Raw genomic sequence first — 1,153,433 nt, 5'->3', positions numbered from 1 at the left:
TTTGTGATAGTAATAGATGATACCAACTGATGCCACAAGATAACTCATCAAATTTTGTTTCCTCACTCATACTCGTCTGTGCATACACCCGCAGTGTTACGAACAACGTCCAGTCTGTATTCAGTGTTCCTCCATGTATGCTTCAGGACTCTCACGCCCACATGTTCAATTTCATTGCGAAAACGTGTATTCAAGTTCCATAAGTCTTTAGCCTTTGTTCAATGCGCGTAATCATCTACAAAATTCCATAGTATGTCAAGCCTGAATAATTTGTGTCCATGGTGGATCCCTTCCATAGTGTGTCCGGAACTGTCACCGTACTTGGATGTCGTATGAAACGGGCTACTTACTGGGCTTTTGCGTGTGTCGTTTTTCTCTACAGTAAAGGAAGTAATGAGCTATCTTTTCACCTGTTGAAACCACTTTTTGTTATCTAATACAGCTTTGTAGTTGTTGAAGTCTGAAGTTTTAACGATAATTTATGGGCGTCCTGCATTCTGAAAGTTAAGAATAACGTTTGTTTTAGCATTATTTTGGCATTTTTATAACTTCTGACTAGCACTCTACAAGTATCATGAGCAGTGGAACCTGTCGAGACGCAAAAAATGACTGGTGGTCGGTGGCCTCTAGGACGGCAGTGTTTTCTGAGGCAGCCCTCTGTGGACCCCTGTTCGATGGACGATGAATTATGAAGGACGCCTGATTACAGGGGCGCCGGCCCGCTGGGTGCTCGCATGTCGCGGGCACAGCGGTTGGAACACTCCCAACAGTAAACTGTGCAGTTTGCTAGTTCGTAGCACCTTTCGCTGGAAACGAATGACAGAACGGTTAGAATGTAACATCCCAATGACACCGTGACCATAATCATTAGTTCTGATCGGTCCAGGTTGGAAGAAGTGTTTGGCCGCCCCCTTGCTGCAAAAACTGTTCTCGTAACTTTATATTTTAACGAGAGGCTCAGGCAGTGGTCAAACACACGCGAGTGTTGTGGAGTCGGAACGGGTAACATGACAGCAATAAAGATATGAAGAGAAGATATGTACAGAGTTACAACATACAGACAAATCATGCGCTCCATGCTGTCGCACCGAAATAGTTCGCGCCTGCAGATAGACAAAACAATGAACAGTGTTCCGAAGCGAGCCGTAGTCGTTACACCTTCCCCAGCAGCATAGACATCAATTAATTGTACGCACATTCCTTTCGGGCAGTGGATGTTGTGTTGTCCTATCTTCGTACCATCATTACTGTCCGCCTGAATAGCTACACGGCCAACGAGGAGGATTGCAAACAGAAAGGGCCAGATTTCGATTCCCGGCCAGATCGTAGATTTTCTCCTATCGGTAGCTGGGTGTTGTGTTTTCATTCCACTGTTGAGATAGTTGCATGGACTCGTCCTGAAAGACAATAAATAAAAAAAAAAGTCATCACTGACACGAAAAAGACGTCTAACTGGCGGCGCATTACAAGTCTTATGTAACTTCGTACCAGGGTACGACTTCACACTACTGTATGTTCTGAGATGTGAGATGTCGAAATAAATGCTGTCGTATTGTCTTTCGACAGTTGAAATAGCTTTGTAGGCAAGGGTCGAAAGCCAACTTAAAAGAAAGATTACACGAACGTCACAGACGGTGTCCATATTGAGCATCTCTAATGTCAGTTAAAAACCTGCAGGGTTTCTCTATATACTGACATTTTCGTTTTTGTGTGTCCTGTTTTCGTGCAGTCCACTTCTGAAATCATGCAGGTACTTATAAATACCGCTCTATAAGCCTAGTTCTATAAGTCTAGCAACTTCTATGTGAAGATAAATAAAGTTAATTTTAGCCATAATACAGCAAAGAAGAAAGTTACAATTTAGTTTATGATACTTATGAATCTTTATGAATCATATCTTACACTGATTACGACGTGAACTTAAAACAATAGAGACCAGAGACTTCGTCTTCATTCTGCACTAACTGAACTAAAGCAGCGCCATCCATTTCATTAAAAAATACGAAGTCATTCTCCTAATTTCATACGTGAAAACTCATAATGATGTTAAAATAAAACCAACTCTGTAAACGTTCTACATCTTTATTCTTCGTATCTATGTGTGTGGGTTAGAGTCATAACACATTCTCCAAAATAATGAAAAATGAGATGCCGACATTTTCTCATATAGCTTTATAAATGATTCAAATGGCTCTGAGCACTATGGGACTTAACATCTGAGGTCATGTCCCCTAGAACACAACTACTTAAAGCTAACTAACCTAAGGACATCACACACATCCATGCCCGAGGCTGGATTCGAACCTGCGACCATAGCGGTCACGCGGTTCCAGACTGAAGCGCCTACAACCGCACGGCCACTCCAGCCGGCATAGCTTTATACAAAGAACATAATTCACGAAACAATTATTCACATTTGGCACAAGATCCTTGTGAAAACCGGTGTTAAACTTAATGGTTAGTTTCAAAAGTCTCATGATTCGCGGGATCTTGTGAGTTTTCTCCCGTACCTCATCTTGACCAATCAGCGATTCACTCGGCGCAATTTTCTTGTGTAGTAGTAAATATTGATGCCAGTGGAGTGTGTTTTCTGTTCTGTTCAGTTATTTTGGGGAATATAATTCAATATAGTGGTTGGAATAAAACTGATTTGAGACACTATTCATGAAAGAAAACGTTTCACCCGTTGGAGAAAGAGGAAGGCCAAAGAAACGTTTACAGCACCCCAGAAATGTGGAAGCCAAACGAATGTGGTTAGAATATCCTGTTTTCTTCATTGTTTTTAAATTAAACTGATGCTTGTTATTGGCTTGATTTGTTCCTCCACGTAAGAATGTATAGGACTCTTTCTTTGGAACTTAACAGTGAGGAATCGCAAATTCAATATTTTAAGTCCATTTTTGAAAAATAAACAGAACCTCACAGTGTAGTTTGTTCTATCATTATGGGTACAAACCTTCAGTGCTGCCCCAGTATCCGAAGTGTCAACACCGTGGAGGAGCATTTAATTGCTGTTCAGTTTCTATGAACGATATCAAAAACTTTCATGATCTGCATATCGAGTCGCAACACAACACGATAGTTCCCGCGAAACCAACATCGTCCAAACAGCTCAGTACCAAAACTCACAAGATCCAAAATGGGGATTGTCAAAACCTGCATGTCCCATAGCTCATTAACAAAACTCACATGATCCGTAATATAACCTTAATTAATTGTAATTTCTCAATAAGCAAACATAACCTGAAATATACATAATGATATATAGCCATTGTTCTTGCACATACTGATGTCAATATATGGGACATGCGCACGACGCATGTAAAACACGTTTTTAGTCATTTGTGAAAATTTATGTTTTTGGAGCATGTGAGTTATGCTTCTAAGCTACCCATGTATTTCTTTCGGACAGAGTCACCGCGGCGACGAACACATTTCACCCAAAGAGAGCGCATTTTATTGACACCATCACTGTAGAATGTTTGACACTGCTGGAGGAGCCACACCCGCACCTCTGCTTACGCCGCTTCGTCAACTATCAAAGTGAAGTTGTCGAAGTTGTTCTTTATGTTTTGGAAACGCTCCGAGCTTTGTCACACACTGTGAGGTCAGTATCACCGTTTCCCTCCTTACGCACACAAACAATCCAACGTCATTCATTATTAATGTCGATATAATCGTCATCGCACACAGGTTTCATTTTTATATAGAATTCAGTCGGAAAGCAAATTTTCTGTACTTAAAAACTCGATTACAGCACGCTGTTTCTCACCGACATAGTTACGTTAGACACCGCCAGATTACGCGCTATAATTCGGAGTCAGACGGTCACAACTTCGGTCAGCGAAGCGGAGTAAGTCGATCGAGTAACGTGTCTGACAAGTGATACCTCAACCGATATTGAGCACAGAGTAAAAATTTCGGAGGTTACTTTTCAGCACTGCCTAATACTAATTTTTTGCTCTGTGTTGCTGCCGTTGCTGTTTCCCGATTTATGAACTACATTCATACATCGTGCTTATACGTTTGATAATCAGTCATGAGTATTCAAATGTCATCGAATGGCAGTCATATGGTTCATCCTCGAGCACTATCATCCACTGACATTATTACGTCTACGTAGGATGCTGACAATTTCTCATAAGGCTTTGTCAAGCTGGGACTTGCTTACAGTTCATGTAAGTGACGTAGATCCCCACACATTGTTTCCATTAGGCTATTCTTTCACAGTGGTAATTTGCTAAGCACTACTACCTAACTCTGACGTGGTCATTCTCAAGTTCACGACAGATGTTGGTACATTATCCTCGTAAGTAGTGTAAGACAAAAATCACACGCTACACGTAACTGTGCATGTCACCTGATCCTGTTTATGTACCAACACTTAACCAAGCACTTCATAATGAGCAACGCTCGACACTCTATGGTTGTGATTATAGAGTACGCACTGCCTGGCGTAAGCGGTGTCGTTCTTCAAAACGTTTCACATTTTTGGGTGGTCCGTCCTGTTCAGCTATTAACACGGCGGCGTTGGTTTAGTTCCAGCATCTCAGTTACTGATTTTCGGGAAGTAGAATGTGACTGGACTGACATTTGCGAACAGTTTCAATCGAATCACTACATTTATCTAGAAACTGCATTAATGAAACACGAATAAAAAAATCTAGTATCCAGAGAAGTAGCACCGTAGTTAGCATACTCGACTCGCATTCGGGAGGAAAACGGACCAAATCCCTGCCCGTCGATCCAGATTTCCATTATTTCCCTAAATCGTTCCATGGAAATGCCGGGATGATTCCTTTGAAAGGGCTTAGCCTATTTCCTTAATCATGCTTTCATTTTCCGAGCTTGTACTCCGCCTTTAATATCTACTCTCTAGGCGAGACGTTAAAAGTCTGTCTTCCTTCTCTAAGAAATCTGTGGAATCTTCAGTTTCAGTTATGTCAGCCATGGATCACTAATAAGTCTTTGACGTCAACTGACGTAAATCACTGACAGGTAATACTGTTTCAGACAGAAACTATTTAGCTTATTGTGCCTGTTTGCGGAGGTTGCATACACAAGAGCTCTTTGCATTCAAGTCTTTTATTAAAAATACTTAAGTTTTAGTAGGTAATTCTGGTCTAGCACGCGTATGACTATAGGATCCTCACAAAGTGTGTCATCTTCAAAACAACTACTGACACTTTTGCAATTCTACACAGTTCAAAATAAAGGAATCATTCTCTTATAAACCTTCACCAAATTAGGATGAATTTCTGATGGCGATGAACCATCTGTGAAACGTCCCCTTAGAAAAATTATACATGACTGTGCTTAAACTGACACACAATATTTTTTAGCGCAACGCAATCTGACTTTCAAAAATCCCTACAAAAGAATGTCCCTGACTAACATTAACCTATACGTTCACAAATCACTTACCTCACAAAAAATCTTCGTTACTCGAACTACTGCAATACAGCGAGCGCCACTACTGCCAGCTAAATAAAAGATTCAAACTACTGAAGGCACTAACTACTGATAGGCATAGTTAGCAAATGAAAGATTTTGATAGAGAACAAACAATGTATTTACCTTAATAATGTTCAAAAGTCATAATATATATAGCAGTTCATGACATCCATTCTTACGAATGTACTGTTTCTGATGGACACACGTCCAGATCATCCGCTCTCAATAATCCGCCACCTCACTTCCCCACATCCACCACTGCTGGCGGCTCACCTCCAACTGCGCAACGCTACGCGCTGTTAACAGCCAACTGCCCAACACTACAATAGCCAACAACAATGCAAACCAGCCACAGACTGCCGGCCGGTGTGGCCGCGCGGTTCTAGGCGCGTCAGTCTGGAACCGCGCGACCGCTACGGTCGCAGGTACGAAACCTGCCTCGGGCATGGATGTGTGTGATGTCCTTGGGTTAGTTAGGTTTAAGTAGTTCTAAGTTATAGGGGACTGATGACCTCAGATGTTAAGTCCCATAGTGCTCAGAGCCATTTGAACCATTTGAACTAGCCACAGACTACACGCAGCACTGCCAGTGATTTTCATACAGAGCGATACGTGGCGGTGGCGTTACTAACATAAGAACCTAAACAGCCTACTTACATAGCCCCCATGCTCCCCACAAAAAAATTTACAAATTGTTTTGGGCAGTGGCCAATACAGATTTGAAAAAAAAATTTCATAATTAAAATAACAAAGAAATCAAATGTACACACTTATCGATACAATGTTGGTCAAAAGCTACAATTTTCTCACAGTCCATAAAGACTGTTGTGGACTGGCAAGACAGCCAATCCACTATGACGGGAAGCCTAAAGGCACGCGTTTAAGCTCACGCAGGCTGGCGTGAGGTCTGGAACAGGACAAGGTCTTGAAACTAGCAAAAAAGGTACGTAGCTTCTGGGATACTTAACTTTAATCCATAATTGGTGAACATTGCTCTTGACGGTACATGAATTACAAGATCAATAGCAACTGATAATGGCGCCTTGCTAGGTCGTAGCAAATGACGTAGCTGAAGGCTATGCTAACTACACTCCTGGAAATGGAGAAAAGAACACATTGACACCGGTGTGTCAGACCCACCATACTTGCTCCGGACACTGCGAGAGGGCTGTACAAGCAATGATCACACGCACGGCACAGCGGACACACCAGGAACCGCGGTGTTGGCCGTCGAATGGCGCTAGCTGCGCAGCATTTGTGCACCGCCGTCAGTGTCAGCCAGTTTGCCGTGGCATACGGAGCTCCATCGCAGTCTTTAACACTGGTAGCATGCCGCGACAGCGTGGACGTGAACCGTATGTGCAGTTGACGGACATTGAGCGAGGGCGTATAGTGGGCATGCGGGAGGCTGGGTGGACGTACCGCCGAATTGCTGAACACGTGGGGCGTGAGGTCTCCACAGTACATCGATGTTGTCGCCAGTGGTCGGCGGAAGGTGCACGTGCCCGTCGACCTGGGACCGGACCGCAGCGACGCACGGATGCACGCCAAGACCGTAGGATCCTACGCAGTGCCGTAGGGGACCGCACCGCCACTTCCCAGCAAATTAGGGACACTGTTGCTCCTGGGGTATCGGCGAGGACCATTCGCAACCGTCTCCATGAAGCTGGGCTACGGTCCCGCACACCGTTAGGCCGTCTTCCGCTCACGCCCCAACATCGTGCAGCCCGCCTCCAGTGGTGTCGCGACAGGCGTGAATGGAGGGACGAATGGAGACGTGTCGTCTTCAGCGATGAGAGTCGCTTCTGCCTTGGTGGCAATGATGGTCGTATGCGTGTTTGGCGCCGTGCAGGTGAGCGCCACAATCAGGACTGCATACGACCGAGGCACACAGGGCCAACACCCGGCATCATGGTGTGGGGAGCGATCTCCTACACTGGCCGTACACCACTGGTGATCGTCGAGGGGACACTGAATAGTGCACGGTACATCCAAACCGTCATCGAACCCATCGTTCTACCATTCCTAGACCGGCAAGGGACCTTGCTGTTCCAACAGGACAATGCACGTCCGCATGTATCCCGTGCCACCCAACGTGCTCTAGAAGGTGTAAGTCAACTACCCTGGCCAGCAAGATCTCCGGATCTGTCCCCCATTGAGCATGTTTGGGACTGGATGAAGCGTCGTCTCACGCGGTCTGCACGTCCAGTACGAACGCTGGTCCAACTGAGGCGCCAGGTGGAAATGGCATGGCAAGCCGTTCCACAGGACTACATCCAGCATCTCTACGATCGTCTCCATGGGAGAATAGCAGCCTGCATTGCTGCGAAAGGTGGATATACACTGTACTAGTGCCGACATTGTGCATGCTCTGTTGCCTGTGTCTATGTGCCTGTGGTTCTGTCAGTGTGATCATGTGATGTATCTGACCCCAGGAATGTGTCAATAAAGTTTCCCCTTCCTGGGACAATGAATTCACGGTGTTCTTATTTCAATTTCCAGGAGTGTATCGTCTCGGCAAATGAGAGCGTAATTTGTCAGTGAACCATCGCTAGCAAAGTCGGCTTTACGACTGGGGCGAGTGCTAGGAAGTCTCTCTAGACCTGCCGTGTGGCGGCGCTCGGTCTGCAGTCTCTGATAGTGGCGACACGCGGACGCGACGTATACTAATGGACCGCGGCCGATTTAAAGGCTACCACCTAGCAAGTGTGGCGTCTGGCGGTGACACCACAAAGACAGTCCTGATCATTCATCACAGTAAAATTGCAGTGTTTTCCTCCAAGTCTGAGTAGTAAAAGAAAATGCACACGGAAGTAGTGGATTTCCATGCAGGCTTGAAGAAGTAGTGTTGTCCTTCCAACAGAAAGACAGTACTGACTCTTCACATGCAGACAGGTAATGGGCCACAACAGAGCGAACCCACAGCAGAGTCAGTCGAAGTTTTGAAGAATATTGGTAGATTGGTAGGTAGGTCATCACAGAGCAGACCACTGTAGTCCTGTTAGAGATTACGGTATTGGTGGGCCACCAGAGGTGCAGACCCACTGCAGTCCTTGTAGCAATAATGGTATTGGTGGGTCATCAAAGGTGCAGACCCACTGCAGTCCTTGTAGAGACGGCCAGCAGCCATCTGTTGCGACTGTGCAGATGCACAATCACCATCAAAGAGTCTTGCGGACAATATAGCAAGTCCATAAACCACCAATTGTGCACTCACAAAGTTTTTGGAATCGTCCTTAGAACCAACAGTGCTGTTAACCAGTCCCTTGCTGAATTATTAACACATGTGCAAGCACTAACAGTCCCAACTTCTCACATACTGTGCATATATTATGATCAACAGAAACGTGTGCAGTGAAATGATACTTAATTTGAAGAAGTTGTGTCTATACAATTACAAGTTTATGACATGTGAATACAATCACAAAGGTACAAAACACATCATTAAAGAACATAACAATACAGATAACATTTGTAGTAATACGGGCTTCACAAAAGATTAGAAATAAACATATACATCAGTGTTACAGGAATTATGACATAAGTACATACATAAAAGATCAGAATAACTTTTGAAACATCAACTTCACACATGAGCATTAAAACAAAACAGAATAAATAATGTCTAAATATCTTTACAAAGTAAATAACACATTATTAGAAAAATTCTACAACATATCTCTTATCAGATAAACACATAAAGACAGGAAGAACACAAATACACAAGGATGCACAAACACATAGTTGGATAACACAAGGAAAGGACAGGGTTTGTTTTACTGCAGTATTTTGCAAACAAAACTTTCTTCACTTCTTGGAGATCTCCCTTCATTCATCATTATTCCCAAAAAGTCCTATATATACCTCCTTTCGGTATTCTATTCATATTTCTTTCAAAATAATTATTTCTCATTGTACAATACTCATTTTGGCCCAAATCTTTTTCATATAACTTCTCAATGCATTCTTTCCCTATTCTCCATAGTCAGTTTCTTATATAGTCTACCCCTTCTTAAGCTAAGTTAAATCTACTGAGCTCAGATGCATAAACTAAGGGACGAGGCAATGCAGCAACACATAACAAATTAACACAAACAGCAGTGACAAAAAATGGAAATTGGCAAAGCAAGCAGCAGTATATATAAATTAGCAACGCAATTGCAATATTACAACTAATATAAGGCAATGTGCAGCAAACAAGAAAAATAAATCAATAGTAAAACTGGCTTAACAGAGTAATACAAAGTGACATTATTAGCACTATGCCTGGCAAGCAGCAGCGGCAAATGCACTAACTTATATCTAATCATGACAAAGCTCAAGTAGAAAAAATATTACAGTAAAAATGGTCATTTTTAATACCTATGTCACATCTTAACACTAGAGTGATGCATCACGATAACTTACTCTACCAAAAAAATTACCAAGTAGTTGAAAAGAAAATTATGTATGCAGTTACTGTTGTTAATCCCTTCTTATTGTTCTTTCCTTTCCAAGTGCTCTTTTTTCGAAGAATGTGCATCATAAAATTATTATTTAATAGATCTGTTGACAGAAAGTATTCACATTAGGAAATGCATTGAATTTTATTTTATAAAACCAATGCTGCAACACAGCTGGAAAGCAGATATCAAATGGAATAAGCAACTATGTACAAAGTAAAGCATAAAAATATCATTCAATAGTCACGTGGCATTTCATAAGTTAGTAGAAATTCTCTCAACTCTCGTAGAAAGACACTTGTCATAATCAGGTATGCAGATGTAAGAATATTTCCCATCAATTCATAAGCATTTAAATAAGTAGCACAAAGTACAATATGTTTCCAAGTAATGAGCGTGTGGTATTGGCGATGCTTTCTACAAAGGAATGTCAATAGCGAGGATAATGGCCTCTTCTTTCTCCACCTGTTCCTCTGAAAGGCACACACTAATGGCTTTTTTCCAGGCCACTGTCGAGCAGCTGGGTTCTTACAGAGACCTACCTTCCTTACCGAAATATTTACGACATCAGTTTCCGCTACAGTGACAGTTTGATACAAATAAAATTTCACAGGTCGAAATATTTGCGTTACAAATCTGTAGAAACAAAATCCTATAAATATGACAGTGTCCAAAAAATTTTCACCGGCATTGTGATACATTCACGCATTTACACACATTTCATAACTCTTAAAGAACGATTCTTGGTTTCCAACATCCTTTTTCACAAGTCAGAGTCCCTAGCCACTACTCATTATTCCTTACCTTATTACACATATACATATTCGTCGACACTTCTTCAATATTTCATCATAATAGATACGTAGCATAATCAAATTCCTCATGTAGCATCAGCTTATTGATCATAAACATACCTCAACAGCATAATACACATTTTCACCGTAATAATAACATCATAAAAACTCAGCCAAATCTCAAAATCGTCGTAGCTTCCTCCAATTTTCATAAGTGTGAAGTTATCCAACTGTGTAATTGCGTAAACATGTGTCACTGATGTAGTAAAAAAATGTTTGTTTCTCTGTTAAATAATCAGGTAGCTGTGTAATTCTGTGTTGGAGAAATATGGTACCGATGTGTAAAGTTGTATAAGCAAATACCATATTAGCTAGGGCTCCTTGTGCTTGCCAAATACATGGTACACAAAGTAAGCGTGTATCCCCCTGAGGATTAATGTAATTATACCCTCAGGTGTTACAAATTACAGCAATGGAATGAAATGTATCATGGAAAACTTTCTTTGTAATTCAAAAATCTTGAAAAATAAATGGTTCAAGTACAAAATTAATCACTCAAATGCGTGTCCTGTAGCGCTAAATGTGCGTCTTGCTCTAAGATAATTCTGTGGAAGTGTCGTAGTTATCGTCCTCTGTAAGCAAACCTCTGCTGAAGTCAATGTACTTACCTCATCATAAACGAAAGTGAAATGCTTTGCGTATAGATATCGTAGTTATTACGTACCTTACCGTGATCAAGAAAGTACTATAATGTAACGTATTGTTGTGCTACGGAAAAGGCTGTCTCATTGTAGCTATAACACAAAAGTTACTACTAAAATATGTTTTCCTTTCCAGAAGAATTCAGAAAAACTGTGCAGATATAAAACAGATACACCTCAAAAGCAACAATGTAAATTGTGTCACACATTAGTAGCGTCTTTGTATAAAACCAAATACTAAGTCATCTTTAATCTCACAGAAACTACTTCAAATAAGGAATGCCTTTTCATGTAAACCAAAATGTTGCATTAAAATCTCATTAGCAGTATATGTTCTAAGTATGTAAGCCTTATAGTCGTTACGTAATCGTGCCCAAGCAAGAATGTTCATACACAGTAAAACTGTATCCTTTGTTCACTATAACAATGCATTCGTAATTACTGTCTAAATATGTTTCCTAGGTTCTAGACTGGATAGTTCACTTCAAAACATTGTTGCATGATAACAGTTTCTAAGTCTGACAAAGCATACTGGTAGCATACTGCAGTGAAAAGTTTTATGGCAAAGACAAAGTTAAAAAGCAGATTATCTCTCAATAAACGGTTTTACATGTGATATGTGGTGTAAACCTTTACTCTTCCTAGTATGTAGTGTTTCAACTTGAACGCAATTATCATGCGGTATACGTCGGTAAAGAATACTGGAATTTTTCTCAAGGTTAGCTTATTTTTCTCAAGCCTAGCCAGCGCACGTGGCTGCCTGCGGTGCGAGTCATTGTCTGTCTCTTTGTTGGCGCGCGTCGTTATTGGGATTAGGAGACCTAACTTCTACAAATTCACCTTGACGAGAAGGCCCTGCCCTGTTTGAGTCTCGAGAGTTCTGATGAAATTCACGTCTGTCGTTATGATTATATCGTCTGTCGTCATGTCGGTAGTTCCTGTAGTTTCTTTCTTGTCGGTTAAGTGGTGGAGAATTTCTCTCTGAATTATCACTGCATGGTGGACCGTTGCGTCTGAAGTTATTCTGTCTCCCGTGATAATAATAGTTCTGGTTGCCATATTGTTTGTTTCTATGATTGTCTCTGTCATATTCATTACTACGGAAATGCGATCTTTCTCTGTAACTATTATTCTGCCAACGGTTGTCATACGGGTGGTGTCTGTTTTGGTCACGATTTGTGTTGTGAGAATAGCCTTGTCGTGTCCAGTTATTATTTCTTTCATCGCGGAAATGTGACAGATGTGACCTGTAATTGTTGTGTTCTTGTTTTCGCGTCCCGCGATTGTCAGTGTTAATTTCCAGTTATTGTAATAGTCCGTGAAAAGCTTCAATGTCGTCTTTGCAACGTCCTGCCAAAATAATATGTCGTAAATGTTCAGGTAATTTGATTAAGCAAATGCGGATGAGTTATGAGGGGCTGTATGGGTTTGACAGGTACTGATTCCTGTGCAACATGTCTTCAAAATATTTCACAAGACTGGAGAATTCAGATTGTTCGAAATGTTTCATCATTATGATGCTATGTTTTACTCGGTCTTGTGTAGCTTGAGACCAATATGCCGAGAGGAAGGCATGATAAAATTATTTTTCACTATGGCAATCGTGCATGACCGATCACATTCTCACAGCCGGTTCATTCTCTAAATAGCCACACATAAATTCCAATCTGTGCTCTAATGACCAGTTGGGAGGAAAACAATGATAGAATTGATGAAGCCACGCTTGTGGATGAATGACGTTGCTGGAATTCTTAAATGTTTTGAATTTACGTGTAGTAATAAACAGCCTATATTCAAAATCATCATGTCGGCGAGCCGCATATCGGTCACTGTTACTTCGTTTCAGCGGTTCCATCTCAAAATTCGGTATATCTTGCCAATTTCTTTCATAATTTCCGAAGTAACTTGTGTTGTTATTTTGTGGCTGTTCCGTATTTCTATGTCCCTCTTCCCGTATTGGAGTGCGAGTGTCCTCTGAAATACGTAATTCTTGTAATACCTGTGTCAGCTGATCTTGTACTTCCCGGATTTCTCTATGGTGTTGCGTATTAATTTGATTCTGATTTTGTTTGAATTTCCTAATTTGTTCGCACTCTTCTGTGTCATTAAAGACTACCGGTTTTGTGTCATTCAGATTATCATCTACCTTCGTAGATAAATTATTTAGCTGATCCTAAAGTTCATCAACTTTCTCTGATAATGAACTAATTTCCTCCATGTGTCTTTCTGAACCAATTTTCAGAGTATCTACTGTGTCCTTTAAGTTTTCCTGAGATTTTGAAAGTTGCGTAACCGAATCGGTAGATGCAACTGTGTCAGTTTTAGCTTGCAAGGTCTCATGATTTTCATGAACAATACTTTGCAGTTCTTTTATGGCTGCATCGTGATTCTGTAATGCATTTTCATGCCGCGAAAAAATAGGTTGAAAATGATCACAAATTTGTGTTTTTACGTCATTACAGACTTTTTGACATTTCGATTCGGTGTTATGTAACTCAGTATTTAAATCTTCACGTGTTTGTTCAAGCGCGGTGTCTAACTTCCGAAGATTTTGTTCCATTGTGTCTAACTTTTGAAGCTTTTGCTGTGTTTGTCTCTGATTTTGTTCCAATGTGTCTAACTTTTGAAGCTTTTGCTGTGTTTGCCTCTCATTTTGTTCCATTGTGTCTAACTTTTGAAGCTTTTGCTGTGTTTGTCTCTGATTTTGTTCCATTTGTTGCATTAATTGCAATAATAATGTATTAGTGTCTGGTATCTGTTTCTCTATGCTTTTTGGCAGTGCATTTTCACCGACAACATTCACATTTTGACAAGCAGAAAATGTGTCTTGACTCATTTGAGAAAACGGTGAGCACCCAAATCCTGAGTCTACAGTATTTGCAGCATTGTGTTCTGTCATTTCGGATTCCTGAGGTGAGCTGTTGCCGACCGATCGATTGATAATGCTTCCCTGTTCACTACTTGTTTCACTCTCTACACCATTATTTGCCGCCCGCTCCATTTCCCTATGCACAATTACCAAATTATTACTTTGAATGTCTGTTAATTCATTACACAATGGTGCTGATAAGCTACGCTCCTTGTCACTATTATTTCTCAGTTACTTTGGAACCTATTGTTACGTTTTTCACACGCCATTATTGTCACAATATTTCACACGATAACACAGAAAAGCACAATTTGAAGAGCAAAAATAAGAGAACGCATTAACATAGCACTGAAAATAATATCTAGTTAATTGCAAGCGCAGCTGCGAAATACTTGGTGCAAATCTACATGCATGCCACATCTGTTTTACTGTACAGCAATGAAAGACTGCAGCTACAAAGGAGATTCTCTCTACAATTACGCGCTAGCAATAAACAAAAGCTACACTAATTACACAAACTACAAGAAAAAATCAGATGATTCCAGTGAGGTATCCTCAGTTAAGGGTCGACATATGAAACGGCCCCTTAGAAAAATTATACATGACTGTGCTTAAACTGACACACAATATTTTTTAGCGCAACGCAATCTGACTTTCAAAAATCCCTACAAAAGAATGGCCCTGACTAACATTAACCTATACGTTCTCAAATCACTTACCTCACAAAAAATCTTCGTTACTCGAACTACTGCAATACAGCGAGCGCCACTACTGCCAGCTAAATAAAAGATTCAAACTACTGAAGGCACTAACTACTGATAGGCATAGTTAGCGAATGAAAGATTTTGATAGAGAAAAAACAATGTATTTACCTTAATAGTGTTCAAAAGTCATAATATATATAGCAGTTCATGACGGATGTCATGAACTGCTATATATATTATGACATTCTTACAAATGTACTGTTTCTGATGGACACACGTCCAGTGAATTTCCGATGGCGATGAACCATCTGAAAGAAGAAATACATTAGCGCATACACGTCCGAAGGAACGTTGCACTTAACTTTGCAGACACGTTCAAATAAGGAACTGCACGAACGTATTTGGTTCCAAAACCAAGGCAACTTGACGAGAAAACTATATGAGTCTCTCTCTGCGGAGGAATCACATACGTAAATGTGCAAGCACAGCGGGACATAAGGAAATTTGGATCTGTTCATGAAGAATTCTCGGATAGCCGATCTGTTAAGGCAACTACTTGCCTAAAGCTGGGAATCCGGATTCGAGCCCAAGTCTGGCACAAAATTTGCACTAAATTGCAGTTTGCGAATAAATTTCATGATGAAAGAAAAAAAAGTGTGATAGTGTGGCAGTTAAGATTATCCACTTGAACGAAACATGTGAGGTGCGACTATTTGAAAATATGACTTGCATTGTTGGGCGACATTCAAGAGCATAACAAAAACAAAATTTCGTTGGCATAAAATGGTTCAAATGGCTCTGAGCACTATGGGACTCAACTTCTGAGGTCATTAGTCCCCTAGAACTTAGAACTAGTTAAACCTAACTAACCTAAGGACATCACACACATCCATGCCGAGGCAGGATTCGAACCTGCGACCGTAGCGGTCTCGCGGTTCCAGACTGCAGCGCTTAGAACCGCACGGCCACTTCGGCCGGCTCGTTGGCATAAACAGCGTCTTCGAATCTGATGAGAATTTATCTTCTTTTTGTCCTCCACATGACTGTGAGCAGTGCTTTACGCGTAATGATACTAGTCGCTCCTAGGTAGGATGGTGGGTTTTACGGACTTCGCCGCTCACCAGTTTTGTGTTATCAAATGTATACCTGCAATTATGGTCTACCGGGTTTTATCGCTACGTGCTACTAGTGCAGTATGTTAGCTAGAGTTACGGAGGAAGCGAGCGTTTTACCATCGCTTGTTTACATGTCCTACTCGGTGTTTCCGCGCAGTTACAGCGCTCGCCTTATCTCGCGGTATTGTTTACCGGCGCGCAGGGGGTAATGACCGCGTGCTGAATGCTGACGGGTCGTGCCTATGTTTAGCCGCAGAGGCAGCCTTCAAAGTGCGCTGCCAGAGGCCATCCGGCCCACCTGCTAGCAGCTATCCGCACTACATCACTGTCAAATGTCAGCCTGGCTGCCGTCGGACGCTGCCGAAGGCACACCGTCCGTCACAGCGCCGCACCGGAGACCGCTAGGGCAGTTAACACCTACCGACCGAGGACGCAGCCCAGCCCAATACTATAGACGTGTACTTGCAGAACTAGCACAGTGGAATGTCTTGCACAAGCAGAACAAGACCTTATAAAACATTGTTTGGTAGAGGAATCTGGTGCCTGAGCGTATGGGCTGAATAACAAAAGACTTGCAGCGCTTTAATTTCATGAAAGATTGAAGATATAGAAACGAAGTTTCTTTCAAGTCAAAGTAAACGGAGAAGTGCATAATTTGGTTGATTGGACAATACTGATAAACCTTGCATTAATCGAGATACTGAAGAAGGTACGGCTTTCCACACGAAAGATGTCCTTTTTATTAATGGCTTTCCAAGGCTCTTGAAAACATGAGTACAGTGATACAACGTTTGTTAATGTTGGCGTTGAAACTTTTCGCAAAAAAAAATCCCGAGAGTTTGTTAAAGTAAGAAGGCTATTTTAGTGTAAACCTGGCAGTAGCATGACAGTGAAGGTTCTGGCTCAAGAGATGCTACCACACCTCATTTCCCTCTGCCTCTACTGTTCGAGAACAAAGTGTTTTTGTTCAATGATTCCCCTATTATTCTGCAACAATATTGTTCTCTAATCATTTCTGTTAACTGGTTTTTCACGTTCCCCCCCCCCCCCCACCCCCTGTTTTTCTGGAAAAAGGGTACTGCCTCCAAATGTCACCCCTTCAACTCTGCGTATCCCAGTTCTAGAAGAGAGAACATTATCTCCCATACCTCTACTTGTGACCTGGCAGTTGTGTGGCATAGCAGTACATGTAGAGCTGCAGTCACCTAACATGGGGGCTTGGAGACGCCGGGACTGCAGTGGCAGACTGACAGTGGCAGTGGCAGCAGCAGTGTCGGTGGCACAGAATGTGAAAAGTCCTTCCGTGGTGTGATGTTTGTTCTAAAAACGGTGTCATAATATCCCTACCATTCACTAGCATAGTACAACTGGACACATCCAAACTCAGGGGAATTGGACTTTCACTTAGAAGAAGCAGTTTGTGTGACATCAGGGAGATGGAAAACACAGTGGCCATATTGAGTTCCATAAGTGACTTGACTACTGTAAATAACCTTGCATGTCTGAGTGAATAATAGTTTGGGGAAAATAGGTTAAGTGATGTTTCATGTTCCCGAAAGTAGGTCAGCAGTAAAGTTCAGACTTGTTACTACCTGTAGGGTAAAATTTATGTTAACATGTCCTGGAAATAGCCAACAGGCTAAAACAAGCAGGAGACAAACATTTTTTATCTAGCAAAAAGGCTTGGATGTACAAGGGAAATGAACACGTTTTGTCCTAGTGTGAACAGCAGCCCATAAAGGCTCAGACTGCCACGAGCGCTGGGGAAATTGCAGGAAATCTGGCAACAATGCAGGCTGAACCAGTATCCCAAGCCAGCTCTCCAGAATTTTTTTTAATTTCACGCCAGCAGGACAATACACCATCTTGGATTTTTCAGTCTCCCACCAATGTACATATACAGCCCTACTTCCACAGTGACATCATAGGAATGCTGAGACATCCAACACCACAATTGGGCTGTTTTGAATTTCCCATCAAATTTTGAATTTCCCACCATTCTTGAATTTCCTGTTATTTTATACAAAGGGTGAAGGAAGTGTAAAACTACAAACTTATTTTATACGAAGACAGAGAAATAAATGGGGGCAAAAAAGTATTGAAATCCTTATCTACTATTTGAACAGTGATGATAGTACACTGAAATTTATTAATATTTAGTGCTATGAACAGCATTGACGATTGTATATATACACAATATTATAAGATTAGTACCTCAATCTGCTGATAGGTGTACAAACATTATTTATGCTGGAATAGCGAAAGTGCTTTCTAAAAGTTTTTCAGAAAAGGAACATAGCCAACTCAGTCTGCCCATTAAAGATATTACAAGGGGAAGTGTTTTTACGTGCACATATTTCTATATCCTGTAACAGCTTCATATTGGCTCTCTTGTCTGCTGAATGTAATATTTTCATGTTGCTCTCAGTGTTTCTCACTGAATTGTTTTCTTCTGCAATGTGAGCTGCAAAAGTAGATTTGTTCAAGTTTCCAACCCTTAATGCTTTGTACCTAATCTCAAAACTTCTTCCTGTCTGGCCAATGTCGAATTTTGTGCACAACCACATATTCCTGATGTACTGTAGAGGGCCTTGGAAAGACATATCTTGGATCACCTTTTGCTGTAATTTCCTATTAGAAGAGAAGCTGATTTTAATATTTGTCTTTTTAAATAAATTTGAAGTTTGGCATGAAAGTGGGCCTACGTATGTGGTAACGGTATATACAGGTTTGGCTTTGCAGGAGGCTGATGTACATTGAACTGCTATTCTGTGCAGCTGTAGTTTTTCCTTTTTATTTTATTGTTGAGTTTGTCTATTATTATAGGATCATAGCCATTATTATGAGTGACTGTTTTAATTATATTGATTTCATTGTGTTGATCTGTGTGACTCATAGCCCCTTCTTGCATTTGGTATATCATGACTGAAATATAACTTTTGTGTTCACTCGGATGACGTGAGGCATTGCCATTTCTGACGACTGTGGTGGTCTGAGAATAAGTATTTAACTCACACCCTAGTACTTCTGTTTAGCGCTTAGTCTCTACTAGTGTGACGTTTAATACTATAATTGAAGATTCGAATTTTTGCATCAACATGCAGATGAATGTTCTATTTTCTCCTCTCAGACTGATTTCCAGTGAATGATTATGCGAACCTATCCATACTGTAAAGTATAATGGTGAAATTACTAGTCGCGCGGTTTGAGGCCACTCCCGCAGGAGGTTCGAGTCCTCCCTCGGGCATGGGTGTGTGTATCGTTCTTAGCATAAGTTAGTTTAAGTATTATTTAAGTATTATGTAAGTCTAGGGACCGATGACCTCAGCAGTTTGGTCCCTTACGAATTCACATACATTTGAACATTTTAATTACTCAGTTGTTTTACTGTATGTACACACATGACATTTTCTTTTAAAAACCTCCTGAATGTTCCACCAGTAATGACCATCATTCAACTGCCTCGTTTTATTGATATCCGAAAAACTGTACCGTGAATGATACCAACAATACCTAGATATAGTTGTAAATTCATTGAATATCATTTCAGTTCCTAGATGTGCCTGCTAAGGCAGAAATAAATTTCAATTTATCTGGAACATACTTATCCATTCTCGAAATGAACACTGTCTCGATCGGTTCACAATGAAGTTTTCGCTGTGCAGCAGAGTCTGCACCGATATGAAACTTCCTCACAGATTAGAACTGGATGTCAGGAAGAAAGGAAATGAGGTACCAGCAGAAGTAAAACTGTGAGTATTGGCCACGAGTAATGCTTGGGTAGGTCAGTCAGTAGGGCACTTGCCTGCAAAAAGAATAGATCCCAAGTTCTAGACTTGGTCTGCACACAGTTTTAATCTGACAGGAAGATTCACTATCTTGATGCATTAGCAGGGACATGGGAACATTTATCTTCCCACAGACACACAGATCAACAATATCGATCTGATACTGATTGGCAGTAGTGACCCATTCTTCTTATTCTGTTTTTCTGAACTATTCACAGCCCTATGAGTTACAACGAAGTCCTTGTGAAGACAATGTTTCGTTCACCCACTCCTGTTGCTACACTATCATAGAGGGGTTTTGTAGGAATAAAGAGTAGAAGTGTCATACACACATTTATTTTATTTCGGCAAACATCTGGATGTACATACGAACTCGAATAAGAATGCAGTTCTGTACCTGCCTCAAGTGTAGTAAATTCATACATAGTTCTGTGTACTGATGTGCAACAGGCATAGAAATTTTTAGCTACAATTTCTTCTGTAGGATTCGGAGTTTGCTGTGACAGTTCCTGTATATCAATCCACAGGGTTACTGTAAGGTTTCCAGCTAAATCTCTGGTTGAGTACTGTATAGTGTAATTGCTATACATTAAATTCTTCAAGCTCTGTTCCTGTTTGTGAATCGATTCCATTTCGTTAAAAATTTTGATTGTTTGTGGGAAACCACCATCACTGAGTTTGTGATCTACTAGTATCATTTCAGGTGTCTCAGTAAATTGCGATTGAATTGTCATACAGACTGTGTCACTCCATAGAGGGTAACTTCACTTGGGCACCATAACAACATGGGTTTTCAAAAACTTCTGATGACTTGAATTCATGATCAAAGAGCTTTCTGATGCTGACACATTTACTTCCACCTGAATTTAGAATGAAAGACGTATTGAAAATATATATATATGTACTTATGTTGAAATGTTTTCATCAGGCGCACGCCACAACCTCATCTGGAAATAAGCAAATTAAACGAGTTTTAACCATGCACATGTAGAACGTGCTTATATGCAAGAACACTGGTGATACTTATAAAAGGTCAGCTGTTTAGATGGAGCCTGATATTTCATCTTGACTAGTCGATCACACGTCTCTAACTGAAATCATTACATACCAAATTGGTTAATTTAGCAAAAATGTGTGTCATTGATCTACTATGGTTACGCAACTGGGGGTAATAAATGTTAAAATCTTTGCTAATATAGAAGATTGTCTTGAATCTATAGAATGGAACAGTCTTACTAGCACAGCTCTATTTGGAAGCTACTACAACTAAATCACCTGTGCTACACCAGCTACACATCTTTATTCACTTTTTAGAGAGATGATGGCCTAACAAGACAGCTAATTAATACGTGATTATCGCCTTCAATCTTCTTCATTCGTTCATTTTCTACCAGTTTTGAATACTGTATTCTTTGATTAGCTCATGGGAAGGTTCATTTATTATTATTTGACGAACTGTCTTGTTCTGACTGCCCCATAATTTATGCATTATGTGGAGTAACTTAAAATTCTAATACCACAGAAAGTGAATTTTTATGAGTCTGCTATAATTAGACCTGCATGTCTCCACAGAACTGAGTGTTTTCCCTTATGAATGAGTAATAGGGAGGGGAAAACATATTTTATGTTCACTGGAAATAGGTCATAAATATATAATCAGGCTGGTCGCTGCCTGCTGGGTAAAACAAATCCTAAGTGGGTTCTTGGAAATAACCCGTGGTTAAAAAAAAACATCCTTAATGTTAATTATAAATAGCATCCATACTAATTGGATTTTGAATTTGGAATGTGGTACAGGTATGGGACAAAACCGGAAGCTTAGACTGTTAGGAGAAAGACAACTTGTTTCTAACAGGCAAGCTTGAACATGTAAGAGGAAACAAACATCTTATGCCCTGCTTGTGAATAATAACTCATGCAGATGTAGACATATCTGGGAAGAACCATATTTTTTTCCGCTATGAATAGAAATGAACCCAGGGTAGTGTATTGGATTGGTAATTGAAATGGTATGGGTTCTTAGTTCGAACCAATCCGTTGCTTGAATTTCGAACAAAAATCATCAGTAATCATGTGCAAAAGATACCTGCCATAAAAAAATCAACCTCACTTTAACAAAGGCCTTGTTGAAGGTACTTGCAGTTGGCAACAGGCACTTGCAGGCGGTTAACGTGTGGGCCGGTCCCTGACCTGCGTAGTCCCCAGAATGGAGGACGGCGGGAGGGGGCAGCGGCATTGGAGCCCACTGACTTACCCGCTTCCCGGACCTCTCATCGAATTTCCTGCAACCTTTATGCTACTAAAACAATAGTAGGATTCAGTCAGGTTTTGGCGCTTCTGGATAAGAAGATGCAATATTTCTCGTCAGGATCAGCCGATGATTCTCGCTGATCGTAGCTGCACTGCATTATCTAATACATTAGGAGAAAGGAATTATACTCATCCAATATGGAAGACTGCTAAATATGCACATACACACCCCGACGTTCAACAAAAAATACGATTTGTAAGGCACATATAATTCTAATGCTCTATGAACCATTCTACTCCAAACTTACCCCCAAAAAGTACTAACATATTCAAACTGTAGCAACCTCATCACGAGAAATTACAAAAAGAAAAGACAAAAGGTTACTGCTAAATACATACAACAACTCTGACAATTTTAAAACCTATTAGAAGGCACACTGCTTCCTTAGTGTTGCTCATCTCTACCATAAGATCATCTCTGACATCATCATACACTGCCGGAAAAAAACTTAGTGCCCATCGCAAGACGACATCGATTGTAAATGTACTAATAATAGTTTAGACGTCACCCGCCAGGAGATACCGTAGTGGTGTAGCTGCCAGAGCGCCATCTGTCTGTTCTTTAATGGGGAATGCACACAGCCAGGTGGCTCTGTCTGGTGCAAACGTATGGAGCAAGCAGGTAATCATGCCACAGAGATTGGCTCGTGCTTCCTACAGCCAACTGAACGAGTTTGAAAGTTGTGGCCTTTCGATTAACAGGGCGGTCCTTTCAAAGAACTGCCGCACAAGTCGGACGTGCTGCATTAGTTGTGCAACGACTGTGGTATCAGTGGTCACGTGAACATTCTCACATTCACAGCTGAGGCTCTGGACATCCACGCAGCACACGCACCCGCCTGGGTTGTCGTATTGTAAGAACAGCAGTGGCAGATCGTACAAAAAAAATCAAATGGCTCTGAGCTCTGAGCACTATGGGACTTAACTTCTGAGGTCATCAGTCCCATAGAACGTAGAACTACTTAAACCTAACCAACCTAAGGACATCACACACATCCATGCCCGAGGCAGCATTCGAACCTGCGACCGTAGCGGTCGCGCGATTCCAGATTGTAGCGCCTAGAACCGCTCGGCAGATACAGCTACCACAGCTCGGATAACAGGGCTTGCCAGCCCAGACTTGTCAACAGAAACTGCTGGCAACTGATTACTAACAGTGGGACAGCGGGCACTCAGACCCATAGCCTGTTTTCCACTCACGCCAGAGCAGCAACCTGCACAGCTCGACTGGGGTCTATCAGAGTATCACTTGAAAGATGGACTAGCGCGCCGTGGTTTTCAGCTGTGAAAGCAGATTCTGCCTGCACGCAAATGATGGGCGCTGTCTTATACAGTGTATTTGTCTAAGACACATTGGCTCCAACCCGGGCTTTACGATCTGGGGTGCGATAAGCTGTGAGCTGTGCGCGGCTCGCGTTTATCCCATTTGTTTGTCATCTTCTATTACGGTACTGCGGCCTCGTTTTCTTATTCCATTTGCTAGCATCACTAACTTCCTGCCTTACTTGCCCGTGCATGGCAGCAGCACCACGTGTGGATAAGTGCGCTGTCGTACCATCTCTGGAGCGACCGATACTATTTCCGGGTCGTCGTGTGTCTGGCAGTCAGTTGGAGACGGACCAGCAGTACAGTCGGGACACGGCGGCAGTGAAGTCGGGGACGGAGTGCCAGTGAGCTGCCGACAGCCAGTGCTCGCCGGCGGATGGCGACACACATGAACTGTCCGACGGAGGGAGACTGGAGCGGAACGACCGTTCGTTGGTCCTTCGTTTGGTCATCTCATCGGACAACGTATATTTGGTCCTTTCACCATTTCCGGGTCTGGGCAGTTGGTCAGTTGACGTGGAGCAGCGAGGAAATCTCCGCGGCGCGTAGTTTGGCCGGGCCCACTGACGGCCTCTATGCAGTGTCGGAGTGTGTGGTGCTGTTCCCATTGCTACGAGGTTCGTGGTTCACCGATCATGGACATGAAAGTTGAGTTTTGACTTAATCTACCGCCAAGTCACGATTGTTCGCATTGTGTCGTTTGGAGTTCTTTGGTGGCTGTTGGGATATTCCCGCGAGCAACAACGTTTTCGAGTTGGCAAATTTTAGCCACCCTCCGGTGGAGTTTAACTGTACTTGGTTATTTGAACTGAAGTGCACCAGCGGAATCTTCTGCCTTGTGGCCGTTAATGTTCCGGACACTTGCCCAGGCCGTTGATGGAAATTCAGGTAGTGTATCTTCCTCATCGTGTTGTCACTGTCCAGCATGGTGTGTAGTTTAACAGCTCAATGTATAATTGATTGTGGGCGCCAATACCTTCTACGTTGTTACATTGAACTCCCTGTTGTGTGCTGGTCTGGTCGTGGGTACGTTGGCTGTCTGTCGGTTGGCTTGTCAGATCGACAATGGTTGGACCGACTGTCTGTCTCACCTAAGCGAGCATTAGTGTTTGAATTCCAGGCCGACCCTCGGAACTTCTGAGGGCCTTTGGGTGTACTGCCTTTTCTTGTTTGTTCTTGTTGTTTGTACTTGCATGGCTTCTAGTCGATTTTTAGATTACTGTTGTTTTGCCCTTAAGACGTCAGATGGTTTGGGCCTTCAGCCTAATTTAAGAACTTTTGGATAAAGCCTTTGGCGTTTTTAAAATTAATGTTATTGAGTCTTAAGTGTTGGGCCTTCAGCGATTTTCAATTTAAGTTGTTTTGCTCTTAAAGTGTCAGATTCTTTGGGTCTTCAGCCTAATTAAGAAACTGTTTTAAGATAAGGCTTTGCCTTTTAAATTGCTGATTTTGGTTGAGCTTTAAGTTATTGGCTTTCAGCAGTTTTTAAATTAAAGTGGTCTTGCCCTTAAGGCATGAGATTGTACGGCGCATTCAGCCGATAATTAAGTTCCAAAACTAAAGCTGTGATTTTTTTTAAAAAAAATTCTTTGCTCTTGTAATGTTTGATCCAATAAAAGGTTGTATGTTCGAGTGTAACTGACAACCGCGTATTTTGGCCCTTCCACAACTTAAACTACCTGTCCTGCCCTGCGGGTTTAGCAGGGCGTCTCAAGCTGCAAATCTCTTTCACCTCTGGTATTTCTGAAGGGGAAGCTAACAAACACACAGTATGTGTAGAGTGTTGTTAGACCCGCTACTTTGCCGTTCTTGCGATAGGAAGATGATGGGTTGCTCCAACAGGATAAACTTCGCCAAAACTGCCTGTGAAGGTCAACATTCTCTGCCAGACGTGCAGCAACTTTCCCGGCCAGGACGATCTTCGGACTTTTCTCCAAGCTAGTATGTGTGATATATGATGGGACGGGAAGTGATTCATGCGACTCGTCAGCCAACAACTCTTACAGAACTACGTGAAGGGGTCGAGCAGGTATGGAATAACGTATTCCAGGACAGCGTTCTCCATTTGTACAAGCGACTGGATTCCCGACGCAGTGCCTTCATTGCTGCGCATGGAGGCTCCACCACATACTAATATTTGTGTTTCAGCATGGTTCGATACCTGGTACCTCAGAACCGCTAGTACTTTTCATCTGGAAATTTAATAATTTCATGTACACCATATGCGTTGTTGCAAAAATAAATCTTGAGTGAATTGGATATCTCTGAAAGGATGTACTATTTTTTTCCCCTGGCAGTGTATTTTACCATATTCAGATTGCAGACATGGTTCTTACTTGCACTCGTTTTCTGCTCATTATTTAGTCTATCTTGCTGACTACGGCCCAGCGATGGGTTCTGTATTCCAACTATCTCCACTGCTCCATTTTGCCACTCCTCCATCTGTTCTTACATGTCATTGTTCAGATGGGTCTCTTCGCATGATGTCTTGTTCTCTGACTTCTCTAATTACTCCTCTGATTTTTAAACCTGCTGCTGTTGCTATTCTCTTATGCGTTGCCACTCATACGCTCATTATCCTGTGAGCCTCTGTACTGGTATAGTTCTGTCTCAGAACTCACTCACCCATCTTCTCACACATACTCATCGAGATCCATTAAGATTAATTCCAATGCCTTTCGAGCAGAGAACTCTTGTGTTATGTATGCACTGTCTTGATAACCAGTTGAATCAGCTCGCCCCTGCTGTATTGATGGTCGAAATGATAATTCCAGTTTAGCGACTCTTCGAAATACTTTGAGAAATGTCTGAGGCGGAGCGTTTATTATGGACCACATTTTTTTCTGCAGCAGACCTGTACAACTTCATAACTTTGGATTACATTTCAAAAAAAAAAAAAAGGTTCAAATGGCTCTGAGCACCATGGGACTTAACTTCTGAGGTCATCAGTCCCCTAGAACTTAGAACTACTTAAACCTAACTAACCTAAGGACATCACATACATCCATGCCTGAGGCAGGATTCGAACCTGCGACCGTAGCGGTCGCGCGGTTCCAGACTGTAGCGCCTAGAACCGATCGGCCACTCTGACCGGCGTTTCCGTAAGTCCTCAGTTTCCGAGAGTTAAGCAGGTTCTGTAGCTACACATTAAGTTCGCTCCTCCAGAACCTGCACTCTGTAATATAGAGCTATTTGCCTCTCTAGATCGCACTCTGTAAGCCCTACCCAAATATAAAAGAAATAACATTAAAACCTACTAAACAGTGAACTACTGCGATCACAAATTTCTATATAAGGGAATGATGCTGAACACTAAAATAACTTCACCCATAATACTAAAATATTCACATTTAATATAAATTTACGCCCTCAGATTCCAAAATATAGGTACATATGCAAGAGACAAATTGCGAATATCGCATAGCTCGCTTACGACATGCTAGCATGTGCTGCAGCGACAGCTTAATGCGCAAGCTGCAAAATGGGACAATAATGGTTGCTACAACTTTTTGCACCCCAAGATGTGTCTCACTGTGCCGTTCTACCTGTAAGCTATCAAAATAAAGCCAAAGTAAAATACTGGATATGTGTCAACATGAAAGTTTAAGCTTTGTGTGTGGACATTTATACTATCACACTGGTATAAACTGTTGTCGCCTAATTAAGTCTTAATACTGCAGAGTCATTATCCAATTAGTCATGAAACAACACACAGCAAACTTATAATCCTAGGGTAAATTGACACAGCTCTCCCTAGTCGAAAATCAGACATACAACCAAACAAGTTTAAAGAAGGAGAAGAAGAAAGAAGGAGAAGGAAGGAGAAGGAAGGAGAGAAAAAGTGTTCCATGAAGACCTTCAAAAGCAAATAGACGAAAGCAAGAAATTATAAGTGGAAACAATGCATATGTAGGGAATTGGCAATACTTGCAGCAACAGGAAATTTTGGGGACCAGTTAACAAATAACAATAATAAATAACAATGAAAATAACATAACGTCACTTCATAACATATAACAAAATGAAAATTACAAGCAGTTTCTTAAGGGAAAAAGATATTCATAAATTCACGTAGAGTGGGCTATAGATCGATTATTGACTATGTCATAGCGAACAGAAAACTTGGAGGATTAGTACAACGTGTAAGAGAGCACAGAAGTAGAGACGCAGATAATTTTCTGGTGACTGCCAAAGCAAACCTGATATCTAAATGGAAGGAACAAACTATATTGAGGCGAAAACTCGAAGACAAAGTTTTCAACGTCTGCCTTCTGTAACAGGACAGTGTAAGCGAACTGCACATTATTTAAAAACAAATCAACAAACAATGATATAAATACAGAATGGGAAAACATAAAAGCGTATGTGATCGAAGTGGCGACAGAGGAAATAGGGTAGACCAGAAATGTGGGAGGCGAACAGGTGTCAAAACATGGAATGAAATTAAACAGAAACAAAAAGCTTACATTAAAAATCTTCAGCACAAAACAGGAGGAACGAAAGCACAATATAAAGAAAAACATAACTGTGCTTAGAAAATGAGAGAAATTCATCAAGTATCGTAGGATACAATGATATCAAACACTGAAAATTAGACGGCTTATAAATTGCTGAAATAACATAACAAGGAAAAGATTCTGCACGATTACAAGTAAAAGGCAAAGGAGCTTGTATAAAACACTGTCAACGAATACATGTACAAAACACTGATTTAACTGAGCTGACGAAAATAGATCACGACAAAGAACAAGATGATGAAATATACCAAAAGGCATATTATATTGGAGGAAATACAAGAAACATTGGGGACATTGTACGTGAAATACATTGAAATTTGACATTTTCTGTTTTCTACTCCACAATGTACGTTGGATTTTTCTGAACATTTTGGTACATAGTACATAAAATCAGACAATTGTGAGACCTTCAACTAATATTTTGAATGTTGATGTGTCACTTTCAAATTTCGCAGCTACCCATATACTGCCACAGTTGAGCAGTCATGTCTTGGGAACTGCACAGTGTAGAAGGTTGTAAATTATATACGTAAATAATGAACAACAGACTGAAAAGAATACCTTATGCCCTCTTACTGGAGGAACAAAATCGTTTTAGAAAAGGACGATCATGCAGTCTACATCTATATCATACTCTGCTAGCCACATAACAGTGTGTGATGCAGGCAGTGACAGTATTAAAATAGTGCAGTACACAACTGGAAAGTGAGAAGAACATAACATGGAGCTTACTGTTGCTAAACGTTTCGAGGAATAGAATCGTGGTCCACGAAACTTTTCTGTTCCTAACGATTCGTCCGGAATTGCACTGGACATCTTGAGAGGCATTGGTACTTCTTTGAGTCTTGCAAGATTCAACGCAGGAGCAATGCCTCTGAAGATTTCCAGCGCAGTTCCGGACGAAACGTTAGGAACAGAAGAGTTTCGTGGACCAAGACCATATAGCCCTGACGTTTTACGTGCAGTAATGTCGTTCGGGCGAGAAAACCTTCATTCTATCATAATATGGAGACTCATATTGCAATTGTAGACAATGAAAAATCCTTTGATAGAGTGAGTAGTTGTATGCTGTGGAATGTAATGGAAAGACGAGGTAATCCTAAACAATTATAGTGATAAAAACATATATTTAAAAAACGTAATTTTAACTAATTCAAGCAAAGAGGAACAGAATCAACAGCAGTTAACAGACAAACGCCGGCTAAACCCGCTGGGCAGAATAGGTGCTTAGGATTGTGGAAAGGGCCCAATAAGGTTGGGGTCATTTTCACCTTAAAATTGTAATTCATGGTAGTTTAATATCCCATAGCGGGACCTTTACAACAACGAATTTCAAAATGCAATTCTTTCATGGCCGACGGCCTCCAAACAAGAAATCTTAAAAATCAACAAGATAAAAATGCAGTTAAAAATATCAAATAAAATAATTAAAATATATACGGTATCACAGCTAGTCTGGAAGCCTCAGGGCAAGGGTGGATAGACAAACATAAACAAGATGCAATACAAACGGCTGAAAGCCCACAATCAAATTTTCAAGATTTTAAAATAAATTAGCATAACCTTTCAATGGCAGAAGGTCTCTATGTTTAAGCTTGAAAGGTAATTTTAAGAATAAGGTCCCTAGGCTGAAAGTCCACAATTAATTTTCCAAAATTAAAAAAAATATAACCACAAGCCTTAAGTTTTAAGTAGCTAAAACCAGACTAAAAGAAAAGACACCCCAATGGCAATAACCTTTCAGCAAATATTCACACTTACTTACATAAAACACAGTAAAACCAAGAATTTTTTTTATCATTGGCTATAATTGATTATAAACCGACAATTAAACACAAACCAGTAAAGACTACAGCACTCAGAAGCCTCTAGGGGGTCGGTCTGCCCTCGTTCACTTAGGTGAGACAGGTGATGAGCCCAACTACACTTAATCCGTCGGAACCCAACCAAGTGACAGCCAAGGACTGACCGACAGACGACTTGCTTGCCACTAATCGGTACAAGAGAATTCAAACACAAAATGTTTCGGGCGTGATTATCCAGAATCAAATATGTATATGTACTAAGCTGTCAAAACTACACACCGTGTTGGACAGCAACAACAGGTGAGGAAAGGACGCTGCCTGAAATTACGTTAGTGGCCAGGGCAGGTAACCTGAACACTAACGGCCAGAAAGCAGAAAATTCCGCTGGTGAACTTTAACTGTAGTCAACCAATATAGTTAATTCCGCCGCATCGCGGCTAAATTTCAGCAATACAAAGACTCGGTGTTGTTCACAGGAAAATCTCTCCAACAGCGAACCACCAAAACGAACCACACAACATGAATGGACTGGCTTGGGTACTTGAAACCACTACTCAACTTTGACGTCCGCTGGCCACAGTGGCCGAGCGGTTCTAGGCGCTACAGTCTGCAGCCGCTCGACCGCTACGGTCGCAGGTTCGAATCCTGCCTCGGGCATGGATGTGTGTGATGTCCTTAGGTTAGTTAGGTTTAAATAGTTCTAAGTTCTAGGGTACTGATGACCTCGGAAGTTAAGTCCCATAGCGCTCAGAGCATGTGTGTGTGAAGCAACTTTGACGTCCTGGGTCGGTGAACCACGAACCTCGTCGTGATATGACAGCTCGTCACCCTTCTCTGACACTGTGCAGGGACCGCAAGCGGACCCAGTCGACTGCGCTGCGCGGAGATAACTTCCCTGGTCCGCAGCAACCGACCGACTGCCCTCTGGTCGGTCCGCGACTGCTGCTCCGTCGCGACTGCGCTGCTGGTTCGTCTCCCACTCACTTCCAGACACACGACGGCGGAAATACTGGCTCGGACCCCACCATGCAGAGGAAACACGCCCACTGGCTAAGCGACATCCCTGCACCAGCAAAGGACCGACCCAAGTTCCACAAGATGTTAATTGAAGGGCCCAGAAGCGCTGAGAGAACCAGTTACACGTCGCCCGATGAGACGACCGACCTCTCAGAGCCAATACGCCGACAACATTTAAAATAACTTGTCGATGAAAATCACAACCTGACAAAGACTTGCACGAGGACCTGAACGATACCCAACAGTAACTAAACACGCACAAAGATAAATAGGGAGCGACGACCACCAAGTCGGCGGGCCAGCTCAAGTGATGCGTGGTGGCAATGGTCGAGCGAGCCATGTCGAGGCAGACCTCACTGCTGCTCCAACCCGACTGCACTAGTGCCGCACTGCAACTCCCCGACTGGCTGGTCCGGACTGCGTTCCAGACGCGTTCCAACAACACCGGCCGCCCGAACTCGCAACCCGAACTGGCTTACGACAGACAATGACCGGGAAGTAATAGCAATCGAGCAAAGATACTACGAGAGGGGACATATCGATATGCGCTGCTAGCGCCGGTCACGGTCAGGCAAAGCAGCAACTTAGTGACAGTTGTAATTTAAATTAACATACTGAGGTGGAAGTACGTTAAAAACAGGGTGTGAAATACATTATGGCTGGAACACGAGCCAAGTACGGCTCACAGACGAATGCAACACCGACTTTATTTAACATGTACAATGACGCCACTATTAGACAATGGAAACAAGAAGTTAATTCAGGTAAAACATCAATTCCAAGAAACTCACATTTAAATACTAATGCCTAAATAATTTTAGAAGACATGGACAATGATTTCCAGTTTTAACTACATTGCTTGGATTCAATAGGTAAAACGACTTGGAAATATCAGAAGATAAAATTAAAGTTTTGGATTTAAAGGAAAATACACAATGCATTCTAAAATAATTCTAAGTAGAAAATCAGTTGAACAAGTACGTAACTTTCAATTATTATGCTGTGATCTAAGTTACGAATACGATAATGACGTCTCCAATAAGTTAAATAAGTTTCAAGTGATATAATGAAATGGTAACATCTTGCTCACATACAGAAGTGAGACTTTGATCATAGCTATGAAAGGCCAGAGAACGGTACAGCCAGCTGAAATGAAAAATTTAAGGAAAGTAAAAGGCTGTACTCTGAGATATCAAATAAAGACTTCTGAATACAGAAAGAATCAAATATATTTTGTACAAATGAAAGAATAGAATGCATAATAAAGAAATGGAAGAAACATATTGAAAGAATGGGGGCAGAAAGACTGGTCAGACATCTGACTATAGTTCTCAAGAATAGAATGCAGAATAAAGAAATGGAAGAAACATATTGAAAGAATGGGGGCAGAAAGACTGGTCAGACATCTGACTATAGTTCTCAAGAATAGAATGCAGAATAAAGAAATGGAAGAAACATATTGAAAGAATAGGGGCAGAAAGACTGGTCAGACATCTGACTATAGTTCTCAATTAACGAGAGATTCAGAAAGACCAAGTAAATGGTGGCTTTTGTGAAGACACAACATGCCATCGGCGACCAAGACAAGTGTTCGCCTGTCCACATGGCCATATCCAACTCGAAGCTCTGCGTCAAGTCACCTGATTGGCTGACGAAGCTTCGCGCTCAAAATACAGCTTGAAGACATTCTTTTTCGGCGATCAACCAAAGCAAAGACTTCTCTAGCAGGTGAAAAGATGCACGACGAATTAAACCCTTACTAAAATTTAGGGCAAATAAAACCGTAATAAACAGTGGACATAAGAATTTTGTGACGTGAGTGTCGTGTGTGGTACAATAATCAGAAAACTTTTGTTTCAGCTGATTCTGGCCACGAAAGCTTACGCAATTACATAACAGACAGACGTATGACTTACAGAGGAACAGTCTTGTGGAATCTGATTGACGTAGCTGCCATTTTTAGAGGTTTTAACGATGTGCCGAAGATGGCGGCAGCTATTAGATTCAGGTAAAAATGACCCCTTTCTATTCCTCGAGGAGGCGCAGTGATACAGCGACCTACGTGTTTCAGTGATTGAGGCCAAGACAGGCTGTTAAACGTCTGTGGACAGAAAACCTTGCCTGTCCTCCAAGTCGCAGCCAGAAGTCCTTGGCCACTGCTCCTGCCAGCAGTTGGTGCCGGGCCTGTTTTCTGAGGTCGGAATCTCACTACAGAGTGGACACTCCGAGGTCGTAAAACCCCGAGTCCAGCCTCCTGAGCCTCACTTTCTGCCTGTTTTCGGACCAACGGTTGCAACGAGACGACTTCGACGATAACACTCTTTGCTCTTGGCACTTACTGCCTCGAGCCAAATTACAGTTTATTAGTCCATTACGTTGAGCAGAAGATGGGAATGTCACCTACATGCAACCTGCGTGACTACGTCGTCCGTTTCCGTGAAATTACATTTTCAGCCGTGTGGTTAAGAAGTTACTGCAACCTGCCGCCCCCCCCCCCCCCCTCCTTTCTTTTTCACCTCTATCGTTATATCACGGGTTCACGACTCTCTAGCATGTCAGGATTCACACATGCATTCTACTGTACACATCATCTTAGTAACGTAAGTTGGGTTTAAGGCATTTTGTAATTCGTGTGTTGTTGATTCTCTGCCAAAGTCTGTCTCGTGAGCAATAGTAGAAGTCAGTGAAAGCAGTTCTCGGCTGCATATTTGTGAACTCTGGTAGGGCACACTTCAGTTTTAATTTGTTTTATCAGTGTTGTATTCGATATCCACTTTGCTCAGTCAATTAATTAGGACTCCCTGAAAGTAAGGACTATCTCGATTGCCAAAAAAATGGCTCTGAGCACTATGGGACTCAACTGCTGAGGTCATTAGTCCCCTAGAACTTAGAACTAGTTAAACCTAAGGACATCACAAACATCCATGCCCGAGGCAGGATTCGAACCTGCGACCGTAGCGGTCTTGCGGTTCCAGACTGCAGCGCCTTTAACCGCACGGCCACTTCGGCCGGCCTCGATTGCCATCCACAGTCTATACTGACAAGGAAACGACGTGACCTCGTATTTTACAGAGAAGAAAAACGCACTAGTAAAATATTAGCTCCGGAAATCGAGTCTGCGTGAAACTTTTGGCCATAATTCTAACAGTTTGCAGTTATGAAGTTCTGAATTTACAGCCATTAAACTTCACGCGTTCCGGTTGTTTGGCGTTCGCTCCTCCCTAATGTCCGAACACGAAGTGACAAAGTGAGCCTTCCTATTGGGGGAATGTTGACAGCACGGGTAAAAAGTTAGGGGAGGATATCACGTCTGCCAAACGTGTTTTGAAACCTTGTTCAACTACACGTTGTTTTTCGCGTCAGCATACTTTGTCTCAAAATCACGATGAATGTATATCTCAGCAACAACAGTTATTATGAAATGGAGTCAATTACCTTGGATTTAAAGTTTAATCATGCAGATCATGACGAACGCTACTCATTCACTTTAGCAGTGTTAGCTATTCAGTCCACAGATATTAACGCACAACAGCGATACTAATAATTAAATAGCACTACGCTACTTCTTTATTGACGCACTCATTCATTTCATTAATTTACACTGCTTTTGTGCGTCGCAACACAGAATTGTTGAAAGCAAAGAGATCTCTGACACCAGGCACAGGTTGGAAACGGCGCACTTTGGCATAATGAACAAAGTCCTATCGCTTGTTGGTTCACCGACATTGTGGACGTTAACCTCTCATTCACTTCATTAGGGGAAGTACTTGGTGCATGGGCATTAGGTGACGGCAGTGGGACGATGGCCTAGATTTTCGCTCGGGATCGCTGTGGCTGATATCTTTCTAGCGTGCTTTCTTGTACTTAGAATATGAGGTCAAGTTGATGACGTTCCCTTGTGAGTAAGATATCAAATAAATCCTTGTTGCTTGAAAATTTCCTCTCCAAAAGGGAGAGCCAGTTGTTGCAGCCAGGGAAGTCTGGGACGAGCTGTTTACAGCCTTCCGCCTGGTTTTTGGACATATAGGAGGGTTACGGGTTCACTAGTGCCGGTTCCAGGTAGTGTTTGGGAATACAGCACTCCCGATGTCCTTCATTCTTCCCAAATCTGTGCTTGTGTTCCGCCTCTAAAGGTATTGTCGCCTATAGGCATTTTGGCACCCTATATGAGAACAATAACAGCTCTCGCTCTTTCACAAAAACATAATATATCTAATTTTCAGTTTATATAGATAACACATCAATTACAGTGCATCAGAAGTTTAAGTAATAATCCGTTACGTTTCCTCACAAATAAAAAAGGAAGTGCAGGGGGAGTTTAGTTTATATATGTGGAGAGAGAATATTTGATAAAATATTTTCGTTTACTTAAAAACATGACTACAACTTACATTTTTTGATTTTGACTGATGATGAATGTGATATAAGTTCTAATCACAAAAATATATATTTTAATTATATAAATACATATTAACAATTTTCTAATTTTTTCATTTACTTGTGGTGTGGAACCTCGCTTCTTGCCAAATATAATGATCCTAGATGAATGGGACGTACTCTCTAGATTTTGATGAGTGAGTTTGCCAGCCGGCCGGTGTGGCCGAGCGGTTCTAGACGCTTCAGTCTGGAACCGCGCGACCGCTACGGTCGCAGGTTCGAATCCTGCCTCGGGCATGGATGTATGTCGTGTCCTTAGGTTAGTTAGGTTTAAGTAGTTCTAAGTTCTAGAGGACTGATGACCTCAGATATTAATTCCCATAGTGCTCAGAGCCATTTGAACCATTTTGAGTTTGCGAGTATCAAAATATGTGGCATAGGTGGCCGTACCCATTTATTGCTTTGACCTAGAAGCTTAAATGTTTTCCCGTAGACCTTAGCTTGTGACATAAAACTGAACTTGATTAGACTTCCCGTTCCTGAGAAAACAGCGTCTCAGCCTAAGGACAGGGACACAGGCGTATAAAAACGACAAACATATTTTTTCTTGTGATTTAATACAAAGTAACAATTTTCTGACTTATTCCTTTTCCTGCACTATGGAAAGTGGCTTATTTGCAGATTTCATGTTCTAAGTGAAAGGAAGTTCCCCATATGGTTCGATGGGTGAGCTTCCGAGGACCAAAATGTGTGACACAAATGGCTGTATCTTTCAACTACACTGACTTAGAAGCATGATTTTTTTACATCACCAAGGGACCGCAGACCTTACCATGTGACATAAATTTCAATTTTATAAGTCCACCAGTCCCTGAGAAAAATCGTTCTAAACAGTCGGACAGACAGACAGACAGACAGACAGGCGGAAACACAACAAAGCGATCATGTAACGGTTCCGTTTTTACCGATTGAGGTACGGAACCCTAAAAGAAACAGCAGACCAGTAGCAAATTAACTAGGGGTTAAAACATGAGAACTCAACAAACCATAATGTCTCTCGGTTATCGATTGAGTGTACAGTAGTCGGTCTCTGTTTTATTTCCGCTTCTGCGCCACTAGCAACAATTTGGGCGAAAAATCTGACGTTTATATTTTATCTTAAGATTAGATTACATTAGATTTACTTTCATTCCAATTGATCTGTAGTGAGGAGGTCCTCCAAGAAAATGTCAGAAAAACAATAATACATGGCAAATACTTACAACTAAAACAAATAAGCTAATGTACCTTCCACAGGTCCTAAGTGGAATGATCGTCCTTTTTTTTCTTTTTAATCCTTGTGAAGATTATGTTTATTTTTAGTATTGATTCCATGAACTGAGCTGTTGGTTTGAAACAGTGGTATATTGTTAATGACAAATTTCATTAAGGAATAAATATATTGGGAAGCAGTAGCTAGTATTCCTAGTTCCCTAAATAGGCCTTTGCAGGATGTTCTTGAGTTCACACCACATACTCGTATAGCTCTTACTGCACGTTTTTTTGCCCGGAAAACTTTAGCTTGGCCTGAGGAATTACCCCACAAAAATAATCCCATATGATATTATGGAGTGAAAGTAAGCATAGTATGCCAGATTTTTCATTTTCATATACCCTATGTGTGACAGAATTCGCATTGCAAATAGAGATTTGTTTGGACGCTTCAGCAGTTCTGTGGTATGCTCCTCCCAGCTGAATTTGTTATCAATATGTAATCCCAAGAATTTAACACTGTCCACTTCTTCTATCTGCTTGTCATCACATGCTAGGCATATACTCATGGGACTTAAAACACTTCAGGGTTAATTTAGACGGTTTATATTCGTACCTTCTGGAGAGATATGGAATTTTTTGAGTCTGGGGAAAATGAAAAAAACCTATCAAACTCACGTGGATTTGAATCTGTAAAGTCTATGCGCAAAACAGTAATCCAACAGTGGTAGAAATAAGAATAACCATATAATTCCTAATTAAGCTTGTTGGTGACTCAATGTTTTCAGGTACTGTGTAATGGTCATTCTGTCTCAAGTTATGGCTTCTTACTGTCAAGTACCATAATTGTTCTTGAAGAAATTGCTAGAGTTGTTGCCCCACGTGAGACTCTGATGCACATTTTTATTGCAGACGCATTTTTTTACTTCTTGTGCTCTAGTCATAACCGCCTCCAGAGAGTGTTACTAATCTGAGTAAAATTGATATACGCTGTGTTAACTACTATTTGCCCATGTGTTTTTAGGATCACCTTCATTACTGTGGCATTTTTTGCCTATTTATTCAGAGACAGCCAATGTCGGTACTGCATTAAAAAGATGCACAATCTATTTACTCGATTCTACTGATTTAAGTTAACTTTGCCCTGGGCGCATACATTAGTGAAATACTGTAGTGCCTTTTCCAGTACTGCCTTGTTTTGGGTGTGCTATGAGATATTTTTTATGCTTTATTAAGGGCCTGGAAACCTATCTGTTGAGAGGCCAGACAAACGTATGATTCCTGAAGAGGGTCAGGTGAATCAAGGATTATAAATACAAAATCAAATAGGGGAAATGCAGGACTAAGTTTAATAATGAATAAAAAATAGGAGCGCGGGTAAACTACTACGAACAGCATAGTGAACACATTATTGTAACCAAGATAGACACGAAGCCCACGTCTACCACAGTTTATATGGCAACTAGCTCCGCAGATGAACAGTTTGAAGAAATGTATAATGGGATCAAAGAAATTATTCATATAGTGAAGGGAGACGAAAATTTAAGAATCATTAGGGACTGGTATTCGATAGTAGGGAAAGAAAGAGAAGGAATATTAGTACGTGAATAAGGAATGAAAGAGGAAGCCGCCTGGTAGAATTATGGACATAGCATAACTTAATCATAGCTAAAACTTTGTTTAAGAATGATGAACGAAGGCTGTTTACGTGGAAGAGGCCTGGAGACACGGGAAGGTTTCAGATAGATTATATAATGGCAAGACAGAGATTTAGGAACCAGGTTTTAAATTGTAAGACATTTCCAGGGGCAGATGTGGACTCTGACCATAACCTATTGATTATGAACTATAGACCAAAACTGAAGAAACTGCAAAAAGGTAGAAATTTAAGGAGATGGAACCTGGATAAACTGAAAGAATCAGAGATTGTAGGGAGTTTGAGAGAGAGCATTAGGGAACGATTGACAAGAACGGGGATGAGAAATACAGTAGAAAAAGAACGGGTAGCATTGAGAGATGAAATAGTGAAGTGAGCAGAGGATCAAATAGGTAAAAAGACGAGGTTTAGTAGAAATCCTTGGGTAACAGAAGAGATAGTGAATTTAATTGATGAAAGGAGAAAATACAAAATGCAGTACATGAAGCAGGCAAAAAGGAATACAAACGTCTGATCGATAGGAAGTGCAAAATGGCTAAGTGGGGATAGCTACAGGACAAATATAATGATGTAGAGGCATGTTTGACTAGGGGTAAAATGTAAGATGAGAACCTCCTGTATGTGTATCAAGAGCTCAGATGGAAAACTCGTCCTAAGCAAAGAAGGCAAAGCGGGAAGGTGGAAGGAGTATATAGAGGGTCTATACAAGGGCGATGTACTTGAGGGCAATATTATGGAAATGGAAGATGTAGATGAAGATGAAATGGAAGATGCGATACTGTGTGAAGAATTTGACAGAGCACTGAAAGACCTAAGTCGAAACAAGGCCCCGAGAGTAGACAACATTCCATTAAAAATACTGATAGCCTTGGAAGAGTCAGCCGTGACAGAACTCTACCATCTGCTGAGCAAGATGTATAAGACAGGTGAAATACTCTCAGACTTCAAATGGTTCAAATGGCTCTCAGCACTATTGGACTTAACATCTGAGGTCATCAGTCCCCTAGTCTTAGAACTACGCAATCCTAACTAAGCTAAGGACATCACACAGATCTATGCCCGAGGCAGCATTCGAACCTGCGACAGTAGCAGCAGCGCGGTTCCGGACTGAAGCGCCTAGAACCGCTCGGCCACAAAGGTAGGCCCCTCAGACTTCAAGAAGAATATAATAATTCGAAATCCAAAGAAACCAAGTGTTTACAGGTGTGAAATTTGCCGAAGTATCAGTTTAATAAGTCACGGCTGCAAAATGCTGACACGAATTCTTTACAGACGAATGGAAAAACTGGTAGAAGCCGACCTCGGGGAAGATCAGTTTGGATTCCGTAGAACTGTTGGAACACTTGAGGTTATATTGACTCTAAGACTTATCTTAAAGGAGACTGAAACCTACGTTTCTAGCATTTGTAGACGTAGAGAGATCTTTTGACAATGTTGACTGGAATGCTCTCTATCAAATTCTGAAGGTGGCAGGGCTAAAATACAGGTATCGACTGGCTATTTACAATTTGTACGAAGCCAGACGGCAGTTATAAGAGTCGATGGGCATAAAAGGGAGGCTGTGGTTGGGAAGGGAGTGATACAGGGTCGTAGCCTATCCTAGATGTTATTCCATCTATATATTGAGCGAGCAAGAAGAAATAAAAGAAAAATTTGGAGTAGGAATTAAAATCCATGGAGAAGAATTAAAAACTTTGAGGTTTGCCGATGACATTGTAATTCTGTCAGACACAGCAGCGTACCTGGAAGAGCAGTTGAACGGGATGGAGGATATAAGATGAACATCAACAAAAGCAAATCGTGGATAATGGAATGTAGTCTAATTAAGTCAGGTGAGGTTGATGGAATTAGATTAGGAAATGAGATACTTAAAGGAGTAGATGAGCTCTGCTATTTACGGAGCAAAATAACTGATGATAATCGAAGTAGAGAGGTTATAAACTGTAGACTGGCAATGGCAAGGAAAGCGTTTCTGAAGAAGAGAAATTTGTTAACATCGAGTGTAGATTTAAGTATCAGGAAGTCTTTTCTAAAAGTATTTGAATGGAGTGTGTCATGTATTAATGTGAAACATGTACGATAAATAGTTTAGACAAGAACAGAATAACTTTCGAAATGTGGTGCTACAGAAGAATGCTGAAGATTAGATGCGTAGATCACGTAACTGATGAGGAGGTACTGAATGGGATTGGCGAAAAGAGGAATTTGTTGTACAACCTGGCAAGAAGAAGGTATCGATTGGTAGGACATGTTTTGAGGCATCAAGGGATCACCAAGTTAGTATTGGAGGGCAGTGTGGAGGGTAAAAATCGAAGAGGGAGACCAGGAGATGAACACACTAAGCAGATTCAGAAGGCTGCAGGGTGCAGTAGTTACTTGAAGAAGCTTGCACAGGATAGAGTAGCATGGAGAGCTGCATCAAACCAGTCTGGATTGAAGACCACAACAACAGTGGAAACCAATCAGACGAATATTTGCACCTAACGAACGGCACCTGGAAATTGAAGGAGCATTTCAAAAGGGAAGGAATCGTTTCTGATAATTTTGGTTGATAATAATAATGTCTAATGGTGATTTGGCTGTCAGATGAAATAGGCAGAATTTGTTCAACTAATGGTTGGTTGGTTGTGTTGGGGAAGGAGACCAGACAGCGAGGTCATCGGTCTCATCGGATTAGGGAAGGACAGGGAAGGAAGTCGGCCGTGCCCTTTCAAAGGAACCATCCCGGCATTTGCCTGGAGCGATTTAGGGAAATCACGGAAAACCTAAATCAGGATGGCCGGACGCGGGATTGAACCGTCGTCCTCCCGAATGCGAGTCCAGTGTCTAACCACTGCGCCACCTCGCTCGGTTGTTCAACTAATGGTTATGCTCATTAATGATTGGCGCTCTGAGTAGAACCCGTGTAAGATACTGATTGTATTAAAATCTATTTTTAAGGCGTGATTGCCGGCCGGAGTGGCCGTGCGGTTCTAGGGGCTACAGTCTGGAACCGAGCGACCGCTACGGTCGCAGGTTCGAATCCTGCCTCGGGCATGGATGTGTGTGAAGTCCTTAGGTTAGTTACGTTTAATTAGTTCTAAGTTCTAGGCGACTGATGACCTCAGAAATTAAGTCGCATAGTGCTCAGAGCCATTTGAACCATTGGAGGGTGTCATTACCTACTTTTAAGGTGGAGTCTTTCTTTTAGAACTTCAACCTTAGTAGAATATTATCAGCAGTACTGTTACGTTACCCAAAGATTGGAACTTGCGAATATTCTGGTGTCTGTAGTGCGAGTTCAGTTCAGAGAGATTACTTGATACTCTCTTGAATAACTGTTTATTGAGTTCTACGCACTTTTAATTCGGTCAGCTTCTTTGCTATGGAATCAGTAACTCTTTTAATAGGAGTCTATTAATATTGAGCTACTGCAGGTTTCAATAATTATCATGTTTCAACATAATAATTTGTTCTTTTGAGATGTTTGATGAGGGCTGTTCATTCTAGCTCACAATTGTAATTTACTGAGGTGTGAAATTTTTAATAAATCTGTTTTATTGATGTGTCTGTCAATGAATCATTGCTACCCTTTCCTAATTTATGGACCCCTTGCTTCTGCAAAGTATACTCGCTCTCTTATTGAAGAACTGAAATACTGTCCGCAAGAGCATTTGGACAGAGAGGTGCAATGTAAATGAATACAACTGTTCGGTGTTTTGGAGTCTGCCTGCAACACTGCGCGTCAAATACGTAACTGTATATACAGTCTGGTTACATGTAAAAACTTTCTACCACAGGCCATTGGTTTCTAGGGGCAGGCGCCTTGCTTACCGTATTGGTCGTAGCGGAGAAGTTGTGCGTGCAGTGCCCGAAAGGTTTCGGTTATCGTTTGCGGGTGTTTCTGCGAAGCGCGACGAGCTCCCGCGCCGGAGGCGGTTCAGAAAACTTTTCCCATTACTGCGGCAGCCCCACAGGTGGAGACCGCTAAACGCGAGGAAACGGGCGCGAGGCCTCTCGCATATGCAGAAATTTCCACTGTGCTTGTGACGTCAACACGAGGAATGCTTCATCTTCATCTACACCTGTCTGAGAGACAAAGGTATTTAAGACTATCACATAGTCTTTAGAGAGGGTTGGTCAAAATGCAGCCATACCACCCATCCCTCATTTGAGTCTGGTGATAGTTTTTACTTAGCCATTGTCCTGCTTCAGATATTAAGTATGAAGTGCGCATCTGAATCGTCTGGGTGATTATTTGCACAGTGTAGCGTCGTGTTTGTCGTGTGAGTGTGGAGTGAAAGAAAGAGAGGTGGGACCCGATGTCGGCATATAAATTACTCCTCTCGCATGCCTCCAAGGTGACCGCCCAGATAAACATCCTCATTGGCAGACTAATCACCTTAAGATACGCTGAGTGCAAAAAAGGCGATTCGCTAATATCTGTAACTACTTGGTTGGTCCTTGATATTCTGGATACTGTCACTGGGACAGACAGAATTAATCCCCCACATGTTCTATTAGGTACAGGTCTTGCGGGCGACGGGCGTACCTGAGCATTACGAAGTCACTTCATAGAGTCACACGCCGTGAGTAGAAAACAAATTGTGGTGTTGAAAAATGGCACCACATTACTGTCGCGTGAGAGTTAACACATGAGGATGCAAGATGTCTGTGATATACCTATGTGGCATCAGAGTATCCTGAATCACTACCAGCCGTGAACTGAAGTCATACCCGATGTTTCGCCACACCATGAAGTCTGGAGTAACGCTGCTGTCCCTCTCCAAAACACTGGAAGAGTGGGACCACAACCCCCCCCCCCCCCACCCTCCAGATCGCCGTTGACGATAATCATCTAGGACAGCGCAGAACACCGAATGATCACTAACCAGTGTGACGTCATTCATCAGCAATTCATGCTTTCAGGTCACGCTACCAGTCCAAACACACACGTTTTTGTTGTGGTGTTAACGGCAATCTACACATGTGTCGGTAATTCCCTTGTCCGACTGCTGCTTGTCTCCAATCGATTGGGTGGGATGACACAATGTTGGAAGAAGTTCACGACTTGTTACAGGAAGACTGGGGCGAATGTGAAGGGTTATCTTGAGCCTGGTTCACAATACGACGACGCTTCCTTCTGGTGGCCAGATATGCTGGACCAGAAACTTGATGACGAGTACTCCTACTCTCACATTCCCATGTAGTCCAACAGTGGGCGACTGTCACACCCAAATGCTCCACAGATCTGGACATCGCACGTTGCGACTGTGCCGGTCGAAAGGAGACCCAAAATGAGTTGCCTCTCAAACTCTATCAGGTGCTGATAACGCTGTCTCACCTGTATGCAGCATCCCTGTGTCCTACACACTGACCACTCATCATCTGACTCTGGTCATGCCCCTTATATACGTTACCAAACTTGTTCGAACAACACTTATTTTAGTGCCAATTCTCCGAGGGCGTGCTCAAAAAAAAAATTCTTCCTGGTCTCAATATCGGTTGAGGAATTACATGTCATGCATATTACTCGGCCGACTTTCCCACTTCGCTGACACAAATTGCTGCCCTCTGGCGCAACAGAGCTACGAATTATAGCGTGTAACGTGGCGACGTGTAGCGTGAGTATGTCGTTGCTTGAGAGAGATTCAGAAAACTGAAAGCACTAATTCGAAGGTTCCGTCCACACAAGGAGCACCCTCTTCTTCAACACGACAATGCCAGACCACACACGAGTGCTGTTACATCTGCAACAATCCGACGCCTTTGATTCACTTTCATTGATCATCCTCCATACAGTCAGGCTTGGCTCCATCCGACGATCATCTGTTTCCAAAACGTTAGGAATACCTTCGTGGACTTCACTTTGGTACTGATGAAGCGGTGCAGCCAGAGGTAAGGTTGTGACTTTAAAAAATGGCTCTGAGCACTATGGGACTTAACATCTGAGGTCATCAGTCCCCTAGACTTAGAACTACTTAAACCTAACTAACCTAAGGACATCACACACATCAATGCCCGAAGCAGGATTCGAATCTGCGACTGTAGCAGCCGCGTGGTTCCCTACTGAAGAGCCTAGTACCACTGGGCGTCAGCGGCCAGGGGTTGTGGCTCAGTCAACAAAATCAAACATTCTACAGTGATGGTATCAACAAACAGGTCTCTCGTTGGGAGAAATGTGCGATTGTTTTGAGAAATAAATTTGTAGATATGAAGAACAAAGGTGTAGAATGCTAATATAGTTTGTTTTATCTAAAAAGCTTTAACAGTTTTCACATAAAATATTAGGAGACATTACTTTTCAGCACGCCCTCGTACCTATCACAGAGAACTGCAACTCTAATCATTTACATACCTGCCGAAAGAGTGTATGCATAAGAAGTTCCAATTGATATACAACCACATCTGCTGTGTGCTTCACTTCTTTTGTAACACAGTGTATGTTACTTGTCCTTACACCCTGGAACATTACGAAAAAGTGTTGGTGGTTAGCAACTTCCTGCAAGAATTTGCTGGATGAGGCAGCTGCGGCGTTATAACGGAGCAGATCGCGTCTGCAGAGGACAATGAAGAGGCGGGCAGTGTTCCATGTAATTAGTGAAACGATTCTGGACTTGTGTGTGTGTTTACATACAAGGTCTGATGATTCTTTCTGTATGTTACATATGATTCTGCTATAGTAACAAAAGGCCAAATTTACAAATTTTTCACTGGGCTTAATGGACTATGATGACAGGTTTATTGAATAAGCATCCATTATGACTTCCGTACTGTATACATATTTGTGACTCAAAATATAAAATTTATACAGACTCAGAACTTTTTAATGATTATTATATTACGGGATGGGAATCAAATGGCTCTGAGCACTATGGGACTTAACATCTCTGGTCAACAGTCCCCTAGAACTTAGAACTACTTAAACCTAACTAACCTAAGGACATCACACACATCCATGCCCGAGGCAGGATTCGAACCTGCGACCGTAGCAGTCGCGCGGTTCCGGACTGAGCGCCTAGAGCCGCTAGACCACCGCGGCCGGCTGATGGGAATCAGCCACCCACCATGCCAGTGGTGTATGAGGGTTGCAGAATCGACATCAACGACCGATGAAGAATGTATCAGTCCATATTCTATATAGCTACTGTTGCTGCTGTCTCTACCTCAAAAAATCACACTTACATGATTCTCGCCTTATATTTTTGCTGGGAAAACTGGATGATGAGTTTCTGGTGTGGACACCGTAACTGGCACCAATCAGCTCGTCTTGAATTCCTGAGCTCGTAGCCAGGCCATCTTGTGCTCAGGAACCATTGCCCATTGCAGACGCCAGAGTCACTAGCCGACCCATTGTGGACTGCTGAACCGGGGTCTACCTCATCCAGAGGGGCTTACAATGGTAATGCACATCTATTGGCCAGAAGCAGTTCCTCAGCCAGTCCTAAAAGCGACAGTCAGGGGCACCAGGTATGTACTGCCACAGAATTAGGGTCGTTCATGCAATGCTCGACAATTTGGTTGGGCATCAGGATCCACTCCTGTTTCTCGATGCATGTCAATATATTTGGGAATGAGAAAGGTAGTTGATGATACAGCATTACATTATGTTGCGACTTAGCAATCATGAGGAATGGAGTCGTTGTTACAGTGCTCGTACATTTGTTGGGGCCGACTGGTGAGATATCACGGGGCACTCCACTTTCGGACGTATGAAAAATCTATAAAAGAAAAGATACAGACCCGTTTCTCAGGTTTGAAGGAGTCGGGGAAAGCCGTAAATAGGGTTCTGTGGTTGGGCATTGGCATGAATATTTATGATCCATTGCGAGAAGGTTCTTCCTATTTCCCTCTTCCGAGAAATACAGCTGATAAAAGAAAACCATTACCAATGTAAAAAATTCTGACAAGACTTACTTTACATGGTCTCTTCCAGCTTTCGAGAAAAATTTTGAGAAAAAGTAAGTCCTACATAGCCCACACGGTATTCATACACTTTAAAACATTATGTAATTGAAGTCCCACCTAACCTCAGGGAGACGCGAAATTTTCAAGGTAAAATCACAGCTTCTTGAGTCACATATACAGCCAGGAGAAGAAGAAAGACAAGCATGATGTTCATACAGTTATCGACTCCTCCACTATTTCTCATTCCTACTTCAACATGACAAACATACTAACTTGTTGTTCATCTCTGATGACACTAAGAGTGAAACTTCCTGGCAGATTAAAACTGTGTGCCCGACCGAGACTCGAACTCGGGACCTTTGCCTTTCGCGGGCAAGTGCTCTACCAACTGAGCTACCGAAGCACGACTCACGCCCAGTACTCACAGCTTTACTTCTGCCAGTATCTCACAGTTTTAATCTGCCAGGAAGTTTCATATCAGCGCACACTCCGCTGCAGAGTGAAAATCTCATTCTGGAATCAGCTCGCTCTGTTCCTCCATGAGATCCACAGCGCAGTGGACAACGGCGCTCAGGTTGATGCCGTGTTCCTTGATTTCAGTAAGGCACCTGACACCGTCACGCATAGCCGTTTAATGAAAAAAATACGAGATTATGGAGTATCGGAACAGACCTGCGACTAGATTCAAGACTTTCTTGCAGATAGAACTCAACACGTCGCTCTTAATGGAACTGAATCAACAGATGTAAAGGTAACATCCGGACTAACACAGGGAAGTGTGATAGGACCGTTACTGTTCACAATACATATAAATGATCCAGTAGAAAGCGTCGGACGCTCTTTAAGGCTATTCACAGATGATGCAGTTGTTTATATCAAAGTAGCAATGTCAGAAGATAGTAAGAATATGTAGAACGACCTGGAGAGAAATGATGAATCGTGCAGACTCTGGCAGTTGACCCTCAACGTAAATAAATGTAAAATATTGAGGATACATAGGAAAGGAAATCCACTACCGATGACAAACAGCTGGAGACAGCGTCTGCCGTAAAATATCCAGGCATAACTATCCAGAGCGATCTTAAGTGGTATGACCATATAAAACAGATAGTAGGAAAAGCAGAAACCAGACTCAGATTCATCGGAAGAATCTTAAGTAAATGTAACTCATCCACGAAAGAAGTGGCTTATGAGGCGCTTGCGAGGTTCTTGAGGATTGTTCATCTATCTGGTATCCCTATCAGGTAGGGCTGATAGAGGAGATAGAGAAGATCCAACGGAGAGCGCCGCGTTTCGTCATCGGATCGTTTAGCTGACGAGAGAACGTTATGGAGGTGTTAAACAAACTCCACTGGCAGACGTTACAAAAGAGGCGTTGTGCATTCCGGAGAGATTTACTATTGAAATTTCGGGACAGCACTTTTCAGAAGCAGACAATATCTTACTCCCCCCATACATATCTCGCGTATTGACGACGAGGGAAAAAGAATCGAGAAATTAGAGCCAATACAGAGGCTTACCGACAGTCATTCTTCCCACGCACTACTCGCGAGGGGAACAGGGTTGGAGGGATCAGATAGTGGTACCGAAGGTACCCTCCGCAACACACCATTAGGTGGCTCGCGGAGTATGATGTAGATATGGTTAAATGATGATGGCATCCTCCGGAGGTAAAATACACTCCTGGAAATGGAAAAAAGAACACATTGACACCGGTGTGTCAGACCCACCATACTTGCTCCGGACACTGCGAGAGGGCTGTACAAGCAATGATCACACGCACGGCACAGCGGACACACCAGGAACCGCGGTGTTGGCCGTCGAATGGCGCTAGCTGCGCAGCATTTGTGCACCGCCGCCGTCAGTGTCAGCCAGTTTGCCGTGGCATACGGAGCTCCATCGCAGTCTTTAACACTGGTAGCATGTCCAGTGGACACTAAGAGTCATTTCTCTTGGATCAAAAACATACCCCACCTTATTTCCCCCTCAACTGATGACACAGAAGAATGAAATTGGCTTTCGTTTCTGGTGCCTGAAAGCCATTTACACAAAGCATCAACTGACAACTCAGAAACCGGCATGTATTCTTCTAGAATGACTACTAAGAAGGAAAATATAAAGTTTAAGAATTTTTCGCACAAGGAGTGAGTAACATTTGTAATGTATGCAGTCTCTCAATGACTTGTCATTCCTGTGGCAGGCTATGGTGGGGACCCAGTTGCCTCACGTGCAGTCTCACAGAACGACACATAGTATTTGCTGCAGTGTGTCAGGTTGTGTGTTCGTATAACTCCAACCGCAATTATTTTAAGTCCTATGATGGGGAAGATCCTGCGAAATGGTTGCCCTCTGAGCTTCAATTGCTTGCAGAGGGAGCTGATGAGATGCTATCATCATTTCTCTAACGCAGAAAGTTCAATTGAAGTATGTTAAATCTGTTAAGTGTCATATTTGTGAGCTGCCATTAGAAAATACCAGTTGAAAACCAACGTATCGATCACTGTCATATAACCAGTAATTTTTTTGACTCAACACACAGAAAAGCAACCTGAATTATAAGCTCTCATATCACATATGCCTGTTTCTCCAGAGTTTAACAGGGTGTGACGCTGTCTTGATTATTTAGAACACGATTGGTTTTGCTCTGCGCTATGACCAGCTTACTGTTCCAACTGTGAACAGAAATAATATGTATTTCATTTTTGAAGAGGGTTATAAGGCATATGGAGCTGCGCTTCATGGATTCATTAATGTTTATTCAGGCACTCCTTTAGAACTCGTTGAATCTCTATGTCAGGAGGATATGCAGTTGTCACGAGGTGCACATGTCGATAATACGAAGTCCAAGGGATCTTTCCATAGGAACATGGATTTAGTGGAGAGACCCTCGAAACTGTGCTTCCTGTTGTATCTGCTTTCTCCAATAAATTTACAGGTGATGCCATAACGGATGGACAAAATGAGCATATGTGTGTTCGTCAGGAATATCTCCAACTCAGGGCAATATGCAAAGCTGTAGACGCACACAATTTTATGTTTCATTGCAGATGTGTTCGAGAAATTCTGGAGTGTACTCCTGGCAATATACACTCTGGATGCTGATCACAACTACACTTTTCCTGGGTTGTCGTGGGACGCAGTGCTGAAAAACCACATGCATCAAACTCGAGCTTTTACAAAGTGTCAACATCTTTTTGTGTCCGACCGTGAGATTTGTGGGGGACGTTACTAATGTACAGCAAGGCAGAAAACCCAAGAATGGGTGGAATGCTCAACGACACCCCTGAGTGAAGTTACATCCTGTCCTTGGATGTTAACAATTTATATGGATTCGCCATGCAACAATTTCTATCTGTTGGAAGATTTTGGTGGCTGAGTCATGCTGAGATTGATGGAATGGATTTTGAACTGTGGGAGATAATTCAGGTGTAGGAAATGTCTTGGAGGTAGACTTGATGCATCCTAACAGTTCGCATGACGAGCACACTGATTTGCCGCTGAGTTCAGAGCACCATGTTGTACGACACATATCCCTTCCAAAGTTCAGGACAACAGCGAAGGATAAAAATATATTATACATTATAGGAATCACCTCCAACGTCACAATTTAGGTTTGGGTTTGATTAGCGTTACCTGCATGATCCATTCCAACCAGAGCCCCTTGTTGGAGGATTATGTACAGATTTAAACACCAATAAAAGATCTGTGGATTGTACATTTGAGAAAAATTTTTTATAAATTAAATCACAACGCATTTCTTGTAAGACGATGGAGAACATTCGAAAACACCATGACATTAATTTAGTCGCATGATGCAATGGGGGTTGGGGACAGGACAATGCATTGCCAAGCCTAATTTCAAATGGGCTACCATCTTCCGCGAAGAATTTTTTGTGGCTTTGAAAATGGCGTAGGTTGCAGTACAGTTCATGAAACCTGTTTCTGTTTGTATGTCTGTATCGGACATATCCAAGCTGCACATGTATCTTTCTCATTATGAATTTGGAAAGAGTCATTTTGAAGACTCAAAGTTGCGAAGCTTCATTTACTGGGTGAAAGATACTGATCCATATGAGGTGATAAGGTACCATTTCGTGGAATGGGGGAGTGATTAGGGCTGGGGTTGAATGGGTTGTGATCTTGAGACATGACATTGAGGGATGACCTTGAGTAAGACGTAGAAAGAGGTGACCTTAAGCTGTTCTTTAATACCCCTTAGGTATACTATTACTTAACGCTATTATATCAGTTGGGCTTCAGAGAAATCAGAGGAACAACCACATTAAGGTGTTTGTACACACAAACAATTAATCTGGGAACACTCGGTTTGATCGTGAAGTCGAGCGGACGCCTCAGTCGTGTAAGGTCTTCTGTGAAGTACGCAGTGCAGATGTTCTCTGAATGCCAGCAAGTATGTATGTATCATTTTTTAACAAATCTAAAAACCGCTAATGGTAATTACTTCACTTCTGATGTTGCACTTACCTTAAATAACTTCTCAACAGAAGCCGGATCTTCTACAAAGTCGGTCATTACGACACATTTGCTTCTGCCGACCATCTAACAGAGACTTAGGCCACGAAAACCGTTGGCCTCTTCAGTGATTGCCTTCATAGATGTTCCTGCCCCCATGTTGCGAACCCAATTGGCCTTTTTATGAAGACTCCTCCTCCTCTCTGACACAAGAAAGACAGAAAAACATGTCTTTCTTAGGTTTCCTGGTAAGGTCAATTTCTGCACAGCGCTATGAGTGACATCATCTTTGTCTCCTTGACTCAGTCTGTTCTTAACCGAGACGCTCTCTTTCCCTGCCCCAAAAGATTCCATTGCGTGAATTTGTCTCAGCACACACTCAGGTACAATGTGTCGCCTGAGCAATTAAATACTAATCTCGATACACACGCATATTCCCTCATTTACAGATTGATTACGGAATCACTCTAAGGAATTTATCTATAAATATGTAATGATTCCTCATTAGCTCATGTCCGATTGTAAATATGAATCAATATGTCTATTTCACTGTAACATGATTTCCAACGAAAAGGACACATTTATTGGAAAGTTATCATAACTGGTTCCTGATCGAAAAACCTGCCTTCCACTGCTTATTACAATCTTGTATATTGAAGCTTCGCCCTTTGGTCATATAGTGGTGAGATTCCCTTAAGACGAAGAAAGTATTTTATATTTTGAATTGAAAAATCAGGGGGAAATATTTTGTGTTTGACCAATCGCGCTGGCAATTGTCTTTCGTTCGATAACTATACCGTTTGACGAGTAACTTTCACATCGCATGTTCCCAAGCTAAGCAGTCGTTGAATATTTAGAATGTAACTTTCCAAAACGGATTCTGATGATCGTACAGTAAATATGGATTTCTGCAATTTTCTTAATAATGACGATAAAACCACGATTCTCGTTTCTTCGATAACACACGGTGCACGGATAAGATTACATTTCGATACAAGTTTTATAGATTACCTGTAAACAGTTGTTGTTTTTGGGTTATAATCCTTATAACTGTTCTACACCTAAATGTTTTCAGTTTCTAACAAGTTTTCTTCGCGTCTGGCTACGCCACAGTACAGCACAACCGTAAGCGACCAGCTCTTGAAAGAGAGGAATAGCGTCGTAAACGTAGCTCGTATATACACTCGTCTCAATATTATGCAGGTTTAATGACGTGCGAGGCAAATGAAACTGTACGATGGCTTTAACGTACCTGGAAGGGATATTATAACTTAACGACTTCACTGCTTAAAGTGCAGTTGTTTCATTAATCTGATTTTACCTCACAAACGAACTGTACACGTTTGTTCTATGGTACAAAAGCATAAATCGCTGTTGAGAAGGGCCATCGAACTGGAATTTAAAGACAATGGATATGGAATCAGTACTGTCATCAAGGAAACTTTCTTAAGGATTTTTCAAACAAGTTGCAAAGTAGTGACAATTAACAATTTACATGAACGTTAGTTTGTCAAAATGAGAAAATATTGGAATGCACACCACGGTAGCTACTTAATGACGATGTAGTCACTAAAATTAAGCGCTTCTATTATTTTTATGAAAAGTAGATGTAATATTCCAACTCTCCTTTTCCCTCCCTCATCCCCTCCAACAAATACATATTACTTTCAGAAACATTAGTTTACACAAGATTCTTGGTTGCTTTGACTTTATGTAATTTCAATTATTGAGCATGTCCTAAAGTAAAAGCTTCTAATAATGACATGATTACCATTCCGTCAATGATAAATGAGGAATCATTTCCTCAAAGTGACATTCTGACTAGTGCGCTGTATCCAGTTTATTTTTGAACTCAGACTGAATGATAATCAGTTTATGGTCGCATTAGTATTAAGGGTAGACTCAGAGTGTAAAAAACCATTTCCCACAGGGTGGTAATCCAAACAACATCCGCGTTACTCAAATCTAGTTTCTTTCACGTGCATACACTCAAGTGGCGGTCATTCTTAAGAACATCACCATCCCCACTCACTACCGGTAGAAGACTTTCCCCTGACTCTAGAAGTTAGTTGGACAGTCCCTGGCATCGTTAACGTAAAGAAAAACCTCTGCAATGGATATTCCACACGTAATATAGGAAAATAATCGCAGCAATTTTCAAAATAAGCATCCCATTCGTAAAATTAGCGATAAAATTAATGAAAAATGACAAGCATATGCAATAGAAAACGCTGATGACGCAAACTAAGAATAGAATGGTCACGCATCTCCTCATACAGTCATGTGAAGCTCTGTGAGAGGCTGGTTAGCTGTTCGAAATTAACCTGGGATCTGGAGTGGAACTTCAGTCGACATTAGCGCCATAGCGGCATCAACAGAGCAACACAATCAGAAGCAAAATATGTAATTGTTCACACACAAACGAGCACTGTTTAAGACAACTGGAATAAAATACTTTTGCAAATGATCTGGTATTCTTTTTTTTGTGGCAAAGTGTTATCTAACAAAAATATGCAGTGGAAAACTTTCACTAGTAATGTGACGGAACATAAATATGTTAAGGTGTCAAAAGAATTTCGTCTTATACAATGGGACAAAAATTAAAATAGCAAACCTACCGAATTTTTGATGTGGTAAGATTACAGAGCAGTAATTCGATGTCCTGGTAAAATGTACTCTTACAAGTGTACAGAGTACTTGTGAAGTTTAATACAGTATAATACTAAGTTTTGGAGAAAAAAATCTGTTATGATTTTTTTTCTCAGTGTCTTCTTAGGCATCAAATTTTCAACAAACAGTTCGATTTTCATTGTCAAATTAGCCGTCGCAGTCGTCTACATCAAAGCGATTTTTTGCCCTCCGAAAGGTCTTCGTCTGTCTTAATCGTCTCTTTGCACAGATCATGACCAACTGTAACAAATTTACCCAGTGACACTATAGAGCAATCTAATAAGATGCAGCCTTTCAATATTTCTCTACCAGCGCGCGTAAAAGTATTAATTTACATTATCTGTATTTTAAAATAAAAACCACGAAACGATGTTGACACCAAATTTACAATTTCGACACACAGTTCACCTACTTCGACATACGCACCGTAGTATTCGAAGACTGAACTGCTCTGACAATGTAAGTACTTAAAGATAGGGATTTATGTAGTAACCATTATTTACGGAAAAACATAAGCCAATATACATTACCTGTATAAAGCAGGTAAAGTTGTTGTACGAGAATAAAATGCTTTGAGTGTTAAACGATTCTTGTTTCGTTTTAAAGGTAAAAGTACGAAATTGCACAGTATTTTGTAGGTTCTGCAGTATTATTTAGCGTTAACTGATTTTTCACGTTAAGCGTTTTCACTGTGTTTATTACTCAGCCAAATGCTGCTAAAATATCAGTCTACCAGAAAGAAGGGTCGCTAGGCCCCTGACGTTGATAAATATGAAAGCATAAACCTAACGAAGTGTTTGGTCTTTGACTACACGAATAAAAACTCATAACTGAAGCCAATAATGACTAGGTCGTTGGAGGAAGAATGAATGAGAAATGGAATACACAAACTCTGCTGTAGGTAAATGAAGCTACAGGCTTCTTTTTATTGGTGGATTACCGGAAAACAGTGGATTGTATACAAAAGAGAGAACATTATTATATGACAGGGCCAAAGACGCTGCCGTGTCTGATTATACTGTTTATTACTACAGGCCAATTTCGGCGTAATTGCCGTCTTCAGGTTATCTGTAAAAAGTACATACTTTTGTAAAATATTTCAGAATTTTAAATAGGTGTTTTTGCCTATTGTGGAATTGTGGTTTCAACGTACATGAAGTGGCCTTGATGCCCATATGTCATACTATTTCGTCTGCGCTGGTAGCTGAGTGGTAAGCGCGACGGAATGTCATACCTACCGGCCCGGATTCGATCCCCGGCTGGGTCGAATATTTTCTCCGCTCAGGGACTGGGTGTTGTGCTGTCCTTATCATCAACATTTCATCCCCATCGACATGCAAGTCGCCGAAGTGGCGTCAACTTGGAAGACTTGCACCAGGCGAGCCGTCTACCCGACGGGAGGCCCTAGCCACATGGTATTTCCATTTATCGATATTTCAGTTGTTGTCACACTACTGTACAAGATTTCTCGTTTGATGCCATTGGAACAATAGGTAGATGCTAAAGTTTCTGGAGCAGTTATACACGTAATTGTTGAATTATGACAGTTTATTACATAATGACATTTCGTGACAAGTATAATGACAACTGAGTCGGCAATGTTACGTGTTTATAGGCTGTTTGCTTCTTTGCTACTCTCTAGGTCATATCTTTGTTCCTGTCACCCAGTTGTATTACTTGTATGTATCTAGTTTACGTGATTCCAGGTGATATGTAATATAATACTATATAGTACTATTGTTTTTTTGTGGAACTGGAGACATCTATGTCGTATGGATTTCGAGACCACCCCACATACGTAGCAAACCATAATTCCATAATAGGTTACGTTATCTACTTAAACATTGTACAGACTATGCACTTTTCGCGGATAACCTGAAGAAGGCAGTCATACTGAAATAGGCCTATACTAATAAACAATATAATCAAAGACAGCAGCGTCGTAGGTCTCGTAACATCATAATTTCCGTATGAGACATATGCGACGCAGCGGGGCCATATGAGCACAAAAAGTGAAGACGTTTTTCGGTCTATACTGGAATACTGTAAGGGCGTGGGAGATCTACATTCGGTTGACCTAATGTGGCGTGTTCGCTGAACGGTGGTGCTGGGGGTCATAGACTTCAGTGGACTCTGGGAAGTGTCCTGCAGGAACCCCAAGGAAAATGACGTACACCTTGTAACACAACTGCTAGGAAAAGTACCATAAACGTTTCCCAGAGCAGAAGCTACGTCTATTGCTTATTATTCCACTTACCTCAAACGTGAAGTCCTGAAAGCCAAATTAGAGTAATAAGCCCAAGCATAGAGTCCTTAAAAGTATTCGCGCTTCTTATGCTGTGAACTTGACTGAAGTGAAATGAAAAACCTTCATATTTGGTACAATGAAAGCTACCTTTGTATACAGTTATACGCAAAGTATAAAAGGAGGAAGCGGAAATCAACTTAAAAACCGTACTACAAGGAAAAGAGATACGTTATTAATTTACGTAAATTAACTAAAGTTGATTCCAAAATTCAAGAAGCATTTGGTTGTAAAACTGACGGGAGCGTGCTTGTTTCCGCGTTTCCACCGGGATAGTATTTTCTTAGCTCTTATTATTTCTGTCTTCCCGTGGTGTTTTAACAAAGTGTATTTTGCCAGCACCAAACTGCAGAAGCCACTCCAAATTTACGAACGATAAAAAGAGGATTCCGTTGTGAATTGGCAGCGAAGAGAAAATGCCGTCAGCGGCCCTCGTAAAGAAAGTATTATAATGTGGAGCCGCGACACGACACTTTTTCCTTTTTTCGCTGTACTCCCCTCTCCCTCAGAAAAACTACGCCCTCATTCACGACTCTGTTCAGCGTGAATTGTGTTCGAGGCATTTACAACCTACAAGAAACGTCCTGCCTTGATATTCACGAAAGGCTGAAGCGCTATTTCTGTGGATATAATGACTTCAGTTATAACCGAAAAGGAGCTTTTTAATTGCTCGTTAAGCTGAAGACCATATAAAATCAGAATAAACGAGATCATTACATTATGAAACTGTGTTAAATTGCTAATGCATCAGCAAGAGAGTCTCTCGTCCACAATAATCAAGGTATTTACGAACTTAAAGGAAGCTCTAATGAAGCAACATTCTGCCATATATTTTTATCACTGCCTCCACAATGCGTCCTAAAATAAGGAGCGTGCCTGCAGATATGTATTCTGTTTATTTTAGGGAGTTATCTTTCTCTATCGATGAAGGCTATTGTTCAGTGACTCCTCCAAAATAAAAACACATGTACGAGGATATACCCTGAAAGACCGGAATTACTTTTTTAAAGTTGTATATTTTTAAATTGTTTACAAAACAACCGTATGCCCTTCAAATTACTCTCCATTACAACTAATACATTTGTCCCACCGGTGCTTCCACTAAGCGAAACATTTTAATAGTCTTCTTTAGAAATGGCTAATAGCTCCTCCATCGTTTCTTTCTTGACTTCTTCAGTGTTATCAAATCGGTGTCCTTTAATGCCAGTCGGCCGCTGTGGCCGAGCGGTTCAAGGCTGTTCAGTCGAGAACCGCGCTGCTACTACGGTCGCAGGTTCGAATCGTGCCTCGGGCATGGATGTGTGTGATGTCCTTAGTTTAGTTAGGTTTAAGTAGTTCTAAGTCTAGGGGACTGATGACCTCAGATGTTATGTCCCATAGAGCATTTTTTTCCTTTCACGTCCCATTTTCACGCGTTAAAATAAGAAATAGTCACACAGAGCCAGGGTCAGACGAGTAAGGTGCGTGGTGCATCGGAAACATGCCATTTGTAGCCAAAAACTGTCTATCAGAGATGGCTGTGTGTGCAGGTACGTTGTCGTGGTGAAGGAACCTGTCTGCTGTCTGCCACAAATCGGGTCTTTCTTGACGAACTCTGTTGAGCAATCTTGATTAATTGTCTGTCGACGGTCTGAGAGCAGAAGTTGTCGCGGATTTTTTCAATATTTTCATCGATTCAGGCAGTTGATGGAAGTCCAGGCCGAGGTTTGTCATCAATCGACATGTCGCGATTTTTAAATCGAAGAAACCACTCGTACACTTAAGTTTTTCCCGTAGAGTCATCTTGGTAAGCTGTTTTCAACATTATAACAGTTTCAACAGCATTTTTGCTGAGAAGAAAACAAAATTTCACAGCTGTGCTTACGGTTGTCTTCATAAAAAACGAAACAAGAGCAAAACAGCGCTAGCAAAAACAATCACTGCAGATGAACAGAACAAGCCAGGTCAACAACACAAGCGGCACTGAACTGGCAAGAATTGTGCTATAGACGCCTAGCAGCAGAAATGCATACTACAAAAATTCCGCCGTTGGCAATGTTTTATATATATCCTGAGGCATCAAGGGATCACGAATTTAGTATTGGAGGGCAGCGTGGAGGGTAAAAATCGTAGAGGGAGACCAAGCGATGAATACACTAAACAGATTCAGAAGGATGTAGGTTGCAGTAGGATTGGGAGACGAAGAAGCTTGCACAGGATACAGTAGCATGGAGAGCTGCATCAAACCAGTCTCTGGACTGAAGACCACAACAACAACATATATATACCAAATGGCTCTGAGCACTATGGGACTTAACTTCTGAGGTCATCAGTCCCCTAGAACTTAGAACTACTTAAACCTAACTAACCTAAGGACATAACACACATCCATGCCCGAGGCAGGATTCGAACCGGCTACCGTAGCGGTCGCGCGGTTCCAGACTGTAGCGCCTAGAACCGCTCGGCCACCCAGGCCGGCTGTGATGATCAAATGATTAATGCTTACGTACATGATCAAGTGATTGTTTAAATTTCGTGTATTGTCAACTTATTTATCAGTGTTCTCCGTTGTTTGATGTGTTTGTCAAACAATGACAGTATTTGACGTACTTGAGAGAAATTTTGTTGTATGGCCGCTCTGGCAAATAAGATGACCGCTTAAGTTCCTTTTGTCAAACGAAGGACAGTTACTTACTAAACTTCGTAACTGGCGGATCGTAAAGTTTTATACACACCGTGAATTCATTGTCCCAGGAAGGGGAAACTTTATTGACACATTCCTGGGGTCAGATACATCACATGATCACACTGACAGAACCACAGGCACATAGACACAGGCAACAGAGCATGCACAATGTCGGCACTAGTACAGTGTATATCCACCTTTCGCAGCAATGCAGGCTGCTATTCTCCCATGGAGACGATCGTAGAGATGCTGGATGTAGTCCTGTGGAACGGCTTGCCATGCCATTTCCACCTGGTGCCTCAGTTGGACCAGCGTTCGTGCTGGACGTGCAGACCGCGTGAGACGACGCTTCATCCAGTCCCAAACATGCTCAATGGGGGACAGATCCGGAGATCTTGCTGGCCAGGGTAGTTGACTTACACCTTCTAGAGCACGTTGGGTGGCACGGGATACATGCGGACGTGCATTGTCCTGTTGGAACAGCAAGGTCCCTTGTCGGTATAGGAATGGTAGAACGATGGGTTCGATGACGGTTTGGATGTACCGTGCACTATTCTGTGTCCCCTCGACGATCACCAGTGGTGTACGGCCAGTGTAGGAGATCGCTCCCCACACCATGATGCCGGGTGTTGGCCCTGTGTGCCTCGGTCGTATGCAGTCCTGATTGTGGCGCTCACCTGCACGGCGCCAAACACGCATACGACCATCATTGGCACCAAGGCAGAAGCGACTCTCATCGCTGAAGACGACACGTCTCCATTCGTCCCTCCATTCACGCCTGTCGCGACACCACTGGAGGCGGGCTGCACGATGTTGGGGCGTGAGCGGAAGACGGCCTAACGGTGTGCGGGACCGTAGCCCAGCTTCATGGAGACGGTTGCGAATGGTCCTCGCCGATACCCCAGGAGCAACAGTGTCCCTAATTTGCTGGGAAGTGGCGGTGCGGTCCCCTACGGCACTGCGTAGGATCCTACGGTCTTGGCGTGCATCCGTGCGTCGCTGCGGTCCGGTCCCAGGTCGACGGGCACGTGCACCTTCCGCCGACCACTGGCGACAACATCGATGTACTGTGGAGACCTCACGCCCCACGTGTTGAGCAATTCGGCGGTACGTTCACCCGGCCTCCCGCATGCCCACTATACGCCCTCGCTCAAAGTCCGTCAACTGCACATACGGTTCACGTCCACGCTGTTGCGGCATGCTACCAGTGTTAAAGACTGCGATGGAGCTCCGTATGCCACGGCAAACTGGCTGACACTGACGGCGGCGGTGCACAAATGCTGCGCAGCTAGCGCCATTCGACGGCCAACACCGCGGGTCCTGGTGTGTCCGCTGTGCCGTGCGTGTGATCATTGCTTGTACAGCCCTCTCGCAGTGTCCGGAGCAAGTATGGTGGGTCTGACACACCGGTGTCAATGTGTTCTTTTTTCCATTTCCAGGAGTGTATTTCGCTGTGCATTTTGACGAAAAAGGATTGCAGTTTATCTCGTCGAATCGAGAGTCATGGAAACTAAGATCAAAGTATTATACGGACAAAAACCAGAAATTATAGGACATTACGAAAATGGTACAGATGGCGCCGCTTCCCTACGTAAGTATTACGCAGGATGATGAGGTCATATACTCCGAGGATTGTAGGTGGACGATGCGGGAGACCCGCATCGCCGACTAGGCAAGGTCCTAGCGGAGGTGGTTATTACGCAGGAAGACGTACGGAAAACAATCAGTATTCTAGGCACGACATACACTGATGACCCAAAACATTATGGCCACCGGCATAAAAGCTTGTTTGTTCTTCTTTGGAACGAAATATATCACTGATTCTGCGTATCAAGGATCCGACAATTTGTTGATAGGTTTATAGAGGTATGTGGCATTAATTGTATACGCACAAGTCATGTAATTCGCATAAAAAAGGGCCGCTCATTTGCGAACGCTCTGATGTCGCCCGATAGCGATGCAAATGGGTTCCACAGGATTTATATCAGGCAAATTTGTGGCGAGTTCAGTAAAATGCTTCTCAAACCACTGCAGCAAGGTTCCGATTCCGAGACACGGACAACTGTACTGCTGAAAGATGACATCTACATCTACGTGATTACTCTGCCATTCACAATAAATTGCCCGGCATAGGGTTCATTGAACCACCTTCAAGCTGTCGATCTACCGTTCCACTCTCGAACGGCACGCGGGAAAAACGAGCACTTAAATTTTTCTGTGCGAGCCCTGAGTTCTCTTATTTTATCTTGATGATCATTTCTCCCTATGTAGGTGGGTGCCAATAAAACGTTCATGAAATTTCATCAGAAGATCCTGTCGCAACGAAAAACGCCTTTGTTTTAATTATTGCCACTCCAAATCACGAATCATGTCTGTGACACTATCTCCCCTATTTCGCGAAAATACAAAACGAGTTGCCCTTCCTTGTACTTTTTCGATGTCACTCGTCAGTCTCACCTGATGGGGATCCCACACCGCACAGCAATACTCCAGAATGGGGCAGACAAGCGTGGTGTAAGTAGTCGCTTTAGTAGACCTGTTGCACCTTCTAACAAGGGAACCTCCCCATCGCACCCCCCTCAGATTTAGTTATAAGTTGGCACAGTGGATAGGCCTTGAAAAACTGAACACAGATGAATCGAGAAAACAGGAAGAAGTTGTGTGGAACCGTGAAAAAAATAGTGAAATATACAAACTGAGTAGTCCATGCGCATGATAGGCAACATCAAGGAATATAAGAGCTCAGGCGCGCCGTGGTCTCGTGGTTAGCGTGAGTAGCTGCAGAACGAAAGGTCCTTGGTTCAGGTCTTCCCTCGACTGAAAATTTTACGTTCTTTATTTTCGGAAGGTTACGATTTGTCCGTTCGTTCATTGACGTCTCTGTTCACTGCAATAAGTTTAGTGTCTGTGTTTTGCGACCGCACCGCAAAACCGTGCGATTAGTAGACGAAAGGACGTGCCTCCAATGGGGACCGAAAACATTTGATCGCAAGGTCATAGGTCAACCGATTCCTCCACGGGAAAACACGTCTGATATATTCTATACGACACTGGTGACGGCATGTGCGTCACATGACAGGAATATGTTGTCGACCCACCTAACTTGTACACTTGGCGAATGGGTAAAAAGATTCTTCTAGCTTGCCCAATTTAGGTTTTCTTGTGGATGTGATAATCACTCCCAAAAAAGTGATGAAAACATAAGAGTTTGTCACATAAACAGAAAATGAAAAATTAAACTTTTCATTCGAGGGTAGACTTGAACCTAGGACCTCTCGTTCCGTAGCTGCTCTGGCTAACCACGGGACCACGGCGCTCCTTGACTCCGAGTGTCCTTGATGTTGCATATGTTGGCATGGACTACTCAGTTTGTATATTTTACTAATTTTTTTCATAGTTCCACACAACTTCTTCCTGTTATCTCGATTGATCTGTGTTCAGTTTTTCAAGGCCTATCCACTGTGCCAACTTATAACTAAAGCTGAGGGGGGTGCGATGGGGAGGTTCCCTTGTAAGTGTTCTGCCAATGAATCGCAGTTTTTGGTTTGCTCTACCAACAATATTATCTATGTGATCGTTCCAGTTTAGGTTATTTGTAATTGTAATCCCTAAGCATTTAGTTGAATTTACTTATAGCGTAATCGAAATTTAGCTGACTTCTTTTATTACTCATGTGAATAACTTCACACTTTCTTTAATCAGGGTCAATTACCACTTTTCGCACAGATATCTTACCTAAATCATTTTGCATGTCGTTCTGTTCATCTGATGACTTTACAAGACGGTAAATGACAGCATCATCTGCAAAAAATCTAAGACGGCTACTCAGATTGTCTTCTATGTCGTTAATATGGATCGGGAACAATAGAGAGCCTACAACACTTCCTTGGGGAGCGCCGGATATTACTTCCGTTTTACTCGATGACTTTCCGTCCACTACTACGAACTGTGACCTTTCTTACAGGAAATCACGAATCCAGTCGCACAACTGAAGCGATGTTCCGGAGGCACGCAGTTTGATTAGAAGACGCTTGTGAGGAACGGAAATCTAAAAATATGGAATCAATTTTACATCCGTTGCACTTATTACTTAATGAGTATAAAGAACTAGTTGTGTTTCACAAGAACGATATTTTCTGAAACCGTGCTAACTATGTGTCAACAAATCGTTTTCTTCGAGGTACTTCATAATGTTCGAATACAATATATGTACCAAAACCCCACTGCAAATCGACGTTAGTGATATAGGCCTGTAATTCAGCGGGTTACTCCTACTTCCCTTTTTGGATATTGGTGTGACTTGAGCAATTTTCTAGTCTTTAGGTACAGATCTTTCTGTGAGCGAGTGGTTATATATAACTGTTAAGTATGGAGCTATTTTATCAGCATACTCTGAGAGGAACCTGACTGGTATACAGTCAGGACCGGAGGCCTTGCCTTTATTAAGTGATTTAAGCTGATTCGTTACTCCGAGGATATCTACTATGTTTTTCACCTTGGCAGTTGTTCTTGATTGGAATTCAGGAATATTTACGTCGTCTTCTTTGGTGAAGGAGTTTCGGAAATCCGTGTTTAATAACTCTGCTTTAGTGGCACTGCCATCAGTGACTTCACCGTTGTTATCGCGCAGTGAAGGTATTGATTGCGTCTTGCCACTGGTGTGCTTTATGTGTGACCAGGATTTCTTTGGGGTTTCTGCCAGATTTCGATATAGAATTTCGTTGTGGAAATTATTAAAAGCATCTCACATTGAAGTACGCTCTATATTCCGAACTTCTGCAAAACTTTGCCAATTTTGTGTGGAGTAATAAATGCGATCCTATCATAAGTCACGTTTAGAGAGGGACTGTACAGCACACAAAACAGTTAGCGTGATTTCGTAGGTTCTGCTACGTGTTCTACGTTTTATGTTATTTTTTCAGATAATTTCAGACACTAAAGTGTTTCTTCGTTAAGTGAAATCAATTCAGCTTCTCTCTCTGATACTTTTCATGAGATCATTGTCGACCAAATAGGGAAAGAAGGTCGCTACTTCCTTCATGATAGATCATTCCCTTAGGATGAATCTTGGTGTAGAACATACTTTTTCTATAACTAATTTTATATGGTCGCCCCACTTAAAATAAATTCGAAAACATATCCTCTAGAAATTATACTACCGTGATTGTTTCTGTAGTTTCGTTGGGAATGATGCAGTAAAATTAAAATGGAACTTTTCACCCATTTACATACAATAGTTACCTTTGTGTGGTGATCAAATGATTAACGCTTACGTACACGATCAATCGATTGTTTAAATTTCGTGTATTGTCAACTTATTTATCAGCGTTCTCCGTTGTTTAATGTGTTTGTCAAACAATGACAGTATTTGACGTACTTGATAGAAATTTTGTTATATGGCCGCTTTGGCAAATAAGTTGACCATTTAAGTTCCCTTTGTCAAACGAAGGACAGTTACTTACCAAACTTCGAAGCTGGCGGATCGTAGAAGTTTTATATTTCGCAGCGCCTTTTGACAAAAAAGGATTGTAGTTTTTCTCTTTGAATCGTGAGTTATGGAAACTAAGATCAAAGGATTATACGGACAAAAGGCAAAAATCATAGGACATTACGAAAATGGTACTACCTAAGTACTACGCAGGAAGACGTACGGAAAACAATCAGTATTCTAGGCACGACATTCCCTGATGAGCCAAAACATTATGGCCACCTGCTTAAAAGCTTGTTTTTCCGTCTTTGGAACGAAATACGTCACTGATTCTGCTTATCAAGAATCCGACAACTTGTTGTTAGGTATATAAAGGTACGTGGCATTAGATGTCTACGCGCAAGTCATGTAATTCGCATAAATAATGGGCCGCTCATTTGCGAACGCGCCGACGTCGCCCGATAGCGACGCAAATGGGTTCTACAGGATTTACATCAGGCGGATATGGTCGCCGAGACATCAGCGCGAGTTCACTAAAATGCTCCTCAAACCACTCTAGCACGGTTCCTGTTCCGAGACACGAACAATTATACAGATGAAATATGACCTCGATGAAGACATCAAGCATGAAGGGATGCAGGTGGTTCGCAACTGTCAGCGTTTCTTCGATTACTACCTCAGGTCCCATGCAAGCGCAGCAGTATATATCTCACAAAATAATACTGATCCCATCATTTTGAATCTGAGCCGCTGTTCACTTAGATTAATGCGTTCGTGGAGACGACCAGCGATCTAGTGTAGCACAAGTGTGATTCTCACAAAGAGCCGACGCGTTTACATTGCTCGACGTTCGCTAGACCCGTGCCCACTGCAATCGTTAACTGACGATGTCGTTGGGTCAACACATGAATACGTACGGATCATCTGCTGCGAAGCTCCATGTTCAACAACGTACGATGGACGGTCTGCTCTAAAACACCTGTGCGTGCACCAGCACTGTGCTCCTTCGACAGAGATGCCACAGTTCACTGTCTTTCCTACTATACAGAGCAGGCGAGTCTCCGAACCCCACGTTCTGTGAAGAGCCGTCGACGTCCAACCATTTAGTGCCTACTACTTGTCGTGAGATTCCTCGTTTTATTTCACTGTCTGCTGGGGTACCGCGAACACCATTTTCTTGCGTGTATTTTCAGTCAGCAATTCCCTCAAACACCGCGTGCGGCTCCCCCCGTCGGAGGTTCGAGTCCTCCCTCGGGCATGTGTGTGTGTGTGTGTGTGTGTGTGTGTGTGTGTGTGTGTTGCCCTTAGCGTAAGTTGTTTTAAGTTAGATTAAGTAGTGCGTAAGCTTAGGGACCGATGACCTCAGCAGTTTGGTCCCATAATAACTGAACACAAGTTTCCAAGTTTTCGAACTCCGCTCGAACAGGCCATGAATGCCCAACGGTACCATCTGGCCGCGGCGTCATCCTCACCCCACCGGCGTCACTGGACGCGGATATGGAGGGGCATGTGGCCAGCACATCGCTTTCCCGGCCGTATGTCAGTTTACGAGACTGGAGCCACTACTTCTCAATCAAGTAGCTCCTCAGTTTGCTGAGTGACCCCGTTTGCCCAATAGCGCTCGGCAGACCGGACGGTGACCCATCCAAGCGCTAGCCCAGGCCGACACTACTTCATTTGTTTTTATACACTGCCTGGAGAAAACGGAAACAGCAAAAAAATAATTAATGCAGATTTATAATATTCCTGGGATACATTTGTCTAGGGAACATATTTAAGTGTTTAACATTGCAATATCACAGGTTAATGTAAGTGCGAGACAGATCATTGCAAATGTGAAATGCTGGTGCATTAGTAACCTGTGAAGTCGCCAGAATATTGAATGAAAGCGTGCAAACGTGCGTGTATTATGTTGTACTGGTTCTAGATGTCAGTTTGTGGGAAGGAGTTCGATACCTGTAGCACTTGGTCGGTCAGTAGAGGGACGTTTAATGCTGTTTGTGAATGAGAATGGAGTTTTCGGCCGATAATGTCCCATATGAGCTCGATTGAAGAGAGTTTTTGTGATCGAGCAGGCTAAGCAACATTTCGATACTCCGTAGACCTTGTTGGGCTACAAAGTGGCATGTGAGCGAGCCTTAACCCTTTGGAAATCACCACCTGGAATGGCAGCGCAACAGGTCGAATCAGCAGGTTGACGTACAAATTTGCCGTCATAGTGCGTAAGACAATCACGAGAGAGCTGATGCTGTCATACGAAATCGCACCCTAGACCATAGCTCCAGGTGTAGGCCCAGTGTGTCTAGCACGCAGATAGGTTGGTTGCTGGCCCTCAACTGGTTTCCTTCTAACCAACACACGGCCATCACCTTTCATCAGAAAACACAACCGACCTCCACCCGGCCCTCCAATGAGCTCTCGCTTGACACCGCTGAAGTCGCAAATGGAGGTGGTCTGAAGTCAGTGGAATGCACACTACAGTGCGTATGGGTCGGAGCTGTCCTTGAATTAATTATGATTGCAATTGTTGCTCAAATTGGTGCACCAGAGCCCCACGCAGTACTCGATGGTCGTCCCTCTCGAGGGTGCCATGTGGACATCCGGATCCCGGTCTTCCTGTGACAGTAGATTCTCGTGACCATCGCTGCCAGCAATCACTTACAGTGGTTACATTCCTGCCAAGTCTTCTTGCAATATTGCAGAAGGAACATCCAGTTCCACGTAGCCTTGTTACACGATCTCGTTCAAACTCTGTGACGTGCTGATAATGGCGTCTTTGTCGCCTCAAAGACTTTCTTGACTAACGTCATCTCACCACGTCCAATCTCAAAGGTAACTAACGCTCACGACCGTTACGCCATTTATTTAAAGTAAACCTGATTTGCATCCTCATCTTCGCGATACTAACGTCGTTCTTATGCCACTGGCGCGAAATCTGAATAGACATAAGAGGAAAAGCGTGCCATCCCCGGCTGTCGGTTGTTTTCCTCCTGCAGACGATGGCGGGGATCGTCATAGAAAGCTCTAGAATTTTATTCGAATTGACATGGCTTAAAAACCGATAATATTTTATTCTGAAATCATATTTCAGATGTAGAAATGTGTTTCGCTTATGTTGCACAACTCCCTCTTTTTGCTGTGTTTTTTTTTCCGTCTGTGTAGTTTATAAACAGTGCTAAAGCCAATGTCAGAAATTCTTTCTGTTCAGTTTTTCACTATGCAGTATAGAGATCGTAGAGATGCTTGAAAATTGAGGTTAACTTCGAGAAACTTTGTTTGTACACCTCCGCACTTGTTTGACAAGTCCGCGGAAAGCGAAGAGCGAATTTGAGAAATATATTTGACAGTTTATATGGATGTCTTTATGTTCCACCCACGCAGCTGTATAGCTACAATAATAATAATAATAATAATAAAGCAGCTTTGAAGGTCTCATACTACCACACACTGCATCTTTTGACCACAAAGTGCAAGTAAATAAAAGCCTGGTACATTTGTATAAGTTGGGGAATCCTTGCACTAAGTGTCTCTCTCTCTCATCTCCAGATCTTTAATCCTAAAGAACGAGCTAAAACTTGTGTGGTGGATGAACCTATTAACTTTATCAATCTGGCCCTGAGTGAGCCACACTCGCACACAAAACTGAACAACTGGGACAGGAAAAGAGCAGTAGCCGTGACTAGCAGCCTCCCGGTCTTAACGCTTGAGCTGCAATGATTTACTGCAGGCCCGGACGGGGTGTACACGCCACACTGACACCAAATGTTGCCGCGCTGAGGCACCATTACCCTCTCACCTGCTAAGAAATATCCAATTTTCTGGCATTATTTGATCCTCTGATCAGCTTTGTAGTAGTCTGTTTCGAAAATATTTCCCTTTTTATTTTATTTAACGTGTATAATGGTCCATTTCTTCGAAATTGCGGTGGCGGTGTTACTTCTAAATACACATTTTTTCTCTTCATTATGGCAGTTTGCTATTTTTACTTGACACTAATTACAAAGAAATGCAGCGTGGTAGCATTTTCATGGCCACTTTGACTCACCGAGTTGATCCTAGTGGTTACGGTCTCCACCTGATGGAGGTGGACATGTACGGGGTGTAAGGGGCATAAGTGTAGATTTTTATGTGTGTAATATCTACACACACAAGTATGTTGGCTGTTTTTTCTCTCCATCGAACAGTCTTCGACAAACATGTCACAAACATTACGACCTGATATTTCCTGCTGTAGCTGCACCATTACGTAGACTACTCGTGTCATTATAGACTTACCGTTTTACGTCCATACATCAACACCTGAGCTCCTGGCCAGGCAAAATTGAGCGTTAATGGGTTGCTCTTGCCACATGCCCTTGGAGGTACTATCAACCTAAATCGTATGAATTGTAAGAGCTATAATTATTAGTCTGCAAATGAAGTAAATACTGATTTAATGTCGTTCAGTACACCGTCCTAAGTCACCAATAGATACATTTGCTACACCCTGTATTACCACATAAAACACTGTTAGTGATTGCTAATTTTTGAACCATCCAACCTACCACTCACCTACAATACACAATTAGAGAAACTCTCTCACACTGTGAACCATACATAAAATTTGATAATGCCGTTGCTAAAGTCTAATGGCGTTGCTGTGCTTTAGTTTCTCCAGGCGCATAAAATGTTAAGACAATTTATGCATGTGCAGCCAAGTGACGTCTTCAGATGGCTGATATTGCGACAGATGTATAAAACGTCATTTTCGAGCCACAAATGCAGTAAGAGAGTTCTGCGCAAGGAACCTGTAACATTTTCTGAGCGGGACTAAGCTCACCAAGAATCACAACACTAAGGCCGGCCAGTGTGGCCGAGCGGGTCTAGGCGCTTCAGTCTGGTACCGCGGGACCGCTACGGTCGCAGGTTCGAATCCTGGCTCGGGCATGGATGTGTGTGTTGTCCTTATGTTAGTTAGGTTTAAGTAGTTCTAAGTTCTAGGGGACTGATGACCTCAGATGTTAAGTCCCATAGTGCTCAGAGCCATTTGAACCATTTGAACAACACGAAAACTGCAGAATGACAGTACTGCGAACAACCAGTGCCACCATACACCCAAAGATGACCACCATCAGAAGTAAGTAGTAGTGAATACTAATCAGCAACGAGTGAGCAGGGAGCATTATCTCCACCCATATATTGTTTGTTTGTTGTCTGTTGTCAGAAGACGGAGAGGAGCAGCTGTCAACAATTTCATTCCCATGTTTTCTGTTCTATTTCCATAAGTAGGTATGTCACAAGCGCTCCAACATACTCTCCCCCACCACTACGATTTTCACACTGTCTCTTAAGAAGTTATGGCCAGTTCGTGATTAAAGGTCGGCCAGCTCAGTATACAATTTCCCGCTCGCCATTAAACTTGCATGTCATACTCTCAATACTAATACAGGGACGGAAAAAAATCGCAACACCAAGGAGGAGTTGCAAACAATAAACGAAAGTTGGTATGCATGTATCTACATATGATAGATGATGTCTATTCAGATTTAGAACCACTCGCATAAGAGTGACGCTAGTATCGCCACTCTGAGGATGCAGATCAAGTTCGCTTTAAATACACGCTGTTATTGTCGTAAGCGTTAGTTACCTTTGACACTGGACGTGGTGAGTTGTTAGTCGAGAATGTCTCCACTATGGGAAAGACGCCATTATCAGCACCAGAATGAGTTTGAACGAGGCTGTGTAACAAGGCTACGAGAAGCTGTATGTTCCTTCTGCGATAATGCAGAAAGACTTGGCAAGAATGTAGCCACTGCACATGATTGCTGGCAGTGAAGGTCACTAGATTGTAGGAAGTCACATGGAGACAGGATTCCGGACGGCCACGTTGCACTACCGAGAGGGAAGACCATCGTGTTCGCATATGGTTCTGTCGCATCGTATTGCGTCTGCAGCTGCAGTCTGAGCAGCAGTTGGCACCATGCTCACACAAGGAACTGTTACAAATCGGTTACTTCAATGACAGCTCCGAGACAGACGCCCTGTAGCGGGCATTCCAATAACCCTAAACCACCGCCATCTGAGACTTCAGTGGTGTCTAGCGACAGTTCAGTGGAGGGAGGTTGCAGGTCTGTTGTGTTTTCTGATGAAAGCTGGTTCTGCCCCTATGTCAGGGATGACCGCGCATAGATTAGAAGGAGGTCAGTTGAGGTCCTGCAACCAACCTGTTTGCGAGATAGACACTGGACCTGTATCTGGAGTTATGGTCTGGGGTGCGATTTCGAATGACAGTATGAGCACTCTCGACGTCAGCCCACGAATCCTGACTGCGAAATCCTACATCAGTTTAGCGATTCGACCTCATGTGCTGCCATTTATGGGGAGCACTCCAAGGTGAGTTTTCCAACAAGGTAACGCTCACCCATACACCACTGCTGTAACTCAGCATGGTCTTCAGAGTGTCGACATGTTATCTTGGCCTGCTCGATCACCAGATCTGTCTCCAATTGAGGACATTTGTGACTTCTTCGGACGGCAACTCCAGCTTCATTCACAAACAGCATTAACCGACCCTGTATTGACCGACCGAGTCCAACAGGCATGGAACTCCATCCCACAAACTGACATTCGGCACTTGTACGTGACAATGCATGTACGTTTGCATACTTGCATTTAACATTATGGCGGGTACACCGGTTACTAATATACCAGCATTTCACATTTGCAATGACTTATCTCGTTCTTACATTAACCTGTGATCCTGCAATATCAGTCACTTACAAATGTTACCTAGTCAAATGTATTCACGAAGTTTCATTACTATCCATTAATTATCTTTTGGTGTTGCGACTTTTTTCCTTCAGTTTATTCTTTTGCTGATAAGTCTTCCGAGAGCTTCGATGGAGCCAACCATTAATTGCTCCCTTGTTCAAAGCAACAGCGCACTACCTAAAAACTAAATGTTTTGAGTTGAGCTGTAAAGCGTTTCTAGGTAACACATCTCGTAAATGCATTGGAAACGATAGAAGAAGATTCGGTCCCTAATCCCTTTCCGCCACAGAATTAGTCTGTCAGGAAGTTTATTTCTTATTCTATAGAGTATTTTGTGTAATCTCCGTAACGACGACACAAAAGACACCTTGGACCGTGGCTGACGCAAATATTCTTCTTGAAATCCAGCTGCGAACTAAGGAAGAAAAGATACGATTCATAAATGTATTAAGGATGATCTGCAACGCCCTGTTCCATAATTTCGGATGCTTGTACGATGAGGTGACAAATACCATGGGCCAGCGGTTCGAACATATACAGATAACGGTATAACGGTAGTATCGCGTACAGAAGATGTGAAAGGGCAGTGCGCTGGTGAAGCTGTCATTTTTTCACAGGTGATTCATGAGAAAAGGTTTCCGGCAGGATTATGGCCGCGCGAATTAACAGACTATCAACGCCTGATGATACTTGGAGCTAGACGCATGGGACATTCCATTTCGGAAATCGTTAGGGAATCCAATATTCCGAGATCCCGGCGTCAAAAATGTTCCGGGAATATAACATTTCAGGCCTTACTTCTCTCTCACGGATAAAGCAGTAACCGACAGCCGTTGTTTAACGACAGAGAGTAGCGGCGTTTGCGTAGAGTTGTCAGTGCTAACAGACAAGGAACACCGCGTGAAATAACAGTGTGAGACGTACGACTAACGTACATGTTAGGACAGTGCGGCAAGATTTGACGTTAATGGGCTATGGCAGCTGACGACCGATGCGAGTGCCTTTGCTAACAGCGCGACATCGCCTGCGGCGTCTCTCCTAGGGTCGTGACCATGTCGGTTGTACCCTAGACAAGTCGAAAACAGTGGCCTGTTCAGAGGAGTCAAAGTTTCAGTTCTAGGTGCTGATGGTAGGGTTCGACTGTGGCGCAGACCCCAGGAAATCATGGATCCGAGTTGACAATAAGGCACTGCGAGGGCTGGTGATGGCTACATAATGATGTGGGCTGTGTTGAGTGAAATGGATTGGGTCCTCTGGTCCATCTGAACCGAACATTGACTAGAGGTGGTTGCGTTCGGCTACTTGTAGACCACACAACGATGCAATGTTTATGGAGGACAATGCGCCATGTGACCGGGGCACAATCGTACGCGACTGGTTTGGAGAATATGCTGGACAGTTCGAGCGAATGATATAACCACCAGTTCGCCCAACATGAATCCCATCGAACAATTGTGGGACATAATCGAGAGGTAAGTTCGTCCACAAAATCCTGCACCACCATCACTTTCACAATTATGGACGGCTTCAGAGGTTACATGGCTCAATATTTCTGCAGGGGACTTCCAACCGCATTTTGAGTCCATGCCACGCCGGGCAAAGGAAGGTCCTACACGATATTAGTAGGTACCCCATGACTTTTGTCACCTCAGTGTATGTCGATGCACGTGTGTATGTATTCCGTAACACTTAACAAAGTCTCAACGATTCATAAGCAACACTTTTATTTAATCTAATAGTTTAGTCATGTTCCTCATAATCTCTCAATAATAGTTCATATGTCTTAAAAAAGCGAAAATTAGTTATTTATTTGTTCCTTAACTGAACACATTTCTTTCTTTTTCCGGTTACGACATTTAGAGTGGGAGAAGATTTTTATGCGACTTCTGTGAATGGAAATACTGATACTTGTCTTCCATACTCAACTAATTCTTTCATCAAATCTAGACACTGAGAATGTAATTTTGTTTTCAAATTGAAGGAGCTCTCTATTCTGGGGCCTTATGTCTGCGGCCGGCCGGAGTGGCCAAGCGGTTAAAGGCGCTACAGTCTGGAACCGCGAGACCGCTACGGTCGCAGGTTCGAATCCTGCCTCGGGCATGGATGTGTGTGATGTCCTTATGTTAGTTAGGTTTAAGTAGTTCTAAGTTCTAGGGGACTGATGACCTTAGAAGTTAAGTCCCATAGTGCTCAGAGCCATTTGAACCAACTTTATGTCTGCTGAAATTTCGTTAAAAACCATTGCAGAACATCCATAACATTGAGTCCAGTGCCAGGAGGCAAAGCTAACATGATCATGATTTTCATGCATTGTACTGTGTTCTACGTAAATCACTGATAAATTGGAAGTCTCCATAAACATTATTAAGGAGTAAACTCGTCGGTAAGAAATAGTCTCGGCAGGATAATACGCTTATTTACTTTACATAGTATTGTTATTACTCCCTACAGTCATGATAAAGAGATTAAACTAAATTTGTGAACCCTGAATATGCAGCTTTCTACCTGAAATAATAAAAGGACAATAAAAAATAAGATATGGTTAGATGATGGACTTTTATTCATAAATTTTTTTATTGTATTAACTTGTAAAATAGGATCACAGAAAGCAGGCAACCAAATACAGTGAAATAAACGTCTGATTTCCAATCTTCTTACCTATATTTCATCCTTAGTTTATTAATTAATTTATTTTTTACTGTAGACTGATTATTACTCTTAGCAATTTGATAGAAAGTGTCTCAGATAATGTCTGGTGCTGGGACCAGAAAATGACCTGTATTCATCTGCAGTACTCTCGAGTGCGTGCACTTGATACTGAGATTTAAGCTGTTTGCTGAGAATCAGTTGCAGCTTTGTTCAGTATCGTATATGTTTCGGCTAGTCGTCTAGCATATCTGCATTTGCGTTTACGATTAATGTAACTGTGTCATTAACAAATACGACTGTTTATGATAAGTCGTTTTAAACACCTTTGAACATGATTAATAAAATCTAATAAAAATGCAGCAGTCACACCATTCCTACCTTAATACGCTTGTTTTACAAGTAGTATTAAATTTTAATCCCTTAAAAAGTCCTTAAAACATTCACCTAAAATACCAGCAGGTCACTGCCAGAGCTCCCAATCGAAAGGAAAGTACAGTACTACTCCATAGCATAAGTAAAGTCTACTAATGTTTAAATGCACAATCATAGGACACGGGCGGTAAGAACATCTTCCTTGGTTGTTTATCTGTTTTGACAATATAGTGCTGCAGTGAACGAGCATGCCAATTGTGCATAATAGAGGACAGAGATGAAAATGAGGAAGTTTCCGCATGGGATTAGTTTCTATGACGCATGAGCTACGCAACTGGCATCTCTTAACGTGTGTAATGTGAAGCAGGGGTCACCAGCTTAATAACAGGGAAGTACTGCACACTTTTCCTCCACGAACTAGGCGTACTGGATATCCACAGAATCTGTTTTATGTAAGAAATAAAATTTCTTCATTTTTGTTCTTCTGTTAATTATCGGGATAGAACTAGCACAAAACCAACTTTTTTCCGACTCCTCGTCACTTTCTAATTGTATGCGTGCTTCTCATCTCTACTGCTAAATGTATTCCTGACTTAAATACAATAGGCATTTCATTAGCACATGTCACACCACCATCTCATTCCATCTCTTATGAATTTCCCAGTACTTCCTTCATGTTCAGTTTTTAACATCCTCCGTTAACTCTTCTTTTCAAATGCCTACAAAATCTTTATTGTCTTTTTTCGGCTATCTATTTTCCGTTTTGAAATAGAAACACGCTCCCTATGTACAGTTTTTTGAAACTTCTTTCTCACATCTGGTTCACAGGCAGACGTTATAAGGTCTGTTTTGTTCAAGAAATTTTTTCCTGTTTCTTTCTCATTTACTTCTTTTATATCCCTTGCGGTCCCCAAGTGCACTAACTACGGTGCGATCCTACCTGACATTGTATAAAGACAACGTTGATAGCTGTGGAAAGGAACATAGAAGTGTACAATGTAGCTTAAAACAGCGTTAAATGCACATAAAGAAGCAGCTGTTAGGGTCTGTAAAAGATGTGTCGATTTCTGAGCAGAAGACCAAGGAATCGATTAACTGAAACGTTTTAACACAACTACATACTATTCTGTTCTAGGACTGGGGCACGATGAAACCGAAAACATATTGGAGGATAATAAATATCTCTGTTCGACGACGACACATCCTTATGTGATTTAGGGTAAATGGAAAAAAAGCTAAATTAGTGTCACTTAACGGCAGTTTAAAGTCTGCTCCTCACGAAGAATCTCATGTCAGCACGTTTTGTTACAGGAATAGGAAACGGTAGAATTTACATTTAACGCTAATGTTTTGGATGTTAAGTGCGATTTCTAGGCAGTAATGATGCTACAGATCGCAAAGCAGATAAATTATGGCAGTCAAGGATAGGTTTCGGTTAATATGACACTCATCATCGAAAATCTCACAAGAGTGCTGCAATGGTGCCCATATCGATAAGATACATACACCACAGGACAAAAGCATAACAACACTATTAAAGCATCAAAAGAGAGAATTTGTGTCTTATGTAACGTACAAGTTAGCGGTTAACACAACTATACTCATATAATCTCTTTTTCGGTTACAACTGTTTGTTAAAATTAATAGCCTCTTAATGTCATCGACGCCACAATTCCGTTAATTACTACTTAAATTTTAATTACAACACGCATTAAAGTGAAACATCATTATTGGGTATTCATTATATTACGAAGACTAATTAATCAACATTTATGGATTATACCGTAGGCACTTTGAAGAGCATAGATTGTATTAAGAATTAAAATATAGTATTAATGTTCCACAATGTTTATTTTATATTTCGTCATGAACTGGCTTTAGGTTTTGTGGACGTCATCAGACAGCTTAGGACTGAACAGAGAGTCCACACAATGTCAGAGACCTATATATAGATTGCTGTTTCTAAAGGTAGGTGACCATTTTACAACTATATATACAAGAAAAGCAAACTGCAGTGCTTCTGTTTTATATGGCTACAAAACAAGAAAAACTCTGTATTGATGTGCTGAATCTTTTAAACTTTAAGGATGTGAATATAAATCCCTGAGACCACTGACTAACTGACGTGAACGTATTGTTCTTGCGGTATACAGATATTGGTTACGTTCTCTCTACTATATACAAAAATATGTTTTTAGATGATAATGTCGTTTGTAATTCCATTATTTGAAATTCAGAAGTCTTCAGAAGAGAAATGAGAACGTGAATGAAAGAAGAAACGATATTAGAGGGTCTGTCATGTGGCAACTGAGACGCTCCAGCGCCCTTGTCAATGCGACTTATTTCATAACGCAGTCCGAAACTATTCACTTCCCGTAACAAAACCTTTATACATCCGCCAGAAAGCAAATCGAACAGTTGTCGCAAAAGAAACCGGCCCCAGCATTCATAGAACCTCAGTAGTTTGCAGAACGCGCCATAAACTTATCTGTACTAAATTTGGTTTCCAAGAATTCCGAATTTTAAACAAGGAAATTGCCCTTGACTTTAGCAAGCAAAAAGTTTTACTATTATTTTGTGTATAGTTGCGAGACCTCAACAAGTATCTTTATAAATTGTACAGTATAGTATGTTTTACTCGTATCTGTAGAGTTTGAAACATTCAGTGCATCATTACAGAATATTTCTTGTTTTTTGCGCTGTGAAACTGAAGCATTACTGTTTGTGTTTTTGCTATATACAGTCGTAAAACGGTCACATATCTTTGGAAGCAACAATCTTTATACAGATAGAAGCCACCTCTGATGTCTTGAGAACTTTCTGTTTAGTCTTACGTTGTCTGGTTATGCTCTACAAAGCGTGCCAGTGCACAACGAAATATAAAAGAAATATTGTGGAAGATTAATACTTTGTATTTCTGGTCTTAATAAGACTACTTCATTGTTCGGCGTATACTTATGTTAAATAATGCTTTATACTGTAAACGTCTGATAGTGATACATCAATAAAATTTAAATAATAAATCAACATGCTGTGACTGTTAATGGCTGGAAGAACATAGCAAAATATAAATTTTCTGACGAAATAACTGCCACACAATTAAAATTTTGTGAAACTACCACGACGTAGCAAGATCTTTTTATCTCGGATTCAGGTCATGACTCTGTGTGCAGTTGGTTATAGGACCACTACTTCCCGAAAGAGGTGTAACACATCTCCATAGTTGAAAAGTGGCTCTGAGCACTATGAGACTTAACTTCTGAGGTCATCAATCCCCTAGAACTTAGAACTACTTAAACCTAACGAACTTAAGGACATCTCACACATCCATGCCCGAGACAGGATTCGAACCTGCGACCGTAGCGGTCGCGCGGTTCCAGACTGTAGCGCCTGGAACCGCTCGGCCACCTCGGTTGGCCATCTCCATAGTCGTCCCAACGGTAAAAATTAACACAGTATTGCATGTGTGGTTATTTTTGCTGTTATGTGTACTTATTTTCTATCACTAGGTTTAGGAGCTATGTACGGTGTACCTACAGACGTTATTACTGTGTGTTGTACTGGCTGCCGGAGGTATGCATAAGATTTCCACTACAGCATCATGGTGGAGTAACATCCTGTTTTTATTATGTAACATGTTACTAAAAAAAATGGTTCAAATGGCTCTGAGCACTATGGGACTTAACATCTGTGGTCATCAGTCCCCTAGAACTTAGAACTACTTAAACCTAACTAACCTAAGGACATCACACACATCCATGCCCGAGGCAGGATTCGAACCTGCGACCGTTGCAGTCGCGCGATTCCTGACTGAGCGTAACATGTTACTCGATTCCGTGTCAATTGACATTCTTATTTTATTGTACTTGAGGAATGGCAAGTGTAGAGACGGTACTTACGACTCCAGAGAGCGCCGCACCGCAATCAATAAGCCATGCTCGAATCACTCGTAGCACAGCACCTGTATGGGTTGGCGTTATGAGCTATACGGAGGTCCATTAGGAGCCGCAGCTGCCAACCAATGGGCTTCACGTGTGTGGAAAGCGATTGGTCGATGTCTCGTTAAATACCGGAGCACTGAGCTACGGCGGAGAGTTCTCTTCAGTGCGCCGAATCGTGTACAGTCTCCAGATACCACCGAGTCTACAAGCTCCAGTGTTTGTCCGTCGTCTGGGAGACGCTCCGAAGACATCGTAAGCCAGAGGTAAAGTGACAGGACTTTAATATTTTAGAGGACTTTAATATTTTAGAGGACTTTTAATAATTGCGCTACGCATTTCACTATATCATTTTTACTAAGTGCTGGGAATATTTCTGATATAAGATATTCTGCACCATTCTCCCGCAGTCCCAACAGCGGAGTTAATCACACGAGATCTATTGCTTTACAATTAAAACTATAATAATTTATAAATTATTCATAAAGCAGGTTTCATCACATACCTGTTCTGTACTTTGTTGTTATCTTGTTATATATTGTATTTACACTCCTGGAAATGGAAAAAAGAACACATTGACACCGGTGTGTCAGACCCACCATACTTGCTCCGGACACTGCGAGATGGCTGTACGAGCAATGATCACACGCACGGCACAGCGGACACACCAGGAACCGCGGTGTTGGCCGTCGAATGGCGCTAGCTGCGCAGCATTTGTGCACCGCCGCCGTCAGTGTCAGCCAGTTTGCCGTGGCATACGGAGCTCCATCGCAGTCTTTAACACTGGTAGCATGCCGCGACAGCGTGGACGTGAACCGTATGTGCAGTTGACGGACTTTGAGCGAGGGCGTATAGTGGGCATGCGGGAGGCCGGGTGGACGTACCGCCGAATTGCTCAACACGTGGGGCGTGAGGTCTCCACAGTACATCGATGTTGTCGCCAGTGGTCGGCGGAAGGTGCACGTGCCCGTCGACCTGGGACCGGACCGCAGCGACGCACGGATGCACGCCAAGACCGTAGGATCCTACGCAGTGCCGTAGGGGACCGCACCGCCACTTCCCAGCAAATTAGGGACACTGTTGCTCCTGGGGTATCGGCGAGGACCATTCGCAACCGTCTCCATGAAGCTGGGCTACGGTCCCGCACACCGTTAGGCCGTCTTCCGCTCACGCCCCAACATCGTGCAGCCCGCCTCCAGTGGTGTCGCGACAGGCGTGAATGGAGGGACGAATGGAGACGTGTCGTCTTCAGCGATGAGAGTCGCTTCTGCCTTGGTGCCAATGATGGTCGTATGCGTGTTTGGCGCCGTGCAAGTGAGCGCCACAATCAGGACTGCATACGACCGAGGCACACAGGGCCAACACCCGGCATCATGGTGTGGGGAGCGATCTCCTACACTGGCCGTACACCACTGGTGATCGTCGAGGGGACACTGAATAGTGCACGGTACATCCAAACCGTCATCGAACCCATCGTTCTACCATTCCTAGACCGGCAAGGGAACTTGCTGTTCCAACAGGACAATGCACGTCCGCATGTATCCCGTGCCACCCAACGTGCTCTAGAAGGTGTAAGTCAACTACCCTGGCCAGCAAGATCTCCGGATCTGTCCCCCATTGAGCATGTTTGGGACTGGATGAAGCGTCGTCTCACGCGGTCTGCACGTCCAGCACGAACGCTGGTCCAACTGAGGCGCCAGGTGGAAATGGCATGGCAAGCCGTTCCACAGGACTACGTCCAGCATCTCTACGATCGTCTCCATGGGAGAATAGCAGCCTGCATTGCTGCGAAAGGTGGATATACACTGTACTAGTGCCGACATTGTGCATGCTCTGTTGCCTGTGTCTGTGTGCCTGTGGTTCTGTCAGTGTGATCATGTGATGTATCTGACCCCAGGAATGTGTCAATAAATTTCACCTTCCTGGGACAATGAATTCACGGTGTTCTTATTTCAATTTCCAGGAGTGTACTATCCATCAAATTCCATTTCAATGCCTATTGTTCCTTGTATCACATAAGTATGCTAGAGACGTTTAGTTCTTTCTCTAGCCAGAAATGACGAACAAGTATCTTGGGTCATTCAGCTCCTTATTTCGAGATTTGCTCATTATTGCGTATACTTTTTCAGTACGTGACCCCGTCGATACAACTGAAAGCTGTTGTATGTGTGTTCATTGTTTTGCAACTGCTACATAGATGGTGTGCCGTGCGTCCGCGTTTAATTTCGCGTAATTCCCGCGCATTTGTAATACCTCTGGCCGCAAGAGCGCATGGAGCGTGACTGCCCGAAAGAACAGACAACATATCCATATAAGTATATAGTTCTGGCAATACAGGCCATGACCTTCTTCTTCTGTGCGGATGCACACATATTCCCCGAACTCTTACGGGGCTTGGTAAGAATGTCTTCCACGAGTAATGAGTGTGTTGGAGTGGGACACTACGAATATAGTGAGTGGAGATACAAGGTGAGAATGTGGGTCTCGCGGGAGGCGTGCGCGAGATAGTCCCTGCAGTTGCGCTACCCTCCGTGCTCTCGGTGGCTCGGATGGATAGAGCGTCTGCATGTAAGCAGGAGATCCCGGGTTCGAGTCCCGGTCGGGGCACACATTCTCACCTGTCCCCGTTGATATGTATCAACGCCCGTCAGCAGCTGAAGGTATATAATTCTAATTTTGGTCTAGACAGCTGCAGGTCATCAATGGTGTCTGTTCTTGCGAACATGTCCCAAAGAACAGACACCATATCCATATAAGTAAATAATTAACGTGTTGTCTCTGTGTTTCAGGACAGATGATGGTATCTCTTGTTAAATGTGATCTCGTCAAAGATGCCTGAGTACCATGACTGAAAATTTTAATGAAGGTTTCTAGTACTGTGATAGCGGCAACCGTCGTCCTATGTTAGTGGAGAAGGAGGAATTATTGCTACTGCCGTCGCCTCTGCCACCACCTCTATCATCATAAATTTGAACCTCTTTTGTCAGTAATTTTGCCTACTTCGAAGGCAATGGCGTTTTGACAATAACTGGTAATAGCCGATGGTTGATAATTGTGACATAATCATTTGATGAAATGTTTTGCTGTATGTAATGTAAAGGTATGTTGTTTCTTTACTGCATTTAATAATCTGTACAAAAAAGGAAGTGATTTTATACTGTTGCCCTTTTGAGGCGTTTGCCATCAGTTGGTTATTGAAATTTAGTTTTTTCGGTCAATGTTATTCTTGGATTTTTTACTTTTAAAAATAAATTCATTAGTGTTCTTAGAAACGTTAATAAATTCATTATGGCTCAGTACCTTTCCACTCACTACCAGCTCCCTACCGCATTTCAGATGGCTACCTACAGGTTGCCTGTCAAGTATGTATCATCCTGCTGCTAGTGGAGTCCTGATATAGTTTTTTTATTTGCCATATGTTGTATGTGGGTATATATATTGGCCACCCTAAGACCCATGGTATCATAAGAGACCTCTTTGAATTAGTTTTGTTCCTGTTAGTTGTGCTTTACGTTCACTGGAGTTCTCTCTGTTGATACGTAATTCGTTACTTCACATGACTCGTTACTTATTCTTAATAATTTACCTTATGCTAGACTACATTGTCTGCATAGATTATGTATTTGTCATGAGCTGGAGAGGTTGTGTTTTCAATTACTTTGAGTACCCTACACATTTTTGAGGTTGTTTTTATGTTTACTGTCCATTTAAGAATTTTCATTTTATTCACGTATGTACCTGTTCTAGATACAATGGTTGGATCTTCGTAGGCAGGCAGCCTAACTTTGAATGAACATATGGTTGTTACTCTGTTTGAGTGCGTCTGCTGTGAGATAGAATTCGTCTGAGTGTTCACATTTCACTAAATGTTTGCGACTGATTCAATCTATACGATTGGCTACTCTTACTGAGCAACGCACTGTTATTGTAACTATTTGGGGTTTAACAGCAGATATATTGTCACAGAACAGAATTAATTGCGGTTATTTTATGGTTTCATGATCTCGCTGGTAACGTGAATGATGTAAGTGGTTTGTTCTGTTTACTGTTTATTAACGTAAGTTTGTTCTGTAAAAATTAACGTAGACATTGTGCTCTTTTTTCTAGGACAACTAATGCTTTTGTCATATTTACTGTGTATAGGGCCTGATAACGATGGAATGGAATACCAAATCCGGCTACATTTAAGTAAATAGGTAGATAGATACAGATACTTCTCATGTATACATCAGATGTTGTCCCACTATCCACGTGAGATTGAGCATGGTCATTCGAAAGTGGTTAGCAAACTGGGCAGGTGGCCTGCCCTATGGCGTGTGTCGGTAGCAGAAACATCTGGGTACGCATCCTAGCCTCTTTTCTGGCTGGTGGCATCTGGCATCGCCAGATGTCCTGTGGATCAGTGGCTGGGGGGAGGGAGGGAGGGGGGGGGGCTCAGTTCGACCCTCATTCCCTCAATCCTGCAGTTTGACCTTCAAGCAAGTGGTCCCATAGGACTGCGAATGGAGATAGCTACTCCACTGAATGGCGGGTGAAGGGCGCCAGCGGTTGCGAATTCTATGCCACTTGCTAGCTAAAACTCCATATGAACAGGTCTCGAAAGGCTCAACGGTACCGACCGAACACCGTGTCATCCTCCGCTAATAGGCGTCACTGGATGCAGATAGCGAGGGGCATGCAGTCAGCACACTGCTCTCCCACCCGTTGTCAGTTTACATGGCTGGAGCCGCATACTTCTCAGTCAAGTAGATCCTTGACTGCCCTCACAAGGGCCGTGTACATCCTGCTTACCAAGAGCGGTGAGCAGACCCGAATCGTCACCCATTCGTGTGGTAGCCAAGCCCGACAGCTCTTAACTTCGGTAATCTGATGGGAACCAGTGTTGCCACTACGACAAGGCCGTTGGCCACTTGTCAACTGGAAGGCCAGTATCTATACTCGCCAGGGCAGGAATGTTGGTGCGCAGACAACCAAGGTGTCACGTACTCCAGCTGCTCCAGTGCTGCTGAAGCGTACCGAGTTTTGATAATACCTTTGGTTACGGATCGGGAGTCTGGGCGCACAGGCTCACAAGGGTGGTGCCTGCCATGACAGTGAGAAAGTACAACGGAACATGCTGTTAAGATCTGTGGGGGCTTACAGAACATCCCCAGGAAGTGCCCTATTAGCGATAATGGGGCTCTGTCCTCTAGATATTAAAATTCGAAAGCAAGCAGCATGGTACTGGGTTAAGAAAGGGAATATACTGGCAGCTCTGGCTAGGGACAAGGGAGAGATACGGAGAAGGGGTGCGGACTTATGGTAGGAATTTTGGGAAATGGATGAATCTGGCAGAAGAACCTTCAGACTCTTGCCAAATGTTAAAGAAAGGTTAGACATCAGGTATTTCGAACCAACCCGGGGTCTAATACATTTTCTCACTGGTCAGGGCCCTTCCCAACATACCTATGTCGGTTTGGGAAAAGGGCTACACCTGAGTGTGACTGTGGCGCTTTGGAGGGTACCCCCGACCATGTGGTTTACGAGTGCCCCCTTTTCGATGATGTAGCAGCTACATTAAGACAACATTAAGACAACAAAACAAGGTATCACGAAAAGTTCTGACTGCATACCTGAGGGACTTTCGCGATTAGAACCAACCACTGAACGTGTCCTAGTACCCTAATCCTGTGCCGCCTGTGCGTGGACAGGTCGACTTTTTAGTTGGAATCCGCCATGTGCAGGGCTAGGGTACTGGGGTACACCTATTCTCGGCTAAGACAGCACCGGATTTGACGTAGGTTAGTTAGTAGTTAGTAGGATTAGAAGTAGAGACTCAATTTGCAGCGACAAGCAATTTTGGCCTGCCCAGTGTCAGGGGCACGCTCATCGGGATTAGCTCGATGAGCAAGGCCTTGAAGTAGGTTTATATCTAGGCTGACGCACCTGTAACGCTGCAGTTAACAAGTAGGTAGGAAAATTAACAAGTAGGTAGTAGTGTATAGATTAATAATCCTAATCTGCCTATTAATATGTACTGTGTCCCACTGTCTGTAGCTCACAAATTAACTGTAATATTGTAATAACTGTAATAGCTGCTAATAACATATAATATTGTGTTAACATTAGGACCCACTAATCACTAATGTGGTGGGTTAATTTGTATAATTGTTATTGTTGTTAATGAAATAAAGAATTTTTTTTAAATACCTTTGGTCATTGAGCGACTGGTCCTGCTGGTCTAGCGAGATGGGCATGGTAACGAAGTACAGCACTAGCTGACTGTCGCAAGCCGCACAGTTACGTATGTGAGCGCTTGTAGAAGTCTATGTCGCTACAATGAGTAGGAGGGGCTGTGGCAAAAGACTGAGAAGAAAAGTTGTCTTGTTTTCTCATGTTAAGTAGCAAGTAATTCCAAAGTTGCGAGCTTTAAACAGTGTACTTAGATGTTTCTGGTATGGTGTGGAAGAAATAATGTTGTGTGTGAGGATTGGTTGTCTTCAGTGTGATTTTTTGTAGGAATGCAGTGTCTGACGGCAGAACTTTGGTGTTGTGATTACTGGGGGAATGATGGGCCAATAGCGCCTAGAGTGTATTATAATGTAACCAGGCTGTGTACATTTGTAGTACATTAGTAGTCAGCTGTAAGCGACAACTGTCCCGGAGCACATTCAGCTAAAGTATGCGACCACCAAGGGGTGCAGCTCGCCGTGCTGTGGCTTGATTGGTGGGATCGCCGCCAGCTGCGCCGTGCCGGGAAGAGAAGAGAGCTGTCTCGGCTCTTGACGGGAGTGTAGCGCGCCGGCCCTCCTCAACGCCAGCTGCCTCAGCCCGTCTGCTGGAGCGCAGCACGCACACATTTTTCTCGCCTAAGCCCCGCCACGGCTGTCCGTCTCGCTGTCACTGCACAGTTGTATGTGGCACAGCAGGTGCCGGGCCGTTTCCACCTCTCCTCACCTTACGGGACGGCACCGCATCCATCTGCCGTCTCTCCAACGTGGCGCCTGCGTACCGGTGTCACCTGGAGGACAAGAACCATTTCCTGTTACCAGGGGAAACTCAGGACATCCTTTTCCACAGGATTCAGGGAGTGATCTGCAGTCCTCTTCCGTTACAGTCTCTTATGACGATGGGAGCGTATAATCTCTTCTCATTTTATTATATAACTAGCTGTACCAACCCACGCTTTGCTGTCACTCAATCTGCTTAAATAGAAAAGAAAGAAAAGAGAAAGTATACTTTCCTAATACGTATGGGAACTGGATATACGTCCTAATCTCCTTCCCTGTCTGTCTCTTTTCCATCTCGCTCTCCCCCTTCCTTTGCCCATTTCCTCCTCCTCCTCCTCCTCCTCCTCTCTCCATCTCCTGTTGCCCCCTCTCCCCCCGCCTCTCTTAGGCCATCACTTCCTCCCTTCTTTCTCTGTCCATCTTCTCCTCCCCTACTCCTCTCACTCCATCTCCTCCTGCCCCATCTCTCCATCCATTTCCTTCTTTCCATTTTCTGTGTCCATTTCCTCCCACACTTCTGTCTATCTTTTGTTTCCTCTCTTGTACACTGAACATTGTTCATTGTTATTGCAAATTCAGATTCTGTAGTAGTATTCTAATCATAAACGAATAAGCTATAAATACAATTTTCCTGTTTGTTAACAACGTCAACGTTTCACTATTGTATATTTTATTTCTATATTAAAAAGTATAAATTCCATTTGTGTCTAAACGTTTATTACTGTAGTGTGTAAAAATCTGAAAAATGAATTTTGATATATATATATATATATATATATATATATATATATATATATATATATATATATATATATTAGAATTCAACGTTGTGTCAAAATTCTAAAACAAGTGGTCAAGAATTTTCATAGATACATGTTTTGAACAAACAAACATTTAGATTTTTATTTATATAGCTTAACTTTGCAACATCTCAGTATACGCGCCAGTACTACGAAAACAACCACTATCACCTGTCAATGTCATGTGTAAGTATTTCAATTTTTGTTATGTCTGTCTGAAAAAGGCTTTTTTAAATATATTTCACTGATGTATTTCACTGCTATATTTTGGATCATTTTTTTTTAAGATTTAAATTAAATGTACACTGCCTTACAAAAATGTTAAGCATCCATTAGACATGTTTGGATGTCTTCACACACAAACACATGGTTGGCCTGTGTGTAAATGCTGCAATTCTCTGTGACAGGTAGAAAGACCACCGAAGTACATGAGTGTTGTTTGAATTTAGTGTTGTTACCCGCCATGGTAGGATATATGAAGAGTGTGGGTTGGGTTGGGCTGTTTGGGGAAGGAGACCAGACAGCGAGGACATTGATCTCATCGGATTAGGGAAGGATGGGGAAGGAAGTCGGCCGTGCCCGTTCAGAGGAACCATCCCGGCATTTGCCTGGAGTGATTGAGGGAAATCACGAAAAACCTAAATCAGGATGGCCGGACGCGGGATTGAACCGTCGTCCTCCCGAATGCGAGTCCAGTGTCTAACCACTGCGCCACCTCGCTCGGTATGAAGAGTGTGAACAGCATCAAATGTTTAGTGGTCACTATAATGAACAGAAATGTACCCATGTGAGTAAGCTTTATTACTGCCTGACAGTGTTAAAGTCAATATCAAGATTTGTGATGCATCCAGATGTGACAGAGGCCCGATAGCAGACTCCATGGAACGTGAGGGAAGGTATACTCATCGTCAGGGTTCTTGTCGATAGCATCTGACCACCAGAAGGACACATCACCGTTTCGTGCACCATGCATATCATACCCCTTCACGTACGCTTCTGGCATCCGAGATGAAATAGACCTCTGTAACATCATCCTGCACCATTGGTAGGAGACTAGCAGCAGCTGGTCTACAACATTAATGTCCCATGCATAGGTTGCCTTTAACACCCCAAAATAAACGGCTGCGTTTGGAATGATACCGTCACCTGAAAGCAAGAAATGCCGATGAATGGGGTCGTCTTGTGTTCAGCGATCAATCGCTCTTCTGCTTTATCCCAGAAGACCATCGTCAGTGGCGACCTTGGGGGCGGTACCCCTCTTCCATTGTTTTGGAGAGTCACAGCAGTGTTACTCCTAACGTCTAGGTGTGGGGAACCGTTGCGTATGACTTCAGGCCATGGCTGGTAGTTACTGAGGGAACTACACTCCTGGAAATTGAAATAAGAACACCGTGAATTCATTGTCCCACGAAGGGGAAACTTTATTGACACATTCCTGGGGTCAGATACATCACATGATCACACTGACAGAACCACAGGCACATAGACACAGGCAACAGAGCATGCACAATGTCGGTACTAGTACAGTGTATATCCACCTTTCGCAGCAATGCAGGCTGCTATTCTCCCATGGAGACGATCGTAGAGATGCTGGATGTAGTCCTGTGGAACGGCTTGCCATTCCATTTCCACCTGGCGCCTCAGTTGGACCAGCGTTCGTGCTGGACGTGCAGACCGCGTGAGACGACGCTTCATCCAGTCCCAAACATGCTCAATGGGGGACAGATCCGGAGATCTTGCTGGCCAGGGTAGTTGACTTACACCTTCTAGAGCACGTTGGGTGGCACGGGATACATGCGGACGTGCATTGTCCTGTTGGAACAGCAAGTTCCCTTGTCGGTCTAGGAATGGTAGAACGATGGGTTCGATGACGGTTTGGATGTACCGTGCACTATTCAGTGTCCCCTCGACGATCACCAGTGGTGTACGGCCAGTGTAGGAGATCGCTCCCCACACCATGATGCCGGGTGTTGGCCCTGTGTGCCTCGGTCGTATGCAGTCCTGATTGTGGCGCTCACCTGCACGGCGCCAAACACGCATACGACCATCATTGGCACCAAGGCAGAAGCGACTCTCATCGCTGAAGACGACACGTCTCCATTCGTCCCTCCATTCACGCCTGTCGCGACACCACTGGAGGCGGGCTGCACGATGTTGGGGCGTGAGCGGAAGACGGCCTAACGGTGTGCGGGACCGTAGCCCAGCTTCAAGGAGACGGTTGCGAATGGACCTCGCCGATACCCCAGGAGCAACAGTGTCCCTAATTTGCTGGGAAGTGGCGGTGCGGTCCCCTACGGCACTGCGTAGGATCCTACGGTCTTGGCGTGCATCCGTGCGTCGCTGCGGTCCGGTCCCAGGTCGACGGGCACGTGCACCTTCCGCCGACCACTGGCGACAACATCGATGTACTGTGGAGACCTCACGCCCCACGTGTTGAGCAATTCGGCGGTACGTCCACCCGGCCTCCCGCATGCCCACTATACGCCCTCGCTCAAAGTCCGTCAACTGCACATACGGTTCACGTCCACGCTGTCGCGGCATGCTACCAGTGTTAAAGACTGCGATGGAGCTCCGTATGCCACGGCAAACTGGCTGACACTGACGGCGGCGGTGCACAAATGCTGCGCAGCTAGCGCAATTCGACGGCCAACACCGCGGTTCCTGGTGTGTCCGCTGTGCCGTGCGTGTGATCATTGCTTGTACAGCCCTCTCGCATTGTCCGGAGCAAGTATGGTGGGTCTGACACACCGGTGGCAATGTGTTCTTTTTTCCATTTCCAGGAGTGTATAACGACGCAACGATACGTCATGGACATCCAATGTCCTCATGTGTTACCTCTCATGCAAACATGACTGCCATTTTTCAACAGAACAACGCTTTCCTACAAATAGTACGTGGGCGAGTTTTTCTGCCAAACTAGCTAGATCTGAAAATGTGTGATCTCTGCATACGAGTATTTTAAGAACGCTTATAGGTTGCGTCGGGTGACGACAGTTTGACGCTTGTAAATAAAAATCAGTACTAGTAATCTTACGATAAACTGAATTCCCCAGAGACTTATTGTTTACTCTAACCAAGGCAAACAAGAAAGGCAGACATCTTTCTCTATTTCCAAAGTGACGGGAGACTCTCGTTGCCACCCTCTCCCCTTCCCCCCCCCCCTGCACGCGCGCACACACACACACACACACACACACACACACACACACACACACACACACTCAATGATGAAACGAAAAAGTTTATTGAGTACTACATTTTCGCTGTTCACTTTGAAAAACTGCCTCATCAGGTATGATGTTTTAATTTATTACTTCTTTGCTGATAACTTAATTCAAGATGCATTTTGGAGACAGTTTATACTCCATTGAATGTACTTTCAAAAATAATCATTTTACGACGCATAATTCAGGAGATATGACGTCATAATCATTGAGATGAATGGAAACTAAACTGCAGGTCAAAATTCTCTAGAGGTATAGGTGAAATATTGTTCAAATATCTTTGAAATGTGTCAGATATCTATGAAAACATGAGACATGTGAGTACATCGGCAAAGCCATGGATAAAAAGCTGCCCCTAAACTCCTTGAGCGAATCCAACCAAACTTGGTACCCATGTTACTTACCTTAAGGAAAGAAATACTGTGTGGATACTGTAACGTCACCTTTGAAAAATTATGAATGGCTGTGCTAGTAAACCTCTTACGTTATTTGATTTTCAAACAGATGAGCAAAACTGAACGTACTCAGACATTTCTCTTATTCTGATCACTAAACTGACACACAATATTTTTAGTGCAACGCAGTCTGACTTTCAATAATCCCCACAAAAGAATGGCTCTGACTAATAATAACCTATACCACCTTTCGTGAATCACTTACCTCAGAAATATCTTCGTTACTCGAACTACTGCAACACAGAGAGCGCCGATAGTGCCAGCTAAATAAAAGATTCTAACTACTGAAGGCACTAACTACTGATAGGCATAGTTAGCAAATGAAAGCTTTGATAGAGAACAAACAATGTATTTACCTTAATAATGTTCAAAAGTCATATTGTAACCTCCCAACAGAAAATTTGATAAATAATATGAATAATATTCCAAGTGTAACCTCCCCACAATATATTATTTAAATAATGTGAGTAAATATCGTCATTCAGTGTAACCTGCCCACAAAATTCTTTCTGATTTGTAACCTCCCCAGAAAATTCCTTCTGATTTAATCTAAGCTCAAAATTCATTCACATTTAGCGTAACCTCAAAACAGAAAAATTCCTAAACCTCTCAACAGTAAAAATTATAATTATGTCATTCACATTCAGTGTAACGTCCCAATAAAAAAAAAATTCAGTAACCTGGTAACAATACAATGTAACTAACCTCTCAATTAAATTGTCGCTTATTTATGATTTTTCAATAATTCACTGTGAATTTAACCTGGTAAATTTTGGACGTCAGCAATGCTGCGTCATGGCCCTGAAAGATCATTCTGAATAAAAAAAAAAGAAAAATTCTTACCTCAATATCTGTTCTTACAATAAATTTTTCCGGCACAGCTCTGTGCAATGCTGGCCGACCTATCTGTCATTTATGAAAGGCAGCAACTGATTTTTCTATTGCAATAGCGGGATGATCATGGATGGGAGAAATTAGTAAATTCTTTAAATTGAAATGAATGGTTGTTGAAAGTCACTTTTTATGAGAAAGATTATTATTACGAGATTTTTAAAACATTTACATGGGACTTGAGATAACATTACTACATATGCGCGAGGCTGCCTTTTACCTTATACATTAATACTCAGGCTCCGACATCGCTGCACCGCGACCGGGCCAGCTAACACGATACACCATACCAGACCAGAGCAGACTCCAGACTAGCAACAACTTACTGCTACAGCCACACAGTTCCTACTGCAGTCAACACTGCTCTCTGGTCAGAGATTTTCTTATACCTTGCATATCGCAGGCAGCGCATGAGCAATACACCTCTTACAATATGTATAAATGACCCCCTGAAACAACGCACCGTCGTTGAGTATGGCTTCCGACGGCAGATGGAGGGACCGAGGGGCGGCAAAACTGAGGGGGCGGACAGCAGAACTGCCGGGGCGCGCTGTCCACCCGCATCCCCGAATTGCTCACGAGGTGGCGAGGAAAATACCCCGTGCAAAACCTACTCAGATCGCGCTCCGCCACTGGGTATGCTCGGATGAGGAGGTGGAGCAACGATCTCCATGGGCGACGGCGGTGGCGTGACGGCAGCCTCAGCGTCCATCGGTTCCGGCACCGCGGAGGAACGCGGCGGTGGCGACGAATGCGGCGGCCAGAGGTGGGGCCGTCGCGGCGGCGAGAGGCGTCCGTCCTCTGCAGGTGACCGGACCGGCAGCGGCGGCGTCGGCAGGAGCGCCCGCTGCGGAGGCGCCATCGGTGGAATCGTGGGCTGAGGCGGTGGAAGCCGCAAAGCCTCCATTTCTGCCGGAAAACATCGAACGGCAGAAAACCGAGGACGGCACAAACGGATATGGTCCCGGCGTGGCTTGACAGTGCCGGAGGGATCAGAAATGAGAAATAAGGTGCGGCCAAGCTGGCAAAGAATGCGCCCCTGCTCCCAGCGGTGCCTGCCAGAGAAAACGGGATAGAACACCAAATCGTGCGGCGCCAAGCCACAACGAGGCGAAGCAGCGGGAGCGCGCGGCGGCGGATGCAATAGCTGCAGGAGCGACCGATGGGCGCGGCCATGTAGCAATTCCGCTGGGGAATGGGTGCCGCGCGGCTGGTAGCGATAGGAAGCAAGAAAAGTCCAAAGCGCGCGCTCGCGAGAGTGCGTGGCGCACAACTTGCTCATCTCCGACTTAAACGTACGCACAAAGCGTTCAGCCTCGCCGTTCGACTGGGGGTGGGGGTGGGGCGGCTGAGGTCAGATGGCGAATGCCATTAGCAGCAGAGAACGCTTCAAACTGAGGACACAAATTGGGGCTATTGTCGGAGACAATAACTTCAGGAAGGCCCTCAATGCAGAAAATAGATGTCAAAGCCCGGGTAGTACTGGCAGATGTAGTAGAAGACATAGGTACAACAAAAGGAAAGTTGCTGTACGCATCAATAACTATCAACCAGAGGCTGTCCCAGAAAGGACCCGAAAAATCAATATGAACGCGCTGCCAAGGCGCAGTAGGAGTCGGCCACGCAAAGAAGCACTGGCGGGGAGCAGATTGATGCTCCACGCAAGAGCGACAGTTAGCAAGCAAATTCTCAGTTTGTTTACCAATGCCGACCTAAGTGCAGTGGCGACGCGCTAATTGCTTCGTCCGCACTATACCCCAATGACCAGCATGCAGCAATCGGAGGATTTCCGGCTGCAACGAGCGAAGTACAGCCACATGACACTGATCATTGTCAGTTCGTAATAAGATAACACCGTGGTGTACAGACAAGTTGTGATGTTGCCCAAAGTAACGTCGAACAGATGAATCACGAATCTACGTAGCAGATTGAGGTCATTGAGTACAAATATACTGCAAAAGAATCTGCAAAGAAGCATCGGCGGCTGTCGCAGAAGCAATGCGACGAAAATCGAACGGAAAACCATCAGCTAATTCCTTATCTTGCGAATCAATAAACATGCATGACAATTCGGAAGAATGAAACACTTCGTCAGGGCTGATAGCTGGAAGAGACAAAGCATCAGCATTGCCATGCTGGGCCGTAGGCCGAAACAAGATTTAGTAGTTAGACAAAAACGCAAACCAACTTTGCAACTTTCGTGCAGTACAAGCCGGAACTGGCTTTGACATGTGGAACAACGACGTCAAAGGCTTATGGTCGGTGACCAGATAGAACTTGCGACCGTACTAAAAAATCATGAAACTGTCACTCCATGTACAATAGCTAAAGCTTCTTTCTCGATTTGAGAATAGTTTTTCTTAGCAAAATTAAGCAACTTAGACGCAAAAGCGATCGGGCGATCGACAGAATTAATGCGGTGGGAGAGAACCGCTCCGATGCCGTGAGAAGGTGCATCGAAAGCCAAAACAACTGGTTTGGAGGAATCGAACGGAATCAAACAGCGATCACTCAAAGCAGATTTGAGCTTGTGCAAAGCAGTGTCACATTCCGAAGGCCAAACAAAAGGAACGTTCTTACGTCGAAGGCGATGCAATGACGCTGCAATCTGCGCTGCATTTGGTATAAACCGAATATAATATGTAATTTTGCCCAACATCGACCTTTCAAGTTCCTAGGTACTGGCAAGTCTAATCGCACTGAGATGTGACGGCGAGGGGTGGATACCCTGTCCGTTAATCATATGTCCTAAATACTGAATCTCAGTCTGAAAAATTTGCACTTGTCTCTGTTACACTTTAGTCCTGCCTGCAAAAGTACAGTAAATAAGGCACGCAAATTCTGCAAATGTTCGTCAGGGATTTGACCTAATTCAACTATATCGTCCAGATAATTGGAACAACCAGGGACAGTGGCACACAACTGCTGCAAGTAAGACTGAAAAATAGCAGGAGCCGAAGCACTACCGAACGGAAGGCGGCGAAACTTGAACAATCCAAGGTGGGTGTTGATCACAAAGTAGCGCTGCGACAGTTCGTTTGAAAGTATGCATCCCGCAAGTCAATCGTGGAAAAGAATTTTCCCGCGCCAAGCTTATCAAAAATGTCTTCAGGACACGGTAAGGGAAACCGTGTTACCACTGTCTGGGGATTTACGGTAGACAAAGTCAGCACAAATACGGAGACGACCGTTTGGTTTCTTCACGCACACTATAGGCGAAGCCCATGGCGAAACAGAAACAGGTTCAGTGACACCACTGTCTTGCAAATGCGTAAGTTCAACAGTTACGGCGTCGCGCAGTGCATGCGGTACCGTGCGTGCGCGCCAGAAAATAGGCATGGCATTGTCTTTTACTACAACATGCGCTGCAAAATCTGTGGCACAACCAAGGCCATCAGAAAAGAATTCAGCAAAATCATCGCAGAGGGCGGCAACAATGCCATCATGGTCACTAGCGTTGATGCAAAGTACATTGTCCTAAATCGCGAGGCCAAAAAGTTCAAATACGTCCATGTCAAAAATGTTCGTAGCATCACTAGAGCGGAGAACATGGAAAGACACTTTTCGTCGTTGCACCATACGTGGCTTGCAAACTACACACGCCGAGCACTGAGATTTCCTGTCCAGTAAATGCAGTCAGCGTGGGAGGCGAACGACGAAGCGGGGGCGAACCAAGCACGTCATACGTTGATTTGTTCAGTAAAGAAACTGATGCACCAGTGTACAGCTGCATGCGAACAGAACGTCCACAAATGTGCAAAGTCGCAAAAAGTTTTCTCGCATTGCGCTGAATGCGAGAGGAAGTGTCTGGCAAAACATGAGTCACACAACGAGCTGTAGAAGCAAGTGAAGCAGAAGGTTTTGAATAAATGGCATTAACGTCCATAGGCTGATGTGAAGCATGATCACGGCGGTTTCCGTTGCGGTGACACCCACACGAATCACGCGAACGGGAGACGAGGTGTGAATTACAGTTTCTTTTACTGCACACAGCTTGCACATGTCCTGTGTTATTACAAAAATAACACTGTGCTTGACGGGATGTACAACTGTCCCGTGGTTGGGCACGAAAGCAGTTCGGATATGACTTCAGTTTCTGAGTGGGTGCCTGGTGTGAAACTTGTTTACTTGCGCGCGAGTGGCGCGGCGTGGCATGCCGTGTTGGAGCCAGGCGGGAGGGCATGTGTTGTGCTGCGCTAACAGTACACACCCGGGGTCACGTCGAACGCGGAAGTAGCCATGTCTAATGTATCTTGTCTGTCTAGAAAGTCCACTACTTCCTGCAAAGACGGGTTTTTAAATTTGAGAAATTGCTCGCGGATGCGGAGATCCGCCACATTCTGCGTAATAGCGTCTCTAATCATTATATCTGCTTATGAGCGTACACACGAGCACTTGAAGTCACAATCAGAAGTTAGTCCCTGAAGGTCCGCTAACCAAGATTTATTGGACTGAGTAGGGCCACGCCAGAGACGAAAGGATTTGCAGCGTGCAGCTACCACATTTTTACTGTCACGGAAGTGGGAATTCAAAGCATCAATCACTTCATCGTAAGTTTTAGTTTCTGGGCGGGTGGTGGGAAACAATTTCACGAGCACACGGTATAAGACAACACCCTCGTTGGCAATGAAAATGGCAAGCCGCTCTGTACCTGGTATGTTGTATGCTGCAGTGTCTGCCTCGAGCTGGGCGATGTATTCTGGCCAGCGTTCAACGTCTGGATTGAAGGCGCGAAATGGCGGCGCTGGAGGCGTCGTCGGCGTCGGTACAGGTAGTGGCGTCGGAGGCGCTGAAGTAGCTGCAGTTTGCAGTGTGACCAGTCCATTTATGGCAGCAAGCCTGAGGCTGAAAACGTACAAGATCGGACAGCTAAGCCTGTTCCTGTGGCGAAAGGTGGGAACGCACATTCACTCAGTCACACGGAGATAGCACAAAAAAGATAAAGCAGTACCGAGCAAAAAAGAAACAGGAAGAAAAAGCGGCATCCTCGTCGGCAGTTTTTGTATCCCGCCTGGTAGGCGGCGCGTGGGTGTGCTCCTGTAAACTGAAGGGTAGGCCGAATGTAGGAAGTGAGTAGTAGCAGGAAAAGTTGAAATGATTCGGTACTGCGTTTAAGTTTACAGAACATTTAATAGAGAATAGTAGTCAATGACATACGTAACTTTGCACTGAAGAGCAGGTAGGTGCGAAGCTGGATAGGCAGTAACGCTAATAGCGTAGTAGGACAAACTATCATTGAAGTAAGTGAAGTAACAAAGTCTGTAATGGCTAGCCCCCTATGAAGTAGAAGCTAAGTTGCTTGGTCGTCGGCTCTGAGTCAAATGGGCTGCATCTGGAGCGACGCTCGTAGAGCTGCACCATGCCGGCTAGAGGACACTGTCGTCTGTGTCGGTGTCGTAGTGCCAATCTACGAACTTGCACCTACGCCGTGGCATCATAGCTATCGATAGCACACAATGGTAGAGCAGCTCCTCGTACGTCACATATTTCTGTATCAATGTTAAGCGAAGCTTAAGGTGGTGTAAATAGCGACGACACTGATGACTAGAAACGAGTGAGGAATCACCCTACCCCTGTGGTAACCCGGTTTGACTTTCGCGAATGCGTGGAGAACGGTGCGTGCCATCACGTGTAGCGCCAGCAGTGAAGTACAGAAGACATGGTGCTATAGTATTGCGGTATTTTCCATGTTTAGGGTGTATTCCCATAATTGCTCTTTACGTTAAATACTGAAGGATATGAAGGCATTCTACTGAATTATGTGCTGCATACATTAACCAACAGTTCGAACACTATGATAGTTTGTAGGAGCATAACAAAGCACCATGTCGTAAAGCAGCATTTGTGAGGAAAATGTTTGTGAGCAATAACCTTCCTGAAATGGACTGGCCTGCTCAGAGCTTCCACTTGTCACATTTAGAAAGAACTTGGCTGTATGACCCCACTTATTAGCAAGACGTTGTACCCTCTCTGGGCAGGATGCATACACCGATTCCATTAGGACGTGTGTCATAAAGCCATTGTATACTCTCCTGAGGCAAGCTCGCCCACAAGTTTTGTAACTGATCCTTGATATCCTGAATGCTGCCAATGGGATGAAGTTGACCTCTGAGCTGGGACAGATGTTGTATCAGAGACAGGAGTGCTGGCCATGGGAGCACCTAGACACCTCACAGCCAATTTATAAAGTCACGTACTATTTGTAGGAAGGCGTTGTTCTGTTGAAAAATGGATATTCCACACAGTTGCTTAACATTGTACTGTCATTTAAAACCAATAATCAGGAAATGTACAAAGAGGGACACGCGCCAGAAAAATTGCTACCTTTTCTTCCTCTGGTGGCCAACATTTAGTTTAAAATAGCAAGAATCATCTGTAAATTTCAGGTATAAGTGATTTTACGTCCACCATCTGAGATTGCGGACCTTTTGGGATGAATGAAAGAAGACTTGTTTTGCGGATGCCGGAATTGACAAAATGGTTCAAATGGCTCTGAGCACTATGGGACTTAACATCTTTGGTCATGAGTCCCCTAGAACTTAGAACTACTTAAACCTAACTAACCTAAGGACAGCACACAACACCCAGCCATCACGAGGCAGAGAAAATCCCTGACCCCGCCGGGAATCGAACCCGGGAACCCGGGCGTGGGAAGCGAGAACGCTACCGCACGACCACGAGATGCGGGCTAGCGGAATTGACAAATATCTTGTCAATGTGGTATGGCTTACGAAGGACATACCACACGAACTGTAAAAGAACTTTGTACTGAACATTAGTGTTACACTAACCTTTTGCAACCAACCAGTCAACTATTGCCGAACACTGTAATTCCACTGTACGTTTAATGCTGTATGATACAATTATGATTCTGACAAAAACAACGTCTTTTTGGGACTCAATTATAAAAGAATCCGCAGAAACACGACTGGCGGAAAAGCTGATACACCCTTATATTGGCCACCATTTCGAACGCCATCATTTCAGTGATTTTTTCTGATCGAAGACGCCAATGGCCGAGGCGAACGGTAACGCGGAAGACAGAAGACTTCTACGGTCCCACCAGCGAGGGCTGTCGGTGCTGCAGGGTAGTTTGGTCCGTCTGACAACTTGATATTGACGCATGCGTGTGCTAGTCGCAGTGTACTATACTGAAGAGCCAAAGAAATTAGTATACATCCCTAATAACGTGTAAGGCCCCCGCGAGCACGCAGAATTGCCGCTACAAGACGTGGCATGGACTCGACTAATGTCTGAAGTAGTGTCGGAGGAAACTGACACGATGAATTCTGCAGGGCTGTCCATAAATTCGTAAGACTACGAGGTGGTGGAGATCTCTTCTGAACAGCACACTGCAAGGCATTCCAGATATGCTCAATAATGTTCATGTCTGGGGAGGTTGGTGGCCAGTGGAAGTGATTAAACTCAGAAGAGTGTTCCTGGAAGCATTCTGTAGCAATTCTAGACGTGTGGGGTGTCGCATTGTCCTGTTGGAATTGCCCAAGTCCGTCGGAATGCACAATGGATATGAATGGATGCAGGTGATCAGACAGGATGCTTACGTACGTGTCATCTGTCAGAGTCGTATCTAGACGTGTCAGGGGTCCAATATCACTCCAACTGGACGCGCCCCACACCATTACAGAGCCTCCACCAGCATGAACAGTCCCCTGCTGACATGCAGGGTCCATGGATTCATGAAGTTGTCTCCATACCCGCACACTTCCATCCGCTCGATACAGTTTGAAACGAGACTCGTCCGACCAGGCAACATGTTTCCAGTCATCAACAGTCCATTGTCAGCTTTGACGTTCCCAGGCGAGGCGTAAAGCTTTGGGTTGTGAAGTCATCAAAGGGTACACGAGTGGCCCTTCGGCTCCGAAAGCCCATGTCGATGATGTTTCGTTGCATGGTTCGCACGCTGACACTTGTGATGGCCTAGCATGGAAATCTGTAGCAATTTTCGGGTGTGTTGCACTTCTGTCACGCTGAAATATTCTCTTCAGTTGTCGTTGGTCCCGTTCCTACTGGATCTTTTTCCGGCCGCAGTGATGTCGGAAATCTGATGTTTTACCGGATTCCTGATATTCACGGTACACTCGTGAAATGGTCGTACGGGAAAATCCCCACTTCATCGCTAACTCGGAGATGCTGTCTTCCATCGCTCGTGCGCCAACGGTAATACCACGTTCAAACTCACTTAAATCTTGATAACGTGCCATTGCAGCAGCAGTAACCGATATAACAACTGCGCCAGACACCTGTTGTCTTATATAGGCGTTGCCGACCGCAGCGCCATATTCTGTCTGTTTACATATCTCTGTATTTGGATACGCATGCCTACACCAGTTTCTTCAGCGCTTCAGTGTGTATATTGCGGATACGGGCAAGTCTTCGATGTCTCACCTGAAAATGAGTGGCAGGTTCCCAGCCGAAATATCGTGTGATGAATTAAAAGACGACCGGTTACATGCCTGAAATTTGTTTGAATGATATTGTGGCTACCTGCGGGTCGTGAGCTACCTTTCTTTTTAACCCCCATCGCTAGCCCTGTGAGAGGCTGGTGGTTCTTGGTGTACAGCATTCGGAGTATAGATAAATGTAAATGTCGTGTGACTAGGACCTCCCGTCGGGTAGACCGTTCGCCGGGTGCAAGTCTTTCGATTTTACGCCACTTCGACGACTTGGGCGTCGATGGGGAAGAAATTATGATGATTAGGACAACACAACACCCAGTCCCTGAGCGGAGAAAATCTCAGACCCAGCCGGGAATCGAACCCGGGCCCTTAAGAATGACATTCTGTGGCGCTGACCACTCAGCTACCGGGGGCGGACACGGATTATAGATGTACCTGTAGAATATTCGTCAAAAGTAATAGAAGTGTAGCCTTACCCTCGATAAGCACCCATCACAGCTGTCCGCACATTAAGTGTACATACATATCGTTAGTCATAGTATTCCAATGGTTAATTAGCAACTTTACTGGCATACGAAGAAAGCATGGAACTGTTCTACGCTTTCCCCGAGCTAAAAATTACGGCAAGGTATGACATACCTGTCTCCAGATTGTAAATCTATAAACTTTAACAGAAAGTTGTAATCCACTAGCAGGAAGGGATTCGCATCAATTATAAAGATAAGGAAAGATTTACGGGTCTTTGAAAATCATGTGAGGCAGTAACATCATGTCTCACATTCAGAAACTTTCTGCGTTGGTATATTATGTGCTTACAAACAGTATTCTTGCCCAATCAGACTGATTAAAAAGGAAAAATCATACCTCAGAGCCAGAAGAGAATTTACTGTGCCTCACTGCAACCATGTTATTTCCAGTGTATCACGGAAAGTCAGTGACGAAAGCGGTGTTTAGAAATCGCATCTCAGCCTATCGTCTTTGCTTCTGTAACGTATTTTTCACGGAATACAGTGCAATATGTGACTGAATCGTTCCTTACGAAAGACCGTAAATACTTTAACAGACGTATGGTAAATCGCAGCTACAGCTCCATCACAGTGAACTAGTTACCCAGTGGACGCCACAGCACGACAATGATTAAAATGAAGGAACGTGGTACAGGTCCTAGTGGAACCTGATGCGCTACTTGCTGAACAGAATAGCACGATCCCTTCACGCGACCTGCTCGTTTAGAGCGGACATCGCGGACTTGGCTTGTGAAGCGAGAGTATCAACGCGACTAGGTTCAACTTCAAATACGTTATCAACAACAGTCGTTAACGTAAACAGGTCAGCCTTTTTGTAATTTTATACTGTTTTACACACTGAAGACGTATGTATGAACCCCCTTTTCCGCCTCAGTATCGTTACGTGTCATCAGGTTGGATCATGACTTGAAGCAGTCTGAGTTTACACGAACCACGAACAGGCTGCGACCACAGTTTAATCTCTGACCCCTTCCTCCTCTCCCAATTTGCATCTCAGCAACACGACTTGCGTTTTACTAAAAAACATGTAGTACCGATTCACAGATTCGAAAACTGTTGTAACCACTTTTCCGTTGATTATTTCGTCTTTTTCAGTCATTGATTTCCAGTGTTGCCTGGTTAACGAATTATTTTGGTGATTATAAAAACTATAGATTCAGAAGGAGAAAATTTCTACACCACTTGACTGTGTAAGACACTATACGTTTCAATTACTCGTTCTCAACAACAGTTCTGTGCCACCTACATCTGCACAACATGACGTTTCTTCTGAAATTCAATGGATGGTCATTTATCAGGGGACGTCGTAATACTGTGGGCAAATGTGATATGCTACCTTTTTATCCTGTTTTGGATCTGCTTACGGTTACAATGATTCTGTTTGGCCACAGAAACTCTGCTACACAAGTCACAGTAATATTTCCACCAGCTAACACACGCAGTACAAGATGTTACATTGCCGTGGAAAGCCCGGAAACGTGTATTTCAGGCTACAGCCTAACAGTGAGATTATTTATCTACATCGAATTCTTGCTTACCATAAAATGTGGAACGTATTTGCTTGTAACACTGATTATTATTGACACAGAAAAAGAAACATCTAAGGAAATTAATGTATTTGGTGTCACATTTTTAGTTCCGAATTTTGGTTTTTGATTCATTGTAATTTCAGGTCACCAAGTAGCGGTGAAGTGTAGTAAAGAACATCCTTTATATTTGTGAGTAGATGTCCGTTGTTACGTCTGCGTATTGCATTACTAAAAATATGCTGCAGGAATCATTGAGAATATAACGCGTGTTGGACACAGAATATCTCGTGCAAAGACTCCTGACAGTTTAACTGTTTCACTCAAATTACCGGTAATCTTCAATAGTCTAGTGTATATTACCTTATCGTAAGTTGTGAATGTAATACTAGGTGGGAACAATAGAGTTTGTGTTATATGCAAGTCGTGTAGGCATAGTTCCTCTCAGTAAAAGCGCGAAAATAATAGTTGCTCGGGAAGGAAGTTGCAATCAGCAACTTCCTCTCTCCGGTAGGTATCTGCGGAACTTTCACTGCAGGAGGCTACCTGGATACGAGCAGGAAGTTTGCTCTTAACATACGTCTGGGCTGTCCCCAGTCTTTTACACATACAGACTGCTTTGGTATGTACCGTCTATCCAGCGCTCACTACTCGAAAACTTTGCTACAGTTTCCATGAAATAACTGTGGTTTCCCTCGGTGTACCTAAGTCACGAACATCATGAACTGAATTTTTTGAGCTTCTACTCTTATTACGCCAAGAAAGAGCTGAACAGTCGTCGAGTAATATTTGTGGATTTAGCACATCGTTATTTCAGGGGCCCCTCAATGTGATTTTAGAGAGAGAGACAGAGACAGGGATAGGGACAGAGAGAGAGAGAGAGATGGAGAAAATCTTCAGCCCAGTACCTCAATGTGGGGAGACGAGTCGGTAACTTCACATTTACAGAAAGAGGAAATTGGCACTGCAGTTAACTGAAAGCGTGAACTAATTTGTAGAAATCATTAATAAAAAATACGTGAGTGTATCATATTAAGTGATTCCTGTGCAGTGTTTGTATTAGATACATAGTGCATAGAATAGTCAACACTGGAGGGTCGAGTTACAACGTGCCCTCAACACAGGTACGCGCCATCGAAACAAAGTGGGAACGTCACAGTTTTCTCAGAGAAGTATTTTTGCGTAGTTCTAACGAAAGGAAATGTATTTAGCATCGTGTGTCACCTCCTTAATTAACTTTGATTCTATGGGTCCTTCATTTGCCACTAATAAAACTTGTACGAATAACAGTGTATCTAAACGCGGTGTCTTGTGTTGCTAGGAAACGTCAACTTGGGAACAAAAGCGTTTTTTGCGTAGTAGCTCACCTTCTATAATTGGTTCATGCTTTGTACGGCGCATAAATAGTGAAACAACTAGTCATACAAACGGTCTACTTGGTAAGTGTACCGGATTTTCCTAAATATATTTTGGGGTTATTTGTCGTAAAGAAAGTATATCATTACTCATCTTGCAAGCGGTTAAACATGTAGCAGCCTTAAAATTTTATGTCGTTCTGTAATATGAATTTCAATGTGTTTAAACTAATGTTAAGATTAATTAACCAGTCGTTGTTAGCCTAAGGATGAAAAGTAGGACTTTGTCAAAGATTTTTTTCTTTTCCTTGACACTCCTTCCCTGTGTACTTATAGCCTATCAGTCACTGATTTTGTAATTCACATGTTGTAAATTTTCATCCTGTTTTGTAATGAATACTGCTGTCCATTGGCAACATGTTAGACTGTATATCAATGCTATATGCTATTGATTGCACGAATACATCAGCGAAGGTAACAGTGAGATGGACGAACTATCACATATGCATCAGTAATAAAATGGTTCCATGCAGCTCATATAGTTTGTAGCGTGACTTATATAAGGACCAAGATGGAATTTACTGCTCCCATGTCTGACGCGGTGTAAAATGCGAGTGATTCATACTGTCGAGGCGCATAAGACATGAGCATACAGAGAGTGTCGTAATTAATAGCCGACACCGGCACGGGTGAAAGCATATGTTAACAGGAACATAAACATTCCATTAGTCATTGATCCGAAAAGGAGCCGTTTGTGAGATAATTTCGAAAGTGCTTTTACAGTCCATCACCAACTTCGGTATGAATTATTGCTCTAGTTAGTACAAATTTGCTTGAGATGTTAGCCTTTCCCGTCTAATTGAGCTCAGATTTCACTGACGTTCTGCCTTAAAAGATTTACAGTAATATAATAGTAAATTGTTAATCTTTTGCTTTTAATCCTCACAATATTTTGAACTAAAAGTTACACAGACGTTAATCTACATCTACATCTACATATATACTGCGCTAGCCACCAAGCAGTGTCTGACGGAGGGCACAATTCGCGCCACAGTCATATTCCCCCCCCCCCCCCTCCCTCTGTTCCACTCGCGGATCGTGAGAGGGAAAAACGACTGTTTGAAAGCCTAAGTACAAGCTCTAATTTCCCTCAACTTTGAATGGTTATCATTGTGCGAGCGGCCCGCGGATTTCGGAATTTAGTGAGCAGCCCCTTCCGTTTAGCGCGTCGTCTATCTGCAAGTGTGTCCCACTTCAAACTTTCTATGAGATATGTAACGCTCTCGCGATGGCTAAATGTACCAGTCACGAATCCTGCCGCTCTTCTTTGGACCTTCTCAATCTCTTGAATCAGACCCACCTGGTAAGGGTCCCATACAGACGAACAATACTCTAAGACTGGACGAGCTAATGTATTGTAACCAATTTCCTTTGTTGAAGGACTGCATCGCTTCAGGATTCTACCAATAAGCCGCAATCTAGAGTTCGCCTTGCCCGTTACTTGAGTAAACTAATCATTCCATATGATATCATTTCGAATAGTCACACCCAGATACTTGACGGATGTTACCGCTTCCAGAGACTGGGCATTTATTTTGTACTCATACATTAATGGGGATTTTCGCCTTGTTATACGCAGTAGTTTACACTTACTAATATTGAGAGATAACTGCCAGTTATTACACCGCGCACATATTTTCTGCAACTCCTCATTGATTTGTTCACAACTTTCCTGCGATACTACTTTTCTATATACTACAGCATCATCGGCAAACAGTCTAATGCCGCTGTCAGTACCATCAACCAGATCGTTTATGTAAATCGTAAAAAACAGCGGACCTATTACGCTGCCCTGGGGCACAGCCGAAGTTACGCTTGTTTCTGTTGAAGTCACCCCATTCAGGACGACGTACTGCTCTCTGTCATATGTTGTAATATTCAAAGACGATTTAGCCAACATCTCGAGCAGCGTGATTGCGTTGTAGGTCGATGTGAGGCTGTTTTCCATCTTGATACCCGACAAGTGTCCTATATCAAATTGTTCGTCTCCACTTCATCCACAGCACCACGGTACGTTGTAAACAGTTCTCGTTTACTCACTGTATACACAACAGAAGTTGAAACCAATGCAGTTCAAATGAATCAAATCACACAATGTTGCTTATATGTGCGTGGTTTAAATAAGTCAGAATGTCGTTAGCTCTACTGCTTTCAAGGGTTTCTGTTAAGTTTTGCCATATCTTTCACTGCAGCACAACAGATTTCCTGAGAAGCATCAAGGCCTGAAGCACACTATCTTCTGGCTCATATGAAATTGAATATAAGGGAAATCGGTTAGACAGATATCTGTGAATGTTCACAAATACGAGGTGTGTCAGAATAGTCGTGAGACTAACAACACTTCGAACGATCTACCAACGCTGTGTTGATCTGCTTGTATGTACCAGTGTGTTCATCCCTTCCAGATGCTCAACCCGAGATTCAGCTCCGTGAAGCCATCTTTTTGAGACGACCACCAGTGAAGTTGTGTGTTTTTTTTTGTGTATTCTGAAAATAGAACAGCGGAATTTAGAGCAACGTTACGTCATCAAGTTTTGCATTTAACTTGGAGAATCCACGAGCGTGACAGTTGAAAACTTGAAACAGGGCTATGGGGAACATTCCTTATTCACAGCACAAGTTTTTCGCTGGCACAAATCATTTTGGGGTGCCGAGAACACGGAGCAGAAGAACCTCGCTAAGGGAGACCAACTTCAAAAACCAACGAAAACGTCGAACGTGGGCGTGCTCTTATGAGATTCATCCAGGACAGACTTCAACCGAGTTCTCTATACAGATATCTTTGAAAGGCTCAGGAAAAGGGCGAATCGAGTGAGACCGGACATTGCAGATAAATGGATGTGCATCAGGACGATCCGCCATGTCACATGGAAACTTCCATCACGGAATTTTTGACCTCAAAAGAAGTTCCTGATCTTCCACAGTCCCCCTTTTTACCTGATCCGTGCTCTTGTGACTTTTTTCTTTTCCAGAAATTGAAAAATGACTTAAAAGGACGCCATTTTGGGACTCTGGAGAACAATGAAAAGAATGTGACCAAAATGTTAAAGGCCCAACCAGGTGAAGCCTTTCAGCGCTACAGCCAATTCTGGGAACAACGACTCTGCCGGTGTATAACTGCCAAAGGAAACTGCTTTAAAGGGGGCAATACTGTTGTTTGAAAAAATACTGAAAATCATATTCATTACTTTTCATAAACGTCGTTCAATAGTACTTCAGCAAGTTATATGTCGCAATCTACTGTCTACCCGTACGTCTTAAAATACGGGTTCTTCGAGTGGTCATCGAATTTAAATTCAATGCTGCACTCACCTCTGCAGCGCATAACTAGTTCTTACAAAAACCGCACCCACCCGAGATCATCTCGTAAATCTTGACAAGACTGGACAATTCGCTGCCACATTTCTTTAAGCGTATCCACGGGAGTGCAGTATACTTCACTTCTGGTATGATCCCAGAGAGAAAAATTCAGGAGAGTGCGATCAAGCAATCGTTTATGTCAAAGTACAGACCCTGCTCGACCTATCCATCTTTGAACACACTGGCGCGTTAGGTGGCGTCTTACATCAAGATCAGTATGTGGCAGTGCCCCACCAAGGATGTCCCTCATTTCCAAAATATTAGAGGCGTATGAAATTTGAACGCTGTTAAAAGGAGAATTAATGGAATTATGATAGTACTTCATATTGAAGCCAGTGGCCTGTCGTAACCACAGGTTGGCAGTTATCTCGCAAACGGCTCGTTTGCGGACCCGTGTCTACAGGTAGGTTGCTTGTATTATTGTATGCATTCACCTTTGTCAGTTTACACTACTAATTACAATGCACTCTGAATAATATTACAGGCAAGAGAACACGAAATAAAACGAGTAGTTAAATACGACGTGTTGACGATAACCGTTTACAACGTTCCACAGTGATGTATACAGAGATGAACAATTTGATATAGGACATTTGCGGGCCACTATGCCGGGAAATAACCTTAAATTGGCCTACAAAAGCCATGTAAACCACAGTGCATGTGTGCCACCTGAACTTTCCAATACCCTCTGGTTCTCTTACGCCACCGGATTAGTCGGCTGTTTTAATTTAAACTTTTCGGTAAGGGTAATGAAAGAAAAAAGTTTTTTGTAAACGTTAGGCAGAAACTAATTATGTTTACAATTCGATCTAAACTTAGCCCTTACAAGCACATTAGTTTCGTAGTTAGAAGCACAGACAAACCAAACGATATAATTGTTAATTTTATGCTATTAATGTTCACAATATTTTGAGGTAAAGTTTACGCGAACGTCAATCTTACATTTTTTAAGTACAAGGACAAGAGGTTTTCATTATTAATGAACTATTTTAGCCAGAATTTCGAGCGGCGCATTTGCGCTGTGGCACAGATGGCTATTGTATGTCAGTCTGAGACTGTTTCCCGGCTTGATAGACCACAAGTGCCCCATATAAAATTGTTCGTGTCTACTTCGTCCACACCACTGCGGCACGTTGTAAACAGTTACCGTTTTTACCCAGTGTAGGTAATAGATAGTTCAAACTTATGCACCCCAGGTAGACTACAACAGGTATGTGCTTGATTTAAATACGTCAGGATCTCATTAGCTGTATCGTTTTCAATAATTTCTGTTAAACTTTGCCGTAACTGAGAACCATAAGAGCCGACAGCACACCGTCGTCGGGCTCAAGTGGAAGTGAATATCAAAGAAATCACTGAGACAACTTCTTAATATTCATAAATACGACGTGAACCCACAGCACAGATAAAGCTAGCACACCGTAAGATCAACAGATATCAGGAACATGCATAATCGCTGTAATCTCAAAATCGACAATGGTGCTTCTTAGGCCCTTATGCTTCTCAGCACCACAATTAATTTCCTCTTCACACTCCATAGTAATCAGGGCAGTAGTACTGTGTATCCCCTAAACCACAATGCTTCGAAAGATCCAGAACCTTTTGCATCGTCTAACATTACCTGCGGTAGCGCCGAATTTAAATAATACCTACGTCGTAATTTTAGTTAGGCTATCCAGCATAATGTGAAATTATGTTAGCACTCAAATGGTAAATATATTCCTTATCATGAAACGTGTATTTACGTGAATTAAAATGGTATTTGCCGTAATTTGTAAGTTACATACTGATGTCAACTTGTTCGCTATCAGGTGTAACAGAAAAAATATTCCATGCTAAAGTTGAATATCGTACATGTATGGTGTATGGTTAATAGACACATATTCAGCTCATACGAACGCAAACATAATTTTGCACACGATTCTGAATACCCATGTACTTAACAATTGCGATAAATGTGATGAACAACTGTTATTCTTTCAGTTCATCTCAAATGAACTGTAACACAATTTTGAACACAATTTTCAATTATCCTGTACTTAACAATCGCGGTAAATGTGGTAAACAAGTCTCATTCTTTCAGTCAGTCGATAGCTACATAGACCTGATGATCTTGCATACGCTGTAAACTAAGAAAATTATTCTGTACTTATCGTCAGTACAGGTAGGCTCCAAAGAGCAAGGTAGCTTCAGAAATGTACGTAATGTCGATATGTTTTACATATCACATAACACAAAAAAAACAAAAGTACCTGTTTTTTCCGTTTGCTGGCAATACATGAAGTGTAAATCACGAAGACTTTTCCGTCATTGTAAAAAAAAAAAGTTGACTTATTGCTCGTAGTCTTTGACCTCACAGTTTCTCCCTGTGTCGTCTACTATAGGTGCAGACGTCCACTCAGCCCATCTACATTTACTCGTAGGTGATTAGACCACCTCTGCACTTCACACGTAAGTGTTGCAGATTATTTCTCGACTGTTCCATGTTAAATAGACCTGGGGAAAATGAACATCTGATGGTTCCAATTTAAGAAGTTTACAGTTGCTATCCTTAGCTATTTAGTTGAATCTACAACTTTCACGTATGTGTAATTTATCGTGTAGTTGAGATTTAATGGACCTTTTTATTGCTCATGGAAAGACCTCATGCTATTTGTTATTTACGCTCAGTTACCACTTTTAGCACAAAGCAGGTACCTTGTCTGAATGTGCAGTTCGTTGTGGTCTCCTGATGAATTTAGAGACAGCAAACGACCGCATCATCTGCAGACAATCTAAGGGGGCTGTTCAGATTGTCCTCTCAATCTTTTATGAAGGTTACGAACACCAGAAGGCCTATAACATTTCCACTGGGCACCCCCCATATTGTTTCGGTTTCACTAAATGATTTCCAATGAGTTGTTGCAAACTGTGACCTTTCTTAAGGGTAAACATGGACTCAGTCGTACAGTTGAGACGACACTCCATAAGCACGCAATCTGATTAGAAGCCGCTTGTGAGGATCAGTATCAAAAGCTTTCTGTAAAACTAGGAATATGTATCAACCTGAAATCTCCAGTCCATAATACTCATTACTTCGTGTGAATAAACTGCCAGCTGCGTTTCACAATGATATTTTCGGAACCGTGCTAGCCATATGTAAATAGTCTTCGAGGTATTTCATAATGTTGGAACGTAGTACATATTCTAAAATCCTACTACAAATGTATGTCAGTGAGGTAAGCCTATAATTCAGCGCTTACTTCTATTTGCATTTTCGTATGTTGGTGTGACCTATGCAACTTTCCAGTCTATAGGTACAAATATTTCGTCGAGCGAGCGGTTGTATACAACAGCTAAGTATGGGACTATTTCATCTGCACAACCTAATTGGTGTACATTCTAGTCCGGAAGACATCTCTTTTGCCTCGCTACACAGAAGCTATCTATTTTCTAGTTACTCATGCTGACAGCTGCTTCTGATTCTAATTCTGGAATATTTACTGTATCTTCATTGCTTAAGAACTTTGGGAAACCTCTGAATAGTAACTCACTTTCATGATACTATCGTCTGGAACATAACCATTGCTATCACACAGTGAAGCTATTGATTGTGTATTCGCTCTGGTGTAATTGGCATCCGGACAGGATCTCATTGGATTTTCTTCCTGATTCGAGACGGTTTCAATCTGTGAACTATTAAAAGTTTCGATATGTGAAAAACGTAGCCTATCTGGGATGTTTTGCGTTTCTTTAAACTTAGTATGCTCTCTTCGTTGTTTTCGTTGTTTCTACAACAGTGGGCCGGCCGAAGTGGCCGTGCGGTTAAAGGCGCTGCAGTCTAGAACCGCAAGACCGCTACGGTCGCGGGTTCGAATCCTGCCTCGGGCATGGATGTTTGTGATGTCCTTAGGTTAGTTAGGTTTAACTAGTTCTAAGTTCTAGGGGACTAATGACCTCAGCAGTTGAGTCCCATAGTGCTCAGAGCCATTTTTTCTACAACAGTGTCCTGACTTGTTTTGTGTTTCATTGCGAATCTCTTCCGTCTCTTGTTAATTTAGTTGGTGTAATAGTGTGAGCTGTCGTCAACACTATTTCTTTGAATTTAAACATTTGGTCGACGATTAAATGGTCAATATAGAAGGAACAGAGACTGTGCAAGGTTTTTGTTTTACACAGAAAGCTGTAATTTTGGTAATATTTTTGGATGTCACGTGGAAAGTAAAGCTTCAATAGCCTCTGGGTAGTAGCAGGCAACCTCTCTGCCGAAGATGTTGCACTGCGAGAGGCTGCTCGTGGAGCCTTTGCTTGTGAGTGGAGTGCAATCTTGGAGAAAGGGGGAGGAGTCGAGTTGTATCTTGTAACGGAGTTAAGATATGTTTAGGCCATGCTGTGTGCCGGCAATAATTTTCTCATATTATTTTTCATTTGTGGAGGGATATTTTTAAATTCATTCAGAAGAATTCAAAAGGTACTGTAATAGCGTATTTTCCGAGACATCGAAGCATAGTAATTAATTAGGTCAGGGCTTTAGGATTGGAGATCTTTATGATAATGTAACAATGTGTGATTTACTGATCTTTCTTCGGAGATAGATACCGTATATGTTTGTAAGAAAGTAACGAGAATTTTTTTAGGGTTTTCCACTATTAATGTAAAGTGGCATTTAATATTTCAAGTGCTAAATATTTTGTCTTAATGATGTAGAGTTTTGTTAATAGAATTACTTTATTGTTTTTCCATCAATTAGCATTCGTCTCTTTAGTTCAAGTTTTACATATACAATTTTGCTTTCCCAAGTTTCTCAGTAACAGAACTTTAATTGACAATGATCACTGCAGTAATGAGATATATTAGCACAGATGTTTTGAGGATGTATCTATAGTTTAAAGCATGCATTGCACATCGCGTTGCTAATAGTCTGAATTTTTTAAAACTAGTATATCAGTAGCAACCACAGTAGTTTGGAGACAGCAGTAGCACAGCATTTATTCATTGTGCAAACAGGTAGGCCATTTATAATTTACGTGTGATACAATTAACATTTCAACAGTGATGTACTTTTAAGACAGGGCATTTTTGGTAGTTATTTACATTTCATATTTTTGTCGCAGTCAGAATGCTTGTATTATTGCTAACAGACTGTACTCTCGCCAAGAGCGTTGCAATACACAGTTTAACGTTGCATTTGTGATTAACTTTTGCACTGCTGATCACTTTTCAAGATTGCAAGATTACTTATGAACTCAAATACGAGCTTATTGTTTCTCTAATCACGAGTTCAACTTCACATTACCACACAGACAAAATACCAGTAAATATAACTATACATTCAAATACAACAAAAACTAATTAGCCACTTTCAGCTGTTTGTTAGGAAGGCGTCAGTAGAATTTTTATCTCCTTTTTGAGTACATTTATTTCATGTTTATTTTTGGTGAACTTCGATGTTACAGAATTCAGTCACGCTACAACGAACTCTTGGTCGCTAATCCCCGTATCCATCACGACGCTCTTTATTTGCGCAGAATTATATGTCGCAAGGAGATATATTATATTGTTGAAAATATTTGCAAGCCGTGTGGGCCCTGAACTAATTGGTCACCACTCAGCGCAATTCCGGATGATATTTTGTATAGGGTACCTGTTCGAAATATAACTCAAATTTGCACTGAATCTTTCAGCAACTGCATCATCGGATTCCGTGGGGCGGGAGGGGGGGAGGGGTCGAAGCAACCAATTATTAAAATTATCAAAGCAGGTGGTGGCCGTCGGCTTATGCATCAGAAGTATCAGAAAGATCTGAACTGCGTTCCGCTTGGCTTGTATGCAGCCCTACATAACGTAACTTCCTCGCAGGTTCGCAGTTATATTTCCGGTACAGTCGTTCGACTATACAAAGTGGTTACCACACGTGGCCATTGGAGAAAACTGCTCTGTATGGCAATCAGTCCAGATACAAATTAGTACCACAATACTACAAATATCAGTAAACATGTTATTCATTATGAGACACTCTTCAACGCCTGTAATCTCAAATTTATTACAATAACAGAGATTTCAAAAATTAAGCCTCAACTTGAAATTACATGAGGAAAATTTTTTACTGGATCGCTACACAGGGCTCCTATTCAGCAACTGTTGTTCCTGCTTACTATCCACGAAAAGCTTTTAAATATGCTTTCGTTCACAAATAACGAAGTAGGTGAATATTAAATTTGAAATGACGTAAGGTAAAGTTTTGTGAAGATGACGATTCGAAACCAGAACCTAACTGATTATTAACGAAACACAGTCAAATGCTAAATATCGAATTTTAGGACTGAAACTAGAATGGCAAGATCAAAAGGTCTTGCCTTACTGTGATTCAAACTTGGCTCCTATACTTTACGTATCAGTTTATTTCAACAGTTAGCGAAATGTATAATAGTAGATGACGTGACTAAAAATTTCGTGGATGACCTATGTTTATTATTGACCGCGCAACGTAGAGTCGATGAAAATCGAATTTTCACCATTAATTTGGTATGTGCATGCTACAGCTTGAAATTACATGATGAAGTTTCTTGAGCGGTACCAATTTTCTATTCCAAACAGGCATCTTCCGAAGAGGCTTTAACATATTTGGAACCTTGTTCAATTATTGTTACCAGGGGTGAATGGGGACTGCGTGAATCTATTAAAAGTGGTTGCTTGAAGTACGAACCGAAGCCGGACCACAAGCACATTAAGTCTGAATCACACCAAAATAGTTGGCAATGGAAGAGAAATCATTAACGTTGGTACTAGATGTAACTGTCATTCGACAGTACACTTTAGTTACCAACTGTGTGACAAGGTAAATGACGACTTCGTTTCAAAAAGAATACTTCATGATACTTCACAGCATATGTTCAACGCACAACACGATTCATAGTAAGCGAAAATTTATTTGAAGCTTCACACAGCTGTCATTTTCTTTCCTTTCTTCAGCAGCATTCGTGGCTGCTTGATGCTCATGAGTTAGGTGTTTCGAATGAGCAGCTTGAGTGGTGTTTCCTGGCAAGTGTTAGTAATTGTTCCATTTCTTCTCTTGTTATAAAGGGAACCGTGAGGTTGTGTAGCAGGCCGGGTGTTCTTATTCGCACAAAAGTGCGTCGTTGATGCAATTACACGATAAGTTACACAAACATGAAAGTTGTAGATTCAACTGCTTGCGGAGGTGGATGAAGTATGTAGAGCTTAATCAGAGTTATTGCTCATAAGAAATACAGCGACGAGGCCATCATGCTTTTATTTAGTCAGCGGTAAACTGGGTGCGAATTCAGTAATGTAATTGAAATCAATTGGACCGCGCAACAACATATCATTCACTGAAACCCCCTTACCAACCTGCTCACATAGTTGTTAGTGTCCTCCTCTGGCAATGACCACAATTTAATTACTGCTGATGCTTTGTCAAGAAAAGCGAGAAATGACCGATGAATGAATTTGCTATTTACAGTACGCTTAGGAATGAGAGAACAAAAATAAGTTGCCGCGCGGGATTAGCCGAGCGGTCTACTGCGCTGCAGTCATGGACTGTGCGGCTGGTCCCGGCGGAGGTTCGAGTCCTCCCTCGGGCATGGGCTATCCTTAGGTTAATTTAGGTTAAGTAGTGCGTAAGCTTAGGGACTGATGACCTTAGCAGTTAAGTCCCATAAGATTTCACGCTCATTTGAACTTTTTTTTTAACAAAAATAAGCCGCGCGGGGTAGCCGTGCGATTTGAGGCGCCTTGTCACGGTTCGCACGGCTCCCCCCGATGGAGGTTCGAGTCCTCCCTTGGGAATGGGTGTTTGTGTGGTCCTTAGCGTAAGTTAATTGAAGTTGGATTAAGTAGTGAGTAAGCTTAGGGACCGATGACCTCAGCAGTTTGGTCTCATAAGACCTTACTACAAATTTCCAAATTTTCCAATCAAAAATAAACTCAAAATAACAATAAGAAGTTTACCATACTGGACAAAGGACAGAGCTTCCACGCATTTCTTCGAGTTCTTGCAGTTTAATCTTAATTTAATCCTGATGTTTTACGCTAACAGCTCCTGTACACTGTCGAAATATCCGTATCAGAATTATAGAAGTGTAATTGGCAGAACACTCTACTGCGTTAGGTAGTGCTAGATTTTAAGATTAATATGACTCGAAAAAGGACGCTAATTTTACATTGAGCCCGACTGCTGACGACTGACTGACTTTGACTCTTGACGTACTACCTCTTGGCTTCTGTTTGGGTTCTTCGGGCGAAGTTTGACGATTTTCCAGACGTTTCAGGAGCGCAACAGACTGGCATTATCGAAGATTCACTCTCCATTGCTGATGGGGGACGTGAGAATTGTAAGGAAATCGTTCAAACAAACGCGGGCAAAAGAACCCAAGACAGAAGCAGACAGGCAATATGCCAACCAATGCCCACAAAAGTATCGACAATTTTGTGCTGTGACTGTTGCTTTGCCTACCTCGTAAGTTTTGTAAAGCGTTGTACCGGCTGGTAATCAGTCCTGAACACAGACTTACCCAACGTTCCGCTGTCGAGATGTAACATAGTGCTCACTCTGCCGAAAAATTCAATTTCAGCAAGTGCTGAAACAAGAATCTGTAGTCAGTGGATATGCATTACCTTTAACAGATTGTTGGACAGAACATGGAGAGGTAACGGTTGTTCACAACGCTTCTTATGGTGCCTATGACAACATTCTGTTGTCACATCATGCTGCAGAACGTTTATCCCGGAGAAGTCGATGGTCGGCTGGTGCAGGCTTGGGATAGGCACATGAGTGTGAAACGTTTAGAGGTCTCCCAGAAATTCTTCCAGCTGCTGCAGCAGCTGAAACTGGCTACATCACAGAATATGTTCGGTAACGCTGTGGTACTGACTGACTTCCTCGACGGGCACAGAATTATTCTACTAAATCCACTTGATATTTTCTTGGCATTTCGATTAAATGTACTGAGTTGTTCTTATGTAAGACTAGTTGAGTGTCTGGCGTTGCCGGGTGTGTATTTTTTTTTTTTTTTTTTTTTTTTTTTGCAGTCCTATTAGTCCATCTCCTCTCAACGTTCCATCTCCTTGGCCCCCTCTACCCCCATTTCCTTTTTCTCCTTCTCTTCCTCCTCTCTGTCCACCTCCTACACCTCCTAACCCTCTGTCCATCCACCACTCCCCCTCTCTCTTCCCACCTTCCCCCCCTCCATCTCTGTCCGTTTCCTCCTCTTTCCTTTCTATGCCCATCTCCTCTTCCCCTCTCTCCCTGTCCATCACCTCCTCTTCCCTTTATCTGTCCATTTCCTCCTCCTAGCATATCTCCTGAGCTGTGTGTTACAAAATGAAATAATTTTGTAGGTACATTCAGCAGCATATGTGCATACTGCCAACTAAATGCGATGCAAATACCGTTAGCAGCAATGAAACAATAAATGTAAAAGTCAACGCGTCATGCCTGGTACAACAGCTTTACTGCATGAACAGCGAAAATGTAGAAAGCGATAAAATGTTTTCATAATTTTGTGCAAGTTGTCGACGAGAAGACGTTTCATAATGGTTTGAAATTATGTGTAAAGTTTGTTGCAAGTCACCAAGTTCTGTTGTTTCCGAATAGCCTGTAGTGCACAAAGCAGCTACAATCGCTTAGTAGTGGGAAGGTTTCAGGACCAGATGAGATGCCTATAACATTCCATAAACATTATGCGAAAGAACTTGCTCCCCTTCTAACAGTAATTTATCGTAGATCGCTTGAGGAACTAAAGGTACCTAACGACTGGAAAAAAGCGCAAGTCATTCCCGTTTTCAAGAAAAGCCGTAAGACATATCTGCACAGACCTATATCGTTGACGTCAATCTGTTGTAGAATTATGGAACATGTTTTATGCTCAAGAATTACGATGTTCTTGGAAAATGAATAGCTCCTCTATAAAAATCAACACGGATCCCTCAAACAGAGATCCTGCGTAACTCAGCTCGCTCTGTTCCCCCATGAGATCCACAGCGCAGTGGACAACGGCGCTCAGGTTGATGCCGTGTTCCTTGATTTCAGTCAGGCACCTGACTCCGTCCCGCATTATCGTTTGATGAACTAAATACGAGATTATGGAGTATCGGAACAGACCTGCGATTGGAGTCAAGACTTCCTTGCAGATAGAACTCAACACGTAGGTCTTAACGGAATTAAACCGACAGACGTAAAGGTAATATTCGGAGTACCACAGGAAAGTGTGAAAGGACCGCTGCTGTTTACAACATATATAAATGATCTAGTAGAAAGAGTCGGGTGCTGTTAAGGCTATTCGCAGATGATGTTGTCTATACCAAAGTAGCAATGTCAGAAGATAGAAATAACTTGCAGAACGACCTGCAGAGAATTGATGAATGGTGCAGACTCTGGCAGTTGACACTGAACGTAAATAAATGTAACATATTGCGCATACATAGGGAAAGAAATCCACTACTGAACAGCTACACTACTGATGACAAACTGCTGGAGACAGCGTCTGCCATAAAATATCTAGACGTAACTATTCAGAGCGACCTTAAGTTGAATGACCATATAAAACAGATTGTCGGAAAAGCAGACACCAGACTCAGATTCATTGTAAGAATCTTAAGACAATGTAGCTCATCCACGAAGGAAGTGGCTTATAAGGCGCTTGTTCGCCAGATTATTGAGTGTTGTTCATCTATCTGGGATCCCTATCAGGTAGAACTGATAAAGGAGATAGAGAAGATCCAACGAAGAGCTGTGCGTTTCGCCACGGGATCGTTTAGCTGGCGAGAGAGCGTTACTGTGATCTTAAACAAACTCCACTTTCAGACGTTACAAGAGGGGCATTGTGCATCACGGAAAGATTTGCTATTGAAATTTCGGGACAGCAATTTTCAAGAGTCAGACAACGTATTACTTCCCCCCACATACATCTCGCGTATTGACCACGAGCAGAAGATTCGAGAAATTAGAGCCAATACTGAGGCTTACAGACAATCATTCTTCCCACGCACTATTCGCGAGTGGAACAGGATTGGAGGGATCAGATATTGGTACCGAAAGTACCCTCCGCCACACACCATTAAGTGGCTTGCGGAGTATGATGTAGATGTAGCAGCTAGAAAATATGCAACGTGTACATTATGTAACAACTATTGTGGAAGTATGGAATAAATACACTGAAGATTGTATAAACCCTGTATTCACTAGTCTGAACCGTATCACGGAGCATGTATCAACCAAGAAAAACAGCATAACAAATATGATAAAGTTCAAAAGTTAAAGAGTAAATAGCTCTTTCAAATACACTTACGGGAGAAAATCATATCAATAAAAAGTAATTAATGTAGAGTCATATTTAAGTGATTAACATTGTAGGGTCACAGGGTGATGCAAGCGAGAGATTCTCCATCGCAAATGTGAAATGCTGGTACATTAATAAACGGCGTAACCACCGGGAGGTTTTACGCAAGCATGCAGATATGCATGAATAGTATTGTACTGGTGCCGGATGTCTGTTTGCGGGATGGAGTTCCACGTCTTTTGCACTTGGTCGCTCAATAGAGGGACTTTTAACGATGATTGTGGATGACGCTGGAGTTTTCGTCCGATGATGTCCCATATCTGCTCGATTGGAAACGCTTCTGGTGACTGAGCAGACGAAAGCAACGTGACGATACTCAGTAGATTATGTTGGCTTACAACGACACAGTAGATGGGCGAGTGTTCTCTTGATAGAAAACACCGTCTGGAATGCTGCTCGTAAGTAGCAGCACAACACGTCGAATCCGCAGATGGTCATACAAATTTGCGCACAGAGTGCGTGGGTTAATCACGAGAGTACTCCTGCTGTCGTACGAAATGGCACCGCAGACCATAACTCCAGATGTAGGTCCAGTGTAACTACCACGCTGGCAGGTTGGTTGCAATTACGCAACTGGCCTCCTACACAATTCTTCATTTGTCAAAGTTGCTTACGTCAGTGAATTTTCGTATTTAAGGTCCATATCATCGCTAGAGTGATTCTCTATTCGTCTCTGCTCCGCTTAAATACTTTCCTTACAGCGTCACGCCGCGTGCCCGCAACGCCAGCCACCAGGTAGCGTTCAAGCTCAGTGTGGGCAATGCTCGTAATATTTTAGCTCGTCAGCGTATATTAGGTAACAGATTTTGTATGCGTCGTGGCTGCCACGTAAATTGGCAGTCCTGAGAAATAATGGTTGTAATCTAAAGACGTCTTCGTCATTTAGTTTAAATGCAGCGTCAGATCAAAAAACTCTCAACCATTAGGCCGACTGAGGAGGTTAAACATACCTCAACGGCTTACACGTGTTAACAGTATACTCTGAATAGGTCTGATCAGCTGTGAAAACCAAACTTGAAAGGCGGCGCAGTAAACCGTCCTCCACTGAACATTTACTTTATAGTCTTCGCGCATGAACAGTCGAAGGCTCGAGGTTATAAGAAAGCAGTTACAGTGACATGGTTCCGACAGAGTGTTATGGAATTCTCCGTGTTGATTTATATTGTCACTGGCGGACGGCGCAGATCGCGCAAGAGTTGAAAGGGGACTGTTAACAGTTCCAATTAACGTATGGTAATTAATGTAGATGGAGATAGCTAGTGACTTTGTGTCTCTGAACTAAATGTCGATGTCAGATGAAGCCTATTTGCATGTAACAAGTAGACGAAGTAAAAGACCTATAATGAATAGTACCTATAACTGAAAAACAGTGTCAGACCGGATTCGAACCTTGCTTTGCTTCAACTACCAGTAGTCGCCTTAACCATTACCAAACTGATCAGGCTAAGCACATCTCATTGTTTACATGTATAATTTAATGTCATTGTGTCGTCACTAATTTCATCCCCACCGATACATTCACTTCATTTCACTGCGTGTAAATTCAGTTAAAAAAGAACTGTCGTTACTCGATGCTCATTAACCCTTAACGTCCTTTAGAAAGCAGCAACCGGATAGTATGGTATGGAGGTACACTCCTGGAAATTGAAATAAGAACACCGTGAATTCATTGTCCCAGGAAGGGGAAACTTTATTGACACATTCCTGGGGTCAGATACATCACATGATCACACTGACAGAACCACAGGCACATAGACACAGGCAACAGAGCATGCACCATGTCGGCACTAGTACAGTGTATATCCACCTTTCGCAGCAATGCAGGCTGCTATTCTCCCATGGAGACGATCGTAGAGATGCTGGATGTAGTCCTGTGGAACGGCTTGCCATGCCATTTCCACCTGGCGCCTCAGTTGGACCAGCGTTCGTGCTGGACGTGCAGACCGCGTGAGACGACGCTTCATCCAGTCCCAAACATGCTCAATGGGGGACAGATCCGGAGATCTTGCTGGCCAGGGTAGTTGACTTACACCTTCTAGAGCACGTTGGGTGGCACGGGATACATGCGGACGTGCATTGTCCTGTTGGAACAGCAAGTTCCCTTGCCGGTCTAGGAATGGTAGAACGATGGGTTCGATGACGGTTTGGATGTACCGTGCACTATTCAGTGTCCCCTCGACGATCACCAGTGGTGTACGGCCAGTGTAGGAGATCGCTCCCCACACCATGATGCCGGGTGTTGGCCCTGTGTGCCTCGGTCGTATGCAGTCCTGATTGTGGCGCTCACCTGCACGGCGCCAAACACGCATACGACCATCATTGGCACCAAGGCAGAAGCGACTCTCATCGCTGAAGACGACACGTCTCCATTCGTCCCTCCATTCACGCCTGTCGCGACACCACTGGAGGCGGGCTGCACGATGTTGGGGCGTGACCGGAAGACGGCCGAACGGTGTGCGGGACCGTAGCCCAGCTTCATGGAGACGGTTGCGAATGGTCCTCGCCGATACCCCAGGAGCAACAGTGTCCCTAATTTGCTGGGAAGTGGCGGTGCGGTCCCCTACGGCACTGCGTAGGATCCTACGGTCTTGGCGTGGATCCGTGCGTCGCTGCGGTCCGGTCCCAGGTCGACGGGCACGTGCACCTTCCGCCGACCACTGGCGACAACATCGATGTACTGTGGAGACCTCACGCCCCACGTGTTGAGCAATTCGGCGGTACGTCCACCCGGCCTCCCGCATGCCCACTATACGCCCTCGCTCAAAGTCCGTCAACTGCACATACGGTTCACGTCCACGCTGTCGCGGCATGCTACCAGTGTTAAAGACTGCGATGGAGCTCCGTATGCCACGGCAAACTGGCTGACACTGACGGCGGCGGTGCGCAAATGCTGCGCAGCTAGCGCCATTCGACGGCCAACACCGCGGTTCCTGGTGTGTCCGCTGTGCCGTGCGTGTGATCATTGCTTGTACAGCCCTCTCGCAGTGTCCGGAGCAAGTATGGTGGGTCTGACACACCGGTGTCAATGTGTTCTTTTTTCCATTTCCAGGAGTGTATGTCTAATGGGATCATTGGGCTATGCACTTTATTTTTCAAATGACGAGTAGAACGCAATGACTACCACTTCGAATGTTTGCTTTTGACAAGCTTCTGTGTAAAATTTATCACGACGCAAGGTTTCCACAGAATGGTACGATATTGCATACTGTAAGGTGATCGATGACGGCGAGAATTTTTTGGTAATTGTGTCATTTCAAGATCTTGTGACAACTTAGGATACAAAAATTACCAGGCTGTTTAAATGCTGGTTAATTTCTTGTGAGGGTACCGAAACTGTCGGATATACACGAGTCAGCCAAAGACACAGAATAGAATAAGCCAATGAACTCACAACACCGGAACTGATAGTTTCCAGCGTTGAAAGGGATGTCTCAGCACCAGATTCAATCAATTTATACTTACACGGGAAAACCAACTAAATAACGGAAAATCGAATTTCAGACACTTAAGTTATAATTTTGTAATTTTTCTTGCGAATAAGCGTTTGTTGTATGGTTCCTGGATTGTTAAAAGTTGAATCATGCTTGCAGATTACATCTGTATGTCGGACCAGGACTCGCACTTGGGATCTCTGCCTTTTCCGGGCAAGTGTTCCACCGACTGAGTTATCCAAGCACTACTTACCACCCGCGCTCACAGCTTCACTTCCGCCAGTATCTCGCCTGGTGCCTTCAAAACTTCACAGAAGTTGTCCTGTATGTTTTACTGCATTAGGACACCAGGAAGAAAGGATATTGCGGAGACATGGCTTTGCCACAGCCTCAGTTGTTTCCAGAGTAAATTTTTACTCTGTAGCGGAGTTTAAGCTGATTTGAAACTTCCTGGCAGATTAACACCGGATGCCGCACCGGAATTCTCGCTTGTTTTGTCTCATTCTGAGCATTACAGTAGTACCTTAACCTTTCCATCTGTAATTTCTTGCTGACATATTTTTGGGCCTCCTTTGCTGTTCATAACGAAGTACCGCACTTCATAATCGGAAACAAGTATCATAAACATCTGAAGTTACTACAGTGTAAAGCGGTCTCTCGGCAGTAGCCCTAACCGATACGGGACCAATCTCATCTTTTAGCTGACTCTCTCTTAGACCTGTGTCATAGTGTATCTTTTATCGAGAGTTAAGTCTGAGAACCATAGTCCCTGGGTCTGTTCTTGGTGTCTCTAACTGTCTCATTTTCGGAATACTCACTGTGAAGGGAGCTCGTGGCTTCATATTACTAGTTGAGAAAATTCAGATACTTTTTCTCCAGAGGGGAAAGGACGATGGGAATTCACAGAAAAGACCTTCGTCCGCCCTTGACACTCAAAAAAGGTGGAAAGCAGTCTTGATTTGGGATCGCTGCGGGGATCACGTAAAACCAGTTTCGGTAGGTCCTGTTCCAGTTATGACTGAAGCCATAGAACTTAATTTCCTTTTTGAGAAAAACTTGTTACACGAGGTGCGAGATGCCACGGGATTATAGATACTATTATAACGGACACCAATCACCATTCATTAGGCAATGGGCAATCACTTTTTGAAAGAAGACATATACTTTCAAAGGAGCAGCAAAAGACGTTGGCCAGGAGTTGGTACGGTTTTACGACGCTCCCGAGTGCATTTAAGTGCATTTACATTTTATGCTGTCTGGCGAGATGCCGAAAAGGGTTACACGCCGAATTCATTTCGGGAACGTCAGCAGTTCAGCTCTCGGTCTCAAAATCATGATAGATGTTTGCCACGTTTTATCCAGATGTTTTCCACGTAGTTTCAGATGGTCAGTCCCTAGGTAGCATAATGAATTTACTGTGAACCATTCCCGTCACGAAAGCGATTTCATTTTAGTACTTCGTTAGGCGGGGTTGAAATACATCGGAATAGCATTACCGCTGTTGCCTTGAATGATTTCTGTTAATCTTACTGTACGCCCCATGGCAACCAAGTTCCGATTTACTGACAGTTATATAGTTCACATAGTTAAGTTAGCTAAGAATGGCCAAAATTCCATAGCACCATCTAACGCTATCTGGAGTAACGCTGAATTTAAATAAAATTTTTTGCCTAATTTTGATTAGACTTTGTTTAAGAATTACATTGTTATTCTTCCAGAGACTCTATACTACAACTAGTTAATGCATTTCAGTTGGACAAGCGTATTTTCTGAAAATTATTCAAGTCCTGTCACCAACAGAAATAACTTTCAAATATCCTATTAGCATCTTCAGTATAACGTCAAAAATATGCTCCATTCAAACCTACGTTTCAAAGGCCCAGGAAAAAACTTCACTTGATATGATAATGAAATTTCACCATATGCCAAGGCATCTCAATGAATTTATTTAAGAATCATCAGTACACCTCTACAAGCAAACCATTTGTACCACGAAGTATATAGAATCTGTATTTAATTGTTTGCCGTGTTCTTCATAACATGTCCTCTGTAACCGCTACAGTCGCATCAATGATACGTCTTAAGATAAGAATATCGTTCACTTTGGTCGCGTACACGCGGCCCTTCACGAGACCCCACAAGAAGATATCGAGCGGGGTGGTGATGTGGTAACGTGGTGGTCGGACAATGGGTCTTTCGCGTCCGAGCCGGCCTCTGTGACCGAGCGGTTCTAGGCGCTTCAGTCCGGAACCGCGCTGCTACTCCGGTCGCAGGTTCAATCCTGCCTGGGCATGGATGTGTGTGATGTCCTTAGGTTAGTTAGGTTTAAGCAGTTGTAAGTCTAGGGGACGGATGACCTCAGATGTTAAGTCCCGTAGTGCTTAGAGCCATTTGAACCATTTTTTCGCATCCGATCCTGTGATTGGGAAATTTCGTATTCAGAAATTTGCTAACAACTCGTTGACCAGTGCGGCGGAGCTTCATCTTGTTAGAAGATAATGGGTTTTAAGCTTGTACCTGAGAGTACCTGTATGAAAAATGATGCAACAAGTCCGATACACCGACCCATACATTGTGTTTTCTGCAAAGAAAAACGGTCCAACAATGCTGTCGTGCATTAGACTACACAAGACGTTCAGTAGAGTGCTATCACAATCGTGTTCAATGATAGTTTGCGGATGTTGCGAGCCCCAAACGCGAACATTATGCCCGTGACATGAGAGGTTGCGTTATTTGAGAATAAACATCTTCCCAGGAAGCTGGCATTCATGTCAATACGCTGCAACATATCCGTAACAAGTTGTTGTCGGCATGGTTTGTCGTTCGGCATCAGATGTTGCAGAATATGAGTTTTTTAAGCAAACACACGAAGACGCTGGTATACTACTCGATACAATGTTGCTCGAAGTACATTAAATTACCTATATGCTTGCCGAACTGAATTACGTGGGCTTCTGAAAAACTCTTGTCTGACGTCTTCCACTGTCTCTTCCGAAACACTACCACGTGTACTTGCAGAATGTATCAGAACACTTAGAGTTTCCAGAAACTTACAACACAGTAATTGGCAGTTTTGATTCTGGGAAACACGTTACTGGTTGCACACTTTTCACTTCACGCAACTCTGGTGACAATAGTTGGCATGTCTGACACGTGAATACAAACTCTTTGAGATGCCCTAGCAAATGGTGCAATTACATTATCATACTAACTGTAGTTTCTGTTGCTGGGCCTTTGAAATGTGGGAGGTATGAAACGGGCACCCTATACAAACCACGTGACACAATAATTTTCAGTGATCCTGTGAATATACTTTTATTTCAATATTTCCGGAATGTGTATATTCTGTATGCTTTGTACAAACCACGTAACTCAAGACATCACAACCGAGTTAAGAGTTTAATGAAATGAAGTTAGATTGACCTTTTTAACGGCACAAAATATAATTAATACTGCTCATACTCCATGAGGTCACCGTTTCGTCCTGTGTTATTGACTACTACGCGTGTTTACGTCCGCTCTATGGAGGTTACCGTCTGCTTATATGTGACAGCGTCTGGTTAACGTACTGTCTGAATGGTTTCTCCTCACAGCACTCGACCATTATGTCGCCAATACGTAACAAGTAAACATCTTAGTCTCACGGCAACGAAGTGATAAGCCAAAACATTATGACTATCTGTTTATTATCGCGATGGCAGCTTTGGAACCTTAGTGACTATGCGTGGCATGGATGAAACAAGTCTTTCGCTGGTGTCTGCGGGTGTGTGACACAAGCACAGGTCAAGCAGTTCCCATAATTGCTGAACATCGGTCTGTGGGCAGGCAGTTGGCGCCCAGCAGCGTCCCAGATGTGTTTCATAGGGTTCATCTTAGCCGAATTTCATGAGCAAGACATCAGCTAGAGTTAACTATCACGCTGTTCATACTGAAGAGCATCACGATTGTGGCTTTGAAACGTTGACAGTTCTCCGGCTGAAAGACGCCATCACTGTCGTGAAAGACATCAAGCATGAAGGGTGCAGGTGGTCCTTGGTTGCTCACTTAATCCACAGCCGTCACGATGCCTTCGATTACTACCGTAGGTCTCGTGGTAGCTCAGGTGATTGTCTCCCATACTAAAATATTGCCTTCACCGGCCTGCGTCCTTAGTACAGTGCATGTACCAGGCAGCCATTCACCTGGAAAGCGAAATATCAGGAGACAAACACCGACCAAGTGTAACAACAAACGTGATTCATCCGACGAAGTGACACTCTTCCACTAGCTTCTAGATGAACACGTTCTTTCGTAAACTATGTGTAGAAACTTCTTGGTCCTGTGTCCTTTCCTCTGTAAAGCGATTTCAGTTTCTTTTCTACCCCCTGGTCGCTTATTTCGATATGTGTTATGTTGACGTTCGGGCGATGATGTAAAGGAAGAATTACACTGCAATGTTTTCAGTCGAATTCACATCAGCCGAATTTGGTGGCCTAGACGTCAACTGGACGTCACTCTCATGCTCCTGAAACTATTTTATCACGATTCTGACCTTGTGACATAAACAGTTATCCTGCTGGAAGAAGCCATCGCTGCCGTGGAATACTTGAAGCATGTTCTGAAAAAAAAATTTCACTTTTGTAAAAGGTTTAGAAAAGCTGGAAACTGTATTGTTTAGGAAAAAGGCTTTTTCGTATTTCGGCCTTTTTTGTGTCATGCTCAGTTTTGACGCCATTATGATCTCATAATGCCTCAAAAGATGGCTTCAGTCCATTTTGCAATTTAACATAAAACCAAAACTAGTTAGCATTTTCTGTCAAGTCGGTAGACACAGTTTTACTTTCGAATTAGTTGAACGCTTCATGCTCATTTCGAAATCGTTTCGTTTTTGTTTGTCTGTGAGGCTTTTGCGACATTTAAATTTGCAGTCACACTCTCTTTTGCTCCAGTAGCACCTTTATGTTACGGCTGTTGAACCACGGTGGGCATTTCCCATCCCTCACAACTTTTCTCTGCGCATACGTGTCTAAAATATATTGTACAACACTCTTGAATTCTCTCCATTGGTGCTCAACATTCTCAGTGATGGGGATCAAATTTTCATGTTGACCACTCAGGTAACCTGAGATCTATTTCTTGTCAGTCTTGCTGCACTAGCATTTGAAATGGCGCACTTTGACTGGTTGAATCTGTTAATAAGTGTTGAAACATTACGTCACTTTCAAGCAAATCGGAGCGACGTAGAACCCGTTAGCGATAAATACTACTTTTCTTTATATCCGCATTTACAGCCGTATTCGGTTATGTTAGGGCCTTATGATCACCTATTACCTGTTCTACGCTGAGTCGAAATGTCTGTCCTGTTGGTGCCACGAAGACCTGTTATTCTAAAGGTAAGTTTTGGATAAGGCATTTCGAACAATTTCCCTACCACCTGCCTTAAAACGTTGATAATCCCAGTGTTTAAGTGGTAAGTTGAAATGTCTACTTAATACTATAACATGACGAGGGGACTTAAGTGAAATCTTCTCCGTTTCCCCTCAAATGTTCTGCTACTATCACTTCTGAGGCACCGGATGTATGGTTCAAATGGTTCTAACCACTATGGGACTTAACATCTGAGGTCATCAGTCTGCTAGACTTAGAACTAATTAAACCTAACTAACCTAAGGACATCACAATGCATGCCCGAGGCAGTATTCGAACCTGCGACCTCAACAGCAACGCGGTTCCTGACTGAAGCGCCTTGAACCGCTCGGCCACAGCGGCCGGCACAGGGTCTATAAAAGCATCCTATGACCATGTTTGATCCACCTTCAAAACTTATCTTCACCTGAAGTATTTTGAATTCGAAAACCGTACTAACCTTGCTAGCAGTTATAGTATTTTTACGGCTACAATCACGCGTCCACCGCCGGCATTCGTCCTGTCTTTCTGATGTTGTTGTTGTGGTCTTCAGTCCTGAGGCTGGTTTGATGCAGCTCTCCATGCCACTCTATCCTATGCAAGCTTCTTCATCTACCAGTACCTACATCCTTCTGAATCTGCTTAGTGTATTTATCTCTTGGTCTCCCTCTACGATTTTTACCCTCCACGCTGCAATCCAATGCTAAATTTGTGATCCCTTGATGCCTCAGAACATTTCCTATTAACCGGTCCCTTCTTTTTGTCAAGTTGTGCCACAAACTCCTCTTCTCCCCAATTCTATTCAACACCTCCTCATTAGTTATGTGATCTACCCATCTAATCTTTAGCATTCTTCTGTAGCACCACATTTCGAAAGCTTCTATTTTCTTCTTGTCTAAACTATTTGTCGTCCATGTTTCACTTCCATACATGGCTACACTCCATACAAATACTTTCAGAAAGGACTTCCTGACACTTAAATCTATACTCGATGTTAACAAATTTCTCTTCTTCAGAAACGCTTTCCTTGCCATTGCCAGTCTACATTTTACATCCTCTCTACTTCGAACATCATCAGTTATTTTGCTCCCCAAATAGCAAAACTCCTTTACTACTTTAAGTGTCTCATTTCCTAATCTAATTCACTCAGCATCAGCCGACTTAATTCGACTACATTCCATTATCCTCGTTTTGCTTTTGTTGATGTTCATCTTATGTCCTTCTTTAAAGACACTGTCCATTCCGTTCAACTGCTCTTCCAAGTCCTTTGCTACCTCTGACAGAATTAAAATGTCATCGGCGAACCTCAAAGTTTTTATTTCTTCTCCATGAATTTTAATACCTACACCGGATTTTTCTTTTGTTTCCTTCACTGCTTGCTCAATATACATATTGAATCACATCGGGGATAGGCTACAACCCTGTCTCACTCCCTTTCCAACCACTGATTCCCTTTCAGGACCCTCGACTCTTATAACTGCCACCTGGTTTCTGTACAAATTGTAAATAGCCTTTCGCTCCCTGTATTTTACTCCTGCCTCCAGTCAAGATTGTCAAAAGCTTTCTCTAAGTTTACAAATGCTGCAAGCGTAGGTTTGCCTTTTCATAATCTATTTTCTAAGATAAGTCGTAGGGTCAGTATTGCCTCAAGTGTTCCAACATTTCTACGGAATTCAAACTGATCTTCCCCAAGGGCGGCTTCTACCAGTTTTTCCATTCGTCTGTAATGAATTCGCGTTAGTATTTTGCAACTGTGACTTATTAAACTGATAGTTCGGTAATTATCACATCTGTCAACACCTTCTTTCTTTGGGATTGGAATTATTATATTCTTCTTGAAGTATGAGGGTATTTCGCCAGTGTCATACATCTTGCTCACCAGATAGTAGAGTTTTGTCAGGACTGACTCTCCCAAGGCTGTCAGTAGTTCTAAAGGAAAGTTGTCTACTCCTGGGGCCTTGTTTCGACTTAGGTCTTTCAATGCTCTGTCAAACTCTTCACGCAGCATCATATCTCCCATTTTATCTTCATCTGCATCCTCTTCCATTTCCACAATACTGTCCTCAAGTACATCGCCCTTGTATAGACTCTCTATATACTCCTTCCACCTTTCTACTTTCCCTTCTTTGCTTAGAACTGGGTTTCCATCTGAGCTCTTGATATTCAAACAAGTGGTTCTCTTTTCTCCAAAGGCCTCTTTAATTTTCCTGTAGGCAGTATCTATCTTACGCCTAGTGTGATAAGCCTCTACATCCTTACATTTGTCCTCTAGCCATCCCTGCTTAGCCATTTTGCACTTCCTGTCGATCTCATTTTTGAGACGTTTGTATTCCTTTTCGCCTGCTTCATGTACTGCATTTTTATATTTTCTCATTTCATCAAGTAAATTCAATATTTCTTCTGTTACCCAAGGATTCCTACTAGCCCTCGTCTTTTTACCTACTTGATCCTCTGCGGCCTTCACTACTTCATTCCTCAAAGCTACCCATTCTTCTTCTACTATTTTTCTTTCCCCCATTCCTGTCAATTGTTCCCTTATGCTCTCCCTGAAACTCTGTATAACCTCTGGTTTAGACAGTTTATCCAGGTCCCATCTCCTTAAATTCCTACCTTTTTGCAGTTTTTTCAGTTTTAATCTACAGTTCATAACCAATAGATTATGGTCAAAGTCCACATCTGCCCCTGGAAGTGTCTTACAATTTAAAACCTGGTTCCTAAATCTCTGTATTACCATTATGTAATCTATCTGACACCTTCTAGTATCTCCAGGTTTCTTCCATGTATACAACCTTCTTTCATGATTCTTGAACCAAGTGTTAGCTATGATTAAGTTATACTCTGGGCAAAATTCTACCAGGCGGCTGGCTTCCTCTTTCATTTCTTCCCCCCAATCCATATTCACCCACTACGTTTCCTTCTCTTCCTTTTCCTACTATCGAATTTCATTCACCCATGACTATTAAACTTTCGTCTCCCTTCACTATCTGAATAATTTATTTTATTTCATCATACATTTCATCAAATTCTTCGTCAGCTGCAGAGCTAGTTGGCATATAAACTTGTACTACTGTAGTAGGCGTGGGCTTCGTGTCTGTCTTGGCCACAATAATGCGTTCGCTATGCTGTTTGTAGTAGCTTACCCGCATTCCTATTTTTTATTCATTATTAAACCTACTCCTGCATTACCCCTATTTGATTTTGTATTTATAACCCTGTATTCGCCTGACCAAAAGTCTTGTTCCTCTTGCCACCGTACTTTACTAATTCCCACAATATCTGACTTTATCTTGTCCATTTCCCTTCTTAAATTTTCTAACCTACCTGCCCGATTAAGGGATCTGACATTCCACGCTCTGATCCGTAGAACGCCAGTTTTCTTTCTCCTGATAACGACGTCCTCTTGAGATCTGAATGGGGGACTATTTTACCTCCAGAATATTTTACCCAAGAGGACGCCATAATCACTTAACGATACAGTAAAGCTGCATGCCCTCGGGAAAAATTACGGCTGTAGTTTCCCCTTGCTTTCAGCCGTTCGCAGTACCAGCACAGCAAGGCCATTTCTATTGATGTTACAAGGCCAGATCAGTCAATCATCCAGACTGTTGCCCCTGCAACTACTGAAAAGGCTACTGCCCCTCTTCAGGAGCCACACGTTTGACTGGCCTCTCAACAGATACTCCTCCGTTGTGGTTGCACCTACGGTACGGCTATCTGTATCGCTACGGCAAGGTCCATGTTGATGTGGGTGGCGGGGGGGGGGGGGGGGGGGGGGGGGGAACTTTCTGATATACAGTCACATCAGTATTTAGAATTACTTTGCTAGTAATATCGGGTTTCAGTCAGGTTTCTGTCGCTACTACTATGTGAGCGTTGTTGCCGTTCATAAGAGAGAGTGTTTCCGGGACATTTCCCTACATTCTCCTGCAGTCAACTAATACTATATTAACATTTTCTTTCTTCGCTGTGCTGTGCTGAATGCTGCAGTCTTTAATTAACAGGATTGTATTTTTCCCTGCATGAAATCCGGCCTGTGACAGGATTTCTCTATCCCATCTGCGGAGAAGAACTAACAACCTTCTCCCGAATGCCTTCCCCTGATTGAAAGTGAAACTACAGTCGTTAAGTTCATTTTAGAACACTCCATTGGCATTTGAAAGGGCACACTTTGACTGGTGCTATCCTGTTAATAACTGGTGAAACACTGCGTCGCCTTTATTTGAAAAAGAACGAATTAGAACGTGTTACCAACAAATACTACAGCTACAGTAGTTGGCGTTTCTAATGCGCAGAACGACATTTTTCGATCTCTTTTATAATGCTATGCCACATACTTAAATAGATAGCAGAGACAACACTCATTCCCGAGCTCACCGAATTGTAATGGTTGACTTAGTTGATATAGTGTTACTAATATGACTGGAAAGTGTATGTGACAATATGTCGGCCATTTAGAATCTGGTAGATACCATAACGACGTAAACACTATATAAATATAAATAAATAAATATTCTATGGTACAGCTGGTATTTGTGGTATATACTTAATCTTTGATGTACGGGCTCTGTCACCTCGTTTATTGATATCGATTGGATTGGTATTTGCGTTTTATGTGACTCAACCGAAAAATCAGTCTTTATAACTTTTTGTTATTTCAGCCACACATCTTTCGTTTCTCGGTCGTCTACAGCGAAATGTAATTAATAATTTGTTTTCATGTAAATATTCTAGAGGTTGAGCACGATATTTGTGAACAGTTTTACTTTAATTTCAAAATTATGTTGTCACATTATAAGTACCAGCCAGATCATGTATTACAAGAAAATGAAGATGGTTCACAAACAAAAGAAGCTACATGAAAATCGCTAACATTTAAAAAAGTCTTTCAGTTTATCACACAAATCCATATAAAGGAAAATAAGACTATTTAAGGTGACAAACAAAAGTATGTATGTTACTCTTTAAGGCCAAGTATTTACTATTTTTGTCAATACATATGCTAATTAATAATTACTGATTTCAGATGGTAAATATTTGTCTGTTGTTATTCTATTTCAGGGTGTTTTACAGTTACCTGTTTCCGTTACGTACTGTACGTAATTTTCGATAAATATGATTATTTAACAGCAACATACGAGAAGTTCATTTGCATTAGTAAATTATTTATTTGGTAGACGTAGCAGTCAAATTCTATTTCTGTCTGACTTACTATCAATTGCAACAGGTACGTGATTATTCACAATTTTGTAGGGACATAGACTATATATTTTAATACGTGTAGTATACAAATATCTGGCCAACGGCCTTTCCGCAGTGGTAACACCGGTTCCCTTCAGATCTCCGAAGTTAAGCGCTGTCGGGCTGGGCTAGCACTTGGATTGGTGACCATCCGGTCTGCCGAGCACTGTTGGCAAGCTGGATGCACTCAGCCCTTGTGAGGCAAACTGAGGAGTTACTTGATTGAGAAGTAGCGGGTCCGGGCTCGTAAACTGACATACGGCCGGGTGAGCGGTGTGCTGATCACGAGTCCCTCCATATAAGCATCCAGTGACGCCTGTGGCCTGAGGATGACAGGGCGGCCGGTCGGTTAGCCTTCCAAGACCTGTTCGGACGGAGTTTAATTTTTAGTTTTAGTGTATAAATATCTATATACTATCTAAAGGGTATACATTGTTGGTAAAAATCTCGAAGAGTATCCTGCTACAGAATACTCCAATAAACATTTGGACGCAGATAGGCTATACATTTTTTTAAATAACCCCGTACAGGTTTTCAGTTAAAACTGACTTCGAGAAAAAAACTACTGCGCTGTGAAAATGTGTTTAGTTTTCTTTTTCGCAGTCAAGTTTAGCTACGATGTCAGGTCATTTAAACCATCAGCAAACTGTTTCTTCTACATGTATTCTTTCACGTTGTAAATAATTTTACGCAAAATTTACATACACAAGAACGTGCTGTTCGTTTTATTCCTCGCAGTCTGTTTTAATAGAAAATAGAAGATACATTTAGGCTTATCGGCTAATGATTAGAATACTGCTACGAAATCTGAATCGTCTGAGACTTTGTAATCCGAACGGTTTGCAGATTAAAACAACGTGAAATACTATCGTTGAAGCTACTATCCTCTCAGAGCCAGCAGCTGGAAAGGTCCTTATCATATCACCACGTATATTAACGATCCAAAGCGATTCACCCACTCATTGCAAGCAACTTCAGTCTCGCATGAAGGTTTCTTTTGGAACACAGATAAACATGGAGAGAGGGGGGATGGGGATGGAAGCGGGAGTGGGGGGGGGGGGGGACAGAGAGGGCGGAGGAAATAAGGAAATGAACGTAGAGAGGGCGAATGTGTAGATAGACAGAGAGAGTGGTGAGAAGGAGAACAGAGAGAGAGATGAGATAGGCCATGGACAAAGAAAGGGGAAGGTGGAGGAGATGAACAAAGAGGACGCGGAGATGGGCAGAGGAGGGTCGAAAGAGATTAGGACGTACATCCGGTTCCTATACATACGTGGCAATTGCGAGGCATTACGGGGTTCGCTAGCATCTAATAACTGCAGTTTCACTACTGTGTTGCTTCAGTATATAAATGTGAAGCAAGTATGTGACTCGAAAGTAGGGGAGAGTGTTGCACTTTGGGAAACTTTTCGGAGTGTTGTTGTTGTTGTGGTCTTCAGTCCTGAGATTGGTTTGATGCAGCTCTCCATGCTACTCTATCCTGTGCAAGCTTCTTCATTTCCCAGTACCTACTGCAACCTACATCCTTCTGAATCTGCTTAGTGTATGCATCTCTTGGTCTCCCCCTACGATTTTTACCCTCCACGCTGCCCTCCATTACTAAATTGGTGATCCCTTGATGCCTCAGAACATGTCCTACCAACCGATCCCTTCTTCTGGTCAAGTTGTGCCACAAGCTCCTCCTCTCCCCAATCCTATTCAGTACCTCCTCATTACCTCCATCTAATCTTCAGCATTCTTCTGTAGCACCACATTTCGAAAGCTTCTATTCTCTTCTTGTCCAAACTATTTATCGTCCATGTTTCACTTCCATACATGGCTACACTCCATACAAATACTTTCAGAAAGGACTTCCTGACACTTAAATCTATACTCGATGTTAACAAATTTCTCTTCTTCAGAAACGCTTTCCTTGCCATTGCCAGTCTACATTTTATATCCTCTCTACTTCGACCATCATCAGTTATTTTGCTCCCCAAATAGCAAAACTACTTTACTATTTTAAGTGTCTCATTTCCTAATCTAATACCCTCAACATCACCCGACTTAATTCGACTACATTCCATTATCCCCGTTCTGCTTTGGTGATGTTCATCTTATATCCTCCCTTCAAGACACCATCCATTCCGTTCAACTGCTCTTCCAAGTCCTTTGCTGTCTCTGACAGAATTACAATGTCATCGGCGAACCTCAAAGTCTTTATTTCTTCTCCATGGATTTTCATACCTACTCCGATTTTTTCTTTTGTTTCCTTTACTGCTTGCTCAATATACAGATTGAATAACATCGGGGAGAGGCTACAACCCTGTCTTACTCCCTTCCCAACCACTGCTTCCCTTTCATGTCCCTCGACTCTTATAACTGCCATCTGGTTTCTGTACAAATTGTAAATAGCCTTTCGCTCCCTGTATTTTACCCCTGCCACCTTTAGAATTTGAAAGAGAGTATTCCAGTCAACATTGTCAAAAGCTTTCTCTAAGTCAACAAATGCTAGAAACGTAGGTTTGCCTTTCCTTAATCTTTCTTCTAAGATAAGTCGTAAGGTCAGTATTGCCTCACGTGTTCCAGTATTTCTACGGAATCCAAACTGATCTTCCCCGAGGTCGGCTTCTACTAGTTTTTCCATTCGTCTGTAAAGAATTCGTGTTAGTATTTTGCAGCTGTGGCTTATTAAACTGATTGTTCGGTAATTCTCACATCTGTCAACACCTGCTTTCTTTGGGATTGGAATTATTATATTCTTCTTGAAGTCTGAGGGTATTTCGCCTGTTTCATACATCTTGCTCACCAGATGGTAGAGTTTTGTCAGGACTGGCTCTCCCAAGGCTGTCAGTAGTTCCAATGGAATGTTGTCTACTCCGGGGCCTTGTTTCGACTCAGGTCTTTCAGTGCTCTGTCAAACTCTTCACGCAGTATCGTATCTCCCATTTCATCTTCATCTACATCCTCTTCCATTTCCATAATATTGTCCTCAAGTACATCGCCCTTATATAGACCCTCTATATACTCCTTCCACCTTTCTGCTTTCCCTTCTTTGCTTAGAACTGGGTTTCCGTCTGAGCTCTTGATGTTCATACAAGTGGTTCTCTTATCTCCAAAGGTCTCTTTAATTTTCCTGTAGGCAGTATCTATCTTACCCCTAGTGAGATAAGCCTCTACATCCTTACATTTGTCCTCTAGCCATCCCTGCTTAGCCATTTTGCACTTCCTGTCGATCTCATTTTTGAGACGTTTGTATTCCTTTTTGCCTGCTTCATTTACTGCATTTTTATATTTTCTCCTTTCATCAATTAAATTCAATATTTCTTCTGTTACCCAAGGATTTCTACTAGCCCTCGTCTTTTTACCTACTTGATCCTCTGCTGCCTTCACTACTTCATCCCTCAAAGCTACCCATTCTTCTTCTACTGTATTTCTTTCCCCCATTCCTGTCAATTGTTCCCTTATGCTCTCCCTGAAACTCTGTACAACCTCTGGTTCTTTCAGTTTATCCAGGTCCCATCTCCTTAAATTCCCACCTTTTTGCAGTTTCTTCAGTTTTAATCTACAGGTCATAACCAATAGATTGTGGTCCGAGTCCACATCTGCCCCTGGAAATGTCTTACAATTTAAGACCTGGTTCCTAAATCTCAGTCTTACCATTATAAAATCTATCTGATACCTTTTAGTATCTCCAGGGTTCTTCCATGTATACAACCTTCTATCATGTGTAATAGAAATTTAATATATTTTATTCCATTTGAAAATGACAGCATTCACTTTATGTTTGTTGCATACTTTTTCTGAAACTACAAAATTACTCTGGAAATGTAACATTATTCCAATTGTCAAAAACTGTTCCAAGGTACAACATGATTATGTACCTATGATCTAATATCCTGTTCAAATTTAAAAGTGTTGCAATCGAGAAAATGTTGTGAATACCGTATTTAATAGACTACTACACACCAACAATCAGAAAGTCAAATCAAATTAAGAAAAGTGTTATAAGAACCTAGTTACAAGCTAGAAACATTTTGAAAGAGTAGCTATTGGAAGCTAACCAAAACTTCCATTTTCAAAACGGGGAAAATTGTTGAGGAATTAAAGAAACTCCGTTTATTTGCAACTATCGCGTGTTCCGTGGTAGGAAACATTCCATTTTAAGGTACAAGACGGGCCATGACTGACGAAGTATGGTTTAACTGTCCATGCTTTATGTGACCAATTTAAGAAGTATACAGAATTTTACCCAACATAACACTCTATAACTCTAGAGTTAACAACATGCTCCAAATAGATTTAATATATTATATTCATTTAAATACACAGAACTCGTAGTGCGAGTATTTACAAATGCTTCAGAAAATACAAACTCGTGTCTCACAACAAGAAAACCAGTGGAAAATGCAACAAGCTGCTCACGGCAGTATCTAGTCCGTTTTCCTACAAGTGATACTAATATCGGTCACTAGACTGGAACACCGACCAGGAAACATGATATGTTGCTAGGAGCACTATCTTCCAGATACAGCACTCTCACCTACTTATCTAGTTTAATTCGTCGAAAATCTCAAAACAAATACATCCGCAATCATAATACTTAACACTATAAGGTGAAATGTAGCACAAATATTCAGTACAGCCGCTATATAGACATTTATCTTTCCGAACAGAAAAAAAATTATGTGTCTAACAAATGCATTATCAAAATGATTTCGAATGACACTAAGTTGCGGACAAGACGAAATCTGGATTAAATTTCGTAGACTATTTGTGTTGGCCTGATTTTAGAAACAGCTAGCAACCAGATATTCACTGATATAGAGGGTATTCCGTGTGCAGATCAAGCGCAGGTTCAGTGCGGCGTGCCTACCAATACTGTCGAGGTAGACTCCGACCGCCACATACACTCCGGCCCGTTCCTCTGATTCTTTCGGATGCAGTACCCGTTTCAGCCAGACTAGAAGAGGTTGTGTTTGTGCACGGTTTCGTGAGTAAATGCTACTCATACAGCAGTGTTTAGTGGTATATGATATAACGATTTTCTCCTACTTCCTTCCGAGACCACTACCGATTCGGCTAAACCAATATTTCCCTTACAAAAACCGACGAACGACCGACTGTACATGCGGCGATCGCATCCTGGTTTTACGATATTGGTTGTCGGACAACGCCGTGTACAGAGCCTGCATCACTCAGTAGCCACAAATTTGTAATCACAGCAGTTAGGTACACCACATTATGGACTGGAAACACAAACATTTACTTTAATATGAGAGATCCACTCAGCTTAATGGCAACCACTACAATGTGCGTTTCTTCAGCGCAGTAAAGCTGAACGGCATGCGCTCGGACTTTGACCGGGACACCACGCTATTTAAGCAGCTATAATCACACGGCTGAGAATAACTCAGTGCTGTTTCGTCCCGGCATTTTAGCAGGTTCTTCATCTAGACGCGGTCGGACGAGGCAGTAGTGGCCAGCCGGGATGTCTCGGGGACGGTGTGCTGGCAGTTCATCACAATTAGCGCCGTAGCCCTGTGACGAGACGACAGCGCTTCAGTGAAAGTCTGCGTAGCCAGTTCTTACGGAAAATTATGTTTGGCAAAGAGATCTAAGGATGCTGTTGGAGCACCAACAATCTGAAAAGAAGGTGCAACGTACTTCTATACAGCTTAGGCTCACGGAAAGGTTTAATTTTGGATCACGAAGTATGATAATGGGTGGGCACAACAGCAAATTTTGTAAGTCGTAGAACTAGTGTGTATACAGTGAAAGAAAGCAGGTGTGCAGGGATCGATGACCTATGATGGAGTCGAATTATTAGAACATCCCACGATGCCTCATGAAAAATGGCTCTGAGCACTATGGGATTCAACATCTGAGGTCATCAGTCCCCTAGAACTTAGAACTACTTAAACCTAACTAACCTAACGACAACACACACATCCATGCCCGAGGCAGGATTCGAACCTGCGACCGTAGCGGTCGAGCGGGATGCCTGATGAGCCACTGATGGTATCACGGTAGGGTGTGAGCGTAGGCTAGACACTGAGGATAGCAAAAAGTAATAGTCTATTATGGTCGTATGTTGTCTATCATTATTGATTAAGTTTGAATTGTTTATGAATACTCATACCAATATATACTGCTATATTTTAGTGTACTTAAGAACACATTGCTGACTCCTGCTTAGTCGTCGAAAATAGGGTGTCTAGGAAACCTGCATTCTCGGATCGCTAGAAAACAATTCAAACAAATCATATTAATGAGTTTTATTACGAAAAGCAAATGACAATAACTAACTTTGAGATGTGTCAAAAGCAAAGGGGAACATAAACAATAAGCAAGTTTCTTCAGTATAGACATTGCTACGTGCTAGAAGTGAAATGACAAGTCTTGAAGCTATTCTTGAACTGGGCTGCGGCCAGTCGCGCGCGGCACTTACGTCCTCTTCGCTTAGAAGCCACTGCTGTTGCGTTGTCGTCCTGGAGAGACTTCTTCACAGCCATCTCTGCTCTCTCGTTTCCGACTGGCATACCGGCGCTTGACTTTACGCCGTAACACACGTGATGTTTCCTGGTCGGTGTTTCAGTCTAGTGGCCGATTTTAGAACCACATTAAGGAAAGCGCACTAGACACCGCAGTGTGCAGTTTACGGCATCTTGTGATGCTTCTGTTATTGTGAGACATAAGGTTGTGATTTGTACAGCATTTGTAAATACTCGTATTAAGAGTTCTGCATATTTAAACGGTGTAAAATATATTAAATCTATTTGGGGTATATTGATAATTCTTCAGTTACAGCGTTTTATGATGAGTAAAATTCTGCAAACTTTTAAAATTTGTTACAGAACGTGTGAACAATTAAGCCATACTTCGTCAGTCACGCACCATTCTAATCGGTGAAATAGAAAGTATTTACCTTGAAAACGTGATATTTGCGAGTGAATAGAGTTTCTTTAATGCCTTAACAATTTTCCGTGTTTTGAAAAAGGAAGTTTGTGTTACCTGCCAATAGCTAATGTTTCAAAGTGTTTGTAACTTGTAACTGGGTTCTGATAATACTATTTCTTAATTTGGTTTCACTTACTGATTATTGGTTTGCAGTAGCGTAACAATGTAACGCGTAGTCAATTAAATACAATACTCACAAGATTTTCTCGATTGTAGCATTTTTAAATCTGAATAGGGTATTCGTTCCTAGATTAAAATCAAAACGTACCTTGCAACAATTTTTCACATTTGGGGAAATCTTTCATCTCCAGAATAATTTTTTAATTTCAGCAAAAGTATGCAACACATAATGTAAATTTTGTTATTTCCAAATGGAATAGAAAATATATTTAACTCCCATCGTAGTCCTGGTTATAGGTGGAATTCCGAAAAGTCTTCCAAGGTACAAGACTCTCCCCTACTTTTTAATCACATTCTTGCTTGCCATCTCAATACTAAAGTAAATCCTAGTGAAAGTGAAATTTTTAGGCACTAGTGAACCTGGCAATTCTTCACGCTTGCTAAATATGTATGGGAGTCCGATGTACCTTCTAATTTCCATCACCCTTGCCTGTGTCCATCTCCTCTCTTCCCCCCTGTCTTTATCCATCACTTGAGCCTTTTTCATCCCCGTTGCAAAGGAAACCTTCATTGGAAATTGAAGTCGCTTGAAATGAAGGTGTAAATCGGTTGGGATCATTGGTACATGTGGTACGCCAAAGAGCTCTCCAGATGTTGTGACTGTAAGGATAGTAGCTCTAACGACAATATTTCGCATGCAAACAGATATGATTACAAAGTTTCAGGCGATTCAGATTCTGGAGTAGTGTTCTAAACGTAAGCCGATAAGCCATAAATGCAAAGTTTTTGTTTTCATTAAAACAGACTGAGAGGAATAAAACGAACAGCATGTTGTTGTGTATGTAAATCTCATTTAAAATTACATCCAAGGAGAGCAAATATACATAGGAGAAACAATTTGTCTAATGATTTAAATGACGACGATGATGTTTGGTTTGTGGGGCGCCCAACTGCGCTGTCATCAGCGCCCGTACAAAGTCCAATCTAGCCATTGTCACGAACGATGGTGATAAAATGATGAGGACGAACCCGGCACCCCGTGATCCAGTGGCAGCAACGCTACCCACTAGACCACGAGCTTCGGACAGTGATCTAGATAGCCTGATATCGTAGTTAAAATTGACTGTGAGAAAGAACACTAAACCACACATTTTCACACCACAGCACATCAGTTTTTTTCTCGGATTGATTTTAAAAGAAAACTTGTACGGTGTTGTTTCAACAATATATAGCCTATGTGCGCCTCAACGTTTATTAGAGTATCGTGTAAAGATCTGAGGTGAATCGGTCAAGAACACTCCGATAATTTTGATAAAAGCTTCTCTCCTTCGTATAGTTTATGCTGGGTGACCATTAATAAAACCGACAAACTGGATGGTCGGATTCCAGACTGGAACTGGAGGAAAAAAAGGTGCTATGGACATGTGTCTGGAAATGGACGGTGTGCGTGCAACGACAACAAATCGTCTCGGAGCACTGTATAGAGCTGCACTGCATCCACGTCACAACAGATATTCAAAGTGTCCTCCATGGGATTTCAGGTGACAGGGATAGTAGCGGTTATCATGCAGGATCCCCATAATCGTATTTTGGCTTACACCATGTTGCCTGGCCACTTGGGTGGAGCTTATAGTACATCCTGTAGATACCAGTCCTCCAGATCTGGTGTGTGCACAGTCCGCCGCATCCCCACACGTTCGTTTAACTGAAAGGACCCATGATCACACAAACGCCCAAAAAGAATTTGAAATGTTTTTTGATGTGGTTGTTGTCTGTGAGGGCACTTGTTTTGGTGTAGCCACGCTACTTCTCGCCTTTTTCTATCTGCATAACCCTACATTAACATCATCCCTGCTGGTTCCCGACATGAATACTGGGGCATTCTGTTGCTTACAGCACCCTGCGTCAAACACACAGCCTACAGCACGAAACGAACACAAGGCAACTGTCATTCCTCAGCGCCATCTACTGTGGCAACGATGCGTTTCCGAACACGTGGTCGTAGGACCTTTTCCCTCCATTACCAGCCAGGAATCCGACGATGCAGTTAGTCGATTTTATCAATGTCCATCCTGTATATATTTATGTATTATACATATTTTTAAAAAATGTGTAGTCTGTGTCGGACTGAACGATTATTAAAGTAACTTGTGAGAATCTGATGTTTATCTCTCTACAACGTTTCGAGATTTTTGGTAATAACGTTAAACTACGACTTCTCTTTCCACTGAGGTGAGAAAAGTCGTGAGATACCTGATAATTTTGTGGCGGAGGTCCTTTTGTCGGCCTGATGCAGCAACTCGACACGGCATCGACTGTCCCTTGCAAAAATGTTGAGCCATGCTGCCTCTATATCCCTCCATAATGCGAAAGTGTTGCTGATGCAGATTTTGTACAGAACTGTTCTCTCGATTATGTGCCATAAATGTTCGATGCGATTCACGTCGGCGATCTGGCTGTCCAGATCATTTGCTCCAATCACCCACAATGTTCTTCGAATCAGTCAGAACAATTGTGGCCGGTGACATGGCGGATTGTCATCCACAAAACTTCCATCGTTATTTGGGAATATCTAATCCATGATTGGCTGCAAATAGTGTTCAAATAGCCGAACATACATGATTGGTTCAGTTGTACCAGAGGTCCCAGTCCATTCCGTGTAAACACAGCCTACTCCTTTATGGAGGCACTACCGGCTTACACAGTGCATTGTTAGCAATTTGGTCCATGGCTTAGTGGGGTCTCCTCCAGTCTCTAGTTCCACCATTAGCTCTTACCAACTGAAATCGGGACTTATCCGACCAGGCTGTTTTTCCAGTCGTCTGGGGCCCAACCGATATGGTCACGAACTCAGGAGATGCACTGCAGGCGATGTCGTGCCGTTAGAAAAGGCACTACCATCGGCCGTCTGCTGCCGCAGTGCATTAACGGCAGATTTCTCCGCACGTTCGTCATATGTCTCACATTAATTTCTGCGGTTATAATGCGCAATGTTAATTATCTATTAGTAGTGAGAACATCAACAAAAGCAAAACGAGGATAATGGAATGTAGTCAAATTAAATCGGGTGATGCTGAGGGAATTAGATTAGGAAATGAGACACTTAAAGTAGTAAAGGAGTTTTGCTATTTAGGGAGTAAAATAACTGATGATGGTCGAAGTAGAGAGGATATAAAATGTAGACTGGCAATGGCAAGGAAATCGTTTCTGAAGAAGAGAAATTTGTTAACATCGAGTATAGATTCAAGTGTCAGGAAGTCGTTTCTGAAAGTATTTGTATGGAGTGTAGCCATGTATGTAAGTGAAACATGGACGATAACTAGTATGGACAAGAAGAGAATAGAAGCTTTCGAAATGTGGTGCTACAGAAGAATGCTGAAGATAAGGTGGGTAGATCACGTAACTAATGAGGAGGTATTGAATAGGATTGGGGAGCAGAAGTTTGTGGCACAACTTGACTAGAAGAAGGGATCGGTTGGTAAGACATGTTCTGAGGCATCAAGGGACCACAAATTTAGCATTGGAGGGCAGCGTGGAGGGTAAAAATCGTAGAGGGAGACCAAGAGATGAATACACTAAGCAGATTCAGAAGGATGTAGGTTGCAGTAGGTACTGGGAGATGAAGAAGCTTGCACAGGACAGAGTAGCATGGAGAGCTGCATCAAACCAGTCTCAGGACTGAAGACCACAACAACAACAACAACAACAAGTGAGAACTCTACGAAAACACTACTGCTCTCGGTCATTAATTCCCTTCGAGGAGCCATAAAAATGTCGAAAACCTTTTTGTATGAATCACCTGAATACAAATGACAGTTCCCCAATGTACTGCCCTTTTATTCCACGTGCATGTGATATTACCGTGTATCTTTATCCCAAAATTTTTATCACCTCAGTGTATACATGTTGCTTATGCCACTTCGTTGTTGCTAGGTAGGCCGTCGTTACATTTACTTACAGAGCTTGTGTGTTCCTTGAATGCATTGCGACTTGCTAGTCAGTGTTTGGCAGTCTAAGCAGTACGTCGTGAGAGGACAATGGGATCTACCAATGTAGGAAAAGTTGATATGCTCATGGTGTATGGAGAACGTAGGAAGAATGCAGGTCGTTCTTGTACGGTACATGCGACAAGATATACCATTAAACGTCAACTATCTCGCCAATTATTTATCAACCTCTTCCACCAGTACGTGAAAGTGGTAGTGGAACACCTACACAACGTAACAGAATGAAGCAAGTGACGACAGAGGAGGGGTAAATTAATGTTCTTGCAGCTGTTGCACTTGTTCCGCACGTTAGCTCCCGCGCAATCGCACGAGGAAGTGGCATCAGTCAGACAAGTTTCCTACGCATTCTCCATCAACATAGGTTCCATCCTTACCACATCTCTCTCTCCGTCAAGAGTTTCTTGGAAACGACTATGAGATTTGGGTTAATTTCTGGATGTGGTCGTTAAGACAGGATACTCCATCTTTATCATGTATCCTGTTTAGTAATTAAGCCACATTTAAAAATCATGGCTCTACTGGTCTGCCGAGAGTCGCAGTTGGATCGTCAGTGGGGACATCAGCGTCCATAGAGTGTAAAAACGTGGTCTGGGGTAGTAAACCGCCAGCTCATAAGCCAGTTTTTCATAGACGGAACTCTGAACGCGCACAAGCATCGCAGCTTCCTAACAGACCATCTTCCACGGGTGCTAGAGGACGTCCCTCTGCTGATTAGGAGGAACCTATAATACCAACATGACGACAGTCCAGCCCATATTGCACAAAGTACTACAGCACATTTTAACGAATTGTTGCTAAACCGTTGTGGATTGGCCGCAGAGGACATCTACCTTGGCCGGCCCCCTCTCCGTATTGTATGCCTGCAGACTTTTTTTCTGTGGGGAAAGCTCAAAGACGTTGTCTACAAGGACATACCAACTACACCCGATGGTATGCTACGACGTATTACTGCAGCCAGCTCGGACATCCCCGCTGAATTCCTAGCACCTGTGCAGCATCGTTCCATGGCAGACTGGAAGCGTGCATTACCGCTGTCAGCCGTCGTTTTGAACACAACCTGTGGTGATCAGTTGTCTCCGTACTGGTTAAAACACACATAACTAGTGTATGCACTTGTACTGTTCTTCAGTGTATGCTATCATAGGTATAGTACAAGTGTCGGTGTGGAAACTTTTCAAAATACGATACCACGCAAACGACTCGCACTAGAATTCTGCAACAAACACCACTGACATTCTAATTTACTCTACTTTTAGTTTGTTAACGTCAATATACATTGTTCAGTTTCAAGAAGTGCGTGTTAGCACAAAAATTACACTTTCTACGTATTATTACGATCTGTTGATCGATTGACAGTACGAGTCCCTGACTACCAGTCCATTATGTGAAAACTGCACATCAGTAGCGCTTTCCATTTCCACAATATCTGCTGTGCAAGTTTCAGACGATTCGCCCTGTATAGGCTATGGCGAGATCAATGCGTCAGTATAGTTTAGAAACTGAATACAGCGGATCAAGGAAAGATAAAAGTGATACAAAGAGAAAGAAATTTAAGTGAAAATTTCTTAAAGTTGTGAGCAAAGTATTACATAGAAGTTTAGTGCATTAACTAATATTAACATTTAAGACAACACCAAAACATAAAAGAGTACACAGAAGGAATGACGAAGAAATGGAGCAGTTGTGAAACGAGAAACTTGTTTAGTTTCACAGAATGAATAGACTGAGAGAAAACTTCATGGATGAAAAACTGAGATGAAATTAGAGAGAGTATCGAGTGAAGCACTCAGCAAGCAGACACAGAGAAACTACTCAAGAAACAAGATTACAAAATGAACTGACTGGAGCCATAATAGGTGAAGTCCGTGGAAGACAAGAACTGCAAGCGCATAAACAGACGTTTGTGTACGAGAAATTCAAAGCAGAATACAAAGAGAAGCAGGTCTTTTTCATCTAGTAAAAGTGAGAATGCTACCATAAGAGTATTGTCTTCACACAACGCGAGTCTCTCCACGTATTAAATTGCTGAGCGACTTAAGTCCGAAGAAACAAATGGCTCTGAGCACTATGGGTTCAAATGGTTCAAATGGCTCTGAGCACTATGTGACTTAACATCTGAGGTCATCAGTCCCCTAGAACTTAGAACTACTTAAACCTAACTAACCTAAGGACATCACACATCCATGCCCGAGGCAGGATTCGAACCTGCGACCGTAGCAGTCGTGCGGTTCCGGACTGAAGCGCCTAGAACCACTCGGCCACCGCGGCTGGCTAAGTCCGAAGAACAACGAAATGGATCATCAGGAAGACAATCAATAAAGCAATCAACAACCACCAACCAAAGCAAATATAACAAAGTCAAGATTACTCGATCAGCATACCATGCGTATTAGAGAAATAGCAAATCGAAAGATCCATAGCAGTACAGGCCTAGAAAAATCACTGCACGTTCTGTGATTCTGCAATATATTGCTAAATGCGAATTGTATCGCCATCTAGAATTTCAAACTGCGTGCCACTTTTTACCGTATTGCCTCTGCATTCCGTTTCTGGAAATATATTGGGTCTAAAATATCAATTGTCTGTATCCTTTGTCTTCGCCACTGCCGTATAGTACACTGCAGAAGAACAGCAAATTTCTTAATGTGTTGACTAACAGACCATTCCATGTAATCATAGGCAGTACCACAAGTGCCAAAGAAGACCTCAACAACGGAATATCTGAAGGCAGAGTCCTCACTTCGGCACTACTTAGCTTGTATATCTCAGATATACCAGTCAATCAGTCCAGGAAATCTGGTTATGCTGATGACTGGGTGACAGCAACACAGCACAGACAAATCGAGGCCACTGAAGATATATTAACAAAAGACTGAACGTGCAACGGAACAACAGCATCTAACAACGACTGCAGCTAAACTGAGGTCAAGAAATAATATTCTTCACAAATTATGTGGTACAACATGAGAGTCAGCAGTTTCGACCTTACGAACATCTGCCCTTGTCTTTGTCTTTTCAGCGACAGAATATTTCAGACTTTTTTGGATAAACAACAGCCATACGAAGCTACTAGATACACAAATATCTGAGACAGTAGGGATTGTTACTAGCACAATCAAGTCCACATCAGTATTCCAACTGCCTACCCTGATCTACTTTCCACCATCTAACCTCAAAAGGAAGAATAATCATCCGAGGGAATATAAGAAAATCTGCAACAAACAGCAGCTGCCTGTTCGTGAGAACATACCTGCTTCCATAATCAACAAATACTCTCCATACATCCTCCACACAGAACAGCTAGCAATCTAGTGGACCATAGCTTCAATCTCCACGAAGCTCGGACGCAAGAACGGTATAACGACACTTCATCACAACTCCATAGCTTTCTACAAACCAAAAACAAACCATGAGAACCTGATCTACCCCCAGAGGTAATGGAGTATACTCAACAATGCATGGACGAGCCGTGGGAGATGCAGTGACCTACTATGGGGACAGACTGCCACAGCGAAGCGCAGCTGTTGCTCTCTAAGAGAGACTGTTAGGTATATTGTTGAAGAGTGTCCTCAAACTTCGTACCCTGGAAACCCCTTTGGACTTCTTGGACACTATGGCATGTGTGATAAATTGTATAAATAATACGTGCATAAATTGGTAAATTATGCACTATTTTATTTGCATTTCTGAAGTGATGAGTAATTTCTATGATGTGGAGGAAACACGCCGTTTGCTTTATGAGGGAAAGATCTCTAGAGTATCCTGCAGCGATTCGTGGAAACGTCGGAAAGCCTAACAAGTAAGTCAGGAAAAACGGTGGCGTGTTCGAATCACGTTCCTGCCAAGTAATGCTCCAGTGGATTAAACGTTGGGTCGTCTGCCATGTTCCTCTTAGCAGAAAGGAGGGGACAGCTAAAAAGTACGAATTCGAAGACTCTGTTTAAGATTCATTGCAAATTAACCTAGCTTTGTGAACAAACACATCCCGTTAAAGAATGGATACAGCCTATACTGTGTATCGGACTTATGTGGTACCTTCAGTCAGTAACACGATAACTATTGAGGACCGCTATCGTACATATGTTTACAAGTAATCTAGTGGATAATGTGGGAAGTTCCATGAGGCTGTTCGTGATTTATACTGTTGTATCGCAGACGTCCGAGCGCTACAAAATTGTAGCGAAATGTACGAAGACTTGCAGACGATAAACGCTTGGCGCAGTGTTCAGCATTTGACCGTCAACACAAAAATATGTAACACATTGCGTATAAATAGGACGAAAGACCTATCATTGTGTGATTACACGATTGCCACGCAATGGCTGGAAGAATTCACATTTACTAAAATCTGACAGTAAGTACACGGAACAATTTAAATTGGAACGACCTGATAAAACTAATCGCAGGGAAGATAGACGCCAAACTGAGATTCATTGCAAGATTCTTCAGGAAATGTAGTCCATCCACGAAGAAGGTTGCCCTCATCCGACCGATACCCTGAATGCTGCCCGTCAGCTTGTAACCTTTTGCAGGCAGAACTGACACAAGGAATAGAGACGATTCAAAGAAGAGTGACACGTTTCGTCACGGCTTCGTTTACTAAGAGCGAAAGCGTCAAAAGGATACCTACCCAGCTCCAGTGGCACATGATGCAAACGAGGTTTGACTTATCATGGTGTTATTTACTTTCTACATTCCAAGAGCGTACGTTCAAGAGTCAATCAGTACGCTTTTGTTACTAGGTATATCTTGCGATAAAATGATGAAGGCAAAATTAGAGAGATCGAACAGTCACGGAGACTTATCAACAATTATTCTTCCCGTTAACGATTAGCAAATGGAACAGGGAAAGTGAAAAACGACACGGGTGCACAAAGTACAGTTATCACACACAGTAAGTTGTCTTACGGAGTACAGGCGTAAACATCGAGGAAATTTAGGACTTCGAGATAACAGGGAATGAATGCACTTCATGTCACAAAGACGTTACCTACTCAGTCATTTCTGGATGCACCATTTATACGTCCCATTTACAATCAACCTCTATTCGATATTTTCCTATTCTGATTACTTCTGCGACTCTAAGTGAAGAAGCGAGACGTGACAACAAAACGAACACTGCTATTTATGATCGTTGCAATAGTCAATTAAGTCAAGGTGCCTCCTTCGAAACTAGTAGAAATAGCATTAGGAACTGCTGTGGACTTGTTGACGCTTTTCTTTTTTTTCTCTCTCGTTTTTTCTTTCTGGCGCCAGCCTGGAGTCGTAACACTTCTGACGCACAACATCGTATTTCAATATTTCAAGTTAGTCCTACGACAATTACTTGCAGAACACGAAGAAAACAAGCAACTGTAGGTATGATGTGTCGTCAATCAAGTAGTTAGCAAACGTGTAACTCCAGATAGATGTGAATTTATCTCCAACTGACTGCACGAATACCTCGAAGTATTGCTCGTATGGAAGTTTCTGCGCATCGTTTGCCGAACTGATAACAGTTAAAACTGTGGTGTTGTGTTAATAATAACGTTATTCATCATCGTTGTCCCCACCTTTAAACCAGCAGCTTGAGAACGCTTCTGTGGACAGGGCGACCAGTATAGCAGCTCTCCAATAAGATATCAACAGTTAAGTTTTAAAACTACTACTTGCACAATTATTTGGGAGCTAAATGTTCTTCTGCTCCGTAAGCGAGGTCCCCCTTCCTCCTTTATAACGTCTGTGCACTATTTTTGTGGTATACAGATGAATGTACGTCACTTACATTAACCAACGGTTCCATGCATACGAGTATCATGGATTTAAATGCAGTTTAAAGCGACGTATTGAACGTTTATTATCTATACTACTACATAAAGACCAGTCACAGTTTAACACAGTTACTAAAAATCTCGAAAAGTTCTTGACCGATTTACTTGGGATTTTGTATGATACTCTACTAAACGTTCGGACAGTCAGGGGTGACATGTTTTATAATATATATGGTACATAAACATATTGTGTGTTTCACGATTCATGTTGCGCATTTCTAGAGATTGTATAGGGAACTTAGTAGATCAAATTTTACACAGGAATCCATATTCCGAGACGTCATCCAACGACGCTGCAGAGCGTCAAAGTTATAGGCGTTGGCGCCTGTAAGAGTTTGTATAAACGGGCTGATTCAATGATGATCTTACGAACTTTCTAGGGTGATGAAGAAGGATAAATGTATAAGTTTGAGGCAAGGGTCCCTGTACCGTAAACGAACGAGTCTAAAGCTATAAGGAAAAATCGTTCTGCCACCTCCGAAAGCGGAATACACGTACCGGTACTGTTGTTGCTAAGACTGAAGGGTAGGCAACTTTCAGAAGTGGTTGTGCGGACCTAAAGAAGGAAAAAATGTTCACTGGACATGGGCTCTAAAATGCATATCTGAGGAACTGTGAGCACTTGTTCACCTTCGCTACAGTGAAACACATCTCCGCTACTGAACAAGTGCTCATAGTTCTTAAGGTATGCATTTTAGAGATCATGTTTACTCAACATTTTTTCTTGTTTTGGTCCGCATTAGCACCTCTGAAAGTTGCGTACCCTACGATCTTAGCAACAGCAGTACCAGTGCATGTATTCCACTGTCAGAGGTATCACAACGGTTTACGCTTATAACTTTAGACTCGTTCGTTTACGGTGCAGAGACCCTTGCCTCAAATTGATACATTTATCCTTCCCTATCATCCTAGAAGTTCGTAACATCATCACTGAATCGCCCTGTATATACACACATTTACAGGCCTCGGTGCCTGTAATTTTGACGCTGTGTAGTGTCGTTGGATGACGTCTCGGAATATGGATTCCTGTGTAAAATTTGATCTACTATGTCCCCTATACATTTTCTATAAGTGTGCAACTTGGTTTGTGAAACACCCTGTATATACAGGGTGCTCTAAAAGTTCTTTGCAAACGTCTGTGTCTTCTAGATGGGACTGAATAGATAATTTTTTGAGTTAGAACCCATGTCCAGAAACGTACCATTTCCATTGTACAATCGTTTAAAAACGTGTTGATAATGAGACCACTTTTACAAGTAATTTATAAGGCGTGACCTAGTATTTGAATTGTTTTACAATTCCACTCATTAATAACCAAATACAAAAGGAAACTTAATCAGCTTTCATAAGCGCTGTTGTTTACAGTTAAACTGTTTTTGACGTTTTCTGACGTTTGCAAAGGGGAGTTAGCATTCTGATCCACTACAAGTAAGGTTCGATGTAGCGATCACCAATTTTGGTGCACACATTGTATCTACGAATGATGTTGTGGTACACATGCACTATCACACCTGTTGTCTCTGCAGTCTGTATTGGTCGATTGTTTGGGATCCGTATCGGGTCGGATTAAGGAAAGACATCGAAGCAATTCAGAAGCGGGCTGCGAGACTTGCTACGGATGTATCAAACAACACGCAAGTGTTACAAAGATGCTTTAGGCACTAGAATAGGAATCCCTTGAAGGAAGGCGACATTCTTTTCGAGGAACATTACTGCGAAAATTTAGAGTACCGGCATTTGAAGCTGACTGCAGAACGATTTATTTGCCTCCAACATACAATGCGCGTAATGACCACGAAGATAAGATACAAGAAATTTGAGCTCATACGGAAGCATACAGACAGTCGTTTTTCCCTCGTTCTATTTCCGAGCGGAACAGGAAAGGAAATGACTATCAGTGGTACGGGGTACCCTCCGCCACGCGCCGTCATGTGGGTTGCGGAGTATCATGTAGATGTAGACGTAGATAAAAAATGTAGATGTCCTGCAGTGACGGCAACTCGTGTCACCAGATCTTCTTCTGTCTCTACATGAGTCTCATCATCAGACTCGTCATTCGACTCCAGAGGAAAAAGACAAATAGAGTCAAATCCGATAGTCATGGTGGCCATGCGGTTGGACTACCTCGTCCTATTCATTTGTGTCCGAATGGTTGGTCCAGGTGACCAGATGAACATGAGGTGAAAAAGTGGCGGATGCGCTGTCATGCTGAAACCACATGTCTTGGTCGATGTTCCGCGGCACAGCATCCGACAACAGGTCTATTACTTGTTGTAGGAAAGTGAAGCAGATGGGATCCGTGAACGTTCATGGAAGCGCATACGGTCCAGTCACATAACCGTCCACAATAGACCTGCCTAAAAACTGATACTAAATCTTTGCTGGAATGCCTGGACATGCGAGACACGAGGGTTTTCGTCCGCCCAGATATTGCTGTTTTTAGAATTGAGAACACAGTCCCTAGTAAATTTACATTCATCTATGAAGAAAATGTTCCGGGGAAATACTAGGGGATTGTTGATGCAGCAGCGCGAAACTGCGTACAGTACTCAACACATGGTGCACAATCAGCTAGCATTAGTGAGTGTAGGCTTTGGAGGTGGTATGGATGTAGTTTTTGGTCATGCAGAACATATCAGACGTTGCTTGGAGCAACATCCATTGCACACAAGCAGTTGCTCGTGTACTCGTTGACGGGTTCTCTTCAACTTGATGCAGTACGAACTTTTCCCATTCGCGTGTGCGGCGTCTCCTTGAGCCACCCAGTCATGCCTGCCGACGGTGAATGTACCCCTTTGTCGAAGCCGTTGCGTAATTGTGACGAATACGGTATGTGGTAGAGTCGGAGGTGGTAGATAACGATCATGAAAAAGGCGACGAGGAGCTCTTCCACTACCGTGAGCTTCGCAATCCAGAAGAATCGCGTAGCTGTATTCCGCAAACGTGTGCTCAACTATGTTGCTCTAACACCCATAGACACGCAAATGAGGCTTGAACCAGGTTGTTGCGCAGCTGCCTAGCATACATGTTTCCAAACGGCGGCAGCACCGAAACGGTAAATTTCTGGATATGGGTTCCAATTCAGGATATTGTCTACTCAATCCCCTCGACAAGTTCTAGGAGTTTGTAATAGGAATTTTACAACACCCTATAAACACTACATAAGGAGAAACGTTTTTGCCAAAAATCTCGGAAAGTTCTTCATCAATTTACTTAAATTTTTAAACAATTCTTTAATAAACATTGACAGACGTAGGCTACATATATTTTAACATACATGCTAAATAAGTATGTACATGTAAAAATCTATAATTCCAAAGGAAGACTAGTTGTACTTTAAAGTTGTTACCAAAAATTTCGAATAGTTACTGACCGATTTACTTCAAATTTATAAATGTATATGTACTATATAAAAAAGACTTGTTGTCAAAAATCTCGATAAGATCTTGGTCGATATTCTTCTAATTTTTACACATGCTACAATAAATGTTTTGACGGACAAATGGCTCTGAGCACTATGTGACTTAACTTCTGAGGTCATCAGTCGCCTAGAACATAGAACTAATTAAACCTAACTAACCTAAGGACATCACACACATCCATGCCCGAGGAACGATTCGAACCTGCGTCCGTAGCGGTCGCTCGGCTCCAGACTGAAGCGCCTAGAACCGCACGGCCACTCCGGCCGGCTTTTGACGGACAGAGGCTAAATAATTGTTCTTATACCGTCTATAATTATGTTTTACAATATAACGAGGTAACGCAGTTAGCAACAAACTCGAAATGTTCCTCACCGATGTACTTCAGATTTTTACTCAATACTCTGATAAACATTTGGACGGACATAGCCTATATTCTTTTTAATATATGTAATATGTATGTATCAAACAACAGCTATACGTTGTTAGAAAAAATTTCGGAAAGTTCTTGACTTATTTACTTCAAATTTTTACACGATACCCCAATAAACGTTCGGTCACTATAAGGACGTCATAGTTTAATGTTATTATCAAAAAACTTCCTAAAGTTATTGACAGAAATACTTCAGATTGTTACGCAATACTCTAATAAAGATTCAAACGGACATAGGCTATATATTTTTTGAACGGACTGTACAAGTTTTTGGTTAAAACCGACTGCGAGAAAAAATGATGTGCTGTGCCGTGAAAATATGTGCTTTAGTTTCCTTTCTCGCCGTCAATTTCAAACACGATATCAGGGCACTTAAACCATTGGACATATTGTTTTACCTGTATACATATTCTTCTTACTTACATACTTACTTACTTACAACAATGAGCTGTTTCGTTTTATTCTTCGCAGTCGGTTTTAACAGAAAACAGGAAGGTTGTATTAATGCGTTATAAGCTTACGATTAGAATACTTCAACAGAAATTGCATAGTACGAAATTCAGTAATCCTAGAAGTTCGCAGACTGAAAATATACAAAATACTGTCACTGAAGCTACTATTCCCACAGATTCAGTTGCCAGAGAGGTCTCTATCATAGCCCGCATACCAATGATCCAAAATGATATACCCATTCATTTTAAGCGACTTCGGTTCCCAATCAAGGTTTCCTTTGCAACACCAATACACAAGGCTCAGGATCAGAAAGAACAGGATGTGAACAGAGAGGTGGAGGAGGAGATGGCCTAGGATGATGTGTCATGTGTCACTGCCAATTGTCAGAGCTCAATGAAACTCGGGCCATGCAGTCAAAGAACTGCTATAGTATATTACAGGAGGCAATTGAAAGAAATAAGAAATGAGACTAACAAAAATTACACTTATGTTCAAAGACAATAATTACATTGAAGTCACTGTGATTTATGATGCACCCCTGAACAATTTCAACTGCGGAACAGGATTCTTAACAGGTTGTGTGATTGTCACGGACTGCAATGCGTGCTCAGTGACGTGCTCTCAAGTTGGTCATAAGATTGGTAAGGAGTCTTGTGGTAGGGCGCTCCGCTCCATCACCAGTGCTGTTGGATAGTCGGTGGTGCATGTGCATGTGCTGAAGTACGTCTCCACAATGCATCCCACACATGCTCGATGGGATTTAAGTAAGGGCAGGGTAGGCTATTTGCAGAACATCCTCTCGATCCCAGAGCGCCTCCACCTGTGTGTCTGAAAGCGGTCTCGCATTGTCATCTGTAAAGATGAAGTCAGGACCGAATTCCTCGCCGTTCGCGGTAACCGTGCGATATGAGGCGCCTTGTCACGGTTCGCGCGGCTCCCCCCGTCCGAGGTTCGAGTCCTCCCTCGGGCATGGGTGTGTGTGTTGTCCTTAGCGTAAGTTAGTTTACGTTACATTAAGTAGTGCGTAAGCCTAGGGATCGGTGACCTCAGCAGTTTGGTCCCATAGTCCTTATCACAAATTTCCAATTTTTCCGAACTCTTCCCTGAACAGATACTCATTAGAAAGGTGTACAGTGTCATAATAATGTTGCCCGGAGAGTGTAGCGTGTTCAAAGATTTTGATGTCAGTACGCCCATGCAACATTGTGTCCCTCAACATCATAGCTCCACGACCACAAAACGGTCACGTGCGACAGTGCTGGACGTAACCTCATATGGCGAAAGTTGGGAACGACTTGCAAAACAAATGAAATACTTTGCGGTCACTGTCATTAATAATGCTTTTTACTTTGAGCCAGAAACATTAGCGCTGCTACACCATCATCATCACTGGGTATTTGATTACTTAGAACTAAATATGACTGTGCATAATGGCGTCTGTCATAGCTGGTACAAGAGTAGAACTGGTACATTTGAAAACCTACAGCTTTTGTTCATTTTTCGTTCCGTTCGCGACAGTTTCAGATGTGAGCTTCCTTAATTTCCATGACGGAAAACTGATCCATTTCAAGGTTTCGTTATGTTGATAATCTATTGCACCAACTATAAAACAAAATCGCATACCTCACATGGCAGACACGTCTGCATTTCATCTCTGATATTTCACCAAGAGCTGCGCCTTGAACCGTAAGTCGTCTGATGCTCCGCCGATGCTCTCATTTGAACCTTCTTTTTGTAGTCAGTACTTGGTCTCCCTCTACAGTCCCGCAACCCCTCACCCCACCGAGCCAGGTGGCGCAGTGGGTAGCACATTGGACTCGCATTCTGGAGGTCAACTGTTTAAGCTCGCGTCCGGCCATCCGTGATTTCCCTAAATCGCTTGAGGCAAATGCCGGGATGGTTCCTTTGAAAGTGCACGGCCGACTTCCTGTCCCATTCTTTCCTAGTCCCTATGGGGCCGATGACCTCGCTGTTTGGTCCCCTCCACCAAATAAACCAACTTCCCCCCCCCCCCTTACAATCCCTCTTCCCACCTTACCTCACACTGTTCCTTCAATTACAAAAGTGATTATTCATTGGTACCTCTGGGTGTGTCAGCTGTCAGTCGATCTCTTCTTTCGGTGAGGTTAAGCCATAAATTTATTTTTCCCCAATCGATTCATTATTTATCCCATCTAGCGATATAATACTGAACATTCTTCACAAGTAGCTCATTTCAAAAGTTTCCATTCTCATCTTGTCTGTACCACTTCGTTTTCAAATGCCTTGTAAGGCTATACACTAAATATATACCTTCAGAATTAATTATTTCTTGACGTTTAAATTTATACCCATTGCTAACAAATTCCTTATTTTCTGAAACGTGATTATTGCTATCTTAAGTCTGAATTTTATGCCCGCTTTACTTCGGCCATCGTCATTTATTTTGGTACTTAAATGGGAAACTCATCTGCTATATTACATTTACTGTCTCATTTCCCTATGATTCCCTCAGAGTCGCCTCATTTATTTCTACTACATTCCACTACCCTTGCTGTACTTGTGTTGATGTTCACCTTGTAAGATATTTTTAAGACGCTATCCATTCTGTTCAACTGTTTGTCCGATTTCTTCTGCGTCTCTGAGAGGATTACCATATCATCGGCAAACCTAAGAGCTTTTACTTTTTCTCCCTGAAATTTAATTGTATTTGTATACGTCTCTTCGGTTTCCTTTACTGCTTGCTCAATGTACGGACCGGGTAATATGGAGAACAAACCACAACCCTTTCCCACTTTTTTCTCAATTACTGCCTCCGTAGCAAGTCTTTCGAGTTATGTATAACTCCAGTCTGGCTTCTGTACAAGTTATAAAGCTAGAATCTGGGAGGTGAGAACTCCTCTTCCTACGGAAATCATTCTCGTGCTTATTACTCTCTCTTACTTCATGATACAGTTATGGCTAATAGTGTATCATGGTGCGGGTCACAGACGTTTCTTCCAAATGGCGTTTGGAAAGCGTGCTATGATACTACATATTCTTGGTACATCCCAGTCTAAAATCGCTTCTACTCTCGTTTAGTCTTGTGTGGACACATCTCATACATTAGAAAACAGCTGCACCAACCTCTGAAGACGCCCTATAAATCTGATGGGACTTTGTCCATCGCAGAGGCGAATAGCTGCTTTATTTTTGTTATTAGTTAATATGTAATTCTGAGTCTAAATCCATCAAGGAGTTTGTCAAAACTTTATTTCCCGCTTTCTTAGGCGCGATACAGAAGCTGTAACTCTTTTGTTCCTTTACCCCTGTTAGTCCTCTGCTGATATCGAGAAGGAGCTGCCCGACACATTTTCTTGACAGCACATCCAGTGCCTGTATTAAATTAACATAATGTCTTAGTTTATCTTCCGGGAAGTGAAGATCCCAGATATGCCAGTCACGGAATATTTTAATTATATCAATTTTTTCGCCTGACTGATGGTCTCAATTCTTATGTAAATAACGGCCCACGTGTGTTGGCTTTCGCTTGCATCACACTGGTACTTTTTCTGATCAGCTTGTTCTGCAGGGCCAGTTGGTAGTTGTTTACTTGTCTGTGTTCAGAAATCTAAAAAACCAGTGTACAGCCCTAAAAACAATTGAGTCCCGTGCAGCTGCAGGCGGAACGTATGAGAGTACAGTCCTAATCTGTTGGAACTCGGCCTACCAAAATGGTAAACTGTTTATGGCAGAATAGTCATACTGTTTTAGTTATCATCTCGAAAAAATAAAGTAACGTAATTAATTTTCTGTTTCTTTGTAGATACAGTACAACCACCGTTAACCAAACTAAAAGAACTAAAGAACTAAAAGAACATCTAATAACTACTACAGTATTTTATTTGATATTACAGTGCGTATTTTTGAAAGGTTTTGAATGAGAAAACTATTTCTACCTTTTCCTGGTTTCTTGATTCCTTGCGAATCGTCCGCAGCAAACCCGGTCCTCCACTTCGCATCTCGGAATTCTTTTTACCATTTCTGTCAAGTTTTCAAAATTTCCCGAGTCGCCCCTTCAAGAACATTATACACTTTTCTTCAGCATCTTTGAAGCGTTTTTGCTTTCACATTGTTCCAGGCTTTGGCAAACTAGTAAATTAAGTGTTACGTATTTATTGCCTTCAGCGGTTCATTCATATGGCAAACTAGTAAATTAAGTGTTACGTGTTTACTGCCTTCAGCGGCGGTTCATTCATATTTTTGTTTTGCATATCATTATCTTGCAGGATCCTTCTCAAAAATGGCCCACAGTTGTGCCGTTTATATGTCGCCATTGGGCCGTAATCAAGTGGTTGAGCTAGACTTATAACATATGGGGGAAGGAAACAAATGGACACTTTTCAACCCGCAAGGATGCGTAGGCGCAGTATCAATAGGTTCGATTTTTAGGGGAGACCTTTTTAGTTAAAAACTTTACAACTTCCTGCACAACTGATGACTAAAACATTCGGAAAAGTTTTAAAAAGACAGCCAAGAAGTTTTTTGGGCTCTATAAAAACCTTGTAGCAAATTTCATCCTTCAAGCTCGAAGCTTTCCGACTCCTGATACGTATTGGGGCTGGTCTATGTGAGCCAGAAGCGTTTGATGCGAAACGAATCGTTTTCCGTTCTTTTTTCATTTTGTGTCCTGAGGCAGACGTTACTTTTAAGGAAGCTACGGATCTGGTAATCAACAGCTTACAATTAACACCCATTTCATCGGCAGTGTAAATATATTCCTTAGTGTAGCCTCGGCTGCAGTCTACAAACTCTGTTCTCAAAACATCAACTGCATTTGGGCCTGCAGGTAACTCTCCTCCTCCTATACTTTATCACCGAATGCCATATCTCTTTTTAAACCTATCTAACCCTTCAGAGATTGAGGAAAGAATCCTTTCGTTCCTCATCTAACAACTGACTTAACATTTTAGCTTTTTCTTGCGTCATCGCACCAGAGAAACGCAATGTTTTCTCTTTGTTGAGTGAACGAACCATAAAAGCTTCGTCTAGTTTTGCAAAGTCGAATGTATCCATTTTTTTTCTGTGAAGATTTTTCGCAGCATGCTGTAGAAAGTTAGAATTCACTAATTCCAGTACGATAGAAGCACCAACTCCGTAATTAGTGGCAACAGTTTTCAATAAACTTACTGTTTTGACTTTTTTGATAGTAACTAATTTATGAGGGAAAGTAATCGCAGCACAGATGCACTTAGTCCCCATAGCACAAAAATACGCACGCAGCGGATATAACGAACCACTTGAATGCAGTATTGTTGGTAGTGTGGCTATATTCAGACTGGTGAGTTGGTGGCTGTGGAAGCAACTCTCACCCTCGAATTATTCCCGTGGGGTACAATATTAATTCTTGGTTTAGCGATTTTCTGAGACGTTTCGGATAACTCAGGTTTCAGTTGACCCGAGTTCGAGGCTTTACTGTACATGTCGACAGTTCCAGTATACAATGAAATCCCGGCACCAGAATGACCAGTACCGTAACTCATCATTAGAAGAACAGAAACAAAACGCCACAATGGACCGATAAAGTGGAGTACCACGCGGTAATTAGTTTTTTGTATTTGAAGGCAAACACTGGATAATTCCATGTCGAGTTGGTGGAAATGTACGGCAACAGTGCAACATCTTAGACTGTGTTGGTTAAGTGGTGGGGACATTTCCAGTGTGATCAGACAAGTCTGAATGATGATGAACGAGGTAGAAAACCATCTCTGTGTGAGGAGCCTGCAATCGAAAGAGATGTGGAGATCCTTGTTGTGTCGGCAGACTTGCCAACACTACGTACACTAATTGAAAGAGGCGGCTAAGATGCACGCGCTAACTCACGAAGGATGGAGTGAGGTCTGAAACAGGAGACTTAATGAATGCTATAAAGAAAAGTACGTAGCTCCTTTGGTACTTATCTTTTAATCCATCCTTTGTATACATCGTTCTTGATGAGACATCTGGAGATTGTGGCGATACAAGTGAGACTCTTTAGATACAAGCTATCTAAGGCTAATGGCGCCTTGCTAGGTCGTAGACATGAACTTAGCTGAAGGCTATTCTGTCTCTCGGCAAATGAGAGCAAAGGCTTCGTCCGTATAGTCGCTAGCAACGTCGTCGTACAACTGGGGCGAGTTCTCGTACGTCTCTCGAGACCTGCCGTGTGGTGGCGCTCGGTCTGCGATCACACAGTGGCGACACGCGGGTCCGACATGTACTAATGGACCGCGGCCGATTTAAGCTACCACCTAGCAAGTGTGGTGTCTGGCAGTGACACCACAATCCTGGTGTTCGAAATCCTACGTATCCCAAATTGAGGCAACAGTAGAAAAGTGAAAGTCGCCGCGGATCAGCTTTCAACGTCTTTCACGACATTTAGAACACAACAAAGGTCGACACGCGCTAAGCACCAAGAGTGTTCACACCTATTCAATAAGTCTTCTGAACATCGGCAGCAGCGGAATTGTTGCGGCTGTGCCAGGCCAGTCCTGATGATTTCTTAAGCCGCGTAACCACCGTGGATGAGTGGTGGGTGCATCACTATTTCCCCGTGTCAAAGGAGCAAATCAAGCAGTAAAACACGTAGATTCACCACCACTGAGAACGGGCAAGACACAAATATTATTCCGAAGGTTATTTGGGGCACTAACCGTCGCAGCAGGGTACTACCGAAATCTTCTACGGGATAACGAGAGGCTGTCCAAAAGAAGCGCCGCAGAAAGCTGACAGAAGGAGTGTTACTCCTTCTCGACAATGCCATAGCTCATTCTGCACAGGACACTTGCACTTGCTGTTTCTTTGCGCTATCATTTTTTTGACCTCATCCCCCGTATTCCCTCAACGTGACATCCAGTGATTTCTTCCTCTTTCCCCGTCTGAAGAAACCCTTGTGCTGTAGACATTTCTAGAAAGACGGCGAGGTGATTTTAGAGGTGTAACATTTTTTGACCAGCCAGAACGAAGACTTCTGCAACGAAGGTTTCCGCCAAATCATAGATTGTTGGGAAAATTTATCGCTCTGAAGGATGATCAGCATGTGGGGAATGACTAACAGCATCACTAAGTTTCGTTGGAGCATCTTAATTCTTTCGAGGTGACAATCGAAACTTGATGGCCGTCTCACGGAGATGATGTTTTCGTGAATATTTTACAAATTTTCAGGGTAATGGAGAACAACTGGATGAATTTGTATTAATGAAAATTTTTCCGGAAAAGTTTGAGCCAAAAACTATGAAGCCAAATGTGTTTTGGAACAGTTCTGCCAACGGAATACGGTAATCTACAAATCCATAGTTGTATGACGTAATAAACCGATTTATTGTGAATGGGTAGATGTCAATGAAGTAGGATAGGTAGATGAGACCAATATGTAGATGTCCGTCATAAGTGTTTGGGTAGAATGTAGTCGTGTGATGTGGCGCAGTGGTAAGCCACTGGGCTCGAATCCAGAAGAACTAAGATAGAAATCCCTGTTCACCATCCACATTTACGCTCATGAAACGAAGCATTATGAAAATTGCTTAATTCCGTCGTGGTCTATCTTTGGAACTCAATGCAGCAGCGATTCTGCGTGGCAAGGATTCGACAAGTCCTGGGAATGTTTCTGGACTATAGGCACCTGATGTCTACGCACAGATTACGCAATTCCCGTAAATTACGGACAGATGATCCGTGGGCGAGGAGCAGTGCCCGATAGCGTCTCACACGTGTTCCGTCAGCTCAAGATCAGGTGAATTTGGCGGTCAAACCATCAACATGGGATCACTATAATGGTCCTGAAATCACTGTATTGCGACACGGACTGTTATCCAACTAGAAGGTGCAATTAAAATCTTTCCTTTGTCAGATTCGATTGTCAGAGGATTTGCACTTTTCCTACACGTATCATCGCTAGGATGATTCACCATTCGTGTCTGATTTTTTTCCACCCTGTACAAACTCTAGGGATTGATTGATGAGAGGATACGGAACAAGAAAAATCTAATCAACTTATGTCCGGAAATGCATGGTTTCCATGCTAAACACCATTTATTCATTCATACATTGTTACAGAGACTGCGGTCTAATACGCGCTGTACCATACAGCCACAGTTACAGCAAACGAGCAGGCAATACAGTTGGATCCCATCGTCTCATCCATCGATCAGGGAAGATACGAGTGAGATGCGTCCGGACGTTAACGGCGAAGTGGGCTGGAGCACCATCATATAGCAGCCACATAACCCTTCGAATCACCAATAGCACTTCTTTCAGCAGGGGAGGCAATGTCACCCGCAAGAAACACCGATAGTTCTGTCCTGTTAGGTGACGTGGCAGGAAAACTGGTCCCAAAATACGGTCGCCAATTTTCCCGGCCCACACATTCCGGCTGCACTGACGCTGATGATTCGCTGTCACCATATCATGGGGGCTTTGCATACCATCCCATGGATGACTGTTATGGAAGTTCAAGATACCACTCCGCGTAAAGGTGGCCTCATCTGTGAATAGGATGGATGACACAAACCACTCAATCGTGGTTGCCTGATGAGAAAACTGCTTCCGTTGTGGAAAGTCTGTCCCTTGTAAGCCCTGCATACGATGTAAGTGATAATGGTAGTAATAACTGTCATGGAGATTGTTCCACACCTTCGTCTGGCTTACCCTGTCCTGGCGGGCCAACTGCCTTGTACTGACACGGCGGTCGCCTTCCACAGTGTTAACCACATTTTCCTCCAAGTCTCTCCATTCGAATAGGGAACCATTGTATACAACGCTGTATTCCACTACAAGATCAGTTAGCAAGAGAAGTGAATCGGACACAACATTACCAATTACTAAGGCAGGAGAGGGCGCTATGGCATGACATATAAGGAACAGTACCACCATCAAGAAGGAAACCATGCATACGGTAACTGTGGCTGCACGTTACAGCGCATATTAGACCGGAGTCTGTAGCATTGTACGATTGAGTAAATCATCTCTGGGATGGAAACAGTGCATTTCCGGGCATAAGTTCATTAGATCTTTTTTGTTCCGTATCCTCTCATCGATCAGTCCCTAGAGTTTGTACACGGTGCAAAAAATCACCCTGTATACTTTCCTTGCCGCGTTACGTCTTCACAGCCCCACCAGGGGGCAGTCTGTATGGTATATCGGTCAGTGTAGATTTGCCACGGTTTCCATAAATCGCTTAAGGAGAATTCCAGGACGGTTCCCTCGAAAGGGCCTGATCTTACCCTGTGACTCCAAAAGTCACGTCGTTGACGGGCTGTTAAACGCTGATCTTCCTTCCTTTGCAACAACGCATCGCCGATGACATGATGTGCATACTGAGATGGGCGATACTGATGTAAATCTTTGTAATACCACACAGCTTTCTCACAAGTTGAAATGTGTCGTCGACCAGTTGCAGTGAAACGGTCTTGCACTCGTTTATGGAATTCGCGGACATCATTTTCATGTAGGAACAAGTAATCGGGTACTATACGGAAGCTGACAAATTCCATGGGGCTAGGAAACTACCGAGGATATGTAAGTCACAATCATGTTTCCAGGACTCTTTCCACGGAAAGGGAGTCAGTACAAGTGTTGCTACCACACAATGGCCGATTTTAAGGAGCAGTGTTTGCTGGCACAGATGGGAAGCTTTCACTTAGGATTGTGGTGAAACATCGTGATGAGCCAGAACACAACGACCACTGCCCATCGCGAGACCGAATGCCACCTGGTGGCGCTACAAGCACGTGACTCTGTAAGGAAAGTACGAGGGCTGCTTAGAAAGTAAGGAACGGTCGGTCGCGAAATGGAAAACACCGTGATAATCAAAACTGTTTTGTTTGCAACAGTTGGCTACTTCTCTACGTAGTCGATCCTCTGACTTATACATTTGACGCACCGTTGCAGCAACTCTCCAATACCCTCGTCGTAGAAGGCAGCCTCCTGTGCTTGCCGACAATTTTTTACGCTAGACAGCAGCACAATACACTTTCAAAGGTAATCGTCGCACCATGAGGTGGGACACCAAACAGACCGTCACCATGACACTACCGGCTGAGGGTGCGACTTTCTTCAGTTCAATCCACGTATGGAACGTGGGAAGAACAAAATGTTGTCTTCACAAGCAGCGGTTCATCTGAGCACAGATGAAAATCGAAGGGAGCCAAGTCCGGGCTGTTATGATGGCTGATCAAACACATCCCATCGGAAACTCTGCACAAGTCATAACCGTATCTCACATAATGCTGTTTGAAAATAACAGGCTTCAGTCGCAGTCCTTAAATATGTGTAACCAGAATACTCGGACGATATTCCTTTGGTAAGACGACGTAGTATGTATTTTCAGAACGACGTAGCTCCTGCACATTCCTCACTGGAACGTATCGTGGGTGCTGGATCAGTCAACGTGGAATCATTTCTTGGCCACCGAGGTCACCCGGTCTTACTCCATTATATTACCGTTTGTGCGGTTGGCGTAAGAGCGAAGTCTAGGGGCGCGGAGTGGACAGAAAGGAGAAACTTGTCGCACGTATTTTGCATGGTTGTGCTGAAGTAAAAAACCGTACGAATGAGCTCAGATCAGCTACACGGCACCTGGTTACTAGAGCTGCAAAATGCATTGCAGTTGCCAGTGCACTTCTACAACTTTTGTGAGGAAATCTATACAATTAAACAAAACCTTATAGCACAATGCTTCATTTACTACCACCTGCATTTGTCCTGTTAGCTATTGTTTTCTTAGTTTCCTCGAAATTTTTAAGAACAAGACATACGTTTATATGAATTTTGTACAGAATTAAAAAAAGAAAAGAAAATGTTCAAATCTGTGTGAAATCTTATGGGAATTAACTGCTAAGGTCATCAGTCCCTAAGCTTACACACTACTTAACCTAAACTATGCTAAGGACAAACACACACATCCATGCCCGAGAGAGGACTCGAACCTCCGCCGGGACCAGTCAGTCAGTGACTGCAGCGCCTGAGACCGCTCGGCTAATCCTGCGCGGCTGTTCAGAATCACTAATACTATCATCCCTCACAGCGTGAAACTTTCCTTCAGACTCACCTCTTCCGTGCGTGGAGGTTCCGAAAAGAATGAAAGTTGCCAAATTACATTCGTCGTATTCGTACGGGCGCAGCACCTGGCTTGATGACATGGGGAGTCACTGGGTACACAAGAGGGTCACATCTGGCTCGCATAACTGGCAATTTACACAGCAGGTGTTAAAGTGCTGACGTTTAAATCCTGGTTGTTGTGTTCTACCGTGGAGGTGACCGTGACGTTATCTTTCGAAGGTAATGCAAGACGACATGTTTTGCGTGCTATCCTGACCTACCTCCACAAGCTGTTGCTGCACATTCTTCATATCTCCGACACACTGAAAACACCTTATCGTGGGTTGCCGAGAGTTTGACGCACCACTACTCGCCAGCCAGTACGACTGATGAACTATGCGTTGAGTTGAACCAGCATGGAATATAGTACCTGGATGTGTTATCCAAGCACATTTCGATTCAGTGACTAGTCGGGTTATAGCTACTGGTGCGGCCAGAGGTGGCACTTTCTTTTTAAGCAGGTTGGTTTTATTCAGGATTCCAATACATCAAATTATTCCCCTCTCCTTTGGCTGAAAATTCCTATTTTGCAACATAATCTCTGTACACTGCGACGACCTTACCATATCTCACTGAAAGAGTCTGCGTCCCCACGTGCTACCATTCTACTGTCGACATCTGAGCGCCGGCCGCTGTCACCGAGCGGTTCTAGGCGCTTCAGTCTGGAACCGCGCGACCGCTACGGTCGCAGGTTCGAATCTTGCCTCGGGCATGGATGTTTATGCTGTCCTTAGGTTAGTTAGGTTTAAGTAGTTCTAAGTACTAGGGGCCTGATGACCTCAGATGTTAAGTCCCATAGTGCTCAGAACCATTTGGACCATTTTTGGACATCGGAGCCAACATGTAGCTGATTAAATAAGTTCCCTGTCATCCACGTGTTGCTTCCCCCTGAATGTATCCTTCGTTGGTCAAAACAGAACGAAGTCAGTAGGTGCGAGATCCAGACTGTAGGATGGATGAGGAAGAAACGTCCGATGAAGTTTTGTGAGCTCCTCTAGGATGCACAGACTTGGGCGGGGCCCAGCGTCGTCATGGAGAATGAGAAGTTCGTTTGCATTTTTGTGGCAACGAATAGGCTGAAGTCGTCCACCTGCTTAGCTGGATGGTAACATGCTCGCCTCCCATTCAAGTGGGCCCGGGTTCGATTCCCGGCCGAGTTGGAGATTTTCTCCACTCGGGAACTGAGTGTTGTGTTGTCCTCCTCATCATTTCATCCTCATCTCTGGCGTCGACTGAAATAAGACTTGCACTTGGCGGCCGAACTTCCCCGGATGGGGCCTCCCGTCCAACGATGCCATACGCTCATTTCATTTCACGCTGAAGTCGTTGCTTCAGTTTCCTGAAGGAAGCACAATACACTTCTGAGGTAAACGTCGCACAGAGAAGTGGGACATCAAACAGACTGTCACCATGACTTTCCTGGCTGATGGTGCGGCTTTCTTCAGTTCAATTCACGTATGGAATGTGGGAAGAAGAAAGGTTTAAGCGCCTCCATATGCGATGTAATTACTCTTATCTTGTCCTCTCGGTCCCTTAAGCGCGATACGTAAGAGCTTGTAGCATATTCCTAGATTCACTAATTACAGTTGGTGTTTTGAAATTTAGTAAATAGTCTTTCACGAGATATTTATATTTCATGACAAACCACAGTCTGAAATTTTGAAGTTTTTGCCTGAAATTCAACTTAAGTGTAGTAGGTATAGATGTACTGTGTAAAGTGATACATGAAAATTTGTGCCGGGCTGGGACTCGAACCCAGATTCCCCGCTTATCGCGACCGGTCGCCTTACAATTTAGCTTATCCGAGCACGTTCACCAAACTGACACAAACTTCCATAAGTTGCACACTCATATATTTCTTCTCATAGATTATTAATTCATGGGCGAGAGTGCGTAAATTAATTAACAATCTATGAGAAGAAATAAATATGTGTGTGACATGTGGAAGTTTGGGTCGGTTTGGGGAAAATCCTCAGATAGCCTAAGTGGTAAGCCGACCAGTCACGATGAGCGAGAAATCCGGTTCGAATCCCAGTACAGCAAAACTTTTCACTTGTAGCTTTAGGTAGTACATGTATACCTGCTACAGTTAAGCTGAATTTCAGGAATAAAATTTACGATATATTTTGTGTCGATCTTTGAGCGGCGGGTAGTTCAAGTCTATCAGCCTCTTCACAACTCATTGCCGTGAGTCAAACAAACCTGTGTCTTTTCGTGCTGGCCTACTTCGTATGGGTTCAGTACCTCCTGTTAGTCCAATTTCGTATGGGTTCCACACATTTGAACAGTGTTCTAGGATGAGTCATGAAAGTGATTTGTAATCAATCTCTTTTGTTGATTGCATGTCCCTAGTACTCTACCAATAAACGGAAATCTCCCAGGTTCTTTAACTATGTGATCGTTTCAACTCAACAGCAACAGCAACTTCAATAAAATGCACACACATACTGATGTTTGCCATCTTATGCGAGTTAAAAACTTGGAGAGACGCTCCCTCCACACGTCTCTGGTTTTACAGCCCTCCTGTTCCGTGCCCTCTTGTGATGTGATTACAAAGGAGTGCGACAGTGACATGTGTGTGAATAAAATGGAAAAGGTTCCTCTAAGACAATGCAGTTTATTAACACACTTCGTGTCGCATGTACACTTTTATTGACCATTTTTAAAATGTACTTGTACATATTCCCAGGCGTCTGGAGGCAAGCAACCCTTTCGACGCCTCTCTGATTCTGCATACCTGCCAGCAGGTGATAATGCAGCAGCGTAGTATCACTGACGTGAAAGGTGTGAAAGGGTTCCCTGCCTCGACCCCTCCTGCCGGAATTTGGAGTCCTCCCTCAGGCATGGGTGTGTGTTGTTCTTAGCATACGATAATTTAAGTTAGTTTAAGTAGTGTGTAAATCTAGGGATCGATGACCTCTGCAGTTTGGTCCCTTAAGAACTCACACACATTTGAACATTTTTTTGTTCCCTGCCTACAGGCACCTGGGAATCGGTCAAGGGTTGTCTCTGTATAGGAACAGCTTTAAAGTGCTTAGCAAAGATGCGCAGGTTCGAGCTTGGATGATCTCTGAGGGACCTTTGTCGTTTTATTCATGCATATATCGTGATCACGACACAGGTGGGCGTGAAACTGGAGGTCTGAAAAAGCATGAAAACTCGTTGCTATTCCAGTTCATGTTTAAATTTCATCGAATGGTTTAGGAACAACCCCAGTGGTTCCATGCTGTTAAACAGAGCAAAAATTGTGGTCGCGCTACACTCCAAAGAGTTATAATCTCGTTCAAAGGGGTTACAGAACCACGATGTTCTCAGAGAAGGCTTGAATCGTCCATTGGGTTTCGCAGTGCCAAAGTTCGTCAAAAATGTCATTCTGTTGTTCATTATACTGCGCACTGAGTGGGAATCAACGCCGTAAAGGAAAGGGTCTTATTGGCGCCCTTTATGCCACGCCTCTGCGGTCTTTTCTTATCGATTCTGAGCGGCGGCCTGTCTGAAACAATTTCCTCTGTTACTCGTAAGAAAAAGCGTGATTTCAATGCTGGGTATTACGGTTCTGACCTCTGTGTTGGAGGCGGAAAAGAAGGGGCGAAATGTAGGTGGCGGGTGGGGGAATGGGGGTAGGGGGGGGGGGGAGAGGTGTAACGGATTTCCCATCCAATGTGATATCATTAATCCACCTTACACATCACGTGGAACTTATGAGCTCTGGCCTTTTTTCTCATGTGTTGACACATTGCTATTTGAAGAGTTACCGAGCCTGAGGATGGCAAAGCAGGGCGCCACGTTTTTGCACCGTTGCAGGGAAATGTTCCAGGCACCTTTGAGCCAAATTTCAAACTTCTCCGTCGCAATGGAAGACAATTACGGAGTTGCAAAAAGTGACCTTTTAACTGTGTTGCACAGTGTAGAAAAGTGCATCATTTACGAAAAGTCTGAGTTGACTCTTAGCATTTCCTGTCAGGTCCCTTGAAAGGGTACAGTACCGCCCAACATTGAAAATAGGTACGAAATTCTTGTCAGAACAACACATTTTTTGTGTAAAAGTAACTCAATTTCAATTAATACAGCGAAGCCGGATACCAGTGTGGGAAAGAATGACAATTTATTTATTTAATTGATCACATGTGCACTCCCTCAAAATAAATCCCTACATCCAGTTTGGTGAGATCTGTGAAATGAATGAATGTATGGTCGTCTGCTAACCACAGATAGTGAATGGGAATATATGATCATCTTTGAGTCGATCCTTTGGCTACCTTTGGTGAGATCAAAGAGATGGAAGTTACCAGAGCTTTGGAGCGTCTGAAAGGTGGCTGACCAATAAGGTAGCAAGGTGCTTCTCCCACTTCGACAGAGGTGCGAGAGAACCGGAATACGGCCATGTTTCGGCACTCTGGCGCTGAACCTTCTGCTGTAAAGTCCTGTTTTTTTGTTGTGCTCCGTAATGAAAGTGTGGAGGCATGGTATGGATGTGGAATATTTAAGAGTAGTTAGAACTAATCATTTCTCTTTCCCAGGAACTTTTGTGGGGAAAATTACAAAGTGAGGCAGGTAATTTTAAGGGGATTGTAGTAAACCAACGGTCACAATGAGCCCACGTGTAGTTATAAGTTGAGATACTAGCGTGTGTACAATAAGCTGAAATATTTAAGAATTAATAGCGTGTGTACAATAAGCTGAATTATTTAAGAAATAGCGTGTGTATCATAAGTTGAAGTATTTAAGAAATATCATTCCGTGTGACGCTAAATTTAAACTCTGAGAGAGAATCAAGGTGAGTCGGCCGTTTTTCCAGCAACGCCACTGGGCTTGCATTGCACAGGAAGACGTGCGTTTATCTCCAGAGTTCACAGTAGGAAAGTAGAATTACAAAGTGGGGCAGTGTCGTGTGAAACTGGGATAGATATTGATTGAAGTGGGAAAGCGGAAAGCGATGATGTTGTAACAGTTCTTTGTGTTGTATTTCATATTGTTGTGTTGTATATGTCATGTAATTTGGGTATGTGTGTTTTGCATGGGGGTAGCAAGGTAGTTTCGAAAGATTTGTGGGTATGCCTGTTCCTTCTGTATCGCTCGATCTGGAGGAAAGTTTCGTGAGGATGATTGTGAGAGGCGAAGTGTGAGGTATAATAAAAGATCCACCATCCAATCCAGGGGGTGCACTGTTGCGGTAAATAGATTACGAGACCATAGTATAGAGACTCACTAACGTAAAGCCATGCCCACTGGGCGGAATTTCTCATGTGATTTTGTTGTAGGTTGTAGAATTTGTGTGTTTAGGAATAAATCAGATAGTGAACAGAAAGAGATTGGTGGCCTTTTTCATTAAATTGTATGTTGTCATAATGTCCCGAATTTATATAAAAGCCGTTAAATCAAAGGCAAAAAAGTAAATGTGGTATTGCCAGTGCGTAGTGTGCAGTCAGAGTTCTATAAATCACTGATAGTCAGATGCGTGTTTCCGTTGCGTATTATTCATGCAGGAGGATAATTTGTAAGTAAATAGTAAGATACGAGAATTCATGTTGCTCGATAAATTAAGGAAGAATCCACTCGCCTGGCAATCCACTCATCTTGCAGGCCTGACTGCTTGATGCCACAGTATGAGAAAGGCAAGTGGGAGCCTCTCATAATTTCGACCCTGCCAGGATTATTGCTGTTAAGATTTTTTTTATTTTTTGATGGAATATATTGTGATAGCGCTAAGAAGTAAAATTTTTTTGTTTGCAATTTCTTTCTGGATTGGTGAGGATCTTTTATTTTTTTTAATTGCTATATCGTACAAGGCTGGAAGATCGTGGTATAATTTTTTTTGCGTAATGTCCGTAGTAACTAGGTCGCAGTCTAAAAGTGTAGTCACCATGGAGAATAGCGATTCTGGCGTGAACGTAGCAGTGTAGCAGGAAGTAGCTGTTGACCATGTGTTAACGAGCGAGAAAGACAAACACTCGGAAGGGGTTGAATTGTTCACTGGACCGCTCCTGGGTGATCCTTTATGCGGCGGGCTTTGTCCACAAACGTGGGCCTTTCCGGACGACGCGGGCGAGCCGAGATTAGGACAGGTATGCAGTGAAAGTGCAGCTACCCTTAGCGAAGCTACGGTTTCTCAGGCGCACGAGGTGAGCGTGTCGACAGTAGCAAATAACGATGTGATACTGCAGTTTTTACAGAGGATGGACGAAAGATTGGAAGAAAATAACGAAAGGTTAGAAGTGATGAATAGGGAGACTAAGAAAAGATTGGAAGCAAATAACGAAAGGTTAGAAGCGATGAATAGGGAGACTAAGAAAGGATTGGAAGCAAATAACGAAAGGTTAGAAGCGATGAATAGGGAGACTAAGAAAGGATTGGAAGCAAATAACGAAAGATTAGAAGCAATCAATAGAGATAATAAGGAGAGAGATAGGGAGACTAAGGAGAGATTGGAAACAATGGATAGGGGAAATAAAGAGGCAATGAGGAAGCTACACACAGTTATCGATGAGCGTCTGTCCGCAGTTAATTATCGGTTAGATGAGGGGGAGAAGAATCTGGATGCGGTGCAGCAAGAATGTGATGCTGTGAAAGGAAAAGTCAATAATTTGGAGGTACGAATAAGTGCAATAGAGAGCGATATTACAGAACATAGGGGCGTGTGGCCGGATGAGCGAATCAAAGAGATAGTGGAGGACTTACTTGCAGATAAACAAGGGGCATTAGACAGCGTGGAAGCTCAAGTCACACGGCAGGAAATGGCGCTAAATAAACACAGGGATGAAGTTGCGGAGGTAGTGGTCAGAATGAATACGATAAGCGCAGATGTAGAAAAGATCAGTATAAGAGGCGAAACGGGCTCTGACAGTACGCAGCGAGAGGTTTATGCCGACCAGGAGGAGATACAATCACTATTACAGTTTAAAGAGGCACAATTAGAAACAAATAGGAAACATAGGGAAGAACTAGCACAGTTGCAATTAGCGTGCAGAAGCGAAGGTGAAACACCACCAGGTAGACTGCGGAGGGAGAGTGAGATAAATTCAAAAGACGAAAATAGGCAGAAAGAGGAAGACGAACTCAGAGAGCTAGAAGAAGGATTGTGTCGGCTAAAACAGGTGGCAAACCCAACTGGGTATAGTCCAAGGTCGGAAAACATAAGTGCGGAAGAAGAATGTAGGAGGCACTTCGTGTCGGTACAAACGTACACTTGTTTTCCGGATCCTGATAATTACCAACATCCATGCCTGTGGCTGTCTCAATTTCAAGATTCATTACCTTCATCGTGGGGACCGCTCCTCAAAATGAAGTTTGTGTGTAACCATTTGAGGGACGAGGCTAGAGCGAAAATGCAAGAAGTTATTAAAGACTGTAGTAGCTACAAGATGTTTTGTGACAAATTTTTAAATGAATTCTGGTCGAAAAGTAAGCAGGACCAGGTTAAGCAAAGCATATTGATGATGCCAAATTGTAACGAAGGTGGTATAAGAGATCCAGTGTCGTGCTATCAGGAAATGCTGAGACGAAACAGGTATTTGGATGTGCCATACGAAACTGGGGAGCTCATTAGGATCTGTATAACGAAGTTGCCAGTGAGATTGCGCAGAGATATAGTGATAGCAGGCAGAGGCTTGAACGATTCTGCGTCATTTCAGCACTTCTTACAGGAACTGGGTAATGAGAGCAACATTGTGAACGGCGACATGACTCATAGGTCAGACAGAGTTGAGGATAGGAACAGTAGAAACTATCAGAATGACAGGGGAGCATGGAATCAGAGGAATGACGGAAATGGAAGATGGCGAGGAAATAGGGGGCAGAATTCATGGGGATATCGACCGGCAAACCGGGAAAATAGAAGATGGGACAGAGATGGAAGAAGAAGGGAAAATGAAAATGATGGGCGAAGAGAGGATAGGCAGTTATTGGGTTCACGACAGGACAATCATTGTCACAATGACGGAGGGACAAGAAGGTGACTACTTGATAGACGGGTACTAACCAGGACTATTAATGATGTAAATATTAGGTATATCGATTACGGAAAACTAAGGGAGAATCTGTTAGAGGAGGTAGGAGATGTGGGGAGTGAAGTCCACCCAATAATTAGCGTAGAAATAAATAATATAATCGTACCTTGTGTCATCGACACAGGCAGTGTAATGAGTGTTTTGAGGGAAGATGTGTTCAAGTGTTGTAGTCTTACAAAACCATGGCCAACGTTGCCATTGCAAAGGACAACAGTGAGAGGGGCAATTACAGGAAAGGGAATTGAGGTGAAGTTACAAGCGCAGGTAGACTTCGTGTGCCAGGCGAAGAGGTTTAGTACAGTGTTCATGATTGTGTCATCTCTAACTGTTGAAGGGATATTAGGCGTTAATTTTTTGAACCAATATAAAGCAGTCGTTAACATGAGAAATGGTTCGATGGAGTTGAAACGAGATTCGGAGGAAATTACATTAAGATTCGACGATTGCTTACATGGTAAAGATAACGCACACTTAGCATTATGTCTGGCGGTAAAGTCCGGTAAACAGGCACAGAATACGGGGTTCGAACAAAGAAGAAGGAAATTCATAAATGTTTGGAGGAGGAGACCAGGGAGAAAATCTGGCATTTACGAGGGACCACGGTCTACGGGGAATTGCAGAAAATTTTATACGAGAATAGAAAGGTATTTAAACATGCTGCGGGTACAATAAGAAATTTTGTGTATAGATTCAAGGTCAAGCCACATAAACAGTTTAGGGCCCAAGTGTACCCGATACCTGTTGTGTACAAAGAAAGAGTGGAAGCTGAGATCGAAAGCATGCTACAACAAGGGATTATCGAACCAGCATCCAGTCCGTACAACAGTCCTTTAGTTTGTGTTGAAAAAAAGGATGGGTCAATTAGATTAGTTTTGGACGCAAGAAGGATTAATAAGATAATAGAGCCAGAGACAGATCGGCCGCTGACACTTGACGAATTGCTACAAAAGTTCCACGGGATCAGAGTTCTCAGCTCAGTTGATTTGAGAATGAGTTTCTGGCAGGTGGAGTTAGACAGGGGGTGTAGAAAATACACTGCTTTCTTGTGCTACGGGAAATCGTATCAGTTCCGGAAACTACCATTTGGGTTAAATGTATCATCCGCGGCATTTATCAGAGCGCTAAATACTGTCATTCCTAATGAAATAAAAGACAAGGTAACACAGTACGTGGATGATGTCCTGATAGCCGAAAGAAACTGGGAAGACCACAATAGAACGTTAGGCATATTGCTCGGTGCACTGGAGAGACATGGGGTGACCGTGAATTTGGGAAAGTCAGAATTTGGACGAAAAGAAATCGAGTTTCTAGGTCACATTGTGACACCAGAGGGAATAAGACCAAATCCAGACAAACTCGAAGCAATCAGAGATTTTCCGGTGCCAAGAACAAAACGTCAGCTACGGGGTTATTTAGGATTAATCAATTTTTACAGGAGGTTCATTAAGATTGGGGGTGCAGCGACACCCAGACTATGTCAGCTGACTGGAAAGAAAACGGTATGGAATTGGGACCCTGTCGCGCAGGAAGAGTATGAGGCGTTAAAGAAGGCACTGCTATCGGCACCTCTTCTCGGGCATCCAGACCTAGGGAAAGAGTTTTGTATGACCACGGACAGTTCCCGTAGCGGACTTGGGGTAACATTGTTCCAAGAGCAAGAGCAAGGAGGAGAAGTAATACGACAACCTATTGCTTTTGCGAGCCGAGTGCTGAGCAAAGCTGAGAGAAATTACACGGTAACTGAGCTTGAAGCTTTGGCAATAGTATGGGGTTTTAGTAAGTTTAGATACTATTTGTATGGAAGGCATACTAAAATCTATACTGACCACAAGTCACTACAGTTTCTGATGTCGGCCAAACTTAACCATAGACGACTCGCTAGATGGGCACTCTATTTACAGGAGTTTCAGTTATCGGTCATGTACATTCCTGGGCCACAGAATATAGTGGCAGATGCGTTGTCAAGGAATCCAGTAGGTCACGGTCAATGCTTTGATGAGGAGGTAAACGAGAACAGATATGACATATTGTATATGCAGGGCGTGCCGTTCGAGAAATACATAGGTTCGGTACTCACAAATATCGCGAAAGAACAGGATAAAGACGCGTCATGGAGAATGGTGAAGGACAGAATTAGAGCGAATTTAGATGCCAATATAGCGCGCTTTTATACAATTCAGAACGGGGTCCTTTTCTACCGTAGAAATCCGAACACACAAGACTGGGTGTTGCGTATACCAAATGAAATAGTCAACAAGTTGATCTGGTACACGCACCTAAGTTACGGGCATTACGGGGCAAGGAAATGCTGTAAGAAGTTAAGGGAATCAGTTTATTTCATTAGTATGGAGAGGAGGATCAAGAACGTGCTTGGTAGTTGCAAATTGTGCCAGAAGGCAAAATCGTTAACTATCTCATGCAAAGCACCGCTTTTTCCGATAGTGCCAGGTAGACTGAGGGAATTCGGAGCAACAGATTTGTTTGGCCCGCTACCTAGGTCAGTGCAGGGATATAGATATGTTTTAGTAGCAGTGAAATTGGTGTCAAAGTATGTGACTTTTACCGCATTGAAACGTGCGACGGGAAGGACAGTAGCAGCAGCGATCGTTAAAAACTTTTTGCGAGAAGTAGGGACTGTAGAAAAGTTCATTGCTGACAGTGGACCGCAATATAGATCCAGACAATGGCTAACCACACTGAAGAGAAGAAGGATAAAACCGGTGTTCATATCCCGATACCATGCTGCAAGTAACCCCAGTGAAAGAGTAGTAAAAGAACTGGGAAAATTGTGTAAGATCTATTGCCATAGGCAACATAGAAGTTGGAGTATTTTTCTCAAAGATTTTCAGGACATCCTCAATGAGCTACCACATGGAGCAACTGGTTTATCACCAATTACGGTACTAAAGAATGAACCACCACCAGATCGAGTCAGGGAGCTGGTAGATTTTCCGCGATCAGGAAAGCAGAGGCACACAGAAATTGTCAAGGTTGCGATAGAGCGAATTAAGAAAGCAGCTAAGGATAGGCAGGAGAAGCAGAAAGGAAAGATCCGTAAGATCGAATTGGCAGTAGGAGACAAGGTTCTAATAAAAACTCATCGATTATCGAAGAAGCACAGATTCCTAACTAGCAAATTCTTTACGGTGTACAGTGGACCATTCAGGGTGAGGCGGATTGTCCATGAAAATGCTGTACTGATTGAGACGATCAAAGGAAAACAATCTCGTGGGCTTCATCACATTTCTAACATCAAATTATGGAAAAGTTAAGGATAGATCTAAAGTAGTCAATTTATGGTAAATAGTCAGTGTATTTATTTGTGGTGTGTAACGTTGTGCAGGGTCAAATCGAACGTAAGAATTTTCAGGCGGGATGTCAGGAAGTATGACGGAATAGACTGGTCAAATGAGTCATGAACAGGAGTCGACAGAGTGGTGTATGTACGTATTTTTTGTCATATGAATGAGGATCAAGCAGAAACGACGTGATGATTAATGAGTGAATAAAGATGGTAGATAGAGAAGCGACGTGATAAATAGTAGTGGATAAAGGTGGTATATGAGGAGAAGCGACGTGAAGCAAGGTGATTAATAAAGAGAGATTCGACGTGATGAAACAGTGGTAAATAAAGGTGAGTAGAATTGAATAATGTGGAGATGTCTTAGATGTATGTTACAGAGAGGCCTGTGTATGCTGCAATAGAGATTGATGCCAATGGCGAAGGAAGACCAGGAAATGATGGAGTAATGGACGGACGGAGAGCCGAAATACGAATGAAGAGATGAGGACAACTACACAATGTGAAAGGACGTAAAGGGAGTATGAGACCCAGATGGTGAACGTTGTGGAATACTGACGTAAGATGTGATATAAATGTAGATCTAATTCTTAGCATAAAATTTGCGATTCTGCAAAAATAATATTTTTTGTTGTTGTTGAAGCCTGGTACCAGTATAACCAATCAAAACGGTACCAAGAATGTGTGCAGTTATTTTTGCAGGTTGATTAATTTGTGTATTTTTGTTCTTAGATGCAATGTCGCGATTCTAAGTTGATATTTAGCATAAAGTGAATGCAGAGGTAAGCCGATGGAGAGAGGTGCCAGAGTGAAAGGACGAATTCGGAGACTGGAATGCTATCTCCGAAACAGCTTCATGTGTTATGTGGTTGAGTATAAGGGAGCAAAGGTATGGTATGTTGTCGTGAGTGTGGTGGTGTTAAGGTTAGCTGACTTCTAGACCTATTCTGTTAGTGTATTGATGGATTGAATGAGAGGGAAAATGTGATGTCTGGTGAGTGAGAGTCGTAGAGTAGTGTGATCAATGCGCACACTCCTGTAAAGGGGATGCTACCGATCTGTAACTAAAACATTATTATGTATTGTTTGATTGGGATGAACCTCGATGGCAGGTCAGGATCTGACATCATGTGGATGGTTCATACATGTCCTAGAAATGTTGTTATATATAATAAAATGTAAAATATGTAAAGAGATACTGATTTCAGTCTGTCACAAGCACAAAGGTGCATTGTATGTTGTAGATTTAGAGTCATCAGTTTCTAAAATGTTTATTGTGTTAGGATGTTAAAGTAGTTTAATATTTAATAACCTGTGGTGGGTAATTGAGAGCTGTGTAGATTATTTTCTCATTTTTTGTTAGAACACTTTCAAGGGGTTATAATTTCAGTCTGTCACAAACACAAAAGTTCATTGTATATTGTAGTTTTAGAATAAACAGTTTCTAATATTTTCACTATGATAGGATGTTAGAGTAGCCTACTGTTTGAGATTGTAATTATGAGCAGTATAGATTGCTTATTATTCCTTTTGTTTTTTTTACACTTTCATGTTTTGTATGAGGGACGGCAGGTACAATGAATAGCACAAGTGTGGGCTGTATATAGAAAGTGGATAAGTGTTGATGTTGTATGGGTAGAAAACTAGGGTGTATAATTTTATGTTCTTTTTAGAACAAAGGTTCTTTTATTACCAATGTATCTAATAGATCATACATGTAATCAATGAGTATTTAAATAATGTAAGAATATCCTTTTGTCTGTAATGTTGCGAGATGCACAGAAGATCTGGCTAATTGGGTGTCGTAACGTCCATACCGCTAGCGGGCCGAGCTGACGTCGCCATGGCGACAGGCGACACAGCCGCGGCACTCCCCACTCCACTGTCGGACGAGGTACACTCCACGTGCCCGCTACAGCAGGTCAACGGCCTGGGGCGACACGCACGTATCACTGGCCATTCATGAGTTCCGCCACCCTTACGACTGGGGAAGGTATCCCGCGGAGGCAACAGCGGGTGGTTTCTTCTGCTCAACGGCGCGCGCAGCGGCGCTACTGCAGAATGGACGAGGTGCGGCAGAGCCCGGCGAGCATTTTTTACCAGCAGCTATTAACTTGTACTGGACTGTGGAGCCGTGAAACAAGATGACTGCGACTTTCCATAATGTGGAAAGTGAAGGACTGGTGTTTCCACGTTGTGAGTGGGGGAAAAGATTTTGTCTGTAGCAGACAGGACGATTGTTTTGTTTTGTCTTGACCACTGAATGGTGGGATCCATAAACTTTTGACAGTGACTTGTTAAGTGTGCTTTGTGAATTGCATGTGGGACACTTGGTATACTTAGAGGACAGTTGTCGTATGGTGAACAATTATTGTATGAAGGCAAGAAACTAGAGTGGGACATTGACATTTGTGTCTGTAGTAGGAGACATTTCTTGAATTGGCGCGGGAATAAGTGCTGTTTGTTGAAACTTACGACTTTTAATTACACCATGAACGGAAAGGACAGAACCATGGGTAATAGTAGTTGTAGGGCCATTTTTTGGACGAACAGATTCGTGTGGATGGTACTCTGAGAGTGACTATGACATTTGTGTTTAATGAGAGATACAGTTTACTGTTCAGTGCGTGTTCAAAATGCCGAATTGAGTGACTCAAAGACTTTCGTCCGGGTAACCATGGGAGAGCTTTGACACCGAGACAGTGGTTCTAGGAAAACTATCAGCAACCTTTTGACCCCAAGAAAATCACAGAATGAAATGTTTCCGTGTGACTCGCAAGATAGGGAATAATGTATTTGTAATTGTGTAAATGTTTTTTTTATATGTTTCATTCCTGAAGGGACAGCAAGCGTAATTGTATTTTATTAATATTTGTGTTTAGAATAGTTAGTGTTTTTTTGTTTGTTCTGGGTTATCAAGTTCACGTAGCATGTTTATTAGAATATTTGGTACAATGATGCTTTAATTATAAGCCAGTGGCGTAATACTAACGTAGCGGTTCATGTAGCATTGATCAGTAAGATTGTCACAGGGGAGAAGAGTTTGCATTGCACAACAAATATCGGAATTAACTGATGTATTTTCATGTCGTGCATAGTAATAATCTTGTTGGTGTTTTGACTGAAGCCACTTATTTTTTTATCACAGTGGTGACATTTCACATTAAAGTGTAACGAAGGCTAGTCGAAATGCAAGTTCTTGTCGTCTATATGTGTGACAACAGAGAAATGAACAGTAGAGTAAGATAAGAGAGCTACTGGTGGATTCAAGCACTTATTGCTAAACTATTTACTGCGTGTATTGATCAAAGTTGATGGACTGACTAGCTCAGCAGCAGGTATTTGTACTGATGGACAAAAATAAGGTTAAACTCACTGTCGAGTAGTTGTGGCAATTGCTTAGGTGATGATAGTTAATGAGGTATGACATGATGTCTTAGACGAACTATATTACATAACCAGTATGTAACTTGTGGTATATTTCATTGTTTTTCTTCTCAGTTTTATTTCGCTGTAGGTTTGAGGTATATTTTAAAGTAATGGTATGGAGCCTGACATTCTACGTGTAACTAGTGTACGAAATTTTTTTCTTTTGTTGATTTTGTTTTGTATTTAGACTTTGCTGTGTAAGGGTTTTTACAGCGCAATTTATGAATGTCAGATTACTTGCTCTGTGTTTGGACGGTGAGCTATTTAAAATTTCATGAGTACAATTAGTATTTTTTTTATTTGTTTTAGAATTATTGAAATTTGGATTACTCATAAAAATAACGAAGATCCCAGTAACTAAAGCAAATTTTTATCTCAATATTATTTTTTCATTTCTATGATGTTATGTTTTATTTGTCATGTGGATTGTTATATATTTGTATGTGTACGTTACTCCGGATTGTGGAGAGTACAATAATGCAACAACTGTCAATAATTTGGTCGTCTATTTGAGGTCACCAGGGGCTAAGGTCTCCTCCTGGTTATTTTGATGAATTGCTACGTTTGTTTTAATACAGTTTTCTTAAAAAAATGTTCGGAACTACCCTCGCATTGCAAGGATAGTACCGTGCCATTTTTTTCTGCATGGGTAGCCGGTGGTGAAAGGGTACAGTACCGCCCAACATTGAAAATAGGTACGAAATTCTTGTCAGAACAACACATTTTTTGTGTAAAAGTAACTCAATTTCAATTAATACAGCGAAGCCGGATACCAGTGTGGGAAAGAATGACAATTTATTTATTTAATTGATCACATGTGCACTCCCTCAAAATAAATCCCTACATCCAGTTTGGTGAGATCTGTGAAATGAATGAATGTATGGTCGTCTGCTAACCACAGATAGTGAATGGGAATATATGATCATCTTTGAGTCGATCCTTTGGCTACCTTTGGTGAGATCAAAGAGATGGAAGTTACCAGAGCTTTGGAGCGTCTGAAAGGTGGCTGACCAATAAGGTAGCAAGGTGCTTCTCCCACTTCGACAGAGGTGCGAGAGAACCGGAATACGGCCATGTTTCGGCACTCTGGCGCTGAACCTTCTGCTGTAAAGTCCTGTTTTTTTGTTGTGCTCCGTAACGAAAGTGTGGAGGCATGGTATGGATGTGGAATATTTAAGAGTAGTTAGAACTAATCATTTCTCTTTCCCAGGAACTTTTGTGGGGAAAATTACAAAGTGAGGCAGGTAATTTTAAGGGGATTGTAGTAAACCAACGGTCACAATGAGCCCACGTGTAGTTATAAGTTGAGATACTAGCGTGTGTACAATAAGCTGAAATATTTAAGAATTAATAGCGTGTGTACAATAAGCTGAATTATTTAAGAAATAGCGTGTGTATCATAAGTTGAAGTATTTAAGAAATATCATTCCGTGTGACGCTAAATTTAAACTCTGAGAGAGAATCAAGGTGAGTCGGCCGTTTTTCCAGCAACGCCACTGGGCTTGCATTGCACAGGAAGACGTGCGTTTATCTCCAGAGTTCACAGTAGGAAAGTAGAATTACAAAGTGGGGCAGTGTCGTGTGAAACTGGGATAGATATTGATTGAAGTGGGAAAGCGGAAAGCGATGATGTTGTAACAGTTCTTTGTGTTGTATTTCATATTGTTGTGTTGTATATGTCATGTAATTTGGGTATGTGTGTTTTGCATGGGGGTAGCAAGGTAGTTTCGAAAGATTTGTGGGTATGCCTGTTCCTTCTGTATCGCTCGATCTGGAGGAAAGTTTCGTGAGGATGATTGTGAGAGGCGAAGTGTGAGGTATAATAAAAGATCCACCATCCGATCCAGGGAGTGCACTGTTGCGGTAAATAGATTACGAGACCATAGTATAGAGACTCACTAACGTAAAGCCATGCCCACTGGGCGGAATTTCTCATGTGATTTTGTTGTAGGTTGTAGAATTTGTGTGTTTAGGAATAAATCAGATAGTGAATAGAAAGAGATTGGTAGCCTTTTTCATTAAATTGTATGTTGTCATAATGTCCCGAATTTATATAAAAGCCGTTAAATCAAAGGCAAAAAAGTAAATGTGGTATTGCCAGTGCGTAGTGTGCAGTCAGAGTTCTATAAATCACTGATAGTCAGATGCGTGTTTCCGTTGCGTATTATTCATGCAGGAGGATAATTTGTAACTAAATAGTAAGATACGAGAATTCATGTTGCTCGATAAATTAAGGAAGAATCCACTCGCCTGGCAATCCACTCATCTTGCAGGCCTGACTGCTTGATGCCACAGTATGAGAAAGGCAAGTGGGAGCCTCTCATAATTTGGCCTTTTTTCTCATGTGTTGACACATTGCTATTTGAAGAGTTACCGAGCCTTAGGATGGCAAAGCAGGGCGCCACGTTTTTGCACCATTGCAGGGAAATGTTCCAGACACCTTTGAGCCAAATTTCAAACTTCTCCGTCGCAATGGAAGACAATTACGGAGTTGCAAAAAGTGACCTTTTAACTGTGTTGCACAGTGTAGAAAAGTGCATCATTTACGAAAAGTCTGAGTTGACTCTTAGCATTTCCTGTCAGGTCCCTCATATACAACATGGATAGGTAGGGTCCTAATACATTTCCGTGGAACTCACCCGAAGTTACTTCTACGTCTGTCGATGATTCCCCACCCAATATACAAAGGTTATATAGAAAATAAGGTCAGATAGATCACGAAACGGAAACGGAAGTGAAAATCCGACGAAGTATTATACAGATGTGTTGGTCAGTGTCTCTAGTATAGCTGTCGATCGCCTCACGTCACTCTTTTCAGTTCAGAGCACACAGTGAGCACGTAAAGATGCCTAGAACAATAGTCTCTCGCCAAGTATGGGCGCCCACTGCGAGGTTTGGCTCAAATGGCTCTGAGCACTACGGGACTTAACATCGATGGTCATCAGTCCCCTAGAACTTAGAACTACTTAAACCTAACTAACCTAAGGACATCGCACAACACCCAGTCATCACGAGGCAGAGAAAATCCCTAACCCCGCCGGGAATCGAACCCGGGAACCCGGGCGCGGGAAGCGAGAACGCTACCGCACGACCACGAGCTGCGGACACTGCGAGGTTTCCCCTGATTTCCAGCAACCCTACATAACGTATCTGTCATGCATTTTCTTCTTGATGAGAATTCTCTGCCACAAATGAGGGCGCCCCCCACAGCGTTTTCGATGGGAACTGTTTCATCACCCACGATACAGCTCGGATTTGGCTCCTTCTGATGTCCATCTCTGCTCACTTGAACCGCTGGCTATGATGACAACATTTTGGCACAGACAACGAACTGCAGATCAGCGTAGAGAAGTGGCGGGAAACACAGGCGGATGCTATCTATGAGAGAGCATTGGAAAGTTGGTACAACGCTACGAAAAATGTCTAAGTTGAAGCGGCGACTACATACATCCAAAAATGTGTTGCATCACCGTGGTTCTAGGAGCTCCTGACCTTTTACGAGGGTTGGAACATAAATAGTGGCAACTGTTTATTCACAACCGATACAAAAGAGTTACATTTTTGTACCTGTTACTGTCCTTCAACGTAGTCACCAGCGTTGTGTACGACTCGTTGCCAGCGATGTGGAAGGCGTAGTATACCGTTAGCAGAGCCTGTTCCGTTGATGGTGCGAATGGAGTGGTCTACTTCCTGTCGAATCTCTGGAACAGTTCCGAAGCGAATGCCACGAAATTGTTCCTTCATCTTCGGAATGAAATCAAAGACACAAGGACTTAAGTCCGGGGAGTACGGTGGATGGTACAGTACTTCCTACTCCCATCGACCGAACAGAGCAGCCACTGCTTGCGCTGTATTCGCCCGCGCATTGTCGTGCAGAATGATGGGTTGGTTGCGCAGAAAGTGTCGCCGCTTCTTTCGCAAAGCTGGTCGCAGGTGACGCCCCAAAAACGAACAGCAATTCTGTGCATTGACGTTCTGCCGTGGAGGAACGTAATGCGTTAGGATAACACCATAACAGTCGTACACGAGAATCACCATAACTTTAGACAGCACCATTCGCACCATCAACAGAACAGGCTCTGCTGACGGTATACTACGCCTTCCACATCGCTGGCAACGGGTTCTGCACAACGCTGGTGACTACTTTGAATGACAGTAACAGGTGAAAACATGTAACTCTTTTATATCGGTTGTGAATAAATACACTCCTGGAAATGGAAAAAAGAACACATTGACACCGATGTGTCAGACCCACCATACTTGCTCTGGACACTGCGAGAGGGCTGTACAAGCAATGATCACACGCACGGCACAGCGGACACACCAGGAACTGCGGTGTTGGCCGTCGAATGGCGCTAGCTGCGCAGCATTTGTGCACCGCCGCCGTCAGTGTCAGCCAGTTTGCCGTGGCATACGGAGCTCCATCGCAGTCTTTAACACTGGTAGCATGCCGCGACAGCGTGGACGTGAACCGTATGTGCAGCTGACGGACTTTGAGCGAGGGCGTATAGTGGGCATGCGGGAGGCCGGGTGGACGCACCGCCGAATTGCTCAACACGTGGGGCGTGAGGTCTCCACAGTACATCGATGTTGTCGCCAGTGGTCGGCGGAAGGTGCACGTGCCCGTCGACCTGGGACCGGACCGCAGCGACGCACGGATCCACGCCAAGACCGTAGGATCCTACGCGGTGCCGTAGGGGACCGCACCGCCACTTCCCAGCAAATTAGGGACACTGTTGCTCCTGGGGTATCGGCGAGGACCATTCGCAACCGTCTCCATGAAGCTGGGCTACGGTCCCGCACACCGTTAGGCCGTCTTCCGCTCACGCCCCAACATCGTGCAGCCCGCCTCCAGTGGTGTCGCGACAGGCGTGAATGGAAGGACGAATGGAGACGTGTCGTCTTCAGCGATGAGAGTCGCTTCTGCCTTGGTGCCAATGATGGTCGTATGCGTGTTTGGCGCCGTGCAGGTGAGCGCCACAATCAGGACTGCATACGACCGAGGCACACAGGGCCAACACCCGGCATCATGGTGTGGGGAGCGATCTCCTACACTGGCCGTGCACCACTGGTGATCGTCGAGGGGACACTGAATAGTGCACGGTACATCCAAACCGTCATCGAACCCATCGTTCTACCATTCCTAGACCAGCAAGGGAACTTGCTGTTCCAACAGGACAATGCACGTCCGCATGTATCCCGTGCCACCCAACGTGCTCTAGAAGGTGTAAGTCAACTACCCTGGCCAGAAAGATCTTCGGATCTGTCCCCCATTGAGCATGTTTGGGACTGGATGAAGCGTCGTCTCACGCGGTCTGCACGTCCAGCACGAACGCTGGTCCAACTGAGGCGCCAGGTGGAAATGGCATGGCAAGCCGTTCCACAGGACTACATCCAGCATCTCTACGATCGTCTCCATGGGAGAATAGCAGCCTGCATTGCTGCGAAAGGTGGATATACACTGTACTAGTGCCGACATTGTGCATGCTCTGTTGCCTGTGTCTATGTGCCTGTGGTTCTGTCAATGTGATCATGTGATGTATCTGACCCCAGGAATGTGTCAATAAAGTTTCCCCTTCCTGGGACAATGAATTCACAGTGTTCTTATTTCAATTTCCAGGAGTGTAGTTGCCACTATTTAAGTTCCAACCCTCGTACATAACAATGAAACAGAGATACACAAAACATTTCAGCTCTTCTCATTGCTCTTGAAAACAAAAAATTTGCAAGTTGTGCAATAATAATCTACATTATCTGAATTTGTGTTCCAAATTGCAGCTTATACCAATACCTAGTAACACCTCCTCTTTCACTGATGCGTCCCTGTATTCATAGTGGCATACTGTCCACTACATCATCAAGTCACTGTTGGTCCAGATTGCCCCACTCCTCAACGGCAACTTGCCGTAGATCTCTGACTGGTTGGTGGGTCATCTCGTCCATAAACAGCCCTTTTCCATGTATCCCAGGCATGTTCTATAGGGTTCATTTCTGGAGAACATGCTGACCATTCTAATCTTGCGATTTCGTTTTGATGGAGGAAAGCATTCACACGATGTGCACGATGAGTGCGAGAATCATCGTTCATTAAGACGAATCACTCTCTGAAATGCTGCCGATATGCCCGAGGATGTCATCCCTGTATTGTATAGTTGTTTGATTGCCTTCAGTGACCGCCAGTGCCGTACGTTAGCCCCAAATAATACCACCCCAAAACCCCAGGGAACCACCACCATGCTGCACTCGCTAGACAGTGTGCTTAACACGTTCTGGGTGACCAGACTGCCCCCAGAAACGTCTCTGACTATTGTGTGGTTGAAGGAATATGCGAGCCTCATCTGGGAACAGAACTTGATGCCAGTTCTGACGAGTCCATTCAGCACGTTGTTGGGTCCATCTGTGCCGCGCTGCATGATGTCTAGGTGGCAAAGATGGACCTCAGCATGGACGTCGGGAGTGAAGTTGCACATCACGCAGCCTATTTCGTACAGTTTGCGTCGAAATCATTATTCAGCATGGTTGCATTCCTCTCAGGTTTCCTCCGAGCTGAAATGCGTAAGTAGCGGTTATCAGCTGCAGTAGTCGCCTTTGTGTGGCCTGAAGGAGGCAATTCATCTAGAGTTCCTTTATCTCTGCCCCATCTCCATATGCGAACGACATTGCGTCGGACCACTCTGAGACGTCTGGACGCTTCCAATGATGAGAACCGTTCCGGACACAACGTAACAATGCGTATACGAACAGACTTTGGAAATGACCTTCTAAGCATGGCGTAACTACAGACATAACGAGGGTTATGACTGGAACTGATTCGCTGCATGGCACTGCGCATGCATGGTTGTTTACATCTTTGTGCGGGTTGACACACGTCTGTGAACCATCTGTGTTATTGATATACACTACTGGCCATTAAAATAGCTATACCACGAATATGACGTGCTACAGACGCGAAATTTAACCCACAGGAAGAAGATGCTGTGGTATGAAAATGATCAGCTTTTCAGAGCATTCACATAAGGTTGGCGCCGGTGGCGACACCTACAACGTGCTGACATGAGGAAAGTTTCCAACCGATTCCTCATACAGAAACAGCAGTTGACCGGCGTTGCCTGGTAAAAAGTTGTTGTGATGCCTCGTGTAAAGAGGAGAAATGCGTACCATCACGTTTCCGACTTTAATAAAGGTCGGATTGTAGCCTATCGCGATTGCGGTTTATCGTATCGCGACATTGCTCCTCGAGTTGGTCGAGATTCAATGACTGTTTGCAGAATATGGAATCGGTGGGTTCAGAAGGGTAATACGGAACGCCGTGCTGGATCCCAACGGCCTTGTATCACTAGCAGTCGAGATGACAGATGGTTCAAATGGGTCTGGGCACTATGGGACTCAACTGCTGAGGTTATTAGTCCCCTAGAACTTAGAAGTAGTTAAACCTAACTAACCTAAGGACATCACAAACATCCATGCCCGAGGGAGGATTCGAACCTGCGACCGTAGCGGTCTTGCGGTTCCAGACTGCAGCGCCTTTAACCGCACGGCCACTTCGGCCGGCGAGATGACAGACATCTTATCCACATGGCTGTAACGGATCGTGCAGCCACGTCTCGATCCCTGAGTCAACAGATGGGGACGTTTGCAAGACAACAACCATCTGCAAGAACAGTTCGTCGACGTTTGCATCAGCATGGACTATCAGCTCGGAGCCCATGGTTGCAGTTGCCCTTGTCGCTGCATCACAGACAGGAGCGCCTGCGATGGTGTACTCAACGAGGAACCTGGGTGCACGAATGGCAAAACGTCGTTTTTTCGGATGAATCCAGGTTCTGTTTACAGCACCATGATAGTCCCATCCGCGTTTGGCGACATCGCGTGTATTCGTCATTGCCATACTAGCGTATCACCCGGCGTGATGGTGTGGTGTGCCATTCGTTACACGTCTCGGTCACCTCTTGTTTGCATTGACGGCACTTTGAACAGTGGACGTTACATTCCAGATGTGTTACGACCCGTGGCTCTACCCTTCATTCGATCCCCCCAGATCTCTCACCAATTGAAAACGTCTGATCAACGGTGGCCGAGCAACTGGCTCGTCAAAATACGCCAGGGACTACTCTTTATGAACTGTGGTATCGTGTTGAAGCTGCATGGACATCTGTACCTGTACACGCCATCCAAGCTCTGTTTGACTCAATGCCCAGGCGTATCAAGGCCGTTATCACGGCCAGAGGTGGTTGTTCTGGGTACTGATTTCTCAGGATCTATGCACCCAAATTGCGTGAAAATGTAATCACATGTCAGTTGTAGTATAATATATTTGTCCAATGGATACCCGTTTATCATTTGCATTTCTTCTTGGTGTAACAATTTTAATGGCCAGTAGTGTAGCATACACATTCAAAGTCAATGTTCGGGAGTGCTTGGAACCGAGGCGATGCAACACTTTTTTTGACGTGTTTATGTATAGAAGTAGCCGGAACATTTTGATTTTCACTGTGGTTTCCGTTTCGTGACCTATTGGGCGTCACTGTCGGTATAGCCCTCGCAGCATTCTGTGTCCTACCTACCAAGGATTCCTCAAGCCAGTCACGTAGTGAGGGACTCCCTCCACGGAGTGGCATTGAGAGTGCATCCTCGGGACGGGGACGCCCGCCGGCGGCGCGGCGCGGTGCGCAGGCGCCGCCTAGACCGGCGGAGTGTCGGGCCGAGTTGGCGCGGCCCGAAGCCGGAGTGGGCTCAGTCGCGATGCGGCAGGCACGCGCTTCGCACGCCACCGGCGCGGTCCGGCCGCCGCCGCTGCTGCTCCTCCTGGCGGCGATGCTGGCCGCGGTCGGCGCCACGGCGCACGCGCTCCAGGACCCCGCCGGTGAGTCCCGCTAACACTCTCACCTCTGCCGCGCGGCGCCTTATGATCCCAGCTCACCTGTTCACGCCTTAACTGCGGCACCCTCTGCAGTCACACCTGTGCCTTCAGATATTATAACAAAACTGTCATAAACAAGGCACCAATTTCAACTGTCATGAAAACATAGTACAGGTGAATCACGAAAAACCGGGCCCGAGTACAGACCGCTCTTCAATTACGCACGAGCCGATACAACAACAAAAAAATAAACATGTAATAATTAGATAGTAAAAAAATAAAAAATGTGCCAACGCAAGCGACAGCTTTGAAATAATAGATGACAATTGACTGACAACAATGAGCAGTCTAGTAGTCGGGGCTGGTTTTCCTTGCGCCACCTTGGATGGAAATTGGTGTAAAGGCACTCAGTGCCCTGTGTATTACAGTTGTGTTAGTATTTCGTCCAACCGCTATCATTCCTAATTATGTCACAATTAATTAGCTCACAATTGGTTCACCTCTTCCTTTAGCAACAGGCAGCAAAAGGTCATTATTCACAATGTTGATAACGGCTGTGTTGTGGGATGTGAGTGGGGTCCTGTCAAGTGGGGCCACTCCTGTTCCTTATTTATATAAATGATATGCCCTTTAGAATTACGGGTAACTCTAAAATATTTTTCATTGTTGATGATACTAGCTTGTTAGTAAAGGATGTTGTGTGCAACATGGCTCGGTTTCAAATAGTGCAGAACATGAACTCAGTTCATGGCTTGTATAAAATAAACTAACGTTAACTCACAGTAAGAAATTTCTAACACACAATTCAACAAAACCTGACGTTTTAATTTCACAGAATCGGCATATGATTAGTGAAACTGAACAGTTCAAATTTCTAGGTGTTCAGATAGATAGTAAGCTGCCGTGAAAAGCCCACGTTCAGGATCTTGTTCAAAGACTTAATACTGTCATTTTTACTATTCGAACTGTATCAGAAATGAGTGATACTTCGACACGAAAATTAGTCTACTTTGCTTATTTTCATTCGCTTATGTCGTATGGGTCCCGGCGGGGTCAGGGATTTTCTATGCCTCGTGATGACTGGGTGTTGTGTGATGTCCTTAGGTTAGTTAGGTTTAAGTAATTCTAAGTTCTATGGGACTGATGACCATAGATTTTAAGTCCCATAGTGCTCAGAGCCATTTGAACCATTTTTGTCGTATGGTATTATATTTTGGGGCAACTCTTCCCATTCTACAAGGATATTTTTGGCTCGGAAATGGGCGGTTCGGGCAATATGTGGCGTGAGCTCACGAACCTCTTGTCGACCTCTGTTCACGAGTCTGGGTATTTTGACATTGGGCCCTCAATATGTATATTCCTTATTGTCGTTTCTTGTTACCAATATTAGTTTATTCCAAAGAATAAGCAGCTTTCACACGGTTAATAAGCGGTAGAAATCAAACCCGCATTTGGATCGGACTTCCTTAACTCTAGTGCAAAAAGGTTTGCAGTATACTGCTGCATCCATTTTCAATAAGCTGCCACTCGAATTCAAAAATCTGAGCAGTAATCCACGCGCTTTCAAATTGAAACTGAAGTTTCCTCATGGGTCACTTCTTTCATTCTGTCGAGGAGTTCCTTGAAAAATTAAGCTGATTTTTATTGCATTGCTGATAGCGTTTACTTAAACTTAGGGGCTGACTTTTTTCAGATTCATGAACATTTACTTTTTATCTGTTATTACTTTTATGTTGTAATTTCATGTTCTGACACGTTCCATGACCTTGGACATTTTCTCCTCAATTTGGTCCTACGGAACTTGACGTGTAAATAAAAAAATAAATAAAAAATCTCAAAAATTCTCTTAGGCATTTATTTTGTTAGGGCTTCTATTTCTTACAGTAAATTTGTCTCCCATCCGTCTCACATCACTCTTCTCAGCTCACATACGGCCTCAAATTGCCTTTCATTGCGATGATCACGCCTTGCAAGTATTCCCCCAAAGGTTTTCCGTGGGGTTCAAATCCATGCTACGAGCCGGCCAGGGCGAGACATCGATATCTTTACCTTCAAACCACTTTTTGGTCGTAGCAGAAACATGAACAGATGCATCATCCTGTTGAAACATTACACTTCAGTCCCATAGTCAGTCATACATTCTGATCAGTCCTGCAGCTAGAATTCTAGTGTTCAGCCAAGAAATGCGTGACTTATCTTCAGTGTAGAAGGCTGCCCAAATCATAACACTTCCACCACCAAAATTTCTGCCCATTCTTACCTGCTACTCAGATCATGCCAGTAATACTGAAATGCGTCCGGTGCATCTAAATTAAATTTATTTTCATGATTGAAGATCACTTTATCTCATTCTGAAGTCCGCGACATGTATTTTTCAGCAAACTCCGCCCTAGCCTGTTATGTTTGGGTGATAGAGCACTTACCTGCAGTCGTTACTTGAATGCAAGATGTTTGTCATTTGACAAAATTTGGTGTACACGTCTGGCAGTAAATGAACAACAAGTTGAGAAGAACAACGGTTTGTCCCCCTTGCTTTCCGCAAAAGTATTCGTTTAGATGTCTCAGATAATTTTCTACTTTGCTCGAATTTCCCGTTCTGTCCATATCGACCTCCAAATCTAACGAAACTATCGATCACTGTACTGGAACGATTCAACTTCTTGGCAATTTCACGATCAGAGTGTCCCATTGCCTTGTACGAGCCGATTTTTGCTCTTTCAGCACATGATAACTGTTTCCCGCGTGGTGTTGTCACAATAGTGGCAGATGTATACAACACGCACTGTCATTAATAGTGTCTGTTTCCTACCCTTCATTAAACGCGCCCTAAGCACACACTAACATTACACAGAGCCGACTGCATTTATGCCAAGTTTCACCCTCTACCGTCTGAATCCTTTGTTTTGTTATATGCTGTACTACTGACATCAAATGTGATACTGTTTGACTGCATTTGTCGGTATCTCATAAAATTGTACAACTATTCCAACCGAAAATTTTAATTTTCCTGCAAATATCCATGCCTTTATAAAGATGTCACTATATCAGTTCGGAGATTACGATGCACCAGTTGTCCAAAAGCTTTACTTAATGTAAAAACGCAACATGTTCTGGAATACATGATACTATTATAAAGATCTTGAAAGTTTCATGCCATTAGGCACAGTCAGTAATAAACAAGCATAACAAGAGGCTATGATTTTTGGTAGGTAAATTGTAGTTGACTTCCTTAATAATCAGAGCTCCGTGAGAGTTTTAAATGCTAACAGTAATCACGAACGTTATACTATGATACGTAAATCTAATACAGGGTGTTCGGAATTTCTCATTACAAACTTCTAGGACTTGCAGAGGGCAGTGAGTAAATAATACTTTCAACAGGAACCCATGTACGGAAACGTACCGTTTCCGTTCTACGGCAGTTTCAATTCAGATATTTAACTCATCCACTTCTACTTGAAGAATTGTGTTAGAAGTGAGGTAGTACAATTATTAAGTAACTATTCGAGAGGAAACATCACGAAACGTTCTTTTTATCACTTGAGCGCACTTGTTTGTATTAACACTTAAACGTTACGTTCTGTACGTACAGTATCCTGGTTTTTTATTTTATTTTTTTATTAATCTAAACACGCAATGATCAACCTTTAAAATAAACTTATGTGCTTAAGTGACAAATGGATGTTTCGCTATGTTTCCTTTCGAATTATTACTCAATAACTCGACTGCATCACGCCTAATTCAGTTCCTCGAGCAGAAGTGAATGAGGTAAACATCTGAACTGAAGCTGTCCTAGAAAGGAAACGGTACGTTTCCGGACATGGGTTCCTACCCAAAATATTATGTACTCACTCTCCTCTACAAGTTCTAGAAGTTTGTAATAGGAATTTCCGAACACCATGTGTATTTGACAATGCATGTTTGCTGCTTGCTTACGTTTGACTGTGCCTAATGGCAGAATAATGTTAAGAACTTGATAATGGGATCATGTCTTCTCGAAAAATGTTGCATTTTTAAATTAAATAAAGCAGACGTTTGGACAGCTGGTACGCCATATTCTCCCAACTGACAAGACACCTACGTGTGACAGGGATTTTTCCATTGGGTGTTATGTCGAAAATGTTGATTGATATCTGACTGACAGATTGTATTTATCATGCAGGTAAGAATGTATTTTTAGCAGATGTAAGTGTAATGTAAAAAGAGTAGTGGTAAATTTCATGTCACCACGTTAGACGTGCGCGTACTTCCCGTATCTTTAGAAGAAGTAAATAAACGTCAGATAATGATGACACGACTATAATGAAACATCTTTGTGGTAGAAAAAGCAAACAGTCTCTCCTTTTATGTACAGAGATACTTCGCACTCGATGAATATTAGAAAGATAACGTTCAGCTTCATGAAACTGCAAATATTTGTCTTATTGCCAGCATTTGCAGCAGTTCTTCCCCAGTTCTTCTTCAATTACGTTCAATGTGTAAATAAGGACAAAAATCATCCATCGTTTGCAACTGAATGTTTATTTGGGTTTCTTCATGTTAAAAAATTGTTCAAATGGCACTAAGCACTATGGGACTTAACATCTGAGGTTATCAGTCCCCTAGGCTTAGAACTACTTAAACCTAACTAACCTAAGGACATCACACACATCCATGCCCGAGGCAGGATTTGAACCTGCGACCGTAGCGGCAGCGCGGTTCCGGACTGAAGCGCCTAGAACAGCTCGGCCACAGCGGCGGCTCTTCATGTTAGACCAGTAGGCAAGGCTATGTCCAATGAGATGCCTAATTGTGACATATGACCAATGGGAAACATATCGTGTTCACTGAAAATATACTAAACAACGCCTTCCGCAGTGGTTAGCACACTGGACTCGCATTCGGGAGGACGTCGGTTCAATCCCGCGTCCGGCCATCCTGATTAAGGTTTTCCGTGATTTCCCTAAATCGCTCCAGGCAAATTCCGGGATGGTTCCTTCGAAAGGGCACGGCCGACTTCCTTCCCCATCCTTCCCTAATCCGATGAGACCGATGACGTCGCAGTTTGGTCTCTTCCCCCAAACAACCCAACCCAACTCCAACGCCTTCCGTTACTGATATTTGCTTTTTTTATACCCTGTGAGCACATCTGCAGGTGTATTAGATAGGTACTTTAGTTTTCTTGCTCTGGAGCGATATGATGCTTCACAATAGTGCATTCCAAATAATATGAATAGAACACTCGCAGGTATAATGTTTTTGTTTAACACCGATAACTATGTACCACTACACATCTTTTCGCTCCTGTTGCAAATGTTTGTTTATAGATAATATCCAGGAATATTCTACTCAACTTATACAGAACGCACTATTCTGAAGCAGCATCTCCCTCAAGAAGAAGAAAACTAACGTAGCTATATAGACACACCTGAAAATGAGGCCACAGGGCCTGAAATGCTAAGAGTAAGATAATAAAACAAAAATATTAGTGATGGAAGGCGGTATTTAATAGTTTATTCAGTACAGTCATTTCCGCAACCGCTAAACAAGCCAATGGCCACACGAAGAAAATAGGAAACATAAAAGTAAGGGGTTATCGAAATTCAGGTGCGCCCTTTATACAAACAACCATTCTCCTTAATGCCTAGACATGTTTCAGCTCCTTTGCGCTATTATCATCGGGTACTTTTATTTAGATCTGTAAAATGCAAACATGTTTTAAGTAATAATTATTGTGAAGAAATTTGGTCTAAATAAATTTTATGTTTTGTGATTATTACCTTGTTTTCCATAATGTTGGGTTCTGCAGGACCTTCTTTAGGGTATTATGTAGCTTGCCATCTACAACGAAATCATGATAATGTGAATTTGATTGGCAAGTTAACACGTCGCTTTAGGCGCAGCAGATGTATATTTTCACAACAGATAAACATAGAGACTAGAGCAGATATTAGAGAAAGAATTCACAAAATATAGTGGCAAAATATTTTCGTGCAAAAAAATTAAGTTTATGAATAAAGTGATTTTTCATCTCACTAACCAAACATTTTACAGAACTTAATAAAAGTACCCACCGATGTTGTCACGAGTTGCTGAAATATTTTTGGCCATTAAGAACAGTTGTTTGAATAACAAGCAATGTGAATATCTACAACACTTACTTTTGTGTGTCCCATTATTTTGATGTTCCCTGGCCAATGACTCTTACGTAGGCACTCGCTGAACCCGATGATGTTTCCAGTTAACTGTGAGTCACAATTAGGCATTTAACTGGACATGATCTTGCTTGCTATACTAATACAAACAAGTGAAACATGTGTGGTTGAAAATAAAATATCCATGTAGTTGCTAACGATGAATAATATTTATTCACAAAACTCGATAAATTGACTGAAGCAGCAAATAAGGAAGAGTCTTTGCAAACATTATCAATATGACTGACAAATATTTGTAATTTCATAAACCTTTTACGTGACGTTTGTACAGAAGAGGAAGCAAATACTGTATTTTGGAGTTATTTTTATAATATTGCTGAATACAAAACGACTGGCTTCGTATAAGGACAGATTGTTCGCATATTCTAGCATCAACATATATCACTGTCGTAGTGGCATCACCAGTTGATGCTACTCTGTTTCTCCGAAGGATACGGGGAGTATGTGAACGTGTGACGTTTTCGCAAGAAAATTTCTATTACTTTCCACATTACACGTACGTCAGTAAAATATCACCTTACTTTACATGTTGTATAAACAGGGACTGTCTAGCTTTGTCAATTTCAAGGCAGTTATACACGGAGCATACCGTCCACAAAGTTAATAACATTGGGTTTAAAACTTGTTTCGGCGACCGTTTCCTATCTTCACATACGTCCATAGGCAGTAGCGTATTTTGGGTGCAGCACTGGATACAGTTTTCAACCACCAAAGGCTCGACTGGAAAATGGGCTGTTTACTGGGAACATCGCTTGAAAAATTACGTTCGTAACTGATACCTGAGATACCAAAAATTTTTCGAAACCAGCTGGAATCCAAGTTCCATTAGTGATTTCGACTGATTCATAATAGTATTTGTTTGCAATATCATCGGTCGGATTGAGTTTATGCTCCGTATTTGAAAAACTGAAACCACAAACTGCTGAGTGTCATGCTTCGCTAAATACACTGTGGCATTAGCGGAGAAAAGAGTTATTCACCGATGCAATGCTGAATACAGTTGGCAGTACTGAAATATAGACAAATATAGCAGTTTTCCACATATGATTGAATAAGTTTATTGATATGATCATGCTGGAAATTTTTCTAATGACTCAGTTTATAATGCCCATTTACATGCCTACAATAATCGCTTTCTCCATTACGTTTAGTCTAGGGTGTGTTAAATTGCGTGCCTGTTAATAAGTAATTATACTCACATCATGTCATATTAGCTGTGACTTTGGTCAAAGATAGGCCGGCCGGTGTGGTCGAGCGGTTCTAGGTGCTGCAGTCTGGAACCGCGCGACCGCTACGGTCGCAGGTTCGAATCCTGCCTCGGGCATGGATGTGTGTGATGTCCTTAGGTTAGTTAGGTTTAAGTAGTTCTAAGTTCTAGGGGACTGATGACCTAAGATGTTGAGTCCCACAGTGCTCAGAGCCATTTAGTCAAAAATACAGAAGCGCACTTTTGCAACATTCATAAAACCTTATCCAGCAAAGATTCATTGAAGGATCACAAACAGCTTTACAGGTAAGGCAGATTCTTTGAGCTCCTGATCACTCGTGTCGCAGCTACAACATGACTTGGTGTTCTCTGAAATTAATGCCAATGTACTGAGTTTCCTTGCGGAACTTCCGCCACGTAGTTAATCAGCTACTTCCAGGTACAGTTCTGTGCTACAGATTTTCAACTGTTCTGTATAGTTCCTCTTGAGTTATCATAACTACGATAAGTTAATAGAATCTTTTTCTTCGTTTGACTTCTTCAACTAACAGTTTAGCATGGCGCAGAAATAGCGAAATATTTGACGTGGAAAAAGGTTGGAGACCCGGTCTTTCTTTGCAGAGTTATATCGTTCTACGAAAAATCGAATTGATCTGTTTGCACAGGCCATATACTATATTATGCCCGACCACGAGGATTCTCTAGCTCGATAAAAAAAAGATATAAGTATTCAGTTCATTCGTGAAATAGTTTTCAAAGCTCTGATTGATCAGCAAAAGCACTTAACGTAAAATTGACACTTGCGTGACTCGTATTTACTGTGTAACGACTTTCCAACTGTGCGATCTCTCAGCAGGTACCTCTGGGATCTCGCCAATAGTCACTTCAGCTACCAGGAAAAGAATTTATCTGTGCTGTTAGTTCTTCTACGGTCAGCAACCCAGTCGGAATATGCTCGAATACGGCAACGATTTCAAACCACCGGAATGTCTTCATAATCCTTAGGCAAAAGCCGGCCGGAGTGGCCGAGCGGTTCTAGGTGCTAAAGTCTGGAATCGCGCGACCGCTACGGTCGCAGGTTCGATTCCTGCCTCGGGCATGGATGTATGTGATGTCCTTAGGTTAGTTATGTTTAAGTAGTTGTAAGTTCTAGGGGACTGATGACTTCAGTAGTTAAGTCCCATAGTGCTCCGAGCCATTTGAGACATTTGAACCTTAGGCAAAATATTAAGCAAAAAATCATTATGTCAGTTGCCAAATACAGCGACATGTGCACCATAACAGAATAATTTTACATACTTACTAAAAATTTCGAAAGCTGTATCACTTTCAAAAGACATTGAGGCATAAGGACATAATCCACATCGTTCTCGAGCCCATATTTAAATGAATATCAGAGAAACTGGTGTGGTAGCTTTGCGTGAATGTTCATATCCACAATGTGGTCCTAGAGTACAGATAAACCTGACTCACCATAAGATTAACAGATGTCAGAAGCACGAATAAATGTTACAGTCACAATCGACGATGATGTACCATAGGTCCTTACGGTTCTCTGCGACTCATATTTAGTACATGGATGCATTTTATGCATCCTCAGCAACCGTAGTTGCATATAATGAAGTAGTACCGTTTTTCAGAAGAAATTAAATTTCTTTTATGCAACTGGTTGCTTATTATTTCGTTATATACCTGGAGTTATGCAAGCAGTTGTATCCGTACGATCTTGAGCTACGCGGGAAGTCAGATGAATTAAAGATTCTTAAAAGCAGCCAACGGCATCTCCATAGAAGTGACAACTAAGTAAGCACTTGATACGGACACCAGAATGTATTGATCGTCTACCAGGGTGCAGTGTAGTAAAACGTGTAATGTTGGCCTAGTGGAAGCACTGACGGTAACTGTGGCAGTACAAGGACGTCTTGGAGTCCATAGCATTAGTATGTCCCCAAACCTTTATGGTAAAAATTATACCGACTGTAGAGCATCCCAAACTGAATACTTTGAGTTTAGAAAATAATGACCGGAAATGAATTCTTAGTATTTTTAATTTTTTTATGAACATTACCTATAGTCGCTCACAGCAACTCTGACGACCGTCATTGTCTACGTATGCATTAGAGCGGTGAGGTCGTCTACTGTCCAAGCGCTCACGAAGATTGATATCAAAAGTGGACGGTGCACTGTCGTGTTGAAACTACATCCTGTCGTGGACTGTAAACAGGCAGTTTCTGTGGTAGCGCATCTAGAAAGAACATCCAGTTGTTTCAGATGGAGTTGCACCAGACAAAGTTCCTTTAGTTGATTTTGCGCAAATCCAGTCCACAATTTGATAGAGATCCGTCACTGGTAGTCTGAGACAAGCGTGGCGGAGACGTTTTCCTCAAGACACAGTTTTGTAGCAGATGAAAACATCACGTTTGAACATCCGCGAACAGTACAAACTGAAGGAAATTTGTCACTGTAGATCTGCCATGGGTATCTCACTGATAGGACTGAACTGTTGGTTCCAAATCTATTGGTTCCACTGCTTGCACATTTTGTTTGTATAGGGTGTAACTGTCGCTCCACCGTTACTCTCCACACTGCATTCTCTGATGAGTCTTCTCCTTCATGATCCAACAACGTCTCGTCAGATTGTACTGTGCGAACAATTTGCTGTCGAGAACGTTGACCAGCGCCCTGTGGCTTGAACCTCCCGGTTTCTATACGTTTCAATTCACCGTAATAACTTTCATCTAATTTTGATGTCTGTTGCGACACTGTTCTGGGTTCGTCCGGCTTTCAGGGCATCACAATCCGGCTGTACCGTATAGTAGATGCATTTCTGGAGGTTCCTGTAATAAGTACTGCTGTATATCCAACAACCAGTCATCACAGCTTAACAACCAGTAACAATGTTTGTGTATTGTAATTTTACAACTTTACCATATTTTCGACATATTCCGAGCCACTGTGCTCATCTTCGCACATCAAGTCATACAAACTACTTGGCACCTAATTACGAACCAGTACGTCGTTTTGGCAAGAAATATTATACATGTATACTTATTTTCTATTTCTATGTAGACAGGCATATGAAACTTCCTGGTAGATTAAAACTGTGTGCCGGACCGAGACTGTAACTCGGGACCTTTGCCTTTCGCGGGCAAGTGCCTTACCACTGAGCTACCCAAGCACGACTCACGCCCCGTCCTCACAGCCTTACTTCCGCCAGTACCTCGTCTCCTATTTTCCAAACTTCACAGAAGCAGAACTAGCACTCCTGAAAGAAAGGATATTGCGGAGAGCTTCTGTGAAGTTTGAAAAGTAGGAGACGAGGTACTGGCGGTAGAGCACTTGCCCGCGAAAAGCAAAGATCCCGAGTACGAGTCTCGGTCCGGCACACAGTTTAAATCTCTCAGGAAGTTTCATATCAGCGCACACTCCGTTGCAGAGTGGAAATCTCATTCTATACAGGCATATGACTTTGAACTAATTTAAAACATTGCAACTAGACAACAAACTAGGAATAACCAAGTTAAGAGTTTTCGTAAGCTAATAGTATTTAAGTATTTTCTGTGCCTCGGCACCTGAACTTGGGCACCAGTTGTAACGAACCTATAACTGTACTCTATATTTAAATATCGTGTACTTTTATCGTTTCATTACGAGTGGCTGGGAATGCCTGGCTAAACTGCGTGACCTTGCTACAACCTTGAGTGGCTGTCGCAGCGTCTAACTAAGAACGCGCAAAAATTAATAAAATCTACATGTCGAGAACTGTTTTTACGTAAACTGAACACTGTTATAAATGTCAGCCGCGTGTAAACCTTTTGATTATTGTTAAAATTATAATTATAGTTTTGATAATCAGATTTTCCCATTAAAACACAGTGCCAGTATTTAGAACCGAGCCTGGAAGCAGTACAGTTCACCGTGAGTATTTTCCTTCTGAAAATAAATAATTCTGCCTTCAGATTCGGTCGTCAGTCAGGAAGGGACAAATTATTAACATAATTCTGTTCATTGAACTTGAAATAGTTAGTGCATTTATCTTCAAATAAATGTAGCTTTAATTCTAGTGCTAGAATTAAACTGACAAGGTATTTAACGTCCATCTTTTTATATATCACGTTTAAGGACACGTTTCAAACAAGGTGACGCAGTTAGAGGGGCTCAAATCCGTATCTAGCCGTCTTCGTTTGGCCTTCCCTAAATCGCTCAAGGTATATCCCGGGATGGTTCCTTTAAAAAAGGGCACGGCTGATTCTCTCTCTCATCCTTTCGTAATTCGAGGTTAGGTTCCACCTCTCATTACCTGCTGTAGACGGGATCTAATTTTCCTTCCTCCCTTTCTTCCTTCTTCCTTCTTTCCTTTTCAAATAGAATTAGGTTATTTATTAATATCAGATTGAATTTAGTTTTACATGAAATGTACTCCCCTTTCTTGAGTACTGACAACCATGAGCTATTTAACGGAATGACGACAATGAAACTTTGTGCGTGTCCGGGACTCGAACCCAGGTTTCCCGCTTATCGCAAGCGGTCGTCGAACCATTGGCTATCTGAGCACGACTCGCAGCCAGGCCCAAAGTTCCATATGTCGTCACCCATGTATTCCAAAACTCCTACAATCTCCAAAGTACCTGTTCCTGCATACCGTACTTCCGAACAACACAGGCACTGTAATATCGATTTATTTTTGTCCTGGAAAACTAAGCAAATTAATTTAACCAAGAACTGTTACAATACGACCCATAAAATTTCCATTTCTCCACTTCCTTGTCTAAATTAATTACACAAATTTTACGATAACTGCAGTCCCTTTTCCAATTAATCAATAATATTTTTATACGAAATTTAAGCAAACGCTACTATAAGGCACTTGCAAAAAGGGTGCAACACTTTCGACAGTAAATTATTACTATATTGTTCTCAAACAAGCAAGCACCAACCTTACTTTCTAAGAAGGTCTGTCTCTGCTGTGACAATACTAAGTACGAAATAGACTGTTAGTAGCTCGCCTTTTCAGATGCAGATGAGTAGAGAACATGGTGCAAATGTGGTTTCGTAGTATCTTCACGTCTCATGTTATTCAGTTAGCAAACACTACTTATTCTGTATCTTTTGGAACCATTCTTGATGTACTAATGGTGAAATTCTTGCAGCAACGTATTATGCCTGAAATATCTTGCATCCACACTTACAATTTACATGAGACGACTTATTACTGCAAAAAATGCTAATTATGGACTTTTTCCATCAACTTCACAATTATCGGCACAAAATAGCAAAATCTCGTAGAGCGCACTGTAACGTGAACCTTACCCAACCACTGCTCACTGGATACTCCCTCCACTGCAGCCTGTCTGCCGCACACTTCTACCAAAGAAAAGGTCCGTCTAGAAATCGAAAACACAAGGCCGCCGCCCAAATCTACAACGACACTGTTATCTTCACATTTCTTCCAAAGAAAAGGCGTTCCAGAAACGAAAGCGACAGGGGCGAGACAGTTAAAAGGCATAATGGCTTCCCCGGTCCGATAGTTGAATGTCACCATTTTCTTTACATTAAGTTGTTCATTCCTCTCGAAGACAACAGACACTCAAAATTATGATTGTTGAAAATACATATGTGCATGAAATGTGCCGGCCGCTATGACCGAGCTGTTCTAAGCGCTTCAGTCTGGAACCGCGATCTTGCTATGGTCGCAGATTCGAATCTTGCCTCGGGCATGGGTGTGTGTGATGTCCTTAGGCTAGTTAGGTTTAAGTAGTTCTAAGTTAGGGGATTGATGACCACAGATGTTAAGTCCCATAGTGCTCAGAGCCATTTGAACCATTTGAACACAATCATGGGAAACTAAGTCGGGGTTGGTATCCCAGCTGTAAAGTGCTTGCCTGGAAACCGGAATGTCACGGTACCGAATCCCGATAGAACCACGGAAATTTTTCAGTCCGCCTTTAACGAAGTTTCCACCTCTCAGTGGTCTGAAGATTTGCCAGAAACGGCTCGTGGTTCGCGTTGAACGGTAGGTCCCCTTCCACGAAGAGTATTACTGGGGTAGGTTAGGGACATGCAAACCGCCGAAGGGGCGACCGCCGGCCGGAGTGGCCAAGCGGTTCTAGGCGCTACAGTCTGGAACCGCGCGACCGCTACGGTCGCAGGTTCGAATCCTGCCTCGGGCATGGATGTGTGTGATAGGTTAGTTAGGTTTAATTAGTTCTACGTTCTAGGTTACTGATGACCACAGCAGTTAAGTCCCATAGTGCTCAGAGCCATTTGAACCATTTTGAAGGGGCGACCAGTTGAAGTATTTACACCAAGAGGTTGAGCCACACCGCGTTATTATTATTGTTATTCTTATTATATTATTATTAGGGGAAAGCAGAAATGCCAACCTGGCAAATGATTATTTGGTAAATTCTACACTGTTGCAATGGACGCAGCATATAGGACTCTCTATTGTTTTTCAGGGTAATATTGATGCAGTAGACAGTTGAAACATAACCAGTTTACAGTTATTTGATTCACAGACATTGTTCATTCATGAAATATGAATTTACTATCATTCGTTCCTTATTTCAAAACACCCAATTTTTTATCCTCTACCTAGTATATAATTAGCGCCTTAGCATTTACTACACGTTGTTTACTATGCTAATCGAACTAGTACAGTGTCTGATGACATGATAGGAGAAGAAACAGGAGTCGAGAGGGAAGAGATAGGGGATCCAGTATTAGAATTTAAAAGAATTTTGAACTGCTTAATATCAAATAAGGCAGATGGGATGGATAACATTCCATCGGAATTTCTAAAATCACTGTGGGAAGTCATAACAAAAGGACCATTGACTTGACGTTGGTATGCAGAATATATGAGACTGATAATGCGCCATCAGAATTCGGAAAAACATCATCCACACAATTCCGAAGATATCATGCGCCGACAGGTACGAGATTCAATCGTACAATCAGCTTAACAGCTCATGCATCCAACTTTCCCATGAGAATAATATACAGAAGAATGGAAAATAAAATTGGGGATCTGCTAGATGACCATCAGTTTGGCTTTGGGAAAGGTAAAGGCATCAGAGAGACAGTTCTGAAGTTGCGGCCCGATAATCGCGGCAAGACTGAAGAAAAATTAAGAAGCGTTCATAGGATTTGACGATCGGGAAAAGAATGTCAAATATAAACACCTTTCAGGCTATATGACATATAGAGGGGCCTGAAGACGCTGTAATAAATCCCCGAATTGGTTGCTCAATAAAATAAAGATTTGGAAATGTAGACGCCTGAAAGGTGTTTGGATTTTACAGCCTGTACTGAACAGCCGAAGTCCCGCAACCATCTGTAAAAAAGATGGACATATAGAGACCTGGAAAAAGCGTTCGACAATATAAAATCGTGTAAGGTGTTCGAAGATCTGAGAGAAATAGAAGTAAGCTATATGGAAAGACTTTTCATATTGAACATGTACAAGAACCAGGAGGGAACAATAAGACTTGAAGACCAAAAACGAAGTGCTCGGATTGAAAAGGGTGTAAGGCATGGCTGTAGTCTTTCGCCCCTTTTGTTCAGTCTGTACGTAGAAGAATCAGTGACGGGAATAAAAGATAGATTCAAGAGTGGCATTAAAATTCAAGGTGAAAGACTATCAACGACAAAATTCTCTGGTGATTGCCATCCTCACTGGAAGTGAAGAAGAATTACAGGCTACAGTCTAATGGCTGCAGACGACGGACTGAGAGAAAAACGAAGAAAGACGAAAGTAATAAGAAGCAGCGCAGATGGGAACAGCGAGAAACTCAGAATCAGAATTGAGGACCACAAAGTAGACAAAAGTTAAGGAATTACGCTACCCAGGCAGCAAAATAATCAAGATGGACGGAGCAAGGCGGACATAAAAAGCAGGCTAGCACTAGCAAAATGGACATTCCTGGCCAAAAGAAGTTTTAGTATTAAATATAGGCCTTAATTTGGGGAAGAAATTTCTGAGACTCTATTTATGGGCCACAGCATTAGATGGTAATGAAACATGATCTGTGTTAAAACCGGAACAGGAGAGAATCGAAGCTTTAGAGATGTGGTGCTACAGAAGTATGCTGAAAATTAGGTAGCCTGGTAAGGTAAGGCTTGAGGAGGTTCTCCGCAGATTCAGCGAAGAAAGGAATATATGGAAAACACTGACTATAAGAAGGAACAGCATGATAGACCACTGTTAAGACATTATGGAATAATGTCCATGATACTAAAGTGAGCTGTAGAGGGTAAAAACTGTAGAGGCAGACAGAGATTGGAATACATCCAACAAATTAAGAACGCAGGTCGAAAGTGCTACTCTGAGATGAAAAGGTTGGCACAGGAGAGGAATTCGTGATGGGCCTTATCAAACCAGTTAGAAGACTGATGACAAAAAAAACTGTCTCATGTCCGTGAAAAACTATGTCACTATGAATGGCGTGCACAAAAATGGTTGGCTAATGGGGCGACACGAATAACTCACAACCAGGCCATGTCCGCGACAACTGCAAATGAATGCTTTTGTTCCATATTCACGGAAATGGCGGACTGTCATTTTCGGCACCAAATGATAATTTATCAAGCAGGCATTATGACTGGTTCACATCTAACTGACGAACAAGTTCCAAACTATTCCCAGTGTGTACCTTTTTCTCTCCGTCGCCAGTTTTGACAGCTGTGGTATACTTTGTATTTCACGAAAAAGGAAAGGCTGCACCATGAAAACTTGGTCAGTGCTTTATATTTACACGGGAACGCCAGCTCACGCATTTAGCGAAGGCTGGATAAAAAATATTTTTTCTTTCGTTTACTTCGATATGTTCATCAAATCATGCGCTATTCGGGACCTGATCGATCAGTTTACGTACGCTCTTCTACGTTTTTAAAGCATTGGCTACGAAAGGAGATGTTTTCCATTTCTTTATACTGATGGTAACTTCAGCGCGATCTGTGCTGGTTAGTTTTCACGCGGCGGTACTCTGCCATCTCACAGGAAAAACGGCAGAGATGTTTGTTCACAGATGCAGCGATGGAAGAGCTAGTTGTGATGACCTCTGCTGACCAGTCAAGCTCGTTATTCGCAGAAACGTAGCGTAGATTCCTTCCTTTTCTCCACGCATTATGGTTTAGTGCGAGCAAATGAAGGATTTCAGCTTTTCCAGAAAATGAAAGAGAGACTATGCTTCACGAACGTCGATGTATTTTGTTTGTTGATGCGCTGAGAGTCCCAAGAAGTGCTTACAACACTGTCTTCTACGCCTTACATGGTTCTATGCGCACTTTTAAACGTGATAGAAGCTTATCTTTAACACTTACACTTTGTTCCAGCGTCGATTTCCTTCACTTTGAAAAGAGTCATTTGCGACGTCATTGTAGTTTGCGTCATAATGCATAAAAATTAATTACTAATGTGAATTACTTGCTACAACTGTTTTTCGTGTTTGTTCTTGTGGCCTCCTTCTGCCTGTCATACACACGGATGAAGCTGAAATGCGAGTGATCACGCCAGTAAACGTAGGGCCAGCGGCTACGCGTATTCCTTGCATATGACTTTCACAAAGCAGAACGCGACGTATGACATTAAACAACATAGCGTCCCTAAATATCTGCCACGTACTTTCCAATATGGCTGATAAAAGAGAGTGAAAGACATAAAATTAAAATACCATCATCCACCGATATAGGAAGTGCGTGAAAAAATGGTTCAAATGGCTCTGAGCACTATGGGACTCAACTGCTGAGGTCATTAGTCCCCTAGAACTTAGAACTAGTTAAACCTAACTAACCTAAGGACATCACAAACATCCATGCCCGAGGCAGGATTCGAACCTGCGACCGTAGCGGTCTTGCGGTTCCAGACTGCAGCGCCTTTAACCGCACGGCCACTTCGGCCGGCTGAAGTGCGTGAAGAATCGTAACGTAGAAGCTACTCTATTGGGCAACTAGTATTTACTGTTGTAGTGGACGTTTACGTACGGACAACTCTTTTTCTGAAAATGGCACAGAGGAAGCAGTTTATTTCTAACAGTCTAATAAAAGGGCTTGCATCTTTGCACGTACAATCGTACTATTAGTTTCTAACTACCCGACCTTGCTGACGTTTCTTAGTTGTTCACACAAATGTAACTAACGTGCGGCCGCTTATTCTGTAATATTAGATAAGTGAACTGGAGGTGTACATTTTAGTCAAATGAAATTTTGTTCTTATTCTTTGAGCTTGGTATTGGTATACACAACACGCCAACATTTCCGTCACTTTTATTTACATCCCGGCAGCGACACGAACATTAACAGAAAAGTAAACATACACACCCACGCCAGAGGCGGGGTCGAACCCATGACACTTGCTGTTGAAGGCTGCGACTCCATCCCAACGCCATGAAGAACGGCTTCCTATCGCGGAAGGCGAAATCTAAAACCGTAAACATATTCTTTTTCTCGTTCTTCTTCTGCGGTTCTGCAACTCATGATGAATCTTGGCCTCTTCAGCTATCTCCTCCTGTTTATCTTGATCCGTTGCTAGCATATTTATTTTCCTGTAGCACATCTTCCGAAGGTCTTCAATGACTCCACCCTCTTATCCTGTTTTCGGTCGAGCACGTTCTCTCTGTCCACCTGGCTCTCCTTGCAAAATCTTTTCTGGTATTTCTGTATCATTCATCTGTGCCACGTGTCCAGTCCACCTTAGCCTTGATGACTTCACAATTCTTCTAACAGGCTGGTCTTTGCAGAAGGCGTACAACTCATACTTGTAGCTCCTCCTCCATATTACCCTTTCCCAAACTGGGCCGATGATTCTCCTGAGTATTCTTCTCCCGAATGGAACCTGCGATTCAGCAGAGCCCAGGTTTCAGAGGCGTAAGTAAGCGCTGCTCTGATCAGTGTTCTATAAATGGTTATTTTGTGGTTCTGGACAGGAGTTTTGAAGATAGAAGCTTTGTTAAGATGAAATAAGCTTTATTGGCTGCAATTAGTGTCTGCTTTATTTCATATGAGGTATCATTTAGGCTGGTTGCAATCGAACCCAAGTACTTGACATTATATTCTCTTTCAAAAGTATAACTAAACATCGTTATTTCGGCTGGCATGTTCTCCCTGTGCGCTTTCCCAGCAGCTAGGTATTTTGTTTTCTGCTTGTTGATATTTAGTTCTATATTCCTGCCGACCTGTACAAGTGCAGTGAATGTCTCTTCCATTGCCGTCAGGGTTATTGCTAATATGTCGATGTCATCCGCATTGGCACAGATTTATGAAAAATCTTTCCCCTGTTCAAGATATTTGCTTTTCTCATTGCCTTCTCCAAGGCGGCCTTGGCGTACTCCATTTTCAATTTCCAAAGTATTGGACAACATTCCTCCAGTTTTTACGCTACCTTGCGTTCCTCTCATTGTCACCCTTTGTACTGTTATCATTTTGTTTGGAATACCCAATTCACCTAGAGCTTGATATAGCAGATCTCTGTCTATACTGTGACTCCACCTCTGCGCCATATCGCTTCATATCGCGGAAGGCGAGATCGAAAATAGTTAGCACGTCACTCTACGCAATATTTATCTTCTTGAAGGAATGAACGTAGGTCGACTCGTCGACGTCGTGATAATTAGATTCGGAGCACTATTTGAGTTGAACAAGCATGGAGGTGTGCCGTGGCCTTGACGGAACCTTCCTGCTATTCGTCTGAAGCTATTAGGGGTACTGACTGATAACCTATATCGAGATGGACTGTGACTCTCACATATACAGCTATAATATATTAACAATTTCACATTATAACTTAACCTTCTTCCTTCTTATAATTATCAGTTGTTTCCACGAGCTGACGGCGTTCCTGAAGCAACAATGACATCTTATGGGCTGGAGGAACCCTGTATTCCTGATTTGTCAAAATGGTTCGAATTAACCACAGCCACCACGTTAACACATTTCCATTATGCACAGGGCGCAAAAAACTACGTATGGAGATTTTGATAGTGTTCAGAGGAGATGAAAGGAAAAACTTTTTTACATAACAAAAATGTCATAAGAAGGCCGTTTCCCAGACAGGAATCCATAAAGGTTCTGATGCTATTGATGTTCACAGACGGTGTTGAAACTAGTAGGTGATGAATATTGTTTTAGAGATGTTGCTGAAAATATCGTCTGTTTACATTAATACACAACTGATATTTGCGCTTTAACGATAGTTTAATACGCTCAAAAGAACCATGTGTGTCCCAGATAATGAGTGCAGCTTCAGCCAAACAGTCAACCAACTCTTCTGGAGTGTTATCGGTGTCTCGTGTCTCGTGCAACAAATGCTTCACATGCCCCACAAAAATAATTCCTTAGGAGTTAGCTGGGTCTAACATGATGGCTATGGTAGTGGGACACCCCTTCCAATCGAATAAGAGTGGAAAACGTTGTTTACATGTCTTTCGATATCAACGGCGAAGTGACCCCGTCATGTTGGAACCATAATCGTAGCCTGACTGCTAGCGAGAGATTCTCCAACATTTCCGGTAGCTTTGTATTGGTGCCTAAGTTCGTTGCATTTTTCCATAAGTAGCACGACAAATACACGAAGCAGATATTTCATTCATCGATAACACATTCTCCTTCACTATTTTCAACAGTGAACAGTCTGCCAACGAAGGGTTAACTTTCCGATTTCGTCACTGTAGAAATCACATGGTTTTGAGGCGAAGAACTCGTCGAGAAACGTTCGGTGCGGATTTTCATCAGGAAAGGAAGTTCCTTGAAGGTAGTTCGATAGAAAGCGGAAAAGGTGAAAGTCTGAGGGTGCAACATCAAGTGAATAAGTTGGGTGTGGAATGACTTCCTGAGACAACCCCTATATAGTGTTTCTCGTCAGTCTAGCAGAATGCGGACAGGTGTGAACGTGGAGTAGCATCACTTCACGCAGTCTTCCTAGTAGTTGTTCCTGGATTGCGTCTGCAAGCTGTTGGCAATAAATGTCAGCAGTGAAGGTTACTTCTCGGGTAAGCAATTCGTAATATACCACACCGTCGCCGTTCCAACAGATGCTTAACCTTATTTTTTTGTGGATGTGCGCAGGTCTTTCTACGGGTAGTTGCAGCTTTTCTTGGGTTCAACCATTCCTTTCTTTTCATTATGTTAGCAAGAAGACACCATTTCTCGTCACCAGTAACGATACAGGACAGGAATGGTCTGTGTTGTTCGCGAACCAACTGATAATGAGCAAGCAGAGATGCACATACGATCACCTGCTGTTCTTGTGATTTCGGTTTACATCATTCGGTGCCCAAACATCGGTTTTTTGAACCTTCCCCACTGCATACAAATGTTGGACGATGGTGATATGATCGCATTTCATCACATCTCCGTTGTCGAGTAAACTGACATGAACCATTGTTGATTAATGCGTTTAAACGATCTTCATCAGATCCCGGAAGTCTTCCTGAACGTAGAGAGTCACTAATGTCAAAACAGTCCTCCGTAAGACGAGAAAACAATTTTCTTGCCGTGCTCTGTCCAATGGCGTTGTCCCCGTACACGGCGCAAATGTTTGTGGCTGCCTCCACTGCTTTCAGCTCTCTATTGAAGTCAACATGCGAAACAAAAAAGCTACCAACTTGTGCTACAACTTATTACTTCAATGAGAAAGATACGATAATTTCCTCGACTGAGCCTGTTAGGCAAAATATACATCCAAAATGGCCAGAACGATATTACCCCTTACATGTCTTGTAACTGTATGTTGAGAGTGTTAACACACGAGCTGCCGTAATATTTTCGAGCGCAGAAATGACTATTGTGGCTGAACGTTCGTCTTACGTAAGTCCAGCGCCGGATCCTTCAAAAATTCCTAGTGCTGAAACGATGCAACTGTAACACTTTTGTCATATAAAAATGTGTTTTTTTATCTCTTCTAAACAATCTAAAATTTTGTATACGTAGTTTTTTGCACCGTGTATGTTGTGTGTGCTCCAAATGAAATGAGCTGCCACGCCTTCTTTCGCCTGGATGAATATGGAAATCGATCTAAACATCGTAATACCGGAGCAACGTTCATTAATCCACGACTCGGATTGGAACCACGTGGAGTTCACTCTGACGCGCCGCTTGCTAGCGCTCGAAGCCTGGCAATACGCGAGCAGGTGATGCCATTTCATTCTGGCTGACAAATCCTCGCTTTGGCCCAACACGCCTTGATCCGTTATCAGCGGATGGTCGCAAAGCGGCAGGCATCAATTTTTTACCGCGGGCCACGACGGCGCGTGAACTGCCGCGACCTTGCGCCGTCATTGCGAGTGCTCGCGGGCTGCGGCTGCAGCGGCGCACGTGTTTGACACAGAAGCGGCGGGCGTCGCGATGCGCCCGTGACAGTGCGAAGTTATTTTGGCCGCCCTCAGGTTTGCCAGGGGAGTCGCCCCTGTTGGCAGAGGTGGCTCCCCGCTAGCTGTCACCCGCCTCACATTCAGAAACCTCTGCGTTACGACGTGGAGCAGCACTGAAGGTCCTAAATTTGAAAAAATACTGAAGCGCCAAAGAAACTGGTATAGGCATGCGTATTCAAATACAAAGATTTGCAAACAGTCAGAATACGACGCTGCAGTCGGCAACACCTATATAAGACAACAAATGTCTGGCGCAGTTGATAGATCGGTTACTGCTGCTACAATGGCAGCTTTTCAAGATTTAGGTGAGTTTGAACGTGGTGTTACAGTCGTCGCAGGAGCGATGGGACACAGCATCTCCGACGTAGCTATGAATTGGTGGTTTTCCCGTACGACAATATCATGAGTGTACCGTGAATATCAGGAATCCGGCAAAACATCAAATCTCCGACATCGCCGGGGCTGAAAAAAGATGCTGCAATGACGGGACCAACGACTGAAGAGAATCGTTCAACGTGACAGAAGTGCAACCGTTCCCCAAATTGCTGCAGTTCTGTGCTGGGTCATCAACAAGTGTCAGCGTGCGAACCATTCAACGAAACACCATCGATATGGGCGTTCGGAGCCGAAGGCCCACTAGTGTACCCTTGATGACTGCACAAGCCTCGCCTGTGCCCATCAACACCGACATTTGACTGTTGATGACTGGAAACATGTTGCTTGGTCGGACGAGTCTCATTTCAAATTGTATCGAGCGGATGTACGTGTACGGGTATGGAGACAGCCTCATGAATCCATAGACCCTGCATGTCAGCATGGGACTGTTCAACTGTTCAAGCTGGTGGAAGCTCTGTAATCGTGCGCGGCGTGTGCAGTTGGAGCGATAAGGGACCCGTGATACGTCTAGGTACGACTGTGACAGGTATCACATACGTAAGCGTTCTTCTGATCACCTGCATCCATTCATGTTCATAGTGCAATTTCAGCAGGACAATGCGGCACCCCATACGTCCAGAATTGCTATAGGATGGGGTGGCTCGAGGATCACTCTTCCTACTTTAAACACTCCCGCTGGCCACCGAACACCCCAGACATGAACATTCAAAAAAAAAAAGTTCAAAGTTCAAATTGCTCGAAGTACTATGGGACTTATCGCCTGAAGTCATCAGTCCCCTCGACTTAGAACTACTTAAACCTAAGTAACCTAAGGACATCACACACATCCATGCCCGAGGTAGGATTCAAACCTGCGACCGTAGCAGCAGCGCGGTTCCGGACTGAAGCGTCTAGAACCGCTCAGCCACAGCGGCCGTCACATGAACATTATTTGGCATGCCTTGCAACGTGCTGTTTAGAAAAGACCTCCACCCCCTCGTACTCTTACGGATTTATGCACATCCCTGCAGGATTGATGGTGTCAGTTCCCTCCAGCACTACTTTATACATTAGTCGAGTCCATGCCACGTCGTGCTGTGGCATTTCTGCGAGCTCGTGGGGGCCCTACACGATATTAAGCAGGTGTACCAGTTCTTTTGGCTCTGCAGTGTATATTCGCACAAGAGAATACTGCCGTACCGATGTCTGACCGCCTCGCACACTCCATAGCGATTGCTATGGAAAGACAGTTAACTGCTTAATACTATTCATGTATAACGCTCTGACTAACACCAGGTACATTTTACATTAAGTACCCGACGGAATCAACTCATTTGCTAGCTCATTTTTATTGATAATCGCTGGCGCAGCGAGTAGTATGTGTGATTGGAAAACAGTGTAGGTCATTTCGGTTTGCGCAAAGCTTAAAGAAACTGATGCACAGACGTATAGAGCAGTACCTCTGAAGTACGTCCGTTACAGGATCCTAAAGCATAGTCAAAGGTCAAAAATATGATCTCTGTGGAGGAAAACAAGCTTCTTTAAAAGAAGGGGCAGGTTACATAAAAAGCCTCATCGTCTGAAACACAGCTACCTTTTTAAACACACACTACATTTTGCAAACAGCAGATACAGGTCGAAACCTCAAGTTTGCATTTCTAACTGTGGAACCTTTGTGCTTGGCCTTCTAATGTACGAGGTCATTCCACAAGTCATGGCAACCATGTTATATCTTGCGATAATGCAACATCATGGGAATTCCACGATGTGCATTGAACCACAGAGGCACTGTGTATCTTATTCCCAGCATAAAATAGGGTTCCTGTACAGGAGGTTACGGCTAAGGTTGAAATGAAACACACGCATTGGAAATCTGTGTAAATTTGTTGTGCACGAGTACAAATCGAACAAAAATGAAACAAAATCAACTACATTGCTTGAAATTAGTCCCCCAGTGCATCTATACACCGTTTGCAACGATGAGGAAGGCGTCGAATGCGATTGGCATATCCATCATTGTGTGCGAACTCTCGCCGAAGTGCTGTGAGGATATCCGCCCAGTTTGCAAAGCGCCTCCCACGCAGTGGTTTCTTCAGTTGTGGAATGGGGTCGAAGTCGTATGGCCTGAGACCTGGTGAATAGGGTGGGCGGTGGAGGATTTCATACCTCCACCGCTGTACACAATTCTTGACGACGCCTGCAGTATGGGCTGTAGCGTTATCGTGGAGTATGATTGCATTGTCCAGCAGTTCTGGACATTTTCGCCTAAGAGTGCGTCGCAGATGGTAGAGCAGAAAATCGCGGCAGTGTTGGACATTGACGATGGGTCCCTCCCTAACGGGGTGATACTCCAGAACATAGCTGTCATATGCCAGAATCAGCGTGACCTTGGTGGGTGATGTATTCTATGGCTCCTAGCGTCGTGGTGGTGAATACCTGGATAACGCCGTTCTGACGACTGAGTCTTCAGATCTGGTTATACGCTCGTGCTCGGGTTTCGTCAATCGCAATAATGCGATCGAGCATGTCATTCCCTTTCCGCTCAAATCGCTACTGGTTGATATGGCCGTCTTGTATCGGGTCCACTATTGCACCTCTGTAAACTGATCTGCTACCCATTTTGAACACTTCTTTCGAGTCTTCAAGTCCTGCCGTAAAATGTGTAACATTGTTGCCCTCGTCATACGCGTCTGTGTCATTAATGCCTGCACAGTCCGACGTCGGTCCTCTGTTGAACGCTGATCACGGACAGGTCAGTACGGACAGACGTGGGATGCCCATGTCTGCGAGTCTGCTGCTGCTGCGTTCCACGTCTGAAACCCACCAGCCAGCGTACAACTGTTCGATAGGGCAATGCCCTATCACCTACTGCTGCTCGTAGTACCACATGACACTGAGTAGCATTTCAGCCACCGAGAAAGACAACTTTCACGTATTCTCGCTCTTTCACTCTGCTTACATCCATCTTCCAGCTCGGCCAAGTTCACACTGTTTCAGGTGATGGCGCGAGCCATTCTCGCATGCGGTCGCAATCTGTCGGCTGATTTCGGCACTGTTTGCCGTTGAGCTTTCGAAAATATTTACTACGATTACGGTAGTGCCACATACCCCCGTATGAAGAACACGTGCGCACGCGCTTCTCAAAGTATAACTTCAGTGTGAAGCTGTGTGATATTCTTGCGTAGTGAGTGTGCTAATATCTGAACACAGAATTTGGCCGTGCAATACTCTGAATATTGAACGGTGCCGAATTTTCTAAAGAACTATGTTCTATACTCATAGGAGATGTGAATGACAACCTATCAACATTCAAGACTCTGACACTGACTAACGTATGGAACATCCATGTGCATTTACTGATATTAATCTGAATTTATAAATGTTCACTGTTTCCTAAACTTACGAAATAATATTTTTGTAATGTTTCTGATATTAATTCTTACCTGCGCTACGAAGATCTGCTCTGCTCTGCCCTGTCAAAGTATCAATAATGAATCATTTTGCTGCATGTTGACGCAGCTCATGCAGATGCTTCTTAAAATAAATCACGCAAGGCTTGATGCATGCTTCAAACCACGCGACTGTGCAATACTTGTTATAATGGTCATAGAATGTTTCAATTACATTTGAATGGATGCTACGAGATTCGGGGAGACATTGGCACGAGAAGAATCATCTAGACATGAGTTCGAAACAGAAAGCTGTGTTGATGCATTAAACAAATTTAACATTATTTCAGCATTCAGTGCATTGAAAAGGGTGAAGAGCGATGTAGTAATTTCCTGTGTACATGAATCGCAATCAGGAAATAACTACCCAAACATTGTTCTGTTAGCCAGGAGTTGAATTTCTACGTTATAACTGGCAATATTAAAAATCTCCCTTAAGCATGTCACTCAAATATTTGCGATTGCAGCAAACGCAAATGCATTGGCACGTATTGCCTAATGCAGCGTATCTCCGACATGGAGAAACAGGATCCCGAAAAAAATAGGTCTCCACGCTATCACTGCCAACAGCACAAGATGAAAGAAGCAAGCCAGTAATGTCACTTACCCGTAGTAGCGTTAACTCTGCATTCCAAAAGAGATCTCCTCCACTCCCGTACGCAGAGCCAAAACTCCATGTGGCATATTACGAAACCTACACAATTTCTATGCATATAGACACTTTACAAGGTGGACAGATGATGCGATCTTGTCATATTCACGGAAAGTGTTCGATCCTGCACGGATTCGCCGATAGCTAACCAATATTGGATCACCGGAAATATATTCGGAGACATGTGATCGGTGAGAGGAATATTTGGCTGATATAATCCAATACACTGTACTGAACTGCGAACGCTCCACAGAAACTAACGTATCATCGAGTATACCCAAAGGAAGTGTAATATCACTTAATAATTTCAATGTACATGAAAGATAGATCAGCAGCGCTTCCCGATGCAGTTGTGAACAGGAAAGTATCGTTACTAGACGATCGTATGAATAGCAGAAAAACTTGGAGAAAATTTCCACTTAATGAATGAGAGCTCCTTTTAAGTACAGATAAATGTAAGATAACAGCTATAAAAAACGGATCACAAACCATCCGATTACAACATTAGTAGTGAACATCTTGAAGACGTCTTATAGTATAAGTTGAAAGTTACCACTCCTTCTTGAACTAACCACAATTGTTCATACAGGAATATGATCACTGTTAATTCCCTGACATACACCATCAGTTAATTCCCTGACATATACCATCATCATCATCATCATCATCATTTTCGTTGGTCGTTGTCTCACTTCAACGCAGGATCGGCCCTATTACTATGGATTTTCAAATAACTTCCGGGAATTCAGCCAGGTAACACTTTCAGCGACCGCCGATATTTCGGCGGGAGAACACCCCGCCATTTTCAAGGCAGTTTGCCTTGAAAATGGCGGGGTGTTCTCCCGCCGAAATATCGGCGGTCGCTGAAAGTGTTACCTGGCTGAATTCCCGGAAGTTATTTGAAAGTTGTATACGCCAGGAGAAACTCAGGTCTTACTATGGATTTGGCAATGTTAGTGTCAGAGGGTGGCCAGATGCCCTTCCTGTCGCCACCCCGTACCCCTCGGGACAGAAGTAGTCTACCCCAGCTGTCTGTGTCTAGTGTAAGCCAGGAAATAGTACGAACGTTTTCAAATGTCTGCGAGTCGTGTATCTGCGGCGGGACGTAGGGACCAGAACGGTATTCACCTAGCGGGGTGTGGAAAACCGCCTAAAAACCACATCCAGGCTTCGTCGTTAATCCGCCGGGCGGATTCGATCCGGGGATTCCCTGACATACATCCTCGAACAGAAAACATGACTTATGCATAACGCTATCCGAGTTTACGACTAGTAATATGAAGATGGTAAAGATCCCCCAACGTGTAACAGCCGGGGAAAGTTTCTTGGTCGTAATACCATTTGAACTTTAGATTTGTAGTGCAAACTGTACACTCCATGCAACACGAGCTCAAAGTATGATAAGGTGCATGTTGTATGTCCAACTAGCTCCAGTAATGTACCTTACTAGCACTCACATATCGCCACCTAATAAACTGAGTGCATAATTCCTATTGAAGAAAGTTATTAATTGCAAATTCGTCGTCTCCACAGTCGGGTGACCTCGGAATCGTGAATCAGCATCAAGCTTACCTTATGTGCTGAAAGTCACTCAAAAAAAAAAAAAAAAAAAAAAAAAACAGATCTAAGAGAACACACCTGTGCAGTATGACCGTTAAGCAACAAGCAGCATATATTCTATAGATACGTTGTCCCAGGTGACCAAGTACTGAAACTCCAACAAGGGTGTGGTTACACGTCGTAGAATTGGTAAATCAGGAAAAATGGTGCCAGACAAGAATTTACAAAGATAAATTAAACTGAAATCCCGCATAATTGACAGAGAAGTTAAATTTATAATTCATCCCTGGTGGCTGTGAACACAAATTCGAAATGGATATACTTAAATCCCCTCAGTGCAGTAGCTTAGAACCACGCCATATAATTAACATTCTCTAGTTTGTAAAACGTAATTTCAAGTTGAACGATGAAGTGACATTCGAGCGTAGGATATATGCGAAGGTACGTGAATTTAAGTGACAGCTACCATTAGTACGAAAAGTGATTATAAGAAACAGCGACATAGTAAAAAATAGCAGCATGTGAAGCCTTAATGGTTGTGCCTACGTTCAATCTAAGTTGGTATAATTCTTCATACTATGTCGCTCTCAGCATTGGGTAAACTGGGTAGAAAATCTGCAAGGAGGAACAGACCTCCGGAATGCGTGCCAAACGTACTGTTTGGAACTCACGTTGGGATACCGAACTGGCCATTCCACGCGTTGCGTCGGCTGCCGTTCGAGATTGTCATTCTCATCATGTGGCGGAGCGTTGTCGTCTTGTGGATGATTTCATTTTGTACTGCACGGACTTAAGGTTGTGGACCAATGATATTATTTCTAGAGACTTTCACAATGCCGGCCGGAGTGGCCGAGCGGTTCTAGGCGCTACAGTCTGGAACCGCGCGACCGCTCCGGTCGCAGGTTCGAATCCTGCCTCGGGCATGGATGTGTGTGATGTCATTAGGTTAGTTAGGTTTAAATAGTTCTAAGTTCTAGGGGACTGATGACCTCAGAAGTTAAGTCCCATAGTGCTCAGAACCATTTGAACCATTTGAACTTTCACAATAAAAGAATGATGGCCGGCCTACACTATCAGATCAAAAGTATCCGTACACCCCTATTTACTGTGGAATTCACCGTTAGATGACGTGAGAGGTCAGTATGGAAGGAAACGGGGAGTATTGTGTTGTCAATAGAGAAGTAATAACAGCAGAATGGGTCTGTCAGGAGAGCTTACTGATTCCGTACGTGGACTAGTCGTTGGATGTCATCTGAGTAACTTCCATCTGGGACCGTGTTGACTGTGACTGAGAAGCGGAAAACTGAAGGAACGACCACAGCTAAATCAAGCCCAACACAGGTACCGTCGAGCATTGCGGATGATGACTGTAAAAAATTACATGAAATCATCTGAAGGAATCACTTGCTACAGTCGAAGCACTGGTAGCAGTTCAGATATCACAACGACTCTTGAATAATATCTCTTCATATTCCACATTTCTCACTCTCTTAAATGAATATTTGACAATTCAGGTAATCAATAATCTACTTGTTGTTTCACTTGCTAAGAGGATAATGTTTCTTACTCTTTCCAATACGCCTATTAACAAATATTCATAGAAAAATAAATCATTTTTGAAAGTAGTACGGCAACTGGTATTGAGAAAGTGAGAGAGCAAGGCTCGGGCAACTTACGTGAGTCCAGATCTAGTGTCCAGCGCCCGACATCACTACCTCCTCTGGTTCGTCTCTTTGGAGAATAATGGGCGTCATTCCTCCACAGAAATTCAGACACCTCACTGCAAGCATCCCCAGCAGAGTTCAAGCCTTCCTGAAGGCGAAAGGTGGACACATCCCTTATTAATATCCAGTAATAAGTGTTCGGATACTTCCGATCAGACAGCGTAGCACCAAGCTCCTACGGACACTATGCCGTCCGGCTGCATCCCTGTTACGTCTGTTTGACGAATGGTAACGGCTTCCACCACTTTGTATTTTCACTTTCGAAAGAGAGTCTCATCTATGAAGAGAACGCTTGTCCATTGATCTGCAATCCTTTGAACGTGTTTACATGCCCACAGCTCACCTTCATATTTCACTATCAGTGGGCGGTACACACAAGGGTCGTACACACCGCCTTCAGAGAGCTATCTGCACACAATACTGGGTGATATCACCCTTCCGCTGGCTGCAGCAAGAGGAGGCAGTGCTATTCCTTCTCATAAGTAACAGCTAATGTCGGTCAATGGCATGTGACGTAGACCTTGTTTGTGTTTCCCTTGTGCTTCCAGGTGCCTGATCGGTAATTAGGATTTCTTGACGCCGTATATCAATAGCGGAAGAGCAAATCTTTAGTGACGTGATCACCTGAGTCTACGTTAAGTATGCCTGCAGACAGTTCATCAGGTACCTGATGCCTCCAAGTTCATTGTAGGCATATGTAACAAGTAAAGGGAAGAAACTCCATAAAGCTACACACATACTCGTCTATCAGGCCGATAGAGACATCATTTAACACAAAGTGGCGTATACATCGCTGCTCCATGAACAGCTACGTATAGTGGCGTTTTGCGGATATGCATAATCAGATGATGCACTTTGTAGATCGTGCTGTGCACAATAAGGGGTAAGCATGGCACGTGATTTTTGTACTACGAAACGAGGGCGATGTTACTACACCCGTTATTGATGCATTTGAAAATGGACCATGTCGGAAACCATCGGTGCTGAAAATTTTGGAAATTTGTGGTAATGTCTGTGGGACCAAAGTGCTAAGGTCATCGGTCCCTAGGTTTACATACTACTGAATCTAACTTAAACTAACTTACGCTAAGGGCAACACATACACTCATGCCCTATGGAGGACTCGAACCTCCGACGGGGGTAGCCGATCGAACCGTGGCTATGCGCCCTAGACCACAGGGCTACCACGCGTGGCCATCGGTGATGAATAAAGTTCGTTTTTAAAATACAGCCCTTTGGAATAATGCATTTTCTCAAAGGTTTAAAATACTTTGGACTCCGTTTCAGCAGAGCAGAGAAGCGGTGTCCGAACACTCTACCTACCGGTCGTTGCGCTGCAGATAACGTCCTGCTACGGACGCAGGCAATACGACTTCGTCACGGTGTTTCTTTCTTTTTGTTTGCCAAGACATTTTGCATTTATAATGGTTTCGTCATAAGATTAACTATCGCATTTATGACTGCTCAGGTAAACTGTCGTGTGAAACGTCCCTTGTTTCGTCAAAATAAACTATCCGCTAGACGTGTGGGTAGCAAAAGAATTTATTGACAATTTTTTTTTAATTTTCGTCATTTGTGTGGCTATAGTGTCCGTAGTTGCTGTGAAAGTATTCGAAGTATTTCAAATTCGTCTTTCCATTTACCATATAATGCAGTTATAATAAGACGTTACCAAATATTAAGACAGTTAACCGTTACCATGTTGCGTTGGAACTGGAAATGGACTGAGGTGACAAAAGTCACGGGATATCTCCTAATACCGTGCCGGAACTCCTTTTGCGCGGCGTAGTGCAGCGACTGGACGTGGTATAACTTCAACGAATCGTTGGAAGTCCCCTGCAGAAATGCTGAGCCATGTTGCCTCTGTAGCCGCCCATAACTGCTAAAGCATTGCCAGTGCAGGATTTTTTGCATTAACTTACCTCTCGATTATGTCCCACAAATGTTCGGTGGAATTCATGTCAGCCGATCTGGGTGGCCAAATCATTCAGTCGATTTGTCAAGAATGTTCTCCAAATCAGTCGCGAACAATTGTGGCCCGGTGACATAGAGGATTATCATCCACAACCTGAAGTCCATGAATAGCTGAAAATGGTCTCCAAGTATCCGAACATAACCATTTGGAGTCAATGATCGTTGTATTTGACCGAGTCCCTTCCTTATTAACACAGCCCACACCATTATGCAACCACCAACAGCTTGCACAGTGCCTTGTAGATAACTTGGGTCCATGGTTCCGTGGGACTGCGCCACATTCGGACCGTACTGTCAGCTCCTACCAACTGAAATCGGGACTCATCTGACCAGCCACGGTTTTCTAGTCACCTCAGTCGTTAAGTGGAGGCCGTCGGCCACCGCGTTGTCCATGGTGGAAGCAAATGCCTGAAATTTTGTCTTCTCGGCACACTCTTGACACTGCGGATCTCAGAATATTGAATTCCCTCAAGATTTCCGAAACAGAATGTCCCATGCGTCTAGCTCCAGTTACCATTCTGCGTACAAATTACTATATTCCCGTAGTGCACCCATAATCACGTTGCAAAGCTTATCACATCAATCACCTGAGTGCAAATGACACGTTCACCATTGCGCTGACCTTTTAATGCTTTGTGTGTGCTATACTATCGCCATCTGTATTTATGCATACGGCTGACCCATGACTTTTGTCACCTGAGTGTACTTTGAAGTAACCAAGTGTTGTCTTGCAAACAATTAACACAAAAAGCTCTAAAAATTTTGTGAAGTGTATTCCAAAGACAGAACACTACAAAGGATCTTAATTTCCAGAAAATGTTATGTAGTATTATGCTGATATTTAGAGAATTCTCCTAGACGCGAAAGGTATGAAGAGTAAATCTGTTTCGTTACTTGTATGTGCATTGGTCAGGTGTTCTTTCTTTCTTTTCGTTTCCCGAGACATTTTACATTTATTACAGTTTGGTCTAAACATAACGTGTGACGCTGAAAACTGCTCAGGTAATATGGCCCTGTTTCATTAGAATAAATTATCTGCCTGACGGGTGGGTAGTGAAATAATTAACTGATCAAATTTTTAATTTTCGCCATTTGTGTGGGCACAGCGTCCGTAGCTGCTACAAGATTATTTAAGGTCTTTCAATTTCTTCTTTCCACCTACCATACAAGGCAATTACGAGGGTTGGAACTTTAATAGTGGCAACTATTTATTTACAACTTGTACAAAATAGATACGTGTTTCAAAGTTTTACTGACCTTCAAAGTAGTCACCAGCATTGTGTATAACCCGTTGCCAGCGATGTGGAAGTTGTAGGATACTCTTAGCAGTGACAGTTGTGTTAACAGTTCGAGCGGCACGGTCTATTGCCCGACGAATTTGTAGCAGTTCTGAAGCGAATACCGTGAAGTGTTTCCTTCAGTTAAGAAATCGAGTTGAACTTACGAGGGCTTAATTCAGAGGAGTGCAGTAGGTGGTATAGCACTTAGCAGTCCCATCAGTCAAACAAATCAGTAACAGCTCGCACTGTACGTGTTTGGGCATTGTCCTGCAAAATGATGATCATGTCCTGGAGAAAGTATAATCGCTTCTGTCTCTAAGCTGGTCGTAGGTTGTCTTCCAAAAATGAACAGCATAGAGATAGAAGTGATGACACTTTCTGGAGGACCTGACCATCATTTTGCAGTAGAATGCTTAAACACGTACAGTGCAAGCTGTTACTGATTTGTTTGACTGATGGGGCTGCTAAGTGATACACCACCTACTGCGCTCCCCTGACTTAAGCCCTCGTGAGTTCAACTTGATTTCTAAACTGAAGGAAACACTTCACGGCATTCGCTTCATAACTGCTACAAATTCGCCGGGCAATAGACCGCGCCGCTCGAACTGCAGACACAACTGGCCCTGCTAAGAGTATCCTACGACTTCCACATCGCCGGCGAAGGGTACACAATGCTGGTGACTACTTTGAAGGTCAGTAAAACTTTGAAACACGTATCTATTTTGTACGATCTGTAAATAAATCGTTGCCACTATTAAAGTTCCAACCCTCGTATAAGACGCTATCAAAAATAAAAACCTGCACCATGTTATGTTGCAATATAACGAAGAACTTTATTACACTAGGTGTTATAAAAGCGCGTTACTATGCTGGCACAATTTTTAACGAATTTGTAAATAATTCGGAGAGCTCTTACCGTCCTGCAACAAATAGCGATCAAATAACTTTCCAAATCAGCTTTAGGACATCACACCGTCATCTTTCCTGCTTCGAAACCAGGTTTCGTCCAGTTAATCTTCCGGTTAGTGGAGCGAGTGCCAGCGGCGTCGTGTTGTAAACGGAATTATGGGTCACGGGGTAACGCACTGCAATGTGGCCGGCTATTGTATGCAGACGGTTCGCCGCCCGCCAGCATTCTCGTGGCCATTCAGAAGCTCTTACTGTTCTCTGGCGCTCTCCCACGTTTGTCCTCCGAGCCTCGCCGCTACGTCGCTCGCGCGGGCCTTTTGACGGCATTCAGTTTCTCTGCGTGGCGCCCGTAACAATAGACGCGACGTCGACCCAGAGAGTAAATTGTGCAGCGGCCGTCTTCAGTGTTTACGACTTCACAGTGATTGTAAACAAGGAGACCATCACGTCCGCTCGGTGGCGTCCCCTGCTAGGATCGCAGATATACGAGAATGAGGGCTCGGGAATTGAACTGTCCGTTTAGGAATGCCATGTATCAAACAGAACACCTCTTTAAGATGTCAGGCGCTATAGGAAGACGTTTCGTAACAGTGAATTACAATGTAGCTATTACAGGTAATTCGCCCGGGAGAATATTTTTACATAGACGAATAATTGGAGGGTGTCCTGAGTTTATAACCTGATATATATGTATGAAGATCGTATCTGTTCTTTCGGACATGACCGAAAGAACAGATAGCATCTTCATCTATATATAGTTAAAGCTCACCGGCCATTTGACCATATTCTTCTGTGCGAATGCACGAACAGTGCCCGAACTCTTACGGGAACCGGCGGTAAAGCCGCGAGTAATAGGTGTAACGGGCAGGGGCACTATGAATATAGTGCGGGACAATAAGTTGTGAATGTGGGTCCCACGGGAGACGTTCCAGAGATAAGTCCCTGCAGTCGCACTATCCTCTGTGTCCTCGGTGGCTCAGATGGGGCCGGCACACGGTAACTCAGCGTGTTCGGTCAGAGGGTTAGCTGCCCTCTGTAATTAAAAAAAAAAACAGTTAATGGATAAACGACGAACTGAAACGGGTGTCTTGCGACGTCCGCCCCGAGCAGATAAACGAACAAAAACGAACAAAATGAGATTAATAAAAAAAGTAAAAATGGATAGAGCGTCTGCCATGTAAGCAGGAGATCACGGGTTCGAGTTCCGATAGGGGCACACATTTTCAACTCTCCCCGTTGACTTCAACCCTTGGCCGGCCGCGGTGGTCTAGCGGTTCTAGGCGCTCAGTCCGGAACCGCGCGACTGCTACGGTCGCAGGTTCGAATCCTGCCTCGGGCATGGATGTGTGTGATGTCCTTAGGTTGGTTAGGTTTAAGTAGTTCTAAGTTCTAGGGGACTGATGACATCAGAAGTTAAGTCCCATTGTGCTCAGCCATTTGAACCATTTTGAGGAAAAATCAAACTGCATGTAGGGGTCGACATGGTCCCCAAGGATAGACGCATACTTGTGTTGATCCTTGAGCCTTCCAGAATGACGTGATCACCCAGTGAATGCCGCGAAACATTCGCCAAACCATAATGTTCCTTCCTTAGGCTTGGACTCTTCAGACGATTGTTGTATGATGTTTGCTTTCAGTACAGTGAAGCATAGAACGTGATTCATCTGAAAAAAGCTACATGTCCCACGCTCGGTATACGCCAAGTCGCTGTATTGACATGCAAATTCCCGCCTTCATCGGCGATGAACAGCCGTCAACATGGGTACATGGACCAGGCGCCTGCTGCCGAGGCCCATACGCAGCATGGTTCGCTGAACAGTCGTTCAGGAGATATTATTGGCAGCCCCTTTGTTCATCTGAGTGACCAGTAGCTCAACAGTTGCACGTCTACTTCTCCGCAGCCATCGTTCACTCCTGTTATCTGTGGCCTCTTTCTGCACCACAGCCGGCCGCTGTGACCGAGCGGTTCTAGGCGCTCCAGTGCAGAACTGCGTTGCTGCTACGGTCACAGATTCGAATCCTGCCTCGGGCGTGTGTGTGATGTCCTTAGGTTAGTTAGCTTTAGGTTGTTCTAAGTCTAGGGGACAGATTACCTCAGATGTTAAGTCCCATAGTGCTCAGAGCCATTTTGTGCACCACAGCTATCTCGGCGCCAATTTTCCGCAGTGCCGTTTAACCATGGCGGAACCCGAAAAGTTTACAATTTCAGCCGTTTCGGAAATGCTTCCACCCTTCGCCCGAAAGCCAGTGGTCACGCCCTTCTGGAGACATCAGATGAATCGCCCCATTTCCACGTTATGACGACTGAATTGTTTTCCGCCCACTCTCCCCCCTCCCGACCCGACATGCTTTATATACCCTCCATTGCTAGTGCTGCCACCTGGCGCCTGTGAGTGGTTATTGCACTTTGATGTGAAACGTACGTCGCGATGACATTAATATGACTGTACCCGTGTAATAGCTGTAGTTCCCCTTTACCTACGGCTGTGCTTTAGTACCATCATAGCAAACCCATGTTGGATAATGCTAAGAGTACAGATCAGTGAATCATCCAGACGGCTGCGCATGCAACTACTGAAAAGGCAGGCACGATATGTTAGTCCGACCTTTCCACAGACACCCCTCCGATGTGGTTGTTGCAACTACGGTACGGCTATTCGTATTGCTCAGACACGCAAGTCATCCCACCAAGGTACGGTCCACGGTCTGTGTAGAAAACAATTTTATGATCGCGTGATATTTTTCAGGATTCCATCCTGACATAAGCGTCTCCCAAGGTATCGCTCTCTTGATGCACCACCTCTGCAGCCCCTGGAGGACTTATTAAAACTCTTATTCAGACATGACTTTCAAACGTTAGCAAGTTTTTCCATCGAAGTTTGATGAACCTAAATGCTTGCTGAAATTTCAGATCACAGAGAATAAATAGGTTAAAACCGAGGCTAGATTCTGGAATATTAGGAGGTTGTAAAAAGCTTTGTAGTTCGTTTTTGGCCGACCACTGAATCAAACTGGTCGAAAATTAATGGTGTGAATATTTTCAGTGAAGTGTTCCAGAAGATGGCACAGTTATGGTCTGGAAACTCATGTTCGTGAAGGAATTTCATTTTGATAAATCTTTCTAGGATAATCAAAGAATGAAACCGATAGAGATGGCACAACGGGTAAGCTGCAAAATAGATGTTCGGAGGAAGCTAAATATCTTCATGAGACATCCAGAATCGTCCCTTAAAGGATCACAGCCGCTTCCTCTCCCTGTTCTGATCAACTTCTCCTGTACCGCAACGAATTTGACATCGACGAGATATTATTTCTTAGCGTTCTTCCTTCATCTTACAAGAATAGAAATGAGTATAACGAACATCTTTGACATTCTTTGGTACCGCCATGAGCCGTGGTATTTAAATACTGCGCTTGCGTATTGGCTTGGGGTGGTAATGATGCTACCCGCTTTCATCATCGTAATTATGAAACTAACACAGGAATTCGCGTCTACTTTCATCTACATCTACATACATACTCCGCAAGCCACCGTACGGTGCTTGGCGGAGGGTACCTTGTAACAAAACTAGTCGTTTCCTTTCCTGATCCCCTCGCAGATAGAGCGAGGGAAAACGCCTGTGTATATTTCTCCATAGGAACCCTAATTTCTCGTATCTTATCTTCGTGGCCCCTACGCGAAATGTATGTTGGCGGCAGTACGATCATTCTGCAGTCAGCTTCAAACGCCGGTTCCCTAAACTTTCTCAGTAGTGTTCTTCGAAATGAATGTCTTCTTCCCTCCAGGAAATCCCATTAGATTCCCGAAGCATATCCGTAACACCTGTATGCTGATCGAATTGACCTGTAACGTATCTAGCAGCTCGCCTCTGAATTACTTCGGTTTCTTCTTTCAATCCGGCCTGGTGCGAATCGCAAACATTCGAGCAGTACTCAAGAATAGGTCGCACTAGCATACTATATGAAATCTCCTTTACAGAAAACTACACTTTCCTAAAACTCTCCCAACAAACCGAAGTCGACCATTCGCCTTCCCTACTACAATCCTTACATGTTCGATCCACTTCATGTCGCAACGTTACGCCCAGATATTGAAACGACGTGACTGTGTCAAGCAGGACACTACTAACGCCGTATCCGAACACTACGAGTTTGTTTTTCCTACCCATCCGCATTAACTTACATTATTCTACGTTAATATCCTGCTGCCATTCATCACACCAACTAGAAATTTTCTCTAGGTCATCTTGTATCAATCTACAGTCACTTATCTTCGATACCTACACCACAGCCGGCCTGGGTGGCCAAGCGGTTCTAGGCGCTACAGTCTGGAACCGCGCGACTGCTACGGTCGCAGGTTCGAATCCTGCCTCGGGCATGGATGTGTGTGATGTCCTTAGGTTAGTTAGGTTTAAGTAGTTCTAAGTTCTAGGGGACTGATGACATCAGAAGTTAGTCCTAGAGTGCTCAGAGCCATTTGAACCTTTTTTTTTTTTTTTTTTTTTTTTTTGTACACCACAGTATCATCAGCGAACAAGCACAGATTGCTGCGGACCCCATCTGCCAGATCATTTATTTATTTGGGGCACTCCTGATGTTACCCTATCTCCGATGAACAGCCACCGTCGAGAACAACATAAAGAGTTCCATTAGTTAAGAAGTCTTCGTGCCAGTCACATATCTGTGAGCCTATTTTGTATACACGTACCTTAGTTAACAGTCTGAAGTGAGGTACAGTGTCGAATGCTTTTCGGAAATCTAGAAGAAATATGGAATCTGTCTGTTGCCCTTGATTTATAGTTCGCTGTATATCATGTGAGAAAAGAGCGAGCTGGGTTTCGCACTAACAATGCTTTCTAAAGCCGTGCTGATTCGTGGATAAGATCTTTCCTGTCTCTAGGAAATTTATTATACTCGAACTCAGAATATGCTCTAGAATTCTGTAAAATACCAATTTTAAGGATATTGGATTGTAATTTTGAGAGTCCGTTCTTTTGCCCTTCTTATATACAGGGCTTGCCCCGATCGCTGAGTGGTCAGCGCGGCGGTCTGTCATGCCAAGGGGCCCGGGTTCGCTTTCCGGCTGGGTCGGAGACTTTCTACGCTCAGGAACTGGGTGTTGTGTTGCCGTCATTATCGTTTCATCATCATCAGTGGAAGGCAACGGGAAACCACCACTGAAATAACTTCCCTAGACGCTCATGCGGTGGACCTCTGTGACGAGGCTTCCCCCATGATCAGACCTGCCGTAAGGCAGAACACAAAGTTAAAATTATATACAGGAGTCACTTGCGATTTTTTCCAGTCCCTCCGCATTTTGTGCTGATACAGAGATTCGTGATAAATGCAAAGTAAGGGGTCAATGACGTAGAGTACTCTTTGTAAAAGCGAATTGGGATTCCATCCGGACCTGACGACTTATTTGTTTTCAACTCTTTCAGTTGTTTCTCTACGCAGGAATGCTTATTACTATGTCTTCAATACGGGTCTCAGTGCGATGGTCAAACGACGGTACGTTTGTACGATTCTCGTGCGTGAAAGATTTCTTAAACGTGGAATTTAAAACATCGGCCTTCCTTTTGCTATCTTCTGCTGCCGAACCAGTCTGGTCAAGGAGTGACTGGTTGGAAGCCTTGACCCGCCTAGCGACTTTACATGGGACCAGAATTTTTTCAGGTTTTGCGCCACATCTTTACCCAAGGTATGTCGGTGGTAGCTTCGCGTATAGATCTTTTCAGACGCACGAATCTCGACTAATCTTTGCCTGTCGTTCATTTACGCATCCTCTGTTGAACCGAGAGTGCAACAGCCTTTGCTTCCTCAGCATTCTCCAAATTTAGCTATTAAACCGCGGTGGGTCTTCTCCGTCCTTAATCCATTTACAAGGCACATACTTATCCAGATCATGATTTACAATCTGTTTAAACTTTGGTCATAACTCCTCTATGTCCATCATTCTGAAACTTAAAAATGATTGCAGTTCGTTGTCTAAGTGATATGCTAATAATTGCTTATCTGCTCTTTCTAGCAGAAACACTCTCCTAGCCGTCTTGACTGATTTATTAACTTGCGTAACCACTGTCGCTATGATGACATCGTCATCACTAATCCCCGTTTCCATACTGACACCATCTATAAAGCTCGGCCTGTTTGTAGCTACGAGGTCCGAGATATTTCCGTTGCGTGTGGATTGCCGAACAAGCTGCTCAAGATAGGTTTTTGAGTTGGCAATTCTCATAAATAATGTACGAGGACATATCTTGGTGTAAGCAAATATGAAAACAGACGACTCTACAGCCACGAGAAACGTTTATCTCTGCCTGTGTATTTAGCCTTCTTCATGGAGACCTTCACTAACTGCAACCTTACTGCTCATGATCTACATTACTGGCCATTAAAATTGCTACACCAAGAAGAAATGCAGAATAAACGGGTATCCATTGGACAAATATAATAGTGCTGACATGTGATTACATTTTCACGCAATTTGGATGCATAGATCCTGAGAAATCAGTACCCAGAACAACCACCTCTGGCTGTAATAACGGCATTGATACACCTGGGCATTGAGTCAAACAGAGGTTGGATGGCGTGTACAGGTACAGCTGCCCATGCAGCTTCAACACGATACCACAGTTCATCAAGAGTAGTGACTGGCGTATTGTGACAGGCCAGTTGCTCGGCCACCATTGACCAGACGTTTTCAATTGGTGAGAGATCTGGAGAATGTGCTGGCCAGGGCAGCAGGCGAACAGTTTCTGCATCCAGGAAGGCCGTACAGGACCTGCAACATGCGGTCGTGCATTATCCTGCTGAAATGTAGGGTTTTGAGGGATAGAATTAAGGGTAGAGCCACGGGTCGTAACACATCTGAAATGTAACGTCCACTGTTCAAAGTGCCGTCAATGCGAACAAGAGATGACCGAGACGTGTAACCAATGGCACCCCATACCATCACGCCGGGTGATACCCCAGTATGGCAATGACAAATACACGCTTCCAACGTGCGTTCACCGCGATGTCGCCAAACACGGGTGCTGTAAACAGCACCTGGATTCATAAAATATTGACGTTTTGCCATTCGTTCACCGAGGTTCGTCGTTGAATACACCATCGCAGGCGCTCCTGTCTGTAATGCAGCGTCAAGGGTAACCGCAGCCATGGTCTCCGAGCTGATAGTCCATGCTGCTGCAAACGTCGTCCAACTGTTCGTGCAGATGGTTGTTGTCTTGCAAACGTCCCCGCCATCTGTTGACTCAGGGATCGAGACGTGGCTGCCCAATCCGTTACAGCCACGCGAATAAGATGCCTGTCATCTCGACTGCTAGTGATACGAGGCCGTTGGGATCCAGCACGGCGTTCCGTATTACCCTCCTGAACCCACCGATTCCATATTCTGCTAAGAGTCATTGGATCTCGACCAACGCGAGCAGCAGTGTCGCGATACGATAAACCGCAATCGCGATAGGCTATAATCCGACCTTTATAAAAGTCGGAAACGTGATGGTACGCATTTCTCCTCCTTACACTAGGCATCACAACAACGTTTCCCCAGGAAACGCCGGTCAACTGCTGTTTGTGTATGAGAAATCGGTTGGAAACTTTCCTCATGTCAGCACGTTGTAGGTGTCGCCACCGGCGCCAACCTTGTATGGATGCTCTGAAAAGCTAATCATTTGCATATCACAGCATCTTCTTGCTGTCGGTTAAATTTCGCGTCTGTAGTACGTCATCTTCGTGGTGTAGCAATTTTAATGACCATTAGTGTAGAATGCGATATTGGTCGTAGTAGTTGGTACAAGTTATTCACTTCACATCATCCCTACTCCAATATTTGCTGTTTCCGTAGTGGATTTCTACAGAAGGAAGCAAAAGTTCCAAGCCATTAAGTAACTCTACTTTTTGCTGTTTACTTGTCATACTTAGCGCCGATGTTTATTGCCAAGCGCATCTCTCTCTCATCATGATATTGACATAATTATGTGGCACTCCTTGAAAAGAAAGAAAGAATGATCTCGCTCTTTGTTCAACTAACAATATTCTGCTCGTATCACTATGGCAATAGAGGCATCAAATATCATTGTTTATTCACTCTTCACTGTGTGTAAGTAAAGATCATACATTATACATCAATATTATAACTTACAGAAGCCATTAAGTGAAGTGTCTCTGTGGATAATATAGTGGACTGGCACCCGGAAGGCCCTCAAAATTTTGACTTTCCGTGGTTCACAAAAGTCGCCTGAAGTGAATGTTGGGATTTTACCTTCGCCCAGTATGAGCCTGGTCTCCATCTGTAATAGTCTTGTCGTTGACTGTAATCCCTCTCTCCCTCAATCAGAATTCCTCATCTTGCGTGGTATCTCTCCAAATGTGTCCATATTTTAATTCCGAACATCTGTTGAAAGGGCCAGCCTCGCTCATCGAGCCTCGGATATGCTTTCTTTTTCTATATATTTATTACTATTGTGATGTGTGCAGAATGGAAAAGTGTCATATGCGCAGCACTTCGGTATCCAGTCCACAAGATCAGAACATATCCAGTGAAAATTTGGCTCAAGCTCACTGCGCAGGTTGACAGTGAAACACTTTCGAAGTTACAAGCGTACAGTAGCACGAGTAAGAGACCCAGTACAAAAATAACATGCTGTGTTGAAGGTGAAAAAACGGTCGTTACTTGGCAAGGCGCTGTCGATTGTTTATTAGGGCACTCAAGGTTTTGTGTACGTTGACTTTGTAGCTCGATGCACATGAGCGAGTAACAGCCGCACGTAATTCGCAGCGTCAGAAATCGTTTCAGTGCACACACGGTGGCATCGCAGCAATAATCGCGCAGCAGTACTGGACTGGGAGACAGCCAGTATGGACTTAACCAGAAGATAAACAATAAAGCTGCGATGACAATGAATCGAAGGAAATAACAGGACATGTGTTAATTTGTTACTACTGATTGAAGACTTGTACGTTCAGATAAAAGGGTTTTCGCTAGGAAGCAAACCATTTGCTGGTTAGAGCTATTTTAAGTCCCGAAAAACTACATTCGATCAAAAACGCCATCATTAGAACGTAACCATAAAATAGTTTAACAGTGTTATGTGCCCATACTGCTACTGATCAGGTTTCGCGGAAAACCCTCACAGATCCCGGTGTAGAGAGTGTTTTGCAAAACAGTCACCAGATGATGGCTGAATGAATGTCAGCCAAAATATCGTGGCAAGAAGTCGACGTTATCCGGCTGAAATCCCGAAACTTCACGGAATACTCTCACAGTACTTTTAATCATAAATACCGCAAGTGAGTAAAAGTACGCAGATGTCATAAATCGAATTCCGAAACGCTGTACGACGCCCAACACGAAAATCGCGAAGTGACACTGCAGATCGTCCTTAACCCTTTTCTGGGAGAGGAATATTCTTTAGGAATGTAAAAAGCACCGTAGGATGTAACAGAGTGAAAAGAAGTGAACGAGCTATGATGGAGGGTCGTGAGTTGTACGTTGATAGCTCACTCAGTAAGAGCAGTGCCAGTTGGAAGCAAGTGCCAGCTTCGAGTCCCAGTCCAGCGATATCAGATCTCACAGAAAGCCCCAAAACAGTACACATTGCAATGCGGAGGGCGAGAGGTTCATTACGGAAAGTAAACAAATGATTGTGCTTGCTGTCTAAGATCCTTAAAGTGATTCTTTCAAGAGAGCGTAAAATGTTAGACTTTGTAGATGATCTAATCATCTTATAACAAAAGCTGGTTTTTGTGGCAGTTTTTAGAAAGGAACTATAAGCATTTTTTAAAATAAAAGTAGTGTCCTGCCCTGGATTCTCACAGGTAGCAGTAAGTGTCAACGGCTGGATGACTTGCGTGACGTAGCGGTATTAAATTCTACGTACTAACCTTCCTCGTGAATAAGTTTATCTATTACTGAAAATCGTATCAAGCTGACTACAACAGATCTTGAGATTAGCCCTCACACGCAAACGTAAAAAAGTGTTGGGTACATTAATAATATGTACAGGTGCTGTATGTATACATACGTATGGATTCTGGTCAAGCTTCATCGCTCTCCGTATTTGCGGTGCTGATTACACTACGGCTTTTCCCGCCAGGTACTATCTCCTCTTGTAACGTCTCCTTGTTTGTCTTTGGCTTATTTTTAAGGTTATTGTCCTGTATGACGGCGCACTTGCATATGATATTCTCATTAGATACAATGACGTCCAGAGAGATGAACTAGGCCGCGTTGAAAAATTTTATGTCTACGCGGGCCTATGTTCGTCTCTCATGTAAAATTAGTAAAAAGTGTCACTTGTTTGAGTAAAAAAAATTAAACAGCTTGTGGCATGTAAAGCTCTCTTGTAGCGCTATTTAAAATAAAAAAAGTAAGTTTGATTTACAGCTGTCGTTGTGATTTAATTAAGATCGAAAGTCAGTATTAAATTTTGTAAGAATTTTTACCTTTCGTTTCCAAGGATCGGCAGCATTACTTCCAGACCGCAGATGACATCACAAACAAACAAATATTTGAAAGATTTTTTTAGGCCTTCTACATCAACAGACGACTGAGGAGGTGGTACCCCGTAGCTGACCATATAATAGCTTCCGCGTTGCCACGAGATGTCATACCAAACGCGAATTAAATGTACACACTCATCATTGTACACTCTTTAAAAAGATAAAAAATAGAGATAGATAGATAGATAGATAGATAGATAGATAGAGAGAGAGAGAGAGAGAGAGAGAGAGAGGAGAAAAAGCTTCACAATTTGTGCAAGTCAATAAAGCGTTGGTCCACCTCTGGCCCTTACGCAAGCAGTTATTCGGCTTAGCATTGATTGACATAATTGCTGGATGTCCTCCTCAGGGGTGACATGCCGCCGGCTGCTGTGACCAAGCGGTTCTAGGCGATCAGTCCGGAACCGCGCTGCTACTACGGTCGCAGGTTCAAGTCCTGCCTTGGGCATGGGTGTGTGCAAAAAGAAAAAGCGTCATATGTCCTTAGGTTAGTTAGGTTTAAGTAGTTCTAAGTCTAGGGGACTGATGACCTCAGATGTTAAGTCCCATAGTGCTTAGAGCCATTTGGTGACGTGCACATTTTGTCCTGCTGGCTACTTAGAGTGTCAATTGCTCCAGTTGGTAAGAGGGAGAGATTCGGCGTCCTTGCTAGCCAATGTAAGGTTTGACAAACATGAATGCTAGCAGTATGAACTAAGATTGTTGATAAAACATCGATGTATCGGTATATCGATATTATTTCCGTAAAATATCGGTTCATATCGGCGATAATTTTCTCACCGATATATAGATAACGAAATGTCAGTATCAGGTGCTAATATTTTTTTATTTTACATTATATTTCTTTCGTATTTTTCGGTAAATGTTTGAAATAATTATTTTGAAATTGTAGTACAACACAATTTTACTTTTACCGTGTGAAGGAGTCTTACTACTTTTTGAGCTTTCGTCACGTCCAGTCTTTCTCTTTGTGTAATGTAAGTATAGGTGGCATAAAAAAGGAGTCCCATTACAATGGGGTCTGTCGGAGTGAACAAAGTAACAAGATTCCCAATGTGAAGAAATAGTACACTAGTTGCTTTTTTTAAAAAAAAAAAACAATTTTTAGCGCAACTAGCGTGCTACTTCTTCACATCGGCAGTCTTCAAAAACAGCTGTTGAAAAAAATGAACAAAAATCTAATTGACAAGATCGGTCTTTCTGTGGGCGGAGACGAGTGAGAGGAAATTCTGATGAAATCGGCGCTCGGCGCTACCAACAGAAACTGCAGCATTTAACTTCACCACGCATTTTTGACACTAGAACTGCTACGTCGCTGGTGTATCCAGAAATGAAAAAGCAGGGAAGTCGGCATGAATTGTTCCGGACAAATGCGATATGTGACGAAACCGAAAGACGGACCCATCGGACACCTTTTATTGTTCCATTTATAGGCTGTTACCATCGCTGGCAAAGTGGTAGTCACCAAGCGTGAAGGTTTTTTTTTTCTTGTGGGGGAGGGTGGTTAGGGTGCAAAATATCTAAGGTCATAAGCGCCCAGTATAGAACCATAGAATGCTGGGACCACGAGGGTAAAAAACCGTTTCGAGGTCCAATACAGAAAGGAAGAAAAAACAAATCTAAAACGTCAAAACGTTACGGAAGAGTATCTAAAAGATGTCGATAAGACACCGGAGTCACCAGGTAGAAATCAAATCTCTTTTGTCATATTACTGATTTTAAAAAAACTTAAAACGCGGGCCTCAGCTCGCACTTCATCCACTAAAATGTCCGGCAAAGCGGGCGGCAGCCCGACCCTGAGACGTAAGTGACTAAAGTAGGGGCAGAGGATCATGAAATGTCTGACTGTTAATGGGCGGCTACAGAAAGGATAGCTGGGTGCAGGGTAGCCACTCAACAAGTGGCGGTAACTAAAGCGGCAGTGCACTATTCGCAACCGAGCTAACATAACTTTCTCAGGGCGAGACGGCTAGGAGGAAGTCGACCAGACTCTTGGGAGAGGTTTGACTTGTCTGAGTTTTTCCTATGATGGGAGCACCAATGGTCATGCCAAAGTGACATGATACGCTGAGAGAGAAAATCACCAATATCTTGCGAGGAAACAGAGTAAGAGGCGGGCCGACCGAGATGGGCTGTGGCCTTGGCTGCAGCATCAGCAGCGTCATCCCCAGGCACACCAACATGGCCAGGAACCCACATGAACAGCACTTGGACTTCCCCATCCGGAAACAAATGGAAGCAGTCCTGGATCAGTCGAACGATGTAGTGGACTGGATTGGGATCGTTCAGACTGGCACTGAGAGAGTCAGAGCAAATCACACAGAGAGTGGTCTGGTGCCTCCGGACGTAGTAAACAGTCTGATAGAGGGCAAAAAGCTCCGCGGTAAAAACTCTACACTGGTCGAGAAGCCGATATTGAAACTTATCATTCCCGACGACAAAAGCACAGCCAACACCGTGGGCGGACTGGGAACCATCAGTGTATAAAAATTTGCTATCGGCAAGTTGTGAGCGAAGTCCGAGAAATTTGCAGCGATAGGTCAGCTCGGGAGTTGAATCCTTCGGGAACGAACTGAGGTCAAAATGAACACAAACCTGTGCCTGAAAGGGTGAACGTGCATTGTTTTACTTTCAGTTCTTGCTCTAAGGGGGATAAGAAGACTTCCAGCTTGTTGATGTACGGAATATCTAATAATATATCGGCACTTAAATATACAGCTCTAAAACTGGCAGTATATTTTCAGTGTGCAGATGAATTATTGTAGGATCGTAAGTCGATAACTTTTCCGTCGATATATCGTGGGCCGACAGTGATATTTTTCAAATAATTATGTATTTGATTCCCGTTATTTTTAAAAATATCAACAGTCCTAGTAGGATCTCTTCCGGTGTGCGGGCCGGCATTATCTTGCTGAAAAGTAAGAGGGAGGTGACTTGCGACGTTACGATCGTAGATTTCCACTGTGCTGTAAGAGTGTCACCTATGACAATACAGGAGTTCTGCTTTAAAAATAAATGGCACCCCGCACCATCGTTCGTGGTAGTCGTGCCGTATGGCGGGCGAAAGTGATGTTGGTATCCCACTGCCGTCCAGGGCGTCTCCCTGCAATAGTTTCTGAGATTAGCCTTCACACACGGACAGGAAACTTCAACTTAGCAATGTACTTCGATCTAGCCTCATGATTCGTTTCTTTTCTGGCTGGGTAACACCATTTCCTTCCTTGATCGAAGTATTACAGACTACGTAGTTAAGGTACGATGAACGATCTCAAGTACAGCATACAGCCAATATTTTTCCTCCACACTCGCAGTGAGAGGTATCAGTGCAGGTCGATCAGAACAGCACTGATACAGTAGCCTCCGGTACGCTATTAGCAGTAATGCGCGGAGTACAGTTGTAGGCAAAAAGCGCCTGATCATGTTTTTTGCGATGTAAACAATGCAGGGTATCAAATCTGGTGGTGGGGACGGGTTATCGGTGAGCGCCGCGCAATGGGTGTCCGCCCAACTGTGGCGACAGCTAATTGACTCCGGCCCGCTCTCTGTTTATCGCTAGGACCGGCGCGCTCTTGTTCTTTTTGCACGTGAACTGCACCCCGGCCATCACGGCTGCAAATAGCTCACGCAGCCCAGCACTGCCGCCGCTGCTAGACGACTTTGATTAATGGCGAGCCAGCGCGGCTCTAGCCTGCGAACTCGTGTGTTCCCCTCTGAGGCTGTCTCAGCTTGGGGTAGGAACTCGGCTGCATTCGACAACGCTGGCCACCTCGAGCGCACGTCAAGGACGGCGTCATTATTCCCCCACACACCGCTCCCTCCCTTCCTCCTCCGAACAACATTCCTGTACGAATTCTTTCCACACAATCCCATTAAAGTGCTTAGAGATAATCGGACAGCCAAGTTAGCCCGCACTGCGGAAAGGCCAGTTAGCAGTTTGCACATATTTGGGAACTCTACGAGAACCGGTCAGACAACGGTTCCATGAGCTTCAAGTAGATCTCTCTGCCTCTCATAACGCAGTTTGTAACACGCCCGGGAGTACAAATGGGGGTGGGGGACCCTTAAACTGGTTGTCGTTTCTGCTTTTCTTGACCGTGCGCCCTGTCCATACCACGTACCTGGTAATCCCGCGGCGGTCGTACTGTTCTGCTCCACACTGCTACTGGCTTGCCTGAAATTATCTATCGAAATATGCAAGCGGGTTTAGGGGAACCACTCAACGTTAAAACACAACACTGTCCTATGCCTGGTATGAACATCTATATTCTGAGACGATATGGAAACCACAGGTTGCACTGTTTACACTCTAAATCGTAAATGTCATCCCAATTAACAATCTTGATGATTAACAGTCCAAAGTATCATTCGGAACAGCGTACGCGTAATCGACACGACCGGGTTATTGTTGATGATGCGGAAGCCGAATGAACAAACGAAAGTTCTTACACTCGTCACATATACAGATATCTGGTAATAGTCCTCCTTGTCACTAGTAATGATATAACACTGTTTGTAAAGTTAATTTTTCAGTTCTCACATGTACGAGCGTGCGTGTAACCGTCGCAGCGCGGCTGATTGTTGATAATCGGAAACGCGATGATCGAATGCACGTCCACACGCTCGCTACAGGACACTGGCACTTGACTGCACTCTTTTATGGTAACTAATTCCTACTGATTCACATCAGTTCATTCTGGGAGACCGAACTCGGCGCGCATGATTGATACTGAGCGACACGCAACGAGAGGATACACAAATACATAACCGGCGACACTGCCCATTTTTGATTACATCTTGATGCTCTTTCCTCTGAATTACTTCCATATTTAATCACTTGACTGTAATAGCACTTGTAGCAACACTTCAACCTGAATACTAACAATGTTTCTTACATGCAGAGCAACACACCACACAACATAACAGTTTCGTGTCCCGTGCTCGACTCTCTAGACGTGGCTACCCGCAAAGATACTCCACAACTAAACCAGCGATATGACAGTACACTTACAAGTTGTCGACTGGGTGTACGCGTCATCTAACACCATCCTCTCTGTCCTACTCCTTTTCTTCGTGTAAGGGTCCCGTGGTCTCTCCAGTGACTTGTTACAGAATAATAATGTCATTATGATCTATTCGGTTCGTTACCCAGTCACCTTTGTCTACGTGAAAATACCCTGCAACAGAGAAAAAACTGTAACATGAAAACACGAAAACGTGAAACACAAATACCGAGTAACGCGACAGTACTGTGATGTTTACTTGCAGGGTGACAGTTATCGAACAATATGAAATAAAACCGCCATAACGTCTGAACTGTTTGCGTTAGGACGTTCAAATTGCGCGGTTGGCCGCGGGACTTGAGAATTAGTATGTGCTGTATTGTTGGGCTTAGCGACGAAGCCCACTTTCATTTGGATAGCTTCGACAATATACAAAATTGGCACTTTTGGGGAACTGGAAACCCGCATTTCGCGATCGAGAAGTCTCTTCACCCTCAACGGGTGACTGTATGGTATGCACTGTCCAGTCAGGGAATAGCCGGTGCGATATTCCTTGATGGCACGGTGACTACCTAATGGTACGTGAAGGTTTGGAAAATTATTTCATCCCCATTATCCAAAGCGACCCTGATTCCGACAAGATGTGGTTCACATAAGACAGAGCTTGACCCAATCGAAGCAGGAGAGCGTTTGATGTCCTGGAGGAACACTTTAGGGACCGCATTCTGGCTCTGCAGTAACCAGTCGCCACTGGCATTGGCCTCAATTGGCCGGCATATTTCCCGGATCTGAGCACATCCAACTCTTTTTGTGGAGCTGTTACGAAGACAAGACGTACAGCAATAACCCCAAAACGATTGCTGCGCTGAAAACAGCTATTCAGGTCATCGACAGCATCGGTATTCCGCACTCCAGCGGGTCATGCAGAATATCGCAATCGAAGCAGGAGAGCGTTTGATGTCCTGGAGGAACACTTTAGGGACCGCATTCTGGCTCTGCAGTAACCAGTCGCCACTGGCATGGGCCTCAATTGGCCGGCATATTTCGCGGATCTGAGCACATCCAACTCCTTTTTGTGGAGCTGTTACGAAGACAAGACGTACAGCAATAACCCCAAAACGATTGCTGCGCTGAAAACAGCTATTCAGGTCATCGACAGCATCGGTATTCCGCACTCCAGCGGGTCATGCAGAATATCGCAATCGAAGCAGGAGAGCGTTTGATGTCCTGGAGGAACACTTTAGGGACCGCATTCTGGCTCTGCAGTAACCAGTCGCCACTGGCATGGGCCTCAATTGGCCGGCATATTTCCAGGATCTGAGCACATCCAACTCCTTTTTGTGGAGCTGTTACGAAGACAAGACGTACAGCAATAACCCCAAAACGATTGCTGCGCTGAAAACAGCTATTCAGGTCATCGACAGCATCGGTATTCCGCACTCCAGCGGGTCATGCAGAATATCGCAATCGAAGCAGGAGAGCGTTTGATGTCCTGGAGGAACACTTTAGGGACCGCATTCTGGCTCTGCAGTAACCAGTCGCCACTGGCATGGGCCTCAATTGGCCGGCATATTTCCCGGATCTGAGCACATCCAACTCCTTTTTGTGGAGCTGTTACGAAGACAAGACGTACAGCAATAACCCCAAAACGATTGCTGCGCTGAAAACAGCTATTCAGGTCATCGACAGCATCGGTATTCCGCACTCCAGCGGGTCATGCAGAATATCGCAATCGAAGCAGGAGAGCGTTTGATGTCCTGGAGGAACACTTTAGGGACCGCATTCTGGCTCTGCAGTAACCAGTCGCCACTGGCATGGGCCTCAATTGGCCGGCATATTTCCCGGATCTGAGCACATCCAACTCCTTTTTGTGGAGCTGTTACGAAGACAAGACGTACAGCAATAACCCCAAAACGATTGCTGCGCTGAAAACAGCTATTCAGGTCATCGACAGCATCGGTATTCCGCACTCCAGCGGGTCATGCAGAATATCGCAATCGAAGCAGGAGAGCGTTTGATGTCCTGGAGGAACACTTTAGGGACCGCATTCTGGCTCTGCAGTAACCAGTCGCCACTGGCATGGGCCTCAATTGGCCGGCATATTTCCCGGATCTGAGCACATCCAACTCCTTTTTGTGGAGCTGTTACGAAGACAAGACGTACAGCAATAACCCCAAAACGATTGCTGCGCTGAAAACAGCTATTCAGGTCATCGACAGCATCGGTATTCCGCACTCCAGCGGGTCATGCAGAATATCGCAATCGAAGCAGGAGAGCGTTTGATGTCCTGGAGGAACACTTTAGGGACCGCATTCTGGCTCTGCAGTAACCAGTCGCCACTGGCATGGGCCTCAATTGGCCGGCATATTTCGCGGATCTGAGCACATCCAACTCCTTTTTGTGGAGTTGTTACGAAGACAAGACGTACAGCAATAACCCCAAAACGATTGCTGCGCTGAAAACAGCTATTCAGGTCATCGACAGCATCGGTATTCCGCACTCCAGCGGGTCATGCAGAATATCGCAATCGAAGCAGGAGAGCGTTTGATGTCCTGGAGGAACACTTTAGGGACCGCATTCTGGCTCTGCAGTAACCAGTCGCCACTGGCATGGGCCTCAATTGGCCGGCATATTTCCCGGATCTGAGCACATCCAACTCCTTTTTGTGGAGCTGTTACGAAGACAAGACGTACAGCAATAACCCCAAAACGATTGCTGCGCTGAAAACAGCTATTCAGGTCATCGACAGCATCGGTATTCCGCACTCCAGCGGGTCATGCAGAATATCGCAATCGAAGCAGGAGAGCGTTTGATGTCCTGGAGGAACACTTTAGGGACCGCATTCTGGCTCTGCAGTAACCAGTCGCCACTGGCATGGGCCTCAATTGGCCGGCATATTTCGCGGATCTGAGCACATCCAACTCCTTTTTGTGGAGTTGTTACGAAGACAAGACGTACAGCAATAACCCCAAAACGATTGCTGCGCTGAAAACAGCTATTCAGGTCATCGACAGCATCGGTATTCCGCACTCCAGCGGGTCATGCAGAATATCGCAATCGAAGCAGGAGAGCGTTTGATGTCCTGGAGGAACACTTTAGGGACCGCATTCTGGCTCTGCAGTAACCAGTCGCCACTGGCATGGGCCTCAATTGGCCGGCATATTTCCCGGATCTGAGCACATCCAACTCCTTTTTGTGGAGCTGTTACGAAGACAAGACGTACAGCAATAACCCCAAAACGATTGCTGCGCTGAAAACAGCTATTCAGGCCATCGACAGCATCGGTATTCCGCACTCCAGCGGGTCATGCAGAATATCGCAATCGAAGCAGGAGAGCGTTTGATGTCCTGGAGGAACACTTTAGGGACCGCATTCTGGCTCTGCAGTAACCAGTCGCCACTGGCATGGGCCTCAATTGGCCGGCATATTTCCCGGATCTGAGCACATCCAACTCCTTTTTGTGGAGCTGTTACGAAGACAAGACGTACAGCAATAACCCCAAAACGATTGCTGCGCTGAAAACAGCTATTCAGGTCATCGACAGCATCGGTATTCCGCACTCCAGCGGGTCATGCAGAATATCGCAATCGAAGCAGGAGAGCGTTTGATGTCCTGGAGGAACACTTTAGGGACCGCATTCTGGCTCTGCAGTAACCAGTCGCCACTGGCATGGGCCTCAATTGGCCGGCATATTTCCCGGATCTGAGCACATCCAACTCCTTTTTGTGGAGCTGTTACGAAGACAAGACGTACAGCAATAACCCCAAAACGATTGCTGCGCTGAAAACAGCTATTCAGGTCATCGACAGCATCGGTATTCCGCACTCCAGCGGGTCATGCAGAATATCGCAATCGAAGCAGGAGAGCGTTTGATGTCCTGGAGGAACACTTTAGGGACCGCATTCTGGCTCTGCAGTAACCAGTCGCCACTGGCATGGGCCTCAATTGGCCGGCATATTTCCAGGATCTGAGCACATCCAACTCCTTTTTGTGGAGCTGTTACGAAGACAAGACGTACAGCAATAACCCCAAAACGATTGCTGCGCTGAAAACAGCTATTCAGGTCATCGACAGCATCGGTATTCCGCACTCCAGCGGGTCATGCAGAATATCGCAATCGAAGCAGGAGAGCGTTTGATGTCCTGGAGGAACACTTTAGGGACCGCATTCTGGCTCTGCAGTAACCAGTCGCCACTGGCATGGGCCTCAATTGGCCGGCATATTTCGCGGATCTGAGCACATCCAACTCCTTTTTGTGGAGCTGTTACGAAGACAAGACGTACAGCAATAACCCCAAAACGATTGCTGCGCTGAAAACAGCTATTCAGGTCATCGACAGCATCGGTATTCCGCACTCCAGCGGGTCATGCAGAATATCGCAATCGAAGCAGGAGAGCGTTTGATGTCCTGGAGGAACACTTTAGGGACCGCATTCTGGCTCTGCAGTAACCAGTCGCCACTGGCATGGGCCTCAATTGGCCGGCATATTTCCCGGATCTGAGCACATCCAACTCCTTTTTGTGGAGCTGTTACGAAGACAAGACGTACAGCAATAACCCCAAAACGATTGCTGCGCTGAAAACAGCTATTCAGGTCATCGACAGCATCGGTATTCCGCACTCCAGCGGGTCATGCAGAATATCGCAATCGAAGCAGGAGAGCGTTTGATGTCCTGGAGGAACACTTTAGGGACCGCATTCTGGCTCTGCAGTAACCAGTCGCCACTGGCATGGGCCTCAATTGGCCGGCATATTTCCCGGAACTGAGCACATCCAACTCCTTTTTGTGGAGCTGTTACGAAGACAAGACGTACAGCAATAACCCCAAAACGATTGCTGCGCTGAAAACAGCTATTCAGGTCATCGACAGCATCGGTATTCCGCACTCCAGCGGGTCATGCAGAATATCGCAATCGAAGCAGGAGAGCGTTTGATGTCCTGGAGGAACACTTTAGGGACCGCATTCTGGCTCTGCAGTAACCAGTCGCCACTGGCATGGGCCTCAATTGGCCGGCATATTTCGCGGATCTGAGCACATCCAACTCCTTTTTGTGGAGCTGTTACGAAGACAAGACGTACAGCAATAACCCCAAAACGATTGCTGCGCTGAAAACAGCTATTCAGGTCATCGACAGCATCGGTATTCCGCACTCCAGCGGGTCATGCAGAATATCGCAATCGAAGCAGGAGAGCGTTTGATGTCCTGGAGGAACACTTTAGGGACCGCATTCTGGCTCTGCAGTAACCAGTCGCCACTGGCATGGGCCTCAATTGGCCGGCATATTTCGCGGATCTGAGCACATCCAACTCCTTTTTGTGGAGTTGTTACGAAGACAAGACGTACAGCAATAACCCCAAAACGATTGCTGCGCTGAAAACAGCTATTCAGGTCATCGACAGCATCGGTATTCCGCACTCCAGCGGGTCATGCAGAATATCGCAATCGAAGCAGGAGAGCGTTTGATGTCCTGGAGGAACACTTTAGGGACCGCATTCTGGCTCTGCAGTAACCAGTCGCCACTGGCATGGGCCTCAATTGGCCGGCATATTTCCCGGATCTGAGCACATCCAACTCCTTTTTGTGGAGCTGTTACGAAGACAAGACGTACAGCAATAACCCCAAAACGATTGCTGCGCTGAAAACAGCTATTCAGGTCATCGACAGCATCGGTATTCCGCACTCCAGCGGGTCATGCAGAATATCGCTATTCGTCTGCGCCACATCACCGCCAATGATGGCAAGCATGTCGAACATGTCATAACCTAAATCGGAGTATCTGTAGTGACTTTCACATGTTGAATAAAGTGTCTGCACGCCGTAGTTTTAAATAATTTACGTTTTTTTCATATAGTTCAGTTTTTGTTACCCTGTATAATGAAACTTCCTGGCAGATTAAAACTGTGTGCCTGACCGAGACTCGAACTCGGGACCTTTGGCTTTCGCGGGCAAGTTCTCTACCATCTGAGCTACCGAAGCACGACTCACGCCCGGTCCTCACAGCTTTACTTTTGCCAGTATCTCGTCTCCTACCTTCCAAACTTTACAGAAGCTCTCCTGCGAACCTTGCAGAACTAGCACTCCTGAAAGAAAGGATATTGCAGAGACATGGCTTAGCCACAGCCTGGGGAATGTTTCCAGAATGAAATTTTCACTCAGCAGCGGAGTGTGCGCTGATATGGTAGAGCACTTGACCGCGAAAGGCAAAGGTCCCGAGTTCGAGTCTCGGTCGGGCACACAGTTTTAATCTGCCAGGAAGTTTCATATCAGCGCACACTCCGCTGCAGAGTGAAAATCTCATTCTGGAAACATCACCCAGGCTGTCAGAGTTTTATGTTATATGGCAAATGATCAACAATTTTTGTTGCTGCATATTGAACTCCTTTCTGAGCCACTGACAGCTTTAACAATGCGTAATAAAGGTATTTTTCCCCCTAGTGTTGTTGGGACGGACAGCAGTGTCCTTCTCAAAGTGCGATGGATTATTGATGACGAATTTCGTCAGCGAATATTTGTATTGTGGCGACGCAGTTAAAATGCCTAGCTCCTTTAAGAGGTACCTACATGACGTTCGTGGATGAATACCGAACAGTATTCCTACTGTTCGCTTTTGTGCAAGCAAAACTTTCTTCCTAAGTGATGTGTTACCACAGAAAATTATTCCGTAAGACATTACTGAATGGAAATATGCAAAATATGCCACGAGGTTGATGCGTTTGTTTCCAAGATTAGAAGTTATATGAAGATCAAAAGTAGATGAACTTAATTTTTTGAGAAGCTCAGTAATATGCTACTTCCAGTTAAAGTTTTCATCAATACGTGCACCCAACTATTTGGAACACTGCCGTATTTATTGACACCTGCTCATGTACTAAATCAATTGTTGGTATTAATATTTGTTGTAGATATCTCAATATCGTGTGTTTTTTTTTCAAAATTTAAGGAGAGTCCATTTTCAGAGAACCACTTAATAATTCTTTGGAAAATATCGTTTACCAGCTCTTCTATTGTTTTCCCTCTCATGGGATTTATTATAACGCTAGTATCATCTGCAAAAAGTACCATTTTTGCTTGTTAAGTGTTAAATGTAAGGCTGTTCACAGATGCTTACATTTGGACCCAAAATTGAACCTTGTGGGACTCTCTTTGTGATTATTTTTTGTCCGAAAGTTTTCTACTTTTTAGACTTTGCCCAACTTATAAGTATTACATGCCTCGATGGATTAAAACGACGATCACATCGAATGTGCAACTATGGCGCTTATCACATGGTGTGTGTGTGTGTGTGTGTGTGTGTGTGTGTGTGTGTGTGTGTCCGTGTGTGTGCAAGCATTACGAGATGTGGACAAGTGTAACGTATGGATGTTTGGGTTGGCCCTGGAGGTGTCCTCGCATAGCCAAAGTTGTTGAAGTGACCCTTCACTTTAAGCGGTAAATCCGGGTCCGAGTTCAGGTTAACGCAAATTTTCTGACGTCTCCGATAAATAGTACAGCTGAAATCGATTCTGATTTGCAATTTGCAAATCAAATTTCGTAATGTGTACTGTGATGTGGCTGCCATCGTTGTGCGGTTGACTTGGCAAAGCGTCGTTGTGCCGCTCTCCGATTGGATTCATTGAACTCATACGCGCGGTACAAATCGACCAACTTATCGATAACTGACCTATTCACACTGCTGCGTATCAGTGTTAACGTAGAGGTAACACTACCGGAAAAACAAATCCGGGACAGAACGAGCAGTAATGAATGCAAAGTGGGCATAACTGCTGTCAAGAGCGTTTCCATGACTGAATGGAACAAGTTTTTTTTTTTTCAAATAAGACACAAGCGCAAACCGCCGAACTTGAATTCTTGTGCAGATATTTTCATATGCAAAGATAGACTGGGGTAGGAAAGCAAAACAAATGCACTTACTCTATAATGGGCCGCCGGTGACCACGGATTTCTTGTCTCAGAGTACTCAGAAAATACATACTTGAACAACCTCCGAAATGTTGTCTGAGGAACTCCGATTCACCTTGTACTGCACATTGAGAACGAATTATGTGTACACTGATGACTGAACTTAGCACCTACACATTAGCAGTAGACTGTCTTTTTTCTTAGAGGAACGAAACTTCCAACACGTAGTGTTACTTGCGGCATAAGACCGATTTCAACATCAAGACTGTCGTTAAATTAAAGAAACGCTGACTGAATAATGTAAAGGCCCATTTCCGCTAGGTTTCATGAATTTTCAGCAGCCTGTAGAGGAGGGTAGCTGCTAACTAATCAAGCTTAATTAGATGGCTCGTACCGGTCTTGTTTAAATTATTGAAATGTAGTAAATCTTCTGTTCTTTATTTATGAGGTTCTCCGATTAAGTGTCACACTTCCTACTCTGTGACTGTGACTGAAAACATAAAAAGACCCCGGCTGTTAATAACGGTTAGCGAAAAGCTGGAGATTCGAGAAACTACGCAGTAAACATCTAATAAAATATCATAAATTATACATTTCAGTTATATGCTATGTGATTTTTAGGGTTCCATACCTCAGTCGGTAAAAACAGAATCCTTATAGGGTCATTTTGCAAGTCCGTCTGTCTGTTTGCTGTCTGTCCGACAGTTAAAACACATTTTCCTCCGGAAATGATATCTCAAACATTGAGGTGTACGGCGTCTTGTCACTGTAAAACATTTGAACTGCTAAGTCTATGCAATCAAAAGATACGGCCGTGCATGTCCCATATTTTAATACTTGCAAACTCACTCATGAAAACCTACAGCGTACTACCCGTTCACCTGGCATCATGAAATGTTCCGAGAATCAAGGTTCTACGCTGCAACTAAAGGAAAAATATCCGAAAATTTCAGATTATAATTGTATCACACAAAAAATATCTATTTGCCATTATAACTTACATTGCAATCATCATTCGTCAGAAGCTTAATAGAAAAATATTACTGCATGTAGACACAAAATGTAAGTTGCAGTCATGTTTTAGTAAGTAAGGAAAAATATTTCGTTAAATCTTTTCTCTCTACATGTGTAAACTGAAGTTCCCTGCTTGCTTCTTTCTGTATGTCCGGGCTTGTCTCAGGAACTACCGTGGAGATTTCGATACGATCTTGGAATTCCTGTGATCGATGTCATACCAATATTGATATCGATAACAGGCAAAAGTCATAGAGATTCTCGATTTCTGGGATGGATGAATTACATTTTTACATAATTCAGTTTGTGCCAAACCCTGACACTACGAATCCTACCTGCTGTTGGGCTATTCTTTTTTATGTACTATTAGTCATTGTTTTCAAATGTATCTGCAGTAGCGACATATCCTTGAAATGGTAACTTCTACCAAAACAATTATACTTAAAAATACGTCAGCGGATTTTCTTGCACACTGAGTGCACTTAACAAGGTACGAAATGATTTACCACTGTTTACCTGCTTTGTGAATTAACGAAATATTACTGAGAAATTCTCAAACCAGAAATTTAAAATATCTGGATTGTTTCAGTACTTTATACTAACACCTGTATTAACAACTTTTGCAATTATAGTGCGTTACAACCTCAAAACTCACTCTGAGACTTAGCACAATATAAAACGCTTTCCTACAGCAAGTAAACAATGTTTAAGATGGCCCTTAACATTTACGCCATCATTTCGTCAAGTAAATTGACCTAAACTATTATAAGAGACACAATTAACTTTGCCGACTTGTTTCAATAAATATTCAAATGTACCTAAAAAGAACATCTTTTGAAGCGCATTAGCGTTCAGGGACATATTCGCAACCTTTACCAGAGTCGTAGTTATCCACGCCATCGCCGGCCGAAGTGGCCGTGCGGTTAAAGGCGCTGCAGTCTGGAACCGCAAGACCGCTACGGTTGCAGGTTCGAATCCTGCCTCGGGCATGGATGTTTGTGATGTCCTTAGGTTAGTTAGGTTTAACTAGTTCTAAGTTCTAGGGGACTAATGACCTCAGCAGTTGAGTCCCATAGTGCTCAGAGCCATTTGAACCATTTTGAACCACGCCATCCTCAGATTCGTACAAATCGTCCCTGAAAATCATTCTCCTGACATAAATACCACACGCATTACTACTAGTGGCAGGCACGTTTTTGGCACTTTAACGCTGTTTATACGCTGACATCCTGAGAGAGCTTCCATTAGCAAGAATCTGAAATTAGAGTTAGAGCTAACATTCCTCGGTTTATCGTGGAACTACCGACTGAAACCAACAAAAGAACATCATGTAACATGTTTTAGTGCAATAACTCTGTTTCTCAACGACTTCCCCTTACTGATGCTTATAGATGATGTCTTTAACTGTAGATGTTCCCCTTGAATTGATATATTTTATATTTTAAGAGTGGTATTCATTCTGACAATTCGTCCTTAAACATTAGTTTAGTACCCTCGTCAAACACAATACTTCCGGTCAAGACTCTGAAGCGGCGTATGTAAATGACAATATTACATATTGGTATTCAATGTACATTAAATACAATCCTTAGCCAATTATTCCTGACTGAACAAAACTAGATAACGCAAATTGAACACGAGGTACAAATAATGTATTACTTTCAAGACACGAGAACTGTAATACGGCAATACTACAAAAAGAACTGGGACATACTTGTGGAATCAGCTGTAGAGGAATCATTCACCATACTAAGCAACGATTGTCGAAATTACACCATAGGGGAGTACAGACGCAAATTGCTGCAGATTTCAATGCTGGGCCACAAACAAGTGTCAGCGTGCGAACCATTCAACGAAACATCGTCGAATTGGGGTTTCGGAGCCCAAGGGCCACTCGTGTAGTATTGATGACTGCACAACACAAAGCTTTACGTATCGCCTGGGTCCGTCAAAACCGATACTAGGCTGATGATGACTCGAAACATATTGCTGGTCGGACGACTCTGGTTTCAAATTGTATCAAGCGGGTGGTAGTGTACGGGTATGGAGACAACCTCATTAATCCATCATATAAAATTAATTGTTGGTAAGGCGGGTGCCAGGTTGAGATTCATTGGGAGAGTCATTAGAAAATGTAGTCCATCAACAAAGGAGGTGGCTTACAAAACACTCGTTCGACCTATACTTGAATATTGCTCATCAGTGTGGGTTCCGTACCAGGTCGGGTTGACAGAGGAGATAGAGAAGATCCAAAGAAGAGCGGCGCGTTTCGTCACAGGGTTATTTGGTAAGCGTGGTAGCGTTACGGACATGTTTAGCAAACTCAAGTGGCAGACTCTGCAAGAGAGGCGCTCTGCATCGCGGTGTACCTTGCTGTCCAGGTTTCGAGAGGGTGCGTTTCTGGATGAGGTATCGAATATATTGCTTCCCCCTGCTTATACCTCCAGAGGAGATCACGAATGTAAAATTAGAGAGATTCGAGCGCGCCCGGAGGCTTTCCGGCAGTCGTTTTTCCCGCGAACCATACGCGACTGGAACAGGAAAGGGAGGTAATGACAGTGGCACGTAAAGTGCCCTCCGCCACACACTGTTGGCTTGCGAAATGTAGATGTAGATGTAGACCCTGCATGTCAACAGAGAACTGTTCAAGCTGTTGCAGCTCTGTAATGGAGAGGGGGGGGGGGAGGGAGGAAGGGAGGATGTGAAGTTGGGTAGTGCAGGTGTGGGACCTATGATACGTCTAGATACCACTCTCACAGGTGACACGTAAGTAAGCATCCTGTCCTATTACCTGCTTCCATTCATGTTCATTGTGCATGCCGACTGACTCGGGCAATTCCAGCAGGACAATGCGACACACCACACGTCCAAAATGGCTACGAAACACTCTTCTGAGTTTAAACACTTCCGCTGGCCACCAAACTCCGTAGACTTGAACATTATTGATCATATCTGGGATGCCTTGGATAGTGCTGTTGAGAAGAGATCTCCCCCCTCGTACTCTTACGGATTTGTCGACGTCCCTGCAAGATTCACGGTCTAGATTCCTTCCAGCACTACTTCAGACATTAGTCGAGTCCATGCCACATCGCGTTGCAGCACTTCTGCGTAGTCACGGGGTCCTACACGATATTAGGCAGGTGTAGCCTACCAGTTTCTTTGGCTCTTCAATGTACTTATAGTGCATATTCCAGTCCGTTGCCAAAGAGTTTCTCTGCCGGCTAGATTATACATTTTACACCGTATTACATCCGGGGCTCAGTGTGCAAGATAAATCGACGCTCGTGGTGAACGCCCGCAGATGTTCGCTGTGCACGCCAGTAACGCCGATGCGGCATCGGTGCGGCCTTATGGGTGGCCGGGGTCGAGGCGACCGCGGTAGGGTGCCATCTATTATGCAGCAGGGTCACCGGCCACCGGATACGGCGCCAAATGGCCAATTAATCCTGGCCGGCGCTCGGTTTTGCACGATAATCAGCGGCGCCGCCGCGGGCAGTTCGGGGGCGCCGGCTTGCGAATTTACTGCGACACGCCGCCGCAATTGATTCGGCTCGCCTACTTGCTTCCGACGACTACCGCGGTCTGCCCAGGGGGGACGCAGGCAGGCTACTCATAAATATCCACATAACCGATGTACCATTGCAAACGAGAAAATACGCTACCCAACAAAAAAGTAAAACCAGCAGAAGACGTGGTCGAATGTCAAGAGTGATTGCATACATGTTCACACCACCGGCGGCTATGTAAGTGATTACGATTTCAATTATCTATGATAAGTAGAACGGTCACCAGAGTGGGATTAGTGTTCTGCATGTTTAATGTAATTACCCAGCCTGGTAGGATACATAAGGGGCTCGAAATGAATCAAACACTGAGGCGACAAAAGCCGTGGGACACCTCCTAATATCGTGTCGGACCTTCGTTTTCTGGGCGTAGTGCAGCATCTCAACGTGGCATGGACTCAACAAGTCGTTGGATGTCCCCTGCAGAAATATTCAGCCATCCTGCCTCTATAGGCATTCGTAACTGCGAAACTGCTTTCGTTGCAGGATTCTGTGCACGAACTGACCTCTCGATTAAGTCCATAAATGTGATTCATGTTGAGCGATCTGGTGGCCAAATCATTCGCTCGAACTGTCAAGAATGTTCTTCAGTCGCGAACAGTAGTGGCCTGGTGACATGGCGTATTATCATCCATATGAATTTCATCGTTCTTTGGGAACATCAATCCAGGAATGGTTGCAAATGGTCTCCAAGAAGCCGAACATAACCGTTTCCAGTCAATGATCGGTTCAGTTGGACCAGAGGTCCCAGTCCATTCCATGTAAACACATCCCATAGCATTGTGGAGCCACAACCACCTTGCACAGTGCCTTGTTGACATCCTGGGTCCATGGCTTCGTTGGGTCTGCGCCACATTCGAACCCTACATTCATCTCTTACCAACTGAAATCATCACACCAGCTCCCGCTTTTTCAGTCGTCTGTAGTATAACCGTTATGGCCACAAGCCCAGGATATTCGTTGCAGACGATGTCGTGCTATTAGCAAAGCACTCGCGTCGGTGGTCTGCTGCCACAACCCATTAACAGCAAATTGGGCCAATTTCTGCTGTTATTTCACATAGAGTTGCATGCCTATTAGTACTGACAACTCCACGCAATCGCTGCTGCTCTCGGTCGTTAAGTGAATACCGCCGGCCACTGCGTTGTCCGTGGTGAGAGCTAATGCCTGAAATTTGGTATTCTCGGCTCATTCTTGAAACTGTGGATTTCGGTATATTGAATTTCCTAACGATTTCCAATAGGGAAGGTCCCTTGCTTCTAGCTGCAACGATCATTCCCGGTTCAAAGTCTGTTAATTTCTGTCCTGCAGCCATAATGACGTCACAAACCATTTCACACTAGTCAGCTGAGTACTAATGACAGCTCCGCCAATGCACTGGCCTTTTATAACTTGTGTAGGCGATACTGTCGCCATCTGTATTATCCCATGACTTCTAGCAACTCAGTATATGTTGACTGGTCAATGTAAATGGCGCAGGGATGGGGGTAATCGTATGAGATAGAGTTATCAGCACCAGCAGAGTATAGAAGACGCCTCACTGTGGGTCATCTTTTGTCCAACTACTGGATCGTGTAATATCCAGATTTGTGAGGCCTTCGGATTTGACGGTGGCCCGATGTAGGACTACAGGGAAACTTGAGGGCAGGCATGTTGGTTGCTAAGGTTCCCGTCAACAACGTCTGAACACGATAGGTGACGTTCGCCGTGTTGTGCACCAAGCAATCGTAAGCCCCTCACATCTGCTCTTATCATCCTACGACCAGTATGAATACTCTACAACCGTCCGTGTCATCCCGCACCATTGGTCAGAGACTAGCAGCTCCTCGGACTAGTGAATTACCGTCCCATGAGTAGTGTATTGTTAACACCACGATACAAACGGCTGCGTCTGTAGTTGTGCCGTCACCGGGGAGCATGAACTGCTGTTGAATGACGTTGTATCGCATACTGCGATAAATCACTGTTCTGCGCTTCGCTGGATGACCGTCATCGTCGAGTATGGCGCCGACATGAAGGAGACGTCTCATTCCTCCAATGTTCTGGAGAGGTACAGCTGTGTTACCCTTGGCATCACAGTGTGTGGGGCCATCAGAAAAGACTTCAGGTTTTGGTTGGCAGTAATTTAGGAACTTTGACCGTACAACAGCACATGTTTTATTCCCCATGCGACAGTATCGTGGTGCCAATTTTCAATAGCCACTGGTAGTCCACATATAGCACGTGTGTCTGTGAATTGTCTGTGTATGATGCTGAGGTACTCCCGTGCCTGGCAAAATCCTTAGATATGTCGCGATAGAACATGTGTAGAGCCAAATCGGACATTAAGTATATTCAAGTGCCAGTGTCCAGGATATCAAGTGTCAGTCACAACACTTGATGATCAGCTTGCCTGAGGAGACGGTACAGCGGCTATGACACCCTTCCCAGGCTAATCGGTGCGTTCATCTAGGTCAGAAGGGAAACAATATTATACTGATGGGAGGGTTTGTTCTACTAATTTCTTTGTAAATTTGACTCCATTTTCTAATCACTGAAATAATGTCACATACTCTTTCTACCCATGAAGTTTTATTACGTTTCCTTCAATCCTTGGGGGTGATTCACTTTTGTTGTCGGGCAGTGTGTTGATGTTAACCCACTCCACTCAATAGCCGAGATTGCAAACGCACGCCTGTGCGTTGTTGCTCGACTTGGTGGTAATTGGTTTGAATCCTAAGGGCGGAAGAGATTTTTATCCCCAGTATTTGCCCGTCCCGGTTGCGTGTGGACAGTGGTAAAGTTGACGATTGTCAGTCTTTCGACAAACTTGCTGGATTGCTCTCCAAACTCTCCACTGTATATCTTGGAGTCAAAACGTGACACGTTGACGATGAGCCGTCCGTCGTAAGGGGTAGTTAAGATCCATGGCCGTCTTAATGTTAACTGAGAAGATAAGGCTGTGTTTCGACACTGCATTTCAGCGTTTCCCCTCTCTCGTCATCACACAACATAAACGTCTCATCGCACTATATACGCATCCATACGTACAGTCACCTAAACAAAGATGCATATAATAAACAGATTTCATACACAGCGAAAAAGGGGCCATTTTCCATCGAGGATGAAAAACCTTACTTATTGCTTCATTTACATAACTAGATTTCTTGTGGGACAATGCTACTAATAACTTTCCGTACACATACATCGTGACATTATCAAATGCTGGGCATAGAGGACTCAAAAGAGTTGGAACATTGTATAGTATTACAGCCCCAGCGCTTGTGATTTAATTAAATCTTAGGATTCATGAAAATTTTCTGGCGTCAAAAATCTTTTTACTGCATGTTTAGGTGTAATAGCGTGATGCTCTAGAAACAGAAACAGAAGTAAGTGACGCTCCTTATTCATATCTGTCATGTTGTTTATAGAACGCGGCACGAGCACAGGTCGTACCAGTGAAGTTTACTGCAGTCAGAACTCACCCAAATTCTTTAAGGGATGAACCAGGTTTGACTGATACGTCGTTTTCAGTAGTCCACAGAAACATCTCGGCAGATGGCTGCGTCTGAACACGGGGGGGATTCAATATTTACCTCAAGTTCCTTCTAGGGGAGTCTCTGTTGTTGTTTTCCACGACGTCCAGAATTCGCCATAGGCTAAAAGAAATTTTCTTCTTCAATTCAAAACCTGTAGTTTATGTTTCATCTGTATTTCACTTAATTGATCAGATTAATCTGTAACAATCGTACGTTGTCTTTGCCAGTGCTATGATTTCAAACGCAGCACTTTCTACCCGAAGCGCGTTGTGTTGTTAGAACTGTCTAATTGGTAGAACATTTCTTAAGCATTTCGGGGACATAATGTATCGATTTCAGAAGCCCTTGTAGGTAACACGGGGAAGAGCACATTCCTTATTATTGTAACAGAATCCTCTAATTGTTTTTGGGTTTTCAGCTCTGGAAATATGAATCATAACATAGTAATATTAATTTCACAGCTAAAGAACTCGATATAGCTCACTGATTTCTACACTATTCCAGATGAGTTGCTAGTTTTGACGTAGCAGGTTCTGTCTATCAATGAACGAGACGTTGTGTTCTCTCTGACCACATACACACATCAATATGTATGTAAAATATGTAAATACAATGACTTTACAAAACATTCGTACGATCCATCGTAGAATGTTACTGAAATGTATATACATCATAGATATTTGAGACTTGTGAAGGTCGAACGAAATAGTTTCATTTGTTTCAAAAATAAAAAAAGGTTCTTCAGAGACAGTCACAAAATTTGCTTACTCTCTTAAATTATTTAATGTAGCAACATGACCGAGCGAGGTAGGGGCAGTTCTTAGCACACTGGACTCGCATTCGTAAAGTCTATGGTTGAAATTCGCTCCCAACCATCCAGATTTAGGTTTTCCGTGATTTCCCTAAATCGCTGCAGGTAATTGCCTCGATGGTTCCATTGCAAGGGCATGGCCGATTTCCTTCCTCATCCTTGAAACAATCAGAGCTTGTGATCCGTTCCTAAAGACCTCGATGTCGGCGGGACGTTAAACCCAAATCATCCTTCCCTTCTTTCTTCTATATCGTTTCCAGATATAAATCGCATATCCAAGCTACAGTGGCAATGAAAAACCATTAAACAAAAGTACATATAGTTGTTAAATTTGTTCTGTTAGTCTTCGTATCTGTTGTGGTTATCCTTTTTCATATTGCCACTGTAGTCTGAAGATAAGGTTTATACCTCGAAACGTGCATCTTTATGGAGTAATTTAAATAAGTAAAGGAATTTTGTAACTGGTAGCGGTCTCTAAAAAACTTTTTCGTATACCACAAAAGCCTATTTACCAAGGTGAGCTGCTTTAAGTGACGAACCTTGGAACATACAGCGAATACTAGACGAATTACAGCGTGTAGAGAGGCGTTTGAGCAATAATTTTGTTCGTTTTGTACTGTTACGAAATAGGCGTGTGAGTGTCACGGAAATGACACCAGAGTTGGGGAGCAATAATGATAACGAAGGCGTTTTCGTCGCGGCATGATATTTTCACGAAATTTCGATCACTATCATTTCCTCCAAGTGAGAAAATAATTTGCTGACACCCACCTACATACGTAGAAATGATCAATGTAATAAAATCTGAGAAATTAGGGCTTAGGGAAAAGGGAAAAACCCTAGTAAGTGTTCATATGGGAAGTACCACCTGCCATTCACTTCAGTGTTTTGCAGAGTAGTGAATGTAGATCTACACTGCTCCCGAACAAGTACGAGAGTCATTTGAAAACTAATGCCTCCTTATATATATGACAACTCTTAAAGATTCCCAAATAAGACAAAAGTTATTGATATTTACACCTCTGTTCTTTGTGTCTACATGTCGGAAGATCTCCGCTGCCAGAAGGTTTCGAATTGTAGCGTATAACACGGCGGCGTGTAACGAATTATGTCGGTGCGTGAGAAACAGCTTACTGTTATTGTGTTTCGAATTCGAAGACTTCGTCCATACATGGAGCACTCTCTCCTTCAGCACGACAATGCAAGACGACACGCGAGCGCTGTGACTTCTGCAATTATCTAACTCTTTGGGTTCACTGTGCCGACTTGGCTCCATCCGATTTTCATCTGTTTACAAAACTTAAAAACCACCTTCGAGGACTTTGCTTGATACTGGTGAAGCTGTGCAAGCAGAGGTGAGATTGTGGCTCCGACAACAAAGTGAAACCTTCTGCAGTAACGGTATCAAAAAGCTGATCTCTCGTTGGGATAAATTTGTTTCTCGACAGGGTCCTTATGTTGAGAAATAAATATGCAGACATAAATAATAAAGATGTAGAAAGTTGATTGCGTTTGTTTTATTTAAAAGGCTGTAAGAGTATACACACAAATATTCGGAGGCATTACTTTCCAAGAAGCTCTCGTATAAGTCTGCTAAGTTTCAGTGGTTACATGGCGGACTTGTGATTGGAGGAGTGTGCTTTCATTCGCTATCTAGCATACTGAACTGTACAAATGCGAAATAGTGGTGCCTGTGTTATTAATAAGTATGAAGCACAATGTTCCTTGGGACATGCATTCACGTATTTATTCGCCAATATCAGGCCCTGGACTCTCAATAAACATAGCCTTCCTGGACTGGAATGTACGTACTGTACGAGTGCAGGTTGTGAGATACAGGCGACGACTTACTGAAGTTCAGGTCTGGCCGTGATTCGTGCTCTGATAGTCGAAGCGTCTAAGACGGCCGCTCGCGTTGTTGTTGTTGTGATCTTCAGTCCTGAGACTAGTTTGATGCAGCTCTTCATGCTACCCTATCCTATGCAAGCTTCTTCATCTCCCAGTACTTACTGCATCCTACATCCTTCTGAATCTGCTTAGTGTATTCATCTCTTGGTCTCCCTCTACGATTTTTACCCTCCACGCTGCCCTCCAATGCTAAATTTGTGATCCCTTGATGCCTCAAAACATGTCCTACCAACCGATCCCTTCTTCTAGTCAAGTTGTGCCACAAACTTCTCTTCTCCCCAATCCTATTCAATACCTCCTCATTAGTTACGTGATCTACCCACCTTATCTTCAGCATTCTTCCGTAGCACCACATTTTGAAAGCTTCTATTCTCTTCTTGTCCAAACTGGTTATCGTCCATGTTTCACTTCCATAAACTTCCATGGCTACACTCCATACAAATACTTTCAGAAACGACTTCCTGACACTTAAATCTATACTCGATGTTAACAAATTTCTCTTCTTCAGAAACGATTTCCTTGCCATTGCCAGTCTACATTTTATATCTTCTCTATTTCGACCACCATCAGTTATTTCGATCCCCAAATAGCAAAACTCCTTTACTACTTTAAGTGTCTCATTTCCTAATCTAATTCCCTCAGCATCACCCGACTTAATTCGACTGCATTCCATTATCCTCGTTTTGCTTTTGTTGATGTTCATCTTATATCCTCCTTTCAAGACACTGTCCATTCTGTTCAACTGCTCTTTCAAGTCCTTTGCTGTCTCTGACAGAATTACAATGTCATCGACGAAGCTCAAAGTTTTTATTTCTTCTCCATGGATTTTAATACCTACTCCGAATTTTTCTTTTGTTCACTGCTTGCTCAATATACAGATTGAATAACATCGGGGAGAGGCTACAACCCTGTCTCACTCCCTTCCCAACCACTGCTTCCCTTTCATGTCCCTTGACTCTTATAACTGCCATCTGATTTCTGTACAAATTGTAAATAGCCTTTCGCTCCCTGTATTTTACCCCTGCCATCTCTAGAATTTGAAAGAGAGTATTCCAGTCAACATTGTCAAAAGCTTTCTCTAAGTCTACAAATACTAGAAACGTAGATTTGCCTTTCCTTAATCTTTCTTCTAAGACAAGTCGTAGGGTCAGTATTTCCTCACGTGTTCCAATATTTCTATGGAATCCAAACTGATCTTCCCCGAGGTCAGCTTCTACCAGTTTTTCCATTCGTCTGTAAAGAATTCGTATTAGTATTATGTAGCTGTGACTTATTAAACTGATAGTTCGGTAATTTTCACATCTGTCAACACCTCCTTTTTTTGGGATTGGAATTATTATATTCTACTTGAAGCCTGAGGGTATTTCGCCTGTCTCATAAATCTTGCTCACCAGATGGTAGAGATTTGTCAGGACTGGCTTTCCCCAGGCCGTCAGTAGTTCTAATGGAATGTTGTCTACTCCCGGGGCCTTGTTTCGACTCAGGTCATTCATTGCTCTGTCAAACTCTTCATGCAGTATCGTATCTCCCATTTGCTCTTCATCTACATCCTCTTCCATTTCCATAATATTGTCCTCAAGAACATCGCCCTTGTATAGACCCTCTGTATACTCCTTCCACCTTTCTGCTTTCCCTTCTTTGCTTAGAACTGAGTTTCCATCTGAGCTCTTGATATTCATACAAGTAAAGCGGCAAATATGGGTTCAAGTCACGCTCTGACACAAATTTTCATTGTCATCATTCCAATATAGAGCCGACGGTGTTCCATATTCGCAAATGCGAATGTATTGCCTTTACTGAACTATGCTCCAGTTATTTCTGTAACGCTTCGTGATAATACGGGTGGTTAGAGGCCACGTCACCCCTATTTCTGACGTTAAAACATAATGGGCGTAATGTAATTTAGGACACTACATCGCTCCACAAGGCAGTGGAGAAGACAAGAGAGCTCGACGGAATGGGGACGGATGCACGAAGCGTTAGGAGAGAGAAGAGCGAGGTATGCATGTGGTGGTTGTGCCGGAGGTCGTGATATTGCGGTCGGTGAAGCGGCACTGGCGGTCTCGGGGCCTGACGTAACGTTGGGCAGCGCTGTCTCGTTTGCACTCCAACGGTCCGCAAACACTTGTAACCGGCGGCCCTGGTCAGAGCGCAGTCTGCAAACAAATGAGCGGCGCCTGACGGCCTTGCGCCTCCCACGTAGCACGTACGTCCGACTGGCGATCGTCTTACGCGCACACGCTTGCACGCGGGCCAAGCGCGAAAGCGCAAGGCCCCCCAAACAAACACGCGGCCGTTTACAAAGGCGGCGTCTTACACACACCGTGGCGCCACCAGGCGCAGCGGACGGTCTCCCAGACCGGTGTGCGAAGATTCTGACCTAGAAAACGGATGCACATTCTGGAACGTGTATCTGTTCCTAACAGGAGAAGCACCCCAGCAGGGTGTCTATAACAAATCAAAAAGTGGAAACTTTTTAGCAAAATCCGCCTACCGTGTTTTCCAGCATTTTTATTATGCCGTTGTGCATTTGCAATTCACAACGTGACCACAGGGCTTCACGGTTCATGTGATGAACCTGACTGTGAGGTAAAAACTTAACTGCAGTTTGAGAAATTGTGCTCGGATATACACTGCCTGATAAAAAAGTAATGTATCGAGAGGATGTGGTTGGCTGTCAGTGTAGCTTAGTACACACACACACACACACACACACACACACACACACACACACACACACACACACACACCGCCGGCGAGTGTCCGAATGATTACAGTTGCCAGTCTCTGTGATAGGTAGAACGGCCATCAGACTGTGTCTTGTTACCAGGCCTATACGGGTACATGGGGGACGTGACCAGCGTCTCTGAAAAGTGCAATGAGATGCCGCATACTGGTGTGAGACAACGTTATCCAGCAACCGACAGAATTTGAAGGGAGTCTCATTGTGTATTTGCTGATGAGTATTCCGGGTGTGCCGGTCAGTGTGGCCGAGCGGCTCTAGGAGCTTCAGTCTGGGACCGCGCGACCACTACGGTCGCAGGTTCGAATCCTGCCTCGGCCATGGACGTGTCTGATGTCCTTAGGTTAGGGGACTGATGACCTCAGATGTTAAGTCCCATAGTGCTCAGGGCCATTTGAACCATATTCCGGGATGGATGGCCGTGGTCGAAGAAACTTTCCGGTTCCTGACGTTTCGTCCAGAGCTGCGCTGGACATCTCCGGAAGTGCTCTTGGCGACGTTGAGTCTTGCCGACTGACGAGTCGGACGTTGGAGAGCGAAATATGTACTGTGTAAAGTGGGCGTGGTCGAGTTTACAACTGATCAGCAGAGATAAGTTTTATGTCTGACAAAGATTAATTATCGTTCCCGATGACTTGTAAACGTGACCACGCCACCTTTACATAGTACTTACACTGAAGAACCAAATTGGTACACCTGCTTAGTATCGCGTATGGCTCCCGCAAGTACGCAGAAGAGCTGCAACGCGACGTCGAATGGCTCGACTAATGTCTGAAGTAGTACTGGAGGGAACTGACACCACGAATCCCACAGGGCTGTCCGTAAATCCGCAAGAGTACAACGGGGTGGCGATTTCTTCTTAAGACGGCGTTGCAAGGCATCCCAGATATGGTCAATAATGTTCGTGTATGGGGAGTTTGGTGGGCAGCGGAAGTGTTGAAACTCAGAAGAGTGTTCCTGGAGCCACTCTGTAGCAATACGGGACGTGTGGGCTGTCGCATTGTGCTGCTGGAGCTACTAAAGTCTGTCGGAATGCACAATGAACATGAATGGATGCAGGTGATGAGACAGCATGCTTACATATTTGTCAACTGTCACAGTCGTATCTAGACGTATCCGTGGTCCCATACCATTCCAACTGCACACGCACCACACCATTACAGAGCCTCCACCAGTCCTCTGCTGCCACGCAGAGTCCATGGACTCATGATGTTTCCTCCATACCGTACACGTCCATCCGTTCGATACAATTTGAAACGAGACTTGTCCGACCAGGCAACTTGTTTTCAGTCATCAACAGCCCAATGTCGTTGTTGACGGGCCCAGGCGAGGCGTAAAGCTTTGTGTCGTGCAGTCATCAAGGGTACACGACTGCGCCTTCGGCAGTGAAGTTATAGTGCAACCAGATTTTATACTGTGAGAGATAGTGACTGGTAGGAAAGAGCATTTGTGTGTGGTCGATTTTCGAGTGCGACTCTATAGACTAGAGAAGGACGTCTCGCCCAGCACGCCATCGAGGCATTATAGTAGATAGACCAACGCTGCGCGAGTGTATTCCAGCAGTTTTTTTCCAAACAACAATAACGCGCATCCACTATCATCGGTGACCACAACTGTTTGAAATACGACTTCAGGGGAGTTTTATAAGATAAAGCGTCGCCATGGAAGCCTTGGCACTTGTATCAGTAACCAACACCTGAACACTCTTTTGTTTCCAAGTGTCTCTTCAACACAGCGGAAACTATTCCCGTTTTGTTATTTCATGGCTTCTTCCTTGACATAGTCATTTTCTAGGAATATCGTGAATAGTATCCTGTATCTCTATATCTCTCTGGCAACGGGTCCCTTAGTCTCTCACGACGAAGATTGGAAAGGGATCGAAACAGACCACTGTTTTTCCCTCGCGAATTTGAAAATATTTTTTTACTCACTCCACTATTTTACTCTGGTCAGATTGCGCTCTTTCTGCCCATCAGACCAAACACCTTACAGTTTACAGTGTGGACATAATTATTTTTGCGCGACAAGGACAACCAGTTGCAGAAGTTGTGAGTTTGGTTGCCTATCTTTTTATTTTGACTTCCCTGTACATCACAGTACGTAAATTATTTGAAATACAGCTATCTTACAAATTACAGTAACTGCAGTACAGTCTAAACCCTAAGGACAAGACGAACAACAAAAGAACAAAACAAAGGGGTTCTGCTGAAAGAAGGCAAGAACTTAATACATGTTTAAAAACTCCTTAATTTCAGGTAACGGTGCCAATGGACACAGTGAGAAGTACAAGGAGAGAAACCCTTATTCCAAGATATCAATCAGTATATTTTTGAAATTCGAGAAATTTGCACTTGTTCTGAAATTAAGGGGCAGATCACATCATTGTCGAGTGCCCACAAGATAGAAAGACGTGTCAGAAAGCAGTTATGTCAGAAAGGAAAACTTCAAGTTTTGTAGAATTCAAAGTTTGTGTGTATTGCGATTGTTGTTGAAGTAAGAATAGTATATTTGAGGATAGATATTTAGAGTCCTGGTCGTGAAGGACACAGTGAAGTAATCAGTTTCTTAAACGGAAATGAGGCAGATTTAAGATGCCTGGCTGTGTCATTTTTCACATCTCTTCACAGTAATCGATGAAGGGCGAGATTACTCCTTCACCACTTTCCTTTTGATGTCTCTGAAAAAAAAATATCCCTTTATATATTTTGTGAAACATGAAGTGACAATTTTCATTAAGAGAAAGATGTTTTAGTTTCATCCTGGCCACCATTAGTAAGGCTTTACTGCTTGTGGCTCAGAAAAGGAACTGTCGCGGGAGTGTTTATGCCGTCCTTTTATGCGCGACCTCAGACAAGCCGATGGGCCAGGTGGCCAGGTCATTTTTCGGGACGCCGAGACAGATAAACTGCCGCTTCTTAAAAACATTTTCTACCCGTGTTTCAAAGGCGATGTCATAAGCGCTCCTCGCGGGTGTGGAACTACTCAAAGCGTTGCTCATGCGGTTGCCCTTTAATCTATCGTCTTATAAAAAAAGCAGCAGCGTAAAGTGACGTGACTCAACCAGTAGGCACTTCGTATACTGAAGCTGTGGAACGTGTTGTCTATTGCGAATGAACGTCCGATTAGTTTTCTTATTGCTCATAAGTATGGTGCGATTACTGGAAAAACTGTTTTTGTAAGAACAAAAATAGTTAAATGTTTTATAAAATTATTTATCTAAAAACAAGAAACAAAATAGATTAGAGAACCATATGATGTGCCTTAGAATGAATTCATGTATAGCAAATGAGGCTTTTATTTTTACTTTTAGAAAAAAATTTGACCAGTTTTGTTTCTTTAGTTTTTCTTTATTTTCAACTTTTGTCCAGAAAGCATGAAATTTAATAGGTCTATATTTAAATATCGATGGCTGTTCTAAAATTGTTAAGACTATATAAGTACAGAGGAAGCAGAAAAGTTTCAGTTTATGCTGTAATTTAATATGTATTTTATCTCTTTAACATGAAAGAACGAATTACACAATTACTATTCCAATGTAACTTTTTAGACGCAAAATAGCTAGCCCTTGAAGAGATGAAATTTTTGACATTTCATTTACATAACCAGCAGCAGCTGTTCGTGAAATATTTCAATTTTCCCTGAAATCACTAATTATTTTTTCTTAATTACCCTGTTTAGTCTCAAATAGTTAAACTTTTTTTTTCAAAACTAGACTTAACGCTGATCAGTCTGATACCCTATTTGTCTATTTCCAGCTTTTCGTTTGGCTATGAAAATTGTGAAAAGAATTCTTTGTTTTATTTCTAGGGACACTTGTTTCCGCTCTGCCGAAACATTTGACCGAAAAAATTGAAGCACTGATTTTACTGAGGACAATCCAGCTAAACTAAGAGGTTTATGAACAGATTCCGATTTATAAGCCTGATCTGCTTGAAATTTGACTGAGTTATTGTCCAGTGTTGCTACATCAAAACATCAATATTACTATTTGTAGAGACAAGCCGTTAAGGGAAATTGTATTTGACAAGACTTTGTTAAATTCTTGCACTAGACACATATCATAACCTCCTAGGTACATTATCCTCCTGGAATTACAACACGTTTGATTGTGTGAAATAGCAGTATTTCTCTTGGCTATAGCGCTGGAAGTGTTGCTAATGAGGTTCTGATCTCATTTACAGCAATACCGCTTCAAAATCCTAGGGCGTGTATAATAACACATGACGTTTGGAAACGAGTATATACGGTGCCTTAAATTACGATAAAGCACAACAAACTACTGGAAAGAGATTTGGACCACCTTAATCACTTGTATAGCTGCTGGTTTTTATTCGAAAATCTCTCGATCAAAGGAAATACACTGCCTGACAAAACAAGTGAAGTGCCCAGAACGGGAGGGAAGAGGAAACGAAATGAAACTTATTATTTCAGTGGTTGCAAATCGGCTCATATTTACAAAGAGCTTGGCAATAAGAAAATGGTTCAAATGGTTCTGAGCACTATGCGACTTAACTTCTGAGGTCATCAGTCGCCTAGAACTTAGAACTAATTAAACCTAACTAACCTAAGGACGTCACACACATCCATGCCCGAGGCAGGATTCGAACCTGCGACCGTAGCGGTCCCTCGGATCCGGACTGTAGCGCCTAGAACCGCACGGCCACTCCGGCCGGCTTGGCAATAAGAACACAATTTTCAGCATAGATCTCCCCCTCCCCCTGACAAACTTCTGGCCTGGATGAACGCACCGATTTGGTCGGTAAGTTGGTCCTAAAGTCGTTTTATTCTATTCTTAGCCAAACTGACAGACAACTGTTCTAATTGATCCATGATATCCTGAATAATGGGACTATGATGGAAATCACGCTGGGGGTCATGCTGGCCATTCGAGTTCCTCATGCAGACTGTTCGTAGAGATACCTGTCACGCGTGGACGAGCGATGTCCTGTTGAAAGATGGCACCTTGGTACTCTCGCGTGAGCGGGTAGTACATAAGGACACAGGATGTCTGTGGTGTACTGAGGTTCCATTAGAGTTCCGTCAGTCATTATCAGCCTTGACGTCAAGTGCTACCAGGTGGCTCCCCATATGATGCCACCAGGAGCAACACCACTTTGCCTCTACAAAACTGGAAGAGTAGGACCTCACTCCATATCGCTGCAATACACACTGACGATGATCGTCTAGGTAGTACAGAACCGCGATTCATTGCTGAACACAGTGCGACACCATTCGTCAGCTGTCCTTGCCTCGCGGTCAAGACACCACTCCAACGTGGCCGCCTGTATTGTGGTGTAAGTGCACTAAACCTGCATTCTCACCACAGGCCGGTAGAGTGCGCTCTGTCTCCGATCGTAGATGCAACAGCGCGACTTGTGTAGACTGTACAGTGTCACTTCAAACTTAAACTGTGTGTACATTATCACTTCACTGTAAGGATTGTCAGCACTGGAAGTTGTCCTCTGAACTGGCGTACGCTACAGCTACGTCATTCGAACATTCAGCCGCTATCATGAGACACAGATCATTAATGAACTGCTTCATAGTGGTCTTACGTTGTCTACAACGAAGAAAAAAATCTCACAGTCATCAGCTACTAGCTGAAAACCGCCGCCTAACAATTGTGGTTCGCAGGTAAACCAAGGACAATGCAACAGAACTGCGCTCCTTCATTATGGAAGCAACTGGTAGGGCTGTGTCAACGTCGACAGTCCACAAACCATCTCGAGTCCATTACGAACAACAGAACAAATTGCCCTGCAACGAGATGTGTCAAGAAGGAGGAATGGAACCAGGATCAGTGCCGTCGGGTGCCCGCAATCGACGAGGGCCAGGTTTCTCTGACGCCTGGTGACCGTCGTAAAAGAGGATGGAGGCGGCCAGGTACCAATTCTGGTCTCAGCACGTAATCTCACAGTCTCAGCGTGGTGGTGGATCAGTCACGTTTTTGGGTCGATATCAAGTAAGGACGTCAGATACATATCGTCGCTACTGACAGCAATGTAAAAGTTGTGCAGTATTAGAATAGAACTACAGTCAAAATTTCAAAGATGCGTTCGTCTTTGAAAAACGACAATATAGAAAGACACCGTGTCCAATTCGTGAACACCTCCTTCTAGGAGGAAGGAATCCACCAAATGGAAATGCCTGCGGTATTTGCTGTGATGAAACCGAATGAACATTACTACGACCTGTTTAGCTTCGCAGTGCATCGTCACAAAGAACCACTTCACACACTGGATAATCTCAGAAGAGCCGCCATCTAAGAGTGGCACAAGCTACTCCAGCATCGTGTCTTCACCTTGCGTGGAACATCCCAAGGAGGACCCCAGGCTCGTGGTGGAGTAGTACCGTGCTGAAGAGCTACCCAGCAGATTTTGGTTTCACAAATGTCCAAATATGTGCAGTTCCGAAGGAACTGCCTTTATTTTGTTCAGTTTTAGTTTTTGTGTCAGGATAATAATTTTTTTATTGCATTGTGCCTATTCCTTCATTCGCTGCCCCCCTGGAATGTTATACCACACATGTTCGCAGTTTTGCACGTGGTGAAAATCTTTTTGAAAGACTTTCATAGCCGGCTGGTCAGCGCATCTACCTGTCATGCGGAAGACCCGGTTTCAACTCCCGGTGCTAACATGGAATTTTTCTTGGTGTCAGGACTGGAACGGTGTGCACTCAGTCTTGTGATGACAACGAAAGAGCTACTTGAACGAGAAGTAGCGGCTCCAAGGTCTGGGAAACTGTCAATGGCCGGGTGCATCTAGATGGTACCTAACATTCGCACTAAGACCAATATTTCAAGCGATGGCGACCGACCGCTGTATCACTATTCGCCAATGACGTCCGTGGACATCACTGTTTGGAGACCCTGTGGCTTGGCTTTCCCGGCCGTTGCTGTACGCTCTTTCGAATTCCAACCACTCCTTCCTCTTCAAGTAAATTCTCAGTTGACTTTACGAAGCTCACCCAACATGCTTAAGTCCTTCTAACCAAGACAAAAGCAGTGGTAGGCCTGCGAATTTAACTAGTATTCAGTCACGCTGATCTGCCTGTTACCAAGGCGGGTAGTTCGGTTGCTCCTTAATTTAAATTAGGAGGAAAGAAATCACAAAAAAATTAACAGCTTAAGAAAATACAGAGCAGTTTTGGAAAATCGAGTATATTGTGATGAAAAGCGAAGGTTCATTGTTTGAGGAGCCTTCTTCCAGGATCCGATATAGCATTTAGTCCGTTTGTGGTAGCAGTTTCTTGAAATCACTGGCGTATTCATTTTCAAGAAGAGTATACTGTTTTTTTCTAAACTCTTGGCCATCTGAAGCTCCCACTTCCGTCACATTCATTTTTTTGTTGAGCCCTGTTTATACAATAAATCTGGATGGTGTGTGTGTGTGTGTGTGTGTGTGTGTGTGTGTGTGTGTGTGTGTGTGTGTACTGAACAACAATGCATCAGTCTCTACTTCACTTTCATTTACAGACTAATGTATTTCGAGTAGTATGTATTTTTAGGTTGGTTAGTACATCCAGGTAAGCAAGGCACACGTATTCCATTAGTGTTTATTTTCTCCTGGGCAGCATGTGAGGTATTGAGGTGTGAACACGTGGAAGCAGAATGAATAGTCAAAAACGACAAGTGTAGTGCTCTTCGTGGTGCAGTTCCGACCGTGCAGAAAACATCAGACAGTAACTTATGTGACATTTTTGAGAGAAGACTGTTAGACACATAGAAAAAACAACTAACGCACTGAACTGGGGTGGGCTGATGTATAATTGTGGAAAGATTTCTATGCTGGCGCGTTATAACCTTCTTGGAGAACGTAAATCTCTTGAATTCTCTGCTATATTGTGAATCTTATGTAAATCTCATGAATTCTCTGCTATATTGTGAAACTCACAACGCTCTGTTAGTCCATGAGATCTTGAGGCATAGTCCATGAGATCTTGAGGCATAAGCTGATACCTTGCTCTTTGATCTTCAGAACACATTCGATACAGTTCTGTACTGTCACTCAGTAAACAAAATAGCTCATGGAATATCAGAGTAGCTTTGTGACTAGAGATTATTCCTACCAGAACTTCCTAGTAGACAGACCTAGACGAGGCGAAATCGTTAGATATACAAGATTCATTTTGAAAGTACCTGATTGTAGTATGAAAGGGTAGTTAGTATACAGGATGTTACAAAACGATGCTGACAAACTTCAAGGGGTTGTAGAGGGTGTCTTGAGGAACACGTTGAGGATAGAAAGCCGCCACCGGAAACATCATCCAATGTCGCTTCATAGCATAAAAGTCATAGTCGCCGGCACCTGGCGATAGACCACCCCTTCCAGCAACAGACGTGAGTTTGTACAGCGTCGGGCCGCAGGCGGAATGTCTCTCAATGTTTTTTGTTATTCAGTGATCGCGACAGGTAGGCGCGGACACTAGTGCAGAAGACGACGGTAGCTGCTGAGTAGACAGGTCTTGTGTTCTACGAATGGGGTTCTCTGTTACCTCCGTGAATAATGTTTCCGGACACATGTTCCTATACTAAATTTGTTCTTCACGACACACTCTAAAACTTCCCGAAGTTTGTAGGTATCGTTTTGCAGCATCCTGTATACGATTTGATGGATAACGTGGGAAGCTCCACGACGAAATCCACATATGATAATTTTGTACATTGGAAAGTTGCAACCTCAGAAAATCGTAGACAAATGCAGGAAGACCTGCCAAGAATCGACACTCGGTGCAGGGGCTGCTAATGGACCATCAGCGTCAACAACTGTAACTTCATGAGCGTAAATAAACAGAAATACCTTCTGCTGCGCTATTACGGGGAATGACTCAGAAAAAATTGTAAAACTCCAAATAATTCTTGGAGCCTCAACCCAGAGCGACTAAATGTGGAACGACCAGATAATACTAGTTGTAGGAATAGTAGACCGCAGTCTGGGATTAAGGAAATGTAGTTCATTTAGGAAAGTAGTACATCACCTGATCAAAAGTTTCCGGACATCCCTGTGTAACGCAGGGCTGACTAGAAACGAGTGATCTGAAATGATGAAACACGTTATACCGTGTGGCAGGTTTTAGGTTTGGAAGGTTTAAGGTTTGGCGAAAGTCTAGAGAACGTCACTTGCCATCACGCGTAGCGCTAACAGTGAGGTACGGTGGAAGTGGTGTTACGGTATTTGGTGACTCTTTCTTCGGGTTAGGGAGTGGTCGCTTTATTGTGCTTAAGAGAACTCTAAATGCGGAAGGATAGCACACATTTTACAGTATTCTGTAGAGGAATATTTGCAGATGATGAGCGATCCGCCCAGCAGGACTGTCATAAAGCAGCATCTTGAGGCAATTGTTTGCGGGCAGTAACATTCCTGAAATGGTTTGGCCTGTCCAGAGTCCCTACCTGAACCCAACTGAACACCTTTGGGATGAGTTATATAGTTGCCTTAGCTCCATATCGCAGCGTCCAAGATCACAGTCTTCTCTGGTTTCAGCTCTTGAGAAAAAATGGCTACCATTCCTCCGCAGACATTCAGAAACCTCATCGAAAGTGTCCCCAGCAGAACTCCAGCGGTCATAAAGGAGAAGGATGGTCACTACTCCCCCACATCAATAGATGTGCAGATACTTTTGAGCTTATAATGTGGGTTACAAAATCCTCGTTTGATTGATCCTTGTGTACTGCTCAACAGTTGGCATTCATACTAATTAGTATTAACAGGGTATGTAGAAGTAGTCCAAAGAAGAGCGTCAAGATGGTGCTCAGCCAACTCCAGTTGCAGACCATTTTTATTTCGTTGATGTAAAGTAATTAGGTCTGAGGAATGGCAATGGTTTTTACCTTTTCATAATACCGTCGACTGCGATTAAAACTGCAAAATTTTGTTGCGGTAAATAGGGCTACTAACCTCTGTCTCGCCCAGTGGACTGTAGTTCCAAAAAGTCGGTCACCCGTGCTGTTAACTACCCGTGTTCTCCGAAGAACAGCTGCCATTGTATTCATAACCTGGTGCGAGACACGCCACTGGCGTGCGTTAAGAAAGAGACAAACGAGTGTCGCACGAGTCAGCCTCACTGGCGGCGCCTTTGTTGTCGGAGCCGAGTGGGTGAGGCAACGCGGCGGAACCGGCCGGAGGCGCGCAGACAAAAGCGGCCCCAGGTTCCGCCTGTACAGTTAGCGCAGACAAATCTCCTCTGGTGTCACAAGCGCGGCGGCCGGGGGTCCTACTGGTCGGTGGCCGCGCGAGGCGTTCGCGGATTTTCGAGGCCCTGCGTCGCGGTGCGCTCCGCAGCGTCGTATTTATAGGTCGGGCGACGTCGGGGGACGCGGTCGCCAAGAATGCGGTCGAGCCGGCGCGGAGCAGCAGACTGGGACCTGCCGGCTGGCGGCGCGGGTCTTGCCCTGCCCTCAATGGCCACCGGCCCCCATTCACTCATACGAGGCGTCCGTCCCAGACCGTGATCCCACCTCTCGACCTCCACATTTCGCTCTGCGCCTCAAATACTCGAGACACCGACGTTTTCGGAATTTAAAATGCTACGAATTAATTATCAGGGTTAAGGGTCGCTACGATATATCGGAAATATCGATGTTTAGTAGGAATAATATCGATATACATACAACGATATTACACTATAAAATTATCGGTAGTATCAATACATTTTCTTAATATATCCAGTGTTGTGTACGACTTTGTAGACAACAGTAAGGAGAAGTGGACTACAGAGTGGTGCAGCAACTGTCGTTGTGGGAAGCTGGACAGGAGCCGAAGTAATTAGCGAACAAGATAGCACAACAAACAGAAAATTTACTTAATTTGTACGTCTCCAAGCGTACAAAGACTCATTAGAAATAATACAGGAAGAAACAGAGTCCATCCGTCAATGTTAACAAGGAAAAGGCTATTCTACTAAACACTAACAGTGGTGTGGTGGCGAAGAGGCGACAAGTGCAAGTGGGATGAGTGTTTTTTTGGTTTTTTTTTTCTTTATTGTAATTTCATTCCCCTGCCCCATATGGGCAGGGGAGGGCTGACAGCGGCACAATCCACTGCTCTCCAGCCGAGTGACATAACAACTAAAACAAGAATAAAATGTTACATATATAAGGCGATAAAAAAGGGGAACATAAAACAGAGTAAGGAGAGCAAATGGAGGTGAAACACTGACATGGAGACGTTAATGGGGGACAATTAAAAAAGCCACCAGAAAGTTAAAAAACACAGTTGGCGATTCATAGAACACAAAGAAGACACCTAATGCACATACACATGTTAAAAGTCGGCCATAGTATTAAAAACGCTCCAGAACAACACACTTAAAACCCACTTGGAACACACACAATGGAGAATAAAACTGCCAGGTGAGACCTGCCGAAGGAAAGGTCAGAGAGATGGAAAAGGAGGGGAGAGCAAGGGGCAGCAGGGGAGACGGCGGGATGAAGAGAATAGGGGCGTCAGCGGGTACATGAAGAGGCAGGAGACTGGTGGGGCAGGAGATGAAGAGGGAAGACAAGGCAGGAGGGAGTGCAGAGACACTGAAGGGGAGCACAAGAGAGGGAGGGGGAGTAGGGGAGGAATCCGCTCAGGAGAAGAGAGGGGGACGAGAGGGAGCCCTGAGGAGGAGGCAGGAGGATGGGGTTAGAGTTGGTAGGAAGGTTAGATGTCAGGGCGAAGCTCATCATCCGGGAGGGGTATATGGTGGAAGTTGTGTTGGGAAAGGAGATGGAGGGTGTGGAGATGGAGAGAGGGTGGGACACAACGGTAAAGGCGCGGCAACGGGTTGGGGATGGAGGGGAAGGGGGACACCAGGGGGTGAGGGGGATCAAGGCAGCGGACAATATATAATGTGCGGATGTGTTCAAGGAAAAGGAGAAGGTGGGGGAAGGGGATGAGGTCGTAGAGGATGCACGTGGGAGACGGAAGGTGGATGCGGAAGGCGAGGTGGAGCGCGTGGCGTTGGGTTGAGTGGCTACCACCGCCCGTCTTATATCGTGACGTGAGAGAGCGCTTATGGAATGGATACACTGGAGGTGTGGCTCAGCAGGCATGCACCATTGGGTCCACCAGATCTCTCACGACAGCTATCGCCGTCAGACGGAACCTTGCAATTCCACTGGCAACTTGAAGACTTTGGTAGAGTGGTATCAATACGTGATACCACATTGGGTTTTCATAATATTAATTTCTGTAGCATTTATCATTATTAACACCGAAAACTGACAAGGGTAAATGGTTACCATAACACACTATCTGACAAAAAAAGAGGCTCAGAATGGGAGTAGGAAACGAAATGAAACTTGACGAGATAAGAGGCTACATCACGTTATTTCAGATATTACATTATCGTGTCAAATTTACAAAGACTTGACCATGATCCCACTTACCAGAATGACGTTTTGTCCCATTTGTCGAGGACGCATCCACAAATTCGTTAGGAAAGGGTGTTACAATTCAATTGTAACCTCTTCTGAGGCAAGATGGCCCACAGCCTTGTTCTGGGTACCGACACTGGGACGAAGCTGAGTCTGAAATGGGCCATAGGTGTCCCATCGGAGACAGATCTGGGAATCTTGATGGCCATGGAAGTACTTCAACATCACGTATACAGTTCATAGAGACACCTGCCATGTGCGGGCTAGGCTTGTCCTATTGAAATATGGCACCACAGTACTATCGCACGACAGATGACACATGAGGATGGAGGATGTCCATGACGTGCCTAGTAAGTTCACTCAGCCACTACCTGTTACCCACAACATAATGTTGCGATGTCAGAGTTCTCTTAATTACTAACAGCGACGACCTGAAGTCATAGGCAATTGCTCACCACACCTCGGCGTGAGGAGCAACACCGCCTTGCCTCTGCAAACCACTGGAAGAATGGGACTTCTCCACAGGTCGCCTCCGTGCTCAGCAACGATTCTCATCCGTGGTTGTGCAGAACTGCGATCCATTGCTGAACACAGGGAGACGCGTTCATCTGCAGTCCATCCTTTCCGCTCACGGCAGCACTCCAAACGCAGCCGTTTGTGTTGTATTCTTAATGGCAGCTTACGTATCGGACAGTAATTCTCCAGTTCGAATGCCTTTAGTCTTCGACAAACGGTGCGGCTTGGCACAGAATGTTGCAAGGAGTCCATTATTCTTTCCCGGATACGCACAGATGTGAAGGGGTTGCGATGTGTTTGGTTCGCAATACGGCGATCGTCTCTTATGGGGTCAGACGCGTTTACCGGGAAACCTGACGATAAGTATGCAGTCCAACATCGTACCACTGTCACACCCGAATGTCGCACAAATCTGGATACTGCACGATTCATCCAGCCGTCCAAATGGATGCCCACATTCAGGCCCATTTCAAACACTGTCAGGTGCTAGTAGTGCCGTCTCACACAAAAGGAATGGCTGCAGTCGTCGGCGCACGGACCGTGCATCCTAACGTTAAGCGTTCAGCGTGCCGACTTTCTGACGTCATAGCGTGAAATAGCACGTTGGGGTCTCTTTCCCAATGTGCAGAACAATATCTAGCATGTCAGATATTCTGGACGTGCGTTTGAACGTTGACCAATGAGTTGGCAGAAACGCCACCTACATCATGTCCCTTCAGTTGTGAGGCGCCATATTGGCTCCAGTAGAAGCCCGTATGTTTATATGCCGTTTCTGAGCACTAGCAAACTGGGGAGCTATCAAAAACCCGCCGTTAATTGTATGATTCGTTGTAATATAGTGACGAGAAACGTCAATTTCGTGGTAAAAGAATTATTGTAACTAGCGTATTATGATAGAACGCCATTTGGAAGCAACGGCATGTTGAGGATACATTACATCTACATCTACATCTACATCTATACTCCGCGAGCCACCTTACGGTGTGTGGCGGAGGGTACTTATTGTACCACTATCTGATCCCCCCTTCCCTGTTCCATTCACGAATTGTGCGTGGGAAGAACGACTGCTTGTAAGTCTCCGTATTTGCTCTAATTTCTCGGATCTTTTCGTTGTGATCATTACGCGAGATATATGTGGGCGGTAGTAATATGTTGCCCATCTCTTCCCGGAATGTGCTCTCTCGTAATTTCGATAATAAACCTCTCCGTATTGCGTAACGCCTTTCTTGAAGTGTCCGCCACTGGAGCTTGTTCAGCATCTCCGTAACGCTCTCGCGCTGACTAAATGTCCCCATGACGAATCGCGCTGCTTTTCGCTGGATCATGTCTATCTCTTCTATTAATCCAACCTGGTAAGGGTCCCGTACTGATGAGAAATACTCAAGAATCGGACGAACAAGCGTTTTGTAAGCTACTTCTTTCGTCGATGAGTCACATTTTCTTAGAATTCTTCCTATGAATCTCAACCTGGCGCCTGCTTTTCCCACTATTTGTTTTATGTGATCATTCCACTTCAGATCGCTCCGGATAGTAACTCCTAAGTATTTTACGGTCGTTACCGCTTCCAATGATTTACCACCTATGGCATAATCGTACTGGAATGGATTTCTGCCCCTATGTATGCGCATTATATTACATTTATCTACGTTTAGGGAAAGCTGCCAGCTGTCGCACCATTCATTAATCCTCTGCAGGTCTTCCTGGAGTACGTACGAGTCTTCTGATGTTGCTACTTTCTTGTAGACAACCGTGTCATCTGCAAATAGCCTCACGGAGCTACCGATGTTGTCAACTAAGTCATTTATGTATATTGTAAACAATAAAGGTCCTATCACGCTTCCTTGCGGTACTCCCGAAATTACCTCTACATCTGCAGATTTTGAACCGTTAAGAATGACATGTTGTGTTCTTTCTTCTAGGAAATCCTGAATCCAATCACAAACCTGGTCCGATATTCCGTAAGCTCGTATTTTTTTCACTAAACGTAAGTGCGGAACCGTATCAAATGCCTTCCTGAAGTCCAGGAATACGGCATCAATCTGCTCGCCAGTGTCTACGGCACTGTGAATTTCTTGGACAAATAGGGCGAGCTGAGTTTCACATGATCTCTGTTTGCGGAATCCATGTTGGTTATGATGAAGGAGATTTGTATTATCTAAGAACGTCATAATACGAGAACATAAAACATGTTCCATTATTCTACAACAGATTGACGTAAGCGAAATAGGCCTATAATTATTCGCATCTGATTTATGACCCTTCTTGAAAATGGGAACGACCTGCGCTTTCTTCCAGTCGCTAGGTACTTTACGTTCTTCCAGAGATCTACGATAAATTGCTGATAGAAAGGGGGCAAGTTCTTTAGCATAATCACTGTAGAATCTTACGGGTATCTCGTCTGGTCCGGATGCTTTTCCGCTACTAAGTGATAGCAGTTGTTTTTCAATTCCGATATCGTTTATTTCAATATTTTCCATTTTGGCGTCCGTGCGACGGCTGAAGTCAGGGACCGTGTTACGATTTTCCGCAGTGAAACAGTTTCGGAACACTGAATTCAGTATTTCTGCCTTTCTTCGGTCGTCCTCTGTTTCGGTGCCATCGTGGTCAACGAGTGACTGAATAGGGGATTTAGATCCGCTTACCGATTTTACATATGACCAAAACTTTTTAGGGTTCTTGTTTAGATTGTTTGCCAATGTTTTATGTTCGAATTCGTTGAATGCTTCTCTCATTGCTCTCTTTACGCTCTTTTTCGCTTCGTTCAGCTTTTCCTTATCAGCTATGATTCGACTACTCTTAAACCTATGATGAAGCTTTCTTTGTTTCCGTAGTACCTTTCGTACATGATTGTTATACCACGGTGGATCTTTCCCCTCGCTTTGGACCTTAGTCGGTACGAACTTATCTAAGGCGTACTGGACGATGTTTCTGAATTTTTTCCATTTTTGTTCCACATCCTCTTCCTCAGAAATGAACGTTTGATGGTGGTCACTCAGATATTCTGCGATTTGTGCCCTATCACTCTTGTTAAGCAAATATATTTTCCTTCCTTTCTTGGCATTTCTTATTACACTTGTAGTCATTGATGCAACCACTGACTTATGATCACTGATACCCTCTTCTACATTCACGGAGTCGAAAAGTTCCGGTCTATTTGTTGCTATGAGGTCTAAAACGTTAGCTTCACGAGTTGGTTCTCTAACTATCTGCTCGAAGTAATTCTCGGACAAGGCAGTCAGGATAATGTCACAAGAGTCTCTGTCCCTGGCTCCAGTTCTGATTGTGTGACTATCCCATTCTATACCTGGTAGATTGAAGTCTCCCCCTATTACAATAGTATGATCACGAAACTTCTTCACGACGTTCTGCAGGTTCTCTCTGAGGCGCTCAACTACTACGGTTGCTGATGCAGGTGGTCTATAGAAGCATCCGACTATCATATCTGACCCACCTTTGATACTTAACTTAACCCAGATTATTTCACATTCGCATTCGCTAATAACTTTACTGGATATTATTGAATTCTTTACTGCTATAAATACTCCTCCACCATTGGCGTTTATCCTGTCCTTGCGGTATATATTCCATTCTGTGTCTAGGATTTCGTTACTGTTCACTTCCGGTTTTAACCAACTTTCCGTTCCTAATACTATATGCGCACTATTTCCTTCAATAAGCGATACTAATTCAGGAACCTTGCCCTGGATACTCCTGCAGTTTACCAATATTACGTTAACTTTTCCTGTTTTTGGTCTCTGAGGACGGACGTTCTTTATCAACGATGCTGATGTTCTCTCTGGTAAGCCGTCAGGTATTTTATCGTTTCGCCCAAGGGGGGGTCCCTCTAACCTAAAAAACCCCCGTATGCACGCCACACGTACTCTGCTACCCTAGTAGCTGCTTCCGGTGTGTAGTGCACGCCTGACCTGTCTAGGGGGGCCCTACAGCTCTCCACCCAATAACGGAGGTCGATGAATTTGCAACCATTATAGTCGCAGAGTCGTCTGAGCCTCTGGTTTAGACCCTCCACACGGCTCCAAACCAGAGGACCGCGATCGACTCTGGGCACTATGCTGCAGATATTAAGCTCAGCTTGCACTCCGCGTGCGATGCTGGTTGTCTTCACCAAATCAGCCAGCCGCCGGAAGGAACCAAGGATGGCCTCAGAACCCAAGCGGCAGGCGTCATTCGTTCCGACATGTGCTACTATCTGCAGCCGGTCACACCCAGTGCGTTCAATAGCTGCCGGAAGGGCCTCCTCCACATTACGGACGAGACCCCCCGGCAAGCACACCGAGTGCACACTGGCATTCTTCCCCGACCTACCCGCTATTTTCCTGAGGGGCTCCATAACCCGCCTAACGTTGGAGCTCCCTATAACTAATAGGCCCGCCCTCTGTGACTGCCAGGGCCTCCTCCACATTACGGACGAGACCCCCCGGCAAGCACACCGAGTGCACACTGGCATTCTTCCCCGACCTACCCGCTATTTTCCTGAGGGGCTCCATAACCCGCCTAACGTTGGAGCTCCCTATAACTAATAGGCCCGCCCTCTGTGACTGTCGGGACCTTGCCGGAGAATCGGCCACTGGCCCAACAGGCGAGGCATCCTGTGGTGGCTCGGAAACGATGTCATCACCACTAGGAAGCACCCCGTACCTGTTGGAAAGGGGTAAGGCAGCTGCCACGCGGCCAGATCCCACCTTCGCCTTTCGGCCAGGCACGCGCGAGCCCACCACTGTCCGCCATTCACCCTGGAGTGATGGCTGACCGGTAAGATGCTCACTGCCGGAAGACGCAGCGACATCAGGGGTTCCATGTGATTCCAAGGCCACCGAAGTAGGCATAGGTCTCACCACAGTTGCCCCAACGCCACTACGAGCCGACGCCTGCGCCTCGAGCTCGATGAGCCTAACAGACAAAGCCTCCACCTGCCCCCGAAGAGTGGCCAATTCTCCTTGCGTCCGCTCACAACAACCACAGTCCCTACACATGACTATGTTTACCCTACTCTATACGGTGACAAATTCCCAAGATAATCTTCTGATGAGCTACTCTGATAATCAAGAAACACTCACTGAAATACGAGACGCGAAAACTACGCTAGGTTTTCCCAGAAAAACTATTTAAAAGCTAAGCGCAGCAAATAAGTACAAAATAAATTTCTCTCCTAACGATCAAGAACTGTTAGTTTCTATGCAGAGCAGATAAACACAAATAGAATCCCTTCCTTAGTGGAAGGTCGTAAACAAAATGCAAAATAAACGCTTTATACAAACAGTACTCGCTGCTGCTGGTGCTCTCGCTCTGGCTGTCACAAGACAACTGCTGATTCAAGTGACTAGTGGCTAACGGCCGCGAAACAAACAAAAGACGGTTTTAGGGCGCTTTCTGTTCTAAACGATCAAGAAAACACTAAGAAATCTAACACGAAAACTACGTAAAGTTTTATCAAGAACTGTTAGTTACTATGCAGAGCAGATAAACACTAATAGATCCCTTCCTTAGTGGAAGGTCGTAAACAAAATGCAAAATAAACGCTTTATACAAACAGTACTCGCTGCTGCTGGTGCTCTCGCTCTGGCTGTCACAAGACAACGCAATGTTATAGGCACAGTTTGTTAAAATTAAATTTCAATTAGTAATATAGCTGAAATTAAAGCTTTCGGGACATTTTAACAAGCTACACATGGTAGTATAATATTTGTGGTCGTTGTAACGCAATGAGTGCCGGTGCGGTAGCTCAGCGTGTTCGGTCAGAAAGCCGATTGTCCTCTATAATAAAAAAAACTGAGTAAAACAATCAACGCTCAACATGAACGGATGTCATGTGACGTCCGCCCAGACCAAACGAACCTAACAATACTGAACAAAATTTTTAAAAAAGTAAAAAAAATTGAGAAGTGTCTTAGATTGGCAGAACAAATTTGACGTGTTGATGGTTCACGTACCAATGCATCCTAACCTTCGTGTTTTTAATAGGTACTGATACTTTAATGTAAGTATATGCTATAATATTCGATGTTATGTAAATATAAGATGGCTCGTTTTGAGGAGTGTCTGTTCAATTGACAAAATCTACAGGAAAGCTTACGCTAATCGCAGTAAGATATTTTGCGCTTTAAGTTTTGTCATTAATATGTAGGGATTCTGCTACTGTGTAGCAACAGTGATCAAATAAGAATGATCTAAGGGTTTTACTAAAAAGTGAGAACGATGCAACAATTTTTATCTTATGTGTAGAACCGTTGTGGATTTGTACCGCAGTATTTGTAATGGAACGTTTATAAGCTGATGTCTTTACTGACTAGACATGGTGCTTTCCTTTCTGTCTTATAATATTTTCGCGGATAACGAACTTTTCATTTATGCGTACTGAAGACAGAACAACCTGGCTTGCATATCAACAAGGGAGAAAAGTTCGCTTTAATAGACATAGTATAGGAGTCTTATGCCCATCCAATTCGTAAACAGTGTGATTTACAAGCCAGATACACCCGACAACTGCCGCTTGAGCGCGTTGCGATCGCTTATACTACGTTGGGGCTCACGTACCCTATGCACATTTCGCATCGTTTCTGAGCGTTTAGCAGCACGTTGAACTCAGCACGCTCAATGTTGACGTTCAACAGCACAGTCGCTGTGCCGACGGCTTTACGGAACTCTTATTCGACCGATCCTTGGGCATTGCTCTGAAGGCCCTACCAGTTTGGATTAATAAGAGAGACAGAGAAGGTACAATGAAGAGCAGATCATTTCGGCACAAGTGTGAGGGCAACTCCTAAAAATACGTTGGTCGAATTCTGGATCACCCGGAACATACCTATACACCGTAAGAGACCTTGGTGGATGGTACTTTTGGAAGCACTGTCATTTCCCAGGTTCCTTGTTCCATCCGTAAATGATACGCGGGAAGACTGGTTGTCTCCAAAACTTCGTATGAGGTTTACTTACACTGAATTTCTTGCAGTGATAATTTCGCGAGGCATTTTTGGGAGGAAGTAATGATGACGAATTCTTCTTCGAACGGAAGCTAGCGGAATTTCAACAAAGTAAGAGCCAACGGAATATCAGACCAGCTGTGTGGCTGGATTGAAGAGTTTTTAGCAAATAGAACACAGAATGTTGTTATCAATGGAGAGACGTCTACAGACGTTAAAGTAACCTCTGGCGTGCCACAGGGGAGTGTTATGGGACCATTGCTTTTCACAATATATATAAATGACCTAGTAGATAGTGTCGGAAGTTCCATGCGGCTTTTCGCGGATGATGCTGTAGTATGCAGAGAAGTTGCAGCATTAGAAAATTGTAGCGAAATGCAGGAAGATCTGCAGCGGATAGGCATTTGGTGCAGGGAGTGGCAACTGTCCCTTAACATAGACAAATGTAATGTATTGCGAATACATAGAAAGAAGGATCCTTTATTGTATGATTATATGATAGCGGAACAAACACTGGTAGCAGTTACTTCTGTAAAATATCTGGGAGTATGCGTGCGGAACGATTTGAAGTGGAATGATCATATAAAATTAATTGTTGGTAAGGCGGGTACCAGGTTGAGATTCATTGGGAGAGTGCTTAGAAAATGTAGTCCATCAACAAAGGAGGTGGCTTACAAAACACTCGTTCGACGTATACTTGAGTATTGCTCATCAGTGCGGGATCCGTACCAGATCGGGTTGACGGAAGAGATAGAGAAGATCCAAAGAAGAGCGGCGCGTTTCATCACAGGGTTATTTGGTAACCGTGATAGCGTTACGGAGATGTTTAGCAAACTCAAGTGGCAGACTCTGCAAGAGAGGCGCTCTGCATCGCGGTGTAGCTTGCTCGCCAGGTTTCGAGAGGGTACGTTTCTGGATGAGGTATCGAATATATTGCTTCCCCCTACTTATACCTCCCGAGGAGATCACGAATGTAAAATTAGAGAGATTAGAGCGCGCACGGAGGCTTTCAGACAGTCGTTCTTCCCGCGAACCATACGCGACTGGAACAGGAAAGGGAGGTAATGACAGTGGCACGTAAAGTGCCCTCCGCCACACACAGTTGGGTGGCTTGCGGAGTATAAATGTAGATGTAGATGTAGATGTAGATGTAGCCTCTCTGTTATATACAAGGTCACTGAATGCAAGCTTGAGGGCAACGAGATAGGGAGGCCATTACTGTTGTGAAGAGCAAGCACTCTGAAACAGTAAAATCAGGACACACCGCGCGTGCCGTGGACGTTTGCACTGTTGTAGGCCATTTTCAGTGAAATACAGATAAAAAGCTAGCTGGTGAAATAAACCAAACGCAGTGCAAAAACTCTGTGACGAGCCACCGGAGACCGTGTCTCCCTCATACAAAAACACTTAGACGATAACCTTGGACAACCCCTGAAAGTTTGTCGGTGAAGTACTGGTTCACTCTGAATATGAATGTAAGCTTCAGTTTGTCTGTTTTCCCCGTCATAATTAAAACGCGGGATGTATGTCGCAGATACGCTGTCGGAAGGAAGATTTCGATTTAACGTCTATGAACCAAAAGTCGTTAGATACGGACAATAACTTCAGATTGACTAAGGACGCTTAAGGAAATTAGCCGTGTCCTTTTCAAAGGAACTACCCCGGAATTTGTCCCACGAGACTTACGAAAACCACGCAAAATCTAAATTAGGGTATATGAAATGTATTCGCAGTTGCGAATACTAGCAGCCATCAGCTGTACAAAGGAATAACGACCATGAAAAGTCCCTTCTTAACAGCACAGGGACCGCAGTGCCGTAGTTATCCGCGTGTGCCAGCCAGTGACTTTCAATTAAAATGTCCTCCCCTACACCGCCGGCCGCGGTGGTCTAGCGGTTCTAGGCATTCAGTCCGGAACCGCGCGACTGCTACGGTCGCAGGTTCGAATCCTGCCTCGGGCATGGATGTGTGTGATGTCCTTAGGTTAGTTAGGTTTAAGTAGTTCTAAGTTCTAGGGGACTGATGACCACAGATGTTAAGTCCCATAGTGCTCAGAGCCATTTGAACCATTTTTTTTTCCTCCCCTACACCGGTATCACATAATGTGTGCACGAGTACTGGTCGTGAGGCAGGAACGACGATATATGGGATTTTGGGTCTGGCTGTGAGTCATGCATGGATAGCCAAAGCGGTTAAGGCGGCCGCTCGCCTAAAGCGGTAATTGCGGGTTCGAGTCCCGGTCCGACACAAATTTTTACTGTCGTCGTTCCCTTGTACAGCTGATGGTCGTTCGTATTCGCGACTTCGAATACGTTTCATTTATTAAACCGGGATGATTGGGCGGGCTTTGAACCATCTTACGTCCAAAATCCAGTCCCGTATGTTAACACTGCGACACCACACCTTTTCTACTGAGGGTGAGTGATTCCAAAACAAAGAAGTGATCAGTAATAACACTAGCAGTCAACTGAAATGTCTCCGAGCAGACACTTTTCGAATCCAATAATGCGTCAGACTGAGATTTCATTGCAACAAATTAAATTAAACATGTTTTCCAAGAAACTTGTTGAACTTCTTCCGTTCCTAGGTACGTCACTAACCGCTACTTCATTTGAATCACCGATCGAGGTGACGCATTGAAGACCGTACTCGTAGTCTTTGACGGTATGGATCAGATTGTCGTCCAGCCACTCTAATTTAGCCTTAAAATATTCAAGAGAGCATGTGCCTCATTCTCGTAGGATGTTGACCGAGGCGGTGACGCCGCTACACCAGGAACTTGAGAGTGAATAAGCGAGCTGTTCTGTCGGAGGCTGGGCAGACTGATGGAGTCGTCAGGTGAGTACAGGAGACAGTGTGGGAGAGCGGTAAACAAACGGCTGCAGGTTTTCGTGAAATACGGTCTCCCATGTTCGTTCATTAATGATGCTCCCACACCTGCTTTCGGAATGCCGTCGACAGCTTTCGACGAGGCGAACGGTGTCTGTCCAGAACAGCTGCCCCTCTATTGCTGGATTAACTGGTCTAACAGGAAGCAATATAACATTTGTCCACAGCACGTTTCTGTGCAGCGCTTGACAGAGGACGCCGTATAATTAGTACTAGCGCCATTTTATGATACATTCTCGAATTGACTGAGGGGAAAATGATATGCTCCTCCCCTTAATTTTTCTTGTGCAAAAGGCAGACAAATCGGTATACGTGCATCAGAAATACCTATAAGTTTGGCTACCATATATGATGGACTGTAAGACACACTTTTTTCTTCGAAAAATTGTTCTGAAATTCACGTGCATCTACACTAGAAATAAATATAAAAATACCCAGTGTTTGCTTTAAAATTCCAACGTCTTAAAAACCGCCATATGTTCGATGTTGAGGGAAATCTGTCTGGCAACATTGGGTTCAACTGGCAGCAACAGTACACTGATGTGACGAACATGAGTTACGCGTATTCAAAAACTTGATAACATTGTCTCCCTCTCCGCTCTGCCATCACAAACCCAGAACACTGTCTAGCCTATGATGCATTATTGCAGTCTTGGGTGCCAGTGAACTTGAATTGACAGTGATTTATGTTACGGGTAGCAGTACATTATTTTTGTAGTACCTAGTTTCGTAATGGAAAAAGATAAAAGGCATTCATATGAACGGGCTATAAATTGAATGTAATAGCATATGCATAACATGGAAACAGAGAAGCTGAGTGTGCCCGCATCTCGTGGTCGTGCGGTAGCGTTCTCGCTTCCCACGCCCGGGTTCCCGGGTTCGATTCCCGGCGGGGTCAGGGATTTTCTCTGCCTCGTGATGGCTGGGTGTTGTGTGATGTCCTTAGGTTAGTTAGGTTTAAGTAGTTCTAAGTTCTAGGGGACTGATGACCATAGATGTTAGGTCCCATAGTGCTCAGAGCCATTTGAACCATTTTTTAGAAGCTGAGTGGCATTTCGACCTTCCACCAACAGAAAATACCATTCGCGATTGGCGGGCTAGTGAACAAGAACTGATCAAAATGAGGAAGACTAAATAGGCAAACAGAGGACTGAATTCAAAGTGGCCAAAACTAGAAGATGACGCCGCGCGGGATTAGCCGAGCGGTCTCAGGCGTTGCAGTCAAGGACTGTGCGGCCGGTCCCGGCGGAGGTTGGAGTTCTTCCTCGGGCATGGGTGTGTGTGTGTGTGTGTGTGTGTTTGTCGTTAGGATAATTTAGGTTAAGTAGTGTGTAAGCTTGGCGACTGATGACCTTAGCAGTTAAGTCCCATAAGATTTCACACACATTTGAACGTTTTTTTAGAAGATGACGTATTGAAATGGATTCAAGGACACCGCCAATCTGGCATTGGAATTAATGCAAAAATGTTTCAAATACACGCTCGTAAGGTAGCGCTGTAATGGAACTTCACGGACTTTAAGGATGGAGTTGATTGGTGCTATAGGTGAATGAAGCATCATGGACTTAGTATGCGAACCAGAACAAAAAATGTCAGAAAATGCCACAAGAATATCAAGAGAAAGTATTGTCTGTATATCGTTTTACTACTCAACATTGAAAGAAAATCCGTGTGGAACTAAGCCAAATAGTGAATATGGACGAAACTCCTCTGAAATTTGATGTGCGGAGTAACAGAACTGTTTCCATGAAAGATGCTACATCAGTAACTACAAAAACAAGTAGACATGAAAATATGTACTACATTATTGTCCTTTCATGTTGTGCTGACGGAACTAAGCTTAATCCAATGACAAAACCTTCTGAAATACTGCCAGGCGTTGTTGTTCGCGTGCATAATAAGCGTTGAATGTACGAGGCTGGCATGACATTATGCATTAACAGAGTTTAAGAGAGAAGGAAAGGTGCTTTACTGAAGAAGAATTGTCTTCTTCTGCTAGATCAATTTAGTAGACATTTGAAGAGATTGTTAGGACAAGGAAATACAGAGCTTGCAGTTATTCCGGAGGATGTCTCGATAAATAAACCATCATTTAAAGAGTATAAGAGAGAGGAATGGATCAAATGGATGATGGATGAAGCCTAACATGGGTTCATGCTGAAGGGAACTTTAAAACGACCTGCAATGAAACAAGAGTGTCAGTGAATAAAACAGTCGTGGTCTAGAGTGAGAGAAGATATTATTGTTAATTCCTGCAAGATGTGCGGCATAAGAAACTCTTTCGGTGGCAGTGACGACGATCTTATGCATGAAAAGCACAACGATGACGACGGAGAGGACGGCGACGAAGAAGAAGAAGAAGAAGAAGAAGAAGAACATAATTCAGATGACGATTTTAAGGGGATTTTAAAGGTCAGTTCGATTTTATAAAATAAGAGTTCTTTTAGTTTATATTTGCAATCTAACAATAAAAATAATAAAAATGTTACTTTTTCCAAAAACTACTCAAAAACTAAGGTGTATCCTGTAGTCCGTGGTATTTTATAATCCGCAAAATATGGCAAATGGTTCTGCGACAACACATTCTTTCTTCAAATGAGCCAATTACAGGTTCCTCAGTATTTCTTAACACTTACGCAAAGACTGAACCGTGTTGTTGGAGCCCAAACACCATGCCTCTACCTGACTTGATTGTGATTTCAAAACTTTCTAATACTTCCTCAAGATACATAATCCATATTAGTGAACTCCTGTGCCAATCGGTAATTCTGTAATCCAACGCTACTAAAGTTTTCTCCTGTCTACGCGCTCTTCATTAACATTTATCGACCTTCAAGATAAGTTTTCATTAATCACCAAAGAGGAAATTTTATCTAACAAGGGGGACTTACTGAATAAGCTTTCAGATTTTCTTCATACTTATAAATACACTCCTGGAAATTGAAATAAGAACACCGTGAATTCATTGTCCCAGGAAGGGGAAACTTTATTGACACATTCCTGGGGTCAGATACATCACATGATCACACTGACAGAACCACAGGCACATAGACACAGGCAACAGAGCATGCACAATGTCGGCACTAGTACAGTGTATATCCACCTTTCGCAGCAATGCAGGCTGCTATTCTCCCATGGAGACGATCGTAGAGATGCTGGATGTAGTCCTGTGGAACGGCTTGCCATGCCATTTCCACCTGGCGCCTCAGTTGGGCCAGCGTTCGTGCTGGACGTGCAGACCGCGTGAGACGACGCTTCATCCAGTCCCAAACATGCTCAATGGGGGACAGATCCGGAGATCTTGCTGGCCAGGGTAGTTGACTTACACCTTCTAGAGCACGTTGGGTGGCACGGGATACATGCGGACGTGCATTGTCCTGTTGGAACAGCAAGTTCCCTTGCCGGTCTAGGAATGGTAGAACGATGGGTTCGATGACGGTTTGGATGTACCGTGCACTATTCAGTGTCCCCTCGACGATCACCAGTGGTGTACGGCCAGTGTAGGAGATCGCTCCCCACACCATGATGCCGGGTGTTGGCCCTGTGTGCCTCGGTCGTATGCAGTCCTGATTGTGGCGCTCACCTGCACGGCGCCAAACACGCATACGACCATCATTGGCACCAAGGCAGAAGCGACTCTCATCGCTGAAGACGACACGTCTCCATTCGTCCCTCCATTCACGCCTGTCGCGACACCACTGGAGGCGGGCTGCACGATGTTGGGGCGTGAGCGGAAGACGGCCTAACGGTGTGTGGGACCGTAACCCAGCTTCATGGAGACGGTTGCGAATGGTCCTCGCCGATACCCCAGGAGCAACAGTGTCCCTAATTTGCTGGGAAGTGGCGGTGCGGTCCCCTACGGCACTGCGTAGGATCCTACGGTCTTGGCGTGCATCCGTGCGTCGCTGCGGTCCGGTCCCAGGTCGACGGGCACGTGCACCTTCCGCCGACCACTGGCGACAACATCGATGTACTGTGGAGACCTCACGCCCCACGTGTTGAGCAATTCGGCAGTACGTCCACCCGGCCTCCCGCATGCCCACTATACGCCCTCGCTCAAAGTCCGTCAACTGCACATACGGTTCACGTCCACGCTGTCGCGGCATGCTACCAGTGTTAAAGACTGCGATGGAGCTCCGTATGCCACGGCAAACTGGCTGACACTGACGGCGGCGGTGCACAAATGCTGCGCAGCTAGCGCCATTCGACGGCCAACACCGCGGTTCCTGGTGTGTCCGCTGTGCCGCGCGTGTGATCATTGCTTGTACAGCCCTCTCGCAGTGTCCGGAGCAAGTATGGTGGGTCTGACACACCGGTGTCAATGTGTTCTTTTTTCCATTTCCAGGAGTGTAGTTTAGTGGCCATACATCACATCCTAAAGCAATACAGCTCAGTTCTCAAATAAACTCAAAAAATCCTCTCTGAAAAATAAGTTTCCGAATGCAGTTAAGTATAAAATATTTGTAGTTTGTTAAGGAATTCGTCGGTAGCTAGAAAACGCATAGCATGGTGGGAGCGTAATAATAGAGTTCCTTAACTGCTTGTCATATTAAAATAAATTAAAACTGGTACAGTGTGATATAATGAAGCTTAACAGGCATTTTCCACCTTTCGATCCTGATGATTTATACATTTATACATGACGAAGTTCATGTAAAACTTACGTGTTTTAAAATGCATTAATTCGTGCTAGACTGTTTACATTTTATGTGATTAAGATAAATTTTGAAGTTTTAACTTGAATGTACATGCATTTAATTTCAATAAGTTCTCTTAAATATATCAGTTGATTTAAATAAGATCTTTACCAGAGATGTAGATAATCAAGGTCTTTGCATCTGTAAGTAGTCTTTGCTCTCTCTCTCTCTCTCTCACTCTCTCTCGCGCGCACTTGGCGGGAACAGTAGCTGTGAAAGAGAGTAGAGAAAATGACAGCAGAAGCAGTCGGGCAGGTTTTGTGCAAACGTAACAAAAAGAACTTTGTAGCTCATATACAAATTGTATCATAATTAATGGCGTAAACGTATACAGTTTAAAGTACACTACAGTAGAAGCAAAAATGTCTAGTAAACGTGGGCTCTAAAATGCATACCTTAAAATCTATAAGCAATTCTTCACTAGAAGAGATGTGTTTCACAATAGCGAAGATAAACAGCTGCTCATAGCTCTTAAGGGAAAGTTGTGTGGTAAACATGAGCTCTAAAAGCATACCTTGTTTTATCCATTAGCTTCTTCCGGGATATGGAAAGCAAAGAGACTGCAGTACAAGATTTACTTTCACAGATTGAAGGTGAAGAAGGGCTCATACCTCTTGTGGTACGGTATGCATTTTAGAGCACACTTTTACTACGCTTTTGTGCTTCCAGTATCGAGTACTTTCAACTGTATGCGTTTGGAACATTAATTATGTTACACCCTTTATTTTGTGGATCAATAAATTTCAGAATTAAGAATACAGGATATATAATGAAGAAACGGTTTTTTCCGTAGTTACTGAATTCTCTAACTTTTTTCAATCCTGGAAATTTTCATTAACACAATTAATTAATTAAGTCCCCAGCAACTATAAAAACCTACGAATCCAAAGCACAAGTGTAACTGTTCTGTGTGTGGAAGTATGACTCAACGTACGCATCTGGCACGGTTCTTCTTCAATAACACAAGAAATTTCAAATATCATTTATACTGAATTAATTAAAGAAAATAAAAATACCATAATTACTCAAGAAAACCAGAATTACACTCTAATACAAGAACACAAGCCAGATGCTTTGTTGACTGAACCTGTAATGACGCATTATTTAAAACATGGAAATAATGAAAAATAAATCAAATTTCGTTACCTTCATATATTGACCAAAATCACTCTAATCATTACAATATATCTCCACACCGACTCGCTATTACCACATCTCAACAAGAACTTTTCAGTATCACATCTCAGCAAGCACTCCCTACTAGCACATCTGAACACGAACTGACTACTACGAGTCCTCGACAAGCACTGCCCACTACGACATCTCAATAATCACTGCCAGTGGAGGCGGCGGAACAATGCTCTCTAGCGATCTCTGGCGCTGTGGCTCAGTGTAGCCACCTTTCATATGCCCTTCCTCCACGGCTAGAATTTGATGGTATTTTTGCCAGCATTGGTGGTGAAAATACCACCAAATTCGTCAAAAAAATACCGACAAAAATAAAAGATAATATTAATACGTAAATATCATATAACTAGATAAAATTTTGGCTTTGCACTGACCTTTCAATAACCTATTATATAGAATACAGTAAGCAATACAAATTCTTTCATACATGTGACTTTACATAATAGTTTACACAAGTATTATGTGGTTAAACAATTCAATCAATAGCGTCAGCAATGACGAATATGTGCAGGTAAGAGTCTCATAACTTTTCACAACCAGTAATACACAAAAAATCAGTTTATACAAATATTCACATAAACGCTTTCCACAGCTCAAGAATAAGCAGTTGACAGTTCCAGCAGTAGCACCCAGCAATGGTCAACAGGTGCAAAAACCAACAAGTAACATTTTTTCAATAGAAACAGTCCATCAGTGGCACCCAGTAATGTTGAATAGGTGCAGACACCAACAAGTAACACCATTTCAGTATAAGCAGTTCCATTAGTGGCACCAGCAATGTTGAGCAGATGCACACAGCAACAGGTGACATCTTTTCAGTAGAAGCAGTCCATCAGTGGCACCCAGCAATGTTGAGCAGGTGCAGACACCAACAAGTAACACCATTTCAGTAGAAGCAGTCCATCAGTGGCACCCAGCAATGTTGAGCAGGTGCAGACACCAACAAGTAACACCATTTCAGTAGAAGCAGTCCATCAGTGGCACCCAGTAATGTTGACCAGGTGCAGACAGCAAGAAGCAACATCATTTCAGTAGAAGCAGTCCATCAGTGGTACCCAGCAATGTTGAGCAGGTACACACAGCAACAAGTCACATTTCTCAGCAGAAGCAGTTCCATAAAATTCACTATCACTGATCACACTGTTCATCAGAGTTTATAAGCAGAAATTAAACATGTCCTAGTGGCACCAATCATGTAGAAAAGGTACAAGTAACAGTCCATAATTTTTACAATCACTGATCACACAGTTCATCAGCAGAAATTAAACATGACTAAATGTCACACATCATGTTGAAAAGTGCAGCACCATCACTAATCAGACAGTTCAGGCATGAACAATAGTTTGAATACACATACAATGCTTTTACACTAAACATACAAATCATAACAAACACACAAATGATATCAGATAATTGTCCTATTAACTATTACAATACACAAATACCAGTAAACCTATAACATTTATGGGTGTCAGTGCAAGCCACTACCAACAAATAAAATAATATTTAGGAGATAGGTGGGTAGGATTAGGAAAGGAAAACACACAAAACACATCCACTCATCTTTCATCCACATTAAGTACTACTGTGTAATTGAATAGTGTTAACTGTGTAAATGTAACTCTGTCCAAGATTTGATGTTCATCATGTGTACCAAGTAGTAGTGGCAGCAATGTATAACAGTCAATAATAGTTAAGTCAACGTCATAATCATCATGTCAAGACCAATGTTTGCCAAGCCAGATCAAAATGTACGGTTGCTGAACAACTGTCAGTGACCCAAGATATGCAATTGCTTCCTCTCTCCAAAAAAAAAAGTATATACTGCTTAGTGATTTAACAAAGTGTGTGTGTAGACAATCTTCCTGCTACTTTAGTGTTCTAGTCTGCCATCTTTATCCTCCTTGTTCCATATAGACCAACGAAAAAAAAAATATGCTCCTCACTTACTTCACCTCTTATCCACCAAAACTCCAATAATCATCAGCATAATCTCAATACTTCACTAATACCTCTTCAATACGTCGATACATATAAACCTTATCATCAATATCATTTACCTTACCTCTTGTCCACGAAAACTCCAATAATCATCACTTAATCTTAATACTTCAATAATACCTCTTCACTACGTCGATATATATAAACCTCAGCACCAATATCATTTCACTTCCATAACAACTCTTTCCTCTAGTCAGTCTCCTCGAACAAGTACAGACAAAATCGTAGTGCAACTTCAATTCATCATCCCATACAATCCGAAGACACAGTGTCTACACACAACCTCTGTGTAATCCATCTGACCCAAATTTTCTACTCATTATAAATTATAAGATACATTTTGGTTCCTTGTCCATCATTAAATAAAAGAAATGCATACATGACCTCTAACAGACTTAGTTCGAATAACTCTCAGTAATTAAGTACGATTATGGAGTGTGAATGATCATAATATTTCACAGTGTGTACACCACTTCAAGACTTATGGCAAACAGAAGCAAACATGTGGAGTATTTCTTGTGTCAAGTGTCACTTCCTATTTCAATTGCTCACGAAAAACGCAGTGTAATAACTGTCAATGGTCTAAACCTAGTTTTGGGATGTCATGTCGTTAGCTTCCTTCCTATTAGCATACATTTATACAGCTTTCATAAAACCTCCAGCTCATGTGACTTCTATGAAGTTTCTTGTACTAATGTCCTTTATGTCGAATTACTGCAGTTCATTTTCTTATCTTAAAAATATAAGGCACTGAGCGTAAGCAAAACATGCAATAGCGAGTAAATATACCAGTAGAGAACAGAATGTCAACAAAAGGATGCACCACAATTCCTACAACGAGGCTCTGCCAAGCGAACAATCTATAATTAATACCACAGTGTAACCTAAACTCTATGTTCGTACACTGTACATCATCATTGCTATATTCTAAATTGAAGAGTAGTTATGGCAACAAAACAGAAATGTGTAAATATGCAATCCATACAAAAAGCAGCAAACATATATCTTACGTAATAAACAAGTCATTAGCATCATATCAGCATAAGCAAATAAATATTCGTATGTAATCTTAATAAGTAAACATGAAGGCGCAAGCAGATAAATCACAAAGTGTAACCTACATACCTAACTACAGTCAGCACAATTAATCAGGTGACAATTATAATTTAAATAAATAAGCACAGCAGGCACATAATAGAAAAATGTGACAGCAGTGAAAAAGCAGTGCAGCCAAGCGATGCGTAATATATACAAATAACAAGCCTGTTCATTAATCAATCATCGTCAAAATCAGTTAATGTGCGTAAGCACGTCGCTTCACAAGTAAATTCATAGAACACGAAATTTAGCACAAAGTATGAATCACGTAAATGCGAGCAGCAAATTACGTCTAAAGTACGTACCTAAGTGGAAATATGTTACCTGAAAAATAAACTCAATTAATAGTTACCTTTTTAGTTTTTTAGTTTCTTCTTCGAAATTACATTCTTCCTGAAATTTTCTCGATAGCAAGTCCTCTTAACGTCGAACACACACAGAATTTACCTGAAGTTGTTAAATATTTTATACAACCGTATCCTGAAAAATACTGAACGTTAATAACATAATTTATAAAGTCACCATAGCTTTATACAGAATTTAGTCGGAGAAATTAGACTGTTTATTTGTTTACGTCTGTCAGTGCATTCGCACTGAGCGCTCGATCAGCTGTAGGCGCGTGACGTAGGAAGTGATTGTTTGCGGTCAACGACTGCCTTGTGCGGCGCGCAGACTTCACTGTTGCTCTGAGTACGCGCCGCCGCCAGAACACAGCGCGGTATCCTTGCATTCTCCGTGTGTTTACGTACAACTGTTGGTTTCTCAAAAGTATGTCATTCCACAAAAATTTTTACGTTCGATATGTGATGTATTCCCTTGGAGCGTCGAGATTTAAGAGTTTCTACTTCAACAGTGTTATCATGAATGATTTTGCGAATCCTATATGGACCGTTATAAAGCAGAAAAAATTTTCGACATAAGCCTTTTCCTTTATGAGACAAACGATGAGACTTAATTAACACCTTTTGACCAACTGACAAAATTTTTAAACGACCAGGACGTTTAGCTGATTTCTCTCTTCTAGCAGCCGCAGATGCAATATTTCGTAGAGCCAGGTTGACAACTTCAGAATGCCGCAGTTTCCGTGAAGGCGGAAAAGGAACGATTTCAGAAATGCGATTTGTTGGTTCTTTATTTTTTAATATCAATAGAGGCGGTAAAGAAGTTGAGTCATTAGGAAGTTCATTCAGAATGTTTTGAAAAATATGAAGATACTGATCCCAAGTTCTGTGATTCTGATGACAATAAAGACGGCACAATTTATTGATTTCCTTCATCCATCTTTCTGAAGCGTTAGATTGAGGGTGAAAAAGTGAAATGAAGATTGGTTTAATTTTACGACGCCGTAGAGTACGAAGCCAAATTTTAGAGCGAAACTGTGATCCATTATCTGATATAACCTTATCAACATGACCCACTTCTTTAAGAAAATGTTTGATGAAAGCATTAGATACTGAACGAGCTGTTGCTTTGCGTAACGGTGTAAAACACACATATTTTGATGTCAGTTCTACTGCTACAAAAATGTAGGCAAAACCATTAGTAGAACGAACCACTGGACCGAACAAATCGACTGCAGCCATCTCCTTTACTTTCGCTGGAATGATAGGAAACAACAGTGCTCTGTGAGAAATTGTTGGCGGCTTAGCCTTTTGACATAATTTGCATTTGGCCAGAACAGATCGAATACGTTTTTCCATATTATTGAAGTAGCAATTTTCTCGTAATTTATGAAAGCATTTTCTGGGATCAAAGTGTGCATAACAGAAATGTGTAAACGAGGTGTGGCCAAATCATCCAATCTAACAAAGCGTCTAACAAAGTTACAGACACCAAGGAAACTACGAACATCACGTTTTGTGGTAGGAACAGCATAATTACGAATTGCGTCTAGCTTCTCTGGATCAGGAAGAATACCTTCTGTAGAAATAATGTGACCGAGGAATTTCACTTGAGATCGACCAAATTCAGATTTTTCTAAGTTCACTGTAATGCCAACTCTTGCAAAAATACGTAATAAGTAATCCAAAATTTTGTTGTGTTCACTCCAAGAACGTTTAGCAATAAGAATGTCGTCAACATATGAAGTAATATTGTCACGAAGATAATCAGGTAAAATTTCATTTAAACTACGAATGAATGCTGCAGAAAATATAGTAAGTCCAAACGGTAATTTCCAAAGTCACTTTCGGGTAAAACAGTCAAATCCGGTTATTGTTTACCTACTGTCTAGATAGATGGATAGTAGAAGAGTTGTTTTTTTTTTTTAGATACAAAGAATAGTGAAAGAGTAGGCAGCGGTGCAGAAAACTAAAAGGGAAATAGCACCACTACAGCTCGGGGCCCTGTGAGCGCTACGGCACATATTCACTTAGTGTAGTGAATCCCCTGAGGACTTTAATAGCTGCACATAAATTTCAGTTTGTGACTTAGTGGCAAACTTGGCGGAAGTGCGTACGTAAATTGATCTAACCATGCACATGGATGTATGTCATTCTTAGAATTACGAAAGATCTTAAATTTACGAACAGTCAAAAAGTGTTTATAGTCAAAATTTTCTCCTCGTGGCGACAAAGACCTACCGCGTCTGTCCCAGTTTGAATGTCGATTATTGTCAAGTTCGCGCGCCTGGCGCTCTCTTGTTGCGTCCCGTAAATGAAACAAATTATTTTCTTCAAACCCCTCTGGTATCTGCGATTCTAAATTTCCTTTGCCGTCTTTTCCTACGATTTCGCCTTCAATTTGTTTGACTTGCTTTTTTAATGCCTCAAATTCCCTTTTCACGCGTTCATTAAATTTTCCCTGATTTTCAACATGCTTATTTATGTTCTGATACTCTTCGGTTTCTGCAAATGGCAATGGTGCTGTATCATCTGAATCTCTGTCCCCATGTAAACTAAGATTTGTCAATTTATCTGAAATCTCCTCAACTCTTTCCGATAAGTCACCTATTTTTTCTTTCTGTTTATTTACGTCTTCCGTAAGTGTCGCGACTCGGGTTTCAGTGTTGACACATTTGGTAGTTAACTGTTCATATTGTTGTGTTAGATTATTTATTCTGTCATTTGGTACGGATTCCTCGATTCTCTCAAATATTTCTTTCTTATCGTGTGCACGTTGTAAATTTAACTCTGAAAATTTTTGTACTATCACGCGATCTCTTTCTTCCTGTTCTCTATCCTGTTCCCTTTGTCTAATCTCTACTGCAATTAATCTATTATTGTGAGAATTCAAAATCGGTTGTACTTCTTCCCTGATTTCTTTCTTTAACTCATCTTTCATATTTTTGAAACATGTCCCTATTCGTGAGTCTAACCGTGTTTCCATTGTTTCCAACTCTGTTTCTAAACGTGTTGCCACTGTTTTTAATTCAGATCCTAACCGAGTTTCCATTGTTCCCATCCGTGTTTCCATTTGTGAGTCTAACCGTGTTGCCAAAGTTCCCATCTCTGTTTTTAATTCAGATCGTAACTGTGATCCCAAATTTAATATTGCACTCATCAACTGCTCCGTATGATCTGGTTCGAAATTCTTTTCGCCCCTAACATTTCTCGCAAAACCAGTTTCCTTCGTCATAGCTGTAAAGCTATCTGTGTTCGATACTATTACAGAATCTTCTGTCGTTAATCTCGTATTCTGTGAATTTTCTGATTGAGAAAAATTTTGAAATGGTTCCGGACTATTTTCCCGACTTATTACATTGTTTTCCACTTCATTATCCATCATACTGTTTTCCTCTGTTGGCGAGTTCGCCATGTTAACAATTTCGTCATTCTCACTATCCATCATTTTTGCCTTTTTCATTGATCGCGTGATCATTTACAAAATATACAAAACTCGTCACTATAAAAAAATTACACACAATGACACTTTATCATCAACAATATCATTCACACGAGATGTTTCCCTCAAACACGATCATCGAACAATTGAAATAATTGCACTAATTGTCAAACCCATAGACAAGACAACAGAAATGAAATTTTGCAAAAAAAAAAATACCATTAGAAGAATGACAATTACCAGATCTACACATGCAATATAGACTACAATTACTAAACTACAAATTACTACAACAATCCTACTGTCTACTATTTCTACAATCAGAAAAATTCCAAGGGACGATCCGAAGCAGCGGTCGCCACGTGCACGGGGGCTTAATTAAATGAAATGAAATGAAAATAATTTTAATTTCTGCTTTAGTAGCTGTTTGTCCGATTACGAAGTCTCGTAACGGTTGGCCCTGACTAGTATTATTACGCAATCTGACTGCTTAGAACAATAACAAAGAATGAATGGAAATTTTCATTAACACAATTAATTAATTAAGTCCCCAGCAACTATAAAAACCTACGAAACCAAAGCACAAGTGTAACTGTTCTGTGTGTGGAAGTATGACTCAACGTACGCATCTGGCACGGTTCTTCTTCAATAACACAAGAAATTTCAAATATCATTTATACTGAATTAATTAAAGAAAATAAAAATACCATAATTACTCAAGAAAACCAGAATTACACTCTAATACAAGAACACAAGCCAGATGCTTTGTTGACTGAACCTGTAATGACGCATTATTTAAAACATGGAAATAATGAAAAATAAATCAAATTTCGTTACCTTCATATATTGACCAAAATCACTCTAATCATTACAATATATCTCCACACCGACTCGCTATTACCACATCTCAACAAGAACTTTTCAGTATCACATCTCAGCAAGCACTCCCTACTAGCACATCTGAACACGAACTGACTACTACGAGTCCTCGACAAGCACTGCCCACTACGACATCTCAATAATCACTGCCAGTGGAGGCGGCGGAACAATGCTCTCTAGCGATCTCTGGCGCTGTGGCTCAGTGTAGCCACCTTTCAACATATCTGTTGTACTGGCAGCAAGGAACATACACACATTAAAAAAAGTTTTGCAACACCTCGGTTACGAGAGTTCCACAACCTGTACAGGAATTTGGAATAGAGATCAAGATTAACACCATTTCAGCCCTTTTTATTGCTCATGAAAACCACACATTGTATGTTGTACCACCATACAGCGGGACCTTCAGATGTGGTGGTCCAGATTGCTGTACACACCGATACCTCTAATACCCAGTAGCAGGTCCCCTTGCATTGATGCATCCCTATGTTCGTCGTGGCATATTAATCACAAGTTCATCATGGCACTGTCCAAATTGTACCACTCCTCAACGGCGATTCGGCGTAGATCCCTCAGAGCGGTTGGTGGGTCACGTCGTTCATAAACAGCCCTTTTCAAACCATCCCAGGCATGTTCGATAGGGTTCATGACTGGAGAACATGCTGGCCACTCTAGTCGAGCGATGTCGTTATCCTGAAGGAAATTATTCACAAGGTGTGCACAATGGGGGCGCGAATTGTCGTCCATCAAGACGAATGCCTCGCCAATATGCTGCCGATATGGTTGCGCTATCGTTCGGAGGATGGCATTCACGTATCGTACACCCGTTACGGCGCCTTCCATGATTACCAGCGGCGTACGTCGGCCCAACATAATGCCACCGCAGAACAGCAGGGAACCTCCTCCTTGCCACCTTGCTGCACTCGCTGGACAGTGTGTCTAAGGCGTTCAGCCTGACCGGGTTGTCTCCAAACACTTTCCGGCGATTGTCTGGTTCAAGGTATATGCGACTCTCATCGGTGAAGAGAACGCGATGCCAATCCTGAGCGGTCCATTCGGCATGTTGGGCCCATCTGTATCGCGCTGTATGGTGTCGTGTTTGCAAAGATTGACGTCGCCATGGACGTCGGGAGTGGAGTTGCCCATCATGCAGCCTACTACGCACAGTGTGAGCTGTAACACGACATCCTGTGGCTGCACGAAAAGCATTATTCAACATGGTGGCGTTTCTGGCACGGTTCATCCAAGCCATAATCCGTGGGTAGCGGTCATCCATTGCAGTAGTGGCGCTTGGGCGGCCTGAGCGAGGTATGTCATCGACTGTTTCTGTCTCTCTGTATGTCCTCCATGTCCGAACAACATCGCTTTGGTTCGCTCCGAGACGCCTGGACGTTTCCCTTGTTGAGAGCCCTTCCTGGCACAAAGTAACAATGCGGACGCGATCGAACCGCGGGGCGCTGCTCATCCATGGTTGTTTACATCTTTCAGCAGGTTTAGTGACATCGCTGAACAGTCAAAGGGACTGTATCCATGATACAATATCCACAGTCAACGTCTATCTTTAGGAGTTTTGGGAACCTGGCTGATGCAAAACTTTTTTGATGTGTGTATAAAAGCATACATTAAAAATATAACCAAGGTGTATAAAGAAGTTATATGTAATACCTTTGTAAAAACATGACACGTAGTTGTAATATATGAAAGGAATGGGCCAGTTTTCAGATTTTATAAGAGATTACATGCAATCAAATAGTGTCTATTTTTAATGTAAGCTGGTCATTCAACATATCTTTTCAATTTAAGTGAAAATATTTATAAATTCCAAATTCTTTTAGATGTGTTGCCAGCCGCTAGCACAACAGATATGTAGATGTGATTCAGTTACCGTAGACTGTCAATCAGTTTTTACATACAGTATGTACATTTCTGGACATACCACGGCATTGTCCTTCTATGAAGAAGATATTGACATCCAAACCAATACTAAGTATGTTTCTGTAGTATACTTTTTATATACCACATAAATGTATAGCCAATGTCTAAAGCTTTATAATATCGCTAATTTTGCAGCCTTCTAAAGATAACAACTTAATTTGTCGCAATCGGTGAAGCATAACAAATCTGCAGCTGATGGCTGCATTTTATGCTAAAAAATAACACTAGAGTTGTTGAAAATTACAGCATGAATAAGATAAAAAATTGTATTTTTCTCTTACTTCACATTTTGTTCTAATATTGTATAAAACTCCCGATAATGGCATTTATTTACGTTAAAACTGATTATTATAGCATTTATTTACGTTAAAATGTCTGATGGTAGCTTTTATTTACGTTACTACAAATTTTGTTTCCTTCTGGGGAGTTTATGTACTCTCTTACAACTACTGTAAGTGTGTCACACTGTTAGAAAATGGAGAAGATTCTACAAAAAAAATCTAATAGTGCTCATTTCACTCAGCACTCACTAGCATGGAAAACACTCTTTACATTAACCATTACGATCTAAATATAAATTTAGTGGCTGGAAAGGCAACCGAGACCAGGAGACTGCCGTTCCGTTTTGTAGGTATTCTCACTACGGATCACCGGAGGGTCATCTGTGAGGGCAGGAATTCATTCAAATTACTTTAATAAGGAGTTGAGTACTGTTTGGTTTTATTGATTGTCACCGAAGGTGGAGATGACCACAAAAATAGACATTCGACCACTCACGTAATTCTTCAGCAGATACCACTAATTGAACAAATTGAAGTTACAAGAAAAATATTCTTCTTTATTATAATCTCTACCATGATGTGCTATGACATGTAGCTGACACAAAAATTGAGGAGATCTACCTTGAGCTAGCCAACATCATAATTACCAAATCAGATCAATGTATGCAAACACTTAGAATTTAGCCACAGTTTAATACCCAGTAGTAATCACATAACTAAGATCACGATTCTACTATTCACCATAAAACAGTCAATTCCTAAGCTTCTGTAGCGCGCTCAAGGCATGCACAGCCACATGTAAGTATGGTACCACCACTAATCACAAGGAACATATACAAAACAGTCATGATAAAACAAATAATTTTCACTAGGCTATTATTACCTGTCGCAACCGTTGTACGTCGAAAAATAAATGCGTTAATGATCAGCGACCATTGTGAGGACTGGCTCTCGCACTTTGAAGCGAAACACGCATCCCAACTAGATACAAAGGAAACATGTCCCAAATTCAACAATTAATTCCAGAGCATGGTCTCAGGTTAATTTAAAACCCGTTAAATAATTAGAGCAGCAGAGATTCTTGCTGGATCCCACCAACTTCTGAAGTTTAATGTTCGTTACCAACACGTGGTACGAACCGGTATGGAAGGTCAAGTTACAAGGAAAAACCATTGAGATATCAAGACTGACCCCGTTAAACTAATCAGATTATCTTTCCCACACATACGACAGACATTTGGGGGCGATGACGAATCATGAAACATTGAAATTCAATATCTTAAGCCACTTAGAGAGTTTGGCGCCAAGTGAGTTCAACACTACTATACAAAGAAAGGATCGTCAACTCCAACAAAAATTTCATAACGCCGCACATGAAAATACACTATATGATCAAAAGTATCCGGACACTCCCAGCAACAGACGTTTTTCATATTAGGTGCATTATGCTGTCACCTAACGCCAGGTAATCCATATTAGCGACCTCAGTAGTCATTAGACATCATGAGAGAGCAGAATGGGGCGCTCCGCGGAACTCACAGACTTCAAATGTGGTCAGGTGATTGGATGTCACTTATGTCATACGTCTATACGCCAGGTTTCCACACTCCTAAACATCCCTACGTCCACTGTTTCCGATGTGATAGTGAAGTGGAAACGTGAAGAGACACGTACGGCACAAAAGCCTACAGGGCGACTTCGTCTGTTGACTGACGGAGACCGCCGACATTTGAAGATGGTCGTAATGTGTATTAAGCAAACATCTGTCCAGACCATCATAAAGGAATTCCAAACTGCGTCAGGATCCACTGCAAGTACTATGACAGTTAGGCGGGAGGTGAGAAAACTTAGATTTCATGGTCGAGCGGCTGCTCATAAGCCACAAATCACGCCGGTAAATGCCAAACGACGCCTCACTTGGTGTAAGGAGCGTAAACATTGGACGATTGAACAGTGGAAAAAAGTTGTGTAGAGTGACGAATCACGGTACCACAACGTGGCGATCCTATGGGAGGGTGTGGCTATGGCGAATGCCCGCTGAACATCTGCCGGCGTGTGTAGTGCCAACAGTAATATTCGGAGGCAGTGGTGTTACGGTGTGGTCGTGTTTTTCATGGAGGAGGCTTGCACCCGTTGTTGTTTTGCGTGGCACTATCACAGCGCAGGCCTACATTGGTGTTATAACCACCTTCTTGCTTCCCACTGTTGAAGAGCAGCAATTCGGACATGGCAACTACATCTTTCAACACGATCGAGCACCTGTTCATAATGCACTGCCTGTGGCCGAGTGTTACACGACAGTACATCCCTGTAATGGACTGGCCTGCACAGAGTCCTGTCCTGATTCCTACACTCCGTGAAGAATGGGCTGCCATTCCCCAAGAAACCTTCCAGCACCTAATTGAACATATGCCTGCGAGAGTGGAAGCTAAGGGTGGGGCAACACCATATTGAATTCCAGCATCACCGATGGAGGGCGCCACGAACTTGTAAGTCTTTTCAGCCAGGTGTCCATATACTTTTGATCACATAGTGTAATTCATTTTGCGCGGTCTTCTTACTGAGAAATATTTAAATGAAGATTTCCTTAACGGAAAGGTGTCAGGCTGAAGGCCAGTATCAGTTTTAGTTGTACGCTTACTATGAGCTAATCAATCAGAAGGGCAAAAACATTACATTATCAAGCTTTTCGCTGTCAAAGGTAACTTTAACTAGCAGGTTATGAACCTGATTAACGATGACGAATAAGTAGTTACTTTTGCTACCGAATTTTCTTACCAGTTAAAGACCTGACGTAAAGACATCTGCACCCTGGGCCCTCCGCCTACACAGGGGCGCCCATGTCGAATCCCCGTACCAACGTCTCTTCGATCTGAATCACCGCGAAGAAGAGGACTCCCATTGGATGAGCGAGCTCCCTATCCCTGTACTATCAATACTTGGGGGAAGACCTTGCTACTCTGTTTCGTCAGCCTTTTCCACTGATCTTTCTTTGCAAACCACCACCTTCCAGCTTGGTTAGGTTTTTGCTTTCTGCTGTCTTCACAAAGACAGTTTCAACCATTCATACATTTGAGAGGAATGGAAAGATAGGATAAAGGAAGAGTGATTGAAAGAATAAAACACGGTTTATTAGCATTTCTATATCCCAGTGGCCATGGTGTGACGAGATTTTAACTTGTATCTTCTCATTCTTCTATCTTAAACTACTGTAATCACTACTATTATCACCCTCAAAGGCACAAATGGAGCGCATTACCAGAAACGCTTCATTGTTACTGTGTATTTAGAAAATTTTTAGTCTAACAGTATCCTACGTTTGTAATTACTCTCTTCCAGAGCCTTATCGCATTTAAAATTCTGTTTGTTAAGCGATTGCAAAGGCTTTTACGATGACTTATTCGACACCAGTAGCAGACACGTGGATGTGTTCTTTTCCGCTGAAGTCCTAGAATTGCTTGTGTAGGCGTAGCGGTATTCCAAGAAGTTGTGTGCTCGACTTTACAAGCCTGCCAAGAGACTCTTCCTGGCTCATAGCTTCTCTTTTCGAGCAGCTCAAAGAGTTGCGTAGGCACTACAGGGAATCCGTGCTGCAACGTTGAAAAATGTAACAACGCGCTAAAAGGAAGTACGTATGTCTTACGTTTACTGGGAAATACTAGCTCCCTTTCACTTGGCCAGCCACGCCTAGCTACACGTGTAAGAAACGTTGCTGTTAATTTTAGCTCTTCAACCGTCTGACTCTCCGAAGGAATGCCTTAAATATCGCAGATTGTTGCAGTTGTGTTGAAAACAATACCTGCTAATTAACTTCTGTCGATCATTGTACTAGAAGTACCTTTTCTCCCTTATTTCCTCTGAACTAAGTCGGAGAATAACAACATTAAATTTTGTGGATATCAGCAAAACCAGTGCAACCGCGAAACATTTATCGTAGACACACAATTTTGGATGTGCTGCGTTACGAGCTACATGCATTTCATGACACCATTATAAATTTGTTGCCCATTAAATACCGTATTTCGTACTGGAACTTCAGTTAAGAGTAGCTCGAGGACAAGAAAAATCTGTTATCCAAACGGAAATGTTTAGCATATCCGCTGGCAACGAAGTCGTGAAGAATCTAGGATTTTTCTTAGATAACAAAACCAGGAATTGGATTCATTATTAACTGTGAGATGAAATGAGAATTTCTCTGAACAAATAAAGAGGTATACTGACAATCATGCAACTGAAAAGAGGCCAAGCGGATAGACTTGTTTCAGAGGGACAGTAACATGTCTTATTTAAACCAATAAATGCCACCAATTTCTCACAATAAAACTATTATTACAACTGTAAAAGTTGTGACATACAAGAAGAAATTCATAAAAGTTATTTTTGGCAAGTGATTCTTTATTTGCTTCATTATCCTCTAAAAATAAAGGGTGATTTGTAGCAGTCTGTTGCTAAGATATTACATATGTGGAAATGTATAGTGCAAAGGTTGCTCTGGTATTACCGCTCAAGGTCATGAACATTTAAATTACTATAAATAAAACTTTGTAGCTTAGTTTATCGTTTATTTTGTACAGAATTGCTGTAGTACTTCGCAGCGTCTATTATTTCATTAATTTACCAGGACAGATAGAAACTGACTGGTAATGTAACTTGATAGAAAGTTAGGAGAAACCTCTTATCGAAGCAGCTAATTAGAGCTCTAATTCAGCTGCAAAGGCATTAGCATCCAGTGGTTTATTAAAATCCTGTTCTATCTAAATCTAGGCACCAAATAGTAATGTGAACCCTGGCTGTGGCGAATGAAAGCTGCGCCACATCACTCTACCATTTCAGGCACCTCGCCAAACTGTGAACACGATCGTTGACGAGAGAAACCTGCCTAGATAGCGCATCGCATTAGACGCTTACTTTGGAGTCGTGGAGGCGAGCCAGAAATGCGAAGTATAGCCACCCTTCAGTCTGCACCACGCTTTTAGGTCGTTCACATACGCATTTCGTCGAAAACTACTTTCGTCGCAAGGTCGACATTTTATCGCGAATGTCTACAGAAGACAGCTTGATCAACACAAACACAGATCGGGACACGTGCCATATGAAAAGCATTCTGTAGTAAATGTCATCGCTAATTCCGTGATAAGTAAATATATCTCGGAAACGTGACTAGCGAGAAAAAAGGAAGAACGAAGGATACGGAAAGACGAAGCAATGAGAAGCATTACTTTTCCAAAGATAACCAGTCTTTGAACCATGTTGCAGAGCCGTGTGCGTTGAATCAGTAAACAAATACAATCGCACCAAACAGTATTGGCACACGTGCGTATTTATCGTTGCTGGTTACAAACGCCGCACCTTCCAGGTACACAGCACAAGACGTGCTACCTCACATACGAGACATTCAATTCTGCCCACAGTGCCTACTATTAACAAAGAAATGCAGTGTTAGGGGCAAACATGTATCTCCTCTGCACACAAAAAGTATTGGCACAGAGCGTGGCTTTTCGGTACATTGCTGGATTTTCAGGTACCGGAACGACATCTGCTGACGCAATAGACACTGCGTGTTGTTGACGGCCCAGTTGCTAGTATGTTGCTGTATTGCTCGATAGTGGTCGGCATGGGGCCGAAGAAGGAGGAACATTCAGTGGCGTTGCGTGAGAGTGTTCAAAATGGTTCAAATGGCTCTGAGCATTATGGGACTCAACTGCTGTGGTCATAAGTCCCCTAGAACTTAGAACTACTTAAACCTAACTAACCTAAGGACATCACACACATCCATGCCCGAGGCAGGATTCGAACCTGCGACCGTAGCGGTCGTGCGGTTCCAGACTGTAGCGCCTTTAACCGCTCGGCCACACCGGCCGGCTCGTGAGAGTGTGGTATCGCTCGTTCACAAGGGAGAAGCTATCGACAAATCGGAGCAGAGGTGTCTGTTAGCTACACCACGGTACGAGCCTCATTCATAGATATAAAGAGATTGGAACAACAGTGAATAAGTGTCGTCCTGGACATCCGAAACTGCTTACAACCCAAAAGCGTCGCCGTATCATCGCACTTGCTCGGAAGGTACCTGCTACAAGTGCAGCAACTATTGCTGAGGTTGTTCAGACAACGTCCGACAAGACGGTTAGTGTTCAAACTGTACGAAATGTGTTGAATGCGGCTGGCATTCATGGACGTTCTTCCAGGAAAAAGCCATACATATCGGAAATTAACCGGCGGAAACACTTGCAGTTTGCCACGGACTACATCAGCAAGCAGATGGAGTTATGGAAGACTGTGATATTTATGACGAATCGAAGTTCAATGTGTTCGGATTTGATGCAAGGAAGAAAGTTTGGCCCAAGCCGAATACGCACCTCGACATCAAACACATGCATCCCACAGTCAAACAGGTTGGGGCGGTATCATGGTCTGGGGCTGTATGGCGGCGTCCGGCGTTGGATATCTAGCTGTAATCCACGGTACAATGGATCGTATGATATACATCCACGTGTTGCGAGGTAATTTTCACGCTAGTGCACAGACATTGGGATTTACTGGGGTGTTTGAATTCCAGCAAGACAACGACCCAAAACATACCGCCATGAAAACCCGGGAGTGGTTACTGTACAATGCCCCCAGAACGGTTCTAACACCACCTCAGAGCCCTGATTTGAACCCCACTGAAAACCTGTGGGCTCATCATGACACACAAGTCAGAAAAAGGCGTCCGTCCGGTAAAAACGTCCTGGAGAAAGTGCTCCTGGAGGAATGGTCGAAAATTACCCCTGATATCACCCGGAATTTAATACAAAGCATTCCTAGGCGTTTACGTGCTGTTGTAGATGCTAAAGGGATGCTCACCAGCTATTAGAAGGTCATCAATGAAGAAAACGAACACACTGTCCGATTCATACCCGTGTGCCAATAACTTTTTTGGATGCAGAAGAGCGATGTTTATTTTCATAAGACTGTATGTTACTTTACGAACAGGTGATTTGGAAATATATGTATCCTGTGTAATGTAAGGTGGCACGCGCTGAGTTCTGCTCTCAAATATATGCTTCGTTTAACCTGTAACCACTAAAATGTAACTGTGCCATTACTTTTTGGTGCGATTGTATCTGCTTCTCTCGGCTGACGAAAACATGTTACAGAAGACTGTTGTCTTCGCAATCAGTAACCACTAAACTCATTGAGAGCTATTTCCGGTAGTAAGAGCAAACATTACTCCTACATCCACATCTGTGCTATGCAGTGCACCACAGAAGATATTACCTCTTTTACATGTGTAGGAGTACTTTACGATCCTTTCACAGTTGCACTCGCAGTTTTGATGAATCTCATTTCTTTTATTTGAGCTAATTTAGTCATCTAGGTCATAGCATCACTCGTTCGTACGGCACAACAAGCTATTTCTAGATTCATCACGCCACGTCTGTTCCTCGGATTTTAAAAATAATTGTTGGTGAAGAAGTGGGGATGTTTCTTTGAGCTTTTGCCAGTTCAGGTTCACGTGGTCTGACATTCCACTGCAAAGACTAGAAAAAATCATAACGTTCAAACCTACATATATCTCTAAATTTTAGATATCCTGTTGTTATAATTTTATTATTTCAAATACTTTGACAAGATCTTGACTGTTTGATTCAGTCAATACCAAATCGATCAGTTAGCTTTTATGACGAAGACATATTCTTTGACCATCCTGTATTGATAATTGTATCTTCCTTTACTTCTCAAAAAAAGTGAAACTCGTCTGAAAATATTTTCTGAAAAATTAATGCCCTGGAGCAACAGTGTCTCTAAATGTGATTTTGCCCATCTCCCAAAAAATGTAACTAAAGCGCACTGGAATTTTATGTACTTCAAAGCAGCGCCTTAAAGCCCACGTCCCATTTTTATTTGCACAGAATGTCACGGATAGCTCCAAACACATTCAGACGCGATGGCCACATCCGAAATGTCCTTGATATGGACATAATGCACAAAATACGAACACAATTTTCGAATTACAGAAATGGGCCGTACGAATAATAACCAAAAATTGTAATCAGCCTCATTATCAAGAGCTGTTCAAAAAATTCGAATTTCAGCTACGCTATATGAGCACATCCAACAATCAATTATGCACATTAAAAAGAACCTTCGCAATTACTGTGCAAACAGCTCTGTCTATGACCATGGAACAAAATTTCCAGAGACCTGACATTTCCACACAAAAAATGAACATAAAATAGATTGCTAAAACAAACTTATTTAAAAAGATAGTTAAAGGGTACCTCTTCAGCAATTCGTTGTATACAGTCAAGAATTACTTAGATGAGGGAGAAGAGAGGTCCGGTAAGAAATGTAGCGCAAGTAGGTAATAATGCGGCAACTCTGTCATTTTACAACACATTCGGGCAACGATTTTTTTTCTGGAAAACTTACTTCAACGATCTGCAATAGACGATATTATCCTCTTATTCCCTTTTTGAACGCATTATGGAGGGATACTGACTCAACCAATGGGAAGTGGCGACACGCAAAATAGTCGCTAAGGTCGTGACGTGAGATGATAGGGTATGTGGTGTTATATAATGAAATTATGTTTATATAGCAAAAGCAGTGTGTATACTGACCGGTACTGGGAAATGAATGGAGAGTATAACATTAGCTTTTTACGTTGATAAGTAATTCCGTTTTAAGAACATACAACGTATACTGAAAACAGTGTTATACACTAGGGATAAAATGAATAGGATTGTGTTGTTTTACTCATACTGTCCTCATATTGGGGAGAATGAATGCCGAATTCTTCGTGCGTCGATCCTGGTTTATGTTTCTCATGGTTTCCCCAAATTACGTCAGGTAAATGTCGGAATGATTTCCACTATAAAGCTACAGCCACAGCTCACTACCTCACAAATTGTTTTTCAAAATAGACGTGTAAATATGTAAATGTCTCCACGTATGTATTTTAGTTTTTTTCTTAAACAGTAATACCACGACGTGTCGAAGATCCATGGAAAGAGATCCTCAGATTTTAAAAACTATGCAAGTAAAAAATACATACATTTTTAATGATCTAGGTAGCCAAGGGAATAAACGGTGGCAGTCGGGCTACCTGAGAGCATAGGTGGTTTTTAAGGTAGTAAGAGATGTCTGTGACTCCACCGTGCAGTAGTTTCATGTAACTTCCACTGATGCACTGTCGATACCCTGCAGACACCAGCGGGAGCAGGTGTAACAATAACAGCTATAAAGCTTACAATTGAGTGCAGGTAACGTTTTGTGAAACAAAGCTGTGCACTAAAAAAAAAAAAAAAGAAGTTGAAGCACGGACCAGTTTTCTTTATTTCAACTAACGGAGTCGCCACTACAATACTTTAGAAGATAATTAATCATACTAATTAGTATTTGTTAGATGTGTTTGTCAGAAACAATTTACAGGACGAATATTACATTTGAAAATGTGTGCGAACAGCTTTATATCCTACACATACTCAATATTACGGATTCCACACATGCATTTAGTATTGCCTACAGAAATGACCATTTTAGATAGCTAACAAACTGAGAAATGTAGTATAAGTTCGTAACCTTCCACGGCCAGAGCAACATTTCATAAAATATTTCAGGGGTCTCGGCGTCATTATTATTAAACTCTGAAACAGCTACACAACCCCTTTTCGACCTCCTTTGCAACCGTCCCCCCCGGAGCGAAAAACTGCCCTGAAAAGGATAGCTGCGAAGACGGTTATGTAGTTGTTTTAGTCATAATGACACGGCCTAACACCCAAATCAAACATGTAGCTTTCTTTATTAACGACGTGGCACCTGTGACAGATTGGGAATCCCTGCAAAGAAGGCGATGTTCTTTTCGAGCAAAGCTATTGAGAAAATTTAAGGAACCGGCACTTGAAGCTGACTGCAAAACGATCCTGCGGCCGCCAACATTCATTTCCCCGTACGGACTACGAAGACAAGATACGAGAAATTAGGGCTCATACAGAAGCATATAGACAGTCGTTTTTCCCTCGCTCTGTCTGCGAGTGGAACAGGACGAGAAACGACTAGTGTTGGTACAGGGTACCTCCCGCCACGCTCTGTACGGTGTCTTGCGGAGTGTGTATGTACATGTAGATGTCGAGATAGACTGTATATCGACATGTATTGTAATACCAGCAGCTTCGATGTATACGAAGGGCGTTCAGTAAGTAATGGAACATATTTTTTTTCTGATAGCAGGTTGGTTTTATTCAGCATACCAGTACACCAGATTACGCCCCACTCTTTTAGATACAAAACCAAATTTTTCAGTATAATCTCCGTTCAATGTGATGGACTGTGTTCAAGCGTGGTCCCACTCTGCTTGTCGACGTCGGAGACAGCATCTTGCTGCTCCCCGTCATCCACGTACTGCTTCCCGCGGAGTACAGTTTTCATTGGGACAGACAGATGGAAGTCTGAAGGTGTAAAATCCAGGCTGAAGGGTGGACGAGGAAGAAGAGTTCAGTGAAGGTTTGTGAGCTCCCCTCCGATGTGCACACTTGTGTGAGGCCTTGCGTTGTGTAGAAGGAGAAATTCATTTGCATGTATTGTCAAGACGAACACATTGAAGTCATTTCTTCAGTTTCCTGAGAGTAGCACAATAGACTTCAGAGTCGATCGTTGTACCGTGAGGGAGGACGTCAAACAGAGTAACCCTTTCAGAGTCCCAGGAGACCGTCATCATGGCTTTACCGCCTAAGAGTGCGTGCGACTTTGGACTTTTTCTTCGGAGAAGAGATGGTGTGGCGCCATTCCGTGGATTGACGTTTTGTTTCCGGCTCAAAGTGATGAACCCGCGTTTCATCACCTGCGACGGTGGTCAACAAAAAATTGGCATGATCAGCCTGACAACACCCAAACCGTTCAGAACAGACAGTCCTCTGTTGGTCTTTATGGTCTCCTGTTAGGCAGCGAGGAACCCAGCGGTCAAACATCTATGAGTACCCATACAAATGGGCGAGTGTTTCAGCACCACCAGCAGAGACGTACAGTTGAGCAGCGAGATGTTTGATTGTGATCCGTCGATCACCTCGAATGAGGGTGTCCGGAAGTGCAAACATTGCAGGAGTCACAGTTTTGTGCGGCCAGACAGCACACGGGAGATAGAACAGATTTGTCCGCCCTTGTTCTGATGATGACAGACTCCTCGCCCAACGACTCCCCGTGCTTTTGTTCATTGCCAGGTCTCCGCAGACGTTCTGCAAGTGCCTATGAATATCTACGATGTTCTGCATTTCCGCCAAAAGAAACTCTGTAATAGCTTTCTGCTTGGAACGCAGCTGCGTTAGCGACGCCATTTTGAAGGCATATAGACAGCCACCTATCGAAACTTCATAAAAGAATAGGGACTGATGCGGGAATGTTCCACGATGTCTCACAACAAATTCTGCATTTTTTTCAACCGAAATTGGCCGAGAAAAATGCGTTACATTATTTATTGAGCATCCCTCGCATGATTCCTGTTGAGACTTATCATATGACGAAGTCCTTTAGTTCATAAAATAAAACGGATATATCTTCTGTGGCGTTAACTGGATCCAAAGCTTTTCCTTGATGACGGTGCCTGCTATGAAAATCAAACAGAGTACTGCAGTCGTGGTGATGCAAATTTAACCACAGCGAATGTGATCTTGAATTAACGCAATGTTAAGGGGAGATGCTTTTATTTACTGTTTTCTTCGCAAATGAATAACAGCCAGTCAGGCAGCAGCGACCGCCCAGGCAGACGCAGCAACTGGGATGAACCTAACGGTGTTCAGAAACGATAGGCTAAACACGGTTCGCGGTGGCGTGTTTGATGCTGTTAGAAGTAGTTTAATTCGTCGCGAAATTAAAGTAGATAGTCCCTGTGAGTTGGTATGGGCAGAGGTCATTGTTGGAAACCGGAGAAAGATAATAACTGGATCCTTTTACCGACCCCCCCAATTCAGATGATACAGTTTCTGAAAGGTTCAAAGAAAATATGAGTTTGATGTCAAACACGTACCCAACTCCCATAATTATAGTTGGTGGTGACTTTAAGTTACCCTCGATGTGTTGGCGAAAATACATGTTTAATTCCGGAGGTACGCATAAAACATCATCCGAAATTGTCCTAAACGCATTCCCTGAAAATTATTTCAAGCATTTAGTTCATCAGCTCCCCCCATGAACCATGGACATTGCCGTCGGTGGGGAGGCTTGCGTGCCTCAGCGATACAGATGGCCGTACCGTAGGTGCAACCACAACGGAGAGGTATCTGTTGAGAGGCCAGACAAACATGTGGTTCCTGAAGAGGGGCAGCAGCCTTTTCAGTAGTTGCAGGGGCAACAGTCTGGATGATTGACTGATCTGGCCTTGTAACATTAACCAAAACGGCCTTGCTGTGCTGGTACTGCGAACGGCTGAAAGCAAGGGGAAACTACAGCCGTAATTTTTCCCGAGGACATGCAGCTTTACTGTATGATTAAATGATGATGGTGTCCTCTTGGGTAAAATATTCCGGAGGTAAAATAGTCCCCCATTCGGATCTCCGGGCGGGGACTACTCAAGGGGACGTCATTATCAGGAGAAAGAAAACTGGCGTTCTACGGATCGGAGCGTGGAATGTCAGATCCCTTAATCGGGCAGGTAGGATAGAAAATTTAAAAAGGGAAATGGATACGTTAAAGTTAGATATAGTGGGGATTAGTGAAGTTCGGTGGCAGGAGGAACAAGACTTTTGGTCAGGTGATTACAGGGTTATAAATACAAAATCAAATAGGGGTAATGCAGGAGAAGGTTTAATAATGAATAAAAAAATAGGAGTGCGGGTTAGCTACTACAAACAGCATAGTGAACGCATTATTGTGGCCAAGATAGACACGAAGCCCATGCCTACTACAATAGTACAAGTTTATATGCCAACTAGCTCTGCAGTTGATGAAGAAATTGAAGAAATGTATGATGAAATAAAAGAAATTATTCAGGTAGTGAAGGGAGACGAAAATTTAATAGTCATGGGTGACTGGAATTTGTCAGTAGGAAAAGGGAGAGAAGGAAACATAGTAGGTGAATATGGATTGGGGGGAAGAAATGAAAGAGGAAGCCGCCTTGTAGAATTTTGCACAGAGCATAACTTAATCATAGCTAACACTTGGTTCAAGAATCATAAAAGAAGGTTGTATACCTGGAAGAATCCTGGAGATACTAAAAGGTATCAGATAGATTATATAATAGTAAGATAGAGATTTAGGAACCAGGTTTTAAATTGTAAGACATTTCCAGGGGCAGATGTGGATTCTGACCACAATCTATTGGTTATGAACTGCAGATTGAAACTGAAGAAACTGCAAAAAGGTGCGAATTTAAGGAGATGGGACCTGGATAAACTGAAAGAACCAGAGGTTGTACAGAGTTTCAGGGAGAGCATAAGGGAACAATTGACAGGAATGGGGGAAAGAAATACAGTAGAAGAAGAATGGGTAGCTCTGAGGGATGAAGTAGTGAAGGCAGCAGACGATCAAGTACGTAAAAAGGCGAGGGCTAATAGAAATCCTTGGGTAACGGAAGAAATATTGAATTTAATTGATGAAAGGAGAAAATATAAAAATGCAGTGAATGAAGCAGGCAAAAAGGAATACAAACGTCTCAAAAATGAGATTGACAGAAAGTGCAAAATGGCTAAGCAGGGATGGCTAGAGGACAAATGTAAGGATATAGAGGCTTGTCTCACTAGGGGTAAGATAGATACTGCCTACAGGAAAATTAAAGAGACCTTTGGAGAGAAGAGAACCACTTGTATGAATATCAAGAGCTCAGATGGCAACCCAGTTCTAAGCAAAGAAGGGAAGGCAGAAAGGTGGAAGGAGTATATAGAGGGTTTATACAAGGGCGATGTACTTGAGGACAATATTATGGAAAGAGGATGTAGACGAAGACGAAATGGGAGATAAGATACTGCGTGAAGAGTTGGACAGAGCACTGAAAGACCTGAGTCGAAACAAGGCCCCAGGAGTAGACAAAATTCCATTAGAACTACTGATGGCATTGGGAGAGCCAGTCATGACAAAACTCTACCATCTGGTGAGCAAGATGTATGAGACAGGCGAAATACCCTCAGACTTCAAGAAGAATATAATAATTCCAATCCCAAAGAAAGCAGGTGTTGATAGATGTGAAAATTACCGAACTATCAGTTTAATAAGTCACAGCTGCAAAATACTAACGCGAATTCTTTACAGACGAATGGAAAAACTGGTAGGAGCGGACCTCGGGGAAGATCAGTTTGGATTCCGTAGAAATGTTGGAACACGTGAGGCAATACTAACCTTACGACTTATCTTAGAAGAAAGATTAAGAAAAGGCAAACCTACGTTTCTAGCATTTGTAGACTTAGAGAAAGCTTTTGACAATGTTGACTGGAATACTCTCTTTCACATTCTAAAGGTGGCAGGGGTAAAATACAGGGAGCGAAAGGCTATTTACAATTTGTACAGAAACCAGAGGGCAGTTATAAGAATCGAGAGCCATGAAAGGGAAGCAGTGGTTGGGAAAGGAGTGAGACAGGGTTGTAGCCTCTCCCCGATGTTATTCAATCTGTATATTGAACAAGCAGTAAAGGAAACAAAAGAAAAATTCGGAGTAGGTATTAAAATTCATGGAGAAGAAGTAAAAACTTTGAGGTTTGCCGATGACATTGTAATTCTGTCAGAGAAAGCAAAGGACGTGGAAGAGCAGTTGAACGGAATGGACAGTGTCTTGAAAGGAGGATATAAGATGAAAATCAACAAAAGCAAAACGAGGATAATGGAAAGTAGTCAAATTAAATCGGGTGATGCTGAGGGAATTAGATTAGGAAATGAGACACTTAAAGTAGTAAAGGAGTTTTGCTATTTGGGGAGCAAAGTAACTGATGATGGTCGAAGTAGAGAGGATATCAAATCTAGAGTGGCAATGGCAAAGAAAGCGTTCCTGAAGAAGAGAAATTTGTTCACATCAAGTATAGATTTAAGTGTCAGGAAGTCGTTTCTGAAAGTATTTGTATGGAGTGTAGCCATGTATGGAAGTGAAACATGGACGATAACTAGTTTGGACAAGAAGAGAATAGAAGCTTTTGAAATGTGGTGCTACAGAAGAATGCTGAAGATAAGGTGGGTAGATCACGTAACTAATGAGGAGGTATTGAATAGGATTGGGGAGAAGAGAAGTTTGTGGCACAACTTGACTAGAAGAAGGGATCGGATGGTAGGACATGTTTTGAGGCATCAAGGGATCACAAATTTAGCATTGGAGGGCAGCGTGGAGGGTAAAAATCGTAGAGGGAGACCAAGAGATGAATACACTAAACAGATTCAGAAGGATGTAGGCTGCAGTCTCAGGACTAAAGACCACAACAACAACAACAGTTCATGAGCCCACGCGAGTAGTAAACGGTTGTGAAAACACGCTTGGCATCTTAGCAAAAATAGTCCTGAGTTAATAAGGAGCATCAAAACGGATACACGCATTAGTGAAGACAGGGTTGTCGTAGTGAGATAGAATATTGTTACCCCGCAAATCCTCGAAAAATAAACGAAAAATATACCTATCCAAAAAAGCAGATTAAAAACTCACTTGAGGCCTCCTGAGAGACAATCTCCACTCTTTCCAGATTAACAATGTGAGTGTAGACCAGATGTGGCTTGAATTCAAAGAAATAGTATCGGCAGCAATTGAGAGATTTATACCAAATAAATTAACGAACGACGGAGCTGATCACCCATGGTACAAAAAACGGGTCAGAACACTGTTGCAGAAACAACGAAAAAAACATGGCAAGTTTAAACAGACGCAAAATCTCCGAGATTGGCGATCTTTTACAGAAGCTCGAAATTTACCGCGTCTTCAATGCGAGATGCTTATAATAGTTTCCCCAATGAAACTTTGTCTCGAATTCTGACAGAAAATCCAAAGAGATTCTGGTCGTATGCTAGCGGTAAGACAAAACCAGTGCCTTCACTGTGCAATAGCAGTGGAGATACAATCGAAGACAGTGATGCCAAAGCAGAGTTACTAAACACAGCCTTCTGAAATTCCTTCACAAAAGAAAAAGTAAATATTCCAGAATTCCAATCAAGAACAGTAACATAGAAGTAGATATCCTCGTATTAGTGAAGCAACCTAAATCTCTTAATAAAATCAAGACTTCTGGACCAGACTGTACAGCAATTAAGTTCCTTTCAGAGTATGCTGATGCAATAGCTAGACTGGAAAGTTACATAGGTCCACCAATATTCAAGAAAGATAGTATGAGTAATCCACTAAATTACAGGCGCATATCACTAACGTCGATATGCAGCAGGATTTTGGAACATATATTGTGTTCGAAACTTCTTAATTACCTCGAGAAAACGGTCTATTGACACACAGTCAACACCGATTTAGAAAACATCGGTCTTGTGAAACACAACTAGCTCTTTACTCGCATGAAATGTTGAATGCTATTGACAAGAGATTTAAAACTGATTCGGTATTTCTGGATTTCCGGAAGGATTTTCACACTGTAACACACAAGCGGCTTGTAGTGAAATTGCGTGTTTATGTAATATCGTCTCAGTTATGTGACTGGGTTCATGATTTCCTCTCAGGAAGGGTCACAGTTTGTAGTAATTGACGGATAGTCGTCGAGTAAAACAAAAGTGATTTCTGGCGTTCCTCATGTAAGTGTTATAGGCCCTTTTGTGTCCCTTATCTATATAAACGATTTGGGAGTCCATCTGAGCAGCCGTCTTAGGTTGTTTGCAGATGACACTGTCGTTTATCGATCAGTAAAGTCGTCGGAAGATCAAGACAAATTGCAAAACAAGTTAGAAAATATATCTGTATGGTGGGACAATTGGCAATTGTCCCTAAATAACGAATAGTTGAAGTCATCCACATGAATGCTAAAACGAATGCGTTAAACTTCGGTTACACGTTGAATCAGTCAAATCTAAAGGCCTTCAATTGAACTTAATAACTAAAAATTACAATTCCGAACAACTTAAATTGGAAGGAAGTAATAGAAGATGTTGTGGGGAAGGCTAACCAAAGACTGCGTTTTATTGGGAGGACGCTTAGAAAATGCAACGGATCTAGTATACAGGGTGTTACAAAAAGGTACGGCCAAACTTTCAGGAAACATTCCTCACACACAAATAAAGAAAAGATGTTATGTGGACATGTGTCCGGAAACGCTTAGTTTCCATGTTAGAGCTCATTTTAGTTTCGCCAGTATGTACTGTACAACGTGATCAAATTGTAAATTTTCACAATCAACATGTGTGGGCTGACGAGAATCCGCACGCAACTGCGCAATCACGTCATCAACACAGACTTTCTGTGAACGTTTGGGCAGGCATTGTTGGTGATGTCTTGATTGGGCCCCAAGTTCTTCCACCAACGCTCAATGTGCTGCTAGAACATGTGCCTTTACAAGTACGACACAACATGTGGTTCATGCGCGATGGAGCTCCTGCACATTTCAGTCGAAGTGTTCGTACGCTTCTCAACAACAGATTCGGTGACCGACGGATTGGTAGAGGAGGACCAATTCCATGGCCTCCACGCTCTCCTGACCTCAACCCTCTTGACTTTCATTTATGGGGGCATTTGAAAGCTCTTGTCTACGCAACCCCGGTACCAAGTGTAGACTCTTCGTGCTCGTATTGTGGACGGCTGTGTTACAACACGCCATTCTCCAGGGCTGTATCAGCGCATCAGGGATTCCATGCGACGGAGTGTGGATGCATGTATCCTCGCTAACGGAGGACATTTTGAACATTTCCTGTAACAAAGTGTTTGAAGTCACGCTGGTACGTTCTGTTGCTGTGTGTTTCCATTCCATGATTAATGTGATTCCATTCCATGATTAATGTGATTTGAAGAGAAGTAATAAAATGAGCTCTAACATGGAGAGTAAGCGTTTCCGGACACATGCCCACATAACATATTTTCTTTCTTTGTGAGTGAGGAATGTTTCCAGAAAGTTTGCCCATACCTTTTTGTAACACCCTGTAGAGACTGCCTACACTACCCTTATCCGTCCTCTTTTAGAATACTGCTGCGCGGTGTGGGATCCTTACCAGATAGGATTGACGGAGTACATCGAAAAAGTTCAAAGAAGGGCAGCACGTTTTGTATTATCGCGAAATAGAGGAGAGAGTGTCACTGAAGTGATACAGGTTTGGGATGGTCATCATTGAAACAGAGGCGTCTTTCGTTGCGGACGAATCTTATCACGTAATTCCAACCACCAACTTTCTCCTCCGAGTTCGAAAATATTTCGTTGACGCCGTCCTCCATAGGGAGAAACGATCACCATGATAAAAGAAGGGAAATCAGAGCTCGCACGGGAAGATATAGATGTTCGTTCTTTTTCGCGCGCTAGACGAGATTTGAATAATAGAGAATTGTGGAGGTAGCTCGATGATCCCTCTGCCAGGCGCTTAAGTGTGATTTGGAGAGTATCCACGTAGATGTAGCTGTAGGATGCTATAAGTAGCTGCTCAGACTATCTAAGGTCTGCCTTACATAGCTTTGTGCATTTCGTCGAGCTCCCACGTAAAATGACGAACTGTTTGTCCTGTGAATTCAAAATAAACTTGGAAATACCAGTAGACAGAAAAAAGGAATAGAGCTATTGCAGTTGACTAGTTTGACACTCTGTAAGTGAAAAAACTTTCACCAGCGGTCTGATACTTCCGTCTGTATTCAATTGAAAATGATACTATTACGTTTTAAAAGGAAAAAAAATTATTTTTAACTTTGTAGTATTTAGATAAGGCAAGGTCTAAAGAAGCATTTTATCTTGAATGTGATCTGTCCATAAGTTGTGTGTTAGAGCGTGTACTATGGTAATATCTGTGAATGGACACCAAGTTTGGTAGCATATTATGCTCTTATGGTAAAATTATATGAGAGTCAGTGGAACGACTCACTCTCCTTGAGATACTACACGACGAGCAGAACTCAAAATGCACGGAAGGCAAGATTAGAAACTAGTTCTTTCAGTCGAAGCCTGTTTTTACGCAGTCAAGGTCTTTGGCAGGAGTTTCAGAATGATGAATTGGATCCATGAGTGAAGCAAGCATAGCATTCCGTTTTAAAAGTCGTTATCGGATCAGATGACGTCTGCCACATTGCGAAGCGGCTGCTCCGGTTTACTCAACAAAGACTGATAATTTTTCCACAAACTGGTGCAGCTTTGTTTTCGTTTTACTCCTTGCGATTGCTTGTGCAGCTCCGGTCAGAGCAAGCTGACACAAGATGAACGTTCTATTTGGAACGCCACCTTGTACTCCTTAGTTTGAAAAGATGCATGTCGCCACCAGCTGCAGTTAGATCCTTAGTCACACAAACAAGCAGGGGATTTGTAACTAGCTGCAAGGACGTTTAAATGCGTAGTTACGTCTCTGAAGGCGGATCTGTGTCTCGAGGTTTGTTGCTTAGTAGCGGACTGTTTAGTAATGTTCGGCAATAAACCAAAGGGAAAGGTTTTCAACTGCGGAGTGTGCTTTTGCAATAATCTGCCTATAAATACTATCTTCTATGAATTTCTAGCCCCTAAAATATTATGACCATTAGCTGCAGTACATTTACGATTCATTGATATTTTGAAGAGTTTCGTTCGTTTTCTGTCAGACGCTTTTATTTTATTTTCCTTTTTTTTCCGCCTCCTTGTGTTCATCTCATAGTAGCGTCAAAATCATCGCACATTTTTAGTTTTACAGAATAGAATCTGTGCGTGTCCCTATTTTTCCAGTCTGTCAGCTTCTTCCCAGTTACTATATCCACCAGTTGTGTGCTGTAACGGTTCGTATTCTACGTTTAACTGTAGGCCCCCTGCAACTACCAGGCTAAGACAATTCTATAATAGGTGAAATTCAAAGATACATCACCCACAACACACCACAGCTAACGATCCACCGTGGTCTCTAAACAAATAGTCATCCTAATTGTAATTGTACTACAATACGAAGAGGTGATTAATGTTTAGAGACGGAGCACAGGCTCGGTTTAGGGAAGGCTGGAGGAGGAAATCGGCTGTGTTCTTTCAAAGGAACCATCCTGGCATTTTCCTTAAGCGGTTTAGGGAAGTCACGGAAAATGTAAATCGGAATGGCAGGTCGCGGGTTTGAACCTTCATCCTCGCGAACGCGAATCCAGTGTTCTAAGCACTGCGGTACCTCGCTCGGCGCTGCCGTTGGAGAATAGCCCAGTGAACAAGAATTCAGTGTTACAATGACAAGAATGCTCAGAAATGAAACAAACGAGTACTTCTTTAAGTTTTATTTATTTATTTGTACTTTTCAAGCCGGCCGAAGTGGCCGTGCGGTTAAAGGCGCTGCAGTCTGGAACCGCAAGACCGCTACGGTCGCAGGTTCGAATCCTGCCTCGGGCATGGATGTTTGTGATGTCCTTAGGTTAGTTAGGTTTAACTAGTTCTAAGTTCTAGGGGACTAATGACCTCAGCAGTTGAGTCCCATAGTGCTCAGAGCCATTTGAACCATTTGTACTTTTCAATTCTTTCCCCAAGTAGCCAAGTGGGCTGTTTGAAATCGGGCGTCTTAAGGAGTCGCGCGAGTCTCTTCAACTAAAATTCCAGCCTGCTGCGATTAGGAGAAGAGTGAACCCAGCTGTTAATGTCTGGGAGGCGACCACAACTCCGACATTCACCTGACAACCAAGGGAACCCTACCGGGAACCTGGGGTGGAACTGGGGATTGGTATTATGTTCATTTACCTGTGGGACACTGTTATCAATTGTCTCAGAAAACATTAAAATTTAGTGTAGCTGACTGTGTGTGTGTGTGTGCGCGTGTGTGTGTGTGTGTGTGTGTGTGTGTGTGTGTGTGTGTGTCAGCGTGTGTGTGTGTCAGCGTGTGTGTGTGTCAGCGTGTGTGTGTGTGTGCATGTGTGTATGTGTGTGCCAGTAATGCGAAAAACGCTGAAATTTGAATACAATATTTAATGTGGCTGCTGGATGGCTACCGAAATTGTTTGTTACTTGATTGTGATTGAACAGTCAACTTTTGCTGCTGCAAGCGACACAACTACACCGAAGTATTTCAGTGACAGAGGGGCGGGTCAGGAAAAATGGCCAGCTCATTTTCTCGAACTGGAACGACGAGAGTCTAACTTTGTAAAGTTCCTGCAAGGTTTTCAAAATATGGATTAGATGTAAAAGTAAATCCGAATCTGAAAAATATACCGTTTCATATGCAAACTATTGACTCATGAATCAAATTCAGCAAAGCGATATGACTACAAGATTTTCAAGGAAATTCCCTACGTAATGAACACTTACTCTTTATAGCGTAACGTTTTACAATTGGCCTTCGATAGAAAGCACGTCTTTCACCAACATGACAGAATAAAAGAGTGCCTGTTCAAATTTATGACCCAACGTTCTCCTCAAGGAAGGCGTTACCTGGTTGGTCGGCTCTCAAGGAACTCAAAAATGACCTCCTCGATGTCTCAGACATTAACTTCAAAGACAATTAAGTTGCTTGTAGTCGCAATTTGACCCATACAAAATCCCATCTTTGGAGTAGCTCCGTAATGATTGAATCGTAAAGTAGGAGATTAAATACTGGAAGTTGTAATTTAACAGTGTTTCACACGGCACCCCACTGAAGAGTGACAAAAGTACGAGCACACGGAATAGGTTACCAGATATACTCGTATGAGTGGTTCGAAGATTTCTTAAGAAATAGAACTCAGTACGTTGTCTTCGATGGCGAATGTTGTAGAATTATGGAACATGTTTTATGCTCAATATTTATGACGTTCTTGTAAAATGAACATCTCCTGCATGAAAATCAACATGGATTCCGCAAACAGAGATCCTCGAAACTCAGCTCGCTCTGTTCCTCCATGAGATCCACAGCGCAGTGGACAACGGCGCTCAGGTTGATGCCGTGTTCCTTGACTTCAGTAAGGCATTTGGCACCGTAACGCATTGCGCGATTGCATTCAAGACTTTCTTGCTGATAGAAATCAACACGTCGCTCTTAATCGAACTAAATCGACAGATGTAAAGGTAATATTCGGATTACCACAGGGAAGTGTGATAGGACCGTTGGTGTTCACAATATATATAAATTATCTAGTAGAAAGCGTCGGCTGCTCTTTAAGGCTATTCGCAGATGATGCAGTTGTTTATACCAAAGTAGCAACGCCAGAAGAAAGTAAGAATTTGCAGAACGAGACGCGGAGAGCTGATGAATGGTGCAGACTGTAGCAGTTGACCCTGAACGTAAGTAAATGTAACATATTGCGCATACATAGGAAAAGAAATCCACTACTGTACAGCTACACTATTGACGACAAACAGCTGGAGACAGCGGCTGCCGTAAAATATCTAGACGTAACTACCCACAGCGACCTTAAGTGGAATGAGCGTATTAAACAAATAGCGTGAAAAAAAAATTTTCAAATTGCTCTGAGCACTATGGGACTTAACTTCTGAGGTCATCAGTCCCCTAGAACTTAGAACTACTTAAACCTAGCTAACCTAAGGACATCACACACATCCATGCCCGAGGCAGGATTCGAACCTGCGACCGCAGCGGTCGTGCGGTTCCAGACTGTAGCGCCTAGAACCGCTCAGCCATCTCGGCCGGCAAATAGCGTGAAAAGCAGACACAAGACTCAGATTCATCGGAAGAAACTTAAGGAAATGTAACTCATTCACGAAAGAAGTGGTTTATAAGGCGCTAGTTCGCCTGATTCTTCAGTGCTGTTCATCTATCTGGGATCCCTATCAGGCAGGACTGATCGAGAAGATAGAGAAGATCCAATGAAGAACGGCGCGTTTCGTCACGGGATCGTTTAGCTGGCGAGAGAGAGTTACGGAGATGCTAAACAAACTCCACTGGCAGACGTTACAAGAGAGACGTTGTGCATAACGGAGAGATTTACTTCTGAAATTTCGGGACAGCACTTTTCAGGAGGAGCAAAAACAACATATTACTCCCCCTCATATACATCTCACGCATTGACCAAGAGGAGAAAATTTGAGAAATCAGAGCCAATACAGAGGCTTACCGACAATCATTCTTCCGACACACAATTCGCGAGTGGAACTGGGTTGGAGGGATCAGATAGTGGTGCCGTAAGTACCCTCCGCCACATACTATCAGGTGTAGATGTAGATGTTCAGCAGAGAGTAGGGATCGCCAGCAGTGGCACAGGGGAGTGTCATAGGGAAAATAATGGCGCAGCACGAGGAAATTATATGAATAGGGCGTAAATCGGTAGATGTGACGTACACGTACAGACAAACAAATAATTACAGTTTTTTAAATAAATTGGACGATTTGTTCAAGGGAAAGAGCTTCACAAACTGAGCAAGTCGATAACGCCTTGGTCCACCTCTGGCCCTTATGCAAGCAGTTATTCTGCTTGCAATTTATTGATATAGCTCTCGGATGTCCTCCTGAGGGATATCGTGCCAAATTCTGTCGAACTGGATCGTCAGATTGACAAAATTCCGAATAGTTTAGAGGGCTCTGCCAATAACTGCCAACTTCCTCAGTTGGGAAGAGATCCGGCGATCTTGCTGGACAAGGTAGAATTTGTCAAGCACGAAGACAAGTAATGGAAATTCTCGCCGTGTGGGCACGGGCATCACATCGCTGCAATTTAAGCCCAGGATGGCTTGCCATGAAGGGCAACAAAACAGGGGATAGAATACGATCAACGTACTGCTTTGCTACAAGGGTGCCGCGGTGGGCAACCAAAGGGGTCCTGCTATGAAAAGAAACGGCATCCCATTGACTGGAGTAGAATTGTCTTCAGTGATGAGACTCTCCTCTAACTAAGCCCCGATGATCAGCGGAGAGGTCTGGGGTGCTGTCTTTTTTTTTTTTTTTTTTTCACAACACGACCTATTGCCTTGTCGTCCGGGGCACTCTTACAGCACAGCAATACGTCGGTGATATGCGATTTGTTGCCCTTCATGACAAGCCATCCTGGGCCTACATTTCACCAAGATAATGCCCGCCCTCACAAGGCGATAGTTGGGCTGCTTGACAGTTACGTGGGTTAAATATCTGGGCGTAATATTGGAAAGTCTTATGGAATGGGCCGGCCAGTGTGGCCGAGCGGTTCTAGGGGCTTCAGTCTGGAACCGCGCGACCGCTCCGGTCGCAGGTTCGAATCCAGCCTCGGGCATGGATGTGTGTGATGTCCTTAGGTTGGTTAGGTTTAAGTAGTTCTAAGTTCTAGGGGACTGATGACCTCAGATGCTATGTCCCATAGTGCTCAGAGCCATTTGAACAATTTTCTTATGGAATGGAACGTGCATGTAAGGATTTTGGTAAGGAAAGCGAACGCTCGACTTCGGTTTATTAGGAGAATGTTAGGAAACTGCGGTTCATCTGTAAAAGAAACGCGTATAGAAGATGAGTACGAGCCATTCTCGATTACTGCTCGAGAGTTAGTGATCCTCACCAGGTCGGCTTATAAGAATGCATGGAAGCGGTTCAAATGCGGCCGCTAAATTTGTTACCGGAAGATCCGATCAACATGCAAGTATTAAGGAGATGCTTTGTGAACTCAAATGGGAATCCCTGGAGGGAAGGCGATGTTGTTCTCGAGTAACACTATTGAGGAAATTTACAGAGCCGGCATTTGAAGCTGACTGCAGAACAATTCTACTGCCGCCAACGAACATTTAGCGTAAAGACCACAAAGATACGGAGGCATACGAACAGTTTTTTTCCTCTCGCTCTCTTTCCGAGTGGAACAAGAAAGGAAATGGCTGGGAGTGGTACAAGGACCCTCCGCTACGCTCTATACTGTGGTTTGCGGAGTATGAATGTAGATAAGTATATAGATGTAGATCAGGCAACTTACAGTCTTTTCTGCTTTCTATCTACATCTAAATCTACATCCATACTCCGCAAGCCACCTGACGATGTGTGGCGGAGGGTACCTTGAGTACCTCTATCGGTTCTCCCTTCTATTCCAGTCTCGTATTGTTCGTGGAAAGAAAGATTGTCGGCATGCCCCTGTGTGGCCCCTAATCTCACTGATTTTATCAAAACAAAAAACAAAAACAAAAAATGGCTCTGAGCACTATGGGACTTAACTTCTGAGGTCATCAGTCCCCTAGAACTTAGAACTACTTAAACCTAACTAACCTAAGGACATCACACACACCCATACCAGAGGCAGGATTCGAACCTGTGACCGTAGCGGTCGCGCAGTTCCAGACTGTAGCTCCTAGAACCGCTCAGTCACCCTGGTCGGCTCTGATTTTATCCTCATGGTGTCTTCGCGAGACATACGTAGGAGGGAGCAATATACTGTTTGACTCCTCGGTGAAGGTATGTTCTCGAAACTTTAACAAAAGCCCGTACCGAGCTACTGAGCGTCTCTCCTGCTTAGTCTTCCACTGGAGTTTATCTGTCATCTCCGTAACGCTTTCGCGATTACTAAATGATCCTGTAACTTAACGCGCTGCTCTCTGTTGGATCTTCTCTATCAACCCTATCTGGTACGGATTCCACATTGGAGAGCAATGTTCAAGCAGTGGGCGGACAAGTGTATTGTAACCATTTTCCTTTGTTTTCGGATTGCATTTCCTTAGGATTCTTCCAATGAATCTCAGTCTGGTATCTGCTTTACCGACGATCAACTTTATATGATCATTCCATTTTAAATCACTCTTAATGCCTACTTCCAGATAATTTATGGAATTAACTGCTTCCAGTTGCTGAACTGCTATATTGTAGCTAAATGATAAGGGACCTTTCCTTTTATGTATTCGCAGCACATTACACTTGTCTACATTGAGATTCAATTGCCATTCCCTGCAGCATGCGTCAATTCGCTGAAGATTCTCCTGCATTTCTGTACAATTTTCCATTGTTACTACCTCTAGATATACCACAGCATCATCCGCAAAAAGCCTCAGTGAACTCCCGATGTTATCCACAAGGTCATTTATGTATATTGTGAAAAGCAACGGTCCTACGACACTCCCCTGCGGCACACCTGAAAGCACTCTTACTTCGGAAGACTCCCCCCATTGAGAATGACATGCTGCGTTCTGTTATCTAGGAACTCTTCAATCCAATCACACAGTTGGTCTGAAAGTCCATACGCTCTTACTTTGTTGATTAAACGACTGTGGGGAACTGTATCGAACGCCTTGCGGAAGTCAAGAAACACGGCATCTACCTGAGAACCCGTGTCTATGGCCCTCTCAGTCTTGTGGACGAATAGCGCGAGCTGGGTGTCACACGATCGTCTTTTTCGAAACCCATACTGATTCCTACAGAGCAGATTTCTAGTCTCCAGAAAAGACATTGTACTCGAACATAATACGTGTTTCAAAATTCTACAATGGTTAACACACCTTGGCAGTAAGAAGTTACACCGACGATCAACTTTATATGATCACTCCATTTTAAATCACTCCTAATGCCTATTTCCAGATAATTTATGGATAATTTCATATTTCAGTGCTTTACTAGACGTGTTCCTATTGGAAGCAATTTATCATTGCCTTCCTCTGACTTTTGAACGGACTTGCCCGGCCAGTTATGGGGGAACTACAGCTACTATGGACTCCGACCATGGTGCAATTTTGGCATTTGTCACACCCACAAATAACTTCCAGAAATGAAAGAGATGGTAAGTAAGTGGGAAATTACTAGGACCGCCTGAGGGCTGAAAGCCTGGCCTTTAATCACTTAGTCACCGAGCCAAACTCGAATTTGCCTGTTCTTACAAGACCACATTAGCGTTATGAGACAATTTTTCTGTTTCTTTGGCGTTTCAATGATTGCACTAACACAGTCATAACCAACCGTATGTCTCTGTGTCATACAACGTCATTGTAACTATACCAACGCAGGCCTCATACGATGATCAGTCGGGATCGAATATAGTACTGACGCATTTGTTTGCAGTGATGTCAGTAGCCCTATTTGTGGAATGTAGTTGATTTATTAACAAATATTTTGATTCTTGTTCACGATCAAACGGTTACGAAAGAGAGGTAAGCGACTGCTAAACTAGCTTACGACTTTACAGCGGTGTTTATCTCTTGTATTAGCGTAATGGTAAGGAAGCTGCTGTCTGTGTTCCTGATCATGATCTCCTATCCACAGGCAGTGCAGTGTAATGCAGGATGTATTTCAAACGCAAGAGCTGCATTTTCCAGCTAGGCGCTCAAGAACCAGTTCTCAGCAAGATAGCACTTACCTGCAGTGGCCTCCAGTTCGTTCCACTTGTTTGCAGCGGCTAACTATACATACAGAAGTTACGGTCGCAACATGTCTCCGTCTTTGCCACTGATATGTAGCTCCGATGCGTTGCACGACCTTCTGTGGTAGCTAATCGGACTCAGTTTGTGAATGGCTCGGCTGTGCCGTGCCCTGCATGTGTACCTGGAAAACTAGGATTACAGAATCATTCTGTTGTTTCCCTTCAATTGTTTAAAGGAGGATTGTGAACTCTATTGGCAACTGGACGTCCATATCAATATGTCATTCTACATTTTAAGGGGCACTCAAATGAAAAGTCCAAAAAAGTAAGTAAACTGTATGATTTCAAAAGTATTCGCCATAACTGTTGATACGTCTATCATACTGTGAGACATGACGGTCTATGTCTTCATGCGAAAATGTTTACGGTTGCATACGGATCCATGATTGTATCCAGGAGTGCACATCTTCGAACGAAGCGAATCGACGGCCACGAATATTTTTCTTCTGGGCGCCAAAAATATGGAACTCGCATAGGAAAGATCGGAAATGTATGGAGGATGTGCAAGGCGTCCCCATTTATACTTCTACAGCGTAGTCGGAACGGCATGATAATGCCTGCCCAAACGTTGCCAGAGTCGTTTCATCAACCCTGTAGGTCCCAACCTAGCAGACCTGGAGAGTTCCCTCAGAACGCGTTGGTAAGACAGACAGCTTTTTGTGGGAACAGTAGTTTAGACTGGCAATAGAAAATAGAGCCTACACTGGCAGTCTGCTGTTTTCTTGCTGGCGCCGAGCTTTTAGACAAAACTTAGCAGGGTCAACCAGCCTCCCTATCGCCGATGTCCATGAGCAGTCAACACGTGGCGCCATTGTCCATCATGCAGGACATCGTGGAAGACTGCCAGCCACCGTCAGAACAACATGACGAGATGTGACAGCCTACAACTTAGGAAACACGTCATGGTGCCTCACTGTCGTTGCTCCACTATCGTTGCCCCACTGTCGTTCTCTCTCGCTCATTTTAACTTATACGGACTTCACTGATTACAGTTTTGGAACTTTTATTTTTTTGGTGCCTGATGGGATGTTAAATTGATACTGAATACTAGTGCACTCTTTCCTCCCGATTTCAGTGCTTAGTATTCGTTTTCAGTTGCTCTGTAAAGCTTCAATGCAAAATATACAGGTATCAACGAGTCGAATTTTGGCTTTCCCCTTTGTTTTGATTGTCATATTTCCGTTCCTATTCACCTGCATTGTCATGTACAGCTTCGATTAATCAATGTTCAAAGTGACAGTTTGATTCATACCTACAACTAGAATCGAGTCAGATACTTCATAGCCCACACGGTATGACGTCACCTTCATCGGCTACCATTTGTTAACGGAAGAGGTGGCCAGGAGACAGATAACACCAAAAACACATCAAAAACTAAAGAAGGAAGATTACGGATTAATGTCGTCACGGGACAGTGGATAACTGGAAACGAGTGAAGTAAACTGATGAATCACGCTATACTCTGTGGCAATCCCATGGAAGGGTTTGGATTCGGCGAATGTCTGGAAAACGTTACGTACCGTCATGTACAGTGCCAACAGTAAACTACGGAAGAGATGGTGTTATGGTATTGGGACATTTTCCGTGTTAAGGTGTGGTCCCTTATTGCCCTTAAGAAAACGCTAAATGCAGGACGATGTAAATACATTTTACATCGTAGTGTACTGCACACAGTAGAGAATATTTCGTAGATGAGGATTGTTTATGTCAACATGACAAAGCATCCTATCAAAAATCAGCATCTGTGAGCGAATTGATTGTGGACAATAACAATACTGAAATAGACCGTCTGCCCAAAGTCCCGACCTGAAACCGATGGAGCACCTTTGAAATGAGTTAGAAGACCTTTTCGTTCCAGACTCCAGCATCCAACATCACTACTTCCTCCGGTTTCCGCTCTTGAGGAAGAGTGGGCTGTTATTCCTCGACAGACATTCAGACACCTCAATGAAAGTGTCACAAGCAGAGTTCAAGTCGTCATAAAGACGGAATTCTTTTAATCACATAATGCGTTCTTTGTGCTGAACTAACCTTGAACCCGCCACATTACTTGCACAACGTTCTAACAAGATCATTAAAAAATTATCCCACTATTTTAGAACCACCAGAAAACACTGCTGAACTTGAAGTTAACTTCGACAAAGTTTAAAAATATCTCCGAGTCAGAACATTATCGAAAGGGATCTACCTCTTTATGTATACATTGTTTGGTTATGCGTGTTTGAAAGATGCACGAATTCATTTCTACCGGTGTTTTCCATGTGAAAGGATTTCGCTGTGCATTGTTCCTCCGTATTTCATTTGTTCAGGATACGTGAACTCACAGAACATGCACAATTCTGCAGCAAAAAATTCTAATCGGTACGTTGAAGAGCTGTAGCATAATGTTAGGAGTGGTGTTTGATGAGCTTTTTGTGGGCCACTTTCATTTGACCCTTCTGCGTACTTACAGTTGCTACCGCTACTACTAGCGGCTGGCGAATGGACTGACTGAGATTTGTTCACCTCTCTTTGATGCTGTCTTTCCATCAGAATACCAATACAGTCGTGAAAATACTTTATCCTGCTTAACATCAGCATCTTCACGGTTCCGTTCATAAGGTAGTTGAAGACCATCCTCTTATGTCTTTCAGGTGCGTCCGCCATCTCTCTAATCAGTTGCTTTGTAGAGCAAAACCTTCTTCGCAGTCCTTTCGTCTTCCTTTTGTAAAACGGTTGTCATAACAGTTACATTTTTTTTGTTATGTCTTTTCGGTCTTGTTAAATATCTCTTAATTTCTATCTATTGTGTCCTTTTTCTTACTTCGTTTCTAAGGGTACAGCCAGCCGTTCTAGAGAATTTCATTCCCACTATTTCAGTAGCTCTCTTCACCATTATTCTGAAAGCTAAAGTCTTCTGCTCTAGAGTACTAAATATTGTCTTTGTCATACCGTATGAGACTGTTTCTTTATCTCAAGTATGCTGTAACTTCTTTGATGTTTAGTTGTAGTACATTTGTTACAAAATAATTCACACAACTACTGAAGGTATACTCTTAGATTCATGAATTATACTGCGTAACTGCGATCCACTTAGTAACAACATGAAGACAAGACATAAAGTGAAATTCAACAGAAAACCGCACCACTCAGTGTTCCGAAGAAATCTTAAGGCTTACCAGCGTATCTGAGTAACGTCGTTATATTGCCTCCAGCAAAACACACACACACACACACACACACACACACACACACACACACTTGAAAGCTATACACTATGATCTCGTGTCTTGTTGAGACAGCTTGATTTCTGATCACGGCTGTAGTCCGGAAAGGATAATATGTTTGCTGTGGCCGCGTGTTTGCTGCCTATTATCGCATTTCAATTCGGGAATGAGCAATACGCATGGTGTCCATTCCGGTAGTTTTCAGAGCAGCAATTTCAAGAGATCAGCGTACCAGTTATAGGTTACCGTCCTCGGAATTCTGATTTTTAGTGGGCTAAATATTTTTGAATGTGGGACACGTTCGAAAAATGGGAAACGCATTGTCACTGTTTTGCAAATGTTTTCAAATAATGGACTAGCGTTTCCCAGGAAACGTCAACCAAGCTATTCGCATTTGTAAGCGGGGACGGAGGCTGTGATGACGGAGAAGTGTGTGCTGTCTCCCGACTGGGCGCCGTTGGAAGTCGTTGTCCACTTCGACATCAGTTTCAGGTGGGTACACCTACGCTTTATAATACCGAGTGTACTGGTGTAGGTCGACGGCAAATTTGCTATATTAATTTCAGTTCAAAGTTGCGTTTTAATTAGTTTTTGTCCAAATAGTTAAGCCGTTACAGACAATGAACATGGAACGTGAAGGCTTCGAAATCAGAGACCATTCAGTGTTGATGTATTTGTGAGCTGTATATTTCAGATATCATGTTAGCCGTATTTCGCGTTGAAAGAACTCCCAAAACGAGAAATTAGTGACGGATTTTATGTTTTAAGCAGGTGTTTTCTAATATTTCTGCTTTGTTCTGGAAATGGTCAAAATTTTCGTCTTCTGTAACGGCGACTTGGAACGAAATTTATGTTTTAAGTTCACTCCTCCTACCACAGTTTGTCTCTAGTTAGTTTTCGTGGCGATGCTCTAGTTCACTAAAGATGCATTTTAATTTGTGTTTGATGTATTTTTTTTTTTAATTTCCAATGCTGTCTGCGTACAAGTTAAGTGCTTCACCATTATGGTCATCAACCAACAGATATCTGTTGTAGGATGAAGGCTCCCTTTAGAGTTCTATAAAATTTGAAAGCCATCATCCCGTAACGCAACTGACTTTAGCGATAATTTCAGAACATACACATGAACTGTAATTTAGCGTCACTTCCTTCTTAAGCAAACGTGTAAGTAGGCCACAAAGAGAATGCTGCCCCGCGGTTGTGTACCAGCGTGTCTGAATGTTGCATGTGCGCTGATGAGCCAAGACATTATGACCACGTGCTTAGTAGCTTGTTTGTCAGTCTTTGGAACGAAATACACCACTGATTCTGAGTATCAGTAGTCCTACAGTTTGTTGGTAGTTTTGTGGACGTATGTGGCATTAGATTTATTTGCACAGGTTATGTAATTCGCTTAAATAGCGGGCCGCTGATTTGCGTACGTGCGATAGTGACCCTGATGGGTTCCGTAGGATTTACATCAGGCGACTCTGGTCGCCGAAACATCGACGTCAGTTCACTATAAAGCTCCTCAAACCACTGTAGCTCGGTACTGGCTACAAGACACGGACAATAGTACTGCTGAAAGATGACATCACCATCGGAGAAGCCATCAAGCATGAAGAGGTGCAGATGGTTCGCAGCTATCAGCGTGTCTTCGATTACTACCAAAGGTACCATGCAAGCGCAAGAGTATGTCTCTCATGGCATAATATTGCTCCCACCAGCCTGCGTCCCTGGCGCGTTGCAAGTTTCGAATCAAAGTTCGCCCCGATGAGGGTGTTTGCGGAGACCATCATCGATCTAGTCTAGCAAAAATGTGATTCACCCGAAGAATCGACAAGTTGCCATTGATCGTCAGTCGAATCCCGATGGCCTGTGCCCACTGCAATCGCAATTTTCGCCGTAGTTGAGTCAACATGTGAACAAGTTTGGGTGATCTGCTGCGGAGCCCCATGTTAAACAATGTACGATGAACGGTGTGATAAGACAATAATCAAGTTTGATTATCAAAACAACGTAGTCCTAAGCTATAAATACTGTAGTCCCTCCGAAACTTCTAAATAAATTTTGGAGAATTAAATGCTATGGATCCGTCTCTTGTCTCTTTCGGATTAATTATACTGACAATACTATTGTTATATTTGTTTAGCATAGAACACTCAGCTACGCGTTTCGGGAGCCACGCTTTCGTCGTCTCACTGTCTGTGTGTAAATATCCAATCAGTAGTACTTCAATTTTTCGAATCAACTCTCATGATATGAATTTATCTCAATAAAAAGTCTTCACCTTTTCCAAAATCTCCAGCTTCCGTTCTACTGTTCGCTCCCCGCACACTGTCACTCGTTGACCAGTGCACTGCTCCTTTTTTTAGCGGTTTCCAGTCGTGCTCATTTGTCACACCAGCTGATTTCTGCAACGTGCGATGGCACCTTATAGTGGAACAGAAACTGGAAACCTTAAGTTAAGAGGACTCCTTTCATCCAAATAACTTTATTTTATGAGAGCTAGTTTTAAAAATGCAAGTATTTCTGACTGATGACTTAAAACACGAACAGCGGAATGATTAGAGCCTGAGTCTCGAATCACTTAGCTATATATCAACATTGTTTTACAATGTGTTGTGCGTTGAGCAACAATAACAACAGATTTAACAACTTCTACATCAGTTAAGTTCTATAAGACGGATAACATTTTAAAAAATTACAGGAGCTCCAGTTGGGAAAAAAATGAAGTTGATATCGATGTCTTTCAGCTTATCGTTGTCATGAGGGGAGCCTATGGCTTGGAATTCTTACTCAGTGTTTTTTTGAGGAGAGACTATGGTTTGATAGTCTTACCGTTCACATGGGTGAAAACAGAATTACGATATGTTAAATGCTTCCAACAATAGCTTAGATGAGTGACCCCGTCTGTTATCCCTCAACGCGCACGCACACACACACACACACATACACACACACACACACAGAGAGAGAGAGAGAGAGAGAGAGAGAGGGGGGGGGGGGCACGCATCAACAGCGATCTCTAATCAGAATAGAATCGAACAATTTCACTGAACAGCGTTCTCTTTCAGTTACCGGTCATTTTGTCAGATATTGTCTTTTACATTAAGCTTTGTTTAGCCGACAGTATAGTAAATTTCTCAAAACAATATTATCTATACTTTTTAATGCTACTTAGCTTTAATCGTTCCCTCATTTTTCGCAACAGTTTTCGTTACTGAGCTGTTCTCAAGCTACAAGCTGTCATTACTGAAACTGGCTCTCTAACAGTGCCATTAGCCACACATTTTTCCATCAGTATTAGGAGTGCTTAGCTATTTAGTCACCACACGTGAAAATAACTCTCATGTTTTAAGCGACTAAGATACTATATTTCCCCCAATTCTATTAGTCAAAATAGCAGCAATTTTAAAGTCATATATATTGATTTTGATCTGCTTATTTCACTTAATTACTTCTTAACTTCCAAGCCAATTTTCGCTTGTCACTCATTGCACTTGACAAATAATACAACCACGATGGAGTAACAAAAAAATGGTTCCAATGGCTCTGAGCACTATGGGACTTAACATCTGAGGTCATCAGTCCCCTAGAACTTAGAACTTCTTAAACCTAACTAACCTAAGGACATCACACACATCCATGCCCGAGGCAGGATTCGAACCTGCGACCGTAGCGGTCGCGCGGTTCCAGACTGTAGCGCCTAGAACCACTGGGCCACTCCGGCCGGCCGATGGAGTAACACTGAAGAAGTGAGGACAAACAAGGAAATCAAGCACGACAAGAAAAATGTCTGTGAATTTGAACACGAATTTAAAATTGATTAATATAGACGTAACTTTCTCGTCCCTTCATGGGATCCCACTCCACCATCCTTTACTTCTAGTTTCAAAAAGCATTTGGCGCCTGTGATAGGCGCACTAAGCACGGCGTCACTGGCCTCCACCTAAATTCGGTCGTGTTGCAGGTGTACCAACTGTGACTAGTACAACATTTACAGAGTCGCATTAGCATTTACGCGCAGAGTATCAGAGTACAAGCGTGCAGTACCAGACACTTGTAGACGGCAGCGCCGCGAGATAGGTGTGCTGTGGGCGCGCCGTGTGGTGGTGGTCCGCTTGGGCGGGTCGCCGTGTCCGCGTTGCCGCCGGCACTAGATTACGGCGGCGCCACGCCGTGTAATCCCTCCTAACCCCGGTTTGCTTCGCCTGAGATGCGCCTCCTGCCTGCTGCTCTGATTAACGGCCTCTTTCTTACGCCGATGCGGATCTGAGTCTGCAAACAGCCCCCTAATCCTGTACACGCCTCGCAAACCGCCGTGTGTCGTGTTACGCTGCCGCCCAGCGACGGAGAAGGGAATTACGTAAAGAGGTGTGGGTTGCGCTGCTGAAGGCTGTATTTATTTCACCTATTTCATCCAAAGTGTATGTGACTTGACATCTAGAGGCCGAAGCGGGTTCTTGCTGACATTTACCATTTAATTTTCAAAACACATAAAAACAGATTGGCTCTTACGCGTTCCAACTCAAATGACTAGTAGTTCAAACATCTTCATACACACCCACATATCTCTTCAAAGTATCCCGATTTCCCTTATCTATCTGATCAAAATATCCGGACACCACTTTGTAATGCGGAGTTGACCACTAGATCTCACGAGAGGCGAGCCCGTCAGTATATAAGTACACTAAGAGCCAAAGAAACTGGTACGTCTGTCGAATGTCGTGTAGGGCCCACGCGAGCACGCAGCAGTCCTGCAACACGATGTAGCAAGGACTCGACTGATGTCTGAAGTTTATGCTGGAGAGAATTGACACCATAAATCCTGCAGTGCCGTCCATAAATACGTAAGAGCACGATGGGGTGGAGATCTCTTCTGAACAGCGCGTTGCAAGGCATCCCAGAGGTGCTCAGTGATGTTCGTGTCTGGGGAGTCTGGTGGCCAGCGGAAGTGTTTAAACTCGGAAGAGTCTTCCTGAAGCCATTCTTTAGCAATTCTGGACGTATGGGGTGTCTCATTGTCCTGCTGGAATTTCCCAAGCGCGTCGTAATGCACAATGGACATGAATGGATGCAGATGATCAGACAGGATGCTTACGTACATGTCACCTGTCAGAGTCGTATCTAGACGTATCAGGCGTCCCATATACTCCAACTGCACACGCCCCACACGAATACAGAGCCTCCATCAGCTCTAACAATCCTCTGCTGACATGCAGGTTGCCTGGATTCATGTTTTCTCCATACCCGTGCACGTCCATCAGCTCGATACAATTTGAAACAAGACTCGTCCGAATGGTTCAAATGGCTCTGAGCACTATGGGACTTAATATCTAAGGTCATCAGTCCCCTAGACTTACAACTACCTAACCTTAAGTAACCTAAGGACATCACACACATCCATGCCCGAGGCAGGATTCGAACCTGCGACCGTAGCAGAAGCGCGGTTCCGTACTGAAGCGCCAGGAACCGCTCGGCCACAACGGCTGGCGGCTCGTCCGACCAGACAACATGTTTCCAGTCATCAACAGTCAAATATCGGTGTTGACTCTCCTATTCGTGGCGTAAAGCTTTGCGTCGTACAGTCATCAAAGATACACGGGTGGGCCTTCGGCTCTGAAAGCCTCAACGATGACATTTCGTTAAATGGTTTGCACTCTTACACTTGTTAGCGGCCCATCATTGAAACGTGTAGCAATTTGCGGAAGGGTCGCACTTGCGTCGCATTGAATGATTCTCTTGAGTCGTCGTTGGTCCCTTTCTTGCAGGGTCTTTTTCCGGCCGCAGCGATGTCGGAGATTTGATGTTTTACCGCATTTCTGATAGTCACGGCACACTCGTACGGGAAAATCACCATTTCATTCCTACTTCGGAGATGTTGTGTCACATCGCATGTGAGCCGACTATAACACCACGTTCAAACTCACTTACTACTTAATAACCCGCCATTGTAGCAGCAGTAACCGACCTAACAACTGCAAAAATGGCTCTGAGCACTACGGGACTCAACTGCTGTGGTCATAAGTCCCCTAGAACTTAGAACTACTTAAACCTAACTAACCTAAGGACAGCACACAACACCCAGCCATCACGAGGCAGAGAAAATCCCTGACCCCGCCGGGAATCGAACCCGGGAACCCGGGCGTGGGAAGCGAGAACGCTACCGCACGACCACGAGATGCGGGCTAACAACTGCATCAGACACTTGTTGTCTTATGTAGGCGTTGCAGACCGTAGCGCCGTACTCTGCCTGTTAACAGGTCTCTGTATTTGAATACGCGTGTCTATACCAGTTTCTTTGGTTCTTCAGTATGAGTGCGAGTATTGTACTGCCTGCAGAGAACCAGAAGCAGCAGGATGGCTGGACAGGAGAGCTCAGGAGCTTCGAACGTGGAGTAGTGACTGGATGTCACCTGAGTAACAAATCCAGCACAGACATTTCAGTCCTTCTATAGCTGCACAATTTGGATATTGGTGCTGTGGCTGTGAAATGGAGATGCAAACGTACAATGACACCTAAACCAAGCCCAGACAGATTTCATGCTTTAATCGACAGGGTCCGTCCAGCATAACGAAAGGTTCTTGAAATCACCAGAAGGAATCACTCGTGAGTTTCAAAGTCCTACCAGCAGTACAGCTAGCACAGTGACTGTGCCAGAGCGTTAAAAAGACTGTGATACAATAGTCTAGTGGATCGTCATAAGCTAAACGCATTTGTAGCCAGTGCTGAGCGACGCGTGAGGTGGTATAAACCGCTACACCATTGGACAGTGGATGACTGGAAACGAGTGCGTTGGAGTGACGAGGTTTGGGTTTGGTGAAGGGTGGACACACGTCATGTGAATGTCCACTAATAGGTGTCCGAATAATTTTGATCAGATAGTTTATATCAACATACATTTCTTCCACAGCTGCGAATGAAGTAAGTTGCTGTTCCATTTGTTGCAACTTAACATAATCTTCGTTGCACTAGTATTAAAAAATCTAAATTTTGTGCCTTGCAAGAAGGCTTGTGTTTACTCACTACATATATTTATTGAAAACCGAAGATCTCGTCTTCAAACAAGGCTTACTTTCATTCAATATATATTGATTAAAAATATGCTTCAATATTTCTCCTTTGCAAGTAATCTAGTTTCCTTAACCCATACTTTCCCAGCTCAGTATATTCTGCATTCAGTGGGCTGGTAATTTATTTTTCTACCAGAAATGTCTTCATACGATAACGGTTCTTCAAACTGTCTATAAAAGTTAGCCCTTATATTATTTCTGGTAAGTTACAGGCAACGTCTGTACTTTTTACATAACTATGAAGCTTAAGTTGGAGACTAACGTTTATTAGTGTTACTAGAGCTATACAGTGTTACCCGCATACTTTAAAGTTTATAAAAGTCGGCATAGAGAACGAGCTAAGTAGAAATGAAATAAAAAAGTATAGTTATTTAACACATAACTAGCTACTGTTCTGTGTGAGAATCATCGACAGTATAAATTCTTAACCTTCATAATTAATGAGGTGTAAAAAAAATGAAATAAAAAAGTAAAGCTGCCTCATACACAGTGTTCTACGAGGCACGGTCCGTTTGGAATAGGTATACCGTTGTCTCCCTTTAATCAATGAACTGTTATAGGCCTACAGTTTAACGTGGATTCTAAACCACGGTGAAACTAGATGTTGCCTAAGTTTAGAAAGGTAAATTTTAGCTGTTGTGCGGGTGAGTCCATAGGATTTCCCAAGTCCCACATAAGGTGTTAAATTTTGTGGATGTTGGGGCAGTGCTACGCACGAATTTATTCTAGAACACGAAAAAAAAGACTTCCGGTTCGAGCTGTACTTGCGGTCACTGATCACGGAATTACTGCTTATCGATTTCACATTTTTTGCACTCAGGTTCCTCTGGAAATGACTGCCAACCTTAATGCGGTCGTAAAAATGTACTGCATGTAATATGGCGATGAGTGAAATTCGATTCGCCGTCCGTCGCTGTAATTTCACTTATACACGCTCCACGTCGCTCTGTAATGACAGACGAAACGTCGAAAGGCCGCGAGTTTTAGAACTAGTTTCACAAGCCCTTCGCCTGACACTGAATCAGAAATAGTGCAATTGTCTTTGCAGTACTATATTTTACGTTTTATCTTAAAGTGCAATAGTTCAGCATACTGCGACGTACCCTCGCTTGTTAGCTTGCAGCTACTCCTGTCTGCTCGCTAGATTGGTAGGGAACCCAGCGGGTCACGCATAAGCTATCCGCATTGGCCTTCATACCATCTTCATTGAACAAAAATTTTAAACATCGGTTACCCAAAATCGAATTCGTCGCTGTCAACGCTAACGTAAATTATAAACACACTTCATTTTACCCTCTCTCCGTTATTAGGTTCAGTTCCACGCAGTGCCAGCAGAACTACACTATAAGCAGCGTCTAGTAGCACTGTAACTAAATGTTAGCGAATCGTGTAACTAGGGGTGGTGCTGCAGTCATGGACTGTGCGGCTGGTCCTGGCGGAGATTCGAGTCCTCCCTCGGGCATTGGTGTGTGTGTTTGTCCTTAGGATAATTTAGGTTAGTAGTGTGTAAGCTTAGGGACTGATGACCTCAGCAGTTAAGTCCCATAAGATTTCACACATATTTGAACATTTGAACTAGGGGTGGGACTTGGGTACCTGCCCGCCATTCACCTGGTGAGACGTCAAACCACATAAAATCACATCAAGGCTGGTCGGCATATCGACTCTTATCGTTAATCTGCCGGGGGTTTCGATCCGGGTCGACGAATATCCCCGTCCCGGAAGCCGCATTTTAACGCGCATAGCTATCCGGACGGGCGTCCGTGTAATCATTATGACGCCACAAAAGAAAAAGTTTTCCATAATTTAATGTACATGAGGCTGTTCGCTAAGCACGCGCTCTCCCATCCTGCATTCTTGATGTGTGCTCAAAATTTATTTCCAGGTAGGTATATGGTGAGAATTTGTTTATGGAGGAGAAATTATGTGGCATACGCTGATGATAATTGCGTGTTCAAACAATGCAGAGTCCTATCAGCCGCTTCGAACTAACACAGAAAGACATATGAGGAGCGCAGTAATTTTGATATCCCAAGGGAAACTTCGCTAAAGAGCTTGTTACTTGCGACTGCACTTCGATCAGTCACAATTCCAGTTCGGACAAAGTCTTCAGGGGCGAGGAAAAGTTCAGAACTCTTATTTATTGCACTATAATTCTATCTTACTCAGTTCAAATGGTTCAAATGTCTCTGAGCACTATGGGACTCAACTGCTGTGGTCATAAGTCCCCTAGAACTTAGAACTACTTAAACGTAACTAACCTAAGGACATCACACACATCCATGCCCGAGGCAGGATTCGAACCTGCGACCGTAGCAGTCGCACGGTTCCGGACTGCGCGCCTAGAACCGCGAGACCACCGCGGCCGGCTCTTACTCAGTACCTGAACGTTTTCGTAACGTAGCGCTAGCTATTCGCATTTAGGCATTGTCGCGGATTTGGCCTGTTGCCAATACAAACAGGCGCCAATAAGTCATTCGTAATCTGGGCCTTGTGAAGCCCGTACCCTCTTATTTTTTATCTATTTTTTTAATAATAATGTTCAAGTTTTCACCTGTCGGGCATGTGAAATGGGTTCCTTATATGGGATACGTAGGTGGCTGTAGAATTGAACGATGTGCCTAAACTAAACTGTTCACTGCATCCTACACTTACAAAGAACTATAAATAACGTTATTCTAAAGCCACAAGTCATTCAGTTTAAGCACAGTTTCAATTCCCACAGAGCAGCTTTATGTTCACTGATTAGCCTCTCTCAGGTCAACATGACACATCCTTCTTAGCCACATAAATCAGTTTGTTTCATTTATTTCCCGTCAAGAATATTACAGTTTTTCAGTTCCTTCACGGGAAATTGTATAACATTCCTCCGCTAACTAACTTTTACAGACAATCGGCTATGAGGCAGTTACATTGCCATGTGCTACTAATGGCAACCACACATGTCTAACTCCGCTGTCTTTAAACTGCTCATAATTCACTGTTCTTCAAGATTAGCTTCACTAATTTCAATTTCTACCACGACTCAGATAATTATTACTATCACATTCAGATTTTTATTCTTCAAAATTAATGTCTCGTCCGTACTTCTGGGTCGACGTCCCGAAAGCGCTCGCCGTCTGACCGAAAATGTCCGGACAGCTATTAATGGACACCAGTATGCGGTGTGTCCACTCTTCGCCTTTATCAACAGTAGAAATCTGCTGAGGACATTTTCGCCGAGGAATATGAACGTCTCTGGAGAAATGGCAGCCCAGTCTTCCTGAAGATCCGAAACCAGATACGTTAGCGATCTTGGACGCTTCGGTCTAGAGCGAAATCGATATTATGACTCCTCCTAAAGGTGTTCCATTGGGTGCAATCTGAGACTCTGGGCAGGCCAGTCAGTTTCAGGAATGTTTTTGTACACAAACGCCGCTGTGGCCGAGCGGTTCTAGGCGCTTCAGTCTGGAACCGCGCAACCCCTACGGTCGCAGGTTAGAATCCTGCCTCGGGCATGGATGTCTGTGATGTCCTTAGATTAGTTAGGTTTAAGTAGCTCTAAGTTCTAGGGAACTGATGACCTCAGATGTTAAGTCCCATAGTGCTCAGAGCCATTTGAACCATTTTGTACACAAACCATGGCCCCACAGATGTTGTTTTATGGCAGTGTGCATTTTCATGCTGATACAATCATCGCCTCGGAACTGTTACTCTATAGTACGCAGTACACAACGCTGTAATGTGTGTTCATATCCCTCCGTGTTTAGAGTTTCCTTAAGCACCATAAGGGGACCACAATCTAGCCACGAAAAGCACCTCCATACCGTTACATAACCTCCGCTGTCCTTCACTGTTCGCACTACTCATGATGGCAAATATTGTTGCTCAGGCACACCAAACCTAAACACTTCGATGGGATTTCCACACGGTATAGCGTGGTTCATTACTCGTTTCCAGCCGTCCACTGCCAGTGGCGCCACCTTTTACATCACCTCCAGCGTCGATAACACTGATTTCGGAAATGTGCGACTTACAGTGAGCTGCTTGACCATTGTACCGCGTTATAACACTTTTTTTTTTCAATATCGTAGTTTTACCAGCTGGACTGCTGTTAGCACTTTGTAACTCACAAGTTATCTCTTACGCTGATTTTATGCGATTTTTACAACCACCCTCCGTACTGTCCAGCGGTCCCTGTTCGTCGGAACATGAGGTCTGTCTGGTCTTGGTTTAGCTGCGGTTGTTCCTTCTCGTTTCCACCTCACAACGAAATGGCCAACAGTTGATATGGGCAACTTTAGAAGGGTTGAAATGTCCCTGATGGATTTGTTACTCAGGTGACATCCAACCACTAGTTTACGTTCGAAGTCACTGAGCTCTCCTGACCCACCCACTCCGCTGTGACTGCTTCACTGCTGACGACACAGTGCTCCGTCAGCAGCTTGTGGTGTAGTGGCTAACTTTGCTGCCTCTGGATCACGGGGTCCCGGGTTTGAATCCCGGCCGGTTTGGGGATTTTCTGTGCCCGGGGACTGGGTGTTTGTGTTGTATTCATCCTGGACTGTGTAAAAATTGAGACTTTGTACAGGCTCAGATGACAGCTCAGTTGAGCGCCCCTCAAACCAAACCTCATCAACACAGTGCTGCCTGCCTCCTTTTGTACTGGCAGGCCAGCCTCTCATGAGGTATTGAAGTAGTCAATCCTGCATTAGAGAGATGTGTTCTGATACTTTTTATCAGAAAGTTTAGTTGGGATTTCCCGACCGCAGGTGTAAAACGGTAACTTCCAGAAGCTTCCAGCACATCAGCGATATCGCAGCCACCAGAAATGCGCTGCTAACAGTGATCTTCAGTAAGGCTATCATTAACGGTATCCACACAGCGTGGAGGGAAGTAAAAAGCGATGTGCGAAATGTCGCTACGTTTCTGCTCAGAATTATTTCTTTTGTGCTATGCAAATTGAACGTTATGAGAAATAGTGTGAATTTTTTTATGTGAGTGTGTTGTATCTATCGAGAATCTTTCTCACACACAACAGTTTTAATGGGGAACTGTTGTATTGTTAACAGATTAATCTGTGACTCCGGTCTAAAAACGTGTTAACTGATAAACGCATCCAATACTTATAAACAGTGTTTTGTTACTAGATAGTTAAATATTTCCGAGTCTACTTCTACGACAACATGCAATCAGTAATACGATCTGACTATAACAATGGCCTGAACGTCCAAGAGAACTGTTATCATTTTCACATCTACAGTGCAGTTGGTAAATGTCACTGAAGGTCTGTCAACACAAACTCAAGTGCATTTCTGAACTACTCGCTTTATTTTACTTTCCGTGTCCGGCCGATAAGCTCTAAACTCTCTTTTTCCAAAACCCTGCAGCTTTAATGGACCTGTCATTGTCCAAAAGTTCATCTTCCGCTGTGCAAATAAACTCCATCCGTAGATGGTCTGTGTCTCTCCCCATTCACACTGGTCATCTCCAGAGTAATCCCACTTAACCGTGTTTAATGGTGCTTTGCGTTCTGGGACCCCTGTTCTTAATTTATTCAGTGCTCTTCGCGTACTGTACTGTAGTTGATGCTCTTGTCTGATATCTTCTTTGGGGTGCACGCTTGTATTTTGGAGCGACGCCAAACAGAAAGATAGGCGGCAGGTCTCAGGTCGGCCTTTCAGAATTACTGTCCGTTGGACAAAGCTCTTCCTTGACTTACGACGAGGTAAAGGTGTTTGTTGGTTATACATTACGTGCCGAGGGTCGGTTTGCCATCTTCTTCCTCTATAGGATGGACATTAATAAAACCGACAAACCGCAGGGACTAGAAACGGAGGAAAAAAGGTGTTATGAACATGGAAGCAGTGCGTTCATCGACAACATGTTTTTCCGGAATGCAGTAGCGAGCTGCATCGCATCCACCTCACAACAAAGTGGCCTCCATGGGATGCAATGCACGCGTTCCCTCATCGCATCATGGACCGCCGCACCCTTTTGCACATTACACTATGTTGGCGAGCTACTTGCCTGGAGCTTGTACTAGGGTTGCTCTCAATATCCTGTAGAACCCGGTCCCCCAAATCTGGTGCACGCTCAGTCCGCCGCCTCTCTGCACGTTCTTCTGTCTGAAAGAACCCATGATCAGACAAACGCCCTTAAAGAGCTTCAAATGTTGTGTAATGTGGTTCGTGTCTGTGAGGGTACTTGTTTTTGAATGCCGGGCTGCTTGTAGACCGTTTCCATCTGCTTGGCAGTACACCAACAACATCTCGGCTTGTTACCAACGTGAATACCAGACCGTTCTGCTGCGTCGATCACACAGCCTGCAACACACAAGGAACACACTGCACGGGAGTCAGAGGCACTGTCATATGTCAACGCCATCCACGCTGGCAGCGATGCATTTCCGGACACATGTTCATAGGACCTTTTTCCCTCATTTCCAGTCAGGAACTTGTCCCAGCAGTTTGTCGGTTTTTTTAAGTTCACCCTGTATATTTCACCGGCTGTCTGATATCTGGTATTGCTACGGCCGCAAGTAGGTAAATTTCATGGACACATGTAGGCCCCAGACATCCGGTGACAATTCTAATAGTCATTTAAGGTGACATCTGCTTCTTTTGAGTGACGAAAAGTCTCCGGTATTGACGCTGCTTACTTTACGGCTGCAAACCAGATCTCATTGCTGATGATCGAAGGGCTTCACGTTGCGCTACCCATGCTGAACCACTCACGTTACTTATAATACCGTTTCTTGCACATGTTTTCCATTTTAGATCAGTGCGGTGCTTCTTAAATGACAGTGTAGGATCTAGGCTGACTCCCAAGTCGTTTGTGTTGATGCAGTGTTGTACTCTAACCCCTCTCCATTCTGTTTCTGAACTTGTGGCACCTTACTCGAAGGTCTCTACATTACTTGTGTGGTTAGCACATTCAGATAAGATCTGTTGTAGTGCACAGAGCACCGTAGAAAAATGAGTGACTGATACAAACTGTGTCGGATTACGCCAAGGCAGTATCGTAGAAGCATCCCATATAACTTTCAGTTCGATTTGCGCCGTATGCAGGTATTGGCAACACGGTTGAATATTCTATCTGAGCAGCACCATCCCAACACGAAAGGCGCTTACAGATTTGCGAGCAGCACACAACCAGGAACTGCAGCCAAGCGCTTCGTCAGCCTTGGAATAACAATCCACTCGTAAAAATCCAAAGTATGGCAGTGTCGTTGTAGTTAGACAGTATACGGCGCGCGACTAAGGTTTCATAAACGGTGAACTGACTGTGGTGCAGTGCAGAGCGGGCAGAGTCTGTGCACGTTGATCACGTACACGGTGGTCGCCTCTGACAGTACGAGGCTCAAGTTTAGGAGAACAGTTGACCGAGCACTGGGCTGATAACACTGATAAGCCAGAACATTATGACCACAATGCAAAGCGTGCTGTGGTAAGAAAAGTGAATGAGCGAAGCAGTGACGAAACTGAATCATTCTAGTGACGATACTGGCCGCAAGTGCGGAAATCCACTGTCAGAGGTGACTTTCGCAAACCACAGATGGTTATGGTGAGATTTCTGGAATCGACCAGCTCGGAAACGGTCAAACAAATCAGCTGTTCGCATGATACTGTCGCGAACCTCTATGGAAAGTATTAGAATTAAGTTAGAATTAATTTAAGATCTTTAGCTGCTGACGGGGGTTGATATATATCGACGGGGACAGGTGAAAATGTGTGCCCTGACCGGGACTCGAACCCGGGATCTCCTGCTTACATGGCAGACGCTCTATCCGTCTGAGCCACCGAGGGCACAGAGGAGAGTGTGACTGAAGGGACTATTTCGCGCACGCCTCCCGCGAGAGCCACATCATTCTCACCTCGTATGTCCACATACTACATTCGTAGTGTCCCACTCCAACACACTCATTACTCGTGGAAGACATTCTTACCAAGTCCCGTAAGAGTTCGAGGAATATGTGTGCGTCCGCACAGAAGAAGAAGGTCATGGCCGGTATTGCCACAAGTCTATGGAAAGTGGTTGACGGATGGTGAAACCACAAGTACGCGAGTGTTCAGTTAACCAGAAACACCAAAACATCCTGAGGTCGATCCCAGCAGAGGGGTCGAAACGTCATATGTGTAAGAAGAAACTGAAGAGCAACATGACGCGACCTAGAAAATTTTACCTTTAATGACGACGGCAACGGAAGCCTGCAGACTTACAAAGACTACAATGTACTGAACTTCCACGCCTCTGTAAAGTGTTATAGACGGCGACCCGTGGCATATCTGACGACAGAGGACAGTTCTGGTGCTGGCACAAGTGTTTCGGAGCACACTGTTGAGAGCACATTTTGACCATCATGCCCTATGTCTCTCCCGACAGTGATAGTATTCTTCAGTAAGATAAGTGTCCCAGTCACAAGGCCAGAAGTGCTACGGAGATTTGAGGAGCATGATAGCGAACTCGCGTTGATGTCTCGGACATCAAATTCTTCTTATCTAAACTTGATGGAACACATCTGTGATGCTATGGGACGCCCGCTCTACGCCCACAAGTCACCGCACCGTAATTTACGGAAACTGTGTGAGCTGTGCTTAGACATCGGGTGTCGCACACGTGTGGAAACCTACCAAGGATTTATCGATCCATTACACGCAGAATCGTTGCTGTATTGCGGTCCAACACGTTGTGAAGCAGGCTGTCGTAATGTTTCGCCTCATCAGCGTATGATCCCAGTAGAACAGTTCATGATAGGAGGGGTGCTACGTGCTGCAATATATTCTCACTAAACAAAATTACAAAGTAACAGCGATTATTTCACAATAGGTGTTGAACAAAGCATAGGGCTACAGATGAGGAGATACTAAATGTCACGCGGTTGTCTGTCAGATGGGCGGTGGGAGAGATTTCAACACGTAATCTAGCAGAATTGTGTCAAAACACCTCTTACAGATCCCAAAGATATTCTGGTCATACGTAAAGAATGTCGTTGGCATCAAAATTACTGTCGAGACACTCTTGGATGACACAGAAACTGAAACTGAAGGTAGGAAGCAAAAGCAGAAATGTTAAACCAAACTTCAAAATCCAGAATGAGATTTTCACTCTGCAGCGGAGTGTGCGTTGATATGAAATTTCCTGGCAGATTAAAACTGTGTGCCCGACCGAGACTCGAACTCGGGACAGTTTTAATCTGCCAGGAAGTTTCATATCAGCGCACACTCCGCTGCAGACTGAAAATCTCATTCTGGAAACAACCCCCAGGCTGTGGCTAAGCCATGTCTCCGCAGTATCCTTTCTTTCAGGAGTACTAGTTCTGCAAGGTTCGCAGGAGAGCTTCTGTAAAGTTTGGAAGATAGGAGACGAGATACTGGCAGAAGTAAAGCTGTGAGGACCGGGCGTGAGTCGTGCTTCGGTAGCTCAGTTGGTAGAGCACTTGCCCGCGAAAGGCAAAGGTCCCGAGTTCGAGTCTCGGTCGGGCACACAGTTTTAATCTGCCAGGAAGTTTCAAACTTTAAAATGTTCTTTTATAAAACAAAATCTAGAACTGCTGCCCCAGATGAATTCTCTCACCATTTCAAAACCCGTAATACAGATATTTGTGTCAGAGCCGTTGGCATACTGTTTAAATACCTAAAACAGAACGTAAATCCAGTACCCGATGGGATCCCCATCAGTTTCACTACAGAATTTGCATATAAGTAAATTCTTCTTTTAATCCCAATATGCTGTAGATTCCTAAAACAAGAAACTCTACGCGGTAGTTGGCAGAAGCCGCAGATCACAAACGTCTACAAGAAGGGTAGCAGAAATGACCAACAAAAAATTTTTTATTCCGATCTCTTTTACATCCATCATCTGTTTTAAAATCATAGAATATATTCTGAACACAAACGTAATGTCGTATCTCTAATACAGTGACTCTTCCATGCTACCTAGCACGCATTCCGAAAACATAGATCATACGAAAGATATATCCGTTTCTCTCACATGACACCCTGGAAACCGTGGATCTCGACAGTCAGGTGGGTATAAAAACATTCGATTTCGAAGCTCAATATTTTCCAAACTCTCATATTTCCAAGCATGATTAATAGAACCACAAACTTATCAAGTTTATATGTAGCACTGTATACATTTTCTATGAGTGCCTCTCTGGTCACACGACACACGTCCAAGTGATAGTCAAATTCGTTCCATACTTTACCTGGTAAAATCCTGTCAGTGGTCATGAAAGCAGCATTGATGCATTCTCTGAGCGGTGGGAGTATGCACATGCAGTCCTTAATGTAATCTCAAAGGAAAAACCTTACATCAGGTGAACTGGGGGGCCAAAATAACAAAGCCGCATCATCTTCATCACTACGCCCAATCCAGCGCCTGGCATACTTGATCGCCCGGTACCGTTTGTTTAGAGAGACGGTCAGTGTTCCTACTGTCGATACCAACACACAATGTTCTGTATATACGGCGGTTGTTTTCCATAATCCCTTCTGAACGCAAGCTGCACTGCAACAAATAACCATCTCGATGTTCCAACACATCAAAAACCTTACCTTGCTTTGTCGCCATTTTGTCAAGACGCTGCACTTGTAACGCCAACTGTCGAGCACAATGCAAACTGTATAGGTAATACTTTTGAGCCGGCCAGAGTGGCAGAGCGGTTCTAGGCGCTTCAGTCGGGAACCGCGCGACCGCTACGGCCGCAGGTTCGAATCCTGCCTCGGGCATGGATGTGTGTGATGTCCTTAGGTTAGTTAGGTTTAAGTAGTTCTAAGTTCTAGGGGACTGATGACCTCAGAAGTTAAGTCCCATAGTGCTCAGAGCCATTAATACTTTTGAAAATATAGAACTTTGTAAACGAATGAATATAGTAGCTCTCTATTTCTTGACTTCCGGAAAGCATTTGACTCAGTACCACACCAGTGCTTATTAAGAAAAGTTTGATGTTGCAGTTATGTATGATGAAGTGCTGTCTGAACAAAATCTGCCCAAATATTCACTCAGATCTTGGTAGTATCTCTAAATGGTGGAAAGATTGGCAATTTGCTGTGGATATTTCACAATGAAAAACTCTGCACTTCACAAAATGCAACAACCTAATACGAGGGGGTACGTAAAAAAACGAAATTATTTTCTAAAAGCTATATATTTTGAAAATGATTATACACTGAAGAGCCAAAACAAACAAACAAACAAAAACTGGTACGCCTGCCTAATATCATGTAGGACCCCCGCGAGCAGGCAGAAGTGCCGCAACACGACGTAACATGGACTCGACTAATGTCTGAAGTGGTGCTGGAGGAAACTGACACCATCGATCCCGCAGGGCTGTCCATAAATCCCTAAGTGTACGAGAGGGTGGAGATCTCTTCTGAACAGCACGCTGCAAGGCATCCCAGATATGCTCAATGATGTTCATGGCTGGGGAGTTTGGTGGCCAGCGGAAGTGTCGAAGCTCAGGAGAGTGTTCCTGGAACCAATCTGTAGCAATTCTGGACATGTGCGGTGTCGCATTGTCCTGCTGGAATTGCCCAAGTCCATCGGAAAGCACAGTGGACACGAATGGATGCAGGTGATCAGACAAAATACTTAAGTGTCACCTGTCACAGTCGTATCTAGGCATATCAGGGGTTCCATATCACTCCAACTGCACACACTCCACACCATTACACAGCCTCCACCAGCTTGAACAGTCCCCTGCTGACATACCGGGTCCATGGATGCATGAGAAGAACTGTCAAACAGAGATGGCTGTGGGTGCAGGTGCGTTGTCGTGGTGGAAGAACCAGTCTCCTGTCTGCCACAAATCGGGTCTTTTTTTACTGAACCGAGCTCCAAGATAACCCTCTAATCTCTAACAGTTGATTAATTGTTTGTCGTCGGTCTGTGAGCACAAGATCTCGAATTTATTCAATATTTTCGTTGATTCGGGTAGTTGATGGACGTCCAGAACAAGATTTGTCACCAATCGACATGTCACCATTTTAAAACCGAGCAAACCACTCGTACGCCTACACCCGTGTTTTTCCCATAGCATCATCTTGGTAACCTGTTTTCAACATTAAAACAGTTTCAGCAGCATTTTTACCGAGTATAAAACAAAATTTCACAGCTGCAAGTAGTTGACGTAAACTTGTCATAATAAAAAACGAAACGAGAATAAAACAGCGCTAACAAAAACAATCATTGAAGGTGAACAGAACAAGACAGGCGGACAACACAGGTGGTATTGAACTGACAGTGGGTTTCGTTATACACGCCTAGCGGCACAGATAAATGCTTACTACAAAAGCTCCGCCCATGGCAATGTTATTCCGTTTTTTTTTTTTTTTTTTTGGTGCCTCTCTCATAGTTACTTCATAATTTAGACGTGTGGGTAACCAAGCTTAATTCCTTCCTACCTTTTTCTTGCGTTGCGTACTCATCTTCTCGTTGTACTATGGTAGCAATCTGGACTACGTAACGTTTTTTATGACGTCGTTGTTTTGTTGTCCGTGACTATTTTGATCGTATATTCACTAGTCTTGTGCTTGTAGTACGGTCGTCATAAATTATGAAATTCTTTAATTCCTCAGAACTGCTAACAATTGGATCGCAATCTTACGTAAGTATCAATGCGTGCTTTCTCAGTTAGAAACAACATGCTATTACAAAAAATCGCGAAGCCCGTTGCCGAAGCACGATTACAACAATGATCCTATCTGTGAAAAGTTTAATTTTTCGTAGATCTCATTCTGTTTCGTATGAAATGGGATGTCAATTTGAAATTATTAAACTGTCCAAATTCAATAGAAAACCACCATCGAATGGCAATGTATTTAAGACGCCAGATCTTTAATGTGTTGTGTACAAGATGTGGAGTATCGTCATATGTACACGCAAGAACATTTCTAGATTGAGAAAGTAACTGAACGAAATTCCCTCTAGCTTCTTATAAGCAGAGTTTCAGGAATGATAAACTGTTTAGCAAAAGTTAGAAGTTAGAATTACGTCAAAGGTCCTGAAAAATCGGCGACTAATGTGAAAGCAGAAGCAATAAATTACTTTGGCTGATGCTGATGTATTTCTCCTGCCGACCGAATATGAAATCGAATCGTGCGTTCTAATACAGTTTCTTACGTCGTCGCTATATCTAGATGAATGCTTCCATTTATTACAATTTACTTGACATGGAGGTCATGAATCACAGGTGGAATGAAACTTTCTCACAATCCGCTTCAAGTTCTTTAATGATGCAGTGGGAGCGTTAGACACGTTTCTGCTTTGCAAGCGATAGCGTGACTTCAACCCCGACCCACAGGGGAATTAATCATTACTATTGTTATTGCAGTTGAGTATACTGCCTTTCATTTCGCATCCGGTAAGAGGCATCCAGACAATGTAAATATAGTTCTGCTTCGCTAATAATTTACGAGTAATCACTCAGAACTATTACTGGCAACGTAAGCCAGTAACAATAACGCTCATACAGAGAAGTCGATTGCACAGTCCTAATAATGAGCGCTACATGACGTACATGACATATTTGACATTACTCGTGATTCTCATACAAGCGCTACGCTTACTGAGACACTGCAAGTGCCTAACTGTGGTGTTGTATGTATAATGTTAACCACACACATTTACGGGACACAACATAATGCTCACTGAATGGGGGACCATTCTAGGACGGCGAATGCGGAAATTCACTGATGTAACCATCTTTGACAAAGGGCAGATTGCTAAGGACGGAGCCTTGGAACGAGCATCACGGAATCGGCGAATTTGGTAGGCTGCTTGCATGCTACTGTCTTGAGCGTCAATGGATACTGGTAACAGGGCAGTGAAATCACGAGTATGTAACAATGTGTTGGACATTCCAGCCTCGCCATAGAACGTAGAGGTCGGAGACGCCTGTTCTGTTAAGCATGACAGGTTGCGATCTGTGGCGAATCTAAGGACAGAGTACAGTGCTGGTTTAGGCACAGTGTTGCAGAGCACACCCTTCAGCTAACGGTATCGAATTTAGGATTCCGCAGCAGACAGTCAGTCCGTGTTTCGATATTGACCCAATTACCGTAAAGTAATGCTGCAGTGGGCTCGGGATCATCGATATTGGATGGATCAATGGAAACGTGTCGCCTGGCAGGGTGAATCATTTTCTTGTTCCACCAGGTCTATGGCCGTGTCCAGATACGCCGTCATCCAAGTGAATGGCTGCTTGAAACACGCAGCACACCTAGGTCAAAAATGGTTCAAATGGCTCTGAGCACTATAGGACTTAACTTCTGAGGTCATCAGTCCCCTAGAACTTAGAACTACTTAAACCTAACTAACCTAAGGACATCACACACATCCATGCCCAAGGCAGGATTCGAATCTGCGACCGTAGCGGTCGCGCGGTTCCAGGCTGTAGCGTCTAGAACCGCTCGGCCACACCGGCCGGCACACCTAGGTCGCAAGCCGGTGGGGGCAGTACTGTTATGGAGGACATGCACCTAGTCGTCAATGGTGCCTGTCGTGTTAATCGAAGCCACCACGACAGCTACGGGCTACGTGAACATTTCTGTGAACCATCAGCATCCTTTCACGGTTGTAGTCCTCCCTAACGACATGGTATCTTTTAGCAGGATAATTATCCCTGCCACAAGAGCAGAACCGTTCTACATGGTTTAGCGAAGCAAGTAGTGAACTCACGTTGATATCTTGACCATCGACTTTGCTTGATCTCAAGCCGATGGAATACATCACGCCTACTGGGCACCAGTCCCGCACCCACAATCCAATGGTCCGTAACTTACGGGAATTTTGAGACATGTGTGCAGATTTATCTGGTGCAACATCCTTCCAGAAACCTATGAACGACTTGTCGCATCTACATCTACATCTATATCTACATCCATACTCCGCCACCTGACGGTGTTTCGCGGAGGCTACCTTGAGTACCTCTATCGGTTCTCCCTTCTATTCCAGTCTCGTATTGTTCATGAAAAGAAAGATTGTCGGTATGCCCCTGTGTGAGCTCTAATCTCTCTGATTTTATCATCATGGTCTCTTCGCGAGATATTCGTAGGAGGGAGCAATATACTGCTTGACTCCTTGGTGAAGGTATGTTCTCGAAATCTCAACAAAAGTCCGTTCTGAGCTACTGAGCGTCTCTCTTGCAGAGTCTTCCACTGGAGTTAATCATCACCGTAACACTTTCGCGATTACTAAATGATCCTGTAACGAAGCGCTCTGCTCTTCGTTGGATCTTCTCTATCTCTTCTATCAACCCTGCCTGGTACGAATCCCAGGCCAGTGAGCAGTACATCCTTTCTTTCAGGAGTACTAGTTCTGCAAGGTTCGCAGGAGAGCTTCTGTAAAGTTTGGAAGATAGGAGACGAGATACTGGCAGAAGTAAAGCTGTGAGGACCGGGCGTGAGTCGTGCTTCGGTAGCTCAGTTGGTAGAGCACTTGCCCGCGAAAGGCAAAGGTCCCGAGTTCGAGTCTCGGTCGGGCACACAGTTTTAATCTGCCAGGAAGTTTCAAACTTTAAAATGTTCTTTTATAAAACAAAATCTAGAACTGCTGCCCCAGATGAATTCTCTCACCATTTCAAAATGCGTAATACAGATATTAGTGTCAGAGCCGTTGGCATACTGTTTAAATACCTAAAACAGAACGTAAATCCAGTATCCGATGGGATCCCCATCAGTTTCACTACAGAATTTGCATATAAGTAAATTCTTCTTTTAATCCCAATATGCTGTAGATCCCTCAAACAAGAAACTCTACGCGGTAGTTGGCAGAAGCCACAGATCACAAACGTCTCCAAGAAGGGTAGCAGAAAAGACCAACAAAAAATTTTTTATTCCGATCTCTTTTACATCCATCATCTGTTTTAAAATCGTAGAATATATTCTGAACACAAACGTCATGTCGTATCTCTAATACAGTGACTCTTCCATGCTAGCTAGCACAAGTTCCGAAAACATAGATCATACGAAAGATATATCCGTTTCTCTCACATGACACCCTGGAAACCGTGGATCTCGACAGTCAGGTGGGTATAAAAACATTCGATTTCGAAGCTCAATATTTTCCAAACTCTCATATTTCCAAGCATGATTAATAGAACCACAAACTTATCAAGTTTATATGTAGCACTGTATACATTTTCTATGAGTGCCTCCCTGGTCACACGACACACGTCCAAGTGACAGTCAAATTCGTTCCATACTTTACGTGGCAACATCCTGTCAGTGGTCATGAAAGCAGCATTGATGCATTCTCTGAGCGGTGGGAGTATGCACATGCAGTCCTTAATGTAATCTCAAAGGAAAAACCTTACATCAGGTGAACTGGGGGGCCAAAATAACAAAGCCGCATCATCTTCATCACTACGCCCAATCCAGCGCCTGGCATACTTGATCGCCCGGTACCGTTTGTTTAGAGAGACGGTCAGTGTTCCTACTGTCGATACCAACACACAATGTTGGATTGAAGAGTTCCTAGAAAACAGAACGCAGCATGTCATTCTCAATGGAGAGAAGTCTTCCGAAGTAAGAGTGATTTCAGCTGTGCCGCAGGGGAGTGTCGTAGAACCGTTGCTATTCACAATATACATAAATGACCTTGTGGATAACATCGGAAGTTCACTGAGGCTTTTAGCGGATGATGCTGTGGTATATCGAGAGGTTGCAACAATGGAAAACTGTACTGAAATGCAGAAGAATATGCAACGAATTGACGCATGGTGCAGGGAATGGCAACTGAATCTCAATGTTGGCAAGTGTAATGTGCTGCGAATAAATAGAAAGAAAGATTCTTTATCATTTAGCTACAATATAGCAGGTCAGTAACTGGAAGCAGTTAATTCCATAAATTATATAGGGAGTAGGCATTAGGAGTGATTTAAAATGGAATGACCACCTAAAATTAATCGGCGATAAAGCAGATGCTAGACTGAGATTCATTGGAAGAATCCTAAGGAAATGCAGTCCGCAAACAAAGGAAGTAGGTTACAGTACGCTTGTTCGCCCACTGTTTGCTGCGTTCTGTTTTCTAGGAACTCTTCAATCCAATCACACAATTGGTCTGATAGTCCATATGCTCTTACTTTGTTCATTAAACGACTATTGGGAAATGTATCAAATGCCTTGCGGAAGTCAAGAAATACGTCATCCACCTGGGATCCGTGTCTATGCCCCCTGAGTCTCTTGGACGAATAGCGAGAGCTGGGTTTCACACGATCGGCTTTTTCGAAACCCATGCTGATTCCTACAGAGCATATCCATGTCACTTAAAGTCTTTTGCTTTGTTGCGTTCTAAAGTGGATCAACACGCTAAGCAGGTGGTCATAATTTTTTGGGTCATCAGTGTTAAGTCATCCAGCAGCTGATTGCTCTCAGTGGTTTGATTTTACTCACTATTGTCGCCTTGAGCTGCGCTATCGCTTTACAGCAACTTATTCCGAACCGAAGATGTACCTAAGTAAAAACCATACATATTATATATTTACCATACTAACATGCACGATGGTGTTAGTCAAATATGGGCGCTGAGTGGAGTAGCGAAGGTGCATACCAAGCGACTGTACTTAATAGTCGTCCAAGTGCGGAAGTCATTATTCGTTGCGGTTGTGTTATTGCAGAACCCGCAACCGACAAAGGCAGTCGTTACACTGACGCGGAGATACAAAAGTGTTTTTTAATTACTGAGGTGGTGAAAGTCATAGCAAACATACTAACATCCAGACGGACATTACTTTGTCCTGCGTAGTGTAGCAACTCGACGTGTCTTGGGTTCAACAAATCGATGGAGATCCCCTGCAGAAATATGAAGCCATATTGCCTCTATAGCAATCCATAATTGCGAAACTGTTGCCGGTGCAGGATGTGCACGAACTGACCTCTCGTTTATGTCTCATAAATGTTAGACGGGACTCATGTCGGCGCAAACAGTTGTGGCCTGATGACATGATATCAGCATTTGGGATTATGAAGTCCACGAATGACTGCAAATGGTCTCTGTGGTGTCACCGCCAGACACCACACTTGCTAGGTGGTAGCCTTTAAATCGGCCGCGGTCCATTAGTATACGTCGGACCCGCGTGTCGCCACTGTCAGTGATCGCAGACCGAGCGCCGCCACACGGCAGGTCTAGAGAGACTTACTAGCACTCGCCCCAGTTGTACAGCCGACGTTGCTAGGAATGGTTCACTGACAATTACGCTCTCATTTGCCGAGACGATAGTTAGCATAGCCTTCAGCTACGTCATTTGCTACGACCTAGCAAGGTGCCATTACCAGTTTATATTCAGTGTAATAATGTCTAAACAAGAGCGATGTTCTCCAATTGTGGATTAAAGTTAAGTATTACAAGAACTACGTTCTTTTCTTTATAGGATAATTATTTTACCTTGTTCCAGACCTCACGCCAATCTGCGTGAGCTTAACGCGTGCCTTTCGGCTACCTCCGAGTGGCTTGGCTGTCTTGCCACGCCACTACAGTTTCCATGTAGCCGAACATGAGCATTTCCAGTCAGTGATGGTTTCAATTGAACCAGTGGACCCAGCCCACTCCACGAGAACACAACCCACACCATTATGGAGCCACCACCAGCTTGTACAGTGCCCTGTTGACAACTTGGGTACATGGCTCCATGGGGTCTGCGTCATACTCGAATCCCACAATAAGCTCTTATCAACTTAAATCGGGACTCGTCTAATCAGGCCACCGTTTTGCAGTCGTCTAGGGTCCAACCGATATGGTCACGAACCCAGTAGAGACGCTGCAGGCGATGTCGTGCTGTTCGCAAACGCACTCGCGTCGGTCGTCTGCTGCAATAGCCCATTAACGAAGATTTCACCGCACTGTCCTAAGCGATACGTTCACCATACACCTCAGATTGATTCCTGCGTTCATTTCATACAGTCTTCGTTGTCTGTCAACACTGACAATTTTACTCAAACGCCGCTGCTCCCGGTCGTTAAATGAAGACCATCAGCCACTGCCTTGTCCTTTGTGAGAGGTTGTTGTTGTTGTGGTCTTCAGTCCTGAGACTGGTTTGATGCAGCTCTCCATGCTACTCTATCCTGTGCAAGCTTCTTCATCTCCCAGTACCTACTGCAACCTACATCCTTCTGAATCTGCTTAGTGTATTCATCTCTTGGTCTCCCTCTACGATTTTTACCCTCCACGCTGCCCTCCAATGCTAAATTTGTGATCCCTTGATGCCTCAAAACATGTCCTACCAACCGATCCCTTATTCTAGTCAAGTTGTGCCACAAACTTCTCTTCTCCCCAATCCTATTCAATACCTCCTCATTAGTTACGTGATCTACCCACCTTATCTTCAGCATTCTTCTGTAGCACCACATTTCGAAAACTTCTAATCTCTTCTTGTCCATACTAGTTATCGTCCATGTTTCACTTCCATACATGGCTACACTCCATACAAACACGTTCAGAAACGACTTCCTGACACTTAAATCTATACTCGATGTTAACAAATTTCTCTTCAGAAACGATTTCCTTGCCATTGCCAGTCTACATTTTATATCCTCTCTACTTCGACCATCATCAGTTATTTTACTCCCTAAATAGCAAAACTCCTTTACTACTTTAAGTGTCTCGTTTCCTAATCTAATTCCCTCAGCATCACCCGATTTAATTCGACTACATTCCATTATCCTCGTTTTGCTTTTGTTGATGTTCATCTTATATCCTCCTTTCAAGACACTGTCCATTCCGTTCAACTGCTCTTCCAAGTCCTTTGCTGTCTCTGACAGAATTACAATGTCATCGGCGAACCTCAAAGTTTTTACTTCTTCTCCATGAATTTTAATACCTACTCCGGATTTTTTTTTTTTTTTTTGTTTCCTTCACTGCTTGCTCAATATACAGATTGAATAACATCGGGGATAGGCTACAACCCTGTCTCACTCCCTTCCCAACCACTGCTTCCCTTTCGTGTCCCTCAACTCTTAAAACTTCCATCTGGTTTCTGTACAAATTGTAAATAGCCTTTCGCTCCCTGTATTTTACCCCTGCCACCTTCAGAATTTGAAAGAGAGTATTCCAGTTAACGTTGTCAAAAGCTTTCTCTAAGTCTACAAATGCTAGAAACGTAGGTTTGCCTTTTCTTAATCTTTCTTCTAAGATAAGTCGTAAGGTTAGTATTGACTCACGTGTTCCAACTTTTCTACGGAATCCAAACTGATCTTCCCCGAGGTCCGCTTCTAACAGTTTTTCCATTCGTCTGTAAAGAATTCGCGTTAGTATTTTGCAGCTGTGACTTATTAAACTGATAGTTCGGTAATTTTCACATCTGTCAACACCTGCTTTCTTTGGGATTGGAATTATTATATTCTTCTTGAAGTGTGAGGGTATTTCACCTGTTTCATACATCTTGCTCACCAGATGGTAGAGTTTTGTCAGGACTGGCTCTCCCAAGGCCGTCAGTAGTTCTAATGGAATGTTGTCTACTCCCGGGGCCTTGTTTCGACTCAGGTCTTTCAGTGCTCTGTCATACTCTTCACGCAGTATCGTATCTCCCATTTCATCTTCATCTACATCCTCTTCCATTTCCATAATATTGTCCTCAAGTACATCGCCCTTGTATAAACCCTCTATATACTCCTTCCACCACATTTCTGCCTTCCCCTCTTTGCTTAGAACTGGGTTGCATCTGAGCTCTTGATATTCATACAAGTGGTTCTCTTCTCTCCAAAGAGGTAATGCCTGTAATTTGGTATTCTCGGCACACTCTTGACGCTATGGGTCTCGGAATCTTGATTTCCCTCAACTGTTTCCGAAATGGAATGTGCAATCTAGATCCAACTATCATTTCGCTTTCAGAGTCTGCAAATTCCCATCTTGCGACCATAATCACGTCTGAAACCTTTTCACATGAATCATTTGAGTACAAATGACAGCTCCGCCAATACACTGCCCTTTTATATCCTGTGTACGCAGGCGGCCGCAATGTCCGAACGGTTCTAGGCGTTACAGTCTGGAACCGCGCGACCGCTACGGTCAAAGGTGCAAATCTGCCTCGGGCATGGAGTGTGTGATGTCCTTAGGTTAGTTAGGTTTAAGTAGTTCTAAGTTCTAGGGGACTGATGACTTCAGAAGTTTAGTCCCATAGTGCTCAGAGCCATTTAAACCATTTTGTGTACGCAATACTACCGCAGTTTGTATGTGCGCATATCGCTATCCCATAAATTTTGTCACGTCGGTATACATTGATGATGATTAACAGTCGTTCGAAATGATATCGACATGAATTCGGTGAATGCGAGTAACTTTGCGTAAACTGTACTAGAGACAGATGTTCTGCCTGTTGGTGATACATAAAAATTATTGCCGGGCTGGGATTCGAACCTGGATTTCCGGCTTATTGCGAGCGGTTGTCTTATCATTAGACCGTCCGTGCACATATCCCGGACCGATCTAAACTTCTCACTACTCTCGGAATACAGAATTAAGCTGAAAACATGCAGTGATGAAAGTAAGGGACTGTTGTATAGGGGCGTAGTTAGTGTGGGATGGAAGTTTGGGTCGGTGAGGGAGGTGTGCACGGATGGCCTAATGGTAATGCAATCGCTCGCGAAAAGGGTGAAATCCAGGTTCGAGTCCTGGTCCAGTAATAATCATCATATATCACCAACAGGTACATCATCTGTACCTAGTACAACTAACCAACTGATGCCAAGTTATTCACATTCGGGAATTTATTTCCATTCAAGAATTAAATTTAAATTCTAAACAGGAATCCAAGACGAAGCGAAATTCGTCTCGAGCCGAAGTCTGTAATACCAGTTTCTAAGGCCGTGAACGTTAAGAGGAAGAGAGCTCCGTGACTTTGTTCAGGTATTATGATGCCTCGTTAGTGGAGGCTTTATCACTACACTGCAGGGCTTGTCGGCGTGCCGTCCCCAGGTATTTATCTCCTGTGTGTCGGAAATCGGCTTTGACCGATCGAGGTGGCATAATGTCAAGACACTTGACTCATATTCGAGACGACGGAGCTTCAAATCCCCTTCCGGTCCCACAGATTTATGTTTAACTTGTTTCTCTGAATCGCCTAAGGCGAATCTCGGACTATTTGTGTCCCCCCCCCCCCCAAAAAAAAAAAATGGTTCAAATGGCTCCATCAGTCCCCTAGAACTTAGAACTACTTAAACCTAACTAACCTAAGGACATCACACAACACCCAGTCATTACAAGGCAGAGAAAATCCCTGACCCCGTCGGGAATCGAACCCAGGATCCCGGGCGCGGGAAGCGAGAACGCTACCGCACGACCACGAGCTGCGGGTTTGTGTCCCATTTCTAATGTCCTTCCTTCTCCTTTAATACTCGATACTGCCAACGTCTCTGCCATGTCATCACAGTCCACGCTAGAGTCGCACGATACGAAACACAACGGCAGCGGTTGCTCTTGCAATCCCATTTGATGTGATATGACACCCTACGCTTTCATTGCTACATGATTTTTTACGCATAGACGACTGGTTCACATTTATGTGAGACTGTTTCTAGTGCTACTTACTTTCTTTCTTTCTTGGGGCCTTTGTCCCGCTCCAACGCGGGGTCGGCTTTGTTAGTACGAATTTGGCAGTGGTAAGTGCAGAGGGTGGCCGGATGCCCTTCCTGCCGCCACCCTGAACCCCCCGAGACGGAAGTAGTGTACCCCAACTGTCTGCGTCTAGTGCAAGTCATGAAATAGGGCGAATTTTTTCAAATGTCTGAGTCCTGTAACTGAGGCGGAACTTGGGGCCAGCCCAGTATTCACCTAGCGGGATGTGGTAAACCGCCTAAAAACCACCGAGCGAGGTGGCGCAGTGGTTAGCACACTGGACTCGCATTCGGGAGGACGACGGTTCAATCCTGTCTCCGGCCATCCTGATTTAGGTTTTCCGTGATTTCCCTAAATCGCTTCAGGCAAATGCCGGGATGGTTCCTTTGAAAGGGCACGGTCGATTTCCTTCCCCATCCTTCCCTCACCCGAGCTTGCGCTCCGTCTCTAATGACCTCGTTGTCGACGGGACGTTAAACACTAACCACCACCACCACCACCGCCTAAAAACCACATCCAGGCTGGCCGGCATACCGGCTCTCGTCGATCCGGGGCCGGCGCGCCTACCCAAGTCCAGGAAGCAGCGCAGTAGCGCACTCGGCTACCCTGGCGGGTCTACTGTTTCTAGTGCTACATGACTGCTATATGTAGCGCGTAAACGAAAATTCAGGGAGGTTTCAGCTTGTTGTGAATAAGCAAGATCATCTCCCTGTATGTGTTAAGCCAAAGGAAAATCACGTATTTAAATTATCTTCTGTACACTCTTACTTTCTTTCGTTTCTCGCTACTCGCCGGCCGAAGTGGCCGTGCGGTTAAAGGCGCTGCAGTCTGGAACCGCAAGACCGCTACGGTCGCAGGTTCGAATCCTGCCTCGGGCATGGATGTTTGTGATGTCCTTAGGTTAGTTAGGTTTAACTAGTTCTAAGTTCTAGGGGACTAATGACCTCAGCAGTTGAGTCCCATAGTGCTCAGAGCCATCCCATCTCCCTATTCCCACCACTGTTCTTCCACACTCTTGACCGAAGTCGCTAACGCACTATCATTTGATCCATTATAAATGGCTCTGAAAGCCTGCGACTGGGAAAAAAAATAGGTGTTTCAACACGACGCGTTTCGGGAAATGATTCCCATTTTCAAGTGCGTTTTTTTGTGTTTATTATGCCTTTTCTATGTGATGTTGTCGATGTGTGAGAGTCTGCTTCATTTCGTTCACTTTACTGCAATACATAAGAAACACGCGATTTTTAGTTGGTTGTCGATCTTTTTATGAAGTTAGTGGCGAAATTTAGAAGAATTTGTACTTACAGTTTTCTTACGATCCATTTGTGCAGTGTGCAGCCAGTTATGTGTGATGTTTAGTGTGTGTGAGACTGCAAAAATGGACTATAAGAATACTATAAGTACAAATTCTTCTAAATTTCGCCACTAACTTCACAAAAAGATCGACAACCAACTAAAAATCGGGTGTTTCTTATACATTGCAGTAAAGTCAACGAAATGAAGCATCACATAAGAAAGGCATAACAAACACACAAAAAAACGCGCTTGAAAATGGGAATCATTTCCCGAAACGCGTCGTGTGAAAAGTAAAATAAAGAAAATCGTGACTGGTACCAGAATAATTATTTATAAACAAATCTATGGCTAATGGACACTAATCCAGTGACACTTACCCCAGAATTAGTCCATTCTGATCCTACTGATCTGGCAGTCACTTTTGCCATGTAATATATCACTTTCAAATAAAGAACAACACTATACGAGACACAATGTTCTTGGCAGGAGACCAAGTGTTGTCAGCTGCCATTGAAGATGCCCTTCAGTGTGGGCTGCACCTGACTGTGAAAGAAGAAATTGCGTATAATTCATATTCCCACATAAAAAAAAAATAAAAAGTAAACAACATTGCATAAATCATATGGATAAAAATCAAAATAAAAGAAAATGAAAACAAAATGAATCACACGCTTTTAAAACAAAACGACGATGAAGTACAAATCTATCACGTGCTCGTCATTTTCTATCATAAACAGTATTTGGTCAGGGAGAGGTAACATGTATTAACTGAATCAGTATTAGAATGCGCCACCTCAGTTTTCAGCAGAAGTCACAACAATCATCTGGCTATTCCAACTAGAGTATATACGACGTGTTCCTTTTTAATATTCGTTTTGCACAAAGATTAATTAATACTTACCTAGGAATCCAGTACGAATTGATATTATAGTACCCTAAAAGAGCTTTTAAATAAGGCGAAACGCTTCAAGCGTGTCAACCGTCAACGACAGCCGACAAGGAATCGCGTTCCACATTTTATGTGTATGGCAGAGGGGCTATTCTCGTTGTGATAGTGTTCGGAAAGATTCGTTTACATGTTTTTATGTTGCTGCGGTGGCCGTATTTTCATTATAATTGATTTCCGCTACGCTATCGTAACGTCCAAAATAAACGTGAGGCTCATTTGTTGCGAGGCTTTGTTTACTCATTCCCGACGTGTAGTTTCAGCGGCTGTTGGCTGTGCCTGGACTTCAAGGAATAGCGCTCTCTCTCTCTCTCTCTCTCTCTCTCTCACTCTGCTCGCGAGTGTGTGTGTGTGTGTGTGTGTGTGTGTGTGTGTGTGTGTGTGTGTATTTGTAGGGGACTGCACAGAATCCGATAGACAACGCAAGAAATCTTTCTAATTAAACGAAGTCTCATTTTAGTTGTGTGTGTGTGTGTGTGTGTGTGTGTGTGTGTGTGTGTGTGTGCGGCATTATTTCAATAGCGATCCGAACAGGAACAAGCTGCAGTATACTATGTTTTTCATCTTATTCCCCTTTTACTTCACGATGTGATACAACTTAAATGCTCTGATCCTCTGGAATGACAATGCTCTAATCTGCTATGTTGTCTAGGCACGACACAAGACTCACGCTCACCGTTAAAATTAGCCCACGGAAAACATGTATCCGGATTCGAGTCTCAGTCCAGTACAGAGTTTTAACCTATCGCCCTACTATTTTCAATACAAGCTGATAGAGCAGTGAGACGATGCACCAAACCATTCATCAGTTTCATCATTCATATACTAATATGAACTACCCAGAGACAGTAAAAGGAAAGAAAGTAGCAAGATTCCACATGTAACACGCCTCCGACTCTTTCCTTCTATATTGATAGTGAACTAACAGTGCTTATACACTGAGGCGATAAAAATCACGCTACGATCGCAGGTTCGAATCCTGCGTCGGGCATGGATGTGTGTGATGGTCTTAGGTTAGTTAGGTTTAAGTAGTTCTAAGTTCTAGTCGACTGATGACCTCAGCTGTTAAGTACCATAGTGCTCAGAGCCATTTGAACCATTTTTTTTTTTTTTGATAAAAATCATGGGATAGCGATATGCACATGTAGAGATGGCGGTAATATTGCGTACACAAGGTATAAAGGGGCAGTGCATTGGCCCAGCTGTCATTTGTGCTCAGGTGATTCATGTGAAAAGCTTTCCGAAGTGGTTATGGCCGCAGACGAGAATTGACAGACTTTGAACGCGGAATGGTAGTTGGAGCTAGACGCATGGGGAAATTCCATTTCGGAAATCGTTAGCGAACGCAGTGGCCGACGGCCTCCACTTAACGACTGAGAGCAGCGATGTTAACGTAAGGCTGTCAGTGCTAACAGACAAGTACCATTGCGTGAAATAACAGTAGAAATCAATATGGGACGTAAGACGAACGTATACGTTAGGACAGTGCAGTGAATTTGGCGTTAATGGGCTATGCTGGCAGACGACTGACGCGAATGGCTTTGCTAGCAGCACAACGTCGCGTGTAGCGCCTCTCATGGACTCGTGACAATAGCGGTTGGACTCTAGACGACTGGAAAACTGCGCCAGGTCAGGTGATTCCTGATTTCAGTTGCTAGGAGCTGACGGTAGGTTTAGCGTGTGACCCCACAAACCTATGAATCCAAGTTGTCAAAATGCGCTGTGCGAGTTGATGGTGGCTCCATAATGGTGTGAGCTGTGTTTATATGGGATGTATTGAGTCCTCTGGTCCAAGTGAACCGATCATTAACTGGAAATGGTTACGTTCGGCTACTTGGAGACAATTTGCATCCATTCATGGGCTTCATGTCCCCAACCAACTATGGAATTTTTACGGATGGCAATGCTCCATGTCACCGGACCACAGTTGTTTTCGATTGGTTTGAAGAACTTTCTGGACAATTCGAGCGAATGATTCGGCCACCTAGATTGCCCGACATGAATCCCATCGAGCATTTATGGAACATAATCGAGAGGTCAGTTCATGCACAACACTTCCGCACGTTCGCAATTATGGGCAGCAATAGAGGCAGCATGGATCAATATTTCTGTAGGGGAGTTCCAAGGGCTTCTTGAGATAATGCCGCGTCGAGTTGCTGCACGACGCCGGGCAAAAGGAGGTCCGACACGATATCAGTGTAAACTTGAAGGTATTCCATATCATACATGCGACACATAATCGAACTGTGTGAATAATGTAATCTTCTGACAGAGAACAAGAGGTGTATTACTAGGAAAATTATGCAAAGATGCATAAGAAAATTCGAAGTTTATGGGTAAGGTCAATATCTGCAATGGACGTTTTAGTCTTGCAGTTGCAAATGTCCGTTACAGATGGAAAATTGTGACTGGAAAATTGTGACTGGAAAATTGTGACTGGAAAGCTCTTGATATTTAACATGGGTGTACATGAGGATATAAAAAAATTCATTTCATCGCTACATTTGCGACAAGTGAGTGGCTGCGTTAGAGACTAGAATAAAGATTACGTTGGTGTAGGACACGAAATTCCCGCACGAATGAGCAATTTCATTGGTAAGTGTGTGACAGTGGCGATTCTATGAGAAATAAACAAGAAAAGATAAAGAAGGTTTGTGCCTATGGTCTGGAGCTCCAAGTTACGAGGAGTTTAAGTTCTTTTTGTTGGTGGCTAGATGACGAGATTGTGGGATTGCCAGTCGACTCAGGGCTCAGTGCTGGGAATAACTCTGTAATCATAAAATCTATGACATAGAGAAGGAGGTGGATAGAAAATTAATTTGCTGAATGATCTCAACACATTAACGACAGTTTCCTATAAAAACCTGCGATGACCCGCCGCGCCATGCCGATGAGCAGGAGGAAATCTAAGAACACGTATAATGTAAAGAAGATAACGATGACAAACAAAGAGTCGTATTGGATTGTTGGTGAGGGTAGCCTGAATGGTAAGTTCGGACGCTTCTTTCCCCATCCACAATGGCCCCTTTCCTCGCAGTTTGTGACAGCTGTGGCTTAAAGGGGTAGTTTCTTTGAACGCATGAAAAATAAGCGATTTTCGCGTTTTTTCAAGTAAAATAAAAAGTAATGCTAAACTGATGATCTAGTTTTATTCCTTACACTTTTGTCTCTAAAAAATCATTTTTGGTGTCTACATTGGACGCTCCTTGTAACCGTTGCAACAAGTGTAAGAACCCCTTGCGCCCGCATCTCGTGGTCGTGCGGTAGCGTTCTCGCTTCCCACGCCCGGGTTCCCGGATTCGATTCCCGGCGGGGTCAGGGATTTTCTCTGCCTCGTGATGGCTGGGTGTTGTGTGCTGTCCTTAGGTTAGTTACGTTTAAGTAGTTCTAAGTTCTAGGGGACTTATGACCACAGCAGTTGAGTCCCATAGTGCTCAGAGCCATTTGAACCATTTTTTGAACCCCTTGCAGCCAGAACATTCGTCATCGGCAGGAATTCCCGAAGCTCTCCTATTGGACCTGTTACAGAATAATTTTGAATAATTCGTTTTCAGTATACTCTCCATTAGCATATATAAGAGTGAAATATCAAATTCTGACAAAATGGTGACGTGTTGAAACAAATGTTACGTTTTTCGTCCAAAAAATCGAGACAAAAGCATGCACTGAAAATAGACGTTTGAACACATCGCAAAACGGCTACGTATGCTAATAGAGAATTCAGCTTAGAATGCCGGCATCAAAATCATATCTACCATTCTAAAGTTACGTTTCCCGCCAATTTGAAAAATGTGGTTTCGAGAAAAACGTGTTTAAAGTTGTGTCTAGTTAAATATGCTTCTAGTGACCGATCACTCGACTACACAGTAATCTTTCCAGATCCAAAAGGAGGCCCTCCTTCACCTTCTTCGTGGCCATGACTGTCCGGCGGGCCCCTTTTTTGGCAACTTCTGCCATCCGCTGCACTGCTTGCTCGATACGCTTTTCGTCTGCTCTTGTGCAAAAGTTGTAGCAGGCTGCTCCGACCTCAAGTTCGAACACTTTCATAATTTTCGTAAAGCCTGTTCGCCCTCTATGAATGGTTTTCTGACACACTTCTTCACATACCACCTGGTACCTCGATAATGAAGTTTCTGGGCCACTCGTGCTGGGCGCTACAATAAAGTAGACACCCCAGGAACATTTTAAGACGAAAAAAATCGAATTTTTGAAGTTTTCAAAGAGGAGTATCCTCTCAAGTGTGTGTGCTGAGTGTAGGTGACCGTAACTGAGGTATGCACAGCGTCGTGCCGGCGCGTAGTCTACTTCTCTCAAGTATCGCCAAGGGAACCATCGGGTTGCCATATGATGGACAGATTACCATAACTATGTAAAACAAGGTAGAGAGGTTTGGAATTTAATCAGGATATTGAGGAAAAGTCTGGCGAACAGCAACATTACGCCACATGTTCTCCTCCCCTTGCAGGCTAAATCCTGGTGGTGAAAATTCTTTCCGCCACCAAGATTCCAACCGGTTACAAAGCAGCCGATTTTCACCGAACGCCCCTGCTTGGGCGACCTAGAATAGGGAGGTGGGTGATGACGAGTACAGTGACGGCGATTAAAATAATGTCCATAAATTTCTCCAGGTATTCCATATTCAGCTGCACCCACTCTTTAATAATTAGATTCCGTAGAGCTATCCCATTGTAGGTATGCTGGTTGTTACGTTCGCCTACAGTACCAAAAAGTACTAGACATTTATCTAAGGCATTAAGTGAGGGAGCATCATCTAACGGGCCAGTCGAGGTATGATAAGATGCATGAGTTTTCATCATACTTTCGGGCAGTCCTGTGAATACAGCTGTTATCATTTTGAAAGATGGGAGCTTATTCACCATGGAGATTTAGAATAAACGGGAACACTTGGTCACAGAGAACATTTAAATAAACATTCCTGTACACGTTCACTCTACCTTGAATGAGTAGCGGGCATACAAATACTTATTAAGAGTTCTCAATGACTTTAGCCACATTTCGGCACTAAAATGTGCAGATAATAATGGTAATAACTACTGGCGTAGCGCCGCCTACCTCTCAACCCTGCACCGATACACAGTCACCCCCCCCCCCAACCCACACACACACATATATATATATATATATATATATATATATATATATATATATATATATATATATATATATATATACACTCCTGGAAATGGAAAAAAGAACACATTGACACCGGTGTGTCAGACCCACCATACTTGCTCCGGACACTGCGAGAGGGCTGTACAAGCAATGATCACACGCACGGCACAGCGGACACACCAGGACCCGCGGTGTTGGCCGTCGAATGGCGCTAGCTGCGCAGCATTTGTGCACCGCCGCCGTCAGTGTCAGCCAGTTTGCCGTGGCATACGGAGCTCCATCGCAGTCATTAACACTGGTAGCATGCCGCGACAGCGTGGACGTGAACCGTATGTGCAGTTGACGGACTTTGAGCGAGGGCGTATAGTGGGCATGCGGGAGGCCGGGTGGACGTACCGCCGAATTGCTCAACACGTGGGGCGTGAAGTCTCCACAGTACATCGATGTTGTCGCCAGTGGTCGGCGGAAGGTGCACGTGCCCGTCGACCTGGGACCGGACCGCAGCGACGCACAGATGCACGCCAAGACCGTAGAATCCTACGCAGTGCCGTAGGGGACCGCACCGCCACTTCCCAGCAAATTAGGGACACTGTTGCTCCTGGGGTATCGGCGAGGACCATTCGCAACCGTCTCCATGAAGCTGGGCTACGGTCCCGCACACCGCTAGGCCGTCTTCCGCTCACGCCCCAACATCGTGCAGCCCGCCTCCAGTGGTGTCGCGACAGGCGTGAATGGAGGGACGAATGGAGACGTGTCGTCTTCAGCGACGAGAGTCGCTTCTGCCTTGGTGCCAATGATGGTCGTATGCGTGTTTGGCGCCGTGCAGGTGAGCGCCACAATCAGGACTGCATACGACCGAGGCACACAGGGTCAACACCCGGCATCATGGTGTGGGGAGCGATCTCCTACACTGGCCGTACACCACTGGTGATCGTCGAGGGGACACTGAATAGTGCACGGTACATCCAAACCGTCATCGAACCCATCGTTCTACCATTCCTAGACCGGCAAGGGAACTTGCTGTTCCAACAGGACAATGCACGTCCGCATGTATCCCGTGCCACCCAACGTGCTCTAGAAGGTGTAAGTCAACTACCCTGGCCAGCAAGATCTCCGGATCTGTCCCCCATTGAGCATGTTTGGGACTGGATGAAGCGTCGTCTCACGCGGTCTGCACGTCCAGCACGAACGCTGGTCCAACTGAGGCGCCAGGTGGAAATGGCATGGCAAGCCGTTCCACAGGACTACATCCAGCATCTCTACGATCGTCTCCATGGGAGAATAGCAGCCTGCATTGCTGCGAAAGGTGGATGTACACTGTACTAGTGGCGACATTGTGCATGCTCTGTTGCCTGTGTCTATGTGCCTGTGGTTCTGTCAGTGTGATCATGTGATGTATCTGACCCCAGGAATGTGTCAATAAAGTTTCCCCTTCCTGGGACAATGAATTCACGGTGTTCTTATTTCAATTTCCAGGAGTGTATATATATATATATATATATATATATATAAAGAAGACCCAATGAAACTAGTACACTTGCCTAATACCGTGTTGGGGACCCCGTGAGCACGCAGAAGTGTCGCAACACGACGTGGCATCGACTCGACTAATGTCTGAAGTAGTGCTGGAGAGAACTGACACCGTGAATCCTGGCAGGGCTGTCCATAAATCCGCAAGAGTGAGAGATGGTGGAGATCTCTTCTGAACAGCACATTGCAAGGCATCCCAGATATGCTCAATAATGTTCATGTCTGGTGAGCTTGGCGACCAGCGGAAATGTTTAAACCCAGAAGAGTGTTTCTGGAGCCACTCTGCAGCAGTTATGGACGTGTGGGGTGTCGCATTGTCTTGCTGGATTTTATCAAGCCCGTCGGAATGCACAATGGAGATGATCAGATGCAGGTGATCAGACAGGATGCTTACGTACGTGTCACTTGTCAGAGTCGTGTCTAGACGTATCAGGGATCTTATATCATTCCAGCTGCACGCGCCCCACACCATTACACAGCATCCACCAGCTTGAACAGTCTCTTGCTGACATGCAGGGTCCATGGATTCACAAGATTGTCTTCATACCCGCACACGTCCATCCGCTCGATATAATTTGAAACGATACTCGACCGACCGACCAGGCAACATGTTTCCAGTCATCAACAGTCCAATGTCGGTGTTGAAGGACCCACGCGAGGGAAAGCTTTGTATCGTGCAGTCATCAAGGGTAGACGAGTGGACCTTCGACTCCAAAAACCCACATCGGTGATGTTGAATGGCTAGCACACTGACATTTGTTGATGGCCCAGCATTGAAATGTGCAGCAATTTGCGTAAGGGTTGCACTTCTTTCACGTTGAACGATTCTCTTCAGTCGTTGATGTCCGGTTCTTCAAGATCTTTTCCCGGCCGCGACGATGTCGAAGATTTGATGTTTTGCCGGATTCCTGATATTCACGATATACTTGTGAAATGGTCGAGCGGGAATATCTCTTACTTCACCGCTACCTCGGAGATGATGTGTCCCATCGCTTGTGCGCCGACTGTATTACCACGTTCAAACTCACTTAAATCTTGGTAACCTGCCGTTGTAGCAGCAGTAACCGATCTAACAACTGCACCAGACACTTTTTGCCTTATATAGGTGTTTAAAACCGCAGCAGTGTCCTCTGCCTGTTTACATACCTCTATATTTGAATACGCATGCCTATACCAGATTCTCCCATTCTCTCAGTTTAGATAATGTACGAGGTGCATTCAAGTTCTAAGGCCTCCGATTTTTTTTCTAATTAACTACTCACCCGAGATCGATGAAACTGGCGTTACTTCTCGACGTAATCGCCCTGCAGACGTACACATTTTTCACAACGCTGACGCCATGATTCCATGGCAGCGGCGAAGGCTTCTTTAGGAGTCTGTTTTGACCATTGGAAAATCGCTGAGGCACTAGCAGCACGGCTGGTGAATGTGCGGCCACGGAGAGTGTCTTTCATTGTTGGAAAAAGCCAAAAGTCACTAGGAGCCAGGTCAGGTGAGTAGGGAGCATGAGGAATCACTTCAAAGTTGTTATCACGAAGAAACTGTTGCGTAACGTTAGCTCGATGTGCGGGTGCGTTGTCTTGGTGAAACAGCACACGCGCAGCCCTTCCCGGAAGTTTTTGTTGCAGTGCAGGAAGGAATTTGTTCTTCAAAACATTATCGTAGGATGCACCTGTTACCGTAGTGCCCTTTGGAACGCAATGGGTAAGGATTACGCCCTCGCTGTCCCAGAACATGGACACCATCATTTTTTCAGCACTGGCAGTTACCCAAAATTTTTTTGGTGGCGTTGAATCTGTGTGCTTCCATTGAGCTGACTGGCGCTTTGTTTCTGGATTGAAAAATGGCATCCACGTCTCATCCATTGTCACAACCGACGAAAAGAAAGTCCCATTCATGCTGTCGTTGCGCGTCAACATTGCTTGGCAACATGCCACACGGGCAGCCATGTGGTCGTCCGTCAGCATTCGTGGCACCCACCTGGATGACACTTTTCGCATTTTCAGGTCGTCATGCAAGATTGTGTGCACAGAACCCACAGAAATGCCAACTCTGGAGGCGATCTGTTCAACAGTCATTCGGCGATACCCCAAAACAATTCTCTCCACTTTCTCGATCATGTCGTCAGACCAGCTTGTGCGAGCCCGAGGTTGTTTCGGTTTGTTGTCACACGATGTTCTGCCTTCATTAAACTGTCGCACCCACGAACGCACTTTCGACACATCCATAGCTCCATCGCCACATGTCTCCTTCAACTGTCGATTAATTTCAATTGGTTTCACACCACGTAAATTCAGAAACCGAATGATTGCAAGCTGTTGGACGTCCTGTAGAAACCTCTTCAAAGAACTGGGTATACTAACTACTGCCTCTCAGTATATTTACTCATTAATGAAATTTGTCCTAAATTATATATATCTTTTTCCAACAAACAACTCAGTTCTTACATACAATACCAGGAACAAAAATGATCTGCACAAGGAATTAAAAGCACTTACTTTAGTTCAAAAAGGGGTCCACTACTCAGGAACACTCATCTTCAATAATTTGCCATTAAACATAAAAAATTTAGTTACAAATAAAGATCAGTTTAAAAGGAACCTGAAAGACTTACTAGTGGCCAACTCCTTCTACTCCATTGACGAATTTTTTAATAGAAACAAATGATGTATTGTATATATTCATACTACACTCCTGGAAATGGAAAAAAGAACACATTGACACCGGTGTGTCAGACCCACCATACTTGCTCCGGACACTGCGAGAGGGCTGTACAAGCAATGATCACACGCACGGCACAGCGGACACACCAGGAACCGCGGTGTTGGCCGTCGAATGGCGCTGGCTGCGCAGCATTTGTGCACCGCCGCCGTCAGTGTCAGCCAGTTTGCCGTGGCATACGGAGCTCCATCGCAGTCTTTAACACTGGTAGCATGCCGCGACAGCGTGGACGTGAACCGTATGTGCAGCTGACGGACTTTGAGCGAGGGCGTATAGTGGGCATGCGGGAGGCCGGGTGGACGTACCGCCGAATTGCTCAACACGTGGGGCGTGAGGTCTCCACAGTACATCGATGTTGTCGCCAGTGGTCGGCGGAAGGTGCACGTGCCCGTCGACCTGGGACCGGACCGCAGCGACGCACGGATGCACGCCAAGACCGTAGGATCCTACGCAGTGCCGTAGGGGACCGCACCGCCACTTACCAGCAAATTAGGGACACTGTTGCTCCTGGGGTATCGGCGAGGACCATTCGCAACCGTCTCCATGAAGCTGAGCTACGGTCCCGCACACCGTTAGGCCGTCTTCCGCTCATGCCCCAACATCGTGCAGCCCGCCTCCAGTGGTGTCGCGACAGGCGTGAATGGAGGGACGAATGGAGACGTGTCGTCTTCAGCGATGAGAGTCGCTTCTGCCTTGGTGCCAATGATGGTCGTATGCGTGTTTGGCGCCGTGCAGGTGAGCGCCACAATCAGGACTTCATACGACCGAGGCACACAGGGCCAACACCCGGCATCATGGTGTGGGGAGCGATCTCCTACACTGGCCGTACACCACTGGTGATCGTCGAGGGGACACTGAATAGTGCACGGTACATCCAAACCGTCATCGTACCCATCGTTCTACCATTCCTAGACCGGCAAGGGAACTTGCTGTTCCAACAGGACAATGCACGTCCGCATGTATCCCGTGCCACCCAACGTGCTCTAGAAGGTGTAAGTCAACTACCCTGGCCAGCAAGATCTCCGGATCTGTCCCCCATTGAGCATGTTTGGGACTGGATGAAGCGTCGTCTCACGCGGTCTGCACGACCAGCACGAACGCTGGTCCAACTGAGGCGCCAGGTGGAAATGGCATGGCAAGCCGTTCCACAGGACTACATCCAGCATCTCTACGATCGTCTCCATGGGAGAATAGCAGCCTGCATTGCTGCGAAAGGTGGATATACACTGTACTAGTGCCGACATTGTGCATGCACTGTTGCCTGTGTCTATGTGCCTGTGGTTCTGTCAGTGTGATCATGTGATGTATCTGACCCCAGGAATGTGTCAATAAAGTTTCCCCTTCCTGGGACAACGAATTCAAGGTGTTCTTATTTCAATTTCCAGGAGTGTATTAGTATGGTTATTTCAGCTTAAAAAAAAATAAAAAAAATTGACATGTTGCACATCCACGAGGATCTCCTCAGCACGGATCTACGGAACGAAAAACTAATCTAATCTAATCTAATCTGTTCAAGTAAGGAAAACGTCGCCATTTTAAGTATTTAAAACAGTTCTCATTCTCGCCGCTGGCGGTAAAATTCCATCTGCCGTACGGTGCTGCCATCTCTGGGACGTATTGACAATGAACACGGCCTCATTTTAAAATAATGCGCATGTTTCTATCTCTTTCCAGTCCGGAGAAAAAAAAATTGGAGGCCTTAGAACTTGAATGCACCTCGTAGATGCACACGCGGCCTGATCTTTTGTGGGAATCCGAAATGACGAGTAAGGGATTGATAACGCTATGCCAGTAGTGTGTAACTGGCTGGGAATTTGGGTCGGATGGGAAGCGTGCTCGGATGGCCGAATCGGTTAAGGCGGCTGCTTTCGTTAAGCGGCAGATCCGAGTTCGAGTCAAGGTCCGTCAAAAGTTTTCACCTATATCCATTGATACATTTTAGTGGTTAAATGCGGTGAATGTCTTTGAAAAATGTGAACGAGTAGGCCAAAATCATGATACGAAAGAGACTCCCAAAACGTAACACAACCTCCTCCGGCATCAACTACATCCTGCACACACTGTAGGTTAAACGCCTCATACAGCAGTCACTGCTCTCGCCACCTAGCACCGTTTGAATAGAGGCGAAGCAGCGAGTCGTCAGACCACACTCCACACCTCCAGTATGCTACTATCTCCTTGAAGGTGTGAAGCTTGCTGTGCCGCTTTGAGCAATAGCCTTTTGTTTGATACCGGACCGCAAATATCCATTGTATGCAACAACGTAATCAATATTCGTTCGAAAGCTTGAGATGGTCCTGCATTCACTACTCTCATCCCCAACCACATGTCGGTTACCATCTTTTTTACTAGCACTGTCCTCACGTTGTGTTCATGGGCTATGAGTGGTGCACCAATCTTTGTGGACATGTTGAATAGAACACGTTTATAGCACGTGAAATCTGTCAACTTCATGGATAGTGTGGTCATAGACACGTCCAAACACGATTGCTACTTTCTGCCATCCAACCACGTCTATATCTACATCTACAAATCACTTTACGGTGCTTGGCGAAGGATACTTCGTGTACCGCTCTCGCTTGCACCTTTCCTGTTCGAGCCGCGACTGGTTCGCGACAAGAACAATTGCTGGTAAGCCTCCGCGTGAGTTCGAATATCTCTAATTTCACCCTCATGGACTTTTCGCGATATGTACATATGAAGAGCAATATATTGGTTTGACTCTTCCAGGAACGTACGCTCTAGAAAGTTTAACAGTAAACCACACCGTGATGCAGTACGCCTTTATTGCAGTGTACGCCACTGCAGTTGGCTGAGCACTTTGTGACGCTATCGCACTTACTAAATGAATCCGTGACGAAACGCGCTGCTCTGCTTTGTATCTTCTCTTTTTCCTCTCTTGATCGATGTGGTAAGGATCCCAGACTGACGAGCAATATTCACGTATTGATCGAACGTGGATTTTGTAAGCTACCTTCTTATTGGGTGGACAACTTTCCATGATTATTCTTCCAATTATTGTCAGTCTGGGATCTCATTTATCTGTGATTAATCTTATATGGTTGTTCCACTTTAAGTCGCTCCGTACCAATACTCCAAGACATTTTATGGATGTGTATTCTTCCAATGATTGTTCTGCAATACTGTAATCATACAACAATGGGTTTTTCTGCTTACTCATGCGCAATAAGACATTTGTTTATGTTGAGGGTCAACAGCCGTTGCAACAAGCGTCGATTCTCTGCAGGTCTCTGTGCAATTTGCTAGGATTTTCTGGTGTTGAGACTGCTCTATATACATCAGCACCGTGCGTGAAAAGCCTCATGGAACTTCCGATATTAGGCAACGGTTCATTTATATACTGGGCGTTAGGCGTATAAAAACAGATATCGGTATCACAGATATTTTAATATGTACGAATTTCAGTGTGTTAGTGGTTTTTTTCACTAACACTAACACGTCACATAATTTACTACCTGATGTTTTCTGCACGGTCGTAACTGCACCACTGAGTGGATTATGTCGGCCGTTGTGGCCGAGCGGTTCTAGGCGCTTCAGTCTGGAATCGCGCGACCTCTACGGTCGCAGGTTCGAATCCTGCCTCGGTCATGGATGTGTGTGATGTCCTCAGGTTACTTAGGTTTAAGTAGTTCTAAGTTCTACGAGACTGATGACCTCAGATGCTGATTCCCATAGTGCTCAGAGCCATGTTAATCATTTGTGAGTCGATTATGCTTGTCAGTATAGACTATTTTGCTTCCACACTTCAGCACCTGATCTGCTGCCCAGGGGAAAATAAGCCTTAATGGCTGGCTATTGCCACATTACTTGCAGGTACTAACCAAAATAAAAACATACTACTACTAATTGCTTTTATTATTAGTCGGATGTAATATTGTCCAGCACATTGTTCTCAGTCGCCAATAAAGGCATCTGCACGTAGACTGCAACAGCCTGTGTACAGGAAAAGTAAAGATCCATAAAGCTCCCTTTGGGCATAACTGAAGTTAATTTTTTCTTCATTGAGAACGACAAGCTATGTTCTCTTTGCTATGAACTCTTCAGTCCAGTCACACAGCTTCTTTAATTTTCCGTACACTCGTACTTTCTTAGTTTGGTGGCTTTACGGAACTGCTTCGAATAAATTCCGGAAGAAGAGGAATACGGCATCAGCGTGAGTGTTGGTATCTACTGCTCTCCAGGTCTCACAGACGAACAGAGCGAGCTGGCTTTGAGACGACCGTTGTTTTCGGAAGCCATGTTGATTCCTAGAGAGGAAATTTCCGGTCTCCAGAAATATCATAAAACGCGAGCAGATGCCATGTTCCAGAATTCTACAACAGACTGGCGTCAGAGATATAGACCTGTAATTTTAGCCGTCTGCTTTACGTCTCTTCTTGATATCGGGAATGTCTTCCCTTTTTTTACCTTTTTTCAATTATCAGGAACGCTTCGCTCCTCCAGCGACTAGTAGTACAGTGCTACTAGAAGAAGATCTAGTTCTTTTGGATACTCTATGTTGGATCGCGTTGGTATCCCGTTAGGGTCAGTTGCCTTTCATCTGTTGAGCGTTTTCAGTTGCTTTTCTATCTCGTGGCTATTTAGTACATCCTTTGTCATTCTGACGTTCGTGCGACAATTTGAAAGCGATCCACAACGTGATCTTCGTCAGTGAAACAGTTTTGGAAAAAGACGTCTAGATTTCCGGCTTCTCTGGGTCATCCTCCGTTCTGATGCCATTATGGTCACACAGTGCCTGGACAAATGACTTCCATATAGTGATTTAACGTAAGACATGCCTACTCATCAAACCATCTTACTGGGCTGATTCCATCCAATCGACTGGGACGTACACATAGTTCCATTACCACGACATACGTGAGCGGTGGAGGGTCAACAGACACCCAGTTAAAAAAAAGCACACCGTCTACAGAGCACCAGAGGTACCACTGTGCTCTGTTAAGGAGGTTTATGATACACTGCACAACAGAATTAAAGGATCACTTTCTTGAACCCCATAGTTTTCCCCTATTTCGACGCATAATTTTGAAATTTGGCTCAAAGGTGTCAACAACGCCCTTCTGTAATGGTGCAAAAGCACGGCGTCCTGCGACGCTGCTGCTCTAACGCTTGAAGGCATGCGGCCCCTTCGACACCCCTTGGATAGGGGAGCACCACTGAGCTGAGTGGGAGTCGTAGTCTCTGTACAGTTACATCTTCTAAGTGATCAGCAAAGGTACGCTTGTGGCACGGAGGGTGTTGCCAAACTGTAGCGATCCTAGAGGGAACATCTGCCGTTTCAGTTATGACTGGGTCAATGTTGCACCCCTCCCCCCCCCACCCCCGCCCCTCCATGTGATCACGCCACATGAGGGCGCGAAACTGGTGGGCTAAAAAAGCATAATCGTTCTACGCTGCTTGGATCACCTTGAAATTTCGTCGAGTGGTTCTGAACGATCCCTATTGGTCGCACCCCGTGCAACAGACTCCAAAGTAGTCAGGTCGCGTTCATTGGTGTAGCAGCCCCAAGGTGTACTTGGTGCAAGTTTTAATCGTCCGCGGGGGTGTCAGCAGTGGCGAAGATTCTCGAGAACGTCGTCCTGTTACTCATCGCATTGCCAACTGTCGTTTTCCACCACGACCGCTACTAGTGCGGGAAGAGAAGGGATGGGTTTCTCGACACACTTTATGCAACCTCTTAAGGCCTCGTCGCAAAGATTATGGTTCCTCGGCCACTCATAAGCCAACCGCGGGACGTGGTGGTTGGTGAGCCGCGCGCGCTGCAGGTGCCACGCTGGTGCAGGGCGGTCTCCGGTCGGGTTGCCGCAGCTGCAGCCGTTGGCCGTGACGCTGCTGGGCTGCGGCTCGCGTGCGACCTTGGGCGGCGCCCGCAATCAGCGCTCCGGCGCTGCGCTGGACAGCCGTCGGCGCCGCTGTAGCCGGGGAAACACTTGCCGTCATTAGCAGGCCTGGGCGCTCCTTGCGGCCACTTTGGGTTCGCCGAGCCAGAAAAACGACCGCCTCCCCCTCACCCTCCCTCCCCAAACTCGGGTACTCCGCTCCGATTATAGCCCTAACAGCGGCGCTTGTTCTGCTCGTACGCCATCTCATCGTTCCCTCTTTATTACCGGCCATATTTTGCCTGCTAAATACTCGTTAGCAAACCGCATCGTTCTTTTGTTCGCCCTCTAGTGTCAGACGACCGGCTGTACCCCTACATATTCTTTTTAATACTGCGTTTTTTAGAATACCGGTTCTGCCAGAGCGATCAGTTATATTTGCATCTCTTCAGCATTTGCCTAAACGAGCTTGGAAAACGGTCTAAAAACTGCACTCGGGCTGTCTGGTGTATCAGACCAGCGGCCGTGAATCCGCCGTGCGAATTCGATCCGGGTATGCATCTCCTCCCTGTCTCCACAACTACAGCGTTGCGCGTTGCGCTTCTGTTTAGTACAGACCACATAAGGGAAACGACACCAGCTATTGTGCTTGGCCGCCCTGTATGAGGCGCCTTAGCGCGGTTCGTGCGGCTCCCCCCGTCGGAGGTTCGAGTCCTCCCTCGGACATGGGTGTGTGTGTTGTCCTTAGCGTAAGTCTAGGGACCGATGACCTCAGCAGTTTGGTCCCGTAGGAACTTACCACAAATTTCCAAATTTTATTGTGCTAGGAATGTTGTTTTACGTTCTGCCATTAGTTGTGCATCCTCTGGCTGAATTCTTCCTGTCTCTGCTTTGTCCAGAGGGCACCTATCCACTGTCTTGGTGGTTTCTCTTGGAACCTCACTTTGTTAAGCTTTTTCCTGGGAGATATCAGGTGTTTTAAGTGTCTTTCCTTACCACCCAGTTGCGGCAAATCTTTTATCACTTCCATGAATCAGGATGACTTGGTCTTTCTCTTCCTCCGCTATGGGAGAAACTGATTGGTCAACTTGCTGAGAAGGATCGTGAAGACAATTCTGTCCTGTAAACGTCCCTTCCTAGCCTCATCCGTGGTTTTTTCACAGTATTTGTAGAGCTCCTCGTTTGTCGTTTTTCACATTCGTTGCCTAACTTGACAGTTTCTAGTACATCCCTCATTATATTTCTCCCCTGAATTTCAAGTTTGTCTGTGACATCCTCCTACTGAGTACCTAACACTCTGAAGCATGTTGGGTTTCAAGGTGGATGACTGTCTCAAATGTGTGCGAAATCGTATGGGACTTAACTGCTAAGGTCATCAGTCCCTAAGCTTACACACTACTTAACCTAAATTATCCTGACGACAAACACACACACCCATGCCCGAGGGACGACTCGAACCTCCGCCGAGACCAGCCGCACAGTCCATGACTGCAGCGCCTTAGACTGCTCGGGACTGTCTCAGAATGCTTCATTTTTGTGCTGTAGGATGGACATGTTTTGTTATACAAGTTCCGGTCACTTCTTGTCGCAGCTTGGTTGTTAAAGACAATAATGCTATTCTTGAGGAAAGACTGGGCTCCAGTCTTTCTCCAAGGTATTAAAACCAGTTCCTTTTATTGATTTCTCCTTCTTCCAAGTGCAGCGTGCGAGGAGAGTCTGTGATGTTCGTGACTGTACTGAGCTTTTTCACGTGTCACATTTATCCCTACCTTCTCTGCTTGTTGTCTGAGAAGGCTGAACTGATTGATCAAAGTATTTATTGAATTAGACAAATGTCATCGACACATGCCAGGAAATCACTAGTGAGTCCAATCACCTCGTCTCCCAGAAAGATACCGTTTGGAACTTCCCTGTCTAGCTAACGTCTTTCGCATCTCTCTTTATCACATTTTCCAGCACACAATTAAAGAGGAGAGTAGACAGACTATCTCCCTGTATTACTCATTGCCTTGATTTCAGAACTTCCTGAAAGCGATCCTATGAACTTTACTCGTGATTTAGTGTTGTTTAAAGTATGCTGGATGAAATTATGTGTCTTCTGATCTAGTCCTAGTTCCTGCAGGATCTTCATCAGAGGTCTGTCAGTTGACAAATACGCCTCTTAGAATCAACAAAGACAGCATATTTTTCACCACCCACTTTCACTAGTTATCGCACTGAGTTCAGTTTCAGTATCTATTCAGTACAGTTCTGAATCCTCCCTGGTATTCTTGTTATGTGACTAGTTGCGGTCTGGCTCTATTTAATATGACCTTGGAGAAAATCTTGTATGTATCATGTATCAGTGAGATCCCTCGATAATTGCTGATGTCTACCAAATCTCCTTTCTTATGCAACGGATGAATCAAAGCAGAAATCCAATCAGTAGGTGATGTTTCAGTCTCCCAACTGTTTGTAGTACATCCGTCAACTTACTTGCAGTCCTATCTCCTGTTAAACAACGACTACTTCATTCAAAACGGCCTTCTCGTCTATTTTTCGCGGTTGGATACCTGACCAGGAACCATTTTGGTACTTGGAGCGTTGCAGGATAGGACAATTGAAGACCAACGTATCATTCTTGTAGATCCAACAACTTCCCCAGGCAGAATGTCTTTTGGTTTCCCTGAGCAGGTTGGCAACAAAACGTAGAGCTCTTTCCGCGTCGAGATCTCTCCCAGTCTTTTTAAGTGCTGGACCTCAGCGCTCCAGCAACACCGGTGCCAGATTTTTAAAAGAAGCAACATGTCAACGAGGTTCGTCTGTGTCGAGTGCATCGCATAGTAAGGCGACTGAACGAAGCGAGATACCGTCTCAATAGAACCTCTGCCGCGCGGGATTAGCCGAGCGGTCTATGGCGCTGCAGTCATGGATTGTACGCTGGTCCCGGTGGAGGTTCGAGTCCTCCCTCGGGCATGAGTGTATGTGTTTGTCCTTAGGATAATTTAAGTTAAGTAGTGTGTAAGCTTAGGGACTGATGACCTTAGCGGTTAAGTCTCATAAGATTTCACACACATTTGAACATTTTGCACAAGAGAACCACTAACGCTACACCCGACATGCCACAGTCAACAAGTCAGGTAGTCAGTAGCACCACGCATTTCTCTCCACATGATCAAGTCGTCACTCGCTTTCTCTGTCATGAACAGGGGCCATTAAGTGACTCCAATTACTTTTGATGCCAGTGTGTCTGTTTTCACAGTATGATCATCCCATCGTAGAATTTATTTAGTTTTTAATGAATGTCTCTGATATCATTTTTGGGATGTTGCAAGTTAGCGCCTTTGCCTACTTGCCGCTGCTTGTCATATTCTCATGCTGTGCGTGATAATCCAAACAATACTCATCGCGACCACCAGTTTAATAGCGTTTTAGTCCATCTTTGGAACGCAATACGGCTACGATTCTACGTTTCATGGATTTGAAAAGTCTTGGTATGTTGCCGGTGGTATGTAGCATCGGATGTCTACGCAAAGGTTACGAAATTGGCTGCTGAAAGATGTCATCGCCGTCGAGGAACACATCAAGATGAATGGATGCAAGTGGTGCGCAATAATGTTAACGTAGTTTACAGCTGTCATGGTACCTTCGATTCCCACCACAGATACAGCTGAAGCCTAGGTGAATGTCCCCCATTGTATAATACTGCCCACATCGGCCTGCATCCGTGGCGAGGTTCATGTTACGAGCAGCCGAACAGTTGGGTAACAGTGTATCCATACACGACCATCGACCTGATGTAACAAAAATAGTTATTTGTCCAACTAGACGACGCACTTCTATTGGTCTACAGTCCAGTATGGATGATCTGATGCTCACTATGATAACAGCTTATGATATTGTTGGGTCATCATGGGAATACTGATGGGCTGTCGGCTGCGGAGCACGGTGCCAACAATGTGTGTTGAACGGTGTGCTCTGAGACGCTTGTGTCGACGTCAGCATTGTACCCTACCGCTAATCTACCAGGATCGCCGCCTATAGTGCTTTAGAGAGCGGGCAAGTCTCCGACCTCCAGGTTCTGTCACGCCCAGCACCTTGTCGCCTACTCGTTGTTTCGCCGTCCTTCAACCCATGGTTGCTCACGACGGTAGCGTGCAAACAATCGATGCTCGTTCCCGGACGTAGGACAATAACAGTTTACAGTTCGACAAAATCACGTATGTCAGCGGATTTCTCCATTTGGCTGTTAAAAAGTCACTCAAATCTTCTCTACTCCGCTCATATACTTTCCGGGAAGTGACGCCACCTGGAGGAATTCAACCCCGCGATTGGCAGTGGGCATCATTTCTTCTGAACCTAGGAACGAGTATTCTAGCTTTACTTGGTTTATTTGTAATTTTGCTGACCTTTTCTGCTCGTAAGTGTTAAATTATGTATCCTTGATAATATCACCTGCTAATAGGAAATGTATTGTAGTAGGAAATTTATTGTAATTTCTAAGATCCACAGTCTCAGACAATTTCTTTGCAACTTGCGGACATTTATTTCGATCCGAAAATTGTATTAAAGAGTCATAGGCCAGAAATCCCGTAGACGTTAAAACTTCTTCCAGTCAGGCTAAAACTAGAAAATACTCAATGGTCGAGTTACGACTTTGCAAAAGATTGTAACACTTTTCCACGATTTTAAAGTGTGTGTGTGTGTGTGTGTGTGTGTGTGTGTGTGTGTGTGTGTGTGTGTGTGTGTGTGTATGGCTCCGTGCTTTAAAACTGGTTCTTGAAATTTAATAATAAATCTATAACAGTCCTCCTCTTTAGCGGAACGGTCAACGTAGAGAATGCCACACAAAGCATACGGGTTTAATCCATGTTAGCGTACAGGAGTTTTGCTGGATCGGAGTACTAGAATGGGTTCCCCGCATTTTGCTGAAGACAACTAAAGGCCTGCAAGAAGGAGAAAAGTATTGGCTCTGACTCAGAAGATAGAAGACTGGGTTGCTATCAATTCGCCCATCCAGTACTGAATCTTCGGTTAGTCGCTATCACTGCGTCCTCTGGTCCTGATTGTCGAGTGAGAGGGCAGATTTTCTTCGTCTCCAGAAGACGAAGGGAGTAGTCATCAGACTTCTGGCTGCTTTGATGCTGGGCTTCACATCATCTACTCTTGTCCCAATCGCCTTGCCGGCCGAAGTGGCCGTGCGGTTAAAGGCGCTGTAGTCTGGAACCGCAAGACGTCTACGGTCGCAGGTTCGAATCCTGCCTCGGGCATGGATGTTTGTGATGTCCTTAGGTTAGTTAGGTTTAACTAGTTCTAAGTTCTAGGGGACTAATGACCTCAGCAGTTGAGTCCCATAGTGCTCAGAGCCATTTGAACCATTTGAACCCAATCGCCTTCATTTGAAAGCAGCGCTTACACCCAACGTCTCTCAGTCTCTTGTTGGTCTTCCGATACAGTCTCTGTTATCTGCTTCAGATAGTGCTACCACAGAAGTTAGTCCCTCTGTTCTTGATATAATACATGTCCTACCATCCTGTCCGTTCTTATATCAGTATTTTCCATTTTCAACTTTCTTCGCCAATTCTGCGGAGAACTTCCTTATTTAGTATCATATCAGTCTACCTGATTTCAACATACTTCCGTAACACCACATCCCTAACGCTACGTACCTCTTTTTTCGGTTTTTCCATAGTCGAAAACTCACTTCCGCATATAATATCTGACGTCATTTAGGAGTCACGGTGACCTTAAATTACGGTTTTAACAAATTAACACTCCTAACTGCGAGAAATTACTTGTTTTTAATTCCGGCAAGCGGTTTCGGTTTACATGACCATCTTCAGACCCGAAGCTCAGATGACGTTAGGAGCCGACTGCAGTTTGTGATAAGTACCAGTTGGTATCCACAGCAGCTCCGTGTACCAGTACCTCAAGTCCTCAGCGCATCTCGTCAAGAGATGGCCAAATACCCCGAGACCACATACCCGACTTGAAAATAACTGATTTATTGCTATCTCCATTTTTTTGTGTGGGTGTTATTATTTCCATATAATACGGTGCTCCAGGTGTAAATGCTCAGCTGATTCTTCCTCAAATTTAGGCCTATGTTTGAAGCTACAAGACCTTTTTAGACGATGAATGTTCTATGTGGCTGTCCTGTTCATCTTCTTACGTCCTCATTGTTTCGTCCGAAATGCGTTGTTTTGCTTTCAGAGTAGCAGAATTCCTTCACCTCTTCTACAAGTTTTAACCCTGATTTTGGCACTAAGTTTGACGTTAGTCTCATCTGTTGTTCCTCAGTGTCTTCGTCTTTCTGTATTTTATTCATAACTCATCTTGTGTGCTCAGTAGACTGTTCATTCAGTTCAACAAGTCCTGCATTTCTTCCACATGAGATAGCAACATTTTCTTTCGGGTGCAGCAATTGCGTCACAAACAGCGCGTTACTTCTTCGTGTTGTTTCTTCACGTCTTGTCACTTCAGAATAATGCCGTCACCATAAGGTCTACAGCTATCTGTGTACTGGTATTATGGTTATTCTCTCAGTCCGTCTTACTCCAGCTACTGCTCCTCCTGCGATACACTGTAGTCACAGAATGGACGTGTATATACCTTTACCTGAAACGGTTGTTAGTTCAGTGATACTGAATCTACAATATGTACAATTTTTTGACTTACAAGCAAAAGTAAAATTTAGTGGGTGCAAGGTAAGAAGCGCTTCCATACGCCGTTTTCTTCGTTAGTGAACGGGAGAGCCAACTGCTCAAAATGGTTCAAATGGCTGTGAGCACTATGGGACTTAACATCTGAGGTCATCAGTCCCTAGACTTAGAACTACTTAAACCTATCTAACTTATGGACATCACACACATCCATGCACGAGGTAGGATTCGTACCTGCGACCGTAGCAGCAGTGCGGTTCCGTACTAAAGCGCCTAGAACCCCTCGGCCAGCCAAGTGCTCAAGCTATTCCTTTGCAATACACTTAAAATCACATTAAAAACACTATAAATTCTAATGTACTGATTGCTGACTGTTGAAATCAACGAACGATTGGGCCATAGGGCAAAACCGCATAAATCAATGAGTATGTCAAAACGCCATTGTGTCAAGCTAGAGCAGAGTTTCAACATTCGAGATGCTCATTGACGGAATTCATCACATAAGATAGGTTATGTTTTGTATATTTACTATTGCAGTAGCGTTGTATCTGCACGAATGATTCGTTGCTCTTTTTAAATTACGTAAACCAGGTGCTGCAGATGGACTGTAAGTAAAACAGATGATGTCAGTCGGTGCCCAGCAGCAGACGACACTGCCGCATTAGCAGCGAGCTTGCTATCTGTGGCACGTTGGCTGAGTTTAAAGCTCTCGGCAAAAACTATATATCGCCGTCTGACTCACATGAACGGTATCCTCTGCTGCATTTGCCTTTGTTTCTTACACTCACGTACGTCACGATGACGCAATAAATATAGCTGTTAGTCAGTGGACTGATGAGATGACACGTTATCTGGTCTGATGAAGACTTCTTCACACACTGTTAGCAAGGTTTTCAAAAGCATAGCCCGTGCAAAACACAGCTTACACTTTCCTCATATAATAACCTGCGAACTATGGACGAAGAGCAACCGGCTGATTCCATATTCCTAGATTAAAAAAAAAAAGGGTCAAATGGCTCTGAGCACTATGGGACTTAACATCTCAGGTCATCAGCCCCCTACAACTTAGAACTACTTAAACCTAACTAACTTAAGGACATCACACACATCCATGCACGAGGCAGGATTCGAACCTGCGACCGTAGCGGTCGCGCGGTTCCAGACTGAAGCGCCTAGAACCGCTCGGCCACCAGCGGCCGGCCCTAGATTTCCGTAAAACATTTGATACGGTATCACACCGCCCTGTTAACGAAGGTAGTTTCCCAGATATGTGAGTGACTGGAAGACTTCTTAAGTAACGGACTCAGTATGCTGTCCTCGACGGCGAGTGTTCATCTGAGACAGTAATATCGTCAGGAGCGCTCCAGGAAAGTGTGATAGGACTCCTGTTATTTTCCATATGCGTAAATGATCTAAGTGACAGGGTCAGCAGCAGTCTGCGGGTGGTTTCTGATGATGCTGTGGTGTACAGTAAGCTGTCGCCTTTCAGTGGCTGTAGGAGGATACAAGATGACTTACACAAAATTTCTAGTTACTGAGTTGAATGGCAGCTAGCTCTAAATGTAGAAAAATATAAGTTAATGTCGTTGAGTAGGAAAAACGAACCAATAATGTTAGAGTACAGCATTAGTAGTGGGCTGCTTGACACAGTCGCGACAGTTAAATATCTAGGCGTAACGTTGCAAAGCAATGTGAAATGGAATGAGCATGTACGGAATGTAGTAAGAAGCCGAATGGTCGACTTCTGTTTGTTGGGAGAATTTTAGGAAATCGTGGTTCATCTGTGAAGGAGATCGCATATAGGACACAAGTACGACGCATTGTTGAGTACAATTAGATTGTTTGGGATCGCCACCAGGTCGGATTAAAGGCAGACATCAATGCAGTTCAGAGGCGGGCTGCTAGATTTGTTACTGGTAGGTTCGAACAACACGCAAGTACTACGGAGGCGCTTCGAGAATTCAAATGGGAATCACTGGAGGGAAAGCGACGTTCTTTACGAGGAGCACTGTTGAGAAAATTTAGAGAATTGGCATTTTCGGCTGACTGCCGCCAACATATATTTCGCGTAAGAGCATGACATGATCACAGAGATTACGACTTATAAGGAGAAATGCAGACAGTCATTATTCCCTCGCTCTGTTCGCAAACAGTACAAGAAAGGAAATGACTAGTAGTTCTAAAGGTTACCCCCCGCCACGCACCATACGGTTGCTTGCGGAGGATGTACCTAGATGTACACTGATTGCATTGTAATTTGGTGCCACAAAGGTTACCCGTCTCTGTAAGGCAATGTACAATACACTTACAATTGAATTGCATTAGTTTTTATGTCTCACAGTAGGATTGGTCATAATTTTTAATGCCTTCATGCTTTGCTAGATATGTAGCTACAACAGTAATTTACCGAAATTAGCATCTTTTACGTACACTAAAGTTGTAAGACAGCATACCTTGTACCATTCTGCACCAATATAACGCTCAGGAGGAAAGCAGTTAGGCTATTATAACAGTAGGTGTGGAGAGCAGTGAAGAATTCAAGCTTTGGGGGTTGGTCGTGAGACGTGACTGCACAGTTCGTTTCGTAAGAACATTGTCCGCGAAACACAAGATACCGAGTTCGAATCCTGATCCGATACACAGGTTTAATTCATCAGTAAGTTGTATTACAACAATTTTATTAACTACTGAAAAAATTCCTTGTCGTTATTGACAACGAACAAAGTAAGCTAACTGGTGTGTAGAAGACATACCCCCGAAGTATCTTACTACGAGATGAGTGACACTATCTGCCAATTCGTAAATGGTATTAAATGAAGCATTTCCTGGAAACTAATTCCAGGCTATACGCATTAAGCTCATCATTCTGCGGAAAAAAATTCCGGACGTCTATTGCTACAAAGTATGAAGGTGCCGGCCGCGTAATTCTGTTTATGATCTCCTTCACCTGTGATTAGAATGTAATCCTTGGCAGAGGCTTACAGTAAGTTCTCTCACACTCAAAATGTGATTTATTTCAATTACCTATTAAGCAAGATGAACACTCCAGAACGAATTTTCACTCTGCAGCGGAATGTGCTCTGATTTGAAACTGTGGGGACTCTGAGCAGGATAGTCCATTTCAGGAATGTTATTGTCCACAGACCACTACCGTACAGGATACATTGTTACACTGATACAGCCTATCATCGTCTCCAAAACACTCTGTATAATGTGTTGATATCGGTCCACATTTTGTGTTGCCACACCCGAATTCTGAAAAAGACCCCCATACCAGAACACCTTCTTCTCCGTAATTACTGTTGACAATGCACGTGATGGTATGCAACGTTCTCTAGGCATTCACCCAACCTAAATCCTTTCATCGGACTGCAACAGGTCATAGTGTTATTAATCACCACCAAATCACTCGTTTCCAGTCACCCAACGTCCTGTGGCGCCGGTCTTTAGACTACATCAAGCGTCGCTTGGGACTGACTACAGAAACGTCGGCTTCAGAGAAAGCTGCTCGACACTGTATCCCATTCTTTTTACGTGCCTACGCTTATTAATTGAGATAGTTGGACTGCTGGTAGCACATTTGAACTCAGAAGTGATTCATTCCGCTGATTTCAGGCTGTTTTTTACAACCACCCTCTGCAATGCTCCATGGTCTCACTACGTGAGTAGATGAGGTCCGCTTGTTCTTTGTTTACCTGTGGTTGCTCATTCACGATTACACTGCACAGTCATATCAACAACAGTCGATTTGGGCAGCTTTAGAAGGTCTGAAATTTCCCTGATGACTTTGTTGTTCCGGTGACGTGTACGTTCCAAGTCCTGAACTTTCCTGGCTGACCCATTTTGGTATTACCGTTCCTCTTCTAACAGTACAATACTTCCCGCCTCATTGTATACTTGAGGGTTCGCCTCACGTAAAACCAGTTCCACTTTAGATATGGTTGCCCGGGTATTTTTGAATAGATAGTGTACGCCGTATTTCCGCCCTGCGGTCGTTAATGGAAACCAAAATCCAGGTGGCCATTGAGTCCGTCGTAGGGCAGCCTCATCACATTAGGATTCGGAGCACTGCGGCGCCCTCCTCTACTGTGGGCGTCGCCCACGGCGGGGGAGGTGGAGGCCCCGCTACGGGTGCCAATTAGCGGCTGTCAGGTCCCGCGAACTTGTGGAGAGCCGGTCAGTCCAGTGGCGGCACCAGTGTAGAGGAGAAGCCTGCCTACCTACCTGCTCCGGAACGCACGTCGAGGGCCACCTCCTGGCAGCCAGCTGGCCGGCACAGTTTGCCGTCTCTGCAACTACCTGTATAGGCGCTGGTGGAAAATTTGGAAAAAATAAATAAAAACAAGTGAGTCATAAAGGAAGCCAACACTGTATGTCACTTAACCGGCCCTCTCTCGCTCAGTGTTGCTGGCACAATAATATTGTGTCAACGTATTGCCTAAAAGTTCGAGGTCAAGAGCGGTACAACGTTATCGCCGATTATTTAACTGTGGAGGAGGAGGAGGAGGGAGGAGATTAGTGTTTAACGTCCCGTCGACAACGAGGTCATTAGAGACGGAGCGCAAGCTCGGGTGAGGGAAGGATGGGGAAGGAAATCGGCCGTGCCCTTTCAAAGGAACCATCCCGGCATTTGCCTGAAGCGATTTAGGGAAATCACGGAAAACCTAAATCAGGATGGCCGGAGACGGGATTGAACCGTCGTCCTCCCGAATGCGAGTCCAGTGTGCTAACCACTGCGCCACCTCGCTCGGTATTTAACTGTGGAACGCGTCAGATAAAACTGTTTTCATAGCGAACATGTCGGTGCTCGACAGTGTAGATATACAGTCCGGCTGACAAGGGGACCGCACCTGTTCGTCATCACTGATTTCGACCAAATCACGGTAGATGCAGGACTTTTGACCAGAAATGAAAGTTACAAAAGTGGAAGCTCTAGATGGACAAGAGTTTAGAGAGAACAGCGTTTCTGGTGAGGGTCAGGCGAGACTGGAGCAATTTATGTCAGCGTAGTTTTCAGTCGGCCATATTTTACACTTGATGGTTTACACGTCATACTACACAAAGATGAAGCCATGATTATCTCGGTATCCTATACACGTTATAAACTTCACTATTTGACAAACACGTGATTGTTTTAACGTTTTTGTGGAAAACCAAACTTGAGTCGCATTCTTGAAAGGTTCTCTCTCATCGGACAGGTCGACATCAAAACACGCGATAACGCATAGTGTCGCTAAATATTGGCGACGATAGCTGTGATTTGCAATGGAACGTATTTTGGTGCAGTCCTCTAAGGGATGTGATGTCTTTTTCTCTCTTGATGAGATAAGAGCAGTTTTGATGCTTTTCTTTCAATTTCTGTACCTGACGGCAAAAATAGACATCGTCGGCTTGCACTAGCGGAGTACATTTGGAGAGAATCACTTTCATACTGCACGATACCAATCCTTATTCACCTTACAAGACCTCGTCGCATAATTGTGGATTTCTTCGTTCAAACGGCTCTGAGCACTATGGGACTCAACATCTGAGGTCATCAGTCCCCTAGAACTTAGAACTACCTAAACCTAATTAACCTAAGGACTTCACACACATTCATGCCCGAGGCAGGATTCGAACCTGCGACCGTAACTGTCGCGCGGTTGCAGACTGAAGCGCCTAGAACCGCTCGGCCACAACGGCCGGCCTGTGGATTTCTCTCTTTGTTCCTTGCCCACCCCCACCACCATCAAAGGAGTCAATTAACAGAAGAAATTTGTTCTGCTGCACATAGGGTTTTATTTGCAATGTAAGTGACCAAAAAATTGTAAATAAATAAAAAGCTTTCCGATAGAGATTTGACCCCGTGACCCTCGGATTACTGTTCTGCACTGTTCCAGCTACGCCAGCCGTTGCCTGGAAAGTACGCTAACATACGTGTTCATGTCTCATGCCTCTTCCAACCCGTGCCTCTATTTTTACTTAAACGCTTGTCCATCTGTAGCTCCAGCATCATTCACTTTCATTTCTGGTCAAATCTTGCATACACCGTAAATTCAGACGAAAACGGTGATGAATGGGAGCCGTCTCCTTATGAGCTGTTTTCACTGCAAAACACAGGCACTATATAGTAACTACTCTATTAAAGTTCACTCTGTGGCTCAGTTGTTCTATGGCTAGAATCATGTTTGCTACCTGTCTGTCTTCATTTCGGTGATTTTGTACTTATCCACACGCTGGGACATCCAATTCAATACATCCTGACGATGATTTCACTTAACAAAGTCCAATTATATCCAACATTGGTGTACTTGATAATGGCTTAAGGCTGAAATCACGATAGGACGAAAAATAAAGAAGGCTTTGCAGTCAGTGGCAGAAATATTATTCAAACATTATTACACGACTGTGGTCTGAAAATATGAATAGATTATCAACAGCTTGATGTTATTTTCCACTTCTCAGAACTGCTACAAATAAATACTTATTTAAAACTTTTAATATACCATGTTTTTCATCTGACTAAAGAGCTTACATTAATTTCTCCTAGCCTCACACAGATTCCGAACCCCATGCAAAAGTCTCGAAAATCTGTTTTTGTGTATTTTTAATAGCTTTGAAAATACTAGTAAGTTTTAAAACCAAAACCCGGAGCGCATACTATGGCTAACAGTAAGGAGCTGAACTATTCATGCATCATTTATGTATTGCATGCACCCCACGTTTTCCGTTTTAAATCGTACAAGTATTTTCATAGCTATTACTCACAATTGCAAATTGTCAAGACTGTCTGTGTGGGGCTGGAAATCTGTATGCGACTAGAAGGAATTATTTTATACTTCTTAGACCGATTAAGAAACGTGATACATTAAAAAATTGATTTTTATGTAAATAATTATTTTCTGCTTTTTAATGTTGCGTGTGTGAAGTTTTTCATTCGTCTTCAAATATTTTGATGGGGTTACAACAGAAACATGTGGACAATTTCAGGTTTATTTCAGTTACTCTTCAGATGAGTTAACCAATATATTGTTCCATCCTACGTACATCTCGTGAAAAGATCATTACGGTAAAAATTATGGAGGTCCGAGATCACACGGAGACTTCTCAGCAATCGCCCTTGCCGCGAACCATTCACGAGTGGAACAGGAAAAGGGACAAACGGCAGTAGTACACAAAGTACTATCCGCCACACAGTAGATGAGAAAGCAAGTTAATATTGCACGTAATCCAGTTCTGAGCTATACTGAAAGTTCAAGTCTCTAGCCCATCGAGAAATAACATTATGCGAGGGTGGAAGATTATAGTTTTCTCTGTGTTGTCATAGTTAAAAGCAATATTTATTTTTCCCGCAAGCGAAACGAAAACATATCACCGTTATGTCATTTCTACGCAAATCAATTGTTCCGACATCATAACTCCATTCTGCTACTCGTAACAGGCGTTAGCAACACGCACGTTGACGTAAGAGCGTGGACAGCTCGTCGTTGCCGTTGCGATTTTCAGTAATGTTAGTGTAGTTTACACTTAAAGATGTAGTTAGTTCTCAAAATACCTGTGATTTGTATATGAATGCGTGTAGCCTATTCTGCCGACTGTACTACCGATTCAATTTTCTCCCGATTGTCTTACGTTCTGATCAGTAGTGTTCCATAGTTTTTTACGCATCCACACCAGCAACTCACTACAGTGGAAAACACGAAACAAAAGCATTTCATAGGTGTTGACAACCCGCAAGCCGCTTGCTTTCTCTCTGCTTCCCGAACGGCTCCTACCGGCCTTTATGCCGTGCTTCCCGAGCAACTGGTTATAGATATGAAGAACTGACAGGCGCTAATTGGTGATTCGTGATGGAACCTCTATCATATAGTGTTCAATCAGTGACGGACAAATAAATTCGAAATACATTATGATTTCAACACGGCCACTCAGTTTGTTAAAGGACTATGCATATTCAGTCCTCTCGGATCTCCTTAATTCACAGAAATATTTCAAAGTGATGTCTCGCTATTATCCCAATACGTGGTCTAGTGACATGCAAATTAGTTACAGAATTTACTACCTTAATTTCGAGAACAGTTGGCCGTCTTGGATAATACTACCATGAATATGTCTCTGCCTCCTCCTTCTTAAAATGTACGTACCGTATTTTCTCTAATCTCGACCACGTTAGTACATTGTCGTTGCGGCATCTTGACTTCAGAACGTTAATGTGAATATCCTAGCATTGAACTAGTTTCACAAGTTTCTGGGTTTGCAGCGGAATTGCTGATTTCTTTACACGACATCTCGACAACTTTCCCAGTTGTCGTCCTCAGGCGATGCTCTTTGGTTAGGCTGCAGCAGAACTGGGTGGTTGGAGTCCGAACAGCTTTCATCACGCAAGGAACACAACAAGAAAGTGGTGGGAATATCGTATAAGGAAAATTACAACTCCGCTGTAGCCTCGCAATCTTTTTAACCGCCACTTCCACCGAAAAAAACCTAAGGAACCACGCTTTGGGATGCCGTCTGCGTAGTTTATATTAAAACATCAGCTCACAAGTTCTCAGTCGTTATAGAGTTTGAAGAGTTTGACAAATAGCTTACATATGCTCAGCGACTGGTAAGAACACTGCAGCATTGGAGGGCATCCAAAGGGCAGAGGTTCAGCCTTTCTGTACGATGGAATGCGAACCGCTCCGTGTGTATAGCCCTCATGGAATTCAGTCCATTTCATATGTCCATCTCATTCCGTAGGCTCGCGTTTCCGTCTGGAGCTAACAGCTCATATCGTCAGCTAATGATTGTATGCCTCATCGTGTCGATGGTATTCTCAACGCCGAATGAGATATGTTACCCGATACGAATATAACATATCCATTAAGTCTCGATCCGACATCAGTAACATTGCCTGTAGATCAACCTCTTCGATTGATTTTTCAAAGGCATCTAAGATATTTCTATGTGCTTTGACGAGGACGGAAAATGACATTTCTAACACAACTGTCTTCACACTTTAGGGTCGAACCAAATCTGGCGCTAACATTCCGTCTTTCTAAGATTGCTCTTTTTTCATTTAAAATGTGGAGTCCCATGAGATTCTTTGCTGCGATAAAACAGTGAGTTCCAAAAATCCTGTACCCTTTTCTCGTTCCAAGGAACTCTTCCATTTCTTGCAGAATGCAGTCTTGTCCGATCAGTCTATGAAGAGGAGTCAATAGATCCGATTTAGTGGCACAATGGCGTCTTGGGAGGATTGTCTCATAGGCCGATAAAGTGTAAGGATTTAGAAGCTGAAACTGTCTTTGAAAGACAGAAGAAACAAGAAATTGTGGAAACGATAAAACGTTTGAATAAATTTTAAGCAACACACGAAGACAAATATTCTTAACTACGTGAGAAACCCGGCTTTGCCCGGGTATTTCTTTATAGCTGTGCCCGAGACTTCGTATATGTGGAATTTATTTTCGACTTATAAAGTTCTTTGTATATGAAGTCTGAAGTAGTATGACTGGGGACGTGATCGAACAGCTTTTTTGCGTCTCTGACACTGGAGAAAGCCACGTAGAGCTGAAGATCCACGAACGTAACACGCAGCATCTGTCCTTGTGCTGTGGGGGTCATGCCGTAGTATAAGGTCACCGGGAATTGTACACGCTTAAAAAAAATATTCAAATATGTGTGAAATCTTATGGAACTTAATTGCTAAGGTCTTCAGTCCCTAAGCTTACACACTACTTAACCTAAATTATCCTAAGGACAAACACATACACGCATGCCCGAGGGAGGACTCGAACCTCCGCCGGGACCAACCGCACAGACACGTTTAAAGCGAAGTGGTAAATTGTTAGGAATAAGCGGGATTTGGGGTACAAAAACTAGCCGCCTGCGGCACTTTCCGTCAAAATTTACGCTTCTATGTTGTTATGTTGGACAGAAGTAACTATAAGCCTCGTTTCGCCACAAAATTACGGTGGGCTTAAATTTTGTCATTGTAGACTTTCGAAAATACATCTATCACCGATTTCTTTTTTTAAAAAAAGAAACAGCGGCATCCATTGGTTCTTTGGTGCGCTACACCATAATTATTGTGCGACTGAGGTAAACATCCGAAATACTAAGCTGAGCAGAGGATTTTAAATATAATTTTAAATTAAGATTTTTTCCTTGTTCCGATTTTGACGAAATAAAGTCTATACGTTGCCACAAACTATGCTCAAGAAATTCGTGTATTAGTTTTAGACATTATCGTGTTCAAGCAGACGGACAGACAGGAGAAAAAACTTAAAATTACGATATCCTTTCTTCCGTGACATGATTTTGATTAAGTAAAGCCTATATATAGCCCCAAGTTACTTGTGAGAACTCCATGAAAATTCTTCTAGCAGTTTCATAGAAGCATATTCAAACAGACAAACAGACGGACATGAAAGTTTTACAGATTTATTTTTGGAAATTTGTGGTAAGATCTTATGGGACCAAACTGCTGAAGTCATCGGTCCCTAAGCTTACACACTACTTAATCTAACTTAAACTAACTTACACTAAGGACAACACACAGACCCATGCGCGAGGGAGGACTCGAACCTCCGACGGGAGGAGCCGCGCGAACCGTGACAGGACGCCTGAGACCGCGTGGCTACCTCTCGCGAATTTCAGATTTATTCTTATGGTAGATGAGTAAAGGTGTTTTAATAGTTAACGTTCGTCTCCATAAGCTGGAGATGGTAATGTTATCGACTCAAATGTCAACTACAGCGAAGACATTAGACGAACTAGGAGTCAAGAATTTTTCAAAACCATCGCGACAGTCGCTTGACGTGGTTCAGGGCAGCTTCGAGAAATCTTAATCTGGATGTCCGATGGAGTATTCGAAAACCTGATCCTACAGAAAACGAATCCATCGTGTTAATAATTTCCCTTTGTATTTTATTTTATTTATTTACACGTCAAGTTCCGTAGGACCAAATTGAGGAGCAAATCTCCAAGGGCATGTAACATGTCAGTACATGAAATTACAACATAAAAGTAATAACAGATAAAAATAAAATGCTTATTAACCCGAAAAACGTCAATCCATAAGTTTAAGTAAACGCAATCAACAACACAACAAGAATCAGCTTAATTTTTCAAGGAACTCCTCCACAGAATAGGAGCGACCCTTGAGGAAACTCTTCAAAATACCTAGATTCGTGAACAGGGGTCGACAAGAGGTTCTCGAATTTACACCACTTATTGCACGAACCGCCCGTTTCTGAGCCAACAATATCCTTTTAGAATGGGAAGAGTTACCCCAAAATAGAATACCATACGACATTAGCGAATGAAAATAAGCAAAGTAGACTAATTTTCGTGTCGAATGATCACCTACTTCAGATACCGTTCTAATGGTAAAAATTGTCGCTAATATACAGAGATAACCAGTTAAAACTGAAACGACTGAAATTATACCAAAACAGAAGCGAAAACGTTCCAGTAAACTTAGATCCGCAAACGAAACGTATGCCAGGTAATTGCGAGTGTGATTACCAGCCACGACTGGCATGGGTATGAAATATAGTACATATGTATTGTAAATGTAAACATTTCGATTAAGTCCCTATCTAACTGCGCTCATGCACTGTAAGAAAAGAAAGAAGAAAACGATGTACCATGAAGGAGCAACCCAGATGGAACGGAAATCGGTAGTCGTGATGCACATGTACAGACAAACAAATGATTACACTTTCAGAAAAACTGCATGATTTATTCAAGACAAAGACTATCACATGTTGGGCAGTCAGTAGCGCATTGGTCCGCCCGCCCGGCTGGCCTTGCGGTCTAACGCACGGCTTCCCGGGCGGCAAGGAGCGCCTGGTCGGGCACGAATCCGCCCGGCGGATTTGTGTCGAGGTTCGGTGCACCGACCAGTCTGTGGATGGTTTTTAGGCGGTTTACCATCTGCCTCGGCTAATGCGGGCTGGTTCCCCTTATTCCGCCTCAGTTACACTATGTCGGCGATTGCTGTTCAAACAAGTTCTCGACGTACGCGTACACCACCATTACTCTACCACGCAAACATAGGGGTTACACTCGTCTGGTGTGAGACGTTCCTTGGGGGGTCCACCGGGGGCCGAACCGCACAATAACCCTGGGTTCGGTGTGGGGCGGCGGAAGGGTGATATGGACTGCGGTAGTCGTCGTGGGGTTGTGGACCACTGTGGCTGCGGCGGGGACGGAGCCTCTCCGTCGTTTCTAGGTCCCCGGTCAACATACAATACAATACAACGCATTGGTCCACTTATGGCCCTTATTCATGACATTATTCGGCCTAAAATTTATTCATAGAGTTGTTGGATGTGCTTCTGATGTTTGTCGTACCATGTTCTGTACAATAGGAACGACAGATCGTCAAAATCTCTTGGACCCTGCCCATAATGGTCCAATCATTCTCCAGAGGGAAGGGGTCAGACGACCTTGCTGGCCAAGAAAGAATTCTACAAGCACTAACACAATCAGTAGAAACTCTCGATTTGTGCAGTTGGAAATTCTCTTGCTGAAATGTAAGCCCAGGATGATTTGCGAAGAAAGGCAACAAAACGGGTCATCGAATATCTTCCATGTACCGCTGTGCTGTAAGGGTGGCGCGGATGACAACTAAAGGGGTTTTACTGTGAAAAGAAATGGCACCCCTCACCATCACTCCTGTTTGTTGGTCCGTATAAAGGGCGACAGTCAGATTAGTACCCCACTGCTGTCCAGCGGGTTTCCAGGCACGTCTTCACTGGTCATCTGAGCTCAATTCGAAGCGGGACTCATAACTGAAGACAGTTCTACCTCAGCCAGTGAGATTCCAGGCCGAAGACGTGTCTGGGGACGCCCCGGGCAGTGGTGGTATACCTACCTGGCTCTCACTCTCCATAAGCCCCAACAAACATGAGTGATGGTCTGGGGTGCTGCTACTTTTCATAGCAGAACCTCTTTTGTTGTCATCCGCAGCACCCTTACACCACAGCGGTACGTCGACAATATTCGACTCACCGTTCTGTTGCCCTTTATAACAAGCCATCCTTCGCTTATATTTCAACAAGATAATGCCTTCGTGCTTCCCAAAATCCTGCCTTGGCGGACAACGTCCTGGATGTCTCCGCAACTTACAACGTTCGGAGCATTAAGAGCAGAGCCCTCCAACCATCTAAGGATTTTCACAATCTAACGCCCCAGTTGGACAGAGTTTGGCTCGATATCCCTCAGGACGCTATACAATAACTCTTGTCAGTGAAACCCAAGCCGAATAACTGCTTGCACAAGAGCCAGAGGGAGACCAACGGCCGGCCGCGGTGGTCTCGCGGTTCTAGGCGCGCAGTCCGGAACCGTGCGACTGCTACGGTCGCAGGTTCGAATCCTGCCTCGGGCGTGGATGTGTGTGATGTCCTTAGGTTAGTTAGGTTTAAGTAGTTCTAAGTTCTAGGGGACTGATAACCGCAGCAGTTGAGTCCCATAGTGCTCAGAGCCATTTGAACCATTTTTTTGGAGACCAACGGGTTATTGACTTCTTCAATTTGTGAAGCTCTTTCTCTTGAATACATCATCCAATTTTCCTGCACTAGAATTATTTGTTTGCCCGTACATGTACATGACATCTACCGATTGCCGCCCCGAACGGATAATCCCAACATGGCGCGTTGTTTACCGTTTCTTGTCTTTAAGTGTATTTCATCAGTCTGCGTTAACCAGAAATACAATGTAACTTCAGAGCGTTACATGTGCCACTGTACTGCACATTTATACCTATCCCACGTATCTCTTCGCATTTGGTTGTAATGCTGCACTCGTCTCTGCACTCAGCTACGAATTCATTCAAACATTCCCGAATCTCCTCGCATATCTCCTACTCCAGTTTTTCAACCATTACATTGGGAGTGCTGTACACTTCACTTTTGAGGTGATGTCCGGCAGAAAAAGCCGGAGGACTGTCATCAAATGATCCTGGAGGCCTATCCATCATGGACCATATTCGCGCGTTAGATATCGTCTTACATGACCAGCAAAATGTGCTGGTGTACCATTATACATGTACCATATTCACCAACCGTGGTCAATGGGCGAATTATAAGGAAATTCTATAGGGAGGTAATGGAAAAGTTTACCTTTCTAATACTTTCGGACTTCGCAATTTTCTCGAAACCAGTTAGTTTGTGAATGTATAATTATTTGATTTTTTTATTTTTTTTATTATCGTATACCGTACTTTTACCAATGTGTGTTTTCGCTGTTCATCATGACACACACACTGCGGAGTCCTAACGGAGCGAGTCTGTCACGCCTTCTGTCCTTCGTCAGACTTGCATTTCGTTTCGTGACTGTCACAGGCCGAGAGTGCGTTTAAATTATATTTGTTGTCCGGCATTGTTGAGATCATCGCAGTAATCTTACTCTGCAAGCCGGTTTGCAGTATTTATTCAACTGCGGCGTATCACGTTAACTAATTCCCCTGACTTTTCTTATTTGTGACATGAATTATGCTCGCGCTTGACCTTTCGCTCGACCTTCGCCACTATTTTTCTGAGGTCACTGTGCTACAAAGTCGTGCCCCATGCATTCAGTACCTGTCTTTAAATTTCTGTGCTCGCGTGACCTTTCGCTCTGGCTGGCTCCAGCAAAGCTACAGAGCGAAGGTAAGAGTCAGAAGCGGACAAATGCCACACGCGTTTAGTGTGCGAGCTGGCTGCCCGTGTTTCTCCCGTGCCCAGAAGTATAAACGGCACGTTTTAGTCGGGATGAAATAGTATCGCTATGCTAGCGACTACATCACATATTTTCTTTGGATAAAAGCACCAAAAATGAAAAGAGAATATGCAGTTTGAGTGCTGATTTGTGACTAACAGGTTAACGCAGTGCAGAGTTTTCATCATCTATCGTGGACTAGCGACCACCAGTGTCAGCAGTGTGGCAGTCTCATGCGTGCGATACAGTCTTTTATGTGGACACACAAGCGAGAGATGTATCACTTAACAGCCCGTCTCATTGCAGGAAGTAGACTCTTTAAAAAAAATGGTTCAAATGGCTCTGAGCACTATGGGACTTAATTTCTAAGGTCATCAGTCCCCTAGAACTTAGAACTACTTAAACCTAACTAACCTAAGGACATCACACACATCCATGCCCGAGGCAGGATTCGAACCTGCGACCGTAGCGGTCGCGCGGTTCCAGAATGTAGCGCCTTTAACCGCTTGGCCACCACGGCCGGAGAAGTAGACTCTTCCTTGTCCCCCTCCCCCCACCCCCGACCTGTTCAAATGTGTGTGAAATCTTATGGGACTTAACTGCTAAGGTCATCAGTTCCTAAGCTTACACACTACTTAACCTAAATTATCCTAAGGTCAAACACACACACACACATGCCCGAGGGAGGACTCGAACCTCCGCCGGGACCAGCCACACAGTCGATGACTGCAGCGCCCGAGACCGCTCGGCTAATCCCGCGCGGCCCCCTGCCCCCCCCCCCTCCCCCCGACCACTCACTCTCACTATACAGTTGCCGACGTGCGACGAGTTCCAACCTACTTCTAGGGCGCGCCCATTCACAACCGTAAAATAGAAGATGAGTATAGGACCCTTCAAAGATGCTGAATCGCCACACACTAGCGCTGGAAGCATTCCTGCATAAAATGTGTCGAATTTCTGGCCCATTTTCGTCTTAAAACAAAGAATAATGCATCGTTACCGGGTGTACTCACACTTCAAGGAGACCTGGAAACCAGAACCACTTGGTCTTCTCGCCTAGGAATCAGAATTCCGATTTCTTGCCACGTAGGCCACCCAGTTGACCCGAGTTCTGGACTCTGTGCACGAGGAGTACAAACACTCACGTCGTTGACACTAAATATCATTAGAATTTGGCTAGAAAATTGATTTTTCAGAACAACGTATGCTATACATAACACATGGTGTGCAGTTTATACAAGAAAGTAGTTTGTTAATTCAATGACTGTTTCTTTCATTGCTGTAGTTTTAGCACACTAATTTTTTAATTTATTTTCTCTTTAAGTGGATGGTAATAGTTACACATTTACGGGGAAAAATACAACCGTTGGTATCCACTTGTCAATTAAGGCTATCCATCCTTTCGTTTTCCTCCTCAATTGCTCCACCTTTTCTTGTCCAGTATAGTTCCACAGGCCATTGTTTCTCGAAGATTGCTTACAAGAAAACCCTTAGTTCTTCTCAATAAACATTTAGTTCATATTCTGTGAGGACGTTGATAACCATGTTGCTGAGTGCCCTGAAACCAATGTCATCTTCATAGTCACCGCCGTCGTTTGTCACCCATTTAGCCGACATCCTGTGAGATCCCCAGCATTTACAGCCGCTTGCGAGATCGAAGCACCACAATGCCGTGTGTAAATCACCATCTGTAACTTTTGTCTCACCATCTCACTACTGACAGCTCACGCCAGTGACTATTATATAAGCTGTGGCGTTCTGCAATAAATCATTTGTCTGATCGTTATGCGGAGACAACAGAGTTAACACAAGGCGAAACATCAGTATTATGTAGTCGCTTTGTGTATACGCAACCACTGAGTAAATAAACTGATTTTCACTAGACATCACGTTAAAGGAAAAATTTGTAGAGAAACTTCTAGTGTTTCTTGTTATGTCATTCAGTTCTTTGGTCAATGCGGTCGGAGATAATGTGCAGTTAAATTTTTCAACACAATTCGAAAACAATGAGCACGTTGTTTTTTCAAAAAAATAACAGGGATGATTCGGGATATCAGGGGTCAGAAGAGGTTTGCTTGGATTCAAAGTAACATATGAATCGTGGCTGTGTACAACGATAAATATAAACATCTTCCAAATTTCTTGACTCTGTCTGCTTAAAAAATAATGAATAATTTTTTCCTAAATTATTGTTTATTATTGATACACAAAAGTTATTTTATAACCTTATTTATCGACTTATGGAACATCCTGTTGAGCACAGTTGAAGTCATATTGGGAAAGGAATGTATGTTCACAGGTCAGTAGCCCCTGGCAGAGAGAGAGAGAGAGAGAGAGAGAGAGAGAGAGAGAGAGAGAGAGAGAGAGAGAATCTGTACACAAATTTGCAAATCCTAGTAATCTGACTGAGGGCAGGATTCATGCTCGTCTCTTTTGCAAGAATTACTTGTCTGCGACTACGTTGTCGTAACGTCACACAACTTGCTTAATTGTGTGTTTCAGTTTCTCCGTCGTCCTACCTAAACTTTCCTGTTACTTTTCTTAACAACAAAAAGCAATTGCCGAGATGGCCTCTTCGACACCCCACATCTGATTTCCAGGTGTCCCACATAAAACCGATAGCCTCATGTACTGGCTGATCATCTCTAGTCGAATTGCTTGTGAAGTGGCAACACTACCTCGAAAGTTGGCTATCTGCATTTTCTCGGACGGTTGAGTGCATTTCTGTATTCGAGCATCAGTTGTTGTAAGAAACTTGTATCGTTGAGATGTTACAGAAATGGGGCAGTTTGCATTAGAACAGTGAGCTGATGTTGTGGAGTATTACATAAAGACAGGCTATATCAAGGATTGAAAATAATTGTTTCAAGCGAAATATCCTGTCAGGAAACTCCCCTCGAGCAGCAATATTCAAGACCTCTACAGGAAATGGAGGGCTGTGGGATCCGTTGAGAATGTACAGAGGAACAGGCGACCGACAGCGCGGACCCGTGAAACTGTAGACAGAAATCGCACGGATATTACGAGAAGTCTCCGCAAGTTGGTAGGGAGGTTAACGCAGCATTTTGATATATCACGTACATCGTGTCATCGTGTTCTAAAAGATATGACATTAAAAGCCTATCGTGTGAGTGTGGTGCAAGAGTTGAAATCTGAGGATCAGGAAAAATGATCAACTGCTAACTGTTGCTTGGACCCCTTGCTTTACTTCATGTCAGATGAGTGCTGGTTTCATTTGTCAAGCTATGTAAACTCCCAGAATTGTAGATACTTGTCGCAGGACAACCCACATATTCTGTATGAAGAACCTCTCCACTAAGAGAAGATATATGTTTGGTGTGCGTTGTCCGGCGTCCGCATTATTAACCCCATGTTTTTCAGTTACATTTAAAGAGTGCAAGAGTCTTTCCAGGCACAGTTAACAGGGGCAGAGAAGCAGTACGCAGTATTCCAGCATTATGGAGCAACTGCTCACACATCCTACCAAAGTACGGCCCACAACGCTAATTTGTTCCCTGAAGACAGACTTGTCAATAGAGGCCTCTGGCCCCCAACGTCCCAGGACTTAACATCGTGTGATTTTTATTTATGGAGCACACTGAAAATCAAAGTGTATGCTGACAATCCTCGCACAATAGACGATTTTAAACGGAACATTACTAGAGAAATGACATCACCGCGCCTGCAGAACTACAGCGTGTTGCTGGTAACGTCATCACATGAAGTAAACGATGCATGGGCGCCCATGGCCACAACTTCCAGCATCTCTTATGAAATGATATTTCTTAACGTTGTTGTTACCTATTCCTATTCAGCTGGTTCATTGGTACTTGAATCTCGGGTGTGAGGCGTACAGTTTTTGTGTGGGACACCTTGTCTTTTCCCATTCTCGGCCTACTGAGGCAGTGTACTGTCTCGAATGACATCGACGGCGCTCTGAGCTACACGAGTTTCGAAAACGTATTATACACAGCAAAAGGGAAAGCTAGATTACGAAGGGCATTTTTAAAGTTTGAAAAAATAATCTTATGTAATTCAAAAATTCCATGCCCAAGGCAGGATTCGAACCTGTGACCGTAGCGATGGCGCGGTTCCAGACTGTAGCACCTAGAACCGCTCGGCCACCCAGGCCGGCCTTATGTAATTATTTTTCGTTTGTTTGCAGAACTTGTATGCAGTTTCGGTACACCTCAGTACCATAGCGCGGCGCTAGTGTAGCCAAAATAATATGGCGCCGCCCATTTGTACTTGATTAACGGGCTGCGCCATTTTGCTTTGGCTACAGGAGCGTCGCTCTGCGGAACTGTGTCGCTGATATTTCAACGTGAACCATAAATAAAGATATTTATCTGCAAACAAACTCTAAAATAATTGCGTAAATGTAGTTTTTATGTGTTATAAATCAAACGTTATGACAACCCCCCGTACACTGATGGTTTTCTAGGACTGTCCCTAAGCAGCCAAGATACAAAGCGATGCTGACCTCCACGCGAGAAATTAAAGAAGTTATATGTCTCTCAACGTAACGTTCTTCGTAGAAAACATCGGAGTATGAATATGCTATGACATCATATCTAACGGTGTAGTTAATGCAGTTTTGCATCGCGTGAACTTTTCTACGTTACACAACGATGCGAAATCTAAACAAGTGAATCTCTTACCAGTCTGCAGTGCCTCCTGTGCCGGTTGCAACATGAAAGTTCTGTGGAAAGAGTCACATTCTCGTCAGCTTTCTTGCAAGAGCTCATCTGCTCTAAATAGGAAACTACATAGATAAATAATACCAAATTTTTCAATCTTCCGTGCGTTACTTGTTGCGTGTCCATTGTCTTTCCGTTAAAACGACTTCTTTTAAATAAAATAAATTATATGCCAAGAAGTGTACTGTTATCAGACACTGTTCATTTTCATGACGTTTCGAGGTTTAAGCCTCCATCATCAGAAGGACTTTTATGGGTTAAAATGAGATGTATTTTGTTACGATTTTGAAGTAATCCATGCCAATGTCTTCAGTACTTACAGGCTCCTTTTCCAATCTTGTTACATCACACACACCACTTTTAATCCCTAAAAAATAAAATAATGGCAATGGCCAGGTGCGAATAGGACTAGCGCACTGAGGGTTCCGGACAAACGTAATTATGCGTGTAGACATTTCATCCATTCCAGGAAGCGGGAATGTCGACCTTTTTGGCTTTTATCGACGCTGATACTGGCAAGATATCGGTCCCAGAAATACAGAGATTTTCGAGAATGTTTTACTTTCAATAATGTAGCTTAATTCATGCAGGGGGCAGGCGACCTTTATTATAATAATCAGCGATTCTCCACTCGGGCTGACTCGGTCGCAATGGTAAAAGTCAGTCAACAAGTAAGGAATGACTTCATTGTTTATATGGTGCGTTTCGAAATTTATCCGTCGTCAGATATCCAGGAACGATAACTGAGCGTAGTTACGGCGTTCCGAGTTGTATGTGAAACGCTGTATCTACGTGCAGCAATAGCTCCTGGATATCTAATGATGGATAAATTCCGAAACGCGTCACATGAGCAATAAAGTCATTTCTTGCTTGGTATTTGACTTTTACAATTGTGAGCTAATCAGCCTAAATGCTGGACTGCCGATTGCTTTAATTTCAAGTCTGACATTGGATAACAAAATGAGAAAAAATATTTTTTTCGTGTAGTATAATAACAAATTTACGTTTTCGGATTTTTCCTTTGGTTGTACTGCGAAACCCTCCTTTCTGCCAAATTTCATGATTATAGACCAACGGGAAGTACCCTATTGCTTTTGATGATTGAGTTTGCGAATATTAAAATGTGTAAGATGAATGGCCGTATCTTTTGACTGCTTTGATTCAGAAGCTTCAGTTTTTTTCACCGCCAAACGACCATAGGCCTTAGTGTATGACATAAATTTCAATGTGATGCGTCTACCCTTTCCTAAGAAAAAACATTTCTTAACACTCAGACAGACAAACTGATAAAGAGATTCCATAAATGTTCCGTTTTTACCGATAAGGGATGGAACCCCCGAAAATGAAAAAAATGAATGGATAAATTATGTCTGGTAACAAAAAACTTTTTATTTCATTCAATGTCAATAATCGTCATGGTAAATCCCAACTAAAAGTGTTCGCGCTTCAAGAGAAAATCACTGAAATAAAATGAATAAGCTGATGGAGATAAAATCAATGAAGAAGCAACGACATGAAATGATATCTGTGCTAGCTTGTGACGCCACTAAGCCTTACTCAAACTCTAGTTGCCACAGATGTTCCCAATTATGATTTACGAACACCACCGCAGAGGTTACTCGGCGGAAACTTCGGTGGGAACGTCGTTTTATTTATTTACTTATTTATTTATTTATTGTTCCGTGGGACCAAATTAAGGAGAAGTCTCCATGGTCATGGAACGAGTCAATACATGAAATTATAACACGATATTAGAAACAGATAAAATGAAATATATAAAAAAAACATATTCAGGTGACAAGTCGTAAGTTTAAATAAAGAAAATCAACAATGTAACACTAGAATTTGCTTAATTTTTTAGCTCTTCCAGGAGCTCCTCGACAGAATAGAAGAAGTGAGCCATGAGGAAACTCTTCAGTTTAGACTTAAAAGTGTTTGGGCTACTGCTAAGATTTTTGAGTTCTTGTGGTAGCTTATTGAAAATGGATGCAGCAGAATACTGCACTCCTTTCTGCACAAGAGTCAAGGAAGCGCATTCCACATGCAGATTTCTGCCTAGTATTAACTGAGTGAAAGCTGCTAACTCTTGGGAATAAGAAAATATATACTGTGAGGGAAATGTCAAAATTCCCAGACTATTGAATAGGGATCGACAAGAGGTTTTCGAACTTACACCACACATAGCTCGAACAGCCAGTTTTTGAGCCAAAAATACCCTTTTTGAATCAGAAGAATTACCCCAAAAAATAATACCATATGACATAAGCGTATGAAAATATGCGATGTAGACTACTTTTCGTGTTGAAATGTCACTTATTTCAGATACTGTTCTAATGGTAAATAAAGCAGCACTTAGTTTCTGAACAAGATCCTGTACATGGGCTTTCCACAACAGCTTACTATCTATCCGAACGCCTAGGAACTTGAACTGTTCCGTCTTGCTTATAATATGCCCATTCTGTCTGATCGAAATATCGGTTCTTGTTGAATTGTGAGTTAGAAACTGTAAAAAACTGAGTCTTACTGTGATTTAGCATCAAATTATTTTCCACAAGCCACGAACTTATTTCCTGAACTACATTATTTGTTACTGTTTCAATATTACACACAAGATCCTTCACTATCAACCTGGTGTCATCAGCAAACAAATATTTTTGAATCACCTGTAATACTAGAAGGCATATCATTTATATATATAAGAAACAGCAGTGGCCCCAGCACCGACCCTTGGGGAACGCCCCACTTAACAGTGCCCCATTGGGACTGAACATCACTACCACTCTCAATATTGCGGAGAATTACCTTCTGCTTTCTGTTCTTAAAGTAAGAGGCGAACCAGTTGTAAGCTACTCTCCTTACTCCATAATGGTCCAACTTCTGCAGTAATATTTTGTGGTCAACACAGTCGAAAGCCTTCGTTAAATCAAAGAAACACCTAGCGTTCGCAACCTTTTATTTAATCCGTCCAAAACCTCACAGAGAAAAGAGAATATAGCATTTTCAGTTGTTAAACCATTTCTAAAACCAAACTGAACATTTGACAGCAAATTATGTGAATTTAAATGCTCCAGTAACCTTGTATATACAACCTTCTCGATAACTTTAGCAAACACCGATGGCATAGAAATAGGTCTAAAATTGTCAACATTATCCCTGTCTCCATTTTTATAAAGTGGCTTCACTACCGAGTACTTTAATCGGTCAGCAAAACCGACCACTCCCTAAAGGAAAAGTTACAGATATGGCTAAGTACTGGGCTAACATACATAGAACAATACTTCAGTATTGTGCTAGATACCCCGTCATATCCATGAGATTCTTGGTCTTTAGTGATTTAATTATTAACTCAATCTCCCTCTTGTCAGTATCATGGAGGAGCATTTCAGGTAACAGTCTCGGAACACTTTTTTCTAAGAGCGCTATATGATTCCCTGTTGGGACTAGGTTTCTATTTAGTTCACTTGCTATATTCAGAAAGTGATTATTAAATACTGTACATACATGCGACTTATCAGTAACACGGACATTCCTACTACGCACTGATTCTATATCCTCGACCTGTCTCTGCAGACCAGCCACTTCCTTTACGACTGACCATATGGTTTTAATTTTATCCTGAGACTTAGCTATTCTATCTGCATACCACATACTTTTTGCCTTCCTAATAACATTTTTAAGCACCTTACAATACTGTTTGTAATGGGCTGCTGCATTTAGATTTTGACTGTTTCTAACGTTTTGATAATATCTACAAGATATTCTCATCCCTCTAGTCAGCCACCTAGGCTGCCTGTTTGTGCTAGTACCTTGTTTTGAACGTTCTAACGGAAAGCAACTTTCAAAGAGCACGAGAAAAGTCTTGAGAAAAGCATTATATTTATCGTCTACTGTATCAGCGCTATTAACATCTTGCCACTCTTGTTCCTTGATAAGGTTTACAAAGGTCTCTACAGCAACTGGATCAGCTTTCCTAAACAGCTGATGACTATATTTAACACGTGTTGCAGCACAAAAATCTTTTAGAGTTAAAATTTGTACATCATGATCTGAAAGGCCATTCACCTTTTTGCTAACAGAATGCCCTTCTAGTAATGAGGAATGAACAAAAATGTTGTCTATGGTTGTTCTACTGTTCCCTTGCACTCTCGTTGGAAAGAATACGGTTTGCATAAGATTATATGAATTAAAGAGGTCTACCAGCATACTCTTCCTTGCACAATCACTTATACAATTAATATTGAAGTCACCACATATAACTGACTTTTTGTATTTCCTATAAAGGGAACCAAGAACCTCCTCTAGCTTTAGCAAAAATGTTGTGAAATCGGAGTCTGGGGATCTATAAATAACAATAGTTAGAAGTTTAGCTCCGTTAAATTTAACCACACCGGCACAACATTCAAACACCTTTTCAGTGCAGTACTTTGAAACATCAATTGACTCAAATGGGATACCGTTTTTCACATAAATGGCTACTCCCCCACACCGCAAAGAGCTCCTCGGAAAGCTGCCAGCCAACCTATATCCTGGTAAAGGAAGCCTCTGAATTATCTCCTTATTTAAGAAGTGTTCAGGTATACCAATAATTTCAGAGTCAACATCTATAAGCAGTTCACTAACTTTATCTCTAATACCTTGTATATTTTGATGAAATATACTAATTCCCTCATTACTCGGATACCTAAGCTTTGTCAAAAGTGGTTCCTTTGTTAGAGAGACTTCCCTTAAGCAGGAATACCTATCAGCTGACTTCAATCTAAAAAAGGTGCAGCTCTAACACCCACTACTGCAGGAATTTTCCCATGAGTGATCCCACCAACCCCACCTATGCTGTCACCTATAAGCTTTGCCAACCTCCCCTTCCCATACTTGTTGAGGTGCAGGCCATGTCTAGTGAAACCCGTCCTGCTGATAGACTCCACCGATACCACTGAAATGTGACCCATGCTTTCTGTCATCAGCGCACCCCCAAGTCTCATGTTATTACGCCTGACGGCTGTATCAAAATGAGGCCGATCGTGACGCTGAAAAAGTTCCACGAAATGCACATTCGTGTTGCCAGTCTGAGTGGCTATCTTTTCCAGGTCACCGTCTATGTTATACTCCCCATCCCTATCAATACTATTACCAGCCCCACCCACAATCACTAACTGATCCTCTTTAGTAAAATCCCTACATAACCCCCCTATGTTAACAGTCACCTGAGCCAATCCTGCATTAGGCTTCACAATGCTGGTGACCTGGTACTCACTCCCCAGCACTTCCTGAAACTGCTGGCCTACACCTCTGCCATGAGAACTATCTAACAGCAGAACCTTCTTCCTCCTCTTCTACTTTGCAACTGTTCTAGCCACCGTAACTACTGAGGTCTGCTGCATACTTCCTACATCTACTGCTACTAGAGATTCCTCTCCACTAGACTCTGACAGTTGGTCATATCTATTGTAAACACCAATAGTAAAACTATCTGAAAATCTTCTTCTCCTAGCAGATCTCTTGCCAACAGCCATCTCCCATTCCCCAACCCCCTTCTCCCTCCTCATCCTATCTAGCTGCTCCTGTGCGTTTTTTAACTGCACCTGAAGGGCACAGATCTTACGCTCCTGCTCCTCTATCAACTTACTCTTGCTACATAACCAGCAGTTCCAGGAGAGGATCTCACCAGAATGCCCACTGGCTTCCCCACTGCATTCCCCCAGTGAAAATACTTCGAACAAGTCTCACACCGCAATCCACTACTCACGAACCTACGGCAAAGCCCACACTTCTCACTCATGGTAAAATTTTACTTTTTCTAAGTTCCGCTACTACAATAAGAAGATATTAAAAACATGACTACAATAATCACAAACTTACTCTACAAGGGAAGTAACTACTATTATTAACAGTATTAATAAACAACGAATGTGAATATAACAAAAGACTAATACAGAAAGAGAATGAAACGTCTAATGTCACAGTAACGAAGCTGAAAACAGTTCCCAAAAGGTTCTTCTGAAATTATTTCACCAGAAAACACAAAAAACTCCGGTTGAAGACTACTAAAGTTCCTAAATAAACCACTATACACAAACAATTAATTAGTACTTAGCTTTCGATGCGCCGCTACAGCTGCAACTGGTCAGCGCGGAATGTAAACACAGGTAAGAGGTTACGTTGCTCGATACGAAACACTCAGAAATATCAGGTCACAACACAAGAAAGGCAGAGGTGAATGAAGAAACCACTAATACGTCACTTATATAGTAAATATTTTCACAAAAACCGTTAAAATATGTATCTGCAACCTAAAAATATATAAAAACTTGGAGAGCGATCTCACACGCAGTCGCTCGCTTATGACGTCACACCAAAGATCAATGAAAGTTTGAGTGAGACCCCACCGGGTGCTCAAGTAGCCTAATGGTTGAAGCGATAAGCAAAAAATGGTTTCGAATCTACATCTACACACACACTCCGGAACTCATCATACGGTGCATGACGGAGGCTTCATTATCCCACCACTAGTCGTTCCCTTTCCTGGTCCACTCGCAAATAGAGCGAGAGAGAAACGGCTGCCTGTATTCATCCATACAAGCCCTAATTTCTCTCATCTTTTCTTCGCGGACCTTAGCGAAATGTATGTTGCCAGCAGTAGAATCGTCCTGCAGTCAGCTGCAGATTCCTGTCCTCTAAATTTTCTCAAAAGTATTTCGCGAAATGAAAGTAGTCTTCCCTTTACGGATTCCCATTCGAGTTCACGTATACTTTCCGTAATACTCGCGTGTAGCAGCAACGCTCCTGAATCGCTTCGATGTCCTTCTTTGATCCGACCTGATGGGGATCCCAAATACACGAGCAGTACTCAAGAACAGGTCACAATTGTTCTATACGCTGTCTCCTTTGTAGATGGGCTACACCTTCCTAAAACTCTCTATATAAACATAAGTCGACCATTCGCCTTCCCTAGCACCGACCTTACGTGCTCGTTGTATTTCTTATCGATCTGCGACATCACCCACAGATATTTAATAGACATGCCTGTGTCAAGCAACATACCGTTAATACCGTGTTCGAACATTACAGTCTTGTTTTTCCTACTCATGTGCATTCACTTACATTTTTCCCCGTTTAGAGCAGGCTGCCATTCATCATACCAAACATAAATTCAGACTGTCATTCTGTTCGCTCCTGTAGTTACTCACCTATTCCACTTTCCCGTACACTACAGCATCCCTCTAAATGGAATCGATTTCCCAGAAACATGCAGCTACAGTGAGTAGACAAGGATAATGAATATGCAATATTGAAAGAATTATAATTTTTTTATTATTATTGATGTTCCAAGGGTCAAATAATTTGCAGTTTAAAATGTTGAATTAATTATGTTAGTTCATAAGATGATGATAAACGTTTGTTGAAAAAATCTGACAGATCGTTTATGTATATAGAGAACAAAAGCGGTCCTATCACAGTTCCATGAGGCACTCCTGACGAAACCCGTGTCTCTGATTAACACTTCCCGTCCAGAACAAAGTACTGGGCCCTGTTCCTTAAGAAGTTTCCTAGCCACTCACATAACCTGAGAATGTATTCCGCGTGCTGCGTCAAACGCTTTCCGGAAATCGAGGAATATGTAATTTGCTTGTTGCTCCTCATCCGTGCTTCATAGAATATTGTTCGCAGAAAAGGGCAAGCTGAGTTTCGCACGAGTAATGCTTTCTAAATACGTACTGATTTGTAAACAGAAGCTATTCTATCTGGCAGAAATTTTCTACTGTCACACCATGTTCGCAAATTGTTTTAAGATGAAATGATGCAGGTAAATAAGTGATAATGTTTTCTTTAATGTTAAATGACCTTATAAAGATTCACTAGATTATACAATGTAAATATGAACACAATTTTCAAACACCAGGAAAGAGCCATAAAAATAATAACCGAAAATACTAGTCGAGGTCATTAGAAATTTTAACTGCTCCGTGTAAATACATTTACCAGTCAGTTTTACACATCAGAAATAACACTGGTAATTACTGCACAAACAGTGCTATCCATGACCATGGAATAAGAGATAGACTCAACTTCCATATACCAAGAAAAAATAAACATAAAACTCAAAACAGCATTTTCTACCAAGGAATAAAAATGTACAATAAATTACCAAAAGAGATTAAAGAAATTGCAAAAATACACTTATTTAAAAAGGCAGCTAAAGAGTAGCTGTCATGCAATACATTTTATACATTGAAAGACTACTTAGATAAAACAGAGTAGGGGTTTGATATAAAAATGTTATACAAATAAATAATAGTAATAATGATTATAAAACATCCAACATTCCACATAACACCTTCACTTTATGTTTTTTTCCTTCTTTTTTCCTTTCTAGAAATACTTACCCCCAAGCTGTGCATAGCACAATACTAACACCTTTTCCTCTTTCTGAGCTCAACATCTCACTCATTATGAAGGGATGCTGATTCAGTTTTTCAGGATAGCAAATGGGAAGCTGCGGTAGAGAAAATGGCCCAGAAATCACCAGTGTGTGTGTGTGTGTGTGTGTGTGTGTGTGTGTGTGTGTGTGTGTGTGTGCGTGTGTAGTGAGTGAAGTGTTATGAAACAATGTGTGTATAGTGTGTGCAGTGACTGATAGTGAGATATGAGTGAACAGTGTAGCATTACATTATTTAAAAAGTTATTTGTAAAAAATATTTTATACCAGGAGTAAATCTAATGATTGTCTCTAACTAGAAGTCTGTAAATATATGCGTATACGAATTAGCTTATTTTAAATTGATATAAACTTGTAAATACTTCGACATATCCTATATCCTTGTAAAAAGAGATGTATGGATGAATAAAGCTACTACTACTACTACTGATACTACTACTAGGCTTCGCCACTACAGGCTCCATGATACACATGTTACGCGGGTAACACTCGTTTCACACTGCTACCCGCAAACGAGACATCATTTTGACGTCACGTGCAATATCGACGAGCGCAGTAATTGCTATCGATTTGTGTTAGCGTTCGATATGGGCCTCTCACAAGTCTTCATGCATGCGTATCGGAAATTTATGAAAATATGACTACTTCATTCTTGGAATGATTTGTTGTAGTTATAATTAAAGTTAAACGTCACATAATGAGATATCGACGGGTAATGCTTTCATATAAGAGTGCTATCTCTGAATTGAGCTATCGTTAATAATTTACAAATTAAGCATGAAACAAGCTTGTATTAAAATTTGCAGTACGGTACTTCAAGGCAACAGAGTATTAATAATTTATCAGAAAGACGTCTCTATAATCATTAAATGTCAGTTAATAACGCATCAGTGATATAAGCCTTCAAGAGCTAATATGATAACAAAGACATCAGATAAATACTAATGACCAAATGCTAGTGTAATAGGTAACATCGTGGTTTCTGGCATCAAACAGTGTAGGTTCGCATCTGGCCACATACAAATATTTTTTTCATGTTAGCGTTGTTGACACATTCCGGGAGTTTCTTTTGAATCTAATACAGGTATGTTCTGCAATATTCGACGTTATTTACATTTCCGTCTGATAAAAGATGGAAGAATGAAATAAATATTTGGCGTTTCCCGACTGTGTGTTTAGTTAGGAACGTAAGAGAACAGCTTAAATTGATGCAATAACATTTATATTCTTCCTTGTCGCAAAGTCTATAGCAAATCACGCGGTCGTCGATATTGCCTGTGACGTCAAAATGACGTCGCGTTTGCAGGGGTGTTGTGTGAAATACGAGGTGTGGCTAGAAAAAAACCGGACTAGTACTGGTGAAACAATAAAACGAATGCAATAAGGCTGAAAGTCGCGTGGCCTGTCACGTGACTCTCGCTCCGCCTACTGCTCGAGTTTCATCTGCCTCCTGCACTCAGTCTGCCCGTGGCGTCTGTTTTAAGTAGTTGACGTTTTGTCTGTTCGTCGGAAAATGTTGAGTGTACAGAAAGAACAGCGTGTTAACATCAAATTTTGTTTCAAACTAGGAAAATCTGCAAGTGAAACGTTTGTAATGTTACAACAAGTGTACGGCGATGATTGTTTATCGCGAACACAAGTGTTTGAGTGGTTTAAACGATTTAAAGATGGCCGCGAAGACACCAGTGATGACACTCGCACTGGCAGACCATTGTCAGCAAAAACTGATGCAAACATTGAAAAAATCGGTAAACTTGTTCGACAAGATCGCCGTTTAACAATCAGAGCAGTGTCTGAGTTAACAGGAGTTGACAAGGAAAGTGTCGAACAAGTTTACCGATTTTTTCAATGTTTGCATCAGTTTTTGCTGACAATGGTCTGCCAGTGCGAGTGTCATCACTGGTGTCTTCGCGGCCATCTTTAAATCGTTCAAACCACTCAAACACTTGTGTTCGCGATAAACAATCATCGCCGTACACTTGTTGTAACATTACAAACGTTTCACTTGCAGATTTTCCTAGTTTGAAACAAAATTTGATGTTAACACGCTGTTCTTTCTGTACACTCAACATTTTCCGACGCACAGACAAAACGTCAACTACTTAAAACAGACGCCACGGGCAGACTGAGTGCAGGAGGCAGATGAAACTCGAGCAGTAGGCGGAGCGAGAGTCACGTGACAGGCCACGCGACTTTCAGCCTTATCGCATTCGTTTTATTGTTTCACCAGTACTAGTCCGGTTTTTTTCTAGCCACACCTCGTAAGTGTTACCTGTCGACGAGACTCCGCTATTGTAGGATGCGGTCCGTGACGTTATGATACGACCGTTGCGTAGATTCGCATAAAAAGATCGGCTTGCTGAGTTTGTTTAAGCCTGAAACTGCTGTCCTACGATTTCTACGCATAAGAAGACTAACGTTAGTCACAGAAATAAACGTTGGACAACATCCCAATGCCCACAGAACAAAATTCTCCATGGACGCTTTGATACGTTCCCAGTTTTGTCGTTGTTTGCTTCTAAAAATAAATTCCACAAACATACAATAGGTGCCTCTGCTTCACACACATTTTTATTCAGTTGACCATATTTTCATCCTTGCTGGAGCGTTGGTTACGTCAGAGCGCTTGTTGGTAAACGAGTAGTTAGCGCTGAAATATTATGTAAGAAGCTGTCGTTCCTATGAAATACAACTAACACGATTATACGGGAAGCGATCTTGTTGCCCACAGTGAATGCTGGGGCTCTCGAACGACGTGAGGACTTTTTTTCTTTTTTTTAAAAAAAAATATTTCAGCGAGTAGTGACCTGATAAATTTGCTAAGCGGTGTGTAACTTACGCATTTTACGAGGAGTTGCCACCGCGCTCATTAAAACCGGATTGCGCTCCACATTTGGGTCGTGAGCTGTGTCTGTGACGAAGATTACTCTGTAATGATGGTGGGGCAGCTACTTAACAGCTTTCAAACAGTGAAGGTAACTTTGTTAATGCATATATGTTTGCTGTTCGGACGGCTTTTCTAGAGTTTATGCACCGAGATTGACAGCAGTCTGGCTTACACTATAGCCAGAGATAGCAATGAAAATCTGTTGTGCACAAACTTTGTTAAGTACCTTACCTGAACTCGAATACCAACAAGAAACACGAGGTAAAATACGACAAAATGTTATTTAAAAATGGTTTCTGAGGTCTTTTATGACTGACCTGGCGTTGTAGTGGAGTATGATTTAGGTAGAAAGAAATGTTAGTTTCATTTTCACATGGTCCCTTCAGTAAACAAACTTTATACATTCTGACAAACACATAATATCTCTTTTTTGTTCTTGCTCTTACTCGTTGTTATATTAATGCATCGCTGCGCCCTTCGAGTCAAAATTGAACACCACGAGGCATCACTCTGTTTCGGTTAACAGGGAAAGTTGTTGAAGGAGCTTTTAAATCCAGCTGTATTTGTCCCGAAGTGCATTTTATTTCTCCGATACGCACAATGACTCGTACATTATCATTCTTCCAAAAATCTTTTGTTAATAATGATGAGTTATACGAGTACTTATCATAAAACCATGCAAAATACACCTTTTCCATATTGAACACAATGAGATATCATGATGTCATACGCTACATGACTAAAAACCTTTTTGCCATATTATAAGAACCATACGCATTCAGAAAAGTGTTTTTCTCCGCGTTAAACAGTGACGTCTAGTAGGTATTCAACACATCTACGTCTAGAAAAGTAACTCAACGTGGAATAATATCCTCTAGCCAAAGTTTTCTCCTTCCTGTATCATACATCCATATTTCATAAGCCATCCAATATTCATTACAATTCAACCAAAAAAATAAGAGTCTCACTTAATTTCTCTAACCTAGAAATTCTTCTAGTTCGTGGAGGGATGATACAGCAACCACTGACAAATGTTTTGAAGAGATAAACAGTCTTAGCCGCGAAACAAGATTTATTATTTTATATTTTTCGATAACGCGTTTCGTCTTGTTTAAGGCATCTTCAAACTGGCTTACAAAGAAAGCAAAAACTTTTCTTAAAAGTGGCATGACCCAGATTTAGTAAAACAAGGTAATCTGTTGTCTCGTTATTTTGCAGTACGGGGCCTTAGGGGCATAAGCAGATTACCCTGCTTAAATGCCGTTTTGGATATCTTTAGGTTCTTTTTATATGAATAGGGCACTGCGCCAAGTCTCGTAGAACTCGACAAGGGCGACTACCTTCTGAGTTCTTTTTTGTGTTTTAGACGTGGCTACCCGTATACTCACACTGTGTGATACCACAAAGTTTTTATGAAAATTTTCTGTTGTGTGTATTGGTGTCTTTAATGGACAAGATCGGTTACTGAATTCTGAATACTTTCGGCTATTATATCCCATCTATTTTTGTTTTAAAGGGGAACAACACAATGTTGTTAAAATATTGACAATGGTGTTTGCCTTTTAAGACATTTGCATGGACGACAGCCTACGAACTTAAGACCTGTTGTGCCAGTAATTTGGTTTTAATATTTTCCTTGTTAGTCAAAAGTTCTACTAAATCGGGGTGATGCCAATTTTAAGAAAAGTTTGAATTTCATTTGTGGGTCAGTCTGAAGATGCCTTAAACAAGCCGAAACGCTTATGGGCAAAATATAAAATAATTAAGCCTGTTTTGCAATCAAGACTGTTTATCTCTTCGAAAATTTCTCTAATCTGTCACTGACATAGTGGTCGGTAAGACCGAATTCTTACTGAGTTAAGCTCGTAGTGCTTAAGAGAATCTGCCACGATCGGAGCCGTCGCCGCATTCCAATCATGTGAGTTAGGGACATCATCACCACTGAGGGACGGTGATTTGAACTACTCTTTCAAAAGGCGAAGACAGGAGGAAGATTAGAGTTTAACGTGCCTTCGACAACGAGGTCATTAGAGACGGAGCTCTAACTCTGTTTGGACACAAGTAGAGAAGGAAATCTGCCGGGTCCTTTTTCAAAGTTTTGACTATGCTTCAGGCGATTTGGAGGGAACTATGGAAAGCTCTGCCCGAACTGCAAACCCAGATTATTAACTTCTGTGCCGTCTTAAACAATAAGCCAGAAGCAGTGTATCAGGTCTTAAGACTTCATTTTCTGTCAAGAGTTGAACCTACGATTTTGAGGGGTAACATAACCGTAGTGAGGCGTCCTGTAGGTCCAGTCCTATTCTTGATATGGAAGAAATTTCGATACCCTTATGCGGTCTGTACTCGGAAAATAAATGATAGTGTCTTAATCTTGGTCATCAGACTGAACGTCAACGTCCTTTGTTATAAACTATAGCTGTTGTGCAAGACTTGATACACAAGGCGACGGAGAGGTGGGATACAGTCATCATTGGAAAGTTGGACAGGAGTAAAAATGATTAGTGAGCAAATAAACAGACGACTTACATAACTTGTACTTCTCCAAGCATACAGAGACTCATTACAAATAATGGAACAAGAAATATAATCCAGCTCATACAATAGCAAAAAGGATGAGCCTCTCTGAACTAAAGCGCAAATGATGATGTCAGAGCTACAACTAGGTGGCGTCCGCATAGCATCACGTGGCGAAGTGGCTGTGAGTGCGAGTGGGTTGAGACTGCCGCCAGCCGTCCTATAATGCGGCAGCAGAGGGCATACGTAGTCCAGAGCCTCATGGAGGTGTGGCTTAGCGCACCACTGGGTCTGCCGGCTCCCGCACGACCGCTGTCGCTGTGTCACGGAAACTTGCATTTCTGTTGCCAACTTGAAGACACATGTGGGATGGTATCGATACGTGATACCACAATACCTGTCCAGCATTTCTAACAAAGTATACTTGCATCCCTATGTGAAACCCACCGCTACTGTATAGTGCATGATGAAGGGTACATAATACCAGTGTTATGGATTTTCTATCATATTGCATTTGCATTTGAGAGAGAGAAAAAGGACTGGCTCTGCGCCTCTGTACTCACATTAAACTCTATTATCTTATTCTCATTATGCCTCCGGGAGATACTCGGTAGTACCAACAGTATGGCCACACAGTCTCCCTCACGTACAACTGTTCAAGTTCTCTGAATTTACACAACAGATTTTTGTGAGAACTATGCCACCTCTCTTTCAAGGATACCCATTTAAGTTCCCCCAGAATCTTTGTTATACCTTCGCGTGGGTTAGACCGACATGTCATGGTGCAAGCAGTGTGACCTTGAATTCGATTAGTTTGGTGTCTGTTGTCATGCCTACGAAATGAGGACTCCAAATGCTGAAACATACTCCAAGATTGACCCCCTCCCCCCTAACCCCCGGTCCTTTATGCAGTTTTCTTTATAGGCGCAGTGTACTTTCGAAGATTCCTTCAAACGAACCCAAGTCACCCATTCACAGTCCCTAACACTGATTTTTAGTGTACATCCCATTACATGTTGCTTCGCCGGCGCTTGTGACCGAGCGGTTCTCGGCGCTTCAGTCTGGAACCGCACGACCGCTACGGTCGCAGGTTCGAATCCTGCCTCGGGCATGGATGTGTGTGATGTCCTGAGGTTAGTTAGGTTTAAGTAGTTCTTCGTCTAGGGGACTGATGACCTCAGATGTTACGTCCCATAGTGCTCAGAGCCATTTGAACCAATTTGAACATGTCGCTTCTTAGTACTGCACCAAAACACCGCCAAATAGGGCCTACCCTGTGCTCAGTGCCTTAAATGCTAATCCAGTAACTGTATACTAGCAAGTTCTTTTTCTTTGTTACAAGCATTACGTGAATTTTGCCCAAGTATTTCTGTATCTCCTTACATTACTACAGTGGCGATATCGCCCTATAGACAACATTATCATCAGTGAACAGTCGAAGTACGTGCATGAGTCACTGCTAAGGGCGATGTTAACCACGCAGTTAAGGGCCATTTACACACACACACACACACACACACACTTCTGGTGACAACTGTAGTGCTGTTCGAGACATCTACAGGGGTTGGACACAAATATGGAAACATCACAAACTCAAGATATTACGTTGCCCAAAAGGGTGTACGAAAACCATTGCCATGCAAAACAGTTTCCAGTCGTCTGAAAATGGATAAATACAGGTTCTGTATGGTTTTCAAGGAACTCTTATAGCACTCTTCCTGCAAATTAGTGGCAAGTTGAGAAAACCATGGTAGAGGCGGATAGCGATCGCGCACGTTTCTCTCGAAAGTAGACTACAAATCCTCAATAATATTGAGATGTGGTGACTGTCGTGCCCAGGAGAGAAGCGACAATTCAATCTCGTGCTCATAAAACCAGTCCTGGATGAAGCGAGCTGGGTGAAAAGTGACCCTTTCGTCTTGGAACACAACACCAACGTTGGGAAACGAACATTGCACCATGGGGTGCACCTGATCCTCGAAAATGGTCACACAATCCTTGGCAGTGATGAGACTTTGCAGAGTAACCGTGGGGTCAATGGAATACCACGACATGGTTAGCCAAATCATTACCGAAACTCTGCCATGTTTCACTCTTGGGAGGCAAACTCGGCCAGAAGTTGCAAACAGTGTGCAAGAAGACTCATGCCACCGAACGACTCTCTCCCACTACTCCATAATCAACGTTTTAAGGCTTCTGCACCACATTTTCCTGTTATGGACATTTTCATCACAGATGAATGTTTTATAATTCCAGCTCGCCCTGAAATTTCCCGTTTATAGACAGGATGAGCAAAATAAAACTATCCCAAAATATATTTCATGCACCTTAAGGTAGGCAATCCAACTTACATCAACTGCCCCAGATGCGGACGATGTAATTTGGGTTACCTATCTTAAGATGCACGGGATATTTTACGGACCAGTTGTATTTTGCCAACCCTATACACTGAGGTGATAAAAGTCATGGGTTACCTCTTAATATCGTATCGGAATTCGGTTCTGCCAGCGTAGTGCAGCAACTCGGCGTTGCATGGACGCCACAAGTCGTTGGAAGTCCCTTGCAGAAATAGTGAGGCATGCTCCTTCTACGACCGTCAACAATCGCGAAATTGTTGCCTGTGCAAGATATTAGGCACGAACTGACGTCTCTTTAAAAAAATGTTGAACTGTTTGTGAAATCTTATGGGACTTAACTGCTAAGGTCATCAGTGCCTAACCTTACACACTACTTAACCTAAATTATCCTAAGGACAAACACATACATCCATGCCTGACGGAGGACTCGAACCTCCGCCGGGACCATCCGGACCTCTCTTTTATGTATCATAAATGTTAGATGGGATTCATGTCTGGCGAATTCGCTCATTCGCTCGAACTGACCAGAATGTTCTTCAAACCAGTCGTGAACAATGGTGGACCATTGACATGACATCGTTGTTTGGGATTATGACGTACATGAAAGGCTGCATATGGTCTCCACGTAGCCGAACATAAGCATATCCGGTCAATGACCGATTCAGTTGGACCAGAGAACCCAGTCCATTCCATGGAAACACAGCGCACACCATCATGGAGCCACCAACAGCTTGCATACTGCCTTTTGACAACTTGGGTCCATGGCTTCAGTGTCTGCGGCACACTCGAAAACGTGACTCATCTGACTACGCCAGTCATCTCTGGTCGAACCTATATGGTCAGGAACCCAGTAGAGGCGCTTTAGGCGATGTCGTGCTGTTAGCACAGTCACTCGCATTGGTAGTCTGTTGACATAGTCCATTAACGACAGATTTCCCCGCATTGTCCTAACGGGTACGTTCATCGTACGTCTTACATCGATTTCTGTGGCTATTTCAAGCAGCGTTTCTTGTCTGTTTGGATTGACAACTCTACGCAAACGCCGCTGCTCTCGGTAGTAAGAGAAGGCCGTCGGTCACTGCGTTGTCCATGGCGAGAGGTAATGCCTGGAATTTGGTATTCTCGGCACACTTTCGACACTGTGTATCTCGGAATATTGAAATCACTAACGATTTCCGAAATGGAATGTCCCATGCGTCTAGCTCCAACTATCATTCCGTGTTCAGAGACTGTTATTTCCCGTCGGGCGGGCACAAACACGTCGGAAACCTTTTCACGTGAATCAATGCAAATGACTGCTCCGTCAGTGCAGTGCTCTTTTATACTATGTGTACGCGATACTACCATCATCTGTATCTGTGCATATCACTGCCCAACGGGTTTTGTTAGCGCAGTGTTTATAGGGTATGTGTTGTGCCATTCATTACATACACTACTGGCCATTAAAATTGCTACACCACGAATATGACGTTCTACAGACGCGAAATTTAACCGACACGAAAAAGATGCTGTGATATGCCAATGATTAGCTTCTCAAAGCATTCACACAACGTTGGCACTGGTGCATACACCTACAACGTGCTGACATGAGGAAAGTTTCCAACCGATTTCCAACAGCAGTTGATCGGCGTTGCCTGGTGAAACGTTGTAGTGATGCCTCGTGTAAGGAGGAGAAATGCGTACCATTACGTTTCCGACTTTGACAAGGGTCGGATTGTACCCTATCGCGATTGCGATTTATCGTATCGCGGCATTGCTGCTCGCGTTGGTCGAGATCCAATGACTGTTGGCAGAATACGGAATCGGTGGGTTCAGGAGGGTAATACGGAACGCCGTGCTGGATCCCAACGGACTCGTATCACTAGTAGTCGAGATGACGGGCATCTTATCCGCATGGCTGTAACGGATCGTGCAGCCACGTCTCGATCCCTGAGTCAACAGATGGGGACGTTTGCAAGACAACAACCATCTGCACGAACAGTTCGACACGTTTGCAGCAGCATGGACTATCAGTTCGGAGACCATGGCTGCGGTTACCTTTGACGCTGCATCACAGACAGGAGCGCCTGCGATGGTGTACTCAACGACGAACCTGGGTGCACGAAGGGCAAAACGTCATTTTTTTGGATGAATCCAGGTTCTGTTTACAGCATCATGATGGTCGCATCCGTGTTTGGCGACATCGCGGTGAACGCACATTGGAAGCGTGTATTCGTCATCGCCATACTGGCGTATCACCCGGCGTGATGGTATGGGTGCCATTGGTTACACGTCTCGGTCACCTCTTGTTCACATTGACGGCACTTTGAATAGTGGACGTTACATTTCAGATGTGTTACGACCCGTGTCTCTACCGTTCATTCGATCCCTGCGAAACCCTACATTTCAGCAGGATAACGCACGACCGCATGTTGCAGGTCGTGTACGGGCCTTTCTGGATACAGAAAATGTTCGACTGCTGCCCTGGAAAATACATTCTCCAGATCTTTCACCAATTGAAAACGTCTGGTCAACGGTGGCCGAGCAACTGGCTCGTCACAATACGCCAGTCACTACTCTTGATGAACTGTGGTATCGTGTAGAAGATGCACGGGTAGCTGTACCTGTACACGTCATCCAAGCTCCGTTTGACTCAATGCCCAGGCGTATCAAGACCGTTATTACGGCCAGAGGTGGTTGTTCTGGGTACTGATTTCTCAGGATCTATGGACCCAAATTGCGTGAAAATGTATTCACATGTCAGTTCTATTATAACATATTTGTCCAATGAATACCCGTTTGTCATCTGCATTTCTTCTTGGTGTAGCAATTTTAATGGCCAGTAGTGTATTCACCCAAGCATTACTGTCAAACAAGTGACACTGTGACTTCACGCACTACGCAGAGGTCGTCTTTTAGAGGGACGTGGCTGGGAGAGGACGGGTAACAGACATCGTTACTAATTTTATGTTCGTCCTTTTCAACGTGCCGCCTCTTGAGTTCCATGCAAGTCTCGACGGCTCGTTTCGCCTCGATTGTGTAAAGGGCTAACGGCAGGGTGAGCACTCGCGCCTGCGTGAGACGGTGGGTGATATGCGGCGCTCCGCCGCGGACACTTGTCTGCCAGCGCTGGCGAAGTTGGGCGAGGAGAGCTGCGGAAGACGCATGCCTGGCACACGGGCCGCACCTTCAAAAGCGCCCGCCGAGACGTATGGCCGCGGCGTGCCAGCCACGCACACGCCTGCTCTCAAAATACCGACCCGCCTGTCTGCCGTCTCACCTTCGCCAATTCCAGCTGGCTGCGTATTTGCACGGAGCGTCAACATGGAACAGCTGGATTTGCCGCACACTCCTTTGTCCCACGTCGAGCACAATAAGATGAGCCTGTACCAAGATGCTTTGTTCCAAACAGACACGGTGGTTCCCAACTTTGCCGGCACTAGAATGTCGCGAAACTGATCTCCAAATCAGTCGATTAAATTCGCTTACAGATTGTAGCAAAAGAAACGAAGGAGCAGGAACGAAAGTTAAGATTCGTTGTTTCGTCAACAGTGTGGTTGGAGACGGGATAGCGTCTCAGTTACAGAAAGCTGAGATAGACCATCAGGCTACTTCAACTCGCTTATTTGGGAAAAACGTTGGCAGAGATGACACACCTGGAAAAACCTGGAACCAAAGTTCATTTTGGAACGATGACAAATCAATGCCGGCCGGAGTGGCCTTGCGGTTCTAGGCGCTACAGTCTGGAACCGAGCTACCGCTTCGGTCGCAGGTTCGAATCCTGCCTCGGGCATGGATCTGTGTGACGACCTGAGGTTAGTTAGGTTTAATTAGTTCTAAGTTCTAGGTGACTGATGACCTCAAAAGTTAAGTCGCATAGTGCTCAGAGCCATTTGAACCATTTGACAAATCAATAGAAAGTTACTTCGACCTAGCCCGCCCGGTTGGCCGTGCGGTCTAACGCACGGCTTTCCGGGCGGCAAGGAGCGCCTGGTCCCCGCCACGAATCCGCCCGGCGGATTTGTGTCGAGGTCTGGCGAACCGGCCAGTCTGCGGATGGGTTTTAGGCGGTTTTCCATCTGCCTCGGCTAATGCGGGCTGGTTCCCCTTATTCCGCCTCAGTTACACTATGTCGGCGATTGCTGCGCAAACAAGTTCTCCACGTACGCGTACACCACCATTATTCTACCACGCAAACATAGGGGTTACACTCGTCTGGTGTGAGACGTTCCCTGGGGAGTCCACGGGGGCCGAACCGCACAATAACCCTGGGTTCGGTGTGGGACTGCGGAGGGGTGAAGTGGACTGCGGTAGTCGTCGTGGGGTTGTGGACCACTGCGGCTGCGGCGGGGACGGAGCCTCTCCGTCGTTTCTAGGTCCCCGGTTAAAATACAATACAATACTTCCGCGTACGAAAGTTTCACTCAATAATCATTACGGTATTTTTCTATACTAATAATGAAACTGTAAAACTGTCCTGTCTGCCAGTTTGTCTGTTTGAACACGGTAAACTATAAAACTACTAGACAAATTTTCATGTGGTTCCCGCAGGCAAATTGGGCGTATCTTTGTGTGGCATATAGGCTTTCTTTCAGCAAAATCGCAACACGAAAGAAAAGATCGTAATTTAAAGTTTTTATCTAAAATCGTCTGCTCTGCTTAGTAATTCTGATGATTAATCGTCATGGCATAGTACACCAAAGAAGCGATAGATGGCGCTATTGTTCTAGTAGCACACCAAAGTGCCAATAAATAGAGCTTTACCTTTTTTTAACTCAGTGACAGATGTAGTTTCAGAAGTTTACGTCAGTGACATAATTACGCGCCTCAGTCGTATATTTACGAATAAACTAATAGCGAATTTGCTTGGCTGGGATATACGGATTTATTAATTTCGTTATGTGTATTAAACAGTTAACGACATTGATTTGCTCTTTCGATAGCTCTTGTTTATATTTCACTTCTTTCGTAGCAATTTTTTTAACCACAATAAAAGGATTATTATCGGAAGATTGAGTCAGTCAAGAGCCTACCTTTAGGAATACGAACAGACATTGAATGTACTTGGCTAGGATATACGAACTTACTGATTTCTCTTTGTGTACTAAAAACTTAACTAAACTGCTTCCTTTTTAGATAGATTTTGTTCATATACTTCGCTAGGAAAAACGAATTTATTAAGTTTGCTTTGTGATTTGGGTGCCTGCTCGTTACATTATGATTTCGTAATGTTTGTGATTAAAATACTTAGAAAACGATGGAGGCTTTCAGATTACACGAGAATGGCGAAAAAACTGAGGACTACGCAACGCCAAGAATCCAATTAAGACCTAAGGCGAGACTTTCTGCAGCTCAAATACTTTTAGACTTTAACTAGCTTTTTGGGAACTCCTTCCTAAGGTGAGACATGACGTAAGTCTCAGAGTATCATCCATTATCTCACTCCTCAGAACCCTCCACGCACAGAGGCTTAAAATTACTTCTCTACAACGTAACATCATAGTGGCGGCGCCCGGGTTCCCGGGTTCGATTCCCGGCGGGGTCAGGGATTTTCTCTGCCTCGTGATGACTGGTTGTTGTGTGCTGTCCTTAGGTTAGTTAGGTTTAAGTAGTTCTAAGTTCTAGGGGACTGATGACCATAGACGTTAAGTCCCATAGTGCTCAGAGCCATTTGAACCATAGTGGCGGAAACTTTGAAAGGAAGTGGTGTAGGCGAGAGGTTATTTTATGCCCGAAGTCCCACTTACTTCTAACAATTTACCACTGCGCTTTAAAGGTGTACAATTCCCGGTAAGCTTATGTTACACCACGACCGTAAACAATGCACAAGGACATTCGTAGCAAGTTTGGCTCTGAGTGTCAGTTCATTTTTGCGCAGCCAGCTCTACGTGGCTCTTTCACATGCTATTGAAGCAAAGAAGCTCTTCGTTCATGTTTCCAATCACGCTGCTTCAAGCTTTGTAAACAAAGAAGCTATGTAAGTCCAAAATCGCGGGCCTAACTATAACGAAATACCTGGTCAACGCCAGGTTTCTGAACTAGTAATAACATAAATCCATACTTTCATGTAAGAACACTGGTAGCCGTCGCTCTAGGACTCCAAATGGAATACAAGTGGAGTATGTTTAGATTTTCATTTAGCACAGGAAGGCATATGTTTGCGGTACTTCCTCCCCTGATGACGGGACAGTGGTTTGCGAAGCAGTTATCTTGTTGCTATTTGATCACTTTCCAAACATGTTATGACGTTGAAGTTCTTTTCCTAGGATCTTTTCAAAGCCACAGAAAAAATAAATAGTTTCATTAAAAACAATTGATGTAATAATTCGGCAGGTACAAATGTTAATTACTTGTGTACGCCTCAGTCTGTATGCCCACTGTCATACAGTGTAAGTGGACTTGCGAGTTACCACTGAGGACGCAGTATCTCGATTCTTGACACGACAGACTTACTCACCGCCACTTGCGCGAATCGAGCTTACGCTCCACCATGAATGACAACGCTGTCGACGAGGAAATGAACACTAATCTTACTTCCTTGATTTGAGCTATGACGTCGTCAAAATGACGGAGTTAAACCATTTATCGAAATGCAATACGCTTAAGATAAGCACCATTACGAGAATTATTCTTATTCTCATGATGTCACATTCGGTGTCTTCGCCAATGACGGGAGTCTTCCGCTGTTAAAGTGTGAGTAAGTAGTATACACTGTCGTCGTTGCTATGATGTAAGCCAGTCATCAGACAGAGTACGCTTGCGGTTCCCTTGTCTATGTTACCACTAATTTCACGTATCTATCTCCATCTGTATCGGGTACCTGGTCGAATAAGTCATTAATCGTTCTTGTTACTCACAATTTAATCCTTCTACACTAATGAACATGATAGAAACTATTGTTAGTATTCCACAATTTAAATTACACTTCCTGTGCTCAATTACTCTCTGCGTTTCTTGCAGAGGAGCGATTTTGAAAGTGCGCTGATAGCCTGTCTACTTTATTAGTGGGCCCCTACATAACGATTATAATGAATAACACGAACCGCTTGACACACGAAGTGATTCTGCTCTATCTCGATACTCAGATATTCTCCAAAAATTGATACTAAAATAAAGTTTTGACTATATGATAATAGTTTAGTCTTAAGAGATTCTCTTCTACTATTGTAAACAAAATCTGATTTATACTTTATTAATAATTAGTTAATGAGAATACGAGCTTTGGCGCACTGGCCAAATGGTAATCCTTCAGACTTCCACCACAGCAGCCTGTCAGACGAGACTATTCACTTGGAGCAATTTCTGAAGATAGGTGCGCTCGTAGTACCATGTGTTGTTCGCACCTCACTCCACCGTGTGACATCATGTGCCAGCTACTGTTCTTCGCCCAGCTGAGGCATGAAGTTAATGGGAATAAACCATATGGCTCCCAGAGACAAAAATTCATAACCAAACTGTCACCTTCCAAGCTAACTTAGATATTTGACTTCACTACAGGTCAGAGTATCGCCACAATAATCACGCCAAAAAACTTAAACAGAAATATAATAAATATCAAAAATGGCTCTGAGCACTATGGGACTTAATATCTGAGATCATCAGTCCCATAAATTTAGAACTACTTAAACCTAACTAACCTAAGGGCATCACACACATCCATGCCCGAGGCAGGATTAGAACCTGCGACAGTAGCAGTCGCGCGGTTCCGGACTGAAGCGCCTAGAACCGCACGGCCATCACGGCCGGCTAATAAATATCGTCAGCGTTCCGTTTTAGCTCAGTTTGCGCAAGTATGATGTCACATACTTCAACATTCTTTCGTCACGAGTTAAACCTGAGGTCCTGTATCGGAGGTTCAACAGACCCAATTTCATCACTTCATTTTCTGTAGTGATAACTTCGTCACAGTTTGCGCATAAATCATAATCACTATTATATCGACATCAGCAGCAAAAATTGTTGTTATTTAATACCCACTGTTGGATGATTTCCTCCTCCAGAATTTTCCAAGTCTCATGGACCGTACTAGCAACGCCACATTTCTTCCCTATTCTGGTATAATCTTTTCATGCTGGTAATGACGTTGGTATCCATTAGCTTAATGACGACGGTATTTTCAGTATGTTCTTCCTTTATTAGAACAGTGTTTTGAAAGTCAGTTCTGCCGGCGGAACACCGAAGAGACCCAGAATGCCAATAGATAACAAGTCAGCTAGCTGGTCCGGCGCCAAGATGGCGAGTAGAGCAAGAGAAATGAACCTGTCCCGTCGTCTCTCGCTAGGGAAGGCAGCAGCGAAATATGTCAGCAACATAATGTGACAAGACGTCTGGAACACGGAGCGTAAATAAATTGCCGCATCCATCGACCATCTGTCTTCGCTGCGTTGTACATTCCCGTAATTGAGTGGCACTGCCACACACATAGCTCTAAGGGCAGTACTCAGTTTGAAATTTGTTAACGGTAATCAGGTACAGTTATATGAAAGATATTTGTGATTATTCGGATTTTTCGAGACCCATTTGATCATTTAAAGATATCCAGTACAGTCAGTTCAGTTACGTAGGGACATAATAGTAAACAATATTTTCATTGCTGTCGATAGATTCTGACCACGTGATGATAAAACAAAACTGCAAAAACTAAGCGATTTGCGTAAGCAAGTGTCTTACAGCTTTATTACACGTGCAATGATTTTACTCGTTACCATATTGCGGAATAATTGTGTTGTATAACTCAAAATATATATTTTGCTTCTGTCTTTTGCACAATAAACCCAAAATTGCTGAATACGCTCGACAGACAAGTTTCATTACATTTGATTGGGAGTGCAGTTACATCACTTAATGTAAAATTCAAATCATCTCTCAAATTATCACGCTACCTCCAAAGATTGCAAGTTGTAGTTGCACAGACGAATTTAAAATACTTTCAATAACAATAAAACAGCAATAGGCACTACAGCCACACAAATGAAAAATCGTAGTAAAAGAAGTTTCCGATTAAAATAATAATAACGGACCTCTGCCTTCAGTCACGCTGCTTAAATGTTTACGAACAACGTGGCAGATAGATGCACAGCACAACGAAAACTGAAAATTGCTTACATTGAACATGAGTGGAAGGCTTCATTTTGCAGAGAGAATTTTTAGAAAGTTTAGCCCTCTGCAAAAAAGATTGTGTGAAACATTTTAATGTGTAAATATCTGGGTCGATTATCAAACCATGCTGAAGACAGATGTCGGAGGAATTCGGAGACATGTTGTTAAGATTTCCATAGATCAATTTAATCGCTAGACAGAGCCAGGGAGATAATTAAAAAACGTGAGTGCCGGTAGGGTAAAATAAAAGTCAACTCAGTTTCGAAAACTGACAATTGTTCCATGTTGTCTAATACTGATATCGCTGCCACAGAATATTTTATATTTTCCAAAAGGCATAGAATGGCATGACAAGAGATATTACGGTTCGTACTGAGGCTCAGAGGGAACAAACACTACCGTTAAATGTCTCGTCGACGACAAGGTTATTAGAGACAAAACACAAATTCGAATAAAAAAAATTGCAGCGGAGGAAAGCGACTGGATGTTGGACGATAGTTTTTGAATCACTTCTGATACCCTTACGAGGTGTGGCTAGAAAAAAACCGGACTAGTACTGGTGAAACAATAAAACGAATGCAATAAGGCTGAAAGTCGCGTGGCCTGTCACGTGACTCTCGCTCCGCCTACTGCTCGAGTTTCATCTGCCTCCTGCACTCAGTCTGCCCGTGGCGTCTGTTTTAAGTAGTTGACGTTTTGTCTGTTCGTCGGAAAATGTTGAGTGTACAGAAAGAACAGCGTGTTAACATCAAATTTTGTTTCAAACTAGGAAAATCTGCAAGTGAAACGTTTGTAATGTTACAACAAGTGTACGGAGATGATTGTTTATCGCGAACACAAGTGTTTGAGTGGTTTAAACGATTTAAAGATGGCCGCGAAGACACCAGTGATGACACTCGCACTGGCAGACCATTGTCAGCAAAAACTGATGCAAACATTGAAAAAATCGGTAAACTTGTTCGACACTTTCCTTGTCAACTCCTGTTAACTCAGACACTGCTCTGATTGTTAAACGGCGATCTTGTCGAACAAGTTTACCGATTTTTTCAATGTTTGCATCAGGTTTTGCTGTCTGCTGTCTGCCAGTGCGAGTGTCATCACTGGTGTCTTCGCGGACATCTTTAAATCGTTCAAACCACTCAAACACTTGTGTTCGCGATAAACAATCATCGCCGTACACTTGTTGTAACATTACAAACGTTTCACTTGCAGATTTTCCTAGTTTGAAACAAAATTTGATGTTAACACGCTGTTCTTTCTGTACACTCAACATTTTCCGACGAACAGACAAAACGTCAACTACTTAAAACAGACGCCACGGGCAGACTGAGTGCAGGAGGCAGACGAAACTCGAGCAGTAGGCGGAGCGAGAGTCACGTGACAGGCCATGCGACTTTCAGCCTTATTGCATTCGTTTTATTGTTTCACCAGTACTAGTCCGGTTTTTTCCTAGCCACACCTCGTATATACACGAATGTGGTCTGTGCTCTCTTTTAAGTACCGAGAACGGTCTTTTGTTAGAGGACTCAACGGATTCCATCGGGCCTTGACGCTTTGTTGAATTTTATCGTCTTCAGCATTTTCTCAATGCCACCGACGATAATATCTATATTACTCATTAAATTGGTGTTAAACGAACATTTTAAAAAAGAGTTCAGCGTTTCTGTTTTAGTTTTGCTGCACTCAGTTTTAATTCCTCTCTCGTCCACAAGTGTCTGTATCCTACCTTCGTTAGCATTAATAGCCAGAACTTCTTTGGGCTTTGTAGAGATCATTCTAACTGTTCCTCTGCGGTAGCCGTTAAAGGCTTCAAGCATTGTCCTCTTGACAGCCAGACACGTTTCTTTTAGCATCTTTCGATCTGTATTCGTTACACCTATTATACAGTAGTCTTTGTTTCTTAGAAGTTTTTACACATTGACTCTATACCTTTGGAGGGTCTCTCCTGCCATGATCTGTTTATTAGTGTAGGTAAATATCTATCTATGCTTCTAACTCTGAGCCGCAGATTATCTGCATGCTCCTTTCCAGAGCTAAATGTCTCGAACTCCTAAATGAGATACGAAGATACGATACTATAGCATTTTTATCGAGTTTGCTGCACACATATGTCATTCTAGTTCTTTTATTTCGACTTTGTTCTTCGGTAATCATTGTTACTACAACTGCTTCATGGTCACTGATATCAGCTACCACTGAGACCAGCTATCAGCCACCAGTCTTGTGTCCTCCACAGAGCCACTGAAATGTGTAACATCTTTTTCAATGTTGTTTACAGATATTGTATCTGCTTTGACGACAACAGTCAATTTAAGTCTAATGAAGGCCTTGAAATCCGAAAACCAGGTAACAAAATAAATTAATACTGTAGAACATACGCGATATTGTGCTTTTAATTTACAGAGTTGTTCTACCAAGTAAAGACGAAAGAATGGTTTAACACGAGTAAATTAAATCGATAAAATAGGATTCTGGTAGGTTAACGGCTATCAGACATTCTTTGATGGATTAAAAAAAAAATTCCAAACTAATTTATGCAGATGTGGGAACAGCTCGGAGTCAGAGTATGGCAAATTTGATGATGTGGGCAGTGATCCCAATGAAACGTATTTCAAATACGTAACTTGTACCACTGCCAAAGCACCTAATGGGCAAATTCATTATAAGTAAGAAAGCTGTTTCTTCCATATGCGATCCTGGTTTCATCTCAGATATTTCTTCATCTAGTTTACGCTGATGATTTGCACTCTATTCAAAAGTTATTGATTATATACTGGGAAAACAACATCTGGGGTTTTAGCGCTCTTACTAAAGTCTTTCATGGGAAGGGTGTGATAAAAAGAAAAGCGTAAAAACTTAAACAAGTATAAAAACATTCCAGTTACCTAAAAAGAAAGATTACTCTCTCTCTCTCTCTCTCTCTCTCTCTCTCTCTCTCTCTCTCTGTGTGTGTGTGTGTGTGTGTGTGTGTGGGTGGGTGGGTGGGTGGGTGGGTGGGTGTGTGGGTGTGTGCATGTGTGTGTCTCTCTCTACACACACACACACACACACACACACACACACACACACACACACTTTAAAATCAGTTCAGCTGTCAGCTCTATAACTTTCGATTTAAATAAAAGTAACACAACGATAGTACAGTAGATATGCTAAGAAACGTTCTCAGTTACGTCAGGACTGTTCTAAAAAGAAATCAGCAATTGTTATGCACCGATTTCTTACTGTGAATTAAACGTGAATGCACCACTTTATGTCGTAAACGGAACAGCCATCCTATCAAAAACAATAATACAGTCTCTGTGAACGTACTGAAACCTGTAACCTAAGACCATAGACAGGAGTCTGGATAATCGACTAAACTGAGACAGAGCGCATATCTTCACTATATTGCTGTTCTCTCATCACAACATAAGATGCACATGCACCTCATCGGAAATATGTACGTCACAGGCATTGAAAACAGGTGGATGCGCCCGTCGGAAGAAAATGTCAATTGTAAGGCCACTCTGACTAATACGAAGTAGGTAAGTGAGACTTCACCTCGCTTATGTGACAGAAGGAGGCATTCCAAAGACCGGTAATTGGTTTCACGTCCGACAGCTTGTTACGCTTTACCTCAGCCACTCTTCCTCCCATTTATGGATGACCTTCTGGCTCAACAGTCATTTCATAGCCTTATAGGGTGACGCTATGGTTTTAACTCTAGCAATTTTACAGGCCTCCTTGGCTGCTATGTCAGCTTTCTTGTTTCTGTTGATTCCCTCACGCTCAGGCATCCGGCAGAGCACCACTACCTTACCAGACTGGCGCTCCAAAAGCAGAGCAGCTTGACTATTCTGTAGAATTTTTTCTATGTGGTACCTATGGTACAGAGATGAGAAACGCCTCCTCTTAATATCCTTTATTTTTCTCCAGTTTATGTAACTTTATTTCTATTTTTATTTATTTACATCATACACATTACAATTTTTATAATACTACATATACCTATTGTGTGTAATTATTGGAGCCAAGTCTGGTGATCAGGAACTGTACACTACCACCTCTGTTTCCCTTTCTGGCGAAATCTTGGTAGTGAAAATTTTTTCCACCAACAGGATTCGATCTTCTTACCCCCGGGTTGAGCACCACTACACTTGCTTGTCTTAGCGACCTTTTCTTTTGCACCGCCAAAGTCAATGAACTATACTCTTTCTTCTGATATGATTCATACACCTCGATCCACCGATCGTCTGCAACCACATTTTGCACTTTTTCGATGTTTTCTTTTGTAATCACGGTGACCATCGTCAGCAGACAATGAAACCCCAGTTTGATTTCAGGTTGCTTTTTATCATGTGCTGAAGAGGGAGGAGCTGACACCCTAAACATTTTTACTGACTTCACATGCATTTTCTTTAGTGATAAACCATCCACAATAAAGATTTATATCACAGGGCGATATCTCAACCTTATCAGTATGAATGAGACACGTCCGACTATTTTAGAATGTTTTACAAACATACCCCCATCAGTCCAAAATGTTTCGTGACTGAATTAATAAAAGATATAGAAAAGTTAAGAAGGTGGTTTTAACGATTCAGGTGTTCTACATAGTCTCCCCTTGAGTACCAACCGTGTGAAACAACCAGAGAAATCCTTTTCTGAAATGTTGTTCAACTTGCGCGTCACATTGCTTGAGTGTCGGTTACGTCGTCAAAGCGTTGATCCTTCACGTGAATTTCTGCACTTTGTTCTTTTGTGATGGGCTCGTATTGATCAACATTAAGTCTCGTTACCCGTGATGGTCGTTTCCAGAACAGAATTGTCCATATTTCTCATTGTAATCAAGTCGCGCGAGACGTCCACACGTTGTTGCTGTTGTTCGGGAGTCAAGGAGTAAGGGACAGACTTTGTACAAACTTTTCCTTTCTTCAAAACATTTACGAGAATATCATTCTGGAGAATGCATTGCCACTTGATTCAGAAGTGCTGCTACAGCGCGATTTGTGTCGTGACAATGCTGACACACTACGGCCGTACATCCACTGCTTAACACTGACTGATCACAACTGGATTGTCGAATGCATATCTCTTACTTAAATATTGTTAGTTCAAGGTGCCACCGTAGTTATTGCGCTGACGTCTCTTGTACGCCAGGAAAACTCTAAACATCTTGGACGGACGGTGTAGATATTCTGCACACGAGTCTGATATTTTACGTACTCTGTTGCACATCGGTACCAACGTAACAAAAACAATCTTGTATTCGCATCTACGTCGTCATTGTGCAAGTCATACAACTTTTCACGTTGCTTTCGGCTGTTTACATATACTGTTCCAAGATGCATTATATCTAGACAGTCGGTCATTCATTCATTCATTCATTCAAAATGGTTCAAATGGCTCTAAGCACTATGGGACTTAACATCTGAGGTCATCAGTCCCCTAGACTTAGAACTACTTAAACCTAACTAACCTAAGGACATCCCACACATCCAATCCCGAGGCAGGTTCAAATGGCTCTGAGCACTATGGGACTTAACATCTGAGGTCATCAGTCCCCTAGAACTTAGAACTACTTAAACCTAACTAAACTAAGGACATCACACACATCCATGCCCGAGTCAGGATTCGAACCTGGGACCGTAGCAGTCGCGCGATTCCGGACTGCACGCCTAGAACCGCTAGACCACCGCGGCCGGCGTGTAAAGTATTCTAACAACAAATTATAATGGGCAGTCAAAAGTAAACGAGACACGGGGAAAAAGTAAGTAAACAGTTCATTACTTCAAAAGTACTTCCATATCTGTTAATACATCACCCCACTGCGAAACAAGACGGTCAGTGTGTTCATGGAGAAATGTTTGCGGTTGCCTACGTAACCATGATTGCACGCACGCGTGCACCTCTTCGACCGAAGCAAATCGACAGCCGCGAAGGTCTTCCTTCAGGACACCAAAAATATGGAAATCGCATGGGGAGAGATTGAGACTGTGTGGAAGATATGTACGGACTTCCCAGCGAAACTTCAGCACCGTAGTAGAAACAACCTTGGCAACATGTTTAAATTTTAGAAAGAGTGGCTTATGAGGTACCCATTTACGTGGTTTTTAAATAACTGGTAGTTTCCAGTTTCCAGTATTACCTCAGCTGGTAAACTATTGAAAATTTTTGCACCATAACATAAAACTCAGTTCTGAATTTTAGACAGGGATGCATAATCTACGAGAATACCCCTCCCACCCAAAAAAGAAGGTCGGTTGAGAGAGATGTAACTGTATTCTTTTACTATTGCAATGTTTATATGTCAGAATACGTATTTCATTATTTGGCCGTGAGCGCCAAAAACGACGCCTCCACAATACTGACATACTAATATCTTTCCTTTGTAAAAGGATTAACCATTTACCGTTCGATTAACAAGAATTTACCGTCCCGTCTCTCTCTCTCTCTCTCTCTCTCTCTCTCTCTCTCTCTCCCCCCTCTCTCTTCTCTGTAATTATTTGTCACTGGCTATTTTTTCCAAGTGGCTGTCATGTTGTTTCATAGTTCTGGCCTAGCATGAGCAACTAAACTGAGGAACTGCATCTTTCTACCTTCTGCTCGTATATTTTTTAACAACTCCCTCGCCTTTTGTCGAATCAATAAACACTCGAGGCGATGCTGTACCTAGTTGGTTGCCAGAATGATGACTTGCCTTTCGTCGTTTCCAATATGCGTTTTATTCTCTCTTTCATTTATTTATATTCTTACGGCTTCGTAAAACCTTCCGAGACAGCATTCCAAATTAGTGTAACGTAGACATTGTGTCTCAATCTGTGACTCGGGGATTACGACCGACAGTCTGCAGCTTAAAACTAGTTCTGTGTTTGATCGTCTGCGATTCCATAAACAAGCTGTCAGCCTAGTCACCAAAATTAGTGTCAACGATGTCAAAGGAGAACGTGTTAATTAAGGGGCTGGACGCCAAACATGTGCCATCAAAAGGTTTTCTGCTAGCCATGTTTTCGAAACCCTGGACGCTATCTCCTATCACTGACATCTCATTGACAGGCTACAAGAGTGAAAAAAAAATCCGTTTCGAAATAGACGTCACATTTTCCCTCACATGTTAACCCGTCTTACAGGGCTAAGCGAGAGAGAAATATGATATAAGCTACCGATGTTTACCTAACAGAGTCGAAAAAATTTGTGTGTCAGTTCTGAAAATAATAATTGTCTAAAATCAACGAAACTCATTAGAAGTTGAGCATGGAGAGATTGTTAGTACTTAACAAATAAAGTGAAGTCTGCCTTAGAATAGAATACCGTTGTTACTGTTGTGGTCTCCAGTTCAGAGACTGGTTTTATGCTGCTATCCCTGCTAGCCTATCCTGTGCAAGTCCCTTCGTCCTTGCATAACTATTAAAACCTACACTATTCCTCGCAATACCAAGGGAGGGGGCGGGGTGTACTTTACGCCCACCTTATGAAAATATTGTTCTAGTCACTTATTTTATATTTTTAAAATTTGAAAAAAAGATTCATTGGTCTGAATTAATTCCCCTACGAGGTTCTATGTATGTTTTTAATTTTTCAGTTAAGCTTAACCCAAGATTTTAAGTCTCAGTAGCGGGTATCACTTCCCCTATGAATGTCATATTCAATACTTTCAGGCAAGCCCTTACTTAAACAACAGTATCTCTTTAAAGGTATGTTGAGAGTAAAGTGAACAAAAGTGAACGAAATGTGCATTTTTCAAATTTTCTGTGGTGACGATGAAGTCGATAGTACACGATACTGAAGGTGCGTTGGTATGGTTAAGACCGTGGCAAAAGTTATTTTTTAGGTGTTGTACCCAACTCACAGATTATTAATCCTTTAAAAACTATGGTATTAATATAATTTAACAACAATTAATGAATTTTGTTTTTTAAATTTTTTTTCGCATGTGATAAAGTACTTTGCCCCGCCTCCCTCCTCCCCTCTTAGTAATGTGCGTTATGGAAAATGCCGTGGTATTGCTAGGGTTCATTTGAACCGGCTTACTGTATTTGTCTATTGGTCCCTCTCTATGAAGTTTATCCCTAGAACTTCCCTCCATTATCGAACTGACGATCCTTGATCCCTCAGGATGTGTCCGTCAACTGATCCCTTCTTTCAGTCAAGTTGTCCACAAATTTCGTCATCCCCAGTTTCGCACAGTACCTCCTCATCATTTGTTCGATCTAACTATCTAGTGTCCTCCATTCCTCCATAGCACCACATTTCTGAAGCTTTTATAGTCGTCTTGTCTGAACTGCTGATCATCCGCGTTGCACTTCCGTATAAGGCTACACTCCAGACAAATACCTTCAGAAAAGAATTCCTAACACTGAAATCTACGTTCGACGTTAATAAATTACTTATCTTTGTACCTGATGATAGTGTAACAACCGAAAACCTGTTTGTGAAATAAATAATAAATATTGTAGAATATTACATCAGTGTTGTGTGTGTTTCCGTTCATAACGTATAAAATACCCTACCAAGAAGGGACGGAAACGTCAATCAATGTAATAAATTCTCATTTTTCAGAAATACTTTTCAAGCTATAGCCAGTTTGCTTTTTATTTCCTTTCTAACTCGGTTATCATCAGTTATTTTGCTACCCAAATAGCAAAACCCATCTGCTGCTTTTAGTGTCTCATTTCCTAATTCAGTTTCCTTAGCATCACTTGATTTAAGGGGAATTAGAACGGGAACATTTTTTTCACATTTTCGGATTTTCATCTCATTATAAAATTTGCAATTTTCCAAAAAAATTATATCTATATATATATCACTTATAAACTCGCATGGGAACTATTTTATTTTATTTTTTAAAATATGATCTACACCGGCTGAAAATGTTAAAAGATCTAATAAAATCGGTAAATTTTTATATAGAAGGCTGTGGAGTGCTGTGTTATAAAGGTTAAGAGTGTTGGTCATGTCCAGAAGAGGATGGGCACCTGGAAGTTGAAACAAAGTTTGAGAGACAAGAAAATTTCTGATGGTAAAACCATAAGAAGCAAGCGGAGAGACAAAATGATTAATGAACTACAGCAGTATTATGGTATGGCCACTAGAAATAATACTGAGGATTTGTTGATAATGAAGCAGGCAGTATGGGCTTGCTTCTTCCACAGACTGTCAACTGATGAAAAAGCAGTACACACCACCTCCTGGACTTGATTGCAATTACCGCAATGCCCAGTACTCAAACAGTTCATGCAGCCATAAACATTCCATCCCAGCAGCGGTCATGGATATCATAAAACCTATTTACAGAGACCTGGAAAATCCTGAATTACTGAAGAAGTGTCTGCATGGTCAGACTCAAAATCCAAATGAGTCGTTCAATAATCTTATATGAACTCACTTACCAAAAAATGTTTTTGTTGGAAAGAAGACACTAATGTGGGGTGGTCAGTGATGCTGTTATTGCTTTTAATGATGGCAATATTGGTAGGGTGAAAGTGCTACAGCATATGGGAATTAATCCTGGAGCAAACTGCATCAGAGAACTTGTACGGATGGACAAGGTTCGCACTGATAAAGCAGAGTATGCAGCACAGTTGGCCACTAAGGAGTCCAGAAAGAAGAAGAAGGAAAAGACTTGGAAAAAGATCAAGAGCATGATATACAGTAAGGTGACTCTGAGTGATTCTGAGTGACTAAAAATAAAAAAAAATTAAGCATATATTAAATGAGTTACAGGCTTTTGAAACTTAAGAAGCAGTTCCTGAAATTTTACATTTTTGTAGCATTTTTCCCTAAATCTCAGAAACCACTACGAGTAGAGTATAAAATTTTCAGGGAGTAATAACATACATATCCTGAGTCTACTGAATGAAAAGAAGAACGTAATGTCATGTATAATTAAAATTATTTAGGATAACATACAAAAAAGTACACAAAATTTTAACCGTGTAATTAAAATATTTTATTTCCGAAAGCAGTGGCTGAAATGCAATTATTGTAGTTCAGTAGTCTCAGAACATACAGTAACACTGTAACACGTCCTGCAAAAGTTTCATGTCAATGGCTACAGTGTTTCCCGAATTACAGGGAAGCCAAGTCACTAAATTTAACACCGTCGGGATAGGGCGTTCCAACTCCCCTTAATCTACCTTCCATTACTCTTGTTTTATTTTTGTTGATGCTCATCTTATAACTTCTTTGCAGGATACTACCCATTCCGTTCAACTACTCTACCAATCTTATGTTGTCTCTCTCACTACTACTATGTCAACGGCAAACTTGCTAATTTTCAGTTGCTCTCACTGAAATTCAGTTCCCATTCCACAATTCTCGATCACTGCTTCCCTTCATGTCCTTCGATCCTTGTCTGTCAGTCTGTTTTCTGTATACTATCACTGCTACCTTCAGAATTTCAGGGAGTGTATGCCAGTCAACACGGTCAAACCTTTCTGTAATTCTACAAATGCTGTAAACACAGATATGCCTTTCTTTAACCTATCTTCAAAGAGAAGTCGCAGGCTGAGTACTATTTTTCATGTTCTTACATTTCCCCGGAACCCAAATTGATCTCCCATAAGGTCATCTTCTACAGGTGCTAAATTCTCAGTCCAGATTTTAGATTCGTCTTTCGTAAGCAGCTCCTATTACTTCTAGTTTGCTTAAACAGGAATACGTCTAACACAGATGGAATACGTATAATACGATGCAAGTGCGGTGTGTGTGGCGTTGGGCGGGACCCAATACGGGTGAAACAGGCTATGATCGCCGCATATGCTCTGATCCGTTGCTCGGACTATGTGCGTCGTAAACATCGCTTTTTGCCGAATGAGCAATGAGCGGTCTTGGAAAGAAGTCCGAGGAAGTCATCGCGCCCAGTAGCGCCTCAGACCTTCGTGTCCGTAGCGTCGGCTGATTACTAACTCAAACTGAAACCTTACAAGACAACGGTAGTCCATCAGATAATCATTTCAGATACTATTGTTCGACATGAAACGCACTGTAATTGAGATTGATGTGTTTCGGCAGATTTCCGCGCTGAAATCTTCTACCGTTTTCAAGATACACTGCTGGCCACCGTAAATGCAACACCAAGAAAGACAAGAGGTAGCACAACAAAATTTATTTTGTAGATAACATGTTGACCAAGTATCAAATGATTACGTTTACAGACATCTGTGACATGTGGTTCCTGCCAGAATCAGTAGCCAGAGTAGCCGCCATTGTTGGAGATCACCGCTGCCACACGTCTCGGCATTGAGTCAAAGTGACGTTGGATGTGTTCCTGGGGTACAGCAGCCCAAGCAGCTTCCACACGTTGCCAAAGATCATCTGGTGTGGCAGCTGGGGATGTAATCTGGGTCACTCGTTGAGCAACCATGGACCACATGTTTTCTATCGGCGAAAGATCCGGAGAGCGAGGCGGCCAGGGAAGCACTTCAATCTGGTTATTGACGAAGAACCTTTGGACAATGCGTGCCACGTGTGGTCGCGCATTATCCTGTTGAAATATGGCTGTGGCCGAGCCCTGAAGGTAAGGAAGGACAACTGGCTCCAGCACCTCGGATATGTAGCGCCGGCTATTTAAAGTACCGGCAATGCGTACTAGAGGCGTGCGAGAGTAATATCCAATACCGCCCCATACCATAATACCCGGTGCAAGACCAGTGTGGCGGTGCATAATGCAGCTGTACAGCATCCTCTCTCCACGGTGTCTCCACACTCGAATCCGACCATCGTGGTGCTGCAGACAGAAGCGTGCCTTGTCAGTAAAGACAACGTCATTCCATTCTGCCGTCCACATCCGTCTGTCATCACACCATTGGCGACGGAGACGTCTGTGGTTCTGTGTCAGAGGTAGACGAAGCAATGGACGTCTTGCGGACAGACCACTCTGCTGCAAACGGCGTCGAATGGTTAGCGCAGACACTGGATGATGGGTTACAGACGCAATGTGCTGTGCTATGGTTCGGGATGTCACTGAGCGATCCGTCACTGCCATGCGCACAATTTGCCTATCAGCACGTGCAGTGGTGCACCGAGGTGAATGCGATCGACCACGTCGGTCCGTCGTACCCTCCTGCATCCAACGCTCACATATCCGCATTACAGTTGTTTGGTTTCGTCCAACACGACTAGCGATTTCTCTGTATGATAATCCACAATCTCGGTAAGCCACTATCCTTCTTCTGTCGAACTCGGATACTTGATCAAACGCTGTTCGCTGTTGTCTGCGAGGCATAACTGATCGTCTTGTGAAACAACCACAAGGTAAACACACGTGCCGAACGTACACTCGTCGAAATCGCCAAGCCTTAAATGGCGCTATGAGGTGGCGCCACAGGCGCGCGTGATGTGCGTCTGCGCTGAAATTCTAATCAGTTGCATATCTCATCGCTGCAAACCCATGGTGTAAATTTCACTTGATTCGGATGCGTCCTTCAGGGTGTTGCATTTACGGTGGCCAGCAGTGTAGTAAGACCAGAGTTTTAACATCTTCAGGTGAAGTGACGAATAGAACAGGTGGCGATACTTTGCTTCAAGAACACAGTGTTACTTGGCTAATAAGTCGAGAAGATTTCATCGGTATAACATCTGTTCCACTTTTGGTGATGTGCTGGTAAGAACTTCAGTAATCACAAAATTCCTACCACTGGAAAAATCTTTGATTGGGTGCTCGCAACTGTTGTTTGTTGCTCGCATCCTCTGTAAACAGAAAAAGAGCGCAGTGATCGTGTGAGAGCAGCATAGGATTATTTCTTTGAAACAGCGTACATTAATGCATCCCACGTGAAATCGTCATAGCCACTACCAACATGGACATTTGCTGTTTGTCAGACATTAACAAAAACAAGTAACTTGTTGTAATCATCACAATTTTATAGTGTGTACGAAATCTTGATTGTGACCTGATATCGTCAGCAGCAGAAAAAGTTTGTATGTGGCAAATTATCAACTAACTAGCAGTATATAACAGAAGGGGACTTTGACTTTGCAGTGGAATTAAAGCAGTGCAATTTATTTTTACTATACTTTTTCATGGACAATGTTGTTGGATTTAAATCTTTCTATGCTGGTCGTACAGAGCTTGTCATTAACTATAAGTTGCCAACTGACTGAAGGTTTCCACAGGTGGCTCAAATGCAAGCATACTACTCATAAGGGGAAAGCTTATTTACGACCTGGCATTAAATTTACATCTTAGATCTTATCGAATACTGAGTGCTAATTCTTTTCTGCTAATGGTACGAGGAATTGTATCTTACAATAATGATGCCTTAGATAATATGCCCCAGTATCTTGGGCCAAATCCAAACCTTTCTGCACTGTCTTACTGAGGAAGCGTCTTAATGGTAATCCACTCTTTGGATGACGTCTTTAATCTCATCGCCTTACAGGTACCCTCTGCTCCGTTCATTTCCGTACTCACATACAAGATTATAGTCTGCAAGTATTCACCTCATATAGGTACCTGGGTGTAATAGTCTTTAAGGATATGAAATGGAATGATCACATAGATTCAGTCGTAGGCAAAGCAGATGGCAGACTTTGGATCATTGGTGGAATACGGGGGAAATGCAATCAGTCTACAAATGAGATCGTTTAAAAAGCGAGAGAGCACTACGAAGACGCTCGACGAACCCCATTTCCAGAGGCTGCACGAGTTTCGTTGTTCAACAAGAAGAGTTTTGTGCTGAAATTCCGAGAGAATAAGTTCCAAGAAAAATCGAGCAGCATAGTAATTCCTCCTACATTAGCCTCGCGAAATGATTATGACGAGAAAATCAGAGAAATTAGAACTGATACGTAGGCTCACTAATAGCAGTTAAATGGAGAAAAGACAGAGATAGGTTATCAGAAGTACAGACTACCAAATACCACGAGGTGACATGCGGAGTATAAATATAGATAGTTCATGAGATTTCTCTTTTTTTTTTTTTTTTTTTTTTTGTTACCAATAGCAAACAGTTGCAATGAAAAACTGCGAAACGTTTGGGCATCTTCGTCGTCCACGGGTAATAAAGATGCTTTCCAGCGCTTCCACGTGTAGCTTCTCTTACGGGGGTTCTTACTGTACCCTATAGCGTCCGACTTATGCTAACTGAAGTCAACACCTCTCCTTCACAAGGGTTGGATCATCCACATTCCTGAGCTAAAATACTTGTCGCCAGAGAAATTTGTGAAATTGATTTCACCCAGTTTCATATAATGGTGAGAGTAAGCCACCTCACTAGCGACTTCTCAGAGAGCGCGTTCTATAAGCCTCGAAACGTCTCAGGGTTGCTATGTTATATAGTCCTGTAGAGTGAATTTTCTGTGACCAGCAGAGTGCTTTGGGGTTGGAAGTCTACTCTGATTCCTCACGCCCCAAACTCTCCGCGGGTCCAGACAAACCAAACCAAAGCTTTAACATTGTTTTGATAGTGCAATCTCTCTTGTGTTTCTAGGTAAGTGCAGCCATCTTGATCCACATCCGAGATAATAAAACTCTACTGGCTAACAAATTACAAGTTTGGACGGTGTTCATTCAAGTATTAAGTAAGTACAAATGTTTCAATATATTTGTAGTGATACTAATATCTCTGGGATGAAGAAGTAGCTTTAGGAGTGACCAAGGAAATTCCGTTGGGACCCTTGCAGCTCCTGTTGTATGTTAATGACTTAACAGACACTGTAAATAATAACCTCACGCTTTTACTAAGTGATGCATACCATATCAACGTAGAACTTACTTTCAATATTCAGAAATGTAAAATTATGTACTTCATAACATGCAAAAAGGAGTATCCTAAGACTAAGATATCAACGAATCAGCTAACTCGTACAAATACTTGGATGTAACACACATGTGACCCTTCTTAAAATATTACTCAAAAGTGTGGGACCAGTACCATATAGGCCTAACAAGGGATAGCGCAGCAGCACGAATGGTGACCGACACGAAAGTGTTACGAAGATGCTGAAGAAAATAATCTGGCAGAACTTGAAGGTATACGCAAACTGTCTCTAGAAAATCTACTTCCAAAGTTTCAAAAACCAGCTGTAAGTGATGATTCTAGGAATATATTACAAACACTACGGATTTCTCCGACAAGGATCACAAGGACAAGATTCGACCAATTACAGAGAACACAGAGGTGTTTACGCAATCATTCTTTCCGCGCACCAGACGTGGATGGAACGGGCAGAAGCCCTAACAGCTGGTATGGGGGGAAGCAACCTACACTACACACTTCACAGTGATGTTCAGAGTGTAGATTCATCCCAATCTTCATCATGCACAGTCCTCATTGTGTAACACGGTGACGGTACCCCGATAAAGCCTCTTTGGAGGGGAGAGACCTCCGCTACTAACGTCCTTGTGAAAAATTAGGTCCGTATATTTAATGAGGTAATAAGTACGAGAGCACTGTGATATATTATTTAATGTTAAAAATGCAGCGCAAAGTGAAACAAGACTTAAAAGCATGTAAGAAAGTGCCACAAAACGAGGTTACATGCTTGATCATCGCAGCAGCCAGTTACCCTACATCAACATTTATTTTCGCAAGCAATCTTATGGTGTGTGGCCGAGAGTACGTTGTGTACTTCCCCCCTTTCCTGTTGCAGTTGCGAACTGTCCGCAGGAAGAACAATTGTTGCTATGCCTCTATGTGATCTCGAATCTCTTTTTTTTACCTTCATGATCTTTCTGCAAGGTAAACGTAGGACGGAGCTAGTATAGCTGACCCTTCTAGGAAAATACACTCTCCGAAATTATAGTAAACTACACCGTGATGCCGAACGCCTCTCTTGCAGAGTCTGCCACTGGAGCTGGATGAACGTCAAGGTGACGCTTTCACGCCTACTGAATCAACCTGAAACGAAACGCGCTGCTCTTCTTTGGATCTTCATTACTTACTCTAAAATCCCTGTCTGGTACGGATCCCAGACTTAGGAATGGTATCCAACTATTGGTTCACGAGGGGTTTGAAAGTTACCTCCTTCGTGGATGAACTGTATTTTCTGAGAGTTCCACCAATAAATCTCGTCTTAGCATCTACCATACCTGCAGTTACTCTTTTTGTCGACTTTCCAATTTAAATGGCTCCCTATCCACAGTCTCAGATATTTAATCAATGTGACTGCTTTCAGCGAGTGTTCTGCAAACGTGTATGTATGCTACAGGTCTTTCCGCCTGTTTGTGCGTAATGTGTTGCATTTGTTTACGTTGAGGGTCTATTGTCATTCACTGTACCAAGAGCGGATCGTCTACAGGATTTGCTGCATTTCTCTCTGGTTTTTTTGCGTTGGAACATCGCTGCATACAGCAGCATCATCTGCGGAAAGCCTCATCGAACGCTCGACTTTGCTTACCAGCTCAATACGTGTTGTATTGTGAAAAATAATGACTCATAACACTCCCTTGGATTACGATCGAAGTTATTTTTACGTCTGAAGATTTCTCTCTGTTAAGAATTACATGCTACGATCGATTTACCGGAAATCTTCCGTCCAGTCACAGAACTGGTATGAAGACCCGTACTCCTGTATTTTTTCGCTAAGTGGTAGTGTGGAATTGTACCGAACGCCTCGTGGAGGTCAAAGAACACTGCATCTACCTGGACTGAGTTCTGGCCCTCGTGAACGAACAGAGTGAGATGGGTTTCACACCATCGTTGTCTTCGGAATCCATGTTAAGAGATTTTCGATCTCTAGAGATGTCTTACGAGAGATCGAATATATGACAAATAGACACAGTAAGTCTCTAGCATATAACCACCGACAAACATTTTCGTTTCAACACATATTTCTGGAACGAAATATGCTGACATTTTCGTTTCCTTGTAGGGAACCAGACGATATGACGATAAGACAAAGGAAACTAAAGGAACTAGCTATAATCCAGTTAATAATTTCACTAATGTAAATAATATTTAAGTGATACGTGTGGCTTTATCCTTGATAATAAGCACTAGAGACTCTAAACGTGTCGCAAGTTAATAATGTTAATAGATGAGTAATGTTAAAATATTCTGTATGACTTCGGTGCGTACATGTATTCCTTGTGAATGTTCTAGACAATATATTGGCCAGACACAGGGCTGTCTCCTCATCTGACCACGAAAATGTTTCATTTGTACCGCTGGTACTCGTTAAGATTACGTCTGGATTGAAGGTCACATGAATGCTTCGGTTAGCACTGTCCCCGTGTCGGACGATCTGTTTACGCTTTTAGTCGAATTTTTTTGTTACAGACTATTTGTCAAGCTCTCTAACGACCGCAGACAGAAAAGAGACGTTGTTCGCGAAAGTCAATGGTCCACGTTTGAGTTCCGATCCAGCACATAGATGTAATCTATCAGCGAATATCAGAATGAAAAATTAGTTGCTGGAAGAAGTTCAAAAATGGTTCAAATGGCTCTGAGAACTATGGGACTTAGCTTCTGAGGTCATCAGTCCCCTAGAACTTAGAACTACTTAAAACTAACTAACCTAAGGACATCACACACATCCATGCCCGAGGCAGGATTCGAACCTGCGACCGTAGCGGTCGCGCGGTTCCAGACTGCAGTGCCTAGAACCGCTCGGTCACCTCGGCCGGCTGCTGGAAGCAGTTACTCGACCATATAGAGTAATCATTGAGCTACTTCCCACTGTGTTAATCGCTGTATTTGTGATACGTATCATTCTGGGTGACCTGATTTTGTTTTCGTGTGTCATATAACTTTATCGCCACGGACTGGAGTCTGTATGTGGCCACCGCCCGCATACTTTCATTACCTTGAGAGCGGTCAACGGGTGTTTTCTATTTCAGGGGATTTGGTGGAAGCAAGATCGGTAGTATATGTTGGATGCTCAGACACCTCCCAGCGCAATGGCTACAGCAACTATGTAGCACTCGTTCGCATGTGGGCAATCATCGTTGTGGATAATCACGTCTTCACTGAGAATCCCACGCTTATTGTTCTGAGTAATCCGTCGTAAATCCAACGATCATAGTATGTGTGGGAAAGTATAAGCCGTAATCTGAAAACAGTGGTTCTCCATAATAGAAAGCACTACTGTCTCTGCTCCACAGGGTCATCATTGGTGAGAGAGAATTGCCAACGGACACTAAGGAAAGAAAGGAAGACAGATTGGGATATTATTTCTCATTAACGGATGGGTCATTGGAGGCTGAGCATAAACACGCATTGTGTAAGTATGGGAAGGGAAATCGAGCATGTACATTTCAAAGGAACCTACTCGGAATTCGTCTTATGTAGGGAAACCACGAAAAATCTAAACCTTATTGCCTGGACGAGGATTTGAACTTTGTCCTGTAGAATTCCAGTACAGTAGTTTAATTGCTATACCACTTTGCACGGAGTTCGCCGCGGAACTGCACCAACAGTGCAAAATATGACATATTGCCAGTTGGCTTCTGTCTCGGATTCTTCGGCCGACGTTCGTTTGACGATTTTTCTGACGTTCCACCAGCACGAGTGGCTGGCATTGTTAAAGCTTCAGGCTCTTGTGCCGGAAACACATTAGTAAAATCGCCAAACATGCATCGGCCGAAGAACCCGAGACAGAAGCCAACAGGTAATATGTCGCCGAAGAGCCTGAGACAGAAGGAAAAAGCCAACAGGCAGTGTGTCAATCAGTGACCAAGAAAGCTTCCATAATCTTATAACGCAACATCTGTGCTCAGACGGTCTATTGATCTAGGTGGCGTAATAGTTAAGGCACATTAGAAACTCATCAGCACAGATGTTACATTGTTGATATAGTTCAATCGCGAAGACCGTGCGTTAACTATTACGCCAGCCCGATCAATAGAACGTCATGGGCGCAGATGTTGCACTGCTGGTGAAGTTCCATGGCGAAGACCGTGCGAAGCGATTCAGCCGCTGAGCTACTTTTCTCGATATCTAGCGGGGCAGAGTTCAAATCCTAGTCCAGCCAGTAAAGTTTAGATATTCAGTGGTGACCCAACAGCGGCAAAGGCAAATGCCAAGATGGTACCTCTGAAAAGCGCACACCCGAATTATTTCCTCATTTTTGTCCAACCTACACTTGTGCCCTCTCACTAACCAAGTCGTCGTCGACGAAATATTAATGCCTAATTGCCTATATTTCCTTCTTGCTCCCCCCCCCCCAACCCCTCCCCCCCTTATAGGGTCTCGGTTCTTTACTGCCAATCAGCCAAATGCCGATGAGTCTCTTATAGGGCGGAATCGACGTTACGTCTCATCTCCTACGACCTACGCCTACGGTATCGGTCGACAGCGAATCCCGTGTTCGTAACTGCGTGATTTTCAGTACACTTTCAGTACCCTCTGATCAGGTGTTAAATCTTTGCCAATATCTGCTATCAGCGTTGCTGACTGCAAATTAGTATCTGAGTCAGGGAAAACTACCCCTCAAACAGATGGAGCCTCCAACTTTACGACCGACCGCCAGGCGTACACCGGCGGTCTGCGTATGACAGCCCATTGCGAAGAGGGGGAGGGACTGGGATCAGGCACCGCAGCCAAGTCACATTGAACCTTTGCATCGATGTAACTATGCATAGTTATCTGTACAGTAGTATCACTTCGAACTGGGGCCCATACAAGGCTACAGAACGTAGTTGACCAAACTTGCCCACTATCGAACCTAGGTTCAATCTGGCTCACGAGGACTAAGCTCCTTTATACGCAGGTTCCCTCGAGATCTTACTCATCGTACCCATGAGTACATTTCTACTTGTTTTTGTGTAACTTCTCTCAGCACGCTGGAAGAGTAATCGTAGAAGACCAATTACCTCTACCACATATCTTATACTGCCTGAGAATTACCCCTAAGCAGCAGGGATAGATAGTTTCAGACAGTTTCAGAGGTAGTCACCGAGCAGCGTGCCAAGGAGTTGCATCGTATCCGAAAGGGAACTGGGAAACTAGCGACTACCACGCGTGCCCCGAAATCTCAGACGACTTACCCAGCAACCCGGTGTTTCCCTGCCGTAGGATGTATTCGTATCGGCAAGATTCATTTGGCCACATCTGACGAGTCACTGTCGATTGTGCTGTCGCGTTACTTCTGCCTGGCATCTAGTTTTACCGGACAACACCCGTTGCCTTAGTTCTTGGAGCTGTCGTTTCCGCAAGTTTTGCGTGTAAACACCTGGTGTTTGCCAAGGGACTTAGACCAAAAGCTTCCGCCCATCTAAACGTCTACGGGCCGGCTTTACATTCCTTTAGAGAGGCAGTTACTCAGCCCGCCGCAGCCGGCCGAAGTGGCCGTGCGGTTAAAGGCGCTGCAGTCTGGAACCGCAAGACCGCTACGGTCGCAGGTTCGAATCCTGCCTCGGGCATGGATGTTTGTGATGTCCTTAGGTTAGTTAGGTTTAACTAGTTCTAAGTTCTAGGGGACTAATGACCTCAGCAGTTGAGTCCCATAGTGCTCAGAGCCATTTGAACCATTCAGCCCGCCGCTACCGATGCCTATACAAGGCAACGAATCGTGACTCAGGGGCTCTTCGTCAGAAAGTGGGAGAGAAAATTACGCTTCCCAAATCGTTAGGGAAGATTTGCGGCATTACGCGGTTAGAATACTGAGAAGCTGTTGTTGCATCGACTCGTCGCAAAAACTTACCAGTAATACGGACTTTTTTTTTATTTTGATCAGACAACAAAGCATATTTTTAAGGTTCCATTCTCTAATGTCTTTCTCGTGAGTCCTCTGATGGAAAAAACGGATTTCGCGCTACATGGTGACTTGCTTTGTGTGCGAGTAAGACTGATGTTAAAATCTAATAATTAAGGCTGCATAGATTCTGAGTACTGCTCCTCAGGCTCGGCCTCTTACCAGGCTGGCTTAATAGAACAGACAGAGAATGTCCAACGAAGAGCGGCGCATGTTCCGTGACGGGGTGGTTTATAAAGCGCGAGACGGTTACGAAGGTGCTGAAAAAACCTCGAATGGTAGACGCTACAAGAGAGGCGTTGTGCATCACGGAGAGGCTTACGGCTGAAATTCCGAAGGCGTTTGTTCCAGGAAGAGTCAGGCAACATATTTCAACCCCCATATGTATAGCGACATGACCACGACAAGAAAATCACAGAAATTAGAGCCCATACTGAGTAGCTTTACAGACAGTTGTCCTTCCATAAGTCTTTCACGAATGGAACACGCAGTGGGGGACGGGATGGGCTGTAAGTGATAGTGGTATCAGAAGTACCATGCACCAAAAACCGTAAGTTGGTTTGTGGTGTATAGATGAACGTGTAGATACACTCCTGGAAATTGAAATAAGAACACCGTGAATTCATTGTCCCAGGACGGGGAAACTTTATTGACACATTCCTGGGGTCAGATACATCACATGATCACACTGACAGAACCACAGGCACATAGACACAGGCAACAGAGCATGCACAATGTCAGCACTAGTACAGTGTATATCCACCTTTCGCAGCAATGCAGGCTGCTATTCTCCCATGGAGACGATCGTAGAGATGCTGGATGTAGTCCTGTGGAACGGCTTGCCATGCCATTTCCACCTGGAGCCTCAGTTGGACCAGCGTTCGTGCTGGACGTGCAGACCGCGTGAGACGACGCTTCATCCAGTCCCAAACATGCTCAATGGAGGACAGATCCGGAGATCTTGCTGGCCAGGGTAGTTGACTTACACCTTCTAGAGCACGTTGGGTGGCACGGGATACATGCGGACGTGCATTGTCCTGTTGGAACAGCAAGTTCCCTTGCCGGTCTAGGAATGGTAGAACGATGGGTTCGATGACGGTTTGGATGTACCGTGCACTATTCAGTGTCCCCTCGACGATCACCAGTGGTGTACGGCCAGTGTAGGAGATCGCTCCCCACACCATGATGCCGGGTGTTGGCCCTGTGTGCCTCGGTCGTATGCAGTCCTGATTGTGGCGCTCACCTGCACGGCGCCAAACACGCATACGACCATCATTGGCACCAAGGCAGAAGCGACTCTCATCGCTGAAGACGACACGTCTCCATTCGTCCCTCCATTCACGCCTGTCGCGACACCACTGGAGGCGGGCTGCACGATGTTGGGGCGTGAGCGGAAGACGGCCTAACGGTGTGCGGGACCGTAGCCCAGCTTCATGGAGACGGTTGCGAATGGTCCTCGCCGATACCCCAGGAGTAACAGTGTCCCTAATTTGCTGGGAAGTGGCGGTGCGGTCCCCTACGGCACTGCGTAGGATCCTACGGTCTTGGCGTGCATCCGTGCGTCGCTGCGGTCCGGTCCCAGGTCGACGGGCACGTGCACCTTCCGCCGACCACTGGCGACAACATCGGTGTACTGTGGAGACCTCACGCCCCACGTGTTGAGCAATTCGGCGGTACGTCCACCCGGCCTCCCGCATGCCCACTATACGCCCTCGCTCAAAGTCCGTCAACTGCACATTCGGTTCACGTCCACGCTGTCGCGGCATGCTACCAGTGTTAAAGACTGCGATGGAGCTCCGTATGCCACGGCAAACTGGCTGACACTGACGGCGGCGGTGCACAAATGCTGCGCAGCTAGCGCCATTCGACGGCCAACACCGCGGTTCCTGGTGTGTCCGCTGTGCCGTGCGTGTGATCATTGCTTGTACAGCCCTCTCGCAGTGTCCGGAGCAAGTATGGTGGGTCTGACACACCGGTGTCAATGTGTTCTTTTTTCCATTTCCAGGAGTGTAGATTAAGTGACAATAATGGCTAATGGTTCAAATGGCTCTGAGCACTATGGGACTCAACTGCTGTGGTCATTAGTCCCCTAGAACTTAGAACTACTTAAACCTAACTAACCTAAGGACATCACACACATCCATGCCCGAGGCAGGATTCGAACCTGCGACCATAGCAGTCGCACGGTTCCGGACTGCGCGCCTAGAACCGCGAGACCACCGCGGCCGGCTAAGTGACAACAGTCCGTTGAGAACAGATAATAGAATTTTACAATGAAAACGGTACTGGTACGCTTAAATAGTAAAGTTCAGCTCTTAAGCGAAGTTGAGATCTTAATAGGGATTTTGTGTGGCGCCAACTGTATTACAGAACTATTGAAAATAAAAGTAGCAATAATTGTATACTGTACTATACGTTATGCTCGTTCATGGAACACATTCTAACGTGTAATAAAAGAATAGTGGTCAATAATCGTCTCCAAAAAGTACGAAAGTTTTGTATTTAGAGCTATACTGCTCGTAGAATACTTCCATATACTGAAGAGCGAAACAAACAGGTACACCTGCCTAATATCGTGTAGGTCTCCTGCGAGTACACAGAAGTGCCACAATACGACGTGGCATGCACTCGACTAAAGTCTGACGTAGTTCTGGAGGGAACTGACACTATAAAGCCTCCAGGGCTGTAAGAGTACGACGGGGTGGAGATCTCTTCTGAACAGCACGTCGCAAGGCAACCCCATACGTGCTCAATAATGTTAATGTCTGGGGAGTTTGGTGGCCAGCGGAAGTGTTTAAACTCGGAAGAGTGTCCCTGGAGCTTCTCTGTGGCAATTCTGGACGTGTGCGGTGTCGCATTGTTCTGAGGGAATTGGCCAAGTCCGTCGGGATGCACAATGGACATAAATGGATGCAGGTGATCAGATAGAAATGCTTACGTACGTATCACCTGTCACTCGTATCTAGACTTATAAGGGGTCCCATATCGTTCCAAATGCACACGGCTCAAATGGCTCTGAGCACTATGGGACTTAACATCTTAGGTCATCAGTCCCCTAGAACTTAGAACTACTTAAACCTAACTAACCTAAGGACATCACACACATCCATGCCCGAGGCAGGATTCGAACCTGCGACCGTAGCACCAAATGCACACGCCCCACACCATTACAGAGCCTGACATGCAGGGTCCATGGATTCGTGAGGTTGTCTCCATACCCGTATACGTCCATCCGCTCGATACAATTTGAAACGAGGCTCGTCCGATCAGGCAACATGTTTCCAATCAGCAACAGTACAGTGTCGGTGTTGATGGGCCCAGGTGAGGCGCAAAGCTTTGTGCCGTGCAGTCATCAAGGATACACGAGTGGGCGTTCGGCTCCGAAAGCCCATATCGATGATGTTTCGTTGTATGGTTCTCACGCTGACACTTGTTGGTGGCCCAGCACTGAAATCTGCAGCAATTTCCTGAGGGGTTGCACTTCTGTCACGTTGAAGGATTCTCTTCAGTCGTCGTTGGTCCCGTTGTTGTAGGATCTTTTTCCGACCGCAGTGATGTCGGAGATTAGATGTTTTACCGGATTACTGTTATACACGGTACACTCGTGAAATGGTCGTACGGGAAAATCCCCACTTCATCGCTACCTCGGAGATGCTGTGTCCCGTCGCCTGTGCACCGACTATAAGATCACTTTCAAACGCACATAAATCTTGATGACCTGCCATTGTAGCAGCAATAACCGATCTAACAACTGCACCAGACACTTGTTTTCTTATATAGGCGTTGCCGAGCGCAGTGCCATATTCTGCCTGTTTACATATTTCTGTGTTTGAATACGCACGCCTACACCAGCTTCTTTGACGCTTCAGTATATTTCCCCTATGCTGATGTCGTACCAGTGCACCAAGCATCTCTCTACCCTCTCTCCCCAGAACATGATGACACATACGTCACGTGTGGTTGTACAGCAGCTCCCACCATGCTGTCCCATCTTGCTCACGGAGCTTTCCTACACAGAAAAATGTCAGTATGTGTTCCACCCTTCTATCTAACGACGTTGACAAAATCTCTCGTTGCAGTCGTTTCCCTCCACCGTCCATTGTGCCACTGCCTCCTCACTGTACTCGCCATTCTCAAAATTTATCCGAAATACTGCGGATTCCATCACCTGATGCTGTGTTTTTCATTCCGCTGCTTTAACAATAGTAGCGTTCACGTGTTCATGCAACCTTATATGTTAGCCGGCCAGTGTGGCCGAGCGCTTCTAGGCGCTTCAGTCTGGAACCGCGCGACCGCTACGGTCGCAGGTTCGAATCCTGCCTCGGGCATGGATGTGTGTGATGACCTTAGGTTAGTTAGGTGTAAGTAGTTCTAAGTTCTAGCGGACTGATGACCTCAGATGTTAAGTCCCATAGTGCTCAGAGCCATTTTGAACCTTATATGATAGAAAGATATGTCAGCACACTCAACATCCTGATCTTTCACCTTCTCTCGATGGATATTGTGTAGCGAAGAAGGTACTTGTAACCACAGCCTACATTTATTGTTCTTTATAAGGCATCCTTTTCCTAAAATATAGATGTTTAATATGCCGCTCTAGCTAGTACCAGGTTAATCGTAATACCCACTGAGTATCCTTCGGCGTTGAAAATGGAGGCTCTGAGTTATGCAACTCCGAACCACTAAAATACTACTGTTCTTTAATCTGCTTCTTGTCATTTGCCCAGTCCACGATCATCATCCATGCCCTTGCTTTCTTGATCACCAGCCCACACGTCTGCTGTCTTTTCTCCGCCGCCCAACGTCGTCTTAACGTGCTTCACAGTCATGATGAGAATGTCATTTGCATACCTCATGGCTCTCCCTCCAGAATTGCTGCCTACTTTCCATTCTTTATGCATGTCAGAAAGTATGTTTTCTAATACATTATTGAAATGGTAGTCTCAAAGTCGTTATCCGATGTCTGAAAACTAAATTCTGTATAACATCGATTAGAAAACATCCATCGTGATTTTTTGACAAATGAAGGCTCTCTCTTGCAGTGAACAGACAGCTCAAAACTGATTCACGCTAGCCTATATTAAGACTTCGTAGCTCTCATCTTTCTCAACCAAATACGCCGCACCGCTCCGTAGTCTCGAACGGCCTACCGCATCCCATTTCCAACGCTCCCTATTCTTGACGTAAATCAGTAAATTCGATCTCGTCTTCTAGAAATAAATCTAAAATTTATCGCACCAAAAGAGCAAACAAATTTACCATAATTATTCCAAATATTCATCTCAGAAGCCAAAAGATTTGTTGATAACATGTTCGTTGTTCTATCGATTCTATGAACACGAGAGATGGAGTAGCTTCCCGGATGTGATAAATGGGCGGCAAGCAATCTGCAATAGCTTTGTTAAATGGTGATGACGATGACGACGATGATGATGTCGTGTGGGTGCGCGGTAACAAGGTCTTACGAAAACTTAATGAAAGTAGTATGGAGGAAGATCGTAAAATAATTACTATGGTAACTGCGAATAAAAACTTAAAGAGTTATTAAAACATTATCAGTTCCAATGCACGCTAAAAAGAGGAAAACCAGAGGAAAAAATTAAAAGGAGGAGGAACAATTTTAGTTTCTGATGACAAATTCTGTTGAAACAAGCGAAGATAGTACGGTGAAAACCTACTTATCACAAACAATGTCATTTTTATGAGCAGTTGTCACTCTGCTTCATGTTAAAACGTAAGTGATGATATACTTATTTGGCTTTCACAACACGATTTACAGTCGTGCTATTGTACACAGACGTAAACGCCATTGATGGGATACTATTTTTATTCTCGATATAACGTAATGGATAACTTGTACACACATCGATGCGTTTTCTCAGTGTGATTCTACACAGTCCACCCAGACGTAACGGTATCAACGGATGGGCGGAACCTGCTCCTTGTCCTTAGCAGCATTCCAGAATATATTGTGCCAAAGATTCCTGAAACAACTTTCTCGTTCAGCCACAAGTAAACACAGCACGTCGCAGATGGAACTTAATTTTATTTCAATTCTTTACTTTGCCTGATACAAAAATTTTTGTTTTTCGCTCTTGGCCTCCTTAGCTGGTGTAGAGTCTTTTACGTCCCGTGATTATATCTAAATGTATCTGGGATACAAACGATCCCACTTGAAAAATGTAAATGGGTGATTCTACGCATTCAACTTCTGCCTCACAAATCATCAATTTCATTAGAACTCTGTGTTCTCATAAAAATTAAATTTTGTCCACTTAACACGAATTCACGTGAGAATGAAAAGAAAGATCTATTACATACCTCTTTGTAGAATGACACTATGGATTTTTGTCGCTAATGTTGGTACTGCAATGTCTTCTTTTTTATATGGTTCCACTGTGCCGCATAGATTTACATATAGGTGGGCTGTATTTTCTGAAAACATTAAAAACTCTTTGCTGGTATTAATTAATAAAACTGGCGACTGCACACAGGCAAACTCGCTTAGTATTGCCGTATACTACAAACTGATTCTTACTGCCACTAATTGATCCATACTACTGGATGATTGCACATCTCAACAAAGATTGTTTTTGTAATGTTAATTGTTTTCAGGGAGAAGAAATTAAAATTTCGTGGTTTTCTGATGACATTGCTATCATCTCAGAGACGGCAAGAGACTTGGCGACCAGATGAAAGGAGTGGATAATGTTTTGAAAAGAAGTTATCAGATCAGCACCAAAAACCACTAAACCGAGGGTAATTTGGTGTAGTCGAATTAAATTAGGCGCTCCAGCGGGAATAAAATTTGGAATTGAGACACTAAAAGTAGTAGATAAATTTTGCTATTTGGGCAGAAAACTGATGATGGCCGAAGTAGAGAGGATATATTAGGTTGGTACATAAGTTCATAGAGTTTCTGTTTTGCAATATTGGTATTCCGGTCACTACGCGTTTATCTATCGATTCTCATTTTTTTGTAGTCACTGTTGCTATTTGAGTTTCCATATTGTCATTTTGTCATTTGGAGATGATGAGTAGAGCTGTGGACGCTAGAAAATTGAGAGGTAATTGGAGAATTAGGAAGTTTCCTACTCCTTCTTCTGAGTTCAGTAGAGGGGTGACAGTGGCAGAGGCAGCCAGAAACATTTGCGCCCTGTATGAGAGTAGCGTTATTGGACAGAGCTCGACAAGAAGGTGGTTTTCTTATTTTGCGGAGAATCGTTTTGACATTAGTGACTCGCCAGGTCCGGGAAGACATTCGAGATTTGATGAAGATTATTTAAAAGCATTAATCCACAATGATCCACATCAGTGTACTCCAGAACAGCCAGTTGTGATGAACTGTGATCATTCAGCAGTCTTGCGACATTTGCGTGCAATGGGTAAGGCTCAAATATCGATGGTAACATATGCTCTAAGCCAAAACCACAAAAATCTGCGGGTGGCCATATGTTCGTCTCTACTTTCTCGTCATCAAGTGCCTCATGAACAACACCGAATCGTGTATCGTTACTGGTTATAATATTAATTAATACTGTTTTTATACTGGTTGCTGGTGAGGAGGAGCCGGCCAGAGTGGCCGAGCGGTTCTAAGCGCTACAGTCTGGAACCGCGCGACCGCTACGGTCGCAGGTTCGAATCCTGCCTCGGGCATGGATGTGTGTGATGTCCTTAGGTTAGTTAGGTTTAAGTAGTTCTAAGTTCTAGGGGACTGATGACCACGGCAGTTAAGTCCCATAGTGCTCAGAGCCATTTGAACCATTTGGTGAGGAGGAAATTTGGTTATTAGTATTTTATTAATGATCTCATTCATAAGCAGCCATATCAGTCATCACAGTCGCTCAAGAAAGTTATAATTAAGCTTTACTTTTTTAATCAGAATCGGACGATGATTCTCCTTGTCCGCAGTCTCGATGATTCGAAGCGATCTGCAATCCTGTGTAAATAAAATGTCTTGGATTTCTTGCGTTGTGTAGTCAGTCGGGAAACGGTGTGGTGTACTACGAATCACTGCTGACATTTATTGACAATAACTGGGAGTCTTGCAAACGCAGTCCAAGAACAAAGACCTGGAAAACTGCGTGAATTGGTGCTACTCCACGTTAATGCCCGCCCGCATTCCGAAAAATTGACGAAAAACACTGTACAGGAATTGGGTTGGGAAGTCATTCCGCACTCGCCCAACTTACCTGATCTTGCGCCCTCAGATTTTCACCTTTTTCGCTCTCTATCGAACAGCATCCAATGAACTTCCTTTCCGGATGAAAATGTGCTCCTAAGATGGATCGACGAGTTCTTCGCGCCAAAATCACGTGATTTCTAAAGTCGCGGAATCGAAAAGCTATCCGCGTTGGCACACTGTTGTAAATAGTGAAGGAGAATACGTTATTGACGACGAAAGTCTCTCTTATTTGTATCTGTTCTCTTTATTGAAGCTGTGGAAAAACGTTACGAACTTATGCAACAACCCAATAAAATGCAGGCTAACAATGTCCGAGAAAGAATTTCTGGACGGAACTTGTTAATATCTAATGTAAAATTTAATGTTATGAATTCTTTTTGGGGGGTACTTGTATTGACTGTAGTTCTGTACGGAAGTGGAACGTGGGCGATATGCAAATCTGACAAGAAGACAGCAGAAGCTTTCGAAATGTTGTGCTAAGGAAGAGTACCGGAGACTAGATGGGAAGATCGAATAACTAATAAGGAAGTACTAAATAGAATTGGAGAAAAACTTGACTATGAGAAGGGATCCTGAAGCATCAAGGAATCGTACAAGGAATCGTCAATCTTGTAATAGTGTGGAGTTTGAGGGGTAAAAATTGGAGAGGTACATCTAGGGATGAATACAGGAAGCAGGCCCAAATGGTTATGTGTTGCAATAGTTGTTCGAGAAGAAGGCGCTGGAAGAGAATAGACTAGGTTGGACAGCCGCATCAAATCCCTCTTCGGAATAAAGACCACAACAACAACATGTGTTTTATGTAACATCACTTTCAAACGATAGCAAATGATTTTTCTGTTCAGTTAGTATTTTGGCCCTAAGTCGGACCCATTCATTTTCATATAATGTTATTTTGATCGTGCCCGACGATATGTACGTAACTTTTACAATTTACTATTTCTATTTAAATACACCAAAATATCGAATTTTTTAGATCTGTGTTACGAATTAAACTAAATGGTTGCAGTTTATATGAAAACACAAGAATCAACAATATTTCATCGAGCTGTTCGGACTTTGTACAACTCCACGACAAACAAAATTGTAATAAAGCTATCTTTTCTTTCATTGTATATAATTTCAATATTTTTAATTAACTCCTGATGATCCCTCCATAACCTATCAACACATTACAAAGCTTCCTTCCTCCAGTTTCACAAAAAAGTCTGCGGTTCTAACTTATTGGTCTGGAGTGGGCGCTTTTGTCGAACGCGACCATTGCTAGCTCTCAATTGGATGCCACAAAGACAGAGCTACGATGTCTTATGTACAGAAACGTGAACTTGGAAGAAGAGCCCTGCTGCAGGTAATTAACTGTATTCTCGTCTGTTGGTGTCATGTTTTAATACATGGCAATACCTAACCATTCTTCCCATTCATTGAAGCCCCTGCTTTCTCAGTCTCTTTGCAATTATATTCGTGTTAGTATTAAGGCAATTTGTCAAATGTGAAGAAATACTCTTTGAATAGAAAAGTAATAAGCTATATCAACTTTTCTAAATAACTTCACTCCAACAACGAAACAGTTTATGTAGCGTCAGGTCATAACATATACAGCATTTTATCATCTTCGCGATTCTTTAAGATAAATAGAACTGATGTGCCTCAGATTAACGTAGTATTAGGATACGTAACGTGATTAAGAACTTAGGGAATATCTGGAAAGCCTTATCGAAAGAAGTTAGTCCGTGATAAACTTTCCGGAGCCAGCTCCTCTGGCAGTAGAGCAATTTCTAAAGTTCTGATAATCGAACTAAAGTTCTGATAATCGAACGCGATGGAGCAATCTGACGTCTACAAGAACGTGAACTTCTGTTGAGTGAAGGAAAAAGGGAATCTTATTAACTCTAGTTCAGTCAAAATTTACGCACAGGGATTGCCAGAGGAGATGTTAGTTTCTTAGTTTCCAAGCTGCACAAAAAAGTAAATGTAAAGAAGTTATAAAGTTCGTTGGGTCATAATTTTCAGTTTAAAAAACTGTTATTATTGTTGCTCGTAGACGGAGCCTGTAACTTTCAGGTTTTACCCTAAAATAACGTAATACCTCTAGATAACAGTAATTGATAGGCACTGTTGATTTATTCGTTGCTAAAATATCACTGAACCACAATAGTGACATGAAGAAACTACAAAATGATTAAGCGTATCACTGATGAAGACAATTTTGGAAAATTAGACTTTTCAATTTACTTCGTTTGTGTGCATAACTTTTGAGAAACAAGAAATGTAATAGTACTTACTCCTGTGCTTTGACAGTAAAGAAATTTGTGGTTTTAAGACAACGTTATTACTCAGGGAACATACACGTTGAAAGCACCGATGATGGCTGTTAATCAGTTGAAATCGATTTGCAAAAGTAAATAAAGAAAACATGATCTTGCGACTGGTTGCTGCTTATTTGGTAATAATATTATGCAATTGTTGAAAAATTAAACGTTCATTAGTATTTTATCAACCATACTGTCCGTAACCATTCTATATTCATTGTTGGATGAAAGCCTCCTCTACATATTGCCCATGCGTGTCTTGTAACGTCATCTAGCCGCGCGGAGTGGCCGCGCGGTTTGAGGCACCATGCACGGATTGCGCGGTCCCTCCCGCCAGAGGTTCGAGTCCTTCCTCGGGTATGTGTGTGTTGTTCTCAGTATAAGTTAGTTTAAGTAGTGTGTACGTCTAGGGACCGATGACCTAAGCAGTTTGGTCCCTTGGGAATTCACACACATTTGAACACTATAATTACAGATATTAATCACGCTTTCCAGTCCCCCCCCCCCCAATTCTTTCATGCCTAGTATTCCTCCTAAACAGCACCTCTTTCCTTCAATCCCCACTCACTGCCTTCACTAAGCTAGTAAATCATCCTACGGTTGTTTGCCTCTTTGCATATCACATACACTGTACATTAGGTTCATTCTAAACCCCTGAGAAAACGGATATCAACCTACTAAAGTTTGTTAGGCCATCTAAATACTTCAGCCTTCAAGATCTGCGACTCGTTCGTTGCCTCGCAGAAATATGGGGATATTACCATCAAACATCTTAATACGCAATAAAATGAACTGAAACTCATGAGGATGTACCAAGTTCAATGAAGGGAATGCATGGACAGGAATAAAACTACAGCCGGCCGCGATGGTCTAGCGGTTCTAGGCGCACAGTCCGGAACCGCGTGACTGCTACGGTCGCAGGTTCGAATCCTGCCTCGGGCATGGATGTGTGTGATGTCCTTAGGTTAGTTAGGTTTAAGTAGTTCTAAGTTCTAGGGGACTTATGACCACAGATGTTAAGTCCCATAGTGCTCAGCACCATTTGAACCATTTTTTGAATAAAACTACAAAATAATATCTACTTACATTAACGCCATGGATTTGTGTTCGCCACACTTACAGACACCACCCCAACCCTGGAAACGTACTTTAGTGGAATCATGTCCGTCCCAGTCTCCAATCGAAAACTTTGCTGTTGTGTTTCCAGTGTGTCACCCAATGCTATAATTCCTCCGTGTTTTCCATCTGCTGAAGAGAAAATGGTTCAGTATTTTACCTTTTTACCAGTCGGAGGGCTGCTTGCTGCCCATTCCTGCTCTTGTCCCATGCTTCTCCAGCACCCTCGTTCTCCCGCCACCCGTGTCCACACTTGACAGCTGACACTTTTCGTCTCTAGCCCAAGTCCCCTTCTCTTCTCCCAATACTTCCTACCTCCCCCCCCCCCCTCCCTTCCTCCTCCTTACCAAAGTATATCGTAAAACCAACTGATTGGTTACATCAGGATTGTTAATAATAATTTTCTTACCCTGGGATCCAAATTCCCATTCTCTGAAGAACTTTGCAAGATGCAGTCCTTGGATTATGCCCTGCCAGTTCCATTATCAGAGCTTTGCCGACCGTGGAAAATTCATAAGCTATTGTAAGCATGTTTTACTGACTCCCTTTTAACAAGAGCTCTCAGAACTCACTACTATGATAGACTAAGCCGGTTGGAACAACCTCAACTCCTTGTGCTCAGCTTATTTGTGAATTCCTATTGAGACTCTTCCTGTCATTGTTACCGTCAGGAAAGGCGCACGCACCTTTTTCCCTTTACGGTCGATCACTTCCTTCCGATTAACGGGACAATACGGGCTTCAACCCACACATGCTGGAGAAAACCAACATGACAGTGTCGGAACAGTGTAGGTGACGTCAAATAGAACAAAATTTGTCTTGCTTTCACTGTACCGCTGAAGGCATTGTTGGGTTGATAGATTGAAAAATGAAGAGCAACTGAGAAGAGTGGGAGCCCAAAGAAAATTACTGAATGTAATAAAATGAAAGAAAAGAGCTGGTTTGGACAAATATTAAGAACGAAGGCAGGTCTGTGGAAGGAAAGATCAGTCGAGGACGGAACATATTTCGGAACTTGGATGATTTGATGGATGACAGCACATACAGCAGCATTAAGAAGGAAGAACTGCATCGCAAGAAATAGTGGCAGAAGGAATCTGCTAATCTGCTAGTAAAGCGGAAAGTGATGGTGACCTGTAAGCAAACAAAAGTTAATTACGTATCTGCATTTTTTGTTTTTTGTTTCCGAGGTAATAATTAAAACTTTCTCACTACCCTCTAGAATTATAAACAGGGCTGTAGGTGGTACACAAACTACTACAAGGGAGGATAGAAATCCTGTTGCGAACATAACACGACAAAGTGAGCTGTTCCCACCTTCTAGCTAAAGTAAGAGAGAGAGAGAGAGAGAGAGAGAGAGAGAGAGAGGAGGAATAGGCACAGTGGCGCACCTCGCGACGACGCCGAGAACCGAGTTCTCTGTGCCATGCAATTCCCGACCGCAACGCGCCGTCACCGCCTCCAGGGCTCCAGTGTCGAATGTTTGCACGGCAGGCGCAGGGCGCGACGTGGAAAGGTTTAATTGGCAGAAGTAATCAGGGCTTGACATTTGGGCGTCGTGGTGCCGCCGGCGACGGAGAAATTAATCATGCTCTCGGGTCGGCGTGCGCGCCTCGGCGCGGCGCGGTGCGGCGCGGCGCCAGGCTGCCAACTTCCGCTATTGAACAGCGCGCTCTCCGGGGAACCCCCGCTCCGCACTCCGGAATATTAAACGGCTGCTGTTTCGCTTGCAGCGGCGGCGCGGGAGGGCGGGGCCAGTTTCCTCATTATTCACGGCTGCAGGCTGCACGGCGACCCGCCTGTTTCCGTTTGCTGGCGGCGGCTCTGTCACGCTCTCTTGTTTTCTTTCGCCTTCTCCTTACTGCGGTGTGCGTCCTTTGTGCGCGTCTGAACGTAGCCGGATGGCAGTAGTGGCAAAGGGATAACGCTTTGCGTCAGCCTCAGAGCAGTTTGCAGCATCTGCGTATTCCTGCACTTTCCACGTTCAGACAATATCTGAAAACTCATTGCTCCGTACCCGATAATTATGTATCATGTTTGTGGGTGTTTCTGATGTTATTGTTTGCTGTGGTCTTCAGTCTGATGACTGGTTTTATGCTCTCTATGCTACTCTGCACGGTGCAAGCCTCTTCATCTCCGAATAACTACTGCAACTTACATCCTTCTGAATCAGCTTACAGTATTCATCTCTTGGTCTCCTGTACGAGTTTAAACCCCAGTTGTGTTCAGTGCACTCTCATTGTTTACATGATCTACCCATCTAATGTTAGCATTCTTCTGCAGCATCACATTTCAAAAGCCTCTATTCTCCTTCTTGTGTAAACTATTTATCCTCCATGTTTCCATTACATACATGGCTGCACTCCACACAAATACTTTCAGAAAAGACTTCGTAACACCTGACTCTATATTCGATGGCCGGCCGTGGTGGCCATGCGGTTAAAGGCGCTACAGTCTGGAACCGCGCGACCGCTACGGTCGCAGGTTCGAATCCTGCCTCGGGCATGGATGTGTGTGATGTCCTTAGGTTAGTTAGGTTTAAGTAGTTCTACGTTCTAGGGGACTGATGACCTTAGAAGTTAAGTCTCATAGTGCTCAGAGCCATTATATTCGATGTTATCAAATTTCTCTTCTGCAGAAACGCTTTTCTTGCCATTGCCAGTCTACATTTTATATCCTCTCTACCTCGGCCATCATCAGTTATTTTACTGCTCAAATAGCAAAACGCGCCTACTACTTTAAGTGTCTCATTTCCTAATCTGGTTTCCTCAGTATCACCTGATTTAATTCGATTGCATTCTGTTATTCTTGTTTTGCTTCTGTTGACTTTCGTCTTACATCCTCCTGTCGAGAAATACAGACTGAAATACAGTGCCAGAACAGCGTGTATACTTGTTATGTGGATGAGGACGATTAGCGCTAGAGCATTATAATGTTGTTTGTAGTAGTACATAAAGTGATGAGGCATAGTATTTAGAAGCTGATGATTTAGTGATGATAAAAGTATAGGGTTTTAACTATTGTGTCAAGTAAAAGTCGGGAAATTGTGAAAGCAGATCATGGTACATAACCTGCTCATCTCAAATAGAGCCGCGCGGGATTAGCCGAGCGGTCTAGGGCGCTGCAGTCATGGACTGAGCGGCTGATCCCGGCAGAGGTTCGAATCCTCCCTCGGGCATGGGTGTGTGTGTTTGTCCTTAGGATAATTTAGGTTAAATAGTGTGTAAGCTTAGGGACTGATGACCTCAGCAGTTAAGTCCCGTAAGATTTCACACACATTTCATCTCAAATAGCATGAAGTAGGCACCGAACGTAACTCCCATATAAGCGGACTTGAAAAGGTCGTATTATAATAACTAGCCTTTCAGACACCGGACTGCCGTTGAAGTACCCTCATATTATGCAAAACAAAGAAATATATATAGGATGTTTCACCTTCATATTATGCAAAACAAAGAAATGTATATAGGGTGTTCCAAAGTCTTTGCATCAAACGTCTAGGGGTTATAGTTCACATCTTTGGCAACAACTTTAGTTAGAAGCAAAATGTTTGCTGACGCTTCCCGATGACGTTGGGCGTCATTTATTCTTACTTACGTCCCTGGAACGCGGCAGGGTATAGGTAGACTGCAGCGTCCGTATGCAATGGGTCAGCGCGTGTTGCCGGCCGGGGTGGCCGAGCGGTTCTAGGCGCTACAGTCTGGAACCGCACGACCGCTACGGTCGAAGGTTCGAATCCTGCCTCGGGCATGGATGTGTGTGATGTCCTTAGGTTAGTTAGGTTTAAGTAGTTCTAAGTTCTAGGGGACTGATGACCTTAGACGTTAAGTCCCATAGTGCTCAGAGCCGTTTGAACCATCTGAGCCAACGCGTGTTGCCTATAATCCAGAAACCAGAAATCTGCTCTGCGTGAAAGGGAGTTTGCTGTTTCAGTGAAATATCGTCATCCCAGTGACAGAGAATTCAATAAAATTACGCCCAGTGTCACTAGGAAGCCCCAGCGAATATTTTCCCTCTGACAAAAGTTGTTCCTCACGATGTGGCCTGTCGCATACAGGGTGAGTCTGCTACCCCTACCGCTGGGTTGATGCAACCCGCAACGTCTTCAAATACCGCCCGTAAAATTATTTCACTTGCTACACCGAAACCATTAGTCCGCTTAGAGACACTCATGCTTACGGTTTTCTCGTTGCAAAGCACTCTATCAGTTTACTAGGGTAGGTAATATGTACATGTCACACGAACACTTACTAAACTCTGCTGTTTCGGTGAAATGTCGTCATCCCAGTGCCAGAGAATTCAATAAAATGACGCCCAGCGTCACCATGAAGCGCCAACGAATATTTTGCCTCTGACAAAAGTTGTTCCTCATGAGATAGCCTGTCGCATACAGGGTCATTCAGCTACCCCTACCGCTGGGTTTATGCAACCTGCAACACCTTCAAATGCCACCCGCAAAATTCTCTCACTTGCTACGCCAAAACTATTAGTCATACAAAAAAGTTATCAAGTTCGTTTTAGGAAACATAACGCAGTTAAATTTTGTTGTTGGATACGTTTTTGCTAGAGGCCATAGTTTTCAAATTATTCAATAAAAACATACAGAAGTGACTGTCAACTTGTTTTTCTTGAATAGCTCGAAAATAATTACCTCAAGCGAAATCATAGCCTAGTACAAGATTTAACTCCATTACATTTCCTATAAAAATGTCCAGTTCATTTTTTCTGTAGAACTAATACTTTGCATGTAGTGGGTGAAATAATATGAAAATCTTGTGGATGGTTTTTGAAGCCATTGCAGGTTGATTAAATCAATATCTGGGGCAGCTGAATCACTCTGCCTCTGTGCGTCTGGTACATGGGACGACGTTGTGAAGTATGGAACATGACTTACGTAACTTCATCAATTCCAGAGGGAAATACTTCTCCCTTCTCACTCTACCATTTGTCAAAAATCTATTCACTTGGAGTGTACGTATTTTACTAGCTGCACATGTGTAACGTTGACAAAAGAGTTACATGTCTTGGTTGTGAAGAGGTAAGGTAACGGTTTTTCGAAACAAACAGCAGTATTTCTCAAACAGCGCGGTTGGTGCACTGTTCGTCTACTGTATTGTAGAAAGAATGTTTTCAGTAGCCACACATTACAACAAGGAATGAATCATTGAACAGCTATGGATAAGAGAGTTGTTTTTCAGGTAAGATCAGTGAACCCAGAAGGATTTGGGGCTTCCGAGACGACAATATTTTTGCATTGCACTCACGTTAATGGAAGTACTATGCAAACCGAAGCCTTTTGTCTATAAATAGAAACACATATACAAGCAACGAAAAGAATCAAGTTGTTTACCACTTTTTGTAAATGCCTAATGAGGGATGTGTGAATGGATAGTAATTTATCAATGAAAACAACAACACAGAACTAGTTTCGTTGTCGTATTTGCATCTAGCACTGGGTGCAGCAACAAAAACACTTCGACGAAAAACCGCGCATTTACCATTAAGCTGGCGTTGTTACCCCTTATACTGGCTTAGTTACATTAAAAAAAAGCTAAAGAAAATTGTAAATAAATTCATTGATACAAATGACATGTTTAAAAAAGTCACTGTCATCCCAAATGTGAACTGTCTGAGCGATGAATTTTCAGCTGGCATCTGCCTGATAGTGTACAAAAGGACAATTCATTTTCTGTAATCAGCAGAAGATACTATTACATTTCAAGTCGTACTTCTGCCTACGATTTTCACCCGAATCAGAGAGTGTGATGTGACCTGAATATGATAATTCCATTGTGACGCCTCATGCGATAAGAATTTATTCGGTACCTAAATGATGGACAGGCTCGAGTGTAGCTGTTGTGCCAGACCTAAAAGCAACATTAGGCCAGCTGGCTGCAGGGGCTCGCTGCTCTATTTTTCGTTTCAGATCCTTAAGCCCGGAGAGCGAGAAGAAGTGCGTTTTGACGTATGGCGTGGCCCAAGAGGGCACAGTGCCCCTTTAAGCTCTCATAGCGAGAATGAATGACACTCGGTTACCGAGAAGCAAGCCATCAGCCACAGAAATAGCCTTACGTCAGTTGTGTGACGCCGGTAACATGCCGTTCACGGTGTCACGGAATTGCGAGACAGTCTGGCGTTCGAACAATTAAGTTGAGAGCCACATGGAATCGCAGAGAAAATACTGCACTGTGGATGGTCGCTACTCTTCCGCGCTAATTAGTATATTTAATGAGTTGTCAGTTCAGCGAGCGCTTTCCACGGTAACTGGAACTGACATAACTAATAAACTCCTGCTGTAAGTGCTGGAATAGGTAAGTCCAAAATTCTGCCATATTAGAATACTGGACCAGTATTCCTGAAATGTTCTCCAGATTGATATCTCCCCCACCCGCCCCCCTCCCCGTAGCCACACAATGTAGTGAACTACTGCCTGGTGCTTCCTGTCTTGTTGCAGTGAGGTTGGAGAGGATGGAAAGGAAAGGAATAGTGGGAGATTAGGATTTAGTATTTAATTGACGAGTAAGTCATCTGAAACAGGGTACAGGATGCAGCTGGAATTTTAAGATAACATTTACCTCCAGTAACTTCATAATCTGATTTGCAGAACGTGTAAATGATCCACCTTATAGGTAAATCATGTTCAGTGAGCATGCATGGTCCCGCGTGATGAGTTAGCGCCTTTCAAAACGGTTCAAATGGCTCTGAGCACTATGGGACTTAACATCTATGGTCATCAGTCCCCTAGAACTTAGAACTACTTAAACCTAACTAACCTAAGGACAGCACACAACACCCAGCCATCACGAGGCAGAGAAAATCCCTGACCCCGCCGGGAATCGAACCCGGGAACCCGGGCGTGGGAAGCGAGAACGCTACCGCACGACCACGAGATGCCGGCAGCGCCTTTCTATACAACAACATGAAAAGTAGGAATGCACAATAACCACAAAGAACATAATCTGATGGGCAACAAGCAGCCTCGTAGCATCCTCACAGTCACTTATCTTCCAAACTATAATGTATGCAAAGAATAGCGAAAGGTTTTTGCTGACTGCAGTTCTGGAAAAAGTTAATGCTGAATGCAGTTTTGTCTCGCACGGGCTAACGCTCCTGCTGAACACAGAGTATGGATGGCCATTCGTAACTGAAACTTAAGTGTACGAGGGGCATTCAATAGACAATGCAACACTTTTTTTTCTGAAATCACGTTGGTTTTATTCAGAATTCCAATACACCATATTATACCCCATTCTTTCGGCTACAAAACTGTTTTTCAACGTAATCTCCGTTCAATGCGCAGGCCTTACGCCACCTTACTGGTAAGACCTCGTATGCCCGCATTGTATCACTCTAGTGATCCACGTCGGAGGCAACGTCTTGCTGCATCAATAATCACGTCATCACCCACGTACTGCTTCCCTCAGAGTACATATTTCATTGAACCAAGGAGATGGAAGTCGGGAGCTGCGAATCTGGGATGTAGGGTGGATGAAGAAGAACAGACCAGTGAAGTATTGTGGGCTCCTTTCGGTTTCACGGACTTGTGTGAGACCTAGCATTGTCAAGGAAAAGGGAGAAGCTCGTTTCCATTTTGGTGGTGACGAATACTCAGGAAGCCGTTTCTTCAATTTTATGAGGGTAGCATAATGAACTTCAGAGCTGATCGTTGCACCACGAAGGAAGACATGAAACAGAATAACACCTCCAGAGTCCCAGAAGAACGTCTCCCTGACTTTATCGGCCGAGGGTGCAGCTTTGAACTTTTTCCTCGGAGGAGAGATGGTGTGCCTCCACTCCATGTATTGTCGTTTTGCTTCAGGTTCGAACCAGTGTTTCATCACATATGGTCCTTCGTTGCTCTTTATGGTTTTTCTGTTAGGTGGTGAGGATCCCAGTGGGTACACACCTTTGAATACTTCAAGTCATGGACGAGTATGTCGGCACTACCACGAGAGATGTCCATCTGAGCAGCGAGGTATTTGGTTGTGATCCATCGATCGCTTCGAACTATCTTTGAACTATCGATCCTAACTTCATACTAGTTACTACCCACCTTCAACACGGAGCACGTCCAAATCTCACCACTGACATCTAGTATCAGCCGCACGCAGTTGACGTCAACACGTGTATAGGCCTGAAGATGACGTTGTTACAAGGTTGAAACTAGTTGCCAAAATAAAATCAAAACCTTAAATACAGCTGGAGGAATTTCTTAATTTTTAATATAAATTTATACCGGCTGACGTCCCACTGTCCGCCATTTCATCTATAGACGTGCGAAGATCGAACGAGAGGGTCCGCACGTTTCAAAACTGCAGGCGCCACAGCTGTGTGCGGCCGGCCGACAAGCGGGAGACAGGACAGGTTTGCGTAACGATGCTGCGATTAGAGGTGTCTCGCCCAACAATTCACTGTGTTTTTGTTCACTGCCAGGTCTCCGTAGGTATTCCGTAAGCTCCTACGAATATCTGCGATGCTATTTCACCAAATGAAATTCAATGACATCTCTCTGCGTGGAACGCACCTCCGTTACAGACGCCATTTTGAAGGCTACGTATTTCCGCCACCTATTGAAACTTCACGAAACTGTTGGGTTTAAAGAGGGAATATTCCACGATGTCGCACAAGAAATTCTGAATTTTTTCAACCGAAACTGACCGAGAAGAAAATGTGTTGCACTACTTACTGAATGCTCCTAGTAGATTGGAAAATGTACACAAAATCACACACATAGCTGGAGTTTTGTATGTGAATTTCATAGTGGTAATGTAATGGAAAGAAATCGTAGAACCTTCAGGTAAACGTGACTACCACCACTCAATCCACAATCACAGAAACACGGGATAGTTGAGTTGTCCATGCGTGTAGCATGTTGCATACAGAGCTACTACGTTAGAAAGAACTGAACAAAGGGAAGTTATAGATACGTTAGAAAATCCTGGACATATTTAAATGAACGTCAGTGTGATGTAGTTAACACACCTACTTAGCGTAGGAAATAATAAAAACCCGATACTGCATCACGGTATAGAAAATTAGCCCCCTCACTGAATAACGGACGCTAGTTTTGAACATAAGTAAAGGCACAGTAAAGATTTGAAACTGCTGCAAGCAAATAGTACACAAAGCTGTAAAATGTAAGGTGCAACCTCATCATACTTTTTCTGGCTTGTTGCGTGAGAATAGCCATCACAAAGCAAGCCCAGTGTCATCTGTCACTCGCACAATGCCGACCAGAAACATGGACATGAATAGATTAGACAGCTTTGCCCGTTCAGTCTTCTCATTGGTCCGCACCTCTACCCTACAAAGTATTTCCTGCTAGACATGGCTCTACTCAACTAGTCAAGCACTGTGATACCTTCAAGTACATTTGTGATTTAGAACTGTGGAAGAAAGAATGATTTTTAAAGCTGACATTATGACAAGCAACTTTCATCCTTTTCGCACGAATGATCTACTGTTCCATTAATTAGTTTAGAGAAAAAAACACAAGAAGCTTAAATGGTCCTATCCGAGTTTAAATTTGTACCCTGGCCCCCTTTAATGCGAGACCAGTGTTTAACCACAGCGTCAGCCCGTTCTGTCAGAGGTTGGTTCCGGTCAAGTCCCTGGATCAAGATGAGAACAACATGACCCTCAGCATGCACAGGCCTTTTCGCAGTTCACATAGACGCGTTTGCTCCCTGACCTCTCGATGTGCCAGAAATGCCTTCAGTTGAACGCTCAAAGGATGTCATTCGTCAATAGGACAATGATTGTCGCTCATGTTAAAGGTAAAATAAGAACTACTATCCAAATACTCTGGAAAACTATAAATCATCATTATTTCAGAGGCCTCTTTTATTCGCTGTCGTGATGTGAAGAAGTTCTTTTTAAGGTTCCGTACCTCAGTCGGCAAAAAGGGAACCCTTATAGGATCACTTTGTTGTCCGTCTGCTTGCCTGCCTGCCTGTCTGTTCGACTATTTAGACCCCTTTTTCTCAAGAACTGGTATAGGTATCAAGTCAAAATTTATTTCACTTACGGCAGTCTGCAGACCCTTGGTGATGCAAAAAATTTAAGTTTCTTAGTGGATACAATAAAAGATGTGGCCATTTTTTGATACTCGCAACCTCACTCACAAATTCTGTGCGAGACTTCTCATTGACCTAGAATTGTTAAATTTGGCAAGAAGCAAGGAATTGGAATACAATAAAAGGAAAATATCCAAAAATTGTTAATTTGTAATTATAATGTAAAAATATTTTTTTACGACTACAAAATTATATTTCATTCCTCATCTGTCAAAAACCTCAGAAAATATCATAGAGATTTTCATGTGGTTTTCGTAATAGGTAGAGTGATTCACGAGAGAGGTTTATGAATATAATTTACGAGTATTTTATGCTAACCGGGTGAGCTACGATGAAGTGAAGTCCCTGCCGCTGTGAAAACGATTCGTTTGCTATCTAGCAGTCACAGGCTTAAGATCGTCAGAACAGACACCACATATCCATACAACCATCGACTCGGTGGAACACGAAACGCAACCATCCGGCTACATCATTCGTTTCCATTGATTTACCGACCGCTATCGATGATCCCTTGGTCAATGTGGAATCACATACAGGTATGGGTCGTCTGCAGCGGAGCGGCATGTTCACCCGTTTTCCCTGATCGATGTGCTTCGATACGTTTGTGCCTGCACCAGCACTGTAGTCCGTCGTCAGATCTGCCACACACCGCCTCCTATCCCGCTTTACAGTGAGGGGAAGCCTCCGACTTCCAAGTACTGTGATGAGCCGTGGGCGTCCAACACCTTGTCGCCTACCTGTGGTTTCAGCGTTTTTCAACAACTTTTCATAGATGTGCACGACTGTAGCACGGAAATTGTCAAACAGCACTACTGTTTCCGTGTGTCTTGTTTCCAGATGCCAGGCCTTAACAACCTGTCCTTCGTCAGAGTTAGTATGTTTGTGGATTTCCCCCTTTGCAGGCCGTATTATCGCCTGAATAATTTCCCTTCCGTTTCTGCTCTGTTTATAAAGGTGCGGTCAATAAGTAATGCAACACTTTTTTTTCTTTGTCGGCCAACAGCGGTTAAAAAAATTCGAAATGTCGTGTGACGTCGTGGAATATTCGCGCTTCAACCCTATAGCTTCATGAAGTGCAGATAGATGTTGACATTATACGTAGCCTCCATAATGGCATCTGCAACGGAGGTGCATTCCAAGCAGAGAACTATCATTGAGTTTCTCTTCGCGGAAAACCAGAGCATCGCAGACATTCACAGACGTTTGTAGAATGTCGACGGATACATGGTAGTGAGCAAAAGCACGGCTGTCCAGTATCCCGCGTACCGGCCGGCTACTCACAGGTGTGACACCGGCCATGTTGGAACGTGCGGATACTCTCATTCGAGGTGATCGATGGCTCGCAATCAAACACCTCGCTGCCCATCTGGACGTCCCTGTCGATAGTGCTAACACACTCGTCCACTAGTTGGGGTGCCCGTTGAATTTCTCGCCGCCTAACAGAAGAATACAAAGAGCAACGAAGGACCATCTGTGCGGAATTTCTTCCACATTGCGAGGTTGAATGTGACAATCTTTTGCAAGACATCGTCACAGGCGATGAAACACGCGTTCGTCAATTCTAACCGGAAAGAAAACGACAACTTATGGAGTGGTGCCACACCCTCTCTCCTCCGAGGGTAAAGTTCAAGCTGCACCGGCGGCCGGTGAAGTCATGAGGACGCTCTTCTAGGACTCGGAAGGCCTCATACAAGTCTACGCCACGGAGAGGAGAACACAAAATTTCATCGGAGTGTTCTTCTTCATCTACTGTACATCCCAGATTCGCAGCTTCTGACTTCCATCTCGTGGGTCACTGATGCCGCAAGACGTTGGCTCCGATGTCGACCAATATAGTGGTACAATGTGGGAATACAGACCCTCCCAGTAAGGTGGCGTAAGGTGATAATGAACAGAGATTATATCGAAAATTAGGATTTGTAGCCAAAACAGTGGGGAATAATTGGTGTATTGGAATAGTGAATCAAATCAACCTGCTTTCAGATAAAGTATTGCGTCACTTACTGAACGCCAGTCGTACAGGTATCTTATGGCGTCACATGCCTGCAAAGCCACCGGGCGGTATTTATTCTCGCGGTGGGCAGTGTAACGCATATGCAAGCAATATATCGTACCTAAGGCCAATATGCCTATGTTCGTCAGTGAAAATGGACTCGATAAACAATCTAAGCTATCAGTAATCGAAAGCTAACCTGCATAAGACTGTGTTCTTGTATAAGTGTCAGTTTCCCTGGCATTTAAGCCCTCAACAGATCGTTACACGAAAAACTTAAAACTAACATTTGGATAAGCTACCTGACTGCGTATTTGAATATGAAAAACTACAGGAACAAATGAACCTGTTACAACTAATACCTAAGTTATGTGAATGCGTTGTTGAACAAGAATTTACAGGTGATACGGAATCTGACTTGTGCAACGGAATTTACTGGATTAAGGTACATGACATGTTGTGGTGTGTCAGTGTCTCTGTTTTGGCCCTAAGTTTTGCACTCACCTCTTTAGATGACTGTCTTTTTCCATGTGGTTTACAGCAATACGCAACAGCACGCAGCAGCAGCGGCTAAAGCTTATTGTTACTAAGAATGAATTTAATAGAAAGGAGTTTTCTTGGGTTCTAGTAACCACTAAATAACTTCTGAGAAGGGATTTCATAAATTAAGTCTATTTAAAACTTCAGTTTCATCATGCGAATGACATACGTGTCAATAATGGCTGAGTGCCAGATTAACAAATTACTTCAATTTCGAAGTTGCATTAAGATTTAATAACCACAGCATCTATTTATTAATTAATGTGGAGAATAATTATTATTTCTTGGAGGATAAGGAGGCTTCTTTAATTGATAAGCAAAACATGGGATTATTGCAAAATATGACTAATAATCACGAGCCTGGCCCTGCAATTGCTTTTGCGCTCTGCTTGCGAATTTTATCTTGTATTCCATCTTCAGGCGTAGTTAAGCCATCTAAATCTGTCCTGGCTATATAAATGAAATCATGCCTTGAGTTTGGTAAGATCCGCCATCAACGACGTGAGGGCAGCGTGACACGTCTTTCTCTCCGAGCTCTCCACCGACCCTGCTACTTCCACTCCCGCAGACAGACCTCGTCTCACAGCAGTGCTTAGAATCGCGCTCCCATGTTTCGCCCTCACATTGTTACTATCGATATCTGAGTGCTTACACAATGCAAAGAATAGCGTTAAGTTGGTTCAAATGGCTCTAAGCACTATGGGACTTAACATCTGCGGTCGTCAGTGCCATATACTTAGAACCACTTAAACCTAACTAACCAGAGGACATCACGCACATCCATTCCCGAGGCAGGATTCGAACTGCTGCGACCGTAGCAGCAGATCGGTTCCAGACTGAAGCGCCTAGAACCGCTCGGCCACAGCGGCCGGGTAGCGTTAAGTTGACTATATTGTTTTCAATGTAATGGAGGGTTCTGACACACTCCTTACAGCAGTCGAAAAAAATGGTTCAAATGGCTCTGAGCACTATGGGACTTAACATCTATGGTCATCAGTCCCCTAGAACTTAGAACTACTTAAACTTAACTAACCTAAGGACAGTACAGCAGTCGACATAACGTTTTGGCTCATCGGTATATTTTTTCGTATATCGATAAAGAGGACCACGACTCACTTGAGGCACGTATAGACGTGTGTCCTGAGACGCCAAGCTACAACATGAGACCGCTCATCTGAGGGAAGCAGTAGGCTAGCTACGGTGACGCAGAGCCACAGCCACTGCCCCGCCCACTCGGAAGGCCGGCTGCTTCGCGCAAGAGAAGGGGGAAACTGGAGGACGCGGGGGAGGCCCTGTGGCAGTGGCGCCGCACCGCGGAAGCCGCCAGGCGGCGCGTGGCGGCTGCGAGGTGCACGCGCGCGCCTTGCCAAGGTCGGCGCGGTTTACTCGGCACATGAGTGCAGACAGCGGCCAACCGGGAAAATACCGAATCTCCTCCTTACACGCATTCGCAATAAGTTATGGCTAACCACTCGACGCCTTCCATCTGGCAATTTTCTTAGCTGAACAGGGCGTTCATAAATTATATTTACAATTTTAGACTTGAGTAGCTTTAAAACTACACTAGTGCATGGAGTTGTGGGAGGAAGAATGGCTGGCGGTGACGGCCAATAAACTGCGGTTGGTGAAGTCAACAACTAGGCCGTGGCGTACCTCCTGCCGGGTGATCAGGCGGGAAGAAGTGGCCCTCACGCGTCTTCGGATTGGCCACTGTCCTCTCACACATAGTTTTCTATTACGGCGGGAGGATCCCCCGATTTGTGATGCTTGTGGTGTGCACATCTCTGTTCGGCACATTTTAACAGACTGCATTTTATACCGTGGTGCAATGGCAGAAGCACAAGTTGATGGGGATCTGCCCTGTGTTTCAGCTAATGATGAGACATGCGTGTCTAGGATTTTAAAGTTTTGTGATGTGTCTGGACTCTGGCCTAAACTTTTAGGCTGGAGGTTTTAGTGTGCTGCAAAGTGACTGGCTCCTCCCTTTATCCTTGCGGTCAGGCAGCCACTACCATCTGCTATATTGTTTTAGCTCCCTCTACCACTTTCTTCCTGGATTTTCCATGTTTTACTGCTGGCGGCATGCTTCGTCCCACGCTTCGGTGTGGGCAGGCACATATTTTTCCGAGCTAGTTTCCTGTGTCTTACGTTCTGTTTTGTCTTATTGTTCTGAGTCTTTTCTTGACACCCATCTCAATCTGTTACTGAAGACCTTGCTGTCGTGCGCCCTTAAAACCCTCTCCACCCATACATCCAATAGCAACTACACTTGCCAGCACCAAAAAGGCAACACTTCAATTTCTTAAGAACTTTTTAATTCATATTCAATATACTTTTACTACATTAATCTACTATTGCATGATAGAACCAACCGAGTGTCCGACGTTGCCTGTGTATGTATGTATTCCGTTTTTCTATTAGTCCATCTCCTCCTTTCCCGACACTCTGTCCATTTCCTCCTGCCTCTCTCTTTGTCCATCTCCTCCCCCCGCCCTCTCTCTCTGCCCATCGCCTCCTCCCCCTCTCTCTGTTTGCTCCTTCCATATTATCCATCTCCTCCTCCCCCCTCACCTCCTCCCTCTCTGTTTGTCAGTCTCCTTCTCTCCCATCTCTATCTCTTATTTCCCCTTGTCAATGTCCCTCCCCTCCCTGTCTCCTCCTCTCCTCTCTCTCTCTCTCTCTCTCTCTCTGTACATTTGCCCCCTCCCCTCTCTGTCTTCCTCTCCTTTTGTCTGTGGCTATCTCCTCCTTCTGCCGCCCGATATGGCCGAGCGGTTCTAGGCGCTTCAGTCCGGAACCGCGCTGCTTCTACGGTCGCAGGTTCGAATCCTGCCTCGGGCATGAATGTGTGTGATGTCCTTAGGTTAGTTTGGTTTAAGTAGTTCTAAGTCGGGGGGACTCATGACCTCAGAAGTTAAGTCCCATAGTGCTCAGAGTCATTTGAACCTCGTTCTCCCTCGTTCTGTCCATCTCCACGACCTCTCTTCTCTCCCTATGTTACCACACTCACCCCATAGGAGGCTGGTGGTTCTTACCCCTACAATATGTCTTTCCAGATTGTAAGTAATGTGTGTACCAAATTCGTTTGAAATCGTATGGTATAATTTTGCAGGCACATCCAATGGGAAACACACCTACTGCTTGCGAAACGTATTCTGAATATAGTTAGTACTAAAGGAATTATAAATTAAAACCTCATGCATGATGCATCTCAGTGTCTTACAATGATGTTATTTTTCTGGTACATTGAAACGTATATGTACCAGAGGTTGAGTTACCGTAAAAAACACTGGATGCTAACGATTCTTAAAATTACTAGTAAACTTGTTAATTCACCACTGTACCCGAGGTGATCTGATACACTCTGTCATTGAGAACTTTGCTGTAGCAGGGGTAGCACCACTTCGAACGCTCTGTTCAGTTTTGTTGGCAGCAGTGCAATAATCTGGAGGGCAAGGTTTCTCCAATACCACCGCGGCCTAGTTGGGCACTGTCCGAACATCAGGTTGCGGTGGGAACGTCGATTCTGGGTTGAGGTCATAGTATTGCTTTATGAGTGACTCCCACCTTTCCATCCTGACGGCGTGAGTGCACATGCACCACACTATACGTCTGTCCAGAAAACCAACGTGCTTTGCCGCGTTATCCGTGAGTCTGAGGTCACTCTTTACATTTCTGGGAATAGATTTTCACGCAGTGTCACACTGCAGCAAATTTATTTACATATATGCAGTTTGGTGGTAGAAAAAATTCCCGTGAATTGCGCACACCACCTATCTTAACGTTATATGAGAACTAATGAATGTACACGTGAGGATTTTTCTGGTGCACAATGGCGCGTGTTCTGTGAGTTTGTGTATCCAGTCAGACTGAACTAGGCCTTATCTGAAAAGAACAAATGTATCTGAGTACGTAAGTCCTGATGCAACTTCATTCAGAAACCACTAGCAGAAATGAACACGCGCAAGGTCGTCTGAAAACTTTCAATCATGGACAACAGAAAATTTGTAACGATAAAGATACAGGTGCTCTATGATAATCTACTAATACGATAATTCTTTCATTCCCACTTGCATAGCTAACAAGCGTTGCCATTTCAACTAACTCATTTGCGGGCTATTTTGCACGTGAGTCATCTTTTGTGGTGTTCGGACCCAGTTCAGGTAGTTTTGTAACGACCTCTTTGGAGATTAGGTTATGTTTTTACGATTCCCGAAAGAGCTCTTTGGAACAATTTTACTTTTTCCACCTTTCACTGAACGACGAGTATTCATCCAAGGGAACTGAGCAGCATGTGTGTTCCAGGCAAACATACTTCAGAGTCATAGTTTCCTCAAAATGTGAGGGATCATTTAAAAAGTAAGTACTGCTGATAATACTTGTTATAGTGCTGCCGAGTTCGCATTTTGTACATGTGTCTTACAAATTGTTCTTGTTTCCGATAGGCACGTATGACCATATTTAGTTGTGAACTATGGGAAAATGACAGAAACACATATTCACAGTCAAATTAGCGGGGTGTATAGAGACAAGCAGTAAAGGTAACAAAAGAAAAGTTCGGAGTAGGTATTAAAATCCATGGAGAAGAAATAAAAACTTTGAGGTTCGCCGATGACACTGTAATTCTGTCAGAGACGGCAAAGTACTTGGAAGAGAAATTGAACGGAATGGATTGTGTCTTGAAAGGAGGGTATAAGATGAACATCAACAAAAGCAAAACGAGGATAATGGAATGTAGTCGAATTAAGTCAAGTGATACCGAGGGAATTAGATTAGGAAATGAGACACTTAAAGTAGTAAAGGAGTTTTGCTATTTGGGGAACAAAATAACTGATGATGGTCGAAGTAGAGAGGATATAAAATGTAGACTGGCAATGGCAAGGAAAGCGTTTCTGAAGAAGAGAAATTTGTTAACATCGAGTATAGATTTAAATGTCAGGAAGTCGTTTCTGAAAGTATTTCTATGGAGTGTACCCATGTATGGAAGTGAAACGTGGGCGAGAAATAGTTTAGACAAGAAGAGAATAGAAGCTTTCGAAATGTGGTGCTACAGAAGAATGCTGAAGATTAGATGGGTAGATCACATAACTAATGAGGAGGTATTGAATAGAATTGGGGAGAAGAGGAGCTTGTGGCACAACTTGACTAGAAGAAGGGATCGGTTGGTAGGACATGTTCTGAGACATCGAGGGATCACCAATTTAGTATTGGAGGGCAGCGTGGAGGGTAAAAATCGTTGAGGGAGACCAAGAGATGAATACACTAAGCAGATTCAGGAGGATGTAGGTTGCAGTAGGTACTGGGAGATGAAGAAGCTTGCAAATGATAGAGTACCATGGAGAGCTACATCAAACCAGTCTCAGGGCTGAAGACCACAACAACAACATAGAGACAAGGCACCTAGTCAAATATTCGATTCCGGATGGAAGTATGTTGACAATTAGAAGCGAGGTGGGTGCGACAAAAGTGACAGTGTAGCCGTATGAACAAGATGTGCTCTGAATCTCAAAACGTTTATTGTTAAAAGTCACTGTCGCGGCGATGGCGAAGTTAAATAAACTGTCACTAACCGATGACAGCTACAAGATGCAAATTTCTACGATAGGGATGCACAAAACCTGTTTCAAACTACGGTAAACTGTTTTGGATTTTGGAGAGAAATCTGTGGAAATGTAGCGCACTAAGTGTACTTGTGTGTCATTTGTCCGGCGGGTCGTGCAGAATTTCGCTATTCGTCCATAGCACATCATCACCAAGTGGCAGACATACCGAACATCTCATAACCTAAATCCGAATATGTGTAGTGATCTTAACATGTTGAATAAAGTGTGTGCACGCTGTAGTCTGTAGCTAATTTGTTTTTTTCGTATAGTTCTATAACAGTCACCCTGCAGTTGTTTGCGAAAATTCAAAAAGCCATATTTCATAGTATGTTTTCAAATTCATCTAAATGATGGAACCATTTTAACCACCGTAGGATGTCAATTTTATTTCTTTACTGAGCCTTGCATATAAATTACATTAGTGGCCGGTTTCTGCCTTAAACTATAATCAAATGTTCTCAAATAATACCAAAACATTTTAAAAAAATTATTTCGTGTTATTTGGGGACAGACACTTTCCGGGACATACTGGAGTAATGTTTGTCTACCTCACAATGACGGTACTGCAATCATATCAATGTATTGCACGTTGAAGGTGTGGCGGTGGAATTAGAAGTCCCGTACCACCCTCCGACGGTATAAGCTCAACTGACACAACCATAGAGGTAGTTAGAGACATGGTCACACTAAGGATTGCACAGAATGAGTGGCCGCGCCAGGGTTATTGTCAACCATGCTCCGAATTCGAGTCCTCTAGGATGGCAAAAAGAACAGTGTGGTGGTACTAGTGCCGGGGAAGCGTAATGCCAATGTGTTGCAATCCATTTACCATGTTGTGCAGGGCGTCCATTTTATGATACAAGCGCCTTGCCTTCTCTCGACTTCAGAGGGCTCATATTGGTCTCCTCGCACAAGTCGAATTTTACAGATATAGTCTCGCAGTTATCAACCAGCTTACAAGCGCATCTTTCACAACACGTCATATAGGCAAAAACCTCAATAACAGGTAGCGTACAAGCCCCTGCACATACCTTTAGCAGCATACTTTGCGCATTTCCGCACTCATAGGTACACATAACTGTTACAAATCGCGGGAAACGTGCAGCAACCAAAAATCATGTTAAGAACTGTTATTTTGCTGAGACAAAGCTGTCGCCACAGGAGCTGCCTCCAGTCATGTGGTCACAGTCTAGCGTATATGTCGTTAATTCTCATTTAACGTATTACATGATGGACTCCGACAATATTTATAATCATTACAGGCATAATTACACTTCCGTTATTGCTACAATGATTCTACGTGGTCTTATTACAGTTTTCTAAAAACGGCCTCGTTTTCTACGTCATTTCTGAAAATAATATGTCTTACCTATTTACTGTCCTGGTTTTACCTGCACGCATTTGATAATAGCCTAAGGCTGAAAGTAACAGTTCCATCATTTAGACTAGCTTTTGACGCTGTGGACCCAAACACGAAGAAATTATTATCAATTCTGGTAGGTGAGATAACCTTTTGCAGCAGGACAAGATGCGGATGCCTTAGGAAGGGTATTCCACGCCTTCATCTTGGAAAAGAAAGCCTTTGAAAGGTATGAATTTCGTTTAAAAAAGCACGAAAGAAGTAGAAGCCATTAACATTTTATGAAACATTACTTAAAATGATTTGTGCTGCCATAGCACCCGTGAACAAAAAGATTATTTATTAATGGTCCGTGTTCCGACATGTAAAAGCGCTTATTTTGTTATCAAATACATTTTCTGTCATTCAACAAAAACCCATTTAGTAATTGTAAATCCAGCGTTTTCATCACAACTTACCTTAGGATGCGTTTTCAGCTAGTACCCTACCCGTTAAAGTTATTGCGTCTGATTACCTTCCCCATTCCTCATTTCCAGCAGTATGCAGGCACTTTATTGAATATAGGGCTAAATGCATTCCCGTGAGGTCGTTGTTTTGCACGATATACACGATTTTCAGCTACAGGAAGCTTTTTTGGTTCTACGAAACTGAAAATGTGTCGTAATAAAATATGTTTCACTGGCTATACAGAGAGAAGAAAATCACGATTTTGAAACTGTAGTAAATCATTAAAAGCTTGAGAATAAAACTTGTAGCCGGCCCTGTGACCGAGCTGTTCTAGGCGCTTCAGTCTGGAACCGCGCGACTGCTACGGTCGCAGGTTCGAATCCTGCCTCAGGCATGGATGTATGTGATGCCCTTAGGTTAGTTAGGTTTAAGTAGTTCTAAGTTCTAGGGGAGTGATGACCTCAGATGTGAAGTCCCGTAGTGCTCAGAGCCATTTGAACCATTTGAATAAAACTTGTAATTTCTATGCGTGGTTCTATGGGTGGTGTCTGTTCTTTCGGACATGTCTTTTGTACTGGCTCTGAGCACTATGGACTTAACATTTGCGGTCATCAGTCCCCCAGTACTTAGAACTACTTAAACCTAACTAACCTAAGGACAGCACACACATCCATGCCCGAGGCAGGATTCGAACCTGCGACCATAGCGGTCGCGCGGTTCCAGACTGAAGCGCCTAGAACCGCTCGTCCACACCGGCCGGCCTGTCATTTGTACTCAGGTGATTCATATGAAAAGGTTTCAGACGTGATTAAGGCCGCACGACAGGAATTAACAGACTTTGAACGCAGAATGGTAGCTGGAGGTAGACGCATGGGACATTACATTTCAGAAATCGCTATGGAATTCAGTATTCCGAGATCCACAGTGTCAAGACATGTCCGAAAGAACAGAAACCACGGATTACATTGAAGTTGATCAGTGCTGTCACCTACAACGGGACATTACGCGGAATCAGCGGCGACGAGCGAAACTGGGTACCAGATTGGGATTCGAACCCGGGATCTCCTGGTTAGTAGGCAGGTGCGTTAACCACTGCGCCATCCCGCACGCAGCTTTAAAGCAACTTCATGGACTATCTCGGCACGTGTCGCTGCCGATCCACATTCTCAATGAGCGCTACCTATCCGCTGTCTCTCTCCACAGACCGCATGTTCGCTACTCTGAGATTCCCACAGGAGATCGGACGAATTTGTGCATCCGCACTTGAAGAAGGTGGCTCCATTGCCCAGCTAGGCGTACCAGTTACATGAATGCGTGGTGTCTGTTCTTTCAGACAGTTTCGCTCGTCGCAACTCATTCCGCGTAATGTCCCGCTGTACATGACTGCAGTGATCCCCTTCTATTTACATACTTGTAAGTTCGCAACTGCAGTGTCTGTAACCATTACGAAGTGCCTTGTTCAGTCTATTGTGCTTAGATCTCAGATTTATATCAAACAGCTGCTGACAACAAAACTGAAAGAAATTGTTTAAAACAAGTTATTGACAAAGAAAAGTGTTCAAATGGTTAAAATGGCTCTGAGCACTATGGGACTTAACATCTGCGGTCATCAGTCCCCCAGTACTTAGAACTACTTAAACCTAACTAACCTTAGGACATCACGCACATCCATGCCTGAGGCACGATTCGAATCTGCGATCGTAGCGTTCGCGCGGTTCCTGACTGAAGTGCCTAGAACCGCTCGGCTACACCGGTCGGCCAAGAAAAGTGTGACATTAAGGAATACAGTTGCACATATTGCTGTAGCATCTGTCTACTGGCAGTTCAGTTCCATCCAGTTTCAGCAATAATGATATTTCATCGAATACATTCCTCGGTGGAGACAAGAAGTCTCCTAACGAAGCAAAACTGAATTCGGATGGAGTCAGACATTCACGGTCTGTCATTCAGCTTGACAAGAAGTTGCATTAAACAGCCAAAGAGCCCAGCGGGCGACTCGGCGATGCGGATGTGGAGACAGAGCCGCCCGATACAAAGGGAGGATGGGAAACCGGCCTGCGAATGATTTGTGACGCTTCTTTGTCCCGCGACAGCACAAAACAGCTTCCTGCAGCGCGGCTGCAGACACCGGTGGCAGCCGCCAAGGACGGGCCGCCTGTTGAGAGCAAGTTCTCGTGAAAATTGCAGCAGTGCATTTAATTGAAATTCACTCAATCGTGAGTTTTTTCACAGAATCTTTCAAAGTATACGGTTTGCCAACGGTGACGTAACTTACGCTGAGACCCCAAAAATCGTGGGATAGCGATATGCACATATACGGATGACGGCACTATCACGTACACAAAGTACAGGGTGTTTATAAATGAATATCGGGGTTTTTAACGCATTATAATATTCATTGTATTAAACTTACAGTTATAAATGATGTGTCAAATGAGAGAGCAACTTAAACAGTTTTACCAAGAACCTTATAAATGTTCAATGCGAGTACCATTTGTCACACGGCTCACATCAAGTCTATAGCCTAGTTCTTCCAAAACGTTGATAAGTGTGTCTTCAGTGATTGTAGAACAGCTGCTTCAACCCAGTTTCAAAATTCAAGGTGGTCTGCTGGTAGCGGAGGCACGTACACACGATCCTTGATGAAGCCCCAAAGGAAAAAAAATCGCATGGCGTTAGGTCGGGTGAACGTGGAGGCCATGCAAAGCAAACCCTGTCATTGGGCCCCTTGCGGCCTCTCCAGCGCTTGGGTACAGTATTGTTCAACCAATCGTGTACTTCGCTATGCTAGTGCTCACACTGAACATTTATAATGTTGAAACTTCCTGGCAGATTAAAACTGTGTGCCGGACCGAGACTCGAACTTGGAACCTATGCCTCCCGCGGGCAAGTGCTCTACCAACTGAGCTACCCAAGCAAAACTCACGACCCGTCCTCACAGCTTCAATTCTGTCAGTACCTCGCCTCCTACCTTCCAAACTGCAGAGAAGCTGTTCTGCGAACCTTGCAGAACTAGCACTCCTGAAAGAAAGGATATTGCGGAGACACGACTTAACCACAGCCTGGAGGAGGTTGCCAGAATGAGATCTCATTCTGGATTTATAATGTTCTTGGTAAAACTGTTTTGAGTTGCTCTTTCGTTTGACATATCATTTATAACTGTAAGTTTAATGTAATAAATATTATAAAGCGTTAAAACCCCAATATTCATTTATAAACACCCTGTACAAAAGAAAGTACATTGGCGGAGCTGTCATTTGTACTTAGGTGATTGATATGAAAAAGTATCCAACGTGATTAAGGCCGCACTATGGGAATTAACAGATTCCGAACGCTGAATGGTAGTTGAAGCCACACAGAGAGCAGCGCCATTTCCGTAGCGTAGTCAGCGCTAACAGACTGCGTAAAATGACCGCAGAAATCAATATGGGACTTACGAAGAGCGTATTCGTTTGGACAATGTGGCGAAATCTGGCGTTATGGGCTTTGGCAGCACCGCCGCGAATGCCTTTACTAACAGCACGACATCGCCTGCAGCACCTCTCCGGAGCTCGCGACCGTATTAGTTGAACCCGACGACTGGAAAATCGTCGTCTTGTCAGATGAGTCTCGATTTTAGTTGGTAAGAGCTCATGGTAGGGCTCGAGCTTGGCGCAAACCGCACGAAGCTGTGGACCCGAGTTGTTAACGAGGCACAGTGCAAGGTGGTGGTGGCTCCACAACGGTGTCGGCTGTGTTTAAAGGGGATTAACTGGGTCCTGTGGTCCAACTGAACCGATCGTTGAGTGGAAATGGCTATTTTCGGCTACTTGGAGATGATTTGCAGTCATTCATGTACATCATGTTCCCAAACAACAATAATTTTTTTGCGAATGACAATGAACCATATCACTGCGCTACAGATGTTCGCGATTGGTTTGAGGAACATTCTGGACATTTCGAGCGAATGATTTGGCCACCCAGACCACCCGACGTGAATCCAATCGAAGAACATTTATGAGTCATAATTAAGAGGTCAGTGTGTGCACAAAATCCTGCACCGGCAACACTTTCGCAAATATGGACAGCTACAAAGACAGCATGGCGCAATATTTCTGCAGGTGATTTCCAAAGTCTTGTTGAGTCCATGCCACGGCGAGTTGCCGCACTACTTCGGTCAAAAGGAGATCCGACGCGATATTCGGAGGTATCTATGATTTTTGCCATTTACAGAATGGCTTCACAGTAACTGCTACTAGTTGCAGACCGGTGGAATGTGCTAGCGGCAGGCAGCTATTTTCAGTTTAGTTAAAAGGGTTTTTATTTGATTTTTCTAAAACGGTGCGGCAAATTATACCTTCGGAGAACTTTCGTTGCTAAATGAGGTGATGGGTGCACTACGATCACTTGACGTAGCAAATCTTATTCTTCTCTGCAAGTAAATATTGTTAGTAAGGAGACGCGGTAACGGGCCTGTGTACTGCTTTCAGATAAGATTCGCCCTCGGTCATATGTAGTATTTCTTCTCCACTTCTTCAAATTATTTTAATATTTTGCAGCTTTTAATCCTCGCTTGACAGCAGAAAATGTTCCTATTCACATGGCGGACTTTAGCATAAGATTCTGTTGCAGGTACTGTATCTAATACCCAACATAATGGACCGACTTTACTTTCAGTTTAAGCAGTCTACCATAAAATTAATTATGTACGTTAATCATGCTGTGATGATGTGCTCCATCATATTAATGGAATCTTCAGTCGCAGCTTGGTAGAACAGTTTCATATATGCGAATGAAAATCATGAACCGTGGAATCAACAGTATCTGCTCAACCTGTCGACAGCTGGCCCTCCGCAGCGCAAAGTTTTAGGTCATAGTCTTTATTAAGCGTGAGGGTAATTTTTATGTGAGTTGAAAGTGCACTCTGTTCGACATTACTTTCAACGTCAGACAGCAAGTGGATTTTGGTGTATGTCGTAAGGGCACCTACAGAAATTAAAACTGCAGCCAGCATGTCAAACAAAGACGGTGCCTCATGGCTCAGCATTATGTGGGACCTAGTCATCGCGAGTTTTGCAGCCAGCACAAGGAGACATTAGACCTGTATATTATTGCCTGGGAATATTAAAATATGCCACACCTCACGGTTCAAGAAGACGTTCTGGAATTTCGTTTTGGTACGAGGCAAATTCAGGAACTGAATATTCCTTCTCGTTTATTCCCAGTTGGAAACCTCATATCCCTACACCATACTCAGTGGGATTTGGCTGAAAAATAGCAATTATCTGCTCTGCTCAGTAAGATTGGAAATGAAAAACAAAAAGAGAATGAATAAAGGAAACATCAGTTGACTATAGTTGTGGAACAGTCGGTTGAAAGACTGGACTCGCATTTGGGAGAACCGACATTCAAATCCTTGTAAAGATTTTCCGAGCATTCCGAAGTCGTATAGGACAAATGTCTGACTCTTTTCTTTGCAAAATATAAGACCGAATTCCTTACCTACATTTTCCCTGTCCGTGTCATTACTCTGTCCCTAATGACCTCGTTATCAGCGGGACATCGGGACTTGATGTAAAGTAAACTCTAGAATTTTATTGGAGAAGGACTATGCATTCGTAAACAATTCATGTATTTTGTTTGGTTCTTGTGGAAAGTTTTCCAGCAAGTGAAACCGACATCAGAAAACAACTGATGATGACGTAATACTTTACCTGAGTAAAAGTACTAGTGGCTCGGAAGACGTCGCAAGTAAACGTACCCGATGAACACATATAATCTTTGTTAGAGATTGTGAAAAAGTTTAGTTTAGTTAAGTGTGTGTGTGTGTGTGTGTGTGTGTGTGAGTGTGTGTGTGTGTGGTGTGTTTGCTTGTTCTGTGGATCTTATTCACAACAACTCACCATGTTGTGCAACGTGTCAATAAGTCTACAAAGATACATTTTCTCTGTGAAAACTTGCTTGCCGTTTAATAACAGTATTTTTTAAATCTTAATCTACAAAAAAATCTGATAAATTTAACCTGAGCCATTCATAACCCATTCAAAATTCATCTCTGGAATACATGGATTTATTAAGTGCAAATGATTTCAGTTTGTTTTTAAGATTTTCATATCTGTCACCACCTTTAATTCAGAAGGGAGGGGCGGCCGCTGTGGCCGAGCGGTTCTAGGCACTTCAGTCCGGAACTTCGATCCTGTTACGGTCGCAGGTTGCGTTCCTGCCTCGGGCATAGATGTGTGTGATGTCCTTAGGTTAGTTAGGTTTAAGTAGTTCTAAGTCTAGGGGACTGATGACCTCAGATGTTAAGTCCCATAGTGCTTGGAGCCATTTTTTTCAGAAGGGAGGAAGACAAACATTTTTTGGCTGCTTGCTTTGCTCCTTCCTGTGCAAGTGTAGAGGAAACGGAGGCTATTATTGTCCCTATTGTTGTACACGTGCTTGATACAAAGTAGTGATAACATTGCTGTAACGTCAAACCGGTGAGTCGAAGAGCTACAATCTGTGTTGACATAACGAAGGCATATGAGACGAGGTTGTACAGAGAGCGGGGACAGTTCTCTGTCAATCTAGTGCAGCGTGTAAACCGTTAAACGTCATAGCAATAGCGCAATTGCCCTAACACCATGTTTACGAAGACAGAGCAACTTTCTTGGTTCAAAACTGAAGTAGCACGAGGTTGGAGTACGCAAGAATATTTCCAGGGACTTCGTCAAGCATGTGGGGACCCAACGTTGTCATACAGCACGGTTCACGACGGGTTAAAAGCATTCAGATTAGGCAGAGATGCTGCGAAGGATCACCCCGTACAGGACGACCTCGCGTGGAGGACAATACAGTTCAACTCCTCGATTTCTTGTTGGACGTTGATCGTCGCTTCACTGCACGTTACTTAGTAGCAGAATCGGAGTATGCCACAAAACCGTGCTCCACATTCTGACGACATTTGGGGTACCGCAAAGTTGCAGCACGTTGGATACCCCATGAAGTGTCGGAGCTGCAATAGTAGCACCGTTATGCCGTCGCACAGGATTTAGTGGGCTGGTACCAAAGGGAAGGTAACGACTTTCTTCGACGCATCAGCACTATCGACGAAACCTGGGCGCGCTCGTACGAACCAAACTTGAAAAAACCAATCCAAAGAATGGAGGTATCCCTGTTCTCCTCATCCTCAGAAAGCGCGCACGACACCAAGTGCTGTGAAGGTGATGTTTATTGCGGCGATGACACAGCATCACGCTGTACCACTAAGGGTGACGGTAGACACTAGCGACGATATATCACAGAAAAGCACCCCATCATTTTGCATGACAATGCACGATGCCAAAGCACTGCTGCTGTTCAGGACCTCTTGCGCCGCTGGCAATGGGAGAGTCTGCAACACCAACCACACGCACCCGACTTGAGTCCCTGCGATAACGATCTCTTTGTCAAAGTGAGGGAACTCCTGGGAGTGATCCGGTACAACGCCAGAGATGACATTATCCATGCCATAGGGCAGCCAGTACAGGACATCAACAGAAATAGACGTGCAGATGGTATACTGCTCCTTTCGGACACTTGGCAAAAGGCCATAAAAATGGGGGCGATTATACTGAAAGTGTGTAACTATGAGTACCTCTGTCAGTAAAGTCATTTCAGAGAAAACTAATAGTTCTAATTACTTTTTATCCAGACCTTGTATCTACAAATGCCACTTTTTTTTACTTTATTAAGTTTCGATTCCCCTCGACGGGGGGTGGGGTCTGGCAGCAGCTCTTCAGCCTACATAATTTGTTTTAAAAAGATGAAGATAATAAATAATAAAAGCAGGCAATAAAATTGGTGACTTAAATGGTAAAATGGCGGAAAATTGTGGAACTTAAAACATAAAACAAATGGTTGATGATGCTAATAAAATACACAGGAAGCAGACAGGTAAAATAATAGACAGACAATTAAAATACACGGCGACAGTTTGGTTTCTGTTCGCCACAGACATAAAATTCACACCCAGCGACAGCATGATTTTTGTTCGCAACACTTTGGAAAGACGCACAACACTGAACACTGCACTAAAAAGTTGGCACAAATATGACATACCACAGCCAAGGGGAACCTGGACAGATGATGGGAGAGAAAGGGCAGGAAGGAGAGGAAAAACGAAATGCGGGGGGGAGGGGGGAAGGAGCCAATGGAGGACGAGGTCCCATAAGAAGGGGGGGGGGGCTGGACAGACGCGACAGTGAGTGGGGAAATGAATAGAAGGGGAATGCAAAAGGACTTGGGGGGGGAGGGGAGGGGAGGCAGAGAGAGGTTAGGTGGGGAAAAACCAGGATGGAAGGGGGGGAAGAGGGAGCCCAGGGAAAGGACAGAGGAAAGGAGGGGGAGATGAGGATCAGAGTTGATAGGAGGGATAAATGGAGGGAGAGAGGGCATCATCTGGGACGGGGAGTTGACAGAAGCCACCTCGGGAAAGGAGATGAAGGGTGTAGAGATGGAGGGTAGGGGGGACACAACAGTGAAGGCACGTCAGAGGGTGGGGTATGGGAGAGGAGAGGAGCAACCAGGGAATGAGGGGGATCAAGGTGGCGGGAGGTGTAGAAAATGCGTATATGTTCGAGGAATAGGAGCAGATGGGGGAAAAGAATCACGTTGTAGAGGATCCACGTGGGGTACGGGAGGCGTATGCGGAAGACGAGGCGGAGTGCATGGTGCTCGAGGATCTGGAGGGTCTTATAGAATTTGGGGGGAGGGGGGGCGGAATGAATACAACTGCAATTTTCAGATTGTCCCTGGTTCTTTGGAACAAACTTCGTAAGAGAGTAATTGCCTTGTGAGGCTGTTGTTAGCACGCTGAAGATTGGGTACAGTCATCTACATGAAGTTCGATAAGTGATATCAGGAATTACCTTTAAAACACGTTTCTGTGCGATACATACTCTGCGTCTATATGTGGAGTTGCCTCAGAAAATTATTCTTCACGACGTCAGTGAATGAAAATATGCCAGATAAACTAATTTATAAAGCTTTCACCATCAAAATCAGTAATTACACATGGTATAGCAAATACTGCTGAACTCAAGTACAAGAGACGCTCAGTAAGTAATGCAACACCTTTTTTCTCAACCATATTATGTTGAAAAAATGCGTAATTTGCTGTGGGGTTTCGTGGAATATCCCCGGCTCGTCCCCTATAGTTTCATGAACTTCTAATTGGAGGCGGTGCTATATGTAGCCTCCAAAATGGCGCCTGTAATGGAGGTACGTTGTTCCAGGGAGAGAGCTGCCATTCAGCTTCTTTTGGCAGAAAATCATAGCATCGAAAGTATGTATTGTCACTTGCAGAACGCCTGCAAAGGCCTGGCAGTAAACAAAAGCACGGCGAGTCGTTGGAAGGGACATCTGTCATCACCACAACAAGGTCAGCCAAAGCCTGTCCGACTCCTGCGTGCCGGTCGGTCCTACGAAAATTGAAGAAACGATTTTAGCATGTTCGTCGCTACAAAAATTCAAATGAACTTTCCCTTCTCCAAGACAACGCAAGGTTTCATACAAGTCTGCACGACTGAGACCAGTTGGACTGTTCTTCCTTATCTACACTACAGCCCGGATCTCGCACCTTCCGACTTCCATCTGTTTGTCCCAATGAAGAATACGCTCGGCAGGAAGCAGCACTCGGATGGTGGAGAGAGCATTGATGCAGCAAGACACTGGCTCCGACTTCGACCAGTAGAGTGTTACCATGTGGACATAGAGTCCCTCCCAGTAAGGTGGCGTAAGGCCGTCGCATTGAACGGAGATTATGTTGAAAGACAGGGTTTTGCAGCCAAAAGGGCAGGAAACAATATAGTGTATGGGAATCCTGAATAAACCAACCTGGTTTCAGAAAAAAAGAATCTAATTTATTACTTTTGAACCCCCTCACATTTGTTAAATCTATAATATCTGATTTGCAATTTATATTCTGACAAAAAGGCACACATCAGTTTTGTACATTATGATGATAAATCTTGCCACGTACAAAACTGAATGTACTTCTTTCTCTCAGCTAAGCAACAGAACATTTACAAAGAGCCAATCAGCAGTACTTCTGAATATTTTCTTTATTGCTAATTGTGTTGTTGCAGTTCTGTTGAGCTTTATTATGACGTCTGCATGATAAGCAAAGGCCACTATTTCTACTTCATCACTGAAAGACTGGATGTCATCTATGAATACCAAGAAGAGGAGTGGCCGCAATGTTGGACTCTGTGGTATGTCGTCATGAGAGCTAACGTGACCCTTTGTTTCATGTCAGTTACATATGAAGTCAACCGCTTACCATTTCTAATTTGTCCAGAAGAACGTTGTTAATCTCACTCTCAGATGTGTTAGATAACTAAACACCCAGCTAAGTGAAATTTTGTCAATTAAATATTTCAATACGGGGTCACTGAAATGGTAGTTGACATGGTCAATGCAGAGTCCCGTATGAAATTCAAATTGTGACTGATTCAGGATGTTGAGTTCACGGGTACTGTCGACCATTTTTAAATGCGAGTGTTGCAACTAACATAGTGTTTATTACTTATTTGCAAGTTATGCAAATAAAAATGGTTCAAATCGCTCTGAGCACTATGGGACTTAACATCTGAGGTAATCAGTCTCCTAGAACTTAGAACTACTTAAACATAACTAACCTAAAGACATCACACACATCCATGCCCGAAGCAGGATTCGAACCTGCGACCATAGCGGTCGCGCGGTTCCAGACTGAAGTGCCTAGAACCGCTCGGCACCCCGGCCAGCGTTATGAAAATAGATACATGTTTCAAAGTTTTATTGTTCTTCAGAATAGCCACCAGCATCGTGTATAATCTCGCTGGCAGCAATGTGGAAGTTGTGGTATACCCTTAGCGGTACCAGTTGTGTTGGCAGTACGAATGGAGCAGTCTATTATTCAACGAAGCTCTGTAAAAGTTGTGAAGCAAATGGCATGACGCGCTTTCTCCAATTTAGGAGTCAAGTTGAAGTCACAAGAGCTTAACTCCGGAGACCGTGGTGGGTGGTATAGCACTTCCCAGTCCCATCGATCGAACAAATCGGTCACTACTTGCGCCACATGCGCCCGAGCATTGTTGCAGAATGATGGACGGGTCCTGCAGGAAGCGTCGCCGCTTCTTTCTATAAGCTAACCGCGGGCAATGTTCATTTTTGAAACACAGCCTGCCGTTAGCTTATAGAGAGAAGCAGTAGCACTTTCTGTTGAACCCTCCCGTTATTTTGCAAGACAATTTTCGAGTTGGTTGTTGTCTGCGTTAGTAAAGAATAACACCATTTCCGGTATGGCTGAGTGTCGTTCCTCAACCGAAACAGATGTTGTATGGTAAAAGTAAAGGTAAAAAGTTATATCGAGAAACCCTGTGCATTTTTTCATCCAAAAATTACGCTGACGTCCATAACATGTCCTGTGAATTTATAATACACTACTGGCCATTAAAATTGCTACACCAAGAAGAAATGCAGATGATCAACGGGTATTCATTGGACAAATATATTATACTAGAACTGACATGTGATTACATTTTCACGCAATTTGGGTGCGTAGATCCGGAGAAATCAGTACCCAAAACAACCACCTCTGGCCTTAATAACGGCCTTGATACGCCTGGGCATTGAGTCAAACAGAGCTTGGATGGCGTGTACAGGTACAGCTGCCCATGCAGCTTCAACACGATACCACAGTTCATCAAGAGTAGTGACTGGCGTATTGTGACGATCCAGTTGCTCGGCCAGCATTGACCAGACGTTTTCAATTGGTGAGAGATCTGGAGAATGTGCTGGCCAGGGCAGCAGTCGAACATTTTCTGTATCCAGAGCCGGCCGAAGTGGCCGTGCGGTTAAAGGCGCTGCAGTCTGGAACCGCAAGACAACTACGGTCGCAGGTTCGAATCCTGCCTCGGGCATGGATGTTTGTGATGTCCTTAGGTTAGTTAGGTTTAACTAGTTCTAAGTTCTAGGGGACTAATGACCTCAGCAGTTGAGTCCCATAGTGCTCAGAGCCATTTGAGCCATTTGAGCCTGTATCCAGAAAGGCCCGTACAGGACCTACAACATGCGGTTGTGCATTATCCTGATGAAATGTGGGGTTTCGCAGGGATCGAATGAAGGGTAGAGCCACTGGTCGTAACACATCTGAAATGTAATGTCCACTGTTCAAAGTGCCGTCAATGCGAACAACAGATGACCGAGACGTGTAACCAGTGGCACCCCATACCATCACGCCGGGTGATACGCCAGTATGGCGATGACGAATACACGCTTCCAATGTGCGTTCACCGCGATGTCGCCAAACACGGATGCGACCATCATGATGCTGTAAACAGAACCTGGATTCATCCGAAGAAATGACGTTTTGCCATTCGTGCACCCAGGTTCGTCGTTGAGTACACCATCGCAGGCGCTCCTGTCTGTGATGCAGCGTCAAGGGTAACCGCAGCCATGGTCTCAGAGCTGATAGTCCATGCTGCTGCAAACGTCGTCGAACTGTTCGTGCAGATAGTTGTTGTCTTGCAAACGTCCCCACCTGTTGACCCAGGGATCGAGACGTGGCTGCACTATCCGTTACAGCCATGTGGATAAGATGCCTGTCACCTCGACTGCTAGTGATACGAGGCCGTTGGGATCCAGCACGGCGTTCCGTATTACGATAAACCGAAATCGCGATAGACTGAAATCCGACCTTTATCAAAGTCGGAAACGTGAAGGTACGCATTTCTCCTCCTTACACGAGGCGTCACAAGAACGTTTTACCAGGCAACGCCGGTCAATTGCTGTTTGCGTATGAGAAATCAGTTGGAAACTTTCCTCATTTCAGCACGTTGTAGGTATCGCCACCGGCACCAAGCTTGTGTGAATGGTCTGAAAAGCTAATCATTTGCATATCATAGGATCTTCTTCATGTCGGTTAAACGTCACGTCTGTAGCACGTCGTCTTCGTGGTGTAGCAATTTTAATGTCCAGTAGTGTAGATGGAACTACGAAAATAACTTGCGAATACGACTATTTAAAAAAATCTTCATTTAGATTCCCTAATACCTCAATGGTCCAGAAAAGCACCGCTCGCTACGATCACGGATTAATAGTGACACTAAACAGCCCATTTAACTTTTAGCTTTATCCTTACCTTTCCAGTTGACAAGAAAATCCGGGGAGGTATTCCAGGCAACCGAGTCTCCGAAACGGAAAGATTGTATCAACGAAGACTGAGAGCAGTTTGTCAGAAGGAATGAGGGGAGATTAGAGAGCAGGCAGTCGGGTTTTGCAGCGAGATACAGTAGGCTGGGGGCGTGATGGATTTTCGGGCGTCGCGTCGCGCCGGCCAGGTCGCAGTGCGCGGTGGGGGGACGTGGCGCGTAATCTCCAGCAGGAGGCCACTGGCGGCAGCGGGATTAAGCGGCTGCCTGGGCCCGTCCGGAGCTGAGGTTTTTGCGAGTGTCCGCCGGCTCCATCCATCACGGCCGCGCAGCGCTCAGCTCGCTCATCCCCACCACCGCCTCCGCTCCTCCCTCCACTGGGCCCTCGCGCTCTCGAGAAAGGTATTCCGAGTGCCGCCAGCCGCGCGGCGCGGCACGGCGTGCCTGCTCAGCTTCGCTTGGCAGAGACAACGCGGTCACTGACACCTTGACAGCTGCTGGCCGTCGAACTCGGAGCAAATTGGCAGCCTGTGATCCGAGAAGCTCCTGGACGCGCCGTACGACTTTTCCTACTAATGGGGTGTCTGCGTAATTAGCTCGTCTGAGTGACAGTAATGATGTTATTATATTTAATAATGGAATTGGAGTCGTCTGTTCCTGTGCTCATTACTCCGAGGAAGATTAATGTGGTACCTAGCTGCCTGCAGCGGATGAAGTCGGCTCACGAAAAGTGTAGATGCTAAGCTACTGACGTCTTCCCAGGAACAGGTATATTCAGCATATCTCAAGCTGTCATCAAACTGGAGCTTGAAGTTAACATCTTCTAGATTGCCAGGCCATATTATGTTATTCTTCAGTTTCTTCTACACCACCTACGTTTCGACTCCTTTCTAGGATCTTCTTCATGATCTTGTGATGTTCAAGGTTAGCTAAACTCTATCAAAGATCAGTGACACGTTCGCTTATAAACGGGAGTTTCCCGCGCTTGTTCTGAAGAAGTGGGATGATTGGTGAAAAATCCTCTGGCCAGTACTGGTGGTCCATCATCATTGGATAGAAGATGAAAGACATGAAATGTATACGCAGTTGCCAATACGGACTACTATCAGGTGCAGAATGGAATGACGACAATGAAAATTTGTGCCACACGGTGATTCGAACGCAGATTTTCCGCTTATCTCGAGCGGTCGCCTTACCATTAGGCTACCTGATCACTAGTAAAGGCCAGACACCAACTTCCGTGTGTCGTCAGCCGTGGGTCTGACTGCGAGTTGAGCTCGGATTGCCTAATGGTAAGGCAACCAATCGCGAAAGTGGGAAATCCAGGTTCATGTCCCAGTCCGACACAAATTTTCATGCTCGTCATTTCATTATACAGCTGATGGTTGTCCATATACATGCCTGTCCGAACCAACATTGTATCGCACTTTTGAACAACACAGGCACTACAATATCTAAAGTGGAACACTTTTATGCTCAATAAAAGGGATTATTGTATAAAATCCTTCCGGCTATTATTGATGGACTATCGTCATTGGATATAAAGGGAGTCTTTCTACGCTTGTTTTGAAGAAGAGTTATTAATCAGCAAGTTCACGTCGGCGCTGAGACTTGTGTTCTCACTGTAGGGCGGCGCGGGTATTCACGCTTTCCATCAACAGGCGACACTGCTTTTCTGTTTCTCTCCGTGGGGCAGGGGTCGTTTTCAAACGCCCAAGGCTACTCTTTTAATTTATTGACCTTTTATTTTGATAGTCGTGTAGCCCATTCTTCAGAAGAGAAAAAGGGATCACATGAAATAATTTTACATTATTTTAATCACAAATTATATGATATATCATTTGTTCCGAAAGCTCTCACATAAATTGTATACACAGCTGTTCGTTTCGCCTGACTGATAGGCAGTACATCACAAATTACTGTATCGCTGGTAGCATATATGGTAGAGTCGAACGTGAGCCACTGGTGCTACACAGCGGCTTCTACAGGTGACCATCGTCACTGGACAGTAGCAAAACGGGCAGAGCAAGAGAGGAGGAATGTTTACCAAAAATAATATTGCCCGCAGAAGTGTATTCATCGCGCACCGCGGCCGCGCATTCGCTTCCTTGACGGTGGAAAGCCACGGAGCCGGAAGGCTATGGCAATGTTCTCTATTGATGTTACATTCGTTCTTAGGAATCTCATTCGCTTCTCGGACTTCAGTAAATATAAGTTTCCTGCGCCAGTACACGTACGGTATTTAAATCAATGTCTTGGCCTCAATTCTGATGTTCCTTTACCGCAGATTTCACACTTTATTTTAACTGCATGGGGCGCTGGTGTTCCTTAATACACTCTTTTACGGTCCTTCCCTTTTCGCCTACATGCATACTGCCAAAGCCACACGACAGGTACGTCAGTTTTCGGTCAGAAAAGTCTTTTACTTTGCTCTGATTGTAAAATGTGATCAGCTCTCCATTTTTCCGTAGAGTTTCGCTGAAGCTAACAGTCACTCCAGAAACTGTACGTAACGTAACAAAGTGAGAAGGTACTTCCTCGTACTTGTTATTAGCGTAATTAATGTTTCATTCGAAAGCTCGGTCTATCGACATGCCATCGTAGCTGTTGACCTCTATTGCTTTCTTTAAGAAATCTAACTCCGCTGTTATTGTCACTGATATAGAAGGCATATGAAGACAAAGTGTTGAGCTTCGCTTGCTTCTGAACTGGGTGTTGGTGCGAAGTGGCGTCTAAATACCTATTTGTATTATACTGCGTTGTGCAGCCTAGGATCTACCTCCAACTAGAAGTTGATTTTGTGGTAAATCTCATTTAAGAAATTGTGGCATTTGTGAAGCTGTTTCTTGTTGTGTGGCCTTATAACAAATGTGTCATCCAGATAGCGGGGTCAATAAGAGGACTTCAATGGCGCGTTCTAAGTGTTCAAAATGTTGCATAAAAATGTCAGCTGCTACTGTGACCCCACAGAAAAACCGTCAGATTTTTCATAAAATTCCCCTTTATTTTTAAAACTTCTTGATCGTAGGCATAATTCGTTCCGGTCAAACGCATGTGAATCGAATATTTTCTGTTGATTGATGAATTCTTCTCGGGTTATCAGCCAAGTGGTGGCCTTGCCATGTCGCAACGTTTCAATGAGTTTCGTTCCCATCATCTTCTACGGTCTCCATAATATCTGCTACCAGGATGTTACTAGAGAAAGATTTCAAGTCGAAGTTTACAACAATGTCACACACGGATATCTTCAGCGTATTGGAGGTAGCTTGAAACACTGCAATGCCTTACTAAGCGTTGTCCCATTGGAGGAGGTATGCCGCTGCATTTGCAAAAAAAAAATGGTAACACGTTAACATCGTTTGAGAGGTAACAAAACTATACTGACACAGTTCGCGAGGTCTATTGGGTGCCTTGAGGAACAAATTGAAAATAGGAACCGATGCTGAACGAAACGTTATCCAGCGACGCCATAGAGCATCGAAGCTATAGAGGCCGACGTCTGGTACTCGGCCCCCGTCTTCAGCAGCAAACGAATGTTTGCACAAAAATATTGAGGCTTGCTTGAGCATTTGCTGACAAACTGCCTGTTGGATTCTATCTTGGGCTCTTTGACCGACGTTTGTTTGATGAGTTTTCTGTCATTTCGGCAGCACGACTGTTCCAGGCATCAAAGAGAGAACCACAGTTGAATGACCACGGAAAAGCCCTCTGGCGTTGGCGCGACAGGTACACATAAAATGCGGCTGCAAGCTCGACTGTAGTCTGATTGCAGCAGACGGTGAATCTCTGACCGTGCCAACCATTCCTGCTGGTGGAAGTCAGAAAAATCATCAAACAAATGACGGCCGAGGAATCCTAAACAGAAGCCAACAGGCAGTTTGGCAAACATTTGTAGGTTGTCGGGCCGCCAAGCAGAACTTCGTCAAAACCTCATAATGAGTCTCTGTAGGCAATGGTGCGTAAATTTATCACGCATCCACACATCCTTCAACTCTACTTCGAGGTGAATCAGGACCGCTTTCAAACACACCAGGCTTCATTTGGATAGCAACACATGCATTGGTCTCACGCTTCTGTAATGTGGACGGGTTGGGTGTACAGCAGTCTTTAAATGTGTCCATAGCCGGTGATCCAACGTATTCAGACCCGATGTACGAACAGACTGTGATACCGGACCTCTTCGACCAATCCATCGTCCACGAAACGTTGCGGTGAGGTGCTGGCGCACGATCCGTAGAAACAGCAGTTTTGCAATGGTAACGTTCTCCAATAGCGCCGGTAATTCATCTCGCAGAAATCAGTGATACACACCATCTTTTATTCTATATGCTAAAGTGCATGTCTGTATGAGACTGTTACAGAAAATTCTTGCCCATATGAAGATATTGAAGCGATTCCGAGACCTCGCCCCCATGAGTCCTCGAGAATTTGCAATTGTCCATAGGTGCGTATTGGGGTAATTTACTATGACATCTCTTTTGAATCCTGCCTTGCCTCATTTCTAAATAAAATGCAGGCTGTAATCTGCAGTCAAAATCTCTACATATACTGGTTTCCTGACATATATTTATGGGAACTTTTCTTCTAGTTTGACCATTATCACCTTCTGTATGAATAACTGACTCTATCTAACACTCTGTATATTAATAATATATGCAAAATTAACACGCAAAATACTTGCGGCATGAATAAAAGCACGGTACTCATTTACAGACAGGGGAATGCAATAGAACTAAGATAAATTAGCTGCTGACGTGACGAATCGCAAAAATTAATTGACCACGAATACATGGGAGGAGAGTGTGTGACATTGTGACGTAGAATTTTTTCGTACTTCCACTCACATTGCTTGATTTACTAGTGTCGAAGAGTCATTGTCTGCCGTGTCAAATCATACGGCAGATTACTTGACGCCCGAATCCCTCGCATGTAGGTAACAAACGTACGCTGACAGCAAATATCTGCAGCAGAGAAAATGTGTAATTATCCTCATCTGGATCGTCAAGAGCTGGAAAGAAATTCACCATCAAGTACCATTGCTTTTGTGTGAACTAACTGATAAATATGCCTAACCTGGGTTCGACAGTGGATACTTTGTGTGACACGGACTTGGGACTATACTCACTGCATGGATGTTTCCTTGGAATCTATTAAGCGTTGGTATTACTCGTCAGATTTTACTGCTCTTTGGTGACTTAAGATGCAGTAGTTGGGACTGTCTAACACTTTATCAGGGTGATTTTTCTAGACTGTTTACTGAGGCTGGATGAGAAGGTTAGGAAACTCAGAATTGACCGGCGTCAAACTGGTTGACTGTTTACTGGCGAAAGACTCTTTTAGACCTACGGGCTGTTTAGCATTCAGGTGCACAGAGGTTCTATCAAATATGAAAACTGAAAATTTAAAATTCCTATTAATCTACCACTCAGTGGACATAATCTGCGAGGTCGGTTCCTTATTGTTTCTAGTCTGATTTTCGGACTCCTTCGAAGCAAACACATTTGGAATAGGAACTTTTCGTTTCTGAGGTCAGTTTGTGATGCTGGGGAACATTTAGAAAAGTGTTGTAGAAGATCGTGTAGGCTAATATCACATGAACGGTAGTCATGTTAACAGGACATGCGACAATAATTTTCTACTTACTATGTACAACATCAGAGCCGTGACTGCCGTGCACGTTTTAGCTTTATTGGAGTGACCTGAAGGAACTATTAGGAACAAAGAGATATTTTCTGCTCAGCTGACATTTCATACACTAGCTTTTGACACATCCTAAGCACAAGATGCTTAAACGTCAAACGTCAGTTGATCTCAGTGAACATGCTACAGGATTGCCTTGGTCATTTCATTGGTTCCATATCGTTCTGTATCGTGATCTCAGAAAACCGCTTTTTTAATGGAAATTACTTCAACAATGGAGCAGTCAGCTCTACTGAAGGAGCAAAGCAATTCTTATTGCGTTATTTGGCAGTTATAATGAAAACAAAACGTAACTGATAAAGCAAAAGAGCAATTTGCACCTTCCAATGAATATTGTTGTAATGTTTGTTTGTAAATATTTCATAGAGCTAATAAACGTGGACGTTTTGAAATGTTTGTACGACACTTTTCGTGTTCTTTCAGTTCTGATTAGTATGTAGATTTCAACTTACGACCTATACCAGGAATAATCATTATGGGTTTGGTTATGCCAGTTGATAATTTCTCCTACCATTGTTCGTTCATTATTGCTGAGATGTAATGTGAATTTGTATACAATGGTCCCTCATAACGTTGCTTGAACGTTTAGTAACGGGCTGTGCGACTTGACGTGTTGATGATGTTACTACCACATTTACCATTCCGTAGTGTGAAGTTCCTTGAAGAATAATTCGAATCATCCTTTTCTGTGATTTTTCTTTCGAAGTCATTCCATTTAAGACCGCTAGAGCCCCCAAATACCTGAGGCTAGTTGTGCGTATGCTTGTTTCAGTGCTCCGTAACGTGTGCAACAAACATCTTCCTTCGTAACATCATCATCTCAGTCCCATGATGTTTGTTCACTATAGTAATGACTGAAATTGGGCCCTTCGCTGACAGCGGTCTAGGATGGCTCGTTTTATGAGAGCGCCGCTGAAGTTGGAATTCTCCTATAGCCGCCAATCGACCATGAACGAATATTTCGCTCGGTGTGAATCCAGCGGAACGTTACAAGGGTCTGCAACGAGATGTAGCTCTTTCAGCGTCTCCTTGCAAAAAGAAATAGAAGAAAAGAGAAAGTACACAATCTGTCACACGAGTTTCTTTAATGAACGTAGGTCTTAGGACGCTGGCTTGATACAATGGTACAACGAAAGCAACTTACGGCATAGTCACGTCACCGAGGGAAAAGGAAATGAACTTCCAGCTGTGAGAGGTTTCCATGTTGTATATTTTCGCAGTTATATTTCACGTTAGCACGACACTAAAGGTGTTACTACCCGCAGTTCAAGGAGATGGCCCCGTCATTACGTCGTGGCGATCGACGAGAGAGCCTACAGTCTTTATCGGGTCCCTTACATCAATCGGAGGTAACGCGGGAAATGTACCTGCTGGCGTTTAACCTTCCAAGTCGGCGAATGCAAATTGCAAAATGGAGTTGGCGCGCTACAAAGCGGTGACCGGTAAGCCTGAATCTAATTTATCGACGTCGGCTCGCAGCACCTGTCAGTGCGCCGTGTTCGCCCGCCGGCCGAGATAGCGCCACCGCGGGCCGCTCCTTGTGGTTATGCAAATGTCCATTGTGGCAACTAGGGCCAGCGCTGCGCGTTCATCCCGCGGAGTGCTGACAAAGAGGGCGCCACAAAAGGCCCAGCCAGCCCTGAGAGACTGCGGGGGCGTAGCAACGCGCTCCGGCCAGGCGTCAGGCAGCCCGCCGCTCTGCCGCCTTCTGCAGATCGCGTCGCGATAGACGATGGCCCGGGAGGAGTCACTGGTGCACGAACGCGCTACCCTGCAGCTCTCCGCTCCTTTTGTACGTTCCTTTTGCCTGGCTACCCCGCTAGAGACCACGGCAGACAAGCCTCTGTGCTGACTGCTCTCGTTTTCCGCCTTTATTTTGATTTTCTTCAGGCTGCCCTCCACTCCAATCCCGGACGACACTTCTCAGCGATTAAAGCTATAAGCACCAGAAAGAGGTAACCCGCAAGAGACAAAACGCTAATACCGTGTTATATCGTCTCCATTCTTGATGCTGTTGTGGTCTTCAGTCCTGAGACTGGTTTGGTGCAGCTCTCCATGCTACTCTATCCAGTGAAAGCTTCTTCATCTTCCAGTACCTACTGCAACCTACATCCTTCTGAATCAACTTAGTGTATTCACCTCTTGGTCTCCCTCTACGATTTTTACCGTCCACTTAATTGGTGATCCCTCGATGCCTCAGAACATGTCCTACCAACCGATCCCTTCTTCTAGTCAAGTTGTGCCACAAGCTCCCAACTTCGAGGTAATTCCTCCTGAGGGGTAAAATCAAATTTTATGAGCCGATAAAAGACAGGAAGGTCTGACTTCAGTCAAGTATCTAAATTGTTATTACACTATTGGCCATAAAAATTGCCACACCACGACGATGACGTGCTACAGACTCGAAATTTAACCGACAGGAAGAACATGATGTGATATGCAAATGATTAGCTTTTCAGAACATTGACAAAACGTTGGCGCCGGTGCCTACACCTACAACGTGCTGACATGAGGAAAGTTTCCAACCGATTTCTCATACACAAACAGCAGTTGAACGGCGTTGCCTGGTGAAACGTTGTTGTGATGCCTCGTGTAAGGAGGAGAAAAGCGTACCGTCACGTTTCCGACTTTGGTAAAAGTCGGATTGTAGCCTATCGCGATTCCGGTTTATCCTATCGCGACATTGCCGCTCGCGTTTGTCGAGATCCAATGACTGTTAGCAGTATAGCGAATCGGTGGGTTCAGGAGGGTAATACGGAACGCCGTGCTGGATCCCAACGGCCTCGTATCACTAGCAGTTGAGATGACAGGCATCTTATCCGCATGGCTGTAACGGATCGTGCAGCCACGTCTCAATTCCCGAGTCAACAGATGGGTACGTTTGCAAGACAACAACCATCTGCACGAACAGTTCGACGACGTTTGCAGCAGCATGGACTATCAGCTCTGAGACCATGGCTGCGGTTACCCTTGACGCTGCATCACAGACAGGAGCGCCTGCGATGGTGTACTCAACGACGAACCTGGGTGCACGAATGGCAAAACGTAATTTTTTCGGATGAATCCAAGTTCTGTTTACAGCAACCTGATGGTCGCATCCGTGTTTGGCGACATCGCGGTGAACGCACATTGGAAGTGTGTATTCGTCATCGCCATACTGACGATTCACCCGGCGTGATGGTATTGGGTGCCATTGGTTACACGTCTCGGTCACCTCTTGTTCGCATTGACGGTACTTTGAACAGTGGACATTACATTTCAGATGTGTTACGACCAGTGGCTCTACCCTTCATTCGATCCCTGCGAAACCCCACATTTCATCAGGATAATGCACAACCGCATGTTGTAGGTCCTGTACGGGCCTTTCTGGATACAGAAAATGTTCAACTGCTGCCCTGGCCACCACATTCTCCAGATCTCTCACCAATTGAAAACGTCTGGTCAATGCTGGCCGAGCAAATGGCTCGTCACAATACGCCAGTCACTACTCTTGATGAACTGTGGTATCGTGTTGAAGCTGCATGGGCAGCTGTACCTGTACACGCCATCCGAACTCTGTTTGACTCAATGCCCAGGTGTGTCAAGGCCGTTATTACGGCCAGAGGTGGTTGTTCTAGGTACTGATTTCTCAGGATGTATGCACCCAAATTGCGTGAAAATGTAATGACATGTCAGTTCTAGTATAATATATTTGTCCAATGAATACCCGTTTATCATCTGCATTCCTTCTTGGTGTAGCAATATTAATGGCCAGTAGTGTAAAAGGTTGTTACCATTATCATAAGTTCGTAGGACTCTAATACTGATTATATAAGTTGCTATTCATAACTTTTTCTCAATTGCTATGAGTAATGCTTGACACTATCTAATGAAGGTTACAGGTTCCTCACATAGGCAACCCGCTACCCACAAAAACGAAATGCTCGTATGACGTTGATGGCCGGGAGTCCCCACCTGGGGAAGCTCAGCCGCCTAGTTGTGTTTTTATTTGATGCCACATTTGACGACTTGCGCGTCGTTGATGATGAAATGATGATAGGGACAACACAACGCCCAGTCCCCGGGAGGAGAAAAATCTACGAGCTGGGCTGAAATCGAACCCGTGTCCACTGCATGAGAGGCAGACAGGTTGACCTTTCTTTTTTGTTTATTCCACAAAACAGTAACGAAAATGACTAAATTACAATGAATTGACATTAACTGCAGTCATAAATTACAGCATTCACAAAATAGGATTGATATTTAGTCTTTAGCAGTAGCACACATTTGGCATATTCACTGTCACCTTCAACTGGTGGCAGTTCAGCATGCACAGTTTCTTCTTCTGCAGCCTGAGGTTCCCATTCATCACTTCCCAGACCCAACTTATTCGGTAAACCCATGATGTATGTTCCTAAGTCTTCTCTAGCTAAATTATGGGGACAGAGAGCAGTCCCGACCAACAACATCGCAAAGTACTTCATTCCCTTGTTACTGTGTCTGTTTCAACCTTCTAACCGTATCCTTAACGAATTCAAGAGCTTCCTTTATGACAGATACCAGATCTTTGCCGTCATATTCCTGTATCTGATGCTCTACTGATCAATTTTTTGTGTGTGACTTGGTGGCGGACGCTACACATACACTTTACGCTTCGTACTATAAGAGGTGCACTTGTCTTCTGAAAATTGATTAGGAGCTACATGACCTCTGTCGTAGCTAGCCCCTACCTAATTTATCCGGAACGGAGCTATAATAGAATCGTGTAGGAGTGCGCCTAGCGAGCTATAACAGAATCATGTAGGAGTGCGCCTAGCACACATAGTATTAAAAGGAATTAGGTAAGTGGGACGTGCGACAGAGACCATCCGCACTTTGCAAATCGGAGAGAAAACGTCAATTATATTCACTCCCCCTTACGAGCAGTAGACAATATTCTTCACCTCATCGAGACTAATTATTCACAAAACTTGCACAAAGGAAGCGCGTCTTCGTTTATTCTGGCGAGGAGTTTACTCAAGGAAATGAGAATCACCTAAGACTTCTCCAGGGTTACAGGTTCTTAGTTGTGGGGTTCATCCGCTCGATGATTAGGGAGTAAATTTTCTGAATTGAAAAGGAAGAGATAAGAGCATCACTAAAAAATTTATTATTCGGATACTGGAATAAGAAAAAATGTACGAAGAGGAGCTAACAAATTAATGCTCGGAAAATAGAGTCCTCCTTTACACACGACTGTACAGAGTTCGCATGTAGTGTCGTACCGAATTCGTTAAGATGATTTGCAAGAATGCACCACATACCATCTATGAAAGGCAGAGCTAAGATGAAGAAGGAGATTAGGCAATAAGGAATAGCAGCGCCTTCCGTCTCAGGTACAGCAAACACTTTAAGAAATATCATCATATGCTTTGTCGTTACAAACAACCAGGAAGAGGGAAAGTGATTAATCGCTTGATGGACAATCGAACTGCACACGTGGGGTAATCAGTTTACGCAAGGGTAAAAAATGGGTATAATAAAAAATGGGTATAATTATTCACTCGAAAAAAATTGTAAGAGATATGTAATAAATGTAACTGATAAGTTGAAAGCCAACCGATGTTGCCGAGCGGTTCTAGGCACTTCAGTCCGGAACCGCGTGACTGCTACGGTCGCAGGTTCGAATCCTGCCTCGGGCATGGATGTGTGTGATGTCCTTAGATTAGATAGGTTTAAGTAATTTTAAGTTCTAGGGGACTGATGACCTCAGATGTTAGGTCCCATAGTGCTCAGAGCCATTTTTTTTATAAGTTGAAAGCAAGGAAGGTTCTACATCTGAGCGCTGAGATTAATGGTTCAAATGGCTCTGAGCACTATGGGACTTAACTTCTGAGGTCATCAGTCCCCTAGAACTACGAACTACTTAGACCTAACTAACCTAAGGACATCACACACATTCATGCCAGAGGCAGGATTCTAACCTGCGACCGTAGCGGTCTCGCGGTTCCAGACTGTAGCGCCTAGAACCGCTCGGCCACACCGGCCGGCCGCTGAGATTAATACTGATACCTGCCAACAGCACTGAATCTGCAGTATGGTTCAACAAACAAGTCCTCGACTTAGAAATTGCATCATTTGGATTCTCATTAAAATTTGACACGAAAAATTAACATAGCACGATTAATTGCAAAAGGAGCAGCTAAAGGTGCTGATATCATCAACATAAAACTGATCCCCAGCTCAAACCACATCGCGAAAGACTTAAACTAGTGGTGCTCTCAGCACATGATACTCACCCACTGAAGACTGTTGTAACAGTGTCTTCAAATGAAAACAGGAAGAATGTGTACTGAACTACGGCAAAAGAACCGAAACAGTAACAATGAGCGGTCCAAGCTCACGATGTGCAACATCGAGCGGACTTCAACAGCCATGGCATCGTAGCTGTGTGGTCACGATGTTGGACCGCAAAGCAAGAGATTTATTATTATTATTTTAATTATAATGCTCAGATACAAAGCACTAAGGGTCTCTTCACACGTAACCACTTAGCAACGCTTCTTAGCAGCGCTGCCAATGGCGAATGCTGCAGGTATATTAGCGGTTTCACACGTAGCCACAGCCAATGCACAGTGACCTGCTGGCCTTATCGGTGGTCTGCTTTGATTCGAGGGGTGACCACAAAAAATGACCCCACTAGAGACTATACAAAGAAACTTCATGGCTACGTTGAGACTGCGCCACAGCCACTCCACCGTCTCAAACACGCTGGCGAAGCGCGCTTTGGCGTGGGCCGCTTTGTCCCTAGCGCAGTAGCTGCTGTGAAGCAAAAGAGGCTGGTTGTGCACCGCCGTAGACAGTGGATCTGGATACGGGTATACACTGACCAAACTTCGATGCATAAGATTTGCCCCTGAGACCGAAAAGTGGATTGCTATATGGGATCTAAAGCACGACGAATACGGCAACGAGATCGCGAAGAAGAATGTGTACTAGTACATTACACCGAAATCCAAAACAAATTTCACTGCCGTGTCCACAACATAGAAGAACTTAATTGATAAGAAAAGTAATATTTGTTTTCTCCAGATTTCAGTAATACAGCAAATACTTTGCAAATTCAGTACATGCAAAGTTCTATTTCAAGAAAACATTTCAGTGGCCTGCTAATACTGATTTCAAATTTGATGTACATTTAAGCCACATCCACATCCTTCATTCGTGAAATAATCAACAACTGCTGTTCAGATGCATTTAGTAGCATTTCCAGGCAGTGAGTTGTCTTCTGCCAACTCATTCTCGAGTTCAACAGTACAAAGTGTATCCTCACACCTATACCCAAGTCTTTCTCCGTCGAAGTTACTCAGAAGGTAGCAAATTTCTGTTGCAATTTCTGCCAAATGTTGTTGAAAGTTTAATGAAATAGCCTCCTGCTATTGCTCAGTGTTTTGCACAAAGTGAGGGGAGCTTGCAGCGACACTGACGTGCGTTTAGAGCCCCACTAACGCGCGATTGGAGCGCCTTCCAGTCTCGGTAGCAGTGCCTCTAAAGTCAGCGGAGGGTTGCTTGCGAACCACTGTGCAGCGCTGCAAAGTGGCCCCGTGTGAAGCCGGCCTAAGACCCTTAAGTCTTCAAATTTCTGCCAGTTCAGGATTAAGGAGTCCGTCAATCAAGTAATTTACAAACAGTAAGTACAGTGCACACATTTCGACGCGGTTGGTTTTAAGTGGGGGTGAAGGGTGCAGGAGAAGCAAGTCCCCCTCGGAGAGGAGGCGTACTTGTTTTCTAAGAAGTGTCTATCCCAATATAGACTGTTAACTTTCTTAGCACGGCCAAAGTGGCCGTGCGGTTCTAGGCGCTGCAGTCTGGAACCGCGAGACCGCTACGGTCGCAGGCTCGAATCCTACCTCGGGCATGGATGTATGTGATGTCCTTAGGTTAGTTAGGTTTAAGTAGTTCTAAGTTCCAGGGGACTAATGACCTGAGAAGTTGAGTCCCATAGTGCTCAGAGTCATTTGAACCATTTGTTAAGTTTCTTATCTTAAACCTCAAATACACTGGTGGAATAAAATCTCAACACCAAAACTAATTGATGTAGAGTAATGAAATTTAGAGAATAAATCTGTCTAGGTAACATATGTAAGTGATTAACATCGTAAGATCACAGGTTAATGCAAGCGCGAGATAAGCCATTCCAAATATGAAATACTGGTACGTTAATAACCTTTATAACCGCCAGAATGTGGAATGCAAGCATGCAAAGGTGCATGAATTGTGTTATACAGGTGCGGATGCCAGTTTGTGGGATGGAGTGCCATGCCTGTTGCGCTTGGTCGGTCAATACAGTGACGGTTAATATCGTTTTGTGGATGACGCTGAAGTTGTCATCCGATGATGTCCAATTTGTGTTCGACTGGAGACATATCTGGTGACTGAACAGGCCAATGCAACATGTCGGCACTCGATAGAGCATGTTGTGTTACAACAGCGGCATGAGGGCGAGCGTTATCATGTTGGAAAACACCACATGGAATGCTCATGAATGGCAGCACAACAGGTCGAATCACCAGACTGATGTACAAATTTGCAGTCAGGGTGCGGCTACCAATTTTCGTTTACGCTGCACAACTCCTTCTTGGTGTTGCGAATTTTTTTTCCGTCATTGTATATAAAAAGTTGTTAGACATGAGCAGTTCCAACTGTCTCATTGATTCATCAGTTCATGGCTTAGTGAAACAGCAACAACAACAACCAAATATTATTCACTGAAGAACTGGAAGAAAATTCTTTTTTCATTATGAGGTTTAGTTAGGTGCTAAAGTCTAAAGTTGGTGACTGGAACGAGCAAGGAGGGATGTACTAGCTAATTGGTGATTGCACTGAGGGATAATGGTCTAAGAAAGGTTGTTAACCTCTGCTGTAGAAGTTCCAAACTGCGGAGACGTTGAATGTTACGTTTCACAGTCCCAGAACCGTTCTATGCTAATGATAATATTTTTCGTCTTGGACGCTATTATGTGTATTCATTTATTATCGTGAATTACGAAGACGCTTTTCTTGTTATGCACGTGGAATCTGTATCCGTGGTTGACACGAGAGCACTGTTTCTTTAAAAGAAACGATTATACATTCACGCACTTCATAATGACTTATCGCTTTATGGCATAGTACACTGAAATTGCGATCGTGAATAAATACTCTTATGAACTGTGTGGGTGATCCCGGCGGAGGTTCGAGTCCTCCCTCGGGCATGGATGTGTGTGTTTGTCCTTAGGATACTTCAGGTTAAGTAGTGTGTTAGCTTAGGGACTGATGACCTTAGCAGTTAAGTCCCATAAGATTTCACACACATTTGAACTTTTTTTTTATTTTGCACTAGTGGTGGATGAATGGCGCGCACATTGCTCGCTATTTATTAAGTTTAGAATCGGCGACGGACCCGAGCGCCAGGCTGTCTGGCCGCCTTCTTTCTGCAGCTCGGCAAGGGCTGAACGAGGAAGTGACAGAAAAAGATTGAAGATATGATTTCGGCACAGTTCGTAGCCATATTGATTGCAGACCACTGCTGGAACCGCAGCCGCACCATGGAATCGGCATAATTTCTCGTGAACAGAGTGGCAACTAAGAAAACTCAGGATATAGAGTGACTGCTAAACTTACAGGATTTCTCGTCGTGGTCGGCAATGTTACTTCTGCAGTTTGGTGGAGGTGCAGACAATGACTACAAGAAATTCTAGAGAATTATGTAATGAAAAAAAAAGGGTGTACCCAGATTCCTGTAGGGGACAAGCGACCACTCTTGCCTCCCCCCCCCCCCCCTATCCCATCCCCTAACCCTCCTAGAGCACGTCTGTGAACAGGATGACTAGTCTCCATCAAGTTAATTGGAACGAAGCACACGCGCAGAATGAGGTCGAGGCGAGGAGCACTCGCCGTATTACAGCTCAGTTTGAAGTCTGGACGCAACCAACTCGCTAGTACAGATGGCGCCAGTGTCTAGTCACTCACCGGACCGGTGAGGGACTGCTGTAACTGCATCCTGCTGACACCGGCTCTGCGTGGACGATGGATGACTCAACGAGGTATCCACGTTCAAACGAGCAACGGCTGCTTCTCATTAGCAGCTGTCTCGTGGATTAAACGAATAATCTGTAAAACTGAAACTAGGTACAGGCGACTCCTCTGTCTGGGCATGTTTCTGGAAGTTTTCCTTGTTCAATCCAACGAGATTAAAGATACAGGATCCCAGAATTTAAGGATGAAAGTAATTTTCGTATGATGTGACACTCCAAGTAACATAATTCGATGAATAATGGATCTAACTGCTATTGCAGAGTACAGAAGGTAACCGAAAGAAATACGCAATGAGACGAATATGAAGAAGACTTCTATTCAAAGACAATAATCACACTGATGTCACCGTGATTTGTGATGGTGCCATGGGCATTAGAAAAGGCGGAATATGGCCCTTAATAAGATGTGAGATCACCACGGACGGAAACGCATGCTGTGCAAAGTGCTCCCATGGTGGCCAGAAGTTTGGTAATGATTTATTGTGATAGTATACTTCCTTTCCTCCACCAACGAGATTGAAAACTGCTGCATGGTTGTTGGTGCATGAGGGTGTGTTGTAATATGTCTCACCACAGCATCCCTTACGTGCGAGATAAGATGTAAATCGCTGAAACGGGCAGGCCAGTCTATTCGCCAATATGGCATTGCAAGCGCTCCTCCACCTAGGCTGTTCCAGAAATTAAGACAAGACCAAACGTACCCCTAAAAACACGCAGATGGAGAAAAGGTATAGAGTCACAGAAACATTGACCGGTGAGTGTACTGTATTGGTTCAAATGGCTCTGAGCACTAGGGAACTTAACTTCTGAGGTCATCAGTCCCCTAGAACTTAGAACTACTTAAACGTAACTAACCTACGGACATCACACACATCCATACCCGAGGCAGGATTCGAACCTGCGACCGTAGTGGTCGCGCGGTTCCAGACTGTAGCGTCTAAACCGCTCGGCCACCGCGTCCGGCGTACTGTATTCAAAGATTTCGAAATCAGTACTCCCATGCAGCTAGAAGTAACATCATTTGGCGAGAAATGGAAACAAAACACGTAATTCACACACAAAGGCTGACGAACATCATTCTTTTCGTGGTCCAAATGTTGTCCACAGTGGAGAGACATAAGACTGCTTCAGCGTACTGACCTCAAAATTTATAATCACGATACACTCACGATCAGCATTATTGTAACAATGTACTCCTTTCCGCCTTCCACTGTGGCCGAGCGGTTCTAGGCGCTTCTGGCTGACCCACGGGACCACTACGGTCGCAGGTTCGAATCTTGTATCGGGCATTGATGTGTGTGATGTCCTTAAGTTAGTTAGGTTTAAGTAGTTCTAAGTTATACGGGTCTGATGACCTCAGATGTTAAGTCCCATAGTGCTCAGAGCCATTTCAACCATTTACTCCTTTCCCATGTGCGTCTTTTCAGAGGAACGTTTGGTCCCAACTTCATTTTTATGGAAGACAATGCGTGACCGCATCGAACTGCACGGGTGGAAGAGCTCTTTGACCGACAGGACATTCGGCGAATAGCCAGCCCTGCTCCTTCCCCGATCTAAATTCAACCGAGAACGTGTGGGACGTGTTGGAGAGACGTACTGTATCACTTGCACATGCACCAAGGCAAATCTACATCAGAAACTAGATACACACTGCGCAAGCCATCTTAAGGTGCGTTGCGAAGGGTATCTTGTACCACTAGTCGTCATTTCCTTTCCAGTTCCACTCGCTGACAGAGCGAGGGAATAACGATTGTCAATATGGCTCCGTAAGAGCAATAATTTCTCTTATCTTATCCTAGAGTTCCCTTCGCGCAGTGTATGTTGGGGGTCAGTAGAATCCTACTGCAGTCAGTGTCAAAATTCCGGGTCTCCAGATTTTCTCAGTAGTGTTCCTCGAAAAGAACGCCGATTTGGCTCAGTGATTCCCATCAGAGTTTCCAAAACACCTTCGTAACAGTTGCATGTTGATCTAACCTACGGGTAACAAAACTAGCCGCCTTCTCTCTGGATTGCTTCGATATCTTTCTTTAATCCGTATTGGCTGGGATCCAAAAAACTCGAGTACTACTCAAGAATGGGTCGCACTAATGTTCTATAAGTCATCTTCCTTACAGGTGGCCCACAGTTTCCTAAAATTCTCCAAATAAAATGAAGTCGACCATTCGCCTTCGCTATCTATACATGCCCGTTTTGCTTCAAATCACACTAACTTACATTTTTCTACATTTACAGCTAGCTGCTATTCAATCTATCTCAATTCGCGAAGATCAGTGATGTTCATACATACAACACTAGAGGGTAAAACTACCTTTCCAAACCGTTACTGAAGCTGTCAGTTGCTGAAAAAGAAGTACATTTTAAAGCAACAAAAATATTTGATCATTTGCCCAACAACATAAAGTTTCTGGCAGATAGCAGATCAAGTTTTAAATCTAGCTTAAAATCATTTCTTTTGTACAACTGCTTCTATTCCAGGGACGAGTTTCTGTTTCAGAACTGGTAAAAAAATTGTACCTCCAAATGTAGTTGCATGTGTAGGCTAAAAATTTCAGTAATATTAGCAATGTATATATATATATATATATATATATATATATATATATATATATATATATATATATATATGTGCAGACTAAAAATTTCAGTTATATTAACATTAGATAGTGCTAATGTTAATATTACTGAAAATTTTAGTCTACACATGTAACTACATTTGGAGGTACAATTTGTTTTACCAGTTCTGAAACAGAATATATCTTGTAATCTGACTTGTTCCATATCATGTCGATAAAATAATCGTAAAAATGATCTACAGAACATGACATAACTAAGCTAAACTCACATCGACTAGAAATTTTGTCAATGTTATCTTGTATCGTCCTACAGTCACTCAACGACAACATCCTCCCATACACCACAGCGTCATCAGTAAACTGCATCAGATTACTGCTCACCCTGTAAGTCAGATCATTTATGTTTATCGATAATAATAGCGATTATGTCACACTTCCCTAGGGCACTCCTGAAGTGTCTCTCAACACTCGCCGTCATAGACAACTTACTAGGTTTTATTACTTAAGAAGTAGCCGGCCGGTGTGGCCGTGCGGTTAAAGGCGCTTCAGTCTGGAACCGCGTGACCGCTACGGTCGCAGGTTCGAATCCTGCCTCGGGCATGGATGTGTGTGATGTCCTTAGGTTAGTTAGGTTTAATTAGTTCTAAGTTCTAGGCGACTGATGACCTCAGAAGTTGAGTCGCATAGTGCTCAGAGCCATTACTTAAGAAGTGGCTCTGAGCACTATGGGACTTAACTTCTGAGGTCATCAGTCCCCTGTAACTTAGAACTACTTAAATCTAACTAACCTAAGGACATCACACACATCCATGCCCGAGGCAGGATTCGAACCTGCGACCGTAGCGCCTAGAACAGCTCGGCCACTCAGCCCGGCACTTAAGAAGTGTTCGAGCTACTCACAACCTAGAATCGATTCCATACGCTCGTGCCTTCGTTAACAGTCTGCTGTTCGGCAGTTGGTCAAACGCTTTTCGGAAATCTAGCGATATGGAAACTGACTGACTGCCCTTCCTCCAACAGTTGTGAATCACCCTGGTGGACGGAGCACGTTGAAGAGCGTGCATTGCTGTCCGCCATGATCACACACCCTATTAAGAGCCACGTCCCACCTTTTGTAATATCTGGGGAAGCATCATAAATCGCGGTGACTCCAGAGTAAATATTTTGTTTGAATAAAAGTGTCACTTATGTTCGCCTCATAGTGTATTTCTAAAGCTTCTTTCTATGTATGGTCCAAGTTTCATCGAGTGGCATATCATGCAGAAGTGACTTTTTTCCTTAAGCTTTGCCCACCAATGAATAAAAAAGTCGGCCTTAAATTGCCACTGAAACTAAACTAATTACATGATTATACACTGAGGTAACAGTAGTCTTGGGATACCTCCCAGTATCGTATCGCGCGTCCTTTTGCCCGACGTAGTACAGCAACTCGACGTGACGTGGGCTCAACAAGTCTTTGGGAAGTTCTCTGCAGAAATACTGAGCCATGTTACTGCTACAGCCGTCGATAGTTAAGAAAGTGTTGCCGGTGCAGGATTTTGTACACGAACTGACCTCTCGATTACGTCTCACAAATATTCGATGTGATTTATGTCGGGCGATTGTGTTGCCAAACAATTCGCTCGAGTTGCCCACAATGCTCATCAAACCAATCGCGATCAATTGTGGACCAGTAACATGGCGGATTGTTATTCATAAAAATTTCATCGCTGTCTAGGAACGCAAATGGCTGCAAATGGTCTCCATGTAGCCGAACGTAAACATTTGCGGTCAATGATCGCTACACTCGAACCCTACCATCAGCTCTTACCAACTGTATCGGGACTCATCTGACCATGCCACGGTTTTTCACGATCTCCCAGGCGAGAAAACAATCCGGCCTTTCTTTCCACGTGAGAAACGAGCATAGCAGCCAGACGGCGGCGCCAGAGAGGGGTGGGAACGCGCCATCCTCCGCAGGGACGGCTAATCTGCGGCATTTAATAAAGGGGAAGGCGCCGCGGAGCGGGTCGGAACACACGGACCGCTCACCGCCTAACGAGGGGCGTCGGGGCGTCTAATCTCCCGGCAGCCTCCAGGCCAACGAAAACAAAAAGCGCCTCCGAGACGTATCACGTATTTACGTCCCACACGTCATTCCACAGAGAGCGATGAATTATTTATCAGATTCTCGCCGGGATGTTATACACGGGTTCCGCACCTAAAGAGGCCGACCTGCTTCCCATTTAGTGTCGCTTCCGTCTCACGGTCTCAAAACATACACGCCACCTCAGTGCACACACGCACAAGCCGACGACCACCGATCCGATCCAGTTTCAAGCAGTCCCTCCACCGTCTGTCCCACGCCATAGCGTGTCGCCTGGACGAACGCGAACGCAGAAGTGTTTCTACACGAACGTCTGCAGTCAACTCAGACCAGTCTGCTTCCCGTCGTGACCACATATTCTTCTCCTCTGCCTGAAATGAAAGTACGAAAAAGCGAGTCAACGATAGACGAGCAAGCGCTTAATGATATGATAAGTTAGCGAAACTTCCTTCCGTATATACACTCTAAGACAAAAAAGGACGTACCACGAAGGAACTATCTGACCTCGTCTAAACTGGTAGATGTGATGCACATGTAGACAAAGAAATGACTCAGAAACTGGATGATTTGTTCAATAGAAAGAGCTTCACAAACTGGGCAAGCCAGTAATGCATCCAGCTATGGTCCTTTTGGAAGCAGTTATTGGACTTGGTGTTGATAGATAGATTTTTTGGAATTATAATTATGTTAATACCTTGAGCTGCTGACGGGCATTGATATACATCAACGGGGACAAGTGGAAATGTGTGCCCCGACCGGGACTCGAACCCAGGACCTCCTGCTTACATGGCAGACGCTCTATCCATCTGAGCCACCGAGGGCACAGAGGATAGTGCGACTGCAGCGACTATCTCGCTCACGCTTCCCGCGAGACCCACATTCTCACCTTGCATGTCCACACACTACTTTCGTAGTGTCCTACCCCAACACACTCATTACTCGTGGAAGACATTCTTACCAGGTCCCGGACGACGTGAGAATGTGGGTCTCGCGGAAAGTGTGCGCGAGATAGTCCCTGCAGTCGCACTATCCTCGGTGGCTCAGATGGATCGCCGGCACGGTAACTCAGCGTGTTCGGTCAGAGGGTTAGCTGCCCTCTGTAATAAAAAAACTGAGTCAATGGATCATCGACGAACTGAAATGGATGTCTTGCGACGTCCGCCCCGAGCAGATGCAACGAACTAATAAGAACAAAATGAGATTAAAAAAACAAAAGATGGATAAAGCGTCTGCCATGTAAGCAGGATGTCCCGGGTTCGAGTCCCGGTCGGGGCACACACTTTCACCTGTCCCCGTTGATATATATCAACGCCCATAAGTAGCTGAAGGTATTAATATAATTCTAACTTCGTTCTAGACGGCTGCAGGTCATCAATGGCGTCTGTTCTTTCCGAAAGAACAGACTCCATATAAAATTTTTTGGATGTCTCCCTGGGAGATATAGTGGACATACTGTCCAATTAGCGCGTTAAATCGTCAAAATCTCTGCTCCAGTTACTTTTTTCACAGCGCCAAGTGCCCCCAACGCCAACTGTCTGTAATCAGTTCACTGTCGGCAGGGGTCATAATGTAAAAATAATGTAAAAAAAAGTAATTGGAGCAGCGATTTCGACAAAGGGCAGATTCTTATGGATGGCACCTACGAACGAGCCTCTCCGAATGGGAAGCTGATTGTCTGTTCATATGGTACTAACTTGAGCGTAACTGGTTGGAGAACCCTACCTATAATGCTCCAAACGTCCTCGGTTGGGGAGAGATTTGACATGCATGAAGACACACAACAGAAACTCTCGCCGTTTGCGGGAGGGTATTATCTTGCCGAAATGGAGCCCAAGATGGCTTGCCATAAAGAAGAACTAAACGGGACGTAGAATACCGTCCACGTACCGCTATGCTGTAAAGGTGCCGCGGATGACAAAACAAACGATTCCTGCTATGAAATGAAATGACACCCCAGATCGTTATTCCCGCCTGTCGGGCGGTCTGGCTAGCGACACCGCTTCTGGGTTGCCTCCAGACACGTCTTCGGTCTGGAATGTCGTTGACTGGCGTAGAATTGTCTTGAGGATGAGTCCCGCTTCCGAATCAGCCCGAAGACCAGCGAAGAGTACACAAAGATGAGCCAAAACATTATGACCCCTGCCGACAGTGAATTGAATACCGACTGTTGGCGTTGGGGTCACTTGACACTGTAAGAAAAGTAACTGGAGCGGAGACCAATGGGTAATCATTCTAGATACATTACCGGCCGCAAATGGAGAAAATCACTGACGTAAGTGATTTCGACAAAGGGCAAATTCTTAAGGACGGCACCTACGGACGAGCATCTCCGAATCGGGAAGCTGATTGTCTGTTCCTGTGGTACTAACTTGAGAGTCTACGGAAACTGGTTAGAGGGCAGGGAAACCACGATTAAGTGACCAGACATTGCACGTCTACGCCTCGTCACAGAACGTTGAGATCGAAAGCTTACCTGCTCTGTAATACGTGGCAGTCTGTGGCAGATCTTACGACAGAGCACATTACCGGTGTAGACACAAGTGTTGCGGAGCGAACAGTTCAGGGCACGTTGTTGAATATGCGGTTCTGCAGCTGACGACCCCTGTCCTCCTGTTGAACGAAATACACTACCGGCCATTAAAATTGCTACACCACGAAGATGACGTGCTACTGACGCGAAATTTAACCGACTGGAAGAAGATGCTGTGATATGCAAATGATTAGCTTTTCAGAGCATTCACACAAGGTTGGCGCCGGTGGCGAAACCTACACCGTGCTCACATGAGGAAAGTTTGCAACCCATTTCTGATACACAAACAGCAGTTGACCGGCGTTGCCTGGTAAAACGTTGTTGTGATGGCCCGTGTAAGGAGGAGAAATGCGTATACCATCACGTTTCCGACTTTGATAAAGGTCGGATTGTCGCCTATCGCGATTGCGGATTATCGTATCGCGGCATTGCTGCTCGCGTTGGTCGAGATCCAATGACTGTTGGCAGAATATGAAATCAGTGGGTTCAGGAGGAAATTACGGAACGCCGTGCTGGATCCCAACGGCCTCGTATCACTAGCAGTCGAGATAACAGGCATCTTATCCGCATGGCTGTAACGGATATTGCTGCCACGTCTCGATCCCTGAGTCAACAGATGGCGACATTTGCAAGACAACAACCATCTGCACCAACAGTTCGACGACGTTTGCAGCAGCATGGACTATCAGCTCGGAGACCATGGCTGCGGTTGCCCTTGACGCTGCATCACAGACAGGAGCGCCTGCGATGGTGTACGCAACGACGAACCTGGGATGAATCCAGGCTCTGTTTACAGCATCATGATACTCGCATCCGTGTTTGGTGACATCGCGGTGAACGCAAATTGGAAGCGTGTATTCGTCATCGCCATACTGGCGTATCACCCGGCGGGATGGTATGGGATGCCGTTGGCTACACGTCTCGGTCACCTCTTGTTCGCATTGACGGCACTTTGAACAGTGGACGTTACATTTCAGATGTGTTACGACCCGTGGCTCTAACCTTCATTTGATCCCTGCGAAACCCTACATTTCAGCAGGATAATGCACGACCGCATGTTGCAGGTCCTATACGGGCCTTCCTATACACAGAAAATGTTCGACTGCTGCCCTGGTCAGCACATTCTCCAGACCTCTCACCAACTGAAAACGTCTGGTCAATGGTGGCCGAGCAACTGGCTCGTCACAATACGCCAGTCACTACTGTTGATGAACTGTGGTATCGCGTTGAAGCTGCATGGGCAGCTGTACCTGTACACGCCATCCAAGCTCTGTTTGACTCAATGCCCAGGCGTATCAAGGCCGTTATTACGGCCAGAGATGGTTCTTCTGGGTACTGATTTCTCAGGATCTATGCACCCAAATTGCGTGAAAATGTAATCACATGCCAGTTCTAGTATAATATATTTGTCCAATGAATACCCGTTTATCATCTGCATTTCTTCTTGGTGTAGCAATTTTAATGGGCAGTAGTGTATATCGCCAATTATGACTGGAGTTGGCAAGGGATCATCCAGACTGGTCGGTGAATCAATCGAAATGTGTCGCCTGGTCGAACGAAACATGTTTCTTGTTACACCAGAAGAATTGCTGTTCGAAACATGCACGAAGCCACACATGCAAGCTGGTATGGATAACATTCACCTGGACTTCAGTGGGATCTGTGGTGCTGCTCTAAGGCATCATAACCGTTGTGACTACGCGTACATAGTTAAGCACAAACTTACATCCCCTCGAGCTTGACGTCTTCCTCTACGACGATGACATCTTCCGGCAGGATAAGAGTCCGTGTCACTGTATCACAATCATGCTAGAGTGATTGGAGGAACTCACACTGGTGTCTTGGCCACCAAATTCGTGTTATTTGAACGCGATGAAAGTTATCTCGGACACAATTGGACTCCAGCTCTGTGCAGAGGGAACTCACTTATCTGTATAACGTTGCAGCACCCCCGCCACCTCCGCCGTCCTCCCTGCTGCTATGAATGCTGATCTTAATGCATGCGTTTATTCGGTCGCGAAGGTTATTATAAAGCCATTGTATCTCCTCCTGAGGAAATCTGGCTCACAACCGTTTTAACCAGTCCTTGGTACCACTGGGACGGATGTGACGTCCGAGCTGGCCCCACACGTGTTCTATCGAGGACCGACCTGGGTACCTTGCTGGCCATAGGAGTTCTTCAAAATCACGCAGATGATTTATAGATACTCGTGCCATGTGTGGACGAGTAACAATGGCACAAGGATAGTGTCGGATCATAGGTAACACATAGGATGCAGGATGTACATTATGTACTGTTGTGCTATCAGAGTTCCCTCAGTCACTACCAGCTATGTCCTAAAGTCATACCCGATGGCTCCCCATGCCATGAAGCCAATAGTAATACCGCTGTGCCTCCCCAAAACTTTGGAAGAATAGGACCTCTCCTCAGGTCACCGCCATACCCGCTGACGAGGGTGGTCTGGGATAGTACAGAACAGCAGTTCATCTTTGAACACAATGCGATGTCATTCATCAGCAGTCCATGCTTCCCAGTCACGGTGCCACTCCAGACGCAACCGTTGATGTTGCGGTGCTAACCGTAGATCAAGTAATGGCTGGCAATACCCTAGTCCGGTTGCTGCTAGTCTACGATCAGTATTGCGGGATGACACACAATACTCCAGGCAGTCCATTACTTGGATTGCAGGCGTAAATGTGAAGGGTTTACAGAGTGCTTGGTGCACAATACTGCGATCCTCCTATTGGCCGATTAGTCGTGATCGACTGAACGATGACTACGTACCCATGCAGTCCGACTGTCACATCCGAATGCTGCACGTATCTGGATATTGCACCATTCGACCAGCCGATCAATTTGAGACCCACGATGAGGGTAATTCCAAATTCTGCCAGTTTCTGCTAACGCTGTCTCACATGAGTACGCGGCATCCTTGTGGCCTTCACTTTGATCAGTCAACATCTGATGCCGTTCATTCATCTTATAATATTTCCCACAAGGTCTAGAAACAAAACTACACGCGAACGATGCTAATGCACTCTGGTGGCCTTCCTATCTGTCATAGCAGCTCTAATTATTCACATACCCACTGATGGTGTGTACGTGGGTGAACTCACATTGACATCCGACCATATCTTCTGGGTGATTCACTTTTTCTTGTCAGGCAGTGTAATGTACGCAAAGATTAAGGAAATAACAGCAAAAGCAGAGACAGTGGGGGGGCAGCCGCTCTGGGACTGGCTGGCACTTCTCAAGTGACATCTGGCTAGAACTGTGTCTCACATTCCCGGGAGGCGTGGTTTACTTCTAGCGATGAGCTGGTGGCTTTGACTTTTCATGTAGGCTTGGCGGGCTGAAGAAGGCGGAGCAGTTTGCCGCGTTGGTCGTTGGCGGCGGCTTTGAAATTTGTTTCTGCCTGCAAAACTTAAGATATTTACGTATATTACACTTGTGTATGATTTTTATGAATACAATTACGATGGGTCATACGTTAAAATCAGTACCGTATTAGGATTATTGATATTTGTTATGCAACGCTGATCCGTAATCGCGTTACTAATGTGAATATAATACACTTCTGTGCATTTAATCTCGTGGTTCGGTGGACTGTTCGCCCTTCTGGCGACCCGGTCATAATACTAATTTTGATGCAGTTGCCATGTTTTCAGCTATCTTCCTCTGATTGCGAATTGACTGTTCAGCACGGGTACCAACCTAGATATAAGTAGACGTTCTAAGGCTTTTCACACCAAAAACACTTTAGTTTATAGCGTATGGTCACTGATGAGACGCCACTAGTTCTCTGAATTGACACAGTGTCAACAGACGCATACGTGATCAACAAAAGTCACTGATTGCAACCTGTTTTGTAGTGATATTCCGCATTTTCCTTATAAAAAATTCCCCATCACTGGACATATTTAACTTTTGCAAATTGTTCTCATAACGTGCTTCAGCCTTGAGATGACATCAGTTTCAGCCCATGTTAGGCAATCATGGACAATGAGATTTACATTTTCGTTCCGTTTACTCCTTATCTGTCAATTAATAATATCCCTACTCTTTGCAAGTCAGAAAACTTGATTCGCAGTGACCTTGGACTTGTTTGCAAGCGTGACGGCCCCTTAATCGCAGTTCTTGGCTCAATTAATATCAGTGTTCCATTTCAACGCCCCTCAACGAAGTGTTCTGAGACACTGTCTGCAATTAGCGATAGCGATCTCCGCTCCGCTGTAAAATAACGTTTCTACGGATCCGCCTTCCACTCGTGGACTGGAATACGCCTCGCACTTTGGTTAATTTGAAAAACTGCCCCGACTGCTTCAGACGGTATAATTATGGTAATCGCTTAGGAGGTACGCTGTGGTGCCATTACACTGGCGCCTGAACTGACATTAATATTTTTCGTGCAACAGACGAGTCCGCTCTGTGTTCATTCAGTATATAACAAGCTATAAATATTCATACACCAGCTCTGTAAATATCAGTGTTACATTAATAGAAAAGTCACCCGACATATTCATAATTGTGAATGAAGCAAACTTATTTTGATTCAACAGGGAGGCAGCACGGCAGAGTTTTTACTACACTTCATTCGAAAGCTGATGACGTGTGTTACAATTATTTTAAATTTCCATATAGATGGTTATTTGGCAAATAAAGTAATAGATGACGGTATAATAGAGACGTTGCTGCTCATTGTGTGGTCGACGAAGTCCGAAGCTATAATGATAAAAGATGAACAAGGTAATCGGGTGCTGAATAACTATATGATGTTGCGGACGGAGGCAACGAATAAGCTGTGATGAATCTGACAAGACTGGGAATAATGGAGAGGGGGAGAGATTCGAGAAGTTCCACGTATGATAGGATAGAATATTGTGACGTTTCAGTGGTATAGGCAACGGCCTTGTCGCAGTGGTAACACCGGTTCCCGTCAGATCAGCGAAGTTAAGCTCTTACCGCCTGGGTAAGCACTTGGATGGGTGACCATCCGGTGTGTCGAGCACTGTTGGCAAGCGGGGTGCACTCAGCCCTTGTGAGGCAAACTGAGGAGGTACCTGATTGAAAAGTAGCGGCTCACGTCTCTGAAACTAACATACGACCGGGAGAGCGGCGTGCTGACCATATCAGCATCAGGTGACGCTATGGGCTGAGAATGACACGGCGGCCGGTCGGTACCGTTGGGCCTTCTTGACTTGTTCGTGCGGAGTTTCAGTGCTATAAGCGACAGCCAAATGAAAACGAGACAGAGGGAAACAAGTAAGTCATCTGTTTATTATCTGAAAATACGTCTATCCCATTGTGAGACAAAACGGTCAATGCCTGCGTGAAGAAATAATTGAGGTTGCCTGTGGAACCACGATTGTATCCAGGTATGCACTTCTTCGCCTGAAGCTAATCGACGGCCACCAATGTCTTTCTTCAGGATTCCAAAAATATGGAAATCGCATGAGGAGAGACCGGGATGTAATGGAAGGTGTGTAAGGTCTTCCCAGCGAAACGTCTGCAGCACAATTGAAACAGCCTTGGCAACACATGTCTGGGCATTATCCTGCAACAGAATAATGCCGTCTGTCATCATTCCTTGCCGACTGAACAAGTTTCTTCAAAGTCTCCACGTACCGCTGTGCGTTAACTGTGGAGCCGTGGTCCAGAAAGTCAATGAGCAGCGTGACATTGCAGCCAAAGAAAAAGATCATCACCATTTTCCCACAGCTGGCATGCACGACTATAAGATGTTTTGGTGGGGGTGACGCATGTGTTTCCATTGTTGGCTCTCACGCTTACTCTGCGGCTCAAAATGATGGCACCAAAATGATGCCTCCCGCAACAATACGGGGAGAGATTGCCACTGTATGAACTATGTGTAGGGGTTTCCCAGCAAAACTTCTGCAGCGTACTTGGAATAACGTTGGCAACATGTAGCATCGGTACCTGTCATCGTGTGTAGTGCCACCAGTGAAGTACAGTGGAGGCAATGTTAGAGAATGGATGTGTTGTTCGTGGTTAGGTGTAGTCCCCTTATTGCGCTTAAGAAAACGCTAAATCTGGAAATATATGAATATGTTTTACAGCATCATGTACTGTGTGCAGTAGAGGAACAGTTCATTGTCTGTTGTTGTACACGTCACGGGGAAGGGTTTAATTAACTCTTTCTGTGGTATCCATGTTACTAATTCTAAAATTATGACCTCCATATATAAATTAGCAACTGACATTTATTGGTTGTTATTTCTGGTCTTCAGTAAACACAAGGAAAATGCAGTCCTTATATGCCACTAAATTTAAATGAAATAATTATTGATACCACAGCATTCAACATTTTACTTTGTCGACATCAAAGGGTCTAAAGATAGCTTAATACGCAGAGTGGGAGCTCAAGTTGGTGATACGACTTTCGTGCCAGTTGGATCTTGCAGGTTCACTGTGGTTCCGGTTAAATTATTACAACGGGCACACAACAGTGCCTAAGTTTTAAACTATTATGTCAATTCGGAATCAACTAGAACCTCGCGATAAGAAAATGCCGATACAGAACAGGGGTGAGAGAGCCGAGCAATTTACTGGAACTGCTGATTAATGTGGGACACATCGGACGATGATGATGTGTTTCACAGGAAATGAAAACCTTTGACGTCCCTAGAGCAAAATACAGGGTGACACTTATTGAGCTATATGAAATAAAATCGTCTTAACGTGTGAACGGTTTGCGTTAGGACGTGCAAACTGCACGGTTGGGCGCGGCACATGATGGGAATTGGTATGTGCTGTATGATTTGGTTTAGCGACGGAGCCCACTTTCATTTGGATGGGTTAGTCAATAAGCAAATTTGGCGCATTTGGGGGACTGAGAATCCACATTTCGCGATCGAGAAGTCTCTTCACCCTCAATGGGTGTCTGTGTGGTGTGCAATATCCAGTCACGGAATAATCGGTACGATATTCCGTGATGGTACGGTGGCTACCGAACGATACGTGAAGGTTTTGGAAGATTATTTCATCCCCATTATTCAAAGTGACCCTTATTTCGACAAGATGTCGTTCATGCAAGACGGAGCTCGACCCCATCGAAGCAGGAGTGTGTTTGCTCTCCTGGAGGAGGACTTTGAGGAACGCATTCTGGCTCTGTGGTACTCATAGGTCGCTGGCATGGGCCTCGATCGGTCGCCACATTTTCCGGATCTGAACCACGCGTCTCCTTTTTATGGTGCTATATTAAAGGCAAGGTGTACAGCAATAACCCTGAAACCAATGCTGAACTGGAAACAGCCATTCACGAGGTCATCGACAGCATCGAAGTTCCGACACTTAAGCGGGTCTGCAGAATTTCGCTATTTGTCTGCACCACATAATCGGCAATAATGGTTTGCATAACGAACATGTCATAACCTAAATCCGTATATCTGTAGTGACGTTTACCTGTTGAATAAAGAGTGTGTACGGCGTAGTTTGTAACTAATTTACGTTTTTTTTCATATAGTTCAATAATTGTCACCCTGCATATACATAGGGTGTATCATAATTAGTAGCGAAAACCACCCCTTTGCACGGTCACTATACATAGATTTACTTTTAAAGGTCTAACCAAAAGCCCAAAGAAGGGAAACCACCGCGTAAAGGAGGGAGGAAACGGCGGGCGCCAAATGATATTTCGCAAGTGTCAAAACCTGTTTTTGAATTAACCCTAAGTAAAAGAGGCTGGTTGACGAATATAGATCGGTGAATGTGGAAAGAGAAGTACCTGTCAAAGCATTTATGAAATTTTAAATGTTCTGAAATTCACGCTTAATTTGTGTAAATCTGTATAAAGTGAATGAGGTATTTGATGGGAATGGATAGTGGTAGAAGTTCAGAGGTGACTAGTCATGCTTTTAGGGTTGGGTTGTTTGGGGGAAGAGACCAAACTGCGAGGTCATCGGTCTCATCGGATTAGGGAAGGACGGGGAAGGAAGTCAGCCGTGCCCTTTGAAAGGAATCATCCCGGCATTTGCCTGGAGCGATTTAGGGAAATAACGGAAAACCTAAATCAGGATGGCCGGACGCGGGATTGAACCGTCGTCCTCCCGAATGCTTTTAGGAATTTCGAGTACACTGAACAGAGACTGCAGTTTATTTTTACATCTACAAATAATGTTCGCAGTGTAGGTTAGAGGACCGCGTTAGTGTACTCTGGTTGTCAACTGTTAAGCATTTAATCATATTGTGTGTTACGATTTTATACTGCAACATCAAAATACCACATAAACGTATATCGATTATACCGACTTCAGTTTCGCAATACCAAAGGCATTCTTCAATAGTGACGACAGCACGAATATGTAATCAGTACAATATTGTCCCACCTCAGTAGTAGTCTGTGACCCACGACAAACAATAGTACAGGAATGTGGAACTACTCTACGAGGTTGCTCAAAAGTCCTGCAAGGGTCACGTGATTCTTTCAATGTGATTTGCGTGAGCCGAATTCTCAGAACTGCGTAGAATGCCGTCCCAGAGAATATGCAGACTATTCCATTTTCGCAGTGTGCTCTATCAGCAGTTTCTCAACGAAGATGGCCGTTAGCGCAGACGGGCACTGTTGCTCAGAGGAAAGTTGCCACGGTCTACAAACACTATTGACATGCCGAACGTATCGCTCCACTGACTCAGTACACTACCGTTCCTTTCTGCTGTTAAGGTATTCAGTAGTACTTCTGCGCCGGTCTTAACGCCCATTGAGACAACGATCTCGCAACCAGAAGTTCTATCATACAGGGTGTAGCAAGAACTATATCTAAAGTTGGATGACACATTTCTCACACATAGTAAAAGAAAATATGTAATGCAGACACGCTTTATTTCCGTTTTACAACACATTTTATATTATTCTTCATAGTAAATTAATCACAGAAAACATGAAAGTAATTGGATAAAAAGTGATAATCATTCTTACAAATCTTCAAATGTCCTCTTCGTTACGCCTGACATTGCTGATCCCTCATGGTGTTCCACCCGACTAAACGGAAGAACACACAACGCTTACTGCACCTGATCGAAAAGTCCTCGATTGACAGAGTTACTGGTTGTCCTCCTGAGGGATATCGTGCCTAATTCTGTCCAATTGGCGCATTAGGTCGTCGAGACCCCAAGATAGTTGGAGGGCCCTGTCTAGAACACTCCAAAAGTTCTCAACTGGGGAGAGAATCGGCGATCTTGCTGGCCGAGATAGGTTTTGTTAAGCAGGAAGACAACCAGTAGGAACTCTTGCCGTGAGCGGCCGGACATTATCTTGCTGAAATGTAAGCACAGAACGACTTGCCATAAGACTAACAAAACATGGCGTCGAATATCGTGCACGTAGCGCTGTGCTGTAAGGGTGCCGCTGACGATAACCAAGAGGTCCTACTATGAAAAGAGAAGGTACCCCAGACTGTCATTGCTGGTTATCGTGCCGTATGGCGGGCGACAGTCAGGTTGGTATCCCGCCACAGTTCGCGGCGTCTCCAGACAAGTCTTCGCTAGTAATCGGGGCGAAGTTCGAAGAGGGACTCATCACTGGAGACAATTCTGCTCCAGTCAATAAGATTCCAGGCCGAATGTCCACCGCTGCAAACTGACTTGTTGGTTGGCAATTCTCAATGGTGGCTACGCAAGGAGCCCCCATTTCCGCGATCCGCCTGTTAATGGTCCTTCTGGTCACTGAAGCACAAGTTGGGCGTCGGATCGATGATGATGATGACGATGAATCTTGGACTCTGAGTGACTATCTGACGATTGCTCTGTCCCAACGTTCTGTAATCTCTCTAAGTCGATCGCTTTATTATTGACGTTGTGTGCGGCCATGGTGCACCCATTCCTGCCAATAGCATCGAATAGTGGTATCGCCCATATTCAAATGTCGGGCGATTAGCCGATTACTCCAGCTGGCTTCTTTGAGCCCCATTAGTTTCCTCGCCAGCTGCGCAGTGAAACTGCGCTACAGCGTCGTACATTCATCCATCGGTCGCCAGCGTTTGCAGTTTTGCATTTTCCATCGATAGCTGTTTCAATATCAATTTGTGAGAAATTTGCATAACTCCTTCGAGGTGCGTCGTTTTTTTTTCCATAGACTGTATTTGTGTGTGTGTGTGTGTGTGTGTGTGTGTGTGTGTGTGTGTGTGTATGTGTGTAATATCTATTTTATTTTATTTGGCAACGTCACACACACACTTATAACATACGATCAAAATGGCTGCTCTGTTTACTAACGGATGCACTAACTCGTTTTATCATGACTGAGGCCCCTATGCGGAACACTTTAACAATGATGTTGTTAATCCCCGGTGTTATGTTAGGCTTCAGTCCACAGCTGCGTGTGCTCCCTGATTTTGTAGACCATTCCTTAAAGGTAGCCCCGCTGGAAGAAGTCGACGGACATTGAATCAGAAGCCATAATTCTTTAGAAATGATCCGATCACCAAAAACTTCGCTACAGAAAGCATTAGCGTACACAGTAATGTTGACTGTAGTTTCAATAAAAATTCAACAACACAGAACAGAAAACCACATTTCAATTTTATGATGGTGCAAGGTGTTTTCGTCCCTCCAGATCGTTGTGTTTGGACTATTCACGAATTCACTAAAGTGAAACCACGTCTTATCAGTGTAGAAACACTGTCAAGTTCGGTTATTCCACGGATCTCAACAAATGACCGAACCATGTACGTAGGCAATACGTTTATCTTTACCTGGCGCCTTCAGTTCCTGCGAACTACAAACGCGATATGCACGAAGTTTTAACTTTGGTAACGGCTTCCAAGCACTTCCTTACGAAAGTCTCAAACTTTCTAAAGACGAACGGAAGCATTACATTCCTCGCCTCAGCCAGTTAGCGTCCGTCAAAATGTCCCGCCTCCCGATTCTCTTGTTGTTTACAACTTACCCACATCCCTGGAAACGGGTGCTTCATCTCGATTTTGTTGAACAGTCTGGCAGTACCACATTTGGATCTTGCCCATAAAACGCATCTACAACACGTACATATGAAGGACTTGTAAAATACTTTCTAAGAATGCAAACTCTTTGCTCTCGGCTAAACGGCATGTTTACAAAGTAGTGAACTGCTCAATACTAAGTGTTGCCAACTCACTGCTCAATACTCTGTGTTGCCAACTCTGAAGCATAATTTCCTCCTATATCGGAACTCAGATTCCTCCAAGTCGGCCCAAAATCCTCTAAATAGTTTATCGAACTGAATGGTTATACTAATAAACTTATAATTTTTCTTGGGGAGGGGAGGGGAGGAGGGGGGGGGGAGTTAGGAACCATTTAAATAACTTGTAGCACTTTAGTGGACCAGCTGTGATTTGCAGTTATTTCATAATACGCCACAATCTACTTCATTGTTTAAGTCATTAAAAAGAACTTGCAGTTGTATGAAGTTCTTGCAAGAAATTTTACGGTGTTCGTCAGCATATTCCTCTGTGTTTGTTATGCATTTTAGATGAACTCCATATAGAATAAGAAACATTCCCCTCCCAAACTTTGAAGTTTCCAGTTTTTATTCAAGATAATTTTTCTTCAGGAAGTATGGAATTTAACGCTTTCGACTAAGACATACACTTCTCACTGGCTGTCTAAGAATTTGAATATATTGGAGCAGTAAGAAGCGGTACCATGATAATGACACCAGTAACACGAGAATTTCAGCAAAGGATTATAACATTTGGACTGTTATGAACATCTAAAGAGAATTGCATGGTTGCATTCTTTCTGAGAGATCATTTGTCACTATTCCGAGCTTGCATTGTTCATGCAACAATTATTGTAGACTACTTGCAAAGCATTTTATCTGTACATAATTCACAAAGGGAGATGGTAGTCTCTACAAGATTCGAAGGTCATCCAGAACTACTGCTTCTTTGTTTAAATCTGTTTGTGGTCGTAGATGGATTTCTTCAACTTCAGCTTTTTAGAGGATGGCTCAAAGCGAGTACGATTTATATTATCCCTTTTTAAATAATATCTGGTAGTTGCTTTATGTTACCATTTTTTAAATAATATCTGGTAGTTCCAAAGCATTTAGTAATTCTATAGAAAACTTATGCAACAAATTATGAATATTCACGCTCAACTGCAGCATTTGAAATGGACGGTGTTAGTAACCAAGCTGAAAAACTGGCTGTATTCCAGAATCGGGGATTACTAACTGCATCTCTGTCTTACAAAATCTCTGTCCAGAAAACTACAGCATCTGAAACGTTTTTCCACTGTTTATTTGATAGGGCGTTCCATTCTAAGATATCATCTATTTTACCAGTTACCTTTGCACTTCTAAAGCTACAGACAAGTGGAAGAATATATAGTCTCCGCTAGCAAGTTGCAATGGAAAGGTGAAGTATAGTCATCTTTTACAAAACTGCTATATCTTCTGGTAGTCGCTTTTGAAATTCCTTACAAAATTCTACATGAAATATCTTGAATCTCTCATGGACATCGGAACGTTCTTCTGGCATAGAAACTTGTACCTGAGTCACGAATTTTAATTTATGGCACAAGTCTGAAATATGCGTTACATAATTTTCAAGATGAAAATTTGCTAGTTAGTCATCTTTTAGTTTTGCTGATTAGAGATCAGAAGAACAAAAGGACGTCTTGCAAGACTTTCTTAACCTCAGTAATCTCACTTTGAAAAAGTAAGTTATTTCAGCTTATGGATTTTAGTTCATATCTGAGAACCATTAATGGGATTTTGTGTGTTGAACAGCCCACTGTCTTGTAAAGTTGTTATGCCATGCAGTATTTATCATCGTTTTTAGATTGCAATTATCGTTCATAGTTTTATACAACTGTTTCTATTGGCCCAGTCTCTTAGCACTGTAAGAAAACCAATTTTGTGTTTCTCTCAGAAGGAATTACAATTTGCGTGGGAGGAATGCCTCAGGTTTTTCTGCACGAAGTTAAAGAGAATGACAAGAGCACTTAACAACAATTAAGTGAGGAATTATTTCTTTCAGAAGAGCAGTTACGGAGCTATGGTCTCATACCATTACACTTCCACCATCCAACCCAATTCCTAGCGTAAGTTTTACTTTAAAACCATCGTTTTTCCAATTCAGGAGATTGTAAATGGGGTGAAAAATGACAGGCAGTTAACTGAAGAACGCAATAAAATGTAGTTACAACGCATTTCTTCAAAACAGGAAGATATCGTAAAAAAATACAAAGCTACTTTTCATTCGTTACGTCTGTACTTTTGTAAATAATTAAAGAATACAGAGCATATCCTATTTCTAGGATCAAATGCTCGTACACACTAGCACTGATTACATTTATAATGATTATAGTACCTTTCGTGCAATGTATTTTTAGACGTTGCAAAAAAGTTGAAGGTCCTGATATTGCCAGCAGTTCTCCTAGGCGATTTACACTACTACTCCAAGAGTGTCGAACAACATGAACAGCAACTTTTGGTTACGATCCTTTAACATGGTGCTTTATTTTTGGCATAATTTTACTATTTTTTTCCACTTTAGTATTTCTTCGTGATTTTTAATTTTTGCGCGCACTAACAGAACATTGTTATGAGCTTTAAGCGTAGAATGATAATTCTTTATTGAAAAAACTCTTCGTTCTTGACCAGAGGGGGGTTAGGGGCCACAAAATCTGAAAACGAACGACGGAGGGGAGAGGGTTACTAATTAAAAGTAATTCCTTTATAACAAATGTTAAACACACAGAGAGCAGTGAGTAGCAAGTATTTTCATCTATAAAACCTCCATTAAAACTCTGGATGTCGAATGTAGTTTATAGGCTACAGGACAATCTATGCGCCGGCCAAAGTGGCCGTGCGGTTAAAGGCGCTGCAGTCTGGAACCGCGAGACCGCTACGGTCGCAGGTTCGAATCCTGCCTCGGGCATGGATGTTTGTGATGTCCTTAGGTTAGTTAGGTTTAACTAGTTCTAAGTTCTAGGGGACTAATGACCTCAGCAGTTGAGTCCCATAGTGCTCAGAGCCATTTGAACCATTTTTGACAATCTATGCAAACAATGTCACTGACAGCTATACACGTAAAATCAAATTAACTGGAGATAAACGTATCTTTCAGCAAGGGCCCTTGTTCCCATGTCTTTGGGTATCTCTGGAAGTATTTTGCCTCTGGATGTCACACCACAAGTTTCGCTTACCATTCCTTTTTACTGATAGACTGCTACTAACTCATTTGATCCATACTCTCTCTCAGGACTTCCTAGTTAACTGTAATAGGGGTAATCCCCAATTCAAGAACAGTTTAAGTCGTGGAAGCAGTCGTAAAGGAGAGCTGCCAACCAAAAATGAAGATCGAAATATTTAGCTAGGGCTAAATAATTTTTAATTGCTACGCTTTATTTATATTCGAGAAGTGCTAAAAATTTCTCACGAAGCACACTCCCCCTACATTTCCCTCCGAAGCACTTAGCCTTCTAAATTCGCCCTAAATCACCTGATTCCCCTTAAATAAAGGGGAAAACACCCAAGCTGGCAATACTACATATGTCATATGACTTCTACACGTTATAATGGCGTCTTCGCTTGTTGTCGGTAACACGAGACAATTATTTTCGTGTGCACGACTTTTCGATCGCACTGTACATAATGTTCCTCAATCAGCGCGATGAAACATGTACTTTATGAACTACTGAACTCCTCCTTATATCAGTGCTAACGTCATCGATATCCGCATAAGAAATTCCAAGATATATGAATGGAAAGATACGGGATCAGCTCCCTACACTCGACGTTCTCAGTATATAAGCGCACTAGACTTTTATTTCTGGGAGATTTTAAAGGGACTTGTGTAGAAAAGTCCGGTGCAAAATGTACACAGTCTTCGGTCGCGTATGGCGGAAAGGCAGTGAAACGATACGCAGTACGCCAAAAATAAAGTCAGGGCTAGGAAGTGAATGCGACCGCGGATTGATGTGAGTGTGTCAATCTGAAAGAAGAGCATTTTGACTGTTCTGCGTGGGAGTTGGGTTGGGTCATCGGTCTCATTGCATTAGGGAAGGACGGGGAAGGAAGTCGGCCGTGCCCTTTCAAAGGAACCATCCCGGCATTTGCCTGGAGCGATTTAGGGAAATCACGGAAAACCTAAATCAGGATGGCCGGACGCGGGATTGAACTGTCATCCTCCCGAATGTGAGTCCAGTGTGCTAGCCACTGCGTCACCCCACTCGATTTCTGCGTGGGAATGATTAGTGTTCGGTATTGTGTGTACACGAAGATCTTTACTGAAGATGTACAGGTTCGAAATGGTGAAAGACAGGAAAGAAGACCGCAAGTTCCCTTTCAAAGAAACTATACCGACATGTGTATTCAGTGATTTAGGTAAATCTCGGTTAACCTAGATCTGGATGCCCTGACGGGGATTTGAAGTATTGATACGAATCGTAAATCAAGCGTTCGATCCAAATGTTTACCACAGGTAATTTGTAAGAATTGTGGCCCGGCTAAAAAGTCATATTGCAGCCCAAGCACAGTTTCTTCAAGCGTCGAGGTAATCAAAACATTTTCGTAAATATTCGTGTGCGCACGTTCAAGAAACCCTTTGCCAGGAACCGTACAGCGACTGAAGTATTTTACGGAGTACAGAATTCGTATGAAGACACGTCCCCACCCACCGTGGAAGTCTCTGAAATCAGTCGTAACGATCCAAGCATCTTTAGTAAGATCGACTCCCGTACTTGTTCTAATCGTTCTGAAAATTCGTTGCGGTCACAACCCGAAGAGACATTAATATATTCCTCGTGACAGGCAGCTATTTCATCTCATAAGCATGCAAAGCGTAATAACCCATAAATATTCAGATATTACCTCTGTAAACATCAGCGATCGCTACTCAAATATATCATTATTGATTATTAAACCTATTCATAATTACGACAGGATACTTATTAAATGTTTTCCTTGGCGTTATTAACCCTACTAACGTTTTGTTGACTAATGTGAATCCGCCAGCGTCAGAAATAATGATTGTGTCCTCAGAAAGCAGGCACAGTCCACGATCTGGGACATCAGCACACGGAACCAATGAAAAACGTCTTCAGAATCTGAGTGAAGTGAACTTTCAAAACAATTGCATGTATAGTGTCCGTGGCATACTCATTACGAGTAACGAGTCAAGGTTCGGCTAGAGATGGAAAACATACATCGATATATCGTGTATATCGATGTTTTTTGGGAATTATATTGATACATATACATTGACCTCATATTGTCAATATATCAAAACATCGATATCTTTCACCAATATATCGGGTATTGATTGTTGTAAAATCAGTGTACTCTTTCTGTGTGTTGGATGTAAGGAATCCTGTTTTTCATACATACTGTCAAACATATTCAGCAAAACGAGGATCCATTAAGTATTTCTAGTAACAAATTGATATATGAACTATAACATCTATATGGGAAATACGTCATTATTTTTCAATGACTTCATTTTGACCTATAGTAACTCTAGATATTTCATATGATTCCCATCTTTCAAGTCTACACAAACGGTGAAATAATCGTTTCATTCCGAATATATTTCAAACTCCCTAGTCAGTGAATTTCCCTGTCTGTATCGTGTCGGAAATTCCCCTTGTTTTTTGTTTTTTTGTTGTTTTTTTTTTAATTTGTGGTAAGTTCTGTGGGACCAAAGTGCTGAGGTCATCGGTCCCTAGGCTTACACACTACTTAAACTAACTTACGCTAAGAACAACACAGACAACCATGCCCAAGGGAGGACTCGAACCTCCGATGGAGGCAGCCGCGCGAACTGTGTCAAGGCGCCGCAGACCGCACGTCCCCTTGTTTATGAAGACGTTCGAGGTAGTCATGCGTCTCCATCTGTTCAGTTCCGCTGTTCTATTTAGTGAGCTTCCTATATGATCTCTTGCTTTACCGTTGGTAAATTGATATATTGTGTTTTTCGATTAGTTTTTACTGAGTGTGGCGTAGGTCGCTAAGCTAGTTCAGTGAGACGTGGGCCCTGAAACTGTGGTGCGGTGAAAACTTACTTAAAAAAACTTATTGTAGCATTTGTGACAACATTTCGAAAAATCCTGGAAATACTTTTTATGGAACTACAGTTGAAACTTCGGAAAATAAAAGACAAAGTTGCTGGTATGAGATATAAATTCAGAGCCACCAATCAAGTGTGACGGATATCAGTAAACTAGTGACTACTCTATTCTTGAATTGATAATTTTATAGTATCACTACTTTTCAGCTGCATTTCCTTGAGCCAACATTGAACTGTGATAAGCTGAACTTTTAAAAATGTTTATGATGCTTATTTCCAAATACTGTTTCCTTTTTAAAAGAATTATGTACTTTCTCAAACCTGTATTAATAAATAAATTTTATTTAAGGAAGCAATTTTCCTTCATAGGCTGTTGTTTTGCTTTAAAATAAACACTTTATTTCATAATTCATCAAGTAGCTAATTTCTCCACCTTGGAGAAAATTGTTTTGTATATGGCATGTTATTTTCCACACAACCGTAGTAGGTATGGGCACAATTGTCCCGGATAACATGAAGCCAGTATGTAAAATGGAAAAAGCGTTACCCTTCATAGGTTTTGTGACTGAGCCAACAATCAACACATTAAATTTCATTGAAAACATTTTATAATAAACGAATCTATGGCCAACATTTGTGTCTGAATAAACAATGACAAGCCTTTCATACAAAAGATGTAAATAATAATACTTCTCTGTTTCGAACCAAATAATTACTTTCTAACGACGAACGTCGATTTTCAACAAATGGAAAATTAGATGTATCGAAAGAACCTACTACTTACCTGTGATGAATCTAAAGCTCACACGATTTGTCGCTAAGTCCATACGTCGATATTTCAGGTAATTTCGCCGTCCCTAACTGTGGTTTGCGCGACAGAGACATGCGCCGCACCCGTGTCGAATTTGTGCGTACTATTAACACGACCAGTGGTCTAATTTAGTGGAGACCTGGGTATGGAGGTGGTAGGTGCGCGTTCCGCCATAGTCATGAATGTGAGTTTGAAATCCATCCTTATTGTACGAACACACTCATAGATGCAGAAGTTAAAAAAGACACAGATAAAATACTTCAAAAATCATTGTAAGTTTCAATACAGGCAGTGGCTCTCAGAGTCAGGAAAAAGAAAGCTTATTTAATCGCAGAACTGATTTAATAGGTATTTTCTGTCGTTCTTAATATGGCCTCAGATTCATTCGAGTAGTGGTGTGGCGGAACCTAAAACTTGACCGAAATGCTAATTGAGGACCAAATTAACACTTTTCACATACACACAGTCTTTCTGGTAATTATAAAAATTCTAGAAAGCGAATACGATAGTAACGATTTGACTGATCTATATCATGTTCCGATTAATGTTAGGATCGTTTAGGAAACTAAAAGATTGTGTTTTCAGTTTGCGATTTTTTTTTTCTGTGTACAGTAACGGAAAGTAAAACTCTTGGATCAATAGAATGAAAGTGCCGCAGTTAAAAGTTGTGCAGCCGGTAATCAGAATGCAGGCGGGAGTGTTCCATTGCGGGCCTTCCAAAAAAGCAGGCCACGATTGCTGTGGGAGCGAAATTACGGATGCAGAACGGAGCAGGTCACGAGAGGAGAATGCTTCTTATCTCATCAGGAATGTGCGCGCAGCCTCCAGGGCAGCGAGATAAACAGCCTGTCGGCAATACCGTGCCTAAAATCTTCATGAGTGCCTGCGAGATTGAGGCCCGGAATAGATCACATATTAATGAAACCGTGAATGCTGCCTGGCACACCAACAGGGAGTACACAAATGAGATGAGAAATTCGCTTCGTACCGAACAAAGCTGGCTTTCAATTAGCCGTAAAAAGTAGATGCTTAACTGTAGCAGGCGTTAAAAAATATTTCCTGCCTAACCCTGAAATGATGATCAGTTCTGGTGAGTTTATTGGTTTATTTCCATATTTGGGGATCCATATTTCTTATGTCATTTATTTATCTTCCCTTACTCTCAAAACCAATGTCTTTGTATTTTCGAGTTTCTTCTCAGAATATTCTCATATGCAACTAATTATATTCTCACTTATCAGTCTTCAGCAGAGAATATTGATCTTAACAAAACTTTTAGAGGCACGTTATTGTTTCCGAAACTAATTGCTTATTCAGATTTAACAAAAATGCAGTTATTATTTGATGTAAACTAATCTATTTAAATGCATCTGTGAACAAACATCGATATGGATCAAATTCTTGAGTTAAGGAGGTAAAACTTTTGTATCTTTGGTTTTATGTTAGTCTTGTATGCGAAGAGTTGGTTGACATCTGTGGCAGGAAAAAGTCATTTTGCAACCGTGTGCTTCATCTAACTTGGGGAGGGAAGGTTGTAACTTGTCTCCATTGCACCCGTGTGAAATGTATTGTCGATGTATGAAAATTTTTGTTCTCTGCTTATTCAGGAGAGAGAATATATTCAATGGTGTCTTCAACTAATGTTTCATTTGAAGGAATTTATATTTATACCTGGTTATTTTATTTTGAGAATACGTCAGAACTGCATTATTGTCGATTTTATTAGGTAAATTACGACTGAACATTGAGACCAAGAAGAAGATTAACATATTGTTCTTAATCAGTTTCAGGATCCAGGCAACCTGTCGGCGAAATCATTGTTTATTTTCAGGACAACAAGCATCAACAGCTACAGCGAGAATCATGAGTATTACTTTCAACCAGTGACTTTTCAAAATTTTATTACGTCAGTTATTCGACAATATTTCAATTACACTCAGACCGATATCTCGTTAGGCGGAGCAGAAGCGAATGGGAACCATTCTAGCAACGATACGCTCCGCTAGTGGGGAAATTCACGGAGGGAATCGATTTTGACAGAAGTCGGATTTTTATGCCTCGGAGCCTGGGAACGAATATTTGGGAAACGACGAAACTCTTTGCGTATCTACGTAAAGCGGTTGAAGACCGGTGGCACCACGAGTTGGCAGCAAGGTGCAGGACGCCCCGCCCCATCACAGAACATGAATCTCAGTGACGGGCCCACTTTGTAAAGCAGGATGGGTGGCAGTCAGTTGCACGAAAGAGTGAGAGCACAATGCTGGTAGAGGCACATGTTGCGAAGCATACCGTTTAGCGCATGTAGTTGAACATGTGGCTTCACAGAAGACGACCACTATGTGATTCCATATTGACCATCAACGATGTCGTTAGTTACGACTGCAGTGGGCAGAGAATCCAAGAGACTGGACCGTGGATCACCAGGTCGGTGGTCGTGTCCGGATACGTTAGATTACAGGCGAGGAGCTTTGCGAAACATTCCCCAAAGCACGGACGCAGGCCGGTCGGGGCAGTGCTGTGCTACGGCGAGACACTCAACTTAGGTCACACGGAACTTGGCATAATAATGCAAGGCACCATGACAGATATGGACTTCGTGAAACTTTAGTGTAGACTCCATGCATCACTTCGTGCATGAAGGCTTTCCCGGCAGCGATGGCATCTTCGAGTAAGATAACTGCCCGTGTCACAAACTCAGAATCCTGCCATAGCGGTTTGAGGAGAATGGTGCCGAACTCACGTTGATGTCTTCCAAATTTTCCTGATCTGAACCCGATGGATCACATTAAGAACGACGTCTGGAGCCAGACCCGCGACCACAAACTACCGTTCTGTAATTATTGGCAGTTATGTGACTTTTACGTAGACGTCTGTTTCCAATAGCTCTGGAAACATAGTGACAACTTGTCCAGTCCATGTCACGCAGAATCGTTGCTGTATTGCGCTCCAGAGGTGCACCAAGACATTACTAAGCAAGTGGCCATAACGTTTTGCCTCATTAGTGTATCTACATCTACGTCTGTAATCGACATGTTTCTCTCTATAGTGTGTACTTTATACTGTCGCTGCTTTCTGAACTGACTGGAGTTGGTGCAAGGGGCACAACAGCATCTTCGCTGTCCAGGAGACTCCAGAAGGTGTCCTTAGGGTGTTCCTCGTTGAAGACTGGAACTGTGTTTTATATTGCGACTTACCTGTAACAAATTAACAAATCCTGTGTAAATCAAGGCACATTGAAAATCAGACACCTACTGCAGGGTCAATGCAGCTATTGAGACACTGACTTCATCTTCGGGAGCATGGAGTTGCTTTGTCCCACTATCCTGATTTCGGTTTTCCGTAGTTTTCCTAAATCGCTCAAGGCAAATGCCGGAATGGTTACTTCGAAATGGCATGTCCGCCTTCCATCCCCATCCTTCTCTAATCCGAGCTTGGCTCCATCTCTAGTTACCTTGTTATCGACGGGACGTTAAACGCTAATCTGCTCCTCCTCCTCCCAAATTATTGAGGCAAATGCCGGAATGATTCTTTAATCAAGGCCATGGTATTCTGCGTGTTGTATGTTTTCAGTTATTGATTTGTTTTCAATTACCTTGACAATTCCTATATCATTGTGAGATGATCTTTTCATGAATGAATTAAATATTATTATTATTATTAATACTAAGTGATAATAATAACAATAATAATCATATCATTTTGGCCCTTCCTTTTCCATTTTTCGATGGTTCATGAGCCAGAGTGTATTTAATTACTGTAGCGTGGTGGTCACTACGAGAACAGTCTGTTAGAGGAAGCTTTTTCTGTTTTCTGTATCACTTTAGAACGTAATTTTGTGAGTCAGGCTCTCCGCGCCGCACGTCTCACCGTCTCATTTGTAAAATCTCCCGCTACAGTTATTTGAAAATTATTGTGATATTACCACGGTGACGAAGCAGTAGCTTGACAGATGGTGGAGTTCTTTGAATATTTCCTATCATCATCATCATCATCAACTATCCAATTTTGGTTTAGGCGTCCTTGGCTATTCCAGTTTAAATAGACTGCAACAGATCTTTCCATCTCTTTTAGGGCGCCCAATATTTCTTCTCCCTTGAGGTGTGTAGTTGTGTATTATCTTAGGTGATCTTTCGTCTGACATCCTTTGAATGCGTTCATGCTACTTATTTCTGTACTCCTCTGTTTTCTGAAGTATGTGTTTTCACGCTCATTTGCTGTCCATTTTTTCTACTTGGTTTTTGTGAGTAATGTTATGATCCTCCATTACAGGATGCTCACCTGTAGCCAGGTAGCTAAATAGTAGCGCTGTCACCTTTAGATATCCCAGCACACCTGTTTTTTTCGGGAGGGGGGGGGGGAGTTTCCCCCCTCTTAGATGGTTACCTTCACTATAACCATTGATCCAACTTTATAGGATGTCCTTCCCTGCTATTTTTCAGGTGGGCTGCTCTAGGATTGTCGGCTTCACTACGTTTAAGAGCCCCCTCCCGACCCTCTATAGAGTGTTCTCCTCTTAGTGTGACACTCCTGCCCAAAAGATCTATCTAATTAGGGTTGCCTTTCCAGCGGTTTAAGCTCCTGGATCATAGCAGAGTGCAGAAACCTCCTCGCCGCAGTAAACTGACAGTCCTCGAAGAGGTCATTTCTGTCTCTTTCATGAATGAATTCAACTTGATTATCGACATCTAGACTCCATGCGCATTGGGTAATAAAGGAGGGAGCGAGATAGCTAGCTCACCAGAGCGAGCCGACTGTCAACGAAACGAACCAGCAACAGATGTCATGGTAAACGCTTAGTTTCGATACATGAGTTACAAACCACGCTAAACTTCTATCTTTATTTATGTATAACATGCAGGATAATTTTGCTAAATGGTGACAAACAGCAGAAAACGCTACCTGAGAGGACAAGGAAGGAAAGAGCTCATGTGGATATATTTCACTAAAAGTTAGGTCCAAGGGCAGCAGACGCACTTGAAGATGAAGACAAAACTAAAAGATATTAGACAGTGATTCCGGTATCAGACCAGGCAGATGCTGTGTTTTCTGTCATCCATACTGTTCACAGATGGGACTACATTTACGAGGGGCCATATCGTCAACCTACATCACTCTACCTCGAATCCCAAGGGTATGATGGCAATGAACCATTAGCACCAGTTCGACCTCAGTGTGTGGGTGGGGATTATTAGCGACAGCCAAGTGGGACCAGCAATTCTTCCACAACACTTCACAGGTGTGACCTGCACTTCCTTTGAGTAACCTTGCCTCCCATGCTGGAAGCCATGCGTTTGGTGGTGTGAAGGGTAATGTGGCTAACGAGGAATGGTGCTCCAGCCCACTGTCCCTCTTGAATATGGAGCTGAAATGCTAGTACAGGCACAAAATTCTCACTTGCCTGACGTGTTCTCTTGTGTTCTGTTGTGTTCTTTCAGTCATTGGAACCTAAACTGTCAAAAGTCTTCTGACGTCACGTTCAAGTGCCTCAATCTCGCTATGAATGTATTTCCAGCCGTATGTCTAAACGCCATTTGTAGCTCCTCCTCTCAGGGATCATTTCCTGCAGTTTGTCCCCATTTAGCAAATTTACCTCGTTTAGTCTTGTAAAGTCTTCCTCCGTAGCAGAGTGTCAGAGCGGTCAGCAGGCATGTGGGAGACTGGGGTTCGATTCCCAGTACTGCCAGGGAGGACTGGAATGACGTGCACTCCGTTTGGTGACCCTTCAACATTGCCCTTGCATTAGCAAGACCGGTCACGGAGCCTATGGGTGGTAGATCATATGAACTCGACGAGGTTGCATGTAGAGATGCACACGTCCGTCGTATCATGTTGTAGGTACCTGAAATACACTTACCTGCGTCTTTCAGATTGATGCTGTCCCCTGTGCACAGAAGAAGCGCTGGTCGTGGATTTGCGAGGCTCGGGATCTGCATGAGTAGCTGTGACGGTGAAGAATTATGTGAAGTCTGACGGGACTTAGTGGTCAAATAACAGTGCACACGTTTTTTGAAGGGATGCCATTTTTAATCCTAGTATTTTCCTATGTGGTGGTTTACAAAACACGCCTCCACAATCACTTTTCATCCATCTGCGCCGTATGCAAATTAAACGGTCTTACAGTCAGTCACGTATCGTGGTAAAACAATTACAGTTACGTTTAAAACACTCTATACGGTGCCACACTTCAACTGATTAGTCATGATGTACGGTGATCAGTGGTATTTATGACCAACACGCAACTGCTGACATCCGCCATCCCTTCCCGACTGCCGCTTTGTTACATCGCCATAGGGTTGGAAAGTGCTTCCTTGGGTTTTGGGCTAACTAGATCCCTCCGTTTTGTTGCCTATATATATGTTGCCTTCTGGAGTCAACCAATGGCCGTCTTCTTATGTGGCCGATGTAATGCTATGTCACCAGGGCCACTGTGCAAGACATTCTCAGTCTCCCAGTTTATTTACCCTTTCTCTCACACAATCCAATGACAACATACGACGGTCATTCCGAAAGAAATGCACATTACTTTTTTTTAAATCCATCTTTTATTCTACATGTTTGAAAGTTTACAGTGTGTAGATACATCCTGTAGGAACATTATTTCCATTTCTCCACATAATTTCCATCCCTCTCGACTGGCTTACGCCATCTTGGAAGCAGCGCATGTATACCAGCGCGATAAAATTCTGGACCAACCTGTTGGGGCCACTGTTTGGCAGCGTGCACAAGGGAGTCATCATCTTCAAAGCTTGTTCCACGAAGAGAGTTTTTCAGTTTCCCGAAGACATGATAGTCACATGGAGCCAGATCAGCACTGTCAGGCGGGTGTTTCAGTGTAGTCCATTCTTTGTGAGCCACTGTCAACATCCTGGGAACCCACCTGACACAAACCTTTTTTAACGCCAACACTTTCAGTATTCTGCAAACACTTCCTTCCCCTATCCCAACGTAGCGTGACAGTTCGTTCACTGTGATGCGTCTGTCATCAGTCACCAATTCGTTAACTCTCTGCACATTGTCTGGAGTGTGTGCAGTACGAGGCCTGCCGCTGCGAGGACAATCCTCAATATTGCCGTGCCCGCTTTCATCACGTAGCCTGCTTGCCCATCGACTATAGTCTGGGAGACGAGTCTTTGATATTGACAGCTCGGTAGCGTCTTTCCGTTGCCTAGCGACCGCAGGCAGGCAGCCAATGACGGCCTGACTTTGAGCGGGTAGCAAGGGCCACGTTGCCGCTCTGAAACCCGGTCGCGCGCGCTTATGAAACTTACCAGTGTCTCGCGTGCAGGCGGTGCGGTCGTTTGTCGTTTGTCTGAAGTTGAATTCGCAGTTTATTTCGTTTTTGTTGTTTTTAGTGTTTCTTTGTTTATGTTTCGTTGTAAACAATGTCTAGTGCGGCGGGTAGTACCAGCCCAACACAAGAAGTGAAACGGAGGAAGAAAAGTGTGCCTCACACCCAGGCCCGTGAATTCGTGTGCTCTGTGAGGGATTACTTTGAGAAAGAGAAGGACAAAGGTGGGCCCTTAATTCCTGTTGTTCAGGTTGTGAAGAGAACTGCAGCAGCATTGAAAATAAGTAAGAACACTGTTGTAAAGATAGGGAAAGAACAATATAGTGTAGATTGTGACGAGAGTGGCACAACAAAGCTGCACACACCAGGATAGAAGCGACCGAGAAATAAGCAGGTGACAGCTTTGGACGATTTTCAGAAAGACGCTATTCGTCGTCATATATACAGTTATTACGAGGCCTGTTCAGAAAGTAAGCTCCGATTGATTGCCAAATTGAAACCACAGTGAACATCAGAAATGTTTTACTTGTAACAATTAGCTACACCTTTCAGCTACTTCTCTACGTAGTCGCCGTTCTGACTTAGACTTTTGTCATAGCGTTGTACCAACTTTTCAATAGCCTCATCATAGAAGGCAGCCGCCAGTGCTTTCCGCCAATTCTCCACGCTGGCCTACACCTCGTTGTCTGTGTAAAAATGTTGTCTTCAAAGACAGCGGTTCATGTGACCAGAGATGAAACTCAGGGGGAGACAATTGCGGACTGTATTGTGGGTAATCTAACATTTCCATTTGAAAACGATGCAGGAGCATCTTCATTGCCCCTGCAGAATGCGACTGAGAATTGTCTTGAAGAAGAAACAGCACGACAGTTATGTAATGTTAGCTGCATAGCTTCAGGCGAAATTTCTGACCAGGCCCTCGTACTTGGCGGCAGACACTATTTTCTAGACATCTTTACGCACTCACTGCGAGCTCAGAAATGAGAAGAGCGACGTGATGCTAACTGGGGTTATACTAGAGACACTACCCAACACATCTGTGCAAAGCTTTATCGGATTTTCATAGGAGTTTCCATTTCGCGACCGATCGGAGCTTATTTTCTGAACGCCCCTCGTATAAGAGAAGGGAACATCCCACTCTATCTAAATTACAGGTGTCGCTTCAGAAAGACGATCTTTTTAAAGGGAGCAAATTTTCATTGCGTACAGTGTTGAAAGACATAGGCTTCAGCTATTCACTGTTTAACGGACGCAAAATATTAATGGAAAGGACAGATGTGGTTGCATGGCGGTGCAGATTTCTGCGCAGGATCATGGGTGTGGAATTCGAAAGTATAGTGTGGTTAGATGAAACTTGGGTCAATGCCACCCATTCTTTACGTAGAGGCTGGAATGATGGAACGCCCGAGGGGACAATGGCAGTGCAAGTGCCATCAGAGAGGCGGCCAAAACCGAAGGGGTTGTGGAAGAATGCATCGAAAATTTAATTATACATCTGGGAGAGAGCAGTGATAGTTCGAGTAGTGCTGAGGAAGACAATGTCAAATCAGATTCTGACAGTGATGTCAGTGGTGTTTTTCCATTACAGTAACTACAACGTATTCTGAAATGTAAGGAGGGAGTTTGCTATCGATCTACAAACAGATCATCATATTGTGGTTGGTTCAAATGGCTCTGAGCACTATGCGACTTAACTTCTGAGGTCATCAGTCGTCTAGAACTTAGAACGAATTAAACCTAACTAACCTAAGGACATCACACACATCCATGCCCGAGGCAGGATTCGAACCTGCGACCGGAGCGGTCACTCGGTTCCAGACTGTAGCGCCTAGAACCGCAAGGCCCCTCCGGCCGGCATCATATTGTGAGTACTTTCTTCAGATTATAACTCTTAATACACTGACCAATTATTCTGTAGCTTGTAGTAGAACAAATTTATAATGGTAATACTTAACAATGGAAACCAAAACTGCTAATTGTAAGCGTAGGCTTCCGCGGCCGTTGTCTTCTTCAATAAAATTCTTCAGGGTATCAGACCGCATCGTCATAATTTAAAATGCGCCAACGTTTCGGCCAGCGTTGCAGCCAGCCTTCATCAGGGCCTTACGTTAACTGCTAAATGAACACACTTGGTTCCTTAAATAGCTGCACGAGAAAACCGTGTCGTTACTTGATTGGCTGTAAAAGGAGGAGGAGAAGGGGTGAAAGATATGCTTTATTGGTGTTTCCTTTATTATCTGTCATTGGCTGAAATAGCTGTTTTCTATTGGTCTTTATATTAATCCACCCCATTGGAGGAGACGGACGAATAGCGAACAGGTGATGGCTGTGACGTCACACTGTTTCCATGCTGTCCAGAAGCCGGCTGCGGCGTGCCACTGCTTTGTGTGCTCGCGACCACTACTGCGGCTCTCCGCGTGTCTGCATGGGCCGCCACGGCTCTGCCGCCGCTCCGTAGCCCTGCTATTGCAGGCAGCCAAGACCCCGGAAGCTTGTACCCGTCCTCTCTATTCATGTTGGCGGGTCTTTTGGCTATTTCTATCGCCTCTCGAATCTTTCTTTTGAAAGTGAGAGGCTGTTTCGCCAGGACGCAGGCTTCTTGAAAATATATTGGTTTCCCGCACTCGTCTCGGTGTTCTGCCACTGCTGACTTAGTGTGTAGTTTCAGGCGGATATATCTTTCATGTTCCGAGAGCCTTGTGCTAATCGGACGTCCCGTCTCACCTATGTAGACTAATCCACACGCACAACCAATTTCATACACGCCAGCTGTGTGTAGTTTGTCAACTGCATCCTTGGTAGAACCGAGCATGTCTGATATTTTGTTTCTGCTTCGGAAAATTGGTTTGTTGTCGGCTTTTCGTAGAATTTTGCCAATACGTTCGGTGACCCCTTGTACATATGGTAACACAGCAATGCTCTGTGTCTCCTTCTCCTCTTCCCTATTAGTCTTCTCCCTTGTCGACATGGTGCTGTCTATCATCTGCTTCCCATAGCCATTAGTTCCAAAGATGGACCTGAGGCGTTCAAGTTCTGTCTTTAGATGTTCTTCGTCGCTTATCCTGTACGCTCTCTTCGTTAGCGTGTGCAGGGCGGACTTCTTCTGCGTGGGGTGATGGTGGGAGGAGGCGTGAAGGTACCTGTCCGTATTGGTTGGTTTCCTGTACACTTTGTGGCCAAGTTTACCATCAGGTTTTCGATAAACTTCCACGTCGAGAAAAGGCAGCACCCCATTCTTCTCTGTTTCCATTGTAAACTGAATTTTCCTATGCTGTTGGTTAAGGTGCTTGTGGAAGTTCTGTAACTCCTCTTCTCCGTGGGGCCAGATGACGAAAGTATCATCGACATAGCGAAGCCAACAGTTTGGACGTAATGGTGCGGACTGGAGGGCTGTTTCCTGAAATGCCTCCATGAAAATTTCTGCTGCGATAGGCGATAGAGGTGAGCCCATAGCTACACCGTCAGTTTGTTCATAAAATTGACCTCTCCACTTGAAATAGGTGGTCGTCAGACAGTGGCGCACAAGCTCACATATATCAGGTGCCACGCGTTCTCCTAGGATGTTCACAGTATCTGACACTGGGACATTCGTGAATAGGGATTTGACGTCGAAACTAACCATCAGATCTTGGTCCGTAACACGCATTTCCTTTAGGAGAGACACGAAGTGAGTGGAATCCTTAACGTAGGACTCGGTTTGATGCACTAGGTGTCGGAGCCTAGGTGCCAGTTCTTTCGCTAGGTAGTAGGTCGGCGAATTTATACTGTTTACTATGGGCCTTAAGGGGAAGTCGGTTTTGTGTACCTTCGGTACACCATATATCCTTGGTGCCTGTGTCACTTGCGGGATGAATCTTCTGGCCTTGTCGAAGTTGATTCTAGAGTGCTTGAGCAGTGCCTGCGTCGTTTTCATTACCTTGGCCGTCGGATCTCCCTGAAGTTTCTTGTAGATAGGTTCTGCGAGAATATCTTCCATTCGTTTGTTATAATCAGTTGTGTCCAAGACTACAGTGGCGTTGCCCTTATCTGCCTGTACCACTACTAAGTGGGGGTTGTCCCTGAGTTCCTTGATGGCATGGTATTCCTCAGCGTTGATGTTTTGCTTCGGTGGCTTTGCTTTATTCAGAACTCTGACCGTTTCCTGCCGGATCTTCTCCGCCTCGGCCTGTGGCAGATGACGTACCGAAGCCTCTACGGATTCTATGATATCTTCTTTTGGAACTCGCTTAGGTGCGACTGCGAAATTCATCCCCTTGGCCAGAATTGCTGTGGTTGCTTCGCTCAAGGTGTGGCTGGAGAGGTTGACCACTGTCCGTCGCCTGTCCAGCGTCAACGTAAGGCCCTGATGAAGGCTAGCTGCAACGCTGGCCGAAACGTTGGCGCATTTTAAATTATGACGATGCGCTCTGATACCCTGAAGAATTTTATTGAAGAAAACTGCTAATGTTCAACAACTTGAGAAAATAGTTTTCATTTCAGTTGTGAAGTTTAACAAATAACTTTATTATATTTCAGCATCATAGATACTTGTACTAAATAGCTCTTAACAGTTTTCGAGTTCATATATTTCAAGCACCAACTTTAAATAAATTCACGCGTACCAATACGACTTGTATTTTGTCTCGCTTTTATTTCTGCTGCTAGAGAATGCGTGTAGCAGACAGGGCGCCGCGTGCTGTGAGCCACGTTCGGCAACAGCGCCGTCTGCCCGCCGGAACTGTCAGTACCAATCACTCGTCTCACGGACTATAACTGTACTGCGATCGCCGGCCGGAGTGGCCGAGAGGCTCTAGACGCTACAGTCTGGAACCGCGCGACCGCTACGGTCGCAGGTTCGAATCCTGCCTCGGGCATGGATGTGTGTGACGTCCTTAGGTTAGGTTTACGTAGTTCTAAGTTCTATGGGACTGATGATCTCAGAAGTTAAGTTCCATAGTGCTCAGAGCCATTTGAACCATTTTTGTACTGCGATCGACAACAGCATCTTCATACATCTTTTCCAACCTCTTGTGGATGTCTCCCACTGTCTCGTTTTCACAGCACAGGAAATCTATGACAGCACGTTGCTTCTGACGAACGTCAAGTATGGCAGCCATCTTGAAGACATGCTGTGGCGGCGCCACTCACGGGAACAGGTTGAACTAAGTTTGAAAACAAGCGGGAAGGATGTATCTACACGCTGTAAGACTTTCACACATGCAGAATGAAAACTGTATTTTTACAAAAATAGCGTGCATTTCTTTTGGAGTGACCCTCGTATTATCTAACGTTGCATAATGTTATGTATCATCACTGAGTACCCCTATTAACATTATTATTATAACGGCAATAGAGGAGCTAGTTGACTGACAAGTAACGGTTCCAAGGTCTAGAAACCCGACAACGGCCGGGAGAGTGGCCCTTCCAGCCGTATCCGATTATACCACTGGCAAGAGGATGACACGGCGGCCGCTCGGTCACTATCGGTTCGTCTAGGGCCAGAACGCGGAACTTTACCTCACCAATCCGGATGAATCTTTTTGCAATATCCTATCGTTTATTTACGCCCTGGACAAGACTGCAGGCGGAAGTGGGCTCTCCGCTGGGAGTCGGCAAGGCCTACGATGCTCGGCCAGCGCTCAGGAGGCGCCTTGTCTCCTCACGAGTCACGCACGGGGCCCCAATTACGGCGGGGAACGCGAAGCGGTTGGCCGCTGGCTGTCGTAATTACGGCAGCCGCGGCGGCTGGCGTTGACAGGCCCGTTGTGTGCCCTGGCCGGCAGGTAGCATTACGGCGGCGTGGACACCGCATTACTCGCCACGTCCGGCCCATCAATAATTGGTAATCGCCGCCAAGGCGCGGGCGCCGCCGGCTGCTGGTGCGAGGGCGGGCCGTACTCCGGCGTACGTCTTGCGTAACGACCGGCGCCAGCACCGCCGCCGCTGCTACTGCCGCTGGCACCTCCCTCACCTCACCTCACCTCGCACGGCCACGGCGGCACCGCCTCCGCTGTCCGCACTACACTGTGGGAGCACGCAGCCACTAGCTGCAGATCGCTTTTCATCATCTGGGTGACGGAGTAATCATACACCGACCGGGCCATTTAAATTGCAACACCCGGAAGAGTAGAGAATAGTGAAATTTTATCTATCGTGCGCATGCATTACAGGAGGAGGACTGCATCACTAAATTTTTATGTGATTTGGGGGTGTAACGGGTGCCAAATTTAGTATACAGGGCTGCCTCTTCTGACACCAACGATGGCTCTAACCTGCTTGGGCATAGGGTTTAACTGATCTTAGATGGCAGATATGGGTCCGTCATCCCCTGATTCTATGGCAGAACTCATCAATCGTAGTGTCTCACCACCCAACGACAATATGTTTTCATTAGGTGAGATATTTGGAGAGGTCAACAGCCGATCACCCTATGTATAGAGCAAGATCAGGACAGCACATGCCGGCGGCTGTGGCCGAGCGGTTCTAGGCGCTTCAGTGTGGAACCGCGCGACCACTACGGTCGCAGGTTCGAATCCTGCCTCTGGCATGGATGTGTGTGATGTCCTAGGTTAGTTAGGTTTAAATAGTTCTAAGTTCAATGGGACTGATGACCTCAGATGTTAAGTCCCATAGTGCTCAGAGCCATTTGAACCAGGACAGCACGGACAATACGGATTGGATTTTTTGGGGGAAGAGACCAAACAGCGAGGTCATCGGTCTCATCGGATTAGGGAAGGATGGGGAACGAAGTCGGCCGTGCCCTTTCAAAGGAACCATCCCGGCATTTGCCTGAAGCGATTTAGGGAAATCACGGAAAATCTAAATCAGGATGGCCGCACGCGGGATTGAACCGTCGTCCTCCCGAACGCGAGTCCAGTGTGCTAACCACTGTGCCACCTCGCTCGGTCACGGACAATATGCTGTCTTGCGTTATCTTAGTGAAAGACACCGTCTCAGTGGGAACCCCTTCTGTGCGAAGTCGCGAAAGGCCAATGATGTTTACAGCCCTCGACTCTCCACATGTCTACCATGCAACCACAATATTGGGTGCTAATGACAGAAGGGGGCAGGACTGCAAGTATCCATTGGTGAGCAGAGCATTGGCGTACGAAGCGTAGTTGAACTACTTAGTCGACGAATAAGTCACAACAGTGCAAATAGTGTTGATACCAAGCAGAGGAATGACAAGGCCGCGCGGTTTGAGGTGCCATGTCACGGACGGCACGGCCTCTCCCACCGGAGGTTCGAGTCCTCCCTCGGGCATGGGTCTGTGTGTTGTTCTTAGTATAAGTTAGTTTAAGTAGTGTGTAAGTCTAGGGACCGATGACCGCAGCAGTTTGGTCCCTTAGGAACTCACACACATTTGAGCTATGACAACGATAAACAAAACAAAACATTATATCTACAACAACAGTCGCCAAAGTTACCATGTCAACAGGAAGGAACCCAATGAATTTTTCAGAGTAAGAAAGAAGTGGCAAATGAAATATTACCTTTTCTACAAGATGAGTTGGCGGTATTTGTGGTGTCGTATAGGCTCGATTGTGCGGGCAATGGACATGAGGAGTGCAATTATGACGGTACGTCTTGAACAAGTGAAAATGATACTGAAATGGGTTTCGAGCAATGTTCTTCATCATCCATGCCGGACAGGGGGCCAAAAATCTCGTCTCTAGTGAAAAGTAGTAAAGGACAATCTCTGTCCAAGGAACACGTACTAAACATAATTAGGTACTTGGAAGGTCATCCGCAACACAGTAAAAAGACGATTATGAACAGATTTGGAATAAGTCCTCAGCAATATGACCGGATAGGCCATAAGAAAAATTATGGATATTTGATGGAGGATGAGATACACTTGCTACAAAAACTGATATTTGCGCGTTTCAAGGACGGTCGATACAATTTACAGGATACCCATGATATTGCCCTACTAGGTTATGCACATCAAACTGCGCGCGACAGAGATTACAGTCATTTCAAGGTAAGCAGGGGATGGTTGCATTACTTCAAACAGTGCTACAGAATTGCAAGTAGTAAGATGATGAAATTTCAAACGAAGCATCAATTTTGTGATGCGCAGTAAATTGCGATATCGATCCGAAAATTTGTAGTTGAGATAAACAAACTATCCCATCCTTCGGTAAAGAATTTGTTTTCCACTTCGACCAACCGACATTGACGAAATGCATATGAAAGGAACCCTGAAAATTAGAGGTACCAAGAGAGTTGTATACAGATCAACAAATATCAGTGTCTTGATGCATTCGTATACAGCTATACTGTTAATGTAGACGCTAATTGGCTGAAAAGTTATTCATTGTGCTGCGAGAAGTTGGAAGTGCTCTGCCTCCTATGATATTTTCTCGTGCGCGTGATCTTTCAAGGGCAGTAGGGAATATTTAGGTCACAGCAAGCAGTAGTGGTAAAACTGGCATAAGAGAACTACAGCTATGGTATGAGCACTGCTTTTGACCAATAGCTCGTCAAAATAACACGCTTTCGCCTGATTCCTGGTCTGCGTACAAAAATCATCCTCCTCTAGAACAAAGAACCCCTTCTAAAAAGTGGCTGGCATTGCAGTTCATACCACCTAGAAGCACTGGACAAATTCAGCCGCTGGATCTGTGTTTTTTCGTGCCTATAAAAAACATTACCAACAGCCTTGCCACATTGGTAATACCTGTTCCCGTCAGATCATAGAAGTTAAGCACTGTCGGGCTTGGCTGACACTTAGATGCATGACCGTCCTATTCTTCTGTGCGCTGTTGGCAAGCAGGGTGCACTCAGATCTTTTGGGGCCAATTGAGGTACTACTTGATTGAAAACTGACAACGGTCATGCGAGTGGTGTGCTGGCCACAAGCCCCTCCATATCCGCATCCAGTGACGCCTCTCGTCTGCCGATGACACAGCGGTCGATCGGTACCGTTGGGACTTCCGAGGCCTGTTCGGACGAAGTTAACGTACTATTGCTCTTATCGCACTATCTGCAGCTACACCTTAAAGGATATCCAGTTTTAAGATAAACTCCATGACAGTCTGTTTCGCATTTGGTTGCATGCCATCACTTTCCATCAGTTCTCATCACCCCGTTACACCAATATGATTATATACGTATTTTTTAAGAGGGGATACCTAGCTGAACGTATTGCACGGTTTGTTACTACCAAGGAGCTCGGCTTCGTTCTTGATGGTGCGAACCTTTGTGATCACTGTGACGCACCATTTTTCATTTAGTGTTCCGCTGCAAATTAATGTTTTATTTTGAACATTGCTTGAATGTCGACGATGTCCATGTGAAGTGTAATGCATACATCCCATAGATGGCTGATCTCTGTACATCCCGGACGTTTATTTTCTGTCACCCTCCTGATGCACATTGTGAGTCATTAGCAGCTAATTTTTTTCCTGTCGTAATTGTTAACACAACACTTCAAATGATCCACACTAGCGATTGAATTAGCGACCTTGCACTCAAGGCGCTCCTTGTCAGAGACTTCCAAGGCACAGAGAAACAACTGAAATAGTTGAAAACAAATGAATTACGAAATTCATTACCATCTCCTCCTTAATTTCGTTGTTTTTTCATCCTCTCTCTCTCTCTGTGCTCTTTCGCCAAGAATTTCAGTATTTTGAAATAGTTATAGAGTATTCGCAACTATCGCCACTGAAAGGTGTATTATTCTTCAGCATATGATATCGTTTGTGGAGAGTGACTAATTTTTATTTAAAACATTATTTGTGTAAGTCGACCAATTCGAGTTGCAAAATTGATAGGATGCATAAACCGTTCATTATGGACGTTATCCCCAACCAACAAATATCGTCAGTCGTCACGCAGATTATAGTATCGAAAATTGTTATATGTGTCATGTCGATTCAACGATGTGGACGAGATGTTTCTATGTCCATTAATCGTAAAGTTAGGAAAAAACAGTAAAACTAACCTCAACTCGGAAGCTGATTTCTACTCCAGAGCGTTTTGATAGGCATGTTGGTATTGTAGTTTAGCCTCACTTCGACGCATGTGTAGGCTCAACCGGCCATTTATACCTATAGCTGAATACGGAATGCCACCACCACCCAGTTCGTTTTCTTTGATATAATGTCCTAATAGGCACAACGGGCAAAACCCTAAAGTCTGATACTTACAAGCACAGTCATCAATTCGAAGTCTTTCGAATGTTCTTCTCTTTCTAATCCTCCAGTTTCCAAATGATACAATTTTCTACTTTGAAGACATGCTCATATGAAAATGAGCAACGATGGTGGGAGATGTAGCACACATGTAGAAAGAATGGGTTGACTGGTGCTTAATGTTTTAAAATATCGTCGACGACGAGGTCATTAGAGACAGAGCACGCGAAATCACAGAAAAGAATTAAATCTACGGCCGAGCAGGGGGTTTGAACCACTGTAACATCTTGCTCGGTACGTTTAGGAAGAAACAATTATGTGCGGACATCTAAAAATAATGGGACAAAAATGGAATCTTTTAAAAAAACTGAACTGCAAGTAAATAAGAATGACAGTAAGATATGAATGTGGGTAACGGTGAAAACTGTAAATCGCCCATTAAAATAAATCATATTTTCTCACTTTTTGGATGAGTTAACTATATATTACGTTAAATATAATGACATATATTACTGGAAAGATCATGTGCGACTCAACAGCTACAGAATTACATCTTTACTATAACACTTAAAAAATTCAAAAGAATGCTAGACATATTTTATACTCTAGTGTTCAGTGCTAAAACCAAATAATCTAGCGAATAGTATGGCTCTTATTCAAATATTTCTTGTTTCTCACTTATTGCAGATTTCTTTGGATTTTTTTTAGCATTATTTGTAAAACAGAAGTACCCTGTAATTTTCTCACTGTTGTTATCTAGTATAAAGGGTTAACATTAATAAAACCGACAAACTGCAGAGACGGATTCCTGGCTGGAAATGGAAGAAAAAAGGTCCTATGAACATGTATCCGGAAATGGATCGTTGCCACGGTAGATGGCGCTGACGAATGAAAGGTCCTCTGACCACGGGTCGTGTGTTCTCCGGGTGTTGCAGACCGTGTGACTGACGCAGCGTACTGTAAGCAGCAGAATGATCCGGTATTAATGTTGGTAACAAGCCGAGATGGTGTTTGTGTGCAGTCAAGCAGATGGAATTTATCGAGACGCAACACGGCTATACCCTCATAGACACCTACCACATCGCATAGCATTTCAAGCTCTTTTCGGACGTTTGTGTGACCATGACGAACTTTCAGGGAGGCGTCGGGCTGTGCTTACACCAGATTTGTAGGACTGGGTTCTACAGGCTATTGAGACGAACCCTTGTACAAGCTCCAAGCAAGTAACCCGTCAACAAGGTGTAAGCCAAAGTACGATTAAGTGCATCCTGCATAACAACCACTACTAACCTTATCACCTGCAACGACTACAAGGAGTACCAGCGGCGGATTTCCCTCTATGAGAAGGATTTTGTCGATGATTTTTGCACCAGATCATCACAATTATGGGATTTCTGCCATCTGTTCTCTTTACCGACGAAGCCACTTTGACTAGAACTTGCGTCATCAGTATCAGTCTGCATATTCGTCATCTGTGGGCTACTGACACGGCCCTTGGTCAAAAGAACTTCCATCACTCAGTGCCATCTACCGGGGTGACGATGCATTTCCGGACACATATTCATTGGATCTCTTTTTTCCCCCATGTCGTGGCCGGAAATCCGTCCCTGCACTATATCGGTATAGTCCAAATATCTATTTTAATCGTATGTCCCATTTCTCAAGACCAAAACAAAATCACCGGATCTGCCGTCGTTTGCAAAAGTAGGAGTACTGCGACAGGCATACCCCGTACCACATAACTGGAGGGACTCGTACTACCCATAACATCCCCATAGGCGGCATTAGGGTTGTGGACACATTGCGCTGGCTCTTCCCTCGGAGACCGAGACGGGAATAAACCACTGTTCCTCTGCCCTCTTGAGTAACTCTTAAAAGTGTACGTGATTTCCGGGCAGACGTGGCCGAGCAAATGTACACGATATCCCGCTGGCGGCGCCGTTTGTCTCGGAAAATTATTGAGGCACTCTGCGACCGCTATCCCACTCCCCGCCGAGCAACGGCATGAAGACTAAGCGCGTCTGCTAATTTGTAGCCTCAAAAGACCCCTTTGATGACGCATGAACCCGAAGCGTTACAGATTTCGTGTACAGCATTTACTGTACGGAAAAGCGTGATCGTTCCGAGATGTCCCTCACTTATCTCTTTTAGGAATTCGGCTTTACTTAATTTTCCGTGTTTTCCATGTGATGTACGAAATTAACAGAAGTTTGCCTCCGCATAACTCACAGTGGAGTCTCGCAGTTGTCTATGTGAGTATAACACTATGTAGTGAATTGTTGAAGTAATTTGGTTAAATGACAATTTCGAGTGCAGCGCAGTTTCAGGAAACTGTATATTTTGAAACATCGCAGTAACGTATAGACAATAGAAATGTAAATGTTGTATCAATAGGTAACGTAAGAATGAATTAAGATTGCCAGCCTGTAGTGACAACAAGGAAGTCGGTGCTGATGCATTTCGTTGTCACAGAGATCCGGGAACACGCACATAGTTACAATGAGTCTCTTCAAGAGGAGTTCTGGTTTTAGTTGTATTTACTTCCCTTGGATAAAACAATCACAACGCCTGCCAAATCCATCAAATGTAAGAATGCTCCGATGGACCGTCATTTGATTAACAAGATTCGCATTTTAAGTTCGGTTGAAGTGGAACAAAAGAACGATCTCTCTCACCCCATATACCATAATGAATGATTGAAGTGTAATGGCTATGAAAAAGCACAGTCAGGAACAAAATCTTACATAGTAGTATTAGAATGCCATAAATTGATTTCTGAAGAAATTACCATCGTAATCACACTGTCACTAGTCACAATCCAGTGTAATGATTTCATTAGTCGACATATATTCACTTTCCTAGATCACTAACCCATAGTCACTGCGCAAAAAATGAACATTATGTCTTATCCCTTTCACTACCAATATTTTTCGGAGTGAAAGACATTAATTCATGGTTATTTTAATTAATTTCAGAGTGAGAAGTAACAAAATGAAGAAAAAATTTTTCACAGCGCTTCGTTTCCCAATACGGAGAGTATGGACGTACACGGCTATTCATAGATACCGCCGGAATTTCAGAAGACAACAGCACAGGAACAATTCATACAGAAAACAAAGATACATCAGTGGATAGAGCATCTCTACAAATTCCTAATTCACGTTACGAGTGCTCGGCATGGACAACGTTTGTGATGTGGCAAACGTCAGTTCGAGCGTGAAATTCCTTGGCACGAGTCTTCCCTTCATCAGTGGGACATTGATACATGACAGTAAGATGCAGTAAAGTTCCACTGGTTCCCTGATAACCTATTGTGGGATACATATGGCCTCAATGATAGTGAAAGTTCGATTCAGAGTTCTTCCTGACGTAATTAGCATTTATGATTAAGAAGCGCTGAGTATGTTCAAATGGCTCTGAGCACTATGGGACTTAACATCTTAGGTTACCAGTCCCCTAGAACTTAGAACTACTTAAACCTAACTAACCTAAGGGCATCACACACACCCATGCCCGAGGCAAGATTCGAACCCGCGACCGTAGCAGTCCCGCGGTTCCGGACTGAGGCGCCTAGAACCGCACGGCCACCGAGGCCGGCCGCTGAGTAAGTGTGATTTCTTTTGTGTTCTACTGCAAACTTTTATGATTGCGTAATCATAAAGATTGCGTAAATTATGCTGCATTGAGTTTTCTTTGAATTATTACAGATGATTTAGGCACAACGTCCATGGTAATAGGTCTGTCACAGTAATAGCCAGAGGAAAAAAAAAATACAATACGTAGAAGTTGACATATCACAACCAATCATTTGTCAGTCATGTACGAAAACATAGAACAAAGGAAAGAGGAAGCAAGATTAATCTTCGACGTTCCACTGACGAAGGGCTATTAGTGTCGGTATATATGTTCTGACAGGGGAGACACCGGGACTTAGATCGGACGCGTCCTTTTCAAACGAACCGTTCTGGTATTATCCTCACGCGTGTGAGGCAAACCACTTTAAACCCAAACCTGGATGGCCGGAAGGAAATTTGAACTGGGATGCTCCCAAATGTGAGACCGTTGTGCTAACCACTATCGATATACTATACTTCACTTAGAATTTACATAGTCCAGAAAACTTTTGATTGAGGTACCATAAAATTTGTACGGGGCATAGAATAAACATATGTCAGTACTTTGAATAATATATGCATCAGTTCTACGCCTCCATTGGACTATAAGAATATTGGTTGATGCAGAATTTAATGAGTCAGGCAAGGAGATTCTGTGCCACTAAAGTATTCTCAGTGGCCTCATCAACAGTGTTGTCATCAAAGACAGAGAAGAAGCCCAGTAGGAGAAGCATGGGGAAGGAAATTGGTCGAGGTCTGGATGAAGGATCCATCCCATCATTCACCGGTGGTGATTCACAGATGTGCGAAAAGAGCCTCTGCTGATCAATTTCTTATGTACCACATTAAGGAGTTTATTATGTTGTAATTTTAAGGTTTTTGGATGACATGTTATGTGTTGTTGTTGTTTTTGTCTTTAGTCCAAAGACTGGTTTAATGCAGTTCTCCATGCTACTCTGTCCTGTGCAAGCCTCTTCATCTCCGAATAACTCTGAATCTTGGTCTACGATTTTTATCCTCCACGCTTCCCCCCAGTACTAAATTGGCGATCCCTTGATGCCTCAGAATGTGTCCTACCATTCGATCCATTTTTTTGGTCAAGCTGTACCACAAATGTCTCTTCTCCTCAATTCTCTTCAGTACCTCCTCATTAGTTACCTGTTCTACCCATCTAATCTTCAGCGTTCTCCACATAAATACTTTCAGAAAGGGCTTCCTGACACTTAGATATGTACTCGATGTTTACAAATTTCTCTTTTCACAAATGCTTTTCTTGCCTTTGCCAGTCTACATTTTATATACGCCGTACTTCGTCCATCATCAGTTATTTTGCTTCCCAAATAGCAAAACTCATTTACTACTTTAAGTGTCTCATTTCCTAATCTAATTCTCTCAGCATCACCTGATTGAATTCGAGAAAATTTCATTATACTCTGCTTTTGTTGATTTTCGTCGTATCTCCTCCTTTCAAGATACCGTCCATTCCGTTCAAGTGCTCTTCCAAGTCCTTTGCTGTTTCCGACAGTACATATAATACTATATTCAAATTTTAACCATTTAGTACTTAATCTAGCACATTGTGACATGACTGTCGCATATCGCTCTGCGATTTTGTTTCAGCTCTCTCACGGTTACACTATAATTAATTGTGTAAGCTTGGTGAATATTGCAGGGAGTGTCAACATTTCTATTTCTCGCCAGAAGGGAGTGGGTCCGTAGGGCTCGGCATTCCCATAATGTCGGCGGAAGGCTACTCACGGTGTCTGAATACCAGAAAGCGAGTGCCATCTGGATGCCAGGCAGTTTTTACAGAAATGGTCACGTCTCCCAAAATGCTCATTGTGGACAGCTCCTGGTACTAATCCGTTTGATACAGGCACGGACACCGCAAGTCGCCATAGCTTTCCCGTGAGAGTGGTGCGTGTTATTTGGTTTTGTCCGCACATCAGGGCGGAGACATGTACTGACTTGCTGCTGTGAGAAAGTTTGCTTCCGTCCAAAATTACGGACTGTTCAATCCAAAGTAAAGCTCTGTCACCAGATACTGTGCGGTCGATGCTGATCAATGGAAAGAGACTGTTCGAAACCAGTACCAACGTTATGAATAGTAATGACGCTTTTTGCAAGGTTTGAATGGGAATTTTCTGTTGTTTTCTCCTGTTTTATGTAAAAAAGATAACATATTCATTCGTCAACTTAGCAAGCAGCATTCAATCTCCTCTCCAAGTGGGGCAATTGCAGAAGATTTAGGAGAGAACTTGGATTTTAAAAAATATTGGCTTCTCAGCTCTCGTCTGGTGCTGAGTGGCTCCCCCTCGCTTTACCTGAAGAATGTAAGTTTCTATCAGGTAGTAGTTTAATCAATTTTATGAGCAGCTTGACTTCCGGAAAGCGTTTGACTAGGTGCCCCATTGCAGACTCCTAACTAAGGTACGAGCATATGGGATCGGTTCCCAAGTATGTGAGTGGCTCGAAGACTTCTTAAGCAAGAGCACCCAGTACGTTGTCCTCGATGGTGAGTGTTCATCGGAGGTGAGGGTATCATCTGGAGTGCCCAAGGGAAGTGTGGTAGGTCCGCTGTTGTTTTCTATCTACATAAATGATCTTTTGGATAGGGTGGCTGTTTGCTGATGATGCTGTGGTGTACGGGAAGGTGTCGTCGTTGAGTGACTGTAGGAGGATGCAATATGACTTGGACAGGATTTGTGATTGGTGTAAAGAATGGCAGCTAACTCTAAATATAGATAAATGTAAATTAATGCAGATGAATAGGAAAAAGAATCCTGTAATGTTTGAATACTCCATTAGTAGTGTAGCACTTGACACAGTCACGTCGATTAAATATTTGGGCGTAACATTACAGAGCGATATGAAGTGGGACAAGCATGTAATGGCAGTTGTGGGGAAGGCGGATAGTCGTCTTCGGTTCATTGGTAGAATTTTGGGAAGATGTGGTTCATCTGTAAAGGAGACCGCTTATAAAACACTAATACGACCTATTCTTGATACTGCTCGAGCGTTTGGGATTCCTATCAGGTCGGATTGAGGAAGGACATAGAAGCAATTCAGAAGCAGGCTGCTAGATTTGTTACTGGTAGGTTTGATCATCACGCGAGTGTTACGGAAATGCTTCAGGAACTCGGGTGGGAGTCTCTATAGGAAAGAAGGCGTTCTTTTCGTGAATCGATACTGAGAAAATTTAGAGAACCAGCATTCGAAGCTGACTGCAGTACAATTTTACTGCCGCCAACTTACATATCGCGGAAAGACCACAAAGATAAGATAAGAGAGATTAAGGCTCGTACAGAGGCATATAGGCAGTCATTTTTCCCTCGTTCTGTTTGGTAGTGGAACAGGGAGAGAAGATTCTAGTTGTGGTACGAGGTACCCTCCGCCACGCACCGTATGGTGGATTGCGGAGTATGTATGTAGATGTAGATGTAGAGCTCGTTGACTCATTTGGTTGGGCATCTTGTATGCTCAATAATCCGTATCGCATAATTTTCTCATTTGTTTTGCTTTTGCAAGGTGCCCAGGTGTGGAAGTTTCTGTAGTCTTCCGATTAAACTTGGGTCACGCAGAGTTTAGAGAAATTTCATTTCAATTTGCAACTGTTTTCAAGACATTGCTCTGTATTCCCCTTTCCCATTTGTTCACTTGATTAGATTAAAGAAAATTTTTGCATTCTCCGTATGACTTTCGTTTTGAGAAATCTAATGCCGCACAACTTCCTTATGGTTAACGGACCCTTAAATAATAAATGTAACCAGTGACATTTCTAGAATATTTGCTGAACTGTGAGTAGTTTCCGTTGTGTACATTGGCCAAGCAGTATTTTTAAACACATAAGACACGCATAAGTATTAACAGGTGTCAAGCGCTCACAGGTTTTTACAGCAAGAGAAGTTGGTGCACAAATTATTAAGCCTTCTTTCGATCTCTTACAGGTCTGTGAAGTGCGCAGTTATTCATGTCAACTGTTTCATGCGTCCCGTACAGTAATATTTTGCATATTTTGCATTTAATTTCATCAGACACTATACCAGATTATTGCACATCAGCTTCTTTACGACGAGCAGCTAATTTTCAGCATATACTAGAGAGTGGCAGTTGCGATTAAACATGCTAACAGGATAATGTACGACAGAGACAGGAATGGAATACAGATGAGCAATTTTCTTTAATTGTTTCCTTTACGCCACAGGCTGACAGCTAAATTCCGCAGTGATTACTTCCTTCACTTCACTGCAATTCCTGACAAACTATGTTCATAGCGTTTAATAATTTGCAAATTTTTCATACAGAGTTGGTATTTAAGCCAAATGTTGCCAATTTTAAATATGATTTCAGGGTCCTTTTCCTACGTATGGAACAATTACTACTGCAACGTAAACTTTAAACAATAGAGTGTAAATTTCTATTTTTGTGCGCTGGGTCAGTAGAGGATTTTGTGGCAGAGAATTTTTCCAATGTAGCAGACGCAAGGCTTAGACACAGCAGTCGATTTATGAGGTTATATCAGGAGACTGCTAGAATGTGTCAGAAAATTCTAGGCAAATTCTGAGACAGAAACCGTCAATTTAGGTCCAAACACGGAAGAAATCGATGTGTGTCTCAGATTCCTATATTTGCTGTAACAAATCTTATTCAGGGTATGACTTGTATTCAATTGTTCAGTTTGTGTTTTCAGTCACGCAAACCAAATTATTTATTAAAAGCAACAGTCACGTTAGGCGACACCATCTACCCACGGCATATAAACCATTCTCCTCTCAACATGTCTCAGTAGCACAAATTCATTTCGCCAAGATTATCACAGCTCGACATGGGCGCAAGGTTATAAATTTTAAAGCCTGCTTTTAAACTACTAGAATTACTCTGCCAGACACACTTATGGCCATTCGAAATGGCACTGGTTTGCATCTCTGATGAAACTCCTCTGCTTGCTTAGGTCTTCTGATCTCTCCGTAAGTGGATACATAACAAACAGGAATTCAGGATGTAATAGCTTTATGTCACTTACGTTTTAAGCTGCAAGCAAGTCCTTTTTCGTTTCTCATCTTAGGTGTACAAAAGTGTAATAGCGGTTTCCAAATTGAAGATATCACTCCACAGTTCACCTTATGCTATGAGGGGCAGTCAAATGAGAACTGAACAGACCTCACAACGGAACAGTGGAATGGTTCCATTCAAAGTAATCACCACACGTGTTAACACATTTATCCCACTAGGAGACGAGACGGTGAATTTCTGTTTCATAAAAAGCAGTCGGCCGTTGACGAGTCCACAACAGCACCCGCTATTGTACTTACTCGTGCATCTGAAATCAACGTCCAAGCATATCTTTCTACCGGTTATCAAAGATGTGAAAATCTGTTCGACAGCCCAAGGGCAAATGACACAACCAGCAGTTGAAACATGGCACATCTCCTTCGCCCAATAAATCCAGAGCTGTTCACACAAGTTCCGGTAAGGTCATGATGGCTGTTTTCTTCGACTGTAGTGGATATCTGCTCGTCAAGTTCCTTGAGCGTGGAGACACAAGCAACGCGAGGTGTTAACGCCCAGGAATACTGTTGGATGGAATTACCATGTTGCACCATAACACCCACCACCACACCGCCAATCGGACGAAGCTACGCTTCAACGATTTGATTGGGAAACACTGCAGTGTCCTCCGTACAACCTGGATATTTTACCGTGTGATTCTTACATCTTTTGAGATCTGAAGAAAGTTATGTGTGGACATCGGCTTCAGTCGGACGACGAACTGCAATAGCGGCTGTGGCTGAGGATCTGCCAGCGGCCGACCACTTTCTACAAAAACGGATTACATAGTCTCCTCTCCCAATAGTAAATTTCTTAATGTGTGTGGTGCTTACTTTTGAATGGAACCATTAAATGGTCCCGTTGGAACGGGTGTTCAATTTTCATTTGACCACTCCTTATATTTGGTAGAGGAAAGGAGAAAAGCGCGATTAGATTGGGATAAAATGGGAGACAGAAAACGAGAGGAGTTCTTGAACTTGAGAAGGGAAGTTGGTCGTAGGCTACAGGCAAAGAAGAGGGATTATTTGAACAATCAAATTACAAAAATGGAAACAAACAGTAAAACAAAAAACATTAGGGAACTTTCAAAAAAATGGCTCTGAGCACTATGGGACTAAACATCTGTGGTCATAAGTCCCCTAGAACTTAGAACTACTTAAACCTAACTAACCTAAGGACATCACATACATCCATGCCCGAGGCAGGATTCGAACCTGCGACCGTAGCAGTCGCGCGGTTCCTGACTGAGCGCCTAGAACCGCTAGACCACCGCGGCCGGCTTAGGGAACTTTGCCTAGACATAAATGGGTATAGGAAGGGCTTCAAGGCTAGGACAAATGCACTTCGAGGGGATGCTGGGGGAATACTGACAGACCCCAGTGCTATATTAAGCAAATGGAGGGCGTATTTTGAGTATCTATTAAATGCACACCAGGAAGCAGGAAATGAGCAGGCGTACGAAATACATACAGCAGAACCCCAGATACCTGAGCCAACGTTAAAGGAAGTAAGAGATGCAATCAACAAATTGAAAAACCATAAAGCACCAGGATCAGATTGCATAACTGCAGAATTAGTTAAAAATGGGGGACAGAAATTGGTGGAAGTAGTTCACAAAGTGATAACTAAAGTATGGAACTCAGAGATGATACCTGAAGTGTGGCAGGAGTCGATTCTGATCCCAATTCTTAAGAAAGGTGACAAAATGGATTGTAGTAATTATAGAGGGATATCGCTATTACCAGTATGTTCCAAAATTTTCTCGAATATTCTGCTAAGCAGGCTTACACCATATGCAGATGAAATTGTGAGGGATTACCAAGCAGGCTTTCGGAGGAACAGATCAACTATACACCAAATATTCACCCTGCGTCAAATTTTGGGAAAGAAATGGGAATACAATAAACCAGTTCATAATCTTTTCATAGATTTTACAAAAGCATATGATTCAGTATTGCAGTCAAAATTGTACAGAATTATTTTGGAACTTGGAATATCAAAGAAGTATGTTAGACTTATAGAAGCGAGTTTGAAAAACACAAAAGGTAGAGTACGCGTGGGGAAATTGGAGTCAGAAGAATTTGTAATAAAGAAGGGAGATGCCCTGTCTCCGCTACTTTTTAATTTAGTCTTAGAATATATTGTACGAATGACAGCAGATAATTCAGAGGGTGTGGAGTTAAATATTAAGGTATTAGAGTATGCAGATGATCTAAACATCATTAGCGATAGGAAAGAATCTGTAACAGCAAATGCGATTGCGTTAATCAAGGCTAGTCAATATGTAGGTCTAAGGATAAGTGAAGACAAAACTAAATACCTGGTTACTACTAGAATGCCAACAGCAGTAGATCAGGAAATGTTAAGAATTGGAGACATGCAGTTTGAAAAAGTTAACACATTTAAGTATCTAGGCGGGGACATCATTTCGAGAAATGAGATTGGATCCGAACTGAAGAAGAGATTACGGGCGAGAAATGCGTGCTACTTCTCACTAAATAGATTACTTTCATCGCGGATATTGTCTAGGAATTAAAAGATTAGAATATACAAAACTATTATTCTACCAGTTATGCTGCATGGGTGTGAGATTTGGTCTCTCACTGTACAAAATGAAAAGCCGTTTCGAGTATTTGAAAACAAAATTTTGAGGAAAATTTTCGGAGCAAAAAGGGATGACATTAGCGGAGAGTGGCGAAAACTGCATAACGAAGAGGTTCACGAACTCTATTCAAGCCCTGACATAATCAGTATTATTAAATCACGTAGGCTGCGATGGGCGGGTCACGTAGCTCGAATGGATGAGGGCAGGCAGCGCGCAGAGTACTGGTAGGGCACCTAGAGGGAAAACGTCCTGTGGGGAGACCGAGGCGTAGATGGGAGGACAATGTGAGGGCTGATTTGAGGAGCCTAGGTATTGAAGGTGAAGGGAAGGAAATAGCCCAAGACAGGGACAGATGGTGAAAATAGGTTGCTGCGGTAATGGACTCTCGAGTCCGATATGACCAGTGAGTAAGTAAGTAAGTAAGTAAGTTATATTTAGTGAGCTCATAGTGGGCGTAAATTTGGGTATGCGGATGGGTATGCTGCTCTGCTGCTCTCGTATACCCGTGAAATACCTTTGGATACAGTTAGAAATATTCAAGTCATCTCATGTACCTCAAAAGAAGATGAAGCATAGCTACATCCGTCTTTAGAGTTAGGTTTTTAACAAAACTTTTAATTTTCGCGTAAAAATTTGAAAAGCATGTTTTGGGATACGCATGTTCTCTGCTACGCAATCTTTCTCGTTCGATTTTGAAGAAAATATTCAATGAAAAAAATGCATCTTTAGTCAGATAAAAGAGCTTGGTAGTGAACTGGTTTCCTTTTCGCTATTGCGCAGTTATTGCGATACATCCAAATCTCGTAAAACATAGCTGATATTTAGAAAAGCTTGCAGTGTAAATGGTAGTTGCTGGCCAGTTTGCGTTACGTGCATTTTTGGGTCACACTTTGCTGCGTACCAAATGTAGCTAACACATCGAAATTATTTTTAACGCTGGAAGGACAGCTACACCTCATTCGTCAAGTAAATATGTGACATGTTTGAAAGTTGTCCACGACGAGTCTGGCAGTGACACACAACTATTGCTGCCTGCCGCGTCTTGTTGATCTTCGCATCATTCCTGTGTGATCGAGAATTCGTGTAGATGTATCACTCCTGTGTGATCGAGAATTCATGTAGATAACTATAGTTCGCACAACCTTTATTGCAACGTGTCATATCGCATACTATTTCGCCTCAGTGAGAACTGCTTCTTACACAACATTTTGAACTTGACAAAGATGGCCGCCCGCTAGATTCCGTAACTGCTCACATCCTTTAAAAAAGCCTGCCGAACCAAGGCAGCAGCAGAAATGTCACTGTGCGGTCCTAAAGCGTCGACTGCACGCCGACCAGCGCAGCGCCTCGAAATGGCGTCAAGGAGGTGCTGACCCTAGCCCCAATGGAAAGAGCGGGCAGCACCTTACCTCCAGGAAGACAGAGTTCAGCGCCCCCTGTCAACACAGACTTAACCAGCCGTCCATAGCTGGTCGGGCACAGTTCGATCGCAGGCTTCGAGAGCATCAGTACTGAGTAATAGGAAGACGATAGACGACACTTAGCCAGCGTTCAGCGAGTAGTAATAGTGTGTAAAAGTAATTGTACGTAACAGGCACAGCAAGCACATCAAGCCACTTCATAACGAAAAATTAAGTTATGTTTCTTTCGCTTTTGGAAATAAAGCAGTCTGTTAATCTCCAAGTTTATGTACAGATTATTCTGGATTCCTGTCACTGGCCATCGCAAATTCTCTCCTTCCTTGTGTGTGTCGGTGCGGACTCGCGCAGTAGCCGACATAACAGTTGTTGTGGATTGGCTAGAGCGCCAACCCACAATGAGAGGAAGCCGAAAGGCACGCGTTTAAGCTCACGCAGGATGGCGTGAGGTCTGGAACAGGACAAGTAATGGAGACTAGCAAATATAGTACGTAGCTTCGGGAATACTTAACTTTAATCCATAATTGGTGAACATCTGTCTGACGGTACATGCATCACAAGATAAATAGCAAATGATAATGGCGCCTTGCTAGGTCGTAGCAAATGACGTAGCTGAAGGCTATGCTAACTATCGTCTCGGCAATTGAGAGCGTAATTTGTCAGTGACCATCGCTAGCAAAGTCGGCTGTACAACTGGGGCGAGTGCTCGGAAGTCTCTCTAGACCTGCCGTGTGGCGGCGCTCGGTCTGCAGTCTCTGATAGTGGCGACACGCGGGTCCGACGTATACTACCGGACCGCGGCCGATTTAAAGGCTACCACCTAGCAAGTGTGGTGTCTGGCTGTGACACCACAACAGTAACAACTGTGTCAGACCAATCCGTATCACCTCTTTAGCTGCCTAATCACAGTGTTCAAGTGCCGGGTGTATCGCTACAGCCGGGAGACAAAGGATCAAAGCAAGTAGTGAAAACATGTGGATTCGACACTGTCCAAAATAGAGAAGAACCAACCATCATGAGGCAAGATACTGATGAGTGTTTTTAGGAACTCGGGTGTGTGGTGCTAACAAATTATGCTCGTACGCAGTAACTGTCACAAGAGCATAATACCGAATTCTTCTGACGAGGTTACGGTAGGCTGTCAAGACGAAGCGTCACGGGATATTGCCCAAAGGGATGTTTTCACTCCGCGACAACGCCCACTTCATTGCGTACGCGACATAGTCAGACATGCTGCTTCTTTGGGATGTCAAATTTAGTCTCAACCCCGTATTTTCATGACATGGCACCCAGTGACGTCTTCCGCTTTGCGCAGCAGACTCTTCCAGCATGACGAGGACGTGATTTTCGAGGTTTAACATTTCGTGAACAGCCAAAACTTCTACAACCCAAGTTTCCACCAAATCGTTCTCCAGGGAAAAAACGTGTCGCATTGAAGAGCGAACATTTAGACGACACTACTCTAACATTAAACTAAAACCATCACCAGGTTTCATGGTCACAGCTGCATTTTTCGAGGTGATAATCCCAGAACTACGTGTAAAGAACATATAAGACACTGGAAGAATGGAAATAGTCATTCTACCTTTGCTGAACACCTGAAATAACACGGAAATGAACCAACCAACATGAAACAAATTAGGGTAAACAACTGTAACAAAAAACACCTGACATTACAGGAAAGCTTTCATATACAAAGAGCCCTACTAATGAAAAAGAAAGTAATTAATGATCAAATGAACATAAGCAGTAACTCACTGATCATGTTAGCCACTAAAACAATAGCAAACAGAAATGTGAAACATAACCGGAACAAATAACTAATAAATCTTCTTCCTACTCCTCCTACTCCTCCACCTTCCTTCTCTTCGCTCCCCCCTTCTCTCTATCTCTCTCTCTCTCTTTACACACACACACACACACACACACACACACACACACACACATACACACACACACACACGCGCGCGAACGCAACTCACACACATATGACCACAGTTTCTGGGGGCCTTGACTACCAGTGGCTGTGGTCATGTGTGTGGGAGTTGCGTTTACGTGACTGTGTGTGTCTGTGTTCTCTATTCTGATGAAGGCCTGTTTGGCCGAAAGCTCTGGTTGAATGTCTTTTTGTTGTGCTTATCTGCAAATCAGCATCTCCGCTATATTGTGAGTAGCAACTACCCTTTTTTACGATTTGATAGTGAAATATTTAACACACTAATTCATTCGTAATGTAATAAAACCTCTTAAGCTGTTTTATACATAGGAGTTCTGTTCATTAAGGATACGGGGTTTACTGGTAAACACTAAGGCACTATTCTGACGAAGTAAAAATCACCAAGAAAAATAACAATAATTATCAACAGAAAAGTGGGCATTTAAATCCTTATGCTGCGTAGTTCATCCATCACACGCTTGATGTCAACAAAAAAGCTACAGATCACTTTATGGAAACGCATATTATTGTGTCACATTTTTCATAGCTGCCGCAGTTTACGAATGTCCTCCACATGTTAGCTGCTGCTATCGCAACAGCATTTGCAGAGTGACAGGTTTCTGCTTATACTCGGCTTGCAATTTCTACATCTCCAGACGTGTTCAGCCTTGAGATATTCCTAGAACTGTAAACAGACCAATGTTCTCATTTAGTTGTAAATACCAGCAAGGAGTTTTCTATTGACGCTGTATCTTGATACTGAAGATCAGTCACGCTAAACATGTAGCATTACTTCACATAGTATATTAAGCGCGCAGGGTCGCCTTCTAATGCGGATCAAATTGTTTCCGTTCATGAATACTTGATCCATGGTACACGTACAGTATACAGCTTAAACTACAGGGTTATTACAAATGATTGAAGCGATTTCACATCTCTACAATAACTTTATTATTTGAGATATTTTCACAATGCTTTGCAGTCACATACAAAAACTCAAGTTTTTTTAGGCATTCACAAATGTTCGATATGTGCCCCTTTAGTGATTCGGCAGACAACAAGCCGATAATCAAGTTCCTCCCACACTCGGCGCAGCATGTCCCCATCAATGAGTTCGAAAGCATCGTTGATGCGAGTTCGCAGTTCTGGCACGTTTCTTGGTAGAGGAGGTTTAAACACTGAATCTTTCACATAACCCCACAGAAAGAAATCGCATGGGGTTAAGTCGAGAGAGCGTAGAGGCTATGACATGAATTGCTGATCATGATCTCCACCACGACCGATCCATCGGTTTTCCAATCTCCTGTTTAAGAAATGCCGAACATCATGATGGAAGTGCGGTGGAGCACCATCCTGTTGAAAGATGAAGTCGGCGCTATCGGTCTCCAGTTGTGGCATGAGCCAATTTTCCAGCATGTCCAGATACACGTATCCTGTAACGCTTTTTTCGCAGAAGAAAAAGGGGCCGTAAACTTTAAACCGTGAGATTGCACAAAACACGTTAACTTTTGGTGAATAGCGAATTTGCTGCACGAATGCGTGAGGATTCTCTACCGCCCAGATTCGCACATTGTGTCTGTTCACTTCACCATTAAAAAAAATGTTGCTTCATCACTGAAAACAAGTTTCGCACTGAACGCATCCTCTTCCATGAGCTGTTGCCACCGCGCCGAAAATTCAAAGCGTTTGATTTTGTCATCGTGTGTCAGGGCTTGTAGCAATTGTAAACGGTAAGGCTTCTGCTTTAGCCTTTTCCGTAAGATTTTCCAAACCGTCGGCTGTGGTACGTTTAGCTCCCTGCTTGCTTTATTCGTCGACTTCCGCGGGCTACGCGTGAAACTTGCCCGCACGCGTTCAACCGTTTCTTCGCTCACTGCGGGCCGACCCGTTGATTTCCCCTTACAGAGGCATCCAGAAGCTTTAAACTGCGCATACCATCGCCGAATGGAGTTAGCAGTTGGTGGATCTTTGTTGAACTTCGTCCTGAAGTGTCGTTGCACTGTTATGACTGACTGATGTGAGTGCATTTCAAGCACGACATACGCTTTCTCGGCTCCTGTCGCCATTTTGTCTCACTGCGCTCTCGAGCGCTCTGGCGGCAGAAACCTAAAGTGCGGCTTCAGCCGAACAAAACTTTATGAGTTTTTCTACGTATCTGTAGTGTATCGTGACCATATGTCAATGAATGGAGCTACAGTGAATTTATGAAATCGCTTCAATCATTTGTAATAGCCCTGTATTTTAACTACCCAAATATGCAGTTAACACTTGCAAGAGCTAACTTCCGTTATCTTTCAGTTAATTATAACACGCACACTTAAAACTGCACCTGAAGTAGCTTACTAATTTCTCAGTCAGACCAGAAAGGAACTTCTAGATATGTGTACAGGCAGACTAACACTAAATTAAAATGCGTAGTTCACTGAAATTTTCAAAGTCTACAACATCCATGTTGTAAAAAAACACTATAAAGTGAACGGCAGAGGTACTTTTTTTTTGGCTTCATTCACAGAAAAAGCGCGGAAAAGTAATTCGTGTCTTCCTCTGTGCGAACTGTTACTACTATAATTCTTATTTTCAGGGTTTCCCTAGTAGGAGTCTTCAGTAACTGAAAATTATTAGTACATTCTACTCAAACTTGAGATTTTCCAGCATTTTTGTTACACTTCCCCGTGATCGCTCAAGCTCATGACAACTCACACCACACTTTGTTTTGGATTTTATGGACTTCAAGTTCTGTGCCACATCTTCCCATACACCCCAGCAGCATCCAGTATAAGCTACACACAAGTTTTTTAAACTGTCTCATTGGTTCAAAGACACTGGATGATACACACTTTGTTCTGTGTAGACATAAATCTTTCACAAGTAAATGAAATGCTATGTAGGATCGACCAAAGAAAACTGAGATTCATGTTACACTCATCAAATGTTGACAAGATTGACTGATAAAATATTTACATTAATAAAACTACGTTACTGTACGAAAGTGCGTGTTATTCTCAATCACCGCTTGTAAGCCTCAAGTATATACGGTAATTCGTTCCGTGAAGCCAGTCCAGAATATCAGCATACATATTCCGCATACCACTGCAATGTGCACGATTAAGTAATTCATTACAGTATTAAAGACATTCTGTTCTGCTGCGTTCGCATACTGATCGAGGTAGAAATGAGTCTACATGCTCCGCTATAAGCCCCAATCGTTCTTAGCTTTTTCTCGTCATAACTACTTCAGATGTACAGAACCGTCGCACCATCATCCTCCAGCATCAGTTCCATAAATTGGTGCAGTACGGTTTCGCGAGAATAACGTCGCTTTTCTTCGAAAGATTTACATTTATATTCCTGATAATCTCTGTTATGCTTTGGTATCTGTTTTATCGACATGTTACGATCCTAGTTTCATTCAGTGTTTGCTGTCATTTCCAATTGATAAGGGCTCCAAACAAATTTGTTTTTGGGTTAGTTCGGCCGTGAGCAAACGCAATTTATTTCTTCTTTTTTGCCCAGATAAGTTTCGCTAATGGTTACAGCATCTTTAGTGCGTATTTTATTTGCTTTCTCTCAAATATCAGAAAAAAAACAATTTTTTACTGTCTGTGCATATAGATTTTCAGTTTTTAAATAAAGTTTTCACGAAATTAAAAAGATTTTTTTATGTCTTCTTGATATATGCTGTGGTTTCTGTAGTTCCCTGAACTGTGCAGTGTAGCAGCTACTTCTTGAGAGTTTGTCATCTGCAACCGTAGTGAAGTTATTATAGAAAATGTTTTAACATTGAAAATTACGCCTGAAACTTTAAACTGTTATACTTTACATTATTTTACGTTATGGGAGACATTTTGTTTGTGTGTGTGTGTGTGTGTGTGTGTGAATGTAATATTTTTACACTTTTACAAATATTCACATGTTCCCCTCTGTGAAAGTGCACTTGTAACTTACACTGTCTCGCTGTTTACAAGATACGAAACAAAGGAGGCGATCAGTTGAATCTATTCTGGGCCGGAGTGCTGAATCTTCTTTTGACCTTAGACTTTGAGAGGTCTCTCTTTCTCTCTCTTTCGTGTGTTTATCTGCCTGTGTTTGTGTGTCTGTGCGAGCGCGCGCTTGTGTGTGTGTGTGTGTGTGTGTGTGTGTGTGTGTGTGTGTGTGTGTGTTTCAGTAAGAATGCCTCACGGAGATCCCCCTCTCAAAGCCTACAGATGCACTCGTCTTTCCCAGAACCCTAAAAATTACTTGGAGAGAAACAACCAGACACTTTTTACACTGCTTTATTTACACCTAGATTTGTTTCCTCCCATCTTCAGGTGGCGTAATACACACTTTTTGAACGCAGCACCTGTCTTTAATTCTGTAGTTTGTAGCTCCTTTTTCCGCGTTTATATAGATAGAACAAACACTTTTAATTTCACTGATACTATTGTGGCTATTTAGGTAGTAAAACAACTGATGATGGTCGAAGTAGAGAGGATATAAAATGTAGACTGGCAATGGCAAGGAAATCGTTTCTGAAGAAGAGAAATTTGTTAACATCTAGTATAGATTTAAGTGTCAGGAAGTCGTTTCTGAAAGTATTTGTATGGAGTGTAGCCATGTATGGAAGTGAAACATGGACGATAACCAGTTTGGACAAGAAGAGAATACAAGCTTTCGAAATGTGGTGCTACAGAAGAATGCTGAAGATAAGGTGGGTAGATCACGTAACTAATGAGGAGGTATTGAATAGGATTGGGGAGAAGAGAAGTTTGTGGCACAACTTGACTAGAAGAAGGGATCGGTTGGTAGGACATGTTTTGAGGCATCAAGGGATCACAAATTTACCATTGGAGGGCAGCGTGGAGGGTAAAAATCGTAGAGGGAGACCAAGAGATCAATACACTAAGCAGATTCAGAAGGATGTAGGTTGCAGTAGGTACTGGGAGATGAAGAAGCTTGCACAGGATAGAGTAGCATGGAGAGCTGCATCAAACCAGTCTCAGGACTGAAGACCACAACAACAACAATTGTGGAATGCTGCATTTTCCACGTGGCGCACTTACGCCCTAAGGCTTTCTCATAGCTTTTATATAGAACTGGCAAAATAAAATTAGCTTGGAAAATATTTCACGTACCTTGAGATAGGCAACCCGAATTACATCATCTGCATCCGGAGTGGACCATGTAAATTGGGTTGCCTATCTTGAAGTGCGTGAAATATTTTCCGAGCAAGTTTTATTTTCTCACCCCGTATTAGGGACCATACTTTGTAAGGTGTCAGGCAAATCAAACACCTTCCATGAAAACCCTGACATGATAAGCAAACCCAGTAGTATGTCACATAGCTCCGAATAAATCGTGACATTAAATTAACCAAAGTAATACGAGTAACGAGTGAGCAAATGGAATACCACAGACTAACACAAGAATGCCTAAATGCATGTCATAGCTGCCCACCGTGAGACAGACGCAGCTCCGAGGGGAGAAACGAGAACAGAAGTCGAGAGCAGAACCGTGTTAAGCTGGAAGGCCCTACGATAAGGGACGGACGGATACCCACGTCGCCAGCTAACTGCTAGGACCACACCACACACAAGTTTTAGCGTGAGACTTTTTCGCGTCTCTGTTACCTCAGGACCACCCCCCAGCCCATGTTAAAAGCTGGAGCCCTCCAGAAGAACAGTATAGATCTTACGATAACACAAAAAGGGCTACACCACCCGCAAGTTTTAGCGTGAGACTTTTTCGCATCACTCTAACGTTAGAACCATCCCCAGCCCATGTTAAAAGATAGAGCCCTCCACAAGAACAGTATAGATCTTACGATAACGCTAAAAGGACCACACCAGCTGCAAGTTTTAGCGTGAGACTTTTTCGCTTCTCTGTTACGTTGCAAACTTTAAAAACATTGTCCAACCACGAAAAGTATAACGTTTCTCATTGGATAGACAGAATTTTTGTAGGCGGAGCTTAAGGTTAACATTAAGACCCTGATTGGTCACATGAAAACACAGCCAGATAGTTTTTTTTTTAAACCAACTTCGGTAAATTGTAGTAAGAAGAAGTTAGGAGGGAGTTGCTTCCTAGAGGACGAGCTGGATGGAGCTGCGCCGGCCGCCGCTCCCTGACGAACACCGACAAGGTAATGAACGCACGCGATGCCGCATTTTTGAGCGCATAAGGCTTCACTCAGAACTGCAGAAGTCTCATCTGTTATATCCCCTTTTTGCGGAATACTAGTGTCGATCGTCAATTAAAGCTCATGGTGTTCACATTTGCCACTTGAAGTAAAAATCTGAAACGCGATGATTTTTCTGTTATATTGTTATTGAGAAGCTACATCAGCCACTGTAATTTACGACAAGTTAGATAAGTAATTAAAGATAATTGAGGGTCACTGCAGACCATTTTTATAGTTTTCTCTTTTGTGAAACTTAATTTAAACCTAGATTATAGATGTGATATGGCATAGGTCATCCTTCGATCCATTGTAGAACTTGGAAACCCATTCAGGGAATATTCGTTCACATTTTTGTTGAACGCAGTCGGTTTTTACCATCCTGTATTAAAACATTTCCTTTTATCAATAGTGCAATTTATAAACGATGTTTTGTGAGTAGAATAAAATTTCCAATGGTAAACTTAACTGCTTTTTCGACGTTATTTTACCAGCTAACTAAAAATAGGAAAGCCTTGAACCCCTTCCACTAAATTTAGTTAGTATTAAGATTCTTTTACAAGGAGTACAGTGGAGCTGACGCTGAAATCATTAAGTATTTGGTTATATCATCGCTAGTCTCACTGAACTCTTCTGAATTCTACATGTCATGTGTGGTCTGGCGTCTCCTCACCAGCAACAGGTCCCAGGTTAAAAACTAGTCAATTCCCTAACAAACACGCTCAGAGCGTCGTTGCGCGAAAGTGGTAGGGAGACACGATATAGAACAAACAGACACCACACAGAATGTTTAGAACTTTATCAGTCAATCATCTTTTATCATCGTTTTAAGACGGCGATGATGTACTCATTATGGATGACCAAGTGTGATAGGGCAGATGACTGTGAATGGAAATGAGAGTACGAGTTTCGTTTTAGTTGTGCTCATAATATGTTAAGTTTAAACATTTAAACTACATCAACTTCTGGCAATTTTAGCAAGGGCACCTATAACACAGCTGTAATGCGGTTCAGTTCAAAAGACAACACCAATCAAAAACCTCCGCCCTGTAAGTGAGTACTGAGTGCAGATGCCTGTCGTCTGTAGAAGACGGGTTCAGTTAGCGGTACTGCCAGAGATGTTCGCCTGGTGGGAGGCCTGGATTGTGGTCAGTTTAGCCTCGTGATCTCAATTGAGAGGAGCTACTTCAATGAGAAGTTTACGGCTCCAAAATCTCCAAAGCCGACAACGGTCGGAAGGGCGGTGTGCTGAGCCCACGCCCTTTCATACCACATCCAGATTATCCCACTGGCTGAGGATCAAAGGCATTCATATGTGGTCACAGAGGCGGAGCTTTGGCTTTGGACCGCTCAAAATTGCGTATTTCTTGATGTAACCATAAACAGCTGTAACTCGCTCTTTGCACCAAGAGAACTTACTTTTTAAGGGCAATGTAGTTTTGTTTCAATTGCCAGTTTGCTCGTACTGACTTCTTCATGACATTCGTATGGCTTGTTCCATCATGAATTAAAAGTTACCGGATAGTTATGTGACAGAGGCGTCACCTGCTGTGCGGCGCCGGCTGAAGTGGCCGAGCGGTTCTAGGCGCTTCAGTCTGGAACCGCGCTACCGCTACGGTCGCAGGTTCGAATCCTGCCTCGAGAATGGATGTGTGTGATGTCCTTAGGTTAGTTAGGTTTAAGTAGTTCTAAGTTCTAGGCGACTGATGACCTCAGAAGTTAAGTAGCATAGTGCTCGGAGCCATTTTTTGCTGTGCAGCGAAGACGACAGCCAAACTCAGCGCGAGAAGATGGAGACTCCCGAGGTACTGAAAGCAAACTAGGGCGACTTACAAACACACAAGTGATTGCGTTTATACCCAGTTACCTCCTGCTAAGGGATGCACAATGGTAAGGCACTACACTCGCTTTCGGGACGATGGTCCTGATAATCCACCGAAATTTAGGTTTTCAACCATTGCCCCAAAGAACTTAAGACGAGTTCCAGGACGATTCCTTTTAAATGGCACGAAAGATTTCCTTCCCCACTTCACTCCAATCCGAGTTACAATTTCGGCTCTAATGACCCCGCCGTATACTCAGACAAGAGAGAAACGAATTATAAACAAATAATTCTCAACTATCCGATTGCGAGTTATACAAATAATACTCTATCGTCTCTCAACAATTGTTGTGGAATGCTCCTGTACGCAACAGACAACTTAATCTCGTCTTGGCGCTGCAACTCCGTGATCAGCAATATGCTAAAATATTTCAAAAGCAATACTGCGATCCATGCAGAGTGCAATGCATTGACAAACCGCAGCAATTACTGCCATATTTTTACATAGAAATTCAAGATCAGGAGGGGTTTTGGCAACTACCCTTAAACGATGTAAAACAAAATGAAAGAAATCAATAAAGTCTATAGTCTATTACTTCTGCAATATATTATATAAACACTGACAAATTTTACACAGACTTTTACATATTCCACAATGTATATATTCAATGAACACGTTTGAAGCCACAACAAAAATACGATTACTCTCAATGTATGTATACACAGATCTGACAAAATGCCTACAGTGCTGAAGCAACCAACAACTACGTGCAGCAAAAAGGCATATTACCAACAATACTCAATTAACAACAAAGCCTCCTCCGGCGCTACTAGCGCGATCTCAGCAGGATGCGACCTCTCATGTCGCGCGGCTTCTCTCCACCGCACGCTGCGTCCGACCACTTTCAACCCCCCTCCACAACTGCTCGCGATAATAATATCTTTACTCAACAGTTCGTGTATTCACACAGCAGTATCACAGACGTCCAACTTTCAACGTCCTGTCGGCGACGAACTCATTAGAACAGACGAGAAGCTCTGATTTGTAACGGAAGGCGGAGGAGATAGGCCTTGTCTTTTCAAAGGAACCATCCCAGCATTTGCCTATGGAATATGGACGCCATGCTTTCGTTCCATTGGTTGTAATCAGAGATCACGGTTGCTACGATTTCAGTTAGCGCTAGTTAAAGTCTTACTTGAGGGTAGATTGAGAAGAAAAATGCACTACTGGCCATTAAAATTGCTACACCAAGAAGAAATGCAGATGATAAACGGGTATTCATTGGACAAATATATTATACTAGAACTGACATGTGATTACATTTCCACGCAATTTGAGTGCATGGATCCTGAGAAATCAGTACCCAGAACGACCACCTCTGGCCGTAATAACGGCCTTGATACGCCTGGGCATTGAGTCAAACAGAGCTTGGATGGCGTGTACTGGTACAGCTGCCCATGCAGCTTCAACACGATACCACAGTTCATCAAGAGTAGTGACTGGCATATTCTGACGAGCAAGTTACTCGGCCACCATTGACCAGACGTTTTCAATTGGTGACAGATCTGGAGAATGTGCTGGCCAGGGCAGCAATCGAACATTTTCTGTATCCAGAAAGGCCCGTACTGGACATGCGGTCGTGCATTATCCTGCTGAAATGTAGGGTTTCGCCGGGATGGAATGAAGGATAGAGCCAAGGGTCGTAACACATCTGAAATGTAACGTCCACTGTTCAAAGTGCCGTCAATATGAACAAGAGGTGACCGAGACGTGCAACCAATGGTACCGCATACCATCACGCCAGTATGGCGATGACGAATACACGCTTCCAATGTGCGTTCACTGCGATGTCGCCAAACGCGGATGCGACCATCATGATGCTGTAAACAGAACCTGGATTCATCCAAAAAAATTACGTTTTGCTACTCGTGCACGGATTTTCGTCGTTGTGTACACCATCGCAGGCGCTCCTGTCTGTGATGCAGCGTCAAGGGTAACCGCAGCAGCCATGGTCTCCGAGCTGACTGTCCATGCTGCTGCAGACGTCGTCGAACTGTTCGTGCAGATAGTTGTTGTCTTGCAAACGTCACCATCTGTTGACTCAGGGATCGAGACGTGGCTGCACGATCCGTTACAGCCATGCGGATAAGATGCCTGTCATCTCGACTGCCAGTGATACGAGGCCGTTGAGATCCAGCACGGCGTTGCGTATTACCCTCCTGAACACACCGATTCCATGTTCTGCTAACAGTCATTGGATCTCGACGAACGCGAGCAGCAATGTCGCGATACGATGAACCGCAATCGCGATAGGCTACAATCCGACTTTTATCAAAGTCGGAAACGTGATTTCTCCTTCTGACACGAGACATCACGACAACGTTTCACCAGGCAACGCCGGTCAACTGCTGTTTGTGTATGAGAAATCGGTTGGTAACTTTCCTCATGTCAGCACGTTGTAGGTGTCGCCACCGGCGCCAACCTTGGGGAATGCTCTGAAAAGCTAATCATTTGCATATCACAGCATCTTCTTCCTTTTCGCGTCTGTAGCACGTCATCTTCGTGGTGTAGCAATTTTAATGGCCAGTAGCGTACATAATCCTCTTTCCTTTAATTTCTGGTGTTACACTGCAGGTAGTCAATGTAGCAGGGAAGTCCTCTATTCAGAGCTGCGCGTTTGGGAGGTAGTTAATCCACTGGTTACTGTATGGTTCGACAACTAGTCTGTCAGTATCTCTGGCAGTAACTGTCAATGAACTGCGGTCTTTGATCGTAGCAGCAGGAGGAACACTGCAAATGCAGCTCGGATCGTTTGTGGTGACGCGAAGGAGCTCTGATTTCAGCTCATGGTAGCTTCAAGAAACACAGATCATATGTCAATACGTTCATTGGTCTGAACCATTAACAACTTAGTTATACCACTGTTACTCACTTGTCGTACGTGTTTCCCTACGAAAAATGAGTCATAGGGCGCACTGCAACATTTTTAACTTGGCAGTGCAGAACTAATTCTCAAAAAAGGATGGTGACTTTCAGCACGACTATGTTATCTCTCCCTCGTTGCAGCCGCTCGCTATAAACCCACTTTCGTGACCCGTGCTGCACCACCGTGAACTTGCTCGTGTCGTCGTGTCGCAGCGCTCAACAGCTGCCAGTGCTGGGTGTTTATGAGCGGCCGCCTTCCGCATTACAGAGACGCTTTCACTTATTCTCAGCTTGTTCCTTTCTTTATGGTCCCCATTGCACACTACACTGCGTTGCAACTACGCGCGGCTGCTCCACGTTCGCTTATTTCTCGTCTTGTTAACTTTCTCCTTGTTAACTGAGAGTGGAATCTGGTAGGTAATGCCACTTCCGTCCATGTGATGTGAAAACATGACACACGCTCGGACACCGAACCTAATTTCTCCTGCTACGTCACTTAGCAGAATTACAAATACTCTCTGATCGTAATGCGTTTCGTATTATCGTTAGTGATTCATCTCACACAAGCACACTGCGCGGCAGAAATATTGTAACACCAGAGAGGAAGCCGGCCGCTGTGACCGAGCGGTTCTAGGCGCTTCAGTCCGGAACCGCGTTGCTGCTACGGTCGCAGCTTCGAATCCTGCCTCGGGCATGGATGTGAGTGATGCCCTTAGGTTAGTTAGGTTCAAGTAGTTCTAAGTCTAGGGTAGAACTACTTAGTAGTAGTTCTAAGTCTAGGGTCCCTCCCTGAACCATGGACCTTGCCGCTGGTGGGGAGGCTTGCGTGCCTCAACGATACAGATAGCCGTACCGTAGGTGCAACCACAACGGAGGGGTATCTGTTGAGAGGTCAGACAAACGTGTGGTTCCTGAAAAGGGGCAGCAGCCTTTTCAGTAGTTGCAGAGCAAGACTCTGGATGATTGACTGATCTGGCCTTATAACACTAACCAAAATGGCCTTGCTGTTCTGGTACTGCGAACGGCTGAAAGCAAGGGGAAACTACAGCCGTAATTTTTCCCGAGGGCATGCAGCTTTACTGTATGATTAAATGATGATGGCGTCCTCTTGGGTAAAATATTCCGGAGGAAAATAGTCCCCCATTCGGATCTCCGGGCGGAGACTACTTAAGAGGACGTCGTTATCAGGAGAAAGAAAACTGGCGTTCTACAGATCGGAGTGTGGAATGTCAGATCCCTTAATCGGGCTGGTAGGTTAGAATATTTAAAAAGGGAAATGGATAGGTTAAAGTTAGATATAGTGGGAATAAGAGAAGTTCGGTGGCAGGAGTGGGTTTAATAATGAATAAAAAAATATGAGTATGGGTAAGCTACTACAAACAGCATAGTGAACGCATTATTGTGGCCAAGATAGACACGATGTCCACGCCTACTACAGTAGTGCAAGTTTATATGCCAACTAGCTCTGCAGATGACGAAGAAATTGATGAAATGTATGATGAGATAAAAGAAATTCTTCAGATAGTGAAGGGAGGCGAAAATTTAATAGTCATGGGTGACTGGAATTCGAGAGTAGGAAAAGGGAGAGAAGGAAACGTAGTAGGTGAATATGGATTGGAGGTAAGAAATGGAAGAGGAAGCCGCCTGGTAGAAATGCGCAGAGCATAATTTAATCATAGTGAATACTTGGTTCAAGAATCACGAAAGAAGGTTGTATACATGGAAGAACCCTGGAGATACTAAAAGGTATCAGATAGATTATATAACGGTAAGACAGAGATTTAGGAACCAGGTTTTAAATTGTAAGACATTTCCAGGGGCAGATGTGGACTCTGACCACAATCTATTGTTTATGAAATGTAGATTAAAACTGAAGAAACTGCAAAAAGGTGGGAATTTAAGGAGATGGGACCTGGATAAACTGAAAGAACCAGAGGTTGTACAGTGTTTCAGGGGGAGCATAAGGGAAGAATTGAGAGGAATGGGGGAAAGAAATACAGTAGAAGAAGAATGGGTAGCTTTGAGGGATGAAATAGTGAAGGCAGCAGAGGATCAAATAGGTAAAAAGACGAGGGCTAGTAGAAACCCTTGGGTAACAGAAGAAATATTGAATTTAATTGTTGAAAGGAGAAAATATAAAAATGCGGTACACAGAGCAGGAAAAAAGGAATACAAACGTCTCAAAAATGAGATCGACAGGAAGTGCAAAATGGTTAAGCAGGGATGGCTAATGTAAGGAGGTATAGGCATATAAGGGTAAGATAGATACTGGTACAGGAAAATTATAGAGACCTTAGGAGAAAAGAGAACCACTTCTATGAATATTAAGAGCTCAGATGAATACCCAGTTTTAAGCAAAGAAGGGAAAGCAGAAAGGTGGAAGGAGTATATAGAGGGTCTATACAAGGTCGACGTACTTTAGGACAATATTATGGAAATGGAAGAGGATGTAGATGAAAATGAAATAGGAAGATATGATATTGCATGAAGAGACTGACAGAGCACTAAAAGATCTAAGTCGAAATAAGGCCCTGGGAGTAGACAACATTCCATCATAACTACTGACAGCCTTGGGAGAGCAGCCCTGACAAAACTCTACCATCTGGTGAGCAAGATGTATGAGACAGGCGAAATACCCTCATACTTCAAGAAGAATATAATAATTCCAATCCCAAAGAAAGCAGGTGTTGACAGATGTGAAAATTACCAAACTATCAAGTTTAATAAGTCACGGATGCAAAATATCAACGTGAAGTCTTTACAGACGAATGGAAAAACTGGTAAAAGCCGACCTCGGGGAAGATCAGTTTGGATTCCGTAGAAATGTTGGAACACGTGAGGCAATACTGACCCTACGACTTATCTTAGAAGAAAGATTAAGGAAAGGCAAACCTACGATTCTAGCATTTGTAGACGTAGAGAAAGCTTTTGACAATGTTGACTTGAACATTCTCTTTCAAATTCTGAAGGTGACAGGGGTCAAATACAGGGAGCGAAAGGCTATTTACAATTTGTACAGAAAGCAGATGGCAGTTATAAGAGTCGAGGGGTATGAAAGGGAAGCAGTGGTTGGGAAGGGAGTGTGACAGGTTTGTAGCCTATCCCCGATGCTATCCAATCTATATTGAGCAAGCAATAAAGGAAACAAAAGTTCGCAGTAGGTGCTAAAATCCGTGGAGAAGAAATAAAAACTTTGAGGTTCGCCGATGACATTGTAATTCTGTCAGAGACAGCAAAGGACTTGGAAGAGCAGTTGAACGGAATGGACAGTGTCTTGAAAGGAGGGTATAAGATGAATATCAACAAAAGCAAAACGAGGATAATGGAATGTAGTCGAATTAAGTCGGGTGATGGTGCGGGAATGAGACACTTAAAGTAGTAAAAGAGTTTTGCTATTTGGGTAGCAAAATAACTGATGATGGTCGAAGTAGAGAGGATATAAAATGTAGACTGGCAATGGCAAGGAAAGCGTTTCTGAAGACGAAAAAATTGTTAACATCGAGTATTGATGTAAGTGGTAGGAAGTCGTTTCTGAAAGTATTTGTATGGAGTGTAGCCATGTATGGAAGTGAAACGTGGACGATAAATGGTTTCGACAAGAAGAGAATAGAAGCTTTCGAAATGTGGTGCTACAGAAGAATGCTGAAGATTAGATGGGTAGATCACATAACTAATGAGGAGGTATTGAATAGTATTGGGGAGAAGAGGAGTTTGTGGCACAACTTGACTAGAAGAAGGGACCGGTTGGTAGGACATGTCCTGAGGCATCAAGGGATTACCAATTTAGTATTGGAGGGCAGCGTGGAGGGTAAAAACCGTAGAGGGAGGCCAAGAGATGAATACACTAAGCAGATTCAGAAGGATGTAGGCTGCAGTAGGTACTGGGAGATGAAGAAGCTTGCACACCATAGAGTAGCATGGAGAGCTGCATCAAACCAGTCTCAGGACTGAAGACCACAACAACAACAACAACAAGTCTAGGGTACTGATGACCTCAGATGTTTAGTCCCATCGTGCTTAGAACCATTTGAACAACACCGTATAAAAGATAGTTACATATTTTTAAGCACCACAAAATGCATTGAAAGACATTTTCTTGTTTTTTTATACCTAGAAACTAAAAAGCCACATTTGAGGTTACGAGATGGACGGGGTAAGGTTGCTCAAGTCGTACCCCTTATGCAAGAATTATTGTATTTCGTAAGATAATTTGAATAACATACTTTTTGTACACTGAAAAATCTTTATTTTTTAAGCTGTCAGCCAACTTCCGCACAAATACAAAAATCTTCTCAAAATGGGTTTTCAGACTTTTTCAAATCTGAACTTTCGGAATGATTAATACGCCAGGATTTCTAATCAGCACTCTCTATAGCCGAAGTCATCGGCGACATAATAAATCTACGGAATAATGTAACAAAACGTCACAAAAAAATACAAACTGTAAACGTGACGTTACTGCCAAAGTAATGAACTTAGGTATAGGAAGCAACAAATAAATTCCAAACAGTATAATTTTCTTAAATTGGCACATCGAAAATCAGTTAGTTTAAACGCAAATATAATAGAAATATTTCTTAATTTTACTTTCCACTCCAGTACGTAGATGATGTACCCAACCTCTATATATCATACACTGATTTACGTCTGCTACTCTATCTTCCTTACTCGGTTGACATAACCAGTTCATTCTGTCCTTTAGATTTTTATTCTTCTTCAAGTTTTCGTACATGAGTCTCAGTTTTATTGTACACAGGTTTCTTCTTTTTATTCGCCTTTTCTTTCGCTTCTGTGTCCTTTCTGTAAGGGCATGATTTTACGAGGGTCACTCCAAAAGAAATTCACACTATTTTTTTAATCCATCTTTTATTCTACATGTTTGAAAGTTTTACAGTCTGTAGATACATTCTTTAGAAACAATATTTTCATTTCTCCTCATAATTTCCATCCCTCTCAACTGCCTTTCGCCATCTTGGAATCAGCACCTGTATACCCGCACGGTAAAATTCTGGACCGATCTGTTCGAGCCACTGTTTGGCAGCGTGCACAAGGGAGTCATCATCTTCAAACCTTGTTCCACGAAGAGAGTCTTTTAGTTTCCCAAAGAGATGATAGTCACATGGAGCCAAGTCAGGACTGTAAGGCGGATGTTTCAGTGTTGTCCATGCGAGTTTTGTGATCGCTTCCATGGTTTTTTGACTGACATGTGGCCGAGCATTGTCGTGCAACAGCAACACATCCTGTTTTTGCCGATGTGGTCGAACACGACTCAGTCGAGCTTGAAGTTTCTTCAGTGTCATCACATATGCTTCAGAATTTATGGTGGTTCCAGTTAGCATGATGTCCACAAGCAAGAGTCCTTCGGAATCGTAAAATACCGTAGCCATAACTTTTCCAGCAGAAGGTGTGGTTCAAATGGCACTGAGCAAAAAAAATGGTTCAAATGGCTCTGAGCACTATGGGACTCAACTGCTGTGGTCATTAGTCCCCTAGAACTTAGAACTACTTAAACCTAACTAACCTAAGGACATCACACACATCCATGCCCGAGGCAGGATTCGAACCTGCGACCGTAGCAGTCGCACGGTTCCGGACTGCGCGCCTAGAACCGCGAGACCACCGCGGCCGGCGGCACTGAGCACAATGCGACTTAACTTCTGAGTTCATCAGTCGCTTAGAACTTAGAACTAAGTAAACCTAACTAACCTAAGGACATCACACACATCCATGCCCGAGCCAGGATTCGAACCTGCGACCGTAGCGGTCGCTCGGCTCTAGACTGTAGCGCCTAGAACCGCACGGCCACTCCGGCCGGCAGAAGGTGTGGTTTTGAATTTTTTTCCTTGGGTGAATTTGCATGATGCCACTCCACTGATTGCCTTTTCGTCTCTGGTGAAAAATGGTGGAGCCATGTTTCATCACCTGTCACAATTCTTCCAGGAAATTCATCTCCACCATTCTCGTACTGTTCCAAAAGTTAGCTGCATACCGTTTTTCTTGTTTCCTTGTTAGCCACTGTCAACATCCTGGGAACCCATCTGGCACAAACCTTTTTTAACGCCAACACTTTCAGTATTCTGCAAACACTTCCTTCCCCTATCCCAACCTAGCGTGACAATTCGTTCACTGTGATGCGTCTGTCAGCAGTCACCAATTTGTTAACACTCTGCATATTGTCTGGAGTGTGTACACTACGAGGCCTGCCACTGCGAGGACAATCCTCAATATTGCCGTGCCCGCTTTCATCACGTAACCTGCTTGCCCACCGACTAACTGTACTGCGATCGACAGCAGCGTCTCCAAACACCTTTTTCAACCTCTTGTGGATGTTTCCCACTGTCTCGTTTTCACAGCACAGAAATTCTATGACAGCACTTTGGCTGTGACGAAGGTCAGGTGTAGCAGCCATCTTGAAGACATACTGTGACGGCGCCACTCACGGGAACCGGTTGGACTAAGTTTGAAAACAGGCGGGAAGGATGTACCTACACGCTGTAAAACTTTCACACATGTAGAATGAAAACTGTATTTTTACAAAAATAGTGTGCATTTCTTTTGGAATGACCCTCGTAATTCCACTGTTGGTTTCCAATTACAGAACGCTTTTCTAACATATATTTTGTACCATTTACAAAACAATAGGATAGAGTTTCAGCATCGAACTGTTCCAACTACGACACGCTTTTCTAATATATAGTTTACGCCTTTTACAAAAGAGTAGGATAGATGGTACTTGTCCTTATCAGTTTATGAGGGTCCTTAAATAAATAATGTCCCAGTTACATTTCACTGACGAAAATAAAATCGCTACACCAATAATAGTTGAGCGACGTAAACGAAGTTTGGAAGGCGTGTTTCTAGATCTGAAACATGATGTATATTCAAATTTCGTGCGTAGCGCTACAATGAGAATGCAAATCAAGTTTGCTTTAAATATACATTGTAACGGCCGTGAGCGTTAGTTACCTTCGAGACTGGACGTGATGAGCTGATGTTAGTCAAGAATGCTTTTGAGGCGACAAAGCTGCCATTATCAACACCTCACTGCGTTCGAACGAGATCGTGTAATAGGGCTACGAAAAGCTGGATGTTCCTTCCGCGGCAGTTCAGAAAGACTTGGCAGGAATGTAGCCACTGCACATGATAGGTGACAGCGGTTGTGACTGGAATGAACGGTCGGAAGAAGACTGGGCTCCGGACGGTCACGGGGCACTACCGAGAAGGACGACCATCGTGTTCGACCTGGAGCTCTGAGGCATCGTACTGCACCTGCAGCAGCAATCAGAGCAACAATTGACAACGCAGTGACAGGACGAACTGTTACAAATAGATTACTTGAAGGACAGCTCCGTGCCAGACGCCCTATAATGTGCGTTCCGCTGACGCCAAACCATCACTATTTGCGACTTCCGTGACGTCAAGTGAGAGCTCATTGTAGGGCAGGGTGGAGTTCTGTCTTGTTTTCTGATGAAAACTGGTTCTACCTCGGTACCAGTGGTGGCCGTGTGTTGGTCAGGATGAGGCCTGCTGAGAGCTTGCAACTAACCTGTTTCCGTGCTAGACACACTTGACCTACACTTGGAATTGTTGTCTGGGGTGCGGTTTCGTATGACAGCAGGAACACTCTCGTGGTTATCCCCCGCACTCTCGCTGCAAATTTGTACGTCAGTCTGGTGATTCGACCTGTTGTCCAGCCGTTCATGTACAGCATTCCAGGGGATGTTTTCCAACAGAATAACGGTCGCCCACATAGTGCTGTTATAGCCCAACATCCTCTACAGAGCTTCGACACGTTGCATTGGCCTGTTCGATTACTAGATCGTCTCCAATCTAGCATATCGAATGACAACTCTAGCGTCATTCACAAACAGCATTAACCGTCTCTGTATTGACCGATCAAGTGCAACAAGCATGGATCTACGACTCACAAACTGACACCCGGCGTCTGTACAACACAGTGCATTCACGTTTGCATGCCTGCATTCAACATTCTGGCGGTTACACCGGTTATTACTGTGCCAGCATTTCAAACTTGCAATGCTTATCGCGCACTTGCATTAAACTGTGATCTTGCAGTGTTAATCACTTAAATATATTACGTAGATAAATGTATTCCCGAAATTTTATTACTCTACATTAATTTTTTTTGGAGACGTGATTTTTCCGTCAGTGTATACATGTAGGAAAACGTCGTTTTGGGTACTTCAAATCTGATGATTCATCTGCAAGTGTCCACTATTTCCTACAATTCCGCCAAAAGGCAGAGCAGAAGTGAACCATCAGTGCGGCTTGTACGCAAGACAATCCTTACAAACAACGTGCTGTAACTGAAATTTTGGTTGCGGAAAAAGAAACCTTGTTCAACATCCATAAATGTTTGTTTGCAGCGTATAGTAACGATGCAGTTGATAGGAGTACTTTTGGGCGATGGGAAAAGAATTGAAGCTTCGGAAGTGCGGAAACTGAGCGCCATGATCGGCCATATTTGAGATGTCCTGTGGCAACCACTGCCCCCGACATGGTGAGCCACGCGGAAGCTATTATTCATGCAGACACGCACATCACAACTCGATATTTGGTTCCACAGCTATCGGTGAGCATTGGAAGTAAGAGTGTACTGACGAAGTCTTGGATATTCAGAGCTATGCTCAAGATGGATTCCACGAATGCTCACAACACGTACAAGATTCAAAGAAAAGTCACATCATCGGAACTGTTCGAGCAGTTTAAAACCAATGGAGAGACTTTTCTGACACTGATCGAAACCTGGGTTCACAATTTTGGTGCGGAAACAAAAAGGCAGATGCTAGAGTGGCACCATTTGTAATCAAGGAAACAGAAGAAATTCTATGCAGTTCCTTCTGCTGCCACTCATGGTGACAGTCTTTCGATATAGTGATGATGTCTGCACATGGATGTGTTGCCGTAAGAGTCAACCATTCTTTCAGACATATATGAAGCCTCTTAGCAAACGCGAGAACCGCTTCTGACTTATCCGGTCTGATAAGAGTCCTAAAGAAATCTTGCTCCATCACGACAGTACACACTGACACACAAGTCTCAGAAACTGGGAAAACATCGCAAAATTGGATAAAACATCATTGCCTCATCTAACTGTGCCCATTCCTGGGCCCTGAGCCTTATTTGTTCGAGCCACTTACGGATTCTCTACGTGGGCACACTTTTAAGACGATGAGAGCGAAATTAAAGCCGTTAAAACATCGCAGCGAGCACAGATCAACAGCTTTTACCAACAGGTCATACATGCTCTTACACAACTCTGGCGTAAGGCTATAGAAGGCAGTAGAGACAATGTAGAAAAATAGTTCATGTACAAGAAATGTTGATTCATATTATGAGGAAATTCTGATTCTCAATCATAAATAGATTCGGACATTATTTACGTAACGAAGCTCGTACAGTTGTTGAAAAAACAATCATCAAACCAGAGTTATTCATTAAATGGTTGCAACCAAAAACTCTCACTAAGGCTAATCGTAAGTCAGTTTTCACTGCCAACAGTTAAACAATAATTTTCCCATCCTTTTCTAAGATCTATAACCTTTAACTGAAAATCTTTCATGCTAGATAAATAACAACATTGTTCTCGACGCACCTTTGCAGTAATTAAAAACAGGAACAGAACCAGGATAAGCTGAACTCTCTAAATCCACAGGCAAAGAAATTCGAGTCAGCCTATCCACATTCCAGTCACACTTAGCACGAAAATATCCTCTGAACAGAAATTACAATGAGGTGACAAGAGTCATGGGATGCCTCTTGTCTGGGATGCTTTTATCCGGAGTAGTGCAGCGAATCGACGTGATGTGGACTCAACAAGTCGCTGGAAGTCCCCTGCAGAAACACAGAGCCTTGGTGCCTCGATAGCCGTCCAAAACTGCGAAAGTGTTTCCAGTGCTGGATTTTGTGTACGAACTGACCTCTCGATTACGAGCCACAAATTTTTGACGGGATTCATGTCGGACGATCTGAGTGGCCAAAGCATTCGCTCGAATTGTCCACAATGTTCTACAAACTAATCGCGAACAATTGTGGGCCTGTAACATAAAACTTGTTTGGAAACATAAAGTCCACGGATGGCTGCAAATGTTCTCCAAGAAACTGAGCATTACCATTTCCAGTCAGTGATCAGTTCAATTAGACCAGAGGGTCCAGTTCATTCCATGTAAACCCAGCCCACAATATTGTGGAGCTATCACCAGCTTGCACATTTCCTTATTGACAACATGGATCCATGACTTCGGGAGGTCTGCGCCACACTCGAACCTATCATCAGCTCTTACCAATTCAAATAGGATCACATCTGACCAGGCCACGGATTTTCAGTCGTCTAGGATCCAAGCGATATGGTCACGAGTCCAGGAGGTGCGCTCCAGGCGATGTCGTACTGTTAAGGCACTCTCCTCGATCGTCTGCTGACGTAGTCCATTAACGCCAAACTTCGCTGTATTGTCCTAATGGATATGTTAGTCGTACACCCACCCTACGTTGATTTCTGCGGATATTTCACGCAGTGTTGCTTGTCTGTTAGCACTGACAACTCTACACGAGCGCCGCTGCTCTCGGTCGTTAAGAGGAGACTGTCGGCCACTGCGTTGTTCGCGGTGAGTGGTAATGCCTGAAATTTGGTATTTCGGCACACTCTTGACACTGTGGGTCTTTCAAATTTGAATTCTCTAAGAGTTTCCGAAATAGGATGATCCTGGTGATAGCTCTAACTACCATTCCGCTTTCACAGTCTGTTAACACCCGTCGTGTGGAAGTAATCATGTGGAAAACCTTTTCACCTGAATCACCTGAATATAAACGGCAGCTCTGCCAATGCATTGCCTTTTTATACCTTGTATATGCGATACTACCGTCATCTGCATGTGTGCATATTGCTATTCCAAGACTTCTGTCACCTCACTGTAAATGTTACAGAATGATTCGCCAGTGCACAGAGTTGCAACATTTACTACACTCGAAAGTCGGCCTAACTACGCTGCAGTTGTTCAGTGCAGAAAGTTAATTAAAAAGCAGTCAAGTAGAGATACTACTTTCTGCTCCAAAGCTTTTATCTTTCTGGGATCACTTTCGTATGGAAATGAGCATCTGGAATGGAATAATGAATCGAGGCAAGTTATATACGTCACGAAAAATAAATTTATACTTTAAGGAAGTAATTACTGAGACTAATTCACCTAAAGTGCAAAAAGCGCTGTGCCAGAAACTGGTAGAATTGTCGTGATAACATTATCTTGCAATTTTCACGTGGCCGGATAGGTTCTCCACTTAGAACGAATACCCAGTCGTTCATTATTCGTCCACCATGATCTATATTCGATTACGGCGTCAACCAGTTAAAAGCAAGCGTACTCGACGATTTAGTGATCGGATCAAAAATAGTTCAAATGGTTCTGAGCACTATGTGACTTAACTGGCTGCCTCTCTGAGCACTATGGGACTTAACACCTGAGGTCATCAGTCCGCTAGAACTTAGAACTACTTAAACCTAACTAACCTACGGACATCACACGCATCCATGCCGGATTCGAACCTGCGACCGTATCGGTCGCGCGGTTCCAGACTGTAGCGCCTAGAACCGCTCGGCCACTCCTTCCGGCTTAGTGATTGGTAACCGGACGTTTGTGCTGTTACTTCAATGTACAATCGTCGACCAGCAAGGCCAACTAACGTGTGCTACAGTGACATATGCTTAACTCTGTTTCATAATTTAATCACAGATAACTTATTTACATAGATACATAGACTGTTTAAAATGTTACACAGAGGAATTAGTTATCACATTTAAAATGCAAGTTTTACCAGTTAATATTTTTATGCTATGACACAACCGAAGTTACATGGCACATATGAGCCTCACTGTATTTGTGCTTCGACCCTCAGGGACAGCTTTCTACATTACCGATGCTAGGGCAAAAATTTTGTATTTTGCGAACTCAGCAGCGGTGCAATAAATCAATAAATGATAGATGAAACGAATCAGCTAGAGAGCGCAGCATGTAGAAATTTGTGTGTGTGTGTGTGTGTGTATGTGTGTGTGTGTGTTTGTGTGTGTGTGTGTGTGTGTGTGAGAAAAAGAGAAAAAAACATAGCATCTCGGGAACAGGATGAGAGTGAGAGAGGTGAGGGTGTGAGAGAAGTGAGTGGGACGACTAGAGAAAGACTAGATGGATGCTTGGATGCCATGCAGAGGTGAGAGAGAATTCAGAAAGGTGAAAGAGACTATAGAGGTCAGATAGGTGAGAGACAGCATATGTGACAGATGAGAGAGCGATGGTAAGAAGCGAGGGAGATATGGGAGAGGTGAGAGAAAGGTGAGAGTGGCGAGTGTGGTGAACGTGAGTGGGCCAAAGAATTGTAGCAGATTCCTAAAATACACTTGTGCATTCCTGTTAGAAGAGCTGATGACCTGCCGCGATCTAAAACCAAACAAAATAGAAAGTGATTTGAAAAAGATACTTCTGTATTTTAAGTCTCACGAAAGGACTCATACTCATTGCCATGAGTTCCGATATTGTACCCATTTACTGCATCATGTGATGTCTATTCAAAACGGTTTGTCCTTCCAAAGGTCCCTATCGAAGGCAAGTATTTCTCAAGACTATCAAATATACCACATTACTTTTGCACGTTTGGTGGTAAACAAGATCGAATACTTAATATTTAATGAGTAGTGGATATCTTTAGCAAAAAAGCTGACAAAGCGTTGACACTGCGGAATCTGGACACGCAACGTTAGTAGATCTGAGGTCTTTGAGAGGTGTTCGTGTTTCTGTCTCGTTCTTGTGGTGGGCGGTAGGATATTATCTGCGTGAGATGTCTTATCATGTTGACACTATTCTGGGTGCTGATCAAAACCTCCATGTGGTACTGACATTATGAAAGTGCATATCTACTAGATGTGAATCATATTTCCTATGAACCCGTCGGCACATTTGCTCTGCTCATGAGGGTAAGGTAAAACGGGTCGGAGCCACAGATGTAGCAACGTTCCAACAGAGAAGACACCTGTGATTGCTCCCTCTTTTATTCGTTAAGCGAGCCATTTCATAGTAGCATGATGCTGGGGAGGCTTCTAGTGTCTTTATGTATAGTCCTCCTACTCAGGTGTATATTTTTGTTGTAATTTCCTTTCTTTATCTTTTATCATGACGAACATTGCGAAATGTATACGGTCGTTTGGCCGCTTTATGTAAATGTTCTGTTTTAGTGTGCAGAAAGGCCATGAGATGGAGCAATGAATGCGATTGGATGGCAGTATTTTACGACGTGGAAACCGACTACCATCGTAAACGCTGCATTCATCGATACCATAAGCTTCTGTAATGACACAATTACCTGGAATTAAAATCCAATCCTGACAAAGCGCATAGAGGTCGCATCCGAAGCCGTAAATTTCAACGGTTAACGACAAAGCAAGAGTCATAACGAAACTCTTTTTCCATGTTTCATTTTCACTACGATTCATTTACATTCCCTATAAAGTAGTAGACTAGACCGACGAGTGGAGCGTGATTCTCTTGCTCAAGCAGAACACTAAAATTACAGAATAATTTAAGCCTCTTTTAATGGCTCTTACATATGCTAAAGCCATAAGATCATATAAAAAGACGGAGTTAGCACTGTGGAACATAAACATTGTTGTAATACTAACATCGATACAGGGCATTACCATCTTGTTGCTTACATCGCCTGCTTACTACACGAGGTACATGGTCCATAGATAATATAAATGAATATTGAGTCAGAGTAGAGAGGCAGCTTAAGTGCCTATAATGATACACCGAATAGTTGTAGAGCATATGTTTAAACATTACCCATCTCAAATATCCTCTATAAATTCATTTGTCTATAATGTATTGTTCTTTAATAGGTATAATTCAAGTGTAATATTTTTGGCAGTTAATTAGAGATACAAACATTTTAGAATAGTAAATGCCTAGTCTTCCGCCGTCCGAAGTGGCCGAGCGGTTCTAGGCGCTACATTCTAAAACCGCGCGACCGCCACGGTCGCAGGTTCGAATCCTGCCTCGGGCATGGATGTGAGTGATGTCCTTAGGTTAGTTAGGTTTAAGTAGTTCTAAGTTCTAGGGGACTGATGACCTCAGATGTTAAGTCCCATAGTGCTCAGAGCCATTTGAACCATTTGAGCGTAGTCTTCATTATCGAATATTTCAGCAATATCATCTGTTTACGATAAGTCAACACTTAATGTTCTTAATGATGAAATAATTGAAATTTATTCACAGAACAGCTCATGGGTGTTCCGTCGGTCCATAACGCCCAGCGGGCGCAATATTTCGGCCATCACATATATTGCAATTGTGAGGAAAACTGAAATTTCTTCACTTTGCACACGAGAAACAATATATGCCATTTAACGCATTTGAAAATAAGAACTGTAAACACATTCCTAAGCAACCAGTGAATACTGGTATTGAACAGTTTATAGCTTTAGATCAGAAGTACGTGGAAAAACCGAGAACGGTAGAATATAATGCAACTATCGGTGACATCAATATCATCGAAGACAGTGTCAGCCTGTTGCCCAAATATTAAGAAGGAAATCAGTTACTGTTTAGCCAAAGAAAACACTGCGATATTTATCTGAAAGGAAAACAACCAAGTTTCTAAATATTACTGGGAATTTGAACCTCACTGCTACTGAATGCACTATACAACGAAACTGTGTAGAATTTAAGATATGCATTTATTACATAGAGTATTGACCAAATAATGGCAAATAGTATTAGATGTTTGAATCTAATACGCGGAGCGTTCAATACGTAATCGAATACTTTTTTCTGAAAGCAGGTTGGTTTCATTCAGGATTTTTTATATAAAATATTACTCCCCACTCCTTTTACTAGGAAACCCTATTTTTCAACATAATCTCCGTTCAATGCGACGGCCTTACGCCACAGTACTGGGAGGGCCAACATGCCCGCATGGTACCACTCTACCAGTAGACATAGGGCCAATGTCTTGCTGGATCAGTAATGTCTTGCTGGATCAGTAATGTCTTGCTGGATCAGTAACCTCCCATCATCCACGTGATGATTCCAGCGGAGCGCATCAAATGGTTCAAATGGCTCTAAGCGCTATGGGACTTAACACCTGAGGTCATCAGTCCCCTAGACTTAGAACTACTTGAACCTAACTGACCTAAGGATATCACACACAGCCATGCCCGAGGCAGGATTCGGGAGTGCATCCATCGTTGGTCCAAACAAATAGAAGTCGGAAAGTGCGAGACCCAGGCCACAGGGTGAATGAGGAAGAGCAGTCCAATAAAGTTTTGTGAGCTCCTCTCGGGGGCGCAAACTTGTGAGACTCCAGTTGTGCAGCGAGGTGTTTTATTGTGCCCTACAGAATTGTTTTCCTCCACCAGTTTAAGTTGAAGAGTCTGTATTTGTTGCTGGGTGATGCAGAATATGCCAAGCAATGTTTTTTGATGCACTTCTTTTGACTGGATAATCATCTTGAGTTGAAGCTCTTTTGTCTGTGTTTGCTTTAACAATAATGTATGTTTTTGGTTGGTGTCTGCCTTTAGCAAAACACAATTTTGTTTTTTGTCCCAGATATGTTTCACTACAGTTTCAGAATCATCAGTGGTTTTTTTATTATTATGCCCGTTAAATATAAGGAATGTTCTTTACTTTTTAATTATATGTAAATATTAGTTGTTAGATCGTAATTACACATTTTTTAAGAGCACATAAAATTTTGTATTCATACCTTCTTACCACATGATGTGGTTTTCCTGCTGTATTACGTTTTTACAGTATCTCTTTTTTTACAGTGTCTCTTTTTTACATTCTCACTTTTCTTTACAGTTCGTCATCTGCAACTATATACAACTTAATGTATGCAAAATATTTACGCAAAAATTACGATTTCTAAACTGTTATGGCTATACCTGAAATTAACAATTTATGTGTGTGTGTGTGTGTGTGTGTGTGTCTGTTTACATTATGTTTCACTTACATATTCTTTTTTCGTCATCTTCTTCACTGTCGAGTTCTGTGTATTGAGTTGCCCCTGTCACTTTTTACCAGCTGTAAAAACGAGATGGCGGACAGGGGAACAGTTGAAGGAGTGAAAACAAGATACAACTCAATACATAGAACTCGACAGTGAAGAAGATGACGAAAAAAGAAAACGTAAGTGAAATAGACACACACACACACACATACACACACACACAGGCATAGCCATAACAGTTAGGAATCGTAATTTTTGCGTAAATATTTTGCCTACATTAAGTTGTATATAGTTGCAGACAACGAACTGTAAAGAAAAGTGAGAATGTAAAAAAGAGACACTGTAAAAAAAGAGACACTGTAAAAACGTAATACAGCAGGAAAACCACATCATGTGGTAAGAAGGTATGAATACAGAATTTTGTGTGCTCTTCAAAAATCTGTGATTACGATCTAACAACTAATATTTACATATAATTAAAAAGTAAAGAACATTCCTTATGTTTAACAGGCATAATAATAAAAAAATCCACTGATGATTCTGAAACTGTAGTGAAACATATCTGGGACTAAAAACAAAATTGTGTTTTGCTAAAGGCAGACGCCAACCAAAAACATACATTATTGTTAAAGCAAACACAGACAAAAGAGCTTCAACCTCAAGATGATTACCCAGTCAAAAGAAATGTACCAAAAAACATTGCTTGGCATATTCTGCATCACCCAGCAACAAATATACTCTTCAACATAAACAGAAAGGTGGAATGACCACTTCTAAAGACGGTGGAGGAAAACATTTCAGTAGGGCACATGCCATACCGAATGATTCCAGGGCTCTGATTCGGGAACATATTTAGAATTTCCCGAAGCAGATGAGCCATTACAACAGGAATAAATGGGCATAAGAATGTCAGTACCTGCTGTGCAGAATGTATCGATCGTTTATGATCGCAGCTTCAGACCAAATAGAAATGCACAACATCGAACTTGGGAGTAAGCTGCGTCATGCGAACGGAGACCAAGCATGCAAAGCGCTAGAAAGCCATTCGGAAATGGCTAAAAGGAGCAACAAAATACAGGACGTCGTAACCATATGACGTGCTAATCAGATGAAAACTCTCACCAATAGTGTACCTTTCAGTAGATATTCTTCTAATGGATATGTTTATATGGGACTAAATGGAGTGCTTGACAATTCTGACGTCGCGTTTTACAGACGAATGACGCCACGCCGTACAGCCCGATTAAATGGAGCCGTTTATCCACTTGCAGTATCCCACTGGCAACCTGTACATTCAGCAAGACAACGTGTCCAACTCATCCCTCGCGAACTGAGTCAGAATAGTTACAGGAATACTACTCGTATGTGATTGTACTCTTCAGAGTCGGCTGCCCTCAGTTATACTGAGGCGTGGGTTGAGCTTACGGATACTGGACGTCCTCTTTGATCGGCGATGTAATGATGATGCGGCTAGTGACATCACATGCTCGCGCTTTAGGAAAATTGTGGAAAATGTAGATCTGTATGGTGGAATTTGGACTCGTATTCGGAACGGCGTCGGTTCAGATCCCCGTCAGGCTATCCATATGTATGCTTCCTGTGATTTTCCTAATTCGCCTAAGGCGTACATCGGGATGGTTTCTTTCCCCACCCTGCCTCAACCCGAGTTCTTGCGCCATCTCTAATAGCGTCGACGTTTCATTAAACCCAAATCTTCCTTTCCTTCAATTTGTGCCCAGATAGAGACAGTACGAAGAAATGACAATATTTATTTTACTTCTGTACTATTTGAAACGTAGGTTGCGGTGACTGAATGGTCTGTAACGCAGCTCGAGATACAGGTTAAGCTGAAAGGTGACAGTTTCGTTGTGAGCTTATGAAGGCAACAAATGTACTATCACATGTATAGGTATCATTCTTGCTATGGCGCGTATTTTAGGCATATTGGATTTAGACTCGATGAGCGGTTTATGTCAGTCATTTTGATGGCAGCATGGGTCAAAGCAGATAGATGGTATGGGCGGATACCTTGGATGGAAATAAGCCTGCCTTGGACCTAGCTCCGACAATCTATGTGGATTGTGTTTGGCGCCTTAGCGATAGGAGTAATGTACCTGGATGGATCCCCATTGTTTTCGATGTCACGTGGTGTCCACGTTGCCGTCATTAGAGCTGATGTGGTTATTACAAGCTAGTACATTCGGGAGGACGACGGTTCAATCCCGCGTCCGGCCATCCTGATTTAGGTTTTCCGTGATTTCCCTAAATCGCTCCAGGCAAATGCCGGGATGGTTCCTTTCAAAGGGCACGGCCGACATCCTTCCCCGTCCTTCCCTACTCTGATGAAACTGATGACCTCGCTGTCTGGTCTCCTTCCCCAACACAACCAACCAACCAACAAGCTAGTAGGTAGTGCTTTACAACTGATTGTCTCTGAATGTATTTTGCGTGGTCAGACCATGTGTCAGTTACTTTATTTCCGAAAAACATTGTTCGGGTCCAGACTATAGCCTTAAGGGGGGTAGGACGTCAAACGGGCCGACTTGGAGCAGGAGAGGCACCACACGACATTTCAATTTCCACTGTCTATACTTTAAAAATAAATTTATAAAACTTTGTCAGCATGACCAGGAAGGATTCAGAATTCACACTCTTAGCAGTGGAAGATGTAAAACATAACGAAATAATTTTTTTACATGTGAAATTTCATCATTTTTCCACTTACTAATGGCAGCATTTGTTGCTATAGGTACACTTTTGTTCATAAGTAAGAGAGATTCTTCGATGAATTTTGCACAGCATAGAAACCATACTTAAAGGTGTATGCAACTCTAGAATTTTCCAAATCTATTAAAAACTGTGGTAAAAATTGAGGTAATTAACTACAAAATTTGTGTATCTTCAAAACATGAAATTTAAAATACAACAGCTCATTCGTTTTTTCATAAATTAAATAAATTCTAGAGTTTCATACACCTGTAAGTATGGTATGTATGTTGTGCAAAATTCATTGACGAATCTCTCTAACTTATGAAGAAAAGTGTACCTATAGCAACAAATGCTGCCATTAGTAAGTGAAAAAATGATGAAATTTCACAAGGAAAAAAAAATTTGTTCGTTATGTTTTTGAACTTCCACTGCAATGAGTGTGAATCATAAATCCTTCCTGGTCATGCTGACAAAGTTTTATGAATTTATTTGTAAAAGTATAGACACTGGAAATTAAAATGTCCTGTGATGCCTCTCCTGCTCCAAGTCGGCCCGTTTGACGTCCTACCCCCCTTAAATTGGCATCCAAGTCCTAGTGTTACACGACACATTTCAGGAAGTTAAAATCGAATCGACTGGTTTTGGACTGAGAATAAATAGTCGGTTGTTGGAGATGTAGAAACTGTCGTGTGCATATTGCCGAGAAATTACTATGACTTACGCAACGTCGCCTCAGACTTACTAGCATTCCTATCGCCGTTTGGAATCCTTTTGACACAGATGACCGAAAAAGGTATAATTACGGCAATGAGGTGTCGTAATATTAACATGAAGTCATATAACGCGAGATTTCATTCCGATACAACCACTGGAATGTTCCCAGTTCAGACGTGTTTTATGGCTACGGCTCCTGCCCTGAAGCATGCGAGCGCGTCCATCCGACTTATATGGCGTACCGTCCAGAGTTCGGATGACATAAGGGGAGACCTGGAAGACGAGTGACGCAGCGGCGGACTGCCAGCCACGCAGTGAACGCCAGAGGTGCGGGAGGTCCGCTGTGGCAACCGGTCCGCGTACGAGGAAGGCATCACTTTTTTTCTCCTCGCGCGGCAACAGTGAGCGCGAATGGCGCAGCGAATATGGACATAATTGCCTTGTACCGGTCAATGGACGTCACATACGTCGCCGCACGCGTAAAATTGCTCCGAAAATAACCGGCGGCGGCCCCGAAAAGGCGGGCCGCCTCCACGCACCCTCCATTACCGAGTTGGGTTTCCGCACTGAAAGGCAGCAGCGTCCGCACGGGAAATATGCGGCCATCTGTTGTTACGACCTCCAGTCGCTGCGGACGTGCTTCACTGAAACGTTGCGAATGGGTGCGGTTACTGCCCACTGTCTGGGGCCGCCCACTTCCAGCGGAACGTGACCTGTTGCCCAATTAAAAGTGCCCATTGCGAGGGTTTTCCAGGTAGCGGTGGTGGATGGCTTACCGCTTCTGAATTGGGCGACAACCTCTGGTGGAGTCGTTGTCGGTCCGTTATCTCTGCCCACCAAACCGTGCCCGTTATTTCCATTTTTGTGCGCAATGAGGCTACCTGGCTGTGTTTTCAAAACAATCGAGTGCCAAATTTTTGCTGTAACTGCTTTTACTGACAGCAGCACGAGAGCAGGCAAAATTAAAGCTTACCTCGACCTGAAGCTTGCTCTGATTACCGCAGCTGATTATCAGGTTTGGTCATATTGGAGACTGCTTGCCCCCGCCTATTTCCGACCTCCAAACTAACTTACCCACCCAGTTATAGGGGGAGCTACAGATTAACACCAATTACGAGACACGGTGCAACCTGACGTTTTTCATATTAACAAATCATTGCAGGGAGGGAAGGAAGCGATGAGAGATACAAATCCTAATTTAGTTTTTTAAATTTTTCTAAAGCTATACATTGACTGATGACTGGAAATGAAAAGTCATTATATTGTATTTGTAATCTGACTCTTATTCACTAAGCCACCAAGCACACAGTCGGCTGGAGTGGCCGAGCGGTTCTAGGCGCTACAGTCTGAAACTGCGAGACCACTACGGTCGCAGGTTCGAATCCTGACTCGGGCATGGATCTGTGTGATTTCCTTAGTTTAGTTAGCTTTAAGTAATTCTAAGTTCTAGGGGACCGATCACCTCAGAAGTTAAGTCCCATAGTGCTCAGAGCCATTTGAACCATTTTTGAACCAAGCACACAAATACTAGGACATTATGAAAAAATAACGCTCATCACAGTCTGAAGCTTGGCTTGAACAGCAAGATCGTCTTGGAGGTGGCTTCGTGACGAACGCCCCCGTGATGTCGATTGGCTGTGTCATCATTGAAATTTTCTGTAATATGAAACGGCATTTAATTACCGAACTGCTCTTACGGCCATTACTAGAGATTTTTATTCTTCTTATTCTTCTTTTCCAAGTAGTTATTGTGACGTATAGGCAGTTTAATAACTTACGGTTGCAAAATACTGACACGAATTATTTACAGAAGAATAGAAAATTGATAAAAGCCAACTTCAGGGAAGTTCAGTTCGGACCCCAGAAAAATGTAGGAAAACGCGAGGCATTATTGACCGTACTATTATCTTAGAAGATAGGTTGCAGGAAGGCAGACCTACGTTTATAGCATTTATAGATTTTGGAAAAGCTTCTCCTATTGTGGACTGGATTACACTTTTCAAAACTTTTAAGGTGGGGAGAGTAAAATATAGAGAGCGGAAGGTTATTTAAAATTTGTACAGGGACCAGACTGCAGTTTAAAAGTCGAAGGAGATGAAAGGGAAGCAGTGGTTCAGAAGGGAGTAAGACAAGGTTGTCGCCTATCCCATATGCAAACTGTATTTCACCAAGCAGTAAAGAAAACCAGAGAAAAATTTTGAGAAGGAATTTAAGTTCAGGGACAAGAAATAAAAACTTTCAGCTTTGTCAGAGACATTATAATTCTATGAAAGACAGCAAAAGACTTGCAAGAGCGGTTGAATCGGACGGACAGTATCTTGAAAGGAAGAAATAACATGAACTCTAACAAAAGCAAAACAATGACAATGGAATTAAGCCGAATTAAATCAGGTGATTTTGAGATAATTAAATTGGGAAATGAAACCCTAACAATAGGAGAACCGTTTAGTTTTTTGGGCAGAAATATAACTGTCGATGGCTGAAGTAGAGAGGATACAAAACGCGGACTGGCAATAACAAGAAAATTATTTATGAGAAAGAGGAATATATTGGCATATAATATAAATTTAAGTGTTAGCAAGTCGTTCTGAAAATATTTTGTATGGAGGGTGGCCTTGTACGAAACTGGAACATGGACGATACGCAGTTCTGACAAAAATGTGGTGCTGCAGAGGAATGCTGAACATGGGTTAGAGTGAATAACGAATGGAGGTACTGAATCAAACTGGTCAAAAATATATTTATGGCGCAATTTGACTATAATAAGAGATCCATTGATAGGAAATATCATGAGGCATCAAGAAGGTGTTAACTTATATATATATATATATATATATATATATATATATATATATATATATATATATATATATAGTTAACACTGTGTGTGTGTGTGTGTGTGTGTGTGTGTGTGTGTGTTTGGAGGGGTGGAGGAGTATTGTAGAGGGAGACCAAGGACAGTAAGCAGGTTCACAAGCTAGAGTAACGTGGGCAGATGTATCAAACCAGTCTTCGGTCTGCAAATCACAACAAGAACAGCTACTGAATTGTCCTCGAGATGCTAATCACACTTCACTCCAGGCCTTCCACCATGGAAAGTTCACTGACGACAATGGCATTGTTTCTAACCTTTCTCGTATCGGTCAGATACGCTCAACATTTGGTTAATTAGGCATTTAAATGAAAATACTTCCTGTTGCATACTGTCTTCTCTCAGATGAGCGTTCTAATGCTGTCGCCAAGTATTTTAGATCTGCTTTATCTCTTGCGGGCAATAAGTCGACAAGAAGTCCTCAATAAACTTAATACAACACCCGACTGTGCAGCTCCTTAGGATCAATATGAACCAAAATAAACGAGAAGGGTGGCAAAAGTGTCACAAATCAGTCAAACTTAAGTCGGTGTCATACGACGGTCATTCGCTGTGCTTTTGTAATTTGTTTTATTGTCTTACGTCAGGGTGGTGATTGCATATAAAAAATAAGGCGTACAAAAGTGTAGTACGGAAAGAGAGAGGAGGAAACTGTACTGGATACGATAGTCCTAAACCAGTTTCAAAATGTTCTTGATCATACATTCGCAAGATTCACAGTAAAAATGTAAGCAGAGCAGGAAAGAGACTGATCAGGCAGAAAGTCAGAAGTGTAGATTTTCAGAATTCATGTAAGAATACGGAAGTACACCAGATTAAATTAAGCAACAAGTTCAGCATCTTAGAAAATGAAGGTTATGCAGACATCGACGAAAGAGGCAGTTATTTATCGAAGCTACTTATACAAATATCAAACGATGTTGCAGGTACGTGAAATTGTTAATTCCAGAGAATTATTGCAAAATAATAATGTAATAGCTGATATATATTGTTTGTGCATACAAACAGTTAAAAATACTTGGTTGTGCTTTTTAAAATTCCGCTAAGCATGGCTTTTTAAAAATAACTAAGTATTAAAATGGAAAAACTCTGTATAGCAGCGAATATACAGCAATGGTCCAAATAAACTGTTCTCTGCTGCAATGATAAGGGTGCCTAGAATCCAGAATTTGTAAGTAAGGAAATTATAACAAGATATAAATTAATATTTATTGCAAACTGATTACTTTGGTCTTAAAAAGTTAACAGAATATGAGTTTGCTATCAAATTGAGACACAAATCTGGTTCATTAAAATCAGTTGTCACACTGTATGTTTTCATAAAAATACCTGTATTTTGGCTTCATGTATTTCTTCATGTCCAATAGATCGCTTTTCTTCCCGTTATGAAGTTTCAGTGCCCCACCGTCGAGCAACCGAAAACCAGAAGGCAACGGACACATGTTTACTTCATGTTCACAATCACGTTTCACAATCCACTGTCTTTCCCATGGACGAAGCACGTTTTGATTATGAGATTACGTCACACGCTTATGCCTCGAGGATCGTTACTACATAGCTTCAACCAGAGGACACCAGTAATTTTCGAAGCAGGTGGTGTTTTGAAAACCAACTTAATGGATCCTATGCCCTTGAAGTCTTCCATCATCGTCTCCTAGACGGTCAGTTTTGAAGGACTGACAAAGGCCTAAGCAATGACATGCTTCCATTCTAAAGGAATCATAACTTTTGACACTTTCTTTCTTTTCTCAACGATAGCGAAGTCCCTGTCACGAAGTAGGAAACTATGACCCGAACAACAAAACTCTTTTCAATAAAATTTTTCTGGGTTTGTGACCGCATTGTCAATATATAAAACTACCGACGTTACAGTCCCTGTTGCAAACATCCTGAAGGAGGTCACTTGCAACGGGGACCGAAACGTTGTAGTTTTATTTATTGACAATGCGGTCACAAACCGAGAAAAATTTTATTGGATGTGACAATGGACCCGGAAGCCTACGTTTATATAAAAACTTTTGACGTATTTCTGTAAAGTACTTGCAACTGACCACATAGAATAAAGCGCCAAAGCTCTCCAGTTATTGTTCAGCCCGACACAGCGATCAGACCATACAATCAATTTGCGTTCCATATCTTCTTCAAGCGTCACACATTTAAGCAGTCAGGTAACTAATTTGGCTGAACCTCACCTTGTGGCGGATTCATCTCACAAATGTACTTTGTTGTTTCCAGTACCAACGTCATGAACCGTGAAATTATACGACGCGCAGCTGTCTCTGCCATAATACCGTGGAACGTGTCGATGTAGAACAAAGTAAAACCTGTTCTAGATCAACTCTTGTAACATGTACTCTCCTTCGACCGCCGTACGTCATAAACCACGTCACCAGCAGAACATTTTCGTTCGTTCGCCCATGATAATTTCTGTGCTATGTAACATGCTCCGAACCGACGTAGGATCTACACGTGTGGAGTTGTGCCTCCTGTATCCTCCACTGAGTGAAAGGTTCGTTGTGATGTACTTTCTCACCAGTAAATGTTGTCCAGCACTGAATTAGTCACCTATGATTTGTCCGCTATCGAAAGCACTGAATTGGTGTGTCCACCCCTCGATTGTTACACAGACGACCAGTCGAAAGTCTGCTGCTCTTCGCACCTCTGGTAAAAATTTGTACGTGTAACAAATGCTAAGGTGCACCGTCGTCTGCAGACTACGGTACATTGTAGTACTCCTTAAAAATGGTATACGCATATGGCTAATTGGCCGGGAGTCCCCTTCCAAGGAGTTCGGCAGCCTGGTGCAGTTTTATGTATTTGGCCCCCCTTCGGCGCCTTGAGCTTCGATGTTCATGAAATGGTGCCGACAACCCACACACCCAGTTCCGAGCGAAGAGAATCTCCGACACGGCCGGGAATCAATCCCAGGGCCGTGCTATCGACAGTCAACAGTACTAAACACATGACCATGAACTGGTGACGTAGGTCCCTTTAGAACTGATGTAGTAATCCACTTCAGTGGTGGGATAAGGCCATGGTCACACCACCTCCTATGACACACGGTCTTGAAACCGACCTTCATGACAGTTTAATCCTGCCATCCCCCAAGGCCGACGGTGCTGTAAGACTTCCGTGCTGTGGCTACTCACCCGGTGGTAGTCTGGTCAATTCTTTCCCTTAGAAGATTTTATGTTAATTGAGGGCGTAAAACATTAGCCAGTCTATCGCATGGGAATGTTAGGCTCGACAGATCTTTCGGCGATATTCAAGATGAGTATGTTATGTTCAGGCAGAGGGTTTCACCGTCCATTTTCTTTGTATATATCGTTTACATCTATTTATTTACACTGCATCATATATTATTACATAATACCCTAAAGCAGGCAGTATTTACTGTCTACAGTTTTGTTTATACATCCACTTAACACTTAAAATAAAATAATAAACATTCTGTGGCCAAAGACAAATTCTAAGAGAAAGGAAGAAAAAACGACGCACCACAAACGACTTCTCCGAATGGGACGGAAATCAGTAGATGTGGTGTACATGTACATACAAGGAAATGATTACAGATTCAGAAAAATTGGATGATTTATTCAAGAGAAAGATCTATACAAATTGAACAAGTCAATGATGAGTTGGCCCACCTCTGGGCCTAATGCAAGCAGTTATTCGGCTTGGTGTTGATTGATGGGTTGTTGGATGTCCTCAAGAGGGACATTGTGCAAATTCTGTCTAGCTGGAGCGTTAGATCTCAATTGGAAAGAAATCCGGTGGCTGTGCTGGCCAAGAAATGGTTTGACAACTACAAAGACAAGCAGTTGAAACTCTCGCCGTATGGAGGCGGGCGTTATCTTGCTGAAATGTGATCACAGAATGGATTGCCATGAAAGGTAAAAAAAGGCATAGAATATCATCGACGTTCGGCTGTGCTGTAACGCTGCCACGGATGACCACCGGACGGGGCCTGTTATGAAAAGAAATGGCACTTCAGACCATCACTCCTGGCTGTCCGGTCATGTGGAGAACAAGAGTGAGCTTGGTAGCCTACCGCTGCACGGAGTATCTTCAAACACGTCATTTCTGGTCATCAGGACTCAGTTCGAAGTGAGACCCATTCGAACCTACCTGTAATAAATCTATCACCCCGCCTCTGAACTGCTTCGATGTTTTCCTTCAACCCGACCAGGTATGGATCCCAAACACTCGAGCCGTACTCAAGAATAGGTCGAATCAGCGTCCTATATGCGGTCTCCTTTACAGAGAAAACAATCTTTCCTAAAATTCTCCCAATAAACCAAAGTCGACCATTCGCCTTCCGTACCACAGTTGCCACATGCTCGTTCCATTTCATATCGCTTTGCAACGTTACGTCCAGACATTTAAACGACTTGATTGTGCCAAGCAGAACACTAGAAATCCTGTATCCGAACATTACAGGTTTTCTCTCCCTACTCACCCTCATTAACTTTCATTTTTCCACATTTCTTCCATCTGTTTAGCGAAATGAAGAAAGCAGGCCGCGGGAAGTACGTGATGTTTGATGTTTGATGATGTTTTGTTTGTGGGGCGCTCAACTGCGCAGTTATCAGCGCCGTACAAAAAAAAAAAAAGGTTGAAATGGCTCTGAGCACTATGGGTCTTAACATCTGAGATCATCAGTCCCCTAGAACTTAGAACTACTTAAACCTAACTAACCTAAGGACATCACACACACCCATGCCCAAGGCATGATTCGAACCTGCGACAGTAGCGGTCGCGCGGTTCCAGACTGTAGTGCCTAGAACCGCTCGGCCACCCCGGCCGGAGCGCCCGTACAAATTCCCAGTCTTTACTAAGTCCAGTCTCGCCACTTTCATGAATGATTATGAAATGATGTGAACAACTGAAAACACCCAGTCCCTGGGCGGAGAAAATCACCAACCCGGGACTCGTACAGGGGACACCGTGATCCAGAGGCAGCAACGGCACCCACTAGTCCACGAGCTTCGGACGGAGAAGTGTGTCGATTATATGGAGGTTACTGATGCAGAAAGACGTTGGTTCCGACGTCGACCAGCAGAGTGTACCATGTGGGCATACGGGCCCTCCCAGTAAGCTGACGTAAGGACGTCGCACTGAACGGAGATTATGTCTAAAAATAAGGTTCTACAGACAAAATAGTGAGTAATATTACTATGTATTGGAATCCTAAATAACACCAACTTGCTTTCAGAAAAGAAATGGCTTGCATTAATTACTGCATGCCCCTTGTAATTTGGCAGCCGAATGAAACAAAGATCGTCCCTACAGGCAATGTCATACAGACTTATCTTCCTTTTAGAATGTTCAAAAATGTTCAAATGTGTGTGAAATCTTATGGGACTTAACTGCTAAGGTCATCAGTCCATAAGCTTACACTCTACTTAACCTAATTGTTCTAAGGACAAACACACACACGCACACACACACACACACACACACACACACACACACACACACACACACACACACATGCCCGAGGGAGGACTCGAACCTCCACCGAGACCAGCCTCACAGTCCATGACTGCAGCGCCTTATACAGTCTGGAGCCGAGCGACCGCTACGGTCGCAGGTTCGAATCCTGCCTCGGGCATGGATGTGTGTGATGTACTTAGGTTAGTTAGGTTAAATTAGTTCTAAGTTCTAGACGACTGATGACCTCAGAAGTTAAGTCGCATAGTGGTCAGAGCCGTTTGAACCATTTTTTTGCAGCGCCTAGACCGCTCGGCTAATCCCGCGTGGCTTTTAGAATGTAAGCAAAAGGAACGAAGGAGAGATGTCGACCGTAAATTAGGATAAAAAATGGGTAAATCAAACGAAAACATAAAAAATCTCATCCCTCTCCTATTATGAGAGTACAACTCGTTATACAATATGAATACGCTGCAGAAAAGGCACTTAAAATTGCGCTTTTAACGCATTAGAGCCTCATATTATATATCTCCGTTTATAATACATGCAAATCTTCAGACCATCAAAATTCACTGAAGGTAAATACTTGTACAACAGGCAAGGGGCTTGTAGTTTCGAACAACATAACGAAAAAAATAAAAAAAGATGGCCTCAGATGGCCGATTAAGTCTCACATAAAAGTATGGCCGGTGTTACTGGAATCAAATTTACATTTGCATTTACATTTCGATTCGAGCAGATTGAAGCAATCAGTTCGATTCAGTTGATGTGGCGCCCGGATCGCCTCTTGTTGTGGGGAGCGAAGAAGGCTAGCTAATGAATAGCGGCCAATCGGCAGATCAGCTCGCGCCAGAGGGGCCATTACAGGCGCGCTCCCACCTACAAGTTGACCCGTAATGAGCTTCATTACCGTAATCACGGCTATAATTGCGCCCTATTTGCACCGGACTAACTGCCTTTCGTAATTGCGCAAATTGGCGATCGTGTTCTGAATGCGGACGCCACGCGGTGGACAATCAAGTGGAGCAGGTAGGCGGTAACACTGGCAAATTTGTTTGGCAGGGCCCACCCTGAAGCCAGCAGCGAACGTGAAGCATGCAGTAAGAGCGCGGGTGACCAAGAGAGTTAGATCTGAATGTAAGACACAAATTGCTCGTCGAGTTCGGCGTCATTTAAATTGCGCGGTAAACGCACTTATTTGTTTCAGGCGAGATCCCATGGTTCTCGATCATGGATAGTCATAATTTCAAAAAAATACACGGATTAATCTCTATAACGAGACAGCAAGTCATGTTCCAGAACTGCAAATGGTTCAAATGGCTCTGGGCACTGTGGGACTCAGCATCTGAGGTCATCAGTCCCCTACACTTAGAACTACTTAAACCTAACTAACCTAAGGCCATCACACACACCCATGCCCGAGGCAGGATTCGAACTTGCGACCGTAGCAGCAGCGCGGTTCCGGACTGATTCGCCTAGAACCGCTCTGCCACAACGGCCAGCTCCAGAACTGCAACTTAGATTTCTATACACCGACCTTTAATTAATATCGAAGTAACATTTCTCTGGATCTGAAGCCGGCCGTTGTGGCCGAGCGGTTCTAGGCGCTTCAGTCTGGAACCGCACGAATCCTGCCTCGGGCATGCATGTGTGTGATGTCCTTAGGTTAGTTAGGTTTAAGTAGTTCTAAGTTCTACGGGACTGATGAGTGATGACCTCAGATGTTAAGTCCCATAGTGCTCAGAGCCATCTGGAGCTGAACTTAACGAAATGTCTGACACATACGGCGGTAGTGCGACAAAACAAGCAATTAGCTTCATCCAGTGAGCAGGAAGACAAGAAAAGCTATCAGTTCATATTGGTAGAAGCCATTTAGACTGGACAGAACACGCAACTTCAATCTGTAAGAATATGTCAGCGTCATTACACTCACTACAGAACTATAAAAAAGTATTTCCTTTCGAGCTCAAAAAGACACTCGTAGAGACACTAATGCTTCCCATACTTGACTATGTTGATGCCGTTCTACAAGGACTTTCATGCGAAAGCTCATGCAGGCTGAAACTGATGATGAATGTTTGTGTACGATACGTTTGTGAGGTACGCTTTTTCGACCATATCACATCAACCTACGAACAATTACTGTGACTATGTGCCGATAAGCATAGAGACTATCATACTTTATGTTTACTCTAGCGTCTTATTGTGACTATGTGCCGATAAGGGTAGAGACTATCATACTTTATGTTTGCTCTATCGTCTTCTCAATCATTGCACTGCCTCTTATTTGTCCTCAATTATTACTGCACTAGCTGAACAGCATAGCCGAAATACTCCAACAAAGCGAAGTTATCTCGGTACCATCACAGAACACTGCCATGTTCTCTAAATCATTTTCTGTATCAGGAGCTCGACCCTGAAACAACTTCCTCAAAATATCAGAGAAATTAAATTCCTCCCAAATTTCAAAAGACAGCTGATGGTCCACCTTCTATCACAATAGTCATCTCTCCTACATTCTGTTCAGCTCATTCTCGTCAGTCTCCCCCCCCCCCCCCCCCCCCCCAGAGCTTGTCCCTGCAGTGCTGGCCTAGGCGCGGCCGTGTGCGGAGCTCGCCGCGAGTGGGGCACATCGTCGGCCGGCTATCGCTGTAGCTTGGGAGTACAACATAACCATCCAGTTATGGAAGCTCAGATTCGGAAGTCTACGTTGAAATTTTCGTTCCCTTTCGGGTAGGATAGGCCAAAAGTTGATGAAATCGACCATTCGTTGTTCAAAAAGAGAGGTTTACAAGATGATGACGTTCACAGTTTGTCATAAGATTTCCTTGGTAATGCAGTGTATGTTAAAGTGCGAGACGTTGAAACATGTGCCCGGATTATGACGAAAACAGGCGGTTTGAGGAACTTTCTTCATTCCAACGGTAAATCTAGTTCAATTGCGATCAGCTACGTTGGTTTAGGGTTGCGATCTGTGCGCATATTCAGCCTCCCTATTCAACTGAAGATCGATGTCATCAAACAAGCGTTAACACATTATTTTTACAGGTTACTGGTGAGAAATGGACAGGCGACAAACATTTCAATGTTGACAGTGGTGTGCGAAATGTTAGAACTGATCTTCGTAAGCATATCCCGTCGTATATTATGGTTCAAGGTTTTAGAGCCTTCGTTGTTTATGATGGCTAACCAAGGACCTGCGTAGTATGCGGATCCACGGATCATCTTAAAGGCAACCTGTCCCCGTGTCAAATCTTTACGGAGGGGAAACCAGGCACTCACCTCCGCGGGCGATGGGTGAAATCAACAGAAACAGTCGTATGCGGAGCCCTTGTCATCCCCATTACAGGAAACCGGGAATGGGCAGGGCCCTGACATATCACGTCAGGGATAAAACGAAAGAAATTAGGATTCAATTGCACGTAGCGTATTGACAAATGAACAGAGTTCGACGGTTATCCTGCCAACATTTTCGAATCAGGCCTCTCCAGGAGAGACTAATCCCCAGACCCTAGACTGTAGCAAGACACCTGGAAAACAAATTACTGTCTGTTAAACATCCCGAGGTACCACTAGGTTGCAGTCCCGATGATGTTCCAGTGTCATCAGTAGGTAGTGACATGCTAATTGACGAGGACACAAAACCAAACAACCCAACATTTTGCGACCGGTCTGATCACCCAATATCAAGTAAGCACAATTCAAAAAAGTAGTCTAAACAAACGAAACGGCCTCCTAGAATACAAAGTCAGGAAGAGACACAAAAATTTGAAAGGAAAAGAACAGGCATAAGAGAAATCCTTAAGAAATCTCGGACAGGGAAAACGGTGGTGGCTAATGAATTGAGGGTAATGGCTCCCATTCGGAATGAGGTCGTTCAGATGCAGTTAGAAAATCAAATGACTACAGCCTTGACAGCATCTTCCGGGGCTCTTCCGGTTCCGACGCTTTGGTCGGAAGATACTGAGCAGTGGCAAACAGTTATATGCAGACTTACAAGCTGGCTACAGATAATGTCTCTCGAATAAGTTCGGCAGCAAAGCTACAATGTTTGAAAGATTATCTTTATGCCGCTGACATAGATGTTGCCATGTTACAAGAGGTTGCAACAACTAAAGTAGCGGACATAACAGGTTATGAAGCAATCATCAACATCAGAAATGAAGGAAGAATAGCGGTTTTATTCAAAGAGGGTATTGTGTGTCGAGCTCAAGCTATTTTAGAGACTGGTCTTGGTATAACTGTCCAACTTCATGACCTCATTGTAATTAAAGTATATGCGCCATCTGGGACTAATGAAAGAGGGCACAGAAGTAACTTTTATCGGAATGGGATAGTTGAACTGTTAAAGAACACTGGGGCCGCCGCCACGCTTGCCGGAGATTTTAACCGTGTGTTGTGCTGTGAAAACCAGACGCCCTATTTTAACACTTGTCAAGAGCTACAAACATTGCTGACTCAATTAGAGCTGCAAGACACCTGGACTTACTTGAATCCCCACCATATCGGATATACTTACGTCAGTAGCACGTCAGCAAGCAAGTTAGATAGAATCTATGTTACTAAAGAATTCATGTGCAATGTGGATGACTGTGAGATATGGCCTATAAACTTCTCCGACCATTGTGCATACCATATTTCATTCAGGTATATCCGATAAAAAACTTTTCGTGGCCTTGGGGTATGGCAATTTAACGTCTCACTATTTCAGGATGTTTAACTTGAGCAACAGATTAAACTGACTTGGCATAAATGCTTACGCTCCCAAACAAGGTATCGGGAACGGATCATTTGGTGGACCGAATACGCAAAACCCGTACTTCGTAAATGCATTATACAATATACAAAGGCCCAAGCATATTGGTGCAGACAAACTGCGGAATATTACTTCTCTTGCTTGCGAGACCTTTATCAACAAGCAGATGGCCTTTCAGCTAACATCATCAAACTGAAACGCTTTAAGTCGAAAATAACGGCCCTAGCCCGGCAGCGCTTGGACGGGGTGCGTATGCGGGCGCGAGGCTTGGACGATCTTATACAGGAATGTACGTCGTTATACCACGTAATAAGGGAAAAACGTAAACGGAAACTGAGAATAATAACAGCGCATACTACTCAGACCGGAGTATACTACTCATACCGCCATAAAACAATATATGGCAGAATATTATAGGGATCTATAAGCTGGAACGGAAGTAGATAGACTGTACGATGAATAACTTTTAGCGAACGTTACGACGGGAATACATGAGGAGGATAATGCCAGTCTAATCGAACATATAACTCAGGACGAAATAAAACGATAATTAACGACGCTCCGACGAACAAGTCAGCTGGTCGCAATGGGCTCCCGAGCGAATTTTACGTACGCATGTGGGACATAATAGGGAATGAGGTCACCGATATGTTCAATGAATTATTAACTAACCAGGCGTTCCCTCCTGTATTTGTGGACGGAATGATTGTACTCATTCCGAAAAAACCAAGCAGCAAGAGGATTTACGACCACTTAACCTTAGTCAACGCTGACTTTAAAATTCTCACTCGCACCCTGAAGATAAGGATGAAGCCACTCCTGCAAAATGTCATAGGTCCAAACGAGTGCAATAAATGGAAGATCAATGCTAGACACCTTATGTGAGTATAGGGACATCATAAATCTCACTTGGATAAGTGACAATAGTCTTTATTTATTGTTTTTAGATTTGGTTAAAGCCTTTGGTAGGATCAGTCATGGCTTCTTATCCAGCACCATGCAGAAAACGGGTTTCAACGACCACTTTATGACTGTCATACGTAAATGCATCAGTGGGATTTTCTCAAGAATTAGAATCAATGGGCAACTGACAGAAACGTTTCCAGTTCAACGATCAGTACGTCAAGCATGTCCACGTCTATGACATTATATGCGATCGCGGTGGAACCTTTGCTTTCGACAATGCACCCGAATCCGAGAGGACTACAAATCTTCAATATTAAGACAGTTTGTCACGGTTATTGTAAATTCAAATAGTGAGGTCGATGAAGGGCGGCGTTTGGTACACCAGTACTCACGGTCCTTTGGCGCAAAACTGAATCTTCAAAAATCCAAAATAATGCATCTCGGTTCTTACAATAGTGCAATAGGTGCGGACTGGTTGGATGTAACTGAAGAGAGACTCCAGCTCGGATTATGGTTAAGGACGAATCCCAAGCTCATGGCTACGAACAATTGGGAGCGATAACTTAATGTCATCAGAACCTAGCTGAAGGACCATAGCTATCTGCACATGTGTCTACAAGGAGGCAGTGCAGACACACAGCAGCACCAAACACGATGGCTTAAGCAGACTGAATAATTCAATGCAACGCCACCTGACGTGTCTCACTGTTCAGTGTCTTCACCAACAAAACATCCTTAAATACGATGCTTTACACACATTAAATATGCACTACAACGCCGTCTAACATGTCCCATGATTTCTCAGACAGCCGCTGATTCGTCGGATATCGGATTCTCGCTATCGAAATACGAAACTGTCTACTAACTACCTCCCCGACGTGTGCGTAAATTGAAATCAAATGAGCGTATGGCATCGTTGGCCGGGAGGCCCCATTCGGGGATGTTCGGGCGCCAAGTGTAAGTGAGGGAACTGACACCATGAATCGTGTGTGGCTGTCCATAATTCCGTAAGAATACGAGGGGGTGGAGATCTCTTCTGAACAGCTCGTTGCAAGGCATCCCAGACGTTTAATAACGTTCATGTCAGGGGAGTTTGGTGATCAGCGGAAGTGTTTAAACTGAGAAGAGAGTTACTGGAGCCACACTGTAGCTATTCTGGACGTGTGGGGTGTCGCATTGTCCTGCTGGAACTGGCCAAGTCCGTCGTAATGTACAATGGACATGAATGGATGCAGGTGATTAGACAGGATTCTTACGAACGCGTCACCTGTCAGAATCGTAACTAGACGTATCAGGAGTTCAAATGGTTCAAATGGCTCTGAGCACTATGGGACTTAACATCTGAGGTCATCAGTCCCCTAGAACTTAGAACTACTTAAACCTAACTAACCTAAGGACATCACACACATCCATGCCCGGGGCAGGATTCGAACCTGCGACCGTAGCAGTCGCGCGGTTCCGGACTCAAGCGCCTAGAACCGCTCGGCCACCGCGGCCGGCGTATCAGGAGTCCCATATCACTCCAACTGCACACGTCCCACACCATTACAAAGCCTCCACCAGCTTGAACAGTCCCCTTGCTGACATGCAGGGTCTGTGGACTGATTACATTGTCTCCATACCCGTACACGTCCATCCCCCCGATACAATTTGAAACAATGCTGGTCTGGCCAGGCAACATGTTTCCTGTCATCAACAGTCCAATGTCGGTATAGACTGGCCCGAGCGAGACGTAAAGCTTTGTGTCGTGCATTCAGCAAGGGCACAACAGTGGGCTTTAGGCCCGAAAGTTTATATCGATGATGTTTTGTTGAATGGTTCGCACGCTGACACTTGTTGATGGCCCAGCACTGAAATCTGCAGCAATTTGCGGAAGGGTTGCATTTCTGTCACGCTGAGCGATTCTCTTCAGTCGACATTGGTCTCGTTCTTGCATGATCTTTTTTCGGCCGCAGACTTGATGTCGGAGATTTGAAGTTTTGCTGGATTCCTGATATACACGGTACATTCGTGAAATGGTTGTATGAGAAACTCCCCACTTCATCGCTACCTCGGAGATACCGTGTCCCATCGCATGTGCGGCGACTATAACACCACGTTCAAACTCACTTAAATTTTGATAACGTGCCTTTGTAGGAGTAGTAATCGATCTACCAACTGCACCACACATTTGTTGTCGTATATAGGTGTTATCGACTGCCGCGCCGTATTCCGCCTGTTTACATATCTCTGAATACAGACGCCTTCTACAGTCTGGAACCGCGAGACCGCTACGGTCGCAGGTTCGAATCCTGGCTCGGGCATGCATGTGTGTGATGTCCTTAGGTGAGTTAGGTTTAAGTAATTCTAAGTTCTAGGGGACTGATGACCTCAAAAGTTAAGTCCCATAGTGCTCAGAGCCATTTGAACCATTTTTGAATACAGACGCCTTCACTGTATTTGTTACGTTTGTAGAGGAGATTGCAGCTGGTGAAAACACACTAATAAAACGGTTCTTCTGTTTGGAACAGATGCACATTGGTGAAAATGATTCTCCATGCTGTTGAAGGTCATCCCATTCAAGCCCTTGAATCAATGATGATGTAAGTCAATCAACAGTAAAATCATCAGACTTGATGACGTTCAAACACATATCCATTGTGAGACATTTGCGCGTAAAAGGCCTTAGCACAAATGTGATGTATGAGAAGTGAGCGACAGCCACAGAAATCATCAGGTAATCGGTTCTTCAGTTCTTTCTGCTCGTCATGAGTTACCTTGTGAGTGGTATCGACGCACCCAAGATTGCTGCTGGTAACGCCATCTAAAAACGTTTCAGCACATCTCCAGAATGTGGAAGATATCCGTGTCGTGGGAAAAAAATTGCTCTTCAGCCGCAGCTGCTGATATTTACTGCTAACAACTCAGACATCTTGCCGTCTCACCTGAGAAGGATGGCCCGGAGAAACTGAATTATGTGCTGCTGCAACACTATATTGCACGCCCACATCACGTCACGCAAAGAAAGCAGTTATCCGTGAGCATGGCCGAAAGATGACACCACATCATTCATATTATTTTAACATTGCGCCCTTACACCTCTATCTTTTCTGAGATCTCAGTGACGAAGATTCTTTTCAAACTTCGCTTAACCACTGTCAATGAAATTCTTTTGGGTTGTCAATCGCATTATCAATATATAATATTGTCCGTCGTTACAGCCGCTATAGCCAGTGGCTCTCCTCAGGGCTAGTGCTGAGCTGTCTGCTGAAGCCGGCCGGAGTGGCCGAGCGGTTCTAGGCGCTACAGTCTGGAGCCGCGTGACCACTACGGTCGCAGGTTCGAATCCTGCCTCGGGCTGGATGTGTGTGATGTCCTTAGGTTAGTTAGGTTTAAGTAGTTCTAAGTTCTAGGGGACTGATGACCTCAGCAGTTAAGTCCCATAGTGCTCAGAGCCATCTGAACCATTTTTGTCTGCTGAATGAGAGACTTTAGATCTTATATAGTAGCGAAGGAAGCTGTATAAGTAATTTGATAAGGTACTTGAGGATAGGAGGAGGGGTGTTAGGCGTACTTTATTGGTCTTTATTCACTGAAGAGCCAATGAAATTAGTAAATCTGCCTAATATGATGTAGGGCCCCCGCGAGCACGCAGAAGTGCCGTAACGCGACGTCGCATTGACTCAACTAATGTCTGGAGTAGTGGTGGAGGGAACTGACACAATGAATCGTGTATGGCTGTCCATAAATGCGTAAGAATACGAGGGGGTGGAGATCTCTTCTGAACAGCGCGTTGCAAGGCATCCCAGATATGCTCGATAATGTTCATGTCAGGGAAGCTTCGTGGTCAGCAGAATTGTTTAAACTGAGAAGAATGTTGCTGGAGCCACACTGTATCATTTCTGGACGTGTGCAGTGTTGCATTGTCCTACTCGAATTGCCCAAGTCCGTCGTAATGCACAGTAGACATGAATGGATACAGGTGATCAGACAGGATGCTTACGTACGTGTCACCTGTCAGAATCGTAACTAGAAGTGTCTCATATCACTCCAACTGCTCACGTCCCACACCATTACAGAGCCTCCTCCAGCTTGAACAGCCCCTTGCTGACATGCAGGGTCTATGGATTAATGACATTGTCTCCATACCCGTACACGTCCATCCACTCGATAGAATTTGAAACTATGCTCGTCTGGCCAGGCAACATGTTTCCTGTCACCAACAGTCCAATGTCGGTGCTGTGTCGTGCAGTCATCAAGGGCACAACAGTGGGCCTTAGGCTCCGAAAGTCCATATCGATGATGTTTTGTTGAATGGTTCGCACGCTGACACTTGCTCATGGCCCAGCATTGAAATCTGCAGCAATTTGGGGAAGGGTTGCACTTCTGTCACGCTGAACGAATCTCTTCCGTTGTCGTTGGTCCCGTTCTTGCATGATCTTTTTCCGGCCGCAGATTTGATGTCGGAGATTTGATGTTGTACAGGATTCCTGATATCCACGGTACGCTCGTCAAATGGTCGTACGGGAAAATCCCCACTTCATCGCTACCTCGGAGATGCGGTGTCCCATCACACGTGCGGCGACTATAACACCACGTTCAAACTCACTTAAATTTTGATAACGCGCCATTGTAGGATTAGTAACCGATCTAACAACTGCACCAGACATTTGTTGTCTTATTTAGGCGTTACCGACCGCCGCGCCGTATTCATCCTGTATACATATCTCTGTATTTGAGTACACATGCCTATACCAGATTCTTTGGCGCTTGAGTGTATTATTCCGGAACGTGTGAATAAAATTCTCCGCCGATTCGGCGTCAGTCCAAAATTTCGAAGCAGTAACAAAATAAAAGATATTCTAGGCTCAACGAAAGAAGTGGACGACAAGCTAAATACCACAGGAGTCTACGAAATCGCTTGCGAATGTGGACTGAGGTGGTGTCTGGCACAACTTACCAGGTCAGTGATGGCGGAACACCAGGATGAGTGCGATAAAGAGATAATATTCCGTGAAGCCCGCGTGCTGACGAAACAGCCATTTACATTAAGTTGGAAGATTAGAGAAGCGATGGAAATAGCCAAGCGACCCGCCAACATGATTTGAGAGGACGGGTATAAACTGCCGGTGTCCTGGCTGCCAGCAGTGACAACGCTATTGGAGGACAGCACACTCAAAGCAGCTCACACAGGGGCGTGGGAGACCGCGGTGGTCGTACGTACACAGAACGCAGGCACGCCACAGCCCGCACCTGGTAGCAAGTAAACAGCACACGTCACAGCTACCACCCGTTTCTAATTCGCCTTGTTTCCACCAATGGCAAGAAATAATGTAAACATCAGCCAAGCACGTCTTTATCCAGCAATGACAAAGAATTGTATAAAGACCAATAAAAAAAACGCCTAACACACCTCCTCCTATCCTCAGGTACCCTATCAATGGTATGAAAAATATACCTTCCTCCACTACTACACTACTGGCCATTAAAATTGCTACACCACGAAGACGACGTGCTACAGACGCGAAATTTAACCGACAGGAAGAACGTGATGTGATATGCAAATTATTAGCTTTTCAGAGCATTCACACAAGGTTGGCGCCGCTGGCGACACCTACAACGTGCTGACATGAGGGAAGTTTCCAACCGATTTCTCATACACAAATAGCAGTTGACCTGCGTTGCCTGGTGATACGTTGTTGTGTTGCCTCGTGTAAGGAGGAGAAATGCGTACCATCACGTTTCCGACTTTGATAAAGTCGGATTGTAGCCTATCGCGATTGCGGTTTATCGTATCACTAAATTGCTGCTCGCGTAGGTCGAGATCCAATGACTGTTAGCAGAATATGGAATCGGTGGGTTCAGGATGGTAATACGGAACGCCGTTCTGGATCCCAACGGCCTCGTATCACTAGCAGTCGAGATGACAGGCATCTTATCCACATGGCTGTAACGGATCGTGCAGCCACGTCTCCATCCCTGAGACCACAGATGGGGACGTTTGCAAGACAACAACCATCTGCACGAACAGTTCGACGACGTTTGCAGCAGCATGGACTATCAGCTCGAAGACCATGGCCGCGGTTACCCTTGACGCTGCATCACACACAGGAGCGCCTGCGATGGTGTACTCAACTACGAACCTGGGTGCACGAATGGCAAAACGTCATTTTTTCGGATGAATCCAGGTTCTGTTTACAGCATCATGATGGTCGCATCCGTGTTTGGCGACATCGCGGTGAACGCACATTGGAAGCGTGTATTCGTCATCGCCATACTGGCGTATCACCCGGCGTGATGGAATGGGGTGCCATTGGTTACACGTCTCTGTCATCTCTTGTTCGCACTGACGGCACTGTGAACAGTGGACGTTACATTTAAGATTGAAACGTCCCCTTTTAATAATTTTGCAGGACTGTGCTTGTACTGACACACAATATTTTGTTAGCGCAACGCAATCTGACTTTCAAAATTCCCTACAAAAGAATGGCCCTGACTAACATTAAACTATACCTTTCACAAATCACTTACCTCACAAAAATCTTCGCTGCTCAAGCTACTGCAATACAGAGAGCGCCACTACTGCCAGCTAAATAAAAGATTCAAACTATGGAAGGCACTAACTACTGATAGGGATAGTTAGCAAATGAAAGATATTAATAGAGAACAAATAATGTATTTACCTTGATATCATCATATATATAGCAGTTCATGACAAATTACAAAACTCCGCCATCTCTCTCCCCACATCCACCACTGCTGGCGGCTCACCTCCAACTGCCCAACGCTATGCGCTGTTCACAGCCAGCTGCCTAACACTACAATGGCGAGTATTACAACAACGCAAAGCAGCCACAAACTGCACACCGCACAGCCAGTGATTTTCTATACAGAGGTGGCGTTACCAATAAAAAAACCTAAACAGCCTACTTACATAGCCCCCATGCTCCCCACAAAAAATTTTGCGAATTGGTTTGGGCAGTGCCCAATACAGATTTGAAAAAAATTTTCATAATTACAGTAACAAAGAAATCAAATGCACACACTTATTGATACAATGTTGGTCAAAAGCTAAAATTTTCTCACAGTCCATAAAGACAGTCCTAATCGTTCATCACAGTAAAATATCAGTCTTTTTCTCAAAGTCTGAGCAGTAAAAGAAAATGCACACGGAAGTAGTGGATTTCCATGCAGTATTGAAGAAGTATTGTTGTCCTTCCAACGAAAAGACGGTGCTGACTCTAAATGCAGACAGGTAATGGGCCACAACAGAGTAAACCCACAGCGGAGTCAGTCGAAATTTTGAAGAGTATTGGTGGGTAGGTCATCACAGAGCAGACCCCCTGTAGTCCTGGTAGAGATTACGGTATTGGTGGGCCACCAGAGGTGCAGACCCACTGCAGTCCTTGTAGAAATAATGGTACTGGTGAGTCAGCAAAGGTGTAGACCCACTGTAGTCCTTGTAGAAATAATGGTATTGGTGAGTCATCAAAGATGCAGAGCCACTGTGGTCCTTGTAGAGATGGCCAGCAGCCATCTGTTGTGACTGTGCAGGTGCACAATCACCATTGAAGAGTCTTGCGGATAATATAGCAAGTCCATAACCACCACTTGTGCACTCACAAAGTTTTTGGAATTGTCCTTAGAACCAGCAATGCTGTTATCCAGTCCCTTGCTGAATTATTAACACACGTGCAAACACTATCAGTCCCTACTTCTCACATATTGTCCATATACTATGACCAACAAAAACGTGTGCAGTGAAATGTAACTTACAAGTTGCTTAATTTGATGAACTGGTGTCAATTACAATTTTATAACATAAGAACACAATAACAAAGGTACAAAACACATCAGTAAAGAACATAACAATACAGATAACATTTGTGGTAATAGGGGCTTTACAACAGAATAGAAATAAACATATACATCAATGTTACAGGAATTATGAGATAAGTAGATACATAAAAGTTCAGAATAACTTTCGAAACATCAACTTCACACATGGGCATTAAAATAAAACAAAATAAATAATGTCTAAGCATATTTACAAGGTAAATAACATATTATTACTGCCAATTATATTTGAGGATAACAGTATTCCTCATCATAGTGAATGTAGCTTAGTATTAGAAGAAGAAAAAATTCTATGAAACTACACAGAGACAGGAAGAAAACAAATACACAAGGGTACACAAACACATAGTGGGATAACACAAAAGGAAAGGACAGGGTTTGTTTTACTGCAGTATTTTGCATGGAGATCTCCCTTCGTTCATCATTATTCCCAAAAGTCCTATCTAAGCCTGTTTTCTGTATTCTGTTCACATCCTCTGTCAAAAATAGTTTTTCTCCACTGTACAGTATCCTTTTTTTTGCCAAACCATTTTCTGATAGCTTCTCAATGCATTTCTTATAAATTCATCATAGTTTCTTATATAGTCTACCCCCTCTTAAGCTAACTTAAATCTACTGAGCTCAGATGCTAAACTAAGGGACGAGGCAATGCAGCAGCACATAAAACAATTAATATAAACAGCAATGAAAAAACGCAGATTTGCGAAGCAAGCAGCATTAAGAAATTAGCAAAGCAATTGTAATATTACAACTAATCTAAGGCAATGTGCAGCAAACAATAAAAATAAATCATTAGTAAAACTGGCTTAACAGAATAATACAAAGTCAAATTCAATAACACTATGCCTGGCAAACAGCAGCAACTTATACCTAAACATGACATAGCTCAAGCAGAAAAAATATTACACTAAAATGGCCATGTCTAATACCTATGTCACATCTTAACACTAGAGTGATGCATCACGAGAACTTACACTAGCAGATAAGTTACCAAATCGTAAAGAAATTGTTTATGCAATTCCTGTGAAGGGAAATGTCTTTTTATGCTCCCTCATTTTTTGGAAATATATCACAAAACTATTATTTACTGGATCTGGAGACAAAAAATATTTATATTAGTACATCTATAAAATTTTATTTTAACCAGTGCTGCAGTGCAGCTAGAAACTAGATATTAAACAAAATGAGTAAATAAATACATAAAGCAAGCCATATGGCATTTCTCTCAATTCTCGTAGATAGACACTTGTCCTAATCAGGTGTGCAGATGTAAGAATGTTTCCAAGCTATTATTAGCGTGTCGTATTTACGATGCTTTCTACAAACGAATGTCAATAGCGAGGATAATGGCCTCCCCTTTTTTTTTTTCTACCACCTGCGCCACACACTAATGGCTTTTTCTCAAGGCGGCTGGCACACCTGGCTGCTCACAACGCATTACGTGCAGGTGGTCACTTAACTTTCGTACGGAAATATTTACGACACCAGTTTCCGCTACAGTGACAGTCTCATATAAAAAATTTCATAGGTCAAGAATTTGCGTTACAAATCTGTAGAAACAAAATCGTATGAATATAACAGTGTCCAAAAAATTCTCGCCGGCATTGTGATACATTCACGCATTTACACACATTTCATAACTCTTAAAGTACGATTCTCGGTTTACAACATCCTTTTTCACCAGTCAGAGTCCCTACCTTCTATTCATTACTCATATACATATAAACACGTAATCACATTCCTTATATAGCATCATCTTATTGATCATAAACATACCGCAACAGCATAATACACATCGTCGTCGTGAAAATAACATCATAACACCTCAGTCAAATCTCAAAATCGTCGTAGCTTCCTCCAATAATTTCAAAACCTAAAAAAATTCTCTGCTCATGTCAAAAGTGTCATCCGCCTCAAACGCACTTCAAAAACCATGATCCCATACCAAATACATCATTCAAAGTTCTCATAGTATCACAATGGTTACAAAAAAAATATGAACAGTTCACAAAGTACTGACAAAATGCAATTTCATACGTGTGAAGTTATTCAACTGTGTAATTACGTAAACATCTGTCACTAATGTAGTAAAAAAAATGTTTATCTCTCAGTTACATGATCAGATAGCTGTGTAATTTGTGTGTTAGAGAAATATGGTACCGATGTGTAAAGTTGTATAAGCAAATACCATATTAGCTAGGGCTCCTTGTGTTTGCCAAACACATGGTACACAAAGTAAGCGTGTACCCCCCTGAGGATTAATGTAATTATACCCTCAGGTGTTACAGATTACAGCAACGGAATGAAATGTATCACGGAAAACCTTTGTATCATTGTACTCCAAATATCTTTAAAAATAAATATTTTAAGTACAAAATCAATCACTCAAATAAGTGTCCTGTAGCGCTAAATGTGCGTCTTGTTGCAACATAATCTCTGTGGAAGTGTCGTAGTTATCGTCCTCCGAAAGCTAAGTTCTGCAGAAGTCAATGTACTTACCTCATGATACACAAAAGTGAAATGCTTTGCGTATAGATATCGTAGTTATTATGCTTATTGGCGTGATGAAGAAAGTACTGTACTGTAACGTATTGTTGTGCTACGGAAAACCCTGTCGCATTGTAGCTATACTACAAAAGTTACTACTAAAACCTATTTTACTTTCCAGAAGATTTCAGAAAAACTGTGCAGATATAAAACAGATACACCGCAAAAGCAACATTGTAAATTGTCACTCATTAGTAGCGTCGTGATATAATCGTGTAGCTGTCAAAGGAACCAAATGCTAAGTCATCTTTAATCCCACAGAAAGTACTTCAAAAAGGATGTATTTTCAAGCAAACCAAAATGTTGCATTAGACTCTCATTAGCAGTACCAGTATGTGTCCTAAGTATGTAAGCCTGATAGTCATTACGTAATTGTACAACTAACAAGCAAGAATGTACAAATACAACACTGTGTCGTCTGTTCACTATAACAATACACTCGTAATTTCTGTTTAAAAATGTTCCCTAGGTTCTAGACTGGATGTTTAACTTCAAACATAGTTGCGTATTAACAGATTCTAAGTCAGACAAAGCATACTAGAAATGTGAAGTGAAAAGTTTTATGGCAAAGGCTACGTTAAAAAGCAGATTATCTTTCAATAAACAGTTTTATATGTGAAGTGTGGTGAAATCCTTTACTCTTCATAGTACTCAGAGTTTGAACTTGAATGCAATTATCATGCGGTATACGTCGGTAAAGAATACTGGAATTTTTCTCAAGGTTAGCGTCTATGTTATTTTTCTCGGAGCCAGCGGGAGCACGCGGCTGCCTGCTGTGCGAGTCATTGTCTGTCTCTTTGTTGGCGCGCGCCGTTATTGGGATTAGGAGACCTAGCTTCTACAAATTCACGTTGTCGAAAATGCCCTGCTCTGTTTGAATCCCGCCAGTTCTGATGAAATTCAGGTCTGTCGTTATGATTATCTCGTCTGTCGTAATGTCGGTATATTTCATAATTTCTTTCTTGTCGGTCATGTGGTGGAGAATTTCTCCCAGAATCGTAGCTGCGTGGTGGACCGTTGCATCTTAAGTTATTCTGTCTCCGGTGATAATAATTGTTTTGGTTCCCATATTGTCTGTTTCTCTGATTGTCTCTGTAATAGTCATTACCGCGGAGAGGTGATCTTTCCCTGTAATTATTACTACTCTGCCAACGGTTGTCATACGGGTGGTGTCTGTTTTGGTCACGATTTACGTTATAAGAATAGCCTTGTCGTGTATTATTTCTGTCATCGCGGAATTGTGACAGATGTGACCTGTAATTGTTGTGCTCCTGTTCTCGCGTTCCGCGATTGTCAGTGTCAATTTCCAGTTCTTGTAACAGTCCCTGAAAAGCTTCAATGTCGTCTTTGCAACGTCCTGCTAAAATAATATGTCGTAAATGTTCAGGCAGTTTGATTAAGCAAATGCGGATGAGTTCTGAGGGGCTGTATGGGTTTGAAAGATACTGATTCTTGTGTAACATGTCTTCAAAATATTTCATAATACTGGAAAATTCAGATTGTTCGAAACGTTTCATCATTATGATGCTATGTTTTACTCGGTCTTGTGTGGCTTGAGACCAATATGCTGAGAGGAAGGCATGATAAAAATCTCCTTCACTGTGACAATCGTGAATGACCGATCGCATTCTTACAGCTGGTTCATTCTCCAAGTAGCCACACATAAATTCTAATCTGTGTTCTAACGACCAGTTGGGAGGAAAACAATGAGAGAATTGATGAAGCCACGCTTGTGGATGAATGTCGTTGGCAGAATTCTTAAACGTTTTGAATTTACGTGTAGTAATGAACAGCTTATAGTCAAAATCATCGTGTCGGCGAGTAGCATATCGGTCATTGTTGCGTCGTGTCGGCGGTTCAATCTCAAAATTCGGTGCACATTGCCAATTTCTTACATAATTTCCGAAATGCGCTGTGTTATTATTTTGTGGCTGTTCCGTATTTCTATGTCCCTCTTCCTGTACTGGAGCGCGAGTGTCCTCTGAAATATGTAATTCTTGTATTACCTGCGTCAACTGATCTTGTACTTCCCGGATTTCTCTTTTGTACTGTGTATTGATTTGATTTTGATTTTGTTTGAATTTTCTAATTTGTTCATACTCTTCTGTGTCAGTGAAGGCTACAGGTCTTGTGTCATTCAGATCATCATCTACCTTTGTAGATAAGTTAGTGACCTGATCCGAAAGTTCGGCTACTTTCTCCGATAGTGAACACATTTCCTCAGTGTGTTTTTCTGAACCAAGTTTCAGAGTGTCCATTTGTGTTGAAATCGAATCTACTGTGTCCTTCAAGTTTTCCTGAGTTTTTGCAAGTTGCGTAACCGAATCGGTAGATGCAACTGAGTCAAATTTAGCTTGCAAGGTCTCATGATTTTCATGAACAATAGTTTGCAGTTCTTTATGGCTGCTTCGTGATTCTGTAGTGCATTTTCATGACGCGAAAAAATAGGTTGGAAATGCTCACAAATTTGTGTTTTTACGTCATTACAGACTTTTTGACATTTCGATTCAATGTGATGTAACTCAGTAGTTAAATCCTCACGTGTTTGTTCAAGAGTTTGCTCCAATGAGTCTAACTTTTGAAGATTTTGTCCTATTTGTTTCTGATTTTGTTCAAGTGTTGTGTCTAACTTTTTAAGATTTTGTTCCACTGTGTCTAACTTTTGAAGATTTTGTTCCATTATGTCTAACTTTTGAAGCTTTTGTCCCATTTGTTGCATTAATTGTAATAACAGTGCACTGGTGTCTGAAACATGTTCCTCAGTGCTATTCGGCAGTGAAGTTGCACCGGCAACATTCACATTTTGACAAGCAGAAAATGTGTCTTGACTCATTTGAGAAAACGGTGAGGACCCAAAACCTGAGTCTACAATATTTGCGAGATTGTTTCCTGTCATTTCAGATTCCTGAGGCGAGCTGTTGCCGACCGATCGATCGATAATGCTTCCCTGTTCTCTAATTGTTTCACTGTCTACACCATTGTTTGCCGCCCGCTCCATTTCCCTATGCGCAATTACCAAATTACTACTTTGAACATTAGTTAATTCATTACTCTGCGGCGCTAACACACTGCTTTCGTCTTCACTGTCATTTCTCAATTTAGTTTGGAGCCTAGTATTACGTTTTTCACACGCCATTATTGTCACAGTATTTCACACGACAACACAGAAAAGCACAATTTGAAGAGCAAAAATAAGAAAACACATTAACATAACACTGAAAATAATATCTAGTTAATTGCAGCTGCGAAATACTTGGTGCAAATCTACATGCGTGCCACACCTGTTTTACTGTACAACAATGAAAGACTGCAACTACAAAGGAGATTCTCTCTACAATTACGCGCTAGCACTAAACAAAATCTACACTAATTACACAAACTACAAGAAAAAATCAGAAGATTCCAGTGAGGTATCCTAGGCTAAGGGTCGCCATATGAAACGTCCCCTTTTAATAATTTTGCAGGACTGTGCTTATACTGACACACAATATTTTGTTAGCGCAACGCAATCTGACTTTCAAAATTCCCTACAAAAGAATGGCCCTGACTAACATTAAACTATACCTTTCACAAATCACTTACCTCACAAAAATCTTCGCTGCTCAAGCTACTGCAATACAGAGAGCGCCACTACTGCCAGCTAAATAAAAGATTCAAACTATGGAAGGCACTAACTACTGATAGGGATAGTTAGCAAATGAAAGATATTAATAGAGAACAAATAATGTATTTACCTTGATATCATCATATATATAGCAGTTCATGACAAATTACAAAACTCCGCCATCTCTCTCCCCACATCCACCACTGCTGGCGGCTCACCTCCAACTGCCCAACGCTATGCGCTGTTCACAGCCAGCTGCCTAACACTACAATGGCGAGTATTACAACAATGCAAAGCAGCCACAGACTGCACACCGCACAGCCAGTGATTTTCTATACAGAGGTGGCGTTACCAATAAAAAAACCTAAACAGCCTACTTACAAGATGTGTTACGACGCGTGGCTCTAACCTTCATTCGATCCCTGCAAAACCCTACATTTCAGCAGGATAATGCACGACCGCATGTTGCAGGTCCTATACGGGTCTTTCTGGATACAGCAAATGTCCGACTGCTGCCCTGGCCCGCACATTCTCCAGATCTCTCAACAATTGAAAACGTCTTGTCAATGGTTGCCGAACAACTGGCTCGTCACAATGCGCCAGTCACTACTCTTGATGAACTGTGGTATCGCGTTGAAGCTTCATGGGGCAGCTGTAACTATACACGCCATCCAAGCCATGATTGACTCAATGCCCAGGCGTATCAAGGCCGTTACTACGGCCAGAGGTGGTTGTTCTGGGTACTGATTTCTCAGGATCTATGCACCCAAATTTCGTGAAAATGTAATCACATGTCAGTTCTAGTATAATATATTTGTCCAATGAATACCCGTTTATCATCTGCATTTCTTCTTGGTGTAGCAATTTTAATGGCCAGTAGTATATATCTCTCAATCAGCAATCAGCTCAGCACTAGCTACGAGGTAGGCGACTTGCAACAGTGGCCAAAACGTTGGACAATTTTATATATTGACAATGCGGTCAAGAGCCCAGAAGAATTTTATTGACAGTGACAACGGCAGCGGAAGCCTATGCTTAGAAACTCACTTGATCACTTCTTCAGTTCCACCAGGGCTCTGAAACATCCCACTTCTGTATTTATCGTACAAGTCGTTAGAACTTTATAGACCGCTACGTTTCCACTGTCATTTCCCTCTTCACCATGTTAGTCCTGAGCAATCTCACAATGATAACGCTAACCAAAGAATTGCTTCTCCGGTAGCAACTGCATCGGTAGCACTATTGTTATCATAGTTGAGATTAGCACCAGCAAATCAATACCAAGAATCTTTAAGTTGCTATTAATTTTTAGTTACATATCATTCTAACTACTCTTTCGAAAGTTCTATATAACGGAGATAGAAAATCAATAAATTAAGTACTGGTAAAATTCTCGCATTTAAGAATGAAAAGCAGTGGTAACTGCCTTCCGTGTAGAAATCGTTAAGGATGTACGTACATGGAATCTATGAAATAACGAGTTAGTTTTCTCGGAAGTAATCACCTCTGAGTACAAAAAGAAAGACACCATTAATCTGCGACCACTATCTACTGCAATCATCAACCATAAAGTCTCCATTTAGCTGATTGTTAAATCGATATCGTATTGGAAGTTCAGTCATTACCTGACTCCTTTATAGCAGTAAATAATATGCAGTAATTCCATTCCGGATGACTAGGTAGAAGTGTTATATTTCCATTCTGCGAAAAAGAAGTCGTGGTAACTGCCGAACATAGAAAACTTATCACACGTGAACCAGTAACCAGCTGATCGAACTACTACCAGGTACTGTGGCTAAGACAGTTAATGACGATTCAGTAACAAATCAGAGTAATTTAATTATACTTAGCAGGCCGGTGTGGCCGAGCGGTTCTACGCGCTTCAGTCTGGAACCGCGTGACCGCTACGGTCGCAGGTTCGAATCCTGCCTCGGGCATGGATGTGTGTGTTGTCCTTAGGTTAGTTAGGTTTAAGTAGTTCTAAATTCTAGAGGACTGATGACCTCAGATGTTAAGTCCCATAGTGCTCAGAGCCATTTTAATTATTCTTACTAAAATTACTTTGACTGTAAGCAAGTAATGTGGGACCTGTTATAGGGCAGTGAATAGGGGGATTTGTATTCAATCTTACAGAGAATATTTTCACTCGGGGGGAGGGGGGAGAGAGTCTAATGGACAGAGCATTGAGTAAGCTGCAAAGGCCTCTTCTGGAACTGCTGAGTATGCAGCAAGAACATATTTATAAAGAAGCAGAAAGAGGCGATCTGTGTCATTCAGGTACAGTTGGAGGATACAAGGAAGGAACTAATCAGGACCATGGAAGGCAGAGGGTAGGAGGGTGGGTGGTGACTGGCAGTTAGTAGGAATGCAGGGAGGACGAGATTGCAATCTGATAGTTTCATTGAATTTATTTATTTATTCAATCTGATCTCGTAAGGGTCATCAGGCCCTCCTTGACATCGGACCAGAGTTTCACACATACAGAACCTTTCTTTACATAATACTTGCCTAAGAACAATTTTAATATGACATCTAGTATTGAAATGATTTGAGTGCCTGAAGTGGCAGTGTGAGTAAATTATACTGACAATGTACTACCTAAGTTATTACTGGTAGTTTTTGTACTACTTCAGCTGCTGCCACGGGTAATAATAACAATATAGATAATAATAACAATAATGATATTTGCAGATATAAAAAGAATTTAAAGGTGTGCAAGATAGATGTTTTATGATATAAAGAGTCCTGGGGAAAATGAAATTTAAGGAGACTGCATCGGCTAAGAATACTGTGAAATGGGGAAAATTAGGTTGAAAAGAGAATGTAAAAGGATAGTGAATGCTACAGGTATAATGGTTATCCTTATTTTTGCTTTATTAGATACGCCATCAACTGTGCATCTTCATGTTTTCGCGGCGCAAAGACTGTTCCATAAAATTTCGGGCGTGCAGCCGCATAAATTCAGCTTCTTCTTCTAATATTATTGCTGAATACCGTCCAGCCATCTTCAGAGTCAGCAGGGTGACTAACGTTCCAGCACTTGCTCCGTCCTTTTACACCTGAGGACCGAACCACTGCGTATGCGGCCAAAGGTACACAAGGCGCCAGAGACGTCGATAGGCGGCAAAGAGGCGTAACTTCTGTCATTAAATCACAAAGACGTCGCGATGGTGCAGCTCTCTGTGACACCTCGATATCACCGTGTGGATCGACTGCGTAGCCATAGATTTAATTTCCATGCATATGTTACACCTCTTTGCCGCCTGTCAACGTCTCTGGCGCCTTTTGTATCTTTGGCCGCATACGCAGTGGTTTGGTCCTTGAGATTAAAAGGACGGAGCAAGTGCTGGAGCGTTAATCACCTCGGCTCACTCTGAAGATGGCTGGACGGTATTCAGACGAAATATTACAAGATGAAGCTGAATTTATGTTGCTACACACCCGAAATTTTATGGAACATGTCATTAACTGTCTTCTGAAGCTGGAGATATTAATCAGTTCTCTAATATAATGTTTGAGTTTATTCCAGATTAGGGTTCCTGTCTCCGAGAAGAATTCGGGAGAATGGCTGAGTGATGGAGAGGGGCAGAAAGGATTTTGCTCTGATAGGAGCTGGTGTTTGTTCCATGTTTTTTTTGTTTTTTTTTTTTTTAACACAAGAGCGTTAATGTTGAGGAGAGATAAGAGGGACACAGTTTTTGTTGATAAGACAGTAGAGAAGACAGAAGGTGTGGAAATCTCTGTGTTTGTCTGCACACAGCCAGGATAGCTGTAAATGAACCCTAAGAACAGGTCTCAAGTGGAGGTATTAAGTGGAGAAGAGCCTCTGGTAGGGACTAGGAATAGGAAATGCGTAGCACATTTCGACGGAAATCAGGAAGCTTAGAATGTGTCAAGTGCTACGAAGAAGAAAGTTCTGCTGCTAGATAGTAGCGGTGGGTCACTCGTATGTCCTCATATAGTAGAATGTAAGGGCATCGTAATCACCAGCATATTGCAACCAAATGCAGGACTAAGTCAAATGATAGAGGACTTAGGGTCTTTATGCAGAATTTTTAAAGAGAACCATGTAGTCACAGTGGTGGGGTGGAGAACAGTTTGGGTAGGGACAAGTTTCATATGACATAGGTGGTGACCTGGGCGCCAATGTACTCTTTGTCGAACTATTTTAGCATCATAATCTGCCACACCTTAATGAAACAATGTGGTGGTTAACGTGCGATTAGAAATGTCGCTGATAACAGCTGACTTTGAGCAAGTCGCTCTGATACCACTCGGGACCATGGATAGATGGGGTTCCACTAGTCATGGCCTACATCTAACTAGGGAATGGAAGGGAAAATTGATGCAGATGATTCATGGAAGTATAGAAGATAGATCTCGGACCATACATGTTCATAGCCGTGTAGGAGTGGGTATAAGAAGTAGGTTGTTTTTGGACAAATCCAGACCACTGGTTCCCCTGCATAAAGCGTAACTCCATCATTTCAAAAAAATCTACAACAAGCACCCACAAGGTACGTTCTGACTCACCAGATGGCATTGTTACTACATGTCATAAAAAAAGAAACCATTGGAAAAAGTAATATGGGCCTTTTCACAGTCATAACAATACTTCATCAAAACATGCGATCAATAAAAAATAAAATATAGATATTTGGAGTTGAGCTTCAATCTTTGAACTGCACAGTAGTTTGTACGACTGTGTACTGGTGTGTAGACACATAAATCCAGTCTGTAATACTCGTATTATCATATGCCAGGACAGACTCTTGCTCGAGGACTACTTCAAAGAATGAAGGATCAAGCATCTGGATCATAAAAGGAACATAGTACAGTAAGTGAAGACAGACACTTTAAAGCATGTATAAACTACTGAATCAACAGGGATCGACATCAACAAGAACTGTATATAAATCAAATGTATTTCACATTTCCATAACATTAAGCTTCCGTTCAGTACTGTGAGCCTTTGTCGAAGTGGCTCAACGGAGCTGTCTGAGGTTGCTGCGTCTTCTGGCCACACATGTTTAAGTCACGCATTAGAAACGTTAGTAGCTGAATTCGCTGTACGTTACACTAAAAGATGTGAAGAAAAATGCTATTAGGGTACTTTCTTTGCCCGTGTGGAATGATGTGACGCTACTGAGAAAAAATTTCTTAAACTAAAACCTCCAAAACTTTAACCACCTTTGAATGATTTTTTAAATATTTTTAATTTTCAATTTTTTTAAATATTCTCGATGGATAAAAAACATGGCATTCCGTTGTCAAACACAGAAAAACTAGCTATAGGAGTCACTCAGTTACCCGTATTTCTTGAGAAAGGTTGAGTGTGATAAGATTTCCAACTTGCAAGGAGTCAGAGAATGATTATAAGTTACAGTTTTAGTTTCTACATACCGAACAGACAAAATTGAGATTCTCAACTTATGGTTTTCTTCTATTGCAGATACCACTAAGCCTACGTACTGGGGATCCGACAATCGGTAAGTACCGAACCAATGCACTTGTTTATTTCGAGGAATTACGTTAGCTCAGAGTTATTATATGTGCTTTATATTAAAATACTTCATGTAACAGTTTAGGTGACACCAAGCTTAATTCATTTGATAATATCCATTTTTCAGATAGAAAGTAATTGTCAAAAAGTTATTGAAATATCCCCCTCCTTCCACCAATAATCTCCCAGTATATTAAAAGACACTTCAGTATACTTTTTTAACCAAATCAAACAATTCTACGGTAAATAAAGTGACAATCTAAAGCCGTATATCTGCCCTCTAAGTGTGCTCCACTTCAAGAGCATTTTCTAGCAATGCAGGCAACCAAGTTCATGTCTCGTTCGAGCACAAGGTTTCAATTCGTCACAGGTGCCCATTGCATCATAAAGGAGAATGGGACACTTCTTTTGAACTTGCATTATATCCGGTGACGCAACAACACTCATTTACCACCGTTTTTTTTCAAATAGGCAGTAAAAAGGTATTTAATAAATACACTCCTGGAAATTGAAATAAGAACACCGTGAATTCATTGTCCCAGGAAGGGGAAACTTTATTGACACATTCCTGGGGTCAGATACATCACATGATCACACTGACAGAACCACAGGCACATAGACACAGGCAACAGAGCATGCACAATGTCGGCACTAGTACAGTGTATATCCACCTTTCGCAGCAATGCAGGCTGCTATTCTCCCATGGAGACGATCGTAGAGATGCTGGATGTAGTCCTGTGGAACGGCTTGCCATGCCATTTCCACCTGGCGCCTCAGTTGGACCAGCGTTCGTGCTGGACGTGCAGACCGCGTGAGACGACGCTTCATCCAGTCCCAAACATGCTCAATGGGGGACAGATCGTAGAGATGCTGGATGTAGTCCTGTGGAACGGCTTGCCATGCCATTTCCACCTGGCGCCTCAGTTGGACCAGCGATCGTGCTGGACGTGCAGACCGCGTGAGACGACGCTTCATCCACTCCCAAACATGCTCAATGGGGGACAGATCGTAGAGATGCTGGATGTAGTCCTGTGGAACGGCTTGCCATGCCATTTCCACCTGGCGCCTCAGTTGGACCAGCGTTCGTGCTGGACGTGCAGACCGCGTGAGACGACGCTTCATCCAGTCCCAAACATGCTCAATGGGGGACAGATCCGGAGATCTTGCTGGCCAGGGTAGTTGACTTACACCTTCTAGAGCACGTTGGGTGGCACGGGATACATGCGGACGTGCATTGTCCTGTTGGAACAGCAAGTTCCCTTGCCGGTCTAGAAATGGTAGAACGATGGGTTCGATGACGGTTTGGATGTACCGTGCACTATTCAGTGTCCCCTCGACGATCACCAGTGGTGTACGGCCAGTGTAGGAGATCGCTCCCCACACCATGATGCCGGGTGTTGGCCCTGTGTGCCTCGGTCGTATGCAGTCCTGATTGTGGCGCTCACCTGCACGGCGCCAAACACGCATACGACCATCATTGGCACCAAGGCAGAAGCGACTCTCATCGCTGAAGACGACACGTCTCCATTCGTCCCTCCATTCACGCCTGTCGCGACACCACTGGAGGCGGGCTGCACGATGTTGGGGCGTGAGCGGAAGACGGCCTAACGGCGTGCGGGACCGTAGCCCAGCTTCATGGTTGCGAATGGTCCTCGCCGATACCCCAGGAGCAACAGTGTCCCTAATTTGCTGGGAAGTGGCGGTGCGGTCCCCTACGGCACTGCGTAGGATCCTACGGTCTTGGCGTGCATCCGTGCGTCGCTGCGGTCCGGTCCCAGGTCGACGGGCACGTGCACCTTCCGCCGACCACTGGCGACAACATCGATGCACTGTGGAGACCTCACGCCCCACGTGTTGAGCAATTCGGCGGTACGTCCACCCGGCCTCCCGCATGCCCACTATACGCCCTCGCTCAAAGTCCGTCAACTGCACATACGGTTCACGTCCACGCTGTCGCGGCATGCTACCAGTGTTAAAGACTGCGATGGAGCTCCGTATGCCACGGCAAACTGGCTGACACTGACGGCAGCGGTGCACAAATGCTGCGCAGCTAGCGCCATTCGACGGCCAACACCGCGGTTCCTGGTGTGTCCGCTGTGCCGTGCGTGTGATCATTGCTTGTACAGCCCTCTCGCAGTGTCCGGAGCAAGTATGGTGGGTCTGACACACCGGTGTCAATGTGTTCTTTTTTCCATTTCCAGGAGTGTATAAAGTAGCATACCAATAAGGACAAGCATCATGTATTTATCCTACGGCTCATTAGCGGTACTAATTGTAAGACCAGGAGAGGAATGAATGTTAGTCATCTGCCATAAATTCAATATGTGCGTCGTACACTAAAACTCGATCAAAAAAGCGATCCTATTTCTCTTTCGGGTTTCGGCTTGTAGTGCGTATCCTCCTGCCTTAGCCATCCACAGTTTTCTTTGTTAAATGTGGTATCTCTGCTTCTTATGAAAAGTAAACTATTTATTCTCTCATTAATTTATATTCAATCAACTCTGTTTATGTGGTTCCAACACTATGGAAGCAACGAGTGGTTTCTTGACGATTAAAATTCTTCTGGGTGTTGTACCGCGTCATTATATACAATACCCAGTAGAATTTTAAGTATCATGACACCGGCCGCGGAAGCCTAGATTGTTATGTCAGTGGTATCTTATATTTCTCCAAAATTTCATACAGAAGATGCCTTAATTGAGGGGCATTAATAATCATTTAACCGCTAACCACGCTTGTAATCTTGATGTGTCTGTATTTTATATGAGTAGCACATCAGTATTTTTAACAGTTATTAGTGAAATTGGTTTATTTTGCTTATTCCGATCTACCTGAAATGATAAAACAGACTTATTCGTTTATACACTCAGCAGCTATTGAATGAGACACCTTCTTTGCGGCGTCTGTCGCCCCCTTTCGTCCTGATGACGGCAGCGACGTGTCTTGGTGTAGGATCATTGAGACGTCTAACGCCTTTTGGAACTTTCCTACACGACAGCACAGTAGCGGCCCGCAGCTCGCAGAAATTGCGTCCTAGGCGCGCGCGTCTCTATCTGTCTCATCCCAGATGAGTTTGTTGTGTACATAGTTCAGCGTAGTCAGCGCGTACACAACTTTCCCACTAGAGCGCGCCCCGCTAAGCACAACAGCGCAGGCGCAGCGCTCGTCCGTCTCCGCACTACGAGATGGTGCTGCCATAGAGACGGAACAAATTCTGCTTCCGCGATCCGCGTATTAATATGTAACCTACACGACAGCACAGTAGCGGCCCGCAGCTCGCAGAAATTGCGTCCTAGGCGCGCGCGTCTCTATCTGTCTCATCCCAGATGAGTTTGTTGTGTACATAGTTCAGCGTAGTGATACATGAACGCGCGAGGTATTATAACAAGTGTACAGACCTCCGATTAGTCAGCCTGCATTTATCTGCACCGGTCTGCATTAGTCTGTACCAGTCTGCATTAGTCTGTACCAGTCCGTACGAGTTCTACATTTGTCTGTACCAGTCTATAGTCAAGTTTCAGTCTGCGCCTAGTAAGATTGCCATGTTCCTGTACATAGCCATGAAGATAAATGTGTAGACACTTTTATCAAGTATCAGAGATATATTTAAGAATAAGATTAACGTACCAATACCAAAGGAACCTCAGATTGTCAGTTGTCAATAGCATCCAGAACCAAGTTAAGTAATTTTTATGCATTTTATTATTTTAATACATGTGTGTTAAAATTAATCAAGTTCTGTTTAAAGTTGGTCACCGTCAATCTGCTACTCTAAGCGTGCAAGAGGCATTTCTATCGTCCGACCTAACGGCAGAAGATAAACACGCCACGATAAGACCACGAGACATATTGCTGACACTCGCCTACTTCGTTTGAGCGACAAGTCAAATAATCTGATGGTGTGTGTACCGAAGGTCTTACAGCACGCACGCCATAGAGTTCTACAATCAGGAGACCTGTTGTGGGAGGACACACAAGCATCTTCAATACCGCGGACTGTTCCTCAAACCGTTCTGTCTCAACTAAGGTACAATGGGGTGGTCCATTGTCTTGCTGAGCGTATAGCTCGCTTGTGGAACGCTGGAGACGAACAGACGGATCTTCACGATGGAACAGTTAGTTTTTTTTGTGACAGACAATGGCAGACAAATCACGGGCTCCATTTCACTCTGCGTAAACATCCTCTGCACTAGATGCATCCATTATCTTCCTGGACGGTGCTCTGTTGGGAAGTGCGACGCTTCGCCTCCATAGTTTCCGACGTACTCAACCTGCTCCCATCAACGAGCGTCAAAGAGTGCCCCGGGTAGTTAATCCAGGGGACCTTCTAGCGGCACTCCTGCCCCAGGGCCTCTGCTAATTTCTGCGGTTTATGATGCGTTGTCAGCAGACGCACGAGTGTGGGGTCGTGGCTTCTGCAGCCCGTGCCCAGAGGATAGCCACGGATGGTGTGTCTTCTCACCAAGCATTAATGTCTCTGTTGAACTGACGAGTGCTTTGCAACAATGTGGGCTGATTGTCCGTGGTTATTATCCTTTCCTTACAGGACTTTTAAGACAGAAGTGATATCTGGTGTTCGGCAAGGTAGTGTCATAGGCCCTCTGCTGCTCTTGATTTACATAAATGATCTAGGTGATAATCTGAGCAGCCCTTTTAGACTGTTTGCAGAGGACGCTGTAATTTACCATCTAGCAAAATCATCAATTCCAACTACAAAATGATCTAGAGAGAATTTCTGTGTGGTGCAAAAGTGGCAATTGGCACTACACAAAGAAAAGTGTGAGCTCATCCACATGGGTACTAAAAGAAATCCGATAAATTTTGGGTATACGATAAATCGCACAAATCTAAGGGCTGTCAATTCAACTAAATAACTAGGAATTACAATTGCGATGTCCGCCCCCGGTAGCTGAGTGATCGGAGCGACAAACTGTCAATCCTAAGAGCCCGGGTTCGATTCCCGGCTGGGTTGGAGATTTTCTCCGCTCAGGGTCTGGGTGTTGTGATGTTCTAATCATCATCATTTCATCCCCATCGACGCGCAAGTCGCCGAAGTGGCGTCAAATCGAAAGACTTGCACCCGGCGAACGGTCTACCTGACGGGAGGCCCTCGTCACACGACATTTTTATTATTATACAATTGCGAACAACTTAAATTGGAAAGACTACATAGATAATACTGTGAGGAAGGCGAAACAAAGACTGTGCTTTGTTGGCAGAACACTTAGAAGGTGCGACAAACCCACTAAAGAAACAGCCTTCATTACACTTGTCGGTCCTCTGCTGGAATATTGTTGCGCGGTATGGGATTCTTACCAGGTGGGATGGACGGAGAGCATCGAAAAAGTGTAAAGAAGGACAGCTCGTTTCGTGTTATCCCGCAATAGGGGTGACAGTGTCACTGACATGATACGCGAGTTGCCATAGCAGTCACTTAAACAAAAGAGGTTTTCTTTGCGTCGAAATCTGTTTACGAAATTTCAATCATCAACTTTCACTTCCGAATGCAAAAATATTTTGTTGATACCCACCTATGTAGGGAGAAATGATCATCATAATAAAATAAGAAAAATCAGAGCTCGAACTGAAAGATTTAGGTGTTCCTTTTTCCCACGCGCCATTCGAGAACGGAATGGTAGAGAAGTAGTATGAAAATGGTTCTATGAACTTTCTGCAGGCACTTAAGTGTGAATTGCAGAGTAACTATGTAGATGTAGATTTAGATGTTACTGCAAAACGCTTTTTTATGCCTAAAAGTGTTAGGTCTAAGTTTTGTCACCATCAATGACCCTTTTTATTTTCTGAAAGGTAAAAGGGGAGAAGATGACTTTTGCAGTTTGTGTAAACTAACTTACATACCGTACGTTTATAACTAAATGATGAAAATACCTTATTTTTTACATGTTATTGCTTTTCGTTTTCCGTATGATGTAGGTGCTATATTTAACCATATAGTACGACAGGAATTCTTATTACTTTCGTAAAAACCACTAAATTGTGTAAGTTAAGTTTATATTTCTAAATATAGTGGTTACATTGCAAAATATCGGAAAATATGTTCAGTTTCTCAAATAAACCCAACTGACAAAAATTACCACGCCCCCAAAACGTAACAGCTCCGATTCGCTGTGACTCGGGTTCCTAAGGTATTTAGTACAAAACATGAGACATCAGTGTCCACTCTTTCCCGTCACGACCATTCACGCAGGTGGGCCAGGCTACTTAGGAGTTGTCTCTGGCCTTTAGTGCTATCTCTTAGCACATTCGAGAGACATCCAAAGGGGTTAAAGACTGGAAACCTTTCGGAACAATCAAAATGCATGAATCCTCCTTGATGTTCCTTATTCCACTCAGTCGCGCTTTCTCCTGTCGGACGTGCATAATCTCTTCTTGGAGAATGGAACCAACAATACACCGGTCCTCTGAAAGTTAATTAGGTAAGAGCTAAACCTTTTTGACCGGCTCCTTGAAGAAGCTGTTCTCATTCAAGCCACTCTTCACTTCGGCAGGGGGATCCAATTCTAAATAATTGAAACGTCTACAGAATATCGAACAGTTTCATCCACCTTGAACAACTATTGGCTAGATGTTACAGAAAGTAATTTACACGTTTGCCGCACTAAGACTATGGGCACCAAGAGTAGCGCATTGTCAGAAGGGAGTACATATTTTGGATTTCATGTAGGCACACTTCTGCTGTACGGATAACATGTGCATCACCGTGTAGATTCAAACGGCGCGGAGGCTGGAAACGTACTCCAAAGCTGAAGTATGCGGGGCAGTACGATTTTTATGGGCAAAACGTCTGAACTGCACAAATATTCGTGGTGAAATTCTGGCCGTGTGTAGACCAAAAGAAATGTCGCATAGAACCGTAGCGAAATTTGACCGAGGTCACACGGACGTGCATGATGCTGATCCAGAAGGAAGGCCATCGACATCGAACATAGACTACAATGTCCTTTGTAGCAATCGCAGAGTGTCTCTCTCGGATATTGCCCAGCATCTCAATAGAAGGTGCTCATTCCATCGTACGAGATTGTCTGCAGTATTGTGCTTACAGTGTGTTCCGAAACCACTGTCACCTGCTGACAAAGGCGCGAGGTTTATGGCGTCTCTGAACTTCCTTGGACGTTACTTCGTGGAAGGCAACTATTTTTGAAGTCGCATCCTCTCAGGCTATGAGACATGGATGAGCCATCTCACACCCGCAAGAATCCGCCATTCGCCCAAGATTTCGCACTATGGGACCCCATTTTTTCAGCGCACTGAAAGAGCATCTAGGGTTGAGAGATTTTCTAACGATGACAACGTTCACACAACAGTTCTCGAACGAGACCAAGGAGCGGATTTCAGCACTTGGGGAACTGAACAACTGGTAGAGAATAACGGTTCAAATGGCTCTGAGCACTATGGGACTTAACATCTGATGTCATCAGTCCCCTAGAACTTAGAACTACTTAAAGCTAAGTGACCTAAGCACAAAGGACATCGCACACATCCATGCCCGAGGCAGGATTCGAACCTGCGACCGTAGCGGTCGAGCGGTTCCAGACTGAAGTGCCTAGAACCGCTCGGCCACATCGGCCGGCAACTGGTAGAGAGTTGGTGACTATATTTAAACATATAGTGTCACGTATACGTGTCACTTTGAAGTATACTGCAGCATTCAATAACAGTTACTTGGTCTGACGCTGGTAACTTCCAGTCGCCCAGAGCCCTGTGATGGTGAGTTTCGCTTACTACAATTGGACACCTTCGTGGAGTAAAGCAAGTCTTCTTTATAGTCGTAAGTGAGCAAGAATCTTTTGCGAGAAACTTCCCTTCAGATGTCCATACGACATCATTCTCCCCGAAATATCATATTGGTAACTGGTCTGGAATAATCTGCGTTGACATACAGCAGTACTTTTTACATGGTAGAGAAAGGCCTTTAGGCGTGACTTTCGCTGGCGGATGCGACCCATCACTATCCTGACGTGCTTTCCTTGTAGACCGTGACTTTAGCCAATGCCAGCAGAGCAGAAACTCTGTACGCGGCGATACACCTGCCGAGTCCACCATTTACTTCCCTAGACGACCTTGTGTGCATCGAAGCCCATCACCCTCATTTTCCGCTCCGTCACACCGGCATTGCTTCCCACGCTATATACCACGAGCGAGATAATAATTCTGTCCCACCACCTCCCTGGATTCTCTCAGCCGTTGCTACTCTCTCAATGTTGTTCTACTCAATACAAACGTGCCTCAACTACCGTTAGATCAGCCAACCTAGGCAGCTAATATTTTTCAAATTGTTCAAATGGCTCTATGCACTATGGGACTTAACATCTGAGATCATCAGTCCTCTAGACTTAGAACTAGTTAAACCTAACAAACCTAAGGACATCACACACATCCATGCCCGAGGCAGGATTAGAACCTGCGACCGTAGCAGCAGCGCGGTACCGGACTGAAGCGCATAGAACCGCTCGGCCACAGCGGCCGGTGCTAATATTTTTATCCATTCGGATAATATTACTGGCTACTGCTATATCTATTATTAACACCTTTCGTTCTATATGTCAAAGGATACAGCGAACACTTTGAGAACCGGTCATTGTGGAGCCTTGAATCTTTTCAGTCAATGAGCAGGCAATTTGGTAGCGGGGCAGAGAGTTCCCACATTGATAGAATTTTAAGTGTGCTATTCATTCTCTGTTTCCAAAGTTAGAGCCAGCCGTTCGAGCTACGGCACGTTGTTAAGTCAGAATCCTTCAGCCAAATACCAGTAGAGCTGCTAGTTGGTCCGATGGTGTCCTAATTGGGAGAATTTGTGAGAGGATTCCGGTAACGGCTTTTGTCTTTCAACCAATGAAAACTCCCGGACAACCATGTTCAGATTCGAGGGGCGAGAAGTATATTCAAACTAATTTTGCACCAACATGTCTCAGAAAAAAACAGTATAAGTGTAAGCGTATTTGTCTATGTGTGTACAAAATCAATTGCTTGTTCAACATGTGTTCGCTGGCAATCGCCGGTGATGCGATCGACGGCGTTTACTTGCTATTAAAAACTAAACTCCGCCAGAACAGGCCTTGGAAGTCCCAACGGTACCGACAGGCCGCCGTGTCATCCTCATCCCACAGGCTTCACTGGATGAGGATATGGAGGGGCATTTGGTCAGCACACCGCTCTCCCGGCCGTATGTCAGTTTACAAGATCGTTATTTGCTATTATCGTTTTATAAATATCAGCGGCAGAGAAGTACTGCACAGGGCGGCTAGCCAGTCTGGGAATATTTTAGAGTTCGTAACAAAGTTATATTCTGAGATTTTTCTGGTGTGTCTTTCGACACAGCTACCAGCAGCGTTAGGCCCTGCAATGCCTACAAGCCTGTGAGAACCGTAGCATAACCATCACGACACATTTGTAGTACTATACTGAATAAGCTAACTTTACGCCAGCTCTGTGCTCAATCAAACAACCACAAGTCTCTGTAGAGGGAGTCGTGAGAAAAGAGTCGAGTAGTTGTTGCTGGTCGCGTCTTGGGCAGCAGAACGGAGTTCAGTCTATATCCTGGCTTCCCTCCTTCAGACAGATGTTCAAATGCGTGTGAAATCTTATGGGACTCAGCTGCTAAGGCCATCAGTCCCTAAGCTTACACACTACTTAACCTAAATTATCCTAAGGACAAACACACACGCGCATACCCGAGGGAGGACTCGAACATCCGCCGGGACCAGCCGCACAGTCCATGACTGCAGCGCCTGAGACCTCTCGGCTAATCCCGCGCGGCTCCCTTCAGACAGAGCAGACGGCTTCCTGCCGACTGCCTCTTCCGCCCTTGTCTTCTATCTTTTCTGCAGAATAAGACGGCTTAGACAATCTGCCCTGGCTCAGTTCGTCAGGACCGGCCACTGGGTAATTGGGACATGAAGCGCCTCCTTTCACGCATCCTGTTTCCTTTATTTCTTTCGACCCTCTACACTGGCAGTCATCCTTTACTTCCAGCCTAGGTGAGCCCTTCTGTATAACGTAATTTCAGAATACGTCTAAAGGTTCAGCGCATTCCTCCCTTTCATTTCGAAACAACTCCACTCCGACGCCCGTCCTCGTCCATCCTAACCGTCTAAGTACTTACGGCTGTTCAGTAAGTAGGACAGTTAATTATTTTAATTATTTCCCAGGTTTCTAACCTGGGTGTACTTTTGAATAATTTTTTATTCGAAAACAGATCAAACCGTTGTTGCTGCAATTTTTCTGTGTTATGCAATTAAAAACTGTAGTTACATTGTTAAACTGGAATTTTACAGTATAAATAATATTCAAAATGCACAGCAAGCAGTGAAATTATTTCGGGCAAAAATAAAATTTACTGTGTCAGATACTTTTATTCTGCGTCTGAGTCGTTCTTCATGCATTATAAGCAAAAGTAGGTGAGTAAATCCCATCTGTTAGTTGTTTCGCCGAGAGACGGTGGCGTGCTTTCATTCTGTTTGTATTCTGAATTCCGTTAGTTCGCACGTATGCTGCAACAACAACAACAAAAAAAAAAAAACACGGAAATTGTACAATGTTCGCGTACCATTTCAGTATTAAAAATAAATATGAAGTCTAGTTTGGTGAATATGGAATGTAAAACTGAACATAAAAAACAGCAATATACCAACTTCACGCTACGTACAGAAACAAATAATTCCGTTGACTTTTACGTGTACAAGAATAAATATTTGAAACAGCCGAGAGTTAAATATAATATTTTAATGCCTCTTGAGGAGTAAGGTTTTTATAAAGCGATAGTCTCACACATCATAGGTTCCAAGCACATACAGACAGCTTCTAGATGTCTGTTAAGAAGCACAAATGAAAGTAATGCACGAGCGAGGAACTGCCGTACTATACACATCGAGGTCAACTTTTGCTGTTCGTTCATATATACGCTACTCTCACAATACAGCACGGGGCCTCCAGCAGGGCGAAACAGGACAGAGGAAGGAAAAAAATATGTGACGATATACATCAACAGAGCAACACCACACTCTACTCAGAGATGTTACTACAAAAACATGGAAATTAATCATGGAATCAGAACATTTCTAAGTATAAATTGATGGAGCTTCGGATTTTTTCATTGTTTCTTTCCATGATTCATTTTTGGTTCCTTAGATTCTTAATTATATTTTCATGTTATCTTTCAGCATTTCAAAATTATTCCAAATTACTTACTTCGCGTTATTGAGATATAGTACTTGTAATTTCTGTTTATCCTGTTTCGCATAATGTTGTCATGCAGAAGTGGAGGAGAGTCTGATTTTGTAAAAATATTCAACATAGTTATACTTGTAAGCAAAACTACACTGTATACAAGAGTATTCTACTCGTAGTTTTGACGTTTCTTTCATTTCACCGTCGGTACAAGTTTTGGCAATCGGAGATTCTAAAATGTGGTTCTTGGGCAAGTCTAGAAACTACTTCGCAGGGCGAGAACGGTCTTTTTGTAAAAAATAAATAAGAAATAAAAATAAAAAGTAAACAAAAAATATGCAGTGGAAAGAAAGCTTGAAGAAGTCACGATTCGTCCTGTGTGAACCTTTGTGTGTGTGATGGTGCTGGAGAGAATGGAGTGGGTGATTGGTTAAATGCTAGAGATGGGTCGAGGCGTACATGATCAAGACAGACAAAAACCCTTTATTGTTAACCATGAACAGACGTAGTGCAGCGTGCCTTCGTTAAGCAGAGGACATGCGACGGGCGATGAACCCTGCACCCAAGCATGCCGGTGCAGATGCGCTACCGTAGGCGATTTTCAAAGTGCAACCCAAACGCGAGCGGCCTTGGCTATCGGTGCATTCGGAGCAGCTGACTGTTGCTGAGATATCATCCTGGGTCAGGTGGCAAGACAGAGGCAGGCCAGTGGCCAGGCTAGCGGGAGACAGCAGTCTGGGTGACGAACATTGGACCAATGGCTGCTGAGCCACTGCGTCTAGCGCAGAGTGGAGATGGGAGGACCTCAGTCCATACCACGGATCAAGAAGTGGCAGTAGGACTCCTTGCTGGTGGTCTCATAGAGACGGTGCCAGAGTGAAGGCCTCCTGTCGGCCATGTTGCAGTGGTCGTTAGTTCGCAATCAGGGTTTGTAGATGATAGCTGCATCAGAAGATTATCGGCAACCCAAAATCGAGGCCATCACGTTATTGGCATTGCTGCATAGCCCAACCGTGGCGATCAACTGCACGGCTGGCCCAAAGATACATATATGGCCACAAGGGGGCTTCTTAATGCGAAGACAACTGCGCCACATACTTCAGCGCCACCGAAACTTCCTCGTGACTGGTCATTACCAGAGAACTAGACCGCTACTGAGGGAGCTGTAGGTATGGCGAAATGCTACGTCGGCTGGGTGCAAATCGCGCCCTGAATGCAGCAATGGGCTCCTTTTTGGGCGCGGTTCATAACATGTGGAATGAGCCTGTCTCTAAAACTTTGTGCGCCGTTATTCGAAGCTACAAAACTGTACAGAATGTGAAATAAGAGCAGAGACTACAGAGATACATCTTGACAACCAGTATGTCCATCCATACAGACCTTAACACACGGAACAAGCTATAGAGATGTAGAAATCATTCTTTGCTCTCTAACAAGAAAATGTAAGTTCATATATGGCAAAAAGTAAAAGACCAAGTGCCGCATTTCGTAGACTGAAGTCCTGGCTATCACAATCTTGTTAGTAAACTAGTAAGCAGTGTTCTTCCAGTATCTCTCTGCCGATATGTGGTTGTACTTACCTGATTTATAGCAATATCAAAGCCGCAATCATGGTGCTGGAAGGGAAAAACTCATTAGGCCAATGTTGTCATGTACACTCTCGTTAGGAGATCAACAACTGAGCGAAAACTTCGCGTTTGATTTTTAACGAACGTAATTACAACAGTGGGGTATACATTTTTACAAGCATCTGTTGTACTCATAGAACTAAGAACTGCAGTGATGACAACTTGAATGAGAGTAACACTGTAGTGAACACTAATTTATATTCTGGTCTTAGTTAATATGTCGTATGATATCATTAATAACTTAGTCGTAATTCCAGTTATATGGTAGACCATCTCCTTAACGGAGGATGGTACCCTACACTGAAGCAGAATTTGTTGTCGATATACAACAGAACGGAGACGCCTATAGATCTCATAACCAGTGGTACACTGCCTAAATTAACCAATCTCTGGTACTGGCTGTGCCTTTCTCCACTAGATAATTTTGGAGCAAATGTACCGCTGAAACGAACACAGTAAGCACCTTTTTATTCCCCGTGAGAATGATACGTACTATTTCCTCCCAGAGCATATTCGTTCCTTCCTGAAATACATTTTATTTGTGAAAACAGTGTTATCCAAACCAATTAAGCAGAAAGCTCTCAATTTCATGTTCTGTATGTTCTGTGTTCCCACTATAACGAAGTTAACACAGAGAAAAACGTATATAAACAGTATTAAACTAATTTTTCCTGTATGATGAAAAATTGATGCACATTTTGATAAAACTTTCAGGCTGCGTTACAATATAAAGAAAGGCAACTGGTACTATGTGAAGCCATTTTTCCGATTTTAATTCCATTCTATTCGGTATATTATTCAGTTTTAATAATAATGATAATGGGGTGGGGTGGAGTGGGATGAGGTGGGGTAGGTTGGGATTGGGGGAGGGGGGAAGCGGGGTATTGAGTGGGGTGGGTGGGTAGAGGTGGTGGATAGGTGGGTGGGTAGCGTTAGCTTTGGTAAGAATTCCGAGAAAATCTTCGCGGGAGTCAGCATTTACGACTGGTGCGAGAGTTGCAGCCCCTCACATATACGTACACAAATTCAAACCTTACAAGGTAACGATAGTGACCGACTGATCAATTCAGACACTGATTATCGACGTCAGCTCTCCAACTGGTTATTGCAGTCTGTGCATGTTGGAATGGTTGCTCCAAAAATACTACTATTTTTTATCAAGTGTGGCTACATTTATCGGGCTACGTGAACTCATAGAATAGCCTAACGTACAAAGACTGCAATTGCCAACTGTAGAGATGACCTAGATGATTTGATCGATGAACTATCGTTACTTTAAAAGGCTTCAGTTTGTGCTTTTGCCCAACGCTGTAGGAATGCTGGTGACGTATAAACCTGAAGTACAAAAGAGCGTAAAATTTTCCTAGGACTTCTTTGTAAGACTGATTTTTTGTTTTAAATGGCGGTTGAAACCGATATGCTAGCTGCCACACTGTTCCAGCTACGGGCAGTGGTGTTATGTGGTACTCTAGGTCTGCCTCATCACCATCATCAATACTCAGCATTATTAGTAGATATCATTACTGTTATCAGAAAGTCCTATGGCCATTCACCACTGTCATATATTTTGCTACGTAATCTAAGTATTTCTCTTACTCCTTCTTCGTTCAAACATTTTAGTATTTCTCTTGGTACGATATCTGGCTGCCTAATGAGGTACTGATTCCGGTGCCACACCAGAGACTGCGCTTCCGGCGTGTGTGAGACAACTTATTTTTAGCGAAGTATGCACTGTGTCTTACATTTCTGAGACCTTAAAACCTCATACCGAATCAGGACTCGGAATTGGGAACGAGACCGTTACTGACTGCACCCTTCAGGGACAAGAAATAAAAATTTCGAGGTTTCCAAAAGACAATGAAATTATGGCAAAGTCGGAAAAAGCGTAGGAGGATCAGCTGTATTTCAGGACCAATTTTAACACAATTTTAGTGCAAAATACTTGCGCTCGCGGCGTTTACACAAGGTTATCCACAAGTACCTCAGGGTTTCAGAAGACGACTGTCAGAAACTACGAGACATACAGAAATTTGACACGTAGCAGTGTATAGTGTATCTCTCCAAGTTCTTAGCTCACATGACAGTTTCTCAGTATAGACACCGTCTGTGAATGTTGAGGACATCAAATTGTGCATGCAATTCATTGAGCCGGCTGCTGCTGCAAGCGGAAAAGCGTAGTGATAACAGCCTGCTTTGGAAATCTGTTCATTGTATTGCCTGTCTGCAGGTGCGACCTAATTCGATGCGACAGTACGGAGCGGATGATTCGTCTAGACGGCAGGTGGCAGCGCCATTGGGGGAGAGGCAGGGGGTGGGCGGAGCGTATTCAAAGCGTGTCATATGACGTGGAAAACACAGCAGGCGTTGTCATAATGCAGAAACCGAGCGATTTATCTGATGTCCAAGAAGGCATGATCATTGGCTTTCGGGACGAGCGTAAAAGCGTATCCAAAATGATTAAGTTTGTAAACTGTTAACATGTCACCGTGGTTAAAGTACACTACTTGCCATTGAAATAGCTACACCAAGAAGAAATCCAGATGATAAACGGGTATTCATTGGACAAATATATTATACTAGAACTGACGTGTGATTACATTTTCACGCAATTTGGGTGCATAGATCCTGAGAAATCAGTACCCAGAACAACCACCTCTGGCCGTGATAACGGCCTTGATACGCCTGGGCGTTGAGTCAAACAGAGCGTGTACAGGTACAGCTGCCCATGCTGCTTCAAGACGATACCACAGTTCATCAAGAGTAGTGACTGGCGTGTTGTGACGAACCAGTTGCTCGGCCACCATTGACCTGACGTTTTCAATTGGTGAGAAATCTGGAGAATGTGCTGGCCAGGGCAGCAGTCGAACATTTTCTGTATCCAGAAAGGCCCGTACGGTACCTACAACATGCGGTCGTGCATTATCCTGCTGAAATGTAGGGTTTCGCTGGGATGGAATGAAGGGTAGAGCCACGGGTCGTAACACATCTGAAATGTAATGTCCACTGTTCAAAGTGCCGTCAATGCGAACAAGAGGTGACCGAGACGTGTAACCAATGGCACCCCATACCATCACGCCGGGTGATAGGCCAGTATGGCGATGACGAATACACGCTTCCAATGTGCGTTCACCGCGATATCGCCAAACACGGATGCGAACATCATGATGCTGTAAACAGAACCTAGATTCATCCGAAAAAATGACGTTTTGCCATTCGTGCACCCAGGTTCGTCGTTGAGTACACCATCGCAGGCGCTCCTGTCTATGATGCAGCGTCAAGAGTAACCGCAGCCGTGGTCTCCGAGCTGATAATCCATGCTGCTGCAAACGTCGTCGAACTGTTCGTGCAGATGGTTGTTGTCTTGCAAACGTCCCCATCTGTTGACTCAGGGATCGAGACGTGGCTGCACGATCCGTTACAGCCATCCGGATAAGATGCCTGTCATCTCGACTGCTAGTGATACGAGGCCGTTGGGATCCAGCACGACGTTCCATATTATCCTCCTGAACCCACCGATTCCATATTCTGCTAAAAGTCATTGGATCTCGACCAACGCGAGAAGCAATGTCGCGATACGATAAACCGCAATCGCGATAGGCTACAATCCGACCTTTATCAAAGTCGGAAACGTGATGGTACGCATTTCTCCTACTTACACGAGGCATCACAACAACGTTTCACCAGGCAACGCCGGTCAACTGCTGTTTGTGTATGAAAAATTGGTTGGAAACTTTCCTCATGTCAGCACGTTGTAGGTGTCGCCAGCGGCGCCAAACTTGTGTGAACGCTCTGAAAAGCTAATCATTTGCATATCACAGCATCTTCTTCCTGTCGGTTAAATTTTGCGTCTGTAGCACGTCATCTTCGTGATGTAGCAATTTTAATGGCCAGTAGTGTATATCATGCATGCCAAAATGGCGCTATCTAAAAACGGCGCCGAGGCAACTGGTGTGCAGCACGGGTCATATATGACAGGTGTGAATGACGGCTCCGAAGATGTGCACGGGCGAATAAACTTGCAGTTGTTGAGCAACTGACTGTCCAGATGTACCAAAGGGCTACCAACAGTGGTCTCCTCAACGACCGTATGCGAACATTACGGAATATGGACCTTCGCAGGAGGCGCCTGGTTCATGCACGCATCCTGACTGCTGTTCGTCGGCTACGTAGGCTGGAATTTGCACGCCAGTACCGCAACAGAAGTCCACTGATTGCCGACAGGTGGCGTTTCAGATGACTGACGAAATTTTATACTCCATCAGACAGATGCGGTGGATGGAGCGTTATGGTCTAGGGAATTCCCTGGGTGATCTCGTCATTCTGGAAGGCACAAGTATGCATCCAGCCCTGCATGCAGTTTTTTTTCCTCGGAACGATGCAACGTAACAGCAAGACAATGCAATGCGCCACACAGCTTGCAATGTACGTGCTTGGTTTGCAGAGGCACCAGAGTGAGTTCACCGTACACCGAAGGCCACCAAAATCCCCAGATTTAAACATAAAGGGGAATCAGTGGGACCACCTCTATTAGTTGATCTTCAACCGAGAAACGTAGCGCATCTGACCACGGCAATGGTGTCGGGATGAGTCCACACCCCTGTCGGTACCTTTCAGGCTTCTGACACGTGGTCACATAAATGTGACTAGACAGTGTAGTATGCACCATTTTTCCTTATACTCTGTAGTTTTTGCGCAGTCATCTTCCGAAACCATGGGAATATTTATGAGTTACCCTGTATTACACTCATGCTCATAAATTAAGGATAACTGCAGAATATGGTGCCACATAACGTGGCACTACACAAAACTGGCGCCAATAGCATAGGCACATAGGGAACACACATGACACAGATCAGTTAGTCCACGGTATTGGTGATAAGTTGAGAAAACCGTCCCGAAACACATGTGCTACAAAACGCCACTGTTTCCTGCGCATGTACCCCGACATCAGTATGGGATATGATCACCATGCACACGTACACAGACCGCACAACTGGTTGGCATACTCTGGATCAGGTGGTCGAGCAGCTGCTGGGGTATAGCCTCCCTTCTTGCACCAGTGCCTGTCGGCGCTCCTGAAGTGTCGTAGGGGTTTGAAGACGTGCAGAGATACGTCGACCGAGAGCATCCCAGACGTGCTCGATGGGGTTTAGGTCTGGAGAACCGGCAGGCTACTCCATTCGCCTGATATCTTCTGTTTCAAGGTACTCCTCCAGAATGGCAGCTCGCTGGGGCTGTGCGTTATCATCCATCAGGAGGAAGGTGGGACCCACTGCACTCGTGAAAAGGCGGACATGCTGGTGCAAAATGACGTCCCGATACACCTGACCTGTTACAGTTCCTGCCCGCATCTCGTGGTCGTGCGGTAGCGTTCTCGCTTCCCACGCCCGGGTTCCCGGGTTCGATTCCCGGCGGGGTCAGGGATTTTCTCTGCCTCGTGATGGCTGGGTGTTGTGTGCTGTCCTTAGGTTAGTTAGGTTTAAGTAGTTCTAAGTTCTAGGGGACTTATGACCACAGCAGTTGAGTCCCATAGTGCTCAGAGCCATTTGAACCATTTGTTACAGTTCCTCTGTCAAAGACATGCAGTGGTGTATGTGCACCAATCATAATCCCACACCACACCATTAAACCACGACCTTCATAAAGGTCCCTTTCAAGGACATTAAGGGGTTGGTATCTGGTTCCCGGTTCACACCAGATGAAAACCCGGCGAGAATCACTGTTCAGACTATACCTGGACTCGTCCGCGAACATACCCCGGGACCACTGTTCCAATAACCATGTACTGTGTTCTTGACACCAGGCTTTGCGAGCTCTCCTGTGACTAGGGGCAAGTGGAATGCACCTTGCAGGTCTCCGGGCGAATGAACCATGTCTGTTCAGTCGTCCGTAAACTGTGTGTCTGGAGACAACTTTTCCAGTGGCTGCGTTAAGGTCCCGAGCAAGGCTACCTACAGTACTCTGTGACCGTCTGCGGGTACTGATGGTGAGATATCGGCCTTCTTGTGGTGTTGCACACTGTGGACGTCCTGTTCTGTAGCGCGTGGACACGTTTCCTGTATGCTGGAATCGTTACCATAATCTTGAGATCGCACTTTGTGGCACACGGAGGGTCCGTGCTACGACCTGCTGTGTTTGACCAGCCTCCAGTCGCCCTAGTATTCTACCCTCATAACGTCATCAATATGTGTTCTTCCAGCCATTTTCAACACACAGTCACCATTAGCACGTCTGAAAACATCTGCACACTTACTCGTTGCGCCGTATTCTGACATGCACCAACACACCTATGCGTATGTGGACCGCTGCCAGCGCCACCGTGCGACGACCGCAGGTCAAATGCACCGCATGGTCATACCCCGAGGTGATTTAAACCCCCAAACCGCCAACCAGGGCGTTGTTTCACCATGTATCGGCATTATCCTTAATTTATAAGCATGAGTGTATATACATAAAAACTGAAGAAATTTACCCATGTCAAAAATCCTTATGGTTGCACCACATCTTGGGACTCTACATCAGTTGTATAGCATTTACAGGATGCTGGCTTGTTTCTGGTGGCACTCAGCGATAACAAGATAATGAAAACAAAGAGTTACTGATAGGGAATAGTGCTTAAGTCTGCGGTCGAATGGCTACGGTGGTGGAAACTGCCAGTTGAATAATAACATCAACTGCGTACATTCTGCAGCTGTAAGTAAATAATGTCAACTTTCAACACAGCTTGCCAAGTAACTACCATACAAGGCGGTACGTTAAAGTGATTCCTATCTTCTTGTCACAGTGAAACAACCTGTAATGTCCAGAATTTTGTTGTATGAATCGTATACTTCTGTAGGTGTCATCTGAAAATAGGCTGAAAAGGCTGAAAACGAGTTCATGAAAATGAAAAAAATATTAACAAACCAACTGGTCGTATGTGCCCGAAATTACAGTTTATGTTTTGCGTAACGTAGTCTTTGCAGCGGAAATAATCGCGCCATTCATTTCATTTCAGCGACAAGCGCTTTTTGTTTTCAATTTCAAATGTTGTTCATTCTAGACTGAACATTTCTTTAATTTCACTTTTTTGTACGTTACATGTATCCTGCGCTAATGTTACAGAAGTAAAATTTCATTATGCTTGATTACAGTGCTCACAAAACCAAACTAGTTTTCCCACAATAATTGTGCTAGTATACATTTGGCATTGCAGATAGTTTACTTTTTATATTTCAGTTAATAAAACATTCGGGATATAAAACATCCACCTCAGCACGTGTTTTAGCTACAAGAAACATAATTTCACTCTGCGCATTTCGCGTATGAAAATCAGAATCTTTTGCATTCCTATGCCGTCCAAAAATGTCCCAGCGGAAATTGACATCCTGAACACTTACACGTGTCCTGCGCGGACAACATAGGAAATTAAGGGTATTCGCGCGAAATCCCTTTCACAGCAACAGGAAGGATCGCTTTTTCGGTGCAGGTAATCGCGGGAGGGAAACTCTCATGCCGAAACAATTTCATATTTTACGGCTTCCATGGAACACATCATTTACTCTCGGATAACAGGAACGCACTGCTTTCGTGACGGGCCTTTCATTTATTACAAGCGGTAAATAGAGTTATCTCTCACCAGTAATGAGCCGAATACGCATAAAATTATTATACTGTACTCCGAAAATCAGAACAATAGGTCCTGAAATTCCAACCGTGCGCGGCCGTTGCAACACTGAATATTATTATCAGCGTTACCAAATTTCCACTGCGGACTACAAATTAAATGCCAAAATTAATTAACGTGGCACAATATCTATTCAAAAGTTTAAAGAAGTAATCGCTATTCCAATTACAGGAGTTCATTGCTTCAGTCCAACAAAATCGTGCAGCCTCTTTTTTTTTTCATTCATGCAGTAGGCGTAAGTTGCGGTTCGCCGGTTTTTTAGCAGCTCTGTAAAAGCAGTATCTGTCTTTTCTAAAGAACATGGGAGAAATTTTTTCGTGTACTTTTGATATAAACGAAACATATGTGATCATGTCCATCAAACTCACTCCATATTTCCACTGATTTCCAAGCTCATACAACATTTATTGGAAATTTCCAGTCATATCTTGTACAGACAAAAAAGGAAAACGGAGACGCAAAGCGATAAATATTTCTTTCGTTTTACGCATTATGATAGATATAGAAATCTTTAACGGTTTATCCCACGGCACACGTTTTGTATCAGACACGAAGCACTTTATTTCTGTATGTAGGAAAGCTTGCTGTGCTGTGTGTGGATGTAGTTGCATGCATCAGGCCAATTAGTAACAGTGTGAATACATCGAACAGTTTCTATTAGGCAGGGTGTGAATAAAACGACAGGTGCGAGTAGGATTCGAGCACTGAGTATGCCGTAAAAATGTAATTATGTGTATAGACAGTTTATCCACTACAGGAATCGAGGATATTGACGAGTTTTTCCTGTTATCGACATTGATACTGGCAATATATCTGTCCCACAGATTCCAAGACTTTTGAGAATGCATTAATTTCTAGTTTGAAGTCGGATAACAAATAGCAAAAGAAAAATTTTTTGTGTTATATATCTGAAAATCAATAATTTCGGATTTGTCCCTTTGCTTGTACTGCGAAATCTCGCTTCTTGGCAAATTTCGTGATTTCACGTCGACAGGAGGTTTTGATGAGTGACTTTTGCAGTATCAAAATATGTGACATAAATGGCCGTATCATTTGATTCGATTGACTTGGAAGCTTAATTTTTTTACACTGGCAAGGGACCTTAGATATTAGTAAGCGAAAAAAATTTGAACTTGAGACGCCAACCTGTTCCAGAGAAAAAGGGTCTTAACAGTCAGACAGACAAACGGGCAGTAGATAAAAAAATATTTTTTCGTGTTACATAATCACAAATTAACAATTTTCGGGGGAGAGCGGAAGTGAGAGGACAGAATCTGCAGACGAATGTCTCGTTCAGTGTTGGGTTGCCGGCTTAGTATCTGACACTGCATATTCGAAACACGCATACACATCAGCACTCAGAAGGAAAAATACACATACACGCATTTGTTACTATCTACACAATATTTCAGTAAATATCATGAAGAGGATGTCAAATTTATACATAAAAATTAATAAGAACAGTTACCGGAGCCTGTCAGCGATTGCACGTTGGAGAGTAGGACCGTTTCCAAGTGGAAAATTTCATGCTTCAGCAAATGTCAATAAATTTAAGGATTATCTGCCGTATACACTGCCCGACAAAAAGCTCCTAGCATGAGATGCTATGTCAGTAATTACAAAATCGAGTGCCCGCATCTCGTGGTCGTGCGGTAGCGTTCTCGCTTCCCACGCCCGGGTTCCCGGGTTCGATTCCCGGCGGGGTCAGGGATTTTCTCTGCCTCGTGATGGCTGGGTGTTGTGTGCTGTCCTTAGGTTAGTTAGGTTTAAGTAGTTCTAAGTTCTAGGGGACTTATGACCACAGCAGTTGAGTCCCATAGTGCTCAGAGCCATTTTGAACAAAATCGAGTCAAATTTACTTGGCAGTATAATTCCACTTATCAGTACGATGTAACAGCCCCTCGTGCATGGATCTATAGACAAGAGTGTCTAATGAACTTGTGTCCGGAAATGCGTGGTTTCCATGCTAGTGACAATTTACTCAATGATACATTGTTACAGAGACGCGCTGTACCATGCATCCATAGTTGCAGTATGTATTGAAAATAGTTTCCATGTGCTTCAACGCATGCATGTACGCGCCGCAGCACGTTCTGCCTCACACGTTCACATCGGCCAGACCGCATCGGAACAGTATTAAAGACAGCATGAATACGCTTTTCCGTTGTCTCCACATTTGGAATAAGCTCTGCATACACGATACTTTTGAGACGGCTCCATAACCATAAATAGCATGGTTTGAGATCCGGTGAACGAGCAGGCCATGCAACTGGCCCCCATATGTCCGATTCAACGATCAGGCAAAACATGATTGAGATGAGTTCGGACGATAACGGCAAAGTGGGCTGGAGCACCATCATGTAGCGGCCACATAACCCTTCGAATTGTCAATAGTACTTCTTCCAGCAGGGGAGGCAAAGTCACCCGCAACAAACGCCGATAGTTCCGACCTGTTACGCGACGTGGAAGGAAGACTGGTCCCAAAATACGGTCGCCAGTTATCCCGGCCCACACATTCCGGCTGCACCGATGCTGATGATTCGCTGTCACCATATCATGGGGGCTCTGCATACCAGCCCACAGGTTACTGTTATGAAAGCTGAAGACGAGGGTGGCGTCATCTGTGAATAGGATGGGTGACACAAATCCCAGAATCGTGGTTGCCTGATGAAGAAACCAGTGACAAAACTGGTCCCAATGTGGAAACTCTGTCGCTAGTAAGCCCTTCATATGCTGCAAGTCATAGGGGTAGTAACAATTGCCATGGAGAACGTTCGACACGGTCGTCTGGCTTCTCCTCTACTGACGGGCCAACTGCCTGGTACTGACACGGCGGTGCTTTCCACAGTGTTCATCATATTTTCCTCCATGCCTGATGTCCGAACATTACGGGTACGTCCTTCATTTTTTTGTGCTTCCTGAAACTAAAATGTCTCAGACAAATGGTGAAACAGTGTTGCACACATTGAATGCTGTGGCTGTTGTTAGCGGGGATAGGTCTCCTGATACAACCTTGCAGCCCGCCGCCTGTTGCCACTTGCCTCTCCATAAATAAACACCATGTCGGCAAGCTCTCTATTTGAATACAGAACCATTGTGTACAGCGTGTATCACTACAAGATGAGTCAGCAAGAGAAGTGACTCGGACATAACATTACCAATGACTATGGCAAAAGAGGGCGCTAGGGCATCACATATGAGGAATAGTACCACCCTCTATGAGGAAACCATGCGTACTGTATCTGTGGCTGCATGGTAAGCGTGTATTAGACCGCAGTCTTGGTTCAAAATGGATCAAATGGCTCTGAGCACTATGGGACTTAACATCTGAGGTCATCAGTCCCCTAGAACTTAGAACTACTTAAACCTAACTAACCTAAGGACATCACACACGTCCACGCCCGAGGCAGGATTCGAACCTGCGACCGTAGCAGTCGCGCGGTTCCGGACTTAAGTGCCTAGAACCGCTCGGCCACCGCGGCCGGCAGAACGCAGTCTCTGTAATAAAGTATGATTGAATAAATGGTCTCTAGCATGAAAACCATGTATTTCCGGACATAGGTGCATCAGACCTTTTTTTATTCTGTATCCTCTCATCGATCAATCCCTAGAGTTTGAACACTGAAACAATCGTCCTGCATACCTGGTGGTGGGGTGTGCTTGTACTAGTTTACATCGACATCCGACTATATGCTCTGGGTGCTTCACTTTTTTGTCATATAGTGTATGAACATTTCATGCCATAGTTAGTGTAGTTGGGTTGGGTTGGGTTGGGCTGGGTTGTTTCGGGGGGGGGGGGGGGGGAGGGGGAAGACCAGACAGCGAGGTCATCGGTCTCATCGGATTAGGGAAGGATGGGGAAGGAAGTCGGCCGTGCCGTTTCAAAGGAACCATCTCGGCATTTTCCTGGAGCGATTTAGGCAAATCACGGAAAACCTAAATCAGGATGGCCGGACGCGGGATTGAGCCGTCGTCCTCCCGAATGCGAGTCCAGCGTGCTAGCCACTGCGCCACCTCGCTCGGTTTCGTGTAGTTCGTCTCCAATAAACGTCCGTGACACCTATGCAAACGTCAGTAAATAGCGTACTGCTGCATTCCTATTGATATTACGACAGCAATTGACAAAGATGGTAAATTTGTACTTACCACATGGCAAGTGAATTGCTTCTGATCATGGTCCTTCTATATAATTTAAAATTATTAAGAAAGTGTTGCGATCGGCTCTCTGGATCGATTCTCGGAGTATGGCGGGTGGTGTATTGGTTTTACCAGAACTATAGTCGGCGACAGCGTGGATGGCCTCTGGCCCGAGGATGTGTAACAAGCCAATCAGCGCTCAATCGGTTTGCACATTCAGTACTGTGTGAACTTCCCTCATATTAGAGCGTTCTATCGTGTTTTAGATGTGCGAAACAACGGTCGACTGATTTCTGTGGTATTATGTGAGTTTTCTCATAATGGCTGAAACACCTGTAATGAACTTTATTTTTAAAGTGTATTCGTCTTTCAGACGTTAGGCAGCTTCAGGGAAGCCGGTCTGCGAGGTTGCCAAGGGGCAGAAATGAACTGCAGCGGCTTGTGACGACACTGGTGTACGAAATGTAAGACGAATTGTGTTGGAGGCTAAACCGTCTCAGCCCACAACTGGAAAGGTGGAATTACAGTCCCGGAAGAAACAGAGGGTGCCAAAACAGGTAGCAGGAATCAACGATTTTGATCAAGATGCTTGATGTGAAGGTCGACGGCAGCTTTTCATGACCTCACACAAATGCAGGATGCATTTCGATCGGTACCCCTGGGGTTTGCAGTGGGATGATAGAGGCTAGCACGAGTGGGATGGTTGTAGGCATCTGGAACATTCTATAATAATTAGTGCTGCAATTCTTCAGTAAATAACTTTACTTAACTTTGTCCTGCTGCTGCACTCCAGGAACATAACTAATAACAACTATCTTTTTTGAATACAAACGACTTATTAACAAACATTAACTTGATTATGCAACAAGCAAGATGACACTACTCTGATATTACGTGCGTAATACATGCGCGAACTAGAGGCTGCGAATCTAGCGAGCTGGAGACTATTCTAATCTGACTTTGCTCACGACCTGTAGCTGACTCGACCGGTGCGATCTGCAAGTCTGTCCGTGCCGTACGGCGGCGCTGCAAGCGCCAGCGATTCCAGAGAGGTTGCAAGTGCTGGACTGCTGTCGATTATCGCAACCCCTAGCGTGGTGTCTAACGTTGACACCACAATGCTTTACATCGAGAGCGTTTCGAATTTTGTCGAACAGGTGAGTTCCCCACAACAGCGAAACTTCTCACTTTTATGTGTGAAGCATCTGGGTTTGAAAGAAGTGTGAGGTCAATGTAAAGAATACTGAAGAACATCAGATTTAAATGTGTAAAATGTAATGAGAGACAGAAATTTTTAAGGGAGCCTAGTGGTACTGCTGATGATAGGATGACGTTTCTAAGATCAATACCTGAAATCAGATCAAAATGAGCGTTAATCGTGTATTACTTGGACGAGACTTGAATAAATCAAAACAACATTAGAAATTTCATTTGGCAAACAACAGAGGGGTAAGGTGACTTGAAAGTTCCAGTAGGAAAAGGAGTGTCTTATGTCACACCGGTTCCGCTGCAACTATATTTGCGCCTCAAGGTAAACTTGTATTCTGACAAAAATCGAAAACTAACTCTGATTATCAATCGGAAATGCGAGGAAAAACGTTTCGAGACTGATGTCAGAATCAGTTGTTGCCTTATCTGCATTCAGGTTCTGTCATTGTTATGGACTATGCGAGTTACCACTCTGTTATTATCGACAGGCTTCTCACAACAAGCACAGGAAAAAGTGACATTCTTTGAAAGCTGCAAAGTAACAAAATACGACATATTGGAAACGCCATCAAGAGCAGAGCTGTTGGAGCTGATTAAGTTTCCAATCCCCTGTAACCTGGTCAGAGTGTGATAAGCGTACCTGCTCATCATTGTCATTAGGATACCATAGAAGTGGTGTGGGAACAGCTAAGAAATACGTTGCAGATTAAAAATATTATGTTTAAAGTAGCTGACACTGAAAGGCTGATCTATAAATTAATAGACAAAAGCCCCGTAGCGGATTGGGAAGCTTGAATACGTCACACGACAAACTGCAAGAAGATTAATGGAAAGAAGCTGTTAGAGATGAAATGCTGAATTCGTTAATCGTCAATCTGGCACCCACATCCAGGGATTCGAGTTCCACAGTTCCGAAGAGAGTGACAGTTCAAATGGTTCAAATGGCTCTGAGCACTATGGGACTCAACTGCTGTGGTTATCAGTCCCCTAGAACTTAGAACTACTTAAACCTAACTAACCTAAGGACATCACACACATCCATGCCCGAGGCAGGATTCGAACCTGCGACCGTAGCAGTCCCACGGCTCCGGACTGCGCGCCTAGAACCGCGAGACCACCGCGGCCGGCTAACACTGACAGTAAATCATCTGGATACAAAGATATGTGAATGGAATGTAAGTTTGTTCTGTAATTTTCATGGAACATTTACTTTCTTATCAAGCTGACTGAGCTGTAGAGCAGTTCAAAGCATAATCTGTTCTGTAATGAAAATCATATTTTTCTTATCTCACTATTCTGACTAAAATATAACGTCCCGGCGATTTATAATGTTGTTCTTCTTGCTGTGGATATTTTAGTTTGGTTGTTTCGTCGTTTTATTAATATAGTAACAGACAGTAGAAGGTGTGATCCGTTCTTTAAGGCCGCGCGGGGTAGCCGCGCGGTCTAGGGCGCCTTGTCAGGGTCCGCGTACGGCTCCCCCCGTCGCAGGGTCGAGTCCTCCCTCGGGCATGAATGTGTGTGTTGTCCTTAGCGTAAGTTAGTTTAAGTGAGGTTAAGTAGTGTGTAGGCTTAGGGACCAATGACCACAGCAGTTTGGTCCCATAAGACCTTACCACAAATTTCCATTTTTTCCCTTCTTTAAGGTGCAATTTACGAGTATTATAGATCCATCCTGCTGTTCGAAAATTTCTGTTACTAATGTCCCTTCATATCATTATAGCTGAAAAAAAGGAATACACGTTCTATTCTGTTATGTGCATCTCACACTTTTTAGATACACTTAATAAATTTATCACGAAACGTTTTCTAGCGCAGAGTGAATAAGACCGTAGCGAGATAGATTAAACTTCCGCTATTGTAGCTGTTCGTAACATAGCGGCCGTCTATGCACTTTCAGCCAAATTGACAACTCCGCAATCCCTGTGAGCTGTGCGTCAATAAGCCTTTAACGCTGTCCTCAATTATAAAGAAGTTAAGAGCGGAGATGAAAAGAAGTCCGAGAAAAATTATTGCGTCATTTAGCACTGACGGAGTTTGAGGCGTAGCGCCGTATACCGATCCTGCCTTAGAGGCGGTTAAGTGCGAGATGTGTCTCAGAGCTGGATAGTGATAGATGGTGATGCGAGACTGTACGCTCAAGTAGTTTATGTATCAGCCGATAGAGGACAGTACTGGATAGGGGACTGTGCTTTAATTTCGATTGTGCCCACTAGAGTGCACTAAAGTAATAGAATGTTTTTTTATAAACTGTTCTTATATTTTCATACAGTGTTATTATGTCTTTTTGTGTATGTAAAAGATTATAAACGTGTTTTAGCAGTATGAATGATTCGTGAGTGTGGTTTAAGGTTAATATGAAGATAATTATTTAACGAGTTATGTAGTGGGATTTAGTGTGGGAACATTTTGAAGAAGTGTGGATGTGGACAAAGGGAATTTTTGTAGAACAGATTTGTAAAGTAAGTTTTTGGTAAAGGGAAAGTTAATTCAGGTATAAATAACAATAGTAACTAACTTTATGCATAAACAAAACTTCAGAATATTAGATAATTACGTTGGTAAAAAGTGCAGTCGTTAGCTTTACAAAAATGGTTCTGAGCACTATGGGACTTAGCATCTGTGGTCATCAGTCCCCTAGAACTTAGAACTACTTAAACCTAACTAACCTAAGGACATCACACACATCCATGCCCGAGGCAGGATTCGAACCTGCGACCGTAGCAGTCGCGCGTTTCCGGACTGCGCGCCTAGAACCGCTAGACCACCGCGGCCGGCGTTAGGTTTACTATTTTGCGATTGGTTATTGATGAAAGACGCGGACTGACGCTGGAGAAGGTTGTTTTGCTGTTGGCTGTTGAGTAAACTGACCAATGGTAAAGCAATATTCTTCCCGCGCCTTTCTCTGTTGTTAGAGAAGACTTAGAGTATTCTAGAGAGGAGTCGGAGCCTAGCCATGAAACAGTTCGGACGTGTGTAGTAGTAGATCAGATGGAAATGATAAGTTGCTGGATCTAACAGTGTTTCATACATCAAAAGTGTTGTAAAGTGGCGGCATAATTATTCCGATGGGTGTGTAGAAATTTCGGAATTTTTAAGTGAATTTTGTGACGAGAAAAAACATAAATTCCGCGTGGCGCATTGAGCAGGTCAGTGGCTAAAAACTGTGACTGCATTAGGTACCGACAGACTTAATATTTGGCGAGCATTCTCAATCAAAACCAATCCGTATTTTTGTAGCTACTACGTTTTCGAGAAATGCAACATCATAAACTTGCTAACGTGAGTGAAAGGGATTGTGAGTGACTGTGTTAAGACTAGCTCGGGCTTGGCAGTGATACTTGTTCACCTAAGTTTCAGAATATATTAATTAAGGAAAAAATTTCCAATCTTTCAATTCGTGTGAAAACTTTCTCCCGAAACGTAGATTAGTACTTTAATTGCAGCCTGGTTCACGTCGAAGTACAGTAGGTTTCGCTCGGCTTCCCTACTGATGATCTGCTGAGACAATGTTCACAGATAGGTGCAGGTACGTTGTAAAGGGACGGAAGGAACCGCGCCGCCGCAAGCTATGCTCAAACGTAAACTGAATTCGTACAAAATAGCGATAGTACATACACTGATCAAGTGAGGCACTGTTTCTTCACGTCCGTACTGCAAATGGCGGTTGCAGTCTCTGAATGACGGGAATGTTGATCCTGAAATGCTCTTTTCGTTTGTGACTAATCAAGGCTGCTTTTATCGGCATACGTGAACGTACCAGTTACAACAAGAGACACTGCATGTTGTCAGAAGAGGAGTATGATGTGCAGTTAATGCAACATAAAGCGTAACTCCTGATAGGTAGACTATCTGATCAAAAGCAGCCTGAGACACCTGTGTTATGAGGGACAGAGCCCTACATGGCAAGAGCGGACCCACCAGTACAAAATGAGGCGGGCGTGTTGTGATGTCAACAGTGAAGCAGCGGTCAGGAGAGCTCTGACTTCGAACGTGGACTAGTCACTATACGTCATTTGAGTAATAAATCGATCACCAATATTTCAACCTTTCTAAAAGTGTCCAAATAGATTGTTGATGATGTGACTGTGAAGTGGAAACGCGAAGGAACAATCAGGGCTAAACCGAGACCAAACAGATGTCTGGTACTGACGGACAGGGGTAGTTGAGCATTTCGGGAGGGGAGGGGGGTTAGCTTGAGATCCTTTCCCATCTCCCCCGCTATATTTTCCGAGAAATAAGGTAAAATAACCCTTAAAACTTAGAACATACAGGTAAAATTAATTAACAACCGCTCAACACTTGAAAGACACTTGAGTGAACAATAAAGAAAAGAAACAGAAGGATAAATCGTTCAAATCAAGAGGTGCCAGGACCACGACCCAGAGGCCATAAGTTTAACAAATTACACTCTTTTTTACAAAATTATAATACGAGTAATAATCAGTCCACATTCACATGTATGTAAGAATTAGATTTCAAATTCATATATTCCTTTTCTTGCAAAAGGACACGACATATCCCAGTGCCAAGATGAATCCAACAGCGGCCGCCCTCAGGCAAATAACATTGAAAAACCCTAACCATCTGGCTATCGAAAACAGAACTTTAACACCCAAACAATTACAAAAGAACACTTTCACCAAACCCACGCTATGCGTGAGGTAACTTTAAAACTTATTTAAAAAAGAAAGAAACTTCAAAACCTTAACACATTTTAAATAACAAATGCAAGGCAGCTGGAAGATCAGTTCCATCAATGAATGTTTCATGCTTATGATCGTGCAACAGAAATCAAATTTACGCAGTACCACAAACCGCAGACTACATTTGAGTAACAGCAGGTCACTTGAGAAGTACAAAGGCCTACCAACCTAAAACACTGGAAGCTCAGTTGAATCAATTCATGTTTCATATTTACAATCGTACAACAAAATCAAATACACGCAGTAGCGCAAACTGAAGATTCGATTTAGATAGCAGGTATTCAGTTAACAACTGCAAAGGTCCACCAACTTTAAACACTCTGAGCTTAAAATTTAAAAACACTTAAAAGCCTTAAAACGTACAAATTAACGCCATTAGCGCATTAGCGACCATTTACTAGGACTATTCAAACAGGAGCCACCAAAACATTCCCGACGCCAACAAACGTGATACTTGAACTCTATCAGTATGTAAGTGCAAGTGCTCACGATGGTCAATCGTGCTGCGGAGTACGGCTCAAATGACTACACCAATCTCGCTCTCCACCCACCCTGAAGTAGAAAGGTGATACCAATATAGAGACGTAACCTCAGTAGAATAGCACCTTTTCTGCAGCACAGGGTAAGGCCGCCCCAATTAAGCAGACTGCGATATTTACTTCCGTACAAATGCACGGACTCAGACGGGGCCGAACCAACAGCCGTGATCGCTCGTCGTTACAAAAGGTACACAGCAACCGGTTCACGTAACTTCACTAGCAGTCCTAATCACATGTCTTGTTCCACACAGCATGTATCGCCATGCACGAGTACTCTGAGAGAACAACCACCTTCGTGCTCGCTCGACAGTCCGGACACACACCGTCGAGACTGTCGGTGAGCACTCTTCAAACCTCTGCGGCCCCAACTCGCACGCTATCGGTGAGGCAAACTTCGCGCGTAAGGAAATTATCGCTGCTATCGACAACAGACCGTAAAAAATTGCATGGAATCAGAGGAAAGAACAATTCGTAACTTCCGAAGTGCTACCAGAGGTCTTGCTGTCACAATGACTGTGGGTTGGCAGTTAAAAACGACGGAATACAGTAGAGGAGCAGTTTCTCATAATCCACAAATTTCCGTAGTTAAAGCTAAGCGACGGTTGAGGTGGTGTAAAGAGCGTCATCACTGGCCATTGGATGACTGGGAAGGAATGAATTGGAGTGATCACTCACATTATGCCCCCTAGAAATCCGATTAAAAGTTTTGGGTATCACGAATGCCTGGAAAACGTTACCTGCCATCACGTGGAGGTGGAGGTGGTGTTATGGTATGGGAGAATTTCTCGTAGTTAGAGTATCATTCTCTTACTGCGCTTACGCCAACGCAAGAATACGGTAGTATATGAACACATTTTACAGCTTTGTGTATTGTGCATAGTGGAGGAACAGTTCGGAGACGATGATCGTTTGTAGCAGCATGAGGATGTACCCTGGCATGAAGCAGCATCTGTAAGGCTAGGGTTTGCCCAGTAACATTCCTGAAATGGACTGGCCTGCGCGGAGTCCAGCCCTCAACCCCATGGAACATATGTAGGATGTTGAATAATTGGGATTTCTGCCGAACCTTGGCGTCGTTCTCGCACGACATTTCGACAGCGTGACTCGCTGTCTTCTTCAAGTGGTACCCCAGAATGGTCCTTGGGTGGATCTAGTCCAATATTTATGCCTGGATGGTGCTGGACGCTCCGTAACCGGTCCGCGCAGCATCGAGTGTAGCGTCCGCAGTCTTGTCTGGTCGCTGGTGATCTGAGTGCAGCCCGCGCCCTCAGGACGGCCAGAGGACGGCCGAGCCGGGCGCGGACGGCAGTCGGAAGACCAGCGACCAGACAGACAGACAGACGTGACACATATGCATTCCGTGCACGGTCGATGCAGGTTCAGCACAGGTGCTGTTCCTGCTTCGGCGAATCGTAGGGTATTCATTTTATACTCTTTCTGGCTCGTCTTCTTGGTTGTCACTCGGTTGTATGCTTCTTCTCTTGCTGCCCGGTTATCATTCCAGGAGCAGGTCCAGCCGTCTGGTAGCCGGCGCCAGTCAAGTTGGTTTGCCAGTCCACTGATCAGCGGGTTTGTCAATGTCATCGCCGACGCGTAGAATCTCGTCGCGAGCTCGCAGAAGCGTCTGGATTCTCTAGATATTGTGAAGCTACCCCGTGCCGAAGTCTCGGGGCAAATGAAGCGCCAGCCTTAGGGCTTTGTTCTGCACTCTTTGCAGTGTCAACTGATGGGTTTCTGCCGCGTTTCCCCACACCACGGCCGCGTACTCAAGCACCGGCCTGGTGAGTGCTAAGTACAACGAGATACCGCAGTGTGTGAGCAGAGTAGTCGTGGGGTTAAGTAGAGCATACAGCAAGCGCATCCCTGCGCGTAAAAACCACAGCTTGGTTCTTCCCAGCATTGAACTTGAGCCGCCACTTGATGGCCCGAGCCCCGATCTCGTTGCAGGCGGCTAAGTTGCGCACTCATACTGCTCGTGTAGAGCGCGGTGTCGTCTGCGTAGAACGCAAGATAAAAATGTCGTGTGACTAGGGCCTCTCGTCGGATAGACCATTCGCCGGGTGCAAGTCTTTCGATTTGACGCCAGTTTGGCGACTTGGGCGTCGATGGGGATAAAATGATGATTGGGACAACACAACACTCAGTCCCTGAGCGGAGAAAATCTTCCACCCAGCCTGGAATCGAACCCGGGGCCTTAGGATTGACATTACGTCGCGCTGACCACTTTATTTTTTTAAATCTCATTTTGTTCACTTTTGTTCGTTGCATCTGCTCGGGGCGGACGTCGTAATACATCCGTTCAAGTTCGTTGTTAATCGATTAACTCAGTTTTCTATTACAGAGGGCAGTTAAACCCTCTGACCGAACACGCTGAGCTACCGTGCCGGCTAACCATTCAGCTACCGGAGGCGAACAGAGCACAAGATGAACTCTCGGCGTCGTCTTCGGGACGTCGGCAGTGTACAGAGAGATCAGGAGGGGGGCCGAGTACGGACCGCTGCGGTACACCAGTTTGGATTTGGTGCGATGTTGACACACCACCATCAGCTCGCACATGGAGTGTGCACCCACTCAAGTATGACTGAAGCAGGCAGGAGTACGACACGGGTGCCCCCAATACCTGCAACTTATACAGGAGGCCACAGTGTCGCACACTGTCGAAGGCCTTCGAAACGTTAAAGAGTACTGCTCCAAGGTACTTGTAACGTTCTAGGGGCCCCATAGCCTGCTCCACCAGTCGCAGAAGTTGGTGTTGTATCGAGTCATTGTGTCGAAAGCCAAATTGCGCTTCAGGAAGCAGGCCCTCTTCACTGAAGCGACTCTCCAGCCGTTTGGTTTATATCATCTCGAAGGCTTTCGAGAGGGGAGGCAGGAGGCTTATCGGGCTATAGTTGTGCGCCAGCCTGAGGTCCTTTCCGGCCTTCGGGATGGCGACCACCTTGGCGTTTTTTTCACGCAGTAGGGTAGACGCCAGTACGAAGGATGGAGTTGAAGATCGCAGTGACGATGCGCACTGCTTCCGGCGGCAGCTTCCTCAGCAGTGCGTTGTCGATCTTGTCACATCCCTCTGCCTTCTTGAGCTGAAGAGCTACCCTAAAATGGTCCTTGAGTGGATCTAGTCCAGTATTTATACCTGAATGGTGCTGGGCGCTCCGTAACCGGTCCGCGCCGCATCGAGTGTGGCGTCCGCGGTCTTCTCTGGTCACTGGTGATCTGGTGGCGCTGTACTTCTTCCTCACTGGTGGCTTCGATGACGTCGTCCTCGCCCTATCGATTCATATACAGCTGGAGACGCTCACTCGCATCCTGGATCGTGTCGTCGTCGACGACGTCGTCCTCCGGCCAAAAGCTCCAGCGAATGTATCTGCTAGCACGCTGGCCTTGATGACCGGCTCTGCAGCGACGTCACGACCCAGTCATAGCGACCACAGAGAATCATTGGAACCGCGTCTGGTGGGTGCGGACCTCGGACGGAACACTCGACGCGGCGTGGACCGCTTACGTAGCGCCAGCACCGTCCAGGCATAAATACTCGACTAGATCCATCCAAGGACCGTTCTCGGGTAGCACCTGAGGAAGACAGCGAGTCACGCTGTCGAAATATCGTGCGAGAACGACTTGAACGTGTGGCAGAAACCCCGATTATTCAACATGTCAACAGATCGCCGTGAAAGCCTGAAGAGTTACATCTTTAGGATGAGTTACAACTATGACTTCGCTCCAGACCCCAGCGTCCCTGGTGTCGGGTCGTGAGGAAGAACGGGCTGTCATTCCTCTAGAGACATTCAGACACTTCATTGAAAATGTCCCCAGCAGAGCTCAAGCCGTCACACAGGCGAATGGTCAACGCACTCCACATTAACGTCCACAGAGAGGCGCCCCGATACGACTGATCAGCTAGTGCATATGAACAATATACTGCAACCTTTGTCGAGAGCACTGGTAATTAACGAAATGTCCTGTGAGTATTTCATGAAGGACAGTGCAAGAGCGTGCACCGCCGTTGGACCTGTAGCCGCATTATGAGGATAGCAGCTATTATCAGAAGTATCTCTTACAAGGAAATGTTTATCGAAGCAGTACCGTTAGTTTGTAAGGTCTGAGCTCTGTAGTGAGATGCTACCACATTAGTCTGATGTGCTGCAGGTGAAATGAGTTCCTCAGAGTTCTTTGTTGCAAGGCCACTGCTAACTTGTCTACTTCATCTAAAACAAGTACGCCACCTACTATAATCAGAAGAATGGGTCGGGGCGTTTGTGACGTCCCCCTCACCCCCCCCCCCCCCCTCCATCCCCACGGTGGACACGGGAAGTGCGACGTAGGAAAAACACTGTAAGTAGTCTGAGATATATCAAAATTTGTAGATGTATAACAACTACCAGTCTTGAGTCACAAGGGTTTAAATTTTTGAGATCGCAGTTTAATAACACGATATCATTCCAAATATTTCGCTTTTTTCCATTTTTTTCTTTTCTGATGGGTTAATCACCAACGAGCCACAGAAATGAAATTTTAAACTCCATCGTCTCTGAGTCGACAAGAAAGGAAATTAAAAAGAGAACTTCGCTATAAGCGAGAGTGTCACAAATCAAGTCGACTGTAAATGTAGCGTTCAACAGCCACCCATTCTCCTTCAGTATAAATAGATTCTCCGCAGCTAGTCGCATTTCGACACGTCCGTTAAGGCTGAGACAGCCGGCCCGCTCCTCAAGAGACTAGAAGCCTTTATCCGCTGGCGGACCACCCCGGGCAATTTGGCAGCAAAGTTGCAACACGCTGAGAATTCCAATTAAAATGATATACCGCCCATCGTCGGCCGCGATTAATTAATCCGGAGCGATCCGCTAGATTAAAAGTATCAGCCCTCTCAAGTGAACTCCTTCTTGTGCGCTGCGCCGCGGTCGCAGAGCAGATAATATTCCCCGGCGCGTGCCGTTACTCAGTTTCCGCTGCGCGTGTCTCCGGCGTTATGCAGATTTACGGCAGTGCGTGGCAGTGCCGGCTCGCCTATATTTAGCAGTGCAGGTCTGCGCGGCACATTAAGGGGATTAAACCACCGCGGAACTGCGTCGCCGCGGCCGTTTCGTCAGCGCGTGACGCAACGCGACTTTTGTGCGCATGCGCTCGCGCCGCACCTCTCACACGGGTTGTCGCCTCAGTGTGGAGGCAGAGCTCCGGTCACGTTGCGCAATTATTTCATCCGGCCTTCCCTCGTCCAAACTATTCCTAGTTGTAATCCATTTTTATAGCGCCGGCTAATGATTAACTCGCCTTAAAACTAGCAAAAGAGGTTAGATTTCGCCTGGAGACATGACAATTCGTAATTTATAGGTATCCTGTTTCGCTTCATCGTTCTTATTTACTAATAAAAGCCTAGTTAATTGGTTACACTACTGACCATTAAAATTGCTACACCACGAAACTGACCTGCAACAGACGCGAAATTTAACCGACAGGAAGAAGATGCTGTGATATGCAAATGATTAGCTTTTCAGAGCATTCACACAGGTTGGCGCTGGTGGCGACACCTACAACGTGCTGACATGAGGAAAGTTTCCAACCGATTTCTCATACACAAACAGCAGTTGAGCGGTGTTGCCTGGTGAAACGTTGCTGTGATGCCTCGTGTAAGGAGGAGAAATGCGTACCATCACGTTTCCGACTTTGATAATGTGGTGTCACCGCCAGACACCACACTTGCTAGGTGGTAGCCTTTAAATCGGCCGCGGTCCGGTAGTATACGTCGGACCCGCTTGTCGCCACTATCAGTGATTGCAGACCGAGCGCCGCCACACGGCAGGTCTAGAGAGACTTCCTAGCACTCGCCCCAGTTGTACAGCCGACTTTGCTAGCGATGGTTCACTGACAAATTACGCTCTCCTTTGCCGAGACGATATTTAGCATAGCCTTCAGCTACGTCATTTGCTACGACCTAGCAAGGCGCCATTACCAGTTACTATTGATGCTGTAACACATGTACCGTCAAGAGCGATGTTCACCAATTATGGATTAAAGTTAAGTATTCCAGAAGATACGTACGTTTTTTACTAGTCTCAATTCCTTGACCTGTTCCAGACCTCACGCCAGCCTGCGTGAGTTTAAACGCGTGCCTTTTCTCCTTTCCTCCAAACTCCGTGGGTTGGCTCCTGCCATTCCACAACAGATAAAGGTCGGATTGTAGCCTATCGCGATTGCGGTTCATCGTATCCCGACATTGCTGCTCGCGTAGGTCGAGATCCAATAACTGTTAGCAGAATATGGAATCGGTGGGTTCAGGATGGTAATACGGAACGCCGTGCTGCATCCCAACGGCCTCGTATCACTAGCAGTCGAGATGACAGGCATCTTATCCACATGGCTGTAACGGATCGTGCAGCCACGTCTCGATCCCTGAGTCAACAGATGAGGACGTTTGCAACACAACAACCACCTGCACGAACAGTTCGACGACGTTTGCAGCAGCATGGACTATCAGTTCGGAGACCATGGCTGCGGTTACCCTTGACGCTGCATCACAGACAGGAGCGCCTGCGATGGTGTACTCAACGACGAACCTGGGTACACGAATGGCAAAACGTCATTTTTCCTGATGAATCTAGGTTCTGTTTACAGCATCATGATGGTCGCATCCGATTTTGGCGACATCGCGGTGAACGCACATTGCAAGCGTGTATTCGTCATCGCTATACTGGCGTATCACCCGGCGTGATAGTATGGGGTGCCATTGGTTACACGTCTCGGTCACCTCTTGTTCGCATTGACGGCACTTTGAACAGTGGATGTTACATTTCAGATGTGTTACGACCCGTGGCTCTACCCTTCATTCCATCCCGGCGAAACCCTACATTTCAGCAGGATAATGCACGACCGCATGTTGCATGTCCTGTACGGGCCTTTCTGGATACAGAAAATGTTCGACTGCTGCCCTGGCCAGCACATTCTTCAGATCTCTCACCAATTGAAAACGTCTGGTCAATGGTGGCCGAGCAACTGGCCAGTCACAATACGCCAGTCACTACTCTTGATGAACTGTGGTATCGTCTTGAAGCTGCATGGGCAGCTGTACCTATACACGCCATCCAAGCTCTGTTTGACTCAATGCCCACGCTTATCAAGGCCGTTATTACGGCCAGAGGTGGTTGTTCCTGGTACTGCTTTCTCAGGATCTATGCACCCAAACTGCATGAAAATGTAATCACATGTCAGTTCTAGTATAATATATGTGTATAATGAATACCCGTTTATCATCTGCATTTCTTCTTGGTGTGGCCAGTAGTGTATGTTTCGTTACACAATGAGGTTATACAGGCTATTAAATAGAATACTGGCTTAAGTTTAATAACAATGAACATATTATTCCTTAAGATTACTTATACAAGGTGGAGTTGAGAAAGAAATGTCTTTTAAACCGCTTGTACTCGGCGACGAGTGGGGGTATTGACGTAGAGCGACCGTTGGCAGACAGTTTGGATAACGCACTTTCAGTCGCTATGGAGCGTTGTAGTGTAGAGCATTGTGTCTTTGCGGTCGAGTAGTTTTTTAGAAACAATGATTCTGCGGTCACGGCTCAACGTATTTTCCGTCGATAGTTTGATGCTGAATGAAATCCAATAACCAGAACAAGAGGTTCCAATTACAATGCAGGGCCGAAATCCAATAAACAGAATGGACTGCACTAGAGAGAATCACAGCTGACTGTTTGGCCCCATTGCTACAAGCAGCTTGGCCCATGTGACGCAGTCCCAGATCAAACACTATGCTCCGGTGGGTTGCAGTGTTTAAAAGTACTGGATCTGTGATGGAAGAGAACCCACCTGATCTTCCCCATTCAGTTCGAACTCAATAAAACATAGACTGAGAGCGAACGGCAGTTCTAGCTAGTCCAGAACGATCAACAAGGGGACAAGCTCTATCAGTATCTCAAGGACAGGGACTGTTGGACCTCACTGTTTTGAAGAAGAAGAAACCAAAGTTACTGTGACATCAGTGCTCAACGTTAACTATCAGGAGCATATCCAAATTAATATCCGGCTAGAAGGAAGTCGCCTCAACGACATTATTTTCCAAACTTAATTAAATGCAATAAATGATCTGTTACTGAGTGCAAGACTTTTTTCAATAAAACCGGGTTTCAGTTATTCAATAGTAAAAAACCATGTGTTTCCTCGGCTCTATCCCGTAATTAGCTGAAAAAGTTATAGTCTTCAACTGGAGGTTGGTCTGAAGACTGCAGTGCTTTACTGACATGATCCCGTTGGAGAAGTAACATTTTTTTTAAATCTGCTCCTGATACGAATGCATCAGGGTTAACAAAGCCAACTTTGTCACGAACAGGATGCTGAATGAAATCCAATAACCAGAACAAGAGGTTCCAATTACAATGCAGGGCCGAAATCCAATAAACAGAATGGACTGCACTAGAGAGAATCACAGCTGACTGTTTGGCCCCATTGCTACAAGCAGCTTGGCCCATGTGACATGCTGTGGACACCCCCTTGTGGCAATCACTCACCATAACCTGTAGTACCTAGAGCTGCAATCGATATCGAACAATGATGGGGATATTAAAAGTATATTCTCACCATTCCTCAACATCTGAACTGACTTACCCAGCCATTTATAGGAGAGGGCTGGGGCATAATTTATCATGGACTCTGAACCACAGAGCATTTCTCTGTTTTTCACATAAACGAACATTACCAGAGGAGAAAAAAGTCATAAGTGATAGTTAAAAATCGTAGAACTTTAAATTTAGTTTTTTTTAAGTACATAAGCTACCAGATTTAAATAAATATTCATGTGATATAAGATTTTCCATAAGAGAAAAATTTAAACTACATTAAAAATTTGGTTTGCTATGTCTCAGATATTCTGTGTTTTTGGGAACGGGTGAAAGACATTTGTGGCTGTATATTGAACTCCTTTCTGAACAACTGACAGCTTTAGCAATGAACAATACAGGTCATTATTTATTCTAGTGTTGCAACTGTGGATATCACTATTTTTCTCAAATGTAATACATTATTTAGGACGAATTCCATAAAACAGTATTGTGAAGGAGAGGTTAAAATGCCTAACTGTTTGAGGATGTGCCTCCACAACGCTCGCTTTTACGCAATAAACACTTTCTTTGTAAGTGGAGTGTTGCCCCAGAAAATTGTTCCATAAAACATTATGGGTATAAAATAGACAATTATTATGGCAGTTATTAAGAAGATGAGGCATATCAATACATTTTACATGGATAATTCAGAAGATCGGTAATAATGGAAGAATACAAATAATTGAGGATAATGAGAAAAGAACAGAGAACATTAACTTATTAGTTCAAAACGTTACAGCCTTTCCCAATTGCCTTTCAGTATAAACAATGACCAAATGGAAAATGAAGCCACAGAATTACGGGAAATTATGTAATGACAATGCTATTTGCAGATAGTCAGTTTTTAGTCTTGAACGGTAAATGTGTACTATAGAGAGCTGCCTGTGTACTACACAAAATATGTCAGATGTACAACACATCAACATCAACCAAAAAAATCGAAAGACATGGTGTTCTATGAGAATGGAAAACAAGGTCATAGAGCAAGTATATAGATGTATATTTTTAGGGACCATGCTAACATACAAGAGACCTAGACCGAAAAGACGAAACTGGAAAATGCAGCTACTAAAAACGGTACCATTACAATATCTCTTAAAAATAAAATCAAAACAGAAACTTATCCCAAAATTTACAAAGTTATGTTAGTATGAACTTTCCTATATTGATGCGAGTCATGGGTCACGAAAAAATAAAGGTAAAATAACATTACAGGCCGACGAAATGAAATTCCTCGGGAATGTAGTACGATACACTGTTAGTTTATTAAAGAAATATAGATATTCAGAAAGAACTGAAAATATTTGATGTAGTGAAGAGAAGGAAGAAAATAAGCAAAAAGGGATATCCCATCTGTTGCTGATAGAGACGTCAAGAATAACATGGCATTTTTGAGAATAACTGTCAATAATTCATGTTTTTGAATAATAGATGACGTGATTTCTTTGGATTTGCAGTACACATTTTTCTAATTTTCTAATGATACTTTTCTGTAGTTTCAGTATGTGCACTATGTTAGTCGAATTTCTCCAACAAAAAACAATGTATCTTATAACTTATTGGAAGCAGATACACTATGCAATTTATCTTGTGTCAATGTCAGTTGCAATAGCTAAATTTTCATTGCTAATTCAAAGCTACGTACTTTGTTTAATAGAGACTCAACAAGTTTAGCCTAATTTAAATTCTGACATAGGTTTAACCTTACAAAATTTCACAGAGTACACTCCATCTATATGTTGAGTTTTTAGACTTACTTTAATTTCCTGAGATTTTGACTGTTTATTCTGAGCTGTATCATATGTTTTTTGGGATGTCCAGATTTAATCCACTGAGCTGAAACAACACTATTGGATGACTGTATTGATGAAGCAGACATGGATGTTTTCTGGCTCATGGTTTCCAAATAGTATAGATGTATCACCTACAAATAAAATAGTCAGGGCACTTACGTTTATGGGAAATCATTAATATAGAACAATAAGAAAATATTCCCTAGACTAGAGCCTTGAGGGACACCTTGTGTTGCCGTTTTTCACTTGGAAATTGCTCTGCAGAACTACCTCTCGTATCATTCGCGCCGGCCGAAGTAGCCGTGCGGTTCTAGGTGCTGCAGTCTGGAACCGCGAGACCGCTACGGTCGCAAGTTCAAATCCTGCCTCGGGCATGGATTTGTGTGATGTACTTAGGTTAGTTAGGCGTAACTAGTTCTAAGTTCTAGGGGACTAATGACGTCAGAAGTTGAGTCCCATAGTGCTCAGAGCCGTTTGAACCATTTGTCATTCGCGCAATGAAAATGACTGACAATGACAATGTGTTAAGCTGTCGAAATATTTACAGTTGTCGAGGACATTACCCCACTTCATACCCATAAGTTACATGAATGGATGAAGTGGTAGTTTCACTTCTACATGTTTCTCATACAATCTTTTTCGCTGGCTATCAACTTGGACCGTCGAATTCCTAATTTTTTAATGCAACTGAAAAAGCAAGTTTTACCAAAATGCAAATTACTGTGGCACAGGAGCAGAAGCTTCCAAACCTTAGTGTTATACATTTTTCAAGGAAAATGGATGAAGTCTGTGACTGTCTCACGATCTTTGCAAGACTTCACACGTTCTCTGCTTTAGTCAATTTTTATTTTCTACAATAGCCAGCAAAAAGCGTTTTGGCATGATGCAGTCATCTTCTGGTGCCTGTATATTGTTAAAACAGTATACATCATTATTAAATGAGAAGTACATTATTTAGTGTAGTATACACTCACCTCAGCTGCGAAGTTTCAGTTGGTTGTGCCAATAAGGTTGAAGTTGAAATATCAATTTCAGACGAATGTATACCTCACCACAGATTGTAATAATAACATATGGGTGCATGTAGGTAACAATATGCTGTTCCGATATGTTATGTAACGCTATTATAGGAAATAAAATGACTGAAACATGAAATGTGTAAGATGTTTTAAACCACGTCTAACTGTGATGACCATTTCTTTCCTGCAAGCCAAGTTTAAAAGTTAGTAAACGAGAAGAAATCACTTAGGAATAGAACAAGTGAATAAGGTTGGACGAAGGATAATCTCGAATTCCAAAAGGTGAACGTTCGGTAGATTATTACTGTTCTGTGGAATGGAGAACGACACTTTATGGGTACAAAATCTTGTTTTACACTCAAATACTATACAAAACGATCCAGAGTAGTAAAGCATTAAGACTCATACCGTGTTCTATCTTTAATCACATGGTCTTTTGATAGTATATCTTTTAATCGACACAAAAAAGTGGCTCCCAATTTTTTTTCAGTTGACGAAACGGTCTTTGTCTGCTTTGGTCTATTCTCAACAGCCTTTGCATATTTCTCTGCTTTTTGTAAATTAAACGGGATCACTCCTGTCAGCTGCAGTGGGACATTACGTGTATCAGCAGCGGTAAGTGAAAATGTGTACGCGACCGGGATTCGAACACGGCAACTTCTGCTGACGAAGCAGGTGTGTTAACCACTGCACCACCCGGGACAAAGCATTATCGCAACTGCGCGGACTATCTCGGCCGATCCACATTCCCGCCGAACGCCACCTTTCCGCAGTCCCTGTCCATTGACTCCATGTTCGCTCCCAGAGACGCCGGCCGCCGTGGCCGAGCGGTTCTAGGCGATTCAGTCTGGAACCGCGCGACCGCTACGGTTGCAGCTCGAATCCTGCCTCTGGCATCGATGTGTGTGATGTCCTTAGGTTAGTTAGGTACAAGTAGTTCTAAGTCTAGGGGACTAATGACCTCAGATGTTAAATCCCATAGTGTTTAGAGCCATTTGAACTATTTGAGCTACTTACAGATTCCCACAGGAGATAGGACATATTTGTGCACCCGCATTGAAAAAGGTGGATCCACTGCCCAGCTGGGCATATCAATTACATGATTGCGAGTTGTCTGTTCTTCCAGACATGTCCGAAGAAACAGACACCATGCAATCATGTAGTCCTGCTACTTACTTGTACTCTACATGAAGTCTCCAATCATTAATCTACACTAAAAGTGCCGTGAATTGCGCCTGAACACTGCCAGTTTTTGACGTGAATTTTTGATTTCTTGTCAAACCTGTAGAGCTTCGACTCACAGAATACAGTCGCCGTGTTTAAGTGTCCAGTTTTTGTGATGTCCTCGTACACTTGTGATACATTATGATTCTCTGTCGTCACGTGAACTCCCGTTGCCATAACATGGTATTATTTAATATTTTGCTACGTCATAATCTCACCTGTCGTCAGAGGCAGGAGAAGGTGACCGCGGGTTGGGGGTGGGGGTGGAGTGGGGGAAGGAAGGCAGTCCACAACGCTACGCATGCTCATTAGTAAAGAATGGGTCTGCACGGTTGCAAATCATTGTAGCACGTTGTCACACATGAAATCCCGGGTTTCATTGCGTATTACTTACGTTTCTTAAATACGGGCAGATATTTGCAGAGTACTTGGAAGTGAACAATAAATAAGCTGACCTGCTTTATCAAGCTTCTGTGACCACATATAAATTTATTCGCACAGATATTAGCAGGTTTGTTGCCGAATACCGGTACGGAGTCCACGTAATTTTCATCCCATTTGATTTTGATCTTAGCTGTCCAGTTCTTCACATCAAAATATTTAGTAACATCAGAAAATTGGTGAAAAAATCGACAAGGCAGCAGCACACAAGGTCCCTATTGGTTGATATTTTGTAATTCCATCCTTGCTCATTCAGAGACATCGTTTCGACCAATCGTTTCTCATCTCAAAATACTCGGTTCAGAGTATTCTACAGTTAGTATAATTTTGAACCCTATATAGTACTATATGATCACCGATTACAAATGTTTGGAATAGCTGACGCAATATAAATACGAACTAAGACGTGAGAGAATGCTTTACTCAGGACCTGGCCCTAATTTGTAGAGTCTGACCGAAAGAGAATGCGAAAACCAAGTCATCAGGCATGTTGGGGCCGTTTTAAAAATATTTCAGTAGAAATGAATTCCTACAAACAGTAAAACAGTTACCAGTGGCTGATTTTGCTTTCTGTGAGAATTAACCTGTAGTACCGTTACACTGCCACGATCACACCATGTTAATATTCGATCATAAACCTTACTCCTAAACGTGTTATGTACTGATTTATTACCGTGAATGCCACAACGTTCCACCGCTTCACTCCAGAAACAAAACAGCAATCAAAGCTGCGGCTGTAATCCTGTTACCCTAAACAAGATGTCAGATACAGGAGAGGCTACAGCCATAGTATAATGGGATGCAAGAGCAATTAACCTTATTCATGAATTATTACCCTGTAAAATGCAAATCAGTCACTAGGAAATACCGCACACATATTATGAACCTAATTCATTAAAAAATGTTTGAGTTGCAAAACCAAAATGTTCATTTTTATGGGAAAAAAAGCACTTGCCACAAAATAGTGAAAAATGTAAAGTACAAAGTGTTGGAACATCTAATTAAGTGTTGGAACATCTAATTAAGTGTTGGAATATCTAATTTGCCCATCAGGATTGTCATCTTCCTCTTTCCAAATCCAAAGAAATCGATGGCACGAAAATGTGTAAAGTCTAACGAAGTGATGTCAGTTGTACATGAGTATTTGTAAACCTTCCTGAATCTTATTGTTGTGATGCAGTCTATTCGCCGGATGGCTTGTTCTAAAAAATACCCCGCATACCTAACCGATGTTCATTATGCTTTTTAAAGTAGGTAACACCTGCATAGTATGGACTAAGTTTCCGTATCGTAAATATACCCACTGACAAAAATTCAAACTTAAAAACAGGAAGGTTGAAGAAGGGCCGAGTGCAGTACACTTTTGGTTTCCATCTCACTACGCTTCACATACGGCGCAGTCAGCTGTGTCCTTTAACAGAACCTCAAACACTGTATCTGCAAATTTTACTGCCCTGTGGGTTCCTCCGTGAGTTTTAAGTAAACCATTTGTTTACAGCCTTAGCAACAAGTCTTTGATTCCCTTCGACACATCCTTCCTTCAGGTTGACTGGGGAGCGCTACACCCACTTAAAAATGCTCGTTAGTTCTCCGATAAAACTTTTTTTTAACGTGCCACTATTGTCAGGATCCTAGGTGTCAGCATTCGACTCAAAACATTCATCGAAGATACACACATACCCACAAGTAATCTAAACATTATAAAATATAAACACATATGAAAAACGGGTTACATACTACTATATCTACGGATGACATCTACTTGTATCTAGTTTGCTGTTTTGTTAAAATTAACAGTAATGACCAGTTCTCTTACTATGAATGTTTATAGAAATGTGGATAAGACAGATATTAATAGCACTGCGAAAATGTATAACTTCCATTCAAATTTTGGTTTTGTTTATCGCCAAACATTATATGAGTATAATCAATGGTGACGTTCGCAAATATTGACATATTACACGTTCATTGAAAGAAGAGAGAGCTGTGAGACTGCCTACGAAATATTTGCTCTGACTCAAACAGGAAGAATAATTATTTTCTTAGTTCGTAAATTCTGTGCTAATTAAGTTTTACCACTGTTTCACTAATGTATTTTTAATAATTAATTCATTTTGTGCCCACGACGCAAGTTTTAATCACGCACAACTGAATTCTGTGAGTTGCCTTCTGTTCCAAAGCAGCTCTCCCTCACTTCGTTTTGACCAAGTTGACATGTCTATATCTATAAAGGGAGCATTCAGAAGACTGTGATTCAGATGTGCAGAACAGACTGCCTGCGAAGTCACGTAACTATGGTACTATCCGTCCTGCAGACTTCGATTTCATTATATTGATAGTACAGACAGTTCGTCATCAAAACTATCGTGGATTTTGTACACATGATTCATAGCCATCTTAATAATTAACATTCTATATGTAGAGTTAACTTGGCTTAAGCTTTATAAAGAGAAACGCAAGGGCATTTCGCTAGTTTGCGACGACTGTAGAAGCACAGATATTGCCATTTCTCCAGTATAATAGAAGAGTCGTAGCCAACAGTATTTTTGGGTTACGTACAACACTTTTCCGAATTTTTGAGGTAGTTTGAATAAATTATGTTGCGTCGGAATTGCGAAATGGCTTCCCAAAAAACTTTGATTTTGGAGCAATGACATGTAGCAAATTAGCGACTCGAAATATTTTTCAGGGGCGAAATTCTTCCGCTTTTACATAATCATTCACCACTTTATAGGTACTCATAGTATAATCACCAATTTTTACGTACTTGCCTGGTGATATGCGTAATCAAGAGTAAGTAACTCAGACTGTCATGACAAAATTTTCTCTGCGTGTTAAAATTTCCAGAGATAAGTTACACATTAACGAACTGACTGGCTGCGCCGAATTTGTCCAACACTTGTCTCTTAAATTATATGACGATGAAGTCACATAAACTAGCCGAACGGTATTAATTCGTTATTACACTGTTTTCGATATTTTTCAACACGTAAATTGCCCCTCACTAGTATGATAAACATATCTTTGCGGTACTTACTTATAAATAGTAGTTTTCTTGCTTCGTTGTATTCCGTAGCAACACAAAATTATTCACCATTTCTGTTACAAGTAAATAAATGTGTAAACTCAGCGCAGATATGTGTAATAATAAAGTTTCGCTCACAGCACAAAATAATAACGAACAGTCCTATACGAAATTCACGCAACAATTCCAGTTCGGTATTAGTGACATGCGCAGTACACTATACAAATTCCACAGATATTATTACACTATGAGGATAGTTTCTGTTATCTCTTTGCTTCGTTCGCTGATTTTGCGAAGATAAAGTGGCGAGTTCTTTGGTTTTACGTGAATTCGCACCAAAATTATGACTGACGCTCTTAGATGTGAAGTGAGCTTGAATTAAACAGCTTGTCTGAGAAGTAAAAACACATCCAGATCAATATATGTAGGAAAATTGTGGCAGGATTAAAATTTTCCGCTTTAGTCATAATTGCAGATTTTCAGTCACATTTCGTCATAACGCCCGATATATAATTGTACGGGCCAGTATCGTTCATTAAATAAAAAATATACAAACAAATCAATATGATATGTATACAAAACTTTTTTCGGACGACTATTAACTTAAAAGGAGCCAACACGAAGCACTTTCCTCCTCCACCTGTAACTCATACGGCAGCGTCTCTATGTTTAGAGGTTGTTACTAAGCCCTTAAACATATTTTAACTATTTAAAATCACACAGCGTGTCCTCGGCACGTAGACATCGTTATCACTAACTGTTATCTCTCCGGTCATTCAAATCCACATTTTCATCCATTCAGTGTTTAGTCCTACCAAATTGGAAGACAATCTCCTGCCAACTCAGTTCATCCCTTCCTTCATCTGACCTACTCCCCAGATATCTCTCTTACACAAATTTTACATTAATACTGGAAGTTGGGCCCTGTTCTTGATCAGAATCGAAGGGAGTAATTGTAATGCTAGTTATAAAACAAATATTTGATCATACAAGACGAGCCAGTACAACTGAACGTTGAGTTAGACACTGTGTCACAGTGAGAACAATAAGCTTAGGTGTGCACCAGGCTATACTTATTATTAGTGGGTCGCCTACCACGGAAAAGTTAAGGTCGATGGAAAGTGTCTTGGTATCTAAGTCATCCTGAGATTAACAGATATTTATTTGCTATAATGACAGACAAAAAATAATTAACAGATACCAGTTTTCCCTGTAAATCAAATTACAAAATGACGCTAACACTGTGAAGAGGTACGAAAAACTGTGGAAGAATGGACGGAGAAAGCGCAACAAGATCTGCACATCTGCGAAGTTCGCAAAACCAAAGTTAACAATGCTACAAGATTCTGTAAATTATATCCAAATTCAGCAATACTTGTTGCATGGCAAAGTAAGTAATTAGCTAGTTGCTCAGAAAGTCTATCACACGACCACAATTGTGACACATTTCCCCAGAATCAGAAGACTGCGCACCCATCAGCACCAAACGGCAACTGAGAGACGAGTGACCCTCATATAAGGTGGCGATCGAATTACCATAAAACATCTATCCCTCTACACGACTCTCTACTATCAAGAAAAGCTGTATATGGAGGATGTAATTAAATGCTATTGCTAAAGTGATGGATAAGAACATCAGTTATGTCATGCCAAAAAACCGGGTACGCTGCAGAAACTTCCTACGATTGCTGCACAAAACGCATCTTACAAGATAAGAGGTTGGTGCTGGGATGGTGCAGTGTCCCATCGGTAGGTCGGCATCTTTGTCAGGTTCGTTGACAGAGCAGCTCAATACGACAGGGCGCACCAAATTTTGGAGTACAAGCAGTTGACCTTCCCACACTGATCGTGCAGCATCTCTATGTGTCGTCCTTGGATGCCCGAACATACACCAACTCTGCCAACAAAGGCACGAAGCAGGCCGCCCAAAAACTACCCCACTCCGAGGAGACCTTCACATTTCCTAATGAGATTCACAGATCTTCTCCTGTTGATAAAGAGAATCCACAGACCACACTGGAAGAACATTTTGCCTCTGAGAAGAACACAGCACTTTCCTCCTAAGAAATGTACCCAGTACACTGTAGATAAAATTAAACATGAAACAGCAGCAAAACTGAATCAGTATCGCGTATTGATATATGACAGTAATGTCACCGTAAGTGATTTTCTTTGAGCACTCCATTCAACAATAAATATTGCATACACTACATCATACAGAAATACACATTTAAATCAAATTACAAGGTTTTACGTTATGCAAAGCGAAGTTCAATCCCATGTTGCGACTCAGATGTGTCAGTAGGGACCAACTGACCGCCATGTCATCCTCTACGAATGGTTTCTTTCGGATGCAGCATGGAGGGCCCGAGGAACAGGCTGCTGTCGGCTTTCTTGACCTCGAAGCCGTTACTTCTCACTCAGCTTCTTAATTAGATCACTAGGCTGAGAGCACCATGTGCCTGTCCTCTTACCTAGGAAAAATCCCTTGCAGTACCACGAATCGAACCTGGGTCCTCTATACGGTAGCCAAACACGCTGATCACTGAGTTATGGAGACGCACTTAGCGTTATATGGTCTGGACAAAATAAAACCGTCCCCGAGAATAATTCGCGCAGCTTAATATTGGCGACTTAAGTTACGCCGTCCGCTCCCAGGGCAGATGCAGATTATGTACACTGATGTGACAGAAGTCACGGGACAGCGACATGCACATATATAGACGACGGTAGAATAGCGTACTCAAGGTATAAAAGAGCACTGCATTGGCGGGGCTGTCATTTGTAGTCATGTGATTCACACGAAAGGGTTTCCGACGTGGTTAAGGCCGACCACGTGAATTAATAGACTTTGAACGTGGAATGGTAGACACATGGGACATTCCATTTCGGAGATCGTTAGGTAATTCAATATTCCGAGACCCACAATGTCAATAATGTGCCGATAATACCAAATGTCAGGAATTATCTCTCACTGCGAATAACGCAAGGGTCCACGGCCTCCACATAACGGCCGAGAGCAGCGGCGTTCACTCACAGTTATCAGTGCTAACAGACAAGCAACATTACATGAAATAACCAGAGAAATCAATGTGAGACGTACGACGGGGTACTAGGTTAGCCGAGGGCGCTAACGAGCTGTTTCCTGGACTCGGGTAGCCGCGCCGGCCCCAGATTGAATCCGCCCGGCGGATTAACGACGAGGTCCGGTGCGCTGGCCACCCGGGATGTGGATTTTAGGCGGTTTTCCACATCCCCCTAGGTGAATACCGGGCTGGTCCCCACGTCTAGCCTCAGTTCCACGGCTCGCAGACATCTGAACAGTTTCACACTATTCCATGGATTACACTAGTTGCAGACAGTTGGGCTACACTAATTACTTCCCAGGGGGGCGGGGGTACAGGGTGGCAGCAGGAAGGGCATCCGGCCACCCCTTCAACTAAAATTGCCACATCCGATTAACAATGCCGACCCTGCGTATCTGCAGGAAAAACGGCACAAGCAAAAGAAAGAAAGAAAGAATGTACGACAGGGTACTAACGGGCTATGGCAGCAGACGACCGACTCGAATGCTTTTGCTAACGGCACTATTGCTAACAGCGTTGGACCCTAGACGACTGGAAAACCATGACCTGGTCAGATGAGACCGGATTTCAGTCAGTAGGAGCTGATGGTAGTGCTGGAGTGTGGCGCAGATCCTACGAAGCCAAGGACACAAGTTGTCAACAGGACACTGTGAAAGCTGATGGTGGCTCCATGATTGTGTGGGCTGTGTTTACATGGATTGGATTGGGTTCTCTCGTCCAGTTGAATCCATCATTGACTGGAAGTGGTTATGTTCGGCTCATTGGAGTCGATTTGCACTCATTCATGTATATCATATTCCCAAATAATAATGGCATTTTTACAGATGATAATGCGCCATGACACCAGGCCACAACTGTTCGCAATTGGCTTGAAGAACATTCAGGATAATTCGAGCAAATATTCGGCTACCCAGATTGCCAATTAATCCCATCGAATATATATATTGGACGTAATCGAAAGGTCGGTTCGTGCACAAAATCCTGCACTGGTAACACTTTCGCAGTTGTGGACGGCCACAGAGGCAGCATGGCTCAATATTTCCGTAGGTGACTTCCAGTGACGTGTTGAGTCCGTACCACGTCGAGTTGGTGTACTACATCGGCAGGAGGAGGTTCGACCGATACTAGGAAGTTTCCCATGACTTTTGTCACCTGAGGGTGAGTTGGGTTACTTATTTCAAGTCGCGTTAAATATTTTCTGAGCTGGTCTTATTTTGCCCGTACTTTGCATAATTATTTTAAAACAAAAATAAAAACAAATTTTACACTGTTGAAAAATTTTTCACAGATGCCATCGGTTCTAAAGAATCGACAAGGATTCGTTCACACTGTCACGCCATATACTCGCCAATAATCGCTATTCTGCAACCGTGTAATGACTCTTGTTCCATAGGTTGGGAGATTGCAGGGCACTCTCACTTCTGATTCGGTGTTACGCCACTTCATGTTCTTCGGGAATATGATCTTTATAGCAGTTTGACTTCATACATCATGATGAAATGGCGGGCAGTAGTTAATGCTCTTGCTTGTGTGCTCTAGGGAAGGAATAACGGTGAGATTTACTTGCGTTCAAAGGAATAAGGTGCCGATTTAAACGACTGCAGTAAAAGCACAGCGACAGTAGGCCGAGCAAAGCGCGTTTTTTCTGCGGAACCTGGGTGGAATCATTTCCAGACGGTCGAGTTCTGCGGTCTTATTGTGCAGACACGTTGGTTGGCGCCAGTCGGTTGACATCCACGTCCAGGTAGACTGACTAGCGCCGAGAAGTCGCCGCTGCAATGTCCAGATCATTGTAGACAGTCAATAAAACAGAAGATGGGGCCTTGTTAGCCAGGAAGCCGACGGGAGATCTATGTGCGTTCTGCGAATCTCTGTGGGACAGGTCACTGGCGGCCAGATGTCCTGACTCTGTTACACAACATATTTGTGAAAGCACAAGGCTTTTAGCGAGTTTATGGCCGTTCTTCGGAAACTTCGAAATGGACGCAACAGGAGAGGTAACAAGCTTTTTATGGAGGGCTGTGGTTCCATCCTAGTCATGTTGTTAGAAAAAGACATGGCGTAAACGAGTGGGAAAGAGGCTGCGAAGATGAATCTTTTTCCTTTCCTCCCAATTAACTTTAAAGTCTGTGACTGGTCAAATCGGTGTATCCAGAGCAAAGGGCGTTCTCCCAGCTTCGAATTCCGTGCTCTTGCTAATGATTGGCTTGTGCAAAACTGGGGGAAGTATAAGATGTAAATGTGCTTTGCTACCGAGCTGAGAAGGAAACAGATAGAAAGAGATCACTCTTGTACTGGCGCTTCACTAGTAAAGAACTGCAGGTCTCTACCTAAACGGTGAGACTTGTGTGCCGGCCTCTGTGGCCGAGCGCTTCAGTCCGGAACTGCGCTGCTGCTGCTGCAGTCGCAGGTTCGAATCCTGCATCGGGCATGGATGTGTGTGATGTCCTTAGATTAGTTAGGTTAAGTAGTTCTAAGTATAGGGGACTGATGACCTCAGATATTAAGTCCCATAGTGCTTAGAGTAATTTTTTTGAGACTTGTGTCCTTTGCTAGTGTGCCATTTAGAGCCTGTGCCAGTTACCTTCTGAACTGTCTGAGGTACTGCTTCTAGCATCACGCACACAATGAATGATGCGTGGGTGTACTTATTTGTCTTGAGTCAGCCGTCTAAACATTTGACATATTCCGTCATGCATAGTCATGGCACGGAGTCAAATTGGTTTGGCAAACCAGCAAACGGGTCCACCTGCACACTGGAATCCACCGGGGTTTCAGAGGCTGATAGGAAACTACCTGCATTCCGAATTAACCGAACGTGACACCTCGTACTTGCATTTTTTGGGCGCACACCATTAGAGATTGCGGCCGTCCATGACTTCAGTCGCCTAAGGCATCACGGTGTGCCGCTCCGTCCAGCAGTAGGGTAAAATATTCGCTGCAACGGCGTAGGGCTCCAATATATGTTTCTCAGCGCCCTGTTCTTTCGAACCATATTTTTCTTTTTTTTTGGAGTAGTAGAGTACATATGCTTGATGGTGGCGTAGTTTTTGTGCCATAACCCGGATTCACGTGTATGAAGTCAGATAAAGCGATTAGTGTTCTGGTTAGTGTTGTGTGCCGATCCCCAAATGGTTCAAATGGCTCTGACCACTATGGGACTTAACATCTGTGGTCATCAGTCCCCTAGAACTTAGAACTAGTTAAACCTAACTAGCCTAAGGACATCACACACATCCATGCCCGAGGCAGGATTCGAACCTGCGACCGTAGCGGTCGCGCGGTTCCAGACTGAAGCGCCTAGAACCGCTCGGCCACAGCGGCCGGCGCCGATCCCCAGCTGATCAGTTTGTCCACCATAGACCCCATGTTCGTGAAAGCGTTTGTTAAATGAAAACGTTTGTGTGGCGGTTCTTTAGTCATATTTTTGTCTTATAATGTTAAGGATGAATAAATCTATTGCCACTTAGATCACAACTACTTCCTGCGTTCTGATTAACATTACGTTTGGCATTTTTATTAAAGTCCATATTCTAAAATAGGGTAGCAAGGTTCCAAGGTATGCAGTATTCCAGTAGGAAGAGTGATGGCGGAAGAAATTTTCCTTTCCAGTAATCGGCTGCTAATGAAAGTGATTAGAGAGACATAGTCATTAAGAACATGATCACCACATTATTCTGAAGTGTACTGGGGCAAGACGCGAGAGTGCTGAGAGGAGTCCGTCACGTGCAGGATGAGTTTTCAGTCTCTTCTTTTGCACAAGCAACGAAAAAACCAAACTTCGTCCTCGAGTCGTAGACATTATCATCATCCACAGCAAACACATGCACTTAAAAGATTACAGTCATACACACCAGCCGCTACGTGTCAGCTTCCGACTCATAGGAAGTACGTTGTAAATCTGTAGATGAACTACCCTCGGAATCTTGCAGCCAAATTGCCACACGAGTCATAATCTTAGTAAGTGTGAATTAGTCTACCTCTATACTGCGTAAGTCACCTTATGGTGTTTAGTGGTGTATACTGCTGTCACTGCCCCCATTTCCAGCTCCAGTGGCGAATGGTTCGTGGGAAGAACGATTGTTGCTAAGCCTCTAATTTTACGTTCATGGTCTTTTCGCCAGATAGACGTACCAGGAAGCAATGTATTGGTTACTCTTCTACGAACGTACGCCCTCAAAACTTTAATATAAAGCACACCGTGATGCAGAAAGTCTCTCTGGTAGCCTCTTTGTCACTGGAGTTGGCTGAGCATCTCCGAGACTGCTTCGTGCTTGCTAAATAAACCTGTAAGGAGCCGTGCTGCACTTCTCTGGATCTCCTCTGTCATTCCTATTTGGTACGGATCCCATACTGAGGAGCAATATTCAAGTACTGGTCGAGCGAGGGTTTCGAAGGCTACCTCCTCTGTGGGTTGGACTACGCTTCCTGATAATTATTCAGATGACTCTCAGTCTGGTATCTGTCTTAACGCCTTATCCACGATTAGTTTTATGTGGTCGTTCCACTTTAAATCGCTTCGTAAACATACCTGTAGCTATTTAATGGATGTGACTGATTCCAGTGATTGTTCTGCAACCGTGTAATCTTACACTAATGGATCTTTCTGCTTTTTATGCACAATATGTTACAAATTTTTATGTTTAGGGGTCAAAGGAGACGAGTAACAGACATCTTACTAGAGCAGTATCGAATATTTCTCCTCAAGAACGTGCTGACATCCTCTTTCCCAGTCAAGGAGCTTATTTAAATAACTTCAAATGTCCTACACGACGTTCGAGGAAGAAAATAATAGTAGTAGTGCCAGCAGTAGTAACAGTCGCAGTGGTAGTAATAACAGCATCCGTAGTTTCATTAATGCGTGAATTTTGACGAAGATGAGACAAGTAATAACTATCGCGGCTTTTGCCTGTAGTTATGACGCAAGTCAAATGGGAATCTTTGGAAGAATCACGAAGTAGCTCTCGCTAAACGTGGAGGGTAGGAATGATGAGAAGAAGGCAACTGCGATTAGAGCACCCACATAAGCAAATAGCAACCATATTTACCTTGCTCAACGCACGAGTGTCATAGGACGGAAAACTGATGATATTGGTACGATGCACGTACCGCCCTGCACTGTACAGTCGTTTGCGAAGTACTGACGTAGATATCGATTAAAACCCAATTCAGGGAGGCGGTATGGTGATTACAGCTTCCGTCTCCCCAAAAAACAGCGTCATCTCATACAGTCTTGTTCATATATAGTTGCAAAGAAGTTATTTCATTATGTGAAAAGCTATTGCTGCACTGTTCATCCGTCAACACCAGTCACTTCACACACTATAGACACATCATTTCGTACTGGAAAAAGCTGCTGCTAAACTATTCAGCACGGCAACAAGTTGAGCTAAACAAGGTGCTACCTACCACTTTCTCTGTGTGAGGCTTTTTCCCCGAGATTGTTATTTTCGGGGCAATGTAACCGAGAAAATGGTGTATCATGTATGACGTCCGTACACGTGCCTCAGTCTTGTAAGCTTACACTTTTGCATTAAGTATTCTCGAAGTTGATTTTTATTCTTTTAGGTGATGAAGATTAGATCCTGTAACACAAAAAAATAAAACAGCTCCTCACTCGTCGAGTTGAGCAGTACGAGGTCCTCTGGCCACTGGTGGGCAGCTGCGTGTCAGGAGACTCCCCATTAAACAAGCCGCACTTCATTACAGTGTGTTAATCGAATAAGGAACGAGGCTACTTGCGGTTGGGAGGAGGCGAGGCGGCCGGCCCGGCGTCAGTTATTTATTTTGTCCGGCGGAACCGGCCGGCCCGCACACGAGCGGGACAGCGCACCTACCGGCTGGGCAGCGGCCTGCCTTGAACCGCGGAGGTCGGCCCCTACGAATTAGCAACGGATGAGGACGGCGCTCATGCACTCCCCACAAGTCTCGGCCCGCCAGCAAGCAGAGGGTGGTCCGTGACGGCGCAGGACGCAGCTGCGCGGGCGCGGCGCCGGGGCGGCTCTGCTGCGTGTACACCGTCCGCAGCTACAGCCCGGTTCAGAGCAGGTGGCATCCGGCGTTTAAGTGAGAACGACAGGGTGACGGACAAAAAATTGTTCAAATTCTGGATGTCTTTCCCCGTACTGGAATGCAATAGACAAATGGGCTTGGCTACAACAAATAAAGCATACATTGAAGCGTTTATTGGTGATTTTTATTGAAATGGTGGAGCACGTGAGGCAATACTGACCTTACGACTTATCTTAGAAGAAAGATTAAGAAAAGGCAAACCTACGTTTCTAGCATTTGTAGACTTAGAGAAAGCTTTTGACAATGTTAACTGGAATACTCTCTTTCAAATTCTCAAGGTGGCAGGGGTAAAATACAGGAGCGAAAGGCTATTTACAATTTGTACAGAAACCAGATGGCAGTTATAAGAGTCGAGGGGCATGAAAGGGAAGCAGTGGTTGGGAAGGGAGTGAGACAGGGTTGTAGCCTCTCCCCGATGTTATTCAATCTGTATATTGAGCAAGCAGTAAAGGAAACAAAAGAAAAGTTTGGAGCAGGTATTAAAATCCATGGAGAAGAAATAAAAACTTTGAGGTTCGCCGATGACATTGTAATATTGTCAGAGACAGCAAAGGACCTGGAAGAGCAGTTGAACGGAATGGACAGTGTCTTGAAAGCAGGATATAAGATGAACATCAACAAAAGCTAAATGAGGATAATGGAATGTAGTCGAATTAAGTCGGGTGATGGTGAGGGAATTAGATTAGGAAATGAGACACTTAAAGTAGTAAAGGAGTTTTGCTATTTGGGGAGCAAAATAACTAATGATGGTCGAAGTAGAGATGACATAAAATGTAGACTGGCAATGGCAAGGAAAGCGTTTCTGAAGAAGAGAAATTTGTTAACATCGAGTATAGATTTAAGTGTCAGGAAGTCGTTTCTGAAAGTATTTGTATGGAGTGTAGCCATGTATGGAAGTGAAACGTGGACGATAAATAGTTTGGACAAGAAGAGAATATAAGGTTTCGAAATGTGGTGCTACAGAAGAATGCTGAAGATTATATGGGTAGATCACATAACTAATGAGGAGGTATTGAATAGAATTGGCGAGAAGAGGAGTTTGTGGCACAACTTGACAAAAAGAAGGGACCGGTTGATAGGACATGTTCTGAGGCATCAAGGGACCACAAATTTAGCATTGGAGGCCAGCGTGGAGGGTAAAAATCGTAGAGGGAGACCAAGAGATGAATACACTAAGCGGATTCAGAAGGATGTAGGTTGCAGTAAGTACTGGGAGATGAAGAAGCTCGCACAGGATAGAGTAGCATGGAAACCAGTCTCAGGACTGAAGACCAGAACAACAACAACAACAACAACAACAACACGCTGAAGAGTCAAAGAAATTCTTACACCTGTCTTATGTCGTGTAGGACCACCACGAGCATGCAGAAGTGCCGCAACACGACGTGGCATGGACTCGACTAATGTCTGAAGTAGTGCTGGAGAGAACTGACACCAAGAATCCTGCAGGCCTGTCCATAAACCCGTAAGAGTACGAAGGGGTGCAGATCTCTTCTGAACAGCACGTTGCAAGGCATCCCCAGATATGCTCAATAATGTTCATGTCTGGGGAGTTGGTGGCCAGCGGAAGTGTTTCAACTCAGAAGAGTGTTCCTGGAGCTCCTCTGTAGCAATTCTGGACGTCTGGGGAGTCGCATTGTCCTGCTGTAATTGCCGAAGTCCGTCGGAATGCACAATGGACATGAATAGATGCAGGTGATCAGACAGGATGCTTACGTACGTGCCACCTGTCAGAGTCGTATCTACACGTGTCAGGGGTCCCATATCACTCCGACTGCAAACGCTCCACACCATTACAGAGCCTCCACTAGTTTGAACAGTCCTCTGTTGTCATGCAGGGTCCATGGATTCTTGAGGTTGTCTCCATACCCGTACACATCCATCAGCTCGATACAATACGAAACGAGACTCGTCCGACCAGGCAACATGTTTCCAGTCATCAACAGTGTAATGTCAGTGTTGACGCACCCAGCGAGGCGTAAAAATTTGGAACGTGCAGTCATCAAGGGTACACGAGTGCACCTTCGGGTCCCAAAGCTCATGTCGATGGTGTTTTGTTGAATGGTTAGCATGCGGACACGCGTTGATTGCCCAGCAATTAAATCTGGACTCCTGTCACGCTGAACGATTTTCTTAGTCGCCGTTGGTCCCGTTCTAGCAGGATCTTCTTCCAGTTGCAGCTATGTCGGAGGTTTGATGTTTTACCGGATTCGTGATATTCACGGTACATTCGTAAAATCATACGGGAAAATTCCCACATCGTCGCTACCTCGGATATGCTATGTCCCATTGCTCATGTGCCGACTATTAAACCACGTTCAAACTCACTTAAATGTTGATAACCTGCCATTGTAGCAGCAGTAACCGATCTAACAACTGCGTCAGACACTTTTTGTCTAATATAGGCGTTGGCGATCGCAGCGCCGTATTCTGCCGGTTTACATATATCTGTATTTGAATACGCATGACTATACCAGTTTCTTTGGCGCTTCAATGTGTAATTGGGATTTTCCTCCGGCAGCTCTTGAAACGAGGTAGATCGACAGTGGTCGCTGTAACTCCGGTTGTGGTTATCTTTAACATGAAATTAGCCTATTACCCTGGTCTTTATAGATGTAATTTTAATTCATCGTATGGATTTGAAACAAAACAAAAAAAATGGCGAAATTGTATATATTTTAAAAATGGACTTTTTTGGACCATTCTTTTTTGACCGAAAAAAATACTAAATATCAACATAAAAAATATCAGTTACGATGAACTGAAGAGAATTCAGTTTGCTTTAAGGGAGACTAAAAATCATTAAAATCGGATCAAAATTTTAACGTGGGCGACAACAATCATGCCGGAAAATATGATTTTGAGAAAAACGCGTTTATAGTTTACAAGTATTTATCATATGAAAAAAATGGATAAAACTTGAAACTTACGGGATATCATTGATTCCTGGTCCATAATAACTATCGCCCCGGCTAGTAGATGGCCTCTCTCTGCAACTTTGACCTGTTAAGCCCTCATTTTCGCCCTGAAAGCCCTTTTCGTCGCTTAGCGCATCGCCGCCATCGTCTGTATCTTCACAGAATCGGAGCATTTCATCGCCGATTTTGATTTGAAGGGCATTTTCCACGTGCACTAATGAAGTGTGGCGTACAAGGAATAGGCATACGGTCAAATTTGAAGCAGTGTTGACCATTGCGCTTTACACACACACACACACACACACACACACACACACATATATATATATATATATATATATATATATATATATATATATATATATATATATATTGCTCGTATTTATAGTGACCTATAATGAAGTTTATTACAGTCGTTTTCCGCCACGCAGGCAGTCCTGTCTTCCAATATGACAACTGACAGATCCATCAGGTATGAAACTATGCATAAGAAAATTGAACAGTAGCCGATATTGAATGACCTTCCACCATCCGTGATTTTAAAGTCTCATTAAAAAAAAATGGTTCAAATGGCTCTGAGCACTATGGGACTCAACTGCTGTGGTCATAAGTCCCCTAGAACTTAGAACTACTTAAACCTAACTAACCTAAGGACATCACACACATCCATGCCCGAGGCAGGATTCGAACCTGCGACCGCAGCGGTCGTGCGGTTCCAGACTGTAGCGCCTTTAACCGCTCGGCCACTCCGGCCGGCTCTCATTAAAAACCCGGGAAACTCGTTAAAGAGTGGTACCTGCGCAATCTGTCTATCCCGCACGAATTATTGTCGCACGAGTGGTTGGAAGTGATGTACCGGATACCGATGTAGTTATCCATTCCCAACACAGAGATGTCAATTGTTATTAATGGTTGCGGAGGTACTACGCGCTATTAGAACAAGGTGAGAAAGTTTTTTTTTTTTTTTCAACGAGCTTATAAATTATTACTAAAGAGGTAAAGTGATTGAGATACTGTATAAGAGACTGTACAGGATTTATATGTTGCCTCATTCATCCCTCAGTCAAGTTTACTAGTGATGGCATGGTGTGTGCAACAAGCCTCTTGAAACCGACAGGCGCATGTTCCATGAGATTCAGTTGTACTGAATATGCAACTTACTCTGTTCACAAATCCCACACTACAGAGTCTCAGCAACGAGGACAATTTTGTTGGAAGGGGCGTTGTCATGCTTTCGATGTTATTTAGAACGTACTGCACCACAGATAGCGGCAACAAAATTGTTTACTACTTCAGTGCAAAATCTTTCCCTAGTACCCGACCGCACCGCTATGATACGTAGTGGTGTTCTTGCATATGCTCTTGGACCAATTACTTATATACCATACCTGTCCAATATCTTTGTCTTGGCGTCGTGTTCTTTCCAGACCATCTGGTGTCTAGTATAGCTTGTTACCTCGAACCAGGATACATGCAGAAGCTACATTTCCTTTGGCTCTATTCACGATCTTCAGTTCGTGAAATTTGGGGCTGTGATGGCTTTTGAAATACTCGTTCCTTTCGTAAGCCATCAATATTTTTTTATTGAACTATTTTGTAGCAGACGTTGAAGGAATACTGAAACAGCAGCTTAGTGTACTATATACTTCGGCAACAATTATAAATTACAATTTTTAAAAACTTATTATGGACATTTCGGTGTATATCTTAGTAGCCGTAGTCAGCTGATGGTCCCACTAATGCCACCACGACCACCAAAAATTTAACACTTCAATCGTTGTAATACAATGAACAACAAAGTATGTCAAACTATGAAACATTAACATTTGTTTTTACATAATTGTTCAGTTTGCTGTGTTTGAGAAGTTTACCAACATAGTACTGATGCACAATTCTATTAGGTTTTGCCACACAGTTGTTTTACTACATACGTAAAGCTTTGTTTGTTGACCATAAGTCTTTACAAATTCTGTTCTACTCGATAATGAAACGTCTGAGTCTTTAAGCAATGAAAAATGTACTTCATTTTTGTTCGTAATCTATGAAACTCGTCTATCGCACAACAAATACCCATATGTAATACGCCAAAATGAAATGAATTTGTAATGAGACAAACCGTAGGTTACTTATTCGTGAGAATGTGGCTGATATCGCTAGACAAAACAGGTCGTAGCTACTGTTAATTTACACATTCCATAAGAACATTTTCAGCTTGGCGCAGAGAAAAATTGCCTTAACAGTATACAATGAGCGCTATGATGGCTCTTAGGTGAGTACCGACCATCAGCATAAATCTGAACAGTGGTCGCCCAATGTGACACTCAGTTACAAGTTCTTGCATAATCTCCCAGGCAGTTTCTGAACAGAACGAAAGCTTCAATCTGAGTTTTCGTAGGTCATTCTGGTATTGAAACTGAAGATAACACCCAGAAAATTAAAATACTATATTTTGCATTTAAATCTGCATTCAAAAATGAGGATCCTTCTTCCGTATCACCTGATCATCATTTATTCAAACTCACGAATATTAATAAACAATTAAGACTAGTCAAAGCGAACGAGGTACCATACGTTGGCGGATTTCCTTGATTTTATATTGAATACACTGTGGAATCAGCTTCTTCGACAGACTGTTGTAGCACCATTGTTGTGGCCGCAGACAGCGCAGTCGGACCCAACCGACCGCCGTGTCATCCTCTGGCAATGACGTCACCGGGCGTTGTCGGGTTAGTAGATCTGACGCCCATACTCCTCGGTCAAGTAACTTCTCAGCTGTCATCACGAAGCTTTTCTCTCCCCATTTCAATCCTCTCACCAAGAAAAAACCCTCTGGCAGTACAGGGTATCGAACCCACATCCCCGGCATGGCAGTCAGCTATGGAGGCGGACGTAATTAGCTCCTTTCTTATCTCATATTTATCGAGGATCCGTCATGCAGCGATTAGTGACGCGTGACAGGCAATTCTTCTTTATAAAGAGAGTTAGAGAATCTGATAGCATCATGAAAGGTCAGCAGAGACATGGCAACAATTTTATTACCTCATTCATGTATGGATAAACAGAATAAGAACAATTAGGGAGTGTATCAAGGCATACACATTATGTGATCGAAAATGAATGGACACCCTTATGTAACGATGAACTGACGTCACGAGAGGCGGATCCGCAGATATTAAATGAGGTGGGGAGAATTGTGTTGCCAATAGAGAAGTAGTGATAGCAGAATGGGTCTGTTAGGAGAGCTTAGTGACTTAAGTCTTTGACTAGTCATTCGATGTCACCTGAGTTACACATCCATCATCCTAAAGCTGCTCGAGTCGTCTGGTGGTAATGTGATTGTGAAGTGGAAACAGAAAGTAACAACCATAACTAAACCAAGGGCAAATAGATTTCACGCACTAACGAAAATGGAACCACAGAACCTTGCAAATTGCTCAAATCGCTCTAAGTACTATGGGACTTAACATCTGAGGTCATCAGTCCCCTAGACTTAGAACTACTTAAACCTAACTAATCTAAGGACATCACACACATCCATGCCCGAGGCAGGATTCGAACCTACGACCGTAGCAGCAGCGCGGTTCCGGACTGAAGCGCCTAGAACAGCTCGTCCACAGCGGCCGGCTCGAAACTTGCCGACTGGGGTGTTGTAAGACATAGCATAAAATCAGCAGAAGGAATCACACGTGAGTTCCAATGTGCTCCCAGCAGTCGAGTTAGCACTATAACGGTGCGTAGGGAGTTAAAAAGAATCGCGTACAGTGGTCGAGCAGCTCCTCATAAAGCACACATTTCTGTAGTCAGTGCTAAGCGACGGTTGAGGTGGTGCAAAGTGCGTCACCACTGGACAGTGAATGACTGGAAACGAGTGATTCAGAGTGATAAATCACGCCTGTGGCAATCCGACTGAAGGTGTTTGGTCTGGCGAATGCCTGAAGAACGTTACCTGACACCGTTTGTAGTACACACAGGGAAGTACGGAGGGAGTGATGTTAACGGTATGGGCGTGTTTATTGTGGTTAGGGTGTGGTCCCGTTACTAGAACTTTGTGTACGGCAGAAAGTTGAGGAACAGTTCGAAGACGATGAATCAGAACGTCAGCTTCGCTCCAGATTCCAGCGTGCAACATCACTACCTGTTCTGGTTTCGGCTCTTGAGGTGAATGGGCTGCCACTACTCCACAGACATACAGACGCCTCACTGAGAGTCTCCACCAGAGTTCGAGCCGTTATAAAGGCAAACGAGGGACCCACACTATATTAATGATCACTAATAGGTGGCCAGAGACTTTTGATCCGGTAGTGTTACAATTTTTATGCCTCGTTCCATACGGGATTAGAATAGGACAAAATGTAACCAATATCGTCTTCCATGGACTGTACAATGAATTGCAAAGTGTATATATAGATATGGAGGTGCAAATTTCTACGATCGATGTGTCCTACTAACAAGGGAAACTCCCCATCGCACACCCCTCAGATTTAGCGGTAAGCTGGCCCATTGAATAGCCCGCCAAAAACTGAGCACAGATCAACCATCAAAATGAAGGTGTACTGAACAGAAACAGGGACGGTCCAAATTTAATATGTGCAACATCGAGCTACGGTCAAGCCTGTCGTGTCGTGGTTGTTTGGTCACGCTGCTAGACTGCGAAGGGGGAGGTCCGGGTTCAATTCTTCCTGTCTCCAATTCTTTTTTTTTTCCCACAAAATTACGAACTTTCCTTCTGGTCATTTAGCACAGAGTAAGAGTCATGTGGTAAGAATATACTCGTATTACCGTCGCAAGTAAATGAGATTATGAAACGTCCCCTTAGAAAAATTATAAATGACTGTGCTTAAACTGACACACATATTTTTAGCGCAACGCAATCTGACTTTCACTAATCCCTACAAAAGAATGGCCCTGACTAATAATAACCTATACCTTTCATGAATCACTTACCTCAAAAATCTTCGTTACTCGAACTACTGCAAAACAGCGAGCGCCAATACTGCCAGATAAATAAAAGATTCTAACTACTGAAGGCACTAACTACTGATAGGCATAGTTAGCAAATGAAAGATTTTGATAGAGAACAAACAATGTATTTACCTTAATAGTGTTCAAAAGTCATAATATATATATCAGTTCATGACTTCCAGTCTTACAAATTTACTCTCTCTGATGGACACACGTCCAGATCATCCGCTCTCAAAACTCCGCCATCTCTCTCCCCACATCCACCACTGCTGGTGGCTCACCTCCAACTGCGCAACGCTATGCGCTGTTAACAGCCAACTGTCCAACACTACAATAGCAAATTCCAACAATACAAACCAGCCACAGACTGCACACAGCACAGTCAATGATTTTCATATAGAGCGCTACCAACATAAAAACCTAAACAGCCTACTTACAAGATGAACAGTGAGAGCACGCGAGATGCCGCATAGACCTCTCACAAAAATGAAAACAACAAATAAACGCGTATTAACTATGTTACAACGAAGGTATTCAAGAGTCAAAACTTCCAAAACGGAATGCAAGAGGCATAACATGTGGTAGCTGTGTAGAACAAATAAGAGGTGCAGACATCTGGAGGTCTCTTGGTTACGCGTCGCTGTTGCAAACTGGAATTACGCCACCACACATACACAAATTTGAATACAACGAACAGAGACGTCAATGACAGGACGGAAATTCCGTAACTTAGTGAAAAAAAAATAGTTTGCCGAGTGAGATTTGAACCCGAACCTTCCTCTTCGCCGTCCAACATCGTGACCACACAGTCACGATACGACTACGGCATATGTTGCTCAGTCTTGCATAAATTAAATCTGAACAGTTTGCTGATTCTATTTTTCTTCATTTTTATACAGTTCAGTACACCTTCTTCCTGTTTTCATGCTTGATCTGTGTTCAATTTTTGATGGGCTATCCAATGGGCCAATTTACCACTAAACCTGAGGGGGCTGCGATGGGGAGTTTCGCTAGTAAGAACTGTGCCTCACACTTAGCTGTTTCTGTATAAACGTCCCTTCTCCCTTTATACTATGAGGTTATTTCCAGGAACGTCACTTCCTCAGCGTAGCGCCGGATCTACATCTACATGGATACTCTGCAAATTACATTTAAGTGCCTGGCAGAGGGTTCATCGAACCACCTTCACAATTCTCTGTTATTCCACTCTCGTATAGTGCGCGGAAAGAACGAACACCTATCGCGGGAAGAACGAACATCTATATCTTTCCGTACGCGCTCCGATTTCCCTTATTTTATAGTGGTGATCGTTCCCTCCTGTGTAAGTCGGTTACTTTCGCATTCGGAGGAGAAAGTGGGCGATTGGAATTTCGTGAGAAGATTCCGTCGCAACAAAAAACGCCTTTCTTTTAATGATGTCCAGCCCAATTCCTGTATCATTTCTGTGACACAAAATGTGCTGCCTTTCTTTGAACTTTTTCGATGTACTCCGTCAGACCTATCTGGCAAGGATCCCACACCGCGCAGCAGTATTGTAAAAGAGAACGGACAAGCGTAGTGTAGGCAGTCTCCTTAGAAGGTCTGTTACAATTTCTAAGTGTCCAAAAACGCAGTCTTTGGTTAGCCTTCCCCACAACATTTTCTATTTGTTCCTTCCAATTTAAGTTGTTCGTAATTGTAATACCTAGGTATTTAGTTGAATTTACGGCTTTTAGATTAGACAGATTTATCGGTTCACCGAAGTTTAACGAGTTCCTTTTAGCACTCATGTGGATGACCTCACACTTTTCGTTATTTAGGGTCAACTACCACTTTTCGCACCATTCAGATATCCTTTCTAAATTGTTTTGCAGTTTGTTTTGATCTTCTGATGACTTTAGTAGTCGATAAACGACAGCTTCATCTGCAAACAACCTAAGAGAGCTGTTCAGATTGTCTCCCAAATCGCTTATATAGATAAAGAACAGCAAAGGGCCTATAACATTACCTTAGGGAACGCCAGAAATCACTTCTGTTTTACTCGATGATTTTCCGTCCGTTACTACGAACTATGACCTATCTGACAGGAAATTACAAATCCAGTCACATAATTGAGACGATATTCCATAAGCACGCAGTTTCACTACGAGCCGCTTGTGTGGTACAGTGTCAAAAGCCTTCTGGAAATCCAGAAATACACAGTCGATCTGAGATCCCTTGTCAATAGCACTCAACACTTCATGTGAATAAAGAGCTAGTTGTGTTTCACAGGAACGATGTTTTCTAAACCCATGTTGACTGTGTGCCAATAGATCGTTTTCTTCGAGGTAATTCATGATGTTCGAACACAATATATATTCTAAAATCCTGCTGCATATCGACGTTAACGATATGGGCCTGTAATTTAGTGGACTACTCCTACTACCTTTCTTGAATATCGGTGTGACCTGTTCAACTTTCCAGTCTTTGGGTACGGATCTTTCATCGAGCGAACGGTTGTATGTGATTGTTAAGTATGGAGCTAATGCATCAGCATACTCCGAAAGGAACCTCATTGGCATACAGTCTGGACCAGAAGACTTGCTTTTATTAAGTGATTTAAGTTGCTTCACTACTCCGAGGATGTTTACTTCTACGTTACTCATGTTGGCAGCTGTTCTCGATTCGAATTCTGGAATATTTACTTCGTCTTCTTTTGTGAAGGCATTTCGGAAGGCCGTGTTTAGTTACTCTGCTTTGGCAGCACTGTCTTCGATAGTATTTCCATTGTTATCGCGCAGAGAAGGCGTTGATTGTTTCTTGGCGCTAACATACTTCGCATACAACCAGAATCTCTTTGGATTTTCTACTAGGTTTCAAGACAAAGTTTCGTTGTGGAAAGTATTATAAGCATCTCGCATTGAAGTCCGCGCTAAATTTCGAGCTTCCGTAAAAGATCGCCAATCATGGGGATTTTGCGTCTGCTTAAATTTGGCATGTTTGTTTCGTTGTTTCTGCAACAGTGTTCTAACCCGTTTTGTGTACCAAGGAGGATCATCTGCGTTGTTTGTTAATTTATTTGGTATAAATCTCACAATTGCTGCCGATACTGTTTCTTTGAATTGAAGCCACATCTCATCTACACTTAATTTGGAATGAGTGGAGATCGTCTCTCAGGAAGGCGTCAAGTGAATTTTTATCCGCTTTTTTGAACAGGTATATTTTTCGTTTATTTTTGAAGGATTTACAATATTCAGTCTCGCTACCACAACCCTGTGTTCACTAATCCGTGAATCTGTTTTGATGCTCGTTATTAACTCAGGATTATTTGTTGCTAAGACGCCAAGTGTGTTTTCACAACCGTTTACTATTCGCGTGGACTCATGAACTAACTGCTCTAAATAATTTTCAGATAATGCGTTTGGCACAATTTCGGATGATATTTTATGCGTACCTCCGGAATTAAACATGTATTTTCGCCAACATGTCGAGGGTAAATTAAAGTCACCACCAACTATTCTCGTATGAGTCGGGTAAGTGTTTGAAAACAAACTCAAGTTTTCTTTGAACCTTTCAGCAACTGTATCATCTGAATTGGGAGGTCGGTTAAAGAATCCAATTATTATTTTGTTTTGGTGAATCGGCGCTAGCGGATATGACATCGCAGTTAGATGATATAAATCGTCGTCTGTCGCATAAATCAGACGACGTCTAGCAGTGGCGGGATCTGACAGCTTTATCGTGTTTAGAGGCTGTTACACAGCTCGTAAAAATTTTGACACTTTAAGAACTAAAACACATGCCTCTGTCTGTGGAGCAGGCAAACAACACACATTTCGTCGACAACGTTGCTCAACTCAAGTTTGAAGTTGACATTGGCGTTCATTATGCGTCTAGTGCCAATTCGTTAAGCTGCTCTTGCGGCGTAAAAACATTTTGTCCGCAAACGTACACTCGGAGAGAAAACAGGAGCCACGTTCGAGCACCCTCGGCGCGAGCTTCACGGCTAACTTCGTACTAGAGCGAGGCCCGTTTGCTGACACAACCGTCAACTCTGACAAAACGTTCCGGAAATTGTCGAAACATGGGCCTGGCGCCAACAGCAGGAGCGCCTCTGTCCGTGCTCGATAAAGGGAGAGGCGGAACGAACAACGGTGTAGCCTCTGTTATTCTTAAGCCTGGCTTACACAGGAACGAACACAGGCTAACGAGCATCAGTGAGCAAGCATTCTTTCTCGTTAGGCCATAAAAATTAGAGTTCTACCTACAAAAATTGTTGGAGATCTGAAAACTGTTTTCATCACTTAATCATGACCCCTTTACAATTAAATCTTTGTATGTCTGTCCCTATAATACACTACTGGCCATTATAATTGCTACACCACGAAGATGACGTGCTACAGAGCATTCACACAAGGCTGGAACCGGTGGCGACGCCTACAACGTGCTGACATGAGGAAAGCTTACAACCGATTTCTCATACACAAACAGCAGATGACCAGCGTTGACTGGTGAAACGTTGTTGTGATGCCTCGTGTAAGAAGGAGAAATGCGCACCATCACGTTTCTGACTTTGATAAAGGTCGGATTGTAGCCTATCGTGATTGCGGTTTATCGTGTGGCGATATTGCTGCTCGCGTTGGTCGAGATCCAATGACTGTTAGCAGAATATGGTCTCGGTGGGTTCAGGATGGTAATACGAAACGCCGTGCTGGATCCCAACGGCCTCGTATCACTAGCAGTCGAGATGACAGGTATCTTATCCGCATGGCTGTAACGGATCGTGCAGCCACGTCTTGATCCCTGAATCAACAGATAGGGGCGTTTGCAAGACAACAACCATCTGCACGAACAGTTCGACGACGTTTGCAGCAGCATGGACTATCAGCTCGGAGACCATGGCTGCGGTCACCCTTGACGCTGCATCACAGACAGGAGCGCCTGCGATGGTGTACTCAACGACGAAACTGGGTGCACGAATGGCAAAACGTCATTTTTTCGGATGAATCCAGATTCTGTTTACAGCATCATGATGGTCGCATCCGTGTTTGGCGACATTGCGGTGAACGCACATTGGAAGCGTGTTCAAAAAATGGCTCTGAGCACTTTGGGACCCAACATCTTAGGTCATAAGTCCCATAGAACTTAGAACTACTTAAACCTAACTAACCTAAGGACATCACACACACCCATGCCCGAGGGAGGATTCGAACCTGCGACCGTAGCAGCCCCGCGGTTCCGGACTGCAGCGCCAGAACCGCACGGCCACCGCGGCCGGCTGGAAGCGTGTATTCGTCATCGCCATGCTGACGTATCACCCGGCGTGTGGTATGGGGTGCCTTTGGTTACACGTCTCGGTCACCTCCTGTTCGCATTGATGGCACTTTCAACAGTGGACGTTACATTTCAGATGTGTTACGACCCGTGGCTCTACCCTTCATTCGATCCCTGCGAAACCCTACATTTCAGCAGGATAATGCATGACCACATATTGCAGGTCCTGTACGGTCCTTTCTGGATACAGAAAATGTTCGACTGCTGACCTGGCCAGCACATTCTCCAGATCTCTCACCAATTGAAAACGTCTGGTCAATGGTGGCCGAGCAACTGGCTCGTCACAATATGCCAGTCACTACTCTTGATGAACTGTGGTATCGTGTTGAAGCTGCATGGGCAGCTGTACCTGCACGCGCCATCCAAGCTCTGTTTGACTCAATGCCCAGGCGTATCAGGGCCGTTATTACGGCCAGAGATGGTTGTTCTGGGTACTGATTTCTCAGGATCTATGCAACCAAATTGCGTGAAAATGTAATCACATGTCAGTTCTAGTATAATATATTTGTCCAATGAATACCCGCTTATCATCTGCATTTCTTCTTGATGTAGCAATTTTAATGGCCAGTAGTGTAGATGGTTGCAAGGACTTCAGCTTTTCAATATGAAATGAAAATTAAAACACCTACAGCCGTGTCCTTCATTTAATTTATTTACTCAGCCAGTTTCGGTGTTCCATTACACCATCTTCAGGCCACTTGATCGACGTAAATTGACAGGAAAACTGGCGACAGTCGTCGGTTGATGAACGAGGGGCAGTGACGTGTAAACCAGGGATCTAAGGACACCAATTATTTAATATTGGCTCCTACTATGACTGCACACGAGATTGAATTCCTCCCAATTTAAGTTGGTCTAGGGGTGTGAAGATGACGTAAGGGAACACCGAAACTGATTGCGTAGATAAATTAAATGCAAAAGAGACGGCTGTAGGTGTTTTAATATATATTTCCTTTACAATTGATCTAAGTTTGCTCCTATTTCCGAATACAGTTTTCGCCGCCATTTTGAAGGATCTTTTCGCACATGAAATATAGAGGATCAAATTTTAATTTGATGAAGTAGTAAAATGTTTCAATTCGAGAAAGCAGTGTTGTGGAAAAACTATGTCAAAAAAGGTAATCTTCCCAACTTTTATCCAAAATTTAAACTTGCCTGCGCAATACGTATAATATTAAAGAAACGACCACATTTCGAGTAAAATCTTCTGGATCGATGATGAGAGACGTGCGTTTTGTATTCCAGCTAGTTCAAGGATAATAATAAATAAGGAACGTGTATCACCAGCAACGAAGATTGAGAAACTGAGGCAAAACTGGATATTGCGAAAATTTCGAGCTGTTTCAAGACGGCTGCGGAATCTTTACGCGAAAATCTGAGCAAATTCAGATTAATCCTAAGGGAGGCATTATTTAGTGTTTAATTATACAGAATTCTATCATTCTTTCGAAGAATGCGTCTAATTTTACTGGCACAGGTGTGGATATTAGGTGAGTGCGAGCGAAAATCATTCCATCCTGTTCGTGCCACATTCGCAAGTGCTCTCGTTTTCCACTCGTTTTCGATCTTCAAATTATGAAGAAATATGGTTGTTCATTTCCTAGAGTTATACAAATCATAATTCGTATGGAAATAAGCAACTGAACAGTTATAAAACCGGAATAAAAATACTTGTAGAACAGCAGTCATGAAATTTGCCGGTGGATGGACCTTTCAAATAATGGAGGCGAAACGTGAATGACACGAAAAATTCGTTTCATTCAATGATAATTAGACTATTAACATAATAAAACTTTCAGACATATTTTCGCTAGACTGCATCTTTTCGATCCATACAGCCGTTGTCTAATGTTGCGATGGTTTATTCCTTTGTAAACTTTAAACGTATTGCATAGAAAACTTCTAATTTACTGCATATAATACACTGATAAGCCTACTAACTGACCACTGCTCACAGCGAGACTGAATGCCGCAGGGTGGCCTTGTGGCCAGGTGATGCAGTAAAGAACGTATATAAGCGGATCTGGGACGAGTGAGGAATCGTTTCAGGTAACGAGAATCACGAAAACGGCGTATCTGTACGGCTGTTCTCGTGCTGCTGTCGAGGGCATCTATGAAAAGTGGTTGGGAACGGTAAAACCACGAGTAGGCGACACGGTGTTGAACCTCTATGTATCGTTACGGAACGTGGAGGTCTAAGGCCTGCTCTGTTTGTAGAACAGGTTATGCGACAATCCGTGACATATCTGGCGTACAAGGGCACCGAATCATCGAGACAGGACCGTGAATCAGTATAAACGTGTCACCTGGTCGAAAGAAGGGCGTTTCTTGTGTCATCAAGTCGATGATCGTGCCCGGATGCTCAGTCATCCAGGCGAACGGTTGGTCATAATATGCCATAATTGCGCAAGTCTTGCCGCTGCAGGATTTTGTGCACGAACTGACCTCTCGATTAAGTCCCATAAAATATGTTCGATGGGATTCATGTCGAGCGATCTGAGAGGCCGAATCATTCGCTCGAATTGTTCACAATGTTCTTCAAACCACTCGTGTGACATGGCGTATTGTCATCCATAAAAATTTCATTGTTTTTTGAGAACATGAAGTCAATGAATGGCTCCAAATGGTCGATTATCGGTTCAGTTGGACCATAGAACCCAGTCCATTGCATGTAAACACAGCCTTCACCATTAACGAGCGACCACCAGCTTGCACAGTGCCTTTTTGACGACTTGGGTCCATGGCTACGTGCTGTCTGCTCCATACTCAGATCCTATCATCAGTTCTTACCAACTTAAATCGGGACTCATCTGAATAGGCCACCGTTTTCCATTCGTCTAGTGTCGAACCGATATGGTCACGAGCCAGGAGACGCGCTGCTGGGGATATCGTGCTGTTAGCAAAGGCACTCAAGTTGGTCGTCTCCTACCACAGTCTATTAACGTCAAATTTCGCCACTCTGTCGTAACTGATACGTTCGTCATACGTTCCAAGTTGAAGTCTGCTGTTGTTTCACGCAGTGTTCCTTGTCTGTTACCACTGGCAACTCTACGGAAACGCCACTGCTCTCGGTCATTAAGCGAAGGCTGCCAAACAGTGCGTTGTCTGTGCTGAGGAGTAATGCCTGAAATTTGGTGTTCTCGGCATGCTCTTGACACTTTGGATCTCGGAATACTGAATTGCCTGACTGCTTCTGAAACGCAATGTCCTATGGCCCTAGGTCCAATTACCAATCCGCGTTCACCATCTGTTAATTCTGGTCGTGCAGCCATAATCACGTGCGAAACCTTTCCAGACGAATCACTTGAGTACAAATGACAGCTCCGCCAACGCGTTGCCCTATTATACCTTGCATAAGCGATATTGTCGCCATCTGTATATTTGCAGCCGCGCGGGATTAGCCGAGCGGTCGAGGGCGCTGCAGTCATGGACTGTGCGGCTGGTCCCGGCGGAGGTTCGAGTCCTCCCTCGGGCATGGGTGTGTGTGTTTGTCCTTAGGATAATTTAGGTTAAGTAGTGTGTAAGCTTAGGGACTGATGAACTTAGCAGTTAAGTCCCATATCATTTCACACACATTTGAACATATATTTGCATATCACTGTCCCACGACTTGTCACCTCAGTGTATGTTGTGGAGGATGTGGCATGGGCTTCCATGAGGCCTGTGACACATCTACATCTACATCCACATGGATACTTTACAAATCACATTTAAGCGCCTGGTAGAGGTTTCACCGAATCACCTTCACAATTTTCTATTATTCCAATCTCGTATAGCGCGCGGAAAGACTGAACACCTATATCTTTCCGTACGAGCTCTGATTTCCCTTATTTTATCGTGGTGATCGTTCCTCCCTATGTAGGTCGGTGTCAACAAAATATTTTCGCATTATGAGGAGAAAGTTGATGATTAGAATTTCGTGTGAAGATTCCGTCGCAACGAAAAACGCCTTTCTTTTAATGGTGTCCAGCCCAATTCCTGTACCATTTCTGTGGCACTCTCTCCCATATTTCGCGATAATACAAAACGTGCTGCCTTTCTTTGAACTTTTTCCATGTACTCCGTCAGTCCTATCTGATAAGGATCCCACACCGCGTAGCAGTAGTCTATAAGAGGACGGACAAGCGTGGTGTAGGCAGTCTCCTTAGTAGGTCTGTTACATTTTCTAAGTGTCCTGCCAATAAAACGCAGTCTCTGGTTAACCTTACCCACGACATTTTCTATGTGTTCCTTCCAATTTAAGTTGTTCGTCATTGTAATACCTAGGTATTTAGTTGAATTTACGGCTTTAAGATGAGACTGATTTACCGTGATAGTAGTATCTGTGGAATACGTGAACGTTATTGTTGACCACCAGCATTCCTTTATGACTCATGACTTCTCCAACGGCGATGGCGTCTTCCGGCAAGATAATTGTCGGTTTGACAACATCAGAGTCGCGTTACAGTCGTTTGAGCAGCATGATACTGGACTCCAGTTAATATCCACCAAATTCGCTTCATCTGATCCCAATCGAACACGTATGGGACGATATCGGGCCCCATCTCTGGGCCCATAAACCACCGTCCCGTAATTTATGGGAATTACGTGATCTGTGCATTGACATCTAGTATCAGATAGCTCCGAAAACCGACCAAGGACTTGTCGAATACATACCACATAAAACAGTTGCTGTATTGTGTTATAAAGATGACCAACAATCTATTAAGCAGATGATCGTAATGTTTTGACTCATCAGTGTACATTGAGTGCTAATCCTAGCGAACATCATGAAAGTCCCTTGCTTATTTCCCTTGTTGTCATGCCAGTTATCTACAGCGATTTGACACAAACATCAGTACATTTGCATTTCTGTATCGTGCTAGGTCAGTTAACAATAAAGGAAAATCTTTGGCAGTATATTTTTAATGAAGGACTACAATAAAATGGATCTCATGAGATGATGACGTACGCTAGTGAATGTGCTCTTTTCTTCCACCGTATAACCAAAAAAATTACTTCTACTAGTACATGCCAACTGACTAATGATTCATCTTTTGGATCTGCAGCTCTTGTCTTTCCTTCAGTGTGCTGTTAAACGATAGGATACAGCTTCCGCCTTTTTTCAAATACATTTTTTTTCTTTTTACCCAAACATGTCTCAGCAGCTCTGTGCCGCCTTCATCGGGGTTTCGTTTAGTGAATACAGTAAAAAGTGAACATATTTTAGGTTGCAACTGGTCTAACGAACTGGCGCCTAAAAAAAGTTTCTGTTCGTTTTCCTTCTTACAGTGATTTTACAGTTCATGGTTTTGCGGGATCATCTGTATGGTGTCCTAAACTGATAGCTCGTGATCTGAAGACCAAACGATGTAAATGGGAATTTCATCAGCGAGTTAACACATCCCTTGATTATTAAAAAACGTGGTTTTCGCGTGGCAAAATGTTTTGCGTATGTACTTGTTACTACTCACGTTTTGTTGTGACTGATCCTTCTTCTTTTGCATTCTGAGAACACTACACACACGAATTAATGTACTTTGTGTAATTTCGTTTTTTATAAACGCCTTTTTACTTCGCAAAACGCGGCGAGCACTGTGTTGTTGTGTTAAGTAAAAAGAAATAAGTTTATTTGCAAAAAGGCGGAACCTATATCCTATAGTGAGTAATGATATTGTCGGCCTCTAATCGAGGCTGCCTCGAACCTAGCCTGCTGCACCTCTGGCCCTGCTGGAGAAATGAAAAACGTGTTTGGCATTTACTGCGGTGTCAGCTTGCGGGCACCTGCTGTGTATCTGTTTGAACTTCGTTCTCGTTTTATCACCGTTCCGTACTCGACCAAACATGTTTACGTTTTGTGTCCCCACTGTGGAACTGAAACTGGGTTGCCAGTGGCTGTTCTCTTTTGAAAATCATAAGCGTATCACCATAATCAATAAAAATTGCTCTTCGAAATGAATTAAAACGTCAGCACCGTATTTATGAACTTCGATCTCATGTATTCAGTACGTGGCGCGTGCGATATATCAGTAGGACAGTGAAATAAATTAAAAGTTTTGGCGCCGCGTGGCTTATTTATGAGTTTTGGTGTTTCGCCATGGAAGTGGGATCGCACGATAAATTAGTACGAATACATTTACGTCCTAACCACATTAAACTTTTTAATCTCTTACTGCACAACTGTTGCACTTTTCTACCGTTAGTTATGGTGATAACTTGCAAAAATATGTGAGGATGAAACTTTGATTTTAAGGGCACCACATACTGTATTAAGCTTCAGCGGTTCCGCTTAAGGCTTCACGTTCGTTAGACTCCTAAATTTTTAAGTTAGTTTCATAGACATTGCTACAGTTGACGTTCAGAATGGTGAGAGATTTTTATTTAAAATCGGAGTCGACCTCTATACCAGAGGGCAATAGTATTCAAGGGACTGAAAATTTCTTAGACCATCATAAATAATCAAAACATTTTACTTTAACAATTGGATAGTAATAAGAAAAATTGATGTTTTTAGACTGGCTAATAAGCCTCTGTCAGCGGTGAGAGGGAGACAACGCATTCGTCATTCATTTCAGGAATGTCCACTCTTTCAGAAATGTCAACCTTTGATTTGATACAAATAAAATTTATTTTCTTAAAACTGAACGTACTACCGTTCATGTGAAAAACGCGTATTTCCATATCACCCCTGCATCAAACAGTATTAATATAAAAGAGATATAGATTAGGATTCAGATTAAAATTTTAAAAACGTCTGGAAAATTTGAACTAAAGCTGCAGTACGCTTTTAATTTTTGTTTTTGTCTGACTATGGAAGACTCAGAAAAGTATGCATCATTTTTAAAGTTAGGAACAATTTTCATTCAAATTCAAATAAATAAATAATTTTCCGTCAGTGCTTGGCAGAACGTAATAACAATATTAAACAGGAAACACTTCCTAATGTTCTCTAAACTTACATTTATTTGGTCACTAATCCACTTTCGCCGTGTTAGACTAGGTAATTCCTACATCGGTCATTTTTCCATTTAGTTGACAAGACATAGAAATTCTTTCTCAGTGTGCTCACACCGAGCTGAGCGCGCGAGATTTTTTCAATGATTTGTTGAGACATCAAACAAAAATGTATTTCGTCAGCCGACGAAGATGGAGCGCACCTTGGTTCAGTATAGGATAACCTATGATTGAGGAATCCTGGCGCTTACAATATCCCTTGGCTTTGTGGGAAAACATATGGTAGACAAATAATTCGCACCATTCGCGACAGTTGTACTGACTACCACCAACACGCACGACTATTACAGCCTGAGAAATCTGCGATGGCGGAGCACTCACTGTTTTACAGAGAGGACATGAAATGTATGATGACACATAAGCAATTGCTCCTGCACCTCTCTACTGGCACTGTGTTTTAAAAGAATCAGTTGGCAGTTAGCAGACAACACTATAAATAGAGACAATAATTACCCCTCAAGAAATGTTTGGAACCCTGTTTTATCTGACTTTAAAAAGAAAACGGTCGATGACTCGGTCGGCAGATGTATTGGCAGTGGTACGTTTTCTCCAGCTTTCACCATCTGGACGATGAACGTTCACTTGCGTTAGGGGGCAGCGGCAACGATATCTGGCGCATGCGATGTTAGTTTATCGTGGCGTATAAAAGAGCCGCCGTTCACTGTATGAATCCCCTCTTCTGACACTATTAACAGTACCAACGCTCGTATCTTCCAGCCCATTGCTGGACTGCCCCAAGGCACCGTCCTCTAACCCCTCCCTTATATCCTCTACACTGCTGGTACGCCAACGCTACCTTCACCAGTCCACATCCTTCAGTATGCTTTCCTCGTCCTCTACCTCCGGAAATCCCAAAGATCTTTCCAAATCCACCCCAATCAGTTTACCTTCTTGCGTAGCTAATGGCTTCTCAAGATCAACCCCTCCAAAACAAAAGCTATAAATTATAGGACAAATCACCCACACCTTGTGTATCCATGACTTCTATGTTACCATTTACGATCGTCCCATCAGGTTTACTAACACACTAAAAATCTTGTACTAGCCCTGACCAGCAACTAGTGTGGAAACCTCACCGACTAACCATTTAACAGACAGTCACAGTAGACTAAAATACTAAAACTAACTCCTCGCCCACATCGAACACCTCCGCATTTCCTATACTATCCGCAAACTAGATTCCAATAACCCTGGTATGCTGCCGCGGTTTCACAAACACATCCATCTATCTCTACACATACACACTCTCCAATCCCATCCCAACACTACTTCAACCACCTTCCCCTCCCAGACAATGAGACCCACTCCAATATTTATCCCTCCTACCAACTTTAACTCTTCACCACCTATACCACTCCACATCACGCCCCCTCTCTCTTTTTCCTTTTCCATCCAACGCTAAGTGTTTCCACTATAACCACTACTCTGCCCACACACCACACATCATCTCACCCTCCATCTTTCTCATTTACTGTATTCACACTATCAGTCTCTCCTTCTACCGATCATCTCCATAGTTTCCCTACCTAACAGCCCTGTCACTTTAGCCACACCCCTCGGCCCTATAGAACATATTCCCTGCTCACAAAATACTTCTCACACAGTGCACGTCCTTCAGATTTTAAGTGAATGTGCAGTGCTCCAGCGCTTCTTCGTACAAAAATATCGACACATTGCAATTATGCTTTTTAAAATTGTGTATATTTTTCGTCCTTTTAGCTGTTCATTATTTTTAATTCAAAACGAAAACAGTTCTCTTATTCTTTTTTCTCTCACCTCTGTTGCATTTTTAAGAATGCTCTTGGCTGAAGAGCTGAGCATTGTACTGCTGATAGCTCACCCTCCTCCCGCCCATACGTGGCGATGGGTGTGAAATAACAATAAAGAAAGAAGGGTATCAATCAGTTCCGTCGATGTTGGCAAAAAGAGTTTTCACCTGAAGATGGCTGCCAGGTGCACTCCCAGAAACGTTTTATCTAGATGATTGTATAATCCGGCTGCATACCCGACAAGAATATCATCAGTTAATATGCTAGAGAAGTCTAGGTAGTCACTTCATTCCCCCCTGGTTTGTAGTTCCTACAAACGGAAGTGTGGTAACCTGCGCAAGACGTGAGTCTGGTGGGCAGGAGTCCAGCGAGAGTGGCTGCTGGTAGCTGAGCAGCTGCCGGCCCTCGACCACCGCCCAAACTCTGGCAGCTGCGGCTGCGGCCCGGTCCAGCAATAAAAAGCCAGCGGGGAGCGAGTTCCAGGCTGCGTGCAGGCCCATATATTACCGGCTGCGCGTACAGCTGTACACCTGGCCCGCAGTTCGCAAACTCATAGCCGCTCACTCTGGAGTGGAAGCTGGGCTTTCATTCACCCGGCTGGTACAGAAAATACCACGCTGCTGTCTTGACGACGTGTTAAGTCGTGGCTTTCTTCGTTATTAATTTAGCCAGCTTAATTTAGATCCTCCCAATCACCTTGAACTTTACTTCTCGAGACCTCTTCTTTTCATGGATAAAGCAGTTACACATTTATGAGAGGAGCAGGAGGAGCGCGAAGATTAAAATTTAATGTCTAATCAGCTTCAAGGGCTCTGGAGGTAAGGCATTACTTCTATTGGATAAGTACTGGTGAGTAAATAGTTACCCTGGAAGTCACCAAAAGAGACTTTCGCGGACGCGTGCAAGAGGCTGTTCTAGCTGGTACGCCAGTGAGTTGGGCTCACTATGGCGATATATACTGGGTAAACATTAGTAAAACCTACAAACTGCAGGGACGGATTCCTGTCTGGAAATGAAGGAAAAAAGATCCTATGAACAGGTGTCCGGAAATGTATCGTTGCCACGGTAGATGGCGCTAAGCCGAGATGGTGTTTGTTTACAGCCAGGCACATGGAAACGGTCGAGAGACAGCATGGCTAAACCAGAACAAGAACCGTCACAGACACCAACTACATCACACTAAATTTCAAGCCCTTTTCGGGCGTTTGTGTGGTCATGGGTCCTTGCAGACAGATGAACGTGCAGCGAGGCAGCGGACTATACGGACACCAGATTTGGAGGGCCGGTTTCTACTGGATATTGAGACGAACCCTAGTACTAGCTCCAGGTAAATGGCCCGCGAACATGGTGTAATAAAAAGTAAGACTATGGTTATCCTACATGATAACCGCTATCACGGAGGCCACTTTGAACATCAGTTGTGACTTGGCAGCTCTGAACTGTGTTCTGGGACGATTTGCTATCGTTGCACTCACACCGTCCATTTCTGGACACATTCATAGGATCTTCTTTCCCCCATTACCTGTCAGGGATACGTCCGTGCAGTTTGTCAGTTTTACTAATATTCATCCTGTATACTGAGTCGACCTCACTGGCGTGCTAGCTATAACACTCTCTGCCATGCGTCCGTAAAATTCACTTCCGATGACGTTTTCGAAAATGAAAATTCGGAGTACGCTATCCTGTAGCATTTGTGGTGCTTATTAGACAATACCAAATTTAAGGTGACTGGGGTTCATTTATTATTTATTACCGATTTTTCAAGTCCGGAGATTAAGTGACCAATTTCAAATTTCTACCATTACTATTATGACGGAAAACTTTAACTTTCGTGACATAATCTTAGCGCCAGACTTTGACTTTCGTCACATAACCTCAATGATGACTGAACGTCATATCTGATCATTCTACCTTGCGGTGGTTAATGATCAGTACCGTCAGCCACTAATCAGTCGAGAGTACTCCGAAAACCAGAGAGTACAGGGATGACTCAAATGGCTCTGAGCACTATGGGACTTAGCATCTGAAGTCATCAGTCCCCTAGAGCTTGGAACTACTTAAACGTAACTAACCTACGGACATCACACACATCGATGCCCGAGGCAGGATTCGAACCTGCGACCGTAGCAGTCGCGCGATTCTGGACTGAAGCGCCAAGAACCGCTCGGCCACCGTGGTCGGCAGTACAGGGATGCAACCGTATTGTTTGCCTTGATTCAACTCGATCTAGTTCTACAGGATTGGAGAGTTTACCACCGCGTAACGCGTTAGCATTAGTACATTTATGATCACCCCATCTGAAGTTATGACTCGTAGTGACATATCTGGTAATTTTTTTATTGGCAAACCCTTCTGTGTAAGGACCCAGCGTTTGCTGTTTCTACATTTATTAAGGAATGTGAAATTAACAGGAAATTTAGTCTTTTTGATGATTTAACTTTGTATAATAGTACAAACCGGAAGATTAGTCGAGAGGAGTGGGGTGGGAGTGTGGGGGTGTGGGGCAGGGGGGGTTAACGATTGGCTCACGTGAACTTTCATTTCTAAGTGTTCCTTATATTGGTGTAATGTTGTGCGGGAGCGACTGGATGGTACACTGCGTTGATGGTGATACAGGTTGCCGCAAGGCACTGCATGCGAGAAAGAGGATGTAAATGACTAGACGGTGTTTCCCGGTATCGTTCGCCGAAACGATATGATGGAAAATTAACCAAGGGCCTTAGTACATTCTAACAAATAGAATGCATTGCATCATTTGTACTAATGTTTACCGCGACTCATCAAAGTGAAGTATTTCCACCCTTTGAGAGTCCTATTTCCTGCAACAGTTCTAATCTCTGTACTTCATAAAGAGGAGGTTGTATTGGGTGGTACAGTCATATTCCACCGGTTGTTGTTGTCTGGCACTGATCTGGTGAGTCATTTGATGTCCACGACTCGTCATTCTTCTGTTACAATTCGCTACAGCCGACGCTGACCTCGCTCAATAACTTAACACCGGCGCGGCAATATTTTCCAAATCGAGATACATTATACCACATCGCAGTATTATGACATCCGACACCAGTCGAACAAATTACATCTACATTATTACTCAGCAGTTCATAATTAAGTGCCTGGCAGAGAGTTTATCGAACCACCATCAAGCTACTTCTCTATCATTCCACTCTCGAACAGCGTGCAGGAAAAGCGGACACTCAAATCTTTCCGTACGAGCTCTGCTTTCTCTTGTTTTATTATGATGATCGTTTCTACCTATCTAGGTTGGCGCCAAGAAAATATTTCCACCCCGGGAAAAATTTGGTGACTGAAATTTATGAGAAGTTACAACCCCAGCGAAAATCGCCTTTCTTTTAATGACTGCCACACCAATCCGTGTATCGTATTCGTGGCACACTCTCCCCTATTTCGCGATAATACAAAACGAGCGGCCCTTCTTTGAACTTCTTCGATGTCCTTTGTCAGTTCTCTCTGATGCGGATCCCACACCGCACGGCTGTACCCCGGAAGATGGCGGAAAAGCGTAGTTTAAGCAGTCTCTGTAGTAGACCTGTTACATATTCTAAGTGTTCTGCCCGTATATCGCAGTCTTTGGTTTGCTTTCCCCACAATATTATCCATGCGATCGTTCCAGTTTAAGTTATTAGTAATTGTAATCCCTAATCATTTAGTTTGGTTTACAGCCTTTAGATTTGTGTGATTTATCGCTATACTGAAATCACGATCTAGTCTTAATCAAAGCCGGCCGCGGTGGGCGAGCAGTTCTAGATGCTTCAGTCCGGAACCGCGCGACTGCTACAGTCGCAGGTTCGAATCCTGCCTTGGGCATGGATGTGTGTGATGTCCTTAAGTTAGTTAGGTTTAAGTAGTTCTAAGTTCTAGGGGACTGATGACCTCAGACGTTAAGTGCCATAGTGCTCAGAGTCAATTGAACCATTTGAACGTTAATCAAATTCGCTGATATCACACGTTTAGCCCATCCTGCACTCGGCAGTCACGCTGACGGTCCGTACAAAGTTTGCCGATATCCCTGACTGGTTATACGCTTTGCAGGTAGGGTAACTCTCTCTCCTACACATCAGCTGTCTCTAAATATAATATTGATGACTGTGTATACATATGTGAAGGACAGCTCAAACAACGCTATGCAGATATGTTGGGTTGGTGCATAGCCTCGCAGCGTTTTTTCATAAGTTTTATAAACACAACAGATACACGTAATAGAGACTTCAGTCGTCAATAACATATTCTCCTTACTGAGCGAGCTGGTGCAGTGGCTAGCACACTGGACTTGTTTTCGGGAGAACGACGGTTCAAAACCGCGTCCGGCCATCCTGATTTATATTTTCCGTGGTTTCCCTAAATCGCTTCAGGTAAATGCTGGGATGGTTTCCTTAAAGGGCATGGGCGACTTGCTTCCCCATCCTTCCCTAATCCGACGGAACCGATGGCCTACCTGTTTGGTCCCTCCTCCGAATCGACAAACCATCCATATTCTCCTTCATTATTTACAACAGTCTGCCAACGCTGAGTTAACTTTTCGATTCCGCGACTGTAGAAATCACGTGCTTTTGAGGTGAAGAACCCGTCGTACCATGTTCGGAGCCCATTTTCATCGTAAAAGCAAGTTCCTTACTAGCTGTTCGATACAGAGTGGAAAAGGAAAAAGGAGAAGACCTGAGGGTGTAAGGTCAGGTGAATAAGATGGGTGTGGCATGACATCTCAACCCAGCTCCTGTATACTGGAGTCTAACAGAACGCGGGCAGCCTTTATCGTGGAATAACATCACTCCACGCAGTTTTCCTGATTGTTGTTCTTGGACTGCGTCTCCAAGACGTCTCAGCTGTTGCAAATAATTGCTCGGGGAAGCAATTCGTAGTACACCACACCGTCGCTGTTCTAACAGATGCATAACGTTATACTTTTGTGAATGCGCGCAGGTCTTCGTGCGGGGAGCTGCTGCTTTGTTTGGGCTCAGCCATTACCTTCTTATCCTTATGTTAGCATAAAGACAGCACTTCTCGGCACCAGTAACGATACAGGATAGGAATGGGCGGTGTTTCTCACGAGCCAATTGATGATGAGCAATCATAGATGTACATATGGCCAACTGCTGATTTTTGTGATTATGGCTTTCAGCATCCGGTACCCACACACCCGATTTTTGAACATCCCCCAATGCATAAAAATGTTGCATGATGGTGGAATGATTACAGTTCATTACATCTGGCAGTTCTGGAGTACACCGACGTAGATCATTGTTGGTTAATGCGTTTAAACGATCTCCATCAAACCCCTAAAGTGTTCTGGAGCGTGGAGAGTCACTAATGTCGAAACTATCCTCCTTAAAACGAGAAAGCCATTTTTTTGCCATCCAGTCGCATTAGTCTCACACACGGCGCAAATGTTTCTGGCTGCCTCACCTGCTATCACCCCTCTATTGCAGTCAGACGGAAGAATATGTCGGGAATGTTCCGATTTCTCCACTTGGCACTCCATTTTCTAGAGTCCATAGCTCCGCTCACTATCTCCAAATGACACAATGGCAACGTGTAAACTCAAGTAGTAACAGTGAACTACAAATAAAAAATGACAATCGATACATGAACGCATAGAAATTGGAATATCAAGGTCCAAAATAAGAACCGTAACAACTTATGCACGAACCTAATACATCCATCGATCGAACAAAATATTAGTCACATGTGTACAAGAGCACCTTGTTGCCATCCACCATTCACGTTCGTCACGACAGTGAAGTGTTGTGTACATGTCAGTCGACTGTATAAAATCAGCGTAATAAAATGAGTCCACGTGGTGACATAACACATTAGCTCTAAGAAGCTATCATGTCTGGGTGTGCCCATAACCACACCACGAATGAAGTCGTTCGAGTTGTTGTTATATCAGATCACGCCGTCCAAGTTGTCTACAAGGGATAGTGTCCCACACGCAGTCGTGTAACGTGGCGTAAGAACAGTGGTCTTGAAAACATCCTAACCGACAAGGACCGGGAACGAGTGTCATGCCTTCCCAACGACGATCCCTTTCATGTCCTACAGGAATTACTGCTGTCAGTGACAGCAGGACCAACTGAACCAGATTCCGAGCGAACTTTTCGAAGGGAACAGTATGCAGTGGCCATGTGGAGTCGCGTATTTCGGGGAAAAAAAGATTTCGCACAGCGGCACATGAAGCTGCATATGTCCATTGGACAAACAACACAGTCACTGGACAGGCGTTGACTGGAACCGTGTAGTGCGGTCCCCTTATGCCACGAAATAGTAAGCGACAGAAATTATACAAGTTGTATTAGAACTCATTCACATTGTCGCAGGCAAACTTAAGTCATGCCAGAGACAGAGGTAGGAGGAGGAAGCGAGTCAGTATATTGCAAATAAATCAGGTTGTCAGTACTTTATGACACCCTCTGCCGAGTGAAGATACGCATTCAGCAGTAAGGAGACTGTGACAGAAAACCAAACACACCAAGACATGTTCGTTAGCTCTTGAGACATGTTGCATAACTCTTTCGGAAGAGCATATAGTAAGGAACCAACACAACAGTTAACAGCCTGTTAAGAGAATACAGCAGAATAAGGAGGGCACATGCGGTCATTACGAACCGAGCCTTGCGTCGAAAATGTTCAAATATGTGTGAAATCTTATGGGACTTAACTGCTATGGTCATCAGTCCCTAAGCTTACACACTACTTAACCTAAATTATCCTAAGGACCAACACACACACCCATACCTGAGGGAGGACTCGAACCTCCGCCGGGATCAGAGCCTTGCGTCATAGCTTCACGCTAGCCCCCCTTAAATACCCTAGCTCTCCAACTCTTATCATGAGTTGATCTTTGGGATTGATGGCATTCACAGTAATAGCACTCGATTCCGTGGTTACGATAGTGTGGTGAAACTATGTCCTAGATGCTCCAGCACAGTGTATGAACTAGCTGAAAATGCACTCGGCATGATAGTCTTCGCCTGATGAACTTCATGCTGTTTGTTGCCTACCTTCTACTGATGGACGAACTGACTGTCTTCCGACAACATTACATCGCAAGGTGCTGCCAGCACTGAACTTCGACGCGGAAGCCAGGAACATGGCCTCTCGGGGTCCACGTTCCTCAACACCCAGGTGCCGGCCGTGGTGCCCGAGCGGTTCTAGGCGCTACAGTCTGGAACCGCGCGACCGCTACGGTCGCAGGTTCGAATCCTGCCTCGGGCATGGATGTGTGTGATGTCCTTAGGTTAGTTAGGTTTAAGTAGTTCTAAGTTCTAGGGGACCGATGACCTCAGAAGTTAAGTCCCATAGTGCTCAGAGCCATTTGAACACCCAGGCGCCTCATGGTGCCAAACCTAACAGGGGTAGGGGGGAGAACAACCGACTACATGACTACAACTACACGTACATTGCGGATGGGTCACCAAGGGTCATCGTAGAATTCAGAGTGGGACAGAGGACACACCAACAGCCAACCTAAAACCGCTTTGCTTTGGGCAAGGCCGCGCCTACTCGCCAGCAACCCGTCGTGGCGATGGGGTTGCTAAACCTCGCCTGGGCGTGCAGCTGCGGAGCTAACTGTATAGACGTCAGCTAGAATCCAACACGAGGCACAATGAGCAACATCTGAGACTAGTGCAGAAAGACGGCGACTTGAAAACATTGAGAATAAATTATTCAACAGTAATCATGTTTTATTAGCGTCGTTAATGCATCAAAGGTTCCCTGCAGCTGTCCTGATTTCACGTTCGGCCCTCCTTAGTCTGATGACGCGATTCTTCTTCGTTTCAAATGATACAAGGCGTCAGCTGCACCGATAGCCAAAGGAGGCCTCTAGTTAGCATCGTATGGTGGGAACAGTTGAGGACGGAAGTGGTTCAGGGTGTTTATTTGAACAAAGTGTTGCTCTGTCTTCTACATCTTCGTAATGAGTATTCTGTAAACACACCCGACTTTTATGATGAATACAGTGTTGTTCGCAGAGTTGCTCGCATACGTTCCTGGTTTCCCGAACACTCGGGCACCTTATCGCACCTAAATGGGCCAGCTAAATCATCCCGCGTCCATCTCACAGAAAATGTCAGGGACTATCGGGTGATACGTAGCAGTCAATAGTCCCGCAGTTAGGTTTCTCTGTGATGTCTAATGATTACTAAGTAGTTTCAGCTGGATATGGCACAACAGAAGATATTGTAGACAGCCTTCCTCACCGAATTGAAGCCATTATCAAGTTCCTACTTCAACATCTACATACAGGTACATACTGCGTAAACGAACATATGTTGCATGCTGAAGGCCGCGTTGTACTACTACTAGTCATTCCCTTTCCTGTTCTGCTATAAAATGGAATGATGGAGAAACGACTGTCTAAATGTTTCCGAACGAGACCCGATACTCATACCTAGCCATTTCAGTACTTACGTGAGGCCTATGTTGCTAGCAGTGGAATCGTTTTGCAGTCTATCGCAAATACCTATTGTTTAAACTTTCTTAGTACTTTTTGTTGGTTGTGTTCCACATTTTTCAGAATTCCTACAAATTACATATTGTGAAACGTGAAGCTGCTGAAGAACTTATCTTAATTGTGTGTAGTGCATGTATTACTACAATTTTCAAGTATCTTTTTGCCATGAATCTTGTGATGTATCGATAACGTTGAACAACAGGTACAGGAAAATGTTCTCTGACTGAAATCGGTCAGCACAACTAAAAATATGTTATTCAGCAGCTTCAAATGGTTGAAATGGCTCTAAGCACAATGGGACTTAACATCTGAGGTCATCAGTCCCCTAGACTTAGAACTACTTAAAACTAAGTAACCTAAGGCCATCACACACATCGATGCCCGAGGCAGGATTCGAACCTGCGACCGTAGCAGCAGCGCGGTATCGGACTGAAGCGCCTAGAACCGCTCGGCCACAGCGGTCGGCTGCAGCTTCACATGTTACAATATGCGATTTGTGTTCGGTATGCAATCTCCTTTGTAGATGAGCTAACATTTCCTAGAATTACCCCAATAAACTGGAGTCGACCATTCACGTTACCTACAACACACTTAACATGCTATTTCCAGTTCATGTCGCTTTGCAACGTGACGCCTAGATATTTAATTTGTAAGGTGGCTATAATTTCGCAGCTTACAAGCACTCATCTACATACTTTGCCGTGAACTACAACAGAATTAGGTATTATTTGATAGGTTGTACATCGTATATATGAATATTTAAAGGAGACTGACACTGTCACGTACGTCTTGTAAATAATCGTTAACGCTTATTGCATTAAAGGTGACGGATTGTCTTTATTATCAGAACGGCGTAATGAATGATTGCCTATACTAGTAGAGGTTGTAACGCCAGTGGAGATGAAACAGCAAGCAGAACTCAAGCTCTAGGTGGAATGCCCGCACAGGTGTTGGTCCTGCTTGGAAATAGGAAGTAGCTAGACGGACGTCGTGGCACCTGAGCTCTGGAGCACAATAGGGCGACGGCCGGCTGCTATTGTAGCAGGACCTGAAGGATAACCGGGAACTCTGCAAATATTGGACGCAGGTGAGAGGAACGAAGAAGCGGCACCTCAGAAACCACGTAGGCTATGTTATTTCCAAGGATTTTTACTTAGAAGCGTACCATTGTACGAGTAAAGATTTTCCCTCGCAAACGTTCCACGCTGGTCTGCGTTAGGAAGAATCTGTAGAGAGGGAGAATATTCCGTGGTTTCGGGAATATGACTCGTTTTCGGAATTACGAGGGTGGGGAGCCGAGCCTTGCTAGGAAGCCAGCGGTGGAGAGACGAGTCTTCCGTTGTGAGCGCCCGTGTGTGACGATCGCCCCGGTATCAGCTTTGTTGGTACAGACGGCCTTGCTGTCTTTGCTCTCAGGAGAGTTTATAGTTAGAACAGTTAGGCACTATACTGTTCTGGACTTCACCTGCGGGTTGGAAGTCGTCGTTGGGTACGCAGCGTTCAGTAATTGAGAGCACTTCTTCTGCCTATACTTACGTTGAGACGTTAACTGAACTCCGTCCTTGTGGCTGAGAGTTCGCGATTCTCGGCTGTGGAACAAAAAGAGGAGCATACATTATTAAAGTATATTAGTTAGAGGACCGACTTCTGCCGTCGTAGTGCTTGAAAGCATTTATTTGTGGCTGGAGTTTTTCCATCGTCGCAGACGAGTACGAGAACCATCACTCCCACGCACCGGACACAGTACATACGGCGATATCGCAAACTGCTTCGGCTTATTAGGGCTATAAAGCTAGACAGCTGTGATAGCGTTAGTTTATTTCCACTGAGGTTCCACACCACCACAGATCAGCTTTGAAAGTAGGGTTTTCAGTGTTTGGTACGTAGATCATTTCAGTCATTTCGCGTTAGTGATATTAGACCTCGAAGTCATAATAAGGGGCAGAGTTGGGGAAATGATTAATAATTTTAGTTAGGAAATATAGACAATTGTACTTAAAGGGTTGATTTTAACTGTAACAAATACATATTGAACAGCAACATTATCATTTAGTAGTATTAGTTCCCTTCATCATTCATTTATGTTTAGATTGTAACTTATATGTTAAAAATAGCATTAAGACATCCTAAGATCTGCTTCAGGGGATAGTAAGACAGAGCCAAATCATTATTTTAACATTTATTATTTTCCGTTGCGCACATTCATTTTTACACCCTCCTGGAGTAGCATCTTGGAAATTGATGCGACTGTGTCAAGCAGCGCATCATTAATACTGTATTCGAACAATACAGGATTGTTTCCCTACTAATCATCCGTAACTTACATTTTTTTCACATCAAGAGAAAGCTGCCATCCAGTACTCCGAATAGAAATTCCGTCCAGATCATCTTGTATCCTCCAACAGTCGCTTGAAGACAACACTGGCCCTTACACTACAGCGTCATCCGCAAATAGTAGCGGACTGCTGCTCATCCTATCCGTCAGCTCGTTGGTGTATATAAAGAACAGGAGCAATCCTCCCACACTTCCCTGGGGCGCTCCTGTTGATAACGGACGTTTATAACTAAAGTGCAGCTACTCACGGAGATCCATTGTGAGCTGTAACTACCGTATGGCGCCGAAACTTGGTATGTGTGCTAATGCGTTATTGAGGAACGGATTTACGCTGAAAAAAATTAGTTTCAATTTTGGCCACCAGGTACAAATCTGGCGCTGTGCAGCATGTCGTCGAAGTCTCCTACTGTCATATTGAAAAACTATGTAAGTGGCGGTCAATAGTAAAATCAACATTATGCCTTGCTCATTTGTTTCACCTTTTCTGTTACAAATGGTGGCCAATATTGGAACTATTTTTTTCCAGCTTAAATCGCTTCTGCTTTAACGCATTAGAATACCTACCAAGTTTCGCTGGCACACGATAATTACAGCCGAAACTGGATCTCAGAGGTTAGCTGCACATTCACTTTATTTAAAAACACCCGGTACCTTTGTTTCCTACGGACACTCACCGTACAAAATAAGGTAGAAGGGAGTGTTGCATGGAATTACCGTGATGTCTCATCGAGGACACTCATGCTTTGTTTGTGTTTATGTGTTTTGAGAAACACTTTCCACACCTGACGTTCGATAAACTACAGTGGGCGACCGCTTTTTTCTTTCCTTCAGAACTCAGTCACTGTTGCTTTGTTAGTTTATGTCCTCTCTTCTCCGTATTTTTCTTTTTGTCCTTAAATTACGGTACAGAAAGAGCTTGTCACGGCTTTATAAATTCGTTGACTACTGAGACGAACTTGTCACAGAGCGCCGTATATAACTGCGGTGTTTGTGCTACGTCCCTGGGCTCCTGGTATATTTTTTGTTTACTTGACTTTATGAGCGTTCCAGTTCATACTTTCTAAAGCATTCGTCTGTGGAATTCTACACCTTGTAACCTTCCTGACTCTACTTCCTTCATACTTTCATTTTTATGTATGGTGGGGTATTTTCTTCTGTGACACGATAAAAAAAATAGAAAATACATCACCTTGCTTACGGATAAACTTGTTTTCTATTTACCATCACTTTGTTTGTGTTACCCTGGTGGAGTCGAAATTATCAGAGAAAGACCAATGAAAGACACAATGTTCCTTTGAACATAAGTGTCTTTCTCCTACTTGTCTTACATACGCCGTAGTGGGACCTTGAATAGTTGGTATACCGTTGGTATAGTCATGGAGGTGGCCATCCACTTCTATTTTCCAGTATTTTTCTGAACTAGAAGACTATCGTAATTGTTATCGTTATTATTATTATTATTATTATTATTATTAGTAGTAGTAGTAGTAGTAGTAATAGTAGTATTTATTATTGAAATTAAGCGTACATTCGAGGACTTTACTACATTTTACTTTGTCAGTGACCGATTTTCTTTTGCCGAAACCAATATCTGTTATAAATATCTGTATTACACATTACTATCGCATTCATTTAATAACACGATAAGTATTTGTTAAAAATACAAATGAATTTTAAGTGTTCGTTTAAGGGGCTCCGGAATGCCCTATACTTGCAATGTTAAAATAACGCTTATAAATTACATCTTTCCTCACAAAGTATTTGAGGTAGGAAGTTGAACTTTTTACAGATTATTTATTGGAATATGGGCTACAACTTAACACAGGGATTTTACAAAATTTTAGTTCAGTTATTAAAGATGATTTTTTTTCAATTGTAATGAAAATTCACAACATTTTTTTGCAATTTTTTATTTATATATTCAAAAATATACAGTTTTTTGGAAAAAGGCTGTGTTAAATTATGCAGAAGGTACTGTGTAACATTTACTGAAAGTTTGAAACAAATATGTTTGGAAGATCCTTAGTAAACATGTAATTAGTATGAGAAAATAAAAGTTTTGGGAATCGAGCGACAAAGATTGGATTAACTTTTTAGTGCATTCCAGGTCCATAGGATGGATTATCTTCATCCTCTGCAAACTCCTCCTCCAGCTTCCTCTTGTTCCTCCTCCTGTTTACTCTTGCTTGTATTTCCAGACTCTTTACAGCCCTGTCTGCAGCCCGAAGGCGTTCCTTGTCTAAAGCAAGCATCGCTCGTTGTTGTGTTCGTTGATTTTGCTACCATTTTCTTCAGTTGCAGTTACTGCAACACTGTTCCAAAAGGTGGTCATGTATGAACACTTATCACATTTCAGTTGTATTTCACTAGCAAGTCCTACGTGCTTTATTATGGAGAGTTCCAGACCAACTTCACTATAATGAATACATCTTACACAGTTTGAAAAAGTTCCTTTGAGAACCGACATATCAAATATTTCATTCACATCCGATTCGCCCATAAAACATTCATAGCTTTCACTCATTGAAGCAAGCTTCTTCTGTGAAGTATTTTCTTTCCCACTTCGACTGCTATGGGCAGGTGTACTTGAGAGGTTAGGTTCACTCACTTGGTTATCGTCTTTATTGTTTACAGTAATAACATATACCTTTGGCTTTCCAACATTTCTCCTTTTCTTAAAAGCCTTCAGAGGATTTCTAATAACTTTACTTTTACTCATTATTATACTTCAACAAAACAGAGACTCAAGAAACAGAATTAATTACGAATATTGTCGAGATAACGACAGAGTAAATAAACATGAAACAATCGACAATCACACCAGCGATATATATTGAACCATCACAGGTTAGTCACAACACATACTTTATCTCACATCACTAAAATGTACCTGATGAACACGGACGTTAATAATAACACCATTTGACAGCAGTTTAACAGCGCCACAGTGGGTCACGCCCATGTAGAACACATTTCAAAAAAAATTTAAAAATAGTTGTAGTCTTCGGAATTGAATAAATTATATATCTATTAAAAGGTAATAGTCTGCAAATTCAGAAAACGCAGAAAAGTAAAAATTGAACTTTTCATGATTTTGAGCCTTTCCGGAGCCCCTTAACAGCAGCATTTTTATCATGTTTCGCACAAACAGTGCAAGTTTCCTATATGTGTTTCTCAAGATTTTCTGCACTATACCGGCATATAAAGTCGAAGCAAATTAGAAGTTACACTTTTCTCACCATCAAGGTTACACAATAGAATACTAGAAATCTGATTTAAAGTGTACCTTCTCACAAGGCCATTGAGCATCTAGAACCGCACACATACAATTGTTAAGCTCCAAAGAAATCAATGTAATGCTATCCGACCAGTCCAAGGAATATAAAAGAACAACGCATCTGACAGTATTTAACACTGTAAAAATGGAAGAACCCATCCATATACGATCAGAAAAAAGTTTCTGAATGTCACAAAAGTCAATACATCTTTTCGCGTAATAAATCAGTAACTTTACAGTGCATAGCATTAATCAAGAGTTCAGGTATAGAAAATTCAACCATTCATTTACTGAAGGCTATGTGGTTCTCGTACGGTTAACCACGTTTAGAATTTACTTAGTGATTTACTTTGAAAAGATACATTACAAATAATAAACAATAGCATAGGAGGCCTTTAAATGCAAATGGTAAATGTGGTGTCACCGCTAGACACCACACTTGCTAGGTGGTAACTTAAATCGGCCGCGGTCCTGTAGTACATGTCGGACCCGCGTGTCGCCACTGTGTAACCTCAAACCTAGCGCCACCACATGGCAGGTCACAAGACACGGACTAGACCTCGCCCCAGTTGTACGGAAGACATAGCTTGCGACCAGACGTACGAAGCTTTCCTCTCATTTGCCGAGAGACAGACAGAATAGCCTTCAGTTTAGTCCATAGCTACTACCTAGCAAGGCGCCATTTGTATCAGTGCTTATAGCGTACTAATATTCAAGAGAGATGTATTCCAGCAAGAGAATAAAGTTAAGTATTATATAACGATACGTACTTTTCTTCTTATTCATTGATAAGTCTCATGTTCCAGAACTTCAAGCCCGTCTGCGTTAGTTTAGCGTGCACCTAGCTACCTCATTGTGTCTATGCTGTAGGAGCTAGACACAACAGTAAAAATAAATTTTAAAAACCTTTACGGCACAAACTGCGCTGTATTCACTACGACCAACTTGACTGCATAGTGTCCCATGAACAAATGCTAAAAGGACTCAATTTCGACGTGGCCGGAAAACGATCCCCCTCTCTCCCGGGTTCAAAGCCCTGTGTTTGTCTGAGAAGCTGGCGCGGATCTTACAGTCAGTTAGTGTGAACAGAACGCCGATCTGCGTCGACTGTTTCGGTTACCCAGAATCATTTCGATTTCGCGAACAGCCAAACGTCTTTTGCAGATGTTGGGTTACGGCGTGTATGAGAAATTCAAGCACTTGAGCTTTGGCCGATATGATGCTCTTCCTTTATCTTGCGTCAATATGACACATAGAACTTGACTATTTTAATTAGTAACAAGGCATGTCTTATATGCTGGACCCTTTCAACATGATAACGTTTGAAAAGTGGGAAACGGATATGCAAATTACTGAAACAGTGTGTAAAACTTAGAAATGTTGCATTGTCTTCCTGTCTTGGGATGATAGTTTCACAGCAGAGAACTCACTGGTGCAGGGTGGGAAAAGAAAGGGGGGGGGGATATTGAGTAGATATACAGGCTGTTTGTCTTAAATTGAAACAACTATATTATCTCGAAAACGACGCATCGCACGAAAAAAAAATTCTAGACTATTCTAGACGAAAAGTTAATATTAATAAAGGAACCATCTGTCTGTGCTATAGCTGACCACCTCCTAACCACTCCTTCTGCGTAGGCGAGGTCAGCTTTGTATTTTAAAATGGGAAACCCTCATTCCTTTGCATATTCGAATTCTACGCTAAAAATACGTGCGGTTTACTCAGCTCACTGTTTTCTATTCTTGGTAAATGGTGCTTTAACTGACAAATATTAAGCGGGCCCATTTCTGTATTTAAGAACCGAGTTATTTGACTGTAGGTTCAATTTACGTGCTAAATGTAAATCTTGTGTTCTAGCGGTTGATATTTATGTTCGAAAATTATTTTAGTGTTTCAGATTTGATTGTATGGTACAATATAGTTAGCCGTTCCATTGTGTGGTTAGAAACTACGTTTAGCGTGCTCCAGTAACAACAACGCGGCTGTAATGATTTTTTGTTCCTTTCTGGATGCTGTATATCAGTGAGTCCTCTTTCCTCTCACCGTTGGGATGCTCTCGACTACGGTGAATCTTCTTGCCTTGTTTGATTTCTGTGGGTATCCATATCAGGTGCGACTGTCACTATCACTTCATGGACGATTCACTTTATTACAATGGTTGTGGTTTATATTACGCCTGTAGAGCGTAGCAGGCTGCGCTACAGTTACGGTGATTGGATGGAAACACACACCGAAGTCACCCAGGACGACGGCAAATATAAAGCATTCCAGCGGTCTGGGGTCTCACCACAACCATTCTTGCAGGGAACGGAAAACTACGTTACCATACAAGTAGCTCATTTGTCAGAAATGTCAACGTTTAACCACATTATTTGTAGCGTACAGTCACGTTCGCAGCACTCATGTAACGTTTGAACATCAGTGTTACCTGTTAGAACACAAATGTTTACATTTACGTCGTAAATGAAGTGTAGAATCAAATGCGCAGGGTCTTAATTACAAAAAGAGGCACACTTGACATTTGTCGATTACAGCGCCATCTACCACGAATGGGAAAAGATAGTTTGCGTAAACCGTACGAATTTTTTGATGTAAAATCTGAACATGCAATAAAAATGGAGGATTTCCATTTGAAAATGCAATGTTGACTCCACCCACGCAGGAGGGATCGTTAGGAGGTGGCCAGTTGTAGCACAGACAGATGGCTTCTTCACTAATATTAACTTTTCACCTAGAGTATTTTTTTCGTATGATGCGTCTTGTTGGAGACATATAGTTGTTTGAAGTTAAGACAGACACCCTGTATATCTACGCAATATCCTGGAAATCGTATTCTGTCCCCGCACTGCACCCACGAGTTCTTTGCTGTGAAGCAATCATCTCACAAACTTCTTCTTGGTGCTCCGATTTTTTTTCCCGTCGCTGTATATGTATATGTTTGATAGCAAATTCGTTTACAGTTTTTGTAACACGCCATGAGAATGCCCACAACTTACTATCGCATATTGATAAGTGAAACAAAATCGGTTGATCGTATGGAAAAGAAGGAAGAAAAGCGAGACACTCAATGTCACACAAAATAGAATACAGAAATACACTGACGTGACGACAGTCGTTGAACACGTGAGGATTTTGCGAACCCCAAATCCGAACATTGTGCCTTCCTGATAGATGAAAGGCTGCCTCATCTGAGAATAAACATCTTTCCAGGAAGCTGGCATCCATATCTATACGCTGCAGCATATCTGCAGCAAATTGTTGTTGGCATGGTTTGTAGTCCGGTGGCAAACGTTGCAAAGTTTGCACTTTGTAAGCACACATACGAAGACGCTAGTAAACTACACGATGTAATATTAATCAAGTTACATCAAGTTGCCTAGACGCTTGACGAATTGACTTACGTGGCCTTCTGAGACACCTTTGTCTGATGTCCTCCACTGTCTCTTCTGAAACTCCGTAACGTGCACCACCAGAATGTTTCAAACACTTCCTGTTGCCAGAAACTTCCTATGCCATTCCTTAATTGTTTTCACATCAGGTGGATGACATTCATACACACGACAATAATTTCTTCGCTCAATAATCGGCGATTTTGTTTCTGCAAACCACACTTTTGCTCGCGCACGCTGCTGTGGAGTCGTCTTTTTCACTTTATGCCACCACGCTGTACCCTGGCGACGGTACTTGGCACTTCTCACGCGGTAATATAAATTCTTTGAGCTACTCTACGATGGGACGCATTTTTCACTGTGGTATCTACCGTGGTTTTTCCCTCCTGAGTCCTTGAAATCAGGGAGGTTTGAGTAGGACACCTTGTATAATAATAACCGTATTGAGTCGGATTTACGCAAAAGAAGTCTCTGGAAAGCAAGAGATAGTAAAAATACTTAAAGAGAAGCAACATTACGAAAGAATAAGTTCGCAATAGCTTTGTAACATTGGAATAATATGATGAATTCTCAGGCTGCGAATAATACAGTCGCTGGTTCGCAACGGAATGTAAATAAGACGTAATAATAATATCGTTGCTTCATCAGAAACGAATGGCGTACAAATACATAATATTTCATGAAAGTATACTAAAGCTCAGCAGTGTTAGTTTTTTTTTTTAAGTGAATAGAGAAGTCGGTGAAGTGATATCAGTCGATTACTTTTAGCGTGTGTTCCATCAAAATACTCGGAGAGTGATGTTGATACGTGGTTTCTACGTGTCGACATGAGTTGTTAATTTTTGGACTACGAAAAGCTGCTTGCTAGTGAGGAGAGCACACTCAGGTTTCAACGTTGTTGTACTTATTTAACGCCTGCCAAACTAGTCTCATAGGTGTTGGTTATCGTAGGAACTCTGGAATTCTTCTTGTTAATTAAAGTCAGATGCGTTATCCTAAAACTTTTTCAACTACGATATCTAACATCGGCCATCTAGCCCGAAATTAGTATTGTGTCAAGGTTCAGACTGGTATTGTGTTTGTCAGCGGCACTCTGCCTTCGGATATCAGTACGTCGTAGGTGAATTCTTCGTTGTACACGAGATAACCACAGTTCACTTTTGCACAGGATATTACAAATGTGGCTCGTCTAACAAATCGTAACTGATCTTCCGACAAGTTCTATCATATGCAGTGTGGTGTACCATCCATTATTCGTTGTCAATTAGACTGGGTATACCAGGAGTGAGAAGGTGGATTCTCTCTACTGTGTCCGCGGCGACACGAGGTGTCAATCAAAGCTGCGCGGCTCGTTGAAGCAGACGACAGCTCCGCCAATCCACCGCACTTTTACGCCTTGCGTACGCGATAGTACGGCCATCTGTGTATGTGCATATAGCTACCCCATGACTGTTGTCTCCTCAGTGTACAATACAAGAGAAGCTGTCATGGAAAATGTAAACCAGATTCTGCTGGAAGTGGCAGCATTCGCGAATACATTGCATCAAATGGAAGAGTTGTGGCACGTACAGAAACCAGGGATGTCATTAGGTAAGGAAAGAAATTGCAGCTTCTAGAGAAAGTCAAACAGTTGGCAGGAGATTCTGAAACATTATACGAAAAGCACGTCGTAATTTCGAAAAGGATCGGAAAAAGAATTAAAGCAATATATTGAAAAGTCAGAAGGCCAGTTACTGCTTGTATAACGTGGCGACAATTGATATTAATTACTTAAGATGGTGTCAGCCTTAGTTTTCCGTTCCAGTTTACATTCACATTAACAATCAGCGGTTGAATGCAATGAGAATGGGACCTTCGGCGCCGTCTTCATTACTTTTGTTCGTAGAGGTCACTATATAGAGCAATTTTTTGAATGCCATTTTCTCAAAGCTGCAATTGTGATTCATTTTGCCAGTTAATTTACACTCTGATCCTGTCTCGGGTCCCTAATGTGACTTTCGACTTCAGATTTTAGTTCCATGTTATTACCTTTATGTTCGCTTATAGAGATATCAATTTTAATTTCTTTTTTTAGAGTTAGCCTTATCAAACTTAATTACCACTCTTTCAAATAAGCTTTCCATGGTGCTGAGCCACAGTCACACATCGTCATTTGACTGTATATTTGCTGTGTACAATCTAGATTTAGCCTTTCGTGCCATTATCTAGTACGGTCCTAAGCGTAACATTATGCAAATAGTAAGACATAAAGTAAAAAACTGAAAAAAAATATTTAACAATTAAATGCAAGCTAGCATAAATTACGAGATATGCACTTACATCTTAGACCATTATCGTATTTTGTTGTGTACTGCGCAAGATGACATTATTTCACTACGTTATACAGTACACAGCTAAGAGCAAAACATGCAAATAATTGTCCATAAAGTAAAAAATATTAGATGTAAGCTGATATACAATTACGAGAGGTGCACTTACTTCGTAGATAATTAGCGTAATTTTGCTATGTAATGTGCAGGACGACATATGTATACAGTTCAACACATTAACTTAACATGATGTAAATGGTACAAAATTAACGTTTGGTAAAAATGCAGCACATTGTCGTACAAGCACACCATATCTGGGAAAATCAACATAGAGCCGGTAAATACAAGACTAGCCCATGCCATTACGACGTAACTGTGAAAGTAATGTCAAAAAATGTAGACTCTAGAAGACCTGACACATTAAAATATAGAAGTATCACAGATACAACCTTACTAGTGTTAGGTGTCATGGAACCGTACGTGATTACCTTTGGAAGCGCCATTGTGAATCATCATCTTTACATTTACATGTAAACATCACATAGTTGATGATATGAAGTGAACACACGTCTTGTTGCCTGAAGAAAGCAAGTTCTGTAAGAAACAGACGAAATAAAATTAAAAAACTAATGAATCGCACATAACGGTATAGTAAGCGAAAGTAATAATATAAAAAATAATAAATATAACAATAGGAGTGACAAAACGGGGTGGGGGGGGGGGGGTGAAAAACAGAAGTTATTGTTATGCGAAGGTCGGAAGGTCGTATAAAATTAAGAGAAAGGTGAAGAGTGTGACTGGACGGGTGAGAGGAATGGGGGGGGGGGGGGGGGGGGTAGGTCCAACTGTAAAGGACAGTAAGTAAGATGAGTAAATAGGAAATGTAGTGTCAGAAGTAGGTGTATGCGTGGGGGGGGGGGGGGGGGCGGGGTAGAGCGGGATAGGAGAGGACTCATTTTGGAGGAGGGGAAGCAGCGAAAGAAACATGGGTGTATATTTGATTGAGTGTTGAAACTGGGTAGATTAGAATGTGGTATGGGGGCTCGGAGAAGGCTTGGCAGGGAGGGGAGGGTGAGAAGCAATGACTGACAGAACGACAAACAAGGAGTTGAAGAAAGGAGAGGGGGCGGGGCAAAGGAGAATAATTCATTGTATTGAATTAGTATAGTAACTAAGTTTTTAAGTTACTCAATATTAATGCAGTTTCGGCCAGTGTGACAGGGTTCTGCTCTTCTACCATCACTACTAACACCCACAGTATATTCTTTTCTCTCAGATGAATTACTCTCTTCCCCTTGCAGTAAAATAATATTTCAATAAAATTAATAGTTCGCCAGATAAAGATAGACTTTAGAGTTCTGCAGAGGAATACAGATTAACTGATGAACAATAACTCAGAACAATTCCTCCACATGATACGACCCTCAGACAACAGGTTCAGTCGTACGGCGTGAGGTGCCCCGGCGACCCCTCGCCTTTTGGGAAGGTGCGGGTTGGCTTTTTAAAGATGCGTAAAGAGCTCGCCGCGTCACGATCACCTCTCTGCCCCGTCCCGCCCCCCCCCCCCCTTCCCCACCGCGCCACAACACAAAGTCTGTGCCCACGCACGTCGAGTCACGAAGTGGCCAGGCCGGCGTATCGGCTATACATTGCTAAGGCGCTCCCACGCATACTTTCCTCAAGGGTCGCGGGTTGACACCCGGAGGTGCACGACGACCGTACCTTCTTCACACCCAGCACGCCTTCACAACCTGCCATTCCACACCCACCTACGTCTGATAAAGATGGTTCACATTTCGTAATGATGTGAAACGTGTTACTTTATATAAGTTTTCTTTACACAAAATAATATTTTTTCCTTTCTTTTTTTTACAGTTACTACTCCATATCTAAAAATGCATCTATTAAGTAAAAGGAGTAGTCATTCAGAAATTATTTTAATTTGTTTTTAAATGTTGGTTGGCTATCTGTCAGACTTTTAATGCTATTTGGCAAATTACCAAGTCAGATTTAACCCAGGATAGTGAAGATCATCCTTTCTTCTAGTGTTGTAGCTATGCAATTCGCTCTTATTTTTTTAATTGGGATGGGTTATTAATAACAAATTTCATAAGTGAATATATGTATTTGCGAAAGTACTGTGAATATCCTGCCGGCCGAAGTGGCCGTGCGGTTAAAGGCGCTGCAGTCTGGAACCGCAAGACCGCTACGGTCGCAGGTTCGAATCCTGCCTCGGGCATGGATGTTTGTGATGTCCTTAGGTTAGTTAGGTTTAACTAGTTCTAAGTTCTAGGGGACTAATGACCTCAGCAGTTGAGTTCCATAGTGCTCAGAGCCATTTGAACCATTTTTTTGTGAATATCCTGAATTCCTTAAATAAATGTCTGCAAGGTGATTTTGGGTGCGCTCCAGCTATTATTCTGATTACACGCTTTCGTGCAATGAATACTTTTTCTCGTAATGATGATTTACCCCAAAATATGATTCCATATGAAAGCAGTGAATGAAAATAGGCATAGTAGGCTAATTTACTGATGTTTATCATTAAAAATTGCAATAACCTTAATACTGTAAGTAGCTGAACCTAAGTGTTTTAGCAGATCATTTATGTGTTTCTTCCAGTTCAATTTCTCATCAATGTGGGTTGAATTTCAGTTTTATCAAATTCCATACGTATTGTCTCTTCCATATAATGCCTTGATTTTCTAATGAATATCTGGATCCTGTTTTCTCTAAAACACTTAAAACATGATTATTAAAAATGTTTTCTACTTCTGACTTCTTGCTAACAAACTTTTCATTGAATCTGATAAAAATACTGACATCCTGTGCTGTCGGTTGCCCTGTTTCCCATTTAACAATGTTCCAAATAAATGGTTCAAATGGCTCTGAACACTATGAGACTTAACTTCTAAGGTCATCAGTCCCCTAGAACTTAGAACTACTTAAACCTAACTAACCTAAGGACGACACACACATCCACGCCCAAGGCAGGATTCGAACCTGCGACCTTAGCGGTCGCGCGGTTCCAGACTGTAGCGCCTAGAACCGCTCGGCCACACTGGCCGGCAACAATGTTCCAAATTGTTATAATTTATTTATCAGATGTGCTAATCTCAGACTTAATGCACATCCTTCTGCAATTTTTAATAACTTTTCGTAACAAAGTGCAGTAGTTTTTATAATGTTTCACTGTTTCTGCCAGTCCTATTTGGTATGGGTTCTACACACTTGAGCAGTCTTCTAGAATGCGTCACACGAGTCTTATGTAACCAATCCCTTTTGTAGACTGATTCCATTTACTTAGTATTTTACAAATGAACCGAAGTCTGCTACCTGCTTCATCTGCGACTGAGAATATGTGATCATTCCATTTCATGCCGTTCAAAGTATTACGCCAAAGTATTTGCGTAAATTTACCGATTCCATCTGTGACTCGTTGCTGATATAGTCGTGGGACACTACGTCTTTTCGTTTTGTGAAGCGCACAATTTTACATTTCTCAAAATTTAAAGCAAACTGATAATCTACGAACAACTTTCCTCACACTACAAAGAGCACTTATTTCTTCGGGGCATTCTTCGCTTCGGGAACATAATTAATATTCGCGTCATTTTGATGCAGCAAAACATTTTTACATTGACCGTTACGTTGATAAGCTTTTTATTCACTTTCATCAAATTGCTGAACGAAGAAATAGATGAAAAGTTGGTAATGGATTAAGCTGAGATACCACGTACAGTGTGTAATTCAACGAACTAACATATTTTTATTGATCTCGAAAGTAATTGCTAAAATTGATCAGTAGGTTTTTAGCCACTATAAGTCACAATTTTAACGATATGTCAAAAAATTTAGACTGTTTGTAGCTGAAAACACATTTCATTACTTCATAAAAAGTTCACAGTGTCGAAAGTTTTTCTACAAAGGATACTAAGGAGAAGATGGAGTATTTAGCCGTAAAGTTCCTATTTTATGTGCCAATATACAGGGTGAGTCACGAGGTTTTCCCCTGATTTCTGGAGGGCGTTCCTTAGGTTATTTGGAACAAAATATGGATCAGATCCATGATTAAGGAGCCACAGTAATTGAAAAACTCGGGAAAATGGCAGAAAAAGCTTTTATTGTATGATTTCACTATCGAAAATGCACAAAATAATTAATTTAAACAATTTTGTAGCAGTCTCTTACATTCAGTGTGGATTTAAAGCGAGTTTTCAAAATTGCCTCCCTGTATCTGAAGGCAAAGATTTACACGGGAGTGAACCGCGCGAGTAGCATTTCATAATTTCACATGCTCGTTCCTTACTGACGTTGCGGCATCGAAAATGCGTTGTATTAATTCTTCTCGTGTTTCCACCTTAACTTCGAACTCGATGTCTTTCATGCACCCCCAGATGCTGTAATCTAGGGGTGTTAAATCTGGCAGGCCAGTTGATAGGGCCCCCGCAACCTATCCATCGATGTGGAAGTTGCTGATAACGGTGGAAGTGCAAGTGCCCCATCGTGTTGGATTTACATGTGACATTTTGTTTCCAGAGGAACATCTTCAAGAAGCTGCGGTAAGTCTTCTCGTAAAAAGTTATCACACATCTGACCTCTGACCATTTAAAATTCTCGGAAGAATAAGCGGCCCCAGTAGCTGGTCACACATAACACCACACCGGACATTGACACTGAATCTGCGTTGAAATTGAGATACTACCGTGGCATGGGGATTTTCGTCTGCCCAGACATGCAAGTTGTTGATGACATCTCTTGTAAGGATTGCATCACTGAACATTATGAAGCGATAGAGCTGCCTATTTCCATTCAACCAGTTACAAAAGTGCAAACGGTTGGCACAATTATGGCTCTAAATGTTGAACTTTGTGCACATGAAAAGGATGCAGTCGATTCTCATGAAGAATCCTACATACCTTAAAATTGTGAAACGTTCAATCGGGTAGCTAGGTGTCTTGTACTTGAACGAGGACTTCACTCTACTGAATTAAGAATATTTTCCTCTTCTTGAACTTCACGTAGTCTTTCGGAGTGAATACGAATATTGGGAAGAGTACCAATTTCTAGTAATGTTCGATATGTTCCACAAAATTTTTTGGCAATCGGAATCCTACCATTAGGATACCGACGGTGATATTCGGCAACAGCAGCTTTCGCACTACCATCACAGAAGCTCAAAATGTACACCATCTCTCCATACTCCTGCGAAGAAAACTTGTACGGCGTAGCAAAGTGTACTGTACACAGAAGACAATAGCAGTAAACAGTGACTGCAGTATCAGAAACGTGGTTGTTATGCAAACGTACCACTCACTGCACTTGTCTACCTAAGACTGATCGTGTGTACTGTGAACACAAGTGTAGCTCTCCATACAAGTGGCATGTATCGGAACTCTGTTGTAGCTCCTTCATTATGGATCTGATCACATTATTGTATTTACATTTTTTGTTCCAAATTGCGTAAGGAATAACCTCCAGCAACCGGGGGGAAAACCTCGTGACTCACCTTGTATAGAAGTATATGTAAATTTCGAACAAATAAGTGTGTCCTCTTAGTTGAATTCTACAGTTCTTTGGGAGAGAAACATAGCAACGCATTTACTTTTGTCCTGTATTTACATGAAAATAGATGTTCAACTGCACTAGGCTGGTTTTCTTATCGCTTACGTATTGCTCGATCCCTCTGGTCTTGCGAAAAATGACACTGCAATCTCGATCAGTCTTTAAAAAGCGTCATACCATCAGACTCCTCTTTTGAAGTACCGTAAGAACAACATCGAGCCATTAAAATCCAACATGATTCTTCAGTATCTCGGTACAGTCGTCAGCGCTGACCACAACTAAGGTATTCTCCGTCCCTTCTCTGTTTACTGTAACTTGTCGACAACATCGTTTCAACATCTAAAACTACTTATTAAACATTACGTGTTTCCTCGTTATGTGGAACATCTTGCTTGCGAGTAATTTGGAAATAAGTTCACTATCACAGTTACAGGATTATAATCTGTTAAATTTACGTGATTTAAGACGCAACCAGACGCTGCAACGTTTGATATTTTCCTCTTTTCGAAAGAAGTACAGCACAGCGAAATAGAGCAATTCTCAAGACAGTGGACTCGTTTTCGAAGCAGTGCAGGTCGAAATCCATGCCAGGAAATTTTCCTTGATTTCCGGAGACCACTTTAAATCAAATCTCCAATGGTTCCTTCAAACTGAACAAGCCAATTAGAATTACATCTACATCTACATCCATACTCCGCAAGCCACCTGACGGTGTGTGGCGGAGGGTACCCTGAGTACCTCTATCGGTTCTCCCTTCTATTCCAGTCACGTATTGTTCGTGGAAATTAGGATTGTCGGTATGCTTCTGTGTGGGCTCTGATCTCTCTGATTTTATCCTCATGGTCTCTTCGCGAGATATACGTAGAAGGGAGCAATATACTGCTTGACTCTTCGGTGAAGGTATGTTCTCGAAACTTTAACAAAAGCCCGTACCGAGCTACTGAGCGTCTCTCCTGCAGAGTCTTCCACTGGAGTTTATCTATCATCTCCATAACGCTTTCGCGATTACTAAATTATCCTGTAACGAAGCGCGCTGCTCTCCTTTGGATCTTCTCTATCTCTTCTATCAACCCTATCTGGTACGGATCCCACACTGCTGAGCAGTATTCAAGCAGTGGGCAAACAAGCATATTGTAACCTACTTCCTTTCGGATTGCATTTCCTTAGGATTCTTCCAATGAATCTCAGTCTGGCATCTGCTTTACCGACGATCAACTTTATATCATCATTCCATTTTAAATCACTCCTAATGCGTACTCCCAGACAATTTATGGAATTAACTGCTTCCAGTTGCTGACCTGCTATTTTGTAGCTATATGATAAGGGATCTTTCTTTCTATGTATACGCAGCACATTACACTTGTCTACATTGAGATTGATTTGCCATTCCCTGCACCATGCGTCAATTCGCTGCAGATCCTCCTGCATTTCAGTACAATGTTCCATTGTTACAACCTCTCGATACACCACAGCATCATCTGCAAAAAGCCTCAGTGAACTTCCGATGTCATCCACAAGGTCATTTATGTATATTGTGAATAGCAACGGTCCTATGACACTTCCCTGCGGCACACCTGAAATCACTCTTACTTCGGAAGACTTCTCTCCATTGAGAATGACTTGCTGCGTTCTGTTATCTAGGAACTCTTCAATTCAATCACACAATTGGTCTGATAATCCATATGCTCTTACTTTGTTCATTAAACGACTGTGGGGAACTGTATCGAACGCCTTGCGGAAGTCAAGAAACACGGCATCTACCTGTGAACCCGTGTCTATGGCGCTCTGAGTCTCGTGGACGAATAGCGCAAGCTGGGTTTCACACGACCGTCTTTTTCGAAATCCATGCTGATTCCTACAGAGTAGATTTCTAGCCTCCAGAAAAGTCATTATACTCGAACATAATACGTGTTCCAAAATTCTACAACTGATCGACGTTAGAGATATAGGTCTATAGTTCTGCACATCTGTTCGACGTCCCTTCTTGAAAACGGGGATGACCTGTGCCCTTTTCCAATCCTTTGGAACGCTACGCTCTTCTAGAGGTCTACGGTACACCGCTGCAAGAAGGGGGGCAAGTACCTTCGCGTACTCTGTGTAAAATCGAACTGGTATCCCATCAGGTCCAGCGGACTTTCCTATTTTGAGCGATTTTAATTGTTTCTCTATCCCTCTGTCGTCTATTTCGATATCTACCATTTTGTCATCTGTGCGACAATCTAGAGAAGGAACTACAGTGCAGTCTTCCTCTGTGAAACAGCTTTGGAAAAAGACATTTAGTATTTCGGCCTTTAGTCTGTCATCCTCTGTTTCAGTACCATTTTGGTCACAGAGTGTCTGGACATTTTGTTTTGATCCACCTAGCGCTTTGACATAAGACCAAAATTTCTTAGGAATTTCTGCCAAGTCAGTACATAGAACTTTACTTTCGAATTCATTGAACGCCTCTCGCATAGCCCTCCTCACACTACATTTCGCTTCGCGTAAGTTTTGTTTGTCTGCAAGGCTTTGGCTATGTTTATGTTTGCTGTAAAGTTCCCTTTGCTTCCGCAGCATTTTTCTAACTCTGTTGTTGTACCAGGGTGGCTCTTTTCCATCTCTTACGATCTTGCTTGGCACATACTCATCTAACGCATATTGTACGATGGTTTTGAACTTTGTCCACTGATCCTCAACACTATCTGTACTTGAGACAAAACTTTTGTGTTGAGCCGTCAGGTACTTTGTAATCTGCTTTTTATCACTTTTGGTAAACAGAAAAATCTTCCTACCGTTTTTAATATTTCTATTTACGGCAGAAATCATCGATGCCGTAACCGCTTTATGATCGCTGATTCACTGTTCTGCGTTAACTGTTTCAAATAATTCGGGTCTGTTTGTCACCAGAAGGTCTAATATGTTATCGCCACGAGTCGGTTCTCTGTTTAACTGCTCAAGGTAGTTTTCAGATAAAGCACTTAAAAAAATTTCACTGGATTCTTTGTCGCTGCCACCCGTTATGAACGTTTGAGTCTCCCAGTCTATATCCGGCAAATTAAAATCTCCACCCAGAACTATAACATGGTGAGGAAATCTACTCGAAATATTTTCCAAATTATCCTTCAGGTGCTCAGCCACAACAGCTGCTGAGCCAGGGGGAATATAGAGACATCCAATTACCATGTCTGAGCCTGCTTTAGCCGTGACCTTCTCCCAAATTATTTCACATTTCGGATCTCTCACACATTTTACATGTAAATGATTTGGTGGCTCCCAACTAAATTAAAACACACACATATTTCGGCAACAGATAGCACACATTGACAGCAATGCTAAATACGTCAACACCTTCGCCATCGTTTACAATGCTGTGTTTATGCACTGTGGGACTATTCTGAATCATAGTAGTTGTTTTTGATTCATTTGTACTCGTGCACAATAAATATACATATAGTCACAACAGGTGTGTTTCATTTCAGCCTTTACCGTGACCTGTACTGGAACCCTATTTTATGTTGACATTCAGATACGCGCTCTGTACCGGTTCAACGCACGTCGTGGAGTTCTCATGTCGTCGCATTACCACCAGTATACCGTAGTTGCCATGACTTACGGGATGATCCTCGGAAAAATGTTAAGATAGCGGTTTTAATGCTTCAGGTGTTTTACATAGTCTCCCTTCACTTGGAAACAACGCACAGAACTATCATACAACAACATGAAATTGTCAGAAGAGTCCTTTGGCTTTAAGTTCAACTCCCCCGTCCCATTGGCCTTCAATCTTGGTCATGTCGTCAAAGGGTTGACTCTTCATGTGAATTTCTAGCCCGTGTCGTTATGTGGTAGGTTCGTATTGGTAACACCAAACCTCCACAAACGCAGTGGTTTTTACTAGAAAAGAATTGTCCATGTTTTGCATATCAAGCGAATCGCAGCAGGCATCCATGAGTCGTTGCTTTTGTCCTGGAGTCAAGATGTGCGGAACAAACTATACACACACTTTTCTCGTTCCCAAAACTTCTGGTGAATGTCTTTAGGACACTTTATTTAGAAATGTAGCTGCATTGCGATTTGTGATAGCAATTTTGACACACTATGGCCGCACGTCCACTATTCTGTCTGCTCACAATTGGCTGGTTGAACGCACATCTGTTGTTTACAGTTAGTTCAAGCTGCCACCGTAGTTATTGCGCTGAACGTCACGTATACACCAGGAATAAAATCATTCTCGGAAGTTTTTGGACGGACGGTGTTTGTAAACGTGTAGCTAATTCCCGACGTTTGGCTGCCTCTCAACATTCCAGCTAAATATTTTTGTGTTTTTCTTTACGAAGAACTAAAGTACACACTTATGCCTTCGTGCCATCCTAGAATGTATGACCCTGGTCGTCGTAAGAGCGTGGTTCTAAGTAATAAGTAGTTTTTAAGAGACTCTGATGGCACATATTTTTCAGCAAGCGTGTTTTCTTTTAGCATGGTGCCAGAAAACGGACACGTCGTAATGCACTTTGGCCCATCGCCATATAAACATAATTTTCAAATAGAAGTACCACTAAAGCGATCTAAATGAATAAATGCCTCATGCTGGTGTCAGCGCACGATACTAACATGTTCGCAAAGACACACCTCCATCGTAAAAGCTTAGCGGCAAAACATTGTCCGGGAAGTAAGTCTCCACAAGGGCAAAACATGACCCCAGATTATTTTTTCCTTTCTCGACTACGAGGATAGAACTTTGATAACGTTTTCGAGCACAGCTAATGTAGTGCCTGTATATACTAAGGTTCACGTGTATCTTGTGTATTGATCGGATGTTATTACCAAACAGATGGTGCGTTTGTAGGGCGGAAAATGTTTCAAGATTCATTAAAATGTTCACGATACAGAGCACAGTGGACAGAAATCATTTATGACGATCTCATGAAGAAGGTGCGGTAGGGCAGATGCGCTTTCAGCTGAGGTGTCATTTGCGTGGGTTCTTATTGTGCAGCTGGCTGCAGTAAGATCCAGTCTCGGTCAGACATTTAAAGGTTTACACATGGTTCCAGGTCGTCGTAAGTCAATAGCTCTGCACCAGGGATGTACCATCAATACTCTCGAACTAAAATACAGAGCGTATCAAAAAGAATCATCTGATTTGCCACTTCTATATTTCTGAGACTAATAAACATATACAATGAATTTTTTTTGATGAATGGGAAATTCAAGAAGCTTTTTTTTTCATACCTTTTCATACGTGTTCAATATGCCCACTTGAGATGCATGGCATATGTCAATGCGGTATTCAAATTGTTACCACACTGCAGGGAGAATGTCTTGAGTTACAGCTTTCACAGTTTCTGTTATGCTATGTCTCAGTTCACTCATTGTTGCTGGTGACAGAGGTATAAAAACAAGAGTCTTTATAAACCCCCCACAAGATTTGGTGACCTTGGAGGCCAGTAATGTAAGGCTGGATCATTTGGTCCAGTGCGACCCATCCATCGCTCAGTAATCCTTTGATTAAAAAATTCCCGCGCTCCCAGATGCCAGTGCAGCGGTGCCCCATCCTGTTGGTAAATGAAGTCGATCGAATCAGTCTCCAACTGTGTGAAAAGGAAGTTCTCATGCATACCGAGATGTGCTTCCTGTAAAAGTTTTCTCGGTAAGGAAAAATTGATCATACATCTTTTCCTGTGAAACTGCACAAAACACATTAAATTTTGGAGAGCCCCTCTCATGTTGTACAACTTCATGCGGTTGTTCCGTACCCCATATCCTCACATTATGGCGGTTCACCTTCACATCTGAATGGAATGTTGCCTCGTCACTAAACACTAAGCGTGAAAGGAAACTGTCATCCTCCATCTAGCCAAGTACGATATTACACAACTCCACACGTTGTTGTTTGTCACCTTCACGAAGAATTTGCAGTAGCTGAATTTTGTATGGTATCACGTGTAAACGTCAACGTAACACATGCCAGACGAACATCGGGGGTATGTTGAGCTGGCGAGCTGCACGGCGAACGGACTTCTGCGGACGCCTTGCGCAACTATGGCGGATGCGTTCGATGCCTGTGTCAGATATTTGGCCCGGCGATTTGCCTGTACAAAAACAACCTGCTTCATGGAATTGTTCATGCCATCGTCTAATGCTCTGTGCTGTAGGAGGATCCACACCATACCTAGAACGAAAGTCACGCTGAACTGTTATTACTGACCTGCACAGCGCAAAACGTAGAACACAAAACGTTGTCCCGACACCATTTTTACTAGAACTGAAGTGAGCGCACGCTGCTGCTATCTAGAGGGAACCATGTAAAACTCGAGAGTTCGCTCTTTCCAACAGTACATTGTTCACGCACATATCTCAAATGACGTAATAGTTACGATTTTTTTAAATCAGATGATTCTTTTTGATACCCCCTGTAGTTCCAACTTTGATTTCATATCTGGCTGTGATAAGTCGTTTCACTGGGGCCTTCTCTGAGAACGCGCTGTGCAGACCTTGAAATGATGGCTTTGTATATATTATTCTGTCATGTAGAGTGAGTTTTGTGTAACTAGAAAAATGGTTTGGGGTTCGCTGTCTATTCTGATTCCTCGAACCACAAGTATTTTTCCAGTCTACAGAAACCATAACACACCTTTAAAATTATTGTGATTGTGCAATCTCTCCTGTGTTTCTAGGTAAGTGCAGCCATCCTCATGGACCTCTGAGAGGGTAAAAGACAACGCCTATCATGTTACATGACTGGACGAGATTCACTCAGGCATTACGTGAGTACTAGTGTTTCAGTAGTAATTGAACTGATTCTGTTTTCAACTTGGTGAAGACGTAGCTTCAGGCGCGCCCCAGTGAAATGTGTTGGGATCTTTGCTGTCTACGTTGCGTATTAATAATCAGATGGACAGTATACGTAGTAACCTTAGACTTTTCACAAATGGTACCAGTTACCTACACTGTTTGACAATTGCCAATGAACAACTTCCAGTTGCTCCGGGACAACCGACTACTGCTTAAGAAACCCGACCAAGGAAAAGACGGAACATGTTAAATGCAGCGAAGCCTGTGCACGAACGCTCTTTATACATTCGACCGTTCATGCAGTACGATGTTTGACGAAGGTTGTTGTAGAGCCGATTAGTGCGAGAGTCCTGATGTTACGGCAACATGCCTGCAACAGATCATTTGATTGCTTACGGTCGTGGACGAGCAGTTGGAAGGCTCACAGCTAGTTAAAGTGTCATTACGGTGGCCATAATAGTGGGGTTTTCCAAAACTGTGGTGTCGCAATTGAAAAAGGCCGTTGAAGCGGAAAATGCTATGTGAAAGAATGCTGGTGATCGCAGACGGATCACCACATTGTATGGGGATCGATACGTAGCCCAAGTGGCCAAGAGGAGCAGACATCTCACTCCTAGATACATCGCTGCATACATTGCATCCGCGATCGGTAGAGTACACTTGTCACTGCCAGAGCCATTTCGTGGCGATTAAATCAGGCTGGTTTGTATGCTCGGAAGCCTGTTAAATGCACCCCACTTCAACCACGCCATCATCGAGAAAGAGTTTATCGTTGTGCGGAGCCCTTTGGTTGGGGTCAGTAACAGTGGTCAGTGGTCCAGAATGACGCTCTCCAAGAATCCTACTTCACTCTGGAAGTTATTCTGGCCATTAGTTAGTGTGGGGAGAGAATGGAACACGTTACATACCGCAGAATATTCATGAACGTCGTCTGTATGGTTTAGGCGTTACAGTGTGGGCAGGCATTATGCACAATGGCGGAACACCGCTATATTTCTTTGCGCGAGGTACCGTTACAGGTCAGCGGTATTGCTGGGTCATGTCCATCTGTTTAGGAGTACGGTAGGTCCCGATTTTCTGCTTATGGATGACAATGCCTGCCCACACAGAACCGCTGAGTTGTCAGACACACTGGAAAATGAAGATATGAGCGTATGGAATGGCCTGCGTACTCCTCGAACCTAAACCTTACACCTGGGATGCTCTTGGCACACGTGTTTCTTAGCGAACATCATTTCCCCCCAGCAGTACAAGAACTGAAAACCATCTTGAAAGAGGAGTGTGACAATGTCCCACAAGAACTCATAAACAGTTCAGTAGCCAGCATGAATAAGAGGTGCAAAATGTGCATTGGTGCTCGCGGAGGGCAAATTGCTTAGTGAGAGTCCGATATAGACCTACTGCCGGGAGTCTGACTTCTGTCAGACATAAACGTTATTTATATCTGCTATCCTGCTTTCCCTTGTGGTGAAATCTGTCATTGTTCGTTATAAAAAGACTCCGCCCTCTATAACATATGGGCTGTGTTTCATACCTCCATCATTGCCTGGGATTAGTCTCATCGAAAAGTGTCCCCGTTCCTTAGAAATTGTCAAGCTGTGTACAATGAAGTACTATGTGAAAACATCTGTAGAAATATCTAATCAGATCTTTCGGTTTGAAAGTGGTGCAGAGATTGTCAGCTTGCTTTAAAAATTCATAAATCTAAAATTGTGCGCTTCAAAAAACGGAAACGTAGTATCCCATAGCCACTATATCAATTAACTACAATAGGAATCAGTAAACTCATAGTCGGCCGGGATGGCCGAGCGGTTCTAGGCGCTACAGTCTGGAACCGCGCGACCGCTACGGTCACAGGTTCGAATCCTGCCTCGGGCATGGATGTGTGTGATGTCCCTAGGTTAGTTAGGTTTAAGTAGTTCTAAGTTCTAGGGGACTGATGACCTCAGAAGTTAGGTCCCATAGTGCTCAGAGCCATTTGAGTAAACTCTTACAAACACCTAGGTGTAACAGTGTGTGGGGACGTGGAAGAGATTTATCAAATAGCCTCAGCCCTAGGATACTGGGAAAATATAGTCGGTCTGCAAAGGAGAGTGCTTACAAAACACTCATGCGACCCAACTAGAGCTTTGCTGAAGTATGCGGGGCCAATACCAAATAAGACTCAAAGGTAACATGAACGGTCTAATCATACAAATATCCGTTTGCATCAATATTATGAGACTCCTGTATTCTCCCACGTCAGTATACTTGTTGCATTTTGTGACATGTTTTGTTATTTTATTGAGCAGCGTTATGGCCAAGTATGGGTTATATATTACTGAAGTTACGAATAACGTGTTTAAATTTCGTAGAGTGGCTAACATGCGAGTTACAGCGCTCATTGCGTCAACCAACGCTAGCTCGGCCGCCATATTGGCAGTGGTCAAAACATTGAGAGGAGCGTCTCTGTCGTTTCTCTGCGTTGAAAGTGAACTGCTTTATTTGGTGATCGTTTAAGTTTTCTTTGCAATTTGTTTATCTAAACATAAATTAAACATGCCTAAAGTGGGTTTAGCATTCAATTGCACGAATCGAAGTGACAGGAGCTAAGTAGAGATAGGCAACAAATACGAAACGACACAAATTGTTTCGAACAACAACGAGATACATCTGCTCAAATCACTTTGAAGAGAAATACTGTATACGACACAAATGATCAGAAGCGTCTTTTGTCCGGAACCTCAACTGTCTTTAACTTACCACAACATGTATTTAAAAAAAAAATAAGCACAACCAGGGCCCAGAAAGCGAACTGGTGACAATTTGGTCAGTAATACCCTTAATGAGTCATCAATAGTACATAGTAAATGGGTAATTTAATAAATATACGGTTTTACACATTCTCATACAAACAATAATTCCGTTTCTGTTAGCTAGCCACAACGCTTTTTGATGTTTATTCCATAATCTTAGGGGGCTACCTTTCCATTTCCATTGATTTACATTCAGTTTGCGAGCAACGAGAAGTTATTGTGGGTGGAAGGAAAGTTTTGAGTCGTCTTGCAGTTCTATCCACATCGAAAAGTTTATCGATATTCCGACTAAAACTTTTCTTGTTACTGCCAATTTACACAGAAATCACCGCTGTTTTTTGAGGAAAAGAAAAGAACAATGAACTTCTCTTGAGTGCAGTAGATTGCTAACGTAAGATGTCAGCCTCACTCACTACAATGTACAGATGATTTGGACGAAGCAATACTAAACATAGGTTTCATGGATACAAATTAATGTTTAAATTAACGTGTATAGAAATGCGTATGATCTGTTTCGAACTTTAAAACTGCTGGTCTGTTGTTTCCGTATCATCAAGGATACGAAAGTCAAATAATGTTTCACATTCACGGTAATTGTTTGTTTTCCTGAAATGTCCAGCAAATTCGAAATTAAGAAAATAAATATAATTTCATATTCTTCTGTTTAGGAGTATAATTACTGCAAATATAAAACTGCACATAACACACCTTATTTTATTTAAGCTTTTTCTGGCTTCTTTTTGTAGACGCATCAGCTTATTTCGTTTTCGAGAGTTGTCACCACTGATCACTATTGAAGCAACTAGATAGTGGGAGGGTAGGGGGGACAGTTGCAGTAGCTATTCGCCATTAGTCGGTTGCAATCGACAATGTATATGTGCTAATTATTTCCACCGCGTTCTTAAGGTCTTAAAGTTTCAGTGTGGCGTTATTAATGTTGTATTGTGGCATATGGGATGTTGCTAAAACTGAATGTAATTGAGCAGGTTTTAAACGAATAATAACTTCGGTAATTAATCATACAGTCGGTGATCCGCTAATTACTGTTATCAGTCGAACCTTTCAGTAAATCCTGGCGGTGAAGAGAAGTGAGGCAGCAACTACCGATATAGCACACCAGCCGGTCGTGTAATAATATGAAACAGAATCGCCATAGAGTCGTATATGAAGTACCTGGTGTACTTTATTTCATTGGCAGGATACTGGGAAATTGTAGGAAAGCCACAAATGGTACTTCTTATAAAACAGATGCGCATCCCATCTTAGAACATTAATACGTCTTAGACCAAAGGAAAAAGACGCACGACGATGGAATTATTCGAATGGGATGGAAGTCGATAGACGTTATGTACATATACAGACAAACAAATAACCACAGTTTCAGAAGAACTGTATGATTTATTTAAGAGAAAGAGTTTCACAAATTGAGCAACTCAACTGACCCTTTTGCAAGCAGTTATTTTGATTGGCATTGATTAATAGAGTTGATGGATGTCCTGAGGGATATCTGTCCAACTAGCGCGTTAGATAACGAGTTGGTTCAAGAGTCCTGCCCATAATGCTCCAGACATTCTCAAATGGGAAGACTTCCGGCGACCTTCCGGGCCAAGGTAAGGTTTGGCAAGCGTGAAGACAAGTAGCAGAAACTCTCTACGTGTGCAAGCAGGCATTATATGGCAGAAATATTACCCCAGGACGGCTTCCCATGAAGGAAAAAAAAACCGGAAGCAGAATACCATCGACGTACCGCTCTGATGTGAGGGTGTCACGGATGATAACCAAACGGGTCTTGAGTCGTGCTTGGGTAGCTCAGTTGGTAGAGCACTTGCCCGCGAAAGGCAAAGGTCCCTAGTTCGAGTCTCGGTCCGGCACACAGGTTTAATCTGCCAGGAAGTTTCTTATCTGGAGACTGTGAACGTTTTGAAAGAAAATAACACAAATGGTCAAGGTTTGTGAGAGTTCATGGAAATGCTGGAAATCTGAATTGACAGTTTAGAAAACCAGTATTAAGTGAAGAATCTAGAAGTATACTATTAGTCGACCGCAACATAATTGCACCGCTGTGTGATTGCACTTCGGTGGGCTTAACGCGATTTTTTATCATGACATATCACGAGCACATGATGAACCACTTTATAGCACATGCAAAACTGTCTTGAAATCATTCACCGTGGGATGTGCTTTTCTTAGTCCCCAATGTACTTCTATTCTGTAAAGTATTATTACTTAAATATCGATAAACTATCGATTAACCGATAGTGTCTGCACTGTCGACGCTATTGGTAATCTTCGTTAACTGTCGTGTCATATCGCTTATAATATGATGTCTCTTAAACTGTAGAGCAAAACTTTTTCCGATTCCATTACTTCCATGGTGTGCGGGTAGCAGAGGGAAAGTAGATAGCAAGGAGGTATTTAATCAAAATCAAGTATGGCAATGCCTTACCCAGTCTATGGTCTTTATATATGTTGTTAGTAGATCCGCTGCTGCAGTTAAGGCGATGTGAGAAAGGGCATTTTCTTGTTTGTCTTCTAGTGCATACAACTCACATACCGACCAGCTGCCATGATGAAGTTCACACACACGTAAATAACGGATTCGTGGATGCGCATAATATAGACGGCTATCTTTAAATGTGTAAGCCCACTTATCTGTAGCAAGGAATACGAATGTAAATAATGCTGTTGTGATACAGGGAAGTTAACAGAGGAAAACATGAAATTGTAAAGATCTATTAAAACTTTGTGATTGCGTCACGTAATGCATTTTGAAATAAATACGGTTATGATGATTATTAATTAAGCACACCCAACACTGTCTTCTTCTTCCTCTTTCCACGTACTACTAAGAAGTTGAAGGTCTACTTAACATCGACAAGTAATGTACTGGCCCAATTTTGGTGAGAATTATTATTTCCTGGTTACGAAAGTAACTTTTAAGATTACAATAAACTGGAGAAAAATATGTTTTTTTTTTAATATGATACAAAATTTCGGACACCTTGGTAGCTGATTTTAACATTACATCTTTTACCAGGTCATCAATCAAGTCTTAATACAATACAATACAATACTTGTTATAAGAAAGTAGTTGTAGTTACAGACAACACTGCAGTTTTGAAAAAAAAACTGCTGAAATCTAAAATATTCGACATTCACCCCGTTTTGCCCGCTGCACCAACATAACAGTTCAAGAGTGTTTCAAAGTAGAATCATTTACCGAAATTTTATTGGAAACAATAGCTATTATGGCTTGCTTTTAGAACTTTACACTAGCCGGTGACAAACCGCACAATTCTCAGAAAAGAGCACAGAGAAAAGAACGAACTGATACAAGAGTTGTCGACTCGTTGGAGCAGCTCACACTACATGCTCAAAAGAATTTTGGAAGTACGAAGTGAGCTTGCGATTGCGATTGCGATCGATGAAAGTTTAAAAGCACCCCCCCCCCCCCCACACACACACAACAGAATATTACTTAGTTATACAGAGATAATAAGCCTTCCTTTGAAGTAACAGTAACAAGAATCTCAGGGCAGCTATGCGTCACTGCTTCCTTCTTACATGTGGTATTTTTGTAAAGTAGTCAGACTTAGAAAGCACCTTAACAGTTAATAAAGCTCGAAGGCTCTCGATTCCTTGATTACTCCATCAGTGAAAGACTGAAGCCATTTCACAAATGAGTTGTTAATATGCTTACGATATTATTAGATCCTAGGTTTAAAAACCTTGGTTTCAGGATTTTTCAAGAGACGAACAACGCTGCACAATCAGATATGAAAGATTACGCTGATATTATCGAGTCTGCACCAGAATAATTTCTGAAACCGAAGCATCTATGAGTACTACAAATACTTCTACTGGTACGTCTACCAGTTTGAAATCGGGTAATCTACATTTTTTTGCCCAGTTAGCAACAGCGTAACGTCGACGTCGTTACACCAGTCAGTGAGTCTATAATCGACCAACGTTCAATATTTTGATAAGTCTATACTAGACAAGAGCGCTTATATATTAGAATACTGGTCAAAATCTATATGTTGCGTGCAATGGCCAATAAATATTTGTACTGTTCAGTGGCTTCAGATCCTGCAGAGAACGAACGCAATAGATAAAAGAACAAGAATTTAAGTACTTTACTTTTTATAAAACAAAAATTGCGTAACTTGCAATATATATTGCTATTTTAAACAATAAAAATTATTACAAAGTTATTTACCATTTGAAATATCTGCACAAAACAATAGATAGTTTATCGATATACCGCTGGCTTTAAGAAATTCTGTCAATACTGTGTGATATTTAAACTATCGGTGTTTAAGTAAACGTACAGGGTAAAGTCATCGCATGTTCCGATAACAGCCACGGGAGGCCAAGTGCAATAATATCGTGGTCAGATAGTACAGGATTCGAAGTATCTTTGCCATAGAGACAGTGAAGACAACAACAGCCTAACTGCAGCTTGCATAGAGGCATTTGAGCCGCCAGCTGTACCTATGAGACAATTCATTTCATATCATTTCATACACGACTTGAACAAGAAGAAACACTAACAAACGTACAATGGGAAGTCCCCTCTATCATACACTCTAAAGTCGTTTTCAGAAAACTGTTGTAAATGTAGATATGAACCCATTCTGCGTGATCACAAGCTGGTCACCTAAATACTCGTAGGTTTCCATGAATCAAGATAGAATCAAAAGCATTATCAATAACTTAAAAAATTATTATATGATAAATGTAGAGATTGTCAGACATACTACGTTAATAAATCTTTAAAACATCATATTTTGTATCGCCTGTCGTTCTTCACTTGCCAAATTCAATGTTAGTATCTTCTTAGAGTGTAATTTCCATCTGTGTGAATAAATGAATGGCTGTTTTGTTGTCAGATACATTTCACTCTCTTTATTTTCGAAGCATCTTCAACTATCTCTAATGCAAACTCAAAGTCTTATTACATTTTCGTGTTAGGTATATGATGAAATATCTATGAACTATTTATACACTAGTGTTTAGCTAGTTTTAATTTTAAAGGAGAAGTTTTTTGCAGACAAGTTACTCTAGGTATTCAAAAGCTTTTCGTTCCTTTACGGTCGTTTTCACATACGTACCGCGTTGGAATTGTGTTTGGCCGTGCAGAAATTGGTGATAGATAATTTGCAAGGTAAAATGTATAGGCTTAAGAACCTGACGTCCACAATTTCTACGCACACATTGGTATTGAAGTATACGTGATATCTTGCATCTTGTACAGATGCAAACGAAATCAATAAGAAATAAACAAAGAGCTTTAACAGGAGTATAGCGTACAGGTACTTATAAGGACGCTATTATCTTCTTTCTTATTCTCAAACACAGTGCTCTCTTTACTTCCTTATCTACAAGAGTTCTGTCGCATCTGTGAAGCAGCGCGTCCTTGCTACGACTTTCTGTCTTCTGTAGCATCTGATTTCGTGCTCGCGAATCGAATCAACAATATCAACGCTTTGAACACCATGTTAAATTACCGGGTACCCTTTGACTGATATTTGACCATACGTTTAACTGACTGAATCTTAATTTGGCTATCTGTCTTCCTCTGAAGCCTTTAGTAGACAAATTTCTGAGCCCTTGTATATAGCAATGAAGTATTCACAGCTCTTCACCGGTTACCCTTAATTATCCTTTTGATAATTTACGATTTCCGCTAAACATAGTGACTAACAGTCTCCACTAGAACAGGAACTGTGACTAAACGCACTTTGACAACTTGATCCTGAATTTCAACTCTACTATTTGCTATTTTCTGTCGCCACCTTCTGATGGAATGAATTTCGAAAAGCAAGCTGTTGAATCAACTTGGAACAATTATTTAAGTTGTGATTTATTAAGTTACAACTTGCGTTTTAGAAGTAAAATGAAACTGACGAAATAATTTTTCGACTTCCTTTCGTTAGTTTAAGGCTTTTCAGAGAACTATTAAAATGACTAGTTTTCATTTGACTGAACATAATTTAGGCCACTTCTCAGGAGACTAAGAAAATTCTTGTATGCAAACATATATTACTCACCCACTGCGACAATTCAGATGTGTGAAATGCTTTGCTCATTAAATTGAAGTATAGCATTGCAATTTTTTTTTTTTTTTTTTTTTTTTTTTGCTGCTGTCACAGCCATCGAGAATATTTTTATTATATAATTTAAGCAAAACCAGATAGGTACTTGTAATTAAACAGTAACAAGTTTTAGACATAAAAGTCACTTTATTTACCAAAAACTCACTTGATTACAGCAGGTGTTAAATTAGGTCCGACTCTCTTTTAACAAGAATACCAAATAAATAGCCTGTACCTTGCCTTGTCAAAAGCAGTGCAGTTGAGGATGAGTTGCCAAAAATACTTCAGCAAATTCTTGACGTATCGGATTAAAACGATAACAAAAGGTGTCGTAATGTTTGCCATTGGTAAGTCAGCTTGGAACAAAGTGGTGCAATCGACGCAACATCATAATTTAAGCACAAAGGAATTAAAAACATTAGCTGCCAGTGGGCACTGATTTAGATCAACGGGGCTGGTACTGTGAATTCTTTATTGCTATGTACAACGACCCAGGAATTTGTCAACTAAACGCTTCACAAGAAGTTCGATAGCCAAATTAATACTTAGTCAGTCTAACGCGTGCTCAGATATTAGTGAAAGGGCACACGATAATTGTGTTCAAAGTGTTAATATTATTGCTACGATTTGCGAGCCCGAAATCAAATGCTACGTGTGGTGTCACCGCTAGACACCACACTTGCTAGGTGGTAGCTTAAATCGGCCGCGGTCCATTAGTACATGTCGGACCCGCGTGTCGCCACTGGCAGTGATAGCAGACCGAGCGCCACCACACGGCAGGTCTCGAGAGACGGACTAGCACTCGATCCAGTTGTACGACGACGTTGCTAGCGACTACACTGACGAAGCCTTTCTCTCATTTGCCGAGAGACAGTTAGAATAGCCTTCAGCTAAGTTAATGGCTACGACCTAGCAAGGCGCCATTAACCATTTGTAACGTTGCATGTACCTCAAGATAGTCTCACTTGTATCATCCAGAATGCTGTATACCAAAGGACAATATAAAAGTTAAGTGTTCTAGTAGCTACGTTCTTTTCTTTATCACATTCATTACGAATCCTGTTCCAGACTTAACGCCAGACGGCGTGAGTTGACGCGTGCCCTTTCGGCTACTTCACTGTGGACTGGCTGCCTTAACAGTCCACTACACTACGGAGCAAGGACTCGCTGCTTCACGTACGCGACAGAACTCTTGCGTGTCGTGCGGGACCGGGACTTGAAGCGAATCTTCCTGCTTAAGGGGCATATGTGCTGACCACTATTCTTTCCGGGCACAGTGGTCACCAAAAGCGCACGGGTACCGTAACAGGCCTTCCATCAGTCCCAAATTCTCAACTTATACCACACACTACGGATGTAGCGCCCCTGTTCATTAGTCTCATTACTCGCGGCATCTCGTCGGTTCCCGTGAGAATTTGAGCTTGGTGCGCACCTGTACTGAAGGGATCAGTGGCCGCCATTGCCTGACTTATATACGAGGTGTCTCTCGTTTCGGACATTTGCCCTGTCCCTGGGAAAATTAATTTTGATTTCCTTCCCAATCTTGTGTGTATAAAGCGATCTAATTCACCGCTACTTTCTGGGGGTTCTGAACTAATTAGTTGGGACGGAGGAGGTTGACATGGGTTATAATTCGGAAAGAAAAAGGTTATCATTAAAGTGTTCATTTATTTAGGATAGGGACATTTCACATTGTCGTGAACAGCCTTCACAAAGTTACGGTTGCAGCCAAGAATTCACTGCAGACATCTGTAAATAAAACATCTACATCTTCATCTACATCTACATGATTACTCTGCTATTCACAATAAAGTGCCTGGCAGAGGGTTCAATTAACCACCTTCAAGCTGTCTCTCTACCGTTCCACTCTCGAACGGCACGCAGGAAAAACGAGCACTTAAATTTTTCTGTGTGAGCCCTGATTTCTCTTATTTTATCGTGATGATCATTCCTCCCTATGTAGTTGGGTGCCAACAGAATGTCTTCGCAAGCGGAGGAGAAAACTGGTGATTGAAATTTCGTGAGAAGATCCCGTCGCACGAAAAACGCCTTTGTTTTAATGAGTGCCACTCCAATTCACGTATCATGTCTGTGGCACTAACTCCCCTATTTCGCGGTAATACAAAACTAGCCGCCCTTCTTTGTACTTTTTCGATGTCATTCGTCAGTCCCACCTGATGCGGATCTCACACCGCTCAGCAATTCTCGAGAATAGGGCGGACAAGCGTGGTATAAGCAACCTCTTTAGTAGACGTGTTGCATCTTCTGTTTGGCCAGTGAATCACAGTCTTTGCTTTGCTCTACCCACAACATTATCTATGTGATCGTTCCAATTTAGATTATTTGTAATTTTAATCCCTAAGTATTTAGTTGAATTTACAGCCTTCAGATTTATATGACTTATCGCGTAATCGAAATTTAGTGGATTTCTTTTAGTAGTCATGTGAATAACTTCACACTTTTCTTTATTCAGGGTCAATTGCCTGTTACATAGGCATCGAAATAATATTAATGTTGCAAAAACTAGGCATTATAGTGTAATTTGCAAATAGGGTATCATTATATCGTAGGAAGTTAAATCTGATTTTATTTACTTGGGACCTCATTCTTTGTTATTTGGCTTCACGTGAGCCCTCATTTGCGATTCTCGGAAACTGGCAAGGCAGACTTGCGTTCTAATGTCACAGGAACAGAGTTGTAAAACTACCGTAGGCTACGGCAGACCATCATAACTAAATGTGGACTAAGATAGTTGTCCTGGTATCCTTGGTGAGTTAAGATCGTGACTGCGTTACGAGTATGCATGTGTGTTGTACAACTATCTTGCGTTACATCATTTCGATTGGTTTGCACGCGTATGCGATCAGTCTCTTACTAGGTCTCCTAGAAACCGGAAGCGGTGAAGCGTCTAGAAACTGAGAGGGAATACATAAAGAGGTGCGTAACATATGGAACATTCTTGCGCTAGACAAATAACCTCGTCTCTATTACTTAAAAATAAATAGTACTTACAGCAAAACTGAAACTGTCAGTGTTTAATTCAGGTTTACAGTACGTGATTTGTAACGTGAAGCGGAGGGATTTTGTAGCAAAAATTTAAAAAAGCTGTCGAGATTTATCATGTATCGCTAGAAAACGCAATTACCTCAAAAGAAGGTAAAATTTAAAAAAAAACGGGAAAATAAAAACATTATCAAACATCGCTTCAATACTTCGTCGAGCTTATGTAAAACATGTTTTCTGTTATCCTTAAATGACTTTCGCACTTGTCAATAATAACAGGAAACTCTTGCCTTTGGTCATGATGACGAACATTCCACGGAGTACAAAATAATAAAAATAATTATATAGATATTTTTGTTTGTGCATGTAAAGTTTTCAACTGGTTCAAATGGCTCTGAGCACTATGGGACTTAACATCTTAGGTCATCAGTCCCCTTAGAACTACTTAAACCTAACTAACCTAAGCACATCACACACATCCATGCCCGAGGCAGGCTTCGAACCTGCGACCGTAGTACTCACGCGGTTCCGGACTGAAGCGCCTAGAACCGCACGGCCACCGCGGCCGGCGCATGTAAAGTGTACTTAATTGGTTTGGTCATATACAAGCGCAGAAGTTAGACATCAGCCAGTTTTGCTTATAAAATGCAGTTTGTATTTTGCAAGGATATAAAATAAACAATGGACAAACACTGAATGATCGCTGGTTCTTATTATGTAATTATATACGAAACAAAACAAAAAGAAGGAAAACACAAACAGAAGTCGTCGCTTCGCAGTTTCTCTCTGATGCAACCATTTGTGTCTTTTCTCTACCATTGTTACCGCTAATACCGTTAATCCTATCATTTACTACGACATTTACGTACTGTACCAAAACCACAGATCGATAGTTTTGACAGAGCGTAACTCTACACAGGACACATCCTGAGGAGTCAGGGAATGCTCAGATTAGTCTTCAGACTGAAGACCACAATAGTAGTCAGACGATGTTATCTGAATTAGGTAACAATGTTATGTACCGTGTTACATGCCCGATAAAACCGTCTAACGTCACCGAGCTAGGTGGCGCAGTGGTTAGCGCACTGCACTCGCATTCGGAAAGACAACGGTTCGAACCCGCGTCCGGGGATTTTGATTTCGGTTTTCAGTGATTCCCTATTGCTTCAGGCAAATGCCGGGATGGTTCCTTTGAAAGGGCACGACGACTTCCTTTCCCATCCTTCCCTGATCCGATGGGACCGATGACCTCGTTGGTTGGTCCCCTCCCCCAAATCAAGCAACCAACTTTAACGTCTGTGCGGTATTGATCTTAATAACACGTGTAGTTGAAACAGCAGCGTTTTCGGAAGTGTCACCTGCATTAGAGAGTATTAAATACGGGGCGAGGAGAGAAGTCTGTGGTGGCAGCTGCAGGCAACGTGCTCGTCGCGTCCTGCGTTGGCGTAGGACAGGCCCAAGGCGTGGCTGTGCTGCCGCGACAGGACAATGGCCGTGGCAGGCAGGCGAAGCATTGCGCACACGACTCAGCGACCCAGCAGTAGGTGTGCGCTGAGCTGCCTGCTAAGGTCGGTACCGTCGAGTCCCCGGTAATTGGACGCTCGAAAGCTGAACAAATATTGCACTATTATAAGGCGCGACACCAGGCAGCTCTACCAAGACGGAACCAACCGAACTCTCTGCGAAAAATTAGTACAACGTGCTTAACGCTACCGATACGAATAGCACAGAGGTCCCATTACATGGCGATTACTCGAGGAACGAATCAGGTGTTACGCGTGAAGTTACAACGTTAAGTGTTTTTTCTTTATTCAGATTTAGGCTTCCGTACATCAATCGGTAAAAAAATGGTTCAAATGGCTCTGAGCAGTATGGGACTTAACATCTGAGGTCATCAGTCCCCTAGAGATTAGAACTACTTAAATCTGACTAACCTAAAGACATGACACACATCCATGGCCGAGGCAGGATTCGAACCTGCGACCGTAGCAATCACGAGGTTCCGGACTGAAGCGCCTAGAATCGCTTGGCCACCGCGGCCGGCTTGGAAGGCAGGGATGTAGAGTTTCGCCTCTACCGTTCAATCTGTGCATCGAAGAAGCAATGATGGAAATAAAAGAAAGGTTCAGGAGTGGAGTTAAAATTCAAGGTGAAAGGGTATTAATGATACTACTCGCTGATGCCATTGCTATCCGGAGTGAAAGTGACAAGGAATTATATCATCTGCTGAATGGAATGGACAGTCTAATGAGGACAGAAGCCGGCCGAAGTGGCCGCGCGGTTCTGGCGCTGCAGTCTGGAACCGCGAGACCGCTACGGTCGCAGGTTCGAATCCTGCCTCGGGCATGGATGTGTGTAGTGTCCTTAGGTTAGTTGGGTTTAACTAGTTCTAAGTTCTAGGGGACTAATGACCTCAGCAGTTGAGTCCCATAGTGCTCAGAGCCATTTGAACCATTTTGAGGACAGAATATGAATTGAGAGTAAGTCGAAGAAATACGAAAGTAATGAGAAGTAGCAGAAACGAGAACAGAGAGAAACTTAATATAAAGACTGATCGTCACGAAGTAGATGAAATTACGGAATTCCTCTACCTAGGTAGCAAAATAACCAATGACGGACGGAGCAAGGAGGACATCAAAAGCCGACTAGCACTGGCAAAAAGGGCATTCCTGGCCAAGAGAAGTCTACTAGTATAAAACATAGGCCTTAATTTGAGGAAGAAATTTCTGAGAATATACGTTTGGAGCACAGCATTGTATGGTAGTGAAACATGGACTGTGGGTAAATCGGAACAGAAGAGAATCGAAGCATTTGCGATGTGGTGCTAGAAACGAATGTTGAAAATTAGGTAGACCGAAAAGGTAAGGAATGAGAAGGTTCTGCGCAGAATCGGAGAGGAAAGAAATACGTGGAAAACATTGACAAGGAGAAGGGAGACCCGCCAGCTTCGCCGAGAGCGCTAATGCTCTGCTTCCTGGACTCGGCTAGGCGAGCTGGCCCCGGATCGAATCCGCCCCGCGGATTATCAATGAGAGCCGGTGTGACGGCCAACCTGGGTGTGGTTTTTAGGCGGTTTTCCAAATCTCGCTGTCTTGTCCCCACGTTCCGCCTCAGTTACACGACTCGCAGGCATTTGAAACACGTTCGCACTCTTTCAAGATTTACACTCAGACAGACGGTGTTGATTACACCTAGTCTGGCCACTACTCGGTAGGAAGCAGCAGTGCTGAAGACGTCAAATAAGCAGTGGCCACTTTTCCCAACCTGGCCGCTATACTCTTCTTTCTCCTACAAGTGGAAACACAGCATATTAATTTATTAGAATCTTCCGCGTTGATGCGAGGTAAAATGCATTGAAAATCTTCATTATATCCCATCAGTCCAAAAAGTTTACACATTGGATTCATAAAAATAGAGGAAACTTTGGATGGAAGTTTGAATGCTTCACGTGTTCCACTTAGTTTCTCCCCAATCGCGTACACCGTACGCAATATTCATACAACCATGTGAAACTGTCCAAAAAAATCTTTTTTTGGAATGTTGCTCAATACGTGCGTCATATTGGCTTCAGTGTCGGCTATGCCGTCAAAGCGTTGACTTTTCGTGTGAATTTCTGCAGTTTGTCGTTTTGTGATAGGTTCGTTTTGATTACACTATCTTCCGTCACCCGTGATGAATTTTTTCAGAAAATAATCGTCGGCGTTTTGCAGTCCAGTGAAGTCTCCACGTGTCGTTGTTTTTGTTCGGGAGTCAAGGTCTACGGGATAAACTTTGCACTCACTGTTCTCTTCTTCAAAACATTCTGGAGAATGTCTTGAACACTTGATGTAGAGATGTTGCTCCATTGCGATTTGTAACACAATTACTTTGACACATACGATCGCACCATTACTTAACATGGCCTGTTCGCAACTGACTGGTCGAAAGCACTTCTGTTGTTTGCAGTTGTTGGTTCAAACAGCCGCCGTAGTTAACAGGCTGCTGTCGCTTATACGACATGAATAAATCAGTATCGGAAGTTTTTGGACGGATGATATACGTTTCAAAGAATAAACTCTAGTCTTACTCGGTAAGATTTTTATGGTGGTTTCAGATCTCTCACACACGTAATAGAAGAAGAGAAATCATTTTGGTACTTTGTCTAGGCTGTTACAAATAGCCTTTCGATGCGAAGGTTCATCTAAAGTATGTCCGCGAAAATGAAATTACCTCATATCCTCACGTGGTAGTAGATTGCATGATGCAATAGACTCCATGATGCAGTCTAGCAAATGTTTTTCTGTTGTACTGCTCCGCCATGAAATATATGCAGTTACGTATAATCGCAGAAACGAACATGTTTGATGTGATATACATCCTTAAACTATGTTTGACAAGGGATCATACTCTGATTCCCTGATTTTCCTTATCTTTCCCACAATTTTAGTACACATTTAGATATACCGGCAAGAGGCGACAGACTACAAGTCTACCCGTTCTGCGTTCGAGTCTCGTCTACCCATTTTCTTCTAATTCTCCACCATACTCTTGCATCATCATGTTTTTTTTTTTTCGGAAAGGAACAATGACGGTAAGGATAATAACCATAATGGTGACGAGTTTTAGTCAAGGTATAATAAGGAATGAACATTTCTTTATCGACACGGTCATGCACATATCGCATCGGTCATATCGAGATGTACCAGCTTCGAATAATGTACTGCCGACAACGTAGGTTTATATATCACACTGGCACATATGGAACGCCGCAGGTAGTGTGGACTAGTTTTAAGTATTTGTACAATATAGTACAGAATTAGAAAACAGACAACAGCGTATTAACCCAGTAGATAGCTCATTAGTAAAAGTAACACCTACAATGAATAATGAGAGCATAAGTAAGAGATGCTGATAGTGGAGTAATAACATAACAGAGTACATAACCTGTAGTAAAACAACGTAGCTGCAGTTACTATAAAGTATGTGTAGAATTAGGCTCCACTAATGAAAGAAGTACACAACCTGTAGTAAAACAATGTAGCAGCAGTAACTATAATGTATATGTAGAATTAGGACCCACTAATGAGTAAGGTAGTGGATTTTTTAAGTACCAAATTGCTGTTTTTTTTAAATAAGTGTTTCTTGTGTTTCTGTAATAGAACTGTTACTAGGACCTTCAACGGCGATTGAAGAATCATCATACGAGTATTTGGTGGAAGAACAGATAAAAGCCGAACAAATGCTAGTAGGATTACCGCTCTGATACTTTCGTACAAACTTAATTATATACATAGACAGTTCATCTATAGGTTTTGCTGGGTGAGTTTGCGAGTATCAAAACATGTGACGTAAATGGTTGTATCTTTTGACTGGATTGACTTGGAAGCTTAAATCTTTTACACCTCCAACGAACCATAAACCTTAGCATCTGACATACGTTTCAGCTTGATATCTCTAGAAAAAGGCCCTTAACAGGCGAACAACAAAGCTATCCTCCGAGGGTTCCGTTTTTACTGAATGAGGTACGGAACGCTAAAAACGATGAGACTCCTCTCTCGTAAGGTAGTCAACAGCCTCATAAAACTTTGAATCTAGATCTCTCGAAAACGTTAGAGAACCGCACCATTCCAAAAGAGCATTTGTTAAATCTACAGTGCCTGTCAAAAAAAGTGAAGCACTCTGAAGCCATGTTCCAGTGTCGAAGCAACTTCGTACACATAAACACCGTTGGCTGGTAAGTAAACAATTGTAGTGTCAGGTAGAATGGCTACCAGAGTGCATTAGTGTTGTTAGCGATTAGTGTTGTTAACATGCCTGGTAGGGTATGTAAGAAACATGATGTTGAGTGATCAATGAAGGAAACGAAGATTACACGTACTCGTATGAGACAGCATTATCAGTACCTGACGGAGTTTCAAAGACCCTTATTGTAGATTTCTGTTTGGCCAGCTGGTAATAATAAGATCTGTGAGGCACTCGGATGTGACAGTTGAGACTTGTGGTGTTGCATGGGAATGTGACCGCAGGCGTACTCTCCACATGGTTCCGATCTATCACGTCTGGCCACCACAAGGGAGGCTCGGCGTATTGTTCACCAAGCACATCGTAGCACGCTCTCATCTGCACCGTTCGTCCGAGAATAAGAAGCGGACTCCTTGCCACATACAGTGTCATCAAGCACCATTGGTCGGAGACAAGCAGCAGCCGCACTAGGGAATTACATTCTAGTGTGTAGACTGTCGCTAACACCATAACACAAACTGCAGCGTTTGGAGTGATACCTTGACCGTGAACTATGGACTGCTGATGAATGGCATCGCGTTGTGTTCAGCAATGAACTGCAGTTCTTTGGGCGACCATCATTGGTGAATATGGTATGTAGATATCCCATTCTTCCATGATGTGGGGAGTCACCGGGTATGGTTTCGGATGACGTCTGGTAGTGACTGTTAGAACTCTGACGCCACAACGGTATGTCACGAACATGAGGTGGCGCTATGTGTTACCTCTCATGCGAGAGTACCATGGTGCCATTTTTCAACAGGACAGTGCTCGTCTACTCTTGGCATGTTTCTCTGCATGGTTTGTGTAATGTCGAGATATTACCATGGTCAGAAAGATCCTCAGATCTGTCCCCGGGCCGGTCGGAGTGGCCGAGCGCTTCTAGGCGCTACAGTCTGGAACCGGGCGACCACTACGGTCGTAGGTTCGAATCCTGCCTCGGGCATGGATGTGTGTGTTGTCCTTAGGTTAGTTAGGTTGAACTAGTTCTAAGTTCTAGGGGACTGATGACCTCAGAAGTTAAGTCCCATAGTGCTCAGAGCCATCTGAACCATTTGAATCTGTCCCCGGCAAAACATGTGTGGGACCAGATCGGACGTCAATTCAAAATGGCTCTGTGCACTATGCGACTTAACATCTGAGGTCATCAGTCCCCTAGAACTTAGAACTACTTAAATCTAACTAACCTAAGGACAACACACATCCATGCCCGAGGCAGGATACGAACCTGCGACCGTAGTGGTCGCGCGATTCCAGACTGAAGCGCCTAGACCCGCTCGGCCATTACGGCCGGCCGGACGTCAAATCCATCTCACTGCCAGTGTGAAGAAGACCAAGGACGTGTTACAACATATGTGTGCCAGCTTACATCAGGAGAGGACACAACGGCTTCAAGACACCCTGACAAGTGGGCTCATACTGCCAGAGTCTTTGTAAATTTGACTCGGTTTTGTAATCAGTGAGATAACACTACATACCCTCTGAACCAGTGAAGAAGTTTCATTTCGTTTTTTGGGTGCTTAAATTTTTTTGCCAGGTAGTGTAAGTACAATTGTGCGAATGACTAGCGAATTCGGTGATCCTTTGGGGTGTGTGCCTGCTTCGTGAAACGCACTCGAAGCGAATAGCTGCTCACAAGTCATACTGTATATTTTACAACTAAGTACCTTTTACTGCGTTGATGGTGTTACATACAGATCGATTTAGAGACAAAGTAGTGCCTTCTGATATACGCAAGAGTGTGTTGCCTTTGCCAAATCACTTGCTTTTAACGCAGTTTAGCAGCGGCCTATTCTGAAAAGATGGGGTAATTTCCTCACATCAGACTAGGTTTCTGATGCTATCTCGAACAACATTTATAGTCCCTAATGAAACGGCTCATGTTATGGGGGCGCTGAGTTCGGACAAGCTTCATTAAGCAAACTCGAGACGCTGCGTGTCTAGTACTGCTAATAAAAAAGAATACTCGGCTCCATCAGCAGTTGTAGCGGTAGGGCCGACTACAGAAACGGGCTAATTTCGCGAGGCAGGCGCTCGGCGCCAAGTAATGAATGATGCTGGCGTACTCAAGGCCGCAGGAGGTCGTTTCCGGCCGCGGAACCCGTTTGCCGCGGAGCAAACAGCCAGGCAGGCGAGTTGCGCGTGACTCCCCGACCACTTCTAGGGCCCGTGCTTAGGACACCGTGGCGGGGCACAGCAGCGGACATCACGCTACGCGCTCGTAACGTCCACATCGCATGCCGAGCTCGCTTACCGGCTGCACCACTCATCTCCCCAGTTTTGTGCAAATTGCCCGACCTACGAACTGACCACCAGCAGCGGTTTCACGACGTAATTATAACCGAAGCGAAATATGACAGAGAGGAGGCCGAAATATTCAATTCGGCCTTCCGAAACTGTTTTTGCAAGAGGAAGGCTGTTTGAGGGGCAAGAGTAGACATGGTTTTAGCTCGTCAGAAGCGCCTACGTAGTGTTTTCTCCTGACCCCCTCGCGGTGGTGAAATGTTATTCTTCCCTCCGGCTTCTTGTTGACACCGCCGTAATGTAAATGAGATAGCGTCGCTCTGGGACTTTGAAAATTTAAACTATTTGCTGCCTTGCACAAGGTTGGCATGCGACAGTTTTTTCACGGAAGTTCGCAACACGGTCCCTCATTGCAGCCATCGGACGAACCCCTACATGACTGATACTGAGCGGAAACCAAAAGGAAATACAATTGCCTAATAGCGGACAGGCATCTGGACCAGCTGAGATGTCTGTTATATTCTACAGAGATTGTTCTCCTCCCAGTATCAGTTTATCGTAGGTCGCTGGCGCAACAAAGGGTACCTAGCGACTGTGATAAAAACGCAGGCCATTACCGTTTTCAAAAAAGATCGTAGGACAGATGCACGTAATTATAGGCCTGTATCGCTGCCGTCAATCTGTTGTACAGTTAGGGAGTATGTTTTATGCTCACGTATTCTGACGTTTATGGGGAACGAAAATCTGCTCTGTCAAAATCAACATCCACTCCGTAAACAAAGATGTAGTGAAACTCAGCTCGCATGCCGTATTCCTTGACTTCAGGGAGCCATTTCAAACATGTCTGTATCTTTAATAGAAAAGCACGAGCTTACCAAGTGCCAGGCCAGATTTTGACTGGATTCAAGAGTTCCCTGCCCACTGAACTCAACATGTCGCTCTCAATGCAACAAGATATTAAAACGTTAAATTCATTTTAGGAGTACGCAAAAAAGTGCGGTAGGACCGTTACTATTTACAATACTTGTTAAAGATCTAGTGGATAACGCCGGAAGCTCCATAAGGTTGGTTGTAGATTTTGTAGATGGTGCAATTTTCTGTAATATGGTAGCAATGTCAGAAGACTGCATGAAGACCTGCAGAGAATTGATGGAAAATGAAGGAACTGTCACTTGTCTCTGAACGTTAATAAATGCAACACTGTGCATACATAGGAGAAGAAATCCATTTCTTTATGACAACCCTATTAGTGACAAATTTCTGGACGCAGTAACTAATGTAAAATACTCAGGAATATCCAACCAGAGCGACCTAAGTGGAATGACCACATAAAGCAAATAGCACAAGAAGCAGATGCAAGAGTGAGAATCATAGGAAATAGGAAATGTAATTCATCCATAAAGGATGTGGCTTACAAAACTATTGCAGCGCAGAAAGGTGGAAATTAGAAAATACTCATTAAAACTCGTTAGCACTGCCACAGACAAACTAAAGTTATGTTATACCAGAGACAAAGGTAGAAGTAGGATGCGAGGCAATAGGTCGCAATGTGTCAGGTCATCGACAAATTGTAACAGTGTCTGTTGAGTAACGGTACGCATTTAGCAGAAGGGAGATTGCGATGGAAACCAAAGGAAGGAAGACAAGTACACTTGTTAAAACATAAGAAATGTTGCAAGAAACTCTATCTCCTTGACAAGAGCACTTAGCAAGAAAACAACTAAGCACTTAATAGCCTGTAATGTGAATATAGCAGAATAAGGAGGAGACATGTGATCATTACAAACTGAGCCTTGTCGCAGCCTCATGCTAGGTCTCTTTAAATAGCCCAGCTCTCCAGCTCAACTCGTGAGTTGATCACTCTGATCGATGGCATTCATAATAATAGCACTCGATTCCATGATTAATGTACTTTAGTAAACTTTGTCCTAGACGCTCTGGCACAGTCTATGAACTAGACAAAGATGTACTGAGATGATGGCCTTCATCTGATGAACTTCATGCTGCTCGCCACCTACCATCTTCTGATGGAGGAACTGACCACCGTCTGACAACACCCCATCGCAAGGTGGTGCCATCACTGAACTGCAATGCAGAAGCCAGCAACAGGGGCGCTTGGGGGCCATACTCCTATTCAAAACTCAGGTGCCTCTGGCTGATGAAACCTAGCAGGAGTAGGCAGAAGATCAACGGACCACACGATTACCAACACGAGGTTGGGTCATCAACAGTCATCGTAGAATTCGAAGTGGGACCAAGGACACTCCAGCAGCCAGCCTGAGTCCACTTCCCTCTTAGCAATGGCCATACCTATCGCTGGCACCCGTCGCAGCGCTAGGGTCGCTAAACCTTGCCTGGGCGTGCAATCGTGGAGTTAACTGGACAAGGACAGTTAGAATCCAACACGCAGCTAAATGAGCAACAGGTTCAGAAGGCTGGTACAGAAGGACGACAACTTGTAAACATTGAGAATAAAATGATAACGTTTTACTTGCGTCGTTGATGCGTCACAGGTTCGCAACAGCTATTCTGACTTCACACAGAGGTATTTCAACTCGGCATGTCTATAAAGCACTTGCTGGACCGATTTTTGAGTATTACTCATCACTATGGTACCCTTTTTAAGTAGGATTAATATAAGAGCGGCGCGTTTTGTAATAGGATCTTTTAGACGGCACAAGAGCGTTACGAAGATGCTCAACAAACTCCAGTGGCAGGCGCTACAAGAGAAGTGTTGTGAAGATTTACTTAGAAATTATCAGAGAGTTTGATGCAGGAAGACTCGTGAAATGAACACGATGAGAAATTTCGAGAAATTAGACTAATACATCGATTTACTGACAATCATTATTGCCACACTCGATTAGCGAATGGAACAGGAAATGGCAGATTACATAGTGGTACCAGAGGTACCCTTCTCCACGCTCCGCCAGCTAGCCTACGAAGTGTAAATATAGATGTAGCACAGCTTAATGTCCATAAATGCCGGCCGGAGTGGCCGTGCGGTTCTAGACGCTAAATGTGGAGCCGAGCGACCGCTTCGGTCGCAGGTTCGAATCCTGCCTCGGGCATGGATGTGTGTGGTGTCCTTAGGTTAGTTAGGTTTAATTAGTTCTAAGTTCTAGGCGACTGATGACCTCAGAAGTTAAGTCGCATAGTGCTCAGAGCCATTTGAACCATTTGTCCATAAATGGTGTTCTACATGAAGGCGTATGGTATGGCAGAGAAACCGTATGCACGGCTCAAATGTTGGAAGCCTTGGAATGGAGAGAGGAAACAAAAACATTGCGGAAAGTAATAAAGAAATCGATAGTAAGAGAAAAAACAGAAGAAGCGGCTCAAAGGGTGTGTGTTCTTATCCGTAAGGGAGTTTACTGGTCGAGATGCACCGTCGCTTTGTACCGGCTCTCTGTGGTAGGCTCCAGAGGCATCTTGGAAATGCTAGAATTATCGGATGTCATTTCCCTTCCAGATCATATGGTATTAATCCGTGTGACTTCTGGCTGTGCAGTTACCTGAAAGAGGTTATGTTCTGTAGCCCAGTTACGAAAGTAGCTGAATTGAAGGCACACATTGCGCAACGCATTCTGAACGTGGCCCCAGAGACACTCCGATCTGTTGTAGACTATGCTGTTTCTTGATTTCCACTTGCGGCAGAAAACAGGGGACAGCACACTGAACATGTCTTACGCCACTCTCACGGCAATTAGAAACCGATATCATTTTGATTTATATGCGGTTCTTAACACCTCGATAGTTAAAAACCGATGCCCTTTTGCATTTTATGCTGTTTTGACCTCAAGACAACTAAAAACCGATTTTTCCATCCGATGTAGTACGACCTTGCCGTGGTGGATGTACTACCTAACGGTGCCACAACTGTTGACTGCTGAACGTGTGCAGTCATGCACATTGAACATTTCAGGTGGTGTAATGAGCAACTCAAACCACAGTGATCGTGTTGCGATTCATGTGTCACTTGTAGCCGAACCTGTTTACGTAAAGACGCTTACAGCGCTATCTATTGGTAAAATTTCACCATTTATTTCCAAGTAGTACGATTGTGGCCTCGTGCCACGGACAGCTATGCAGCTGCAAGATACCATCGCCATCCTGGAAGACATTAAGCATGATGGGATACAGGTGGCCCGCAATAATGTGCACGTTGTCCACAGTTATGATGGTGCCTTCGATAACTACCAAAGGTCCCACAGGAGTCCATATCACCTAGATGACAATGCACCTGTACGCGGTCACGACCAGATATATCAAGAACTGCGATTCATGCGACCAGACGATACGTCACTAATTGGTAGATGTTCCAGTATTAATAATCCCCTGCAAACTGCGATCGTAGTTGTTGATGTCCTTGTGTCAACATGGAAACACGTAGGGATTGTTTACCGCGGAGCCACATTTTCAACAATGTTCGCAGAGTGGTGTGTTCCGAAACACTTCTACCTGTCCCAGCACTGTTCTCTGCTGTCAGATCTGCCACAGATCGCCAGAGCGGGCAAGCCTTCGACCAGCACTTTCTGTGATATGGTTTGGACGTCCAACCTCTTGTGGCCTATTCGTGGTTTCACCATCCTTTGGCCACTTTTCATAGATGCTCACGACAGTAGCTCACGAAATAGCTAGATTGTTTCGAGATACTTGTTCCCAGGCACCGGACATTAACAATCGGCCCTTTGTCAAAGTCGTTTACGTCAGTGCCATCTGCGGGTATATTCGTCTCTAGAATGACTCACCATTCGTCTGTGTTCTGCTTCCATACTTCCCTTACCGGGCCTCGTGTCCACAACACAACTGTTGGGTTCCTGTTAGTTGCAGAACATAAAATTATATGACAAACCATTCACAGATTCTAGCGTTCGTCGGACTGTTTCGCCTCAGAGTGTTCCGTTTTCTCCATCTATTGCGTGTACTAGATGCGTTCAATAAGTAATGCGACATTTTCCTCTCTCTCTGCCAGTTTCTTTTGAAAAAACTGGGAATTTATTGTGGAACATCGTGGAATATTCTCGCTTCAGCCTCTATAGTTGCATGAAGTTCCGATAGGTGGAGGTGCTATACGTAGCCTTCAAAAGGCATCTATAACGGGGGGGGGGGGGGGGTGTTCCAAGCAGAAAGCTGTCATTGAGTTTCTTTTGGCGGAAAGCCAGAGAGTCGTAGATTTTCATGTGGGCTTCCAGAATGTCTACGGGAACCTGGCAGTGAACAGAAGCACGGTGAAGCATGGGGCGAGGTGCTTGTCATCATCGCAACAACGTCGCGCGAACGTGTCGGATCTCCCGCTGCGCCGGTTGGCTCCAAACAGCTGTCACTTCTGCAGTGTTGGAACGTGTGGACACATGCATTCGAGGTGATCGACGGATCGCAGTCAAACACCTCGTTGCGCAATAGGACGTCTCTGTTGATAGTGTGGCACACTGGTCCACCAGTTCAGATACTCAGAAGTATGTATCAGCTGGGTTCCTCGCTACGTAACGGAAGCCCATAAAGAGCAACGAGGGACCATCTGTGCGAAATTGCTTGCGCTTTACGAGAGATTATTGATGCAGCAAGACGTTGGCTCTGATATCGACCAGAGGAGTGGTACCATGCGGACATACAGGTTCTCATGTTGGGTAAGGCCGTCGCATTAAACGGGGATTATGTTGAAAAATAGCATTTTGTAGCCAAAAGAGTGAGGAATAACATCATGCTGAATAAAACCAATCTGCTTTTCAGATAAAAATGTGTTGCAGTACTTATCCTACACAAACAGCATTTTCTTTCAACCATTATCAAATCATAGCAGTGCTTCAGCTATGAATTCCATGTGTTGCTACAGCCGATTTGTGACTGAATTTGGTATTGCGACATTATCTCATGGTACATGCGGCGTGCAGTCTGGTACAAATCTGGCGGTGGGCGGAGAGCAGAATGCTTTTGACTATACAGAATGTTTGAAAATTCCCGTTATAAACTTATTGGACTTGTAGGCCCGCCCGGTTAGCCGTGCGGTCGAACGCACGGCTTCCCATATTGAGAAGAAGTGCCTGGTCCCCGGCAAGAATCCGCCCGCCGGGCTTGTGTCAAGGTCCGGTGAGCCAGCCAGTCTGTGGATGGTTTTTAGGCGGTTTTCCATCTGCCTCGGCGAATGCGGGCTGGTTCCCCTTATTCCTCCTCAGCTACACTTTGTCGACGATCTCTACGCAAACAAGTTATCCAAGTACGCGTACACCGCCATATCTCTACCACGCAAACACGCAAACATAGGGGTTACACTCGTCTGGTGTGAGACGTTCCCTGATGGGTGGGGGGGGGGGGGGGGGACACCGGGGCCCGAACGGCACAATAACCCTGAGTTCGGTGAGGGGCGGCGGAGGGGTGAAGTGGACTGCGGTAGTCGTCGTGGGGTTGTGGACCACTGCGGCTGCGGCGGGGACGGAGCCTCTCCGTCGTTTCTAGGCCCCCGGCTAATATACAATACAATACAATACTGGACTTGTAGAGGGGAATGAGTACATAACATTTTCAAAAGGAACTCATATTTTGGATAGGAACTCGTCCACTACTGGTTGAGATATTCAGTTAGGTGTGACGCAGTGCAATTGTTAGATAACAATTTGAAAGGAAGCGTAAAGAATCATCTATTTATCACTCAAGCACATCTGTTTGTATTAATACTTAATTATTACGTGTGTACATTATTCCAAAACAAAAAAGAACCCAGCATACTTCACGTACAGAATAGTACTAACGCAGTACAACAGCGGTTCGATGTGGCGACGACCAGCATTGTTAGAGACATGGTACCTACGAAGCATGTTCTGGTACACACTCTCCGTTCCACCTGGTGTCTCTTCAGTTTCTAGTGGGGCGGCCAGGACTCGTGCCAACAGATCTTTCTCTGTCTCTGCAGGAGTCTCGTAAACTGAACTTTCCATACGACATCACAAAAAGTAGTACGTCTACCGTACTGCATATCAGGACAAGCTACTCGCAGCCTTTTCTCTTTCCCTCAGCGGACGTGGACTCGTTACACATTCGAAATGAAACTGTTGTAGAACGGAAACGGTACGTTTCTCGACATGGGTTCCAATTCAAAATATTGTGTAGTCACTCCCCTCTAAAATTCCTAAAAGTTCGTAACTGGAATTTCCGAACGCCCTGTATAGGTTTTCTAGTGGTTTTAATACACTGCAGCCCCAAAGAAACTGGTATAGGCATCCCTATTCAAATACAGAGATATGTAAACAGGCACAATACGGCGCTGCGGTCGGCAGTGCCTAAAAAAAAAAAGAACAAGTGTCTGGCGCTGTTGTTAGATCGGTTACTGCCGCTACAATGGCAAGCTATCAAGATTTAAGTGAGTTTGATCTTGGTTTTATAGTCGGCGCAAGAGCGATGGGACACAGCATCTCCGAGGTAGCGATGAAGTGGGGATTTTCCCGTACGACAATTTCACGAGTGTACCGTGAATATCAGGAATCCGGTAAAACATCAAATCTACGACATCGCTGCGGACGGAAACAGATCCTGCAAGAACGGGACCAACGACGAATCGTTCAACGTGACAGAAGTGCAACCCTTCCTCAAATTACTGCAGATGTCAATGCTGGGCCATCAACAAGTGTCGGCGTACGAAACATTCAACGAAACATCATCGATGCCGGCTTTCGTAACCGAAGGCCCACTCATGTACCCTTGATGGCTGCACGACACAAAGCTTTATGCCTTGACTTGGCCCTTCAGCACCGATATTGGACCGTTTATGACTGGAAACATGTTGCCTGGTCGAACGAGTCTCGTTTCAAATTATATCGAGCGGATGGACATGTACGGGTGTGGGGACAGCCTCATGAATCCTTTGACCCTGCATTTCAGCAGGGGACTCTTCAGGGTGTTGGAGGCTCTGTAATAGTGTGGAGCTTGTACAGTTGGAGTGATATGGAACCCCTGATACGTCTAGATACGACTCTGACAGGTGACACGTACGTAAGCATCCTGTCTGATCACATGCATCCATTCAGATTCATTGTGCATTCCGATGGACTTGGGAAATTCCAGCAGTAAAATGCGACAACCCATACGTCCAGAATTGCTACAGAGTGGCTCCAGAAATACTCTTCTGAGTTTATACACTTCCGATGGCCACCAAACTCCCCAGACATGAATATTGTTAAGCATATCTGGGATGCCTTGCAACGAGCTCCTCAGAAGAGATACCCAGCCCCTCGTACTCTCACGGATTTATGGATAGCCCTGCAGGATTCGTGGTGTCAATTCCCTACAGTACTACTTCAGACATTATCCGAGTCCATGCTACGTCGTATTGCGACACTTCTGCGTGCTCGTAGGATCCCTGCACTATATTAGACAGAGGTACCAGTTTCTTCGGCTCTTCAGTGTACTTTCACTTGATACGGAATGTGTCAGTATTAGAGGATCATAGGATCAGTCGACCTGTGTTATTAACAATCTTGTATCAGAAAATGTCAGATCGCGCTAGTACCTTCTACAAACAGTCTCCTTCCACACTGTGGCGGCCAAGAGTAAAGAGAGAGGGAGAGATAAGAGGGTAAAGAAGTATCAGTTGAGAGTTATACATTTGCCGTTTTCAAATTGCGTGTAATGAATGGTGCCCGCGTGTCTGTATTACGGGTGTCGGTTGCCACACGACTGCACGTCCGCAGCAGATCTGTAATCTGCCGCCAGTTCTCAGATGGCGGTCGTCTGCACGCTGCGTGCTGGCGTCAGTCGCCGTTATTTATCCCGCCCACAGGCTGGAAGCGCTCGTAAATTACCATTGGCTGTGACGTTCCCGGCGGAGCCAATAAGAGGCGACGACGGCGGCGAATCCATTTGTAAACACGACGCGCCGCCCGCGACGGCCGCTAAATCCGACGGCCTGTTTCGTTCCCTCTCTTCCATCTCGTCTGGACGTCTCCCAAATCTTTATTACGCCCGCATAACGTTGTGTTGCCATCTGGGACATCAATAGAAAATGTGGCATCGATCACGATTACAGACGTAATTATATCCGGCAGCGATGCTTTCGAAATAACAGTTGTTGTTGGAGTGTGTCACGAAGAGCTGTTCTCAGCTCTGTAAGTTCAATAAACTGTGTCGCAGCGTATGCAATTTATCCGTGCGCTCGTTTTATAGCCGGAACTTCTACCGCGCCACAGCCAGATGTTTGCCTGGACATATGGCTCCCTAGATTCATCAGGAGATGGTGTCAGCAAAGCTCAATTTATAACTCTTCTCAAGATTTATTTTTTCAGTTGATGACAGCATGGCCTAAAGCTAATCTATCGTAGTTGCCAAACATAACGTTTCTTGTACTAAAATAGTCAGTTTTATGCCGAATATGTCACGTAACACCTATACTTCTAATAATTCATAAAAAGATTTATAACTTCAATTTGTTGTCGAGCGGAACGTAATTTATATTGGCATATGACGGCTCAGTTAGAGACCAAGCATCTCTTCTGTGCAAAACAACGTGGAGACCGCTATCATCGATCGTCGGACTCAGTTTCATATTACATCGCTCTGCTCGTCCACGAGCTCCAGTAGTTCGGGTCCCGAAACGACACACAGTTGTAATCCACCATGATGTTTCATATCAGCGCAAATTTCGCTCCAGAATGAAAAATTATTTCTGAATACATCTTCTAGGCTATGGCTAAGCCGTACCTTCGCAACATTCATTCTTTCAGGAGCGCTAGTGCCGCAGGTTTTGCAGGAGATCTTCTGTGAAGCTTGGAAGGTAGGAGGTGAAGTACTGGCGGAAGCAAAACTGAGTTGTGCTTGGGTATCTCCAGAAGTGTACAAATAAACCTTCGAGCCTGCCTGCCCGTATCTCCACCGCAACCATTGAAGCTACTCAACCTGACGCAACAGAGTCACAATACTACATGAATACTGAAGCACAGTGGTTAAAGCAGGCCATCTTGGGTTTCTGCTAACCTGGCAGGCTTCACGAGCCCCGTTGAGACCGCTGTACCTGACAACAGGTTTGCGCTATCAATCCAACGTGGCTAGCCAGGTATACAGAGTGGTCCATTCATCGTGACCGGACCAAATATCTCACGAAATAAGCGTCAAACGAAAAAACTACAAAGAACGAAACTTGTCTAGCTTGAAGGAGGGAACCAGATGGCGCTATGTTTGGGCCGCTAGATGGCGCTGCGATAGGTCAAACGGATATCAACTGCGTTCTTTTAAATAGGAACCCCCATTTTTTATTACGTATTCGTGTAGTACGTAAAGAAATATGAATGTTTTAGTTGGACCACTTTTTTCGCTTTTTGATAGATGCCGCTGTAATAGTCACAAACATATCGCTCACAATTATAGACCAACAGCTGTTAACAGGTACGTTTTTTTTAAATTAAAATACAGAACGTAGGTACGTTTGAACGTTTTATTTCCGTTGTTCCAATGTGATACATGTACTTTTGTGAACTTATCATTTCTGAGAACGCATGCTGTTACAGGGTGATTACCTGTAAATGCCATATTAATGCAATAAATGCTCAAAATGATGTCCGTCAACCTCAATGCATTTGGCAATACGTGTAGCGACATTCCTCTCAACAGCAAGTAGTTCGCCTTCCGTAATGTTCGCACATGCATTGACAATGCACTGACGCATGTCGTCAGGCGTTGTCGGTGGATCACGATGGCAAATATCCTTCAACTTTCCCCACAGAAAGAAATCAGGGGACGTCAGATCCCGTGAACGTGCGGGCCATGGTATGGTGCTTCGACGATGAATCCACCAGTCATGAAATATGCTATTCAATACCGCTTCAACCGCATGCGAGCTATGTGCCGGACATCCATCATGTTGGAAGTACATCGCCATTCTGTCATGCAGTTAAACATCTTGCAGTAACATCGGTAGAACGTTACCTAGGAAATCAGCATACATTGAACCATTTAGATTGCCATCGATAAAATGGGGACCAATTATCCTTCCTCCCATAATGCCACACCATACATTAACCCGCCAAGGTCGCTGATGTTCCACTTGTCGCAGCCATCGTGGATTTTCCGTTGCCCAATAGTGCATATTATACCGGTTTACGTTACTGCTGTTAGTGAATGACGCTTCGTCGATAAATAGAACGCGTGCAAGAAATCTGTCATCGTCTCGTTATTTCTCTTGTGCCCACTGTCAGAACTGTACACGACGTTCAAAGTCGTCGCCATGCAATTCCTGGTGCATAGATATATGGTACGGGTGCAATCGATGTTGATGTAGCATTCTCAACACCGATGTTTTTGAGATTCCCGATTCTCGCGCAATTTGTCTGCTACTGATGTGCGGATTAGCCGCGACAGCACCTAAAACACCTGCTTGGGCATCATCATTTGTTGCAGGTCGTTGTTGACGTTTCCCATGCGGCTGAACACTTCCTGTTTCCTTAAATAACGTAACTATCCGGCGAACGATCCGGACACTTGGATGATGTCGTCCAGGATATCGAGCAGCATACATAGCACACGCCCGTTGGGCATTTTGATCACAATACCCATACATCAACACAATATCGACCTTTTCCGCAATTGGTAAACGGTCCATTTTAACACGGGTAATGTATCACGAAGCAAATACCGTCCGCACTGGTGGAATGTTACGTGATACCACGTACTTATACGTTTGTGACTATTACAGCGACATCTATCACAAAGCGAAAAAAGTGGTCAAACTAAAAAATTCACATTTCTTTACGTACTACACGAATATGTAATAAAAAATAGGGGTTCCTATTTAAAAAAATGCAGTTGATGTCCGTTTGACCTATGGCAGCGCCATCTAGCGGGCCAACCATAGCGCCATCTGGTTTCCCCTTTCAGGCTAGACAAGTTTCGTTCTTTGTATTTTTTTTCGTTTGGCGCTTATTTCGTGAGATCTTTGGCCCGGCCACGATCAATTGACCATCCTGTATATTTCCGTAGGTAGCTTCACTTCAGCTCAGCTACCTTAACGGTGGGAGCAGCAAATTGAACAAATCAACCTTAAAGAAGATTGAGACGAAATTAAGAATTAGGGGATGTATACCGTCACGAAACAGAACCAAAGCCCGGCAGATGAGAAGCTGTCATGTGCTTATCATGAAGCTTCAAATAAATCAGTAGATACCTCACAATACAAACTGTGTAAAAAGTTGCTGAACACTCATTCGCCGGCTGCGGTGGCCGAGCGGTTCTAGGCGCTTCAGTCCGGAACTGCGCGACTGCTACGGTCGCAGGTTCGAATCCTGCCTCGGGTATGGATGTGTGTGATGTCCTTAGGTTAGTTAGGTTTAAGTAGTTCTAAGTTCTAGGGGACTGATGACCTCAGATGTTAAGTCCCATAGTGCTCAGAGCCATTTGAACCATTTTTGAACACTCATTCGGAAGCTTGAGTATGCTACGACATATTTGTAAATCTGCCCAGCAGTTTCCTCACTACTTAAAATTTTTTAAGGAAGGCAAAGTCTTAGTGGCTGCCAAGTGTGTTGAAATGTGTGCTAAGAACTTGAGCCCACTATATTGGATTTCTAAATTAAGGGTGAAAATTGATTGGAACAGGAAAAAATCTGGCTCAGTAGATAATAAAAACCGCAATCTGGCGTTAAGCAACGTAGCGCGAAGAAAGCTTATAATGAAAGAAAAGCTGCTTCTTTCAGACGTTGCCTTTTTAGGTTAGCAAAACATGAAAAGCGAACTTCGTTTTTGCTAAAATGCATGTGGCGTATTTAGAATGAACTGTTTTAGCTACTTAGAATGAATTCAGCGGCCCCACAATTCACATCCTGGAAAAAGTAATTAACCTGGTATAAAGCATTCCGTCTTCAGGCCACAAGTGGCCCATCGGGACCATCCGACCGCCGTGTCGTCCTCAGTTGAGGATGCGGATAGGAGGGGCGTGTGGTCAGCACACCGCTCTCCCGGTCATTATGATGGTTTTCTGTGAGCGGACCCACTAGTATTCGGTCGGGTAGCTCCTCAGTTGGCATCACGATGCTGAGTGCACCCCGAAAAATGGCAACAGCTCATGGCAGCCAGGATGGTCACCCATTCAAGCGTCGGAATTAAACTGGTATAAATGGGGTCATATTTGACTATTACACACTAAGGTTACAGAAACTAGACTTCCAAAACCTTACTTTAGTTTGCGTTGCAATATAATGAATATCTTCAAATTCTCAGTGGCAAAGGATCTCTACTTCCAGAGGTGGTTCTCATTACTACAGAAAGCATGTATTACAGGTGGCCTGATGATGGCTCGAATTGAGAACAGGCAGTATTAGTTGAAAAGGGATGAAGCTGCAGAGAAACCGTTTATATTGAACGATATCAAAAAAATGGTTCAAATGACTCTGAGCACTATGGGACTCAACTGCTGTGGTCATAAGTCCCCTAGAACTTAGAACTACTTAAACCTAACTAACCTAAGGACAGCACAGAACACCCAGCCATCACGAGGCAGAGAAAATCCCTGTCCCCGCCGGGAATCGAACCCGGAACGATATCAATAAGCCAGAAATACGAAGAAAAGGAGAAAGAGGATAAATAAACTGGACCATTTTCTGGTCTGCAACGAACCGAAATGAATATGAAAATATTTCATTGAGCCTCGTCTTGTGATGCTGGGCTGCTTTCATCTACTTCCGAGCCGGCCGCAGTGGCTGAGCGTTTCTAGGCGCTACAGTCTGGAGACGCGCGATCGCTATGGTCGCAGGTTCGAATCCTGCCTCGGGCATGGATGTTTGTGATGTCCTTAGGTTAGTTAGGTTTAAGTAGTTCTAAGTGTAGGGGACTGATGACCTCAGAAGTTGAGCCCCATAGTGCTCAGAGCCAGCCATCTACTTCCGAACCCTACTCATAACACTACAGAAAAAAATGTAAATGTCATGTGACTAGGGTCTTTCGATTTGACGCCATTTCGGTGACTTACGCGTCCAAACACTACAGTGAAAACGTACAGAATAAACTGCTACGTAGCGGGAAGATGGGCAGGCAAGTAAGACTCCATTAGAGTGCTTGGACTAGGGCCAGTTTGTGTTGAATGGGATTAAAGTAGCCTGCCCATTCTGCTGATATCGGGCGGTAGTTTGCCTGCGTGGCTAACAAGCAACCTAGGTTAAAAGCGGAATGTCTACACATCTGGGTAGCTAAGTTGATAGAGCACTCGTGCGCGAAAGGCAAAGATCCAGAATTCGACTCTCGGTTGTAATCTGCCAGAAAGTCTCAAGTCAGTGGGAACTCAGCTGCAGAGTGGGAAATTCACTCTGAATACTTATGTATTCTGGTGGCTGTTCTTCCTGTCATATACAACTGCAAATTTAATTGTTTACCTTTTGTTGTCGCGCAGTGTATATTTCTCACTGCATTACGAGTGAAGAAACACATTACTTTCTCCAACTTATATCTCACGCAACAACAAAAATCGGGTTATACAGAGAGCAGTACCGACAATTTCTCGTCCAGCACATCATTCACGAATGTAACAGGTAGGGAATGGGGATGGTTTTGAAATACCGTGTCTTCTCCGACTCCATACGGTGGCTTGCGGAGTATAGGCGTCAATTCAGCAAATGGAGATTATGTCGAGAAAAGGAGTAGCAACCGGCTAGTACTCAAAAAGGTGAGTTTCGTAGCTAATACTCTTAACTTTAATACCTGTCACGCTTTCGAAGCAATTATGATGCTTTAAAGAGAAAGATGTGGTCCTTTTAATGGGATTCGAAGGTTCTTGAGATAGTAGAAATTCTTCGATAATCTCAATGTTCACGGCGAATAACCCACCATCGTGATAAATCTGAGACCAGGCTCTGCCGGAATAGCGAAAATTATGAGTGAGGATTCTGCATTCCTCTCTTGTCGCCAGTGCCACCTGTTACATTAAAATTCATCTTCGCTGTCCCTCCTCCCTTTCTCCCGTTCCTTCACCCCCTTCCCTTCACGAGCGCGCGTTTTGCAGCTGCCTTAGTGTAATTGGAACACTCGGAAAGAATACAGCCAGAGGAACAATGCTTATTACAAGAGATGTTCGTTTTTTCCGATGCGGTGCGAAATTTGTCATTCTTAAAGTTAGTGTTAAATACACACAGACGACCGACGTGATTCTTTGAAACATAATTCTATATCTGGCATTTCTGATGCAACAGATGCCTTTTATTGCACTGGGCCATGCTGTCTTTCCCATCAATCCTCACATACTATGAAAAATGGGAGGATGCGAAGGTCTAGAAGGCGAAGTTCTCGAAAGTAGTTGAGAGACATTCGTGCTGTAAGAGGATGAAACATATTCTACAGACGTATTATGTTTTATAAAGGTTTAAATGATTCAGGTCCGCCTCCGTGGCTGAGTGTCGAAACGGTTAGTAGGGCACAATTTGTTGACAAACTGCTCAGCATATATCTGCTAGACTTGAGGCACGTCGAAGACGGGCCGATGTCATATGACGGTCTTGCGGAATTCCGTTGACACCACAAATTGTGTGTGTCAGTCCTTAATTTTAGTAGGAATTAAGCTGAAGCCGGATTTAATATTAATGTTGCAATGTTGTTCATTGTCGTGTTGAGTAACAGACGTTTCCTGATTTCCATATAGAACTTAACATACTATACGTGTTTTGCAAAACAGTAAAGGACCTGACGAAAAACATGGTATTTGGGTAGGGCATTGACAAAAATTGTTGTATACACTGAATAAAAGTGACGTACATGGACGAAGTAAGACAGCGCCCGTCAACACGATTCTCGCTCTAGCTGACACACTTTCCCAGACGTTGTCGGCTGGCCTGAACGCCACGAACACCGGGCCTCTCCCCTTAGCACACACGTGAAACATGATCGCGCAGTTGTTAACACTCACGCTGCAAGTTAATGGCCGTCGTTTCGCACCGGTCCTGCTTACATCTGTTCTAAATACGGGACACTGACTTTAATAGCGGTAACTCCGTTAGACAGGTACGCGATCCATTAGTTATGTGTAAAGCGCCTATTTCACACACCCGTGCATTGCGTGTCGTGATCAACGTACTGTTGCTCTCCTTCGCTAGTGTTCATACAGTCCACCAGCACAAGTAACTTGACTACTTGATATTGGGTGCGGTTCACTTGTACGATGACCACCGCAGAGTCGTGACCACGAATCTATGCTCGGAACCACCAGATATCGGCAGTCTTATCAGACACTGTTGACGCCGGCAATGCGACAGCTTTTCTGTTATTCTCAAGAGTAGAATTCTGTTGCACTGACTGAATAATTATTTGGACATCACAAATCCGTTATTTCAATCGTTTCAGTGTCACTAGTAGTATTCATAATTAAATCTCAGGCAACAGTTCGTAAGGTAACCGACTTTTTTTAAACTTTTGAGCCTACTGAGGTCCACGTGAAATAACTTGCCTTGTTGAACGTGAGCGTCTACCGGCGTACACAATGTTCAAATAACTTACGGCAATACAGCCGGGTGACGTCTTCGACCCCGCCCATATTTCGACATTGCTCCTGTTAAAAGCATGTTAAACATGTGTGGCGCTTATGAGCAGTACACCGGCTTTTGCTTAAATTCTGCGTGGGATCCTGCTCCTTCTCTTGTCAAAAAACAGGTACAGAGTTAATACTACCCCACCCGTTGGCTATTATTGTTCACTATCGATAACTTCTGATGCCGGTCATCTTTGATTGTGTAGTGTCGATATCGCTTATATTGTGAGTAATGCGTGTATCTTTCGGGGTATGCTGTGCATACCGAGGTTTTAAATTCCCTTGCACACCGCATCCTGGCTGCATATGAGCCTTGAAAATTACAGTATGCGCACCTATAGAAATATCGGCTGTTGTCGAAGTCGTCACCCGGCTGCATTCACGTAAGTTATTTCAATGAATGTCTTCTATCTTTTCTCCTATCTTTCTTTCCAGAAATTTTTCTTTCTTTTTCAATGTCGCTCTCTTCTTTCTTCTGTCCATACTGCACTTGTCTTTTTCTTTGTTTTCTCCTGGAAGCCTTTCAAACGTTTTACTTTTGCTCTGAACATCTCTCTGTTTTCTATTTCTTCCTCCGTTATTTACATTTACCTCAGATCTTATTTAACTTCTTTGATCTGCGTCATTGATATTTCCGGGTTTCGGTAAAAAAGTTAAAAATAGTTTTTGTTATTCTTGCCTCATCTAGCCTTTTTAGGTGTCCACAGCATACGACGGTTCTCTTCCTCCTTGTGCCTAATATTCTATTGTTTCATAAACATCTTTATTACTTCTTAATTTTCATTTCCCAATGCCATATTTCGCTCCCAAGATTTTCCTAACTAATTTCCTTTTCTTCTGTTCTGTTTCACAAAACTGTTTGGTTGTATTTAACGAAAGGCATTCTGAAACATAAAGGTACTGTGGTCGAATGACAATACTTTCATAAATGTGGAAAATAGAGTATGATTTGTAGATAACAATTGTTACGGGTGATTGAGGAATGAATGCGGAACAGATCACTAGTATTAAAATATTCAGTGATGGTTAACTAAAAACTCATATAAATTGTTAGCCCAATTTCGCTTAAATATTGAAGATTTAGAATTCGATTAGCCAAATCATTATGACTATGAGAAAATGGAGAACAATCTTCCCCGTTTGTGAATAGTTACCTCTCCACATCAGTTATTTAAGAAATTAACTAAGATGGCTGACAACTGATTTCAAAAGACACAACAGTGCATGCCTGAAAAGACCGTCGCGCGGAGTGATTTCCTTATGGTTTTCATTAAAAAAAAAATGTTGTGAGGTCCCGTAACGAATACGCCTCCGCAGCTGCCTGGTCTGTTTTTTGTGTCTACAAAAGCAGACAGACCCCTGCTGTCCCTACAGAAAGAAGCAAGTGTGCCTTCTCTTACGACTCGGTAGTTCTCTTGGCATAGGGACACGATGGAGGAAATGACTTCTTACGTCACTCCTCTAGGACTGGGGTATTAAAGGGACGTATCTGATTCTCTCTCTCTCTCTCTCTCTCTCTCTCTCTCTCTCTCTCTCTTCTCTTTCTCATTTACTTCTGTTCACTCATTTCGTTCATTTCGCTCATTTTCTCATTATTCTCCCGCGGTGCCAATCACATTCGTTCTGCGGAATTTGTTTCGTATTAGAACGTTTTGGACGCCAGTACTTGGTGTTCCGAAACAGTAAGAATAGTCGGAAGCGATCGTCGAAATTAATTTGGAATGGCTTCCGATTTATCGCGCACGTGCAACGCTGGGCTTTGCTTCAGAGGGCTCACGCCGGGCTTTGGCCACTGCATCCGCAGCCCTACCGGCGTAGTCTTCACCAGGTAATACTGCCGCCCTTGACGAGCTTCCCTTTTTTCTCGTAATTCTGTCTGCGAAATCTTCAGGTAACAAAGTTTCCCGTTATGACCAGTCGTTTGTTTTTCCCAACACTCGTTTCAGTTGCTCAGCGTGCGAACTTTTGTACCGGATCTAATCTCAATTCAGTAATAATCAAGTTGGGTTAATGAAAGAGACAGAAGGAAAAGGAAAGGAAGATTATGATTTAGTGTCTTGCCAACTGCTGGTCCTTCTGAGGAGAATAAATAAGTACAGGACACACATGAGAAACGAAAGCTTCTGTTTCTTCTACTTTTTCTTCTTTTGTACTAAGCTCTTGATGGGCCTCGGTCTATTCAACAATCTGCCTCCATGCATCTCTGTTCTCTTCTTCTATTTTTCATCCTCGGATCCCCATCTTGGTAAGGACAGCTAACATATTGTCCAGCCACCTAGATCTTGGATGTCACTTCCTTCTGGTGAAATAAAATCAGCCTTTCTATTATTCGTTTGGGCATCCTGTTATCTGTCATTCTCTTCATATGTCCTAACCAGCGTATTCTTTGAGATTTAATATATTTTGCACAATCTGTTGTATTTAATGGTTGTACCTTGCAATCCGACCATCTGCCTCTCTCACAGGCCCAACAACTTTTTCCCGGAATCTTTCTTCCAAATGCCCGTAAGTTGTTCATATCCGCTTCTGTCATCGGTCCCATTTCTGAGCCATATATAACGATTGGTGGTCCAAGGGACTTGGTTGTTCTTAAAATTAGAGAATTCTTAAATACCGGTAAGTTCGCATGATATGCTTTATTTTCTGCTTGTATCCTTTCTGTAATACATTGTCTCATGTAGCTGCCGATGGTTAAAAGACGCCCACATAATGGAAGTAGCTGACTGTTTCAATAGGGACCGATGACCTCAGCAGTTTGGTCCCTTATCAATTCACACACAACTTAATATTTGACTGTTTCAAAAAAATTATTAGAGCCCTTCAGGTCATTTGCGTTCTTATAGCCTTAGAATTGGACGTTATTACATATTTTGTTTTGTTTTCGTTAACATATAGTCCAATATTTGCTCCTTGTGCATCCATTACTTCGTACATTTCTTTTAGAGCAATTGTAATATCACCTGTATATGGACATACCTGACTCGATGGTGTCATTATTGTACCCCTCTGTCCATTTGTTTTTGTCTCGAACTGTGCTGCAGAGAGAAAACCACCCTGTTCCACTTCATTTGTAAAGTTAGAGATCTTGCTCGTTTTGTTGTTCACATTTAATTCCGCCTTTATGTCTTTGATTACTAATTCAACTAACCCCCTTAGCTCGTCAGAGTTACCTAATTCTTTTAGTGGTTTAAACAACGCTGGATGGCCTGGTACTGCTATGAAAGCCCTGCTTAAATTCCATAAAAAGGAAGTGGATATCCATGTCACATTAATAAAATTTTTTCATTACTTGTGTAATAACAATAAACTGGTCAGAAGTGCCTCTGCTTGGCAGGAAACCACATTGGTATTCTCTGAAAGTTTCTTCCATGCACTTTTTTATGCTTTCGTTCAGCACCCCTGAAAATACAAATAGTATATTGCAGGCTATATTGAATAATGTTACGCCACTATGATTTTCACAGGCTAACTTCTCTCCTTTCTTGTATACTGGGACGTTATTCAAGTTTTCCAGTCCTCTGGCATGCTTTCTTTTTCCCATATGTTATTTATGAGTGCATGTACACTCCTGGAAATTGAAATAAGAACACCGTGAATTCATTGTCCCAGGAAGGGGAAACTTTATTGACACATTCCTGGGGTCAGATACATCACATGATCACACTGACAGAACCACAGGCACATAGACACAGGCAACAGAGCATGCACAATGTCGGCACTAGTACAGTGTATATCCACCTTTCGCAGCAATGCAGGCTGCTATTCTCCCATGGAGACGATCGTAGAGATGCTGGATGTCGTCCTGTGGAACGGCTTGCCATGCCATTTCCACCTGGCGCCTCAGTTGGACCAGCGTTCGTGCTGGACGTGCAGACCGCGTGAGACGACGCTTCATCCAGTCCCAAACATGCTCAATGGGGACAGATCCGGAGATCTTGCTGGCCAGGGTAGTTGACTTACACCTTCTAGAGCACGTTGGGTGGCACGGGATACATGCGGACGTGCATTGTCCTGTTGGAACAGCAAGTTCCCTTGCCGGTCTAGGAATGGTAGAACGATGGGTTCGATGACGGTTTGGATGTACCGTGCACTATTCAGTGTCCCCTCGACGATCACCAGTGGTGTACGTCCAGTGTAGGAGATCGCTCCCCACACCATGATGCCGGATGTGGGCCCTGTGTGCCTCGGTCGTATGCAGTCCTGATTGTGGCGCTCACCTGCACGGCGCCAAACACGCATACGACCATCATTGACACCAAGGCAGAAGCGACTCTCATCGCTGAAGACGACACGTCTCCATTCGTCCCTCCATTCACGCCTGTCGCGACACCACTGGAGGCGGGCTGCACGATGTTGGGGCGTGAGCGGAAGACGGCCTAACGGTGTGCGGGACCGTAGCCCAGCTTCATGGAGACGGTTGCGAATGGTCCTCGCCGATACCCCAGGAGCAACAGTGTCCCTAATTTGCTGGGAAGTGGCGGTGCGGTCCCCTACGGCACTGCGTAGGATCCTACGGTCTTGGCGTGCATCCGTGCGTCGCTGCGGTCCGGTCCCAGGTCGACGGGCACGTGCACCTTCCGCCGACCACTGGCGACAACATCGATGTACTGTGGAGACCTCACGCCCCACGTGTTGAGCAATTCGGCGGTACGTCCACCTGGCCTCCCGCATGCCCACTATACGCCCTCGCTCAAAGTCCGTCAACTGCACATACGGTTCACGTCCACGCTGTCGCGGCATGCTACCAGTGTTAAAGACTGCGATGGAGCTCCGTATGCCACGGCAAACTGGCTGACACTGACGGCGGCGGTGCACAAATGCTGCGCAGCTAGCGCCATTCGACGGCCAACACCGCGGTTCCTGGTGTGTCCGCTGTGCCGTGCGTGTGATCATTGCTTGTACAGCCCTCTCGCAGTGTCCGGAGCAAGTATGGTGGGTCTGACACACCGGTGTCAATGTGTTCTTTTTTCCATTTCCAGGAGTGTATTTCACGTATTAGATGCTGACCACCAAATTTTATAAGTCCTAACATTATCCCATCGCCACCAGGTGCACGTTATTTTTCATTTTACCAGCCATTTCCTTTTCTCAGATGAACCATCCCCTCATTCGCTTAATCCATGTAGTGAAATTACTTAAAATATAAATACGGATGGTGGCATATAGATGTTAACTGCGCTCCTCTCAGTACGGCCATCAGTGAGTCATCTCGCTTCTCCAGTCAGACAGAAACTATTCAAAGAAGAGCTGTGTGTTTCGTAACTGTTTAGTTTAGTAAACACGGTATCGTCTGAGAAATGCCCCATAAACTCGAGTGAAAGACGCTGCCAGAAAGTACGAGGGCCATTCGGAAAGTAAGACCCGATTGCGTGCGAAATGAAAACCACTGTGAAAAATCCAATGACACTTTGCACGGATGTGTTGCGCAGTGCCTCTAGTATGCCCATAGACATCGTTACGTCGGTCTTCTCATTTCTGAGAGCATCGTGTCACTTAAAGACGCCTATATAAATAGTCTCTCCTGCCAAGTATGAGGGCCTAGTGCGAGATTTCGCCTGAAGCTCTGCAGCCCACATAACACAACTCTCATGTGCTTCCTTCTTCATGACAATTCTAGGCCACACTCTGCAAGGACAGTGAAGATGCTCCTGCAGCGTTTTCGATGGAAAGTGTTTGATGGCTCACAATACAACCCATAATTTGCTCTCACTTATTTTCATCTCTGCTCACGTGAACCACTGGCTATGAAGATAATGTCCTGGGAGAGACAACGAGCTGTAGACCAGCGTAGAGAATTGACAGAAAGCACAGGCGGCGTCCTACTATGACGAGGGTACTGAGAAGTTGGTACAACGCTACGACAAATGCCTAAATACGAGCGGCGACTACCTGGAGCAGTGTCTGGAAGGTGTAGCTAACTGTTGCAAATAAAATATTTTTGATTTTCAGAGTGGTTTCCATTTCGTGACCGATAGGACCTTACTTTCCGAATAGCCCTCGTAGTTGTGCGTCGTGGAAACACTTACTTCCGAAATTGTAAGAATTTATACATTCCAAGACGAGCTGAAAGAAATTCGTTAGTTCCTCCTACATGCACCTAGCGTAATAGGAGTGAAGGTGAAATTAATGAAATTTATCTTTTATGAGTCTTGTTTCCTCACAGTTATATAAGTAATATAGGTTCTATACCGACTTTTAAGATTGCAATAAAAACCTTATTTAGACCACACGCATTTCAGTTCGTTTCAAAGCATTTTCAGTGGTCACTGCAAAAATCTGTCAAGATCGTAACCAGTTTTGATGTTTTGTAGTACCATTATTAAACGGTATTAAATTACAGTTATTATTACTCATGACTTTTTGCTTCCCGCATCTTTCCTAACGCTCACCCACGCATTTCTGTTCTCTGTGTGTGTGAAACACACACTCACACACATACACACATACACACACACACACATACATACACACACACACACACACACACACACACACACACACACACACGAGCGAGTGCACACAGACGCACGCTTGCACGGAGAGAGAGTAGAGAGAGAGAGAATAGCAGATGCTTCCACAGCCACGGAAAACAAAACAAAAGACGATCGTACCTTACAACATCAAAACGAAATACAGGAAGTGTAACAGCGTCTGCACAACATGAAAACAAAAATATACAGGGTATTCAGAAAAAGGTTACGATGTGACATGGCACATAGGGCATACAGCAAGGATCAGTAATCAGTAGGAACCAGTGGTCACCAAGGTCATCGCGGGCCACTAAATGGCGTTGCATTTATTTAGTCACATGCTACAAATGGACGCCCACTACAGGAGACCCTCAAATTTTTGTCCAGATGCATCGAGACACGGCTGACATCGACGCTGCATTGAACGGCGCGACCTTTCAATTATACTTGGTGCATCTCGAAGACATCCTGCTGCAGCAACAATCTCGCCCACTAGGTCCTCCGGCAATGTAACGGGTGTTTCATACTCAAAGCCCTTCAGATACCCCCACAGGAAAAAATCGATTGAAGACAGATCGGATGATCGTGGTGGTCATGTGACTCGCCCAGTGAGACCAATCCAGCGGCCAGGAAAAGTTGCCCAAGATATGCCGTCGCCTGCCTGTCGAAATGCACAGGTGCTCCGTCGTGCTGGAATCGCATGTAGCGACGAACAGACATTGTAACATCATTCAGCATGTCCGACAGAACCTCTAACAGGAATACGAGATCCAAGCGATCATCGAATTGGTCGAGAGAATGAACGGCCTAATTATACAGTCTCTGACGATACCAGCCCACACGTTACGGGTAAATTTGCGTTGGGAGGCATGCGTATTTGAAGCGTTCGGGTTCACATCCGCCCACGTATGCAGGTTTTGAACATTCATCACACCCTCGAGTGAGAACGCAGCGTCATCAGCGAAAAGGACACTCGCAATGAAGCTTCGGCCTCCTGACCGTAGCACCGTCTCTTGGCGTTTGCGACCATCGGTTCCTACGTGATTACTGATCCTTGTTGTATGCCCGATGAACCACGTCAGTTTGTAAACTTGTTTTAAATCACCCTGTATCCAGTGTCAGTGGACTTCAGTGTTCTAAAAATGGAGCACCTATGTGTGGATGAATGGATGAATGTTAGGAACGTATAGGGAAGCAAAAAACCTGAGTCATACACTGAAGAGCCGAAGAAATTGGCACACCTGCCTAATATCGTATATGGTCCCCGCGAACACGTAGAAGTGCCGCATCACGAAGTGCCATGGACTCGGCTAATGTGTGAAGTAGAGCTGAAAGGAATTGACACCATGAATCCTGCAAGGCTGTCCATAAGTACGTAAGAGTACGAGAGGGTGGAGATGTCTTCTGAACACAACGTTGCAAGGCATCCCAGAAACGCTGAATAATGTTCATGTCTGGGGAGTTTGGTGGCCAGTGGGAGTATTTAAACTCAGAAGAGTGTTCCTGGAGCCACTCTGTAGCAATTCTGGACATGTGGGGTGTCGCATTTTACTGCTGGAATTGCTCAAGTCCGTCGGAATGCATAATGAACATGAACGGATGCAGGTGATCAGACAGGATGCTTACGTACGTTTCACCTGTCATAGTCGTATCTAGATGTATCAGGGGTCCCAAATAACTGCAACTGCACACGACCCACACCATAAGAGAGCCCCCAGCAGCTTGAACGGTCCTCTGCTGACATGCAGGGTCCATGGATTCGTGAGGTTACCTCCATATCCGTACACGTCCATCCGCTCGATACAATTTGAAACGAGACTCGTCCGACCAGGCAACATATTTCCGGTCATCGACACTCCAATGTCGGAGTTGGCGGGACCAGGCGAGGCGTAAAGCTTCGTGCCGCGCAGTCATCAAGGGTACAAAAGTGGACCTTAGGCTCCAAAAGCCCATATCGATAATGTTTCGTTGAATGGTTCGCACTCTGACACTTGTTGATGGCCTAGTATTGAAATCTGCAGCAATTTGCGGAAGGGTTGCACTTCTGTCACGTTGAACGATTCTCTTCAATCGTCATTGGTCCCGTTCTTGCGTGATCTGTTTCCGGCCGCAGCGATGTCGGACGTTTGATGTTTTACCGGATTCCTGATATTCACGATACACTCGTGAAATAATTGTACCGGAAAATCCCGTATGGGAAAATTCACACTTCATCGCTAACTTACAGATGTTGTATCCCATCGTTCGTGCGCCGACTATAACACCACGTTCAAACTCACTTAAATGTTGATGATCTGCCATTGTAGCAACAGTAATCGACCTAACAACTGCGCCAGAGACTTGTTGTTTTATATAGGCATCCCGACCGTATCGCCGTATTCTGTTTGTTTACTTTTTTCTGTGTTTGAATACGCATGCCTATACCACTTTCTTTGGCATTTCAGTCTAGTTGTAATCTAATACTGTTTAACAGTTGTAACGTAAACCGTGAAAACTGCTTACGATCTCGACAAACAGATTTGTACGAAAACTATATTTTTACAGTGGCTACTGAAGATACTTTAAAATAAAGCGAAATTCGTGAGGTCTAAATAAGACTGTTACTACAGTAAAAAAAGACGGTATACGACCAGTATTATTTGTAGCGAAATTCGACCTTTAACAGAGGAGTGATGACAGTTTATCTAGCCGCTCACTATCCACAGGGTGTAGTGTTACTGGTACATACGTAACATCCACCACTCACGGTGTGCTGGGTATTGGAGAGCCGGCGTGAATGCAGATGTGACTTGAAGCGCGCCGCTGGGAAGCCGCCAGTCAGGCGTCAGCTTAATGGAAATCTCGCCCACGTGGCAGCGGTCAGCGCCTTTTTGCTCGGTTTAAGCCTGACGCGATAGAATCGTCCGCCGCTTGACACCGTCTGACACGGACAGCCAGCGTGAAAATCGCGTTCCGCGAAGCTAATTTCGTTTCCAGGTCCTGTAAAATGTGATCACCGCTATTTCAGAGCGAAGCTTCGCAGTTAACTCTGATTTTAATTCGGGGAAGTGGTGTCGGCCATTTGGAGCGTTAGCCCGCCTCGCCGACTGCGTGCCCCGGGCTGACGGGGTCGTCGCCAGTTTCCTAATTTCGAGCTGACGGCCCCCATTGCCACGGCCGCTGAATACAGTTCGAGTGTCTCAGTCCTTATGAAAACTGCGCCCTCTCGTCATAGCGGCCATTGGCTTCGTTAAGAATCTGGACGCCCCCTCGTTAAACTCGTAAGCGTCGACAGAAATGGAGAATCCGAGGCTGCTTCTTTCATTTTAAGAGAACCTACGAAACGTGTACAGGGTATAAAAATTCGCGCCCAAGCTTTTCATCGTACAATGAAGCATTGAATTTTAAAATTAAAAAACTCTTTTCCCAATATTTCATCTGCACATTCTAATCTCCTCCCTCCTTCCTTCTTCCATCTATTGTCCACATTAAACAATGCCCTGTCAAAGTAATTAATAAGCAAAGTCTTTTATGAAGATTTGAGAGGAGCGAAGATTACAATAAGCTTTGAAGTTTACTTAGCTTGTCATATTGAGATGGCTCCAGTAGTTCTTGCCTGGGGGTCTGACGCCTGAAGCTGAAAATCTAACATTAGGTCCCACGGTTTGTTTGAACTAAATAAATTGGAAGATTGTTGTTGCAGAATGTTTTACGTAAATATATTTTCCACTGATTTTCTCACATTTCAGTATACATTACAGTCTATTGGCTTCTGTCTCGGGTTCTTCGGCAGACGTTCGTCTGATGATTTTACTGACGTTTCACCAGCACTAAATAGTGGCTGGCATTGTCAAAGCTTCGCCCTCCATTGCCGATGGTGAACTGCAGATGATCGTCGGTCGAAGCACCCGAGACAGAAGCCGTCAACAAGTGGCCACGGAAGCCTTAACAATTTTATGTATTACAGTATTTCGATTTTTCACATCAACAAAGCGGAAATTGCTTTGTTCGCACCTATTATACAAAAATACGTCCGATCACATCAGAGGCAAGCTTACGACTCACACTGAGCGGAAATAACAATATTCCAAAGGATTTACAATTTTTCTTAACAAATGAATTCCTACTAGTTTTCGTTGCATTATTCATACCGATTATTATTTCATAAATGAATCCAGAAATAAACAAAGTAAACAGTAAAGGATTGCGTAATTAATATTGGAAATTTTAAATGTGCAAATACTTCGTAATTTCAAGTGTTTCTTAAAAAAAATAATTTTCACTGATGATTTAGAACTAGTATTTATCGATTATAACATCGAAACTACAATATTTTTAAAAGGAATTCCTTTTCATAAATTTTAGCTTGAATTATAACATACTGTGTATAAAATCATACGAAAGTTTTCAAAAAAGCAACTGAGATAATATTGACCTGTCCAAAACTCGAAAAATAATACTGATATCGACAACTACCGTTGAGGAAAAGTTATGATTCTTATGCTAGACGAGAATGCCCCAATACAACATGCACATAGAGGGGCCAGAAACAGTCTGAGAAGCTTGTAAGGATCTTGTGAAGTACGCTGTATTGAGAAATAATTGTTAGAAAAAATTAAACAATTTTCCCAGTTTCCAAGTTAATTAGCATTGAAATAAACCGCTCAGGCCATTGCGTGCGCAAATTCAAGCTGCCCACCAGATACAGTTATGTCAGTTGTTCTCATAGCATAGATGTCTGCACACGAGACAGCTCAGCCTTCGACTTGGATCCGATTCTTATTACGGTCCTATGTCTAATTTTTGTGTCACTGTCCTGTTCGGTATTCGAGAACCAAATGAAGAACACGTTTGGATACTTTGTCTCTGGGGGGCCGCTTGAATTTGCGTGCGCAACGGCACGATTGGCTAATTTCTTTGATAATTAACGCGGAAACGGCACAACGTATCCAATTTTTTTCCTAACAGTTGTTCCTCAGCACAATCTACTCTGCCACACCATTACAAGCTTTTCACACCGTTTCTGACCACCCTGTATAATTTTAAGTTCCTCATCCCGTTTTTCTCCTTGTTTATGAAGGCTAATCTTAGGAGCTACTTCACAGATTTTGACACGATTTTCATTGAAGCGTAAGACTGATTAACGAGTAAGGTTCGTGCATATTATTTATTACCCCGACGCTGGAAAAGTCATCCGGCCGTAGGTACTTTCTGCTACCCGCGCGAAGCCGGTGGGTCGCTAGTAACTGATAATTCACTTAGGTTATTCAAAATCACAGCTTTAGCACTACGAACAATCTAAGTATAAATCTTAATCACAATATAATACCGACAGGTGGAGATCTTGACACATCTGGCATTTACAAAATTACCTGAAACCAATACAGTAAATACTATAGCGGACAAACTGTCAAAAGTCTCTAATAAGTATATGACCTGCTGCAGACTAGAGAAATTTAACAAATCAGCAGCAGCAACACATATGAAAGACAGAGACTACTCTTTGAAAATCGAAGAGAATCTGGAAATTTTTCGTGAAATCAGAAAAAATGATTTGTTGTAATATACACTCCTGGAAATTGAAATAAGAACACCGTGAATTCATTGTCCCAGGAAGGGGAAACTTTATTGACACATTCCTGGGGTCAGATACATCACATGATCACACTGACAGAACCACAGGCACATAGACACAGGCAACAGAGCATGCACAATGTCGGCACTAGTACAGTGTATATCCACCTTTCGCAGCAATGCAGGCTGCTATTCTCCCATAGAGACGATCGTAGAGATGCTGGATGTAGTCCTGTGGAACGGCTTGCCATGCCATTTCCACCTGGCGCCTCAGTTGGACCAGCGTTCGTGCTGGACGTGCAGACCGCGTGAGACGACGCTTCATCCAGTCCCAAATATGCTCAATGGGGGACAGATCCGGAGATCTTGCTGGCCAGGGTAGTTGACTTACACCTTCTAGAGCACGTTGGGTGGCACGGGATACATGCGGACGTGCATTGTCCTGTTGGAACAGCAAGTTCCCTTGCCGGTCTAGGAATGGTAGAACGATGGGTTCGATGACGGTTTGGATGTACCGTGCACTATTCAGTGTCCCCTCGACGATCACCAGTGGTGTACGGCCAGTGTAGGAGATCGCTCCCCACACCATGATGCCGGGTGTTGGCCCTGTGTGCCTCGGTCGTACGCAGTCCTGATTGTGGCGCTCACCTGCACGGCGCCAAACACGCATACGACCATCATTGGCACCAAGGCAGAAGCGACTCTCATCGCTGAAGACGACACGTCTCCATTCGTCCCTCCATTCACGCCTGTCGCGACACCACTGGAGGCGGGCTGCACGATGTTGGGGCGTGAGCGGAAGACGGCCTAACGGTGTGCGGGACCGTAGCCCAGCTTCATGGAGACGGTTGCGAATGGTCCTCGCCGATACCCCAGGAGCAACAGTGTCCCTAATTTGCTGGGAAGTGGCGGTGCGGTCCCCTACGGCACTGCGTAGGATCCTACGGTCTTGGCGTGCATCCGTGCGTCGCTGCGGTCCGGTCCCAGGTCGACGGGCACGTGCACCTTCCGCCGACCACTGGCGACAACATCGATGTACTGTGGAGACCTCACGCCCCACGTATTGAGCAATTCGGCGGTACGTCCACCCGGCCTCCCGCATGCCCACTATACGCCCTCGCTCAAAGTCCGTCAACTGCACATACGGTTCACGTCCACGCTGTCGCGGCATGCTACCAGTGTTAAAGACTGCGATGGAGCTCCGTATGCCACGGCAAACTGGCTGACACTGACGGCGGCGGTGCACAAATGCTGCGCAGCTAGCGCCATTCGACGGCCAACACCGCGGTTCCTGGTGTGTCCGCTGTGCCGTGCGAGTGATCATCGCTTGTACAGCCCTCTCGCAGTGTCCGGAGCAAGTATGGTGGGTCTGACACACCGGTGTCAATGTGTTCTTTTTTCCATTTCCAGGAGTGTATATACGAGGGTGAGTCAAATGAAAACCTTAAATTTGTGATAATAAATCGAAATTTCGCGTCGTTATCCTGTATGTTGGTAAGCGTGCTACAAACAGCGTGCAAAATGGCCTGTAGGTGGCAGCATAGTGCAGATGCACACATACCGTAGCAGTATCAGTATAAAGATGGCCGCCCCACTTGTGACTTGCACCAGGGAAGAACAGCGTTGTGTTATTTGGTTTTTGCGTAGTGAAGGTGTGAAATCTATTTAAATTCATCGACGAATGAAGTTTCAGTACGGCGATGCATGTTTGTCTCAGCAGCTAGTCTACGAATGGAGTAGGAAGTTCGCAAATGGTGTGACTTCATTGGAAGATGCTCCTCGTCCAGGTCGGGCACAACGAGTAATGACTCCACAGAACATTGACACTGAATGACATTGCAGGATGTTTACAGTTTAGCCATGGGTCAGCACACCACATTGTGCATGATGTGCTCCAGTTTCACAAAGTGTCTGCAGGATGGGTGCCACGGCAGCTGACTCCTGAAATGAGAGAACGACATGTTGATGCTTGTGAAGAACTTCTTCGGTTTCCTTGCAAGAATCGTTACTGGGGACGAAACCTGGGTTCACTTGGTTCAAATGGCTCTGAGCACTATGCGACTTAACTTCTGAGGTCATCAGTCGCCTAGAACTTAGAACTAATTAAACCTAACTAACCTAAGGACATCACACACATCCATGCCCGAGGCAGGATTCGAACCTGCGACCGTAGCAGTCGAGCGGTTCCGAAGGAGACGGACAGAGAGAGGTGGGAGAAAGTTACGCACGGAGAGAAGGATGAGAAGATTATGGAGAGACAGTTGGGGTAGGAGGAGCTGTACGCAAAATGAGGGGGGATGAGAAGATGGGCAGAGAGAGAGGACAAGGAATTTAGGACGTATATCCAATTCCCATTCATGTTTGGAATTTGAGAAGAATTGCCAGGTTCGCTAGTACACAATACAATAAGCCACAGCGACATCAGATCTGTTCCCCCCTCCCCCACAATTTTTTCAGCTGTGTGGAAAGTAGTTTTTGTCCAGTAGAGTGTACTCGTGGCCGTTTTACGTTCGAGCGCTGAAGTAGCCACCGGACGGGGCGGGAGAGCGCGACCCGCGGCGGCCGTGTGCACATGTAGAGGAGGCGGTGCGCAGCTGCCCTGCTGACTGCTGACCGCCAACAGCTGCGTTGGGACCTCGCAGCCGCTGACAGGCCGTGTCGCGTCGCAATGCGTCCCCGCGGAACACACACTCTGCACAACGCCCCCACACCCTGCGCCATTGTCGCCAGCTCCCCCCTTTACTGGCCCCAATTCCCTCCTCCGTTATGGCTCCCTCCAGTATAGACGTAATGCCGTGTAGACAGAAATAGCGCCGCACGGTTCGTCTCGGAATAGGGCTTCTCGCCTTTACAAACAAATGTTCCCCACCTCCGCAGTTTGCAAATAACCACCGAGTGAAGCGTACGAATGGCCGTTAAAAAGTCAAAGATTTTTAAATATGTTGAAATATCTTCGTTTCTTAGGTAGTGTTGTAGGCCCTTTGCTTTTCCTTGTCTACATAAACGATTTGGGAGACAATCTGAGCAGCCGTCTTCGGTTGTTTGCAGATGACGCTGTCGTTTATCGACTAATAAAGTCATCAGAAGATCAAAACAAACTGCAAAACGATTTAGAAAAGATATCTGAATGGTACGGAAAGTGACAGTTGACCGAAAATAACGAAAATTGTGAGGTCATCCACATGAGTGCTAAAAGGAACTCGTTAAACTTCGGTTACACGATAAATCAGTCTATTCTAAAAGCCGTAAATTCAACTAAATACCTAGGTATTATAATTACAAACAACTTAAATTGGAAGGAACACATAGAAAATGTTGTGGGGAAGGCTTACCAAAGACTGCGTTTTATTGGCAGGACACTTAGAAAATGTAACACCTACTAAGGAGACTGCCTGCACTACGCTTGTCCGTCCTCTTTTAGAATATTGCTGCGCGGTGTGGGATCCTTACCAGATAGGACTGTCGCAGTACATCGAAAAAGTTCAAAGAAAGGCAGCACGTTTTGTATTATCGCGAAATATGGGAGAGAGTGTCACAGATATGACACAGGAATTGGGCTGGACATCATTAAAAGAAAGGCGTTTTTCGTTGCGACGGAATCTTCTCACGCAATTCCAATCACCAACTTTCTCCTCCGAATGCGAAAATATTTGGTTGAAACCGACTTACATAAGGAGGAACGATCACCAAGATAAAATAAGGGAAATCAGAGGTCGTACGGAAAGATATAGGTGTTCATTCTTTCCGCGCGCTATACGAGATTAGAATAATACAGAATTGTGAAGGTGGTTAGATGAACCCTCTGCCAGGCACTTAAATGTGATTTTCAGAGTATCCATGTAGATGTAGATGTTTAACCTAATTCTCTCAGTTGCTGTGGTACAATAAAGGAGCGAGGTGGCACAGTTGTCAACGCACTGGGCCGTCCAGCCATTGAGACATAGATTTCTCGTAGTTTCCCTGTACTGGTTTGCTGGAATGCTTCCTTTGAAAAAGTGGCGTTAGATATCCTCTCTCATTCCCTATAATGACAGCTCAGACGGTATGCGGATTTAATTATCTCCTAAATGCGACAAACCACTATTCCTGTAATGCAGGGTTCGATATTGGACCAGCTGCTGTTACGATATATACAAATTGCGACGTATACTCTGCTCGTAAAGCAAACGTATGAAATCGCATGTGAACATTTCTCAAGGATTGTCGATTGGGTTTCTATAAACGGTCTACATCCAAATAAGAAAAAGGTAACAAAAATCTCGGATTAGATAAATGGTAACGCTGTCAATGGAAATAACTTATTAGAAATCTACTCAAATAATGTGATCGCTCTAAGTTTGTTGATACCAGTGCCTACCAAATTTAATTGTATATTACAGCACTGAGGATGGTCACTAAGTGACCGAAAATCGATTTTGCGGATAATAAAACAAAAAAAATATGACCAATGCTGATTTTCCTTCAAATTCTATCCACTATTTGGTCGTGATGCGCAGAACACTCCATGGAGTCGCCAATCAATAACTATGGTCATCAGCATTTTCCCTACGTAGGATTGTTGATTTCTGCACAAAAAAAAATCTTAAAATTTGTTTACCTAGGGTGCTGACAAACACTGACGTGAAATAAAATAAAATCTTGATGCAATTCCGCACACAAAGGAGTCATTGCGTAAAAGCGTGTCCTGAAAACAATACGTGGTCTACATAATCGAAACTTATGTGGGGGATTGTTTAAAATATACTAGGTATATTAATAAAGTGCTTATAATACATGTACTGTCTTATGAAATTCCTTGCTGAGACACGGACACTGTTTTGAAAATAATAGCAAAAAAAAATGACTTCTAAACAATAGAAATATTTAGTCACTTCTGTTTTGCATTTGAAACACAAATACGCAATGACAACAGTTTTAAAAAGAAATGGAATTTGTTTTTATTCGACAACGTCTCCTACTTCGTGGGCCAGTTTCTGAATATATGTAGTTATTAAATATAAATGTAGGTTAATGTTAAAGTAATCGCCAATTTTGAGAATGTTTACTGAGAAATTGTGTGTTATTTCATCCATTCTGCATTTTATAACTACATAGCTGTTACTAAGTTTTAAATAAATTGAGGACCATTATATTTGTACATCTATTTACTAGTTCCCTAAGTCATAGCAAGATGTCACAAATACGATCCATCAAACATGCAAATAACCAGTTTAAAATGAAACTGAGTAACGAAGTGAAGAAAACAGTGTTCCTGTAAATATATGCGTTTCATACTTCCACTTCATTCTACCAAAGTATGATCAGTCAGGTTTAAATACAGATTTGTCTTACAACTCTTTGCATAATTCTGTCCGTCTGGACTAGAAGTAATTTGTGGCCGGATACATAGTTATTTTGTTGCTTTTGGTGGTGCCCTTTAAGTTTTATTCGTGTCCCCTTTACGTTCTAGTGCCTGTTCTAATTTTTCTTCGGGAAGCGACTATCCTGTGGTCGCTAAGTTCATCAACCACCATTCATAGCTCGTCTGACAGATCTATACCGGTGATCACAGTGCGACCTAACTGAAGAAGCGGGAGTATGAACGGAGTTATTTCAGTCAGTTTGTTTTGAAAGAAGCTGTACCGGCAGTCCTTAATCTCTGAAGGGTAATGTAACTTCTGTAACTAAAAACACCGTCACAATCGCCTTTCATCGGCAAGGATTCATCAGACGGATTATGTCGTCCTTATTTCATTGTATACAGTCATCTGAATTGTTGTTTCTTTCGAATTCAAGAGTGTCTTCTGTCTTAGTCGTGTTCCATGCTGGTTTATTTCTCACGCATGTGTCTGAGTAAAAGGAGCGCCATGTGGCGTGTATTATCCGGATGTTGTTGCGTTGTGATCGCCTACTGATACTTGATTTTTCAATTTTATTATGCAATTAAGTTTTGAATGTCTATGTGAAGGTTGACTCAGGAATATAAGGGAGACTAAGAAAATGTGAATCTTAAATATAAGTGAAAAGAAAGATGTATAGGTCTACGAAGTGTGTCTACAAGCATTCATTTACTAAATTAATTGGAGTTAAATATAGGATAACTATCCCACTGGTCATATTTCAATGCAACAAGAAAATAAATCCGATGGATACACAAGAAAAGTTAATTATTCGCTTGCTGACAGTTTAAAAAAAAATGGTTCAAATGGCTCTGAGCACTATGGGACTCAACTGCTGTGGGCATCAGTCCCCTAGAACTTAGAACTACTTAAACCTAACTAACCTAAGGACATCACACACATCCATGCCCGAGGCAGGATTCGAACCTGCGACCGTAGCAGTCGCACGGTTCCGGACTGCGCGCCTAGAACCGCGAGACCACCGCGGCCGGCGACAGTTTAAAAGATTGGCGATTTATTTGTATTGAAACATTCATCAGTTTCCTGTTAGTTCAATACACTGTACCCTAATTTGATCTACATTTAAAACTTCCAAGAAATATGATTTCTAAATTTCTGCGGAACGGAAGTTTGTTCTTGACATTATTTCCGCAATAGACCTGAATTTTCCTCTGCCGAATCATTTTTAAGGGAAGAAAAATTGCGAATGCACGGTTTTGGCCACGTCTGAGGAGGATGTGCAACCACTGAATGATTTAGTATTTGTTGAAAAATTATTATGATCGTGTTACACGTACTTGCACATATTTTATATCTTATTGTTTCAACAGTATATTAAATACCTGCTCAGTTAGGCTGTTTATAGTTTCACGGACATGAATTTGAAACTCGCCCAACACAGATTCGTGGAGTTTGTTAAGCACGCCTTCTAGTGCGTTCTTCTCTGGACGTTCCGGATGGTCGTTATCACGTGTGGACCGTGGAAAGTATATAAGTTCCCTCACAGTCCCTAACTGCTAAAGTGACTTTTTATACACAGTTTGGGAAAAATTTGCAATGAAACTGGTACATATCTGCTTTTCAACAGCGATATTGTTATTGACAGACCAGTTAGCTCCTATATTTCTGTAGGTGAACCAGAAAACATAATTCACCCATTACTTTGTCAATATTCGTTGAGTTTTCAGACTATATTGACACCAGGATGTGGCAACTTTCGCTTGCCTTTGTCCTCCTCCAGACAGTTGCTTTGTTTAAACGAAAGCCTGAAGTAAAGTGCTAACCGTATCTACTGTTCTGAATGTCCAACCACTTTACTCACCGACTGTAGGTGCTCCACATATGTTGCGAGCCAGTGTGAATATGCTACGGACTGCTCTCTTCTGCGACGAGCAATCAACTGAATGTCCCGATAGCATCTGACGAAACAACAAAGTTCATTTAGTAACAGCAGACGATTAGAAACTCCGAAAAAGATAGACAATTACTACACTTGGAAAATTTTATGGCTTACGCCTTTTAATGAATATTTCATAGCCTAACAGACACTCTACTTTTCGCCATCCATTTTTTGCCAGAAGGAAATAAAAAAAAAATGGTTCAAATGGCTCTGGGCACTATGGGACTTAACTTCTGAGGTCATCAGCCCCTAGAACTTAGAACTAATTAAACCTAACTAACCTAAGGACATCACGCACATCCATGCTCGAGGCAGGATTCAAACCTGCGACCGTAGTGGTCGCGCGGTTCCAGACTGTAGCGCCTAGAACCGCTCGGTCAATGGTGGACGGAGAAGCAGACGAGGTGCATGTGACCTATGCCGTAATAAACGGCGAGGGACTCTCACCCTTTATTGTGTACAATGTGTTACACTGTTGTCCCAGAGCCGAGGAGGGCACAGATCTGTTCTGCAATGCGATTCGGATGAGATGTCGATCTTTTCTGAGTGGTTGGGGTGGGGGGGGGGGGGTCTGGGTTTTGAGAACTGACTCATCTCGCCGTATTCTACGGCCTACCGTGAAAGATCCCGCACACATCCGTTGCACTGTCGTAACACTTCGTCCCACATGAGCAGCAGATTCCCGGATGGATGCATCACATTCTCTCATGCCAATAATTCGCGCATACGTCTGCGAGGCATACTGCACGTCTGAGCAAGTCATACTGATCCATTATCTTCGGTTTATAGCAATAACGAGAGCCGAAGTCATATTTTACCGGTAGGTGGTGCTGCGCCGCCATATCTATGTTGACCTTGAACCTTTGGCCGACTTCTTTCAAATGCTAACCATTTCTGCAGAACGTGCTAATAGATGTCCTGTGAATATGAACGTCCTATCTCTAGCCGTTCAAGGTGTTCTATTTTCACTAAACATGAATGTACGTACGATCAAAACGAATATTTATCAATAACGTTCTTTTTGCCGGAATAGCGGAGACAACCGATAAACACTATGAATGTTCATTTTCAGCAAGATGGAGAATCATCGTACACTACTAAAACATCCAAGGCAGTTGTGAGAAACATTTTCCCTAGAAGCCTCATTCCCTGTTGGCTCAAATGGCTCTGAGCACTATGGGACTTAACATCGGAGGTCATCAGTCCCCTAGAACTTAGAACTACTTAAACCTAACTAACCTAAGGACATCACACACATCCATGCCCGAGACAGGATTCGGACCTGCGACCGTAGTGGTCACGCGGTTCCAGACTGAAGCGCCTAGAACCACTCGGCCACTCATTCGCTGTCTTGTGGAACTATTTGAAGGAGCGTGCCTATGTTAACAAACATCAGGGTTTAATGGAATTGAAATCTTCCGTTAATGAGGAGATAAGTTTGATTGCCCAACGACTCTCGAACAAAGTTAATAGTAACTTCCGATACAGAGTCGAAAACTGTATTCGAGAGAATGGCCACCAGCTGTACAACACAGTTTTTGTAAGTGATCATGCATATGTAATAGAAGATGCTAGCTTTTGATTCAATACAAATGAAAGTTTTTCTTAGCAATCAACATACAACTATTTCTCTGAAAATCACCCATTTCCTGCAGATCATTTCTTAGATTGTAAGAATCTCTGGCAGCGGAAATCATCTTTTTAAAGTTGCCACGTCTTCATCACAAGCTGTTTACGAGAGCACACACACATTACTTGATTGTAATACGATGCGTACTGAGGTTTTGTGTACATGGTACAGTAAACGCGAGGACGCTCCTGTATCTTAAGGCAGTAGAAACAGTCAGTCCGTTCACCCTTCCGCCCACACGTCCCTCTCGAGACATGACCACTTGGGACCGGCGTGTCAGCGACAGCCATGTGTTTGCCTTGCGCCAGACAAGAGAGCATTCGTCAGACGTGTTGTGTCTACCGGTGGCGCCTAGCGGGAACACACACCAAACTGAAAGAATAAGATTCGGTTACGTTTACCGTTCTCCGACAGCTTAAGCCTTCCGGCACCGACTGACGACGGCTCTTTTTGTTTTCCCCCCGTCAAGCATGAGAGCTATTAATTGCCGCCAAGATTTGCTTATGTTAAGGGTGGTGAATAAATCCATAGCAGTTTTCATGAGTTTCATAGTCACAACAGATACACATGACAGAAACTTTAGTCATCAATAATATGTTCCCCTCCACTATTAACAACGATCTGCCAACGCTGGGGTAAGTTTTCGATTCCGTGACTGTAGAAATCACTTGCTTTGAGGCGTGGAACTCGTCGAGTCATGTTTGGAGTGCAGTTCATCCGGAAAGGAAGTTCCTTGAAGGTTGGTCGATAGAGAGCGGAAAAGTTGAAAGTCTGAGGGCGCAAGACCAGGTAAATAAGACTGGGCACGGAATAATTTACCAACCCAACTCTTGTATAGTGTTTTTTGTCAGTCTAGCAGAATGCCGGCCGCAATTATCGTGGAGTAGCATCGCTTCACACTGTCTTCCGGACCGTTGTTCTTGGATTCCGGCGGCAAGACGTCTCAGTTGTTGACGATTAATGTCAGTAATGATGGTTAAACCGGGGAAGCAGTTCACAGCACACCGCACCGTCACTGCTCCACACGACGTATAACATTATCTCGCAGATCGTTATACGGGGAGTTGCTGCTTTGTTTGGACTCAGTCATTCCTTTCTTTTCCTTATGTTAGCATAAATACACCATTCCTCGTCATCAGTAACGATACGGGTTCGGAATGGGCAGTGTTGTTCATTTGCCAATTGGTCACGAGCAACCAGAGACGCACATGTAGCCACCAGCTGATTTTTGTGATTTTGGCTTCGAGCATGTGTTACCTATACACCCGATTTTTGAACCTTCTCCATTGCATGCAAATGTCGCACGATGGTGGAATGCTCACATTTCATCACGTTTCCAGTTCTCCAGTACACTGACGTCAATCATTGTGGATTAATGCGTTTAAACCATCTTCATCAAACCCCGTAGTTCTTCTTGAACGTGAAGAGTCACTAATATGAAAACGATCCTCTTTAAAGAAAAAAAAACATACGCTTGCCGTGCTCTGTCCAATGGCATTATCTCCAAACAGGGCGCAAATGTTTCTGGAAGCCTCCGCAGCTATTACCTCTCTGTTGAGCTCAAACAGAAGAATGTCTAAAATATTACAATTTCTCCACTCATCAATCCATTTTCTAGCGTCAAAGGCTCCACTCACTATATCAAAGTGACAAAAATGACAATAAAATAAACTCAAATAGCACAGCGAACTACCAATAAAAAATGACAATCCATAAATAAATCCGTGGCAATCGGAATACCAACATGCAGCACAAAAACGTTACGAACTCACGCTCCAACCTAATAAATACAGTCTAAATTTTTATTACTGATGACGTATGACACACGTGACAGCCATTCAACTGACCACGTTCGAAGTCCGTGAGTTCCGCGGAGCGCCCCATTCTGCTCTCTCACGATGTCTAATGACTACTGAGGTCGCTGATATGGTGTACCTGGCAGTAGGTGGCAGCACAATGCACCTAATATGAAAAACATGAATTTCTCGCGGTTTTTCCATATTTTTGTCGACCCCCTTTATATACAAACATACATAATCACCACATGGATCGACATAGTTGTTGTTAGTATTCTCTGCTAAAATGTCTGCTCTCTGTTTGTCGAGCCATGTCGTTTGTCTTGTTCGCGCTGATCGACTTAAAAATTCTTTTCATTCCGTATGTACATATAACGATATAAAGCCGTGTTCCAAAGTTTACTGTACGAGGTGAACTTCGTCGAAACTCCAGTAAATCAGTTTTCTGTTTCGTAAAGCAAATGAATAACTACAAAAAAATAAGAACGACTCATTCCATTGATATTTTTCTTCAAATGTACCACGGTTTATTAACTTTCTTTTTCCAGATAACTGCTATCACCAGCGGAATAGTTTCAGGCCACACAGACGAATATCAACTTTTTCTTCACATCATGTAACAATTTTATTTCATTTCATTTATATTATTCAGTACATACGATACCCTAAATACAAAGATTTACTTGTCGTCGCTCAGCTGGAAAAGATACCAGTGTTGCCAGCAGTAATTTGTGACACTACAACTACCGATTCTAAAGTTGCATCATTGGAAAAATATTCACCGAAAAATGATGCGAAGGCCAAAGGAACATTTGGAAGTTACTTCGAACAAGACTGAGGCTACGCAGTGTCTACGTGAGAACTTACAACTTAAAATTTCGCAACGTCTAATTTCTCCTGTTGAGAATACGACGACCTGTGTTGTTAAGAAAGAACAGCACTCCTTTCGTAAACAGTCATTGTCGGTACGTTGAACGGCTTTATAATGTCTTCTGTGGAAGACACTGTGTGTATTTAAAGTGACAGTTATTCCGTATAGCGTATGTTGTGCATCATGGCAGTGGTGAAAATTCTGAAATAGCAGGCGGAATATGTGGTGATAATTCAACACTTGTGTCACAATGATTTCCAAATCATAGGTGGATTGGGTTATTTGGGGAAGGAGACCAGACAGCGACGTCATCGGTCTCATCGGATTAGGGAAGAACGGGGAAGAAAGTCGGCCGTGCCCTTTGAAAGCAACCATCCCGGCATTCGCCTGGAGCGATTTAGGGAAATTACGGAAAACCTAAATCAGAATGGCCGGACGCGAGATTGAACCGTCGTCCTCCCGAATGCGAGTCCAGTGTCTAACCACTGCGCCACCTCGCTCGGTAATTATAGGTGGAAACACCATTTGTAATTTCTGTCTATATTATTATTTGTAGACTAATCAGTCATGGAAAACAGCGTAGAACATGGCTTCTAAACAGCCAACAGCAGTGACTGCAGTCCCCATCAAATCGTTTTAAATATGCAACTTATTGCACTTTTGCCTCTATTTTCGGTTGATCGGTCACTTCACTGTTCCTGTTCTGTACTTGTCCTAGACTGAGAGCACTTTTGCATCGAACAGGTAACAGTTTGATGTAACCATCACGTGCCACTGGAAATAACAAGCGCCTCTTCAAGAATTTTCTTTAATTCCATAGCTTTTGTCGACCAAACTCGTAGAAAGGAGGACTCTAAACTCGTAACTCCGTCCGAACAGGCCTCGGAAGGCCTAACGTTACTGACCGCCGTGTCATCCTCAGCAGATAGGCGTCACTGGATACGGATATGGAGGGGTGTGTGGTCAGCATACCACTCTCCCGGCCGTTGTCAGTTTTCATGACAAGAGCCGCTACTTCTGAATCAAGTAGCTCCTCAATTGGCCTCACAAGGGCTGAGTGCAACCCGCTTGCCAACAGCGCTCGGAAGACCCGGAAGTGCTAGCCAAGCGCGACAGTGCTTAACTTCGGTGGCCTGACGGGAACCGGTGTTACCACTGCGGCACAACGGAGCACTATTCCTGGACTTTTCATTCATTTACACAAGTTATCATCTTGCCATCTCTGTTTCGTTTTCGTAAACAATCGTTATCTCAGCGAGTGAGGTGGCTGTTTGGTCAAGTCACTGCAACCGCGTTCTTACGGAGGGACCTCAAATCTCCTCCCTTTCATCTAAATTTGTGGGTTTTCCCTCTTTTCCTAAACTCATTTGAGTGCCGGGATAGATGCTTTGAAAATATCGGGACCAGTTTCTACCTTTTCCTCGTCAGTCATGAGTTTCTCATGCCATTTCGAAGTGAAGGGTAAAACCCATTTTCTTCTGGGTTGTAGCCATCGTCGTAATGTAAAATGCTGAGCCAACGATTCGGAGATAATTGCAAGTGGTCTTGATCAGGGTACGTAATTTTTATTGCTACTTGTTACGCTAATTATTACAAGTGGCTATAGCTCTCGACATGTTGGTTCGCCGGCCGAAGTGGCCGTGCGGTTAAAGGCGCGGCAGTCTGGAACCGCAAGACCGCTACGGTCGCAGGTTCGAATCCTGCCTTGGGCATGGATGTTTGTGATGTCCTTAGGTTAGTTAGGTTTAACTAGTTCTAAGTTCTAGGGGACTAATGACCTCAGCAGTTGAGTCCCATAGTGCTCAGAGCCATTTGAACCATGTTGGTTCAACAGATTACAATACAGCGTGCTCTACAAAACTATAGAAGTTAATGCAGTTTGTGGTAATTGATACCAGTCGTGGAAGCCTACAAACATGCATCACTGAAATTACTCATGATGAGAAGTAAGTAAGAGTATCTGAAAGAGGTTTTTTGCAGTGAGTTCAAAACTGTTTTTTATTGACCAGTTCATCGGGTAAGACTCTCATCGCCAGATCTTTAAAACCTTTTTTGGTTGTACGTCATGCTACAGTGTGCGTTTATTACTCATGCCATCTAAAATTTAGTGGACAGTATATTACTCATTCCACACAGTTTTGTCAAAAATATAATTACAGATAAGTTGGTCACATGTTGCACTACGTATTTCGAATGACAAGGTTCCAAAGTGTGCTTCACTCGCCATGCAAATGTAAACTTTGGCATAAATGTGCACATTCATCGTATATTGTGTATTTGTAGAAATAACAAGCACCAAAGGAGTGCTACGTGCAGAATGTTTCACAATTCTTGTTACACACTTCTAGAGATTAGGTAGAAGGGACTTAGTGAGTCAAGTTTTACATAGAAAACTGCGTCAGAAACTTCATCCAACAACGCCACAGAGCGTCAAAGTTATAAGGCCCAGGCGCCTGTAAATGTATGTACATGAAGGGTGATTCTACGATGATGCTAAATACTTCGGAGGATGATGGAGAATGATAAATGTACCAATTTGAGGTAAAGGTCCCTGTACCTTAATCGAATGAGTCGAAAGTTATATGCGAAAACGGTTCTGATACCTCTGACAGTGGTGAAGTGTTGGCAGAAGAGCCAACACCGTGTTGTTAGAGGAGGCCGAAATGCACGCGTTTAATAACACGCAGACTGGCGTGAGGTCTGGAACAGGACAATGTCTTGAGAATTGCAAATAAAGTACGTAGATGATGTAATACTTAACTTTAATCCATAATTGGAATACATTGCTCTTGACGGTACAGGTTTTATAATAAGCTCAATATAACTGGTAATGGCGCCCTGCTAGGTCGTAGCAAATGACGTAGCTGAAGGCTATGCTAACTATCGTCTCGGCAGATGAGAGCGTAATTGTCAGTGAACCACTGCTATGAACGTCGGCTGTACAACTGGGGCGAGTGCAAGGACGTCTCTCTAGACCTGCCGTGTGGCGGCGCTCGGTCTGCGATCACTGACAGTGGCGACACGCGGGTCCGACGTATACTAATGGACCGCGGCCGATTTAAAGGCTACCACCTAGCAAGTGTGGTGTCTGGCGGTGACACCACAAGTGGAATGTATGTACTGGTACTATTGTTGATAAGATTTTAAGGTAGGCAACTTTCAGAGGTGCTAGTATGGACCGAAACAAGGGAAAATGGCCAGTAAACATCGGTTGTAAAATGCATACCTGGGAAGCTATGAGCACTTGCTCGATAGATGAGTTTTGTGTCATAGTAGCGAAGATGAACAAGTGCTCATAGCTCCTCACATATGAATTTTAGAGCCTATGTTTACTGGACACTTTTCCCCTGTTTTGGCCACATCTGAAACTTGCCTACTCTACAATCTTCCAATAACAGTACCAGTACATGTTTCCCACTGTCAGAGGTATCAGAACGGTTTCCACCTTTAACTTTCGACTCGTTCGTTTCCAGCACAGGGGCCGTTACCTCAAACCGATACATTTATCCTTCTCCATCATCCTAGAAATTTTTTAACATCTTCATAGATTCACCCTGTATAGACACACATTTACAAGCCCCGGCGCCTATAACTTCGATGCTGTGTAGTATCGTTGGATGACGTTTTCGGACATGCATTCCTATGTAGAAGCTGATCTGCTAAGTCCCCTCTACAAGCTCTAAAAGTGGATAAGATTAATTGTGAAACACCGTGTATGTAGACCTGCTAAGTTCCTCGAGGTACATTTTAGCTGTTTATATTTTCATTTGTGACAAAGCTGACTGTACATCAAGCTTCCGTGCTTTCTTTTCGACTGACTCTTGTAGAACAATATTAATAACCAGTAAGAGAACACAGGTATCTTGTAGCGATAGCTTCATGTTCTCCATTCAGGCATGTCGTACTGCACATCAATCTGAGACAATCGTAAACCACCCAGCCTCGTAAAACACGACGTCTGTGCGGCTGATATTAGTGACAGTGCTATTGTATTTTTTTCGCCATTAGTCGTCTTAAGCGCTGGCCCGCCGCCAAGAAGACCGGCGCACGCACGCCGCCTGCTCTCGTTGTGGAGTTACTGAGAGAGATATCTGATACGACACGCCGCCGTCTCCTTGAAGCGGCCGGTAGCAGCGGCGGCGATAGAATTGCAGATACCGGCTGCCCGCCTCTGTGATCAGATAGCACTCCAGCGGCTGCGACAAGCTGCAATTCTCCGCAATTTTCTGCACCCTTCCTCTCTCCCCCCACCCTCCCCTCCCCTCCCCCAACCGCATCCCCTCGCACATTCCACAACAGTCCTCAGGAAAGCGGCGTGCCTAGACTACAGATCCACTTTCTGGACGACGTCTTGATACATCGTATTGGAAATTCAGAAGATGTCTGACGCTGATTTGTAAAAGAGCCCCCTTCTCGATTTCTGTATCTGTGCTAGAACACTATTTTTTGTAGACTGCACAGGCAAGCAGCACTGGGGCTTTGAAGACTGTTCTTCAGTGTCCCATCGATAGCCTCACAATCGGAAACGTAGGACTCTCTTCGTTTCCAAAAAATAAGACGATAACATCTCACGTACATTTGATGCATCGAACACCCTGCGTCCACATTACAGTAATTCACGAACCATTACAAAACTTAGGTCTGAATGACGAAAGAAATTTCAGACACTTAGCTGCAGTGGTGCGCTGGGCGAATACAGTGGGGACAGAAAAAAAAAAAAAACTTCTCCCGGACCGGGAGTCGAATCTGGATTTCCCGCTTTAATCGCCTCGGCCGAGCACGTCCGAGACATCCCCGTCCGACCCAAATCTCCATCTGCCGCAGCTAAAGAGTAGCATCTCCTTTTCATTACCCCACATGCTCGTTGCCTAATTGTATTCCCTCTAGGGTTCCCATTCTGGTGTGCATTTGCATTTTCATCCGTCGCTGTTGTGTTCGTTTAGTGCCCCACTCTAGCTAAATGATTGAAATTTGTTTCGTCATTATTGAATGTACCTGTTGATCGTATCAATAGCGTCTATTCTTTCGGACTTGGATGACCGGAAGGACAGACACCATTCATATACATTAAGTCTGGATAGCCGAAACAAGCAAATTGTTGACGTCAAACCAGTCTTGCTTCAAAAAATGGTTCAAATGTCTCTGAGCACTATGGGACTCAACTGCTGAGGTTATAAGTCCCCTAGAACTTAGAACTACTTAAACCTAACTAACCTAAGGACAACAAACACATCCATGCCCGAGGCAGGATTGGAACCTGCGACCGTAGCGGTCACGCGGTTCCAGACTATAGTGCCTAGAACCGCACGGCCACTCCGGCCGGCAGTCTTGCTTCGCTCGCGAGATTATGAACAATATTTCCATTAGTTTTACTGGTAATCGAACTTCTAATATTCAGAAAGAAGAGAAGAGGGGCATCAGGATTAAGTCGTAAAATTGATCTCTGAATCACTAGTCTATCGAGGAACTGTATCTACATCTACATCTACATCCACACTCAGCAAGCCACCTGAGGAGTATGGCGGAGGATACCTTGAGTACCTCTATTGGTTCTCCCTTCTATTCCAGTCTCGTATTGTTCGTGGAAAGAAATATTGTCGGTATGCGTCTGTGTGGGCTCTAATCTCTCTGATTTTATCCTAATGGTCTCTTCGCGAAATGTACGTAGGAGGGAGCAATATACTGCTTGACTCCTCGGTGAAGATATGTTCTCGAAACTTCAACAGAAGCCCGTACCGCACTACTGAGCGTCTCTCTTGCAGAGTCTTCCACTTGGGTTTATCTATCATCTCCGTAACGCTTTCGCGATTACTAAATGACCCTGTAACGAAGCGCGCTGCTCTCCGTTGGATCTTCTCTATCTCTTCTATCAACGCTATCTGGTACGGATCCCACACCGGTGAGCAGTATTCAAAGAGTGGGCAAACAAGTGTACTGTAACCTACTTCCTTTGCTTTCGGATTGCATTTCCTTAGGATTCTTCCAATGAATATCAGTCTGGCATCTGCTTTACCAACGATTAATTTTATATGGTCATTCCATTTTAAAGCACTCCTAATGCCTACTCACAGATAATTTATGGAATTAACTGCTTCCAGTTGCTGACCTGCTATATGGTAGCTAAATGATAAAGGATCTTACTTTCTACCTATTCGCAGCACATTACACTTGTCTTCATTGAGATTCAGTTGCCATTCCCTGCACAATGCGTCAATTCGTTGCAGATCCTCCTGCATTTCAGTACAATTTTCCGTTGTTACAACCTCTCGATGTACTACAGCATCATCCGCAAAAAGCCTCAGTGAACTTCCGATGTTATCCACAAGATCATTTATATATATATTGCAAATAGCAACGGTCCTACGACACTCCCCTAAAGATGTGCCACTCGTGACTTCAGAAGAGATTCGCACTCAGACTGGACCATCTTGAATGTTCTGCATTCCACAGTAATAATCTATTCAAGAGAAACATTATTTTATTTTAAAATTACTTCGACAGATCATTGCCTGTGACCATTCTTGTGATGTCATTTTCTTCGAGAAGTGCGATGTTTTAATCTTTCTATTAGAACTTTTGTCGGCCTTTTTTCCTCTCTCTTTTTCTTCTGCTGTTCGAATTTTTCGTCGTCACGTTTCCCACGCACACAGTTATTTACTACGAATATTCGTACAACTGCGGATAGCCAAAAAAGTACACAATAACAAAAAAAGTATTTAATATATCCTTCTGACTGGTTAGATGCCGGCTACCACTGTGGTGTGCCAATCTCTTTATCTCAGAGTAGCATCTACCTCCAACATTCTCAGTTACATTTTGCATAATTTCTTGCCTTCTACAGCCTTCTAAAATACCATGGAACTTATTTCCTGATGTCTTAATAAACGTAGTATCATCCTGTCATTTGTTCTCGTCAGTATTTTCCACTAATTCCTTTCCTCCACGATTAGGCGGAGAACATCCTCATTTATTATCTTATCAGTACACATACTTTTCAGCAACCTTCATTAGCACCACATCTCAAACGCTTCGTTTCTCTTTCTTTCCGGGTGTCCCTCAATCCATGATTCAGTACCATACAATGCTGTGATCCAGACGTACATACTCAGAAATTTCTTCCTCAAATGAAACCCGCAAATTAAATACATATTAACTACTTTGTCTCTTGTGACTCTTCAAGCTTTCCCGACGGATACATTGTAAACAGTCTTCACGGGTTCTCGTCGGATGACGTGCAGATTCCTCAGTATTTCTTCGGAGCAACTGTCTGACATTTTCAGGTTGTTCAACCTTGCTGGTGGCTAGATACGGCTGACGGTATCCGCACTACAACGCCCTGTATATACTAGAGTTAGAACTTTAATAGTGGCAACTATTTATTTACAGCTAGTACAAAATAGATACGTGTTTCAAAGTTTTACTGACCTTCAAAGTAGTCACCAGCATTGTGTATAACCCGTTTCCAGCGATGTGGAAGTCGTAGGATACTCTTAGCAGCGCCAGTTGCGTTGACAGTTGTAGCGGCGCAGTCTATTGCCCAACGAATTTGTAGCAGTTCTGAAGTGAAAGCCGTGAAGTGTCTCCTCCAGTTCAGAAATCGAGTTGAACTCACAAGGGTTTAAGTCAGGGGAAGCAGCAGGTAGTATAGCACTTATCAGCCCCATCAGTCATGCTGTTCATTTTTTAAACACAACCTACGACCAGCTTAGAGATAGAAGTGATGACACTTTCTGCAGGACCTGACCATCAGTTTGCAGGACAATGCTCAAGCGCGTACAGTGTAAGCTGTTACTGATATGTTTGACTAATGAGGCTGCAAAGTGCTATACCACCTACTGCATTCCCCTGACTTCAGCCCTACATTTCTAAACTTAAGGAAACACTTCAGGGTATTCGCTTCAAAACTACTACAAATCCGTCGGGCAATAGGCCGCGCCGCTCGAACTGTCAACACAACTGGCACTGCTAAGAGTATCCTACGACTTCCACATCGCTGGCAACTGATTATACATAATGCAGGTGACTATTTTGAAGGTCAGTAAAACTTTTAAATACAAATCTATTTTGTAGGAGCTGTAAATAAATAGTGCCACTATTAAAGTTCCGACCCTCATAGAACACGCGCAAGAAAAATGCGCAGGCGCGGGAATCACGCATGCGCAATGATTTACATATAGATGGCACTATGTGTTTTTCGATCACCTGCATAACTGAGGAACCTGTTTGGTTCTGTTAAAGAAGATATTGGCTCGAAGAAACATGGTGTGTACAAGATTCCTTGTAAATGTGGGGCAGCATATACAGGCCAGACATGTCAAACAATACAAGAACGTTGTGATGGATATCAGCGTCGTACACATTTACGTCAACCGGAGAAGTCGGTAATTGCAGAATACTATCTGAATACAGGACATTACATGACTTATGAAAAGACGAAAGTTTTATACCCGGTATCATCTTTCTGGGATTGCATCATTAAGGAAGCAATACATATCCGTACAGCCGATAATCTCATCAACAGGGATGCGGGATTTCAGCTGAGCACAGCCTGGAACCCTGCACTGGCTGCTGTTAAATCAAGACGAGAAAATTAAGATTTGTTTCTGTAACACATCCGTCATAACATTGGTGTAGCATAGTTTTTAGTGAGTGACATCTTGGCGCTATGTTAGAAAACATAACGTACAGCGCACGTGCATGAGGGACGCTATGCGATTTTCGGCAGAAGGCGTTTTAGTATTGCGCCATCTATCTTCAAATCGTTGCGCATGCGTGATTTCCGCGCCTGCGCAATTTTCGCGCCCGTGTTCTATATACAGGCCATCGACGTGCAGATACCTTCAACACTGCCCTCCCTCCTTCCTTTCAATCCTTGCCACCCTCTACAATGTCATCCTTGCCACTGGCTTCTATCCCGACCTGGGGAAAACCTCCCGTATCCTGATGTTCTCCAAACCCAACAAGCCTCCATCTGATGCCTCTTCCTATCGTCCTATCTGTCTCACATCGGTGTTCAGCAAGCTCTTGGAATCCATCCTTTCCCGGCGCATCCATCACCACCTCCGCCAAAACCACCTCCTCCCCAACACCCAATGTGGCTTTCGACCTTCCTTCTTTGCTGATGACCAACTCCTCCGCCTCACTCATCTCCTCTCCCTCCAGCTTAACTCCCGTCGCTCCGCCGTTTTTGTCTCCCTTGACCTCGAAAAGGCCTACGACCGTGTCTGGCATCCCGGTCTCCTTTTTAAACTCCAAACCTACGTCATTCCTGTCAACTACATCCGTCTGATGGCCTCCTTCCTCTCCCACCGCCCCTCCTATGGTACCATCCATAATGCCAATTCCCACACCTTCTACCCCTCTGCAGGTGTGCCCCAGGGCTCTGTCCTCTCCCCTCTCCTCTACCTCCTGTACACGGCAGATATGCCCCAACCCCCTCCCCCTCCAGTACACCTATTGCAATATGCTGATGACACCGCATTCCTCGCCATCGCTCCTACCCTCCAACGGTCCCAACGCCTCCTCCAGAATCACCTCGACCTTTTTTCTGCATGGTGTAACCAGTGGCTCCTGAAAATCAATCCTTCCAAGACCCAGGCAATCATCGTAGGTCGTACCACTCGCTCCTTCCGGCTCCTGGATTTCTCCCTTTCTGTCTGCGCCCGTCCTGTCCGCCTCACCCCCACCCTCACCTACCTTGGCCTCACCATTGACCATCACCTAACCTGGATCCCTATTCTCCGCTCCATCCAATCCAAATCCCACAACCGCCTCCAACTCCTCAAACTCCTCTCTGGCTGGACATGGGGGTTGCACCCCTCTACCATCCTCCACACCTACAAATCTTTAATCCGTCCCATCCTGTGTTATGCCAGTCCTGCCTGGATATCTGCCCCCCCCCCCCAAATTCTATAAGTCCCTCCAGATCCTTGAGTGTCATGCACTCCGCCTCGCCTTCCGTATACGCCTCCCGTCCCCCACACGGATCCTGTATGATCTCATTCCTTTCCCCCATCTGCTCCTATTTCTCGAACATATCCGCATCCTCTACACCTCCCGCCGCCTTGAACCCCCTCACCCCCTGGTTGCTCCTCTCCTCTCCCATCCCCGCCCCCTGCCACGTCTTCACTGTTGTGTCCCCCCTACCCTCCATCTCTACACCCTACAACTCCTTTCCCAAGGTGGCTTCCATCAACTCCCCCTCCCGGATGATGCCCTCTCTCCCTCCATTTATCCCTCCTATCAACTCTGATCCTCACTCCCCCTCCTTTCCTCTGTCCTTTTCCCGGGCTCCCTCTCCCTGCTTTCCATCCTCTATCTTCCCCACCTCCCCTCTCTTTGCCCCCTTCTCTCACCCGAGTCCTTTTACATTTCCCTCCTCTGCCTCCTCTCATTCCCTCTCACATTTGACCTTCTCCCCCTTTATTAGTCCTCTCCTCCTTGGTCCCCCCCCATTTTTCGTTTCTTTCCTTACTCCCTCCTTGTTCTTCCCCTTCCTCCAGGTCCCCCCCCCCCCCATCTGCCTTTGGCTCGGGAGTGTCATCTTTGTGCCGCCACTTTCGTGCAGTGTTCTACAGTGAGTGTTCTACAGTGCGTGTTTTACAGTGAGTGTCCCGTGTTGTGTTTTTTGGAAAGTCTTGCGAACGGCCATCATACTATCACTGGGTGTGCCTTTTATCTCTTGCGAACAGAAACCAGACTGTCGCCGTGTTTTTTAATTGTGTGTCTACTATGTTACTTGTCTGATTCCTGTGTCTTTTATTAACGTTGCCAACCCCATTTGCTTTGTGTTTTAACTTTCCGAATTTTTCCGCCATTTTTCACTTGACGTCACCGTTTTATCGCCTGTTTTTCTTGTTTCTTTTCTTCTTCCGTTCTTTACACTAAAAGTCTGTAGGCTGTAGAGCAGCGTACTAAGCTGCTGCCGGCCCGCCCCCTTTGGGGGGAATTGAAAATCAATAAAGGAAAAACAAACAAAAAAAGCAGATACCTTCAGTAGTACCTAGCCACGAGCAAGGCTGAACCACCTGAAGATGTCAGACAGTTGTTACGAGGAAATATTGTGGAATTTGCACAACGTCATACGGCAGCACTGCTTCGTCTCTTCCTTTTAATAGGGCTTTAGTACACTGTAGCGGTGCAATCGTTGTGATTATATTGTGCCTCTTTCAAGTACTTTTTAGGGTTCTGTACCGCAATCGGTAAAAGCGGAATCCTCACAGGATCACTTTGTTGTCTATCTGTCTGTTTGACTGTTAAGACCACCTTCTCTCAGAAACGTGTAGTGGTATCAAGTTGAATTTTGTGACAAATACCAAGTTTTACAGTCCCTTCTTGCTGTAAAAAATTTAAGCTTCTAAGTCAATCCAATCAAAAAGTATGCCATATATTCCACATATTTTGGTACAACCGAAGTTCCTCATCAAAACCTGTAGATAAACTATCTGTATACCTGTCGAGCCTGGTGATCTAGCGATAAAGCGCGTTCTTGAAACCCAGAGGTAGTGGGAACGAATCTCTGTCGAACCACACATTTTTCAGTTTCCGTTTTACCCTAGTCTTCAGTTCTCAGCAATGTGAGGAGTCGCCAGAAGGAACGCATGGTTCAGATTCCACTTAAAACTGTAGGTCCCCTCCCCCCTGAGCTAGTTTAGGGACACGCAGGCCGCCGAAGTGGCGTCCAATTGAAAGGTTTGCACCAGGCCATTGAGCACACAAAATTATTATTGTTGTTGTTATGTTTATACATAATTAAGTTTGTACGGAACCATCAGACACCGAGTCCTACTTGAACTTGTTCAGCTATTTTTTTTCAGATCAAGATGGATGTCAACTGCTGTAAGGCCTTAAGAATAAAAATTGTCTCATCGCTGAGATTTCACATCTGCCGCGGTTTTCATTTGCAGCATCCATTCTGAATTATAAATACAGATGAGCAAGTGGCAGCACAACCTCCCCAGTAGCACAGCTGAATGAGCTGTGAACTGCTTGGCAGTCAACACAGGATTTCTTTTAGCTTCCCCCATTATTTCTCAATATATGTGGAAACGGCGGCTAGTTTTCGGGTAGCCTTGGTTCATTTGATACGTTTAACAATCGGAAAAATAACTATATTAATAGTAGCACAGAAAGCGCTAATTATATAATTTGGAAGTTTTAGAATTTATGCTGTAGGAAGGAATTAGGGTCGGCTTCTGTGGCCGAAGGGTTCTAGGTGCTTCAGTCCGGAACCGCGTTGCTGCTACGGTCGCAGGTTCGAATCCTGCCTCGGGCATGGATGTATGTGATGTCCTTATGTTGGTTAGATTTAAGTAGTTCTAAGTCTAGGGGACTGATGACCTCAGATGTTAAGTCCCATAGTGCTCAGAGCCATGTGAAGGAATTAGAGATTATTATTGTGTGCAGTGCTACGGGAACTGTTCTGTAGTGAGCGTTGTATTCGGTTTTTTTTATGGTCTCGAGCCACCATTTGTGGTCTAGATACTAACTTCCTCTTAACACGTTATGTGGCAATGAGGTGCCTTAATATACTAGTGACAGTTAATTTTAGGTTTTTTTACCTCAGTGAGATATAACCCGTTTATCTTATGTTAATGGACAGTCTTTTGGGTCTTGAAATATTTAATAACTAGGGAAATGTGTACTTATGAACTATTATTTATTTATTCCTATGAAATTATTGAGTCTACTTTTATTTTATTAGCTCCTGAAATACTGACTGATATAAATTGTCTTTATTATAAAATCTTTGATTATTCTTATATCAACGACTACATTTCTATGACAGGTTCAAAAGTATTGTCAGTGACGATATACATCGAGAATGCATTCATATAAATAATCTAAATATTTCATACAAATGTAAATGACTAAATTTATATTCTAGTTGAGTCTTTCTTGTTTGCCCAATACTTGGTTCTTTATTTTTGTGGTTATATATCTCAATATAGAAGATACTTTCTGAAACACGTAGTATGAGCAACGAATCATCTCAGTCGTGAAGGCTGATACATCTGTCTTATAACTATGAAGTAATCTTTTATGCCTTTTTAATTCGTTGTACAGTGTTCTTGAACCAAAAGAGTTAAGTTATAACTTACAGCAATGTTCAGAAGAACAGAATAACAACAGCTCGTGCAATAAAGACAGACCTAAATGGCATGAAGTTCTGCAACAAGGGCAGAAAAAAAATAAAGCCTTGAGCAAGGAGGTAAAATCCAATGAAAAACAATCCCAAGCGAATGTTACAAACAAGTACAAGTCCGTAGAAAAACCGATGCCTGACCATTAGCAATCCTACAAAACGCGTACATTGTTACTGCATGCTTTCAGTGAAGATAATGGTGTTAAAGTACACCACGTAAAATCGAATGGCGTTGTCGTGACATGTTGCAGAGCTCGCTAGTAGCACAGATCACGATATCGAATTGGACGGGGTGCGCCGCTATCAGATCCTCACACAGCATTGGATGATACTGCTTCCACGCAGCAAACGTAAATCAGTGCTAAAGCTGTTAGGCGTAAAACCATAGCGAATGATATTTCTTCGTCTGCATCCGTTGTCTGGATTTACCCCTTTACGTTTCACTTACGGACTCTAGAATGTAACGGAGCGAAGTCTGTGTAAAATTCTCTACAGTCGCACACCCATCTGTAGCGCGTCCGTGACGTATTGATAAACACACTGAGACAACGCCCACGTTGCCAACAGAGATTCCTCTTCGCCTCTTGGAAGCCATTCGTCTTCCTGCTAATGCATTTTACGAGGCGGCCATACGTTCTTCAACTCTCTACATCAGCTATTCATTTTTCTAAAGTGGTTTGCGACGTATCAGTGAGGTTAATAAATGGAATACAGAAACACTGAGCTATTCGTTAGCGTGAGAAGTGATCTCTCATTTGTCTGTATGCTCATATAAGCAAAGATAGCCGTTGAAACCTGTCCGCCTTAGAGAAGCTGAAGTGACGTGTTCCGATAAGGCGAAGAACAAATGAGCTGGAAGACTGTGCCAGCTGCTACTATTATTCATTCAATATGCTTCCAATAAATAAACTAGGGAAAAATTGCCAGAAATATTGGTTCAACTCCTCTTTTATCTTTTGACTCGTTGGAACTGAAAACGTTTGATTTAGCTAGCACATATTTTTCCGATCTCATTATGAACTCGTTCAAGGATGGCTCTTACATGTCTCTCACACTGTATCTGCCTCTTTTCATGCCTCCATCTATATCAACCCTTCACACACAGGGCGTGGAGGAGGAGTCGTCGATTTTCTGTTCTATTCCGGTGGCAGATCGACCGAGATAAAAAAAAGAATACCTATACACCTCTGCACGCACTCCAATCTCTCTTGTCTTAATCTCGCGATTCCCTCGCGAGATCGAAGTAGGAGACATAAAAAAGTCATAGTTTTCGTTCAAACGGAACTATCGTGATCGTGTTTTAATTATGAATTTATCGTGTGTTGTCCCGTCTTCACCACAGCTACTTCTGATATTTAATTCTTTCACGCTGTATACGGTACTAACCTGACTACAACAGATGTTGGAAGTGACCACCATTCATCTCTTGATACTTTTCGGCCCTCGTCAGCATAATGCTGAAGGCGAATCGAAGCTGGACTGCTGGAATTTCTGCATTCTCATCAGAAATGTGCCACTACAGTTCTTGATACACCTTAGACTTGAGGGTAATCACAGACTGAAGATCGGGTGACCTGGGTGGCCAGCTAGGGGCGCGACCGGACTGACATCTGCTAACAACTCTGTGAGGCGTGAAGACTGAGTAAATATGCTCCAAGGTTTGGCCGGCTATATGAGCAGCTGCTCCATCCTGTTAGAAGTTGTTGTTGGCGTGGTTATATGCATACATTCAGTCGTATCCACTCGTCCGGGCCTCTTTTATTTGCCCCGCCCTGTACGTTCAGTATCATCATCAGCAAACACTAAAGGCAACGCGTCGTCGATGTGGTCATCATTCTCTGCCCCTCGCCGTATGTACCATTTGGTCGTAGTTGCTGCATCGGCGTATCACGCCTAAGAATTATTGTCTGCACCCGGGACGTTGACTGATGCGTATTGTCAGTGGCACTAGTCTATTCCTCTTAGCGCTTTCGAGGTTGTTGGATAATATGTTAAAATCTTTCATAACGAGATTTTTTATTTGGGAGGATAGTGCTTCAAATATCCCCCCTTCCAATCATATTTATGTTTTCCGTAACCTCCTACAAAAATGGTTCAAATGGCTCTGATCACTATGGGACTTAACATCTGAGGTCATCAGTCCCTTAGAACTTAGAACTAGTTAAACCTAATTAACCTCAGGACATCACACACATCCATGCCCGAGGCAGGATTCGAACCTGCGACCGTAGTGGTCACGCGGTTCCAGACTGAAGGGCCTAGAACCGCTCGGCCACCAACGGCCGGCCGTAACCTCCTACATCACTTAATGTGGATCGTAGGAAAGTTGCTCTGACACGGCCGATATCCTCCCACATCCTTCCTATGCTGGCAATTAAGTAATGGCGCAGTATGGAGGTGCGAATAATGTGGATATTTCGAGGTGTGTGGGTGGCGGATATTTTCACCAGCAGCGATTGACGCGTCTGAGTTAGCACCTTCACAGTCTCTCGCTACTTTTACCGCTGTAACAGTCTAAATTGATTGATATATTAACTCTCCTTTGAACAGAGTGTTTGTTACCTCTTCTTTCGTATGAAAAAAAAGCACCGTCCATCTCGGTGATGAAGAATGCAGCATAATACTGTCATAAATAACGTCACCGTTTTATGCGAAGATTGCAGGCTACGATGTATCCAGGTGTCATTTTCAGGATGAGCCATGTAGAAATGAAAGAAACTGCCTTCCTTTCCAGAAGATATGATGTAAAAACTTTTACACAAATATATATATTGTTGCTTCAAAAACGTGCAACACGTCCACCCAGAATGACAGACGGGAAGAGACAGATAGCTGAAGAGCGAAAAACTTTATATCGTATGTGAATGTAGGTGTATACTGCTGATGAAATCTTCTCGGGCTTCCATCCGGGTAGCTGCGTCGAAAACCCGCGACGTTTCGATGAGTGTCATTCGCCAGAAGATGATGAGAATGACACTCATCGAAACGTCGCGGAATTACGACGCAGCTACCCGGATGGAAGCCCGAGAAGATTTTATCAACTTTATATCGGCTTAAGGAAACATTTGAATACCGATATACGTCCATCTTCCTTTTCGTATATATGTCTTTTTTGGCGTGGGCATGTTTAAATTGCATCTTTGCCCCGCACAGTGTTCCGATAACTATTTAATGACATATAATTCATGACTAAACGAAAATAAGATCTGTCACATTCCCCACTCCTAGCTTCTCCGTCTTTAGTGAACCCATGGTGGACAGGACGTTCCTTCCCTTCTTTGTTGGGATTCCTATCTTTTGGATGAAGACTCTCGGCGCTACTTTGTAATACGGTGTATTTTTCACTGACATCGCAAAAAGCTTCCTTCCCTCAAGTGTCAATTATTTCACGCCTGGTATGTGGATGTGCGGTGTTATGAAGCAGATTCTGATTTGATGTCCTGTCTTAGTCAGTCGACATCGTTTTTAAGCAAGAAAATACCAAATTTTTAATCAGGCTCGATGACGATGAGCTTCTTTGTTAATCATATGACAAACTTTGCAGCTTTCACGACGACCTTAAGCTTTGCTGTTACGATCGTTGTTCAAATTTCACTTGGCATCATACCGTGCAAGTCAGTTTTCTCGATTCCCTGTTCAGAGATTACGCACAACACATTTTCCGATATTATGTCACCAGCAATGTGCCTCTCTCAAAGCTCTACTTTCTCGAGGAGGTACGTACCGTCTATGCAAATAAATGAAGGCAGTTTTTTTATTGCCATACACGTTTCGCTTCTTTTATCTGGGAAACATCGTCAGTGGCTTGAAATACATGTTTCCTTTTATACATACAATAAACGTATTATGTGGTAGATATAATATGCTGGTATACTACATTTTGTCGTGTTTTTCTCTTGCTTTTTAGGTTAGAAGCAACTTTTGTAGCACAAGTTCCATATTTTGAATGTATCGTTCGGTGTTACTTACGATTTCCAGCGCTCTTAAGACATGTGTCTGGTCCTGGAGATGTATTTGCTAGTTTTCATACTCCAGCTTGCCGATTTGTGGCTTTCTTTCATCCACATTTGTCACATCGCATGTTTCACTTTCACTTTCCATTTGGTGATCAACATATTTGTGTTTTTGGTGTGTAGTGTTGCCAACTGTTGTGTGTTTGTCATTTGTTTGTGTTGAGTTTGATGTTTTTCATTTGTTGTGTGTGTGTGTGTGTGTGTGTGTGTGTGCTGTGCTTTTTTTTTTAAGTTTGTGTGTGTGTGTGTGTGTGTGTGTGTGTGTGTGTGTTTTTTAATTTGCTTTGTGTAAATATATTTTTAATAATAAATATGGGTTTGTGTATGTGTGTAAATGTGCTCTTTTTAATACCTATGAGTTCATGTGTGTGGGGGGGGGGGGGGGGGGGGAGGGGGGAACAGAGAGAGAGAGAGAGACGAGGGGAAAGAGATTCATTAATTATTTATCCTGGTTATAATTCGGTTTGTTACTGTTTTGGTGGCTAGCATGATCAGAGAGTTATTGTGTATATTGATTTGGTCATTGAGTACCTTCTTTTCCATTGCAATGGCTCTTTGTATGTGAAAGTTTTCTTGCAATGTCAGAAGCTTTTTGTTGTGATTATTCACTCTGATAACTGTCATATCACATTCCATGTTCCATGGTTCATATCCATGTTTTATCAGGTATTCGGCGAAGGTAGAATGGCTATTTTCATATTTCCAACTTCTTATATGTTCTTTATGTCTAATTTTAAAATTCCTGCTTATCATCCCCAGATATACTGATATACATTCCCGGTACTCTAGCTGACGCATATCTGATCCTTGGTATTTATCTGGTTTGTCTGTTGTTTGTAAACGTGATTGGAGTGTGTTTCTTGTTCTTTGAGCTATTTGTTATCCCTGTTTCTTTAGTATATTTGCTATCTTGTGTGTTGCTTTGTGTTTGCATGTAAGAATGTACCATTTTTTTCTGTTATTCATGGCATGAGTGTTATTGTTTTGTGTTTTCGCGTGTCCTGTAGTGTTTGAGGAGTTCTGTATTCTCTGCTTGTTTTGATTTTTCTTTAGTTGTGTTTTAATTTTTTGGTCGAGTTTTTGTGCTATATGTAACCATTGTTTTTGGCTATGAGTTATACTGTTTGTAATTCTTTTTCGTAGTTTTTTTGCTGAGTGGGATGTTATCTAGTCTGTGTAACATGATGTCAAGCGTATGTTTATTGTTCTCTCTCTTTATTGTTGTATCTAAGAAACGTATTTGCTTTTGTATTTCTTTTCCATGGTAAATTGAATATTTTTATGTATGTTGTTTATATCTGTATGAAGTTTATCAATTTTCTGTGTTGGTTCATCTACCATACAGTTTATGTCGTCCACATATCTGTACCAGTAAATAATTTTGTATCCTTACTTTGTGTTGACTGTATCAAAGATTGTGTTTTCTATGTGGTTGATGAATATGTTTGCCAATGTTCCTGAGATTGGGGATCCCACTGGAAGCCCATCGTCTTGTAAATAAAATTCCTCTTCAAATTGGAAGTAGTTTTGGGATGTGGTTGATTTGAAGGTTCTAGTTATTTCATTAATATTGTCTGCAGGTAGTTTCTGGTATGTCAGTAAGTTTTCTTCAATTAGTTTTATTGTGTCTACAGTGGGTATTGAGGTGTACATGTTCTCTATGTCAAAAGAGGTGAGTGATGCTGTTTGTGGGATGTGTAAGTCTTTTATTTGTTTTATGAGTTCATTTTCGTTTCTCACTGTTCTGCTGTTTTCCATTTCACAATGTTGCATTTTGATTTTGTTCATGTGTTTTGCCACATGGTATGATGGTACATTCATGAGATTAATAATAGGGCTCTATGGAATGTGGGGTATGTCGACCTTGGGTTGGCTACTTAGTGTTGGTGCTTTTGGGTTCTTCTGATGTCTTTGAGGTTGTTTTTTATGTATGTCTGCAAGTATGCTGTTGAATCAGATTTTAGTTTTGTGATATTGTTATAAGAGATTAAATCTTTAGTTTTTTCTATACTTTGTTCTTTTTTTATCAGTACTGTGTTGTTCCCTTCATCAGCTCTTGTGACTATGATCTTGTTAGCTTTCAGTTTTTCTTTTAATTCTACAGTGTACTATTTTGCTCTGAAATATAACTAGGACAAATAATTAATTAATGTCCTTCGCCTCTTCTCTCCAGCCCCCCCCCCCCACCCACACAGACACATGAACTCATATGTATTTAAAAAACATATTTACACGCAGCAAAATACACACACACACACACAAACCCACATTTATTATTAAAATGTGTAGATTTACACACACACACACACACACACACACACACACACATACACACACACACACAAACTTCAAACTGCAGACTGAAGTCCTGCCGGCCGGGGTGTCCGAGCGATTCTAGGCGCTACAATCTGGAACCGCGCAACCACTACAGTTGCAGGTTCGAATCATGCCTCGGGCATGGATGTGTGTGATGGCCTTAGGTTAGTCAGGTTTAAGTAGTTCTAAGTTCTAGGGGACTGATCACCTCAGAAGTTAAGTCCCATAGTGCTCAGAGCCATTTGAACTAAAGTCCAATTACGGAGAGGTATATACTGGGTGTTTCAGAAGTGATGGTCAGTAATTCACATATGTAAAGTTGAGAGGCACCCACATGCCTTGCTCATACTGTGGCATCAAGCAGTCAGGCCTGCAAGATGAGTGGTCTGCCAAGCGAGTGGATTCATTTTTTATTTATCAAGTAACATGAGCTCACAATTAAGTTACAAATTGTTCTCCTGTTTGAATATTAACCAACGGAAACGGATAACGCACATCTGACTATTAGTAATTTACACAACTCTGATTGTTCACTACGCTCTGGCAATACCACATTTTCGTTCTTATTCAACGGCTTTGATCAACATGTGGCCATCACGCTGAATATGAATGGCGCACACGTTATAAATTCTGGGTATCATGGCAACATACTATTCGAAGGAAAAGGCCACCAATCTTTTTCTTTTCACTATCTTATTTATTCTGATAAATTCTATAACCTAAACACACAAATTCTATAACCTACAACAATAACACATGAGAAATTCCGCCCAGTGGGCATGGCTTTACATTGGTGTTTCTCTATCTTAGAGTCTCGTAATTATTTAACGCTACAGTGCACTTTCTGGATAGGATGGTGGATCTTTTGCTATATCTCACTTCGACTCTCACACCCATCATCACGAAAATTTCCTCCAGACCGAGTGGTACAAAAAAGGAACATACATAACCCACTGCCTCTGAAACTATCTTGTTACTCTCCCATGCCAACCACACATACTTAAATTTCATGAAATACGTCACACTGGCAACATACAATACAAAGAATAGTCACAACGTTATAATCACATCACTTTCAGCTTTTCCACTTCAATTAGTATTCATCCCAGTTTCACACGACACTGCCCCACTTCGTAACTTTTCTTTCCTACTATGGACTCTGGAGGATATATGCACGTCTTCCTGTGCAATGCAAGCCAAGTGGCGTTGCTGGATAGACGGCTGACTCACCTTGCTTCACTCTCAGAGTATTATAGTTTGAATCAAGAGTCACACGGAAACATAACACGCAAAGTAATATTAAGAACATATTCATCACACACGCGAGTCCTCAACTGATACCATGGACGAGTACTTCTCCTTATCCTTTGTCTCATACACAGATTGAGACTCACACAGTACTCACCACGTGGAAGTACTCGTCTCTAATTTCAAGTCCTGCACACGCCATTTCTTAAATATTTCCAACTTATAGTACACACGCCAGTAATTCAGCTTAACTTATGCACTCGGACGTATTTCAACTTATTGTTCCACGGGGTTTCATTGTGACCGTTGGTCACTTCCGAAGATTACTACGATCCCCTTAATATTACCTGCCTGACATTTAATTCTCCCCACAAAAGTACCTGAAATAGAGAAATTATTATTCCTAACTACTCTTAAGTATTTCACATGCATACCATGTCTCCACTCTTTTTTCTTTACGTAGCACACCTAAGACAGGTCTTACCAACACTAGATCCAGCGGCAGAGTGCTGAAACATGGCCGATCTCGCACCTCCGCCAAGGTGGGAGAGCACCACACTACCGTATTGGTCAGCCACATTTCAGGCGCTCAAAGCTCCGGTAAATTTCATCTCTTTGGTTCCACCAAAGATGACCAAAAGATCGTCTCAAAGATGACCATATATTCACATTCACTATCTACGGTTAACAGACGACCATACATTTATTCATTTCACAGATCTGACCAAACTGGATGTAGGGATTTATTTTGTGGGAGTGCACATGTGATCAATTAAATAAATAAATTGTCATTCTTTCCCACACTGGTATCCGGCTTCGCTGTATTAATTGAAATTGAGTTATTATTAGAAAAAATATGTTGTACTGACAAGAATAACGAAGAATGTTGTACCTATTTTCAATGTCGGGCGGTACTGTACACTTTAAAAGTACAGGCCAAAATAGATAAAAAGCTCCAATAAACATGGGTCTACAAATCAACCGTTGTCGAAATACAACATATTTTCTGTTGTGGTTCATCAGAGTCTAGGAATACGTGGCATCTCTAAACGTTAAAGTAAGTGTTTGAAACGTTGTCCATGCGTCTGAATGCAACATTGAACTCGTCTCTGAAATGAGTTGCGAATCCTCTCAAGCAGCCTTGGGGAATTCTGAAAATGCTGGAAGTTTGCTTCAATCCGCAAGCGTAATTCCTCAAGGAAGTTGACCTCGGTAGCGTAAACTAGGCTTCTGACATGACCCCACAGACAGAAATCCATAGATTTTAAACTGGGAGACTTTGGAGACCACAGCACAGGCCCTTCTCTACCTATCCAATGTTGACCTTACGTCCGAATGTGAAGCCAGCGCACTCTTAAATTAAAATGTGCTGGAGCACTGTCATGCATGAACCACATGTTCAGGCGCTGGTTCAGTGGGACAGCATCACGTACTGCTGGAAGTACAGTCCGCAGAAGCCGCGTGCACTGCTGTCCGGTTAGTCTCTGTGGTAGGAAATGCCATCCAACTATGTGGTCTCCGAACAGTCCCACCTAAACTTTCAACGAATAACGCTGCTGATGTCGTGATTCGTGTATTGCATTAGGATTAACATCTGCTCCAATGTGACAGTTATAGTAGTTAAAAATACCATCATATGTAAGGCCAGCCTCATCCGTGAACAGAATACTGCTTACATTCAGGGTACGCTGTTGTTGCTTGCACCCGTTGGCAGAAATTCTCCCTAGGAGGGAACTCTGCATTTTTGAGGGCTTGCACTCGCTAGAGAGATATGGATAGAGAACTTGCCGTTGTAAAATCTGCGACACACTGATATGGCACAGGACACGTTTTTAGGCAGCAATATTCCTTGTTGAAGTATTCAGACGTTCGTGTATGATGCGGATGTTATGGATCTGGGTCAACCTTCTCTTACATGGTGTGCGATCTCCCGGTTTTTCTAAGGCGCTGATGTAACCAGGTAAATGCACGCCTGTCGGGCTGCCTGCAGAGAGCAAAAGCTTCTTCATACAATATTGCAGCCTCAAGGACACTGCCATTCGCTTTGCCATAAATGAAGTGCATATCAGCGTACTCTTCATTGGTGTAACTTCTGTCCATGGTGCCCTCACGTTCGTAACTGATTGTGAGGCCAGTACGGCATAGTGCACGGAGAGAGAAAGGGAAGTAGTTGCACGTGCGTAAACAAACAGATGGTCGATCCGAAATACCAGTGTAACTACCGCGGTGTCCAGGGACGCTTACATTTGATTCCCAACTCTAATTAATGCGATACCTCGGCAAAGGTTGATTTGTAGACCCATGTTTATTGGAGCTTTTTAGCTACTTTCGGCCTGTACTTTCGATGTGTGAATTATTGACCATCAGTTCTGAAACACCTTGTATATTTATCTGTTTGCTAAACACTTGCAACATATTACATTGTTCGTGTGTATTCTGCTTGCATTGCCGGACGCTGTGGCCGAGCGGTTCAAGGCGCTTCAGTCCGGAACCGCGTTGCTGCTACGGTCGCAGGTTCGAATCCTGCCTCGGGCATAGAGGTGTGTGATGTCCTTAGGTTAGTTAGGTTTAAGTAGTTGTAAGTCTAGGGGACTGATGATCTCAGATGTTAAGTCCCACAGTACTTAGAGCCATTTGAACCATCTGCTTGCATCAACTAGAAATTCAATATTTACTATTAAAAACAGTCTTGATCACAATTTATTTATTACGGTGACCGGTTTCGACCACTACTGTGGTCATCTCCAGACCAATGAGTAGGAACCTCCTTCTGCTGGAAATGAGTAGCGATTCTCCAGCAGAAGGAGGTTCCTACTCATTGGTCTGAAGATGACCACAGTAGTGGTCGAAACGGATTACCGTAATAAATAAATTGTGATCAAGACTGTTTTAATAGTAAATATTTGTAACACATTGATCACTGTCACTCCCATAATTTATTCAAAAGTAGAAATTCAATATTTGTCTGCAACAAACTGAATCCTGAAAAGTCAAAGACATGCTAGAAGATCCGAACTCCATCAAAGCTATTCTTCATCTTTACTTTAGAGCCTCTTCAAGCGTCTTTACGCTCTTCTGTCCCTGAACTGGCTTGCTGTACTCATGACATGTGTTATATTTGGCACTTCTGCAGGTGATTCAAGAATAGTGCAAAATAACTTATGTTGTAGCAGCAACGGTAAGCTATGTGTGTGAGCGAACAATTTATTGAGCAATAAATGTTATTATGGTGCACCATCGCAACGGGTACTTAGTATTTGTGATGCAATAAGTGCCAAGGTATAAGGAAGTAGACGCGCTAACAGAGCAGGTACTAGAGGCCTGGGTAGGACACTGACACCAGGATTTGAGGGCGACTGGTTTTTCAAGTTTGCATTGCTAAGCCACACTGTAGTCAAAGGTGACTGGCGGTGTGTGTGTGTTGTGTGTGTGTGTGTGTGTGTGTGTGTGTGTATGTGTGTGTGACGCAAGCGACGAGAAAAGAAATCCGCGAAAGCGAAGCCTACATCAAGGATTGCGGCGACGGGCGGCGCCCGGCAGATGTGCGGGCCGCGCGTGGGCGGAGGCTGGTGGCTGCGCCTGTGACACTCCTGTCACGGTCGCCACTCGCGGCGCATTCCGCACACAACGCTGGCTGTCAGCCACACCCAGGCACAGCTGCCAGTTGCAGCTGCAGCCCAACATCTTTCTGCAAGGCGCTTTGTAGATCTTAGCTAAGTCGAAATACTGCTCTGATCCGAAACCCTTTTTATAATTTAAGGCATTATGATTTGTAAGTATATGTACGTATATAGTTCGCTTTTTCGCTCACAGTTCATTTACATAATGTACTACGATGACATTTCCGTTATAAAAGGCATAATATAGGGTAACAGTTATTGAACTACTATGTCTACAACTTAGCTTCCTCTTCTTTTTCTCGAAGTTCGAGACTTTATTGTTAAAACTTACAAAAAATTTACGATTCCAAGTACTGGCCATCGTTGGCCACTGCATTTCCCTAGCTTTAGGGCAGCATACGAATCCCACAGTGTATAAACTGGGCACCTTTTGAGGGGAGCCATGATTCGATCCAATTTTGCACTTGTTCATATGACCGCAAGTACTTGTCAGCTATGTCGTGTGTCATGGATCGAGAAAGGTGCCAGTCAGAGGGAGGAATATCTGGAGAATACAGCGGGTGGTGTTCAACTTCACATTTCAACGTTTCCAAATATGTTTTCCTGGGATTTTCGACATATGGTTGTGCACTGTCATGCTGCAAGATCATTTTTTCATGTCTATCGGTGTAGTGTAGCCGTTTGTCTTTCAATGCACGGCTCAAACACATCAGTTGCTTTCGATAACGATCTCCTGTGATTGTTCCCGTTGATTGCAGTGGCTTCGAAAGAATTCTCTCTTTCACAACCATGCCGGTCTTCAACGCATAGAAACAATTTTCTGCGAAGTTCTGTCGCAGGCGTCTCATCATGGGTCTTACCCAGCTTTTTATGAGCCTCAGCCGCAAATTTCTTCATATCAAAACAGAAAATTAAAACCTCCCATAGATGACGAGAATTTAGCTCATAAGTTGTACTGAGTCCAGAATAACTTTATGATGCAATCAAAAATCGACTGATATTTCGATAGCGTTATGTTCTCAAAGGCCTAAGCTTACTGCATGACACTTACGACGAACGACTTGCACCACTACTTTCCACTACTGCCGTCTATCGCAAAACGGTGGAAGCAAAGTTGTAGACCTAATATATGAAATAAAATCTTCATAACTTCCGAACGGTGTGTGTTATGACGCTCAAACTGCACGGTTGGCCGCGGGGCATGATGGGAATTAGTATGCGCTGTATGGTTCGGTTTAGCGACGAATCCCACCTCCATTTGGATGTCTGTTGGTCGATCGTAGCCAGAGGACATCGACTGGTTAAGTAATTGTCAATGTCAATAAAATCCACTAAAAGCCGTGTCCTTTAAGATATTCTTTGTTTGTACTGCAATGGCTACCAGTTTCAGTATTTCATTTTTGCCATATTCATGCCCCATTCGCATCTATCCAAATAAACGAATTTGTCGTATATCGCCATAAATCTCTGGATATCGTGAAATCAATCGTCGCATTCGAAGAGTTGCTATCACGTCTTCACAGTCCATCATGGTACGTCGGATACGATATTATCTCTGGTAATTTCAACATTCTCGATTGAAAAGAATCGATAGTCATTTTCACATTGCAGTGCTGACATCCAAATTTTATCAAATTTACAATCTTCCTCTTTCTGTTAAAATTATTATGGTCCTTATAAATCCGAATAGCCTCTTTACACATAAGCGCATGAAAATGTGAAGTTTTCAGTGTGACACTAGTCTCAGTGAATTTTATTCCATGATCACCCTCTTGGTAAAGATGTTCCTCTACGGCCGATTTATCCATATGCCCCACGAGGCAATTCCTCTTGTGCTCAACCAAACTCGTGTTAACACTTCATTTTGTGGTACCAATGTAAACAGTCCACAACTACAGTGAATTTTATGTACACGCGGCGTAGCGAAAGAATGTCGAATATCTTTTGCCGATCTTAAACATTCTTTTATCTTCCTGGTGGGTCGGAAAGTAGTTTCCACACCATACTTTCTCAGCACTTTCCCAATGCGATCTTTCATCGTACTGATGAACGGAAATTCCTTGTGGATGTGGACTAGTTCATATTGACACCACAAAAAGAAGTGTTAACACCTGTCTTGTTGAACACAAGAGGAATTGCCGCCTGTGACACAGATAAATCAACCGTAGCGGAATATCTTTACGAAGAGGGTAATCACGAAGTAAAATTCACTGAGACGGACATCATACTGAAAACATCGCATAATCGTGCGCGTATATATAGAGAGGCTATTCGGATTTATAAGCACAGTAATAATTTTAACAGAAAAGAGGAAGATGTTAAATTAGATACAATTTGGATGCCAGCATTGCAACGTAAGAATGGCGATCGATTACCATCAACCGAGAATGTTGCCATTACCAGAAATAATCTCGTAGTTGACATCACGTGATGGATTGTGGTGTCCTCTACACTGCCCATATATTCGGCGCTCCCTCCAGTACTGGTTGCAGTTCGCTACTTTACCTGTGAAGATGTCTCCCGCAATCGAAGAGGAAGCGTTAGGTCGCAAGTTTTAAACGATGTTAGAACAATACAACACCCTGGCACTTCCAGCCACGCCAGGCGGTTAAAGTGCTTTAAGCCAAGTACTTGTTGGTCATCGTAAAGTGCAGTGACTGCTGATACGCTGCAGGTACGTGTCTCCTGCTTTACAGAATGGGGAGGCCTCCAACATCCGCGGTCTGCACTAAGGCGTTAACGTCCAACACCTTATCGCCTGTTCACGGTTTCACTGTTCTTCAGCCAATCTCCACAGATGCTGACGACGGCAGCACGCGAACAGCAGAACAGCTTCACCGTTTCCAAGATGTTCGTTGCCAGGTGCGAGGCCACAACAATCCGCCCTTCGTCAAATCAATGTACATCCCCATTTGTGGTCCGTATTGTCTTTAGAATGATTCCCCATTCGCCTCTGGCTCCCCTTATATACCTTCCTTACAGCGTCACGTGACCGCAGCGCCATCGCGCGGCATTTAATGTCGCCGTTTGTTTTGGCCGTAATGTTTTGGCTCATCAGTGTACTTTACAACAACTTTTATTAGCTCAACAGTGTCATTTTTTATATACATTGAAGTTGAACTGCACTTTTTCAAAGAAAAAAAATTGTCTGCGGAAAGGTGATAGTAAAGAGATAAGTAAGACGGCAAAAACAGGCATTTTATGAGTGCAGGATTAGCAGAAAGACTATATTTTGTGGAATCTCTAAGAATTTTGCATAAAACGGCGGCGTCTTTGATGTGGCTTGCTTGGTGTTAGCCGATCGGATGTTTTGGCGCGGTCGACTACGCACAACAGATTCTCTGTATTCTACAATGATCTTTAATTATCACTCAGTCAGCTGTCTGAATGCAACTGGCTATGTGTCTGTTTTTGATGATACGCCGAGTCTCAACTGAAGTCTCGGCAACATGACATAGGTAGTGTCTGCCACGTTATACCCAGACCATTCTTATCCTAGGAGAAGATACAAAGTTTTTCGCCGATCAATGCCTCTCAATGAATAAGTGAGAGGCCTAATCCGTCGGTAGCTAATGACAGCAGCGACATTCGAACACAGTGCAAACTGTCGCCGTTATATTGCGGAGATCTGTAAGCTTTACCTCGATCTTATTCTTAGCTGCGCTTACAAGATTTACTACTAGCTAAGAAACTCGGAGCCCGGGTATTTATTCACTTCAGTCTTCTATTAATCCATCTCCTCCTTCGTTCTCTCTCCGTCCACCTCCTCCTTCCCCCCTATCTCTTCCCTTACTCTTTGTCAGTCTCCTACCCTCTCATTGTCCAACTGCTCTTTCCTCCTCTGTCTATCTCCTCCTCTCCACTATAATTCCATCTCCTCCTTCCCTGCAACTTGTCAATCTCCTCCTACCTATCTCACTGTTCATCTCCTTCCCCTCTCCCAGCTTATCTCTTCCTACCCCTCTCTCTGTTCATCCCACTGTCTGTTCATCACCTCCTCGCTCGCCGGCCGCGGTGGTCTAGCGGTTCTGGCGCTGCAGTCCGGAACCGCGGGACTGCTACGGTCGCAGGTTCGAGTCCTGCCTCGGGCATGGGTGTGTGTGATGTCCTTAGGTTAGTTAGGTTTAAGTAGTTCTAAGTTCTAGGGGACTTATGACCTAAGATGTTGAGTCCCATAGTGCTCAGAGCCATTTGAACCATTTTGAACCTCCGCGCTCATCTTCATGCCTTTCTTTTCCTCCCCCTGTGTCTGTCGATCTCCTCCTGTCTCCTCGTTCCGTCCTACCTGTCCATTTTCCCCTCCCCTATCTCTGTCTATCTCCTCCACCTCCTATCTGTACCTCCTTCCTCCTCGCTTTCTGCCCGTCCCCTCGCCCTCCTTTCCTTCTCACCATTATCACACTCACCCCAATACAGGGTTGGTGATTCTTACGTCTTCAGTATATCTTTCCAGATTGCTACTAATATGTATACAAAATTTGATTTAAATCGTCCCAGGAGTTTAGGATGAGCTTCTTACCCGTGGCTTTGCTCTCATAAGCACATGTTAAATATTTCACACATATTTAACGTATTTCACGCTTGTTTGTACATGTATTTCACCTGTTCGTCTAGAAAAATTCGCCATGCAGTTTCATTTTCAAGCAGCTTAATGTTTATGACTTCGTATCTCCTGAAATATGTGCTGCATAACAATATAATTTTGCAGGTACAGCTATTGGTATATGTGCCTAATGCCTAGGAAATATGTTACGAATAGAGTTGGTAGCAAATAAATAAGAAATTATAGCATCATGAATGATGTGGCACTTCTTCAGGTATCTCGTCATTTGACGTTATATCTCCTGAACTACACTTCGTACAATGATGCAATTTTTCTCTTACATTCAGTAGTATATTTGAACACCGGCTCCAAAATATGTCACCAATACAGTTAGAAGTAAAGAAGGAATAAATTAAAACGTCATTTTTCATGTGGCCGTTTGAAACATGCCCTTAGAAAAATTAATGAATTACTGTGGTGGTAAACCCCTTACGTTATTTGATTTTCAAACAGCTGAGCAAAACTGAAAATACTCAGACGTTTCTCTCTTTACTTATTCTGATCATCACTAAACTGACACACAATCGCCGGCCGGGGTGGCCAAGCGGTTAAAGGCGCTACAGTCTGGAACCGCGCGACCGCTACGGTCGCAGGTTCGAATCCTGCCTCGGGCATGGATGTGTGTGATGTCCTTAGGTTAGTTAGGTTTAAGTAGTTCTAAGTTCTAGGGGACTGATGACCTTAGACGTTAAGTCCCATAGTGCTCAGAGCCATTTTTTTTTTTTTTTTTTTTTTTTTTTTTTTTTTTTTTTTTTTTTTTTTTTTTTTTGCGCAACGCAATCTTACTTTCAATAATCCCTACAAAAGAATGTCCCTGACTAACAATAACCTATACCTTTCATGAATCACTTACCTCACAAAGATCTTCGTTACTCAAACTACTGCAATATAGCGTGCGCCAGTACTACCAGCTAAATAAAAGATTCTAACTACTGAAGGCACTAACTACTGATAGGCATGGTTAGCAAATGAAAGATTTTGATAGAGAACAAACAGTGTATTTACCTTAATAATATTCAAAAGTCATCATATATATATATATATATATATATATATATATATATATATATATATAAGTTCATGATATACAGTATTACAAATTTACTCTTTCTGATGGAAACACGTCCAGATCGTCCGCTCTCAAAATTCTGCCATCCCTCTCCCCATATCCACCCCTGCTGGCGACTCACCTCCAACTGCTCAACGCTACGCGCTGCTCACGTCCAACTGCCCATCACTACAGTATCAAATATTCCAACAATGCAAACCAGCCACAGACTTCATACAGCACAATCAGTGCTTTTCATATAGAGCGCTACGTGGCGTTACCAACATAACCTAAACAGCCTACTTATAAGTTTTACTGCATGAACAACGAAAATGTACTAAGTGACAAACTTTTTCCTTTCATCATTTTGTGGGGATCTTCAGGAGAAAAAGTTTCGTGAAACTTTGAAATTGTATCCAAAGTTTGTTGCATGCCTCTAAGCGCTCTCATTCTCAAATACTGAATGATTAAAGTATGAGTATTCTCGCATGGAGGGCTACACTGCTGTTTCATCATTGAAATAAGTCCAATGGTTCAGGAGAAGATGTCGAACATGCAGGGCATAGGCAAAATAATGTGAACAGTGGTTGTAATGGGATGGTTGTGTTTGACGGTCAACAACGCAGGTAAGGCACGTGTCGCGCTGGACTGTGCGTGTTCAGTGCTGGCTAGGCATTAGTGCAGGTTTCACACTTCGTATTGGCATTCAAAGGCTGAGGTTGACGTGCAATGAAAGATCTAACAGAGTTCCAAAGAAGGCAGATTTTGGGGGGCCGATTAGCTGAAGCATTATTAACCAATACAGCCAACTTATTTCAAGAGCAATTGTTTCAGCATTCATGACAGCCTACACAAAACATGGAAACACATCATCGTGTAAACGTAATAGTGGGCGCAAATCAAAACTAAATCACAGAGATCGTCGTACGCTAACGCGAACTGTGTCAAAACAACACGAAACTACGGCCGCTAAAGTGACTGCAGAGCTCAATAACCATTTTCGAGACACCGTATCTATCGACACTGTACGCTGAGAACTCCATAAAGCGAACATTCATGGACGAGCTGCTATACCGAAACCATTAGTGACGACAACCAACGCAAGGCAGCGTAAAACATGGTGTCAGGAGCATAAATCGTGGACGGCTGATCAGTGGAAACACGTCATATGGTCCGACGAGTCAACATTTTCATTATTTCCATCATCGCGCCGGGTTTAGGTCTGGAGAATGATAGAAGAAGCACACTGTCCTCATTACTTCATTCCAGTCGTTAAGCATGCAGGTGGACGTGTGATGGTTTGGGCAGCCATGTCATGGTATTCTGTTGGTCCTACCATTACTCTCAAACGCCGTGTTACAGCCAACGTTTATGCGAATATTTTAGGTGATCAGGTGCAACCATCATTCAAACGTTGTTCCCCAAAAATGATGCCATATTTCAGCACGATAATGCACCCATTCACACAGCCTGGACAGTACAATCGTGGTATGAGGAGCATGCAACTGAACTGCAGCGTCTTCACTGTCCAGCGCAGTCCCTGGACTTGAACATCATCGAACCCTTGTGGGCGCTATTGGAGCGCAGACTCCGGAGGATATTTTCGCTCCCTCGTCACTACAGGAGTTAGAAGAGGTTCTGATCGAAGAATGACATAACATTTCACTGGAGACCATACAATCATTGTATGCCAGTATTCCAAGAAGAATCGCAGCTGTATTAGGGGAAAATGGGGATCCAACCCCTTATTAATAAATCATTCCCAAGTAAGTACAGGTGTTCACATTAGTTTGCCTATCCTCTGTACATACATAGATATGTACACAAATACGTATGTACGTACATCCATGTTTTTAATATTTTGCATGGATTCCAGTGTTGACGTCACAGTAGAAAAGTAGCGAGTCACTAATACAGTTTTGAAAATCTTGATATTCGAAACTTGGCGTTTTAAAAAGCTGACCACCCAACAACATATCGTTTATGATCATGTAATGCACGCACGCGCGTTTGGTTTATCCCGACAGAGGCTGATTGCGTCAGCGGCTCACGTGCTTCCATCAGCATAAGCGACGCAGCTGGCGCAGCAAGAATGCCAAGTGGAAGCATGACGACTGTGAACATTCTGTGTGTACGTTACTCCGCAGTTAGGTGTGTATGAGTTGGGAATTTGATGTGCAAGGCTAAACCGAGCGAGAGAGCGCAGTGGTTAGCACGTTGGACTCGCATTCGGGAGAACGACGGTTCACCGCGCGGGATTAGTCGAGCGGTCTAGGGCGCTGCAGTCATGGAGTGTGCGGCTGATCCCGGCGGAGGTTCGAGTCCTCCCTCGGGCATGGGTGTGTGTGTTGGTCCTTAGGATACTTTAGGTTAAGTAGTGTGTAAGCTTAGGGACTGTTGACCTTCGCAGTTAAGTCCCATAAGATTTCACACACATTTGAACATTTGACGACGGTTCAGATCTCCTTGCGGTCATCCAGCTTCAGGTTTTCCGTTATTTCCCAAAAATCACAACAGCGAAATGATGGTATGGTTCCTTTGAAAGGGTACTGTACGGAAAAACATTGTTCAAATGGTTTAAATGGCTCTGAGCACTATGGGACTTAACTTCTGAGGTCATCAGTGCCCTAGAACTTAGAACTACTTAAACCTAACTAACCTAAGAACATCACACACATCCATGCCCGAGGCAGGATTCGAACCTGCGACCGTAGCGGTCGCGCGGTTCCGGACCGTAGAGCCTAGAACCGTTCGGCCACCCCGGCCGGCCATTATTAAGGTAAAAAATACATTATTTGGTTTGCAACAAAGCGTTTCCTTTGGTAACCATATGCTTATTAGTAGTTAGTGGCTTTAGTAGTTAGAATTTTTTTTTTATTTTGCTGGCAGTATTGACACTTGCTGCATTGCAGTAGTTCGCGTAACTAATATTTTTGTGAGGTAAGTGCTTAATGAAATGTATAGGTTGTTGTTAGGATTTCTTTTTAGTCAGGGCCATTCTTTTGAATTAATTATTTGAAGTGAGGTAATTTTTTTGAGCAGTCAGATTGCGTTGCGCTACAATATTGTGGATCAGTGTTGACATGATAAGAAAAAGTAAAGAGAAAGTAGGCTCAGTACGTTCAGCTTTACTGAGCTGTTTCAGATTCAAATAACGTAGAAGTTTCATCTTCTCAGTCATTCTGCAATTTAAGTACAGACCCACTCATTTATATAAAGGAGTTTCACCATGTGACCTGCCGTAGGGACGACAGTCTCCATGCAAAACTGTAAACCGACATCTCAGACAGATTATAAGAACGTTCGGTGTAGCTTAAACACCAATGAGGATACATGCGGCTGAAATTAACACCACAGATTAGGCACAAAACAATACACAAATGATGTGAGGGCGTGCTAAAAAGTAATGCCTCCCGATTTTTTTACGCGAAAACTGTTAAAGCTTTTTGAATAGAACAAACTTTATTCTACATTTTCCTTCTTCATGTCTACTCATTTCTCCCAAAGAGTGACCAGTTTGTTGATATAATCACTGTGTAATATTTGACTTCGTTGACAGAGTCATAACCTCACCTTCATTTGCACGACATCGTTACAATCAAAGTGAAGTCCTCGAAGATCTACATCTACATCTACATCTACATACATAGTCCGCAATCCACCATGCGGTGCGTGGTGGACGGTACCTCGTACCACAACTAGCATCTCCTCTCCCTGTTCCACTCCCAAACAGAACGAGGGAAAAATGACTGCCTATATGCCTATGTATGAGCCCTATTCTCTCTTATCTTATCTTTGTGGTCTTTCCGCGAAATATAAGTTGGCGGCAGTAAAATTGTACAGCAGTCAGCCTCAAATGCTAGTTCTCTAAATTTCCTCAGTAGCGATTCACGAAAAGAACACCTCCTTTCCTCCAGAGACTCCCACCCGAGTTCCTGAAGCATTTCCGTAACACTCGCGTGATGATCAAACCTACTATTTACAAATCTAACAGCCCGCCTCTGAATTGCTTCTATGTCCTCCCTCAATCCGACCTGATAGGGATCCCAAACGCTCGAGCAGTACTCGAGAATAGGTCGTATTAGTGTTTTACAAGCGGCCTCCTTTACAGATGAACCACATCTTCCCAAAAATCCACCAATGAAACGAAGACGACTATCCGCCTTCCCCACAACTGCCATTACATGCTTGTCCCACTTCATATCGCTCTGCAGTGTTACGCCCAAATATTTAATCGACGTGACTGTGTCAAGTGCTACACTACTAATGGAGTATTCAAACATTACAGGATTCTTTTTCCTATTCATCTGAATTAATTTACATTTATCTATATTTAGAGTTAGCTGCCATTCTTTACACCAATCACAAATCCTGTCCAAGTCATCTTGTATCCTCCTACAGTCACTCAACGACGACACCTTCACGTACACCACAGCATCACAGCAAACAGCCGCACATTGTTATCCACCCTATCAAAAAGATCATTTATGTAGATAGAAAACAACAGCGGACCTACCACACTTCCCTGGGTCACTCCAGATGATACTCTCACCTCCGATGAACACTCACTATCGAGGACAACGTACTGGGTTCGATTACTGAAGAAGTCTTCGAGCCACTCACATACTTGGGAACCAATCCCATTTGTTCGTACCTTAGTTAGGAGTCTACAGTGGGGCACCGAGTCAAACGCTTTCCGGAAGTCAAGGAATATGGCATCCGTCTGATACTCTTCATCCATGGTTCGCAAGATATCATGTGAAAAAAGGGCGAGTTGCGTTTCGCAGGAGCGATGCTTTCTAAAGCCGTGCTGATGCAAGGACAGCAACTTCTCTGTCTCAAGGAAATTCATTATATTCGAAATGAGAATACGTTCGAGAATCCTGCAACAAACCGATGTTACGGATGTTGGTCTGTAATTTTGAGGATCCGCCCTCCTACCCTTCTTATACACAGGCGTCACCTGCGCTTTTTTCCAGTCGCTCGGTACATTACGTTGGGCAAGAGATTCGCGATAAATGCAAGCTAAGTAAGGAGCCAATGCACTAGAGTACTCTCTGTAAAACCGAATTGGAATCCCATCAGGACCTGGCGATTTATTTATTTTCAACCCATTCAGCTGCTTCACAACCCCAGGGTTGTCTATCACTATATCCTCCATACGGGAATCTGTACGAGACTCAAACGGCGGTCCTCCTGCGTGAAAGATTTCTCAAATGCTAAATTTAAAATTTCAGTTTTCGTTTTGCTGTCGTCCGTTGCCAGGCCAGACTAATCAGTGAGTGACTGGATGGAAGCCTTCGACCCGGTTACCGATTTTCTTTAAGTTTTGGAAACAGATGGAAATCGAATGTGGCCAAGTCGGAACTATATGGACTGTCATCGACGACAGTGAACCCAAGGCGTCGGACTGTTGCAGATGTCGCAGCGTTCATGTATGGTCTGGCATTGTCATGCTGAAGGAAAGGGTGCTACATGTGTCGACGAGCTCTTAGAATTCGAAACTCGATCGCTGCGCGCGTCAAAGGTGTGTATCCGCTGGGTTCCTCGCCGACTAACGGGTGACCATAAAGAACAACGAGTGACCATCTGCCCGGAATTACTTGCACCTTACGTGACTGATGGTGACAGGTCGAACATCGTAATATGCGATGAAACATGGGTTCATCACTTCGAACCGGAAACGATACGGCAATCCATGGAGTGGCGCCACACCGTCTCTTCTCCGAAGAAAAAGTTCAAAGCCGCACACTCAGACGGTAAAGTGATGGCGACTGCCTTCTGGGACTCGAGGGGCGGGATTCTGTTTGACGTCCACCCTCACGGCGCAACGGTCAACTAGGAAGTGTATTGCGCCACCCTCAGGAAATCGGAGAAACGACTTCGGCATGTACGTCGCCACAAAAATGCAAACGAATTTCTCCTTCTAGTGCAAGACCTGACACAAGTCTACGCACCCGAGTGGAGCTCACATGACTTCACTGGAATGTTCTTCCTCGCCCTACAGCCCGGTTCTCGCACCTTCCAACTTCCATCTGTCTGGCCCAATGAAGGAAGTGCTCCGTGGGAAGCAGAATGTGGACAATGGGGAGGTTACTGATGCAGCAAGACGTTGTCTCCTATGTCGACCAGTAGAGTGGTACCATGAGGGCATGCAGGAAGGTAGCGTAAGGCCGTCGCAGTGAACGGGGATTATGTTGAAAAATTGGGTTTTGTAGCCAGAATAGTGGGGGAATAATATGGTGTGCTGGAATCCTGAATAAAACCAACCTGCTTTCAGAAAAAAATGTGAAAATCCCTCGTAAATGAAAGCTTAAAAACTTTATTGTTGATGCTGGAAACACAGTTAGAAATTCACTTAAAACGATACATGTGTAGTAATGTGTTTCACATAATTTGCGATGATCACCCAAGGACAGTAGAACCTGAAAAGATTACTACTCTTGAATCTAAATTATACATTTTGAAATCTATGTATACAAAAAAGGCTGAATGTTATTCCTGCTGCCAGAAACAACATGTGAAGTTTTTGAATATGATGCGTTGTCAGTGTATGAGGCAGAAAACTTATTAAGCGTATTCTGTCTGGATATTTTAATCTCCTCAGCAAAGCACTAGAAAGGTCAACGACATCACTAGTAAAGCCGGCCAACGCCGGCACTTGAGCAACAATTCTATCTAGGAGGAGACTTCAGAGTGTAAGGTACATGTTATTACGGTAGACCAAGTAACTTTTATTAAATGCTGCACTACACTTTAAAGTGACACAGATACCATGACATTATTTTTGGAGACGGTCGTGAAGTCTCTTTAAGCAACGGTTCGAACGTGCTACCCAGCGTTTATTCCTCGACGATAGAAATCTACACCTTTGTCGCGGACCTTGGAGAACCACTGTGTGAACGTTCTCGTTGATGAAAAAACTCTTTCGCTTCAGATGTTCCGCCAATATGCCAAAAAGACGGAAATCGCATGGTGCAAGATCTGGAGCTCCCGATCATCGTCACCCACGTCTGTGCAACTTTAGTCAAACCGTTGGCGTTTGGTCCATATACCGCCAGAATTTCACCGTGAATCTGTCTGCGATTTAGACGTTTTACCCATAGGAATCGTAATGCCCCAAGCTACATGGATACTCTGCAAATCACATTTAGCTGCTGGCAGAGGATTCATGGAACTATTTGGTATAAATCTCTCAACTGCTGTCGATACTGTTTCTTTGAGTTCAAGCCACATCTAATCTACACTTACATTGCTAATTTGGAAGGAGTGGAGATTGTCTCTGTTTTTTTTTTCTTAATAGGTATCTTTTTCCTTTATTTCTGGAGAATTTGGGGAGCTAAAATATTCAATCCCGTTACGACAAGCCTGTGCTCACTAATCCCTGTATCGGTTTTGATGCTAGTAATTGGCTGAGGATTATTTGTTGCTAAGATATCAAGTGTGTTTTTACAACCGTTTACTATTCGCGTGGGATCATGAACAAACTGCTCGAAACAATTTCCAGATAATGCATTTAGCACAATTTCGGATGATGCTTTAATGTACCTCCGGATTTAAACATGTGTTTTCGCCAACATATCGAGGGTACATTGAATTCACCACCAATTATAATTGTATGAGTCGGGTACGTGTTTGAAATTTAGTTCTAGTTTTCTTTGAACCTTTCGGCAATTGTATAATTTGAATTGGGAGGTAGGTAAACGGATCCAATTAGTATTTTATTCCGGTTGCCAGCAATGTCTTCTGCCCGTACTAACTTTGGAGTAAGATTCCAGTTGTTGTCCCGTTTCAATGGAGCAACGTGTTGCACTTGTTATCTACTCCGCACCAAAAAATATATCTTCAGAAAATCTGCAACGTACACTCTGCTCTCGCAGTGTGCCATTCTTGTTACGCGATGGTCTTAGTGGGGGGCGACATGTGTAACTTACCTTCTGAAGGCCTTATGAATAAAGAAATAAACGTCACTCACTGAACAGTTCCGAATCAATAACTGGTTGATTTAGATAGGGCTGTATAGTAATAATTCGATTCCACATAGTCTGCCCATCAACTGAAATTCCATTGGCGACACATTGACGAAGCAGAATAAATTTTCACGGTTTTTGGAACTAATCGTTAAGGGCGACAGATTTGGCCAGGTACGACAATGATGGATGAAGAAGATGGTGGTCAAAATGACGTGAAACTCTGCTCACAGAGGCAAAACGAGGACTGGCACAATAAAAGCGCTGCTATTGTGTACGAAACGGTAGTTTCGAAATTTATTTTCGCGTACGAAAAACAAAAATTTCGTTCAGCTGTGTTTTGTGTATCGTGAACGAAATACTGATGGATGGACAGTAATCAATGATTTAGTGGGCTGCGGGCAACCGACTACTGATCTGTACTGTTGCAAAAAAGCCTAAAATAGCAAATATTTTTTTATAAAATACTGGTTAATTCTTAAAAGTAAATAAAACAGCAAACAGCCATAGCAGATAAAGCTGTGTATTAAAAACAAACGACGCCGTTACCAATTTCAGTACGACTGGTTCATTCTCAGACGGCTGTCCACATTTAAAATTACATTATGCTCTACATGTGATATTCGCTGGTTGTGGCGAAAGGAACCTGCGACGGTTATGTACTACTGCAAAAGAAGAATGTAAGAAAAGAAAATTAATACGAAACTAATTCAGTTGTAATCTTACCAAGTTGTTTACGTCATTATAATACACTGTTAGGTTCGTTTACTATAAAACAGTCCCTTTTATTTACTTTTTTAAAGGGAACCATCACTACCCCAAGAAAGATTCTCCACAATCAGCGAACATCGTAAGTGCAGCGTAATGAAATTTTAAATGTGAACAGCCGTTTGAAGATGTGAAAGGAGCGGGAACAATCTCTCATACCTGGTACAAGTGACGTATCGTCTGCACAGTGGTATGCAGAGTATGAATGTAGATGTAGAGGACGAACCAGTCGGTTCGAAATCGATAACGGCGCTATTTGTTCCTATAAATGACACCGTTAAGAGTGGTTGGTTGATTTTTTTGCTTCATTTTCAGATTTAGCCAGTATTTTCACATAGCCACCCTCTCACTATCTCACTTTTCGATAAGCAGCATAAATTACATAAAAAATTCAACAATGTAACGTTTAAACTTCCTGGCACATTAAAACTGTATGCCGGACCGGGACTCAAACCTGGGACATTTGCCGGGAAGTGCTCTACCGAGTGAGTTATCCAAGCAATATTCATGAGCCGCCATCACAGCTTTACTGCCATCGGCTGCTTAATGAAATTTTCAAATCAGAACACACTCGACTGCAGCGTGAAAATTCGTTATGTTCTACATCTGCATACATAATCAGCAAGCCACCGTATGATGCGTGGTGGAGGGTAGACTGTACCACTACACTTTCAAACAGAGCGACGGTAAAACGACTATCTGTATGCCCCCGCACGAGACCTAATCTCTCTATACTTATGTTCGTTATCCTTACGCGAAATGTACGTCCGCGGCAATAGAATCGTTCGGCAGTCAGCCTCAGATTCCGATTCTATAGATTTTCTCAACACTGACCCTCGAAATGAACATCACCCTCCCTTCAGTGATTCCTTCCCATTTCAGTTCCCGGAGCTTGTCCGTAACACTTGTGTGTTGTTCGAACCTACCGGTAACAAATCCAGAACCTCTGAATTGCTTCCTTCAGTCCGATCTAATTCAGATCCCAAACAGTCTAACAGTACTCAACAATGGGTCGCACTAGTGTCCTATATGCGGCCTCCTTTAAAGATAAGCACGCTTTCCGAAAATTCTCCCGCTAAACCGAAGTCGACCATACGCCTTGCCTATTACAATTCTTACGAGCTCATTCCATTACATATTGCTTTGCGGCGTTACGACTAAATATTTAACTGACGTGACTGTGTCAAGCAGCACCCTATTATGGCTGTACTCTGACATAATGGGTTTGCTTTTCCTACTCACCTGCATTAACTTACACTATGTAGTCAAAAGTATCCGGACACCTGGCTGAAAAAAACTTAAAAGTTCGTGGCGCGCTCCATCGGTAATGCTGGAATTCAGTATGGTGTTGGACCTCAATGACAGCGTCCACTCTCGAAGGCACACTTTCAATCAGGTGCTGGAAGGTTTCTTGGGGAATGGCAGCCCATTCTCCACGGAATGCCGCACTGAGGAGAGGTATCGATGTCGGTCGGTGAGGCCTGGCACGAAGTCGGCGTTCCAAAACATCCCAAAGGTGCTCTGTAGGATTCAGGTCAGGACTCTGTGCAGGCCAATCCATTACAGAGATGTTATTGTCGTGTAACCACTCCGCCACAGGCCGTGCATTATGAACAGGTGCTCAATCGTGTTGAAAGATGCAATCACCATCCCCAAATTGCTTGCTCTTCAACAGTAAAAAACAAGAAGGCCTGTACTGTGATACTGAAACGCAAAACAACCAGGGATGCAAGCCCCCTCCATGAAAGACATAACACCAACGCCTCCGAATTTTACTGTTGGCACTTCACACGCTGGCAGATGGCGTTCACCGAGCATTCGGCATACCCACACCCTGCCATCAGATCGCCACATTGTATACCGTGATTCGTCGCTCCACACAACGTTTTTCCATTGTTCAATCGCCCAATGTTTACGCTCCTTACATCAAGCGAGGCGTCGTTTGGCATTTACCGGCGTTATGTGTGGCCTTCGAGCAGCCGCTCGACCAAGAAATCCACGTTTTCTCACCTCCCACGTAACTGTCATTGTACTTTCAGCGGATAGTGATGCAGTTTGGAATTCCTGTGTGACGGTCTGGGTAGATATCTGCCTATTACACATTACGACCGTCTTCAACTATCGGTGGTCTCGGTCAGTCAACAGACGAGGTCGGCCTGTACGCATTTGTACTGTACGTGTCCCTTCACGTTTCCACTTCACTATGACATCGGAAACAGTGGACCTAGGGATGCTGAGAAGTGTGGGAAGTGTGGAAATCTCGTGTGGAGACGTATGGCACAACTTACTTACTTACTCACTGGTCATACCGGACTCGAGAGTCCATTACCGCAGCAACATATTTTCGCCATCTGTCCCCGTCTTGGGCTATTTCCTTCCATTCACCTTCAATACCTAGGCTCCTCAAATCAGCCTTCACATTGTCCTCCCATCTACGCCTCGGTAGACGTATGACACAAGCGACACCCGATCACCTGACCACGTTCGAACATTCTGCTCTCTCACGATATCTAATGACTACTGGGGTCGTTGATATGGAGTACTTGGCAGTAGGTGGCAGCACAATGCACGTAATATGAAAAACATATGTTTTTTGTGTGTCCGGATATTTTTGATCACATAGTGTACATTTTTCTAGATTTAGAGCTAGCTGACATTGATCACGCTAAATAGAAATTCACTCTTGTTTTAGTCCAACTGCAATGGTAAATAATTTGAAGATGACGAGTTGAGGTGGTGCATTGAATCAGACAACGGACTCGCATTGAGGATGTCGGTGGTTGCGAACCATGTCTGGAAATCATCAAGATGTACATTTTCCATGATTTCACTAAATCGCTTAACGAAAATGCCAAGATTTCTCCTCTAATGAGGCCTGCCGTCGCTTTCCTTTCCCGATCAGAGCTTGTACTCCATCTCTAAAGACCTTATAGTCATCGAGGCGTTAAACACAAATCTTCATTTAAAAAAAAAAAGGTGGCAACGAACAAAGCCTTAGAGTAGATCATATACTACAACTATTCTTTCCAACACTGTATCTTGGTGTCCATCAGCCACGTTAGATCGCAGGTCTTACGATCACGAGTGCTATTTTAACAGCGCAACATATCATTCGACTCAACTTCCATATCAACGTTGACGCTATATGCCGCATTGCAGCGCATCGTGTTTTATAAAACCACCAACCAGATACCGACATCTCGTTATAGCTCTACCACGACAGACAGCCGCAGAGCGAAAAGCGATAAGCGGACGTGCACAGCATTAGACACAGGTAATAATTCAGTCTTAACACATTAACTCGATGACGTCATACGAGTATTGGCATACCTGCCGCCTGTCGTGGTCGACGGTAGACCGCTGCGCTAACGAGCCGACCTAACAGCACCAGTCCGCCACATGAAACGGACCGCCGACCTCTCTATGCCCCAGCATGTGCCCACGCTACTACACAGACATGTAAATGAATACATACCGTATTACCCTTGCTCCTGCGGAAAATATTCTCCAGAATAGACAACTATTTTATTATACATATTTATGGACTACATGTATCATAATTTAAATAAATTATTTCTCACTATTCCATACTTCATTTCTACTTCTTTTTCTTCATTTCATATTGATTACCTAGCATCATATTACAACACTTCGATTCGTCGTCTTTCTTCGTTGTTTTCAATGAATGTAATATTCTTTCTGAATGATTTCGTTCCTTTATTTTTATATCCCTGCGACACAGTCGGATTAGCATCTCAGGATGCTGTAACCTATTTCGACCAGCCAGCACCGGCCGGTGTGGCCGAGCGGTTCTAGGCGCTTCTGTCTGGAACCGCGCGACCGCTACGGTCGCAGGTTCGAATCCTGCCTCGGGCATGGATGTGTGTGATATCCTTAGGTTAGTTAGGTTTAAGTAGTTCTAAGTTCTAGGGGACTGATGACCTCAGATGTTAAGTCCCATAGTCCTCAGAGCCATTTGAACCATTTGAACCAGCCAGTGGTCATCTTCACACTATAAACAGGAAAAATCTGTAAAATCTGACCAAGTAAGTACGTACGTAATGATAAAAAGGATTTAAATCCTACCTAAAGCGACATTCTGCAAACGTTTGCTCTGTCTTGCCAACAACTGAAATCAAACATTAGGCAGAAGTCGAGGTTTTGAAGGCGAAGTGAAATTCTCTGTTTGTAAACTGAGAAATTCCTACATTCACGTAAGAAATATCTACTTCATCCGATTTTATACTTACATGATTTAGAGTAATGCAATATTAGTTCTAAGCAACTTTCAAAAACTATAAAAAATTTGAATAACACTGTTTTAAGTTCCAGCATTTAACAAAAAGCAGGAGGAGAAATGACGGGGTGGAGGGTGTGGTTCGCAGGTGCATGATGATGTGGATACATTAAATAAGGAATTTATTATAAAAGAATAATATAAGGGAGAGTCAAATGAAAACAAGACAGCTGGAAAAAGTAAGCAAACTGTTTATTATTTCAAAAGTAATCGCCATACCTGTTAACATGTTTATCCCTCTGTGAGACAAGACGGTCACTGCCTTCATGGAAAATTTTTTGCGGTTGCCCAGGGGAACACGACTGTACCAATGCGGGCACCTCTTAGTCCGAAGCAAAACGACGGCCACGAATGCCTTTCTTCGGAGTTTCATAAATACGGAAATCGCATGGAGAGGATGTGTAAGGGCTAATTAGCGAAACTTCTCTGGCGTAGTTGAAACAACCTCGGCATTACCCTGTAGCAGAATGATGCCGTCCATCAACATTCAATAATTCTGTATTTTACGGATATCAGACTATATTACGATGGCTTCTTTTGCAGTGTCAGCTGAGAGTGCTACCGGGAGCACCGAAGATCTCAAAAACAGTTTTCCTCTTTCCACTGAAGTAGGGAGCTTCAACACTGTATATTGTGTCATTCAAAGTTTATCACGTACACGCCACTAATTAACAGTGTGATACGTCAAAGAATTTTAGAGACTAAAAATGTAGATAATGTTATGTCCATTAATTTGTATTAATTTTCTGTCTTACTTTTGCTTATGATTCACGAAAAGATAGTTGTAAAACGTTTGTCGACGTTCTTTCTTCAATTGAGGCTGGGCTGGAAAATGAAGCAGCGTCGAATAAGTATTTTGAGCGAATGTTGGATATTGGCACTTTAATAAAAATTTTTGGCCACCAGGTTGTGTGAAGCATGTGAGCTGCGAGTCAGCAAGTGACTCTATTGTCGGTTGAATAAAAAAAAGTCTCTCTTAACTTGTGCGAGAATTCTCATTATGTGCAACGTCTTGCTGAGTCACGATAACTGAATGAATTCATTACGTCGCCTGTCGCTCAGCATGTGGGCCGTTAATGGCACAATAGAATGCAATTTCTGTATAAAGGAGAAACGTGCAAGCCTGAAGCACAATATACCCATTATTTAATATTTTCATAGAAGTGTGTGAAAGGATAATGTTTATATTCTCGATTAACTTGTTGTCTCACATGAGTGTTACCCATGGCAACCACAAAAAGGTACCAGCACAGTGACCTAATGACATGGAGTTCGGTTAAACATAAATATCAATCGTTTTAAAGATTTTTGGTCTGGTACCACAGCTAGCCAATGTGTGACTTCTCACAATCACTTGAAACGCTAATACATGCGGAGAAATGTTGACACAAGCCACAGATATCACACACGACTTTATTCCCATAGAGATTAGATATAGAGAAATAAATGTCACTGATATTATTGTTGATGATTGGCTGAGGCCTAAGCACGCTATTATTTTTAGCGCTGTGCCATTTGTTTCTGCTAGCGTACGGTTTACGTTACTGCTGAAAATTTCAGAGCGCCAGATACTGATTACATGATACAGCATTTGTTTATGGAAATATAATATGTCTCGTCACACAGTTGCAAGTCTTTTGTCATTCCATTCGAAATACATTAACACCGATAAACACTCCTGCTGTCATTCGGTTATGTGGCGATAGTTAACGGATTAGAATTTTACTGCAGTTTTTGAAAGCTAAATTTTATCCCAATGTGGTCTGCTGATTGTAGCTGGTACGACATGTATGATTATGAATGACAGTCTAGAACCATGAGCTCCAAAAATAAAAGTAAAAATGATTTCATGATGCTACTATTTTCAGCAAATAAAAATAGAAACTGTCGACAACGGTAGTTATTAGGGAGAACGGAATGGAAATCTGCCTTGTATGAACGTGCAAATAATTTATTTCTGTGAAAACTAGTAATCACCAGTACATACACTGAGATAAAAAAGGTCATGGAATATCTCGTTATGTTGTGTCGGACCTTCTTTGTTCGGCTTAGTGCAGTAATTCGACGTGGCATGAACTCAGCAAGTCGTTGGAAGTCCCCTGCACAAATATTGAGCCATGCTGCCTATATAGCAGTCCATACCTGCGAAAGTCTTGCCGGAGCAGGATTTTGTGCACGAACTGACCTCTCGCTTATATCCCATAAGTGTTCGATCTGAGTGACGTAATCATTCGCTCGAATTGTCCACAATGTTCTTCAAAAAAATCGCGAAAAGTTGTGGCCGAGCGGTTCTAGGCACTACACTCTGGAACCGCGCGGCCGCTGCGGTCGCAGGTTCGAATCCTGCCTCGGGCATGGATGTGTGTGATGTCCTTCGGTTAGTTAGGTTTAAGTAGTTCTAAGTTCTAGGGGACTGATGACCACAGAAGTTAAGTCCCATAGTGCTCACAGCCATTTGAACCATTTGAACCACCGCTATTTGGGAATATGCAGTTCATGAATGGCTGCATATGGTCTCCAGTTATCCGAACAAAACAAGAGGACTCACTCTACTCGATGTAAACACAGTCTACACCATTATGGCGCCACCGCCAGCTTGCACAGTGCCTCATTGACAACTTGCGTCCGTGGCTTCGTGGGGTTTGCGCCACACTCGAACCCGACCATCAGCTCTTACCGACTGAAATCGGGACTCACCTGGCCAGGCACGGTTTTCGAGTCGTCTAGGACCCAATCTATATGGGCACAAGCCGAGGAGAGGCGCAACTGGTGGTGACGTGGTATTAGCAAAGGCCCCCGCGTCGGTCGTCTGCTGCCATAACCCATTAACGCCATATTTCGCTGCTGTCTCCGTTAGGACGTCGTACGTCACACATTGATTTATGCAGTTATTTCACGCATTGTTCATTGTCTGTCAGCACTAACTACTCTAAGCAAACGCCTCTGCTCTCGGTCGTTAAGTGAATGCCGTCGGCCACTCCATTGTCCGTGGAAAGAGGTAATGCCTGAAATTTGATATTCTCGGCACACTCTTGACACTTTGAATCTCGGAATATTGAATTCCGGAATATTGCATTCCCCAACGATTTCCGGAGTGGAATGCCCCACTACTATTCCGCTTTCAGAGTCTGTTAATTCCCGTCGTGCGGCCATAATCACACCGGAAACCTTTTTACGTGAATCACCTGTGTGCAAATGACAGCTCCGAAAATGAACTGCCCTTTTATAGCTTCGGTACGCGAAAGTACCGGCATCTGTATATTTCTATATCGCTATCCCATGATTTTCGTCATGTCAATGTATTGATAGTCAAAAAACTTCGAGCAACGCCCACCGCATGCAGAAATTCCACCTGGTGGCGTTATGATAACGTGACGCGATAATAAAAAAATTTAAACGTAGCAGAGATGAATAGGGAATGAATCTAGCGGACACAAATTGTAAAATCCACTGGCATAAGCTACTTTGATAGAGGACGGATTACTATGGTGCTGCGGCGCCTGGGAACAAGTATCTCGGAAACGTCGAACCTAGTTCACTGTGCGCTTGCAACTGTCATGAGTATCTACGGAAAGTGGCTTGAACACCGTGACACCACGAATAGGCGACAAGATGCTGGACGTCCACGCCTCATCGCGGAACGTGGATGTCAGAGGCTTTTTCTGCCCTGTAAAGCGGGATTGGTAGAGATCTGTGGCAGCTCTGAGGACGGAGTACTGTGCTGTTCAAGGCACATTGATGAACATGGTGCTCCACATGAGACGACCAGTAGGTGTTCCCACGTTGTTCCAATGACATTTTCGATTTCAGTTGGAAAGGGATCAACGTGATTAGACCGTCAGTCAGTGTAAACGTCTTGCCTGTTCTGATGAATCACGTTTCTTTTTAGGTGAGGTCGATGGTCGTGTCTGGATACTCCGTCATCCAAACGAACGGCTGGTAGAAACGTGGGCTGCGCCATGGGCGCAGGACAGTAGGAGCAATATTATGGTATGACAACATTCACCTTGACTACCAAGGGATCTATGGCAGTAATCGAAGCCACATTGACAACTATGGACTCCCGCGGACTACCTGCATCTCTTCATTCTTGATGTCATCTTCCAGCAGGACAACTGTCCTTTCAGATGGCCAGGATCGTGCTACAGTGGTTTGAGGAGCATCATATTGAACTCATTACGCTGTCTCGGGCACCAAACTCGCCCGATCTGAACGCAATGGAACACAACCGAGAGCCAGCTCCGTTCCCACAAACTACCGCACCGTAATTTATGGGAATGGGAATCCGCGTAGATAGCTGTTGACACATACCTCCGGAAACCAACCAAAATCTTTCAAAATCTATGCCATACAGAATCGCTGTTGTGTTACGCTCCAAACGATGGGCGACATGGTGTGAATCACGTGTTTTGGCTCTCCAGTGTACATATTTCGTATTATTTGTTGTTAAAGAGCACGTTAGTACACTAATGTATAATTTAGGTGCTTCTATCAGAAAAATAAAAATTCCATACTTTTAACACCAAATTGTCATCTTACTGTCATCTTAGCAGGACACAGATAATTAATGCTTTGTTCCAAAATAATGGGTTATCGAACCACTTTTCGACGTTTATTCATATTTCCACGTACTTAATGACCAAATTTTGTAAATTATTCATTCCTATGTATTTCTGTCGCTTCTTATCGCCTTTGGCAGTTCTTCCACGTGACATGCAAGTGCGTCAACATTGTTACGTTTTAGTGTTTCGAAATGAAAGTACTGGCAAACGTTTTCTGGAGTCTCCTACTACGGCAAAACAAATGATTACAGTCACTGTGTTACATCTAACATACACTCTATCAGGGCTACGTCACTGCTAATAACGAATACCCAAGCAAAGAAAATTGCAATAGCTTCAGTCTGTCTCAAATGAGACAATGGAAACTTTGCTTGCTTTTTACTATACCGGGTACTGTTGTTGTCATTTCCAAAATATCGAATTGTATAATAAATGTTTCACTAATGCGACTGTTTATCCAGTACATGCTCTGTTTCACGGCAAATTGTTTCTCCCACACTCACATACATGGTGATTCACATTAACGTTTAAAACCCCCTGAAGTGACGAAGATAACTCTGAGACAACTAATATAAAACACATTGGGCCGCAAATGTCCGGAAATACCTCAAAAGTGTGTGGCAAATGTAGAACATGTGACGTCACCAGATGACATACCGCACTGCACGAGCAGCGGTTGGGCTTGTCGATCCTACCATTACCGGCAGTGGGCAGTGCTATACATAACTCCGCTTGGGTACTCTATATTCGTTCTTGTATTATACAGCGTTATAGCGCAGTGCTCGCGGCAGTGGTAGTACAAGACTATGATGAATCGGTTTACATTTACGAAAACAGAGTAGCCTAGCTGAGCGATGTGTAGCACTGTACCCTGCCACCGAGAGCAGGATGCACAAGCACAACCGCTGCACGCGGCGAGAGCTACGTCATCTGGTGACGTCACATGTTCAACATGTGTCATCCGCTTTCGGGGTATTTCCCGACATCTGCGGCGCCATGCGTCTTATATTAAATTATTTTTCTCAGCATCATCTACGTCGCTTCTGGGTTCAAAATGGTTCAAATGGCTCTGAGCACTATGGGACTTAACATCTATGGTCATCAGTCCCCTAGAACTTAGAACTACCTAAACCTAACTAACCTAAGGCCATCACACAACACCCAGTATCGCTTCTGGGATTTTTAAACGTTAGTAAGAATCACCTCAAATATAGCCTTATGGGAAAGATGTGTGATTCGATCTTTTATCAAATATACATGGACAGGAGAGGTACGAAAGCTTGTTCAGTTTATTTCGCAAGAATAGTTTTAATATTTCATAATTAATTTATGGCTGTGGTGCATTTTGTAAAATTTCAAAATATTTCCAAAGTTAATGACACAGCTTTCAAGAATATTAATTACATTTCAACTTTTACGTAAAACATTATTATGTATCATTGTTTCGAAGATATGCCACCTAAACCTAATATGCCAAATTAATTTTCGGTGTGTGATTTACCTCTTAAAAATACAATTGGGCAAAAACGAAAAAATACGTATTCCACTATTTTCACTCCTCTACATGCCTGCCAAACTTTCATAGGTATCGTTTATTTTCACGTGGGAATGTTCACTTGTGAGTGTCGCTCAGGTAACTACAGTAGGCAGCCGGGCAATTCGAGCATGCAATGCTTGAAAGAGCGTCATGGAAGTTCAGTGCAGCTGTTCCCAACGGCCAAAGCGACTATATTGTCATCTGCCGGACTTATGCGGAACTACATGCCCTGAGCAATTCGAGTTACTATAAACTTCATATGCAGACCTCTAGTTAGCATAACGTTCAGGAACTTTCTTACCAAATTCTTAGGTAACAGAAAGTACACTGCATGAAAAAAACGCAAAGCATTCAGAAGATATTATCTGATGTCAATGTAGCTTCCTACACATACGTACAATCGATAAGTTTGTAAATGACTGGAGTTGTGTGACAGCTGAAATGGTCACCGGAGTGCTTCAGTGTTTTTTACATTTAGTGTTGTTACCAGGCCTGATAAGCTATTTAAGAGGCATGGAAGCGTTAGATGTTGTATGATCACTGTGAAAGACACAGAAGTGACACGTACTCGTATGACAGAGTTTAAAAGGGGGTTGGCTGGCTGGTCGAATCGCGCAGTAACCACTTTTGTGGAACATTCAGACATGACAATGGCCACATGTTGGTCTGCATGGAAATATGAGGGCAGGCATAGTCAGAATCAATGCTGCGGTCGGTCACGTCTGATAACCACAAGATAGTATCCCCGTATGGCGCACCAAGCACATCTTAACCGCTCCATATTTGCACCTGCCATTCAAGAACAAGTAATTGGCTCCCTCCATCATCTGTGTCATCCTGCACCATTGGTCGAAAGCTAGGGAATTACTGTCCCATTCGAAGGCTGCTGTTAATACAACACAGACGACTGTATTTGGAGGCCGGCCGAAGTGGCCGTGCGGTTAAAGGCGCTGCAGTCTGGAACCGCAAGGCCGCTACGGTCGCAGGTTCGAATCCTGACTCGGGCATGGATGTTTGTGATGTCCTTAGGTTAGTTAGGTTTAACTAGTTCTAAGTTCTAGGGGACTAATGACCCCAGCAGTTGAGTCCCATAGTGCTCAGAGCCATTTTGTATTTGGAGTGTTGTCGTGACAAGGAAGAACGGACTGCTGATGAATGGTGTCGCATTGTGTTCAGCAATGAATCGCAGTTTCGCACTAACCCATATGACCATCATCAGCGAGTGAGGTTCAGACCTGGGCTGAGATCCCCTACTTACATTGTTTTGGAGAGGCACAGCGGTGTTACTCCTATCATAATGTTGTGGGGAACCATCGGCTAGAACTTCAGGTCACAGCTGGTAGTGATTGAGGGAACTCTGACAGCACGACACGTCACAGACATCCTGTGTCCTCATGTGTTACCCCTCATACGACAGTAACGAGGTCCATTTTTCAACAGAATAATGCTCGTCCTCACATGGCACGTGTCTCTATAAATTTTCTGCGTGATATTAACGTAAATCTGTGCCCAACAAGATCCCCAAATTTGTCTGCGATAGTACATGTGTGGGACCAGCTCGGACGTCAATTCCGTCGCAGTGCTAGTATCCAGGGGCAATTACAACAGCTTCCCACAATCTTGCTCAGGAGAGGATCCAAGAATTTCATGATACCCTTTCCAACAGAATCAGTGTATGCTTACAGGTCAGAGCGGGTGCAACGTCATACTGCAAAACTAGGTCCACTATCAAGTTCTTTGGAAACTTGAATAGTTTCTGTAATCACTGCAATAACATCACATACCCTCTTAACCCGTGAGCTTTCATAGCATATCTTCCTCACCTTCTGGGTCCTTTACTTTTCTTATCAGGCAATGTATTTCGCTTTTAACCAATACGTTAGAAAAATTCAAGTTAACATAGTTCATAAAACTCAGATTTACTTTTTGAACATTCACTTTGATATTTGCCCTAAATATACGTTTGATGTTGCTGAAGAACAAGGCGAAAGATTTCATCAAGTCTTAAAGTGATGGAAAGACCATATCATGGTCGTTGGATTACCAAGATGTTGAGAGACTGTTATTGGTCCCTACGCTGAGACGTGCAGTAGGCAAGTAATCGGAAAAGAAGTTATAGTATTTAGATACTTTAAGGAGAGGAGAGAAAGGATACACTCTAGGAGAGAAGACGGCTCACCACGAAGGAATAATCGGAATGGGGTGGAAATCGATACATGTGACAAAGAACTGATTACAGATTCGGGAAAATCAGTTGATTTATTCAAGAACGAGAGCTTCACAAATTTTGGAAGTTTGTGGTAAAGTCTTATGGGACCATATTGCTGAGGTCATCGGTCCCTAAGCCTGCACACTACTTAATCTAACTTAAACTAATTTACGCTAAGGACAACACACACACACCCATACGCGAGGGAGGACTCGAGCATCTGACGTGGGGAGCCGCACGGACCGTGACAAGGCGCCCTAGACCGCGCGGCTACTAGAGTTTGACAAATCGGGCAAGTAAGTATGGCGTTGGTCTACCTCTGACCCTTACATGAGCAGTTATTTCGCTTGGTATTCATTCACAGAGTTGTTAGATGTCCTCCTGAGGGATATTGTGCCAAATTCTGGCCAACTGGTGCGTTAGATCGCCAAAATCTCGAGCTGGCTGGAGGGCGCTACCCTTATTGCTCCAAACGTTCGCAATTGGAGAGAAATCTAACGACCATGCTGGTCAACGTAGGGCTTGGCAACCACGAAGACAAGCGGCAGAAACTCTTGCTATGTGCGAGTGAAATTCTTTTACTGAAATGTAACCCCAGGATGACCTGCCATAAAGGGCAACAAAACAGCACGTTTAATATCGTCGATGTACGGCTGTGCTGTAAGAGTGCCGTAGATGACAACCAAAAGCGTCCTGATATGCAAAGAAATGGCACTACAGACCACCACTCGTGGTTGTCGAGAAGTATGGCGAGCGACAGTCAGTTTGGTGTCCCACCGCTGTCCGGTGCGTCTCCAGGCACTTCTTCGGCCTGAAATCTCATTTATTGTAGAACAATTGTCTTCAGTGGTGAGTCCAGCTTCGAATTTAGCTCCAGTGATCAGTGAAGACGTATCTGGAGTTGCCCTGGATAGTCGTGGTATACCAGCCAGACTGTCGTTTGCCTTATAGGTCGACAGCCAGGAGTGGATGGTCTGGAGTGCCATTTCTTGTCATAGCAGGACACTTCTGGTTGGCATCCACGACACCTTTATAGCACAGCGTTACATTGACTATACTCTGCGCCCTGTTTTGTTGCCCTTCATGGCAAGCCATCCTGGGCTTACATCTCAGCAAGAGAATGCCTATACACGGTGATAATTTCTACTACTCGTGTTCGTGCTCGCCAAACCCCACATTGGCCAGCAAGGGCGCCGGATCCCTCTCCAATCGAGAACGTATGGAGTATCATGGGCTAGGCCATCCAACCAGTTTGGAATTTTGACGATGTAACGCGCCTAATTTCGCACGTGATCCCTCTGGAAGACATCCAACGAATCCATCAATCAATGCCAAACAGAATAACTGCTTGCATAAAATCCAGAGGTGGACAAACGCGTCACTGACTTTTTTAATTTTTGAAAATCATTCTCTTAAATAAATCAAACCATGAGATTTTTCTGAAATTGTAATTATTTGTTTCTTTGCAAATGTACATCACATCTATCGATTTCCGTCCCATCTGGTGGTGCTTTTTTTTTTTAAATATCTATGTGATAAAGAGGTGTTTTCATATGTATGCTCCAATAAAACCTTTGTACTGAAAATTTAAGTTGCTCTCCATTCCAATTACAAGGGTTGTGCGAATTGTTTAGTTTATAATGGAGTCGCATTACGACAAAACTAAAAGAAAAAATCATGACCTGAGATACAAGCCGGCCGCTGTGGCCGAGCGGTTCTAGGGGCTTCAGTCTGGAACCGCGCGACCGCTACGGTCGCAGGTTCGAATCCTGCCTCGGGCATGGGTGTGTGTGATGTCGTTAGGTTAGTTAGGTTTAAGTAGTTCTAAGGTCTAGGGGAGTGATGACCTCAGATGTTAATCCGATAGTGTTCAGAGCCATCTGAACCCTTTTTTTTTTTCTTTTTTTTTATTTTAGTACGGATTCTTTGCCAAGAATACGTTGGAATTAAGCTGTTACCTATCAAAAAGTCGACACAAATATTTTATTCATTGGCCTTCGTTCGTGTTACTGTTCTTTTTGCAGCCCCTCCTTTTTTAAGATCACATTTCATAGCAAAGGCTTTGGAACAATTCGCCTATTTTTTCTACGTTTTGGTTAAGTTACATGTAACGATACAGCCACCAGAGAACGGAGCGAGTAATTTGCAACGCTGATATGCGTGGATCCTCTGAACAAAGAGGCGCTCTGGCCACCACAGAGGTGCCCGCATCACGGCCACGCATGCGCGCGCCCGCCGCCGCCAACATTGTGCTCACCGACTGCCGGCCGCTGCCTTTGCCGAGATTTACTGGCGTCGTAAACGCCGGCTGGCGAGTCGCCAGGGCGCGCCGCTAGCGCCGGCATTTAATTCGCGACGAGAGAAAGCCGCGCCGCCGATCCCGCCGCGCTCACGCGGAAACATTCCTAATTGGCAAAACGCTCGCTCGCACCGCGGCAGGTTGGACGAGGCGCCTCTGCCGGGCCGCTTTTGAAGCTGCCGCCGGCGGATGCGGATGATGGGTATCTGCGGCGCCCGTAAAATCGACGCCGCCGCCGCGACGTCAGCAGCACAAAGCGGCCGGCGCGGCGCGCCTGCCTGCACCTTCCCGCTTTGACGGCCGCGTCTGCTGGTCGCTCTGTGCGCTCTGGTACTGGAGACCACAAAGTGGAGGAAGGCGTCCGAATTCCAGAAGAGAACTGCGACCGACTGCAGAGACAGACGTGTGCATTTACCAAGCTTCGTGGTTAGTTCTGGAGATCAGAAACGGAACGAGTACGAGTCTGATGTTGCGGGTTGCGTTCTTTACAAATCAAGGCACTGCTCTTACGTTAGTGTTATACCACCCGAAGCCTCGGCGCTTACGTCACAGCACGTGAAACTACAGGTCTTACGAGTGCCAGCAGCCATCTGAGGCGGGCAGCGCGTAACTATCTGAGACGAGTTCAGTAAATGTTGACTGCGTACTTAAATGCATACAAGTTCTCAATATCACACGACAAAATTAAGACCTTTAGTCGGTACCTTTTCAATTAAATATTAATTTCCCGTAGTCGCTGTACAGAGCTGAGAGTTCCCAATATGTGACCGACAAGCCTGCTAGTGTGACGTCACAAGTTCGTTCCCGGGCCCGTGTACATCCCTGGGGCCATGCAAAATATGGGCTTCGCAACAAACTTGTGACGTCACACTAGTCGCCTTGCCTGTCATACTTCGTAAAAGCTTGGCTCTGTGCAGGGTCCATAGGAAATCACTATGTCAATTAAAAGGTGCCCATTAAAGGTCTTAACTTTGTCGTGTGATATTGAGAACTTGCATGTGTTTGAGCTCGTGGTTAAGAATTATTGAAATTGTCTCAAATAGTTGCTTCCGCCGGAGACGGCTGCTGGGTCTCGTAAGGCCTGCAGTGTCACGTGCTGTGACGTAAGTACAGCCGCCTGCCTTTCTCGGGGACCTCGATACTGTCTTCCTTCCTTCCACCGTGCCGGCCGGAGTGCCCCAGCGGTTCTAGGCGCTACAGTCTGGAACCGCGCGACCGCTACGGTCGCAGGTTCGAATCCTGCCTCGGGCGTGGATGTGTGTGGTCTCCTTAGGTTAGGTTAGGTTAGGTTTAATTAGTTCTAAGTTCTAGGGGACTGATGACCTCAGAAGTTAAGTCCCAGAGTGCTCAGAGCCAGCCTTCCACCCTAGTTTCGCAAGTATGATAAATCAGAATGGTTGCGCTGCAATCGCTTTATACTCGTCGACTCCTCATGTCTTACTGAGGCGTGCAGGAGTGTATGACCAGTCATGAGTTAACAAGTAGTACCGAAGTTCAGTATATCATCTTCCTCCTGTTCGGGAACACTGAAAAGGCGAAATGATCTATTGTCGGGATCATATGCCCTTTAGCTAATCTGTGTTTTGAGAAACTGTGGATGGTGTAAGACGACGAGAGTGCTCAGAAAGAGTAGGTTTAACTTATAAAAATCGAACCTCCCGTTCCCGAGCGCTCACTTCCTGTTCAGGGTGCAAACGATAACTGTTTACAACGTACCACAGTGGTATAGGTCAAGTCGAGACGAACAAATTCATATCCGAACAGTAGTAGTCTGTCAATCCTTGAAACAGCCTCACGTTGCACTTACTAAAATATTCCGGTCTACTGTGCCGTGGTCGGGGGAATTTCTTGATGTACAGCGTTTCGTCCCCATCTACAGAGGACATGTTCAAGGGGACTCATCCGACCATGGCATAATAGCCCCCAATATTTCAATAAGTATTACATTTTTGGACGAGAAAGTCTGTGTTATGCAATAATTATTCTAACATTGGCCTCAAAAAGCCATCTAAGCTGCAGCACATCCGTGCTGCTCGACATTTTGACTAAGATCGTTTTTGGATTTCACACTGTCCACTCACAGTAATGTAATTATCTGTCAAAAGCCTAAATAACCACCTTTTGCAGGGCGTACCGCTGTGAGACGTGCAAGAAGAGGGTCAGTGAGATTCTGGAAGCTACCGACAGAGATATGGAACCATGCCGATTTCAGTTCCTTGGCCAGCAGCACTATGTTTCTCGGTTTGTGGTCCATGACGTGAACAGCCCTATCAAGGTGGTCCCACAGATTCTTGATTGGGTTTAAATCAGGGGAGTTTGGTGGCAGAAGAGTATGGTAATCTTGTCCTCTTTGAACCACGCACACACACTGCGAGCTGTGTGACATGTTTAACTGCCATACTGGTAGATACCACTGTGCAGAAGAAAAAACAAACAGCTTGTGGGATGACATGTTCCGCAAGGACATATGCATACGTCCGTTCATCCATTGTGCCTTCCAGAACGACGAGACCACCCAGAGAATGCGCTCCAGTCTGGACCCTTCTGCAGGGCGTTTGCTTTCAGACGTTTCACACCATACACACCAGCCGCCATCTGTTCGACGGAGCATAAAACGTGGTTCATCTGAAAAGGTCTCCAGTCGCCACTCAGTGCACGTCCAGTTGTGATATTTGCGTGAAAATTGCAGCCTTCGTCGCCGATGAACAGCAGTCAGCGTGTGTGCACGAACCATGCACTTGCTGCAGTGGCCCATAAGCAGCTATGTTCGCTGAACTCTCTTTGGGGAGACACTATTGGTAGTTCGTGTTTCATCTGGGCATTCAGTTGCGCAACAGTTGCTCGTCTATTCACCCTACGCATTTCCGCAGCCGTCGGTTCACCCCTGTCATTTATTGCCCGTGATGAACCACACTTGCTTCGGTGCCAGTTTTGGATACAGCCTTTTTTATATGCGCAGTATAACCATGACAAGAGGATAACAGTTTACAACACCCTTTTGGACGTCAGATAAATCGCTCCGTTTCCGCATTACAACAACGACTGTACTGGCGTCCATTCCCCCCCCCTACCCCCCCCCCCCAACTTTATGTACCCTCCACTGGTAGCGCAGCCACCTGACCTGCCGTCTGTGAGTGGTTACTGCACGTTGACATCGAACGCAGACGGTGGTCATATTAACGTGACTGGACCATGTAATAACTTCTTGTTGCTGCACTCACAAAATGTGAAATTGACGTTTGTGTAAATTTTACCTTAAAATACTGAGAGTTTTAAGAGTATAAAACTAATAAGACGGCTTCTTTGTCTGCATTTCTTACTACGGAACTACTTGTGCTTGTAGCGGTTAAGTTTAGAAAGAACTGTAAACATTGTTTTTGCGTGACGTGTATAACTGACCTTCCCGGATGTAATGTACTGATACTAAGTGTTATTGAGAGGCAGTGGTTGACTAAACACATTACTACTTCTCCAGTGTAGTTGAAGTCAATTTACTTGAACATTACTTGCTAACCTGTGCTACTGTCCTGTATCTTATCAACAAAACAAAGTTTAGTATCAAGCAAAGTCAACCCACATAGTTAACTTTCTTTATGAACCATGCTAATACTAGGGTACAACTTTGCCTAATTGGGCTGGCGACTGTTTCATTTTACGTAATTATAGTTTGCTTGATAACTAATAGAAACTTGGTTCGATTACCGTTTCTTTTCTTTTGCTTCCTCTCAATAATAATCTTTCCAGAGTCGAAAAACAGTTCTATACCTTTCCACTGCACACAGTCACAGTCACAAAAATGTTTTCCACAGAAATATCATCGGCATACTGCAAATTTAGTAGTAACCGGTAGTGCTGTAAGCGCCACAGTCATTTTTCTTCCTTATCCTTGTCGATACCGATCTGGTGCTCCACCACTTGTCATTTAAGTACGAAAATTAAAAATAAATTAAACTCTTTCCTTCTGTCTTCTTTATTTTCTGACCTAACTGCTTTTATTGAGGCTAAGATCCCTAGTTACTGGCTCATTTATGCCGTCATACAATGTTAGATGACATCGGATCAACTCAGTCTTAGAAATGTGTTCTCCATTTACGTGTTTATGCAAGTTCAACTTTTTTTCTCTAATTCTAACGTCCTCTCTATACAAGGAATAAAGTGAGGTAGAGCGCCACACAAGGCTTTCTAACAACATTCATGTTTTAAACACGTACCCGGCCTCTAACACACAGAGATATCCTCTCCAAAGTTGGTGATGAAAGCTCTAGGTCAGTGTACACTGTGGTTGTAGACTTCACTAAAATATATATGATCCGCAAGTGGCAGTCAAATGAAAACGAGACACACAAAAAAAAGTAGATAAACTATTGATAATTTCAAACGTAATCGTCATAGCTGTTAATACATTTATCCCACTGTGAGACAAGACGGTCAATGCATTCATGGAAAAATGGTTGTGATTACCTACGGAACAATGCCCGCCCGATTGGCCGTTCGGTCTAACGCACGGTTTTCCGGGCGGGAAGGAGCGACTTTGTCTCGAAGTCCGGTGAACCAGCCAGTCTGTAGATGGTGCTGGCCAATTTATGCGTCCTCCACGTCCTATGAAACGCATAAATTGGCCAGCCCGTTCTCCTGATCTTACACCTCTGGACTTCTTTCTGTGGGGTACGTTAAAGGAGAATGTGTACCGTGATGTGCCTACAACCCCAGAGGATATGAAACAACGTATTGTGGCAGCCTGCGGCGACATTACACCAGATGTACTGCGGCGTGTACGACATTCATTACGCAATTGTAGATTGAACCGGCCAGTCTGTAGATGGTGCTGGCCAATTTATGCGTCCTCCACGTCCTATGAAACGCATAAATTGGCCAGCCCGTTCTCCTGATCTTACACCTCTGGACTTCTTTCTGTGGGGTACGTTAAAGGAGAATGTGTACCGTGATGTGCCTACAACCCCAGAGGATATGAAACAACGTATTGTGGCAGCCTGCGGCGACATTACACCAGATGTACTGCGGCGTGTACGACATTCATTACGCAATTGTAGATTGCAATTGTGTGCAGCAAATGCTAGCCATCACACTGAACATCTATTGGCCTGACATGTCGGGACACACTCTATTCCACTCCGTAATTGAAAACGGAAACCACGTGTGTACGTGTACCTCACCCCTCATGGTAATGTACATGTGCGTCAATGAAAAAGACCAATAAAAAGGTGTTAGCATGTGGACGTAATGTGCTGTTCCAGTCTCTTCTGTACCTAAGGTCCATCACCATTCCCTTTGGATCCCTACGTAATTCGGTGCTCTCCGATACACACGATCGAACAGCGGAGGAGTGGTACTCAAGCGTCAACTTTAGGTTACAATATCTCCGGAAGTAATTAACATTTTACAATCCAACAAACGGCACTGATTACGTATTTGTTTATATGTTCAGATGTGCTAACAAAACTAACGGGGTTCCATTTAAAAAAACGTAGGTTTGTGTTAAAAAACATACTTCCGTGCATTTTTGTATGGTTTGTATTAACCAATTACACTAGCCCCTCTCCTCACGTTCGATCTGTGGAATAGATTCGTCAGTATTTGATGTGGTTTACGAAATATATCCAGCGGTAATGTTAGGTGACTCACCCTGTATATGGAACTCGTATGTGTAGAGAGAGAGAGAGTGAGAGATGGGCATAGAGGATGTATGGGCTTTCCTACGTGTTGCCCTGCTTATTACGCTGCAAAAGTTTCGCCGGGAAGCCCTTTCACATTCTCCATTTAGTCCTTATCTCTCCCCTTACGATTTTCATATTTTCGAAGCCCTCAAGAAAAATATCCGTCGCCGTCGATTTGTTTCGACCGCAGAGATGCACGCCTGGGTACTATCATAGATCCGTAGGCAACCTCAAACAGTTTTCCATGAAGCCATTGACCGTCTTGTCTCACAGAGGGATAAATGAATTAACGATATGTCGATTACTTATGGAATAATAAACAGTTTACGTACTTTTTTCTCGTCTGCCTCGTTTCCATTTGAGGCTCTTATAGTTTCACTCTCTCCTTGTTCTCTTATCAAACAACAGAAGGATGACTCCATGTATTACACATACCCTTCCCACTGAACAGTGATGATTCGTGCACTGCGAGAAAAGAGGCCATTGCGCGTGGAGGAAGGAAAAGCCTTTTCGATTAGTCATCTCAGCCTACCCCTCAAGCGTCCATGCCAACAATGCCTCATGACTGTCTTTCTTTATCGCAGTATTGATGTTGTTAGTTGTTGCTAAACCAAAGAAGTTGTCGTGCGAGTAGAACATAATTCTCCTATTATTTCTAACACCACATATAAACATGTCCGAAGGAATAGAAATCAGGCATTCATATAACTGATTCCGCTTGGTGGGCAATGAATCCACAACCTTTAGTGCAGATGCACCGATTTATAGTGGAAATTTCTTCGGTTGTTGAAGTATCTGTAACATCAAATTATTAAACCCTTAGCTTATTTATGGGAATTCGGATCCTCCTATTACAGCAATATCCTTAAGATGAATTTGTCTGAAGTTTGGGTGGAAACTTGGCTGCTGCTGCGACTTCAAAGCCAACTATGATTATGACCTTCAAGGACTGAGCGGTTCGTAGTCAATCTCTCACCACTAGCAAAATGAAAGCTAGAACTAAAGTTGAAGGTAAACAATCGACACGAGCAACTCGAGAGAAGGCGTTCGCAGAAATACGAGTTCTTGTCAGTCGTCACCTTGAGCAACCAGACTTCCATTCATTAGCGGCGCACGCTTCACTCCGCGTCCAGTCACTGCCTGGTGCAAACAGGAAATAAACACTGCACCTACGGGTGCAAGGCGGGCGCACTGCGGGAACCTACAGGTAGACAACTTTGTGAATAATCATATTAGCAAAAAATCGTTCAAATGGCTTTAAACACTATGGGAATTAACATCTGAGATCATCAGTCCCCTAGACTTAGAACTACTTAAACCTAACTAACCTAAGTACATCACACACATCCATGCCCAAGGCAGGATTCTAACCTGCCACCGTAGCAGCAGCGCGGTTCCGGACTGAAGCGCCTAGAACCGCTCGGCCACAGCGGCCGGCATCATATTCGCAAGTCCACTCTCGCTAAGTGCCCTGTTAGGCATGGAACAGTATAAGATTTTACTCCCGTATTCTGTGTCACAGGCAATTTCATTTGATTTCAGTTACATGTCGATACTGCTCGTCACTGTAAATTAACGTTTATACTTAACCTAATTATCCAAAACATCATGACCATCTGTTTAACAGCGTGTTGGACCACCTTTGTAAAGCAATTACAGCAGGGATTAAGTGTGGCATGGATTAGACAAGTCCTGAGCAAGTTTCCTGAGATATGCGGCATCTGCGCACAGGTCCGGCAGTTCCGTAAATTACGGTCCAGTGGTCAATAGGCGAAGAGTTTCGGGCGGAGATGGGGCCCGATAGCGCCCCAGATGTGATCCATTGTTTTCAGATCAGGTAAATTTAGTGAGCAAGGCATGAACGTGAGTTCAGTATGTTGTACGTCAAACCACTGTAGTATAATTCTGCTCTTTATGACACGGACAGTTATGCTCCTGGAAGATGCTGTTTTCTTCGAGGAAGAATCAAGCAAGAAGACATGCAGCTAGTCTGCAATAACATTCATTTGAACGATGAAGGTTTTCAATGACCGGATGGCACAGTCGCTGATGAGTCTTCCGGGGTAGTCGAAGAAACTTTTCGGTTTCTGACATTTCGTTCAGGGCTGCGCTGGACATCTCCGGAGGTGCTCCTGGTGCCGCTGAGTCTTGCCGACTGACTTTGGAAAGAGACATAAATACTGATAGATGGGCGTGGTTGAGATAAAACTTACCTATCGATTGTCGTCTGTAAGGATAAAAACTTACCTATCGATTCATCAGAGCCACTGTCTACTATCACAGCATTTTATAACTTCTTCTTTTCCGCTAAAATTACCACTATGTTATATGATATTTCGATTGCTTCTTTATCTAGTCACGGATGAAATGAAATGTCATGTGGCGAGAGCCTCTCGGCGAGTAGACCCGATCGCCTGATGCAAGTCTTTTGAGGTTTTGCCACTTCGGCGACTTGTACGTCGATGAGGGTGAAATGATGATGATGAAGACGACACAAACACCCAGTCCCTGAGTGGAGAAAATCCCCCCCCCCCCACCCCACCCCCTCCCGGCATGACAAGCCGGCACGCTGTTCACTCAGGTACGGTGGCGGATAATAGTCTGCCATAGTAGATAAAATTTTGGTTTCGGAAAACTTCACTTCATGAATTCCTGACTGAATAGTATACTCTGCTCCAGCTGGTTTTTTTACTTTTCGTAGTCGGCAAAGACTTTTATGTTCTTACAGTCTTGTATTCACGCTTCCCTTGGCAGTTCCAGTAGAGACCTTCCGACAAGTACACAGAATTTTATATGCTCCACTTGCTAACATGGGAAAGCGTTTTTCTTTCACAGATCTGAGTGCTTGACATATTTTCTTAGTTAGATAAAAAACAACAATGGTAGAACACGGTTTCTCTCCATTTTATCTAAAAATAACTAATCAGGTAACCAAGGTTTTACAGAAACATGACATCAGGCCGGTTTTTAGACCAACTTAGAAAATATGTCAAGTACTCCGATCTGTAAAGAACAAACGCTCTCCTCTGTCATCAAGTGGAGTATATAAGATTCCGTGTACTTGTTGGAAAGGTCTGCAGCGGAACTACCAAGACAAGTGTGAACATAAGACTGAAAAAACATAGAAGTCTTTACCGACTAGGGAAAACAGAAAAATTAGGTGTAGGAGAGCATGCTTTTCAATGTAAATACATAAAACTGCAGCCAGTCACTTTTTTGAAATAGTTATTTATTCCATGAGCCGGTTTTCGAACCTTTTCAGGCTCGTTTTCAGTTGGTGTACAGGAAGTTACATAGCTATTTCAAAGCAAAATGCTGGGTGCTGGGTAGCGACAGTATGCGCGGCTTTTGTTGTTAATATCCATGTGTCTGCTTCCATTGTGATGGCCGGTTGGAACCACATCACTCACTTTTACAGTATATGTTTGCATATACTCTACGATAACTAAACTTCGCCAGCTCCAGCATGTGCTATACAACTGTTCAACACCAAAAGCCTCCCATACACTCGCAAGCCAGCACCCAGTATTACGCTTTTAAACAGCTATGCCGCGCGGGATTAGTCGAGCGGTCTCAGGCGCTTCAGTCGTGGACTGTGCGGCTGGTACCGGCGGAGGTTCGAGTCCTCCGTCGGGCATGGGTGTGTGTGTTTGTCCTTAGGATAATTTTCGTTAAGTAGTGTGTAAGCTTAGGGACTGATGACCTTAGCAGTTAAGTCCCATAAGATTTTTTTTTAAACATCTATGTAATTTCGTGTACGACTTCTAAAGAAGAGCCTGAAAAGGTTCGAAAACCGGTTCTTGAAATAAATAACTATTTCAAAAAAGTGACTTGTTGTAGTTTTCTCTATTTACATTAAAAAAAGTCACGGGTTCTCAACCATCCGTAATGGATAAGCTTAATCTGCATGTTCGTCAGTCAGGACATCAAGAAGTAAAGTTTTCCGACAGCAAAGTTTTATCTACTATAAGAAACTATTATCCATGACTAGACAGAGAAGCAATAGAAATATTAGGTAAGAGTAATGATAGTTTTAACACAAAAGAAGAAGCCATAAAACTCAGTGGTAAATGGTGTAGATAAAAAGTAGTGCCAACGCGGTTATCATTCATAGCAGACGTTACCCACAGACGTTCACTGTACAAAATGCCCTCAGTATAATTGTCCTGCATCTCTATCACCCTCCCCCACATAGATTGAAGACGTCATACACCATCAGCGTATCCATCTCTGATGATGTCGTGGAAGCACCCCCCACTTGCACATATGATGTCTTCACTTGTGTAGTAGCACGAACGACGAAAAGGTTCCTTCATTTTGGCGAACGGGTCGCAACCGCACGGACTGATGTCTTGTGAATACGGTTAATGTACCAGTATCTGCCACCCCCACGAACGCAGCAGCTCATGCACAGTATTCACCGTGTGGCATCGTGCATTGTCATGAAGGACGATGGGTGCAAATGCCAGAAGGAAACACTGTCGTGCGCTCCGACCAGCGTCACTTGAATATTGATCCACGCACGTTGTTCATGTTTCCTAAACATACCGTAAGGGTGTTAGTTTGTTCGAACTGGTTTTGTCGCACTTTCAGACAGTACGCACAGCAATTTGCTGAAACAGAGCTGTCGCCGCTCACCGCACTACTTCAACTGACCTGCTACCAGATACAGGCAGCTTGAATGCCATGTGGCGCATATTCATCAGGTTACGGAGGTGTTGCCATTAGTTTGCATCCAATCTGCGTATATCGACAGTGGCTTTGCAGAATCGATACATAAGTTTTTGTCTTTGACAGGCGATAATCGATACTTAAGTTTTATCCCTGACAAATATTATCTCTGCTACGACGCCCCTTATTCAGTCTTTCTGTCGCTTTCCAACGTCAGACTCAGGTTCGCTGGGAGTACCTCTGAAGATGTTCATCGCAGCTCTGGACGAAACGTCAGGAACCGAAAAGTTTCTCCGACCACGGCCATATGGCCTGGAAGACGCATCAACGTTCATTTTGTCCACAGCCCAGGTGAATGACGCCCTTAGCACTCCCGGATCGGCCAGCGTCCGTGGCGCGGCATGTGTTGCGACTAGGCATTCATATAGATGGCGGTATTCCGAAGACTATCTTCGACGTGATTCACCCGAGCTGGCGACAAGTTTCCATTGACCACGGTCGTAATCTCACTGATACTGTGTCCACAGAACGATGTCTTTGGGTCAACATGGGAAGGCGAAGTGACCATCTGCTGTGGAGCCCCATATTCGACAACGCGTACTTAATAATGTGCTCCGAAACAATTGTACCTGCACCAGTAAGATATGCTGTCGCCGGATCTGCCACAGATTGCCAGCTATTCCTGGTTTACAGAGCGGATAAGCCTCTGACTTCCACATTATGTAATGAGGTGTATACTTCCTAAACCTAGTAGTCTACTGCTGGTTTCGCAGTCCTTTAAAAACTTTTCATAAATCCTCACAACAGTAGCAAGCAATTAGCTTTTCCGTTTCCCAAATGTTCGCTCCCTGGGATCGGGCCATAAAATACGTTCTTTTTCAAAGTAGTTATATCAGTGAATTTCCCCATTTGCGACCATTATCGTCGCTAGAATGATTCACATCCGTCTTTGCTCTGCTTCTACACTTTTCTTACGGCGCCACTTGCCCACAAAACGACCAGGCATTGGGCAATGGTCATAGTAAATACATACAACTGCGTAACAGTGAACTCGAGGCACATCAAGGGTGAAGAGTAATTTACGAAGTAGAGTCGACACGTATGAGGTCTTTCTCATAACTAAATATGGGGGAATGTTGTAGAATTAAATCAGGTGATGCTGAGGGAATTAGATTAGGAAATGAGACACTTAAAGTAGTAAATAAGTTTTGCTATTTGGGGATCAAAGTAACTGATGATGGTCGAAGTAGAGATGATATAAAATGTAGACTGGCAGTGGCGAGGAAAGCGTTTCTGGAGAAGAGAAATTTGTTAACACCGAGTATGGATTTAAACGTCAGAAAGTCGTTTCTGAAAGTATTTGTATGGAGTGTAGCCATGTATGGAAGTGAAACATGGACGATAAATAGTTTGAACAAGAAGAGAATAGAAGCTTTCGAAATGTGGTGTTACAGAAGAATGCTGAAGATTAGATGGGCAGATAAAAAAAACTAATGAGGAGGTACTGAATTGAATTGGGAGAACAGAAATTTGTTGCACAACTTGATTAGAAGAAGAGATCGGTTGGTAGGACATGTTCTGAGGCATAAAGGGATCACCAATTTAGTACTGGAGGGCAGCGCGGAGGGTAAAAATCGTAGAGGAAGACCAAGAGATGAATACAGTAAGTAGATTCAGAAGGATGTAGGTACTGAGAGATGAAGAAGCTTGCACGGGATGGAGTAGCATGGAGAGCTGCATGAAACCAGTCTCTGGACTGAAGACCACAACAAAAACACGTGGAAATCCCGATAACTTTACACTTATATATGATGTAATTGGAAAGTGTATCCACCTGCATTTAAGACTAGCTGCATCACTTGCATTCCGATCGTTCATTGTTGTCTGCTGTCTTATTTCTGTGACAGATGGCAACGTTCTTATGACGAACTTATTTGAATGTGGTTTCGGTCATTTATATTTAAACCATTTATATGGCATTATTGTCATACATGAAGCGGTTCAGAACACACTGAGTCGACAAACGTCATGGGATATCTCCAGATATCGTGTCGGACCTCATTTTACCCGGCGTAGTGCAGAAGGTCGAAGTGGCGTGAACTCAACAAGTCATTGAGAGTCACTTGCAGAAATATTGAGCCATGCTGCCTCCATAGCCATCCATAATTGCGAAAGTGTTGCCGATGCAGGGTTTTGTGCACAAGCTGCCCTCTCGATTATGTCCCATGAATGTTCAATAGGATTGATGTCGGGCGATCTGAATGGCCAAGTCATATCCTCGAACAATTGTGGCCCGGTGACATGACGTATTGTCCCCCATTAAAATTCCATCGTTGTTTGTGAACATGATGTCCATGAATTGCTGAAAATGGTCTCCAAGTAGCCGAACGTCCAAAAGACTCAGTCCATTCCATGTAAACACATTCGCAACACCCCGGATATTTTTCCTCAAGATTTCTCCTCTCTTTCCGTTCTCCATCAAAAAAAAAAAAAAAAATGTTTCAGTAACGAAAATCCTTTTGAAACATCATCTGAGGATTTTTTGAACTTCAAAACAAATGTGTAATCCAGAAATTGCTCTGACGTTGGTAGAGAGTCTAGAATAACGAAGGAGAATTGAAAAACGGTAAAGCCGTCAGCAAGCCGAGGGTTGTTTTAAACACCATAGTGCCTTACTAGGCCTGGGGCTGTTGGACGTGGTATGCCGTTGCCTTCCACCAGACTTTGAACCGACTTATCCAGCCAGTTACAGAGCGACCTACAGTTTAACGTAAACGGTGCACCTCGGCATTTTTCCACTAACAAACATTGCCACAGGTGAAAGAAGTGATAAGTGGTGGATAATAATGCTAGGACTGACCGTGGATCTAACCTCGGACCTCGAGATACGTAGTTTGTCACTTAATCATGGCACCACCTAACATTTCAGCTCGGTTCAGGCATTTTGCTAATTTCAATTCAAAAATTTTGTACGAGTTTTACTTCAACTCAAAGTACCGCGTCTTTCGAAATAGCAAAACGAGGAAACACTAGGAAGTGGACTAGAGTCAGAAAAGTAGTTGTATTCTATTAAAATCTAAATACATAGGAATAGGTTTGTTGTGAATGATAATTCGCAATTTTTCACAAACACAACTGTTATTGATGTAAGTTCACAAGGTTGAAGACTGAACAACAAACGAAAAGGTAACTAGAAGTCTCCTAATTGAGGCAAACAAAAGTTCACTTCTAATTTTGCACAAAGGTTCGTGGTAACACACACACACACACATACATACACACACACACACACACACACACACACTAGTAAGAGTCCAATTCAGATACGAAGACGTAATCTTCAGCGGCCGAAATACACGAGGTCGGCATCCGGAGTGAACTGAACTTTGGGGCTGGTTCCAGCCCCTAAATAGCTGTCTCTAGACAGTCAGGTTTTGGCGTAGTGATACTTCCTGCATGCCATGGCTTGAGCTCCCCCTGCATGAAGTAGCGCTCGGAATGTCTGTTTCCATTATCTTGTATGTAAACATCTGGTGTTTACCATGGTGCTTTTGGTACGCCTTGGGCATACACAACGCCGTCCTCTGCGGTGTAATATGGGTTGCCGGCCCTCAGGGGCTGCCTTGGCTCTGGCATAACAAGGTTTATTTTCTTGATTACAATTTAAGAACAACAAAAATAAAGTACGAGTAATTCACATATACAGACATTTACATACTTGCCGATCTATTATGACAAGGATGAGATAGGTAGCGGCCGTAGCCTTATAGTAGGAACCATTCCAGCATTTGCCTGAAATAATTTAGGGAAACACGGAAAACTAAATCAGGATGTCTGGATGAAGATTGGGGTCTGCAGACTCCCGAAAACAGACTGCATCATTCAGTTTATCCCTAATTTACAACAGTTTGATAAAGAAGTTATTTAATAGTGTAAAAGGCTAGCGCTACACTGTTCATTCATTTCTCACTCCCAGTTTCTGCACACACCACACACACTGAACACATATTATTTCATAGCACTACGCACTATCAGCTGACATCGGGACCACTTTCTATAGCATAACTTCTCATTTGCTAGCCAGAAAAATTAAGTCAGCTTCGCTCCATAATGGCTGAGATGTAGAGCTCTGAAAGATGGTGTTAGTATTATACATTGCATAACTTTGGAAGTTAGTTTTATCCAGAAATGAGAAATGAGAAGGAAATAACATACAGTGAAAGTTTTATGCAGAATGATAGAAGTTTCATCTACAACTCACAGACAAGTCGGTTATAAGATATTCGTCCCATTCAGGTATCTATCAGTCACCTATTTTCATTATTTCTGATACAGTGAAGGATACAATATTTTGAACAATCTTCGCTTTTTTTGTTGATGGATAGAAAATTCCTTTGCCGCTTTTGGGTTTCTCGTTTGCTGGAATTGGCCGTAGTTCGTTATATTTCGTTGCAACATAATTCCTGTGTTTATTTCTTTTCTCTGTTTCACCTCCACTCCCTCCAATATCTTTAATACGTTTGCCTCCAATGCATTTTTATTCATAACACTCCCACTACGCTCAGCTGTAATTCTGTTCAACGATTCGTAAAGGTTAGTCAGTTACTCACTAAGTTATATACATGAAGATATTGTGCTCGCCAATGTTTGTAACGCAAATACAGTTTCTCGATGACGATCAGTCATAGTTTGGAAACTACTGAAATAATGGTTCAAATGGCTGTGAGCACTATGGGACTTAACATCTATGGTCATCAGTCCCCTAGAACTTAGAACTACTTAAACCTAACTAACCTAAGGACATCACACAACACCCAGTGGAAACTACTGAAAACTAGTTCCTAAATATAAAATGTAAAATATCATTGTAGAAGTAAAATGCACTAAAAAGGGAAATCATCTTCCATTTCCTTGCATAATGGAATAAGAAGGAGAAATACTGGCGTGTAACGTCCCACATGAACCGATATGGTGGGACGTACTTGAGGGGGTGTCGTCAAAAGAGATGGCTATTTCACTGTCAGGATACAGCCATGGAACGTAAGAACACTTCTAAGAGGAGTGAAACTGGAAAATCTGCAGAAAGAAATGGACAAATGTGAAGTGAACATGATATGTTTAAGTGAAGTGAGTTAGGCAGGTAGTGGTGAAATAGTGTCAGATAATTACACAATGTTTTATTCCTGTGGAAAAAGTTTTGGACGTTGTGAAGTAACAGTGATGGGAAGTCAAATAGTACAAAGTATGACTAAAGTCGTGTGTCACAGTTATCGTTTAATTATTGTGAAAATAAGTGCAGAACCAGTGGACATTCTGATTGTTCAAGTGTACATGCCATCATCAGAACATGATGACGAAGCCGTGTAAAAAATGTACGACGAAATAGAAGACATCATCCACTCTGACGGCAGAGGAAGAGTAAACACCATGATAATCGTTGACTGGAATACTGTAGTTGGACTAGGTAGGGAACCAGACATTGTGGGACAATATGGATTAGGAAGAAGAAAGGATACAGGAGAGATACTAGTGGAATTCTGACTGCGAAACTTATTCGTGGAGCCGGCCGGAGTGGCCGAGCGGTTCTAGGAGCTTCAGTCTAGAACCGCGCGACCGCTACGGTCGCAGGTTCGAACCCTGCCTCGGGCACGGATGTGTATGATGTCCTTACGTTAGTTAGGTTTAAGTTGTTCTAAGTTCTAGGGGACTGATGACCTCAGACATTAAGTCCCATAGTGCTCAGAGCCATTTAAACCATTTGAACTTATTGGTGGGGACGAACATTTTGTTCAAGAAAAGTAAGAGTAAATTGTACACATGGAAGAGCCCAGAAGACATTAACAGATGTCAATTTGACTATAGCCTCTTCAAACAGAGATTTAGAGGCAACGTGGAAGATGCAAAGTCTATGTCAGCTGCCAATGTCGACTAGGATCACAACATTTTGGTTGTAGACATCAGTACAAGGTTGAAGAAGATTCGACAGAGTGGGGGAAGAAAGCAGAGATAGGACCTGGAAAAGCAAAAAGAGAACATTCAGGTAGCAAGAGAATCGTTGGAGCAACAGTTTCGTGAAGTGAGAGGTAAAAATGCAAGTGCGGAATTGCAGTGGCAAAAGGTCAAACTGATTTTGTGGAATACCTTAAACAGTGAAATTGGGAGGGAAGCGAAGAGAGCGGGGAAGCATTATATCACCGGTAAGATGCTGGAGAAGATGGAGGAAAGGAAGAAGTGTAAAAATAATGAGGAAGAATAAAAAAGACCTAACAGAGCACTCAGGAAAGAAACAGACAAAGCGAAGGGAAATTACATAGAAGAAATGTACAAAGAAATAGAGGAATTGCAAAGAAGAGGAGTATATTACTTCATGTACCAGAAAATGAAGAAGCTGGGAGTGAGCCAGAACAAAGGAATAAGGATCTTTGGAATGGAAGACTCTACAGGAGAATTGGTTACTGAGCAACCCGAGGTGCTAAAAACATAGGGAGAATACATAAAAGAACTCTGCGATAAGAAACATCCTTGGCAAGTCATCGAAATAGAGACAGAGATGGCTCTTGACGAAGGCGAAAAAGGGCCCAGCATATTGACAACGCAAGTACAGAAGGCGATTAAGGACATGAAGAAGAGGTAAGCTATAGGAGATGACGACATACCCGTAGATTTGCTGAAAGAAATCGGAAACGGAGGTTTGAGAGGGTTGACGCAACTCGTCAACACAATTTACGAAACTGGAGAATGACCTAAGGACTTTTTGAACATCACAATGGTTTCTCTTAAGAAGAACAAACAAGCCTGAAATGTAGTGATTACAAAACAATTAGTCTGATCTCACTCGTGGTGAATATCAACGCAAGAATACTCAACAGACGGCTGGAACACAAAATTGAAGAAGAAAAGGGAGAAGGCCAGTTTAGATTTAGGAAAGGAAAAGAAACACGGGACGTCGTCGGCGTGGTGAGGATTTCGTCGGAGAGAGTTTTGGCTGTTAGCGAAGAAGTTTGTGCTAGTTTTATAAACTGGAAGAACACTTTGGACGGAATCAACTGCACAAAATTGATGAACATCCTCAAGGAGATAGGAATAAAATGGAAAGACCGGATACTAATTCTCGCTCTAGGCGTTTCAGTCCGGAACCGCGCTGCTGCTACGGTCGCAGGTTTGAATCCAACCTCGGGCTTGGATGTGTGTGATGTCCTTAGGTTAGTTAGGTTTAAGTAGTTCTATGTCTAGGGGACTGATGAGCTCAGATGTTCCCATAGCACCTGGAAAGTTTTGAAATGTGGTGATGGAGAAGAATATAGAAGATCAAGTGGATAGATCGGGTGACTAACGACGATGTACTGAAAAGAGCAGGAGAGAAGAAAACTTTCTCAACACAGTTCTTCAGAGAAAGGCCAACCGCATCGTCACATACTTAGACACAGGGGTCTAATGCACGACGTCATCGAAAGGAAGATCAAAGGAACTAAAGGACGAGGAAGAAGAATAATTCAACATCTGGATGACGTGAAAAATGGAAGGAGTTACAGGAGACTGAAGGAAGAAGCTGAAGACAGGGAACATTGGCTTCAGAAATTCTCTGTATGAAGACACGGACCCGCCACTAGGCAGAATTCTGCATAATAATAATAGTAATGGTGAGAAGCGGAGAGCTGCCGCAGCTGTACAAGATTGATGAAGAATCTTACGTGAGAAACTTTTCCCCCATTCGCCTGAAGTGCTGTGAGGGACCATGGAAAACCTAAAGCCTCTCTAACAAGTGTCCTGTGCTTAAACCATTGTTTCACCTTTCACAGCAAATGAGAGGTCGTGGGATCGAAAGCGGATCGGATCGCGGACATTTTCAGTCCGCCTTTAATCTAGCCTTCACTCTCAGCGATGTGTGCAGTCGTCAGGAACGACGTGTGGCTCGGATTCCATGTTAAAAAGTAGGTACCCTTACCCCAGTTGAATAACTGGTGTCGGTTACGGACATGCAAATTGCCGAAGTGCAAATTGAAAAACTTCAACCTGACTATAGACATAAAAACGCATTTCTCGGTTCATTCAGTTAGCCAAAGTTAGGTAAGGAAGGCTTTCTTTTAAGAGAAGCAGTGATAGCACAATGTTCCATCCTCTGTGAAGCGAGCCGTCAGTACGTCTATTTTCCTCTTGTTTTTCCGTGGGCCATGTCTGGGTTCACTCTGCTACTCCGTTGTCAAATTCATCTTAAATTATTCATTTCTTCGCAAATTTCACAAATCTCAAAATTCATAATGCACACCCTAATCTTTCCTTCAGGAGAGAGCAGTACTGTGCAGAGTAACTCAGAATTGGAAGGGGGGGGGGGTGGGGGGGGGGGGGGGGGGGGTGGCGGGCTCTGTCCACAATGAAGTCAACTTAAGTAAGAACTATACCTCACCTTGAAATTGTATAGCATTTCCAGAAAGCTATAAATCTTCTAGTTCACTGTTTCTAAGTAATTATTTCGTGCAGAAGACATTTTCTTTAATGGACATTATGCTAATACTTTTCGGTAATAACAAGAACGCTTCAAATTTACTCTGTCTCTCTAGATAATCGCAACTCCCGCATTCGTATACAGAGACCATTCCGAAGCAATATAAATCTCTTCAAGCAATCTCACAAACGAAGAAATAAAACTCTGATCTACAGGAAAGAAAAGAAAAAATCGCAACGCTAGTCTCCTATCACGAAGACGTAATGTATGCGGACTTCCCCATAACTGTTAAGATTCTTAATCGACAAGATAAGCTTTCTTTGCTGCTCACGTCTGTAACAACATCGTCCCTTCAACGGCGTAGTTAGTATTAATGGCCCCTCTCATTCACGCTTCAGCCGACACACAACACGAATCGCCGCCTGAATACTACTTCTCTTTATCCTTTAGAAGGCACCTTTCTCATTTCTCAACGCGTAACAGTTAAATCTGGAGATTAGTGACTTCTTCAACCTTGCAAGTTGTGTACTCACAAGTTTAAATGCTGAGAGAATCTTAAAGAGACGATATTGGCCTTCATTGTGTATTACGTTACCATCAATAACAGAGAAAAACGAAGAAAACGGTGTGATGAACATACTTTTCCTCCATCACTATTTGTCTCTGTCGCCTCTCTTTTCCTCCTCCTTCCACAGCGCCCCATCTTGCCCCAGCACCAGACCAGGAAGAAACTTCTCGTACAATTCTGATAGGAGAAATGATCTGGAAACTTATTTGGTTTCTACAATTTAATCTCAGTAATTAACTTTCCGATGCACATACATGAGGACATTATGGCCTTAACTGATAATATTACAATGAAATGAACACCCTTAGCTGCTTACAGGCGTTGACATACATCAACGGGGACAGATGAAAATGTGTGCCCCGACCGGGACTCGAACGCGGGATCTCCTGCTTACATGGCAGACGCGCTATCAATCTGAGCCACCGAGGACACAGAGCATAGCGCTAGTGCAGGGATTTATCTCTGACACGCCTCCCGCGAAACCCACATTCTCAACGTATTCTAACGAGCTGCATGGTCATCGATGGTATTTGTTCTTTCGGACATGTCCGAAAGAACAGATCCGAGTAATGAGTATAATGGGCGGGGACACTACGAACGCAGTGCGGGACAATACGTTGAGAATGTGGGTTTCGCGGGTGGCGTGCCAGAGATAAATCCCTGCAGTCGCGCTATCCTTAAACTGAAAAAAGCATATTTTGGAACTCTTAAAACATCTTATTTCAGCGTCATCTGCACTTATAATCATTGCAAATCCTAGGGAGAGAGACATCATTAAGTCGACATATTTTGCATATTTCATTCAGTAAAGTCACATGAAATAATGTTCTGGGGTAGCTCATCTTTAAGAAAGAAATTCTTAATTGTTCAAAAAAGTGCTGTAAGAATAATATGTGATGCTCACCCACGACATCTTGATGACATCTATTTACGGAGCGAGGCTTTTGATTACTGCTTCCAGCATATTTATTCCCTCATGAAGTTTGCTGTAAATAATCTACGGTGACTCAAAAGGAACAATGATGTATACAATTACAAAAAAATGACGTTCTGTACTCAACATTAAGGTTGTCTTTAGCACAAAAAGGGGTGCACAATGCCGCAACCAACATCCTTAATCCTTTAGCCAATGATACAAAACGTCTGATAAACAACAGAGTTAAATTTAAAAGAAACTGAAAAGGTTTCTTCTTGATAATTCCTTCTGTTCCGTAGAAGGATTTCTATTATTATTATATGCGCACAGTATGTCCTAGTTCTGTTTGGATTGTGGCTATGAAAGATGAAAGTCATGGGTTATGTTCACAAAATCACTGTATTTATTCGAAATAGTCTCCCCCTAAGGCAAAACACAGCTAAAATCGTTTTAAAAGTGTTTTTAAATAGTCACTGTAGTCCTCTTTTGGAGTTGCATTTAATACAGCAGTACAATTTTTTGGCCGTCTTTAACTGTGACGTAACGGCGTCCTTTCGTTGGATTACTTCAATTTGGGGAACAACCAGAAGTCGGCTGGTACCAAATCCGGCGAATACGGTAGGTGATCGAGGACTGTGATCCATTTGCTGGGCAAAAGCACGCCCACAGTCTTGGCTTTGTGGTCTGGGGTGTCATCACTGAGCAACCAGGAGCTTGCCTCTGTATTCCGGTCGAAGTCGACGAATTGTCGCCCAGAAACGATGGAGGACTCTAAACGCTTGATGTTGCCTCACTGCTCGATTACCATTTTCCGAATAGTGTCAGACACGTACTGTTACATTCGTGGCCAGGATGCCTTCTGCAGGAATGCTAACGCATTGATTTCTACACAGCTGTTTTTGAAACTTCAAGGATCGCGACGCTGAAGTGCACCAGTCTGGAATTACACACTGGCAGTCCTAACGGGTCTGGGACACATTATGAAAATGTGGTGGGTAGAAATCACCAAATCACCTCTGTATGTTTTAAAACAAAGTCATCATGAATCCATATCTACAAATTAATTTGTTATATCAATGTAAAATGACTCGTTACGCATCATTACCATTTATCGTGCAAATGATCCATGGAACATGAGACTGGCTAACTAACTAACTAACTAATGAACTGAGAGAAATGCTTTCGGGAAAGCTCCTCCCAACTTATTTGTACTTCGAAATTCCTACAGCAACAAGAGTACAATGCCGTAGCCGTCAATAATAACGTTTTATTGCTACCAGCGAGCGAGTACTACAACTGATTCTGTACGTGCTCATCTTCGTTTGCGATTTTCAGCATTTTCGCTTTGAATGGATCTGTCTGGTTACAATTAAGAAACAACAGTAATTTCGTTTCCTTTGTGAAAATGTAGTTTAGGTTATCATACACTTACGGAAATGGAAGATGTGCACAATGAAACAACAGTCCGATATTTTTCAAACTTTGTGGAGATGTTCACGGCTTAACGGGTATTACATGATTAAACGTTAGGAAGTATGTTCTTAAATTATTTTTTGGGAGTGTAGACTTACAGGTATGACTACAGACGGGAAACGATAGGAGATTTAGGAATATGGTGCTAAAAAAATTGCTGAAAATTTGATGGATAGATGGAGTAACTAATGAAGAGGTACTGAACCGCAATGGGGAGAAATGAATTTTATGGCAGAACTTGACTAGCAGATGACTAATAAAGTGCATCCTGAGTCATCATGGAATAGTTAAAATGATAATGGAGGGAAGCGTGTGAGGTAAAAATTATAGAGGGAGACAGAGACTGGAATGCAGTATGCACGTTCAAATGAGTGTATGGTGCGATAATATGCACGTATGAAAACATTTGCAGGAAGTAGAACATGGTGGGAGCTGCATCGAAGCAGTCTTCAGACTGATGACTACTACTGCAAGTACAACAACGACGCATTGTCTTCGCTTCTTCACTGCGTAAGTATACGCTGAGGTGACAAAAGTCACGGGATATCTCCTAATATCGTATCGGACCTCCTTTTTCCCGGCATATTGCAGCCATTCGACGTGGCATGGACTCAGCAATTCGTTGGAAGTCCCCTGCAGAAATACTGAGCGATGTTCCCTCTATAGGAGTGCAAAATTGTGAGTTTTGCCAGTGCAGGATTGTATGCACGAACTGACCTCTCGATTATGTCGCAAAAATGTCCGATGGGGCCAGCCGGAGTGGCCGAGCGGTTCTAGGCGCTACAGTCTGGAACCGCGCGACCGCTACGGTCGCAGGTTCGAATCCTGCCTCGGGCATGGATGTGTGTGATGTCCTTAGGTTGGTTAGGTTTAAGTAGTTCTAAGTTCTAGGGGACTGATGACCACAGATGTTAAGCCCCATAGTGCTCAGAGCCATTAGTTAAGTCCCATAGTGCTCAGAGCCATTTTTTTGTCCGATGTGATTCGTGTCGGGCGATCTGGATGGCCAAACGATTCGCCCGAATTTTCCAGAATGTTCTTCAAACGAATCACGAGCAATTATTGGCCGGTGACACGGCGCGTTGTCATCCATAAAAATTCCATCGTTGTTTGGGAAGACCAAGTCCATGAATGGCTGCAAATGATCTCCAAGTAGCAAAACATGCAGAGCGTCCAGTACATTTCATGCAAATACGACCGACACCATTATGGAGCCAACACCAGCTTGCAAAGAGCGTTGTTGACAACTTGGTACCACGGCTTCGTGGGGTCTGCGCCACACTCGAAAGGCCATGGATTTGTATTCACCCACGTTCCAACCGGTAAGGTCACGATCCCATGAGAGGCTCTGCGGGCGATGTTACTCTCGCATTGATTGCTTCAAGCAGTGATGCTTGTCTGTTAGCACTGACAACTCTACGCAAATGCCGGTGCTCTCGGTCGTTATGTGAAGGTCGCCGGCCACTGCGTTATCTGCGGAGAAAGGAAATGCCTGAAATTTGGTATTCTCGGCACAGTCTTGACACTTTGGGTCTCCTCATATTGAATTTCCTAACGATTACCGAAATGGAATGATCCACTCGTCTAGCTCCAACTACACTACCGGCCATTAAAACTGGTACACCAAGAAGAAATGCAGATGATAAACGGGTATTCATTGGACAAATATATTATACTAGAACCGACATGTGATTACATATTCACGCAATTTGGGTGCATAGATCCTCAGAAATCAGTACCCACAACAACCACCTCTGTCCGTAATAAAAACGCCTTCGCATTGAGTCAAACAGAGCGTGGATGGCGTGTACAGGTACAGCTGCCCATGCAGCTTCAACACGATACCACACTTCATCAAGAGTAGTGACTGGCGTATTGTGACGAGCCAGTTGCTCCACCACCGTTGACCAGACGTTTTCAATTGGTGAGAGATCTGGAGAATGTGCTGGCCAGGGCAGCAGTCGAACATTTTCTGTATCCAGAAAGGCCCGTACAGGACCTGCAACATGCGGTCGTGCATTATCTGGCTGAAATGTAGGGTTTCACAGGGATCGAATGAAGCCTAGAGCCACGGGCCGTAATACATCTGAAATGTAACGTCCACTATTCGAAGCGCCGTCAATGCGAACAAGAGGTGACCGAGACGTGTAACCAATGGCACCCCATACCATTACGCCGGGTGATACGCCAGTATGGCGATGACGAATACACGCTTCCAATGTGCGTTCACCGCGATGTCGCCAAACACGGATGCGACCATCATGATTCTGTAAACAGAACCTTGATTGATCCGAAAAAATGGCGATTTGGCATTCGTGCACCCAGGTTCGTCGTTGAGTGCCCCATCGCAGGCGCTCCTGTCTGTGATGCAGCGTCAAGGATAACCGCAGCCACGGTCTCCGATCTGATAGTCCATGCTGTTGCAAACGTCGTCGAACTGTTCTTGCAGATGGTGGTTGTCTTGCAAACGTCCCCATTTGTTGATTCAGGCCCTTGGGATCCACCACGGTGTTCCGTTTTACCCTCCTGAACCCACCGATTCCATATTCTGCTAACAGTCATTGGATCTCGACCAACGCGAGCAGCCATGTCGCGATACGATAAACCAAAATCGCGATAGGCTACAAACCGACCTTTATCAAAGTCGGAAACGTAATTGGGCGCATTTCTCCTCCTTAAACGAGGCATCACAACAACGTTTCACCAGGCAACGCGGGTCAACTGCTGTTTGTGTATGACAAATCGGTAGGAAACTTTCCTCATGTCAGCACGTTGTAGGTGTCGCCACCGGCGACAACCTTGTGTGAATGCTCTGAAAAGCTAATCATTTGCATATCACATCTTCTTCTTCCTGTCAGTTAAATTTCGCTTCTGTAGCACGTCATCTTCTTGGTGTAGCAATTTTAATGGCCAGTAGTGTACTAGGCCGTATTCAAAGTCTGTCATTTCCCGTCGTGTGGCCATAATCACGTCGAAAACCTTTTCAGACGAAGGACCTAAGCGCAAACGATTGTTATGCCAATGCACTGCCCTTTTACACCATGTGTGCCGGTACGCGATACTATCGCCATCTGTATGTGTGCATTTCGCTATCCCGTGACTTTTGTCACATAGGTGTAGCATTTGGATAGCAAGCGTAAATTCTGGTGCGTTACTGATGCGTCTGTAAAAAATGACTCTGAGCACTATGGGACTTAACATCTGTCATCAGTCCCCTAGAACTTAGAACTACTTAAACCTAACTAACCTAAGGACATCACAGACATTCATGCCCGAGGCAGAATTCGAACTTGCGACCGTAGCAGTCGCGCGGTTCCGGACTGAAGCGCCTAGAACCGCGCGGCGACAACGGCTGGTTGATGCGTCTGTAGGTATCGTCGTTCTGTACACGTGACTCAAGCGTCTCCCATTCTTCACAATTCACACTGTTACAGTTCCGATTAAGGTCACCAATAAACACTCTACTAACGCGTTACACAAAAAGCTTTGTATTGAGTCCATGAGACGACGGAGCTTAAAGGCTGAGCGGCGGGCGGCGCTCGTCCGCGGCAGGTGTTGCGCGCTGAGCCCGCCGGCGGCGCAGACAGGTGTAGTGGCGCCAGCCGGCCTTCAGACGTGGACGTAGACGTAACGCACTCCGGCAGAGCGGCCGGCGCCGCCGGTAAACACGTCGCCCTACTCCCGGATACCCGCGTCGTCGCCGGCCTTTACCTGGCTCCTCACGTCGACAGCTGCCGGCACAGGCCGCGCATACGCGTCTGCTCGGCCGATGCGCTCCTATTGGCACCATTCACACGTCGGTATTGCGCGCGTCGCTGCAGCCGTACGATTAAACTTGTAGTCGTCCCTCGCTTTTACGCCGACACCGTAGCTGCGTTAGTACATACCAGTAGCCAACGATTGATTACCTCTCCAGTTGGAAATACCGGGTGATCAAAAAGTCAGTATACATTTGAAAACGTTATAAACTACGGAATAATGTAGATAGAGAGGTAAAAATTGACACACATTCTTGCAATGACATGGTGTTTTATTAGAATAATAAAAAAAAACTAAGTTCACAAAATGTCCGACAGATGGCGCTGGACAGCAAAACGTCAGTAACTGCTACCGTGACGGGTGAGAGGTACGCCGACATGTTACAGAATCGCGTCACCCCCAGCCTGGCTGATAAACACCTGCTGGAACGTACGATGTTTATGCAGGATGGCGCTCCACCCCATATTGCTAGACGCGTGAAAGATCTCTTGCGCGCGTCATTTGGTGATGATCGTGTGCTCAGCCGCCACTTTCGTCATGCTTTGCCTCCCAGGTCCCCAGACCTCAGTCCGTGCGATTATTGGCTTTGGGGTTACCTGAAGTCGCAAGTGTATCGTGATCGACCGACATCTCTAGGGATGCTGAAAAACAACATCCGACGCCAATGCCTCACCATAACTCCGGACATGCTTTACAGTGCTGTTCACAACATTATTCCTACAGCTATTGTCGAGGAATGATGGTGGACATTTTGAGCATTTCCTGTAAAGAACATCATCTTTGCTTTGTCTTACTTTGTTATGCTAAATATTGCTATTCAGATCAGATGAAGGACATTTTTGAATGTTTGTATTTTTTTGGTTCTAATAAAACCACGTGTCATTCCAAGCATGTGTGTCAATTTATACCTCTCGATCTACATTATTCCGTGATTTATTCAGTTTTTAAATTTATACTGACTTTTTGATCACCCGGTAGAATAAACTGGGTTGGAAAACTTCTGAATTTCTGAGGTAGAGCTGACTGAAAAGTCCTTTTTTATGGAAGAAACACTTATTCGCCACTAAGTTAAATAATTATATGTTTTTGAGACTTAGGTTTCCGATTATTAGCCGACTGTCTAGCATTACTGAGAAATATATAGTTGTACACAATGGAACATACACAAATAGTAAGGAATTTACGGTTCAAACGGTTCAAATGGCTCTGAGCACTATGGGACTTAACATCTGTGGTCATTAGTCCCCTAGAACTTAGAACTACTTAAACCTAACTAACCTAAGGACATCACACACATCCATGCCCAAGGCAGGATTCGAACCTGCGACCGTAGCAGACGCGCGGATCCGGACTGAGCGCCTGAACCGCGAGACCACCGCGGCCGGCAAGAAATTTACGACCACGAAAGAAATTAATTATGCAAAATAATTCAGTCACAAACTAAAGCAAATAAATAATTGGCACAACGATTTATGTGAGAAAAATCAGGTAACTCCAAATATTGCTGAAAAATACGAACAAACGACACAAGAACAAAGAATTTAGCATTATTACAGGAGGGACATCCATTAACTTTCTAGACATTAATACTGACATCGCTGCAGGAAGCCATCAGTTTCAGATATCCAGAAAATACACATAATAGCCTCCAACATTGTAGCTTCACCAGTGGACGCTACCTCTGATAAAATCATTTTATGACTCACCGTGTGGTATCAGTTCCAGTGCCCACTCGTACTGAACAAGAACTGCGTACATTCGAAACAATAGGTAAAACAATGGCTACCAGACCTCGTTTTTGACAGTTTCATTTTAATTTTCTTTTTTCAATAACAACGTTTCATCAAGTACCTATGCTGAAAGCAATATAATTTCTTTTATGTAAGGAAATTAGAAATTTGACGAAAAGGCTTACGAGCAAAGTAAAAGACGTAGTAAGACGTACGTAGCTGAAGCAAGCCTTGTGTTTCATGGCGAAATTTATCGTGAACGAAATTTCGGTCAGACGGGAAACTGTCATCTGTGAATCCTAGTGATATCGGAAAACGTAGTCCAGACGAGTCCCCACAGCTGTGACTGAAGTATCTCCTTTACAGTAACATGAAAAGTCGAATTTGGCTTGAAATGTAAGACATATTATTAGGTTTTATGAAATGTCTAACAGCAAGAAATAAAACATTTCATAGAAACATTTGATGCGTCCTTCATTGATGCTCGAAATCATGTACAGTAAATGAGGCGCATCGAATGTTTCCCTAATCTATTTTATGTCTTACATTTAGGCAAATCATTTCCCAAAACATTTGCCCGTTATTTTGTTTTTCAAAATTTCCCTGTATTTTCAAGTTTTGTTCAGAAACCATGCAATACAATATATTTGAACATCGACCTGTATTCCACTATTATTAAGAGTATATAGATCAATAGAAATATCAAAAGTTGCAGTTTATTCTATTTTTCGACATGAAAGAAATAATTCCACATTTTTACACCAATGTAACTTTTAAGCGCAAAAGAACTAGGCCCTGAGGAGATGAACTTTTTTGACAATTACTTTACATTGCTAGCAGCAGCTCTTCGTAAAATATTTCAATTTCCCCTCCAATCAATAATTTAGTTTTTCTTAATTATCTTTATCACTTATAAGCAATTAAATCTTTCTTTAAAAATCTATTACTCACGCTCGTCAGTGTGATATCCACTTGTAAATTTTCGACTCTTAGTTTGGCTGTCCGGTGCGTAACTCATATGGAGTCTTGGTTTTTCTCCTCTCAAACATTTGACCAAATAGGCTTTTCTGATAAGCAAAAACTTCCTACAATGACTTTTGTAACATCGTCCAGTAGCCTAAAAAGGTATTTACGTTCAACACATCAACAAGAGACGTAGAAAAGCTTCACTACGAAGCCTACACTTAATCATCGCGTATTACATTTTGCAGCCGTACGACAGAATCGGGTACGGATACGGAATACCGAATAAAGCTAATCCATCAAAGTGGAAATTGAGTACTAAGTCGACGCATATCTTCTTCATTTTGTAAAGTATTATCAACATTGTTTTAATCAGCATGACAACGAAGACTTTGCCTACCAAGATTTCCAAGATTATACGTCCTTGGGCGCAATTAGATTCTGCAATGTTTTTGAGTTATCGAGTTAGCAAACATTACCGCCACCATAGTCGTAAAATGTTGATGAAGAACTACCGAAGAATGCGCTGTTTGATTGTGAACGCTAGCTGTGCTCGGTATAATGGCAATAAGTCTCTTGGTGATCCGAGATAATCGTCCATTGTTTTAGGTTTAGCATACCGTAAAGCACTAGGAGAATGGCATGTTAATTCTACGCAAGCGAAGACATAATAATTTATTACTACATTAATATCTGCTTTGGTACTGCATGTTAATTGGTCCACACGAAAACAGCATATCATTCGAATAACGTAAGTAACTTCTGTTGCCAGTCGGTACTCAGTCTCTAAGAGATTACGAAAGAGGGTATCTGTTACATTTATAAATGTGTCAACATCTTACATTTCTCTAGTGTTAGCATTATATTACGGACACAGGACAATGTCGTGACAAAGCACAAAGCATCCTAGTTTAATTTGTTCAACTAGTTTTATGACAGTAATATCAAATCAATATCTTAGACGCTATTTTTGTATCTACAAATATTCCAAAGTTGTTATATTGTTGTCTCTTTGTCGAGAGTTTCTTACTATAGCACACTATTCCTAAACGCACTGTTATGTATTTCAGCTATGTCAATATTTTGTGTAAAGAGAAGCTCCACGCAACATACGTTCATAGAGGTCAAGTTAAGCAGTTGTTTCGTACACTTTACTTAGATTTGGACATACACACACACACACACACACACTAATACACAAAGCTAAGTGCTCGGAAATTGGGATGGAAATGAAACTAGAAGTTTGTATCACGTGACTTCATTACTATTTACAGAAAACCACATGCATCAGTTCCCTTTTTTTTCCCCTCACACACATGCACAAAGGTAAGCACCCTGAAAGCGAGGCGGATATGAAATTTTAACACTTGTGTGTGGAGGTCACGTGGCTTTAATTCGATAACTTGAAAGTCAGAAGAAATGGGCAATGCTGTCGCCAATACAAGATTACAGGTGGGAATACGAAGTAGCGTTCTTTGGTCTTGGATACATCCACCGACACAGTTCAGAAAGCAGTCCTGAAGTCAATGAGTCACACGTCCCCTAGCTGCAGCTACCTTCCCTCACGCCTCCTCTGTATCGTGGAGACTGGAACTAGGTAACAGGTTATCAGGAGACCGTGCTGGCCATGGGAAATAACCTATTCCGGCGCAGTTACTCCATAGACATGTCCGCTGTTCGCGAGCGAATGCTATCTTACTGAAATATTAGACGGGATAGACTCCTTGGTGAGAGTGAGGCACTTTAGAACGTGGCTTGTTTATGACTTATCACTTAGAACCGAATCTCCCAACTCACTACCACACCAGAGGTGACGTGGATTTGTGCATGATAGATGTAGGCACTATTGTGTCTAGGGATCCTACGTACTCGGTTCGTTAGACAAACAATCAAACAACGCGTATTGATGAGTTTTATTTGAACAAGGTAAGTACAAATACTTAACTTTGATACACTACTGGCCATTAAAATTGCTACACTAACAAGAAATGCAGATGATAAACGGGTAATCGTTGGACAAATATATTATACTAAAACTGACATATGATTACATTTTCACGCAATTTGGGTGCATAGATTCTCAGAAATTAGTACCCAGAGCAACCACCTCTGGCCGTAATATTGGCCTTGATACGCCTGGGCATTGAGTCAAACAGAGCTTGGATGGCGTGTACAGGTACAGCTTACCTATGCAGCTTCAACACGATACCACAGTTCATCAAGAGTAGTGATTGGCGTATTGTGACGAGCCAGTTGCTCGGCCACCATTGACCAGAGGCTTTCAATTGGTGAGAGATCTGGAGAATGTGCTGGACAGGGCAGGAGTCGCACATTTTCTGTATCCAGAAAGGCCCATACAGGACCTGCAACATGCGGTCGTGCATTATCCTGCTAAAATGTAGGGTTTCGCAGGGATCGAAGGAAGGGTAGAGCCACAGGTCTTAACACATGTGAAATGTAACGTCCACTGTCCAAAGTGCCGTCAATGCGAACAAGAGGTCACCGAAACGTGTAACCAATGGCACCCCATACCATCACGCCGGGTGATACGCCAGTATGGCGATGACGAATACACGCTTTTAATGTGCGTTCACCGCGATGTCGCCAAACACGGCTGCGACCATCATGATGCTGTAAACAGAACCTGGATTCATCCGAAAAAACGACGTTTTGCCATTCGTGCACCCAGGTTCGTCGTTGAGTACACCATCGCAGGCGCTCCTGTCTGTGATGCAGCGTCAAGGGTAACCGCAGCCATGGTCTCCGAGTTGATAGTCCATGCTGCTGCAAACGTCGTCCAACTGTTCGTGCAGATGGTTGTTGTCTTGCAAACGTCTCCATCTGTTGACTCAGGGATCGAGACGTGGCTGCACGATCCGTTAAAGCCATGCGGATAAGATGCCTGTCGTCTCGACTGCCAGTGATACGAGGCCGTTGGGATCCAGCACGGCGTTCCGTATTACCCTCCTGAACCCACCGATTCCATATTCTGCTAACAGTCATTGGTTCTCGATCAACGAGAGCAGCAATGTCACGATACGATAAACCAAAATCGCGATAGGCTACAATCCGACCTTTATCAAAGTCGGAAACGTGATGGTACACATTTCTCCTCCTTACAGGAGGCATCACAACAACGTTTCACCAGGCAACGCCGGTCAACTGCTGTTTGTGTATGAGAAATCGGTTGGAAACTTCCCTCATGTCAGCATGTTGTAGGTGTCGCCACCGGCGCCAGCCTTGTGTGAATGCTCTGAAGAGCTAATCATTTGCATATCACAGCATCTTCTTCCTGACGGTTAAATTTCGCGTCTGTAGCACGTCATCTTCGTGGTGTAGCAATTTTAATGGCCAGTAGTGTAGATGTGCCGCAAGAAAAGGGCGACATGCAAAATAGTCAATCTTCTTCAGAACAGACAAACACAAGTCTGTGATATGTGGAGATGGCTAATGATAGAGGCTACGATGCGTCGGCTAACGAAGTGGCTGACTTTGAAGCTGCTGTCGAAGTGGGCTGCCACCAGTCGGGCGCGGCGCTTATGTCCCCTTCACGTAGGGGCCGCTGCTGTCACGTTGTTGTCCTGGAGGGAGGTCAGTCAGCGTGTGATTGGCCGATCTCTTCTCACAGCCGTCTCTTCTCTGTCGTTCCCTACTGGCGTGCCAACGCTGACTTCAGGCCGTAAAAGACTCTGATGCCAGAAATAACGTCGTCGTGTCTCTCTCCATGAAACATAATACGGCCTAATCTTCTCTCTCCGCCATCACCAAAACTCTGCAGGAAACAAAAAATTGACAGACTCAGCATACGAATTCAGTAAGCAACAAACTCCAGTAGAGCTCTCACATACGAGTGCCTACAGTACGACTTTTGGTGTAATAGCCGGTTAATGCACTACTAACACTACATTTTAGTCATTTCTGAACAATTTTTTTCGTGTCGTTCTGTCTCTCCTGGTATTCTTAATTGTCATTGATATGTATGATAATCTTTCAGTAATTTCTCATCCAGATTTAGTTGTTTCATTATGCCTTTTCCGATGTCAGTGTCTTGATTTCGCGCTTTTCCTTAGTCTCGTTTTGTATGTATCTTAATGTTGCTGGTGTGGAACGCTATGTTTTTCCTAACATGTCATGAGAATTGCAGAATTGCTCGTGTACTATGCAAAACGTAGTTATCACTATAAGACATCATATTCATTCATGGTTTCTTTTAATATAAAACGCAAATAATGTCTTGCGGCCAGCAGTTTCCTGCATGGTGATTTGATTTTTGTGTGGTATATGCAACGTACTACCCAATGACCATTATCTCAGCAAATTTAAACAGGATTAGAGACTGATTCCTGGTGTTAATCATACATCATAATTTTAATGCAACGCTGCGCTGGCTCGTACAAACATTAAAATAACGCCAAAAGCGCACGTAAGAAGTTAGAAAGACTAAAACCATCGTTTCACTATTATTCAACACTTAAAACACCACAACCATCACTGCGTGAATATAAAATAAGACACGAAAATGTTGACAACAATCACAGAAAAATACTTCATCCCAATGCAAGAGAACCACCATATCTAGAAAGACACAGCCCAAAGCAAGAAATGGCTAAGTGGTCAAGTACGTATGTGGAATAAATATTGTAGAACTGAACTAAATGCAACAAAAAGCAGAGGAACACTAAATTCTTTGACCGTGGGCATTACGCAAAAGCGTTCAACAGTTGGTAACTCTATAACCCTAGAACATACTGACATCATATTGCGCTAAGAGAGTAGAAAATTCTAAATGCAATGTGTGTTCTGTGCTGGCAGGTGAACGCATAAAATTTCTTATCACAACAAAAAACGAAAATTACCCCATCACTTAGACCGCCAAGATACTGACAGATAAATTAGGAAATTCGCTTAATTTGACAACTGTGTACGGAAAACATACGAGAATATGCAGGGTGAACCATAACTCCACCGACAAAATTTCGGAAGATGTTCAGAGCATTTTGATATCAGAAACCCGTGGTCTCCGGTGCCTCGTTACATAGCGATTACATTTCGCTGATTGCTTAGCCCTTGTATCGTTATCGCATGGGAAACATCTAGAGAACAGTAGAAATGTCGACGGTATGTGCTGCATGTTTTGTTTGAAAACAAAATTGTTCCATTCGTTCACGGTACTTGCGGTTGACACCATGAGGTCTACTTCACTCTTGGACGTCAAGGTTCAAATGGCTCTGAGCACTATGAGACTTAACATCTGAGGCCATCAGTCCCCTAGAACTTAGAACTACTTAAACCTAACTAACCTAAGGACATCACACAAATCCATGCCCGAGGCAGGATTCGAACCTGTGAACGTAGCGGTCGCGCGGTTCCAGACTGAAGCGCCTAGAACCGCTCGGCCATGAACGTCAAGTATGCATTGCATTCAGAACTGCTCTGTCCAGTCTCGGGTTTGTTTTTCCGGCGGTATTAGTTGTACGTTAACAGTGAGACACAGTAATATGGATGTGTCCTGCCCAACCAACCTATCTGACGTTTTATTCTAGCCCAACCTACCACGCTACTTTCAACCTGTTAGCTTGGGACCTCTTTCTGACAATAAAGTAGCCCGCTAAATCCACAGTTGTTCATGGTGTGTCGTAAGTGAAGTAGTGCGAGAGGCTAAGAATGTGTTGGAGAGAAACACCGGTTAACTGTTTGTACACCCGCTAGCCGAAATGCCACACATTTACACTAATGGCTGCTGTCGAAAAATACTTTCCGACAAGTCGAATTCCTGATCGCAGAGTGTTTACCAGAAATGGAAATGAAATGAGCGTATGGCATCGTTGGCTGGGAGGCAGCCAAGTGCAAGTCTTATTTCATTCGACGCCACATTGGGCGACTTGCGCGCCGGTGATGATGATGAACTGATGATGAGGACAACACAACACCCAGTCCCCGAGCGCAGAAAATCTCCAACGCGGCCGGGAATCGAACCTGGGAGCACTTGCATGGGAGGCAAGCACGTTATAATCCAGCTAAGCAGGCGGACTGTTTACCATAGTCTTCAGCACATTGCGTAAACCTGACATTCTTCCAACTTCTCATTTTTCTCCTGAACTGGAAGTTCAACAATGTGCAGGAAAAGCAACGCATTGTTAAAATGGTGCAGTGTAGCCCTACTACCAGAACTCGGCTACTTTCTGCATGTATCAGTGTCCCAAGTACACACGTGTGGGAACATTACATCCGGGAAACTTGTACCCATTTCACATACAGCGTGTCTACAATCTTCACATTGGCGACAATGTCAAACGACTTGAATTTGGTCACTGGTAAAGTGACAATCATCATTCGCGTCCATTAATAATATTCATTGATGAAGCCATGTTCACACTGAATGGAGATACCAACGCATGTAATAATTTCCATCAATGTTCGGTGCGGCGTTTTCGGTAACACGTTGATACGCTCAGTCATTCCAGAACAGGAATTATGGGACAGAATTACTTGCATTTTTTGGAGAATTCGTTTGTTTAATACCTTGAAAACACTCCTTTGGCCACGAGGACTGCAGTGTACTTCCAGAGTGATGGAGCCCCTCCACATTCTACCGAACGCGTGAGACATCTCAGCCACACCTACTCTAATCACGCGTCGAGGTCAGGTGTGTAGGCCAGCCAGGGGATGGTTGTTAAGGCGGTTTTCCATCTACCTCGGCGAATCGGGGCTGGTTCCCTTTCTTCCGCCTCAGTTACTCTGTGTCGACGATTGCTGCACAAACACCGTTTCCACGTACGCGCCCGCATCTCGTGGTCGTGCGGTAGGGTTCTCGCTTCCCACGCCCGGGTTCCCGGGTTCGATTCTCGGCGGGGTCAGGGATTTTCTCTGCCTCGTGATGGCTGGGTGTTGTGTGTGATGTCCTTAGGTTAGTTAGGTTTAACTAGTTCTAAGTTCTAGGGGACTGATGACCATAGATGTTAAGTCCCATAGTGCTCAGAGCCATTTGAACAATTTTTCCACGTACGCATACACCATAATTATTCTACCGTGCAAATATTTGGGTATGAGACGTCCCAGGGGGTCCACTGGGGGGCCGAACCGCACAGTAACCCTGGGTGCGGTATGGGGCGGCGGTGGGGTGGGTGGACTGTTGTGGCCTGTTGTGGGGTTGTGAACCACGGAAGGCTCCGGCGGGACGAAGCCTCTCGTCATTTCTGCGTCCCCGGTTTAATACATACATACATACATACAGAAATACCCTAATCACTGGAATGACGCGAGATGAACTGCGTGGTCCCATCATGGACGCTGCTGGCTTCATTAGGCAACGTGCAGCAACACGACATGTACTCCTACGGGTGCACAAATGCACTGAAACTGACGGTGAGGTATTCGAACATTTATTGTGAACTGTATAACAGCTGTAATGTGACGTGCAGGGTAATGCTTAAAGGTGAATATGTTAAAGATACCTGTTTTTCAATTGATACTTCGTAAAGCGCTTGTTGTAATGTTTACTAACTGTTGTAAATGTGTAAACCTGACTATGTATTGAATAACACAGAAAATAAATAACAATGGATATTAAATGTGTTCTATCTCGGAAAACATTTGGAATAGGTCATATGTCCATATTTTTGCTGCCAATGATCGTTCATATCATATCCCTGACTATTTCCCATAAGGACATCTTGTATCTGATCGAGGAAATGATACAGGATAATCTTGTTTTCGTTGGGCATCTCTTCAACATATACCTCTCAGATAACAGAAAACGTACTTTAATTTGCCGTGGATAGCAGACGGCAGAAAAATGAGCATCGGAGAATGAATAATATGAAAACAACAGTTGCGACGCACAGTAGCAATATCAAGCGGAAACATTGACAATGACGGATTTTTGTAAATACAGAATACAGTTTCCTCGTCACGGAAATGTTTACCGTGTGTTGCCTAGTGATTAACGCCATGTACGAAAGTGCCTAGCAAATATTGGGGAGACAAAAAATAAACACAAAACGCAGGAGTAAATACAAAATAAAACAAAAAAGTAAAACTGATATGTTTTGTTCATTCTGAGGATTGAAGGTTTCTATCACCCTATTGTTATATGACGTGAAGACTACTGTAGACATTTGTAAAGACAACGTGCTTCAGGTTAGAGGTAAAAATTGTAAATTTGAACGCTCATTCTTAAACATATGCTTTTGCGCGTATTACATTTTCATATTTACTAGGATCATTTACCGCGTGGAGACTATCTTCATGAAAACACATCCAAGTTGCGACACAAATCTTTAGCTGACTATTAGAGCTGAATTCTATTTAAGAACAAAAAACTTGAAGTTTCACTTATTCCTTTTCAGAAATAAATAGTAAAATAGCAATTAATGCAGTAATTTACAATTAGCATCTCGGAGGGATGTATTATCTCTTTTTGGGCAGGTATAGAATTACTTTTACCTACGAAAGTCAAGCATTCAGATTGCATCTAACACTAACACTGTGTAAACAAGAAAAGATGTGCACGTAACTGCGTTAAATGAAATACGTTTATACCGTTCAGGTTTCCAACAGACATAATTCTCAATAATAATATGCTTTATATGCTACAAAAGTGTCCTCTGTCTTCAGTACTGTATCGAATCAACCATCCAGTACTGTAGATATAAAAATTCATTCTCTCTTTCTTGAAACCACAGATTTAGCATTTTTTTCTAAGTTAGCAGTTTCGGAGAGCAAGTAACGATGTTTTAATTACCATACATTGAAATACGCTTTCACTGGGGAGAAAAGATTAAATCCGCATTGCCTATAAATTAATTAGTCTCAGACAGGTGTTATTCTAAACACGCACAACGCACTTCTTTCCCCGAGTGCGAAATTACTGCAGGTCGTCATGCTGGCAAGGTAACAAGAACGCAAGTCTAGACTAAAGAAAGCTCGCGCGGTTATATTAATTGAATGGGCCACCTGAAAATAGAACGCAGTGACCTTTAAACACCAAGGCTAAAGAGATGTTGAGAAAAATTTGGCGTCAGCAGAGTGCTTCCATTGAAACTAGTCTGGTAACTAAATATGAAGTGCTAGGGAGAGCAGAACATCATTAAAAACTACGGGTGTGCACTATGCCTTTTACAGTAGTTGCGCACTATTATATGTAAAATTACGAGTAAAAGAAAAGAGTATCCCTGTACACTGACAGAACTACGTAATGTGTAAGTCATCATGCTATTATCATCTTTGGTAAACCATATTTAATTTAAAAAAGAAACGGAGGTAGCTACTCGTCTCGGAAATTATGGTGAAATAAAAACGTGACTGAAGGCTTATGACAGTTGGGTTATTCAGTTGCATTCGTTTGTTATAATCTGTTGTTTGCAGGAAAGTATTGTCATTGGACGATTGTAAGGACATACAGATAGAATTTGATGAAATTGCCACTCAGTGTAATGAATGAGAGCTTTCTTTAAAAGTGGATAAATATAAGATAACGCTTACAACAAAGGGGGGGAACGTTATAACATCTGATTACGAGATTAGTGGTGAACTTCTTGAGCTACTCGTCACATCGTAAATATAAATGGTTCTGAGCACTGTGGGACAACATTTGGGGTCATCAGTACCCTAGAACTTAGAACTGCTTAAACCTAAGTAACCTAAGGGCATCACACACATCCATGCCCGAGACAGGATTCGAACCTGCGACCGTAGCGGTCGCGCGGTTCCACACTGAAGCGCCTAGAACCGCACGGCCACACCGGCCGGCCTCGTAAATACACTCCTGGAAATGGAAAAAAGAACACATTGACACCGGTGTGTCAGACCCACCATACTTGCTCCGGACACTGCGAGAGGGCTGTACAAGCAATGATCACACGCACGGCACAGCGGACACACCAGGAACCGCAGTGTTGGCCGTCGAATGGCGCTAGCTGCGCAGCATTTGTGCACCGCCGCCGTCAGTGTCAGCCAGTTTGCCGTGGCATACGGAGCTCCATCGCAGTCTTTAACACTGGTAGCATGCCGCGACAGCGTGGACGTGAACCGTATGTGCAGTTGACGGACTTTGAGCGAGGGCGTATAGTGGGCATGCGGGAGGCCGGGTGGACGTACCGCCGAATTGCTCAACACGTGGGGCGTGAGGTCTCCACAGTACATCGATGTTGTCGCCAGTGGTCGGCGGAAGGTGCACGTGCCCGTCGACCTGGTACCGGACCGCAGCGACGCACGGATGCACGCCAAGACCGTAGGATCCTACGCAGTGCCGTAGGGGACCGCACCGCCACTTCCCAGCAAATTAGGGACACAGTTGCTCCTGGGGTATCGGCGAGGACCATTCGCAACCGTCTCCATGAAGCTGGGCTACGGTCCCGCACACCGTTAGGCCGTCTTCCGCTCACGCCCCAACATCGTGCAGCCCGCCTCCAGTGGTGTCGCGACAGGCGTGAATGGAGGGACGAATGGAGACGTGTCGTCTTCAGCGATGAGAGTCGCTTCTGCCTTGGTGCCAATGATGGTCGTATGCGTGTTTGGCGCCGTGCAGGTGAGCGCCACAATCAGGACTGCATACGACCGGGGCACACAGGGCCAACACCCGGCATCATGGTGTGGGGAGCGATCTCCTACACTGGCCGTACAAATGGCTCTGAGCACTATGGGACTTAACTACTGAGGTCATCAGTCCCCTAGAACTTAGAACTACTTAAACCTAACTAACCTAAGGACATCACACACATCCACGCCCGAGGCAGGATTCGAACCTGCGACCGTAGTGGTCACGCGGTTCCAAACTGACGCGCCCAGAACCGCACGGCCACACCGGCCGGCACACTGGCCGTACACCACTGGTGATCGTCGAGGGGACACTGAATAGTGCACGGTACATCCAAACCGTCATCGAACCCATCGTTCTACCATTCCTAGACCGGAAAGGGAACTTGCTGTTCCAACAGGACAATGCACGTCCGCATGTATCCCGTGCCACCCAACGAGCTCTAGAAGGTGTAAGTCAACTACCCTGGCCAGCAAGATCTCCGGATCTGTCCCCCATTGAGCATGTTTTGGACTGGATGAAGCGTCGTCTCACGCGGTCTGCACGTCCAGCACGAACGCTGGTCCAACTGAGGCGCCAGGTGGAAATGGCATGGCAAGCCGTTCCACAGGACTACATCCAGCATCTCTACGATCGTCTCCATGGGAGAATAGCAGCCTGCATTGCTGCGAAAGGTGGATATACACTGTACTAGTGCCGACTTTGTGCATGCTCTGTTGCCTGTGTCTATGTGCCTGTGGTTCTGTCAGTGTGATCATGTGATGTATCTGACCCCAGGAATGTGTCAATAAAGTTTCCCCTTCCTGGGACAATGAATTCACGGTTTTCTTATTTCAATTTCCGGGAGTGTAGTACGAGAAGTAGCCTCTCTCTCCCCCCTTCCCCTGTCAGGCGGCATTCGGAATGTAGATCTAGACACTGGTCTATAAACTAAACAGATAAAAATAATGTACAACCAACACATTAAAAACGAAGTAGTACAAATTAACACCGATGTTACTGAACCAGTTGAAGAGATTTTTTTTTTATTTAGACGAGTTGAAGAAAACGACTAGAATGTTAACAAAAGGAATAAAAAGAGAGTGAAAACGATCTATTAAGCCTTTCGTAAACTAAGAAGAGTTTTCAAACCTACGTTTCTTTCGTGTCTCCCTACAACTTTCGCGCAACGACGCTCTGAGCGTGTTTTTTAGGGAATTGACTAGTTTGAACCTGGGACCTGTTGCTGGTAAGGAGACGCCAGACCACACATGACATGTAGAATTCAGAAGAGTTCAGTCAGACTAGCGATGATATAATCAAATACTTTATGATTTCAGCGCCAGCACCACTGCACTCCCTGTAAAAGAATCTTAATACTAACTAAATTTAGTGGAAGGGGTTCAAGGCTTTCCTATTTTTAGTTAGCTGGTAAAATAACGTCGAAAAAGCAGTTAAGTTTACCATTGGAAATTTTATTCTACTCACAAAACATTGTTTATAAATTGCACTATTGATAAAAGGAAATGTTTTAATACAGGATGGTAAAAACCAACTGCGTTCAACAAAAATGTGAACGAATATTCCCTGAGTGGGTTTCAAAGTTCTACAATGGATCGAAGGATGACCTATGCCATATCACATCTATAATCTAGGTTTAAATTAAGTTTCACAAAAGAGAAAACCATCAAAATGGTCTACAGTTACCCTCAATTATCTTTAATTACTTATCTAACTTGTCGTAGATTACAGTGGCTGATGTGGCTTCTCAATAACTATACAACAGAAAAATCATCGCGTTTCAGATTTTTACTTCAAGTGGCAAATGTGAACACCATGAGCTTTAGTTGACGATCGACACTAGTATTACGCAAAAAGGGGGTGTAACAGATGAGACTTCTGCAGTTCTGAGTGAAGCTTTATGCGCTGTTATGCAGCATCGCGTGCGTTCATTACCTTGTCGGTGTTCGTCAGGGGGCGGCGGACAGCACAGCTCCGATCACCTCGCCGTCTCGGAAGTAACTCTGTCCTAACTTCTCCTTACTACAATTTACCGAAGTTGGTTTAAAAAAAAACTACCTGGCTGTGTTTTCATCTGACCAATCAGGGTCTCAATGTTAACCTTAAGCTCCGCCTACAAAAATTCTGTCCATCCATTCAGAAACGTTATACTTTTCGAGGTGGGGCAATGTTTTTTAAAGTTTGCAGCGTAACAGAGACGCGAAAAAGTCTCATGCTAAAACTTGCAGCTGGTGTGGTCCTTTTAGCGTTATCGTAACATCTATACTGTTCTTTTGGAGGGCTCTATCTTTTAACATGGGCTGGGGGGTGGTCCTAACGTAACAGAGACGCGAAAAAGTCTCACGCTAAAAACTTGCGGGTGGTGTGGTCCTAGCAGTTAGCTGGTGACGTGGGTGTCCGTCCGTCCCTTATCGTAGGGCCTTCCAGCTTAACACGGTTCTGCTCTCGGCTTCTGTTCTCGTTTCTCCCCTCGGAACTGCGTCTGTCTCACGGTGGGAAGGTATGACATGCATTAAGGCATCCTTGTGTTAGTCTGTGGTATTCCATTTGCTCACTCGTTACTCTTATTACTTTGGTTAATTTAATGTCACGATTTATTCGGAGCTATGTGACATACTGCTGGATTTGCTTATCATGTCAGGGTTTTCATGGAAGGTGTTGGATTGGCCTGACACCTTACAAGATCTGCAATGCGTGGAATAACAGCATACTATGTTTACATCATCACACAATCTTTTCCTTCAGTGCAGTAAGTGGTGGTATATACCATGTATACCCACGTTGCTGTCGTCAGCTATACTACAAGTCGATATGTCAGTTTTAAAATAACAGCTATGTACACACACGTTACTGCGCTGATTACAAGTGCTCACACCTAATCGATAATATCAATTCGTAATACCACTGCGCCATCTGATGATCCAATGCATCACTAAAGATGTTTGCGTTGGAATCTCTCGGTTGTGAAGAGGTGATGAATGTGAGCGCTTGTAATCGGCGCAATAACATGTGTGTGCGTAGCTGTTATTTTAAAACTGACATGCCGTCTTCTAAGAATAGCTCTCGATACCAACATGGATATACATTGTATAACACCACTTACTGTACTGAAGGAGAAGATTGTGTAATGATGTGAAGATAAGTATGTTGTTATCCTATGTATTGCAAATTTTGGATATAATTATGTGTGCTGTAATGTTAGATGCTGTTTCCTTGCATTTTCTGTCCTATCTTTTGCGGATACGAACATGGCAACAGAGAACCGTCGAAATCGGTTATCTACATGAATAGATCTTAGCGATATTGACAGCTGAAAATTTCTTCAGTGTTCATAATACTACAGATTGCTCTCACACTGACGATGTCAGAAGTGTGTAGGCATCTGAAAGGCAGATCACCTACGAGACGCAAGTGTCGGCAAATCTATAGTAGCCTTCCAGTGTTTGGAGTCCCCACCATGTAAACCTGATAACAGACACCGAAAGAGTTCACAGACATGCTGCTAGAGTCGTGACAGGTCGTTACAGGAAACATGGAAGCGTAACAGTAATGCCCAAGAATATTTCATGGAACACAGTCTGTTGGGTAAATCCCATATGTTCGAAGAAGACTGTGTGGCCGCCATGGTGCCACCACCTTATATATCGCGTAGAGATCGTGAGGAAAAGGTAAGAGAGATTAGGACGCACAGAGGCGTATAGATAGTCATTTGTCCCACGTTCAGTATGCGAATGAACTAGAACAGAAGATCGCTAATATTGGTACAATATACTTTCAGCTACATCTCTGAACAGTCAACGGGACTGTGTCTGTGATACAAAATCCACAATAAACGTCTATCTTCAGAAATCCTGGGAAGTGTACGCAGTAAGATTCGCCGAAAAGTCATTGATGGACACTGTTGCTAGCCCCATGGTTCATCTGGCTGTCAGGTGAGCAAGAGTTACAGTTGCACGTCTGTTCGCCAGTACCCATCTCCGCAGCTGTCGTTCACCCCTGGGATAGATTGCAAAGGGCTGTTTATGGACGACGTGACCCACCAACCACTATGATGGATCTACGCCGAATCGCCATTGAAGAGTGGGAAAATCTGGACCAATAGTGCCTTGAACTTGTGGATAGTACGCTACAACAAATACACGCATGCATCAATGCAAGAGGGCAAGAGGTACCGGTGCGTACAGAAATCTGGACCACCGCCTCTGAAGGTCTCGCTGTATGGTGGTACAACATGCAGTGTGTGGTTTTCGTGAGCAATAAAAAGGGCGGAAATCATGTTTATGTTGATCTCTGCTACAATTTTCTGTACAGGTTCCGAAACTCTCGGAACAGAAGTGATGCGAAACTTTTTTTGATGTGTGTATGCGGCCATTCGATAGGGCGACCACAGATTAGTCTAGTGCAACATCAGTTTTATCGATATGGATCAAAAGCGACAGTAAAACTCGAAGGAAACCAGCCCTCCAGAAGTCACGGCATTGCTCTCACACGCGCTGACTGTTACTGCCAAGCAGGAAGCGCTGAGTCGCTGCTACGTTGCTATTTATTTATAGTGTTTTACTGTCCCAGTTGATACATACCGATAAAACAGACTAATTTTGGTGCGCTATATCAAATGGGTACGAAAGATCCCGATTGAAAAAGAAATTTTCTTAAAACGAGAAACAAACTGACAGTGTCTGTCGACACTGGACGTCGGAAGAAAGATGTGAGGAGCAGTACTTATCTGATCTGATTCCTGCTACACAACGCAAAAACTAAACTGCAAATATCTGTTGAAACACCAGAGAAAATAGAGAAAATGTGCCTGACGCCTCTTAGGGGAGACGCCCAGTATAAACCACACTCTCTTTCATTTTTATTCTGACTTTTTTGTAGCTATATGTGTTGTATGTTTTTAGTACTTCTATCCCTGCCCCATTCATATTCAGTCAATATATTGTAAACAGGCAATCTATTACTGTTCCTGAATTATATTTTGGTCCACTGAATCACAATGACAACTGCCCTTTAGCGTCATTTGAAATTATACACTCATAATTTGATTTCTAGAGCATGTTGTAATTTTGACATACTGCTGGTTGACGCCATAACCATCTTAATAAATGAAGCTGCCTAAGCCGGCCGAAGTGGCCGAGCGGTTAAAGGCGCTACAGTCTGGAACCGCACGACCGCTACGGTCGCAGGTTCGAATCCTGCCTTGGGCATGGATGTGTGTGATGTCCTTAGGTTATTTAGGTTTAAGTTAAGTAGTTCTAAGTTCTAGGGGACTTATGACCACAGCAGTTGAGTCCCATAGTGCTCAGAGCCATTTGAACCATTTGAAGCTGCCTAGGCTGAAAGTGGACAGTTTTCAGTGAGTTAAGCCATTTACTTGCAGACTGACAGAAGCAACAGTTTCAGATGATTCGATACTACGAAAGGGTATAGTAGCAACGCTGACGACGCCAGCATATTGAGATGGAGCGGTTTTTGTTTTATTTTCTTCTGAATAACAATAAACAAACATTACCTAAAGTTTTTGTTTATAATTTAGAAATGTATGATCACATCAAACATTACATGAAACCATAGACCAGCAGCCTTGGACAAATCAGTGCCCACAAGATAAGTATCTCCACGAGATTGTACATCTGAGAATATGCTGAGATGCGGCTCGCTTTTCATGCCAAAACAATGCTCGTAGATAGGTTTTAAACGCTATTTAATGTCAACCATCTACGCTGACAGCTGATATCTACGCTGAGAGCCGCGCGAGGTTGCCGTGCGGTGTGAAACGCCTTGCCGCGTTTCGTGCGGCTCACCCCGTCGGAGGTTCGAGTCCTACCTCGGGCATGGGTGTGTGTGTTGTCCTTAGCTTAAGTTAGATTAAGTATTGTGTAAGTCTAGGGACCGATGACCTCAGCAGTTTGGTCCCATAGTAACTTACCACAAATTTCTACGCTGACACCTGGAGCATTTGTTCTGTATAATGTTCCGCCCTACATCTGCCACATTAAACCAGAATACACCCTTAACAGTTTTAGTAATCTCCTGTAGCAGTGTACTAACACGCTGTTATTTGTGTTTCAGGCTTATCCGAGGCTATACGGACAGCAAGGGGCGCCATTACCCACGGCTGCCCTACTATCCAATTGGTGAGTTGTTGTTGTTAATTTACTTATACAGTCGGATAAGATGTGAACTGGTAAATGTTCTATGAAAATTGAAGGTGGAGGGGGGGGGGGGGGTGCGTAAGGAAAAGAAAGGGTAGGAAATGATGTTGATGTCAGTTGCATCGGGACTTTATGTGGAATCAGCGGCGACTAGCGAAAATGTGTGCCAGACCGGGATTCGAAACCGGGATCTCCTGCTTATTACGCAGCTGTGTTAACCATAGCGCCATCCCGACACAGGTTTTATCGCAATTGCGAGGATTATCTCGTCACACATCCCGGCCAACGCACATTTTCATTTAGCCCCTCTTATCTGCAGTCCCCGTCCATGTCCTGCTTGCTCAATAGTTTGAGATTCCCGCAGGAGGTCGAACGTAATTGTGCATCTGCACTAAAGGTGCTGCATGCTTTGTCCATCGAGGCAACTCAGTTATATGAACGCGTGGTATCTGTTCCTTCGGACGGCATTTACAAATAATATGAGGATTTCTGCTGTCTTTCGCGACTGCATAATGTACTATTCACACCAAACGCTCTTCCCTTTATTTAAGCACATTGTCACTGATCATTGTAACAATTGTGATTTTATTTAAGTGTCAGTTTAACGAGATTACAAACACACTAGTGCCACAATAAAAAGCTTTAGCAAAGTAATAATCAGAACAGACACACACACACACACACACACACACACACACACACACACACACACACACAGGCTAGGACACATAGCCTTCCCCTCCCTCTTCCTCCCCTCCTCCCCACCCTCCTATCCCATTCTCCGTCACATGTGTAAAAAACTGTACATAAACACGTACACACATAGGCACTCACACGCTCACAGACTCGCACACACAAGTTACAACATGTCACTACCTCTTCCCCCTCTCCTTTCCACACCATCGGAACGAAATTCAAAATACACAAAACCAATAGGTGATGGTGAGCATATAAGCCAAAACACTCAAACGAGAAAATATTGTGGCTAGTGCAACGCAGTGCATTTAAAACTGGACATCTGCGTATAGTACGACACATTCGAATAATGTAAGCCAAAAAAATGTGATTTTCAACACGACAGCTGTTTGTCATCTCTTTACATCTACATGTAAACAGAACAACAAAGATCACTGATCTACCTGTTACATAAAGTGAAACTCGTTTGGTATAAATGAGACTCTATACAGTCGGTAATGACGATATAAGTCCCACATTAGATCTAAAAACTGCGACTTGAGAAGAGATGCCACAAGGGCAATATGTATACACTCAAAAGGCATATGATACCAACTTAATATAGTGCAAAATGTCCTTTTGTCCGTCTAAGTAAAAAACGGAAAAGGTAAGAACTGTACAATCATCGGCAGTCCGCGGAAAATTTGTTTATTTACCTCGTATCAGTCATCATCAGCATCATCACTACCAGCAACAACAGCTGCCATTGGTCTTGCATATCAGAATAAATAATTCTTCCAAACGTCCCGATGCATCAAATTCTTCAGCCATAGTATCCACATTGTTTCTAAATATTCCAATGTCATCTACCCAACTCCCATCATCGTCTCAGTTTCCTCTTATTTCTCAGAACCCAGCAAAAAACTTTGTAAGTACCCTCCTTGGTCTATTCGCTGTCCGTTCGCATGGCTATATGTCCTGTCCTTCGCCACCTCATTTTCCTCCGAGACGAATTTGTGTCGTCCACTTCTTTTCTCTGCTGTATTTGTTTATTTCCCGGCCTCTCCTGGTAGTTGTTCCCAAATTCATCTCTTCATCTCTTCACATGCTGAATATGTCTTGGTTTTTTCATGATTTTTGTACTAAAAATCCATGTCAGACTAGCAATACAAGCTTATCGCAAACTTTCAGAAACATTGGAAGCTTAGTTTTCGCTTCATTGTATAAGAACTTACAATCTGTCAGAACATTCTAAAAGTGGCATCCTTCGAAGTGGAGTACCGAATAAAAAATATATGGTGTTATTCAAGAATATGATGCTTCTGTTCTTATCTTCATAACAAAGTTACAAGTAAATCAATCATAATTGTTAATGCACAACCTGAGGATTTCAAAAATTTGCTTGCCTCTGAAAAATGTTTGCGGCCGAGCGGTTCCAGTCGCTTCAATCCGGAACCGCGCTGCTGCTACGGTCGCAGGTTCGAATCTTTCCTCGGCATGGATGTGTGTGATGATCTAAGTCTAGGGGACTGGTGACCTCAAATGTTAAGTTGGCTCAAATGGCTCTGAGCACTATGGGACTCAACTGCTGAGGTCATTAGTCCCCTAGAACTTAGAACTAGTTAAACCTAACTAACCTAAGGACATCACAAACATCCATGCCCGAGGCAGGATTCGAACCTGCGACCGTAGCGGTCTTGCGGTTCCAGACTGCAGCGCCTTTAACCGCACGGCCACTTCGGCCGGCAATGTTAAGTCCCATAGTGCTTAGAGCCATTTGAAATATTTGAAAAAAAGTTATTTGTGGGCGTCAAGTTAGGTACGACAACCTCTATATTTCACGCGTCTGTTTTTTTTTTTTTATCAGAGTTTTATCTTGCTGCTAATGTACTGTTCTCTCACCTTTGGTGACTTTGTTTGATATTTCTTCATTGATGCTGTGCTTGTTGCAAACAGACGTGACTCTCAACCTGAAAAAATAAAAAGCAGTTTTTCAGCATACACCTCCGACCACACAGCACTTTTCACAAAACTATCACATTTTCGCACTACACGTAATTGCAGGCTTCTCATCTTGCCAGGAGTAGATAGTTTATCTGTACTGTCTTTCCCTTTCTGCTCACCTAAAACACTGAGGTGACAAAAGTCATGGAACAGCGATATGCACATATACAGATGGTGGTAATATCGTATACACAACGTATAAAAGGGCAGTGTATTGGCGGAGCTGCCATTTGCACTTAGGTGATTCGTATGAAAAAGTTACCGACGTGATTGTAACCGCACAACTTAAATTAACCGACCTTGAATGGGGAGTGATAGTTGCAGCTGGACGCAGAGGACATTCCATTCCGTAATCCTGAGAGAATTCAATATTCTGAGATCTACAATGTTAAGTGTGTGCCGAGAATACCACATGTCAGGCATTACCTCTCACCACTGACAACGGAGTGGCCGATGGCCTTCACTTAACGATCAAGAGCAGTGGCGTTTGCGTAGAGTTGTCAGTGCTAACAGACAAGCAAGAATGCGGGAAATAACAGCAGAAATCGGCGTGACATGTACCACGAATGTATCCGTTAGAACAGGGCGGTGAAATTGGACGTTAATGGGTTATGGCAACAGACGCCGACGCAAGTGCATTTACTGACACCACGACATTGCCTGCAGCGCCTCCCCTGGGCTCCTGACCGTATCGGTTGACCCTAGACGACTGGAAAGCTGTGGCCTGATCAGATGAGCCCAGATTTCAGTTGGTAAGAGCTGATGGTAGGTCTACAGTGTGGCGCAGACTCCACGAGGCCGTGGATCCAAGTTATCAACAAAGCATTGTACAAGCTGGTGGCAGGTCCGTAATGGTGTGGGTTGTGTTTACTCGGTCCTCTGGTTCAAATGAACCGATCATTGACTGGAAAATGTTTTGTTCGACTACTTGGAGATCATTCTCAGCCATGTGTCCAAACAACGATGGAATTTTTATGGATGACAATGCGCCATGTCACCGGGCCACAGTTGTTCGCAACTGGTTTGATAAACATTCTGGACAATTTGAGTGAATTGTTTGGCCACCCAGATCGCTAAGCATGAATCCCATCGAGCATTTATGGGACATAATCGAGAATTCATTTCGTGCAAAAAATCCTGCACCGGCAAACTTTCGCAGTTATGGACGGCTATAAAGGCAACATGGCTCAGTATTTCTACATGAGACATCCAATGGCTTGTTGAGTCCTTTCCACGTCGAGTTGCTGCACTACGCCGGGAAAAAAGAGGTCCGACACGATTTTAGGAGGTACTCCATGACTTTTGTCACCTCAGTTTACACGCAACACAGATGCTCCGGTAAACTCAGATATTATTTCTGAAATCTATCGTGTCTGTAACGATGGATTTTTTTAGTTTCTCGAAGACATTAAGCACAGGATACTTCTTGCTGCGCTACTTTTTAACGGTTTTCCTCGTCTGAGTTTTACCACAGAACAAGAAGCAACTTTCACACGTATTCACAGCGTATACTAGCAAGACGCATGAGCACAAGTGGTGTGACACAAAAAATGAGTGAAAGAACTATATGTATTAAAGATGTAACACGCTAATTTGTAAAAAGAGTGAGATTTCACTTCTTTCGCGTGCCTCATTATGTAGCGCGTGTCTGAACAATGGAATAACTAATACATAAGTGGGGCCTATTTCCATGTCACCAGAAGATGGGGCGTAGGTGCCCTGAGCCCACAATCAATCACTAGTAGTGCTGCACCAGCGCTTGTTTACTTTAAGGTTAAACATGCGATGAACACCGTACAGTTTAGAAGCGCAGCAGATATTCACCTCTTGTGGAAAATATATGCTCTAAATGGCATATGTTATGATATTATTTCGTAAAAAAAAGACAGTAAAATTGATTTACAGTTAGGCATTATGCGATGTATGGCGCATGAGATTTTGAGAATGCTGTAACGATTTCAGAAGTGGTGATTAGGTTGAGATATAAGAGCAGAGTCTACTTTTTTTTCAAACGTTCCATTCCACCATTATATATCATCGTACGTGCAAGGATAAGTCCCTGCAGTCGCGCTATTTTCTGTGCCCTCGGTGGCTCACATGGATAGAGCGCCTGCGATGTAAGCAGGAGATCCCGGGTTCGAGTCCCCGTCGGGGCACGCATTTTCAGCTGTCTCTATTGAAGTATATCAACAACACCTGTTGGCAGCTGAGGGTTTCGATTAATTATCATTTCTTTCTAGAGAAGCTACATGGTCATCATTGGTATCTGTTCTTTCGGAACAGTCACTACTTTCATATATTTATATGTATTTTGTGTTGGCGGTGTTAGACAGCTTTTAAGAATATTAAGAACTGCATTATACAACATAGCTGTGCTAGTTGTTTTATTAACGACTATCGATTTCAGTCGACTTGAGACCATCCACTGGTATGAACCCCAATTCAACTGTGTATTCCACAATTGTAATGGTTTAACAGAACTTATCAGACTGAGTAAGAATTACAGTTGTGGAATTCATTGTTGAATAGGTTTTATGACCCGTGGATGGTCTTAACTAACTAAAATGAACAGTCGATAATAAAATAACGAATGTAGCTGCATATTGCATATTGCATTTTTTAATATTTACATTTCATTGTGCCGCCATGTACCTTCCCACAGGTAACATCACGATGATGTTTATCGAACGAAAGTCTGTCACTCATTCCGGCATCTTATATAGTCAGTCACCATCTCTGGTTGCCAAAGTTATTTCGCAACTGGGAAATTGTTCATTAAAGAAATATATTATTTTCATTGTGTGATAAGCTTCATTTTATGATTTGTAGCAGTAGATACACATCTTTCACACATTTCAGTAATACATAATGTTGTATGTAACATGTTTCTATGTTTTTTACTCGGTTTCGGACGTCTTCGAAAGTTTTATCCAACAATGAATACCCTAAGCCTAATATTTATTCGTAAGAACTATAATTTTAAATTTAATTATTTTGGCGGTATATTGCGGAGGGAGAGCTTCCCAAACTTTTAAAATTTTAAATGTAATGGGTCACTTAGTTGTGGTTGAAGAACATCGAATTCCCACGTCGATGATCCCTATACAGCCACCATGTAGCCCGCTCATTATGTTCATTTCAATCACCACTGATATTCATCAACTGTACAGGTTTATCTTGATCGCGGTAAACCGAAAGTTAATACATCTGTTGTTTTCTCCGAGCAGAAAGTAGTAGTAGTCGTGTGAACAGTTATTATGGCAAGACACTGACAGCTCACATCGCACTCGCTACCCATAATATGCTAAACGTTCCACAATATTACTATTTCGGTACCGTGACACTCAAATTATCATTTTAAAATAGAAACACATTTAAGTGTTTCAAAATGAATTCTCCTCCATTTACGTCACATGAGAGCAATCTCACATATATTGTGACAAGCGATTACTGTTATTCACTCTTTCACAAACATTTTGCTTTTACTCAAACGAAAATTGATAGTTACAATGTTCTCACTCTCTTTCGCAAAGTAAATCTAGCACGCAAATATTTAACACAATTTAAATAAAAGGAACATTTTGTAATAGAGACACAAACCAATTTTAAAAATTATGTACATAAAACAAAAAAATTTTGCTCAGGAAAGAGCAAAGTATTTGACAATCATAAAGACACAGAAACAAAAAATCTGTTACAACTCTGACTTAGGCTATTGGTGTTATCTTCACAAAGTTTAGATTTACATAAAAGTAATTCGTAGACGACGAGCAGTACGGGTAAGCTTAAGAAATGCAGTTTGCCACAGCACTGCTGAAGATGCGAGTAGATGGGTAGTTGGAGAATCTAAAGGTGAGGCATAAAATAAAGAATAGATTGGGAAGACAGATCTTGTGTGAACAAGGAATAGTTAATTTGGTAATAGAGAATAGCGTGAGATACTAAAAATTGTAGAGGAATAACAAGGGATGACCGCAGTATGCAGGTTCAAACTGATGCAGATCCTAATACACATGTGACGGTGAAGAGGCCTGTACATGACGGATTTGCGTGGAGAACTACAGAAAACCAGTCCTCAGGCTGAAGACCGCTAAAACATCAACTTTAACCTAGTACAATAGTTATTGTAAGGTCATCGTACTGCCTTAGACATTAAAATACGATTTTATTGTTGTGTTTTTCAACTTCATAACCTCATAAAAAATACTTGACATAACTGAATAATGATATTTTGTTGTATGACATGTGAAACACATGTTCATCGGCAGGATAGGTTGGAAAGTATTCATGAGGGTACGTCAAGTATAATTCCCAAAAGATTCAAATTATTACCCTCGAATACTCCACAGTGGGCTCCTGAGTACACCTCAATCCACGGAAAAGATGTGCTAGGACTAACCATCACGGAGGATTTCAGTAAATAACATCCACACTCACTATCCGTAGCATAAATGGAGGCAACTTGCACACCTGTCCTCTTGGTTTCTTCTCCAGTGGCCGCAGGCAGTAAAGTGCATGCAGTAAACAGTGCATAATGAAGTGGCAAATGGGGAAGAATTCGGTGCTATTAAAACTGAAATTGCGGAGTATTGGGATGCCACTGGATTTTATTTCTATTTATAGCAGAAAAAATTCTGAGAGCTAGTCTGTCGTTAATATTCATAACAAGATTCTCTACCGTTAATCATTTGTTGCCGAGCACCTCAAAACGCACAAATACTTCACATGATCCTAGAATCAACATGAGATCGCACAAATATGTATTGCGAAGAAAAATTTAACAAGTAATTCCGTCTTTACGTGGAGTTGCACTTCACATCCTAGTTCGTGTGTTGCCACATTTGTAACTAGCATTTCCCGATGAACTGAGTGATACTGAAATTATTATTAACAAGTTCTCAGTGCAAGTAGCGGTATCAGCACGGTTGGAGCTTTATATTAATATTTAAACAGTAAATATAAACAATAAAAGATTCCCTTCTTGGCGGCTAGTGTGGTATGTGAATCCTCTCTCTCTCTCTCTCTCTCTCTCTCTCTCTCTCTCTTTCTCTCTCTCTCTCTCTCCATCTATCTATCTATCTATGTCTGTTCACCCGGTCTTTCTCATGCTATGAGACCATCTGGTACGTCGTTCGATAAGTCTGATTTGTGATCTTACCTACTCGCTAGTCTCCCATAACAAAAGTTTCTTAATAGTGTGCATTAAAATATAGCAACTAAAAATGTAATGAACGTGATAAGTAACATGGCATAAACGGCATAACGTAATTGTCAGGTAAAGACTGTATACGTTCAAATACAACTGAACGTATAAGTTGCGCTACTAAAACATAAATATTATTTCTTAGGACGTTGACAAAGGAGGCGTGCCAGGTAGGTCAAGTGCACTCCAGAAACAAAACGTCGGAAGTGAGGCTAAGTTTCTGCAGAGTAGAAGTCCGCTGCTGACCTCGCTAACATGCCAGAGGGCTGACTCTCCCGTATGTGCGAAGTTATCTGCGCCAAATGAAATACGCACAGCGCGTTGAGATAAGTCACGAACCCTGTCCCTGGTGGCGCCTTATCAGACTGCACTACTTCGCAGTGCAGCTACAGATCCCTGCAGTAGCGGGCAGAATAGCGGTAGTGTTCCAAAAGATAGCACAGCCTCTTCTAAACGTACTTTAGCGGTCAGAGCGAAGTATGCAATGCTGCTCCTCTAATATTGCCTTTAGCCAACTTCCCTAGCAAGATTACAACAGAATCGTAACACGTTAGAAGGAACGATAACGTAACAAGCTATGAGGCGTGGTTAAAGTGGTGCACTGTCTTGCTATAACGCCACAAATTGCTCGTCATTGAATTAAAGCAGTTTACGATAGTGATCTTTGACCTTCACGTCGGAACTCGTTTCTCGGCAAGTTACAGCTTTCCGTGATCTGTAAAGGAGTTCCTCAGCGACTTAAGAGTCGGGCGGAATTTTATCGAAAATCTTTCGAGCGTGAACAAAATTGTCCGATTAAAAACTTTGCGAATACGATCGGTAACAACTGGTACTGATACACGCGATTTATACCACGATGAAAAGAAATGATTAGCTACAGAACTACCGTTCGTGATCTGTTCTGGTAGTATAGATAGATGAGTGTAACAGATAATTACAATACTGACATATTTCTTCTTCGCAACGTACAATTTTCTGGACTTACCACAGGTGCATAAAAGGTTTTCCTCTTCTCGTCGACAGTCCTGCGCTTCACTATCGGGAGCTCTCAACGGAGTACGGTCTATTAACCTTTTAGCACGTAAATTTCCTGCATCACTTGTTGGCAGCTATCTAACATGCGCACTCTATATCTCTCTGTTCATCGTTTCTTCTCCATTGTTGCTGCCAAAAAGGCGTGAGGTAAGCCCGTTGCTCAAAATGAATCCCAGGCTCTTCTTCTAAAGACAGTCCGCAGTTCAGATGGTTCTTGTGGCGGTACCTAACCTGCCTACCAGTCCCTCTAATAAACTGAACCCTCAGAAAAGGATCCCGTTCGATGTACCATCGGGAGCACGGTACTCCATCATACATGCAGACATGAATTCAACAATAAATCGACACATTGATCAATCCAGGTTAATTATGGGGATGTAGTTAAGAAGAGGCGTATCACAGTTATAACACCAGAAAAAGCCCAAATTTGAATCGATTATGAAATATGTCGTGCACCAAATATTTATGACTACTTAAACAAACAAATAGTTTGCAGAATGAACTTTTCACTCTGCAGCTGCGTGTCCGCTGGCAGATTAAAACTGTGTGCCGCACCGAGGCTCGAATTTGGGACCTTTGTCTTTCACGGCCTTGTGCTCTATCAACTAAGCTACCCATGAACGACTCACGATCCATCTTCATAGCCTTACTTGCACCTTTGCCTCATCTCATACCTCGCAAATGTCACAGAAGTTGTCCTGAGAAAGTTGCGAGATTAGCACTCCTGTAAGAAAGGATATTCTGGAGATATGGCTTAACCAAAGGTCCCGAGTTTGACTATCTGTCCGGCACACAGTTTAAATCTGCCAGAAAGTTTTTTATTGCGCACATTCCGCTCCAGAGTGAAGAATTCATTCCGGAAACAGTTCCCAGGCTACGGATAAGCTATATCTCCGCAGTATAATTTCTTTCAGGAGTGCTAGACTCGCAAATTTCGCAAGAGAACTTCCGTGAAGTTTGGAAGGTTGGCGGGATGTGGTAATGGCGGAAGTAAAGCGGCAAGTAGGGGTTGCGAGTAGTGCTTGTATAAATCGGTTGGTAGAGCACATGCCAGCGAAAGACAAGGTCTCAAATTCAAGTCTCGGTCCGGCACATAGCTTTAATGATCCAGGAAGTTTCAAATAGTTCGCACTCAATTCATAAGAATTAGGACACTAGCACTGATCACCAACTATCAGTTTTTATCAAAGACATCGACTATAAAAAAAGAAACAGATTATTTTTTGGTATCGAGGAAATTGCTGTGGGGTTGAAATGAAATAAAAATGATCGTGTGGCATTTTTGGCCGGGAGGCCCCATGCGGGGAAGTTCGGCCGCCGTATTGCAAGTTCTTTTTAGTTGACGCCACTTCGGTGACTTGCGAGTCAATGATGATAAAAGACACACAACACCCAGTCATCACGATGTAGAGAAAATCCCTGACCCCGCCGGGAATCGAACCCGGGACCCTGTGTGTGGGAAGCGAGAACGCTACTGCAAGACCGCGAGCTGCGCACTTTATTATATGCGACTGACCGAACACCGTAGAAATTTCTCAGCTTCATCAGTACATAGATCCGTATTTCAAGTTGTGCAAGACCCGGCTCAGAAAATATAAAGCAGTTTTGTTATGAGTGCAGTTCCCACGAAGTTACTGATCATGAAATAAAAAAGGTGAAAATTTGAGATCACGAGATGGGGAAACTATCGGAACTGTGAGATTATCCTGCACCTAATACGCTGGGCAGCTGCTTCTTTGGTTTCGCGATAAGCGGGAATGCACTGTCGTATTGCACCAGCATTTGTTGGAATCTTCTGTTTGTTTTCTGCATTTGCAGTAGTGAGGTGTCTAGAGTTCTGGGTAAAAGATGTGAGCAGTTATTGTCTCACGGTGAGAAACACTGTGTAGTTTATGACAGCGCCTTTTTCCACTTACCAGCCTTAGATCATCTTCTGTGAATCCGCAGAGACTTTTGTGCGGAGCCTTGTTTATTTGTTAGGTTCACAGTAATTTCTTTGTTTCTTCGTGTTGATGTCAGACACCTTTTCTCGATACCAATGAACATTCTTTAACAGGAATGGGCGATCATGTTCACGTGATAATTGATAACGAACCGCTAATTATCAGGTTAACTGTCAACATGGTTTAAAGTGTTCATAGAACTCCTACAGTCCTCTCGAAGTTGGCGAATCATTCACTTGAAAGTGACCTTGTCTAATGCGACAGAACTTTTTTTTTGCGTTACTTTCTTCATTGGCACCCGCCCCGTAAATACGACAAATATGTGTAGGCACTTCAACTCGTTGTGCATCTTTATTCCTCTCAAATAGGAAACACTTGTTAGAGGTATTTGTTTTTTTTTTTTTTCTTTTCATTCAAACGTTCCAGAAAACAAAATCTCTGGCATGCTGCCTGTTGGCTTCTGTCCCTGGTTCTTCGGCAGTTGGTTTTTCTAACGTTTCGCCAATACGAGTGGTTGGCATTCTCAAGGCTTCACGCTCCAGTGATGGTCCGTCATAAGCAATCGAGAGTGAAGCTTTGACAATGCCAGCCACTCGTGCTGGCAAAACGTCAAAAAAATCGGCACACAAAATTTTGAAACAGAACGCGGGCTGGAAGTCAATAGGCAATTGTCAACTAGTTCCCACGAAAGCCCCAGCAATTTTGTAGCAAAAACTTTCTTAAAGTCTGCAAAACACAAGGAGAAAATACAAAAATAACGCTTCAAATGATGAGTGACGGACGAGACATGGCTCTGAAGGTCCTAGAAAGATGTACCAGTGGTAATAAAAATTTAAACATACAAATAATAAATTCTGATTGTCAGTCAGTAGATGAACGTTTAAAATCACTTTTTTTTTTTTTTTTTTTTTTTTTTTTTTTTTTTTTTTTTTCCATTTGAGATCTCCCTACACTACCTACAGTTCTGCTTCTTGAAGACTGTCGTTCCGCTTTTACCTTTTAGAGAGGGCCAGATCTTCTCAAGGCGCTAAGTTTTAGCGTTTCTCTTCTCTGTGCTCCATCTTTGACCATGCAAACATAACTCTGTGCTTTGCACCCCCTGGCCTACTATGAAAGAGCATGAGCAGCTTTCCGCAGTGGACTAGTAATGATAGCGTCAGTGACAGAAAAACTCACATATTGGCACCTTCTCATGGGAATCTTACAGCTGGAAATGCTATTCATTCTTTTGGTCTTCAGTGTGAAATGTTAAGCGTCTTCCATTGCTAACTTCTCCCTACCATCACTGGGTGTCAAGTATATTCTGCGGACTGTGCTTCAAAACAGGTGACAGTTACTCCTGCTGGTCAATAGCTTACGAAGAAAACCTTGGGTGGCGACAGTGCATCGGATGGACCCAGGTCAGAACGAGCATTTAGAGAATTCGTTCTACTGAGCCATTCCCGTCGTTTCCACAACAGCGGCAACTTTTGAAGACCATTCTCTGGAAGAATATTACTTCTTCGTATGATTAATAGCGTTTACTGGTAGTTTACACTGTAGGCTTGCGGTTTCTGGTTCCTTCAAAAATGACCTATGAATTTGTGACGCTACAATGTACAATGAGGTGACAAAAGTCAAAGTCACGGATTACCTCCTAATACCGTGTCGAACCTCCTTATGCCTGGCGTATTGCAACAGCTACATGTGGCATGGACGCAAAGAGTTGTTAGAAGTCTGCCGCAGAAATATTGAGCCGGCAATTGTGGCCTAGTGGCATGCCACATCGCTGTTTGGTTACACGACGTCCATGAATGGCTGCAAATGTATCCAAGCAGCCGAACATGACCATTTCCAGCCAGTGATCGGTTCAGTTGGACCAGAGGACCCAGTCTATTCCATGTAAACACCACCAGCTTCCACAGTGTGGTGTTAACAATTTGGGTCCATGGCTTCGTGGGGTCTGAGCCACACTCGAATCCTACCATCAGCTCTTACCAGGTGAAGCCGGGACTCATATGACCAGACTACTGTTTCCTAGTCGTCTAGGAACCAACCAATATGGTCACAAGTCCAGGAGAGGCGCTGCAGATGATGTGCTGTTAGCAAAGACACTAGCATCGGTCGTCTTCTGCCATGTTCCACTGACGCCAAATTTCGCTGCACTGTACTAATGGGTGCGTTGATTTTTTTTTCCTTTATTGTAGTTTTTATCACCTATACAGGCGGGCTGGCAGCAGCATAGTACGCTGCTCTTCAGCCTTAAGTGGAACAATAAACATGACAGAGAGGTGATATACACAATACAAAAAACGGCGGGCAAAAAATGGAGATACAAAAAACAATAAACAAGAAGCCGTTCACGTTGGACGAAAAAAACACTAACACTTGGAGACACGGCGCACAAAACACGGAGAACGGCGACGGCACAGGTGAACAGTTGAGTTGTAACTGCACGAAACACAAAAACGATGCACACACACTAAACACTGATGGCGATGATCTCCGGCGCGCGAATGTTCACTGAGCGTGTACGAGTCTGGGGACCTGCCAAGAGAGGAGGTGGAGGAGGAGGAAGGGGAAATGGGAGAGGGGAGAGCAGAGATGCCATGGGAAAAGGAGAGAGGGGGAGGGAGGAAGGGGGAGGGGAAGCCCGGGGAGAGGGTAGGAGGGAGGGGGGAAAGGAAAGAGAAGGGAAGGGAAAGGGGGGAGAGAGGGTGCCTAAAGGAAAGGATACAGGAGGTGGGGGGGGGAGGATCAAAGTTGATAGGAGGGGTAGATGCAGGGGAGGAGGACATCATCAGGGAGAGGGAGCTGGCGGAAGCCACCTTGGGAGAGGGTAAGGAGGGTTGAGAGATGGTGACCGGGTGGGACATGGGAATACAGGCGCGGCAGCGGGCGGGGGTGGGTGAGGATCGGGGAGACGAGCGGGTGAGGAGGGTCGAGTTTACGGGAGGTGTACAGGATCCGTATCCTTTCAAGGAAAAGGAGGAGGTGGGGGAAGGGGATGAGATCATACAGACTCCGCGTGGGGGAGGGGAGACGGATGCGATAGGCGAGGTGGAGAGCATGGCGTTCAAGGATTTGGAGGGATTTATAAAAGGGAGGGGGGGGCGGAGATCCAAGCCGGATGGGCATAACAGAGGATAGGGCGGATGAGGGATTTATAGGTGTGGAGGATGGTGGAGGGGTCCAGACCCCACGTACGGCCGGAGAGGAGCTTGAGGAGACTGAGTCGGGAGCGTGCCTTGGCTTGGATTGTCCGGAGGTGGGGAGTCCAGGAGAGGTGACGGTCGAGGGTGACGCCAAGGTACTTAAGGGTGGGAGTGAGGGCGATAGGACGGCCATAGATGGTAATGCAGAAATCAAGGAGGCGGAAGGAAGGGGTGGTTTTGCCTACAATGATCGCCTGGGTTGTGGAGGGATTGACCTTGAGCAGCCACTGGTTGCACCAAGCGGTGAACCGGTCAAGATGGGATTGGAGAAGGTGTTGGGAGCGCTGTAGGGTGGGGGCAAGGGCAAGGAAGGTGGTGTCATCGGCAAACTGGAGAAGGTGGACGGGGGCTGACGGCGGCGGAATGTCCGCCGTGTACAAAAGGTACAGAAGGGGGGAGAGGACGGAGCCTTGGGGCACACCGGCAGAGGGGAAAAAGGTGTAGGAATCTGAGTTATGGATGGTGACATAGGAAGGCCGGCGGGAGAGAAAGGAGCCGATCAGACGGACGTAGTTAATGGGAAGGGCGAAGGTTTGGAGCTTGAAGAGGAGACCGGAATGCCATACGCAGTCATAGGCACGTTCGAGGTCCAGGGAGAGGAAGATTGCGGAGCGACGGGAATTAAGCCGTTCAGAAAGGAGATGAGTGAGGTGAAGGAGAAGGTCGTCGGAAGAGAAGGACGGCCGGAAGCCACACTGGGTGACGGGAAGGAGGCGGTGCTGGCGGAGATGCTGGTGGATGTGGTGGGTGAGGACAGATTCCAGGACCTTGCTGAAGACCGAGGTAAGGCTGATGGGGCGGTAGGAGGAGACGGCGGACGGCGGTTTGCCGGGTTTAAGGAACATGATGATACGGGAGGTTTTCCACAGGTCGGGGTAGTAACCGGTGGACAGGACTACATTGTAGAGCCTGGCCAGGGTGGAGAGGAAAGAGACAGGAGCTTCACAAAGGTGACGGTAGGTGACACGATCGTGACCAGGAGCGGTGTTGCGTTTTGTGCGGAGTGTAGCAATGAGATCCTGTGTAGCGATAGGGGCATTGAGTTCCGTGTGTGCAATGCTGTCCAAGTACTGGAAACCAGGAGCAAGGGGAGGGGAAGAGGTGTCAGTTCGATCGCGGATATCCGGGAAGAGGGAGTAATCGAACTGGGGATAATCGGGGATGGAAAATACATCGGAGAGGTAGGAGGCAAAGTGATTGGCCTTACTAAGGGAGTCAGGGAAAGGGTGATCATCATGGAGAAGAGGATAATAGGGGGAGGGTTTAGTTCCGGTAAGGCGACGGAAGGCCGACCAGAACTTGGACGAGTTGATTGGTAGGGTAGCATTTAAACGGGTGCATGTCTGTCGCCAGTCCCGGCGTTTCTTAGCCGCGAGCAAATTACGAATGTGTTGCTGGAGTTGCCGGTGGCGTCGTAGTGTGTCCGGGTCACACGTGTGGAGGAAGGCACGGTAGAGACGATGGGATTCACGGAGGAGGAGAACAGCCTGTGGGGGTAAGGTAGGACAGTGGGGGTGGATGGCGACAGTAGGTACGTGGGCCTCCACGGCCTCAGACAAGGTCTGCTGGAGAAAGGAGGCGGCATGGGTGACATCGTCAGGGTGGTGGTAGGTAAGAGGGTGGCTATCGACCTGGGTGGAAAGGGTATCCCGGTAGGCATTCCAGTTGGCTCGGGAATAGTCGTGGACATACTTAGGGGGAGGGTCAGTACGAGGGTCGGGGCGAGGGCGACGACCGTCTGAAACGGTGAGGAGGACAGGGAGATAGTCGCTACCAATAGGCTCCAGGACATCCACCGTTATGTGGCCAACGAGGTTGGGGGAGGAGAGGATAACATCAGGAGTGGAGATGGATTCGGGACGGGTGTGCTGGCGGATGGGAATGAGGTCGCCTTGAAGGGAGGAGAGGAACCGATGCCACCGCCGTAACTGGGCGGCGGAACGACTATGGATGTTGAGGTCGGCGGCGATCACATAGGAGGGGAAGGTACGGTCAATGTGGGAGAGGAAGTCGAAGGGAATAGGGGCGTTAGGGCGGACATAGATGGTGGCGCAGGTAACGGTAAGGCCAGGGAAGAAGAGACTAAGGATCAGGTGTTCGGTGGGGTCGGGAAGGAGAGGTTGGAGCCAAACAGGGATCTGGCGATGGTGCCCAATGGCAACTCCGCCACGCGCAATTGGGAGGGGATTATCGGAGCGGTGGAGGAGGTAGGGCGAAGTGTGGATGGTGTGGTGGGGTTGGAGGAAGGTTTCATTAAGGAGGAAGGCGTCCACGCGGTGGGTGGCAAGAGTATGGAGAAAGAGGTTCTTGTTGGCGGGAAGGGAGCAGATGTTGTTGAAAAGGATACGGTGCTGTCGTGCCATGACAGGGATTTAAACGAGGGTGTCAAGACGGGAGAAGGTGAAATGGGCCTGGTTGTTAGAGTAGGTGGCGTACATTTTGAGGTGGAAAACGGATCGGGCGGCGAGGGAGATCTGTTGGAGGGTGTGTGGGCGCTGAAAAGGATGTACATTCTGCAAGACAATGGTGAGGAATCGGATGATGTCCTCAGCGGTAGGGGGTGGGCGAAGGGAGTTGCCAGGAGGGGTGGGGGCGTCCAGAGGGCGGACAGGAACGGTGAGTTCAGGAGTGGTAGGAGGGGGTCGGGCCTTACACTTCTGGGAGTAGGTGGGATGAGGGAGGTTACAGGTATTACAGGAGGGGGGGGGGACTGGAGATTGGGGCAGTGCCGTAAAAAGTGGGCTTGCCGACAGTACGGGCAGGTGGGGGCCTCGCGGCACTCAGATGTTGGGTGCGCATTATATCGCAAGCACCTTTGGCAGCGGAGGGATTGAGGAGGGGAACGGGAGGGGTCAACTTTATAACGCTGGTTAAAGAGGAGGGCACCCTCCTTCAGGAGACGGTCTATGGAGGGGGCGTGCTCAGAAAAAACGCGCATGAGGCAGGTGGGGCCGGCAGCTTTATGGATCCGGCGAACCGCACGCACCTCCAGATGGGGATGGGCCTGAAACTCCGCCAACACCTCCTCCTCCGTGATCACTGGACTGAGCCGAGTGATCACGGTGGTGAGGGTCGGCGGGCGACGCGGAGGTTGGGGTTGGTGGGAGGGAGGTGGCGAGGGAGCAGGGGTGAGAGAGGCATGAGGGCCAAAGCGGGTGATAGGGATGTGGGAAAGGAGGTCCGTGTGGAGGGTAGGGCTGGGGGAGGAGATGAGTACCGAATCACGGCGAGGAGTGAGGAGGGAGATGGGGGCACCAGGACAATTCTGGCGAAGGAAGAGGGTGAGGTTCTGGGCTTCAAGGAGGGAGGGATCCGGACGGGAGAGGAGGTAGCGGTAGGAGGAGGGGGTAGATGAGGAGGAGGAGGAGGGGGCAGGGACGGGCGGGGAGACATCCATGGCATCAGGGGTGGGGGAAGGGGGACGAGGCGGAGCCTTTTTTGGAGCAGACGAGACAGGAGTGCCACTGGGGCGCTTGACGGCGGCGGAGGAGGTGTGGGGGATGGGAACAACTGGAATGTGGCGGGGAGTGGAAGGTCCCAGGTCTGGAGTCGGCGCCGGAGATGGTGACGGTGACGGTGAAGGCGAAGGCGACGGCGACGATGACGATGACGGTGGCAGTGGCGGCGGTGATGGCGAAGGTGACGGGGAGAGCTGGGCATGGACAGTGGCCCGACAGGCCACCACCCGAGCCGGAGCTGCAGTGACAGGCTGGGGGAGTGGGGGGAAAGGATCAGAACGAGAGGAGCGAGAGGAAGAAGCGGGAGAGGGGGCGACAAAGATAGAGGGTGAAGGGAGAGTGAGGAGATGTGGGATGGAAGGAGGGGGGGTGGGACTGGGCACACCAAGTTATAGCGGTGGAGGCGGCGGAAGGGGATGTATAGACGATGGCGGTGGTGGTAGTAGTGACGGTGGTGGTGGGGGCGGACATGACGACAGGAAGAAAAAACGCACAGCACGAAAAGGAAAGGACACAAACTGGGAACAGGCGAAGACGCAGACGGGCGAAGACCAGGGTCGGACGACCAGGGCGGACGGCGACGGCGGCGGCGGCGAGCACCGGCTGGCGGCGGCGGCGGCGGCGGCGGCGGCGGCGGCGAGCACCGGCGGCGGCGGTGAGCACCGGCGGCGGCGGCGAGCACCGGCGGCGGCGAACAGACGGACGGACAGCAGGCGGCGGCGGCGGCGGCGAACAGACGGACGGACAGCAGGCGGCGGCGGCGGCGAACAGACGGACAGCAGGCAGCAGCGGAGACGGACAGCGAGCAGGCAGGCGGACAGACGGACGGACGGACGGTCGAACAGCTACAACAGTAAGCGGCGGGCAGACGGGCAGACAGACAGACAGACGGACACAATCTTCGAAAGCGGTGATTCCAACCAGAGAGTAGCCCAGGCTTTGGAATCTGGCGCCTTCGAATGAGGGGATCCAACCCTCTGATGTGGGTGCGTTGATTTCTGCTGTTACACTCCTGGAAATGGAAAAAATAACACATTGACACCGGTGTGTCAGACCCACCATACTTGCTCCGGACACTGCGAGAGGGCTGTACAAGCAATGATCACACGCACGGCACAGCGGACACACCAGGAACCGCGGTGTTGGCCGTCGAATGGCGCTAGCTGCGCAGCATTTGTGCACCGCCGCCGTCAGTGTCAGCCAGTTTGCCGTGGCATACGGAGCTCCATCGCAGTCTTTAACACTGGTAGCATGCCGCGACAGCGTGGACGTGAACCGTATGTGCAGTTGACGGACTTTGAGCGAGGGCATATAGTGGGCATGCGGGAGGCCGGGTGGACGTACCGCCGAATTGCTCAACACGTGGGGCGTGAGGTCTCCACAGTACATCGATGTTGTCGCCAGTGGTCGGCGGAAGGTGCACGTGCCCGTCGACCTGGGACCGGACCGCAGCGACGCACGGATGCACGCCAAGACCGTAGGATCCTATGCAGTGCCGTAGGGGACCGCACCGCCACTTCCCAGCAAATTAGGGACACTGTTGCTCCTGGGGTATCGGCGAGGACCATTCGCAACCGTCTCCATGAAGCTGGGCTACGGTCCCGCACACCGTTAGGCCGTCTTCCGCTCACGCCCCAACATCGTGCAGCCCGCCTCCAGTGGTGTCGCGACAGGCGTGAATGGAGGGACGAATGGAGACGTGTCGTCTTCAGCGATGAGAGTCGCTTATGCCTTGGCGCCAATGATGGTCGTATGCGTGTTTGGCGCCGTGCAGGTGAGTGCCACAATCAGGACTGCATACGACCGAGGCACACAGGGCCAACACCCGGCAACATGGTGTGAGGAGCGATCTCCTACACTGGCCGTACACCACTGGTGATCGTCGAGGGGACACTGAATAGTGCACGGTACATCCAAACCGTCATCGAACCCATCGTTCTACCATTCCTAGACCGGCAAGGGAACTTGCTGTTCCAACAGGACAATGCACGTCCGCATGTATCCCGTGCCACCCAACGTGCTCTAGAAGGTGTAAGTCAACTACCCTGGCCAGCAAGATCTCCGGATCTGTCCCCCATTGAGCATGTTTGGGACTGGATGAAGCGTCGTCTCACGCGGTCTGCACGTCCAGCACGAACGCTGGTCCAACTGAGGCGCCAGGTGGAAATGGCATGGCAAGCCGTTCCACAGGACTACATCCAGCATCTCTACGATCGTCTCCATGGGAGAATAGCAGCCTGCATTGCTGCGAAAGGTGGATATACACTGTACTAGTGCCGACATTGTGCATGCTCTGTTGCCTGTGTCTATGTGCCTGTGGTTCTGTCAGTGTGATCATGTGATGTATCTGACCCCAGGAATGTGTCAATAAAGTTTCCCCTTCCTGGGACAATGAATTCACGGTGTTCTTATTTCAATTTCCAGGAGTGTATTTCATGCAGTGTTGCTTGTCTGTTAGCACTGAGAACTCTACGCAAACGGTGCTGCCTTCTGTCGTTAAGTGAAGGCCGCTGGCCACTGCGTTGTCCGTGGTGAGAGGTAATCCCTGACATTTGGTATTCTCGGCACACTGTTGTTGCTTTGGCTCTCACAGTATTCAATACATTAACGATTTCCGAAATGGAATGTCCCATGCGACTAGCTCCAACTATCGTTCCGCGTTCAAAGTCTGTCAGTTCCCGTCGTGCGGCCATAATCACATCGGAAACATTTTTACATGATTCACCTGAGTGCAAATCGCAGCTTCGCCGAAGCACTGCCCTTTTACACGTTGTGTACGCGATATTACCGCCATGTGTATACGTACATAAATATACAGGGTGCTGCAGGGGAGTTTGTACTCAGAATTAATTGTTCGGTTCTCTTCGTCGTTTCCGAGTTATTTAGCACTGAATTTGGCAAATCAGGTCGCCGCGCGCGCCATTTCAGGCAGCCTGCCAGACAGTGTCGCCAAACGTGTCCTTCGTTTGGTGTCCTCTAACCTAACAGAGGTAGCTTTTACTCATTTAGCTTAAATTTATCACTTTCGAAAAAGGCATATTTTAATTGGCAATGAGCATTTTGAGAAGTGATAACTCTCGGACCCACATACGTCTGTGCATTTTAGCGCGTGCAGGTACTTGAATTTCCACGTGCAATGACCTGTCTGGGTAACTTCAATGCGAAATGGCTCGGAAATGGCGCAACTTTCCAAATTTCGTCTTAACAATTATTCCTCAACACGACCTTCCCTGCCACACCCCTAAGAACTATTCAGACTGTGTCTCACCACCCTATATTTCATTTTTTTCGAAGAGAATACGGAATGAAACTTTATTACAAAGCTTCCTTATGATAAATGTTTGGGACAAAAGATAGTCATGTGATGGAGTTAACTGACGAGTAGGCCGGTGTTTCTGATTGGTCAGTTCCCTTGGATTATATTCGGTACTACCGTAGGAGTTCAGAGGCCAGCCAAAGTAAATAGAGTACTCGCTTATCTGTCCAAAGTAGAGATGGACGACTAGTGCGCTCTAAATAAGTGTTTCTGGCACTGTCATGTGATGCTATGAGGAGACCGAGTCGCCATTCCTAAGTATAAAGAAGGCAAATGAAAGCGTGTTCCATATGCATTGTGTGCCACATTTGGATGAATTTTCTGAGATACTACTCTGTTTAAAATGAGAACGTAAAATATTTCTTAGTTATTTTATTTGTCCACATCTGGCTTCGCACAGTTATCAGTAAGTATCTATGGCCATACGGGTAATCTGGCGTAGCGGTAATTTTTTTTTAACGAGACAATGCGGAATTATGGTGAAAATACAAGGAACATTAAGTAAGAAAATATCATAACAATTGTATAACTTCGCCGAACTAATCAGTACGTACGAGGAAAGTTCTCAAGAGGCACAAATGTTAAGAGTTTGATATTTAACTGGCACTTGGAGTGACATCTCTTGGCAGTGATGGAACTGCAAGCTACTACGCTGCCCAGTCCACCCCATAGCAATGCCAGTGCGATGCGAGCTACGGCCGCCCGTCTTCAGCGCCAGTCCAGCAAAAACAAAATTTTCTATGTGGCCTTCACACTCCTTAAACATCAATTGTATACCAAAAAAATCTGTTCTTATCAGCTTAACACCTGATATGTCCTGTCTAGCAGGTCGTTTAGTAAGTTGCTGGTAGCTCACGCCGACGTCTAGGTGGTGGCAGCTTGCACCAGCCTCGTTCTACATTTTGGAGGATGGATGATTCCAAGAAGTTCTGCCATTCCCACTGGATGCTGTAACATCGTTTTCACAGCAGTGGGGGACTTTAATTCAGCACAGTTCAGTCAATTAACATGAAATATTTATAAATTATATTAACAAACTTTCCTCGTGTATTAGTCCATCTGTTAGTGATAAACTGTACCAGAGTCCCTGCAGCAGTTCCTGAAATTAGCCTGAACATACAGACAGAAACTTTAATAATTCATATAAGCATAGATAGCAGATACAAGAAGATAGAATAGATGGAGATAGAAGATAGGCTGACTTAACCTAATCAGATAAAGGCAGTCACGCCCTCTCTTATATGGGACCAGAGTTTGCATCTAACAAACGTACTTAAGAAATAACAATAACTGTAGTATCATGAACAGTACTAAAATGGTTGATGAAATTTTGTCGGGATATCAGCCCAGTGGCAGCACCGTTTTTTAGCAACATTTTAACGAGTTTCCTACCCACCATCTTCAAGTGAAGTCTTCAGCAGAGGCCGAGGAGTAGGAAATTCATTCCAATGTTTCTACCAGACGTCGCTGCTAGTCGGTTGATTTCTCGAGAAGACTACATTGCTGACATTCGCCTAGAAAGCCTCCAATCCCATATAGTAATAAAATGATATTAACTGAATTAAAATGTTTTTAAAATCTGATTTGATGTATCTAATGACAGTATTAGTAACAATACTAACTGAGAACTAGTATCGTTACCAGCAGTGGTACTAGTACTACGGCTGTTGCAAAAAAGAATAATAATATGGTTCAAATGACTCTAAGCACTATGGGACTTGACATCTGAGGTCATCAGTACCCTTGACTTAGAAACTTCTTAAACCTAACTAACCTAAAGAAATCACACACATCCATGCCCGAGGCAGGATTCGAACCTGCGACCGTAGCAGCAGCGAGGTTCCGGACTGAAGGGCCTAGAACCGCTCGGCCACAACGGCCGGCGAATAATAATAATAATAATAATAGTAATAACAATAATAGCATTCGTGATAGTATCAGATATAAAATGTATTTGTTGATGTGCAAAGGTGATATTTTATGATATAGAGAGGTCTAAGGAAAAGAAATAGAGGTAGTCTGCATCAACTTAGGCCATTGGGAAATGATGATGGACTTGTTCGAAAGAAGGGTACTTATTTGATTTGTAGTAAGGGGTGCGTACAGAAACAAGGGCAGATGTTATTGTCGTTTAAGTAGATATATCACTGTCTTTTGAAGCTGGAGACATTATTCAATTGTTTGATCAGTAAGGGAGAAGATTCTAGAGCCCCGTCACTGATACTGAAAATGGTTGAGTGATGTAGTGGTACAGAAGGGACTTTGCACTGAAGGGAATCAGTGTTTCTGCACGTTTTTCAGACGAGAGTTTTAAGATCGAAGAGAGATATGAGGGACTGTATATTCTGATAACACGGTAGAGGAGACAGTATATGGAAATCTGGGCACTCGTCTGCACATAGCCGAACTAGCTGTGCATAACATGGTGAAATATGATAACAAAAGTCGAACGTCACAGACACATCGAACACATACTTCATCAATTCCAAACGCCTTGTGCTTTCCTGAGTTATATTAAGGAAAGATCAGATGAGTGTCGGTTTTTTTTTTAACTTAGTATCGAGTTAATTATTTTTTACTTAAAATTATTACTTAAAATTAAAAAAAAAAGATATAGAAGAAAAATAAATATGTGTCAGTGACGCCTGGCTCATGGAGGGATCACATCTCTGAGACGGACGACATCATACATGGCTGGCCTTAGAAGTTGGAGCTTGAGACGTGCAGGGGTTGTGCTTTTGCTGCACAAAACAGACACTGCAAATCGTGATTTTGAAGGTTATTCTTTAATGAAATTTAGGAGTACTGAATAGATTTAAAAGCCTATTGAATAATTAGTGAAAGCGTCGTTCTGCTCTTCATCTCTATTAACAGAGCTATGCTATACAATTTTCCTATAAATTACACATTTCGTTTGAAGCCAGTGTATCTTAATCAGTAGTTTCAACGTATTCTTTCGCACATAATCTCTCAAAGATTAAAACTGCCATGATTTGTTATTTATGCTCTGTTACCGTATGTAATAGAAATGAGTTCTTCGAACGAGGCGACTCTCTGTCATTAATTATTCAACCGGCTAACTTACCTCCGATTCTTCGGAATTCGCATCCTCTCGACAAATTGATAATTAACAGGAGCGCTCTTGCGCATTCCGGTCACGTATTCGCATCCACATTTCTACAGCGCTTCTCAATTCAAACGGGAACAAGATGATTAAATGGACGTATTTCGTTAGTAGTTTCGCTTGACACATTGTTTGAGCTTTTAATTAAACACTCAGCGTTATTTGGTTTTATGCGTGATGAAGCCATTCTAAAGAGCTGAAGTTTGTGACCTGACGAGGTGTGCCAGTCCACAACATTTGAAAACAGATGCAATGCCATCTGTTGATGTTACAAGTAAATGTCTTAGTTTTCTACATCTCAACGGCAAATATTCATAGATGCTATTTGCGTGGACGAATACCGATGACATACGTAGCTTGATGTTCCACAGAATACACAAATGAAAACTCCATCGTATTCGATACGATATTGAAGAATAACAATGCAATTTCCTTCGGACATGCATGCTTGTCCGAAGCAACAGGCGCTAAGGCGACTATGGCCCTTATGAAATACATCACATGTACACTGATCAGCCAGAACATTGTGACCACAGACATACAATCGATATAAACCTGGCGAAGCATGACTGCTAGTCAGACACAAGCAGGTGCATGTAGTATCAGTGAGAGTGCTGTCCGCGTGTAGAATGGGAAAGGTGCGCGATCTATCTGAGCTTGACAGAGGGTGAATTGTGATGGTTCCCGAGCCTCAACACGAGCATTTCGGAAGCTACACGACTTGTCGAGTGTTCGAGGAGTGCTGTGATGTCTTCAACATGTGGAAAAATGACGGTGAAACTCGTCCAGACGTCGTGGGGTTGGGCGGTCACCCCTCATTACAGATATCGAACGTCGAAGGCTGGGCAGACTGGTAAAAAACAGGATAGGGGGCCAGCTGTGCGGAACTAACATCTGGCTTTAATTCTTGGCAGAGGACAGGTGTGCCTGAACACACGGTGCATCGAACACTCCTAATGATGGGTCTCCGCAGCCGACGACCCATGCATGTGCCAATGTTAACCCCATGACATCGGCAACGACAACTAAAACAGGCACGTGACCATCGGCACTAGACGTGGCATAGTGGTAGAGCATTGCATGGTCTTACGAATCCCAATACCTTCTTCATCATACCGATGGCGGGGCGCGAATCCATTGTCTTCCAGGGGAATAGCTCCTTGACACCTGTACTGCGGGACAGAGACATCCTGGCGGCTGCTCCATTATGCTCTGGGAAACATTCAGGTGGGCATCAGTGAGTCCAGTGGAGCTCGTGCAAGACACCATGACGGCCAAGGAGCATCATACACTGATTGCAGACCACGTACACCCTTTCATGACGATCCTGTTTCCCGACGGCAGTGGCATTTTTCAACAAGATAATGCAGAGTGTCACAATACCAGGAGTGTGATGGAGTGGTTCGAGGAACACAGTGGAGAGTTCCAGTTCTTCTGCTGGTCCCCCAATTCGACAGATCTGAACCCGATCGAACACATCTGGGATGTGATTGACCGTGGCGTCAGAGCTCATCGTCCCCCTCCCGGAATTTACGGGAATTAGGTGAGTTTTGTGTGCAGATGCGGTGCCAACTTCCTCCAGCGACCCAACAAGGCTTCACTGCTTCCATACCATAACGCGTCGCCGCTGTTATCACCGCCAAAGGTGGACAATCCAGCTGTCAGGCAGGTGGTCATAATGTTCTGGCTGATCAGTGTATTCGGAGTTGCGAATACGAACAACCACCAGCTGTATGAGTGAATGAAAACAATGAAAATTTATTCCGAACCAGGATTTCCCGGTTTACGCGAGCGGTGGCCTTAATCGCTTAGGCTATCCATGCATGACTCAAGGCCAAACCCAAACTTCCATATGTCGTCGTTCCTGCGTCACGACCTTTACTCGTACACACATTGTGTAATTCCCATACAGGGAAGGCCATTTTAATTGAAAGTTTCTGCTTGGTATCGGTGGATAGATAAGATATTGCAGTGCCTCTGTAGTTAAGAAAAATCGCCGCAGTGCCTGTTCCTTCGGAATTACATAACGTGTGTACGAGTAAAGGTTGTGACGCAGGAACGACGATATATGGAAGTTAGGGCCCGCCCGCGAGTGGTGAGTGGATAGCCAAAGCAGTTAAGGTCACCGATCACATAAAGCGGGGAATCGGGGCTGGAGTCCCGGTTCGGCAAAAATTTTCATAATCGTCATTCCCTAACGCAGCTGATGGTTGACCATATTCGCAACTGCGAATACTTTTCATGTACGGCATCGTATTCCTTATAAGAACCGTACGTTAATTGATAAACACACACAGTCATTTCAGAAGATGAGCTAATAACAGGGCTTTGAATTTCCGTAACAGTATACTCTATATATTGCGGCTCCTGACTGCAGCTCTCTCCAAAGGCAACCACTAACACGTTGAACAATATCCCTCTATCGGTCAACCAGTATGGCTTTCGCTTCAACTTATCTGCAGATGATCAAGTTCTTCGCCTACTTCACCTACTAACCAAGCATTACAAGACGTCTTGTTGCTCGCTTTTCCTTTCACTAAATACTGAAAAAAACTAAGGAAGTATGCACCATTCCGGTCTCCTATACAAATTCCGCTGGTATGGACTTTGATTGACCTAACAGTATCTTTCTGAATCACCCTCCGTTCTGTGTAACAATAAACAAGACCCATCCCCGAATCTTATAATCAACTGCCGATATGCTCCAAAGACCTGTACTGTTGCCACTACTTAATTTTCTATACTGTCCCTCCCTCCCACAATCTACCAGAATATGCTGACTATGGAAACGTCCTCGCCACACACATATCCTTTATTCATCACAACAACCGCTACTGCTACATTTCCGCAACTACATCTGGTGGTATAAACAGTGTTACCTACCCACGAAACTCAAAACGAAACAGACAACATTTATAGGGAAAACCACTGGAGTCTTCCGTCGCGGAGACTAGTCCACTAAATTAAAACACTAAAAAGCTTCGAGCTAATACTCAGACAAATGCTAAACTCGAGCACGTCACGTCGGGCAAGTATTTGGAGGTGAAAGGAAGAGGTGATACGACGTGGAACGATGACGTAAATTCAGTGATAGTAAAGGTGAATGGAGGACTTATGATGTTGAAAGGGTGTTGGATACATATGGGGGGGGGGGGGGGGGGGCGTTCTATAAGTAACGCAACATATTTTTCTCTATAACAATTTCGGTTGAAAAAATGCGAAATCTATTGTGGGACATCGTGGAATATTTCCACTTTAGCCCCTATAGCAGCATGAAGTTCCGATTGGTGGTGGCGCTATACGTAGCCTTCAAAATGGCGTCTGCAACGGAGGTGCGTTCCAAGCAGAGACCTGTCATTGACTTTCTTTCCGCGGGAAACCAGAGCACCATAGATATCCATAGGCGGTTGAAAAACGTCTGCGGAGATCTAGAAGTGAAGAAAAGCTTGGTGAATCGTTGGGCTAGGCGTCTTTCATCATCGCAACAAGGTCCCGCTCACCTGTCCGATCTCCGGCGCGCCGGCCGGCCGCACAGAGCCATGACTCCAGCAATGTTGGAGAGTGCGGACACTCTCATTCGAGGTGATGGGCGGAAAACAGTCAAACACCTCGCTCCACAACTGGACATCTCTGATGGTACTGCCGACAAAGTCGTCCACCGCTTGGAGCATTCAAAGGTGTAAGCCAGCTGGGATCCTCGCTGCCTTACAAAAGAATATAAACAGCAACGAAGGGCCATGTGTTCAAAATTTCTTGCGCGTTACAAGGGAGGTTATTGATCCAGCAAGACGTTGGCTCCGACGTCGACCAGTAGAGTGACATCATGCTGGCATACAGGACGTCTCAGTAAGGTGGCGTAAGGCCAATGCATTGAACGGAGATTATGTTCAAGAATAGTGCCAACAATTCAGGAGTATTGTCTCAGTCCTTGGAGTCCTTTGACTCATCCTCGCGTCCATCTGCGTTGCAAGGACCTCCACTCTTCCGAAGTATTACCATTCGGTCCAAAATCCTGGAATGGCATGCACTTTACTTCGCTTGCAATAAGCGAATACGTTCTACGTCACGAATCCTGTACCTAGTCATAAAATTCCCACGCCTCTTAAAACACCTTGAACATCTTCGTCTGTCTTACACTTCCCGTGAACTCGAGTCCCGGCACCCTATTTCACGTCTCATCCACAACAAGCCACTCCTACTGGCGCACCTCTATGAAGACGTCCCACTTTCTCTCTATCTCCCCTTTTCCAAACTTAATATTACTCGCCTCTTTCCCCAACCACCCCCCACCCCCGCCCACTGCTCCCAGATCATGGTACCATCCACGAGATCTGCATTTCCTATAAAACATAACGGACCATACTCCTCTCACGCCCAAATAATGCCTTCAGTCCTTCTTTTCCCTTATCAAGTAGGCATGGCAACGGACATAATGTGAATTCAAAAGTGAACTGCTAGAATTGTATGAGGTAGGTATAGGACATCAAAAAGTATAGCAGGAATGCTCGGGAAACATAAATAGGAATCCTTGGAAAAAAAGGTCCTATCCGGTAAATTTAGGCAATCTGTATTCAAAGAAGACTATGCGACCATTGTGAGAAGATAAATTAGGGCGCATGCACAGAGATAGAGAGTCGTTTTACCCTAGCTCAGTACGCAAAATGAAGTAGGAAAGAAAGTAGACAATATTGGTACGATGTGTCGTCCGCCATGCTCTGTACACTAGCTTGTGGAGCATAAATGTAGATTTAGATGTAATAGGCAGGAGAGCAGTGTGCTAAGCCCTAGTTCCTCCGTTCTGATGTCCAGCAGACTGTATAAGATAACCCTCGCTCGGCATCCGGTGACCGTCTGCATCTGATCGCTATCTTCTGTTTTTGTTACATCAGACAACAGAGGGAGGTGGTTGGAAGAGGATATGGATGGAGAATATGTAGAAGGTTGAGATAAGACAAAGAAGAGCTAGAAGATAAATGCAATTACATATTCAGTAGATTTTACGTCCTTCGGAGTTAACATCCTGGTGAATACCGGTGACCGAGAGAGGATAACGCCACTTGGCACTGAGTAGTCTCTACAGGAGGAATAGGTCACGCTGCTCCATCATTACGTTGTACCAGTACACTCTCCGTCACAAATGACTTAGATGTTGAGGGAACCTTCCTTTTCTTATTGTTCTACCTCATTCGTTAATCCAGTCCCGAGTTAATGCAATGCTTTTCTGGGTGAATTTTTATATACACATTCTTGATTGTAATACTTGCGAATCCTATATTAATGGACCCTCAGAATACTTCATGACATTTACGTAATTGCTAGTACATTACCATTGAGATAAATAAGAAAATAGAGAGTCGTATGACTTGTATTTGGTTGGTGCATAATTTCGTAGCGTTTCAGTTTCTTATCCGGTTGCTATGGGTTTGATTATCGATTGCCAGTTTTTATTTGTAGTTCACTATTGTTATTTGAGTTTACATATTGTCATATCACCATTTGGAGTAAATGAGAGGAGCTGTTGACGCTAGAAGATGGAGTGACAAGTGCAGAAATCGGAACATTTCCGACATATTCTTCTGTCTGAGTTCAGTAGAGGGTTGCCAGCAGCAGAGGCAGCCAGAAACATTTGCGCCGTGTGTGGGGATAATGCCACTGGACAGAGCACGGCAAGAAAATGGTTTCCTTGTTTTAAGGAGGATCGGTTTGACATTAGTGACTCCCCAGGTTCGGAAAGACCTTCGGGGTTTTATGAAGGTAGTTTAAACCCATTAATACACAATGATCCACGTCAGTGTACTCAATAACTGCCAAATGTGATGAACTGTGATCGTTCCACAACTGTGCAACATCTGCATGCAATGGGGAATGTTCAAAAATCGGGTGTATGCTCCAAGCCAAAATCAGGTGGTGCATCTCTGCTTGATCATCATCAATTGGCTCGTGAACCTCACCGACCATTCCTATCCTGTATCGTTACTGGTGACGGAAAATGAAGTCTTTTTGCTAACATAAGGAAAAGAAAGGACTGATTGAGCCCAAACAGGGCAGCAACTCCTCGTACAAAGACCTGGGCGCATCCACAAAACATAATGTTACGCGTCTGGTGGAACAGCGACAGCGTGCTGTACAACGAAGTGCTTCCTCGAGGTGTAACCATCGCTGCTGACATTTATTCTCCACAACTAGGGAGACTGCGTGAAGTGATGCTACTCCACGATAACGCCCGCCCACGTTCTGCTAAACTGACAAAAAACGTTATACAGTAATTGGGTTGGGAAGTCATTTCGCGCCCATCTTATGCACCTGATCTTGAGGCCTAAGATTTTCACCTTTATTGCTCTCTGTCGAACAACCTTCAAGGAACTTCTCGGATAAAAATGCGCTCCAAACATGTAATTTCTACAGTCATGGAATCGAAAAGTTACCTGAGCGGTGGCAGACTATTGTAAATAGTGGAGGAGAATATATTATTGATCACTAAAGTGTCTCTTAAGTGTATCTGTTGTGTTTGTTAAACTTAGGCACGCTACGAACTTATGTGCCAACCTAACATTTGTATGGTCCTGAAAATTCGAAAAGGATGTATGTGATATCGCTTACTTCTCTCATTTTTAATGCAAAATGTTGCCATTTCTCCTACTGATACACCATTACAAGTGTGATTTGAAAAGGTCTTTGACTTTTGAAGAAGTATGGCCATTTTGATGGACTATACTCACGCATGCTTTCGAAAATGGTTTCACAGTCTAAACTGTTCAATAATGGAAACAAATTAAAATGAGGTATGATAAATTGTTACCATTCGAATAGTTTATGGTGGATGTGGATGCAGTTATAACCAAAATATGCAATTCTTTATCTTAGTAGAAAGTACTTGTCTGTTGTCATGTATGTACGCCAGTCTGTAGAAGCTGATTTTCACAGGTGAGCGGAACAGCGTGACGCATAGCGCAGAGAGCGTTGTCTCATGGGATATGGAGGTGAGCCACACCCGGATCTAGTTCGAGCGCAGGCTTAAGCAGTATTGGTTCGGTATAAGGGCCATCCTTAACGTGGTTTCTAGGCGTGTTTCCTGACTTGTCTTAACTAATACAGGACACGTTCGCTACTGCCGTCTCAGGAAGAAAATACATGAACCACCAGGAATGAAGCGTGTATTGTAAGCAGGCAGATAGCACAACCGTCTCCCTTAAATTAAATAAAGTCAGAGGTATTCGACCACAAAATTAATATAAAAACAAAGGCGAATACGTGCCTGAGTGATTTTTGTTCATTAATAGAATCTGAAGGAAAAAAGATAATTTACGTCATCTCTGAATTTTGCAGCGTGAGGTACCCAAATAACAATTAAAGCTAACGAAGGAATAACACACTTCATATCGCCGTATCATGATGTTACTCGCCCCGTAACCAACAGCAGTCACTCGTATTTGTGTTAACGACGCGTTAAATCTCTTGAATCTCGTTTGAATGCTGTTATAATGTGTGTATATTTGTCTGTCAAAGACTTCAAAGAAGTCGTGTGAAGTGAATGAATCTGTCCGCCTTCCAAAGACGGCAAGGCGAGCGGGAATGTCAATGGCAAGAGGCTCGGCTCGTGCATCACGCGGATGGCTCTGCTTGGCTGTGACATCAGCTGCTTGCGCTTCCATCCACGTATAGCCGCACAACAGAGTGAAGGCGCATCGCCCATAAAGTATACGAGACGTACCCGTGTGGCCCACGCGATGGATGCGTGCGGTCTAGCGAGAGTCATAAAGTCGTCTTATGCACAGACCATAAAAAAAAGAAAAATAAATTGAGCGGCTCGACGGTGGTACGTCTTTAAAATCCTCACCCTGTACTAATCTACATCTAAATGTCCATAGATACTACACAAGCTACCGTACGGTGGGTGGTGAAGGGTGCCCAGTACCACTAATAGTCACTTCCTTTCCTGTTCCACTCGCAAATAGAGCGAGGAAAATCAACTGCTTATACGCCTCCGTGTGAGTCCTCATTTCTCGTATCTTCGTGGTTCTTACGCACAGTGTACGTTGGAGATAATAGAGCTGTTCCAGTATTGTTTCTCTAAAAGAAGGTCGCCTCCCGTTCAGGAATTCTCGTTTGAGTTCGCGAAGCATCTCCGTAACCGCTGCATGTTGTCGGAACCTACCGGTAACAAATCTAGCAGCGCATCTCTGAACTGCTTCAATGTCTTTCTTTAATCAGGCCTGGTACGGATCCCAAACACTCGACCAGTACTCAAGAACTGGTCGCGCTGGCGTCCTACATGCGGTCTCCTTCACAGATGAACAACAGATCCCTAAAATTCTCCCAATGGCGGTTTGATTTCTAAGAAAAAGATACGCCCACTAATTCCTCATCACTGCCATATATGACCACGTGTCCCTTCTCTAATGATCTTGTCGCTGACGGCAAACTGCAAAGAATCTTCCTTTCTAGAAGCTGGAAGGATAGCATCAGTCACGTATACCAGTAATAACTCGAAAAACGTACAAGAAGCTTCCTGCTCTAGCCTGCTTGTGTATGAACATAGACGAACTGTACATTGCTGTTTAGCTTACTCCGGGACTGTCCCGACCTATACTCTACGAACATACGTTGAGACGATCCGCTCAGTGTCTTTATTTAAGACGTGTCGCCTGACCTACTGACTCAACTCGTTTCACTTGAGACAAGAAAACTCTGTCGCAACAGCCATGTCAAAAATAGAATCTGTTTCTATATACGAGGGCCGTTCAGAAAGTAACCTCCGGTTGATTTAAAAAAATACACCAAGTTAAATAAAAATATTTTAATATATACATCTTACAACTACATCTTTGCACTATTTTTCTACATAGTCTCCATAGCGATTGAGGCACTTATCGTATCTCTTCACAAGCTTTGAAATTCCTTCTGCATAAAAATCACCCGCTTGTGCCTGGAGCCAGCCTGTGACCGCATCTTTGAGCTCTACGTCGTCATCAAACCGCTGTGACCCGACCCATTTCTTCAAATGCATGAAGAGGTGATAATCACTTGGCGCCAGGTCTGGGCTGTAAGGTGGATGGTTGATAACGTCCCACTTGAAGGACTCAAGAAGGGCCGTTGTTCTGCGAGCAGAGTGAGGACGGGCGTTATCGTGCAAAAAAACGATACCGGAAGTCAGCATACCACGGCGTTTGTTCTGTATAGCCCGTCGTAACTTTTTTATTGTTTCACAGTACACGTCTTGATTACTGGTCGTACCACGTTCCATGAATTCAATCAACAACACCCCTTTGGCATCCCAAAACACCGTTGCCATCAGTTTTCTGGCAGAAAAATCTTGCGAGGCTTTTCTTGGTTTGGTAGGCGAATTTGAATGTGCCCACATCTTTGATTGTTCTTTTGTCTCAGGGTTCACGTACTTAATCCAGGTTTCGTCACCGGTCACGATTCTGTTTAACAATGGTTCTCCTTCGTCCTCATAATGTGACAGAAAGTCTAATGCAGAGGCCATTCTTTGAGTTTTGTGGTGGTCGGTAAGAATTTTGGGCACCCATCGTGCACAGAACTTACGGTAACCCAATCTTGCTGTCACTATCTCGTACAAGAGAGTCTTAGAAATCTGTGGAAAACCAGTAGACAACTCCGACATTGAGAAACGTCGATTTTCACGAACTTTTGCATCAACTGTCTGAACGAGTTCGTCAGTCACCAATGATGGTCTACCACACCTCTCTTCATCATGAACGTTTTCTCGTCCACTTTTAAATAAACGTACCCATTCACGGACAACTCCTTCACTCATAACTCTTGGTCCATACACGGCACAAAGCTCACAATGAATAGCTGCTGCAGAATATCCTTTGGCTGTAAAAAACCTTATGACAGCACGCACTTCACATTTGGCGGGGTTTTCTATTGCAGCACACATTTCAAACTGCCACAAAAACTAAACTAGCGCAGGTACGACGTTCACTCGACCACGGCTTGATGCCGACTGACCTGTTGAGTGCGTGAACGCACAGATGGCGCCGCTACTCCCCCCACAACCCGCACTGTGACCAATCGGAGGTTACTTTCTGAACCGCCCTCGTATAATTTCTCAGGTTCAATCATTTGTCTTATCCGATATTTACTCTCAAGACACGTTTTGGCAGCATGCGTCCATCATCAGGTGCCTACCTGCTACTTATAAATCAAGTATTAATTGCCAGTGCATGTGAAGAGATGAGAACATTTGTTGCTAGGTGTACCAGTGAGGTTATGTTCCGAATGTTACTGTCCCTGTCCAGGAAAATTATTTTAATGTGCAATATATGTACAAGGTCTGAAATGTTCTGTAGGTGATATCAAGACTTACAAACAAAATACTTTTACTGGCCTCAACGTAATCACCGGAAGTTTTCAACACATTTCTGACATCGTTTGTAAAGCTGTCGAAAACTGTCAGGAAACGTTTTTTGTGGAATCTCTCGATGCACAGTGGTCACGAGTCACTGGATATTCGCATCAGTATAGGAAATGAGTCGTGGTGCTTCCAATAGGATCCGGAGACCAAGCGATAGTCAATGGAATGGTGTATATCGTCTTATCCGCCTGCCAGAGGAAGCTGGCTCCCAAAATCCAAGATTAAGATGATGTTGATCGCCATTTTCGACAGCAAGGGCTTGATCCATCACGAATTACTGTCGGAGGGAGGTGGAGAGGACGAGAAAAACAATGCTATTGACTGTCGCTTGGTCTTCTGGTTGTATTGGTAGCGCCAGGTTTTATTTCCTGTAAAGATACAGATATCTAACAATGCCTGATAATGGTGCTTCGAGTGTTTTCATGAGAAGCGTTTGCTAATAGTATCCAACAGCTTTACAACCGATGTAAGAAGTGTCTTGTAGCTGAAGGTGATTACTGCGAAGGCCAGCAGAGGCATTTTGTGCGTAACTTTTATCTCGTATATTTTCTGATACCATTCACCGAAATTTCCAGGCACATATTATGCATGTACACTGCGCAATACAATTAAAGGATCACTTTTCGAAACCCCGTAACTGTCTCCCATTGCTACACAAAAGTTTGAAATTTGGATCAAAGGTGCCCTACCACATTCCTCTGTAATGCTGCAAATGCCTTGTGCATGTGACGTCACCGTTTGGCTCAGCTTCAAACAAAAATGGCTCTGAGCACTATGGGACTTAACATCTATGGTCATCAGTCCCCTAGTACTTAGAACTACTTAAACCTAACTAACCTAAGGACAGCACACAACACCCAGTCATCACGAGGCAGAGAAAATCCCTGACCCCGCCGGGAATCGAACCCGGGAACCCGGGCGCGGGAAGCGAGAACGCTACCGCACGACCACGAGCTGCGGACGGCTTCAAACAACAAGGTATAGATACATGCTAAAAAAAGACCACATCTCAAAAGTTCATGTGAGGTGTAAGGTGAGTTAATGATGTCACATTAGCAAAGGACGTGAAACTGGAGAACTGAAAAAGCATAAAAATCATTTGCTGCTTGAGATCACGCTCAAATTTCGTCGAATGGTTTTGAAAGGTCCCTAGGTGGTTGTACCGTGTATACCAGAGCAACAGTCCAAAGGAATGCGTCCCCGTTCATTGAGGTTCTACATCTACATCTACATGGTTACTCTGCAATTCACACTTAAGTGCCTGGCAGAGGGTTCATCGAACCATTTTCATACTACTTCTCTACCATTCCACTCTCGAATGGCGCGTGGGAAAAAGGAACACCTAAATCTTTCCGTTCGAGCTCTGATTTCTCTTATTTTATTATGATGATCATTTCTTCCTACGTAGGTGGGTGTCAAAAAAATATTTTATCATTCGGAAGAGAAAGTTGGTGGTTGAAATTTCGTAAACAGGTCTCGCCGCAAAGAAGACCGCCTTTGTATGAGTGACTGCCACCCCAACTCGTGTATCATATCAGTGACACTCCCACCCCTATTGCGCGATAACACGAAACGAGCGCCCTTCTTTGCACTTTTTCGATGTCCTCCGTCAAACCCCCCTGGTAAGGATCCCATACCGCGCAGCAGTATTCCAGCAGAGGACGTACAAGTGTAATGTGGGCTGTCTCTTTAATGGGTTTGTCGCACCTTCTAAGTGTTCTGCCAACAAAGCACAGTCTTTGTTTCGCCTTCCCCACAATATTATCTATGTGGTATTTCCAATTTAAATTGCTCGTAATTGTAATTCCTAGGTATTTAGTCGAATTGACAGCCCTTAGATTTGTGCGATTTATCGTATACCCAAAATTTATCGGATTTCTTCTAGTACCCATGTGGATGACCTCGCACTTTTCTTTCTTTAGTGCCAATTGCCACTTTTCACACCATACAGAAATTCTCTCCAGTTCATTTTGTTATTGGAACTGATCGTCTGATGATTTTACTAGACGATAAATTACAGCTTCATCTGCAAACAATCTAAGGGGGCTGATCAGTTTATCACCCAGATCATTTATGTAAATCAGGAACAGCAGACACTACCTTGCGGAATTTCGAATATCACTTATGTTCTACTCGACGATTTACCGTCTATGACTACGAACTGTGACCTCTCTGAGAGGAAATCAGGAATCCAGTCACATAACTGAGACAATACTCCATACGCACGCAATTTGATTAATAGTCGCTTGTGAGGAACGGTAACAAAAGCCTTCTGGAAATCTAGGAATATGGAATCGATCTGAGATCCCTTGTCGACAGCACTCATTACTTCATGGGAATAAAGAGCTAGCTGCGTTGCACAAGAACGATATTTTCTGAATCCGTGTTGGTTATGTATCAATAAGTCATTCGGGTTGCAGGCCCACGATGTGCTTAGAGAAGGGTTGAATCGACCGGGAGGTGTCAGGAGTGTCCGAGGTTGTCAAGAACGTCTTCCTGTTATTCGCCACACTGCAAAGTGTCGTTTTCGATCGCGAAATGTGTGGATACCAATGCCACAAGGAAGGGATGGTTTCATTGACGTCCCTTATGCCACACCCTCATACTTTTTAGTATAGTTTCTGAGCGACAGAGTGTCTGAAATGTTTTCCTCGGTCATCCATAAGAAAACTACCCGATTTCAACGCCGGGTACCGCAAATCTGTCTTCCATCGAAGAGACGTGAAGAGAAGAGGTGAAATGTCGGTCAGAGAGCGTGTATGACCATTCCTTCATGTGACAGGTGCACAGTAGCATTGGCCAGAATTGTGGTGAAATTTGGAGCTAATGTGACATCATTAACTCACCTTACACCTCACTAGAACTTCTGAGCTCTGGCGTTGTTTCCGCATGTGTCGACACCTTGCTGTCTGAAGCGTCGCCAAGCCCCAGGGTGACGTCACAGGGTGGCACGCTTTTTCAGCATTACAGAGGAAGATTGTAGGCACCTTAGAACCAAATTTAAAATTTCTGGGTAGACTATTACGGGGTTCCGAAAAAGTGAGCCTTTGGGTTGCGCGGTGTAAATTTAGATACTGTTGACACTATATTGACTTACGCCTTGTGGGAATATATCATTATCTGGTACACGAACCCCAGGAAGAAACACAACACCATCACCTCACGCAGTTGTTTACATGCCACGTATTCACCAATGCTGAGATATTATATACTCTTAACTGCTATGAGAATGTGTACACTAAGAATATAAGCATTATTTGTACAAGCGCATTTGCATATGGGAGTACTGGGTGTCCTCTGCCTAATGAATATTGCATAAGATTTCCTTAATTTTCAAAGATCGCGATTCAAATTTCAATTGTTTATTTTTTATATGTTGCAGACGACGACGACAATATGGACAACCGCATATCACCGCCGTCTGCGTCGCTCTACGAGAGGTGAGTGCGCAGCCACGCAAAATGAACCGCAACAACAACCAAACAAGTTGTTGAAAGTCTCTTCGGGTTTGCTACCGGACCCTAAAATCAACCTTGATTCAATATTTCCACGACCCAACTGTTCGCTGTCTTCGGGAGAGTGCTGCTTCGCTGGTAACTCCCGCTGAGAACTAACGCCAGGCTGCAAATACACGTCCTATACAGGCATCCGTACCGTGCACAGCACACGCGCCGCCCATCACAGTTGCTGCCCTCCAGGACTTGGCAGGTGGCACCGCCCTAAGTAGAACACCGGCGGCAGTGATATATCGCACTCAGAGACGATTTTCAAACACTCGGACTGCCCGTACCGTTCCGTTTTGATGCGGGGTAATACATGATTCCACGTCTCTATTAATTAAATTATCTCCCAACCTAATTTCAATTTCCTCTTTATAGACACTGTTCCAAAAACCGAAAATGTTGGCAGCTATCACAGTTTCGTCAAATTTCATACCGTGTCCCCTCACTTAAGCAGTGTTCTACTACTGCCCATTTTTCCGGCTGTTGTAGCCTCGTATGACGGCCATGTTCCACACACCTGTCACGAACTGTGCGAGTCGAACGGCCTATGTAAGCCTTCCCACATTGACACGGAATTTTGTATACACCGGGTTTCTTAAGTCCCAAATCATTTTTCACAGAACCGAGTGGTGTCCTAATCTTGGAAGGTGAACGGAACACACTCTTATTGTTAAAATTCCTTAAAACACTTCCAATCTTAAAAGATATGCCCCCAGAATAAGGAATAAAGACAACCGATCTATGTTCCTCTTTATGCACCTCCGGTGATGGTGCAAACTCTATAATCTTGGAGGACAGCAACCGTGATGAGCGGCGCATGCGCCGTGTACGGTACGGATGCCTATCTAGTACATCCATTTGCAGCCTAGCGTCAGTTCTCAGAGGAACTCATCAGCGAAGCAGCACTCTCCTGAAGATGGCGAACAGTTGGATCGCTGAAATACTGAATCGCGTTTATTTTAGGATCCGGCAGCAAACTCGAAGAGACTTTCAAGACTTATTACGCAGGGAAAGCCTACGAAGACACAACAAAAGAAGTTGTTTCCATTGTTCGTAAATGGTGAATGTGGCAGCTGTCGGACGCAATTGCTTAAGCATTGTACTATATTCAGGTATAACAGGATTCAAATCCCCTTTCGGCTACCCTGATTGAGATTATTCGTGACTTTCCCAGTCGGATTGTAGCCTATCGCAATTGCGGTTTATCGTATCGCAACATTGCTGCTCGTGTTACTCGAGATCCAATGACTGTTAGCAGAATACGAAATCGGTGCGTTCAAGAGGGTAATAGGAAATGCCGAGCTGGATCCCAAAGGCCTCGTATCACTAGCAGTCGAGATGACAGGCATCTTATCCGCATGGCTGTAACGGATCGTGCAGCCACGTCTCCATCCTTGAGTCAACAGATGGGGACGTTTGCAAGACAACAACCATCTGCACGAACAGTTCGACGACGTTTTTAGCAGCATGGATTATCAGTTCGGAGACCATGGCTGCGATTGCCCTTGACGCTGCATCACAGACAGGAGCGCCTGCGATGGTGTACTCAACGACGAACCTGGGTGCACGGATGGCAAAACGTCATTTTTTCGGGTGAATCCAGGTTCTGTTTACAGCATCATGATGGTTGCATCCGTGTTTGGCGACATCGCGGTGAACGCACATTGGAAGCGTGTATTCGTCAGAGCCATACTGGCGTATCACCCGGCGTGATGGTACGGGGTGCCATTGGTTACACGTCTCGGTCACCCCTTGTTCGCATTGACGGCACTTTGAACAGTGGACGTTACATTTCAGATGTGTTACGACCCGTGGCTCTACCCTTCATTCGATCTCTGCGAAACCCTACATTTCAGCAGGATAATGGACGACCGCATGTTGTAGTCCTGTACGGGCCTTTCTGGATACAGAAAGTGTTCGACTGCTGCCCTGGCCAGCACATTCTCCAGATCTCTCACCCATTGAAAACGTCTGGTCAATCGTGGCCGAGCAACTTACGCGTCACAATACGCCGGTCACTACTCTTGATGTACTGTGGTATCGTGTTGAAGCTGCATGGGCAGCTGTACCTGTATACGCCATCCAAGCTCTCTTTGACTCAATGCCCAGGCGTATTAAGGCCGTTATTACGACCAGAGGTGGTTGTTATGGGTACTGATTTCTCAGGATCTATGCACCCAAATTGCGTGAAAATGTAATCACATGTCAGTTGTAGTATAATATATTTGTCCAATGAATACCCGTTTATCATCTGCATTTCTTCTTGGTGTAGCAATTTTAATGGCCGGTAGGGCATAACATTTATTATACCACTAAACGTTCCTACGGGTCACACCATGATCTCAGATGGAAAATTACGCTGTGATGTGAAAATCTGTTTCATTTGCATTTAATTATCAAATGCAACCCTCATAGCGCCGTCATTTATGGAGGAAATAATTACAAGGGCCTCCAGCCACCCGTCTCCTATACTGTACAAAAAGTGAAACAGTCACGATTTGTTTATTATTACAGATATTTCAGTCTTGTGTTAGGGCCGGATAAAAATTCTCCTCACTTGGGTTGTTCTGAAAATCAGACTTATGCAAACACCATTTGTTTATTTTTTATTTTATATATTTACCCAGACTTGTTTCGATACTTACTTGTAATCACCTGTGGGTCAATTTTTTTATTTCTGTAAAGTATAACATCAGATTTATAATAATTTATCTATTTTAGGTAGAATTACAATATGTGGACTTTGCTTTTTTAGACGCCTACCTTAAAATTACATCGCTAAATGAACTGCATTACATCGGTTTTTGTGAATTTTTTCATCGTTTTTTTGACAGCATGTCATCTGCAAACTAGCCATGCAGAAAATTATTGTGTATTTGTGAAGTATTGTTTCGTGGGTAGAGCTTACCTCTACTCACGGAACAGTTCTTCACAAATACGGAACAATTTTCTTCATGGCTAGTTTGCAGGTGACATGCTGTCATAAAAAAGCTACCAGAAAGGGCACAAAAACCGATGTATAAAAATTCAGTTCATTTAGGGTAAGCCTACAGTCGATAAATTATTAGAAATCTGATATTGTACTTTACAGAAATAAAAAAAAATGACCCACAGAAGATGACACATACGTGTCGAAACATGTCTGGGTGAAAAAATAAATAAAGTAATTGTGTTTACATAAGGCTGATTTTCAAATCAACCCAATTAGTCGTAAACATGGAAGAAACCTTAGTAAAACGAGTCTATTCCTCACTTAAAATTGACTTTTATTTCGATCGCATTTCATTATGTAAATCAAATGAGTTAACTGCGATTTTAAAAATCATCCAGGATCACTAAAAACTTTAGGTGCTGTATATACAAACTGTAGAGGATCCAGAATTAACTATTTTAATGTAACGAACGAATGGCCGGTAATGAAATCTCCAGACAGTAGGGAATCTTGAATGAACAACGTGTGTCACGTATTTGTTTGTAAACTGCTTATATTTCGTAAGAAAAATCAGTCTCTGCATCGACATTTGTGTCACTACTTCAAAAAAAAAAAAAAATTGTCCGGGTGCGAATAGGACTCGCGCTCTGATAGTCCCGTAAAATTAATTATGTCTATAAACAGGTCATCCATCCCGAGCTCGAGAATCTCCACGATTTTTGCCTTTTATCGATACTGAAACTAGCAAGATCTCGGTCCCGGTAATTCCAAGACTTTCGAAAATATTTAATTTTAATTTTGAAGTCGAATAACAAATGACAAAAGAAATAGTTTTTCGTCTGATGTAATTAAAAATTAACAATTTTCTGATTTTTTTCCTTTGTTTGTACTGTGAAAGCTTGCTTCTTGACAAATTCCATGATCCTAGGTCCACAGGAAATACCCTATCGGTTTTTATGAGTGAGTTTTCGAGTATCAATATATGTAACATAAATGACCGTATCTTTTGATCTCATTGACTTAGAAGCTTGATTTTTTTACACCGTCAAGGAACTATATCCCTTAACATTCTACTCTGTACGTCTACTAGTTTCTGAGAAAAAGCGGTCTTAACATACGGACGGACAGATGGATAGTTCGATAAACAATGACAATTTTTTCGTGTGATATAATGACAAATAAACAGTTTTCGGATTTTTTTTTTCTTTAGTTGTACCCTGAAACCTTGCTTGTTGCCAAATTTCATGATTCTAGGCCAACGGGAAGTACGCTATAGGTTTTGACGAGTGAGTTTGCGGGTATCCAAATATGTGACATAAATGGCCGTATCTTTTAATTCCATTGACTTAGAAGCTTCCATTTTTATACGACCAAGACACCGTAGATCTTAGTATGTGACATAAATCACGATGACGTCCTCTATTCCTTACAGTTTATGGGTGAATGTAGATTGTGAAGTATTACTCATAAAAAGGATTTGAAGACGTGCTTGTAACGTATGGCGTAGCATTTAGCAGGCTGAAGGTCCGAAAAACCAAACGAGTGTACCGACAAATGTTCAGCTGCAGGCGTCATCCTAAGGGGGAGAAATGTATCGTCATCGATAGAAAGTTACGAAAAACTTGGTGGTCAAAGCTGCAGAGAGGTGGCCAAAGTTCTCGACAAATAATGGTTCGCACAGCAGTATTTTTAGAAGATCATATTGTGTCATTAGGGAGAAAGTTCATCAGCAAGCCTTAATGCGGAGAGTATGGAGCAACAAGAACACAAGCAATGTGGGCATGCAGTGGGGTCAAACCAGGGTTCAGTTTTGTCAATAGATTACCATATAATGCACATGTTGAGAATACTGGTCGTCACTTCCATCATTTGCTATGAGCTTAAGTTGTAGCATTACGGCGAAAGTTGTTTACGTTACAAAGAAACAACTAAATATTCATTTCTGACCATCAGTCCCTTGTGATAAAGTACTCAGTTTAGGGCCGTCTACAATCTAAATAATTTTGAATCTATAGGTATTGTTGTCAGTGGATTTTACGGGACATTTAAAAGTACATTAAGATGTTAAATCAGTGTCCGGAGGTAAAAGGTAAAATAGTCCCCCATTCGGATCTCCGGGGGGAGGGGGGGGGGGGGACGACACAACTTGAAAGGAGGCAAAAAAACAAAACGAGAATTGGTACCTGGAATGTCAGAACTCTGCTACAAGCAGGAAAACTAGAAAACCTTAAAAGAGAGATGGAAAAGAATCATATGGAACTCGTAGGAGTTGCTGAGGTAAGATGGAATGGACATGGAGAGTTGCAGTCAGATGAATATGTATTCTACTACTCAGGAGGAGAAGTAAAAGGAATTAATTGAGTAGGAATGATTATGACAAAGGAATTGGCTAAATGTGTGGAATATGTAGACTATGCAAATGACCGGGTTATTGGTGTAAGGCTGAAAGGAGCACAAAAAGATTTACTGATTGTCCAGGTGTATATGCCAACTTCAGAACATGATGACCAAATTGTAGAGGAAACGTACAGTGTAATAGAGAGAATAATGGACGAAAATAAAAAATGCTGCAAAATAGTAATGGGAGGCAAACAGATGTTTTCCGCAATGTGTACCCTAAAAATACATAAAGTGGCATTTAATAGTGATTGAGAAATGGGAAATGAGGAGGAGAAAGGAGAAAAGAAAGGATAAGAAGAGGCTAGGGTGCAATGTTGTTGGTTATTGTTGATAGAAAATCAGTATATCAGGATAGATTGGGAGACAGCTGGAGCTCTGTCGGACAAAGTGGATAAAGCATGGACATTCATGGAAAGTGGGATATGTCTGTAGTATACCAGCAGGTTACTTGAGTTGGAGGATATTGGATGCGGAGTATATTCACAAGTCGCCAAATATGATTAGTCGATCACGCAGCAGTCTTAATGTATCGTTCACCATTCACATACATTGCACCAGCAATCTTCTACCCATCGGCAGGATATCAAGGACGTTTTGAGAAACAGATTATGTTTTATGAGCATCCTTTACTAGCACCCATTAACACCTCAATGGTGGCTGTGTATTTAGTTGATATGCCGTTGTGAGCAGTCACCGCGATCGTCATCAGAATGACGTTATCTATTGCCCCTAAAGGAAATAAGTGTCATCTCAACATAATGACAGAGATACATTATATGAAGACGTCATCACAAAAATCAAAACTTTGTTGTTGAGTGTAGCACTGCAAGAATGTAAGTCGTCCTGGTGTGAGATAATAGATTTCCGATCTCAAATGCTGGCTATCCACAAACGAAGTTTATTCATAGGATCCATGCAACTGAATGTTCTCCGTCCTTAGGTAAGTCAAAATTTTTGTCAGTTTCAAACGAATGAATTCCGGTCCCAGATAAAACTGGTGCCCTTCGACTGCTTTCAAAACGAGAACATGTTGATTTGACCTGCAAGTTCTCCAGGCCCGTACACATTGGGCGTCTTGAGGAGTATATAGGCCGATAGTTTCTAGAAACAACCAATTTGTCGAGTCTAAAGTACTAGCAGCAACTTTATAGAATGATCATCCTCCACTCGTCTCTTGAATCTTTGTCCATTCTTACCTCCTCATCTCATTGTGCAGGAGCTAATTTAATACACCCACCCGATAGATCACTGTTAGCAGTATTACATACCATGACTTCCGCAGACACCAACGCGCGGTTTGGAACTTAGCACATGCTACTAGTGCCACTTCCGGTGATCAGAAAGTGCTCGACAGCAACGCCCCTTTAGTTTCGTTCTTTGCTGACTTCTGAGGATGAAGATTTTTCCACCACTTTGATTCCGAGCAGATATTTCCAAGTCGAGTGTCACCGTATTAGTGTGCGTTAGTGGTCCCAGCCACGGCAAGTGGTGGCTCAAACCACGTGCGTCATTATAAAAGGGAACTGCTGGTTGGGACAAATAAAAGTGTCCTAAAGAACAGAGTTTCGGAGTACAAAGAAACACAGCAGAGGTAAGGAAATACAGTACCAACCTGACTATAGCAGATGCTGATGTGATCACCATTCATTTCTTGGCACTTTTAGGACCAGGTCAGTAAGTTGCTGAAGGCGGATGGAACCTGGGCTGCTGGAATTTCTGCAGCCGTATCCGAAATGCTCTGTTGCAGTTCTTGAAGACTATGAGGGTTGTTGCGATACACCTTGGACTTGAGGGCTCCCCACACAAAGTAATCGCACACTAACAGATCGGACGACCTGGGTGGCTAGCTAGGCTCTGATAACAACTCTGTCAGACGTGAAGATTCTGTAAATATACTCCAAAGTGAGGCCGGCTGTATGGGCAATTGCTCCATCCTGTTGGAAGTAACTGTAGGTTTTTTCCTCCTCCGTTAATTCTGCCACAAGTGTTTCCAAAATGTTGGAAATGTAACGCGCCGAAGTCAGCGTCTAATGAAAGAATGTGGGACCAATAATACGGCGTTCAGACACTATACAGCAAACCCCAACCTTCTAATCATGCAGAGGTGTTTCGTGGAAATTATGCGGATTCTCCACTGCCAAGAACCTGTGACTGAGTTGACGTAACCAACGTAACCACTCAGGTGAAAATAGGCTTCATCAGCCATAAAAAGCAGATCCATGTCCAAGCCATTTAGTGTTATCTCAGTGATCAGCCACTCATAAAGCTGCAGGCGCTAAAGAGCAGTTACTGGTTTTAATGCATGAACAACAGATACTCGGTAGGAATGCACGTGCAGGTCCACACATGGGCAGGTGGAGTATTCGTCCGTATGATTTGTGACAGGCGTTGGTTTGATGTAGTAGGACTCTTAGCATCCTTGGCGATCTGCAGCCACATTTTCTGGTATTTTCTGGTGTGCGGGCACGTTTCCAAATGTTTTTTGACTTTATCAAAACAGATCCTATCTGACGCCATTTTCGGACTAAGCGTCGCATGGAATTCTTTGCTAGCACATGGACACCACTAAACTTCTCAGCAAGCAACTGACCATACTCTTTTCATGACTTTGTTGTCACGTAACTTTCCACAATGAACACCTGCTGTTCCAGCTGAGTACCGTCATCCCCTTTGCACTGCTCCACTCACTCTGACACAGCCTGCACTCTGCTTTGAACCGATGTATATCACGTGGGGGGCGTACAAATGGTGAGCTCGTCATAGGGTGTGGTTGTATGCATACATTCACGTACAATCGTATCCACTCGTACGAATCACTTTTATTTGCTCCCACGCTGCACTTAACCGAGGATAACAGAATGTGAAGACCCTTCTATCCTATCCTAAGCAAATCTTTCCATTTTTGCTGTAGAGCACTTAAAATCGTAGTTCACCCCTAATGAACAATCATCGGTATACTTTGCCTTCTATAAAATTAATAAGCATCGTTATGCATCCTCCAAAATGTACAAGCGTCGTAAGTGTGACATGTTCATAAGTGGAGTTATATCACTGTATGCTTGATAACTAAGACTGAAAACTATTAAACTTATATCGTTAATTTGTGATTGCTTGTGCATTCATACACACCAAAGCTTCTTTACACTTGAACATGTATTAAAAGTGAACGTTCAGGACGAGTTTTACATGCCTGATAAATGTCGATATTATGTCCAATAAGTAATGGAGAAAGAGCGATCATTTTCCGTAGTTGAGTCTCAAACCTATTGGGTCGATTACAGTAAACATTTTAATGAGCGATTCAGGCTTCTAACTTGACATCTTCAAATACACTCTACAAACTGCAGCTGTAACGTGTCATTCAGTATCTGCTAATTGCCGTCATATAGCATGCTCTGTAGGAGCATGACGACTCTAATTAGGCGGTATGAATTGACACTTCATAGGTGTAACGAAGCGAAGACAGCTAATTAGCCATGAAAGGTAATTATTGTGATCATGACAGTAAATAAATTTCGTATTTATATATATCTGGATAGGTTTTATGGACAAAGAAGCACTCCATAAAAAGCTGCTTTGACCTAATACTAATTTCACATTTAAGCGGCTCAATCGAAGAAGGCTCTTTACCCTTTGTCAAAGCCCAGAAAATTAGTCCAGGAAATCCAATTAATATTTAAGGAACTCCCACCCCCCCCCCCCCCAGGGTGAGTACGAGTTTCTGAAGACAGCAGAATCAACAATACTGAAAGGCCCAAGGGTATGGAAACCACTACAGTTACATCCGTAGGAGATTCTTTCTGCTCATTTGTATTATCTGTTTTATTCCAGAAAAAGTTTCTGAGCGTAAACAAGCTCACAATCTCTAGATAGGAACTGAGCAAGGAAATCACAAAGTTAAGAATTAAGAAAAGAGAGAGAACGAGAGAGAGAGCATATTGATCGGACGCTTATTAAGTAACAGTTCCTTAAAGTATGATGTAACATAAGCAAGCAAAGCGAAGGACTGGAAGATTTAACACAACCTGAGCTATTGCTAACAGTTTACTGACGAACTTTATTTCGCTGAACTGAAACTGAAAAATCTGGTAACATATTGTTGTACATGCGACCAGTCGTTCTCGCGATTGATGGTTAATTCTCAAGAAGAATCTTTCTGACCATTACGCTTTCATTCATTACGAAACATCATTAACGGCCTGCTATATAAGGAATGAAGAACAGTTTATAACACCCGTGGACAATGAGTTCGTCAAGGAGGAAGCAAAAACTCGAGTAAGGTAAGGATAAGAAGTAGCAGCTGCGACATTAACAAGAACTACGACTCAGAGGCTTTCTGAACCGGTTCCTAACGTCATCTGGAACCTCTGATTTGAAGATGCTCTTATGGACTGAACCGGTTACCCAAATCAAAAATAAGCACTTCATTGTGATTTTGACTGATCTTTATGGTTCCGTGCCACACTCTTTAAAAACGGAAACCTTATAGGATCGCTTTCTTGTCCATCTGTCTACCTGTTTCTGGAATGAAATTTTCACTCTACAGCGGAGTGTGCGCTGATTTGTCTACCTGTTTGTCTGTCCCACTGTTAAGAACCTTTTTGTATCAAGTTCAAATTTATGTCACGTATTAAGAGCTATGGTGCCTTAGTTGTGTAAAGATTTTAAGCTTCTACGTCAATGCAATCAAACGATACGGCCATTTATGTTACAAATTTTGATACTAGAAAACTCATTCATCGATCCTAATAGGATGATTCCAGTTAACCAGTTGAGCTAGATAATGAAATTTGGCAACGAGCAACGTTTCAGAGTAAAACTAAAGCAAAAATACGAAGATGGTTAATTTTTAATTGTTTAACACAAAAAATATTTTTGGTCATTTTTTTATCGGTCTGCCTGTCTGTCTGTTAAGATCCTTTTTCTCTATGTACATACTAAGGTCTTTGGTCCCCTAACGGTGAAAAACTTTAGCCTTCTGAGTCAATTCAGTCAAACGATATGGCCATTTATATCATATACAATGAAGCGCCAAAGAAATTGGAATATGCATGCATATTCAAATACAGAGATATGTAAACAGGCACGATACGCCGCTGCGGTCGGCAATGCCTGAAGCATTTGTTAGATTGGTTACTGCTGCCACAACGGCAGGTTATCAAGATTTAAGTGAGTTTGAACGTGGTATTATAGTCGGCGCACGAGCGATGGGACACAGCACGTCCAAGGTAACGATGAACGGGGAGATTATCCCGTACGAACGTTTCATGAGTGTACCGTGAACATCAGGAATCCGGTAAAACATCAAATCTCCGACATCACTGCGGCCGGAGAAAGACCCTGCAAGAACGGGACAAACGACGATTGAAGAGAATCGTTCAGCGTGACAGAAGTGCAACCTTTCCGCAGATTGCTACTGATTTCAATACAGGGCCACTAACAAGTGTCAGTGTGCGAACCATTCAACGAAACATCTTCGATATGGGCTTTCGGAGCCGACGGCCCACTCGTGCGCCCTTGATGGCTGCGCGGCACAAAGCTTTACGCATCGCCTGGGCCCGTCAACACCGACATTGGAGTGTTGATAACTGGAAACATGTGATAAAAGTGCAACCCTTCCGCAAATTGCTGCAAATTTCAAAAATGGTTCAAATGGCTCTAAGCACTATGGGACTTAACATCTGAGGTCATCAGTCCCCTAGATTTAGAACTACTTAAACCTAACTAACCTAAGGACATCAAACACATCCATGCCTGAGGCACGATTCGAACCCCTGCGACCGTAGCAGAAGCGCGGTTCTGGACTGTAGCGCCTAGAACCGCTCAGCCACACCGGCCGGCGCTGCAGATTTCAGTGGTGGGCCATGAACAAGTGTCAGCGTGTGAACCATTCAACGAAACATCATCTATGTGGGCTTTTGGAACCGCTCGTGTACCTTTGATGACTGTACGACACGAAGCTTTACGCCTCACCTGAGCTCGTCAACATCGACATTGGACTGTTGATGACTGGAAACATGTTGCCTGGTCGGACGAGTCTCATTTCAAATTGTATCGAGCGGATGGACGTGTACTGGTATGGAGACAATCTCATAAATCCATGGACCCTGCATATCAGCAGGGGACTGTTCAAGTTGGTAGTTGCTCTGAATGGTGTGGGGCGTGTGTAGTTGGAGTGATATGGGACCCCTGATACGTCTAGATACGATTCTGACAAGTGGCACATGCGTAAGCATCCCGTCTGATCACTTCATCCATTCATGTCCATTGTGCATTCCGACGGACTTTGGAAATTTCAGCGACATCCCAAACGTCCAGAATTGCTAGATTGCGGCTCCAGGAACACTCTTCTGAGTTTAAACACCTCCGCCGGCCACCAAACTCCCCAGACATGAACATTATTGAGCATATCTGGGATGCCTTGCAAAGTGCTGTTCTAAAGAGATTTCCAGCCCCTCATACTCTTACGGATTTATGGACAGCCCTTTAGGGTTCAAGGTGTCAGTTTCCTCCAGCACTACTTCAGACGTTAGTCGAGTCCATGCCACGTTGTTTTCCGACACTTCTGCGTGCTCACGGGGGCCCTACACGATATTAGGCAGGTATACCAGTTTCTCTGGCTCTTCAGTCTATTTTAAGACTTGGAAACTCACTCGTTAAAACCTATAGGGTACTTCTCGTTGCCGTAGAATCACTATATTTGGCAAGAAGCAAGACTCACAGCACAAGTAAAAGGAAAAAATTGGAACCTGTTGATTTGTTATTAAAAAACACGAAAGAATATTTCTTATGTCACTTGTTATCCTACTTCAGACTTGAAGTTAAAACTTCTCGTAAGTCTTGGAATCCCTTGGGCCGATATCATGCGAGTTTCAATGTCGATAACCGGCAAAAATTGTCAATATCCTCGATTCCCTGAACTGATAAACTCTACGTAACCTTCAGGTGTGAGTCCTACTCGCACCTAACCAATTTTTATTTCAAAAAATAAAAAAATAGAATTTTATTGTTGTGGTGCGCGCCCATTTGGGACTAGGCAGCCTGCGCTTATATGTGAAACTTCTTCATTTAAATGTGTGTATCTGTACTTAAATAGCTGAATGACTGAGAAGATGAAACTTCTACGTTATTTGATTCTGAAACAGCTGAGTAAAACTGAACGTACTGAGCCTACTTTCTCTTTACTTTTTTTATCATGCCAACACTGACCCACAATATTCTGTAACGCAATCTGACTGCTCAAAAAAATTACAACCTGACTTCAAATAATTAATACAAAAGAATGGCCCTGAATAAGAAGCAATCCTGACAATAACCTGTACATTTCATTAAGCATTTACCTCACAAAAATCTTCATTACGCGAACTACTGCGCTTCAGTCTGGAACCGCGCGACCGCTAGGGTCGCAGGTTCGAATCCCGCCTCGGGCATGGATGTGTGTGATGTCCTTAGGTTGGTTAGGTTTAAATAGTTCTAAGTTCTAGGGGACTGATGACCTCCGATGTTAAGTGCCATAGTGCACAGAGCCATTTTTACGCGAACTACTGCAATACAGCGAGAGTCAGCACTGCCAGCTAAATAAAAGGTTCTAACTACTAAAGCCACTAACTACGAATAGGCATGTGGTTATCAAAGGAAAGATTTTGTTGCAAACCAAATAATGTATTTTTTACCTTAACAATGTGACATCCAGTTCAAACACGAATATAAATCGCCATTGACATCCTGTACAAAGATATATAATCATGAATAATGTTCAGTCTCCAAGTCGGATACTTCCAGATCGTTAGCCTATGCTAACACTTCAGACCTCTATGCTCCATCAATGATAACTTCTCACATTTAACATCCATGACTGCTGGCTGTTCATCCCCAACTGCCCAACAGTATTTCCATCACTGCTGGCGACTAACTTCCAACTGCCTAACACTTCTGCCGATTAACTTCCAACGACGAGTCCGACCAGCCAGAGTCTCTAACAAAGAAAGCGCAGTCAGAGATCCAATGCAAAGCGCTACACCGCGCTACCAACACAGAAGCAGCCCACTTACAAATGCAGCTCTATGTAGTGGTGTGCAAAGAACAGGTGTATGGCTGTCGCGTGGCCGACGACGGAGATCTGCTTGAGGATAGGACTGGTTACAACAGCAATGTTTGCGAAGTCGTGGCAGGAAATCGAGTATTACGTAGAAATAGGCTTACTGGTGCTCACGTGGAAGCCTAGTAAAGTTCTCGGAGTAAATACAATGAAATAAACGCAATAGTTTCGAAGATATGTACGTTTGTTTTTCGTCACATCATTCCCGGCCACCCTGTACTTTAAATGGTAGTTGCTGCTGATGGGAAGAGTTCAGTTCTTTAGCGAACACTCTGTAGTTTATAGGTAGCTAGTGTCATCAGCTTGTAAGCACTGTGCTGGTGAGCAGTTTAGAGAGCCGGTGGTGTGACGTGTCCGCAGGCTGCCGTCGCCGCCCCCGCAGCGCCGCCCACAGCAGGCACGCAGACGGATGAGGCCGGCCGGCTCTCGAGAGGGCGTCTTCCGCACCTCCGGCCACGGCAGCGTGCGCATCCCTTACCCGGGGGCCCACGTCCACGTCAACAACGACGCCCCTTCGCGCAAGGTAAGCACGCCAAAATGCCGCATCAAATGTGTGAGCAACCGATACCGACTCTCTCCTAATCGTCTCCAGAAACTAAGACTACCATCTTTGTGTTTGCACTAACCATTTTACAGGGCACTTTGCCAAATGGAACGAAACTGGAGGAAACGGTCCGTAAGACCTTAAGGTAAAATAAAAGGTCAATATGGGCGCACATTGAGCGATAGCGATATGTACGAGGGCGGTTCAGAAAGTAACCTCCGATTGGTCACAGTGCGGGTTGTGGGGGGAGTAGCGACGCCATCTGTGCGTTCACGCACTCAACAGGTCAGTCGGCATCGAGCCGTGGTCGAGTGAACGTCGTACCTGCGCTAGTTTAGTTTTTGTGGCAGTTTGAAATGTGTGCTGCAATAGAAAACCCCGCCAAATGTGAAGTGCGTGCTGTCATAAGGTTTTTTACAGCCAAAGGATATTCTGCAGCAGCTATTCATCGTGAGCTTTGTGCCGTGTACGGACCAAGAGTTATGAGTGAAGGAGTTGTCCGTGAATGGGTACGTTTATTTAAAAGTGGACGAGAAAATGTTCATGATGAAGAGAGGAGTGGTAGACCATCATTGGTGACTGACGAACTCGTTCAGACAGTTGATGCAAAAGTTCGTGAAAATCGACGTTTCTCAATGTCGGAGTTGTCTATGGCTCGGGTCACAGCGGTTTGATGACGACGAAGAGCTCAAAGATGCGGTCACAGGCTGGCTCCAGGCACAAGCGGGTGATTTTTATGCAGAAGGAATTTCAAAGCTTGTGAAGAGATACGATAAGTGCCTCAATCGCTATGGAGACTATGTAGAAAAATAGTGCAAAGATGTAGTTGTAAGATGTATATATTAAAATATTTTTATTTAACTTGGTGTATTTTTTTAAATCAACCAGAGGTTACTTTCTGAACGGCCCTCGTACATATACAGATGACGGTAGTACCACGTACTCAAGGGTAAAAGGGCAGTGCATTTGCTGAGCTGCCATTTGTACTCAGGTGATTCATGTGAAAAGTTTTCCGACGTGATTATGGGCGCACAGCGGGAATAAACAGACTTTGCACGGGGTATGGTAGTTAGAGCTGGACGCATGTGATATTACATTTCGTAAATCGTTAGGGAAATCTATATTCCGACATCCACAGTGTCAAGAGTGTGCTGAGAATACCAAATTTCAGGTTATTATCCCTCATCACTGGCAATTCAGTGGCCGACGCCCTTCACTTAACGACCGAGAGCAGCAGCATTTGCGTAGAGTTGTCAGTGTTAACAGACAAGCAGCACTGCGTGAAATAACCACAGGAATCAGTGTGGGACGTACGCCGAACGTATCCGTTAGGATAGTGCCGAGAAATTTGGCGTTAATGGACTACGGTAGCAGACGACCGACACAAGTTCCTTTGCTGACAACACGACACCGCCTGCAGTGCCTCTGTTGGGCTTTTGATCACATTGGCCAGACCCTAGACGGCTGGAAAACTGTGGCTCGTAAGATGAGTCCCGATTACAGTGGGTACGAGCTGACGTCACGGTTCGAATGTGGTGCACACCCCACGAACCGATGGACCCAAGTTGTCAATAAGACAATGTGGAAATTGGTGGTGGCTCCATAACGGTGTGGGCTGTGTTTACATGGAATGGACTATATCCTCTTGTCCAGTTGAACCGATCATGGACTGGAAATGGTTATGTTCGGCTACTTAGAGACTATTTACAGCCAGACAACTATGGAATTTTTATGGATAACAGTGCGCCATGTCACCGGGGCACAGTTGTTCGTGATTGGTTTGAATAACATTCTGGACAATTCGAACGAATCATTTGGCCACCTCGACATGAATCTCTTCGAACATTTATGGGACATAGTCGAGAGGTCAGTTCACAAAATCCTGCACCGGCAACAGTTTTGCAATTATGGGCGGCTATAGATGCAGCCAAGGAGGAGGATACCATGAGGAAAAGCTTGAGTAATCAACGAAAGGATAACTTTCTACGAGTCGGGGCGTGGAATGTCAGAAGCTTGAACGTGGTAGGGAAACTAGAAAATCTGAAAAGATAAATGCAAAGGCTCAGTCTAGATATAGTAGGGGTCAGTGAAGTGAAGTGGAAGGAAGACAAGGATTTCTGGTCAGATGAGTATCGGGTAATATCAACAGCAGCAGAAAATGGTATAACAGGTGTAGGATTCGTTATGAATAGGAAGGTAGGGCAGAGGGTGTGTTACTGTGAACAGTCCAGTGACCGGGTTGTTCTAATCAGAATCGACAGCAGACCAACACCGACATCGATAGTTCAGGTATACATGCCGACGTCGCAAGCTGAAGATGAACAGATAGAAAAAGTGTATGAGGATATTGAAAGGGTAATGCAGTATGTAAAGGTGGACAAAAATCTAATAGTCAGGGGCGACTGGAATGCAGTTGTAGGGGAAGGAGTAGAAGAAAAGGTTACAGGAGAATATGGGCTTGGGACAAAGAATGAAAGAGGAGAAAGACTAATTGAGTTCTGCAACAAGTTTCAGCTAGTAATAGCGAATACCCTGTTCAAGAATCACAAGAGGAGGAGGTATACTTGGAAAAGGCCGGGAGATACGGGAAGATTTCAATTAGATTACATCATGGTCAGGCAGAGATTCCGAAATCAGATACTGGACTGTAAGGCGTACCCAGGAGCAGATATAGACTCAGATCACAATGTAGTAGTGATGAAGAGTAGGCTGAAGTTCAAGACATTAGTCAGGAAGAATCAATACGCAAAGAAGTGGGATACGGAAGTACTAAGGAATGACGAGATACGTTTTATTAGAATCGGAATTTAAAACAGCTTTGGAGGACTTACGGTCAAATAAGGCAGAATTTCTAAAATCATTGGGGGAAGTGGCAACAAAACGACTATTCACGTTGGTGTGTAGAATATATGAGTCAGGCGACATACCATCTGACTTTCGGAAAAGCAATTCCGAAGACGGCTAGAGCTGAAAAGTGCGAAATTATCGCACAATCAGCTTAACAGCTCATGCATCGAAGCTGCTTACAAGAATAATATACAGAAGAATGGAAAAGAAAATTGAGAATGCGCTAGGTGACGATCAGTTTGGCTTTAGGAAAAGTAAAGGGACGAGAGAGGCAATTCTGACGTTACGGCTAATAATGGAAGCAAGGCTAAAGAAAAATCAAGACACTTTCATAGTATTTGTCGACCTGGAAAAAGCGTTCGACAATATAAAATGGTGCAAGCTGTTCGAGGTTCTGAAAAAAGTAGGGATAAGCTATAGGGAGAGACGGGTCATATACAATATGTACAACAACCAAGAGGGAATAATAAGAGTGGACGATCAAGAACGAAGTGCTCGTATTAAGAAGGGTGTAAGACAAGGCTGTAGCCTTTCGCCCCTACTCTTCAATCTGTACATCGAGGAAGCAATGATGGAAATAAAAGAAAGGGTCAGGAGTGCAATTAAAATACAAGGTGAAAGGATATCAATGATACGATTCGCTGATGACATTGCTATCCTGAGTGAAAGTGAAGAAGAATTAAATGATCTGCTGAACGGAATGAACAGTCTAATGAGTACACAGTATGGTTTGAGAGTAAATCGGAGAAAGACGAAGGTAATGAGAAGTAGTAGAAATGAGAACAGCGAGAAACTTAACATCAGGATTGATGGTCACGAAGTCAATGAAGTTAAGGAATTCTGCTACCTAGGCAGTAAAATAACCAATGACGGACGGAGCAAGGAGGACATCAAAAGCAGACTCGCTATGGCAGAAAAGGCATTTCTGGCCAAGAGAAGTCTACTAATATCAGATACCGGCCTTAATTTGAGGAAGAAATTTCTGAGGATGTACGTCTGGAGTACAGCATTGTATGGTAGTGAAACATGGACTGTGGGAAAACCGGAACAGAACAGAATCGAAGCATTTGAGATGTGGTGCTATAGACGAATGTGGAAAATTAGGTGGACTGATAAGGTAAGGAATGAGGAGGTTCTACGCAGAATCGGAGAGGAAAGGAATATGTGGAAGACACTGATAATGAGAAGGGACAGGATGATAGGACATCTGCTAAGACATGAGGGAATGACTTCCATGGTACTAGAGGGAGCTGTAGAGGGCAAAAAATGTAGAGGAAGACAGAGATTGGAATACGTCAAGCAAATAATTGAGGACGTAGGTTGCAAGTGCTACTCTGAGATGAAGAGGTTAGCACAGGAAAGGAATTCGTGGCGGGCCGCATCAAACCAGTCAGTAGACTGATGACCAAAAAGCAAAAATAGATGCAGCGTGGCTCAGTATTTCTGCACGGGTTGTTTAGGCAAAAGGAGGTCACACGCGATATTAGGAGGAATCTCATGACTTTTCTCCCCTCAGTGTACGGCCAGAAATGCATTCCAAGTTACGTACACACTCAGGGTGAGCTGCAGTATGTGGGATGGTATCGGCACTGAGTGGCTGCAAGAGGATGCAAGACAGTGTGTTGCTTGACAGGGTAACTTCGATTAAACATCTAACCACTACTTTGTAAAGCAATATGAAATAGAACGAGCACTTTAGGTTGATAGCAGGGAAGGCGAAAGGTCGACTTCGGTTCACTGGGAAAATTTTAGAAAAATATAGTTCGTCTGTACACAACACCACATGTACAACACTGGTATGACCCGTTCTTGACTAATCCTCGAGTGTTTTGGATCTGTTGTGCCCGACGAAATAACATTCGTCGGCACAGTGGAGGAGGCCGAGTTAACACTACAAGGGAAGTTCAATAAGTAATGCAGCACATTTTTTTCTCGGCTAGTTTCGGTTGAAAAAATACTGAATTTCTCATGGGAAATCCTTGAATACTCCCGCTTCAGCCCCTACAATTTCTTGAAGTTCTGGTCTGTGGCGGCACTACACATAGCTTTCAAAAGGACGTATGTAATGAAGATGCGTTCCAGGCAGAGAGCTGTCACTGAGTTTCTTTGATAAACCCGCCGATCTCCCGTGTACTGGCTGCCCGTACACTGTTGTGCAAAGTTGGAACGTGCGGACACTCTCATTCGAGGTGATCGACGGAGCACAGTCAAACACCTTGCTGCTCAGCTCGACGTCTGACAAGTCTGCGGACCCGAGAAGAGCTTACAGAGCGTCATTGGACTGTTTTTCCTTATCACCCGGCAGTCCGGGTCTCACACATTCCGACTTCCACCTGTTTGGTCGATTGAAGCACGCACTCAGCGGGAAGCAGTACATGGATAAAGGGGTGGTTATTGATGCCGCAAGACGTTGGGTCGGACGCCGACTAGTAGAGTGGTACTATGCGGGATTACAGGCCCTTCCAGTAAGTTGTCGTAAGGTCGTCGCATTGATCGGAGATTATTTTGAAAAATAGGGTTTTGTAGCCAAAAGTGTGAGAAACAGTAAGATGTATTGGAATCCTGAATAATACCTACCTCCTTTCAGAAAAAAACCGTTGCATTAGTTATTGAACGCCCGTCGTGCAACACAGAAAATATTACATCACTTTATTACAAGTTGATCAAGATGAAATACTTAATATCGAAACTGTCAATGTCTACAGGAATGTCTTTAGTATTTATTACTGTCTATCTATTGCTTGCGCCTTTGTCCCGCCTTGTGTGCGGGGTTGGCGTGGTTACATCGGATTTGGCATGTTAATTTGAAGGGGTGGCCGGATGCCCTTCCTGCCGCCATCACGTACCCCCCGAGACGGAATCAGAGTACCCCATGAACCATGGACCTTGCCGTTGGTGGGGAGGCTTGCGTGCCTCAGCGATACAGATGGCCGTACCGTAGGTGCAACCACAACGGAGGGGTATCTGTTGAGAGGCCAGACAAACATGTGGTTCCTGAAGAGGGGCAGCAGCCTTTTCAGTAGTTGCAGGGGCAACAGTCTGGATGATTGACTGATCTGGCCTTGTAACATTAACCAAAACGGCCTTGCTGTGCTGGTACTGCGAACGGCTGAAAGCAAGGGGAAACTACAGCCGTAATTTTTCCCGAGGACATGCAGCTTTACTGTATGATTAAATGATGATGGCGTCCTCTTGGGTAAAATATTCCGGAGGTAAAATAGTCCCCCATTCGGATCCCCGGGCGGGGACTACTCTAGAGGACGTCGTTATCAGGAGAAAGAAAACTGGCATTCTACGGATCGGAGCGTGGAATGTCAGATCCCTTAATCGGGCAGGTAGGTCAGAAAATTTAAAAAGGGAAATGGATAGGTTAAAGTTAGATATAGTGGGAATTAGTGAAGTTCGGTGGCAGGAGGAGCAAGACTTTTGGTCAGGTGATTACAGGGTTATAAATACAAAATCAAATAGGGGTAATGCAGGAGTAGGTTTAATAATGAATAAAAAAATAGGAGTGCGGGTTAGCTACTACAAACAGCATAGTGAACGCATTATTGTGGCCAAGATAGACACAAAGCCCATGCCTACTACAGTAGTACAAGTTTATATGCCAACTAGCTCTGCAGATGATGAAGAAATTGATGAAATGTATGACGAGATAAAAGAAATTATTCAGGTAGTGAAGGGAGACGAAAATTTAATAGTCATGGGTGACTGGAATTCGTCAGTAGGAAAAGGGAGAGAAGGAAACATAGTAGGTGAATATGGATTGGGGGGAAGAAATGAAAGAGGAAGCCGCCTTGTAGAATTTTGCACAGAGCATAACTTAATCATAGCTAACACTTGGTTCAAGAATCATAAAAGAAGGTTGTATACCTGGAAGAATCCTGGAGATACTAATAGGTATCAAATAGATTATATAATGGTAAGACAGAGATTTAGGAACCAGGTTTTAAATTGTAAGACATTTCCAGGGGCAGATGTGGATTCTGACCACAATCTATTGGTTATGAACTGCAGATTGAAACTGAAGAAATTGCAAAAAGGTGGGAATTTAAGGAGATGGGACCTGGATAAACTGAAAGAACCAGAGGTTGTAGAGAGTTTCAGGGAGAGCATAAGGGAACAATTGACAGGAATGGGGGAAAGAAATACAGTAGAAGAAGATTGGGTAGCTCTGAGGGATGAAGTAGTGAAGGCAGCAGAGGATCAAGTAGGTAAAAAGACGAGGGCTAATAGAAATCCTTGGGTAACAGAAGAAATATTGAATTTAATTGATGAAAGGAGAAAATATAAAAATGCAGTAAATGAAGCAGGCAAAAGGGAATACAAACGTCTCAAAAATGAGATCGACAGAAAGTGCAAAATGGCTAAGCAGGGATGGCTAGAGGACAAATGTAAGGATGTAGAGGCTTGTCTCACTAGGGGTAAGATAGATACTGCCTACAGGAAAATTAGAGAGACCTTTGGAGAGAAGAGAACCACATGTATGAATATCAAGAGCTCAGATGGCAACCCAGTTCTAAGCAAAGAAGGGAAGGCAGAAAGGTGGAAGGAGTATATAGAGGGTTTATACAAGGGCGATGTACTTGAGGACAATATTATGGAAATGGAAGAGGATGTAAATGAAGATGAAATGGGAGATAAGATACTGCGTGAAGAGTTTGACAGAGCACTGAAAGACCTGAGTCGAAACAAGGCCCCGGGAGTAGACAACATTCCATTAGAACTACTGATGGCCTTGGGAGAGTCAGTCGTGACAAAACTGTACCATCTGGTGAGCAAAATGTATGAGACAGGCGAAATACCCACAGACTTCAAGAAGAATATAATAATTCCAATACCAAAGAAAGCAGGTGTTGACAGATGTGAAAATTACCGAACTATCAGTTTAATAAGTCACAGCTGCAAAATACTAACGCGAATTCTTTACAGACGAATGGAAAAACTGGTAGAAGCGGATCTCGGGGAAGATCAGTTTGGATTCCGTAGAAATGTTGGAACACGTGAGGCAATACTAACCTTACGACTTATCTTAGAAGAAAGATTAAGAAAAGGCAAACCTACGTTTCTAGCATTTGTAGACTTAGAGAAAGCTTTTGACAACGTTAACTGGAATACTCTCTTTCAAATTCTGAAGGTGGCAGGGGTAAAATACAGGGAGCGAAAGGCTATTTACAATTTGTACAGAAACCAGATGGCAGTTATAAGAGTCGAGGGGCATGAAAGGGAAGCAGTGGTTGGGAAAGGAGTGAGACAGGGTTGTAGCCTCTCCCCGATGTTATTCAATCTGTATATTGAGCAAGCAGTAAAGGAAACAAAAGAAAAATTCGGAGTAGGTATTAAAATTCACGGAGAAGAAGTAAAAACTTTGAGGTTCGCCGATGACATCGTAATTCTGTCAGAGACAGCAAAGGACTTGGAAGAGGAGTTGAACGGAATGGACAGTGTCTTGAAAGGAGGATATAAGATGAACATCAACCAAAGCAAAACGAGGATAATGGAATGTAGTCAACTTAAATCGGGTGATGCTGAGGGGATTAGATTAGGAAATGAGACACTTAAAGTAGTAAAGGAGTTTTGCTATTTCGGGAGTAAAATAACTGATGATGGTCGAAGTAGAGAGGATATAAAATGTAGACTGGCAATGGCAAGGAAATCGTTTCTGAAGAAGAGAAATTTGTTAACATCGAGTATAGATTTAAGTGTGAGGAAGTCGTTTCTGAAAGTATTTGTTTGGAGTGTAGCCATGTATGGAAGTGAAACATGGACGATAACCAGTTTGGACAAGAAGAGAATAGAAGCTTTCGAAATGTGGTGCTACAGAAGAATGCTGAAGATAAGGTGGGTAGATCACGTAACTAATGAGGAGCTATTGAATAGGATTGGGGAGAAGAGAAGTTTGTGGCACAACTTGACTAGAAGAAGGGATCGATTGGTAGGACATGTTTTGAGGCATCAAGGGATCACAAATTTAGCATTGGAGGGCAGCGTGGAGGGTAACAATCGTAGAGGGAGACCAAGAAATCAATACACAAAGCAGATTCAGGGTGATGTAGGTTGCAGTAGGTACTGTGAGATGAAGAAGCTTGCACAGGATAGAGTAGCATGGAGAGCTGCATCAAACCAGTCTCAGGACTGAAGACCACAACAACAACAACAACAACAACATCTGTCTGCGTCTAGTGAAATTTATGGAAAAGTGTGGATGTGTGTCAGATGTCTGAGTGTCGTGTAACTGAGGCGGGATATGGGGATCCGCTCGGTATTCACCTAGAGGGATGTGGAAAACCGCCTAAAAACCACATCCAGGCTGGCTGGCACACCGGCCCTCGTCGTTAATCCGGCGGGCGGATTCAATCCGGGGCCGGCGCGCCTACCCGAGTCCAGGAAGCAGCGCATTAGCGCTCTCGGCTAACCTGGTGGGTAGTATTTATAGTATTTATTACTGTCTCTGAACAATTATGTATTACTTGATACCGGACAAGATCCAAGTCACTTCTCACAGAGTACAGTTAACGGTAAACAGTTTTGCAGTGTTCTGTCTACTAGAGCTACCGCACTGCTGGCTAGATAGGGAGACCACGCTGTCTTCTTTGGCAATTAATGCAGACTGTGCTCAGCAGCACTGCGCTGAGGCGTAGATAAGCGTGCTGATGCTGTGGCGTATGGAAACTCTTCTGAGCCTGCCTACTCCGACGCCGCTCATTGGTGACTGCGGCTGGTATCGACTACGTTTACTTCTGGTTCCGCCGCGAGGTACCAACTTTGTCTTGGTAGCTCGCTCTTCGGACTACATCACATGTTCCCCCCCCCCCCCCCCCCTCCCCCGGTCAAGTCGGACTGAAGGATGACATCTAAGCAATTCAGGAGCATGCTATTAGATCTGTTACTAGTAGATTCGATCACCACTCGAGTGTTACAGAGATCATTCGCGAACTCAAGTGGGTATCCCTGGAGGGAAGACGACGTTCTTTTCGCGGACTGTTACTGAGAAAACTTAGAGAACTGGCATTTGAAGATGACTGCAGAACAATTCTACTGCCACCATATACTGCCGGAGGCATATAAAACAAACACAGTCCGAACAGACCATGAAGTGCCAGCGGTACTGACCGGAGGCCGTGTCATCCTCAGCCCTTAGGCGTCACCGGATGCGCATATGGAGAGGCATGAGGTTAGCACATTGCTCTCTCAGCCGTTGTCAGTTTTCGTGACCGGTACCTCTACTTCCCAATCAAGTAGCTCCTTAACTGACCACGCAAGGGCTGAGTGCACCCCGCTTACCTACAGCACTCGGCAATTCCGGACTGTGACCCAAGTGCTAGCCAAGCCCGGCAGGATTTCGGTGATCTGTGACAAGATTGTTGGCATACGGAGGCATACAGACTGTCATTTTTCCCTCGTTCTGTTTGCAAGTAAAATAGGAAGGGAAACGACTGGCGATGATACATGGTACCGTCCGCCATGTTCCCATACGGTGGCTTGCGGAGTGTGGTGGACATAAAAGATCTTTGACAGCGATCCCGCTATCAGCACCAGGTAGCTGGCCCGCCAGCATGGGGTACGCCAGATTACCGTATTGGACGTTCTCCTCATCTGTCACTATCCGTATCGCTTACAGCTCGTCCAGGAGTTGTTACCTACGATTCTGTCTCTGTGGCGAAGGTTTTGTCGCTGGTTCATTGTACAGGCCACCGCCGTGTGGGTTTCTGTCATTGAGCCCATTAACAGATGAGACTACCTTTACGAGGGGTAATTTCATCAACTTTTACAGCTCCCACCTGTGGACAATGGAGATTCCCCATGGTAAGGTGGCAGCGAACCACCAGTATCAATTGAGCCTGAACATGTGGACGGCGATTATTGGCGACTGCCTCGTGGTGGCAGTAATCCTTCCACAACGCCTCACAGGCGAGGCATATCTGCACTCCCTGGGGCTGACCAAATCTCCCCTGCTGGAAGAGTGCCTTTGGTGGTACTAAGGGTGGTGTGAGCACTACATGGTTGAGTTCCACCCCTCTGCCCTCCTGAGTGTGGAACTGAAACACTACTGCACACAGGACATTAACCACTTGCCTGGTTTGTCCTCATATCTTCTTTCAATCATGGAAACCTACACTGACGAAGATCTTTTATATCCACCTTAAAGTGGGTGTACCTCCCTTGGATCGCAATTCCGGCCTTATGCCCATATGACCTTCTTGTTCCTTGTTCTCATAAGAAACGTTTCCTGCATTTTGTTTCCATGTAGCAAAATCAGCCTGTATAAACAAAAACCTTTCACTGTCGCTTTTCTGGGTATATTGTTAGTCGAGGGCAAACAAAACATTGACAGGAGGAGTATTACGGTTGTACTCAGTTTCATGTCTTTACAAGACGTCAGTTGACGGTGTGGCTATCCATGAGGGACTGCTAGCATTCTCTCAGTAGACGAATTGCGATGTTTGACTTGCGGCTGTGGTCAGAGCTTGACCTGAATTGGCAGCGACCAACTACGATCCTCATGGTCATTGCATTCGGAATAAAAGTACTGAGCAATTTCGGAGCTCTAGTAAAGTCCCTCCATTATAACGATCTCACATTTACCGTTCTGCAAAAGTTTTGAGTGTACCTGATTGAGAATCTAAATTTTTCTTCTAACAAATATAAATATTTAGCATCACCTTTTGTAACTGCTCCATAACGGCCTCTTTTCTCTACCAAAAATATAATTTACACTCACCAGCAGAGTTCTATTCTTAAGCATTTCATAATCGTAATTTTATTTTTGCTGTTACTTGCAAACTCCGTTTCTGGTGTCAGTTTGTCATCTTTGAGAAATGCCTTTCTTCGCATAAATTTTTGCGCCACAGCGGCCTACAAAACAAGTACTGGGATGTACATCTCCGAGGTGTGTGAGAAAAGTAATGAGACTGATTTTTTTCCTACCAAAGTTTTTACTTCTTTCAGAAAACAAAGTAGTTCACTTCGGTAGCTGTACAACGGCGGAGTCCTTGTTCCCAGTCTTGGTAGCAGCTCCGAAAGGCTTAGACAGGTAGGGCCTTTAACATGTCAGTCACATTCTTTTCAGTGTCGTCCAGAGTCCAAAAACTACGCCGTTTTAAGACATTTTTCAATTCCGGGGAAAGAAAAAAAGTTACAAAGGCTCAGATCAAGTCAACTGGGGAGGGGGGCGGGTGCTGTGGAACAACAAGAACGCCTTTTGAGGTAAAAAATTCCATGATGGAAGTGGCCGTCTGACATAGGGCGTTGGCATGATGCAGCATCTACTTGTCTGCAATGTCCGCTCTCACTCGATTTACCATTTTTCTAAGCCTTTGAAGCACGTCTTTGTAGAACTCTTGGCTGACAGTTTTCCTAGAGGAACAATCTCACAAGAACACGCGAATGTTCGACATGTTCGTCGGGTTTTGAAGTTGAATGTCTCCCTCAGCGAGGTTCATCTGCAGAATGTTCTCGCTCTTCCAAAAACGATTTTTGCCAACGAAAACCTTTTGCTCTTGATACGGTTCCCCATCGCCCTGTTTCGACTTTTTAAAACTCACACTCGCGGATTCCCGAAGTTCAACACAAAACTTGATGGCATAACGTTGCTCTAAATTCCGCTGTTCCATTTCGTGACACACAACAAAAACACAAACTTCACGAATGGCGTTCTCAGAAATCACGTGAGAGCTGTACAAAGCTAAAACTGAGCATCTTGAAGGGGTTAACACACCAGTCTACACAAGTAGAACAACACAGCGTTGCCAGATAGTTCGCAGCGTTGTTAGTCTCATTATGTTTCTCACGTTGCCACACAATAGTGCTTGTCTGCTCCATGCTCCAGATGCTTCCTGTTCGCTAATGCACATCGCTTCTGGTGTCGCCTGGGATTCGCTGCACAGACTCCAGACGGATATCCGTTTATTGCTCAGAATGGCTATGCCTCCTCTCTGGTTCCCTGTTTGGCACGCCATCTGACCGATATACACTGCCTCAAAAAAAAAAAAAGAGAAGCAGCCAGAAGACATGGTCGGATGTCAAGGTAACTTTGTACACGGTTACATCATTGGCGGAAATGTAAATGATTAGAGTTGGAACCATCTGCGGCAGATAGAATGGCCACCAGCGTGGATTAGTGTTGTTCATGTCTAGTATTGATACTAAGCATGGTAGGGCGCATAAGGTGCCTGAGCAGCGTCAGATATCGAGTGATCGTTGTGAATGACAAAGAGTTGCTTCGTACTCGTGTGAGACAATGTTATCGGCACATAACAGAGTTTGAAAGGGGCGTCATTGTGGGCCTCCATTTGCCCAGCAAAATGAATTGTGCATTATCCAGTTTTGTGGGCATACGAGTGTGACAATGGCGCGATGTTAGACTGCATAACAACGTGAGGGCAGGAACACTCGTCATTAAGGTTTTGCTCGGCCATGTCTGACAACAAGATAGGATTGCCGTATTGTGCCTCAAGCGCATTGTAAGGTCTCATCTGTGCCTGCCATCCGAGAACAAGTACTAGGGATCCATGCATCATACTGTGTCATTCTGCGCCATTGGACGGGCCGCTGTGGCCGAACGGTTTTAGGCGCTTCAGTCCGGAACCGCGCTGCTGCTACGGTCGCAGGTTCGAATCCTACCTCGGGCATGGATGTATGTGATGTCCTTAGGTTCGTTACGTTTAAGTAGTTCTAAGTCTAAGGGGCTGATGACCTCAGATGTTAAGTCCCATAGTGCTTAGAACCATAGGTCCGAGACCAGCAGCCGTCGAACTGTCCCACGAGTAGGTTGCCTCTAACACCACGGCACAAACTGCTACGTTTGGAATGGTGCAGTGATCGGGAAGCATGAACTGCTGATGAATAGCATCTCATTGTGTTCAGTGATGAATCGTGGTCGTGCACTACCACGGACGACCATCGTAGAGTGAAGCAGCCACCTGAGGAAAGGTGCCATATTTCCAGTGTTTTAGAGACGCACAGCGGTGTTATTCCGGGCGTCATTTTGTTGGGAACTATCGGCTATGATTTTAGGTTACGGCTGATAGTGATCGACGGTTCTCTGACCGCACAACAGTACGCCACGGCGTCTTCATCCGTTACGTCTGACGCGACAGTGTCGTGGTGGCATTCTTCGACAGGACAGTGCTCGTCCACACAGGGCACGTGTCTCTATGAACAATCTGCGTGATGCTAAGGTGTTCCTGAGGCAACAAGACTGTCCCCGACAGAACGTTTGAGCAACCAGTACGGATGTCAACTCCATTCCGGAACTACTGTCCAGGATATGAAGGACGAGTTACAACAACTGTGGGCCAGCTTGCCTCAGGACAGGATACAAAGGCTTTGTGACAAAGTTAACAACCGAATCAGCGCTTGTACTCAGTCCAATGGCGGTAACCTCGTCGTATTTATGAGTGGGTTCATTTTTATAAGTACCGAATAAATTAGACTCGATTTTTTAAGGACTGAAATAACATCGCATACCCTGTCAACCCGTGAAGTTTCACTTCGTTTCCTCCTCACCTTCTACCTGCTCCACTTTTTTTGTCAGGCAGTATATTACAACCATATTATTAAAACCTTATACAAAAAAAATCTGGAGGAGTGGATACAGACACAGACAATACTAGCGGAAAAATGCTACTATAGAAGCACAAAAACGGCGAGTATGCTCCCGTTTATTTAAAAGAACCTGACTGAAAAGTGGAGTACTAGCTGCCTCATTCTACCTTCCGCGGCTCCTTTAAAAATTCTCTGAAAAATTTTGGTACACGAACACACTCGCTCTTTTTTTAACATGCAACTCACCTCCGACTCCCACAAGCTCCGCACTCACACCCACTAATCAATCGCTCTAAGTCGCTCATAGCCATACACTTGGAGTTGCCCTTACTCACTCGCTCATTTATCCCAACTACTTGTCATTATCTCTCTCTATCACTGTCTCCTTTGTAAAAGCCACAGACCCCTTCGTTCTGTCCTACTACTACAGTCCCCTATCACTGTCACCGTCACCCTCTTGTTCTCTCTTACTGCTAATACCTCATTCCTTCCTTCCTACTGATGTTTTTTAATCTCACTTTCACTGTCTTTCTCGCTGTCACTGTCATATAATCTGTCTCTCATTATCACTAGTTTTCACCTACTTCCACTTTTCTCTTTCTCTTTATCCCCCCCCCCCCCCTTCCGGCAATATCTCCTTCACTTGTTTCCTAGCAGTGTTCTGTCACTGTCAACTATGTTCCACTGCCACTGTGTCCCTCTCTTTCTCTCACACAGCCATTCTTCCCTTTGCTCTTTCTATAACACAACAACTGTCTACTATTTTCCAGCATTTATTGCTTTACCGTTCTTTGCCACTACCACTGTCTTCTTCTCCCTCAGCACAAAAAAGCGCGAATAGGTTCAAATTCCAAATTTTTTGAGAAAATTTTTAATGTCCTGAGAAATATAGAATGAGTTAGCTGGTACCCCATTTCTTAGTCAGTCTCTTAAATAAACAGGAACATATCCGCATTTTTAATGTTCCGACAGGAGCATTTTCCCGCTGTTTCCCTTCTTTTCCCTGCTGCAGTAGGGCATGTGACTCATATGAAAAGAAATGGTACTTTGGAACTAAAACATAGGGTTCCGAGATGATAACGGAGTCACTTCTCCGTGCTGCGTCACTTCATAAACTACGTATGAGAAAACATCACATTTTACGTGCGTGTTTCACTTGTACAAGTATGGTAACTTTGAACCTCTGTATCTTGGAAACGAATAAAGGTACCAAGAAAATTTTCAAGGGTTTTAGAGATATGGATCTAAGAAAAATATCGTAAACATTTCAGTCATTTGTTGTGCATGCCGTCTTGGAATCCTCGGCTGTGTTTAGGTCCGTTGGAGACGGCGAAAATTTAACAAAAAAATTTTTTGGGGATTTTCCGGCGGTGCCTCCGTAAGTCCCATCAAGCCCACTGTAAACCACATCAATCGCAAAAAGAACCACCCGATTTGCTCCGTTTGCCTAAGCAGTAATAAGTGTATAATATTTGTACTTTGACCCTGTGCTGTAAGATAGTGACACTAGGACCTAAGACGCTTCTTCTACTGGGTATTGAAATGGTCCCTAGCCCACGGGCTACCCAAAATACTTGTCCCTACCTTTTTACTACCAGTAGAGACCGAGGTATGAACACCGGAAAATCCAGTTTTTATGCGCGTCGTTTTTGAACATATTAGGTCGCCATGATGTCGCATGCTTACCGATATGCCAAGGGCAGTCATCATAGATTAAAAGGAAACGAGGGGTCCCAAGGAAAACTAGCAGTCTGGGGCATAAGTTCTAATACAAGAACCACATCCGAACAACAGTTCAAGTACAAAAAGTCTATGACTATGATCCAAAATACTAGCGTACCGACAAAGTAATGATGACACCCACCTTCAGCACAGCACTGATCGTAGGCTGCAGGACCGCCCGAATTATTTTCTAGCCACAGTCAGAGAAGCTGCCACAACACGCGCTGTGAGCGACACGTACAGCGGCGTGTGGAGTTGATAAAAGTAGATATTAAGCCACGAGAACATAGAGCATGTATAAAACTAATTTCAATGCCAATTACGATAAAAGCTTAAATTTTGGCATGTAATTTTTAATATTGTCTTTCCTTCTTGCAACCTGAAACATACAGATAGACCAACGTACGAGGGCTATACCCAGAGTGAGGTCCGATCGGTCGGGCTTATGAGCAGCCGCTCGACCATGAAATCCAAGTTTTCTCACCTCCCACCTAACTGTCATGGTACTTGCAGTGGATCCAGATGCAGTTTGGAATTCCTTGTGATCGAGTGGATAGATGTCTGCCTATTACACATTACGACCCTCTTCAACTGTCGGCTGTCTCTGTCAGTCAACAAACGAGGTCGGCCTGTGCGCTTTTGTGCTCTACGTGTCCCTTCACGTTTCCACTTCCCTATCACATCGTAAACAGTGGACCTAGGGATGTTTAGGAGTGTGGAAATTTCGCGTACAGACGTATGACACAAGTGACACCCAATCACCTGACCATTTTCGAAGTCCATGAGTTCCGCGGAGCGTCCCATTCTGCTCTCTCACGATGTCTAATGACTACAGAGGACGCTGATATGGCAGCACAATGCACGTAATATGAAAAACGTATGTTTTTGGGGGTGTCCGGATACTTTTGATCACATAGTGTAGTTGATTGAGAAGTAAAGGCTCCGGTCTCGTAAACTGACATACGGCCGGAGGGCGGTATGCTGACCACATGCCCCTCCATATCCGCATCCGGTGACGCCTGTGGTCTGAGGATGACACGGCAGTCGGTCGGTACCGTTGGGCCTTCAAGGCCTGTTCGGACAGAGAGAGAGAGAGAGTTTTTAAGTTCAGGGAGAAGAAAGAAAAACGTTGAGGTTTGCCAATGATAGTGCAATTCTGTCAGAGACAGCAAAAGTCTTGGAAGAGCAGTTGAGTGGAATGGACAGTATCTTGAAAGGAGGATATAAGAAGAATATAAACAAAAGCAAAACAAGGATAATGGAATGTAGTCGAATTAAATCAGGTGATGATAAGGTAATCAGATTAGGAAACGAGACACTTAAAGTAGTAGATGAGTTTTGCTGTTTGGGCAACAAAATAACTGAAACTTCCTAGCAGATTAATCTGCCAGGAAGTTTCATATCAGCGCACACTCCGCTGTAGAGTGAAAATCTCATTCTGGAAACAAAATAACTGATGATGGCCAAAGTAGAGAGGATATAAAATGTAGACTGGCAATGACAAGAAAAGCGTTTCTGAAGAAGGGAAAATTGTTAACATGAAATATAGGTTTATATGTTAGGAACTCTTTTCTGAAAGTATTTGTCTGGGGTGTAGCCATGTATAGAAGTGAAACGTGGACCCAAAACAGGATTGATAAAAGTAGAATAGAACCATTCGAAATATGCTGTTACAGAAGAATGCTGAAGATCAGATGGTTCAATCACGTAATTAATGATAAATTACTGATTATAATTAGGGAAACAAGAAATTAGTGTCACAACTTGATCAAAAAGAGCGATCGGTTGATAGGACACATTCTGAGAGATCAAGGGATCACCAATTTTGTACTGGAGCGAATTGGGGGGGGGGGGGGGGGGGGGGGGAAAGAGTCGTAGAGGGAGACCAAAACATGAATACAGCAAGCAGACTCAAAAAGATGTAGATATTTATGTAACATGAAACTTAATTAGAGATTTGCTGTTTGAAATGAAAATACATTAAGCGATCTTGACGCATTATTCACAGAAATTCAGAAATATCGCTGACGCTTTCAAACGGTTTATTGCCTTCATTAATTATTCCACTGCAGTTCTCACTGAAGTATTGGGAGGCGGATAATGTGAGAATATACAATGCACCGTAACTATTTTTCGATCACGTTTTTTAACACTTAATCATCTACATAACGTAATATCTTTGACACTTCACGCCGACGTTATTTCAGTAGTGGCAGCCTTTTAAGTACGTGGGGCGACTGTATGTTTACATGATTCGAGGAATTCGCTGGACCTTCGATTGGCAGCAAGTTAACACGATGCTCCGTAAATAATGGCGACCGCAGTCATGTCGCAGCAAGTGGCGCCGCCCAAATGTCTCCTCGGGACTCCAGCTCAGAGGTCGAACATGGCCAAACAGGCGCTCATTCTGGACGTGACGCTATCGTCCAGTTTATACGCCGTGCAGATCGCGACACCACAACAATAAACTAAGTTACGTTCTCTGAATCTCCGCACCATGATGTCAGCCTTACATTTTTGATCTTATTAATAACGCATTAGTCATCGAAATGGAAACATACATGGACCGACAAGCTCATATCCGACAACAAACTGCTGGCACTACCAGTCTGTAAGTCACGTTACGACTATTCTCCACCACACTGGTTCTCAACCTTTCTGAGTCCATTACCCCCGAACGAGATTAAACAATATCCAATACCCGAGAAAAGTTAGCCACCTAGCAAAGCTTTAGATTGAAAAAAATTGCTGCTATTTCTTAAGTCATTAATAATAAATATTACTCAGGTCACGTACAAACAAATCAAATTCAAGTGTTTTTGCAGATTTCTTGCAAAGCCAAGAAATAATAAATGGAAGGGATGGTTGCTTCTATTTGTTTCTAATCTTTATATGCATGGTTTGGTGTCGGTTAACGCGAATTGTACGCTGTTGACCAATACAATTGCGTTATAGTGTAGGTAATGTGAAACAAACGTCAGATTGGAATGATGTGTACCACATCCTTGGAAATGCAAATGATCAACGTGAATGCACATTGTGACGGCAGGAACCAAACGACATAATTTTTGTTACAGAATTAGAAAATGAGATCCTTTCTTGGCTATTTGGCTATCATCTTGTGACTCACTTCCCTCTAACTATCGAAATCCTTCAAAATGCTGCACCAAGAGATGTGGCGCAGTGGTTAGCACACTGGACTCGCATTCGGGAGGACGACGGTTCAATCCCACGTCCGGCCATCCTGATTTAGGTTTTCCGTGATTTCCCTAAATCGCTCCAGGCAAATGCCGGGATGGTTTCTTTGAAAGGGCACGGCCCTTCCCCAATTCGATGAGACCGATGACGTCGCTGTTTGGTCTCATCTCCCAAACAACCCAGCCCAACTCAAAATGCTGCGTATTGGGTATTCTTCATTGACTTAACTTAAATATTGTGCAGATTTATTTCTCGAAAAGTAATCGAAATATTTACAATAAGTTATCACATATAACCCTCAGTTCAAAACTGTAGATATCGAGTTCGTTATGGATTTCAGCGTAAATGAATAGTGCTTGTTTAGAGATTCCAGCAAAATTAGTCTGAAAGCAGAACTTCTCCACAGAGGGAAAATTTCATTCTTTTTCTGATTACTTATAAAGTTAATCTGAAGCAGATACTTGACAACTCTGAAGTGGTACTCTTGTATGAATAGAGTTTGCTCCATGAAAACTATGGTTCGGTAGCTTTGGTGCAATACACAGATGACAGTAAATGGCAGGATTACCGGTAGTATTGGTAGCTTTGGTAAGGAAAGAAACGTGATTGAATAAGAGAGAGGAAGACTGAGAGCCGACGACTTTTCTTTGTCTTTTGTTTGTTTGTACATAATTAGAACTGCGCATCGCTTACTGTCAGTTCACTGTGTGTTTTATATCCCTATAAAATATAAATTGCATTTTATGAGTAATTAAAATTTGTTGACCGAGTAACGTCTGGGCATTTATGTAACCAAAGCAATTACTTCTGAAGCAAGTACAGTTTACATGCACAAATATTTAAAAAAATCTGTACAATTATTGTTGCTATTCTGTATTCAATAGAACGTTCTTCAGAATGATCAAAGGCAATAGTCTCCTGTTATTATTGATAACAGTGAAGGTAGTTTACTAACAACAGAAACATGTTTTATACAAGCTGGATGAAGTATTGAAGCGAAGTTTGATTTACGTTTTTCTTTTTTTATTTAATTTAACCGTTACTCAGGAAATTGCGTTTTATAGCGCTATATCATTAAGAGGTGTATTTTTCTTATTTTTACAACATCTCTCTGTTTCACTTCATCAATCAACTATTTTTGAATGAAATCTGGATTTGCCTCGGGCATGGATGTGTGTGATGTCCTTAGGTTAGTTAGGTTTAATTAGTTCTAAGTTCTAGGCGACTGATGACCTCAGAAGTTAAGTCGCATAATGCTCAGAGCCATTTGAACCATTTTTTGAAATCTGGATTAAACGTTGACAATTTCAACTTTGCTGTATATACTGTTTATTTTTAACTAACAGTCTGGTTGATAATTACATAGAATAAAAATTTTCCATATATCACGCTGGCCCTTATATATCCTTACTTAATTTTTAGACGGTTTTCTCTTACGGTTTTCAGTTGTATCTAGTAAGACACTGATGGCATAGAGAAACAAGAAGACCGAAATCAGGTAACGCCCAATCGGTATGCAACACACTTAACATACATGTAACGTGATTGTGATAGTAACAGACCAATGCTACTAGGAAAACTGCCGTAATTTACGCTTACCTACACTGATGAACCAAAACATTGAGACCACCTGCTTAATACCTTGTTTGTCCGTCTTGAAACGAAGTACATCAGTGATTCTGCGTATCAGGAATCTGACAGATTGTTAGTAGGTTTGTGGAGGTGTGTGGGATTAGATGTCTACGCACTGGTCATGTAATTCGCGTAAATAACGGACCGCTGATTTGCGTACGCAGTGATAGCGCCCGATAGCGATCCAGATGGGTTCCATAGGATTTACATCAGGCGAATCTGGTCGCCGGGACATTGACGTGAGTTCAGTATAATGCTCGTAGCACGGTTCTGGCTCCGAAACACGGACAATTATAGTGCTGAAAGATGACATCGTCATCGGGAAAGACATCAAGCATGAAGGGATGCAGGTGGTTCGCAGCTGTCAGCGTGTCTTCGATTACTGCCACAGGTCCCATGCAAGCGCAGGAGAACGTCTCCCATAGCATAATACTGCTCCCACCAGCCTGCGTCCGTGGCCCGCTGGACGTTTCGAGCCGCCGTTCACCTCGATGACGGCGTTTGTGGAGACGAGCATCAACCTAGTGTAGCGAAAATGTGGTTCGTCCGAAGAGCCGACACGTTTCCATTGATCGGCGGTCGAATCTCGATGGTCCCGTGCCCACTGCAATCGTAATTAACGATGTCGTTGGTTCAACATGTGAACACTGCTGTGGAGCTCCATGTTCAACAATGTGCCCTGAACGGTGTCCTCCGAAACCGGCGTGCGTGCAACCAGCATTGCGCTCTTTCGGCAGAGATGCCACAGATCACTATCTATCGTATTTACAGAACAGACAAGCCTCCGAACCACACGTTCTGTGAAGAGTAGTGGACGTCCAGTCTTTTAGCGCGGAGTGGTAGTTTCGCTGCTTCCTCCTCTTGCTTAGATGCTCACGATAGTAGCACGTGAACATTCGACCATCTTCGCTGTTTTCGAGATACTCGTTCACACACTCTGCGTAATGATAATCTGCCCTTTGTCAAAGCCGCTTACCTCAATTGATTTCCCCATTTGCAGGCGATATCTTCGCTAGGGCGATTCTCCGTCCGTGTCTGCTCCGCTTATATACTTTTGTTACCACGTCACTTGCCCGCAACGCCACCAAGCAGCACCCAACGTAAGGGTGGGCAGTGGTCGCAATCTTTTGGCTTATCAGTGTACGATAGTGTTCGGTAGCCTGTGGTAGTTTCACAGCTCTATGCATGAGCAATACAAATGGCACATGAGATATCAAGGTAACTGCAATTTTTCTCGGGGTGCAGATCGGGTGCATAGACTATTTCCGTTTTCTATGCGAGTGTGATAGCGCAGGCAGAAAAAAAAACACTATTACGGGAAACAATGCCCTGGTCAGTATGAGCTACTCCCCGGACAGAAGTATGTGATGAACACTGTTGTTGACCCTAAAATCTGGTACCTACTTTCGATGAACATTGAATCGCCTTGTCAAAAATATTGTGAAAGTAATGGATAAAACCTCACGTGGATTAATGCACTTGCGAGAGAAGATTCCAGAGATCAGTGAACAAAAAATAAAGGAAGATATATTTGTAGAACCAGAAATTAGGAAACTGATGACTGATAAGCTTTCCTATAATTCATTGAGTGATGTTAAAAGAAGACACGACTTTATTTCACAATTGTTTGCAAGAACTTTTTAGGCAACCATGGGGCATAGAACTAGCACAATATTGTACGACTGAGATCATACTACCTTATTACATATAATACGTCACTTAAACCACATTTCTTGAATCATCATTTGCACGTCTTCCCGTACAATCTTCGCGCCACTGGTGAAGAACATGGAGATAGGTTCCACCTGGACATTTCTGAAATGAAATAGCGTTTCCAAATCAAATTGAGTACTACAATGTTGACTGATTACTGCTGGTTCCTACAGAGCGGCGTTCCTGAGACAAAGTATCCAGGAAATCGGGACAGAAATACTTTTAGTTGTAATTTCTTATTTTTCTCTACTCTTATATTACTGCTTCTCGTTCCTTCGATTCTTTTGTGTGTTGACAGATATTTGCTTTCTGTTTCGATTTGTAAATCTTGTTGTGAGGGCAAATCATTTTACCAAACACATATATAATAGATGGAGGTAACAAAAGTCATGGAATACCTCAGAATATAGTGCCGGAACTCCATTTTTCCAGCGAAGTGCAGCAGGTGGATGTGGTATGGACCTAACTAGTCGTTGGAGGTCCCTTGCAGAAATATTGAGCCATGCTGCCTCTATAGCCGCCCATAATTGCAAAATCGTTACCAGTGCAAGATTTTGTGCACGAACTGACCTCTCGATTGTGACCCATAAATGTAGATGGGATTCATGGTGGGCGATCTGGGTGGCCAAATCATTCACTCGAAATGTCCAGAATGTTCTTCATCTACATCTACATGACTACTCTGCAATTCACATTTAAGTGCTTAGCAGAGGGTTCGTCGAACCACAATCATACTATCTCTCTACCATTCCACTCCCGAACAGCGCGCGGGAAAAACGAACACCTAAACCTTTCTGTTCGAGCTCTGATTTCTCTTATTTTATTTTGATGATGATTCCTACCTATGTAGGTTGGGCTCAACAAAATATTTTCGCATTCGGAAGAGAAAGTTGGTGACTGAAATTTCGTAAATAGATCTCGACGCGACGAAAAACGTCTTTGCTTTAATGACTTCCATCCCAATTCGCGTATCATATCTGACACACTCTCTCCCCTACTACGTGATAATACAAAACGAGCTGCCCTTTTTTGCACCTTTTCGATGTCCTCCGTCAATCCCACCTGGTAAGGATCCCACACCGCGCAGCAATATTCTAACAGAGGACGAACGAGTGTAGTGTAAGCTGTTTCTTTAGTGGACTTGTTGCATCTTCTAAGTGTCCTGCCAATGAAACGCAACCTTTGGCTCGCCTTCCCCACAATATTATCTATGTGGTCTTTCCAACTGAAGTTGTTCGTAATTTTAACACCCAGGTACTTAGTTGAATTGACAGCCTTGAGAATTGTACTATTTATCGAGTAATCGAATTCCAACGAATTTCTTTTGGAACTCATGTGGATCACCTCACACTTTTCGTTATTTAGCGTCAACTGCCACCTGCCACACCATACAGCAATCTTTTCTAAATCGCTTTGCAACTGATACTGGTCTTCGGATGACCTTACTAGACGGTAAATTACAACATCATTTGCGAACAACCTAAGAGAACTGCTCAGATTGTCACCCAGGTCATTTATATAGATCAGGAACAGCAGAGGTCCCAGGACGCTTCCCTGGGGAACACCTGATATCACTTCAGTTTTACTCGATGATTTGCCGTCTATTACTACGAACTGCGACCTTCCTGACAGGAAATCACGAATCCAGTCGCACAACTGAGACGATACCCCATAGGCCCGCAGCTTGATTAGAAGTCGCTTGTGAGGAACGGTGTTAAAAGCTTTCCGGAAATCTATAAATACGGAATCAACTTGAGATCCCCTGTCGATAGCGGCCATTACTTCGTGCGAATAAAGAGCTAGCTGCGTTGCACAAGAACGAAGTTTTCTGAAACCATGCTGATTATGTATCAATAGATCGTTCCCTTCGAGGTGATTCATAATGTTTGAATACAGCATATGCTCCAAAACCCTACTGCAAACCGACGCCAATGATATAGATAGATTACTCCTACTACCCTTCTTAAACATTGGTGCGACCTGCGCAATTTTCCAATCTGTAAGTACAGATCTATCGGTGAGCGAGCGGTTGTATATGAGTGCTAAGTAGGGAGCTGTTGTATCAGCGTAATCTGAAAGGAACCTAATCGGTATACAATCTGGACCTGAAGACTTGCCCGTATCAAGCGATTTGAGTTGCTTCGCAACCCCTAAGGTATCTACTTCTAAGAAACTCATGCTAGCAACTGTTCGTGTTTCAAATTCTGGAATATTCCATTCATCTTCCCTGGTGAAGGAATTTCGGAAAACTGCGTTCAATAACTCCGCTTTAGCGGCACAGTCGTCGGTTCTTCAAACCAATAGCGAACAATCGTAGTCCGGTGACATGAGGCATTGTCATCCATAAAAATTCCTTCGTTGCTTGCGAACATGAAGCCCACGAATGCCTGAAAATTGTCTCCAAGTAGCCGAACGTAACCATTTCCAATCAATTATCGATTCAGTTGAACCAGAGGACCTAGCCCGTTCCATGTAAACACAGCCCACACCATTAAGGAGCCATCGCCAGTTTGTACAGTGCCTTGTTGACAACTTGGGTCCACGGCTTCGTGTGTCCTGCACCACACTCGAACCCTATCGTCAGCTGAGGTGTCCGCCTGCTTACCTGGGTGGTAACATGCTTGCCTGCCATGCAAGCGGGCCCCTGTTCGATTCCCGGCTGGACTGAAGATTTTCTCCGCTGGTGGACTGGGTTTTGTGTTGTCCTCATCATCATTTCATCCTCATCACCGGCACGCAAGTCGCCCAGTGTGGCGTCGAATGAAACAAGACTTGCACTTGGCGGCCGCACTTCCCGGCCAACGATGCCATACGCTCATTTCATTTCATTTTACCAACTGAAGTTGGGACTCATCCAACCAGGCCACGGTTTCCCAGTCGTCTAACACTGACAACTCAACGCAAACTCTGCTGCTCTCGGTCGTTAAGTGAAGGCTAGCGGCCAAAGCGTTGCCCATAATTGAGAGGTAATGCCCGAAATTTGGTACTCTCGGCACATTCTTGACACTGTGAATCTCGGACTATTGAATTCACTAACAACTGCCGAAATGGAATGTCCCATGCGTGTAGCCCCACCGACCATTCTGGTTCAAAATCCGTTAATTCCCGTCGTGCGGCCATAATCACGTCGGAAACCTCTTCACATAAATCATCTGAGTACAAATTACAGTTCCTCTCTGCACTTCTAATATCTTGTGGACGCGGTTACTACTGCCATCTGTGTATATTCATATCACTATCCCATGACTTCTATCACGTCAGTATTCACTGATGAGTCAAAATATTACGACCACTGCCCACAGCGAAACAGAACGCCGCCTGGTGGTGATTCAGTCACGTGAAGTGACAAGGAAAAAATATAAGTGGAGCAGGGGCGAATAGGAAATCATTCTAGCGAGGATGCAATGTGCAAATGAGAAATCCATGAATATAAGCGACTTTGACAAAGGCCGTAACCCGACGCCTGGCAGCGAAGAAGGTCGACTGTTCGCGTGCTATTGTGTTCAGCACCTACGGGAAGTGGCTGCAGGACGGTGAAATCACGAGAGGCCGACGAGGAACTGGACGTCTGCACCTCATCACAAAAAGAGGAGATTGGAGGCTTCCCCACTGTGTAGAGCAGTATAGACAGCGATTGGTGCCAGATCTGACGACAGAGTACAACCATGGTGCAGGCACAAGTATTTTGGAGCACAGCGTTCAGCACACATTGTTGAATGTGTGTCTCCGCAACAGACAACCCATATTAACTCAATAACATCGTCAATTACGATGGGGTAGGCACGAGATCATCGAGACCGGACCGTTGATCAATCGAAACATGTCGCCTGGTCGTATGGATCACGATTCTTGTATGTACGAATCACGATTCTTGTTGCGCAAGATCAGTGGTGGTGGCCAGACGGACACGCGTCATACAGTCGAGAGGCTGATCGTAACGTACGCAGGCCGGTGGGGACAGTATTATCCTATGAGTGATTTTCATCCAGACTTCCACGTAACCTGCGGTAGTAATCGAAGGCTGCATGACAGCTGTCGACTACGTGAACATTATTGCGGACCACCTGGGTTCCTTATGCGTGATGTCTTTCGTTAGGGCGATGGTATCTTCCAACAGGATAACTGTCCTTGGAAATTGGAAATTTGTGGTAAGTTCCTATGCGACCAAACTGCTAAGGTCATCGGACCCTAGGCTTACACACTACTTAAACTAACTTACGCTGAGGACAACGCACACACCCATGCCCGAGGGAAGACTCGAACCTCCGACGGGGTAATTGTCCTTGTCGCAGAGCCAGATCCATGCTGCAGTGTTTTGAAGAAAGTGACAGCGAACTCACGGTGATACCTTCGCCAACAAATCCGCCTGAACTGAACCCAATGGAAAATATCTGGGACGCTGTCGGGCAGCAGCCCACAAACAACCCGTCCATACTATACGGCATTGCTTAGAATACAGGGAGACACTTGCTGCCACGTACCTCCAGAGACTTAACAATGGCCTTCCCAATGCAATCGACGCCGAGTTGCTGTTTTATTAACTTCCAAAATTGAACAAATACGCTATTAAGCAGGTGGTGATATTGTTTCTATTCGTCTGTGTTACTGCTGATAACTGAAGATGAAATTCATCACCGAAATGTCATAACGTGCTTTCAGTCTCCTAAGTGCCTATTTTGAAAAATTAACTCGCTTGCATTTTATAATCACTTCAGGAAATATTAACACTCGTCAGAGGAAAAGTGAGTATGTATCATTTGTTACACAAAGTTGTACATCATGACGTAGTGACGAAACACACAAATTAATTTATTAAATAAAATATTGTAGATTAAAACGTTATTGTACATTCTCTTCCCTCTCAATGAAATTTATACTACTGGCCATTAAAATTGCTACACCACGAAGAGTACGAGCTACAGACGCGAAATTTAACCGACGGGAAGAAGATGCTGTGATATGCAAATGATTAGAATTTCAGAGCATTCACACAAGGTTGGCGCCGGTGGCGACACCTACAACTTGCTGACGTGAGGAAAGTTTCCAACCGATTTCTCATACAAAAACGGCAGTTGACCGGCGTTGCCTGGTGAAACGTTGTTGTGATGCCTCGTGTAAGGAGCAGAAATTCGTACCATCACGTTTCCGATTTTGATAAAGGTCGGATTGTAGCCTAACGCGATTGCGGTTTATCGTATCGCGACATTGCTGCTCGCGTTGGCCCAGATCCAATAACTGTTTGCAGAATATGGAATCGGTGGGTTCAAGAGGGTAATATGGAACGCCGTGCTGGATCCCAATGGCCTCGTATCACTAGCAGTCGAGATGACAGGCATCTTATCCGCATGGCTGTAACGGATCGTGCACACACGTCTCGATCCCTGAGTCAACAGATGGGGACGTTTGCAAGACAACAACCATCTGCACGAACAGTTCGACGACGTTTGCAGCAGCATGGACTATCAGCTCGGAGACCATGGCTGCGGGGACCCTTGACGCTGCATCACGGACAGGAGCGTCTTCGATGGTGTACTCAACGACGAACCTGTGTGCACGAATGGCAAAACGTCATTTCTTCGGATGAATCCAGGTTCTGTTTACAGCATCATGATCGTGGCATCCGTTTTTGGCGACATCGCGGTGAACCTCTTGTTCGCATTGACGGCACTTTGAACAGTGGACGTTACATTTCAGATGTGTTACGACCCGTGGCTCTACCCTTCATTTGATCCCTGCGAAACCCTACATTTCAGCAGAATAATGTACGACCGCATGTTGCAGGTCCTGTACGGCTCTTTCTGGATACAGAAAATGTTCGACTGCTGCCCTGGCCAGCACATTCTCCAGATCTCTCACCCATTGGGCAATGGTGGCCGAGCAACTGGCTCGTCACAATACGCCAGTCACTACTCTTTTATGAACTATGGTATCGTGTTGAAGTTGCATGGGCAGCTGTACCTGTACACACCATCCAAGCTCTGTTTGACTCAATGCCCAGGCGTATCAAGGCCGTTATTACGGCCAGAGGTGGATGTTTTGGGTACTGATTTCTCAGGATCTATGCACCCAAATTGCGTGAAAATGTAATCACATGCCAGTTCTAGTATAATATATTTGTCCAATGAATACCCATTTATCATCTGCATTTCTTCTTGGTGTAGGAATTTTAATGGCCAGTAGTGTAACTGGAAGCAGAACCATCTGAATGGTACGAACAGTTACGAATATAAAAAGTTAATACTGTTTTGTAATCAAATGTCGGTGGGAAAGGTCTACCCTGGAAACACTCTACGTTCACAGTAGCCCACACTTTTTTTTTTCTTTTTGTAGACTTCGAAAGTAAGGGTCCTGTTGGAGACTGTCCTTATAAGTAAGTAACATTTCTCAGTACTTCGTTTTCCAACGCAGGGATACTGTGGTCAAGTCATTCTCTAATATAATCCTGGGCTGCATACGCGGAATTGATGTAGATACACCGGAAGATCTCGGACAGATTATATAGTCCGTAAAATAAAAATTTCGGTATCAGATTTTAAACTGAAAAACATTTTCTGGGGTATAAGTGCACTCTGCTCACAGGTTACTGATTATGAACTGCAGATTAAATGTGAAGAAGTTACTGAAAGATAGGAAAAGTGGCTTGGATAAATTGAAGGAATCAGAGTTCGTTGAGAATTTGAGAGGGAGCATTAAGCAACGATTGGCCGAAACAGGTGAAAGGAATACAATGGAACACGAATGGGGAGCTTTGAGAGACGGAATAGTGAAGGCTGGAGGGAATAAAATGGAAACAAAAACAAATCCCAGAGGAAATCCTCGGATAACACACGGGATACTGAATTAAATAATTAAATGAAAAAATACAAAATTTTAGCAAATTAGACAAGCAAAAGGGAATACGAAAGTCTATAAAATGAGATGGACATAAAGCGCAAAATATCAAAGCGGGAATCGCTGTAGAAGCAAGCGTTACTAGGGGACACTTAGGTGCCGCCTATAGAAAAGTTAGAGAGATCTTCGGTGAAAAGAGAAGCAGCTACACAAATATCAAGACCTCAGATGACAAGCCAATAGCCGGCCGCGGTGGTCTCGCGGTTCTAGGCGCGCAGTCCGGAACCGTGCGACTGCTACGGTCGCAGGTTCGAATCCTGCCTCGGGCATGGATGTGTGTGATGTCCTTAGGTTAGTTAGGTTTAAGTAGTTATAAGTTCTAGGGGACTAATGACCACAGCAGTTGAGTCCCATAGTGCTCAGAGCCATTTGAACCATTTGACAAGCCAATACGAAGCAAAGTAGGAAGGCTGAGAAGGAAAATAGAGCGCCACTGTACAAGGACACTAAATTCTAGAAAGAGAAGTGGATTAAAATGAGATAGAATATAAGAATTGACAGCTACGGTCGCAGTTTCGAATCCTGCCTCGGGCATGGATGTGTGTGATGTCCTTAGTTTCGTTAGGTTTAAGTAGTTCTAAGTTCTAGGGGACTGATGACCTCAGATGTTAAGTCCCATAGTCCTCAGAGCCATTTGAACCATTTGAACATAAGAATTTGCAAGAAAAATTAGAGCGCTGAAAGACCTAAGCTAAAATAGGGCTCCAGGAGTATACGACATTTTCTTAGAATTAGTAAGACTTTTGGGAGAGCCAGGAATGGCCAAACTATAGCAACTGTTGTGCAAGGTACGTGAGACAGCCGATATACTCTCAGAATTCAAGAACAATATAATAATTTCCATACTAAACAGTGTAGGTGCTGTCAAGCGTGAATATTAGCTAACGATCAGTTTAATTGGTCGTAGTTGCAGAATACTTGCTTCAGTTATTTAGGGGAGAATGGCAAAACTGCTAAAGGTTTACCTCGGAAATGATCATTTCGGGTTCCGGAGAAATATAGGAACACATGAGGTAATGCTGACACTACTCTTATCTTAGGAGATAAACTGGAGAAAGGCAGACCATCATCATAGCATTTGGTGGTTTAGCGGATGCTTTTTGACAAAGTTGACTGGAATATACTTTCTGAAACTTTGGAGGTAGCAGGGATAAAATACAGAGTGTGAAAGATTATTTACAATCTATACAGAAACCATTCTGCTGATCTACGAGTCAAAAGACATGAAAGGGCATCAGTAGTTGAGAAAGGAGTGAGACAGGGTCGTAGTAGCCTATCCCTGGCGTTATTCAATATGTACACTGAGCAAACACTAAAAGAAACAAGGAAAAGTTTGAAAAGAGAGTAAATGTTCCGGGAGAAGCAATTAAATCTTTGAATTTTTCCGATGACATCATAATTCTGTCAGAGACGTCAGAGGACTTGTAAGAGCGGTTGACCGAAATGGGTGGTGTCTCGAAAAGAGATTATAAGATGAACTGCAACAAAAATATAAAAAGCACACTGAAATGAAGTCGAATTAAGTCAAGTGATACTGAAGTAATTAGATTAGAAAATGAGACATTAAAAGTAGTAGACAAGTTTTGTTATTTGGACAGCAACTGATGATGACCGAACTAGAGAAGGTAAGAAATGCAGAGTATCAACAGCAAGAAGAGTTTTTTTTTAATAAGAAAGTTGTTAACATCGAATAAAAATTTAGTTGATAGGAATTCATTTCTAAAGGTATTTGCCTGGGTTTTAACTTTATAGAGAGGTGAAACACGAACGACAAACGTTTCAGAGAAGAAGAGAACAGAAGCGTTCGGAATGTGGTACTACAGGAGAATGCTCAAGAGTAGATGGGTAGATCGAATAACAAATAATGTGGTACCTCATCGAATTGAGGAAAAAGAAACGTTTTATCTTTGTATCACGTGCACTGTATTCCGCATCTTTTCATTTGAATCTTGGTGTAACTGTGGGCCAGCTTGGTACTCATTTAAGAAGAGATTTAAAATATTTTATTCCACTACGAAATTGCCGCGCACGATTAGCCAAGCGGTCTAAGGCACTGCAGTCATGGATTGTGCGGCTGGTCCCGGCGGAGGTTCGAGTCCTCCCTCGGGCATGGGTGTATGTGTTTGTCCTTAGGATAATTTAGGTTAAGTAGTGTGTAAGCTTAGGGACTGATGACCTTAGCAGTTAAGTCCCATAAGATTTCACACACATTTGAACATTCCACTACGAAATTAGTAGTCATAAAAGTGTAGTTGCTGATTGGTTACATTGTAAGTTGAATTAGGATTCTAAAGGAAGAACCAGTTTGTATTTTCCAGCGTCTATCCCGTCGTAAGGAATCCGGTGTTTTCATGCTTAGCAAATTTCTTTCATATCAGCTTTTCGGCTGCATGCTTTCCCTGTCGGCATAGTCATCAGTTACCTTAAGGAAGGGAATTCATATGCGCTGGCTGTCAGTGAACCGAGTAAATTTTATTCTGTGTATAATCGTATTTTAACTGTTTATGTACAGTATTTTCCGTGGCAGAGATTGAGTATAAGCCCAGCGTTTGCCTAAGGAGCGTCGAAAACCGCCTGCAAACCGCACTCTGGCGGTAACCCACCAAGCGGTTTCGATCCTTATCTGTCACGTCTTGATAAGATTTCAAAGTGGTGCATAGATTGGCAACTTGCTTTACATATTTCGAAATGTAAAACTGGCACTTAACAAAACAAAAAACCTAGTGTCCGATGACTATAACATCGATGAGTCACAGTAGGTATCGGCCGACTCATACGAATTCTGTGTGTAAGACTTTGTAGGGATATGAACTGGAATGATAACATACATTCAGTTTTGAGTAAAGCAGGTGGTAGACTTCGATTTGCCGTGCAGGCCTTTCCCGCTGGAGGTTCGAGTCCTCCCTCGGGCATGAGTGTATGTATTGTTCTTAGCATAAGTTAGTTTAAGTAGTGTGTAAGACTAGGGACCAATGACCTCAGCAATTTGGTCCCTTATGAATTCACAGACATTTGAACATTTCTTTTGAAACTTCGATTTATTGCTAGAATACTGGGGAAGTGCAATTAGTCTACAAATCACTCGTGTGACCGGTTCTAGAATATTGTATAAGTGTGTGAGGCCCGTACCAAATAGGACTAACAGGGGATATTGAACATCTACACAGAAGGGTAGCACGAATGGTCAGAGGTTTGTGAGAGTTTCACATAGATACTGAAGAAACTGAACTGGAAGACTCTTGAAGGTAGACGTAAACTATCCCTAGAATATCTATTAAGAAATTTTCTGGAACCGACTTAAAATGATGACTCCAGGAATATACTGCAAGCCCCTGCGTACGGCTCACATAGGGATCCTGTGGATAAGATCAGAATAATTACTGCGCGCACAGAGGGATTCAAACAATCGTTCCACGCGCGCTCTATACGTGAGTGAAACGGGGAGAAATCTTAATAACTGGTACAATGAGACGTACCCTCTGCTGTGCACCTCACGGTTGTTTGCAGAGTGTAGATTTAGATGTCTGATATTCCTGTCTAGCAAGTTATCAGGCTTGGTTTTAAGTTAAATGAGCGCATCACCCGACGATGAAACAGTATTACGTAATATCATCAATCCGTTAAATACATCAGCAACGAAACAATATTGCAAAAAAGGCTGGGATTGTAGTGAACACAATTAATAATCATTTCTGCTCTGTCAGCCTATAATGGCATCAATATCTGCGAGTAAGGAAATATTACGAGGCGTAAATAATTGTTTCTATGTAACTTAATTTCAATCACATTTACTTCCAAACTTACGAATGTAATATCGGAGGAAATGATAGTTTATCTTTTCTCTAGCAGTGCAATAACTCCTATGAAATTCTCTAGACTTAATTGAATTTTAAGATATAGCTACGAGCTCTTTAAAAGTACGATTATATAAGATTCTGCGGAATTCGCACCCCGAGGTTTCAAAGAGACCGACTGAAAATTCATGGTATTGGTTTATCATTTCCTTTTATACACAAACAGAAATAGCAGGTATTTTGAGTGAAAGGGCTTAACTTTTACTGGCGAATTTTAACTGTAGGGCACTACAAAAACACACAGTTACGTAAAATACATCATATTTCTTCCAGTAAGTTTCACGTTTCATATCACTCATACGAAGTCAGCTGCTGAACAACTAGTAAGAATCGTTCGCGATTCTTTTTTTGATTTTGCATTCACGAGAATAATTAATTTCTATTTTCATGAGTATTCCAAAAGCAGCCCCATTAACTTGAGTTGCCCCATTTATTTCTCCTTCTTTCTCTGTAGGGGATCGTTACTACGGAAATACGTTGCCTTACAACAGAAATTAAATATTTACGAGCAATAAAACAATACGACCCCTCATTTCTTCTTTTCCTGTCCATAAAATTTCTCCGTTAACATAAAACTTGGACGACTGAGGAGGGAGCGGGGGGCGGCGAGGAAATAGGCAAAGCAATATTGCGCCTCGGTTGAGACACTGGACTCGTACCACCAGAGACGGTATTCAGACACACGTTCAGGTGTCCTGATACAGGTCTTACAGTTTCCCTGAAAATGACAGCAGTAATGACGACAAGCTTCTTTGCTAAAGTCCGTAACTAATGTCTCTTCCTAATTTGACCAATTGAGGTAACGCTCCGTCTCTTAAAAACATCTACATCGGTGTTACGTTGAACTGTTGTCGTCGTCCTTGTTTCCTTGTTCATATTAGAGTGTTATCTCTCTTAATCAGTTCTAATAAAAATTAAATCCCAATCTTTTTGCCCGTGGACTTCTCTGCAAAATTTACGAAAAAGTCATTCTCTAATAGTCTCATCGGCACTTCATTGTTGAGTATAAATTAAACTCTGCGATCAGTGTTAGGAGGCCGCCCGAATGACGATTGACCTCTGTGACGTCTTCCACTTCTGACGTCACTGGACATCACAGAGGACTCGCATACGGTTAACACAACACTCTTACGGCAAATGATATCGGCTTTGTCAATTCAGAGCCAACAATTTTTCTTCAGACAGGCGCTCATAATCCTCACGAATCTAAGTAGATCCTCCTCCAGCCCCACCATCAAGGAAAACGCCTAGCCAGTGCTGCGAATCAAACCAGGCACTCTGCAAGGCAAGACATGGCAGCTGCAGTGCTGCGGAATCGGATAATTTTATAATTGTTTGCCAGGTGCTAAATACGACCCTTTAAGCCCAACTATTGGTCTCACCTACAGATTCAACTTTAATTGCATCTTACTGCAAGTAAATAGTATGTTGTAATGTTTAAGAAATATTTGAGAACAGCAAGCGCAAGATTTATTTACTTATCATTTGTTCGGAGTGGTCTCCACGAAAGTTCATTGTTGTCAGATGATTTTTAGTTTCAGTTATAATCGCGGAATTATGTCGAATTTTTTAATACTGTAAGGGGAACCTGCAATTTTTTTTATCTATAAATTAATTTTGGTTGTTTTCGTCAGACACATTAATTGCTTTTAAGTATAAAATGTTGCTTTTTGCCACAGATCTAAACTTTTCAATTGATTCAGACTAATTCTGGACTTGAACTCTAACTAAATTCCCACACATCTCTTCGCCAGAGATGGTGTACTAATCAGCGATGTTTACATTATTCAAAGATGCTCAGCGAGTGTTTAAAACAAATTAACCTTCTTAAATAAAATGAGCTACAACTTTAATTTTTGTATATTAATATGTGACAAAAGTCATGGGACACATCTTCAGCAACTCAACGAGGTATGGACTCAACAACTCGTTGGAAGTCCACGGCACAAATATTGACCCGTGCTGCCTCCCCTCTATAACCGTCCATAATTGCGAAAGAGTTGCCCGTACAGGATTTTATGCACGAACTGACCACTCGATTATGTCCCATAAATGTTCGACTGGATTCACGTCAGGGGATCTGGGTGGCCAAATCAGTCACTCGAATTGTACAGAATGTTCTTCTAACCAATCGCGAACAATCATGACCCAATGACATAGTGCATTTTCCTTCATCATTTGTTAGCATGAAGTCCATGAATGGCTGAAACTCGTCTCCAAGCGCTGAAAATAACCGTTTCCAGTCAATGGTGGGTTCAGTTGGACCAGAGCTCCCAGTTCATTCCATGTAAAAGCATCCCACACAATTACGGAGCAACCATCAGCTTGCACAGTGGCTTGTTACAACATGGATCCATGGCTTCGTGCGGTCTGCACCGCACTCGAACCCTACTATCAGCTCTTAGCAATTGAAATCTGGACTTATCTGACCAGGCTACTGTTTTCCAGTGATGTAGGGTCCAACTGATATGGACACGAGCCCAGGAGGGGCTCTGCAGGCGATGATGTGCTGTTAGCAGAGGAACTCGGGTCGGTTGTCTGCTGCCATAGCCCATTAACGCCAAATTTAGGCTCACTGTCCTAATGGATACGTTCGCTGTACGTCCCACACTGATTTCTGCTGTTATTTCAGGAAGTGTTGCTTTTCGGCTAGCACTGACAACTCTACGCAAACACAACTGGTCTCTGTCGTTAAGTGAAGGCCGTCGACCACAGCATTTCCCGAGGTGAGAGGTAATATCTGATATTTGGTGTTCTCGGCACTCTCTTGACACTGTGGATCTCGGAATTTTGGATTCCCTGACTTCCGAAATGGAATGTCCCATACGTCTAGCTCCAACTACCATTTCGCGTTCAAAGTCTGTTAATTCCCGTCGTGCGCCCGTAATCACGGAGGAAACCCTTTCACATGAATCACCTGAGTACAAATGACAACTCCGCCAATGCACTGTCCTTTTATACCTTGTGTACGCTATACCATATCCGTCTGTATATGTGTATATCGCTATCCTACGACTTTTGTCACCTAAGAGTACGTTCTGTTGAAAAAAGTATTGATAAATAGTTTTTGATGTGGCGCAAAACACCCACAGGCGGTATTACACAACTATTACTTCAGAAAGAAACATGTAATAATAAAACTGAACACCATGTTACGAAAATAACATACCACGTTAGAACATTTAATGAAGAGACCGATACCCCATGGAATCGCGGTATCTACCTCCAAGCCCCATTATATGCTGCGCTTTGAGAAGCTATTTCACGTCATAAACTGTACAAATAACAAGCAGAAGTGAGTGTTGTTAACTACTGCTCTAGCTACTGCCTAATTCGAGCATTCTTCCAAGCAATCTCTTATAGATCAGTCTGGAGTAGAAACTGAAGTTAACAGACAAAAATTAGAAATACCAAATTTCGTATTTAAAAATTCATTCCCGCTTGAGGGTGCTACCATAACCGTCCTAGGCCCGTGCACACTCACATATGAGGAACGTTGAAATAAGCTTATAAGATATAGAAAAATATTTGAACTGAAAAAAGTGAAAATGAAAAATGAAAAATGAAAATGAAAAAGAGACAAGACCCTGACGGCGGTCAAGTTAGATTTATCGCATGCACGGAATTACAGTCCAATGTCTCTGACGTTGATCTGTTGCAGGATCATAGAGAATTTTACCAGCTCAAACATTACAATATTTATAGAGGAAAATTAGACTCTTACAAAGCAGAGGATCAGTTCAGCGAACATTGCACCTGGAAACACAGCTCGCTTTTTCGGCACATGATATCTTGCAATAACGATGCAACTGACTAGATAATTCCCGTCGCCCTAGATTTCTGAATAGTATACGACACTATATAACATTATACATTAATAACTAAGATACAATCATAGGGAATTTATTATCAAATGTCTTATTATCCCGAAAAAATTTTGATTAACCCTTTAAGTGAAAAACATTTTTACTACGATGGCGACGACAGAATCCATGCCAGTATGTAATCTCTGGGAACAGTAATCAATAAAACAAATCAATTTATTATGTATTTCTAAGTCCAATTTAAGTTATGGGGTGGTAAGTACTCATACCAATGAATTAAGATGGATTCAGATTTATAAGGGGCAGTCAATTTAAAACGAGACAGACGAAAAAATTAAGAAAACTCTTTATTACTTCAAAATTAATCACCTAACCGTTATACATTTATCCCACTGTGAGACATGACGTTCATTGCCTTCAGGGAGAAATGTTTGCGGCTGCCTACAGAAGCATAATTCTACACAGACGAGATGCTCTTCGTCCGAGGCAAATTGGTGGCGACGAAAGTCTTTCTTCTGGGCTCCAGAAACACGTAAATTGCACGGGGAGAGATCGGGACTGTACGGGGGATGTGTAAGGGCTTCTCAGCGAAACTACGGCATCGTGGTCCAAAGGTCCATATATGTTGATGGACGGCATCATACCGTTCCTGGATAATGTCTGCCCACATGGCTATGTTTGGCCATGGATAATGTCTGCCCACATGGGTAATGTCTGCCCACATATCACCAAGGTTGTTCGAGTACATTGCAGAAGTTTCGCTAGGAAGCCCTTATACATCCTCTACAGAGATCCGATCTCTCCATACGCTATTTCCATATTTTTGTAACAATGAAGAAACACATTCGTGGCGGTAGATTTGCTTAGGACGAAGAGGTTCACGCCTGGATACGATTATTGTTCTGTAGGTAACCGCAAACAGTTTTCCATAAGGCACTGACTATCTTGTCGCGCAGTGGGATAAGTGAGTAACGTTTTCTTATTTTTTTCCTTTTACCTCGTTTTCATTTGACTACTCCTTATAGTTGTGAAGTAGTGCGAAACAACGCTCTTGGACCATGTGGCTATGTGGTTTACACAGTTGCAGGGGAAAGTACCTAGAATTAAAGAAGCAGGGACAGATCAGTCAAATCTAAAGACCGTAAATTCAACTAAATACCTAGGAATTACAGTTACGAATAATCTAAAATGGAAGCAACACATAGAAAATATTGTTGGGAAGGCTAACCAAACACAGCGTTTAATTGGCAGGAAATTTAGAAAATGTAACACACCTACTAAAGAGACCGCCTACACTACGCTTGTCCGTCCTCTTTTACGATACTGCTGCGCGGTAAGGGTACCTTACCAGATAGGATTGACGGAGCACATCAAAAAAGTTCAAAGAAGGGCAGAACGTTTTGTATTATCGCGAAATAGGGAGAGAGTGTCACTGAATCCTCTGTCACGTAATTAAATATGATTTGCCGAGTATTCATCTAAATGTAAATAAAGGGAGAAGGTACAAATCGATTTTTTTCTGTTTTGAGGGAAAAGGTGTAACTGAAGAAAAGGAAAGCAATTCTGATAGTCGACCGTAAAGCAGGAAGGTGTGTAGCGCGTAGGAGGGAATAGAGTAAACACATAAATGTGAAACAAGTCTTGAAAAGTGGAATAATAAAAACGATTGTACTCTCATTTCCATATTAGTGTTAAATAATTGCACGTCTTTTGTATAAGACCACAAGCAGTTCCTGTCAAACTATTAACAAGACAGATTTCATATCACGTAGTCTACAGTCAGAGAATGAAATAAAAATTACACCTAGAACAGGAGTCGAAACCTCGAACCCGAATATTCAAGCGCAAAACTCTACCCACAGCAGTGACTGACCAGCACAGGTACAGAGTATTGAATGATACATTTGATTACGTTTACGAACATTGATCAGAAAAGGATTCAGAGGATTTTTGGTTGCTGAAGGTTTTTTCAACTCTTGCAGTACAATTCAATTCAAAGCTATGTTTGATTTAAGTGCCCTCTTGTACGAGGGGTAGTCATAAACCTTTAGATATCATCTCGAAGTAATAAAGTTACGTAATAGTTCATCTGCAGGTGGATGTCAAAGTCCTGGTGCACATAGAAATTCCCACGGTACAGTGCCGTAACATGTCGCTAGAGGAGTCAAAATAAAATGACGCAAACAAAACATATGAACTCCTGGTGTACGCGTAAATGTATTTATATGCATACAGAGTAAAGTCGGTGACTTGCTCGACAAGTGCAGTTTGCTTCACGTATGTCACCACTGATCGCGTGTCATGTTGAATCACACGGAACGAATAAACCAAGTACTGTTCAGTTGGGAGTCTCACTTGAGAGAGGCAGAACTGACACCGAACTACATCACGAAGGCGCCAGACGAACGTATTGCGGTAGTTCTTAATGACTGTTCGTGTATGTGGGACGTAGCGACAACTGCCAACGTTTCGGCAGTAGAAAAAGCGACCAGTAACTGGCTTTGGTTTTGCTTCGCACATATAGTGGCCGTCTGGCCTTGAATATTCTGAATACCGCCACTGTTAAGTCCATACGTTTGCTTCTGAGTCGGGTTGGCGCACTCACTTTTTATCCACCGTTGTCGCCCTCTGGAAGAGCTCCGAATAGTCATTGACAGTATCTCGTACGTCAGGCGTGACCTGAAATAGCGGTTTTTCTGTGATCGTATTAGCACCTCGAGCATAATTTATGCTAAACTCTGTCACCGTCACTCTCAATTGGCGTAGAGCTTCGAAAAATCTAACGTCTGAGTCAGGAAACGATAACAGTGTGCTCACACTCTCCACAATGTCGCTGAACTACGTTGACATGCTTTCAGGATTACTTCTCTGTCTTTTTTGATACCTGACCACGTTCTGAATCCGTTGTACTCCTCCCTTAAACGTAGAAGTTTCAGAACATGGTCACCGAATAACTTACGAATCAGACGAAATGTTTCAGTCTAAATGGTCAAACACTTTCTGAATTGTGTACTGCTGTAATGTAATGATACAGCATGATTCGCACCTATGTTCTTCCATTTCTCAGCAATTGCTTAGTTCAACAGTTAAGGGTGCACATTCTTCCTATAAGAATCGGTTAACTTACTTGAAATCCTACACGGTCCTGCAGGAAGTGTATGAATATCATCAGAAAATAAAACATAACCAAACACATAAAAATTTTCTAGAACACTGTATTCTTATATTACGTAAATAATATTTATCATACAGCTGTAGTTACTTTCTGTTTAATCACCATTAGTTTCCATATTGTTTGTGACTCCTGATGTGAGCTTTTCCTTTCCATTTTCGCAAAATTAATCCGTCTGCGTTTCATTCGCTTCATATCGCTACTTCAGAAAAACTCACAGCCATCTGTAATGTAGCGTGATCTGTTGCAACTTCCTACCATTTTTGTTAGACTTGAACCTTATCTTTCCGAACGATGTTCTGATGGTGAACAATGATTACTACTGCTTTCGGGAAATTTGACGTAGTTAAATTTAAGATCACGCGATGTTCCTGTATTGTACAACACTTTCTAATACGTCTAGGTCGCTACAGTTGTTACGAGGCTGTCGGTTTTAACCGCTATACGTACTCCTCTTTAGCCCATACAGTGGTTACCCTAGTAACTCGTCATAGTTGTCTAATCTTGAGATGACCGCCTATAATTGTCGAAATTTGTAATAACTGCAGCGATCTAGATTGATTAGAAAATTGTATATGTACTATTACTACCAATACGTTCTGAATATTAGCCAACATCGTCACTCATACACGGAGGTCATACTGTGTTCGGATACTCATACTATATATTATTCCTTATCGAATATTGCTTTACAAACGCTATTTATGTTATGTCATTACCAACACTATCCTAACAAATAAACTATCGAACTATCACCAATACCAGCAGCACTATTAAGCTTATTAGGTTTTAATCAGTCAGGGTACACCGCAAAACACTCCCTTGTACGCGTTGATCGTTTGGACGCTTGACGAGTTGTTTTGGTGATTGAGGAACACGGTGGATACACTTTAGGAAGTAGGGCTCCTTTCATTTTTGTGGAATCAGGACATAAGTTAACGTTGTTGTCAATGCGATCGCAAGATATTTTGAAAACATTCTAGGCAATAGCACGCTTACAACAATGTAACTATAATTTGGAATCGGACCTTTTATGTATCTGCTGCGGCCCCAAAAGAATCATAACTAGAAGAAAATAACATGGACTTGTTAGATTCATCTGCTCGAGACTGCAATTTGAAACGTCAGTGTATCTTTGGAATGAACTATAAAACATCGGTTGCGTACCAGATCAGTTCCGCCAGACACGCGAAAATAACTGTCCACTGCGCCACTAGGAAAATAGGAACAAATTTCACTTCAAAAGCATAAGGAGCTGTTGCGAAGCCTTCACCTAAGATTAAACACTGAAACAAATATACTTAGGAGGTTTATAGCTTACATCAGCAAAAGTGACCATAATCAATTTCGTATGCAGTAATCTGTTTTCAGACGCTTCTATAGGCTTTTTTGCTGCACCTCTAATGGTATGCACCTGAGATGTACAAAATATTTTTGTTTCGAATTGAGTAATTAAGTGGAATTGCGTTTCAAATTGAATAATTACAATAACAATGAATCAGTTCACACAATTGCTGCACAGTTGAACCAGCAATTTACATGGAGTATCTTCCTGATCAAGATAGTCCTCATGTATTCCGAATGTGGCTTTCGAGATAGTACTATTACAAATGCATTAGATACGTGTCTGTGCAGTTCCCCTATTAATGTAGTAATACGAGCTGTTCTACTTTCTAGGGTGTCAAATACTATCATGAGACTCATAACACGTGCACTAACTTCACCTGAGAAATAAAAACAATAATTACGAAGACGCTGATGTACGGAAGACATTAGATTACAGAAGACGTGAATGTAATAAGTGAATAATAAAATGTCGTTGTTAGGACGGTGCAGATTCTAAATTGTGGAAGTCAGTCAGATTTTATATTTATCAGCTCAGTTTTACAAAAAAAAAAAAAAAAAAAAAAAAAAAAAAAACGAGCACCTACAGCATTTTGCATTGTTTAAGTTGTTGCTGTAGCGCGTTATTAGAGGAGAAACTCTTTGCAATACTCCTACTTTTGCCAGGTTCGTAATTTTCTGTGAAAATGGGCCAATATATGCAGTGACTGCATATTTTTGCTGTTCTGTGTGTGTCGTATACTGCTTCGCAACATGGTGTTTGTTGACGAGACTTATTGTTTGTGATTTTTGTTGTCGTTCGCTTGGAAAGTTTATGAGTTATTACAAATTCATACCAATTATTAGGAGCAACTGATTTCATTATCATGATTTCTTTTATTTGTTTTATGTAGCTGAGTGTGATCTGATGCATGTGACAAGATTTCTCACTGATTTTTACATCTATTGTTCTCCGTTATACCAAACTGATGTTGTTTTATTGGATACTATGTGACAAACCCGACATTGGCAGGCACAGTATTCATTTTGAAAATTTTCTATTAGAAACGGACGAAAATGGACTGCATTTGTAGTGTAATATAGAAAAAATTCTCGTCGCCATGTATTCATGAAAACATCTTTGAAATTATGAAACAGTCGTCCAAATAAATGTGCATAATATACGAACGTATACGTACAACTCCTTTGCGTGTCTAGAATGCGATATTGTAAACGTCGCTATGGCAACGCCTCTCGTAGATCTATTGACGGCTATTGTAGGAGTGTCTTAGTAGTAAAGCATACATGTACTGTATTAACACTTCATGTATGAGGTGGCAGTTTTGCACGCATCTCAGTGTGTCGTACAATGATGTATTTATGTAGGTAGATTCAGCGGCATATATGGATACTGTCAGCGAAATATGTTGCGAATAGAGTCTGCAGCAAAGAAGTAATACACTTGAACGTCATGCATGATGCGACAGTTTTCTATACATCTCAGTGTTTACGACGTCATATGTCCTGAATTACGTGTGGTACCATAATATAAATTTGTAGGTGCATTTAGCGGCATATGTGAATACTGTCTTCGAATGTAGCGAGTAGCGTTAATAGAAGTAATAAATTTAAGCATCATGAATGTAGGTAGAAAATCAATGTCGTTATTGAGTTCATGCTTCAGTTGTGTGATTCTGATTTGTATGTCATTCCTTAGGTCGGAAATTATGACATAGATTTCACTGCTGATGCCATCAAATAGCATAATTGAGTCAACAGTATATCGTCTGCTGTAATTGATTTTCTCATTTATTTGACTACTGGTCAACAAAAATTTTTGTGGAGGTGTTTCGCGTAAATTTCAGCTAAAAATACATTTAAACTAATTCGCACAGCATGGCCATCACTTTGCTTAATAGAATCTGTAGTTGAAGGCGAAATAATTATGAAGTGCAAATGTGAGAATCTCTTTACATACATAGAAATTAGCAAGCTGACCCTTTTATGTTTTGAGGTTTTTTAATTATATTGACAGTTTCTGATGCTGAAAATTGGTACAGTGATTTACCACATTTAGAGATGGAAATCTATCTGTTGCTTGTATGTTGATATCTTCATATGATTTCTCAGATTTTCTCGCCGTGATTGATTGATTAATGTCGTGTTTCCGGGTGTTCTGCCCAGTTGTTGTTTCCATCTCATGCACAATATTTCTGCGAATGATCCAGTCGTCTTCCTCAGATGTTGTGAGTTGTGCTGTAACTTATACTCGCTGCGTCGAATCAAATCAGACTTAAATACTGTTGGACTCGCGGTGCTATTTATAGCTGAGTTCGACTCCAGACGCGCACTATACCCTTCGATGTTCTTTGTCTCTCAGAGCCCGCACTAATACACTCCTGGAAATGGAAAAAAGAACACATTGACACCGGTGTGTCAGACCCACCATACTTGCTCCGGACACTGCGAGATGGCTGTACAAGCAATGATCACACGCACGGCACAGCGGACACACCAGGAACCGCGGTGTTGGCCGTCGAATGGGGCTAGCTGCGCAGCATTTGTGCACCGCCGCCGTCAGTGTCAGCCAGTTTGCCGTGGCATACGGAGCTCCATCGCAGTCTTTAACACTGGTAGCATGCCGCGACAGCGTGGACGTGAACCGTATGTGCAGTTGACGGACTTTGAGCGAGGGCGTATAGTGGGCATGCGGGAGGCCGGGTGGACGTACCGCCGAATTGCTCAACACGTGGGGCGTGAGGTCTCCACAGTACATCGATGTTGTCGCCAGTGGTCGGCGGAAGGTGCACGTGCCCGTCGACCTGGGACCGGACCGCAGCGACACACGGATGCACGCCAAGACCGTAGGATCCTACGCAGTGCCGTAGGGGACCGCACCGCCACTTCCCAGCAAATTAGGGACACTGTTGCTCCTGGGGTATCGGCGGGGACCATTCGCAATCGTCTCCATGAAGCTGGGCTACGGTCCTGCACACCGTTAGGCCGTCTTCCGCTCACGCCCCAACATCGTGCAGCCCGCCTCCAGTGGTGTCGCGACAGGCGTGAATGGAGGGACGAATGGAGACGTGTCGTCTTCAGCGATGAGAGTCGCTTCTGCCTTGGTGCCAATGATGGTCGTATGCGTGTTTGGCGCCGTGCAGGTGAGCGCCACAATCAGGACTGCATACGACCGAGGCACACAGGGCCAACACCCGGCATCATAGTGTGGGGAGCGATCTCCTACACTGGCCGTACACCACTGGTGATCGTCGAGGGGACACTGAATAGTGCACGGTACATCCAAACCGTCATCGAACCCATCGTTCTACCATTCCTAGACCGGCAAGGGAACTTGCTGTTCCAACAGGACAATGCACGTCCGCATGTATCCCGTGCCACCCAACGTGCTCTAGAAGGTGTAAGTCAACTACCCTGGCCAGCAAGATCTCCGGATCTGTCCCCCATTGAGCATGTTTGGGACCGGATGAAGCGTCGTCTCACGCGGTCTGCACGTCCAGCACGAACGCTGGTCCAACTGAGGCGCCAGGTGGAAATGGCATGACAAGCCATTCCACAGGACTACATCCAGCATCTCTACGATCGTCTCCATGGGAGAATAGCAGCCTGCATTGCTGCGAAAGGTGGATATACACTGTACTAGTGCCGACATTGTGCATGCTCTGTTGCCTGTGTCTATGTGCCTGTGGTTCTGTCAGTGTGATCATGTGATGTATCTGACCCCAGGAATGTGTCAATAAAGTTTCCCCTTTTTGGGACAATGAATTCACGGTGTTCTTATTTCAATTTCCAGGAGTGTATTTCGTGAAACGCACATTGTGCCTGCGTTTTCCAACTCAATAGGATGTAATGGCCAGCGAGATATTGATAAATTGAGTGCTCAAACCCAAACTGCACCCTCCGTGCGTGTTTATAAGGTTTTTCCGACTTCTTTGTTTCGACAGACTACCTAATTACGCTGTCCCAGAAACTTGGCGCTTGTACGACGATATTGATCTCATCCTATTTCATTTCATGATTACATTCGAGATTAGAACAGTCGCAGAACGGGTGTAATGGGCGTCGGAATTGAAGTCACTCGAAATCAGGGGCGCGAGAACAACGACATTTCACGATCTGGCTGGAGTACCTGGCAGCGAGTATACATAACAGCAAAATGCGTAGCACCTGAAGAAGACGACTGGGTCGACCGTCGAAGCGTTGTGCATAAAATGGTAACGGCAACTCGGCTGAAGACCCGGAAGGTTACCATTGAAGCCTTAAGATATTCTGTTCAGACGACTCTCTTCCAAATTGTGTAACTGCTTTCAAAAAACATAGTAAAAGGTAGTTCTATACGTTGTTAGTCACATGATATACATCTCTGAAACGGTCAGCAGTGGATGATGGGAAACTTTCTACTGAAAAGTGTAGTTGTTGGTTTTTATAAACTCTCAAACAATTAATAATTTAAAAAAAAAGTGTTGAAGGATGGCTTGCATTGCATGAAATACTAGGCCGTGCTGAAAAGTAATGCTCCGATTTTTTATTCTCTTCTCAATTTCGGTTGAGGTATTAGAAGTCAGACATTCCCACTTCGCATAGTTGTAACCCTCTGCCGCTAGAGGGCTCTGAATTGTAGCGTGTAACATGGCGGTATTTAACGTAATAACGTCGGTGAGTGAGATCATGAAAAAAACTGAAAGTACGAAATCTAAGAGTTCGTCCATATATAGAGCATCCTCTCCTTCAGCATGAAAACGCTAGACCACATACGAGCGCTGCTGCAACAATCCGACGCCTTGGGTTCACTGTCAGCGATCATCCTCCATACAGTCCCGGCTTAGCCCCTGCCTGTTTTCATCTTTTTCCAGAACATAAAGAACGTCTTCAAAGACTTTACTTTCATAGTGATGAAGCAGTGCAAGCAGAGGTGAGGTTGTGGCTCCGTCAGCAAAGCCAAACGCTCTACAGTGACGGTATCAACAAACTTGCCTCTCGTTGGAAGAAATTTGTTCGTCGACAGCGTGACTATGTTGAGGAATATAGCAAATACTGTATGTAGACATGGAGAACAACGATGTCGAATGTTAATAACGTCTGTTTTATTTAAATAGCTTTCAGAGTTATATAAAAACTCCGGAGGCATTACATTTCAGCACGCCCTCCTAATAATTTAAGGTAGCCGTATTCCAGTAGGAGTACAGGAGTCTGCGCTGTTTTCCGTTAGGAAACATCGTAGCGTTGCCTTTCTGGTGTATTTAGCACATCTACCAGAAGCCAGATTAAAACGCAGTCCGTCCATCCTGATTTAGGTTGTTTATGTTTTCTGTTAATCGGTTAAGATAAATATTTAGATGGTTTCTTTGAAAAGGGCAAGGTCGATTTCTCTCCTCTTCTTAGTCAGAGCTGAGGTTTTTCTTCGTCTTAACAGCTTCACCGACCACAGGATGCTACAAACTAATCTTTCTTCTTGCAGGGCTTGCCTAAGTCCTTCTGCAGCACCTCACTACTGCACAACCTCATTTGTCAGTCGCAGCGTGGATCCCTACAAGTTAATAATTTTGATTGCCTTTTCATTTCTTTCAATACCCAGTCGTTCTACCCAGTTACACGTCCCGCTATAAGCGCACTGATTCGATGAACCAAAGTCTACGAGCAACACAAAGTCCGCACTAAGACGCAGCACAGCCCAGCGTTCCTCAAATAACTAATCAGGAAGTGTGGGAGAGAGGCAATGTGACTGCCTCCCTCCTCTGCCTACAGAGACTCATTCCTGAATTATGTTTGTAATGCCATCAGGTCAATAACACAATAAGAAACCTATAGTACCAGTGAGTATCAGTATCTCCAACTGGATGTAAATAACTTCGAATATAGACATACTCATATATTTCAATATTTATATTTATCCGTATTTAAATTAATGTTGGAACGTTTTATTTGAATTTCGGTAAATTCATCCATATTGCTTCAATGATGTATCAGCCATTATTATCGACAAAGCTGTAAACTCTTTGCTTTCATGTTACTCCTCTCTTCTTCCTCGTTGAGCACAGTCTTTGCGGGAGAATAATTGTAAATGGACAGTCTTGGCGGGAATCGAATGTGAAGTGAACAGTCTTGGCAGAATAGCTATTGTTAATGGAGATAATGTGTTTCTGTAATACTGCTGAACGCAGAAGTATCTTTTATTAGTAGTTCAGTGTGCGCAGATATTAGTGAATACGATTGTTCCAAAGTTCAGAAACTTTATTTCATTGAATAATCATTGCAAGCCACCTGGATAAGGCAATTACGAGGCCTGTTCAGAAAGTAAGCTCCGATTGATTGCCAAATTGAAACCACAGTGAACATCAGAAATGTTTTACTTGTAACAATTAGCTACACCTTTCAGCTACTTCTCTACGTAGTCGCCGTTCTGACTCAGACTTTTGTCATAGCGTTGTACCAACTTTTCAATAGCCTCATCATAGAAGGCAGCCGCCGGTGCTTTCCGCCAATTCTCCACGCTGGCCTACACCTCGTTGTCTGTGTCAAAATGTTGTCTTCAAAGACAGGGGTTCATGTGACCAGAGATGAAACTCAGGGGGAGACAATTGCGGACTGTATTGTGGGTAATCTCACATTTCCATTTGAAAACGATGCAGGAGCATCTTCATTGCCCCTGCAGAATGCGGCTGAGAATTATCTTGAAGAAGAAACAGCACGACAGTTATGTAATGTTAGCTGCATAGCTTCAGGCGAAATTTCTCACCAGGCCCTCGTACTTGGCGGCAGACACTATTTTCTAGACATCTTTACGCACTCACTGCGAGCTCAGAAATGAGAAGAGCGACGTGATGCTAACTGGGGTTATACTAGAGACACTACCCAACACATCTGTGCAAAGCTTTATCGGATTTTCATAGTCGTTTCCATTTCGCGACCGATCGGAGCTTACTTTCTGAACGCCCCTCGTATTTCACGAGTTGATGTTTCTCCACATCAGAAATAGGATCTGAACAAACATCATATCCCACGGAAGACAACGAGGGCACCATCGAAATAAGAAAATAAGTAATATATTTTAACGCTAGGTGTGGATGAGGGGTCCTTTGCAGTTTCATTGAAATAAATGATTAACGTTTGTTTCTAAAACGTATCATTGAACTTTAAGCATGAAGACTCAGTTACATGCTGGCTTGTGTTCTGCATCTTCTCCTGCCTCTGTTGCATTTTGGCGCCTCGTACAGGAGAGACAGCTAGACGCCGCCTGTCTCTGATCTCTCTCGTAACATGCGTCTGCTCCTCTCTCTACCACTCAGCTTTCGCCCTTCCAATTTCACTGTTCCTTTTCTAAAATCTTTTAACTTTTGGCCACGCACCCCTTTTGCCTATGCGACTGGCGCGTGGTGAAGTAAACCTGTGCTGGAAGGTCTCAATGTAGACACTAAACTACAGTAAACGCAGTCTTTTCTTTCAGTGTATGACTTTAATTCGTCCTGACAACCAGATCTTCCATTCCACCCACATCCCACTCTCGCGTTCGTATACAACGTGCTGATGATACCTGGAACTAGTGATGATTATAAAGAGAGAGACATTAGGCGGGCGAGTAATCCAGAAGTTCTGATTAAAATTTCCAAGAAGTGCTGCGTTATGAACATGCAGTACATTGGCAGTTAGCTGTAATTTTTTCCTAGGTCTATCAGAAAGGCTACATTTGCTGTTGCAAGTGGTGGCCAAACCGTTAGCCTTTTAGGCACACTTACGATGTTGAGCGTTTCACTGAAGATTAAGGACAGCGCTTCTCTTGTAATCTCACAAACACACTTTCTCAGGACTCCACGTCTTAATTTTCTTACACTGGCTGCATCTCCACAGCCCTTGCCTCTCCCCCCCCCCCCTCTTCCCCCACTCTGCTCACAACAAGGCGCTGACTGCGTGGGATTTCTGTGGCTGACTGCTCGCGACCCTACTACCACTTGAGCCACCCTTCGGCCGTCGCCAAGAGCTCTAATGGAACACTACGTCATCCTGAGATTAGCCATTGGTCAAAATGGCGCTATTGGCGATAACGATGGTTCTGGCTCTGGAGAGCTCCCCTTCCACCGGAAGGCTTAGCAGGCCTCTCTGGTCTGGTAGTGGGGTGGAGATCTTGGCCCTTTGCCTTTTAACTACCGAATAAATCGTACTCCTTGGCAATTTCGTCGTAACTGTAGTATGAAGCATCATTTCGGCTTGTTACCTCTCCCCAGGCCCGAAAAGGGGTCATCAAATGCAGAACCTCATTATCGGAGCGAGTGTAGGTCTACTACCATCGCTGTAAATGAATACGTCGGAAATGCAGGTAACCAACTTGGAGTTCATCAGTATTTTTAATTATTCATACAAACAGAACATCACAATGTGCCGTTAATCAAAAATTCAGCCATAAAATTTGATGTTACAGAGCTGCAGTATTTACAGCTCACACAGATAAGACACGTCAGACGTTGTTATCTGTATGTATTTAGGGGCAGCTCGGAAGTCGAATAATTGTTACAGTATAAGAGAACAAGCCCCAAAGTATGTGCTACACTCATCTCGTTGTCGTAGACATAGACTATACGTAATGTGTACGAATCAGCAATTCATATTCTGATAAGCCATGCAGCGCGCACGTGACGCGGTAAAAAAGTAAACATGGAGAGCAGGGACAAATGGAGAATCATTCCAGCGACGATACGGGCTGCAAACGAGGAATTCCACTGACTTAAGCGACTATGATAAAGGGCAGATTGTTATGGCCTCGCAAATGGAGGGGCTGGCCGGCTGTTCGCCTTCGACCGTCACCAGGCGATGATCCGCCACTGATCTAAAAGCAGAGTACAATGCTAGTGTAGGCATACGTCTTTCGGGGCACGCCGTTCAGCAGACGTTGTTTAACATGGGGCTCTGCAGTGTACGACGCTCAAGTGTTCCCATGTTGACCGGAAGTTCAAATGGTTCAAATGGCTCTGAGCACTATGGAACTTAACTTCTGAGGTCATCAGTCTCCTAGAACTTAGAACTACTTAAACGCGCGGTTCCAGACTGTAGCGCCTAGAACCGCTCGGCCACTCCGGACGGCTTGACCGGAGGACATTGTCAGTTACTATTGCAGTGGGTACGGGATATCGAGATTGGACTGTGAATCAATGTGAATACATCGCCTGGTCGGATGACGCACATTTCTTGTTTCACCAGTTAGATGGTCGCGTCCGTATAGGTAGTCATGCAGATTATCGCCAGCTCAAAATATGCACAGAACCGCGGATGCAGGCCGGTAGAGCAGCGTTATACTATGGGCGACATTCTCCTGCGCTTGCATGGGACCTGCGGTAGTAATCGAAGATCGAAGGCACCAGCTCAGCTGTGGAATACGCTGACTTTATCGTGGACCACCTGCAGCCCCTCATGCGTTACATCTTCCCATACGGTGATGGTATTTTCCAGTAGGATAACTGTACGATTCACAAAGCCGCAATCGTGCTACAGTGGTTTGAAGAGCATAATAATTATATCAACGTTGATGTGTTGGCCACCAAACTCGCCCGACCGGAACCAAGTGCTAATTTCGTACCCACAAACCACCGGCCAGTAATTTACGGGAACTGTGTCACGTGTGCGTAGCATTCTGGTATGACGAACCATGAGAAATCTACCAAGGATTTATCGAATACACGTCACGCAGAATCGCTGCTGTATTCCGTTCCACAGGTCGACGAACACGCTGTTAAGAGAATGACCATAATGTTTTGGATATCGGCTACTTTTGTTGATTTGTAAGTATTTTGATTCACCGAGCTTTAGACAATTGGCCATTTCATCCTTACTGACCGTTCTCAAGCACTATCTACAAATCTAAAGAACAAATTACAAATGTAGAAAATTTCGTTAAATGTGTTTTCTTCCCGACACGGCTTGGCAAATCAAGCGGGTGTACGTACAGAAACGATCAGAAAAATACCCATTGTAAATCTTGTCACATAAATTTGTAAGTGCAATAATTCTTCTGTGCATCCACGGAGTCTTTTCATAGAGATATGTCTGAATAAAATGCTTCCTGTTTTCAAGCTGCATCAGTTCAATTACAAATCTCGATTCTACGACCGCTGTCTGCACAATACTCTTTCTCATCATTAGTGAACGATACCAAAGCCCTCCGAAGCTTATCAAAGCCTAATTTTCATTAATCATGACATTTCGCTGTCCAAAAACTATCTTTATGCAAAGCGTCAAAAAATTGTCGAACTCCGCCACTTTTGCAGAATTAACTTCAATCAGCAAACATCCAGACCGATTAATGTTGATAAAATAATTTAAATTGTCACATTTGAAATGTTAATCAGTAATTCACAACTAAGCACCGAATAGCATTATAATTAATTAACTAGAGACACTTTGCTCAAAGATGGATCACAGCTATAATAGCGTGCAAGGAACGGAGAAGGTGTAGAAGGAAGAGAAGGGGATGTGTGGCCCGGTGTACGTATTGAATGCGAGACCTGTACAACTTTCGTTGATGCGGAAATAGACATAATTCAACGAACAGTGAATACTTACTCTTAAATCTCAGCTTCTCACTATTCTATGACAATTGTCCATTTGCATACGAGTAAATTATATTGCACCAAATTCGGACCAGTGTGGTCGATATCTGTGTTACATTACTTACATATCGGACGGAAGATATCAGTTACTGTTGGCTTTTCCGTCTTAAGCTTATTGCAAGAGTATTTTTCACCAGACGCCTTACGCTTTTGTTTACAAAGCATCTTCTGCGGTGATTTTTGAAATACGGTGTACATAGTAAGTCCCTACAGTACAGTGTTTATAGATTAAAAATAAATAAAAGCGAACAGCGTCTGATGAAAAATACTCTTTAACTGCAGTAATCTTAAGACGAAAAAACCAAGTGTAACTGATATATAACAGCTACTGCGGAACACTGCCCGCAAACAAACGTATTACAATGTTAGACTTTGGCAGCATAGCGAGTCCCCTGCAGCATTATGCAATCCACAATACGCGCCAGCAGCGCACTACGGTCGCGACTCGTCGGACAGGCGCAACGGTTGTTCCTCACGAGTCTGGTCGTGGTAATTATTTTCTGTCACTCAATTTAAAACTGTCATATTCCATACATTATTAAATTTTCAATCTTATGATGAAAATAACAGCCAGTGGAAGTGATATTTTCTTGATTAACATTATAGACAAACACAAAAATAAATGTCACTCACGGATTAGTCCAGAGGTCTGTTCCGACTAGCTGACTGCTGGCTTCAACGCAGTACGAGGAGCAGCTTGTGATCTTGGGATATGTGATCAGCACGTCGCCAATTCCTCCTGAAGTTGTTGCCAATACATAAACCCTAGTGATACCGCTGCTTCTTTATACAAGCAGCTCTTCATTTGCCTCACGAGGCTGATTAGAACACTTCGTTTATATCAAAATCTTTCTATATCTCTCATGTCTCTTTGGAGAGGTAAAATGAAATCGATAAATAGAAGGTAGTTATAATATACTCAACTGGCATAATGTTTTTTTTATATATAATAACTGTCACAGAAACATCAAAGACGATTTCTATAACTTTTTTTCAGATTCCGTGTTTTTTCAAATAAAATTGCGAAATTCTTTTTGAGGTTCGGGGACTGTTTCATTCCCCAATGCGCCTCTTCCACATAAACTTGAAATGTGTTAATGTTGTCTTCACTCTTTCTGTATGTTATATAGTTCACTTAGCTTCCGAGTGTACACATCACAGTATTGTTTTTCGTCTGTGGGTAGAACTCCGAGTCAGGCCAGAGGAGTATTGTATTTATGAGTGTTGTAATTGGTTTCCGCGCTCCTTACGAGGATCGCTGATCTCTTCCTGACCTATTTCCAGTTCATTAACTGCCCGCAGCAAGTGAATCTATGTCGCAGCATATCAGCTAGACCACATTTTGAGGATTCGTTAGTATCGCTTAGTCCAGTCCAATAGAGTTTTTCATTAGTAGCAATTGCATTTTTTCACTACTTTATATCATGTTGAAGCCACTTCTAATGAATGAATTTGTAAGCTAATGTTCCCCACATTGTCTTTTTCGTTAATTGTGGGTACTTCTACTTGGCATCTGTCTAGTTCCATGCATCAACTAAAGCCTTAGTCATTAAACTAGTCTTTCGTAAAGTGGCAAGTAATCTACGTAACTCAATTCAAGACAAAACTCACTGATGTGCTTTAGTTTAAAAGTTAACTTGCCTGCTGCTATTGACGGTTGTACATATGCGGACCGTGCAATGTTGAATAGTTTCGAAGTGGTGGTATTTGGCTCCTTGTTAATGATCATGAGTGTTCTTTTTATGAATAACACATTGGCCTTCCTACTGATTCCCGTTAATTCCTAGCCTCCCTCTGCTTTGACTTTGTGATAGTGTTGTAGTTTAAATTGAAGATATTGCCTATCCACACATACCTGCTGGACAATTGCATTATCCCTTTGGCTTGGATTTTTGGTACCAGGAATAACTGAGCCCTATAAAAAGCTTTACATAGTACGTAAGTGTCTAAAACTATTTTTTATGAGATTGGTGGACTCCAGGCATTTTCTGTTATGGTGCCTTGTATGTTGTCCGTTCTGTGTTTCCAATTGTTCGTGTTCATGTTTTATGGACACCTACGTATTATAATTGTCAAGGTTTTGTGGTCTGCCACCATCACCGCCCACGGTACATTGACAATTCCAATTCCTCTTATGTCTCCCTTGTTCATTTTTGTGACTTCTTCGAGTCCTGTTTGTTTCAGTAATTGTTCTAGATAGCGATGATTAAGACAGTCATAAGTATTACAGAAGCCAACAAAGAGTTTAACGCATTTCATGTTAGTTACTACAGCTAATGACATAATGTCTTCATAGTCTGAGATTGGGGTCGTGCTGAACCATCTCGCAAGGTAGGATTGATGTTTTATTGTCATATTCTCAAGCAGATGCGCCATTCTGCTATTAACTGCTGTGGCAATAGTTTTATAATAAAAATTCAATAAAGTTATTTATTGTATGTTATCTATTTTCTTCTGACTTTTACCTTTAGTCCTAAAATATTTTTACCTTCTTTGAAATCTCATTATTTCGTTTAAAATCGCTGTAATAGTTGTCCTGATAATATTCCAGAATCTAAGACAAAATTCCTTTGAAGGCCCACTGGCAAGTGTGATTTGTTTGATGGTGACTGAGTAATTAACTCTAAAAGTTCGTCTGCATTAACATCAGATAAAAATTCACTATTCTCATCATACTTTGTCTCTCCATGAAAATTATGTGCGATTTCATCCGTAGTGGCTTCATCTGCTTCATCATAGGAGTTCAGTTGTTCGTAATTTTGTTCGATTTGTCGGACAGTTTCGTTCTGGTTTGTGAGTAGCCCCCCAGTGTCTGCCGGCCACGGTGGCCGAGCGGTTCTAGGCGCTTCAGTCCGGAACCGCGCGACTGCTACCGTCGCAGGTTCGAATCCTGCCTCGGGCATGGATGTGTGTGATGTCCTTAGGTTAGTTAGGTTTAAGTCGTTCTAGGGGACTTATGACCTCAGCTGTTGAGTCCCATAGTGCTCAGAGCCAGTTGAACCAACCCAGTGTCTGTTTCTAAGCTTCAATGAATGTATGTCTGCAGTTTTCCTGGTGTCTCAATAAATGGTACATTGAAGTCAATCCTTCTTGTAAAACAGCTTTGAGTTTAGATTTTATCTTGAGTCCTTCCTTTGTTTCCGTTTGATACTCAGTAGTTTAGCCTTTTTTCGCGTTATATGCTGAACGCGTGTGTCTGTCACTCTGGATTTATGAATTCAGCTCTCTCAGTTCTGTATGATAGAACTTGTTACTTACTTATTGAGATGCATAACAAATTAAACTTTGCCTATCTTTCCTTATGGCTAAATTGTTCTGTTGTAGAGGAATATTTATTTACTGTGTGTAGATCGGTAGTCCACGTCTCCCTTATAAAATCGACACTTCTCTGTCTTCCAGATGTGAAACGTTGACCTTGCACTGTGATCTATGCACTTTCTTGGGCTGTTGACTATAATGGCCCAATGGTTAGGGGAATAAGCGAGTATCACATCAGCTGTAAGGATTCTTTCATTTGTTGTTTCGGATGCTTACATTACTTAGCCGACTGCATGAAGCTGAGATGAAAAATGTATATTTCACTATGATGGGGTGCTTTAATTCCCAAGTGTTTCCAGTTTTATGTTGTTAACTAGCTCATGAAGCTCGGGGACTGGTCCTTTTTGTTTATTATACAGTTAAAATAATATGCTATTAGAAGGCTTTGGAGGCTTCTTCTTAAGAGATAAATAATATCTTCTTCTTCAAAAGTGGATCTTTCTAACCTGTTGCTGTTACCGGAGAGTAATTATAGGATAATTAAATTAAACTCTCTCCGAAGGCCGAACATTACCGACTGACCGCAGTGTCATACTCAACCGACAGGTGTCAATGGATGCGGATTCGCAGGGGCATGTGGCCAGCACACCACTCTTCCAGCTGTTCTCATTTTTCGTGACCAGAGCAGCTACCTCTGAGCCAAGTAGATCCTCAAATGGCCTCACAAGGGCTGAGTACACCTCACTTGCCAACAGCGCTCGGCTACCCGAACAACCACATACCCACGTGCTAGGCAAGCCCGTCAGTGCTTAACTTTGGTGATCTGACTGGAATCGGTGTTACCATTGCGGCAAGGCCATTACGATAGGTTAATTGAGGTGACGTCATAAATTGTAAGGCCTATTCCTAGAATTTAATCTAAAATCTCGACATTGTTTACTGGAATTCCATCTCTTAATAAGACAGCTGTGACTGTACTTTCTTCAGGGGCTACGGTTGATACTGTTTTAAATCCGGTATCGATAAATTGAAAATCCTCCTGTAAAATAACTACATTTGCTTCTGAGTCGTGTATGAAATGTTATAGAGATGCAATGTTTAACTCAGATTTAATTCTATTTATATTCAGAGAGAGTATTATAAGCTTGGGCTATGGCCACAGAGAAACTCAGTAATGCTGATTAAATGATGCTGATCTCATTCCATCTACATTTGTTTTTCAGGCTGGGATTCTTTATGTCGAGTAGCAATACTGATGTCTGGTCATTGTGTTTGTTTTTCTTCCGAACTGCAGTGACGTTTTGCTGAATTCTGATTCTACGTCGTCCGCTCGTAATGAACACCTAGGCAGACGGAGGCAACGGAGGGATTTGACAGATATCGAAGTAGATCTACTCCGAAATCGCTTACTGTGTCTGCGTCGCAGACATATTTTCCTCTACAGGCAATCTGCCTTGATATGCCCTCTCGTTTCTTGCTTCTTTTTCGTCACGAAGTCCCTCCTCTTGTTTGTTTTTCAGGCTCATACACTCCTGTTTATACACCTGCTCTGCTTTCCTTGTTGTACTTATCGAGAGTTCTTGCTATCCGAAGACAATATTATTCCACTTGGCCTGCAGTGGCCGTTATCAGAAACACACGATGACTTTACAGTAAAGAAGTGCAGTGGGTGCCAAGGAAAATACTTCTCACTGCGAATGAGCTCAAGACATCTCTGCATATACTAACAAGTGGTTCAGCGTCTCCTTGTGAAATATCACGATAAAACTGAGCATAAACCGACCGAAGCGCCCTCGCGCCCAGATGCAGTGATAGTGTGGCCGTTAAAAACATTAAACAGCCTAGATCGCATAAAATATTTCTTTATTCGAGACAACCGATTTCAACCGACTTTTCTGACATCTTCAAGTTTTACAAATGTTTTCGTTGTGTAACTTGTTCATTTTACATTGGACCTCACCCCAAGTTGTAATGTAGATAAAAATCAGCACATTATAAAAGGTTTGTCATAAGTAAAAAACATAAAGCACCTTGTGCAAACTACATGCCCATACGTACATCGCTCACAGATGCTTGTTACATCATAAAAATACAGTGCACATTAGCACATCTGTTTACATAAACTGGACATAGTCTAAACAGCAAAAATCTACTTTAAACGGCATTTAAGGTACAATTGATTTTATACGCCGCTTAAAGTTGACTTTCGCGGTTTAACCTATGTCCAACTGCTCCCAAATCTAGAATTCTTCTATTGAGGGCACGGTAAGTAATCACTGTTTGACTTCCTATTCATTTTTTGTTTTAGTGCAGCAAACATTTATTTCCATTGCGCAATTCAAATTCAAACTGTGATGCTCTATTAATCTGATTTTGCCAATTTATTTTTATTGTTTCCGTGGTACGGCCTTTTATATTGGTTTAATGAGTAATAAATAGTTGAAATAAATTTTGACTGAAATTTCCTAAATAAGAGCCCAAGAGTTGAAATAAAAATAATGAAAATACTAGCGATTTTTAACCCACTTGCCTCTAGTGTACCCGTAGGCGAATGGTCGTTTCTACTTGAAACGTCATGGAGCTCGGATATATTACACCTCCGCTCCGCCGTAGCGTTTGGAAGTCGTAAATACTGTTTGTTAACTCTGTGTTCTGCCTAAACGTCCGGTGCCTACTAATTGTCGTTCTGTTGTAGCATTTGTGTTTTTCTTTGTTAGTGGTTACGGCTGCTTTATAGCCGTAATGATATCAGGAATGTTTTCCAAGAAATGCTCACTCTGCGTCGAATTCGACAAGGCAACAAGAAACGTTCAGCTAAGTTCGTTAGAAGTGCACGAATGGATCGAGAAAGTTATCCGAATCGAATGAGATCAAGTTCAAACTGCTTGCTATTACACAGAGCTTAAGTTGTAAATCCACTTTTGACTACCACAAACTATCATAAACAAGCCTAGACTACGGCAGTTTCCCTAGTAGCTTTGGTCAGTTAAGGTCGTACCCGAGTGTACGTTAGGTGCTTTGAATACCTATCGGGCGTTTCCTCGTAACGACTGCTTTGTTTACGTATGCGATCAGTGTCTTACTAGATTCCCACATAAACTGCAAGCGGTAGACCATCTATAAAGTAAGGGCTACAACTGACAGTTGCAACTTGTACACCGTTTAAAGTGGAGTTTCGCTTTTTGTCCACCATATGTGAACAGATGTTCCATTGCGTACTGTCTTTTTTTGTGTTGTAGCAAGCATCTGTGAGTGATGTATATATGGACATGGGCTTTTGCGCAAGGTGCTTTCTGTTTTTTTTAGTCATGAAAACCTTTTATAATATGCTGATTTTTATTCACATGACAACTTGGCGTGAGGTCCAACGTAAAATGAACACATTTCACAATAAAGACATTTTAAGACCTGAAGATGACAGCAAAGTCTGTTGATACCGGTTGTCTCGAATAAATAAATATCTTATGCGATCTAGGCTGTTGAATTCTTTTAGCAAGTGAAAAAGATCGCTCCTCCATTATTCTCAAAATGAGAAAATTCAGTCAGACAGTCTGGTCGACTAGTATTTGTTGCACTTCTGCTTGTTTTGATGTAAGGACTTGCTTCGGCGAACGCGGTCTTTTATAACGTGCTGATTTTTATCCACATTTCAATTTTGGGTCAGGTCCAACGTAAAATGAACAGGTTTCGCAACAAAAACATTTTTAAGACCTGCTTGTCGTGGTTCTGGCGCTGCATGCACATTGGCCAGTGTGACGTCCTGTGCGGCTACTACCCCTGCTGGTGCTGCTGCTGCAGCAATTTTTGAAGCGTTCGTTTCAGCTGCCGATCTGTTCCAACTGGGGTGCGTCTTTGTCCGTGCTCCTCCCATCACACATCCGACGCCTGTTGTTGTTTAGCGGCTGCGTATCAGTTTTGGGGGGTAGCTTTTCGGTTTCCGGTTTTTAGGGTAACAGAGGATATTCTGCAGCTGGTAATTGTGACTCCTGATGTTATTATAGCTCGCCAGTGATTGCCCCTTCTGTGTCCATCATTTGGTTGTACGTAACAAGTTCAGCTAACGTCAGTTTCCTGCGCTGCTCTAATGACTTGAGTCAAAATATCAATTCGTTCTTTGATGGCCACTTTCATTACAGATAAAAGACGCTCCTATCAGTTCACTATAAACAGCATTCACCTTGTGTCCACAAACGCTGGGATGGGAGGGAATATTGTGTTTGACATGCATTTCAACGGGCCTGACGCCGCTGAAACTTTACAATTTATGCTGGATAGATCACTGTTTGTTACGGACTTGTTTCACTTCCCTATACTCGGTCAAAACCTCTTTCAAATAATAGGTCTCACCCTCAGGAAGCAGATTAAACAGACGTACATTTTTATATTCCACGTCAGCGTTGGAAATTATGGCAGTACTTAGTGAGGCGTCACGGTGAGCGAATCCAGTATGCCTTCCATGTTTGACCAGAATCCTTCCCTGCAACACAGGGTTTAACAGTTCCACTGGAAAACAGTAGAGCTCTGAGTCCTAGTAAGCAGTGTGAACTTTGATGTGATTCTGATAACTTCCTCAATCCAATCGTCTATCTCTGACGGACAGTTAGTTGAATATTTCTTGTTGCTTTGTCGAACTCGAAATAGAGATTGCGTTTCCTGACGTCGTTACTATGATAGAGTGGCCGAGACCACTTAACAAAGAGCAATACAAAACACTATAACAGAATGACAATGAGTAAGCACTGGACGCTTACGCAGAACACAGAGTTAACAACTGGTATTTGCGGATTGCAAACGCTACGACGGAACGGAGGTTCAATACGTCCAAGCTCCGTGACGACTCAAATGGAAACGGATACGGCTACACTAAAAACAAGTTACTTGAAAAGTCTAGATTTTTCATTATTTATATCTGAACTTTTGGCCTCATATCTAGGAAATTTCAGGCAAACATTTATTTAAACGATTTATTGTTATAAAAACAATATAAAAGACCATACCAGGTAAAAAATAAAAATATATTGACAGAATTAAATTAATCGAGCAACACACTTTGATTTTAAATTGAGCAATGTAAATAAATGTTTGCTGTACTTAAATAAAGAATGAATAGGAAGTCAAACAAGAATTACTTACCATGCCCTCGATATAAGAATTCTGGATTTGGGAGCACATGCAGGTGGAGTAATGTAGTATGAAGCGTCGTAATGTACCACTTTATAAGAAAAAGACAAACGTCATTCTCTTTACCACATGATGCTATTACGGCGTTCCTTCACTCCAAAGATGCACTAAAACTCTACAGGATGAACGATGAAGTACAGCGAGAAATACTTTAAAGTTGCCTGGAGTGCTTCTAGCACTGCTCTTACTGGCGTCTTGATTATATTAATGGATATACACACATAAAAAAAAAGTTTTGCGTCACCTCGGTTCCGAGAGTTCCGGAACCTGTCCAGAAAATTGGAATACAGATCAACATAAACATCATTTCCGCCCTTTTTATTGCTCATGAAAACTACACATTGCATGTTGTACCACCATACAGCCCGACGTTCAGAGGTGATGGTCCAGATTGCTGTACACACCGGTACCTCTGATACCTAGTAGCACGTCCTCTTGCATTGATGCATGCCTGTATTCGTCGTGGCATACTATCCACAAGTTCATCAAGGCACTGTTGGTCGAGATTGTCCACTCCTCAAAGGCGATTCGGCGTAGAGCCCTCAGAGTGGTTGGTAGGTCACGTCGTCCATAAACGGCCCTTTTCAATCTATCCCAGGCATGTTCGATAGGTTTCATGTCTGGAGAACAAAATGGCTCAAATGGCTCTAAGCACTATGGGACTTAACATCTGAGGTCATCAGTCCCCTAGACTTAGAACTACTTAAACCTAACTAACCTAAGGACATCACACACATCCATGTCCGAGGCAGGATTCGAACCTGATACCGTAGCAGCAGTGCAGTTCCTGACTGAAGCGCCTAGGACCGCTCGGTCTGGAGAACATGCTGGCCACTCTACTCGAGCGATGTCGTTATCCTCAAAGAAGTCATTCACAAGATGTGAACGATGGTGGCGCGAATTGTCCTCACCAATATGCGCCGATATGGTTGCACTATCAGTCGGAGAATGGCATTCACGTATCGTACAGCCGTTACGGCGCCTTTCATGACGACCAGCTGGGTACGTCGGCCCCACTTAATGCCACCCCAAAACAGCAGGGAACCTCCACCTTGCTGCACTCGCTGGACAGTGTGTCTAAGTCGTTCAGCCTGACCGAGTTGCCTCCAGACACGTCTCCGACGATTGTCTGGTTGAAGGCATATGCGACACCCTTCGGTGAAGAGAACGTGATCCCAATCCTGAGCAGTCCATTCGGCATGTTGTTGCGCCCATCCTTACCGCGCTACATGGTGTTGTGGTTGCAAAGATGGACCTTGCCATGGGCGTCGGGAGTGAAGTTGCCCATCATACAGCCTATTGCGCACAGTTTGTGTCGTAACCCGACGTCCTGTGGCTGCACGAAAAGTATTATTCAACTGTGGTGGCGTTGCTGTCAGGGGTCCTCCGAGCACTGCAGTAGTAGCCCTTGGACGACCTGAGCGAGCCATGTCATCGACAGTTCCTGTCTCTCTGTATCCCACCTATGTCCGAAAAACATCGCTTTGGTTCACTCCGAGACGCTTGGACACTTCCCTTTTTGAGAGCCTTTCCTGGCACAAAGTAACAATACGGACGCGATAGAGCTGCGGTATTGACCGTCTAGGCATGGTCGAACTACAGAAACAGGAGCCATGTACCTACTTCCTGGTGGAATGATTGGAACTGATCGGCTGTCTGACCCCCTCCGTCTAACGGGCACTGCTCATGCATGGTTGTTTACATCTTTGGGCGGGTTTAGTGACATCTCTGAACAGTCGAAGGTAGTGTGTCGGTGATACAATATCCACAGTCGACGTCTATCTTCAGGAGTTCTGGGAACCGGCGTGATGCAAAACTTTTTTTGATGTGTGTATATAGTACGCTTGAAACGGAAAAATAGTTCAGTGAACAAAATACGTGCTTACCGAGCATCGGACCAGATTTGTGACTGGATTCAGGACTTCCTTGCAGACAGAATGAGCAGTCGCTCTTAACAGAAAAAAAATCGATAAAGGTAGTTTCAAGAGCACTCGAAAAAAGTGTGATAGGACCGTTACTATTTACAGTATATATAAACGATCTAAAGGATAACGTCGAAAACTTCATGACGCTGTTTGCAAATAATGCAATTGTCTGTAAGAAAGCAGCAAAATCAGAAGACTGTAGTGAATTACAGAAAGAGCTACTGACGATTGATGAATAAATGCAATGTGTTGTACAGAAACAGACGAAGATAAGCGTTACTCTACGATTATTCTGTTAGTAACAAATTGCTGCAAACAGTAACTACCGTAAAATGCTAAGGTGTAACAGTCTGCAGTGACCTTAAGTGGAATAACCACATACAAAAAATCGTGGGAAAAACAGTTGCCAGATTAAGTTTCATAGGAAGAGTATTAAGGAAATGTACTTCATCGACGAAAACAGTTGCTTGCAAATTTATTGTGTACCCAGTTCCTAGTCATGAGTCTGGGAATTAACATAATCTAACGAAGATCGTTTAGTTGGCACGAGGGCGTTGCGGAAACGTTCATAATCTAGAGTGGTAGATGCTACGAGAAGGATTTTGAGCATAACGAATAGATTTACTGTTGAAATTCAGAGGGACTAAGTTCCAGGAAAAGTCGGAAAGCATATTACTTCTTTCCACACACGTAACAAGAAATGAGAAAATGCTAGAAATTGGAGCCAATACGGAGATTTACGGACAATCATTCTTCCTACGCGCCATTTGCGAGTGGAACAGGGAAGGGGGGATCAGTTACTGGCACATAGTCAGGTGTCTTGCTGAGTCCAGATGTAGATGCATATCTAGAACACAGATTTTAAATTATCCACCACAGATAATATACAATAATGAAACTGTTCCGCTTTATCGGCTGATATGTACGGTAATTAAACTGGTTTTCGTTAAAATACCAGCAGTAGACCCAGGGGCTTACGAACGGCCAATAGCTGAAGACAGCGCAGAGCGCTATTAATTTTTGTAGAAACTACAACAAATGCAGAAAGCACAATAACACACTTAAATGGAGCTCTCTCCCAGCTACATACTGCCATTTTTCCACAAAGTCACCACCATGCTTTGTGCACTTCCTTCCAGTAGTGAACACAGACCTGCATTCCGGACTCGTAGAAATCTGAACCAGCTGACGCTACCACTCTGTTGTCAACATATGAGTCTGGAAAATGTTGGTCACGTATTCCACCAGTCACAAACCCAAAGAGAGGGACCCATTTCGCACACAGATCCTGTTGTATAACATTTGTTTAAGGCATTACAGTCAACATTCAGCTGTAGACACAATTCATTATTCACCATCTGCCGATCATCACACATGAATTGATGGAGACGCTATTCGTTATGAGGGAAGGCAACTGAGCAAGGTCGATCGCGGCTTGGCTTGTGTAGATGGTTTTCACCAATACTGAAATTCAATACCCATCGCTTCATGTTAGTCGTATCTAGTGTATCGTCTCCATACACCTTTAGCAAACATCGATGGATTTCAGTTGGCATAATTTATTCAGCAGTGAGCAATTTAGAGACCTATCTCTGTCTTATTCGCACTTCGTTCCATTTTCGAACGCTTCCCTCTTGCTGCTAACTGTTTCAGAACAACGAAACCAGCATTAACAGAGACATTCAAAAATTAGTACTCCACCAATATAATATTCTGGAAGTAAAATAGTCCCCCATTCGGAACTCCTGGCATGGACTATTCAGCAGGATGTCATCAGGAGAAACAAGACTGGCGTTCTACGTATTGGAGCGTGGAACGTCAGATCCCTTAATCGGGCAGGCAGGTTAGAAAATTTAAAAAGGGAAATGGATGGATTGGGAATTAGGAAAGTTCGTTGGCAGGAGGAACAGGACTTTTGATCAGATGAATACAGGGTTATAAATACAAAATCAAATAGGGGTAATGCAATAACGACAAAGACATTGGGAATGCAGGTAAACTACTATGAACAGCATAGTGAACGCATTAGCATAGCCAAGACAGACACGAAGCCCACACCTACTACAGTGGTACGAGTTTATATGCCAACTAGCTACGCAGATGATGAAGAGATTGAAGAAATGTATAATGAGATAAAAGAAATTATTCAGATAGTTAAGGGAGACGAAAATTTAATCGTGATGGGGACTGGAATTCAATAGTATGAAAAGGATGAGAAGGAAAAGTAGTAGGTGAATACTGACTAGGGAAAAGGAACGAAAGAGAAAGTCACTGATATAATTTTCCACAGAGCATAATCTAATCGTCAACATTTGATTTAATAATCATGAAAGAAGCCTGTATAAAAAGAACAGGGGAAAGTAATATGGTAGAAGACGAATGGGTAATTTTGAGAGATGAAACAGTGACGGTGCACAGGATTATGTAGGTAAAAGGACAAGGCCTAGTAGAAATCCTTTGATATCATAGGAGTTACTGTATTTAATTGATGAAAGGAAAAAATATAAAAGTGAAGTAAATGAACCAGGCGAATGAGAATAAAAACGTCAAAAAAATAAGACTGCAAGGGCAAAATGGCTAAATAGGAATGCCTAGAGGACAAATTTAAGCATTTAGAAGCATATACTGTATCACTAGAGGAAAGATAGGCAGCGCCTACATGAAAATCAAGAACACCTTTGGGGAAAGAGAAGCAGCCGTATGAATATCAAGAGCTCAGATGGAAAACCAGTCCTAATCAAAGAAGGGAGAGCAGAAAGGCGTAAGGAGTATATAGGGAGTCCATACAAAGGAGACGTACTTGAAGGCAGTATTCCAGAAATGGAAGAGGACGTAGATGTAGACGAGATGGAAGATGTGATACTGCGTGAAGAATTTGATAGAGCACTGAAAGACCTAAGACGAAACAAGGCCTCTGGAGTAGACGACATTCCGTCAGAACTCGTGATAGCGTTGGGAGAGCCAACCATGACAAAACTCTTCCATCTTGTGTACAAGGAGTATGAGACAGGCGAAATACTCTCATAGTTTAAGAATAATACAGTAATTTCAAAGAAAGCAAATGCTGACGGGTGTGAATATTACCGAACTATCAGTTTAATAAGTCATGACTGCAAAATGCTAACACAAATTCATTGCAGAAAAAAGGAAAAACTGGTAGAAGCCGGCCTCGGGGAAGATGTGCTTGGATTCCGGAGAAATGCAAGGCGATACTAACCCTATGACATCTCTCAGAAGATAGGTTAAGGAAAGACAAACATACGTGTATAGTATTTGTAGACTTAGACAAAGCTTTTGACAATGTTGACTGAAATACTGTCTTTGAAATTCTGAAGGTAGCAGCGATAAAATATGGAAAGCGGAAAGCTATTTACAACCTGTACGGACAACAGAAGTCAGTTATAAGAATCGGGAGGCATGAAAGGGAAGCAGTCATTTAGAAGGGAAAGATACAGGGTTGTAGCCTATTCCCGATGTTATTTAACCTGTGCATAATGCAAGCAGTAACGGAACCAAAGTAAAATTTAGAGTAGGGATTGAAATCCAGTAGGAAGAAATAAAAACTTTCAGGTTTTTTTCCGGTGACATTGTAACTCTGTCAAAGTCAGCAAAGGACTGGGAAGAGCGGTTGAACGGAGTGGACAGTTAAAATGTTTTTAAACACTATTCCAGGTACTAGAATGGCCAGTGTCTTGAAAGGAAGACATAAATGAACATCAACAAAAGGAAAACAAGAATAATGGAATTCAGTCGAAATATAGTCGAATTAAATCAGGAGATGGAGAGGAAATTATATTACGATGGCCGAAGAAGAGAGGATATGATACGTAGACTGGCAATGGAAAGAAAAGCGTTTCCGAAGAAGAGAATCTTGCTAACGTCGAATATAGATTTAAGGGACAAGAAGAGAATAGAGGCTTTTAAAATGTGGTCCTAGAGAAAAAGGCTGAAAATTAGATGGGTAGAGCATGTAACTAACGAGTAGGTACCGGATAAAACTTGGGAGAAAAGAAATTTGTGGCACAACCTGGCTAGAAGAGATCGGTTGACGGGATACGTTCTGAGATATCAAGTGATCACCAGTTTAGTATTGGAGGGAAGTGTGTGTGTGTGTGTGTGAGAGAGAGAGAGAGAGAGAGAGAGAGAGAGGGGTCGGAGAGGGGGTGGGAGGGTAAAAGTCGTAGAGGGAGACCAAGAAATCAATACAATAAACAGATTCAGAATAATGTAGGTTGCACTAGTTATTCGGAGATGAAAAGGCTTGCACAGGATAGAGTATCATGGAGAGCTGCATCAAACCAGTATTCGAAATGAAGACCGCAACAGCAACAATATTTAGGAATATACTTAGTAAATGTGTTCATAGAGCTAGCAGTTACACACTGCTAAAAATTTCTTTTGATTGGTGCAGGGAAACTCTGGTTCACTTTTGTCCTGATGTTTCACTGTGACACAAAACCCATGTTGTTGTTGTTGTGATCTTCAGTCCTGAGACTGGTTTGATGCAGCTCTCCATGCTACTCTATCCTGTGCAAGCTTCTTCATCTCCCAGTACTTACTGCAGCCTACATCCTTCTGAATCTGCTTAGTGTATTCATCTCTTGGTCTCTCTCTACGATTTTTACCCTCCACGCTACCCTACAATACCAAATTTGTGATCCATTGATGCCTCAAAACATGTCCTACCAACCGATCCCTTCTTCTAGTCAAGTTGTGCCAAAAACTCCTCTTCTCCCCAATTCTATTCAATACCTACGAATTAGTTATGTGATCTACCCATCTAATCTTCAGCATTCTTCTGTAGCACCACATTTCGAAAGATTCTATTCTCTTCTTGTCCAAACTATTTATCGTCCATGTTTCACTTCCATACATGGCCACACTCCACACAAATACTTTCAGAAACGACTTCCTGATACTTAAATCTCGATGTTAGCAAATTTCTCTTCTTCAGAAATGCTTTCCTTGCCATTGCCAGTCTACATTTTATATCCTCTCTACTTCGACCATCATCAGTTATTTTGATCCTCAAATAGCAAAACTCCTTTACTACTTTAAGTGTTTCATTTCCTAATCTAATTCCCTCAGCATCACCCGATTTAATTTAACTACATTCTATTATCCTCGTTTTGCTCTTGTTGATGTTCATCTTATATTCTCCTTTCAAGACACTGTCCATTCCGTTCAACTGCTCTTCCAAGTCCTTTGCTGTCTCTGACAGAATTACAATGTCATCGGCGAACCTCAAAGTTTTTATTTCTTCTCCATGAATTTTAATACCTACTCCGAATTTTTCTTTTGTTTCCTTTACTGCTTGCTCAATATACAGATTGAATAACATCGGGGAGAGGCTACAACACTGTCTCACTCCCTTCCCAAACACTGCTTCCCTTTCATGTCCCTCGACTCTTATAACTGCCATCTGGTTTCTGTACAAATTGTAAATAGCTTTTCGCTCCCTATATTTTACCCCTGCCATCTTCAGAATTTGAAAGAAAGTATTCCAGTTAACATTGTCAAAAGCTTTCTCTAAGTCTACAAATGCTGGAAACGTAGGTTTGCCTTTTCTTAATCTTTCTTCTAAGATAAGTCGTAAGGTTAGTATTGCCTCACGTGTTCCAACATTTCTACGGAATCCAAACTGATCTTCCCCGAGGTCCGCTTCTACCAGTTTTTCCATTCGTCTGTATAGAATTCGCGTTAGTATTTTGCAGCTGTGACTTATTAAACTGATAGTTCGGTAATTTTCACATCTGTCAACACCTGCTTTCTTTGAGATTGGAATTATTATATTCTTCTTGAAGTCTGAGGGTATTTCGCCTGTCTCGTACATCTTGCTCACCAGATGGTAGAGTTTTGTCAGGACTGGCTCTCCCAAGGCCATCAGTAGTTCTACTGGAATGTTGTCTACTCCCGGGGCCATGTTTCGACTCAGGACTTTCAGTGCTCTGTCAAACTCTTCACGCAGTATCTTATCTCCCATTTCGTCTTCATCTACATCCTCTTCCATTTCCATAATATTGTCCTCAAGTACATCGCCCTTGTATAAACCCTCTATATACTCCTTCCACCTTTCTGCTTTCCCTTCTTTGCTTAGAACTGGGTTTCCATCTGAGCTCTTGATATTCATACAAGTGGTTCTCTTTTCTCCAAAGGTCTCTTCAATTTTCCTGTAGGCAGTATCTATCTTACCCCTAGTGAAATAAGCCTCTACATCCTTACATTTGTCCTCTAGCCATCCCTGCTTAGCCATTTTGCACTTCCTGTCGATCTCATTTTTGAGACGTTTGTATTCCTTTTTGCCTACTTCATTTACTGCATTTTTATATTTTCTCCTTTCATCAATTAAATTCAATATTTCTTCTGTTACCCAAGGATTTCTATTAGCCCTCGTCTTTTTACCTACTTTATCGTCTGCTGCCTTCACTACTTCATCCCTCAGAGCTACCCATTCTTCTTCTACTGTATTTCTTTCCCCCATTCCTGTCAGTTGTTCCCTTATGCTCTCCCTGTAACTCTCTACCACCTCTGGTTTAGTCAGTTTATCCATGTCCCATCTCCTTAAATTAGCACCTTTTTGTAGTTTCTTCAGTTTTAATCTACAGTTCATAACCAATAGATTGTGGTCAGAGTCCACATCTGCCCCTGGAAATGTCTTACAATTTAAAACCTGGTTCCTAAATCTCTGTCTTACCATTAGATAATCTATCTGATACCTTTTAGTATCTCCAGGATTCTTCCACGTATACAACCTTCATTTATGATTCTTGAACCAAGTGTTAGCTATGATTAAGTTATGCTCTGTGCAAAATTCTACCAGACGGCTTCCTCTTTCATTTCTTCCCCCCAATCCATATTCACCTACTATGTTTCCTTCTCTCCCTTTCCTACTCTCGAATTCCAGTCACCCATGACTATTAAATTTTCGTCTCCCTTCACTACCTGAATAATTTCTTTTATCTCATCATACATTTCTTCAATTTCTTCATCATCTGCAGAGCTAGTTGGCATATAAACTTGTACTACTGTAGTAGACATGGGCTTTGTGTCTATCTTGGCCACAATAATGCGTTCACTATGCTGTTTGTAGTAGCTTACCCGCACTCCTATTTTTTTATTCATTATTAAACCTACTCCTGCATTACCACTATTTGATTTTGTATTTATAACCCTGTATTCACCTGACCAAAAGTCTTGTTCGTCCTGCCACCGAACTTCACTAATTCCCACTATATCTAACTTTAACCTATCCATTTCCCTTTTTAAATTTTCTAACCTACCAGCCCGATTAAGGGATCTGACATTCCACGCTCCGATCCGTAGAACGCCAGTTTTCTTTCTCCTGATAACGACGTCCTCTTGAGTAGTCCCCGCCCGGAGATCCGAATGGGGGACTATTTTACCTCCGGAATATTTTACCCAAGAGGACGCCATCATCATTTAATCATACAGTAAAGCTGCATGCCCTCGGGAAAAATTACGGCCGTTCGCAGTACCAGCACAGCAAGGCCGTTTTGGTTAATGTTACAAGGCCAGATCAGTCAATCATCCAGACTGTTGCCCCTGCAACTACTGAAAAGGCTGCTGCCCCTCTTCAGGAACCACACGTTTGTCTGGCCTCTCAACAGATACCCCTCCGTTGTGGTTGCACCTACGGTACGGCCATCTGTATCGCTGAGGCACGCAAGCCTCCCCACCAACGGCAAGGTCCATGGTTCATGGGAGGGACAAAACCCATAGGAGAAACAATTTTGTGTGCTATGCTCCACAGAAAACTGGTCATTGTACTCAACTTCAGTTCCTTCGCCATTTCACCAAATTTACAAAAAGCAAAAACAAACGATGTTCAAGGTTGCATTTGTAAGTTTTATAGTTTTCACAAATTCACTATCCGGGCAAGAGCGGAACTCTGATTTCCCAAGGCAGCGGTATGATAGGTTTTTCGGTACTGCATTAGCATGAAGCCTCTCAAAACGAAGTTGCTACAAGCACTAGTTCCTAAAACAGCGAAGGTTGACTTTCATGCTTCAGCTCTGATAGATGAACGGAAGGTGCAAAATTTTCTTTTGCGGTAGTCTTTCTCAAATGAATAGTAAGTTGGCCTTAAAATCTAGAAAACTGAACGTCTTGAATTAACGCTGAACTTGATATAGATTCTTCAACTGTGTTTTACTTCGTTGATGCTGGTTGTCTGTTAACACACATTCTTTGCGAGTAAAACCGGCTAGCGTTATTTAACTAGACTTCCTTGTGTAACAATTGATTACTTTGCTTAAGGAACTCTGTAATTTAGGGACAGTCAGCAAGTGTAGCACCGATTTGATGAAAATCTCACTAAGCTCGGTGCTAAGGTGAAATACATGAATACAGGTATGAAACTTCAGTCCTCTTCCTGTCATTTTGTCCATAATAAAAGCTTTTTTGTGTCTTCGTCGGTAATAATAAAAATTTAAAATTTTCTTTTCTTTTAGAAGACACTGACTATTGTGCAATAAAAATATAAACGGGCAGAGGTAAGATAATGAGGATCGTCTCATCTAGTGAAAGAGAAGTCGGTTTGAGCAGATACGAGACCATAGAAAAAGGGTAAACAAATCTTAAGGCAGTAGTAGAAGTATTCACTCTGGTAATGGTGGTGGCGGCGGTGGTGGTGGTGGTAGAGGTGGCTGTGGTGGCGGAAAATTTCGATAATAGTGGTAGTGATAAGAAAGTTTGGAGATGGTGGCGATGAAGTGTAGTGTTGGTGGTGATGGAGGGACACTGTGGTGGTGATGGAGATGGTGGTGGTAGTAATGACAAAGTGTGGTGATGATAACACGCTTTACTTTGAAAAGGAAAAAAGTGAGTTTAGGAGAACAGAAGTCAACCACATGACTATATTACTGAGGCACGGTTAATCTCATAAGGAAATAAAAATTATTCTTTAAGAATCAAGAGGTGCACATAGATTTCTTTTTCGTTTTCACAGTTGCACAACCTTGTACTATTATGTAACTCTATTTCCGCTTCATGTTCGTACTGTGCGATACCAACAATTAAAAAAGTCGTATCAGTCACGCGGATTGAGTTCCTTTGTATCGTACTAAAAATGGTATGAAACCTGAGGCAATTTCGGAGACTGTAGTAAGCCAATCAGTTTTATAATCAATGGGTATATTATATACACCGATTTCGCTGAAAAGAGGAAAATCTGTTTGACATCTGCTTGAGTTAGTTCTTGTGAATGAATGATTATACAGTATTAATGGCTCACGGCTTTCAAAATTCACCTTCAAAGAAGAGGATTGAACCTAACGGTACCATTTATATTGGATTATATCAGTTATAAATTCAAGTGAATACAATTTATCAAGTTTCATTACCGCAATACATATATTTATCACAGTAGCGCACAAAAAAGTTAATATGTTTTCCAACATAAACGTGCAAGAAAATGCATCCTCCGTGTACATGCCGATGAGTTATTTTCATCAAGATCAGCGTTTAAGGTAGCAATGAATCGCTCTTAGGAAGCAGCTTACCGCTAACGCCCCCCGCTAATCTGGCTACTCTCAGGGGTTGCTGGTCTTTCACTCGTTTTTCCTTTCTCATTGACGTCACCGTTTGATTGATTCGACGTGAAGTGTTCCAGATAATAGCTCACGGGATATATATTCCCGGTGACGTTGACTAACGACCTCTTACAGAAGGTGTCGAAGATTTGGAGAACGAGATGGTAGTTCTTGCAAGCTTACATCCCCAAGAGTTCAGTCTGAAATTGGTTGTATACAAATTTATGTGATGAAATAACACTGTCTCATTTTCGCTAGTTTCCAAAGGTCTTTTACCAAAATTACATAATGTTTTTGTTGCAGAATTCCTCTTACTGCTTGAAAGAAGTGTTTCCTACATCGGCTGTTACTGATTTCCATTTTATTTTTACTTTGTGTACTGCGACATTTCAGTTCTCAAGCACTGCATACACATCAGAAAACACGTAATTAGAGTATAACTTACGAAGCAAATATTGATTACAGTCACATGATTAACAACAAAATAGAAAGAGCACTTAACAATGTTTAACCTATTAAGTGCATATGTTCTCGGTTACAAGCATATTTTTTTGTGTTGGGAAGTCCATGGCACACAGCCAAGCTATTTACTGTTGTGAGGGATCGCTGAATTGTGTGCAGCGCCACCTCATGGCAAACAAGTCAAAGATAAGCCTGTGACAGGAAAGCTCTATGTGTGGTCTATGTTATCTAAGATATTAACATAAAAATTAGGAAGGGAAGAACAGAAAGATTATTTTCTCTTTTTTCTGTGTACATTCTATCGAAATTTAAGTTGTTCCAATAATACCATTTTTAAACAGTTGTTATACATATTTTACTGTAGTAAAATGAAGTAAGATAATTACATATTCGTATCTTCCTTCTTAAAAACAGAGAAATTAGAAACATGAAGATACAATGATGAACTATATAACTACACGTGACACTATTTTTGTGACATTCTTGCCTTGACGTCGTGTGTAATACAAATACAAAAAAATTATAAAAATCAAAAATATGAAACAACATAAAACCGGAGGCTTAGCCCCTTAACGACTTGGAAATTTTATTTGAACTTACTGAACCAATACGCGTGCCCACATTCACTTTTCTTATCTCTTATTCTACCAATGAGCCCTTGCAGTAGAGAGAAAGACGGAAATAAATAAATTAATTAAATTAACCAAACTGATTGACCACTACATATTTTTAGCCCACCACTACGCTTAAAAAAAATATCATCCTATTGTTACCAATGTAACTACCAGCACCACTAAATCTTATGATATGAAGAAATAGGTTGTTCATTGGCGTTACAGTGCGTCATTATTGTCGTCAATCATTAGCCAATACACATCCACTGCTGGATAAAAGTCTCTTCCATAATTCTACGTACGTACTTTCTTCTTTTACATGCTTTTACGTTTCTCCTCAGTGTTTCCTAATGTCATCTACCCACTTTCCATTAAATCGTCGTCTCGGTCTTTCTTATATACTGTAAATCTACGGATCAAATTCTTGGTGTAGTTACTGTCAGTTCACTTGCTGAAAGCTCTGTCAATCTACGAATCATTTCATTACAGTCGTAACTACGTCTTCCGTTCCAGTTTATTATCTGATTCATTTACTTCTTTTTCTCTCTCTCTCATAGCAATTCCTAACATTCATTTCTCCATTGCGCTGAACAACCCTTTGTTTTTGCATGGATTTCGCAGTAAAAGTCCATTATCACTGCCGTGAGGCGAGACAGACAAAAAACATTGACTCAGATACGAAAGAAACGGAGGTTTGAAAACTCTTCTTAGTTTACGAAAGGCTTAATAGAACGTTTTCACTCTCTTTTTATTCCTTTTGTTAACATTCTAGTCGTTTTCTTCAACTGGTCTAAATAAAAAAAACTCTTCAACTGGTTCAGTAACATCGGTGTTAATTTGTGCTACTTCGTTTTTAATGTGTTGGTTGTACATTATTTTTATCTGTTTAGTTTATAGACCAGTGTCTAGATCTATATTCCGAATGCCGCCTTACAGCGGAAGGGGGGAGAGAGAGGCTACTTCTCGTACTACAATCTTTTCCTCCCTTCCATGTCCCATTCACGAGCAGCGTGTGGGAACAATGATTGTGTGCAAAACAGCTCCGTGTGAGCTCTAATATCTCCAATTTTATCGTCGCGATCCTTTCGAGAGACTTACGTGAGAGGAAGTAACTTGTTTTTCGACTCTTCTTGAAAAGAAAACTCGACAGTAAACATCCCCGTGATGCAAAACGCCACTCTTGTGCCTTCTGTCACTGGATTATGTCGGCCATCGCTGTAAGTAAGCGAATTCGTGACGAAACACGCTGTCTCTTCTATTAATACAACTTTGTAACAGTCCTAGATTGTTGAACGTAGTCAAAAATCGGCCGAACGAGTGCTTCGTAAGCCAATTCTTTTACGGATGAATTACATTTCTGTAAGTTTCTCCCAGTGGATCTCGGTCTGGCATCTACTTTTCCTACTATTTGTGTTATTTGGTCACTCCACTTTGGGTCGCTCTGGTTGGTTACTGTTACCTGGTTTACACTAGTTAGTGTTTCCACTGATTTGTCACCAATAGCATACTCAAACGGTAGTGCATCTCTTCCGCTATTTATGCCCAACACGTCACATTTACATTCAGAGTTAGCTTCCATTCTCTGCAGAAAAGGTCGACCCTCTGAAGGTCTTCTTGCATTTCGCTGTAGGCTTCTGGCGTTGCTACCTTCTCACAGACAACAGCATCGTCCGCGAATAGCCTCACGGAACCTACAACATTATCCACTTGATCATTTGTACACAGTGGTCAGGAGCAATCTGAAAAGCTTGTAAGGATGTTGCAGGATAGGTTGTGCCGTGAAATAACTGTTAAGAAAAAAATTATATACGTTGAGCCGTTTGCGAGCTAATTAGCATTGAAGTTGGCCAATCAGGCCGTTTGGTGCCCAAATTCAAGCGGCCCGCCAGAGACGGTGTCTTCGAACGTGTTCTTCGTTTGACTTCCTAAAACCGAACGAGAGAACGATACAAAAATTAGACATGGGACCGCAGTAAGGATCGAACCCGAGCCAAAGGCTGAGCAGTCTCGTGTGCTATCATCTACGCTACGAGAACAACTGGCATTAATTGTATTGACGGGCCCTTGAATTTGCTCGCACAACTACCTGATTGGCTAACTTCAACGTCAATTACATCGGAAACGACGCAATGTATCGAATTTTTTTCTTAACAATTATTTGCCATCACAACTTACCTTGCAACGCCTTCACAAACTTTGCACACTGTTCCTGACCACCCTGTATATATTGTAATGTCCCTAACACACTTAATTGAGCCACTCCCGAAATTACCTTCACATCTTTGAACTTTTTCTGTAAAGAGTGATGTGACGAGTTCTATCTACAAGGGACTCCTCTATCCAGTCACAAGTCCGGTCCGATACTTGTTAATTTCGTATTTTGTTAACTAAATGACATTGCGGAACTGTATCGATTATCTACCTGAGGTCAGGGAACACGGCAACAACCTGAGAACCTTTGTCTACTGCGCTCTGGATCTCATGAGCGAATAGAGAGAGCTAAGTTTCGCAATACGTACTCTTAAACGTGTTGTATAAATATATTCCGTTCATTGCTGACGTGTATTTGCGTAGGCGGCAATCAGCTTAATGTCAACAGCGAAAATAGGTAGTTAGTTTCATTAACCCGTATGCCTTCATCGTTTTACCAGTTTACGGATCTCAACTATTGGTCTGAGGCTGGTGAGAAGACTTTTGGTGATATGCAATTATCTTTCCGAGCTTCTGTTTCAGATCTTAATTTCCCACAATCCTGATGGAACCTAATAGAAGCGTAGCTCCGACTACATACACTCCTGGAAATGGAAAAAAGAACACATTGACACCGGTGTGTCAGACCCACCATACTTGCTCCGGACACTGAGAGAGGGCTGTACAAGCAATGATCACACGCACGGCACAGCGGACACACCAGGAACCGCGGTGTTGGCCGTCGAATGGCGCTAGCTGCGCAGCATTTGTGCACCGCCGCCGTCAGTGTCAGCCAGTTTGCCGTGGCATACGGAGCTCCATCGCAGTCTTTAACACTGGTAGCATGCCGCGACAGCGTGGACGTGAACCGTATGTGCAGTTGACGGACTTTGAGCGAGGGCGTATAGTGGGCATGCGGGAGGCCGGGTGGACGTACCGCCGAATTGCTCAACACGTGGGGCGTGAGGTCTCCACAGTACATCGATGTTGTCGCCAGTGGTCGGCGGAAGGTGCACGTGCCCGTCGACCTGGGACCGGACCGCAGCGACGCACGGATGCACGCCAAGACCGTAGGATCCTACGCAGTGCCGTAGGGGACCGCACCGCCACTTCCCAGCAAATTAGGGACACTGTTGCTCCTGGGGTATCGGCGAGGACCATTCGCAACCGTCTCCATGAAGCTGGGCTACGGTCCCGCACACCGTTAGGCCGTCTTCCGCTCACGCCCCAACATCGTGCAGCCCGCCTCCAGTGGTGTCGCGACAGGCGTGAATGGAGGGACGAATGGAGACGTGTCGTCTTCAGCGATGAGAGTCGCTTCTGCCTTGGTGCCAATGATGGTCGTATGCGTGTTTGGCGCCGTGCAGGTGAGCGCCACAATCAGGACTGCATACGACCGAGGCACACAGGGCCAACACCCGGCATCATGGTGTGGGGAGCGATCTCCTACACTGGCCGTACACCACTGGTGATCGTCGAGGGGACACTGAATAGTGCACGGTACATCCAAACCGTCATCGAACCCATCGTTCTACCATTCCTAGACCGGCAAGGGAACTTGCTGTTCCAACAGGACAATGCACGTCCGCATGTATCCCGTGCCACCCAACGTGCTCTAGAAGGTGTAAGTCAACTACCCTGACCAGCAAGATCTCCGGATCTGTCCCCCATTGAGCATGTTTGGGACTGGATGAAGCGTCGTCTCACGCGGTCTGCACGTCCAGCACGAACGCTGGTCCAACTGAGGCGCCAGGTGGAAATGGCATGGCAAGCCGTTCCACAGGACTACATCCAGCATCTCTACGATCGTCTCCATGGGAGAATAGCAGCCTGCATTGCTGCGAAAGGTGGATATACACTGTACTAGTGCCGACATTGTGCATGCTCTGTTGCCTGTGTCTATGTGCCTGTGGTTCTGTCAGTGTGATCATGTGATGTATCTGACCCCACGAATGTGTCAATAAAGTTTCCCCTTCCTGGGACAATGAATTCACGGTGTTCTTATTTCAATTTCCAGGAGTGTATTCTTCGGTATACTAGAATAGGAGTTGCATCAGTATCTGGTTACTTATGTTTGTTAGTGCCGATTTTGTTGTCAGAACCTCTCTCAATACGTGCGAGTATAAAACCCAGGCATACGTTTTATTCATACTTAGTGCTCCGATCCACAACTTCGCCTTGGACTTTGGAATGGTGCAATGTATTTGCGTGTTACTTTGCCTGATTAAATTACATAAATTACATAAACCTGTCGTCATACAGAATTTTAAGAAAAAATTCCTCCCCCAAACTTACATATCGTTCGTCAGGCACAATGATAATTTTCGTGCAAATGGGAACATACAAAGGTGCATAGACTTGCTGTACCGAGGTTATTTCTTGAACGGAATAGAGAAATAACTATTATCTTCGAAACACCACAGTATAGTTCGTAGAACATAAATGTCGTCGGAAGTGACATTGATGTCAGTGGCCGGGAAGGTTATTTTTGGCTCTTATAGTGATCAAAAATGGTTCAAATGGCTCTGAGCACTATGGGACTTAACATCTATGGTCATCAGTCCCCTATAACTTAGAACTACTTAAACCTAACTAACCTAAGGACAGCACACAACACCCAGCCATCACGAGGCAGAGAAAATCCCTGACCCCGCCGGGAATCGAACCCGGGAACCCGGGCGTGGGAAGCGAGAACGCTACCGCACGACCACGAGATGCGGGCATATAGTGATCGTCAAAGTTACTATACTGATGTCCGGCATGCCTCTTGTTTAAATAAATTTAATTAGAGGGCATTGGCTTTCAACAATGTGTTCTCTTCTTTTACAGATGTTCTCGTCCTCATTATTTTGCCACCTGCATTTCCAACGCAGTGATTCCGTTGAGTATGGTACCGTCTTTTTGGGTCAACTGGAGTTTCTAGACACTAAAGTGACAGTGCGCGAGGATCTGCTAGCCAAGCATATTCTCTTCCCTTACTGTGAGCTAATTCTACAAAACGAGGAGCCTACGTTAAACTACTCTGATATGCAGTCTTTGATAACTTAATATTTGTACAAATATGTTTAATATTCCCACCAAATTTTTTTTTCCTTATTGTCTCCGCCGATACAACAGCGCTATTACTAATTCCAACAAAAGTGGGTTCAGCTAAAGGGAAAAAGAGCAAGTCTTTGTATCATTTTCTGAAATTAAGTGTACGCAAGAAGAAATAGAGTTTAGACGCTCGTATGAGACAAAACACTGACGTAAACAGTATAAAAAGTAGCTTCAATGGATATTTCTGGACAATGATTATGTTTTGGATGGATCCGGATTTTGTTTTCGAAAGGAACGGTGCAGGCCGGAAATGAGAAAATAGGGAAGAACGCTCTTTAACGACGCTTCATACCAAGGTCATTAGAGACGAAACGTGTATAAAGCCCGATTGAGTAGAAAATCGGTCGTTGTTTTTTTTTCCAAAGGACTAACCCTGTGATTTACGGAAACCATCAGAATCTGTACGGTCAAATGAGAATTTGAACACCCGTCCTACTGATTACGAGTACATTGGTTCAAGCACTACGCCTCGTAATTCTGTTCGGTAACGCCTGTACGAGGACAAATGGTATGTAGCATTCTCAGGTCACTCATCCAAAATTTAAGGAAGGGACCTCCAGACATACGTACCTCATATATCATGTTATGACTCGTGCGTTCCATTTTGGGACTTTTTGCAAACAGACGCTACTCCCCCCCCCCCCCCCCCCCAAGACACAGACACAAATTTGAATACAGCGAACAGACACGCCAATGACCGGACGGGCAGTTCACAATTTCGTGAAAAAAATAAGTATGTGGGGCACGACAGAGATCTGAACACGGATCTCCCTCTTCGCAGTACAACGGCGTGACCACATAACCACGATGCCATGGCTACTGAACTTCCCTCGGTGTTGCACATCTTGAGCTTGGACCGATCACTGTTTTTGTTTTGCTTCTTTTTTCACAGGTCAGTACACCTTCTCCCCGTTTTCGTGCATGATCTGTGTTCAGTGTTTGACGCGCTACCCACTGGACCATCTTACCACTAAATCTGAGGGGGGCGCGATGGGGAGTTCCCCTAAGTCAGGGGCAGTTCGTGTGTTTACCTGTGCGCTTCAAGCCAATCAGTTTCTGATGTGCTCTTGTAGCTACTAGAAAATTTGCTCGTAAAACTCTTCCGACTTTCACAGTGTACACGGCAATCGAAAAGTAGATAAAGCTTTCGTTTATGGTGAATGTTGGCAGGCTGTTAGAGCAACGGTGTGGCTGTATGCTGGCGGTATCCTGCTCGTGTCAACCCGTTGCACTCTGTCTTTGAAAACACAAAATAATCAAGAAACTAGAAGTTTGAAAACGTACTTAATCTTTTTCACAAGTCACTCCATTAGCAGCTTCGTGGCAAAATCTGTTTCAATAATCCGAAATGTGTCTATGAAAACTGCTAAGTGTTGTGGCGTTATTAGGCAAGATATCACGGGCACTATCGAGGAATGGTGATGTGTGCTCCGTATTGTCTGAGGCTATAGATATTCTGATGATGAATTCCACCGTAGACAGTTCAAGTGGGGAGGAATAGACATCACTATAAAGGGAAATCACATAAGTTGAACAGACAGATATGGTACTACATTATTGTCTTCAGATCTAACACCGGCTTGATGCAGCGCTCAACGGCAGCCTGTTCTGTGCAAGCCTCCACGTCTCTTCCTGACATATAGCCACTCTAACCTAATGACCGTAGTCAAACCTTGGTCTCCCTCTACAAAGTTCATTTCTCCACACTTACACCGATTACTAAGTTAAGTTTCTCTTGATGGTTCACGTTGTGTCCTATCAACCTATCCATTCTTTTAGTCAAATTGTATCACAAACCTCTTTTCTTCCCAGTTCGATACAGTACAGACTTCAGCCAGTCACTTTTTTGAATAGTTATTTATTATTCCATTAGCCGGTTTTCGAACCTTTTCAGGTGCATGTTCAGATTGTTTTCCAAAAGTTACAAATCAATTTATAGCGTAATGCTGAGTGCTGGCTCTGTGACAAGAAGATGGAACATGCTTTAATGTATCGCCATGAGTATTGTTTATCTGTTGATATGAATGCAAATTTTAGTTTTATACTTAGTGTCCATCTGTCTATTTCCATTTTGATGGCCTCTTATTAGTTGCTGATTCCACCCATCTAATCTTCAGCATTCTTGAATGAGATTTTCACTCTGCAGCGGAGTGTGCGCTGATATGAAACTTCCTGGCAGATTAAAACTGTGTGCCCGACCGAGACTCGAACTCGGGACCTTTGCCTTTCGCGGGCAAGTGCTCTACTATCTGAGCTACCGAAGCACGATTCACGCCCGGTCCTCACAGCTTTACTTCTGCCAGTATCTCGTCTCCTACCTTCCAAACTTTACATAAGCTCTCCAGGAAGTTTCATATCAGCGCACACTCCGCTGCAGAGTGAAAATCTCATTCTGGAAACATCCCCCAGGCTGTGGCTAAGCCATGTCTCCGCAGTATCCTTTCTTTCAGGAGTGCTAGTTCTGCAAGGTTCGCAGGAGAGCTTCTGTAAAGTTTGGAAGGTAGGAGACGAGATACTGGCAGAAGTAAAGCTGTGAGGACCGGGCGTGAGTCGTGCTTCGGTAGCTCAGATGGTAGAGCACTTGCCCGCGAAAGGCAAAGGTCCCGAGTTCGAGTCTCGGTCGGGCACACAGTTTTAATCTGCCACGAAGTTACAGCATTCTTCTGTAGCACCACGTCTCGAAACCTCCTACTCTCTTCTTGTCTCTGCTTCTTATCGTCCACGTTTCACTTCCGTATAAGTTAAAAACTTCGGAAAAATACAAACTTTCTAAGATTTTCCAAAAGTAAGCAACTTTCCAACACTTGAATGCGTTTGTTTGTGTGGCCATCCTCCGCAGCAAGCATATAAATACTTGTTTTGCAAATCAAACTGCCTTTTCCTGCTGCTAGTTATTTTATTTATCCCATACGCGTTTCGCCTTCTCCTTTTCTCAGGCATCATCAGTGGGCTCTATAATGATACAGTTTTGTTAGTTATAGATTATCAAACAGTTCACTTCCCGATTTTTTTCTAAAAATGTAATTACTTACGAATTTCTGATCTGCGTTTCCTCACATTTGGTCTGGAGGTCGCACTACTACTTTTATCACTGTTCTATATTCACATCTTTGTATTTTCGCTATCCACACACTGTTCACCATCTTTCTCACTGTTTTTGTGGTGGAATGTCTTTCTTCTGTCACTTGATACAACTATTTCGTCGTACACTTCTTTTCACAGCGTAAATATTGCGACTCCATTACGTGTTTCATCGTCTTTGGTATGTTTACCTGTGTTGCCACTCTAGCGAAGTATATGTTCGTTACTAACTTCTGTTTACGATGTTTATACCGTGTGTGTGCGCATGAGTGACAGCTGTTTTGACTTTTCGTTTCAATATTCTGGGTAGGGGTCATGGATGAGTGAGTGTAAAGATGTTGGGTTCTATTATTATTACATTGAACAGTATTATTATATTTATCCTTTTTGCGAACATTATTCTATTATTTTATCTATTAGTGTAAATAATGAATTGCTTTGCATGTGTACTTGGTCATTCAAGTCATTTCCCCTCTGCTTTGGTTTTGTGTGTGTAGTAATTTTGTTGCATGGTCAGAGGGTGCTTTTTATTGTTGATTCTAATTATTCTCATGTCATCTTCTCTAATGGTTGGTTTGTGCACATTTTCTCTCTCACTCATACGCACACACACGGTATAAACATCGTAAACAGAAGTTAGTAACGAACATATACTTCGTTAGGGTGGCAACACATAGGTAAACATACCAAAGACGATGAAACACATAATGGAGTCGCAATATTTACGCTGTGAAAAGAAGTGTACGACGAAATAGTTGTATCAAATGACAGAAGAAAGATATTCCACCACAAAAAACAGTGAGAAAGATGGTGAACAGTGTGTGGATAGTGAAAATACAAAGATGTGAATATAGAACAGTGATAAAAGTAGTAGTGCGACCTCCAGACCAAATGTGAGGAAACGCAGATCAGAAAATCGTAAGAAATTACATTTTTAGAAAAAATCGCGAAGTGAACTGTTTGATAATCTATAACTAACAAAACTGTATCATTATAGAGCCCACTGATGATGCCTGAGAAAACGAGAAGGCGAAACGCGTATGGGATTAATAAAATAACTAGCAGCAGGAAAAGGCAGTTTGATTTGCAAAACAAGTACTTGAATTTGTATTGGATTTTAGCAAATTTATCTTTTTCAGAAACGCCTTCCTTGTTAGTCTGAATTGTATGTCGTCTTAACTTCGGTCATTATCATTTATTTTGTGGCCAAAATAGCAAAACGCGTATCCTACTCGAAGCGTCTCATTTCCAATCCTCAGATGAGTGTTAGTAAACACTCTATACTTCGAAATACATAGAGTTAGTAAACAAAAATCTTGTTTTACGCTATGAACTTTCTACATGTATATTCGCGCAATCACGCTCATATTTATTTTATTCCCTTAGTGAGGTGTCGTTTTGTGTTCCAGCTGTACTGGGGCGCCATCAATGCGTCTGTGACGCCACCGGAGCAGGCGCCTCTACGCAGGTACCCGCCCGAGAAGCGCAGTGGGTCAGGTAAGCATCCAGAGCGCGAAAGCGATGCTGCATTTCGTGCAAGTGCTACTCATCCGAACGTCTGCATCTCTGCTGTCCAGGGTGTGAGAGAAACGGAATGCATGGCTATTACTGAGTTTTCATTAAAAAGCTTACAGAAGATTCCAGTTTTTCTGCAGTATCGAACCAGTTTCCTTTGGTCGGAATGATCTCGGTTTCAGACTCTGCTGAATGTGACGGGCAGTACCGTTTGCTTTTAGTTCAAGTTAGTTTCGTATGTCGTAGACCACATACACTACAAACATTATGAAGCGAAACGTATGGTTTACACAAAATTTACACAAAGTTAATGAAATATTTTACACAGATAGTACTGGTGTCAATCTTTGATGGCTCAGTTTTTGACCTATCAACCAATCTTTTTCTTTGTTCACCGTATGCCATAAACCTGTTTTCTCCCCATTTCGATGCAGTAACTCTTTCGGTGGCTCGATTTACCCATCCCACTCCTACATATAATTGTAATTACCTTATTTTAAGTAACGAACGCGGTTTGCTAAATCAAGTGTCCCAAAAATACTGTATCACGGAATAATAATGTGTAATATATTTAACTTAGAATCTAATAGCTTTAAAGAGCACTAAAGTATATTTGTCTGGGGATTATGTAGACCATGCAATCTGCTGCTGTGTGGCCTTGATATATTTCTATCGTCTGCACCCTAAGGTGTAAAAAAATTCCAACAATTTTTCAGTCTCAGAAATTTTTCAATAAAGAATCCTTCGAATATCAGCAGACAGACAGCGTTTGGCGCAGGAAGTAATGTCTCCCTTACAAGTGCTGTCGACATTGCTCTTGCTCACCCACTTTTCCAGATAAAAGGAAGAAATTTTGAACCGCAAATCAGAGAGCAATTCCAATCGAACTACGGATTCTACTCACAAGGAAACATCAGCATATTTGTTGCATATTTCTGGGTAAAAAAATCACACTTGTAAAATATCAGCCCCAGCAATCTAACTAAATCGAAAATTTGAGCCATAACTGCAACAGTATGCAGTTACTACTTTCTGAATGTTTTGTATTTATACAGTCGCGCGCATCTGTTTGTCACTCGTACCATCTCACTGCAGCTGCCTAATGCCCGAGCGCGAAGTACTGTACAGAAGAATCAGAAAGGCGTTCGTGTTCATAATGTCCTTCAACCAACAAGCGATAGTGTTTTGTTCATTGTGTCGAACTGCGCGGTTTCTAATCTGTACCTGGTGCCAGAGATCACTTTGCTTTGAACACTTTCGCGTTGTGATTCACAAATGCAGTGTAAATTAATCAAATGTGCCATTAAAGAAGTAACATCCGTCCATCCTCGAGGGATGACGGTGTAGCATGCTTGGTTCAGAGTCTGCAGCGTCTGCTGTGGCTCAAAAGTCCCACTCGAGAGTGGCAGTCCCTACTGCAGTTTGGACATGTGAAATTTGAGGGACTTCGAACAGAAGCGCTCTGTCTCTTCGCTTTGTCCTCTTCCTGATTTGTTCCTGTGTGCGTTCGTCCTCTGAGAGCTTGACGCCGTTGCGCACAGTTACTCGCCATTTGACACGGTCATCTGCAATGCTTTCCCAGCGACTTGGGTTGATTCTGGTCTTGGTCAGGTCTCTCTTGCAGACATCCTTGAAACGAAGATGCGGTCGTCCCACTGGTCTCACACCCTCCTGAAGTTCTCCGTATAGCAGTTGTTTCGGTATCCGTTCAGGATCCATGCGCCTGACATGTCCCAACCATCTTAGACGTGGATGACTCAGGAGTGAAAAGATGCTGGTTGTGCTTGCACGATGAAAGACTTCGGTGTTGGGTACTCTATCTCTCCAAGAGATCTGAAGGATCTTCCGGAGACAGCGGAGATGGAAGCTGTTGAGTCGAGATTCATGCCTAGAAAGAATTGTCCATGTCTCACAGCTATAGAGAAGGGTACTTATAACACAAGCGTTGTAGACTTTTAATTTAGTTTTTGCGGTAAGCAGCCCGTTGTTCCATACTCTGTTTTTCAATCTAGCCATGACAGATGATGCCTTTGCGATTCTGTTAGTAATTTCAGTGTCCATGGACAAGTTGCTACATATTGTGGATCCCAAGTAGGTAAAGTCATCAACTACCTGGAGAGGATTGCCATCAATGCTGATGGATGGAAGGTTGCTAGTGCTCTGCGCCATGATCTTAGTCTTTTGAAGGCTCATGAGTAGACCAAATTTTTCGCAAGTAGCGTTGCGCTATATACTTGTTAAAATCTTTGCTGTACGCTTTTTTCTTTAGATTGAAAAGCTGAAATTGTTAAAATGAAGCACATTCCCAGAAGTTGCGCTATTCTTCAACGTGATTGGCATAATTGAATTGTAAATCCATAATCATTAATTCCATTTGGTACCATATTACGTATTCTTTTCGCGTAAAATAACGTGTTGTGGAACAAGATTTCATAACACATTTGGGAGACGTGACTCCCTCCCCACGTAATCTTCCATCACCTTCAACATCTCACAAACAGGAGGACGCGAGTGACAAACTACCGTTGCACGCGAATGTTTGAAAGATGTACATTCAAGTCACAACTACGTACCATTAGAATTACGGTCCAAACTACCACGCGTGATCGATTGCTGAGATTGATAACTTGCTTCTGTACTTTTTTATTTTGAAAATATAAGGTCAAGTTAGCGTTGTTTCCTTGTTAATGCTCCTTCTGCATCAGTAACGAATGAGCCTTCTAATTGATTTTTTTATGATTTTAAACATTTAAATAATTGAGTTTGCTTATTTATGCCAACCATATACTTGGTTCAATGTTCGAATTAAAAATTTTAAAGGTTCGGTTGTTGGATATTGTCACACGACTCAGTGCTGCTGTGTGACTATGACATATTTCTTTGATGCGTAGCAATAGATGTAAAAAAGCTTCAACAGAAATACTAGAGAACCAGATGCATTTGCTGAAAGAGGTAGTACATCTCTTCGCATTGCTCTTGACAATATTTTTTTGTTCACTAACGTTTGTCACTAGAAAAAAATTAATCAAAAGAATGCAATAAAAGCCGGCCGGTGTGGCCGAGCGGTTCTAGGCGCTTCAGTCTGGAACCACGTGACCGCAACGGTCGCAGGTTCGAATCCTGCCGCTGGCATGGATGTGTGTGATGTCCTTAGGTTAGTTAGGTTTAAGTAGTTCTAAGTTCTAGGGGACTGATGACCTCAGATGTTAAGTCCCATAGTGCTCAGAGCCATTTGAACCAATGCAATAAAATTGGAATCTGCTGTCAGATATTAGTTGAAATCTGTTGTCGAATTTCACTCAGTTGTCACCTTACGTCAATAACACAGTTACGAGCATCTCAGCTGCTAAAGTTAAAAATTTGCATAGCAGTAGCAAACCCGTCGGTAAAATATGTAGCCGCTTGACTTCACATAGCAGTCGTATCTCAAGGCAACATAATGGCAAACTGCACGGTCTCCATAATCCACCAAACAAATATCTTCTAGTATTCTTCAAAATTCTAAATTAAACACGGAACTTTAAATTCTCAATCAGCGGCTCATTTGCTGTACATTATTTCGAGCACTATACAAAGTCAAGTCAATATTTCTCTATACTGAGGTGACAAAAGTCACGGGATACCTCCTAATATCGTATTGGACCTCCTACTGCCCCGCGTAGTGCAGCAGTTCGACATGGCATACACTCCACAAATCGATGGAAGTCCCATGCAGAAATGTCGAGCCATGTTGTCTCAATAGCCGTCCATAATTGCGAAAGTGTTGCTTGTGAAGGATTCTGTGCACGAACTGACCTCTTGATTACGTCCCATGAATGATCGATGGGGCTCACGTCGGGCTATCTGGGTGGCCAAATCATTCCCTCGAATTGACCGCAATGTTCATCAAACCAGTCGTTGACAACTGTGGCCCGGTGACACGACATCGTTGTTACGAACATGAAATCCATGAACACTTGCAAATGGCCTCCAAATAGCCGAACGTAACCATTTCCAGTCAATGATGGGTTCAGATGGACCAGAGGACCCAATCAATTCCATGTAAACACACCTCACACCGTTATGGAACCACCGCCAGCTTGCCCAGTGCCTTGTAGACAAATTGGTTCCACGGCTTCGTGCGGTCTGCGCCACACTGGAACCCTACCACCAGCTCTTACCAAGTGAAATCAGGACTCATCTGAACACGCCGCGGTTTTCTAGTCGTCTAAGATGCAACCGATATGGTCACGAGCCCAAGAGATGCACTGCAAGCAATGTCTTGCTGTTAGCAAAGGGACTCACGTCCGTCAGCTTCTGCCATACATTAACGTCAAATTTCGTCACACTGTCCTAACGGATACGCTTATCGTATGCCCCACATTGATGTCTGCATTTATTTCACACAATGTTGCTTGTCTGTTAGCGCTGACAACTGTGCGCAAACGCCGCTGCTGTCGGTCGTTAAGTGAAGGCCGTCGGCCATTGCGTTGGCTGTGGTGAAAGGTAATGCCTGAAATTTGGTATTCTCGGCCCACTCTTTACGTTGTGGATATCGGAATATTGAATTCCCTAACGATTTCCGAAATGCAATGTCCCATACGTCCAGCTGCAACTACCATTCCTTGCCGTGCATTCATCGTCACGTCAGAAACCTTTTCACATGAATCACATGAGCCGGCCGCTGTGGCCGAGCGGTTCTAGGCGATTCAGTCCGGAACCGCGCTGCTGCTACGGTTGCAGGTTCGAATCCTGCCTCGGGCATGGATGTGTGTGACGTCCTATGGTCAGTTAGGTTTAAGTAGTTCTAAGTTAGGTGACTGATGACCTCAGATGCTAAGTCCCTTAGTGCATAGAGCCATTTGAACCACACGAGTACAAATGACAATTACACCAATGCACTGTACTTTCATACCTTGTGTACGCGATACTGTCTCCAACTCTACATCTGCATATCGTTATCCCATGACTTCTGTCATCTCAGTGTAATCTATTTTATTTCTTACTTTTAGACAAATCATTTCCCAAAACATCTGAATGCTTTTTGAGATTTTTTCCATTATCTCGTCTTAAAGTTAACGTAGCTTTTTGCGCCCTGCATGTGTACTACCAATTACGTCTGACGTATTCTTCTTACGCAACATTGTTTTGCCTAGGTCCTTGCATTCATTTTCAGCCAATAAAAATTTGCCTCATTTCTCAGTGATCGCAGTCTCACATTTGTTTAGAAGTATTTTTCGGTAGTCCTGCAAGTTCATTTCTAACAAGACCGCCTCTACTGAGGGTATAAACCCAGAGTGCTCGCTTCTGTGGACGCCGTCTGTGTGCTCCAGACTGTTGTTTCCTCGTGGTCGGTCACATCGTCTTGGAAAGGCGGCGGCGCTGCACAGATGCAGGACGACTGTAGAGGGCGGTCTGTCGCGTTGGTTTAACGAGTCGCCTGCCCTGTGTATGGCGTATAAAGGCAGTGGCGCGGTGCCTTTATCTCTGCAGGGTCCTCATCAGCAAAGTGTAGGGCGTCTGCAGTGCGGCCTGCGGCGCAGAAGACAGAGAGCACCTGCACTAGCGACGACGGGTGGCGCAGAGGGTAGCCCGGTGTGTGTGTGTTTTGCAGGTGCGCGGCCGTGCGTGAGGTGCCCGGGCAGCCGTGCAGTCGTGGCCAGCCGCGGGAAGCGGAGGGTGCTCGTCGAGCAACCAGAACTGTCGCCCTGCCCCAACAGGTACTGTACGCCTTCTCCCTGCCTGCAGCTGCTTATCCTCTACATCTGCAATGCCCACTCGCCTCCAGGCGCGGACCCAAAGTGTGTGGGCGAAGCGCCAAGTGGAGTCATGCATCTCCTGGCAGTTCGTATATAACTGACAGAACGTCATTGAGTAAAACAGAAGTGATTTTTGGCGTTATAGACCCTCTGGCGTTATAGAAACCAGATGGCAGTTATAAGAGTCGGGGGACATGAAACGGAAGCAGTGGTTGGGAAGGGAGTGAGACAGGGTTGTAGCCTCTCCCCGATGCTATTCAATCTGTATATTGAGCAAGCAGTGAAGGAAACAAAAGAAAAATTCGGAGTAGGTATTAAAATCCGTGGAGAAGAAATAAAAACTTTGAGGTTCGCCAATGACATTGTAATTCTGTCAGAGACAGCAAAGGACTTGGAAGAGCAGTTGAACGGGATGGATAGTGTCTTGAAGGGAGGATATAAGATGAACATCAACAAAAGCAAAACGAGGATAATGGAATGTAGTCGAATTAAGTCGGGTGATGCTGAGGGAATTAGATTAGGAAGCCATAGAAGTACCAAATTTGCCCTACTAACAGTTTTTTCCCCAGAACAATTTGTCTTTTTAATTATTGAATGACCCTCGTACCAACAACCTGAATAAAAAAGAACACATATAAAATGTTGTGGGAAGGCAAACCAAAGACTGTATTTTATTGGCAGAACACATAACAAATTTAACTGATCTACTCAAGAGACTGCACGTAAGTATGATTTGCAGTCCGCCCCCGGTAGCTGAGTGGTCAAAGCGACAGAATGTCAATCCAAAGGGCCCGGTTTCGATTCCCGACTGGGTCGGAGGTTTTCTACGCTCAGGGACTGGGTGTTGTGTTGTTCTAATCATCATCATTTCATCCCCATCGACGCGCAAGTCGCCGAAGTGGCGTCAAATCGAAAGACTTGCACCAGGCGAACGGTCTACCCGACGGGAGGGCTTCGTCACACGACATTATTATTTTTAGTATGATTTGCAGAGTACACATGTAGATGTAGATGTAGACTTAGTCTGTTCAAAATTGGTTTAGCAATATTAGGAAAAGGTTAGACTGCCACTCACCGTAAAAATGACCCTCTGACAACGGAAGGCCACGACGTTGGGATCACGGGTTTACTTCAGACTTTGTACACCTTTAGTGGGCCATTAACACAACACAACGTGCAAGTAGAAAGGTGCACTACTCTGGCAATTCCGAGAAAATCGCACCAAAAGTTTTACACGTCTATTATGTAACTGATGCATCTGTGCGAAGGCACCGGCTGTAAGAAGTCATTGCGGTCAAGTGTTTAACGTTCGCGCTTTGCAAGAGGGTCGTAGACGAGGCTACGGTTTCAACCCCGCTAACACTTACTTTTTAAGCTATCTTTTTCATCACTGGTCACTTTCTTGTCATTTGACTATTTACTATTTGTAATTAAATTTTCATAGACGAGGGACAGGTTGCAAAGCCCAAATCAAACATCGATAAATAATAGTGCAAATGACATTATTCACAGTCAATAATATATTGACTCACAGTGTGCCAGACCACAAGAGTAATGTGCAATTACTCGTTGGATGTCCTCTCTACATCATACGTTTCAGGATGGTATTTTTCATACAGACTTGGAAAACATAAATAAAAATTTCATGCAAATACACGTCGTTTTTTGCATTATATTACCTTTCCAATGTCATATAAATTAAAGAATATGACCAGTGATGAAGAAAGTAGATTAATAATTGTCCTACGAAGCTCGTACGCTAATAACTTGATCACCGTGAACTCTAACGTCCGACGCCTACGCACAGATGCATAAGCCACATAATGCACGAGTAAAACTTCTAGTGCCATTTTTTCGGAACTTCCAGAGTAGTGCACCTCACTGCTTGAACATTACGTTGTTTAAATGACCTAATAAAGGTGTACAAAGTTTGAAGGAAATCTGAAAGTCCAGCGTCGTGGCCTCCCCTTGTGAGTTGCTGACAGGAACGACGAAAAGACTGTTACATATTATAGCTTTCAGACAAAGCCTTCATCAGCAAAGAAAAACGCCACACATTCACACAAGCACCGACGCCTCCTCCACATGTGACCGCCATACCCGGCAGCTCCGACCGGAATGTAACTGTCACATGAATAGCAATCTGGAGTGGTGTGGTGAAGGGGGAAGAATAGTAGGGTACATATGGAGAGCGGGAGAGGGGGGGGGGGGGGTAAGAAAGGCAAGGCACGCAGGGACTAGAGACTGCCACGTGCACCATCAGGACGTGGGAGAAAAAAATGTGCAACAGAAGGTGATAGTACGAGGAGACAGAAACTGTTGGGTGAAATGTGCGCTGCCGCAAGTTACCGTAGGTTGATGGCAGGTTAATTTTGAGAGTGTAGAATATGTTGTAAGGATAATTCCCATCTGCACAGTTCAGACAAGCTGGTGATGGAGGCGAGGATCCAGATGGGCCGGACTGTGAAGCAGTCATTGAATTTTTTATTCCCCACACGCCATCTCCCGTCGCTTTGCCCTGAGGTGTCTATTTCCTGCATGCCCCCACAGACAGCGCTCTTCTCTAACCCCACATGTTCCCTGATATCCCTGCCCCTTCCCCACGGTACTCCAGATTACTGTTCATGTGACAGTTTCCCGGTCGTAGCTGTCGGTGATAGCGGTCATGTATACATGAGGAATGCTTGCTTGTACGAATGTGTGTGTGTGTGTGTGTGTGTGTGTGTGTGTGTGTGTGTGTGTTTTCTTTGCTGATGAAGGCTTAGGCTGAAAGCTATAATGTGTAACAGTATTTCCGTTGTGCCTGTCCACAAGTCAATTGGTCATCTTTACAGTGAGTAGTAATCTATCCTTTTCCTAATACTGCTAATATTCCGACCTGGTGTTTCCATTCTTCAAAATTACTTGAGGATCGATAGCTGTGACAGAAGTAGTAGGGGGAGATACTGTGTTGTAGTCTGGTACAGAATAATGTCAGTTAGTTATGAATGGAAAAGGTCTACGTAATTATATTGATCAGGGCATTGCCATACGAGATCAGTCGAGATAAATGGTTTGCTCACTAGGTGCCTACTTTGAGCCTGAAAAACGTAAAAGTGCCCCACTGCTCTACTTTAACAATGTAATCGATAGAAATACTGCAGCTATGAACTTAAACAAAAACGCTATTTTGAAGATTGGCAAAGGAATGCTCGAGTGATTAAAGGAATCTGGAGAAACAGAAGCTTGAAACTCTTGAGGAAAAAACGTTCTGTGGATGCATGGATTACCTCTACAGATTAATTTACTGAGAATGCGGTTCATCGTTGTATTTATGATTATTATCACAGAAAGGAAAATCCAACAGTTATTGGTAACCCTTAAGGACTCAGCTCTTTTTCAAGGTGCTCACAAACAGTTTTTTCTTTCTTCATTTCCTTACATAACAGCAGTGACAGGTATAATTATGCTTCAGGCGTCTGTCATAATGATGACAGTAATGTCAGTGGAGTTTTCCAGTATTCACCTGCATGTTTGATTTGAGCATTTTGCAACGGTAAGCAGCATCAAAACAAAATTATATTTTCGTAAGTTCTGACATTATACGAAGGCGTCTCCAGACGTACGTACCTTCCATTAGTTCTACACAAGTACCATATGTTACGACTCTTGGTTCCGTTTTGGGAGTTTTGACTCTTGAATTCTTTTGTTGTAACATAGGTCACTGCAAACTAAGTTCGCCTCAGGAATTCAGTCTGTATCAGCAAAAGAAGTATTATTGTCTGCAACATAATTGCTGCAATACTGAAGTAAGTAGGTAGGTCAGAAAAATTAATAACAGATTAATTATAAACCTAGCAATCAGTTTCTTGTAACAAAACCACATGGATGACCACTTACAAGGGAAAGTCTCCATCACGCCCCCTCACATTTAGTGACCCAGTGGATAGCCCGTCAAAAACTGAACACAGATAAAGCATGAAAGCAGGAGGGAGGTGTATTGAACTGTGAATAAAGAAGAAAAATAGAAACAGTAAACGGCCCAAGCACAAGATGTGCAACATCGAGCGAACTGCAAGAACCACGGCGTCGTGATTGTGTGATCACGGTGTTGGACTGAAAATGGGAAGACCCATAATGAACTGTCCGTTCGGTCACTGGCGCGTCCATTCGCCGTATTCAGATTTGTGTCTGTGTAGTAGTGTAACGTCTGTTTGCAACAGCGAGGTGTAAGGAAGAAACCTCCAGACGTACGTACCTTCCATTAGTCCTACACAAGTACCATATGTTACGACTCTTGGTTCCGTTTTGGGAGTTTTGACTCTTGAATTCTTTTGTTGTAACATAGGTCACACTCGTTTATTCGCTGTTTACATTTCTGTGAGAGGCCTATGCGGCATCCTGCCTATTATCACCAGTCATCACATTTACTTGCGGCGGTAATAGATTCTTACCAATGACTCATATTCCATACCAATGAACAAATGAAATGTCGTGTGGCTAGGGCCTCCCGTCGGATAGACCGTTCGACGGGTTCAAGTCTTTCGATTTGACACCACTTCGGCGACTTGAGCGTCGATGGGGATGAAATGATGATGATTAGGTCAACACAACACAAACGCGTGGTTCCTGAAGAGGGGCAGCAGACTTTTCAGTAGTTGCAGGGGCAACAGTCACGATGATTGACTGATCTGGCCTTGTAACACTAACCAAAACGGCCTTGCTGTGCTGGTACTGCGAACGGTTGAAAGCAAGGGGAAACTACAGTCGTAATTTTTCCCGAGGGCATGCAGCTTTACTGTATGGTTAATGATGATGGCGTCCTCTTGCGTAAAATATTCCGGAGGTAAAATAGTCCCCCATTCGGATCTCCGGGCGGGGACTACTCAAGAGGATGTCGTTATCAGGAGAAAGAAAACTGGCGTTCTACGGATCGGAGCGTGGAACGTCAGATCCCTTAATCGGGCAGGTAGGTTAGAAAATTTAAAAAGGGAAATGGATAGGTTAAAGTTAGATATAGTGGGAATTAGTGAAGTTCGGTGGCAGGAGGAACAAGACGTTTGGTCAGGCGAATACAGTGTTATAAATACAAACTCAGATAGGGGTAATGCAGGAGTAGGTTTAATAATGAATAAAAAAATAGGAATGCGGGTAAGCTACTACAAACAGCATAGTGAACGCATTGTTGTGGCCAAGATAGACACGAAGCCCACGCCTACTACAGTAGTACAAGTTTATATGCCAACTGGTTCTGCAGATGACGAAGAAATTGAAGAAATGTATGATGAAATAAAAGAAATTATTCAGATAGTGAAGGGAGACGAAAATTTAATAGTCATTGGTGACTGTAATTCGGTAGTAGGAAAAGGGAGAGGCGGAAACGTAGTAGGTGAATATGGATTGGGGCTAAGAAATGAAAGAGGAAGACGCCTGGTAGAATTTTGCACAGAACACAACTGAATCATAGCTAACACTTGGTTCAAGAATCATAAAAGAAGGCTGTATACATGGAAGAATCCTGGAGATACTGACAGATTTCAGATAGATTATATAATAACAAGACAGAGATTTAGGAACCAGGTTTTAAATTGTAAGACATTTCCAGGGGAAGATGTGGACTCTGACCACAATCTATTGGTTATGAACTGTAGATTAAAACTGAAGAAACTGCAAAAAGGAGGGAATTTAAGGAGATGGGACCTGGATAAACTGACTAAACCAGAGGTTATACAGAGTTTCAGGGAGAGCATAAGAGAACAATTGACAGGAATGGGGGAAAGAAATACAGTAGAAGAAGAATGGGTAGCTTTGAGGGATGAAGTAGTGAAGCCAGCAGAGGATCGAGTAGGTAAAAAGACGAGGGCTAGTAGAAATCCTTGGGTAACAGAAGAAATATTGAATTTAATTGATGAAAGGAGAAAATATAAAAATGCAGTAAATGAAGCAGGCAGAAAGGAATACAAACGTCTCAAAAATGAGATCGACAGGAAGTGCAAAATGGCTAAGCAGGGATGGCTAGAGGATAAATTTAAAGATGGCTCTGAGCACTATGGGACTTAACATCTATGGTCATCAGTCCCCTAGAACTTAGAACTACTTAAACCTAACTAACCTAAGGACATCACACAACACCCAGTCATCACGAGGCAGAGAAAATCCCTGACCCCGCCGAGAATCGAACCCGGGAACCCGGGCGCGGGAAGCGAGAACGCTACCGCACGACCACGAGCTGCGGACTAAATATAGAGGCCTATCTCACTAGGGGTAAGATAGATACTGCCTACAGGAAAATTAGAGAGACCTTTGGAGAAAAGAGAACCACATGTATGAATATCAAGAGCTCAGATGGAAACCCAGTTCTAAGCAAAGAAGGGAAAGCAGAAAGATGGAAGGAGTATATATAGGGTCTATACAAGGCCGATGTACTTGAGGACAATATTATGGAAATGGAAGAGGAGGTAGATGAAGATGAAATGGGAGATATAATACTGCGTGAAGAGTTTGACAGAGCACTGAAAGACCTGAGTCGAAACAAGACCCTGGGAGTAGACAACATTCCATTAGAACTACTGACAGCCTTGGGAGAGACAGTCCTGACAAAACTCTACCATCTGGTGAGCAAGATGTATGAGACAGGCGAAATACCCTCAGACTTCAAAAAGAATATAATAATTCCTATCCCAAAGAAAGCAGATGTGAAAATTACCGAACTATCAGTTTAATACGTCACAGCTGCAAAATACTAACGCGAATTCTATACAGACGAATGGAAAAACTAGTAGAACCCGACCTAGGGGAAGATCAGTTTGGATTCCGTAGAAATATTGGAACACGTGAGGCAATGCTGACCCTACGGCTTATCTTAGAAGCTAGATTAAGGAAAGGCAAACCTACGTTTCTACCATTTGTAGACTTAGAGAAAGCTTTTGACAATGTTGACTGGAATACTCTCTTTCAAATTCTGAATGTGGCAGGGGTAAAATGTAGGGAGCGAAAGGCTATTTACAATTTGTATAGAAACCAAATGGCAGTTATAAGAATTGAGGGGCATGAAAGGGAAGCAGTGGTTGGGAAGGGAGTGAGACAGGGTTGTAGCCTCTCCCCGATATTATTCAATCTGTATATTGAGCAAGCAGTGAAGGAAACAAAAGAAAAATTCTGGGTAAGTATTAAAATCCATGGAGAAGAAATAAAAACTTTGAGGTTCGCCGATGACATTGTAATTCTGTCAGAGACAGCAAAGGACTTGGAAGAGCAATTGAATGGAATGGATAGTGCCTTGAAGGGAGGATATAAGATGAACATCAACAAAAGCAAAACGAGGATAATGGAATGTAGTCGAATTAAGTCGGGTGATGCTGAGGGAATTAGATTAGGAAATGTGACACTTAAAGTAGTAAAGGAGTTTTGCTATTTGGGGAGCAAAATAACTGATGATGGTCGAAGTAGAGAGGATATAAAATGTAGACTGGCAATGGCAAGGAAAGCGTTTCTGAAGAAGAGAAATTTGTTAACATCGAGTATAGATTTAAGTGTCAGGAAGTCGTTTCTGAAAGTATTTGTATGGAATGTAGCCGTGTATGGAAGTGAAACATGGACGATAAATAGTTTAGACAAGAAGAGAATAGAAGCTTTCGAAATGTGATGCTACAGAAGAATGCTGAAGATTAGATGGGTAGATCACATAACTAATGAGGAGGTGTTGAATAGGATTGGGGAGAAGAGAAGTTAGTGGCACAACTTGACTAGAAGAAGGGATCGATTGGTAGGACATTTTCTGAGGCATCAAGGGATCACCAATTTAGTATTGGAGGGCAGCGTGGAGGGTAAAAATCGTAGATGGAGACCAAGAGATGAATACACCAAGCAGATTCAGAAGGATGTAGGTTGCACTAGGTACTGGGAGATGAAGAAGCTTGCGCAGGATAGAGTAGCATGGAGAGCTGCATCAAACCAGTCTCAGGACTGAGGACCACAACAACAACAACACCCAGTCCCTGAGCGGGCCCTTAGGACTGACATTCTGTTGCGCTGACAACTCAACTACCGGGGGCGGACCTTCTGTAACCAATGTATATAGCATGATAATTGCCAAGGTTACAGAAGAAGAACAGTCACTTTAATAACCGGACGAAAAGTTCAAATTTTCTGATAAAATGGGGCAGGATGGAGATTGGAACACAGATTTCCCGATCCAGAGTAGAACACCGTGACATCGTTGTTCTGGCAGTTAGCTGGGTGTCACACGTCTTCAGCTTCGACCGTTCACTGTTTCTATTTTTTTATTTTTTTTTCACAGTTCAGAACACTTCCTTCCTGTTTTGATGCTTTATGTGTGTTCAGTTTTTGACGGGTTATCCACAGGGTCATTTTACCACTAAATCTGACAGGGGTACGACGGGGACTTTCCTTTGTTAGTAGCCTACTTGACGTGCGACCAGTCCAATTGTGTGTCACATTTAACTGAAATTATCTCGTGTCAGAAAACTGTGCGAGAGTTTCGGTGTGGAGTAGATGAAAATGTTACGCATCCTTAAAATTTCAGTGGCTTAATGTGTCCACCTAACTTGAATAACAAAAAAGTTTTCCACATGTCTAAAATTCTGTTACGTCGTCCTAAAATGCATTTTCGTAAACTGTCCGTATATCGTCTCAAAAATGTATTTCTGCAAATAAAACTAAAGTGAAAAAATATTACAGCTCTCTCTGACCACATTGATACAAGCTCTAAATTTATAACGCGCATAGGTCGTCTGTATGAGCGAGTTGAACGAGATGTAAGATTACACATGTGTTCTACCCCGCGCCTCCATGAGCTCCTGCCGAACGGTCAATCCTAAAGTAATTTGGAATGAACCACACAGGTAGTTTCCGTAAGAGGGTGAAAAAATGTAACAGGACATAGAGAATACTTCACTGAACAATTTGAGGTAGGGGACCTGGGGTCGGAGAAGCCAGGTTAAGGAGATACGGAAATAAACTTGTTTACCGCGTTGTCTAGGATTACTGTCTTCCAGCTTATTTACAACTAATATGCGGACAAATTTACAAGCACTGTCCTGTTTATTTACATGTATATTCTTTATTTCCTGCAAGGAAACGAGAATGACGAACCTGATTACTAGAATATATTTCCTGGTCACCGGATTGGAAGGAAAGGTCCTATCCCATGGCCCGCGACATCACCTGACCTGAACCCCCTTGATTATTTCCAAAGGTGATATCTAAAGTCACTTGTGTATGAGGCCCCAGTGGATATGGAGAGGGAATTAGTTGCCAGAATTGTAGCTACCTGTGTTGTAATTTGAAACACGCCAGGGATATTTATTATGGTGCGTCAGAACCTTCTTCGCCAATGTTATGCGTGCATTGAGGTTGTTGGCCGTCAGCTTCAGCACATGTTATAAGATACACTACAAATGGCACGTTCGTTGTGTCAATGACGATATTTGGAGTTTATTGTACCTAATGTAACGAGCGGTTCTAGGTGCTACAGTCTGGAACCGCGCGACCGCTACGGTCGCAGGTTCGAATCCTGCCTCGGGCATGGATGTGTGTGATGTCCTTAGGTTAGTTAGGTTTAAGTAGTTCTAAGTTCTAGGGGACTGATGACCTCAGAAGTTAAGTCCCATAGTGCTCAGAGCCATTTGAACCAGTTTTGTAACTAATGTAAATAAAAATGTACACAGTACTATGATTTTATTCCTGTTATCTCCTTAAGCTGGCTTCTCTGACCCCAGGTTACTTACCTCAAATTGCTCAGTGGAGCATCGTCTGTCTCCTGTTCAATTTTTGCACGCTCTTACGGAAACATCTGTAGAGATCAGAATCGGAACCAGCGTGAGGCCAGTGTTGAGGGTTGCATTCGTCAGAAATCAAGGCGCCGCTATTGACGGCAGTGCTATACTGGCTTCCTTCCTTCCTGCTTTAGTTTTGCGAGTAGGCCTAGTCTGAGAATGGTGGCACTTCGGTCACGTCCTACACGTCAACTCGTTCCCTCTTGTTAAGGGGGTAGTCTTGCTCGAACACGTTGCAAATATGAGATTTTTCGTGACTTTTTCAAGTAAAATAATAAGTTATGCTAAATTGATGATATACTTTTTTCCTTACATCTTTGTCTTAAGAAATCACTTTTGTGTCCACATTGGATCCTCTCTGTAACCACTGCCTCAGGTGGAAGGACCTCTTGCTACCAGAACATTGGTCACCTGTGGGAATTCCAAAAGTCCTCATATTGAAACTGTATCAAAATAATTTTGTATATGTCATTGTCAATATATTTTCAATCAACGTACATAGGATAACTGAAAAAATAAATTTTAACATTTTAGTGACAGGGTGATTAAAATTTCATTTTCTTCACCCAAAAAATAGAGACAAAAGTGTGGATCGAAAATAGACCATCGAAGATGCATCAAAATGGCTGTGTATGCTGACAGATAATTGAATTGTGAATATCAGCATCAAATTCTGATCAAAATCGTATGTACCTTTGACAAGTTATGTTTCCCACCAATTTGAAAAATACGGTTTCGATAAAAAGTTTATCGAATACTGTGCGTTTTAACAGGCACTGTATCGAAATTTTATTCTCCATACAGGGAAGGCGACAAAATATCACCCACTAAGTCACAACGTGGAAGAATGTGTGCATTGATGATCGTGACAGACGATCATTGAAAAAGATTGTGACGAAAAATAAGAGGACGACAGCTCAAAAGTCCCTGCAGAAATGAATGTTGCACTCATGATTCCTATCAGCGTCAAAACAACACGAAGGAATCTCCATAGGCAGGGAATTAAAGACGGAGATGGAATTCCAAAGCCACGCACCAGCGAAGCCAACATACCTGGGCTGTGAAGCAATGGAAGAAAGTCGTTTGGTCGGATGAGTCTTGTTTCACACAGTCTCCAACTTCTGACCGAGTTTACTTGGTGGGGGTTCGGTGATGATTTGGGCAGTCACACTGCGGTGTTTCATGTGCCTCATGGTTATTCTGCTAAGTCGCATTACTGCCAAGGATTATGTGACCGATGGCTGGGTGTTGTGTGATGTCCTTAGGTTAGTTAGGTTTAAGTAGTTCTAAGTTCTAGGGGACTGATGACCATAGATGTTAAGTCCCATAGTGCTCAGAGCCATTTGAACCATTATGTGACCATTTTGGCTGATCAGGTCCATTCCATGACTCAATGTTTGTTCGGCAATGGTGATGATGAGATCCAGGACGACAACGCCCCTGTTCACACAGCTTGCATCGACTACGACAGGTTTTGTGAACACAAGGCACCCTGGCCTCCGAAGTCACCAGATCTCTATATTATTAAGCCATTGTGGTCTACTTCGGACAGAACGGTGTGTGATCGCTACCCACCTCCATCATCGCTACCTGAAATTGCCTCTGTTTTGTTGTAAGAGTAGTGTAAGATCCACTTGAAAACGATACGGGTCCTGTATTTACCCATTCTGAGGAGAATGGAAGCTTATTTGAATGCGTCGGGTTTCCTACACAGTATTAGGCTTGGCGGTGTGTTGCGGTTATGGGGTTTCCATATTTTTGTCATCCTCCTGTACATCTACAGCTACATTTACATTTACATCTATACTCTGCAGACCACTGTGAAGTGCATGGCAGAGGGTCAGTTATCAGGGCTTCTTCCCGTTCCACTCACGTATGGAGCGTTAGAATAATGACTGCTTAAAAGTCTCTGTGCGTGCTTTTATTACTCTAATCTTGTCTTCACGATCCCCATGCGGGCGAGACATAGAGTTCGTAGAATATTCTTAGATCCATCGTACAGTTAGTTATAGAAACTTTCTAAGTAGGTTTTCCCGAGATATATTGCGTCTATCTTCAACCGTCTGCCAGTTCAGTTCTTTCAGAATCTCAGTGAAACTCTCCCATGAGTCAAATAAACTTGTGACCATTCGTGCCGTCCTTCCTTTTGTTCTTTCAATATGCCCTAACACTCCTATTTGGTACGGATCCCACACACTTGAGCAATATTCCAGGATAGGTCGGACGAGTGACTGGAAAGCAATCTCCTTTGTAGACTGACTACTTTTCCGCAGTAATCCCCCACTGAACCGAAGTCTGCCGCATGCTTTACCTACGACTAAATTTATGTGGTCATTCCGTTTCATATCAAAAATGGCTCTGAGCACTATGGGACTTAACATCTGAGGGCATCAGTCCCCTAGAACTTAGAACTACTTAAATCTAACTAACCTAAGGACATTACACACATCCATGCCCGAGGCAGGATTCGAACCTGCGACCGTAGCGGTCGCGCGATTCCAGACTGAAGTGCCTAGAGCCGCTCGGCCACACTGGCCGGCCGGTTTCATATCCCTACAAATTTTTACACCAAGGTGTTTGTGTGAGTAGACCGATTCCATTTGTGGCTTATTGACCTTATAGAGGTAAGGCACTACGTTTTTCTGTTTTGTGAAGCGCACAGTTTTACATTTCCGAACATTTAAAGCAAGTTGCCAATCTTTGCACCACATGGACACCCCATTTAGACATATTGTCGACATCCGGCTGGATATTTGTGCAGCTTTTTTCAAACAATACCTCATTATAGATAACTACATCATTTTCGAAAAGTCTGAGCTCACTATTAATATTGTCTGCAAGGTGATTAACACAGTCAAGGCAGCCTGTAAAAGGAAAAAGAAGGCGTATCGAAAATGGCTACATACTAGAACTCAGGTAGACAGAGAAAGTTATGTTGAAGAAAGAAACAAAGCCAAACAAATAATTGCAGCATGCAAGAAGAAATCTTGGGAAGACTTTGGAAACAGGTTATAGACTTTGGATCAAGCTGCTGGAAAACCATTCTGGAGTGTAATTAGCAGTCTTCGAAAGGGAGGTAAGAAGGAAATGACAAGTATTTTGGACAGGTCAGGAAAACTGCTGGTGAATCCTGTTGATGCCTTGGGCAGATGGAGAGAATATTTTGAAGAGTTGCTCAATGTAGGTGAAAATACGATCAGTAATGTTTCAGATTTCGATGTACAATGAGATAGGAATGTTGATGCAAATAGAATCACATTTGAGGAAGTGGAGAAAATGGTCAATAGATTGCAGCGCAATAAAGCGGCTGGGGTGGATGAAATTAAGTCGGAACTCATCCAATACAGTGGAATGTCAGGTCTTAAATGGCTACACAGGATAATTGAAATGGCGTGGGAGTCGGGACAGGTTCCATCAGACTGGACGAAAACAGTAATCACACCAATCTTTAAACATGGAAACAGAAAAGATTGTAACAACTACAGAGGTATCTCTTTAATCAGCATTTTGGGTAAAATCTTCTCAGGTATTGTTGAAAGGAAAGTGCGAGTATTAGTTGAGGACCAATTGGATGAAAATCAGTGTGGGTTTAGGCCTCTTAGAGGTTGTCAGGACCAGATCTTTAGCTTACGGCAAATAATGGGGAAGTGTTACGAGTGGAACAGGAAATTGTATCTATGCTTTATAGATCTAGAAAAGGCATATGACCGGGTTCCTAGGAGGAAGTTATTGTCTGTTCTACGAGATTATGGAATAGGAGGCAAACTTTTGCAAGCAATTAAAGGTCTTTACATAGACAGTCAGGCAGCAGTTAGAGTTGACGGTAAATTGAGTTCATGGTTCAGAGTAGTTTCAAAGGTAAGACAAGGCTGCAACCTGTCTCCACTGTTGTTCATATTATTTATGGATCATATGTTGAAAACAATAGACTGTCTGGGTGAGATTAAGATATGTGAACACAAAATAAGCAGTCTCGCATATTCGGATGACTTAGTTGTGATGGCAGGTTCGATTGAAAGTTTGCAAAGTAATATTTCAGAGATAGATCAGAAATGTAAGGACTATTGTATGAAGATTACCACCTCCAAAACGAAAGTAATGTCAGTGGAAAAGAGATATAAACGGATTTAGTGCCAAATAGGCGGAACAAAGTTAGAACAGGTGGACGGTATCAAGTACTTAGTACGCATATTCTCACAGGATGGCAACATAGTGAAAGAACTGGAAGCGGGGTGTAGCAAAGCTAATGCAGTGAGCGCTCAGCTACGATCTACTCTCTTCTGCAAGAAGGAAGTCAGTACCAAGACTAAGTTATCTGTGCACCGTTCAATCTTTCGACCAACTTTGTTACTACCACATCTGTCGGTGATACTCCATATAAGATTATATGCCGTGTTTTCCGCATCTTAAAATCTTCAGTCTATTCACAAATATCACTTGATACCCCACATGATCGTATTTCCGATAATAAGCGTACATGCGGCACAGAGTCAAACGCCTTTCGGAAGTCAGGTAACAGTGCATCTGTACCTGACTACCTTGCTCCATGACTTTCAAGATGTCCTGTGAGAAAAATGCGAGTTGGGTTTCACATGATCGATGTTTCTGGAACCCATGCTAGTTGCCACGGAGAGAGTCACTCTGTTGGAGATATCTCATCACATTTGAGTTCAGAAGATGGTCTAAGATTCTACAGCAAACGGATGTCAAGGATATTGGACGGCAGTTTTGCGGATCATTTCTAATAACCCTTCTTATAAATTGGTGTGACCTGTGCTTTCTTCCAACCACTTGACACAGTTTGAGGGATCTTCGGTATACTTTAGTTTAACGAGGAGCTAACATAGCCGAAAATTCGGTGTAGAATCTTCTAGAGATTCTATTAGGCCCTCGAGTTTTGCTCGGTTTTAACGATTTCAACTGTTTCTCAACGCCAATGAAACTAATATCTATTTCACTTATCTTTGTATTGGTACTTGAATGAAACTGGAGCAGTGCTTCTGGATTTTCCTTTGTGAAGGAACGTTTGAAAACGGGGCTAAGAATTTCTGCATTTGCTTTGCTTTGCTACGGAAATTGCAGCTTCTGTCTCGTCCATTAACGTTTGGAAATAGGGTTAAGAATTTCTTCGTTTGCTTTGCTACGGAAATTTCAGTTTCTTTCTCGTCCATGAGTATCTGGATACTAACTGTGGTGCCACTACAACCTTTACATATCCTCCCAATTTCTTCGGGTTTTTTGAGAGGTCATTCGATAATATTCTGCTACAGTAGCCGTTGAATGCTACACGCATTGCCCTCTTGACAACCAAACCCATTGCGTGTAGCATCTCTCTATCTGTTCCCCTATACTTTGTTTTACGTCTAGTATGCAATAGTCTCTATTCCTGCAGAAATTTCTCTACGATGAATGTATACCATGCAGGGTCCTTCTCATCATGAACTGTTCTACTGTGTACATATCTGTCCAGTGCATTGTTATTTATTCTTTTAAACTCAAGTCATAATTCCTCTACATGGCCCTGTCCTGAAGTAAAAGTTTCAAGTCCCTCATTGATATATGATATTATCGCCTCTTTATGTAGTTAACTGAATTTGCTTTAGTTGCCTTTTGTAATCATTGTTGCTACAACTACCTCATGGTTACTCATACCAGTTTGAATGTGAACATCGTAAAAGAGATCAGTTGATTTGCTGTCATTAGATATAATGTATTTCTATAAATAGAGGACTCCAAACTGCCTGTTCTAGGTAGCTCTCAGGGGAGGTTTTTAGTAATGTTTCTCAGTGTCTTTTCACGCGCACATCTAAAAAGACGGTAATTACCCCAGTTGACTTACGGATGATTACAGAATGACTGGGGAACTTACATACTAGCTAACTGAGGTTTCCTCTACAGTTTTCAGTTACATCGGGACGATATGAGAATTCAGTTACAGGTTTATTGACACTGTGTCCCGCATGCAGCTTCCGTTTCTATCTCAGTGGATTTGAAGTTCTTGTCTATTGCGAAAAATACATCACCTCCATTTCCCATTAGCGTGTCCGTTCGCAAACGCTTAAATTTTGTCCAAAAATCTCGTTTTTTGTGAATCTCGGGCTTTAGTCGGTTTTTTCTGTCAGTATTATGTGAGCGTTATTTCCTTTTAGAAACACTTCAGACTCCAGCACTTTTTTGCGAATGTTTCTACTGTTAACCATTTAATATTCTCGCTTGTTGGCGGGGAGGGGGGCGGAGGGGCATCAAATGGTTCAAATGGCTCAGAGCACTGTGGGACTTAACAGTCCCCTAGAACTTAGAACTACTTAAAGCTAACTAACCTAAGGACATCACACACATCCATGCCCGATGCAGGATTCGAACCAGCGACCGTAGCGGTCGCGCGGTGCTAGACTGAAGCGCCTAGAACCGCTCGGCCACTCCGGCCGGCAGGGGGGTGGGGGGGGGAGGTGGCATTTCTTTGTATCTTACACTGACACTGTGGTGTCTTCTACAGCTAGCATTATCGGACTGGATAGAGAGTCGCTCAATCTAAAGAAAACTTTGTGTACACCTACACACAGTCAGCTACCTTGGTAGCGTACATCTGATCGATTTAGAGGACCTTGCAGTTCTCAGTCTTATGGCGCAAGTCTAGGAAGTCGAAGCCTAGCTTGTCACAGAACCTTTGCAGTCTCTGGTTCAAGCCTTCCACTCGAATTAGAACCAGAGAGCTGCAGATTGCGAATTTCATTGAAACTCCTTGAGCAAAGGCTGGTATTTTCAAACTTCATTTCCATTAGCTGGAAAGATCCAGATATGACTTCGGAACCCAGAAGGGCATCATTTGACCCAACGTGTGCCATAATCTGCAGTTCGTTGCTCCCTGATCCATCAATGGGTACCGGAATCGTTTCTTCAAAATGTTGCAAAACGGTCCCAGGCACACTCACTATGTGCGCCTAGTGTTCTTTCATACCCCTTGCTGAGATTATACATCGTACTTGTGAACTGTCGGCGAGTAATAGACGCCAAAGTATTGTGTTTGCCTCCACTCGTTTCCTGACAGTTGAAGTGAGTCTCACTGGCTCATCTACAGTTTCAGTGAGAGAGAGCACTCCGAACTTATTCGTTATGATGTGGTTATAACGCCCTGAGTTCTCCCTGGTCTCTATCTCATCTTTACATGGTGCCTAGACCTACCACTGACACACCACTCACAGTTAAATGATCAAGTAGCGATAGATCCTGTATTTGCTGTAAAAGAGACCGTCTCCACAGCATATTGTCTCTTCTACTTTTGGTATTTCTGATACCAGTACATGAGTCTTCCTCAACACACCGACCTGCAGCAAATTCCAGTGTTTGATTGTAGTCAACGAGATTTCTAACCGCTTACGAACAGCAACGAACACACCTCCTGCCCGAGGACAATGTACAGAGTGGAGGGGTGCATTGTGTTTGTTGCAGTATTTTATGGAACATTAAATAAACAACTTTAAACTAATCTTGCTGATACTCTTTTAATTTATGGGTCTGATATGGTACGAGCATTGCCAGTTGCCTTTAAAAACTGAAGCGGTTAACAACCAAAACGACATACCTATTGCGACGACATAAAACGTGATATAAATTTTCTGTTTCTTAGAAACGATTTTGAAGTTACGATCACTAACAAATTCGACAATAGCATTAACTGATGATAAATGTTGATAATATACCGCCCTGTTAAAGAGACAACTAATGTGACACGATATAATAATTATTTACAGTAATTGTAAATGATAAACGCTGTTTTACTGTGATATTATGCTATGCACAACATTCATAACATGAAAATTCTAAAGAAAATACGCCTTTATTCATGTAGATTGCATTATTATTTGGGGTGAAATATTTTTTTTAGCAAAGGTAGATACTACTGCTAAAATCGTATTAAGCACAAACACTCGCAAGCGTTAGAAAACTCTCAAAAGTACATTTTTTTCACATAAAGATACAAATAAATTGTGGAACGACCATTTTTGAACGAGGGCACTGTTGTCAAAAATATCTGAAAACGTAAATTACGTTTACAATTGACGACACAGTACGAGCTTTTCGTGCATTTGCTAATGTTCGAAAGTACAATATAGGCTATATCATGATGAACATGAATACTGGCACAATCGATGAAAGATTAAGCGAAAATGACACGAACAGCAAAATATTAAAAGCTAGAATTTCGAATCCGACCTTTGCGGCACACGTGGTCTCAGCCAATGGAAAATCCGGTAGTCAGTTAATATATGTAGATAAACGTGAGAATTGTATGGATTTCTTTTTGCTTACAGTTGTCTGAATTTGTGACACCATTTACTCTAGTGTCCCAAAAATGAACACAGCAGTGTCAGTTTACCAGAGTCAAAATTGCAAAAATTGTGTAGCACCAACAAAGTACTTCTTCCACTTGAGGCAGCTAACAATATACATTAAGTTCCGATGTATACTATACATATAACAAAAGTAAAAATACACTCAACGCTTATAACATGTGCATGTGATGCAAATAACTTTTCATTCTTGCATTACTTTGATCAGGACTGGGTGATGACAGTAGCAAAAACATTAACAGGTCAGATTGTGCACACTTACACGTTTCTTAAGGCGTACAATAAAGCGCGTGCAAAAGCAAACAGGAAAAGTCGCGTGTTGTTGCATGGGCCACAAAGTACAAGCACAGGGAAAAAGTTATTATGGTGGCAAGTGCTAATAGGAAATTATCAGTTCTTGATTACTGTGCAGAAACTGCATTATATGCTGCAGCACTGGTCAGCACGACAAGAAGAAAACGGTCAGTACGGGTGAAAAAACGGAAGATCAGACGAGAGGATAGAGGAAACTTGAAAATAACTTCTTTTAGAGGATGAATAAGAAGGTATGCAATAGCGACTTTTGGTCAACTATGCACACTGGCTGTTCCTCACACTGTGGCAAGTGGAGGAGAGGAGAGACATGTATTACATTGTACACTGATGAGCAAAACATTATGACCACTGCCCACCGCAAGGTGGCGCGGAGGGCACATAATGCGGTAAGAGAAGTATGTGAGCAGAGCAGAGACGAATGAGGAATCATTCTAATGACAATGAGTGGCGCAAATGCGGAAATGCGCCAACTTAAGTGACTTTGACAGAAGCCAGATTGCTGTGGCCCAGTGCCTGGGAGAGAGCATCTCGGAAACGGCGAAGCTGCTCGGCTAATCACGTGCTCCTGACGTGAGCACCTATGGAAAGTGGTTGAGGAATGCTGAAAGCACGAGTAGGCGACAAGAAGTTGGACGTCCCTACTCCATCACAGAACGTAGAGATAGCAGGCTTGCCCGCTCTCTAAAATGGCTTAGGCGGCGATCTGTGGCAGATTTGACGACAGAATACAGTGGCACACGTGTTTTGGAGCACACCGTTCAGCGCTCAATGTTGAACACGGTGTTCCGCAGCAGAGGACCGCTACGCGTTTCCATATTGACCCAACAACATCGTCAGTTTTGATTGCTGTGGGCTCGGGATCGTCGAGATTGGACCACGGATCAATGGAATCGTGACGTCTGGTCGGATGAATCCCGTTTATTGTTAAACTAGGTCGATGGTCGTGTTCAGATACGCTGTTATCCAGGTAAACGGCTTCTACAAACAAGCAGCCAGCACAAGGACGCAGGTTGGTGGGATCAGTATTGTGGGCTCCCATGGGATCAGCAGTAGTAATCGAAGGCACCATGACAGCTGCGGACTACGTGAACATTATCTACATCTACATTTATACTCCGCAAGCCACCCAACGGTGTGTGGCGGAGGGCACTTTACGTGCCACTGTCATTACCTCCCTTTCCTGTTCCACTCGCGTATGGTTCGCGTGAAGAACGACTGTCGGAAAGCCTCCGTGCGCGCTCGAATCTCTCTAATTTTACATTCGTGATCTCCTCGGGAGGTAGAAGTAGCGGGAAGCAATATATTCGATACCTCATCCAGAAACGCAACCTGGACAGCAAGCTACACCGCGATGCAGAGCGCCTCTCTTGCAGAGTCTGTCACTTGAGTTTGCTAAACATCTCCGTAACGCTATCACGTTACCAAATAACCCTGTGACGAAACGCGCCGCTCTTCTTTGGATCTTCTCTATCTCCTCTCTCAACCCGATCTGGTACGGATCCCACACTGATGAACAATACTCAAGTATAGGCCGAACGAGTGTTTTGTAAGCCACCTCCTTTGTTGACGGACTACATGTTCTAAGGACTCTCCCAATGAATCTCAACCTGTCACCCGCGTTACCAACAATTAATTTTATATGATCATTCCACTTCAAATCGTTCCGTACGCATACTCCCAGATATTTTACAGAAGTAACTGCTACCAGTGTTTGTTCCGCTATCATATAATCATACAATAAAGGATCCTTCTTTCTATGTATTCGCAATACATTACATTTGTCTCTGTTAAGGGACAGTTGCCACTCCCTGCACCAAGTGCCTATCCGCTGCAGATCTTCCTGCATTTCGCTACAGTTTTCTAATGCTGCAACTTCTCTGTATACTACAGCATCATCCGCGAAAAGCCGCATGGAACTTCCGACACTATCTACTAGGTCATTTATATATATTGTGAAAAGCAATGGTCCCATAATACTCCCCTGTGGCACGCCAGAGGTTACTTTAACGTCTGTAGACGTCTCTCCATTGATAACAACATGCTGTGTTCTGTCTGCTAAAAACTCTTCAATCCAGTCACACAGCTGGTCTGATATTCCGTAGGCTCTTACTTTGTTTATCAGGCGACAGTGCGGAACTGTATCGAACGCCTTCCGGAAGTCAAGGAAAATGGCATCTACCTGGGAGCCTGTATCTAGTATTTTCTGGGTCTCATGAACAAATAAAGCGAGTTGGGTCTCACACGATCGCTGTTTCCGGAATCCATGTTGATTCCTAGAGAGTAGATTCTGAGTTTCCAGAAATGATATGCGCCGGCCGAAGTGGCCGTGCGGTTAAAGGCGCTGCAGTCTGGAACCGCAAGACCGCTACGGTCGCAGGTTCGACTCCTGCCTCGGGCATGGATGTTTGTGTTGTCCTTAGGTTAGTTAGGTTTAACTAGTTCTAAGTTCTAGGGGACTAATGGCCTCAGCAGTTGAGTCCCATAGTGCTCAGAGCCATTTGAACCATTTTTGAGAAATGATATGATACGCAAGCAAAAAACATGTTCTAAAATTCTACAACAGATCAGTGTCAGAGAAATAGGCCTATAGTTTTGCGCATCTGCTCTACGACCCTTCTTGAAAACTGGGGCTACCTGTGCTCTTTTCCAATCATTTGGAACCTTTCATTCCTCTAGAGACTTGCGGCACACGGCTGTTAGAAGGGGGGCAAGTTCTTTCGCGTACTCTGTGTAGAATCGAATTGGTATCCCTTCAGGTCCAATGGACTTTCCTCTGTTGAGTGATTTCAATTCTTTTCTATTCCTTGTACACTTATTTCGATGTCAGCCATTTTTTCGTTCGTGTGAGGATTTAGAGAAGGAACTGCAGTGCAGTCTTCCTCTGTGAAACAGCTTTGGAAAAAGGTGTTTAGTATTTAAGCTTTACGCGTGTCATCCTCTGTTTCAATGCCATCATCATCCCAGAGTGTCTGGATATGCTGTTTCGATCCACTTACTGATTTAACGTAAGACCAGAACTTCCTAGGATTTTCTGTCAAGTCGGTACATAGAATTTTACTTTCGAATTCACTAAATGCTTCACGCATAGCCCTCCTTATGCTAACTTTGACATCGTTTAGCTTCTGTTTGTCTGAGAGGTTTTGGCTGTGTTTAAACTTGCAGTGAAGCTTATTAGGGAACACCTGTAGCCCTTTATGCATGATGTCCTCCCCAATAGAGATGACATCTTCCAGCAGGATAACGCTCCGTGTCACAAGGCCAGAATCGTGCTGCAATTATTTGAGGAGCACGATACTGAACTCACGTTGACGTTTTGGCCATCAAATTCGGCTTATCTGAATCCGATGAAACCAATCTGGGACGCTGTTGGGTGCCAGCTCTATGCCGACAAACCAACTGTCGTCCGTAAATAGTATGGAAAGTGTATGACCTGTGCGTAGGCATCTGGTGCCGTATACCTCTGGAAACCTCTCAAGTACTTGTCGAACACATAGTACACAGAATCGGTGCTGAATTGCGATCTAGAAGTAGACCAACACATTTTTAAGTAGATGGTCATAATATAATGTAGATGGTCATCAGTGTACATTACATTATATTATAACATTGTGTCCATTGGCAAATCAGGTTTAAACTTATTGTTCTGTATGTGTGCTATAAGATGTGTTTTCAATACTTTGTGTGCTTCACAATATAACATGCTACTCACACAATCCAAGCTGACAGTCAGTGCGACAGCTCAATGGGGCGACCATAAATGGCAGAACCCTTTACGTCTGCTCCCATCAGCCACTGCATCAGTTATCATCTCGGACTTCCCAAACAGAAGATATTTTCTCTGAGACAGCTTAGAGGGTGGTAATCTTGAGTAATTTATTTTGTGAATTTTGATTTCAGCCCAGTGTTCCCACTGACAGAGCTCATGCTGGACTGGGTTCATGGACCAAAGCCTGGAACTCTGGCTGAAGAGGGTGATCACACTGTAGTTGTACGCATGTTGTATCGTCGAAGGGTGCTGCAGAAATGCCGTTACCGCTACAGTGTTGTAGGTTAGTCGTAAATTATAAAATGCATTTTACTTCTTTCTATATGTATCAAATGAACCAACAAGACACATTCTTCATTATAAAATAGTGAAAACTTCAGTTCTTTTTTTTTCCTGTCGTCATCTAATGAACTACCCTCTTTCAAAAAATCGAATTAATGTACCTTGAAGTATATGCCCAATGGAAAAAAAGTCTGGCAGACATCAAGCTTTGGACAACAGTGACTGGAATACACTCTTTGAAATTCTGAAAGTAGCATGATTAAAATACAGTGACTCTCTTCACATAAACTCATTGATGTAGTATTTCAGATTATTTTATAATTGGAAATAGCAAGTAGTCTTGTGTAATTTCAAGTCATTTCATTGTATTCCATTTCAATAAAACATATAGTTTGACTGTTTTCCACATCCCAGAGACCGTTCTTCACATAATCCATGGAGTATGACTAACGTGATGTAAAAATGTAATGAGGGCAGTAGGTAGCAGGGGAGTGAGACACCCTTGCAGCCTTTCCCCAATGTTAATCAGTATGTGCACTGAACAGGCAGTAAAGGAAACTAAAGAGAAATTCGGAAAGAGAATTAAAATTCAGGGAGTTGAAATAAAAACTTGGAGGTTTGCCAGTGACATTGTAATTCTGTCAGAGACGGCAAATGAGTGTGAAGACCAGTTGAATGGAATGGGTAGTGCCTTGAAAAGATGTTGTATGATGAACATTAACATGTGTAAAAGAAAAGTAATAGAAATAACTGAACTGAATCAGGTAATGCAGAAGGAAAAAAATAAGGAAATGAGACTCGCAGTTGCAACAAAAGGTTTTATGAAAAAAAGAAATATGTTAACATCCAATATAAATGTAAGTGTTAGGAAGTATTTTCTGAAAGTTAGTTTGAAGTGTAAGTAGCCTAAACATGAGAGGTATCAAGAGAACAGAACTTTTGAAATGTGGTGCTTCAGAATGAGAAGACTGTATAACATATTAATGAAGCACTACTGAATGGAATCATGGAGAAAAAGCTTTACAGTAAAACTTGACTATGATAAGTGATTAACTGTGTTGTATACACCTACAATACATATCCATCATAGAGGTAACAGCAAGTGAACCTCCTGCCGCAGGTGTATGTTATTAAGTGAAAGTAGCCTGCTGACATACTAGACATGCAATCTTCACTAGGCAAAAATCTCAGAGATGAAATCATTAGTGACAACACACAAGTACAATAACAACCATATTTTAAAATAAGATACATTGTGAAATCTATACTAAGCCTTTTTTTGTGAGCAGGCGTGGGACTGATGAACCTAATCTAACCTAACACAGTTGATAATTTCTATCTAACTGAAGTTCAGATAGTTCGAGTTCAGTCTCTCACCGTGTAAGCAGTTTCACTATCATTTGGAATAATGTTACGCACTTGGCATAAACTGTCCAATGACTATACTGGTCGAAACTTCAGATAAATAGTGCGCAACAGCAAAGAATTACAGTGTTGAGTGTTGAGTGATAGCAGAGCGATAAATGTCTGAGAACTGCTGGAACTTGAAATACAATAACTGGAATTGGCTGAGACTCAGCGTGCAGTTGCTTAAATCATGCGTCCTGCATGTGATTGTCATCCAGTGATCTATTTGGTTGATGAATCAAATAGTTCTGGTAGAAGTACTCCCTAAGGTGGCAGATGTAACCATTCTAACAATGGAAAATTCAGGCTGAAATAATGGTAATATCGGTATATTGTCAGATGAAAGTACTAATAGATGAATGGCCCACATGAATATCTTTAGTAAAATCACAAGGTAATTCCTCGTACATGTGCCATCTAGGATGAGACTGATGATACTGAATGTGAGGTGCCATACTATTATTGCCTGAACACAGTACCATGTACGTGTCTTGCACACGCAGCAGATTGACAGGACACATCCCAAGGGATCAAAGGAGACCATATTTTATGGACTATAAGGTGCACTTTTTTCTTCGAAAAATTGCCTCCAAGTTCAGGTGCATCTTATACTCGAAATTAATATAAAAATTCCGGTGTTTGATTTAAATTCCTGCCAGTCTTAAAAATGGCCATACATTCAATGTCGCGGGAAACCTATCTCTATCTGGCAACACTGAATTCAACTGCCACCAGCCGTGCACCGATGCGACGAACGTGAGTTGCGGGGATTCACAAGATTGATAACACTGTCTCTTTCCCACCCCGCCTTCACAAACCCAGAACATTGTCCAGCATATGACGCATCATTGCAGTCTACGGTGCCAGTGAACTGAACTGTCAGTGATTTGTGTTGTCAAAAATGATTCAAATACGCATTCATAAGCTGGCTCTACAGTGGAATGTGACAGACTTCAAGGCTTGTGAAGTGTCATGGACTTAGCATGAGAACCAAAACCAAAATATCTCAGAAAATGCCACAAGAGCATAAATAGAAAATATTATCTTTTGCAACATCGTAAGAAAATCAGTGTGGAACTGAGCCAAATAGCAAACCTGGATGAAACTCATCTGACATTTGATGTGCTGAGTAACAGAGCTGTTGCCATGAACGCTGCTAAAACTGTAACTATAAAAACAAGTTGACATGAAAAAATACACTTCACTATTTTCCTTTCATGCTGTGCTCATGATAATAAACTTATTCCAATGATCATTTTCAAATGTGAAACAATGATAAAAACTTCTGAAATACTGCCAGGAGTTGTTCACGTACATTACAAAGGCTGAATGGACACGGCTGGTATGAAATTAAAAATTAACACAGTATGGGAGACAAGGAAAGGTGCTTCATTCAAGAAGAGTTCTCTTCTTGTGCTCTATCAGTTTAGTAGTCATTTGAAAAATTCTGTGAAAGAGAAACTGAGACAGGGAAATATAGAACTTGTTGTTATTCTGTCAGGACTTATTTCACAATTGCAACCTCATGATGTCTTGATAAAACAACCATTTAAAGTGTATATGAGAAAAGAGTGGAGCAAATGAAAGATGGATGAAACTCAACATGAATTCAAGCTGAAAGGAGCTGTAAAATGACCTACAATGAAACAAGTGTGTCAGTGGATAAACCAGTCACGATTTAAATCTTTCAAGACGTGCGGCATAATTAACGCACCCGATCGCAATTAAAAGGTCAGTTCGGTTTTATAAACTAAGAATATTTTGTACTCTGACTTTGAAATCTTATAACAAAAATGGTAAAAATTTATTTTTTTTAATAAAAAATTGCTTAAAAATTAATGTGTGTTTTGTAGTACATAGTGACTTGTACTCAATAAAATATCGACTAATTTGATAAAGGATGAATTGTGGTCGGGTAAAAATTGTAGGAAGAGAACAAGACCTGACTACAGAAAGCAGGTCCAAGTAGATATGGGTTGCAGAAGTTAAACAGAGATGAAGAGACTTGCACAGGACAGGCTAGTGTGGAAAGCTGCATCACCATTCTTTGAACTAAAGATTACAAATATAGCAATGAGAACAATGACAGACATCAAAAGCGAAATTTTTTTCTACTTGACTATATATTGTACAGAACAAACAATTTTTCAACATTTTTGAGCTATGGGTATATTGTATGGTTGTCAGAGCAGGTGTTGATGATGGATAAGAAGGCGGGAAGAGGGCTGGGAGGGCAGCAGTAAGGTGGGGTATTGGAGGGAGGGACAAGAAAAGAGAGAGGGGGAAAGGAGGCATGGAATGTGTATATGAAACTATGGTATGCAGAAATAACATAGTTTGTGTTTGGATCAATACTAAGCTTCAGCATTTAATGCAGAACTGTGTAGCTTTGATAATAAACCACCTTTGTACTAGATACATATGCTTGCATCTTTCTTTTTCTCTCTCTGATAGCATATTGCCTACACAAGTAGTAAGGATATCATCATCTCCCACCCAACATAAGCGAGGTATAAATAATGCTTGGTCCAAAGATAACCAATCATTTATAGCTAAGCAAACAACAGACCCGCAAAAATGTTACTCACCTTTAGGGCAATGTTTGCCTCCATACTTTAAGACAATATTTGCCGTCACACCACTGAATCTGGAAAGCTGTAGCAGGTCTGACAGAAAAAATTAAAAAATACAGATCGACTTTTAAATTCCAGCATGTATATCTTGTATGTTGTTGCTCATTATTCATTTACTCCATGATGAGTGTCTTTCATTTCCCCATTCCTCAGCTTTTTCATAATGAAAGAATTTCAGACGCATGCCAGAAGAACAGTGGATCACGAATAACCTATTAAGAAATTAAGACCCCTTCAATAGCTTAAATAAATAATTTTTGTTGTGCATAACCAGAAATAAGGGGAGAGGGGGGAGGGGTAGCTTTGTATACTCTTGTGTTACATGTGACTATGTACCACAGATCAATCATTTACAACTAAGATGTTGCATATCCTCAGTTTTATTTATTGTTTCTACCCTAGAATGCCTACTATTGTAGCATTTTATTTCTAAAATACACACTGCTATTACTTTACAGTTAGAAGATGTCCTGTGCTATCTCTGCCCAGCACCTTGATAGCAAACTGCTCAATGGATAATGTCTGGGGAAGCACATGTGACTTGAGATGCCCTCATGGCTACTTTTTAAAGGGGCATTCAAGAATCGAATGTGGCGATTCACTAATGTGGTCACACCCAATTCCTCACTGTGAAGGTAAGAGAGATCAGCATGACATGAGATTTACCTTAAAACCTGTCAAAATTTTCTAAGTTACCTAAATGGGAAAAATACTTCATTTCCAATTCTTAATTATTTTTTCATAATACATCGAAACTTATCCGTAGATGTAATAGAAGTAAAATATAAGAACTGTTATAATGTGTAAGTCAAACTAGGTGTTCCTCTTTACTGTACTCTGAAAGTTGTGAGGTTACTTAAAGCATTATTGTGTAGGCAAGACGAAATTACTTTCCGTTCATACTTCACATTTTTACTATACAAAGCTTAACTGATACTCTTATGATTAATTAAGTGAATAAACGTCAACAAAGTTAATGGAATGGAATCTATTTAAATCAGGCGATGCTAATGGAATGAGATTAGGAAATGATAAACTAAAAGTAAGAGATGAGTTTCCTATTTGGGCACTAAGTAAATGATAATGGCTGATGTACAGAGGGTATAACATGCAGACTGACAATAGCTATAAAATATTTCTGAAAAAGAGGATTTTGTTAACATCTAATATCGTTTAAGTCTTAGGAAGTCTTTTCTGAAGGTATTTGTCCAGAGTCCAGCCTTGTTCAGAAGTGAAGCATTGACAATAAGCCGTTCAGACAAGAAGAGAATAGAAACTTTTGAAATGTGGGGCTATAGTAGAATATCGAAGATTATTTCACTATTTTTAATAACAAATAAGGAGATGAGGAGGCACTGAATCAGATTGCAGAAAAAATAAACTTTTATACAGTTTGACCATCAGTTAACAGACCTGTGCTGAGACATCAACAAATAGTCAGTTTGATTACGGAAGGAAGTGTGTGTGTGTGGGGGGGGGGGGGGGGGGTAAAAATTGTAGAGGGAGACAAGGGTTTGAATACAGTAAGCAGATTCAAATGGATGTAGATTGTGGTACTCACGCAGAGGTGGAGAGGTTTGCACAGGATACTCTAGCATGAAGAGCTGCATCAAAACAGTCTTCGGACTGAAGACCACAACAACAATAACAGCATAAATATAATAAGTAAAACTATATTCAAAGTATAGTTTCAGTTAGAAAGGTAAAAATCTCTATTCAATCATGGAGCAGTAGAAACACTCACAAGCAAAAAACTATGTAAATGCAAAGAATTAAAATCAGTTTCCTTCATCCAGTAAAAGTGAGGAAAGAATGGGTAAGAATGAGACAAATTAGTGATTAAGTGGGAATCCTATTTAATCTAGCAAAATAGATGTTAAATTGGAGGAAATGAGAATGATCAGAGATTCAGTAGAAACTCTGTTTCTGCCAAATGATGCGCTCTCCAATTTTGAAAGATAGTGTTTAAGTGGCTATTCATTTGCACCTGTGTCTACAATACCAAGAAATATAATTGCGCAAAACATATGTCACCAGAGTGAGTGATCATTTAATTTTCATAATGTTTCCAGAGATGTCAGCATGTCCAATGCCTATGAGCCCTGAGCATGGTCGTCTCAGCTGTAAGACTCTTGGAAGCAGCCCACCTGGCACACTACCTGAACATAGTGTTTGTCGTTACGAATGTGATGACCATTATACTATACCAGATGCACAGCACAGCTTGATGGTTATTGAATGCAAAGGAGGGGAATGGAACAGCACAGCTGATCCAAGTTGCCTTGGTATGTAGCAGAGAAATAGTCAGTTATGATATTAACTAGCCCATAAATTTATGAATACAAATAATCACAGAATTAAGGAGAGTGTGTTGTGTATGTCATTCTTATTACATATTGTTGTGTAAGATAAACATTGTATCAAAATGTAGTATTGCTTGAGAATATTATTTCAAATTATATTGCAGAGTAAAAATAGACAACATAGGTTTTGTGTTTTGGCGGTTTTGTCACCAAAATCAGAAATGACATCCTATGATGGACAGAATATTCCATTAATTAGGTGAGCTCTTGGAGGCAATATTTAAGTCTGAGATGAACACTTTTCTTGGTTGAATATTAGATGAAGCAGGTTCCAGTTGTACAATTAATTACATTTATCATATTTATGACAGAAAATCATAAATGTTTGTTTCTCATAGTCATATTTTTAAGCAGGTCTCAGAAGATATCACTCAAAAAGATTTTGTTATTCAAATGAAGTGTTTCATATTTGATGAGCTGCTAAATTACATATATGTTGGAAAAGATCATTCTGAAATGAAAATTGTAGTTGACAGATTATGTAATTTTTGAGAGGATGTCAGCCGGAGGATCTGATTATTAATTATTAATATGTTCTCTACACCCCATCTTTCAGAAAACTGCAGCAAAAACATTGTCCTGTCTTTTTGCAAAGATGACCTATGAATAGTGAATAGTGATATATTCGTCTCATAACATACATTTACAAATAATCAGATTACCATGCAGAAGACACACCAAAAAGTATTTGGTACATTACAGTGTGACAGAGTACAATAAAAACAGCTTTAAATAACATTTTAATACTTTTCTGTACATGTTATCAACTTTTTGGGAGTTTTTACAAATCTCTACTGGCTGTCTGGGACATTGCTTCTCTTGAACTGACTGCAAGAATTTTCTCATTTATGTTCAGGCAGTTATTACAAATTGTATTTTTTTATGATTTCATTTATATTTTTGTTACTTCATCATCTCATAAAATAGCAGTCAGACCAATCTGTGCTGTCAGTTCCTGAACTGCATGTGTATCATTGTTACTATTTGAACTCTGCCTAACTTCCATGTTTAGACCCACATGAGATAAGTGGTTAATAATAAAGATTCCTTCAAAATGGACTGTAACAATCATTCAATGAACACTTCATCTGCACATGAAAAACTCTTCCTTAACAGTTCTGCAGGAGTGAGGGCACTGTTCTGTGGGTTCATCTGCAATAGACTTGAAGCTGAGCTGAAAAGTTTTAATACAAACAGGTTCTACAGTGTAATTAATTTAAGTAATATCATAAGAAGTAACTTCTCAGTTATTTATTTCATTTAGTTTTATTTTACCAGTATTCTGTGACTCAAGTAATGACTCATTCCGTTACTGAATAGTTTTGGTTGATATGATCCCAAGGAACCTGAGAAAGACAAATCATTCTTAACTGATCTGCCCATGTTCTGTTTAGTTAATTACCAAAGAATGACAATCACTTTTTATTTATTTCCCACCCTTCATAATAATCTGTTTAGAATAACAGAATTATGAAATGACATCCATTAAAAACTTTAACTAATGCTTACAACAAAAGAATAGTAAATGTTACAAATAACTCCTCAGACTAATTTGTGGAGTTCCCGCTTCTTGCTACATTAAATTTTCACTTTTTTAAATATGCAATTTTTCTTTTACATTGCATATGGGTCACTTAGCCATTAATATGTGAGTACTTTCTAATGTATCTTCTGGCCAAATGTACACAGCTCCACCATTGTCATTAATTTAAAACAATCATGTTCAGACATAATGTTTTCACAGCAGAAATATGCAGAAACTTGGGTTCATTCACACAGCAGTCAGAAAATTTCATCATATGTGCATTCGAGCAAAGGTATCATGATCAATAATCACTGTTTGCAAACTGTCTCTACTGCACATGCACAGCTTCAAGATCATCTTGATCATCATAATACCATTACACTATCAAAACTCATATTCAGTATGTTTTGCTGTTTGACCACTGGTAGCACTAGTTGACACTTTTATTCTATTTGTCATTGCTCAAATGTTTCTACTCACAATTTGTGGTTGTCACTGCTTGAAGCAGTCATATAATTCAATGAGCAGCATTGATGCAAAATGTTAATTGAAGTAGTTCTGAATTAATCCTGTCACTTACCTCTTTCCTCATTAACATCGCATTATGTTTTACATATTTTGATTATATGCATATTCTGACAAATTTGATAAGATTGTCTCATCAGTTTTAGTAACGCATATTTTGATGCTAATTGGTACTAATTATCTGCTGACTGATGTAATTGTTGATAAACTACAATGTAGTAAATGACCAAACATTAGAGATGCTTAAAATTATCTAATTTCAAGAAAAACTGTCACTGGTTGAGATGGTAGGCAATGGCTGCTGTGTATCCAATGTACAAACGTATGGTTAGTGTTATTGTCATTAATTATATTAATGATCTTTGGTGTTCTGGGCTAGTATCAATGAATTAATTTCATATGAAAAAGTTACTTGTATGTAGAAAGCTAGAAACAATTAATGTAACATCAGTTTTTATGGTCAAGAGCATACATCAGTATGCTACTGAGAAGTACATTGTCACATGCTTGTCTTTCAAAATTTTATTATTACAATGGCAGGCCTTTTGCAGTGGCAGTGTAATAATATTATAATTCTGAGCAAAACATTAAGCAAGTATTTCATATTTGTGTGCACTTCTGTTGCTTTAAAAATGAGTATTAAATATGCATGTTTGTACATCCATCCATTTTGAGCAGATGACGCTTTGTGTGCTCATTGCCAACAGTGGCTGCAAATCTGGTATTCAGCTTAAGTGAACCAAGTTAATGTGTACATTTAACTATAGCAATATTTGTAGTATGTGAGCCACAACTTTCAGCTCTTGCAATCTGACCATTTTATAGAAGAGGGAAAAATGATTCATATATTTCTGCTAAAAAACCTCTTAAGGCAATAGAAGTGCACTGAGGTGTATTAAATTTTCACAAGGGTGACATGCACTGTCCCTTTAAAAGGCCAATATGAACCTAGCAGTTGCTTTCTTCAACAAGAATACCACCAGACCGAATAAAAAAATGTTATACAGATGTGTTGTCTTTTTCTTTGGAATAACATTATTAAATGCTTTGGAAATGTCAGATGAAATTCCTGTGACCAGTCGAGACTAGTCATGACCATCCATTGGCTGGTACTCAGACAGCTTTCAGATAGTCATGACACACTGGAACTGCGAGAAAGTTTCAACTGAACACATTTACATGATCATGACTGATTGTCATTGTTACTTGAATGAACTTTATGTGTTAGCAAACTGGCTGTATTGTGCATGCATGGTGATGAACAGTTGTCAACTTTCCACACTGCCTGAATGCATATCATATCTCTTTCGTTGCTTGGTCAGCTGTAGTGCCAGTTGTCAATCCAAAATTGATTTTTATGACATTTTGAATTTCATTCTGTATTTGGCAGTTTTTGTATTACTATTGGCATACAAAGAGAGTGCTATACTTAGATACACTGACACCTCAAAGGTCTATCAGAAGGATGCCATTTTTGAGTAACTTGATATAATTAAAATCAAGAAATTTGGCATCAATGTATAAACATGTTACCTTCAATCTGTCTCTGATTACAGTTCTCAATCAAGCTACTTTTTTAATCTTATACACCCCATTCTTGCACTTATATAATGGTCATAAAATACCTCCACAAAGCACTTAGAACAAGACCAGTGTTATAGTTAATCAGAACAGTGTTCCCTGCATTGTTATTTCTCTTTTAGTTCTACAAATCTTTTCCAGAGCAATTATGTACATCCTGATGTACACAATAGGTGTATTATGATATGAGAAATTTTGTGACAGATGACAATGATGTAGTGTCATGAAAATTTGTATATACATTGTGCCAACAAAAACTGACTCAATTAAATGCAGTGATATAGGCAACAACATATTGTTTCAATTTCATCCTACCCTGTGTCTTGCTGTCTCTCTCTCTCTCTCTCTCTCTCTCTCTCTCTCTCTCTCTCTCTCTCTCTCTCTGTCTCTCTCTGTCTCTCTCTCTCTAAGATTTTGCATTATTGCTTACCTCTTTCATTCTTATATTTGTTGGTGTAATATTTATTCATGAGTTGCAATGTATTCACAATAAGGTTTCACAGCGAACCAGAAAAATTTATTTTGTTATAAACACAGTCATGGATCACAAAAATTTTATTAACCAGTTAATTAACTTGTGTCATTGCATATGTATGTGGTACAGTCACAGTAATGTGGCTGATTAATGTGGGTGAATAATGTGACTGTATTACCTGAATATGAAACGAATTATATAATGTACTGGATTCACTTGGGTCTAAACATAAAATGTCTCACAAACAGCAAAGCAAGTTTTGGATCTACCTTAAAATCATTTGTTCTGGACAGTCCCTTCTAGTTTATAGACAAATTTCTGTTTAAAAATTGGTAGCCTATAAAGAAAAAGAAAAAAAAACACACTTGCTTTTCAGAGTGTTTAACGAAATCTTTCTTTTAATTAATTCGTTAAAGAATAATTATTATTACTTTTAGTTACTTAATTTGCCTTTCTTTAACTTTCTTCTGTAAGTACGAACTTTGTTGTAGAACCTCTCTCTTATTTACGTGTGGTAATAAAAAAATTCACTTTCAAAAGAATTACGTACATTTAAAAATTACGTGAACTCATATTAACTGATTAAGAATATTTAGTTGAGAATTAAATCCTTTACATCATTCGGCCTTGGCACACATTTTCTAAATGCAGTGGATTTTTTGTTAAATAATTACTGAATTCTATCCCGGCGTTAACTATAGAACACAAGATTATCTCTATTAGCAGAAAATGGTTAATTATTGCCAAGCCGACATTTAATTATCACTGATCAAACCTACTTCGCTATACATTTAAGCTATTTGGAAGAACTAAAATTGTTAAACTTCAATGTTAACTAACATTAACTATCCACCTACGAATGCACAAATGTATTATTAGGTTAAAAATTCTTCAGTCTCAGGATCACTGTAAAAGAAGAACAATTTCTTAATTCACTGTTAATTTTTATCTATCTGTTCCCGATTTACGGGTTTGGTTGATTTTTTCTTTAGCGGAACAATTTTTTAAATGTGGCGCCGCTGCAAATCGATCGGTCGCGGCACAGCCCAGCAACACCACTAAAAATGCTGAAAATTCTTTAAAGAAATTTTATAGATGACATGGGCAAGCTAATTTACATTAATAATACACACTTTTGATAAATTCTGATATATTTAGATCAAACAATAATTGAACTCACATTAATTTGTAACACCTCCTCTAATGGCGGCTAAATGTAGACAGAGACAAAAGAAGTCTACCCTTTGATCAATCGCTTCGACACAGCTTCCACTCGCATTCAGTTCTACACAGAGAAGACCAAAGAATATGCTGTACATGGTTCTTTTATACTCCTGCTGACTATTAACATTTCTTTGTAATTTGACAATATTATTCTCCTCTGGCTAAATTTCACATCTCTGTTATCGCAGATACTGACACATTTCACAATCACATAATAGATATAGAAAAATTACTATCCTAAATACAGAGAGAATATTACTACAAAAAATATTACGATAATAACAAATGTCTTTTACACAAAATTCAATAATATTTTTTGTTCAATAATTACGGTACATACAACTTGCTCAGAGCGGCGTATATGGTACAAATAAACTCTTGTTCATTAATAGCGTGAGTTTGCCAGGGAACATTACAAGTGGTTGCTGGAGTAGGACAAAAAAATGATTTATTCATTAATATTAATACTAAACATGTATACATATCTTGTCAACTGGCTCATTCCACATCATTTCAATAAAAGAATTGTTAAAATTATATGTGGAATATGCAATCAGTTAACTGTGTGAGAACCATGTCTGAGCTAGGTGGAGAGAGCAATCACAACATGCAGTATGATATTAAACCAGTGTCACAAGTCTCATGCTGTGTTATGCACTGACTCACTCTTAATTCATGTTCTTAAATATTAAGTTCAGGAAAGTTGATCTACATAGTTCCAAGTTGAAATTAATCTGTTAAGTCATTAAGTTTTTGGTATTATGCAGAACAGCAACAGTACCAAAATAACTCCTAGAACTTGTAGTCCGAAATTTTTTGTTCTTTTATTGATATATATTAACAATACCAAGAGGAAAGTGAGGTGTATAGAGGCATAAAAAGCTGTGCACACACTATATCTGTCATACACATCAACCAAGGAAATTGGTAAAACATGGTAGGCCCGTGTTGTCAGTCTATAATTTACCAAAGAATTACATTCATTTACTGATATGTTCAATGCCAAAATTTACAATCCCTAACACCATAAGAAGCTGAACTCAAGCATTTCAGTAGATCATCAATGTGTTTCTTCCAATTCAATCTCTTATTAATACACACACCCAAAAATTTTGAAACAAATATCTGTTCAAAGTCTATATTTATTAATTGTGTTATGCCATATACTGTACAGAACTGTATATACTGGGTTTATCAAAATTTAATGAGAGTCAATTTGTAGAGAGCTGCTTAATAATTTCCTGCATGACATTATTTACAATTTCCACTGCTAATTCTTGTTTATGAGTGTGATTACCATACTTTTACATAGAGCACAAAGAATTAGCTTTGCAGCTTTGTGAATACAGAATGGCAAGTGATTAATATATACACTGAAGAAAAAACAAATTATAACACCAGGAAGGAGTTGGGCGACATAAAAGAAACTTCAAAAGCATGTTTCTACATCTGCATGATTATTTCTATTCAAATTTCACACTGGTTGCATATGATTGGCACTAGTAGCACCACCATGAGGATGCAGATCACGTATGCTTTAAATATGTGCTGTAACTCGTGAGCACCAATTACCTTTGAGACTGGTCATGGTGAATTGATATTAGTCAAGAATGCCTTTAAAGCGACAAAGACACCAATATCAGCACCTCACTGAGTCTGAACAAGGTCGTGTAATAGAGCTACAAGAATCTGAATATTATTTCTGCAAGATTGCGGAAAGACTTGGCAGGTATGTAGCTGCTGTACATGATTGCTGGCAGTGGTGTTTATGAGAATGTATGGTAACAGAAAAACTGGGCTTCAGAAGGTCACTACTTCCGAGATGGAAGAACATCATTTTCAGCATATGGCTCTGCTGCATTTCACTGTATCTGCAGCAGCAGTATGAGTAGCAGCTGGCACCACATCGATACAACAAACAGTTACAAATCAGTTACTTCAAGAACAGCTCTGAGCCAGACACCCTATAACGTGCATTCCACCGACACCGAACCACTGTCACTTGCAACTTCAGTGGTGTTAAGCGAGAATCATTGGAGGATGGGTGAAGGTCTATCGTGTTTTTTGATGAAAGTTGGTTCTGCCTCAGTGTAAGCTATGTGGCTGTGTGTTGGGTAGGAGGAGGTCAATTGAGGGTCTGTAACCAACCTGTAAACCGCGGGACTGCTGCGGTCGCAGGTTCGAATCCTGCCTCGGGCATGGGTGTGTGTGATGTCCTTAGGTTAGTTAGGTTTAAGTAGTTCTAAGTTCTAGGGGACTTATGACCTAAGATGTTGAGTCCCATAGTGCTCAGAGCCATTTGAACCAACCAACCTGTATGCATTCTAAATACACTCTATGTACACCTTGAGTTATGGCCTGGAGTGCAATTTTGTATAACAGCAGGAGCATGCCCATGGTTACTCCATGCATCCTGACCGCAAATTTATGCTTCGGTCTAGTGATTTGACCTGTTGTACTGCCATTCAGGAACAACATTCCAAGGGGTGTTTGCCAACAGGATAATGCTCGCCCACACACTACTATTGTAACCCAACATGCTCTACAGAATGTCAACATGTTGCCTTGTCCTGATCGATCAGCAAATCTGTCTCCAGTCGAGCACATATGGGATGTCATCAGGCGACAACTCTAGTATCACCCACAAAGAGTAATAACCGTCCCTGCATTGACCGAAAAGTGTCAGTAGTACAATCTCTGGATAAATCCAGGGATAGCTAACCAAGGAATAGGCTAACCACAGATTAACTTGGAGTGCACGTTGTATGCTGCCATTTTATTCCCTGGTTAGTTATTTCCCAAATAGTGTTCCTGTCCTGTTAAGTTGACAACTACTGAAGAGCACTCTGGGTATATTCACATATGTCATTTTATATTTACTTAATTGTCTGCAGAAATATTGTGTCAGGCGTGAGTGATAAGCATTCCAGATTGCAAAACTATTCGCTAGAGGATATTTTGAGGCTGGTAGTAACTGGTAGGTATTCGGGGTAGGTATTAAAATCCATGGAGAAGAAATAAAAACTTTGAGGTTCGCCGATGACATTGTAATTCTGTCAGAGACAGCAAAGGACTTGGAAGAGCAGTTGAATGGAATGGACAGTGTCTTGAAAGGTGGATATAAGATGAACATCAACAAAAGCAAAACGAGGATAATGGAATGTAGTCGAATTAAGTCAGGTGATGCTGAGGGAATTAGATTAGGAAATGAGACACTTAAAGTAGTAAAGGAGTTTTGCTATTTGGGGAGCAAAATAACTGATGATGGTCGAAGTAGAGAGGTTATAAAATGTAGACTGGCAATGGCAAGGAAAGCGTTTCTGAAGAAGAAAAATTTGTTAACATCGAGTATAGATTTAAGTGTCAGGAGGTCGTTTCTGAAAGTATTTGTATGGAGTGTAGCCGTGTATGGAAGTGATGAATAGTTTAGACAAGAAGAAAATAGAAGGTTTTGAAATGTGGTGCTACAGAAGAATGCTGAAGATTAGATGGATAGATCACATAACTAATGAGGAGGTATTGAATAGGATTGGGGAGAAGAGGAGTTTGTGGCACAACTTGACTAGAAGAAGGGATCGGTTGGTAGGACATGTTCTGAGGCACCAAGGGATCACCAATTTAGTACTGGAGGGCAGTGTGGAGGGTAAAAATCATAGAGGGAGACCAAGAGATGAATACACTAAGCAGATTCAGAAGGGTGTAGGCTGCAGTAGGTACTGGGAGATGAAGAAGCTTGCACAGGATAGAGTAGCATGGAGAGCTGCATCAAACCAGTCTCAGGACTGAAGACCACAACAGCAACAACAACAGTAACTGTAAATGAGTTCAAGAGTGTAATAAAACACAAAAAATGTTGCAGTCTCATTCAGTGAAAATATTAGTGCAAAACATTTAACTAAATTGTTAGGATACTTGTACATATAACAAAATAATGATGCCTCCACATAGTACCTTTTTTGTATTCAGCTTTGCACATGCATGCAAATTTCCAACAGCACAACTATGCACATGCATTTGTGCATGCTTAATTTCCTGGAAATGGAGGCTGTATGCAAAGTGCATTGCTACCCACCTGCAGTGAGAATCTTTTGCACTTTTTAGCAGACGATGGGTAGCTGATGCCCATGTCCATTTGATTGTGTAATGTTTTGAGGTTATGCTATGAAGCGAATTATGTGCAATAATGTCTGCTGACTCTGAAGAAAGTGTACTTGGTTTATAGATGTTTACAAAGAAGAAAATCTTATGAGTGCCCCTTCTGAATATTTTTTTGAATAAAAGTTCAAGATCTGTTGCCATGATTGTTACATTTTATATAAAAGGTTTCCGATTATATTCTTGTAAAGAATGAGATACCATAAGTTTAGAAAGAAAAAACTGAGAATAATAAGCCCAAAATTAATGAAAAGTGCAAGCTTGTATGAAAACTGTGCACGAATATTCATGCTATGGTGACTTAAAAGCATAATAACTGGAGATCCTGATATTTGAACAAAAAAAGTAATGGGGTATGTTTAACTCTTCAAAAAATTACGAAAAATTGAAATGAAGTACATTGATGATGCAATAAATACAAAATGAAAAATACAATCTGCATTCTCATTGATTCTGGCATCTATGAAATTCCCAAATTTGTCAAGTGTGATGATGTTGATCTACATATCATCTTTCATGACTAAAGCTATGTAAATAAGTAAAATATAGCTGAAGCATTGGAGGTTAATTAACTTACATGTAACGACTAAGAACCTCACTTCGATATTTCTCAGTTTCAGGAATAATCACTGAAATGCTTTATTTTGAAATGAGAAATGAATAGTTCAAACTGGTACATAAGGTGCCATTTACTAGTTAACGAAATTTTATTGCCTGCCTAACTGCTACAGTTTCCCAAGCAGAAAGTCTAAAATATCACTGTGGCCTCCTTTGAAATTTGCAAAAGAAACATTGTCAACACTTCATATTTCTCACACCTCTGTTATTTAGATAGTTCTTTACCTACAGTTGCTTTTGTGTTTTCTTTTTCTGTCACCTTTTCATTACAATAAATGCAACAGAAGCTCCCAAGCAAAGAAGGGAATTCATAGCAGACTGTTTGCACCCTGAGGCAATGTGGGAATGCCCATGCGTACATGCGTTCTTTCCAAATTTTTGTGCATACCCCTTTATTCCAATGCATCTGTGATTGCACGAGAACATGGGAGACATCATGTGGAAATTAGTTAAAGGATCAGGTATTTGTTGTTTGACGAGTAAGAGATCTTGAATCGAGCAACACGTGGTTCTTTGCCACTTTCAAACCTGTCATACTGATGGCTGGCTTACTGCCATGCCCATGCACTAAGACCAAACTGTAGACACTGTAGACATGGGTAATGGTAATTAAATACACATAATCATATGTATTTAGTGAACAACACATTTATTCACAGCAATATATATATACACCAAAAAGTTATAATAATTACACTGAAATGTCCAAGTGGGTGATCATGTGAACATGGTGATTGGCTCGACCACTGATACCATAGGGCATACACTCCTCAGTGATTGAGTGCACAGTACAGACTCGTTGCCACAGAAGACAATGGATGCATGTCCAGCTGAATGTGGAAATGTTCTCTCATCTCATGGATGCCATTTAATTCACAGGTGTGGAAAACGTAGCAAACAAGTGGCAGCTGTCCAATTTGCATGCGCAATGGTGGGGAGCATGCGCAGTGCTCAACCCATGTGGACCATGGCTAGGGATGCCACAGAATGATGCAGCCGCCCATTGAGTAACAGCAGCTGACTTGCGCTGATGTTGCTCTTTGTGTCCTCTGTGCCCGTCTGCACTGCATCATTGCTGTGCTTTGGCCTAACTGTAGTCTTGCAGGGGTGTGCATGCAGACGAATGTTAGCCCATTGACTGTGTCATCTACGATTGCTGTGCTGCTGCCCAAGGCTGCCACATAGATACTCCCTTGAGGAGTAGAGCTCAGTAGGCGCAACAGGCAAAAATATTCCATCTGTGGCCAACGTACGTTTGTGCTTCACATGCTTGTGGTGACATCCATACAAGTGCAGTGGCAGCAGTGCATGAAAAGTCATGTGTGACACCACGAGTGGCTGGTGGGATGCACAGCAGTGTGTGTTCCTGTGTGGCCTCCTAAAACAACAGTACCCAGAGGTGGTACGCAGGAACTGTCTGTAGCAATGAGTGGCTGCACACTAGTGTGCCCGGAGAACACTGATGCACAAACAAACCCTGGTTTACTGCTATGAAGGATAAGAAATGAAGCGTTGGTGAGGATGTGCTGTTCATAACACTGAATTCATATGCAAAAATCAAACAAGGCAAAATCCAGGATGGAATGTAACAATACCAGAGAATGAAAGTTGCTACTCACCATATAGCAGAGATGCGGAGTCGCGATAGGCACAACAAAAAGATTCACATAATTATGGCTTTCAGCCATTAAGGCCTTTGTCAGCAGTAGACACACACGACAACACACTCGTGCAAAAACATCTTGCACACTCGTCTACAGTCTCAGAGAGCTAAAACCAGCTCTCTGCAAGTTGCGTTTGCATGAGTGTGTGTATGTGTGTGTGTATGTGTGTCTACTGCTGACAAAGGCCTTAATGACTGAAAGCTATAATTGTGTGAATCTTTTTGTTATGCTTATCACGACTCAGCATCTCCACTATATGGTAAGTAGCAACTTTCCTTCTCTGGTATTGTTGAATTCATATGCAACTAAACAAGGTATCATTAACTGTGAGATAAAACTAAATGTAACATTCACAGAGACATAATGTTCATAAAATGCTTTTGTTTTTGCTTGACAAAGTTGGTGCGGAAGCATGACATGGCACTTGATCTGCGGCCAGTGCTCACAGCAGTGGAGACTACGGAAAGTTTAACGCACATGAGTGTGGTGTCATTAGGGCTCAAATGTGGCTTCCGTAACTGTGGCGGTGTCTGGAGCTCAATGGGGACTCGATGAGGGAACCAGCATGGGACTCAATCCAGCCTCGACACCTGACATGATGGAGGCACAGAGATGTGATGGTGATTTCGGGAGCTGCAGCAGCCAAACAGTCACTGAGATGAGTAGCAGTGTCTGGAACTTGACTGGTGATTTGTTGTCAGCTGGTGAGGGGCCCATCTGAGACAGGGTCTCAATTGCAGGCAGCAGGCAGTGTGCACGCTGGCTGCTGCCATTATGATGCAGCACAGGAGTTTGAAGTGAACACTGCAGCCGACGCACGTGACATAATCCGCTGGCCACTGCGTTGGTGCTGGAAGGAGTGCATGTGTAGGGCATGGTCTGGGTGGCTGTCTGTGTGGGGTGCGGGTAGGTTGGGGCACATGTGGCTGCTTGGTGATAGATGGCAGCATGCTTGAGTCACCGACAATGGCTGGGGTAGGCACTGCCTGGCTGGTTGCTTGTGGAGTGTCATCTGTTACTAAGTCCTCCACTGGGTGGAAGAAGTGCACAATGTGGGCTCTGTGTAGATGTACACTGGTTTGACCCTACCGACCAAAATTTTAGCTGTCCTACCATTACACTCAATCTCCAAAGTCTTCTCACTGCGGGTTTTCACAGGGTGCAGTCCTGAGGAGGGCAGTCAAAGTGGTGGCTATACAGTGTCTGTTTGCAGCATTGCATGCATGCAGTGCTGTAAGTCTGCGTGGACAAAGCCTTAGCCAGTGCCATGTTGCATTACTGGGTGTGGTCGGAGGCTAATCATGTGACTGCACAGATATTCTGCTAGTGGGGAGGCCGAGGTGCCATGTGAGGGCAGTACTTCCTCCATGGATTCTCAGGGGATGGTGAGCGACTGACCGTAAACGAGGTGAGACACTGACCTCTTCTTTCGGTGTCACTCACAGACCAAGGGTATGAGCAGTAGTGCTTCCACCTGGGCAGTGTCTTGGCATATCAGGGACACCTTCAGCATCCGATGAAGCTGACTGACAGAAGCTTGTCATGTAGTGAAGTTGCATGCCACACAGTCAGGTGATGTGTCTGAACAGCACGTAGTCGAACTGGCAGCCACAATCCATAGTTACACGGTTGGGGTAGCCGAAGTGTGCCACCCAGGTGTCCACAAGGGCAGTAGCAGCCATCTCAGCAGTGATGTCCACTATGTGTGTTGCCTCTGGCTAGTGGGTGAAGCATTCCACCATTCTAAGGAGGTAGTGTTTGCCTTGGGACAGAGGAAGTTGGTCGACTATGTCTGTGTGGACATGACTGAAGCAGCTTCTCATGTCAGGGTAGGTGCTGATGAGCACGTGGGTGTGTCTCCCGACTTCGGCGCACTGGCCCACACAGTCACTTGCCCACTGACAACAATCCTTCTTGAGCCTGGGCCAGATGAAACATGCCACCATGAGTGACACTGTGGTGTCTGCACTGGTTGCGATAATCCATGGACAGAGTTGAAAGTGCTGCGCCGGAATTTTTTTGGGAGAAACAGGTGATGCATGCCTGTTGTAACGTAACACCAAATCTTCCATGAGAAGCCGGGGATGGGCACCAGTTGTAGGCTGCTGGAGGAATCATGTCCAGTTCTCTGTTGCCCTCCTATTCTTGTGTGATGTCTTTGATATTCACCGGGAAGGAGAGGACTGCATAATCATGGGACAAGCCGTCAGTGATGACATTGTCCATCCTGAAGATGTGACAGATGACACACGTACTCCAACTGCTGTTCTTGGTGGGTTGAATGCTTGGTTTGTTGGTCCAGAAAGTGTGTGTTATAGGTTTATGGTCAGTGAAGAAAATGAAGGTGCGGGGTACTACTGACGAACGGAAGTGTTTCACTGCCTGATACACGGTGAGCGGTTCAGGGTCGTATGTGCTCCAAGAGTGCACCACTGCTGACAACTTTGGTGAGAAGAAGCCGAGTGGCTGCCTTCAGTGCATTGTTGAAGTGCTGTGCTGATAGTGGTCTGGCTGGCAACCAGGCCAACAGCTAACTCTGCATTATATATTGGATGAGGATCAGTGCCGCTTCGGTGAGACACTGTTTAGTCACAGTAAAACTTTTCTCCATTTTGTGAGTCCAGGTAATGGAAGCCCTTCCTTGTTGCACAGCAGTCAGGGGTTCGAGCACAAAGCAGCATTATGCACACGGTGCCAGTAGAAGTTGGCGTGTACATGGTGCCAGTAGAAGTTGGTGTGGCATGTTCAGGATCACCTGAACTTTGTCCAGCAGAGGTGTGGATCTGGTAGGGGTGATTAGGTGACTGATAACATCAATATCACTAACCCAGATTACACATTTCAATCGAATGATCACTGTTCCAGCCTCACTGAGGCGCTAGAAAACCATAGTTAGGTGACTGCTGTGTAGTTCGGACATCTTTGAGAACATGAGGATGCCGTCCAGGTATGCTAAGCAGCATGGTAACCCTCACAATATGCTATCCAGGAAATACTGACAAGTCTGGGCAGCATTCCTAAGGCCAACCCTCATGAACATTCTCTCAAGGACCTCGAAGGGAATGGTAATCATAATTTTTCTATGTCCTCAGGTGCCATGGGGATCTGTATGTATGCTTTCGTGCAATCGTTTTTACTAAACACAGTTGCACTTGCCAAGGTATAGTTGAAGTCCAGCTACTGTGACACTCGATTTCTGTCTGGCACTGTGTTCGAATTTAGCATGTGGTAGTCCCTGCATGGGCGCTGTGAATTGTCCTTTTTGGGCATCAAATGTAAGGCAGAAGACCATGAGCTATCTTCAGACTCATTGTAGTGTCAATCAACTGGGCATTTGCGATATCTGCAAGCAACTGGTAGTGTCTGAGGAAATCTGTACCCAGGATCAGCTCGTTGACATCGGCCATGGTGAGCCTCCATGTGAATGTGCAGTGCGGTCCAAGATCCACATTCTGATGATGAGTGCTGTATGTTTTTATGGTCGAATTGTTTGCTGCAGTGAGGCACAGTGTTTCGGACTTCCCATGATTTTTTCACACGGTTCTGGGAAAAAAATCAATAAATTCTACTCATTGTCTACCAGGTACCTCATGCCCCCACTTCGTTCTGCCACAAACAGACACTTCAGTATAACACTGCAGCCAATAGCATCTAGGTCCAGTCACAGCTGGCGATTGGATACGATCTAGGAGCGCAGTACTTAGTCACTTCACTGCCGAAACGGGTGTGATATCATCAGACCTGTCTGGACTCTGCTCTGATGTCAGTGGGGTACCATTAGAGCAGCTGGTTCTGAGGTGCCAGCCGCGTGAGCCACACTGCCCATAGCCTGGTCTGTTTCTGCTGTGATGCCTGCTGCTCTCTTGCCGTGAGCGCGTCAGCCAGTCGACCTGTGTGCTGAGTGCTGCCAGCTGGGCGACCAAGTTGTGCATGAGCTGCTGAAGGTCAGTGTCCATTGCTGGGGCTAGGAAATGCATGTGCCATCATGGAATGAAGGTAGCTGGTGGGTGTAAGGACATGTAGTTGGCTGCGGAAGCTGTGTTTGGAGCCATTGCCTATGGTACCTATCTCCATGTTGCCAAGTAATAGTTAGCGTATAGTAATGCCAGAAGGAACAATAAAACCTATTACCTTGAGGGAACAACTGTGTTTTGAGATGGATCATTTAATAAAATATGTCTCTGGCTGGAGGAGACAGAAAGAGGAGAGTTCTGAAGGTAATTACAAGATAACGATAGACAGGCAAACTTTCACAGAGTTTTGTCAAAACTGTCTGTTTTGGAGATATCCTATGGACGCATGTCATCAGAAACTATTAGTAGCAATGAAAACATGAATTTTTTATTACACTTGTTGCGTATGACTTCACGCATATTTGTTTCGAAATTGCAGTAGAAAATTCTAGGTCCCTGTAGATTCTTCCTTTTGCCAGGAATATTAACACCACCGTCAGCTCCTCATTTCTTCGGGTTTTTTTTTTTTTTCGAGGAGCTATGAGAGTTAAAAGATAATTATGTTTCAATTAAATCCATTACACCAGCCGTCAGGTTCGCCATGCATCTTGCGGAGTAAATTTATGTGCGAAAACTGTCTCTGCTTAAACGGCTACTGTCTAGATAATTTTGACCAGTTTTTCTTTCTTTTTTTGTAATACAAGCTGAAAACACAAGCTGTAATAATATTTCCTCCTTTGAGAATTTCTGATTAAATGTGGTTGCGAGATCGTAATCGTTTGCTGCTGATATCATTTTTCCACGCCGACAGATGGCGGGCGAGCAGTACATTGGAATGTTATGTCGTGTGAACGCACATGTGCAGCGGTTTCTTTCATGCTCAGACATTTGCGCAGTTATTTGAGCAGAGAGTTCGTTGCGTGTAAAAGGTCTTGCGTTCGTAGACGCAAGTGATTTGGAATATTTTTTTAAGATCTTTGAATATTTTGATTTAGCGCGAGATATATAATTTGTATGTGGCGACTTTCTTGTTGATATTTACGTGCGTTAACGAAAATGATATGAAACTGTGAATTCGTTGTATTATGTTGCGAGATGTCGTAACCTCCCAAAGGGAAAATGACGCCAATAATGTAATTCATAATTCACGGGCGCCTGTCAGTGATGTATAGTGGATGACAACCGTCGTTAAAACACTCATAAACAAAATGTTAGGTGTTGAGGAGTTTGTACCATTGTCATATTGCCCTATAGTTAAATGTTATGCAGTACTGAAAAGTATTCATTTAGAGGGTACTGGACCAATACCCGATGTTGTTGTGTGTACAGACACTGGACAAATCGTTGAATTTTTAGAAAAACGTGTTGTTGGAATCTTTGACTCTGAAAATACCAACGTAGAATACATAACGCCTTTTATAAAATACACACCTCCTCGTTTGTATTATATATTGAAATCAGCTGATAGTGTCATCGTAATTTCAAGAACAGGAAGACTTCAGCTGTACACAACATTTAAGAATGTTTATAAGATACAAGTGAGTGATTTTAAGGGTACTGGCACTCCACAGTTGGGGATATGGCAGAAAATTGAATTAGGAAACAGTGAACCCTCAGTGGTGACAGACTTTTCGGAAGAGACTGTTGAGCAAGATGCGTCCACATCCAGTGAATTTTATAATTTATGTAGCAGCATGCTTCAGGAATTGGCCATAAAAGTCAAAGAAGCACAAGTAAGGCTTAAGGAAAAGCAGCAGTTCAGAACAAAGTTGTATTACATTGCATCGAATACTAATTTTGCTGAGGAGTCTGAAACAGAAACAAGTCTGGTGTCTCAGGTGGGACAGAAATGTGGGTATGTAGACAGCAAAAACCATGAACTGGACACTTTGGTAGTTACAAACACTTGGCATTACGTTCATAATGACAAGTGGATTGTTGGTGCATGTGTCAACAACACCAGTGAAAGATGTATCACTGATATTAATTTGGTTTTCAGTAATAGTTGGAAGCAACCGGTAACATATAGCTCTTTTGTCATGAATTTTGAGATCAGAAAGGTTGAAACCCAACCTGGAAAACTTCTCAAATTAAGCAAGCCAGTGAATCCCATGAATCAGTGGAAAAGGATTTCTGAATTGCCAGCACATGAACAGGCCTGCATTGCAGGTGTTTTACCACTGCCGAAGTTTGTTGAACAGAAGAAATTTGAGATATCTGGAACCATAAAATATTCAGTGAAGGATCTACCATCAGTAGATTATCAAACTACTCTTCCTAATTACCAGTTGAATGTCTTAGATGTTGTTTCTGGTAATCTGGCTCCCTTTTCTTGCAGTAGTGGGAAGGATTTGGATACCCTAGCTGTGAGATTAGCCAGTGAACATGTGTCACTTGTCCTCAGTAACTGCTGTGCAGAGGTGAAGAAGACTATAGTGAAAGATCTCTCTTTTGAAGAAAAATCGCACGGTATTCTGTGGAACAGTGGTAAACATAATTCTGAACTTCATGGAACAATGTTGTTAGTAAGTGGGACAGTTGGTCAGACTACGTATCTTCATGTATATGCAAGAGATGTTTCCCAGGTCATCTTACTAGTGCACTGTTTGTATAGTGTGTTAACAGTGCATACAACAATTGAGCTGCTGATACCTAAGGGGACAATAAAACCTATGGCTTTGTGGGAAGCACTGTGTTCTGAGATGGATTATCTTATTAAAAATATCTGCAGTTGGGGGAGACAGAAAGAGGATAGTTCTGAAGGAAACTACAAGATTATAATAGACAGACAAGCTTACACAGAGTTTATGTCAAAACTATCTGTCCTGGAACAATCCACAGATGCATGTCATCAGAAACTTCTGGCAGCAATGAAAACATGAATGTAAATTATATCTCCATCTTGAGTGCCTGTATAAACCTAAGATTCCTAGAGTGTGATTATTTCATTTGATGAGTGTTGAAGTGGAAAAATAGTATATTTATTATTTTCATGTATTATACTGTAATAAAATGTTTTCTATTGACTTGCGAAAAAGTGATTATTTGCTGGAATACAGTCCAGAGGTCTAATCCCATGTCAGTTCCCAGAATTTTTTTTTTTTTTCTACTGCTTCATCGTATGCCTTTGGCAGTGTCTGTGCAAAATGCTGAGTTGTTGAGGGCGAGGAGTAAAACAATCACATAGCTGCGGTATTTGAGATACAGTACAATATAACTGTCACTTTATTCGATGAAAAGTCTGCAGTGGATCATACTATTTGTTAGAGGAAGAGTATATGAAGAAATTCCAGTAACAACAGAAAATTAAGCTAACAGGATTCACAATGCATTGAGGGTATCATTTATGTACAATGTATTAAGGCCTACATAAAAACAGTTACAAAGTTGGAATAAATTTATGAAGTGTCAATTTGAAAGCCTAGATTTTCATTTCATTTAGTTTGTTTCTTTTTTTTTTGGGGGGGGGGGTGGAGGTGGTGTCACAAATTGGCCTGATACTAGATTCCATAACGGAATTTCGATATTTAAGTCTGTATTAGAACAGGAATGTAATGACTAATATTGTGAACTACCTTTTATGCAGGGCATTCATTTCAAAAAAATTATCAGATCTTATTACAGTGTCGACACCATATAACTTTGAGATGAGAAACTGTATTGTCGTCATAGGTTTTGAAAATAGGAATGAGTTGTGGCTTCAGGCTGGCAAATAGCTTCTGCCCATTTTCCCTAACTTACTGCTTTGTTTTATGCATTCCAACTTCAAAAAGTTTTGACAGTGTTTTTGCTCCACAGCACATGAGACGAATGTAATAATTGTAAAGGGCATCTTAAAATGATATTCTGTCATGTGTGAATGCTTTCTTGGTCCTTTTCTTAATGTACTCATAATATAGTTTCAAATATTTCCAGTCACAGTTTGTCTCTGTGTTCTGTGAATTAAAGTCAACAACTGCTTTCCATTCCTTTTCTTTGTTGGCTCTAGTAACTTCATCAGGTTTCTCTCTTCCTATTGTGTCTTAATACTGACCCAGTACAGTGCCCAGCATTTTAACAGTGTGTTTCATGCTAATGTAGTCCAACACCAAACCACCTTCAGTAAATCCACATTCAGTGATATATAATAGAGCAGAGTCCTCAATGGAGTTTAATTTCTGAACTGTGGTCAGAATCAAATTCCATTCAGTGCCATTTATACAATTGGCCCTTGGTGTCAGGATAAGTCCAGTGGTGTGTGTCAGCTGAAAAACCAGAATGGGCACATTACTGGAGGGAGCTCACTGGCATGTTCCTCCTCTGGCATTCATGAATTCAAAATTCTCGTTTCACTCTGTGTGCCTTGTTCCTAGCTTCTGAGAAGCACTATTTCCATTCCTTCTGTACATTAGATGCACAGCATTTTCCTAATAAAGGTTCCTATGCCCCAAGTCAAAGAGAGCTGAATGGAAAATCATCATTTACATTATGTGTACCAGTAATTCCTGTCTGAAAGAAAGTGCAGAGCACAAGTTACAGGATTCTTCCAAGCAATGCCATTACAACAGAACCACTGTTCATTGAGTGCTTATAAAATATAGTTCAGGCCTGAAGAGCTGTGTTTTTATTACAAGATGTTAACAAAGTACCACTTTTTATCTGTATGAACATTTTTGTAGATTCCTCAGTGCCTAAGTCTTGTCGTCATTTATACACACCTTTTCTGCTGTAGATCCCAAATAAGAATTTTACATCTGTTGCATAAACAACTCCTCAGTATGTGTATATGTCAAGTATATTGACCAATTTCTTCATAAACAATAATTGTGGCTGATAAAATATCTTTTCAATAGTGGCCTCATAGTCATTGTCAGTTGATGCCGCTGTCGTAGAGAAAAAAAGACCTATTTACACAAACACAGTATGCGACTATGTCTGTCCCTCTCCCAGACCATAGTGGAGCAACAGATATGCAATTACCTACTGCCTTATCTCTTCTGTTAAACTGAGATTTGCTGATTGCTGAAAATAAAAGTTACTGGAGTGCAAACTGTGCAGCTCATACGAGAGACATACATAGAAGATTTCATCTACACTCAGTGATCTACATCTGGATGAAAATGTTAGACGGAAAAGGCACATACTTTTTTTTTTCTTTATCATCGTTTAAGGGTTCATTTTGAATCATTTAACTGTAAACTGGATACAAGACAAATTTGATAAACTGTTTGCAAACAGTGAAGTGTAATTTCCAAATGTAAATATGACAGGCAAATAGAAAACGAATCAAAATTAATGCAGTTTTCCTTGCAGGTGGGATTTGCCATTGCTCTAAATTCACTTTGCAGTTTGAGACTCTAGTGTGCTCGCAGTTCATGTAGGAAAAGGCAGACGGTGGCTGTTGGTATTTCTTCCTATAATAGAACAATGGGATACTGATTCTCAGTTTCTTAAGTCTTTTAGCATGTTGATAGCTAATCTAAATAATAGTAAAGGGGATAAAAACAGGGCTTTACAAAATGCAATGCAGCTGATGTAATAGGCTGGCCTGGTGACTGACCGACTGAATGTGCTGGGAAATCGACAGGATGGTGAGGCTTATCAACACAGCTGAATTGGCCCGACGGCTTGCGATCAGTTGCGCAGTACAACAACCCAGCCAAGTTGGTTTGTGCTCAATACGGGGTACCATGAGAAACATAGGGTGGTCTGAAACCTGAACTGTACATTACTCTAATGCAGGAACAGCATACACAGTTGTAGGGAAGCAGAGTATTATTGCTGATGTTATAAACACTGAGGCTTCATACTGTATTTTGTCTCTAAAGGAAGTTGCTCTTGGTATTCACCTTGCTTCCTGTCTTGAGTCAATGCTGTTCAGTGTTGGAGATCTGTCCAAGGTTACTCCAAAATATTTCAAGTAGAAGATAGGTTGTAGGACCTACTGACTCCCAGATATGTTCAGTGTTCTATTTGCTTCGCAGGTTTGCAGCTGATAGGTGCACACTGGGTCCTTTTATAAGTTAAGCTTCAAGATGTTCTTACTGTACTAACTTGACACCCCATCTAGAATGCTTTTTATTTTCTCTTTGAAGTTCCATTCTTGTGCAGCTATGACTGTATCATTTGCATAAGAAAACTGATCTACATTCAATTAGTTCACTCATTCACTTGTCTTCTGTAGATCCCATCAAAGAGAACCTTCAAGGATATGGACAGCAACTCATAAGAAACTTGTTCTGTGGGCTGTATAAACAATAAATTATCACTATTTATCCTTATGATAGCTGAATGATACCCAGTAAATTAGATGTAAAATTGCTACATTGAAAAAGGCTGCTGCTTCTTCAGTTGTATCATTCTGTTAATAAGCTGTTCATTTGCTTAGACATTATGTAAGTCTAGAGTGAGCATAAGAAAAGTGGCAATCATTCTGACTGTATCTGTGGAGAAAAATAAAAATTATGAAATAAACTTATTAATCATTTATTGCATTACTGAACATGGCTCACAAGTCTGCAACGGGGGAAATATTGGACTGTCTCATTTAAAGGAAGACTCAATTGAATAAGAATAAAATACAAAAAGAAAGGCTACTAACATGAAAGGAAAGGAAGCACAGGACCAATGAACTCTTTAATGGTGGTTTTAATTATTATTTTTTTATTATTTTGGCTTTGAAATTATTATTTAATTTTACATTATTCTGGGTTTGGCTAATTGAATCTTCATTTAAATCAAGAAAAATTACATAGGCCTACTTGAAAAATCATGTAAAAATATTTTTTAAATATTGAAATTTAATTACCACCATCATGGTCCATATTTTTTAGCTAGGCTCCTCTACTGGGATTGTCTGTTGGCAAATATAATTTTGGGATGTATTCACGCCTAAAAGGCATTGGACTTCATTTTGTGAAAAGTGAAATTTTTGATGCAGGTTCTGTTCTGAAAGTAAACCAAACATATTGCCCTGATTGGTGCTGTTAATACGCGATCATTCACTAACAGACATCCCCACACAAAGTAAGCCACATTTAATTATCAAATTTATGAAAAAAGCTGAGGGAAAAAAGGTATGATTAGTCATAATAACAAACACAATGAAATTAAATGTTTATTATTATGCAAAATGAGCACAAATAACAAAATCTCTTCATAACATTGAGCAAGCAATAATTTTTTGACTGTACCAGACAATGGCTGACCAGGAAGAGAGAGAACAAAAGGTTGTGAGTTCTTCGCTTAAAATTACATTGATAATACAATTATAGTGACATTAATTTCATTGTAATCACAGTGTCTATTGAGCAGTGATAAAATCGTCACGGTGCTACTGCGTGAAAACGCACAGTCACAAAATCTGCTAACACTTGAGGAACATTACAACATAAGTATGATGAAATGAAGAAGACAGGAATGCAGACCATACAAATGGACACAGCACAGCAGAACATAAAGTTGTACTATATTTTGGCACATCCCTAAGATCCTGTTATAGATGTATGAATGAGATACAGTAGGAAGAATAAGGCAACTGCCCGATATTAACAGAGTCATGAGGTATATTTGACGCAGAAATATTACAGATACTATCTGTTTGTAATTACAGCATCTGTAAAAACTAAATTTCTGGATTAACATGCCCTTTCTGGTAACTATTTATTTTTACATTGGTTTCCTTTAATTACTCAACCATGATTCTTCAGTTCTAAAATCAAGACACATCTTTAGTGTAGTGCAAGTTCGAAACATTTGCTAAACAGGCTTATGTAATGCATTTAACCTTTGTATTATCTATTTATAATGAAAATATAATTACTTTCAAATAATTGCAGAGATGGCTGAGAAGAGGCACAGCCCACAAGTTCCTGCAAAAATACGAAGACATCGAAGAAATCGCCGCAGGCATCGAGCTCATAGAAGCAGAATTCCGTTTCCAAGAGCAACTGCTCAGGGGTAAGCAAATAAAGCCAAAAGTAGAACATTCTTTGTGTGAAGGGCATAAAGTCACAGATAATCAACAGAAATACACAGTAGTCAAGCAGCTCCTTGTAATAAAAAAAAGTAGTAATTCACATATATAGACATCAACATACTTACACATCTAGTGTGACAAAGGTGGGACTGGTAGTTGGCCATAACCTTACAGTAGGAACTATCCTGGCATTTGCCTGAAGTAATTTAGGCAAACCACAGCGAACCTACATCAGGATGCCCAACTGAAGACTGGAGCCTCCTCCCACCCGAATACAAGACCACTCTGTTTAAAACAGTGCTATCTCAGTGAGTTTACCCCTGGTGTACAATACTCTATTACAAATAAGTTACTAATGTAAGTATATATATTTCTTATATTTGGTAATAAGCTGTCCCAGAAAAAAAAGGAGGAGGTGAAGGAAAATCGTAGTGTGAAACTGTTTTGTACAATGATAGGTATTTCTTCCACCTACTGGTCATAGTTTTTGGTTTGAGGAATCTGTGATAGGTTATAGTTAACAGAGAGGCAAATGCAGCTGTGGATTGGGTATAGAATCTGATAGGGATTCCACTGGGCCCTGGAGCTTTGTTCAGTTTTAATGATTTTAGCTGTTTCTCAACACCACTGGCACTAATATCTAATTCACTCAGCTTTTCAGTGGTATGAGAATTAAACTTGGGCAATACTTCTGTGTTTTCCTTTGTAAAGGAACTTTTGAAAACAGAGTTAAGCATTCCTGCATTTGCTTTGATACCCTCAATTTCAGTTCCTGTATCATCCATGAGCAACTGGATACTAGCTGTGGTGCCACTAACAGCCTTTACATGTGACAAGAATTTCTTTGGCTTTAGGAAAGATCATCTGACAGTATTCTGCTACAATAGTCATTGTAGGCATCACATATTGCTCTCTTGACGGCCAGAACATGTTTCATTCAGCGTCTATCTATCTATAGCCATATGCTCTGTTTTATACCTATTAACATATGTTTTTCTAGAACTTTCTCTACAGTGTCCATAAACCTTGGAGGATCTCTCCCTACTGGGTACATATGTCTGGTACATTGTCAATTTTCTTTTAAACTGAGCCATAGTTTCTCTACATGCTTGTCTCCTGAGCTAAAAGTTCCAAGTTTCTCTGTCTAGTTTTATGAGCATATAAATCTTCCTGCTTGTTTTAATTCCATTTGTGTTTTTGTATTCACAGTTTCTATAACTGCCTCTTGGTCTCTGATACCAGTTTCAATGTGGACTCCCTCAAAGAGATCAGGTCTGTTTGTTGCCATTAGGCCTAATATATTCCCATTGTGAGTGGGGATATGAACTATCTCTTTTAGGCAGCTTCAGAGAAGGCATTTAGTAATGTTGCACAGGATGTCTTGTCATGACCACTAACAAAACTATAATTATCCCAACTGATTGGGATAATTACAGTTTCCTCCAATGATTGCAATATCATTAGCGAGCTTAGGTACAAATACTCTGAGGGTTTTTTTCTAAAGTTTTTGGTTACATTACGAGAAGAATCTGGTAGTCAGTAGAGGCACTCTATTATAATTTTTTGCTCATCCTTGATATGGAGTCTTGCCGAAACAAACTCAGTTTCTGTGTTGGTGAATTTGAGTTTCTCATCTACTGTCCACTTCAGGCATTAATCAGCTTTCTGTGCTTAATATTATGCGAGCCCCAGTGCTTTTTAGGAGCACTTCAAACTGCAGCACTTTGTTGTGAATGCTTCAGTAGTTAATCACTGGTACACTGATACTCTCTATCTGTGGGCGGTATTTCTTTGGGGTTCTCACAGCTATCATCACGTGGATTGGATGGAGCATCACCTAATCTAAAAAAAAATCTTGTGTCCACCGTTCACACAGCCTGTTACTTAAGTAGCTATCTCTGATGTATAGTGCACACCTGACCTATTTATGGAGACCCTGCAACTCTCAGCCCTATGGCACAAGTCTAAGAAGTCACAGCCTAGCTTGTTGTAGAACACTTGGGTGTCTCTGGTTCAAGGCTTCCTCTTGACTGAGAATCAGGGAGCAATGGTCTGGTCTGGGGCATTGCTGCAGATTGTGAGCTTTGTTGAAACTCCACAAGCAAGGCTGATATTATTCTTGGTATTATCAGATCAGATTGTGCCACTCTTTGAATGATGACAAGTCCTGTATGAAACCTTACGTTGAAGGTGTAAATGCAGAGGTTCATGAGTTACTCGACAGATTGGAGCGATCATCATGAGTGTGAGTGATGCATTGCCCCCCACACAGTTGCACCATCAAATGCTTGGTCTAAATCTGAATGTTTCTGGTGAGAGGTTACTTGCACAGCTAGTTTCCAGAAGCATTCATTGTAACCTTAACAGTAACTGCCCACTCCTTGTGATTTCTAACATTTTCTGAAAGACAAAAGTGTAGAATAATTACAGACACAGTTACAAAAATAAATGAAAAAACAGTACAGAAGTTAAAAATCAAAATATATTTGGACTTTTCCATCAAAACATAAAAAGCTTGTTCAATAAGAAAAATGAGCTTTTCCCCTCAATACAAGACAGTGAAAAATCTAAGTGTATTTCTTTGGATGTGCTACGCATAACAGAACATCATCTGGAAATCACAGCCATTGAATAGATGCACCTGTATGGACACAACTTCGTATCACATCACTGTAGCTGTAAGATGAGAAAAGGGGGAGTGTCCACATGCACAAAAAGAAGAAGAAAGTCCTGGGTAATAGATCTCAATGAATACTGCATTATACACTTATTTAAGTGCTATACTTCAGTAATAGACTTGGAAACATACAAGATAGCAATTCTGAAAATCTGTAGCTGTGGTTGTCAAATTTTTTTGTTGAAGAAGCTATACTGACATTGTGAGTCAGCAGCTCGGGCTACATATGTACTGATCTTATTATTGATTGGCAAGATACATAAAGTAACATGTTGCGAGCCCCTAATAGGCCACTTATAGTAAGGGCACAATAAGTTGGCTGCCAGCCCTTAAGTACTGATCGTTTAAAGTCAGTACAATTCAGAACACTTTGTGTCAACTGTTCTGTTTCAAATCGCTCCCACCCTCAATGACTGCAAAGTTGTGGCACTGTAACTGCTTGACAAAATGATGTTTTGTTATGTGTATGCCAGTAATTGTACTCACATTTAAATGCATTATGTGATACGAGACACAATAACAAATGTCAACTGAATATTTTGAATGCCATTTTTCTTCTACTCATTGCATTGTATTAAAATAGCCTTAATTTAATTTCATATGCCTTGCTACAAATTTGTGCAGCAACTGAAGCTGACACGTTTACATGTCCATGTTAACTCAGTGTCAAAATTTATAACATAGCAGCGGATTAGTACAAGTTAAGTCGCCATGACTACCACTAGGTTATCATTCAGGATGAGTGGCAATAAACAGAAGGTGTACACTGGCAACACAGTATCCTGTTGCATAGCACGCTGTACAACCTGACAGCCATGAGCTCACTTCCTGTTTCACCCCACATGCCGTCTGGATTCTACCACCAGACACTAGCTTCTCAGAATTCCAAACATGGGAACTGGCATTACAACATGTCTTTGATTCTTACTATCCACCTGGTCTTAATTTATGTTAATTTCTTCTCAGTAACTATTGCTTTCTTGACCCCCTTTTAGTTTTGTATATCATTTATTTTCTGTCCTATATTTCTCTGCTCCCCTCCTCTACCATCTTTCTGCTCTTATTGACTCTTGCACAGTGTTCTGTAAGTGATCTCTGCCTTGCTTACTACCCGATCTTCCAGTTCCAAGCTCTCAGGTTTTCAAATCTCATCTGGTGCTGTTTCTCATCCCATCCAGTAAGTCTCCACTGACCTGCAGTTCTTTGCAGCTTTTCCAAGCTCTCCTCTTTTCCTTAACCTTGCCATTCCTCTTTCTTGATCCTTCTTCCTTCCCCTTCAATCCTTCTGCCAGAAGAAGGGGCCACTGGCTCTGAAAGCTTGGGAATTCCTTTACCTTTATATGTGTGTGTCCCCATGTCACCATTTGGCAAGTAGATTTTTTACCTGTTCAGTTACACTATATACATATAAATATACATACATACTTATAAAATGAATGGATGTTTATGTATGTGTTGGTGTACAAGTTCCACGTCCCCTGCTAAACCCATGGATCAATTAGAACCAAACTTGGTACACGTAACAGTTATTGTCTGGAAAGAAATACTGCGGGGATAAGAGGATGAGGAGATGGACAGACAGAAGGGGGCGTGGGGGTGAGGAGAAGATAGACAGAGGGGGAGGGGGGGATGTGGAGGAAGCAGGTGGAAGAGGGACAGAGTGTGATGAAGCAGGTGGAAGTGGGGAGTGAGAAATAGATGGAAGAAGGGAGATTAGGAAGGGAGATTTTTTTTCCTGAAACCTTAGCTAGCGTCTGCCATTATGGATTTAGCTGACTTGGAATACTTTCAAAAAATAGGAAGTCCAATTTGTGCTGTTCAGACCATCAACCAGGTCATGAGAATGAGGACTGCAGTGTGCAAATATTCTTACAGACATGTTTTGAGACCAAAAATCATGCCATACTGCTGAATACCACAGATAAATTTAACATCTTCACTGAAGTCGTATGAGGTAAAATATTACATTTCTGAATTCATACATATGTGTGTGTAATATATGTGGTTCATGCATATGCAGGTGAAGCCGCAGGTAGAAAGCTAGTATTATTATAAAATGTGGCTGAGATACACAGTTCCCACAGCTGCTTGATTTGGGCTACATGTTGCCCACAGGCTGCAGTTTGACAACCACTGATCTATAGGCTGCCAATAGGAAATATTTTAAAATTCATCAAGCAATTAGAGGGATACTAATAACACTTAGTAGAAATAGCTGTGATGTGATTGTATGCAGAGATTTCAACATATATTTCATCTTGGATAGTTTTGAATGAATAATTTTGGCCTAGAATTAATGATGTCAAACATTTGGTTGACCCCACAGTAACATTCACAACAATACTAGAAGGGCATAGTACAACAGTGTCTACACTGAATAAAATCTTCTTGGTTTTCAAGCTGCATCACTTCGAATAAAATTCTCAAGCTTTCCATGGCCATCCCTGCCATTGTCATCAGGTGTAAATGGTTGACAAATGAGCCAAGACTCTCAAGTTTTCAAACAATATTTTGTGTCTGTTTTCAAAGCAGTGCTCAGCTATGGCCGACTTGTCGAGCTCCCTTTGTTCAATATGTCATTTGTGCTCAGTACAACAATCTGCAACTGTGTGAATTGTCTGACCTGTATAGATGCTGCTGCATTCGCATGGGACACAATATACTCTGGGCATAGCTCTTCATGAGCAGTATTATAGAACCAGTCACACATGTTATTTGTAAGCAATCTCTTGGTTGCACTTACCCAGTATTATACCAATAAACCAAGGTCTACCACCTGCTTTACCCATGATTGAACCTATGTGATAATTCCGTTTCATATCCCTACGAAGTGTTATACCTAGCTACATATTTGTATAAGCTGGCCGATTCCAGTAGTGATTCATTGATATTATAGTCACAGAATACTAGTGTTTTTCATTTTGTGAAGTGCAAAATTTTACATTTATGAACATAAAAACAAGTTACCAGTCTTTAGATACAGAAAAAATCATCTTGGTGGCACAAGTTATGTTTATTTAATCTTCACATGTGACACATTTCACCTGATCTAGGCACTGTCAGACAATCTGGGGAAGTTACAAATTGACATAAGTATAAATTGCTATTAAAGATAATAATAAATACAAATTAAAAATAACATAAGGAAGACATAAATCAATTGGAGTAAGAGCACAGGGCCATATTTGTGTTTCAGGGGGTGGTGAGAGGTATAAATTTCAATTCCTAAAATATTGCACCATTGTTACCGAATAAAAACTCTTGTGACCGTGGTGTCAAATGTAATTGAAAGTCCCATAGAAAAGAGAGGTAACAGACAGGTAGTCACAGTCGATACTTCATTACATCACCGATAAAATTCTTCCTACTGACATGCAAGGCTTCAGATGTGATTAAAACTGCCAAAGAATTGCAAGGAAACAGCCAGATAGCCACGGTAAATGCTTCTTTATATCACATAGAAGCAACACAAAAAAATGCAATGACAGTAGGAAAAAGGAAGTTACTAAGGCGTACACTGGGTACCTAACTTAAACAAATATGTAAAATCAGCGACCGGAAAAACTCACAGGTGCAAAATACTCCCATATAATGGCTAGGCCAAATTCACCTTTTTGGAAAATGAATGGGCACTAATAATAACAGAAAACCATCTGAAAAGTTTTTACTAAAATATGAAGCAATGAAGTCATAAGCGACTTAAACCGGAAAACTGACTGTATTGATGATAACTTACTCATGAAGAATCCATCCCATGGACACAAATATGATCTTTTTATAAAGTTTTGAGTACCCAATGTCATTCCAGCAACTAGACTGCCAAGCAACGCCCCATGGAGCTTCAGTGAGGAAAGGCTCACTAGGTGGTGAGCCAAACTGTAACTAGCTGATTTCTAAAGCTTAAATAAAATATTCAGTAAGTAATATAGGTGGCAAGCAAAATTTAAAGGGATGAGTCAGCGTAGAATCCTGTTTGCTGAACATGTTACTATCTCAAAAGCATGCATTCAGCCAGTAATAATTGACATGTTAAACAAAGGCTTAAAGTATCAATTGACGTCACATTTAGATAATACGGCGGCTACCACTTTCCCCACTGATGTAATATTGGCCTTAGGTAAAGCCTCAATTGGAAAAGAAATTTTAATTTGTATTTATTATTGTCTTTAATAGCAATTTATACTTACGTCAATTTGTAACTTCCCCAGATTATCTTACAATGCCTAGATCAGGTGAAATGTGTCACATGTGAAGATTAAATAAATCTATCCTGTCCAATTTCATTTGGTACCCATATGATCATACATTGGACGATAAGCTTAGGTGTGCTACGAAGTCAAATGCTTTTAGGAAATCAAGAAATACTGCATCTCCCTGACTGCCCAGATCCAAAGCTTTAGTTGAGGCATGGGTCAAAAACAATAACTTGACATTAAATTTTACAAAAACAGAAATTGTTCATTTTACCACAAAACAATCTGCACAGTCTATAAGTGAAATAAGGTATATGGACAAAAAATTAGAGACTGCAGACTGTGTCAAATTCCTTGGCGTGTTAGTCAATAAAAACCTGTTATGGAGTCGCCATGTGGACAACATACTGGGTCAACTGAATAGCCTTGTATATATTATGAATATCTTGTATAGTATTACTGATTTAGCTGTAAGAAAAACTGTATATAATGCATATTTTGTTTCAGTCATTGGGTATAGTATAATTTTCTGGGGGTCTGAAAAAACAAATTTACTTAGAGCTTTTAGACTACAAAAAAGAATCATCCGAGCAATGGTGGGAGCAAAACCAAAGCAACACTGCAAACCTTTATTTGTAAAACTGGATCTAATGAGCATTCCAAGCATATACATCTATGAAACTCTCACTTTCACGAAAAGAAACCCACAACTTTTTGAGGGCAACTTCTTCTTGCATCAATATGATACTAGACATAGAACGAGATACATGTTACCTACCCACCGTTTAAAATCATATGAAAAAACCCCATACTATATGGGCATGAAATTTGTAAATAAAATATGGAAAGATATGGATGACCCAAATGTAAAAGGTACCAAAAGAGACCTGGAAAAATATCTGAAAGATAAACGTTACTATAGTGTAGAAGATTTCATGAATGGTAACAATGCATTATAATTGTAATTAAAATACCTCTTTGAAGATGTTACACCATGTATATTATTAGTTTATTGTCTATTTTTAGTATTGTTATATATAATGTAAAACTGACAAGTCACCTATGTCACAATCTTTGATTGTATAAGGCATGATATGTGATAATAAAAATTGAATTGAAATGTCATGTTGGGGGAAGTGTGAGTTGGGTTTTAGATGTTTGATGTTTTCGGAATTCTTGCTGGTTGACAGTGAGGAGGTCATTCTTTTCAAGATATCTCATTATGTTTGAGTTCAGAATATGTTCTAAGATTATAGAACAAACCAGTGTCAAGAACATTGAATGGTAGTTTTGTGACTCACTTCAACTACCCTTCTTGTAGACAGGTGTGATCTGTGCTTTCTTTCCCAAGAACTGCGCAAAGTTTTTTGTTCAAGGGATCTACGATAGGTTATAGAGACTAACTCAGCCATAAATTCAGCATATATTCTCACAGAGATTCCATTGGATCCTGAAGGTTTGTTCAATTTTAACGATTTCAGCTGCAGTTTTCAGAGATGAAGAGGCTTGCACAGGATAGATTAGTGGGGAAGTTGCATCAAACCAGTCTTTGGACTAAAGACCACAACAACGACAGGTACAGGAAGTGGAGATCAGTGGGCATACACCGAATGTCTTCATCACCATGTGAAGTTTCTGGGTCTTGAGGTAAACTGGGATGGAACCAGAACATGGATAATTTAATCAAAAAGCTCAATTCTGCAGTCTTTGCATTCAGAAATATCCCACACTGCAGACAAGATTGCTAGAATACCTTCCCTCAATAATGCCCTGTGGCATAATCCTCGGGGACATTACAGCTAAGACGAAAAAAGAGTTTATTCTACAGAAGTGTGCTATAAGAATATTCGATAATGTTGATAAGCGAACATCTTGCAGAAGCTTCTTCAAAGTCCTGGGGATTCTTACAACTACATGCTAATACTTATACTCCCCAACTGTATTTGTAGTGAATAACAAGAATGAATTTAGGATGACTCAGCAGTTCACAATCACAGTACTAGAAGCAAAAATGTTTCCATATACAGGGTGATTAAAAACAAGTTTGCAAACTGACATGTGACATTCAGCATTCAACAAGGATCAGTAATCACATAGGAACCAGGGGTCATAAATGCCACGAGAGGATGCTACAATCGCAAGAGGGCATAGCTACACAAACACGGGTGGAGCGCACAGAGACCATTGCCATTCATGCTATGGAAGTGTCGGTAGTAATGTGGCTACCTACAGGTACTGTAATATTGCTGAGATGCATTTGATTCATGGCGCGAGCACTGCAATGGACGAGGAGCCATGCATTTGTATTATGCGAAGTATTCTGGTGAAAAAGGTGCCATGCCACACGTTATTCACCACTCTGCTTCACCAGTTATGTGAAACCGGCTTGTTCTGTGTGCACAAGTTGGATGCTGGTCAACAAACAACATGGACAGTTGCGGCAGCAGAAAGCATTCTCAAAAGGGTGCAGTCAACAAGTACACGAGGTGTATTTCATGCCACTGATATCCTTCAACCCGCTGTCTGGTACATTGTGCATGACAAAGGATTGTGTGCGTTTCATTTCCAACATATCCAGGCATTGCAACTGGGAGACTGCAACAAGTGCATGGGATTTGTGTGGTGGTTTCTGCTGGAATCCACTGCAGACCGAAGCTTCATAACGAGTGTCCTCTTCACTGATAGGGCTGCATTCTCACTCAAGGGTGTGATGAACATTCACAACCTACACACGTGGGCACATATGAAACCACATGCTACATGTATGCTTGCCTCACAACACAAATTTACCCTTAACATGTGGGCTGGCATCATCAAACATGGTTTAATTGGGCCGTAAATTCTTCCAACCAACTTTATGATCACACGTATCTCATATTCCTGTGAGAGGTTTTGCCAGATGTGGTGAATGATGTTCCCATGCCTAGACATCTCCACTTGTCTGAGCTCCCGTACCTTTCTGGGCAGATGAGTAAGGGCACATCTGCTGGCAACTTTTCCCGGCCCCTGGATTTGTCGCAGTGGGCCAGTCACATGGCCGCCATGATCGCCTGAGATGTCCCCAATTGGTTTTTGCCTGTGGGGTATCTGAAGGGCCTTGTGTATGAAACATCTGTTACATTGTCAGAAGATCTAGTGGGCAGGATTGTTGCAGCAGCAGGATCTCCTGGATATACACCAGCAGTGCCTTTGAGAAGGTGTGGCGTTCAATGCAGCGCCAATATCAGGCATTTATCGATGCATCTGGACAAAATTTGGGCATCTCCAGTAGTGGCTGTCCATTTGTAACATGTGACTAAATAACTGCAGTGCCATTTATTACCCCCGCAGGACCTTTGCGAGTCCCAGTTCCCAAGGGATTACTAATCCTTGTTGTATGCCAGATGTGGCATGTGAGTTTGTAAATAGTTTTTTTTTAATCACTCTGTAAGTTGTGCATCCCTTTCTATGATTCAGATTGGAGTTTTAAATTCTGGAACGAAAGTCTGTAACAGGGTTCCAGTGGATATCAGCCAGGAAATTGAAAATCTCCAAATAGTTAAATACAAAATAAAAGAATACCTAACTAGCGAGGACACCTTCCTGGATGCATTTTCCTTCACCTACTATGCAGTTTTTTGTGGAGCATTCGGAGGAGAAGTTTGGGGAGGTGGTGTGCTTCTCCAAAATGTGCTCTGGGTTAGTCTTGATAAAAAGAGCATCCTCTGCCCAGTCATGGGAATTACTCGCTTGTGGCAAGTTGGGGTGTTGTTTCTGTTACCATCACCCCCCCCCCCCCCCCCCCCATGAGCTGTTAATGGTATGTGTGGAGATGAAATGCTTTGTTTCAATTATTAAATAATAGCAGCAGCTGAGTAGTGTAGGAGGAGGAGCAGTACATTTATGTAGAAATAATTACCATAATAATCAGTTTGACTGATTAACACAAATCATAACATACTTAACAGAAGCAACCAGCTGTGGTTATTTCCGCCTTTAAGTTTATAACTTAACTTGTTCCACATCCCTGGGGGTTCTCCTTTGTGATGGAATGTATGAAACATGATATGTGAAGAATGAATGACTGAATTTCAGCTGTTTATATTTGCGTTTATTTCAGGTTGACTGCTGATCCGTGCAGGCCCAACCCCTGTCAGGGAGGGGGCACTTGCTTACAGGGTCCTCCTTATGCACCAGTTATCTGCCTGTGCCCACCTCACAGACAAGGTAAAATTATGAAGCTGTAAGAATATATAGAGGTTCCACAAAAGTAATTAGACTATAATACGAGGACAGAGATGTGTAGTATGATGCTGCAAAGTTCTGGATAGAATACAAATAATGGAAGGAGTAAAAGTAACTCATTCGCCATATTCTTGAGGTGCTGAATGGTTAACAGGCACATAAACATAATTGAAAACATTGGTGATCTTTCAGTTTCCTTCTTTGCAGCTAACTCACACACAAGGAAAAAAGAAGCCAAAAACTATACTCTCAAAATTTTATAGGTTAATTGCCATCTTTAGCAACTGTAATAAAAGCCTTATTAAGTCCAGATGTGTTTCACCTTATTTTAAGGCATCTTCAAGCGGTCACTGTAATGATATGGCTTTTTCTCTCCAAATTTTGTTTGTTATGATCATTAACAGTTCACATGCTTTACTTATTACTATAAGCAGCTTTTATTCTTTTCATTAATCATGGTTGCAGGTATGATTTCACTTTATGTTTGAATGCTTGTGGCTTTTTTTACGATGATTGTCTTCTTGTGCTTCTCAGCTTCCATAGTTTTCTACCTGGCCAATCTTCTTCCTGAAGACCCCTTGAATTCATCGCATTTTAACATCTGGAAACCATCTTCTAGCTGATCTCCCACATTTTCTTTGCTCCACTGGCATCCATTCATAGATGCTCCCCCCCTTCAGGCCCGGGGGTTAGAATAGGCCCGAGGTAGTTGTGCCTGTTGTAAGATACGACTAGAAGGAGGTGATGGTCCTCTGTAGGGTCTGACCTCCATTTTTCAAAATTTTACCAAAGAGTGAGCCGACTGGGGAAGGGCACCTTACATGGTGCATCGTGTCCATTGCCCATTGAGATCTTTAGCCTACTTTCTCATCGTGGCATTGCAGCCCTGCTCATCCTCTGTCTCTTGAGCGAGGACACCTTCCTGGATGCATTTTCCTTCACCTACTATGCATTGTCATTTTCTGCACTGACAAAGACCTCCACGGTCCTTGTCGGTGCTGAAAACAACATAGCACCTCATATCGAGCACGGTAGCCAGTCCGTTATGGTGGGGCCGTCATGTACTCTGTTGGTTGTAGCCCCCTGACAACACAGGGATCGCTCTGCTGATGCCTGCACCGTTAACTCCCTACATATGCCATGGAGTAGATGCCCATCTTCCTGGGGCATCGGGACTCCGAGAAATGGCCATCCTGCCAGGTGGCCCTTGCCAGTAGTAATATTTAATATACTTATTTAAGTACCTTACCGTGAGGCCACTCTCTAGGATGGCCTTCGGCTGTGTGTCTGAGAAGGACTTTGAGGTTTTTATTCTATTGAGGCTATACTCTTTTAACCTAAACATGAGGTACATGTTAACCTCTTTTAAGTCAAATTAAAAAAAAAAAATCACGAGCGGTCTGGCACGACCAATATTGCGCACAAGGCATTGCTATACACGTTAACGTGTTCGTGAGGAGGGCCCCCGGTTGGAGTGGATGGCATCAGGGCAGATGACATGCCATGAAGCGTAGTGTGTCATCTCTTGCTGGTGGTCCACCGCCAGCAGTCTCTAAGCGGGCGAAGTCTAACTTCAACGCAAGGAATATGACCCCAAATCGCTCCCCTCCCTGGCCAGGCCAAGGATGGCAGTGAAGCTTATTCGCCCCGGTACCTCATATGTACGAGAGTTGATGGGAAATCTTTCTACATCTACATTTATGCTCCACAAGCCACCCAACGGTGTGTGGTGGAGGGCACTTTACATGCCTCTGTCATTACCTCCCTTTCCTGTTCCACTCGCGTATGGTTCGCAGGAAGAACGACTGCCGGAATGCCTCTGTGCATGCTCGAATCTCTCTAATTTTACATTTGTGATCTCCTCGGGAGGTATAAGTAGGGGGAAGCAATATATTCAATACCTCATCCAGAAACTCACCCTCTTGAAACCTGGACAGCAAGCTACACCGCGATGCAGAGCACCTCTCTTGCAGAGTCTGCCACTTGAGTTTGCTAAACATCTCCATAACGCTATCATGCTTACCAAATAACCCTGTGACGAAACGCTCTGCTGTTCTTTGGATCTACTCTATCTCCTCTGTCAACCCAACCTGGTACGGATCCCACACTGATGAGCAATACTCAAGTATAGGTCAAACGAGTGGTTTGTAAGCCACCTCCTTTGTTGATGGACTACATTTTCTAATGACTCTCCCAATGAATCTCAACCTGGCACCTGCCTTACCTACAATTAATTTTATATGATCATTCCACTTCAAGTCATTCCGTACGCATACTCCCAGATATTTTACAGAAGTAACTGCTACCGTTGTTTGTTCCGCTATCATATAATCATACAATAAAGGATCCTTCTTTCTATGTATTCGCAATACATTACATCTCTCTATGTTAAGGGTTAGTTGCCACTCCTTGCACCAAGTGCCTATCCACTGCAGATCTTCCTGCATTTCACTGCAATTTTCCAATGCTGCAACTTCTCTGTATACTACAGCACCATCAGCGAAAAGCCACATGGAACTTCCGACACTACCTACTAGGTCTTTTATATATATTGTGAAAAGCAATGGCCCCATAACACACCCCTGTGGTATGCTGGAGGTGACTTTAATGTCTGTAGACGTCTCTCCATTGAGAACAACATGCTGTGTTCTGTTTGCTAAAAACTCTTCAATCGAGCCACACAGTTGGTCTGATATTCCATAGGCTCTTACTTTGTTTATCAGGCGACAGTGCGGAACTGTATCGAACGCCTTCCGGAAGTCAAGGAAAATGGCATCTACCTGGGAGCCTGTATCTAATATTTTCTGGGTCTCATGAACAAATAAAGTGAGTTGGGTCTCACACGATCGCTGTTTCCGGAATCCATGTTGATTCCTACAGAGTAGATTCTGGGTTTCCAGAAATGACATGATACACAAGCAAAAAACACGTTCTAAAATTCTACAACAGATCGATGTCAGAGATATAGGCCTATAGTTTTGCACATCTGCTCGACGACCCTTCTTGAAAACTGGGACTACCTGTGCTCTTTTACAATCATTTGGAACCTTCCGTTCCTCTAGAGACTTGCGGTACACGGCTGTTAGAAGGGGGGCAAGTTCTTTCACGTGCTCTGTGTAGAATTGAATTGGTATCCCGTCAGGTCCAGTGGACTTTCCTCTGTTGAGTGATTTCAGTTGCTTTTCTATTCCTTGGATACTTATTTTGATGTCAGCGATTTTTTTGTTCGTGCGAGGATTTAGAGAAGGAACTGCAGTGCGGTCTTCCTCTGTGAAACAGCTTTGGAAAAAGGTGTTTAGTATTTCAGCTTTACGCGTGTCATCCTCTGTTTCAATGCCATCATCATCCCAGAGTGTCTGGATATGCTGTTTCGATCCACTTACTGATTTAACATAAGACCGGAACTTCCTAGGATTTTCATGTCCATGAAGCCTCAGTTTTTGTGGAGCATTCGGAGGAGAAGTTTGGGGAGGTGGTGTGCTTCTCCAAAATGTGCTCTGGGTCAGCCTTGATAAAAAGAGCATCCTCTGCCCAGTCATGGGAATTACTCGCTTGTGACAAGTTGGGGTGTTGTTTCTGTTACCATCACCCCCACCCCCCCCCCTCCCATGAGAGCTTAAATATGGTCCAGGGTATTATATTCCACAGGGACCTTCTTTTGCAGCCTGATGACGAGCTGCGCACCAATTTAGAGCGGCGAGGTGTTCATTTCGTCCGGCGCCATCGGGGTCCGAGGGATAATCATGTTTCCAGTGGTGTCTTCGTCTTGGCCTTCGATGGTGACACATTGCCTGTGAAGGTCAGGGTGATGGTCTATCGCTTTGATGTCAAGCCATACATCCCTCCCTCGATGCGGTGCTTTAAGTGCTGGAAGTTCGGCCGTATGTCTTCTCACTGTACTTCCAGCATCACACGTCGAGATTGTTTGAAGTCCATTACATCCCAGTACTCCATGTGCGCGGAGAGCATCATTTACCTTGCTCATCAGGCTGCAGGATTTTACAGAAAGAGAGGAAAATCATGGAATATAAGACATTTGACCAACTGGCCTACACTGAGGCTAAGAGGAAATTTGAGTGCCTACATCCTGTGGCTATGATGACCTCTTACGCCGCCAATATGAGGATAGTTGTTGCCCTATCAGTTTCTCACATTCCTGTTGCCTCTCAGAACCAGAAGACTACACCAGTTGCCTTGATGGTGGGGGGCTCTTCCCTCCCTGTCCCCCCAACCCCCCAACTATCAGTGATATCAGTCCCCACTTCTGAGCTGGAGAAGCATAAGGCTTCAGCTCCTCTCGCTAGGAAGGGCTCCCTTGGGTCACTCCCTTCCCAGATTTCTGCTAGTAGGAAAGATGACACCTCCTAGTATCTGAAGAGCCCAAAAGCAGCTGGTCATAGGGCTTCACGCTCATCCTCAGTTCTGGAGACTGAATCAGTGAAGTCCTCCCAGCCAGGGAAACCCAAGGAGCAGTGAGAGAAGTCCAAACGGTCCCCAAGACCAAGGGAATTGCGGTGGCACCCACACCACTGCTACCTACAAGCTCTGTCTCTGCAGATGAGGTGGAGATTCTGGCATCCACTGAGGACCTAGATCTCGCCAGATCCTCAGACACAATGGATATAGACTGCTCAGGCAAAAAGTCAGTGGCAGCAGGTGACCCTGAAGCGTAAACTGCCTCATACCCAGTCTCACGATGACGTCATCCTCCAGCAGAATTGTGGCGGTTTTTTCCACCACCTGGCTGAGCTATGGCAACTGTTAAGCTTTACACCTGCTTTCTGCTTTGTCCTCCAGGAAACCTGGTTCCCGGCAATGCGGATTCCTGCCCTCCGCGGCTATAAGGGATACTTCAGGAACCGTAGTGACTATAAAAGAGTGTCAGGTGGAGTTTGCATTTATGTCCTAACCTCAGTCTGTGGTGAAACTGTGCCCCTTCAAACCACTCTTGAAACTGTGCCTGTCAGAATAAGGATGATGCAGGAAATAACTGTCTGCAATGTATATCTTCCTCCAAATGGTGCAGTATCCCTGAATGTATTAACTGCACTGATTGATTGACTCCCTAAACCTTTCCTCTTTTTGGAGATTTTAACACCCATAACCCCTTGTGGGGTGTCACAGTGCTTACTGGACAAGGTAAAGATGTTGAAACTTTACTGTCTCAGTTCGACCTCTGCCTCTTAAATACTGGGGCTGCCACATATTTCAGTGGGGCTCATGGTAGCTACTCGGTGATCGATTTATCAATTTGGAGCCCAGGACTTCCCCCATCTATCCACCAGAGTGCACATGATGACCTGTGTGGTAGTGACCACTTCCCCATCTTCCTGTCACTGCCCCTGTGTCAGGCCCATGGACGCCTGTCCAGATGAGCCTTAAACAAGGCGGACTGGGAAACTTTCACCTCTGCTGTCACCATTGAATCTACCCCACACGGTAACATCAATGTGATGATTGAACAGGTGACTACAACAATCGTTTCTATGGCAGAAAACACGATCCTTCGTTCTTTAGGGTGCCCCCAGTGAAGGCAGTCCCTTGGTGGTCGCCGGAAAACACTGAAGCAATTAAGGAGCTTGGATGAGCTCTACAGCATCATCAGCGGCATCCTTCTCCGGAGCGCTTCATAGCCTTTAAACGGCTCCGTCCCCACATTCACCAACTTATCAAACAACGGAAGCAGGAGTGTTGGGAGAGATATGTATCGACCATTGGGTGCCTTATGTCACCTTCCCAAGTCTGGGCAAAGATCAAACGTGTTTTCGGGTACCAGACCCCAACAGGTGTTCCCGTATTAACGTAAATGGCGTGTTATCTACGGACACAAACGCGATTGCCGAACACTTTGTTGAGCACTATACTCGAGTCTCTGCATCGGAGAATTACCCACCAGCCTTTCGCACTCTCAAATGGCTGGAAGGGAAAGTCCTCTCGTTTACTACACGCCACAGTGAATCCTATAATGCCCCATTTACAGAGTGGGAGCTCCTCAGTGCTCTTGCACATTGCCCTGACACAGCTCCTGGGCCAGATCAGATCCACAGTCAGATGATTAAACCTCTCTCATCTGACTACAAGCGACACCTCCTCGCCATCTTCAACCAGATCTGGTGCGATGGCATCTTTCCACCGCAATGGCGGGAATTCACCATCTTTCCAGTGCTCAAACCCGGTAAAAACCTGCTTGATGTGAAAAGCTATTGGCCTCACCAACTTTCTTTGTAAGCTGCTGGAACATATGGTATGTCAGCGGTTGGGATGGGTCTTGGTATCACGTGTCTTTGGCACATTATACGAGTGGGGTCCTCGAGGCCCGCTCCCAATTTTTATCCAAAATTTGCTGTTGCTTCGTACTTTCCGCATCCAAGTTAGTGCCTCCCATAGTTCCCCCCATATCCAGGGGAATGGGGTCCCGCAGGGCTCTGTATTGAGTCTCTCTCTTTTTAGTGGCCATTAATGGTCTAGCAGCAACTGTAGGGCCGTCCATCTCACCCGCTCCGTATGCAGACGACTTCTGCATTTCGTACTGTTCCAACAGTACTCGTGTTGCTGAGCGGCACCTACAGGGAACCATCCACAAGGCGCAGTCATGGGCTCTAGCCCACGGTTTCCAGTTTTTGGCCACAGATTCGTGTGTTATTCATTTCTGTTGGCATTATACTGTTCATCCAGAACCAGAACTTAACCTTAATGACGATCTACTCACTTTAGTGGAGACATATCTATTCTTAGGACGGTTTTGATGCCCGATTGACTTGGCTTCCTCACCTTCATCAGCTTAAGCGGAAGTGCTGGCAGCACCTCAATGCCCTTCGCTGCCCGAGCAACACCAACTGAGATGCAGATCACTCTACACTGCTGCAGCTCTATAGAGCCCTTGTTCAATCCCGCCTTGACTATGGGAGTGTGGTTTATGGTTCGGTGGCGCCCTCAGCGTTGCGTTTACTCGACCCAGTGCACTACGTGGCGTTCGCCTAGTGACAGGAGCTTTTAGGATTAGTCCGGTGACCAGCATCCTTGTGGAGGCCAGAGTCCCTCCATTGCAGGTTAGGCATGCACAACTGCTGGCCATTTACGTTGCACAAATTCATAGTTCTCCTGCGCATCCAAATCACTGTCTCCTTTTCCCACCCACGGCGGTTCATCTCCCGCATCGGCGGCCCAGGTCAGGACTTCCAATTGCAGTTCGTGTTCAATACCTTCTTTCCGAACTGGAGTTCTTGCCATTACCACCTATACTTGAGGTCGATTCACGTTCACCTCCATGGTGTACACCTAGGCCACGGCTTCGCCTTCACCTTTCACATGACCCTAAGGACTCAGTAACACCGCAGCTCTCCGCTGCCCCTTCCTCTCGATTCTTGACATGTACCGAGGCCACAAAGTGGTTTACACCAATGGCTCAATCCGTCGGCTTCGCGTATGTCCATGGAGGACATATTGAGCAGCATTACTTGCCCGATGGCTGCAGTGTTTTCATGGCCAAGTTGGTGCTATATCTCGTGCTCTTGAGCACATCCGTTCATGCCCTGGGGAGTTGTTTCTTCTGTGTACTGACTCCTTGAGCAGCCTACAAGTTATCAACCTGTGCTATCCTCTTCATCCTGTGGTAGCGACCATCCAGGAGTCCGTCTATGTCCTGGAACGGTCCAGTCATTCAGTGGTGTTTGTCTGGACCCCAGACAACATCGGAATCTCAGGCAACGAACTTGATGACAAGCTGGCCAAACAGGCTATGAGGAAACCATTTATGGAGGTTGGCTTCTCTGCAACTGACCTGCGTTCAGTACTATGCCGCAAGGTTTTGCGGCTTTGGGAGATGAAATGGCATAACATCAGCATGCATAACAAACTGCTTGTCATTAAGGAGACTACAAATGTGTGTCAGTCCTCCATGCGGGCTGGCTCTGCATTGGTCACGCTTGGGTGACACGCGCGACTGCCCTGGAATGGACTCTTCAGTTACCGAACTTGATGCCATTAATTTTAGGCGACAACACCTCATTGGCTAATAGAGTTTTACATTTTATATGTGATGGTGGGTTTTATCATTCTGTATAAGTTTTAGCGCATGTCCTTTGTCCCTTTGTGTTCTGCACTCTAATGCTTTTAGGGTGGATGTTTTAATGTGTTTCAGAGTGACTGGCTTTTACTTTTTATTCTCGTGGTCGGCCCGCCATGGTCATCTGCTCTCTTGTTTTTACCCCTTCTACCTGTTTCTTGCTTCTCTCTGTGGTTTTCTTTTCCTGTTTTGTCCGTAGTAGTGTTGGTTGCCCTTCTGTCATTCTTCTGGTTCTTCCTTTCTCCTGTTATTGTGCTGTACGCCTCATTATTTTACTGGGAACGAGGGACCAATGATCTCGCGGTTTGGTCCCTTCCCCCCCTCTTATAAACCAACCAACCAATCATAGATGCTTTTTGGCCATTGGTTATCACTCATTCACTGTATGTGACCCTACCAAGTTAATATTTTGCTATCTATGGCATTAAGAATAGTCTTTTCCCCACATAATTTCCTGTATTCTATCATTTCTGATGTGATGTGTTCTAGTCTGGAGATTCAACAACTTCATCACCAAAAATCCATTTGGAGACTTACTCCCGTCCCATCAGCATCCTACATCTGAATCTTCTCGATGATCTTGTTCCACTATAATGTATTCCGTCTATTTGGTGTTTATTGTCAGGCCCTATATTGAGTATCCTTCATGCAGTTTCCTGGACATGTAACAAGAGTCATCCTTGTCTATCACAATCTTCAGTGAAGAGCAAAGTATACAGTATTTATTGTTCTCATTTCATGGCAGCTCCTCTTCAAATTTTGCAAAAATTTTTATAAGTATACTATACATAATGAAGTGAAATTAAACTTCATTTAAGTTAATTTCACTGCCCATTAAATCCTTTACATCACTGGGTAGGTGGTCAAAGATTTTGTGACTGAATATATCACTCTTATGTCACATTTAGTCTAAGTGATAGTGTAAATCCTTTCTCCTTCTCATACTAAATTTGTGAATAGTATTGTTGTTTTCAAAATGTGATTGACAACTGACAACAAACCACACGAGGGAACACACATACTATGAAGCTGTTTAAAGAGCTGTCAGCAAGAGGTTCTAGAGTGAACACCACATAGTACCCTTATTACTTTTTCTGTAATGATAGGTTACCCCAGAATATGATTCCATAATACATTAGTGAATGAAAATAGGAAAAATAAGTCAGATTTTCGACATTTTCATCTCCAGAATCTGGTACTATCCTTAATACAAAAGTTGCACAGCTAAGGCCAGCGTAATCCTTCATTTATTGTGTCAGCTAACACAGTAATAAATTGTGTTGTCCTATGGCCAAGTTAGCAGCAGTAATATAAAATAAACAGCGAGCTAGGTGAGAAAAAATTTACAATCCATGCAAGGAAATGATCCAGATAATGAGCTAGCAGCACAATCCCACAGTGAGGCAGTTGTCTACAAGATAATTAGTAGTTGAATAGGCAGTTGTCTCAGATCTGATGCAACTGTGCTAAACAGCTTTGCATGCGTCAGTACTATGGGGTAACACTTGTACACAGTGAAAGAATGATATAATGAAAGTTCATTTTATTATTGTGTAAGCAAACCATGTTGTAGCTCATATAACGTAAATTTATTTTATCATTGTTTAACTGAACGAAGATTAAACTGTGATTTTGCCCATATATGTTTACCATGGTAACATAAAGACAGCTGTTCCTCACTTTTGTACAAAATACACCATGCGCCGCTCATGTCATGAAAAATGGTGTGCCTGCCCGAGAGTTAAGATCTGTAACCTGTGGCTTCCAGTTCATGTTCTTATCAATATAAACATCTAAGAATTAAAATATTCTATTTGATGCTTTGATTAACCCTTGTGCATTATTTCTAATCCAATGGTCAGGATTTTGGCTCTAGTGAATTTCGTGTATTGTGTTTTATCTAAATTCAGTGATAGTCCATTTGCAGAGAACTAGTTACTAATTTTCAATCTTCTTTTTCTTGTGTCTTTGTTCCACATATATGCAGATTGTCATGGTTATTGATTTGGCATGATTAATTTAAGAAGTGGCCAGATGTCCTTACTGTTGCCACACTGTTACCTCCCACCCTCCCCCCCTCCAGGATGGAAAATATATATACATGTACCCCAAAAGTCTGCGTGTAGTGTTATTCATGTGAAAGCAAGCAAAGGTGTTTGTGAATCGTGTAACTGAGGCAGGTCTATGGTATCACCCAGTATTCACCTAGTGGCATGTGAGGAACTGCCTAAAAACCACATCCAGGCTGTCCAGCACACTGACACATCCACTGGGGAGATTTGATCCAGGGCCAGCACAGAAGGATATTTTAACATGTGCCACTGTCCATGCAGCTTAGTCATTAACTTGCAAATGTTGAAGTTACTACATTAGGCTTGACTACATGCTTGCATCATCAACAAAGAGAACTGTTTTTGTTTCTTGGCTATATTTGAAGAGTGAAAATGGAAAATGTTACAAGTGCCAAATGTCACGTTTGTCTGAACAATTAAGACAATGTGTATCTGTACATACCTGATTTGCATCCAGAAAATTGAGAAGGTATTGCAGTATCATAGAATTATGCCTCTCACTGCAAAAATAATGAGTCAAATTAGAAAATAAATACTTTATTGAGAACAATCTAAGTGTCATATTACATTTTTATTGTTGATTACATCAGTTGTTGACTGGATCTCTCTCTCTCTCTCTCTCCCTCCCCCCCCCCAGGGGGTCCACAACTCTTTTGTGGATACGTGCGTAGCGAGCACGGGACCCCGAGCTAATGTGACCCTCCTTCCTTTCCGGGCTGCATACCTTCCCTTTCTGCATCCTTCCCTATCCCCCATCTTCGCCCCCCCTCCCCTCACCTCTGGCTCTTTCCTTCCCTTTCTCCCCCTCTGGGAGTATGGTTTGTGCCTACGTCCGGAGACGGACGCTCGTAAATGTAACGCATTCTTCGCCTTCTCTGCTTATACGTCTTCATCCTTCCTTTGTCCTTCTCTTTTCCGTACCTCTTCTCTTTACCCTTTTCTCCGCTGCGGCGTTTGAGACCTCTCTTCTTTTCTTTCCATTTCTTTGTTTTTCCCTTTCTCTTTCTTCCTCCCTGTGCGTGTCTGAAGGCCGACCCACGCATTTTCGTGCGTAGCCGGTGATGGGGTAACGCGTAATTCCCCGCCCGGGATAGACAGGTAGGACACGTACGTACCCCCTGGTAACGGCCAGGCCCAGGGAGGGGTGATTACCCGAGCTGATACCTTCCGAAAGTGCCGATTGGTCCCTCCGTCCGTTTGTCGGGAGGTGTGACCTGAGGTGTGAACAATCACCTAAGGCGGGAGTGCCATCAGAGAGGACCCCCACAAGGGAGGAGCGCGCCATCGGAGATGCCGGTAATCATGGGGGATTCTTCCGCAATGGTTTCCTCATCTTCCACTATGTCTGCTCACAAGTGTAAGTTCACTGAGTCTCAGCCACAGACAGTTTTTCCATCGTTGCCACAGTTCCTTGTTGTTTCTCGGTCTGACGAAGGTCACGACTTCTCCACGGTCAACCCTTTCATTATTCAGAAAGGTGTCGATGCAATTGCAGGTCCTGGAAAGTCTTGTTCCAGATTATGGAATGGCACCTTGTTGTTAGAAACAGTCAGTGCCCTCCGGGCACAAAAATTGCTGCGTACTTCACTGCTCCACACCTTCCCTGTCCGGGTTGAAGCACACCGCACTTTAAATTCCTCACGTGGAGTCGTTTATACACGCTCCCTCGACGGATTGTCTGACGAAGAAATTCAGCACTACCTGTCTGACCAGGGTGTAACGGCTGTTCATAGAATTATGAAAAGGGTTGACACGAACATCATTCCAACCCGCACTGTCTTCTTGACATTTGACAAAGTTCAACTTCCATCGAAAATCAAAGCAGACTATGAGATAATTTCCGTTCGCCCTTACGTCCCAAACCCTACGCGTTGCTATCGGTGTCAGCGGTTCAATCACACCAGCCAGTCCTGTTCCAATCCGGCCAAATGTGTTACGTGTGGCAAGGATGCCCATGAGGGTGCTTGTCCACCCCCATCCCCTCGTTGCATCAACTGTATGGGTGACCATGCTGCTTCCTCTCGAGATTGCCCCATTTTCAAAGACGAAAAGCTCATCCAGGAAATCAGAGTGAAGGAAAAGGTGTCGACCTTCGCTGCTCGAAAATTATTCGCCAGTCGACAGCCCACTGTGCCTCAGACAGGAAAATAAAGCACTGTCCTTGCTTCTCTACGGCCAACAAAGGAGGTGGCCACGCAGACGTGCGACCTCACCTTTAGTGCCACGGTCGTCAGATCAGCCAGCGCAAAGATCACCCGTTTAACCTCACCACTTTCGCCTGCCCACTCTATGGCTCACCCTTCATCGGGTTCTTCTAAATCTCGAGCCCAAAATTCAGGCACCAAGACTTCGAAAAAAGAGCATACTCATGAAGATTTTTTACGTACCCCAACTTCACAACCATCGGTTCCTCCTTCATCTAAACATCATGTTTCCAAGAAGGCTAATAAGAAACCCAGTTCATCTCCTTCTCCACCAAGGCGTGTCTCATCTATAGCACTACCTGGCGGAAATCGCCCTCAGCCGTCTTCTGTGTTGCCGAGGCGCACTGCTGGCGGCCGATCAACCGGCCGATCGCTGGTGGCAGGAGCTGCTCCTGAACAACCTATGGATCAGGATCTTCTGCCTTCGGCTGAATGCCATTCCATGCTGTCGGTCGCAAGCTCTGAGCAGTCGTTGAGTTGACGGCTACCTTGGTCACATTCCTCCATTTTCTGTTCACCCTAAGTCCATTATCCACTGGAATATCCACGGCATTCGAGCCAATCGGGATGAATTATCGGTCCTCTTACGATCCTACTCGCCGGTAATCTTCTGTCTTCAGGAAACAAAGCTGCGTCCCCATGACCGCTTTGTTCTCCCCCATTTTCAGTCCGTCCGATTTGATCTCCCCTCTGTTGAAGGCACTCCAGCCCATGGAGGACTCATGATTCTTCTCCATGATACTCTGCATTATCACCCAATCCCCTTAAACACTTCCTTCCAAGCTGTCGCTGTCCGTCTTTCCCTTTCTGGATATAACTTTTCTCTTTGTACTGTATACATTCCATCGTCCACACCAATGGCACGAGCTGATCTCCTTCATCTTCTTGGTCAGCTTCCACCCCCCTATTTGCTGGTTGGGGACTTCAATGCCCACCACCCGCTTTGGGGATCTCCACATCCTTGTCCACGTGGCTCACTATTGCTAGACGTCTTCCACCAAGCGGATCTAGTTTGCCTCAACACTGGGGTCCCTACATTTTTGTCTGCCTCCACAACAAATTTCCCTCATTTGGACCTTTCGGTCAGTACTGTTCCGCTAGCTCGGTGCTTCGAATGGTTCGCCCTTGATGATACACATTCGAGTGACCACTTTCCATGTGTCCTTAGATTGCAGCCTCAACTGCCATATATGCGCCCGCGATGCTGGAAGTTTGCCCAAGCCGATTGGACACTTTTTTCGTCTCTAGCGACATTCGATGACCATCACTTTCCTAGCGTCGACGATGAGGTCACACATATTACAGACGTTATTCTTACAGCTGCGGAACGTTCAATACCACGCACCTATGCATTGCCCCAGCGCCCCCCAGTTCCTTGGTGGAACGAGGCATGCCGTGACGCAATACGTGAGCGCCAACGTGCTCTTCGCATTTTCCGCCACCATCCTACTTTGGCCAACTGTATCCGCTATAAGCAGTTCCGTGCACGATGCCGTCACATCATCCGCGATAGCAAGAAGGCAAGCTGGAAATTCTTTACTAGCTCATTTAACAACTTCACTCCCTCCTCGGAAGTTTGGAGTCGGATTCGACGGTTATCTGGCGCGCCTAGTTTCTCCCCGGTCTCTGGGCTCACTGCCGCACATGATATGTTAGTGGACCCCGTCGCAATTTCTAACTCATTGGGTCAACACTTTGCTGAGATTTCGAGCTCTTCAAATTACCCGCCAGCGTTTCTCCCGAAGAAACGTGCAGAGGAAGTGCAACCTCTTGCTTTCTTCTCTCAAAATTGCGAAAGCTATAATACTGTTTTCTCCATGCGGGAACTCCAACATGCACTCTCTTCTTCTCGCTCCTCTGCCCCAGGAGCGGATGGTATCCACATCCAAATGTTGCTGCATTTATCAACGCATAGTCTGCGTTACCTCCTTCACCTTTATAATCGAATTTGGACCGACAGTACTTTTCCCAGACGATGGCGGGAAGCTATCGTCGTTCCTGTTCCGAAACCTCGAAAGGACAAACATCTCCCCTCTAGCTATTGCCCCATTTCGCTCACGAGTAGTGTATTAAGGTTTTGGAGCGTATGGTGAATTGCCGTTTAGCTTGGTGGCTGGAGTCCCACACCTGCCCAATGTGGTTTCCGAAAGCATCGTTCTGCAGTTGACCATCTTGTTGCTCTCTCCACTTATATCATGAACAATTTTCTCCGGAAATGCCAAACAGTAGCAATATTTTTTGATCTGGAGAGAGCATACGATACCTGTTGGAGGACAGGCATCCTCCGCACACTGTTCTCTTGGGGCTTTCGAGGTTGGCTGCCCCTTTCTCTTCGCGAATTTATGGCAGAGCGCACATTTAGAGTGCGGGTGAACACTACTCTCTCCCGTACTTTCTCCCAAGAAAATGGGGTACCCCAGGGCTCCGTGCTAAGTGTTGTACTGTTTGCCATTGCCATAAATCCAATTATGGATTGTCTCCTTCCTGATGTCTTGGGCTCCCTCTTTGTGGACGATTTTGCGATCTACTACAGCTCTCAACGGACCAGCCTTCTTGAATGACGTCTTCAAGGATGTCTCGATCGCCTCCACTCTTGGAGCATCGAAACCGGCTTCCGTTTTTCTCCCAGTAAGACCATTTGTGTTAATTTTTGGTGACATAAGGAGTTTCTTCCAACCTCCTTACATCTAGGAACTGTCAACCTTCCATTTTCGGACGTCGCTAAATTCTTGGGTCTTATGTTTGACAGAAAACTGTGCTGGTCCTCCCACATTTCCTATCTTTCGGCTCGCTGTCTGCGATCCCTCAACACCCTCCGTGTCCTGAATGGTACCTCCTGGGGAGCAGACCGAGTGGTCCTTCTCTGCCTCTATCGCGCCTTAGTGCGCTCGAAGTTGGACTATGAAAGCATAGTTTACTCCTCCGCTCGGCCGTCTATTCTTCGGCGTCTCGACTCTATCCACCACCGTGGATTACGTTTAGTGTCTGGCGCTTTTTACACCAGCCCTGTGGAAAGCCTTTATGCTGAGACTGCTGAACCTCCGCTGTCCAATCGGCGAACAGTCCTTCTGAGTCATTATGCTAGCCATCTGTCTTCCATGCCTCCTAATCCAGCCCATGACATTTTTTTCGACGCCTCCTTGGATGTAGGGTATGCAGGCCGCCCTTCCTCCCTACTACCACCGGGAGTCTGCTTCCGTCAACTGCTCCATTCTCTTTCCTTCCGCTTTCCTAAAACCTTCTTGACAACTTGGGGTACAGCACCGCCTTGGCTCCGTCCCCGGATCTGCCTGCTCCGTGACCTTTGTCAATTTCCCAAGGATGGTACCCCTTCACTTGTTTATCGTCGGGCATTTGCTGCTCTATGTGCACAAATGAAGGAAGCCACATTTATTTACACTGATGGCTCAAAAACATCGTTAGGTGTAGGGAGTGCCTATATTGTTGGCGACACCCCAAATCGATTTTGGCTTCCCGACCAGTGTTTGGTGTATACTGCGGAGCTTTACGCTGTTCTCCAGGCTGTCCAATACATCCGCCGCCATCAGCGGATACAGTATGTTATCTGTTCAGATTCTCTCAGCTCTCTCCTCAGTCTCCAAGTTCTCTACCCTGTCCACCCTCTGGTCCACCGGATTCAGGACTGTCTGCGCTTGCTCCACCTGGGGGGCGTCTCGGTGGCGTTCCTCTGGCTCCCAGGACACATTGGTATCTGTGGAAATGAGGCGGCCGATATAGCGGCCAAGGCTGCAGTCTCTCTTCTTCGGCCAGCTATTCGATCGATTCCCTTCGCCGATCTACGGAGCGTTTTAAGTTGTCGTGTTGTTCTTTTATGGTACGCACATTGGTCGACACTTCCCCATAATAAATTGCGGGATGTGAAAGCTCTTCCCTGTGCTTGGACCTCTTCCTCCCGAACGCGTCGTCGGGAGGAGGTAATTTTAACTAGACTTCGGATAGGGCACTGTCTTTTTAGCCATCGACATCTTTTAAGCGGCGATCCTCTCCCACTCTGTCCCCACTGCTCTCTGCTGTGGACGGTAAGACACCTTTTAATTGAGTGCCCCTATTTTACTCCGTTACGCACCCGTCTACAGCTGTCGCCTGATATATCGTCCATTTTAGCAGATGACACGCGCTCGGCCGATCGCGTTCTCGAGTTTATTAGTGCCAGTGAGATGACGTCAGTCATTTGAAACTTTTTTTGGGGACAACCAACCCCTTTCTGTGGTGGATTTTTAAGCTTTCCTTCTGCTTTTAGTTTCTCCAATTTTTTGAGTTTCATTCCCATTTTTTTAACTGTTTCCTAAGTCACGGACTGGGCGCTAATGACCATAGCAGTTTTGCGCCAAAAAAAAAAATCCTGTCCCTCTCTCTCTCTCTCTCTATCTCTATCTTCCCCCTCCCCCTAGTTTTCTCGCCCTCCCTCCTCCTCACTTGCCTTTCCCCTCTCCTTCTCTCCTCCCTTCCTTCTTCTTCTTCTTCCCCCCCTCTCCCTCCAACCACTAATGTAAACAACAACAAAAACTCATATGACATGAAAAGGAGAGACCGATTGTTGGGGATTGCACTGGACAATGTCTGAAAATTGGAGAGCTTAAAGGTTGATGACAGGGTAGTATGCAAGACAAAGATTGCTACTAAAACATCATGCACAAGTTAATAAAAGTGAAAAGCTTAGTGCACTGTACGTAACAGAGGCAAGAGGGAGGATGGAAAAAAATAGACAAATCAGAAAATGAAAGATGCAGGAAACTAAAATGGAGTGAAGAAAGGAGTAGTTACTGTTAATAAATGCTGAGATGGAAGGCATTAACGTAAATTAAAGCCAGATGGGTGGCGAGAACCAAGGACATTTTGTAGTGGTAGTTCCCACCTTCCGAGTTCTGAGAAACTGCTGTCAGGGGAAGAATCCAGCATTTATTCACACTAACTACTACTTTATTCTCTCTGTTTTAGTTTCCTACATCTTTCATTTTCTGACTTGTCTGTTTTCCACCAGCCCCTCTCCCACCTGTGTTACATACAATTCACTTAGCGTTTCACTCTTATTAACTCGTGTACGATGTTTTAGTAGTGATTTCTGTCTTGTGTATTACACTGTCTTCCACCTTTAAGCTCTCATGTTTTCAAATCTCTTCCAGTGCAGTCCCCAACAATCAGTCTCTCCTTCTCATCCTGTTCTGACACGCGGTTCTGGGTGACTTTTCTCAACTGTACCCCTTTCCCTAAACCTCTCCAATCCTTTTCCTTCACCCCTCTTCCTTTCACTCCAACGCTTCTGCCAAAAGAAGGAGCCACTGGCTCCGAAAGCTTGTAAAAGTTAAATCTTTTTATGTGTGTGTGCCCCTGCCATCGCTTGGTGAGTAGACTTTTTACCTATCTGTTTCTATTCTTTTACATACGTATAATGAAATGATATCACAGTAATCTATTTAGAAATGGTAAACCTGCAGTGTAATGAATATGACATGAAAAGTGAAAATTCACCCCATTCTGACACAAATTCTTAATTTGTCACAACATATTCAGTACATAAGATATGTCCAGCTAGCTACATCATATGTTCTGTCACTATTTCAGAAGGTGATTTTGTGCATTATCTCTGCAGCACCCTGTCATTTGTGATCTGGTCTTGGAGAGACAGGCCAAGGATTCTCCTAATGCAACATGTTTAGAAAAGAGTGATTTGTTTAGTTACGCTCAGTGTAGATATCCAGATTTTGCAGCCTTATAAAAATCAGTAATCTTGTAAAGTTTATAATTGATCGGTGACGGCCTTAGTATCATCATGAGGCAGTATTATGCTGCTACTTTAATTGCAGGGCTTCCTTTACAGCATATTCTTGAGACAAGATACTGGATGATCACACATATAATGATACAGTTTTCAGTAGCATGTTATTTTCAGTATTTTTGCACAAATGAATGTATTTCATTATTTTAACTGCCAGAACTTCACTGTGGGCTCAGGGATTACTACTATGTCATTGACAATGTTGCTCTTCTAGCCATAATTTCAGTGGAACTTCACTTTTATGTTCACCGATTTTATGCTTTTTGCCATTCTATGCTATAAATTTTTAGCCCCTGTCAGAAACCCAAAAAGATCAATGCTAAAAATTGCTATGGAATCACTGCAGATGCCCCAACAGTGAGTCCTAAAGCACAGCTTAATTATGACTAGGTTATTTGTAGGTCAGTAATGTCTTTTTTCCAATGTGGGGCCACATTACATCAATATTTGACCAGTGAATATTTTTCGTAGTGATATTGCAAGATTACAAGTCCCTATCAAGCAACACATGTTATAGCTGAAATACCAGTATCAGTCTCTGTTTACTGAGGCACAAACTTATTTCTATTTGTCTCTACTGTTATTTCAAGCAAGCCACCTAAGAACTATGTGGCCAGTGCAATTTGATCAAAATAAACATTATACTCCAGCTAAAACTACTTGCAAAACTAAAACCACAATGAAAATCCAAGGAAGCACTGTGCAGATGTATTTTACAGTGTCTCTAATAGGTTTGTCGATTGCGGCATATCGCACTTTTCAGTTCTGAGTATACAGTGAGCATATAAAACTACCTAGAACAAGTGTGAAGTGCATGCTGTCATTCAGTTTATTCATGCTATGGGATTCTGCCTGACTTGATGCAGCCCACATAACGTAACTGTATGCGTGACAGTGAAGTGTGGGAATAGTGCAACAACTTTGAAGTTGGACTTACAGATGTTCTTGACACAAACGGTCAGGAAAGGAAGTGCATGCCAACTGATGGTCTTGTTCAGCAAGTAGATCAGGAAGTTCGAGAAAATCGTCCAAGAAGAATGATTCAGAACAAGCGAAGAGGAATGTTTTATCAGGCAGTGTCCTCCTTCATGACAATGCTCAGCCGCAAACTGCAGTGATTTCGAAGGGAAGTGTTTGGTCACTTACCATACGTCTTGGACTTGGCTCACTTTGATTTTCATCTCTGTGATCATGAACTGCTAGCTATGAAGACAGCATTTTGGCACAGACGAGAAGCTGCAGACCAACACGAATAATTGACAGAAAGCATGGATGGTGAGCATATTGTGAAGTTGCTACATTGCTATGACAAATGTCTAAGTAGGAATTGTGCCTATGTAGATAATTAGCAGGAAGGTCAGGAATGTGGAAAAAGATCAGACCTTGACAAAAAAAAGAAAGAAAAAAGGTCTTTAGATTGGGAGAAATGGAAGACATAGGATCAGGTCCAGATCCTTGTTTATTCCCAAAGTCACCTAGATATCCACTCTTTCTCAATGTCAACAGAATTGTGATTGTTTTTAAATTTCTAATCTATCCTTCCATATGGGCTTTTAAAATTATGACAACTAACAAGCCTTCTGCTCATGTAAAGGGACACTTCCATACTGTAACCAACCACAAACTTAACTAGCCAGTTACTGTACATGTTGCATACACAAACACCAATGACTTCAGCAGCTGCGTCAAGGCCTGTGCCATTTGCCATCCCCCTCGCTCCCACTCCCTCTCCTCCCTTCCCAGCAACAAGTCCTTTCAACAGCACAGTGGGGAACTATTACAGCAGAATTTCTTCCATTCTCTCAATGCCCTGGCCTAAGTCTCCACATATCTCAATCCTCAACTGTCTCCTTTCCCCCATCTTGCCCTGACCATTTTCTCACCTGTTATTCTCCACTCCATTCCTCCCCCATCCCAGCATTATTCTCTGTTTGATGTGCATTTCCCTTTCTTCTTTCTTTCCCTCATGGCTTCAAAATTTGTTCCAAAATTGTTGGATTCAACCAGAAATAACGTTGCATAGACATCGCTCAAGAACTGCTGAATGAAATCAGCACTGATCCAGAACATCTAAAGAAGCTCATAATGGGTGACAAAACATGGCTATACTGGTATGACATGGGAAACTAGGCTTAGTCTTCTCAGTGGATCCTGCCTGAAGAGACAAGACTGAAAAAAATCACCTGTGAAGGTTTTCTCACTGTTTTCTGTGATTACAATGGGATGCTGCATCATGAGTTCCTGCCTTAGTCATACAGTCAATGAGGTTTGCTACCTGGAAAGTATATACCATTTGCATGAAGCAATGTGAAAAAACTGACTGGAATTGTGGCAAAATCACTCATGGACATTTCATCATCATAATGCTCATGCTCACACCTTAGTGCTTGTTCATGATTTTTTGGCAAATAAGCTAAACCGTTCTGTTGCCTCAGCCACTGTATTTGCCAGATATGTCCCCCTGTGATTTGTTTCTGTTCCTGAAGCAGAAGGGAACCATGAAAGGTCATCATTTTGACACTGTTGAATTGCTTAAGGAGCTGGACACCCTAACGAAAATTGAGTTCCAGAAGTACTTCCAGGATTGGTAAAAGTGCTGGCGCAAGCGTATTATATTTGAAGGGGATTACTTTGAAGGGGACAAAGTTGATTTTGATGAATAAATAAAACTTCTTTAACAAAAATTCCCATTCCTTTTTGGTCACATCTGATATATTATATTCAACAACTGTAAAAACTCACAGATAGTACATTGTTTGGATAAACTTTTAGTGTTGAAAGCACATTTTTATGTATGTGTCACATATAGTTGTAGCTGCAAGAATACTTTTTATGATCACAGAAGCTTATTTAGTCAAAATGTATGAGAAACTACACTTTAATGACTGTACATGATATAGAATTATAAGGCAGTTATGATCAATACATTTTGCTGTATGTAGGTAAATTGTATGTGCACATGTTGCTGCCATTTGAAATGCTAATTTTGTAAACTTGTACATATTGAAGCAGTATTTTGCAATTTTATGTATTGTGTTTGCTGCCTTAAAGGACTGTCTATGTCATCTTATATGTACGTGACTAGATAACTAAAAGTAACATATTCCCCATAACTGCTACCTCATGATTAGCAGCTGTATTTCCGTGTGGACTTTTGAGCTGAATTTGCAGTTGGAACCCCACTCCACTGTGGCAGAAATTTTATTGCAACTGACATTTAATTTAGTTTCACAATTTTTAAGTTTGGTGGGTGAGTTTTTACTGTTGTTAATTGGTAATGTATATGTAATACTTGCCATTTTTTGTGACTTTTGATTTGACAGGATCTTTTGATGACAGTAGCCAAACCATGTCATGGAATAACATAATAAATAAATAAAACATCAAATGATTGAAAGAATTCAATCCATTATTGACAAAATAATATAACTGGATAGATAAAAAATCTGCTCACCAAGCATTGTGGCAGAACACGCACATGAAAGAAGGTTATAATTAGGCAAGCTTTTGGAGACATTGGCTCTTTCTTCAGGCTGAAGGGGAAGGAAGAGAGGTGAAGGAAAAGGACTGGAGTGGTCTAGGAAAAGGAAGTAGATTTCGGGAAATTCACCCAGAACCACGGGTCAGGGGAGTCTAATCAGACAGGATGATAAGATCTTAGTTTTTCCTTCTCATCCTGTCTGATAAGTCTCCCTCGACCCATGGTTCTTGGTGAATTTACTGAAATCTACCCCTTTTCCTTGACCTTTCAAGTCCTTTTCCTTCACCCATGTTCCTTCCCCTTTAGCTCTTCTGCCTGAAGGAGCCACTATCTCTGAAAGCTTGATTGATTGTAACCTTTTTTGTTGTGTTCTGCCACCGCTTGGTAAGTAGATTTTCTATCTATCCAATTAAGTGATTGAGAGAGTATTATTCACAAATGTTTGTAATAATTCAAGACTCATTCCATCCTTTTATTAATAATTTCTGAGTGGAACTTCTGTTCCTTCAAAACTGCCATAATGTTCAGTATGCTCTACAACCCTGTTTTTGTAAACAGAAATGATTGTGCACTTTTTCATACAGATTTTATCCAAGGAAATTTCATTCGGAGTGAGGAGTTTCTGAAATTCTTTTATTAGTAATGAACTGTAGAAATCATTGTTGTCTTCTTGCATAGCTATTGTTACGGAAGCATGAGTTACCATTAAATTTTTCTATCAGTTTTCTCTGCATTGTTGGGTATATTGTAAGTGTTACCCTTTCTGTTTTCACAGCAGTCTCTAAGTGGTTCTATTAAACTGATGTATGTTTTTGCAGTCCACTATTAATTTATTTAGTACATGTTTAACTAGTATGTGATTTATCATATGTTTGAGTTTCAGCTTCATCTCTTCCCCCTGTTTACTGTAAATGAAGTAAATATTTTCAGTTCATCTGTAAAACCATGTCATTTCCTAGCTCTTGTTTGTTGAGAATACCTATGCAGCAAATAGCTCCATGTGAGTGGCAAAGTACATAGTCATTTCTGTTTACAAACCATCATCAGTTTTGTAAACCACAGGTGCTTTCCTAACATTCTTCATAAACTCTTCTGCTTAGGGGACAGTAATAACCCAATTTATAATAAACTAAAAACATAGAAGTAATTGTCATAGTAAATTGTAACACTATTTTTTGGCATTTATGTTAGGAGCCAGTACCCAGCATCATGATATAGACATAAACATGTTATTTCCATGCACACCATCTGAAGATGAAACTGGAAAAGTTCAGAAATTAATTAATGGGGGAAAAAGAAGAACAAAAGATTGGTTGCCATTTTCTATGTTTTATGGGAAAAATATCAAGTTGCACTGTTTTTTGGAATCCACATTAAACTATAGTTCGCCGTATAACTGGTGGTCAATTCATAGTTTGGAGGAAGGCAACAGTTCTCATAGGACCACACCTAAAAATCACTGTGGTGTTCAAACCAATTTTTGAGTTGGTGACACCTTTACTTACTTACTCTGTACAGTCCTAGTTTCTAAACATTCCTAGGGGATAAACTTAAAACAGATAAATAATAGTTGTAATTGATTGTTATCGTATTTTACTAAAGCTGCGTGCAAAGGCTGCTTCTGTCTGTTAATATATAATTTGACTCACTTCACATCCTTGAAGGGATGGAATTTTGAGGCACAGCTCATTTGTTAGAGCTCACAGCATGTTCTAAGATTCTACAACAAATGGATGTCAAAGATATTGGATGTTAGTATTGTGAGTTACTTCTGCTACCCTTCTTGTAGATGGATGTGACCTGTGCTTTCTTCCAACTTCTGGGTACAGCTTTTTTGTTTATCCCTATTCAGCTATTTCAGTATCAAGTTGCAGGACTTAGTGGTTCTTCAGTGAACTGCTGTGATATGCCTTATCTGAATTATGATTGTGTGCTTGTCTTCTGCCTTGATAGATATGAAATATAGGTCAGTTGCATTCTGTACAAACTTATCAAAATTTGTATCTCAGAGAGTTGTTCATGAGACACCATCTATAAATACATTTTATACACCCCATTATAGTTTAGCATACACATATGTGCCAACTTTGTACTTAATATTCTAATAATGAGTTTCATAAAAATTGTAGAACGTTTTATTTGTTTTTCAAATACTTGTTTCTTGTATTTTCAGGAGATCTATGTGAAAGGGCACAATGTCATAATGATACATGCCAGAATGGAGGAAAATGTATGGTTATTGCCAATGAAACTGCTTGCTACTGTCCTCCTGGGTATTCAGGATCCCAGTGCCAGGTAAAGGTAATTTAAATCATATTAAAAGTTCCTTTACAGCTGCCAAAACATGAATCACTGGAGCAAGGCTGATGGACATGCAAATTTATAAATGCAGTTGAATCTACATCTACGTATGTACTCCGCTAGCCACCAAGTGGTGTGTGGCGGAGGGCACTATTCACACCAAAGTCATATTCCCCCCCCCCAACCCACACCCCCCCAACCCGTTCCACTCGCGGATCACACGAGGGAAAAACAACTGTCTCGGTGCCTCAGTACAGGCTCTAATTTCCCTTGTCTTTGAATGTTGAACACTGTGCGATTTGAAAGTTGGTGGTAATAAAGCATGCTCTACATCCTCAGCGAAGATCCGATTTTGGAATTTAGTGAACAGCCCCTTCTGTTTAGCACGTCAGCTAAATGGCCAAATGTACCAGTCACGAATCTTGCCACTCTTCTTTGGACTTTCTCAATCTCTTGAATCAGACCCAACTGGTAAGGGTCCCATACAGATGAACAATACTCTAAGATTGGATGAACTAAAGTATTGTAAGCAATTTCCTTTGTTGAAGGACTGCATCGCTTCAGGATTCTACCAATAAACCACAATGTAGAGTTCACCTTACCTGTTACTTGTGTAATCTGATCGTTCCATTTGAGATCACCTCGAATAGTCACACCCAGATACTTGACGGATGTTACTGCTTCCAAAGACTGGGCAGTTATTTTGTACTCTTACATTAACAGGGATTTTCACTTTGGTATATGCAGTAGGTTACACTTACTAATATTGAGAGATAAATGTGTCATTACACCACTCATTTATTTTCTGCAAATCCTCATTGGTTTGTTCACAACTTTCATGTGATACTACTTCCCTGTAGACTACAACATTATTGGCAAACAGTCTAATGCTGCTGTCAGTACCATCAACGAGATCGTTTATGTAAATCGTAAAAAGCAGTGGACCTATTATGCTGCTTTGGGGCACACCTGATGTTATGCTTGTTTCTGTTGAAGTCTCCCCATTCAGGATGACATACTGTTCTCTGGTTGTTAGAAAACTTTCTATCCAACCGCATATGTCATCTGATAGACTGTAAGCACACACTTTTTGGCACAGGCAACAAGTCGAGGAATATGGCATCAACCTGGGAGCCGGTATCTAGAGCCTGTTGTATATCATGCACAAAGAGGGCCAGCTGTGTCTTTCATGACCGCTGTTTCCTAAAACTGTGCAGATGAGCTTCTCAGAGTCTAGAAAGGTGATTATGTCTGAATGCAAAATACAAGGGTCACTCCAAAAGAAATGCACACTATTTTTGTAAAAATACAGTTTTCATTTTGCATGTGTGAAAGTTTTACAGTGTGTAGATACATCCTTCTGACTTGTTTTCAAACTTATTTCAACCTGTTCCTGTGAGTGGTGCCGTCACAGCATGTCTTCAAGATGGCTGCTACACTTAACGTTTGTCAGAAGCAACGTGCTGTTATAGGATTCCTGTGCTGTGAAAACGAGACAGTGGGAAACATCCGCAAGAGGTCAAAAAAGGTGTATGGACATGCTGCTGTCGATCGCAGTACAGTTAGTCGGTGGGCAAGCAGGTTACATGATGAAAGCGGGCACGGCAATATTGAGGATTGTCCTCACAGTGGCAGGCCTCGTACTGTACACACTCCAGACAATGTGCAGAGAGTTAACAAATTGGTGACTGCTGACAGACGCATCATGGTGAACGAATTGTCACGCTACGTTGGGATAGGGGAAGGAAGTGTTTACAGAATACTGAAAGTGTTGGCATTAAAAAAGGTTTGTGCCAGGTGGGTTCCCAGGATGTTGACAGTGGCTCACAAAGAAACAAGAAAAACAGTATGCAGCGAACTTTTGGAATAGTACAAGAATGGTGGAGATGAATTTCTTGGAAGAGTTGAGACAGGTGATGAAACATGGCTCCATCATTTTTCACCAGAGACGAAGAGGCAATCAATAGAGTGGCATCATGCAATTTCACCCAAGAAAAAAAAAATTCAAAACCACACCTTCTGCTGGAAAAGTTATGGCTACGGTGTTTTTCGATTCCGAAGGACTCTTGCTTGTGGACATCATACCAAGTGGAACCACCATAAATTCTGATGCATATGTGATGACACTGAAGAAACTTCAAGCTCAACTAAGTCATGTTCGACCACATAGGCAAAAGCCGGATGTTTTGCTGTTGCACGACAATGCACAGCCACATATCAGCCAAAAAACCATGGAAGCGATCACAAAACTTGGATGGACAACACTGAAGCACCTGCCTTACAGTCCTGACCTGGCTCCATGTGACTATCATCTCTTTGGGAAACTGAAAGACTCTCTTCACAGAACAAGGTTTGAAGATGATGACTCTCTTGTGCACGTTGCCAAACAGTGGCTCCAACAGGTTGGTCCAGAATTTGACCGTGCAGGTATACAGGTGCTGGTTCCAAGATGGCATAAGGCAATTGAGAGGGATGGAAATTATGTGGAGAAATGAAAATAGTGTTCCTAAAGGATGTATCTACACACTGTAAAACTTTCAAACATGTAGAATAAAAGATGGATTTTAAAAAAAATAGTATGTTCCATGATTCTACAACAAATCGATATCAGTGAAATTGGCCGGTAATAATGTGCATCCAATTTTCTACCCTTTTTATAGATTTCTATGACCTGGGCCTCCTTCCAGTCACGTGGAATCTTGAACTTATTTTTTTTTTAAAAAAAACTGTGTGTTTGTGATAAAGAAAAATCAAAGGATATGTGTGCAGATAGGGCAAAATCTCTGCAAATCTTACTTTATGAGTAACACAGAGTACAGAGAATGAATGGAATGTAACAAACTCAATTTGCAGACTACTTTAGTAATGTACTATATGTGATTAGTAAGTCAAAGGTGAGACCTTAATTGAAAGTGTTGTAAGGCTGCTTCTTCAACAATGCAGATTTTATCAAACACAAAGTATGTACAAACAAATTACAAAAGATAATAGTTCCTGACTCTTCTGGAAACACACAAAACAAATTATTCCCAGAGATGAATACCTCTTGGTCGATACAGTACTTTAGAAGTTTGTTGAATGACTCACACATTAGTGAAGCAGGACACTGTGTATCTTTGATTGGGAAGCACTCATATTGAACCATCCTCATGACATGTCCATATATCGTAAGTACAATAGTCATTTGAACAATGTGTTAGGCAGACACAATTTTGACAATATCAATGATTTCGAACAGTAATGTTCAAATCACAGTCATGGAGAAAACTATATATCGCAAGGTCATCATCTACAGGTGCACTGAAGAGCATAATGTAGACATTAACTGGTTAACAAGTGAGACTGTGAAGGTCCAATGCAGCTTTTAAATCTGCCGCAGGTGTTTTGCAAGTGACCTGGCTAGCAGGTGTATCCATCAACACTGTGCCTAGTGAGCTTGCTTGATGTATGCCTATTAATATTAATTGATTCATCAATATGTCCAACTGGATTACAAACTCACTCCACCTTTGAATTGGCCTATAGGACCAAAACTGTCTTAGATTGTGCAGGGGAGGGCGAGGTGTGTATGGGCTGTTGCAAAGGCTGGGATGCAGCTTTGGGTGCTGCTGGTGGTGGCAGAAGAGCTGCTCCTTGGTCCAGCGTTGGAGAGACAGGAGGCAATGGCAGTTCACACTCACAGCTTGCTACTTGTCCTGGAGAGGGCTGTGGTTCTAATATCAGACCCAACACATGCTGGAGGGCCACCTGTGTCTCATCTGCGTCCAGGTCCACAATATGATGCATGATGGTTGGAGAACTGGGAATACCAGATGTCAACTACCTGGGAAGTTCTCCTTTGACTGGACCCTTTATCTCTATTGTTGGTCTATGAAGTGGGCAAGACAGATTGCCCTTGCTGCTGTGGCAGATCCAGAAGTGGAGTTTGCACCACATGGTGCATACTGAATTGATTCTGATGCTGGCAAACGATGCCTTAAAGTGACCACCAGGATGAGCTACCGGCTTTGCTGGGCGGTGATGGAGCCACATATCCAGGCAGGTGTATGTTCAAACTTGTTTCCCCAGATGGGGATACCCATTTTAAAAGGTGTGGCAGCTTCTTCTTCTTGCACTGATTATGGCTACAAGTAATAACAAGGGCTTCCGTGCAAGAGTTCTGACAGGGTTTTATCATGGATTGGTGTCCCTCCAGGGGAAGAGGGGAAAAAAAGAAAGCAATTTAGAATCAATAGACAGGGGTGTCAGTAGTTTTTCCATCTGTGTTTCAAACATTTTGCCATGTCATTAGAGACAAGGTGAAATGGAGGGGTGTAAAACTGTTGAAAACCAGTGGATGCAGACTGCAGGCCATTATAGGTGATTCAGGATTGTGAGGCCCCTTTCAAGAGAGAAAACAGTGGCCAGCATACACATCTATTACTGTCAACCACATTGTCCCATGCAAGGGACCCACAAAATCTGCTTTCTTTTGTTCTCATGGCTGGGCAGATGTGGGCAATATTGGTAGGCATGATGCATTGCTAGTTGCTACATCTGACAAGCTTGTCAATATCTAGACAAACATGTGGTATACTTGTCAATCTGTGGCCAATACACATGTTGCCGGGCCAGATTCTTCATTCTGGGAATGCCACAGTGGGACTGATGCACAAATCAAAAGATATGTGAGAACGAAACCTTAAGAATCACCACTCAACACTGACGGTCATCTTGATTCAATAATAAATCAATTCAATAATAAATCACCTTCGAAAAGATGAAGGGCATGGGATCACAAATAGAAGGAACTATATTTTGTTGAGACTGCTGAAGGAAGGGTCTGGGCCAGCCAATTTGTACAAACAGGCAACCTGTTTCAAGAGTGGATTCTTACGAGTGGCTGCTGCAGCAGTGACGGAAATCTTTTCCACCAGTTATTCCAATTGTGAATCATTGTGAAAGCAAATAATCTCTTCTTTATCAAAATTCTCATCAGGATCCACAGGGAACTGTGACAGCATGTCTGCATTAGCGTGCTGGGCAAATGTACAATAATGAACGAAATATTGGTAATTTGATAGGTAAAAATCCAGCCTTGTAACCTCTGAGATGTCCATCAGGCATCTTTAATGCAGAGCCAAATATGGACAACAGTGGCATATAGTCTGCAACCAAATGAAATTTTGAGCTAAGAAGAAAAATGTAGTACTTCTGGAAACCAAAAATATTTGGCAGTGCCTCTTTCTCTAACTGGGAATAATTTTCTTATGCCACAGTGAGTGTCTTAGAGCAAATGTGATATACCATTCTGAACCATGTGGGTACTCACATGTTAAAACATCTGATGCTGTATGGTGATGCATCTGTGGCCAATATGAGAGATAAATGTTGCTGATACAAGGTCAAGCAAAGCATGGTTTGGAGACATTGCTTCAGTTCAAGAAATGCTTGGTGACAATCCATGGAGCACTGGAAAGAGACCCCTTTCTTCCGCCATCAATTTAGTGGATGGGCTGTTGTTGTAATTTGGGGAATAAATTGGAAATAATATGTAACCTTGCCCTTGTAACCATGCAAGTCATTGAATTTTTTGGTTTGGAAATTTGGGAAGTGGTTGCTACATCTCTTACATTATTCTAAGGCCATCCTGTTTAAGAATATATACTTAATGGGAAACAGAAAGAAGGAGCATTTTGACAAGTTATACTTTAACCCAGCTTGCAAAAGGATAGAAAATACTCACCAGATATTTGTCATATGCTCCTCCTTAGTCAATCCTGTGATTAGCATATCATCTATATAATTGATGCATTGTGGAATATTGGCAATATTTTGTTCTAAAAATTTCTGAAATCCACTAGATGTCGCCATGAGCGCTGACCTGGAGCATGCAGTCAGTCTCTCGCAATATGGCATCCGTGCAACAGAAGGCGTATTGTGTTATTGAATTTAGTTGTACTCAATCAGTGATTGCAGTTCAGCTGGTGTTTCATATTCGATTTCATGCTAAACCACCATCACCAAAGAACATATGATGGTGGTATAAACAGTTTGAAGAAATAGGGTGCCTCTGTAAAGGCAAAAGTCCTGACCGGTCACGCATTCCTGGACAAGCAGTGGAACAAATCTGACGAGCATTTGAGCAGAGTCCCCGCAAGTCTACGCGTCGTGCTAGCCGAGGATTTGCGTTACCGCGCATGACAGTGTGGTGTGTGTACAGCATTGTTTAGCCCTCAAACCATACCAATTACAACTGGTACAAGCTCTTCGAGATACTGACAAAGTGAAGCGAGTGGACTTTAGCATGACATGGAAGATGACACTTTTATGTTACGATTGATATTCAGTGATGAGACGACTTCCCATATTAGTAATAAGGTTCACCGTCATAGTGTGCGTATATGGGGGCACGAAAATCCTCATGGAACAATTGAAGACAAACGTGTTGCACAAAAAGTGAATGTTTTTTGTGTTGTTTTGCAAAGCAAGGTTTATTGACCCTACTTGTTTTGAAGAAGAAACCGTAACATGACAATCGTATCTTGCAATGCTACGGAACTGGTTATTCCCATAACTTGGCTCTGAAAATTTCATCTATCAACAAGATGGAGCACCACTGCACTGGCACAACAACGTGCGCAGTGCCAACGTTGTAAGGAGTTCACCACCATGCTGGAGAAAATGTAATTTCGATGTATTGCTCACATGATGCCTGCGACAGAAAATAACATTTGCTCCAACAGGGTGGTGAACCCCTTACAACGTGCCTCAACATTGGATAGGGCGTACAGGACCATGAGACCAGGCTTTACACGCTTGGCCTCCTAGGTCCCCTGACTTAACACCATGTGATTTCTTCCTTTGGGGACATGTTAAACAATGTATTTATGTTCCTCCCTTATCTTGTGACATTGATAAACTAAAAACAGAATATCAGCTGCTGTAGCTTCAGTGACAGAAGACACCTTACGCTCAGTTTAGGATGAATTCGGCTATCGGCTAGATGTTGTCTGTGCAGCCAATGGAGGACATATTGAACATGTATGATGGATTTTTATAAACTTCTGTCTTTTCTGAGTAATTTAGTATGCAATTTGTTGGTGTTAAGCCCTTCTTCCTAATAAATAAATCCATTTAAAATCGGATCATTCTTTTTGGGGCACCCTGTATATTAGGTACATGACCTGTGCTAACTTGACCCTGTATGTGTAAAGTCATCTATGTCATCAGTTATATCTGAATACCAGAGATGTTTTAAGTTACCGTGTACATTGCCCTTCAGGGAGAGCTGTACTCTTTCCCTGTTCATAAGGCCCTAAGTATGTGGTGGTCCCACAGATTCTCAATTGGGTTTAAATCCATGGAGTTTGGTGGCCAGGGGAGTATGGTAAATTCACCCTGGTGTTCTTCAGACCATACACATACACAGCGAGCTGTATGAGATGGTGCTCTGTCCCGCTAGTAGATGCCATTTTGCCGAGCGAAAAACAAATTACGTGTAGAGGTACACATGGTCCTCAAGGATATATTCATTCTTGTGTTAATCTGCTGTGTCTTCCAGAATGATGAAATCACTGAGAGAATATCAGACCATAACACTGCCTCCACCAGCCTCAACCTTTCCAACAATCGTTTCAGGACCTTACGCATCACCAGCCATCTGTCCAGTGGAGTACAAAACATTAGTCATTCGAAAACACCACCTGTCGCCACTCAGTGGATGTCCAGTTGTGGTATTGGCATGCAGATTCCAACTTTTGTCACCTATGGACAGCAATCAGTGTGGGCACGTGAACCAGGTGCCTGCTGCGTAGGCCCATAAGTAGCAACATCCGCTACACGGTCATTGAGGAGACACTGTTGGAAGCTTCTTGGTTCATCTGGATGGTCAGGTGCTGAACAGTTGCACCATCTGTTTCCCCATACACATCTCCACAGCCATAGTTCACCCCTGTTATGTATGGCCTATGGTGCATAACAGTTGCCTCAATGCCAGTTTTGGATAGAACCATTTTGCCATACATGACATACTTTAACCATGGCAGCATGTGAACAGTTCACAAACTTAACTGGCCTGAAAGCCAATAATCATGCTATTTTGGATCTCAGATAAATAATTCCGTTTCTGCATCAGTATGATAACTGCACTGTTTTCTGCATCCCCCCAACAGGATTTGTTTATCCTTCATTGCTAGTGTTGCCATCTGCTGTCTGTGAGTGGTTATTGCATATTGACATCAAACATAGGCTGCGTTCGAATTAATGTATCTGGACAGTGTATAAACAAGTGTATCAGATATTAGTGGTGTGACAGCTAGAAGATGCCTCCTTAAACAATATTATCAACAATGTAGGAAATGACAGATTGCTACATACCGTAAATAAGACACATCACATTGCAGACAGGCACAATTAAAAGACACATATAGCTTTCAGCTACACCCTTTATCAGTAAAAAACACACACACACACACACACACACACACACACACACACACACACACACAAAAGCAAGCAAGCAAGCACACATGACTGCCAACTGCAGCATCTCGGGCAAGAATGCAATATCATGTGGGATACAAGCTGTGGGGTCCTGCCCACTCATCTCGTATAGGGAGCCTAAAGGATGCTGTGTTTCGGAATGCCATACAACAATTCAAGCAAAATCACATTAATAGTTTTTATAACAAATAAGAAGAATGACAATACTTAACTTGGAATTTACAATGGTGTCGCAAGTGATGGGTGACATGCAGCATAAATCCGAGTCCTTTACTATATACAATGTTCATGCAAGTTTGACACACAATTTGTGCATCACTAATAACTGCTATTGTAGCATTCTCTGCTAGGTCTATCCGAATTCTGAGCGGCTAAGGCTGGTAGGAGAAGCACTTATATTCTCCTCTTGTAGAAGCTGCTCCTGTCATGGTGTGGTCCTAATCTGTGCACCATTGGCCTACGTCATTTCACCGCCTTTTCTTCTCTTCCATTCTTCATCTTCGATCTGGCACTTGTGGTTGCGCCAAAACATTCCCCCCCCCAAAGTGATGGACCATCGTCGTGTAGGAAGTGCGACCACAGCAGGGAGGCAGGAGTGTGGACGCATAGCTGGGCTGGAAGCTGTGGCTGCAGGGGATGTCAAGCTTCCAGCCGTACCCCGCCAACCAGCCTGCGCTCTGGCGGAAATGTCCCCCAGAAAATGACCAGAAGGGTATGCGTTCCACCTCCTGCTGCCATGAACCAGATGAAGAAGGCAGTGACTGCTACGGTGTGGGTGGGTCCAGCTCCATCGATAGGACGAGAGGGGGTGAAGGCTCCGTCTCCATGGGATCATCCCGCAGTGTAGTGAGAACGCTCTCTGGCAGGTGCTGTGCCCGCACTGTCCTCTGGATCTGTGAATCTCGGGGAAGAGAGAGTGACAGAGGCAAAGTTGATTTTGATGGCAGTGCTGCAAGCCATCTGGACCTGAAAGAAGACATATGCAAGCGCCAAGTTGAGGGATGATCTCACCTCGCGCCCACCGTCTGCTGCCACTAAAAACCCTGTAAAAGACAATATCATGCAGCGCGAAGCGATACTTGTGGTCTTCCTTTGGCACTGGATGCTGAGGAAGGTGAAGCAGGTAGAGCAGTGTCCGATGGCGGCGGCCATGAAGCAATTCTGCCAACGATGATCCATCTCGTTGGTGTGGCTAGAGCAAGCCGCCGATGTGGAATGGGGCAATCGCAAACAAGGGACTCAACCCGGCATATAGCTGGCTGCTCGAAAGTGTGAACTGACAAGGCACTGGAATCGTACTGATCTAGTGTTTGCACTACCCGCTGAAACGATAGATCAGACTGTTTCAAAATTTTCTCTGAGTTTGACGTCAGGTACATTGTACACGATCGCATCGTGCAAGATAACATCAGAATATAAAGCACTACAAGCACATTTGAATTTGCATTTCCTTGTCATATCCTGCAAATCTGTTACCCACTCGCAATAAGTTTGTTGTGACAGTTTTTGCAATTAAAGTGTGGATGTCTAGCTGCTATCACATTTACTTGTTGGTCATAATAGTTTGTTAGTGACATTACCACCTCATCATAAGGAAGTTCACTCAGAGTGTTCTAGTGAATAGTTTTTGTAGGAGACTGAACACTACACTTCCTACTGTTGATAGGAGATAGAGAAGTTTCACAGTACCTGGTACATTGTAGGCGATGACGTAGGCTCAAATTGTGACAACCACTTGAGCCATTCCTCGTCTTGTTCGCTGTCAAAAAGGTGGTGCTTGCTGCGTCAGGCACACAGTGTTGGCCAGTAGCTGCTGCACCGTGTTGAGTAACGTGGAGATTTGTTGAGTCTGGAACTGAAACATCTGCATTACCTGTGTGGCATCTAAAGTTTGCAGCTGTGGCACCTGAGCAGGGGACAGGACAGGTGGGGTGGGCATGTTGGAAGACAGTAATGCAAAAAAACAGACAAGGCAAGCAAGTAAAATTAGGACACAAGCAAAGAAAATTTCTGCAACAGCCACCTGAAAGCACTGATTAGCAAAAATGACAAGAAACTGTTAAAGCAATAAGCACCCCTGCAAAGTAAATACAGATAGAGAATTAAGGTGCTAGCACAATATAAACAAAAATTCTGTGGCCATCAGGCACTGGCTTCTGTGGATACTCATTGCCAAATGTGAGGTCCTGCACTCTCGTCTCGTATAGGGTGCCTAAAGGATGCTGCATTCTCAAAATTCTATACAACAATTCAAGCAAAATCACATTAATAGTTTTTGTAACAAATAAGAAGAATGACAATACTTAACTTGGAATTTACAATGGTGTAGCAAGCGATGGGTAACATGCTGCATAAATCCGAGTCCTTTGCTATATACAATGTTCATACAAGTTTGACACACAGTTTGTGGATCATTAATAACTGCTAGTGTAGTGTTCTTTGCAAGGCCTGTCCATATACTGTCTGAATACTGAGCAGCTGAGTCTGGCAGAGGCCGCACCTGTCGAGGTGCGGTCCTAATCAGCGCACCATTGGCTGCTGTCATTTCACCACCTTCTCTTCTCTTGCGTCCTTCATCTTCATTCTGGTGCTTGTGGTTACACCAGAACACAAGCAGCAATCTGGAAGGGGTGGGTAGAGGGAAGGGAAAGTAGTGTACGGGTGCGGAGAGAGAGAGAAACACTGTTTGGTCCAGTGGGCAGGGACTAGATTGGCAACAGGCGCAGTGTCAGGGGGTTGTAGGACAAGGAGGTAGGGGAAAAAAAGAGCAAAAAAGGAGAGGAGCAGGATAATATGGGCAGAGCACTGCAAATAAACAGGGTGGGAGATGAGAAGGGGGTAGAAACTGTTGGCTGGAGGGTGTGGGGACAGTGTGCATAGGTTGAGACCAGGATAATTAAAAAATGGAGAATGTGTTGTAAGGATAACTCCCATCTGCGCATTTCAGAATAGCTGGTAGTGGAGGGAAGGATCCAGATGGCTTGGGTAGCGAAGCAGCCATTGAAATCAAGTGTGTTACTTATTGTACCACAGGGCGGTCCATTTTGCTCTTGTTCACAGTTTGCGGTGGCCATTTATCCTGGTGGACAGCTAGTTGGTAGTCATACCAATATAAAAAGCTGTGCAGTGATTGAAGCAGAGCTGGTAAATGACATGGCTGTTTTCACAGGTGGGACAGCTAGTTGGTAGTCATACCAATATAAAAAGCTGTGCCGTGATTGAAGCAGAGCTGGTAAATGACATGGCTGTTTTCACAGGTGGCCCGGCCCCTGATGGGGTAGTATTAACCTGTGACAGGACTGGTATAGGAAGTGCAGTGTGGGTGGATTGGGCAGGTTTTGCACCTAGGTCTTCCACAGCCATTTGGCAAGGGCTTGGATTTTGGAGTGGCATAGGGATGGAGATTGGGTAGACAATGGAATACTACTTTAGGAACTGTGGGAAGTATCTTGGGTAGGATGTCCATCATTTTGGGGCACGATGATAGGTAATCAGAGCCCTGGTGAAGGGGGATGTTCAGTTGTTCCAGTCCAGAATGGTACTGAGTGCTGAAGGGGACACTCCTTTGTGGCAGGTTGTTGGGGGTGGTGGGAGGAATGGGGGTCTGAGGCAAAATGGCACAGGAGATATGGTTACGGACTAGGTCTGGGGGATAGTGCCTGTCTGTGAAGGCCTTGGTGAGACCCTCAGGATACTGAGCAAGGGAGTTTTTGTCACTGTAGATACGCTGTCCCTGGATGGCCAGGCTATATGGAAGGGATTTTTTGATGATGTGAAAGGGAGGACAGCAGTCAAAATGTGTGCTGTTGGTAGTTGGTGGGTTTAATGTGGACAGAGGTGTGGATGAAGCCCTCAGAGAGGAGGGGGTCATCATCTAGGCAGGTGGCATTCTAGGTTGAGGAGGACCATGTGAAGTGGATGGTGGAGAAGGTGGTGGTGGTGTTTAGGAATGAAGATATGGTGTCTCAGCCTTGAGTCCAGATCATGTAAGTATCGTCAATGAACCTGAACCAGACTATGGGTTTGGTGTTTTGGGGTGCTAGGAAGGACTCTGCTAGATTGTCCATAAAAAAGTTGGCATTGGAGGGTGCCATGAGAGTGCCCATGGCTGTGCTGCAGGTTTGTTTATATACCTTCCCATCAAATTAGAAGTAGTGGTGGTTTAGGATCAAGTTAGTAATGTGTATGAGGAATGAGGTAGTGGGTTTGGAGTCTGAACGACACTGGGAAAGGTAGTGTTTAATAGCTTTAAGACATGGGCATGAGTGACGTATGTAAAGGGAGGTAGCGTCAAGAGTAACAAGTTGCGATCCAGGAGGTAAAGGGGTGGGGATCGTGGAGAGTTGGTGAAGGATGTGGTTGGCATCTTTGACGTGGAAGGCAATTGGTTGGAGATGCTGGTCAATGAGGGCTGAAATTCTTTCAGTGGGGGCACAATAACCAGCCACAGTGGGGTGTCCAGGAGTGTTGGGTTTGTGGATTTTGGGGAGCATGTAGAAGGTGGGTGTGCGGGGTGTCATGGTGGTGGGGGGGGGGATTCAGGGGAGATGTTCTCAGAAGGGCCTAAGGCTTTAAGGCAAACTCCAATTCCTACATAAAGCCATAGGCCCTTCCCAGAACATCTCTCAAGCCCATAGTCTTACCACTATTGAACACAATCTTTCCCAGTGTCCTTCAGACACTACCTCTTCCCTCATATACATTACTGATGTTATCACAACCCACAACTATTTATCATTTGAAGGGAATGTATATAAAAAAAAGTCTGTGGCTCAGCCATTGGCATCCACCAACGTTTTTATGGACCATTTAGAGGAGACCTTCCTAGCATCCCAAAACACCAAATCCGTAGTCTGGTCCAAGTTCACTGATAGCATCTTTATGGTCTGGACTCAGGGCCGAGATACCCTATTTTCATCCCTTTGCAACCTCAACACCCTCTCTACCATCTGCTTCATGTGGTTCTCCTCAATACAGCGTGCTACCTTCCTAGATGTTTACCTTCTCATCTCTGATGGCTTCATCCACACTTCTGTCCACATTAAAACCACCAACAGTACCTGCATTTTGACAGCTGTCATCCCATTCACACCAAAATATCCCTCCCATATAGTCTGGCCACCTGGGGAAAGCGTATCTGCAGTGACAAAAACTCCTTGAGGGTCTCACCAAGACCTTCACATACGGGCACTAACCCCCAGACCTAGTCCGCAAACAGATCTCCTGTGCATATCAGTACAAAAAATTTGTTTAAATTTTATGTTAAGTATTTATACCTAAGTTTTTGAAATGAATTTATGTGATGCACATAGTTTTAGTCAAAGACAAAGGAAATGACATATCCTCTCACACCTCCAATCTGCCCATCATCCAGTACCACTTCAGACTTGGAACATACCACTTCAGACTTGGAACAACTGAACCACGTCCTTTGCCAGGGCTTTGATTACCTACCATCGTGCTACAAAATGAGGGTCATCCTACCCAAGATACTTCCCACCCCTCCTAAAGTGGTGTTCTGTTGTCATCTCAATCTCCACAACATCCTAGTCCATTCCTATGCCACTCCAAATCCCAACCCCTTGTCACAAGAATCATACCCCTGTGAAAGACCCAGGTGCAAAACCTGCCCAATCCACCCACATTGCACTTACTATTCCAGTCCTGTCACAAGTTTATCCTACCCCATCAGGGGCCAGATCACCTGTGAAAGCAGCCATCTCATTTGCCAGCTCTACTGCAGTCACTGCACAGCTTTTTATATTGGTATGGCTACCAATCAGCTGTCCACCAGGAGGAACGGCCACTGCCAAACTGTGGCTAAGAGCAAAATGGACCACCCTGTGGCCCAACATGCAGCTTAACATAACACACTTGAATTCAGTGGCTGCTTCAGTACCCAAGCCATCTAGATCCTTCCCTCCACCACCAGCTTTCCTGAAATGCGCAGACAGGAGTTACCCTTACAACACATTCTCCACTCTCATAATTATCTCAGCCTCAACCTATGGTAACATACTGTCCCCACACCATCCACCGAACAGTTTTCACCCCCTTTGTCCTATCACCTCCTTCCCATTCTCATCTCCCACACTCTTTATTTGCTGCTCTGCCGACACCTCCGCCCATCTTTCCCCACTCCTTTCCTTTTTTGCTCCTCCCCCCCCCCCCTCCCCCATCTCTCTGATCCACAACCTCCAGATGTTGTGCCATTGGCAGTCTGGACACAGGACACTCCACCAGATGGTGTTCGTCTCTCTCCCCATCCATACACTACTATCCCTTCCTCCTCCAGATTGCTGCTTCTATCCCACGTGATGTTGCATTCCAGCCCGAGATGCTGGAGTTGACAGTTTTGTATGCTTGAGGTGTTACTGCTTGTTTGTGTCTCTCTCTTTTACTGATAAAGGCAGTGGCTGAAAGCAATACGTGAGTGTCTTTTGATTGTGCCTGTTGGGCAACTTGACGTGTCTTCTTTGCAGTAAGTAGCAATCCTAAATTGTTCATATTCCTACTTGAAGTTTCCATTGTTTGATTAAACGATATTCTGAACCATATGACAATTGGAGATTTACTGCTTTAACCTTTTTTGGGTTTTCTAGTGTATATGATGAATGAACAGTTCTAGGACAAAAGGCTGATTCATCAAGACATATCTACATAACATGTTGACAAAATAGTGTGCATGTTTGCCTTGAAGACCCCGCCATTCACCTGAAAACTTTTCATCTAATTACCGTTTTCACAATCTTTATGTTGTGGAGCAAAAGAAACCAGATAACACGTTAGTGTGTGTGTGTGTGTGTGTGTGTGTGTGTGTGTGTGTGTGTTTTGTCTGTAGCAATAAGATTACCACAAGCAAGATTATGTGTGATTAGTTGCATAGAAAGTATGTACACTGACAACAGCCTTTAGAAAAATAGCAATAAAAAGCGCCAGTCATCAGAAGAAAGGCAGAGAAAAAAAGGTGCAGACTGAATTCATCTCTTACATATGTTCATCTATAACTGGACCAAAATTGTTGTCAGCCATAACAAAATATCAGGTCATGTCTCAACGCAGCTAATGATTACCTTGGGATTCACAGTTGCAGTTGGTTGCACTCCTGAAAATGTGGGCTGAGTTATGATAGCAAGAAGAAACTGAGCACATCCTATTGCTATGTGTAGTACACAGGAAAATTAAGGATCAGCTACAGAGAGAAAAGTGAGACGTAGCAAAATATTTGTTCACATGGGGCTATACTTTCGACTCCAGACAAAAAGGAGAAAGGTCACTGATGCAGGAAAAACAACTGGGTTGGGGGGAATACAGGAGAATTCCAGAGAACGAACGCCCTGTATACCAATGAACTGACATGATCTGCTGCTGTGTGTACCAGTGGAACAGTGTTACGAGACCTTTTTATCCACAACATGCCACCAATTTATGACTTGATCTCAGATGAAATAAATTAATGCAGCAGACAGGGACAATTTAAGTTTCAAGTCTACGAGGGGTAGACATGAAGCTTTAATTATCACCTCAAAAAATAAAGTAACGTAATTAATTTAAGTTTCAAGACTGCGAGGGGCAGTCATGAAGCTTTAATTATCACCTCAAAAAAGATAAAATAAATAAATAAATAAAGTAACACAATTAATTTTGTTTGTTTGTTTCCAGATACATGTCTGAAGTACTGGTACACAATGAAATCTCTATGCCAGACAACTACACCACACCACTAGATGAGTGACAATAAAATGGCTCAGCCCATTGATAAAGTGGAGTTTTGCATGGTAATTCATTTTTGGTACCAACAGAAACAATGCAGATGTGTCAAACCAATCCAGATGGCGGAAGAAGTCATCTCGATTGGCCTACAACTGCTACAACATTTCCATTCCTGCCAAAAACAAATTACCACACATTAGTTCACTTCATCAATGTGCTGTGCCATTTTATTGTTGCTCCTCTGGTGGCTTGCTGTAGTACTGGGGCATAGGATCTCAATGTGTATCAGGACTGCAGACATGTATCTGCAAATAAGCAATAATTTAAATATGTAACTTTATTTTTTGGTGTCATAATTACAACTGTATCACTACACCTCATAACGGTGCTATCACTCGGTCATATTTCAGTCTTGGAATTGGCCCAATAATTTATCAAAAGTTTTGCTTGAGGCATTTCCTTGATTACTCAAACAATTATTTATCAGGTCTACATATACAATTATAAATACCATGTACTGTTTTTAAAATTTCTATCTGGGCTTGAGAGTAATTTGTGGTATTTCAAATAGTAACACCAGCTGATTTTTTATGCTTAAGAGATTACTTCATCACCAACATTGTCTTTATTAATGCCATTACACTTTTCCTCTGTTCAGTTGTACCCAAGTTTATATCCAATAATTATTGTTACTGAAGCTCTTGTTATAACAATGTTGCTACTCAAAAAAATTTTTATCTGTGTCTCATATGGAATCACACAGTACAGATAACAACCATCTATGTATCTAAGTGTCCGTAAGAGTTTATACTGTTGTAAATGAAAATGTAATTTTGAGTTAATGGCATTACTAAAGATACTGGAGTTTAAATCTAAAATGTTACGTAAAAGACAATATTTTTTATCCAACAGGATGCCAGGTAGCTGATATGATGTATTAACAAGTCTCGCCTGAAGTACAACCATTGGCATATGGAAACGTATCAACTGTCTCCTACAGTATCATCTACAGAACCAGTAGTGTTATCAAAGTAAAGAAAAGATTGTGAGAGTGGAAATAAAATATTCTGAAGTCTGTAGGAGCCAGGAACTCACCAATCTAGTCTACTTATATATAAGAATTTTAGCCTTAAGAAGAAATCAGATTTTAGAATAAATGTTAAATAGTGAGATCCTCATGAAACCTAACACCTTCTGAATATGTAGAGGGAAGCTTTTAGTACTTAGAGCACCACAAATAATTATACAAATACAGCTGATTTTCTTGTCCAGTACATAATAAACCTATTTGTGAACTAGGATATAAATAGCGCAAGCATTCTTTCTGTGATTTAGCTTTGAATTACATACATTTTAATAATTCCATATAATATAGGTTATTTTTATTGTTTCTCGTTAGTAGAGAAGAAAATACAGCTGCACTGTTATCATGCAGTCCCTTCAGAAACAGTAGTCTTAATGAGTATTCCATTTAATACTCATCATTTACGTATTACAAATCCTCCAAAACAATAATTTGAAGTCAAACTCAAGGCAAAGCATCTTTTTACCACTCATTGATACTGAAACAATTTCAATAGGGCTGATTAAAACATGGCACATTAAGATCTTTACCTCAGTGAAGCAGTGGCCTCTTTAGCAATAAATAAATAGAAGGCAGAGGGAAGAAAAACATTTTTTGTAAGTAGTTTCAGATAACTAAAGGTAAATGTGCCAAACAGAAACTAAGGTTTAAAAAAAGACAGATTTGATGACTCATTAGAATCAGGAATTATCATTTGTCAGTCCTTCTGTCATTGTCTCTCTCACCCGGAAAATGTTTAGACAGCTCAGAATTTTCAATGTTATGCTATTATTTTACATTTTTAGCTCTTAACCAGTTGTTCTAGTTTCAATAATTAGTAGATGCTTTTTTGCTGTTTTATTTATTATTTGGTATCCTTCTAGGGAGGACACAGCAGTATTTTCTCCCTATTCTCTTTAGAATGTCTTTTATGAATGCCATATTATAACATTGTATTAAAACACAGCAAAATGTGTTCAGCAGTAGAAAAATGTGTTCAGCAGTTCCAAGATGCTCTTGAATGGTGCTGTGGACCTGCCTACACTAAGTATGTTTAGTTTCCTAATACTGCATTTTATACCCAGCATTATTTTGTTGCCTCTTGGTAACTGTGATAAGGAAAGAAAATCTATCAAATAATTTTGTAAAAATATGGACTCATATCTTTCATGTGACAAGTAAAATGTGTACCTTAAACTCCTCTGTATAAAACTATTCAAATTTTAATAACATTTACCTAATCTTCTTAATTTTAATTGTGTATTAACATGATAGTTGATGTTATTAAAATGTATATGCTTCCTCTAAATGAGGAAAAATAATGTAATAAAATTATATTTCAAAATAATATCGTGTATTTTTCCATCTGTCGAGTCCCACATCAAGTGAGAGAGAGACTGTTGTTTTTGTGTTCTTAATGTATGAAGGCAATTTAAAATGAAACATTTTTTTCTTATGAGTGTACAGGTGCCAAATAAAATTACAAAAAAGATATAATTTTTATGTCTAGTTTCCAACAACAGAAATGCATTTTTTCCACAAGAGTGTCAGCTTTGTGAACTCTGTCACATTCATTACATAGATTCAAAGCCATGTTTTCTGGCATCTGGAGTCAAGTATAAAACATGTTGCTTGTCCTGTTAACCATGGGGTAAATATGCACTACCTTTCGTCTACTGTAATATTTTGACATAATGACAGTGAGTGCTAGACATATATAACCGTAGATTGAATAGAGTAAAGTTGTGTGATGCAAGAATATGCAATATCATTGAAGTTCAGGGTATAGACTTTCTTTTATAGGAATTGCTATTTTTCAGACAGTTCTATGCTTTCAAAATATTTTACAGCTATATTACTTAAAAAGACATTCATTGTGGTTCTTGGACAATCTGCTCTGTCAAATATTAAATCAGAAGCGATCATCAGTCTTGACTGCAGTATAGTTTTTGTATTTTAATGCCATCGCACTGATCTTCTTTTGTTGATTACTGTTAATAATTCACCTGTTTCTGCCAGTATGCACTTTTGAAAATTTTTGAGCCCTTCATACTACACACATGGTTTCGATTCTTTTGCAATAACAATTAACAAAACTGACTGATAGTTCCACATATTTTTTCCTTCTTCTTTGTATAATGTAGCCCTTTAAATGAAAATCTATACTTTAATGGGACATGTACTACATATGAGGTCAGACACATTTGTTCAATTTTGTACATTTCCTGTAGTTACTTGATATCAGAATTTTATAGTTAGGACCAAATTACAAATACTGTACTTGAACAGATAACCTCAGATCCAACAAAGCTTTTATTTTAATAATTTAGTCCCCATTACTTCTTTGAGTCTATCCACACTAGACAAACAGTATTATGTGTTCCACTCTGTGTGACAGTTTTTAATTCAGTGCTCTCATTAAAATTGCAAAAATAAAATCAGTCACTATTATTAGTAGATTGTCTCTTTCACTTTATACCATTGGAACACCTATTAAATAATAAAATAATATTAAAAATAATTTTTTTTCTATTTAGGGAAACTGAAGAAATAAATAGGAGAGGAAAAAATTCCACAGAATGCTTTTGGTAAATTAAATACAGTTCCAAAAACTAAGTTTTTGATGTGTCTAAAAAAGGAATGTTACTAGTTTTGACTTACAAGAGTGAGTCACAGGGCTGCTCAGCACACAGTGGAGGTATGCATTATGGGAATTACTGTAAGGCACAGGAAAACAAATACAACATGGAACAGAACTAAATAGAAAATGTAATTATGACCACAGTGGAAAAGAGATGTAGGAGGTCAGGATGTGTAGCCCAATGAATGGGTAGCAGGTGGATCAAATGAGCTCTCTGCTGGATCTCAAGACATTAAAAAAAGACTACATCATAGCATAAAGAAAGGTGGGCAAATGGCATTAGGAGGCATACAGGCATAGCACAGATGCATATAGCATAACATATAGAAAAGTCTTAAGGAGACCTTTATCCAACAATAGATACTGAATGCATAAAGATTTGTTTTCTCTAGCTAATGAAAACATATCGCAAAATGTACATTGAAATGTTGCTTACCAACAGTCAATGTTATTCAGAACAAATATACACGCCTTTTAGCATTTCAGGTCTTCCACTGCATCTACACTGCAAAATCACTACCCTCAGCTATGCACAGTCCCAATATGTGAAGTAATAGAAAATAAAATCTTCCCTGTACATTAAACACCACTTTTCAACTATCATACAAAAATCAGGCAGTGGCTTGCTTTCCTGTGCTTCTCTCAAAACTACTCTTTATCATATATGTCTCATAAAACATGGCTCAAAAGCTAGCACTGTTATAAGAAAAGCCTGTGATGATTGCATTCTATTACATATGTATCCACCTATATCTGAATGATCAATTTATATCGGATCATGCAGCTTCATGGCTTGAATCATAGTATTTAGAGAAAATTTAATAATGTTGATACATTCTTTACAATGTCATATAGAGGGTGTCTGAAAAAGAACTCCCTAGTTTTAAATTAAATTGGGAAAATTAATGAAAAATTACATCAATGACTACCTATCATGAAAGAGAATTCCTTCAAATTTTGTTTAATATTAGTAGATATCAATATGGGATTCATCTGTTGCCCTGTACACATCGAGACAATACTCCACTTCTCGCCACATATTCACCAACATTTCAGGTTTAACTGTCCCCAACCGCCGTGATGATGTTTCCTGTAAATGATTGATGTCTCTGATCTTTTCACTGTACACAGCATTTTTTATGTGGCCCCAAAAGAAAGCCAAATTACACACTGTGTTATCTGTTGTGGAGTACACATTGTTTCTGAGTTGCTCTGCACTGCACTGCTTGCATGCCTGGACTGAATCGAGGGAATAGAGGAAAAAGATGGCACTGGTGCCATCTTTAGGTCAAGCAGACTTGGAGAGTTGATGAGTCAAACACCACAAACTAGAATAGTGTATGTCACTTTGTACAGATTCTAGGACACATTAAAACTTGGGGGTTCTTTTTCAAACACACTGTATTATGAAGCATGCCATTGTTGTGGCGTAACAAGCTAGCTACGCCACACTGAAGTAGCCAAAAGGGCACGCGTCAACTCACACCGTCTTGCGTTAAGTCTGAAACAGGATACGTGATGAAAGCTATAAAGAAAAGAACGGAGCTTCTCGCATACTTAACTTTAATTTCTTGTTGTACATTGCTCTTGATAATACAAGTGAGACTCTCTCCAGATATGGTTAACGGCGCCTTGCTAGGTCGTAGCCATGGACTTAGCTGAAGGCTATTCTAACTGTCTCTCGGCAATTGAGAGAAAGGCTTCGTACGTGTAGTTGCTAGCAATGTCGTCCGTACAACTGGGGCGAGTGCTGGTCCGTCTCTCTAGACCTGCCGTGTGGTGGCGCTCGGTCTACGATCACACAGTGGCGACACGCGGGTCCGACATGTACTAATGGACCGCGGCCGATTTAAAGCTACCACCTAGCAAGTGTGGTGTCTAGCGGTGACACCACAGCCATAATTCATAACAGCCAACAACATGATCCTTTATTTTCTGTCTCCATACGGGTTCTGAAAAATCATATGTAAAATTCATTAGCAGGTGGTAGACTTTGGTTCCTTGGTAGAATACTAGGAAAATGTAGTCAGTCAACAAAGAAGATTGTTTATAAAACACACATGCAACCCTTCTTAGAATATTGCTGAAGTATGTGGGATCTATACCAAATAGTACAGGGTGGCGCAGGGAAACGGGAAATTTCGAAATAACGTCATTTCCATGAATAAATTCATAAAACTAGTAATTTATTAACGAAAGTGAATGTATTCAGTATGCCGTTATTCAGTATGTCTTTACAATCAAAATGTCCAAAAGTGTCTCTTTACTGTTTAAAGATGACATCGGAAAGATGTGCTCCCATTCGGCGTTCACACTTTAACAGCCTGTTATGAAAACTCTGGAATGTGTGGTGTAGCAAATCTTGGGGAATAGCGGTGATTTCATTTTCAATGTTCTCCTTTAGTTCATGGATTGTTGCAGGACGTGTACGGTACACCTTGCCTTTAAGATATCTCCACAGGAAGAAGTCGCACACACTAAGATCAGGGGATCTCGCAGGCCATGCAATGTCACCGTTACGTGAAATAATGCGTCTTCCAAACAATTGACGAACTGCTGCCATCGACTGTCGAGCAGTGTGTGATGTGGCTCCGTCCTGCTAAAACCACATGTTTTCAACGTTAAGATTAAGCTTGTACAGTCTCGGTGTAAAGAATGTTTGAAGACTTTCAACATATCGAGCGGATGTTACTGTCACAGCTACTGCACGTTCCGCACCAGTCCAATTCTCCGTGATTACTAAATGGTAAATGGCAATGCGTTCACACTTCACATCAATTCTGCAAAGTTTTGAACATCTGCCAGCGCTACAGTGCTGCCAACTGTAACGTTCAAAATTTCCCGTTCCCCTGTGCCACCCTGTACTAACAGGGCATACTGGACACACACTAAAAGGGGAGTACTGATGGTCAAAGGGTTTTTTGGCCCATGGGACAGGATCATGGAGATGCTGAGAGAATTAAACTGGAAAATGCAGATGCATACTACCCTATGAAAGTCTACTTTGCAAGTTTCAAAAACCAACTTTAAGTGATGAATCAATAGTGTTGCTGGCTTCTATCGTGTATGTCCTAGGTTCAACTACTGATGACCATCTCAGATTCTTCTGTAATATAAATGTGTGGAATGGGATCCACTTAGCCCTGAGAGATCTAATGGAACCACTGACTATAGTCCAAACAATTTTCTTTTTCAGAGAAGTTTATGCTATTTGACTGTAAATTACTATTCACTTATTTTACACAGTCATGATTTTGGCATTATAGCAATTCTCAAGTGCAAGCTGAAATGTCAAAAAAATGTTAAGCGTAAATGACATGTCATCATTGAAATATTTTATATTTGGTCTTATAAACCATTTGTCATGTTACAGGACATGATTTTTCTGTGGCTCACTGAGAAGACATAGGCCAAACTTTGCTGACTCATTGTGATATCCTGAGTATTTTTTTAAAAATGATGAGAACACACTCAACACTTAAGTTCATCACTGATAAGATCTCAATGCCTTAAGCCTGGGTCATCTTCCACAAGATTGTGAATGCCAGCACAGTTTTCATTAGTGACACTGGACCACAGACAATATTTGTGAATTTTATTTCAACAGGATGTCAATGGCGGTTTTTTCCATCCACCCCTACAAAATTAACAGATCATGTAATGGATTTTAGCTAGTAGCAAGTAAAGTTATTTGTCTTGATATCTCAAAAGGTGAGGTTCTTGACAGAGTAGCATGTCCAAACTGTGCTTCTAGTCAACCCAAAATTTTGAACGATTTCATACCTTCTGTCATCCAAAAATGAATAATAATGTGTTGTGCAACAAAGGGCTGTACAATGGATGAAAAAAAAGTGTTTGCACATCTTGATAAGCTCTGGTACCTTCGGTTGTGTACTGCTCGCACCAGTGGTAATGCAACACACACTGGCAGTGGTGACAGTACCACTTGTAACATACTGTCAGCAATTTGTTCCCTTCATATTGTAACAATATTACTTGTAGACATATCTGCCACAGATGGGTATATGACATCCATTTACTGCCAGGATGTCTCAGCATTCACAGGCCGTGAGAGACAGTCTCCTGGCATTCATCCAGAATGATAGTTTCAGCATGCATGAACTGACAGCCAGGTGTGGTATTTAACCTTGCTATGCCAAGACATGCATGAACTAGTAGTGCAAGACTGGGTAATTGGCCAACTTCAAGGGTCGGGCTTAGGAAAGGTGTTGACGCCTCAGCAAGGCATTGTGTTGGATGACACCTGTGTGGGATGCCTTTTTAAAAGTCACACAACAAAAGAATGAGAGCAATTTCCCTGGATACTAATAAACTGTTCACAGCTTCTTACAATATTATGGTCTTAGAGCCATAAGAATGCTAATAAAGAAGCCCTTTCTGATGATCACAAACTTTCAGATGAGTCAATATTAAGCTTAATGAATGAGGGTCTGCTGATGGTCTACACACTACGAGTAGCATGTTACGACTCACAGTATGTGGTGCAACATTCATGTGTTGCCCATGACAGTCTTGTGCTGAGCTTGACTGTCATCAGATTGGGCAGGGATACTTCACCAAATTTATGGCCATCTTGTGGAGGATCTCACTGTGCAAATTATGGAACAAGCAATGGCGCCAAGTGTGAGGATGCATTATCCCAATGGAGTGAGCCAGTTCCAGCAGTCGAATCACGCAGCAATGGTTTTGCAACAGGCTGACATTGACGTGGTTGAATGGCCTGTTCAAGTGCCGAACTTGAATTCCATTGAAAATTTGCACAGGCTCCATGCACACCCGGCCAACTGTGTGTCCTAGTGTTTGAGATGTGGGAGAGTCTTGTGGATGATGAAACATATTTCTAGACGCTGACTGCCACCATGCCTTGTCAGGTGAGGCAGGTGATTGATGCCAATGGCGTGCAGACCTCATACTAACCTCATCCCAGATGTGAAATTTTCCTCATCTCTCGTAACTCCACTATATGTTACAATATTCAATATAAATATATGTTCATTAATTGGAAATCTGTGATATAAATGTACTTTAAACTGTATTTATTGAATTTGTGCTACTTAACACAAAGCACAAATAAGTCATTTTGAATTGAAACAGAAATGGTGTCCTAATTTGAGACTCTCAGAGAAAAAATTTATTATTGACCAATGTAAGAACAGAAAAACCCTAAAATAATAATATTTTCTTCCTTACTGCCTTCTTTATCTGTTATGCAAAAGAAGTGCAATCTCTTTTTCAACTTATCATTCTTTGGAAACCCGAAATAGCATTCAATGCACTGTGCCATTTTTCTCTGTTAGCCTTCAGAGAAACGACCGCTGCAGGGTATGCATTCAATGTCTTCTTCTTCTTCAGATTGATCATCTGTAGTATTGTCCCCATTAAATTTGCATGAGACCCCAAATTAGTGGAAGTCTATGTTTCCTCTGTTTTTCTCTCTTTAGTTTTTAAGAAAAAAATTTTCACTTCTGTCTTGTTTGATTCTCTTACAACTTTGTTCTCTCTGAACTGTTTAAAGTATTTTCTGTACGAAAACTGTGTTAGCTACTTAAGATATTCAAAACATGCTGAATTTGCTGGAGCTGGTGGTTCTTGATGTGGCTTGCTGACTGTGGGAGATGGCAGGACCATTCGGGCTCACATTTACTCTCTTGTTAGCATCTTGTATGTCAAACTCCTGGTGTATTGCGAAGTCGTCAATAAGTATATACTTGTTGCATGTGAAATGTCCCATTTGCCAGAGGCTATTTATGGCATTTTCCATCGTAACTGCTTGCGAGTAGGCTGCTCCATAGAATCTCATAATCAAAAATGAGGTTACCACATGACTTGTGAACTTGCCAGCAGATTTCTGTTTACTGGGGATAATGTGTTTTAAACAGTCCCATCAAATTCACACAAAGGCTGCATTTTATGTGTGGAATGGGGTGATAAACAGATGATGTGGACACAGTTTTGTCCTGCTTTGTTAGGGCACAAATGTGATATGATGACCATCAAGTATTAGCACAACAAGATCATTACTAGATGGCTTCACGCAGTCCACAAATTTGTCAAACCATTTAGAAAAACTATGAGTCTGAATTCCACTACAAGTATGGCAAGTTGAAGTTATCGTATTATGAGATTACGTGTCCCAGTATTCAATATAGTCATGTATTAGGATACCCGTAGTATTGCATATTAGGAATAAGCCATCTTACACTAGAAACCTAGCCTTATAGTCCCGCTGCTCTGGTTGAAGAACAGTTTATTATAGTAAATGAAAGAGAACTTTGTCAAGAATAGAATCATATGAATATTGTAGCAACACTTACTGCAATTCTGATATTACAGCTCTACAAATACAAACAATCACAAAACCTGAAATTCAACACTTTTAAAATCAATAATTCTTGACGATGCCGAGCTCCATGATCTTCTTCTTGTCACTGCTCTATGCCCGAGGTGCTTTGAGAAGTTCTGATACTTCCCAAAACAGCTGAACTGAGCTGTCTTACATAAGCAAACTCTCCCTGCTTGCCAGCAGCCATAAAAAGCTTAACAACCAATGTGTGTGTGTGTGTGTGTGTGTGTGTGTGTGTGTGTGTGTGTGTGTGTGTGTGTGTGAGCAGCCATAAAAAGCTTAACAACCAATGTGTGTGTGTGTGTGTGTGTGTGTGTGTGTGTGTGTGTGTGTGTGTGTGTGTGTGTGTTGGGACCATAGGAAGGTACATTAGCTTATTTGTTTCAGTAGTAAATATTTGTCATGTATTATTGTTTTTCTGACATTTTCTACATCCTGGAGGACCTCCTCACTATGGATCAATTGGAATGAAAGTAAATCTAATCTAATCTAATAGGCACCTTTCATCCATATTCAAAAACATTTTCAGTAATGATAGTTAATGATGGGTAAATTAAAAATTGCATCGAAACAGAACATAAATAGTCATTTTCTAAAATTAAATTATAACTGCAGTAAGGCAAAGTGTAGTGCATTTCATCGTATGGCATCTTTAGTGTCACACTCACAAACCACTGAAACAATAAGAAACTTCCTGGCAGATTGAAGCTGTGAGGACGGGGCATGGGTTGTGCTTGGGTAGCTCAGATGGTAGAGCACTTGCCTGCGAAAAGCAAAGGCCTTGAGTTCTCAAGTCTCATTCTGGCACACAGTTTTAATCTGCCAGGAAGTATCATATCAGTGCACAATCCGCTGCAGAGTAAAAATTTCATCTGGAAACACTGAAACAGTAGTTCTATTTTTCTTAAAAATTAGTAATTTTACTTGGGCACCAAAGTTTTTGAGCTCATTGTTAAAAATTTATTTTCTCTTACTCAGTTTCATTTCAGTCATTACCAGTTTCATTCATGCCAAAGAACTGAACAATTATTCGATTAGTTACTCTCTCCTACATTTGAAATATGAACTTCATAATAGGTAAAATTATGGTATAAGTCTGACTGATTTAAAATCACTTACTCCTCAAAATAATAATATTCTCATACTTCTATAAAACAAATGCTCATAGAATAACTTGGACGAATTTTCTTAAAAAAACTGTGAGCTTTGTGATACAATTTTTGTTAATTTGTACTTCAATAGTTATCTGTAGGGTTACGTATATTATGCACTAATGTTGCACTCAAGACAAGGGAAGCTACCACAGGAAGGCAGTTGGCACCGATCATGACAGGGATATAAAAACTATTGCACAGATGTTAGAATCAAATTCTGATTCAGCAAGCAATGACTAGGCAGTTTGACTGTGAGCTTCTCACACAATGATGCTAACACTTCCTTCAGATCACATCTAGTGCTGCCAGTCAAATCACTATACATTTCACAATCACTGATGACATCCTACACTTCCATGTGTAATGTTTAATTGTTATTAGTTTCCAATGTTGTGTATTGTATGTCTCACTGGTATGATAATATCGCCATCTTGGTACAACAACTACGCAACTTAAAACAGTTTTTACTGAAAGAAATGCATTTGCAAATTTCTCACAATTTTAAAGCTTCACTATAGACAAAGTGTTAGGAATAATTCCGATCTGATGTTCTTATATAGTTTAAAAATGTCAGATCCTCAAGTTTTTTTCAGATTTTACTTTCAAAATTGATTCTTTATTACTACAAAGGAGATATCTTGCTTCATTGGTTCACAAACATCGCATCAGATAATTTTGTGGAAGCCGCACAATATTTCGACGAGACAGTTCATCGTCTCCTTCAGGTGCTTAGTGATGTGTACACCAATATACTATGCTGACTCGCAAGAAAAGCACAGGCGACAAAGGTTGAGACTATAATGTCATCATAGAAGAATCATAGAGCATGGCAACATCCAGTGCCCCCTGCTGGACAAATGGGCCATAGTCTTCTCATTAGTGATGTGGGAAAAGTACGGCCACAAATAGCGGCCAAGCGCACATGCGGGCGAGTGTTGGTGACCAGTTTAAGAGAGTGGACTTTGATTCTCTATCTGTGTTGACTTGGATTCGTTCATCTGCAGCCAACCATGCCTTAGTACTGCCAGTGCTGGTTCCCATGCCTTGCTGATATCCCGTGTCCCTATTGTTCAGGTCATTACTTAAACGAATTTCGACTGCTTCTTTAATGATGGAGTCCCAGTATGTGGAAGTGGAGGAAAGGATCTTTGTCTCACCATAGTTCATGCTGTGTCTTATGCCAAGACAGAGTTCAGCCACAGCTGACTTTTCTGGCTGACCCAGTCTGGTGTGACGTCTGTGTTCAGCACATCTATTTTTAACAGTGCAACACATCTAGCCAATGTATGATTTCCCACACTGGCATGGGATTTTATATATCTCTGGTTGCCTTAGCCCTACGTGTCTTTAACAGAACCCAGCATAGGTTGCACTGGCACTGGAGGGTGGAAGACACATTTTATTTGATGTTTTTTGAACAAACTACCAATCTTAAAGGACACACCACCAATATACGGGAGAAAAACCATGCTCATGGAGCTCTCTCTTTCTTCTGGATGTTCTTGAGCTTTAGTGCTTTCACGTTTAATTGTATTACAGATCTCTTTATCAGAGTAATCATTTTGTACAAACACAGAGAGAAGATGGCTAAGCTCTGCTGATAGGGTTCCTGTATCTGAGATAATTCTAGCCCTATGAAAAAGAGTCTGCAACATGCCACTGCATTGAGATGGGTGTTGGCAGCTCATAACTCATAGATATAGGTCAGTGTGAGTCAATTTGCAAAATACACTGTGACCCAAGGAACCATCTTCTTTCCTGCAGACCAACACATCAAGAAACGAGAGGTCTCCATTTTTCTCCACTTCCATGGTGGAGCAAATGCTGGGATGGAGGGAGTTAAGGTGTTCCAAAAATGTAGGAAGCATTGCTGCTCCATGTGGCCAAACTACAAAAGTGTTGTTCACGTATCTTCAGAAGCATTTAGGTTTAAACACTGCTGAATGAAGTGTTTTTTCCTCAAAGTCTTCCATAAATTATCAGTCTGTTCAAAATATTGTCGTTAAATAAAAAGTAAGCCAAGTTAAGCACATGTTTAAAATCGATGTAAGATGTCCTTCTCCAACTTAGTTTCTACAAGTTGTAATGAATCCATCAAAGGTACTCATGTGAACAAAGCAAGTCAGTGTATATATTGGCAAGCCATTGCAGCAACATGTCAGTGAGCACCTGAAGATGACAAGCAGCTTCTCATCAAAATATTGTGCAGCTTCCACAACATTATCTAATACGACATCCACCAATGAAGCAGTTACTACATCGAGAAAGTCTTAAGCAGCAGGAAATACCTTATTGTTAAGCTGGTCCAGATGGTGAGTTACCTACTTTGATTCCAATATAAGCCTATTGGTAACTATCATAAATATCTTTATTTGCAATGAATTACATAGTAACGTTGAAATATGCAAGAATTAAACTTCCTGGCAGATTAAAACTGTGTGCCGGACTGAGACTCGAACTCGGGACCTTTGCCTTTCACAGGCAAGTGCTCTACCAACTGAGCTACCCAAGCACGACTCACGCCCCATCCTCACAGCTTTACTTCTGCCAGTATCTCGTCTCCTACCTTCCAAACTGCAGTCCACAGCTCTAGACTCTCTTCACAGTGTTCTTTCAATTGCATAATAAATGTATGCTGTTTTGTGAATCCTTT

General features: G+C 43.2%; 2 protein-coding genes and 2 non-coding genes across 4 annotated transcripts; 2 read left to right on the top strand and 2 right to left on the bottom strand.

The window, feature by feature from the left end:
* Nucleotides 1-186,014: 186,014 nt before the first annotated feature.
* Nucleotides 186,015-1,141,969, top strand: LOC126260817 (uncharacterized). The gene is made up of 14 exons (XM_049958191.1): nt 186,015-186,135; nt 626,071-626,107; nt 894,935-894,999; nt 932,733-932,790; nt 946,644-946,806; nt 1,029,934-1,030,021; nt 1,035,633-1,035,738; nt 1,058,117-1,058,268; nt 1,062,766-1,062,942; nt 1,064,380-1,064,592; nt 1,088,208-1,088,328; nt 1,099,317-1,099,423; nt 1,123,234-1,123,355; nt 1,140,471-1,141,969. The coding sequence occupies exons 1-14, from the start codon at nt 186,015-186,017 to the stop codon at nt 1,140,480-1,140,482; spliced, it is 1,542 nt and encodes a 513-aa protein (XP_049814148.1). The 3' UTR covers nt 1,140,483-1,141,969.
* Trnat-ugu (transfer RNA threonine (anticodon UGU)) lies at nt 340,606-340,680 on the bottom strand. The gene has a single exon. It is a non-coding gene; the product is annotated as a tRNA-Thr (tRNA).
* On the bottom strand, nt 510,694-510,768 carry Trnat-ugu (transfer RNA threonine (anticodon UGU)). The gene has a single exon. It is a non-coding gene; the product is annotated as a tRNA-Thr (tRNA).
* Nucleotides 1,081,261-1,083,366, top strand: LOC126260816 (uncharacterized). Its single transcript, XM_049958189.1, has one exon. The coding sequence runs from the start codon at nt 1,081,566-1,081,568 to the stop codon at nt 1,083,270-1,083,272; it is 1,707 nt and encodes a 568-aa protein (XP_049814146.1). The 5' UTR covers nt 1,081,261-1,081,565; the 3' UTR covers nt 1,083,273-1,083,366.
* Nucleotides 1,141,970-1,153,433: the final 11,464 nt, after the last annotated feature.

The sequence above is a fragment of the Schistocerca nitens genome, chromosome 5 (assembly GCF_023898315.1).
Source record: "Schistocerca nitens isolate TAMUIC-IGC-003100 chromosome 5, iqSchNite1.1, whole genome shotgun sequence".
Lineage (NCBI taxonomy): Eukaryota > Metazoa > Arthropoda > Insecta > Orthoptera > Acrididae > Schistocerca > Schistocerca nitens.
Note: the sequence above shows the minus strand (reverse complement) of the source record. Positions and strands in the feature narration are given on the sequence as shown.

Excerpts from the sequence above, each read along its gene's own strand:
- LOC126260817 (XM_049958191.1), top strand. The coding sequence starts at position 186,015 with ATGCGGCAGGCACGCGCTTCGCACGCCACCGGCGCGGTCCGGCCGCCG. Across the intron at positions 626,108-894,934 it reads TACTGGGGATCCGACAATCG|GCTTATCCGAGGCTATACGG; the intron begins GTAAGTACCGAA and ends TTTGTGTTTCAG. Across the intron at positions 1,088,329-1,099,316 it reads CCAAGAGCAACTGCTCAGGG|GTTGACTGCTGATCCGTGCA; the intron begins GTAAGCAAATAA and ends CGTTTATTTCAG.
- LOC126260816 (XM_049958189.1), top strand. The coding sequence starts at position 1,081,566 with ATGACAACCGTCGTTAAAACACTCATAAACAAAATGTTAGGTGTTGAG.